This window comes from Muscardinus avellanarius, assembly GCF_963383645.1.
Source record: "Muscardinus avellanarius genome assembly, chromosome: 15".
NCBI lineage: Eukaryota > Metazoa > Chordata > Mammalia > Rodentia > Gliridae > Muscardinus > Muscardinus avellanarius.
In genome coordinates, this window is record NC_137801.1 from 39,127,937 (window position 1) to 40,275,246 (window position 1,147,310).

Consider the following 1,147,310-nt stretch of genomic DNA (forward strand, 5'->3'; position numbering starts at 1 on the left):
TGATTTCTATACTCCCAATCTCCATATATATTATTTTTAAAAAATGATCTGCCAGAAAATATACCTGAGGGTGAGATATTGTGTGGGTTCTTTTTTTCCTCATCTACTTTCACAATCACTCACTATCGCTGGCATTGGCAAAGTCTACTTTAGTAAAGGCATATACATTTATATTAAGATTGGCTTTCCTTAGCTGTGGCTAAGGTACTTTGTCCTTCCTAGGAAGTGAGGGCCTCAGTGGGTGAAGCTCTTATCTCATTATGCAGGAAGTATGGCACCTGGTGTTGCCGCCCTGCATTTGCCTGTCCTGTGCCTTAGATCTTCCAGCTCACCAGCATCTGCTCCGCCCTCATCTTGCGAAGTAAATGGAGAGCATCCTGGAGGCCGACTTCAGTGCTCTCATTACAAAAGTTGGTGTGATGTTAAACTTTTTCGGCTTGGCTTGCTTGCAAAGGCCCAGCTACCATCAATCTTGGGAGCCTTGTTTGCAACGCAGGGGCCCACGGACCTGCTCTAGCAGCAGTTGCTGCCCTTCCACCAGTGCTGCTCCAGCTGGTGAGAAGAAAGTATAAGCAAGCCGGGCATGTGGCTTGTAATCCCAGCATTTGGGAGGTTGAGACTGGAGGATCGAGGTTCATGGCTTCAACTACTTAGTGAGACCCCATTTCAAAATTATTTAAAAAATGGGGCTGGAGGTGTAGCTCAGAGGTACAATGCCTCTGGGTTCCATCCATCCGCAATACTGCAAAAGGAAGAAAGAAAAGGAAAGAAAGAAAGAAGAAAGAAAGAAGAAAGAAAGAAAGAAAGAAAGAAAGAAAGAAAGAAAGAAAGAAAGAAAGAAAGAGAGAGTACAGAAAGGATGGGCCTGAGGAGTCTAATGATGACATGTCAAATTTGGTCTTTTGACTCAGCTTCTTTTATGACATGCTTACACTTTTGTAACATGTTTACTCCTCTAGGAGGAGGCAGTGGGTGTGTGTGGAGGGGGAGGTTGGTTTTGCTTGTGTTGGAATGTTACGAATTCACTGTAGAGCGAGGCAGCCATAATAATGACAAATTGTGTTTGCTAATCTCACTTTTTCTAATGCATAACTATTGTCAAATAATTCAGTGCTCCTAAGGGAGAATATTAGGAGAGCATGCAGGAGACAAGTTTAGGACAAACTCTGGCTCTTATTTATCTATATATCCATTATTCTAAAAAACTGAGCATAAACATGATAAATCTAGCCGGGCGTGGTGGCGCACGCTTGTAATCCCAGCATTCGGGAGGCTGAGACCTGGAGGATCACGGTTCGAGGACAGCCTCAGCGACTTAGTGAGGCCCTCTGCAACTCAGTGAGACCTGGTTTCAAAATAAAGAATAAAAAATAGGGCAGGGGGTGTAGCTCAGAGGTTGAATGCCCCTGGGTTCCTATCCCAGACCTGTAAAAAAAATAAAAAATAAAAAAAGATAACTCTAGAACAAGTCACTTTTGCTGAATTTCCACCAATTTTAGTGATGGAGCCTGGAGAATATTTTCATTCACATATGCCTTGTTCCATTGCATATCTGCATGATTTTGAGGAGGAGGAAATGAACAATTCTAATTTCCAAGGGTTGTAGCAGATTAGTGTTATATCTGGAGATGGAAAATATACCTAAGCTAGAGGTTTTTTTTTTTTTTAATTTTTGAAGTGCTGGGGATTGAATCCAGAGCTTCACATGTATTAGGCAAGTGCTCTACCATTTGTCTACTCCCACAGTGCTTTCTAAATTATATTTCGAAACAGGGTCTCACTAAAATTGCCCAGGTTGGCCTCAAACTTATGATCCTCCTGCCTTAGCCTCACAAAAGATAGAACTTACAGGTGTGAGCCACCATACCTGGCTTTATATTTTTTTGAGTATTTATTTAAACATTTGATTAACTTTTTCCAAGAGATTGTGGAATGCTATAAACCTATATTTATTTTTTATTTGGGCATATGTCTCTCTCATTGCCTCTAGTAAGAGGATAGTCAATAATTCTGCAATTATTAGATTATAATGTATATGCTACATACAGATCCCACTGTAAATAATATACATAACAATTATTAATAGAGATTTTATATGTCCTTCAACTATTAATGGTCCAGTGCCTTCCTTTTGCCATTACATTCTACAACGTAGTTTAAATTGCATTTTGAAAGGTAGAACATCTACTTCTGTACAGGTGTTGGATAAAATGTTCCCAAAACATATACTAGAACATAATATCTTGAACTTTACATAACCAATTTTATTTAATTAGGGATAATTCCTCCCTCTCAGATGTTCATGTGTTTTTCTAATAATATCAAGTACATAATGCTAAACATGCTTCTTTTCAATCATTAAATTAATTACTAACTTATCTCTGTTGAGTATCAAACTCTGTCCACCTGTCTTGCCTTTTTATTTCAACATGTGTTAAAATGAAATTTAGCATAAATATATTTTTTCATAATGATGAATAATTTCTAATCTTATGTTTTCATTTTAAATAGCTAATTGTTTAATTTAAGCTGTAAATATAGGTTTCCTCTAAAAGTAACTAATATTAGTAATTTGATAAGTGTTGAAAGGCTTTCTTTAGGCAAAATGATCAGAAATCGCATGGCTCTACAGACTAAGAAATAAAATCTTCTGCAAGTTTGGTGAGTTCCAGTTTCAGGGTTTTAACAAAATTGAAGGAGTATTTAATTAATTTATCAGATATAAATTAAGATAATTTTTATTATCACTATGTGATTTTGGCAATTAACTTGAAAGGATTTCCAAGCCTTTAGTGACATTAAAAAAAAAATTTATCTCACTCATTTATGTGAACAAGGGTTCTCAGATTTTACTTCTATAAAAACTAAAAGGAGAAACAGAACTGATGCTAAATGAGTCCTAATCTTAAAATATTTCCATATTTACTTATGGATACGTGAACTAACTGAAAAATGCTTCATCCAATATCACAGTGATACTTTTCTAAAAAACATTTACTTTCACAATTTAATCATTATTTATAAAAATTTATAGCATTTATTTTGTTAATTGTATATGGCTAATAATTTCAGTAACTCAATCAGAAGGAAAAATGAGTACTTAGGAGATTTATAGATGCAAGAAATGAAAAACAATTAAATTTAATTTAGATATTATTTTTGTTGAAGAGAAATATAAGGGAATCAATAACATATTTTAAACATAAATCTGTGCAATACTTTGAGAGGCTAACACCGAAGGGTAAAATAAGTCTCCATAAAACCCAGAGAAGAGATTGCCAAACTCCTCTTTGGATCCCATCTGGAGTCACCGCAGAACTGAGTGAGTGGGTGAAAGGGAACAAACATAAATCTTTGTGTTGGGATAACATTTTACAGAAGAAGTAGGAAGAAAATAGAAGCTAAAAGAAAATAGAAATAGAGTACATACAGTATTTGTCTATTCAAATGAGCTCATTCAAGCACTTTGGTGCATATGGTATTTAGATCTGAACATATAAGTTAAAAGTCATGCAAAAAGTTTAATGTGGCTATAGTTTATTAATTTTGGGTTATAGTTTATTAATCCTTGGTCCAGACTTAACAACGTGATGAGAAAAATGTTAATAGTATAGATGAAACTTCGAAGCTTATCATGTCTGTAGCCATTATACTGTGGATAGGAAAAAAAGTAAAAGAAAAGAAAATATAAAAAAGGATTCTCCCTAGCCTGGAGTGGTTAATTACAGAACTTGAGAGGTTGAAACAGGAGAATCACAGGTTTGTAGTCAGACTCAGCAACTGAGTGAGACCCTGTTTCAAAATAAAAAGTAAAATAGGGGTGAAGGTATAGGTAAGAGGTAGCATGTCCCAGCATTCAATCATTCAGTCCCCAGGAACACACACACACACACACACACACACACACACACACACACACACAATTTTCATTCTCTCTCTCTCTCTCTCTCTCTCTCTCTCTCTCTCTCTCTCTCTCTCTCTCTCTCTCCCTCTCTCTCTCTCCTCCCAGTATCCAGAGACTTATCCAGTTCAGCAAAGAAGTCACACATGGCATTGACAGCTGAAGGGGTGAAGTTGCAATATATGTTTATATGTTCTCATAGTTTCATTTTCATCTGATTCATTAATATAAGAAAAAGGAAAACGTTTCAATCAATATTCCTTGTAGGAACGATACTGGGCCAGCCATTTGTTAAACATGTATCTGCAGCACACATTACTGGACTTAAAGTGTGATTCCTTGTTTAGCTATCTCCTTTTGTTTCTCAAAACCAAACTGGGTCTCAGGAGCCTTCTGCCACCAGCCTATACATTTTCTTGCTATTGTCCGTGAAGCCTTTAGGTCTTACACCCCAGGACATGTCCTTCACCTCTGAGAAGCACCCTTGTTAGTGTGCTCTCAGATCTGCAGTAATGAATCCTCTCTCCTGCCTTCTGCATGTTGCCTGCCTTAGTTCCACAGCTTTTAATCCAGTCTGAATGATCTCTGCCTTGTTATCAAAGTATATTTAAAGTAATTACTCATAGACATATTAGAGCTTAAACCTCCCATCTTACTATTTGTCCCATATTTTCTACTCTTCTAACATTTTTAAAGAAAATCAATGCATTTTATTATTGAATTTTTCTTTTGACTAGTTTGTTAATTAGACATTATTTTACCAGTCCATTTGTGGTCACCCTAGAGATTATAACATGATCTTGACCTGAGAGAATATGGTGTTAATCTGTATTTTCATCAGTGTAAGGATGTTAGAAAAAAATATGTATGGTGTGTGTGTGTGTGTGTGTGTGTGTGTGTGTGTTATTTTGGGGGTTGAATAGAGGGATATTCTACTTCTGAACTACAGCCCCAGCTCTATTTTTCATTTGAAAACAGGTTCTTACTAAGGTGCTGAGGCTGGCTGTGAAGCTTCAAGCTTCTTGTCTCAGCCTCCCAAGCACTGGGATTACAAGTGTGCACCACCACACCCAAATATTTTCATTTACTTTATTCTCTTTTTGTTTTTCTTGTGCTGTTATTACCATACATTTTGGGTTATTTTGAACAACTTAAGATCATATTCTAGATGTTTTACACAGTCAGTACTCATATTTATCCACATATTTTTCTGGTTTGGGTATTAGGTAATGCTGGCTTCATAGAATGAATTGGGAAATATTCTTCTCTTCAACAATTTGGAAGTTTCTGTAAAAAGACTTCTAGAAGAATTATTGCTTTTTTTTTTCTTAAATGTTTACTAAAAGTCCTCAGTGGGTCTAAAGGTTTTTTAGTATGAAGGGTTTTAACTATAATTCTAATCTCTTTCATAGACATGGCACAAGTCAAGTTCTCTATTTCTTCTAGAGTAAACTTTAGTAGGTTTTCAAGAAACTTTTCAACAAAAGTTTAAATTGATTGCCATAATGTTTTTTTGTTTTTGTTTTTGTTTTTTTAAAGAAAGGCAGACTGCCACGTGCAGCGCCTCATTTGGATGTGTCTGGAGTCTTGGAAGCTTGACTACCCTACGTTCTCCTACAAATGGACCTTGAGAGCTTGTTTGGAGGTTCCAGCAGGGGAGCGCAGCTACTCGTATACCCTTGACCGAAGACTGGTCCTCCTCTATTTGGGAAGGCCATCCTCTTTGACTGAGCACGCAGCTTCGGGAGGGATGCACATGGAGCGGTGAGGGAGGAAGGGGACACCCGCCCAGCCAGCCAGATCAGCCGAATCAACCCTGGTGATCAATGGGGTGACAGATATCGCAGCCAGATAGCCCTCACATCCATGTTTTTGTATTTTTAAAAAATGTTTAAATATGAATAGAATGTATAGTTTTACCTTTTTGTAAAAGGCAGAGATTTACCTTTTTTCCATCAAATAATCAGTTTTTGGTCCCATTGATTTTTATTGTTTTTCTGTTTTCTTTCTTATGTTTTTGGGAAAGGTTGAACACAGAGGCATTCTACCTCTGAGCTACACTTTCTGCCTTTTTAATTTTTTCATTTTGAAACAGTGTCTAAGTTGCTGAGGCTGGCCTCAAACCTGTGATTCTCCAGTCTCACCCTCCCAAGTACTGGAATTACAGGCGTGCACCACCATGCCTGGGTTGTTTTTCTGTTTTCTACTTCCCTAACTTTGCTCTTGTGTATTACTTTCATTCTTCCTCTTACTTCATTTGTTGTTCTTTTCCCCATTCCTTAAGGTGGAAGGTGATGTCATTGACAGAACTTGAGAGGCAAGACTCCCAAAGACGCTATGCAACTTTTCCTTTCAATAAATCTGCTGATCCCAAATGGCTTAGTAAGAGTTGGAAAAAACAAAGTAAAGAACAGTGTGGAGCCCTAGAATCCAATCAGATCTTTCAGCAAACTCTCAGGCTAGGGGTTGGGAATTAGAGATCAGTATTTACCAACAAGGAAGGGCCCTGGTATACATTTCAGACTTGCATTTAAGACTCTGGAAAAGGAACATCATAGGTAAATAGTTAAGCTGGAAACAGAACAGCATGTATAAAAGACTGAAGTCCAGCTTCAAATGAGCTCACCCCAGATTGGATTAAAGTGATCCATCCCTACTCTAGCTTCCTGTCAAACAGCTGTGAATATTATCTGGAAAATCACAATATTAGCCAGTCTCAAATTATGTCTATGAAAATTCATATGTAGTTCTGGCATCCAATCAAAAAATTACAAGAGATAGAATCAAATGACTGAAACCAAGGAAGAAAACAGACTTCAGAACAGACTCACAGATGATGCAGATATCAGGCATGAATTTAAAATAATTATAATTGATATGAATCATATTAGTATGTCATTATATTAATTATTATTAATAATAACCATCACTATGAAAAGAGACTCAAATGTTAGTTGTCAAACTGCAAAACAGCGGCTGGCCTTTGCATGGTGGGCACTCCTATAGCCCCAGTACTTGAGATGCTGAGAGACAGGAGGGTTGCAGCTCTGATGCCAGCCTCAGCAACTTAGCAAGACTCTCAAAACTTAGCAAGGTTCTGTTTCAAAATAAAAAAATAAAAAGGGCTGGGAGTGTAACTCAGGAGTAGAATGCCCCTAGGTTCAATCTCCAGTACCAAAACCAAAACAAACAAATGAAAAAAGTAAAAAACCGTTGCTAGCCGGGCATAGTGGCACATGCTTGTAATCCCCGCACTTGGGAGGTGGAGACAGGAGGATCGCACAGGTTGAAGCCAGCCGAGCTGGCTTAAGAGACCCTGTTCCAAATAAAAAGCATAAAATAGGTCTGGGAATGTAGCCTGGAGGTAGAAGGGCTTCCAGGAACTCCAGTACCACCAAAAAAAAAAAAAAAAGAAAAAGAAAAAAGAAAGAAAGAAAGAAACCAACCAACCAAACAAACAAACAAACAAACAAACAAAAAACAGTTGCTAAAATTAAAAACTCATTCTAAAAACTGAATAGAGAAGGAAAGAGAATTAACTAAAAGTCACTAGAAGATATCAAAAGTGAAGCAGAAAGGAAAAAGGATGGTTTCATGGGTGTATACAAAGTTAAAATTATCAAATTATAGCTGGGTGTGATGTTGAACGTTTTTAATCCCAGTACTTGGGAGGCTGAAACAGGAGGATCACAGGTTTGTGGCCAGCCTCAGCAACTTAGTGAGGCCCTCTGCAACTTAGACCCTTTTTCAAAATAAAAAATAAAATAGGGCCGAGAGTGTAGCTTGGAGTTAGAATGACCCTGGGTTCAGTCCTCAGTCACACACACACACACACACACACACACACACACACACATCAAATTGTGCACTTTAGACATATAATTAATTCCATGTAATTATTTCTCAATAAAGGTTTTATCAACTATAACAGAACAAAAATCAAATGATGTCAGATATCCAGAAAAATAATTTCCTATCAATAGAGTTATACTTTGAATGCCCTCAGAAATATATTATTTTTATTCTAGAATTCTATACAATAGCAGCCAAATTAAAGGATATTTGCTATTTTATTTAAAAAAAATTTTTATTGGTGTATTGTAGTCATACATCTTAATCGAGTACAAGATGGTAGAGGCATACATGCACACACTCAATTAACCCTTACTCGGTTCCCATCCCATTCCCTCCCTCCTTTCTCCTTCTCATGTTTGGCTTAGTAATTGATATGTTTGTGAATGTACATCATGTACCTTAGGGTATTTCCCTCTTCCCCTCTCCCATCTCCCTCAGGTAGGTCGCCTTATTTGCTCATCTGTAATTTCTCCTTCTTCTTCGAGAGTTCCTCCTATGACCCAGTTTTTTCCTGCTTCCACATAGTAGGGAGAGCATCTGATTTCTTACTTTTTGTGACTGACTAATCTCACTTAGCATAATGTTCTTCAGTTCCATCCATTTCCCTGTAAATGACATAATTGTGTTCTTCTTTATGGTTGAGTAAAATTCCATTGTGTATATATCCCATAGTTTTGTAATCCATTCACTGTTGATAAACATCTTCGCTGGTTCCATAGTTTGTACAAGTCTCAAAGTATTTACCTCCCATGTACATTTTCAAAAAGAATTCCTAAAAATGTATTCTAGTTAAACAACAGTAACAAAAAAGAAATGCCAGAAAGAAAACTGAAGCTTCCAGGAACAGAGTTACCTACCTATGTGATTAAAAGAAATTCCTGGATAAAAGTTATGAAGTAGGCTTTAAATGCTCCCTGTTCCAACTGGACAATCAAAAGAAACTGGAAGTTATCGAAAGGCAGTATGGTAGAGGATATAATACTTTAATGTTATGGTGAATGTGCAGATTATAAATGATGTGTATAATGTAAATACTGGTGAGAATAAAAGGCAATTAAAAGCCTGGGATGGGGGATACTGTATAAGAAATGAAACTAAAATATAGTATGATTTCCTCAGAGTATAAGAAAAATACAATTATGCTTGGAACAGTCTCCTTCAAGAGTTAGTGAAAGAGGATTATGTTTCCTTCTCTGAGGTTCCAATAACTTTATTTAAAGCCACAGTTTACCATATTTAAACAGTCTACAATACTTGAACCCAGTGCTATTTTTCCAGTTTTTAGAATCAACTTATAGGCAAAAAAGTACAAAGAATGTAAATGCCTTAAATCTCAATGTTGTAAAAATAACAGAATACCAGCAAATGTTGCAGGGCAAAATTACAGAAAGAAGGCAGAAAAAAAAATGCAGATAACTTTATTTTCTTACTTCACTGTATATATACATACACATTCAATACTGGCTACAATATTTCAAAGCCTATGATCTATGTATTTAAATAGAAGGTTTAAAGTAGATGAACAAGAGAAATTTAAATATATAGTTAGAATTTTAAAAATAAACAAAAGAACTAAATTGATAATACAATTATCACTCATTTTAAATGGAAGAATAAAGATATCTCTGACTTCATCTGTTTTCTAAAATCAATAAAAAACAATAAGAGCAAAAATTCTAAGCCCGCTGGTGGCACATGTTTGTAATCTCAGTACTTGGGGAGCTGAGATAAGAGGATCTGGGTTCGCAGCCAGCATCAGCAGCTTAGTGAGGCCCTCTTCAACTTAATGAGACCTTGTTTCAAAATAAAAAAGTAAAATAGGGCTGGAGGCCTAACTCATAGGTGGAAGTCATTGGGTTTTATCCCTAGTTAAAACACACACACACACACACACACACACACACACACACACACTATAAAAAAATTTAAAAACCTCTATCTATAATGAGTTCAGGGAACACCTATGACCTGACCTGAAACCCATAGTACTAGGAAAGTTGAGATGGGAAGATCACAGGTTCAAGGCCAGCCTTAGTAACATAATGAAACTCTGTTTCAAAATAAAAAGGGGAGGGGGCTAGAATTTAGCTTAGTGGTAGAATGCCCCTGTGTTCAATCCTAAATATTAAATTTTTTTTTAAAAAAAGAAAGAAAAGAAAACCTGCCAAGAGCAGTGAAAATAGACCAGAGCAAGAAAGCATGCCAAGAGGTAATGCCTGTAGCTGCAAATTCAAGCAGTTGAAAGGACACAGTTTCCAAGTTAGTAACTTGCCCTGAGAAGCAAAAGCTATAGTTGCTTTTTTATATATACTTTTACTGGTGCTTTGTAATTATACATCATAGTGAGGTTCAAAGCCACACAAACAAACACGCACATAGATAGGTCATAGTGTGTTTCCCTTCAGGTCCCATCCCACTACCTACCCCTCCTTGTACATCATAGCAAGACTGGTAGTGTCCTCTGTGATCACAACATAATATAATTTCTTTCTTTCATCATTTCTTCCGTTTCCCCTCCCTAGCCCCTCCCTCTATCCCCTTCCACTGTTCTACTGGTTGCCTTCCTCAATTATCTAAAGTTCCTCTTGTTTTCTATTTTCTCTCTGAAGCTTCCACATATGAGAGAAAGCATTCAAATTCTTGACTTTCTGAGGATGGTTGACTTCACTTAGCATAATATTTTCTAATGCCATTCATCTTCCTGAAAATTTACATAATTTTATTGTTCCTTATGACTGAGTAAAATTTTATTGTGTATGTATACCACATTTTCATTATCATTCATTTGTTGATGAACACCTAGGTTAGTTCTATAATTTGGCTATTGTAAACTGTGCTGCTACAAATATAGATATGCATATACCAATACAGTATTGACTTTAATTCTTTTGAAAAGATGCCGAGAAGTGCTATAGTTGGATCTTATGGTGGTTCTATTCCTAGTCTTTTGAGGAATCTTCATACTGATATTCATAGTGGTTATACTAATTTACAGGCCCACCAGCAGAGTATAAGATTTCCTATTTCCCTACATCCTCACCATCATTGTTTGAATTCTTGATGATTGTCATTGTAATTGGAGTTAGATGGAATCCCAATGTAGTCTTGATTTGCATTTACCTGACTGTTAATAATGTTGAATATTTTTTCATACATTTATTTGTATTTCTTTTTTTGTGAGGTGTCTGTTCAGTTCAGTTGCCAATTTTTTAACTGGGTTACTTAGTTTTTTTTAGTTCCTTGTATATACATATTAGTCCTCTATCAAAGATGTAGCTGACAAAAATTTTCTCCCATTTTGTAGGCTCCCTCTTCAGCCAATGATGGTTTTCTTTGCTACATGAAAGCTTTTCAATTTTGATGTCATCCCATTTATTGATTCTCAGTCTTATTGAGGAAGTATTTATCAGTACCTATGTGTTGGAGAGTTGGGCCTATGTCCTCTTTTAGTAATTGCAAAGTTTCTGGTATAATTTCTGTGTTTTTGATCTGCCTTAAGCTGACTCTTACAGAGGAAGAGACTGGGGTCTAATTTCATATATATATATATATATATATATATATATATATATATATATATATACACACACACACACACACACACACACACATACATATATAAGTCTCCAGCTTTCCCAGCACATGTGTTGAAAAGATTGTCTTCTCTCCAAAATGTTTTTGGCTCCTTTATTGAGAGTAATTTGGCTATAGTGTAAGGATTTGTTTCTGTATCTTACATTCCATTAGTCTATGTGTCTGTTTTTGTGCCAATACTATGCTGTTTTTGTTACTATAGCTCTGTAGTATAATTTGAAATCTGGTATTTTGATGCCTTCAGTATGGTTCTTATTCCTTAGAATTGCTTTGGCTATTCTGGGTTTTTTGTTTTTCCATATGAGTTTTAGGACAGTTTTTTTCCCTAGTTCTATGAAGAATGACATTGGTATTTTGATAGGAATTGCACTGAATCTGTAACTCATTTTTGGTATGATAAAATTACATTGAATCTATAGATCACTTTTGGTAGTATGAACACGTTGATTATATTTATCCAGTCTAAGAACACGGGAGGTCTTTCCATCTTCTAAGAACTTCTTTAATTTATTTCTATAGTTCCTTCTCTTAAAAAGCCTAATATTTGCAATTAAGGTCTGTAGAATTCTTGATAACTTCTCCTTTTGCCCATCTTCCTCCTCCTCCTTCTTCTTTTACTAGGGATTGGGCCCAGGGTACAATCCTCCTTGGGTTGCTGGGAGTATTACGAAGTTGCTGAGGCTGGTCTCCAACCTGTGATCTTCCTGTTTAAGATTCCCAAGTACTGGAATTAAGGTATGTACCATCTTTATGATTTTTTTTTGTGGCACTGGGAATGGAACCCAGGGGCATTCTACCTCTGAGCTACCTACCAAGTCCAATTTTTAAATCTTTTTTATTTTATGAAACAGGGTTTCACTGAGTTGTGAAGGCCCTCACTAAGTTGCTGAGGCTTTCTGTGAACCACAGTCCTCCCAGTCTCTGCTTCCTAAATGCTTGGATTACAAGCGTGCACCACCATGTCCCGCTCTTTATGACCTCCTCTTCTCCTTCCTTCCGTCCATCCATCCATCCATCATCCATCCTTCCTTCCTTCCTTCCTTTCTTTCTTCCATCCTTCCTTCCTTCCTTCCTTTGCAGTACTGGGGAACCCAGGGGCATTCTATCTCTGAGTTACTCCCTTAGCCTTATTTTTTATTCTTTATTTTGAAACAGGGTCTCACTGAGTTGCAAAGGGTCTCACTAAGTAGCTGAGGCTGTCCGCAAATCACAATCCTCCTGTCTCAGCCTCACAAAAGCTGAGATTACAAGTGTGCACCACCATGCCTGGCTATGACTTGCTTTTGAAACCACATAAATAATGATATTTCTGCAAGAAAAAAAAAAATGAGCAAGTAGAGAAAGTAAGGATAATGGGTAGCCCTGAAACTACCAATTCTTTTTATGTTTTGTTTTGGTTGCACTGGGATTGAACCCAAGTACACCTCCAACCCTAGCTTATATTTTCATTTTGAAACAGGATCTTACTAAGTTGCTAAAGCTATCTTCAAACCTGAAATCCCATCAGCCTCCTGAGTACTGACTGGGATTATATGCCACCATATGCAACTGAAGCTACCAATTCTTATAAATCAAAATTTATAAGAATTTATAATTTATTTGTAGTTTGATTTATGCTAACAATATATTCCACGGAAACTCACACATTCAGGGATTCCTGGGAGTGAGGAGGGACTCTTGTTCACCCAGAGGTTGTTCAAGATCTCTGACACCTCTCTCACATTTTCTTTCCCCAAGAAAAAAATCCATCTTCAAAGTACTCAGAGAAGGACTTTCCATTAAAAAATAAGAATTTTTGAAAAAGAAGGAGGAATAGTTTCACAAAACTGTAGATATATTTTTTAAAAATTGAATTGCATACTTTCAGTGGGTGAATTATATGTACATTATATTTATTTATGTATTTATTTATTTATTTTGTAGTACTGGGGATGAAACCAGGGGAATTTTTACCTACGAGCTCTACCCCTAGTACTATTTTAATTTATTTATTTTTTGATATTATAGCAATTTATCTAAAATTAACAATGATAATTGCACATAACAGATTCATTTGTCTGATATCAAACTTTTGATCACTTAAAGATAACATTTCAATATTTCTTTCTTGTTTTATTTCTTACCAAGGATATTTTTTCTTTTTTTTTTTTTTAGGTAAAACTATCATACTTTTTTTTTTCAAAAAAAAATATATCCTAACATGAAATATGAACTCTAAATACCGAAAACAATCTCGAAAAAGAACACAGCTAGAAGATGTACATTTTCTGATTTCAAACCTTATAAAACTACAATAATTGAAACAGTGTAGTACTGCTATAAAGGCAGATATATACACCAGTAGAGTAAATAAAAAACCTAGAAATAAATTCTTCCTTATATGGTCAAGTTATTTTTCACAAAGTTTTCAAGAACATTTGGTGAAGGAAATAATAATCTTTTCACTAAATATTGTTGAAAAATAATAATTACATGAAAAAGAATAAAATTGGACCCTTACCTAACACCATATACAAATATTAACTCAAAATAGATAAAAGATCTAAATGTAAATCTTAAGACTATAAACATTTAGAAGAAAACCTGGGTAATAAAACTTCACAACATTGAAATTGGCAGTGATTTCTTGGATATGATTCCAAAGGCACAGGCAACAAAAGAATAAACAAACTTCATAAAAAATAAAAAATATTGTACATCCAAAGACAATGTAAACAGAATTAAAAGTTACTGATAGAATGGGATAAAATATTTCCAAATGCTATATCTGAAGATATATTAATATTCCAAACAGAAATCCTAAAAATTAGCAACAATAAAAGCAATGAATACAATTTAGAAATAGATAAAAGACTAAAATAGATAATGAATCTCCAAAGATTTTTATATGACCAATAAACACATGAATATCACTCATAATTATCATAATATAACTAATCATTAAGGAAATACAAATAACAAATAAAGTAAAATACTACTTCACATTTGTTAGGATGGCTACTTAATATGAATTACCTTGCTCCAGCCCTTTACCTTGAGTTTGTTACTATCTTTACTTGTAAAGTGTGTTTCTTGTAAGCAGCAGATGGATGGATTCTGGTTTTTAATCCATTTTGCCACTTTACGTCTTTTTATTGGAGAATTGAGGCCATTTACATTCAGTGTGATTATTGAGAAATAACTTTTAATTCCTAACATGTTAAGATTTTATTTCTGTTTGAAATACTGTTTATTCTTCTTTGCTTAGTTGTCTGCTGGATGGAAAATCTTGTTTCTCTGGTGCTGGTGTGTATTACCTATTTCTTCTTTGTATTTAATCTCTTTGAATATTTTCTCTAGCACTGGTTTTGAAGACATAAATTCCTTCAGTTTCTGTTTGTCATGGAAGCTTCTTATTTCCCAAATTTGATAGATAGTTTTGCTGGGTAGGAAATTTTTGGCTGGAAGTTGTTTTCTTTCAGAGTTTGGAATATGTTACTCCAAGCCCTTCTGGCTTTCATGACTTGGTTTGGGAAGTCTGGAGTGATTCTAATTGGTTTGCCTCTGAATGTCACTTGGCCCTTTGTTTTTGTTGCCTTTAAGATTCTCTGCTTGGCTTCTACATTTGTCATTTTGACGATTATATGGCGTAGGTACCCTTTTCTCTGATCCTGTCTAAAGGGAGTCCTATAAGTTTCCTGGACCTGTGTGTTGACCTCTTGCTCTATGTTTGGAAAATTTCTGCTATTATTTCTTTGAAGATCCCTTTGGTTTCACCTTCTTTTCCCTCCTCTATTCCGATTATTCTTAGGTTAGCTCTCTTAAAATGGGCCCATATTTCTTCATTGTCAGATTCCTGGTGTCTGATTAATTTTCCTAAGTTATAAATTATGCGTTCATTTTTGGAGTGATCATCTTCTAGGAGTGAGATTCTATTCTCCATGTGGTCTAATCGATTGTTTATAGATTGAATTGATGCTTTTTTAATGATTGCATCCTTTATTTCTTTTAGACTCTAAATTCTTTTAGAAGGTCTTGTATTATTTCTACAGTTATATTCCTGATTTGATCTTCTGGAGATCTCTGAATTTCTGTGTTACCAGGTTCTGATATTATGGGGTTGTGAGTGTTCATTGCTATATTGTTCCTCTTTCCCATGATTTCAGAAGTTTGTGCCTTCTCTGGGTTCTTCCCCGGGTCACCTTGACTTCACTTAGGGTGCTCTGGATCTCGAGTTTGTGGTAATCTCAGCCATCACTACTCCTTTACTGAGTTGTATTGTAAAGTCTCAGACCCAGGGAGTTAATTGAGGCTGTGTGAGACCATGGGGGTGCCAAGCTGGGTCTTTTCCCATGGGAGCTGTGATTAGGGTGTGGTGTCTTTGCCACCACTACTACTTCACTAGGTTGGACTGCAAAATCTCAGACCCAGGGAGATTACCAAAGCTGTGCAAGTCCCTGGGGGTGCAGTGCTGGGATTTCTCCTGTAGGGGTCACAATTTCACTTACAGTTATTGTGCACACTGATCTGGAGCTGTCACCGGTATGGTGAACTCACCACCCTGCTGGCAATATGGCGCTGCTGTCACGTCCTTGGCCTGAGGCTGGCGTATTTCTTTTCTGGTTTTGAGCTTTGTTCTGAGTCCCTGGAAGGTGTGATGAATTTGGCCGCTGGGGGTTTTAGACATTCTTTGTATTGAAAAAACTGCTGAATTACACCTGAGTGATGTGCAGCTGTTCACTTCAGCTCCTTGTTTACCTTTCCTCTCTGGAGCCTGGTGTTGTGAGGCAAGATGGTGCCAGCGCGGCTCCGCTGCTGCAATGCGAGTTGGTTTCTTTTCTGGTCTCTGGTTGTTCTTCTAGTCTTCTTTTTCTCTGTCCCTTGTGTTTACATTTTTATTTCTCTGTTGATAATGTTTTCTGGCTATGAAAAGCACTGATTTTGTGGCAATAGAGATCAAGTATTAGCAGGACTCATAAACACTGCTTTTCTTAGTCACTATCTTCCTGGAAGTCCTCTACATTATATTTCAATACAGCTTTTTTTTTTTTTAAAGGAACCAGTTGGTCTCCACCCGCAAGGACCCCGTGGTCCGGGGCCCCAGGCGGACCCCTGGGCGGGTAGGCAGGCGCTGGCGAGGCACCCCTAGGCGACTACCTTCTCCACCTGGAAGGACCCCGGCCCCGACCCTGGGCAGGTGGGCAGGCGCTGGCGGGGCGCCCCTAGGTGACCCAACCCAAAGCTCCACCCGGAAGGACCCTGGGCCCGAACCTGGGCGGGTGGGCAGGCGCCGGCTGGGCACCCCTAGGCAACCCCCCTCTCCTCCCGGAAGGACTCCAGGCCCCCGACCCTGGGCGGGTGGGCAGTCGCTGGCTGGGCACCCCTAGGCAACCCCCCTCTCAACCCGGAAGGACCCCGTGGTCCGGGGCCCCTGGGCCCCCAACCCTGGGCGGGTGGGCAGGCTTTGGCGGGGCGCCCCTAGGCGAACCCCCTCTCCACCCGGAAGGACCCTGTGGTCCGGGGCACCTGGGCCCCCGACCCTGGGCGGGTGGGCAGGCGCTGGCGGGGCGCCCCTAGGTGACCCAACCCAAAGCTCCACCCGGAAGGACCCTGGGCCTGAACCTGGGCGGGTGGGCAGGCGCCGGCTGGGCACCCCTAGGCAACCCCCCTCTCCTCCCGGAAGGACTCCAGGCCCCCGACCCTGGGCGGGTGGGCAGGCGCTGGCTGGGCACCCCTAGGCAACCCCCCTCTCAACCCGGAAGGACCCCGTGGTCCGGGGCCCCTGGGCCCCCAACCCTGGGCGGGTGGGCAGGCACTGGCGGGGCGCCCCTAGGCGATCCCCCTCTCCACCCAGAAGGACCCCGTGGTCCCGAGCCCCTGGGCCCCCGACCCTCGGCGGGTGGGCAGGCGCTGGCAGGGCGCCCCTAGGCAACCCCCCTCTCCACCCGGAAGGACCCTGTAAAAAAGGAAAAGAAGAGAAAAAAGGAAAATATCGGAGAGGGGTCAAGGAGGTGGCGGATGCCAGGATACTAGAGATGCAGACAAAACTTATCCAAATGAACTGGAATTATTGGAAAAATTCCCCACTAAGGAGGACTGCTTCTTCTCTACATTGTTAAGAATCTTGGACATCACCTGTAAGGAGAGAGACTTTAGCAGAGACCAAGGAGAAAGGTGGTGCTGAAAGCGGTCTCCACGTTGGCAGTGGAGAATTGTATTCAGGAGAAGCAGAAATTGGAGCCTACCAACCTTATTTATTTACTTATTTTTTTTTTTTGGAGAAATTACACCAAAGGTTGAATGCTACCGTCGCGCATGCTTAGGAAGATTGAACAACACTCAGAGTGAAAAGAGAGCTTGGGAAAGATTGGAAATGGTGGAGGCAGTGGCAATGGCAGTGGCCAGTACTCAGGGGAGGCAGAGATCTGATACATTGCACCTGGAACTTTTGAAGTAATGACCCCAGAGGCAGAATGCTACCACCACCACGCACCCTCGAGAACATGGGACAAATAGTTCGGCGAAGAGGGTGCTCGGATTAGAGCCTGCCGAGAGGTGAGGCTGGCGACAGACACAGCAAAGCTGGGATCGGAGCCTGCCATGAGACAAGACCGGTGCTGGGGCCTCCGAGACCGGGATCCGAGCCTGCTGAGGTGTTAGGCCAGTGCTGGGGCCAACGGCTGGCATCGGAGCCTTCCGTGAGGCAAGGCCGTTATTGAGGCCTCCGAGCCGGGATCAGAGCCTGCTGAGGGGTTAGGCCGGTGCTGGAGCCAGCGTGGCCGGGATCGAAGCCTGCCACAAGGCAAGGCTGGTGTTGGAGCCTCCGAGGCCAGGATCAGAGCCTGCTGAGGGGTTAGGCCGGTGCCGGGGCCACTGGCCGGCATCGGAGCCTTCTGCGAGGCAAGGCCACTATTGAGGCCTCTGAGGCCGGGATCGGAGCCTGCCGAGGGGTTAGGCCGGTGCTGGGGCCAGCGAGGCCGGGATCGGAGCCTGCCATGAGGCAAGGCCAGTGCTGGGGCCTCCGAGGCCGGGATCGGAGCCTGCCGTGAGGCAAGGCTGGTGCTGGAGCCTTCCGTGCCAGGATTGGAGTCTTCCGAGGGGTCAGGCCGGTGCCAGGGCCACTGGCCGGCATCAGACTTTCTGTGAGGCAAGGCCGTTATTGAGGCCTCCGAGGCCAGGATCGGAGCCTTCCGAGGGTTTAGGCTGGTGCTGGGGCCTGCGAGGCTGGGATCGGAGCCTGCTGTGAGGCAAGGCCAATGCTGGGGCCTCCGAGGCTGGGATCAGAGCCTGCTGAGGGGTTAGGTCGGTGCCGGGGCCACTGGCTGGCATCGGAGCCTTCCATGAGGCAAAGCTGCTATTGAGGCCTCTGAGGCTGGGATCGGAGTCTGCCGAGGGGTTAGGCCAGTGCTGGGGCCAGCGAGACAAGGATCGGAGCCTGCCGAGGGGTTAGGCCAGTGCCGAGGCCAGCGAGGCCAGGATCAGAGCCTGCCGTGAGGCAAGGAGGTGCTGGGGCCTCCAAGTCCGGGATCGGAGCCTGCCAAGGGGTTAGGCCGGTGCTGGGGCCAACAGCCGGCATCGGAGCCTTCCGTGAGGCAAGACCATTATTGAGGCCTCCGAGGCTGGGATCAGAGCCTGCCGAGGGGTTAGGCCGGTGCCGGGGCCAATGAGGCCAAGATCGAAGCCTGCTGTGAGGCAAGGCCCGTGCTGGGGCCTTCGAGGCTGGGATCGGAGCCTTCCATGAGGCAAGGCCGTTATTGAGACCTCTGAGGCCGGGATTGGAGCCTGCCGAGGGGTTAGGCTGGTGCTGGGGCCAGCAAGGCTGGGATCAGAGCCTGCTGCGAGGCAAGGCCGATGCTGGGGCCTCCGAGGCCGGGATCAGAGCCTGCCTAGGGGTTAGGCCGGTGCTGGGGTCAGCAAGGCCGGGATTGGAGCCTGCCGAGGGGTTAGGCTGGTGCCGTGGCCAACGAGGCTGGGATCGGAGCCTGCCGTGATGCAAGGACGGTGCTGGGGCCTCCGAGGCCAGGATCGGAGCTTGCCGAGGGGTTAGGCCGGTGCTGGGGCCAACGGCCGGGATCAGAGCCTTCCGTGAGGCAAGGCCATTATTGAGGCCTCCAAGGCCAGGATCGGAGCCTACTGAGGGGTTAGGCCGGTGCTGGGGTCAGCAAGGCCGGGATTGGAGCCTGCCGAGGGGTTAGGTCGGTGCCGTGGCCAACGAGGCCGGGATCGGAGCCTGCCGTGATGCAAGGACGGTGCTGGGGCCTCCGAGGCCAGGATTGGAGCCTGCCGAGGGGTTAGGCCGGTGCTGGGGCCAACGGCCGGGATCAGAGCCTTCTGTGAGGCAAGGCCATTATTGAGGCCTCCGAGGCCAGGATCGGAGCCTACCGAGGGGTTAGGCCGGTGCTGGGGCCAGCAAGGCCGGGATCGGAGCCTGCTGCGAGGCAAGGCCTATGCTGGGGCCTCTGAGGCCGGAATCGGAGCCTGCCGAGGGGTCAGGCCGGTGCCGGGGGCAGCGTGGCTGGGATCGGAGCCTGCCGTGAGGCAAGGCCAGTGCTGGGACCTCCGAGGCCAGGATCAGAGCCTGCTGAGGGGTTAGGCCGGTGCTGGGGCCAACGGCCGGCATTGGAGCCTTCCGTGAGGCAAAGCCGTTATTGAGGCCTCCGAGGCCGGGATCGGAGCCTGCCGAGGGGTTAGGCCAGTGCTGGGGCCAGTGAGGCTGGGATCGGAGCCTGCCGCAAGGAAGGCTGATGCTGGGGCCTCTGAGGCCTGAATCAGAGCCTTCTGAGGGGTTAGGCTGATGCCGGAGCCATCGGCTTACATCGGAGCCTGCTGTGATACAAGGTTGATGCTGGGGCCTCTGAGGCCGGGATCGGAGCCAGCTGAAGGGTTAGGCCGGTGCCGGGGCCACTGGCCAGCATCGGAGTCTTCCATGAGGCAAGGCCACTACTGAGGCCTCCGAGGCCTGGACTGGAGCCTGCCGAGGGTTTAGGCTGATGCTGGGGCCATCGGCTAACATCGGAGCCTGCCGTAAGGCAAGGCTGGTGCTGGGGCCTCCGAGGCCGGGATCGGAGCCAGCTGAGGGGTTAGGCCAGTGTCGGGGCCAGCGAGGCCAGAACCAGGGCCTCCCATGAGGCAAGGCTGCTGCTTGAGCCAGCGAGGTCTGATCAGTCCAGGCAGCCAGGCCACAACTGGGGCCGTTTAGAGTGGGATCGGTATTTGCAATGCGGCATGCACAGAGAAATATCGCAGAAAATTAAAACCAGATACTTCCCCTAGTCAGCAATAACTAGGAGGAAACGGGCAACAGGAAGTGGTCGAGCTATAGAAAGGGCCCTATAGTGAAGTAATTAAGGTGACCAATCAGAGGGTATGGAATAGGGAGGATGGAGCCTCTTTAAAAAACAGGAGGTACATAAACATATGTATCAAAGTTAATCACCAAACAAGCATGGGATTGAGGGAGAGGGAGGGAATGGGATGGGGGCTGGATGAGGGCTAATTGAATGATGTGTGCTTGTATATCCTCTCAAGTCTTATATTCCAATGTGATGTATGATTACAATGCACCAATAAAAATAAATTTAAAAAAAGGAACCAGTTGACAAAAATCATTGCAAGAAAACAGGTGAGATGAAGAAAAGTTAGCTTATGTTAGAAAAAAAATTGTGAAATAGTTGAAAATTGAGACCAAATAAATTCATATAGATTCAAACAACTTAGTAAAAAAAAGTGTCTTCTCTGGACAAGCATATAAAATACAGATTAAAGGACTGAAGAAAGAAATGACAAAAAACATAAGAACACAAATCAAACTGTATGTGCCCTAAGAAGACATGGAAGAGAAAACTGACAAATTGCAGAAATGGAAATTGCAAGAACAATTGGTAGTACTGAAACCAAACTAAAGAAATAAAGGAAAGTCTTCAGAAAATTCAGTAAAAGTAAGAGATAAAGTAAAAAGTTTTAAATTATAGAAACGTATCCTGTGTGTATGTATGTATGTTGTGTGTGTATATGTGAGAGAGAACGAAAGAAAGAATGCACACTCAATTGTGAATTCTTTTAAAGACAACAGAAAAATCAAGTACACAAATTTTTTCAAAGTATAATCCAAGAAAATTCTTTTGAAATAAGACTTGACTATATAAATGTAAACAAATACATCATCTTCCGGGAAGAATTAATAAAAATTAATCCACTTAGAACCTATCTTAGTAATGTTACTGGACTTCAGACAGAAAATAAAATTGCCTCAGGAAAAGAGCAGAAAATCAGGTTAGCTTTAAACTTTTTTAAAGCAACATTCAACATTGTAGAAATTAACTGTCTTTAAAAACCTCAGGAAAACTATGACTAAAGATTTTATTTCCAGCCAAAGTATAATTCAAGCATAAAGGTAACATGCAGATGACTTCAAACGCACAAATATCTAAAGAGAACACAGTTCCTAGGGATCGTCCTTGAAGAAACTACTAAAAAACAACTAAATAGTAAGTTCAACTCAATGAATTAGAAAAAAAGCAGTACAATAACCTTAACAACAAAGAAGAGATATACTAGTTAAGATAAAGCCAATAATTTAAGACTTAGAATAAAGGACTGTGAGATACATATTTATTCCTAGAAAATGTTCTTAAGAAAAAAGGTTAAAATTTAGATAAACAGATCAAACAATATAAATAAAAAGGGAAGTTACACATAAATATTAAAGATAAGTAGGGAAAATAAGTATAAATGCTGAGAATAAATTATAAGAGACTATATATTCTTCAGCTTTATGGAAAATCATTCCTGGATCCCCGTGGATATCCAAATCCTCCATAGAAACTGGCAGAGTGTTTTGCATATAACCTACATACATCTTCAGCATACTTTAAATCCTCTCTAGATTACTTATAATATGTAATGTAGATGCTATGTCAAAAGCTATTCTACTGTGTAGTTAATGAATACTGACAAAGAAAAGCAGTACATGTTTAGTACAGATGTAATTTTGGCTCTGTGGTTGGTTGAATTCACAAATAAATGCAAGTCATGGGTGCAGAGGTCCCTCTACACATGTAATAGATAATTTATTTTAGAAATACAAATTACAATCCGGGCATGGTGGTGCACACTTGTAATCCAAGTATTTGGGAAGCCGAGACAGGAGGATCATGGTTCACAGACAGCCTCAGCTAATTAGTGAGGCCCTTTGTAACTCAGTGAGACCCTGTTTCAAAATAAAGAATACAATATAGGGCTAAGATGTAGCTTGGAGGTAGAATTCCCATGGGTTTCATCCTCAGTACCACAAAGAAAAGAGAAAAAATTATAAAAACTGGCCCCAGAAAAGAAAATATAAATAGATAAATTTCTAGAAAAAGTTCAAAGTGAATTTTCTCAAATCCTTAAGAGATATAACTCTAATATTATTTAAATGGTTCCAGCATATAGAAAGAAAAGTTTCCAAAAACATATTACAATTGAAACAGTCCAGTCCTTTAACATACTAAATAAAATATTAGCTAAGTAGATTCTAAGTAGTACTTATTCAAATATCTATCATGATCAAGCAAAATTCATACCAAGAATGAAAGATAGTTCAATATTTTAAAAAATCTATTCTTATAATAAAACTGTACATAGATTTAAGGAGAAAACGACATAACTTTCCAGTAGATGTTGAAAGGGATCTAGTAAATTTGCTATCTCTTTTGAATTAAAAATGTATTAAAATGCTAATAGACAAGTCTCTTAGCTTGAAAAATATGCATATCTCATTTCAAAGTCTAGTAACTCTACAGTGAAACATTGAATTCTAATTAAACCAGAAACAAAAAAGGGTGCACATTAATACCACTATCACTTAATTTCGATTGGGCAATACTAGTCAAAACTATTAGAGTAGACAAAGGAAAAACGTGTAAGATGAGAAAGGAAAAGGTAGAAAACATTTTCAGATAAGATGATGCTACAATAAGAAGCTTAGGAAAATCAACTAACAAATTTCTATTACAAAGAATAAGATTCTTCAGTAAAGTGGATGAGAACAAAATTCAAACATAAAAATCAATTTTTCTCTATAAAAACAATCACCAAGAAAATGTAATTGAAGAAAATATCCAAGTTACAGTAACAAGAAACACAATAGAATTATTAGTAATAAATCTAAGAATCATGAATCACTTAAAGCCATAAAAAATAAGAAAGACTCGAATAAATAGCAAGATGTTATATTCTTAGATAAGGAGATGACAGTAATATGGTATCAGTCCTTTCTACATAAGTAAAGAAAGAGAACTTACTCAATAAAAATACCAATAATGCTGCACATGGAGTCTCATGCCTGTAATCCCAGTATTTGGTAGACTGAGACAGGAGGAGTTAAAGGCCAGTCTCAGCAATTTAGCGAGACATTCAGCAATATGGAATGACTCTTTAAAAAAAAAAAAAAAAGGAGGGGGGCTGAGGATGTAGTTCAGTGGTAGAATACCTCTAAGTTCAGGACTCAGCAGAAAAACCAAACTAACCTAACATCATTATTGTGGGAATGAAACAAAACAAAACAAAACAAAAGAGTGTTGGGAGCCATTAAGGCCTTCCCCTAGATTGGTGTCTTTGACTCAGCTGACTGTCCTTCACCCAGAGTCAACAAGGTTTGGGGTTATGGAAAGTTCAAAAAGGTCTGAGAGAAGATCAGGTGGTGATGACACAAGGGTACTGATTGACCTATCTGTAATATGTGTTTTATATTGGTCTTTATTGTATTCTGGTGGTGGTAGCACGAGAATGTTGATTGACCTGTAGCTGTGTATAAATACCTCTGGAAAAACAAGGTCCATGTCGGCACAATAAAGATGAGATTGACCCAGAAGTTGTGTTGGCCAGGAGTGTCGGCGCAATAGAGAACACTGACCCAGGCATAGTTGTCGACCCATTGGAAATATTGACCCACGAACAGGGGTCGACCAGTAGAGATAGTAGGCTGGCGGCTCCCCCACATTAGAATTTAAAATTCTCCATCCTCACGCCTCATTTCAGAACCTGTACTCTTGCCGGCTGGCTTCGGCAAAAGAGTAATGAGAAAGGAGCAGTTCTACCAGATACTGAAAAGTATTATAAACATTCAGTAATTAAGATAGTTTGGTACCAACACATGAATAGGAAGATCTATGGAAGAAAATAGGTACCTCAGAAATATAAATATGTACTGCAGAGTATTTTTTTCTTCTCTTCTCTTCTCTTCTCTTCTCCTCTCTTCTCCTCTCCTCTCCTCTCCTCTTCTCTCTCTTCTCTCTCTCTCTCTCTCTCTCTCTCTCTCTCTCTCTCTCTCGTGTGTGTGTGTGTGTGTGTGTGTGTGTGTGTGTGTGTGTACATGGTGCTGGGGATCAAAGTTGGGGCCATGTGGAGGCAAGCTCTCAACCACTGAGCTATATCCCCAGCCAGCAATTTAGTTTATGATGAAGTTGGCATTTCAAGTCAGTAAAATTATATATTTGTTAAACAGTATAAAAAAGTAGTCATTTGGAAAATATAAAATTGAATTGTCTTTCACTCCTTATAACAAAATAAAATCTAAATAGATTAATTAAATACAAAATTAAACATAAAACTAACCAAAATTATATATTTATTCACTGTTTAATTTTTTAACTTTTTATTGGTGCACTGTAGTCATACATCTTAATGGAATGCAAGATGGTGGAGGCATACATGCACACCGAAAATTATATATTTAACTTCATAAAAATTTTTATTTGCTTCATAGAAAAAAATCCTTTAGTTATATTAATTCCCAACTGTTAATTTAGCTTCTATTATCAGACATAAAGTGGTCATTTGAGTATATTCTTTTCTTTTTTTGTAAAATTAATTTATTTTTTTTTATTGGTGCACTGTATTCATACATCATAGTGAGATACAAACTTTTGTAGACATACATGCACACATCGCCCAGTCAGCCCCAACCCGATCCCCACCCCATTCTCTCCCCATCCCTCTCTCCCATGCTTGGCTTAGTGGTTGACATCTAGTATTATAGCAATTTATACAAAATTAAAAAATGATAATCTCACATAACAGTTTCATTTGTCTGATACCAAGCTTTAGATGACTTAAAGATAACATTTCAATATTTCTTTTTACTTTCTTTCTTACCAGAGAATATTTTTTTTCTATTTTTTTAGGTGAAACTATCATATATTTATATATTTATTTTTCAGAAAACAACTCTATCCTAATATGGAATATGGACTCTAGATACCCAAAACGATCTTGAAATAGAACAAAGCTAGAAGATATATATTTTCTGATTTCAAACCATATAAAGCTACAATAATTGAAACAGTGTAGTACTATTCTAAAGGCAGATATATAAACCATTGGAGTTAAATAAAAGCCTAGAGCTAAATTCTTCCCTATATTGTCAAGTTATTTTTGACAAGGTTTCCACGAACATTTGGTGGTAGAAATAATAATATTTTAACTAAATATTGTTGAAACATAATAATTACATGGAAAAGAATAAAATTGGACCCTTACCTAATCCCATATACAAATATTAACTCAAAATAGATAAAAGACCTAAATATAAATCTTAAGACTATAAACTTTTAGGAGAAAATCTGGGTCATAAAACCTCACAACACTGAAATTGGCAGTGATTTCTTGGATATGATTTCAATGGCACAGGCAACAGAAGAGTATACAAACTCCCTAAAAAATAAAAAAAAAAATATTGTATATCCAAAGACAATGTAACCAGAGTTAACAGTTACTAATAGAATGGGATAAAATATTTCCAAATGCTATATCTGAAGGTATATTAATATTCCAACTAGAAATTCTAAAAATTAACAACAATAAAGGCAAACAATACCATTTAGAGATAGGTAAAAGACTAACATAAGTAATGAATCTCCACAGATAACCAACCTTAGTTGACTGTTGGATGGAAACTCTTGTTTCTCTGGTTCTGGAGTTTGTTACCTATTTCTTCTTTGTAGTTAATCTCTTTGAGTATTTTCTCTAGTGCTGGTTTTGAAGACAAAAATTCCATCAGTTTCTGTTTGTCATGGAAGCTTCTTATTTCTCCATCTAATTTGATAGAAAGTTTTGGTGGGTAGGAAATTTTTGGCTGGAAGTTGTTTTCTTTCAGAGTTTGGAATATGTTATTCCAAGCCCTTCTGGCTCTCATAACTTGGTTTGGGAAGTCTGGAGTGATTCTAATTGGCTTGCCTCTGAATGTCACTTGGCCCTTTGTTTTTGTTGCCTTTAAGATTCTCTGCTTGGCTTCCACATTGGTCATTTTGACAGTTATGTGGTGTGAGGATCCTCTTCTCCGATCCTGTCTAAAGGGAGTTCTATAAGTTTCCTGGACCTGTGTATCAACCTCTTGCTCTATGTTTGGAAAATTTTCTGCTATTACTTCCTTGAAGAGATTGTTGATCCCTTTGGTTTCACTTTCTTTTCCCTCCTCTATTCCAATAATTCTTAGGTTAGCTCTCTTAAAATGGGCCCATATTCTTCAATATCAGATTCCTGCTGTCGGATATTTTTTCCTAGATTAGAAACTATGCGTTCATTTTTGGAATGATCATCTTCTAAGAGCAAGATTCTGTTCTCCATGTGGTCTAATCAGTTACTTGTGCTTTGAATTGAGGCCTTTACTTCATTAATTGCATCCTTTATCTCTTTTTGGGTCTCTCTGAGTTCTTTTCGAAGCACCTCTATTATTTCTACAGTTATTTTCCTGATTTGATCTTCTAGAAATCTCTGATTTTCTGTTTTATTGGGTTCTGATGTTGTGGGGTTGTGGGCATTCATTGCTCCAGTATTATTCCTCTTTCCCATGATTTCGGAAGTTTGTGCCTTCTCTGGGTTCTTCCCTTGGGTCACTATGACTTCACTTAAGGTGTTCTGGATCTCGAGTCAGTAGTATCTCAGACCCCACTACTCCTTTACTGGGTTGTATCACAGAGTCTCCGACCCAGAGAGTCGATAGAGGCTGCTTTAGACTATGGGGGGTGCCAGGTTGCACGTTCTCCTATGGTGTGATATCTCTGCCACCGCCCCTCCCCCACTGGGTCAAGTCCCAGGGAGTACAGTACTGGGATTTCTCCTCTGTGGCCTGCAATTTGACTCACTGTTCTTGAGTACGCAGATGTAGCTGTACTGGATTCGGTGAATTCTCTGCTGCTGCCGCCGGTGGCAATATGGCGCCGCTGCTATGCCCTCGGCCATGAGGCTGGCATATTTATTCTTGGTTTTGATTTCCACTCTGAATCCCTGAGGCGTGTGCTGAGCTCAGCCACTGGGAGCTTTAGATTTTACCTGCAGCGAGAAATCCCGCCTGGCTGTTCTGCAGTGGCTCACCTTGGCTTGCTGTAGCCGTCCGGTGAATTTGCCGCTGCCACCGGCAGTATGGCGCTGCTGCCGCGTCCTCGGGCGTGAGGCCGGTCATCTCCTCTGTGGCTCTGAGCTCTGTTCTCAGTCTGCTTTCTCTCTGGAGCCTGGTGATTTTTTTGTTTCTTTGGTGATGGTGTTTTCTGGCTATGAAAGGCGCTGATTTTGTGGTAATGGAGATTGGTTGTTAGCAGGGCTCTTAAGCCCCGCTTTTCTCGGTCGCCATCTTCCCGGAAGTCATCTATTCTTTTCTTTATATACAAGTTACCCATGTGTTTAATCTCTTTCATTTAAATATATCAAATACACTTATTTCATAATCTGTTTCTAGTAATTCCAGTATGCAAAGGCTTTATGAGTCTCAGGTCTCATTCAGCTTTGGGTTTTTTGTTTGTTTTTCCTGCTAGCTCTTAGTTGGGGTGGCTTATTTCTTTTCATTTTGCTTTGTTTGTATTTAAATTCTTTTTTATTTTTTGAAAGAGCAAATGCATACAGTTTTATTAAACTAATGTTTACACAAATACATAAATTTAAAACTTGTAACCTCTTTGAAAACTATAGTGCTATTTATAGTGCATGGTTTAACCTTAAATATTATATCATTTCAGTTATTTTTAGAGATAACCTGGGAACCATTACTCTAAGGTAAGTGTCCATTTCCTATTGTAGCACACTGAGTTCCAAGGATATGTCTCAGCATATGGATGGCTCTTCTACTGCCTGGGCACCCTCTGTGAGAGATGTGACACACTTGGCCATCATCTGAGCGGCTCTGCTAATGCAATCTGTCATATAGAAATCTTTAGCTGAGGTGGAACAAGTGGGTCAGCAAGAAGTTGCTGGTTCACTAACTTGGATAGCTCATTTGCTTGCTGAAAGTAATTAGCTCTTTCCACATCATCATATCGAACAAGATTAGGAGAGACTTCTCCCAATGTGATCCACACTTGATCCAGAGTATCATATGGAAGAGTAACACCTGCAATCTCAGAGAGGACTGTATTTAAATTCTTGAACATGATACATTCTTTGAAACTTTTCTGTGAAAATTCTCCTTCAGAGATTTGTGTTCACATCAGTGGTTTTGGGGTTTAATAATTTTAAATAATATTTTTGGCTTGAGACTTTGGGGATCATTCAGGTAATACGAAATCGGAAGTGCTAACCTATCAGGTTGTATTTTTTTATTTTCTTTCACTTTTATTTCTTCTTTAATGGATCAGTAACTTTCAAATATTGTTGATTTTTCTATCCTCAGTCACACCTGTGATAATTTTGAAAGTGAATATTTATAATTACTGTTTTATTCAGGCCTTGGTTACTCTTGCTTGTAGTAGAATCACCACTGCGTGCTATCTATAACCAGTGTTGTGTGTACACCTAGGGGAGAATGCCTTTTTTCCTTTTTGTTTTGTGTTTTTGTCTGCATTAGTGGCAGGTCTAATCCAGACCTTACAAAATTATTCCAGAGACAGAGCCCTAGACAAAACTTCCTGAAGAGGATATCAGTGATGAATTGCATCACCTGGATTCACCTGAATCAATAGAGCTCATTGAATCAGGGCAAACGTGCTTCCTCTGAGGGAGGACACAGAATGATTTGTTTAATTTCTGAAAGGTCATCTGCCCTGGGAAGGGAAGGGGAATTCTACATTCTCTTCCTTGGTCTGTAACCTCATCCTTGACAGCTGCAGGGACACGTGCACAGGGAAGAATCCCCACCCCCAGCCTCTTTGCTATTCCCAGTAAACTGCTTGGCAATCTACTTTCATCACCACATTCTGGAATGGGCTTGCTTGCTAGGCATCACATTCTCCACAGAGGCTTGCCATGGGAAAGTTTTTCCTTCAAAGTCCCTCAAATCATCAACCAGACCGGGAACTATTTCTCTCTAGGGTCCATCCTTAGATTGACCTCACTTCATTCACAAGACCTGATGAGTGTAACTATCCATGCCTCAACTCTGAGTCTGATCACACTGACTTAGACATTCCAGCTCCTGAAGGCAAAATTTCACAATGCAGCAGGCAAAAAAATTACACCCAATCCAGGCACCTGCCCTCCTAACATCTTAATTTTTCTCTCTCCCACCACCCCCAAATGCATTTACAATTGTCAGAGCAATTGTCCTCAAATATCACTTAATATTTAAATAATATTTATTTCCTTTTTTCATCAAAACTTTAGCAGACTATTTGCTTAGAAAATAAGGTACAAATGAAGAGAACAAGAAATGATAGAAAAAAGGTTAATAAACCCTGAGCTTCTTTATAGACCTAAAATTATATAAAATAAATGATTACACCAATGTAGCATTAAGCTCATATTGGGTGTAACAACAATACAATGTGGTGTAACAATAGCAGTAAAAAAAAAGGGGGGGGGGAGGTGGCTGAGCCAGGCGTGGTGGCGCACGCTTGTAATCCCTGTGCTTGGGAGGCGAGACAAGAGGGTAGCGCAGGTTGGCTTAGGAGACCCTGTTTCCAAATAAAAATATAAAAAAATACATGTCTGGGAGTGTAGCCCGAAGGGAGAAGGGTTTCCAGGAACCTCAGCACAACCAAAAATAAATTAAAAGAGGGGGGCTGAAGCCGGGTATGGTGGTGCACACTTGTAATCCCAGCATTTGGGAGGCTGAGACAGGAGGATCGCGGCTTGCGTAACATCTCAGCTACTACTTAGTGAGGCCCTTTGCAACTCAGTGAGACCCTGTTTCAAAATAAAGAAAGCCGGGCGTGGTGGCGCACGCTTGTAATCCCCGCGCTTGGGTGGCAGAGACAAGAGGATCATACAGGTTCAAAGCCAGTCGTGCTGGCTTAAGAGACCCTGTTTCCAAATTTTAAAAAGTATAAAATAGGTTTGGGAGTGTAGCCCGGAGGTAGAAGGGCTTCCAGGAACCCCAGTACCACCAAGAAAAAAAAAAACCTAAATAAATAAAGAATAAAAAATAGGGTTGGGGGTGTCACTGGGAGGCAGAATGCCCTCGGGTTCCATCCCCAGTACCAAAGCGGGGGGGGGGGGGGCTGAGAGGGATATATATGCTGAGATAGCAGAATTACAGAAGAGTAAAGTTCTGTATGTCAGTGAGAATAAGTGCATATAAATTTCAAGTTGGTTCTGCTATGTAAAGATGTACATGGCATTCTAGAGAATACTAGGAATATAAATCCAAAGACAACACAAGTAAAGAAAACTAAAGATAACATCTGTTATGAATACAAATGCAAAATCCTCAACAAAATACTACCAAAACAAATCTTATAAAAAGTACACATAATAGACATTTTCTAGAGTTGCTGTAACAAAGTACCAAAACAATGGGTGGCTTAAGTAACAGACTTTATTGTTTTATAGTTCTGGAGGTTAAAAGTCCAAGATGGAAGTGTTGGCAGGGCTGGTTTCTTTAAAGGGTATGAAAATCTGTTCCAGGCCTCTCTTTTACCTTCTGGTAGTTCCTTGGTTTGTGGCAGTGTATCTCCTGTCTTTGCATGACATTTTCTCTCTCTTCTCCTTCTCCTTCTTCTCCATCTCCGTCTCCTTCTCCTCTCTCTTCCCCCATCACTCCCCCCTTCTCCCTCTTCCTCTCTTCAAATTTCCTCCCATAAGCTGGGTGTGGTGGTACACACTTGTAATTCCAGTACTCGAGAGGCTGAGATAGGAGGATCACAGGTTGGTGGCCAGCCTCAGCTACTCAGTGAGGCCTTCCACAATTTAAGAAGACCCTGTTTCAAAATAATAAATAAAAAATAGGGATGGGGCTATAGCTCAGAGGTAGAATGCCCTGGCACTGCAAAGAACAAACAAGCAAAAAAAAAAAACCCAAAAAAACCCCCAAAAAAACCAAAACAGATTTCCCCTCTTATAAAAATATTAGTCATATTGCATTAGGACCCTTCTTAATCCAGTATGAGTGAAATTTTTTGACTAATTATATCTGCAGTGACCTATTTGCAATTGAAGTAATATTTTAGTTACTGGGAGTTAAGACTTCAACATGTTAATTTTTTTTTTTTTTCGGGTGTGGGATTGGGATGGAATCCAGGGGGCATTTGACCACCGAGCTACACCTCCTGCCCTATTTTTTTATTCTTTATTTTGAAACTGGGTCTGACTCTGTTGTGGAGGGCCTCACTAAGTATCTGAGGCTGACCACAAACCGCGATCCTCTGGTCTCAGCCTCCTGAGTGCTGGGATTACAAGCATGTGCCACTACGCTCGGCTAACATGTTAATTTTTTAAGGGCATGATTCAACCTGTAACATACCATGACAAAGTGGAATTAAAGTTGGTTTAACATTTGAAATTAATCAATATGAATATGCCATATTAACAGAATAGAGAACAAAACCCATTTTATAAAGATAAAAATAATAGAGCTGACAGTGTAGCTTAAAGTAGAATGCCCCTTGGTTCCATTCCTGGTACTGCAAAACAAACAATTCAATACCTCTTGATGATAAAAAAAAAAAAAAAAAAAAACTAAAAAAAGGAAGAGAATTTCAACCCGATAAAGGGTTATGCATGGATATACATGCATATACGTGCACACACAAATTTATGGCTAAAATCATACTTAATGATGAAAATGTAAATGCTTTCCCCTCAGGACCAGGAATAAGATAAGAATATACATCCTCACCACTTCCATCCAGATTGTAGTGAAGGGTTTAAGTCAGAGCAATTAGGAAAAATATTCAAATCTGGAAGGTAGAAATAGAACTCTCTTATATGTAGAAAATCCCAAGGAATTTTATCTTTTCTTATTAGTGATATATATATTTCAGTACTAGGGATGGAATGCGCAGGGGCATTCTACCTCTGAGCCACAACCCCAGCCCTATTTTGTATTCTTTATTTGAAACAGGGTTTCACTGAGTTGCAAAGGCCTCACTAAGTAGCTGAGGCTGTCCTCGAACTGTGGTCCTCCTGTCTCAGCCTCCCAAATGCTGGGATTACAAGCATGCTCCACCACACCCAGCTGTATTCATACATCTTAATGGAGTACAAGATGGTGGAGGCATACATGCACACATCACTCAATTAGCCCTTACCCAATTCCCATCCCATTCCTTACCCCCTCTCCTTCTCATGTTTGGCTTAGTGACTGACTTTGCTGTTTGTGAATGTATATTATGTACATTAAGGAATTTCTCTCTTCCCCCTCCCATTCCCTTCAATTGTGTTGCCTTATTTGCTCATCTATGTTTTTTCCTTCTTCATCTAGAGTTTCTCTTATGACCCAATTTCTCCCTAGCTTCCGCGTATTAGGGAGATCATATTTCTTATTTTGGGGGACTAATCTCATTTAGCATAATGTTCTCCAGTTCCACCCATCTCTTTGTAAATGATGTGATTTTGTTTTTTATGGCTGAGTAAAACTCCATTGTGTACAGATTCTAAAGTTTTGTAATCTGTTGATGGACATCTTGACTGGTTTTATAGTTTGGCAATGGTGAATTGTACAACTATGAATATAGATACACATGCATTAGTTTGGTAGTTTGGTTTCCATTCTTTTGGGTAGATACTTAGAAGTGGTATTGCTGGATCACATGGTTAAGTTCATTCCCATTCTTCTGAGGATCCTCCATATTGTTTGCCGAAATGGTTTCACCAATTTGCAACCCACCAACAATGTATTAGAGTTTCCATTTCTCCATATCCTTGCCAGTATTTGTTGTTTGTTTTGAAAGATTACCATTCTAGTTGGAGTTAGATGAAATCTCAGGGTAGTTTTGATTTGCATCTCTCTGATTGCTAATGATGTTGAGCATTTACATACTTTTATTGGCCATCTGAATTTCTTCTAAATAGACACTTCAAAAAAGAAGAAATTCTGCCGGGCGTGGTGGCGCACGCTTGTAATCCCCGCGCTTGGGAGGCAGAGACAGGAGGATCGCACAGGTTTGAAGCCAGCCTCGTGGGCTGGCTTAAGAGACCCTGTTTCCAAATAAAAATGTAAAAATAGGTCTGGGAGTGTAGTCCGGAGATAGAGGGCTTCCAGGAACCCCAGTACCACCAAAAAAAAAAAAAAAAAAAAGAAATTCAAACGGCCAAGAAATTTTAAATATTAGAACTAGTGAGTTCATTAAGAATATAGGATACAAGATCAATACTTGCAGTGAACATTCATAAAATAAATATAAGAAAACAATACCACTTATACTTCAGAATAAATGCAATCAAAAAGTGAAAAATTTGTATTTTGCAAACAAAAAACATTGTTGGAAGAAATTAAGGAATACCTAAGGGGAAAGACATCCCATGTTCATGGATTGGAGGCTTAATATTTTTAAGATAGCACTATCTCTCAAATTTATCTACATATTCAACACAATCCCTATCAAAATATCAGCAGACTTTTTTTCATAAACTGACAAGTTCATTCCCAAATTCCTAAAATGCAAGGGATCCAGAATAGCCAAAAACAATCTGGCAAATAAAGAACAAAGTTAAAGAACTCACACTTTCCAATTTCTTTTTTTATCATTTTTTATTTTTATATGGATCATACTGAAAATGGCATACATTCAGGCAGTGCTTGGTGTTCCCCACCCTCGCTTCCCTTTCCCCTACTCCCAACAATGAGTGACCAGGTTGACTGCTACATTCATACTTTTATACATATTTGGATATAGCTCCTCCATTAATCAACCTCAGCCTTCTTCATCTCCTACCCTTCCATTCTAGCTTTGCTGAGTTTTCCCCTCCATTATCTGGAGTCCCTCTGGTATCTCCAATACTCTCTAGTTTGGGCATATTAGATAAAATATATGTCCCTTCCCATTCTGTGCTTGACTAATCTCACTTAACATAATGTTCTCCAGGTCTTTCCATCTTCTTGCAAATTACGTGATTTCATTCTTCTTTATTGCTGAGTAGAATTCCATTGTGTGTATTTCCCATAATTTTGCAATACATTAATCTGTTGATGGAGACCTAGGTTGGTTCCATATTTTGGCTACTACAAATTGTGCTGCTATGAACATGGGTATGTATATGTTACTGCAGTTCTTTGATTTCAACCCCTTTGGAAAAATACCCAGGAGTGGTATAGCCAGATCATATGGTAGATCTATTCCCAGTTTTCTAAGAAATCTCCACACTGATCTCCATAGTGGCTGAACTAGTTTTCACTTTCACCAATAGTGTAAAAGAGTTCTTCTTTCCCCACATCCTCACCAGCATTTGTTGTTATTTGACTTCTCTATGCTTGCCACTCTGATTGGGGTTAAATGGAATCTCAGTGTGGTTTTGAATTGCGTCTCCCTGATGGCTAATGATGTGGACATTTTTTCATGTATCTATTGGCTATTTGTATTTCTTCTTTTGTGAAGTGTCTATTCAATTGATTTGCCCATTTCTTGATTGGGTTATTTGTTTTTGCCATTCACTATAACCTCAAAACCAACAAAATACCTACAAATAAACCTAACTAAAGATGTAAAAGACCTCTACAATGAAAACAATAAAACATTCAAGAAAAATTGAAGAAGACCTTGGAAGATGGAAACATCTTCCGTGCTGATGGATAGGCAAAATAAATATCATCAAAATGGCCATTCTGCCAAAAGTGATCTACAGATTCAATGCAATTCCTATCAAAATACCAATGACTTTCTTCAAAGACCTAGAAAATCAGTCATGAATTTATATGAAGAAAGAAAAGATGCAGAATAACCAAAGCAATCCTCAGCAGTAAGAACCATGCAGGAAGCATCACAATCCCTGACTTCAAATTATACTATAGAGCAATAGTAGTAAAAACAGCATGGTACTGGCACAACAACAGGCATACAGACCAATGGAACAGAATAGAAGATACAGAAACAAACCCATACACTTATAGTCAATTGATTTTTGACAAAGGGGCCAAACTCATATGCTGGAGAAAAGACAGCCTTTTCAACAAATAGTGCTGGGAGAACTGTCTATCCATTTGTAGAAAGATGTAACTAAACCCTTACTCTAACTGTACACAGGAATCAATGTGAGATGGATCAAAGACTTAGAAATTAGACCAGAGACTGTGAAGTTATTAGAGGAGGGCATAGGCTCAACACTCCAACATATAGGCAAAGACAGTAACTTTCTCAACAGGACTTTCAAAGCACAGGAAATTAAAGCAAGAATTAACCTGTGCAATGGCATCAAACTAAAAAGTTTCTGCTCATCAAAGGAAACCATCAAGAACCTAAAGAGGAAGCCTACAGAATGGGAGGAGATCTTTACCAGACACCACTCCGATAGGGGGCTAATATCCAGAATATACAAAGAGCTCAAAGAATAAACATAAAGACTAATGGGTTTGAGTCAAACTATGTGTCTATAGAATATGATCCTTATACCTACAGTTAACTGATTATTGCAAAAGCTGTAATACAATTTAAAGTGGAAGAAATTACCTTTTCAACACATAGTGCTGGGCTAACTGAATAACTGCATATTGACATGCAAAACACTCAGTTCATGTATAAATTAACTGAAAATGGTTTAAAGACCTAAATGTCTGAGCTAAAATTATTAAACTCTTAAAAGAAAAGTGGAGAGGGGAACAAAGGAAAGAAAGAAAAGCATAGTCATAAGTCTTTATCACCTTGGATTAAATAGTAGTTTCTTAAATATGACAACAAAGCTCAAGTAACAAAAGAAAAAATAAACTGAATATCACAGCAATTAAAAATGTTGTGCTTCAAAGGATGTCATCAAGAAAGTGAAAAGAAAACCCAGAGAATGGGATAAAATTTTAAAAAATCATGTCTGAGAAACTTGTATTTAGAATATATAAAGATCTCCTACAATATAGAGAAATAACCTAAATAAAAAGTGGTCAGAGTCTGAATAGACATATCTTCATATCTAGGATGGCTATGATAAGAAATACAAATAATAACAAATACTGATGAGGATGTGAAAATTTTTAAGTCTCATATGTTGCTACTGAAGATGTAAATGGTTCACCAACTTAAAAAAAAGTGGCAACTATTCCAAAGGTTAAACATAAAGTTACCATTATTATTTTATTCGTAGGTATAGTCCAATAAAGTGAAAATAAGTCTATACTAAAATTTACAAATGAATATTCATGGCAGAATAGTTCTTAATAGCCAAAGTTAGAAATAACCCAATGTTCATAAAATAATGGACAAATAAGGTATTTATCCACACAATCAAAACAAATTAAGTACCAATACATGCTACAATAGTTGAACCTTAAAAATGCAAAGTGAAAGACATCAGTCACAAAAGAGCATATGTTTTATAATTCCATTTATATGAAACATTCTGAATAGGCAAATCCATAAAGACAGAAAGTCTTGCCCTGTGCTTTTCTACAAAAAAAGCAAAACAGTGAACTTGATTTAGTCTGGGAGATCAATAAGACTTTTCTTTATAGGGACTGCCGAGGGCTAGGGTTCAGGGTAGGATGTGGAGCAACTGCTAATGAGTAAAGGGTAATGAAAATGCTCTAAAATTTATTGTGGTAATGGATGCAGAACTCTATGAACATACTAAAATCCATTTATTTGTACCTTTTAAATGGGTGAATGGTATGACATATAAATTATATCTCAATAAAACTGCCCTCCCTCAAAAAAAAAAAGAGCAAGGTTTCCAATGGTGGAACTTTTGATTGCACACTGTTTTATTTGGTCTTGGCTTTATTCACTGGGGCCAGCAGACTGTAGTAATGAAGAGTTGGCCAAAGCCCAGAGGAACTCTGTGCTTTGCCTTGAGCATTTTTTTTAAATAACCCTTTGTCAAATTAGACATACACAGTCTAGTTTTGCATATCCTCTCCTAGGGCTTTTGATGTTTTTGTCTTGGGGATGGGGTGGGCGCAGAGAGTATGTTTTTCTATTTGAAAGATGTGATGGGTTAAGAGCCAATTGTCAGCTTTAGTTTTCTTGGCCCTTGACTCAACATCCATTTACTCTGACAGCTTCCAGTATCAATCACACAGGAGCCAAACTCTCCATGAGCCAGAGATCTCCCCACTGCTCTGAATTTCTAATTTTCTTCCTCTAATGGATGGGCAGCTGCTGTTGTGTTCTTGGAGGGCTATGTGGGAGGGAAGCAATCCAAGGGAACCTTGTAAATAAGAAACAGAGGCTTCTCAGCACCTCAGAAACCTGGGGAAGTTAAAAATTGTGAGACCAGGGATTGGTATGTTCTGAGGCTGGCTTGCTGGGAGCTGAATGGGTAGCCCGGGCTACAGCTGAGTAGCCTAAGTACAGAATGGGAGAAAGCAAGGGAAAAACTAAAGTGGTAGAAAGCAGCGTAACATAAGAAAGCTAAACGTGTTGAACACCAATTCTAATGCATCAGAGGCTCTACTGGTCCTGTTTATGAGGCTCCCCAGATTCAGTTGGCCTCATCTGCATCAACCCCAGCCCCATCCAAAGCCAGTGTCTTTGTGGGAAGCCTGGCAGTTATGGCATTTTGCTTGTCTTACCTTGGCTGGGAGTGGGGAAGACAGGGTAAGGACATCAGTGTTGCTTCTATCATTGCTGCTATCAGATCCAAAGTAGCTCCAGCACAAGGATCAACCCAACTGAACTCATTTCCTTAGCAGCTGTCCATCAAGGCCAAAAAATAAAACTTAAAAGCGTGGCAGGGCCGGGCGTGGTGGCGCACACTTGTAATCCCCGCGCTTGCAAGGCAGAGATAGGAGGATCGCGCAGGTTCGAGGCCAGCCACCCTGGCTCAAGAGACCCTGTTTCCAAATAAAAATATAAAAATGGGTCTGGGAGTGTAGTCTGGAGGTAGAAGGGTACCACCACCACCATAAAAAAAAAAAAGTGTGGCAGGTGTAAGGCAGGTAGGAAGGAAAGAGGTGTTTATTTGTGGTCTTCCTATCTCCTGTGCTGTACTGGTCAGTGTTCATCTTACCAGGCACTGACCAGTACAGCACAGGAGATAGGAAGACCGCAAATAAACACCTCTTTCCTACCTGCCTTCCACCTGCCATGCTTTTAAGTTACTGTCATTCTACATAGCTTCTTCTAAGACAACCTTGTGATTCAGACACTGGCTTCTGTTTTCTTACGAGGCTATAGACCAGCTGAGTAACAGAGATCTTTGTATTTTCATTCTCTGCTTCTTGGGCTTGATTCCCTTTTCCCCTTCCTTTACTTGCCCTGGGATTGTAATTCCTAATAAAGCTTGAGTATCTATGTTTCCATGCTCTATTTTTTATTTTTTAACAATTTTTTTATTGAACATAAATGGTATACATTTAAACTATATTTGGTGCCCTCTACCCCCCGCCCCCGTTTTCCCTTCCCCCCTTCCACCAATGGTTGTCTAGGTTAACCATGTCATATTCATAATTTTACACATATTCAGATGTAGACCCTTATTAATCAAGATCAGCCTTCCTCCTCTCCTATCTTTCCATTCAAACTTTGTTGATATTTCCCCTCCATTATCTGGAGTCCCACTGGTATCCTCTGTGTTTCCTCGTTTGGGCATATTAGAGGAAACATACGTACCTTCTCCTTCTGTGCTTGGCTGATCTCAAGTAACATAATGTTCTCCAGGGCTTTCCATCTTCTTGCAAATGATATAATTTTGTTCTTCTTTATGGCTGAATAGAATTCCATTGTGTGTATTTCCCACAGTTTTGCTATCCATTCATCTGTTGATGGAGATCTGGGTTGGTTCCATGTTTTGGCTATTATGAATTGTGTTGCTATGAACATAGGTATGCATATGTTGCTGTAGTTCTCTGAATTCAACCCCTTTGGAAAGATACCCAGGAGTGGTAGAGCTGGATCATATGGTGGATCTATTCCCACCTTTCTTAGGAATCTCCACACAGATCTCCATAGTGGCTGAACTAATTTGCATTCCCACCAAAGAGAAGGTAAACTAAGATAAACACCAAGAAAAACATCACATCTAAATGAATCAAAGCAAGTAGAATACTTAAAAGGCTTGGTGAAGATAGGCTCAAAATCACAAGAGGTAAGAAATGAATAAAAAGGGGACAAGGGTACTACTGCAAATAGCAGTGGCTATTCAAGGTTGCCATCTTCATGGAGCCTGCTATTATCATATACATACATGTATATGTGCAGGAAAGTTAGGTGGTGCAAGGAGAACCCATGACAATGTAGCTCAGTGGTGGACTGCTCACTTAGGATGCATTAGGATCTGGGTTCAATCCCCAGCACCACAAAACAAAACAAAACAAAAACAAAAAAAGTGCAAAAAATGAATTTTCATCAGTCTGGGAGACCCATAAGACTTTTATGAGAAATGCCATCTGGGCTGAGATCCATTTCTGGGATATAATAAAGAGATACGGGTATAAGTGAGGGAAAGCTGTCTGGACAAAAAGAATGACACCTGCAAAGGCTCTAAAATGAGGGGCAACATCACTTTCACTGTTAAGGGGTAATAGAAAAAACTCTTCCCTTAGAGAAAGGAGCCTCCCAGGATTCAACCTAAAACACTACTCTTAACCTACTATCAACACACATTTATGGACACACACAACCAAAACAGAAGTTTATGAAATAACATTTATCCTTACCCTATGGGGGAATTTCATAGTAGCTATTGACTTTGGCATGTGTTCTGATGGAGTCATACCCCATAGACCACATGCCATGATGTTCACTGCAGCACTGTGTGCTTACACACACACACACACACACACACACACACACACACACACACACACACAGAGAAATGTATTAAGGTAGATGTGTATTTGGTGATATGAAAAGATTTGCATGATATATTATAAAGAGAAAAAGAACAGCATATATATATATGAGATCATATTTATACGTGTGTGTATATATATATATATATACATATATACATATACATTATCCCAATTTACTAAAAACTTTTATATGTAAAGGAACATGCATATAGAAAAAGGCTGGGCTACACACAAACTCTTAAGTGGCTACTTCTCAAATTACAGGGGATTTTTGTATTTCATTATCTGTGCTTTTTACATATGTACCCCTTTTTTAATCAGGAAAAAGGTCAGAAAGTTAACATGTCCAAAAATAACTTCTGATGTTTCTCATGGGTCCTACTACAGAAAATGGGACAGTATGTCTCACTAGAGATTCAGTTACTTTGTTTATTGAAGTACCAAATCACATGAAATTTGACAAAACTGACATTTTGCATTTTAGTTTCATGGAGTCACTTTTACCCTCTGAATCAAAGGGTTAAAGAAACTTTAGATTTGACTTCTACAAGTACCACCTTCCCCTTCATTGCATGAGACTTAATCATGGGGATGTCAAGTGATCAAAGGACCAATCACTGGGCCTGGAGTAAAGATATCCAAAGGTGTGCTCACTGGGGGGAAATTTCCCTAGTTATTGTGGGTCTGGCTATAAGAAGGTGGAAATTTTTGTCAGAAGTGAAAAGCTTTCAATAGCAGGCTTTCTTCCATCTGTTACTTGATTGCTTTTGCAAAATGCTGTAATAAAGCTGGAGACTTATATTTGGCTTAATTGCTTGGATAAAAGAGGATTCTTAAAACTTGGTTCTCCAACAACGTAGGGCTATTTCAGTGCCATCCCTTTTTCTCTCTCTCCTGTCACTGTATCCTTAACTTTAAAACTTTTTGGCTAAGATTGAGCCACGTATCATTTCAGTCCTGTGAGGTGGGCCATACCCTTGCAAAATGTTCTCTGCCACTGAGATGTTTCTCTGTGGTATTTAGATTAATAATTTACTTCCTTTCTTCGGTATGAAACATTTCTCCTTCAAAATGTAAAGGTGGGTGGCACAGCCCTTATTTAGATTTGGTGTGGTTTTTAAATTAATTTCTAAAGAGGTACTTTTACTACTGATTGGACCAGAGTCTGCTAATTCCTCTCTCCTAAATAAGAAACCAGCCTGTGCACACAAAATCATCCTTGCCATATAAGATGAGTGAGTGAGAAGAAATCTAATCTTTCTTCCTGTGGAACAGACTACTTTGGCACTGAGCCCAGTCATTTAGGAGTTCTCCATGATCTGTTATTTAAATCCAGTTCATAATTATGACTGACTTCAGGCAGGAGGCCAACATAAAAAAAGATTGACTAAATATATCTTTGGTTTTTCCATCCTGTCCCTTCTTGCCATCTCCAATTTTTACACAAGTGCTAACTCTGAGGTCAGGGTTAGAAATACAGACATCCCAACATGAGTAATCCATTGATGCAAATGCTCTCCAAGAGTCTGGCTTCAAGTGAGATGGGATGCCACCACATTCTGAAGAGGAAAGCAGCCGGGTTGAACTGCAGGATGCTCATGACATTAAACTTAAAATCTGCTGGGCAACAGCTTAAATTTCAGCTCCTTTAGCTGAAAATATCCTCCAAAGAAGCCTAGTATCTTTCAGCTCTAATGCCTGGCACGGGATCTCATAGTAGGTGTCCAGAAAATGTCTTCTGAGTGGAATTTTTAGGCCTCATGTTTTCTCTATTTTTTCTTGCATTCCACACCCAGGGCGATTAAGTCACTTCTCAAAGCCCTACTATATTTGCTTCTAACTTTGTGTGTGGTACTGGGGGTTGAACTTGGGCATTCTACCTGTGAGTTACTATGGGCTTTTTACTGTGAGTTACTATAAGGCTTTTCCCTAGATTAGTGTCTTTGACTCAGCTGACTGTCCTTCGCCCAGAGTCAACAAGGTTTGGGGAAAAGATCAGGTGGTGATGGCACGAGGGTATTGATTGATCTACCTGTAATATGTGTGCTTTAGATTTGGTCTTTATAGTATTCCGGTGGTGATAGCACGAGAATGTTTATTGACCTGTGACTGTGTGTAAATACCTCTGGAAAAATAAAGTCGGCATCAGCATCGGCGTCGGCGCAATAAAGATGAGATTGACCCAGGAGTAGGCGTCGGCCAGGAGCGTCCATGCAATAGAGAATACTGACCCAGGCATAGTCATCGACCCGTAGGAAATATTGACCCAGAAACAGGGGTCGACCAGTAGAGATAATAGGCTGGAGGCTCCCCCACGTTAGAATTAAAAATTCTTCATCCTCACGCCTCTCTTCAGAACCTGTACTCTTGCCGGCTGGCTCCAGCAAGTTACAACCTCAATTCCCACTCTCTTTAAAAAAAAAAAATTGAAACTGGATCTTTCTAGTTACTGTGCACCAGCCTCAAACCCTCCCAAGTATTGGAATTACAGGCATGCCCAGATATTTGCTTATAATTTTAAAATGTTAACTTTACTTATATATAAAATCCATCCAGAATTTTTATGCAGTACGGCAATATAATTTTGCCCATTTGAAATGCCATTTTTTAATATAAGTTGGCCTCTCATTGATTTTTGAGTTGTTTTATTCTATTTTTCTGTTTTCTTATTCCTGTGCTAGTAACATACTGTTTAAATGATGGCAGATTTAGAGTATATTTTAATATTGCAGAAGTCAAGTTCCCACATACTCTCAATTATTCTTTTAAAGTGTTGACTTTCCCCCCACATATTTTTCTAAATAAATTCAAACAAGTTAAAGCAAAACTAACTGGAATTTTGGCAAGGGAGTATCTGTGTGTGCAGATGTGAATGTTTGTATGATCTTCTACTTATAGACGCAGTTCAAAAGGACTAGTGTTTCTATAATGCCATGGCTTTCCACACAGGAAAATGATATAACTTAATGTGGTCTATTCTTATTTTATATTCATTAGCATAATCTTATAATTTTTCTTCATTTTCACCTGTTACATTGCTTATTCTACATTTTAGAAATTTTAAGTGTACTGTAATAAGCAGAAATGGATTACAAACTTATGAGATACATACTCAGCAATAAACAACAAAATTATGTCATTTGCAGGAAAATAGATGGACTTGTAGAACATTATGTTAAGTGAGATTAGCCAGTCCCAGAAAGTGAAGGCTCATATGTTTTCTCTCATAGGCCAGAGCTAGGGAGTAATGAGCATACCAAAGAGACTTAGATAATAGAGGAGAAAATCGAGTGGAGCCAAGGGAGGTGGTCTAGGAGAAGTGGGTATAGAGGGAGGATCAATGAGGGACTCACTTCCATACACATTAAGTACATATATGAGAATAACAATGTCAATCTCAATAACCTGCATGGAGGAAGGGGAGGGAGGAGGGAGGAAGCCAGGGGAAAGCTCAACCAAGTATGTCCCCATCACTGTGAACTACACTATGATGTGAGACTAGGATGCATCAATAAAAGTATTTTTAAAAATTATAAAGAGAAATCTTTATTTCATCACATTGTCTAACATGATTTTTTATATTTATTTTACATTAAACCATTTTATTGAATTCTTAGTAGATGTCTATTCATTTATTTATCCAACCAAATAACCTTTATTGATCACGTATCTCATGCAGGACAGTTTTCTACATATAGAGGATACAATAGGGAACAACACAAATGCACATTAGAAAATGTAATTTGCTATAAACCCTCTCTTCCCACCCCCACTTAAATAAATTAGGAGTGTTTTCTTTTTCTTATATACTGTGAGGTCCAAAGGAGGTAGTTCAGGGGCATTTTGATTACTCCACAATGCCAAGATGAATTCAGGATCTCTCTGTCCAAAATTCCTACTGAGTACTTGGCACTGTTTAACCTCCAGCACATTCACATTTTATCTGCATTTCCACTAAAAAACAGGGCAAGGACAAAGGGCAATAAAAGCATAATCGCTGAGCCTGACCTATTTGTACTGTCAAACTTTCCTAGAACCTCACTCCATCAATTTTGCCTCTACTCAAAGGCTAGAACTGTATCACATGGCCATGTCCATCTCCATTAGCCATTTTGTTGTTCTCCTAGGATTAGAACTCTCTTAGAAAGAAAAAAAGGTGAAAAACAAACTTTTGCCCTTATGGACAAATTCAAGACTGTATACCTGAGTGTCTTGGATTTCCAACAACTCAGTCTGTTGTTGGACTTGTTTTCTAATTTATCTTCACTAGTGCCATTGGTGATGTCATTCATGAGTCTCATACAAGTAATTACCACTACATAATTGTGATTACCAAATTTACATTTCTTTTTCTTTCTTTTTTTTTTTTTTTGGTGGTACTGGGGTTCCTGGAAGCCCTTCTACCTCCGGGCTACACTCCCAGACCTATTTTTTACATTTTCATTTTGGAAACAGGGTCTCCTAAACCAGCGCGCGCGGCTGGCTTCGAACCTGCGCGATCCTCCTGTCTCCGCCTCCCAAGCACGGGGATTACAAGCACGCCCGGCACCAAATTTACATTTCTAATCCAGTGTTCTTCCCTAAATTTCAGACTAGAAGAGCTAAGTCTCTAACTTGGTGCCTAATGAGTATCTCAAATTTTAACCTGTTTCCGAATGAACTCCTTCACCAAAACTGCTCCTTCCACAGCTTTCCTCATCTTAGTAGATAACAATTCTATATGTCTAGTTATTTGGTAAATAAACTTGGAGCCATTCTAGGCACCTGTGTATGTCCCATATTATACCAGGACATCCTGCTTGAGTGTGTCCACGTTCCGATTATACCCAGAATCTTGCCACTCCTCAATTCTACCACTCGCATTCTGATTTAAGTCACAATATTTTATGCCTGTGCTACCAGAGCAGCCCTCTAAAATCATCCTGCACATTGATAAACCTTTCTGATGTCTCAGTCTAGACTCCTCTGTGATTGTATCCTCAGTCTCTACTTCTGCTATGGGTAGCATCATCACTTCCTATACTGTCATTGCCCAAACTACAACCCTCTAGAATCTCAAGGTCATGCACCCTACATTTGACAGTCACTGTTACCTATTATTTCCTCTTTCATTCCTACCCCAGCATCTCTCTAACCCCATTAGGAACTACATGCCTTTCATCCTACAATTTTCTATCCCCCATTTCCTCTTACAGTCTCACTTTTCTTCTTACCAAGCTTAAATTTCAATCAATAGTTTCTTTGTCTACATACCTCCAACTTTCTTGCCTTCTCTCTATTGTACTCATTTGGCAAACTCCCAAATCTGATTAGTTCACTTCTCACCTGAGCCTGCACCCCCACAGCTGATATGACTAGAGAAAAACATATAATCAACCTGACTGGTCCTACATTCCATTCATGATGACTGACTCTAAGTGGAACACTGAAAACTACCTGGAAATTATACTCTATTTTCCTAGGCTTTTCACTCTCATTCTCATCCTTTTTTTTTTGCCTTTTCCTTTCTTCTCAACTTTTCAACTCCACTCTGCCCCCATATAAGAAAAATAAGAAAAACAGAAGAAACCAATGAGCTCCCACATTACCTACCACCTCTGTGCTCATATACTCAATTGTTTCTCCTGTCAATACAGATGAACTGTTTGTATTTTTATCTTATGCCAACGCCTTGTGCACTTAATTCCATCTGATTTCATCTAGTTAAGAATATCATTCAAGCCGGGTGTGGTAGTGTATATCTATAATTCCAGTACTTGGGATGCTGAGACAGACAGTAGGATGATAGGTTCAAGGCCAGCCTCAGGAACTCAGTGAGACCCTGCTTCAAAAATAAAAAATAAGCCAGGCGTGGTGGCACACACTTGTAATCCCCACACTTGGGAGGCTGAGACAGGAGGATTGTACAGGTTCGAAGCCAGCCTCTGCTACTTAGTGAGGCCCTCAGCAACTTAGTGAGACTGTTTCCAAATAAAATATAAAATAGGTCTGGGAGTATAGCCCAGATGTAGAAATGTCCATGGGTTCCACCCCCAGTAACCCCCCCCCCCCACACACACACTAAGACAGAGCTAGGGGTGCAGCTCAGAAGTAGAATAGAATGTACAAAAACAAAACAAAAAAAGAATACCATTCAACTAACTCTCTCCTGTCTCCAGGACCAATATTTCTTGTTTTATTGGATCATTTCATTTATATGCATTATTTCATCTTAAAAAACAAAACCTCAAACCTTCTCTTCATTCCAATTCCCTTTTCCAGCCATCATGTTTTTTCTCTTCTTCCTTTAATAGCCAAACTCCTTAAAAGAATGGATTGTACTCAGTTTCCAATATAACTTTTCCACTCTCTTAAGCTCACTCCAAAAAGGCTCATCCCCATCATTTATCACAAAAAGCTCTTATTAAAGCCAATACATTGTTTATCCTAGTTAGATTTTAGTCATCTTTCATATTTTTGTCAAACTCCACTGAAACACTGTCTGACCTTTCTATGTCAACTCATCTATTATATTTTGTCATTGGTTTATCACTTACCATGATTGTAATTTTGTGTTTGTATATGACTATAATTAACAGTTCTTTCTTCCTCAATAGACTAAGTTCTTTACAGGCAGATATTATATCTATTTTTCTATCATTATTGTAATGCCAGCATCTAGCAGAATGCCTAGCACACAGAAGGCTACCAATTAATATTTAGGGGATAAATGCTTTATCATCTCTATCCCCATCTAAGTTTGGGAACAGGAGGCTCACAGAAGCAAAAGTAACAACCGAAAGGTGCATTGTACTGGTAGAGTAAGGGCTAGAAACAGTAGAAAATACTGTCCTCTATGCCCCATTTTAGTTTTAATGATAAATGAAATGTGGCCCCTCTTCTCCCAGCTTTGGCCTTACAGAGGTCTCCATCATGTTTGGGATGGACAGAGCAAACTATGCAACCCAGTGCAATGCCAGTCTTCCTTGTATCTATAAAGTCTTAGCAGCCAGGTTAATAGAGCTGCTTCACACTGTCGACTGCTCTGGATCCCATACCCAAAGTGCCCAGGGAGAAGGCCTCCTTCCTGAGAGCATATGTTTGAAATTATATACCACTGGGGTATATCAGTCATCACTGATCTACAAATATAAACCAAAAAGTCTATTGGGAAGAGTGAGTAGGAAGATCAGCTTAAACAACTGCAAGGCAAATAGGACTTGGGTCACACAACCTTTACGGAATCTACTGCATTAAAAGAAGATCTCTAGACACTAATGGAAAGGCTGTATACTTGGGAATAGCAAACCAGCGGGTAGAACTGTCATGAGACACACAGTCACATTCACTACTTTGTAGTGATTACTACTATTGGGCGATGATATAATCCAAAATGGGACTGTCTGAGGATAAAAAGAGGCACTCTTAAAAATTATGCCAGAATATGACACAATGAAACCCTCTATTTTTATGCATCAACAAAAAGGTAAGAAAAATTATGCCAGGATAATCGGTTTATTAGGACAGTCCCAGGCAAATAAATAGGATTGGTCACACTTTAGTAACCATCCTCTTCTCATTACACACAAAGAGAACCAGGTTCTCATTCATTAGGCAAATCAACAACAACAGCAGTAGTAGTAGTAGGAATGAACAGGATACCAGTCTACTGTGGGCTCTATTTACATAATTTTGACCCTGAATGATCATGCTAATACTTACCATCTGTACTGAATGAAAACAGAGTAACAGTCACTTCCATATCTACTTGTTTTTCTTGCCCTTTTTCACCTGATTTATTTTGTCTTTATATATTCTCAGTTAAAGTTTAATTCTCATGGTTAAGAAAGAATATATCCTAAGTCAAATAAAGTCATTCTTTAAATTTCTAAAGGCTTCTCTCTTCCCCAAAGGTACAATTCCTAGAACCACAATTTCTTTAATCAAGATTGACTTCTAGGTTAGTCACTGAATCAATATAGCAAAATCAAGTCACTAGCCACAAAACTTTATTGTAGAGATCTATACATATATTCTTCTGAGAAATATTTTGGGCCATTCTCTTCATGATTACAAACACATCAAAATCTGTTTTACTGGTGTAATTTTGGTTTGCTTGGCAAGAGAAAACAAAAATTATTAATCATGAATCACATCCAAAAGACTTGATAGAAAAAATCTATGAATGGAAAGGTTAAACTCTACCATCTTTACTGTGTCAACGAACACTGTACAACCCAAGTCAAGAAGGCATCCTCTACAAGCCCAATGAGGCAGGTGCTGGCAAGTAGAAGTAAACAATCTATTATAAAAAATGCTGAGTCAAAGATGAATTACAAAAAATAAAAATAAAAATTTGGCTAAAAAATTGCTAGTATATACCATATAAGGATGTCTACCAGTGGGATTTTTTTTTCCTTTAAGGGGAAAAGAAATCAAATTGTTAGCTTTCTATTTATTCATAAGGAAAAATAAAAAAAGTGGAAAACATTTCTGATAAGTGAATTCTTTCTTAGTTGCTATCTGGAATTCACAAACAGACTTATCCTTGTTGATCTGTAGAAATAAGAAAATTAAATCAGGGTCTGGCCTTTAGTGGGTCATTCACAACACCCGAATGAGGTCCAGAGTAATCCTTGATCTAGGGATGTCAATGTTGAGTACTCGAACTTCCACTCTTTCTCCAGGGCCCAGCCCAAGACTTCTTCTCTTTTTTGTTTTAGAAAGTTTTGCTTCAGTTACATTTCGTATGGGAATCAGCCCTGATCTCCCCACTCCTATATCAACAAAAATTCCAAACAGAGTGGCATTCTCTACTTTGCCTGTAAGAACTGTCCCAACCTGTAGATCTTCCAGGCACACTATGCTTCTCTTGAAATCAGGTTTATCAAAATCTGTAAGGAAAGAGGAAAAAAGTTAGTGTGACTAATAAGACAGCATCATAATTCTTAGATATAACACAACACAGCAGATTAACATTTACTGCGTATTGATTATATGCTCAGACCAATATTAAGCTTGGAAGGGGAACATAAAGGTTGCTTAAGACACAGGCCTACCTTCAAAGAAAATGCATCTCGGAAGAAACAGCACTGACATGGTAGAAATAATTCAAGAAAATCTACTCCAACACTTTCTTTTCCCCAGGCTCTGTTTCAATAACATATGAATATTAGCACTGTCCATGAGGATTAAAAGTGGACAGTCTGGTTTTTCTCCTTTTATGGTATAATGAAAACACATCTTTGCAATACAAGGCTAAATCACAAATGCTGAGAAAGTAAGGTCCTTGGAGACAGGAGACTGAGAGTTTTGTTTGCAATGTCTAAAGTCTTAAACTGTTTAAAGGTTATAGTACATTAACTTTTGGTCAAATGAGGATGAAATCCAAGTGTTCTCTTTCCTCACTTCTTCCCACAAAACTGGAACTCAGGAATCAATTCCTGTTCATTTCAAATATTTATCCAATCAACCCAGACCAGCTAGAACCCAATATTTTTCTTCTTTTGATTCAATTCATCAAATATTTATTAACTCCTATCTCCTTGGCCAGCCACTCTGCTGGATGCTAGAGATACAAAGATGAAATACTTAGCTCTCTGTTCTCAAGTTCCTTTTGACCCCCTCTTTCTTTGCTCATCCCAGTGTATATTTTTCTGTTCACTAGTACCATTCCCTAAAAGGTGGACATAAAGCATGCCAAGGAATCATTAGGATCTGGCTGAAACAAAAACAACAAAAGTTTTATGAGGAAGACAGTGGGAACTAACAGTTTAAAGGGGGCTTGTGGATTATCTGTGGCCTCCATTTATCCATGCTCCTCCTGGCCCCCTTTCCTAGGATTACTGAGTGTTGACTCTAATAACAAAGAACACATTCTACGCTTAGATCTCGTTTTACTAAGACCTCATTTTCCCCTCCACCCAGTCTATTTCCTTTTCCTCCTCAGCTGTTGGCTTCATCCTGATTACTTGTTAGAGCTATCCTTTACATTTATATTAACTGGTCACCTCTTCTCCCCCCCACCCTCCGTCCAACCATACTAAAACAAGGATCTTTTAAAAACTAAGGTTTTTCCTGTAAAACAAAACAAAAACCTTTTTTAAACCCTAAATCTCATTTTCCTCATAAAAAGAATATGCTAAAATTGTGACTTTGTAGAATTTCACCTGAAGCCAAAGCAATGAATTCCAAACAAGTAAGAAACCTATGATAGTATAATATTACACAGCAAGGACTGTGTCAAAGCAAAGTGAAACTAAGTTGCTGATCAGGGCCAAAGGGAAGATGGTCTCTGAGGCCCTATAAGGCATTGTTTTTATGCTTGGGACTCTTTTTTATTCTCCTGTTTCTTGCAGAGGTCCAGCTGTTGCAGATTCCCCAAGGGGTTCTGATCAGCTGCTTAGTTAATTTTGCATGAAAAATCACAGAAACTCAAGACAGACTGGGCCACTGAAAAAAATCGGAAAATTCTCCATGTACCATGTACACATTAAACTCTGACAGCCAAGGCTGTGTATTCAGCCTACCATTACCTTACAGTTCCTGATGTACCCAATTATGTGAACTAACCTGCAATTAGAGTATTAATTAAAATAGAATCAGTTATGTCACTGAAAAAAACAGAAAGTAGGATGAGTATGAGGAAAGAATGAGGCATTAGGGGAGAAAATACTTTTGAGAAAGTGGAGAAAAAAAGGTATAAAATAAATACTGCAATGTGGAAGTATTTTCAATATTACCTAGCCCCTCAAAAGTATGATGTGTCTGCCTTCCCTCTTGGGAATGTGCTTAGTAGTAAAATGACAGTTCTCACAAACCTTAAAAACCATGACTTGCACACTTGGACAAAGGTGAGTTCCAAAGCTTGCATAAATAAATCTATTTGAAATCTCACTTGTCACTGTGATAAATAGCCCAGGTACATCTGTTCAACAAAGGGCATCTCAGGTAAGGACCTCTACATAGCTGGGTTGGTTAAGTGGACTAATATAATTTGAATGTTGATCTTTCCTCGAGATCTATAGTGTACTTGGGATAATGGAGCAAACAACGCCATGATAGAAAAACAAAAATGGACAAAAAATACCCCAGTACAGGATACTTGTAGCTAAAGCCTATCCATCAGCATTCTAGTGCAGCAGCAAAGGCATACTACTCTGTATGAGAATCACTTCTCTACTCAGTATTCCTACCAGACATACCCCTGGAATTTACACACAAGGAACCAGGCTTCCCAGTCGAGCTGGACTTGTTTGTTGAGGCAGCTATTCTGTGTGAAGAATCACCTGGAGCCTGGTACTCTCATACTTTTGCCAAAGGTTTTAATGGGTATTTTATTTTCTCACCTTTTAACTACAGAAGAATTGAGGGAACAGTATAAAGAATGAACTTCCTGGCTGTGTTATAAAATTCCCTTAAAACTGATTCAAGGAGGCATGTCCAACCACCTCAACACAGTCTAATCCAGAATGAAAAGAACTAAGCCCTAAATATGGCATTTTCAAAACTGGTTGTAAGACAAGTGTGCAGATTCATTTAAATCTCAGGGGTTCCTATTCAAACTTCCTTAGGAAGCAGGCCATTTGATACCTTAGTTCTTTTTCACCGGGTCATTGCTCTCAACAACTAGCACTATTATGCCTCCCTCACCCTCTACCTGCACTGAAAGCTGAGAACACTTTTAATTAGAAGGAAAATCAACAGAGAGATATCATCTTATTTGTTCAATCTGCTCATTGACACAGAATCCAGAAACTTAGAAAGCCGTATTTAGGAAGAAGATTCACTTTTTAGCTTGTGAATGGAATGCCTTACCTAGGATTTCTGGCTCCAAGAATATAAAAGCCATTTACAAAATAATCTTGAAAAGTTAGTGCTTTCATCTATAAGTAGTATATGTGTAATGTATTTAGTCTAGCATAATGGCAAATAAACAGAGGACAAAGATCTGGAGACCTGGCTTTCAGCTTTGGCTCTGGATATGAACTATAATGACTTTGAAGGAATTACTAAGCTTCAATTTTCTCATCTATAGAATGAAAGAATCTGTTCTGCCCATGGCATAGAGTAGTTGTGTGGATCAAAAGAGATAATGTGAGCTATGCAAATGACAGGTGCTGTAATTCAAGTTCTACTTACCTGTTCGAAAGTCAAAGCTTTCAGGCTGGCTGAGACCATCTATGATGACCTGTAAGGTAGATACTGTTGTTTGCAATCTTTCTGCAGTTTTCTCTATTCCTTCCTTTTCAAGAGAAGAATTTATTTTGTGTTGCATTTCTGGCTTTCCAACCTCACACAGTGTCCCTCCAGTGAATGATAAAAACCTTAGTGGAAAGAAAAGTCCAACATTTATCAATATTATTTTTTTCAATCTCCTTACACAGGCCATCTTAAAATTCATCCATCTTAGGCATAATGACAAATGCCTATAATCTCAGAACTTGGGGGGCTGAGACAGGAGACTTATATGTCTGAGGATAGCCTCAGCGATGTAGCTAGCCTCTCAGCAACCTACTAAGCCTCTGTTTCAAAACCAATTATCTCAGATCTATATATATCACTCTTTACTGAGAATCTACTATGTATACCATGCTGTAATAGATGATTCATTTTGAAGGGAGGAAAAAGTCATGGGTAGAGAAAAGAGGCAGATTTAAGTATTTGTACTATTTTTAAATGAAGAATTTGCTCAGTCAGCATCAGGAATATTTTACAGTAATACTCAATATAGTTTAGTGTTACATATATGTCCTCTAAATGAGGCTATCTACATTTACCCAATGTTTACTAAAATTTCAAATAGGAAAATATTTCAGTTTGGAGAAGGGCTAAATGAGTGATATGTGCATGTATGCCCCTACCATCTTGTACCCCATTAAGATGTACAACTACAACGCACCAATGAAACAATTAAAAGTATTTAAATTTAGTGAACAAGCAATCACTTGATACCAAAATCCAACCAAGTGTATATCAAGCATCCCGGCTTTTAACAAAGGATTAACTATTAGTATGCTCTATCATTGCTTTTTCTTCTATGTACCTTTGATGGTAATGTTACTTGTACAGCACACATCCAGACTAATGACTCTCAAACCTCCATCAAGCCCCACATAAACTATATTATGTCAAGAACATAGAACATTTAGAACCAAATGAAAAAATATGACAGGGAAAGTGGGAGTGTAGCTCAACGGTAGAGTGCACGCCTAGCATGTATTAGGCCCTGGGTTTAATTCACAGCACCAAAAACAAAAATACAGAGAGAAAGATGGCATATCTGAAAGAAAAGAAAACTTTCTTCCAAACTGTCCTTAGTTATATAATCTAAATATGAATACTATTGTTATATATATTTATACATTAAATGGCTATAAAGTTTGTAAGATAAAAATAGTTGACTTTAAAATTTTCCCTTTGCTGTGTTTACTAGTTCCTTACTTACACAGTTGCCTCCCAATTACTTAGCTTTGAAGTTCAGAAACAAGTTGAGTAGGGGGAAAAAAAAAACCCAACAAATAAAGGGTTAAGATGCATTTTCCTTCAACTTTATGTGAATATTGGGCTGTAGCTTAGTTTCTTAACATTCTTTGGCTGGGTATTTTCTACATCATTAAGTTCCATTTCCTATGATTAATGGCACTTTAAAAATGTCAACACAGTAATCAGACAGATAGTGATACTAATGCCTTCAAATCCTTTCCTCTAAGGATGTCTCTTGAATACCAGAATGGAAAAAGAAAACTGCTAGAGGTTTGTCTACAATCAGAATTGGGACGCATCCCACTTGGCAAGTTGCTGGATTACAAAGTAATGCTGGTGATTTCAAGTTTCTTTTTGTATTATTGTTCAATCAGAAAAGGTCTCTTCAGTGATATTCTGGTACTGATAATCTTTTATCTGGCAGAGAAAACTCTCCCATCTCTCATTTAACTAAGGCATCTCTTTGGGTTCAAAGGTGCAAACAACCACTTCTCTTGAGAATATATTTTGGTAAATGGTCTAATAAAAGATAGTAAGTAATGCTTAACATCTTTATTTGAAAATGAGCTTCCATCCAAACTGGAGGCCAGTGAGATACATGCTCTCAGTTTGTGTGTCCACGGCTTCCCCAGCAGGCGGAGGGAGAGGCAGCTGGTATCAGTGCTGACTGATGGGCAGTGGCTCACAGGGCCCTGGAGACAGGACACAGCTGTTGGAGCTCTGACTGACATGGCAGATGACACATGACAACCTCTGCCCATAGCCAACTTCCTTACACAACTTTCCAAATAATTCATGCCCTGCTGAGCAGGCTTCCCTGATATTCAATGTCTTGGCTTTACTGGTCTGCAACTGGTTATTTAAGGAGAAAAGCTTTCAAATCCTCAAGATTCTGGCTATAACCATCTGTTATAATGCCGAAAATAAAATGTACTCATGAACTGTAAATCTATAACCTTGAATAGCATTTTACAATTAATAGAAGTAACTGAATAGCAAGTTCTCCCCCAAAGCTCTATATAAGTCTTGGCCTCAGTAACGAAATCAATGCTCAGCCATGTGTGGTGGAGAACTGTTATAACCCCAGCATTTGTGAGGCTGAGACAGGAGGATCCAGGTTCCTGACCAGCCTCAGCTACTTAGTGAGGCCCTTTGCAACTCAGTGAGACCCTGTTTCAAAATAAAGAATAAAAAATAGAGGGTGTAGCTCAGAGGTAGAATATCCCTGGGTTCTATCCTGAGTACCACACAAAACAAAAACATAAACAAACAAACAAACAAAAAACAAAACATGCTCAGCAGGCCACTTGGAGTCTCAGGAGAGAGAGAGAGAGAGAGAGAGAGAGAGAGAGAGAGAGAGAGAGAGAGAGAGAGAGAGAGAGAGAGAGAGAGAGAGAGAGAAAGAGAAATGTGTGTGTGTAACTGCTACCAAAGTCACTTCCACATAAAGAGTTCTACTCACAGTGATTGCAGATGTAGGAATTGTGCTATTTAACCTGGATGCATGTTTCATAATATCATTTTCATTCTTATACACACAAGGCTGAGAGCACTAGTGAGTAAAATCAATAAAAAAGCACCAGGTTGTGCTCCTAGCTAATGCTTCCTATTGATCAACCCTATTTTTAAATGACTTAAGAACAAAGTGCCTTTTCACTTTGAAAACTTTATTGAAGTTAAGGACAAGGTCACAGTAAAAGAAAAATTGCAAGCAAGAGGACAGGGATTATAAAATGAATGAGAACTAGCATTGGGACTCACCCTCACACCTTACAGGATTTTGAATATATTCAACTGCATGGGATAGGAAGCAAGGATTTTTTGCGGTAGCCACTCAATAGACATATGCTTCTTAAATACTCTTAGAAAAAAATCTATAATTCCAAATTTTCACTTTAGAATTAAGAAGTAATAAAGTATTTCCTTCAAAGTACATTTTGTTTAAATGTACTTTAAGTACATTACTTTAAGAAGTTCAGAATAAAGCTGGGCGTGGTGACGCACACTTGTAATCCCAGCATTTGGGAGGCTGAGACCAGAGGATTGCAGTTCGTGCAATCCTAAATAGCATAAGCTACTTAGTGAGGCCCTCTGCAACTAAGTGAGACCCTGTTTCAAAATAAAGAATAAAAAATAGGGCAGGGGGTAGCTCCAAGGTCAAATACCCCTGGGTTCCATCCTCAGACCCGCAAAAAAAAAAAAAAAAAAAAAGTTCAGAATACAGAATAGAAGCAAACGTGTGAATAAGTATGTGTTAGACATTATAATGGCAGAGTATTCTTACTTATTCATGACAATAATCCTAAAGGTAGGTATCCTATCACACAGAAAAGGAAAATCAAGGTTCTGGAAGGTTAAATAACTTACTAAGGGCTATGTAACTATTTTTACTAACAAGAGTTGCACACCACATACAAGGCATCTGTTTGTGTAACTGAAGGCATGTAAAAATTAATGTGTTATATTTGGTTCAGCAAAAAAACACAATACTTTACTAAAACAGTTTAATGGCAGATTAATTTAACATTATATAGTTAACACTGAATAAATTTCACAAATACTTATTACATATGAGCTTTTAATTAGACAATTCTCTCCAAAGCCAATACGTTTAATTAAAGTCATAGTCTCATTTTATCCACTGTCCTGGAAGGCTTTTCAGCTTGCTAAGGACTGCTGCTGGAGCTGCTGTTTTTATTTAATATGTAATTTCATCCACCTTACTTAAAGTAAGAAAGTAGCATAAATGCAACAAATAAGCACATCATGTTCTTTTAGTACACATCTGCAGAAAGTTAAAATACAGACCTTGGAGTAGAGATAATGCTTATTTTTCAAACAGAAAACTATATAACCTAAAATTGCTCAGAAAGCTATACAACCTAAAATTGCTAATGTTTTCCACAGAAATTTGTTACAAATGCAAGGCTTTTCCCTTCAAAGAGTAAGAAAAGATTCTGTGTTTTTTTCCCGAATAAGAAATTCTCAAGATTCGTAAGACTTCAGACAAAACCATTCAGTTCTATGTAATCACTTCCAGCATAGATTTTGGAGCTGAAGACTTGGTTCATTACATTGAAGTAACATGATACCCTACAGAGCACAGAAGAACTGGGGTGGTGCAATGCAATCCCTTTAAGAACAACTTAATATGAGCGTGTGCTTTGTGGGCAAAACACATATGATTTATAACTCTATCCGGAACCACGCTAGAAGGTGAAGTACTCCTAGTTGTCTACCCAGGTCCCCGTGACACTTTTCAGATTTCCAGACTTATTTTTATCCATTAGTTTTCAATTAAAAAAAAAGTTAAATGTAAGAGCACCATTGTTTTGGAAATGGATAGGAACAGATAGAGCAGTGCATAATTTGCAAAACAGTGAGAAATACAATGATTTAAAAAGACAATTTATAGTTTAAGGGTAAATCTGACCTTTTAAACTATGATTGTGAATTAAGTGGCAGGACATAAATGAAAAGCTCAAAACAGTAATTGTAAATTCAAAAAGTGCATTTAAGGAAAGGCTTCTCGAACTACCTACTATACCACAGAAGACAGTCAATTGCTAATGAAAATAACATCTAAACGGGTTTTCTTTATTTTTCTTCATATTTAGTCAATAACAAAATGTTAGAGCAAATAAATCTCCAAGAGAGCTTATTGCTGAGAATTTTATATACTAAATTTAAAATTTAAAAATTTAAAAATGCAATCCTTTCAGAGAAGTTGATGGGCTTATTCTGAATGCTCTCTCAGACTCTGGTCTGAGCGTAGTTTTAGATGGTGCGCAGCTATCTAAGCCAGGGGGCACCTTTAATGGCATTACTTGGTACATATGGGATGACTTTGGAGGAGCTCCTGTATCAGTGAGTAGCAGAAAACAAACACAACAACCAACAAAAAGCTTTCATGGATTAAGGAATATAGTTTCTTTCTAAAATACTAGCTTTATAAAGCATCACCCTTTACCTGCTTTTATTTTCTGAAGTACTGTTTCCTTTTTTTTTCCCCCCAAGGGTATGTTACACACACAAAAAAATGGGATAATTATTAGATGTTGCATGAATTGTATGTCAAACAACATAGCCTTAGAAAGCTGTTTTATTTAAACCTTAAATTCTTTAGCAGGTTATTATAGGAAATTAAATTTGTTCAGAAAAAAATGTCAGTTAAAATTCCCTTACATAGAAATCTTCAAAATTTTTAAGATACAGGAAGATCTTTGTTTTAGAAGTAGTTGAAGACAGTACTCACAGTTACACCAAAGTAAGATTAATGGGGTAATAACCTATGTCGAAATTATATCATTTGCAAGAAGATGGAAAGCCCTGGAGAACATCATGTTAAGTGAGATCAGCCAAGCACAGAAGGAGAAGATACACATATTTCCTCTAACATGCCCAAACTAGAAAACACAAAGGATACTAGTGGGACTCCAGATATTAGAGGGGAAAGACTAGGTAAGTTTTAATGGAAAGATAGGAGAGGAGAAAGGCTGATCTTGATTAATGAGCGTCTACACCTGAACATGTGTAAAATTATGAATAAGACATGGTTAACCTGGACAACCATTGGTGGGAGGGGGGAAGAGAAAATGGGGGCGGGGGGGAGAGGGCACCAAATATAGTGTAAATGTATACTATTTATGTTCAATTAAAAAATTGTTAAAAAAAAGAAAGTAGCAATGGTTAATATCTATTTCACAACAACTTTCTATGTGTTATATACTATATAATTATCATAATTTAAGCTATGATTTAAAAACCAAAGGTATAGTATATATATCCAAATGAGTAAAAGCACACAAAAATGAAGGTACTGGGTACTAAAATGTTGCTATGATTTCTCTAAAAATGTCTAAACTCTATTTTAGGAATTGCCTTAGAAATAAATTTACAAAGGACATAATCTGTTTTCTTACATTAAAAGCACATATTATATTATACTGAGTTACATTATATTATTATATTATATTATATTGCAGGTGGGGGGTGTTAAGAAACAACAACAATCCAGTATTACCCAGTTTGATTATCTTCTTTCCAGGAAGTCTAGTTGTTTTTACACACATACACCCCCTGCCTCAAATGGTAAAGATTTTACTAAAATAAAAACACTTCAAAGGAATGTGGCAAAATGCTAAGACCAATGAAAAATAATTTAGAAAGCCGGGCATGGTGACACATGCTTGTAATTCCAGCATTCAGGAGGCTGAGACTGGAGGATCGTGGTTCGCGGACATCCTCAGTACTTAGTGAGGTCCTCTGCAACTCAGTGAGACCCTGTTTCAAAATAAAGAATAAAAAATAGGGCTGGGGGTGTCGCTTGGAGGTAGAATACCCCTGGGTTCCATCCCCAATACTGAAAAAAATAAAAGTAAAAAAAATAATTTAGGAAAGCCTACTCAGCTTCATTCAACAAATACTTAGCTCATTTGCTGGGAGACGCTATCAAAGATGACAGAGAGCCTTTGCCTTGAATGAGCTTATAAGTCTAATTTTAAGAAATGACAAAATAATCAGTTTAAAGAAGTTTCCCATTTATATCTGCTTTTACAGAAGCAGGTTTATATGTTCAGATAAATAGATGCTTTGAAAATATTCAACAAACATGACTTCACTTAATTCTCTCAAAAACTTATTGTGTGTGTAGATTTGCAGAAAAGAGAACCACACCTTGGATCAACTGACTAGCCCAAGTCACACAGCTGAGACACAGGTTATAGCTGAGGTGAAAGTCTCAACACATCACATCTTCATTAGCACTTCTACCCCTTTACTTTGGAGGATTTTGAATCCAGACAGAAGATTTAGATCTCAGATAAAATTTGGCACCCAGGACCACTGCCTGGGAGCAATTTATCATTATTTTTTAAACCAAATTTGAAAGAAAAAAAAAAACAACTTTGGTTCTTTTTGAGTTACTGAGTAAGAGTTGGACAAAATTAAGTTAGTGGTTTCAAAGGCTGTAGACTCTCTATAGCTCAAAAACACTGTGTTTAGAATTAATATAATTTAATTTACTGCCTGTAAAGCCATGATGTGGATTAGTGCCTGTGACTATTTGAAAGAAAAGGCAAATAAAAAAGCAGTATTTGAAAAGACACTCACAAACATATCAAAGTCAATCACTAAGGCAAATATGAGAAGGAGGGAGGGAGAGGAATGGGGTGGGAACTGGGGAAGGGCTAAATGAAGTGATGTGTGCCCCTACCACCTTGTACCCCATTGAGATGTATGACTGCAGTGCACCAACAATAAAAATGTAAAAAATAAATAAAAATAAATAATACAATAGAAAAAAAAGACACTGGCTAGTGATGGAGAGGTTGAAATTAAATAGTCCCTCCATTAAACATGGGCTAAAATTAAGCCCATGTATTAGAAGACTTTCTCCATTGTGAAACAGCCTTTTTAGTATAAAAGTCAACCTGTCAAGGAATCCTTCTGTCAAAAAATATGGAAATATGTAACACCTACCATTTCAGTATGTCCTTGGCTCTCTGAATGCGCAGTTATACTGTTACTCCATTTAAAGAGTGAACAACTGAGGCCAAAGCAACTTACTTATGGTGATATAATCAAAAGATATGCCAATATTAAAACCCATAGCTACTCTGGGAACAGGAAGGGGAGGAGGAAACTAAATCAATGCCCTCCTTAGTTTCAGGCTCCAGACTGAGTGCTCTAAATTTAAAGGAGAAGACAAGGAGGGCAGGAGATGGAAGAGACTGAAGCAAGCACAATTTTATGGCTGGTGAGTAACCTGCTTTCCTCCACTGAGTACTAATGGGTTGCTCCAGATCTGCAGGAGAGAAACCAGTGTGTTTTCAGTTCCAAAACCCAGTACTAATATAAATTAACAATGTTAAGTACCCCAAATTACATCCAGATCACATAATAACAACTTTTCCCCCTTGGGGACAAGGTGTTGTGACTCCCCCCTGCTTTTCTTTTATGGCTCAGCTTGACAGCCTCTTCTCAAAGAGAACAAAAATAATAGCAATAATTATATCAACTACCTTAGGTTGCTCTACCTCATAAACTGTGTAGTTTATATATATTAACTCATGAAATTTTATAAGTATATTACTACCCCCATTTAAGAGATAAGAAAACTGAGATACAAGGAGATTAAGTATTAAGTATAGATTAAGTACAGGTCAAAGAGTTACAATTTAAACCAGGTAGATTGACACTGCAGTCCCTCCAGACTGGGCTAGGGGAAGGTCATGTACACTCTCAGGTTCTTGACCTTCCTAGTGCCCTCTACTACTCTTGTCAGAACTTTGTATGGGCTGTGTTTTGGAACAGTATGTAAGACATTAGATATGACAATGTGCTTCTAAGAACTCCATAGCCTGATCATCTCATTTTCAAGTGGGCAGATTCTTTTTCATAGTTTTCTCTTGTGAGGGCATTGAAACATATATCAATATTACTTCCTGAAAAGTATAGGAAGATGTTTGGGTTTTGGATGATGATGATTTATCTATTTTTTTCAGTACTGGGGATTGAACCCAGGAACTTCCAAGCTATACCCCCAGCCCTATTTTTTAATTTTTTATTTTGAAACAGGGTCTCACCCAGTTCCTGAGAGCCTCAGTAGTAGCTGAGGCTGGCCATGAACCTGTGATCCTCTTGTCTCAGCCTCCCAAGTACTGGGATTACAAGCATGCACACCACATCCGGCTCGCCAGGCAGTTTTTAACTATTCATATGAAAAACAAAATCACTTTTAGTAATCTGTCCATTTAACAACTTTAATTTTTAGGTATGTCCTCTCTTTTATGCTATTATATTTCTTTATGAAAAGGCAACCAACATTGTCTAATTACAGCTCCCTTAGAAATTAATGCAGAAAAACGAATTAATACAAATCCTAAGTTAATGGCTTATCGAAAGCCGGGCAATGATTCTGCCTTATTTTCTCATGTTTCAGATATTGAGAGTTCTTGTGAGGCAAGTCCAGAAATATTTGAGTTCTTTCAAATTTGCAAATAATCTCTTAGGTTTGCTTACCTATTCCTCATTTATTTTTACCATTTGCAGATGGATTTCTTCTTAGGCAAGTTTCTTCCACAAAGAAACATGTTTTTGGCATTGCATGAGTTAGTGGCATGCCACTGCAGGACTAAGTTGTGCTGTATTTTAGGTATGTGTGCGTGTGTGTGTGTGTGTGTGTGTGTGTGTGTGTGTGTAAAACCAAGGGATGTATTCCTTGGAAAAATTACACATGAAAATTCCTGGGTCTTCTGGTTGCTCACAGTTGAAGTATCACATCTGCAAATGTCAGGAGCCTACTGCTGCTCTTTTTGTTGTTTGTTTGTTTACTTAGTGGTACTGGGGATTAAACCCAGGGGCATTCTATCTCTGAGCTATGTCCCCTGCCATATATATATATATATTTCAATATATATATATATATATTTGGTTGGAAACAGGGCTAAATTGCTGAGGTTGGTCACAAATCCTCATGTCTCAGCCTCCCAAGTACTGGGACTATAACCATGTGCCACCACATACAACTGTTGTTTTTTAAAGAAAAATGTAAGCTCTCTGCATTATAGCTATTTATTGGCTAGAAAACTTATTTCCTCACTAGGCAGCAAGCTAATATTGGGAAAGGTCATGGACCTCTGAAGGAATCTTAAAGAGAAGAGTTCAGGGATGCTAACCCTTGAACAGGAATGGGAAAGTTATAGCCTGGGTCATGTTATCTCAGGTCTTCAGGGTTGGCTACTCATCATTACCTGGCCTGATTTATTTCAGCTCCATGACATGGACCGGAAAAGCAGGACCTCCAAAGGACCTTGCCGAAGCCCAGGGTACTAGTTAGGGTCCATTTATCCATTGATCTCATTAAGAAATCCTTGTGTATAAATTAGACCAGAGACCAATACTCCAATATATAGGTACCGTTAGAAACTTCCTCAGTAAGATACCCCCCCCCATAGCTCAGAAAATTAAAGCAAGAATAAGGGGATGGCATTAAACTGAAAGGTCTACTCATCAACGAAACCATCAATAGTCTAAAGAGAAACCCTACAAAATGGCAGAAGGTTTTTTACCAGCTATTCCTCTGGTAGAGGACAAATATTTAGAACAGACAAATAACTTACAAGGCATTACACTAAAAAAAATCAAATATCCTAATCAAGAAATGGGCAACTGAACTAAACAGACATTTCACAAAAGAAGAGATACAAATGACCAATAAATACATAAAAAAATGTTCAACATCATTAGCAATCCAGGAGATACAAATAAAAACTACACTGAGATTCTCTCTAATTCCAATCAGAATGGCCATCATCAAGTAGTCAAATAACAATAAATGTTGTCAAGAATGTAGAGAAATAGAAACTCTTCTATATTATGGATGGGATTGCAAATTAGTTCAGCTGCTATGGAGATTAGTGTAGAGATTCTTCAGTAAACTGGGAATGGATCTATTATATGATCCAGCTATACCACTCTGGGTATCTTTCCAAAGAGGATGAAATCAGAGAACTACAGTAATATATACATACTCATGTTCATAGTAGCATAATTCACAGTAGCCAAATTATGAAACCAAGCTAGGTGCCCATCAACAGATGAATAGATTATAAAATTATGGGATATTTACACAATAGAATTCCACTCAGCAATAAAGAACATTATGTTAAGTGAGATTAACCAGTTGCAGAAAATGAAAGGTCATGTGTTTTTTCTACTATGTGGAAGCTAGGGAGTAACTGAGATACCAGAAGGCCTCCAAATAATGGAGGAGAAACCTCAATGGAGCCAAGGAGGTGGTCTAGGGGAAGAGAAGGGGGAAGAGTAAGGATCATTGAAGGAATTCCTACCACTGGCTTTGTGTACATATGTGAAAATACCAATGTCAATCTCAATACTCTGTATGGGGAAAGGAGGGGGCCAGGTGAGGGGGGCCATCAAGTACTATGTGCATATATGTCACTGTCAACATGATTTACATTATGATGTGAGACTAAATGCACCAATAATAGCTATAAAAATAAATAAAACAAGTGCCAAAAAATAAGAAATCCTTGTATATCGGGGTTAGTTCTACTTTTTGTGTTAAAAACCTGACGTAGTGTTTAGTAAATTAAAGATAAATCCCCAAAGGCACTTTCTCCCTCTTGAGATGGCCCGTGTTCTCCCTTGAATGAATATATATATATATATATATATATATATATATATACACCTCGTTTTTCTAATTAAATCTGTCTTTGTCTTTGAAAAAATAAATAAATGTTGCTTTGGTTTTGTTCAGAAATTTATCCCTTCTTAAGTAAAGATTTTGTCAGGTCGATGAGATTATTACTATCTTAGACCTAATTTTAAATTCATGGTCATCTACTCTCTCAAAATATACTTTTTCTTTTATTTATTTATTGGTGGTACTGGGGTTTCTGGAAGCCATTCTACCTCCAGGCTACACTCCCAGACCTATACTTTTTATATTTTTTTATACTTTTTATTTTGGAAAAAGGGTCTCTTAATCCAGCGTGGCTGGCTTAGAACCTGCGTGGTTCTTCTGTCTCCGCTTCCCAAGAGCAGGAAGTACAAGCATGTGCCACCACACCCGGCATCAAAATATACTTTTTAGCATTGACTATAAATGTCAGAAACAGGCATATCAGTAATAATAAGTGAAACACCACAGAACTGACATTATAGTGCAGTGCTGATAAAATTATTCCTTCATCTACATTTACCTAGTTCATTAAAATGGCAATGCATGCCACATTACTACTATAGGGGTTGTTAACCACTTCTAGAAACCAGTCTTAAAATATTCCCTAATGACTAAAATGCAAATAACAAACTAGCTAATGCTTTATCAAAATGAGTGCTGAGTGACAATCTTGACATTAAGTTTCCTGGCATTTTTCAAGAGCACAACAACTTTCCAACTTAACTATCTGGAGTGAATCAAATTCTTAATGCAACAGATTCTTTGGGAGAGTGCCAGGTCTCGTGGGGACATGTACAAATCAGCATAATCTGTAGCACAAAGCACTACTTCCTGGCATCTTATTTAAAAAAAAAAAATAAGGGAAATTAGATACATGCCTTTTTCCCTGGGTCAACCAAAATGGTAGGACAGAAAGAGTTGTGGCATGGTGGGGGGAGAGGGTAGTAAACCCCATATAGGCTGTTCTGGGCTTCATCCTACTCGTAATAAAGAAGCAATTTTATTCAGGGCTTATAGTACTCAACATAATAGAATTGCTCACATGTATCATGATAATTTCTGGATGATGAGAGAAATCAGGAAGAATTCTCTTTCCTGGGCTGTCTCTGCTTTTCAGTACAACTGAGGAAGGCCTAGGCACTGGACACAATGCTCTGTGAAGGCAAGTGCGAGTCACTTTAGAGAGGCCCTGAAATCCTTTCAATCGCCATGAGATTCGATTCTGAACATAATTCCTCAGCATGTGGGTAAGGCAATGACAGAAAAGGGCAATCTAGATGTTGTAGCAACAGATTTGTTTGCACACGTGTCTCCATCTCGGCCAATTTAGACAATAAAATTTTGGACTGAAGTAAAGCTAAGCATTTCATTTTGTTCTATTTAAGTGTCAATTCCTGAGTAGTTTTTTCTCCTCAGTGTTTTCCTATGTAGCCATCATTCATTCTCTATCATTTATTCTTTGAAATATTGCCCTATCAGCTTTTGTTAGGTGTTGGAGATAACGATTTTAAAGGTCCCTGCTCTATTTGGAGCTTATAGCACACGATTATAAACTAACCTTAAAATTAATTGCCAGCCTAAGCAAATCTAATGCCAAACTGTCAGATGCATTATTTATTTTATGGGGACAAGGACAACTGGAGAGGCTCATTGCTTTACCTTACAATATTCTACTGTGTCATAACTTTTTTTTTTTTGGTGGTACTGGGGTTCCTGGAAGCCCTTCTACCTCTGGGCTACACTCCCAGACCTATTTTTATATTTTTATTTAGAAACAGGGTCTCCTAAGCCAGCGTGCGTGGCTGGCTTCGAACCTGCGCGATCCTCCTGTCTCCGCCTCCCAAGCGCGGGGATTACAAGCGTGCGCAACCACACCTGGCTGCATAACTTTTTTGTTTTTTGCTCATCCATGCCTATTATGAATAGGTGGGACAAAGCAGAGTACCGAGGGTTACTTCAAAAGAAGCTCTTTAAACTGGTCGTGGTGGCTCACACTTGTAATCCCAGTATTCGGTAGGCTGAGACAGGAGGATTGTGGTTCACAGCCAGCCTCAGCTACCTAGTGAGGCCCTTTGTAACTCAATGACACACTGTTTCAAAATAAAGAATAAAAATTAGGGATGGGGGTGTAGCTCAGAGATAGAATGCCCTTGAGTTCCAGCCCCAGTAAGGCAAAAGAAAAAAAAAAAAAAAAAGCTCTTTAAATAACTTAAACTATTCTTTTCCTTGATTTATGCAAGATAGGTCTTATTTTAGATCCCCTGAGTTCTAAAATCAGTTTGGTCTTTCCCAAATCTTTGTATTCTTTGTGGCTCCAATATTTACTGCATGAATTCTGCCAGTGATGATTTGATTCATCACTTAGACCATGTAGACAACTGTGGTAGGGTGAGGAACAAAAAATAAAAAAGAAAGAAGAGGGATTTATGCCCTCTAGGAACCCACCAAAATAGGGAGAATAAAACTTAAACTCCCAAACACTATACTATAGTAGAGGACAATAATTTGTAAGGGCTCTTTGTGAAATATAATGAGAAAGAGCTCATTACTAGATAGAGAATGGCACAAAGTCAAGGATGATTTCAGGGTTTTTGGACTGAGAAACTAAAAAGATGAACTAAAATTATTTGAAATGAAGACTCTGGTTGGAGCAAGACTCTGGGAGAGACCTAAGATTCAGTTTCAGACATGTTACATGTGAGGTGCTGAGTAGACAGCTGATATAGTCTCAAGTAGGGACAGTGGTTTGGGTTAAGGTGCAAGCTTAGGAGTCATGTGCTTATGACTGTCCTTAAAACCATGGGACTGGAAGAAATCTCCAGGGGAGTGATCACTGTTTAGTTCTTTAACTTCTCCCTTTCCTACACCCAACACTGCATTTCTGCTTCATCTTCGAGAGTCCCTGGTATTCATCTTATTTTTGCCATTTATAATTAAAGTTACTTTCTTTCATAATCTTCACCCAATCTGTCAGCGAATCTTATTTGCTTTATTTTCAAAATGTATGAAGAATTTGTACTTCTCCTACTATCAGCTAAGTGCCAGTCATCACCTTTCACTCAGATTACTGCAATTAGTCTGTCTCCCTGCTTCTCCCACTGCCTCTTATGTCTATTTGTAACACACCAGACAGTAAGTAGGGGCCTTTTAATATGTATATCAGAGCATGTCACTCGTCACCTCAAACCCACTGTGGTTCCTGAGTTCACTCAGAATTTAGGCCAACTCCCTGTAACGGCCTCCCAGTACGTCAATGGTGTCAAATGTGGCAGCATGGGTACGTGTTTTAAGGATAAAAAGAAGCTACTGGTTTTGACAATCAGGAGGTCATTAGTCATGAGAGTAATTCGAAGAACAAAAATGGAAACTAGCCTTTAAGCAGGAGAAAGTAGGTAGAAGCAGTAAGAGTTAAAGACTAGTAATTCTGAGAGGTTTGACAATAAAAAGGAGGGGCTAGCAGTTTGAGGAAACAGATTAAAAAGGTGGATGTTGCTTTTAGCTTTTAGGGAGAAGAAAATGGGGGATCACAAGAGTAAGTCTGTGGCCTAAAATGACAGGAATAAATTGAAAAGGCATTAAAGATATGAGATACTTATAAATTTAAAAAAGCCAACAGACCTTATTCATTTACTTCCTATATTCCACCTCATTTCTTTTTTTTTTCTTTTTGGTGGTACTGGGGTTCCTGGAAACCCTTCTACCTCCGGGCTACACTCCCAGACATATTTTATATTCTTTTTATTTGAAAAGAGGGTCTCCTAAGCCAGCAAGGCTGGCTTCGAACCAGCGCGATCCTCCTGTCTCCGCCTCCCAAGCGCTGGGATTACAAGAGTGTGCCTCCATGCCCGGCCACCTCATTTCTTGAAGTGGGACAATTATGACACACATATCAAGAGACAATGGCAAAAGCCAAAGTCATCAACAGCAGACGGGAAGAGTAAGGGTAGGGAGGGGAACATAATCAAGAAGTGGAGGGTAGCTTAGGGAAAAATAAGATAGAATGAGTAAAGATAAAGATGCATCACAGTAAGAGGAATGTAAAGTAGTCTAAATTTTTTTCAGTGTAAAGTAGTCTAAATTTTTTTCAGGAAGCTAAGTCACCAGGTGAAGTTGAGAAAACTCTGAAACAAGTAAAAAGGACTTGGAAAAGAATGACTTGAAAGACTATCAAAGGAAAACCCACATGTAGCAATAGTAGGTTAAGTCCCATGTTCTCCTGTAACTTCTAGAGTATGGGTTTCTGACTATGTTCCTTTTCCTCCCTACAAACTTCTTCTGACTCCAGGATGAGCATGCTACCCTGGCTTCTATATCCTCTGTCTTCCCTAACCCAAGAAGTTAGTAAATGCAGGCACTACTAATCTGCTTACTTTGAAATGCTCATGCCTCATTCTAAAAAAACATAATGGAAGGAGACTGTTTTTAATGCAACAGCAAGAAACAGTATCTTCATCAGAACAGCATAAAACTCTACACATTCTAGAGAAGAATCCATTTCCTAAAGGTCCTTCAATAAAATAAACAGGCTAAATTTCCAATTATTGGAGGAGGCAATGTTTTCATGAGAGGAAGGGCAGAATCTGATTTTGGTCATGTGATAATAGAGAATAACACTGAGTCAGCCTATTCCAGATAATTCATTTTTATTTTAAAGAAGCATGTGTCATATCAGGTATGTTGTTCTTCTGAGCTGAACATCACATGCTGTTTTTAAGGGTACAACACCCTTAACCTGAAAGACCATCATGATTACATTCAAATCAAGCTGCAAGCTAGTTTTTAAAACTGTAATCTAACTAGGAACTCACACTTTAAAGTAATAAAGATCTGGTTCAAATCTTGGTTCTACAAACTGAGTTATCTTAGGCAGTTTACTTGTTAATCTAAAGCAGTGAGAGTAATAATAGCACCAATTTCACTCGTGTGATGCTATATTAAAGTATGAATTACTTATGAGTGATGTCTAGACTAAGCATACTTAAAAACCAGAACTGACTTATAGTTCCAGACTGGATAATAGGGATTGCCAGCTTAATTGGGTAAATTATCAATTTAATCTCTCGATTTTAAAGGTCAGGAGTTAAATTGCAAACAAACAAACAAACAAACACTTCCATGAAATATTCTACATGTACCCTGTTTCTGAGACACAGAATAGTTTCAAAGGAAGCACTGAAAGGGAGGAAATCATTAGTAGAGCATTTATGTTCCACATGTGGAAACTGGCCCATATGAAAATTGTCAGAAAAGTCCTGTGTAACCAGAGAAATTAAAGATTGTTCAGGCCTGAACATTGCTGATGGCATTAAAAACCAGTAGATTACTTGGGGATGTTATGTCAAGAGCTCAAAAACTTTCAAACCTTTGGCAGAGTAGTACTGCTTCTAGAAACCCATTATAAGAAACCACTACTAGAATTGCCATTATTAAATTATAGTTCTATCACATGATAAAATATTAGTTAGGTTTTTAATAAGGATATGTAAAATTAAAATTTGTGTTTACTCATAGAAAGCAAATTAAAAAAACTGAAAAGCTTAAAAGCCATATTACAACTACATTATGAAAACAAAAATATACATTAACAAAGACACTGGTTTGCATAAAAAATGCTAATAGTTTCCATGGAGATGTCAGAATCATTACAAGAAGTCTATGAATCCGTGTACACTACACATCTTTCCAAACACTAAAAATACAAGTATGAGAGACCACAATACTTTTTACTACTAAAAAAAGGGGAACCATGTCTTAGGATTGAGAACAAAACAAGAATACCTACTCCTTTTTTTTTTTTTTTTTTGGTGGTACTGGGGTTCCTGGAAGCCCTTCTACCTCCGGGCTACACTCCCAGACCTATTTTTACATTTTTATTTGGAAACAGGGTCTCCTAAGCCAGCACGCGGCTGGCTTCGAACCTGCGATCCTCCTGTCTCTGCCTCCCAAGCGCGGGGATTACAAGTGTGCGCCACCACGCCCGGCAGAATACCTACTCTTCAACAGTACACTGAAGGTTGTGGCCATCACGGTAAGAAGCCAAAAAAAAAAAAAAAATCTTAATGCTTAAAGAGCAAAATGAAAAAATATCTATTTGCTAATGATATAACTGGTTAAATAGAAATATTTAAGGAATCCACAAACACTAAAACTAGTAAGTAAATTTAGCAAGTCTTCATGATATAAGATTATTATGTAAAAATCAAATGTATTCTTACATATTAGGAAGAACTTCTACCTACAATTGTGTTGAAAAACAATACATTTAGTAAAATAGACATAAGACTTATATACTGTAAACTAAATATCACTGCTTAGAGAACTGAAAGACCTAAATACACAGAGAGACAGAGTAAGTTCATAGACCAAAAGGTTCAGTAAATATAATTATCAATTATCCCTAAATTTACCTAGACTCAATAGAATCCCAATCATAATCCCACTAGGCTTTTTTAAAATAAAAATGAATAAGCTCATTCTAAAATTTATAGGGAAATAAAAATCACTTAGACTATTCAAAGCAATCTTTAAAAATAATAAAATTGGAAGACTTACATTAACTTCAAAACATGGTAAAGAGCCTGGAAGGAGCAGGACGTGGTGACACATGCCTGTATTGTCAGTACTTGGGAGGCTGAAACAGGATGATTGGAGGTTCGACAGCCTCAGCAAGTAGTGAGACTCTCATCAACCTAGCAAGACCCTGTTTCAAAATAAAATAAAATAGGGCCAAGGGTGTAGTTCTAAGGTACAATGCCCTGGGGTACAATCCCCAGTAACCCTCCCCCACCAAAAAAAAATCTGGAAGGTCCAAGTAGAGGTCTCTTCTGCCTCTAAAGAGACCTCAGACCCCCTTATGGTGTCATGAAGGCAACTGTGTAGTGTTGTTTGTATGTAGTTCAAGAAAAAGCAAACTAATTTTGGGCAAAGTAATGACGAGGAGTTACTTTTGGGAGGGAAGAAGAGGAATGGCTGAAAGGGATATAAGGAAATATTTGGGGATGACAGCTATATTCTTTAGATAACAGTTATATTCTTTATCTTAATAGGGGTTTAAGTTACACCGGTGTATGTATTTGTCAAAGTTTAGTTAATGTACATGTGAAATTTAAATGCATATAAATTTTACTGCAAAAGGAAAAATGTAAATAATTATTAAAATGTAGTTAACTGTATACATGGTAAAAGTATTTAGTGGAAAGTGTACTGATGTATACAATTTTCTTTATATGATTTCAAAGCAAGTTATATATCTCATATTAGTGTCAATGAAGGTTAAAATATTCACTATTTTAAAATCTGTTGTTATAGCCGGGCGTGGTGGCTCCCGCTTGAAATCCCCACTCTTGGGCAGTGGAAACAGGAGGATGGCACAGGTTCGAAGCCAGCCTTGCTGGCTTATGAGACCATTTCCAGATAAAGAATATAAAATAGGTCTGGGAGTTTAGCCCAGAGGCAGAAGGGTTCCATCCCCAGTACCACCAAAACAACAACAACAACAACAACAACAACAACAACAACAACAACAACAAACTGTTGTTATATATTTTATTAAATCATTTAATGAATTTTAAGATCTTTAAATTTTTTGATTATATAGCAAGTCATGTTTTGAACTAATTAACAATTTTAAAGTTAATTAGATATGCTATTAAAAGTTGATTTTTCTCTTATTGCCTTACATTAATGTTTCCTTGTGTCCCTGTATCATTCTGTTATTGTGTACTCACTAAAAGACCAGACTTTTTTTTTCTGTAGTAACTCATCAGGATAGTATTTCTTAAGAAATCTGAGTTGGCTTTTTACTTTCAAAAGGCTTTATCTTGCCCAAAGCACAAGTTTACAACCAGTGCTAGTCAATTGTGTCTTGTTAATTTCTAAAACAAACAGAAGAGAGTGCCATGCAATTTCCATTACACACACTTCACAATTAGCACCAGAGTTTATTAGCTTGACTCTGCTCCAGGAATAATGGTTTCATTCCTTCCTGAAATAAAATAATGTGCCATATAACTCAGCAATGCAGAACTTCTAAAATATTTTGTCATGTTAAACATGGTTATATTTTTCAGTTATCATAATGCCAAAACAAAGGCCATTTGCTGCAGAGAACTTACTCTGGGCATGATAAATTCTTGCACAAGCCTCATACTTACCTCATTGCGATGTCATATGATTCTGGGTGAATACAAGTCTGGTCCAAAGGATTTGGCTTAATTACATCAACCGTTGTGGTTTTGCTCTTCTTTTTGCCTTGCTTCTCACTTGTGACCTCAACTCTTGCTGAAGATGCTACAGCAACTCCTTGAATCTGGGTCGAAGATTCAGTTTGCTGACTACTGCAGTCAATTAAAACCAGAATAAAACAAATTTCAAAAAAGAGGAGAGATTAGGCAGAAAAGAGAGTTTAATTGATGACATACTGATTTCTCTGCCATACAAATATACACAAACAGCAGTTATTCACTTTATAAAAACTATCACTTACTTGGTTAAACCACTGTTATCAGGATTTTCTGTTACTTAAAGTAACATTCTTAACGGGTTTAGTCTTTGTAATTGGCATTATATAAAAAAAAAGAAAAATGGAGGGGAATAATATTAGTATGACAATTTTTCAGAGCTGAAGAAAATCCTACATATAAAAATCAAAAACAAAAACCCAGTAAATGCAAAATAGGTTGAATAGAAAAAGATTCATATAATATATATCATAGGACAAGGACATAAGCAATTTAAAAAAATTCAAAAGGCTTTCAAGAGAGTAAAGTAAACAGATTACTTCAAAAAGAATGTGAATCAGACTGGCATCAGACTGCTTACTGGCAAACATCAGACATCAGAACATAGTGGAACAATATCTTAAAAGTTCTGAGCGAGCTGGGCGTGGTGGTGCACGCTTGTAATCCCCGCGCTTGGGAGGCAGAGACAGGAGGATCTCGCAGGTTTGAAGCCAGCCGCATGCGCTGGCTTAGGAGACCCTGTTTCCAAATAAAAATATAAAAATAGGTCTGGGAGTGTAGCCCGGAGGTAAAAGGGCTTCCAGGAACCCTAGTACCACCAAAAAAAAAAAAAAAAAAAAAAAAGTTCTGAGAGAAAATAACTTTGAATCTAGAATCATATACCTAGCCAACATAGCATTAAAATCAGCTGGCAAATTAAAATCCTTTTCAAACAAGTAAAAACTTAACATTCACACACCTTTTCTAGAAAAATATTTTCTTTTTTTCTTTTCTTTTTGTGGGACGAGGGATTGAACCCATTGGCATTTAACCTCTGAACAGTACCCCCATCCCATTTTTTGTTTATTTTTAAACAGGGTCTTGCTAGGTTGCTGAGAGTCTTGCTAAATTGCTGGTCTCAAACCTGTGATCCTACATCAGCCTCCCAAGTACTGGAATTACAGGTGTGTGCCACTATGCTGAGATTAGAAAGAACAACCACCCTTCCTTCCTACCTCCAAACTATACCTGTAGCCCAATTTTTTATTCTTTATTTGAAAGAGGGTTTCACTAAGTTACAAAGGGCCTCAGTAAGTAGCTGAGGTGGTTGCAAACCTGTGATCCCCCTGTCTCAGCCTCCCAAGTACTAGGATTACAAACATGTGCCACCATGCCCAGCTAAAAGAATTTCTTAAGGACAAACTCCTTCTAACAATGAATTTGAGAAAATATTATAATGTAGACAACAAAAATAGTGATAAGTATGGTTAAAAGGAAAAATTATTATGCTAACATATGGCTCATAGATAATGTAAAAACATTATATATGTATACAGAGAGTTTATATATGAACTATGAAAATAAAAAAAATGCCAAGCATATTCTGAAGAGGCGAATACAGCAAAAATGTTAGTAATCAAATTCAAGTTCACAGTAAACTTATTACATGAGACAGCAATATCATTTTCTTCATAAATGTATCAATTATCAAGGATATATAAGTCATGAATATTCAAATATCTTATTACCAATTGAAAAAATATGTTTCATAACAACCTGAATGTTCATCGTAAAGTACTGATTATATCAAGTTTTATGGTCCACCCAAGCAATTAAATATTATAAATATTATGCAGACATTATAAATAATAATAAAAATAAAAATAGAAATCTCTGTTTAATGATTTGGTAAGAGATCTAACATAAAAAGAGTAAAACAAAGTTTCAAACAGTTACAAAGTTTGTGTGTAGTTTAAAAATAATAAACACATATATGAAAAGATGTTAAAAATATTTTAAAAATTTCTGGAAGTAATATGTAAGAAATTATTTTGAAGTGAAACATGAAGCACCTTTTACTTTGTGTTTCTTTTTAAATATGATTTGAATTTTCTGACCAAGTGTTCAAAAAACAAACTAAAATTTTTTCATCAATCAACTAAATTTTTTTCACCAATTTTTTCATCTCTGGCTTCTGGGTTTTGTGATCTACTTAGAATTTACAACACTCCCAGTGTTCTATAAGATTTACTCATGTTTATTTCTAGTACTTTTACAGTTTCATTTTTCATATTTGAGTCTATGATCCATCTGGAATCTATTTGGGTATGAGGAGTGAGGTGGACTACAGTTTTGCCTCAAATGTATCAAGCCCCTGACAGTTGCCATAGTACCATAGTTTCATTACTGTGCTTATTACTAAGTTTTATAATGTATTCTCTTATCTGTGGGGTTGGTATTCCCTTGACTTAGTCTTTTCTAGATAAAGACCATTTTTCCATATGATCTTCATTATACTTTTAAAAAAAATACATATCAAAGAATCAGGTAGTCCCAAAGTAGCAGATACATAAAAGCTACTCTTGATCTTGGCCTGTCTGCACTAAGACTGACAGCTGCTGTCACCATGGCTCCCACAAACCTCCAGAAAAGCAGAAGATTCTAGTGAAGCCAGCAACTAGTTGACTAGAATTAGTATTTGGGAGCTGAGACAGGAGGATCCCAAATTTAGGGCCAGCCCCAGCTACTTAGTGAGGCCCTCTGCAACCTAGTGAAACCCTATTTCAAAACAAAGAATAAAAAATAGGGCTGAGGACATAGTTCAGAGGTAGAATCCACCTGGGTTCACATGACCATAACCAGTAGATCAGTGGTAGTGTCCCAGGGACCATCTCTCTGATTGCCAACGATGTTGAACATTTTTTAATGCATTTATTAGCCATTTGAATTTCTTCTTTCGTGTACTTGCCCATTTTTTGATTGGATGATTTGTATTTTTAGTGTTGAGTTTCTTGAGTTCTCTATATATTCTAGATACAAGTCCTCTATCAGAGGGGTAGGTGGTAAAAATCTTCTCCCATTCTGTTGGCTCTCAGTTGAGGATCCTGACAGTTTCCTTTGCTGAACAGAAGCTCTTCAGTTTCATGCAGTCCCACATATTAATACGCCTTTTAGTTTGTTGTGCCTTTGGGGTCTTATTGAGAAAGTTTTTATCTGTGCCTATTTGTTGCAGTGTTGGACCTATGCCCTCTTCAAGGAACCTCAAGGTCTCTGGTCTAATTTCCAAGTCTTTGATCCATCTTGAATCAACTCTTGTGCAGGGTGAGAAAGTGGGATTAATTTCCATTTTCCTGCATATGGTTAACCATTTTGGCAACACCATTTGTTGAACAGACTATTTTTCTTCCAGTGTATGTTTTTGGCCCCTTTGTACCATGCTATTTTAATTACAATGGCTTTGTAGTATAGTTTAAAGTCAGGTATTGTGATTCCTCCTGCAAGGTTTTTGTTGCTGAGAACTACTTTGGCTATTCTGGGTATTTTGTTGCTCCAAATGAATTTAAGAACTGATTTTTCTATGTCTGTAAGGCTTGGTAACTTAATGGGTATTGCATTGAATTTGTAAATCATTTTGGAGAGTCTGGCCATTTTGATAATACTTATTCTGTCTATCCATGAACAAAGACGATCTTTCCATTTTCTAGGATCTTCTTCGATTTCTTTTTTCAAAGTTTTATAAATTTCTTTGTAGAGGTCTTTTACCTCCCTGGTTAAGTTCCTAAGTATTTGTGTGTGTGTGTGTGTGTGTGTGTGTGTGTGTGTGTGAAATCCTGAGTGGCAGTGTTTTCCTGATTTTCTTTTCAGTGGATTTATTATTGGTGTACAGAAAAGCTTCTGATTTGTTGAGATTGATTTTGTATCCAGATACTTTGCTGAAATTGTTGATCAGGTCTATAAGTCAACAAAACCAAAAGCTGGTTCCTCAAAAAAATTAATAAGATAGATAAACCTCTAGCCAATTTAACTAACAAAAAAGAGAATCAACCCATATCTTGAAGATAAGATGAAAAAGGAGATATCACAACTGACAGTGCAGAAATCCAGAGGATTATCAGAAATTACTTTGAAAAGCTATACTCCAACAAAATGGAAAATCTGGAGGAAATTGACAACTTTCTAGATAAATACAACACGAAGACAGAAAGGAGTAGTAACTATGACTTCAGATAAGTTAGACTTCAAGCCCAAGCTTATTAGAAGGGAAAAAGATGGTCATTTTTTACTGGTAAAAGGAAAAATCCAGCATGAGGAAATAATGATCATCAACATTTATGCTCCAAACTTAGGTGCAGCTATTTTCATAAAACAAACTCTTTGTGATATTAAGTCATATATAAATCCCAATACAATAATACTGGGAGACATCAATATACCTCTTACACTATTAGATCGATCTTTAAGACAAAAGGTCAGTAAAGATACCTTGGACCTAAAGAACACTATTAGTCAAATTGACCTGTTAGACACATAAAGAATTTTCCACCCATCTACAGCAGAGTTCACATTTTTCTCAGCAGCTCATGGAACCTTCTCCAAGTCAAGAAGACATAGAAAACTTGAACCAACTAATAGCAATCAAAGAGATTGAAACAGCAGTAAAGATATTATCATCAAAGAAAAGCCCAGGATCAAATGGCTTCCCAAGTGAATTTTATAAAACCTTTATAGAAGACCTGATCCCAATACTCCTCAATCAATTTCACAAAATAGAGAGAAATGGGACTCCCCCAAATACATTCTATGAAGCCAATATCACATTAATACCAAAACCAAAACCAAATAAAGACAGTTCAAGGAAGGAAAACTATAGGCCTTTATCTTTGATGAACTTGAGACGCAAAACTGCTAAACAAAATACTAGCAATATGCATTCAAAACCACATCAAGAAACTCATACACCTAGGTAGGGTTCATCCCAGGGATGCAAGGCTGGTTCAACATACAAAAATTAATCCAAGTGATACATCATACAAACAGATCCAAAGACAAAAATCACATGATCATTTCATTAGATGCTGAAAAAAGCATTTGATAAAGATCAACATCCACTTATGATAAAAACACTGCAGAGAATCAGAATAGAAGGAACATACCTCAACATCATAAAGGCAATCTACAATAAGCTCACAGCCAACATCATAATAAATAGGGAAAAACTTCAAGAATTCCCCCTAAAAACAGGAACAAGGATGTCCATTATCACCACTTCTTTTCAATATAGTACTTGAGACTCTAGCCAGAGCAATAAGACAAGAAAAGGAAATCAAAGGAGTACAAATAGGAAAAGAATTCAAACTTTCACTATTTGCAGATGACATGATACTATACCTAGGTTAGTCAGTCGCAAAAAGTAAGAAAACAGATGCTTTCACTAATATGTGAAAGCTAAGGTGAAATGGGTCATAGGAGGACCTCCAGGTGAAAAAGGAGATCCTAAAAGGAGTAAACAAGGCAACCTAACTGAGGGGATGGGAGGGGGGAAGAAGGAAACTCTCTAAAAGCACATGATGTATATAAAAATACATATGGATGTCAACCACTAAGCCAAGCATGGGAGGGAGAGAAGGGGGTGATGGGCTGGGGAAGGGGTAGGTTTTAACGGGGTGATGTGTGCATGTATATCTACACAAGCTTTTTATCCCATTAAGATGTATGAATTCAATGCAGCAAAAACAAACAAACAAACAAACAAAAAATACTGCAGAAAACTGGAAAAGAATTTACCTCAATATCATTAAGGCTATATATACAATAAACCCAACCTAGCTAAAAGAAAGAATCAATTCATATCATTTAATCGGATATAAAAAAGGAGACATTACCACAGACAGTAGGGAAATCCAAAGGATCCTCAGAAACTGTTTTGAAAATTTATTTTCCAATAAACTGAAAAACATGGGAAAAAAATGACAGATTTCTAGACACATGAACCTATCTAAATTGAACCAATAAGACATAGAAAACTTCAACCAACCAATAGCAAAGAGTTAAAAATAACAATAAAATGCCTTCTGTCAAAGAAAAGCCCAGGTCCAGTCAGATTTCCAGCTGAACTCTACAAAACCTTTTCAGAAGAATTAAATCCAATACTTTATAAGTTATTCAATGAAATCAAAAGGAATTCTTCCAAACTCCTTTTCTGTGGCCAGTATCACCTTAATACCAAAACCATATAAGGATTCTTCAAGAAAAGAAAATTACAGACCAATAACATTGATGAACATAGATACAAAAATTCTAAACAAAATACTAGCCATGAACATTCAAAAACACATTAAGAAAATTGTATACTAAGATCAAGCAGGATTTATCCCAGGAATGCAAGGCTGGTTAAACATGCAAATCAACACATGTTATTTACCACATGAATAGAACTAATCATAAAACACTCGTGATCATCACAATAAATGCTGAAAAGGCATTTGACAAAATCCAACACCCTTTCATGTTAAAAACACTACAGAAAATCAGAATATAAGAAATGTACCTCAACATCTTTAAGGCAATATACAATAAACCAACATCATATTGAATAGGGAAAAGCTGCAAGAATTCCTTTAAAATCAAGAACAAGACAATGATGCCCTCAATCATCACTCCTCAAAAGACTCTTGTCAAAGCAATAAGAGAAGGGTATCAAGGAAATTCAGACAGGAGGAGAAGAATTAAAATGATCTCAACTTGCAGATGACACAAAAATTATGTCAACTTGCAGATGACATGATTCTATATTTAGACAACCCAAAAACCTCAATCAAAAGACTACTAGAGCTGATTAACAAATTCAGCAAAGTAGCAGGATACAAAATAAACCTTAAAAAACCAGTAGCTTTTCTATATGCCAACCATGAATCCACTGAGAAATAAATCCAAAGTTACTCTTTCATGATTGGAAAAGTTAGTAAGTTTATCCAATGTGCTTTTGTACTACCAGGACTAGAAAGTAAGAATTGATCTTTTAAACTACATGATAGATAATGTTAAGGAAAGAACTATCAGTATAAAGTAGTTACTGGTAAGTCATACTTGTCACCTCATTTCATGTCATTCCTTCCCATTTACTACGCTCCAATCATGCTGGCCTTCACCCTGCTTTCTGAATACACCAGGGTTTGTTCTGCCTTAGGATTCTGCACATGTACTGTTTGCCTTACCCTGATTTCTGTGTGGCGAGCCTCTTCATTTCATGTAAACCTTGTTCAAATAACTTTTTAATAAATGACTGCTAAAGCAGTTAGACTGTTTCTAAGTCAGTGTCATATCTCCCTGTTTTAATTTTTATAGCACTTATTTACCATCCGAAATTACTTATTTTATTAGTTTATTGTCTTTCTGAAACATTAAAATATACCTTCATAAAAACAAGGAATTTGCTGACTTACAGCTATATTATCAGTGCCTAGCAAAGAACAGACACTCAACACATATTGAATGAAGGCATGAATAATGAACACCTAGAATTCATGCCAATCAGTAGGCTGGGTAAAAATAACAGGTGAGGAAGTAGAAAATATTATCAGAAAAACACTTCTGTATTCACCTGCAAAATGTTCGAATATAATCTTGGTTGATTCTGATGAATCCAGCACACTGTTGGAAGGACTTTGGACCCAGCCCTTTCACTTTTTTCAGCTGTTCTCGATTAATAAAGGGCCCGTTTTTCTCTCGCCATTCAATAATATTTTTGGCTCTACTTGCATTGAGTCCTGCAATATGCCTAAAAAGAAAATAATAAAATGAGTAAACTAAGACAAAGAAAGATCTCATCTAAAAAGACAATGATATATAACATCTGGATCATGAAATCAACTGCAATTATATACTGTCATATACCTAAACCAAGTCAATCCAAAAGGCAGTTAAATCAAAAGGACAAAGAGGAAAGAAAGACAACAGAATGCAAAAATAATGACAAAACCAGTTGCTGTGCTTGTAAACTGATTAACACTAATACAAAAAAGGAACCATTCCTTACAGTATTTCTATACTATTCACATTCCCTATATTTCTGAATCAAGAGATACGTCTGTATACTTGTGTTTAGTCTAGAAAGAGTTAGAAAAAGTTACACTAGCTATGATTGTGCTATACTACCTACCTTTTTAAAACTTCTGCCTGTTCTCATAATCTAAAGAGTTGAACTACTGCCTATGGGCCTCCTTATACCACCTGGAGAAGGGAGGTTAAAGTTGGATTTACCCATAAGCAGCTTTTATGGGCTGAGTTAAAGCTATAATCACCAACTCAAACAATAGGTGCTGGCAGTCTTAGTCAATTTTTTTTATCCAGTAGAAGGGGAGGCCATCCTTAAGACAAGTCTACTACTGCAGGCTGCCAATTCAGTTTAATAGGGTCTTGAAAAGGGAAAGACAAACGGGCAAAAGCCATGAAAGAACTCTAGCCAAACACAGAAGCCTAGGCTCTGTTTTAGGGGTGGAGAGCAGGGTCATCTCTGGTGTAAATGCCCTCAACCACGAGGCCAAAAAGGGCCTTCTGAGGCCCGGCTCACAGGGCAAGGGGGACCATTAAATGGCTAGTGCTCCCAGTTCCAGCGGGCACTGGGGTCCCCAGACGTAGGTTCCCAGTGATTCCTCCCAAGTCCCACCAAGTGAGTTAAGACTAAAGAGCTTTAGGCAATCACAGTGAGATCTCCAAGGCCAGATCTAAGGCGTTGCTCTTTTTTCCAGGCCCAACGTCCAAAAGCTTAGCCAGGGTGGGGGGCATTATCAGGCCAGCCCTAAACCATCTCTTTACTCAAGATTCAGCCTGTTGCGTCCAGGGTGACCTTCTATCCTCCCATTCTTAAACATACCAGAGATTTCAGGACATAATGTCAGGAAACCAAAAGTTTATTTCCTTTTGCTGGCTGCACTAAAGTTATTGCTCAAAGTTTTTTTTTTTTTTTATTTCCACCAATCTTAGCTAAAATGGTAACTTCAGAAAAGCCGTCCAATTAGACTTCTAAAATGTGATTAAATAAAGTTATTTTCCTTGACAAAATTAATGTTTTAAGACACTAGTGATGCTTATATGATGTTGTAGATTTCTGTGGTAATCTATTATACATTTATTAAGTTATATGACCAAATGTGATATGCATTGTCTTTTTAATTTTATTCCATTTGCAAAACTAAGGTTTTAAGGTGTTGGTGATATTTACCTAATGCCTTCAACTATTAAATTGGGGAAATGCAAAATGCAATGCCTTAGAATGCTCTAAACTTCATAGGGTTTAAAGTAACACTGAAGTCTTTTAAATGGTTTTATAAAATTGCTGTTATCTAAACAACATTATTAAATGGTATGGTTTTTTGGTTTGCGTGTATGTAACAACAACAGACAGATATAAAGAGTGTGTCGGTATAAAGTTTTTGTAACGAAAGGACTAAGAAAGAATACTGTAAGGTTTATTGTCCTGAATGGGAAACAAAGGACCAGGATAGAAAAATCAGAGGGTTAAAGCAAGTTGCAGAGTGTTTGTGTTAAGTTGCAGAGAGTTTGTGGAATGTTTGTTTGCATATGTGATGAAGATGGATTATTAAAAGGATGTAGGTTTCTAATAAGCCTACCGCTTGCATATTCCCAAAAGAAAAGTGCTAGAGTTCAGCAGCAGGGGTGTACTATGGATAGGAGAGGCTAGAGGATTACTTAAATAATTCTTTAAAACTGGCCTCAAGATTGTTTACTGGAAAAAACAAAAGTTACAGGAGACTGAGTCATATCATACAGGGATTTGAAATTTGCCTTAGAAATTAATTTCAAAAATAGCTTGTTAAGTCCACCAGGCAAGCAATCTAGAGACACATGTCCAGGTGAAGATTGGCAGCTTGGTTTTACTCATATGCCAGGGGAAACTTTTAGGTCTCTTCTGACTGGGACATAGTCCTAGATAACAATGTTACCCTATTGTCAGCATACCAGCAAGTTTTAAGTAAACTTCAAACAGTGCCGGAGCAGAAGGAGGAACTTTGTTTTGTCCAGGTGACCTGGTACTCATCAAATCATCTAAAATCATTATTCCAAAGCCTATTTCAGGTCTTCACAGTACTAATTTCTGGATTCACGTGGCACAAAATGAACTAAATACATCCCACTTTTGTATGTTTCAGCCTAAGTCAGCAAAACAGGTTTTAATTTCTCATTAAAGTGCTATGTTTAGGTTTTCATGGTTAACTTGTATTGTGAGTGTTGTCTCATAGGTTCGAAGCTTTCAGACATCAGATGGTGATATAAGCAGACCCAAAGAGAAACATCTATCAAAGCCTTTTGGACGGCCATAAAGACATACCCATCTGACTCCCTAACCACCACCCTGCATGAATATTACCCTAAAGCTGAGGCCCCCAACTTCATCCCTGTTCAGCTAGAAGCAGTTTATGACAGACTCGACGTCCTTATTCCTTTGCTAAGGGGTACATTCATGTGATAGAAGTGAGGGGAAAACTAATGGAAATTGAGCTCATGTTTATAAAATTGTAAAAGTCAAAATGTATTTTATGTATCTACCTTTGGCCTGACAGGTGTCAGGAAATTACTAAACAGAGGGGGGAATGTACCAGTATTGGGAATGGCTTGGGAAGATTTGAGAAAGCTGGTTATTAATAGATATATTTCAAAAATAATTGTGTCAAAATGGCAGACCTGGGGAAAGGAAGACTTCATCTTGGTTTCTGTCAGGAAGCAAACAGCTATTGAAACTTAGATTGACTTAGCTAAAAGTAATTAGCAAGTCCATAGAGGGGAGCTAGGACTTTCTCTTTCTAAAGACAGATCTACATAATAATCTAGCTAGGGTGGGAGGAGGGGGGTGACCTTTGTGAAAGACACCTTGGCGAGGGGAGGTACCTTACGGGGTAAAGGGAGGAACCTTTTACATCAGAATTATGTAAACAAGATGGTGGTCATGGGTATAAAAGGTCTGGTCCACATGTCCTCATGTATCTTTGGTGGTAGGGCATTCACTCGAACCACCCCCAGATGCCATTCAAGAATTGCATGGGCTGTAACTATCTTCTGTATTTCTATCTTTTTAATAAACTTCTTTAAATTTTCAAAAAAAAATAAAGAGTTGAACTAGAGAAAGATATTTATCCATAAATGTCAAGGTTAGAATAAAAACATGAAAACTATATCATCAGGTAGTTGCTTAGTGTTAATTAAAAGATTATTATTTCAGATAATCTTTATTATGGATTTTCATATTGGGAACTGTGAAATGTCTGTTGCTCTCTGATAGAAAAAACAATATCTTAAGATATAAAGAATATTTTCTGCTATACTGATTTCAGTGAAAAGGTTTGGATCAGGGAATTTCACAATGCATGAGCAGAATTGTATATTAAATACAGGATTATAAACAACAACAACAAAAGAAGCTCTCCTAAAACCCTGGGGGGAAAAGACAGAGTATATAAAGTACAATTTTATGATGGATATTTTAATAGGTGAATTGTGGGATCAGGATAAAAATATGATAACCCTACCTTGAACTTTCTAAATTTATCTTTTAGTTACTGCCAGCTTTAACAGATGCATACAAGACACTGAAGTAGTAAAAAATATGTACTCTCAGCCGGGCGTGGTGACACACGCTTGTAATCCCTGAGCTTGGGAGGCGGAGACAGGAGGATCGTGGAGGTTTGAAGCTAGCCTTGCTGGCTTAAGAGACCCTGTTTCCAAATAAAAATATAATAAAAATAGGTCTGAGAGTGTAGCCCGGAGGTAGAAGGGTTTCCAGGAACCCAGTACCACCCAAAAAAAGTACTCTCATATGGTGAGAAATGGCTTTTTCCATGTTAATCTTATTTAAATTCTATTAGCAATACTAATGCACTTAATGGTTACCATTTCCACTTCAGTTTAGATTTGCAAGATTAAAAATGATAATTGTTAAAATTCTTTCCTTAAATGATGTCTTCCTCTCCAACCAATTATCAAGAACGATGTGTAAGTCCACGTATTTTGTACACTTGACACCTTTACACATGTCCCCTTACTCTGCCAGAGTTTGAACTATGTAGCCAGTTACATTCAAGATTCTGTGTTCTTGAGCCACAGACTTCTTGTCTCACCTTAACAAAACTTCTGAACAGATGTTAATATCTACTCCCACAAAGCTGACACATTCTTCTACAACACTGTCCAGTGTTGCCTTGAGCAAAGTCTGGGATACATCATGCTGAAAAGACAAAGATCAAGTATTAATCAAAGTGACGGAGATACAGTTTTTAAGGTATTCTATTATTCTGCCTAGACTACTGGCAGTTGGCATACCACAGACACCATAGTAAACTTCATTCCTCTTAAATACACTATTAGCAGATACAATTGAGCTGAACTTAAGGTATCTGTGTGTTCTTATACTCTCTACTCTAAGCTACTCATATACCTGAATTGAATATAACAATTCAAGTACTTTTCCTTTGTCTGAAGTTCTGCATAGAGTTGCAATTCTCAAACTCGAGCTTGCATCAAAATCACCTGAAGAGATTATTAAACACAGGCTTGATGGACCCCATATTCAGATTTTTGATTCAGCAGGTCTGCAGTTGGGTTTAAGAATTTACATTCTAACAAGTTCCCAGGAAATAGTGTGGCTTCAAGCCCATGCTTTGAGAAATACTTGTCTCTGTCATTCATGCACCTCCTTACAGTGTTATCATACTTGCAGATGTACTCTACTCCTTAGGAAAGCATGAAGTTACAACAGGAAGCAGTACATAAATACTCAATAAGTTGGCCAGTAAGTCAAGCTATTATATTTTATCAAACTGAAGATAGTATTGCTTATCTGAAGCACTATTGGTTCATATATTACATTGGTAAGGATGTTGAGCAACTGTAATGCTTAAAAGCTTATCACAGACAGGTGTAGTGCAAACTTAAAATCCCATTACTTGCCAGGCATGGTAGCACATGCTTGTAATCCTAACATTTGGGAGGCTGAGACAGGAGGATCAATCTCCAGCACCACAAAAAAACAAAAACAAAAACCAGCTCAAAAATGCAACACATATGCTCATAACATTGTCCTCATGTATTCTGGATTAGAATAAATGAATATAAATAGTCTATAGCTACACATTAAAGTAAATGTTTTCTAATTTTTATCTGGGTATTAAAAACATTTTGATATAAATAAAGTAGAATTCAATCTTATAGGTAGTAAAGGAAATATAATGTTCAAAAATTTTATTTTGAGTTCTATTCAATTATAAGGAGTAACACACTTATACTCAGATATATATGTTATTGTTACTCTGGTCAAAATGTAAAATATAATTTTATAGTACATATCATGATCAAAGGGAATACAATACAATAATCTAAACTCAATCATGGTGGTCTCATCCCATTTATTAAATTATTACAAATGAAATGTGAGGATAAATCTGTTAGGGCTTCAGAGAAAGACTTCATGTTCCTTAACAGAGACCCTTATAAGAAGCTGTCCTTTTCTTCCTTTGATCCAAGTGTGACTCCTGGAACCACAGAGAGCACTGTATCATGTGATGGGACTAGCTTGAGAAAAAGCCAATTCACTAAGCCATGAAAGATTGGTTATTCATAATACTCTGGAGTTCCTGAATTAACCAGTTCTGTACTTCTACTAAGCTTGTTGTCATTTCCCTCCTCCTCCTCCTCTTCTTCCTCCTCCTCCTTCTTTTTTTTTTTTTCCTTCTTCTTCCTCCTCCACCCCCCTCCTTCTTCTCCTCCTTTTTTGTTGCAGTGCTGCAGGGGCATTCTACCTCTAAGTTATACCCCCAATCCTATTTTTTATCCTTTTTTTGAAACAGGATCTCTCACTGAGTTGCAGAGGACCTTACTCAGTAGCTTCAGCTGCCTGTGAACTGTGATCCTCTGGTCTCAGCCTCCCAAATGCTGGGATTACAAACATGTGCCACCATGCTCAGCTTTGAATGCTTTTCTAAGTGAAACAGTCACTGTATCTAGGGGCTCAGAGTCTAGTTGGAGGACAGAGGTAATGAAAATAACTATAAATATGCTATCAACAAAACCTTGAGCTGTTACTGTCAGGCATTACTGTAGGGCTTTGTAATATCATCTAACTGAATCCTCACAACAATCTATAAAATGTGCACATAATTATACACAGTACCTTCACATATGAGAATTTTTCTAAGAAAATAGCATGACACATATACAAATAGTGTGTGTGTGTGTGTGTGTGTGTGTGTGTGTGTGTGTGTGATCCAAAAATCTACCCTGGGGGGCTCATCCAAATATATTATAGACTAACTGCACAGTAAACTCTTATGAGGCTATTAAAAAACATATAGTAGACCATCTATTCCACCAATATACTCTACAAGGAAAAAGATCCAAGATAACATATTGAGTTGAATTTAATTCCTTTAGCAGCTACTTAGGTTAAGAGAGATTTCCATATATACTGCTACTGACTATAATCATGGATTTTGCCTACATTCTTCCCCAACATTTAGTTCACGAAAATACTAAAAAGTTAACATTAATTTCTAAAAGCAAAAATTTTACATATTTGGGGAAGGGAATACTGAACAAGTTCCACACTGTGCCCCTAATAATGTCTATGACATTAAAGCAGAGGCATTCATTTCACCATTTTAAAAACATTTTCTAAGTAACGATTATGTACCAGACACTGTGCTAGTTGTGCTAGGTGCTGAAAAATATAGAAAAAATCATATAGATTCCATGTCTTCAAGAAGTTTCATTTAGATCTGCTGAAAGCTGAGATGTGACACATTGCCCGGCAGGCAATCACAAGAGGCAAGAGGCCCCCAGAGCCAAGTGTGTTAATAATCCCCAAAGGCTTGATGCCAGGAAAAACGGGATGCTCAATTTTTTGAAAAAAGTTACCCAACTATGAATTTTTTGGCAAGTTATACAATTGTATAAACAATCTCTTTCAAATTTGAGAAAATACTGTTTTGGAAATTATATTTTTACATACATAAAATTTATGAACTTTTAAAAAAGGAATATAGGTGGTCATTTGTGCTAGTTAACATTTTTGGTCAGAATCCACATTTTTATTATGACCCTACCACAAACTTCTGAAGAATTGCTCATAAATTGTGTTTTATTTTGTTCTAAAAACTTAAAAAATTATCTCACAATTATGTTTTTTTTAAAGTCCTTCCAGATGCCAACACTGTCTGGACTACAACTTCTACAATAACAAAAATTTATATATTTCATATTAAAAGTTGAGTTTATTCCCCAGTGGTTTTCTGGTACAATATTCTGGAGTTTTTATTTTATTTAGCACCATCATTCATATCCTTTCCTGTCCCTTACTATTGCCAAAACAAAACACAGCTAGAAACTAATGAGAAAAAAAAAGTGAAAACCTTTGTAAGAAAAGTCTACTTAATTTTAAATAAAGCAAGGTTTTTCTTTCATTTCACATCTACTTTTCTTTGATTGGCAGGTGACAGTTTAAAAGAATCATCCAGGGGAGTATGTGAATGACCCATGAATAAACTGAAAGGAGAATGGGAAACATTTGAGAAAACAGAAAAATGTGTGCTCAAGAGCAGCTCCTCCTCCAACTCTTGAAGTCCAGTATAGAGATCTTATGCGCTCCCTTTAAAGATGAGGGCAATGTTCAACACCACTCAAATTCTTTGGCCATTTAAAACATGTGTTCTAGCTGTACTGGTCATGGATAATTGCATGCAACAGGACAAATAATCCTGAAAGTGACTTGAAAAAGATCTCTTCATAAACAAAATCTCCTCCTTCTCCTTTTGTTTTTTTTTATGGTGCTGGGGGTCGACCCTAATGATACACCCCCAGACCTCTTTTACTTTCTTTTTTCAGGTTTGGGGATGGAACCCAGGGGCATTTGACCTCTGAGCTACACCCCCTGCCCTATTTTTTATTCTTTATTTTGAAACCGGGTCTCAGTAAGTTGCAGAGAGCCTCACTAGGTGGCTGAGGCTGTCCGCGAACCACGATCCTCCGAGTCTCAGCCTCCCAAATGCTGGGATTACAATCGTGTGCCACCACGCCCGGCTTCACCAGAACTCTTATTTCCAGGTGCTGTGTCTCCTGGAATCTCCATTTAGCTCTCAAATCTTGTGCAGCCACACTTTGAGGAGTCTTGGCCTACATATTGCTTTTAGATACCAAACAGGCAATGTAGGGCTATGATACCAAAACAAAGAAACTACACAGGATGAAGCACACAAGTCTGTCAGCTTTCTGCCTGAGGACACTTTCTAGATTTTGGCATAAGCAGACCATAGTAGTCCTTTTGATTAGGGGAAGCATAAACTATAGATTAGGGGCTGAGACAATTGGAATTTTAAGAGCATACCAGAGAGAACTCAGATTTAAGAGCAGAACCTCAGAACTAAATACTTCAGACACCTTAAGTATTTAGTAAAGCTGTACATAGCCAAAGCACCAGAACAAGACTTGAAAGATCCAGAGACCAGCTGCCTGGAAATTGTGGGCTACACAGAGATTCCCGAGATTACACAGAACTTGGAGACATATATCCTACCAGCTATAATGGGGAGACCATCTTGAAAAGAGTACAAGGGGCTATTCTAGTCTTAAAGTAAGGGCTACCCTACACTCTGTTAACAAACTTTTGAGAAATAATCCTTTGCCAAATTGGGCTCACTGGTAAATTCTACCAAACGTTTATTTTATTTTTATGTAGATCATATTGAAAATGGCATGCATATATTCACACATTCACAAAGTGCTTGATGTCCGTCCCTTTCTCTTTCCCCACCTCCCAACAATGAGTGTCCAGGTTGACCATGCTACATTCACATTTAGACACATATTCGAATGTAGCTCCTTCTTCCTCTTCTCTCCTTCCATTCTAGCTTTGCTGAGGTTTCCCCTCCATTACCTGGAGTCCCTCTGGTATCCCTATAACTCCCTAGTTTGGGCATATTAGAGAAAACATATGTCCCTTTCTTTCTTTCTGTGCTTGGCTGATCTCACGTAACATAATGTTCTCCAGATCTTTCCATCTTCTTGCAAATGACAAGACTTTGTTCTTCTTTGTTGCTGAGTAGAATTCCATTGTTATTTCCCAAATTTTGCAATCCATTCATCTCTGTTGATGGAAACCTAGCTTGGTTCCATATTTTGGCTACTATGAATTGTGCTGCTATGAACATGGGTATGCATATGTTACTGTAGTTCTCTGATTTCAACCCCTTTGGAAAAATACCCAGGAGTTTACCAAACATTTAAAGAAGAAATTATTTCCATTTTCTAAATTTTGTTCCAGAATACAGAAGTAGAAGAAATACTATCTCACATTACTAAGTCAACTTTAATTTGAAACAAAACCAGATTTAAAATATTTCAAGAAAATGACAAACCAGTATCTCTTATGAACAGAAATGCAAAAATCCTCAACAAAATATTAGCAAATCAAATCTAACAATGTAGAAAAGAAAAATTATATACCATGACCAACTGCAATTTATTCTGTATGCAAGTCTGGTTTGACCTTCAAAAATTGATTAGTGGATTCCATCACATCAATAGGCTAAAGAAGAAAATTCACATAACTCTATCAATAGACGCAGAACAATAGATGCAGAAAAATTTGATAAAATCTAACACCATTCATGGTAAAAACTCAGCAATATATAGAGGGAAAGATCTTCAACTTGATTAAAAACATTTTGAAATGGATAACAAACCTAAATATAAATTGTGAAGCTAAAATATCCCTAGAAGATAACACTGGAGAAAATAAATAATCTTGGGTATAGTGTTAACTTCTTAAATATAACACCAAAGGTAAGATTGATTTCATTAAAATTAGAACCTCCTGCTCTGCAGTAGACACTGTTAAGAGAATGAGAGGATACTTCACACACTGGGAGAAAATACGTGCAAAAGACATGTTTAATAAAGAACTGTTATCCTAGATATATAAAGAGCTCTTAAAACTCAGCAATAACAAATAACAACAACAACAAAAAAAACTTGGTTAAAAAATGGGCAAGCTGCCGGGCGTGGTGGCGCACGCTTGTAATCCCAGCATTCAGGAGGCTGAGACCAGAGGATCGCGGTTCGCGGACAGCCTCAGCTACTTAGTGAGGCCCTCTGCAACTCAGTGAGACCCGGTTTCAAAATAAACAATAAAAAATAGGGCAGGGGGTGTAGCTCGGAGGTCGAATGCCCCTGGGTTCCATCTCCAGACCCGTAAAAATAAATAAATTAATTAATTAATTTAAAAAAATGGGCAAGCTGGGCATGGTGGCACATGCCTATAATCCCAGTAATTGGGAGGTTGAAACAGCAAAATCACAGGTTTGAGGACAGCCTCAGCAAGTAGTGAGACTCTTATCAACCTGGCAAGATCTTATTTTAAAATAAAAATAAAATAGAGCTGAGAGTGTAGCTCAGAGATAGAATGCTTCTGGGTTCAATCCCAGCACGAAAGAAAAAGAAAGAAAGGGAGAAAGAAAGAAAGAAGGAAGAGGCAAACGACTAGAACAAACATCTCAACAAAGGAGATATACAGATGGCATACAAGCTTATGAAAAGATGGTTTCCATCATGTGTCAATAAAGAACTCCAAATTAAAACACTGAGATACTATTGCATATCTATTAGAATGCTGGATATCTAAAACTCAGTGATTATGTTTCTGAAAACAGTGAACTGAAATGAACTAAAAATGTATTTAAAATTTGAACTAAAATTTTTAAATGAACTAAAAATTTTAGTTTAAATGAACTAAAAATTTTATTTAAAATTTCCAAAACTTGCCAGGCATGGTGGCGCATGCTTGTAATCCCCGCGCTTGGGAGGCAGAGACAGGAGGATCACGCAGGTTCGAAGCCAGCCGCGCGCTGGCTTAGGAGACCCTGTTTCCAAATTTAAAAAAAATGTAAAAATAGGTCTGGGAGTGTAGCCCGGAGGTAGAAGGGTTTCCAGGTACCCCAGTACCACCAAAAAAAAAAAAAAAAAAAAAAAAAAATAAATAAATAAATAAATAAATAAATAAAATAAAATTTCCGAAACTTAAACCAAGATGGCCTTTAGTGGATGAATGGATACACTGTGGTACATCTAGACAATATTAATCAGAAACAAAAATAAATAAGTAACCAACCCATGAAAACATATTAACAAATCTTCAATGCTTATCAACAAATAAAAGAAAATCTAAAAATGTTACACACTGTATAATACCAACTCTACCATATTCTTAAAAAGGCAAAACTATGAAGTCAGTGAAAAAAGAAATGGTTACTAGTAGCTGAAAGGGGGGGGGGTGGGATGAAGTGGCACAGTAGACAATATTTTTTAGGGTGGAGAAAATATTCTGTATGATACTATAATAGTAGACACATTATATATTTGTTCAAACCTATATAATGTGAAACATAAGAGTAAACTCTAAAAATATGGCCTTTGGTGATCATAATATATCACTATAGGTTCCAAGATTGTAATAAGTGTACCACTGTGGTACAGGATGTCGCTACTGAGTGGGAAGTTATGCCTACATGGAGGGGGAAAGAAGTAGAGGGGAGTTCTCTGTACTTCCTGCTCAGTTTGGTTGTGAACTTAAAACTGTTCTAAAAACACCTATCAGATTCAACCTAATCTAAGGTAAATTACCTTTACCTAAGTGTCAGAACAAACTTCAATAATTTTTAAAAGACAACAAAATTTGCATTCTCAGCAATGCAGCATCTGCAGTGTCTACCATACAATAAAAAACAGCTGGATATACAAAGATGCAAGCCAATGTGACTTATAACAGGATAAGGATATGGATCAATCACACAAAAGAAAGCAACCTAGAATGATGATCAGCTATTGAAAACTGCAGACAAGAATTTAAAATAGCTCTTACAAAAAATGATTATAAATGAACAAACAGATGGAAAAGAGTAGAAAAAATGTAAGCTATAATAAATAACAAAGAACTGCAAAACAGTACTGAAATAAAAAATTAATGGATGAGTTTAATAGTTGATTGGAGTGGAAGAAACAAATCAATGAACATGAAGAGAAATCAGCATACATTATCTAATTACAAGAATAGGATAGCTTAGGTGATCCCCTCCCTACTCGAAAGGGCCCTGTAGTCCTGGCCCCAACCCTGGGCGGGTGGGCAGGCACTGGCGGGGCACCCCTAGGCGAACCCCTTTCCACCTAGAAGGACCCTGTAAAAATGGAAAAGAAAAAGAAAGAAGGAAAATATCGGAGAGGGTTCTAGGAGGTGGTGGATGCCAGGATACTGGAGATGCAGACAAAACTTATCCAAATGAACTGGAATTATTGGAAAAATTCCCCGCTAAGGAGGACTGCTTCTTCTCTACATTGTTAAGAATCTTGGACATCACCTGTAAGGAGAGACTTTAGTGGAGACCAAGGAGAAAGGCGGTGCTGAAAGCGGTCTCCGCGTTGGCGGTGGAGACTTGTATTCAGGAAAAGCAGAAATCGGAGCCTATCAACCTTATATTTTTTTGGAGACATTACACCAAAGGTTGAATGCTACCATCACGTATGCTTAGGAAGACTGGACAACATTCAGAGTGGATAAAGAACTTGGGAAAGATTTGAAATGGTAGAGGCAGTGGTAATGGCAGTGGCCAGTACTCAGGGGAGGCAGAGATCTGATGCATTACACCTGGAACCTTTGAAGTAATGACCCCAGAGGCAGAATGCTACCACCACGCACCCTCGAGAATGTGGGACAAATAGTTGGGCAAAGAGGGTGTTTGGATTAGAGCCTGCCGAGGGGTGAGGCCGGCGACGAACACAGCAAAGCTGGGATCGGAGCCTGTCGTGAGGCAAGGCCGGTGCTGGGGCCTCCGAGGCCGGGATCGGAGCCTGCAGAAAGGTTAGGCAAGTACCAGGGCCAATGGCCAGCATCGGAGCCTTCCGTGAGACAAGGCCGCTATTGAGGCCTCTGAGGCCGGGATTGGAGCCTGCCAAGGGGTTAGGCCGGTGCCGGGGCCAACGGCCAGCATCGGAGCCTTCCGTGAGGCAAGGCCGTTAATGAGGCTTCTGAGGCTGGGATCGGAGCCTGCCGAGGGGTTAGGCTGGTGCCGGGGCCACTGGCCGGCATCGGAGCCTTCCATGAGGCAAGGCCGCTATTGAGGCCTCTGAGGCTGGGATCGGAGCCTGCCGAGGAGTTAGGCCAGTGCTGGGGCCAGCGAGGCTGGGATCGGAGCCTGCCATGAGGCAAGGCCGGTGCTGGGGCTTCCGAGGCAGGGATCAGAGCCTGCCGAGGGGTTAGGCCGGTGCTGGGGCCTCCGAGGCTGGTATCGGAGCCTGCCGTGAGGCAAGGCTGGTGCTGGGGTCTCCGAGCCCGGGATTGGAGCCTGCCGTGAGGCAAGGCCGATGCTGGGGCCTCCGAGGCTGGGATCGGAGTCTACTGAGGGGTCAGGCCGGTGCCAGAGCCAGCGTGGCTGGGATCGGAGTCTGCCGTGAGGCAAGGCCAGTGCTGGGTACCCTAGGCCGGGATCAGAGCCTGCCGAGGGATTAGGCCGGTGCTGGGGCCAAGGGCCCGCATCGGAGCCTTCCATGAGGCAAGGCCGTTATTGAGGCTTCTGAGGCCGGGATCGAAGCCTGCCAAGGGGTTAAGCCGGTGCTCGGGCCAACGAGGCCGGGATCGGAGCCTGCTGCAAGGCAAGGCCAGTGCTGGGGGCCCCCAAGGCCGGGATCAGAGGCTGCTGAGGGGTTAGGCCGGTGCCGGGGCCACTGGCTGGCATCGGAGCCTTCCATGAGGCAAGGCCGTTATTGAGGCCTCCGAGGCCAGGATCGAAGCCTGCTGAGGGGTTAGGCCGGTGCTGGGGCCTCCGAGGCCGGGATCAGAGCCTGCTGAGGGGTTAGGCTGGTGCTGGGGCCACTAGCCGGCATCAGAGCCTTCCGTGAGGCAAGGCCGCTATTGAGGCCTCTCAGGCTGGGATTGGAGTCTGCCAAGGGGTTAGGCCAGTGCTGGGGCCAGTGAGGCCAGGATCGGAGCCTGCTGAGGCAAGGCTGGTGCTGGGGCCTCCGAGGCCGGGATCAGAGTCTGCCGAGGGGTCAGGCCGGTGCTGGGGCCAGCATGGCCAGGATCGGAGCCTGCTGTGAGGCAAGGCCAGTGCTGGGGCCTCCGAGGCCGGGATCAGAGTCCGCTGAGGGGTTAGGCCGGCGCCGGGGCCAGCGGCTGGCATTGGAGCCTTCCGTGAGGCAAGGCCGCTATTGAGGCCTCCAAGGCCGGGATCGGAGCCTGCCAAGGGGTTAGGCCGGTGCTGGGGCCAAGGGCCGGCATCAGAGCCTTCCATGAGGCAAGGCTGCTATTGAGGCCTCCGAGGCCGAGATGGAGCCTGCCGAGGGGTTAGGCCGGTGCTGGGGTCAGCAAGGCCAGGATCGGAGCCTGCCGCGAGGCAAGGCCAGTGCTGGGGTATGGGAGGCTGGGATCGGAGCCTGCCGAGGGGTTAGGCCAGTGCCGGGCCAGCGGCCGGCATCGGAGCCTTCCATGAAGCAAGGCCACTATTGAGGCCTCCAAGGCCTGGATCAGAGCCTGCCGAGCGTTTAGGCCGATGCCAGGGCCATCGGCTAACATCGGAGCCTGCTGTGAGGAAGGCCGGTGCTGGGGCCTCCGAGGCTGGGATCGGAGCCAGCTGAAGGGTTAGGCCAGTGTCAGGGCCAGCGAGGCCAGAACCAGGGCCTCCCATGAGGCAAGGCCGCTGCTTGAGCCAGCGAGGTCTGGATCAGTCCACCGGGTAGCCAGGCCACAACTGGGGCCGTCAAAAGTGGGATCGTTATTTGCAATGCGGCATGCACAGAGAAATATCGCAGAAAATTAAAACCAGATGCCTCCCCTAATCAGCAATAACTAGGAGGAAAGGGGCAACAGGAAGTGGTCGAGCTATAGAAAGGGCCCTATAGTGAAGCAATTAAGGTGACCAATCAGAGGATATGGAATAAGGGAGGATGGAGCCTCTTTAAAAAGCAGGAGGTACATAAACATATGTATCAAAGTTAATCACTAAACAAGCATGGGATCGAGGGAGGGGGAGGGAATGGGATGAGGACTGGATGAGGGCTAATTGGATGATGTGTGCTTGTATATCCTCTCAAGTCTTGTATTACAATGTGATATATGATTACAATGCACCAATAAAAATAAATTAAAAAAAATAAAAAAATAAAGAATAAAAAAAAAAGAATAGGATAGTGGTGGTGCAGGCTTGTAATCCCAGTACTTAGGAGGCAGAGACAGGAGGATCTCAGGTTTGCAGCCAGCCTCAGCTACTTAGTGAGACCCTCTGCAACTTAGTGAAGCTCTTGTTTCAAAAATAAGAATAAAAAATAGAGTTGGGAGTGCAGCTTGGAGGTAGAATATCCCTGGGTTCAATCCCCACTGAGACAGGAGGCCCTGTTTCCAAATAAAAATATAAAAAATAGGTGTCTAGGAGTGTAGCCCGGAGGTAGAAGAATTTCCAGGAACCCCAGTATCACCAAAAAAAAAAAAAAAAAAAGGTAGAGTGTGTGTGTGTGTGTGTGTGTGTGTGTGAAGGGAAATAGAGCCTTAGTGATCTGCATAACAAGATAAAAATGTATAAAAATGTATGATGAAACTCACAAAAAGAGAGAATAGAATAGATAATTGAAGAAGTAACAATGAAAACTTTCCTAAAGTGTTTTGTTTTAGTTTTTCTGGGTACAGTGGATTTTATTGATAGTATATAACAGTAGGGATCCCTAAGCTCCTTCCCTTCTTCAGGGGTCTGGGATACAAACTGGGAAGAGAGGAGATCCTCACTGTGTAGGGGACTGAGATGAGGTAGGGTTTGCCAGCATCTGAGAGCATCTTTTTCTTTCTCTTGTGTTTTTGCTGAGGCTGGTGCTCCAGGGACTCTTACCAGGAAGTTTACCACCCTTCTGCTATAGCCAAATTGACTATCATACCAGGAAATGAACTTGACAAAGTGGTCCTTGAGGTCAATGCTAGGCCCAGGATCAAAGGAGGAAGAATGGGTGTCACTGTTAAAGTTGCGACAGATGGCCTGGTCCTCAGTGTAGCCCAGGATGTACCTTGTGGGGGCCCTCTGGCGCCTGCATCACCACCTTCTTGATGTCATATGTGGCAACTTTCTCCAGGTGATAGGTTAGATTCATGACCATGCCAGTGAGCCTACCGATCAGCTCAGGGATGACATTGCCCACAGCCTTGGCAGAGTTGGTGGACACAGGCTAAGCAAATGGTCGAGCAGGAGGTATCACTGATGATCTTGAGAGAGTTGTCATATTTCTCATGGTTCACACCCATCATGAAAATGGGAATGTTAGCAGAAGGGGCAGAGATGTTGAACCTTTTGGTGCTGTCTTTCCAATGATCCCTGGCCTTCTCTATGATAGTCAATATGTCAGTGGACTCCCCAGCATATTTAGCACAAGCATTGACCCATTTGATATTGGCAGGATCTCGCTCCTGGGAGATAGAGATGGATATGAAATTTCTATTTATAAGAACTCCGTTCTCAGCCTTGAGGTGTCACTGAACTTACCATGGGTGGAATCATATTGGAAGATGTAGACTATGTAGTTGAGATTAATAAGGAGTCACTGATGGCAACACTATCCACTATGCCAAGTTGAAAGCAGCCCTGGTGACCAAGCATCAAATCTATTTACTCCAATTGATCACCATGGTGTCTCAAAGTTGCAGCTGGCACTGCACAAGAAGATGTGGCTGTCTATAGAACAGGAAGGAGCAAAGAGCCCCAAAGTTTCAAGAAGATAAGTGAACTAAAAAGGATAAAAAGAAGAAAAAAACATATCTAGGAATATTATAGTCATACTGCTAGAAAGATAAAGTCATAAAAATAGAAAGAGGACACATTGTATATGGAAGACTAACAATATAAGTAATGGCTAAATTCTTATCGGAAACAATGGAAACCAGGAGACAATGAAATATCTTCAAAGTGCTGAAAAAAAATCCAGTCAACCTCAAATTCTGTATCTTTCAAAGATGAAGGGAAAATAAAGGCATTTTTTTTAGATAAATGAGAATGCACTGCCAGCAGACTTGCACTAAAAAAAGTGTTAAGGGGAATATTTTGGACTAAGGAAAATTGACACCAGATGGAAAATATATGGATAAATACAAAATTGTGTGTGTGTGTGTGTGTGTGTGTGTGTGTGTGCGCGCGCGCGCACGCTCATGTACTTCAATTTTAATTAAAATACAAACGAACCTTTAAGGCAAAAATTGTAACACAGTACTTTATATATAATGGAAAGTGGGGAGGTGGTAATATTAACCACTGCAGAATGCATAAAGTACTTATTATATACTATAATCCCTAGAACAACCACTAAGAAATGCAAAGAAATATAGTTGAAAAGCCAGTAGTCTTAAATAGAAAGATGAATATTATTTTTTTTTTTGCCCAAAATAAGTCAGAAATAGAAAAATAGATGACAAAAAATGTTAGGACAAATATGCAAAAAACAAAATTATAGACTTTACTTCAACCATATTAAGCATTACATTAAATGTTAGTGAAATAAATGTTCCATTAATAGGTAAAAATAATCTATATTATCTGTATTCCTTAAAATCTTAGTATTTTTGTATATAAATTATATCTAAAGAAAAAAACAAATAAATAAACATGGAATCTAAGTTTCTAAACTGTTAGGTCGGATGATCAGGTTAGAAGGAAACAGCAGCCGGGTGTGGTGGTGCACGCTTGTAATCCCCGTGCTTGGGAGGTGGAGACAGGAGGATCGCGCTGGTTTGGAGCCAGCCTCGCTGGCTTAAGAGACCCTGTTTCCAAATAAAAGAAATATAAAATACGTCTGGGAGTGTAGCCCGGAGGTAGAATGGCTTCCAGGAACCCCAGTACCACCAAAAAAAAAAAAAAAAGAAGGAAACAGCAATACCCTAACCACATGTCCTTCAGGTTTCATAGCTCTAGATGGCTGGGGTAAAAGTAACACTTTGGTTCATGTCCATTGGAATCTGATAGATATCTTCCTTCAATTCCTAAAGGTAATTATTTTCTATATACAGCAATTTTTTAAAGTCAGAATCATTCTCAGCATAACTTCAGTAGACCACACGGGAACTCAAAAAGAATATGCACTTGAGTGGTGCAGGCTTGCTAGTTAGCTGCTTGCTTGGTTCTCATTCCCTAATTACCAACGGAAGATACTAATCCTGCCTTAAAATGTTTCCTGTTGTTGAAAATTTACAAACAAAATGTAAAACTTCTCTATGAATCATGGCAGTAAAATAGTGAATCTTTTTATGCTATTTTAACACTCCAGCGTTTACATTTTAACCTATTTAGGCTTTTATCCTATACTCCACTAGGTACTCTTATGTCCCCTAGTGGATACAGGTCCTTATGATAGAGGCAAGACAGTGGCAATACTGGCTAAGTAAAGGTCCATAAATCCTAAATGCTGTTCTTGCCCACATACTTATCCAAGCAAATGCCCTGTGCAATCTATTTACCATAAACAAGGAGAAGAGTAACACATTTGAACTGGACCACATCTATCTAACCTATGTGTGGTCACTGGGCTAAAACATAACCCTGGCTCATAGCATAGGCATGAACAAATGCACACTATTTAGTGGCACATTTTGACCTAACATAATACAAAGGAGTTGACCATTTCCACTGTAAATCTCTATTTTTAGAGATTTAAGCTTAGTCATAAAACTGGACTTCAGTAAAATTTAGGTACAAAGATTTAGCCACAAGAGAGAATTTTCCTTCTAATAAACTAAAAGTAAAACAGTATGTAGAAAATCTGATCTGAAACTATGGGTATGTACATGGGGGTGGAAGAAGTGTCAGTCTTCACTTGCCAGGTCCCAGAAAAAGCCTTGTAAAATTCCTTCACGGGATACTACTTATCATAGACAGACTATCACATAACTGACATTATTAAAAACCATGTAGGTACCACTACAATAAAGTAAAACAGAATACCTTGATACAGGTACATACCTTAAGATACATGTAATAGGTTTGGGAAAAATATAAAAATGTCAGCTTGAGACATAATATTCTAAGACTCTCTCTAGCATAATGCCTCATTTCCTGATATATCTCTATGGATATTAGGTAAAACATATCTATTTGACCTACAGAATACTGGAATATGAACAAGGGTTCAGTTGTAGAATTAAGTTGAAAAACTGAAGACTTCTAGAATTTAGAAGAATGATATAACTCCTCTTTACAAAAGAAAAAATTCTAGGATATAGTAACTAAACATTGTCCTTGAGGAATCAGTTACACAATTAAGAATAGGCCTCAAATAAGTCTTCAATTTATTAATTCTTCAAACCGTCAACTAAAATAGTCTCTCAGAGTAAATCTCAGTTTAGCACTCACAATTTGTTTAACAGTTGGGTCTTATTTAAATTACCAACTGATTCCATTTGAGTCTGAAAACTTTTTACTGATCTTGAGCAGAAATGAAAAGAAAAGGCAACCCAGGCACTTTCTTTATGTTCCCCCATTTCATAACATTTTAACAAAACTTTTTCTTGAGGTATTGGCATCTTTAGTTCATAAACTAAAGTAGATTTGTAATAAATAACTGCTGCTTTGAATCGATTTTTTTTTTTTTTTTTTTTTTTTTTTTGTACTGGGGATGGAACTCTTCTACCTCCGGGTTACACTCCCAGACCTATTTTTTTTTAATATTTTTTATTTGGAAACAGGGTCTCTTAAGCCAGCAAGGCTGGCTTCAAACCTTCATGATCCTCCTACCTCCGCCTCCCAAGCGTGGAGATTATAAGCATGCGCCACCACGCCCGGCTTGAATGAAAATTTTAGAGGCAACCACAGTTCTTCATTCCAATGTGAAGATGTAGTAAACCTCACCCTCTCTAAAAGTAGCAGTGCACAATGGGGATGTAGCTCAATAAAGTAAATCACTACGCTGAAGAAGACCAAGTGGGAGGGAGCTGTGGGTAGCCTCTGGGAAGATCTCAGCAGAGTAATGCTACAAATTTGTAGCATTAACTAGTTGAAATACAAGACCTGTAAGGATATCCAAGCACATATCATCCAATTAGCCTTTATCCAATCCCCATCCCATTTCCTCCCAATCCCTCAATCCCATGCTAGATTTAGTGATTAACTTTGATATATTTGTTTACGTACATCATGTGTTTTAAAGAGATCCCATCTTCCCCCATCCAATCCCCTCTGATTGGTCACCTTAATTGCTCCTCCATAGGGCCCTTTCTTCAACTAGATTTCCTCCTATTACCCATTTCTTCCTAGTTTTTGCATATTAGGGAAAGCATTTGATTTTTTATTTTCTGTGATATTTCTCTGTGTATGTTGCATTGCAAGTTCCGATCCCACACTTGAAGGCCCCAGCACTGGTCTGGCTACCTGGCAGACTCTGATCCCGGCCTCGCTGGCTCCAGCACCAGCTTTGCCTCATGGCAGGCTCCAATTCCGTCCTCGGAGGCCCCAGCACCGGCCCTGCCTTAAGGCAAGCTCCTATTCCAGCTTCGCTAGCTGCAGCTACGGCCTCACCGACTGGCAGGCACCGATCCGGATTTGCTGACCCTAGCACCGGCCTCGAAGCATGGCAGGCTCTGATCCTGGCCTCGGAGGCACCAGCACCAGCCTTGTCTCACGGCAGGCCCTGATCCCAGCCTCATTGGCCCCGGCACCGGCCTTACCCCTCAGCAGGCACTGATCCCGGCCTTGCTGGCCCCGGCACTGGCCTCACCCCTCGGCAGGCTCCGATCTTGACCTAGGAGGCCCCAACATCAGCCTTGCCTCATGGCAGGATCCCATCGCAGCCTTGCTGGCCCTGGCACTGACCTCACCCCTTGGCAGGCTCATATCCCGGCCTTGGAGGCCCCGTGCTTAATCTTTAATAACAGGTAATCTGTACATCAATGTCTGTTATTGGGCTGAATTTCCATGTAACAATTCATAATTTTGATCAGCTGTCTTAAATGAGGGGACAAAATACAAAGTGTTAGTTATCAAACTTCTTCAACATTCCTATACAGGAAAATCCAATAGCCAGGCATGGTGGTGAATACTTGTAATCCCAGTACTTGGGAGGCTAAGATAAAAGAATCACAGGTTCACAGGCAGCCTCAGCTATTTAGTGAAGCCTTTTGCAACTAAGTGAGACCCTGTTTCAAAATAAAGATAAAAAAAAAGGGCTGAGGGTGTAGCTCGTAGATAGAAGGCTGCTGGATTTAATCTCAATACCTAAATAAATAAATTAATCTGTTTATTTTGTGGTACTGGAAATTGAACCCAGGGTCATTTCACTTTGGAGCTAGACCCCAGCCCTATTTTATTTTGAGACAGTGTCTCAATAAGTTGTAGACAGCCTCACTCAGTAACAGGCTGGCTACAAACCTATGCTCCACTTGCCTCAGTCTCCCTAGTACTGGGATTACAGGTGTGCATTACCACACCACACGTAGAAAAATCTGTTTTATAGTAATAATGCCAAAAACCATTTATATTGGTTGCTAAAAGATGTCTGGAATTTTACAATGCTGACTTACTGAATCCTCACAACTCTATAGGGTAGAAACTACTATCATCTTTATTTTACACATGAAGAAATAAAGGCACAGATGGTTAAGTAAACTGCCTGAGGTCACAGTGCTAGAGTGGTGCTGAACACAGAGAGTCTATCTCTTGAGCCTATACTTTTAAAGAACATCTCTCTGTTTCTTGTAAGTAAAATATAGTAAAAATCCACTTGATCTAGTAATGCAAATTCTTGTTTTCTTATTTGTGTTGCAAAGAAACCCCACATGTTTTCCCTACTTTATTTTTTGTAAGGAAAATTATTTAATTACCATAAACACTTATTTTGTTTATAAAGTATTTTATATCCATTCATAAGGCTTATCTTGAATAAAAAAAAGTCCTGAGAAAACAATACTTTTAAATGACAATACTTTAAAAATTCTGTATTATGTTGCTCTTATTACAAATTTTATGTGAATGGTAAAAGTGCAATCTCAGAAAAAAGGTAAGTGATTTCTGAAGAAACTACATGGTAACTTGTTTTGACAGGGTACTATTCTTTTCTATTACAAAACTATAATTTATTTTTGCCAGTTCCTTTTCCCTCTAATTTTTCTATCCTTCTGTCACTTAGATGAATCAATTGCACCATTTTATTTGACACACTGAAAATAATTATGATTTGCCACCTAACTAGCTCAGCTATAAATGACAGATGTACTTCTTTCTCAATGGAAATTTGACTGCTTTGGGACATTTCCATTACTGGTTGGTTACTTCACAGTACAGTAACAGTAAATATAGGGGTTAGGATGCAAGTATGCACACACCAGAGAAGGAAAGGAATATGTCTCTTCAATTGGTGGGATTTTTCCTCTTTCTCCTTTATTTGTCCTGACAAGATTCCAAATATGGTTTTAAACAAGTGCATTTTTTTCTTTTTAAAAAACATTGGTTCATTGTAGTCATACATCTTAAGGGAATACAAGATGTTAGAGGCATATATGTACATCACTCAATCAGCCCTTCCCCATTTGCCACCCCATTCCTTCCACTTCCTCCTTCTCATGTTTGGCTTAGTGATTGACTTTGATATGTTTGTGAATGAACAACATGTACATTAGGGAATATCCCTCTCCCTTCCTACTCTCCCCCTCAGTTAGGTCACCTTGTTGGCTCATCTATAGTTTCTCCTTTGCCTAGAGTTCCTCCTATGAACCATTTTCTCACTAGCTTCCACATATTAAGGAGGACATCTGATTTCTTATTTTTTGTGACTGACAAATCTCACTTAGCATAATGTTCTGCAATTCCATCCAATTTCCTGTAAATGATATAATTGTGTTCTTCTTTATGGCTGAGTAAAATTCCATTGTGTACATATCCCATAATTTTGTGATCAATTCATCTGCTGATGGACATCTTGGTTGGTTCCATAGTTTGGCAACTGTGAATTGTGTGGCTCTGAACATAGATACACAATAGTATCTATCTGTAATTTTATTTTGGGTAGATACCCAGAAGTGTTATTGCTGGATCAAAGGTTTGTTACCATTCTTCTGAGGATCCTCCCTACTGTTTTCCAAAGTGGCTGTACTAATTTGTAATCCCACCAATAAATTAGAGTTCTCACTTCTCCACAATCTTGCCAGCATTTGTTGTTGTTTGTGTTCTTAATGATTGCTATTCTAGTTAGAGTTAGGTGAAATCTCAGGGTAGTTTTGATTTGCATCTCTCTGATTGCCAATGATATTGAACATTTTTTCATACATTTCTTGGTCCTTTGAATTTCTTCTTTTGTGAAGGTGTCTATTTAGCTAGTTGACTTGCCCATTTTTTGATTGGATTATTAGTTTTCTTAGTGCTGAGCTTCTTGATTTCTCTGTTTATTCTAGATATCAGACCTCTATTGGAAGAATAGTTGGCAAAAATCTCCCATTCTGTTGGCTCTCTGTTGATGTTCTGGACAGTTTCCTTTGCTGTACAGAAGCTCTTCAGTTTAATGCAATGTCATGTATTGATTATCCTTTTAATTTCTTGTGCCTTTGGGGTCTTGTTGAGGAAGTTTTTACCTGTGCCTATATGTTGAAGTCTTGGACCTATACCCTCTTCATAGAGCCTCAAGGTCTCTAGTCTTTGATCCATCTTGAATTGACTCTAGTGCAGAGTGAGAAAGTGGGGTTTATTTATTTCCATTTTCTGTATATGGTTAACCAGTTTTGCCAACACCATTTGTTGAGGAAGCTATCTTTTTTTCCAGTGTATGTTTCTGGCCCCTTTGTCAAAATAAATTGGCTGTAACTGTACAGATTTGTTTCTGAGTCTTCTATTCTACTCCGTTGATCTATGTATCTGTTTCTGTGCCATTACCATATTGTTTTTATTACTATGGCTTTGCACTATAGTTTAAAGTCAGGTATTGTGATTCTTCCTGCGTGGTTTTTGTTGCTGAGAAACTACTTTGACTATTCTGGGTTTTTTGTTGTTACAAATGAATTTAAGGTTTGATTTTTTTCTATGTCTGTTCGGAATGACTTTGGTAATTTAATGGGTATTGCATTGAATCTGTAGATCATTTTTGGAAGAATAGCCATTTTGACGATATTTATTCTGCCAGTCCAAGAACATGGAAGATCTTTCCATCTCCTAAAGTCTTAAAAGACCTCTATAAAGAGGTATTGTAAAAAACTAAAAAATAATTGCATTTTTAAAAATGGAAAAAGCTAAGAATCTTATGATTCTCACCTCCCTTTTGTTGGTAAATAGAACAGGAGGAAGAGAATGATATCCAAAGGTCTCCTTTTGGAATCTTATTTATTTTTTTTTTTGGTGGTACTGGGGTTCCTGGAAACCCTTCTACCTCTGGGCTATACTCCCAGACCTATTTTTATACATTTTAACTTTGGAAATAGGGTCTCTTAAGCCAGCTCAGCTGGCTTTGAACCTGCGCGATCCTCCTGTCTCCGCCTCCCAAGTGCAGGGATTACAAGCATTTGCCACCACGCCTGGCAGAATCTTAAAATTTTTTAGTGCTAGAAAGGCTTACATGGGATCATATTATAGTACTGAAGTCACAGATGAGAAAAATCTAAGCACAGAGAAGCTAGAGAGCAACAAAAAACATGCAGGAAGAATCACAATACCTGACTTTAAACTATAGTGCAAAGTCATAGTAATAAAAACAATATGGTACTGGCACAGAAACAGATACATAGATCAATGGAGCAGAATAGAAGACTCAGAAAAAAATCCATACAGTTACAGCCAATTGATTTTGACAAAGGGGCCAAAAATTTTCTTTGTGTTTTATTATACCTTCTACCACAAATAAATACAACTTGAGATTCCCAGGTTTGGTTCTCTTATAGCTACAATTCTAAAGACAACAAAATTTCCTTTATCCAGCAAACACCTGGGGACAAAGAAAAATACCAGGTAGTAGGGTGGGGAGAGGAGAAGAAAGGTAGGGAGCAAAATTGAAAATTCCTAATTGAAATATAGCATGATAAACTACAATGGTTCCCAATTGCCAATTCATGGCAAAGTTTTCAATGATCAAGAGCAAAATGTAAAAGAACAGTAACGCGATTTCATCAAGATAAATGTAAATGTAAAGCACTTGTAATCCTCGTGCTTGGGAGGCTGAGACAGGAGGATCGCATAGGTTTGAAGCCAGCTGAGGCTGGCTTAAGAGACCCAAATAAAATATAAAATAAAATAGGTCTGGGACTGTAGCCTGGAGGTAGAACTCCCCTGAGTTCCATCCCCAGGACAAAAAAAAAAAAAAAAAAAAAAAAAAAAAAAAAAAAAAAAAAAAAAAAAGAAATGTTTTCCATTTAAACAAGTATCCTTTGCTGTATAATTATGATATTCCTACTATTTGGTGTTAATATAGTCCCCTTTCTTTTCCTTGCCCGATACAAGAAAAACCTTCAAAGACATAAGTTCCTCAGATGCTGTAGATCAGAAACTTGAGTCCCTCCCCAAATGGGTCACTTTACAGAGCTGCTCCTGACATGAAAGTTGGCTTCCTTCACAGTGAGTGATCCATGAGAATGAAAGCACCCATGACAAAAGTCACATCATCCTTTATAACTTAATCTAAGAAGTGACGCTCATCACCACTTCTGCCATACCCTAGTGGTCACAAAGTCTAGTGCAATAAAGGAAGAGATTCAATTGATGTGTGAATATAAGCGGACAGGGATCACTGAGGTCCAAAGATCATTTACCATTTTTGAGGTTGTCTATCACAACCTTAAAAATATATATTATTTTACTATTCCATGAAATTAAATGTGGCTGTATCCAGCACAGTAACAATTTTTAATCTTTGTTCCCCTCTTTATTCTTTTAAGAGTCACATTGATCACATTGAACTTCTCTGAGAAACTTTGTAATAACTTAGCTTTTAATGAATCCTTTCTTTTTTTTTTTTTTTTTGCCTGTCTAAGGATGAAACCCAGGGGCATTCCACCTCTGAGCTACACCTCCTGCTCTATTACTTTTTTCTTTTTTGAAATTCTTTATTTTGAAACAGAGTCTCACTGAGTTGCAGAGGGCCTCACTAAGTAGCTGACGCTGTTCACAAACCGCAATCCTCCGGTCTCAGCCTCCCGAATACTGGGATTACAAGCGTGCGCCACCACGCCTGGCTGAATGAATCCTTTTCATTAGTATGGTTTTTTCATGAAAAATATCAATTACTATGCAAATAAATGGCCAAAAATCAGACTACAGTAGTTGTAGGGCAAGCTTCTGACATAAAAGCAAGGCTAGAAGCCAGCCCCCCCCCCAAAGAAAACAAGATGAAAGATTTCTCAAAAACACTGCCAGAGGATGAACATTAAAAAAAAGACATAAAGGAAGTGCCAAGCATGGTGGCTCACGTCTGTAATCCCTGTGCTCGGGAGGCGGAGGCAAGAGGATCGCGCAGGTTCGAAGCCAGCCTCGCTGGCTTAAGAGACCTTGTTTCCAAATTTTAAAAGCATAAAAAAATAGGTTTGGGAGTGTAGCTTGGAGGTAGAAGGGTTCCATCCCCAGTACTACCAAAAAAAAAAAAAATAGACATAAAAGAACATTGTCACATTGGCTCTTCATTTTAGCCACTCAAGACAAGACAAAAATTATTTTGGGAATAGTAGACATTGTTTCTACTGCTTTTAACTAAAATAATAGAAAAAGCATTTAAGGTTTCAGGCATTCATGAGTGATAACTATCTTTTAGACAGTTGGAAAAGACTTGAAAAAATATTTGTTGGAATAAATGGAATGTGCCTTGGCTTCTGTGGTCAAAATTTCTCGGACTCAGCTGAAACAAGATTCTGGCTTAAGACTTCATAGATGGTTTTCATCACCCCATAAACATTAACATTACTGATGCAGACCTGTCACTTGAAATATTTACCCATATCTTCTACTGCAAATAATTTTCTTTTCACCCATTCATCACTAATGACAAATTTGTGGCACTTACAAATTTAAAAGGCTGTCAAAATCTAATAACAAAATTTTGGGGAGAGTCACGTTGGGCAAAGATCAGAAAGAACCAAAATTAATTTCAGAGGATTTACTGCATAGGTTAGGGGTCAGCAAGAGGCAAGTTTTTCTCTATAGTGTGAAATCTAAAAAAGCAATATCTTCCCAGAGGTAAAGAAAAAATAAAGAAGGAATTAGTGCTAGTCAAGCCATGGAATAAAGTTAGAGACACATTAATGAAATCAATGCACAGACAGCATGGAAAAAACCACATGTTGTCAGTCACTTAAACCATGCCTGGACCCACAGTTGTTTTAATAATGGCTATTATTAAGAGTCAGACATAGTTTTCAACTACTGAAAACTCACCTATGAAACTTTCATTTCAACAGAGATTGAATTTAAAGAATTACTGAATTCTATACCTCTTCCCCAGTGAAGTTTAACAAAAATGAAAAGATGGTTTAAAAGAAAAAGGTAAAGGTTCCCTACACCCCCACTACTTCTTAAAACTTCTGTGATGTACCTGTACTAGAGAAGTCCAACATCTTGGAGCAGACATTTGCTTCAAGGCATTGGTAGTAGGTGCTTTGGGGAAGAAAAGTCAGAAGAAGGAAGCTGCAGGTTGGCATGTTTGTGGAGAGGACATAGTCGAAGAGGAAGCTCACAAGTCAAGCAGAAACTCAAGAGCTATGGCTTGGATATGTCAGAGACCATGATGACTAAAACCTGGAACATTAACTCAAAGTTAGGCTATAAAGTGGCTTCATCTTAAAAGAGGTACAAGTTAAAATGCAACTTTACACAGAAGCAGGAGTTGGCCTTTTGCAGGCACCAGGGGAATAGCAGCCAAGTGCTTAAGACAATTAATCCTGATAGAAAGCTGCATTGGTCAACCAGGTCACTGCTTTGTGATGTTCCCAATGCTGTGACTTCATGTCTTGTGACTCCAGCATGTCAGAAGTCATCTTAAGACCAAGAGATGAGGTCACCATTTTGGATCAGCTAAACCATGTACACAGTACATGTTAAGTGGAAATTGTCCACAAGCAGACTTCCTTGGACCAGAAGAAACCCAAAGGTGGACTTTGATGACCTCTTATTCTCCCTGAAATATTTATCTTGCTCCTCCCTAAACTTAGCTATGATTTCCAATCCCTAATCTGGCCTGTGATTGCCACTTTCTAAACCTAACTCCCTAAACCTAACTCCTCTCCAATGCCCTAGATATTAAATATATTTTTCCAAATTATCATATCTGACTCCATGCTATTTTGGTATGAAAAGATTATTTTCAGGAAGCTGACTGGAGCAGCAACCTTCTGAGGCAGGACAATGGAGCAAACAGTGTCCGCTAAACTCCACCTTACCAGCATACTTTATCATGAGTGGGGCAGTGCAGGTAGTCCTTCAATCGTGATTGCTGAGGTAGTAGAACAGGAAAGCAGGCGAAAATTCTGTCATAACCTACCACAACTTCACCTTCCTAATCCTGCCCTATTCATCAAGTCTAAAATTCTCACCGGCTACAGCTAACACTATTCCACTATGTTTATTCTAAAGCCTGAGATCTAGTCCCACACTTCTTGCATATAATCCCTTAAACAAGCATTATAGGAGCAAAAGATACCATTCAAAGGATGGGCACATGGGTTGGTCCGGTTGCTAGGTCTTCTCTGCTGCACACCTGGTCTTAGTTTTGTAGTGATGCTATAACAAATTATCACAACCTTAGTGGCTTCAAATAGCAGAAATTGATCTGCTCACAGCTGTAGAGTCTAGTACTATGAAATGAAGATATGTTGGCACTTGGTCCCTTCTGGAGGCTCCGAGACAAATCTGTTCCACAGCTTTTCCTGCTTTGGTGTCACTGGCAACACTTGGCTTGCAGTGCATCACTCCAATCTCTGTGTCTTTTTACATGGTGTTTTCTGTCTACATGTCTGTATTTTTTTCTTCTTATAAAGACATCAATAGTGGATTTGGACCACAACTTAATGAATCATATCTGCAAATACTCTCTTTCCAAATAAGATCATGTTCTGAGTAGAAATAAATTTGGAGGAGGAAACACTACTCAACCAGTACACCTCACCAAACTTATCACAAGAGTATCCAAAATATTTATTCCACTTACATAGCTAATTACTTATTTATGTATGTGGTAATACCGGGGATTGAACCCAAGAGCCTTCTACCTCTGAGCCACACACCGAGCCCTATTTTATTATTTTTAATTTTGAAAGAGGGTCTCACTAAGTTGCAGAAGGCCTCACTAAGTTACTGAGGTTGGCTATGAACCTGTGATCTTCCTGTCTCAGCCTCCCAACTACTAGGTTTACAAGCATGTGCCACCATGCCCAGCTTAAAAATATTTATTTTACCTTCTCTCACTAAAGGATAGGATTCTTTACTAAGATGACACCAGAGAAGAAGTCCCCTGAAGCCTGGCATGTAAAGATTTCAGACCTCCCCTAATGAGATCTTGAAAAAGTCTGCTAATGAAAGAAACCCCCTTATATCGACAGCAAAACTACTTTCAGCTTTGTGTGGCTATATTCTTAATAGAAAGAAACCATCCAGGATCTATTTAGAAGGTGAAAAAAAAAGCCCTTCCATCCTTAGAGATAAAAAGGTAACTTAGGTAAAAGAAAAAATAACAAACCAACCAACCAGAAAAAATACAGAAAGAAGGTAGATATCTCTCTGGTGTATATTTTCAGAAAATTTAAAGACAATATTATAGATGAAAATCAACAACAACAACAACAACAACAACAACAACAAAAAGAATAAAATGCAATGAAAGAGATTAGAGATCAAAAGAATATTCTTTTTAGAAGTTAAAACTAGGATTATCAAAATGAAATACTTAAAACAGAAACAAAAAAGAGATGTTCTACTGAACAGGTCTAATACCTGACTCCCTTAGTGGACTTGGAGAAAAAGAGAACAACAAGCAAATATACAGCATAAGATAATTTCCTAGAAGTGAGAAATATCTTCAGATTACAAGAGTGGTATGAGAAGTGTCCAGTCAAAGAGTGGAACACCACAAGCATGCAAAGGAAGATGAAATGAACAAACAGATTGCCCTCAATGAAATGAGAATCAGATCACGACCAATACCACTGTGAAGGCAGAAGATATTAGGATGTATGCAAGAAAATCTCTAAGAAAAATCATTTTCATCTTAAAAGTCTACATCTAGTGATTCAAGCATGATAGTAAAATATCTTTTTTCATCATGCCAAACATATACATACCCCCTAACAATTATCCACCAGTGGTAGATATTTGCTTATTCTCCTTTTGAAATTTTCCATGTACTACTAATAGTATAATACATATTTTGCATTAAATTCTTTAGAGTTTAAAACAGCAAAAAGTATTTCTGTGATTTTATTCCTTTTGTCATCACTTGCAAATAATTACTTTTTTTTTCAGTACTGGGGATGGAACCCAGGGGCACTATACCTCCAAGCTACACCCCTAGCCCTATATTTTAGTCTTTTTATTTTTTTGAAACAGGGTCTCACTGAGTTGTGAAGGGTCTCGCTAAGTAGCTGAGGCTGTCCACTGAACTGCGATCCTCCAGTCTCCGCCTCCCAAATGCTGGTATTACAAGTGTGCGCCACCACACCCGGCCTGCAAATAATTACTTTTAAAATGTCATGTTTCACTTCTAAACAGGATTCAGGTACAAAGAGTAAAGTGATTTAATTTTCATAAAATAATCAGAAATTCTGGAGCACATATAGTTTGTTCCACAGAGAAGCCAATTTTCTTGCTCTAGTTAGAATCTCCAAAATCATTTTTTTTGCCAAAAAAAAACAAACAAAAGGAAAAACCAAATATGTATTCAAGATAAGACATTAGGCATGTAATATGATGAAAGTAGTTTATCAAAGTATTTACCACAGAGGTTATGTTTATATACTTAGATAGTTATTTTAAGGTTTATGTTCCTGAATATATTAGGTAAGAGAAGCTGAGTATATCAGAATTATCAAGCTTGAAACTAATATCCTTTTATAAAAAAATAATTTTGCCAGGCATAGAGGCACAACCCTGTAATCCCAGTAATTGAGAGACTGAGACAGAAAGACTGCAGGTTCAAGGCCAGCCTTAGCAATGTAGAGAAGTCCTCAACAACTTAGAGAGAATCTGTTTTAAAATTAAAAATAAAAAGGGCTAAAGGTATAGCTCAGAGGTAGAATGTACTGGATTCAAGCCATAGTACAATCCCCTGAAAAAAAAAAAAGAACTATTATTCTTTAGTATAGAGAATAACATTTATATCAAATTCCCATGGTAAACACCATCATTTCCTTTCCAGACTTTAATATATAACAATCATTAAACATTAAATACCAGTTTATTATTTAATAAGAGTAAGAAGAATATAATTTATGACATGCATAAATAAGAAAAGTTAACTGTTACTAAGTGCTATCTCTAAGAATATATGCAGAATGTTTAAAGATTTCTAAACTATAGTCATTATACATATTATTTAGCTAGTAAGAACACAAATTTCGAAGCCAGGTAGACGTAGCTTCAAATCTTGACTCTGTTATTATCAGATTCTCTGAGCTTTCTTCACTTTATCTATAAAATAGAAAAATAATAGCACCAAGTTGTATTGAATTAGAATGATTAACATCCTGGTAGGACCAGAGTAAGACTATATAACTTCAAAGTTAGATTACTTTTACTAATAATGTTCTGTAAAGTTGTATGGATCCTCTGAAATCCTCTACTGATACAATTTGGTATGGATAATTTGATATAAATTGTATAAATTTTAAGGGAATAAAAGCAGGGTGAAATACTGAGAATTGGGGATAACATTAAAACTCTCATTTTATTTAAGCCAGTAATTTAATTCCCCCTTATTTGTAGTTTTGCTTCCCATGGCTTCAGTTACTTTGGCTAACCACAATATGGATTTTTTTAATGGAAAATTTCAGAAATTAAAAAATTTTTAAGTTTTAAATTGCATACCATTGTGAGTAGTGTGATGGAACTTCACGGGCTCATTCTGTCCCACCTAGGACATGAGCCAGCCTTTCACCCAGCGCATCCAAGCTGTATATACTACCTGCCTATTTAGTCTCTCTCTCTGCCTAGTAGTGGAACATTACCATAGATATGGACGTATAGGAAAATAATTTAGAACTTGTGTGTATGGGATTTGGTTTTAGCCATTCTCTAGGGGGTCTTGAAATTTATCCAAGGATAATATTATATTTTAACCAACTTTAACTCTGAATTTTTGTTTTTCAGATCTATTAGAGCAAAACTGAAAATACTTGTTTGTTGTTTTTGTTGGTGGTGGTTTTATTTTGTTTTGTGGTACTGAAGATTTAATCTAGGACCCTGCATAGGTTGGGCAAGTGTTTTATCCCCAGTTTTATCCCTCTGAGTTTTATCCCCAGTCCTTTACTTTTTTTCTTTTTGTGGTATTGGGAATTGAATTCAGAGACACTATACTATTGTGCTACATCATCAGCCCTTTTAAAATTTTGTTTGGAGACAGATTCTTACTAAGTTGTACAGGTTGATCTCAAACTTGAGACCCCCTGCCTCAGCCTCCCAAGTAGTTGGGATTATAGCTATGTAGCACCAAGCCTGGCAGAACGCTCTCTCCTGGCAACATCTCAAATGGCATACTGTGCAGCACTAGCTTACATTCTCTTGACATGCCCTTTATATAAGGGTAAAGTTGCAATGATAACTAGCTTCAGTTAATAGAAAGTAGATAACCTTTCTGTGCCAGCTCTTTCAATGAAATTTCAGGTGAGTAGGCAGAGAAGTAAATAATCAGGGCTTCATAAAGGTGATCAAGATGGAGAGCAAGTACTTTTCTAGCACTCTGTCTTAAAAGAGACTGGAACCAGGTTATCACATAGAGATATTCAGGGTGAGTGGTCCTAGGTCAAATAACAAATAGTTTCCAAATACTTGGAAGGGAAAACATATTTTTACATATCCTAATGAATAGTAAGGAACCACAAAAAGCAGCACAATAGGCCTAGGGTACTAAATATTCCTATTTATGTCAAGAGAGTATTATATGGAAATAGCCATTTGAAAAAATAAAACTATTATCCTAAATAATGTCATAAATAAATGTCATAAATTGGTATATTTTGAAGTACTAATTATGTTACATATAACAAACTGAATTCAAAGTTCATTAGGACATAGATCATGAACTTTGAGAGTATAGCACATTGCCCTTAAAACGATCAGTCTAATTATTTGTTATGTATACAAATAACTTTAAACTATATTTGTATGGTACCATATGCAAAATATTTTTCACACAATGAATGAATCATAGTCCCAGTATCAATATGTTTTCAAATATTTCAGATCCTCTATACTAGAAAATACAAGTTAATATATATATATATATATATATATATATATATATATATATATATATATATTGCTTTGTTGCAAAGTAAGTTCTTCTCAATTAGTATTATATCTTGGGGATCCAGGAAGATGGCGACCTGTCCTAGTTCATTAGATGTTCAAGAAAGAGAACAAGAGAATGACTAGATGTGTCAATTAAAGCAATTAGAGAGCACAAAGATGTTGGGATGAATATCCATCAAGCTAGTTTTAGAACACATAAGAAACATCAGAGTTTGGAAGGGAGGAAGAAAAGGCAAAAGTGCCCTATCTTGGCTGAGAAGCACTATTAAATTCAGATGCAGGGTTCTATTTAGTTTGGACAGGTCCCAGCCACAGAACAAAGTCAGTCTGTCTTAGTACCATAACTGAATTCTACAAGTTAACAGCTTTTCATGAAAAGCTGCCATTTCAAAATGTCAATCAAATCTGAGCATAAGTGGGAACTCCTGCAGAAATAACCAGCTGCAGGTTTGAAAAACATTTTTCACTGAAAGTGGAAACACAAAAGATGTTTGAACGGGATCTCTTTTCATTCCTGTAACAGTAGACGGCCATTTTCACAACATCAAGGACAGAAAACAGAGGACAAAATTGCAAATAATGTCTTGAAAGGACTATTTGCAGGGGTGATGACTGATTCAAGTTACAAGTGACAGAATTATTGTCAAATAGGAACTCATTAATATGAAACTGTTTGCTTCTCATTAAGTGACCATAGTCTCGACTAGTTTTTTTAATTTCACCAGAATGATTATACCATATGGAATGAAATACAGCCTCAAGCTTGACACTTATTTTCAACTACATTCTAGAAATTGATGAAAGTATTCTCTAACTTTATAAGTGAAAAGTTCACTAACTATGACTTATTAACATTTTAAAACATTTTTACTTTTCATATCAAAGACAAAATATTAAGCATCAATATTAAGCCTATCTTCCAAAAAGATGGTTCCTTGTATACAATACAGTGAGACTAAATGATAATATACTAAATCTGATACACTTATCAGAGTTTTTATGTTAGAAAAATAGGATTCACTTAGGAAGATCTGCATTAGAAAATATGACTCTACAGGAGATCTGTCACCATGCTACATCTCAGAGCAAAAATATTAATCAGAAAATAGTTTTTAGGTTTAGTTCAGTGCAAAAGCATGTGTTTTGCAAAAACAAAGCCTTACATTCTATGCCTAGAATATACAAACATACAAGAAAAGAAAGAATTATTTTTAAGGCAGTGATAGAGCCACAAATACCCCCAAACATTTTGTTTTTTACATCACAGACTTCAACAAATCTTTTCTTTGTTTGCTGGCAGCAATTAGGAGAATTATGTTCATAGAAAGATGAGTCCTCTCAACACCAATGCAGAGATCACTCTGTGCTAAAGTAGAGATGACATCAGTGTTGACTTTATTTTATAGAATGAAAAGTAAAATCAGAACTATAGTGTAAAAGGCAGTACGCACAGACTGTATACATTCTACTAGGTTTTGTCAGAATTGTGGGAGTTCCCACCGTAACTAACTTTTTCTTGTAGAACCTGTTAGAGCTTTGTTTGTATATTTATTGCATCCTATATTGGTGTCACTTACATATGAAAATAAAAAAGAAATTAGAATTTCACCTCCAAACAAATGCAATAAACTCTTCACACCAAAACGTACTTTTATATGGTATGGCATAGGTTCAAGGGCATTAGAATTTGTCTTTTTCACTTTTTAAAAAAAATCCAATTTATCATTTTCAGAAATATTGACTTTCACTTTATTAACACAAAAATTTGCCACATCTAACTCAACTGCAAATTTATTTAATCTTAGTGGGTATAGTCTAATTCATATTTTGTCTCTCTTGGCCAAATATTGATTCTTTGGTTCCACATACCTTTATTTATTTGGGAACTTTTCTTGGGCTCATAATCAGCAGAAACAGACTCCCTAAATAAGCATTTAATAATATTTGTAATATGTACATATCATATTAAACAGATTAATAAATCTCACTAATCTTCCTTAGTCTTTCCCAAAGAGTCATAACTCACATTTAGCTACATGCCAAACACATTCACTATTACAAAGAAAAATATCCTCCATCCTAATTGGAGTAAATGAATTTGGGTTTAAAAGGTGTGTTTCTAAATGTGGGATACTTAAATCTTGACACAATGGTGTCTTTTCCATTACCTTAATAATCTTTCACCTAGAACTATAGCATTCATACATCTCCCTATAAAAATATACAATGTTTTAGTTCTGAATGCTTTCCATTCTTATGTTCAAACAGCTATATGAAGTTGAAGAGATTGTTAGAAAAACTGGATGGGGTGGGGAGCATGAACTGACTACCAGTTGTTACTCAAAGATAACAGCTGCTTTTATGGGGTATCACAAATGCAAATAGTTAATGTGGTATAAATTGTACTAAGTTTTAGTTAGAAAGTCTAAAGCTATCACAGGAGGCATCCATCTGCATTCTCTGTTTATGGGAATGAAATATGTAGTCATTTGAAGTCCATAATATGTATACTGTGTTTGTAATAACTGCAGATTTTACAAGCACATTATTCTTTCCATTAGGATTAAAACCTCACCAAATAGCAATTTGTGAAAGAATTCTAGCAGGGCCTGGAGCCCAGAACTCTGACCTCTGATGAGATGCTTGGCAGCAAAAAACTCTAGGTCTAGGCAAAACATCTGGTTTGAGTTAGACTTCCTGAAAAAAAAAAAAAAAAAAAGAAAGAAAGAAAAAACAGCCCCTGTACTGGGGAAACTGGTATTCACTCAGCTTTGTATATATACTTTGACTGACTTCAACACTGCTATGGCTGAAGGGGTGGGGGGAGAGAAAGAATCCACTAGAATGCTTGTCAATCATGACAGACATCTTGGTGGCCCCTCCAGAGTTAAGCATTCTTATTAGAACAGTCTAATTCTTTATGTACTTCTTGAGTATTTTTCCATGGCACTGCATATAAAATATATAATAATGTTAATATAAGTCCCAGTTTGTTGGTAATAAATGTGATGCATTATTGTAATCACTCCAGAGTAGCAATCATTGAGTAAATTCAATGTCATTCTGTTTACATGTATACACTGACAACATAAGACAAAAAAGGTTGAGGGTTCCTATCAATGTAGCTAAACACTCCAGTTTCTAACTAGAGTTCCTTTCTTCTAAAAATTACAATGTAGCAGTGACACTTATTAGAAAGAGGTTTTTGTTTTTAATCTTCATTGCAAAACTAAAAAATAACAGCGTGTGTGTGTGTGTGTGTGTGTGTGTGTGTGTGTGTGTGTGTGTTCTAGATTAACTATGCAAGTATGAATCAGTTTGGATATAGGGCATTATTTATAGTTTCCACTTGTTCTCATCTTTTGATAAGCCACTTTAATAGGATCAATAAGTCAATTCACCCATTGCAATTAACGTAAATCTTAAGTTTGTTTTTTAAGCCCACTGGTGTTTATTAAACTATTTTACTTTCTTGTATATACAGTCAGTCTTTGGAAGCAGAGTTATTATGTATCAGACTGGAGACAGCCCAAAACCATTAATGGTATTGCAAAAGAAATGGGCACTATCTAGGGGAGCTGGTTTACATAGCCAATGATTACTGCACAGCCTTAACAGGAACATAAATGCAAGATATTGTAATGTGGTAGTCCTTACCTTGCCAATGATATGATTTGAGCTTCTAATAAAAGGAAAAGTGTAACCCAATTTAATATACCATTGTCAGTGTGTGAAATCCAGGTCAGATGCGCTAAGGATTATGATCATAATTCACTCTGAAGGACATAGAGTTTTGTCAGTCTTGGGTAGTGTGGCAAATTGCCATTTTAACTTTCTAAATATCATCTTATTTAAATATTACCTTTGTGAGCATAACTACAAACATCTTTAAATTTTTTTTGAGAGAACAGTGTAGAACAGAATTCAAATTAATAGCTGTACACTTCTCTATCTAGAGAAATTTACTCCCTCTATTCAGTGGCACTGCCAAAGACCCTACTGAATAGTAACATGTTATAAAACATGATACCCTAACAATATGCACACCTCACTTTTACTGTAGGGCCCAATTTAGGAATGATGATGATTATTTAACATTCTGCAGGAAGTTCTTTAGAGTTTTCATGATGCACAAATTATTTGTCTACATGTTACAAATAGCACACATAGTTTATAATATATGTCACAACTATTATTCCCTGTACCATCTTAACACTATACAATTTTTAAAGGGCATTTATATTTGTACCATGAAGTCTTGTTGCTTCAATTTTAATAGGAGTCAACGAAACAACCCTAGAAAGTAAGAAGTAAAAAACTTTGCTTCTCCAAATCTTGTGTTTTAAATCCCTAATATTTTAAAAAAATTTTTATTAGTCCAGTGTAGTCAGACATCTTAATGGGATAAAAGATGGTGGAGACATACATGCACACATCACCCAATTAGCCCTTACCCAAATCCTGCCCTACTCCTTCCCCTCCCTCCTGAAGACATTATGTAAAGTGAGATTAGTCAGTCACAAAAAATAAGAAATTGGATGCTTTCCCTAATACGCAAAATCTAGGGAGAAATGGGTAACAGGAGGAGCTCTAAGATGAAGAAGGAGATCCTATAGATGAGCAATAAGGCACCCTAAATGTGGGGATGGGAGGAGGGAAACTCTCTAAATCCCTAATTTTTATATATTTTCATATTTTTATATATTTTCATATATATTTTCAAATACCATGGAGCTCAAATTCATCGCCTCTTTTCTCTACATCTCATAATTTTTTTTTTTTAAAACAGGTCTGGGAATAGAACCCAGGGGCATTTGACCTCCGAGCTACATCCCCTGCCCTATTTTTTATTCTTTATATTGAAACTGGGTCTCACTGAGTTGCAGAGGGCCTTACTACGTAGCTGAGGCTGTCCACAAACCACGATCCTCTGGTCTCAGCCTCCCAAATGCTGGGATTACAGGCTTGCGCCACCACGCTCGGCTTCATGATCTTCTTTTGTATACATGCAACCCGTTTATGTTTTTAATTCACTAGAAAATTAAACATTTCTCTAAGAGATATTGATTTAACACAAAATGAAAATTAATAAATAAGGGGTAATAAAACAAACTCCTCTTTAATTTTTTGAGACTATACTGTGAAAATTAATCAGATTAATTCTAGTAAATGTCTATGAGATACATTTGCTTTCCTGCTTCAAAACAGTGATAAAGTAAACCTATTTGGTGGTAGGTTTAGAAATGAAATCTGGATAATTATCATTGCCTTCAATGCTTGCATAAATTAGTTTTGAAAGGCTGATTTCCTTTAAACCTGACCAAACAATAATCTGTACTTGTGTGAGAGCATAAAAATAAATGTGCATGGCACATGTAGTGTTTTCATTTTGTCCGATGATGTTAAAGATGAAGACAGTCATTATCCTAATTCTGAAGGCCTCTAAGAGGGAAACTCTAAATCATAGGGAAATGGACTGCTCTGTCATCCTTAAGACAGAAACAACAAGGAAACATTTTGTCCTGACACAATTATAAAATAAATTATAATAAAGGCCTGTGAGCAGAGATAAAAAAAATCTGTATATAACAATAAATAAAAACAAATAACAGTGGTGATTTGTAATCTAGTATTACTTTTATACTGGAATAAAACAGCAAATTTTATTTCCAAAAGGCATAAAGAGCATGTCACTGTTAACCTCGCGCATTTTAAAAAGCTACATATGTCTACAAAGGCACATTTATAAAACAAGCTCCCCCCCTCTTGTTAAAACTGTAATACTGCTACCACCGCTAGTTTCACCTTAGTGACTTAAATAAATATAAACAAAGTAATAAACACTATATGTTTTATAGAGTTCTACGAACCAGAAAAAAAAAAATCACCTTACTAAATAACCTCTGCTAAATGCAAAAAAAAAAGCTAAATTTGGTTTCTTCATATTTTCTGAGTTCCCAGAATTTAAGAAGCAGAGGGGAAACACCTAATTTATTTAACTGAAAGACTTTTGCCTATTTTATTTTCCACATTTGCCTTTCTGGAAGGCAAGGGACAAAGTATGAAACAAATAAGGATGGAGGGATTACAAAAGGCAATCAATATAATAAAAATATTTGGGCATCTAAAAGATAGCTTTTATATTTTGTTATTTAAGAAGACCTTGACAGAAACCTTTCTACTGCCTAAAGGTGGAAGTTGAAAACTACACTGCAAGAATCAGCTATGATGGTCTCTACACCCAAGCAGCCAAAGTGCCCAGTAAGTAAGTTACCTGCTTTGTTTCCCACAAGTTAAGTGGTGGTAAAACTCTCCATGCCACTGCTGCTGTCATGAAAAACCTTTATTCAGAATTGAGGAAAAGAACATATTAGCGGCCACTGTTATGTGAATGTCTCAAAAATATATTGCTTCAGACTTGTTAATATACTAATGGAGATTCTGTAAAGTTTGAATATAATTTTCGAGTCATCACCTGGATGACATCAATAACAACAACACTTATTTTAAATAAGCTCAAATTATACACAGTTGAGTAAATTTTAATTTGTTTTCACTTAAGGTCTTCTAAAGTTGAGGCCATCATGCTGAAGAAAAATATTAAACTATCTATAACCCTGTGTCAACATATGATGCTACTGGGAATGGTAAGTGAATTAATTTTCCTTGGAAAATTAATTACTTATGACTTACAGTTGTAAAAGCAAACAACGTAACTCTGGATTAGGGCACATTTAATTTCTGTTTGTGATAGAGATTAAATTAATTTCACATAACTCATGGTATGTAATGGAAAGCAGAACAAAAATGAAATTCTAGATAATGACTGACAGAGAAAAATGTATATATTTATGAAGCTAGCCCAAAAATAAAGGTCGTGGTTATTAATCACTGCATAATATACCAGTATTTTAATGGTTCTATAATAATGAAATTTTAGCATAGTTTTTAATAAATCATAACCAAATAAAAAAAGTCTAATAGGGAGAGGCAACACAGAAAAATATAATAATAATCCGTAAAGTCTTCTAAGATCCCCTCTTCTCCTGAAAAAGGTCAGTAGAATCAGGATTTGCACAACTTTTCTTTACTACTGATTACTTTTTATCCACATTAATTTGGAGCAGCTAAAATTAAATACGCCACTAAATGATTTGAGGATGAGGTTCTTAAAATCATAAATTTTCTTCTAACATCCAAGTAGTAAAGTGCCTTTAAAATGAGTCATCTGTGATTCATTTTACTAAGTGATACATCTCAACACTACTAAGACAACAGATTTTGGCTAACAGAGCCCTAAGAATATATGCACAGCTGGACATATGAAGATATTTGCCTTTATACGCATCACTTCCTATCTGGTCCAATTAAGCTAGACATAATCTTTTAATTTTCAATTCCAACCTCATGGCATAGCTAATGTTTTATGATAAAGAAATAAACCTTGTCCTGAAATTATAAACTATAATTAAGTAGCTTAAAGTACCTATAAGAACTGTCATTCTTATGGTGTAGTTTGGGAAAAACCTCACAAAATCAGAATATATCATATTCTGGTAAAAGCTCATAGGTATTGACTGTCACTAGGGACCTGGTGAAATCACTGATTGTTTAAGTCCTATTAATAGTTGGGATCATTTGTTGAAGAAAGAAGAATAATATTTTTGTGTGTGTGGTACTGGGATGGAACCCAGGGGACATTTTACCTCCGAGCTACATCCCCAGCCCTATTTTTTATTCTTTATTTTGAAACAGGGTCTTACTGAGTTGCAAAGGGCCTCACTAAGTGTCTGAGGCTGTCTGTGAACCGCGATCTTACTGTCTCAGCCTCCCAAATGCTGGATCCCAAGCATGTGTCACCATGCCCAGTGAAAGAAGCAGAATTTTGACAATTGCTTTTAAAGTAATATATTTCTGACTTACGCTTTTAGAAAACAGTATATGTGAACTTTGAACGAAAGAATATTAACAATAATGCAAATAATGAAAATAAAAGCTGTATCTCTATAAAATATAGTTCCCTCTTCAAAATGTGACTCTTTACAAATATTAAGCTAATGTGTTTATTTTCATAGTCATACCTTCTACTCCAAAATACTCATTATTTACATAGTATTCGCTTTTAAAAATATATTTATAGAAAAAATGTTAATTTATGTAATGCTTTTGAGATCAAAGACTGAAAATATTCTAACGTCCAATATAATTTTAAACTTATTCAAATCAAAGAGAAAGTGTGATGTCACTTTGGAGTAATAAGATAAATACTTAGAAAATAAAAATTCGTGGCACTGTACTTTGAAGGGGATTTTTCTGAAGTGACTCTGGACTGTGGAAAGATTAATTAGAGAAACTTTCCCAGTCTTACAGAGGCTGTGACTTAAGTATGATTAGAAAACATTTTGGTTTTATTCTGAAAAGCAAAACTAAATGAAGCAATAGAAACCTCACCTTCCTGGCTTGTTTTCCTAAAATACAGAGTTCTCCTTATTTCAAATGGGCCTCACACAGCACAGTCCAGATTGAAAAGGGGTCTGTTTATAAAATGGTCTAGATGAGTCTCTTTTGAGTAGGAGGTACATCCAGCTTTTTTCCAGCTAGTAAAGCTATCCAGGAGGTTAAAACATCACCTTAGACCCTCAGAGAACTTTAACTTAACTTTATCCCCTTTCATTCTTAGCTTTACCCTTAGAACAGTGTTTTAAAAGAAAAAAAAAAAAAAAAAACGGCAGAAAGCAAGCAATTATGCCCTTGTGGATTAGAATGAATCCTTTTCTGCTGTCTGCATCAATGCTGGCTAATGACATTTGTGAAAACAGAATGCTTTTCAAATTAGCAATGGGTCCAATCCACAAGCCTGCGTCCTTAGAAGACACCCACAAAACACCGTGTGCACTGCACGTGTGTTTGAAATAGATGTCAGAAGTTTCATCAAGCATCTTTTTTTTAATATATTACAGCTCACATTTTATATTTCAGTAGAATCACTACAGAAGAATCACTAATTTTTTATTTAAACTATGACGTTTGGCAAACATTATATAACTAACTATAAATCTACAACAAGACTCCGATACTAAAGAGCTGGCAATTACATGATGAGAAACAGCTTGATTACGGGAGCGGAAAGGCAGGCTGTCAACAAACAGCTGTTTTTTATTGCCGATTCATAGCTCGACTGTGCATCCCAACAAACTGAGGAGTGTGTTTCTGTTGTCGCTGTTGTGTTTTTTTTAACTATTCTGCTCTCTTCCACTCCCACCTACAAAATACTGAGTGAACTTATTCAACATCAGATTGGAACCACAGGAGAAGAATCAGATACATGAGGATAACAAGGAAAATACTGTAGACTTGCACAAAATTTTATACTTAATAACTAACAGAGTTTAAAGGGTACGTTCCAATTCAACTTCAAATACCCATCTTTCTCTGAGCAACATATTCTGTCATTACTATTTATAAGCAGCAGCTCGGGCAAGGGGCCTCCACTTCCTCATTCCTGGATTATGACCATGGCAATGCTGTCACCCTAATCCTTTGTTTTGGAAGCTTTCACCACAACTTCTTCTGTCTCTTCCCTTTTAGCAGAGGGAATGAATATGTTTATACCTGCTGGTATAAACTAATTGACCTTGAAGGTCCCCCTGTAACTTGAAATTAAATTATTTTACAAATAATTGATAATATTAGCATATGAATATTTGGAGTAAATAAAATTTTATTATCAAAGGTTAAAAAACATCAAAGTAAATGGAAACTCTTTATGATCCCATTGTATGAAACAATATCAATTTCATGTATGCACCTTTAGGCACTTTCATTCTTTTTCCTTGCAACATTACTTCAAAAAATATATAGGTATTCTCATCTTATTTTCCAACAAGGCATGAAGAAGTAAAATTATTTTCCAAAGGTGACAAGACAAGATAAGGTAGAGCTTCTCTCTGTGTCCCAGGGCTCTATGTTCCTCCTTCCACAGACCCACAATGAAATGAGGACAGCAGTAAGAATCACATTCAATTTAAATTTAAGGCAGGCTTTCTATCTATGCAAGAGTTTTACCTCTGATGGAATTTTTAATTAAACATATCCTGAATTATAACTACTCAGCTGCAAGGATGGGCATAGGTCTATGAGCAGTTATGCTCCCCAGGTGCAACAACTAAACAAGAATTCTAATCTAGAATCCAAACTTCCTTTTAGAAACTTAATGATAAACAACATTTCTTCACAAAAAGATACCTCTTACCTCCTTGACCACAAGTTTCTATTTTATTAAGAACCATGCCCTTACCATCTTACACACAGATCTAGATGGCTTCTGTAGTCTGTTGCCATCCTTGGGTATGTGTGTAGTTAATACTAACTTTGGTAGCATGCCCATAAATTTGTTATTTTGAAAAACTCAAAAAGTTGCTTAAATATGTCAACATGTATTTGAGTAGGTTTCAAACTATAAATGAGGTTTGGATGGCTGTTTAAAAAGCTGATTATATTTTAAACCATATGAGGGGAGTTCTAAGTGAGGGACTAAGAAACAAACTACCTCTTCAAACAGCAACTTATAGGACCCTGGAAGGGAGTTGAACAAAGGGGCACACAAGCAAGTGGACAGGAGGAAATGCTGAGGAGGGCAGGGAAGAATGGAGCACAGGCTTGCAGCTACACTGCTCTAGCCTCTGTGCTTTAAAAATAACTTCTGTTCTGCATTGGTTTGTGGTGGGAATTTAGAAGAGGAGAAAGAAAGTAACAGATTTTCTAAAAGCAACTCTGAAGAATGATTTTTAAATCTCAATCTTTTACAAAGCAGCCAAAGAAGTTATATGATGATAAGTCCACTTTTACCAAATGTAATGCCAGCTTACCCAATGTAAACATAGGATCTCCTGGAATGTCCCAAGTAGTTTTATTATACTAGTGAGGAGACCTGGGAGTTTGAGAGGTTCAGCTTGTAGCCTTAAAATGAAGTTCTGCTTAAAATGTGTGTGTGCGTGCGTGCGTGTGTGTGTGTGTTCCATCACAGTCTGAAAGTGGATAATTATTACTATTACCAAGGTTGAAGTAATCTCCACATGGACACACTGTCACCAGGGATGCCTGCTCATGATGACTGAGTACAACCTAATCATGCCAGTGCTCCTTCCCAGTCCACTCTGTATACAGAAACCATAGGCCTGGACTGCCTTCCTCTAGTTAGTCTTTAAACTACACAGACAATGTTTCATCTGGTCTTGGCTGACTCTCTTGCAAAAGTATTCGAAAGAAGGACATAATTTTTAGAGTTAAGTTTAGAGTTCTGAAAAGTGGCATGCCACCTCTAGAGAAGTAGAGATAAACTATAAAATCAATTGTTAACTCCTTGCTTTCATGGAACATAGCAGTGTTCCAGATATAAAATATCTTAATTAATTCTGGCCACTTAAATACTTTACTGATTTTCCAGTTTTTCTATCTGTAAATGGTTAGTGTTGGCACATCTAGAAAATGACGGGGTCTTTCAAAAATATTGCTGGAAGATGACCTATTTTAACTCCCCTTCTAGGAAGGTTCACATCACTGGATAATGTTGGACATGGCTCAGTTCCAAGAAAAACAACCTTTTCTCAGTCATTCGATGACTGTTTATGAGTATACAACAAGTGCTTTATATACACTGTGAGCTTGTTAGATGCTCAAGTCCTCTTTTGATCACTCTCTAAAGTACATGCACTTCTGTGTGGCATAACACCCTTAGCTCCTCCCACAATGGATCCCCACTGTCACACGAATGTTGTCAGACACTTGCAGAAGACTTTTCCCCACTGCAGTGTCTGCTTACAAACTCAAAGAACAAAAGGGAAAGCCAACAGGTGCCTCGCCTTTCCTGATCTCCTAAGTGACTCTAGACAGGTATCCTCCCTCACTCACTGAAGGCACTGGGGCTTGGATGCTTAAACTCTAAGGATGCTATCACTTCTCTAGTGCCCTAACACATGGGTTCTCCGCACCCTTTTTCTCCTGAACTCACTGGCAAGCACCATTCACATCACTCATATTTATTAACTGCCCACAATAGAAGGAAGGAAGAAATTTCTAGTTTAAAATTGAACAAGAATGCTTTAGGGGGAAAAAAAGGGGAGTCATTCTGTAGACAAAGTTCATGCTCTGCTGTTGAGAGTTAAGGTCCACAAATCAAAAAGCAGTCATGTCTACAGAGCTAGGCTTTTCCACTGCCCTTCCAGTGAATTGCGCTGCGGTTAGTTGAAAGTGCTGTTCACATAATAAATTAACCACCTCATTTCCTTCATCACCAAAATATACATAGCACCCCCATACAGATTTGTTTTAATAAAAGTAATAAAGAAAGCCCAGAGGTTATGGCTGTTATGACATAATCACACCTCTGAGATTTAAAAACACTCACTTGCACATCATGCCTCAAAAAGTCTTTGCAACCCCCCTCAACAAAACCTAACTGTACTCATACCTTCTGGTCCCATTTATGCCAAACAAAAAAGGAAACAAAAATCTTGTGTGTGTGTGTGTGTGTGTGTGTGTGTGTGTGTGTATTCAAAAAGTGCATATACCTTTTAACTAATAATGTATGTTAAACAGCTCAGGTACCTCATTTGGACTATTAAAGAAAACACACACCAGAGTTAATAAGAAGGCAGGTAACTAGCCTAGTTTCACCCAAAATGAAGATATTTTCTAAAGTTAGTTGTTCAAAATGATAAGCATCACATGTATTTCATTCTGTGGACTGAGGAACAATCTATACAAATCCAGGCAAATGAACTTTTCCTTACATAGTAATGGTAATTATTGAAATAATCTGATGTAGAGGTGAAACTCTTGTAAATGTAATTTGTCCTCCAAATTAAATGTCCCCCTTAGAATTCCACTCCATGATTACTTGAAAGAATGACACTGCTTTACAACTGTCTACAGTGTGAGGTGGTTTGGTGGAATAATGTGCCATGAGTGAACTCGTGCCATAATTCAGTGAGGCCACTTTTCCTGTTTCTGCATCATATTATAATCACTCGGCAAGGGCAGGTTCATTGTTCACCTAAACACTGAACACCTCCCATCAGCATTTATGCATGGTGTCACTATGATAATAATGGTGCCTTCTCCCTTGAATGTAAAAGGCAATATAATCTTAAATTTGCCTGTGCCATTCTTAAGTCCATGGTTAACACCCATACACACATACACATACATAAAAGAATGAATGTACTAACATTTCTGAATAATATTAGATAGTAGAAATACAAATTAAATGCTCACAAGTTGCCTCCTCATATTTACACATTTCTTTTTTCAGTTGTTATAATTACCAAGTTCAATCTTAGAATACCTGGATTGTTCAAGCATTTTTTCTTGTAACACACAAATAGCTTTTTGAACTAAGCAAAGCTAAAAATGACACTCAAGATTTACTTTTGGTACACCACCCAGTTTTTCATACACAATTATATTCAAAGGCTTAGCAAATCAGAAAATAATGTCCTTATCAATACCAGAATCAAACCATTTTAGGTAATTTTCTAACACTATTGTTAAGTGTACAGACTATCTGTGCATACATGACAAATATAAAAAATATCCTTAGGGATCTGATCAAAAAAATATAAAATTATTAGGAATTTCGATAAACTTGCATTTAACAGGTAACTTCATTTTTAAGGGAAAAATGCTATTCCAACGAATTTCATTGCAACTAGGTTATTTCTTTGATAGAAGTATTCTACTCTATTAGCCATATGTCTTTAGAAATATTGATTGGCCAATTTATATTTTTAATTTTTTTCATGCATTGTAGTCATATATCTTAATGGGATACAAGATGGTAGAGACATACATGCACACACCACCAAAGAGTATTCCTCTCTAAGTGCTCCCTCTGAACTGTCCTGACAAGAATAACTCCTATTGAGAACAGAAAATGTATTGCAGAGAAGAAAAAAGAAAAAGAGATGTGTTAGCAGTTCTTCCTCACCTTCTTCAGTCATTCTCATTTCAACTACATGTCGATTTAGTGCTCTCTGCCCCTAAATTCTTAAGTGCCTTTCAGTGCAGGTGCTTCCACAGAGAGACCCAAGACAAAGGAGAACTAAAACGATGGAAGGTGAGCTAGACAGCTCTCTCTTACCTCATTACATTTCTTACTTGCTAACTACAGCGGAGAAAATTCCCACACACTTTTTACTTTTCAACTCTTGACTTTAACTAAAGTTTACTACAAGAAAACAATGTTCTAATGCGTCTTCTGAAAATATATTTCATGTTCTCAGATCACTGGCTAAATGACTGGTTTAATAAAGATAGAATAATTTTCTTAAAGGGTCAGTTAGTAAAGAGCTGTGAAGGTGTGTGACCTTCACTCACTGGACTACACAAAGCACTGCATCACAAGGAATCGGCATTCTGGTCTCTACCTCAGCTTTGAGGCAAACTGCATTTTGAATATATAACAAAGCGTTTTACAACACCAGCCACTCACTATAAACTCAACTCAAGGGCTTAACATCTACACTGGGAAAAGGCACTGAGGCACAAAACTGGAAATTAATATTTCCAGGTAACAGCGATCTTAATATGAAGGCTCTAAAGAAGTATATGTCAAATATAAATTTGTTTTTGTTTTTTGCAGTACTGGAGATGGAACCCAGGGGTACTCCATCTCTGAACTACACCCCCAGCCCTATTTTTTTTAATTCATTATTTTGAAACAGGGTCTCACTGCCTTGCAAAGGGCCTTACTAAGTAGTAGCTGAATACCAGAATCAAACCAGTTCGAGGCTGTCCTGGAACTCACTAAATAGTAGCTGAGGCTATCCTCGAACTGTGATCCTTCTGACTCATCCTCTCAAATGCTGGGATTACAAGCATGCACCATCACATCCGGCTTCAAATATAAATTATTAACATAAGAAAAAAGGCTATTTATGAATAGTAAAGAAATTTCACTATCATCTTTAAGCATTTATTGGAACTGTTAAATGAATTAGTGCCAATGTTCTGTGTTATAAAGAAAATCACACACACACACACACACACACACACACACACACCCCAAATTCTGAGGAAAAATGATTCAAACATTCAAATAGCAAGATTCAATAATGGCCCCTGTCCAGCTGAAACACTGAACAAATGATCACTTTTAAGGATTGCCGGGCGTGGTGGCACATGCTTGTAATCCCCGCGCCTCAGCTACTCAGTGAGGCCTCCAGCAACTTAGTGAGACCCTGTTTCCAAATAAAATATAAAAAAGGTCTGGGAGTATAGCACGGAGGTAGACCAAAAAAAACAAACAAACAAAACAAAACAAAACAAAAAAAAAAACCTTTTAAGGATCAAATTGTAAAATTGAAGGAAAACAAAAGGAATTTCATGATATTTTCCTGAAAGGAATTTCATTTAGAAAATATCAATAACAGTTCAAATTTACCCCAAAAAATGTTAAAGTGAGAGGCTACAAAACTATATAGTGAATTCATAATAGTTTAAACTTTTAATAAATAATCAATTATACTGATAACCTACTGTTCTTTCAGCAACTGCTATCCACATGGGCAAAGACAGGTGGAAACACTCTGTCATCGTATAAGAATTATCACTGCATCAAATGAGAAGGCAAACAAATGAAGACTGCAGTTTCAGAAATGTAAATGCTGGCTGTTCTTTTGTGGGGGTTATGTATATAAGAGATTTCTACTTCACAAAGAAAAAAAAAAACTAATATGGATCAAGCCCTCATGTTTCTGCTATCTTGCATCTCTTCTTAGCCATGCCCCAGGAGCATTTCTCTCCTGAATTCTTCATGTCCACTTCCTTCCTTAGTTACTTTGCCAGGCCACCTGTAGATGCTATCTTCTCAACTTCTTCCTTCTCCAGCACCTTCAACTTCTCCTTCCCCAGTCCATACTTAAACACACTCAAATCCTGACCTTTAAAGATTTGTGTATGCTTACCTCTTGAATACTCTTTTCATTTAGTCCTTCACTACTTTTATTTGATTTCTCCCTATACCAATTGAATGAAATTACTCTTGTTAGTTACCACTGACTTTTTTATATTAACCTAGGGTTTTTTTTCTTTCCCCCTCCATACTAAGGATGAAACCGGGGGCATTCTACCTCCGAGATACATTCCCCAGCCCTATTTGCTTTAGTCTTTACTTTGAAACAAGGTCTCAAAGTTGCGAAGGACCTCACTAAGTAGCTGAGGCTTGCTGCAAACCAAGATCCTCCTGTCTCAGCCTCCTGAATGCTGGGATTACAAGAGTGCTACCATGCGGCTAATTTTTTAAAATTATTATTATTATTATTATTATTATTATTATTAATTTTATTTTATTTTTTGGTGGTGGTACTGGGGTTCCTGGAAACCCTTCTACCTCCGGGCTACACTCCCAGACCTATTTTTATACTTTTTAAATTTGGAAACAGGGTCTCTTAAGCCAGCGTGGCTGGATTCGAACCTGCGTGATCCTCTTGTCTTCACCTCCCAAGAGCAGGGATTACAAGCGTGCACCAGCACCCCCGGCTAATTTAGTAATTTTTAAAAATGTATTTGTCAACACACAGAAATATTAAATTGCACATTTAATAGGATATAGTGTGATGTTTCAGTATATATTCACAATGTACAATGTGTATATTAGATTAAACATAGCTACGTATCTATCTCCTCAACCTCCCTCTCTTCCTTTTTGTGGTACTGAGAATTAAACCCAGAAGCATTCTACCTCTGAGCTACATAACAGCCTTATTTTATTTTTTATTTTGAAACAGGGTCTCACTAAGTTGTGAAGGGCCTTCCTAATTTGCTGAGGTTGGTCTCGAGCCTTGTATCCTCCTGTCTTAGCCTCCCAAGTACTGGTATTACAGGTATGTAGCACTATGTTTGGCTTCATTTATCAATTCTTTATGGTGAACACATTCAAAATCCTTTTTTCTAGCTTTCTGAAATTTAAGGTATATAACTATTATCTAGTCATCTCACAGAGCAACAAATAGTACACCAGAACTTCTTACTCCTAACTGAACCTAATTCCTATTGATCAAACTTTCCTCACCACTCCACCTTTTAACAAAATATAAAAGACATTTTTGGTCCTTATCCTACTTTATCCTTATAGCATTTTATTTTACAGTTTTAATTTCGGCTTCTTCAAGTTCTCACTCTTCCATACTAATATGTCCTGAATTCCCCCACATATTATATACACTATAATGTGCATTCAAGATACCTGGACATCTTGCTAAAATCAGATTTTGATTCAGTAGGCCTGGTGAAGCCCAAGAGGCTCTGATCAGGTGGAGTTTATGGCTACTCAAAACCGACCAGTAGTGCTGGTACAACCTGGGAGATTACTAGAAACAAGACTCTTACTGCTCACCTCCCATCAACCAAATCAGAACCTGCATTTTAACGAGATCCCCGAGGGGTTTTATGCACATTCAAATTTGAAACATTAGATATCAGTAGTTTTCAAGCCTAAGCCAACAACAAAACACAAATTAGAGAGGCCTATCCCCTGAATTTCTTATCCTATACGTTTGAAGAAAGGGTGTAAGAATTTGCATTTCCTACAAATCCAGATGATACTGATCTGGCTGGTCTGGGAATCATATTTTGAAAGCCAATGGTTCTTAGCCCTGACTGTGTATCAGAATTATCTGTGGACGTCCAGTGCTGGTATGTGAGGCGCCATCCCTTCCCAAGGCCAATTAAATCAAAATCTCTGGAGATATAGTCAAAGCTAGGTATTTTTAATAGCTTCTCTGTTTAATCTTAGTGTTTTAAAGTTAGATAATATAGAACTAAAGGAGAAAGTGAGTGGTGAAAACAGTATACAGCAAATGTTAAGGGACAGTACTATGACTATAACACATTACTACAGGACCATCTCTCTTCTCTGTCCTGGGCCATGTCTGTCTAAACTGATAGCCAGACATGGTGGCACATGCTTGTAATCCCAGTATTTAGGAGGCTGAGAAAGAAGGATCACAGGTTCACAGCCAGCCTTAGCTACTTGGTGAGGCCCTCCATAAATTAGGGAGACACTGCTTCAAAATAAAGAATAAAAAATAGTACTAGAAGTGTAGTTTGGGGATAGAATGCCCCTGGGTTCAACCCCCAGTTCCACAATAAATAAGTAAATAAATAAAATTACAATGGGAGCAAAACAATTATATTCAAACATAAAATTCATAGAAGAAAAATTCATATTGTGAAATGAAAAATTTCTAAGATAGTATCAAAACTTGACATTCAAGTATATTTTACTTGGTGCACAATTAGGGTCTTAAACAAAGAAATCTGTAAGAATACTATGAAGACAAATATAGCCTATAATATTAAATGTAGTTTTAAATGCTCACCAAAAAATAAAACATTTTTCTGATTATATAACTCCTCATTATAATACACACAAAAATGCATAAGAACTTAAAGCCAACTAAAAACAAAGCTGCTGAATAATAGCACTTTTATCATTTTACCACTTTCCTTCATCTTTAAAAAAATTACTAAACATTGAACAAAATTTGTAGCATAAAATACAGTATAAGAGACACAATGTACCCATCACTCAGCTTAAGAAATAAAAGATTACTAATATAATTGAAGCTCCTGGTGTACCTCTCCCAGGGCCCATTCTTTTCTCATTCTACACTCCATCAAAAGTAACCAAATGCCTGTGGTCTTAACATATATATGCATGTATTCATAAATATTATTTTTATATTAAATCTTACATCAATTATATAATGCTACAAATATTCCACAACTTGCTTTCTCTCTTAACATTCTATTCTACAAGATTTATTTATATTAATATAGGTAGCTCTAACTGGGCCATTTTCACTGGTATATAATATTACAAACTCCAAGTGTACAGATTTATTTTTCCAAATTCCAGCTAATGGGCATATTTTTCAAACTTTTCACTACCATAAACAGCGCTTCACTCCTTATACATGCTTCCTTGTGCCCATGTGAGAGAATTTTCTAGGCTTTGCATTACTAGCAACACAATTGCTGGGTTGAAGGAAATCTCCATCTCTCATGTTGCGAATTTCTAATTGCTCAGTCACCAATTGGTCCTCAATGTACAGGACTATCAGTGTTGCCCTTGCTTGCTAACATCTGAGCTGTCAGACTAACTTCTGATGATATGAAAGGTTTCTCATCACAGCTTTGGCTTGCTACTAGTGCTAGTGATAATATTTTCCATATCTTTATTGGTCTTTTACATCTCCCATAAGTTGACTTTGCCTATTTTTCTGTTAAATTATTTCTCTCTCTCTCCCTCTCTCTCTCTCTCTTTCCCTCCCTTCCACCCTCCATCCCCTTCTCTCAATCATTTATAGGTTATGCGCTACAAATACTTTCTCCCTGTCTATAGAGTGTGTGCATACACATATGCATATATATCATATATATGCACATATATACATATATAATCAGAAAATAATGTATGAAATATGCACATATATAGCCATATATACATGTTATTATGGATACATAGATGTATGCATATATACATACATGTAATAGTATACTATATATTATTTTCTGATTCAGAGATAGCTATACGATACTTTTAATGTTGTGTAATTTTTCAGTGATTCTGTTAAGTATTAGTTTTAAACCTTAAAACTATCTTGAAGTTTTATAAATCATGATAGTAATTTTTGTGCTGATATATAAAAACTAGAAGGTGAAACTGAGTAGCAACTGACATGAATCTAGTTTCACTGTCAAGGTCAATGACATACAGAGTAAGCAAACAAAAATGAAATTAAGAATGTCACTATTAATAATTGAAGGCATTATTGTTAAGAGTTTATTTATAATATTGATATTTCATATTTCTTTTAAAGGTAAGTAGTGGTACTATGTTAGCATATATGTGTATATACGTGGACTATTATACTGTTGTTAATTTTTTTTCTTGTGGGTCTTGGGGTGAAACCCAGGGGCATTTGACCTCTGAGCTATACCGCCTGCTCTATTTTTTTTAATTTATTTTTTATTTTGAAACAGGGTCTCACTAAGTTGCAGTGGGCCTTATTAAGTGGCTGAGGCTGTCCGTGAACCATGATCCTCCTGTCTCAGCCTCCCAAATGCTGTGATTACAAGCGTGTGCCACCATGCCCGTTGGTGATTTTTAAGAACCTGAGGCCTTGTGTGGTGGCACACGCTTGTAATCCCAGTCTTTGGGAGGCTGAAACAGGAGGATCTCAGGTTCAGGGCCAGCCTTAGCTACTTACTTAGTGAGGTCCTCCACAACTTAGTGAGACCCTGTTTCAAAATAAAGAATAAAAAATAGGCAGAGGGCATAGCTTGAAGGTAGAATGTCTCTGGGTTCAATCTCCAGTATGACACACCCCCCGCAAAAGAAAAAAAGAACCTGAGAAAACAAAAGGTAATATTTCAATGTAGGAATCATAATTCATCCTAAAGAAAAAAACTATCCAGACAAGAAATTTTAGAACTTGAAATTTAAGGAAAAATTAACAAATTCTGATACATGAATTTGGTTTATACTGTCTAAGTCAACTATTTGTTTACATTCAGATCTCTGCATAGTCACAAATGAATGAAACATCTAAATTCAAGGATAAGTTTGAATTCCATTAATAACATTCTATAAGGCAGAAATTTGGAACACTTCTTATCTAGAGTCTTAGAGTCAAGGGACAAAATTGCAAAACCATTTTGGCAGGGAATTCACCTATGTTTATGAATACTGCCTCCGTTAAAAAAGTTTCCTCTCTTTCACCCATTTTTTTTTTTCTATTTCAAAATATCACTTTAGTGTAGATGGGGAAATCAAAGTAAAAGTCATCTAAATATGATTGCCTATAGGGCAGACTCTTTTCTGCAACCCACTTAACAGTGACAAATAATTCAGGAGTTTAGGTGTTTTAAAAGATTTGAGAAGGACAACTTCTGGAAAGAAGGCGACTGAGAAAAGCAGGGCTTACGAGCCCCGCTAACAACCAACTTCTATTACCACAAAATCAGCACCTTTCATACCCAGAAAACGCCATCAGCAGAGAAACAAAGAATGTAAATACAAGAGACAAAGAAAAAGAGGGCTGGAAAAACGAGACTCCAGAAAGAAACCAGACCGAAGTGCTGCGGCCCGAGCCGCGGGGCGGCACAGAGCAGGCACCATCTTTCCTTGCAGCACCAGGCACAAGAGAGGAGGGGGACTCAGAATGGAGCTCAGAGCCACAGAGGAGATACGCTGGCCTCATGGCTGAGGACGCGGCAGTAGCGCCATACTGCCAACGGCAGCAGCAAGCTCACCGGACAGCACCAGACCAACGCACTCAACAGCCCACCAGGCTCCAGAGAGGAGCGGCGGACAGCGAGCTGAGGTGAGTAGCTGTGGATCAGCTGGGTGGAATTCGGCAGATTTTTTGGCGCAGGGAGTGTCTAAAGCTCCCAGGGGCTGGGTTCAGCACACCCTGCAGGGACTCAGAGCGGAGCTCAAAAACAGAGAAGAAATACGCCAGCCTCAAGGTCGAGGGAGTGGCAGTGGCACCATATTGCCACTAGCGGAAGCAGCAGCGAATTCACCGAGTCCACTACAGCTGCTCCATCAGCGCACTCAACAACAGTGATTCAAACTGCGGCCCCTAGAGGAGAAATCCCAGTACTGCACTCCCAGGGACTTCACCCAGTGGGGAAGTGGCGGTGGCAGAGATATCACACCATAGTCACAACTCCCAACAGGAGAATGCCCAAACTGGCACCCCCCATGGTCTAAAGCAGCCTCGATTGACTCCCTGGATCTGAGACTTTGCGATACAACCCAGTAAAGGAGTAGTGGGGACTGAGATACCACAGACTCGAGATCAAGAGCACCTTAAGTGAAGTCGTAGTGACCCAGGGAAGAACCCAGAGAAGGCACAAACTTCTGAAATCATGGGAAAGAGGAATAATACTGGAGCAATGAATGCCCACAACCCCACAACAACAGAACCTGATAAAACAGAAATTCAGAGATTTCTAGAAGATCAAATCAGGAAAATAACTGTAGAAATAATTTGAAAAAAATTCAGAGACCCAAAAAGAGATAAAGGATGTAATCAATGAAGTAAAGGCCTCAATCAAAGTACAAACAACCGATTCGACCACATGGAGAACAAAATCTCACTTCTAGAAGATGATCACTACAAAAACGAACGCATAGTTTCTAATTTAGAAAAAAAAATCCAACAGCAGGAATCTCACATTGAAGAAATATGGGCTCATTTTAACAGAGCTAACCTAAGAATAATTGGAATAGAGGAGGGAAAAGAAGGTGAAACCAAAGGGATCAACAATCTCTTCAAGGAAGTAATAGCTGAAAACTATCCAAACAGAGCAAGAGGTTGATACACAGGTTCAGGAAACTTATAGAACTCCCTTTAGACAGGATCCCCATGCCACATAATTGTCAAAATGACCAATGTGAAAGCCAAGCAGAGAATCTTAAAGGCAACAAAAGCAAAAGGCCAAGTGACATTCAGAGGCAAACCAATTAGAATCACTCCAGACTTCCCAAACCAAATCATGAGCCAGAAGGGCTTGGAGTAACATATTCCAAACTCTGAAAGAAAACAACTTCCAGCCAAAAGTTTCCTACCCAGCAAAACTTTCTATCAAATTAGATGGAGAAATAAGAAGCTTCCACGACAAACAGAAACTGAAGGAATTTATGTCTTCAAAGCCAGCACTAGAGAAAATACTCAAAGAGATTAACTACAAAGAAGAAATAGGTAACACACACCAGAACCAGAGAAACAAGATTCTCCATCCAACAGACAACTAAGATTGGTTATCCGTGGAGATTCATTATTTATGTTAGTCTTTTACCTATTTCTAAATCGTATTATTTGCTTTTATTGTTGCTAATTTTTAGGATTTCTAGTTGGAATAGTAATATACCTTCAGATATAGCATTTGGAAATTTTTTATCCCATTCTATCAGTCATTTTTAACTCTGTTTACACTGTCTTTGGATATACAATATTTCTTTTTTTATTTTTTAGGGAATTTGTATACCCTTTTGTTGCCTGTGCCATTGATATCATATCCAAGAAATCACTGCCAATTTCAATGTTGTGAGATTTAATGACCCAGATTTTCTTCTAAAAGTTTATAGTCTTAAGATTTATATTTAGGTCTCTTATCTATTTTGAGTTAATATTTTTATATGGTGTTAGGTAAAGGTCCAATTTTATTCTTTTTCATGTTATTATTATTTTTCAACAATATTTAGTTAAAAGATTATTATTTCCTCCACCAAATGTTCATGGAAACCTTGTCAAAAATAACTTGACAATATATGGAAGAATTTATCTCTAGGCTTTTATTTAACTCCAATGGTTTATATATCTGCCTTTATAACAGTACTACACTGTTTCAATTATTGTAGCTTTATAAGGTTTGAAATCAGAAAATATACATCTTCTAGCTTTGTTCTTTTTTGAGATTGTTTTGGATATCTAGAGTCCATATTTCATATTAGGATAGATTTTTTCTGAAAAATAAATAAATAAATGTATGATAGTTTCACCTAAAAAGAAAAAAAGAAAAAAATATTCTCTGGTAAGAAAGAAAGCAAAAAAAAAATATTGAAATGTTATCTTTAAGTCATCAAAAGCTTGGTATCAGACAAATGAAACTGTTATGTGAGATTATCGTTGTTAATATTGGATAAATTACTATAATACTAGATGTCAACCACTAAGCCAAGCATGGGAAGGAGGGATGGGGAGGGAATGGGGTGGGGATCAGGTAGGGGCTAACTGGGTGATGTGTGCATGTATGTCTACAAAAGTTTTTTTTTAATCCCAATATGATGTATGAACACAGTGCACCAATAAAAAAAAATTAAAAAAAAAGATTTGAGAAAAAACACATAACAGACCTGAAGAGTTTTATTTATATTTTTTGTTTTTACACAGAATTAGCCCCACAAAAGAGTGGCAAAATGAAATGCACATTCCTACTTTTGAGATTCTATCACAAAAAAATTTCATTTGGGAAGATGAGTTTCCTTTTACAGGGACTACTCATTATCCACAATGAGGAATAAAGATGGCCTGGATACAGAATCCACTATGGGTTTCAAAAACTTACTTTAGACAAACATTTCATTTTCTAACATCACTGAATGATCTAACAGAGAAGCACAGAAGGAGAAACAAGGCTGTTCTGAAAGTCTTTCCTATTCAACTGCACACGCTCATTGCAAAATGGTGGTGTTAATGAGCATGAAAGTATCGAGAACAGCGTCTAAAGAAGAAATAAGCAAGAAGTAAATTCAACTTATTTAAGTCGTGCTTTCAGGGGATGACAAGGCCAAGCTAAACCACCATTCCCCATGCGCCACAGAACTTACACAGCCAACTCTGCTTCATCCCACTCTCACCCGGGAGTGTTTTCTTGGGAGTAACACCAAGCCACTTTCCAGCAAAGTCTTTAGGGGTCAGTTAGGGATATGCTGTCATCTGACCACACTGGCTGCCTCTCTCCAGAAATAATGACAGGCATATGTTTTTACAATCAGCTCTCTCCATTTTCTAAGACAAGAACTAAAATGCTGCCTTTAGCATTTTAGCTGTTATTAAACCAAAAGAATTTTAGTTTCTATTAAAATAATATTACAGTTTTTATTATTTTGTCTAACTATTTAACATTCTTTCTCTGAACAGTGTTCATTTTTTATATCAAGAATGTTTGTCCAGCTACTCATATCTTAAAGCATGATGAATGTTAAGTATTAAATTTATACTAAAAGCACAAGGAAGTCAAGAGAAAGTCAATCCTATTATAGTTATAGTACAGATTTATTGTATCAAGACTTATAATTAAGTAGTCCATGGGGTAGGACATGGAAATAAATATACAGTTATATTAAAATAAGTTTTTCCTAATACATATTCACTATAGAAAATTTGAAAAACAAAGTGAAAAAAGAGAAAAATAAAAACCTCTCATCACATCAACCAAACATAAATATTAGCCACATGCCAAGTACTTTTTTCTTCAATATAAAATTATATCTGTATCTTAAAAACACATATTAGTTTTATTTTGTATCAACAACTTTGTTGCAATTTTAAAATATTACACGAAGAGCAATTTCTCATGTTAATAAATCCTCCCTGAAATCCTGGATTTTTAATGGTTATATAACATTTGACTAATATATGGACCATAATTCTTTTAACTATTTTCCTAATGTACTGCTTCCAATATTTTATAATTTGTACAAAGAGCAAGTCTGTATATAAGTCTTACCAGAAGTTCTTATTACTACATTAAAACTAGCTAAAGGATGAACTTCCAGGAAAATGATGCATTTTTTAAAAGGGCACTTTGACAGTTATTAACTATTTATGAGAATAGCAATTTACACTTTCTACTTCTACTGGTAGTGGATGTGAGTGTTCATTTCACTGTATCCTTATCACTTGCACAGATTTTTACTTTATTACAATTTTACACAGGTTGAAATAAGAGCACATTGTTTGATTAGAAAAGAAATTTACATTTCTGTAATGGTAAATGGTATGTCGAGGTGTTTTGTAAGTTTTACATAAATATTTTACACAAACCAACATATTCATGTGTATAAATCAACAAGAAAAAGCTAAAATATTAATAGTAAAATATATAGTTATCATAATATACATATAAATTTATGGCCAAAATTTCCCCAATGCATCACCTGGGTTTAAATCTATGTGCTAACAAATGACCTATATATATATTTCGACCTATAGCTCCACCCAGTTTTATCTTTGTAAGTGTGCTTCTCATGCTTAATATCTTTCTGGAAATCAAGAGAATTCCACCCTGAATAGATCCTTTCATGTTTTCCCAGCTATTATCATTTAAACAAATATGCATTTATGTGGGTACAAATACACAGTACAACTTTTCTGTCATCTCATGGAATTTGCAGTTGTGGACACATTAAAGTGGTGGTTGCACAATTAAAAAATATGAGTTCACCTTTTTTTTTTTTTTTTGGGTAGGAAGTTACTGGGGATTAAATCCAGGGGCATTTGATCTCCAAGCCACAACCTCAGCCCTATTTTATTTGAAACAGGATCTTGATAAGTTGCTGAAGGCCTTGCTAAGTTGCAGGGTCTGATCTCAAACCTATGATCCTCCTGTCTCAGCCTCCCAAGCACTAGGATTACAGATATGCACTACTGCAGCCAGCTTCAACCTACATCTTGATCACTTTCTCATTGTTATTATTTGTCAGGCAATTATGTACAATTTTATGTGGCTATTTTTCTTGATCTTATATTTGTAGATCCAACTCCTTATTTGACAACTTCACTTGGATTTTTGTAGGCATCTCAAACCAACATGTTCAAAACTGAATTACTGGCTTTACATATAAAATTTGCTATACTCAAACATCAAACACATTACCAGAATTCTTGGAGCAAATTCCTGGCAATTTCTTTTCTCTTGCTTATGGCCAAGTAGTCCCTACAAAATAGACTTAACTTTTTTTTTTCACGTTTACAGCATTTGACTTTGCACCATCTCACCTGAGCTACTTCTACGACCTCCTAGTTGGCTATTTTGATTCTCCTCTTCCTCTCCAATTCATTCACCCCAGAGTGCCAAAGTTAATGTTTAAAAATACAAATTAGATCATGTAAATACCTTGCTTAAAACTCTATTACACTTTCTCATTGCTCTTGGAATAACCTACAAACTCGTTCACACAAAACAGTACCTTTGAATTTAAATCTGGAGGTTACTATGCCAAGTTTGAGTACTGCTCTTTGTATGGATGGATTTCATAAATTCAATGATTCACGTTGTTTTACCTGATACATTCCAACTCCAATGTGCTTCGGCTCAATTTTCACTAGCTCAGCTAATGGATCTTGTACCCGTCTTGCTATGGACACTATTAAAAAAAAAAAAAAAAACAGAATCAGAGGAGTATCACTTAATATGAAAAGTAGCACTCAGATAATTAGTTATGTTAGTTCTTAACAATATAAGTTCTTAGTACTGTCCTACTACATGCCCCCTCCCAAAAAGCAACAAATTAACTAAATTTTCAAGTTGTGTGTGTGCGTGTGTGTGTGGTCCTAGGACTCAAACCCAGAGGCGTTCTACATCCTAGCCACACCCTCAGCCCTATTTTACTTTTTATCTTGAAACAGGGGTTCACTAAGTTGTGGAGGGCCTCACTAAGTTGTTGAGGCTGACTAGCCTGTGATTCTCCTGTCTCAATCTTCCAAATACCAAGATTACAAGCATGTGCCATCACGCCCAGATTATTTTTATTAACAAAAGAAAAAAGGAGGAATCCGGAGGAAGATGGCAACTGGATAAAGCAGCTTCTATCAGCACTGCTGATACTCGATCTCCATAGCGGCAAAAATAATGCCCTACAGAGTCAGAAACTATTCTCAATAGAGAAATAAAAGCTATAAATACAAGAGACAGAAAAAAAAGGAAGACTAGAATAATCTGAGAAGCAGAAAAAAAAAGCGGCCCACCGTGGTGGGGGCCACCCCACCAAGGCCACCATGACTGACTCACAGAATCAGACTCCAGGGAGGATAAGGAGCTAAAGCGACCAGAAGCAGTACAGGTGGATGTAATTCAGCAGTTCTTTCAGCATGAAAACGAGCTAAAATTTTCAGCGGCTGAGCCCATACCGTCTCCAGGGATTCAGATCGGAGCTAAAACCAGAAGGGAGATACGCCAGCCATACTGCTGAGGCCGTGGCAGAGACGCTATATTGCCGGCAAGCCGGTGAGTTAACCACGCCCACGAAGACTCCAGCGAAAGCACCAGCTGAACGCCAATACAATCATAAGTGAAATGGCGGCCCCTGCAGGAGAAATCCCAGCATTGCATCCGCAGGGCCTCAGCTTTGATAAACTCTTTGGATCTGAGTTCTTGTGGTTCAAGGCAATGCAGGAATAGGGGTGGCAGAAATTGCTACACCCTTATCACAGTTCCCTGAAGGAAAGCCCCAGCCCAGCGACCTCTGAGTCTGGTGCAGCTGCGACAAACTCCCTTGGTCTGAGACCTTGTGATACAACTCAGGGAAGGAGCGGTGGCAGCGGAGATAACCTTCCCCCAGAGATTCAGAGCACATTAAGTGAAGTTCTGGTAAATTGGAGAACTCAGAGAAGGTAGAAGTGGGATCTGCTGTTGATCATATCAGAAGCCCAGACTGACTCAGGAAAGTGTAGGGGGAATCTTATGCTTAACTCTAAACCCAACAAGCAGGACTGCCGGGAACACTACAAACATTCCAATTGTGGGGAACAGGGAGAGGTCAGAATAGCCCAGGCCGAGCTGTGTAGAATTGAGACCCTTACATTGAGTTTGGTTTCAGAGGCATGTGCTGCGAACAAAGGCACGGAAAGACCTAGGAACCAAGTCTGTGGACAGTGAGAAGGGTGACCTTCATTCAATATTAATTCCAATCCCATTGATATCATCCATCTGCATTGACTGAAAAGATGTAGAGAACCAGACTCATAGAAGGAAACGTCACCATGTCAATTGGTATCTATATAGAGAGAGACTGCTGAATTTGTTTGTAGTGTCGCATTTATTCATTGGTGCGATTGTTTGGTTTTTTTCACTCTTTTTTTGTGTGTGTATATCTGAATTTTTTTTGCTTTTTTATTTTTGGAAGGGGTTTGTGGGTCTTTTGTTTTGTTTTTATGATTTTTGTTTTGATGTGTTAGTTTTTGTTATTTTTTAACCCTCATACCAAATCCTCTCCCAAGCTTCTTCCCTTGTACAAACCTACTCTATCCTCTCTCCCATCATTTTTCCTTCTTTTTATCTCTCCCTAGTCCTGTATTGAATCCAATTCATTTCACAATACTAGAAACTATACATTGGTTACTACAATTCTACTACAATGGTACTATCTCTAATCTCTAGTATATACTACTTCAACAAACTCATATACTCATACTATTTGACCCTATCTGACCTCAACCTATTCTTCCATTTACTCCCTTTCTTCCCTCCTTACTCAACTTTCACTGTTGATCACAACTTGTCCTTGAATATATGAGGTGACACCTAGAGGCTGAAAGAAATCTACCAAAAGCAACAGGTACAAACTTCTGAAATCATGGGAAAGAGAAACAACAACAGAGCACTGAACTCCCAAACTCCACAATAACAGAAACTGATAACAAAGAATGCAGATTTCCAGAAGACCAAATCAGGAATGTAACTATAGAAATAATTCAGGATTTTAGAAAAGAATTTAGAGAGTCTGAAAGAAATAAAGGATGTAATCATTGAAATAAAGGCATCGATTCAAACTAAAAACAATCGATTAGACCACATGGAAAATAGAATCTCACTATGAGAAGACGATCACTCCAAGAATGAACGCATAGTTCATAACAAAGAAAAAACAATTCATCAACAGGAACTGGACATTGAAGAAATATGGGCCTATCTTAAGAGAGCTAACCTCAGAATTTTCGACATAGAGGAGGGATAAGAAGGTGAAACCAAAGAGATCAACAATCTCTTCAAAGAAAGAATAGCAGAAAATTTTCCAAACATAGAGCAAGAGGTGAATACACAGGTTCAAGAAACAAATAGAACTCCCTTTAGACAAGATCTGAGAAAAGGTTCCCCATGCCACAAAATAGTCAAAATGACCAATGTAGAAGCCAAAGAGAAAATCTTAAAGGCAACAAAAATAAAAGGCCAAGTGACATTTAGAGGCAAACCAATTAGAATCACTCCAGACTTCCCAAACCAAGTCATGAAAGCCAGAAGGGCCTGGAGTAACACATTCCAAACTTTGAAAGAAAACAACTTCCAGCCAAAAATTTCCTACCCAGCAAAACTTTCTATCAAATTAGATGGAGAAATAAGAAGCTTCCATGACAAACAGAAACTGAAGGAATTTATGTCTTCAAAACCAGCACTAGAGAAAATACTCAAAGAGATTAACTCCAAAGAAGAAATATGTAATACATGCTAGAATCAGAGAAACAAGAACTTTCATCCAGCAGACAACTAAGCATAAAAGAACAAAGAGTCTTGCAAACAGAAATAAAATCTTAACATGTTAGGAATTAAAAATTATCTCTCAATAATCACACTGAATGTAAATGGCCTCAATTCCCCAATAAAAAGACATAAAGTGGCAAAATGGATTCAAAAACAAAATCCATCTATCTGCTGCTTGCAAGAAACACACCTTACAAGTAAAGATAGAAACAAACTCAAGGTAAAGGAATGGAGCAAGGTAATCCATGCCAATGGAACTTGAAGGCAAGCAGGAGTATCAACTATGGTATCACACAAGTTAGACTTCAAGCCCAAGCTAATTAGAAGAGACAAAGATGGTCATTTTTTACTGGTAAAAGGAACAATTAAAGAAGAGGAAATAATAATAATCAACATTTATGCCCCAAACATAGGTGCAGCTACTTTCATCAAACAAATACTCTGTGACATTAAATTACACATAAATCCCAATACAATAATACTGGGAAACTTCAACACCCTCTCACACCATTAGACAGATCTTCTAGACAAAAGGTCAGTAAAGATGCCTCAGAACTAAAGAACACCATTAGTCAAATGGAACTGTTGGACACATATAGAATATTTTACCCAACTACAGCGGAGTACACATTTTTCTCAGCTGCTCATGGAACCTTCTCCAAAATTGATCACATCCTGGGACACAAAATGAGCACTAGCAAATTCAAAAAAGGTTACATACTTCCCAGTGTCATCTCAGACCATAATGGAATGAAATTAGAAATCAACTATAAAAAGACCCAAAGAAACCACATGAACATGTGGAGCCTGAACACCACACTTCTGAATGAAGAATGGATCATAGAAGATGTAAGAGGTGAAATCAAGAAATTTCTACAAACAAATGAAAATAAAGACACAACATATCAAAACCTCTGGGACACTTTGAAGGCAGTATTAAGAGGAAAATTTATAGCACTGAGTGCTCACATAAGAAAAACAGAAAATCATCAAATAAATAACCTAAGGACACACCTCAAAGCCCTTGAAAAACAGGAACAATCTAATCCCAAAGCCAGCAGAAGACAGGAAATTATTAAAATTAGAGCAGAAATCAACAAAGTAGAGAATTAAAAAAATACAGAAAATCAAGAAAACCAAAGCTGGTTTCTCGAAAAAATTAACAAGATTGATAAACCACTAGCCAACCTAACTAAAAAAAAGAGAATCAACCCAAATTATGAAGATAAAAAAGGAGATATTACTACTGACAGTGTAGAAATCCAGAGAATTATCAGAAACTACTGTGAAAAACTATACTCCAACAAAATGGAAAATCTGGAGGAAACTGACAACTTTCTAGATAAATGCAACCTTCCTAAGCTGAGTCAAGAAGATATAGAACACTTAAACCAATCAATAATAATCAAAGAGATTGAAACAGCAATAAAGGGCTTACCATCAAAGAAAAGCCCAGGACCAGATGGTTTCCCAAGTGAATTCTATAAAACCTTTATAGAAGAGCTAACCCCAATACTCCTCAAACTATTTCGTGAAATAGAAAAAAATGGGACTCTCTCAAATACATTCTGTGAAGCCAACATCACACTAATACCCAAACTGAATAAAGACAGTTCAAGGAAGGAAAACTACAGGCCTATATCTTTGATGAATTTGGATGCAAAACTGCTAAACAAAATACATTGTTGGTGGGATTGCAAATTAGTGCAATCACTTTGGAAAACAGTATGGAGAATCCTCAGAAGAATGGGAACAAATCTACCATTTGATCCAGCAATACCATTCTGGGTATCTACCCAAAAGACAGGAAACCAAACTACCAAACTAATGCATGTGTATCTATGTTCATAGCTGCACAATTCACCATAGCCAAACTGTGAAAACAGCCAAGATGTCCATCAACAGATGGATGGATTACAAAACTGTGGGATATGTACACAATGGAATTTTACTGAGCCATAAAAAATATATAATTGGGGTATTTTCAGGGAAATGGATGGAGCTTGAGGACATTATGCTAAGTGAGATTAGTCAGTCACAAAAAGTAAGGAATTAGATGCTTTCCCTAATATGTGAAAGCTAGGGTGAATGGGGTCATAGGAGGAACTCCAGGTGAAAAAAGAGATCCTATAGAGAAGCAATTAAGGCAACCTAACTGTGGGGCTTGGAAGTGGGGAGAGGGAAACGCTTTAAAGTGCATGATGTACTTATTCATATTGAAGTCAACCACTAAACCAAGCATGGGAGGGAGGGATGCGGAGGGAGGGAAGTGGGGACTGGGTGGAGGCTGGCTGGGTGATGTGTGCATTTATGCCTACACAAGTTTTTTTACCCCATTATGATGTATAAATACAATGCACCAATAAAAAAAAGAAAAAAGAAAATGAAAAATTTCAGGATTAATTATGCGATAAGAACTTCCAGGCATACTTGCACAACTACATTAAAAGGATTATAGATCTGGAAAAAACCAATTAAATAGTTCCTATATTTAAAAAGATATGAGTTCATTCTATAAATACTGCATAATAGGGTAACTTGTACTTTAAAGAACAAGTAGATATTTTACTTTTTAGTAATCCTGCACTATTATAAATGTGATTATATGTCAAATATGTTTTAGCAAGACTAGATCTTGATAACAATGAGTAAATAATGAAATCTTAATTGAATCAAAGACAGAGCCTATGGACTAGTGAATACACTTGTATGGCATTGAATAGATCTGTAAGGGTACATTGAGAAGTGTTCTAGAGTGTGCCAAACACTTCTCTCTCTCTCGCAACACACACACACACACACACACACACACACACACACACACACACACACACTTTTAATCACATCCCTTTCTTGACCATCACAAAACACATTCAAGAAACTTGAAAATCAACTTCAAATATTCCTTTATCTGTGTCATGATTTTACTTAATCATCACTGTCATCAACTTTAAGTATTAATAAAACTTTGCATCTAATTTAATTTACAAAGCAGATTTAGCTACAGAAAAGATATTTATTATTATTTTTTAATTATTATTATGAGTGCTGAGACTGAACCCAGGGGCATTCTACCTCTGAGCCACACCTCAGCCCTATTTTAACCTCCTCTTTTAACACTGTTACAAAAATGGAGGGAGTGTGGAATAAGAAAGGTATTTTGGCTCTCTGCCCAAACCAGAATAAACTATTGATCTTTATTGATCTTTCAGAAAGAAGCTTTAGGTACCTACTGTCTCACCAGGTTTCTGCACATCTCGCCATGTTGCTGAGGCTGGTCTCTAACCTGTGATCCTCCTGTTTCAGTCTCCCAATTATTGGGATTACAGGTGTGTACCATGATACTTGGCTTATTACAACTCTCATGAATACTTCTAAAGACATCTGCCCCACACCACCCCAAGTAAGTGAGTTACACTGAGTTTTTCGGTATGAACAGCTCCCATTTTGCTAAATACATGAAGGCTAATCAATGTCACCTACTCATATATAGTTGGATGGAATACAATTCATTAAATGAAAAAATTAAGGCCATCAAAGGAAATTTTGTGCTTATTTTATATTAACCTGTTCAATGTCTGATAATGGAAAGCATACCTTATGACTTCCAGATTCTCTAGTCACTCATTTGTCCACCTTTCTAATCAGAAAAAAACATCTACCATGAACATCAAGTTCACTGCATGGTCATTCAAGTCTTTTTTATATCCATCATTATTATGTCTAACACAGTAACAAAAGCAGCTTGCAAAGACAGCTTAAGCTAATGTCATACAATCTACCCATTTCTCTCATAGAAGAGATGGGAATTCCAATGCCTTCCTAGACACCTTATAAAAAATTACAGAAGGTAGGCTAGTGGTACAGCACTAGCCTAGCATGTGTGAGTCTCTGGGTTTGATCCGAACAAAATACACACACACACACACACACACACACACACACACACACACACACAGTTATTTAGTGCAGGTATTGCAAGCTATAGAAGAAATATTTTCCTCTAATAACAACACATAATTACAGACTGAAAATACAGTGCTACCAGAGATATAATTGAGTTTTTATAAAGCAAAGATTTATTCATCTTAGCCTTTAAATCTATACTACAATAAATTATTTTCATTTTACTCAGCCATAAAAAATAATAAAATTATGTCATTTGTGGGAAAATAAGTGGAACTGGAGAATATTAGGTGAGATTAGTCAGTAACAGAAAGTAAAAAAAAATCGTATGCTCTCCCTAATATACAGAAGCTAGGGAGAAAAACAGTCATAGAAGGAACTCTAGACGAAGAAAGAGAAACTATAGATGAGCAAATAAGGTGACCTACCTGAGGAGGATGGAAGGCGGAAGAGGAAAATTCCCTAAAGTATATGATGTACCTTCATGAACATATCAAAGTCAATCACTAAACCAAACAGGAGAAAAAGGGAGGAGGAAGACAATGGGTCAGGAAATGGGGAAGGGCTAAATAAGTGATATGTTCATGTATGTTTCTACCATCTTGTAACCCATTAAGATGTATGACTACAATGCATCAATAAAAATTTATAAAAAAGAAAACAGGGATCAAAATATTTAATGTATAAGAATTGAATAAAGGAATCAATAATGGCTAAAACCCTCAAATCTACCCTTACTTGAAAACCCACACTATGAGTATCTAAACACAGACACTGGACAGAGCATATGTATAATTTGATATTATGGATCAAGTTTCATATTTTGCAATTTCTGAAATATACAAGGGGGTCTTAAACTATTTCCTATCTGGTCTGCATCTACTTGCTGCATTCTCCTTTCCATCCAAATATTATTAAATGCAGCGGAACAATGAAATGAAAATCACATTTCTAGGTGACATATTAATTCTATATTAAGTCAAAAGAGCCTCCTGAGTTACAGTTTCCCTAATAAATAGCCATGATACAGATCCTCATGTTTCTAGAACTGGTATTTCCCCTTTCAGATGCTGTTCTTAAAAGTCTAAAATCTCAAGCATGGAAGAAAGGAAGGTGGTTGTAGAGGGGAAGAAAGATGGACATTGTTTTAAAAAAAATCAGTCACATGTTCAGGCTTTGGAGAGAAGATGGTTCTGATTTCCTGCTGGCAGAATCACCAAGAAAGAGTTACTTAGTAACTCTTTGCAGAACAACAAGTTGAGAACACTTAAGTTAACAACAGATTCCTGAAAATAAGAGAAAGTGACCAAGAGGCAGCTCAGGAAAGAGTGTACTAGATGGTCAGCCAAGAAAATTAAGAGAGAGGAAACTTGCAGCCCCAAACTTGAGAAACAATCTACACTGGAGACAGAAAAAAAAAAAAAAAAGGATAAATAGTGAAAGAGGCAAAGAATAAATGATGAGAAGGATATAATAATGGAAGTTAACAAGATTTCTAGAAAATGTTAAACACTTATCACTTGTCCTCAAATCTTTACTCCTAGCTAAATACTCATGAGAAATGGAAACATATGTCCACATAAGATCTTATACACGAATGTTCACAGCAGCAATAATCCCAATAGCCAAAAAAGTAGAAACAACCATTGTTTACTGATGAACGGATAAACAAAATGTGGTATACCCATTCAATAGAGTATTGTTTAGCCAGGATGAACCTTTGAAATGTTATGCTAAATGAAAGAAGTCAGACAAAATGCCACATATTCTATGATTTTACTTATAAGAAATGTCCAGAATAAACAAATTCAGTTAAGAGAGTAGATTAGTGTCTGACTGGTTAGGGTGGTTGGATGGGAGAAGAGGGTGGAACAGAAGTGATTGCTAATGAGTACGTGGTTTCTTTTTGGAGTAATGAAGATGTTTAGAAGTTGGACTCTATTGATAACTGTATCACTCTGACTATACTACAAAAAAAAATATTGCCAGGCATGGTGGTCACGCTTAGAATCCCAGCATTCGGGAGGCTGAGACAGGAGAATCGTGGTTCGCAGACAGCCTCAGTTACTTAGTGAGGCCCTTTGCAACTCAATGAGACCCTGTTTCAAAGTAAAGAATAAAAAATAGGGCTGGGTGTAGCTTGAAGGTAGAATGCTCCTGGGTTCCATCCCCAGCACTGCAAAAACAAAAAAACAAAAAACAAAAAACAAAACAAAAAAAACCCCACCATGATTTATACACTTTAAAAGGTTAGTTTATGATACATAAATTATGTGTCAATGTCAGTATAATGTATTCTTTTTTTTTGGTACTGGGCATTGAACAATGGTGTTTTACCTCTGAGCCATATACCCGCAAACCTATTTCATTTTTTATTTTGAAACGGGATCTCTTAATGAGAACCTGTGATTCTCCTGTTTTAGCCTCCCAAGTATCATACCAGACTGTTACATATTTTTTAAATGCAGTATATGCATGCCAAATACTATTTTATCCACCTATGAATACTTTGCAGTATCACAGCTACTATTTACTACTATTCAGAAAATTCTAGTCAATATTCTTTGACAAAAAAAGATATAAATATTGAAATGAAAGGACTAGATTATGTTATTATCTACAGATGATTATCTACATAGAAAGCTCAAAAAATTACCAGAACTAATAAGATTCCAATCAGTTGGCTGGTTTCAAGACATATGGACAAAAATTCATGCTCTATCACATACAATCAACAACCAGTAAAACAGGTGTTGAAGAGTGAAGGAAATGTATAAAAGTGCACTTAAAAAAGATTAAAGCATTCATTCCTATTATATGCCACTGAAATTGAGAATCTTGCATTGTGATAAATTAGATAAAAATACATATGAAATTTTAGTTGTTAATAAATGGTATTTTTAAAATGGCGATTAATTCAATGTGTAAAGAAAGAGAATATTAAGACAAAAGTAATAGAGAAAGAGATTATATTAGATACATAAAAAGAGGAGAGGGATCCAAATTTTTTGGAGATTATTACCACAAAAAGTAAGCAACTATTTTCACTCACTACCAAAAAAAAAAAAAAAAAAAAAAAAAAAAACGAGATTTCACCTAACTCCAATTAGAATGGAAATCATTAAAAACACAAACAACAAATGCTAGTGAGGATATGAAAAAGTAGAAACTTTAACATTTTTGGTGGAATTGCCAATTAATGCAACCACTTTGAAAAAGTGTATGGAGGGTCCTCAGAAGAAGAACCTATCATATGACCATTCATTAGTATCTACACAAAAGAAGGAAAACCAAACTACCAAAGTAATGTATGCATATCTATGTTTATAGCTGCATAATTCACAATTGCCAAACCATGGAATCAGCTGAGATGTCCATCAGCAGATGAATGGATTATAAAACTATAGGATATGTACACATGAAATTTTACTCATCAATAAAGAACAAAATTATGTCAGTTGCAGGGAAATTGGTAGAACTGAAGAATATTATACTAAAGTGAGATTAGTCGGTCACAAAGAATGAAAAGTTGAATGTTCTCCCTAATATGCAAAAGCTAGGGAGAAAGTGGGACATAGGAAGGACTCTAGACAAAGAAGAAACCGTAGATGAGTGAAGAAGGAGACCTAACTGAGAGGATGGGAGGGGGGAAGAGGAAAACAACTTAAGTGACATGATGTATATTCACAAATTTATCATTAATTTTTCTGAGCACAGGAAGGAGGGGAAGGGTGAGGGTATAGAGCGGGAACTGAGAAAAAGCCAAATGAGTGGCATGTGCATATATGCCTCTATCAACTTGAACTTCATCAAGATGTATGATTACAATGCACCAACAGAAAAAACAGAGACTACACTTCTCTCATATAGCTAACTACATTGCATAGGGCACAACCTGCAGGTTCATGTGCACAGCCTTGAAAGTATATTTTTTTCTCCTTTGTCAAAAGTTGTATATCTAATGGATAACATAGTTTCAGGGTTTTGGACTTTCAGTTCTATAAAATATCTAGAATAGAACAAATCAAATTATTGTCTTAATATAATCCCAACATTCAGGAGGCTGAGACAGGAGGATGGGGGTTTCATGAACAGCCGCAGCTACTTAGTGAGGCTCTTCGCAAATCAATGAGATCCTGTTTCAAAAAAATTTAAAAAAGGGTTGGGGTGTAGCTTGGAAATACACTATCCCTAGATTTCATCCCCAGTACCGGGGGGGGGGGGGAGAAGACTACTGAGCTGGACATGGTGGCGCATGCTTGTAATCCCAGTACTTGGGAGCCTGAGAAGAGGATTGTAGGTTCATGGCTAGTTTCAGGTTCTTAGAGAGGCCCTCTCAACTTAGTGAGACCCTGTTTCAAACTAAAAAATAAAAAATCAGGCTGAGGGTGTAGCTCGGAGGTAGAATGACCTTGTGCTCAATCCCCAGTAGTAAAAAAAAGACTCTACTAAACAGTTCTCTTTAAAATTTATCTTATATTTTTAAGAATGCTAAATAGAGATATCAATTTTCAAAGATCAATACTTGTCTTATTTTAACCTTCCCTTTGCCATCAGAAAGGAACAGAAGAAAATAAACTAAACTGCTCCATGCTGTCTTTTCCATTCAACAATTTCAAATCAGAATTGTTTTCACTTTAAAGCTTATTGAGAACCAGGAGTGGTGGCATACACCTATAATCTCAGCAATTCGGGAGGCTGAGGCAGGAGTATCACAAGTTTGAGGGCATCCCCAACAACTTAGCAAAACCCTGTCTCAAAACAAAAAATGGTAATAAAAAAGAAAGGGATGTGGCTCAGTGGTAGAGTTCTCTGGGTTCAATCCCTCAGTACCCTCACAAAAAACTTACTAAAATGTTGTTTTAATAGTCTTGATGCAAATATATTACCTTGGCCTTCTAAAAACTACATTTTTATCAAAAAGCCAACAAATATGCTAACCTGATAAAAATATTATATATCTTGACTGTGATAGATTTGGTAGAGGTTACCCAATCAGCATAAGCTTATAAAAATTTAGTGATGCTATGTCTAAAAAGATGAAGTTTACTTTATTCAAATTACATCTAAATGAATAAAATATTTTTATTTCTCTGAAAATGTTAGATGTTTCCTTATTTTTCTTCTGCTTGTATTATGTCTTTTTCCTCCAAGTAGTCCCCCCCACAGAGTGTTTTGACATCTGTCTTTAATAATATAAGTTTTTCTTATGTGTTAGGTGACCCTTGACTATCCAGCAGGGGCAGTGTACTAAAAAGCTGACTCTAAGTTCTTATTCAAAGATAAAACCTGTCAACCTTGGGCTTCACCACAGGGTGCTCTGGCTCTCTCTCTTTGTGAACCTGTGGTCTTGGTTTCTTTAGGTGTTTTCTCTTGTGTTGATAGAAGCTATTAATCTGCATGAAAGGTTTGGTTCTCTCTACACTCTCTACAGTAGCATGTAAATATCTGCCTAATCTTTCTTCCACTTGTAATCTGTCCCTACTACTGTAGAGACCTTCTGCTTAACCCTCCCAGAGAACAGATCTCCAGTCTTCTGCAAAGGTAGAAACAGAGCAGTTACTTAACTGAATGGAAGAGAGGTCTAATTATTTTCACCTTATTGAGGTGAAATTGATATAACTAACCATTTAAAGTGCAGAAGCTGGCACTACTTACAGTGATGTACAACCATCATCTCTGTCAAGTTTTAAAACTTGATGAACTTGTAATAAAAGCCCTGCACCCACTTAAGCAGTCACTCTCCATTTCTAACTCTCCCTAGTCCCTGACGACACAATTGACTACCTGTGTAACAGATCTGGCTATTCTGCACATTTCATGTAAATGTAATAGCATACAATATGTGGTCTTTCATAACTGGCTTTTTCTACTTTGTTTAGTATTTTCAAGGTTTATTCACACTGTAGCACATATAGGCATTTCATTCTTTTATAACTAAATATTATTCTATTGTATCGATATAACACATTTTATTTATTCATTCATCTTCTAATAGATATTTGAGATTTTTTTCCAGGTTTTGACTACTATGAATAGTGGTATTATGAGCATTTATATATAAGTATTTGTTTGAGTTCTTGTTTTTAGTTATTTTGAGTATATAGAAATGGTACTGCTGGGTCATATGGTAATTCTATGTTTGACTTGGCCTCATTACTTTTTAAACAGACTTTCAAACAATTCTCTAATTTAGTTAGATCTACCTTTAGCCCTCCCATCATACGTCCAAAGGCACTTACAACCATTCCCTGAACCAGGAGGGACTCCCAAATCCTACCAACTAATTCTCTGTTTTTTACAAATGCTATGTTAGGGCTCAACTTTCTCAAGTTGGCTAGGTCATTTATTACTCATCTATATGGGTGTTGTTTTCAATTGTTGTTGCTGCTATCTCGTTCTTTTTGTCCTAGTGAGTTTATTCCTTCATTCTACCATGTTTCTGTCATTTTAACAGAATTTCAGAAGGAAGGGAAAGAAAAAAAGTAAACTCAATCTCCTGCTTTAAATTAAAAATCTATAATAAGTACTTGATTATCATCCAGCTCCTAGTTTATTCAATCTAAATGCCTTTTGCATGCAATGTTATTTACTCTAGGGGATATATGCATATAAAAAGAAAATATCTGTTTTCTTTTTCTTTCTTTCTTTTTTTTTTTTTTGGTGGTACTGGGATTCCTGGAAGCCCTTCAACCTCTGGGCTACACTCCCAGACCTAATATATATATATATATATATATATATATATATATATATATATATATATATATATACATATACATACACATATATATATTTATTTATTTATTTTTTTTAAATTTGGAAACAGGGTCTCGTAAGCCAGCACAACTGGCTTCAAACCTGTGCGATCCTCCTGTCTCTGCCTCCCAAGCGAGGGGATTACAAGCGTGTGCATTACAAGTGTCCACTACCAAGCCTGGCAAAAATTTCTATTTTCAAAAAGCTCATTAACCAGCCAAGGACATGTAGTAATATGAAGATCACTTTCTTACAACTGTTTAACACTTGCATTAATGTTGAGGTCCTGTTATACTAATGTAGTAAACTCAAGATGGTTTGTATTAGTCCATTTTCTGTTTCTATGAGAAAATACCTGACAATGGCTAATATATTAAAAAATTTAACTGCTGGGTGTGGTGGTACACACTTGTAATCCCAGCATCTGGGAGGTTGAGACAGGAGGACAGTGGTTTGCAGCCAGCCTCAGCTACTTACTGAGGCCCTTTGCAACTCAGTGATACCCTGTTTCAAAAAAAAAAAAAAAAATGGGCTGGGGATATAGCTCAAAAGTAGAATGTCCCTGGGTTCCACCCTCAGTACCGCAAAAAAAAAAAAAAAAAAAAAGATAAAAAAATTAATTCATAGTTTTGGAGGCTAAAAGTCCAAAATGGGGTGACCTCATCTATTTGGACTCTGCTAAGGACTCCCTTGGCTGGGTCACAGCATGAAGGAAAAAGAAAAATGGAACCAGATACATGCAGAAGGCACAAAGTACACAAGATGGTCTTGCTTTATAATGGCTCACTCTGTCAAGATCTAACTCATGCCACCAGACTAACATTGATCCTTTCTGAGGGCGATGCCTTCATACATCTAGGTACTAGGTCCTCTTCATAAAGGTTCTACCACAAGTCAACATGGCTACCCTGTAGACCAAGCTTCTGATACCTAAATCTTTGGGGAAAACCCACATTTAAACTATGACAGGCACTAAGCCAAGCATGGAAAGAAGGGATGGGGAGGGAATGGGGTGGGGATCAGGTATGGGCTAATTGGATGACGTGTGCATGTGTGTCTCCACAAGTCTTTTATTCCATTAAGATGTATGATTACAATGCACCAATAAAAATGTAAAAAAATAAACAAAAACAAGGTTCAAAATAAAATCCATACCTATAGGTAGCTCAAATCTCAAAGTATAAATGCATCTCTGGTATTAAGCACTAGGAAATAGGAAGATTCCCAGTTAGAAACAGGACATGAAAAGGAAATGAGGGCAGGATATAACACTCAAAGGCAGAGCACTTGTCTAGCATGCTCAAAGCCCTGGGGTTGATCTCAAGGAGTGCAATAAATAAGGGAAGGAAGGAAGGAAGGAAGGAAGGGGAAGATGAAGAGAAGTAGCAGTGGCAGTGGCAGTGGCAGGAGCAGGAGCAGTGGCAGTAGTAGTAAGAAGAGAAAAGAGAGAGAGGGAAAAAAAAAGTAGACCTTTGGAAACCTTAGAGTGGAGACTTCAAGCTTTTTTGAATATTTGCCTTTAGGCCTAGTCTTTGAAAAATCAAAGTATCTAGGTAAAGCTGATATGGATTACACATTATCACTGCTACACAGAAGTAAGTTGAGACACAGAAGGAAGTTCTGCCTGCAGTGAATCACAAAAGGAAGACACACCTAGCTAGACTCTAAAATAAGAGTAATTTGAGCCATATAGTGATTTCCCTTCTGTCTTCTATTTTCATAGTCTTGTAAGTATGTTGTAATGTGGCCTCACCTATAATTGTGACAGTTATGCACCCAGATGGGTCAGTGGTTAAGGAGAAACAGCAGTCACTTTAAACGTGGAAGGCTCGAGACCTTATTTTCTGAGGTCTCTCAGAAAATATGGTCCAAATATTTTTTCCAACACCCTGTTAGAAGATATCCTTTCAGTTCCAACTTGGAATGCTCTGGATTTCATTTTATATAAAGATAAGCATTATTTTATTATATTCATTAGATACACAAATATTACATACACACTGACTGTGTGTTCTCTTTAAGTCTTAGTTTTCAATAATAATGTCTCATAGGGCAATTGTAAGGATGAAACAAAATGATCCTGACAATGTATTTCTTAGAGTGTTTCATATATATTGAGTATATTAAATCATATGTATTAAAAAAGACCAGAATTAGCAGCTCTCACTATGATGAACATTTCTATTCCTGGTTGTTATTACCAGATAAAAACCTGAAGAGCATGTGGTAAGGAAGCAGAGACAGGTAAGCTGATGTGACAGGGAAGGGCTTCCAGAAGAAGCAAGATTTTGAACTGAGATTTGAGTTTGAGAAGATGATTTAGACAAAAGCTTATATCAAAGAAAAGAAAAAACAATTAAAGGAAAAGTACAAGGATGTTCGAACAGTTTTTAGTTTTAAATTAATTCAAAAGAAATACACTATCAAATGACAACCTCTGTTAGCAAGCCAAAGAAAACTAGTGATTTGACAAATGTTTAACAATAAACTGAAAGCATGTGTATATTCATGCATTTATACACAAATATTTTTATGTCACTATATTACTTATGGTAATAAGTAATATACCAAAACAAAAGGCTAATTAATGTTCTATGAAAATAAAAGACTCTAAGGTCTTTAATAAAAGATCTCATTGAACTCTTTGGCATTTTATTTCCCTAAGACTTTTGGGGTTAATTTTTACTACTCTCTATGGTACTAGGAAGTCTTTCTTTTCTTTCTTCCTTTCTCTTTCTTCCTTCCTTCCTCCCTTCCTTCCTTATTCCCTTCCCTTTCCCTCCCTCCCTCCCTCCCTCCCTTCTTTCTTTCTTTCTTGTGCTGGGGTTCCTGGAAACCCTTCTACCTCTGAGCTACACTCCCAGACCTATTATTTATTTATACATACATACATACATACATTTTGTGTATATATATATATATATATATATATATATATATATATATATATATATATTGGAAACAGTGTCTCTTAAGCCAGAGAGTCTGGCTTCAAACCTGCTCTATCCTCCTGTCTCCGCCTCCCAAGCGCGGGATTACAAGCGTGCACCACCACGCCTGGCGGGAGTCTTCTTTAAAAAGAGGACAATATGCCGGGCATGGTGGCACACACTTGTAATACCGGAGCTTGGGAGGCAGAGACAGGAGGATCGCGCAGGTTCGAAGCCAGCCACGCGTGCTGGCTTAGGAGACCCTGTTTCCAAATAAAAATGTGAAAATAGGTCTGGGAGTATAGCCCAGAGGTAGAAGGGCTTCCAGGAACCCCAGTACCACCAAAAAAAAAAAAAAAAAAAAAAGGACAATATGCCTACTACCCTTTCCCATAATTTCAATTTTAGTCCAACCAAGTACTGTTTATTAGGCCAATTCTTTGGCATGTTGTATATATTTTAATTTTTCTTAGATATTTAAAATACTAAGCTTGCCTCTACAAAGAAAATTATAAAACACTGAAAAAAGAAATTAAAGACCTTAGAAGATAAAAAGATCATCCATGTTCATGGATAGGAAGAATAAATATCATCAAACTGGCCATCCTTCAAAGAGTGATCTACAGATTCAATGCAATGCCCATTAAATTACCAATATCATTGCTCACAGACATAGAAAAATCAGTCCTTAAATTCATTTGGAACAACAAAAAGCCCAGAATAGCTAAAGTAGTTATCAGCAACAGAAACCATGCAGGAGGAATCACAATATCTGACTTTAAACAATACTACAAAGCCATAATAATAAAAACAGCATGGTACTGGCACAAAACAGATACATAGACCAATGAAGTAAAATAGAAGACTCAGAAACAAAGCCATACACTTACAGCCAATTGATTTTTTACAAAGGGGCCAAATACATACAATGGAAAAAAGATAGCCTGTTCAGTAAATGTTGTTGGCGAAACTGGTTAACCATATGCAGAAAAATGGAAATAAATAAACCCCACTTTCTCACCCTGAACAAGAGCCAATCAAGATGGTCAAAGACTTGGAAATTAGACCAGAGACCTTGAGGCTCCTTGAAGAGGGCATACGTCCAACACTGCCACACATAGGCACAGAAAAAAACTTCCTCAACAAGACCGCAAAGGCACAAGAAACTAAAAGGCAAATCAATACATGGGATTGCATGAAACTGAAGAGTTTCTGTACAGCAAAGGAAACGATCAAGAACCTCAACCGAGAGCCAAGAGAAAAGGAGATTTTTACCAACTACTCCTCCAATAGAGGACTAATATCTAGAATATACAGAGAACTCAAGAAACTCAGCACTAAAAAAATAAGCCAATCAAAAATTGGGCAAGTGAACTAAATAGACCCTTCACAAAGGAAGAAATTCAAATAGCCAATAAATGTATGAAAAATGCTCAACATCATTAGCAATCAGAGAGATGCAAATCAAAACTACCTTGACATTTTACCTAACTCCAACTAGAATGGTAATCATTCAAAACACAAACAACAACCAATGTTGGCAAGGATGTGAAGAACTGGGAACTCTAATACATTGTTGATGGGATTGCAAATCAGTGTGAACACTTTGGAAAACTATGGAGGATCCTTAGAAGAATGAAAATAAACTTACCATATGATCCAGCAATACCACTTTTGGGTATCTACCCAAAAGAATGGAAACCAAACCACCAAACTAATGCATGCATATTTATATTCACAGCTGTACAATCCACCATAGCCAAACTATGAAACCAGCCAAGATGTCCATCAACAGATTAATGGATTACAAAACTTTGGAATCTATACACAATGGAATTTTACTCAGCCATAAAGAAAAACACAATTGTGTTATCTACAGAGAAATGGATGGAACTAGAGGACATTATGCAGTGAGATTGGTCAGTCACAAAAAATAAGAAATCATATCCTCCCCCTAATATTCAGAAACTAAGGAGAAAATGGGTCACAGGAAGAACTCTAGACGAAGAAGGAGATACTATAGATGAGCAAATAAGGTGACCAAACTGAGAGGATAGGAGGGCAGAAAAGGGAAATTCCCTAAAGTTCATGATGTATATTAATAAACATATCAATATCAATCACTAAACCAAACATGAGAAGGAGGGAAGGGGTGGGAATAGGGTGGTAATTGGGTAAGGGCTAATTAGGTGATGTGCACATGTATGTCTCCAACATCTTGTATCCCATTAAGATGTATGACCACAATGCACCAATAAAATTTAAAAAATTAAAAATAAAATACTAAGCTTGCCACATATGCAAATATAAAATATAAAAATCACATGCTTCTGTGAGGGACCATAGTTCATACCTGCACTTCTTAGATTAGGATCCAGCCCAGGCATCTCTTTGTTAGCTTCAGGGCTTACACTGTAGATTGATGCTCCTGCTTCACTGACAATACTAAAATGAAAGAAAAGAAGCAACATTATTCTCCAAACTTCTGCCTGGCCAAAGAAACAAATGAAATTAAGTATTACAAGAAAAATAAATAACAGGACAAAGTGATCTTTTTTATAGCTCAATGATACAGCATTTAATTTCATTAATACAGAGTAAATAAGCAATAATAATTATTTTTTCTACATAGGAAGTATGCAGGCTTAAATCCATGCTTGTTCACTTGTTTTCTCTGTCACTGGTAGGTTATAAATGAATACAGTAGATATTGCCTCTGATGCTAACTTCAAAATTGTCAGAATATGCTTAGCTTCTCCTGTATTTAGAATCCAATATTGACTGACATTTATGATTCCCATCTGAAGTGATCATTCTAAAGAATGTATATGTGGGCATGTTAAAAAAAAAAAAACCATTGCCATTAACACTGCTATTATTACTACCTGACCACACATAATAATCACAATGCAAAAAAAGAAAGATCAGACAGGATGTCAACCCACTTCTTTCCAAGAGGGTCTGAAACTATTCTTTCAGTGAACCTGAAGCCTTTCTTTTCAGGCAGGTGTTAAACCATTTAATTTCACCATTTATTTACTCAAAGCATCATACAAACCACCCTCTTCCTTTCTTCTGTGGCTACAAATACTTCACACACTGCAAAGGGGAACAGTCTCTTATACCTGATATCTGTATGATGGTTTAACATTTATATGGTACATCAAACACTTTTCAATTAGAGTTCTCCTTTATGGCATAATATGCCAAGAAAAGTCAATTACCCTAAGTTTACACATAGCCTATGGTTCTATACCACAAGATCGTCTAGGTATCGAGATTGAAAAGCAGAAACATAACCCACTCTTAGCAAACTCTCCCTTTCTCTGCCTCTCAATATTTACTTCAATTATATGAGACAAGTTTAGTAGATAACTTTTAAGCTACTACCTCACTGTTAACAACTGAACACTGAGAAATAAAATGCATAAAAGTTGGTGTACTACCCTTCGTTTTTGAAGAACTTTTCATTGAATTCTGACATTAGTAAGCCACCAAGATTTGAGAAGATTATTCTAGAGAACATTTTCCTTCTGTAGCCAAGAGCTGTTATCCTAAATTTCATGATAGGAAAATGAACACTGTAAGAATATAACGCTGCTTTTCCTGTTTCTCATCAACACCATCATGATAAAAGGTTACTCATGAGTGTATATTTAATACAAAGCATAAAATCAAGCCCTTTACAGAAATTATCTCATTTAATAGATTAGGTTGTATTTTATAGGTAAGCAATGTGCCCAAGGTCATACAGCTGGTAAGCACCTGAGCAGGATCTGGATCCTAACTAACCTTGATCCCAATGTCTGAGCTATTAACCAGCACAACCATGTACCTCCTAAATAGTTCTACCAACCTTTCATTAAAATGAGGATCCATTTTTTTGTATGTGGGCCAAACAAAAATGCAACAGAACTACATTCTTCAACATCCGATCTGTAAGAACTCGGCTTATCTATTATCAATTGTCTTTAGCTTTGATCCAAAGATTAGGGAGATTCCTAAGAAAGGTGGGAATAGATCCACCATATGATCCAGCTATACCACTCCTGGGTATCTTTCCAAAGGGGTTGAATTCAGAGAAATATAGCAACATATGCATACCTATGTTCATAGCAGCACAATATGTAATAGCCAAAATATGGAACCAACCCAGATCACCATCAACAGATGAATGGATAGCAAAACTGTGGGAAATACACACAATGGAATTCTATTCAGCCATAAAGAAGAACAAAATTATGTCATTTGCAAGGAGATGGAAAACCCTGGAGAACATTATGTTAAGTGAGATCAGCCAAGCACAAAAGAAGAAGATACATATGTTTCCTCTAATATGCCCAACTAGGAAACACAAAGAATACCAGTGGGACTCCAGTTATTGAAGGGGAAATACTTGCTAAGTTTGGATGGTAAGATAGGAGAGGAGGAAGGTCGGTCTTGATTAACGAGGGTCTACACCTGAACATGTGTAAAATTATGAATAAGTCATGGTTAACCTGGACAGCCATTGGTGGGAGGGGGGAAAGGAAAACGGGGGCGGGGGGGGCATCAAATATAGTGTAAATGTATACTATTTACGTTCAATAAAAAAATTGTTTAAATAAAAAAATAAAAAAATAAATAAATAAAAAAATAAAAAAATAAAAAATAAACCATTGGAGTTAAATAAAAGCCTAGAGCTAAAAAAAATTTAAAAAAATTAAAAAAAACAAAGATAAAGTGAGTTTTGTTTTCTTAAGTATCTAAGATAGAACCTAAAGCATATAGAAAATTAAACATGTTCTATAATCTCAGAGACAAACTTCTTTTTTTTTGTTTTGTTTTGGTACTAAGGATTAAAAACCCTAGTATTTCATTTTTGAGCTATATCCTCAGCCCTTTTTATTTATCTGTTTATTTCTTTTTGTGTGTGTGTAGTTATGGTGGAATCCAGGGACTTTTCTACCTCCAGGCTACAGGACCAGACCTATTTTATACTTTATTTAGAAACAGAGTTTCACTAAGTTGCTAAGAGCCTCACTAAGTAGCTGAGGCTGGCTTCGACACTGTGCAATCCTCCTGTCTCAGCCTCCCAAGTGCTAGGATTACAAACACACACCACTACGCCCAGCTTATTTATCTGTTTATTTCAAAACAAGGTCTTGTTAAGTTGCTGAGGCTGGCATCGAACCTGTGATCCTCCTGTTTCAGTCTCCCAAGTCCTGGGATTATAGGCATATGTCACTGTGCCCAGCTTCAGGAAGCAACTTTTAAGATTTAAAATAAATTATGCTTTTTACTCAAAATAAGATTTAGATCACATTTATCTTCTACTATATGACAAAGAGAAAATGTAATGGTAAATAAAGCATAAAGTGAATAAAACTCAGTGTGGAATAACAATATGGTACAAAAACTAGCAAACTAGGAGTTATTTTTCAGTTCCAGTATAGTAGTGCTTCCAAATCTCCAGCCTTTGAACTACTGTGCAGAGAGAAACAGAATTAATTAAGTTTACATAAAATGTTTGTGTTCATGTATACCCCTCCGTGCTAGAAAAAAGGCATGTAGCTCTCACTGATTATTTTAAGAAATCTATGACCTTCTCTAAAAGATTATAAAACACCACCACAGGGTTAGAAGAGTCAGTTACCAACTATAAAAAATTATTTTTTCAAACACAAATCAACACTTAATCTAATGATATCTTCTAAAAAGCCAAACTACACGTGAAGTATACGATGAACCTATTATTAAGAGACAAGAGTATTTTTTAAAATTTTACCACAAACTGATTTTCTATCATTTCCAGAAACCTCCAAAGTTATAACTATTTAAGCAAAGGGAGCTTGAGTGGTAAATTAAAATTCTAATTAACTGTGGCCTTTAGCAATTGGGTACCTGAGAGTTTTCTGAGTGATTCACTGTCTCTCAGAGGTTATAATTCTCAATATACTAAGGGAAACTGTTGCAAAGAAAAACACTCAGATAATAAATATTCCTCCAAATACCATACTGCCACTTCTTTTAAACAGAGGAATACAAAACAGATGTGACACGCTGCACTTAAAGATTTTAGATTAACATTAATGTTGAATCAATACAAAATGTAGTAAATTTCATATACTTTAGCTATTGAATAGCATCGCTCCAATAAACAGCTCAGTACTAAGCACAGATCACAAAGCTTAAATAATCTAAATGAACAGAAAAAACTCAGCACTAATTAATTCAATATAAAAAATTTAAGAACCTAAGAAATGTATATGGCAAGAATTAAATGTAACAAATCAAACTTAAGAGTGTTGATGATTTTTTTCCAGGAGAATTTACTAAGCACAAAAGCTACCATGTACTCTCTCACCCCCACCCAACCCACACACTTTTCATTTCTATTTAGAGTTCAAAGATAAATATTCAGCAGCAAGCAAGCTAGATTCCTATGGTACTTTCTGTTTAATGGGAAGTTTTAAGTATTAAAGTATTAAGAAATTATTTCAATTATTTCTACAAAGTATTAAGAAATTATTTCAATAATTCTAATGTAGTGAGGAAAATAAAAATAAACTTTGTACTAAATTCATATATCCAATGACTTAATAAGTATTCTAGTTCAAAAAACAAATTTTTTTCCTGATTTAACAAGTTAGGCTCAAAAATCTGAGCAATTTGATTATTTTCTATGTCTTACCATAAAGCACATAAGACTGAGCAGAATTTGTTGTTTAGGGGGATTTTATCTGACAAAACTGTAACTGAACGAATGCTTCAAGTTTATTACAGTATTCTGAAGGCCCTTCAAAGTATGACAGGTTAGACAAACGACTGATTATATAATGTACCTTGAGCCTTAAATATATTTCACAGGATAACACTGAAGTTACACTTTACCAGACCTATAATTTTTGAAAGCATTTTATTTTACTAAATACTACTTTAGAATATTTTGGGGGTTTTCTGTTTTAAGAAAATAAACTGCACCTTTACAACTTAAGGAGCAAATAAAGCATCTAGAATATAAAACAAAATTTAGTTTTAAATTCATTAAAAGATTTCCCCCCAGTCCTTTAAAAGTGTTATTTTGCTACCTCAAGTAAAATTCAATGATGTTACTTATAAAACTGGCCATTAATTAAAAATTTATGTCTTTCAAAGATGTATGTTTAAATTACAGAATTGATATCTTCACAGTTTATGTCTCTTCTACCATGTCATCAAGTATGTTGTTAAGAGCGTTAAAAACCAGGGTTACATGTGATTTCTTACAGTGACTACTCATTCAAATAGTAAGATATGTTTTCTGCTTTTGATTTTACTAAACTGAGAGAAGATGAGATTCTTTTTCACATGAAATGAAAACTAGCTTATTTTTTAAGCTATTTGGCTAATAATATTTGTGAGTGAATATTTTCCACAATCTCCACTTTCCCTATTTCTCAGATTAAGTTAGATGCTTCCTTATGTTAACAGAATTTAATCCAAAGGTAATTTTCTTAAACAAAAATGTAGTTACTTATTAAGATATCAAAAACTTATCAAGGAACTGTTTTCTAAACTAATAAAAATTGATGTTTTTAATTTTTCACAAAAGCATATTAAAATTTCTTAATCCCCAATAATGTGTAGACCTTCCTTTTCTTCCTGCCTACCAAAAAACTATGCACTAAACAGCCACTGTGCTATCATGCCTAGCTCATTTCATTGAAGTTTTTGTTTTTGCTTTTGTTTTTGTAATGTTGAATATTGAACATAGGGCCTCATGCTAGGCAAGCACTCTACTCTTATTCTACATCCCTAGCCCTCAGTAAAGTTTAAAAAAACAATTTATCTAAACACTGTTCTTCCAACTTTTCAGACTGGAAACATTCATAAGAAGAGAAATTAAATGAGTTAATCTGAAAAAGAAGCACTAAAAATCTTAACTCTTTGCTGTGTGTATCATCTGATCTATTCTGAAGTATGAAAAGATAGCTTTTTGTATTATAGAAACAAGAGGCAAGGCACCACCATAAAATCCAAACCACCATAAATAGAAGGGGTCCCACAACTTGATGCTTAAAGCTTATTTCTAAAAAAAAAAAAAAAAAAAAAAAAAAAAATACCAAAGCTATTTTAAATTTCTTTATTTAATGGTGCTTGTCATTTCAGGGAACCTCATATAAGCAATATCTAGTTACTTTAAAAACTAAGGTAATTTGCTGATACAGATAAATAGTAAAACAAACAAACTCAAAAACTGGTAAAGATGTTTAGGCAATTTGAAAATTTAAGCCAAAGTCACAAAAATGTGCATTCCTTCTGAACTGTTATGTTTTTAAAAATTTATAGAAAAGAAAATTTTAAAAACACAAAAATCAAATAGCACACCAGTAACCAAAAGATTGATCATTAGCACAGCAGTGACCAAACAAAACTGAAAGTCAAAACACTCATCATTTAGTGCTCATTATATGGAAAATTATGCTGTCATTAAAATTATTATCGTAATATTTTTATTCATGTAAAATTCATAATAAATTATGTGAAAAGACTAGTTAAAGAACTACAAGACTGACTTTCAGTTTTAAAATATATGTATATACAAAATGAAAAACAGGTTTATGTAATATGATATTAATAGTCCTTAAACATGAATTATTCCTTTAATTATATTCTTAGTTTTTCTGTGATAACCATATAATGCTTATTTATAATAAAAACATAAAAACATAATCACAATTATTAATTATCCAGAAATCTGGTATCAGATAATGGACAATATTTTTTAATGTTAACAAGTTTTCTTTTAAAATTATTTTCTTTTTTAATTTTTTATTGGTGCATTATATTCATACATCATATTGGGGTAAAAAACTTGTGTGTACATACATGTATACATCACCGATTTAACCCCTACCCAATTCCCACCCCATTCCCTCCCCATCCCTCCTTTTAAAATTATTTTCAACTTTGTTAGTAATGACCTCTGAACATTGCCTCTAGATCTTAAAACAATGATATACTGCAATATTGTCATTATAAAAGAAAAGCAGAAAATTCAAGAATAAGGTTTCAATTTTTACGTGCCGGTCAGATGATAGGCAAATGCATGATGAAAAAAATTTTACAAGAAAGTACATATTATATATCCCTAAGTTTTACTTAGTCCTTCGCCTCCTGAATGTATCTCTCAAGTTATCATCATGATCACCAAGGCACAATCAGCTCAAATAATATAAAACATGTGAGGTATACAAAAGTGTACTAGGAAAGTAGCAGACAAAACAAAAATAAACAAGAAAAACCACTAATGGCAAAATACACTAATGCAGAAAAAAACCTATACATAATGGTTATTTTAATGGGGCCAAAGCAGTTTACCTTTATATATGTAACACTGGCACCATCTGGTGGAAGAATAGTTAGAAGTAATTCTTCAATTACCATATATATTTTTTTAAAACATCTTAGATATGTTTCAAAAAAGACGAGCATTTTCCAAAAAGAACAACTTTAGCAATGGTACAATTATCACACAATAGATCCATACTAAGCCGGGGATAATTTTAAAAGTCTACCAAGCAGGGGATGTGGTGTACTCCCTGATGGACATCCTATCACAAGTTGTCCTCATAGCAATATTTTGACACAACAGTTCCCTTGGCTACTTTTTCTTCAGTGACCCATACCAAAATGGGTGAAAAATACACTTTTTACCCATAAAAGAAAGTTTAAAAGGGCAGACCAAAGTGGAAACTACCAAGCAGAACTTAATTTGGAATTTGAGGTTCTTCAGAGTACTAACTACCCATCATGCTGTGCCATTGAAAATATACATACATGCCAGCGTGGCAGTGCATACCTGTAATCCCAGTACTTGGGAGTCTGAAACAAGAAGATCACAGGTTTGAGTTCAGCCTTAAAAACTTAGCAAGACTCGCCGGGCGTGGTGGCGCACGCTTGTAATCCCCACGCTTGTGAGTCAGAGACAGGAGGATCGCGCAGGTTCGAAGCCAGCCGCGCTGGCGTTAGAGACCCTGTTTCAAAAATATAAAATAGGTCTGGGAGTGTAGCCCGGAGGTAGAAGGGCTTCCAGGAACCCCAGTACCACTAAAAAAAAAAAAAAAAAAAAAAACTTAGCAAGACTTTGTTTTAGGGGGGGGAAAATGCCATGGGTATAGCTCAGTAAGTAGTAGAATGCCCCTGGTTTCAATCCCTAGTACAAAAAAATTAAAATTACATGTATATGTGTTATCTATATACACATATATTTATATAGATATGTATATACATTCTCTAGAAGAATTCAGTTTTCCTATTTGGCATTATAAGTTTATGTTCACAATGATGCAGAGCTGCTTTGATGTGCCACAATATGTCAAAATACTACATTTATGAAGGGAGCTCAAGTCCCTCACTCTGAACCACACTATGATGTAAGACTACAATGTATATAAAAAACATTTAAATCATTTTTACTGCTATCAATGAACCATTCAATGACAGAGGTGATCATTCAATGATACCCACAAACACCACCATAGGGAAAAGCCAATCAACTAACTGAAGGACAAAGAAGATGGAAAGCTCATCCCTGTATGGATCTTGATTTCCTCTACTAAGGCAGAAGCGATTTCTAACACAGAATGCCAGGTAAAGCACAGTCAGCATCTCTCTTATTTGCTTTCTCCTTTTCTATCTTCTACTTACATCTTGAAAACTCTTCCTTTCTTCTTCTGTATGCATATATGAGAGTAATAAGGAGCTGTTACAAGTACCACATTACACCACTAACAGAGCCACAGGACCCACCACAGGCCTGATGCACAAGTGGCAGTAAACTAGGCAAAAGGAAAGGACGCCATTGATTCTGGGACAGAAAAAGCAGTTAAAGGAAAGAAATACCACCTGTAGAGAAGATTTTCTGCAGCAGTATCACAAAGGTTCTAGGTTCACTAACAAGACACAAGAACTCAGCGCAGGGAATTCAGAAGGTTGAGACTATTTAAATATTTCAATTAAAATGTCCTTACAGTATCAGATGTATTGACCTAAAAGGCATGATATATCAACCTACCTGCCATCCTTCCAACACACAAGTATGATCCTCCTGACTCTCACAGTTGACTCCAAAAGTGTCCATTTTTATGAACTTGATTTGTGCCTATTCTTTTAAAAACAGATGTTGTACTTGTTTCTTGTTTGATTGCAATTCTAGACAGATATTAATCTGAGAGTTGCAGAGAATCCTGGACAATGAAGCTTTATTACAAGCGAAATGTCTGTTGCATTCACTCTTCTAATCTATTTTTTTCTTATTGCTGGTAGTTTTTAAGATTAAATCCTTCTATAAGAGTTGTGCTACAAATAAATATGAGGAATACAGACTGCTTATAGATTGATGCATACATTTTTTAGGATGAAACTTACTATAGAGTATTCTATTTCTTTGTTATCTATTCAGCAACAGAAAACAGAATCAAAGTAATCAACTGAGAGGCTATAATATTCTAATATTATGCTATAGGAGCTCAATAATATAATACTGAGCATTAAAAAGCTTTAAAAATAATAACAAAAAATCAGAAGGAAAAAAGGGAAAAAGTAAACAACAATAATTTAAAAAAGAAAAGAGTGATACAGTTTCCCAGTGACAAATATCCCAATCCCTTTTACCTATAGAGGAATAAAGTTATGGAAGTTACAATTGTTTGTGATACATTCTCTAACATTCTTCTGAACAGTGCTATTAACAATCTCAATTTCATTAATAAATGACACACATTTGTTGATTTTCATGCCCTGGTTCTCACTCTTTTTCTTTCCTCTCTTAATTTGTTTTATTTCTACTCCAATAACTGCTTGCCTCTGAAGGACTAGGCGTCAGCAAGAACCATCAACCCCTTGTCAAGGGAGACTCCACCTACAAACTTTATCCAACACCCACAGCAGCCTGGAAGTTGAGCCTTATTTTGGAGCTGGCTCCAGCTTGAGAATGCCTTTTGCTACCCAGCTAATACTAAAAAAAATCTGAAAGTGCATTCTACATATGAGACCACTATACTAGATCAACCCTTTTCTAATTGTGGTTTTTAAAGTATACTGAGCAAAGGGAGAGAGAGAAGGACTTGCTCAGTCCAGCCGGCTGTTCCATTTACTCCCTTATCTACAGTCAGATCTTTACTTTTTTGGGATCGCTGCACATTGCTGGCTCTGCTATATTACACTGCGTAAATATTTAGGAGAAATAATTCCTTTAAAGGATCTAAACGTCCACTGTCGTTATGGCAAATGAACCTGTTTATGCTATGTTCGTTAACTAACAGCAAGCCTAAAAGAACATGGGAATTTACTAACATATGTGGTACACAAACATCACAATCATAAAGTTTCTTGGAGGGATATATCAAGAACATGAAAGGCCTGTTTATTTTTACTCCCACTGCCCTATAATTTTCTTTAACTCTACTAGAACGGTCCTTAATTCAAACCTTTCCTATATGTACAGGAATGGGGTAGACTGAATATACATAAACTGTACTGAAAACTATCCACATCTCATTTAACTTTTCTTGATTCTACAGTAGTAATTCTCAAACTTGAGCCCACAACAGAATCAGCTGGTGAACTTGAAATTTTAATACAGATTGCTGGGCCCCACTCTCAAAATTTCTGCATAAATGAAGCTGAGGATTCGCCCTGGTAACAAGTTTCTTGGCAGTGCTGTTGGTATTGGTCAACTGTGAGACAACAGTTTTGATTTTTAGGTTTTATGGAGGTATAATTTGCATTTCATAAAATCACAAATCTTAGGTGTCTGCTTCAATGACTTTCAGTTAATGTACAACCATTACCAAAATTCAGTTTTGAAATGTTTCTATCTCAGAAAGATCCTTGTGACTATTTGCAGTCATTCCTAGTTCCTGACTCTAGCTCAAGGTACCACTAATCTGCATATGTCTCTACATATTCATCTTTTCTGGCCATTTCTTATACATGGAATCAGAAAACATGTAGCCTTTTGCATCTGGCCTCTTCACTTAGCATAATGTTTTAAGGCTCACTCATTTTCTAGCACCTCTTTTTATTGTTGAATAGTATTCCATTATTAAGGATAGACCACATTTGTTTATTCATTCACCAGTTCATTTTTCTACTTTTCTGGTACTGTGAATAATTATACTATAAACACAAGTCCTTTCAAAGTCTTGGGTGACTTCTAGGAGAAAAATACTGTTAAACATTTATGTGTTTATTTCTTTTTTGGTACTGGGGATTGAACCCAGGGGCATTCTACCTCCAAGCTACATTCCTAGCCCTACCTGTTTTTTTATTTTTATTTTTTATTTTATTTTGTGGTACTGGGGATGGAAACCAGGGGCATTCTACATCTGAACTATACCCCCAGCCCTATATTTTATTCCTTATTTATTTATTTATTTATTTATTTATTTATTTTGGTGGTACTGGGGTTCCTGGAAGCCCTTCTACCTCCGCGCTACACTCCCAGACCTATTTTTTTATTTTTGGAAACAGGGTCTCTTAAGCCAGCACAGCTGGCTTCGAACCTGCGCGATCCTCCTGTCTCCGCCTCCCAAGCGCGGGGATTACAAGCGTGCGCCACCACGCCCAGCCTTATTCCTTATTTTGAAACAGGGTCCTACTGAGTTGCAAAGGACCTCACTAAGTAGCTGAGGCTGTCCTCGAACCACGATCCTCCTGTCTCGGCCTCCCAAGTACTGGGATTACAATAGTGCACCACCATGCCCAGCTCTGTTAGTCTTTATTTTTGCAACAGGTCTCACTAGGCTGGAGGTGTGGCTCAGATGTAGAATGTCCCTGGGTTCCATCCCCAGTACCACAAAAAATAAATAAATAAATAATAAAAATAAAGCAACGGGTAGGACTAGGGATGTAGCTTGGAGGTAGAATGCCCCTGGGTTCAATCCCAAGTACAAAAAAAGAAATAAATACATAAGTTGCAGGGGGCCCCCTAAATAGCTGAGACTGGCTGCGAAATTGTGATCCTCCTGTCTAAGCCTCCCAAGTACTGGAATTACAAGCATGTGCCACCACGCCCAGCTCATACATTTAATTTTTAAAGAAGATGCCTATGCAGCTAGTGGTAGGGTACTTGCCTAGCATGCCCAAGGTCCTGGGTTTAATACCTATTCACACACACACACACACACACACACACACACACACACACACACACACACACAGCAGGAGCTGCTTAGGTGCACTGAATGAGGACTCCAGTTTGTTCATATCCTTGACAATACTTGTCAGTTGTCTGTCTTTTAGACCATAACTATTTTAGAGGCTATAAAGTGATATCTAATGTTTAATATATATTTTTATCACTAATGATGTTGAATATTATTTACTATATTTATTGGCCTTTCCTAATCGTCAGTATAATATATTCAAACCTTTTTTCATTTTTAGTCTTATTTACACACAAATTCTTTATCATACATGTAGTTAGAGATTAACAGTTTCTTTTCATTCTCTTAATAGTCTTCTGAAATATTTTTAACCCATTCTGTCCCATCATACTATATAAAGACATATATAAAAACTTAAATAATTTTATCAGTGCCCTATAAATTTTTATAATTTTTAAAGGTATCCTATATACAGAACAGTAAAATATAATGAGTTGAATGTGACAAAGTCTGGGACTAAATTTTAAGAATCACTGGTCTAAAATTTCAAAAACTCAAAATGACAACAGGCATGGTGGTACAAATTTGCAATCCCAATACTAAGAAGGATAATAAAACAAGAGTATTGCAGATTTAAGACCAGTCTCAACAACTTAGCATGACCCTCAATAATTTAGAGAGACCTTGTTTCAAAACAGAAAATAATAAAGGGCTAGGGGTCTAGCTCAGTGGTAGAATACCCCTGGGCTCAATCTCCAGTGTAACACACACACACACACACACACACACACACACACACACACACACACACTGCAATTTCCTAGTAAAGTTTTTAATAAAAATGAGTAAGAATGAGAACACGAGTACTTAGGAGGCTGAAACAGGAGGATTGTAGGTTCAAGACCAAATTTAGCAACTTAGTAAAACTCTCAGCAACCTAGTAAGACCCTAGTTCAAAGCCAAAAATAAAAAGGGCTGGGAGGTGTAGCTTGGAGGTACAATGGTCTTGGGTTCAATACCCAGTAACCCCCCCCCAAAAAAAAAAAACAGAATGAGAATGTCCTCCAATGCTCATTGCTTATCTAGTAAAAATCCAGAAAATAATTATAAAAACCTTTGCTTATATAAATAGCAAATTAGTATTATATCAAAGAGGTATAAAGAAGAAAAGAATACAAAAACACACCCAAAATTTCTACACAAAATTCACGTAGGCACTCTCAAACATCAATGTATTATATCACTTCAGCTCTTCATCCATCTGGAACAATGACCTCAGCCTATTTCTGAGACAGCAAAGGATGATCAGTTAGATCTGTCTTCATCTTGTCTGAAAATCTTGACATTTTAAGCAAGTAAAGGTTCTAAATGGCAGGTGTCAGAATGCCTGAGCCTCACATGCGGTGCTAGAAGGCAGAAAAACAGCGGCAGCATGTGGCCATGTCACAGCCACACAGAAGCTGACTGGAGAGCACATTCTGAAAAGAGCAAACCTCAGACTCAGTTAAGTCAGCGCAATGCTGCCTGCCACCACGAGAACAAAGCTGTGTTGCCAGCAAACAGCTGCCCAGAAAACAGCCAATGCCAGGCCCTCACAAAAAAGCAAAAACGGCTGAGTGCAATGGCACCTGTCCATGTCCTGTCTGTATAACAATTTGATCACACTAGCTCCTTCTATGCTGAAAGGAAAATGGCCATAGAATTCTTTGTTTAGTCTACAAGAGGGTAGACTAAACAAGGTCATTTTCAGTTATTCTAAAGTAAATAATATGAATCTCCTACACTTGTATAATACACTCATGTGTCATTTAATGACAGGAACACATTCTGAGTATGTGTCATTAGGTAATTTTGTCACTGTGTGAACACCATAAAGTGTACCTGCATAAGCTATTACGGCTACAATGACACTAGACAATATAATCTTTGGGCAGCATTGTATACATGGTTTGTCCTTGTAATCCCAGTACTTGGGAGGCTGAGAAAGGAGGATCATAGGCTCATGGCCAACCTCAGCTATGTAGTGAAGCCCTCAGCAACTTAGTGACATGCTGCTTCAAAATAAAAATAAGAAGTCAGGCATGGTGGTGCAGGCTTGTAATCCCAGCATTCCGGAGGCTGAGACAGGAGGATCGTGGTTTGCTCTCCACAATTTAGTGAGACCCTGTTTCAAAATAAACAGTAAAAAACAGGGCAGGGGGTGTAGCTTGGAGGTCAAATGCCCCTGGGTTCCACCCCCAGACTCAAAAAAAAAAAAAAAAAAGACAGTGCTAGGGGTGTAGATTGGAGGTAGAATTCCCCTGGGTTCCATCCCCAGTACCAAAAAACAACAACATAAAAAAAAAAAAACACCGAATGACCATTTTCTAAAACTTAAATCCACACTAAAAAAATCCTCCCTTCAAGCCACCAAACTTTTCTAATGTCTCCTTTGATATCCCTGGCAATTTTAAAACATAATTGCTGGGTCTAATTTTTTGGCAAATATATTTTATTTCAACAAATCTTAATGCTAAAAAGTCATAAGTAGAAACAAAAATCCCAAAAAACAAACAATTAACTAGCACCTTCTGCTTTAACCTTAAATCTCTATCACTTTTTGGAGCTTTCTGCCTGAAATTATTAAAACCTAGGCAATATATATTTAGATAGTTTTTAAAACACAGTATACGCCAGGTGTGGTGGCGCACACTTGTAATCCCCGTGCTTGGGAGGCGGAGACAGAAGGATCTCGCAGGTTCGAAGCCAGCCTCACTGGCTTCAGAGACCCTGTTTCCAAAAAAAGAAAAAAGTATAAAATAGGTCTGAGAGTATAGCCTGGAGGTAGAAGGGTTTCCAGGAAGCCCAGTACCACCAAAAGAAACCCCAAAAAACAGTATACATCTGGGCCTGGTGGTACATGGCTGTAATTCCAGCACTTGGGAGGCTAAGACAGGAGAATCACAGACTCAAGGACAGTCTCAGCAATAGTGAGACTCTATTCAACATAGCGAGAAACTATTTCAAAATAAAAATAAAATAAGATAGGGGGTATAGCTCGGAGGTAGAATGCCTCTGGGTTCAAAACCTGATATAACACAAACACACACATCACACACACAATATACTAAAGAAACTTCGAAGGCTGCTCAGATTTGCAGTCGTCCTACAATTTAAAAGTAAAAACAAATATAAAAATAACACAAATTTGAAGAAAGCTAAGGTCATGTTCTTGAAATTCCCAAAAATAAGAGAGGAAAAAGTTATAGTGGTCACTTAATTAAACACACTTAACAGCATGTATAAAGAAAATCTGCAATGTAATCTGATCTTAAAGAATTAAAACTACAGACTTCCTGATTCCCCAGTGCTGGAAGGCACCTCCAGCAGTAATTATGTACAATGGCTGAAAGAACTGTGTGTGTGTGTGTGTGTGTGTGTGTGTGTATTACTGGGGATTGAACTCAGGGGCATTCTATCTCTGAGCTACACCCCCAGCCCCATTTTATTTTTTATTTTGAAACAGGATCTAAGCTGCAATGGGCCTCACTAAGTAGTTTAGGCTGGCCACAAACCTGTGATCCTCCTGTCTCAAACTCCTGAGCCACCATGCCCAGATAAGAACTTTTAAGATTAATTTCCCTTAAGTTTGATTAAAATAGAAAGTAAAAAAAAAAAAAAAAAAAAAAAAAAGGGGAGAGGGGGATGGAACTCAGAGACATTCTACCTCTGAGCTATACCCCCAGGTCTTTTTTATTTTAATTTTTAAATTTTGAAACAGAATCTTGCTAAATTGCAGTGCTGGGATTGCAAGCATGTGCCACCACACCAGACTAAGTATGAATCAAAATTTAAATACCTATGCTATTTTAAAATACTTTATGTCAAAGGATTCCAGTAAAAATTTCCTATTAATTTCAAGTTTTCTAATTCAAACTTAGGAAACTTAGAATTATAAATAACATTATGAACTCAATAATATTAAAGTATCATATCACAAACTCAGAGTCATAATCCAGCATTATTTTCATTTGAAAACTAGAAAACCAGAGGATTAAAAAACAAAAAAACTCAAATATATGATATACTATGTTAATTCTGACTTTTTATTCTTAGGATTTTTTTATCTTAGAGGAAAATTTAATAGTGATGCTTACACTTTGTTAACATCACTATAAAATTTTAACCAATGGATTGATAAATTTAATACACAAATAGTTTTATTAAAAAAAATATAAGCCGGGCATGGTGGCACACGCTTGTAATCCCCGTGCTTGGGAGGCGGAGACAGGAGGATCGCGCAGGTCCGAAGCCAGCCACACTGGCTTAAGAGACCCTGTTTCCAAATAAAAAAGTATAGAAAATTAGGTCTGGGAGTGTAGCTTGGAAGCAGAAGGGTTTCCAGGAACCCCAGAACCACCAAAAAAATAAAATAAAATAAAATAAAATAATATATATAAATATAAATAAAAATCTTAAGTCTTCATGAAACAAAACAAATTTATAGCTATAAGCATTCTTACATAATGATGAGAGATGTTAAACTTTTTCTCAATACTAAAGGAAAGCAGACAGATGAATGATAGGTTGAGGGAAGGGAGACAGAGAAAAAGAGAGATGTACTGGCATACACATGTACTAGTAAATCCATCAAATCTCCCCTCTCACTATAATATAGAAGACACAAACTAATACTGGTTTGTGAAGAAGTAACAGAATGTAACCAATCAAAACTACACCATTCATTTCTCTAAATCATCTCCTAATCAGGGGGGATATATTGGCAGTAAAATGAATGTGTTTTCCTCACTTGGAATAAATCACTATCATAATGGACAAGTTTGAGAGTACCAATATTTAACCTTATCCAGGGTTAGGAAACTTTTCATATTAAACACACACACACACACACACACACACACACACACACACACACAAACACACATGAAACTAAAAGTTTCTTACAACCTATTTCCCAGACTTTTGTTACCAGATATTTTTCAAACATATATTTACTTCCAATCTGGCTATTTAAATAGTCCCCCGAAATTCTTGGAGAAACATATATTTCTAAGACAAATTTTCAGAACTAAATTGGAATATATGTCTTTTTTTTTTTTTTTTTTTTGGTGGTACTGGGGTTCCTGGAAGCCCTTCTACCTCCGGGCTACACTCCCAGACCTATTTTTACATTTTTATTTGGAAACAGGGTCTCCTAAGCCAGCACGCGTGGCTGGCTTCGAACCTGCACGATCCTCCTGTCTCTGCCTCCCAAGCGCGGGGATTACAAGCGTGCGCCACCACGCCCGGCTGGAATATATGTCTTTATGTGTGCACACTTTATATTTGCTTCAAGCTTTAACCTCATTATTTTATAATGTTATTTTCTATTAGGTGAAGATTTATAATACCATGTAATTAAAATTAGTCTATTCCACTATTTTAAAGTATGGGGAGATTTTTAAAACAATATTTCTACTTAGAAAAATGTAAACTAAAATAATAACGGAGAATAAAATTTATCCACTTTTTATACCTGAATTTATTCTCTCTGGAAAGCTAGATTTTTGTCACAGAGATTAGAACTTACTGCATTATCTCCAAATCCTAATATGTATAGGGAAAAAAAATCCTTTAAACTAGTTGAATCTTTTAGGGGAAACACCTATGCCAACACCTGCCAGGTAGCTTGAACGTCATAGTAGATGGACCACAGGGTTTAGAAAGTGCCACTGACTGAAAAGCATTCTCTGCATGCGGACCTCAGTCATAACAAAAGAAGACTCCCTTCAGGAGCATGTCTAAATAGTTGCTCTGAATTGATTCTTGTCAAATTAAAATGTCAAAAAATTATTCTATCAAATGCTATCCCTAAGGAATCTAGCTCAATCAGAAGAACAGCAACCAATTAGCAAAGTTTGGCCTTTTAAAAGGGAATCATTTCTTTTTCTATTATTGTGAGATTAGCAGGATCCAAAAAGAAAAGTTTCATCTCAACAGTTAGTTTAAGTGCTACTGATAGCTATAATCACATGCAGGCTGCAATTCCTTGTGAAAGGCTTTTCAAATGAACAAATACAAAGAAAAAAAAAAGAGAAACACAAGTGTTTTCACAGGGAGTGATTGTCTAGGTTTAGAATTATAAAAAGCCAAGGTTAGAGATCCAGATATCCAGGAGTATTATGAACTAACAAAGCAAAATCAAATGAAATCTTTGTTTACTCTTTTGACAAGGTCAATGCATTCATCCCAAAGCATAAGAACCAATTAAATTTGTTTGTAGAAGGTGCTCCAAGAAAATAAAATCTACCACAAATCATTGCAAGTTTCTCTTTTGCCTTGGATGAACAAATTCTCTAAGGAAACATTTTCAATTCACTTTCTCATTTTCCAAAAGCTGAATATTACTCAGAAACTGCCTGATAGAAATGTTCATCCATTAGCAGCTTAAGGGTGCAAATGTAATAGATGTTCTTTGGCAGCCAATGATACTATACCTCTTTCACTGAAAAAGAGAATTTTTATAATACGTTTATAATGTACCCACAGAAAAAAGAGTCAGTTTATCTACTGGAAACAGCCATGATTATCCAATTAACCCCCCCCAAAAAAAAGTTCTAAAACTTTATTTTAAAGGATAGAGATACAATGAACAGGACAAATAAGCTCACAGAGTAAGACTATATGAGGCATGTATATAAGATGCCGAGGCTTATGGTTTAAAAAAAATTATATGACCTATGGCTACTAGAGCAATCAAAGGTTTATGTTAATAGAAGTTCAATGATATATATTCCCATGTATATATTCCTTCTGCACTTTTCATATGTGATTTATAGCTACTAGAATAATAAAAGGGTTTCTTTAATTGTGACAGGGGATAATATTAATAGCAAAAATTCAGTGGTATATACTCCCGCATTCATTCCTTCTGTGTTGGAAAAAAAAAAAAAGCCTCTAAGACTTGAATTATCAAATACTTTCCAGTTTCTAGTCTCCTTTCCAGGTACTAAATTTACTGGCTTTGTGGCTTAAGAGATGACAAACAGATCATGTCCTATTCACCTCCTTTACCCCATTATCAACAAGACATAATTCTAGTAAGAATCCATTTATGTAAAGAATTACTTTCAACAGCCACCTTCAATTACAAATGTTTGACATGATCACAGACTTCAAATGCTAATCTACTTTCAAGTTGAAATACCTACACAAGGGCTCTTTGAGGCACACAGCATGACTATTTTCTTTGCTTTCCCTTATCCTGCAAAAGAGCCTGAAATACATTGCCATATGCATCTCTTATGCAAAGTAGCATGCAGACCCCCAGGCTTTTGCTAAGACCTAAGTCTTCACAAAGGAATTTTCATGGCTAAAACATTGTTCTACTAAGTATGATTCTAAATATGAAGGCTGTTTAATGAAAGAGAAAAAAAAATCTCCATTAATTGACTCTCATTTCTCCAAGTTTTCCATTTTACACCATACTTTCTTAGTTTACATGCATTTGCCTGATCTCAGTATATTTAGTTTTAGAGCCCCTGTTGCTAACCACAATTCTGAATTAAGAAACTTTCAGTCTATTTTAGTTCAGGAAGAATACTCAAGACTTGCCCAATGAAAAGAAACCTTGACTCTGTAAGGGATAATCCTATCAACATGATAGATTGTGTTTAATCGGTTAGAGAGGTATTTTTATATTCCAAAGACTAGCATAATTTTCTTGCACACCAAATTTAATTATTTATATCAAGGGCATATAGTGAACTCTTTACTATTTCTGTGGGACAATCAAGTAAGGCTTTGAACACAAAGATAATGACTCTGCTTTATGTGTAGGTGAATTCAGGAAAATCTACTCTTAAGCTGAATTTTCAGAAATCAAATTTGATTTAAATATAACACAGAAACTCACTAACTACAAGAACTACAAAGTGAAGTTTTTGCAGTTAAAAAAAATCATTGTTTAAAAAAACTGATCACTCCTTCTTTTGAAAGCTTTTAGGTTGTGATTATGTACTCAGAATTTACATAAGTAAATAATACTTTCCTTTATGCCTGCATAATACCTACACTAATCATAGAAACATGAGCCTCCTTGTTCTGTTAGAGGAAAAAAAGGTGTAACCCCTTAACCTCAATCCAGATTATGTTAGGAAAGTGGGAAGAGATACAAATCTCATGCTGAGAAGAACCAAGCAAGCACACAATGAACACTCCCAAATTACCCCTGAAACACACACCCCTCAGCTAACAGGAAGCACAACTGGAAAGCAATAAAATCCAGCTCTATCTTCCAACTCTTTACTTCATGGAGATGTGGTGAGATTTTTCCTGTCTTTCTCTACATTTTTTTTTTTTTTTTTTTGGCGTGGGTCAGGGGATGGAATCCAGAGGCATTTGACCTCCAAGCTACATCCCCTTCCCAATTTTTTATTCTTTATTTTTTGAAACAGGGTCTCACTGAGTTGCTAAGGGCCTCACTAAGTAGCTGAGGCTGTCCGCAAACCACAATTCTCCGGTCTCAGCCTCCTGAATGCTGGGATTACAAGCATGCGCCACCACGCCCAGCAAATGTATTAATGTACTAGTATTGGGAAAGATTTTCAATTTTTTTGTGGTACTGGGATTTCCAGAATCCCTTCTACCTCCAGGCTACACTCCCAGACCTATTTTATACTTTCTTTTATTTTTAGAAACAAGCTCTCTTAAGCCAGCACATTTGGCTTTGAACCTGTCTCCGCCTCCCAAGCGCTGGGATTACAAGCGTGCACCACCACGCCTGGCCTACATTCTTATCTTATAGAAGTGTAACTACTTAAATATCTGCTAAGATTACAGGCTCAAAATATGTCTGAGGATGACGAGAACATATGATATGAAGTTTCCCTACATACGGAGGGCTAGATTACTCAGCAAAAGACCTACTCCTCCAGAATTTTCTTTTTATTTATTTATTTATTTATTTATTTATTTTTATTGGTGCATTGTAATCATATATCACATTGGAATACAAGACTTGAGAGGATACACAAGCACACATCATCCAATTAGCCCTCATCCAGCCCCCATCCCATTCCCTCCCCCTCCCTCAATCCCATGCTTGTTTGGTGATTAACTTTGATACATTTGTTTATGTACCTCCTGCGTTTTAAAGAGGCTCCATCCTCCCCTATTCCATACCCTCTGATTGGTCACCTTAATTGCTTCACTATAGGGCCCTTTCTATATCTCGACCTCTTCCTGTTGCCCCTTTCCTCCTAGTTATTGCTGATTAGGGGAAGCATCTGTTTTAGTTTTTGTTTTTTTTCCTGAGATATTCCTCCATGCATTGCCGCGTTGCAAGTACTGATCCCACTAAAAGCAAGAGAAGCTGCTCAGTCCCTCAGAAGAAATAAAAGCTCTTTCAGCACAAAGGGAGGCTGGCAGGACAGACTTTCAGCAAATCTACAGCTAAGTCACTGAACATTAATTTGTCAGAAACTTCCTGCTGACACAAAGTAAAAGTTAACTCTTAACTCAATCTTTTAATATTTATAGAGTTTCAAAAATAATGTGGTCAATCTTATTTGGGTTATACTTTTATGTATCATAGAGCAATTTATGATAAAAATTTATGTTAAGATCATTTTAAAAGCTCTATGTGATGAGATTTTAAAATAACATTAAATAGCAGAGGATTTTTTTTTCTTACAGCCATATAAACTGATGTTTTCAAATTGATAATATATTAGACATACTGAAATACAATAATACATTTTAGCCTCCATAATAACCATATTAGTATTACAAGAAGGAAAACTGAAAGGTTAAGTAATTTACCCAAATGCACAAATCTAGCAAACTGTAAAATTGGCCTAGAAACCAGAAATCTCAGTCCGCTATGCAATACTGACCCTTCCAAAAGCCTACTGAATATTTAAGTAGGTATCTACCACAATCACCTCCCAACTTAAGTAAGTTGAGTACTGCTACATGAGATGATTTTGAGCAGAATGAGAACAGAACAGTTCTATATAGTAATTTCCAAGCTAGGATGATAGTACTCATCAATCCAGTTGTTTGCTGAGTGAAGTGAGAAAGAACAGAGAGACTGGCAGGGATTCAAAGCCCCAGGTCATGCCTCTCATTTCCTTAAACTACTGCGCCTTGTTGAGGAAATCAGCTAGAAGTAAGTAGGTAATTATCTTCTACTTTACATTTTTACAACATGCCCAGGGCTTTCTTAGGCATCAACCAAGGAAACAGCTTCCTTATGTTTTGAACAGACTGTAAAGGAACATAGTTTGAAGAAGGACAGATCACAGAATAATGATCTGAGTTGTTTTTATATAGAAAGGATACAGCTATATCCAAGCAGGTAAATCTCTTCATAAAACAGACTTCTAATATGGTCTATCCATTACTATGCCTAATTTATAAATTAAAATGTATCATAAGTATGTATATATAGGATAGAAAACAAAACAAAACCATAGGGTTCAATATAGGGATCAATATTGTCTGGAGTTTCAGGAATCCACTAGGGGAATGAGCTTGGAACATATTCCCCACAGAAAAAAAAGGGCTGCTGTACTTAATACATAAGACATCAAATGGAGAAAAGAAAAGAAAAAAGTACATCCTAGGCATTACTAGTCAAATGAAAGTTGTTCCAGATCTCAATCAAGTAGATAACAACAAGCTATGAGTTCTGTGCAGCAAAGAAAGGATTAAGTTATTAAAGTCAAAAATGAGAAAACATCACTAATGACTTTAGAGCAATAAAATTATTAAAAAGGACTAGTAAGAACTGTATGCCAATAAATTATATGATCTAAATAAGAGACAAATTTTCTGGAAAGATACAAACTTTAGAGAATGACTCAAAAACAAATTATCTAAAAAGACCAGTAATAGAGATACTGAATTTGTAATCAAAAGAAAGCACAGCTTCACCACTGAATTCAACCAAACACTTGTTTAGGGTTTTTTTACTGTTGCCTTATAACCATACATCATTATTAAACTAAAGAGCTTCTGTGCAGCTAAGGTAAGATAAAGTGAGCCTAGGCCTTAGCTTCAGTAATGCCATGATATTACCCTAGGTGACAACAAGGCACTGAAGTTTGACAGCCTGAGAAATAATGTTTGTCACCAGGTACCTTGCTAGTCACACATAACTGCTTGTTTGGCTTCTGTAACTCCTGCTTAGCTTGCACCTGCAAGAAAACAAAACCCATTAAGGAATTTTCTATCCTTAAAGCAATTAAAAGTTAAGTTCCTGCATAATGCTATTCCTGGCTTCTGTACTTTCTGCTTGACTTGCGCACCTGTTGAAAAAAACTGTAGATTGCCTGTTCTGTGAGAACCTAAACTCTTTACTCCTGAGTGTGTGATTTTGACATATAAAAGGAGCCCTGAGAAGAAATCAGGGCTGCATTGAGGACTAAATACTCTGCAGTGTAGTTGCCGGCTTTCTATTTGGCTTAAACTAAGTCTGAGTGGTCTTCTTTGGTGGTTGCTTTATAACAAAGGAAACTATCAAGAACCTCAACAAAGATCCAACAGAATGGGAGAAGATTTTGGACAGTTATTACTCCAATAGAGGAATAATATCTAGAAAAAACACAGCGTATAAAAACAGACGGTATTGGCAAAACTGATTAACCATATGTTAAGAAAATTGTCTTAAACTTCACTTTCCCAGTCTGCAGAAGAGTCAGTTGAAGATGGATCAAAGACTCAGAAATCAGAAAAGATCTTTCAGCTCCTTGAAGAGGGCATAGGTCCAAAATTTCAACACATAGGCACAGGTAAAAACATACTCAACAAGACCCCAAAAGCACAAGAAATTAAAAAGAGGATCAAGCCATGGGATTGCATTAAACTGAAGAGCCTTTGTACAGCAAAGAAAACTATCAAGAACCTCAAAAGAGAGCCAACAGAATGGGAGAAGATTTTTATTTTTATTTATTTATTCATTTATTATTTATTTATTTTTGGTGGTACTGGGGGTGGAACCCAGAGGCTTTCTACCTCCGGGCTATACTCCCAGACCTTTTTTTTATATTTTATTTGGAAACAGGGTCTCACTAAGTTGTTGGAAGCCTCTAAGTTGCTGAGTAGCTGAGGCTGGCTTCGAACCGGTGCAATCCTCCTGTCTCAGCCTCCCAAGGGTGGGGATTACAAGCGTGCGCCACCACGCTCGGTGGGAGAAGATTTTTTACCAACTACTCTTCTGATAGAGGACTAATATCTAGATTATAGAGAAAATTCAAGAAACTGACCAAGAAAACAACCCAATCAAAAAATGGGCAAGTGAACTAAATAGATATCTTTACAAAAGAAGAAATTCAAATGGCCAATAAATGTATGAAAAATGTTCAACATCATTAACAGAGAGATGCAAATCAAAACTACCCTGAGATTTGATCTAACTCCAATTAGAAGGGAAATCATTCAAAACACAAACAACAACATATACTCAAGAGGGTGTGAAGAAGTGGGAACTCCAATACATTGTTGGTGGGATTGTAAATTAGTGCAACCACTTTAGAGAACTCTATGGAGGATCCTCAGAAGATGGGAATAAATCTACCATATGATTTAGCAATATTACTTTCTGATATCTACCCAAAAGAATGAAAACCAAACTATCAGACTAATGTGTGTATATCTATGTTTATAGCTGTACTTTTCAAAATTGCCAAACTATGGAACCAGCCAAGCTATCTATCAACAAATGAATGGATTACACATCTCCAAAACATTTAAATGAAAGAATTAGCTAGGCAGAGTGGCCTAGAGTTCCAGATACAGGGGAGGCTAAAGATGAAGGATCATTTATTCACAGGAGTTCAAAGCCAGTGTGGGCAACACAGTGAGACTCCATTTCAAAAAGAGAAAGAGAAGCTGTGTGTGGTGGTGCATGCCTATAATCCCAGTACTTGGGAGGCTGAAACAGGAGGAGTTCAAGTTTTAAGAACAGCCTTATCAATTAGTGACACTTCCATCAACACATCAAGTCCTTGTTTCAAAATAAAAAAGTAAAATAGAACTGGGGGTATAGCTTTGAGGTAGAATGTCCCTGAGTTCAATCTCCAGTACTATAATAATAAAAATGAGAGAAGAAAGAAGAAAATAGTTCATACCAATTCTTCATGTACTATTCCAAAAAGTAAAAGGGAAGAGTGTATCCGAACTCATTCAATGTGCTAGTATTACACAGATAAAAAACCAGACAAAGGCACTGCAAGAAAACTATAAACCAATAGCTCTTATAAATTTGAAGGCAAAAATTCTCAATAAAATACTAGCAATCAAAATTTACCAACATTTAAAAAGAATTATATACCATAGTAAGTGGGAATTATCCCAAGAATGCAAGGTTGGTTCAATATCAGAAAACCAATTAATGAAGATTTAACATATCAACAGAATAAAAAAATAAAACTCATCTTGACACACAAAAATAATCATCTAACAAAAGCAAACATCTTTTTATGATAAGGATATTTAACAAACTAGAATTAGAAGAGAAATTTCTCAATCTGATTAAAATATATATAGAAAACCTCAATAGATAATTAACATCATATTTGTACCAGAATTGGGAATGGCCTAGGAAGATTTGAGAAAGCTCTGATTTTTTTATTTTTTTATTTTTTATTTGGTGGTACTGAGGATGGAACCCAGGGGTCTTCTACCTCCGGGCTACACTCCCAGACCTATATTTTATTTGGAAACAGGGTCTCTTAAGCCAGCTGAGGCTGGCTTCAAACCTGCGTGATCCTCCTGTCTCAGCCTCCCAAGCGCGGGGATTACAAGCATGCGCCACCACACCTGGCTGAAAGCTCTGATTATTAATAAATATATTTTAAAATTGGGTGAGGGACAGACATGAGAGACATGGTTTCTGCCAAGAAGCAGGCAGCTATTGATGTAAATTAACCTAGGTAAAGGTAATTAACAAGTGGAAAGAGAAGGGGAGCTAGATTCTCAAGACATTCCTCATTCTGAAGACAGGTTTACATAATAATTGATAATCTAGTTTGGATGGGAGGAGGGGATTGACCTTCAGGAAAGGAGAAACCTGGGTGTAGACCAAAGTTCATTGGCAAAATCAAGGGGATGGACTTTACCTATGTCAGAGTTACGTAAAGCAAGATAGAGGATGTCCTGTCTATAAAAAGGCTATTCTGTGTTTTGTATTTTGCTGAATTCATTCGAAACACCCTCCCCCATGCCACTCCTGAATGGCATGGGGCTGTAACTGTCTTCTGTATTTCTCTTTTTAATAAACCCCTTTAAATCTTCAACCCCTTTAAATAGTCCAGGCTACTGCATATTTATCCTTAGCTCAGGACAAGAACCTGCAGGTTTTTTTGAGGGAAATTGTATCCGGGGGTCTAACAAAGGTGCCCCTAAACAGTAACCCTCACTGCCCAAACGGTAGCATTCATCTAAATGGGGATCTTAGGGGATGCTTTCCCCTAAGATAGAAATAAAATGGCTGTTTTTGTCACTTCTACGAAACACTACATTGGAGGTTCCAGTCAAAATAGGTAAGAAAAGAAAAAAAATGAGACATCCAGATTAGGGAAAAAAGGAAGAAGTAAAAATGACTCTATTCAGAATGTCAGATATAAAAAATAAGTAGTAGAGACAGACAGGAAGGAAAAGTAAAATTTAAATTAAATACAAGAACCTGGAGTGAAGTGCTTTAGCTGCTAGTTCACAAACCAGTTTTCTTTCCCAGGCCTGACTCTCTTAAATTCCTGAGAAACCTGTAAATCCTAGAGTTAACTAAAAGAAACTATAATTGCCCTGTGCACTGATAACAAGAAAGATATTTCAAGAAAATTATAATTTAGGACACTCCAGCTTATCTGTCAATCAGCTAATGAGGACCCCAATCAGCTTGAGGACCCTAAGGTTGACCAGTCCATCAGACCATCAGGAAGCACGTCGGGACTACTAGATTGAGATCATCTACCCTGAAGCTGACCAGGCTACCAGACCACCATAAACTGCCTCATGAGCTACCAGACTTAGACCATCATCTAGCCCACCCCTCATAAAAGTCCCCTATAAGAAGAGAATCCTGAACTCCCCAAAATGCCTTTCTTATCTTGTAGTGGCCCACATTCTCTCTTGAATGTGTATTTCCTCTCCTTTACCCTAATAAACCTCTGTCCACGTCTCTGACTGGAGCATGCTGATTTGACAAGGACCCTGCAGATCCTGAGTTTTTGAGCTGAGGACTCACCCTGACATTCAGATTGCATGATCTTGTCTACACTAAACCCTAAGGAATCCACTAAAAAAAAGAGATCACAGTAAGGTAGAATAATAGATTTGTCCTCCTACTACCAAATTGTAAAGAAGGAGGACAAATTGTAAAGAAAAATTAATAGTTTTAAGTCTAAAAATTTCATAAATTTACAGAGCTTGCTTACTCTTAGACAAAGGTCCTGAATGAGCCACATTTTTAAGCATAATTATACCAGTATTGGGAATGGCCTAGGAAGATTTGAGAAAGCTCTAATTATTAAGATATTTCAAAATTTGGGTGAGGGGCAAATTGGTGAAAGACCTGGTCTTGGTTTAGGTCAGAAAGCAAACAGCTATTGAAACTTAGATTGACTTAGCTAAAAGTAATTAGCAAGTCCATAGGAGAGGGGAGCTAGGACTTCCTCTTTCTAAAGACAGATCTACATAATAATCTAGCTAGGATGGGAGGAGGGGATTGACCTTTGTGAAAGACATCTTGGCAAGGAGAGGTACCTTACAGGGACATTTACTACTCAGAATTACGTAAACAAGATGGAGGTCATGTGTATAAAAAGTCTAGTCCACATGTTGAATCTTTGGTGAATTCGTTCGAACCACCCCCTTCCCGCCTCCCCACTTGCCGTGGGCTATAACTGTCTTCTGTATTTCTATCTTTTTAATAAACTTCTTTAAATCTTCAGCAAGAGTCCGGGCTAATGTGTATTTATCCTTACTCAGGACAAGAACCCGCGGTTTTTCTGTTTTTGTGGGTTTTTTGTGTGTTTTGAGGGAAATTGTGTCTGGAACCCTAACAGGGATCCCTGGGGACAGTTTCCCCAAACTGTAACATATTCTCAAATTGTAACAATAATGGCCTAGCTTCATATCTAAAATTCCTGAGAAGATTAGATTATAAAAAAGTTTCACCTTCTGTCAAAAGCTCATGATCCCAGAGGAAATCACTCATTTGCCTCCACTCCCTGGGATTCTTATTTCAGGAATTTTCACCTTTTGTCAGCCTAAAGATTAAAAGGAAGGAGATGCCACCCCATTTTGCACCATTTCCCACCATGTTCCCCTAGCTATCCCCTCTTTAAATGCCCTAATATGAAAAGGATTAAAAGGAGCCCTAGCTACCACACTCTCCAGGTACTCCATATTTCTTTCCCCTTGAATGTATAGCTCTACTTTTCTTGGATTAAACCTCTGTCTTTGTCTCTAACTGCTAAATTTTAAGATTCTTTTTCACCCTGAAAGCTAAGAACCATACAAAATTATTATATTTTCCTATGACAAACTAATAAACATCTTCAGCAAGATCTGAAGTTATAAGATCAATTACAAAAACCAACAATATTTCTATATACTTATAATGAACAAAAGCAAAATAAGTATGTTCCATTTATAGTTGTATCAAAAACTATATATATATATATTTTTTTTTTTTCTTTCTTTTATTTTTTGGTGGTGCTGGGTGTGGAACCCAGGGACTTTTCTACCTCCAGGCTATACTCCCAGACCTATTTTATACTTTATTTGGAAACAGGGTCTCACTAAGTTGTTGAGAGCCTCACTAAGTAGCTGAGGCTGGTTTTGAACCTATGTGATCCTCTTGTCTCAGCTTCCCAAGTGCTGGAATTACAAAAGTACGCCACCATGCCCAGCTCAAGAAGAAATATTTTGGAATAAACTGAACAAGAGAGATGTAAAACTTATACTCTGAAAACTATAGGAAATAATTAAGGCCTTCTCAATAGAAATTGATGAACTGATTGTAACATTCATATGGAATTGGAGGTCACCATGAATAGCTAAAAGATAACACCACTCAATCCCCATCAGTAAGTGAACCTGCCATCTCCAAAGAGGAACACCCAGAGCGACACCCCCAAGCACTTGCGCAGCCAGCCACAATAAACTCCCCGGGTCTAAAACGTTGCAGTTCAATCAGCTAAGGTGGCAGTGGAGTCTGTTGTTGGACATAGCAGAGGATCAGACAGATTCAGAGTCTGCATCAGCAGAAAGTGGGGGGGGAAACCACTGTTTAACACTAGATCCAAATAGCAGGATTTCCGGGATCACCACAGACCACCTAATCAAAGTGAATGGGAAGAAGTTAGACCAGCCCAGCCCTTCTGTGCAGGAAAGAGACTCTATCTTAGATAGAGTTTGTTCTCAGAGGCATCTGCCACCTATGGAGGCAGGGAGAGACTGAAACTCCAAATCTGTGGAAAGTGTGGAGGGCAATCTACACTTCACACTAGATCCAGCCCCACTAATACCAACCATATGCATAGACTAAGAAAGACTCAGAGAACCAGGCTCAGAAGAAAGATGTGGGGAGGGGAAGTAGTTAAATATATATATTTAGCTACTATATAACTAACTAAATAAATAAATACATACATACATATATATATGGGCCAGGCACAGTGGTGCATGCTTGTAATCCTAGTACTTGGGAGGATGAGATAGAAGGATCATGGGTTCACGGTGAGGTACTCTGAAGATTAGTGAGACCTTGTTCCAAAAATAAAATAAAAATAGGGCTAGGGGTGTAGCTCAGAGATAGAAGAACCCTAGATTCCATCCCCTGTACCACACCAACACACCAAAAAAAAAAAAAAAAGAATTTCTTAGAAGACTGGTTTCATGGTAGAAATTTTAATCACTATTTAACCCACCAAAGTCTAAATCATTTAAAAGCAGTACCTCCTACTGAGAATGAGACGTATAGTCTCCCAAAGGAATAAAAGAGGAAATACAGAAAAGAGGCATCTGGGTTCCTTTTGTATAATGTGTGAATTTTAATTCAAAAGAAAACTAGAACCCAGCATGGTGGCATAGGTTTGTAATCTCAGGACATGAGGAGGCTGAGACAGGAGAATCACAGGCTCGCAGCCAGTCTCAGCAACTTATGAGGCCCTCTGCAACTTACTGAGACCCTGTTTCAAAATAAAAATTAAAATAGGGCTATGATTATAAATAGAAGATAGAATATTTCTGGGTTCAATATCCAGTACCAAAATAAGTAAATAAATAAATAACGAGGACTTTGAAGAGAAGGAAATCACTGAATGCTATAAATTAGAGCATATGATTTGAATAGAAATGAACATCCCCAAAGTATTTCTCATTATTGTAGGCATCATAGAAGCTTCTTTGCATCTGTATCCAACAAAGTTTCAGGGATACCAACATGTGATTGAGAAATAACCCACCGAGCGTGGTGGTGCACGCTTGTAATCCCAGCACTTAGGAGGCCGAGACAGGAGGATTGCACAGGTTTGAAGGCAGCCTCAGCTACTTAGTGTGGCTCTCAGCAACTTAGTGAGACCTTGTTTCCAAATAAAGTATAAAATAGGTCTGGGAGTATAGCCCAAAGGTAGAAGGCCCTGGATTTCATCCCTAGCACCACAAAAAAAAGAAAGAAGGAAGGAAGGAAGGAAGGAAGGAAGGAAGGAAGGAAGGAAGGAAAGAAAGAAAAGAAATAACCCAAACATATTGAAGAGGGTGACTTAAAATAGAAAGTGGAATATGACAATGGCAATAAGGCAGTGGCACATTTTAAACAATGGAACTAATTCAAACCTATCACATTAAAAGGGCAATCTATCGAACTGCTTATGATCCCTAGTAGTCTTCAGGTTCATATAAATTACTATGTTGACACATGAGTGGAAAAAATAGATGTGGTATATATACACAATGAAATTCTTAGTCATGAAGAACAAAATGATGTTATTTGCAGAAAATAAATGGAAATGAAAAATATTATGCTATGTGAGATCATACAATCTTATAGAGTTATGTTTTCTCACATGTGTGGAAGCTAGAGAGAAAACAGAAAACATGAGGGGCTATGGGTAAATGTGGAAAGAGTGTAAATATAGAATAGTGTAAGGAGATTGAAGAATGGAGGTTGGAAGGGGAAAAAGGAAGACTGAGGAAAGAAACAGTTTTGCAACTCAGTGAGACCCTGTTTCAAAATAAAGAATAAAAAAATAGGACTGGAGTTGTAGCTTGGAGATAGAATGCTCCTGGGGTCCATTCCTAGTACCACAAAAGAAAAATAAATAAATAAATAAATAAATATGCTTTGAAGAGTAACAGGAATTTAAAATAAGCAGAAAATTAAAAACCTAAGAATCCAGACTTGCATCTGTAGCAGCCGAGCTCAGTGCGTCCTCAGGAGATCCAGAGTGGCAAACAACACCATCATTTATGTGGTGTTGTGTCCTTACTGTCCTTGAGAGGAACCTCCTGGTGCAGCTGCAGGGACTCATCCAGCAAGTGATATACTCACAGGGTCTGAGACTTCTGCAGTTCACGCTGGTGAAGTTGGGAGTGGGGTCTGTTTTGGACATGGTAGAGGCACTGATTAGCGGACAGCCCCAGGGCCAATCAGGCAAAGAAGCCCACAGTCGAAAGTGTACAGAGCCTAGTAGGGCCTCCAGAGATTGTCACAAACCACCTAATCATGGTGTCTGGGGAGAAGTCAGACCAACCAACCCTATCTGTGGAGAATGCAGGCTCCTACATATACACTGGGTCTGGTAACAGCGGTATCCATTGGATACATAGGTGGTGAGAGACACAATCTCAAGGACTGTGGGAAGCGTGGAGGTCCTAACTTACAGTAGATCCAGCTTCAGTGATATCCACCACCAGCATAAACTGAGACAGGCCCTTTTTGAGAGCTCAGAGACCCAGGCTTACAGAGGGAGAGGCACAAGTGGCATTTCATGCTTTCACAGACAGAGACACCAGGCCAGAGCACTAATCATTAAAGGAGAGACAAAATGTGGTGCTACACACTGACATTACTATAGGTTTCAGAGCAAATGAGAGTGCTTGGAACATGCTCAATAACCTTAATATAGAGACTTCCGGGAAGATGGTGATGGAGAAAAGTGGCATTTACGAGTCCTGCTAACAATCAATCTCTATTACCACAAAATCAGCGCCTTTCATAGCCAGAAAAGACCATCAGCAGAGAAATAAAAACTGTAAATACAAAGGACAGAGAAAAAGAGGGCTGGAAGAACAACCAGACACCAGAAATAAAACCAGCCTGCAATGCCACAGCCAGTGCCATGGCGCAGAGCTGTGCCAGCGCCATCTTCCCTCGCAGCACCAGGCTCCAGAGAGGAGGGGGACTCAGAACTGAGCTCAAAACCAGAGAGGAGATACGCCGGCCTCACAGCCAAGGACACAGCAGCAGTGCCATACTGCCGGCGACAGCGGCGACTTCACCGGACAGCTCCAGACCAGCGCACTCAACAAGCCACCAGACTCCAGAGAGGAGGGGTGAACAGCAAGCTGAGGTGAGCAGCTGTGGAACAGCCAGGTAGAATTCAGCAGTTTTGTCAGCGCAAGGAATGTCTAAAATTCACAGGAGCCAGGCTCAGCACACCCTGCATGGACTCAGAGCGAAGCTCAAAACCAGAGAAGAAATATGCCAGCCTCAAGGCCGAGGGCATGGTAACAGCGCGATATTGCCAGTGGCGGCAGCAGCGAGTTCACCGAGTCCACTACAGCTGTATCAGTGCACTCAACAACCGTTAGGAAATGTCAGACAGTAGAGGAGAAATTCCTGTACTGCACTCCCAGGGACTAGTGCAGATAGTCTCCCTGGGTCAGAGATTTTTGCAGTCCAAGCCAGTGGGGGAGTGGCGGTAACCGAGATATCACACCAGAGTCGCAAGTCCTAGTGGGAAAACGCCCAGAATGGCACCCCCATGAACTAAAGCAGCCTCTATTGACTCCCTGGGTCTGAGACTTTGCGATACAACCCAGTAAAGGAGTAGTGGTGACTGAGATACCACAGACTCGAGATCCAGAGCACCTTAAGTGAAGTCGTAGTGACCAGAGAAGAACCCAGAAAAGGCACAAACTTCCAAAATCATGGGAAAGAGGAATAACAATGGAGCAATGAATGCCAATAACCCTACATCATCAGAACCTGACAACATAGAAATTCAGAGATCTCTAGAAAGTCAAATCAGGAAAATAACCGTAGAAATAATAGAGGACTTTCTAAAAGAATTCAGAAAGAGTCTAAAAGAGATAAAGGATGCAATCATTGAAGTAAAGGACTCAATGCAAAATATAAACAACAGATTAGACCACATGGACAATAGAATCTCGCTCCTAAGAGATGATCACTCCATAAATGAATGCATACTGTCTAATTTAGAAAAAAAAAATCCGGCAGCAGGAATCTGACATTGAAGAAATATGGGCCCATTTTAACAGAGCTAACCTAAGAATAATTGGAATAGAGGAAGGAAAAGAAGGTGAAACAAAAGGGATCAATAATCTCTTCAAGGAAGTGATAGCAGAAAATTTTCCAACCATAGAGCAAGAGGTCGATACAGAGGTCCAGGAAACTTATAGAACTCCCTTTAGACAGAATGAGAAAAGAGGATCCACATGCCACATAATTGTCAAAATGACTAACGTGGAAGCCAAGGAGAGAATCTTAAAGGCAACAAAAACAAAAGGCCACGTGACATTCAGAGGCAAACTAATTAGAATCACTCCAGACTTCCAAAACGAAATCATGAAAAAGAGAAGGGTGTGGAGTAACATATTCCAAAATCTGAAAAAAAAAAAAAAACAACTTCCAGCCAAATATTTCCTACCCAGCAAAACTATCTATCAAATTATATGGGGAAATAAGAAGCTTCCATGACAAACAGAAACTGAAGGAATTTCTGTCTTCAAAACCAGTGCTAGAAAGATACTCAAGAAGATTAACTAAAAGAAGAAATAGGTAATACACGCCAGAACCAAAGAAACAAAGATTTCCCATGCAGCAGACAACAAAGCATAGAAGAATAAACAGTATTTAAAACAGAAATAAAATCTTAACATGTTAGGAATTAAAAGTTATCTCTCAGCCGGGCGTGGTGGCTCACGCTTGTAATCCCAGTGCTTAGGAGGCAGAGACAGGAGGATCACGCAGGTTCAAAGCCAGCCACGCGCGCTGGCTTAGGAGACCCTGTTTCCAAATTAAAAAACGTAAAAATAGGTCTGGGAGTGTAGCCCGGAGGTAGAAGGGCTTCCAGGAACCCTAGTACCACCAAAAAAAAAAAAAAAAAAAAAAATTATCTCTCAATAATCACACTGCATGTAAACAGCCTCAACTCCCCAATAAAAAGACATAAAGTGGCAAAATGAATTAAAAAACAGAATCCATCCATCTGCTGCTTACAAGAAACACACCTTACAAGTAAAGATAGGAACAAACTTAAGGTAAAGGGCTGGAGCAAGGTAATCCATGCTAATGGAACTTGAAGACAAGTAGGAGTAGCAACTATGGTATCAGACAAGTTAGACTTCAAACCCAAACTTATTAGAATAGAAAAAGAAGGTCATATTTTACTGGTAAAAGGAATAATCCAGCAAGAGAAAATAACAATAATCAACTTCTATGCCACAAACATAGTTGCAGCTAATTTCATAAATCAAACTCTTTGTGACATGAAGTCAAACATAAATCCCAATACAATAATACTAGGTCACTACAACATACCTCTCACAACAGAAGACCGATCTTCCAGACAAAGGGTCAGAAAAGATGCCTCAGAACTAAAGAACACCATTAAACAAATGAACCTCTTGGACACATATAGAATATTTCACCCAACTACAGCAGAGTTTACATTTTTCTCAGCTGCTCACGGAAACTTCTCCAAAATAGATCACATCCTGGGACACAAAATGCAAATTTAAAAAATGTTACATACTTCCCTGTATCATTTCAGACCATAATGGAATGAAACTAAAAATCAACTATAAGAAGACTCAGAGAAACAAGATAAACATGTGGAGACCTGACACCACACTTCTGAATGAGAATGGGTCATAGAAGAGCTGAAATCAAGAAATTTCTAGAAACAAATGAAAATAAAGATACAACATATCAAAACCTCTGGAACACTTTGAAGGCAGTATTAAGAGTAAAATTATAGCACTGAGTGCTCACATAAGAAAAACAGAAAATCTTCAAAAAAATAACCAAATGACACACCTCAAAGCCATTGAAAAGCAGGAACAATCAAACCCCAAAGCCAGTACAAAACAGGAAATTATTAAAATTAAGGCCGAAAATAACAAAATAGAGAATAAAAAAACAAAACAGAAAATCAACAAAACCAAAAGCTGGTATCTTGAAATGATTAACAAGATAGATAAACCACTAGCCAACCTAACTAAAAAAAAGAGAGAATCAACCCAAATTATGAAGATAAGGGATGAAAATGAAGAAATTACTATTGACACTGTAGAAATCCAGAGAATTATCAGAGACTACTTTGAAAAACTATACTCCAACAAAATGGAAAATCTGGAGGAAATCAACAACTTCCTAGATAAATACAACCTTCCTAAACTGAGTCAAGAAGATATAGAACATTTAAACTAACCAATAACAATCAAAGAGAATGAAACAGCAAAAAGAGCTTACCATCAAAGAAAAGCCCAGGCAGGACCAGATGGTTTCCCAACTGAATTTTATAAACCCTTTATAGAAGAGCTAACCCCAATACTACTCAAACTATTTTGCAAAATAGAAAAAACCGGGACTCTCCCAAATGCATTCTATAAAGCCAACATCACACTAATACCCAAACCGAATAAAGACAGTTCAAGGAAGGAAAACTACAGGCCTATCTCTCTGATGAACTTGGATGCAAAACTATTAAACAAAATACTAGCAACACAAATTCAAAACCACATCAAGAAAATCATACACCATGACCAGGTAGGGTTCATCCCGGGGATGCAAGGCTGGTTCAACATACGAAAATTTGGAATAGAAGGAACATTTCTCAACATTATTAAAGCAATCTACAATAAGCCCACTGCCAACATCATTTTAAATGGGGAAAAACTTCAAGAATTCCCCCTAAAAACTGGAACAATGTCGGGAATCCAGCCCGACAGCTGGCGGGGCTTGGCGAGATGATGAATACTGACGACTCGAACACAAACCCACGAGCCGGGAGTCAAGTCAAGCAAGATCTCATTTATCTCTCTCCAAACAATCATATATATAGCACCAAGCCACGAGGGGAATTCCCATGAGAAATAGCCTAGCCTATCTGGGATAAAGATCACTAGCATGTAGCTCATAGCCAATCCCAGGCCAGTACATGAGCTGTTCATGTGTGCGGAACCTCCTTTAAAGGGAAAACTGCTCAGTCTCCCCACCCATAATGAATGGGGAAACCACGCCTTCATAGCTTCCTCCAGGCGCCATCTTTGCCCCTTTTCTGCTGAATCACTTTATTTAAAGTTTTGCCGTAGGCTGTAGGCTGCTCAGGCCGAGGAAGGCTGCATCTCCTTAGGCGCTGTATGGACACACCCCATCAGAACGAGACAAGGATGTCCACTATCACCACTTCTCTTCAATATAGTATTAGAGACTCTAGCCAGAGCAATAAGGCAAGAAAAGGAAATCAAAGGAGTACAAATAGCAAAAGAAGAACTCAAACTTTCACTATTTGCAGATGATATGATACTATATTTAGAAAACCCAACAAACTCAACCAAAAGGCTTATAGAACTGATCAACAAATACAGCAAAGTATCTGGATACAAAATCAATCTTAAAAAATCAGAAGCTTTCCTGTACACCAATCATAAATCCACTGAAAAAGAAATTCAGAAAACACTTCCACTCAGGATCTCCCACCAAAAAAATAAAATACCTAGGAATAAACTTGACCAAGGAGGTAAAAGATCTCTACAAAGAAAATTATAAAACACTGAAAAAATAAATCGAAGAAGATCTTAGAAGATGGAAAGATCTTCCATGTTCATGGATTGGCAGAATAAATATCATTAAAATGGCCATCCTCCCAAAAGTGATCTACAGATTTAATGCAATGCCCATTAAACTACCAAGATCATTCCTCACAGACATAGAAAAATCAGTCCTTAAATTTATCTCGAATAACAAAAAGCCCAGAATAGCCAAGGTAGTTCTCAGCAACAAAAACCATGCAGGAGGAATCACAATACCTAACTTTAAACTATACTACAAAGCCATTGTAATAAAAACAGCATGGTACTGGCAAAAGAACAGATACATAGACCAATGGAGCAGAATAGAAGACCCAGACACAAGTCCATACACTTTCAGCCAATTGATTTTTAACAAAGGGGCCAAAAACATACACTGGAAAAAAGATAGCCTCTTCAACAAATGGTGTTGGCAAAACTGGTTAACCATATGCAAAAAATTGGAAATTAATCCCACTTTTTCACCCTGTACCAAAGTCAAATCACGATGGATCAAAGACTTGGAAATCAAACCAGAGTCCTTGAAGCTCCTTGAAGAGACAATAGGTCCAACACTACAACACAGAGGCACAGATAAATGTTTCCTCAACAAGACCCCAAAGGCACAACAAATTAAAAGAAGAATCATACATGGGATTTCATGAAACTGAAGAGCTTCTGTTCAGCAAAGAGAACAGAGAGCCAACAGAATGGGAGAGTTTTGCCACCTACACCACTGATAGAGCACTAATATCTAGAATATACAGAGAACTCAAGAAACTCAACACTAAGAACACAAAGCATCCAGTAACAAAATGGGCAAACGAACATAAATAGACACTTCACAAAAGAAGAAATTCAAATGGCCAATAAATGCATGAAAAAATGCTCAACATCACTGGCAATCAGAGAGATGCAAATCAAAACTACCCTGAGATTTCACCTAACTCTAAATAGAATGGCAATTATTCAAAACACAAACAACAACAGATGCTGGAAAGGATGTGGAGAAGTGGGAACTCTAAGACATTGTTGGTGGGATTGCAAATTAGTGCAACCACTTTGGAAAACAGTATGGAGAATCCTCAGAAGAATGGGAACAAATGTACCATTTGATCAAGCAATACCACTTCTGGGTATCTACCCAAAAGATAGGAAGCCAAACTACCAAACTAATGCATGTGTATCTATGTTCATAGCTGCACAATTCACCATAGCCAAACTATAGAACCAGCCAAGATGTCCATCAACAGATGAATGGATTACAAAACTGTGGGATATGTACACCATGGAATTTTACTCAGCCATCAAAAAAAAAAAAAACTCAATTACATCATTTTCAGGGAAATGGATGGAACTGGAGGACATTATGCTAAGTGAGATTAGTCAGTCACAAAAAATAAGAAATCAGATGCTTTCCCTAATATGTGAGAGTTAGGGAGGAAAGGGTCATAGGAGGAACTCTTGAAAGAGGAAATCCTATAGAGGAGCAAACAAGACAACCTAAAGGAGGAGAAAGGAGGGGGGAAGAGGAAAATCTCTAAAACACACAATGTACTTAAACATATCGAAGTCAATCACTAAGCCAAGCAAGGGAGGGAGGGACGGGGAGGGAATGGGGTGGGAATTGGGTAGGGGTTAAATCAGTGATGAGTACATGTTTGTACACACAAGTTTTTTACCCCAATATGATGTTTGAATATAATGCAACAATAAAAAAATTTAAAAGAAAAAAAAAGAGAGACCTTCTTTCCAAATTTAAAAAAATATAAAATAGGTCTGGAAGTGTAGTCTGGAGGTAGAAGGGCTTCCAGGAACCCCAGTACCACCAAAAATAAATAAATAAACAAACAAATATATATATATATATATATATATATATTTAAATTAAAATAAAATTTATTTTCTTTTATTTTCCTATGGTACTAGGAATTGAACCCAAGGGTATTCTGAGCTATACATCCAATCTGTTACCGATTTTTGCTTTTTTGGTTTTTTTTTTTTATCTCTCTCTTCCTCTCTCTCTCTCTCTCTCTCTCTCTCTCTCTCTTTTTTTTTTTTTTTTGGTGGTACTGGGATTCCTGGAAGCCCTTCTACTTCCAGGCTACACTCCCAGACCTATTTTATACTTTTTTATATTTGGAAACAGGTCTCTTAAGCCAACCGAACCTGCCCACTCCTCCTGTCTCTGCCTCCCAAGCATGGGGATTACAAGCGTGCACCACCACACCTGGCTGCTTTTTTGTTTTTAAACAATTTCTCACTAGATTGCTAAGAGTCTCCCTACATTTCTGAAGCTGTCCTTGAACCTACAATCCTCCTGTATAAGCCGCCCCAAGTATTGGGATTACAGGCATGTGGCACCACACCTAGCTCAAAATTTATTTTCACACCATATATGAATAAAAAATTAGTTTAGCAGGTAACTGCAAACAAAATTACAGAATTTCAAAAATATACTAATTTTAAAGTATTTTAATAATACATTAAATAATACATTTACAAAATGTTTTTATTATATTACAATAAATTTTAAAACTTCTACAAGTTGATTATATTACAAAACTGGAAGCAAAGTATGAATCAGAAGGCAAGAAAAAGCCACTTTCAAATTCATCTCATAATTTGTATTTTCACAAATCAGATTTTTAAAGTTCTATGGTAAATCTAGAAACAGATTCAGAGACAATCGCAGTGAAAATCTAAAATATAAAAGGATTTAATTACTTTTTCATTGATAGTGAAAAACAGCCAACTAATACTTGTGAAATGAGAAAAGAATCAGTTTCAAAACGTAGCCTATAAGAAGTTCTATCTTCATATATTTAGCCCAACAGAGACAATAGCTTCTAAAAAATGTGTTTATAGGAAGCAGATTCAAATGCCAAATAAACTATACAGTGCATACGAGGAAATGAGATCCTTCTCTAGATCTCATTTCCTTTGTTCTATCATCAGACTCAGTTTCCCACATTACTATGTTTAACAGCTTTTTTTTTCATATGGCTCAGTAAAGAATAAACAGGCTGTGAAGTTTAACTGGACAAATGGTCTCTGAATAGTATACTGGCATGGCCTCTCATTCTTTTTTTCACAGAGGTTTGAGGCTACCTTCTCCAATTTTCTAATAAGCAGGATGATGAGTACTTCCTCCTTCAAATCACAATATTGGAATAAAGATTCCTTCACACACACACACACACACACACACACACACACACACACACACACACAAACACTACTGGGCAAGTTAAAAAACAGTATGTTCTTAACCTCTCATTTACTCCTTCCCTGGCTAACTATTGCCCCACTACCACCACAATTGCCACCCTCACCATTATTATCACCCTCCAGTCTACTTTCCCTCCAAAACTTGAAACAACTGCTTTAAATTTATTTTAGTGCAGCAAGCAATAGCTTGTAAAAGGATGCAAACCAGCTGAAACATTTGATAGACAGTGTTAAATACCAGGGAATTCCTATCAACCATTTTACTTTAAAAGGTGCTTTGATGTTGGCTATCTTTCATGTCCCTCTTTCATGGCCCATTAATAAAGAAAACGGAGCCAAAGTAAATCAAGACCCAAGGTCACATCTAGAATTACAGCACTGTAGGTACCTGATGAAATACGGATTAATGCTGCATGAGTAGTGAATAAATAAAAGCACCTCAACCCACCAATCAGGCAAGTTTTACAAGTGCTTCTGAACTTTACTCTGCAACCAGACCTGAGACATCTTTAATCCCCCGTGCCCCTGAAGCCTCATTATCATAATGTGAACCCAAATGTTAGGGTTCCTTTAAAATGCAAGTGCTATGAAGCGGAAAAGTAATGGGAATTAGGCTAGATGTAACCTTAGAAATTTACGGATGTGCAGAACTTGAAAGTGGTTATTTCAATTAAGTTAGAAGACATAATACAAGGAATTAGTCACATTAAATACATTAAAATCAAACGCCCCCCACCCTGCCCCAACCCTGGGGCCCAAACCACAAATAATGCCAATTCAATAACTGATATTTACTCATATTTTCAACCATCAGTTTAGCCTCTAAATCTCCAAGTCCTATATAACTAAATGAAAAGGACCTCAACAAAGGACTCCAGCAAGCTTGAATTCTACTGCAAACTGAAATGAAATAATAGGAACCTAGTGATTAAGTGCAACCCAAACACAGTAGGAATAAGAAGAGAATTAAATGTTCCTCTATAATCAAGTGAATATTTCATTTTAAAAGCACTGGCCAGAGGCTAGAGATGTGCCTCACTGACAAGAGTGCTCACCCAGCATACGTGAGACCCCCCTGCGTTCAATCCCCAGCACCACAAAATACAAAAGCAAACCAAAAAAGTCAAAAGTGTGAAAAACAGCAAACTATTTAATGCTATAGAAAAGAAGAAAATATAAATTTTGAGAACCGGCTAAAGAGCCTGTTCATTATTAGTTACTGATAATGCAGGCCTATCCTTTGTGTATTTAATCTAATCTAGGGACTATCATTTTTTTTAAATAGCTAACTTTCTCTGTACCTCCCCCAGAATTGGGGATTAAACAAAGGGCCTTGCCTATACTAGGTAAACACGCTGACACTGAGCTATATCCTCAGCCCTTTCTGTTTTCAGTGGCCTGCTCTGTTGCCCATGCTGTCCTCCAACTTTAGATCTTCCTCCATCAGACTTCCAATGAGGTGGGTTTATAGGTGTGTACCATTGTACCCCATTTCCAAAATTACTTAATATTAATCCATTTGTCTCATACACACTACACATCTATGTTCACTATAACAAAGAATTCAGCATAAGTCAAAACTACACTGGACTCTATTTGCACAGATGGTTAGTAAAAGTCCCAAAAGATGAAGGCTACATCCCTAAAATATTGTTTCTAACTTTACCAAGAACACTCTTAATGGAAAGGTCTATGTAAAATTAATTTATCTACCTATTTACAAGCATTGGCATCTTATATGCTATCCTTTTCTACTTAACTAAGGTCTCAGTGACACAAAGTACTGTTTATCTATGTACTTTAAGAAATAATAGAACTGTAGATATTTGAAATCAGTGAGTTCTATGTTATTTTCAAAACCACAGTAAAACGTCAGTTTGAAGGAGTACCTAAGAGTGCAAAATTATACATTACAGACAAGACAGAGAAAAAAGCATTAAACAATTGCACAAAATAAGGTGTTTCTTCCATTTTTAAAAGTTACCAAAACACATAAAATATCAAAGTTCATCAAGTACTACTTTAATACTGAACACTTTGCTGTTTAATTTACATTTTAGATTCTGTTATAGCAAATATCCTTGTCTAAACAGAACATCCGCTTTGATTATACTATCCTGTATCTTTGGCAATAATTTACAATAAAAATAACAAAACAATCAAGAATCTGTATTGGTACTGGCAACAAAAGCAGATTTGTAACCAAAAACCTTAAGATGAGAAATGATCAACACTAGGCTCTGTGCCAGTTCTAATCCAAATCAATAAACAAAAATCTACGAGAAGGACTACAGTTAAGTATGGGCTATGATAACTCCTGCAGATACTTAAATTGGACTTAGGGACACAAAACACATGGGTTACAAAACTGGTAAAACATATTTTATTTTGATCAAAACTGTCAAACTGAATTTAAATCCAAACAGTATTTTTAAACCAAAGATGGAAACAGTTCAATTATTTATTCCTTATGCCTCCTTTGCCCAACATATTTTCATGAAAGCCTATTTAAATATGCTTTTTTTTTTTTCTTTTTCTTTTTTTGGTGGTACTTGAGTTCCTGGAAGCCCTTCTACCTCTGGGCTACACTCCCAGACCTATTTTTTTATACTTTGTATTTGGAAACAGGGTCTCTTAAGCCAGCGAGGCCGACTTCAAACCTGCATGATCCTCCTGTCTCCGCCTCTCAAGCGCGGGGATTACAAGCATGCGCCACCACACCCAGCCTAAATATGCATTTTTAAAACATTCTGGCCCTTCAACAAAATGAACATAAATTTATTTTAAAATTTTCTTACTATCACAAACATCCCAGCAAGGCAATCTTATCAAGATTCTAGTGTTTGTGATAATCACAGGAAGGGAGAAAGGAACCACAATATGTGAAAGGCAACAAAATTCTACAATTTTCCTTACATCTTCTTAAGCCATTACTACAGAATGAAGTGAGGAATTTAAATGCTATACTGCCTTGTCACTATGCATAATAATCAAATACTTGGAAAACAACTTAAGCTGTCCCAAGTTCTAAGGCTGATGCATGGCCTTCATCATTAACAGGAACGTTCTTCTTGTAAAGAGAAAGTATAGCACTAATGAGAAATCAATAACATCAACCACAACTTTTTCTCCATTATGTGCTTTACATAGATAGACTGAGCTCATTCATATTCTCTCTCTCTCTCTCTCTCTTTTCTCTTTTGGGTGTGTATGTAGGTAATAGTGGGAATTGAACCTAGGGGAATTCATTCTACCTCTTACCTACACCTCCAGCCCTATATTATTTTTATTTTTATTTTGAAACGAGGTCTTGCTAAGTTTATGACAGTCTCATTCCTTGCCAAGGTTGTCCTCTAACCTGAGATCCTCCTGTCTCAGCCTCCCAAGTACTGGAATTATAGGCATGAGGTGTCATATCCAGCTCTAGATATATCTTAAGTTGTTCAACAGTCAAGCTTATTGAGTTATTGTAAAGTAAATTTAAACTAAAGCAAAAGCAAAAGGTTCAACTGGTTCAGTGAAGGAGATGTGTGCTGTATGTTCTGATAGAATTATCCATGTCAGGTTTCAAAGAAACCTTAGCAATCATCCCATGAAAATATCTACCAGAATACCCTCTGTCATTACAAAAGCTATTTATCCCAATTATAGTAATATTAGGTCCAAAAAGTAAAGTCTTTCAAAAACTTTTAATATATTAAAAATCTCAATGTCCACAAATTTGAAAAGCATAGTCCTAAACCTTGACAAAGTTATTGGCTAAAACATTAACTGATACAGTGCAGATGGCATGGCATTAGAGCCCTAACACCAGACACCAAACCATTAGCTAATCAAAATCCTTTGGAAACCATGTAATCAAATCTCTAGTTTGTCTGTACGGGTATCAAGAAATGAGCAAAAGCTTTGCTGGGATCCAGATGTGTCTACTAGTCTAGTTTTATAAACAAAATGAACAAAATCAAAATGCTTTATTTATAAGAAGTATATGCTAACTTCAAGAAGTTTATTACTGTTCCACTGTCCCTCTTAAGGTGCCCATAAACCATCCTTTTATGGTAATCTTGCCTGATCACAATAGTCATTTGCATAACCTATTTTATTTCCCCCTGTAGAATATCAAAATACCATTTATTTATCTCCAAAAATTCCAGTTTCTCAATAATTGCCAATAGCATTACGAAACCCTACTGATCAATCCACTTACAAATTCAGAAACATTTCATCTGGGTCGAAAGATAAATAAGCAGAAGATCTCTTAATATCATCTTATTTTAATTATAAAATCACTACATCTAAAAAGTCCAAAGAGGAGGTAAGCAATCCTTGTTTCTCTTAGCCACTGATTAGGACTGCAACAATCAATCAGGATTACCTAAAAGCAATGAGATTCCTCTTCTAACTCTCTTTTCCCTAAAATAATCATCAAAAGACTTTTATGCTATACTTAGCACATGATGGGGAAGAAGGTAATTCACAGGCTTGGGCCTTAAGTTTTAGTCTTCAAGTACTATTTTTGATGATCAGTGGCTCCCCTTTTACACACATTTTTGGTTACTTAGATATTTTTCAACTTTGTACACACCTTTGTGAAATCCATGGTTGGCAAGAAGTCTGCAGTTAGCACACACAAACTGGTTTATTTTTAGTTCCCAATCCTTGTGGCAGAGCCCCTAGAAGTCAATGTGCTCTATTCAGAACACAATAAAATAGTTGCATTAAACAAGGTGACTAAATATGCAAAAGCTAAATCAGATACTAGATGCTAAAGACATCAAAAACTTTAGAAAAATGTGTAAATGTAAAAGAAAATTTCCAAATTTGGTTTGGCAATGAAAATTCACAATCTCTTGGGGAAAAAATCAAATCATTCCTGATAGAATGTCTAAATAATTTTTGATATATTATAATGGGTATAAGACTGGATCACAAACCAATCATCTAAACATTTTTTGTCAGTTTTCCTTTTACTAAATATTTTACATTTTCTTTTCCAAAAAAATTTGTTAGCAATAACACATCTCTGAATTGGCACACTAAATGTCTTTCTCTTGCAATAAAAGTACATGTGCTAATAACCACGGTGTTTGGAAAGTTTTCTTTGACATGACGTCTTGACTGATAAAAGTCTATTCATTAATTTAACTTTTCCCAAAGAACTTGGAACAGATCATGGTTCATAATTTTACTGGCAGAGTATATTAATCCAGCTCATATATCTTAATATTCAGTGAATTACTGCCCTATTTTCTTTCCTTAATAGGATCTTTTCCAATTTTATATGATAATGTGAATTGAATTTCTGAGAGTTTCCTCACCTTGTCATTACAGACTTTTGTAAGACAATCTTCTTTGTTAACTTTACTTTTTTGGGGGTGTGGGGGCGGGTCTAGGGATGGAACCCAGGGGCATTCGACCTCTGAGCTACACCCCTTGCCCTATTTTTTATTCTTTATTCTGAAACAGGGTCTCACTGAGTTGCAAAGGGCCTCACTAAGTAGCTGAGGCTGTCCGCAAACCCCGATCCTCCAGTCTCAGCCTCCCAAATGCTGGGATTACAAGTGTGCACCACCACGCCCAGCTAACTTTGCATTTTTGAAGGCTAAAAAACTTATATTTTTTACTTTTTATTTTTATGTGGATCATATTGAAAAATGGCATATATTCAGACTGTGCTTGGTACCCTTTCTCCCACTCTTGCTCCCCCCTCCCAACACTGAGTGTCCAGGTTGACCATGCTACATTCATATTTTACACATATTCGAATGTAGCTCCTTCATTAATCAACCTCGGCCTTCTTTCTCTCCTACCCTTCCATCCTAGCTTTGCTGAAGTTTCCCCTCCATTATCTAGAGTCCCACTGAATTTCTAATACTCCCTAGTTGGGGCATATTAGAGAAAACATATGTCCCTTCTCTTTCTGTGCTTGACTAATCTCACTTAACATAATGTTCTCCAAGTCTTTCCATTCTTTAAAAGGAGGCTGAGATTGGAGGATAGACAGTAGAATTAAATGCTTAATATCATTAAGGAAATAAGAATAAAAAATATGGCAGGGGGTGTAGATCAGACAGGTTTAAAAATATATTCAGGAATTTCAGACCAGAGACTATGAAGATATTAAAGGGGGGCATAGGTTGATCACTGAAACATATAGACACATTTAGTAACTTCCTCAACAAGACCTCCAAAGCACAGGAAATTAAAACAAGAATTAACAAGTAGGACAGCATCAAACTACAGTTTCTGCACATCAAAGGAAATCACCAAGAATCTAAAGGAGAAAGCCTTGAGAATGGGAGATCTTTACTAGCTACCACTCTGATAGAGGGCTAATATCAGAATATACAAGGAGCTCAAAAGACTTTACACTAGCAAAACAAATAACCCAATTAAGAAATGGGCAACTGAATTGAATAGACACTTTACAAAAGAAGAGATACAAATGATCTATACATGAAAAAATGTTCAGCATCATTAGCCATCAGGGAGATGCAAATCAAAACAAATGCCAAGATTCCATCTAACCCCAATCAGAGTGACAAGCATAAAGAAGTTGAATAACAACTATATTCTGAATAGGTTTTAAAATATTTTTTATTTCAAGCCAGGCGTGGTGGCACACACTTATAATCCTAGCATTCAGGAGGCTGAGACCAAAGGATCATGGTTCGTGGACAGCCTCAGCTACTTAGTGAGGCCCTCCGCAACTTAGTGAGAACCTGTCTCAAAATAAAGAATAAAAAATAGGGCAGGGGGTGTAGATCAGAGGTCGAATGCCCCTGGCTTCCATCCCCAAAGCTGAAAAAAAAAAAAAGGAACACAGAGAAATTTGGGGGGTAAAGATATTCATTATCTATGTAGTAGTAGTTTCATGAGAATGTACTTATGTTCAAACTCATGAATTTGAAGACTTTAAATGTGTAATTTATGAAATGTCAATTACATCTCAATAAAGCTGAAAAACTAACAAAGAGGAACAGTTAAAAGCAAAAGATATAGCAATTGCAATTAAAATCCAATGGATGGACTTCCGGGAAGATGGCGACCGAGAAAAGCGGGGCTTAAGAGTCCCGCTAACAACCAATCTCCATTACCACAAAAAGAGCGCCTTTCATAGCCAGAAAACACCATCACCAGAAAAACAAAAAAACCACCAGGCTCCAGAGAGAAAGCGGACTGAGAACAGAGCTCAGGGCCACAGAGGAGACACACGCGCCCGAGGATGCGGCAGCAGCGCCATACTGCCGGCGGCAGCGGCGAACTCAGCGGACGGCTACAGCAAGCCGAGGTGAGCCGATGCTGAACAGCCAGGCAGGATCTTTCGGCGCAGACAGCATTTAAAGCTCCCAGTGGCTGAGCTCAGCACACGCTGCAGGGATTCAGAGTGGAAATCAAAACCAGAGAAGAAAAAATACGCCAGCCTCATGGCCGAGGGCGTGGCAGAGGCGCCATATTGCCACCGGCGGCGGCAGCAGCAGTGAATTCACCGAGTCCAGTACAGCTACATCTACGTACTCAAGAACAGTGAGTCAAATTGCGGGCCACAGAGGAGAAATCCCAGTATTGTGCCTCCTGGGACTTGACCCAGTGAGGGAGTGGTGGTGGCAGAGATATCACACCATAGGAGAGCGTGCAACCTGGCACCCCCCATAGTTTAAAGCAGCCTCTATCGACTCCCTGGGTCGGAGACTCTGATACAACCCAGTAAAGGAGTAGTAGGGTCTGAGATAATACAGACTCGAGATCCAGAGCACCTTAAGTGAAGCCATAGTGACCCAAGGGAAGAACCCAGAGAAGGCACAAACCTCCGAAATCATGGGAAAGAGGAATAATACTGAAGTAATGAATGTGCACAACCCCACAACATCAGAACCTGATAAAACAGAAAATCAGAGATTTCTAGAAGATCAAATCAGGAAAATAACTGTAGAAATAATAGAGGTGCTTCGAAAAGAACTCAGAGAGAGCCAAAAAGAGATAAAGGATGCAATTAATGAAGTAAAGGCCTCAATTCAAAGCACAAACAACCGATTAGACCACATGGAGAACAGAATCTCGCTCTTAGAAGATGAGCAATCCAAAAATGAATGCATAGTTTCTAATCTAGAAAAAGATATCCAACAGCAGGAATCTGACATTGAAGAAATATGGGCCCATCTTAAGAGAGCTAACCTAAGAATAATTGGAATAGAGGAGGGAAAAGAAAGTGATACCAAAGGGACCAACAATCTCTTCAAGGAAGTAATAGCAGAAAATTTTCCAAATATAGAACAAGAGGTTGATACACAGATCCAGGAAACTTATAGAACTCCCTTTAGACAGGATCCGAGAAGAGGATCCCCACGCCATATAATTGTCAAAATGACCAATGTGGAAGCCAAGCAGAGAATCTTAAAGGCAACAAAAACAAAGGGCCAAGTGACATTCAGAGGCAAACCAATTAGAATCACTCCAGACTTCCCAAACCAAGTCATGAGAGCCAGAAGGGCTTGGAGTAACATATTCCAAACTCTGAAAGAAAACAACTTCCAGCCAAAAATTTCCTATCCAGCAAAACTTTCTATCAAATTAGATGGAGAAATAAGAAGCTTCCATGACAAACAGAAACTGAAGGAATTTATGTCTTCAAAACCAGCGCTAGAGAAAATACTCAAAGAGATTAACTACAAAGAAGAAATAGGTAACACTCACCAGAACCAGAGAAACAAGAGTTTCCATCCAACAGACAACTAAGATTGGTTATCTGTGGAGATTCATTATTTATGTTAGTCTTTTACCTATCTCTAAATTGTATTGTTTGCCTTTATTGTTGTTAATTTTTAGGATTTCTAGTTGGAATATTAATATACCTTCAGATATAGCATTTGGAAATATTTTATCCAATTCTATTAGTAACTTTTAACTCTGTTTACATTGTCTTTGGATATACAATATTTTCTTTTATTTTTTAGGGAGGTTGTATATTCTTCTGTTGCCTGTGCCATTGAAATCATATCCAAGAAATCACTGCCAATTTCAATGTTGTGAGGTTTTATGACCCAGATTTTCTCCTAAAAGTTTATAGTCTTAAGATTTATATTTAGGTCTTTTATCTAGTTTGAGTTAATACTTGTATGTGGGATTAGGTAAGGGTCCAATTTTATTCTTTTCCATGTAATTATTATTTTTCAACAATATTTAGTTAAAAGATTATTATTTCCACCACCAAATCTTCGTGGAAACCTTGTCAAAAATAACTTGACAATATAGGGAAGAAGTTAGCTCTAGGCTTGTATTTAACTCCAATGGTCTATATATCTGCCTTTAGAACAGTACTACACTGTTTCAATTACTGTAGCTTTATATGGTTTGAAATCAGAAAATATACATCTTCTAGCTTTGTTTTTGCTTCGAGATTGTTTTGGGTATCTAGAGTCCATATTCCATATCAGGATAGATTTTTTTCTGAAAAATAAATATATGATAGTTTCACCTAAAAAAAAGAAAAAAATATTCTCTGGTAAGAAAGAAAGCAAAAAGAAATATTGAAATGTTATCTTTAAGACATCAAAAGCTTGGTATCAGACAAATGAAACTGTTATGTGAGATTATCATTTTTAATTTTGGATAAATTGCTATAATACTAGATGTCAACCACTAAGCCAAGCATGGGAGGGAGGGATGGGGAGAGAATGGGGTGGGGATCGGGTGGGGGCTGACTGGGTGATGTGTGCATGTATGTCTACAAAAGTTTGTATCCCACTATGATGTATGAATACAGTGCACCAATAAAATAAAATTTAAAAAAAAATTAAATAAAAAAAATTAAAAAAATTAAAAAAATAAAAAATCCAATGGATGGATTTGACAGCTAAAGAAAATGCTAGCCGGGCGTGGTGGCACACGCTTGTAATCCCCACACTTGGGAGGCAGAGACAGGAGGATCGCGCAGGTTCGAAGCCAGCCGCACGCGCTGGCTTAGGAGACCCTGTTTCCAAATAAAAATGTAAAAACAGGTCTGGGAGTGTAGCCCGGAGGTAGAAGGGCTTCCAGGAACCCCAGTACCACCAAAAAGAAAAAAAAAAAGAAAATGCTAGTGAAACAGAGAAAAGACCTGAAGAAATCAACAATAACAACAAAGTAGCCTAGACAGACAAAAAATAGGAAATAAAAAAGAAAGGTTAAAAGCCATGGAGACTAGAGTAAAAAGGCTAGACGTACATAAGTTAAAATGTGAGCATGAAAAGAGAGAGCGAATGGGACAGAGGCAATATCTAAAGAGTAATGGCTTACATTTTGAAGATCTAAAGAATATCACCCTGTAGATTTAATAATTTCAATTAATTACAAATGGAATAAGGAAAATGGTATAAAATGTTACTTAGGGCAAAAACTATAAATATTTTTTCTTATCAATATATACTCTTAACATTGAACTGTTAAGGATAATTTAAAACAGAAATGCCCTTTCTCCTCAGCTCATTACAAATGTCACAGTAAATATGCCTGCAAATAAATACAGAAATTATGTTCTATAAGTTAGTAGCACTGGTTTTAGAAACAAAAACACATCAAAGAGTAAAAATAGCTCATTTGTCTAACAATGGGAAATGAACAAACCATGGTATAAACAAACAAGAGAATTAAGGAGGAAAAGAAAATAAAGGATTACAAACAAACTAGGTACATGGATTTCAGAAAAAATGGCCTAACACAGGGAAGCTTTTCATTTTTTACTCTGTGTGTCTTGAGAATTAGTAGCAATTGTCTATCTTTGGCCTACCCTAAGTTAATGTAACTAAAACCTTGGGAGACGGCTGGACCAGTATTCTCCATCACATATTAACCACTAGTTAGCAGAACACAGGACCTGAGGCACCAGCAAGGGAATGGAGGAGAGCCAGCTATCAGCCCTGTGATTGCTCAGGCCTGGTCGTCACTGCAGAAGCACAAGCTATATGCAGAGTGACAGTGCTGTCCCTCAACACACAGTAGGTACATTTTTAGTTTAAGGACAAGAACGCATGAAAGCCCATGATTTCCTCTTCATGCACAGAAAGATGTGTTTTTTATTTCAGGGAATTCTTTAGTGTCACCAACAGTGCCCCTCCCCCATTAGTTACCTCCCAAACCCAACTCCACCTAGCTGAGGCTGAGTGCTTGCTTGGTCCTGCAGCATTCCAAAGCCTGAAGGTTCTCTATTTCATATAATTTTTCTTTGAAATTATTTATATGTTCTCTATATAAATAGATATACACTAGAGAGATGTACGGGTCTCTGTGTAGCTGAACAATATATTTTGGGAACAGAAGCACTCATTCCCATCACAGAGCACACTCCCGGCTCACCCCAGAAGCCCATCCAATGGCATTCTGTTCACTCCACTAATAAATGGATATCTTTCTCATTGTAACACAAAGCTGGGTTTTATTTTTATATTTTATTTTTCTTAAAGATAATGCTTTCATTTCTTCTCTTTGCCTCCTTGGTTTCAGAAAAGAAATAGGTTGTTAAAAATAGTCCGTGAACTTGATCTACCAAGAGCAGAACTCCCTGGGACTCCTAGGGAAGGTGCTGACTATATATATATATATATATGTGTGTGTGTGTGTGTGTGTGTGTGTGTGTGTGTGTGTGTGTGTGTATGTATATGTATGTATGTATATGTATGTATATATATGTATATATGTAATATATAGATGTAATATATAGATGTAATATTATAGGTGACATAAAAGGTTTTGTGAAAATATTTGTCAGAAAATTGTTAAATAATATTACCTTTTTTCTAAACTGCTTTGTGTATTATATATGTTTTTAAGAAAACAAAGCCTTACTTGACTTGTGATACTGGACTTATATATTCCACAGCCCCCAAATGTCGGTGTGTTTACCTGGCTGTGGTAAACATAAGAGAAATTATACTAGTACACAAGTTTTAAAAGCTCTGCTTTTAATGCACTTTTTCTTTTATAACTTTGTACTAAAATATTTTGGAAATGTTGACTAATTTAGTGAATAGAGATTCTCAAAGTTGGAATTATTAGAATGTAAGATTTTTGTTCTTGCTGGGTTATGTATCTTGCCTCTAGCATTAAATGTTATTTCAGGACATCTATGAAAAGGGCTTTTTAGTTGCTAACTGTACAGAGAACATAGCAGAGTGATTGTGCTGGTGATTGCTGTTTAATAAGGCCTTAACAGGTGAATCTGAAGGAGACAATCTGAGGTGGATACTTCAATCTGGTCCTTTCCTCATTCCCATGGCACCAATGGTTTGTCCCTAGTCTTTTCCTAATCCCCTATGGTTACCATAAGTTCTCATTTATTTTTATTACATCCTCAGCACACAGAGTACTGCATTAAATACTTGACCCTTCCTTTGGGGCCTGCCTAAACAAATCCTAGAGTCCTTCCTTCGGTAGTTTTTTATCTTTGTTTTTGTTTTTTTGATCCTACTAGTCCCCTATTCATCAACCGACTGTTCGTAATTCTTAGATTTCTCACTGAGCAGGAAAAATGGCTCTTGAACACTCTCCCCTAAATACCTGTGTCACCAGGCCATGCTGGTAATCTCAGCATTTGGAAGGCTGAGACAGGAGGATTGCAGTTCACAGACAGCCTCAGCTACTTAGGCCCTTTGCAACTGAGACCCGGTTTCAAAATAAAGAATAAGAAAATTGGCCCAAGTGTGTATCTGGGAGGTAGAATACCCCTGGGTTCCATCCCCAGTATCACAAAAGAAAAAAGAAAAAGAAAAAAAAACATCTTCCTGTCTAGAACTAAAACCTTAAGAATTATTTCACTGTAGTTTGGAATAGACAGACTTGGCTATTTGTGATTCAGAGGGAAAATGAAAAAACAGTGGAGAATGAAAGCAGAACTATTAGAGACGCAGGCCCAGGCCTAGAGAAACTGGGTCATTCTAATCTACAGCTATGCAAAAGTTATCTGCATGTCTGTATTAAGTGAAAACTTGTAGCCAGGAGACAAGCGGCAAAAGAATATAAAAATACTTCTTAATTCATAAACCTTACCTTGGCTCTCACTTCTGAAGGGCAATGATTCATAGGTTTAAAATCTTTGGGAGAAGAAAGTCAAGTTATCCAATCTATAGCTGCTAGTCTGAGACATCATTTTACTTATTAGTCAACAGTTAATTAGTGCCCTCTCAACATGTACACCCTGGAAAAACCCGTGAAACAACTGTGTTCTAATGTGCTGCTTCTATGAGAGGCTTCAGGACCCTGCCCTGAATTCTAAAACTGCCTGTCCTAAATTTCTTCAAATGACAGACATTTCACATCATCCTATTATACTCTTATATAAATAAAAGAGGTGGTTTGTAGGGCAAACAACACACATGCCTTAAAAAGAAAAGGGAGAAATGGTCACAAAAGGAATTTTAGAAATTCCCATGCCACTCCAAGAAAACTAATATTCTCAACATGCTTACCAGTAAACAACATCCAGTGGTGCAAAGTAATTTTTCATTATTAGGTCAGCAAAATAAGCTTCAGTTTCCCGGCAGGCTGTTCCATTTCCAATCACCACTGTACTGCAGCTTCAAGGGACAAACAATGAAAACTAGATGAGTTTGAGGCATGCTTTGAAATCAACAAGAGACAATGTAAAGAATGCACAAATACTCTTATACATACACCACTCTTATTTTCTCATACAGCCAAGGAACCTTGTTACATACAGACTTATGCCGAATAAAAGATACTGTCCCTGAGTGGTGCATGATGATGCACACCTATAATCCCAGTACTTAGGAGGCTGAGATAAAAGGGTTGCAGGTTCGAGACCAGCCCCAGGAATTGAGATAGACCCTCAGCAACTTAGCAAGACCCTGTATCAAAAAATAAATTAATTAATTAAATGGGATATAGCTTAGAGGTAGAATGCTCCTGAATTCAAACTCTCATATAAAAAAAAAATGATACTGCCTCTGCATTTGATATGAGAGGCAAAAAAAAACAGATCTCAAGAACAGTCAGCTTCCTTCTGACCTACAAAGAACCAAAACTAGACACCAGTAAGTAAACACTGGAGTACTGTAAGCTGTAATAAAATATTACAACTGGAATATATATTATGTTGTCAATTTCTAAAGCTTATAATGAATATATCATCCATTCCTCAGAGAAGGGGAGGAGAGAGGGAAAGAAAGGGGAGATAAGAGAAAGAAAGTAGGAAAGGAAAAAAGGGAAAGAAGAATGGCTGACAGCCGGGCATGGTGGTGCATGCTTATAATCCCAGCATTCGGGAGGCTGAGATAGGAGGATGGCGGTTCACAGACAGCCTCAGCTACTTAGTGAGGCCCTCCGCAATTTAGTGAGACCCTGTTTATAAATAAAGAATAAAAGCCGGGCCTGGTGGCGCACACTTGTAATCCCAGCATTCAGGAGGCTGAGACCAGAGGATCGCGGTTCACAGACAGCTTCAGCTACTTAGTGAGGCCCTTCGCAATTTAGTGAGACCCTGTTTCAAATTAAAGAATAAAAAATAGGGCAGGGGGTGTAGCTTGGAGGTCAAATACCTCTGGGTTCCATCCCCAGACCTGCAAAAAAAAAAAGAAAGAAAGAAGAATAAAAAATAGGGTTGGGGGTAGATCTCAGAGGTAGAATGTCCCTGGGTTCCTGGGTTCTATCCCCAGTACCAAAGGGGGGGGGGGGGAAGAGTGGCTGGACAAACAGAAGAAATGAATGCTCACACTGGCCTGTATGGCTACCTGATTGAAGGCACCAGAGGAGAAAGCAGCACTCTGAGAAGTCTCCACACACAGTTCTCCAGCAACCTGCCCCAGCACTGTTGGTTTTACATGCTTCCTTCTCTCTATGGCACTTCTCTTACCCTCCCTCTGAATTAAGAACTAAAAGGTATCTCTGACTGGCAAACCACTGAAGTATTCAAAAGATTACTTATTTTCATACTTGAAATTCAGCAAAAGTCTCTTTATTTTCTCTGCCTCCCGGAAGCCTTGTCCACAATGCAAATAAACCACATCAGTATGAAGTATCTGACCTAAAAAAAAAAAGCCCATTTTGTAAACTGCAAAATACAACACACCAACATTTTGATTAGGCAAATTTTAACAGAAAGGGGAACCAGCGTGTCTTTTTAAATGCAGACTGAATCATTCATATTCACTACTTCAGAGTCTCCCTTAAGGACTCGAAAGTATTGTTACTTTCAAAGTCACAAGGATTCTATTTTGTTATACAAGATCATTATTGACTGGATAATATACCCTATGTAAAAGAGAAATGGTTTTCAGGAACACTTAACATTAATAAAGTAAATAATAATAAAAACACCTAATATTAGTAAAAGCTAACATTTACTGAATACTCACTATATATGACACTATTATGCTTCTATTCCTTTCAGGTATATATATATAAACTTAACTTGTGTAATTCTTTGCACTATATATTTAAGAATTGAACTTTTCTATATTGCATTAAAAGAAAATATTTTATTTTTAGCAAAATATCATTTTTATTAAAATCATGAAAACAGGGTAATCACATAAACAATACAAATAAATGAGTTAATTAAACTACTTATTAAGTTAGGAAAAGAACAGAATAATTCCAAAGAAAGTAGAAACTAAGAAATGATAATATTAAAACCAGAAATTAATAACATAGAAAAAACGAAAGAAAAAGGGACAACAAACTTTAAAGAAAAAATTACTCATAAGAATAAAACTCAATTAAGAAAAATAATAGAAGACATAACTAGAGCTACAGCACAGATTAAAAAGAAACAGAAGCCAGATATGGTGGTGCACATTTGTAATCCCAGCATTTGGGAGGCTGAGACCTGAAGATCGCAGTTCGCAGGCAGCCTCAGGTACTTAGTGAGGCCTGTTGCAATTCAATCAGACCCTGTTTCAAAATAAAGAATAAAAAATAGAGCTGGGGTGTAGCTCAGGAGTAGAATGCCCCTGGGTTAAATCCCCAGTACCACAAAAAAAGGGAGAAAGAAACAGAGATTTATCTATACAATGATTTCGATTAAATGATGAAATGGGTAAAATCTTACCAACACACACTTAGAATATACACATGTGTACATGTGGTTAAAATTTTACTTCACTTTTTTTTTTTAAGGGTCAAGGATTGAACTCAAGCCTTGTACACGGGTAGTGCTCTGTGGCTGAGCTCAATCCCAACCCCCTAAATTGTAAAAAAGAATTATCCTATAGGCAATACAAAACTGAGAAGTGATCTATCAATATCTCCAGAAGAAAGAATCAGGACCACAATGAATTTACCTAATAAAAGTAAGTATAGTTGACATTTTTAAAATCCTAAATAATAAAATTTGTCATGGTATGATATCTCAATAGTTGAAGGATAAACATCAATAAAATATACTTCCCATTTACTGTAAAAATGATTAGCATAAAAATAAGGATAACAAAACCAAAACCTTGTGACTGTATCTATAACAAAGGTAATAAAATATCTCACCAAACCTGAAAACAGAGCACACAGGAACAATGCACTGACAGCTGAGATCTCTATTTACCCTAGGCCTCTGCATGGAAAGAAAGAGGCAGAGATTTGATGGAACATGCAATGGCCTGAGAACAGATGAATTCCCCAAATGTCAGAAGTACTCCCTAGAAATCAGTTTCTAGTAACAGTTAGAAACTGAAAGGTGTAATTTACATGTAAAAGGAGTTCCAAAAAGAGCTCTAAAAACTCCAACTGGAATTCATTCATACAAACACACATATACGCATGCATGCACACTTAAGCACATCATAACAAAACTGAAAACCAGTGAGAATTTCTTAGTAGCCAGAGGGAGAAAGGTATATTTCTTTCAAAGGAGACACTAATGAAATTTTTGGCTAATTTCTCAATAGAAAGTGTAAAAGAAAAAATAAAATAAAAATAGAATGACATCTTGCTTTTTTTTTTTTTTTTCCCCCAGTACTGGGGATGGAATCCACGGCATTCTACCTCTGAGCTACACCCCCAGCCCTAGTTTTTATTCTTTATTTCTGAAACAGGTTCTCACTGAGTTACAAAGGGCCTCACTAGCTGAAGCTGGCCGTGAACCCAGATCCTCCTGTCTGAGCCTCTCAAATGCTAGGATTACAAGCATGCACCACTACACCCAGCTAGAATGACATTCTAAAGCAAGAGCAATACCATTTCTGGGTATCTATCCAAAAGAATGGAAGCAAAACTACCAAACTAATGCATGCGTCTCTATGTTCCAAGCTGTACAATTCACCATTGCCAAACTACAGAACCAGCAAAACTGTCTATCAACAGATGACTGGATTATAAGATTACAGAATATGTACACAATGGAATTTTACTCAGCCATAAAGAAGAAAAAATTACATCATTTACAGGGAAATGGATGAAACTGGAGAATATTATGCTAAGTAAGATTAGTCAGTCACAAAAAATAAAAAATCAGAGACTCTCCCTAATATGCGGAAGCTAGAGAGAAAATAGGTCATAAGATGAACTCATAGGATGAACTCTAGGTGAAGAAGGAGAACCTATACATGAACAAATAAGGCCACCTAACTGAGGGGGATGGGTGGGAAAAAGAGGGAACTTCCCTAATGTACATGATGCACATTCACAAACATATCCAAGTCAATCACCAAGCCAAACATGAGAAGAAGGGAGGGGAGAGAAAATGGGGTAGCAACTGGGTAAGGGCTAATTGGGTGATGTGCACCTGTATGCCTCTACCATCTTGTACTCCATTAAGATGTACGACTACAATGTACCAATAAAAAACATTTTAAAAAACAATTTTGAATTCTATACCCATCAAAAATATTCTACAAAAATGAAGGCAGAAGATGGGTGTGGTGGCGCACGCTTGTAATCCCCAGGCTTGGGAGGCAGAGACAGGAGGATTGCGCAGATTCGAAGCCAGCCTCGCTGGCTTAAGAGACCCTGTTTCCAAATAATAATATAAAAATAGGTCTGGGAGTGTAGCCCGGAAACAGAAGAGTTTCCAGGAACCCCAGTACCACCAAAACAAAAATAAATAAATAAATAAAGGCCGAAGAGAGACTTTTCAGAAAAACAAAGGTAAATATATGCATGAATATGAGAAACTACGAGCTATTGAAGAAATAAAAATGTCCTTTTTTAGAGATTAAAATGCAGCATACATAATAAATGCACTGCAATAAAGAGAAGTTGATGCAGAACTATGGGGTTAAAGTCTGAGTCTAGTTAATCCTCAATATCTGTACTGAGACATAGGGAAAGAGATAAATGATGTTGATAAGTTGAGGGTTTTGATCAACAAATAAGGAAAATAGGAAGTTTTTAAAATATGAAGTTGTCTGGTTCCCATATTCCTGTGAGAAAACTATTTTCTAAGCTTCACAAATTCACATTATTTCCAAATCTTCAAGAAATCTCTGAAGGGAAACTTATGACCAACCAAACAACTTTTATATGAAAAGCTAAAAGAGAACTTACTGGTAGGAGAAATTATAGCTAATTTGCAACCATGTTTGTAACCAGGATCTACTCCCATCAAGGTGCGCCCTGGAACAGGGCTCGTTAAAAGGAGCTGACGAAGGTTCCGTCCAAACATCATTACTGATTCCTTCTCAGCATCTGATGTCAGTTTAGCTCTATAGAAATAGAAAAAGAAAGAAACACTTTGCTTTCCATTCATCTAAATTCTCTCTTCAGAAAAGACAATGCTTTTTCACAGGAGCATTCACTATAAAAAAAATAACTTGAAAAATATCACATACAATATTACATTGAATCTGTTTTTGCTATTCACAGCAATACATAATATCACAAACAATTCTGACACAGATCTTATGAGTATATACTCTTCACTATACACAAAATTCATATATAGAGGTGTGTGTGTGTGTGTGTGTATGTGTGTGTGTGTGTGTGTGTGTGTGACAGAGCGAGAGAAAGCATATAAAGAACTGGATGCATTGTGGGATGTCAAGTTAAAACTTTTCAAATTATTACAAATATAAGCAAATTTAAATAAAAAATACTTTCAATAATATATTTAATTTTACATCTTCACCTATAAATATCTGAATGTCATCTCCTCTATTACATTCTTCACATTTTCCCCCTCATAGTCACATGGCATGACCACAAATACTAATAGCCAGTCTAGGTGGCGCACACTTGTAATCCCAGCATTTGGAAGGCTGAGACAGGAGGATTGAGGTTCGTGGACAGCCTCAGCTACTTAGTGAGGTTCTTTGCAACTCAGTGAGACCCTGTTTCAAAATAAAAAGAATAAGCCGGGCGTGGTGGCACACGCTTGTAATCCCCACGCTTGGGAGACTGAGACAGGAGGATCGTACAGGTTCGAAGCCAGCCTTAGCTACTTAGTGAGGCTTTCAACAACTTAGAGAGACCCCGTTTCCAAATAAAATATAAAAAAAGGTCTGGGAGTATAGCCCGGAGGTAGAAAGCCTCTGGGTTCCACCCCTAGTACCACCAAAAATAAAAAATAAAATAAATAAAATAAATAATAAATAAAAAGAATAAAAAATAGGGCTGGGGTGTAGCTCGGAGGTAGAATACCCTTGAATTCCATCCCCAAAACAGCCAAAAAAAAAAAAAAAAAGAAAAGAAAAAAGAAAGAAAGAAAGAAAGAAAGAAAGAAAGAAGTTATTAAAAGTATACTTTTAAGACTTCCTAGGATAAAAAAAATACTTGTCTTTTATGGGCTTAAGGATATTTGGAAGCCAAGTTCTATACCATTCATCCACTTAACAAAAGCTCTCAATGTTATATTCTGAAATTTAAGAATTCATAAGAGTTGTCTCTTCTCTATTAGACTACATTAAAAATATGTTGCTGGCCAAGAAAACTGAGCATACAAATGTAACTCAAAGCACATTCCAAGCCAAGTATGAGGCCACATGATTGTAATCCCAGTACTTGGGAGGCTAAGACAGGAGGATCACAGGTTTGTGGCCAGCCTTGGGAACATGAGGTCTTCTGCAACTTAGCGAATCTATATTTCAAAATAATAAAATAGGACTGGAAGTGTAACCCAGAGATAGAACAACCTTGGGTTCAAGCCCCAGTACAATCCACACAAAAAAGCACATTCCATATCAGTATTGAGGCAGAAACATAAAGCTAACTAATGTTTGTGTTTCTTGCTTAATTCAGTTTCTAAAAACTTTCTCTGATCTTCTCTAATATTTCAGTGTCCTCCTCTTTGCATTTATCCAAAAAATAAAAAATAAATCTCATTACAGATATTTCTAAATCTTTGCTTTCAACTTTATTAGTTGTGCATTTGTTGACAGTCATTCACAAAGTATAATGGCTGATACAAGAGATATAAAGCTGAAAAGAAAAGATGCCCTGCTTAAGATCCCATGGAAAAAAACAGAAAAATAAAAAACAGGTTTAAAACAATACTAAGAGGAAACCAGTGAAGAGATGATTAGACTAGGAAAATGTTCTATAAGAGATGTTTTCTCAGGTAAATCAAGAAGGAAAATAATAGAGTTAAGCAAACAAAAGTAGACAGAGGAAAGACAGACAATATCTCAGACAGAGAATCAGCATCTAGAGGCTGATGGTTCATTACAGAAAAATGAAGTAACTTCATATGCTAAAGTAAAGTAAAATACCAAAGGCAAAAGAGCTGTAGAATAAAAAATAACAGATTACACTGGGTCATATATGTTCTAAAAAGCTTGGATTTTATCTTAGAGATGAAGACGACTAGAGGATTTTAAGTAGATGAGCATGTAATATTCAGATGGGAATTTCAAAATGGTAGTGTAGACTCTATATGTATGTCATGGAAAAGACATGACATGATGGTGTCCTTAACTATGACAGTAACCATGGAAATGAAGAAGAGGAACAACTCAAGACATAGTAAAAAAATGGTAAAAGAGACAACACTGGGTAACTGACAAGGTGTGACTGATGAGAGCCATACATGTAAGACATGACGTGGATGAATGTTCATCACTCATGAATGTCATAGGAATAAGAAATGCAGAAGGAGGCTCTGTATAGATAGAGCCAACTCAGTAAAATGACTACAAAATAACACACATGAATAGAGAAAACTTTGGTTAAAAATGGCTATCTCTAAGTTGCAAAATTACATGGTTTCTGTCCTTCAAGCCTTATTGATTCTTTCACTTTTCCTACAGTTAGGTCAAATTTCTTCTTAACTAAAGAAATAAAGTTTTGTGTGTGTGTGTGTGTGTTTGTTTGTTTGTTTGTTTTTTTGGGGGGTTGGTGGTTCTGGGGTTCCTGGAAGCCCTTCTACCTCCGGGCTACACTCCCAGACCTATTTTATTTTTTATTGGAAACAGGGTCTCTTAAGCCAGAGCGGCTGGCTCTGAACCTGTGCGAATCTCCTGTCTCTGCCTCCCAAGCACAGGGATTACAAGTATGCACCACCACACCCGGCGAAATATTTTTCTAAAAAAGATAAAAAAGCCAGGCATGCACACTTGTAATCATAGAATTTGGGAGGCTGAGACAGAAAGATTGTGGGTTCAAAGCCAGCCTCAGCAACTTACTAAGGTCCTGTTTCAAAATAAATAGGGCTAGGAGTGTGGCTCAGAGGTAGAATGACCCTGGGTTTAATCCATAGGAAAGGAAAAAAAATAAAACTAACTGGGATCCCTCTTCAAATGTTGTTCAGGTAAGTATTTCTATCAAGAGACATTTCTCAACAATGTCTGCAAACTAACTTAGGAACTAAAATAAGTTGTATTGTTTTAAACATAGATACAAGGAAAGTGCTCTTGCTTTCCTATTATGAATTAATTCTCCCCCTCCCCCCAGTACTGGGGATGAAACCCAGGGACAACTACCTCCACACTACACTCCCAGCCTTATTCTTTTATTCTTTATTTAAAAACAGGGTCTCACTAAGTAGCTAAGTCTGGCTGCAAACTACAATCCTCCTGTCTCAGTCTCCCAAGTGCTGGGATTATAAGTGTGCACCACCATGACCGGCTTATGTTATATATTTTTAATTAAAATGAACTGAATGCAGGTCAAGTCCAGTGAAAGAGGAACAAACATTATTCATTCTGCTAGAAATTCTAGCCAATTCATCAGAAATGGTTAGAAATCTACAGTTCCCAGGTAGCCCTTGAAAAACTTACTTTAAAATTGAGAATTAAGCAAATCTATAGCACACAAGAATCATATGAGGGAATGGCCAGTTTCCAAAGACCGACAACTAACATAAAAATTAAAGAGAACGGAAAATGAGAGGTTTTGCCTCCCTACATTATTTCTTTCCATTTTCTCCCTTAAACAATTCTGCACCCCATGTCTTTCACAGTTTTCATCTTTATTACTCTTACAACTTCTGTTTGTCCATTTACTTGGTTATTTTAATAATCAATATTTGCTCATCACTTCCAATAATTTTTCATCCAAACAATTCCCATATATACATAAAAGAGTATATATACACCTTAGTTTTTCCTCATCATAGTAGTAAATTCATCATGTCCTCTTAATATTTTCTTCGGCTCTTACCTCTAAAAAATGCCTCTAAGTACTCCTCCATTAACTTCTCAGTTTGTTTCTTCCAAGCCAGATCTCAAATCACTAAAACCATTTGGCTTGGTAATCAAAGACTAGTATTATAGAGTTGGAAGGATATATACTAAGTGGTCAAGACTGAAAAGTATATCACAATTAAGACTTTTTAGGATATATACATGAATGGATCTTACAGACTGGAATCAAGGCTTATACTTAAGACTTTGTGATTATGAAAAAGTTGGCTTCATTAATCCACCAACAAATATTTACTACATGTTTGAATGAGATTAGTACCATACATAATACATAGTATACAGAAGACAAAAGGCAAACCTGAACTCTCTACAGAGGAGAGGGTAAATAAGGCGTTTAAAGGAGTCATCCAGTGAACTATGTAAGATCTTCATTAACTCTGGCCTTGCAAAGCCACGTGGTCTCCATCTGCAAAAAAGAAAAGGTCATATTAATATTGAAGTGACAATAATAACAGAGAAAGACACTTAAAAGAAGGAGAGTGTGGACTAGGAAAGGGGGTAAAGCCTTTATGGAAGCCAAAGTAACATAAACTGTAAAGAGAGACTGTGGTATCTGGAATTTGTTTCTATGACATCTGGAGTTTTATTTTTAAACACTTGGTTACTATGGCCAGGCATATAACATAAGGGGAAAAGTCTCGTTTTCTGGGAAGAATTTCCAAAGCATTGACTGTAATAGCCAAAGTCTCAAGATATAAGAAAGTCACCAGACACATTACTAAGGACTAAGAACACGACTGTGGACTCTCCAAATCCAAACAGTGAAGCCATAACCTCTGTTCTGAGGGCACCTAGAGAGGGGCCTTCGGGAGATAAGTACTCCACCATGCACCACAGTAGAGAAAAGGTGGCTGTCTGACAGCCAGGAAGAGGGCCCTCCCAAGAAGTGAGTCAGCTCCTTATTTTGGCATGCCCAGCTTCTAGAATAATGAATAAATGAATTTCTATTCTTTAGGTCACCTAGTCTATGTTATTTTGCTATCGCAGTACATGCTAAGATAAGCACTGATGCTTTTTTTAAATTTCACTTCTTGTGAATTAAAGGAGAATTTTTTTTTTTTTAATGGTACTAGGTAACTGGGCGTGGTGGTGCACGCTTGTAATCCCAGCATTCAGGAGGCTGAGACAGGAGGATTGCAGGTCGAAGACAGCCTCAGCTACTTAGTGAAGTTCTTTGCAACTCAGTGAGACCCTGTTTCAAAATGAAGAAAAGAAAATAGGGCTGAGGGTATAGCTCAGAGGTAGAATGCCTGTGGGTTCCATCCCCAGTACTGCAAAAAAAAAAAAAAAAAAAAAAAATTGAGGTTAAATGGTACTAGAGATTGAATCCAGAGGCATTCTACCTTCAAGTTACATCCCCAGCTCAATTTTATTTCTTATTTAGAAACAAGGTCTCACTAAGTTAGTGAGAGTCTCACTACTTGCTGAGGCTGTCCTCAAACCTGCAATCCTCCTGTCTCAGCCTTCCAAGAACAGGGATTACAGGCATGTGCCACTGCACCCACCTGAGAAATGGTTTTAACTTTCCTTCTGGCTGTTCTTAATCAAAACTTAACAACTGTTCAAACCACAGTGCTCTACAGGCAGAATTTGAATCCATACTGTGGAATTTAAATATCACAGAACCAACTGCTAATGGACACTAGACAAAGGAGAGAAAAACGCAAGCAAAAAAAGACAAATTCAGCTTCTCTTCCTCGGCACTGCCTATGGAGGTGGTAGCCGTCTCTCACTCGGCACACTGGCCGCCCTCAGACCTCTTGTGAAGCCTAAGATTGTCAAAACAAGGACCAAGAAGTTCATCCGGCACCAGTCAGACCGATATGTCAAAATTAAGCGGAACTGGCGGAAGCCCAGAGGTATTGACAACTGGTGCGGAGACGATTCAAGGGCCAGATCTTGATGCCCAACATCGAGTACGAGAGCAACAAGAAACCAAGCGCATGCTGCCTCCAGAAGTTCCTGGTCCACAGTGTCCAGGAGCTGGGAGTGCTCCTGATGTGCAACAAATCTTACTGTGCCAAGAATTCCCATGTCTCCTCCAAGAACCGCAAAGCCATCGTGGAAAGAGCAGCCCAGCTGGTCATCAGAGTCAACAACCCCAACGCCAGGCTGCGCAGCGAGGAAAACGAGTAGACGCCACAAGCGTGCTTTCACACATGTGCTTAAATAAAGCTACAAAAAACTTTTTCAGTTATAATAAAAAAGGACAAATTCAGCCCTACCCTTTCTGTGTTTTCATCCATCTACAGTGTACAGTGTTTCTGCCCTTGCCCTTACATGGCTCTTGAACAGAAAGCATTAACAAAATAAGAACGGTGCTGATAAACCATTAGTGCATTTTAACATAATCTGTAACATTACGTTTAAAGGTAACATAATGATAGTCTCATCTCTCTTACAATTCTAAGTAAAGGAAATGAACTAAATTTCAATGGATAAACACTTAAGCATTTATGATGTTAAATGCCAAAGTTCACATAAGAGCAAATGATTAAATCCCTCCCACAAAAGGGCGCTACTTGAGCAACAAATAGTTTTGTTTTTAATTTGAATGAAAGTGATTTTAGCCAGGATATACATCTTTCTCTCCACCAAAATCTCGACCATTCCCTATTGTCTCCCTTTACCTGAGGGCATGACATGTAGGGAGAAGTAAAATAATAATTAGACATGTAAGTGCTGTTTTCAATGAGACAAATATTTTAACAAATGTATAGCATGATAAATGTAAAAAATAAAAATCTAGAACCAGGCGTGGTGGTGCATGCTTGTAATCCCAGCATTCAGGAGGCTGAGACTGGAGGATCGCGGTTCGCAGACAGCCTCATCTACTTCGTGAGACCCTCTGCAACTTAGTGATACCCTGTTTCAAATTAAAGAATAAAAACTAGGGCAGGGGTGTAGCTCGGAGGTTCAAATGCCCCCAGGTTCCATCCCCAGACCCACACACAAAAAAAATCTGTAAGAGATAAGAATATAGAAAACTCAAAAGCAGGGGCAACAGCAGTATAACTTACTGGTTAAAAGCAAGACCTGAGCCAGATTGCCTATGTTTATATTCTGCTCCACCACTTTCTGGGAGATTTACTTAAACATGTTTGTGCTACTGTTTTCTCATCTGTAAAATTAGAGGAACAAGAGTATCTGCTTCATTGAGTTATTGTAGGTTACTGTATGTAAGTGACTTGTTATTTGGCACATTCTGTTTAAGCATTTACTGCTGCTATTGCTGTTATTAATTAGGGGAATCCAATGTCAAGAATTCCCGGGGGGGGGGGGGGGGCAAAAAACCTGAGATAGGTTTTAGAAATGAATTGCATCTTGCCAAGTAAGATAAAAGGAATACAATCATTCTGGCAAGAAATCACGGCATCTATAAAAGTTCAGAGGCATGAAAGAACATAAGCATGTATTACTTACTATAATATTCTGGTTTCAACTCCTTTGGAAAGATGCCCAGGTAGGGGTATAGCTGGGCCATATAACGGTCCCATTCCCAATCTTCTGAAGAACCTCCACACTCATCTCCAAAGTGGCTAATTTGTAATCCCATCAACAAGGTAGACAATAAGAGTTATTTCCCTACATCCTAGTCACATTTCTTATTGTTTGTATTTTTGATGATTGCCATTTTAATTGGGGGTAGGTGAAATCCCAGTATAGTTTTGGTTTGCATCTCTCATTGATAATGATATTGAACAGATGAATGGATTATGAAATTATGGGATATACACACATGAAATTCTACTGAGCCATAAAGAACAAAATTATGTCAGAGAATATTATGCTAAGTTAGATTAGCCAGTTACAAAAAAAAATGAAAAGTCATATTGCTTCCCTCCTATGTGGAAGCTAGGGAGAAGCTGAGATACAAAAGAACTCCAGACAAAGGAGGAGAAATTCCAGTAGTTTGATGGAGGAGGCCTAGGAAAGAAAGGTGGGTGGGGAGAGAGAGACTTGATGAAGAAAACACTTAAATTAATATAATGTACATATACAAAATTATCAATGCCAATCTCGGTATGGTATATGAGAAAGGAGAAAGAGTGGGATGGGAGCCCAGGAAAGGTTCAACAAGTACTGTATGCATGTATGACTCTATCACCCTGAATTTCACTATGACATCTGATTACCATGCACCAACAAAATTTTTCCTTAAAGAGTAAACAAAGAACATGATAAATTCAAATAACTGTAAGTAGATTAGTATTGCTGGGGGGAAAGACAGTCAGGGAAAATGAAAAAAGAAAATATGGCAGGAGCCAGATATTAAAGGGTTTTATAAACAAGGCAATGGAAGTTAGTTAGTTAAGAAACCTGGGTCATGGGACAATATAATAGAAAGCTAGCACTTAGAGTCAAGAAGACTCTAATGAAGTGATTTTTTTGTGGGATTTGTTTGTTTGGAGGGTACTTGTGATCAAACCCCACAGGGCATCCCTAAGTTGCCTAAGCTGACCTAGAACTTGCCATCTTCCTGCTTCAGCCTCCTGAATAGCTGAGATTAAAAGCATGCACCACTGTTCATGTGGCTTATAGTACTTTTTTAAATTTACATTTCTGATGTCTATAAGGGTCATTCCCTATATGCCTCAGCCAAGTCTTCCCTAATGCTTGAAGAAAAAAGCCAGAAGTCCTTAATATTGCCTGTCATATCCTCCTGAAGCTCCCCAGTAGTCTTTCAAATCTCATAATTATGAGCTGGGCATGGTGGCACATGCTTGTAATTCCCGCGCTTGGGAGGCAGAGACAGGAGGATCATGCAGGTTTGAAGCCAGCCACGCTGGCTTAGGAGACCCTGTTTCCAAAAATAAAAAAGTATAAAATAGGTCTGGGGTCTGGGAGTGTAGCCTGGAGGTAGAAGGGCTTCCAGGAACCCCAGTACCACCAAAAATAAAACAAAACAAATCTCACAATTATCCCTTGGTTTGGACTCCTCTGCTCTCCTCTCTAAAAAAGAGTGCTATAAGTCTATTTTATACTTGAACATGTCCCAATTATACCCACTCAGTTGACCTTTAGACCACCTGAAAGTAACAACAAAGCCAGGCACAATGGCGCACAGTCCTGTAATTCCAGTACTTGAGAGGCTGAGATAGGAGGATCACAAGTTCAAGATCAGCCTTAGCAATTTAGTGAGAACCATTTCAAAACAAAATATTAAATGGGGTAGGGTGGGGTGGAGTGGGTGTTTCATGCATTATAAAAAGTATTTTTTGTTCCTTACCCAACAATAACTTCTACTCCTTCACTGGCTTCCTAGTATATATTTACGTAACTTAGCACAGGGACCTGAAATAGTAGAGTAAATTCACAGACCCTATTACTTATTATATCACTAAAATTATAGAATGGGTTTGCTTTATAGGATATCATCTCAAAACCTGATTACTCTACTCAACAGCTAAATACTTCTGAATAAAATGAAGTTTCTCATATAAAGCCAGATCCCATAATACGAAACATATGTTATATGAGAAGCAAACAATAAAGCAAAATAAGGCAGGGATCACAAACTCAAAAAGGATAATACTATAAACAACTGCAAAGAGCCATGCCCTAAACTGTGTGTTTTTGACAGAGATACGTTTTGTTCACCCATTACATAAAGAAATATTCTCCACTTTGGCAAAGAAATATGTTCTCCTGACTACATGTAAGATAAAGATAGGTTCTCTCTATATCATTCACTGCCTCATTTAAAAGGGAAATGGATACAGGAGATAATTTTCCTTAAATCTACTAAACAAAAAAACAGCGGCACAATTTTAGAGATAGAACTTCACTTACAAGGTCAAAGACAAAAAAATCTGCAATCTCAAAAAGGCAAATCCTGGCCATTATACAATCCAAGTCATGAACAGAGACCGTTGAGATCATCTACTCACATATGTTTCTGTTTAAAAAAGCAAACACAGAAACTTGGAATATCGGGGTTCTCACAAACATAACTATTATAGCATGTGACAAGCTTAGAAATCCTCTTCATATTTATCCTCTAGAGTTGGCGAACTGCTCAGTTGTTGGATTTCGACCTAGATATTAATTTAATTCTCATGTTAGCATCAAACTCTTCCTTATTATTTTAATTAACTTAGATATAAAGTATCTATTCAACACATTCTTTGTCCTATTATATAATACTTTACATATTTAAAGTCTGATAATAAATGGTACCATCATCTATCCTAGTGTTCAAGCCATACCATGTCACACTTCACTTCACCTTTCCCAACCAGTTCACCCACCATTTAATCAGATACTTTGTCCTACCTCTGTAAATTCTACCTTGAAAGCATTGCTCACATCTGTCTACTTATTTCTTATTGTACCTGGTCCAAACTATACCATCTCTTGCACCCACATCTACTCTTGGTTCTTTCCAAATAACTTCCTATACTACAGATAGAGTGATCTTAAAATGCAATCTAATTATGTCACCCCTCGGATTAAAACCTTCATTAGTTTTCCACTACCCTTAAGATAAAAACCAAAATCCTTAGAATACCTACAAAGCAAGGTATAGTCTGACCCAAGGTGGCATCTCAATCCTCACTTTATGTTACTTTTCCTACACATTTGTGGAGCCATTACAGACTCTTGCAGGTGTACTGTCCATCAACGCTGCAATCTCGACACAGCCTCAACTACTCTCTCAGTGTCACCTTCACTAAACTGCAAGGTCGCAAGGAGAGTGTGACTGCCATGCTCCCAAGGGGATCTCCAATATCACACACAGAACGAATGGATAAGTTCACAGTAGAGAAGAGGAGGAAAGGAGTGATAAAGACAGTTGAAAAGAAAAAAGATTCACCAAGCAAGTATGTCTAGTCATTCAAGTGGGTTCTAGAAAAGGAAAACCTGAGAATAGTCCTTCAGTTCCTCAAAGTTTTTCAGTTCTTAGAATTATTTATATGAAGAAAAACATCTAAAACTGATTTTAAAATTATATTACTATGCCACAGTTATGTAATAGATAGGCCAAGGAAAAACAAATCATTGTAAAGAAAACCATTCTCTGATATTTACTTAGCCTTTTTATTTTTTATTAACTAATTTGTTAAGGACTTACTCTAATACTAAGAATTATAAATATTTATAGAAAAATAAGCTAGAAGTTGTTACAAATTTATTATCTATTTACTAAAACACTTCTACAAAGGGGATTAGGAATACAAATTAACTTACAAAAACAGAAAGGAGAACATTGAATATACTTTGTTTTTGAGCATAACAGACATTTTTTCATATAGTACATAAAGACATCAGTATGGTATTTTAGAAAATTAAGAAAGAAAATTCTATAGAAATATATAAACAGACCTGTTTTGGATGCACCACCTGCAAAATTCATTCTTTATTCCATCAGAAATGTTGACTTTGACCGTCAATATCTTCAAATTCTCTCCTCGATTAATTGCCAGAATCTGAGGACAAACATATATGGTAAAAACTGATAAAACCACAAAATATATAAATGATAAATTCATTCAACCAACACTTATAAAACAAGAACTATTATCAATTATTTTGCTTTAATTTACTAAGAATGTATTCAAAACTAATTTCTTATACTTTTCTCAAGTAATCTACAACCATAAAGTAAAGTATAACATATTTTTTGAAAATAAAATGCAGGCATAAACCTGACTGATCATATTCACAAAAGATTTTAGTGATTTAAAATCTCATTTCTAGATTCTATTAACTAAAAATTTTATATAATCTGGAGTTGGATGGCTATATACATTTTTAATTGTGAAAATATAATTTGTACTAGGGCCGGGCGTGGTGGCACACTCTTGTAATCCCCGCGCTTGGGAGGCAGAGACAGGAGGATCGCGCAGGTTTGAAGTCAGCCGCGCTGGCTTACGAGACCCTGTTTCAAAATATAAAAAAAATAGGTCTGGGAGTGTAGCCCGGAGGTAGAAGGGCTTCCAGGAACCCCAATACCACCAAAAAAAAAAAAAAATATATATATATATATATATATATATATATATATTGTACTAAAATAAATACAACGCATACTGGGCGTGGTGGCGCACACTTGTAATCCCCGCACTTGGGAGGCTGAGACAGGAGGATCGCACAAGTTTGAAGCCAGCCTCAGCAACTTAGTGAAGCTCTCAGCAACTTATGAGACCCTGTTTCCAAATAAAATATAAAATAGGTCTGAGAGTATAGCCCTGAGGCAGAAAGCCACTGGGTTCCACCCCCAGTACCACCAAAAATAAATAAATAAAAGATGTAAAATCCTAAGAGGAATCTAAAATAGCTACTAATTGTTACTGTTTACTGAGCACTAATTGTGGGACCCACCTGAACACTGAATACATTATCCTTACAGCCACCAGTGATATATGCATTATCTTTATTTCTTATAATAATTTTTCTAAGATTAACTTTCCAAAATCATAAAACTATTAAATAGCAAGACAGAAATCTGAATTCAGATCTTGTTCTAAATACATTTTTAAAACATTCCTTAGAGAAGTGTAAACAAAATCTAAAGTAAGGAGAGGAAAGTTATAATAAGAAATAGACTAAAATCAGTAAAATAGAGAACAGAAAAATTAGAGAGGATATCAACAAAAGTTGGTTCTTTGAAAATATCAACAAAATGAACACATCTTTTGCTAGACTAACCAAGAAGAAAAGAGGTGTGGAAAATTGATCTAAGTCTAAACAGTAGGGGTTACAGGATTTATAAGCTTCTTGCTTGCTTTGGCAGAAGACTGCTTTTCTTGAGAAAGCTGAAAACAGTGACTCGATGCATCTCTGCCATCTAAGCTACTTCACTCTGTTTTATAATTGTTTCAATTTGCTTTGCTAAAGGACATAATGCCGCCCAAAGGAGAAAGCATGCCCTTGCAAAACTGCCAGACAAAAACTTACCTTCTAAAACATTCCTAACATGATGCCTCTCTCCTACAGCTAGAGAAAAACAAGGACTTAACGACCTATTCATAACCTCATAAATATACCTCATAAACATAAAAAAAAGCTGAGATTCTTTGCAAAGTTGGCTCTCTTGCTTTCTCTCCTTTTACCTCTTTGAGATCAAACAAAAAGTCTCAAGAATATTTTTTCATTGTACCATCCACGCACTGATGGTGCAGAGCCCAGTAAAGAGGAAGCACTCATAAAATCAGGGCATCAATTTACCAAAATCATAGGAATAAAAGATCATGAACAGAAGATAGTGACCAAGAAAAGCAGTGCTGACGAGTCCTGCTAACTCTCCACCTCTATTGCCACAAAATATTATCAATAGAGAAATAAAAACTATAAATACAAAGGACAGAGAAAAAGAAAACTAGAAGAACAACCAGAGAGCAGAAAAGAAACCAGCCCGGTTTGTGGTGGTGGGTGCCGCGCCGGTGCCATCTTGCCTCACAACACCAGGCTCAAGAGAGGAAAAGGTAAACAAGGAGCTGAAGGGAGCAGCTGAGGATCAGTCAGTTGTATCTCAGCAGTTATTTCAGGGAAAAGGCCGTATAAAACTTCCAACAGCCAAGCTCAGCACACCCTCCAGGGATTCAGAGCTGAGCTCAAAACCAGAAAAGAGCCAGGCGTGGTGGCGCACACTTGTAATCCCCGCGCTTGGGAGGCAGAGACAGTAGGATCGCGCAGGTTCGAAGCCAGCCGCGCGCGCTGGCTTAGGAGACCCTGTTTCCAAAAATGAAAATGTAAAAATAGGTCTGGGAGTGTAGCCCGGAGGTAGAAGGGCTTCCAGGAACCCCAGTACCACCAAAAAAAAAAAAAAAAAAAACAACCCAGAAAAGAAATACGCCAGCCTCATGGCCGAGGGCGTGGCAGTGGCACCATATTGTCGGCAGCAGCAGTGAGTTCACCATTCCCAGAGAGCTTCAGACCAACATGCACCACAAGACGTAAGTGAAATTGCGGTCCCTACAGATGAAATCCCAGCGCTGCACCCCCAGAAACTCGCACAACTTTGATAAACTCTGGGACTGAGATATTGCATTTCAACCCAGTGAAGGAGTAGTGATGGTCAAGACACCACACCCTATTCGCAGCTCCCCATGGGAAAATGCCCAGCCCAGTGCCCCCAGAGTCCCGCACAGCCTTGACTAACTCCCTGGGTCTGAAACTTTCTGATACAACTCAGTAAAGGAGTAGTGGTAGCTGAGATTACCACAACCTCCAGAGATCCAGAGCACCATAAGTGAAGTCATGGTGATATGGAGAAGAACCCAGAGAAGGCACAAACTTCAGAAATCATGGAAAGGAGAAACAACAATGGAGAAATGAGCTCCCACAACCCCACATTAAAAAAACCTGATAACACAGAAATGCAGAGATCTCCAGAAGATCAAATCAGGAATGTAACTGTAGAAATAATACAGGACTTTCGAAAAGAATTTAGAGGGAGTCTGAAAGAAATAAAGAATGCAATCATTGAAGTAAAGGCATCAATTCAAACTATAAACAATTGATTAGACCACATGGAGAATAGAATCTCGCTCCTAGAAGATGATCACTACAAAAGCGAATGCATAGTTTATAACTTAGAAAAAACAATTCGACAGCAGGAATCTGACATTGAAGAAATTATGGTCCCATTTTTGGCACAATATTTTGGCAGGGTCTCACTAAGTTGCTGAGAACCTCACTAAGTAACTGAGGCCGGCTTTGAACCTGAGCAATCATCCTGTTTCAGCCTCTTAAATGCTGGGATAACAAACATGCGCCACCACACCCAGCAGTGAAAAGAAAATTTTGTTTATTTATTTATTTATTTATTTATTTATTTATTTATTTATTTGCAGTACTGGGGATGGAACCCAGGGGCAATTTACCTCTGAGTGACACCCTCAGCCCTATATTCTTTATTCTTTATTTTGAAACAGGGTCTCACTGAGTTGCAAAGGGCCTCACTAAGTAGATGAGGCTCCCTTCGAACCTGCTCAATCCTCCTGTCTCAGCCTCCCAAATGTTGGGATTACAAGCATGCACCACCACACCTGGCTGAAAAGCAAATTTTAAATTGATTTGTTGAGAATTTCAGGCTTGGAAAATACTAAATACTTGAAAAATAAGCAGTCTCCTAAGTTCAAATCTCCCCCTCAGCCTCCCAGAACATTAAAACCAATAAAGAAGGATAGATAAAGAAATATAAGATAGGCCATCTTTAGCATTTCTAGGAGACAAAATTAGATAGGCATCAGGTGTGTGTGTGTGTGTGTGTGTGTGTGTGTGTGTGTGTGTATTTCTCCAAGGATAGAATCCAAGGGCATTCTATCTCTGAGCTACACCTCCATCCCTGTTTTGTTTTGTTTTCTACTTGGAAACAGGGTCTTGCTAGGTTGCTGAGAGCCTCACTACATTGCTGAGGCTGGGTTTTTTGGTTTTGTTTTGCGGTACTGGGGATGGAACCCAGGGACATTCTACCTCTGAGCTATATCCCTACCCCTATTTTTTCTTAGTTTTGAAATAGGAACTTACTGAATTGCAAAAAGCCTCACTAAGTAGCTGAGGATGTTCTCGAACTACAATCCTCCTGTTTCGGCTCCCAAATGCTGGGATTACAAGCGTGCACTACCACGCCCGGCTCTCTGAGGCTGGTTTTAAACCTTCCATCCTTCTGTCTCAGCCTCCCAGTCTTCCATGCACTGAGATTACAGGCACCACTATACCGAGCATAACATCAGATTTCTTGAAAACAACATATGAAGGAAGGCAACAGCAGAATAACATATTCAAGAAACTTAAGTACAAAAAAAAATTTATATGAAATCAAGGCCATAGAAAAAACTTTTTGAATGTGTCAGAACTAAGACATTACTGTACGCATATTCCCTTCTTGAGGCAGATGCTACAGCAACAGTCAGCAAACTTCGGTCCCTGGAGTGTTAAATAAAATTTATAGGAGTCAATTGGTTTGGACAGAGCTATTGCACTAGGCCCAACAGTTCAAACTAAACTGGAGTCACTAATGCTAAAGTTCTAAGTCAACAAGCTTCTTTATCTGACCTGAGAAGTCAGGAGACAGAAATATCATAACAGCCAAATTCCCACACAAGCCAGTTTTAGCCAACATAATAAGAAAAAAAGCAAGCAACTTTGAAATGACCAATCCCTTTTTTATATTGTTTTGCTTTCCCAGCCCTTTTCTATCTTAAAAGCCAAAGTCCTCTGCTCAGCTTGGCTCATTGGAACAGTCATCCTATTTTATATGAGATATCACCCCATTCTAGAATTGCAAATAAAAGCCAATTAAGATCTTTAAAATAAATTTGTCGTCTGACAGGCTGAATTCAGCCTGCCATCTGTTTTTGTAAATAAACTTTATTAAATATGCGCATGCTCGCCGGGCATGGTGGCGGCACACTTGTAATCCCCGCGCTTGGGAGGCAGAAACAGGAGGATCGTGCAGGTTCGAAGCCAGCTGCGCGCACTGTCTTAGGAGACCCTGTTTCCAAATAAAAATGTAAAAATAGGTCTGGGAGTGTAGCCCAGAGGTAGAAGGGCTTCCAGGAACCCCAGTACCACAAAAAAAAAAAAAAAAAAAACATGCGCATGCTCACTCATCTATGTGTGGTCTCTGGCTGCTTTCATGCTACATGGCAGGCACACAATTCCAACAAAACCATCTGGTTCACAAGCTCAAAATATTTACGTTCTAGACTTATAGAAAAAGTTTACCAACTCCATACTGGACTAGAAAATAAGCTTCATTCATCCAAATGACTAGAAAGCTTTGAAAAGCACTTAGGAAGGCATTTCATATAATTACAAGACTAAGATTAAAACAAGTGTCAGGCCGGGCGTGGTGGCGCACGCTTGTAATCCCCGCGCTTGGGAAGCAGAGACAGGAGGATCGCGCTGGTTCGGAGCCAGCCTCGCTGGCTTAAGAGACCCCGTTTCCACATAAAGTTAAAAAATAGGTCTGGGAGTGTAGCCTGTGGGAGTGTAGCCCGGAGGTAGAAGGGCTTCCAGGAACCCCAGTACCACCAAAAAAAATAAATTAATTTAAAAAAATAAAATAAAACAAGTGTCAGATCATTTTCCTTTAAGAAAGCACAGGTTGCAATCCTGATAGCCAAAGTAGACTGTGAGGTAAAAACAAGACAAAACCAACTAAGTAAAATAAAAAAGATTTTTTTTATTTTTTATACTGAGGATTAGATCCAGAAGTATTCTACCTCCAAGCTACACTCCAAATGCTAATTATTTTTATTATTATTATTTTGAAGCAGGGCCATGCTAAATTGCTGAGGCTAGCCACAAACTTATTATCCTCCTGTCAGTTTCCCCAAGTACTGGGATGACAAGCATGTACCATCATGCAGAGCTAAAGAGGAGACCTTATAAAGTCAAAAGCCACATTTCACTTTTGGAATTGAGTAAGAAGCTTAGATACTAAACTTTAAAGATGATGGTAAGAGTGATATCACTAAAAATGGTAAATCAAGGGAATTCCAAGTCTCTATTCCTCCACAAAATTGACAGATGGGACCAATATTATGGGATAATATTATGGCAAAATATTATGCCAACATATTATTATGGTCATAATAATATTTAGAACTCTGGGATCTAATAAAAAAATTACAACAATCAGAAAAACACCTACAAAAGAAGAAGCTGAACAATTTTCATAAGAGAGCACTTGTAACCTACCTGCTTATATCCCCTATTCACCAGCTCAGCAGTGCTGTGAAGATAACAGCCCATATTCCTAAGTTAGGTTCCAAGTACCAAGGGGAATGATATAGACCTTCTTCAATATGTGTGGTGGTATGTTTTGATCTAACTGGATTGACTCGAAAGTTTGCCTTTGTTTCACGCATCATGAAGCTAACCCAGAGCAGAACCAGCTTCTCAGGGAGCCATCATCAAAAGTTGTGTGTGTGTGTGTGTCTGTGTCAGTGTGTTTAAATGCTAGGGCTCCAAAGCCTCATGCTTCATGTATACTACATGTAGCCACTGGGCTATACCCCCCACCCTGTCAAAAGTATCTAAAGGCAACTATATTGGCCAGTTATAAGGAATAAGGAATAACAGTGAGATAAGCAAAACATCTAAAAAAAAAAAAAAGAAAGATGGAAAATGAGATCAATTTGAGGGGAAAGGTCTTTTTAAAACTACTGTATATACAAAGGTACCTACATACTTAGAGCCAGACACATGCTCTGAAAGACCTTAAGCTTTTACTTCTGACTGACCTGAGCTCCATGCAATGAGCAAATAAAGGATAAGACAGTAGCACAAAATTGCTAATGGCATCACTACCTGCCAAAGGCATGCCTCCAACACAGAGACATTCTGCAAAGGGTAAGAGTTTGACATTCCTTGGTGTTTTTGCTTTTTGTCTTTTGGAATCCAGACATTTAAGAAAATATCTAACAAACAGATAGTTGCTACTTATTAAGTTCATGGGAGAAAAACTTTAGTGGTCAAACATGATAAAGAATAGAAATACTGCCAGGCGTGGTGGCACACCCTTGTAATCTCTGCGCTTGGGAGGCAGAGACAGGAGAATAGCGCAGGTTCCAAACACAGCCTTTCTGGCTTAAGAGTCCCTGTTTAAAAAAAAAACAGGCGAAGATGGCGACTGAGAAAAGCAGCGTTTAAGAGTCCTGCTAACACTCGATCACTATTGCCATCAGCACTTTTCATGGCCAGAAAACACCATCAGCAGACAAATAAAAACTATAAATACAAGGGACAGAGAAAAAGAAGACTAGAAGAACAACCAGAGACCAGAAAAGAAACCAGCTTGCAATGCAGTGGTGGATGCCATGCCTCCGCCATCTTCCCTCACAGCACCAGGTTCCAGAAAAGAAAGGTAAAAAAGGAGCTGAAGTGAGCAGCTACAGATCATTCAGGTATAATTCAACAGTTTTTTTCATTGCAAAGAACATCTAAAACTCCCAGTGGCCAGGCTCATCACACCCTCCAGGGACTCAGAACCGAGCTCAAACCCAGAAAATAAAGACTCCAGCCTCACGGCCGAGGGCATGGCAGCAACACAATAATGCCAGGAGCAGTGGAAAGTTCACCAGGCCCGCGACAGCTCCAAATCAGCGCATCAACACTATAGTGAAATTGCGGCCCCAGCATTGCACCCCCAGGGACTTGCGCAACTTTGATAATCTCCCTGACTCTGAGATTTTGCAGTCCAACCCAGTGAAGGAGTAGCGGTGGCAGAGATAACATACCCTAGTTGCAGCTCCTTGTGAGAAAACACCCAGCCTGGCACCCCTACGGTCTTGCACAGCCTCAATTAACTCCCTGGGTCTGAGACTTTGCGATACAACCCAGTAAAGGAGTAGTGGTGACTGAGATTACCACAGATTTGAGATCCAGAGCGCCCTAAGTGAAGTCATAGTGACCCAAGAAAGAACTCAGAGAAGGCACAAACTTCTGAAATCAGGATAAAGAAGAATAACAATGGAGCAATGAACGCCCACAACCCCACAATATCAGAACCTGATAACACAGAAATTCAAAGATTTCCAGAAGATCAAATCAGGAATATAACTGTAGAAATAATACAGGACCTTCGAAAAGAATTTAGAGAGAGTTTAAAAGAAATAAAGGATGTAATCATTGAAGTAAAGGAATCAATTCAAACTATAAACAATCGATTAGACCACATGGAGAATACAATCTTGCTCCTAGAAGATGATCACTCCAAAAATGAACACATAATTTATAACTTAGGAAAAAAAATCAGACAGCAGGAATCTCACATTGAATAAATATGGGCCCATTATAAGAGAGCTAACCTAAGAATAATCGGAATAGAGGAGGAAAAAGAAGGTGAAACAAAAGGGATCAATAATCCCTCCAAGGAAGTAATAGCAGAAAATTTTCAAAACATAGTGCAAGAGATCAATACACAGATCCAGAAACCTTATAGAACTCCCTTTAGAAAGGATCAGAGAAGAAGTTCCCCACGACACATAATGGTCAAAATGACCAATGTGGAAGCCAAGGAGAGAATATTAAAGGCAACATAAACAAAAGGCCAAGTGACATTGAGAGGCAAACCAATTAGAATCAATCCAGACTTCCCAAACCAAGTCATGAAAGAAAGAACAGGTTGGAGTAACATATTCCAAACTCTGAAAGAAATCAATTTCCAGCCAAAAATTTTGTAACCAGCAAAACTATCTATCAATTAGATGGAGAAATAAGGAGCTTCCAGACAAACAGAAACTGAAGAAATTTATGTCTTCAAAACCAGCAATAGAGAAAATACTCAAGGAGATTAACAACAAAGAAGAAATAGGTAATAAACACCAGCACCAGAGAAACAAGATTTTCAATCCAGAAGACAACTAAGCAAAGAAGAATAAACAGTATTTCAAACAGAAATAAAATCTTAACATGTTAGGAATTAAAAGTTATCTCTCAACAATCACACTGCATGGAAACAGCCTCAACTCCCCAATAAAAAGACATAAAGTGGCAAAATGGATTAAAAAACAGAACCCATCCATCTGCTGCTTACAAGAAACACACCTTACAAGTAAAGATAGGAACAAACTCAAGGTAAAGGGCTGGAGCAAGGTAATTCATGCTAACGAAACTCAAAGGCAAGCAGGAGTAGCAACTATGGTATCAGACAAGTTAGACTTCAAACTCAAACTTATTAGAAGAGAAAAAGAAGGTCATATTTTACTGGTAAAAGGAATAATCCAGCAAGAGGAAATAACAATAATCAACATCTGTGCCCCAAACATAGGGGCAGCTACTTTCATAAATCAAACTCTTTGTGACATGAAGTCACACATAAATCCCAACACAATAATACTGGGAGACTTCAACACACCTCTCACAATACTAGACCGAACTTCCAGACAAAGGGGCAGTAAAGATGTCTCAGAACTAAAGAACACCATTAACGAAATGGACCTGTTGGACACATATAGAATATTTCACCCAACTACAGCGGAGTTTACATTTTTCTCAGCTGCTCACGAAACCTTCTCCAAAATAGATCACATCCTGGGACACAAAATGAGCACTAGCAAATTTAAAAAATGTTACATACTTCCCTGTGTCATTTCAGACCATAATGGAATTAAACTAAAATCAACTATAAGAAGACTCAGAGAAACAACATAAACATGTGGAGACTGAACACCACACTTGTGAATGAAGAATGGGTCATAGAAGATGTAAGAGGTGAAATCAAGAAATTTCTAGAAACAAATGAAAATAAAGATACAACATATCAAAACCTCTGGGACACTTTGAAGGCAGTATTAAGAGGAAAATTTATAGCACTGAGTGCTCACATAAGAAAAACAGAAAATCTTCAAATAAATAGCCTTATGACACACCTCAAAGCCCTTGAAAAGCAGGAACAATTGAACCCCACAGCCAGCAGAAGACGGGAAATTATTAAAATTAGAGCAGAAATTAATGAAAGAGAGAATAAAAAAACATTACAGAAAATCAACAAAACCAAAAGCTGGTTTCTTGAAAAAATTAACAAAATTGATAAACCACTAGCCAACCTAACTAAAAAAAAGAGAGAATCAACCCAAATTATGAAGATAAGAGATGAAAAAGGAGACATTACTACTGACAGCGTAGAAAACTAGAGGATTATCAGAAACTACTTTGAAAAACTATACTCCAACAAAATGGAAAATCTGGAGGAAATCGACAACTTCCTAGATAAATACAACCTTCCTAAACTGAGTCAAGAAGATATAGAACACTTAAACCAACCAATAACAATCAAAGAGATTGAAACAGCAATAAAGAGTTTACCATCAAAGAAAAGCCCAGGACCAGATGGTTTCCCAAGTGAATTCTATAAAATCTTTATAGAAGAACTAATCCCAATACTACTCAAACTATTTCACAGAATAGAAAAAACCGGGACTCTCCCAAATACATTCTATGAAGCCAACATCACACTAATACCCAAACCGAATAAAGACAGTTCAAGGAAGGAAAACTACAGGTCTATTTCTCTGATGAACTTGGATGCAAAACTATTAAACAAAATACTAGCAACACGCATTCAAAACCACATCAAGAAAATCATTCACCATGACCAGGTAGGGTTCATCCCAGGGATGCAAGGCTAGTTCAATATACGAAAATCAATCCATGTAATTCATCATATAAACAGAATCAAAGACAAAAATCACATGATCATCTCAATAGATGCTAAAAAAGCATTTAATAAAATTCAACATCCATTTATGATAAAAACACTGCAGAGAATTGGAATAGAAGGAACATATCTCAACATTATTAAGGCAATCTACAATAAGCCCACTGCCAACATCATATTAAATGGGGAAAAACTTCAAGAATTCCCCCTAAAGACTGGAACGAGGCAAGGATGTTCACTATCACCACTTATCTTCAATACAGTACTAGAGACTCTAGCCAGAGAAATAAGGCAAGAAAAGGAAATCAAAGGAGTACAAATAGGAAAAGAAGAACTTAAGCTTTCACTATTTGCAGATGACATGATACTATATTTAGAAAACGCAACAAACTCATCCAAAAGGCTTATAGAACTGATCAATAAATTCAGCAAGGTATCTGGATACAAAATCAATCTTAAAAAATCAGAAGCTTTCCTGTACACCAACCATAAATCCACTGAAAAAGAAATTCAGAAAATACTTCCACTCAGGATCTCCCACCAAAAAAATAAAATACCTAGGAATAAACTTGACCAAGGAGGTAAAAGATCTCTACAAAGAAAATTATAAAACACTGAAAAAAGAAATCAAAGAAGATCTTAGAAGATGGAAAGATCTTCCATGTTCATGGAATTGGATTGGCAGAATAAATATCATTAAAATGGCCATCCTCCCAAAAGTGATCTACAGATTTAATGCAACGCCCATTAAACTACCAAGATCATTCCTCACAGACATAGAAAAATCGGTCCTTAAATTTATCTGGAATAACAAAAAGCCCAGAATAGCCAAGGTAATTCTCAGCAACAAAAACCACGCAGGAGGAATCACAATACCTGACTTTAAACTATACTACGAAGCCATTGTAATAAAAACAGCATGGTACTGGCTAAAGAACAGATATATAGACCAATGGGCAGAATAGAAGACCCAGACACAAGTCCACACACTTTCAGCCAATTGATTTTTGACAAAGGGGACAAAAACATACACTGGAAAAAAGATAGCCTCTTCAACAAATAGTGTTGGCAAAACTGGTTAGCCATATGCAGAAAATTGGATGTTAATCCCACTTTTTCACCCTGTACAAAAGTCAACTCACGATGGATCAAAGACTTGGAAATTAAACCAGAGACTTTGAAGCTACTTGAAGAGGGCATAGGTCCAACACTACAACACATAGGCTCAGACAAACATTTCCTCAACAAGACCCCAAAGGCACAACAAATTAAAAGGAGAATCAATACATGGGATTGCATGAAACTGAAGAGTTTCTGTTCAGCAAAGAAAACTAAAAAGAATCTCAATCGAGAGCCAACAGAATGGGAGAAGATTTTTGCCACCTACACCACTGATAGAGGACTAATATCTAGAATATACAGAGAACTCAAGAAACTCAACACTAAGAAAACAAAGCATCCAATAACAAAATGGGCAAATGAACTAAATAGACACTTCACAAAAGAAGAAATTCAAATGGCCAATAAATGCATGAAAAAACGCTCAACATCACTGGCAATCAGAGAGATGCAAATCAAAACTACCCTGAGATTTCACCTAACTCCAAATAGAATGGCAATCATTCAAAACACAAACAACAACAGATGCTGGCGAGGATGTGGAGAAGTGGGAACTCTAAGACATTGTTGGTGGGATTGCAAATTAGTGCAACCACTTTGGAAAACAGTATGGAGAATCCTCAGAAGAATGGGAACAAATCTACCATTTGATCCAGCAATGCAACTTCTTCGTATCTACCCAAAAGAAAAGAAACCAAACTACCAAACTAATGCATGTATATCTATGTTCATAGCTGCACAATTCACCATAGCCAAACTATGGAACCAGCCAAGATGTCCATCAACAGATGAATGGATTACAAAACTGTGGGATATGTACACAATGGAATTTTACTCAGCCATCAAAAAAAAACTCAATTACATCATTTTCAGGGAAATGGATGGAACTGGAGGACATTATGCTAAGTGAGATTAGTCAGGCACAAAAAATAAGAAATCAGATGCTTTCCCTAATATGTGAGAGTTAGGGAGAAAAGAAGAGCAAACAAGACAACCTAAAGGAGGAGAAAGGAGGTGGGAAGAGGAAAATCTCTAAAGCTCACAATGTACTTAAACATATCGAAGTCAATCACTAAGCCAAGCAAGGGAGGGAGGGACGGAAAGGGAATGGGGTGGGAATTGGGTAGGGGTTAAATCAGCGATGAGTACATGTTTGTACACACAAGTTTTTTACCCCAATAAGTTGTATGAATATAATGCACCAATAAAAAATTTTTTTTAAATTACAAAAAAAAAAAAAGAAAAAGGGGAAACTCTCACAAATACGTACTATGAAGCCAACATCACACTAATATCCAAACCGAATAAAGACAGTTCAAGGAAGTAAAACTACAGGCCTGTATCTCTGATGAACTTGGATGCAAAACAATTATTAAACAAAATACTAGCAACACACATTCAAAACCACATCAAGAAAATCATACAACATGACCAGGTAGGGTTCATCCCAGGGATGTAAGGCTGGTTCAAAATACAAAAATCAATCCATGTAATTCATCATATAAACAGAATCAAAGACAAAAATGACACAATCATTCCACTAGATGATGAAAAATCATTTGATAAAATCCAACATCCATTTATAATAAAAACACTGCAGAGAATTGGAATAGGATGAATATATCTCAACATCATAAAGGCAATCTACAATAATCCCTCCGCCAACATTATATTAAATGGGGAAAAACTTCAAGAATTCCCCCTAAAAACTGGAACAAGACAAGGATGTCCACTATCACCACTTCTCTTCAATATAGTACTAGAGACTCTAGCCAGAGCAATAAGGCAAGAAAAGGAAATCAAAGGAGTATAAATAGCAAAAGAAGAACTCAAACTTTCACTATTTGCAGATAACATGATTCTATATTTAGAAAACCCAACAAACTCAACCAAACGGTGTATAGAACTGATCAACAAATTCAGCAGAGTATCTGGATACAAAATCAATCTCAAAAATCAGAAGCTTTCCTGTACACCAACCATAAATCCACTAATAAAGAAATTCAGAAAACACTTCCACTCAGGATCTCTCACAAAAAAATAAAATGCTTAGGAATAAACTTGACCAAGGAGGTAAAAGATCTCTACAAAAAAAATTATAAAACATTGGAAAAAGAAATCGAAGATCTTAGAAGATAGATTTTCCATGTTCATGGATTGGCAGAATAAATATAATTAAAATGGCCATCCTTCCAACAGTGATCTACAGATTCAACGCATTGCCCATTAAACTACCAAGATCTTTCCTCACATAGAAAAATGAGTCCTTAAATTTATTTGGAATAACAAAAAGCCCAGAATAGCCAAGGTAGTTCTCAACAACAAAAACCATGCAGGAGACATCACAATACCTGATTTTTAACTATACTATAAAGCCCTTGTAATAAAAACAGCATGGTACTGGCACAAAAACAAATACATAGACCAATGGAGCAGAATAGAAGACCCAGAAGAAAGCTCACACACTTTCAGCCAACTGATTTTTGACAAAGGGGACAAAAATATACACTGGAAAAAAGATAGTCTATTCAACAAATGGTGTTGGCAAAACTGGTTAACCATATGGAGAAAATTAGAAATTAATCCCACTTTTTCACCCTGCACAAGAGTCCATTCAAGATGGATCAAAGACTTGGAAATTAAACCAGAGACCTTGAAGTTCCTTGAAGAGGGCATAGGTCCAATACTACAACACACAGGCACAGACAAACACTTTCTCAACAAGACCCCAAAGGCTTAACAAATTAAAAAGAGAATCAATACGTGGGATTGCATGAAACTGAAGAGCTTCTGTTCAGCAAGAGCCAACAGAATGGGAGATTTTTGCCACCTACACCTCCGATAGAGGACTAATATCTAGAATATACAGAGAACTCAAGAAACTCAACACTAAAAAATATCATCCAATAAAAAAATGGGCAAGAGAACTAAATAGACACTTCACAAAAGAAGAAATTCAAATGACCAATAAATGCATAAAAAATGCTCAATATCATTGGCAATCAGAGAGATGCAAATCAAAACTACCCTGAGATTTCACCTAACTCCAAATAGAATGGCAATCATTCAAAACACAAACAACATCAGATGCTGGCGAGGATATAGAGAAGTGGGAACTCTAAAACACTGTTGGATGGAATTGCAAATTAGTGCAACCACTTTGGAAAACAGTATGGAGAATCCTCAGAAGAATGGGAACAAATCTACCATTTGATCCAGCAATACCACTTCTGGGTATCTACCCAAAAAGAAAGAAAACCAACCTACCAAACTAATGCATGTATATCTATGTTCATAGCTGCCCAATTTACCATAGCCAAACTATGGAACCACCCAAGATGTCCATCAACAGATGAATGGATTACAAAACTGTGGGATATGTATGTACACAATGGAATTTTACTCAGCCATTAAAAAAAAACTCAATTACATCATTTTCAGGGAAATGGATGGAACTGGAGGGCATTATGCTAAGTGAGATTAGTCAGTCACAAAAAATAAGAAATCAGATGCTTTTTGTAATATGTGAAAGCTAAGGAGAAATGTGTCATAGCAGGAACTCTAGATGAAAAAGGAAATCCTATAGAGGAGCAAACAAAACACCCTAAATGAGGGGATGGAAGGGTGGAAGAAGGAAATTCTCTAAAACACACAATGTACTTAAACATATCGAAGTCAACCACTAAGCCAAGCAAGGGAAGGAGGGATGGGGAAGGAAGGGTCTGGGAATTGGGTGGGGGTTAAATCAGTGATGTGTATGTCCACACAAGTTTTTTACCCCAGTATGATGTATGAATATAATGCACCAATAAAAATTTAAAAAATAATTAAATATTATGCCACTAATATAAAAAAATAGGTCTGGGAGTATAGCCCAGAGGTAGAAGGGTTTCCAGGAACCCCAGTACCACCAAAAAAAAAAAAAAAAAAAAAAGAATAAAGATTCTAAAGAAATATTTAGTAAAATCACTAAAACAAATAATAACCCAGACCAAGCAGCAACACCACCAGAGAAGGGATTTCACTTTATTCAAAATAAATACATTTTCCAGAGTTGTCAAATTATAATATTCAAGTTACTGGTTTTTACTAGACAGGGTATGCAAAGGAACAAGAGTATGATCCATTCATAGGAGAAAAAGAAAAGAAACCAATTGAAGCTCTCCCTGAGAAAGCATAGCCATTAGCCTTACTAAAATAAGATTTTAAATCAACTCTCCTAAGTATGTTAAGACTTAAAGAAAATAATGGACAGAGACCTAACGGAAGCCAGGAAATATCTCAACAACACAGAAAAATAATAGGCATTATAAAAAGGAACCACAAAGAGAAATAGTGGTGCTAAAACTACATGATTGAAACAAAAAAATTAATTAGTCGGGTTCAACTAATTCAAACAAGCACAGAACAACTTACCAAAACTGAAGGATAAGTCAATCAAGATTATACAGTAGGAGAAAACAGGATAAAAAATAAATAAGAGCCCAAAACATGTGTGGGAGACTACCAAATGGTAGTCCCAGAAGAAGAGAGAAAGAAACAGAAAGAGTTTTAGAAGAAATAATGACCAGGAGCTTCTCAGTTTTAATGGAAACCATTAATTTACACTTCTAAAATCACAACAGACTCCAAGCAGGATAAACTCAGAGACTCTACTAGTTATAAACAAACTTTTAAAGACAAAGACAGAAGCTTGAACACAGTAAGAGAAAAGTGACTCATCATGAACAAGGGTTCTCTAGATCTTCAGTTCCCCATTTGTGAAATTATGAAAATATGACAATATATAAGAATTTTATATGAAGAAAGAAACAAGTTGACATAAGACTGCTTAAGTCCTTAATAAGTAAAGCAGCAGGCAAATCCAAGCACTATCATGACTACCAGCACCAGCACACATATGCAGTTCCTCACTCACCTGATGATGCTGGATGTTTCTTATGTTGCATGAAAAGTTCTGGTAGAGCTGAAATTTATCAATGTCTTTTTCATTTACTTTTTTTGAGGACACTTTTGCAAGAGATGACTGGATACAAATGTATCTATTTTGACACCTGTTCAGATAGACAAATGTTCAAAAAACATGTAGTTATTAATATTTACTTTAGTTAAAAAATAACATGGGTATAAGGATAGAAAAAGTTAAGTCATTATCAAGTAAAATTTGTTTAATTATGTGAAAATATAGAAAAGGCATTAACCCATCAAAAGGACTTTGGTGGGCTTTCCCCCAGCTCATCAAGGACTGTATACATCTATGTCACTACCACTATGTCACTATACACTATGAAGTGAGGCTATTATGCATAAATAAAAATATAAAAGAAGACTCTGCCTATCACACTAGCATATATTCTATAGATTTGTTTACATATCAATACAATCCCCCAAAATGCCTAAATGAATTCAGATACCATGACAGAGCAATAACTTTAGTCTAAATATCATTTATCTCTAACCACTGAATTAGAAAGTCACTCTCAATTAAAAGCAAAAAAAGCCGGGCGTGGAGGCACATGCTTGTAATCCTAGCATTTGGGAGGCTGAGACAGGAGGATCACATTTTGTGGAAAGCCTCAACAACTCAGTGAGGCTCTTTACAACTCAGTGAGACCCTGTTTCAAAATAAAGAATAAAAAGTAGGGCTGGGGGTGTAGCTCAGAGGTAGAATGCCCCTGGGTTCCATCCCTCGTACCGCAAAACAAAAAATAAATAAATAAAATAGGGCTGGGGGTGTAGCTCAGAGGTAGAATGCCCCTGGGTTCCATCCCCAGTACTGCAAAAAAAAAAAAAAAAAAAAGGGCCCTTTGGGTGGCCCAAGGCCAGCCACACCAGGGCGGACCAGGAGCTGGAGGCACTAAGAAAACAGGCCAGCGGAGGTGGCCAACCACCAGCATCCTGGAGACGCAGCCCGACAGGAAGCCAAGCACAGAGAATCAAGAAATAAGAAACAGTATCGTGGCTGATCCAAGTTCTGGATCAGTCAGTCCAGGCCAGGTTAAGTAACCACATTTGTAAAGCTGGAAAATAAAATAAAGCAGTAGAGAATTATCTTATCCAGATGGCAAGAGATGGTCAACTAAGTGGGAAGGTATCAGAACAAGGTTTAAAAGAAATCCTTGATAAAGTAAGCCAACATAAAGAAAACAATAGTTAAATACAACAGAAGAAATATTTAGAAACTGGCTCTTAATCAAATGATTCTAGGACAGATGATCTGTTGAAATGTTTACTTTGCTTATTGTCTGTATCTTTTAAAAAATAAACTTGCTATGCAAATAAAAAGCCACAAAGGGAAACAAAAGGATGTACTAGGACAGCTTCCAATAATAATTTATAAAATGGAGCTAAATTCCAACAGCATAATTACTTTTAGGAACACATTTTTCAACTTGAGCAATTTTCCTCCTTCAACTCACTGCTGCTGGGGCCACTGAAAATACAGAAAAGTTCTCTCCCTTGCATTAACAAAAACCCCTATGAGAAACAGCAATCAACTGGTTCATTACCTTTCCTTTACTCTCTAGTCATAGCTAGAGATATGGAGAGAGAAAGAGCAGATTTCTGGCAAAAACCTGTCTTCTCTACTAATACATAGCAAAAAAGAAAGAACAAAGTACACAAAAATAGTTTTAAATTAATGTCTTTTTTAATAAGGCATTAAATTAACGAACCCAAGTAGGTCCAGCAAAGAACTTCAATGTCATCGATTTAGACTGTGATGCAATGGATATGTTGCTTTTCTCAACAGCTAAAACTCACTTTGAGGTCAGCACTTTTATCCATACCTGATACCACACATTCTCAAGAAAATCCAACCACAGGCAAACACCACAAATGAAACATTATAAAATTAAGCACACATATCACAACCAACATGTTTACAAAGCAATGTTGGATTGAAGGTATAGCTTGGTGGGTGAGCCTGCCTAGCATTCTCAAGGCTCTGGGTTTAATCCCCAGTACAATAAAAAAAAATAAAAAAAAAAAAAGAGTTACTCTGTCTCTAGTACACATTATGTAGTGCAGTGGTATTTAAATTGTGTTCATCAGAGCCCTCCATCAGGGTGGCTCAGTATAAGGAGGATGAGTAATCAGTTCCAGACTCCCTGCCCAGAGTTCAAGTAAAACTATTTTTCTTTTATCTTTGGTTTTTTTTTTGGTTTTTTTTTTTTTTTTTTTTTTGGTGGCACTGGGGTTCCTGGAGGCCCTTCTACCTTCAGGCTACACTCCCAGACCTTTTTTATATTTTTTTATTTTTGGAAACAGGGTTTCTTAAGCCAGTGGGACTGGCTTCGAACCCGCGCGATCCTCCTGTCTCCGCCTCCCAAGCGCGGGGATTACAAGCGTGCACCACCACGCCCAGCTTCTTTTATCTATTTTATATATTAGAGTTCTATTGTTTGAACAAGAGATATGTTTCCCAAAGAGAAAGGTACAAAAACAAAGTTTTTGTTTTTTGGGTTTTTGTACTGGGAATTGAACCCAGTGGCATTCTACCTCTGAGCTACACCCACTGCCCTATTTTTTATTCTTTATTTTGAAACAGGGTCTCTCTCACTAAGTTGCAGACAACTTCTTTAAATTGCTGAGGCTGCGGGGCATGGTGTCGCACGCTTGTAATCCCCGCACTTGGGAAAAAGAGACAGGAGGACCGTGCAGGTTTGAAGCCAGCCACACTGGCTTAAGAGACCCTGTTTCCAAATAAAAATATAAAATAGGTCTGGGAGTGTAGCCCAGAGGTAGAAGGATTTCCAGGAACCCCAGTACCACAAAAAAAAAAAAAAGAAAAGAAAAAGAAAGAAAAAAAAAATGCTGAGGCTGTCCACGAACCTGAAACCTCCGGTCTCAGCCTCCCTGGTACTGGGATTACAAGTGTGCACCAGCATGCCCACTTTAAAAACAAAGTCTTTAATAAACACTGGTGTTAGCACTAACCATATGACCCTTAACAGCATGAGTCCACAAAACAGAAAACTCTTATGGTAGAGTTACTCACAATTTCCGAATGAAATCAAGTGTGTCTTTGTCTTTAGCAATCATGTCTGCTAAAATATGCTGTACTCCTGTTTCAATATCCTGGAGTGCTGAAAGACCTTTAGGGAAAGGATAAGAGAGAAAACAAAAAATAAAGATTTGTTTTTAAGCCTATAATTAAATGACATTAAATTCCAATCAAAATAAATTTAAATTAACAAACTTAAGACAAAGATATAATAACTAACTTCCACATATAATAAAAACAAATCTCCAAAAGCAATAATGCAGGCCCTTTACATAATATAGTGCCAGTTGGTAAAAATGCAGCTTTGGGGTAGCTGCTTTGTCTGTTCCTAATTAAAATATTTAACTGATCAATGGGACCCTGAAAAAGTTACTTGACTTCCTCACCTCAAATTCCTGGCCGGGCATGGTGGCGCACACTTGTAATCCCAGCATTCGGGAGGCTGAGACCGGAGGATCGTAGTTCGCAGTCAGCCTCAGGTACTTAATGAGGCCCTCTGCAACTCAGTGAGACCCGGTTTCAAAATAAGGATAAAAAATAGGACAGGGGGTGTAACTCGGAGGTCAAATGCCCCTGGGTTCCATCCCCACACCCGCAAAAAAAAAAAAAAAGAGAGAGAGAGAGAGAAAAAAAAATCAAATTCCTATAAAAATTGAATATAGTATCTCTTTCATAAAGTGATTATAAAAAAATAAATGTTAAGCCAAGCATGGGAGTACATGCTTGTAATCCCAATACTTAGGAGGCTAAGTAGAAGAGTATGGGTTCGCAGCCAGGCTCAGCAGCTTAGACTATCTACAACTTAGTGAGACCCTGCTTCAAAATTAAAAAATGAAATAGAGCTGGAAGTATAGTTTAGAGAATGCCCTTGGGTTCAATCCCCAGTACCACACACACTGGATTCATATCCCAAGGTACACAATTTCACTTGCTACAAAAATTCTCCCTTTTAAACAGCTTTTTTAATATTCATATTTTGGATTATGAGACATTTTCCCCAACCCAGTTGAATTTCTCAAATCTTATACACACAAAACCAAAGCTATTGTACAGGTGTTCATCTTCAAAATTAAACTGCTTAATTACCAATGAGGCATTAAGTTCTCTGCAAGCTTACAACAGTAGTCTTACACATCATGGCCCCTGTGATAGCAACTTATATATTGACAGAGATCTTTTGCACTGCTTTCCTTCATTTCTTTGCCTTTATTTTTCTATTTATATGGAAGCTTTTTTTGGTTGCTGTTTTACATTATGGCTTCAATTATAAAAGCACAGAATATCATGTATGATTTTCTTTGAGTATAGTTTTAATGAGTAAGAGATACAAAAGCCAAAGAGAACAAATTTATTATGTCATAATTAATAAAGACAAAATGCCTTCTTTTGTTACTGTATTATAAAATCTAAAGTAGTTATAGTAGTCAATGGCAACTACTGAAGCAACTGTGTTTATTACAAAGAAATGTAAGGAGAGGAATCTGACAATTGAAATTAGTAAAAATTCCACTTATATTTGAAAAGAATTTCTCTATGAGGGGACTTTCTGTTACAAATTACCTTTATGAGGCAGAAGATCATATATGTAAAGGACTTAGAACAGCTCTGGCACACTGTAAACACTCAAATGTTTGCTCCTATGTTAGCTACCTCCCTAGGCCAACTTTCATCCAAGAAAACCATTAAACATGCACTAATTCACGGATACCCAAAGCATCCCAGGGGTCATTACTCAAAGATTATTGAGAATATCAGGGCGATGTCAGTAGTAAAGATGGAACCAACAATGAAAACATTACTGGAAGCACAGAAATGAAGAAGAAACTGAAGACATTGCTGTAATGAAGGATTTTGAAAAGTACCTACCATATGGGGGGAATACAATTAGAGGGTCTTATATAATTAATGAACTTTTGTTCATTAAAATTACACTAGAGAGCTAAAGCAATGCTTTGTAAAATACAGTCTGAGGACCTGAAGATGAAAATCATTCTAGGTATTTGTTAAAAATATAGATTCCGCCGGGCGTGGTGGCACACGCTTGTAATCCCCGTGCTTGGGAGGCAGAGACAGGAGGATCGCACAGGTTCGAAGCCAGCCGCGCTGGCTTAAGAGACCCTGTTTCCTAATAAAAATATAAAAAAATAGGTCTGAGAGTGTAGCCCGGAGGTAGAAGGGCTTCCAGGAACCCCAGTACCACACACACACACACACACACACACACACACACACACACACACACCAAAAAAAAAAAAAAATCGATTCCAAGACAGGTGTAGTGGTGAGCACTTGTAATCATAGTATTGAGGGGCTGAGATAGGAAGATCACAGGTTTGAGGCCAGTCTCAGCAACCTGTGAGGCCCTCCGCAACTTAGTGAGACCCTGTTTCAAAATAAAGAATAAAATCAGGCTGGGGGTGTAAATCAGAGGTAGAATGCCCCAGGTTCAATCCTCAGTACCAAAATGTTCATTCCTAGGCTAAGAGTGCAACACAATGGTAGGAACCTTGTCTAGCTTATGCAAGACAATCCTCAACACCATGAAAAAAATAACAAGATTCCATATTATGGAATTGCTTTGTTTCACAGAACATCTCAGATAATTCTAATAATCATTAGATTTTTTCAAAGCCACAGTGAGGGAGGTACCTCAAGCTACCTCTAGAGCAGAAATATAAATTATCAGTTATTTGGGAAACTCTTTCATTTACATACCCCTCTAACTCCAGACAAAAAATAATATAAAACATCTTGTATATTTTGCAAAAGCTCCTTCTCCAAAGAAAATTATTCTTCTGGAATTAATATAGCCAAGGTCCACAGTATCTGAAAAATCATCTCTTACTTTTTTTGTTGTTTTTTTGTTGTTGTTGTTTTTGCAGTACTACTGAGAATGGAACCGGGGGATAGAAGCCAGGGGCATTGTATTTCTGAGCTATATCCCCAGCCCTATCTTTAGTCTCTTTTCTCTTTTTAGTCTCTCTGTCTGTCTGTCTGTCTCTCTCTCTCTCTCTCTTTTTTTTTTTTTTTTTTTGGTGTTACTGGTTCCTGGAAACCCTTCTACCTCCAGGCTACACTCCCAGACACCTATTTTTTCTAATATTTTTTAATTTGAAAACAAGGTCTCTTAAGCCAGCAAGGCTGGTGACAAAGCTGCACGATCCACCTGACTCTGCCTCCCACAACACTCAGCTAGTCTTTTTATTTTTTGAAACAGAGTCTCACTGAGTTGTGAAGGGCCTCGCTAAGTAGCTGAGGCTGTCCATAAACCACGATCCTCTGGTCTCTGCCTGCTGGTATTACAAGCATGCACCACCAAGCCCAGCACATCCCTTACTTATAATGAAATCTTTCTAGCTACAGAATCTCCAAACTCCCACATGTGGGACAAAAATAGAAAAGCTGGACTTCCGAAGATGGCAACCGAGAAAAGCAGCGTTTATGAGTCCTGCTAACACTCGAACTCTATTACAACAAAATCAGCATTTTTCATAGCCAGAAAACACTATCAGCAGAGAAATAAAAAATGTAAACACAAGGGACAGAGAAAAAGACTAGAAGAACAACCAGAGACCAGAAAAGAAATCAGGCAGCATTGAATCACAGCACCAGACTCCAGAAAAGAAAGGTAAACATGGAGCTGAACTGAGCAGCTGCTGGTCATTCAGGTGTAATTCAGCAGTTCTTTCAGCACAAAGAACGTCTAAAATTCCCAGTGGTCAAGCTCATCACGCCTTCCAGGGACTCAGAACAGAGCTTAAAACCAGAAAAGAAATATGCCAGCCTCAAGGCTGAGAGCATGGCAGCGACACCATATTGCCAGCAGCAGCAGGGAGTTCACCACGCCCACGACAACTCCGTATCAGCACGCACAATAACTGTAAGTGAAATTGCAGCCCCTACAGGAGTAATCCCAGAACTGCACCCCAGGGACATGCGCAGCTTTGATAATCTCTCTGGGTCTGAGATTTTGCAGTCCAACCCAGTGAAGGAGTAGTGGTGGCAAAGATACCACACTCTAGTCGCAGCTCCCTGTGGGAAAACACCCAGCTTGGCACCCCCATGGTCTCTCATAGCCTCGATTAACTCCCTGGGTCTGAGACTTTACGATACAACCCAGGAAAGGGGTAGTGGTGGCTGAAATCACCACAAACTCGAGATCCAGAGCACCCTAAGTGAAGTCGTGGTGAACCAGGATAGAACCCAGAGAAGGCACAAACTTCTGAAATCACTGGAAAGAGGAACAACAATAGAGCAATGAACACCCACAACCAGAAATTCAGAGATCTCGAGAAGATCAAATCAGGAATATAACTGTAGAAATAATACAGGACCTTCAAAAGAATTTAAAGAGAGTCTAAAAGAAAAAAAAGATACAATCATGGAAGTAAAGGCATCAATTCAAACTATAAACAACTGATTAGACCACATGGAGATTAGAATCTCACTCCTAGAAGATGATTACTCCAAAAACGAATGCATAAGTTATAAAATAGGAAAAAAATCAGAAAATAGGAATCTGATATTGAAGAAATATGGGCCCATTTTAAGAGAGCTAACCTAAGAATAATTGGAATAAAGGAGGAAAAAGAAGGTGAAACCAAAGGGATCAATAATATCTACAAAGAAATAATAGCAGAAATTTTTCCAAACATAGAGTAAGAGGTCGATACACAGGTCTAGGAAACTTACAGAACTCCCTTTAGACAGGATCAGAGAAAAGGGTACCTACGCCACATAATTGTCAAAATGACCAATGTAGAAGCCAAGCAGAGAATCTTAAAGGCAACAAAAACAAAAGGCCAAGTGACTTTCAGAGGCAAACCAATTAGAATCACTCCAGACTTTCCAAACCAAGTCATGAAAGCTAGAAGGGTGTGGAGTAACATATTTGAAACTCTGAAAGAAAACAACTTCCAGCCAAAAATTTCCTACCCAGCAAAACTATCTATCAAATTAGATAGGGAAATAAGAAGCTTCCATGACAAACAGAAACTGAAGGAATTTATGTCTTCAAAACCAGTGCTAGAGAAAATACTCAGAGATTAATTACAAAGAAGAAATAGGTAATACACACCAGAACCAGAGAAACAAGATTTTCCATCCAGCAGACAACTAAGCAAAGAAGAATAAACAGTATTTCAAAGAAATAAAATCTTAACATGTTAGGAATTAAAAGTTATCTCTCAATAATCACACTGAATGTTAATGGCCTCAATTCCCCAATAAAAAGACATAAAGTGGCAAAATAGATTAAAAAACAGAATCCATCCATCTGCTGCTTACAAGAAACACACTTTTACAAGAAAGTAATAAACTCAAGGTAAAGGGCCGGAGCAAGGTAATTCATGTTAAGTAGCCATCCTAACAAATGTGAATTAGTATTTTACTATAGTTTTATTTGTATTTCCTTAATGATTAGTTATATTATGATAATGAGTGATAATCATTTGTTTATTGGTTATATAAATATCTTTGGAGATTCATTATTTTAGTCTTTTACTTATTTCTAAATTGTATTGTTTGCTTTTATTGTTGCTAATTTTAGGATTTATATTTGGAATATTAATATACCTTCAGATATAGCATTTGGAAATATTTTATCCCATTCTATCAGTAACTTTTTATTCCGTTTACAATGTCTTTGGATGTACAATATTTTTCTATTTTTATGAAGTTTGCTTATTCATTTGTTGTCTGTGCCTTTGGAATCATATCCAAGAAATCACTGCCAATTTCAATGAAATGAAGTTTTATGACTCATGTTTTCTTCTAAAAGTTTATAGTCTTAAGATTTATATTTAGGTCTTTTATCTGTTTTGAGTAAATAATTGTATATGGTGTTAGGTAAGGGCCCAATTTTATTCTTTTTCATGTAGTTATTATTTTTAACAATATTTACTGAAAAGATTAATATTTCCTTCACCAAATGTTCTTGGAAACCTTGTCAAAAATAACTTGGCCATATATAGAAGAAAAAAATATATCAAAGTTAATCAGGAAACCAAGCATGGGAAGGAGGGAGAGGGAGGGAAGGGTTAGGGTTGGGTAGGGGCTGACTGGGTGATGTGTGCATGTATATCTCCACAAGTTTTTTATCCCATTAAGATGTATGACTACAATGCACCAATAAAAATTTATTAACAAAAATTAAAAATAAAGAAAAAAAATTAAAAAGCCAATATTTCTTCTCATTTTTTCTGGTCTTCAGCCACCTCTTCTTATGTACTAAAGAACAATCACAACTGGGTTCATATCTGTAATCCTAGTACTTGGGAAACTGAAACAGGTGGATTGCAGGTTTGAGACCAGTCTTAACAATTTAGCAAGACAAAAAGGGGCTAAGAGTGTAGCTTAGAATGCCTCTGGAGTCAACCCCTAGTGACCCCCCCCACACACACACAATCAGCTACTCCTCCTTGTATACAATGTAGGGATTTTCTGGAGTTTCTAAGACATAGTCCATCTGTAGCACAGGATAGCTTTTTTATTCAAACCAATTCTTATTGGTCTGTGGCAAGCAAGTAATGCCTTCCACTAAGGAAAAAAACTGAAATATCTGGTTTCTTAAATATTTTGTTGAGGAATGTTGAAAATACTTCTTGAGAAAGCAATAATAGCTTTGAGAGTGATCATATGTATGTGTCTAGCATAAAGAATAAGGAAACAATAAGAAGAAAAGACATTTCAAACAAACTTTAAAAAGCATTTCAAACAAACTTTAAAAAGCATTACCTAGCTTATTTAGAATTATGATTTTTCTACATTTGTGATTAAGATGGAATAAAGAGAGATTAAAGCAAACAGGAAGTAGTCTGCAAGTACTACTGTAATTATGCTGAGCTCTGAGCTACCCACACTATCAGAAGTATCATTAACTGGTATCCATCATTATGTATCCCAGGAATGATTGCATATGACAATCAAGTGACATGGTTGTCAAAAACCTACCCCGTAGGAGTTCAGTTATGTTTAAGAACTAAGGTGACCTTTGTTCCAAAGTGGGTGGGAAGAAGGAAAAGAAGCCATAAGGAGAAAACAAGGAATAAATCTTTGTGCATCTAACATTCCAACATTCCACTCTAATACTATGGTTGACACAGCACTGTGTTTAACATTAAGGCTTAGTTATTTCTCTCAGCTACTATTGAAATATTAAGTGTCACAACTATAGCCGGGTGTGGTGGCGCATGCTTGTAATCCCACCATTATGGAGGCTGAGACCAGAGGATCACAATTCGCAGCCAGCCTCAGTTACATAGAGAGGCCCTCTGCAACTCAGTGAGACTCTGTTTCAAACTAAAGAATAAAAAATAGGGCTGGGGGTATAGCTCAGAGGTTGAATGCCACTGGGTTCCAGCCCCAGACCGCAAAAAAAATTAATTAATTAATTAAAAATAAATTAAAAATAAAAATATAACTGTAAATATACATTAAAAATTATACAAATTCAGCCAGGTGTGGTGGCGCACACTTGTAATCCCAGTACTTGGGAGGCTAAGACAGGAGGATCACAGGTTCAAAGCCAGCCTGAGTTACTTAGTGAGGCTCTCAGCAATTGAGTTCGATACTGTTTTCAAATAAAATATATAAAAATACGTCTGGGAGTATAGCCTGGAGGTAGAAATCCCCTGGGTTCCATCCCCAGAACCATACACAAAAAAACAGTTATACAAAATTAAATTTTATTCATTTCAATTTATCTCTAAATTCAAATAATTCTAATTTGCTTTTGCTTTTCATTACTATTCCTTTTCCAAGCATATTAAGATATGTGTTTATATATGAGCTAAATTTTTATTTTAGACACAAATTTTAAATCACAAATTCACATGTGCTAGATTATTAAAATTAAAAATAGGTTATGTATGCTACTATTCTCTAGAGTTAAACATATAGTGTGGATTCTGTTATCACAGACTGCCCCCTACAGACATTTACATCTCCCAGCCTAAATAATCAATTGAAGGCCAAAAGAAACTAGAATCAGGATGGGGGATATAGGTCAAAACTACAATTATTTGCAGTAGGTAGGCTGTAAACTTTGAGATTTAATATATTGTATGAGTATTATAGTTAAATATATTTTATACTGGGAATTTACTAAAAACTAGATTTTAGCTGCTCTGTTCACACAAAAAATAATCATATAAGATGATAGATATATTCATTTGATTATCAAGTATTGTTTTACTATAGTACTCAATTAAATATATACATTTATACATGTTGTTTTTTTTTTTTTGGTGGTACTGGGGGTGGAACCCAGAGGCTTTCTACCTCCAGGCTATACTCCCAGACCTTTTTCTTATATTTTATTTAGAAACAGGGTCTCATTAAGTTGCTGAGAGCCTCACTAAGTAGCTGAGGCAGGCTTCGAACCTGTGCAATCCTCCTCTCTCAGCCTCCCAAACGCAGGGATTATAAGCATGTGCCACCACTCCCTGTAATATATACAATTTTTTTTACAGCATGTCTTAAATACATTGTTGGTAAATTTTTTAAAATTTTTTTATTGGTACATTGTAGCCAATTGGTACATCATAATCGGATACAAGACTTGTGCAGACATACATGCACATATCAAAAATATTAAAAAATAATTTAAAATGAGTAGAAATCATGAGAGCATTAATCTATCCCACTCAGTCCCCCAAAATATTATAATAAAAATTACTCTCACCAGGAAAGTAAAGTGAACACTAAAGTTCATTTTGACAATAAAACCAGTGCATCTTGACATGAATCAACTGTCCATTTCTTTGGAGCTCTCTTAGAAATATCTCTCCTTTAGAATATGTTCTCCCTCTCATTCTCTCTCATACACGAAAAGAAAGATATACTTGAAAGTAAATTTCAAAAAAGATACTTTATTCTACAAAAAGTGAACCTTCAACTAACATTTCTTCATGTTAGAAGTCTTAAAATTCTTTTTGAAGAGAAGGTATGAGTTTTAAATTCTTAGAAATAGAATAATAATTTTAAAAGACAATATGAGAGAATCCTTATAATGTTGAAATATAGGGATTTCTTTAAATTAAAAAGCACTTATCTTAAATAATTAATAAATTAATAATAAAACTACAGCCTATGTACCAGGAGACAGCATAAAGAATGAAGACAATTTACAGACTGAAAGAAAAGGTTTGCAATACATACAAGTAACAGAGAATATCTAAATAATGCTTACAAATTAATAAGAAAAAAAAATGGGCAAATGACTAGAACAGGTACTTCATCAAAAGAAGAAAGCTGAATTGGCTAAGCAGTAGGTCTGTCAGGATGTTTTATTAGAATCACTTATTCTTTACATGCTAATAATATTCTTTTATATAATCATTACTTAATGAAACCATTTTAACACAAGACAGGAAGGAAGGAAGGAAGGAAGGAAAGAAGGAAGGGAGGGAGGGAGAAATATGGAGAAGAGAAAGGAAAGGAAGAGAAGGAAGGGCAGGAGGGAAGGAGGGAGGCAGGCGGATCTCCTTCCATAAAGCTGGTACCTTTAACGTCAGGTCTGATGTAAGACAGCAGATTGAGCTCTCCTGGATTCTCAAGCAGTGTCCAGGCGGCTCCTTCTAATCCCAACTGTTTTGCCCTTTGGGCTTTGGTGCCTTTGCTCCCAGTTTTATAGGGAGCAGACTAGGGAAAAAAAGGCAGAAAATATATAGGCTTCAGTTTTTAAAAGTGAAAGGTAAAACCAGAATGCACAATTAGAGGACACACTGAAAATGCTAAAAATATTTTTTTCAATCCTTTCTTCTTCTTTCAAAGATGAATTCATATTAACTAGCTAATGCTGTATGAGTATGTTGTGCACTTTATTATTCACACTTTTCCACATGCTTAGTTATTTGTTTGGTGTTATTCACCTTAAAAACTTACTGCCTGAACTACAAGACCCTATTCTCAACTCAAGCAAACTTCTCTAAAAGTCATCTACTCATAATGCTCCTACTTCTTAATCCACATTCATTCATCAACCCATTGTCATCTGGCTTCTCTTCCCACACACCTTGCTGAAATACAAATTACAAAATATACAGTTTTTCAGTTCTTATCTTGCCAAACCTCCCTGCTGCATATAACTATTGATCAGTACCCTCCTTCTAAAACTCTCTTCCCTACTGTTTGATGTACTATGACTTCCAGATTCTACTCACACTTCTCAGACCATTTTTGCATTATCTCCTTAGGCTCTCCCTTCTTCAACCACACTTCTAAAGCTGGTATTCTCCAGTGGTAGATCCTGTCCTGCTCATTCACAAACTCTCCTTGATTGAATTCTTCTATTCTCATAGCTTCCAGTACAGCCCTCCCACAGTATAAATGAAGGACTGGTTTCAGGAATGCCTTCCCTTCCCTTCTGGATATCAAGATCTGAGTATGCTTGGTTTCTCATACAAAATGTTGCAGAATTAACATATAACCTGTGCCTCCTCCTGTACACTTTAAGTCATCTCTAGATTGCTTATAATACCTAAAGCAATGTAGACACTAAACAAAGAGTTGTTATACTGTATTGTTTAGTGAATAACAAAAAAAATCTGTACATACTCAATACAAACAAATTATATTTCAATTATTTTTGAGCAACAGTTGAACAGGAAGCTGTAGTACACAAATCACTGGAGGAAAAACTATACCAAGTACAGGCTGAAGACACCCATTGCCTACATCTACGGTTCAGGCTTCTCCCTTTAGCTTCACATTTGTATAATCTACTCTTATTTCCCATTCAACTGGGAATTCAACTCAAGGATCTAATACAAACAAGCACTTGATAAACATTTTTTGAATATAGGATAAATACTTTGATGAATTAAATAATGGTGGCTGATTACTTTAGCTTTTTATGCCTCAGTCTTCTTTTTTAGCTTTTTATGTCCCAGTCTTCTCTAATTATAAAAAGACCCAAATCATAATATATTCAGGTATTACATTAAAAGATGAAAAGAGTTCCTTACCACATGTTCTAGTTCTTCAAAAGTTTTGCAGTTCAGCAAGGCTTTTAACAAGCAGTCAGACATCTTTCCCTCCTTCTTAATTTTCTGGATTGTACTATGAACCTTCTTTGCAACCGCCCTAAAAACAAAAACTTTTATAATATACAAGATCTGTACATCAAAACTTTCTTTTTAAGTCCATCTCAAATTTACAGAAAAGTTATAAGTAAAGTATAAAGATTCTATTTTCCACTGAATCCATTTTCTACTGATTCATATGAGAATAACATCACCCCAAATACTTTAGTGTATAGTTACCATAAATGATAATCTTCTACAAAATTATTATAATCAGCTAATCCTCAAATCTCATTCAAGCTTTACCAACTGTGTCCATAATGTCCTCTGTAGTGGATTCACTTCAGAATCACAGGCTGCACATAGTCGCCAAGGTCTAGTATCCTTCAAGCCCAAACAGTATTTCAGGTTCTCCTTAATTTTCAAGCCCTTAGTTAATCGGAGTGTGATAGGTCAGTTATTCTGTAGACTGTCCTGAAGTCTGGGTTTCTCTGATTTTTTCTTACACTTAAATTCAGGTAGTGTCACTTTACTGGAATGTCATAAAGGTGACTGTTCTTTTCACTACATCCCATTAGGTGGCAAGTGATTTGATTTGTTCCATTACTGATTTTGATTACTTGATTAAGGTGACATCTGTTGGTTTCTTCAGGACAGTTACTCTATTCCCGTTGCACTTAATAGTTAATTTGTGGAGAGGTACTCTGAGACTATATAATTATCCCAATTCTCATTAAGCTTTTAATTTATTCAGATTTATTCCTATCACCATAGACTCATGATTTCGTTTTTATTTAGTGGTTAGAATCCACTGCTGTAATTTACTTTAATGCTCATATGTCCAGATTTGGTTTGAAGTAACCCCTTTCAGCTAGCTGTTGTATCTTTTACATGTCCCCATCATTCTTTATTCTTTGCCACAAGATTCATTCTTGTTCTTTCCCTGCCCAAGGGCTGGAATCAGAAATGGCACTCAGAAACCAAGTTACGGAGACTAGGTATGCTCAGAGGTATGGGAGTATCACTGTTCAGGATGGGCATACCTAGCACCCACTAAGTGTTTCTAAATACCATTCTCTGCTAGAAAGAATCAGAATTCCATGTATAAAACACTGAATACGGGAATCAATTTAAAGGGGGGAAGGGGAAAGGAGGCCTACAGCAGTTTCCTCCACTTTATAATGGTTTTTCCCTGTGAATATGCAATTCTATTGTTACATGTAGTGCTTTTCATACTGTTTTGTTACTATTTATAGCCTCTAACTAATATTGGTAATGCTAAAAATGATGGGCAAAAGAGATGATCATATAAATTATTAATAGCAATTAAAAGAAAATAGTTAAATCTACGTGTATTTACATATTTCCAGTACTGGGGATGAAACCCAGGAACATTTTACATTTTACCTACCCTCTGAGCTACACCCCAACCCTATATTTTAGTCTTTTTTTTTTAATTTTTGAAACAGTGTCTCAATGAGTTGTGAAGGGCCTTGCTAAGTAGCTGCGGCTGTCCATGAACCTCAACCCTCCAGTCTCTGCCTCCAGAATGCTGGGATTACAAGCATGCACCACCACACCCAACTTATATATTTAAAAAAAAATACCAAAGGAAACTAAAGGAAAGAATCTGCAGTCTTTAAGTTACCTAATTTATAGTCCTAAAACTGTTTTCAAGGGCTAAAGGCTACTAGGGTCGTTTTGACAAAAGGCCTGTTGGCCTTCATATAAGCAAAAAGAGAAAGCCGGGCGTGGTAGCCCAGGCTTGTAATCCCTGCGCTTGGGAGGCGGAGACAGGAGGATCGTGCAGGTTCGAAACCAGCAGCACTGGCTTAAGAGACCCTGTTTCCAAAAAAAAAAAAGTATAAAAAATAGGTCTGGGAGTGTAGCCCAGAGGTAGAAAGGTTTCCAGGAACCCCAGTACCACTTAAAAAAAAAAAAAAGAGAGAGGCAACTTAGATAAAATGCAGGGAACTTTTCTTACTATCCAAACCTATACTATACTATTTAATTCACTTTCTAACAGCAACCCATACTAAGAAATATATTTTATTTTACAACCCATTATGTACACATATATATGTATATGAATGTGTGTATATAAATATTAAAATGTATCATGAAACAGTATCTTTACCACATATACTACACTTGCATATTTTCTATTCTCTATTTCATTTTTTAAAATGGACTGATTATTGGCTTCCCTTCTCATATACAGGTAGCAATTAAAAGATTAAAAGCCAATGCCCGGCCTGGCATAGTGGCACATGCTAAGATGGTAAGATCATAAGTTCGAGGCCAGCCTCAGCATATGAGCAAAACCCTGTCTCAAAATAAATATATATATATATATATATGTATATATGGCTCAGGATGTAAGTCAGTGGTAGAGCACTCCTAGATTCAATCTCCAGTACCAAGTAAGAAAGAAGACTAGTGGTTTAGAGAAAATATTGAACTTTAGAAAAAAAAGTAGAGACCATGTCTCATTACCAAAAATAAATGTCTATTCTGGAAAAAAGTTTTCTAAGCTCCAGTCAAGTCTTCCATTTATGTCAAGGGCTATTTCTCTACTCATATTCAGGGTATTCTTCTATTAACAGAAACCCAAAGAATAACAGAAACCCAGAGAATAAAATCCTTCAAAAATGTTTTCTATAGAAGAAGAAAATAATAATCATAAAATAAAATTTTTATTTGTCCTCCATATAATAAAATATTGTTAGAATACTTATAACATTTTTAACCAAACTATTCTTGTGACACTTTCCCTAATTTTAGGTCCCCAAGTCCTCAGACTTTCTTTACTACATTGCCTTCAATCATGTAGAATGTTTACTTCAGAATCTGCAATATGCTAGCCTTCCAGATGTGCTCTGTGGATGTATTTGTTTGCTCCAGAAATTCTTTCCATAAAATCTCAGATTATCAGCTTCTTTAAAGAAAGAAACAGCTCTAGCAAACTGTGCAGACAAACTTGCATGTCAGTGATCTACAGTAGTTGAGTAAGGGCTCTCCTCTTAGAGGAGACTTGTAATCTGCAGTCCTTGTCCCCAATCATATGGCTGAATGAGAACAATATCACAAAAAAGTATCCAACAGGATACTGCTACACCAGAAAAAAAATTAAAATTCAAAACATTCAAAATCTGGCTTCTACTGAATGCTTATAGTTTTTGCCATAATAAAGTTAAAAAAAAACTGTTGAGTCAAATGTACTTTCCTAAGTTTCTGCCTAATCATTTCTATGAGAGATGACAGACCCTGAGGCACACACTTCCTCCACAAACCGCCTTCCTGCTGATTCATGACCAAGCTATGCACACACTCACCAGCAGAGGGACTCCATACACCTCCAAAGAAGTAAAAAATAGAGCTGACTTTCTCTACCAAAGGAGGACTATATTCAGATTACAATATTTCTAGAAAACAAAAAACTGGGACTGTTAAAATGTATTGCCATTCACTTCCTCCCAGTTTCTCCTGGTTGGCTTACAGTTTCCATCCCCTCACATTAAGCTCCTTCCCAGGTTTCTTACCTCAGCTCCTCTAGGGTTTGTCGAACTTCTCTCAAGGAATCAGCATCAAGATTATTAATAAGCTCTTTCCGATAACGTATAATGAAAGGAATTGTATTATCATCATTAAAGAGACGAATGATGTTGGCACAAACCCAAAGTTCAATATTAGTTTTTTCAGATAAAACCTACAAATTAAAAATACATAGTGATTATGCTGGGCGTGGTGGCGCACGCTTGTAATCCCCACGCTTAGGAGGCAGAGACAGGAGGATCCGGTAGGTTCAAAGCCAGCATCCTGGCTTAAGAGACCCTGTTTCCAAATAAAATATAAAATAGGTCTGGGAGTGTAGCCCGGAGGTAGAAAGGTTCCATCCCCAGTACCACCAAAAAAAAAAAAAAAACCATAGTGATTTAAAATACTGAAAATTAGGCATCTAGATTATAATAAAGAGTTTCATATATAACATTAAATAACATTCTCCAGTCACTTAGAAGCCACTTGCTGTGTTTTTTTAAAAGAAAAAACATATAAGCCGGGCGTAGTGGCGCACGCTTGTAATCCCCGCGCTTGGGAGGCAGAGACAGGAGGATCACGCAGGTTCGAAGCCAGCCGCGCGCGCTGGTTTAGGAGACCCTGTTTCCAAAATAAAAATGTAAAAATAGGTCTGGGAGTGTGGCCCGGAGGTAGAACCCCAGTACCACCAAAAAAAAAAAAAAAAAGAAAACCATATAAATTACATATCTGTATTATCAATAATTATGATAAAATAATCATTTCACTAATTCAAAAAAATCCAGTCAAAACCACTGTGTCACTCAAGCTGCACAGTGCTCCGTGAGCACTTTTAATACAGCACTGGTGCTCTTTCCATTTCTCAAAGTGGTAGCAAAGATCCAGCTAGAACCCTGTCAAGCATGAATGCAAGGATAGAGCATTTTTAATATTGCCAGTGAGAAGGTAAAATGGTATAACCTCTGGAGGAACAGCAATTTGGCAACTGTTATCAAAATATACAATGCCTAAACTTTGTGGTAGTTGGGGTTGAATCCAGGGGCATTCTACCTCCAAGCTAGACCCCCAGCCCAATTTTATGTGTTTATTTTGAAACAGGATCTCGCTAATGTTACAGTTAAAGATGTTACAGTGAAAGATGAATGTTACCGCTTGGGGGTGAGGGTTGCCATTTAGGGGAACAGTCCCTGGGGACCTTTGTTAGACCCCCCAGAAAGAATTCCCCTCAAAAAAAAAAAAAAAAAAAACAACCGCAGGTTCTTGTCCTGAGCTAAGGATAAATATGCAATAGCTTGGGTTCTGGCTGAAGATTTAAAGGAGTTTATTAGATAGAAATACAGAAGACAGTTACAGCCCCATGCCATTCAGGAGTGGCATGGGGAGGGGTGTTTCGAAAGAATTCACTGAAATACAAGACCTGGAACAGCCTTTTTATAGACACAACATCCCCCATCTTGCTTTTTCCTATGTAACTCTGACATAGGTAAAGTCCCTCCTCTTAATTTTCCCACTGAACTTCAGTCTATGCCCAAGTTTCTCATTTCCTGAAGGTGGATGCCCTCCTCCCATCCAAACTGGATGGGAATTATTATGTAAACCTGTCTTTAGAATGGGGAAGTCCTAGCTCCCCTTCTTTTTCCACTTGTTAATTACCTTTAGCTAGGTTAATTTATATTAGAAAGTTGCCTGCTTGGCAGAAACCAAGTCCTTCCACAGATCTGCCCCTCACTCAATTTTTGAAATATATTTATTAATAATCAGAGCTTTTTCAAATCTTCCTAGGCCATTCCCAATACTGGCACAGCTAAAGTTGTTGAGGCTGGTCTTGAACCTGAGATTTCCTGTTTCAGCCTCCCAAATACTAGGATAACAAGCATGCACCACCACACCCAGCCTGACAATGCCTAAACTTTGACCCAGCAATCCTACTCTTGGGAATCCATCCTGACATAGGCACCCCTCTAGCATATGCACTATTTATTATATATACATATATATACACATGTATAATATACATATTATGTGTATATATATATGTGTGTATGTGTGTATACACATATATAATATGCATATTATATATAATATATTAATATTATATAGATTTCTTTAAAACCTATTTCTAGCATAGTAAAAGACAGCAAAAACTAAGATTGGGAACTTAAACTTTGATATGACCACACAGTAGAATATTGTGGTTACCTGCCCTTAGTTAGCAGCATGTGGCTTGATAGTACTTGACCCCTAAATCCTACTACACAATAATTATTTGGTTCATGTAATTCGTTTCATAAGAATTAAAAGCCAGAAAGAGTAAGCCAAACAGCATGAAGCTCAAGATCTGGGCCCCAATACAACTTCCTCCTATGGAAAACTACAGATTTTTGAGACAGAAACATGAAGCTGTAGCTATTTCTCTATGAGGCAGATGATGGTGCTAAGAGAATAGCAGAGAGACCTTTCAATGCACTGACCCGAACTTTCCTGTTATGTAGGTCAATAAACCTCCTCTACTATTCAATCTAGTTTGACATAGTTTTATCTTGTTGCCAAAAGCACTGTAATCAATGGCCTCAGCATCACCGTGTTCTCTTTCACATCCACTACTCTGTCATCCAGAAAACAATGAAACCTTTAAGATGTCTGCTCTCTCCCCTCAAGCTCCTTTTCCACTAGTTTCTTTTATCTGAAGACATTAACAGTTTGTTTTTGTCACTGTTGTTCTCTATGTCTTCCACCCAACCTCTCTGTGTGACGACTAATTATATTTCTAAAATACGAGATAAACCAGGCCTCTTAATTTTTTCTTTTCCTTTTTGGAATATAAATACACTAATTTTTATCTATCTAATGGTAAAAGTCCAACTTCAATAGCATAGTTTCAAAATCTTTCCCCAGGTTGAGCCCCAGACTTTCCCTGTCCTAGGAGGAGTTAGCAATCTAAAAAGGAAGACAAAACATTAATGCAAATAAACACAAATAGAGCCAGGCATGGTGGTGCAGGCTTGTAATCCCAGCATGCATTCGAGAGGCTAAGATGGGAGGATCGCCCTTCACAGCCAGCCTCAGGTACTTAGTGAGGCCCTTTGAAACTCAGTGAGACCCTACTTCAAAATGAAAAATAAAAAATAGGGCTGGAGGTGTAGCTCAGAGGTAGAATGCCCCTGGGTTCCATCCCCAGTACTGCAAAACACACACACACACACACACACACACACACACACACACACACAAACAAACAAACAGCACATGCCTGGAAGTAAATAATACTATGCTTTCAGAGAACAGAAAGTTCTTCCTGGGGTAATAAAAGGAAGCTTGCTGCAGGGATAGCATTTCAGTTGGCCCTTGCAAGATAAGCAAGATTCTGAAAGATAAAGATGACAGGTGGAAATGACAAAAATGTTCCCCATTTTGGAACTGTACAATTATTAGAGCAATCCATGGGCTCCCACTAAACTAGATCAGCTATTGCTTAATACAAGGAATCTAAGACAGCTAAGATTCCAGACCCACATATGAACAGTACTAGGTCCAAATAAATCCAGATGGCATTATATATGTTAAGGGAGGATATATGGCTGCTTATGTAAATTTTCTCCCTGAAATTAAAGCTAAACAACCAGTCATCACTTTGGGGTCTCCAAATCACCAAACTTCTTCTATACTGATTTAGTCAAAAACATTTATTTTGACTCATATTACATTCCAATAGCCATATTAAATCAGCAATAATCAAGACATAAAAACACCAAGTCCCAAGGCCGAGTGGGTAGAGTATTTGCCTAGCAGGTATGAGGTCCTGGGTTCAACTCTAGCACAGCAAACACACGTGCTCACACACCCAATATCCCTGTTCCCAAAAGCTAAGGAGGACAAATATATAATTAAAATACAATATGATTAGCCGGGCGTGGTGGCGCACGCTTGTAATCCCCACACTTGGTAGGCAGAGACAGGAGGATCACGTGCTGGTTCCAAGACAGCCATGCTAGCTTTAAGAGACCCTGTTTCCAAATAAAAAGTATAAAACAGGTCTGGGAGTGTAGCCCGTCGGTAGAAGGGCTTCCAGGAACCCCAGTACCATAAAAACAATTTTAATTAATTAATTAATTAATGGATAGAAAGAAATAATATTAAGGGCAGTCTTCAAAAGAAGATGGAAAGACCTTGAGAACATTATGTTAAATGAAATCAGCCAAGCACAGAAAGGGAAGGGATGTATGCTTTCTCTAATATGCCCAAACTAAGCCGGGCATGGTGGCGCACACTTGTAATCCCAGCATTCGGGAGGCTGAGACCTGGAGGATCGCGGTTCGCAGACAGCCTCAGCTACTTAGTGAGGCCCTCTGCAACTCAGTGAGACCCGGTTTCAAAATAAAGAATAAAAATTAGGGCAGGGGGTGTAGCTCGGAGGTCGAATGCCCCTGGGTTCCATTCCCAAACCCACAAAAAAAAATAGTAATAATAATAATAATAATAATAATAATAATAATAATATAATAATATGCCCAAACTAGAGAGTATTAGGGATACCAAAAGGACTCCAGATAATGGAGGGGAAACCTCAGCAAAGCTAGAAAGGAAGGGTAGGAGAGGAAGAAGGAGGCTGAGGTTAATTAATGGAGGAGCTACATTCCAATATGTGTCTAAGAGTGACTGTAGCATGGTCAATCTGGACACTCATTGTTGGGGGGAGGGGAAAGGAAAAGGCGGGAAGAACCAAGCATTGTGCAAATATATGCCATTTTCAATATGATCCACATAAAAATTAAACATAATATATAAAAAATAATAAAATATAAAAAGGGCAGTCTTGAGTTGTTTTATTAACCTCTAAGACTTAGATATTTTTGTGACTGTTGTTTTATGCTAATATCTGTATAGACTGTTATGTTCTAAATACTCTTACATACTCAATATTAACTAACTTAAACTATATGAGATAGGTAAGATAGTTATTCTCATTTTACAGAAACAAAAACTAAGGTCCAAGGAAGTAAACTGCCCCAAGTCCCATAAGCTATATTACCTCTATCTTGACAGGTGTCATGGAGCACACTTGTAATCCTAGTACTTGGGAGGCAGAGACCAGAGAGTAGCATGTTTGAAGCCAGTCTCAGCAACGTAGTGAGGCCCTTAGCCACTTAGCAAGACACTGTTTCAAAATTAAAAAAAAAATAAGCTGGGCATGGTGGCGCACGCTTGTAATCCTAGCACTTGGGAGGCTGAGACTCCCAAGTGCTAGGTAGCCACTTGCCCAGCATAAACAAGATCTTGGGTTTGATTCCCAGCACCACAAAAAAAAAAAAAAAAAAGGAAAAACAGAGGCATCTCCAAAGAAATACCTATTCCCACAGTTAAAAAATTCAAACATCTGATCATCAGCAAATACAGTATAGCCTTAATCATCCAGGCACCATCTGCACGTCAACAAACCAACAACAAAATTAAATGACTCTCAAATGAGCAGAACTGAGAGGATTTTCTATTCAGAATCACTCCCAAATCAGCAATTGTACACCTTCTTTCTGAAAAGCTGCTGATTCCTGCTGTTCTCTCTAACCTTTTCTAGACACTTATCATATAGAAAAGTTTCCTTAAAGCATGCAGAAAAAAATCTATGCTGCTAGAAATCAGAAGCACGGTTACAGGAGAGAAAAGGGGAATTAGGAAAGGGAGATTCCGTTGTTTCTAGACCTGGAAGCTGGTTACCTGGTAATACTTTTGAATATCCTAACTGTATAGTTGAATTCAATTTTCCCCATGTATGTCATACTTCAAAAAATGTTTTTAAAGCCAAAAAAATGCTACTAGCTAAATTACAGTAACAAAAAATACTATTATAATTTATTTAACTTCCTATCTCATGGGATGAATAAGTAATATCTACCTAGTGTTCTTCATTTAAATGCAGAATTGCAGTGCCGTGACCAGCTCAGACACTGGCCACCGTTTCCTCCCACTTCTTTCCCCTCTTTTGTCATCCCAGGCATGGTACTCACCGACAAAACCCCACACTATCTCTTAAAACAAAGAGGAAAATGGCTAATAAAAAGGGGTTTGCTGGGTTTTTCTAATTTACCAAATGTTACTAAGATATACATAACTGCTCCACTCCCTATGCCCAATATACCCTCAAAACAAAAACCATTCAGCAAACATCATAACTGTAGAGCAGTTTAATATTCTCAAAAATTGATTACAGTTGGTCACAGCTTAATATACTTACAAGTTCATGGTGTTTGTAACATAATTGCATAGTAATATAATGGACTTTAACACAGTTTGAGAGATAGGGATGAAATAGAGTGGGCTTGAGCCGGGTGTGGAGGCGCACACGTGTAATCCCCGCGCTTGGGAGTCGGAGACAGGAAGAGCGTGCAGGTTCGAAGCCAGCCTCGCTGGCTTAAGAGACCCTGTTTCCAAATAAAATTAAAAAAATAGGTGTCTGGGAGTGTAGCCCGGAGGTAGAAGGGTTTCCAGGAACCCCAATACCACCAAAATAAAAAAAATAAAATAGTGGGCTTTTTTTTTTTTTTTTGCAGGTCTGGGGATGGAACCCAGGGTCATTCAACCTCCAAGTTACACTCCCTGCCCTATTTTTTATTCTTTACTTTGAAACAGGGTCTCATTAAGTTATGAAGGGCCTCACTAACTAGCTGAGGCTGTCCGCGAACCGTGATCCTCCAGTCTCAGCCTCCCGAATGCTGGGATTACAAGTGTGCGCCACCACGCCTGGCTGAGTAGGCTACTTTGGCTCAAGAAATCTAGTGATTCCTAGTCCCTGATCAGAAAACAGACACAAAATATGTTCATATGTAAAGCCTAAAAATAAATCAACTGTTAGTTATGTGGTTTCCCCTCCCCAAACAAGGTGATGTTTCTGAAAAAGCAATGCAGTCTTCAGAGTTAAGAAACACATCTAAAGAAATTGGGCATGGTGGCACACACCTCTAATTCTAGTACCGAGGAGGCTGAAACAGGAGAATCATAGGTTTGAGGCCAGCCTCAGCAACTTAGTGTGACCTGTTTCAAAATAAAAGATAAAAAGGCTGGGGTGTAGCTGGGAGGTAGAATGCCCTTGGGTTCTATTCCCAGTACAATAAATAAATAATACACCTGAAGAAAAGAAACAGAGGACCAAGGTATGATGATAGGCAGAGGCCATGAGAAATAGCATACAAAATGAGAGAAATATATGACATTTCCAAATTTTTTAGTTAGTATTAATTTCTATATAATTTCCACTGATCATTTCTTGCTAACTAGGTACTAGTCAGGATTTCTCAAAAAACATGGACATATATTTTGTGGCAGATAATATGAGTCTTATAGATATTTTATTCAGTCTGTTCCTTCTGATTTTCTGACTTGGTGCCACTGAATCTCACTCCCTTTTCTGTTCTTCCAACACTGCTATTGTTCTCAACCATGTTTGGAAAAAAGAATATGGTTTTAAGACAAAATTATTTTCTCTCCGACAGATTCCCTTGTTTATGGAATTTAAAAGTGCAGGTAAGGAAATCCACATGTGCTGTAAAGATTGCCTATAAAAGTTAAAGTTAAGAAAGGATGACTGCATTTGGTTAAATATAAAGAACCCAAACATGTAAATTCATGCTTAACAGTTTCCCATTCATACTTAACACTTTAAGGCAATGCCCTTAAATGTGCCTGAAAACTGCTGGGATTAACAGGCTGAAATCAAGTTACTCAAATAAGATGGCAGCTCTAAAAACCACCTTCCCAACCCACACAAGCACCCAGATTCCCTAAGAACTGGCTTTTAGTCATCAAAAATCACTTCCAATATGGAGAGAGAGGGAGAAAATGCTGGAACTGAAAGGAAAGACTAGTCCACCTATATTTTCCAATTAGGCAAAAGGCTTTAAAATGTTTTTAGGACCGTAAAATGAGGTAACTTGCTTCCACAGGACATGGCTATAGTGCAATGGACACAGCTCTCCAGCTCATAAAAGAAGCTCTTCTTTGCTTGTCTTCTGCCACTCACCCTCTGCAGCTGGGTACTTGTCTCTCAACATACTTTTCTCTCCTCATGCTACTTGACAAATACTCTTACCTTTCTCTTGGAATGTATTTTCCAAAAGGCTTTGTCTAGTGCTATCTTACTGATAGTACAGAATTCATTACTAAACCCTGATAATTTCCCTCATTAAGAAATAAAAAGTTCAGGTTAACAAATTTCATAATAACCTTTTTCCTCTCAAAATCTGAAATCAAATTTAATATTACCTATTAGAGAAAGAAAAAAAATCTATAGAAACCCTTGGTACTGGACCAGGGTGAAAATACCTAGGCCAATTTCAACTAACCAGATTCTCTTCCTGCAATTTGGAACCAGAATGAGGAATGAGCTGGTCAGTCTATGTAACTAATAAAACTAATGTCAAATGAGTTGGGAGTTATCATCGTCTATCCTCTGCAAAAAAGTATAGAAGTCTAGTAAGTTTTCTCTTAGTAAATCTGACTTACTAAGAGTAAATAGTAAGTCAGAGGAGCAACAGAAATGGGTTATTCTGAACCCAAGAGAAGAAAGCCTAAAGTATCATCTTTGGGTCTTCATGGGTTTCCAATTTCTAATTTAATTCTTGTGGGACACTTGATCACATTCTGCTCCTTTTGTTCTTTGAAAGGCTACCATGTCTTCAGTAACAAACTCTTTTCTGCTTAAGTTCATTAGAAGTAGGTTTGTCTTCCTTTGTAACAAAGATTAAAGGATAGAGTGAGAAGTATCCTAGAACAAGTAGCTCTTAACTGTGAATTATTATTAAGTCTCAAAAATCAAAAATTTATAGGCTTTGATATCTCCCTATATACTGTCAACTACTAATGTGTATCTATGTCAATAACAGAAATAAGCTCAAAAGTGTTAGTAAAGCCAGGCGTGGTGGCCCACACTTGTAATCCCCGCTCTTGGGAGGCGGAGACAGGAAGATAGCACAGGTTTGAAGCCAGCCGCGCTGGCATAAGAGACCCTGTTTCAAAAATATAAAAAAGGTCTAGGAGTGTAGCCCAGAGATAGAAGGGCTTCCAGGAACCTCAGTACCACCAAAAAAAAAAAGTGCTAGTAAAGGGAAAGGGACAGGAAGTGGGACATGTCCAGTTGCCTCTGCACATCTGGAGCCAAGGACTCCATATTTTTAAAAAAGCTTTCAGGGGACAGGCATGATAGAGTACACCTATAGTCCCAGTACTTGGGAGGCTGAGACAGGAGGATATAGGTTTGAAGCCAGCCTCAGCAATTTAGCTAGACCCTCAGCAATTTAGCAGTCTCGGCAACTTAGCAGGATCCTATTTCAAAATAAAGGGGGTGGTGGGTAGCTCAGAAGTAGAAAGCTCCTGGATTCAATTCCCATTACCAAAAATAAGGAAGCCTTCAGGGAAATCTGGTACAGATCTGACCCACATTTTGAAAACACTATCTTATAAATCTATACAAATAAAAGAAAAAAAAAGCATAGAAAGGAGTCTAATTATAGTTTCTATAAGATATCTTGTACTATTTAATTCAGGAACAAGAGTGAGAAAAAATCTGTGATATAGCATTCTATTCCTTAGAGGGCCAGAGAAAAGAAATATGATGACTAAGTTACTGGTGACATTCTACTAACAGGTAATAGAAAAGACAGCATTGGCAAGATAATGCTCCTCCAAAGAAAAAAGGTAGACCAGTGCCAGACTAAAAAGTTATATTAGATTCAGCAGAGGCCCTATGGTCTACAGCAATAAATCACAACATGGGAAGAATGTACTTACCAGAATCTCCATAAAATAGACAACAGGGAGGAAGGTCTCCCCCATCTACCCTGAAATGGTCCCAGAATGTCTTGGGGCAGGCAAACCTTTCATAATCATTGCTCATGAGTCACTTTTTAGGTTCCCTCTACCATGCCCAAAGCAGCCAAAGGAAAAAGAAGAAAAGATCCAATTTCTCCTGTAGTTCAAGATATTCTTGTACCTCATATTGGAATTCTCTCATTTTTTTTCTTTATGTTGAAAGAGTCTCACTAAGTTGTGGAGGTGTCAGGCCCCGTTTATAGTATATTACATACATTCGGGGTTAAACAGATTCATGAACAGCCAATAACGTAATCACCTTCATTTCTTTTATGGACAAATTCAAAACAAAAATTGAACAACCAAGGACCCAAACTGTTGGTTCAATCTGTCTACATAGTGTACACATGCTATACTTTGGGTCTCAAATGTTTCCCAAAGGACTATTTATAAAGGGTTGGTCATTAGCGGTGTACCCTTGGGAGGTACAGCCTGGTGGGAGGTCTTAGGTCATGGGGGCAGGTCCTCAGAGCGGGGATGGGACCCTGGCCCCACTCTTCTCTCTCGCCTTGCTTTCTGGCTGTCATGAGGACAGCTACTTTCTTATGCCATTGTGTGTTGCCACAGACCCAAAAGCAGTGGGGCCAGCCAGTTTGGGATTGAAACCTCAAATAAATCAAAATAAATCTTTTTATTTTGGACCAAATAAATCTTTTGGTTCAAAAGATGAAAAAAAATAAATCTTTCTTCTTTATAAGCTGACTTATCTCAGGTATTTCTTAAAGGAACAGAAAGATGACTAACGCTACATGTACTAAACACTATGAGAAAGACCCACCTTGACTGAGTAAACAGCTTACAGAATGATGGTAAGTCACAACAGAACAGTATAGTGAAGGAAAGCATCAGTAGCCAAAGCCTCCAGAAATTAATGGCAAACTTTAAAAGGAACTGAAAGTTCCCAACCATTCCTTTAGCCAGCACAAGCCCTATTCCAGTGGGAAAGAAAGCAACTTTAAAAAGTAGAATAAGATCAAATGGTTGCACATACCTGTACTATGTCCCAGTTCATTTCTACTTCCTCATTAATACTGTTGGCACTTGCTGGGAGCTTGACAGGCTGAGGACACATTTCAGTCTTCATTTTTTTTAAAGGGGACTGGCCAAATGTGAAGTCATCTTCACTCTCTTCTTTCTTGTGTGTGCCTTCCCACATGGCGCTTGTTGATGGTATCTCTTGACTGTTACTCCCACTCTCTAAGTTGTTGGCTTTGCTGGTTTCTTCATCAACTTCCAGCTTTTTGGTCCTTTGAACTGAATCTTTCCGTTTTCTCTTTGCTGTTTTCAGTTTCTGTGCAGTATCCAATTTAATTTTTTTCTCTTCTAAATCAACATCAGCAATAGCCACAGAGCTATTCTATCAAACCACAAAGAGAAAACATGAGAATTAGAAGAGACAAACTAATTGCCCTTGAATACTACAGAGAAATTAAAAAAGAACAAATCATTGATAGAATATTCTTTGGAAGAATCTCAAGGGAACTAAGTTGAGTGGGGAATAAAAACACTCTGAAAGTTATATACTGTATAAATGCATTTGTACAACATTCCTGAACAGAAGATTAGTGATTAGTGATTGCCAGGAGTCAGATGAAAGGAGGAGGTGGAAAGGAGGGAGATGTGGCTCTAAAAGGGCCAAGCTAGGGGTCCTCATGATGATAGATATGTAAATCTATACATGTGATAAAATTGTATAGAACTAAATACACATATAAAAATGAGTCCAAGTAAAACTGGAGAAATCTAAATAATTGTATTAATATCAATATTCTGATTATAATATTTTACTATAGTTTAGTTAAAATAACTAAAGTTTTACTATTAGGGGAAAATTAATAAAGTATACATGAATCTCTCCATGTTATTTCTTATAAGTGCATGTGAAAAATTTAGAAATAAAGTTTAATTTCTGAAACTGAGTAAAGGACAGGTCTACATGCCAGAAAACCATAATTCAAACTTACAGCCGGGTGTGGAGGCGCACACTTGTAATCCCCGCGCTTGGGAGGCTGAGACAGGAGGATCACATGGGTTTGAAGCCAGCCTCAGCTACTTAGTGAGGCTTTCAGCAACTTAGTGAGACCCTGTTTCCAAATAAAATATAAAAAATGGTCTGGGAGTATAGCCTGGAGGTAGAAAGCTTCTGTGTTCCACCCCCAGTACCACCCAAAAAAAAAAAAAAAAAAAAAACCTTACACTTAAAGTCAATCATTTAAGGAGAGAAGAGTAATATTCACACACTCATAAAACTCAACGGGCTACACCTGCCATGTCCTTATACAGAAGGACAGAGAATAAAAAACACAAAATGACAGCAGGCATTTTTCTTTCATTGGAGTCCACCCAGCAATCTACACAGGTCAGGTATCCAGGGACTATTCTCTGCATTCCCACTGCCCACTCCCCCAAATGACAGCTCAGCTGTGAAGAAAGAAGCCCTGACACTCATCTTGGCACTGGGATAGAGTGGTAAGTAAGGTAAAGACCCTGCCTAAAGGAGCTTACAGTTTCACCTGCTAACCTATTCCCACTGTATCTAAGTGATGTGAGTAGCACAATCATGAACAAACACTAAAGTAAATTTCAGTCAAAATTCAATCTTCTCTCCTACCAAATATTTTTTCCAGAATTACTATTAAAAAATTGAGAACTATCATAAGGGCTACCCCATCTCGATGACTACCTACTACTACTCTCAGGTGAACTTGAAAGTGCTATAGGTTAGATAGCCCTCTGATTATTAAATTTACTCAAAGCATAATGGATCAGAACAGAAATATGAAGAGAATATGACACAAAATCTATAAAAATTGATAATAACTTAATCAAATGAATTGGCATAACTAAAGAATCTGTCAATCATAAAGGGAATTGTCAGCCACACAGGAGCAGGAAAAAGAGAACAAAAAAAAAGCAAATATGATAAGTATTCTTCTAATTAACATACAAAAGAGAAGAAAGCTTAGAAATAGATGCCAAGTAGTCTGGTCCCAATCCTAAGAGAACCCAACTGTGAAACAAATTTCGGACTTCCTTAGCTCCATGTAACTAAAACATTCAGTTGTCACTGTGACACACACAGGACCTAGGCAACAGTGAGCACTTGATAAGCCCAATGAACTTATCCAACTCTCCTTTTCTGAGTCCATGCTCATCAAGCAAATTTCTGATTATTTAATTCCCCGCATAGTTCAACTTCCAGGGAAAAAAGGTAATTGCCATAAAAATTTTGAGTTATGATAAGTATTTCAAAGTAATAATTATTAAACTAGCTTTCTCATTGTATACATCACTCTTCTGCGCTTGGCTGACATCAAAACACCTATGAGAAGTACATCGGTTCCTGAAGGCTGACTTAGAAGCCCAGCTCCTTTACCCAGTGTCTGTGCACTGTGAGTAATCAGCTTTCTGATCTACAAAATCAGGATAATAATAGCACCTGCCTCACTGGTTCCTGTGAAGAATAAGATTATAAGAGTAAAATGTTGCCTAGATAACAGTAAGCACTAAATTTTTGTGAATATTGCCATCTTTATCTCTATTACCATACACCCATCTGACCTTCTTTTTTTCTACCTCCAGGCTACAATCCCAGACCTATTTTATATTTTATTTAGAAACAGGGTCTCACTAAGTTGCTGAGAGCCTCACTAAGTAGCTGAGGCTGGCTTTGAACCTGCATGATCTTCCTGTCTCAGCTTCCCAAGTACTAGAATTACTGCATGTACCACCACACCCGGCCATCTCACCTTCTAAGAGAAGAAAAAGGAAACAAATGAAGGAACACATGGTGGGAAATTATATGAGGAACAAGATAGGGGTAAAACTTAGTAGTATAGGGCTCATCTAGTATGCAAGAGAGACGAGAGAGACGGAGGGGGAGAGAGGGGGAGGGAGGGAGGGAAGGGAAGGGAAGCGAGGGAGTGAGTGCATGTATGTCTCTGTGTGTGTATCTGTGTTATTAAGACCTATATGTGCTGCCTTGAAGTTTTTATCATTTGCATATTTTGTCCTACTCTATGTAAGAAGAAAACAACATTCCCAATCAGAAAAACACTTTCCCCTTCCTCCTATCTAGCTATAGCACTCACCAGCTCCTCTTTAACCACCACATCCTCTGAGCCTTCGGTGATGTGTGGGATGTTCTTCTTCACTCGAGGTGCCCTCTTTGGTTTGGATTCCTTGGGAGCAGGTTGCTTACGGCTTCTGGGGACTTTCTTTTGAGGCTCCCAAATACTGTCTTCCTTGTCGTCATCTTCAGAGGTAGATGATCTAAAAGTAAATTGACAGAATTTCCAGGAAAAACAAAAATAAATGTCAAAGATAAGAAACAAACACACATTTCTTAAAAATTGATAAAAATCAAAGTTGTCACAAGCTGTGAACAGTTATTGCTTAGAATTAAATAGAGTTGATCAGAAATCAACATAAAAATACTCTTCCTGCAGCATACACTATACATCACAGACCTCCCCACTTTTCTCTCGCCTGACAAATATGTGCATGCACACCTTAAAGACACAAAAATCACTTATGAACTTAAGTAATTTACTGGGTTATGTCACACCACAGTCATTGTGAGCTTTTCAACTTTAATGATGAAAAGCACTTAAGCTCCTAAGTACTAATCAAATTCATTTAAATTGTTTTAAGGTATTTAGTTCTGGGAGTAACTGGGATACAAGAGGGACTCCAGATAATGGAAGAGAAACTTCAGAGAAGCCAAGGAGGTGGTCTAAGGGAAGGGGAGGAGGAAGACTGAGGCTCATTAACAGAAATATTACCATCGGCTATGTGTATATATGTGAATATACCAACGTCAATCTCAGTACTTTGAACTGGGAAGGAAAATGGGGTCACCAAGTGCTGTGTGCATGTATGTCATTGTCGACACGATTTATATTATGATGTGGGACTATAATGCACCAATAAAATCACATTATAAGAAAAGAAAAAAAGTTATTCAATTCAATGAAAGGAATAGGAAATTGCTCTAAGAAGCACACTAACTTACATAAAAAGTCAGCACTAAGGCCCTTCCAACTGTTTTTATTAACTGTTTTTTTCCTTTCACTGTGTGTATACGGATTACACTGAATCAGGCACAGCCACCATACTTTTCTAACAAAAAGAATCAAACTCACAGTAAGAACAGAGGAAAAGCAGCCATGTGAGCTGGGTCAAAGGCTCATGATGCTCCTGCCAAAATGGTTCATTCCACTTCCACCCTGTGAGGGGTCAAGATTGGTGGAAAGGATGACCACTTCCTTCACTGAGGCTACTGATTAGGGATGTCTGGGGTATGAATGGTGTAAGTTCCATTTGGCAGCAAAGCCTGACTGAGTAACTTCTCTACGTTATGCTCCAGAAAAGCACAATTACGACAGGCCAAAATACTCATCTCCTCAAAGTTGAGTTCTTTTCAGAAGTGAATGCTAAACCCAAGACTATAGAAAAATAAATCATTATAACATAATGGCAGTAGATTCAAAAGGAACTAAAACTAGAAAACCAGGTTTCCCTACTATCCAACTGCACAGGATGACACCTTTCTACCTTAGTCTCCTCGTCTCCCAAGCAGGACTGTTGGCTAATCCTATTTTAATGGGAATGCTGCCAAGAGTTAAGGGCTTTTCGTTAAGATGAAGAAAACACAAGCACTAGTACCATTTTGGCAACAAACATGTGATGCAATTTTGAGGCGTTAGTCACCTCTCATTAACCATCACAGGGGAGATCTCTGCTGCATCTGGCACTCCCCACTTGCAGCAAGTCCTTTACATGCCTTCAGGGAATTCTTCACCCTTGCTTTGTCCTTCTTTCTCAAAATTTCTCCTCAGTCTCCTCTCCCTCTCCCTAAATTCTAAATGTTGGAATCTCCAAAGCCGTAGTCCTCAGCCCTTTCCCCTCCTCTCTCATGCTCTCTCTTTCGTTAGATCCTCTATCTTGTCCTATGGGTTAATATGGAAATCTCAATTTTACATTTTCAATTTGACCTTTCCTCTGAGCTCAAAACTTGCATATCTATTTTCACTTGGATGTCTAGCAATCATCTCAAATTTACCAAGTCCAAAATTGAACTCTTGATTCCAACACACACCTATTTCTCTTCCCATATTAACAAGATATATCTTCCCTTTACATCCTAATTGTAATAAATTCATCACTGTGGTCTTATCCCCCACCTTCGAATATATCCCAAATTAAACCATTTTCCAACATTTTCACTGCTAGAACCCTAGGCTTCTCCAACAATCTCTTTAACTACCCCCCAGCTTCTACCCTTGCCCCTCTTATAATGTGTTCTCTACCAAGGAACCAGAAGGTTATTTTACAAGTGTAAATGCAAGCAGGTCACACCCCCACCCACACCCCTTCAGTGGCTTTTCCAACCCACTTCAAATAAAATCCTTCAAATAAAATCTTTGTCATAGTCTCTTAGATGCTACCCACTCCAATTTCATTTCCCATCACTCTCTGCCTTGATGACTCTGAGCTGGCCACACTGGTCTCCTTACTGGTCCTTGAACACACTAAACTCATTCCTGCCTCAAGGTCTCAACATTTGCTGCTTTCTGTGGAACACTAATCCCTGAGATGCACAGTTTTCCTTAGGTATTAGTCACATATGCCTTATTACAGTAAAATGCCTAAGGCAACTAATTTAAATAAGGAGAAATGGTTTGTTAGTACAGTTTGGGAGGTTCAAGTCCAAGGTCCCATTAGTTTGGGCCTCTGATGAGGGCAGCAAATGGCAAAAATGGGAATATATGTCAGAGGGAGTGTTCATATCTCAATGCAAGAACAAAGACAAAGACAGACCAGGGTCCCACAATCCTTTTGGAGGGCACACCAATGACCTAAGGACCACTGTGCTATACGTCTCAAAAGGTCCCACCACTTCTCCTCACATTCCCAAAAAACTCCCTAATCACTCTATCCAAAAATGCCCTGTACTATAACAATCCACCATGCTCTCTATCCCTGCCTGGCTCTTTTTCTTTACAATACTTATTATGACCTAACATTAATCACTCATTTCTTTAATAAATATCTTAAGAGCACCTAGCTGAGTGGGCATGGTGGTGCATGCCTATAATCCCAGTACTTGGAAGGCAGAGGCAGGAGAACAACAGGTTCAAATTTAGCCTCAGCAACTCAGTAAGACCCTATTTCAAAACAAAAATAAAAGCTGGGCATGGTGGTGCATGCTTCTAATCCCAGTATTTGGAAGGCTAAAATATGAAGATCGCAGTGTGCAGACAGCCTCAACTACTTAGTGAGGCCCTCCACAACTTAGTAAGACCCTGTTTGAAAATAAAGAATAAAAAAATAGGATGGGGTTGTAGCTCAGAAGTCAAATGTCCCTGGGTTCCATCCCCAGACCTGCAAAAATAATAAAAAATAAAAAAATAAAAAAGGTCTGGGGGTATAGCTCAAAATCAAAATGCCCCAGGTTCAATCCCCAGTACAAATATATACATATACATAATAAATATATAAATAAATATATACACACAAATATACACACATGCGCGTGAGTGTGTGTGTGTGTACACCTTAAGAGTATCTAATATAGTGCTCTGCAGCAATTCTCATTTGGGGGAAATTTTGCCTTCCCCTCATCTGACACTGTCAAGACATTTTACTGTCATTTTACTGTCACAACTTGGAAGCAGAGTACCATTGCTAAACATCCTGCAAATCCAAGGACAACTCACCAGAACAAAGAATTATCCTACACACAAGGATAATAAAGAGACATTAAGCAATATAAAATACCCCCAACACTCACAGAGCTTACATTCTAGTTAGTAACTGTGTTAAACTATGTAAATACTAGCCGGGCGTGGTGGCGCACGCTTGTAATCTCCGCGATTGGGAGGCGGAGACAAGAGGATCGCGCAAATGCGCTGGCTTAAGAGACCCTGTTTCCAAATAAAAAAGTATATAAAAAATAGGTCTGGGAGTGTAGCCCGGAGGTAGAAGGGCTTCCAGGAACCCCAGTACCACCAAAAAACTATGTAAATACTATGTCTGTCATGTAGTTATTTGGTTACTTTCCCTTTGCTTATTTAACACTATTAATCATCAGCATTAGACATAGTCTGGAATACAACATGAGTTCAAAGAGTATTTGTTATATGAATGGATGAAAAATAGCTTTCTTCTACCCAAATGACTTAAAAGTATGTGACAGAATACATTACTTCTTAAAATATGCTTCATTCCCCCACCATATTAAACCAATATGCTTACGACTCAAAGTAAGAAAATTCATCATCGGATATTGCAGTCTGAGCCTGTATTTTTGTTCTTCTTGGCAATGATGACATCTGAAAGAAATGGAACATGAAATCAGTATCGCTTGAATATTCTGATCACTTTGTTTGGCTAAAAAATGATGTATCGTTCAAAACTCATACTCCAGTAGCTCTGCTGTGAATTTGGGATAGGAAAAAACATAAGGCTTATCTTGCTAGGTAGCTGCCAACTAAAATAGCAGCAAACAACCTCCCAAAGGTTTCAAATGCGTTATGGATGTGGACCATCTTTTGAAAAACATAAGCTCCTACAGAAGATAAGTACTAGTTTGTTTAGAATTATAACCTTGAGTATTTTGCTAGTGATATTTGATGGCAATACTATCATCAGCAAATTACAGTCCTAAATTAAACTCTATCTCAAAGACAAGTATTTTTCTCTCTTCCATATCTTCTTATAGTATAAATTAGAGGCATCTCTACAAAGTTGGCAGTTAAGTAAGCAATGCCAATTGACTAAACAGCAAGGTTATTCCTAAAACAAGATAAACATCCTCTTAAAATAAGTTCGTAAAGCTTTTAAAAAATGATTAATCACTATGACACTAAAAATACTTGCCAGATGCAAGAGCTCAGTTCTAGAAAAAATTCAAGACAAATAGCAAAAGTCATCACATAATACAGGAAGTGAATAAATTCACTTAAGCTTGATAAAGATTTATTACCTAATGAATGTGTGTGAAACTGTAAAAAGTGCATTAGACTCTGACAATGTTTGGAACCCTGTAAAACAAGCTTTTAAACCAGTCATATACTATAGTGTCTCTGGTTCTAGCATTCACTTAGAAGAGGAAGTAATATCTCATAGAAATACTAAAGGGTTGTCAAAAAAGAGAACACATTCTCCAGCAGTAATAGCTCATCTCAGTCCGCTATGTACAGAACTAGTAGTCAGAACAGTGATCAGAGGAAACCAAAATAAGAAAAAGAAAACACTCCCTAGGAAGTAGACAGGATAATCTCCCATCTTTTCCTTCACATTCTTTTATAGATTCTTAATGATTATCCAGGTCATCTGTCCTACAAAGTAGTTTTAGATATTGATCATAAGTAAAGAGGGAATTGTGATTCCTGTGTTATGAGTAATTTACCATAATAAAATATAAAATAAAGAAGGAAAAGTTAGTTCTTACTAGAATGGCAATTCAATCCAGGGCAGAGAAAAAATGGATTAGTCAGTAAATAAGACCATCAGCTATTCCTCTAAAGAAAAACAAGCAATTAATCTCTACTTCCACATCACAAACAAAAATATATTCCACAATGGCCAATGATATAAAACTATAAAAATACTACAAAATACATACATACACAAACACGCACTCATAATTTTGAGTAGGGTTAAGGAAATGCAGTTTCCTAGTCATAATTCAAGATTCTAAAGGCAAAGAGATTAGCAGATTTTACTACATAAAAATTAAAATCCCAAGCCAATATTGGTAGCATTTGAGAACCAAGCCAATTTACCCTACAGTCTCCTCAAAAAAAAACACAGAAGCAATCACTGATACCTTTTGGACCAAGGGGGTTGGGAGTGGGTATAAGCTGTCTGACACTGGTGGTCTACCCCACATAATGCTAGTAGACAACTGCCCCAGGAAAGTCATTTATTCTCCAGCAAAGGTAAAAGAGAGTCTCTAGACGAGGACAGCAAGTGAAACTGTGTGCATCAGAACTATATGGACTGAATGCTTCATGCAGATTCCACCAGTATTCTTCTTCCACTAAAACTCCACAATGCTGCCAGTCAGAACCTTACCCTCAAAGGAGAAGAATGGGATGTGAGTGCTTTTTTTCTGGAGGATCTGACCACCCCCAGAGTAAATATTTAAAGGTCCTAAGTACCCCATCAACCACATCGACCACCCCAATCTAAGATGTACAGTAGTTCCCCCTTAACCAAGGTTTTGCTTCCTATAGTTTCAGTTACCTTCAGTCTACTGTAGTCCAGAAATATGAAACAGAAAATTCCAGAAATAAACAGTCCACAGGTTTTTAACTGCAGTGTTCTAAGTAGTGTAATGAAATCCCAATTCTACTGTCTAGCTGAGGACTTGCATCATCCCTTCGTCCGGCATATCTGTGGTACCTACACCCCCTCCACCTGTTATTTACACTAAAAGCCACCTCACTTCTTAGATGGCTTATTACCATAACTCAGGACAGTGTTCAAATAACCTTTATTTTGCTTAATGTTGACAATTTTATTACTATATATTGTTATAATTTGTTCTACCTTATTATTGTTGTTGTTGGTGGTGGTGACGGTGGTGTTAATATCTTACTATGCCTAATTTATAAAATAAACTTTATCTTAAATATGTAGAGGAGCCGGGCATGGTGGCACACACTTGTAATCCCTGCACTTGGGAGGCAGAGACAGGAGGATCGCGCAGGTTCAAAACCAGCCTCGCTGGCTTAGGAGACCCTGTTTCCAATAAAAATATAAAAAATAGGTCTGGAAGTGTAGCCCAGAGGTAGAAGGGTTTCCAGGAACCCCAGTACCAATATATATAGGTATATATATACCTATATATATATATATATATATATATATGTATATGTATATACATATATATATACACACACATACATATACATATATATACATACATACATATATATACATATATATATATATATATGTATATATATATGTAGAGGAGGAGCTGGGCACAGTGGCACATGCTTGTAATCCCACTATTTTGGGAGGCTGAAACATGAGGATAGTAGGTTCATGGCCAGCCTTAGCTACTTGGTGAGGCCCTCCGCAACTTAGACACTGTTTCAAAAATAAAATAAAATAAAATAAAATAAAATAAAATAAAATAAAATAGGGCTAGGGGTGGAGATCAGAGGTAAAATGTCCCTGGGTTCAATCCCCATTACAAGGAAGGAAAGAAGGGAAGGAGGGAGGGAGGAAGGAAAGAAAGGGGGGAAATATGGTATATATTTATAGGGTTCATGAGACTGGGGGCACTATATCTTAATTCAAAACACTCTCACACAGACCATCATATGTGCTGGGCATGGTGGTGCAGGCCTGTAATCTCAGTACTTGGGAGGCTGAGACAGGAGGATCACAGGTTCAAAGCCAGCCTCGGAAATTTAGCAAGGCTCTCAGCAACTTAGCAAAACCATTTCCAAAAAACATATATATAATAAAATAGATCTGAGGGTACTGCTCAATAGCTCAGAGGTAGAATGCCCTTGTGTTCAATCCCCAGCAACACACACACACACACACACACACACACACACACATACACACGTGTTATATATTTAAAATAGGGAAAGACAAACCCCTTAGTGGGCTTCAGGAAACCAGGAAGCGGGTTTAGTGAAACAAGTATCTCCAACTACTCCTTTATTAGGCACCAGAAACAATGTACATGGAAAGCTGTGTAAGATGTACATGGGGGGGCAGGGATATGGATGATGATGAGTGGAGGAAAAAAGGAGGTAGGAAAGGAGAATCTGCATGAATACACAGGTCAATTTCAAACAGATTTGTTTTAGTAAGAGTATTACAGAAGCTGAAGACTTAGAAATTATTTGTGAATTATCCATGCCAATTACATTCCCAGGGGTGCTTATACTTCAGTTTAGCTCATAAGGCCTATTTCTCCACCTCCTCTCCTCCCGTGCCCTTTTACTTCATATTATATAACATGTTAGAGCCAGACATGGTAGTCCAACTCGTAATCCCAATACTTGGGAGGCTGAGACAGGAGGATTGCATTTGCAGCCAGTCTCAATTATTTCATGAGGCCCTCTGTAACCTAGTGAGACTCTATTTCAAAATAAAAATAAAAATAGGGCTATTTTTATTAATACCTGGGTATTATACCTGAGAGGTAGAATACCTGGGTTCAATCCCCAGTACCACAAAAAATAAATAAATAAAAATAAAACATGTTCCATTAACCAAAGTTTTATCCATGGCCACATTTTCAATAGTCATGTGTCACTTAACAATAGGATACATTCTGAGAAATGTATCATTAGATAATTTTGTAATTATGCAAACATAGTATATTTGTAAAAACTATGGCTACAACATGGATGGGTGATGTAATCTTATCAAATCTCCTTCAGTCATATATGTATCCATCATTGGCATCTATCAACACCATCACTATTATTTGGTACATGACTGTACCTAAGCCATCTACTTATTAATAATTTTAATTCTCCCATCCCAATCCTTGCTTTTAAGGCTCAGACTTAATAATAAACTCTCTGCCTCTGAAACTATTTTGCTGTCTCATTAGTTACCTAAAATATAACACATCAAGAAATGAAGACTTGATCATCTTCCTTGTTCTCATACCCATTCCTACACCACTATCTTCCATCTCAGTAAATAGCACCGTATCTACCTATTTGCTAAGCCAGAAACCTGGAAACTTTTTTAATGGCTTCATTAAAGTGTAACTGATGATTGCCGGGCGTGGTGGCGCACGCTTGTAATCCCCACGCTTGGGAGGCAGAGACAGAAGGATCACGCAGGTTCGTAGCCAGGGTCGCTGGCTTAGGAGACCGTTTCCAAATAAAAATATAAAAAAATAGGTCTGGGAGTGTAGCCCAGAGGTGGAAGAGTTTCCAGAAACCCCAGTATCACCAAAATAAATAAATAAATAAAATAAAGTGTAACTGATATTCAACACTCTCAAGTATTCTGATCTGGTAATTTGACATATGTACACACTCTGGAGTTTCATTTGCTAAACAGAAACATTGCAAATCTTTTTTCTTTCATCTCTTATATCCAATCTGTTGATAAGTCACATAAAATTTCTACTATCTCCAATGGGTCTTTAGTCCCTATGTCTGTTTTATATTGTTTTAATTAAATACCACAGACTGGGTAATTCTAGAGGTTGGGAAGTAGGTCTTCTTGCTGTCATCCCAAGGCCGACTTCATCACAGGATTAGAAAAAGGGAGGCTTTCCAGCTCAGGTTTCTCTTCCTCTTTGCATAAAATAATTAATCCCATCATCAGGCTCACCTCTCATGACCTCATCTAACCCTAATCACTTCCCAATGGCTCTACCTCAAATATTATCAATATATAAATTTGGGAATTAAGTTTCCACCACAAACTTTTGCCGAACACATTTAACCACATTCAGCAGCATCTCTCACCTGGACTACAGAAACAGCCTATTACTATCCTCCCTGCTTCCACTCTTGCCCCTACCCATTCTCCACTTACAACACAAAGATCACTTAGAAAATGCTTTAAAAAACATTCAGTGACTTCCCATCTCACCCTTCACTCAGAATCCAATCCAATTTTTTAATCATGGCTTTTTAAAATGCCCTGCAGGCTGGGCGTTGGTGGCGCATGCTTGTAATCCCCGAGCTTGGGAGGCAGAGACAGGAGGATCGCGCAGGTTCGAAGCCAGCCGCGCGTGCTGGCTTAGGAGACCCTGTTTCCAAATAAAAATGTAAAAATAGGTCTGGGAGTGTAGCCCGGGGGTAGAAGGGCTTCCAGGAACCCCAGTACCACCAAAAACATAAATAAATAAAATGCCCTGCAGGACTGTTCCCTTTCTAAACACATTTGCCCACTTATTGTAGCTGCTTAATTCTAGTCATATTCAGTCCTCATAACAAGTATGATTCTTTCCCACCTCAGGTTCATTGTACCTGGAGCCCTCTTCACCTGTTGATCAAATGTCCAGCTCCTTTTCATCCCTTAGGTCTCAACACATAAGGCCTAAAATAGGTTTCTTGGTTACACTGTGTGTGTGTGTGTGTGTGTGTGTGTGTGTGTGTACATCCCATTTATTTCCTTTATACAGTAGAAAATAACATATCCTAAAATTATTCTTTCACTCATTTATTGTCCAAACACCCTTCAAAGCAGTAAGTACCACAGAGAGAAACCCATCTGCCTTACTCAGGATATATACAAATATGGTCTCTATAGAGGACTATAAACTTACTTTACATCACTATTGGGCACTGGCACTCACTTCTTTTCTTGAAAAGGTGATCATCAGCACATTAATGACATTCTTATTCTTTAATTATCTGGGATTTTTCCTCTTCCAAGCTATCTTATCTCTGCGGGCACATGTACAAATTCCAAATCAATAATTTGGAGGTTGGTATGTTACAAAGAAACGGAGAACTAAAATAGAGCAAGTGAAAATCTGGAGCAAGAGGCAGAAGAACCTACACGCACACAAACATTAAATTAAATTAAAATAGAAAAAATAACACCAAAATTCAAGGAGAGCATAGAGAAACAACTTTTAGAGGCATCTAAAGTTTCCCTGCGCGAACTAACTGAAGTGCTTAGATATTTAGCACAGATACCCAAGTCAAAAAAACAAGAGAGTTAGAAAGAGCCTGTGATATCTGACAGTTCTGCGGTATTATTTCATGAATGAGAAGACTGACACTCAATACGGTGAACTGGTTTACTCAAAGAAGAGAGAAGTAAAAACCAGAGTCCTAAACACCAAGACTATCCTTGTTTCCCAATCCACACAAGTGATATTAAATGACAAGCTGTCGTGTGGGAGGTTCGAGGAAAGTTGCCTAGAGTCCCCATTCATGCCTTTCCTGACAGCCATCCAAGCGCCTCCTACATGCCCAACACACTGGGGGAGATGCAGTGGATTCAGCCAGCGCCACCACATGGAGTGCAAAGGGTGCTTTCTCCCTCCTCTCCGGTCCTTTGAGGTGTAAAACAATCTATGTTTGCCCAGGCTTCTCCAGGTCCGCCCTGGGCGCTAAGAATGACACGCGGAAGCTAGGTTAGGAGAGATTTTCCGCAAACGGGTTGAGAGATACCGACAGCTGGTAGTAAAATGTAATGAAACTTCTCATTTTTATAAAGGGGTGTTAGCTCCCAAATGAGCGCTCGGAACTTTTTTAATGGCTCCAAAACTGCCAGAGCGCGGGCACCGGCTCCGCGATCCCACAAGACCGCAGCCGAGGCGGACGCACAGCTCACCTTCCCGCCCTGAGAGTCGGAAGACCGGGGATTCTGTGTTACCGCGTCTTCCGGTTCCCGCCGGAAGTTTTTCAAAAGCCGGAAGTCCCGCCTCGCCATTTGCGAGGAAAACAACTCTGCGCAGCCAAGGTTGGGCTTTTCCGGCGAGAGGCTCAGCCCAGCCAGGCTGGGCGGGCGGGAGCCGAGCAGGGATCCTAGGGGAAAGCCGGGGGAGCACAGCTCCGGGTGCGGGCTGAGTGGAGGGCGATGTACGGCCTAATCCGGCCGCCCCCTCTTTTTATTTTGGTACTGGAGATTGAACCCAGAGGCATTCTACCCCCGAGCTACACTCTGAGACTTTTATTTTTTCCTGGCGGTACTGGGGATGGAACCCTGGGGTTTTGTAAACCTCTGAGCTATGCCCCCAGCTCTATTTTTATTCTTTATTTTGAAACAGGGCCTCACTAAGTAGCTGAGGCTGTGGGCGAACTGCAATCCTCCAGTCTCAGCCTCCCGAATGCTGGGATTACAAGCATGCACCACCACACCTGACATGTTTTTAATCCTGCTTCCAACCCTTGGGCCCCTTTTATTTTTTAACTTAAAAATTGCACCCCACTGCAAGCCCAGAGACCCCTGAGGTTGAGGCAGGAGGATCTCAAGTTGGAGGACAGCCTGAATAGCTTAGTGAGAGCCTGTCTTTAAAAGGGCTGGGGATGTAGCTCTGATAAAATGCTTGCTGAGCTTGTAGGCGGCCTTGGGTTGAATTGTCAGTTCCATTTTTAAAAAAATTATTTCCCAGCATTTTTTTTTTCAGTTGACTTGGTATACATATCAAAATTAGTTTTGAGTAGAAATGAAAAATGACTTGCCTTTTTTAGTATTTTAGGGGTGTTTGTTTGTTTGCAGTACTGGGAATGGAACCCAGGGGCATTCTACCTCCGAGCTACACCCCCAGCCCCTATTTTTTATTCTTTGTTTTGAAACAGGGTCTCACTGAGTTGCAGAGGGCCTCACTAAGTAGCTGAGGCTGTCCACCAACCAAGATCCTCTTGTCTCAGCCTCCCAAAACTAAAAAAGATACTGCTATTGTCCTCTTTTTATAGATGAAATAAATGGTATAAAGAAGTTAAGTAAGCTGGGTCTGGTGGCGCACGCTTGTAATCCCACCATTCCAGGAGGCTGAGATCAGAGGGTCAGGGTTCTCAGACAGCCTCAGCTACTTAGTGAAGCCCTCTGCAATTTGGTGAGACCCTGTTTCAAAATAAAGGATAAAATATAGGGCAGGGGTTGTAGCTCAGAGGTTGAATGCACCTGGGTTCCATCACTAGACCCGCAAAACAATAAATATAAAATAAAATAATAAAGAAGTTAAGTAGTTCATCCAGGGTCATATCAGCTAATTGCAGATCTGGGATTCAGACCCAAATTATTTCAAAACCAGTACTTATGTGAGTGAGTGTGTGTGTGTGTGTGTGTGTGTGTGTGTGTGTGTGTGTTACTGGGATTGAACCCAGAGTTGTTCTACCTCTGAGCTAAATACCCAGCCCTATTTTTTATTTTGAAACAGGGTCTTGCTAAGTTGCTGAGGGCCTGTCTGAGTTTCTGAGGCCTCAAACCTACAATCCTCCTGTCTCAGCCTTCCAAATACTGGGATTACAGGCATGTTACATGCCCAGCTTCAAAACCAGTACTTTTTTTTTTTTCTGGTCTAGGGCTGGAACCCAGGGTCATTCAACCTCTGAGCTACACCCTCTGCCCTATTTTTTATTCTTTATTTTGAAACCAGGTCTCACTGAGTTGTAGAGGACCTCACTAAGTAGATGAGGCTGTCTGCAAACCCCGTTCCTCCAGTCTCAGCTTCACAAATGCTGGGATTACAAGTGTGTGCCACTACACCGGATACTGGGAATGAAACCCAGGGACATTGTACCTCTGAGCTATACCCCCAGCCGCATTTTTAAAGTCTTCTTTATTTTTTAAACAGGGTCTCACTGAGTTTCAAAGTGCCTCACTAAGTAGCTGAGGCTGTCCCTGAACCGCGATCCACGCCCAGCAGCCAGTACATTTAAAGACACCCATGTACCATGGATCTTGTCTTTCTTAACTATGGTGGTCCATGCAATACTTTGAATCCTTGAGATGTTCAGAAAGTGTTCAACCTCTAAATACACTAAATAAAGTACTGTCTAACCATCTGAAACATAATAAAGCCATTCTCTCCATTGACTTCAAATTAACTGAAGTTCAACAGGAGAAAAAATTCTTAATATAGATGAAGCTATTTCACCCACTAAATTGTAAAATACTTGGATCTAGAAACTATGTGTTGGTCATTTTTTGTCCCCACTTCCCTAACCTCACCTTCCACCTACACAGTGCCTAATAATGTTTAACAAATAACAGGTACTCATTAAAATAATAGATTAACTCCAGGACCCAAGAATGTGCTTGGAGGGAAAAAAAAAAACCTTTTATCATACTAGAAAAGTAAACTAAACCTTCTGCTACACAGAGGTAGGTTACCATAGTAAAATAGCTCCTCCCTAACCCAATGTGGGCAGATACCACCTTGGCTGAGGGCATAGAGAGAACAAAGACAGAAGAAATGTGAATTCATTCATATTCTCATTCATACATTCATAGTCATTCATATTCTCCCTATCCATATCTATCTATCTCTTTCTCTTCCTCCCTTTCTCTTCTCTCCTCTCCCTCCCCTCTCCCCTCTCCCTTCTCCCCTCTCTCCCCTCCCCTCCCCTTCCCTCCCCTCCCCCCCCCTCTCCTGGACCTAGTACACACTTTCTTTCCTGTCTTTCAATATCAGAATTTTGGGTTCTTCAGCCTTTGGATTCAAGGACTTGTGCAAGTGGCCCACCAGCTTCCCTGATTCTGAGGCTTTTGGACTTGGACCCAGCCATGTTTCCAGCACCCTGGGTGCTCCAGTTTTCAGACGGTCTATCCTGAGGCAGTCTCTATAATTGCATGAGCCAATTCTAATAAATCCCCTCAAATCTGTCTGTCATATTTGATGTTTTTCTAGAGAACCCTCACAAATATAGTTAGCAATAGTAGAATAGTGTTTCAGATTAGAGAGTGTTTCAAACACAAACTGCAACTTAGCCCTGTTTCATGAATTCGCATATTAGCTCCTGCCCATCTTCCTTTCCCACTATCAGAAGCTCCAGTTCCTAAATGATAAAAGTCAACTGGGCATGGTGGCACACACTTGTCATCCCAGTACTTGAGAGGCTGAGACAGGAGAATCACAGGTTTACAGCCAGCCTCAGCTACTTAGTGAGGCTCTCAGCAACTTAGCCCCTGTTTCAAAATAAAAAATTAAAAATGGGGCTGGGAGTGTAGTTCAGAGGTAGGATTCTCCTAGGTTCAATCCCCAAGATGGGACTGCCTTTGTTTCCCAGATTTGAGTTTTCTTGCTAAGTGTGGTATACTAGTAGTAGATGGAGTGCCCAAACTTGACATGATCTATTACTCTTTCAATCTAATTTGAAGCAGGGAGTTTTTTCCAAGATGGTGACGGAGAGACGCAGCATCCCTCACCAGCTGAAGCGAACTAAGTTCAACTACTGAGACAGAAATGTCTTAATAAAGAAAAAATTAAATGTACAATCCAAAACAGACTTGGGGAGTACGGCAGAAAAAATCCAGCAACTGAACTGCAAGATTCACCACAACACACAAAGAAAGCAGAGAGTGAGCTGAAGAATCGGCGGCCGGCAGAGTGCAGGCGCAGGCGCAGTGGCCTCATGGCCACTGGTCCAAACGGGACTTTTGGGTCTTTAACATTCCCAGAGAAGCTCTAAAGTCTGAAAGTGACCAGAGAGTTCCAATACCTGAAGTTGCTAGCTAACTGGAGCTCCTGAGCGGCACTCAACAAAGGCGGCCCCGCAGACAAGCTCGGAGATCAGCAGGGACTGGGAAGCGGACATGTTCACCGAAGGAGCGAAAAGTCAGCAGGATACAGGAGAGCTGCCAGAGCTTCAGAGCCACAGATTGGACTGCCAGTGTGAATTCAGAGGAGCCACGGACCCGGCGAGCACACAGTGAGTACGATATGTGTGAGTGCCAGTGTGCGCAAAGTGAGCCAATTCAACTCCGGGACCAAAGAAAAGCGCTTAAGGTGCGATACCTGCACGAGGCCACAAAGGGACACTCCAAGCAAATACAAGATTCACCATATATCAACAACATAGTAGGACTGTTATCTCTTTTATTATTACTATTTTTTTTTTTTACTATTCTATCCTTTTATATTTTATTTTTTACTATTGTGGTTTGGTATTGTTTGTTTTACTTTTTGGGTCTTTGGGTTTGTTTTGGTTTTTGGTTTTCTGGGGGGATAATTTTTTTTCTGGGGGAATAAGTCTTTTCTAAAGTCCTAATACAAAGACTGGGCTAAAAATAATACCCACTAACGATGGGAAGACAGCGGAAAATCAGACCTGAGAACTCTGAAAATATGAGATCTAGGAATAATGGAGAAATGACAGAAATCACGAATACTGATCTACAAGAAATGCAGGAAGGAGAGTTCCAAATCTTGATCTACAATATGATGAAAGGATTTAAAACAAGTTTAGAGGAGATGAAAGATGAGTTAGAAATACTAAAAAAGAATCAGAAAGAGGTTTGGAATGAAATGAAAGAGTCAATAAATGAAATGAAGTCAGCAATAGAAAGAAATTCTGGAAGATTAGAGGAAATGGAAAGTAGAATATCACTGTTAGAAGACAGTTCATCCAACACCGAAAACACAGTCACTAGTATGCAGAAGTCATTACAGCAACAAAACCTAAACATACAGCAAATATGGGACAATATGAAACGCCCTAACTTACGGATAAAAGGCATTGAAGAAGGGATAGAGGTACAGACCAGGGGCATCCGTAATCTCTTCACAGAAATAATTTTGGAGAACTTCCCTAACATGGAACAAGAGATAGATCTTCATGTTCAAGAGACATACAGAACACCATTAAGACAAGATCAAAAAAGAACCTCCCCACACAACATAATAGTCAAAATGACTAACATAGAGGCCAAGGAAAAGATCTTAAAAGCAGTGAGAACAAAAGGTCAGGTGACATACAGAGACAAAATAATAAGAATCACCCCAGACTATACAACCCAGGTCATGAATGCCAGGAGAGACTGGTATGACATGATCCAGAACTTGGAAGAAAATAACTTCCAACCGAAGCTGCTTTATCCAGCAAAACTACTATTCAAAGTCGACGGCGAAATAAAAGTATTTCAGGATAAACAAAATCTCAAAAAATTTATGAATTCAAAGCCAACACTAGAGAAAATACTTAAAGAAATAAACCATAAAGAAGAAAAAAGAAGCAGACTTCAGAACCAGAGAAGAGAGGAAAGTGATCAGAGGGGCTTCTAAGTAAGGAAGAAAGAAAAAGCTACCAAACAGATGACAGAACACAAAATGCCAGAAAACAAAAATCATATTTCAATAATAACTCTTAACGTCAGAGGACTTAACTCACCAATCAAAAGACATAGATTGGCAACGTGGATCAAAAACATAACCCAAATATATGCTGTTTGCAAGAAACTCACCTAACAGCCAAAGACACTCACAGACTGAAAGTGAAAGGATGGAAAAAGATATACCATGCTACTGGAGAACAAAAAAGGGCAGGGGTAGCAATCCTGATATCCAACAAAACAGATTTTAAACTAAGACACATCAGAAGAGACAAATCAGGGCACTTCCTTTTATTAAAAGGAACAATACACCAAGATGATATAATGATAGTAAATGTTTATGCTCCAAATGTGAATGCAACCACGTTTATAAAACAAACCCTTCAGGACATCAGATCTCAAATAGACCCAAATACAATAATTCTGGGAGACTTCAATACGCCTCTCACACCACTGGATCGATCTTCAAGGCAAAAGTTGACTAAAGACTCTTTAGAACTAAAGAAAACTATAAACCAATGCGACAGACTGGCTCAATCGGGATGGCCGCTGAGTCCGTTTGCAACCGAATTATCTCAGAAAGGTGGACAAAGGTTTAGGTGGTAGTTCTGCAGCCACTTATCTGCAGCGATTCTTTCCCTTTTATGAAATAAACTCCTTTAAGTTCCTATTCACAGCGCTAAATGTGGAGATTCCTCTCCGGGAAAGAATCTGACATGGACCAATGCCTCTTGTATAATCGACCTGTAAGCGGCCATCCCGATTGAGCCAGTCTGTCGCAAACCAAATGGACCTAATAGACATATACAGAACATTTCAACCAGAAACTACAGAATACACATTCTTCTCATCAGCCCATGGAACCTTCTCCAAAAGAGATCACATCGTGGTACACAAAGAAAGCACCAGCAAATTCAAAAGATGTAATATTCCTTGCATCTTTTCAGACCATATGGAATTAAAGTAGAAATCAACAACAGGAAACTCAAAAGAAACTATGCAAATATGTGGAGACTGAATGATACACTATTAAATGATGAATGGGTAAGAACAGAAATTAGGGAAGAAGTAAAGAAATTTTTGGAAATAAATGAAAACAGAGACACAACTTACCAAAATCTCTGGGACACTATGAAGGCAGTATTAAGAGGAAAGTTTATTGCATTGAGTGCTCACATAAGAAGGACTCAGAATCACCAAGTTCAGACCCTATTGGCACAACTCAAGGATCTAGAAAGACTACAACAGTCCAACCCCAAAGCCAGCAGAAGACAGGAAATTATTAAAATCCGAGCAGAAATAAATGAAATAGAGAACAAAAAAAAAAAAATTCAAAGAATCAACAAAACAAAAAGCTGGTTCTTTGAAAAGGGTAATAGAATTGATAAACCCCTGGCCAACCTAACCAAAAGAAAAAGATAATCAATGCAAATTACTAAAATCAGAAATGAAAAAGGAGACATCACCACAGATAGTGAAGAAATTCAAAGGATTATCAGAAACTACTTTAATTTGAAGCAGGAACATAATTCCAAAGTATTAATCTAGTGTTGAGGCCATTTTTCTAACCCAAAATAAAATTTTTGTTAGTCTTTCTTAGAAAAAAAAGATTTAAGGGTTTAAGATCATGAGTCTTGATCAAATATTAGATGGATTTTGAGGAGACATAAATTAAACCAAGAAAGGTGATTGTACAGATTTTTCAAGGAATCTAAGGAATTACATTTATTGAGATTTTCACATGAAGTAAAATTTTGGGACCTACTTATTGAAGTAGAATATATTTTTTATCTTTAGCTAGAAACTTGAATTTTTCGGTGTGGTACTGATTGGTGTGGATTAACCAAGGGGTATTCTACCTCTGAGTTACACCCAGCTTTCTTTCTTTCTTTCTTTCTTTCTTTCTTTCTTTATTTATTTATTTATTTATTTATTTTGAAATAGGCTCTCACTAAGTTCCAGAGGGCCTCACTAAATTATTGAGATGGCTACAAACCTGTTAATTTCCTTTTTCAGCCTCCCAAGCCACACTATGTGTGGCTGGAAACTTGAAATTTTGAAGTGTTTTATACTAGTTAGTTATTTTATATATCCCAAGGTATCTTATAATCAATACAGTTAGAAACAAGATTAAGACCCACAAAAAGCATAAACAATGGAGGAAATATTATGTCTATTGCTGTGGTCTTCTCTTCCACTCATCACTTTTTTTCTGACAAATTCATAGGCTAGGAGGCACTGTTAGTTGCATTCAGGAGCAAATAGCTTGTGAGTTTTCTTTCTTGATGAATTTCTCATTAGTACTGTCCAGGGACTACCTTAAGCGCCTAAAATCTTCATGAAATGGCCTGAGATCTAAACATGAGAACCCAAAAGGAATCTTAGATCTTGATGGCGTGCCTGGTTAACTTGCAAGGAAGGAATTAACGGCAGCATACTGGGGCCAGACTTATTTTAGTTTAATCCAGACTGGCCATGGGGAGACACATCTGGAGTGTCTCCAGAACATATTTATACATCAGAACTAGATTATATATCTAGCATCATTGGTCCACATTCCAGCTTAACAGACAAACTACCCTGCAAAATGCTTGCTTGAAACACTCATCCAAGAAATGCCTATAGTCAGAATTTTAATAGTAAAGCCTTTACACACTAACTGGAATTTATGTTCAGAAAAACATACAATCAAGATACAGAATACTTCCATCATCCAAAACAAAGCAAATGTACTTTAACAGTCATTCTCTTCCTGATCCCTAAGCCCATGGCAACTATTATCTAGCCTAATTTTACCTTTCCAGAATATTATATAAATGGAATCTCCTAGTTTGTAACCATTTGAGTCTAGTTTCTTTCAGTTGGTATAATACATTTGAGGTTAATCCATGTATGTATCAATAGTTTGTCTCTTTTTATAGCCAGTTAGCATTCCAGTGTATGGATGTAGCACAGTTTGTTTATTTATTCATCAAACATTTTAGGTTGTTCCCACTTTAAGGCTATCATGAATAATGTTGCATGAGCATCCATGTATAAGTTTCTGTGAGGACATGTGTTTTTATTTCTCTTGAGCAAATAAATATCTAAAAACAAGGTTGAAATCATATGGTATGTGTTTAATTGTATAAGAAACAAATTGTTTTCCAAAGTTACTGTTCCATTTCACATTTCTATCTGCAGTACATAGAGTTCAACTTGTACCACATTAGTGTCTGAACTGGGTGTCTTGAGATTTATTTTTTACGATTCCAATTGGTGTATGAGGATTTCTCATTGTGGTTTTAATATGTACTTTCCTAATGATTAATGATGTTTATGAATAATGTGTTTGCTTTCTGTCTATATATTTTCTTTAGGAAATATCTACCCAAATCTCTTCAATTTGGTTGCATTTTTGGTTATTGAATTATGAAAGCTCTCATAATTGTACTAATACGTTTTCAAATATGACACCTGGCTTTAAGAAATCATTTATCACAGGCAGTTGCCAACATAGTCCCACACAGAAAAGTGATTCCTTCTTTGGCCACAAAGAAAACTCAGCCACAAACAAGTGTCCTTCAAGAGGCTAGCTGACAGGTAAAATCAAAACCTCTAACATTTTTACATACATGAATTTTCCTGATACCAGCATCACTGCAGTAGAAAACATTCTTTGTAGAAAAATGGACTGATTTTATAGAGAAAGATAATCAAAGTATAAACTTCAAATACATTAAATCATGATTCCAAAGGAATGCTTTAAAACAGAAAAGGTAGTAGTCATAAACGTTGGGAAATAGTGGGGAAAGTTACCTAAGCTATAATTGGGTCTTTGCTTAGGTTGGACCTTGATCTCAGTTTTTAAAAATCCAGATAGTTTACTGAAATATTCCTGTTGGATCCTGCAAGTTAGGCTTTAAATTTATTTATTTAGCTGGGCGTGGTGGCACACGCTTGTAATCCCCGCCCTTGGGAGGCTGAGACAGGAGGATTGCGCAGGTTCGAAGCCAGCCTCAGCTACTTAGTGAGGCTCTCAGCAACTTAGTGAGACTCTGTTTCCAAATAAAATATAGAATAGGTCTGGGAGTATAGCCCGGAGGTAGAAAGCCTCTGGGTTCCACCCCCAGTACCACACACACAAAAAAAGTATTTATTTATTCATTTATTCTATGGTATTAGGTATTAAACCCAGGAATTTCTACCTCTGAGCTACACCTCTTCTTATTTTTGTTTTGAAATAGAGTCTCATTATGTTACCACACACTGGACTAGAACCTGCAATCCTCCTGTCTCTGCCTCCTGACTACTGAGTACAGGCAGGTGCCACCATGCCTAGCTAAGTTAGCCTTTAAAAGAAGTAGGTATTGTTCATGGTTAGCATCAACAACTTAGTGAGGCCCTCTGCAACTTAGACCCTGTTTCAAAATAAAAATAAAATGGGGCTGGGGGTGTAGCTCAGAAGTAGAATGCCCCTGGAGTTAATTCCCAGTAACAAAAAGAAAAGGAATGTAACTTGCTCCTAAAAAGATAGGGACAGAGCTCTGAAGAGCCAAAAAGATATGGATAGAGATTGGACAGGGTAAAGCCAAGCATATTCAATATGCTATGCTATAGCTTGGAATTTAGGTGTCCCGTAAAGGTACATGTAGTAAAGGTTTGCACCCCGGGATGACTCTCAGGAGATGGTGGAGCTTTAGGAGGTGGGACCCAGCAGGAAGTCTAGGTTATGGTGGGTATGTGCTTGAAGAGGATTGCAGTGCTCTGCTCTCTTCTTCTCTCCTTTACTCCCTGGCCATAAGGTAAACAGTTTGGTTCCACCACACATTCTGCCCATGATATGCCCCCAAATGACAGAGTCAGTTATTCAAAGATTGAAACCTCCAAAACTGTCATACAATATGAACCTTTTCTCTTTTTAAGTTAATTATGGCAGGTATTTATTGCGTGATGGAAAGTTGACTAACATATGCTACTTGTTATTTGCTTTGTAGGAAGATAGTTGAAATTTTGTTTGATTGTTCCAGCTCTGGTGGAGTAAGGAGGTCAGCAAATCCTCTCCTACCTCCTTGAACCTGAAATCCTCCTGTCTTAGCCTCCCAACTACTAGGATTATAGATGTATACCACCATGCCCAGCTCATACTTTCTTAAACCCTGGTTTGGAAGGGCTTTCTTTTTTTTTTTTTTCCATTTGGTCAAAGGTAGCCTAGTTTTCTCATAGGAAGTATACTAATCAGGGTCCCAAGATGATATGAATGTTACATTGTTACATTTGAATTAATATAAACTATTTGCAAGGTTGTGGGCCTGCGTGAGGGAACCCCAAGGAAGTCAGAATGTTACTACAAACCCTGGGCTTGAAGGGATAAAGTAGTTACTGTCTCTAGAGAGAGGCTTGTCCAGTCCACCTCCTTGAGACACAGTGACCAAGGAACACAGCCAATCCGAGTTGACCAAAATGGAGAGAGAATAAATACCCTGACTGCATTCCCCTCCCTTGATTTCCTGCCCAACATTCCCAGGAGCTAAACTGAGCCGGGATCTGGTGGTGTGGGAGCCCTTGGGGCTGTCCATAGAAGTCAGCCTTCCAGGGTAGGGAGGAGGGTGGGGAAGACGGGAAGTGATTCTAGAGGAGCAAACAGAGGATATGTGGTACATGCCTATGGACCATGAGGTTCATAATACGTGACAGAGGGGAAAAAAGCCACAGTGGAACAGGCAGCTTCATGTTTCTTGAAGAGAAATTATGATTGGTAGTGATAATCTGATGTTTAAATAAGAAAGTTACATTTTTGGCACCATAGATTGAAGCAAGTTGTCTATTCTTTAATTTGGGAATTTATTAAAAGAAATTTTTTATGTATGTTGCACATTAAGTCATCAGTCTTGTTTAAGAGTAAATTTATATAAAATATCTGTCTTAATTCTAGAAATTTGTTATTATATCGATAACCTAATACATAAACCATGAAAGCTGTTCATTTGACTAATGGGAGATAAATTTGCTTTATCCTACACCAGCCTGCTGATAAAAGCATATCACAAATGCCAACAAGGACTAGATAGTAATGACCCTGGAACCCACCCTTTTCCACACCCAACCAGCAAGCACTGGCTTGATTCCACCTCTGTCAGATTTGAAAGTTCTAGCCCTGAAAATACTACTTCTATATTAAACTTTTTTTTTTTTTTTTTGCAGTACTGGGGATGAAACCCAGGGGAAGTCTACATGTAAGCCACACCCCCAGCCCTATTTTTTATTCTTTATTTTGAAACAGGGTCTCACTGAGTTGCAAAGTTCCTCACCAAGTAGCTGAGGCTGGCCAGAAACCAAAATCCTCCTGTCTCAGCCTCCCAAATGCTGGGATTACAAGCAAGTGCCACCATGCCCAGCTTATATTAAATTTTTTACTTATTGTTGGCTGCATTGATTACATTGCTGCTCTTTTGGTAGCAATAGGAATAGAACTTAGAGTCTTGCCCATGCTGGGCAAGTGCTCTCCCACTGAGCTATACTTCCAGCCCTTGACTTTATTTTGGAATAGGCCTAATATATTGGCTTTGCACTGGTTATGACTTATCCTAAATTTAGTATTTCTAGGATTTATTTTATTTACTTTAGATTTAATATGACTTTTAGTGTATATATAACCTTCAGAGTTGTCTGGAAAGTGCCTGGGAGGCTGAGATAGGATGACCGCACAGGTTTGAAGCCAGCCTCAGCTACTTAGTGAGGTTTTCAGCAACTTAGCCCGGAGAGTATAGCCCGGAGGTAGAAAGCCTCTGGGTTCCACCCTCAGTACCACAAAAATAAAAAAACAAAACAAACAAACAAAACAAATAAATTTCTAAAAAACCCTGTCAATTAACTATAATCTGTGATAAATTACAGAATGCATTCTAATTTCATAAACATCAAAAGTGTGAAAATATGTACATGTTAGACTCAATGAAATAGTCTCTATTCTTTCCTTCTAATTTACACAGGAGATAGTGAGTGGCCAGTGTTTATGTTTCTGGACCATGCTTGCCCCACACATCAATATATTGTGAGCTTATTCCATAATATTATCTAACACATTTCTTCTTTCTCTGGCTGAGTAGTGTTCCATAGTGGAGCAGTGAAAAGAGGACTTGAACATGTATCTTCAAAATCAGAAAGTGAAGAAAGAAAGAATAGGATGTTCTTTGGAAAAGACAGTGAATAAACTGCAGATGATGGGGGGAAAACACAATAAATCTTATTTTGCCTCTTTTTCCTCTAAGAATAAAGATTTTCAAATTGGAGGTTATAAGACAAATGGCATGAAGAAAGTCTCAAGTCTGATAGAAAAAAATAGTACGTTAATATCTCAACAGTTTATAGGAGTGACTCTCTCCCAAGTCTGAACAAATGCAAACCAGATTCTAAATCAAATACACAGCAAAGCCATTGTTGGGGGGGGGGGTCTTTGTGAAATCATAAAGAGGAAGCTAAAAATGGGTAAAAGATTTTTACAGACACAGGGAATGTGGATTATAAGGGATATAGTTGTGTAAAACTGCCCATCCATAATAAGGTTAGACTACATTATTAAGCTGGGTGTGGTGGCACACACCTGTAATCCAATCCTTGGGAGGCTGAGACAGGAGGAAGGATCACAGGTTTGAGGATTGCCTCAGCAATATAGTGAGATTCTCAGCAACCTGTGATCCCTATTTTTTAAAAGGGAGGACTGAGGGTGTGGCTTTGAGGTAGAATGTTCCTAGGTTCAATCTCCAGCACCACAAAAAAAGGGGATAAAAGGAAAAGGAAGAAAGGGTACATTACGAAAAAAATTAAGAGCGACTTCCGGGAAGATGGCGACCGAGAAAAGCGGGGCTTAAGAGTCCCGCTAACAACCAATCTCCATTACCACAAAAAGAGCGCCTTTCATAGCCAGAAAACACCATCACCAGAAAAACAAAAAAACCACCAGGCTCCAGAGAGAAAGCGGACTGAGAACAGAGCTCAGGGCCACAGAGGAGACACACGCGCCCGAGGACGCGGCAGCAGCGCCATACTGCCAGCGGCAGCTGCGAACTCAGCGGACGGCTACAGCAAGCCGAGGTGAGCCGATGCGGAACAGCCAGGCGGGATCTTTCGGCGCAGACAGCATTTAAAACTCCCAGTGGCTGAGCTCAGCACACGCTGCAGGGATTCAGAGTGGAAATCAAAACCAGAGAAGAAAAAATACGCCAGCCTCATGGCCGAGGGCGTGGCAGAGGCGCCATATTGCCACCGGCGGCGGCAGCAGCAGTGAATTCACCGAGTCCAGTACAGCTACATCTACGTACTCAAGAACAGTGAGTCAAATTGCGGGCCACAGAGGAGAAATCCCAGTATTGTGCCTCCTGGGACTTGACCCAGTGAGGGAGTGGTGGTGGCAGAGATATCACACCATAGGAGAGCGTGCAACCTGGCACCCCCTTTAGTTTAAAGCAGCCTCTATCGATTCCCTGGGTCGGAGACTCTGTGATACAACCCAGTAAAGGAGTAGTAGGGTCTGAGATAATACAGACTCGAGATCCAGAGCACCTTAAGTGAAGCCATAGTGACCCAAGGGAAGAACCCAGAAAGGCACAAACCTCCGAAATCATGGGAAAGAGGAATAACACTGGAGTAATGAATGTGCACAACCCCACAACATCAGAACCTGATAAAACAGAAAATCAGAGATTTCTAGAAGATCAAATCAGGAAAATAACTGTAGAAATAATAGAGGTGCTTCGAAAAGAACTCAGAGAGAGCCAAAAAGAGATAAAGGATGCAATTAATGAAGTAAAGTCCTCAATTCAAAGCACAAACAACCGATTAGACCACATGGAGAACAGAATCTCGCTCTTAGAAGATGAGCAATCCAAAAATGAATGCATAGTTTCTAATCTAGAAAAAGATATCCAACAGCAGGAATCTGACATTGAAGAAATATGGGCCCATTTTAAGAGAGCTAACCTAAGAATAATTGGAATAGAGGAGGGAAAAGAAAGTGATACCAAAGGGATCAACAATCTCTTCAAGGAAGTAATAGCAGAAAATTTTCCAAACATAGAGCAAGAGGTTGATACACAGATCCAGGAAACTTATAGAACTCCCTTTAGACAGGATCCGAGAAGAGGATCCCCACGCCATATAATTGTCAAAATGACCAATGTGGAAGCCAAGCAGAGAATCTTAAAGGCAACAAAAACAAAGGGCCAAGTGACATTCAGAGGCAAACCAATTAGAATCACTCCAGACTTCCCAAACCAAGTCATGAGAGCCAGAAGGGCTTGGAGTAACATATTCCAAACTCTGAAAGAAAACAACTTCCAGCCAAAAATTTCCTACCCAGCAAAACTTTCTATCAAATTAGATGGAGAAATAAGAAGCTTCCATGACAAACAGAAACTGAAGGAATTTATGTCTTCAAAACCAGCGCTAGAGAAAATACTCAAAGAGATTAACTACAAAGAAGAAATAGGTAACACTCACCAGAACCAGAGAAACAAGAGTTTCCATCCAACAGACAACTAAGATTGGTTATCTGTGGAGATTCATTATTTATGTTAGTCTTTTACCTATCTCTAAATTGTATTGTTTGCCTTTATTGTTGTTAATTTTTAGGATTTCTAGTTGGAATATTAATATACCTTCAGATATAGCATTTGGAAATATTTTATCCAATTCTATTAGTAACTTTTAACTCTGTTTACATTGTCTTTGGATATACAATATTTTCTTTTATTTTTTAGGGAGTTTGTATATTCTTCTGTTGCCTGTGCCATTGAAATCATATCCAAGAAATCACTGCCAATTTCAATGTTGTGAGGTTTTATGACCCAGATTTTCTCCTAAAAGTTTATAGTCTTAAGATTTATATTTAGGTCTTTTATCTAGTTTGAGTTAATACTTGTATGTGGGATTAGGTAAGGGTCCAATTTTATTCTTTTCCATGTAATTATTATTTTTCAACAATATTTAGTTAAAAGATTATTATTTCCACCACCAAATCTTCGTGGAAACCTTGTCAAAAATAACTTGACAATATAGGGAAGAAGTTAGCTCTAGGCTTGTATTTAACTCCAATGGTCTATATATCTGCCTTTAGAACAGTACTACACTGTTTCAATTATTGTAGCTTTATATGGTTTGAAATCAGAAAATATACATCTTCTAGCTTTGTTTTTGCTTCGAGATTGTTTTGGGTATCTAGAGTCCATATTCCATATCAGGATAGATTTTTTTCTGAAAAATAAATATATGATAGTTTCACCTAAAAAAAAAGAAAAAAATATTCTCTGGTAAGAAAGAAAGCAAAAAGAAATATTGAAATGTTATCTTTAAGACATCAAAAGCTTGGTATCAGACAAATGAAACTGTTATGTGAGATTATCATTTTTAATTTTGGATAAATTGCTATAATACTAGATGTCAACCACTAAGCCAAGCATGGGAGGGAGGGATGGGGAGAGAATGGGGTGGGGATCGAGTGGGGGCTGACTGGGCGATGTGTGCATGTATGTCTACAAAAGTTTGTATCCCACTATGATGTATGAATACAGTGCACCAATAAAATAAAATTTAAAAAAAAAAAAAGAAAGGGTACATTACTACACAGATGGCTTATTAACATTTAAAGAGTAAAAATATCATACTTTTAAATTTTAATTTAAAGAAAAGGAGGTGATTGGAAGAAACCAGAATAGATTTGCCAAAAATGTTATGACATAGCTAGGCCATGAGGAAAGAACTAGAGAGACCCCTGCTTCAGCAGGAAGCTGAGTGGAGCTGCCCTGAGTGACCACTCTGGATAGCGCCAGCGTGACAGGTGTTGACTGGAACAAGATGCAAGTCCTCGGTCAACAATCCCCAGGGACCCTGCGTGGATCACTTTATTTTATCTCTCTCCTTTCCTTCCTTATTTATTTATTTGTGTGTGTGTGTGTGTGTGTGTGTGTGTGTGTGTGTGTGTGTGTTTTACTGGAGATTGAACCCAGGGGCATTCTAGCATTCCACAATACACCCCACCTCTAGTCCTTTTTTTTTTTTTTTTTTTTTTGCAGTACTAGGGATGGAACCCAGGGGCTTTCTACTGCCGAGCTACACCCCCAGCCCGATTTTTTATTCTTTATTTTGAAACAGGGCCTCCCTGAGTTGCAAAGGTCCTCACTAAGTAGCTGAAGCTGTCTATGAACCTCAATTCCTGTCTCAGCTTCCCAAATGTTGGGATTACAAACGCCGGGCTCTGTTTTTTTTGTTGTTGTTGTTTTGTTTTGTTTTGAAACAAATTCTCAATTAGTTACTCAGATTCTTGCTAGTTCCAGAGGCTGTCCTCAAATCTGTGATTCCAGCCTCCCAAGTACTAGGATTATAGACCTGCGCCACCATACCTAGCTTCTTCCTTTCTTAAAATAAGGAGATTGCATCTATTGAATACTAAATGACTGTTACTTAATTACATTTTTACTATAATAGGTCAGGAGAATCTGGGAGATTGAGTTTGTTGATGTTAGCAAAATGATAATTTTCATGATATATTGTAGAAGTGATGAGGAAATGTAAATTAGGGTCCTATTCAAGTCCCACCAGGCTGACATTTGGGACCTCATGAGAGATGCAGAACAGAACCTCCCAACTAAACCATTTCTGGATTTCCTGACCATGAGAAACATAAGATAATATGTGCTTATAGCTTTAAGCCATAAGGTTTGGGGCAATTTTTTTTCACAGTGATAGAGGACTAGCATGCACATTCAAAGGGATAGTGGCAAAACTAAGTGTGTTTGCAAGAAGGCCAGCAAGGGTCACGAGGACTTGAGGTCCCCTGGAGTGTGGCATGAACTTGATGTGTGTTTTGTTTTGTTTTGCTTTGCTTTGCTTTGCTTTGCTTTGCTTGGGGTACTGGGAATTGAACCCAGAGGATTTCTACCTCTGAGCTACTCTCCCCCATACCCCCAGCTCGCTCTTTCTTTTTAAACAGGATCTCACTAAGTTGCTGAGGCTGGCCTTAAATCTCCAATCCTCCTGTCCCAGCTTCCCCAAAACTGGGATTACAGGCAAGCACCACCACACCTGGATACTTAGGGTGTTTTGTGTGGAGCAGGGAAGTTTAATGAGGACCTGGCCCTGCATTTAAGTGTCTTCCAGGTTTTGAAGGGATAGGCAGACCTTCTCATGACTCTAGCAGGCAGAGCGGTGATGGAAGTAGGTTGGGATTTCCACTTAGGAGTCATTTTTTAGCAGTCATAACTGAGGCTCAGTGCAGTGGAGGATCCTACATGGAAGACAGGATGTCTCCCTGGAGACATCTAAAGGCATTTCCCTCAGTGGTTTGGGATCCAGTTTTAGGATACTCTATCTGCAACTTAGAGTGGATCATAGTAGAGCTCTTACCTTAAATGGATACAATGATGTGCTCTCTGTACATCAAATTACAAACTGGAGTTCAGGATCTCTGCCCAGAGCTGAAGGCTGAACACGGTGACTGAGATCATCTTGGTGGGGCAAGGGTTTGCACAGTTGTTATTCACATATGCACTAGCTTCTAGAGTCTTTCAATGTGCTCCACGCCCTCGAGGCTCTGAGTTGTGACCAATATCGTGAGTAGATAGCGGGCATGATTTGTCTCTTTGGGGATGAGGAATGGGAATTAGAATCATTTAGGTGATTTACTCCAAATCACACAGCTGGTAACTGGTCAAGCAGAGACTCGGAATCTTGATCCTGTCAATGTTGTAAGATAAATATCCCAGGAAAGATGAATTTCAGGTAAGAGATCCTTCTTCAGGTGGGGGCAACCAAATTCTTTGGTAAACTTAGATAATTAGAAGCTGAGTATGGTGGCATATGCCTGTAATCCCAGTACTTGGGAGGCAGAGACAGGAAGATCTCAGGTCCAAGATCATCCTCAGTGATTTAGAGAGGCCCTTAGCAATTTGGGGACACACTGTTTCAACATAAAAAGTAAAAAAAAGGCTAGGGGTATAGCACAGAGGTAGACTGCACCTGGGTTCAATTCCAAGTAAAAAAAAATAAAAGATAACTGGAACAAAACAGTGAAAAAGAACACTAGCCTCAACAGGTTTTCCTAGAGACCGCCTTTTACCTGCCTCTTCTAAGTGCATGGTGGCTTGATTTGGAAATCTGGTACTTGGACATTTCCCTCTCCTGGAAAAGAACCATTGTTGCCTAAGGGAGATAGGCAGCAGTCAGGTGTCATATTTTCTCAAATTGTGGGTTGTAAGAGAAAAATTGAAGTTATAACTAGGAAATTGGGGGCTTAGATTTTTGTGTTTCTGTGGTAAGTTTAACCTTCTTCTCTTAAAATCATGCCTATAGCTTATTAGGAAATTTCTTAGAAGATTGGAGGGAAAGGGAGTCTCTGGCTTTGTTTCTAGTTATGCTACCCCTGAACACTGATGGCCCAGTTCAAATAGGATACTGTGCTTTTTCCAGGACCTTGTGTTTGGCAGGCTGAGAGGGTGGGTTGTGATCTGGGGGAAGTAGAACAGGAAAAGTCAACAGCAGCATCTCCTTTTTACTTCACCTTTTGCTTACACCTGTGCTAGTTATCAACCTGGATAAAGAGGCTCCAAAGCCCTAGGTATGCAAATATTCTTATTCTTATTCTTATTCTTATTCTTATTCTTATTCTTATTCTTATTCTTATTCTTATTCTTATTCTTATTATTGCTGGGGATGAAACCCAGGGACATTCTACCTCCGAGCTACACCCCAGCCCTGTTTTTTATTCTTTATTTTGAAACAGAGTCTCACTGAGTTGCAAAGGGCCTCACTAAATAGCTGAGGCTGTCCGAGAACGGCGATCCTCCTGTCTCAGCCTCCCAAATGCTGGGATTACAAGCATGGGCCACCACGCCTGGCTCCTCACTATATTTTCATTTGGAGTGATCACTGATCTCAGAGGAACTAAACAGTGCAGCCACATTAAATCTGTTGTCTGTTCACTATCAGAGTTGCACTTCGACCTTGAACAATCAGTCCAGTAGTATTGCATCAAAGAGTTGGCTGCTTCTTTCCAGGAACTCCTCTGACAGCTTCTGAAGTCTGCAGAGAAACGGAAACAGAAGTAGGACCCCAATATGCCTCATCTGCCCTTGGCCTCAGTCTTGAGCTCTTTCTATCTGGGACAGGGAGGCAGCAATTTCTAATGTGGAAATCATGGGCTGTGGAGCCAAGAAACCACGTCAAATCTGTTTCGATCACTTGCCAACTCTGTGATCATGGGCACCTGATGTCCCCTCTGAGCCTCCCTTTTCACATATAGAAGACAAATGCTACTATGTCTATGTTTAAGAGATTCTTGTGGGAACTGAATGAGATTGTGTATGTTCTACCTAACATGAGTCCTGGCTCATGATATTTGCACACAAAAAATTTAGTACCTTTGTCCCCAGTGTCTGTTCCCAGCTCTGCCAGAGTTTTTGACTATGACAGTTAATTGGGCAGATTCACCTAGGGGAGTGAATCTATCAAATTTTCCCTTAGCAGGGCATTTGGGAGGCTGACACAGGAGGATCACAGTTCGTGGGCAGCCTCAGCTACATCGTGAGCCCCTTTGCAACTCAGTGAGACCCTGTTTCAAAATAAAGAATAAAAAATAGGGCTGGGGTGTAGCTTGGAGGTGGAATGCCCCTAGGTTCCATCCCCAGACCCACATACAAAAAAAAATTCCCTTCTTATGAAAAATCTAAAGGATTATAGAAAGGCAGGGCCCTCTGTATTCTACCCCTAGGAATGAGAACAGGACTGAACAATCAACCATACTGTTTTTTCTGGCTTCCTTGGGTCTTAGGGCAGGCATCTGAAAGACTAGTGGCCAAGGTGAGAAACAACTTCTACAGAGAAGATTGGGATAAAATGTGTGACTGAGGGACTTATGATTTGGTCTTCAACTATAAGCAAGATAAAATCTAAATGGCCAACTCGGGGTCAAAGCTGGGACTCTAAAGAAAGGCTGACCATCATCAGCAAACGTGCAGAGTCCTTGAACTCCTCATCCCCTGGCTTGCATTTTGATTGTTTTATTTTATTTTATTTTATTTTTGCAGGTCTGGCTCAGGGGGTCTGAGCTACACCCCCAGACCTCCTGCCCTATTTTTTATTCTTTATTTTGAAACAGGGTCTCACTAAGTTGCAGAGGGCCTCACTAAGTAGCTGAGGCTGTCCGCGAACCACGATCCTCCGGTCTCAGCCTCCCGAATGCTGGGATTACAAGTGTGCCCCACCACGCCTGGCTGTTTTCTTTCTTTCTTTCTTTCTTTCTTTCTTTCTTTCTTTCTTTCTTTCTTTCTCTCTCTCTCTCTTTTTTTTTTTTTTTTGGTGGTACTGGGGTTCCTGGAAACCCTTCTACCTCCAGGCTACACTCCCAGACCTATTTTTATATTTTTATTTGGAAACAGGGTCTCTTAAACCAGCGCGGCTGGCTTCGAACCTGCGAGATCCTCCTGTCTCCGCCTCCCAAGTACGGGGATTACAAGTGTGCGCCACCACACCCGGCTGTTTTATTTCTTTTAAGAACTCAGCAAGTCTTTGGTTTTTTTTTTTTTTTTTTTTTTTTTTAACTGTGGCTGCTGTAACACATTATCTCATATTAGAAGGTTTAAAGCAAAAAGGAATTTTAAAAAGGATTTTCTCAACCTGGAGATTTTCATGTCAGGTATCTTTGGTTCCTAAAGAAATTGAATATATAAAACCCTAACCCAAAGCTAACTTTAGTAAAGTTGGCTTAATAATCTGGAAGGCTGAATCTATGAGCGAGAAGTAGAAGTAAAGTATAATCAAAAGGAAATAAATATGAACATTTGATACAATAAAAAAAAAAGGATTTTCTCACAGTCCTGGAGGCCAGAAGCCCAAAAATCAAACTATATTCCCCAAAAGCTCTTGAGAAGAATCCTTCCTTGCCTCTTCCCTTTGGTGGCTGTCAGCCTTCTTTGGCTCCTTGCCTTGTGACTTCACCATTCCAGTCTCAGCCTGCATCTTTACATTGCTTTCACCTTTGGGTATGCATCAATCTATCTTTGTTTTATGCTTACAAAGATTCTTGTCACTGAGCTGGGTTTAGTGGTGTACACTTGTAATTCCAGAATTTGGGAGGCTGAGACGGGAAGGTCACCGGTTCAAAACCAGCCTAGGAAACTTAATGAGACCCTGTTTCCAAATAATAAATGAAATCAGGCTGGGGGTATAACCTGAAAGTAGAATGCCTCTGGGTTCAAGCTTCAGTAAAACACACACACACACACACACACACACACACACACACACACACACACAAAGATACTTGCCATTGAATGTAAGACCCATCCCAATAATCTAGAATGATTTCTTCATCTCAATATATTCAACTTCATTATCTCTGCAAAAGTCCTTTCCCCAAATAAAGAAGTAGTCACAGTCCCAAGAATTAGGCCCCAAACATTAAGACATGGACATATATCTTTTGTGGGGGCCACCATACAACCCAAGATACCACCTAAACGCAGTATTTAAGGTATTGACTTTACTATTTTTTGAGAGGAAGGAGACAGATGATAGGATAGAAAAATAATTGATGGCATAATATCTCTAGATTCGTATTTTTCAAATTAAAAACTGTTGAGAAACAATAGCTAAAATTTTATGAAAGATATAAACCCATATATTTAAGATACCCAGTGAAGTTCAGGTTTAGTGTAGGTTGAGACATAGCTAAGGAAGACCACTGAAAACCAAGGACACAGAAAAATCTTGAAAGTAGAGAAATTGATACATTGCATATAAGGGAACAATAATTCTAATGACTGTGAAGCCTTCATCAGAAACTATACAGTAGTGCAGCATTTTTAGAGCTGATAAAACTGTCAGTTCCAGAATTCTATATCCATCAAAAATATCCTTTAGGAATTTGGTAGAATAAAGATAGTCTCAGATGAAGAAAAATTATTATTACAGCAGGAAAAAAATGCTAAAGGAAAAGCATACCTGGGAAAATTTACAAGTTCTGCAAAGAAGAAAACATGAATAGTAAACATCTAAATAAATGCAATAGACAATTCTGCTCTTTTTAAAGTTCTTTAAAACAAGCCAGGTGTGGTGGCTCATGCTTGTAATCTCAGTTCTTGGAAGGTTGAAACATGAGGATTGTGGCTTTGTGGCCAGCCTCAGGTACTAAGTAAGGGCCTCTACAATTTAGTGAGACCTTGTTTCAAAAATAAAGAATAAAAAATAGGGCTGAGAGTGTAGCTCAGAGGTAGAATGCCCCTGGGTTCCATCCCTAGTACCGCAAAAAAAAAAAAAAAAAAGGCTCTTTTAAAACATATATGATCAGCCGGGCATGGTGGTGCATGCTTGTAATCCTAGCATTCAGGAGGCTGAGACTGGAGGATCGCGGTTCGCGAACAGCCTCAGCTATTTGTTGAGGCCCTCTGCAACTTAGTGAGACCCTGTTTCAAAATAAAGAATAAAAATAGGGCAGGTGGTGTAGCTTGGAGGTAGAATGCCCCTGGGTTCCATCCCCAGACCCACAAAAAAAAAAAAAAAAAGTATGATCCAGGTGTGGTGGTACACTCCCATAATCCCAGTACTTGGGTGGTTGAGACAGAAAGATTGCAGGTTCAAGGATAACCTCAGCATGTAGGAAGACTCTCAAAAACCTAGTGAGACTCTGTTTCAAAATAAAAAGGGCTGGGTGTGTATCTTGGAGGTAGAATGCTCCTTAAAAAAACAAAAACAATAAATATATCATGACCAAGTAGAATTATTCTGGGAAAACAGAGCTTATTCAACATTTTAAATCAGTCAATGTAAGCCAGGCATGGTGGCACACATTTGTAATCCCTGTACTTGGGAGGCTGAGACAGAAGGATCACAGGTTTGTGGCCAGCCTCAGATATTAACGAGGCCCTCTGGAACTTAGACTCTGTTTCAAAATAAAGAACAGAGCAAAGGCTGGGGATGTATCTCAGAGGTAGATGCCCCTGGGTTCATTCTCCAGTACCACAACACACACACACACACACACACACACACACACACACACACACACACACCCCATTGTATTCTACACATTAACAGACTTATTTTTTTGTGTGTGTGTATGAGTCTGGGGATGGAACCCAGGGGCATTCGATCTCTGAGCTACTCCCTTACTTATTTTTTATTCTTTATTTTGAAACAGGTCTCACTAAGTTGCAGAGGGCCTCACTAAGTAGCTGAGGCTGTCCATGAACCTTGATCCTCCGATCTCACTCAGTCTTCCTAATGCTGGGATTACAAGCGTGCGCCACCACACCTGGCTCAAGAGACTAAATTTAAAAATGAGTGCATCAGCCAGGCGTGGTGGCTCACGCTTGTAATCCCTGTGCTTGGGGGGCAGAGACAAGAGGATCAGGCAGGTTCAAAGCCAGCCTCACTGGTTCAAGAAACCTGTTTCCAAATAAAAATATAAAATAGGTCTGGGAGTGTAGCCCAGAGGTAAAAGGGTTCCATCCCCAGCACCACCACCAAAAAAAAAAAAAAAAGAAAAGAAAAAAAAAGTGCATCAATTATGTGGAAAAGGAATTTGGAAAAATTCCAACATCCATTTTTGACAAACCATTTTTGGTGTAATTATTTCCCATTTGATATTTGGGACATAATTATACCAAAACTCACTTGTTGTTTATCTGAAACTCAAATTCATATTATCTTGTGATCCTACTGGACACAAATTGATCTTATAGATTTAATGCAATAAACAAAAATTTCTATTCAAATACTGGTAAGCTGGATACACACACACACACACATACACACACACACACATATATGTGTATATGTATATGAAAAGGCAAAGGACCTAGAATAACCAAAACAGTTATTTTGTTTTTTTGTTACTGTTTTATGTTTGTTTGTACTGGGAATTCAACCAAAAGGAGTTCTACCTCTGAACTCTACCTCTCCCCCAGCACTATTTTATTTCTTAATTTGAAACACGGCCTCACTAAATTGCTGAGGCTGGCTGCTAACCTGCGATCCTCCTGTCTCAACCTCCCAAGTATTGGGATTATAGGCATTTACCCTGTACCTGGCTAATACTAACCAATTTAAAAACTTAATCTAGAGCTAAGTAATCAAGACATTGTGGTATTGGTAAAACTAGAAACACACAGATAATGGAACAAAACAGGGAATCCAGAAATAGATACATACAAATATGACTGACTGTTGTTTTGTTTTGTTTTGCAGTACAAAGGATTGGACCTAAGAGCATTCTATCACTGAGATATATCTTCATTCCTTTTCATTTTAATAATTTTTGCGTATGTACAAAGTGTCGACTAAAGATTTTTCTTCATCAGATCTAAATTTTCGAGCTCTGGCCCATGTAAACAACAGAGCAGAACAAGAGGAACTTTAACCACATTTCACTTCTTAGAGAAAACCACAGTGATCTGCTAAGTGTCCTGGTGGCTGGGTCAGATCTGGCACTGGCATGGACGCTGATTCTCACGAGATAGGTAAGGGAGGGAGAGAACTTGGACCAACTGGGCAGTGCATGCATGTGTCCTGTGCAGAAAGACAGGGACAGGAGGTCATGTCCAGCAGGGACATAGACCTGGCCCACAGTTCTGGGTCTGCTGCTTGCCAACCGTGGCACTGTAAGTATCTGGTTCAATGTCATTTCAGTCTCCGTTTTTTCTTTGTGAGTCAGAGATAAATAATTACTACTCTAGAGCCTTGTCAATGAGATACATAAATTAGGTTTCTGTTGAGCTAAATGGCTGGACTATTCAACCGCAGATGCACGGGGAAGCTGCTAAGGCATGTGATTTGTTTCCTTGTGTTTTTATTTGTATTATTATTCAAGTGCTTTGAATTTTCCCATTGCAGGGAGATAGCCAGACCTGGTCTTAAGGCCATTCTTAGTGGGATACTGGGTCCAAGGAAAATTTCTTTGTGTCCCAAATTTCCACACCCAGATCCCACTATCCAGGAGCCACTGGGAAAAGGGAATTACTGTCAGTGCTGATGAGTGTTAAAAGAACTAAGAATGAAATGTTTCATGGGGAGGACATTTCCTAAGACCCACTTGTACCATTTACCCACAATTCAGTTTCCTTGTTGTCTGTAACATATTGTTACAATTCCCTGTTACATTTGAATAAGTGGAGGCCTTTGGAGAGACAGGTAATTCTCTCAGGATGCTGAAGCCAAGTACCAGGGCATCTACACTGGATTCCTCCCACACACTGGCTGCAGGGACATGTCAGCCTTAGGATTACCCAGGTGTCTCTGCCAAGGGTCTTCACAAAAGCCACTGATTGGCTGAGCACAAGGTAAGGATCCTTTCTTCCTTTCATTCTTCCATCTAATAATTTTTTTTTTTCAGTACAGAGGGTTGAACCCAGGGGCATTCTACCTCTGAGCTCTACCCCAGCCCTATTTTTTTTTTTTTTTTTTTTGGTGGTACTGGGGTTCCTAGAAGCCCTTCTACCTCCGGGTTATGCTCCCAGACCTATTTTTGGAAACAGGGTCTCTTAAGCCAGCACAGCTGGCTTCGAACCTGTGCTATCCTCCTGTCTCCGCCTCCCAAGCACGGGATTACAAGTGTGCACCAACACACCCAGCCCCAGCCCTATTTTTTATTGTTTATTTTGAAATAGGGTCTCACAAAGTAGCTGAGGCTGGCCACGAACTTGTGATCCCCCCATGTCAGCCTCCCAAGTACTGGATTACAAGCATGCGCCACCATGTCTGGCCTCTAATACATGTTTACTGGGATCCTAGCCTATGCTGCAAACACTGAAAATACCCCAAGGAATTTTACACTTTGTTCCTGACTCGGGGAGTTTGCAGAGTAGTCATATATAGTGTGTTAATCTGTTTTCTGTCTCTAATAGTAAAATACCACAGGCTGGGTAAGTTTATTTTCTGGTCCATCATCAAAGGTCTGCTTCTGATGATATCCTTGCTGGCAGAGCCCCGAGGTGGTGCAGGGCATCACCTGGTGAGAGATAGACACATGTGTGTGTCTTCTCTGGTCTCTCTCTCCCTATAAAGACACTGATATTCAATCAGGACGCTCCACCTGATGGCCTTGTCTAATCCTAGTCACCTCCTAGAGATCCCACCTCTAAACATCATAGTTGGATTAAGTTTCCACCATTTTACCATCTTAATACCTCACAGTGGAGATTCAAGTTCAACATGAGTTTCAGAGGGTACAGACTTTATTCAAGCCAGAGGGAATCAGAAGGGCCATGGTGGATTCAGATTTTATGGGGACTAAAGCTTAACCACTTTGAAGAGCCCTCACTTGAAAAAAGAATACAGGAATAGTGAGCTGGGGGTATAGCTCAGTAGAACAGTACATGCCCACATGTGAAGCCTCAGGTTCAATCTCCATCACAAGAAAAAAAAAAAAAAAAGACAAATTAGGAACAGGGCCTTGGAAGCAGTATAAAGTAGTGCATCACTAAAAATCACTTATTGGTGGTGCTGTACTTCTGCTCTAGGGGGAAACAAGTATGCCAGCAGCAACAAATTACACACTTACACACACACACACACACACACACACACACACACACACACATATATATGTACAGATCTGCTAGGGGAGCAGGGGAGACTTCTGAAAGAAATGCCATTCAATTGAGACCCAAAAGTTGGGTCGGGAAGTCCTAGCAGAGGGAAAAAGCAGTGTAGGCCCCAGGTGAGGATAGAAGTGGCCTGGTTTGGGGGGAACACAAGGACAGCAGCCTCCTCTCCTTCCTTGCTGACCCGAGGAACCAGAGACCCAGGGAGTGAGATCCTGAGTTGTCATTTCCTAGAGGTTAGCAGGTCCCAGTCCTGCGCAGGACGGTCACCTTTCCTTTGAGCTCCCGGAGAGATCCCAGGTCCCAGAAGAAGGTTCCTCTGCTCCATACTCACCCTCCAAAAGTCCAGCTGCATCAGCCACACCTGGCTTCGCTTTCCTGGTCAGTTTACGTTTATTTTCAAGAATAAAAAATGATCTAGAAAAGCTTCCTTTGTCAGAAGTAAATCCATTTTCAGTTCAACAGGTTCAGAGAAAGAAAAGACAAAGGAGTGGTGCCAGACTTGGTGGAGCACGCTTGTAATCCCAGGACTTGGGGGGAGGGGTTGAGACAGGAGGGTCACAGGTTCAAAGCCAGTCTCAGCTATTTAGTGAGACTCTCAGCAACAGAATAAGACCCTGTTTCCAAATTAAAAAAATAAAATAGGTCTGGGGGTAGACCTATTTAAAATAGCCCAGAGGTAGAAGGCTCCTGGGTTCCATCCTTAGTACCACAAAAAAAAAAAAGGAGGAGGAGGAGGAGGAGGAGGAGGAGGAGGAGGAGGAGGAGGAGGAGGAGGAAAAAAGAAAAGACAAAAGAGAGGAGCAGGAGAAGTAGGGCAAGAGTGAGTTTGAAAAGAACCCCTTCAGTGAGATAATACCTTTAGAGATGTCGCCCAGCCCAACCAGAGGTGGGTTCCACAGAGTGTGCCAGTGGCTCTGAGTTCCTCAGGGGCAAAGGTTGAGTCTGAACACCTTTGTTTCCTGCTGTTTAGCACAGTGCCTGTTGGGCTGAACCACACCTGGACGGGCCTCAGCCACACTCCTGCTGGCCTCCCCGTCTATAGACCAGGTTCCTCCCATGGAGCCCATGGGATGACTCCACCTGCTGAAGCGACAGTCGGGGCCCACAGGGCCAAGACTCCAGGGATAGTAGAGAAGACATAGGCTGCTCACTACTCAAAGTGAGCAGGGTGAAAGAGGGGGAAGCCCCAGCCAGGGCCTGGGGAACCCTGATCGCCTCTGGGCTCTGAGGCACTCGAGTCCTTTACTTTCTCTGGGTATCAGTTACCCCATCTATAAAATGGGAATATATTAAAGTACAAAATATTCTTACACCCAAAGCCCATGCTGGGTGACCTGCTTATCACCCCGCACTGTGCTACAATATCTCTAAGGTCACCTGGAGGGAGGACCTCGATCACATTTTGCTCCTGGGTTGAAAATGCGCCACGCCCCCTGTCTCAGTCAACATTCTCACTTGGACCCAATAAGTGCGACTCATACATCTTAGAGGAAGGGAGATTTATTTGCTCACAGCTCTTTGGAATTATTCTAGAGCTCAGGGCACAGCAATGGGAAGCAGGAAGAAAGAGCAGAGGGGCTCTGCTCCGCGTCACGGAGGCCTGAGGTCTCCACGTGCAGGGAGAGGAGGGAAGGTATACAGTCCCCAAGGCACACCCAGGGCCTCCTTACAACCAAGCCCTGGTTCCAACATTGCTACCTTATTACTGTGAGGGCGGTGCGAACATTCTATATCCAAACCATTACAACCCCAGAAAACAGTGCACCCCCAGGCCTCAACTCCCACCAGACCTGGGGTTGCTTTGACATTTTAATGGGCAGAGAGGGAGAAGATGCCCTCCCTGAACACCCAGAGCCCAGCACACGGCTCTCTTAGTGATCGCCCTGCATCTCCCGTCCTTAGCCCGCACTTGTACTGAGCCTTTTTACAACTGCAGAGTCCTCTAGTCCTTGTAGTCTTTGAAGAACAAGCAAGCAAGCAAACAAACAAACATTTAAGATGGAGAAAGGAAGAGGAAAATGGAGAAGGGTTTAAATTTGTACTGAGGTTTCACACTAGTCTCCAGCAAAAAGGGAAGGAACCCAGTGGGAGACAACTGCTCTCTGCTCACCTAGAAACCAGGCTCTCCTCTCCTCCCTGATCACGTAGCCTCCTGCATACATGGTCATGTGACTAAGACCTGGCCAATAGGATGAGAGTGACCTGGCCCCTAAAACCTCCCAGCACATTTCTTAAGTAGTTTTTTTTCTTCTTTCTTTCTGGGTGGCTCCATTGGAACAACCTCCAGGGTGACTATGGAGTCCTGGGAGGGCCATCCCAACCTGTCCACCCACCCAGTATTGCTAGGTGAGCAAGACAAAACATCTGTGTGTCGGAACTTTTATACATAGCTGGGTCTTTGTGAAAGAACAGTGAGTCTATCCTAATTCATACAGGTCAGTTAGCCCATGAGTCCTGCTACGTCCAGGAAGACTCTGCTGATCTCTCCCTCCTTCCTACCACCATTATCTCTACCAAACACTGCCTTATATGCTATGTGATCATTTCATGGAAATATTAACTAGAATTTAAACTAGGGACTCACATGTATCTTTTGTAGTTTACACTATGCCTAGCAAGATACTGGCCACAAAGAGATGCCTGATTGTTACTGGGTTAAGTCTTATTTTCAACTCTCTGCCCAATTGGTGGGAAGCTCCCTCACCAGGAATGCCTGGCCCTTTCTCTCCACCTCTGAACCTCCTCCCACACCCATTCTTCAACTCCCCCCCAATAAGGCCTTTTTTTTCTTGCCATTTGAGGCTTCAGAGATTTCTCCTTCCTTCATTCATAGCCTTAATACTCACTTGAAAATCATCAAGACAACTTTTACATTATTGTTTTAGCATTTGACAATGTACTCATAAAATAATGGTGCATGTCAGAGACGGGAAGGGGGCCAGGCACAGTAGTATATGCTTGTGATGCTGGGAGGCAGAGTCAGGAGGATTGCAGGCTTGAGGCCAGTCTTAGCAACCTAGGGAGACCCTGTTTCGAAATAAAAAATAAAAAAAGGCTAGAGGTCTAGCTCAGAGGTAGAATGTCCCTGGGTTCAATACCCAGTACAGGGCAGGGGGAAGGAAAACAAAGAAACCAAATAGGAGAAGCCAAAGAGGTGAGAAGAACACATGAGGATCTGGGGTGGCATGGGAACCAAGGGAAAAAAACATTCCAGGGATAAAGGCTAAAACTGCATTATTGAGCTGGGCGTGGTGGCGCACACTTGTAATCCCCACGTTTGGGAGGCTGAGACAGGAGGATCGCACAGGTTCGAAGCCAGCCTCAGCTACTTAGTGAGGCTCTCAGCAACTTAGTGAGACCCTGTTTCCAAATAAAATATAAAATGGATCTGGGAGTATAGCCCGGAGGTAGAAAGCCTCTGGGTTCCACCACCAGTACCACCAAAAATAAATAAATAAATAAAAATTAAATAAATAAATAAATAAAACTGCATTATTCACTGCAGGGAGAGTGGTTAGATAAGGCTAAATTAAAAAAAAAAGTTTTAGCAGAGTGGAAACGAGAGATGTTTCAGGGAGCCTAATGGCTCTGGCTGAAGAGTGGGGAGTAAGAAAGTGGAGATGGTGAAAATAAATAACATGTAAGAAGTTCAGGGAGGAAGGAAAGAGTGTTGGGTGGTAGCTAGAGAGACCTGTGGGTCAATGAAGGGTTAAAAATATGTTGTTCAAAGTAGGTGAGGGGGAGGGGTGGTAGAATGGAAGAGGTCGAGAAAAGTGAGGGCAGCCGGGCAGGGACAGGGCAGCAGCCCTGAGAAGCAGGGTGGTGATGCTGAGACACAGGGGAGGCTAAGCAGGCAGGACCTGCTTCCAGACAGCTGGGGAGGGGCGGGGAAGGAGGGATATTCTGGCTGTCTTCCTTCCTACACCATGGTAGGGTTTTGCCTGGAAAGGTTGAATGACTCCAGCTGATGCGGCCCATGTTTTTCAGAGAAGGAGCTGCCTCTGAGCAGCTTTGACCCTCTCCTGTTCCCCATGCTTTCCATCCCCTCAGCTTTGGGAGCTGACCTACAGTCTCAAGAAAAATGCAGGTTGCTCCCTGGGGTTTGTTTGGGGACCTTAGAATTCCTTTAATTTCAAGATTTTGTCTCTTCTTCTTCTTCTTTTGCTTTCTTTCTTTCTTTCTTTTTTTTTTTTGGGGGGGTCTAGGGATGGAACCCAGGGGCATTCAACCTCCGAGCTACACCCCCTGCCCTATTTTTTATTCTTTATTTTGAAACCAGGTCTCACTGAGTTGCAGAGGGCCTCACTAAGTAGCTGAGGCTGTCCACGAACCGCGATCCCCGGTCTCAGCCTCCCAAATGCTGGGATTACAAGCATGTGCCACCATACCCGGCTAAGATTTAATTTCTTGAATACTTGAACCACAAAATCCTTGATCTCTCTTTTTTCCTGGGCTTACCTGCCAAACAGATGGCCTGTTGCTTTAACAGTGATAAGAACAGAGTTCCTCACTTCAAGAAGCCTAGTTGTTAAAAAATATATACAACGACTCTTGGGCCCAGTATTTGCATGAAGCAAGTGCTTGCTGACTGCCTTTCTCCTCACTGGTGATGGGCGGGCACATAAAGCCAGTGGTCCCCAAGTTCTTTGGTCTTCTCCTTGGTGGCTCCCTTAGTTTGCTAAGCTGTCCTATAAAATGTGTAGGAAGTGCCAGTAGATGGTTTGTCCATCGACCCTCAGCATCTATTCTATGCAGTGTCGCTAGTAAGGACACTTAGGAGGAGATGAAGCTTCCAGAAGTTGCACAGCTTGAATCCTGTCCTTTGTGCTCCATTCCGACCCTGTGGTCATCCTGTCCCAAGTGGCCTCTCTGTGTCAGGCCCTCGTCCCTTCTCCCCAGGGCCTGCTGCACTTACTCCAGATCCTTCAGAATTGTCCTGGGACCTCGCCCGGGGGCATTGCCCTCCTTCCCAGTTGCTTTCTCATTCTGGCTCGGGCTTCAGGAAATTGTGTGGGCCTGCCCCTGGCTCCGTTAACCTTCCCGCTGCTAAACCGGAAACGACAGACTTGCTGGACCCCTTTTTAGACCCAAAGCCCAATCTTTGCCTCTCTGTCCCGCGCCGGTGTGGACTGCAGCGACCTGAAAGATGGGATTTAGGACAGCCCACTGGGAGCCAAGACACCGAGGCACGCTTGATTCCGCCAGAGGGCGCTGTTGGCTCGCGAGCCGGGAGCGGGCCTCCGCGTGAGAGCTGCGACTCCGCCACCCAGGACTGAGCTACCCAGGCTTAGTGGACCCGGGGTGCAGAGGCTCCCGCATCCCAAAGCACGCAACTGGGCAAGTAAGGGAAACCGACGGGAGGACACTTGTAACACTCTTCCTATTTCAAATGTTTACAGAGCACAAAGTTACTAAAACAATAGTGTTTTTGTTTTAAAGTCTTATCACCAACTTAAAACAACTTACGCTATCCGTGCAATTATCCAAAGAGAAGTATTAAAATCACATTATTATCATAGTAAGTCCAAGATACTTAAGAGTGCCAAAAGGAGTCACACTGCGTCTCCAAACTTAAAGACCTTTCAGGGAAGTGTCAGAATTAAGACGGGTATCACATAATGGTCTCATGGTCTGTTAGCAGGAAGGGCTGAGCGCTCCAAGGAGAAGTGAGTACGAAGAGAGGCAAGTCCCAGGAGGACAGCTATAGACCCAGTTAGGGAATGACACTTGCTCCACGGAGGATTTGGGCTTTATAGAAAGGGAGGTTTTGCTACCCTGCATCTGATATGTGTTGCAACAGACCTATGGATTTAGCCAGGTCTGGCTTTGTATTTTGTTATACCTAAGTGATTGTTATCAGTGACAAAGGGCAATCTTTCCTGCCTTTGAGCCCCAGTTTGTTGATCCTGAATGGCACATTAGAAGTAGAAACAGATTAGATCCCGGTGGTTGCTCACGCTTGTATCTGGGAGGCTGAGAATGGAGAATCCAGGTTCATGGACAGCCTCAGCTACTTATTGAGGCCCTTTGCAACTCAGTAAGATCCTGTTTCAAAATAAAGAATAAAAAATAGAGCTGGAGGTGTAGCTCGAAGGTAGAAAACCCCTGGGTTCCATCCCTAGTGCTAAAAAAAAAAAAAAAAGAGAGAGAGAGAGAGAGAGAAACAAATTAGCCAAATGTTTAGAATGTGCTGAGGCATATCACATAGGTCATATGTCCTAGTCTGAAAAGTTGGATCAGTCATTCTACTAATTGATGGGATATCCATGGGGCAGCCTGAAGAAGCAGCTGTTATGCTTGGTACAGATAACATAAAACCAGACTTGGAAAACACATCAATACATCTGCTGGTGTTAGTAGAGAAATTGCAAAATATAGAAGCTGAGGAACAATAAGGTCTTTCTTGTTTTAAACATTCTCATTGCCAGATATGGTGGCGCACACCTGTAATCCCAGTACTTGGGAAGCTGAGACAGGAAGATCACAGGTTTGTGGACAAGTAGTGAGACTCTCATCAACCTAGTGAGACCCTGTTTCAAAAATAAAACTAAAATAAGTCTGGGTGTGTAGCTTGGAGGTAGAATGTCCCTGGGTTCAATCCCCTGTACAAAAAGGAATGATTATTGTCACCAAACAAGTAAAGGAAGAATTCTATCAACATCATTGTTCCCTAAGAGTTATTGCAATTGCATTGTTATTATACTATATAGTTTATATTATTATAAAAAGTTTGTATTGTGTAAGGCCAGTTTAATTTGGAACTAAAAATTGAAAGGAAAAAAACATAGACCTTGGACTTGTAGAAATTTTGTTTCCAGGAAATTAAAATGTAATTGAAGTTAGCATCACTAAATGATATTGTGTTAGTTCTAGCATGACAATGAAAAAAACAGTAATTTGAACTAGAAGGCATATTAAGTGTTTTGATTTTTAATTTTTTTAGTAGGTCAGTTAACTTCTCTAGGTCTCAGATTAATAACAATAAAGAATATAGACAAAGCAATCTCTCAGATCCTGTAGAGTATAACTAAGCAACCATCTGTGTTGTTGCATCCAAAGGCCTCCTTAGTGCTGTCTTGGTTCTAATGCGGGTCAAGTCCTGTGCGGTGGGTACATGAAGGACAGGAGAAGAGGACTTACGTGGCTACTAGTTCTGATCCCAGGCAGGACTCTCTGTATCACCCGATGTCCATATGCAATTGTCCATTGTCCAATGGGGATCAAAAAGTCCCACTGTTACTTTGACCACTGCTACCACTGAATTTATACAGACCCTCATCGATCATTTTCTGTGTGCCATCTTATCTTTTTTTCACCAATTATTTGAGATCAGTTTCTGTGGCGATCTCTAGTGCTGCTCTTCAAACACTCCAGGCTCCCTGGCTGTACAGATGGTAGAACTTCCTGGCTCTCACGGACTTGTGGGAGAGGGGTCATGGGACTGGTAATGCCTCACAATTAGTGATGAACAGAGATATTTAGTATTTCTGGGAGGATGATCTAATTAGCTGTGTAAGATGCTCCAGATATCTTCTTATATTCCACCTATCACCAGCTATGTCCTAGAGAGTGACTCTTCTTTCAGCATGGACACACACAGGAGTGAGGATGGTGCCTATGTGAAGCAGAGTTCTCAGCAACCTGTCATATGTGAGAAGAAACTTTTGCTATTTTAAGACCTTAGAATTCAGGGATAGCTCGTTAAAGCAACATGCCTGAGCCAGTCCTGACTAATGAACAATCAACCTCAACTAATAAACAATGGACTGAATTGATTCACTTGTATCCCTTCATGGAATAGGAATTATCCAATATCTGTTTATCTTCCCTAGATCACTTGCCTCGGTATCTTGTACATAGCAAGGACCTGGTAAAGACTCTTGGATTTATCTATGTACTTAAAAGTCCCAAGCAACAGTGTGACATCTGGGCCAAAGAAGAGGATGTGTGTGATGTTATTTCTGTATAGTACCCTAGAGAGTGGGGCTCACAGTCCAGGGAACTGAGGAAGGAAGGGAGCCAGATCATCTCCTCCCTGCATCCATCTCTAATCTCTATGGGGCTACCTTCCAACCCTGTGTCCTTGTAGGTGCAGATTGAGCGTGGTCTCTGACTTACAGCAACAGAGTTCACAGCAAGGATGAGGTCAAACTAAGAAGCCAGCCATGACAGGCCAGACAAAATCCAGCAGCAGGAAGTGCCCATAGGCAAAGTTAGGAGCAGGCTGGGAGTCCAGTGGGAGCCAGGATGGGGCAGGGCCGGCCGGGTTCGGGAAGGGTTTTGTGTCGTGCTGTACATTCCATCCCAGCATGGCCCAGGTGGTTGAATTCTGTTCAGTGGAGCATGCGAGGAATGTATGATAGACCCTGGCCGGGCAGACCTTTGCAGAGGCCCATGAACATTCTATAAATGGCAACAATAGCGCCCCAGCAGAGACATGAATATTCACACGCTCATTTGGGTTGGGGCTCCCCTTCCCTGCTGCCTTTAGCTGATCTAAACAATATCCACAGGCTGTTTGATTTTCAACCAGTGTGGATCATCTATATCTATCTCTAGTGTCTTGTTTTGAGGTGAGTTGGCTGGAGAAGAGTTACAAAAAAGAAATATATCCATCTGCCACAAAATTGCTTTTAAAAAGTTTTAACTTCACTGGGCGTGGTGGTGCACGCTTGTAATCCCAGGGCTTGGGAGGCGGAGACAGGAGGAAGGCACAGGTTCGAAGCCAGCAGCCTCACTGGCTTAAAAGACCCTGTTTCCAAATAAAATATAAAAAATAGATGTCTGGGAGTATAGCCCGGAGGTACAAGGGTTTCCAGGAACCCCAGGACCACCAAAAAAAAAAAAAAAAAAAAAAGTTTTAACTTCAGTTATGCTGCTTGCCCACCAGAATGTTCCATGTCTCCAGAAAACAATTCAAACCTATCTGCGGGCTCTACAAGACCCTAACTATCAGATTCCAATCTACTTCATCTCCTGGTACTACCTGCCACAAGCCAGGCACACCTGGCACCTTTTCTTTGCCCCTGATGCCCTCCCCTCTCCTTTTTGCAGTGGGAGGACTCCTGGTTTAAAGGAACTTGTGAGCAATGCCTTCCTGAACTCTACCAGGTAAAGGGGCAACATGGACCATGCCGTGGCATGCTTACTGCTGTCTGGATCCCTTCCCCATGAGCAGTAATTTTAAACAAATAGGAGCCTCATCTTGATCATCTTTGTTAAATTCTTGTGTGTGTGTGTGTGTGTGTGTGTGTGTGTGTGTGTGTGTGTCTGGGGATGAAGCCCAGGGGCATTCGACCTCCGAGCTATACCCACTGCCCTATTTTTTATTCTTTTCTCACTAAGTTACAGAGGGCCTCACTAAGTAGCTGAGGCTGTCCGTGAAAAGCGATCCTCTGGTCTCATTCTTAATACCGTTTTTTCTCTCTCTTCTTTTTCTTCAAGATTACGAAATAACTAGGTCATTATTGGAGCTTGAAGGAGTATACAGTAGACTGTAGTTACTGTCCTGTCCTTTGCATTGTATACAGGGGCCAAGAAAAGGTCGAAGAAGGCAGTAACTGTTGGTTGAAATTTTGCATTCTAAGACTCCTCCTGCAAGGCCTTGTTTTCCGTTTCACATGAGATCTAGAGCAGAGGAGTGTTTCAGAGTTGCCTCCCTTCAGGTAAACTTAAGAGTTTTTCCCCAAACAAGGTCACATGGGAGAATGTTCACAATGGGCCTGAAGAACACATTTTCATTTTGGCCAAGTTTGAGAGAGGGGAGGTGAGAGGTTTATTATAAGATGTAATATGGACAGGAAACTAGCAGTATTTGCATGCAGAATATGTTAGCCCATTCCCATTTTATGTAAACATTCACCCCCAAACAGGTATTTTATATGGCAAAGTCCTTTTGCTTCCAAAAGACTTGTAATAGAGAGGAGACTGCTATTGGTTGCCTCTGAAAACTGTAGTCTGATCGTCCCCAATGCAATAATAGCACTTTAAGAGGTAGGAGTCTCCTTCCCAGAACCTAACCCAAGATGAAAAGCAACAATATTGGAAGATTGTGGGTTACTCATTTGAAGATAGTTGCCAAGATGGAAATAAACACTATTTATTTATTGCCATGCTGGGGATAGAACCCAGAGGGGTCCTACCTCTAAGTGACACTCTCAGCCCCATATTTTATTCTTTATTTTGAAACAGGATCTCACTGATTTGCAAAGGGCCTCACTAAGTAGCTGAGGTTGTCCAGGAACCGTGATCCCAATGCTGGGATTACAAACGTGCACCACCACGCCCGGCTTAGACCCTTTTTAATATATTTGGGGGTCTTGCCTAGGTGGGAGTGGGAATAGGATGTGCAAAGAGTTGAATTCAGAGTATCCTTACTTCTGAACTTATTTTCTGTTTGATACCTAATGAGGAGGGTATCAATGTTTTTCACTCCCATGTATTTTTGTTTGCATGTTGTATAGGACCCACCAGAGCAAGTTAGAGAGACAGTATGGAATAGCAGCCAGTCAAGGATCCCTAGCTTCGTGAAGTCTTTAATGGTCTAGATTTCCCAACAGGGAAGGTGTAACAGGTGTAAAAGTTAATAGGTATGGGGCACGGTGGCACATGTCTGTAATTTCAGCAACCTGGAGGCTTACCCAAGAGAACTGCAGGTTCAAGGCAACTGGTGAGAGCCAACAACAACAACAAGAAGGAGCGATGCAGCTCACTGGTAGAGACCCCGCGTTCGTTAATAGGTGCCAATAAACTAAGTAATATAAATACTATAGTGTAGCATTTAAAATTTGGTAGTCTGAGCCAGACGTGGTGGTGCACGCTTGTAATCCCAGAATTTAGGAGGCTGAGACAGGAGGATCTTGGTTAGAGGACGGCCTCAGCTACTATTTAGTGAGGCCCTTTGCAACTCAGTGAGACCCTGTTTCAAAATAAAGAATAAAAAATAGGGCTGGGGGTGCAGCTCGAAGGTGGACCGTAGAGATGGGTAGATGGGTTCCATCTCCAGTACTACCAAAAAATCACACCTCCAACTGGTGGGCGTGGTCAGGCACACTTAAATTCTGACCTTTTTACATTTAAAAGATCTCAGTTGTCCACAAGACCACCTTTTAGCACCATTTCTTCCCAGATGCCCCTCGCAGCAGGGCCAGAGCTGAGAAATACTAGTAAGCTTCGCAGCCACCGACTTTCCGAGCTGCTGGAACCTGAGAACCTGCCTCCAAGGCCCTGGGACTCTTCTGATCCTTTTGGGACCCGTGCGCTGCCCTCGACATCACGTTGTTCCAGCGGACTGACTCCTTCGCCTTTAAGCCTTTTAAAGCCTTAAAGCCACAAGCAATGATAACCTTTTTTTCCACTGACGAAAAAGTGATCGGGAGGCGGGTTTTAAATTCTGGTCTACACGACTCAGCCCGGCCAGATAAACACTCGGCTTACTGAGGTCTCCACAGCTCTCCGACCCGGCTCGGCGCGCGGCGAGGGCGGTTTCCTTTCCCCGACCGCGGCCGGGCTCCGGGTCCTCTCTCCCCGGCGCAGTCCCGGCCTCCGCGCTCTCCGCCCCGCAGGTCCCGGGGCCCGGGCGCCGCCGTCCCGGCCCCGCCGCCTCCCCGACCCGGCGCTGGGGGAGGAAATTCCTCCCCGGCAGCCAGGGCTCGCCTCACGTGACCCGCCGCCGCCGCGGCTCTCGGCGAGAGTTTAAAGGTTACGGAGGACATTGCTGGACCCAGGGGCTGCCCCCGGGGGCGCGGCGCGAGCTGGCGTCCCGAGAGGTCCCGCGTGCATAGGAAGCCACTTTGTAAAGAAGAAACGGGCACCGACGAGCCGGCCGCCCTCTGCCAGGCTCTCCGGGCACCCCCGTTCTCGCAGCGGGAGGGGTCCAGGCCAGACCCCGAGGGCGGCGAGCCCCAAAGAAACAGGGGAGGCGGGGGTCGTGTTTCCGGACCCGCGCTGCGCGGGCTCCGCGGGCTCCTGGGCTCTCCGTGCTCCCGGGCTCTCCGTGCTCCCCGTGCTCTCCGGGCTCCCCGTGCTCCCCGGGCTCTCCGTGCTCCCGGGGCTCCGCGGGGCGCGGCTGCAGGGGCGCCCGCCCGGGTGCTGCGGCCCCGGCCCCTCGCCCGCCGCGCTCTCCTCCGCTCACTTTTCCTCTTGCTCCCCCAACCGGCAAAACTTTCTCTATCCCCACACTGGCGCGCGCGCGCGTGCACACACACTCACACACACACGCGCACACACACTGACGTCGTTTGCGCATTTCCTGCACCGGCGGGGGGAGGCTCGCCCGCGCACCGACCGCGGGAGCAGAGCTGGAGCTGGGCGGGCGGCCGGCGGCCCGGGTGGGCGCAGTGGTCCCGGCCCCGCCGAGCCCGGCCCGACCGCGCCGAGCGAGGACCCGGCTCCGGCGGCCGCCCGGCTGGCCGTGCAGCGTGGGGATTTTTAAAGCTTTGGCTGCGGGGAGGAGCGTTTCCTCTCGACATGCATCCCTCCGGGTAGCTGGCTGCACATCCTCGTCCACCCCCCGCGCGCGGCCGGAGACAGGCGCTGGGTGGGCGCCGAGCCCCGGGTGGGAATCCGCGCCCCCCGCCCGCGCCCGCGCGCGGCCCGCCGACGCCCCCTCCCGGAGCCGACGTTTCCCGGGATTATGTTTCGGGAAGGTAGGTGAGCGCCGCGCCCGCTCCCGCCCCCGGCTCGGCTGCCCCTGGAGCGCGGCGGGCGCGGGGGGAGAGACGCCGCGCTCACGGACGGCTCCCGGCTCCCCCCGCCCTGTTTCCCGCTAGGAGCCCGGCGAGGAAACCCAGGCTCTGGCTGCGAACCGCCGGCGCCCGCGCAGCGCCGCCAGGTGTAGGGGGCGCGCGGGGCGGCGCCGGGACCCCCGAGCCCCCAGCTCGGCGCCCGCGCCGCGGGCCCGCGTTCCTGCCCTCGGGGCGGCGGAGCGCCCCGGCCCCCACTGCGCGCCCCGACCATGGTAGTGTTCAATGGCCTTCTCAAGATCAAGATCTGCGAGGCCGTGAGCCTGAAGCCCACAGCCTGGTCGCTGCGCCATGCGGTGGGACCCCGGCCGCAGACTTTCCTTCTGGACCCCTACATCGCCCTCAACGTGGACGACTCCCGCATCGGCCAGACGGCCACGAAGCAGAAGACCAACAGCCCGGCCTGGCACGACGAGTTCGTCACCGATGTGTGCAACGGGCGCAAGATCGAGCTGGCCGTCTTTCACGACGCCCCCATCGGCTACGACGACTTCGTGGCCAACTGCACCATCCAGTTCGAGGAGCTGCTGCAGAACGGGAGCCGCCACTTCGAGGACTGGGTGAGTCCGGCCCTGCGCGCCTGGGACGGGCGCTGGGTCCCGGCAAGACTTCCTGCCTGGCGGATAGGTCTGGGGGCTCCGGGTCTCATTGGCTGTGTGTGTGTGTGTGTGTGTGTGTGTGTGTGTGTGTGTGTGTGTGTGTTCACGCGCACATGTATGACTCGGTTTCCTTGGAGAAGCACTTTTCACTTCTTAGCTGGGGTGAGAAAGATGGCACTTGGGAAGAGGGTATGGTATGGAACTCTGCCCCTTTGTGCCCTTCTGACGGAGGGGGCATTAGGGGCCTCCGGCTCCCGGAGAGCGCGGACCAGCTGGTGCTGAAGGCTTGCAGAAGACCTGCCTTCAGCAGGCGCGTGGCGGGGCGCCTGAGGGTCGTGTGCGTGGGTCCGCTGTCCTTGGAGGGAGGCACGTGGAGCTCAGACTGAAGGTTTCTCGCACGCGCTGGCTTTGTCCTGCGCAGCCCAGTTAGGAGTTGCTTATTTTTTCCCTCCCGGAGGAAGCTCACTTGTTTCTGTTCTACTGAAGGATGTTTAGCTCATCTGCTGACATACAAGGAGAAGAATGTGTTCTTCTCCAGGTTGTCTCCTCTAGGGTCCCAGAAACATCAGTTGAGTTTGTTTGACCCAATTCGTGGCCCACTGCTCAGAATGTTGTATTTCAAAGGCTCTGCCTATGGATTATTGGAAGTCAGTGCTTTGAATATTAAAGTTACATTGTTCCTTGTTTTGATTGTCAAGTTACAGTGAAATGAAATACTACTTCTGAGATTGAGCTAACTGCTAATTGATTACATTGTCCTCTTTTAGGGACTTGGAAACGGGCCTTGTCAATGTATTACAAACCCAAAACATTTAATCTTGGCATTGGACAAGCAGAAAGAAGCAAGGTTTTTTTTTTGGGGGGGGGGGTTCTTAGGTGTTAGTGGAGGGAAAGAGCTCAATTAGGAAATGATGTTTTGTATTTTCAGGTTTGTTACATGTTTCCACCCAGGACAAGTGTCGCTGTGGGTGAATATGTTTTCAATCTTCTCTAGTCTGCACAGAGATACCTAAGCCTTCTGAAGAGACCTAGAAGAATCATTTTCTACTGAAAAAATGGCCAACTTCCTCAACATCTTGGGGGCCAGAGGTTGCATGTGAACCCTGTGAGCGTCTCTAACCTTACCTGCTTTTTCAAGGACATAGAATTTTAGGGGAAAATAGGAAAAAGCCTGCTCTTTTTATGTTCTGGCTGAGATGTAGCCTTCCTGAAACCATGGTTACCAGGCTTACAGGGAAGCTCCAATTAACCACACCAGTACAGCCCTAGGAGATTTGTGGCTTCCACCCTGGAAAGCAGGCAAACCTTTATGGTATCTCAAAGAACGTAGTGCCGTCCTGCTGCATTTCGCAGATGCGTCCTCCCTTCTTCACTACATGCGGCCTTCGGGCCTTTGCTCTGGAAGCAGCGCATATCTGGGTGGAGCTGAAGGAATAGCCCATTTCAGAACCAGACCTCGACATTAAAAGCCTGTGATTTTGAAGTTGTTTTTGGTTCTGAACAGCACGGGAAGAAAAGCTTGACAGTAGCGGTGAGGCGATGAGGGCCTTCCTTAAGGGATGCTGTGAGTGGGTACACAGTGGGCAAAAAGCAGGGTGTGTTTACCCACCGAGCAGGTGTAGGTGTCATCTGGAAGGAGTGCCTCATGACAGAGAACCAGGGTCTACCCCAAACTCAGTGTATAAGGGTGCCATCCTTTCCATGAGCTTGCAGTGGGGACTCCTTGCTTGGTTGTCATTCTTTAAGGTTCTCAGATTCACTCTGGATTTGGCCCAAACCAGATCCTCTAGTGTATGAATGTGCACAGGCAGGTGATACAGAAAAGGATAATGAGTTCCAGAGTAACTCAGTGGTTATCCAAGCAAAGGTGCACTGGAAGCAGCGCTCACCTCCCGTGTCCCATCGCTTGCCAGGGGTTGTGGGGGTGGCCTGTCTGGCTCCTCCATTTATTCTTCCTGCACATTCATGTATGTGTGTCCTTGACATTTTTATTGTGTGTGATCACGTAAAGTGTTTTCAAAATCATTATCTCTTTTGCCTTACACCAAGTATGAATTAAGTATGACAAGTGTTGGACAGATTAAAAAAAAAAAACTTGAGATAGAAGTCCAAAGTCATAGGGTGAGTCAAGTGGCGGGGCCAGTTCTGACTGCTCACCTGGTGGTATTTTCTCTAGAGGATACTGTAACCATTCTGGTTTCTCCAGACTAAACAGGCAGGTGGGGGTGCAGCTGCAGAGATGACTGGCCTTTGAGGACGAGAGACAAGTTGCAAGGAGGCTGACTAAGGCCACCTTTCCCATTCCCATCATCCAGGGTTGCATCACCACAGAGACACCTTGGTTAGCATTTCCTGGGTCCAGGTTTTGGTACTCCTTACCTGTCAGGAATGAAGAGACACACCCTTTTCCAGGTGTGGCTAAAGTCTGGCCTGAAATAAGGTGATGTGAAGAATAGCTGCTTCTTTGGAGGAGTGTTTTGTCCAGCTGCACTTTTTCCTGTTTGATTCTCTAATCCCACTGAAGAATCTTAGTGTAGTAGCTAATGCAGAGGTAAAAGGGGCTGTGGGTTACTCTCAAGGGGTTTGTGGGAAAGGACACTAAGTAGATACCTATAAACACTTAAGTAGCAACTAGGTTGCAAATGAGTAGTATCAGAAGTAAGAAAAGACTTCAATAAGGAAGTATGCTAGGAGAGCTGGAAGAATCCAAAAGGGTTCCTGGAAGGAGGCATAATCTGGGCATGAAAGAATGAGTACTCTTTAAAGAAATAGCTGAGAGGAGACAATATGTCTGGCATACATGCCACAGACCTCAAGACAGAAAACCTGTGGTCAAGGTTGAGGAATGGATAGGAAGGGCTGACACTACACATACCTGTTAGGACTAGGCAGGATGAGGTCTCCCAAATTTAAGAGTTTTATCTGAGTCCTACCTGTACTGTTTTGTAAGATTTTTTTTTAAGTTAATTATTGCCTGGTATGCTGGCACAGGCTTGTAATCCCAGCATTCGGGAGGTGGAGACCAGAGGGCCGCGTCTGCTGACAGCCTCAGCTATTTATCCAGGCCCTTGGCAACTCAGTAAGACCCTGTTTAAAAAAAAAAAAAAAAAAAAACTAGCTGGACGTGGTGGTGCACACTTGTAATCCCAGCATTTGGGAGGCTGAGACAGGAGGATCATGGTTCACAGACAGCCTCAGCTACTTAGTGAGGCCCTTTGCAACTCAGTGAGACCCTGTTTCAAAATAGAGAATAAAAATCAGGGTTGGGGTGTAGCTCTAGGCAGAATGCCCCTGGGTTCCATCCCCAGTACCGCAAAAAAAAAAAAAAAAAAAAAAAAAAAGTTGATTATTTTATTTTCCACTTAGTCTTTGCTTATGTTCCACTATTCACCATGAAGCCACAGGTTTGGGTTTAATGTAATAATAATTTTTCATTGTTCCTATTAAAATAAATATGACTTTAAAATTAAAGGAAAAGAAGTTTTTTGTGGGTACCTCTTAACACCATTAGTGATGTGGGGCCACATTTTGAAATACTGGAGTAGGAGAAAGTTTAGAGAGCTGAGGTGGATTCCAGAATGTAAGAGCCAGGCTGAGGTAATTATTCTTCATATAATGAGACATTTCAGGTGTGATGACAAAGAGGGGTGCTTTAGAGAAAGCACATTACAAAGAGAATGAGAGATTTTGCTTGTGTTTGAAACAGAATCTATTAAATCACTACTGCGTTAGGTTTTCTGAGAGCTAGATAACAACATCACTCAGACTTGGGTGTACATCAGAATTACTAGGGAAAGGTGTTAGTATAGATTCTCTGGCCCCACCTTCATGGCTGTTGATTCTGTGGCTTGGGATAAACACAACAAATCTGTTTTTATTGAGTTGGCCTTAGGATTCTGACCAGACAACTTGTGGTTTGAGAATCATCAGTGTAGAGTAGAAAGTGTTTCTGTTCCCTATATCGCCAGGAGCCCAGGGCAATGCTTCTCGAGTTATTGCATGCCTGTCCACTCCATGGGACAGTCTTTTCCCCCAGATGGAGCTGCCTCCCCTCTGGCCCATCAGAATCACTTGGAGAGATTCTTAGAACCCAACCACATGTTGATATACATTGCTTAAAGGCTTATCTTTATCTTCGGGACATTTAGCGGATCCATGAGAACTTCCAGTATCTTTTCAATACAGTAAAGTGGGAGGCATCTGCAAAGGGGCATGGGATGGCTGGGGATGATTCACCCAGGCCCCTTTATGCGCACCTGCACCTTGCGTTTCCCCCAGCAACTGAGCTTCCATGGACTTCTCCCTTCACTTCTGTAATTCTTACCATCTAATTTAGCGTGGCTCCCCTTGTACATATGTAGCTGGTTAACAACCCCTTTAAGGGGTTTGTTCTTGGCTTGGTGCTATCATAGACAGACTCCTGACCTTGGGGTTCTAGGATCAGAAGCTTGATATAGCCTTGGGCCTAAAGGGATTTCAAGCCTTGCCTGTATGTCCTATTTGTTATCTTTGACACCAAAAGGATTTAGTGAATATTTGAGACCCTCAGCTCCCTAAGATCCTCAAGGGGACTCCTCTCCCTGGAATCAGTGAGTTCTCCTTATAGGATGTGTCTGTTACTCACTGGGTATCTGATGTTGGTCATGTGGCTTAAGTCCTTTAGGCTTGTTTCTCTTTTTACTTTTTTTCTTTTTCCTCCTCCTCCTCCTCCTCCTCCTCCTCCTCCTCCTCCTCCTCCTCCTCCTCCTCCTCTTCCTCCTTCTTCTTTTTTGTGGTACTGGGGATGCAACCCAGGAGCATTGTACCTCTGAGCTATACCCCAGCCATATTTTTTAGTTAGTTAGTTAATTAATTAATTAATTAATTAATTTATCTTTGTGGGTCTGGTGATGGAACCCGGGGGCATTTGACCTCCAAGTTACACCCCTGACCTATTTTTTATTCTTTATTTTGAAACAGTGTCTCACTAAGTTGCAGAGGGCCTTACTAAGTAGCTGACATTGTCCGTGAACCTTGATCCTCCTGTCTCAGCCTCCCAGATGCTGGAATTACAAGCATGAGCTACAGGGACTCACTGAATTACGAAGGACCTTGCTAAGAGGCTGAGGCTGTCCTTGAATCGTAATCCCCCGGTCTGTGAATGCTGGGATTACAAACTCAAGCCTGCGCCACCATGCCTGGTAGATTGTTTCTTCATCTACAAAATGGGAATATAATAGTCCTCTCTTCTTTGTGTGAATTAAATAAGGAATCTCTGTAAAGCTCTTGTGAAAGGCTCCAGGCAAAGTTCAGCAACTTTGTTAATATTTGAAGAATTATTTAGGTGTGCTCATAGATTTAGAAACAAATTGAGCATATGATCCAGGAAAATATATTTTTCTTCTTGATTTGTGAAAGTATTTATATGAAAAGTTTTACATAGTCTAAAAATAATTTTAACTTAGTTACACTTAACAGCTTGCCATTTTGAAAATAATTGAGTTACTTGAATTAGATCGTTTTGAAAGGTCTAGGTATTGTGGACAAAAGTTAATTACTTATTGAAACATATAAGCAATTGGATTTAGAAATATTTAGGAACTGGTGTTTGGGTTTTACTCTACCAATTTCATATATTTAAATACATTTTCAGCCGGGCGTGGTGGTGCACGCTTGTAATCCCCGTGCCTGGGAGGCAGAGACAGGAGGATCGCACAGGTTTAAAGCCAGCCGCGCTGGCTTAAGAGACCCCGTTTCCAAATAAAAAAGTATAAAAAATAGATCTGAGAGTATACCCTGGAGGTAGAAGGGCTTCCAGGAACCCCAGTACCACCAAAAAAAAAAAAAAAAAAAAAAAAAAAGAAACCATTTTCAATGCTGCTAACTTTAATTCCCTAATTCCAGCCTGTTCCCACTCTTAAACTCAAGAGCTTGTGTGTGGGTCTGCCTTCTCATCATTGGCATTTGATTGTGTAAAGGGCATCTCAAACTCAATATGTCCAATATCATATGCCAAATTCCCCTGCTCCCTAGTCTAACCTAGTCTTTCCAGATCAAGAAATGGCAGCTCCATCCTTCCAGTTCCCTGTCCAACAACTATGAAGAGCTATGCTTGATTCCTGTCATACTCACCCACCAGATCCAATCTGTCACCAACGTCTGTTGAGTGAGAATAGATCCCAAATCTGATAATTTCCCACACTCTGGCCCAGTTACCACCATATCATACCTATTTCAACATTGTCAGAAAGCCCCCAGTGTTCTTTCATAATATGTAGGACCACCTATTCAGGCCTGCTGATTTGATTCTCTGGCTCAGTCACCCGCCGCTCCTTGTCCTGACTATTCCTCTCTAGCCATGTTGGCCACAAAACACCCCTAAACATACTCTTCTCGTGATCCTCTTCAGTCTCTCTGCTTCTCATCTAATCTTCCTAGAGTATTTCTTCTCTAGATATCCTCATAGCTCAAGTCTTTTTTCAAAGGCCCTTTTCTGGCAATCCTATCTAAAATTTTACCCATTTCCAGGACATTGAAATGCTTCTTTCCAATTTTTTTCTTATCTCGTGTCTGTATCTCATACACATACATATTTTTCTTATTTATCCGTATTGTCTGTTTCTTCTTTGTGTGTGTGGTACTGAGGATTGAACCCAGGCGCATTTTACCTCTGAGTAACACCCTCAGCCTTATTTTTATTTTTTTAAATTTTGAAACAGGGTCTCACTAGGTTGCTGAGAGTCTCACTATATTGCTGAGGCTATCCTTGAACCTGTGAACTTCCTGTCTTAGCCTCTCAAGTACTCATTACAGGCATATATGGCAATACTCAGCTCTTACTGTCTATTTCTAACAGAAGTTCTGTAAATGTAGAAGTTTTTATTCTTAGATCTCTTCTTGGCATCCAGAACGATGCCTAACCTATTATTGAATGATGAATAAATGAATTTATTAAACAAATGTTTATTCCTCTAGCATCTACTACGGCCCAGAACTGTGGTAGTTATTGGGGGCTTGGTAAAACAAAAGTGGTGTATGGTGGAGTTCCTGGCTTGGACATGTAGTCCAGAAGACCAGCATGGTGAGCAGTTGGTTGAATTCTTTCAATAAGCCCTCTATATAGATTCTATGAAGAAATAAAGGAGATGTATTTTTAACAAAGGTCTGGGAGATCCCTGAAGATGTCCTTATGAGAGAACATTGTATTATTCTCATGTGGTAATTTGCAACAACCTGAAAAATCTCCAAGTCTGAAGTTTCTTTTCTTTTCTTTTCTTTTTTTTTTTTTTTGGTGGTACTGGGGTTCCTGGAAGCCCTTCTACCTCCAGGCCACACTCCCAGACCTATTTTATATTTTTGAAACAGGGTCTCTTAAGCCAGTGCGGCTGGCTTCGAACCTGCGCGATCCTCCTGTCTCCGACTCCCAAGCGCGGGGGTTACAAGCGTGCGCCACCACGCCCGGCCAAGTCCGAAGTTTCTAAAAGTAGGAATTGTGTGCCTTCTGGGAGAGCTCAGGGCCTGCACAGGGTGTTTGGTGAGGGGAGAAGGAAAAGAAGAAAAGGCCTATGTGTCCTTTTTGCAGGTTTTTGATCAAGTTTAAATTCTCATCAGGTGTTAGATAAAAAACCCTTTGCAGTTGGCAGTGACAAGAAATGAAATTTCAAATGCCAGCACCTGAGCTCACAGAGCTCAGTGGAGCATGTGCAGACAAAGCTTGCAGAGGTTTCACTTAGGCCCAAAGAACTCCAGAGCAGGCCTGCAGTATTTTACATAAATAAAAGCTACACTTGGCAAAACAGATTTCTCTCCAAGTTCCTCTGGGTATATATGGGCTGGTTAAGTAATTACAATCTATTATAATGCTAATCAGCAGGGCTGCACCTGTTTGAAATTTAGTTTTCTGGCAGAAACCCTGTGAAGGGGCCAAAAGAGTCTGTACTGTGCAGGAGAACGAAGAGGACAGGAACATACTGTTGTCATTGTAACTCACTGACATTCAAACAAAATTGAAACTCCAGAGGGAATATGATTGAACTTCATAATATTGTGCCTGGGAGGAAGAAGAGAAACTCAAGACTGCCACCTAAGCCGGGTGCTAAAATGAGGACCTCCTCTCTCCCCAACTCCTGCCGTCCCCTGTCCCCTCTACCTCACCTTGAATTCTTTGAGTGATAGTTTTAAGCTAGCGGAAAGTCACCTGTGTTTGCCAGCAGGCAATTCACTCACTGAGCTTCCTCTACCTAAGAAGTATTTAAGATGAAAATTGTTACCTGACTCAAGAAGGGGTTGGACAAGTCATGGTGGGTGAATCTATAATTAATTAGAGTTTCCTCTTTGCTTTTGCTTATGTCCTTCTTGACTAAATACGCACCCCCCCCCCCCCCCAGCTATTGCATCTCTTGCAGCGAGTCTTTATCTGGGTAAGTGTAAGCATTTTGTGAACAGGAAATGTTTTTCCTCTCCCTTTCCTGGCTGCCCAATCAAAGTGCAAGCTGCTCAGGAAGTCCATCCAGCCTGCTCCTTACTGGTTCCTTGAGTGAAAGGCTGCCTCCCTGGGTCTGTCTTGTAGAAGCTCAAATAGGCAGTATTTGTTTGTTTGTTTTTTGGCAATTGGATCCAGGAGCATTCTACCTCTGACTACTATTTTTAATTTTGAAATAGAGTTTCAATAAGTGCTGGCCTTCAATTTGTGATTCTTCTGTCTTAGCCTTCCAAGTACTGGGACTAAAGGTATGAGCTCCCTTGCCTGGGTAGGCAGCATTTCTTAGTTTGACTGACTAAAGCTGTGTACCTTTAGAAATTTGCCATCTGGTACAGTGCCAAAAAGGAAGATGATGGGCTCCATGATTCTAAGCAGTAGACAGAGTGGTGCATTCATTCACTGTTCTGTCCATCCCTTCATCCATTAAAATCTTTCTGAATACCTTCTATTCCAGGCACCATACCATTTGAAGTTATAGTCAAGTAGAAGACACAGTATTAATCAAGGAATAACAAAAATACACTACTTTGTAAAATTGATACTGAGAAGAGTTCATCATAGTCCTTTCAAAGCCTGGGGACACAACCTTACCTCTTCAAGATAAGATTGACTGATACTTCTCTCTTTCCCTGGGACATGTAGTGAACGGGTACTTGGTGGCTCCTGTCAGGCAGTGGTGTTGGAGCTAGATTCCCACCTGTGAAGTCAGGAGTTAGCATAGTGCAGATGCTCTGTTAGGCCCCTATTGACAGTGGTCCTGACTCAGCTCTTTGAACTCAACATTTTGAGCCTTGATTGGGCTTAACAACTAGGACCTGAAAATACTTCATGTTCTCCCCAGAGCTGTTTTGTCTTCCCTGTTGAGCTTCTATTTTCCTTCCTATTTTGAAATAACAAAGCTATTTTTGATAGCTTGCTTCTTTACCTAGTGTTCAAGGCCACCCAAAGTAAACTTATTTATTTTATTGATTTTTAAAATTGATCAGTTAATTAATTTTTTTTTTTTTTTGGTGGTACTATGGATTGAACCCAGGGGCATTCTACCTCTGAGCTACACTCCAAACCTATTTTTTATTCTTTATTTTGAAGTAGGGCCTCAGGTCATAGCAGGATGACCAGCAATCACCCTGTTTCAGCCAAGTACTGGGATTACAAGTATGTGCCACCAGGTCCAGCTGTAAATATATTTTTAAATGAATCCTTTCTGCATCATTGAGCCATTGAGCCATCAAGGATAGTCTAAAAACAAGCAAGCAAGCAAACATGCAAAATTTTCTAGGATGTAAGGTCTAGGATGTAAGGATGTATATATCTATCTCCCTTCCTTCTGCACTTATAATTATCTCAAGCATCTCAGGGAACTGAGAGAGTTGTCCATTAGTTATCAAGGGTGGAGCATATAATCAACTGGTGTTTGCCAGACTGTCTTTCGAAGGGTAAGAGTCCTATAATGTTTTCAGGTCTCTGTGATCAAAGTGGTTTGGAAATGTTAGAGTCAGATGCCCATTAGTTTGGTAGACTTCAAGATGGTCTATAGCAAAGGGAGTTGTACCCTCTTATAGCCAGATGTTTCCCAGATGTGTTTTATCATAGAATGCTTTTATTTGAGAAACATCAATAATTACTATTTTCTGGATATATTTTGAAAAAAAAATAATTAGATACAAGAAAAGCTGGACTTTCCTCAAATGGGTCACTTGGAAAATCTAGATTAACACCCTTTTATGAAATAGTGAATTTGAAGAACTGTGGGATTCAAGGCGAGGGGGAGTAGTCTGGGTTCTGCTATTTGGCAGAGGCCTCTTGATAGACTTTGAGCCAGACCTTGAAGAAAATGGGATCTAAATATACATCCTTCTAAATTGGATGAAGAGAATAAAAAATGTTGAAGAAGCCAGGCATGGTGGTGCACACTTGTAATGCCAGTATTTGCAAGGCGGAGACAGGAGGATCATGGTTTGCAGACAGCCTCAGCTACTTAGCGAGGACCTTTGCAACTCAGTGAGACCCTATTTCAAAAATAAAAGGACAAGCCTCTGTGGTGGCACACACTTGTAATCCCAGAACCTGGGAGGCTGAGACAGGAGGATCATATAGGTTCAAAGCCAGTCTCAGCTACTTAGTGAGGCTCTCAGCAACTTAGTGAGACCCTGTTTCCAAATAAAATATAAAATAGGTCTAGGAGTATAGCCCGGAGATAAAAAAAGCCCCTGGGTTCCAGCCCCAGTGCCCCCCCCCCCACACACAAAAGAGACTACAAAATAGGGTTGGGGGTGTAGCTCAGAGGTACAATGTCCCTGGGTTTCATCCCCAGTACTGCCAAAAAAAAAGAAAAAAAAATTTGAAGAAGTGTTTTTTTAGCACTTAGGGTTATGATGGCAGTCAAAATAAAAGTAGAAATACAATTTTAAAATAATTACTTCATTTAAACAACAACAAAACATATGCTAATAAAGGGAACAGTGGATAGAATAGATATATCCATTGATCTATACATCCATCTAATCAGCTGCCATTCAACAAATATATTGAATATTTTCCTAGTTCTAGGAACTTTTCCTGGAATAAAGTGTTGAACAAAATAATATATCAAACTCTTGGTTATTGAGAAATTTTGAGGCTAACCTCAGTGTCCCTAATTAATTTTCATATACATATATAAATATTGTGTGGGGGAAGTATTGGGGATTGAACCCAAGGAAATTCTACCCCATGAGATATACCCCAGCCCTTTTTATTTTTTGTTTTGAAACAAGGAATTACTGAGTGGCTGAGGTTGTCCTCAAACCTGTGATCCTCCCATCAGCCTCCCAAGGCTTTGTTTACAGGCATGCACCACTGTGCCCAGTTTCTTTTGTTTATTTCTTAATAAGCCTAATAGGGACAGAGAATAACCTTGTAGTTCATACTTCATGCAATTTAAGGATGGTTTTTTCAAATCTATGAATCCAAATAAAGTAGTATGGGCTTTGGAGTCAGTCCTGGCTTTGCAGAATTTGCCTGTGAGATACTGGGAAAATTATCTGATCTATCTGTACCAGTCTCATCATCTGTAAAATGGGAATAATAATGATCTTTTGGAGTTACTGCAATGTGTGAAAATGCTGGCTTATAAAATGTGAAAGTGCTTGGCCTATAGCAAGTTCTTAACAAATGGTGGCTAATTCTTGCTGGTAATAATCTGTGATTAATATTTATTCTTAGATACAGATAAAATTGTACTTTTGTCTGCAAATTTTGTTAGTAATAACAAACTGAGGAATTGTTAGCAAAACCTTTTCCAGTCCTCCTTCCTCCCTCTCTGGAATGAGCTAGGGACAGAATTTGGTTTTGCTAACTTCAAAGGGTACAGAACTAGAACTCCACACTGGCCCTTCTCACGCAGCCACCGGGTGGGGGGAGAGGGGGACGCAGATTACCTGCCCCCAGGCCTGTTCCTTTCCCCTTGGGTGGCCATGTTTCTAATGAATTTTTCCCTCTTGTATTTTGAAAAGCTGAGACAGTGCTATTTTTTGACCTGACCATCACCTGCATTAGCTTATGGGCCTAGTTTGAGGTTTGAAGTTTTTTTTTTTAATACCCTGTTGTGCTGCACTCCAGGTGTATATTCCATTATTTGGCCAAAGCATCTGACTTCATTTTCCTACCATGTGCCCAAACTCTTATATAAGCCCAACCTTCAGAGCAGTGCACACCCGTTGTCCTGTTGCCCTGGCCCAAATGTGAGCCTTGCACAAATGTGCTCCATTTGGAGAGAGAGACTTTGCTTTTGATCTCAGTGTTGAATTGCTAAAGAAATAACAGTTGAAGAGTAGCTAGCCTTTTGAAGAGATCACTATACTCTCCTAAGAAACCAGACACATATTTGTTAATTGTTAAAATTCTTGATCTTTTATGATTGTGAGTAGAAAATATGGGACAGAAGTCAGGTACCGGCTGGATTCCCATTTTCGTTTGTGAGTTTTTAATAGGGGGATATAAAGCATTCGTTCAAGTCAGAATGTTTCAGTGAACAAGTTTCAGCAGTTTTTTTTTTATAACAATCATAAATAAACCTGTTAAAACTTTTTTGGAAAAATAGTTCTTGATCTTTAAACTCAGACATCCTTTTACATAATTTACATCCGAGCAGCAAAAGTTAAGGTAGCAAATTTCTTCTGACTTTCACTGAAGGTCAGTTCTTAGAAACTGTTTTTTCTTCTCATCCTCAACTGCACGAGGCCTTTTGCTCTTTCTAAGCCATCTGCAGCATTCACCCAGGAGCACAAGGTTTAGCTCTCCCATTTTGTAGCTTTGTGACTTTGAGAAAATTCACTTAACCTCCTCAAATTTTTGTTTTCTAATTTATGAAAAGGGTTAATAACAATTATCCTTTTTAGCTTGTGGAGTCGCCGTGAGGTTTGAATAAGGTAAAAATGTGCTTGGGCATTTAAGCATCAGCTCCGATGAAGAGCTGTGAGCGTATCTACATGGAATGATTATATCTTGAAGCAGATTTTTAAAAAGTTTAACTTTGGTAGGCACCTCAGCTTTTTCACTTGTGTCTTTCGCTGTGACAGCCAGCCTATGTTTTGTGTGTGTGTGTGTGTTACTGAGGATAGAACCCAGGGACTTTCTACCTCTGAGCTGCACCTCAAGCCCTATTTTATTCTTTTATTTGAAACAAGGTCTCACTAATTGCTGAGGCTGACTGTGAACCTGCGATCTTCATGTCTCAGCCTCTCAAATACTGGGATTATAAGATGCACCACCATGCCCTGCTACCCATATGCCTTTTGTAGGTGCCCTGAGCTTAAAGTTGTCAGATGAAATACAGGATACCTAGATGAATTTAAATTTCAGATAAACCAACTAACCCTTCTTCTCTCTCTTCCTTCCTCCTTCCCTTCCTGTCATCCTTGCTTCCTCCTTTCCTCCCATCCCTTCTCCCTTCCTCTCATTCTTCCTTCTTTCCTCCCTCCTTCTTTCCTTCCTCCCATCCATTGTCCCTCCTACTTTTCTTCCTCCCTCCTTCCCTTTCTTTCTCCTGTCCTCCCATCCATCCATCCTTTCTTCTTTCCTTCTTTTTTTCTCTTTCTTTTCTCCCTCCCTCCTTCTCATCCTTCCTTCCTCCTCTTTTACTATGGATATGTCCTAAAGATTGCATTATACTAAAAAGTTTGTTGTTTATCTGGAGTTTAATTGGAGACTTTTTTTTATTTGCAATTGCAGGTGACCTGGTCCTCTATACCCCATAACCAGGGGCTGGGTGTGGTGGCACACATCTGTAATCCTAGTACTTGGGAGGCTGAGACAGGAGGATGGCAGGTTAGAAGCCAGCCTCAACAACTTAGTGAAGCTCTTAGCAACTAGGTGAGACCCTGTTTCCAAATGAAAAATAAAATAGGGTTGGGGGTGTAGCATCTTGGAAGTAGGATGCCAGGTTAATTCCCCAGCATCCTTTCCCCACATACACACACACAAAGAAACAAGACCAGGAATGGATCTGCTTGTCATTGTGTTTCTCTGAGGATCTTTTGTTAAAATGATTTCAACAGTAGCTGGAAGTAGGGAACATAATTGATTGTTTTTTAATCAGGGGCCTCTTTCTGGAGCCCCTAGTGTTATGGAGCTGGCCTCATGCCTTCCCCCCAGGAGCCTGTCAACAGCCGCAGGACCCCACACCTCTCCTGCCCCATGGTGAGTTAGGCCTCTGCCTGCCAAAGATGAACATTCCTTGACCTCTTAGCTGGTTTAAAAAACTATATTCTTCATTTCAGAAAAGAACATCTCAGAGCTGGGTGTGGTGGCGCACGCTTGTAATCACAGCATTTGGGAGGCTGAGACTGGAGGATTGCGGTTCGCAGACAGTCTCAGCTACTTAGTGAGGCCCTTCACAACTCAGTGAGACCCTGTTTCAAAATAATGAATAAAAAATTGGGCAGGAGGTGTAGCTTGGAGGTCAAATGCCTCTGGGTTCTATCCCCAGACCCACACACACACAAAAAGAATATCTCATCTAAGTACCAGGTGCCACTGACCTTCAGGACCCCATGAGGAGGCACCACTACCTTCTGTTCTTTGCCACGTGGACCTCTCATCCTTGGGGCCTGGAATCTGATGTCAAGGTTTCTTTCTGTCTTTGATATCAAACTGCTTTTTTTCCTTCATTGTTCTCTGCTTCCCATTTCCCTGTTCCTAGAATATTCTAGCCACCAGATCTGCCTCCTCTTTAGGCAGTCCTTCCCAGAATGCTCCTGGGTATCGCTCTTTTGGCCCTTGGAAAAGCAGGAACATGTACTACTTGTGCCTCCATTTCCAATGGCTGATGTCTGGTGTTTACAATCTGATGCTTCCTGTCTGTTCTCTGGCAGAGACAAACAAGGTCCCTGAGAGTAAAATGTCCTGGCTTTTTGTGTTAACAAAATGTCGCTTTTTACGTAACACACACTAGATTGGTTAAGTAAAACGTTAACATTAAATTATAAAGATATTTATCTAAATATTAAATGTTCTTTAGATAGTTGTGCTGGAGTGTTCTTTCATAAAAAATAGTATGTAGTATTTTAAGAGATTATATCCACACAAATCCACACACACACCTGTGTATATTAAAAGTAGAAAAAGCAACGAAGGGTCATGATACATGGAAGGATTTCTTATCTATTATTTACATTTTTTTTTTTTTTTGGTGGCACTGGGGTTCCTGGAAACCCTTCTACCTCCGGGCTACACTCCCAGACACCTATTTTTTTTTATACTTTTATTTGGAAACAGGGTCTCTTAAGCCAGCAAGGCTGGCTTTGAACGCGCGATCCTCCTGTCTCTGCCTCCCAAGCGTGGGGATTACAAGGGTGTGCCACCATGCCCAGCTATTACTTACATTCTAGTGGTACTTTAAAATATATAGACTTTGTTGCTGGGCGTGGTGGTGCACGCTTGTAATGCCAGCACTTGGGAGGCTGAGACAGGAGGATCGCACAGGTTCAAAGCCAGCCGCAGCTACTTAGTAAGGCTCTCAGCAACCTAGTGGGACCCTGTTTCCAAATAAAATATAAAATAGGTCTGGGAGTATAGCCTGGAAGTAGAAAAGCCCTTGGGTTCCACCCCCAGTACCACACACACACACACACACACACACACACACACACACTCTCTCTCATATATATATATATATATATGGAGGGGGGGGAGAGAGAGACACACACACACACACACACACACACACACACACACACACACTTAATTTTGTTTCCAGTGCTTGGGATCAAACCCAGACCGTCGTTCCTACATACTAAGCAAGCAGTCTACCACTGAGCTATATCCCCAGCTCATACTTTATGTTTATTTATATATTTATTTTTGCAGTACTGGGGATAGAACCCAGGGATATTCTACCTCCAAGCTATACCACCCAGCCCTATTTTTTATTCTTTCTTTTGAAACAGAGTCTCACTGAGTTTCAAAGAGCCTCACTAAGTAGCTGAGGCTGTCCACGAACCACTCTCCTCCTGTCTCAGCCTCCCAAATGCTGGGATTACAAGCATGTGCCATCACACCCGGCTCTCATACTTTATTTTTTACAGCAGTATTAGGTTTATAGAAAAAGCAGAAGATAGAGAATTCCTATATATATGTGTTTCTGACTGTGACACACACACACACACACACACACACACACACACACACACGCTTAAACATGAAAAAAAGATGCAGCAGAGCTACCAGACACTGCAGCAGGGGTCATGATGGTTAAGTGCAAGGGCTTTGGCTTAGATGGGTGTGAGTTCTAATCCTAGTTCCCCACTGAGCCAGCTCTGAGACCTTTTTGTAAATCTAATTAATTAATGAATCGATTGACTGATTGATTTTGTGGTACTGGGGATTGAACTTCGGGACATTCTACTCTGAGCTATGCCCCCAGCTCTTCTTACTTTTTATTTTTAAACAGGTTCGTTCTTACTGTGCACGATCCTCAAACCTGTGATCCTCCTGACTCAGCCCCCCCAAGTTCTGGTATTACAGGCTTATGCCACCTTGCCCAGCTGCGGTACAACCTTTTGAAAAAATGCATAGCCTCTTGGCCTTCATTTCTTTCTAAATCAAAATCAGTAATATTTATCTGTGTTGTTTGAAATAAATAATATGTATTAAGTATTTAAAAAGTGCCATGTGATAAATATCACAAACATGTTAGTTGTTATATTGTAAAAAAAATAAATTGCAGCTTTAGTAGTTTGGGACTGACTGTGTTTTTTACAAGTCCATTGACTTAATTCTGTATGTCTGAAGGCTGCTTAGGGTCATGAGCTGCTTCTTCTCTGAGGGGTAGGTCTTAGACAGGTGGTCACCTTATTATAAGGAGTTACATAGGAAGTGTCTGTGGTTTGCCAAGTTTGCATTTGTTGTTGTTTTTTTTTTTTTTTTGGTGGTACTGGGGTTCCTGGAAGCCCTTCTACCTCTGGGCTACACTCCCAGACCTATTTTATATTTTTGAAACAGGGTCTCTTACGCCAGCGCGGCTGGCTTCGAACCTGCGTGATCCTCCTGTCTCCGCCTCCCAAGGGCGGGGATTACAAGCGTGTGCCACCACGCCCGGCGCAACCCTACTTTTTATTCTTTATTTTGAATTCTTTATTCTTTATTTTGCCACCACGCCCGGCTGCATTTGTTCTTGATTTCAAGCTTTACCGGCCAGTATATAGTCACAAAGTGCTGCATTTATAGTTTGCGTATTTATTTTTCACCAGCCTGGCTCCACCACTAATTACCTATGTGACCTTGGGGAAGAAAGGAACCTCTTGGAGTTTCAGTTTTTCCAACTGTAAAGTGAGAATTGTCTTGGTTCTTTTGCCTTACTGGGTTTTTGAGACTTATTTAATAGACCTCAAAAAAAAAAAAAAGCCACACACCTGTAAGTAATAATGATGAACCACTTTGGGATCAGGGAGGCCATGGCATTTTCATCCAAAGTATACAAACAGAGGCGCTGTCTCTTGGTAGACGTGGGACTCAGACTTTATCTCAAGCTGGTGACAACAGTGAGCAGCATTTAGGTTTCTTAGACAAGAAGTCTGCCTCTCTTCACATTGTTGGGGATGGAGTTTAAAGTTTGTTCCTAGGCAACTGATGTCTTAGGATCCCACTTCATGCAAGAGAACATGACTTTCTCTTGGCTTCCTGATCCCTACTTGGCTCTTTTAAAGTTTTTCTTTATCACTGCTTATCATATGACCGTGCACAGACACCCTAAAGCCAACTATTTTAAGGGGAAAAGGGGAGGAAGACAGATAAGACAGTGATTCAGAAACAAGCAGGAAAGTGGAGTCATGTGGCTGTCCTCCCCCCTCCCAGGGGGGCAGGTTGCAACCCTGCTGTGGACCAAAAAAGTCTCCTTAGCAGTCCACGAGACCCATGGGAAATGGGTCAAGGTCCAAAGGGAGTGCCCACCTCATTAGCATCCAGCAGTACTCTCCTGCCTGCCCTTCAGCGCTGGGGCTCCTGCTCTGTGTTTCTTGGTATAGTCAGGAACCCAGAAGAGGAATCCTGGAGCCTGCCCCCAGGGAAAGGAAAGGAAGATATGCCCCCTTTGAAGCCTGACCTCATCAGTTTTATGGAGAGAGGAAATTTCATCTAGTTCCCCCCTATTGGTAGAAGAATAAATTAGTACCACTTTTGTTTCAGAAAGCAACCTGCCAGAGCCCGGAGTGATGGCACACACTTGTAATCCCCGCGCTTGGGAGGCTGAGACAGGAGGATCACACAGGTTAGAAGCCAGCCTCAGCTACTTAGTGAGGCTCTCAGCAGCTTAGTGAGACCCTGTTTCCAAATAAAGTATAAAAGAGGTCTGGGAGTATAGTCTGGAGGTAGAAAAGCCCCTGGGTTCCATCCCTAGTACCACCAAAAAACACACAAAACAACAACAACAACAAAAAGACAGCAAACTGGCAAGAAATAGCTGAGAAAAAATTAAAAATATAAATATATAATCAATATGATCAATTCCATTTTTAGTACTGTATGTGTATGTGTGTGTGATACACTGATACTATTTAAGCTTCTAATGTATCTTGTCTCTAGGTGGAAGAGAAAACTCTTCCCTGTGGAGAGCCACACATACAGCAAGGCTGCCATGTGCCTCCTTAATGGGATTTGGATTTTAACTAAATGAGCATCATTTGACCCTTTCTAAATTTAATTGGCTTAGAACTTATAGAATTTATGTGCTTTTTGCACAGGCTCAATTATTCTTTTTGAAGGGAGAAAGACATAAGAAAAAGAGAAGGCACATCCTGACTAGAGCCTTGTCTTTCAAACTATGGGTCATGAAATCAATTAAATCTTTGTCTCTTTTTTTGGCAATGGGGACCTTTTTTTTGGCAAGGCAGGGCCTTGTACATGTTAAGCAGGCCCTCTACCACTGAGCTATAGTCCAGCTCTAATTAAGTAGATCTCAAGCAGCAATTTTAAATATAGAACATTATAGTCATTATCAGGATGTCTTGTGTGCAATAGAGAAAATAATTGCTTTATAATACTTGTTTCAGATGTGTGTGTGTGTGTGTGTGTGTGTGTGTGTGTGTGTGTGTGTTTGAAACAGTCTCACTAAGTTGCTGAGATTGGGCTTGAAATTGCAGTACTTTGCCTCAACCTCCCAAGTATTAAAATTACAGGTGTGTGCCATCATACCTGGCTTCAGTTTTATTTATATGAGTTTGCATGATCTTAATTCTTACTGTGAATCCCAATTAAAATAATTGATAAACAGTGCCCAAGAACTCAATTTCTCAGTATACTTTCAATGAATATCAGTGAGATGGAGATAAAAGAGTAAAAGAGAAGGGTTCCCTGTACTCAGTAAGCTCACAGTTTTGCAACTGAAACAATTCCATAAAGGCAGATGTGTAAGGACTGCCTGTGGGAAGATTGATAAAGACTTATTGGTGGAGGTGGCTTGGACCTTAGCCTTAAAGGATGGGTGGGATGAATTGGTTCTGAAACCCCTCAGTGACCTCTAATAGTGAAGGATGTGGAAGGGCCTGATGAACTAAAATACCTTTGATTCTCCAAGAGCCCTCATCTCTTGAAACCCCTGCAAGTGGCATTCAACATCAGATAGTGGTACATCAGGGTTCCTGGGTTGAACCTTTGGAATTCAAGGTTAGGAAGTTCAGTTCATGCTCCATGATCCATAGTGGGTTTTTCCAGCATGAGCTACATTTTGGCAGGTCCAGGAGAATTTTGTATCTTCTTTTTTTTGGGGGGGGAGGGTACTGGGGGTGGAACCCAGAGGCTTTCTACCTCCAGGCTATACTCCCAGACCTTTTTATATTTTATTTGGAAACAGGGTCTCACTAAGTTGCTGAGAGCCTCACTAAGTAGCTGAGGCTGGCTTCTAACCTGTGCGATCCTCCTGTCTCAGCCTCCCAAGCGCTGGGATTACAAGCGTGCGCAGAATTTTGTACCTTCTGATGAGGACTCACAGACTTTGGAAGATAAGATGCTTGAACCTCACCTTCATGAGACTACACATTAACTGACAATATATACTTCTTCTTTTTTTTGTATGTGCTACTGGGGTTCCTGAAAACCCTTCTATCTCCAGGCTACACTCCCAGACCTATTTTATATATTTTTTAAATTTGGTAACAGGGTCTCTAAGTCAGCGAGGCTGGCTTCGAACCTGCGTGATATTCCTGTCTCCACCTCCTAAGCACGGGGAATTACAAGCGTGCGCCACCACGCCGGGCTTATACTTCTCCTTTTGATTCTCCCATCAGACTTGTATGGTAACGAATATACGTTGTTATTCTTAATTTGATATTTGAAGACAACTAGACCCAGGGGAGTTAAATGATAAGTTGGTGGTTGATACATACAAATAAACACTTGGTTTTTAGGACAGGGCACTAAATAAAATTAAAATTAATATAATTTAGTGCAATGCACAGGCATGCAGGATCCCAAAGATGCTGGCTCCAGGAAGCTCAGGGCCTGGTCCAGAAGGTATTGTTAGCAGTACTCTAATACATGGAATACCATTATATATTTATGCAGTTAAGCTCTATTTAAAAGCCAGTCAAGTGAATCAGATTTCTTTCTTTTCTTCTTACCTTCTTTTCCTCCTTTTCTCTCTTTTAGAGAAGATCAAAGTGGGGGGAAATCTGTGGGACATTTTCTTCAAGTTGAAAGAATGTAAAAGTTGCTATCTAATAACAAATATTCATTAAATCCTCGTGTGTGTGTGTGTGTGTGTGTGTGTGTGTGTGTGTGCGCGTGTTGTGGTACTGTAGATCAAAACCAGGGGCATTCTACCTCTGAGCTAACCTCACCCCAAGCCCTGTTTATTTTTATTTTGAAACAGGGTCTCACTAAATTTCTGAGGCTGGCTGCGATCCTGTGACCCTCTTGTCTCAGCCTCCCAAGTACTGGGATTACAAACATGCGCTACCATGCCTGGCCAAATCTTAATTAATAAATTAATAAATCAGTAACTTTATTATTTATTCAATAAATAAATCTTAATTTATAAATAAAAATAAAAGCTCAAAAAATTGAATCAAAGTAAAAAAATCCAGTAAAGATAGATAAAATGTGAGAAAACAGGTGCTTGTATTGCTATAATTAGCTTTATCCAACTGCCATCCATCCATCTATCCTGTTAATTTATTAGTCATGTAGTTAATGCCAGTACTACCTGTTCAGAATTCTTAGTAAAGAAGGTGGAAATATTCATTTGTTCTTTCAGTTTGCTCTTCAGCTATTAGCTGGGTTGGGGCAATTGATCAGACCACCCTCGGGGCTGACAAAAGTTGGGACTTGTCTGTTTGGTTGAGATAACCACTTGCCTGTACCTCCCTGGTTGATCTCTATGTCACAAGATGATGATAAACACCAGTGATGAGGATTGTTTTTAAAGGTTCACCTTTTCTTGGTTGGGCCTTTTTTTGTCCCCACTAATTGCAGAGCTCTGTAGGGTGGCAGGACACATTTACTTTTGTAATCCAATCAACATACTGCAATAGAACCATTCTTCCTTCTGAGTTGTAACTGTTTCCTTAAAGCAGGAGTTCCTGGAATGTGTTCCACACAGTAAGAGAGGTTAATAGGGTGTACAGACTAAAAAAAAAAAAAATGAGTGCCATAATCAAGCAAATTTGGAAATGGTGGATTAAATAAAACTCAACACTGATTGCTGGCCCTTTCGCAGCCCTCAATCAAATTTTCATCAATTTCCTGGACAGCAATTGAGTGAGCAGTGTTTCTAAACCCACTTGATCATGCAGTGCTGTGTGGGGACAGTACTTATATCTCCTGTGGCCATTTCGGAAGCACTGTCTTGGCGTCTTCTATTTAAAGCAAATACACACATTCAGGGCAATTGCTCAAGAGAGGCTAATGTGGTGAGTAGGGAGGGGCCTAGTTATTTGTTATTGCTTTTGTACTGAGGATGGAGCCCCTCTGACTTACCTCTGACCTATACCCCCCGCCCTTTTTACTTTTTATTTGGAAACCTGGTCTCAGTAAGTTGCTGAGGCTATCCTAGAACCTGCCACCCTCCACGCTCAGCCTCCCAAGTACTGAGATAGTACGTGTGCACCACTGCACCTGGCTAATGATTCGTTTTAATGTTTTCATCGCAAGGACTAAGGCTTTGTGTGTTAAAGTAGGATCCCACAAGTTGTTTATAGGCATCTGCCTTTAAAAGAGCAAAGCTTAGATGGAACAAATATTTGTATATGAAAATAAGAGCTCAAACAGGGACCTCATTAGCAGGATTTTTTAAATGATATTTTAGGAGTTTGTCCTTGCTGTCTTTGGGCAGTGAAATTTATAATGCAAAGCCAATGTTCTGCTGCCAGACACTGTTCATATAGAATTACATGGGCTGAGGCTGGGCGCACGGTTCCTCCTCTTTCCCGAATCAGGTCAGGGTGAATGTTATCCAAGTGCAGTTTCCTCCTGTTTCTTCTCCTCAGAGGCCATTTGTTACTTGACAGGACTCAAACTGTTTGCTACCAATCAACTCTATTGTGAAGGAGTATCTCACTATTTCATTTCCTTGTATTTATTGGAAAAGATTGTAAAACAGCTACTTGCGAGGATGTGAGTGGATCATTGGGTCTGATTTGGGCCAACAGATCGGAGGGGGATTGATTGCAGATTTTATGCGTAGGCCTTCCACTTTGAGTGTTTCCTAGCTTGGTGCCCAGTTGGGATTCGCAGGTTCCTCTTGGCTGACAAACTCCTTCCCACTGTGGTGTGCAGATGTCATGAGTTCTACCAGGCTGGCATTGTGTGTGGGGAAGGCATCCTGTCATCCAGAGGGTGGTATTACAACCTCTAGAATTTTAACATATTGGTGACAAGTAAAGACTGAGTTTGGCCAGGAGACTCTTTGAAACTAGGTACTCGCTGGTGACCAGGCTGAGACCATACTCTGTCAAGGGATAGGGTCCTCACATAAACCTACATTGGTGGGTCTGGGCCAGACTCATTATACTGAATGGACATGTTGGTAGATGGCCTCCCATTTGAAATGCTCGTCTACCTACTCTGTGAGGGATTCGTGCTTTAAAGAAAAAACAGGCCATAAATCTCTGTGGAATTTTATAGCACAGTCCAAAGCTCAGCTTAGAAGCCAAGGAAAACTAAAACTCCAGCTTTCTCTATGGAAAGTCAAATGAATAGAGAGATGGTGTCTTGAGATGAGGGAGGGAGGGAGAGAGACCCAGAGCAACTTTAGAGACCTTTAGCAACTCCTGTTCATGTGCCCTTGAGGAATCCATGAGCATGCTGGGGCTCATCCTCATGACCTTGAAAGCAGAGTGAAGCCAGCTTCTGAACTTTTTTTCTGGGAAATGAACAAGAGAAGTAATTATCTGTGTGTGTGTGTGTGTGTGTGTGTGTGTGTGTGTGGTTACTGGGGATTGAGCCCAGGAGCATTCTACCTTTGAGCTATATCCCCAGCACTATTTTATTTTTTATTTTGAAACAAGGTCTAATTAAGTTGCAAAGGGCCTCACTAAGTTTCTGAGGCTTGCTGAGAACTTGTGATCCACTTGTCTCAGTCTCCAAGTACTGGGAACAAGCCTGTGCCATCATTCCTGGCTCAAAGTGAGTCCTGTGGTAGCAAGTTTATACCCACTATAAGCCCAGAGTCTTTATTTTCATTTGCCTGGGGTCATCCACATACCTGACTCTAATTCAATGCCAGTTAACTGTTGAAGGAGAAGAGGAAAGGGTAAGGTGGGCGTTTCCGAGACTGGTTGGCCAGGGAGAAAGCAGGCAAAGCCCGGGCCTGGACTTCATCATTTACAGACAAACAGAACAATCCAGAACCCTGTAAGTTGCAAAACAAGATAGGATCAGCATGAGAAAGGGCTTTGTAGATGTACATTAAGCAGTCTTCTTTCCAGAAAATATTTCCTCAGGCCAGGAAGACCCAGCATACCCCTTAGCGTCTTCGCCCATGCCTTAGACTCTTCTCAGCTCTGCTTTGCCTCCAGTGAATAAAAACGATGATGTTTTAAAATCCTTGCTTTTGTGCTTTTATCCCAGCATTTACTCAGGGGCAGCGAGAGCAGTTATGACCCATTTTGGGGAGATAAATACAGTCATTTCACTGTCGTTTATCATTTCAGAACTAGAGCGAATCTAAATGAATCATAACAGATGCATTTAATAAATTATTCTCCTGGGTCTTGGCTAATTTTAAACCGGTCTGACAAGTTTCAAGGTTCATGTGGTTTGGGGAAATTCAGTGGTGCATTTCCTGGTCTGGTCGCCCCTTATTTCCACCCACCCTTGCTCCTTTTCAGCATGCCAGTCTACTGGGCATGGTTATCTTTAAGCATCTTAGGTGGAAGGAGGAGTGGCGGTCAGGGGCTGGGCTGAAGGTCATGCATGGAGAGCTCAGGCCTCTGCTTGCTGCCTGGCACCACTCGGAACTCCCAAGGGGCATTTGGGGCACTGACCTTCAGCTCGCAGAGGGGCCTGGCCCTGGCTCCAGTTGGCAGGTGGTGGCGGGGTGAGCACTGGTTATGGAAGCAGCTCTGCAGCTTGCTCCCCTTCCTCCGAGTCTTGGCCTCTGTCCTGGCTGCAGCTCCACTTTGATTTTCCATTGTGGTTCTGCAGTCACGATGGTTCATGGACAGCAGTTTAGATACTTGTTTGTTTTGTTTGTTTGGAGAAGTCTTTTACCATCTTTTACCACTGGAGTAGAGGGAGCTGTATTGTCCTGGGAAGTTCAGGGTCCCAGGATGGCTTCACTGGAAGAGTTATAACCTGGTCACTATCAACATCAGGTTTCCCAGCCTCAGCCTCAGGGTGAAAGCACCTGTTGCTTCTTGGCTAGGGGTTTGGCTATCACCTTTCCATAGCTCACCTGTGCAGTTTCTTCTAGTAGACTATTTCTGGGGCGTGTGTGTGTGTGTGTGTGTGTGTGTGTGTGTGTGTGTGTGTGTTACTGGGGATTGAACCCAGAGTACTCTATGTCTGAGCTTGACTCTCAGCCCCTTTTAGTTTTTATTTTGAAATAGGGTCTTGCTAAATTACTGCGTGCTAGCTTCCAACCTGTCTTCTGTCTTAGTCTCCCAAATACTTGGGATTGCAGGTTTGTACCACTTGTGTAGCCTGGCTCTGTTTCTTGTAATTGTTTGCCTCATAGTTTAATATTATAGTGATTGAAGTGTTGCTCTACATGAGATTTTTAAAAACCAAGTGTAATAAAACAATTTAAAAAATTTCTTGGCCGGGCCTGGTGGCGTACGCTTTTAATCGCCACACTTGGGAGGCAGAGACAGGAGGATTGCGCAGGTTCAAAGCCATCACTCTGGCTTAAGAGACCCTCTTTCCAAGTAAAATATATATAAATATATATAAAAATATAAAAAGTATATATATATATATATATATATATATATAGTCTGAGAGAGTAGCCAGGAGGTAGAAGGGCTTCCAGGAACCCCAGTACCACTAAAAGAGAAAAAAAAATTTCTTAAAGAAAGAATACAGAACCTTTTCCTCTTTTGACACATACAGTTCAAAATGATGTGCGGGAGGATTATGTGTGTGTTTGTGTGTATATATATGTATATATAAATATACACACATGTACATAAATATATAAATATAAATATTTGTATTTGGTACTGGAAGTTGAACCTAGAGGCATTCTACCTCTGAGCTATACCCCAGTCCTATTTTATTTTGAAAATGGGTCTTGCTAAGTTGCTGACTTGCTGAGGGACTTTGCTATGTGGCTGGGGCTGTCCTCAAATTTGCAATCCTTTTGTCTCAGCCTTTTTTTTTGTTTTGTTTTGTTTTTTGTCTCAGTACTGGGATTAACATTACACACCTGGCTAGGGATTTTATTTTTATCTGAAGAGGAAAACTAAGTCTAAGATAAGAGTGTGGATAGGGAAGAGTGTGGATAGAGAAGAAAATGGTTCTATTGTGAAGTACATTCGGATATGTACACCCAAGAAAAGCCAGAGGGGTTGTCTGTGGATACGACTACCAAGCATTGCTATTGTGTTCTTGACTGGACACACACAGTTCCATTGTGATTAAAAGTGTCTGTATTGCGAAGGATAGTTAGTGAAAAGCTCAGCCCGGTTTCCAAAGCGTCACAGCATCACATGCCCATCTTTCCGTGGTCAGTCACTGCTAGTTGGTAGCAAATGTTTATATCATTTTTGCCAGGCGTGGTGGCGCACGCTTGTAGTCCCCATGCTTGGGAGGGTGGATCGGCAGGTTTGAACCCAGCCAGGCTGGCTTAAGAGACCCTGTTTCCAAATAAAAATAATATAAAATAGGTCTGGGAGTGTAGCCTGGAGGTAGAAACCCTAGTACCACCAAAATAAATAAAATAAATAAATATACCATTTTTTTCTCTTCTTTCTCTTTCTTTCTTTCTCTTTCTTTCTTTCTTTCTTTCTTTTTCTTTCTTTCTACTGGGGATTGAACCCAGGGGCCTTCTGTCTCTGAGCTACACCCCCAGCCCTATTTTTTTGTTTTGAAACAAGGTCTTGCTAAGTTGCAGAGGGCCTTGCTAAGTTGATGAGGCTGCTCTCCAATGTGTGATCCTCCTGTTTCAGCCTCCTAAGTACAGGGATTACAGGCACGCATCATCATGCCTGGCTTTATTTCTTTTTTAATTTGTAGTTTCTAAATCACTTATTCATTCATCAAACCATTAGGAGCGCCTGTCATGTGCCAGGCATCAAACTAGACCCTGGAGACATAAATACAGACCCTGGGCTTAGAAGACACGTTCAGACTGGGAGACAGATAAGCCAGGGGGCAATTAACATATGAGATAAAACACACTGTGGTGGTTGCTATGGGAACCCTGGAGTGGAACCCCAACCTAGACGAGTGGGCTGGGAAGACTTTGGGGAGCTGGTAACATTTAAGTAGAAATTTAAATAGAGAGGGAAAAATTGAAGATCATTTGAGTGCAACTGTACCATGAAGTTGGTGGTGGGTGGCGGTGAGTTGGAGGCATGAGGACAAGTCACATTTTCTTGTCAGCTGGTACCTGTCTTCCTCTCCCCCTTCTTTTGATTTAACCCTGGAGTCATAGGGGCCACTTGAGGTGAATAGCAATTTAGGGATTTGGGCTGGTGTGGGGGCACATGCCTGTATTCCTAGTACTTGGGAGGCTGAGACTGGAGGATCACAGATTCAAGGCCAGTCTCAGCAATTTAGCAAGATTCTGAACACACACACACACACACACACACACACACACACACACACGTACGTCTGGGGATGTAGCTTAGAGGTAGAATTCTCCTGGGCTTTATTCAGAGGGTAATGGTGCAGCCAGTGAAGGATTTTAAGCAGGGAAAGAGCCTCATCAGATTTGAATTTTATTTCTCTGGAGGAATGAATTAGGGCTAGATCCAAAGTCGTGTACATGAGTGGGGGACTGTTTAGTTAATCAGTGAAAGAGTCTGTGCCTGGTGTACTGAGCACCTGATTCCAGTAAATGGTGGCCACTGACTTGTTTGGCAATTGCTTTAGATCTGCTGTGGGAAATTCTGTTTCAGAGGAATGGCTGATTAAGATGGGCAGCAGGAAGGACAACTGGAAAGTGGGTGACATGCTGCAGGTCTGAAGAAGTGGCAGCTGGTGTGAGCCTGTCAGTGGTTTTCCCTTATTTTGTTTTTTCTCTGCTCCTGCCGCGTCTGTATCTGCTTTATCTTATGTGGAGTCACAGTGACACTTAGTCGCCTTTCTGTGGTCAGTCACTGCTAGTTGGGGGAGGAATCAGCATCTCTAGCCTTTCCTATTTTCTTCCTAGTTTCTAGATAATTAATTTATTCAATCAACAGTTCATTACGGAGCCCCTGTCCTGTGAAGACCTTTAGAACTGTAACTAGTTGGTGGTTCATTCCCTGATGGAGGAGGAAAGCTTGGTTTCTTTGAGATAACCAGAGCTAACCTGTCTTCTCTGTCTGTCTTCCTCGCCTATTCCTTTTTGGTTTTCATGGGGGCTGATTGTATCATGTTGAAACTGGATTTTCTTTATAAACTCTTTGAAGGTATTGTTAGTTAAGGCGACTAGTCTTTTTTTTTTTTTTTTTTTTTTGCAGTACCAGGGATGGAACTCAGGGGCATTGTACCTCCGAGCTACACCCCCAGCCTTATATTTTAGTCCTTTTTAAAATTTTTGGAACAGGGTCTCATTGAATTGCGAAGGGCCTCGCTAAGTAGCTGAGGCTGTCTGTGAACCGTGATTCTCCAATCTCTGCTTCTGGAATGCTGGGATTGCAAGTATGTGCCATCACATCTGGCATTGACCAGTCATCTTAAACTTTTTTTTTTTCCTCTTCACTTTAAAGGCATAGAATGAACAGGCATGATTCAGAGTATAGTTGAGAGCTATGAAGTTATAAGAGTTAAAAAGGAGCCGGGTGTGGAGGCGCATGCTTGTAATCTCAGCATTCGGGAGGCTGAGACCGGAGGATTGAGGTTCACAGACAGCCTCAGCTAGGTAGTGAAGCACTCCGTAAATTAGTGGGGCAGGGGGTGTAGCTCGGAGGTCTAATGCCCCTGGTTTCTATCCCTAGACCCGCAAAAAAAAAAAAAAAAAAAAAAAAAAAAAAAAAAAAAAAAAAAAAAGATTGATAAGGGAATTTGGAGGGAATCCTTTCAAGATAACTAAATTATTTGCTGTCCAGGAATTTTGCTTGATTATCTGGAATATTTTAGTTTCTCCAAGTTTTAGCTTAGCCTTAATGAACTCTAAGATTTCACAAATACAGTGCATTTTTAAATTTTAGAAGTCATGGGAAAAGGAATGCAACTTTGGGAATTTGTGAAACATAAAGCAAGTACAATAAGAGGTAGGCGCGCTTTCTGTTTGTGTCCTGTTCTTATCCCTTTATCTCTTGTTATCAATAAGGTTCATCCTTGGTGAGGCCTAGACAGGGGAAAATCTCTCACTCTGAAGAAAGTTAGTTGTTTTGTAACTGGTCATGCAAAAGAAAGGCATGCATTGACTTTGAAAGACAAGACATGTTGATTTTTTTTTCTGTAATGTCTAACTTCCACATGGCTGACTGAATATTGTTCAAATTCTCCATTAGAAAAGAAAAGAAAAGCTAGGTGTGGTTGCGTATGCTTGTAATTCGGGAGGCTGAGACTGAGGATCCAGGTTTGCAGCCAGCCTCAGCTACTTAGTGAGGCCCTCTGCAACTTAGTGAGACCCTGTTTCAAAATAAAAATAGGGCTGGGGATGTAGCTCGGAGGTAGACTGCCCCTGGGTTCAATTACCAGTCTGCAAAGAAAAAAAAAATAGTAAAAGAAAAGAAAGGGAGAGAGAGGGAAGGGGAGGGAGGGAGGGAGGGAAGGAGAGAAGAGAGAGAGAGAGAGAGAGAGAGAGAGAGAGAGAGAGAGAGAGAGAGAAAGAGATACCCTTATTTTGGAGTTGAAGTCAGTCATGGAAAATTTTGTCCTGAAAGGATAATTTTTCATAAATATGTGAGCAGCCAATAGCAATGTGGCTACAATAGAAACCACTCCTGGACTTTCATGGACAATACTTTTCTGCAAACATTGAACTACAGACAGAAGTATTAGGTCCAAGAGAAAAAACACAGTATTAGAAGCCTAATTATTTATTTCCACTGAGACTGATTTTTTTTCCACTAAGATCTATGTTAGGGAAGGCATAGGCTTCTACTTCACCTCTATTCCACATTAATTAACAGATGTTTACAGTATGCCTACTGTGTGAAAGGTGGTGTTGCTAGGGAAAATTCTGCCCTCAGTTTGGAACCCAGTTGGGAAAACAAAGTGCACATATTTGAAAATCTACGTCCGCTGTGTCAAGTCCATAGTACAGACAGGAAGGGGTAGGAGCTGTACTTGTCTCCCTGGGCGCAGTAGAACTTGAATAATGGGTTGAAGATGGGCAGGTTGGGATAATTCATGGAAGTGGGTACATGTGGAAGGCTTACCTGAAGCCGGCTGGCCTCCAAGAGCAGGGAGCCTGGAGCCCGTGGTGTATGTGGGGCTCTTCTGTGAGTCTGTCAACTGGCCTCTGTAGGCACTTTGACCTTCCTTTAGCTGCGTTCCCTCTAGCTAGGGCAGAGAGAGCTGGCTCACCTCAGATCTTGTAAGTCTAACCAAAGAACTTTGAGACATGAAGGTGAAATCCTAGTGGAGCAAAGGCCAGGAGGAATCCAAACTCAGGCCTCTGTCTGTTTTCAGACTTTGACTTCATGCTGTTGAATCTGGGAAGAGTCTTAGCATCTCTCTGTAGGAGTAGAACATTTCGAGGAAGATTTAATAACTTTTGAGAGAGCTGGGGCTGGCATGCACTGGCCAATGCTGGTTATTCAGTCACCAGCAGGTCATGGGGTGGTGCCATGGTATGGGTGCTAAAACCTCCAGTGGTTCTTAACTTTATTGGACTTGAATGGTGAGCTTCAACCATCTTAAAAGGGCCACCTGCAAGAGTTGTTTTTTTTTTTTTTTCCCCCAAGTTAGGTGATTTGATTTGTTAGGGCTGACAGAGTGTAAGAAGCAGACTGGTGTTCTGTGAGCCCCTCTCTCTCTGGCTGGGATTTAGAATGGAAAAGGAGGATCATTCGCCTGATATCCCAAATATGAGCTAACCTGTGGTGGGGATGTTCCTCCGACCCTTTAGGCTCCAACCGGCTCCTTGGGCTGATGGTTTTATGGTGCCCAAGGTTAAACATTAAAGTTGGACTGTTTACATGCTCAGGACATGGAGAGTCCAACTGGTAGCGACAGATAAAGACAGTGTGGTAAAGTACGGCTGACTGCTTCCATTCAGCCCAAACTCACACACTCTCAGATACAGACATGCACATATGTCTGAGATAGATTGCTGTTGAGTGATTCTGGGGAGAAAAGAAAAGCCTTTCCACAAACATGCATAGTATAGCAACTATCCAACAGCTTATACTTTTCAACTAGGGGAGATAAATAAGAAGATATGGCTTGACTGAAAGTGCTTATAATGAATGAAAACCAGACTGGCACGTCAAACAATTAGAGAATTGACTTAGATTCTGTTGGTGTATATGGGGGCAAAGACAACAGGGCTTCGCAGTGAGGAACAAACTTCATCCAGGAATAAAACCTGGAAGGAAGCAACTGATGAGAGCGGAGATGGGGAGGGTAGGGCCCATGGGGGTCTATAAGCCTGTCTCCTTATAGGCTAGGAGCTTCTTATGGGACAAGGAGTAGGGTACAGGAGTAGTTGTGCAAGCCACTGGTTGATGTGCTCGTGGCCAGGTCATGTTGGGGCAGGGCAATGATCAGGGAGAGAGTTTTTCTTCCTTCGTTTCTTTGTCCTTAGTCATCCCCTGGCAAGGCCTCATGGCCAGACCTCACAGTGTCCATAGACCCTCTAAAGTGCTCCGTAGCATATTTGTTCTTCATTCTATAGACATTTATTGATCACCTACTGTGTTTCAGGCCCTGCATTAAAAGTTTAGGTGTTGAAACTCTGGTAGCTTGAGGATTACGATCTATAAATGTCTTTTAGAGACATAGCATTTTCTTCATAAAATTACTGTGACTGCTCTTCATTTGCCTCATGGTGAGAAGTAATTGAGTGTCTAAGGTAACATAGTTATCCTAAACTTTAACCAGGTAATTTATAAATTGCCACTTGGAAAATGGTTGTTGGATCTGTCTATAAAACAAGTCATGAAGTTTCCAGAGCACCTAGGAATCCATGATGTTCAGCTAGATTGGTTTTAGTGTTCCCCATTGGACTCCTTGAGCGATTTGGTCTGGGATTATATTCTGAAGTGGATCTGATTCTTCTGGTTATTTCTTCCTGGGACTGAGAGCGAGACCAAAGAGACAAGAATGAGGCTATTTCTTGGTGACAGCTGCCGTGCCCATGCGAGTGGGCACTAGAGGACACACCGTGGGAATGCAAGCCTGGAGGCCTGCGAGGGCTGTTGCCCTGTAGCTGGCACAGTGGGGGAGCTGGGTCCCCAAGCGCCCAGTCAGCAGTGGCTCCTGTGCCCTGCAGCGCCTGAGTCACTCACTTGGCACTTGCTGCCTCGTGTTCTGGGTTATTAGTAACCTTTGCATTTGTTTCTCCCCTACTTGCCCTGCCCAGGGTGCAGACGCAGGGTTTTCCTCCCCATTGAAATTCTTCACCCGTGTTCTTTTTGGAGAATAAACTTGCTTCTTTTTTGTGTGTGGTGTTGGGGATTGAACCCAGTGGGTTTTACCTCTTAGCTACACACCAGACCTGTTTTAAGCCCTTAGTGAAATAGGGTCTCACTAAGTTGCTGAGGCTGGTCTTGAAACTATGATCCTTCTCTCTCTGCCTACCAAGTACTAGGATTACGTGCTTGCGCTATCATGCCTGGTTAGAACCAACTTGCTTTTTGTTCTTATTTTGAAATGGGGATGCTAAACTTATTAAAATGTAAGGGTTATTTATTTCAACAACTATAAATTGACTCATTGAACTTGCTTTTGAAAAACAGTTCTCATGAGACATCATTGGCATACAATAAATTATATATTTAAAGTATACAACTTTTTTTGATGGTACTGGGGGTGGAACCCAGAGGCTTTCTATTTTCGGGCTATACTCCCAGACCTTTTTTTTTAAAAATATATATATATATATATTTTTTATTTGGAAACAGGGTCTCACTAAGTTGCTGAAAGCCTCACTAAGTAGCTGAGGCTGGCTTCGAACCCGTGCGATCCTCCTGTCTCAGCCTCCCAAGCGCGGGGATTATAAGCGTGCGCCACCACACCCGGCTTAAAGTATACAACTTTTAAAGTTTCCACTTGATAATTTGTTTTTTTTTTTATTCTTTTTGTTTCCCAAGTACTGTCCAATGAACACCAATTTTATGTAAGTTGTATATCTGAGAGTACACAGTAGGGATTTTGGAAACGGCACTTGTGTTGGTGGTAGGGGACAGTGTGATCCCCAGATGACTTCAGATTCTGGTTTTCTGCCGTGACTAGTTGAGCTCTTCCTGGCGTCCCCCGAATTCTGCTCATTGGAAGTCATGTTGTGCACAGTTGTAAAGTGTTCATCTCTGTGCCCTTTTACAGTAAAATAATATTTCATGTCTTTATTTTTTCATAAAAGAAAGTTTATAATGGTATTAGCAACTTTGGGCATTTTATCTTTTGGGCAAATCCAGGAAAGATTTTACTTTCTGAGTGAGGGAATGCTGGTTGGCCAAGGCTTGATCGAAAAGTTCAGTTGAGAAGATAAATGGCAGTTTCTATTGTTGCAGGACCTCTTTTCTCTCTGGATCCATCTTTGATTCTCACAAGGGCTGAGCAAGTCCTGCAAGGTAATTCGGTGGCAGAGTAGACCAGCTGAGTTTTAATTGATTCTAATTAACACCCCATAGACTGGAACATTTTTTTTTTTTCTCCATTCAATCAGCCAAGTGGCAATAGGAAATGTGAGACATCTTTCTTTGGAATCATCAAAGGGGCATAACTATTTTCAGGCTCAGTGTCTGCAAGTCCTGCTTTTCTTAGCAATAGAGAAGAAGTGAAAACCAGAAAACCTAGAGAGTAGGAGGCCAGGTACTGCCCATTCTAGACCCAGCCAAGGGCCGTGGGTAGCAAGGAGAAGATGCCAAAACTTTTCTTTCTCAAGTACCTTTGACTCGGTTGAAAAGAATGAGAGATGGGATGTGATCAAGACCTCCTGTTTCATGGGAGCTTGGTAATAAGATTTATGGGCTTTTCAGAGAACACCTTTTTACCTTGAACAAGTCATTAGACCTAGAATTGCAGACTGATGCCAAGAAAATAAAGTCTAAACATCAGACAGTCAGCTGGGCGTGGTGGTGCACGCTTGTAATCCCAGCATTCGGGAGGCTGAGACCGGAGGACTGCGGTTCTTGGACAGCCTCAGCTACTTAGTGAGGCCCTCCTCAACTCAATGAGACTCTGTTTCAAAATAAAGAATAAAAAAAAATTGGGCAGGGGGTGTAGCTCGGAGGTCAAATGCCTCTGGGTTCCAGCCCCAGCCCGCAAAAAATAAAAATAAAAAATATAAAAAATAAAAATAAAATCAGACAGTCCATAGACAGTCTTGAGTCTCTTCCCCGCAGCCATGATCACTGGGATCCCATGTCAGCTCTCAGTCTCCAGCTCTCCTCTTTCCCACCACTTGACTAGGCACACATTCTCCACTGATGAACAGCTAAGCGTGCAGCCAGTCATTTGTGTGTGTGGTGGGGGGCACAAAGAATGTGGCCAACCAAATCCATGATCAATACAAGGCCTTCTTAGCCGGCAGTTCCAACCTTCCTTGCTTGCTTTTGAACTCCACAAACAAAGTCAGAGCTCTGGGGGTGGGAGAGATGGAGAGGTTGCGCCAGAGCTGGGCAGAGGTGTGAAGTCAGCAAGGGCCTGTTCCTTTGCTCCTCTCTGTCCAGTGATGCTATGGTCTCTCTCCACCTCAGGGGCCTGCTCTCAGGAGCACCTTCCCCCCAGCTGCTTAGAGCCTCATGCATGTGAGTCAGCGGGTTCCCATTTCCAGGAACTTTGCCTTTTGAATGCTGGTGAATGCAGAATCCCTAGGGAAGGAAGTCAGAGCTGAAGGGACAGGCAGGCTTGGTGGTGAGATAAGCCGGGAGGATGAGGCCTCTGTGCACCATGGTCAAGTAGAGAGGAGTGTTTCCAAATAGCTGGCCTGGATTCACCCTGGGAAGTATGTTCTGCCCTACAACACATGGAAGGAGGAGTGGAATGATCCTTGGCCTCCTGCATGTTTCAATACCTACTATTATTGTGTGTGTGTGTGTGTGTGTGTGTGTGTGTGTGTGTGTGTGTGTGGTATTGGGGTTTGAACTCAGGGCATTCTACTCCCGAACTACATCCTAGCTCTATTTATTCTTTTTTACTTTGAAACAGGGCCTCACTAAATTGTGGAGGACCTCACAAATTGCTGAGGTTGGCCATGAACCTGTGATCCTCCTGTTTCAGCCTCCTAAGTGCTGGAATTAAAAGCATGGACCACCACATTATGCTTGGCTATCCCCAGCCCTATTTTATTTGTTTATTTGAAACGAGGTCTCACTAAATTACTGAAGTTGGCTTAAGGCTGTGATACTCCTGTTTGAGCCTCCAAAGCGCAAAGCACCCAGCTCTATTATTTTACTTTTAAAATAAGTGTTGGTAGGACCTACTCAATTGATTTCACAACCCATTAGTGGTTGTGAAGCCTGGCTGGGCTGGCTTTTGGGTTTCTTGCACCTGGGTGAGTGTGTAGTCAGAGGGAGAGTTGGGGCTGAACCTAACTCTCTTTTGTCTTTTTAGCTGGATAGAGGTAGGAATGTCCCTCATAACATACCTAGGGGTGGCCCATGTGTTGGCGGAGAGAACGTGTGGGCTCATGTGCCCCTCACTCAACCACCTTTGTTATTGGAAACAGGACCTGTGTGGCTGGCAGCATGTGGGCAGTAGGTACCATGCAGAAGGAACAGAAGGCACAGGTGAGGGAAGGCTAGATCCAGGAGGAGAGTGCCAGCTGTAGCTCTGGCACTGGTCAAATTGTCTGTCCCTGGCTTTTCCCTCAGTCCCCATTCCCTGCTCTCTGTGGCTGAAAATTGGCCAAAAGATCAGGAAGGTGCTGAGCTGAGGTGAGAGGTAAAGGGCCCACGCAACCTAAACTCTGGCCAGGGACTCTTAGGTAACTGACATTTGGCAGAGGGAAAAGCTGGACTTCTAGCTGGTGAAAGCCAAAGATCAGCTCTCTGCTGAAAGTGGAGGTTATTGTTATTTAGTGGACTAACAAATATTTGTGGAAAACTTTCTGTGTGACTGGGACTGAGTCAGATTTTATATTGTTGAAATAGCTCCTTGAAGTCACTGTTAGACTACAGTCATTTTTTAAAGGAAAAATGGGGGCTGCCCATATGTATGAATGCCCTCATTTGAATTCTGTGACTTTTCTTTACTTCCAGCCACTCAGCATATATTTCCTGAATGCAGAAGAGACTTGACTGCTATGATTCACATAATGGTCATTGGCTTGAGAGGGAGTGCCAGGGAATTAATTAAAGCCAACAAAACAATTGCCAGATTTCTTAGGGCAAGAAAAATAGTTTTCTTTCCCCTTGTGCTTCTTATAACTCATAACACCATGCAAAGCATGGGTATTTCTTTTGTGTCACTCAGTCTTTGTCATTCAGGAATTATTTATTGAATATCCAGTGTGTCCTCCTTGAGACACTGAGAAAGCAGTAGGGATGGAGCAGGACTGACAAGTCTGCACTCAGGGAGCAGAGCTGAGGAGCAGGTAAGGCTTCCTCAGGAAGGGTGCTGCACCTGTTTCTGTGTGATCAGCCAGGGTGCCCCTCAGTCCGTACCAGTTAGGATTAAGAGTGTCTGCATGCAGCTGGGTGTGGAGCATGCCTGTAATCCTACCTAGTACTTGATGTTCTGAGACAGGAGAATCAAAGGTTTGAGAACAGCTTTAGCAATGTAGGAAGACCCTCAGCAACCTAGTGAGGACCCTGCTTTATTATTTATTTATTTATTTTGTTTTTTTTGTGGTACTGGGGTTCCTGGAAGCCCTTCTACCTCCGGGCTACACTCCCAGACACCTATTTTGTATTTTTATTTGGAAACAGGGTCTCTTAAGCCAGCACACGCGCCTGGCTTCGAACCTGCGCGATCCTCCTGTCTCTGCCTCCCAAGCGCGGGGATTACAAGCGTGCGCCACCACGCCCGGCAAGGACCCTGCTTTAAAACAAAAAACAAAGGGCTGGGGGTGCAGCTCAGAGGCAGAAAGCTCCTGGGCTCAATCCCCAGTACCACACACACACACACACACACACACACACACACACACACACACAAATGAGTGTCTGCATGTGATACAAAACCTAAATTAGCAGCAGTATAAGACACAGATTTTATTTTCTCAGGAGTAACACATCTTGATCAGGGCTGATATGATGTTACAGGAAGCTATTAGGATACAGGCTCCATCACCCTTTCACTCCACCATCCCTACATTTAGCTTTCATTCACATGTATACATGGCTGCCCAAACTCCAACCATCACATAGTCGTTCCAGGAGAAAGAAAAAAGGGGCATTCTTTTTTTTTTCTTTAAAGGAAGTTTGAAAAACATAATTTTTACTCCAGGTATTCATATGCATAGCTAGAAAATGGAAAGGGTTTTTATTACTAAGGAAAAAAAAGGAAGAATGGATATTCAGGTAGATAGCCAGCAGTCTTTCCCCAGATGTGGTGTGCAGTGGTACGAGTGGGCTCTGTAAGGACATGAGCTATGACTCCCGGAGCTATGACTCCCGCCTTCCTGGACTGGGTAGTGTTTGGATGAGATTGGCTAATTCCCTGTACACTGTAGACTAGGCCCCTCTGCCGTGGTAGATATGGCTTTGAGAGTCCCACCCTGGCAGCTTAGTCTCTACCTACCTTTGGAAAGAACTTTGACCACTCAGTAGTCCCAAGAAACAAGTTATAGCTTAGCAGGTTTTGGTTATTATTATTATTATTATTATTATTAATTATTATTAAAATTCAAGGAGAAGAGGTATGGCAAAAACAATAGAGAATCTCATAGGGAAGTTCTTAGAATGAAACCTTAGTCCCTCTTCTTGTATTTATTCTACACAAAGCACACACCCGACCCTATAAAACATGGCAGGTTTTAAAGTGGAGGGGCAGGCAAAGCAGAAACCCAGAGGGCCTTTGCAGGCAAAATGCACTAGAAGGGGCCTAGAGGAAAACTTTTCCTTCTTTATAATTTTCCTGCTTCTGTACTGTTTCACCTAGACTCCAGAGCAGAAACCCCTCAATTTGATTTTCTCCCTGTTTTTTTAATTCCCTCGGAGTTTGTAAAACATAGAGGCAGCAGGATTATGTGGGTCTTAGGGTAATACTTGCAAAGATAAGGACATCTGCTCACACTACCTTTAGTAAACACTGTTCCTTGGGCGTTAGCTGACACACTTAGACAAAAGAAATGAAGACAGATATGTGTGGGAAGCAAGAGATTCATTATCAGTATGTGCAGATGATATGCTAATACTGCATGGCATGCTATTATCAACAAGAATACAGTGAGGTGGTACTGGATTGAAATTAATATGCAAAGTAGCCTTAGAGAAAAATTAAAAGTAGAATGGAAGCAAAAACTTCATTTGTGGTAAAATAAGTGAGAATAATACAGATGAACTTGCTCTGTGAGATGTAACATATTTTAAACTATGTTATATATATTTAAGTAGCATAGTATTGATACTTGAATAGACAAAAAGATCAGTACTACAGAATGAAATCCAGAAGTGGACAACAGCATGCCCAGGATATGTGCCTTGAATGGCCTTTTGTATCAGTGAGGAAATGATATTCAATATAGATTTTGAGACAACTGGGTGTAGCCATCTGGAAAAACAAAAAGTAGACTTATACTTGTTTCTTAGGCTAACATAAATGCCAGATGGATCAAAATTTTAAATATTAAAAATAATACCAGAAGCCGGTTGCGGTGGGACATGCTTCTAATCCCAGTGTTTGCAGTACTTGGGAGGCTGAGAGAGGAGGATTGCGAGTTCAAAGCCAGCCTCAGCAACTTAGTGAGACCTTCCACAACTTAGACTCTACCAGTTTCAAAATAAAGAATAAAATGTGGCCAGGTGTATAGCTCAGAGGGAGAATACCCCTGGGTTCAATTCCCAGTAAAATGCCCCCACCCCCACACAAATACACTATCAGAAAACAGAAGCCAGGTGTGATGGTGTGTGCTTGTAATCCCAACATTTGGGAGGCTGGGACATGAGGGTTGTGGTTTGCAGACAGTCTCAGCTACTTAGTGAGGCCTTTTGCAACTCAGTGAGACCCTGTTTAAAAAATAAAGAATAGGCCGGGTGTGGTGGCGCACGCTTGTAATCCCCGTGCTTGGGAGGCAGAGACAGGAGGATCGCGCAGGTTCGAAGCCAGCCACATGCGCTGGCTTAGGAGACCCTGTTTCCAAATAAAAATGTAAAAATAGGTGTCTGGGAGTGTAGCCTGGAGGTAGAAGGGCTTCCAGGAACCCCAGTACCACACACACAAAAAAAAAAGAATAAAAAAATAGGGCTGGGGGTGTAGCATGGCAGTAGAATGGGTTCAATTCTTAGTACTGCAAACAAATAAACAACAAAAAAAATCAAAATCCTGGAAATCAGAAAGAGGCAGAAAAAAGAAATATAAATAACTCAAATATGTAGAGATATTCAACTTACAACTTTTTTTTTTTAACTATCAGAATGATGAACATAAAAAAAATCCATGAGAGTAAAGGGGACCAGGCAGGCACCATACTTAATAGTAACATAAATTGGAATGACTTTGATAGTAAATGTTATGATAATCTTTGTTTTATGTATGAGTTTATTTTGGTGCCTGTGATTGAACGCAGGGTCTTCTGCATGTTAAGCACATGCTCTACTACTGAGCCCCAATAATCTTTATCATTCAAAATATAGATGTCTATTAACTAAGTAATTCCACCTTCAGAAATGTTTTCCTCCGGAAATATGCATGTGCCAAGACATTGATGAGATGATTTGTTGCAGCATCCCAATGCCTTCCATTATTCCAGATCTCATATTGCTCATCTGTGAGGTTGGATTAAGATCCTAGTTTCCTGACTTTTGATACGATTGGTAGAGGAGCATCTCAGAAGCAAGCGAGGCTGCTCAAAAGAAGAAAGACATTCCCTAAATTTAGGTAATTATTCTGATCTTTCAGAAGATGGAGAAGTCCTCATTATTAGGGCAAAGGAATTCCAATCATGCTAGGTTTCTGCCTGCATCTGCTTGCTGGCATCCAGTACCCTGCTTGGAAGCATTTGGTGGCCAGGATGATGGGGGTGGCTGGCAGCCTTTATGGTCCTGGGACCTTGGGGATGGAGCACCAGCACCCACATGGTATGCCCCTCCCCGACGTGGGGGATTCCAGCTCTGGCTTTCCTTCTGGGGAAAAGCTCCTCTAGGGTCTTGGGTCCCAAATGGGGAGCCTAAGCTGTCAGATTGAAAAACATTACATTCACACCAGTGTTAATTTGACTCAGATAATGATGTAACCTGTTACATAGCCCATCAACATAATTATAGGTGAGGAAATTGCTAAGAGAGGTCCCTTAGCAATTGGAGGCCAGAAGAAAATATTTTAATTAATTAATGCGTGGACAGGTAAAAAATTATTTTTAATATAAAAAATTCCCTAGAGTAAGATGTCACAGCCAATATCTGTCTGGAAAAGGTTAGAAGAAGGTAAATTGGATATTCAAACTTTGGTTTAAGCCCTTTTATTCTTTAAAATATTATTTAAAGTTACCATGTTAGGTTTCATCCCCACCCATTAAACCCCCAAATAAGGTAAAATGATTATTCTGGAAGCTTATAAACAGCAAAGGCTAGAATTAAGCAAAATGAAGAGAATTTAACTTGGATTAAATATATTCTGCATAAGAAATAGAGCATCAGTCTGGGATTTGTTAATGGCAAATGCCTAAACCACCAAATGATTGTGTTGATTTTGTGGGTTTCTTGAAAGAGACCAAGTATTTAGACTCTCCCTGTCTTATGTAACATTTCAGCTATTGCATCGGTAAGGAGAGAAAAATAAGGAATAGCGAACAGGCTAAAATGAAGCTTCCTATTTTGGTTAGAAGAATGTACTTCCTAATTATTTGTTATGATAATTTTATAAATTGCATCTCTCACAGATGTACCTTGGTCCTGGGTGAGGCATGATTCTCTGGTTGCTGCCAGCCTTGTGGAGCTCACATTTCAAAGCAGATAGTACGGATGTGACCAGAACAGAACACAAAGGAGAAAGAACAAAATGTCACAGGCACAAATGAACCATAGGGTGTGCTTTGTTTCAGATGAACCTCATGAAAGAACAGCAGAGTTTCAGAAATTTAATAAGCTAGGATCCTATACTTGCTTTACAGGAAGGGAGTGATTTAAGTACAACTCTTGTAGCACATTGGGAATATAATTTGATTTACAGAAAGTCTGGATCACAGATCTCTTGTTTAGAGCATGTTATATAAATAAAATACAGATCCGCAGGGCCTCACTTATCTAGGGAGCAGACTTCAGGTAATCTTGGGCAACCAGAACATGACCACAAATGGGAGGATGCTGTAGAAGAGGAGAAAGAACTAAATTGAAAAGGGCAGAGAGTCGGTCTCCGGTGACCCACAGGCCATCTCTAGACCTTAGTTTCCTCATTGGTGAAACAAAGGTATTAGTTTCTGGCTCTCCTTGTTTAAATAAACGACGACTGGGCACAACGGTGCATGCTTGGAATCTCAGTTCTTGGGAAGCTAAGACAGGAGGATCACAGGTTTAAAGCCATCAGTGTACAATAGTTTAGTGAGACCCTGTTTCAAAGTAAAAAAATAAAATAGAGCTGAGGATATAGCTCAGAGAAAGAATGTCCCTCTGTCCAACACCCCCCCCACGCACACACATATACACAATAATGTAATAAATTTAACAAGGGTTCGTATTGCTAAATGTGATAATAACTTTATGCTCATTACATATTTATATAATAATACAATATATATATATATATATATATATGTAGTAAAGAATCTAAGCAGTAAAAAGGCAGATGGTCTTTTTATTTAAAAATTTAGGTTTCGCCGGGCGTGGTGGCGCACGCTTGTAATCCCCGCGCTTGGGAGGCAGAGACAGGAGGATCGCGCAGGTTCGAAGCTAGCCGCGCGCGCTGGCTTAGGAGACCCTGTTTCCAAATAAAAATATAAAAATAGGTCTGGGAGTGTAGCCCAGAGATAGAAGGGCTTCCAGGAACCCCAGTACCACCAAAAAAAAAAAAAAAAAAAAAAATTTAGGTTTCTCTCATTCAAGGCTCTTCTCCTACTTCTTCAGGGGCTGGTTCTTTGTATCCTTCCAGAAATATTCTATGCGTCCTATAAGCATATAGGTGTGTATCTTTTGAACACAAATGGCAAATAATCATAAACTCTGTCCTGCTACTTGCTTTTTTTTTTTTTACTTAAGAGTTTTGGAAACTGTTATTACAGGCTAGTCTTGATCTACTTTCTATTTTTCAAAGATTCTACAATATATAATTCCTGGTTCAATAATTAGTTTAAGCAGGGTCTTGGAAAATAGTTTTTCATAGGTCTTCTGTTTAGTTCCCTACAGCTCTCAATGTATGTGTCTTTAACATTTAATTTAAAATATGTGAGCTATGTCTACAAAAAAAAAGTTGTTATAAATCAGAAATACTGCTCCTCTTGGGAGATAAAGGCCCACTGTTATCAGCCCCTGGCCCTGGTCACATGTGGAGCACAGCACGGATGACTCCCTGGTTCCTGTGTCACAGGCAGGAGGTGGGGGTTGTACCTTCATTCACAGCAGGGACAGGGTGTCTGTGCTGTCATTTTCCCCACGCAAGGCCTGCCATTCCTGTGGCTGACTGCGTCACTGCCAAAAGGTTTGATCACATTGGGAACAAAAACTCTGCTGCCTTTTAAAAGTGTATATATGTGGGAGGTTTTTATTTTTGAAAGTTAAAATCATCTGGGTTATAGCCAAATTCCTTAAGGAGAAGATTGATCATATAGCGTGGGACCTGGAGGGGAGAGAGTGATAGAATTAGAGGTGGACAGTTCCAGCAACTGTCCCTCTGTCTGTGATGCTATCAAGTGGGGAACCTAATATATTTTTTTGGAGGTCAGAGCAGGACATAATAGAAAGGCAATCCTAGAGCATCCCAGAGTTTAGAAACAATCTGGCATGAGCCACAGGGGATTGCCCTGAGGTAGATAAAGCATATAGCTATGGGTGCCAGTAAGGTAGGAACATTGCGACCTATTTTGGAAAGATCTTTCTGTTTAATATTTATCAAAAACCTTCAAAATAGTCATCATGGGAAAAGCCTGGACTTTGTTGAACTTCCTTCTCTATGTATTTTTTTCTTTTGTCAGTACTGGGGATTGAACCCAGGGACATTTTACCTCTGGGCTATACCCCAGCCTTTTATTTTTAATTTTTAATTTTATTGTGATACTGGGGTTTGAACCCAGGGTTTTTCTGCTTCTGAGCTTTATGCTCAGCCCTATTTCATTTTTTATTTTGAAACAGAGCCTTACAATGTAGTCGCAGCTAGCTGCAAACCTGAGATCCTCCTGTCTCACTTTCCAAGTACTAGGATTACAGGATTGCACCACTACATCAGCTATTTTTTTTTAAACAGTGTCTTGATGAGTTGCTGAGGGTCTTGCTAAATTGCTGAGGCCGGTCTTGAACCTGTGATCCTACTGTCTTAGTCTCCTGAGTACTGGGATTACAGGCGTGCACCACCACACCTGGCTTCTCTGACTTCTGGTATTAGTTTTACTTAAAATCACTATGTGGAAAGTATCAAGTGTAAGGACTAAGCTCTAACAAGCTGTAACCAGGCTCATTGGGGTATCTTCTGAAAACCAGGGTGCTGGGTTTGTCTGGGGCCAGGCTGGGTAGTTCTCTATTCCCAGCCATGCAGGCAAGAATGAGCCATCTGCGTTTTCATGGCAGGGACAGTCGTTTTGCCACCTCACTGATTTCATCTCACTGGAGCAGGCTGGGTGCACCTGTTGCTGGCTTGCTGCAGCTGCAGAGAGAATGTGGATTTTCACTGTGACTCATGAGTATTATTTATGGCCACCACACTGGTGGAGGTAGACTGGCAGACTGATGCAGGCTCAGAGTGTTTCTCCTCTGCTCATCAAAGGGTTTTCTGGAATGCTCCCCACGTGTTGGTTTTTGGTATGTGTTTAAGAAAGCAAAAAGAGAAAAACAAAGCCGGGCGTGGTGGCACACGCTTGTCATCCCAGCATTCGGGAGGCTGAGACCGGAGGATCGCAGTTCACGGATAGCCTCAGCTACTTAGGACCTTTGCAACTCAGTGAGACCCGGCTTCAAAATAAAGAATAAAAAATAGGGCAGGGGCTGTAGCTCGGAGGTCAAATGCCCCTGGGTTCCATCCCCAGACCCGCAAAAAAAAAAAAAAAAAAAAAGAGAGAGAGAGAGAGAGAGAGAGAGAGAGAGAGAGAGAGAGAGAGAGAGAAACACATCAACATTTTCACAGCCTTCTCCCCAGCTGGTGGTTCCTAAAAAGTTTTTGGTTCAGATGTCCAATTGGTTGAATTGAAAGCAGTTTGGTGTCTGTGTTGCCATCTTGATAATTGTGCTGTGCTTCAGTGTGCATTTGAAAAGAGACAGTTTTTGTCAGTGATTCCTCCCCATACCCCTTCTAGTGAATCTAATTTCTGCTGGCTGGTATTTGGGGTCATTAGCTCCAAGGAACAGAAGCCTGTGCTAATGAGGACAAGGTCACAGCCTTGCACCGGGCAGTCTTTTTTTTTTTTTTTTTTTTTTGGTAGTGGACAGCTGCAGAGCATCCAGCTGCTTTGGCAACATTTCCATGAGATATGGGGAGGCCAGGTGAAGGGGGTTCAGGTGGCTTAACTCATCCTGTCTCTGGCTTTCTCTGAACACAAAACATAGCTCTGAGGATCTACTGATTATTCATCAGTAGTTCTGTCTTAGAAGAGGATGGTTTAAATATGAATATAACACTCAGGTCTAAGGGGTTAATTTTTAAAAATCTTCACTGCTAGCAAAAGGTCCTCAGTCTATAGGGTTCATTTTGCTCATAAATCCATTAAAAAGTTAGTGAGTTTCAAGGACTCTTTGAGCACTGAAGGCTCCAGAAAAACCAAATAAGACATAGAGCCTACCTGTTTTAGATCTTCACGCTGCCATAACAATGTACCACAAGTTGGGAGGCTTCCAACAATAAAGATTTATTCTCACAGTTTTAGAGACTAGAAGTCTGGAATCAAGGTCTTGCCAGAGCTATGCTCCCTCTGAAACCCGAGGGGCATCCCTCCTGTTGGTTCCAGACCCCCCTGGCAGCCCAGGCATTCTTGGGTTGTGTTAGTCCATTTTTAGCACTGTCTTTATATGGCCATCTTCCTTTCCTCTCTTCGACTCCTCTTTTCATAAGGAGAGAAGACTTCAGATGTAGAGCCAGGCCCCATTTTCAAAACAGGTCACATTCATAGGTTCTTGGGGTCAGGACTTCAATATATCTTTTTGAGGGGCACAATTTAATCTGTAACACCACCTGTCCTCAAGAAACTTTCAATTTAGTGAGGAAACTGATAAAAAATTATGGTGAAACCCATATAGAGGAGGCCCAAGCATTATTTTAAGAATCTAAGGGAGGTCACACACACACTCTCACTCTCTCTCACACACACACACACACCCCTATCATCTATAGTATGATGCAGAATCGATAAATTATAGAAGATGTGGAGGAGTTTTCCCTGGCATGTGGCCTTGAAGGATGGGTAGAATTTTAGTTACAAAGTGTGTGCAAATTCAGGTGTTCAGGCTTGCAAGAGAAAATGTTCCTGGTGGAAATATAAGGGAAGAACTGAAGGCCTGCTGGGAGATTCTGCAGGAGGCCAGGGCTGCTCAGGGTGGCCTGGATTCAGGTACGGTGACAGAATCTGTCAGGAATACATCATGAGGAGTGTGTGGGGTGAAGATGATGGGCCATGGCATTGGAGGGGTCACTGGGAGATGGTCAGAGAGCCGACCCTGGGACTTCTGGTGGGGTTGCCTTGAAGATGGTGAGACCCTCAGACAGGATAGGGAAATATGGAGGAGAGCACATTTGAAAGGAAAGGTAATAAGTTTGTTTGTAAAAATGCTGTGTGTAAGATACTTGTAGCTTCAGGTATAGGTGCCTGGCACAGCTAGAAACTTGAGCTTGGTGTCCTGGAAGAGAGGTAAGGGCAAGGTTGCCAATGTGATATCTAAAACCATGGGAGTGGCTGAGGTGACCTAGTGGACAGAGGCAGAAGAGCAGCCAGGTAAGGCCCTGATGTGGGAGACGTCCTTGAGCTGGACAGGGGTAGACAGAGCAGGCCAGAAAGGCAGGGAGGGCAAGTTTGAGGAGCTGGCCCCAGCAGGCTGGTCTGCTTTGCACCAGCTGAGAAGAATGAAAAACGAGGAGGCTGTCAGGTCTGACAGCTCCTGTTCTGAGAGGTTGATCTTGAGAAAACTCTCTCAGTGATGTGATTGGGACAGAATCCAAACTGGGAGGGGTGAAGGAGGTGTGGGAGGAAGGCGGTGAGGGTCGACCATCACTCTTAAAGAGTCTGGCAGGGAGAAGCAAGGGAGAATCGGAAGCAGCGGGGAAAGATGCGATTTTCAGTTTGTCAGGAAAACAGGAAAGACAGCATGATTAATTGATGAGGTGAGTTCTAGAAAAAATGGCAAGGTGGGATCGATAGCAATGAGAGAAGTTTAACTGAGACTCTCAGGGGAATCATCAGAACCGCATAAAGGGGTCATTGTGTGAAAGGAGTCTGAATCTTGTGGAATATTTTAATCCATGATGGTCATTTTGCAGGTAGGATCCATGGCCCTCCCTGAAGACTGGAGAATGGGCCCATTGACCTGAAGACAGGGAATTTTGTGGTTATTTATCTCTACTGTACCCTGTCGACAGGGTGCCTGAGGCTCACTTTCTACTGTCAAGGACCTCCCCATAGAGTCTTACGGTTGTTTCCATAATGGAGGCATAATTTTGGCTTTCTAAGCAGCCTTTCTGTAGCCCAATTCATACAGCTAAGTGATACTTCCATCTTGGAAACAGAGGAGCTGAAGGAACCTGACCGGGAAATAACAACTTGTTTCTCCATCACTATCGGGGGAATAACTCTGTTTTCCTCCTTGCCCCTTACTCTTTATGGATCTGCATTTCTGGATCTGGATCTGGGTGTGGGGCAGGAAAGTGAGGATAGGATCAGGAAGCTTGGAGTGTGTGACCTCAACCCAGTGTCTTGCTTATTGAGCACCAAAGGCATCAAGCCAGTCCACCTCCAAGTGAAGTGCTAACAGATCCAAGATGGATGGGTTTCTTGCCTTTGGGCAACTTACACTGGGCTCATCGTCCTATGCTAGCTAGCAAGACCAGATTTCCTTGGGAAAATGCATGGGTAGTAGTTGTGTGGTTCAAAAAGGAGAGACCAAGTTGCATTGGTTAGAACAATAGAGAAAGGTTTATGGGGACATGAGTGAGACATTGGATGATGCAAAGTTAGGATAGATGAGTCACTGATGGAACAGCATCCCTGGGGGATGGCCAGATACCAGAAACAATGTGGCACATCCTTGGGACAGTGAGGCTGGCCAGCCTAGACGGGAGTGTGTCTGGGAGTGAACTGTGACTAGGTGGGATGCACCTAGGCTTTAAGCATGAGGTCACATAGTATGGAATTTTTCTTGGGAGGGAGTGAGAGCTACTAGAAGAGAAGAGGTCATATGAAGAAGACAGTATTCTGGAAGGTTTGGCTGGCAATAGCTAAGTGCAGGATGCTTTGGCCGCACTTCCTGCTCTCATGGAACACACATATGAGATGGGTTGTTTTTCCTTCCTCTTTTTCTCTGAGAGCTAGACAACTTTCCTCCAGGAACTTGGATTTATTCCCTCAAACCATGCAGACTGCAGGCCATTTACAAGGAGAAAAGCCCATTTTTTGTTCTTCCTCGTCTCTTAAACTTTGTTCTCTTGCCCTTAGCCTCTAAGGATCTTGCTAACATCCCTCTTTGGATTTTTCCTGTTTCCACAGTGATTTTACTGAAACTCTTCCCAACAGAAAAGGACCCGGTCCCGGGCTGGAGGTCAAGCACTGATTGCATTATGATCTTTCTTTTCTTTCCTGTAGGGAGATGGTGTCTCTGTTAGATAATTGCTCCACCCCTTCACAAAATAACTGCCCATCACAGAGCTCCTTGAAGACACACTAAAATAACAATAAGAGAGCTTATGGGATGCAAGGGGTCAAGGGGGAGGGGGTGGGAGCAAAGAAAAGAAACAGATTTTAATGTCAGGCTGACAGGAGTTTATTATACACGTCAGTGGTTAAAATAATTACTTTTTTAAATTCTGAAAAAGCCTTTCTGAAGCCCTCTTTTAAAAACAACAACAACAACAAAAAAAACCCAGCTGCAGTTCCTTGCAGTTGAACTGCCAGGGCCAGAGAGACACCTCCCTCTCTCGTCTGGGTTGGGGAATGTCCTTCCCTTGGGGCTGCATGGTGTGTGAAGGGGCCACTTTCATCATCTTTTCATTTGCTTTGAAATACTGAGGTCTTTCCAAGTAAGCCGAGGGCTTGACAGGAGTTTGTGGGGCAAATGGAGGCCTGAGAACCTGAATCTCAGTTTTCTAATAGAAAACTGAAAATGCTGGTTGTTAAATTGTCCCACATAGCCAGGCGTGGTAGTGTATAACTGTAATCCCAGTACTTGGGAGGCTGAGACAGGATGATCGCAAGTTCAAGGCCAGTCTTAGTAATTTACCCAGACTCTGTTTCAAAAAATAAAATAAAATAAAATAAAATAAAATAAAATAAAATAAAATAAAATTGGTTGAAGGTATAGCTTGGAGGTAGAATGCCCCTAGGTTCAATCCCCAGTATCAAAAAGAAAAACAAAAAAGAAAAAGAAAAAGAAAAACTGTTCTATATAGTGAAATCTGGCTGCCTCGAGGTCTCTGGTTCCTTTATCAGACCTCTTATGAGGATTGAATACTCAGTGCAGAGCTCAACGAAACCTACTGCCCTTGAATGAGCAGTGAGGACCAGGAAGTGATTGCCCAGGACTGTTGATCAGGTGACAGGTCACATGACCACAGCTCCCTGGTCACAGATATGTTCTTTCTCTCCTTCCTGAGCCCCCATACCCTACTTCCTTTTTATTCTCACTGCCTTTCCCCTTGGCTTTTGTACTTGCTAACAAGGCCGAGTTTGGTGCAGAGATGAAAGCAAATCCTATTAGGACTATGCTTTTGTTAATGTCCATGGATGGTGATATTGAAGATTATCCCCTGAGATTGAAATTATCCCCGAGATCAAAGGTGGAGGTTGTTCTAATCCTTAGGAAAATGCCGCCAAATAAAATAGAAAGCTCTAATGTAGCTGATGGTGATTATATTATCTCTTTCAAAGAGCTGGCTTACCTGTGTGGGTCTGCGCAGGTGAGGCGCGGAGCACCCTCTGCTGGCCTTGCCTTGCCCAGAGCCTGCTTGGGTATTCTTGGGCTTTGGAAAACTCTGGTCTGACCAATACTATTGCTGTCTCTGCCTCCTGGTAAGGTACTTGGTCAAAGTATGGATGAAAATCCACTTTATTCCTTATTGAGTCAGGACAGATAAGGAATAACAAATAAATGAACAATACAAAGCAAAACCAGTGTGAATATGGCAACCAGATCCTCCCCAACAAAAGTAGGGAAATGGAGGGGGAGATAACAGCCTTCTGCTCTTGATTCAGTGTAGACTGGGTGGCACCATGGAGGCAGCATCTCTGGTTCTTTCTTTTACTCTAGCCTATGTTCTCACTCCTTAAATAGCATCCTAGCAGGTGCCATCTTTACCTAGAGGCCCTTGGCCCTCACCTACTTCCATCCCCAGGAGCTGACTAGAAGTTGCTTCCTGTGTCAGGGCCTTGCCCTTCCCTTAGAGCCTTATTTCTAGACTGAGTGGTCAGACCAGCGCCACTGACACCCCAGTTCCCAAGGGCCTTCTATTTTTGAGCTAGACCCTCAGCCATTTGTGTGTGTGTGTGTGTGTGTGTGTGTGTGTGTGTGTGTGTGTGTGTGGTACTGGGGGATGGAACCCAGGGGCATTCTACTTCCGAGCTCCACCCCCAGTCCTACTTTTTATTCTTTATTTTGAAATAGGGTCTCACTGAATTGCAAAGGGCCTCACTAAGTAGCTGAGGCTGTCTGCAAACCATGATCCTCCTGTCTCAGCCTCCCGAATGCTGGTATTATAAGCATGCACCACCACGCCTTTCTCCTACTTTAGAATTTTTTATTTTGAGACAAGATCTCACTAAGTTACCATGCCCTGCTGGCCTCAGAGATGTGATCCTCCCATCTCAGCCTCCCATGGTACTGGGATTACAGTACCATGCCCAATTCCCTTTGAGTTTTTATTGATGAATCAGAACCCAGCTATTTCTTCAGGTAGCTGGAAGTTGTCCCCTGAGTCTTCAGCTATATACAGGTTGAGTATTCCTTATCTAAAAAGCTTGGAACCAGAATTGTTTCAGATCTTAGACTGTTTCAGACTCTATTAGTTTAGCATACCTAATTCAAAAATAAAAAACTGAAATTCTCTGTATTATACTAGTATTGAAAAGTTTGGATTTCAGAGTATTTTGGAGTTTGGATTTTCAGATTAGGGACGCTCAACTCTGTGTGTGTGTGTGTGTGTGTGTGTGTGTGTGTGTGTGTGTGTGTGTGTGTTTGTGTGTGTGTGTGTGTGTGTGTGTGTTTCCTTGAAAGAAATTGAGGCCATTAAAACTCTTAATATACATCCTGCTTAGGTAGAGTGAATGGAAAGGAGCCTTTAGACAGAAGAGATTCCAGTTTCTAACAACTGTCTAAGTGTGTGTCATCTCCCTGTAGATTTAGTTTCAATTTCCAGGCAGCTATGATTTGAGTGGATGCCCATTGGTGCTGGATAAATTTCCCACAAATGCTCCATTGGTGCCCCATGTAAATATAATGTTTGGCTGCAGGTCAGGGAGCCCATGTGCATTTTGTGGACAAGCTTCTGGAAAAGTGGTTGAAATAGGGTTTTGTGTAGGATGAGTTACTTTACAGATTTACGTGAAAGAACCCAGATTTGGTGAATTTGGTGGGATTGTTTTCTACTAGAATCCCAAATCATTTATAATTGAATTTTGGCAAAATTAATATGGCCTGGCTTGATATACAACATTGGTCTTCAGTGGGGGATGTGAGGGAAGGGGGACTACTTGGGGGAGTGCCCCCAACCAGTGGGGATATGGCTCCCTAGGGGTGGGGCTGGTGTGAGAGGCCCCATTTTGCCCAACAGCTCTGCTAATGATGTAGAGTACAAGTAAACACCAAGCTGTTAATGGACTCCCCAGATATGTGAAATTCAGCAGCTGCTGCAAACAGCAGTGAGCCCAGAAAAAAACATTATAGAGGAAGAGAAAAAGGAAGAGAAAAGAAGAGGGTGAGAGGAGGAGGGAGGACAGCAGTGTTAAGTAGGACGTAGTGGGGATGAGATCCAGGGTTTTTGATTCCAAGTTCTCACTTCTGGGCACAGTTGCCAATCTCATGTATCCTAGGAGCCCATCTGGACAAGCAGCCAATCTGTGTCTGCCCTGGGGGTGTCCTTGGATGGCTGTGGAAAGAGAATTCTCTGGGTTTCTTAGGATCTGGTTGCAGGTGTAACAATGAGCAGAACAGGCATTAGATGTAGAAAGACTATGTGGTCACTGTCCCTTTTGAGGGAATTAATATCCCTGAACTTGAAAATTAACCATTAGTGGTAGGTGAAAATTTGTATATTGTTGAGGGAGGTGTAACAAGTTATACCTTATTGGCTAGTTATGCGACCCCTTTTCAAACAGGTCTCCTGTTTTACCCTTTCTAGCTTTTTCTATTTTTAATAGACACTCTACACCTCAGGCAAGTGGTATGGTTTGTTGTTCCCATAATGTATTTTGCTTTCTCTTTGCTTGGAAGCTCTGCCTCCCCTCCCTCCTCCTCCTGCTCTGACAGCCTGTCCTGTGCAGGCAGAAGAGGCCACGCCCCTGCAGGCCCAGCAGCCAGACTTTATTCCCCTCTCCTTGGCTCCCCTGCCTGTTTCTCGTTAGCGTTAAGATGCTGTCTTACAAGTGCAAAATGGGCTACTTTTTTCCCCCATCAACTCCAGTGTCCTAAATCCTTCTGGTGACACTGTCAACACTCAAGAAAGGTTTCAAGAAAAAGTGAATGAGTTAGCAGTGAGTTACAAGGTAGAGAAGTGAGAGATGGCCAGATGCCTTCCTCTGTGGTGTCATGCACAGCCCTCTAGGTGGCTGAGGGGCTGTGGTGGGGTGAGACTGAGGAGCCCGTAGGTTTTCCCACCATGCTGAGTGGGTTACTATAGATGTAGCCTTGGCTGTCCTATGCACATAGATCAAGCTTGCTTTTGTTTCTTTTCATTTTTTTTGTACTGGGGATTGAATACAGGGGTATTCTATCTCTCAGCTCTACCCCCAGATTCTCTATATTTTTTATTTTGAAACAGGTTCTCACTGAGTTATTGAGGGTCTCACTGAATTTCCGAGCCTGGCCTCGACCCCCTGTAATCCTCCTGTCTCAGCCTTCAAGTAGTGTGTCACCAAGCCTGGCTCCAAGCTTGTTTTAGCCTCAGAACTGTTTAAAGCTGCTCCTAAGGCCACTGGCTTGTCATATTTTTGTGGTCCTGGAGGATTTCAGCAGATTGGGGCTATGTGCGGGGCTCTGGGGTACAGCCTTAAAGATCTGATGTGGATCCTCAGGAGAGAAGAGACCGGCGCTGCTGGTGCACAGTGGAAGATACACTGTGGCAATGTGGGTGGAGATGCCCGTTTTTGTACTCCTGAGGGATGAAAATAGTGGGGAGCTGAGGGTCCAGGAGGCAGGAAGGGGAGAGCTTTTTGGTTCTTCTATGATTTCTATGTGTAAGTTTGACGGTAGAGGGGAGGCAGTGGCCATGTGTAAAAGTCAGAAGGTGTGGGCTGTAAGTTAGATGCCCCAGTTAACTGACCAGGCTGCTTGGGGATAAAGGGCAAATGGGTGCCTGAGTTTTCTTTCCAAGCAAGAGGCATCTCCTCTGAGCCTTGCTGAGAACCAAAGAAGAGCAGTCCCTGCCTTGCAGGCTGAGTTCAACAGTGAAGAGACAGCTATCAAAGAATCCCCCAAAGGCTGGCCCGGTGGTGTGTGCCTGTAATCCCAGTGTACTTAGAAGGCTGAGTTAGGAGGGTCGTGGATTTGAAGCCAATCTCAGCAATTTAGAAAGACCCTCAGTAACTTAGTGAGACTGTTTTAAACAGGGCTGGGGGTAATCAAAGGTACAATACCCCTGGGTTCAAACCCTAGTACCAAACAACAACAAAAACAACAAAGTCCCCAGGAACAGAAAACTGTAGTGGTGGCGATAAAGGAGAGATAGCAGGTGTACAGTGATCCTGTTGGAAAGGGTTCTGGCCCAGTCTTGGAGGTCCATGAGGGCTCTTTGGGGCCAGCTTGAGCTGATGTGTAACAGAAGCATAGGGGTAGTTAGATGAAGGAGAGAGAGAGGTCTGAGTAGGAGGGAAGAGCAAGAAGAAGCACAGCCCTGACATTCCTTGATGTGATAGATTTCCTCAGGGCATCAGAGTCCATGCCCCTCTGGACTGAGGATAATGTAGGGATAACACTCAACTTTGCTTTGACAAAGGTGGACACCATGAATTGTATCCATAGAAAAAGACTTTTGTTGAAGTTTGAGCCCCCAGAACCTCAGAATGTGACTGTATTTAGAAGGGTCTCTGCAGATATAGCCAAATTAAGATGAGGTCATTAGAGGGGCTCTAATCTAGTATGGCTGGCATCCTTATAAGAAAGGGAAATTTGGACATAGAGACAGACTCAAGAGAGGATGGCCAGGTAAGAATGGAAGCAGGGCTCAGATTGGGCTCTGTCCCAATCTGAAAGCTGGAGGGGTTGAAGAAGGACCACCTTCAGGGCTTCTGAGGGAGCAGGGCTCTGATGACACCTGGATTTTGAGCTTTTAGCCTCTGGAACTTTGAGAGGATACATTTCTGTCCAGTTAGTTTCTGTTGTGGCAGCTCTAGGATAAGACAGTAGGGGAAGGAAGAGAAATGAAGGGTTGTATTGAAGATTAAATGGAACATATTTATATCCAGGACAAGGCTTGAAATGTAATAGGTGCTCTATGAATAGTAACTATTGTTGTCTCACGGGTAGAAAATAGGGGCAGATTACATTTTTATGTGGTTGGGGTGGGGTTTGTTTTTGTGTTTATTTTTGGAAAAACTGGAAATACTCAGAGGTTAAGGTTGGGCTGCTAAACACACACACACACACTCAGAGAGAGAGAGAGAGAGAGAGAGAGAGAGAGAGAGAGAGAGAGAGAGAGAGAGAGAGAAAGAGAAAGAAGAGAATTGATGAGATGAGATACATTGGTAGCCACCCATCAGTTCATCAGTTCATCCCCAATAAATCTCCAGCTCCTTCATCAGAGGATAGAACTTGAAAATGAGATGGGCCAGAATGACCTAAAGATGCACTATCAGGTAAATGATTGGTCCCCATATCCTTTTGGGGGACAGTTTTGATACCAAGAGGGGAGAGCACAGAACCTACCAGGTTAGCACAGGCCTGAAGCACAGAGGGGCATTCTGGAAGGGGTTACACAGTGAAGACAGCAAGTGCTGCCCACTTCCTTCGCTTGTCCAGGCATTGTCCCAAGTGAAGGCAGATTTCTCCTATTGGTCCAGGCTGCTCCGATTCCCACTTAAATGCTATGCCAGTATAGCCTCCCCTTTCATGTAGGCATTTTAGAAAGCACCTGAATCCTCAGAGACACTGAGTATAGACCATTTCCTTCCTTCCTTCCTTCCTTATAGCTGAAATTTGAGACTCACCATCACAGAACAAATACAGAGATGAGTTATTTTATTCCCTTGAAATGGGAGTAACCTGTTGAGGTAAGATGTGGAGATTATCCTGGTCTCAGGAGCTAGTGAAGAGGCTTCAGGGGCAGCCAACCTTGGCTACTAGTCCTGGCTTTTGGGCACGGTTACTTGTTTTTCCTTCAGTGCCAGTTTCTCATCTGTAAAATGGGGTTGGTCATACCTAACCTCTACAAGAGGTTCTTGTAGGATGATCGGGAGATGGCATCTGTACGCTGTCTAGACAGTTATCTGGCCCTTAGCAGGAGCTCAGTCAAGTGAGCAGTGTTTGTTGGATGTGTCTGCTCTGAGCTTGGGGTTTATGTCTCCTCAAGGCTGATGGCAGGAGATTAATTAAAGCATCTTGCTCTGTACCTGGTTCTATAAATACTTGTGCATTGAGTACTTTTATTTCTTTTAGTAATAGCTCCTTCACCCTACTCTGAAACATGAAGCTTTGGGGCTGCCCCAGAATGTGATCTAAATCATAGGGGAGCTTTCTTTTTAAAAGTAGGTTTGAAGACTCCTTCTTTTTCCTTACTTCCTTTCCTTCCTTATCCCTCAATGATGCCCCAGAAGGAGCTATTTGAACATCTTATGCTTGGAGGAGTAGGACTGAGAACTACTGAAACTGAAGTTTGAGAGAAGAGGATTATCCATAGAAAGATTTCTGGGCCTTAAGTTTTCTGAGATCAGCTGTCAGGTCACAGCTAGCAGCTTCCATGGGTGGTGCCTCTGCTGTGATTGAAGTTCTCTCCAGAAAGTCTCCTCCTGTAGGTCATTCCCAACTCAGTTTCACAAGTTAGTTGTCCTTAGAAAAGACAGTTGAGCTTCATTTTCTAGTTAATTTTTTTTTGTATTTGCAAAGACTATTATCTCTTTCCCACCTGAGTTTGAGGCCACAATGTGATTTCCTTTTTGCCTACATTTTCTTCTCTAGTCCATAATAAACACCTGGATGAGGACCTCTCCGCTGGTGGAGGATCTCATCTGGAATCTCTGTAGCATCTCCCATGAGAAGGACAAACAGAGATCCTCTGTGCATGGAACTGGTTCTTCTTTGGATTTTCTTTATTGCTTTACATAGAAATCTCCCCATATTCTTATTAAATTCTTTTCCTAGAACATTTATTTTGTGTTGTTATTTAAATGACAATAATTGGGCTTCTGTCACACTCTTTGGAAAACTAACTTAGCTATGCAGCCTGTTCACTTGCAACCCCCCAATTTATATTCTTTCATCCATATGCTCACAGAAGATAAAACCAAAATAGCTTGCTTTATATTACTGGTCTTAAAATGACAAGTATGTCCCTAAATATGAAATGGATAAAGTTAGTGCAGCTTTAGATTCCACCTGGAGTAGAAGACATTATTTCTGACATTATTATTTCATCTGTCCATCCATCCATCCATCATCCATCATCCATCCATCATCCATCATCCATCATCCATCCATCATCCATCCATCATCCATCCATTCATCCATCCATCCATCCATCTTTCATTCACTGACCATTTACTTGTTCAAGGCCCTGAGACATAGGGTTATATACACCTGTATGGGAAAATAGCAGGAAAGTCATGGCAGGGAGCAGAATGTGGTATGTGTGATTATTAGCATTTTACTTGCATTTGCTCGCTTTCATTGTTTTTAGGATTCAGTATAGACAACAAATCTATTTTTTCTCTTAATCTATTTTTTCTTTTAAGTATAATATATCTCAAGGAAACTACTGACTTAATATGTAGAAATTGGCTTAGTTTTCAAATTGTTCATTTTTTATTCTTTCTCTTATATCCTGAATATTCTTATCCTTCTGTGTCCCTCCCTCAGTAGCTATTGGGCAGTTGGAGAGGGACAGAAAGAAGATGAGTTAGATTTTGTTTTGCTTGTTATTAGCTATTTTGATTAAAGACAAATTCAGAACTCAAATCCTAAAGTGGCCTTTCTGTATAAAATGTGATGGGGGGCATTAGGGGTTTCCTTTGCCTGGTATTATGGTGTGGTGACATGGCCTTTGTCAGTAGACTCACAGCTTCTAATATTAACTCTGGGTTTCATCTCCTATCTGATTAGTTAGCATCACAACACTGGTCCTGGAGAGTTACCTGAGGAAGAAATACCCAGTATGCTGTCTCACATGTGTGGACATTCCATAAATGTCAGTCTCTTCCTTCCTGCTCTGATTTTTCATGATAAAAGGCAGTGGGTTTCACCTAAATGTTATTCCTAAGACAGTTATATGACACAGTTCAGTGCCTGCTATTGTTTGAGCGTGGTTTGAGAAAGGTTCATGTGTTGGAAGTATGGTCCCCAGTGTGGTGATGTGAGTGGTGGTGTAACCTTTAAGAGGTAGGGCCTAGTGTAAGGTAGTTAGGTCATTGAAGGCATAGCCTTGTGAGGGATTAATGCTGTTATTGTGGAGTGAGTCAATTCTTGCAAGACTGGGTTGTTACATAGTGAGGCTGCCTAGTACAATTGGTCACTTTTGTACATGACCATTTCCCTTTCTGCTTCTCTGCCATTTTATGACATAGCTAATTGGACTATCACCAGAAGCTGAACAGATGGGCAAACCAGTCTTGAACTTTCATCTTTCAAAACTGTGAGGATTGCAGGTTCACAGCCAGCTTCAGCTACTTAGTGAGGACCTCAGCAACTTAGTGAGACCCTGTTTTAAAATAAAGAATAAAAAATAGGGCTGGGGGTATAGCTCAGAGGTAGAATGCCTCTGGCTCAATCTCCAGTTCTGCACAAAAAGAAAAAACAACTGAACAAAAGGAACCTCTTTTCTTTATAAAGTATCCCCCCAGTATTTCATTACAGTAACAATATGGACTAAAACAGTGCCATATTTTAGGATTTGGTTTAACTCCTATACTTATTAAAGCGCTATCAAATCCAGCCTGGGAAGATGCACAGTCAAGATAATAGTCTTGATCTTTCCAAGTGACATACAGTGTGACCTTAAGTGATTCTCAGCCCCTCGTTTGCTTGGATGGACTCCTCTTTTCCCCAGGGCAACTCTGAGTTACAGATGAGATAATGGGAGTGAAGTATTTTGAGATGTTTAAAGCTTACAAATGCCAGAGACTTACTATCATCCCTATTTGGACTTGTCAAAATTAAATTTCAGTTCCTTTCTCAGTATCACTTTTGTAGGAATGTCTTTAATATATCGCATGTATGCATCCTTTGCCCCTGCGTCTCTGGCGCATGGCCCCAGGCAGTGCTAGGGCCATGAACTATTATTGTACTCTCAGGACATAATTTTATATGGAGAGAAATAGCAACCTTTACTTCACCTGCTTAAAACTCTAGTTGCAGAAGAATTTGGATCAGACTTTCCAAAATAAATTTACCTTTGGGCTGAGTCCAAGAGTGGAAAATTTTAGTTGAAAAATGATAGCTTGTCAGAAAAAAATGGGTCAGAAAACTGGGATATAGGTAGCCATCAGAGAAGGCTGGGTGTAACGCCAACAGTATCATCCTAACCCTCCTCCTCGCCCACAGGTGAAGGCTCAGCAGAATTAGAGAGACATGAAAAAATAACCTTAGGGTTTGTCTGTTTTTTCCCTACTGTTGGCTAAATTCAAAGCTTTGGCTTCTGGAGTGATGGGTGGGCTTGCTTTCATTTTGTGGGTTTGTTAGCATTTGACTATGTAACTATTTCTGTTAGCTGAATATCCTTTGACAAAATGGTGGTAGAGGCAGATTTACCAGGCATAACTCCTATAATCCATTGAGTGTCAAGAAGGTACTTATTTTCAGATCAAAGGCTGCTGACCTGATTAGACCTTCTGTCTTGCCTTGGAGCTCAGGGTAATGAATTTGTCCAGAGCAGAGGCTGGAAGGACCTGGGGGCTTTTTGAAGATGGTCTAAGCCCGGGTGCTGAGTGGGCTTTTATACCAACCAGCAGATGCTTCAAGTTAGACATATGCATTGGAGCTCTGTGTCTGCCTTTCTGTCCCTGTTCACTCTGCCGCCTCAGGGTCACTGCAAGAGATGAAGGCTGCTCTGATCCTTTGCAGTTGGCCTTTGAATTGAATGTCATTTGAGGACCAGAAATCATTTCCACTAGGAGTCTCACCTGCAGAAACATGTCCAGCTGAAAGATTGGCGGATGGGGTAGTGTAAAGAGGTGAGGAAGCTCTGGGAGAAACAGATTCCCAGTTGATCCTGGGGTTGGAATGCCAGGGGCTGCCCAGGAGAGCCATGCTTCACAGCTGCTGTCGTAAGTTGGCAAGAGAAAGTGGCTATGATATGAAGTGTTACACGGGATCTCCTTAGACTCTCAGTGGAGAACTTTCTCTCCTCTAACAAGAAATAAATGCACATGGTAATGAGAAAATGAGGCCCTGAAATGCCCTGTTATCTTCATTCTCATGGTCCTTCTTTCCCCAGAATCTCCCGGACCTTGTTTCTAGCCTTATTCTGTGGCTTTGCTCATTGTCATTCAAGTTCAGGGGAACTCGAAGCAGGGTCTTTCAAGCAGTCTTGTTGGAGAGAGGGGTCTAGGATGCTCAGCTCCCCCTTCCTAGGAGGCAGATTGGAATCCAGAATGATCTTAGCTCTTGCTTCTGCTTTGCATTCATTACGGTTTGCATGTGTCACAGTCCCTGTGTCCCACCCAGCAGTGTCTTCACTGTTCATCCTAAGGAAGGGTCTGCGCTGGCTGTGTGACAGGCTGGCCACACCATGGTGCATCCAATCCCAGTAGGAGGACACATGGAAACCCATGTCTCATAGTCAAGAGAATCTGAACACATGGCAGGGGACTCATAGGTAAGAGATTTGATCAATAGCAAGAAACACCTTCCACTTGAAGTCTATCTTTTGGTTACCAAATTGCTTTCTTATTCCTGGGAGGAGAGACCTGGGCAGAGGGTAATTACATGTTTTGCTCAAGATCCCAAACGAAATAAGGAGACGATTCACATAAACCTGGTTTACCTTTAACAGGTCGGTGGGGAATAGTTTCCCATCTTCATCTGGTAATGAACACATCTCCCCCAAGGATGGGGTCCTAGCCAGCAGAATTCTGTGATGTGATGACTGCCGCGTTCCTCACAGCCAGCAGACCCCACCCTTGAGTCTGCAGGAGCTGGCTTGTGAAGAATGTCGTGGAGTCCCCAGCGGGTCACAGGTCATTACCTCACAGGAGTATATTCCCTGGGTAAAGCATTGTCCTGAGACATGCCTTCTGCATGGATAGTGCAGTGCTGTGTCTCAGGCCTCATCTGTGTCAGTCAGTTTTCCAGCACCTTAACAAACACCTGAGATAACGTATAAAGATAGAACGTTCATTTTGGCTCACAATTTTAAAGGGTTTTTGTTTGTTTGTATTTTGGTACTGGGGATTGAGCCTAGGGACATTCTACCTCTGAGTTACATGTCTAGTCCCTTTTTTATTTTGAAACAGGGTTTTGCTAAACTGCTGAGAGTCTCACTAAGTTGTGGAGGCTGGCCTCAAACCTGTGATCCTCCTTCCTGTCTCTGTCTCCCAAGTACTGGGGTTACAGGTGTGTGCCACTGTGCCTGGTTGTTTTAGAAATTTTGGTCTATGATTTCTTGGCCTGATTGCTTTGGGCCTGTGGCAGTATATCATGGCAGGAGTGTGTGGCAGACTCAAACTGCATACCTCATGGCTGAGAAAGAGGAGACCAAGGTCCCACCATTCCCTAACCACCTGTACTAGGAGGCTCTACCCCTCAAGGTTCCACCACCCCTTAATATCTCCCTGGGGAACAAGCCTTTGGGGGATATTTAAGATCCAACTCAAAACACCATTTCTTGAATGCGGAGGAGACTGCTGTATTTCTTCTACTCATCAAGACTGAGTTCTAGCCAAGATTATAATTGTTACCAAACATCTGAATTCACTGGAGAGGCAGGAAGGGTGAGTGGATAATAATACCTTATATTCTCACATAAAGCTCTATACTTTCCAGCACCATTTAAACATTGATTATCTCATTCTAACTTCAGAACAGCCTTTATTATCTCCATTTGACAGATGGGGGAGAAAAATGAGGATCTAGAGAATCTGTCACTTGCCCAAGGTCACAAAGCAAATTGTAGCCATTTTGGCTTTTTACCATTTTTCCTGTCCTTGCCTCTTCTGGAGGAGGCTGTGTCTGTTCCCAGAAGTCAAGGGTGTTCCCTTCACACATTTCTCCTTGAGCCCCTGCTTTTGAGGAGCTGGGGTGAGGTAGCAGAAGCATTGCTTCTGTGGCTTCTCATGTCTGTGGGACACAGTTCGTGACGAATATGAAATAAAATGGAAACAGCTCCCGCTTCCTTCCCACACAGACAAGCTGAGAGTCTGTCTCTGACATGAGCGCCAGCAAGGGGGAGGTGGCTCTGACTATCCCCTTCTTCTGGGCTCCTGGCTGCCCAGCCAGGAAGGGGACCTGGGAGCTCTAGCCACAGTGTCCTGCGTCCTGCTTCTGTCGGTGCCCTGCATGGATGCAGCTTGCACTAATGCCCATTGCATCAGCAAGCACACAGGGGGCTCCTCTGTGCGCAGGGAGCGGCTCTGTGCGCAGTTCTTTGCACTTCCATAACTTCTGAAGTCCATCCCTGTCATTCTGCTTGCACACCATAGAGTGGACACTGAGGCCCATCAGATTTTTTCCCCCCAGTACCATACCAGTATTGAATCCAGGATCATTCTACCCCTGAGCTGTATCTTTTGTTTTTTTAAAAGCAGGTCTCCCTAGGTTACTGAGAGTATCGCTCTGTTGCTGAGGCTGTCCTCCAAGCCTGTGCTGCTCCTTTCTTAGCCTCCCAAGTACTGGGATTATAGGTGTGTGCTGCCACACCCAGCTCAGATTCTCTTTGATGGCTTCCTGAACAGAGCAAGTTGCTGACTGCTACAGGAACTCAGGCTGAGGCCATCAAATGCTACGGGGCACAGTCAGGAGGACAGTTGTAGGCAAGACAACTTATATGTCTACCAAAGCCTTTGTCCTGAGTAAATAGCTAGATGATACCTCTCATTCTTTTATGGCCAGGTCCATGTGGCTAAATTCTAGGCAGTGGAATGTGGGTGAGAGGAATGAGAGCCTCTTCTAGGCCAGCCCACAGTAGCTCCTGGGGCGGTGCCCCAGCTTGCCTCCCCTTCTGTTGGCCAGAAGCAGCCAGTCATGGTGCTTTTGGCCATGGGTTGAGGTGGCAAAGGCACGATGGGAAGTATCCTGTGTCTCCAAATCCCTGCTGGGAAGAGAGCTAGTCCTTTATGGATGGGAGTACACAGTTTGGATTCAGTTACTTTAAGCTATTGATATTGGAAGGTTTGCTCACTACCCCAGTGTACCAGTTTTAGGGGACGGAGAAGCCTTCTTGAGTCAGAAACATGGGCTCAGTCAGATGAGACAGTTGGGATTAGTGGAAGGTCTTGGGCTGTCTCTTCTAGATGAGTGCCCCCACCTGGAGCCCCTCTGGGTGTAAAAGTGTTGGAGGCCAGATGAGGATCCCCAACCCACTAGTGAAAGAAAGAGGAAAGTGGGCCTGCAGCATCTTGGGCTTCCAGGACTTGGTGGCAGGTGCCAGTCAGGAGTGCCCTGGGCTAGGGCCAGATCACTCAACAAGCCCTGCCAGGCCAGGGTGGCAGCTGCTCCAACCAGGCTGGGAGCCATATGCTGGGCTCTGAGACTCACTGGGTCAAGGCCAGAAGACTGATGTGGTGAAAGATGCTCCAGTTCTAGCAGTTCTGGCTCTGCTTCCATTCCCCACACATACCACCTACGTGACCTTGGATAAAGTATTCTCTGGCCCTCAGCACGATTACTCTCCTGTGCTGGTTGTGGACTAAGTGATCTCGGGTATTTATGAGTGCGAATTTTGAGAGCTTTAGCACAGACTACGCCCTGGGAGTTTCTAGAGTTCCTGGGCCACCCCACCCCATCCTAGATTCCAAGGCTGTGGCTCTGCCTTAGTGTAGCTGCTGTGGTGTGTGGTTGATGAGCACTTCAATTTTTCCTGTGGCCCGGAATCAGTGACTTCCAAATCCAAACCCTTTTAAAAGCAACAGTAAGCCTCTCATCCCCAGCCCCTACCTCTGTTAACCTGGAAGGCCAAGCTGGGATTTGAACACAGGGAATCTGGCTTCAAAGTTCATGCACAGACACAGTGATACACAGCCTCTCCTAAGTGACGAGTCAAAGCCCACGTGTCCTTTCCAGCCTCTAATGCATCTTGCTGGAGGTTTTGCTTCTTGTTTTAGAATCACAGCCCTGGATGATCTGGTCTCAGCTAAATTTATTTTTTAGCTCTGTTTTCTTCTGTAAATTTTTCTGCATGTTTTTCTCCTTCTGCCTGTAGATTAATGATTCCATTGCCAGGCCCCCAGCCAGGACTCCCAGTCCCAAGAAGTAGCAGGAGAAGGCTCTGGACACTGTGGCTCCAGCATGGCCCAGAGTGCGCCTGGGCCTGGGGTGTTGCTGTCACAAGGATTTACAGCTGTGCTAGCTGACGTCTTGTTTTTGCCAAAAGCATTCAGCACAGCAGGGCTTGACTGAGGTACCATCATTTGCCAACCCCCATTCCTATTGCTGAAACCTTCAGATCCTCGCCCCAACAGAGGTCCAGAGATCGGGGTGTTTTCTGCCCAGTTGACACAGCCTGACTTGTTTGGGAGCTGAAGGAGGGTGCTAGGATAGCAGGAACTTGCCTTTTCTCCTTTGCTTAACACTGAGTGGGAAAATCTGGCCAGGTCCCATCTGATGGACCACTATGCCAGGTATCCAGCCTTGCTTCCAGGTTGCTGCTACTGCCCGGCCTATGCCCCTGGTTTTCATCCTTTTAGAATGAAGGGAGTGGGGAGGAAAGGTAAGAGCACAAACTTTGCAGCCACAGGGACCAGTTTTCAACTCAGCCATTTATTAGATGTGCAGCCTTGGAAAAGTTATCCATCTGCTCTGTCTCAGTTGCTTTATCAACAAGGATAAGAGTATCTACCTCTTAGAATTACTGTGAATACCAAAGTATCAGGCAGCAGCTGTAGGGTACTTAACACAGTGCTGCACATGTCTTAACCTGTGGATGTAGTGGCCAAGAGCCAGGCCTCGGGCCAGGCTGCGTGGGTGCAAATCACAGTGCCACTAATAACTCCTGGGTGGCCTGGTGCAAATTAGTTAACATTTAACTTTTTTTTTTTTTGCATTGAGTATTGAATTCAGGGCCATTCTACCTCTAAGCTTTACTCCTAGACCTATTTTATTTTTATTTTCAAACAGGGTCTTACTAGGTTTCTGAGTCTCACTAATTGCTAAGGCTGTTCTCAAACCTGTGATCCTCTTATCTTAGCCTCCCAAGTACTGGGATTATAATCTTGTCCCACCACACCTAATTTATTGAACATTTCTATATCTTAATTTCCTTATCTGTAAAATAAGGCCAATGAAAGTCCTCATTTCACAGGGTCATTGTGAAGATTAAAAAAATGAATATTTGTAAAACTCAATGGCTGATGCCTAGCATATGTGCAATGTTTGTTAAATAAAACACATACATGTGCAATACATATTGGCTATTATTTTTATTATCTTTCCATTATTGGTAACTTTATAATAGCCCAATATTGGAGGCACAACAAGTACTGCTATTTCACTCTGCTAATGAAAGGTTAATAACAGGGACAGGTCCCCAGGTTAACCCTTGTCACTTGCATGAACAATGATGTCTCCTTCTCACTGGTCCTTGTGCCCCAGGTGCTCCTGTGACCTCTTACTACTCTAGTGCACACTCTCCTGGTGCCTGAGGCTGGTCCCGTTATTCCCCTGTGTAATGCCCTGATGGAGACTCAGCCTTTTGGTGACCTCCAGAAAAGCATCCCTTCACTAGTAAGGCCTATGGAGCTCATGGCCAATTGAACTGGCTCATCTTACCAACCTGTGCACCCTTCAGGACCTGTCACACCTCGGAGGCCTGGACACACTATTTTCTCTGTTGGAATGGCTTTTTGCTGTCCTTCTTCATCCAGCTCTAATGCCAGCCACTCCTTGCTGGCATTAGAGTCAGGCTGTCCTCCTCAGGGCTCCCATCTGCTGGCGCTAGTATCCACTGTGTGGTCTGTGTTTAGGAGGCAGTCGGCTCCTCTAGGACACTTCCCTTTCCTCAGTGGCCAGGGGCCACGCGTTGCTTATCCTTGTATTCACCCCACACTTCTACTTCCTTGAGCCTGGGAGTGTATCTGGCATATGGCAGATGCTCAGAGATTGTGAATGGTTGAAGAACCATGGCAAGGATAGCACTGTCATCATGCCTCTGTAATGCACATTGTGATTTTAAAGCCTCACCCCTCTGATTTTCATTCTGGTCTTGACTGGGTACTGACTTGCAGCAGTGTCTTCCCTAGACTAGTCTCCATGGGCTCAGTCTCTCCATCTGTAAATGACCTGTAGTTGCCTTAACCTCAGCATCTTGTAAAGAATGGATTCTTGCCGGGCGTGGTGGCGCACGCTTGTAATCCCCGCGCTTGGGAGGCGGAGACAGGAGGATTGCGCTGGTTCGGAGCCAGCCTTGCTGGCTTAAGAGACCCCATTTCCACATAAAAAAGTTAAAAAATAGGTCTGGGAGTGTAGCCTGTGGGAGTGTATCCCGGAGGTAGAAGGGCTTCCAGGAACCCAAGTACCACCAAATAAATAAATAAATAAATAAATAAATAAATAAAGGAATGGATTCTTCTTTACGAATGACTTTGGAGCTGAGTGTGGCATCCACATGTAATCCAGTATTTGGTAGGCTAAAACAAGAGAATCCCAGATTTGTAGCGAACCTCACAACTTAGTAAGACCTCACTTCAGCAACGTTGTAAGACTATTTCAAAATAAAAAGTAAAAAGAGCTTGGGTGTAGCTCAGAGATAGAATGCCCCTGGATTCAATCCCCAGTGCCAATACAATACAGTAAAAATAAAAAAGAATGAGTTTGGAATCAAGCTCTAGACATACAGAGACAGTCACTGTTTTGGCACATCTTGCCCTTGGACTCTGCAGTGGATCACCTTGCCAGATGGGCACAGCCACAGGAGAGTGCATGCCTGAGGCTGGCTAGTAATGTGTGCTCTTCTGTGCCCTACATACTTGTGCAACACTTGGTGGTAATGGATAGCGGTAACGCTCATTCTGTCTTGCATAGCTGCAGGCATGTGCATCCTCCTCTTGCTTTACTGTTCTGGAGGCCAAACCTCCAGACAGAGAGGATTATCCAGTGCTCATAGGTGAACCCTGTTAAAAGAAACCTCAGTCTGTGAACATCTAAGCTATCAACATGCTGGATAGTTACTAATGCAAAAACTGGTTCTTCATTTGAAGAAAGGATCCATTGATATTTCCTTTGACAGAAACCTATGAATGTTTATAGTTGAAAAATAAAACCTCCACAATAAAGATCTTGGCAGACCATGAGAAGGGAAGGCAGAAAAATCTAAATCTATCGCATGAGTGTTCACTGATGGTGAATCAAAAATGAAGATAAAACACCTCTGAAAAGTGACTTTCTCTGCTGGGCGTTGTGGTGCACGCTTGTAATCCCCGCACTTGGGAGGTGGAGACATGAGAATCGCGCAGGTTCGAAGCCAGCCTCTCTGGCTTAAGAGACCCTGTTTCCAAGTTAAAAAAAAAAAGTATGAAAATGGGTTTGGGTGTGTAGCCCAGAGGTAGAAGGGTTTCCAGGAACCCCAGTACCACCACCACCAAAAAAAAAAAGTGACTTTCTCTGAAAGTAGATGTGGACTTATAGATGTTTCACTGACAGGCCCCTGTTTCAGAGGCATCTATGTGGTTTTCACAGAGGGATCCCACAATAAACTTTATTTGTACAAAAGAGCTTTCATTCAGTAGAGCATGATAAAGGGGAGAGAACTGATCCAAAGTCATGTTCTTCTAATTTTACCAAGGAAGAATTTAGATTAATTGGCCATCACAATTATTTCACGAACAAATAGAACATTTACTTCTATCATTGAATATGCTTTTACTGAGAGCCAGGATGCCCCAATACTGTTCTTGGTAGAGTGTGATTTATGACGGACAAGACAGGCATGGCCTCTGCTCCAGTGAGACTTAGAGTTAGGTGGAAGATGGATATAAAACAATCCAACAAATAAGCACATGTGTATACAGGGTTCTGAAGGATAACAAGCGGCTAGATCAAGGTGAGGAGAGGAGGCCTGGCTTCTGGTGGTGTGGCTAGGAAGGGCCTCTGTGGAAGGGAAAACTAAATTGAGACACAGAGGGAGAAAAGGAGCTAGAGATGGAGAGGAAATTGCATGTGCAAAGGCCCAGAGATTGGAAAGAATTTGATGTGCTCAAGGTCTAAAAGTAGGATAGAGCCGGGCGTGGTGGCGCATGCTTGTAATCCCCACGCTTGGGAGGCAGAGACAGGAGGATCGTGCAGGTTTGAAGCCAGCCACACGCACTGGCTTAGGAGACCCTGTTTCCAAATAAAAATGTTAAAATAGGTCTGGGAATATAGCCCTGAGGTAGAAGGGCTTCCAGGAACCCCAGTACCACCAAAATAAATAAATAAATAAATAAATAAATAAATAAATAAATAAATAAATGTAGGATAGACTCATCTCAGAATGTAGAGTGACCATGGTTCAATAAGAACCTTTATGTTTTTCTTTTCTTTCTTTCTTTTCTTTTTGTGGTACTGGGGATTGAACCCAGGGGAATTTTTTTTATGGTACTGGGGTTCCTGGAAACCCTTCTACTTCCGAGCTACACTCCCAGACCTGATTTTTTTATATTTTTATTTGGAAATAGGGTCTCTTAAGCCAGTGTGGCTGGCTTTGAACCTGCGAGATCCTCCTGTCTCCGCCTCCCAAGTGCAGGAATTACAATCGTCTGCCACCATGCTTGGCACGAACCCAGTGGCACTTTATTGCCAAGTTATACTATATTATTTACCCTACCAGCCCTATTTTTTATTCTTTATTTTCATACAGGGTCTCAGTAAGTTGCAGAGGGCCTTGCTAAGTAGCTGAGGCTGACTATAAACCCGTGATCCTCCTGTTTCAGCCTCCCAAGTAATGGGATTACAGACATGTGCCTCCATGTCTGGCTCAAGTACTTTTATCATTATGAAGACTTAACAATTGCCACTTGCCTGTCTTCCTTTCTCCCTCCTTCCTCTATTTTGCTATGGCCTAATGTTATGGTTTGGATATAGAATCTCTCTTGGAAGAGCTCATGTATTAATGCAAAAATGTTCAGAGGTGAAATGAGTCAATTATGAGGTTTCTAATCTTATCAGGTAGTAAGATTGGCAGGTAGGGTGTGAGTGGAGGAGGTGGGTCACTGGTGGTGTGGCCTTAGGGAATATATATATATATATATATATATATATATATATATATATATATATGAATTTCCAAGGTAACTTGGACAGAAACCTCTGAAATCTCCAGAACTGTGAGCAAATAAATGTTTCTTCCTCTAAGTTGTGGTTGTTAGGTGTTTTGGATCACAGCAGTGAGAATGCTGATTGAAATACCCAGTGAAAGGTTTTTTTTTGCTCCATATTTCTATAAAGAGGTACTGTTGAGCCAAGGCATGTGGCGCACACTTGTAATCCCAGCATTTGGGAGGCTGAGATAGGATCGTGGTTTTGAGGACAGCCTCAGCTACTTAATGAGGCCCTTTGCAACTCAGTGAGATCCTGTTTCAAAATGAATAATAAAAAAAATAGTGCTAGGGGCATAGCTCAGAGGTAGACTGCACCTGGGTTCCATACCCAGTGCTACAAAAAATAAAAAAATAAAAAAGAGGTACTGTCATCTGGGTGTAGTGGCTCCCACCTGTAATCACAGTACTTGGGAAGCTGAGACAGGAGGATCACAGGTTTGAGACCAGCCTTAGAAACTTAGTGAGGCCCTCAGCAACCTAGTGAGATCCTGTTTCAAACTAAAAAGACAAAATAGGGCTGAGGGTATAGCTCAGAGGTAAAATGCCCTTGGGTTTAATCCCCAGTACCAAAAAAATTATTTATTTATTTTGGTGGTACTGGGGTTCCTGGAAATCCTTCTATCTCTGGGCTATACTCCCAGACCTATTTTATACCTTTTTTTTTTTTTTTTAATTTGGAAACAAGGTCTCAAGCCAGCGCGACTGACTTTGAACATGCGCAATCCTCCTGTCTCTGCCTCCCAAGAGCGGGGATTACAAGCATGTGCCTCCACGCTGGCCAGGTACTATCCTTTAAATAATGGAGCATGGATCATGTAAGGAAGATTTAGTGGGTGTCTACTGGAATCAGGGACCATGGCCTCCCATCTGTGAAACCTATACTGTGATCTCTTGTGTTCTTGGAGTCTAATTTCTGTGTCCCTCAGAACCAAGGCAGACCTGAGGTCTTGGCCACTGGCCTGAGAATATTAACAGCTTTCACGTTGGTGAGTGGCGGCCTCATGGTGTGGGCGCTTGGGTGAGCAGATGGTCACGAGTTCCCCCACCTCTGGGCCTCCCTCTTCCTAACATCTGCGTGTTCTTCCCGAGGCTCTGTTTTACTGAAGCAGGCTGGAGTCGTTCCTGGCACAAAAGGAGACTGGGTTTCGCAGAGCTTTTCTGCAGGCAGGAACCTCAGACTGCAAGTTGAATGAATAGCTCATTCACTCACTAAACAGATATTCTTGAGCACTGGCTGTGTGTGGTTGTGTGCGGCTGTGTGTGGTGCTACGTGGGCTCTGTGGAGAGCAGAGGAGTACCGTCACACGCCCTTTTCTGTACTTCGGTGTTTTTCTCCTTGCATTATCCCTGTGTATATCGGCCTTGTCACCTGTGCCAGCTGTAAGCTCTAGCAGGAGGAAGTGTCTTGTCTCCTTCCAGCCCCTTGCCATCTCTGGTAGGTACTGATGAATCCTGATTGTACCACTGAGTTTCATAGTTCCAGGGAACCTCGAGTCCTTAAAGTTGTTGTTTTTGCTCTTTGCCCATTGTGGCTCCTCCTTGGAGGAAATCCCTTCCTTTTGCTTTCATCCATCACTTCATTGTCATGGAGCTTCCAAGAAGCCAGAGGCTCCTGATCATCTTTCCCAAAGACTTGGCTTCTCTTCTGGGATTTTATTTTTTACAAGTGTCAGTCTACTGTCTCCATAGAAACAGGCTAGTATATTCTAAAGAGTTGAATCCTTCTCAGAAATAAAATCTGCATGGTGAGTGGGTGGGGAAGAGAGAAGCTGGGGAAGGGAGGATGGTGCAGGGGTGGATGCTGAGAGCCTTTGCTTTTCTTGTACCACCTCGAGCCTCACAGGCAAGAGACCCAATCTTTGTTGCTGCCATCTTAGAGAGCAGAAATGGATTCTGAGAACCTAAGCCATCCTGCCCAAGGCCACCCAGCTTCTCAGTGGGGACACCCAGGTCTGGGTTTGGGCCTTTTGGAGTCCAGAGCTCGGCCGCGCACCGCCACACCATGGCGCTTCGCTGCCCATGCTGGCCAGGGCCCTTTCTGGTTCCCACTGAATGATGGCTTGGGGGGAGATTGCATTTCTCTTCTCAGTGTGGCTCATGCCATCTTGTTTCCCTCCACTCTGTCTCCTGACTGCTAGTCCAGTTTTCTTGCTTCTTACCATCTCTCATCACGGCCTTTCTTGGGTGATTTGGTTAGTTATTTCTTCTCTGTCCTATTTTGGGGACAGGGTGGGGTCTGACAAATTGGGACAGGTTGAGCCATGGTAGCTATAGGCAAAATGAAGCTCACAAGGCCTGTCTTTGTTGCTCTTCCTCCCTTTCCTGCACCGCCCCTCATGCTGCAGAAGGACCCCTGAGTGCTTCCTCTAGCTCCAGGCCCAGGGGTCTCTGTTCCCAGTGCTGGGCCCATGTTCTCAGCTGAGTCTTAACCTGTTAAACCACCATTTCAGTCTTTAATGCACAAAGTGCCTTGTAAGACCTGCAAACCTTTCCCCTCCTTCCCGTCATTATGCATTTGTCTCTTAATCATTTCAGTTGAGCAGGGGCCCCAGGCTGCACTAGAGTCCTCGGAAGGCTGTCTTTCCTGCTTTCCAAGGTCAAGGCTGATGCTCTGGGGATAGCTTGGCTGTCCTAAATCTGTCTGAGGCCTTTGGGTGAAAGGACTGAAAGGATGGGGATCCCACCATTTGCCCCAGAACAGGCTGGTTCAGGCGAGTGCATTGTAAGTGCTATGGAGGAGAAGCTCGGTCCTCTGGTGTTTTCAGCTTGTTTAAACAGTGTCTGTCTCACTGAGTGGGAAGGAGAGCTCGGCCTGTGAATTAAGAAGAAGCACTCTGATTCTAACCATTTTATCATCTTTCAGTCGGTAGGCCAATCTCCCCATTCATCACACAGCTTTTTCTATCTACTTATCTACATGTGAATACAGGAGCTTAGCACAGATACATAGGTATTTTGGAGAGTGTCACATAGGAAGCCTGCCTGGGGCCTGTCCTAAAGCATACTGGTACACCTTCAGTCTGGCTTGGCTGTGGGAAGGAGATGCTGAGACTTCTTGCTGAAAAGATTGGACTGGCAGTGGTTGATGATCCTGATCCCTCTGAGGTGGTCTGTGCAGATACCAGCTCCCGCCTCCATGCGGGGGCTCTGAGTGGAGGGAGGAGGACCAGGACTTGCCTGCCCGGCTGCTTCCACAGTTTCTCACTCACTTTTAACCAAATGAGTTAAAACAGTGACCATGGCCTAATATGGCTGTAAAGTATGGGTGGAGGACTGGGCAGAGGAGCCTGGGAGTAACAGGCTCACTCTCTGGGTGATGTGCCTGTGTGCCACCACTCCAGTTAGTGTCTCTTGTGGCTATTAAAAGAAAGAGTTGTGCCTGATGACACATGCCTGTAATCCTAGCAATTAGAAGGTAGAGACAGGAAGATTGCAAGTTCGAGGCCAGAACATGGTAATGTAGCGAGATCTTGTTTCACATAAAAAATAGGGGCTGGGCATGGTGGCACATGTCTGTCATCCCAGTACTTGGGACAATGAGATTACAAGAGGATCACAGGTTCAAGGTCAGTCTCAGCAATTTCACAAGCCTTTCGGCAACTTAGGGAGATCCTGTTTCTAAATAAAAAGTAAAATAGGGCTGGGGCTGGAGCTCAGAGTTAGACCCCGGGCTAAATCCCTAACAACACACACACACACACACACGCGCGCATGCATGCACACACACACACACACACACACACACGCATGCGCACACACACACACACACACACACACACACACACACACGTGCATGCAGCAGAGATAGGTCCCCCCAGAGAAGCTGATGGCTGGTTGCCAAGAGTCCTCTTAGGGCAGCCTTGATTGTTTGGATGAATTTCCCGAGTCTAAACCTTACAGACCAAGCCATAAGTTTGTCAGGTTCCTGGCCTCAGTACTGCTGACACTAGGGCCGCATGACTCTATCGTGGGAGCTTCCTGTGCCCTGTAGGGTGTTGGCAGCATCCCTGGCCTGTGCCCACTAGATGCCAGTAACACGTTCTTCCTATTTGTGACAATGAAAAAATGTCTCTGGATATTACCAAATGTGCCCCCAGGATAAAACCGTCCCCAGTGGAGAACCACTAGATTAGAACATGTGAGAGACACTAGCCACTGGGGAGAGCTAATGGTAATCATGTGCTTGCCATTTTTACGTAAAATCAGTAAGCCAGTTTAAGTTACAGGGAGAGTTGTGATCCTAGGATCCCATCGCTAACCTATAGCCCTGGAGGCAGGCTCTATTCTGATGCTGGGATTAACCTCAGAAGGACGAGTTCTGTGATTGCCCGGAGGTCCAAGAAACACTAGTACTACAGGTTGCTAATGATTCCATAAAAAAGACTTGTGGTCATGAGTTTGGAAAATGTTGAGTTAAAAGTCAAACACATTTTATCAGAACCTTCAATGTGTGAATATAGGTTACAAGTCTTATAGATGGTTGATATTCAGTGTTGGCTAAATTTATTGCAACTCACGGTGCACCTCTTGAGATTATATTTCACTATCTTAAGATTTGGAAAAATGGTGTATTGGCAACAGATTGAGGCAGTACTCACCTGTAGGCAGTGCTAGGTTGACACTGTGATTGCTTCAGGCTTCCCTCTTTCTTGGCTCACTTGACTGGTCCCCCCTCCTCCCAAGCCCCATTCTCGCCTCCAGCTTTTTTGAGATTATATGTGTTTAATTTGATTGCAATCTAGTGTAAATGATTGTTTTTGCCTATCTATGCACTGATTATTATATTAATCTTACAGTTTTATTCTCAGAAGGCAAACCGTCTTAATTTTTTTCTTTTTCTTTTTCTTTTTGGAACTAGTGATTGAACCCAAAAGCATTTTACCTCTAAGCTACATCCCCAGCCCTTTTTTATTTTTCATTTTGAAACAGGGTCTGGCTAAGTTGCTGAGGGCCTTGTTAAGTTGCCGGCACTGGCATCAAACCTCTGATCCTCCTGTCTCAGTCTCTCAAGTACTTAAAAAAATATTAAAAAAAAAAATCAGTGGAAGCCTAAGTGCTGACATCCCTTTAGCCTGTTACCATGGGAAGTCCTGCGTTAGGTGCATTTCCTCTCTAGGGAATGCAGGGGTGGGCAGTGGGTACTTGGTTAATATGTACCAAGTCAGGGGTGGAGAGATGCTGGGTCACATTTGAAAGACAGGATCAAGATTTTTATCTAACAAATATCTCAAGGTATAGTACATCTGAAACATATGTGCATATTTGAGACTATGTAGCTGTTAAGTATGCATGGCATGTGATCATGGCTTAAAAGAAATTTCCTCTACCCCATTTGCAAACTAGATCAAACACAATTTGCCTCTAGTCATTAATGTAGAGCTTGTTTTCTGGAGCCCCTTCACAGTGATCACAGTCCCTGGCTGTCGAAGAGGAATCCACATAGAAACAGCACTTCATGGCTGCTTCCTGTCTCCCTCCTGGTTCTGTGGGCTGCTTGCCAGAGATGGGGAAGGAGAGGGGGAGGGCCAGGCTGGAAGCTTAAGGAGAACAACAGCAAGGTGCTTTAGGCGAGAGAAAGAAGCCTCCCAAACAAGTAAGGGCCCTCTGAGGAATTGGAGCAAGATTGCCAAGATAAAGTGAAGCAGCTCACTGTGGTTTCAACCTATTGGCTGGTATGGGAGCTCCATGGAAGGTTGGAGGAGCTGGTGTTCCTTCTAGGGACCTGAGGATCTCCAGATACTCCCAGGAAGGGATTAGGAAGCTACATTGAGACCCTCTTCTTCTATGAGTAAGAAACACAGCAAGAGGCATTAGGATACTGAGACTGTAAAGTTCATGTGAGAGAGGGAAATCGGGAACTGGGGTAGATGAAGTATCAGATATGCCCCTACAAGCTAAATGCCAGTAATTCTTGTTCACTAAAAAATGAGTAGCCCTCTTTGCCCAAGCTCCTTTTCAAAAGTTTCCCTTAGGAGGGCAGTGTTGTCCTCCAGTGAGACCCAACTTGATGCACGGACTCATGCTTCATTCATTTATTCATTCATTCACCTATTCATTCATGCAGGTAACAGGTGAGGCCATTTCTGTCCATCTTGGCTGTGGGGCTAGGAAGACTGCTCTCCCTCTGGTGTGCCGGCACCATGCTTGGTGAAGTTCACAATTGTCACAGTTCATTCTTAGAAAAGTCCTGAGCTAGGTGTGTTGGAAGAGCAGGCAATTGCCCCAATTTCACAGAAGTCTTTCTACGCTGCCTTTACAAACAAGGAAATTGAGGCTTTGTAACTTGCCCAAGGTCAGCCAGTCAATTAGGAGGCAGAGCTGGATTTAGACTCGCCTTGCGGAACAAGACAGGTCTACAGGGAACCCAGGATGGGCGCACAGTGGACAGCACAGAGCAGGCTCTGAGGAAATGCTAGGTACAAAGCACTAGTTCTTGGGGGTATTCAGAAGGTGGACTTCTTAAAGAGCTAGGAATGGCTCATCAAGATTTGGTGGAAACCGGGTATGGTGGTGCACAACTATAGTCCCAGTACTTGGGAGACGGAGACAAAAGGATTACAAGTACAAGGTCAGCCTCAGCAACTTATCAAGGCTCTCAGTAACTTAGTAACACCCTGTGTCAAAATAAAAGTAAACACAGGATTGGAAATATACATTGGAAGTAGAATGCCCCTGAGTTCAATCCCTAGTACCAAAAGAAACAAAACAAAACAAAAAAGGTTTAGTGGAGTATGTGGGGCTTGAACCAGATCCTGAATGAGAGGTGGAGTCCAACAGGCAAAAAGCAATGGCCTGTTCATGTTTAGTTTCTCAAGAAAAACAGACAGGATACCACCATCTTTTTTTCTTATGAACTAATGGTTCTCAAAATTTTTTGTCTCAAGACTGAAATTTAAATTATTTAACTGCTTAGTTTTAAGCTATTGAAGACTCCAGAGAATCTTTGTTTATGCTATGTTTATGCTTTGTTTGGTTATGTCTGTCAATATTTACTGCTTTGAGATGAAAACAGATATTTTAAAATTAATTAATTAAAAAATAAACCCATTACATGAAGAACACATTTTCATGAAATATAACTACATTTTCCAAAACAAATTCTTAGAAGCAGAGCATTGTTTTAGATTATTGCAAATGACTGTAATGTTTGGCCTAATAGAAGTCATCTGGATTCTTATATTGGCTTCTGGGTTGTCTGTTGCCATATCACACATCATGTAGCCCCATGTACTCTCCTGTGAGTGAGACAAAAATATGTGCATATATTATTATGAGAAAAATTTTGACCTTGCAGACCAACTGAAAAGGTCTCAAAATCCTCTCCCTGATGCAGGGGTCCTGGGAACACCCTTTGGGAACCATTTTGGGTGTGGTAGTGGAACGCACAAGCTGATACAAGAGGATCATAAGTTTGGGGCTGGACTGAACAACTTAGTGAGACCCTGTTTCAAAAATAAAACATGAAAGGGGCTGAGGGTGTACCTTGAAGTAGAACGTCTCTAGGTTCAATCTCTAGGACCCTCCAAAAGCATAAAACAAAAGTAACCACAGCAAAACCTTAAACTTAGAAGAGGATGTTGAACTTGGGTGGGGACATGGGTCTTGGTGGATGTCCCTTGGGAAACAGGTGGAAGAGAAAAGGCAGGTGGGCCATCCTCCTCTCCCTTCTTGTGGCCTGCCTTTCTGAGTCTGGCTGTGAGCCTGGTTGTGAGTTGATGGTGGTGACTGCCTAAGCCCACTTCCATTTGAGGTTCTTATCCCACTTGTGTGTATAACATTGGAGCCATGGCTGTCTTCATAAACTCTGACCATGCACTGTAGTAGTTAGAAGAAAGTTAATAGCATTTGCTCTGTTTCCTGAGGGTGAGAAGCAACTTCTGCTCCTCGGAGCTTTCAGTTCACCTGGTTTACACGTGCCCTTGTTCAGTCCCTAGAGATCCTTGGTAGAAAATGCTGTGAATCCTCCTTGCTAAAAAATGCATTGGGGAGGAGAGGCCCCTGAGAGTGCCAGAATCCAGCTCACATGTGTGTCCAAGGTAGTAATTAGAGGGTGCCTGTAACGAGCCTCAGGAGTCTTCCAAAGCCTGAGGGTTAAGTGTTAATTTCTAACACAGATGTGCTTCTGGGCTTCTGGGCTCTTGGATAAGTGAGGACTGCTTGGAGCCGACTGTGGGGAAGGTGGGGCTCTCTTTCCTAACCACTTCGCCCTCTTGATGATCATGATTCACCCTTCATGTGTGTCCACCATGGACTTCTGCTGCCCAGGACAGCTCACTGGTTGTGAGTTTAACATTCCAACACATGTGCTTTAAAGTTCTTCATGCTGTGGTGACATGGCCTGTTCTTCTAGGAGCCCCTTCTTTTAGTTTTTGGGCAGCTTACACAGTCTGGAATCTCCAGTTACCACTGCCTGGATCCATATTGTGGAGGCCGTGTTCTCATTCCTACTGTACCCTTTTGATCTTAGGATGTATTTTTGTTATAAACATATTTATGGTTTAAAGACTTAGATATGTCCTGGAGCCTTTGGCTTCTGACTCTATTGCTCTGTTTGTCAGCCCAGGTGACATAGAGAGCCTTCTAGGGTAGTTGGAGGGCATTGAAAGGGAATTAGAAATGAATTCTATGCTAAATTTAATGATTGTTATCTGGGTAACCTTGGACGAGTCATTTAACCTTTCTGGGCCTTTCTTTCCTCATAGAGAAACAGAATTAAAGATAAATGTAAAGCCTTGCTACTCTCGAGCTCCATTTAGTTACAGCTTTGGCTATGGAATTCTTCTTTAATAGACCTTTCATTTGCTGAGCAGATTTTCTAGGTAAAGATATACACCTTGATGCTTGTCACAGTATGGTCCCTTATCTGCCCAAGGAGAAATTAATGTTATATGACTGGGCACCATTAATCTTTATTAGGCAAATGGTTCAATCTTCTTCTGAGAAGAAAATTGTGTGTATACAGAATAGTTTACTTATCTATTTGGGTCATCATTTTTTATTCAGCATGAGCCAAGTACAAGGTGATGGTTGGAGATACTGTAAAAATCCCTGGAAATTCTTGAGAATGAGATATGTATTGAGGATAGAAAACAAAGAGTGTCAGAATGTTGTGTATGTCCACACGGTGCATGTAAGTGGGAGTGAGTATCCCCATTTGGGGATAGAAGAGGAGGCTGCCAGGAGCACAGAAGTTTGAAATCTGCCTTTTTAAAGGATAAGAGGATGTGGAGCAGGAGAAGGGCATTCCAGGTAGCTAAGAGGATTTGACCAAGCGTTTGCGCAACATCTGTCATTCCACCCAGCTGTGCTGGTTATCGTTTGAACCTTGATGATACTGGGTTTTGCTGCTGCATTGGTCTATTTCCTGGCTTCATATTTGGGTCATGCATTTTTATACTTATTCTAGAATTTTTTGAAACCAAGATGAAAGCTAAAGCTCTAACTGGTTCAGAATAGGCTGGGGGAGGTGGTATATTATCTAAATAGCATGCCTTGCTCTCCATTTAGATGCATTTTTCTTAATTTTGTATGATTTTTTACAGAATATAAATTTATTGGTACATTGTAATCACATCATAATGCAGTTCAGTGTGATAGGGACATACATGTACACAGCACTTGGTGGGTGAGCCTCCCCAGGGTCCCATCACTCTCCCTCCCTTTTCCTGGACAGAATATTGAGATTGGCATTGATAATTATACATATGTACATAGCATCAATTTAAGTGTGTTCTTTATCAAATCTCCCTTCTGGATCCGTTTCCCTCCCCTAAACTCCCTCTACCGCTCAGGATGATTTCATATTCTTTCAGAAAATCTTGGTATTTCATCAAAGGAGTAAAATGATGGCCACAAGCTATTCTATATAGATTAAAGGTACTATCAGTTTTGGCTTCAAAGGGGAAAGATCAAGGTTAGGTCAAAGAGGCCTTTCTCCCTCTTGATTTTAGAAAAAAAAATTTAAAATATAAGACCTTATTGCCTTCCCGGTACCTAGGTGGCCCAGGAACTTTTCCCAGAGGCTGGGAAAAGTTTCCCAGCAAACCAAAGAATAACAATAAAAGCATCGACATTTGTGGTTAGCCACCCCCTTCCCTAGCAGCCCCCCAATACTCCCACACCCAAACACACTCACACACTCACACTTCAATCCAGTTGTGTGTGCTGCCTGCTTTGATGGTGAATATGTTATTGGGCGTGGTTTTATAGTACGGTTATAATGTCCACGTGACATTTAAATCTTTACATCTTAGTAAGAGATTTGAGCTGGAAGGAATCTTCATTATAAGCACTTCATTTTACAGGTGGGGAACTGAAAGTCTAGTGTGTCTGATTCTGAGTTCAGGTGCCCCTTCACTAGTCTATGTTGTTTTCTCAGTGTTCGAGTGGGTTTCTCAGCCACTCCTTCTTGGGGCCCCATGCTAAGTGCTTTTCATTCATCCTGCCATTTGTTTTTTTATAACAACTGCTTGAGAAAGGTATTATTACCGCACCTCCTTTAAGGCTGGAGAGGTTGAGTAATGTTCAGATGTTAATAAGTCTTGGCAGAGAGGTGTGACCTAAGCACGCAGTGGCGTTACAGCACAGCTCCTGACCTGCTATTTTCCAAGGAAGCCTTCCCCTGTTCCCACATCTTCCCCCACTTCCATCCCATCTCTTTTCCCTGCCCCACCAGCGATCTCTCTCTCCTCGCAAAGGTAGGATTCTGACAATGGCCACTATGAGGAATGGGAATTCAGGAGCCTGGACTCCAAAGGAAGGTGCTCCAAAGCCTTGTTCAGTGGTCCAAATCCTTCTCCTGGGGACTTACAGGAGCTGATAACACATCATTTAGGCCAGAAGCCCTTGGGCGATTAATTCAGGCAGTCAGAGCTGTGGAGGGTGTGAAGCAGTCTGTCTTAGCTTTGGCCTATAGGGAGACTGAGCGAGTTAGAGGGTAGATGTAAAGCCCCATGAAACCTCCCTTGACTCAAGTACTTGTCCTCTTAGCAAAAGCTAGCTGTATTGCTTTTATCATCACAGAGTGTGATTCAAGTCCTCTTGAGGGACACAAAGCCAGGTGAGAGGCTCCTGCCTGCCTTTAGCCTCTGCCATATGCACGTGTATTAACTTTTTAAAATTTTTTATTCTGTTTTTCTTCCATTCTTCCCTTCCTGAAGCAGTAGCCTAAAGAACACAGAAGGATCTGGTCACTGACCCCTGGCCCATGTGCTTTGACACAGGATGAAGACCTCTGCATGCTCAGGAATCCAGCTGGTTTTGTTTCTGTGTTGAAGGTGTCATCCTTTATTGGGCTTATTTTTTAAGTTTCAGCAGAATATCTTCCCAGGCACATTGGTAATCTAATTGATCAGCTTACCTGTTGACTTTGACCCGGCCAGGGCGGGGACCAAGAGCTGCTCTGGCCACTTTTTACAGGAGGATGAGTGCTGCTTTTACCTTGTCCCAAGGGGAGCCGATCCGGCAGTGACTTAAGAATCCATCGACCTGAGGTCCACAGCCTAGACCCACCTGGGGTCTTATAAGAGGACTAGATCCATATGGAGATCTGTGGGTCATGGGCACATTGTACATTTATTACAGTTCAGCAACACTGGTAAGAATGGGTGCCTTGTGTTCCTTGGCTAGTCCTGGCTTAGAAAAGAGAAGAACAGATGGAACCATGTGTGAGAAGAGCAGCGCTAAGGGTTAAGTCACCATGCGGGAGATACCAGGTCTGAAAAGCTGTTAGGGGCATAACCGAGCACAACTTCTGAACTGCCAAAAGCTACCAGTTTCTTTCCTATCTCTGATGAGCCACATATCCCAATAAAGTTTTTATGAAAGCAAGCAAACAAAACTAAAACTATCATATGTTTGCTCAGCAGATCATGGGAGTCAGAGAGCAGTTATTTGTTAAAAATTTTTGAAACAAATTTTTACATTCATGGAACATGAAAATGATATTCTTCAAATATACTTAAAAGAAAACCCAATCTTATAGACGTGACAGATCATGTGAATGCTTAGGGTTTTTTTTTGGGGGGGGGTAGGGGTATTGGAAATTGAATCCAGGGGCATTCCATCTCCAACCTACACACCCAGACCTTTTTTAATTTTGAAACAGGGTCTCAATAAATTGCTGAGGGTCTTACCAAGTTGCTGAGATTGTCCCTGAACCTGTGATCTTCCTTTCTCTCATCGTTTCAAGTCCTGGGATTACAGGTGTGTGCCACCATACCTGGCTCATGTGAAGGCTGTTACTAAAAATGCTGAGGTAAAAGAAATAGGGATGTGGAAATATAGTAGAAGCTTGGGTGTTTTCTAACCATGGAGAACTCATAGGCAGAAAGCAGCTGCTGTGGATAGTTTGGGGATAGTAAGAAGGAAATTTTAGGGCCAATTGACTTTTGTGACCAGTTAATATTTGTCTTTGTTTTTAGAGAGCAGGATATTATTACTGGTAGTGTCAGGAGAAGATGGTGTGGTTTGCCTGAGGAATGCATGATCTTAGCCTATGATTGACACAGGGCATTTCCCTTTCATTTAAGGATGGATGCCATGTATTGAAGAGATCATCTACCTTTTGCTGTCTAGAGTCTTGTACCAAGAGCTTTCACTTACAGCAGCCTTGTTAACTATAGTTTTCCCATCAGTATTATAGGACTTTGAGTTCTATGGTGATGCAGGCTTGATGCATAAACGGTTGGCATGGGAATGATACCCAAAGAGGTGGGGAGCAGTAACTGTGTGTCTGTAGCTTTTCATTTGCTGGTTCTCTTCAGGAAACAGAGAAGTTTCATTCTCTCAGTCTCACATTCATCTTACTGCTGGCAGAAAAGATTCAGAGACATACATTCTATGCCTTGATCATGGGTATGTTATTACAAAGACAGACTCCAAAGCCTAAATATCAAGAGGGTTTTTTAAGATTTAAAGAAGTTTATTAGAAAGATAGAAATACAGAAAATAGAAATACAGCTCCATACCAGACTGGCATGGAGGGGTGACTCGAAATGAATATACCCCAAGAGGGTTTTTGAACTATTATCTTTTAAAAAATTATTATTACTGCAGGCTGTCACCTGTGATGAAAATTAGCTTCTGAGGATAACCTCCCACTCCTCATGGATGCCTTTCCTGTAGTCTGCCATAGTCCTTGAAATTCCACTTTTAGAAAGGATTTTCTGTAACTTAAACCTTGTTAAGATTAGGATAAATACAGATGTCCTAGCGAAGGGTCACATCGTCTTACCAGTCATTTGAGTATGAGTGCAAATGAAATTTGTGAGTGCTCGACCTGAGACAGACTGTCACTGCAGGGAGGAGAGAACCCAGGGGCCCTGGGCATCCCAGGGCAGGCAAGACTCTGCACAGCAATGCTGGACAGCTGTGTCTTGGGGACTTGAGTTTTTCTATAGGTGAGCCCTGAATGCCAGTGTAAATGCATTTTGCCCAGGCTGGGAATGTTAGGGGTTTGTATCATATGTTTTTATCAACTCACAAGGCAGCTTATTTGATGCAGGATACCTGTCCTACAACCAGGATGTTACTAAATATGCAAATGCAATATGACCGGGAATTGCCCAATATAATTTGTTTTATGGCATTCATTGATATTTACCTCCATAAAAGAAGATTTTAAATCCATCTATATTGTTACATGTTTTAAGTTAGCTGGTCTTGGATAGTAGTAGCGGTGGTAACAATAACTATCTCTGAAATGTCACTTCCTCCTGGAGGCCTTCCAGTAGTCTCCAAATCAGGCTACGTGCAGCTTTCAATGTGTTTCTGTAGTATCTTGAATTCACTTTTCTCAGTCAGTACCTAACACAAATTTTTTTTTTTTTTTTTTTTTTTTGTGGTACTGGGGTTCCTGGAAGCCCTTCTACCTCCGGGCTACACTCCCAGACCTCTTTTTACATTTTTTTTTTTTTTTTTATATTTGGAAACAGGGTCTCCTAAGCCAGCGTGCACGGCTGGCTTCGAACCTGCGCGATCCTCCTGTCTCTGCCTCCCAAGCGCGGGGATTACAAGCGTGCGCCACCACGCCCGGCTAACACAAAATTTGATGCTTTCCTGTTTGTTTGCTTTATCCGTCTTTTTCACTATCTCTCCAATAGTATTCTAATCTGGATTGCAGAGCACAAACATGACATGGATGTTTTCCCAGTCCTCTCTAGGATCATACACAATGTACAATTGTAGATGAACAGGAGAAAAGTGAATCCATTATAATTCATGGACGCCCTCGGTCGGGGGTTGGCTACTTTCTTAGGGTCAGAAAGGAAATGTGTTTTGCTTTGTGGGCTATAGAGTCTCAATCAAAACAACTCAGCTCTGCCACTGCAGGACAAAAAAAACCACAGATAAACAAAATAAATAAATTTACTTGCAAAAAACCAGGCGGTGGCTGGATTTGGCCCTCGGGCAATGGCTCATTGATCCCTCCTACATCTGCTTTAGGCTTCTTCCTCCCTTAGAATCTGGTTGAGAAAGTTCTAGACTGACTAGCTGGAAGGGCAGGGATTCTGGCTTGCTTTCTGCCTTTTCCCTGGTGGCTGGTCCTGTCCTGGTACAAAGTAAATGCTCAATAAATATTAACCGTTATTCACTGAGTGAAAAGGCCTGACTGCTTTGCCTCAACTTCAAACGCTTCTGCAAGGCCATCACTGCTCGTCACAGCCGACCTCCCTCTGCCCAGTCACCCTTCCAGGGCTCCCTCCCCAGGGGCTGATCCTGGAGCAGCCCCCTCCTGCAGACAGATCTTCATCTCAGCCACCAGGCCAGCTGCGTGGAAACTGCCTGGGACGTGGGCACATCCCTTGGTGCCCTTGGAATACAATGCGACTTCAACGCAGAGTGTGGCCTGTCCCGGTGGGGTGGCCTGGTGGCTCTGGTGACTCTGTCAGCCTGTTCTGCTGCACGTCCCACCACCAGAGGCTTCCACCTGCGTTCAGCACTGTCCTCGGCCGGCCCCAGAGCAGTGGGAGATGCCGTAGACACGAGAAGCAGCGAGTGAGGGGAAGGCCGTGGACTTCGGGGCTGACTTTCAGCTGTCCCACGAGTTAGCTTGGTCGCCAGGGGTAGGACATTGAACTCGTGCACCTCGCCGGCATCACTACAGTGCGGTTGTGCCTGGGAGCCTGGCACAGACCTCTGAAAGAGCTGGCTCCTAGATAAACAGAAAGGAGTACAGGGGAGACAGGACAACACTGAAAAGCAAAGTATCGGCTGAAGAGAAAACACCCCTCAGAGCATGAGCGTTTTGTGTACTGTGTCTGCAGCCGCACATGAGAATGGTGAGAAAGGTAGGCCAGACCTTCTGTGGGGAGGCACAGGTACCAGAAAGGAGGTGGGGGCAAGAGGTGCTATGTAAGGGCCTCGGCTTTGAGTCTTAGGTGGGAGGGCAAGGGGAGGAAGGGAAGGAACCCAGTTGGACACCTGTGAGCTCCATCTTTCCACAAATCTAACCATATCCACTCCATATCGTTTCATTCCCACTTCATAGATGGGGAGCTGAGGCTGTGAATGATTACGCCATTTGCCCAAAGGCAGGTCTCTGTGACACTGGGGCCCATGCCCCCGTGACTAGGTCGCACAACCCGAGGCATTTTTCTTCCGTGCTATCATGCACCAGTGCCAGAGGGGCACAGGGGGAAATCAGGCGGGCAGGCAAATCAGACAGAGAAGCCACCTTCTCCAGGAAGCCCTCCTGAGCCCCTGCGCTGGAGTTTGCCCCTGCTTGACTTCTCTGGTTCTGCCCACATCCCCATCACCTCTGAGGTTTCTCAATCTTTCTGCCGGGTGTTGGGGTCACCTGATGTGGAGTGGGGCAGGGTAGACTCAGACTGTTAACACTCAAATTTTTGGAGATCAGAGTAGGCCAAACTTTTTCCCTTTCATTATCCTGCACGTTGCCCTTCACTGAGTCTTGTCCAGCAGGTGTGAGAAAGTTTTTGTGGGTAGAATGAAGGGGTAGGAATATTAGACTGTGATGACAAGTGACAATAGTTTCTGTGGCCTCTGATGCTTCTGAAATCCTGTGGGGACAAGGATGATATGGTGCAGGGTGATCACAGAGGAGTCGAGGCCCACGCTGGGGTCTTGGAGAATGGGAGCCTGCCGGCCTGGAGAGCACAGGGGGAGGGCATGGCCGCTCCGTAGGTCAGCTGCCTCCCCAGGCAGGGGTGGGTGGCCGTCACTCTGGGGTCTCTCCTGTGTGCTCCCAGGCCCCAGCCTGGCTGCCAGTGCCTTCCCCACAGCAGGTTGTGGGGGCCGAGGTTCCAGGAGGAGTGTGGCTTTGCCAGCCTTGCCAACTAGAGACCAAATGTTCCTCCCACGCAGCTGTCTTCCACATGAGATCCTGGTGGGGAGGTGGGTGAGCCAGCGAGCATGAATTACCCTTGGCCCACGCCTTGGCTGCCTCAGAGGCTGCCTGGCTGCTCCAGCTTTCTCTCTCTTGGATAAATCAGGAACTCCCGAAGGCTCCTCATGGAGCTGCCTGCCAGCCCAGAACACCCTGTGCTCTGCTCAGAGCATCCAGAGGCACGCTCTGTGGGGGAGGGGTGTGGGGGAGTTGGGTGAGAAGCGGTGTCCCCATTCATGTGGCAGGAGACCCAGAGCGGGGGCGGGTTTGCCCAAGGGCCTATCTCCTCCCCACAATGGCCGGCAGATGCTCTGACTCTTCTTTCTCTTTCATGGGATCTCTTCTCTCACCCCTGACCGGGTGATGTTCCCCAGGCATCTGTCATTCCTGGGCTCCCTTCTCCCATGGAGCTGTGACATACAATGCCAGGGTTGAAACCATCAAGTTCAAGCACACGCCCTCCCAGCTGGTCTCCCCTGCTCTCTGCAGCGCTCCCCTCGCTCTGTGCCAAGAGATCGCCTGGCCTCGTGGCTCTGTCTCGCCTCAGTCTGGGTCCTGGCACCCCAAATGCTCAGTTGTGTGAGTTTCCAAATGCCTCAGGACATCTCAGCCTGATCATCACCCCAGTACCCCAGGTACAAATCTGGGAATGAATGTCTAGCCCAACCCTGACCTGAGCTTCCCTTCCTGATGATGGCAACCCTCTGTTCTTTCTGTCTCCCTGGCTCGAACCCTCTGTTCCGCTCCTTTGCCTCTCATCCTTGAAACCTCCTCACAGGTCCTGAAGCTGTGCTTTCCTGGGCCCCAGCAGCCTCCTTCCACAGTCCCACAAGAGGCCCCTGTATGATTTTGCTTGGACTTCAGGGGTTTTCAATGAATTGACCCCCCCACACACACACACCCTGCTGTTAATCTCTCCCACCTCCAGCTTCATCCTACAAGTATTAACCAAATTTATGGTTTTAATTATGCTAATTAAATAATCATTTGACATAGTTTTAATTACATTATTTTCCTGCTTGAATCTTTCAGGGTTTTCTCTTTGCTTTAGAATTAAGTACTGACTTCTTGCCTAGCAAGTGGGGTCTTCTGTAGTATTTACTCGGTCTTTCTAACTTTGTCTTTTACATGCCAGCTGAGAGGCTGCTTGACCAGCTTCCGTGGACTGTGCAGCTCCCTCCTCTTCGTCTTTGTTGTGTTTTGCCTGCCTTGAGGTGCCCTCCCCCCTTCAAGTCTGCAGTACCATCCATTCTCAAATACATGTCATCAAGGATCTTTTTCTGATTTTTCTAACCTGATGATGCATTTCCCCTGTATTTTGGAGTGTCTTTATGACAGAGACAGTACCTTGTTAATTCTTATATAACCACAGCTTAGGAGCTTGCACCATGTTCTTAGTCTTGGCTGAACTGTATTGAATTTGAGTATCTCCTGAAGAGATGAGTTTCTATGAAGCATCTTACTGATGCTAAGAAATCGTAGATGTTTAATTTTCATATTTGGCATGTGTTCTGTTACTTTGCCTTTGGCCTTAGAGTGATTGGAAATTAAAGTATGATAGCTCTCAATGGCTTGTCATGTGCAAGGCTCTATGTTTAATCCCCAGCACTGAGAAAAGAAAAGATTCAAATAGAAAGTCTGGATGGCATGGTGCACACCTGTAGTTCCAGCTACTTGGGAGGCTGAGGCAGGAGAATCATTTGAGCTCATGTCTGGGCAACACAGTAAGATTCTGCTTCATCAGAAGCAGCAGCAGCAGCAGCAGCAGCAGCAGCAGCAGCAGCAGCAGCAGCAGCAGCAGCAGCAGCAGCAGCAGCAAAAGATAATAGCTCTTAAAGGTACAGGATTGGGAATCATGTTTCCAGAGACTGAAATAGATACATTTAATCACATTCACCTGTGTAGTTTATGTGGCTCTACCACAGGTATTATTTTATGATTCTTGCAACATCTCTAAGTCACAGGTTGTTCATGTATTATTTTTTAAACAAATTGAAGGACTTTATTACTTCACATAGTGGTCCAGGGATAGATGGTTCACTGACATTATCAGGTTGCTGTCTTCTAGGCCGCTTTCTGATTAGCTACATTTTCAGACAAAATCTTCCCAAGCAGTAGCAGTAATGGCCACTGACAGCCTTAGGCTTAAATTTAACTGTACATATTTTAGGAACCCAGAGAAGAACAAGATGGGCTATTTTTCCTGATAGCTTCAACAGAAGTCACTGAAGAGGGTCCTTCTTTTTTTTCTTTTTTCTTTTTTTGGTGGTACTAGGGTTCTTGGAAACCCTTCTACCTCCGGGCTACACTTCCAGACACTTATTTTTTTATATTTTTATTTGGAAACGGTCTCTTAAGCCAGTGAGCCTGGCTGTGAACCTGCGGGATCCTCCTGTCTCTGTCTCCCAAGTGTGGGGATTACAAGCGTGCACCACCACGCCTGGATAAGAGGGTCCTTCTTTACAAACATCATTGTGGCCAAGAAGATGTTGCTCTGATTGGCCAAGGAGAAAATTATGAGCTCAGAAAGGTGAAGTGATTATCCAGGATCACAAGGCTGACTAAAGTGTGTGTTCTTGACCAACGACTGTATTCTTTGGATGACCCTATGTTGCTTCTGGATAATCAGTGCCCTTTTGTGTCGAAGTGTGAGCTTGTTTTAGAATTTTGGGGCAGCTCTTGGTCCAGTTGCAAAGGTGGCAGTTGATATTTTGGGGGCTTCTCCTTTACTTTTTGGGTAACCTTTAATGACCTGAGGACTCTGTGAATGCCCAGTCCCTTCAATTTTTTTTCCTTCTCATCCCTTTTAAAAACATGGTATTGATCTCCAGAGTATTGTATTAAATGAAAGAAGCCAGAACCAAAGGCTGAGTACTATACAATCTGATGCATGTGATATTCTGGGAAGGGAGGAACTCTAGGGTTAGAAACAAGGTCACTGGCTGCCAGGATGGGGTGAAGGTTGGGATCAAAGGGGCATGGGAATTTTTTAAGGCAGTATTCTGTTTTATATCTTGATTGTGGAGTGGTTACAACACTATGCATTTGTCAAAGTCCATGGAACTATGCACCAAAATGGGTAAATTTTATAGTGTGTAAATTAGACCTTAGTAAAAAAACCATCCAAGCCATTAGATCCTGCTCAAGCCTGAGTGACAATGGGATTTACAGCTTAATGAGCATCACACCTGTAGGTCATGATGAAATAGGTAGCTTTGAGATACCACCAAAACCTAATATCAAAAATAAGATACCACAGAGACAGGTGCACACTTGTAATCCCAGTACTTGGGAGGCTGAGACCGGAAGATCACAGATTCGCAGCAGCCAGCCTCAGCAACTTAGTGAGGTCCACCACAACTTAGTGAGACCCTGTTTCAAAATAAAAAATAAAATAGGGCTGGGGGTGTATCTCAGAGATGGAATGCCACTGGGTTCAATCCCCAGTACCAAGTACATAAATATGTAAATAAATCCCACAATATATTTGAGGTATTCAAGAATAATTGAGCCTTAGCCAGGCATGGTGGTACACAATTATAATCCCAGTACTTGGGAGGCTGAGACAGGAAGATCTCAGGGTCATGGCCAGCCTTGGCAACTTAGCAAGACCCTCTGTAGGGAAATGAGACCCTGTTTTTCAAATTAAAAAAAAAAAATAGCTCAGAGGTAAAATGCCCCTGGGTTTAATCCTCAGTACCAAAACAAAAACAAAAAACAAAACAAAAACAAAAAAACAAAAAACAAAGCCCACCAAATGAACAGTAGTGGGGTCTTGTTCCCTGGCGAGTAATCCAGTTATCCCGCTGAGTAACGCGGCAGGACTTCTGCTGCGCTCTGAAGGAGCAGTGGAGCTGGACCCCATCTCCTCTCCCTCAGGCTGCACTGGGGCAGAGCTCCCTGGGGAATGTAGGAGCAGGATAGAGGCACAGGTTCCAGGGACAGCATGGGGCTGCAGAACCAAATATTCTCGGGAGGAAGCAGATGGCCCCTACCCTGACGGGACTGTAAGAACATTGCCTCCCGGTGAGCTGAGAGGTCAGAGGAGAGCAGAAAGGCCCAGCACTCATGATACCCGCATCTCCTCTGTTTCCTGCCTGCTCATTCCTCCCCTGGCCACCCACACAAGTCCTCCTCCTACAGCCATCCTTGGCCTCAGGACTCTAACCATGGGACTGTCTCTTTAGTCTTTTGCATGCCAGTTTCTCTATCTTCCTTTCTCTCAACCCCCCACCTCCACCCCAGTCCCTTCAAACTCACCTCATTACACTTTGGGCCTTTTGCCTTTCCATTCAGGTGTGATTGCTCATCTCTGCACCCCCAGGTGCTTCCATCTCCCCTTCTCAAACTCTATTCTACCTGGTTTCATCTCAGATCAAGATAGTTTGGTCTTTCAGACCAAGATAGCACTATAAGGAGATGCTATGTAGTACACAGATTATATAGTAGTTTCTGAAATGTTAGCTGTCTTCTGCTGCATGAAAGTTCTTATTGACAGGGAAGTAATAAATGCTTTCAGTTTTGCACATTACATTTTTTCTGATTTATATCACCTGGTTAAAAATATATATGAGTTATGTGAGTTGCAAACAGTTTTTATTTTTTACTAAAAAAATTTTTTTTAGTAAAAAAAAAAAAGTTGCTCAGCAATTACTAAAATGAAATGGGAAAACTCTAGGGTGGAAGGAATTGTGATGTTGGGAAAAAGGGCTCAGCGATGCCAAGGGTGATGACTTCAAAGTATGCCTGTAAAGGAGTCCCTGCTGAGGGAGCCGGCTGTGCTCAGCTGTAGGCAGGAGCTAGAGCCAGGGGAGACCATCTTATGTGCAGATGATGAGTCGGTAACTCAGACTGAAGAACATACCCTGGAAACAGGCTGACATGCTGGCTGCCTAACGCTTCTGAGAAACATTTCCTCATTGTTGTTTATAATGTGCTTCTAGCATATACAGATCTGACACTTTCTGGCTTTACGGTTGTAACAAACACCCCACTGGTTGTAGGGATGAGACAGGATCTCAAGCTGACTGAGGATAAATATCAGGGTCTTCCTAGAGCTGATCGGACCAGAAGAAGGAGGCCTGGTAATGGCAGACAGAGGGGAGAGGCTCCCCTGGGCAAAGTCAGCAGAGCCCTGGTTGAGTGAGGCCTGTTTTCCAGTTCCATGCAGTCCGCAGCCAGCCCCCACCAATCAGATGGGATACCTTGCCAGCTCAGCTCAGCCCAGCAGATGCAGATGGGCAAGTGCATGTTTTGGGCCTGTGCCCAGGCTGGCTGCTGCTGCTGACAGGCTGTGGGCTGTGGTCTCAGAAGGACAGGTTCAGGGGGTGGCTGGACGCTAATATGGCCTGTTGCTAGATTACTGGGAAGATTGCCAGCGTGCCCACCACTGTGACCAGAGAAACTCAACAGGGCTTCACTGTTCCAGCATAACCTCTCAGTGGGCTTGTGGAGAGCCACCAGGATGCTGAGGCTCCCCCAGAAGACTGAGGTCCCTGCTTTGCTTGTTTTCTGCTCAGCCTCTGGGGGAACTGGAGTATTTGTCTCATGCTGTGAGGGATGTTAGGAAGATAGGCCAGGGAGAGACTGTGGAGGGCTCCTGCCTCCCTGCTTCTGAGGCTCTCCACCTCCTTCTCAGGTTTTTTTAAAATTTTTTTTATTTTTATATAAACCAAATAGGCAACAAAAGCAAAAGTAAAAAAGTGGGGCTGCATCAAACCAAAAAGCTTCTGCACAGCAAATGAAACAAACAACAAAATGAGAAGGAGACCCATAGAATGGGACAGAACAGCCAGGCATGGTGGCGCACACCTGAAGTCCCAGTACTTGGGAGGCTGAGACACGGGTTCACAGCCAGCCTCAGCTACTTAGTGAGGCCCTCTGCAACTTAGTGAGACCCCATTTAAAAAATAATATAATAGGGCTGGGGTTATAGATCAAAGGTAAAATGCCTCTGGATTCCATCCCCAGTACCACACACACACACACACACACACACACACACACACGGGCAGAGAATATTTGCAAGCTATATATGCAATAAGAGGCTAATATAGAAAATATATAAGGAACTCATACAACTCAACAACAAAAACACTAAAACAACCAACCCCACTAAAGCCTTAAGGCAAAGCACCCAAATAGATATTTTTCCAAAGATATACAAATGACCAATATGTATCTAAAAAGATGCTCAACATCACTAATCATCAGGAAATGCAAATTAAATCTATAATCAGTGAGATGTCACCCCACATCTGTTAGGATGATTATCATCAAAAAGTCAGAAGATAACATGTGTTGCTAAAAAAGTGGAGAAAAGGAAGCCCTTAAATATTGTTGGTGAGAATGTAAATTAGTCCAGCTATTGTGAAAAATTGTATGAACATTCCTCAAAAAATTGAAAATAGAACTACCATATGATCTAGCAATCCCAATTTCTTGGTAAATATCCAAAGGAAAAAAAATCATCATCTTGAAGAGACATCTGCAATCTCATGAGAATGATAGTATTATCCACAATAGCATGGAAATGACCCAAGGATGGATGAATGGGTAAATAAAATAAGAAAAGGCCACACACACACACACACACACACACACACACACACACACACACTGGAGTATTAGTTGGCTTTATAAAAGGAAATCCTGATTTTATAAAGGGATACAACAATAGGGATATCTGGAGAATATTATGCTAAGTGAAATAAACCAGTCACAGAAAAATAAATTCTGCCCAATCTCACTTAGTGTGGAATGGAAAAAAGCCAAACTCTTAGAGTAGAATGGTAGTTGTTAGGGCCTGGGGAGTTGGAGGCAAAGTGATTATGTTGGTCAAAGGGTACAAACTTATGATTGTAAGGTAAATATATTCTGGAGACCTCATGTATAGCGTGGTGACCACAGTTAATAATACTGTGTTGTATACTTGAAATTTGCTAGGAGGATAGGCCTTAAATACTCGTACCACAAAAATTGTAACTATGAGAGGTGGCTTTTTAGTTTGCTGGTGTGACCAATTCACAATATAGACAAACATCAAAGCATCCCAGTGAGGTTGAAAGGGGCAACTTGATGCAGGTCCCTCTCCTTGCTGCTCTTGCATGCACAGAGGCCCTGGAATCCTCTGGGCTAGCTCCACTCTTCGCTGCCTTTGAAGTTGCTCTGGAGACGGGAACCAGAAGGAGCTGATGTAGGAAGTTAGCTCATCCCTTCCCACTGAGCCAACTCTGGTTTATCTTTCAGCTCCCGCCCTGCCTGGCCACATGTGTGTACATTTTCTTATTCCTCACATCCGTATTGTGGGCGTGGGCATTTTCCCCTGATTGCTTCTTTCAGAACCTTGCCCAAAGCAGGAGGCTTTTTAGACCATATTTAGTCCAAATAATTTGAGCCAACGCATCCACACTAGCAGACTCCACAGAGGGCTTGATTCGGCTCTGGTCCCTACAGATGTTCTGTCAGCTCTTGGGCCAGAGACATAGGAAGCCGGCCTGGTCAGAGACAGCCTGAGTGCCAGAGTGACCTCATTGCAGAGCCCTGCAAAGGGCGAAGAGACCTGAATGGACAGGAAGGAGTCACTCTAAGTGAAGGGTGGATTTTACCTTTTTTTTTTTTTTTTAATAGTGTCTTTAAGAACCATCCTGGGTTACTTACTGCTTGTTGTTCTGAACTTAGATTCTTGGTCTGTGAAATGGGAATGACATCAACTGTGTTGATTGTTCTGAGAAAAAATAGAGACTATGTTTATAAAGTACATTGCTCAGGACCTGGGCCCTAGGAGGCTCACAATCAATGGCTGATTGCCCTTCACCCATTCTGTGGTACTGAGGAATGAATCCAGGGGCATTCTACCTTTGAGCTCTACTCCAAGCTTTATTTTAGTTTGTATTTCAAAAGAGGGTATGAGTTGCTGAGGGCATCGCTAAGTTGCTGAGGCTAGCTGCAAACCTGTGACCTTCCTGTCTCAGCCTCCAAAGTACTGGGATTACAGGCATGCCCCACTATGCCCTGCTGTTGGCTATGATTGTTATTAGAACTGTCAATCAAGTTGAAAGTCTGCAAGGATTTTCTTTCTAAAAAAACTTCCTAGAGAAGGCAATGTTTTCCTCTTAATTCTGGCCACACACCAGGGTCACATGAAGTGGTTTTTAAATGCATTGGCCTGCCAGGCGTGGTGGCGCACACTTGTAATCCCCGCACTTGGGAGGCGGAGACAGGAGGATGGCACAGGTTCAAAGCCAGGCGCGCTGGCTTAAGAGACCCTGTTTCCAAATAAAAAAATATAAAATAGGTCTGGGAGTGTAGCCCGGAGGTAGAAGGGCTTCCAGGAACCCCAGTACCACCAAAATAAATAAATCAATAAAAAATAAAATGCATTGGCCTGGTTCTTTTAATTCTGGTGGTACTCATTAGTTGCGTTGGGGGCACCCTTGGATCCATGGTCTTCAGAGTGCTTCAAGTGATTCTAATGTGCAGTCTGGCTTCACCCAAAGAAATGAATTTCCCTGTGTAGAATGGTAGGCAATAGGGAGGAATGCTGTGCAGGAATGCTGAGAACTCTGAGATCAGTCACTTCTTTTAGTTCTCCCTGTGTATTATGGAAATCCTGGAAATCATTCCATTCTGTTGGCTCTTTCCTTCCTGTAGCAAGGGAGGCAGAGGGTGGCAGGGAGGACCCCGGGGATGAGCCCTGGGACACAGGTGCCCATGGCCCTGTGCTATGCAGGCCCACCCTACCTTTCTGCGCGTGCGGCCTGTCTGTTTTCTTCCTGTCTGCCCAGTGCTGCTCCCTTTTCTCATTCCTCCTCTAAAAATCTTTTCTATCCCTGTTGTCCTGCTCACATCACTCACTCTGCTCTGGTGGCACCTAACTCTGGCCTTGGCTGTGATCCCAGGAAACTTTGTTGAAATGGAAAGTTAGGAAAATTTTGCTTTTCTGTGCTTATGGTCTGCACAGATAACTGCCCCCAAATGGAACTGGGTATGATATTAAAATAAATTCTCATCTTACCTATAATTGCAGTTAATTTTGTTCCTGGTGGTTAATGGGATGCCTGGGAGATGGGGATTGAGCCCTGACCAGTCTTGTAGTTCGTCTCCTAGAGAGACCAGACACAGTGCTTATGGCCATGGACCAGCCTCTGAGAGTGTCCCTGGTGTCTCAACAGTGGTGAGATGAGAAACCAGAACAGAATCAGGGTTCTAAATGAGAACCAGATCCAATTTTTGCATTTCAGTTTATTCAGCATCTAATTGCTTTCTCACCATATTTCAATTCTCCGTAGCCCCTTTAAATGGATGGCCTAAGAGGTTGTTACTGATGGAATCACAGTGTGTGGATTTTTGTCGTATGAAATGTATTTTTCTCATTCATAAGTTAGTATGTCAATTATCATGTGCCCATAAGTGATAGCTAAAGAAAACCAGACAGTGGAACAGAAAAAAAAAAAAATCGGCAGCAATCCTAAGAATGCCTGTCTCTGCTTTCGGAGATATTTCCTCCCACTCCTTTTCTCCCCAACCTCCCCCCAACTTTCCTTCTTCCTTTTGGCTTTTCTCTCTCTCTCTCTCTCTCTCTCTCTCTCTCTCTCTCTCTCTCTCTGTGTGTGTGTGTGTGTGTGTGTGTGTGTGTGAGGCTGGGGATTGAACCCAGGATCATCCTACTTCCCTCAGCTGTCTTTTATTTTTTAGTTGGAAATGGAGTCTCACTAAGTTTCTAAGAACCTTGTTAAGTTACTGAGGCTGGTTTTGAACCCGTCTCCTGTATCAGCCTCCTAAGTACTGGGCTTAAAGTTGTACACCACCACACCCAACTTCTTTCAGCTTTTATTTGTATTCATAAGGAAAGCTTTCAACTACTTCCAGTCCCACAGTTTAAATGCTTCCGTTGTGTGATGATTCTTCAGTGCTTACTTCCATCCACAACTCTCCTCTAAACTGAAGGCTTGTATGTCTACCTGCCTGGTATCTGCTAGGCTTCTCACACTTTGTCCACCTCCTCAGATCCCTCTGCAGCATTTCCCCTTGTCGGTCAAGAAGGGAGCCTCGAGCCAGTCATGGTGATGCAATCATACTTCTTGGGAGGTAGAGACAGTTTCCAGGCCAGCCTCAGCAACCTAGCAAAATCCTGTTTCAAAACAAAAAATAAAAAAAGGGCTGAGTGTATATCTCAGAGGTAAAATGCCCCTGGGTTCAATCCCCAGTACCATAAAAATAAAATTAAATAAATAAAATAAAATAAAGGGCTGAGATATAGCTTGGAGGTAAAATGATCCTGGGTTTAATCTTTAGTACCCAGAAAAAAAAAAAGGAGATGGGAGCCTGGCACCTGGCACCTAATGAGTATTTAGTCAATATTTGTAGAACAAAGAATACGCAAATGAAAGGTTCTTAACTGCACATGTGGAGTCAGGCATGGATCCTCTTCCCCTCCACAGGGAAAGAGTATGTGTCACAGGTGAGTTACTCCCCGCGCTCTACCTCGGTGTCTAAATATGGATGTGCTATTGCTTGTCCTGCATTGTGCTCTGGAGATGCAAGGCACTGTATCCTGCGCCTTCCCCATGGTGTGCAGTGCCCCCTTTCCTGCAGCTTCACAAGAACATTTGCTTGTGAATCAAGCTTGTATTCAAGACCACTTGACTCATCTCTATCCTGTCAGATGATTTCTCAATGGCCTCTTCTCTCCAAGGGGACAGCCTTCCTCACAGTCTGGGGAACATGCCATTACATTCCTTCCCTAAGCCTCCTCTCCTGTCTCGGGCCTGGAATGCCCATCCCTTGGGCTCATCCAGACTCTTCCAACCTTTCAAGCCTTTCAGGGCCTCTTTCCCTTTTGCCTTCTGCAGAGCCCCTGGCCCCTGCAGCCATACTGATTATGCGCTTCTCTGACTTCTCCAAAGATGCCCCACATGGATCTTACCTTGCACCATTTTGCATGTGCTCATCTCATTTCCTGAGAGATTGTAACCTCTGGAGGCCAGGACATTTGTTTCTCATTCTTGTGTACCCCAATAGTACGAAGCAAGGAACAACTGTGTATGTGTTTTTTTGTTGTTTGCTAATGTTATAAAAATTGTGGTAACAATTTTATGTGATAACATAAAATTCACCATTATAACTGCTTTTAAGGTGTATGGGTCAGTGGTATTAAGTATGCTTGTAACATGCAATCTGTCTTCAGAACTCTTCATCTTGCAAATTTGGATCTCCATACATCTCACTGTAACTTGGTGTTGAACATCCCCCAAAGGTCCACTTAAAGAAGTGGTCCCAGCTTGGCAGTATTGGGAGGTGTTAGAGTCTTTAGGACATGAGGCCAGTGAGAGGTCCTTAGGTCACTAGGGCAGGGTCTTAAAGGGGATTGTGGGACCCCTGCCACTTTGTCTTTCTTTTGTTTCCTGGCCATGAGGTAAGCAATTTGTTCTGCCACACACACCCCAACATAGCCAGCTTTTGTATCTATCAGAACAAAGCAATAGGTCTCTCTGATCTCATATTGGAACCTCCAAAACTGTAAAACAAAATAAACTTTTTTCTCTAGTCAATCACCACAGGTATTTTGTTATAGTGACAGACAGCTGACCAATACACCTCTTAAACACTAACTTCTCATTTCCTTCTTTCCTACCCTTTTAGTTTCTATCAATTTAACCACTGTAGATACTTCATATATGAATGGAATAATACAAAATGTTTGTTCCTCCCTTTTAAGGTTGTATAATATTCTATTGTATGTATATATTACATTTTGTTTTTCCCATCCATCTGTTAATGGGTGTTTGAGCTACTTCTAACCATCTGGCTATTGTGAATAACATTTATGAACATGGTCTCTTTGGTATCCCGTTTCCAACCCTTTTGGGATATATATCCAGAAAAGAACTTGTTGGATTCTATGGCAGTTCTACTTTTTATTTCTAGAGGAACTTCTGGGCTCTTTTCCATAGCAGCCGCACCATTTTGCACTTCTGTCAACATTGTACAAGGGTTTCAATTTCTCTACCTCTTCGCTAACTCTTATATTTTTCTAACAGTGTCTACCATTTACATTTCTCTAATAATTAGTGATGTTGGGCATCTTTTCAAGTACTTACTGGCCATTTGTATTTTTCTTTTGGGAAATGTCTTTTCAAATCCTTTGCCCATTTTTAAATTGGATTTTCTATTATTGTTATTGAGTTGTAGTTCTTTATATATTCTGGATATTAAATACTTCTCAGATACATGATTTGCAATAACTAGATACTTTTGATAGAAAACTCATTGATAACTATTATAAAAGTTTGTACTTATAACAAGTATTGTAAGAGTCTGCACTTGAAGGTCCTGTAATGCCAGATAGAAGACAATTTAAAAGATTTTAATATCTATATCTATATATAGATATAGATATATGCTAGGCATTTCCCATACCCAATCTCTCCCAAAGCTCTCAACATCCCCATAGGGTATGCAATATCACTTCCAATTTGTGAATAAAAAAGCTGAGGCCCAGAGAAATCAAGTAATTTGTTTAGGATTCCTCAACCTAGTAGGTGGCAGAACTAGGAGAAACCAAGTCCAGCTTATGCCCTCCCTGCCCCTGCCGTTTGCCTCCTGCACCTTTGGGGTGCATGAGAGAGTGGACACTCACACGTGCTGCTCATCACTCTTCTTATCTGGATTTCATTAAAGAAACCACTGTGCCTGGCAAGTAAGCCACTGCCAGCATCCCTGACTCTGCAAAATGCCATCTTTCTCCAAGTTTTGATCTCAGCATGACTCAAATACCTGGTGTTCCTTTACTTGGTCTGCATGGGAAGGGTAGATGCTCTAATTATTTAAATCTTTTATCTTTACTCTCCTGTGTCTCCTGTTTCTAGCTTAGGTCCTCACAGCTGCTCATCACATTAATCAATTTGATTCAACAGGAAGTCCATGCTGAGCAGCCAAGACTTCCTGCTAGATGCAGGTGGAAGGGAAGACAAGTCCCTACCCTGAAGGAGCCGATTGCATAGTTCTGGATTGGTAGCAGACAGAACTGAGAGGTGATGAGGGAAGCTATCCTTTGAAAACCAAGCAAACATTGTAGTGCAGGCTGTCGGGACTCCAAAAACAGAGAGGGAAATGGTCTCAATGTGTTCTGAACCAACTTCCCTAACCAATGTGACCTATTCAATATCAGGATAAGCACAACATATTTAGGAAGAATATCTGCTACTAGCAAATTGTACAGTGTAGCCCAAAGCGAAGAACATATTGTTCTAGCTCTGAGGCCCCACTTTACTCGGGATTTGAATGAACATCCTTCAAATGCAAGCATACAACTTGCAGCTCATAGAATACAGTTCTGCTACAGAAGACAGCCTGGCATAAACTAAGAGAGCTGCCCAGCCTCAGAGAGAGATTCCATTAGATATGGCATGGCATTTATACAAAGCTGATTGCCTATTTTTTAAAATCATAGCACACATAACAAGTAGTAAGTAACAAAAAAATCCTTTATGAACACTATCTTATTTAATTTTTGTGAAAATTCTGTAAAGTGTAGGAACTATGATTAATGAGGTAAAGTGAATTCTCCAGAGTCCACCAGTTGGTAGATGATGGGATTCAGACTGTAACCTGATCCTCCTTCATTTCCAGTCTTTTCTTTTCAGTGTCACACATGGAACCACTGCTTGGTTACAGATGTGGTAGGAAGACAAGACACTGAGAAGAGGAAGTCAACATCACTGCCTCTTACTTTGGCCCACACCCCCCCACCGAGATGTTTATAAGGGTCAAGAACTGTATACAAGGATAAGGCCAATGATGTTGAGCATTTTTTGATGTATCTATTGGCCATTTGTATATATTCTTTGTGAAGTGTCTATTTACAAAAGTGAATAGTGTCATTGCAATCAGGAGGATGCAAATCAAAACTACACTGAGATTCCATCTAACCCCAATCTTAATGGTAATCACCAACAAGTTAAACAATAATAAATGTTGGTGAGGATGTGGGGAAATAGGAACTCTTCTATACTGTTGGTGGGAATGCAAACTGGTTCAGCCTCTATGGAGATCAGTGTGGAGATTCCTTAGAAAATTGGGAAGGATCCACCTTATGATCTGGTTATGTTGTTCCTATGTATTTTTCCAAAGAGGTTGAAATCAAAGAACTACAGTGATATATGCATACCCATGTTTATAGTAGCACAATTCACAGTAGCCAAATTATGGAACCAACCTATTGAATGGATTAGATTAATGGATTACAAAATTATGGGAAATATACACAATGGAATTCTACTCAACAGTCAAGAAGAACAAAATTATGTCATTTGTAAGAAGATGGAAGGGCCTGGATAACATTATGGTGATTGAGACTAGCAAATCACAGAAAGTGAAGGGTCATATATTTTCTCTAATATGTGTAAGCTAGGAAGTAATTGGGATACGAGAGGAATTCCAGATAATGAAGGAGAAACCTCAGTGGAGCTAGGGAGGAGGCCTAAGGGAAGGGGAGGAGGAAGACTGAGATTCATTAATGCAAATACTACCATCAACTCTGTGTACATATGTGAATATACCAATGCCAATCTCGATAGTCTGTATTGGGAAGGGGAGAAATGGGGAGGTGGAGGGGCTCACCAAGTCCTGTGTACATGTATGTCATTGTCAACATGATTTACATTATGATGGGAGACTATAATGCACCAATTAAAGCACAAAAATTACCTCTTCAAAAAAAGAATAAGGCCTTTTCTGGAGATAACATATTTTCCATATTAAAATAAATCTTATTTGTCTGCGGACTGAGTTCTTTCAGCATGGCTGATTTTTCTAGGCTCTTAAGTGCAAGCGGCAAATAATGTATCATCTTCAATAATTCATTTGTCCCCACACCCGAAGGGTTGCTCTATCCTGTTATTTTTTTTTAATTTGATAAATTATACCTAACAAAATGTACCATGGTTGACAATGAGGGTGTTCAGTGTTCTGCAACAATTACTCTCTAGTTCCCAAATATTTTCAGCACTCACCCCTCTAAAAAACTCTGTCCCCATTAAGCAGTTCCTCCTTGTTATTTCCTTTCCCAGTTTCTGGAAAACATTAACCTGCTGTCTGTCTCTAAGGATTTTTGGACTTGTCAGTGTTTCATGTATATAGAATCATATAATATATGTCCTCATGTGTGTCCTGTTAGTCTTACCACCTGTAGTTCTTTTCCATACCAGAGTTTGCAGATCCATGCCCTAAGGTGGAGCTGTGCCATAGCCTGGGGATCTGAGACCTAGGGTGGGCACAGCTATGGGATCAGTGAAACCGGGCCCAGCAAGTGCTTGGGCAAGTTCTGTGACTTCTCTGAGCCTTCCAGGTTGTTGTGAGATGTAACTGAAATGATATCAAGTTCTTTGTTCTTGGCCTTGGACAAGTTTTTTAAGATTCCTATGCTTTAGTTTGCTTCCTTCATAAGAAGAAAATGTGGTAGCATCTACATCAGGCGATCTTTCTGAAGATTCAATGAGGAATTTGTGGAAGTTTAGAAAACAGTGACTGTGTGGGAGAGAGGCTCGGGTGTCAGTACTGCATACTTGGGGGATGTTTGGTGCCAAGATTTAGACTGGGCTCTACCTTGTTCTCTGGAACAATCATGGAGGTACCTGAGAGGTCCTGCACCTTCCTGTCGGCCCTCAGAGCCAGCCTGAATTTTGTCACCAGAGAGAGCCAATCTCCCACTCTTTATCTCAGGAGTCTTCTGTGCCAATCCCTCGGCTTTGCCTAGATGGCCTTCTGTGCTTCATCCGCTTCCCCTCCTGGGTTCTCTTCCCATGTCTCTCCTGTGAGCCCACTCCCTGCCCCTCCGTGTTTCCGACACCTGTTGATCCTTCTCTTCTCCTGTTGTGAGTGACCTTCCACTCATCCTGGTCAGGCAAAGCGCTGCTCATTTCTTTCCCTAGGGGTTTTCGTCATAGACTTGTTCTGAGGTTTAGATGGCGCATACATGATGGTGCGGATCATACGTAGCAATATTAATAAGCTAGTTAAGCATGATGTGTGGGTGCGATCTGGGAATTGTTCAGTATGCTATCCTATATCATATCAGGATCACTTTTCATACCTGCTTTTCCGGCTGGACTGCAGATTCCTTGAGGACAGGGCCATGCTTGTTGATCTTTATACCTCCCTATATGCCTCGTAGCGTGTCCTACACAGGGAAGGTTTTTGTATCATTTATTAAAATGAGTTAAAATGCTATCCTCTGTTGATTCAGAGTGTTGTGTGTGCGATGTCTTCACTTGGCAACAGGTATTAATTTAGTTCTTAAACAGTTCCTATATATAACTCGGGCTTCTCTAATCAAATCAAACAAGTCAGGTCTTTGAAAGAGTACCCGTGGCTCTTCCACAGCATTTAGCACTAGGGCAGGCAGACAGAATTTGATTAATTCACCCCTGATGAGTGTAATTGACTTGAAAACATCACCAAAGGAACATTTTTGATAATACAAAGAAGAAAATGAAAATCGCCAGTATTTCCCTCTCCTTATGTTACCCAACTCCATCTATCCTCCAGAACTATCCCCATTAACATTAAAATATGTTACTCTTCCGTGCAATAACTAATATTTCTTGAAGGTTTATTCTGTATATATATATTTTTTGAAGTACTGGGGCTGGAACCCAGGGACATTCTACCTCCAAGCTGCACGTCCAGCCCTATTTTTTTTATTCTTTATTTTGAAATCAGGTCTCTCTGAGTTGCAAACGGCCTTACTAAGTAGCTGAGGCTGTCTGCGAACCGTGATCTTCTGGTCTCAGCCTCCCGAATGCAGGGCTTACAAGTGTGCACCATCTTGCCTGGCTTGTCTTTTTATTTTTTGAAATAGGGTCTCACTGAGTTGCAAAGGGCCTTGCTAAGTAGCTGAGGCTGTCCTCGAACTGCGATCCTCTGGTCTCTGCCATCCAAATGCTAGGATTACAAGCGTGCACCACCACACTCGACTTACTATGTTTACATATTATTTTATTCCAATTTGACTTTTTTTCTGCTGTGAGCAGGTATTAGTATTCCCATTTTACAGAATAGGAAACTTAGAGGGAAGTTAATTCATCCAAAGTCACAAGGCTTGTCAGTAGAGGAGGTGAGTTTTAAACCCAGGCAGTCTGGCTCCAGGCTCTGTAACCTTAACTCTGTGTTAAACTGACGTTGTCTTCCTGTTCTCTTCTGCACCCACAGAGTCCTCCCACCTGGGCCTCTCTTCCACTTTGAGTGGAATACACTGAGGATGGGGGCTCAGGAAGCTGGTTTTCTTTCTCCTGTGCACTCACTGGGTGTGTGGTAAGGGCACTCACTTCACTCCCAAATCTGGGAGCTGGTCTCTAGTATTTGGCCAGAATGTTCTGTGATTTTAGGAGTTAAGCACTGAAGCAAAGACTTGCTTTTCTGCATGTCCATTTCTCCTCTCCTCCTCTCCAGCACCTGCAGGCATATTCTCTTTCCTACCATACAGGCAGGCGGTCGGTCGAGTCACCCTGACCCAGGTCCCTCCTCCCACCTCAGGCAGCTTGCAGAAGCTGTCAGCCAGCTGAGAAGAGCCCGCTCCATGGAGTTTGCTAAGTAGTGGGGACTTAGTGGGTTATGTAAGCCACTTAAGATCTCATCCTCAGCTGCTTTGATAGAGTGTGCTTTTTTTGAGCTGCAGGTGGGGCACCTGACGTTATGGGGGTTCCTGGGGCTTAGGTTTAGGAGGAGGGTCCTCAGGGTTTATGTGGAATTCCCCAGGGAAGGCTGCATTTTTGTTTCTTCCCCCACTGCCAGCTTCCCTGGTCAAGGTAAAGGGTTTATCTCTGCACTGTATGGGCATGTATCCACCTCTGCCGTGTGGATGACTGGGTCATGCCGTGAGTGATGTCTGGGTCACCTAGCACTGCAGGACAACGAGCTTCACAATCACTAGTTAGAACAGACTGCTGGGCCCCATCCACCCCAGAGTTTTTGATTCAGAGATCGGTGGTAGAACCTGACAATTTGCATTTGTAATAATTCCCAGGTGATGCTGGTCCAGAGAGCACCACGCTTGGACTGCTACTGTCCCAGAGGAGTTTTACTGAGAACTTTATATTCCTTTCAATACTAAACTAAAACTAAACTAAGACATTTCTGGTGATGATTTTAGGTGAAATTTATTCACTTATATTCCAATATACAGAAGCAATAATTGCATTTTTCTGATATATAGTATAACTATGTCTGTGTTGTTGTGGTTGGCCATAATTCAGGATATTTCGAGACTCCCTTGATGCTGACTCAGCCTGTTTGCATTGTTGGCTTCCATTTTGCATTTCTAGACCCTTACCTCCCCTAGCTGGTATGCTGCTGGTAGTCTTACCTGTCTGGAGCTGTTCTTAAAAAACAAAAAACAAAAAACAACTTTCTCATTAAATAATGTTCACACTTATAAAAATAGAGATGAAAAATGAACTCCCATCTACCCATCATTTAGATTTTTAACATTTTTCCTTTGTCTTCTTTTTTTTTGCAGAAGTATGCTAAAGCCAATACCAGACATCCTAACATTCCTATCCCAAGTATTTCTGGCTGAATCTCTTAAAAAAAAAAAGCACATTTTCTTGTATAACTACAAAATTATTATCACAACTAAGGAGTCCAACAACAGGTCCGAGATATCATCTAATACTCGATCCATGTTTAAATTTCTCCTGTTCACAAGTCTTTCCATCGGTATTAGGGGGCAAACCAGACTTCCATCTGCATTGCTTTGGGCTGTTAGGTGCACGTCCCTTCAACCTTGATTCTGGGGTGCAGGAGGGGAGATTGCAGTGGGTTGGGGATGGATGCTGAGAGTTACCAAGGGCTGATGAAATGTGTCTGAAGTGGAGAAAGCAAGTGATGAGTTAGGTCATTTGGTACAGGGACCTAGAGACAGCTCTGTTGCCTGCTAAGCTGCTTTTGCTTTGGTCTGTTTTCTTTGATCAGGAGAGGCGAGGGGGCCAGGCATGTGACTTTTAGATCAGTGAGCTGCTTTCTTGTGTGAGTATGTGTGTTAGAATATGTTTATAGAAGGCAGGTGTGGTGGTGCAGCCTTGTAATCTCAGTACTTGGGAGGCTGAGACTGGAGGATCATGGTTCGTGGACAGCCTCAGCTACTAAGTGAGGCCTTTTGGAACTTGTTTTAAAATAAATAATTAAAAATAGGGCTGGAGATATAGCTTGGAGGTAGAATGACCCTGGGTTCCACCCCTAGTACTGAAAAAAAGAATATATTTATAATATGTTTATAGAGTAGCTAAGTTGCCCCAGGGTAGGAAAGGAGATCTTGGCCCTAAGGACTCTTGGCTGTGTTGTTCTAGAATGTTTGGGGTGTGTGTTTTCTTTATTCCCCCCTAGGTTTCTCTGTCTCTTTCTGTTAAAAATCTAGCCTCCTGGAGGCTGGTATGGATGGACACGATTCCTCTGAGCTGCAGTCTGTAGAGCACACACACACACACACACACACACACACACACACACACACACACACACACACACACACCTACTCCACTTAGGTGGCCTGGTTTCTTGCCAGTATGATGAATAAATATTGATGTGCTGTGCCTGCCCCCAAGCTAGGCCTGCTCTCCTGTTCGTCCTTCATGTAGGTGTTTCAAACATGTTACAGACTTCTAATTTAGCTTCCCCATCCCAATCAAAGGTCCTTACCGCAGTGTAAATGCCATGATGTACCCGTGGCTGGGGCTGACGTGTATTGGAAAGCAAAGCCATCCTGCATCACCCAGCATCAGCTGTATGGCCATATGGCCCACAGCGAGGTGCTGAGAGAGACTGCCAACATCAAGCTGGGCTGAGGGCTGAGGTGTGAGGCTGCCAGGAGGAGAGGACGTTTCTAGACAGGAACATGATCGTTAGGGGCTTCGGGGGGCTTTCTGCTACTGGTTCAAGGTGGGAGAGACAGCAGCATTGATGGAGATGCCTTGAACCATCTGGCTGGGTCTTGGTGAAGAAGGCCCAGAGGCAAGGGAAGCATGTGTGACTGATTGATTCATTTCAGCCCAAAGCAGCCCCCGTGCTGCCTCCCAAGACCCTAGGGATGGGACTGACATTCTCTTCCTCTTTTTGTGTTCCTCTAGCATGTCCCAATGGGGCACCAACCACATTGTGTTATAGTTGTCTATTGCTTTTTCCTTGCCTGCCTCAGGAAGTAGAAGGTCCTCCAGGGCAGTGATGTTGTCCATCTTGCTATTAGACATACACTGGTGCTCAATAAATGAAAATATATTACTGCATCCAGGAAGGAGAGGAAGAGAATGTCTTGTTGGTAAACTAGGTTAAACATGTGGTATGATAATCAATCAGAGACAAACCTACCCAAGAGATGGTGCTGCATTCCATAGTGGCTGCTGGGGTCTGCTCAGCTTACAAACCTCCTGTTTCTCATCATTTCCTGCCTCTAAGGGCCAAATAACCACCAGACTTAGCTCGAATTTCTTACAGCGATTATAAGGACAATTAGTAATATTTCAGTTGTAACCATCTTACCCCACTAGACTTTGCATTGTATGAGGACAGCATTTACACGTGCTTTCTCTTTGCATCCTCCTTAGCCCTGGCCCTGCGGTTTACACATACTAACGGGGACTAGTGGCCCAAGGAAAGGCCTGGTATCTGCACTTTGCGTGTGCTGAAGAAATAGCCCAGAGTCATCATCTTTGAGTTTGGAGGAAGGAGTGCGCTGTGGTGCTAGAATAATCAGGACAGCCTTTCTAAAGTTATGGGGAATGGTTGGCACGGGAAGAAATATATAGATTTTTAGGTTCACCCATGTTGTTCTGTGTGTCAAGAGAGCACACATTCTTTCTGTGGTTGAATAATATTTATTAGCTTGGATATAACACATTTGTTTATCAGTTCACCAGTCAGAGAGCAATCCAAATATTGCCACCATTGGGCTGTATGAATAATGCGGCTATGCATGTGCAAATGTTTGTCTTCCTCTTTTTTCAAAGCTCCTACTTTTTGAGAGTTAATCGTGCCATGGCTCCCACGTGTTATTTAAGATTACAAAGTAAATTTCACAGTTTAAAGGTAATGCTGACCATGACTTTCAAAACTCTCTCCTCTCCCCACCGGGGCACCAGGCTCTTTTTTGCCCCTGCTCCACAGGGGCACCCCCAGCCCTTTTTATTTTGAAACCGGGTCTTGCTAAGTTGCTACAGGTCTCACTGAATTGCTGAGGCTGACCTTGAAGCCAGGAGCTTCTTGTCTCAGCTTCCCAAGATACATCAAGAATCTTTGATCTAGACTTATGCAGGGAAAGAAGCTGCTGGAACAAGGCAATGCTGATACGTGACAAATGAGTGGTATGTGGAGTCATCGTTTTAATGTCACGAGCTGCTCCGCTTTGAAAGGGGCTGGCTCCAGGCTTGTCATGAGGAGTGCAGAGGCTGGGGGTGTGGAGGCTGGGAGAAGAGCTGCTGTGTGTCCAGAGGAGCCAGCCCAATGGCTCTGGTCTGTAAGGAGGCTTCCTGTGCCCCAGGCCTCTCCTCTCACACCTGAGCACCCGAGGGGGTGGGAGCCGCAGTGGCTCCTCGATTCAGCAACTAGCAGCAGTTCTTTCAGGACGCTCTTCCTCTTTCTAATCTGAAATGTCAGTTATTGCCCTCTTTTGATTTAAGTATAGAAATGTTATGATTTCAGGAGTAAGACAGAAATAGCTAGTCAGTGCTTGTGAGTAATTTTCTAAAAGTGTTTGCCAGGCTCATCCTTGCTGTGGCATTATGTGCTGTCTAAAGTTTGAGTAAATGCTCCATTTAGAGTTGGGTGCAGTGGCACTGAATTTTCTTAGGGAAATCCTGGGTTAAGTTTCCTCAGGGGTTCTGCTCCAGGTCATCTGGAAGCACCTGCAATTTGTTGAGTCCCTAATGCATGGCTGTGGTTAATCTCATGGGAGGTACTGACTGGGCCCGAGCAGCCCATAGGTGCCTGTTAGGAGGAGCAGCACGTAGGTACAGATGCGAGGATGCATTTGCAAGCACTGCACAACTGCACTACAAGAGCGCCTGGAATTAGAGGAGGGAGAGGTCTCTGGGGACTCTGGGGACCTGGGAGGGATTCCCGGAATAAGCGGAGGATGAAAGGTGCAGGTATCAGGAGTAGAAGGTTTTACTTTAACCTGGTTCTCAGCCTGCCCAATAAGGATGGAGGCAACTTACTGCAAAACTCCTTGTACAATAAAATTAAAACACATATATGGAAAATTGAACATCAGATTTGGTGCATGCTGGTTGGCGACAGGCACAAAATGAAAACCAAGTCAATTATACAGATCTCTTAATCAGAAAGGGGAAAATCTACCATTTCCTTAAGGGAGGTAAAATTCTCCCAGACACATTTTTCTAAAAACCATTTTCACATGTGAGAGCTTACCCAAAGGACACAGTCACATAAAAAATAGACTCAGCCAGGCATGGTGGTGCATGCCTGTAATTTCAGTATGAGGGAGACTGAGACAGGAGGATCACAGGTTCAAGACCAGAACCAGCAACTTAGCAAGACTCTCATCAAACGAGTGAGACCCTGTTTCAGAACAGAAATTTTAAAAAAGGACTGAGGTGTAGCTCAAAGATAGAGTTAAATCCCCTACCAAAAACGCGCGCGCGCACACACACACACACACACACACACACACACACACACGGGCAATTATCCTGTCTGGATATTGTATTTGGTGTGTCTGGGGCAAAAAGGAAAATACGTGTCTGATAGTCGATAGCAGAGTCTAGAGCTGGCCTCATCTCTGTGGCCAACATCCTTTAGCACATGATCATTTGGTTTAGGTTAACTGAGTCATTAAAGCACCTGCTCTTGTCCCCAACAAATTCTCAAGCACTTTGAAGTCAAAGTATCACAGGTTCAAGACCAGCACCAGCAACTTAGCAAGACTCTCATCAAACGAGTGAGACCCTGTTTCAGAACAGGAATTTGACCAGTGGCCACGCTGGTGAGATTCAATTGTGTGGTTTGGGGGGCTCTGACTAGGTATAAAATGAAGTCTAAAAAGGATAATTTCACTTAAATAAAAAATCAAAATAAAGGAAGGCTTGCATGCTACTTTTGTGGCTTTGTAGCTCTCCATGCTATCAATACTCACCACTTGTTGACTATTTCCTCTGTCCCCAGCACTTCACCTCTGTGATAGGTTACTCTCACGAAAACTTCCTAGAAAACTTATGTGCTGTTGTCAGGTTTACTCTCAAGAAAAAGTCTGAGGAGACCATAGTTGTCTCCTTACTCTTGGGTGGGGTGCACCCACGCCTGGCTGCCGGTCTGCTCTCTGGCTGTGCATCTGATCATCTCCCTTTTGATGCCCCTCCACCATGGTCTTCTGTTCCAATAGAAGACTCCAGCAAATCTCTGGCCTCTTGTCCCTGTAAGACTTCCAAGGGTTTCTGCTCCACTGCGGGGTTCTGCCCAGGCTCACACTCTTCTGTACGCCTTCTGTTTGAGCCGGTGCTCTCTGTATCTCATCAGTCTCTCCCAGAAATCCCCAAAGCAGAACCTCTACCTCCCTGTTTTCAGTCTACCTTCCCTTAGGACCACCCAGGGAGGCCCAGCCTCCCATGTGGAGATAACGCCTGGCAGGCCTGGGTTTCCACTCCACCCTCACCTGGGTTCCTGACTGGCCTGCTCTTCTCAGCCACTCACCAGGGGAGTAGCTGCCATCACCACTGCCATTTTATCATGTCAGATGTAATCCTGACAATGTCTGTAATCCCAGGACTTGGGAGGCTGAGTCAGGAGGATTGCAGGTTTGAGACTAACCTTAGCACTTTAACAAGACCATTCGCAACTTACGTAGCAAGACACTTTCTGAAACTAAAAATAGAAGGGCTGGGGTTGTAGTTCAGAGGCAGAATATCCCTGGGTTCAGTCCCCAGTACCAAAAAATATATATTTTTTAATGTACTAAGCTTTTCATCCTCTACAATAATGGCAGAGGAGGAAGAGGATGGCATTTTACCAAGCTCTCTTCTGAATTTGGGATTTCTGCTACCTTTTATTACTATAACCATTTTTGTTTAAAGAGATTGTATATCTGGGGATACTGCCAAATTAGCCCCCTATGTTGAGAAAGCTAGTAATCAACTGAATGATGTTCAGACTCAAGCTCAAAGTCCTGCCTTTGTCCCTGTTCAGTCTTCTTTTTGTTATCAGCTGACCTTTGTCACTTGGGAATGGGATAGGATCAGCCAGGTGGCCCTAAGCGCACATTCTCAGAGCCCGGAGGGACTTAGTCTTGTGCTCCAGGACTATTTCTTTATTTTATTCTTTGAAGCTTTTGAAGGATCATATGCTCATTGGTTTTTTATGCCTCGCTATATCTTGGGGCTGGCCTAGAAAGGCAAGGAAGATGGTTGTCTAAAAGTGCATTGTCAGTGTTGTCCCTGAGCCACATGCTTGAAGCTGCGTGGGTGGCTTCCTTTCTTCCACTGACATAATAGCCATCATTTTATTTTATTTTATTTTTATTTTTATTTTTATTTTTATTTTTATATTTTGCGGTACTGGGGATGGAACCCAGGGGCATTCTACCTCTGAGCTATACCCCCAGCCCTATTTTTTATTCTTTATTTTGAAACAGGGTCTCTGTGAGTTGCAACGGGCCTCACTAAGTAACTGAGGCTGTCCTCGAACCGTGACCCTCCTGTCTCAGCTTCGCAAATGCTGGGTTTATTAGCGTGTGTCACCATGTCTTCTTGAGAGTTCTCAGCACTGGAGTTCTTTATAGCCAATCTGAAGGTTGATTTTTGGTAGAACACCTCTTATAGCTTTTGCAACCAGGGCCTCTCTGTTTTTTTTTTTTTTTTTTTCCACTGTCTTCCCACCAGATTTGCTGAAGCCTGGAATCAGAAAGAATGAAAGGAATCATGTAGTTTATTCATTTTATTAGCAGTGAAGAGAAAGGAAACTCTAGAGTCTCTTTCACAGTGAAAGGAAAATTTATACATTCCTCCTTAAGATAATTCCAAGCTGAAGTGAAGAGAATGAGGAGCTTTGCTCATTGTTTGTTTTGGTGGACTCTCTCTTGTGCCTCTGACATTTCTCAACTTAGTTCTGAAGTCCTTTTATGTAATTAGCAACCTCCCTCATTTTGCTTATATGTTAGTCTGCTTCTGATTTTCAGTATCAAACCACAGAATCTCATAACTAGAAGGAAATGTTGATGTCCTCAAGTGTGATCTCTTTGGATCAAAGTCTTTGGACTATTGCTTGAGTCATTATCACCATTATCTAGAAAGTCTTATGGGTATCTGCTGTGGGATTGAGGGCCATACTTCCCATTATAATGCTCCAGGAGTTCTCAGTATGGTGAATGGAGGAACCAAAGAGTTCTTCCACCACAAAAAGAAATGTCTTTAATTTATCTGTTTTTCTTCTTTTGTGTTTCTTAAAGCAAAGCCAGCCTAGATGAATAACAGTAGATGTTGTTAGTCAGTGTTCTGTTGCTATAACAAATTGCCTAAAATAATTAACTTATAAAGAGAAAAAGTTGGAAGTCAAATAGGCATTCTCTCTCTCTCTCTCTCTCTCTCTCTCTCTCTCTCTCTCTCTCTCTCATACATACACACGGGTGTGTTTGTTATATATAAATGCATAATACAATTTTTAACATATATTTAAAATTCATGTTAAATCAATACATTAAATTGGGCATGGTGATGCATGCCTTTTATCCTAGTGTTTGAGAGACTGAGACAGAAGGAGCACAGGTTCAAAGTCAGCCTCAGCAACTTAGACCATTTCAAAATAAAAAATACAGTATGACTAGGGAATATAGTTCAGAGAACACCACCAGGTTCAATCCTCAGTAGCAAGCACAGACACACACGCACACACACAAAAGTTTTAAATCAACACATTAACATTTTTTATAATTCCTCTCCTCAGTCTTATGTGACCATAATGTTAGGTCTTTGTGTGTGTGTGGGGGGTACTGGGGGTGGAGCCCAGGGGCTTTTCTACCTCCAGGCTATACTTCCAGTAGATTTTATACAGTATATTTTATACTTTATTTGGAAACAGGGTCTCACTAAGTTGCTCAGAGCCTCACTAAGTAGCTGAGGCTGGCTTCAAACCTGTGCAATCCTCCTGTCTCAGCCTCCCAAGCGCGGGGATTACAAGTGTGCCCACCACGCCTGGCTATGATGTTAGGTCTTACAAATGCTTTCAAGACAAAAGGATCTCTTGGATCTCTCTTTGCAACTAAGGGTAGACATGCCGAAGCATCTAGAGTCCACGGGAGCCACAGCCTTCTTCCTGAGGCCTTGGCCTGGGCCACAGTGCCAGATCCCGAAACCCATCCATTCACACAACCTCATTTTCCAACAATCTTCAGGCCTGGGTGGAGGAAATGCCTTCCCCTTCATATGTTTTAAGTCACAAAAAACTTTAAGAGAAATTTAACCATATGCTTCTAGTTAATTTTTACTTAATTCTTCAGCGTTTGCCTTCTTTCTTGTGTGTGTGTGTGTGTTTTTTAAGAAGATGCCACATAATAAGTAAGCCTAGAAATCAAGCTCTCTGAGGAGATTTTCCCCCTCCAGTAATCATATGTTTATTGAAAGGTAGAATTGGCCAAAGCCTTCTGAGCACGCAGGTTGGGCTGTGAGGTGTGGACCATGGATGAAAGTTGCAGGAGATGCTACATGTGGGCCTCCTTGTGCATGAAAGCTCCAAAGTGGCCTTCTCAAATTCCATTTCTTTCCACAAGGCTGGTGTGCGGCAGTGATATCTCCTGTGGTGCCTCTAGAGGCCTTCACTCAGCACCACCTCCTCCTCTCTCCTAAGTGCCATCTTCCTTTTTGACTTCTTTTCTGCTCTTCCCCTTTTCTCCTTTCATTTAGTGAATGGAGTTTATGAAAAGAGGTCAAGTATCTTGGCTGAAGTTCTGATGATGCTGTAAATAGAACTCTGGACCATTGACCCCCACCCACCCTAGGCTCAAAGATGAGGCCACCCAGCTGGATCCTGGGCTGCCCTCAGAGCTGCTTCCCAGAACTGGGGGCTTGGCAGAGTTTGCCTTGTTAGTACACAGAGCATTAATGCATGTTTCCACTTCTTTCTGACACCCCATCCCGTACTTCACCCAGAAGAGCCTGTCCAAGTTTAGGAAGTGGAATGACATTGGTAAATCTGTGTAGCAGAAAGAATTAAGAACCTTTTGCACTGAACTTGCAATTGTAGAAGTTCACTCTAATATAAGCTCCCATACCCTCCCTCCAGGCAGGAACTAGAAAAGTTAAACGAAATACTATAGATGGGAGATATATTTCAGACTCTGGCAAGCACAGTACTTCCCCTATGTTGCTGGCAGGTACCCAAATTTAATCTGTGTTTATGGGAACTTGCAGTGTTGCGATGTGGTGGATGGAAGTGTGCAGGTCTGTAGATTATAGTCTATTAGGTTTTCTGCTTGTCGGACCTGGTAGTGCACGCTTGTAATCCCAGCATTTTGGAGGCTGAAACAGGAGGATCGTGGTTTGTGGACAGCCTGAGCTACTTAGTGAGGTCCTTTGCAACTCAGTGAGAAACTGTTTCAAAATAAAAAATAAAAATAGGGCTGGGGTGTAGCTTAGAGGTAGAATGCCCCTGGGTTCCATCCCAGTACCACAAAAACAAAAACAAAAAGGTTCCTGCTTATCCCAAAACTTTAGGTCAAAATAATCAGCCAGAAGAAGGAAAAGAGGAAGTGGTTTACTCATCTAAAGGACATGCACAAACATTCTGTCGCTTTTTTTGGTTCTGAGTGCTGTGCAGACCTCTGTCAATTCTGAAGAAGATTTGAATGAGAAGCTAGCCTAGTGGTTTCATACTCAAGTGAGAAAGGCCTGTGGCCACTTGCAGGTTGGTTCTTCTCTCTCTCTCTTTCTTTTCCCCTCCAGTCTGTAGACTTTCTACTTTACTTGGGGTAAGACCAGGGACAATCCTATAAAGTTAATAGAAACACAGAGAGAGGCTAAGAGGGGTATTGAGAGAAGTGTAGTAAACCAATCATTCTAAGACAGAGGAGAGCCTCAGGTGCTGCTTAACCTGCCCTAATAAATCTCTTGGTGGAATTTCAGACCCTACAATGGCATAATAGATGGGGGAACTTTTTGGTTAGTGTTAATAGCATACTTGGGTCTCCTGAGACACCATCACGGTCGTCTCTTGCACTTATATTTATGTTTCTAATGATGGGACAAAAGAAAAAGTGTGACATCCTGTTGAACAATGGGAAAGTGGTACTGCCATGTCCTGCTTTGGTCTCTGGGTTTGCTTTCCATCCAAATGTACTTTTTCCCTTGAAGGGATCTGGCTGAATAATTATCACAAAATTAAATGCAGGTAATAGCTTTCTCAAATATTCTGTTTTCAGAAGGACAGTAGAGAGGAATGAGCTCAACCCTCTACCCAAAGACATTTTTGTTCTTTTAGAGAAAGAAGATAAAGTAAAAAGTCTACACAGCAATATCTTCTTTTAACCAACCTCTTAGTGGGCAATTTGAGAATTTGGAAGAGGGTTTATTTCAGAGATGTGTTGTTTCAGCATGTTTATCATGCTTATCCAAAAGTCTGGATATTCTTGCTTCTTCTCATTCTGTGAGCATTTATTTAGAAAGAAAGTATGCAACCCGCCAAGTTTATATTAAAAAGAGCATACAGGAAGACACTGGTATGGCCCTTGTAGTCCTGAATTTTATAATTGGAAATGCTCAAACTTCAGGAGCATACCTTTTCTCTAATTGTTGCCCCCAGGTCTTATTAAGAATAAAAGGGATAGTCTTTCCAAAAATTTGTCTTCACTTTCAGCAGGACTTTTGTGGACTTGTATTCCACTGTGGGATGAGTAGCCACCAGAAAGGATCCATGTGTTAGATCCCTTCTGGAATGGTTTTACTGGAAGACTTACTGCATTTTTAGAAGTTTAAGGACCTCTCTTATCCCACCCTTTCAGGTGTCATGGGTGTTTGCCTTCTACATTATGGTGAACTTGAAACATCAAGGAATAGAAAACATTTGTGGGAATAATGAATCCATGCAAAATACCCTAAAGAGCAAAACTTGGCAGAATATCAAGCAGAGGAACTAAAACTCTAAGTCTCTGGAAGCTTTTCAGAGAGGTCTGTTTCTTGGCAGGGGTGTTAGTGCCCTGGTGAGAAGCAAAAATGCTGCCAGGCCTTGTGGATGGTCACCCAAACCCAGATGCCTGAGATCACAGACCTCTGTGATGCCCTAGCTTTTTACATCTTTCTTACCCAGATGTTTTCTGATGGGTGGGCATGACCTCTCAGGAAATTTAACATTTTGAGTAGTAGAAAGAAGTCAAAACAATTAAGAGCCTTACAAAGCGGTTACTTTGCTAAACATACATTTTGGGAATGGTTTTTTCCTTTGCCCTCTCCTGGCCTGACTCTAATTATCTACAGAGACATCTGATTAACTCCAAATGACATGGTCTATGTGCAAATCCCATGAGGATGGATTTTAGAAGCAAGAGGACAGAGCCATATCAATTTCATTAGTTGGGCTCTGTCTTTCATGGCACAGTCCAATTTGGTTGGGAAATGAGAGATGTTTTAGCTTTTCCTTACCCCCTTTTCTTCCACAACAGCATAAGTAACTGATAGCTGCAGGGCTTAGGAGGATAGGAGAATTAGAAGGGACAATCAAGCCTGTGAGATAATATTAAGTGATTCTTTTTCTTTATTCTTGGAGTCCCACTTGAATAATGGGCCAGACAGGTATGAGAATGGATGTCAAATAATTATTATCTTTTCCCTCTCCATTATCCAAATATTTTGTGTCCTTCACATGCCAGGTGAAGGACATTTCTACCTCTATTTATTTCTCTCTTCTCTGAATATCTACAATAGTTGTTGTTGTTATTGTTGTTACTACTACTATTACTACTACTACTATTATTATTATTCTGAGGATTGAATATCCAGGAGCATTCTACCTCTGAGATACACCTCCTAGTTCTATTTCTTTATTTTGAAACAAGATCTCTCTAAGTTGCTGAAGCTGGATGTGAACCTGTGAACCTTCTGCCTCAGCCTCCCCAACTGCTGATATTATAGGCATGCACCACTACACCCAGTGCAATTGTATTATTTATCATGTAGTATAACATGAACTTTATACCTATAATCGCTAGCATTTTATATATCCAAATGTTATATTTTCTCCTAGGCCATGGAAGGCCCAGAACAGATTGAAGATCTTTACTTGTCCACATGGCCAGGATAGGGCTTAGCCACTGATATTGTTGATCATGTGATTGTTCTGCTGCTGACACATCTCATCAAAACCTGGTTTCAGTACTTGGCAAATTTTGAGCCATTTGGCAGCAGAGCCATGGGACAAGACTTAAGTTATTTGTTTCCATTTATTGGTGAACTGGTCAGTCACTCCTTATTTAAAATTCTCTAATCAGATTAGCTAATTTGTAGTCCCCTGGAGCCTGGAAGGGGGTTTCTGTATGTGAGAGCCATCAAGGCCCAACTTTACATTGACTTTCCCCTCTACTCTTTTTTTTTTTTTTTATTGGTGCACTGTATTCATACATCATAGTAGGATACATACTTTTGCAGACATACATGCACACTTTTCCCAGTCAGCCCCCACCCAATCCCCACCCCATTCTCTCCCTATCCCTCCCTCCCATGCTTGGCTTAGTAGTTGACATCTAGTATTATGGCAATTTATCTAAAATTAAAAATGATAATCTCACATAACAGTTTCATTTGTCTGATACCAAGCTTTTGATGACTTAAAGATAACATTTCAATATTTCTTTTTGCTTTCTTTCTTACCAGAGAATATTTTTTTCTATTTTTTAGGTGAAACTATCATATATTTATATATATATTTTTCAGAAAAAAATCTATCCTAATATGGAATATGGAGTCTAGGTACCCAAAACGATCTTGAAAAAGAACAAAGCTAGAAGATATATATTTTCTGATTTCAAACCATATAAAGCTACAATAATTGAAACAGTGTAGTACTATTCTAAAGGCAGATATATAAACCATTGGAGTTAAATAAAAGCCTAGAGCTAAATTCTTCCCTATATTGTCAAGTTATTTTTGACAAGGTTTCCATGAACATTTGGTGGTGAAAATGATAATCTTTTAACTAAATATTGTTAAAAAATAATAATTACATGGAAAAGAATAAAATTGGACCCTTACCTAATCCCATATACAAATATTAACTCAAAATAGATAATAGACCTAAATATAAATCTTAAGACTATAAACTTTTAGGAGAAAATCTGGGTCATAAAACCTCACAGGATTGAAATTGGCGGTGATTTCTTGGTTATGATTTCAATGGCACAGGCAACAGAGGAGTATACAGACTCCCAAAAAAAAAAAAAATTGTATATCCAAAGACAATGTAAACAGAATTAACAGTTACTAATAGAATGGGATAAAATATTTCCAATTGCTATATCTGAAGGTATATTAATATTCCAACTAGAAATCCTAAAAATTAACAACAATAAAGGCAAACAATACCATTTAGAGATAGGTAAAAGACTAACATAAATAATGAATCTCCACAGATAACCAATCTTAATTGTCTGTTGGATGGAAACTCTTGTTTCTCTGGTTCTGGTGTGTGTTACCTATTTCTTCTTTGTAGTTAATCTCTTTGAGTATTTTCTCTAGTGCTGGTTTTGAAGACATAAATTCCTTCAGTTTCTATCTGTCATGGAAGCTTCTTATTTTTCCATCTAATTTGATAGAAAGTTTTGCTGGGTAGGAAATTTTTGGCTGGAAGTTGTTTTCTTTCATTGTTTGGAATATGTTACTCCAAGCCCTTCTGGCTCTCATGACTTGGTTTGGGAAGTCTGGAGTGATTCTAATTGGTTTGCCTCTGAATGTCACTTGGCCCTTTGTTTTTGTTGCCTTTAAGATTCTCTGCTTGGCTTCCACATTGGTCATTTTGACAATTATGTGGCGTGGGGATCCTCTTCTCCAATCCTGTCTAAAGGGAGTTCTATAAGTTTCCTGGACCTTTGTATCAACCTCTTGCTCTATGTTTGGAAAATTTTCTGCTATTACTTCTTTGAAGAGATTGTTAATCCCTTTGGTTTCACTTTCTTTTCCCTCCTCTATTCCAATTATTCTTAGGTTAGCTCTCTTAAAATGGGCTCATATTTCTTCAATATCAGATTCCTGCTGTCGGATATTTTTTTTCTAGATTAGAAACTATGAGTTCATTTTTGGACTGCTCATCTTCTAAGAGCGAGATTCTGTTCTCCATGTGTTCTAATCGGTTGTTTGTGCTTTGAATTGAGGCCTTTACTTCATTAATTGCATCCTTTATCTCTTTTTGGCTCTCTCTGAGTTCTTTTCGAAGCACCTCTATTATTTCTACAGTTATTTTCCTGATTTGATCTTCTAGAAATCTCTGATTTTCTGTTTTATCGGGTTCTGATGTTGTGGGGTTGTGGGCATTCATTGCTCCAGTATTATTCCTCTTTCCCATGATTTCGGATGTTTGTGCCTTCTCTGGGTTCTTCCCTTGGGTCACTATGACTTCACTTAAGGTGTTCTGGATCTCGAGTCAGTAGTATCTCGGACCCCACTACTCCTTTACTGGGTTTTATCACAGAGTCTCCAACCCAGAGAGTCGATAGAGGCTGCTTTAGACTGTGGGGGGGGGGGCACGTTGCACGTTCTCCTATGGTGTGATATCTCTGCCACCGCTCCTCCCCCACTGGGTCAAGTCCCAGGGAGTACAGTACTGGGATTTCTCCTCTGTGGCCCGCAATTTGACTCACTGTTCTTGAGTACGCAGATGTAGCTGTACTGGCCTCGCTGAATTTGCTGCTGCTGCCGCCGGTGGCAATATGGCGCCGCTGCTACGCCCTCGGCTATGGGGCTGGCGTTTTTCTTCTTGATTTTGATTTCTACTCTGAATCCCTGCAGCGTGTGCTGAGCTCGGCCACTGGGAGCTTTAGATGCTCTCTGCGCGGAGAAATCCCGCCTAGCTGTTCCGCAGTGGCTCACCTCGGCTTGCTGTAGCCGTCCCGTGAATTCGCCGGTGCCTCCGGCAGTATGGCGCTGCTGCCACGTCTGCCGCATCCTCGGGCGCGAGGCCGGTGTATCTCCTCTGTGGCTCTGTTCTCAGTCCGCTTTCTCTCTGGAGCCTGGTGATTTTTTGTTTCACTGGTGATGGTGTTTTCTGGCTATGAAAGGCGCTGATTTTGTGGTAATGGAGATTGGTTGTTAGCGGGGCTCTTAAGCCCCGCTTTTCTTGGTCGCCATCTTCCCGGAAGTCTCCTCCCCTCTACTCCTGATGAAGGTCTTTTCATCTTCGCCTACCCTGTACTTTAAGAACTGTGAGATGAGCTGTACCTCAAGGAGCTTTTTTTCTCCTTCTTCCCCATGGGGACTTTCAAACTGCCCTTTTCTCTTCTACCTTTCTTGTTAGGTGTTAAGGGTTCACAGTCATACTTCCTGCCTTTTGGTGGGGTGGGGTTGAGAGGAGTGTGTGTATGTCTTTACAGCTGCATTTGTGAGTATGTATGTACACACATACACACTTATGGACACGTGAGCATAAGTTTTTATATGTGTTGTTAAGTGTTGTGCACACACACACATTCATTCTCATTTGCTGGTGAGTATTCTTTGAGTAATGACATGGCATCTGACTAAAGCTCAGCAAAGTAAACAACAACAAAAACTATTTTTCACCTGGAGATTGTAGGGTTTTTTTTTTTTTCTTCCAGTACTGGGGATGGAACCCAGGGAATTCTACCTCAGACCTACACCCCAAGCCCTATTTTTTAAATTCTTTTATTGGAACAAAGTCTCACTACGTTTCAAAAGGCCTCACTAAGTAGCTGAGGCTGTCCTTGAACCACAATCCTCTTGTCTCAGCCTCCCAAGTGCTGGGATTACAAGTGTGTGCCCCATGCCTGGCTTTGTATTTATTGCTCACTGACACTAAGTTTGTTTGGCTTGTCATACAGATGAAGGGATTCTATTTCGTGAGTTGGTAAGCTATTTTCTCTTGTACATGTGTGTTAGTCAGCTTCTGCTACTATAATGAAATACCTGGAGTAATCAACTTAAGAAGGGAAAGGTTTATTTGGGCTCATAGTTTTGGGGGGTTCCAGCCCATGATTAAACCCACTGCTTATTGACCTTTTACCAAATAGTAATGGCAGGAGCATGTGGCCAAGCAAACCTGATGGCTAGGAAGCAAAAGAGGAAGAAGAAAGAGCCAGTGTCTCACCACCCCCTTCAAGGGCAGGCCTCTGATGACTTAAAGACCTCCCAGTAGGCCCCACCTCCCAAAAGCTTCACAACCACCTAGTAGCATCATTCTTGGGACCAAGCCTTTAACACAGGCCTTTGGGGAATATTTAACACCTAAACTGTAGCATCAGGCATTAGCCAGTTTGCCTTTAGCGTGAAATCAGTATTCTGAGCACACATTTTTGCTATGCTTTGCTTCTTGAGGTCACACCCAGGATCCAGGTCAATGAGATGCCGGTTAACCTGTGGGTGTTTAGCATTTGCTAATTGCATACTTGTCTTCAAATCTTTAAATTCCAGCACCCTGGATAAAACTGTGTGGGGAAGGCTCCTTCTGAGGACAGCTAGGCAGAAACATGTAGTAGCCCAACCTCCCATGGTTCCTTGTTCTTGCCACGGTGCAATAGACACATACTCACTCCATACTGAGTCACTCACAGGCACATTCCTGAATGCCCAGGTGAAGTACCCACCCATCACAAAGGATTGGAATTCTCTAAGAGGGAGGGCTTTGGACCACTCTCATTCCAATGTTACCACCCATAAGCACCCTTCTGTCTCTTATCCTCTTGTTTACGTGATCCTTACAGTAACAAACGCTATTAAATAGCATGATGGTTAATCCTTTTTCAGGGACTTCAGACATGGTGATATTTGACTCCCCCCTCTCATCTCCATGGAGTTGCCCCTTTTCACAGGAATCAAGCTCAGAGCAGCTAGAGATTATAATAGCTTGGATTTAGAATGTTCCCCTAGCCCTCATGGAGACAAGGTAGCAATGTTGGAAGCTGGGTTTGGTTGCTAAGGAAGAACCCTGGGACTGTGGCCTTGGGGATTATATATGGTTCTCTCCTCTTGCTGACTTTCTCTTGCTTCTGGCCTCTATGATGTGAGAGCAGAGCCCATGCTCTCCTCTCTCCACTTCCCAGTGCCATTCCATGAGCTCCACAGACCTGGCCTGACATGGACTGAACCCTGAAATCCCCGAAAGCTATGAGCAAATACCTTCCTCTAAGTTGTGTGGGCAGTTATTTTGGATTACAGCAGTGAGAATGTTGATTGAGGCAAAGACAATCTGGAATTACTCTGCAGATGTATCAGGAAGGTGGAAATCATGTTTGCCTGTGTCTGAAAAACAACACTAGCTGTGGCTTTTTATTTTGGGGGCTTGATGTTGCCTTTTCATTACAAAAAAAAAAAAAAAAAAAGGAGTACCACTCAGTTTTTGCACATTCCCAGAGATTGTAGTTTTAGAGCTAGGTCCTGAGATGTCAGACACATTGCATCTTTTCTGCCATGTCACTGGGCTTTGTAGAAGATACCATTGACTTTTCACAGTAGTTTGAATATTTCTTGGGCTTTTTACTTTTACAGGAGGACCAGACGGGCACAGCATCGTACTACCCCCAAATCCACAAAATCACCCTGTGATTTAGGCAAGTAGCAGTTATGGTTGTCTTTCTTTCATAGGTAGATGATGAAATTGAGACAGCAAGAAGTCTGGGGGCCAGGAAGGCCAGCTCTCCAACCGTACCCTCTCTACTGTCTGCAGTTCACTTCTGCCACACCATACAGTTATTTATTTCTTCCTTCCTAAAAATTCAGTCTCCTTTTTTGCCATGCAGAGACAATGAGATCCTTAACCAAGGGTAAAAAAGACCAACCAAATCAAAACAAACAAGTTCCCCCCCACACACACTTATTTTAGGAAGTCATTAAGGAATTATTGAGCTGATTAATATGGATGGAAATATTTAAGTTTGGTCATTGTTTAGGCTGGTCAGTGTGATTGCAGTAGGAACTGACTTAAAGAAAGTAGTACCAACCAAAGTGTCCTAGTGTTCTCGTTAAGTATCCTCTTGGTTTTGCAGTGCTACAGTGAGTCAGGTGACTCCTAGTTTCAGCAATGGGTGCAATAGTTAGAGGGGTCTGCTGCTGATAGTGAACGTGGAGATGGGAAGGTTGGTTAATTTAGAGTTCCCCGGCCAGGCTGAGTGGTTTCCTTGTCCTGTGTTGGCATACATGTTGATGACCCAGAGGATTTGGGAGATGCAGGGAAGGACTGAGGCTGAAGGCAGAGCAAGGAGAAGGCAGAGGATGTGTTTTTGTGGGGCTCCAGGGGGATCCTACTAGACACATTCTTTTCTGGCACAGCTGCCAGCAGTTGGCTGGGGAAGAGCCTCCCAAACACTAATGAGAGGTTTCTCTGTCCTGCTGCTGCCACCTCCCTCCTCAGTGGGAGGGGATGAGAACCTGTCAGCCGCAGGCTGACCTCTCTTTCCACAGTCCCCTGCATGGCCCCATGGGAGACGCAGGCACAGCATAACACATGCTGTACCGCCCAGTTTTTCCTTCTTCAGAGAGTCACCCATTATGACGTAGATTAAATCCGGGCCATCTTCCCCTTCCTCCCTCTTTGTCTTTTCTTAGAAGTTTTGTTCCTGTTTCTCATTTGCCTGAGACACAAGGGAAACCGAGTGACTCTAAGAGTGATTGTGTGTGTGTGTGTGTGTGTGTGTGTGTGTGTGTGTGTGTGTGTGAGAGAGAGAGAGAGAGAGAGAGAGAGAGGGAGAGAGACAGAGAGAGAGAGAGAGAGACAGACAGACAGACAGACAGACAGGATGTACCCTGTCTACTCCAGAGATCCCAGCCTTTCTATGTCTCACAACTGTAAAGCTTTGCTCAGGGTTCCAAGTCTTACACAGGCTGCTGGGCCAGGGATGGTGGGCTGCAGCCACATGTGTCACTCCAGTTTCTGATGACATGCTGGGTCATCACCATGATGGCCAAACTATAGCCCCAACTCTTGAAAGCATGATGTGGCCAGAGGAAGGGAGTGAAGGGGTAGGACAAGCCATCTTCCTATCACTTGACAGATAGGGCATCTGAGGCCCAGAGACAAGTGGCTTGTTCAGCCAGGTAAGCAGGTAGTTTTGGGTAGCAGTCTGACTTAGCTGATACTTAATTCAGTGTTTCTTCTTCATAAACACAAATCAGAGCTGGGCATGGTTGCACATGCTTGTAATCCCAGTACTCGAGAGGCTGATACAGGAGGATCACTAGTACAATGATAACCTCAGCAACTTAGCAAGACCCTGTTTCAAAATAAAAAGATCTGGGGTGCCCTGTTTCAAAATAAAAAGGGCTGGGGTGTAGATCAGAGGTAGAAAGCACCTGGTTTCCATTTTCAGCAGCAAAATGAAAAGAAAAAGAGCAAAGAATATATAGAAATAAAAGGTAAAAATATCTGCAGAAGAAAAATAGAGTACTGGAAGAGAGAAAGGGGAGATAGGGAACTGGGGAAGAGTTTAGGAGTTGGGGAAGGATGTTCCCCTGTTCACCACCAAGGGTCAAGAAATGCAGTAAACATACCTCCTGGCAAATGCAGAGTTTAATCCCTTGCCCTGATTTTTCTCCATCACTTTCACTAGTTGGTTGATGATCCTTTGGGCACTCTGCCTGATTATGGCTCTACCTGGCTCTTTCCCAGGTTAGTTTGCAACTTCAACTAGACAAACATTGCAGGGAAGAATTAAGTGATAGCAGACAGTTACTCTTTGAGCATCTTTCATGTGCTCCTGCTGTGAAGGATGAAGCCATCGGTTTTGCAGAACAGGCTCTGCATGGAGAAGGTCATGGAGGGGAGACATCTAGAGAATAGGAGCAGGAGCTTCAGAGGACAGGTGACCCTTGCCTTGAACCTGAACAGGAACTGGAGCCATGTCAAGTGAGCAGCAGTTGCCCCACGGCAGGATGGTGTTCTGTACATTGACACTGTGTTGAGCCCTTCCTCATTGGGTGTTTAAGATTTGGTCACTTGAGTGGAATGGTGGCAGCAGGTGGCTGGATGGTAATCCAGGCTTTGACTGAGAAGGCTTCTGGGAGAGGTATATTTTTATTCCCTGGAAGGCATCGTCCTCACTCCATATCTTCCCTTTGACTCCTATCTCTCGCCCTTCTATTTTCCTGGGGCACTGGTTATAGAGCCCTGGGAGGGGTCTTCTGAGCAGGAGCCCCCTCAGGATAGGTCTTTGAAGTCCAGGAGTCCAAGAATATCTTCTTCAGCTACTGAGACCTGCAGCCCCCAACTCTGCTCTTCAATGGGTGGGCCAGCTAGAGGCCATGTCATTACCGGAGAAGGCAATCCAGGCTGCAGAAGGGCGAGGCATTTTAGGACTGCTGGCTCACAGAAATGAACCAGGCTTGCTCCTCCTGCCCAGCAGTGTGACACTAGGTAAAGATAATGACAAAGGTCACAATAGTCACTGTGCACCATACCTGGTCCTGTGCCACGCATTTTACAGATGTCCACCCACCTCCTTTTCTTTTCTTTTCTTTTCTCTTCTCTTCTTTTCTTTTCTTTTTCTCTTTTCCTTTCTTTTTCCTTTTCTTTTTCAGTACTGGGGATTGAAACCATGGGTATTCTACCTCCAAGCTACAACCCCAGCCATATTTTATTTTATTTTATTTTATTTTATTTTATTTTATTTTATTTTATTTTTTACTTTGAAACAGAGTCTCACTAAGTTGCAGAGGGTCTCACTAAGTAGCTGAGGCTGACTACAAACCTGAGATCCTCCAGTCTCAGCCTCCCACGTACTTGGATTACAGGTGTGGGCCACCAGGCCCAGCTTACCCACCTGCTCTTTCTACCAGCTCTGTGATGGAGATGCTTTCATTCTCCTTCTGAAGAGGATGGGTGCCAAGAGGCAGGGTTGGGATTCCAGTCTATTCTTCCTCACTCCAAAGAGTGTCCACTAAGGGTCAGGCCTTATTGTCTCCCCAGTTATTATCCGTGGGACCTCTCCTTTCTCATCTATAAGATCAGGACTTGAGTGAGTTGATTGCTTGGGTCCCTCTTGACACTGTTATCCTAGAATTCTAAAGGTGGATGTTCCCAAGTGGGCAAAAGCCTTGGCCTTTGGAGCTATAGTGCTTCAAAAATGATGGGAAGGACGATGCCCACATTGCTGAGCCCTCGTTTTCCCTACAGTAGTCCCTTGACTCATTTCTCCCCTGGTCCTCATGTAGCTTGCCCTGCTGGGTGCACTGTGGGCAGACTCCAAACTGCCAGTTCTCAGGAGAAGGCATGTTCGGACAGATGCCCAAGGCTTTCACCCCTGCACACGGGCCCTTCCTGTAGCCTGCATCCCCGTTGATGATGCTCAGCCCACAGCTGCTTCTGGCTGCCACATCAGGTAGATATAAGAATTATTTTCTGGGCCCCAGAGTGTGCCCTACCTGCCTGCACAGCCTTAGTGGGTGGGGCTTGGGGGATGCTGGAAGAAGTAGGGAGTCATCAGCCTGGGGTTCTGGGACTGGCCTTGGCTGGTATGCTTTAAGCTGACTACCCCTTCCTTGGCTGGGTCCGCGATTGGCTCCCAGGCCTCACAGCCTCATGGGAGATGATTTGATACTGGCTTGGCAGGGAGGCTTCAGCATCCTTGCTGCAACTTCCAGCCTTCCTCTATGCAGACACTTTCTAAATATCTGCTGAGTTGAGTCGTGGACGCAAGACGGGGCAGAATCCTACCGGGGCCTGTAAAGGCAAGCATGGCATGCCTCAGGGATTGCGTGCCCACTTTCTCAATTTCCCTGAGTTCCTTTCCCTTTCATTGTGCCGAAACACTTCTCTACCCGCGTGGCTCTCTGCCTGCTCTGTGCTCCATCCCTGACTCCTCACACCCAGCTCTCCCCAAGGCAGCCTTTTGAGTGGCCATCAGCCAAGAGTGCTGGTGTGAAGCCACAGGCCCAGGGGGACAGGCAGGCCTTGGCTTCTGGGACCATCTGACCTCCAGGCCTGCCTCTGACAGGAATTCAGGCTGGAGGCCTGACCTCCTTCTGACTCTCTCCCAGAGGGGCCACCCTGCTACACAGCCCCACAGCCAGCACACCCTTTCCCGTGTGTCTCTGAGCCTCAGCCCTGTTCCTCCCATTCCTGAGGGTGTGTCCAAGTCCAGGGTATCATGCTGACCCGAGGAAGCACAGGAACACAGTTCCAGCAGGGTGTGGTAAAGGAAGTTGTTTTTACTAATGGTAAACAGGATAGTAAAACAACAATAGCAATGCAGGCACTTCTCAGTTACTTAAAAGTCGATTTCTCTGCATTCTGGATAAGCCATGGCTTTCTACTCCCCAAGGCGGGACTTATTCCCAAGGGGGTTCATGTTGAGGAAACAAAAAATGTTTTTTGTTTTTTTTTTTCATGCTAGGTGTGTCAGGCGCTTTACTCACATTCATTCATAGGACTGTCCTCCAAACCCCTATTGTCCATATTTGTGGCCCCTTTTTGCTCATGAGGAGCAAAGTGTCATGGCTTTAAATCAACTGCTAATGTCACGTGGCTGTTGGCCGTCTGGCTTGCTATAGCAGTCACCACCTATCTGCTATGTGAGTGTGTTTTGTGTTGTGTGTGTGCTCTGTGCACTTGTATGCATGTGTATGCATGTGTGGCTGTTCCCTCTACCTGGATCACTTCTGACCTGACCCCTCCCTTCAAGTCTTTCCTTCAGTATCCCATAGTGAGGCAAGCCCTGAATACCCTAACAAGATGCAGAGCCCTTCCTTCCCCTGTGCTATCTATTCTTTTGTCCTGAGCACTTATCACATTCTAAAATATCCCATAATTTGCTAATTTGTGGACTCTCCAAGGATAATGATTCCCCCACCTCTTGTTCACCAATATATCCCAAGTACCTAGAACAGTATTGAGCACATAGTAGGTATTTCAATAAGTAGTTGATGGATGGATGAATAAAATCACATAGCAGGTTCTCCAGGGAGTCATGCGCACAGATAGACAGATGGACTTCATGCATGCATGCTACCTGGGCTTGTAGTCATGGCCCGGAGGCTCATGAGACTCCCACACCAGCAAAAGCTTATTCCTACTGCCTGAGTTTCTGGCGGTATTTGAAATGGAAGTGGCCCCAAACACCATATAGGTGTTAATTTCCACCTTTCTTCATACTTTCCTAGAATTATTACATATTGAGAAACTAAGGACCATAGAAAGAAATAAGACCTAAATTTGACCTCTTCTCTTGATTTTTATTACCCTGTTGAGGCTCTGCCATCTCCTGCTGGGATAGCTGCAGCAGCCTTACTTGTGCTCCTTCTGTACCTTTGACTTCCTGCTGCCTGAGCCAACAGGATCTTAAGTTATATATTACTCCTCTGCTCAGAATTCTATGCTATCTCTCATAGTGGGTGAAAAAGCACCTATAACAGCCAACGACCCCTATTGTTCTGTGCCCCTCCCCCTTTTATTTTGTATTTTTCTTCGCCAAGCCATCTTCTTGCCCCCTAACTTCTTGATATTCCTGAGATACACTATATACTCTCTGCTTTTGCCCTGGCTGTTCCCTCTACCTGGATCACTTCTGACCTGACCCCTCCCTTCAAGTCTTTCCTTCAGTATCCCATAGTGAGGCAAGCCCTGAATACCCTAACAAGATGCAGAGCCCTTCCTTCCCCTGTGCTATCTATTCTTTTGTCCTGAGCACTTATCACATTCTAAAATATCCCATAATTTGCTAATTTGTGGACTCTCCAAGGATAATGATTCCCCCACCTCTTGTTCACCAATATATCCCAAGTACCTAGAACAGTATTGAGCACATAGTAGGAATTTCAATAAGTAGTTGATGGATGGATGAATAAAATTACATAGCAGGTTCTCCAGGGAGTCATGAATCCTGGAGTCAGGGAGCCCTGAAGTTCTACTTGAAAGATAAGGATTTCTCCCAAATGTTTAATGTTAGAAGAAACCTATATATGCAGTTAAATCAAAAGTTAACTATGGACATAGAAAGCAGAAGAAGGGCACTGTTGTGGACCAAGTATAATGTTTGTGCCAGAGGCAGTGTATATATTATCTCACCCAGGCTGCATGTCTTCCCTGGGAGGAAAGGGAGACTCTAAGAATAAAGTGTCCTGTGTGTGGCCCTGGCCACACAGGGATAGAGTTGGCTTTAACCTGGAGTCTGTCTGTCCTCAGAGCCTCCTTATGGCACCTCCCTGGGAGACAGCACTGCCCCTCACTTCCTGCAGCTGCAAGGAACCTAAGACTAATGCTCAACCTGTCTCCTGCGTCCTGCTCCTTTGTCCGAGTACCACAGGGGATGATACCTGTTTTGTTCTCACTTTCCTCTGAGGTTCCGGGTGGCCATGACTATGTACATAAGGGTACTCATTAGTCACCTTTTGGCCTTTGCCCAAGCTCCAGCTAAAGCAAGCCAGGAGGTTGAAAAAAAGCAATTGCAGGGTTTGGCTTGCCACTGAGGGCCATGTCAGCTGCCAGTTCCAGAGCCCAGGCCCCACAGTGGCCCCCTCTTCTCTAGCCCAGCTGAGATATTGATTCTCTGAATGGCACGTGCAGGGGAGTATGGTCCAACCTGCCCTGCTGCTCTTGTCCTCCACTGGGCTCCTCCCTGGATGAGTGCACATCCATACGTTGTAGAAAGACTTACTCTCTAGATCCCACTGGGGACCCAGGAAGATGCAGCAAAGTGTGAATTCATTTCTTTGACCCAGGGAGTCATTTTTCAACTCATGGAGATTAGACAGCGTACAAAACTAAGACTGCCATGTGCCACCTTTGATGGATGACAGATCCCATTTATGACAGTGGTTCTATAAGATTATATTGCCTAGTGACGTCAGAGCTGACTTAGTTTGTGCAAGCACACTATGATGTTTACACAATGAGGAAATTGCCTAACCACACATTTCTCAGGACACATTCCCATCACTGAGTGATGACACAGGACTACAGTGCAAATGTAAAGATCAGTGGCGTATAATGAATGAGCTGGTGGTATGTGTGTTTCCTCAATTGGTAGTTTGGAAGTGAAAATCACTATATAAATATGATGTCCTAAAGAGTTAAGAGGAGAAGTGAGGGCGGTAAGGCAAAGCAAAGCAGTGAGTGTAGGGGAAGGGGCACACACCTGAATGCAGGTTTTGAATTCGAAGGGCCAGGCAAGCTGGGCCCAGAGTTGTAATAGCTAACACTGTAGAAGATGTCCATTTTGGCCAGAGGTTTTGGGAGAAATCCTTCTTTTGGCAACTAAAAGGAGAATGATTGGCAGCAGTAAGCATACCTTTCAGAACAGTCGCTCCAAAGAAATGAAGACTTTAGAAGTTTCCATGGAGATAAAGAGGCTTCTTGACACTTCATGTGGCCATTCAAGGGCATGTCTCAATTCGGCCTATCTCACGTCCCAAGGGACCCAGAGCACTTCATCCCTTCAGCCTCAGGTTCCTCTTGGGCTCTGGAGAAGGTTGAGTCCTGCACTAAGTGGATGTGTATGGAAGGACTGAAGGGGCCCTTGGGGTGGAGCTGGCTCTCTTCTGCAGGGCTTGCATTACTTACCACTCGAACTTTATAGATTTATCATTCATTTCTCCAGGATCATTAATTAGACAGTGAATTCCACATGCAACATGGGCCTGAAGAGAGGATCAGAAGCCCTACTTGCCTGACTGAGTCGAGTCATTCATCAGCATTGTTCTTGGGATGGGGATTAAACCTCGTTATCTGGGGACCCTCTGAGTTTTGGCACTTGTACTTCTGTGTGCCCGGTACATACTGATTGACCTGAGAGCGACTGAAGCTGCCATTTCCCATCAAAGAGAATAATGAGCCAGAAATATGTAGATTAAAGAAGGATGGCTTCTTCTTTTTTATCACATTTTAATTAATTAATTTATTTATTTTAATTTTTTATTGGTGCATTATATTCATACAACTTATTGGGGTAAAAATTTTGTGTGTACAAACATGTACTCATCGCTGATTTAACCCCTACCCAAATCCCACCCCATTCCCTCCCCGGATGGCTTCTTTAAGGTGTCCTCGTAAATGGACCCAGCTCGAACTCTTGCTCACATCATCTCTCAGGCTGTTCCTAAAAGACTTTGATCTTCAACTCAGTATTTTCCAGTAGGTGGTCTGCTTGCAAACTTATTTATTTTTAATCAAGACCTGGCTCTGAGAAATATTAATTCAGATGATCTAATCAAAACCATACACGAGGTTTTAATGACACATTCTGCCCTCTGTTCCTCCCAATTAGACTGATTCTGTGTAAAGAAGCCCAAGCACAGTCTAGGACCTTGTGAAACTGTAGAGGAGGCAGCCTCATGGCTTCTGCCTCAGGTAATGCTTTGGATAGTATAGCCCTCCCTCTCCTACCCTCACTCTTCCTTAATGCTGCCAGTGAGGAAAGTGAAGCCTAAGGGGTAATGTGACTTGCCCAGACCTCTCAGATGATGAGCAACAGAACTGTGCTCCTCTGGCATGTGATAGCACCAATGTGGCCTAGAACGCATGGTCACAATGGTGTCTACTACATGCCAGGCATGCTTATAGTGCCCTACATGCCTGATACCTAATCTTCACCAACTCTCTGCAGTACTGAGGCCTGAAGAGGTTTGGGAACATCCTCAAGGTCATACAGCTCAAGCTAGAGTCAGGATTTGAACCCAGTCTGATTGTGGAGCCCTACACTCCTAATCACTACACTACCCTGCCTCCTACCAGAGCCTCAGTTTGCAGGATTTCTACTGAACCCTGGCATTTTCCTGCCCTCAAAGAGCTATGCTGTGGTCTTCTTGGAGAGAAAAGATGGTAACAACAACTTAACATAGATATTAAACCAAGGACACTTGAGATGGAACAGAATATATGTCCCGGGGACTTGAAGCGGGTGAGTAGGTGTTTTTTAGCAGGAGTACTGCACAGTAGATGCAGAGAAGATAGAGATGGAGCTCATGGGCTCCATTTTCCTCCTGGACAACACTGGGGAAGAGCAAGGGTGTGAAGTCTGTGGCTGTTAGGTGGTGTTTAGACCAGCTGTTGAAGACTTGGCTAGCAGGTAGGTAAGCTGAGACTTGGTGCTGAGTTACTGGGGAACTAGTGAGGGGCTCTGAGGGTAGAATGTGAAGAGGAAAGTATTACTTTAGGAAGGAGGATCCCAAAGGGCTTTAATCTTCCAACCATGGTTCTCTGGAGACTGGCCTCCAGGAACATGTGCTGGCCCTTAGGTTCTTGGGGTTCATGTTGTAGGAGTCCCTGCCAGGAAGACCCCCATTTCCATCAGTCACATGAATGTTGCTGTTTAGATCTAGAAGGTTGAGTCAGAAGTTAGAATAATGGTTTGGACTTCTAGGAAGCTCTGGCTTGGGCTGGCAGTCCCTCTTTGAGGTGGTGCCTCTACTTCCGTTGCACATCCCTTCACCCACCTATCCCCTTTGGCTCCCGTTGATTCTTCCCATCTCCGCAGAGGCCAATAGAGCCTCAGGTGGTCTCATGGTGGCTACTGGTGGGTGTTCTTCTAGGTCAGTGCATGTCCTCAGGATAATCTCTTTTCATATTATGGGGGAAATTCATATAGAAATTTACTCCTATGTGTGATCCATTTCAGAAAGGTGCTGGTTTGTCTTTGCTGATGGCCCTCCCTTTATTTGCATAATGGCAAGAAAACAATACTACCACCTAGTGGGAGTTCAAATAGTGACCTTCAGAGTGACTCCTGACACCAGTACTTAAGTTCTGTTATTAATATTTAAACTCATGGGCAGTCCTGGGAACAGTGTTCTTGTAGTGTATGGATCCGAGTAGATTTTCAGGTTGGCTTCTTATTCTCTTACGACTTACAGTTGCAAATCTCAGAGGAGTAATTTCTTGTAGACAGAATCTTTGCAGCAGGTACAGGGAGTTTACAGGCTTTCCCATGACTGTGCCTTGCTGCATTTCAGTGAGGGAGGTACCTGAATCCCCACTTTCTAAATGATGAAACTGAAGCTCAGAAAGGTTAAGTAGCTTGGAATTTTATTGAGCACCTAACATGTCCAACCATGTACAAGGTCTAGGTTACTGGGATTTTATAGACCCCATGGCAGAGTGTTGGCAAGTCTTAGTCAATTTGCAGAAGAAGGAAGCCCTGTGCACTTAAGAAGTCCAGCAAGATGGCCTGAAGGGCAGGGAAGGGTCTGAAGCTGGGGTGTGAAAGGTTGTGAGGTGGAGAATGATTGGTGGGGAGGACTAGGGGACACATCGATAAGGGCATATTCTGTGCAAGGCAGGGCATGGGGTCTTGAGCCCTGGGTTCCTTGGGTGGCTCTCCGGGATAGAGTCTTGAAAGTTAAATGGGGACTCCAAGAAGTCCCTCTGTTCACACCTGTGCTCCATTTGTGAACTGAGAGATGTGCTTATGGAAGAAATATGAACACTGCAGATGTATTTATTGTAAAAAAAAAAAAAAAGAAAAGAAAAGAAAAGAAAAGAAAATCTCTCTCTAGCCCACCTTGTCCCAGAAAGCAGGACTAATAGTTAAAATCTTGGCATACAGAGCTGGATTTGGTGGTGCACACCTGTAATCTCAGTACGTGGGAGGCTGACATGGGAGGATCACAGGTTTACAAGTCTCAGGAACTTAGTGAGACTGTGTTTTAAAAAAAAAAAAAGCTGGGCTTGGTGGCACACACTTGTAATCTGAATACTGAGTAGGCTGAGAGAAGGGGATCATAGGTTTGCACCCAGCCTCAGAAACTTAGCAAAGCTTTCTGCAACTTAGTGAGACCCTGTTTCAAGATTTAAAAAAGGAAATAAGGCTGGGCGTATAGCTCAGAGGCAGAATGCCTGGGTTTTTCCCCAGTACCACAATAAAAAAGTAAGTAGATAAGTAAAGAAGGAAGGAAGGAAGGAAGGAAGGAAGGAAGAAAGGAAGGTAGGTAGATAGGTCTGGTGCTATAGCTTAGAGGTAGAATGCCTCTGTGTACAAACCCCAGTACCAAAAAAAAAAAAAAAAAGTTTGGCATACAGGCAGCTCTTCTCACTTTATAGTGCTGCTATGGCAATATACATTGATAGAAGCCACGGTTTGAATTTCGAATTGGAGTCTTTTTCTGGGCCAGCAATAAGCAGTATGATCCTCTCTCAATGTGCTGGGCAGTATCAGAGGACCTGACCTCAGCCCCCAGTCAGCCACATGATCATGAGGAGAAAAACAGACACGCTACCGTGTGCTGTGTGGCTGTGTAGTGATGTTCAGAAGTAGAAGTGCTAGGATTTCAGGCACAAGCCACCATGCCTGGCTTAAATGGATTTTTGACTTGTGCTATTTTCAACTTGTGATGGGTTTATTGACGTGCAATTCCATCATGCTTCTAGAAGATTTCTTATAGCATGTAAAGGTATATAGATATACATGTCCATATATATTTATATAGATAATATATATATAATGTTAATAATTATTATAAACAAACACAACCATATGTAATGTAATTTGTTTTGAATAGGACTATATCTTATCTGTTTTATAATTTATTTGTCATAAAATGAAAACATATAAAATACTTTAATATGAAAAGTTTTAAACATGTTAAAAATAGAACAGTGTAATAAATCTACTCCTTTCAGCTTAGTTAATATGTGGCCAATTTTGATTTATCTCTTTTCCTCTCCATCAGTTTCCCCAAATTGGGTAATTTTTTTGGTGGTACTGGGAGTAGAATCCAGGGACATTCTACCTCTGAGCTACACCTCCAGTCCTATTTTTTATTCTCTATTATTTTGAAACAGGGTCTCACTGAGTTGCAAAGGGCCTCACTAAGTAGCTGAGGCTGGCCATGAACCATGATTCTCCTGTCTCAGCCTCCCAAATGCTGGGATTACAAGTGTGTGCCATGACGCCTGACTCAAATTGGGTTATTTTTAAAAAAGTCTACACAGTGACACCACACATTGCACCTGTAAATATATCTGTATCTATCTCAAAAGATAAGAATGCATCTAATATATATATATATATATATATATATATATATATATATATATATCCACAATGCCATTATTACATCTAAAAACACATGACTTCCTTTATATCAGCAAATATCTAATCAGTGTTCACTTTTCTCAATGGTAAATTTTTAATACCTGTTGTGTTTGAGTGAGTTTCAAATGGTCTGTATATTACATTTGATGCTTCTTATTAAGTCTCATTTCACTCATAAGTATCTACTTCTTTTCCTTTTTTGTTTTTGACATTTTTTTGGGTTGAAGATGTCATTTTTCCTGTAAAGTTTCCCACAGTTTGGATTTTGCTGATCATTTTCCCCAAAGTACCTTTTAACTTGTTCTTCTGTTGAAAGCTTGTAGTTAGTTCTGGGGTTTGAGCAGAATCAGATTTAAGGTCTTGGTGCAAAGGCTGGGGCTTCCTGGGCAGGGAAATGAGGTGACTCCGAGTGCAGGTGGGCTCTAGGGAAAAGGGGGCCCCTCACAGGCCTCACTAAGCCATCCCTTTGATATACTCTTCCTGTGTAAAAAAGGGCTAGGCCTCCGTAGGGCTGGCTTTGGGGTGCTCAGTGACTGAGTTGGTCACATCTCAAGAGAGCCTTTCATCGGGGTCCTAGGGGCCATCCATTCCCCCATCTGGTGCGCTGGGGCGGATGGGAAGCTCATCCTCAGGACAAATGAAAGGCCATGGCTCCCTTCTCTCTGTGTGGTCATGTGCTTGCTTTCTTTTCCTCTTCCCAAAAGAAATATGTCTCTGTTTTGAAAAAGAACCAGGGGAATGTTTTTCTTCCCACTCCTTAGCTAGTTCATCCAGTTGACACTGCTGAGCCCCTGAGAATAGTTTGCCTATTTCCACTCAGAGGCAGGAAAATTTGGGACCAGGTTTGCAGAAATTGCCAGTGCTCGTAAAATGCTAGACACATATCATAAACTCCTTCACTTAATCTAGAAACCTAGCGATATACCTAAAACTGACATCTCACCCTATCTCTGGGAGCCCATTGTTAGCCACATTTTTAAGGTGATCATACCCAGGTTTTCAATACCTCCCAACCCCTAATATGGGAATAAACTTCACTTTCTCACAACATCTTGTTTACTATTTTCTGTTCATCAAAGACTCAGACCCAGGGCTGCTCATTACCAGCAGCTGATACCAAGCCTCCATGCTGACATGATGCTGAAGTGACTAGACCTCATAATCTTGTCTGTCATCTTGGCTCAGTGACATGGATGCATTTCTTTGGGCTTTCAGAAATATTAAAGGTGGTTCTCATCATCAGTTTCCTGAGCTCATGGAAGTCTGGGGTGCAACATATGGTGGGGCTACTTTTCTTTGTTATTAGAATCATCAAACTCATTATTGGAGGGGCCACAGAAGGTGATTTGGTTCAGGCTACTCATTGACCTACTCTTTTCACTTTAAAAAAAAAAAAAGGATCTGAACTCTAGTTAGGTTGCATACTTTCTCAGAATCAGTAGGTAATAAATGTAAATGAGGTTTGAACCTAGTCATTGGTTATGTCTGAGTTTTATTAAAAAAAAATTTTGTGTGTGGTATTGGGGTTCCTGGAATCCCTTCTACCTCCGGGCTACACTCCTAGACCTATTTTATACTGTGTTTTAAATTTGGAAACAGGGTCTCTTAAGCCAGCACGGCGGCTTCGAACCTGTGCGATCCTCCTGTCTCCGCCTCCCAAGCACGGGGATTACAAGCGTGCGCCACCAGGCCCGGCTTATCAAAATTTTTATACATTATCTGAGGTACCCACAGAGATAAGGCCCATGACAATGACAAGGAGTAGCTTTCAAATAGGCAGTGTGTGAAGTGGGAGATGTAGCTGCTTAAATGTGCCTCCTAGATACTCTTGATCACTTTTCTGACTAAGCTACCAGAGCCTCACCAAGCCTTCCACTGTCTTCTTGTCTACATCCTTTTCTGACTCTGGTCCAACAAGAACTCATGGGCTTAGTTACTTGCATCCTGGGAGTCTATGCTGATTTCTGAGGCTCTATTTGAGTTCTTTCCTGGAGGCAGTGAGGTATAATGACACAACTTCCAGCCAGATGTAGGTTCAAATCCGGATTCCCAACCTGCCAGCAATGTGGTGTTGGGCAAGTTACTAAGATGTGAATCTCAGGTTTTTTTGGTGGTACTGGGGTTCCTGGAAGCCCTTCTACCTCGGGGCTACACTCCCAGACCTATTTTATACTTTTTATTTGGAAACAGGGTCTCTTAAGCCAGTGCGGCTGGCTTCGAACCTGTGCGATCCTCCTGTCTCTGCCTCCCAAGCGCGGGGATTACAAGCGTGCGCCACCATGCCTAGCTCAGTTTTTAAATCTTTAAGATGAGTTAAAGTTCCCCAACCCAGAGCTGTCATGGCCATTCCAGAATGTACATCTCCATGGCAGATCCAGTGTGTTTAATAAATGGCTGCTATTGTGAGTGTAGAAAGGCAGAGTTGAAACCCAGCCTCCAGGGACCAGAGGGTGAGTGAGACCTAAGATAGAAGGCCAATGTTCTGGAGAGAATGTGAGCTTTTGTTTGATCCTTAGATTTGGGAAAGATGGTTGTTTTTAATGAATAATCCATTTTTCTTTCTCACAAGCAATAAACTGAGTTGAGATAACCAACTCTCTGTCATATAACCTCTGGAGTATGTTTTTGGTTGATTAGATTATGTATACATCTATATATAAACATGCAGATAGATACAACAACAACAACAACAACAACAACAACACACACACACACACACACACACACACACACACACACACACACACACCCACACACAGAAAAGGTGAAAAATACCCAGCAAACCTCTACCCACAAGTAAGCATATGATGCCCGGTAAATTGTTAGCCACAGTTTCCTCCCATCTGGATCCAGAAAGCAAACTGGGTTAGAACAGTTCATGAGAAACCTCCCCTCAGATGACCCACTAAGGTACTTCCTCTTTATTATTTCATTACTTTTTGTCTCAGTGAATTTTGCTCTTACAGTTTCAAGATAATCAATTTATTTTCATGCGCCTTCACTATTCCAATTGGATTACAAATATAAATAGCCCTGTGCTGGCCCATCAGCGCTTGCAGGCTGGTGCTTGGCAGCCTGGGTCCTTGGACAGGCTCTGCTGTTGGCTGTTTATTTTCAATTGAAGCTCTAAGTGCTGGAATGACTTCTACCTCCTTTATACACAGCCACCTCAAAACCCCATTGTTCCCTGGTTGCAGAGGACAAATACTCAGGGTTTCATTAGTTGTGGTAAGAATGCCAGTTCTATTGGCATCTTTCTGCTGGTTGCTGTCCTGTGGTTAGCGTTTGTATTTAAGAAATTTAAAAAAAGCACTCTGCACATTTGTGCACACATCGCCCCAATCTCCCGAGGCTATCCTTGCTTACTGTTGGTTTTCCTTCCCGGAACAGAAACACCTCTGGGAAATGTTATAAGAAAAATAGAATTAGGTCCCAGGCCAGGAACTGTCATTTCCCCTCTTGCATTTCAGCTTTTCCCTTCTTGGGAATCTACTTCTTTCTGCATTTTTCTAACTTTGCATTCACCTTTGGCCATATGGAGGTGCTTTTCTTACTGTTCTGTGACACCCCTGGTGACAAAGGTAGAATTAACTAGAACACAAGTTAGGCTCCATGCTAGCCAGGAGTTGTTCTTGGTCTTCTAGATGTGGTATGTTCAATAGTTCACCCTGTTCTCTGGTCACAGGCAGCATTTCTTTTGGTGGGGTCCATAAACTGCCAGCATCAGCATCTTTCAAGAACTGGGGGTGTGTGAACTCTCCATCCCACTCCAGACTAACTGAATCTCAATTTCTAGTAGCCCAGGAATCTGATAGCAAAGTCACAGAAACAGCATAGATCTGTGTCTCTTGTTATAGGACTGAAATTGCCGAAAAACAAACAGGCTCTCATCCTGAGACTGGCTGGCTTACAACCTAAGGTTCACTCTTAGCCCTGAAAGGTGTCTGTAGTTAAGGTGAAACACTGCTGGGAAAACCATGGGATTTTGAAAAATGGAACGAGGATGTGTGGGAGGACCCTGAAGAGGTCAGGTGTTGAATATCTTCATTCTGGTGGGCTTATCCTGCCAGAAGACATGGCCTCCCAAATCTCTATAGAATTGGCTTCTCCACCTTTCCCTGAGAGAACTACTCTAGCATTGCCTGGAAAACAGCAAGATAATGCTGGTATTCCTCAGGACCCACCCTCACCATCCACCTTTACCCCAGGCCTATAACTAGAAGCAAGTGTAAGGGGACCCCTAGAGGTGAGGTACAGGGTGTGACCCATAAGGAAGTGTGCTGTACTCCAAAGGAACTTGCTGAGTTTTCTAACTTATACAAGCAGAGGCCTGGGAATATGTATGGGAATGGATTTTAAAGACATGGGATATTGATGGATGTAATATACAAGTAGATCAGGGTGAATTTATTTATGTAGGCCCATTAAACAGAAATTCTAAATTTAAGACAGCATTTGCAATGTTAAAAGGGGTACTAATATTTATTTGGTTGGTTGGCTGAGGTATCGACCAAAAGATGGCCTACTGTGAATGAGTTGGAAGTGCTGGACCTTCCTTGGTTTTCTGTGGATGAGGGGATTCAAAGATGCAGAGATCTTGGAATGCTAGAGTGGATTTGCCATGTAAGACCTTCTCCTCCATAGTGGACTCGTCCAGAGGATGTGCCCTTCACTCGTACTTGTGAGGGGGACACCTTGAAGGACTCTGCCATTGCTATTCTGTTTTCTGAAACTTACAGTGGGAGATGCAATTGAGCAATTGTTAGTCTTAAATGTGATGGGTGTTATTAAATCCCACAGTGGAAGGGGCCAAGTGGCAGCTTTCAACTGCTAGAGGCAATGTGGTCGTACTTATCATAATTGGCAGCAGAGGAGAAGCAATGAGCAGAATGGTCTGACTCGTGCAGATCTATGGCATGGGCTGATTATTAATGATGTTTCTAGAAGAGAAATTGACAGGAAATCCATCAAATTCTTATTTGATTTAAGCAGAAAAATTCAAGGACAAGTGTATTAAAGTCTTATATAAATCATAACAACAGGTAATCGACCAATTCCCAGGTTTGAGTCAATTTACAGACCTAGAACCTCTTGACTGAAGGAGAGACCAGGTCTCCTTGAGGAAGGACCCTGGTAGAGAACCGAAAAGTCCTACTTTTAATCTTTCTCCTTATGGCCTTTCTCCAGGATAACTATAAACATTTGGGAAAGGGAAATGATCAGACTTTCAGGGACTACTGGACACTGGCTAGGAATTGACCTTGATTCCAGGAGATCCAAAATGTTTTAGTGGTCCTCTAGTCAAACTAGGTGCTTGTGGAGGTCAGGCGATCAAATGTAGCCAAAGTCTGACTCACAGTAGGTCCAGTGGGCCCCCAAACTCTTCCTGTGGTTATTTCTCCAGCCCCAGAAGGTATAATTGGGATAGATATACTTAGCACTTGGCAGAATCCCCACATTGGTTCTATAGTCTGTAGAGAGCTATTATGGTGAAAAAGGCCAAGTAGGAGCCATTAGAGCTACCTTGACATGGGAAAATAGTGACTCAAAAACAATTTCTTGTACCTGAGGGACTGCAGAGATTAGTGCCACCATCAAGGACTTGAGAAATGCAGGGGTGGTGTTTCCCACCACATCCCCATTTAACTCTCCTATTTGACCTGTGCAGAAGACAGATGGAACTTGGAGAATGACTTAACCAAGTAGTGACTCCAATTGCAGCTGCGGTGCCAGATGTAGTTTCCTTGCTTGACCAGATAAGGCAAAGAAGGCCAATTGCAAATGTGTAGTATAAACTGAATTTGAAGGGAGAAAAGAAGTGTTGGCTTTGAGTAAAGTTCTGAGGAAGGGCAGAGGTAGGGTTGGCAGCAGGCAGGGAGGCAGTCCCCTCAGAGGGAGAGGTGTAGACAGTAACCCCATGGGGAAGAAGGGTATGTGTGGGTGAGGTATGGGGTGCAACCTGCTGAGAAAGAAGGAAGAATTGGGCTGGTTATGAAGGGTTGGGAATCAGATTTCCTTCTGGAGAGATTGAGTGATAAACAGATTAATTGGAATTTAAGGGAGAAAATTTGGCCAATCACTGTGATAATCAGTGTCATGTTGGGATTTGCAGTCAGAATCTAATTTCCTAATTTGACGTCTTCCCATTTTATTGATTCGAAGTGCTCCAAATTGTAGGTTTCATTCCACTGGAGGATCTGGAGGAGATTTTAGGTAAAGTCTGGACAAGGCACACTTTAGCCTTTTTTCAAAATCTTTCCTTTATAAAAATAATTTCAAATACTTAAAAGTATTGCATGACCAGAACTTTGATTTAGCAATGAAAAAGCCATCTCTATAAACCAATAATATGAAGTCTATGGGGACAGAAATCAAAATGGGAGCCGGGCGTGGTGGCACACGCTTGAATTCCCGTGCTTGGGAGGCGGAGACAGGAGGATCACGCAGGTTCGAAGCCAGCCACGCTGACTTAAGAGACCCTGTTTCCAAATTTAAAAAAAGTATAAAAATAGGTCTGGGAGTGTAGCATGGAGGTAGAAGGATTTCCAGGAACCCCAGTACCACCACCAAAAAACAAAAAAAAAAACAAAAAAAAATCAAAATGGGACTTTCCTTTGATTGTGGGAGGGAGGTACTTGGCTAGGAAGGGGAATTTTCTAGGGTAATGATGTTGTTATCTTTATTGTAGTATTTGTTATATAAATGTATGCATTTGCCAAACTCAGTGAGCTGTAGGCCTAAGGTCTGAGTATTGTCTTGCATTTAATTATACTTCAAAATAAAGTTATTTCTCCTTCAATTTTCTTTCAATTCTTCTGATCATATCAAGTAGAAACTCTCAGCTTGGGGCTTGAGTGTCATTAATATCTCTCTAATACTTACCTTGCTTTTTAAACAAAGGCAGACTAGGCCTCAGAATAATTTTATTTTGTTTCATTGTATTAAAAATAATTTATTGCCAGTGGTACTGGTCTTCCTAAGTAGTGTTATATTTCTCTGGAAACAAAGTTAAGAAGGGAGCAGCATAAGCAGTAAGCATACACTGAGGTCTGAGGTGGCACCCGACTGGCTGAGGTTTGGGGAACACTAGCCGAGTGGGAGCTCTGCTTTAGGGTACCCCTGTGGGAAAGATGAGAGGAGCTTGCTGAGAAATGGTCTGTTCTCAGCATCACTTGGACATTGCTTGTAGTGTTTGGTTAGGATTTGTAAATTCATGGCAACAATTACCCTCAGCCAGTGGCACTGAAAAATTGTGTTGGGGCCAGGGGATCGTGACAGTGTTGGGGTCAGGCAGCCTGGGATCAGTTAGTTTAGGCTGAGGAAATAGAGCAGATGAGCATGGCTCCACCAGGAGGCAAAACTGACCTCTTCCTGGGTAGCTGGAGGCAGCTTGTGTTGTTTTTTGGAGTGAGATGGAGACCTTCCTCACCTGTTTGGTAACTGGGAACCATCTATGGGGCTGCCGTGGCAACAGGTAACAGTCAAGTTTCCTTGGTACTGCGTGAGAGCTTAAAGTCTCCGGGCCCTGCTGGGTCATGGAGGATGAGTAACAGGTGTCTCCTTCTCTCCAGGTACACACACATACACACATGCTGGGATCTTTGAGTGAGAAGGATAACGTAGCAGGGACATTGGTTGTGGTCTTCCAGGGTCTTACGTACGCCCTGAGCACTTCCTTGCCATCTGGGCTCCAGGGAGTGCTAGACTTCTGAGCCTGCCTGTCCAATGTTTCTGTGTTTCTCTGGCCTGGCCACCCAGAAGAATGTGTCCCAAGTCTTCAGAAGGAGTTTAGTAAAGAGACAGTTCAAGTGACAGTTGCTGTTTAACTGCCTCACTCATGGGGTTCCAAGAAAACTGTGACATCAATGAAGTTTGTATTCTCTACCCTGACTTCCTTTTCTGTACCCGCCCACTCCATCTCTTTCTGGCTGCTCCTAGAATCTGCTTTCAGCCATTTTATCTTTAGGTTCCATCTGCACACTCTCTAATTCACTGCAATAAATGAGGGGGACCCAGAGCAGCTCTGCTCCTGGGGGTGGGTGGGCCTGAGTGCTGGAGGTTCTGTTGGGAAGGAGAGAGTTCCGTGCAAGAAGTCAGAGGTGGTAGTGAGATGGCAGGTGTCCATATTTATTATCAGAAAACATCAACATACCTTACTGGGGGGCTCACCATGGGGCAAGTGGACCTGTGTGCTTTACCCACCTTCTAGGCCTCGACCTAATCCTCTAACAACCCAGCAAGGGAGCCACTATGATTAGCTTCTTTTTTACAGATGTGGAAACTTAGGGCTGAGATATGTAAGCAATCTACACAAAGACACATGGTGAGCATATAGCTAGGGTTCAAACCCTAGTTCTAGAACCTACTATAACCATGAAGCCAGTTCCTTAAATTTTCCCTGTAAGTTACCTGTGGCTTTGCTTATGAACTGGATTCCCTAGGTGTTGCCACCAGAGACTGTGAGCCACAGGTTTGGGAATCTGCACATGCAATCTATTGACCCTGCATGCACTTTACCGGCTGGTGGGTGTAGGAACATCGGTAGTAGGCTGTTTGAGAGTGAGATGCTGTCTCCTATGCCGGGGGGAGCCTGGCTGCTTCTGTGGTCGTGTTGGGAGCCCTAAGCTTCCCTGCACGAGATTGTGATTGCTGGGACAGATCTCACGCTCAGAAACTTAGCCAAACTCAGGTTCCAGGCACAACTCAGTGAGTGGACCTAGATGAGCCTGGGGATGGATCTGGAGAATACACAGAAAGTTCAGTGGGATGAAATGTAGTGCCAAACAGAGGGAGGAAGGGAGAATTTGAGACAGAATAACAGCTGGAGGACTCCAAGCCAGTGACCAGCTCTGGGCACTGCTGGTCACATAGAGGTAGTCACCTCTGGAGGACCTGGCAGGGGATGTCTAGCACAGGCAGCAGGGCCAGTCATGTGGTTTCCTAACTAGGTGTTTCATAAGATTTTGATAGGAGGCTGGGATAACGAGGCATACATATACATGAGAGCATCCTTCAGCCTGAGATTAAATGTTCAGTTGAATGAGGGGTGCTGAATGCTGTAGAAATAAATCAATACCTCAAAGTTCTTCCGTGTTGCATAAAAGCTGTGGCGAACCAACATTCAGGAGGAAAGAATATGAACAAAAGTGGAGGAGGCAGCATGTGGAAAAACTTGCAGAATGTGCTGAAAAAAATACACGTGTGTTTCAATTTCTGATTGGATTCTCAGATCCGCTAATAGGGCCTGTGGTATTTTTAGCCCTGTTATCAAGCATAGAGTAGGTTTTCAAGACTTGTAGGATGTATCTATTCAAATAACCTATGTGACTGAGTAGCTGCTTGCCCTAACATTTTTGTTCCACTGTAATACAATGAGAGGAAGTGGGGCTGTGGGAAATGGCTGCTGTATCAGGTCAACCTAGCACAGGACCCTGCAGCGTTTACACGGGTTCTGGCTATTGTGCTCACAACCTTGGGAAGCCCTCCGCCCTTCTTTCTGCTCATTTTTAATCTTCTGCAGACTTGGAGGGCATTCTGACTAGAGAGGAATGCACTAAGCTCTAGGAAATATACTTGAAGTCAATTTTTGTGTTGTCCATGGAAGTTGTCAAGGATGTTGGTGCTCTAACCAAGCAGCTGACGGCATAATTTTGTGGTCTTGATGGTGGTGGCAGATAAGCAGGGCATATGGTGGCACAGCTATTGAAGATCTGATTGGAGACTTCTCAAAAGGCCTTCACAAAGAGAACAGGTCAGTCTCTATAGAACTTTGAAAGGAGACAAAGCAGATGTATGTCCCAGCCCCTCTGATACTACACATCTGCCTTCGCCATATGTAGCCGGCTCACTTCAGTGTCAAAGAGAAAGTTTAGTACAGAGATTTCTGCCCTGGCTTGTAGAGGGGCTTCCCACTAGTCATGGGGCTTGAGGGATGGGGTTAGTGGTCTTGCTCTGCTGAATCCCCTCATTCCAACCTGACCAGCTCCCTTGTGTCTTTTTTCTATATTGGACTTTCCAAAACGAGGTAAAAAGATTGAAATCTTCCAAGAATAATAGAACATGAAGGACGAGAAAGCCCTCAAAAGTATAAGTCCAGTCCTCCAGCTCCTAGTAGGGATGGAAGGCCCCAGTCCAGGGCCTTCGTCGAGAGAGCCAGGGAGCCGGCTCTTAGCCCAACCTTGCTCCCACCAGGATGCACTTCCTTCTACTTTCAAGTACCCCACAAGCCAATAGGATCAGCATTATACTGTATTTCCATAACTTCCCATTCTCTTTCCTTCTTTACCCTTTCTTTTATTTTTCTTGAAGCATAAGATCCATTGATTGATCCTTGGAGCTGAATGGATTCCTGATTTATTACCTGCTGAATTAAATCCTGATTGCTTCCTTGACCATAGAATTGGTGAGGGTAGCTAGCTGTGCAAAGTGGTTGCACTTTCCTCAGAGGCAGTATTTTCTAGAGGTGGGTTAATGTGTGCCTGTTTGCCCTTGCTGACCGACCAGGTGCTGAAGCCCGGCTGCTTGCTGCCAGCTGTCAGTAAAGGAGAGCACAATGGTTAAGAGTTTGGACACTGGCCATGGCTCTCTGGATGAGTGCCCTAGCTCTAGGAAGGATGGGTGACAGGACTTCTCTGCATCTCTGTTTTCTCACCTGTCAAATGAGCAAGATGATGCTGAATGAACCTAGAGGTGCTATGAATGACCACCCACCTGCCTGTAGGTGCTCAGTGGACACATAGTAAGCATTCAGTAAATGTTAAGTTATTATCACAAATAAGTAACCCATCAAACACAAATATGGAGAATCTTCCCCTCTTATCCTTTCACCTGTGTCGACTTCTTCTCATAGGACAATGCGGTGGTTTGTGGCTTCTGGTGCCAGACTACCATCACTCACTGGGTGATCTTGGGCAATTTACTTAACATCTTTGTGTCTGGGTTTCTTTAAGTATAAAATGAGGTTAAGAATAGCTTCTCTTTCCAAACTTACTTTTAGGTTTAAGTGAGGCAGTGCTTATTACAAATAAACCCATCTTGTCATAAGCACTGATTAACATGTTGGCAGTATGTTGATTTTTTTTTTTTTTTACCATTTCTTGCTCCAGAATAGATTTAAATTTAAAAGAGGTATTCAATTTTTAAAATGTCCTGGAAAGTTCTTGGCTGACTGTGAGAGAGATGTCAAGGACCCTTCTCATTTGCTGAAATTGGGTGAATGAATCTCACTGGCTCTTGGTCTCTTTCTTGGGCTGTGGTTATTTCTTGTTTTTTTCTTTCTTCTTCTGCTATGGTGTGTTCTGCTTTTGGTTAGATAGTTCAGAAGGAAGAAGGCACGTCAGAAGAGAAAGAATGAAGGAAAATTATACCTGAACTTCCCCAAACCATCTCTTTGAAATCCCTGAGAGCAGACCCATGTCCTATCTCTTATTTTTCTACAATGAGAATTACTAACGGGCCAGGGGATTCAGTTGTTTTCTGCAACATTTGTGTCAAAAAGCAACTCTGCCTAGCAGCCTGGGCTTACTGATTTACTCCTTGATGCCCTTGCTTTGACTTCCAGATAAGCATACAGCAGGCTGTCAGCCAGGTCCAGGTATGGAGTTCTGTTTCCGCAGCCATGACCAAGGCCACGCACCTAGCTTAAATTAAGGCCATTGGCACCATCAACAACAGCAATAATTGTTTACATTTCCCACTGATTAGTTTGGAAGCAGGACCTGGGCTCAGCCAAAACCAGTGCTATCTATGCCTGTCAAGGACAGGGACAGATTTGGCACTAACTGGTCAGCAGTCTTGATAAAAAAAACAGGCAAAGAAGACAGGGAGTTATGCGTGTTCAGAATGTCTTCTGCCTGTTTTAGATTGGTTTTGTTGTTGGGACACTCACAGAAACTAATAGATTTAGGTTCAGTCCATAACAAGTGCCACATCCCCATGCCTGACTTCGGGAGAACAGGAGCCTGATCTTCCTGAGAAGCTTTCCTTTCCTTTCCTCTTTGTCAGAGGCAGCAGCCATTGAGCCCCACTAGAGACACAGGGAGACGCAGATGTTTGAGCTTGCTGCAAATGGAATTGTTGACCAGTCAATGAGGAACTCTTCCTCAGGAGTGTGGCGTCATTGATTTATGAATTATGGCCCTTTTAAACTCTCCACTTGCCTTCTCGGATATCGACATTTTAAAAAGCGATTTCTCATGTGGATCTCTTTCAGAAGCACATGCTCACAGCCGAGATAAGCTCTTCTGCCAGAATAAATGGAGTGGAGCACTCTAGGCTGGTTTTTCCTTTGCATAATGAATTATTCAGGGACACAATTTTTGTTTTTGAAATGGCAAATACATTGCCAAGACAGGAAGGAAGGAATTGCTCTTGGGATGGGTTTCTTATCTTTTAGGGAGGAGTCTGCCAGCCTGAATGGGCAAGATGCTGGCTCTTCCCACTCCTGCTTGGTTCCAGTGCAGACCCCATAGGAACCTTTCCTGCACTTGGCAGTATTTGGGGAAGGTACTGATCTCTGCTGTGGCTAGAAGTCTCAGGAAGAGTCTGAGACTCTTTGTCTACTTAAGGCTCTTTCTTTGTCTTTCTAAGGGTCTTCGGCTTCATGACTTCCTCTTATATTGCCAATTTTGGGCTGTAAAGATACTAGCTTTCCCCATTTCAATTATTTGAAATATCAACTATAACAATAGTCATCATTTATTGATCATGTGTGAAACCCTTTGGAGGAGGGGCTATATTATTGCCCCTTCTCCATTTCTCTCTTTTAGGTAGGGAAGGAAACTAAACCTTAAAGAAGCTGAAATTTCAAAATCATAGAACTAACGAGAGCAGTGATTCTGACCCAGTTGTTGTTGGTTTGTTGTTATTTTCCAGACACTTTAGTCTCTAGATTGACCCCCTATACTCCACACACATACTTGTTTGGAGGTACACTATTACAGCTGCTAGGTTAAGGGGTCATTTCTGTGAAGCTAGCACCTCTTCTTCTCCTAGGAATTTCTCAAAGGGGTTTCCAGAGACCACAGCATCCATGCTCATGAGCCAGCTGGGGCCCAGCCTCCTGGTTTCTTGTCCTCCTTGGCACAGTGTATCTGCTGCCAAACATTCCCCTGGGCTTTTATTCTTGAGACACCTGGCACATGCCCCTCTGACCTCAGACTTTTCCCCCTTGCCTTTGACCTCTTTTGCTCCTCCACTCCATGTCCTGCTTACTCTCAAACCTGAAACACTTGGATGTCTTCAATCTGCCCAGTCTGTTATCTGTTGCCTGTGCATGCTGTATTCTCTGCCTGGTCCAATGTTCAGTTAGTGCTTGAAGCCATGCTCCCTGGATCCCTGGGCTCTGATTTCCTCTCCAGGGCCCCTTTACCCTTCTCATGTCACTGCTTGCTGGCCCTGCCCCGGTGGCTAGGAGCAAAGAACTACCCAGTGCCATGGGCCCCTGAACATTTGTCCACACAGATCTCTGCTACTTTTAGGGAAACTCCCACTGGCTCCCATGGCTTTTTAGAATTTCAAGCTTAGAAGAGTTGAAAAGAATAGAAAAGTAAACCAAATTTATTATCTCCAAGTAACTCTCCCGTCCCCTATCCCTCCTCACTCTATTCTTACTTGCTTTTCTTCAACAACAGCGATTCTTCACCTCTGTGTCTTTGGTTTTTTGTTTCTTCCATGTAGAATGCCCTTCTCTGTTCTACTTGCCAAATTCCAGCTAATTCGTTGACGTCTCCAGGACCCCCACCCCAATGCCTGCCCCGCGTTAGTTGTCCTTTTCTGTGGTAATACAATATCTAGTGATAAGATATAATAGCTAGCAAATTCTGGGGCCAGGTTGCCTGAATTCACATCTCACTTCTCTCTAGCTAAATGTTTCCATGGGAAGTTGCCTCTTTGTTCCTCAACTTCCTTATAGGTAAGTAGAAGCTAATAATAATTTTTACTCTTTAGGGATATAATGAGCTTGAAATAAATTGATATATGTTATGAGAACTAGAATTGGTGCACAGTAAGCATCATGCATGTAAATACTGGCTACTATCAAGTCTCTTTTGATAGCACTTAGCATTATCAAACTAAAATCATCAACAAAATTGAAGTTTTTAAAAATTATTTTGAGGATTGAACCCCAGGGTATTCTACCTCTCAGATATACTCTCCATCCCTTTTTATTTTGAAACAGAATCTAAGTTGCTGAGGGCCTCTCTAAGTAGCTGTGGCTTGACTCAAACCTGTGCTCCTCCTGTCTCAGCCTCCCAAGTACTGGGATTACACAGTGTGCCATGTGCCCAGATAAACTTGAAGATCTCGAGAGGAGGCGCTATCTTATTTTGACTTGAGCAGTCTAACACCAGGCAAATTAACCTAACATCTCTGACCTCAGCTTCTCTATTTGCCAAGTGGGATTCTGTGATATCTAGCTTACTGGGTAGATGGTCAGATAACATGAGTAAATGTAGACAAAGTCTCAAGGACAGTGTCCAGTATGTTGCTGTGGCCAATAAGGGCAGGCTGTTACTATTAGCTATCGTGTATTTCCTTTAAGGCTTAGGTCAAGAATTGGGGAGCTAAAAAGAACTGCATAGGTCAGGAAGATTCTTTAACTTTACAGATAAAGAACGCAGAGTACTTAAGAAGTCACTGAAGGTCACAGAGGTCTATATACTATTTGAGTTGTAACAATACAAAACAGATGTCCCTAGAAATATTCAACATCACTTAGACAAGGTAGTCTTGAGGGGAGGGAGATAGCAGTGATAGCCTCTGACCACCTCTGTGTATCAGGCTCTGGACAGGTATTAGTGTCATGGTCCATGTGAGGACTTGCACCCGAGTTCACTTTAGCCTCCATCATGCAGCTGACCACCCGGGTCAGTGACCTTCTGCCTTTTGCCACATTGCTTAGTCTTCGCTAAGCCAAATTTCTACCAAAGATGGCTGGGAGTGTGTGTGTGTGGGGTGGGGTTCATCTCCAAATTCTTATTAGAAATATTCAGTTCCCCATGGCTGAAGTGGCCACACATCCTGGCTTGCCCAGGACAATCTAGTTTATACCTGGAACCCAGTAAAATGATGCATAGCTTACTTGTTCACTCTCAGAAATGTTTGTTCCAGAGCTTGGGAATCAATTTTTATGCTTATTTTGTGACCTTCTAGCCTGTCTCTTCCATGCACCTGAGGCCATAGTTCTTCTCAATGTATTCCTTCTAAAAGAGCCTACTGAAGCTCTGGGAAGAGGTAGAACTGCTCAGACAGTGAGCATATAAGCAAACTTGCGGGGGCAGCGACATTTTGGAATGGCTAGCTGGAGTCCACATCGAGAAAGGACAGTGTTGGACCTTCTAGTTATTCTAGTTTTGGACCAAAGCCCTGTCTCTCCTGTTGAGCCACCTTGGTAACATTGGCACTTTTAGCATGAGTATTGCTAGTCTTATATGTGCCCTATCTTGGTAAAGGTTGATGGGCTCCATTCATCTGTCAGGGGCTCCACTCATCTGGTATTTAGCTAGATTTTAGCTGGAAGGTGAATGCAAATTGCCAATAGCAAAATTGGGCTCTGGGCTTATTGGGTCTTTTGATTTGCCAAAAGCCAAGAGTGTGGGCTTATTCCCATTTCCTCAGTTCATCTGTATACCCCGAGAAGGCTTCTCAAGAGGAGTGGATTCTTGGCATTCTGAGTAGAGGGGGACAGTCTTAAGTTTAGTATTTTCTCCAGCCTTGATCTCAAAAAGCACACAAGGTTGTTGGTAATAAAATACACAGTGGATACCTTTGTTCCACTGGATTAGGTTGAGTGAGATCATACAAGGCAGGTTGGAAAAATAAAAGGTGGTTATAGAATAAGGAAGGGGAACTTACATATATGGAGCATATAATATGGGCTAAGTTTTGCTATGTCATTTTACAGATGTGAAATCTCAGGCTCCTAAAGGATGTTTTCTAGCTAGTAAATAGCAGAGCTGTGATTTGAGCTTGGAAGTCAAGCTCTTAATCTGAAACTTAACATGGCTAAAACTTAACATGGCTTCCCACTTTGGGTCACGTGAATGCCTGGCCCCATTTGTGAGGTCTAGTATAGGTGCTAAAGGAGATTCTTTATTGAAATGATCCAAATATTGAAATGTTGTAAGTCAAAAAAGCAGGCTTATGTTCAAGCCTCCTCGTTTGACAGCTATACCTTCAGAATTACAAAATAAAAAAGTGTGTGAAGAGAGAGTTTTTATGATTGAAAGTCAGCAAAATATCATGTTCAAATTGTGTATTTGATAAGACTATTTTCTTTGCTAATTTTCATTGTTTTGATTAGTAATTAAGCCTGGGATTCTAGTAAGTCAAATTATATGTGGGTCAAGCTCAACAGAAGTATCTCTCTTTTCAGCTGTTTTTAGTTTTTAAAAATGTGAGCATTTTCATTTGTTAGTGATTTTCTATTTCTTTTTTTGTTTCAATTTTTGTTCTCTTCTGAGCTTTATTTTTTTAGTTGCTGCTATCAGTGACCCATAGATTTACACAATGAAATGTATACACAAAGCATATAAAATCAAGTATACATTTAAACAAATACAAAAATTGTAGTACATATAAAAATTAAAATCAGGAAAATCATTTTTTCTGCTAAGAATTCAGAATTAAATGACAAATGTAAGAAAATATAGTTAATAAATATTAAATTAAGAACAAATTATTTATAAGAATTAAACATTTTAACTTTTGACAATTTAAATTGTATTCTTTTTTTTTTTTTTGGTACTAGAAATTGAACCCAGGGGTATTCTACCTTTGAGTTCAAACCTGTGATCTTCCTGTCTCAGGCTTCTAAGAACCAGGATTACAGGTATGTGCCACCATGCCCAGTCTACTCAATTTTTTAAATAAAAGTAAATATATTCACAGTTTTAGGGTTCAATTCCATCTTCTTGCTAACATTCAGAGGTAGTATTTCCTTTCTCTTGCTGTATCTATACCTGAATCTCTACACATTTAAGAATAATAGGAATCAATATTGCCAAATGTGCTTCAGTTGACACATGCAAGCATGAATGTCACATGAATTCATGACTATTTCTGAGACTATGAACTGGAAGGCAAAGAGAAGCAGGAAATGGTTACTTGGCATTCCTGAGAAATCGCCTCCATTTGTAAGAATCTATTGCACTCATCCATGCTATCTAAAGGAAAGAATTTTTCAAGTTAATTAAATTGTTTCTTCTCTGACTTTAGCTTTTCAATCACTCAGATCTTCCCCACACTTCAAAGCAGGCTATGTCAGCACTTTCAGAAGCAGCACAACTCCTGGCGCTTCATGGCATTCGGATGGAGCTGGTTTTGAGGTCCTGAGAGAAGCCCCATGAAGAAATGTATCCCTGGGACCTATTTAGGGTGGATATTTAGGGTGATGGGTTGAACTGTGTTTGTACTGAGCCCTGACTTCTCAGCAATAGAAGTGCCATGTGAATTTTTAAAAAGGAATGAAACATTTTTAGTACTGTGATATGCCCAGCTCTCTAAAGCTTTGTGCTCAGGGCAGGTTTCTTTGTGCGTGGGTCTATGGATGGTACTGCTCACACATTTAGTTTGTCCAGGGAACAGACTTGGTCTCTTCTTGCTGGGGTGGGAATAGTTATCAGAATTGGGGCCCAGTGTGGGCCAGAGCTTTCCAGCAGAGGCAGGGTCTAGCAGTGGGTCCATGTCAGCAGCTATGGCTTAGTGAGGAAGGAGGAAAGAAAGCCCTTTGCATCTTTCTGGATGGCGAGGAAAGCCAAGGTTGGGAACTAGTCTCATGGTGCACCCTGGGGATAAAGTATATTAGTCCCTCCTAAGCTAGCCGAGTGGCAAGGGGGTTTTCTTCATCCGTAATTGTAGAGGTTATAAAATACTGTGTAGATGAAAATACAGTTGCAGGGGCAGGTGGGCTGGGGTGGCGCCGAAACACTAAGCAATCTAAAACTGGATGGTGAATTAATATAGAGGCATGAAGCAGGGCTTAGAATGGCACACAGTCAGGCTCAAGGTTGTTGGAAAGGTGAGAGTCAAGGGGTTTTCAAGAGAAAGAAGGACCTGAACAGTCAAAAACAATCAGTGTGGGATGTAAACTTAGGGATCCTGGCCAGAGTTACTCTGCCCAGATATGCACACCTCTTGAAGCCCCACACTCAGAGATCTGACTCTTGAGAGCATTTGGGTTACCAAATGTCACTTGGTAATGGTCCCAGGCCAGTCCTGGAGCAGCTGGAGGCCAGGCAGACCTGTGATATCTGGCAGGTGGTTTCAATAGGTAGTTAGCTATAGGAAATAGTTGCACAAGCAATAATCCTGTCTGAAATGGGGTTTAAGGGCAGCCTCTATTCTCTAGATGGACTAAGGCCTAGAGATGAGGATAAGCAAGAGCTACAATCTTGGCAAAACTGGGATGCTGAGCAAGAGATCAAGTTTATGCCTGAAACCCTAGGGAAAGGTTTAATGGGGGGCTCAAATAAGAAGAACAAACAAAACAAAAAAAGGTCCTACCATTTAATTTGGGAGAAGGATTTGGAGTGGAGCTAGCAGTAAAGTTGACTTTCTTTCCTTTGCAAATATACATGAATGGTCTCATATATACCACACACCATGCTAGGCACTCACAGGAGTGAAAAGACCCTGGTTCCTGCTCCTTCCCTACTGGGCAATGAAAATCCATGATAGGATCTAGACAGGAGTAGAGCATTATAATACATTATGACTCCTGCAGTAAAAAAAAAAAAAGAAAGAAAGAAAGAAAGAAAGAAAGAAAGAAAGAAAGAAACAAGTCAGATGCTGGGATTGGAAAAGATTTCTCAATCAGTCTCAGAGGTGGGTAAGATTGAATCTGGGGAAAGGCATTCCAGGCAGAGGGATCAGCATAAACAGAAGCACAGTGGTGAGCAACTGCAAGGGAATGTTGTGAGATTTAAGCAGTTGTGTATACGAAGTTTAATGGAAGGTGATGAGTAATGGGGCTTTAGAAGGGTCAGCCAGGACCAGGGACCTGGTTTGCTAGGCTTGAGAGGCCTTTCTTGATCTCAGAGGCTACAATAAAAGAGTTTAAGCTGAAGAATTCCCAGGAAAATTTAGATTTTAGACAATTTTTTGGTACCTTATTAGAGGCTGGGGTTTAAAATAAAAATTTCAGCTGAGAATGGTAGCACACACTTGTAATCCCAGTACCTGGGGAGGCAGAAACAGGAGGATTGTAGGTTCGGACACAGACTCAGCAAGTAGTGAGGCTCTCATCAACGCAGTAAGACCCTGTTTCAACATAAAAATAAAATAGGGCTGTGGGTGTAGCTCAGAGGTAGAATGCCCTTGAGCTCAATCCTCAATAACACACACAAAAAATAAATAAAATAAGATGAGTATTTCAGGGATGGGTTTCAAGAAGAGAAGCCAAGAGGATCAAAACCAGTTGGATGGCTGCTCTAAAATCCTGGTGGAAGGGGTTGAATCTGCAGCACTGAGTGATAGAGTTCTGAGAGGGGAGGATGGAATGAGTTCTAGGTCTGTAGCTGGGGTAAAATGAAAGATGAGGGACAGTGTGAGGGTACAGCTGGGGAGCTGGGTGGAGAGGAGGCTGTGGGAGCCTGGAGGGCACAGGTGGAGTAGGAGATTTTGTGGGAGAGAAGCCAAGTCCCAGAGAGGATCTCCTTTGCTGATGTCTCCTGGCTATCACCATGGGCAGGTTGCCTGGCCTGAGGAAGCTGCTGGGGCCTGATGGTGCCCAGAGTTGGTTCAGAAATCCAAGTCGGAGTCCCAGTTGCTTATGCTATCCTTGTGGTTTGAGTCAATCTTGCAATCCCCTTTCCTCTCTGAAAAACAGGCATAATTATACCTAGCATCTTGCTCAGGTTAAAAGCAATACTACATTTCCATGATTCTAAGACATTTCCCCCCCTCACATTTGACATCCATGAATTCCAGATACATCTTCCAAGGGTAGCCTGTTATATTTGTCAACCTCCTTCCTTTCTCCCTCCCTCCCTCCCTTCTTCCCTCCCTTCCTCCTTCCTTTCTTTCTGTGGTGCAGGGGATGGAACCCAGGGGCATTCTACCTCTGAGTTATACCCCCAGCCCTATTTTTTTATTTTAAAATAGGGTGTCACTAAGTTGCAGAGGGTCTCACTAAGTTGCTGAGGCTGGTCATGAACCTGTGATCTTCCTGTATCAGCCTTCCAAGTATTGGGATTACAGGTGTGCACCACCATGTCTGTTTTTTTCTTCTTTCTTAATAAACATAAAGTCGTTGTCCATCTTGCAGTGATGGTGTCTTAAATTGAATGAAGTACTATAATTAATGTGTTTTGAAAATCTCAGCAGAGTAGGACATTGTAAGGCCTTTGAGGCCTGCCGCCCACTGAAGGTGAGGCTCTTTGTTCTGGTTCAGTCTCAACAACAAACAAATTAAAGTGTATTAAGGCTTCAATCTAAAAGCAAATGTAGCAAACCCTCCAGGGAAGGCAGATTACTTCAGAATGCTCCACCCTGCCCCACGCTCAGCCAGGGATTTGCTAGATCTCTAGAAGCAGAAAGGTTCTAATGCATAGGGCATCTTCCCTTTATTCCTTCTGCTGGAATCCAGTTCAGTGGTTCTCAAAATTTGGCTCAAATTAAGATCCTTGGAGATAGAAGTAGAAACAAACATACAACATAAATATACTCTATCATATAAGTGAGTGAAGATTTGCTAGGATAGTTCTGACTATTATGCAACTCATTCAATCACTGGCTGTAGAGCACAGCTCAGAGGTGTATAGGATGGGACACCACTGTGGTCTTCCCCTGTTTACTGAGGAAGCCTTATGGGGTCACCTGTGAACAACCTAGACTGGGACCAATTGGCTAATTCTGTGAAAGGTATTAATAAAATGCAGCTTTGTGGATGTAGGTGCAAATTTTTAAGTATAGTAAAATGTATCTTGAAGGGCGGGACTTCATTTTCAAATAATATTCCAAAGTGATTTAAAAGAGATCCTGTTTTAAAATAAAAGAAATAAAAAGGGTAAGGGATATAGTAGCCTTGGAGGTAGAATTTCTCTGGCTTCAATCTCCAGTATCAAAAGGAAAAAAAAGGAGAGTGAAATTTTAAAATGTCCTAGTCAGTGGGGAATCTTAGAGGGATCATATTAACAGATATCATGAGCCCCAAAGAAAAATAAGAATATTTAGACACAAGCGAACAAGATTTGGTTCATGCTCATGTGCTTGAATCAGGTAAGGTGATCTGGTCACTTAGCTATAATCACTTTGCATTGCAAAATAAAACATTGAAATTAAGTCCCAAGGGAAAAATGTTGGATAAGTGTTTGGGGTCTGTTTGGCATGACAGGAGCTGGCCAGTGTGCCTTTCCCACTGGGGTTCTACGGTGAGGACAGTGTCGACTCCTTTGGGTGTGGGCACTAGGGGAAGGCAGCCTAGGACCATGCTTTGCTCACTGGCATTATCAGAGATGGTGGGCAGGGCTTGCTAGAATCTCTTTGGTCCCGCTCGTCTTGTTTGACTTGAGAGTAGTCATGGACATGCTTTTAACTTTAATCCCACTCCACTCCCCAGCTGTAAGTTGGCTTTTAATATCTATTGATGGCTCAGATTTGGACAGTTACGGGGCTCAGCAGCAACGAGAGCTGGCTTACTCACTGTGGCTGAGGCTCTATTTAGGTCAGTGGAATAAATGTTTAGTAAATAGTTTCTGAAATGTTTTAGTAACAGAGTGCTGCCCCCTAAAGTATTATACACACTGGAAATGTAGTCAATTTTGTGAAATGTATTATGCTTTTGGGGGGGGGGTGTCTGTCTAAACATGCAAAGATTCCATAGAGAGAATGTTGTTTCATGGGCAAGGCACAAGTTAGGGTCCCCACGTCCTTCTTCATCCTCACACCAGCTGGGGGAACTCTGGCCACATGCTGGAGCCAAGCCTGGGATTCATTATCTGGCAGAGACACATTTCTCCCTTCCTAGGAGGGGACCCGGATTACCCAGGGGTCTGTGGCTGATTCACTTGTCACCACCCCTGCAGTGCCCAGGCCAGTGTCTTGCTGTGAGTGCTCAATGCATGGTTCTAGGCAGTGCTTTATGAGGATGCTATAATCAGCAGAGCAAATTCATGTAGCATAGACCAAGCCAAGAGTCAGGGGAAATACTAGAGGGGTCTCAACACTGATGAAGCATCAGCATTACCTAAAGGAGCTTTAAAAAAATCACCAGTGCCCAGACCTACCACCCCAAATCCCAAGGATAGGACTTGGCTAGGCCACCTCAAGGCAGCGGCATGTTATTCTCCAGTGCCGGAGCCAGCTAGCAAGAATACGGGTTCTAAAGAGAGGCGTGAGGATGAAGAATTTTTAATTCTAACACGGGGGAGCCGCCAGCCTACTATCTCTACTTGTCGACCCCTGTTTCTGGGTCAATATTTCCTACGGGTCGATGACTATGCCTGGGTCAGTATTCTCTATTGCGCTGATGCTCCTGGCCGATGCCTACTTCTGGGTCAATCTCATCTTTATTGCGCCAATGCTGGGTTTGTTTTTCCAGAGGTATTTATACACAGTTACAGGTCAATCAACATTCTGGTGCCATCACCACCGGAATACAATACAGACCAATCCAAAGCACATACATTACAGGTAGATTAATCAATACCCTTGTGCCATCACCACCTGATCTTCTCCCCAAACCTTGTTGACTCTGGGCGAAGGACAGTCAGCTGAGTCAAACATTAATCTAGGGGAAAGCCTTAATGGCTCCCCACACTCCAAACTGGAAGAACCTCTTTTATACGAGTGTTGAAGGGTGTGGGTAGTGAAAGGATTCAGGGAATCCTCTGGGGGCTATTCAGAAAGCATTCTGCTGCCTGGGTTTAGAGTCGATCAGCTCTTCATGGAGGCCAACTTTACGAGGAAGGCTCATTCAGAAAGCAGTTCAGCTCTCTGACTGAAAAACAGAGGGGAGACACTGCTCTTCTTCCTGCTAAGCCCCCAGAGAAGGTGGAGACCACGGGACTCGCATCCCAGGCAGGAGACTTGGTTGTATTGGTGTGTCGATGTCAGAAACCAGAGCTTAGGGTAAGTTAGCACAGGAAGGCCAACCAGGACTCAAATTTGATTGTTTCAAATTTGTTCTTTTCTTTGAGACAGATTTTTGTTTTAAGTCTTTTAAAGACTATTCAATTAAATTTATCAACTGTCTTTTGACCATTTACTCTATGTTCTGTTTTACACAGACAGAAATAACCATTCTTAGAATCTTTCTAGAATGTGGCTAGATATATGGAAGCAAAGGAGAAAATGCGAGTGCCCGCGCGCGCGCTCACACACACACACACACACACACACACACACACGCTTCAAAGACCCAATACTTAAAACAACTGAGCCATGAATATCTTGTTCTTCTTTTTAGATACTGTTCTGAATACTAAATTATCTAATTGTAACAGGAAACTTATGAATTAGACAATATTATTATGATCACTAACTTTTAGGTGGAAATTAGTAACTTACCTAAGAAAGCATAGCTGAATTCAAATCCAGTCTGGTGGTATGTTTTTGTGCTTAGAACCACATATATAAGGCCTCATAGGAAGTTTAAAGCCTAGTGAGAGAGGTATCTATGCCCATTCACAAAGTGCCCTGTGGTACTGTTTACTTGAGTCTGCTTTTTTTTTTGCCATAGGAGCGAGTTCTGTAGCAAAGATTCTCAAAGGATGTTCACTTATTGAGAGCTAATGCAAAGTAGAGTCGCCCAGTATCACCTTGTTTATCCTCTCATGATTTTCCTGTGTTACACAGATGGACCGTGGGACAGTTCATGGGCAAGTTCTATGGTTCTGCAGCCCTGTGGCCGGTGTGTTCTCCACTGCCCAGGTCATAAATACTGCAGGGCTAGGGCTTGTGATGCAAGTGTTTAGCTGCTAGGGAGACCCATGGAGGGAGCCTGGGCAATCTGCAGGGAGCACATTCTTATTCTACATGGACGTCCTTGAGAGAGCAGGTCCTGGAGTTTTTCTCTGGGATTCCCTCCTAGAGCTCCAGCCACTGGAGTCCATGTGCATGAGAGCTTGTGAGCTGTGGTGCAGCGTGCAGCACTAGTATTGAGTGTCAGTGGTGCCTCTGCAACCCCCCCCTTCACTTACATCATTTTCACTTCCTCCTGCCCCTGTGGGCTGTGGACACAGGAAGCATGGATTGCTAGAACAGGGGCTCTAGACATCTGGTTTTCCTCTCTTACTTAATTCGTTCATTTATTTAATTAGGTAATTAAATTTAAAAATTGTGATAAAATGCACATAACAAACTTGCCATCCTGCCCATTTTTAAAGTGGCATTAAGTATGTTCAGGGTTCTGCTGCCATTACCATCATCCACCAATGAAGTCCTTTTCATGCAAAACTGAACCCAAGCCAGGCATGGTGGTACTTGCCCATAATCCTAGGACTTGGGAGGCTCAAATAAGAGGATTGCAGGTTCAAGGCCAGCATATGGTAACTTAGTGAGACCCTGTTCCAAATAATAAAAATAATAAAATAGGGCTGAGGCACATAGCTCAGAGGTAGAAGGCACTTGGGTTCAATCCCCAGTACCACCACCACACACACACACACACACACACACACACACACACACACATACACACACTCCATCTTTAAATAGCCCTTCCCCTACCCTGGACTCCCCTCCACCCTGGCAATCACCATTTCACTTTCTAAGTACCTCATATAAGTGGACCACACAGTGCTTGTCCTTTTGTGACTGGATTATTTCCCCTCAGATATCTTTAGGGTGAGTGTAGATGAGGGAGGACTTGGGGTAGGAGGTGAGCGTTGGGGGGGGGCTGTGGGTGTGTCAGAGACTGGGGCGTGTGCTGAGATCCCAGGGGCCCGTGGTGGTAAGACCTGGGTTTGCCACTCACTCACAGCTTCTATGAGGCTTGTTTAACTGTTAGGTCCCTGAGAACACTGTGTCTGGGAGCCAGTGCAGGTCGCCCTCAGTGAGGCTGACACAACTGTGCGGAAGCAGCTTCCACGAGCTTTCCGCAGGTCTGGGGGGACAGAGAAGGACAGGTTGCAGCACGCAGGGCTGGCACGGGCTGAGGGGTAGACCTTGGTTTTGAATAGTGGCTCTGCCTTTTGTTAGAGATAGGATAATCTTGAGTAAGCTGCTCATTGCATCTCAACTTTGGTTTTCTCATTTAAGAAATGGAGATGATAATCTATACTTGACAATATGGTTATAAAGATGTCAGATACATAAAGTGGAAAAGCACCGTGCTTTGCACAGTAGGCACTTGCAGATAGTGACCAGGGGTCACTACAGTGATCGATGATGGCTTTTCATACTCAGCACTTTCAAAGGAGCTGAAATCTTCAACCGGAGAGTGTTCTCTGCTCTTTCATGATGGCCCAGAATCATGGCTACTCATTTCTCTTATTTTTAATGTATTGCACACAGAAATTAGAAGTGGGAGTGTGAACAGGCATGATAGGTAGTGGTGGGTGTCTACTAATCTTACCTGTTCCAAAACAGAAAACCGCAAAGGGGACTGTAAAGCCATTTGTTGAAATGAGAAGAGCAGGCCTACGTTAACAAAACCCCACTCCTAGTTCATATCCATTTCCTTGAAGAAAGACCTCCTGGAGCTCCCCATGGCTCAGCATCCCTGGCCTCCGAGTAGTCCTGTGCTTCTCTCAGTGTGAACCTGGGTTCAGCAGCTAAACCAGCCTGGCCTGGGGACTTGTTGGAAATGCAAATTCTGAGACGCCACCTCAGCCTTACTGAGTCAGAAACTCTGGGGTGCAGCCCAGAAACCTGTGCTTGAATACGCCCTGCATGTGATTCCCATGCAAGTTCAAGTCTGAGGGTTACCGCCTCAGCCACCCCCAGTACTCTGTCTTCTCTCCCCTGCTGCTTCGCACACACTCACTGCTGCACACACACACTGCCGCACACACTCACTGCTGGTTGGTCTCCCTTTTGAAGGCGCCAGACCATTTCCATCCTCACATTGTTGCTGTGCTGCCTCTTGCAGTCAGATTGTTCTTGGAAGCTGTGTACCCTCCAAGGCCACCCTCAGGAATCCGCACCTGGTCTGCTCCTGGCCAGGCCAGCACACAGTGGTCAGTCCCTCTCTGATCATCTCAAGCTCTCACTCCCTTACTGCCACTTATGGCCACTTACCTGGTCTCGTATCCCAAGCCAAAGTTGTAAGTGCCTGGTTGGTAAGGAGTGAGCCCTCTTCCTCCTGTAATTTTCAGTGTATCGGTGTGTTTGCATGTGTGTTGGTGGGGAGAAGGGTATTGGGGATGGAACCCCAGGGGCATTCTACCTCTAAACCACACCCCTATCCCTGTTTTTTAATTTTATTTGGAAATAGGGTCTAAGTTGCTGAGACTGGCCACAAACCTGTGATCCTTTTATGTCAGCCTGTGTCTGTCAGTACTGTGACTACAAGCGTGCGCCACCACGCCTGGCTTCAGTGTATCTTTTACCAGAGCGAGCACTATCGAAGGGCACATGGCAGGCACACAAAATATACCTGGTGGATTTATTGACATTTTTAAGCTTGAAGGTTAGCGAAAAGAACTGCAGACAATTGCCAGGGGAGTGCTGTTCCTGTCATCTCTGATGGCACATCGGATCAACACTAACAACCATAAGAAACTACTGTTCCCCAGATACTCGACTTTTCACATCATTAGAGGAAACACAACAGGTGCTGCTGGAGTGACGATTAAACAATTATCGCCTGTCCCTGGCTTCCTGTTTGTGTACCGCCTAGAGAAGGCGAAGTCACCCATGGGGCCACCCCTTCCCTCTGCTACCAGGGAGCTTCCAGGCTGGGAGCAGCATGGGAGGAGGCAGTGTCTTTGCACCTGGCCTGCCCAGCTGAAGATAGTCTCTAGGCTGCTGAGGCTGTGTTTTTTTCTGTGGAGAAAGAAGTATAATTTTTGCACTGAGAGTCATCGAGCCCGGTCTGGGATGGGCCGTCTGAGACCAGTGAGAAGAAGTGCCTTTTGTAGTCACACTGCTGATAGGGAGCAGCACGAGAGGGGTGGTGGCCCCTCTGATTCCTAGCTTAATGTTCATTTTCCAACTATACTGGGGATTGGCATGGCTTAAATGATAGTTTGGGATTCTCTTCATGTATCCCCCTCCCACTGCCAGGCTAATCTCCTAGATTACTACCTGCCTCCATCTGGAATCGAGTACCTGATAGTCCTCATCCACCATGTCAGTGTTCCAAGCCACTGTCAAGTGTTCCCGTTTATATGGGTATAAGACTGAATAAACTCATCGAAGGGAAAGACCTTGGGCTTGACGCATCCCAGGCTAATGGGAAGGGCAGAGACCCCTCTTGAAACCCTGCAGGCCTTCATTCAGACACTTGTAATTGGCTGTTCTAGATCCATCCCCTCAGAAGGAAGAAGGGTATAAATCAATAAATTTGTGCTAGAACCTGGATGACTGAGAAACTTGTACTGATTTTTCATCCCATAGTGGGAATGGTAATTAAATGCCATTCATAACTCTTTTTGATACAAATGGCCACCTAGAATATGACCTTGAAAAGCATTTTTAGTGAGGGCTCTGGGGGAAGAAAGCACCATGACTGATTAATGATATCTGCCCAGAAACAAGTAAAGGAAATTTGCAGCTGTGCACAGATGAAATCACAACAGAGCCCTTTAGGGACAATTTCTCTTGGAAGTCATTTTGTTCTTGGGAGAAAGCATTTTTTGTTTGTTTGTTTGTTTGTTTTTGTGGTACTGGGGTTCTTGGAAACCCTTCTACCTATGGGCTACACTCCCAGACACCTATTTTTTATATTTTTATTTGGAAACAGGGTCTCTTAAGCCAGTGAGGCTGGCTTCAAACCTACGTGATCCTCCTGTCTCTGCCTTCCAAGCACAGGGATTACAAGCGTGCGCCGCCATGCCCAGTGGGAGAAAGCATTTTGTTCTAGGAGAAAGAAGTAGAATTTTGGGGCTGGGGATCATCATACCTGGTCTTGGATGGGCCGTGACAGAAAACAGGTTTGACTGTGACAGAAAATTCTGAATCACAGCGATTTGAAGAAGATACATGTGCATTTTGACTCATACAGTAAAGTCTTGGTAGAAGCTCAAGGAAAGTGTGGAATTTCAAGGTCATGGGTCACTGTGTACCTTCTAACCAGGGGAAATTTTAACCTTATCACTCAAGATGGTGGCATCTCTGTACTGGGCAGCAGGAAGGAAGAAAAGGATTAAGGAATAAACTTTTTTTTATTTAAAAAAAGGTAAAATCATAACTGTCAAACAAATATAAAATAAACACATGGCAATTTTTTTCATTTAATTCACTGATGAATGGGGGAGTAGTAAGATGTTATAGCTGGTTCAGAGGAGAACTGGACACGCATGTGTAGCCAGATGTGGTGGTGTACATCTGTTATCCCAGTAATTGAGAGGCTGGGACAGGAGGATCATAGGCCTGGGGACAGCCCCAGCAATTTAGGGAACTTAGTGAGGACTTTTTCAAAATAAAAAAATAAAATAAAGCTGGAGGTGTAGCTCAGAGGTAGAATGCACATGGGTTCAGTTCCCAGTAACCCCCCCCCCTCACACACACAAATAGGACTGGACACACCCACGTATAGGCCATCAGGAACTATTATCAGAGTCAAAATGTATCAATATCCATCCAATACCAACTTCATCTTCTTTGGACGTGATTTCAATTTTTATGCTAGAGCAAATTTGCATTGTTAATAGTATTCTTTCACTCTTAAAGTTGTAAAATAGTTCAAAGAAAGCAAGTCTGTGATAACACAGAAATATGCTCTGAATGGGGCACTCAAACATCCTTTGTGTCCATTTCAAAGTCTCACTTTTTTTCTGAGTAGAGCATCTGCTTGTTCATAAGAAAAGTTCCAAAATTTGCCATGTATGCATTTGCTCATGTCCTATGGCCAGAATTTAGTCACATGGCCATCCCTGGGTACAAGAGAGGTCAGAAGACATTCTGTACATATCCGATTGTGTGGGGAAGGGAATCAGTGACATTGGGGGCAGCCAGCAGCTCCTGCCTTAGCTGCCACCTGCAATTATGGCAGCTCTGTTCTCAGTTCCAGACAAGGAGAGGCAACCAGGCCCCAAAGATACTTTGTAGTACATCCTTACAGTGGGTACGAGGCAGCCCTTAACAGAAGGAGTATGTGCTGCTATAAAGATCTCGGAGGTTCACTGTGAAAACAAAAGACACATACACAAGAGTGTCTATAACAGATGGCTGTTTGAGTTGGAAAAAAAAAGTATGATTCTAAATACATAGATACTCAATGAAAGGGGAAAACAAACCAATAACAATATCTGGGTAACTGCGGTACAGAGAGTAGAAGGGGACTGGCTGATTACATTATAATTGCTTTTCTGGTACCACATTCATGTGTTGTCAATCAAATCAAATTAAATTACAAGTCCACTCTATGTATAACTGAGATAAAGTGGAGTTGCATGGAAGCTGGGGAGGAGGTGAGATTTCTAAATTGTTAATATAGGTTGCTCAGTTATCATTATTATTTATTGTAGGACGGGGAATTGAACCAGGGGGACTCTACCTTTGAGCTCCAGCCCCAGCCCTGTAGGTTGTCAGTTTTGAGATGTGGGACTTGGGGAGGAGCTTGGAATCCTAGGGCAACAGTACAGGGCAGGGAGTCTTTTCAGTGCATATCCTTCTGAGAGTCTTGAATTTCAAACCACTTGGTTTAGTATTTTAAAATCCTGCTGGTGCATGCTTGTAATCTCAGTATTCTGGAGGCAGAGACCAGAGGATCAGGGGTCAAGGCCAGCCTCAGCTACTTATGGAGGCCCTTCACAACTTAGTGAGACCCTGTTTCAAAACTAAAAAGACTAAAAGTAGGGCTGAGGGTGTAGCTCGGAGGTACAGTGCCTTTGCGTTCCATACCCAGTACCGCAAAAAAAAAAAAAAAAAAAAAAATTCTAATAAGCCAAGTTCAGTGGCACACACCTACAATTCTAGTACTTGGGAGGCTGATATTGGAGATTTTCAGTCTCAATACCAGCCCCAGCAACTTAGCAAGAACTGTTTCAAAATAAAAAGGCTGGGGATGTAGCTCAGAAGTAGAATGTCCCTGGGTTCAATCCTCAGTAGCAAAACAAATAAGACAAATCCTTAATAATATTTTAAAATTTTAAGTGAAAATTAATAATTATGGTAGCTCTTACAGATATGCTCATGCCTCTGCACACACACTGCCTCTCATTTCCCCAATTACCCATTCATTCATTCATTCATTCATTCATTCATTCTTGTCAGGGGATTCCATCACAGAGGAACTCTCTTGGCATTATCCCTACTCATTTCTTCCTTAAGTGGGAAGAAGTATAACCAGATAGTTCAGCAGCCTGGGTTTTAGCCTGAGCCTCAACCCTGAGGAGCTGTGTGACTTTGGATGAGTCAGGCCACCTCTCTGAGTAAAGATTCTGCATCTTTAAGTAAGATGTAATTGATTTGGCATCTGTAGTGATGGGAAAATCTCTCAGCGCTTGTGAAAATGTAAAACGTTTTTCAAGCACAAAGGATTATTATGTCCCACCTAGAGAAAAGCCACAGATCTAACACAGAATGCACTGCTGAGAAGCAGAAAGGAGGTCTGAAACCTGAAGCTGACCATTAGCCAGGAAAATCAAGACCTAAGAACATTGGTGTGTGTGGAGCCCTGGAACACAGGTCACACTGGAAGCTGCAGAGTGAGATGGTGAAGAGCCAGAGGCCGTTACTGCTGGCTCCCTTCCCCCCCAGGGGAGACCTTGGGCAGTGACTGAGCCCCTCTGTGCCTCAGTGTCCTCCTCTGGTCAGTCGATGTCATATTAGTGCCTGCCTCATTATTTTGAGCATTAAATGAGCTGATAGATATAAAGTGCTCATCACAGCAGTGTCTGGCACGTAGCGAGTGCGGGGAAGCCAGAGGAACAGCAGCTGGGGCAGGTACTGTGGATGTTTAACACACCTGGCGTGGGACCTGAAGCCAGAGCCACCACAGCCGTCCTGGTTGCAGGAGTAGAAGTGGAATTGTCAGTGGCACTTTTCTGCTCTTATATAACTTGCAATTAAATGGCAGACTTATGTGAAACAGCACATATTGGCAAAAATAATAGTGTACTGGGTTAATATTACAGCACTGAGTGTACATATTAGAGTCATTAGGCTTTGGCAGGGGAACAAGTACCTTAAGGAAAGTTTTTAGCTTGTTGCAAAAGAGACAAAAAAAAAAAAAAAGAAAAGAAAAAGAAAGGAAGAAAGAAGGAAAAAGATCACAAAGGACAAAAATTGGAAGAAATGGTTATTGAAAAATCCCATTTCGAGGATTTCCTGGCTAGGATTAAGCCATGTTTGGGGATGGAATTAGTAAGCTTTTGGCATCTTGTTTTAGGATTCAAAACCTCAGGGAATTCTGCATTATCTCATCCAGTGCACTAATCACCAACCAGGAAGCCATTACACCTTCCTGAGGCACTTATCTAACTGGATTCAGAGGCGCAGCTGCCTCTTCCCAGGGCCCGGGATGGGCTGGCTGGCTTCTCTATGCCCAGGCTTGCTGGCCACAGGTCAATTTTAAAAAGGAGGGCCTTAAAGTGTGTAACTGCATTAGCAAGAAAGGGCACTCGGGGGTTAATGGCTGGCTGCAGATGGCTCTTCCTACCCTCTGATGAGAAGCAGATGCAGGTGCTAATGAAGGGAGTGTCCCTGAGCTGAGAGGAGAAGGAGGAGCCCCAGTTCTGTCTCCCCCCTCCAGCCTTCCAACTGTGCTCCAGCTTCTGCTAGATGTATACCAGAAGGTGAGAGTTCAGAGCTGAAAGGAACCCCAAGAGTAAGTCCTTCCCTTTCACAAAAAAGGAGATGCAGCAACTCAGGACTTAAGGGCCCCAGACCTGAGGCCATGCAAGACAACTGGGGGAAGAAGGCAGGCGGAATAAGGTTTTCCATTATGGCCTGTCCCAAGTTTTCCTCTGCAAGATTATCTCATTGAGATAATGTAAAGTGACCAATGCCACCACCCATGGAGCACAGAATGCCTGGCATGTTCCAGAATGCCTGGCATCAGTTTTTACCTTAAATATAGCTGAGATTAGCTGATTATCAGTGTAATCTAAACCTCCAAGTGCATGCACAGTAAATTTGAGACAAGCAGAGTACGTGGATGTCCAACATGAATCATATAAATTGACCCTTATCAAAGATCAGAGCCCCCAGAGTGGGCAGAATAATCAGAAAGCCCCCTGGGAGAAGGTTGAGGAAAGGAGAGATTTAGGTAGGTGGATTTTAAAGTGGGAATGGCCTCTCAATGAGTAACCACTGCAGCCAGCCAGATTGCTCTTAGAGGCCACACAGTCTGTCTCTGCCAGGATCTCCTCCTTTCCAGGCACCCAGCTGGGCACTGAGTTTACTCTTCTTGGGGGAGGATTTTAGGACTCTTTTATGCTGAAAACTGGGAAGGTAAATAAAACTCATGGACAAAATACGTAGTTGTATATGGAAAAGGAGGGATGGATAATCACACATCACCACCCATTTGGAATGAAATGAGAAGCTGGGGCCAAGCTGTTGGGGGTCAAGCAAGGCATTTGACTCTTTCAGACCCATCTTGACTCTTTCAGACCTCAGGCATATTCGGGAAGTGGGTTAGGAACCAAGAATACTGGATGCATGGAGTTGCTGAAATGTCCTATCGCTGCTGATGTCTTGCAGAGCACTTTCTTCTCTCTGGAGGGAGGGAAGCCTTCTGTAGCATCTTAGCTACAGGCTGCAGTAGTACAGGTGGGTTTGGATAGGATGAGACCCAAGAAGGCATCTTGAGACTGCATCCCAAGTCTCAGGCTTGGAGGCTGTTGGCGATGTGACTTCTGTAAAAATGAACCAATAAGGTATTGGTTTGGGTGTTCTCTGGAACCCACTGGCTCTAAAGCGCCATGCTTCTGGGTTGAGAAGGTTCTGGCTGCACTGGTTTAGAGCAGGTCAGAGGTTCCTGTGCCCTCCCTGTTTAATATAAGCAGGCATCCTCCCCAAAGAGAATTATCCTCTGGTATAATTTGGCCCCCTAGCCAGAACTTCATTACTATTTAAGAAGGTGCTAATCTCATAAGAAGATTGTGCAGGAAATTTGATACACCAACACCCCACCTTCCTTTGTTTTCTCTTTACAGGTTCAGGGTCAAGAATATGAGTTGTTGCTTTTTTTAAGGAATGTTTATCAAGGAATGCATTTGGCAAAGTTTTATTTTTAGAGGCAAATGAAAGCCAAGTGTTCTTTGAGCTGTTCTTTGAGGGACCCTCGCAGGCAAGCCCCAATTCCCGACCCAGGATGTTCTGACTGCTTTGCTCTCTGCCTTTGGCCTGCTCTGGTGTGCCTTCCCAGGCTGCCCCTGCCCTGCCCTTCAACCCCCTCCCCATGGTCTCTTGCTCCAGCTTTCCATTTGGTTGTCTCAGTTTAGTGTTCCAACCCAAGTGCTTTGTTTTTTTCTTCTCCTGGGCCCCCTCAGTAAAGACCCAGACCCATATTCCCAGTGCTTCTGGCGGCCATGAAGGGCAGCCTAAATAAACATCCCTCTGATAATTGCATATAATCAGATGATTTAGGCCAGAGTTTTCACCTGTCTCCATCATGGAGTGGAGGCTTAAATGATGGACCATTCCAGCAAATACTGTTTTCTCTCTCTCTCTCTCTCTCTCTCTCTCTCTCTCTCTCTCTCTCTGTTCTGTTCTCTCTTCTCTCTCTGTGTATGTTACTAGGAATTAAACTTAGGGGCATCCTACCTCTGAGTTATGCCCCAGCCCTATTTTATTTTTTAATTTTAAAACAGTATCTTAAGGCCAGGCGTGGTGGCGCACGCTTATAATCCCCGCACTTGGGAGGCGGAGACAGGAGGATCGCGCAGGTTTGAAGCCAGCCGAGCTGGCTTAAGAGACCCTGTTTCCAAATAAAAAAGTATTAAAAACAGGTCTGGGAGTGTAGCCTGGAGGTAGAAAGGTTTCCAGGAACCCCAGTACCACCAAAAGAACAAAACAAAACAGAAAACCAGTATCTTACTAAGCTGTGGAGGGCCTCACTAAATTGCTGAGGCTGGACCAAAAGTTGGAATTCTCCTGTCTCAGCTTCCTAAGTACTGGGATCATGGATGTGCACCACCATACCCAGCTGTGTACCACCATACTCGACTCTATATTTTATTTGTAAGAAAAAATTAGATTTCTGTGGAGAAATGATGTGGAGTTAGAGTTACAAATCACCACAATTAGCTACTACCATGAGCAGAGGTAGGTTCTAGTTTTGCTTTTGGTCACTTTCTAGTTAGGTGGGCTAGGAAGAGTCATCCTCAGGGCTGAATTTCTCATGTGAAGAATGAGAGTGATGGTGTCTACCCTACCAATTGCATACTAGAGCTGAGATTATAGATGAGAATGCCATGAAGTACAAATGAGATAGATGTTAAGAGAATTAGCGGCGCCTTTGTGAGCCTGATCATTAAAGGGAAACACAACTCAGGTATCTTTCATTTAACCATTTGTCCATGGTCTGTGAGGAACACCAGAAAGACACGTCTTTGTGTTTTTATTTACTCGTGTGTTTGCTTATTATCACATCTATTAAAATTCCTACTATTTTTGTCGCCTGGCCTTGCATAATTCAGACTTGAGGTAGAGCATTTCCCAATAAATGTGATTTCAGTATTCTGCTTTAGGGGCTCCAGTTACCTCTTTTCTGAGCCCTCAACCAGCTGTGAAGATAGAAGGACAATTATTCTAAGTGACCAGGCTGCGTGGTATTTGTTCACTATCCCTAGACTGCAGAGAGGCTTAAAGTTTTGGGGGTGTCCTCTGCACCTGTGACAGCGATGAATGCTTTTCCTTGGGGGTGAGCCTGAGTGGCCTCTCTTCCCGTGTCCACGTGGGTCATCATTCCTGGGAGCCAGAGGTGTATCTGCCCTTTCATGTAATTGGAGAGGCAGAAGCAGTCCAGCGCCGGCTACGCCAAACCTCTTGTGGAACTCTTGGCTTTTGTTCCTTTTACTTCCATTCATCTTCCATTCTTTATCTTTAGATTCCTGCCATATTTTTATTATAATTGTTTTTCAAGTGCCTTTGTCTTTGGAACACTCTTGCTTTCCTTTCTTTTCTCTCTTTCAAAACCCTACTGTGGAGCCCTGGCCTGTCCCCGGCCCCCTGCACCTCCCAGGCCCAGGTCCCAGCCATATTGCCCCTTCCCAGCCTTCCTTTTGCCCCTCTTCTCTTGCGATATTCCTCTCAGTCGTTCCTTGCTCTAACTGCCAGGGATGGGTTGACAGGGTCTCAAGGGGAGCGGAGGCCTGATTCCTTTCCGAGGTGTGGCACTTTTAAAGGGAGGATCTGCTGAGGGCTTTTAAGAATTCAATGTTAAAAACATTTTCTGCAGTTATCTCTGAGAACGTCTATAGTGCTTCATAGGGGTGTAGAAGTGGGGGGGGGGGCTTGCTCTGTAAGAAATTATTCAAAAGACAGGAAATCTGAAGTCTGCAGTGTGTGTGTGTGTGTGTGTGTGTGTGTGCACTCATATGTGCATGTGCGTTTGGAGCAGGGCCATGCCATTCTCTCTGGCTCCTGTGTACACTGCCAACCACAGCCCTGTGCTTTGTCATAACACCAGTAGCTCATTTCTTACTGGTCTGTACTTTTTTTGTTTTGTTTTGTTTTTTTGGTACTAGATGTTGAACCCCGAGGCATTCTACCTTCGAGGTACACTCTCAGCTTCAGTTTTATTTTTTATTTATTTATTGTGGGTCTGGGGATGGAACGCAGGGGCATTTGACCTCCAAGCTATACCCCCTGCCCTATTTTGTTTTTTGGTATTCTTATTTTGAAACAGGGTCTCACTTGGTTCCAGAGGGCCTCCCTAAGTAGCTGAAGTTGTCCACGAACCGCAATCCTCTGGTCTCAACCTCTTGAGTGCTGGGATTACAAATGCGTGCCACCATACCCAGCTTCTGTTTTTATTTTTGAAACAGAGCTCCCAAATTGCTGAGGCTGGCCTCAACCTGATGTTTCAGACTCCCAAGTACTGGGATTACAGGCATGTATCATGCCTGGCTGGGCTATGCAGTTTGTATGTAATAGGGCTTTAGAGTTTACTAAGTACCAACCGTTCAAATAAATATTTTTATTGTTGTTGCTGTTCTGCTTTTGGTACTGGGGATTGAGACCATAGGCATTCTACCTCCAAGATATACCCCTATTCCACAAATTTGAAATTTTGAAATAGGGTCTTAGCAAATTGCTGAGGCTGGCCTCGAACCTGTGATTCTTCTGTCTCAGCCTCCCAAGTACTTGGAATACAGGCCTGTGCCACCATGCCCAGCTTTAAAATACTTTTCTTTTAAAATCTTCAAATAATGCTCTAACTCTGATGCTACTGATGCTCAACCAAGCTCGGTAGCCTGTCTGTGGTTACCCTTTTAACATAGGAGAATCTAGGAACATAGTCGGCTTCTCTCTCCACCGGCCTGCCCATAGCAAGAGTCCAGGCTGCCCCTGGGTGCAGGGTTGGGCGGGTAGAGGTAACTTTCATCCGGCTGCCTTAATAATCAGAGCAGCCTTGGTCCTGAAGGGCTCTTTCTCAGCCCTGAAGCTGGCCAGAGTTTAAATCAGTTTGTTTTTTTACAATATTAAAAGGGGAAAAGAAGGTGCCACAGTTAGGATTCTGTGACTTTCTGTCTTTGAGTGCAGTAAGAATTCTATAGTAATTGTGCACAATGAATCAGTCTGTAGGGTAAAACTTATCATGCCATCTAGAAATTTAAATTCAGCTTTTATTTTCTGGCATTCATGGAATATGTTTTTATTACATAGAAGCATTCATTTCAAATATTTGGGATTGAAGCTGTAAACACAAATCGATCTTGTGACTGTAGATTTCTATCTTTTGGCTTCAGAAGACGGATGGACTGGGGCCTGTCCCACACCCCCTCAGGATGTGAAAGCTAACTTTCATCTGAGCCATAAGGATAAAATTTATGAGATTAGTACCCCACTGGAAGTTTTAGCAAAGAGAGAATAAATGACTGTGGGTCTCAGTGGGCAAGGCTCTCAGAAACTTGTTTAATGGGACCATCCACAGGGTTCATGTGACACTTGACGATTTAGCCCTCCTCCTCTCTCCCTTCCTTCCTTTTCCCTATCTGCCTTAACTCCTTCCCCAACCAGCATTTTGGGCTGATGGTTAGAATTCATAAGAGTGGATGGAAGATTCCAAGGAGCCTCTCTCTGTCTTTGGCGGAAAAAGGCCACTGCAGTTTTAACATAGGAACATGGAGACCCGTTTCTGATCTTTTTAATGCCTTGCTTTCTCCTTCACCCTGCTCCAGCACTCACCACACATATTTCCAAAGCATGTCTAATGGTAAAAACCTGTGTAAACATGCTCACGTTGGCCACCAAGTGTATCCAGTAGCTTAGAGAATCAGGGTAGTTTGCCAGAAGGCATGAAGATCAGTTTGATGTGATGGCTCGGATGCTCGAAGGGGTAGTTGGTACTTGAAATGTTGGAGGCACAAGAAAGAAGTAAGGAAGATAAAGGTTTTAGGAAGGTCTGTATTGAGAGTGAGCTATTCCCTCTCCTGCCTAAGCAAAACCAAGGGGAGGGAGTGGTAATAATAACAACCAGGATAATGATGATTAAATACTCACTCTGTCAGGCATAGTGTCTGCTTTTTTTTTCTTTCCGGTACTGGAGATGGAACCCAGGACATTCTTTCTCTGAGCTACACCCCCAGCCCTATTTTTTTTTATTCTTTATTTTGAAACAGGGTCTCACACAGAGTTGCAAAGGGCCTCACCAAGTAGTAGCTGAGGCTGTCCTCGAACCGTGATCCTCCTGTCTCAGCCTTCCAAATGCTGAGTTTACAAGCACGCGCTATCACGCCCAGCTGTGTCTATGCATTTTTAAATAACTCGACTTATCAGACCCTCACAACAACCCTAGGAGACAGAAGCTGTTGTCCCTAGTTTGCAGATTTGAGAATGAGCCCTAGAGAGTGATTGGATTGATTTGCCCAAGGTCAACACCACTGTGGAGAAGGGCTTGAGCCTGGTCAGTCTGGCTCCCAAGTCCACTCTTTCTATTCTCTGTGGTCTGTTTTATCCTTTAGTGTGGGGAGTCACCTGGCTCAGGACACTGCCTCCTCTCTGGGGTGGTAAGACACAACAGCAGTCTTATGAGTGAAGGCCCAGAGCATGGATCCAAGAGGACACATTGTCCTCAGTTGCTTCTGCCACAGAGCTCAGTGGCCGAGCTGATCCCCAAGCCTGTGGTTTCCGGGCTGGTTCTCTTCTTTCAGCTAGCTCTCTGCCAGGATGGCTGGTGGATACTGTGTGGTTTTTCATGTTCCTGGGTCTGAGGCAAGAGTCCAGGTGATGGGAACGCAGCACCCCAGTGCAGATGGCCTGTGGGAGGTTAAGGGGCTGAGGCTGGATCTGGATGACACTCCATGGCAGGCTGGTTTGTGAAACTGCTTGACTTGGAGCCCAGAGAGCCACTGACTGAAGCTTTGAAACCCATGGTGGTACACTGGGAGGTGTGGAATGTAAAGCAAGTCATAATTCATTTTTCCTATAAAGCTTCAGAATAGCTCTCTGGATAAATGAAGAACAATGGTAAGACGACAGGGAGGCAACAACACAAGGAAATAATTATATCAAGATGGGTTGGGGCCCTGTCAGTGCACAGCCTGCTGCCTTCGTAATGTATGGAGCTGGGGTGGCCATTCCTTTCTGAAGTAATAGCAAGTTTAATGGGGGAGGGGGTTGGAAGTGATCCCTGGTCTGGGAATGCAAATGGAACCTGGATGTAGTACTTTTACAAGGCTGGGATGAGCTCAGCAGTGAAATGGAGGAGGATGTTTGAAGTGGGTTGAATGAAGGGGCAGATCTTCAATGCATTCCCCAGCTAAGTGTGATGGAAACATTATGAAGGTTTGGTTTTTAGTATTACATCATTTAACCAACAAAAGTTTATTGAGCTCTTTAAAGGGTCCAGCAGTGTTCCATGTGCTCCTGGTAGGGAGAGGGGAATCTCAGGGCCCCAGAAGAAGAATTTAGATTGGGCTCTGCCCATGAGGCAGGCCCCAAGGGTTAGGAAGACTTTGTTTAGACTTTTTGTTAGGGAGAGTTTGGGAAGAGCACAGTGTGCTAAGGAAGGGTGGAATGAAACGGACTGGTGTAGTAGGAGGGCAGTATGGCTGAAGCGAAGGGGGGAGAGCTGGGCATTTCACCTGGGGCTGGGCTTTGGAGGATGTTGAGTGTCAGCAGGAGATGCGACTGGTCCATAGGAGTTCCTGGGTTGAAGATTTTCACTATGTTGTTTGGCAGTGAGGTTCCCCAGGAGGCCTTCGGTCCCTGGAGCTTGATTTAGGACACAGCTGCAGTTGATATTTTCAAACTGAAAGCTTCTGTCTCTACTTGTTGGGTTGTTGGTTGTTCTAAACATTCTGTTTGAGGCATGGCAGATCTCTGTGCTGCTCCTGCACGAGTTCACAGTGGAGGCCACGGAAGCCTTGAGAGATTGTCCTGGGGCAGACGGCCCTTAGTGACAGGAGCAAGTGAGAGACCTGGACTTCTTGCTCTTTTGTCCTGGCCACAAGCTGAGGTCCTATGGTTTCCCTCCCCTTTGGAAAGCTTGCTTAGGCCTGGTGACAGATGGTCTTATACAGGAGATCACAGAGTCAGCATCTGTGAGCCCCAAGAATGGTAGAGCCTGGCCCAGGTAGAGAAGGCCCTGAGTTCAGAATGCCTAAGGAGAATTTGGGCTAACTCAGCCCTGCCACCCTCCTCTCTTATGCCCTATGGTAATCTCATAGGGTGTACGCACACTACCTTTTTGTAAAATTTTTTTTTTTTTTTTTTTTTGTGGTACTGGGGATGGAACCCAGGGGCATTGTACCGCCAAGTCCTATTTTTTAGTCCTTTTATTTATTTTTTTTTTTTGTGGGTCTGGGGATGGAACCTACGGGCATTCAACCTCTGAGCTACACCCCCAGCCCTATTTTTTATTCTTTATTTTGAAACAGGGTCTCACTAAGTTGCGGAGGGCCTCACTAAGTAGCTGAGGCTGGCCGCAAACCACAATCCTTCAGTCTTTGCCTCCTGCATGCTGGGATTACAAGCATGCACCACCATGCCCGGCTTTTTGTAGTATTTTTTAACTGGTTGATCAATGCAGCATTTAAAAAATATTGTTTATGTCTAGGATTGGATTACTCAATGTGGAACACTTAGAATTTGAAGTAATGATCACCCTAAGTTATAGATGCTAATGGAGGCCATAAAGCATTACAACCTAGGTGGAAGAAAGCCACAAATGTTTACTGAACAGCTTTTAGTTTGAGAACCCTCTGATGGGCCCTGGGGCCTGAGGGATGGTTACAGGGCTACAGGGTGTGGTAGCCCCGAAAAGCTACATGTGGAGCCTACCTAGAAGGCCAGTGTACAGGTGAGAAGAGAGATTCTGACAACTCAGATAATGGTCAGTGCCAAAAGAGTGGCTCAGTGGGGAATGCTGGCGGAGTCGGGTCACTGGGAGGAACATTCGGAGCGCAGTGGAAGGCTGGTTTGGAGACTGCCGTGTGAGGGTACTTGGGCTGGCTGATGCCTAGGCGTGTCTGGCTGAGCACCGGGCATTTGCAGTGGCAAACACAGGGCTCAGCACAGGGAAAGTGGGTTGCCATGTTGAGGAACTGAATGTGATCCTGTGGATGGTTTTGAGGCAAAATTTGGGATGAAGGGGCCCATGATGGCAGCTGTATTGTAGCTGGATCATTTGGGTCTCTACATGCTGGGTGGATTAGTGCTGAGGAGAATAAGGAGAGATCTAGGAACCATCAGGCCTGAGGCGGCATTGGGAGTGGGGACAGAACCAAAGCAGGCACCTCGGCTTAGGAATAAGGGATGGGGTGACTTAGTGACTGATTAGATAAGAGGGACAGGGTGGATGGCTTAAAGAGAAGGGCCTGGGAGAACTGCCTGTAGAATACTCTGGCACTTCTCCAGCATTCTTTCTTTCTGAGTTCTTTGTATATCTTTTTAGAAGTTATTGTGTAAAGCCAGCATACATCAGTTATTGTATATATCAAATCTGTGTGTGTACCACAGCACATGGAGTCAAGGAAGCTACATGTTCCCACACCTCCAAAAAAGAGAAAAATGATTTTGTAGTTTGAGGAAGGCCCAGGACATTTCACAGCAACCAGTTTACAGAACATGAAACTTGAGCCAACTCTGGAGAGAAGTGCTGTGGGCTCTTGCAGAAAGTTAGAAAACAGCCCAACTTGTGTACCCATAAACAGTCCCAGCAATTCTTGCCTGGGAGCCACACGAGCCCTCCAGAGCTCCCTGCGTCCTGCCTTGGGGCCAGGCTTGTCTGTGGGTGAGTCTGTTACTGGACATGGAAGTGAGCATGCTTACCTAACGGCATTGCTGTTTCCTTCCTTTCGCTTGGGTTTGGATGTCTTGAAATGACTCTGGGCAGTGGAGAGCTTTGTGCATGAGATCTGGTTAACTGAGATTATTTGGCAACTTAGGTGGTACTAGGCGTGCATTAGAGATGCTATGGGGAAGAGTTATAAATCTATGTCATCTACTGAATGAATTGCATATAATCAGGGGCTAAATCTTTCTCATAGGCTGACTTTTCTTCCTTAGTTAGGAGTATTTACCTCTTAACCTTCTTTCTCCATATTTCTCTTAACTTTATTCTGGTAATGATTCCCTTATGCAAAATATCAACTCACACTAATAGTTGCCCATATCTCCCACTAAAGGGCCTTTGATGTATTATGGCAAAAACAAAACATGACCACACATAAAGGATTATCTATTTTGTCTTTTCCTCAGGTTATATTTCTTTGTAACTAACACCCATTACTCTCCTCTCCCATTTGCCAGGCACCATGCTGTGCCTATAGGAGATTAAGAGAAATGGGACCTTGTCCCCAAAGAGTTCAGACTCCTACTGAGTCTATTCCTTTCTGTCCAGCACTGTGCCCCGGGAAACTTTGCAAAGAATGGCATGGCTTGACTAGGGCTCTGAATACTGGGGTAGATTCCCAGGGCTGTGATTCTTAAGATTTGTGAAGCTTGCCCATGATAACCAAATCCCTTCCCACTGTCTCACCCAACAGCCCTCAGCCAACAAGTTTCATCAGCAGTCCTGTGGATACTCTATTCTTTCTGGATAAAAAGAAACTGGAATTAGTTTCACACCAGACTAAGCTGATGAACTTACTTTCATTTTAATAAATTAGTAGTAGTAGTAGTAGTAGTAGTAGTAGTAGTAGTAGTAGTTGTTGTTGTTGTTTTTATTATTATTTGGTATTGGGGATTGAACTCAGGTGTATTCTTTCTCTGAGCTACACCCCCAGCCCTTTTTATTTTGAAACAGGGTCTAAGTTTCTGAGGCTGGCCTACAACCTGTGATCCTCCTGTCTTAGCACCCCAAGTACTTGGATTACAGGTATGTACCACCACACCCAGAGAAATTTAAATTTCTCAGACAGATTATTGAAACCTTTGGACCCCATTAAGTCAGGAAACCTGCCATTCACTGATAGATAGATGGATTAAAGAATCAGAGAGTCCTGTAACTTTCTAGGAAACTTGGTGGTGAGTTTCCTCATATTTGACTAACTGGGCATCCAGATTATGCTCTAGGATAGTCATAATAATATTGGGCAGAAAGCAGAAAGGAAGCCGTGGGTAGGCTATGGAGGTAGGCACCCCACCTGAGGTTCCTAGGAGAGGTCTTCTATCTGTCTGTGATGGAGCTACAGGGGTACCATCTCTACTCCTCCTGCCGTATTTTGTTATTTCCCAGATTTTATTCATGGGCCCACTTCCACCACGCAAAACTCTGCTGCTGGAAGCCACAGAGACATCTGAGATGTGCTCTAGGCAGATGCCTCTGCATCCTTGCTGGTGGACATTTTGCTCAGACCGTCACAGCTCCTGGGCTGAGCGAGGGCATGGATATGGCTGAGCTGAGCGGGACTGAGCTTGGACCTTGTAGAACATGCCCATAGGCTCGCTGGCTTTTCCTGGGCACTGCTGGAGGTCGGCAGGCATGTTTCACACCCAGAGGTGGCCTGGTCTCTGTGCCAGGTGGTGCTGAGTGTGCGTCCCTGGCTGTTTGTAGGGCACAGCTGAGCGTGCCGCGTGGACGTTTCCCAGGCTTGGTTACAGTGAGATAATCTTGAGGCAATCAAAGGGAATCAGGGATAATTCGCAGGCTTCAGTAGGGTAGTCCTGTTGTTAGCACAATCAGTTCCATTAGTCCTCCCCAATCATGTAAGGTAAACAGACAGCCTTTGAAGTCAGGGAGAATGTCTTTATGAAGAAAGAAAAGGACAAAGCGATCGACTCTCTTTTCACCACAACACTTATCATTGTGAATCTTGAACAAGGCAATAAAGTAACCACTGCCTACTGTGTCTGTGTGAGAGGACTGGGTAAACGGCTGAGGAACTTCCTCAGAGGAGTGTGATAGCTCCCACTGGGTTGTTGAAAAAGATTCCATTTGTGGTACTGGGGGTGGAACCCAGGGGCTTTTCTACCTCCAGGCTATACTCCCAGACCTATTTTATACTTTATTTGGAAACGGGGTCACTAAGTTGCTGAGAGCCTCACTAAGTAGCTGAGGCTGGCTTCGAACCTGTGTGACCCTCCTGTCTCAGCCTCCCAAGTGTGGGGATTACAAGCGTGCGCCACCACACCCGGCTCCATTTGAGATCTTTAAGAAAATTAGGGATCAGCCTTTGACCACAGTCCAGTTGGGATATTCACGTTGACTCTTTTCTCTCTCCACTACTTTCCTCCCCTCTCTTCTTCCTTTGTCTTTTCTTCATATTATAGAATTTTTCAGCCATAATCAGAACTAGAGCAGAAAATGACCAGTTTTCCAGCTGGTATTTAATTATCATGACCTCCTCCCTCTGTGTGCTCTTTTTTTATGTGTTGAGTGTTGCTCATCTGTTTTTGAATGAAAGGTTCCTGGAAATTCTGATAGAAATTTCTTCATCTCTCCTTTTTCTTCTCCCTTAGAAGTTGAATGAGCCAGCAGTTTCGGCCTATGTGGAAAGCAGCATCCAGGACAGATGTGGGGGAGACTGGACAGTGGGCCCTGGAAAAAGCAAAGGAAGGCTGGACCATTTGGTCGGCTGCTGGAGTCAGCTGTGTGATTACCTTTCATTTTTATTCATCATTGTTTACAAAGCCACCTGACAACTCTGAAGCACTTCTATTAACTCAGGAATAAACAGCAGGGTCACAGCTTCTAAACAGCATTTGTCAGTGGTATCTTCCCCTGGTCTGCTACCCCTGTGCTGTATCTCGGTGGCTCTGCTGCTTAAGAAGGACCTGGGCAGGGACCCGGGCACTGCCCTCTCACTTCAGTGTTTTGTGCGACAGGTGTTATGGTGAAATATGTTGCGGTGTGTCTGAGGGGAGAAATAATTCCCCCAACAAAACCACACAAAGAAAAAAAAAAAAAAACGCAGGTTCTTGTCCTGAGCTAAGGAAAAGTAGACATAGCTCGGACATTTGCTAAAGATTTAAAGAAGTTTATTAGACAGATAGAAATACAGAAGACAGTTAAAGCCCCATGCCATTCAGAAATGGCATGGGGGGGGCGATTCAAAGGAATACAAAAACAGTCCATGCATGCTGAGTGTTCATATCCGGACCAAGTTCTCGGCAGGTCCTTTGATATGTAGATATGCTGCCCTAGCCCAGGTATCCTCTGTGGGGTTGGAGGGCAGCTCTGTCTCCGGCACAGACCCCACATCTTTTGTTATACTCCCAAAATGTGTTTAGTTGCTTATTGGGGATCTGTGATTTCCTCCCATCCTTGAGGAAGTTTGTCTCTCCTTAGAAATGTAAAGAGGCCCTTTTTCCTGACACTCCTGGCTTTCTTTACTACCAAAGATGTATTTTTAAAATTGGAAACTTTCCCAATACTGGTACATCAATACATTTTGAAACCTCTTCCCATTACTGGTACAACAGGCTTGTGAATTGGGGTGTCCAGTGCACCCCCATCACCTCATTCTCATTCTGGTTGAATTTGGGAGGTTTGGGTGCTCAGTGGTAGGAAGTGGGACAGACACGTGTGTTAGAGCAATCGCAGCAGGAAGTCAGGCTTTTTGAGTAATAGGAAATGCCTTTATTCTAACTTCAAACATGAGTTCAACTTTTCTACCTTTTTGGTTTTGTTTGTTTCTTTCCCACACAAACCCCAGGTGGCAAAGAGGATGGAGAGCTAGCTCATTAGTGCATGACATTGGTGTTAGAACTCAATTAAAAACAATGGCTCTGTGTGTGTGTGTGTGTGTGTGTGTGTGTGTGTGTGTGTGTATTCCATCTCTTTTGATGATATTGAACAAATTAAAACCAAGAAGACAAGACAAAACAAAACAAGCAAGGTTTTTATAAGCCAAGAAGTCTGGGAGGAGTGTGTTTGGTGGCGGTTTGGAGAGAGGAAGGAGGGAAGTCAGAGTACACCCCACCCAGGGCAGCCAGGTCAGGCCTCTGTGTCCAGGGTTTCTCAGACATCTGGGCAGATCTGTCCCATCTTTCTGACCTCTGTGTGGAGGCCCCAGGGCCAGTCATCATTCCACTAATTTCATGGGTCAAACCAAATTCATATCCCTTACCCAAAACACGGAGGACCAGATTTGTTTAAAAAATTAGACTTAGATTTTAGAGGTGTGTGGGTGTGTGTGGGTAATGGGGATTCAATCCAGGGATACTCTATCCCCAGCCCTTCCTGTTATTTATTTACTTATTTATTTTGAGACAGGATTTCACTAGGTTGTAGATGCTGACTTCAAACTTCCCATCCTGCTGGACATGGTAGTGCACACCTGTAATCCCAGCACTTGGGAGGCTGATTCAGGAGGATTGCAGGTTTAAGGCCAGCCTCAGCAATTTGACTTTCAGCATCATAGCAACTTAAAAAAAGAAAGAAAGAAAGAAAGAAAAAAGGGTTGGCGAGTTAAGCTCAGGGGTAGAAATGCCCCTGGGTTCAATCCCCAATACCACACACACATAGAACAAAAGCAAAAGCAAAAATAAAAACAAAACAAAAATAAAAAACTTGCTATCCCACTGCAAAAGCCTCCTGGCTATATTTTGCATATTATTAACACCCCCAGTAGGTTCTGAGGCATTCAGTTGTGATCAAATTGATTAGTAATTTTATGTCACAAATGCTTAAATATTCACAATAAGTGGAATAAATATGAATAATAAATACCTGTGTCAGTTTGGTCAGGTTTTGTTGTCAGGTGACCCAAACTTCAAAAAAAAAAAAAACCTCTCACATTCTAGAACTCTATGGTGGTGTCCGGATTGTGGACTGGGGGCTGTGAATCTAGACCATCTGTCTGCTGGTGATTTGATGATTGCCAAATTCAGATCTTCAGCTTGGACCTTTCCCCTGCATTCAAATGCGTGTGCCCATTTCCCCCAGCTGTGTAATCTAGCCTGTGCAACCCTGCTCCCGGTATCCACACCCACCCTGCTCTGCGCACTGTTCACTCCTCTCAGCAAAGGGCAGCTTCGTGTTGTGCTCAGGCCTGAAATCTCTGCTGTTCTTAGCTCCTCTCTTCATCTCGCACCTGCTCAGCAAATCCTTTTGGCTCTGTCTTCAAACTATATGCACATTCTGGCCAATTTCCATCACCTATTTCTGTCCCTTCCTGGCCACGGCTTCCTCGTGCCTGAGTGATTCCAGTGGCCTCCTCTGTGTCCTCCTCACTTCCTCAGGTGAGCCCATGACTTATTCTCCACACAGCGTCCAAAGGCGTCCTTTCAAACCTGGAGTCACGGCAGTCCACTGCTCCGCTCAAACTGCACTGGCTGGCCTGGCCACTCAGAGCCGAAGCCAAAGTACTTGCTCCACTCTGTCTGTCTGTCCATCCGCAGCTCCTCCTGCTCCCGCCCCAGCCCTGGCCGTCGCCGTGGCCACCAACTCCTGGCAGAGCTGTCCTCTCCTGCATTCCCCGCTCCTGCGCTTGCTCCTCTGCATCCTCAGATGTTCACAGGACTGATCACTCAGTGATCAGGAAGGCTTTCCTTGATGATCACAGACGAACACAGCTTCCCAGCCCAAACGTGGGAACCTTCCTGTTTGCAAATAAGACATAAAGCAAGTGAAAGCCGACCGAAGACAGAGTACAATAGAAAAGATCTAGTAAGAAAATTAGGTTTCAGTTCTGTCTGCTCTGGGCAATAAACAAAGCATTGACAATATTAGGGTAGACTTGAAAGTTTTAAACTTTATTTCCCTTTGATGTGTTTGGAAGGCTGAGAATTTCCTTTGTTCTTGAGGAGTGCTTTATTTCTTCTATTTGTTTCAAGCCCTGACCCCCCACCCCACCCCAACTGATTAACAATTGTAAATGGTCCTCAGCTGTCCTCACACAGTGGGCTGTGCACTCACAGAACCCTCCTGTGGCCTGTAATGCATCCCACGGGACACAGAGCTTATCTGTGCTGGCCCAGATCCCACGTGGAAATCTAATCTCAAAGTCGGCCTTTGCAAATGAACAGGTTCATGTGGCGAGACACACGCACTGTGTTGAAGCTCACACCAATGTCTCCACTAGAAGGGAAGGTATTTGCTGAAGTGCACAGCAAAGGGGATCTGAAAACTGTGTGCAGAAGCTCTGCATCCCGGATGCTCCCAGGTGTGACGTTCTACCCTGGAGATTAGATTCCCACCTGGGATCTATGCAGTTTTCCTAGGTGCCTGAATAGATTGCCTAGCCTCATTGTTTCTGTTTCCTTACATGTATATGAAGGAACTGAGTTAGACGATATTATTTTTTAACCCAAAATTTAAAGTAGAAAAAGTTATTTTACCCCAAAAGTAGAAGGTAGAAGAAAAGTAGAAAGTTTAAAAACTATAAATATGCTGGGTGTGGTGGCACACGCTTGTAATCTCAGCATTCGGGAGGCTGAGACCTGAGGATCGCAGTTTGCGGACAGCCTCAGCTACTTAATGAGGCCCTCTGCAACTTAGTGAGACTGGTTTCAAAATAAAGAATTAAAAATAGGGCACGGGGTGTAGCTTGGAGGTCGAATGCCCCTGGGTTCCATCCCCAGACCTGCAAAAATAAAAATAAAATAAAATAAAATAAAAACTATAAATATGCACAAAAAATGTCATATCATTCCACTCCTATCCACATAACATTCTTTTCCATTAGGTATGTACCTATCCCATATGCAATTATTTTTACACAACTGGACCAAGAATATATATACTTTATTATCTCATTTTCCCATTTAATATTATATTAGGGTATCTTTCCATGCTGTTAAGTATAATTCTAAAGATTTTTTATGATTGCATACTATCTAATGATTTGAATATGCGACAACTTATTTAATGTGCATGGTGTACATTAACAAACATGTCACAGTCAATCACTAAGCCAAACATGAGCAGGAGGGAGGAGGAAGGAATGAGGTAGGAATTGGGTAAGGGCTAATTGAGTAATGTGTGCATGTATGTCTCCACCATCTTGTATCCCATGAAGATGTACAACTACAATGAATCAATAAAAAAATTAAAAAAGAAAATATACAAAGTAAAAAATAAAATTACTATTGCTCTAATAAAAAAATAAATAGTTTATAATTACTTTTTTGCAGTACTGGGGATTGAATCCAGGGGCATTCTACCACCAAGCTATACCCCCAGCCCTAATTTTCATTCTTTATTTTGAAACAGGGTCTCACTAAGTTGCTGAGAGCCTCACTAAGTAGCTGAGGCTGGCTGCAAACCTGTGCTTCCTGTCTCAGCCTCCCAAGTACTGGGATTACAAACATGCACCACCACACCCAGCTTATAATTACTAAATAATTAGTTTCTAACTTTATACTCTTAGAAATGCTATAGTGATCATCCTTGTATTCAAATCTTTTTTGCATAAGTATAATTTGGGATAAATTCCCAGAAGTAGAATTGCAAGGTCATGGGAGTTTTTGGTTATATTACACCAAAACACTCCTTATAAATTTTGTGTCAATTTACACTTCATCAATAGTGTGTAAGAATGTCTGTTTCTCCTTAACTCTCACCAGTGGTATATCACTTCAGATGACAAGTCTGGAGAATTTCCATTCAAGGTAACATTAGAACAAATGTGTATGTTTCTTTGCTGCTCAAGATTCCATCTAAATAATAGAGGAGGAAAGAGATAGGGAGTCTGTAACAACCAAGTGAGTAAAAAGAGACCACTATCACATTATTCCAGTGAATTTCTGGGCATCGAGAGTGGAGGGTGGGGTGGCAGTGAATGGAGCAGACGTCAGGCTCTCCGGAGCCACGATGAGGAGGGTGCCAGGGCCACAGGTGGAGTCGGTGTCTCTGCAGATCCCAAAAGGCTCCAGGCCAGGAGCCTGTGCTTACCCCATAGGTAGGGATGAGCTGTGCAGTGAAAGCCAGTGTCTGTGGAAGAGCTGTGTGTGGAACTGGATATTTCTCACTGTAGAAAAATCTGGACCCAGACCATGACTCCTGGGATAATAAATAAGTAAATAAATAATAAATTGGTGGATTCTTTGAAGAATCGTGGTATAATAGTTTGGAGAGAACCAGTAAAGCAGCATGAGTCTTAGCTTTCCAGAAGAAAGCATTGCTCATTTAGGGGCTCCCTGCTCTAAGCACTAGTTCCTACCATCTAACCCCAGGGGCAAATGAGGCTGGTATTCTTAGAAATGTATTGTATTCACACACCAAAGAAAGGGAAAAGGACCCCGTGAAAATAAGAAGATAATTTCGGAAATTCAACATATTGCCAGAAATAAGTACAGTGGGAAAATTATAAGATAAAATCAGAGAAATAGAGAATATAAAATAAAAAGGTGAAAGATGGAAATATATATATCACATGATAAGAGACCTAAAGATCAATCCTTTTGGTCCAACAACTGCATAATAATAGTTATCATAAAAAGAAAAATGAAAAGAGAGAAGAATCCAGTAACAAAGAACAAAGAGAAGAGTCTTTCACACAAGTTCGGTTTCATTCAGCAGCACAATGAATCAGAAAGACTCCCTGGCACAGATCATTGTGAAATTTCAAAACACTGAGCGTGAAAAAGATCCCAAGACTTTCAGAGAGTAATAACAAGACGAGAAAACTAAGTCAGTCACTAAACAACACTAGGCAGGCTGGAGTCATAGTCTATTGACAGTATTGATGCTAGAAGAAAATTCTGGTAAATTATTTATTTAACCTAGAATTACATATTTAGGCCAACTATTAATTATGTGTGAGGACAGGCATGCTAGGTCTTAGAAAACTGGTTTCCTACTTGCTCTGAATCAATATTTCAAAGTGAATGCATTTTACTAGCAAAACCAAGAGAGTAACCCAGAACAAGGAAGATGACGGAGTCTAGCAACTGTGGCTGCACCCAGCAGAGCAATGAAGATTCAGTTCAGAGCTGTGTAAGAGTGAGGAGGGGGCAGACAGGAGAGGGAGGAGGGGACAGTGACGGCCTCCAGCAGGGCACACCCCGAGAGAAAACAACCCTAGGAAAACTCAAAAGGCCTGAGAAAAACAATTGGTAGAGTGAAACAAGAAGAATCTATGTGAATTTGATATCAGGTATACTACCCACCAAGTGGCATGTGGGTTGTCATGCTGGGCCCATGGAAATAAAAGTATATATAATGAGACGGGCATGGTGGCGCATAAGTGTAATCCTCGAAGGGTGAGACAGGAGGATTGTAAGTTTGAGGCCAACCTTATCAACTTAGCTAGACTCTCAGCAACCTAGTAAACTCTGTTTCAAAACAAAATATAAAAAAAGCTTGGGGGGGGAACGGTTATAGCTCAGAGGTAAAATGCCACTGTGTTCAATCCCCAGTCCCCCTGCAAATATATATGTGTGTATTCAATGATGCTGTTAGCTTTCAAATTTTGAACCAATCTGTGTATAAAACATAGCACTTAACTATGGTTAGAGGGCAGAAGGTCAGTGATGTCAACCATGAGAGTCCAACAGTAAAGACACAAATGATAGGAGGGGGAGGCAGGAAACACTGATGGTCTATAGTTACAAAATGCGGAGGGTCCAGGGATATTGTCTGGAGCTGGTAAAAGAAGAAATTGACAATTGAAATGGCTTTTCCTTTTTTCTTTTCTCTCTTTTTCTTTTGTAGTTGTAGGGAACTGAGAGTTATTTTATTTCTTTTTGCAGTGCAAGGGATGGAATCCAGGGCTTCATGCATGGTAGGTAGATCTACTACTGAGCTACATCCTCAGCCAAAAAACTGAGAATCGTGATGTGTAATTATTTTGTGCAAAGGGAAAGGGGGAGGATGGTGATGAGTGAACTCAGTTCTTATACATTATAGCAGTAAGGCAAGAGGGAATGTTGAAAATAAGAAATCAGGATATTGAGGGACAAATGTTTTATTCAGAGGCATGATGATGACCATTAGAAAGACCAAAACAGGAATTCATAAAATCCGTTACTGGGGTAGGGGATGATGGGCAGAGAACAGCAACATATTGGTTTTGAATTCTTAAAACTAACAAGTTTTGAGAAAGTTTGGGTTATATTCTAATAAATAAATAACAAAAATATATAACCCCAAAGACAATTTGGTTAATTTGGCAGGCAAAAGAAAATAAAAAGGTCTTATCCCTAGCCAGACGTGGTGGCGCATGCTTGTAATCCCCATGCTTGGGAGACTGAGACAGGAGGATTGCACAGGTTCGAAACCAGCCTCAGCTACTTACTGAGGCTCTCAGTAACTTAGTGAGACCTTGTTTCCAGATAGGTAGAAAGCCCCTGGGTTCCACCCCCAGTAACACACACACAAAAAAAGTATTACCCTTGTGTGTGTGTGTGTGTGTGTGTGTGTGTGTGTGTGTGTGTGTGTTTGCATACTTGAGCCAAATGGTTTCTGAGTTGCTTCCTCTGGGCACCGTGGCACACTTCAGTAGTCAGGAGGCTGAGACAGGAGGAACACAGGTTTGAGGCCAGTGCACAGCAACTTAGTGAGACCCTGTTTCAAAATAAAAAAAAATAAAAAGTAGGGCTAGAAGTATAATTCAGAGATAGAATGCCCCTGGGTTCAGTTCAATCCCCAGTAACACACATAACTTTCACAGTTTTTAGAAAACCACTATTTTCTCAGTTGACATGGTTCTGACTACATGAAGAAACCTAACAGCAAATAGACCCGATGTACAGAATGTCCACATGGCAGCGGTCCCCTGGGCGCATTTCTTCCCTGAAGTTGGGCGGCCCCGTCTTCTTCACGCTCATTTGCTGAGCTACCCAGCTCTTTTGCTGTGGGCCTGGTGTGCTTTAAAGTCTGAGCTCCAGGAGGGCGACGGAGGGCTTTACTTTCATTGTTCTTGTGGCCAAGAAGCAACTCTATTATCATTAGCCTCACAGCGTGGGCTCCAGGAACAGCTCACAACATGTTCTTTCCAGAGCCTTCCTGGAGCACACACTGCTTGCCAGGCAGCGTGCCAAACCTCAAGCTAACAGTTGGGAGCGTTGGGTCTGATACTGGTGAGCCCTGCCTTAGTCCACGCTTCTCTTCAGAGTCTGAGAAGATGGAAAAGTTATTTCAGCCCTGAGCCTGTCTTATCATCCTCACAGCTGTTTAGTGTAAGAAATTCCGTCCATCACTCCAATAACACAGGTAGAGTGCGCAGTAAAGGGTATGTATCAATTGCAATGGTTATTATGAGCAAAACAGCCTCTCAGCGTGCTCAGAGCTGGATAACAATGATAATATCTTGTATTTTGAAGGGAGTCAAAGTTGAACACCTTTGGGAGTAGTCAGGATAAAAGGTTTTGCTAGATTGTGACACCATCTGACAGAAATGTCCTAGTATGACGTTAACATTTTTCGCTTGCATAATCCTGAGCTGCTAACTGAGCTCTCCTCTGTTCCATGTGGATTCATTCAGTTCCACTTGGGAGTCCTTACTGATTTATCTGCCTTGTGTCCAGCCCTGGATCAAGAACTGTAGAGCCCTCAAAAGGAGTACATGGCTTGGGAGCTGCTCACAGCCTGGGTGGGAAAGAACAACAGTGACCCGGTAGTTAGCTTTCGCAGGCAGCTAGCTCTGTGCAAGGCATGGCTGCAAGAGCTTTACCAGCTCCGTGAATCTCCTTATATCAGAGTGAATTTATAAGGTGAGGAAATTGAAACAGTGCCACACAGCTTGTTCTAGGCAGATCCAAACCCAGGTAATCTAGCTTCGAGGCATAGTGGCGCGCTCTTTTAGTCCCAGTACTTGGGAGGCTCTTATAGGAGGATTGCAGGTTAGTGGCCAGCCTCAGCAACTCAGTGACATAGGCCAGAGTTTAGTGAAATTCTGTTTCAAAATAAAAAATAAAGTAGGGCTGGGGTGTAGCTCAGAGGTAGAGTGCTCCTGGGTTTTATCCTTAGTAACACACCCTCTCCTCTCCTCTCCTCTCCTCTCCTCTCCTCTCCTCTCCTCTCCTCTCCTCTCCTCTCCTCTGCTCTCCACCAATGAGATAATGAGATATATTGGCTTAGTGAAAGAAATAGGAAATGTAAAAAAAAAATACACATTCAAATACACCCAGTGAGAGAGACCATCCCAAAACAAAATGTAAACTGCAAAGTGCAGGCTGTTAGCAGGGAATTTTTCGCTTTTGAATGCCCAGGGTAAGTGGCTATATTTCCTGCTGTTTGTGTTCTCTGTCTTCTCTTAGGATACAGAGTCATATACTGCCACTTCCTTGAAGAAGACAGAAACACTATATTGTGACCAGACAATGCGTTGTAAACATTGTACACTCTCTGCATTAGGTTTGGCACCTCTGGATGACTTCTCAGTTCGGGAAAGCCTATGTGTACACATGGAGTTATTTGTTTTTAGCCACCTCTGTCATCAGAGGGATCCAGCTTTTCAGGACCATTTCTGAGCCCCATAGAAAAGAGAAAGCAAGTGCTAACTTGTGTTGACTCCATTTGCTGCACATTGAGAGCTGGGATGTAGAACATGGGCCTCTGGTCCAGACAATGCAAGTTTCCCAAGAGAGTTTGGATGCTGTACAGTTGATTCTGTGACCTGGTTATAGGTGATGGGAAGTCAAGTGCCAGCCTAATTGAAGGGTCATTTTTTTAAAGTGTGTCTGGTAACTGAAACTAGCTACATTCTTGGGAGTCAGAGGTCATAAACAGTTGAAAAGCTAAATGAGAGTTTTATTATTTAAAAAGGTATTGATTTAAACTTTGTAGTAAGTTATCTTGGAACACAATTTTAAAAACAAATAATAAAGAGGCTTAGAATGAAGAATCAAACCTTTCTCTTGATTACTCGTTACACCTTGATTTCTGTGTTGAGATTTTTAGGCAGCCCCTGTTTCTTGTTGGCTGAGGCTCTCTAGAGATGGTCTACCTCTAGAACAAAGAACAAATGTGTGTATTCTCACCTGCATACATACCGCTTTTTTCATATGGCAGCACAGCATAATATACACATTGAGTGTTGCTTTTTTGCCCACTGAATATACCCCAGAGATAGTTCTATTATCAGTCTTTTATCTCTTTCTCTTTTATCCTTTTCATTCTCTTTTAAGTTCGTATAGTAATCTACCATATCATGTATCATAACTTATTCAAGCCATCCCCATTCATAAACATATATGTCATTAAGGTCATAATAAATATTCTAGAGTACTTGGTCTAACAATCTTATTTAATCTATGAGGAAAGAGAAATTCACACAGAGACAGATTTAAATAATTCAGTAGACTCTTGAACCTACATTTTAGATGTGTTTTTCGTGCTATTATTGTATTTTGATTCCAGACGACAGAAGAAAGTGGCTCAGCTGTGTGCCTGTGAATGTGTTTGCACACGTGGGTGGGTGTGTGAATGTGTGCGCCCACACAGGTAGGTGTGCATTATGTTTTGTGACAGATGTGCTCTTGAAACACTCTGAATGAGCCTTTTTATTTTTAAAAATGGAATATGAAATTTTAAATGCTCTGAGGGTGGGAAGATGATTTGTTATTTAAAGGAAACTTGTGGCAGCATTCTTATGTGAGATGAGGACTTCATTTTCTTCTCTTTAAAAAAAAACTACTTCATTGAGGTATAATTTACATACAATTAAGTGCAGCCCTTGTAAATGTATGGCTTGATGCATCCTGTCAGATGTGTACATTCATATAACCACCGCTACAGTTGGGAAATAGAACATGCCCATCACCCCAGAGTGTCCCCTTGTGTCTCTTGGTAGTCACTGGCAACTTCCACCTACAGGAGGCCACCTGTATGCTTTTGTCATATCAATTAATTGTGCCTATATGAACATCATACAGGTGGAGTCAGAGTGAGTGGCAGCTTTGGCATAGCAGCCACATGGTTACAGGTGTCAGTAGTTCATTGTCTATATTGCTGAGTAAAATTCTATTACCTGAACGAGGCACTGTTTGCTTATTTATCTGCCCACTGTAGGACATTTGGGTTGGTTTGTGTTGGGGGCTGATAAGAATGAAGCTGTTGAGAACATCTGTGCACAGGGTGATAGCTTGCCAAGTAAGTCACCTCCATAATTTACCTGTGCAGATCCAGTGTTTTAACATATCAAAGAGGCTTAAAATCATTTATTTATCCATTGAGGCAACATGTACCACTATCTATTGAATCCTTCCTATGTGCTGAACAGACAGGTCCTTCCCTGCAGGGATGGACACAGAGTGCATATCATCTTTGCACTGTAATGAAAGGTGTCCGAGGAAGAAATAATACTCTCCCCTTACTTTATTTCATGAAAGTAAGTCCACTCTAAGCCCATTAACAGAGTGGAACCCTGAAATCATTTCAATACATGTGTACCCTCTGCATTTTTTTTTTTTTTTGGTTGGGAGGGTGCTAAGGATAGAACCCAGGGGCTTCTGCCTCCAAACAACAACCCTAGTTTTGTTTTATTTTTTATTTTGAAACAAGGTCTCACTCATTTGCTGATGGCCTCACTAAGTTCCTGAGGCTGGCTGCGATCATCCTGTTTCAGCCTAGCAAGTATGGGATGACAGGCATGCACTACCACGCTTGATGACCCTCTGCCTTTTGACTAGTCAATGTATTCTTTACTAATAGAGTAGTATAGTCTTCCCCAATGAAGAGTGTTTTATTCAGTTAGTTGCTAACCTCGAAGTCAGCACCCAGAAGCTGCATACATGTCGCCCATTGTATGCCTGCCACGTTTTGTGCTTTCCACCAGCTGGAGCTAGGAGGATGTTTGCTGTGTGAATGTCCTGTTCTGTCTGGCTCGCCTTTTCCATGCCAGGCTGCCCTGTGGACTGTAGTAGACCCACAGTGTGGGAGAAAGGCCAACAATGGAGAGTTGCTGGGACTTGGGCAGCGGGTCCTCTCTTCTGGAAAAGAATCCCTTAGTCATCTGTTTCTCTCCATGGCTCTCTTTTTTGCCTCTTCCTTCACTGCTCACTCTTTTCCAAGTAAAAAGAAAAGAAAAGAAATAGAAACAAATGTTCACAGACCTGGTACCTAGTTGGTAGAACAAAGCCAGTGCAGAGACCTCTCTGTCTCTGTCTCCTCCTTTCTGAATTCATCTTTTTCTGATGTGCTTTGCTACATCTTTCCAACCTTCCTGCCTGAGGACAGCTAGAAAAGGAAGTGGAGCTCAACTAGGGTACATGTGACCTTGGGGGCTGACCTGGGTAAAGTTTGGTTTAGAGGTCTCAGGTGAAAAGTCAAGCCTGTGGTTAGGAAGAGGAAGCTTGGCTTTGAATTTTAACCTTTCTTTTCTTGAACCCAGTGTTCTCCAAAAGACAGGTATGCAAATGACCGCAGATTACTGGGGATTGACATTTGCATCTAAGCAGGCTGGCTTGGTGGCTCATAGGCAGAAGAGACCTTCTGATTTTGCTAACCTGGTTGGTAAAGTTTCTGCTGGACAGCTCTGATGTGCCAGAAGGAATATCAGATTGAGAGGAGCAGAGGGTGCAAATTTGGACTCTGCCTGGGGCCTCCAGACTATGCAGCTCCAGGAGATGCATCCCCAGAGACAAGGTACTCCCTGGAGTCCTCCTGCAGTTGGAGCACCCTCACTAGCACACTGTGTAATACAGTGGTCATTTACTTTCCTCCACCTCAGTTTTCATATACATAGAAAGACACCAGTGATAATCCGCTAAAGGTTGGAATGCATGGAGCTCTTACTATGCTCAAACCTTCCCTCAAGGCCTGGTGGGAGTGAAGGTGTGTGAGGCAATGCTCTGCTTTAGGGAGGTCTGGCTGGGGAATTCAGGTGCACCTACAAAGGAGGATGAGGAGGCTGGAGATGGGCTGGAGGAAGAAGAGTGCACCTTGGGTGGGCTCTCAGAGAATACTGTCCAGACCAGGAGCCGAGTATGGCAGGTGAGCTCTGAAGAGCCATCTCCCTTGGGTGCAAACCCCTACTGAAAGCACTCTGCACCCCAGGCTTTTCATCTGGAAAATAGGGAATATTGCTTGCACCACAGGAAATGGAGTGAATTGAAGCAGATAAAGTATCCACCCTGCACAGCATCTGAGGATCAGTAGATGCTCAGAAAATCTGTGGGTTTCCTATTCCTTCTCTCATGAGTATCTCAGGGTCATCTGATATCCAGGGGTGTGGCCTTGCTTGCCCCTGTATTTTCCAGGCTGGGCACAAGAGTTTATCTTGGCTCTTTAGTTGACATTCACAACACTACTGTGAAGTCACCAGATGTCCTGAAATAACATATAATAATAATAATAATAATAATAATAATAATATCATCATCTTGGGGCAAGAAAATCCCTTTTTTTGTTAGAGGAAAGTTTGTAGTAGAATGCAGAAGACTTCTTGAAGACTTGATGACACCACCAACAATGACTCCTTCATGCCACCATGGCTAAGAACTTCTATAGATGATCTCATTGAATCTCAAAACAGCCCAAGCGACATGAGACTTTTTGGAAAGGGTAGTTCTTTTCTTCAGGCCCTCCAGCCAGTCAGTTCTTCTTACCCATCACAGACTCTTGAGTGCTGAGCACTTTCCATGTATGTCTCATAGAATTTCTGCATAACCTATTTCATAGATTAGGAAACTGAGGCTCATGAAGAGTAAATAATTATCTAGGACTGTGTCTGTTGGTGCATGTCCATAATCTCAGTACTTGGGAGGCTGAGACAGGAGGATCACAGGTTTGAGGCCAGCCTTAGCAATTTAGCAAGACCCTGTTGCAAAATAAAAAGTAAAATAGGGCTAGAGGGTGTAGCCTAGAGATAGAATATCCCCCTGGGTTCAATCCCCAGTAACACACACATACACACACACACACACACACACACACACACACACACACACACCACACTTTCCTCCAGGTCCACCCAGTGGGCAAGGGACAAAATGGGGATTCAGCCCTAATCTGATGACAAAGACTGTTTGCCTCCCCACCATTTGACTATCTGGCTTCTGGCCCTGTGCAGAGGAGTAACCAAAGACGGTATAGACTGAAAGAGGATCATGGTCAAAGAAAGCAGCTCTCTGGGAAGACTGCTGAGGAAAGGAATGAGGTCTAAGAGGATTCAATGACCAGGGCTGCGTCTGGGACACTTGGGAGGAGTGTGGGGCACCAAGGGGTTCAGAACTAGCTCTTGGAATGGCCAGGAGAAGGTGGCAGGCCTGCTTTTATGTTGTGCCAATTGCCTGGTGTGATGCCCACTGAGCTTGCAGGGTGGTGCAGGACTGGACTCCTCCATCACCTTATTATGTGGGCCAGGTAATCATAAGCAGAATTTGTGATGGAACAAATTTCTCTGTAGAGTTGCCCTGTACTGTCTACCTTTCATACTCTGCGGCCCTTCTAGTCACTGGAGTGGGAGTCCCCACCACCCTCGCTGGATTCTCAGAGCTTCTTCACTTGGCTGGCTGGGGCTTGGCCAGCACTCTGCAACCATCTGCTCAAGCTGCAAAGCTCTTTGTTGCTTTTGGCATGTTTAATAGCTTAATTTCTATTTTTCTCTTGGGAAATGCAGTTCGCCAGTGTTAAGGCCGCAGTGGGTGCTAAAATGGTTTCTGATCACTATCTTGAATGTTAATATCCTAATACATTTTGTTGTCAATGACCTGTCCTCCCTGCCACAAGTTCTCACTACCCTTTTGCAAAGATAGGCTTGCTTCCTGCCTTCAGATGGGCCTCGCCACCCATCTCATTCCTCCGCTGTCTTCCTCCCTGCTTTTTGCAGATAGCCTTGTACTTTGGCAATAAAGTCCAGAGTTGTGGGAAAGCTTTGACTTGGAGGATATGAGAAAGCATTTCATTTTGCTGGTTGAGTTAGGAAGGATGATCTAATCTCTAAAAAGGCATACATCATTTAAATTCTATACTCTGGGGCCAGGGGAGCCCTGATAATTTTGACCTTTGGCAGGGATAGGATTCTGAAGGCTTAGCTGTATTCAGTAGGGCCAGTGATTAGTTATTCTGTTTGAAATTCAGTGCAGGGCTGGGTAATACTTGTGGTGGGGTCAGTACTAGTGGTGAGAGTTTTGGAGAACATTTGCTTTACTCATAAACTTTAAATCATGGATTCTTGGAGTGGAAGGGATGAGAAGAGTCATCTCATGGAGTGACCAGTTTATTATTTAGATCCTATTTGGATCTCTGACCCAGGTGAGGAGTTCCAGTGGGGTACCCAGGAAAGATCTCTTTTAATGAAGATGTAAGTTTGAGGGATACCTTAAGTAGTCTCAACCATGAAAGGCTAAGTGTGGCAGTGCAGTGGCGCTCATTAGCATCTCCAGACCCCTGGAGTCTGTAGGACCAGATATTGGAGGGGGTAACCTGGTGAACTTCAATTTGTGTTCCTCATGGGTAGTCATACATGGTGCTCATTGGTAGTCATACATGGTGCTCATGGTATAGCCTCGTTGGCTTCCCTTTTCCCATCATTCAAATAGGTATAGATCACATGCATTTCTTTCTTTCCTTGGGATGGAGGCTTAGAAGGGTGAATGACCTACAATAGGCTCTGGAAGCCCTGAACATGGAGATTTTCCCACCTCTATCAATGTGTATTGGGTGTTTCTTGACAAAGAGCCAGTGAGCTAAGGATGCAAATAAGGTTATTAGGTTTTGTGTCTAACAGGAAAAGAAGCTACATGGACATTGTGTTATAGTGTGGTAGGAGACATTATCAGGACATTTCTGGTGTGCTTTGGGAACACAGATGAACACATAATGAATTCTGATTGGGCACATTTAGAAGGCTTCAAAGAGGAGGTGATAATTGATTTTGACCTTAAAGGAAATTGGTATCTATAAGACTGACTTTTCCTAAGTATTATTTGCTAAATGTGTGCTTGCTCTTTTCTGGAGACAATGGGAGAAAATAAATAGTGAGGGAGAGAATGGTGGCTCCTGCCCTCAAGAAACACACTTTTTGTTGGGGACAGTCTGGCATTCATGAGCCAATTAGAGCTGTGTGTGCCAATTAGACAGATGGGATTGTGGAAGTGGGAGAGGCTAGCCAGGGATGAAGGTGATCTAGGTTTCCCGAGTTACTGCTCTCTCTTATGGAGGACACAGTTTCTGTAAGTTTGGATCCTGCAAAGATGTCTTAACTTCAAGAGGCTATTCCCACTATTGTGATTTTATCAGCCTCATTCTGCATAGCAGCAGCAGTTATCTGGTTTTGAGGCAGAGTGGGTGGAGAAGGTCATGGGTAAGCAGTTACCATGCTCACTGTCTCTCTCCAACCTTAGTAGAATCTGAGTTTTACAAAACATATGTGTAGTAAACACACATCCTGATCATGAAGGTACCTGGATCTCACATTAGTGCTATAAGTGGAATAACACAGGGTTTTTCAACCTTTACAGCAGTGACATGCTGGACTGGGTGATTCTTGGTTATGGGGACTGTCATGTACACTGTAAGATGTACAGGACAGTCCCCAGTCTTTTCCCTTTAAGATATCAATTGTGGTATCTTCTCACCACAACTGACAATCAAAACCTTTTCCATGTTTACCAAGCATCCCTTGTAGTGCAGAATCCATTCTGGTTAAGGACCACTGGGATGATGCAGCCATTTAGGTATGCATCAGACCTCCTAGTACTGCATCTGGGATGTGGTAGACAGTCATTGTTGATGCTTCATTCCTAATTCACCTAGCACTTGGCACATTTGTGGGCTGGTGAATTGCATAGAGCTGTGATTCTAGATTGTAGCAGTTTGGGGTGGAGATGTTGTGGAACTCTTGGGCTGCCCACTCAATGCACTAACAGAGTCACTGTCATCTTTTCAATTGCAGATTGATCTGGAGCCAGAAGGAAAAGTGTACGTGATCATCGATCTTTCGGGGTCGTCTGGTGAAGGTAGGAGAGCGTGACCTGTCATCCTTGTCCTCTTCCAATGGCCCTTTGTCTTCCAGGTCCCTCCTTTCCTTTCTTGGCTGGGACATATTACAGTGACATTTAATTAATTGGCATGCTTTGAAGGAAAGGGGTATTTTGGAGATGCTATGCCTGTGTACCAAAAAGGACCAGCCATCTGTTAACTGGAGGAGCAGAGGGAAGATTTCTGACTTACCAAGCAAGGCCAAAAAAGCAGGCATTTCCGCATGCCATGTGTGAGGCAGGCTTTGGCGGAGTGGCAGCCTCTCCCAGGAGGTGTCTGAGGGTTTGTGAGTGTGCAACAGAAGGAAGTAAAACCAGTTGGCCTAACGGTATTCAGAAAGGAAACAAATAAGGTGTCAAACTTCAGATGCCAGCTCTTTACATAGCAAAAGCTCTGCTGGTAAAAAGAAATGATAGGGCCAGAGAACATCTGCTCCTCGCTGGCTGATAGGACCGTGTATGGATTTTCTGATAGTTGGCTCTTCCTTTTCTCTTTTTTTGAAACCTCTTCTTTCCATTTTTCTTTGCTCACTTAATACCTTATAAGGGTTTGTGATGGATGGCGAAGACTGAGCAAACAAGATAGAAGAGAAAGCAAGAAAATAAACCCTTATCCAGATAGGAGCCAAGGATAGGCTTGGCTCCCATGGTGGATTTAGGCTTTAGACAGGGTTGAGCATTAGGACTGAAATGCAGTTATTGGAACCATCTTTTCTCTCCTCATCTCTGTGGGCAGAAGGGTATTGGGAGGCCATATCTGGTTCCTCTTGGCATTGATAAAAATAGTGTTTAGGAGTTGTGTCCCAAAGTGACATATGGGCACTTAGCTCTCATCAATAGAAAATTTATGCTTTTCATAATAATATCTCTCCACAATATTGGGGATTGCAAGGACAAAGTCATAATCCCCCACACAATCTGTAGGTGAAGAATCAGTAATGGAAGAGGAAAGATTATAGAAGAAAATTCAATGGAGCTGGTCACATAATCACTTGATAGTGGTGCCTGATAATTTTCATTTGGCTAATTTGTTGCCCACTATTGACAGGTGTCCAGAATAACCCATTAAGTGTCAGTATATGAGGATCCTATGAGAAGTAAGTCCTCTTTTAATAGATCTCAATAATTTGGCATAGATTTGAAGTTTTAAACATCCTTTTAAAATTGGCTGCTTACATTTTCTGCTCTTCATTGAAATTACAGTTTGGCATTTCCAACTTCCCTTCTTTGCTGTCAGCACTGAAGAGCCCAGAATAGAATCTGTTGTAGAAGATTTGGGGACTTAACAATATTTAGTATGAAATACTTAAGACCTACAAAAAGACCTAAAAAGAAGTGAAATGAGCACCAATGTGTCCACCACCCCAATCAAGACATACAGCAACCTAGCCTGGCACAGTGGCTAACACCATAAAGTCCCAGTCACCTAGGAGGCTGAGGCAGGAGGGTTGTTTGAACCCAGGAATTTGATGTCAGCCTGAGCGAAATACACCTCAAAAATTAAAAAAATAAAGCAACCAGTAAGGTGAATCCTCATGGTGTTTTTTAACTTTGTCAATGTTATAGGTGATTCAAATTCACAAGATTTAAGATTTTACAGTGGCCTCTTGATTGTAGAAACTGGTGAAACATATAATAGGCAAAAAACAATTCCTTTTTTCCTTCTGTAATCTTAATTAGACATGTATTTCCTGGGCCAGGATGCTGGTTAACCAATGGAAGGCTTAGATTATTTTCTTTTTCTTTGGAAAGATTAATGACTTGCAAAATTGTAGAAGACATCTTATTTTTATATTAGAGAGAAAGAATATGGACAATAAATAAACCAGAAGTAATCAATCTTTTTCTTTTTGCATCTTCAGTTTATTGCGTGTGAATAGCCAAAACAATTTTCATTGGGCTAAATTCTGAGTTCATTTTTTTTATCTCTTTCATCTAAAGAAAATAGTGTTTACTTTAGAAATGCTGACACATGCCAGAATCTATAAAGTGCTAGCATGTGTTGCTCTAAGGAAAAGAAGATATGTTTCCAGTGCTTTTTTCTTGCTGTTCCTAGACTTGAGATCTTTTTTGTGGGTGGCAGGTGGGTAGACTTTCAATAGTCCCTACTTCGAAGCCAGCCTTGTGCTTTGTGACATACCCATCTGTTCTCCGAGTCTTGTGCCAGAACTGTGAGGGATCCTGGTATGAAGGTAGTTTCGGATCAGGAAGGCCTGGGAAGGTGAGAAGAGGACCTAGTGAATGAGAGACCACATCATTCCTTACCTAGGTTGCAGGAGAAGGGCCTTAGGCGAAGCATGGTCATCAGAGTTACCCTACTAGATGTGTAGATTGTGGACATTCATGAGTTTTGTCAAAAGCCTTTCTTGAGTAAAGATAGCTAAGTGTATTCTGTGAAAGAGTGAAAACAGTTGCATTGAGGATTAGCTGGGGCCCCACTACTCTGATAATGCAATATCAAGCATCCCTTCTCCTCTCGCAATTCCAGTGGTCCAGCCCCATTAATTATAAAAAATTCATAGAAACTACACAAACTTTACAACATGTACACATTCCAAAGAGCACAGAGAAAGGTGTGGGGGTGGGTGATGGGAATACACCCCCTTATTCTAGGAATGTGCCAAAGGGTTATTTTTCTTGCTACCATGCTGTTAGAAAGCTTGAGTGTCTACATCCGCTGGAGCGGGATATAATGTGATTTCTAATTGTCTAATGAAATTCCTTTGCTGGCATGTCCTGTGCAGTTCACCATAATGGGATTTGACCAGTGTATGCTTTAGCTAAACCAGGCAGCCTAACCCAGATATAAAAGGTCAGGCTGGTTGACAGTGAAGGTAATTTCTAGTCATGTGATTTCCACCCTGTGTTTTCATTTGAATAGACATCTGTCAGAGTTCAAAGATGAGGGCTAGTTAAGTTCTACAGCAGGAGCCTAGAGCTTCAGATTTCTCACCCATAAAATGAAGATCTGAGTACTGCAATAGGTACTATGGTAGGGTTTTGGGAACAACACTGCCTCAGCCAGGTGAAGTGGTGCACACCTGTAATCCTAGCTCCTAGGAGGTGGAGGCAGGAGGATTTCAAGTTTGAGGACATACTTGGAAACTTTGCAAGACCATGTCTCAAAATACAAAAATAAAAAGATCCAAAAATATAGCTTAGTGGTAGAACTCCTAGGAGTTCAAAATAAAGAAAGAAAGAAAAGAATAGTGCTTTGGTACAGTGCTCTGCAATATAGGAGAAGCTCACTAATCTCTGAAAGCCCCAGATATCCGGAAGAGAACAGTAGGTGCAGTTCTTCACAGCCACCTTGGTAGTAGCAGGCAGATACTTGGGAAGACCATTTGAGGCCAAGTTTCTGACTCTGGACATGCTCACCAGAGAGCACCAAGAACAGGGAAAGGTAAGGAAGAGACAATTTACAGAACAATATATCTGACAGGGACCATGAGATCGCTTTCTGCAGTGTTCATACCTAGCTAGAGTATTGCTTCACCGTCTCTCTCTTTCCCTCACCATCCCAGCAGGATATTCTTCAGCATCCCTTGGCCACTCCTTTGTGTCCTGAGGTCTTTGATGTCAGAAACTTCTTGTCTGAGCCTGGCTTGTCCCAGCCTGCTCAGTGCAGACTGAGAACATGTGTCCCCATGCTCACACCGGCCCCTAAGTGAAAGCCCTTCATTTATTTGAAGGCAGTTACCAAATCTCTCTTCTTCAGGCCAAATTCATCAAATACCTTAACTTTTATGACAGAATATTTTAGAAATATTATCTTTGCAGCTCTTTTCTGGATTTTTTTTCAAGTTGCATAGAGACAGATGTGATCAAACTAGCTCTGCTTGATTCTGGAAGGAGACCACGTGTGTAGTAGAGAGTTTAGCCCTCCCAGATGCCTGACGATATTCCCTTCACGTGGGCTGATTAGAAGGACCTACTGGGTCCAGCTGCTCCCAGTTGGGCCCTCAGAGTGTGTTTGCCAGCATAGAAACGACCTCTACACTGCTCTTCTTATTTTAGTTCTTCAGAAAGCTTTTTATAGAAATCTGAAGATAGAATTCTTAGCTTTTAATCCAAAGGTGACCCAGGAGTCCCTTTCACAAATAAGCAGATCCAATCTCTTAGAAAGGTAAGGGGCCATGGTTCCAGTTCAAAAATGGTTAGATTTTTCTTTGGTTCTTTGTAATGTGGCTCCATAACTGAGTCCTGATGTGAAATTAGACCTGACTCAAATTCTAGCAGGACAGTACGCTTTCCTCCTGAGCCGCCCTCCTTGTTAAAGACTTGATTCTTGTGTCCATGGCAGACATTGGAGCCTGCCTTCAGGGCTAAAATTCTGCCTCTGCCAGGAGGCAATACCTATCTAACAGCATCTCTCAGATTCCAGAATTCTATTGAAACTTCAGTTCATAAGAATCCTACCTCTTTTCATCAAAATTCTACATTATTTTAGTTATCAGATAGTTAAAAGGAACCCATTCATGTTTCAATGAACAGTAGTCACTCATGCACTTCAACAAATGTGCCCAGCTCGTAGTCTTGTAGGGCTAAGTGGTAATGGGGACCCAGGAAGGAAAGGGAAAACAAGAGATGATGGTCAAAAGAGTCATGAGATTGACCCTTGCCTTCAAGGAGCTTGCAGTTCAATTAGGAATCCAAGACTCAAAGAAAGAAAGCATTAGAGAACATTACAAGCCAGTGTTGCCTTGAGTGCTAAATTGAGCATCACCAGGAGATCTCCAACATAAATTAGAACTGGAAATTCAAGGAATATGCAGGGCTTGGATTGGAAAATAAAGAATTGGTAGGCTGGATTGTCAAGGAAGACGTGGACAGGCCATTCTGAACAGAGAGAGTCATGTTGCCATTGTAAAAGACAACTTGGAGGCTCTTGTTTGTAGGAACAGCTGGGCAGATAGGATGAATTGAATAGACAGAGTGGGTGCTCTCTACGAGCGTCAAAAAAAGGCAGTCATCAGTGTTGCAGATGGAAATTTTCATGCTATGCAAGAAAGAAAATGAAATGCCATAAATGATTAATCTGTGTTTGAATGTTGAAAGCCATTGTTGTGGATGTAACTTTGTGGTCAAGGCCTCTCTCCCACCAAGATCCCCAAGGAGGAGGAGTGTCTCATGTCAAGCTTGATCAAGTCCAGGACCTTAGGTAGAGCACTTGTTAGAATTATGGTATTAAGGTGTTTAGAAAGTCAAACCCAGGTATATCTTTGTGGCCTATTTTGCAACCTTTCTTTACCCCTTGGTGTTCTCAGTAGAGTCCCTTAGCATTGACCATTCTCAGCATCCTCCTCATCTCCCGCCCTTTAAGATGTCCCCAAATCAAGTTCAGGTATTCCTACACTTTCTCTTTTCAAGTTCTATTCAGTCTAATGCTACTGGAGAAGCTAGGGAGAGCTTCCAGCTTCCCAAGCAGGGACTTCAATGCCAGACACCAGTTCCAAGGTGCTGATCCATCTCCCTACTGTGGTGTGCCTTAGGCAACAGGATTCTGATCCTGTTCACTGCACAGGCTCCCAGACATTCAGGGAAATGTCAGATTCTCCAGTAATATATGGAAACAGAAACAACAAAATAACAAAATTCAGAATGCCAAACATATTGATCTCACAATTTGTACCCTATATTCTCCAGCCCCCAACCCACAACATAAGTGCTTGTTTCTGCTGATACTCAGACACCAAGAACAGGCTCTTTAGTCTCCAGATTTTTGGCTTCATCTTCAACCTGATGCAACAAATGTTTGTTCCTAGAAGTGACCATATGCACTGGAGGAGAAAGGGGGAGTCAGCTTGAAAACAGTGAGCACCAGGCCCCTGTCAAGGAGTTTATAATGTCACAACGAGATGTTGCTAAAATGCTTGATGAGAAATAAGCCAAGAAACCCTCATTTCCTTCCAAATAGCCTCTAGATGCACAGCAGTTCCTCTGAAATGAATCATCCACGGTTAACAACACCAAATGCCAACCATTAGCAGATGAAAAACAGAATCAAATCAGGAGTGTTTGGAGAGCAGAGCTCCTTATAATCACTGCTTGGGCCTCCTTCCCGTCTTCCATTATGGCAGCAGGGCTATGCATTTTCTGTTGGTTGCATGCCTCCTTTATTAATAAAGTAATAGAAGAAATAGTCATGTGGAAGGAATAACTTATAGGAAAGGTGGGTTTATAATAGGTTCTTAGTCAAGCGTGGGTCCCATGTTCCTCCCCTCCCCACCCATTCTGTCTCTGTTGTCTTGTTATCTATTATTTCTGCATCTTTTAAAGAAGATTGTTTTGGGAAATTCATGTTTGCAGCTCAGATCATATTTGGTCAAAGTGGCCTATAATTTAATCACTTACTATTGTTAATGTCCTCATAATTTGGCTTAAAAGAAAGAGGTATTTCCATTCATCTAACCTAATTTAGAGAGTTGTCTTTCAGTACCAATTATTCTATTCTTTTATCTACTTGAAATTGGCCAGTGCTGACAGTTTTATTGATGTTCCTTATTACCTAGCTTTGTTGAAACATTCACATTTTCACAATCAAGCACTTACACCATCATCAATCAAGGGGCTCAGCTGGGCTTTTATCTTCTTTCTTTATTGTAAACCTTGGGTGTGAGCTTGCGCAAACCAGGGGCACAGTGTGCACACCTGTGTGCATGCAGGTGAGAATGAATGTCTCTGAACCAGCTATTTTTCCTCCTCTTTGTCCCCAGTTCCCTTCACTGGAAGCTTCATTTATTTATTTGTTTTTATTTAGTATACAAGGTTCTGGGTTCCAGAGCTAATGAATGTAATCCCTGCTTTCAGGAAGCTCATATTCAGATAGATGGAGGCAGCAATAGGCCAGTAAGCACAATACCATGTGCTACCTTTAGACAGCTGTTGGAGTACAAGGTGCAGAGTGGCCATCAAGAAGACTGCTTTTCTTCCTTCCACAGGTGACCCATACAAACAGAAGATCGAATAAAGAGGGGCTAGGACTTGATTTTTAATGTTTGGACATTTCATAAATACATTTTATTTATTATTTATTTATTTTGGTACTAGGGATGGAACCCAGGGGCATTGTACCTCCAAGCTACACCCTCAGCCCTATTTTTTTAGTCTTTTTCTTTTCTTTTTTTAACATATTGAATTATTTCTTTTTTAATTTTTTTATTGGTGCATTATAGTCATGCATCATATTGGGGTAAAAAACTTGTGTGTACATACACGTACACATCACTGATTTAACCCCTACCCAATTCCCACCCCAATCCCTCCCCATCCCTCCTTCCCTTGCTTGGCTTAGTGGTTGACTTCGATATGTTTAAGTACATTGTGTGTTTTAGAGATTTCCCTCTTCCCTCCTCCATTCTCCTCCTTCTCACTGAGCTGTGAAGGGCCTTGCTAAGTAGCTGAGGCTGTTCGCAAACCGCGATCCTCCGGTCTCCGCCTCCCAAATACTGGGATTACAAACGTGCGCCACCACGCCTGGCCAATACATATTATTTATACAGTCATTATTTTCAACATTCAGTTGCTCATTCATCAGGCACCTATTCATCAGTCAGGGCTGACGGCAGAAAAGTGAAAAATGTGGAGATTACATTTAAGTGACCGCGCTTTTGTGTGTATATGTATGAATGTATGTATGTATGTGTGTTTATAGGTGTGCATGTATGTATGTTCACTCTGTATTTATATGTATGCATGTGCATGTATATGTGTGTGCATATATACTGTCTCTGCAATGATGCATAGCACACTGGGAACAGTGGTTATCTCTGGGGAAGGGAAATTTGGAAAAGAAGGAACAATTCTAGCCTATAATTTTGTTTTTCTTCCCTTAGCATGCAGGTGAGCTATTTAATAAAACTACTTAGAAGTTAAAAAAAGAATTAGGTGGAAATGTAACCATTCTCTTACATACAGTGACTTGCCACCAACCAGGCTATGAGAGGCTCCAGAAAACTCTATCAGAGGGACGACACACTGAATCCTCAGAATAACACATCTAACACGGAGAGTCCACATTTAGGGGCAGGAAGCCCTAGGAGCAACGTTCTCCACTCACTTACTGCTCAACAGATCACTCTGATGCATAACATAGCGTTGCAGTCAGGGATTCTTCACACTCTGCCTGTTACTGAGGACAGACTACTCCTGAAGTAGAGAAGTAGGTGGGTCTCATGGCCTGGACCCAGGGTCAGGGGAGACACATCCTTGGCACCTTAACTCCAGGTAGCCGTTACCTCTGGCTGCCTGCCTCCTGTGGAGGATCCCACTGCGGTGTTTCTGATGGCAGCACTGGTCAGTACTTGGCATCTGCTGCTTCTTGTGTCAAGCAGAGTCATCCCCACAAACTGATGGCTTCACCAGCCTTGGTACCTTCTGCCCAGATAAGTAGGGCTGGTGGCTGCAGTGGGCCTTACCTACTTTCTGGGCATTCCAGTTTGTTTTCTGAAATTTATGACAATGGTGCTGTGTAGTTTAAAGGGAGAGGTATTCTCTGCAAAGAGGCGCCCATGACCTTTACTCATGACTTCTGTGATTTATTTTGAAACTGGCAGAAAGATTGAACTCAGGGGGTTCACGTTTGTGTGTGTGTGTGTGTGTGTGTGTGTGTGTGTGTGTGTGTGTGTTTTGGCACTTGCAGTTTAGTTCCTGCTCCACAACTAGTTAATTACTTGATTTAGCAATTTACTCAACAAATGTATACTGAGGGGCTTGCCTGAGAGACACCATGCTAAGAGCTGAGAAGACAAAAATGCAAAAACCATTGAACTTGACCCCCAGTCACACACTCCTAAGCTAGGGGTGGTCCAACAACAAGTCATATATTCTACTTTGGCCACTCTGCACTCAGAAAGAGGGTGGCACTAAGGACCTCTTCTATCTCTGCAGTTCTGGGTCAAAACCAAAAGAAGTTTGTACAGAGCTGGGCATCTGTTTTATGCAATTTACCGGGCTCTGGGAGGTGGGAAAGAACAAACTTTTCCAAGCCAGATCTCTACATCTTAAATAAGGGGTTATCTTATTTACACTGAAGTGGATCTGCCAGATAGGTTTTATCAGTGATATTTTATTGATGGTGGAAATGAGTTTTAAAGAGTCTAAGACCATGAATCATTAGGAGATCCTGTGGAAATACAGAGTCTGACTCAATGGCCAAGGATGGGACCTGACTGGATGCTGAGAGATGCTCATGCTGCTGGTCCCCAGGCTGCATTTTGAGTAGCATGCAGGCCAGAGATGTGCCCTCTGAACCAGGCTCAGCAGGCAGATGTTTCTACGTGATTGGCAATTAGGAGGGAATTCCTCTGATTCCTCTCTTCCCCAACTCCCCAAAATTTAGTCTAATGTCAATACCCTGACTTCTTTGTCCAGAATTTTCTCCTTCCCCATCCTTCTTTTTGTTGGGGAAGGGAATAGAGGAGGCTGTGAGTATTCTCAGGGAGTCTGGGAAATGCCCAGGCCTTGGTTTTCAATCCTGGCTTGAGTAGTCTACAGAAGGGCAAAATGGACAGTATTGGCACTTGTCAGAGATGAGAACAAGAACCAATTTATACCAGGAAAACAAAGCACTAAGCAACTCTTCTAAAAGCCATCGGTCAGGATATTGGATTTTTGTTTTTGTGTTTGTTTTTCTATAAATACTCTGAAGTATTGAGTGGTGCTTGAATTTGACCCCACTGTGTTAATTTTCTTCTGATTCCTGGGGCTTTAATTAAACTCACCCAGGAACTTTGCTAGAACTTATCTCTAATAAGTTCCTCTGATAGGCAAGTTGCACCTGTTTTTTTATGAAAGGAGGAATTCAGTGAGAGTTCTGGATGAGGGGCTGGGTACACACTAGGGGCATAATTTTTACTTGCTGGATAAATGAATATATGACTAAATGAAAATAACAGGAAAAAGTGTCACTTTTGAAGGAAACTGTTGGGATAAATAAGGTGTTTGCTTTGGATAATCAGTTATTTCATATTCTAGTGTAAAAACAGTTTCATGGGGGCAGGTATTAGACTGAATGTTTAAGCTTTCTGTGCCAAGTACTCATTAGGGGCTTTTTGAGGCCACCTCAGTGACTTCTTATACACCAAGTTCCCAATTATAATGCCCTGTTTATTCAGCTACTTCTCTATTCTTCAAAATTAGATTTCAAGTTTGCCTCCTCCTCAGAGCCTTCCCACACTGGCTCAGCCCACTGGCCCTCCTCTGGTTGACACAGTATTTGCCCACTGCCTCCTCTTTGCTATTATGTACAACCATGTACTCATGTATTTTTTATTTTATCTGTAACTAGAGTCCATGTTGTGCCTTATCACAGCCATTTAAAGTCACAGGTTTCTGCAATATGAGCTCAGGAGCTGAGAGGTGGCCCACAGTCCAGAGTCAGCCCAGGGCAGTGAGGCTCCAGGCTGACGTCAAGCTACTGTGTCCCTGAGCCTGGAGCCCCAGCCTAGCTTTTCTCTTTCTTTCTCTCTTTCTCTTTCTCTTTCTCTCTTTCTTTCTTTTTTTCTTTCTTTCTTTTTTTTCTTTCTTTCTTTTTGTGGTGCTGAGGATTGAACCCAGGGGCATTACCTCCAAGTTATACCCCCAGTCCCATTTTTATTCTTTATTTTGAAACAGGGTTTCACTAAGTTGCAGAGGATGACACTAAGTAGCTGAGGCTGGCTGCAAACCTGGACCAAAATACTTGGGAGGTCTCAGCCTCCCAAGTACTGAGATTACAAGCGTGCAGTGCCCGACTCCACACCCAGCTCCCCAGCCTACATTTCTGACTATACAAAACCAGTTTGGGAATAAGGACCATCCTTGTACTGGAGGCCTCTCAGTCCCATGCGAAACCAGACAGAGACAGACCACCAAAACCCAGTATGAAACAGTTTAGCATGGAGGCATGAATCAAGCCTCTGGGATCTGGAATGGCTTGGCTATGGACTATCCCCAGAAAAGCCTGTGTGTTGGCAATGCAGAATGTTCAGAGGTAAAATAATTGAATCACATGTCTCTCCTCACCAGTAGAGGAGATAAACTGATCGTTTGAATGGACTTACCAGGTGGTAACTATAAGCAGGCAGAGTGTGGGTGTGGAGGAGGCAGGTCACTGTGGGTGTGGCCTTGGGACTGTCCATCTCTCGTCCCTTCCTCTTGCTTTCTCTGCTTCTCATTTGCCATGAGCTGAGTAGCTGCCCTCTGCCATGTCCTGCTTCCCATGATGTTTCTGTCTGGCCAACCATGGACTGAACCTCTGAACCTGTGAGACCAATAAACCTTTTCTCCTCTAAGTTTTGTTGGGTATTTTGGTCAGAGCAACAAAAAGCTGACTAATACGGGAGCTATGATTATTGTATGGCCACATTGGCACTGGGCACAGGCCCCCAACCACTCACACAGAATTCATCGTAAGCAGCTCTATGGTGACATATAGTGTCAGCAGCCCTTTTAATTGAAATTGGAAGCTCAGATTCTATTTCTTGCCTGGCTATAAACCAGTGCACTGAAGGTGGAAAAAAAATCAATGGGTATTTCTGGCCTTCCCCTGGATGGCATCAATAGCACTGATATGCTATGGTTCTGCAGATGCTCAGGATTTTGGCTTCTCAGGTTGAAGACTTTCTGAATACAGACACGAATCAGTGAACAAATCTCTTCATCTCTATTCACACTTCTTGGCCAAAGAGCAGTAGCCTTAGTAGTGTGTAATACCTGGTATGTATCTTGAAGAACTCAAAGTGTGGCTGAGGGGAAGAGGGAGTGAATTATTTTGTGTCACTTTAGGGCAGCTCCAAGGCCAGAGGGTTACAGGGAGTTACAGGGAGGCCTATCTGAGCTTAGTTTAGAATATGAAAAATGCCTGTAACAAACAGAGCTTACCTGCAGCTAAATGCATTTGAACAGTAAGCAGGGAGCTCTAAGGGACTGAAGTAGGACTGAAGGATCATTTTAAAATATTGTAGAAAAGATTCATGTTTTATCATTGTAGTTTTTCTGATATAGTGAATAAAATTTTCCATTTTAGAGTAAGATCCAAATATCAGTAACAAATGACTTTCATAATTATATACAGGTGGGTGATAATAAAGCAACCATTTATTTTATTTAAAAACTCCAGAGCCTACTTTGAGAAAGGTAGGGAAAAGGAGTAGATGCAATAGTGGGAAGAAGGAGGAAGGTGGACCCAAGCATCTACTTACAGAATAGTTTCTTGAAAACCAAGGCAAAGGAGGAAATGTTAAATCTTAAAATCTTGTTCCCAAAGAACTAGGGAAGGGGCTCTAAATAGTTATTTCAGAGAACTGTTTAAATGGGTCCCAGCTTGTGTTGAATTACTCCTATGGAGTATTTCTCCAGTGAGAAAAAAAATCTCTTGTAATATCAATAGTTGCTCCTTAATTTCTATCACGGGGCTCCAATGTGGGGCATGCGTAAAGCGCCACATTGAGGAACAGGACTGTCTTCCAGGAGGGGAATGGCAACAAAAGCTCCCGCCTTTAGGGAAAAAACCTTTCCTCCTACTTGCTCAGGGTTGCCTTGAGGTAAAGGTTTTCTCCTCACTCAGAAAGGTCCTGCAAGGAAGCTGCCGCACCAGAGGAAAGAGCCTGAGGCTTCCTCAAGAAGAGTGTGGCTAGCCTCTTGCCCTGAGAAGAAGCTTCATGGGGGTAGGAAGCTTCTCAGCAGAGGTGATGTATGGCCATAAACAGACTAGACAATACATTGCTGGATGAGGTGGAACACAGTAAGGCCCTTAACTCCTCCTCCTAACGTTGACTCCCTGCGTCCAATGTCCATTTCCCTTCAGAGCGTCCACACTGATAGTAATTTAAGCTCTTGATGCCCATTGAAAAGCCAACACTTCCTTCCTTTATAAACAAGCACACAAGCCAGGCATGGTGGCACATGCCTGTAATCCCAGTACTTGGGAGGCTGAAACAGGAGGACCACAAGTTCAAGAATAGCTTCAGCCAATTAGTGAGGCCTTCAGCAACTCAGTGAGACTCTGTTTCAAAATAAAGAATAAAAAATAGGGCTGGAGGTAGAATGGCCCTGGCTTCCATCCCCACAAAAAAGGGGGTTAAGAGAGTATCTTGGAGGCAAAATGCTCCTGGGTTCAATCCCTAGCATTCCCCCTCCTCTCTAAAACAAAAGCCTGCAACAAACCAACAACCCAAGCACACAGACCAACCTTTGTAGGAAGATGCTATCCTGGGGCTTTTCTGAATGTCCTTGTACATGAAGAAGCCGCAGCAAGGTCTGTAGGCAGTTTCCCAAAGTCTGCACAGGAGGCTTTCTAAAAAATATATCTGAAAGCCAAAGAAATGAAAGTTGAATAATTGAGTTGAGCGTTATGATGGGAGATTTTGTTACCAGAGAACTTACATGTATTAGAAGACCATCGTTATGCTTTATGTTTAGACACAATCTCTGGTAACATTTCCTGCACCCTGACCATCTGGGCAGGGTGTCAGTCTGCTTCAGTGCCAGGAGGCCCAGCCTAGGCCACAGTTGCAGGATTTGCTGTATGGAGATAAAGGAGCTCCTTCTTTCGTCCCAGGCCTACATTTACATTTTTTCCTTAATCTATTATTTTGATTTTAAAGGGCAGGAGGCAATGAAGTATTAAAATAATTGTATACATACTTCCTTCAGTCTAAGCTCCATCGCAGGCAGGGCTGTGCCTGTTTTGATCTCTGTTGGCCTCCATGGCCCAGGCAGTGCAGAAACAGTGTTACTCAGGAAACACGCCAACTGAGGGAAGACTGTGGGCCAGATGGCAGAGCTGTAGAGGGGCACGGAAGCTTGGCACTCAGGAAGTGCTGTCATGACGGGCTGGTGCAGCCATTGCCTGAGCAGCCACGTTTGGCCTGTGTGTTGTTTGAAGGCTAACTGGATGAATGGCCCGTAATAGGTGGGTTTGGGGTCACCGGGGCTGTTGGCAGAGAGGCTGGAGCTTGGAAGACAGACTTCACCTGCTTAATTACAGATGTCTCTTCCGCAGCTCCACCTCTCCCTGCCTGTAATGAAGGCCCTTGCAGCCACTCTCCTGCCAGGCCAGCCAGAAACACCTAGCTCTGTTTACTGAGGAACCGATTTTGTTTTTATTTTTAATCTTGTAAAATGTAGATCAAACCAGGGTCCTTTGGATTTAATATTCACTTCCAATGCTGCACAAGGCCTTCGCAAAGCTTCTTTGTCTTAGCAAACAAAAGAGGATTACTTCATTTGACTTATGGAAAAAAATACCCTTTGTGAATTATTTGTTTCAAGTCAATCTGTCCTTAATTTAAATCAGCCTTATTCTCCCTCTCTTCCACTATTTTTGTTTTGAAATTATATGTTATAGATCATATGCATCTATGATCAGCTTAAGAAAGAGTGTGAGCAGTGTCTTTGCAGCCCCGGGACCCTTCCCACGTCCTGTGCTCACCCTTGCTTCTCCAATGGTAATTATAATCCTAAATTTTGCATTACTTTCTTGTACTTCTTTATGGTCTTATTACCTACATGTATGTTTTCCTAAATAATATATTGTTTTGTTGGGTGCACTGGTGTACACCTATAATCCCAGTACCTGAGACACTAAAACAGGAGGATCACAGATTCCAGGCCAGCCCAGCCACTTAGAAAGACCCTGTTTTAAAATAAAAACTCAAAACAGTTGGGGTATAGCTCAGAGGTACAGTCCCTCAAGGTTTAGTCCCAACAACACACATGTATGATGCACTCACGTGCATATGTGCACACTTGAGCGCACGCACACACACAATTATTTAATCTACTTTTGATACTTATTTAAATAGTATATATAAACTATTTCTGATTCACCCAGTGTTATGCCTTGGAGGTTCATGAATGTTAGTGTGTGTAGGGTTATGGTTAATTTGTTTTTATTTCTGTACATGACTCCATTATACTAATATGTCAAAATTAATTTATGTACTTTTCTATTCATAAAAATCTGGGTTATTGTATGGTTATTTGCCATTAGAAACATGCTCCATTTAGCGCACACTTATATGTACCTATAGTTTCTCTGGGTTATTGACCTAGGTGCTGAGTTGGTAATACAATAAGTATGTGCATGTTTGGTTTGACCACATAGTGATAAACTATTTTTCAAAGTGTTTGAGTGATGCTGCTGCCAGCCATGTTTGCAGTATCCATTTTTTATATCTCCATTATAGTTTTAATTTGTATTTCTCTGATTATTAGTGATGTTGAAAATCTTTTCAATGTCAACAGATTTTTGACCTTTCATCAGAAATTTCCATTCATTCCTTCCTGAATTTTTCTCTTATGTTTTGGCCTACTTTTCACTGCTTCAGAGGCAGTTTTATGTGTTGCAAATATCTTCCCCTAGTTTGTGGCTAATCTTTTCATTCTCTCTGTGGTCATCTGATACACAGACATCCAAAGAATGAGACTTGGTGGATCTTGAACAAATCATATCACATGTTTGGGCTTCCAGACGTGCTTCTGCTGGGGTAAATGAGCATGCTGATGTGTTCCCACTGAACTAGCACAACAGTTAAGATAGCAAAATGAGTGGACATGGGTAAAAGCTTGTTCTAAAAGTAATGCACCACACACTCATTAATATAGGAAGTCTAGTTTTCTTCCTGCATTATCACACTGACTATTTTTATATATTATATTCTCTCTGGGAATATCTTTTGTTACTGGCACTGCTTTTTTAAAAAAAATTCACTTAGCACCTTATGAAATGCTTGTTTATTTATTTTCTGTTTGCCTTTCCTAGAATGGAAGATCTTCAGGGCAAGAGTTTTTTTTTTTTGGGGGGGGCAGGGAGTCTGGGGATAGAACCCAGAGCCATTTGACCTCTGAGCTACACCCCCTGCCCAATTTTTTATTCTTTATTTTGAAACAGGGTCTCACTGAGTTGCAGAGGGCCTCACTCAGTAGCTGAGGCTGTCCACGAACCGCAATCCTCCAGTCTCAGCCTCCCAAATGCTGGGATTACAAGCGTGCGCCACCACGCCCGGTGGCAAGAGTTGTTATCTGCCTTGTTCATTGTTGTTTCCCTTGAAACCTGGAATAATGCCTGGTACATTGTAGGTGCTCAATAAATATTTGTTCACTGAGCAAATCAGTGGTGCTAGTAGTGGTTGTGTTGCCATTGTTATGCGATCATCGAATGCTGTCTTTAGGAGTTGTTCCATATTCAGCAAATTTGTAAACTTACTTGGTGGGCTGGCCAGCTTATCTTTCACCTTTTCCTTTCCAGAGGGGGTGGGCGGAGCACGAGGAATTGGACCCTTGGGAGCGCAGAGCTGAGTTTTTAAATTAGTGGCGGGGTGGGGGCGGGTTCCTGATGGGTTGGCACTCCTCTGAGAGGCCAGAATTTCCCAGGCTATTTTCTCTGCTCTTCTGTTTGGTCGCTGTTGAGTTTGCTGCTTTTTCAAACACTGTTGGCTTTTGCCTTGTTGCCATAGAAACCAGAGCTAGTAGTTGGGGGGAAGCATGTATGCATGCCAGTGCTGGGGGAGGGACTGTAGGGGAGTTGGTGGCTAGGGAATTGAAGGAGAGGGGCCAGTGGAAACTAGTCACCATGAAGTGTCTCTGAAGGCCCTGCCCACTTTGAGGGCACTCTGCACAGAGCTTTTGACTTTGCATGGTGCATACTTGGAGAACAGGCTCCCTTTGTGGATTTGCAGGGCTTCTCTGGCACTGTTCCAGTCTTTCAGTGGAACATCTGGAAAGGCTTGGCCCCTCCCTGTGCCAAAGCCGCGGAGCCCTGGAGACAGAGATCCATGACCTCTTCTTGGCTGCTCCTTAACCCATGTCGAGACAAGTGTGTTCCTGGGAACCAGCGAGTCACTGGATCTTTGATGCCAAGGTTCCCGTGCTGTGGCTGTCTACTTTCACTTCTGATAAGAGGATGGGGCAGGGAAAGGGCCTGGGAAGGTGAGATTTTGGCTTTTTAGGAAATCAGGACCTAAGCAGGGAGTCCTGTTTCCTATGTGGTTTTCTGGCTGGGAAAACAGCAGATGGATAGATCTGAGATATGGCTTGATATTAAAGCTCCTTTGTGCTGGGACTGACATTAGGGTAGGGGTGGGCTTGAGGCTAAAGTCTAATTTGGTTCTAACCTACCCAGGCAACCTTTGCAACCCCTGGGAGATCATTTTGAAAAGGTGCCTGGTGATTTTTTTATGTATATAATTTATAACACACTGGGTGTGCTGCAGAGTGAAAAGAACTTATGATGCATAATAGATTGGGGGTAAGTATGCCATGTAATTACCTGTTCCACAGGAATGTTTATAACCTATGCAATAGGTCGTGCATTTAATATTCATCATAATATGCACACACATGCATAATAGGAAAAAAAGTGGAGTAGAAATGCCCTTAGCTCTCCCTCAATAATAATGGCCTCTTCGCACATGGTGTCAGATCCCCAAGGCCAGCTTATTTTCAATATCACTAAAAGCACTTTCATTCTTACCTCCTCCTTCTACAGTAAATACCACTGGAACTGGTGGTGAGAGTGAATGTGGAGTTTCCCTTCACACAGAAATCCTGTTGCAGGTTTATCCCAGTGGTGAACCCCCCGGCAGAGCAAAGACAAATTTCCAGGTTTGAAACATTAAAATATCAGAAGCTAGCTAAATGTCTGCAGCTAAGGGACATGTCCCACTCTCTAATGGAATAATAAGCAACCATGATACATTTTGGGGCTTATTTTTATATACTAAATGTTTAGGAAAATAAGTAGAAGAGCAGTATACTATGATTCCACTGGTGTAAAAAGGAAAAGAAGCTCACACATACCTGTACATACATGCAAACTATACTTGTATATGCATTAAAATTTTCACCTCTGAGCTGGGCACAGTGGTGCAGACCTATAATCCCAGTACTTGAGATCTAATGCAGGAGGCTCATAGGCAGACTGGTCTCAGCAAATTAGCAACACTCTCTTTTAAAATAAAAATGTCTGGGGGTGTAGCTCAGAGGTAGAACACCCCTGGTTTCTGTGCTGGTATTGGAGAATTGCTCTGGTATTGGTTTCCAATAAAAGTGTAAAAGGTAGTGAGATCCTAGGTGATACATAGCACTCAGACAGGCAGGCAGGCAAGAAAGAGGGGGGAAAAAGAAAAGAAAAGAAAAAGAAAAAACAATAGCTTTGCTTCCTACACTTCAAAACTCCCCCCCTTTTAACTTGGCCCTGATTTTAACCCATAGTAAGAATGTAGAGGCGATTAGAGCTTTTAGCCTTCAATATATATATTGTATATAAATATATTTACATATATTTATGTAAACACATGTAAATAATTATATATATAAATATATATACATATATAATACAACACACACACATGCACACACACACACTTAAAAGCCCTAAGATCACAGGAAGCTCTGCCTGGAGCATCTTAAAAGCCCTGTGCTCTGCCTTGATCATTGGCTGTGATTGGGGCCTCCATACCCCAGTTTCCCATGACCCCTTGATATGAAAGATCCAAGCTATCATTGATGCTCTGTTTCCCTGTTTTTCTCTGTGACTTGGCCTTGATAAGCAGGATGTAAGCTCAATATGTTACTTCAAAGCACCACCAGTTAATGGGCAACTGGTACAGCAGAGGTATTAACAAGTACACTGACAGGCAACAAGATAATACACCTGCCTAAAATGAGTTGCTAGTCCCATGGTCTTGGAAACGCTGATAAAAACATTGGTGGGAGAACTTTACCTAAGGGCTGGGGTCTGAGGGGCTTGCTGCCGGCATGATGCTTTCCTTCTCTTCTCTTTCTATTTCCTTCCTCCTAATTTGTAATAAAAAACAATTGCTATAACCGAGCTGCCTATTAGTTTTATTTCCCTATTCAACAAACTCTACTTGAATAGAAGAGCTCACAGCACCATTTCAACAGGTTCAATTCCTAATTTTAAAAAATTACCTTGACAAGTGGGAAAGGGCACCCAGGAACTTTCCCTTTTAACTCATGACATTTTTGCCTTGAGTATATATATATATATATATATATATATATATATATATATATATATATTATCTGTTTCTCTGAATTTCTCCTCATGCTGCCTCTTGACATAGTAGGACCACTTCCTCTTCCCATAACCAGTCCTTTCCTTCTCTTGGTGCAGGTCTCACAGCCTCTGTGTCAGCTCCTGGGCCTCGCCCCAGGGCTGTCTTCCTCTTCTAAAGAGCCGCAGAGCTCTCTTGTTCACTCAGCAGTGCATGAGGCCTGAGGTGGTTCTGCTCTACTTCTCTGTGTTGAGCTTCTCCAACCAAGCCGTTAAAGTTTGCACGGTGGTTGTCCCGGAAGGCATCAGGCCCTCCCCGCCACAGTGATTGAGGGGAAGGGGTCTTTTCTGCTGATCTATCTGATACCCTGTGTCCTTGGAGCTGGACTCTGAGTCACTGACCTCCATGACCCATAACTAAAGGTTGCTGTAGGTATCCTACAGATGATGGGAACAAGGTTGCAAACCTCAGGGCCTTGGGGACTGCTGGGACTCAATTCAGGCAGGCACCCACAATCACCTGAGCAGTCTGCTGCTGGGCTCAAAGCCTGGCCAGGGCTGTGTTCGCACTGAAAACTCAGGTACCTTCCTGCTCCAGACCAGAGCATTTTGGTCAAGAATTGCTTTGGCCAGAGGAGAGGAGTGCCTCGTGTCCTCTGCTTGCTGGAGCCCTGTTGCTGGAGAAGAGTAAGGGTGGAAACACTGTGTGTGGTTTGAGGGACTGGTGGGGGACTGTGGGAGAGGGCATCTGGACCCACAGGGGTTCTTGGAAGTTTGATATGAAGAATGAGGGTTCCTGTTTCCTGACATCTCCATAGCAATCAGCTTCAATGCTACTGTCTAGGGTCTAGGCTATTTTGTTTGGAAGAATTTGACTAGTTAGGAAAATGAGGGGTATTGCCTATATAATAAGGCCTCTGGTGCTTTTTTACATAAAGATAGAAAAATTCATCTACATCCCCAAATGACTTAAAGTGTAGTCCTGAAATCCTGCAAACATAGCAATACTAGGGAATCATAGCACTTGCGAAAAACCAATGGCTACTTCATTATGAATCAAGACCTCAGACGGAAGTTTCTCTTACCCTTCCTCTTCTTTGCCCTCTTTTTCTCATTTGTTAGATGTTCACAGGTTGTGAAGAGTCTGGGCATACAAAGGTAAGCCAGAGGCAATCCCTGCTCTCAGGAGTTTGTGCTTCATTTAAATAGAGCCCATTTAGCTGTGTTTGTGCAGTTAGCTCTGTGTGCCATGGCTTTAAGAGCACATCCTGCTCAAGATGCCTGAACTCTTCCTGGCTCAGAATAAGGCTTGGAAGCAGAGATTTTGGAAGCAGATCTTTTCTGATGGAGGAGGACAAGCTGTTAAGGATGCAGGCTACACCTGGACCTATAGAGAGGAACTCTGGGGGCTAGGCTTAGCTGAGAAGTAGAGGTGGGAACTGTGTGCCTTGCTGTATTGGAGCAGTATGGTAGGCAGCACGGCTTACTGTTTGCAATAGAGGGGCCAGTTCAAAGGCCATCGAGGCTTCAAGTATGACCCTGTCTGTCACTGGCTCACCTGGACTAGTCCTACACATTTCTAGATCTCTATTTCCTCACTTGTGGAGTGGTATGGGGGAAGGAGAACTTTTCATCTGGCCTTGGAGATTTGGCAGTTGAGTCTATGAAATAAACAGATAACAGATCAGCAGGAGAAAGGTATGCATATTTAGTACATGGATGGCCACATGAACTTACCTATCATTTACTAATGATTTGGGGGAAAGATGGGCCCTGAGAAGACTGGAGATGGCCTATGGTAGAGCATGTCTGGGTAGGCATGGTGGGAACCTCCAGTCTGGAGGTTTAATCTTGCCTGGTTGATGAGGTTCCCCGGAAGGGTGGCATGACAACGGAGCTCCTTTTGGAGGTTCTGTCTTTCAGCAGATGAGGGGAGCTCTGAGAAGGTTCCTCCCTGCATTTTCTCTTTCCCAAGTTTTCTGAGCCAGCATGGCATGTTGTGAAGTGGCATCTCCTAGATGCCTTTAATGGCAGCAAGAGAACTGCTTTTTCTGTAGCCACTTCTGTGTAGAGGAGGAAGTGGAGGCTCTGATGCAGCTAGAAAGAGCCAGGATCCAGCCAGTTTTCCCTGGAAAGAGCCACAATATGTTCTCTCTGCCTGCTCACTGCCTCAGAATGAGGGCTTCTACGTCAGACCCCCTGACGTAGGGGCCCTGAACCCTCTGATATTGCACACAAAATTTCTCCATATTCTGGTAACATTCTAAGAGAAGTTCATAACTTGGCTTCAGTTCCCAGAAACATTCTAGACCTCAAAAAGCCTAACAATACAGCTGGCTTTGGAGAATGGTCTTGGGTCCTACCATGCCACCCCGGTGTAACTTTTCTCCTTGTTCTTTCCCCCCCACTTTTTTAAGAAATGAAATACTTGACACAATAGAATGTTCTAGGCAATTATTTTTCACTTGAAAGAAATGTGAAACATTGTAATAGAAATATTTCTAAAATGTAAACTTAGTTGCCTTTTGAAGGAGAGTGTACTGAACATAACTTAAGTGTTTAATGTTTTGGACATCTTTATGAACATCAATTATTGGCTTGTGTTCTTCTAAGGAGTATGAAGGACGTAGGGTTTGTCCCTGTGCCAAAGGACTCCAGGTTGCTTTCTTTCTTCTTTAATACCTCCCTACCATTCCTGGGGATTGTAAAGAGATATCTCATGCTATGTATAATTGTTTGTGTGGGAGCCCGAAGATGACTTCAGCTTCTCTTTTGATGTAAAGTACTTGCTTCTTATAATCATTGTTTGCTGTTTGGGCACAGCGAGCTCTGTTCTAGGCTCCAGAGCAGCGGGGTCTCACACTTGAACATGCATCAACATCACCTGGAGGGCTGGTTAAACTACAGCCTGCTGTGCCCCAGCCCAGAGTTTCTGATTCTAGAGGTCTGGGGGAAGACAGGCCAAGGTTTTACATCTCTAACAAGCTGAGACCTCAGGTCAGGGGTCCAGCTTTGAGAACCACTATTTCTGAGCAGTATATCTCCAACTTTAATATGTATATGTCACCTGGGGGGTACTTGTTAAAATGTAAATTCTGAGTCAGAAAGTCTGAGGTGGCCCCAAGATGTTTCTTTTCTAACCAATTCCCAAGTGAAGCTAATTCTGCTGGGTCCTGAAATGTGCTTTATGTAGAAAGGCATTAAGGCTGTGGTTCAAAACCCTGGCTACATGTTCAAATCAATGTGGGGGAAAATGAGGAAGAAGGGGAAATCCCAAAATAGTCAAATCAGAATCTGAGGGGGTTTGAATGGGCAGTCAAGGTTGAGAATCTTGTTCTCAAAGTTGAGAGGCTGCTGAAAATCTAAGTAAACAAAGGTACACCAGGCATGGTGGCGCACACTTGTAATCCCAGCAATTGGAAGGCTGAGACAGGAGGATCGTGGTTCGTGGACAGCCTCAGCTACCGAGTGAGGCCCTTTGTAACTCAGCGAGACCCTGTTTCAAAATAAAGAATAAAAAAATAGGACTGAGGGTGTGGTTCAGAGGTAGAGTGCCCCTGGGTTCCATCCCCAGTAGTACATAAATAAATAAGTAAATAAAGGGTTGTATTGAATATTTGGTTGCCTCATGCCGTGGTTTGAATGGTGCCTCCAAAATTCAGATGTTGCCAATGTGAGAGTACTGAGTGTGGGCCTGTAAGAGGTAGTTAGGTCATGTAAGTTATAAAAGAGGCTTCATGAACTGGTGGGTTTGCTTTCTTTCTCTTCTGTGTTGAGAAGACATGATACTCTCCACTCCCTCCCAGCGAGGCATCGTGGCAGCAGAGAGGCCTCTCCAGACAATTGAACCTTCTAGCCCCTTGGTCTTGGGACTTCTCTGTCTCTAGAACTGTGAGAAAGCCATTTTTTTGTGTTTCATAAGTCAGTAAGTCTCAGTTTTCTGTTATAGCAGCACAAATGGACTTAGACAGCTTAGTTCTCTTCAGTTGTGGCTGGACTGGAGCTGTATGGAAAGCAGCACTGCCTCCTGAAAGGGCCAAGGGAAGTTGGACACCATCCTTGACGGAGTGTGACACCATCACTGGCTTGTGTGCATTTAATCTGAACTTTTCTAGGTTTCTCTTTCCTCACTTGTAGGGAAAGGGGGGACTTTCTCTCTATTCTGAGATATTTGAGAATATCATCTGGAAAGCTTTAAGAGATAAGGATGAAAATGTTTGGTATTTGCTTCAGAATAACTGGGCGAGGGCTGAGGGTGTGGCTTGCTGGTAGGGTGCTTGCCTCACATGCACAAGGCCCTGGGTTTGATCCCCAGCACTGAAAAAACTATATGTATATAACTGGGTGGGGTTATTATTATTCTGTTATTGTTTCCTTTGATTTTGTAGATGCTGAGGATTGAATCCAGGGCCTCTGAGCATACAAGGCAAATGCTTTACCACTGAGTTACATCCCATCCCTGGGTGGGATTATTATTATTTTTTTGGTGGTACTGGGGTTCCTGGAAGCCCTTCTACCTCCGGGCTACACTCCCAGACCTATTTTTTTTATTTGGAAACAGGGTCTCCTAAGCCAGCGCACGCGAACCAGCATGATCCTCCTGTCTCTGCCTCCCAAGTGCAGGGATTACAAGCATGCATCACCATGCCTGGCATTGGGTGGGATTATTTTGAAGGTGAGGGTGTTGGTCTGTGCTGTCTAAAATGTAGTTACTAACTACCTATGACTATTTAAATTTAAAAGTTTTTTTAATGGAAAAATCAGCTTCTTTATGACACCAGACACATTTCAATGCTCAGTGGTCCCACATAGCTAGCTGCTACTCTATTGGACAGCACAGAGATAGAACATTTCCATCACTGCAGAAAATTCTACTGGACAGCACTGGTGTATGAAATGAGACTGCCATGAGGAAATAACTGTTGGCGCTGGATGGTTGGGCTCCTTCTCCTATAATGTCCACTTGAAATAAATGTAAGTTTTTCCATAATAAACTGTACATAAAAGATGTTCTGGCCCCACTGCAGATCAACTAAATCAGAACCCTTAGGGGCAGAAGTGGGGCAGGAGGGTTGTTCTGGCATCTCCCCAGGTGTCCGCAAAGCACAGCCAGGGTCGCACCTTACTGGGGCTAATTGAACAGATGTGTGAGGAAAGATGAGCCCCGCTGTGCCCCTGACCTGTGTGACCTTCACTCTGTTGCTGGCTGGCTGGCTTTCTGCATGGTTAAGGAGGGAGGGTGTTTGTTCTGCCTTCTTCTGATACACAGCAAAATGGGGAGGGAAGAGTCAGAAAGGGCTCTGACAGACGCCGAGCGCCGCATGCATGGCAGAGGTTTGATGCTTTTCCTTGCTCTGAATCTGGCCACAGCAAGGCCTTGCAGTAGGGCTGCTAGGCATAGCAAATCGAAATTTAGGAGGCCTTCCTAATGTCGAATTTTAGACAAACAACTTTTTCATGTATGTTTTGAGAAATGTTTTGGAGATATAGTAAGAAGTTATTTGTATTTTATCTGGCAACTCTGCCTGGAGCCTCTCCCTGCTGCAGCCTGCAGGGTGGAGACCCTGAGACCCTGAGCTTTTTGTCTGTAGCTGCAGATCCATGGGGCTAATTTCCTCTGGGGAGTTTTTGTGTTAACCAGCTTTTTTGTTTTTCCTTTTTCTTTTTCTTTTTTGAGTACTTTTTTGAGCGATTGAACCCAGGGGCATTCTACCTTGGAGTTACACCCCCAGCCCTATTTTTTTTTTCATTCTTTATTTTGGTGGTACTGGGGTTCCTGGAAACCCTTCTACCTCCGGGCTACACTCCCAGACCTATTTATATATATATATATATATATATATATATATATATATATTTTTTTTTTTTTTTTTTTTTTTTTTTAATTTGGAAACAGGGTCTCTTAAGCCAGCGTGGCTGGCTTCGAACCTGCGCGATCCTCCTGTCTCCACTTCCCAAGCTCAGGGATTACAAGTGTGCGCCATCACGCCTGGCGCTTTCATTCTTTCTTTTGAAACAGGGTCTTACTGAGTTGCAAAGGGTCTCACTAAATAATAGCTGAGGCTGTCTGCAAACCTTGATCCTCCTGTCTCAGCCTCCCAAATGCTGCGATTACAAGTGTGCGCCACCACACCCAGCTATTAGCTAGCATTTTGAAGGAGATTGAATCAGTAGAGAGGAAGAGAGGACTCTTAAAACCCGGTGAGGAACCTGGGCATTGTGGCACAGGCCCGTAATCCCAGTATTTGCGGAGGCTGAGACAGGAGGATCGCAGGTTCAAGGCCAGCCTCAGCAACTTAGATTTGGTTTGTTTCCAAATAAAAATTAACTCTGGAGGTGTAGCTCAGAGTTAGAATGCCCCTGGATTCAGTCCCCAACACCAAAAACAACATAACCCAAAACCAGATGAGAAGCATTTCTCCATTTTTTAAGTCTTTAAGGCAGTGTGTGTATGTGTGTGTGTGTGTGTGTGTGTGTGTGTGTGTGTGTGTGTGTTTTACTGGAGATGTATATATATATATATATATATCTGTATACATATATACAGTGTTGGAGCTGGATTTTTGGGTTCCTTCTCCTATAATGTCCACTTATATACAACATATACATAATTGTAAAACAATTCCTCCCTCAGGCCAGGTTTGCCTATGGACCTGTGTTCTTTAACTGCTCTTTGGCTCTTAACCTCCTTCTACCTATAGGATGCTTCTCAGACCTGGCTTCAGATTGAAATGATCTGTGAAGTTTTAAAAGACACCTATGCTTAGTTTGGGGTATGTGTTTGGACTACATGTGTTTTAAAGTTGTTCAGGTGATTTTAAGACTCAGGTTGGCTTAAGAATGTCTTTACTCAAGCCTCAAACACCAGATCTCCCTCTCCTATTAAACAAAACTTTTTTTCAGGGCAGTTTGACCATCTTAGGTGCCTATGTAAGAAAGGGGAACTGCTTAAATGAATGTATACTAAGGTGTGGATGATTGCTAGCCTAACTCTCCTGAGCCCTTTTTTTCTTTCTGATTTATTACATTTTATTTATTTATTTATTTATTTATTTATTTATTGCAGTACTGGAGATGGAACCCAGGTGCGTTCTACCTCTGAGCTACACCCCTAGCCCTAATTTTTATTATTTATTTATTTATTTATTTATTTATTTATTTTTTTTGTGGTACTGGGGGTGGAACCCAGGGGCTTTCTACCTCCGGGCTATACTCCCAGACCTTTTTTATATTTTATTTGGAAACAGGGTCTCACTAAGTTGCTGAGAGCCTCACTCAGTAGCTGAGGCTGGCTTTGAACCTGTGCGATCCTCCTGTCTCAGCCTCCCAAGTGCGGGGATTACAAGCGTGCGCCACCACGCCCAGCCTAATTTTTATTTTTTATTTTGAACCAGGGTCTTAATAGGTTGACGAGAGCTCACTAAGTAGCTGAGACTAGCTGCAAACCTGCCATCCTCCTGTGTCAGCTTCCAAGTACAGGAATTACAAGCTTGTGCCACCTCACCTGGCTGAATTTTTACATTTTAAATAATTGGTAGAATATTCAGCTGTATGACTTAAGCTGATCATGGAGAGTCTACTTGGTGGGTAAGGTGCATGGGTTTTCTCAGCCTTTAAGGCTCTTTATGGTAGGTGATCCATTTTACAGCTGGGCTTAAGAGCTGGTAGAAATATTTGATATATGCTTTCTGGAGTATTTGATCAAATACTTCAAATATAAAAATAAGTTAATGTTGACTCAGATTCTCTAATAGCTTTGGAATAATGCTGCTTATACTCAATGCTAGCTACCATTGTTATCATCATTACGACCAAGTTACTGTGCATCCTAAATGTGTCCTTAGGGGAAAGAGGATTAGACGAGGAAATAAAAGGTATTTAGTTCTAGGTCATATTTCAAGCAAATGCTTGAAATATTGGTAATAACAGTAAAACTCACAAAATACTGCTAATGATGATTTTTAAAAATATCCCAAATCTACTATTTATTAAGCACCTATTAGGCACTGAGCTGAGTCTTTTATACATTTTCTTATCCCCCCCCCCCCCCGCTTATAACCACCTTATATGAGGCAGGGACAATCTTTCTTCCAGTCGTCCTGAGTGCAGAGAAGTTGAGTACCCACGGGAGCATGCCTGGTCACACACGTTGGGCACGATGTCTTCAGTCCATTGTGGCCATCAGTGGAAAGCCCTGTGACCTCTCCACCCTCGGTCCTTGCCTGTAGGCGGAGGTGTTTGGGTTTGCTGCTCCCTGCAGGCCCTGTCTGCCTCCTTTCACCCATCCACTTCCAAGTTTTTTATTATCTAATTATTTCAATGAAGTGGACACAGGTGCAGTAAAATAAGTTGGAAATCATAATTCAGAGCTCATACTAATATATTTAACTATAATTATATTCTTATAATTATACACCATATGTTTTTTATTGATCCACATATGGGACAAAGTGGCTTAAGAATGCTGGAGTATTACTCTACTAGTTCAGGGGAGGTCAGGCGCCTGCTGAGTGACCAGGTTGCTGGAAATACAGAGCATAGATGGAGAAAATAGTTCAGGAAGTGCCGGGGAGAAAAGTGGCCCTAAGAAGGTCTGGTGGTTTTTTTTTTTTTTTTTTTTTTTTTTTTTTTTTTTTTTTTTGGTGGTACTGGGGTTCCTGGAAGCCCTTCTACCTCCGGGCTATACTCTCAGACCTATTTTATATTTTTCAAACAGGGTCTCTTAAGCCAGCGCGGCTGGCTTCGAACCTGCGCGATCCTCCTATCTCCGCCTCCCAAGCGTGGGGATTACAAGCGTGCGCCACCACGCCCCGCAGAAGGTCTGTTTTAAGAGGAAAGAAATCCCAGTACTTGGGAGGCTGAATTAGGAGAATCAAAGTTTTGAGGCCAGCACATGGGAGTTTAGTGATACCCTGTTTCAAAATAAAATAGGGCTGGGGATGTAGCTCAGAGGTAGAACACCCCTGGGTTCAATCCCCAGTGTCTTTCTGTCTGTCTGTCTCTCTGTCTGTCTGTCTGTCTGTCTCTGTCTGTGTGTCTGTCTGTGTGTCTGTCTGTGTGTCTGTCTGTCTGTCTCTCTCTCTCTCTCTCTCTCTCTCACACACACACACACACACACACACACACACACACACACACACACACATGCTCATTCAGTCAGCTGTTAGAATAACAAGCCATTGTATCTGTTTTGATGCTCTTGACAGGCTGACCTGTTTTATTTATTTATTTTTTTAAACAAATATTTTATCGCACATAAATGGTATACATTTAAACTATATTTGGTGCCCTTCCCCCCCCGCCCCCATTTTCCCTTCCCCCCTTCCACCAATTTTCCTGGGGCTGACCTGTTTTAAAAGTATAATTGAGGAAAAAACCACTTCATGTTCACTCATCATTTACATATTTTAACATCAGCTCTTTGATTTGGGTATTTAAATTAGTCTTTCATAAAAGAAAATTCACACTCAGGGTTTTTGCTATTGGTATCTTTGTTTCTTATCAGATGTGCAAAATTCCACCAGCCTCCCTATTCAGCATCATAGAAGCAGTTTTGACGTCAGGAGGGGTAGAGGTCAAGTTGGGAGAGCCCTGTGGTCCAGCGTGTGATTTCTGGAGCAAGATACACTGTGCTCAAATCCAGTTTTGATGGACTGGTAGCTGTGTCCCGTCAGGCAGGTTTCTTTAACTGTTCTCAGCCTGATTTACTCATTCATAAGTAGGGTGATTGTCCTCTCTCTTGGGCTTCTGGCGACTCTGTGAGGTTGGGTGAAGTGCTGGGCAGTATATATAGTGACCCTAGACTGACAGGAGGGGCCCCTGGTGGGACCAGCAGCACTCAGGAGGAACAGCCTTCCCAGGACTTGGGGAGTGGCTGCCGGCTTTCCCTCTGGGGTGGCCAGCCTGGCCTGACATCCCCATCCCCATCCCCATCCCCATCCCCATCCCCATCCCCATCCCCATCCCCATCCCCATCCAGGAAGTGCTCATTCATGTATGTGTCCAGCTGTGAGCACTTCAAGCCCTCCCCAGTAGAGACAAATGGCAAGTTGAGCTGGTTTGCAGATGTATCTGGGGCCCAGGATCTTTGTCCAAGGAACATATAAGTGGATAAAACCTTTTACCTGTTGGAGATTAAATGCTCTGGGAGACCTGTGGTTAGATAATCTAGTACAAAGGAAAAAAACACTATAAATAATTGCTTTGTTGTTCTGTGTGGCTTCTCTTGATAGAAATGAAAGCTTGTTTTTCCGGCAAGAGCAATAAAAACATCTTTGGAGGAGGAGCCATCTCTTTCTGACTCGGGAGCAGATGATTTAGAGGGGTCTCTGTGGGAGATTAAATGGGATTCAGGTAAACAGCTGAAGGGTTTACATGGGATTAAGCTTTAAAAGCACCATCCTAAGGGGGGATTTCCTTTACAGAGATAAAGGTCCAAAGCAGCGGCTTTCGACTTCTGAAGGCAGGGTGGTGGCAAGGACTTAAATGATGAGGGTGGACTTCACAACTCTTCCTGAGATGGTGTCCAGCGGTGGGAGGCAGGCTTTTCCCACATGCGGAAATCTTCCTCTTAGTCTCTGAGGTGTCTCTGGTCTGACCGAGTAGACAAATGGCAAACTGAGGCCCTCAGATCAGTCAGGCTAGTGACCCAAAGAGCATGCCAGGCACTGTAGGAGACTTGGGGACGGTGACTAAAACAGGCCCAGATCTGTGGCACTTACGCTGGTGGGAGAGATAGACCACAGACAGGTCATGATTGTTATGTAAGTAAAGAAAAAATTAAGAAAGGGAAATATAAGCTATCCAGGGGTAGCTTGAGATGTTAGGGGATCAGAGAGAACTTGAGGTAACCTGCTGAAGAATGTGAGGAAGTTAACCAGGCAGCAGTGAATGAAGAACAATGTGGGCAGGCAAGATGAGTGCAAAGGCCTTGCACACAGGGAGCCAATATGGCCGAAGCAGAGGGAACCAGGAGGTGTGGGGTCAAAAACAAGGCTGGGGAGCCAGTGAGAGCCAGCTGTGCGGGCTTTGCAAGTCAGGGTCAGGACTCGGGCCTGGCTCTGAAGGAAAGTGGGAACCATTATGGGGTTCTGAGGAGGAGTGGCCTCATCTGAGACCTAACAGGATGATTCTGACTGCTTTTTAAGAATGGGCAGTGAAGGCCAAAGGCCAAACAAGAGGCTGATGAGCAGCCACTGCTGTGATTCAGGATAGTGATGACAGTGGCCAGAGTCAGGGAGGTGGTCATTGAGAAGTAGTGTTGGTATATTTGAGCAGAATTGGATTGTATTGACATGCCTCAAGTAGATTACAAGATTAGAGCTGAAATCAAGGATGACTCCAAGGTGTTTGATCTGAGCAACTGGAGGGATAGAGCTGCCATTAAGTGATACAAGAGACTGCAAGGAGTTGGGGCCTAATTTGGAGTTGCACTATGGCCTTGTTAAAATTGAGATGTCTGGCTGAGTGCTGCAGCACATGCTTGTAATCCCCAGTATTATAGCAGCTAAAGCAGGAGGATTTTGAGTTCAAATTCTCTAAATTAAAGTTGAATTTAGAGAAGCTTATGAGATGTCTAGAAGATGTTTAGGGTAGCTGGGTGTGTGGTCCTGGTCTTCAGGAGAAGGCCCATGGTGGAGATGTAAATTGAGGACTTAGCATGGAGGTGATCTACAGGGCTGTGAGTCTGGAGAAGCACATGGCACCTGGGAGCCAGATGGGTACTTGGTGATTGCCTGCTGCACACCTGGCGTCTTCTAAAGGAGTGGCTTGAGTGCATGGAAGTGAAGGTTATAGCTTTGGTCAGTTTGAAAGTCTGAGCTAGAGTCCAGCTCTACTAAGGCCTAGCTAGACACACTTCTTTACTGTTTTTATAGAAGTTGTCAACTGGCATGATTTACTGGGGTGCATATGCATGTACACACACATGCGCATACACACACACACACATGCGCATACACACACACACACTTTTTGTGTGTGTGGTACTGAGGACTGAACCCAGGGGCATTCTATCTCAAATATACACCCTCAGCCCTTTTTACTTTTTATTTTGAAACAGGGTCTTGCTAGGTTGCTAAGAGTCTTACTAAGTTTCTGAGGCTGGCCTTAAACCTTTGATCCTTTTGTCTCCGCCTCCCAAGTACTGGGATTACAGGTGTGTACCACCATGCCTGGCTACACTTACTATCATTATAGGGCACAGCTAATCCCCAGTCTCCCCCACCTAATCCCCATAGTGCTACTCAAGAATGGTGCAGCTTATAGACAGCTTTCTACTGGCAGGTAAAGAGAGAAGGCCAGAAATTGAGAAGAAGCAGTTAGGAATTATTATGATGACCTGAATTTGCCACAGCATTCCAGGGCAACATCAGCAGACTTGTCCTGTTGAACAGGGAGTGGACAAGTTTGGGTGTTGTTGATCTCACATGGTGGCTCGTTTGTGGTATGAGCGATGTATGAATCATGAGTGGTAGGACCATGTAGTAGATTGCAAATAAAACAAACACAGCTCTCTCTACAGATGGAGAGAAGTGCTGCTCCAGCACAATGCCTCTGAGTAAGTCCTCAGTAAGTACTTGTTAGATGTGAGTGCAGGATCATATCTCTTCCTCTATGAGTGCAGGATCATATCTCTTCCTCTAGTATGAGACTCAGGTTCTGCCCTTGCCAAGTGATGACATGGGCAGTTTATGTTGGCCCTGGGGGAAGCTTTTCTCTCCTTCCTGGAGGCCTGAGGCTCGAGTGCCATCTCACAGGAGGTGATCCATCTCTAGGCTCAGTGTCCTCACTAGGAGAAGTTCTCAGTCACCGCAGCTTGTCCATAAGTGTGAGCCCAGCAATGTTTATGAGGACCCCTAGAGCCCTGAGTGCTTAGTCTCTCTTGGCTTTCAGGACAGGGAGGAGATATAGTTTGGTTTCAGATGGGCATTCAGCTCTTGTAACATGGGGCAGTGTTCCCCACCTCATGGTCTTGTTGGGAGATTTCACTGACATAGTGGTGTGAGTGACCTGGTGCTAAAAAGATGCCCAACACAAGTTCTGGCGGGTCATACCATGCAGGTGGCTTCTTGTTTCTGAATCCTGATATGCCCTAGTCCTCCAGCTCTCAATTCCTTGACCCGAGGCCTATGTGGTTGTCCCTTTTCTCTCATCCTTCCCTTCCCGAGTCCACCTACAGGTTTGTGGACACCATGCTGGATCCCGTGTGGTTAGATTGTTATTCCACTGGTGACTCCTGAGGGTTCCATCCCTGCTGGCGATGAAAGGAGAAAGCTACAGGGGCTTCTGCAGTTACCTTGTCCTCCAGCTCCCCTCCTGCCATCATGGAGGCTAAGAAAGGAAGCAACTCAGCTCCCAAGTAGGCCCTCCTGACATTTGGGAAATGCCCCCCCACCTCACTGTGTTCCCAATTTGTCACTCGCCTCTGAGCCAGTTGTCAATTGTCTTTCTGGGCTCCCTGCCTCCTCCTTCTCTCACTCTGGCTCAGGTCTTTGGAGATTCCTATGGAGCGGGCGAGCTGTTGTAGGCATGGCACATGTCAATATCTAACTTCAGTGTACCACCTGTCTTATTTTGTAAGTGCAATCTTAGGCAACCCTTGCTTCCAGTTTCTAAATTCCTGGTAATTAATATGCTGCTGGTGGCTTATGGCTCCAGCAAGCTGCATTTCCCTGTTTGCAGAGTGGATTCTTGCTTTCTGCCTGCTGCTGGCACAGAAGCTCAGATTTCAGAATATGCCACTAAACAGATGGCAATTGGGGATATTTGGAAATTAAATGCCTTGTTCTATATGTCTGGTTCTATCCTATCTTAATTTTAGAGTATAGCTTATGTCCATTTGGCCTGCATTTCTAGCAGATAAGAGTATCCCATCTTATTTCAGTAGCAGGAAATAGTATATTGTGAGGGGAGTATAAATGTTCCTATGCCACATATTATATGCATACAGTACTCCAGATAGGTGCATCTGGTCTGCACAGATTCGCTCAGCTGCTACAGGATGGAGAATATTTGTGACGTGGGCACCAGGGCCTGGTGGGCAATGAAGTTAGCTCCTGCAAGTGCAGAATGGTGGAGCAGAGTCTGGGAGAAAAGGAGGGAATGGGGAAGGAATTGGGGAGGGAATTGGGAAAGGCTAAATGAGTGATGTGTACATGTATGGCTCTACCATCTTGTATCCCATTAACATTTATGGCTACATAAATGTTAATAAAATGTTAATAAAATGTACCAATTAAAATTAAAAAATAAATATCCAATATTTAAAAAATATCGATCAAATGAAAATTTCCTTGCACAGTAGTAACTGAAAATCATGCATTGGAGTCCAAGATTCTATCGGCAATATTGTAAAAAACTCCGACCGTTTATATAATCTCTATCCTAGGATTTTCATCTGTTGCTTCAGGTTATGATTTAAAGCCTGCCAATTTGCTGTCCACAGTCATACTGAAGACTCCAAGGTGGGTACCAGTTCTGGTGTTACATGCTAAGGAGAATGTTGAGACACCAGAGTTTATCTCTGAAGGGACCAAGTCCCTGGCAGAGACGCCTCACTGGTTTCAGGGTCTCCTGGCAGTGATCAGCACATGTGGGAAGAGTGATCAGATAGAGCAGTGGTTACTTTTTTTGTTCCTGCATCAGGAAGACAGTGAAGACTATACCGTGCAGAGCATCTACCTAGCACTATGGAAATAAACTCAGAACCATAAACCAGGAGGAGATATGCTCTTTTCCAAAACCAGGACTTTTCAAATTCATTTACTCCAGCCTCCCAGACACTGCTGGACCTTGTTTCAGATGGTCATCTGTAAGAATATTTTCAAGGATGGAAGTTTACCACCTACTATAAGGCAGCCAGTTTAGCTATGGAAAAATCTTGTTTTGAGCTTCTTTGCACATCACTTCCTATATTGTCCCAGTTGCCTATTTGTCCCTAAAAGCACTAGCTCTTTATGCTTAAGTCTGTTGTATTGCAACTTGAGATCATATACGGGGTCTCTTGTCCTCTTCCAGTCTACTCCTCCAGGCTTGATTCACACCAGATTCTCTTTAATCTCTACCCCTCAACACACTAACCAATCAAGTTTGCTTTTCCACTGTTGGCCTTTATAGGTGCTATTCTTTTTGCCTGGCTATCTACTATTGGCCAACTGAACAGATGCTCATTCTTTACATCTTCCTATTTCTTATAAACAGCATATTGTTGAATTTGTAAAAAATCCAATCAGGCAATCTTTATCTCTTAACTAGAATTTCCAGTCTGTTTACATTTAATGAAATTACTGAAACATTTGGGTTTAAATATAACAGTTTGGTTTTTGTATATATATCTGAACCATTTTCTTTCCTTTCTGGATTTATTTTGGACTGAATTAATTTTTTCTTATTTTTCATATTCAAACCCTATTTTGAAAAATTGGCAGCTCTTACTTCATATATTACCTCTAGCTCAACCTTTTCCCCTCTTGGTCTAGGATTCTAGTAAACTTCCTCCTCTCTTCTACATTTTCTGACCTTCTATGTGTTTTCTATCTTTTAGTCTTCCCATGATTCACTCTGGACAACTCTTTCTGACTGATCAAGTCTCTCTGCAGCTATATCTAATTTGATAGTAAATTTCTGAGTTTTCAAGTTGTTACTATATTTTTAGTTTCTAGAAGTTCTGTTTGGTTCCTTTTAAAATCTTCTAGGTTATTAGATTTCCTGTTCCTGACATTTTCAAACTTTTTTTTCTTTACCTCAACATTATAAGTATACTAATTTTATAGTCTAATTGTTCTGATCCCCCAAATTTTGGTTCAGTTCTTGTTATGGATTTGACTGGTTCCTGCTCATGGTGATTTGTTTCCTTGTAGACTTGGCTATCTTTGGACTGTTTCTTCTGCTTAAATTTTGTGGCGTCTTATGAAGGTGACTTCTTCCAGTTTTTGCTTCTCCTAGGTACCTGGTAGTCCAGATCCACCATAAGCCAAATTTAGGGCTTGATTCTACCAGATTCCATATCTGCAGAAGAAATTAATTTATAGTATAGTGTTATTGTGAGCCTCAGGTCTTTTCTGGCCCTTGTGAATTAAGGGGTGAGTTTTCTTTCACACCTCTCCTTTGACCAGGCTCTGATATTTTATATTTCTCCTCCTAAAGTCTTCCAAACTAAATCTTAATTTTCCAGGACTGGCAGATGCTGTCAGGGCAAAAATGACTCCTTGGGTTTCCACCTTTCTTGAATTTACCTAATTTTTCACCTCTATCTTGCCCATATTTATATGCTTTAAAGGAGAACTTTTATCTAGAATTTTGGTGGTGATTCTTATTTTTAGAATTATTTTGGTGGTATTATTCCAGAAGCATATTCTTCCATAACCAGAAACTGGAGGTCTTACTGTGATTACTTACTCTTACTTATTTACTCTTCAGTAGTAGATACTTGGCTGAGTCCAACCCTAATCATTTCTCCCTGTTATTCACTCTCATAGCTGTCTTTTTCTCATGACATTTATTTCTGTTTTAATCAATAATTACAAATAATCTGTTTATTCTCTAGAAAATTGCTGGTTGATAGGAATGTATGTTTTTCAGCACCTAGCACAGTGGCCAGTTAATAGTAGGTGCACAATAAATATCTGGTCTCTAAAAAAAATAAATTCAGAAGTATATTTGATGTGTAGGAGGTACTGGATAGATACAAAGGACTGTTATGCTTTGAATATATCCTATTAAAAGGCATTATTTAGGGCTTAGAATGTCATTCACTAGTAGAACAATTGCCTAGCATGTCTGATGCCCTGGGGTCCATCCCTAGTACTGAAAAAAAAAAAGGTAAAAAAAGAGAAGCCTGTAGCTGGACACAGTGGTACATAGCTATAATTCCAGTACTTGGGAGACTTAGACAGAAGGATCACAGGTTCAAGGCCAGCCTTAGCAACTTAGCAAGACCCACAGCTAAGGTGAGACCCTTTTCCAAAATTAAAAGGGTTGGGGGTAGATTGGAGGTAGAATTCCCTGAGTTCAATCCTCAGTAACTTCTCCAGAGGCATCATTTGTCATTTTTATTTTCACAGATCGATAGATAAGAATGTGATATTGTGAACTCAGAACAGTTCTGTCAAGACTTAAGTGTGCATTTGCCCTCCAGAACTGCAGCTGGAATCTCAATGTGCCTACCTTTTCCTGCTCTATGTAGTATAGGTGAGAAGTGGAACCACAGTATTAATGCAATCCATATCTAGAACCTGCTGTGTTTTAATTTAGTTCTATTAGTACTAAAAAACACTGAATGAGACAAATATTGCAATATAGGTGGACACATTTTAAATAGAATTTCCAGACTTCATTACTATCTTTTGGTAATAGACAACACAGATAACATTTAAGTACCCAAGTCGGAAATTTATATAATTATTGCAATTAAAAGTTTATATGCACTGTGCTTAGTAAGTCCTAAGGAATTGTGCATTAATTATAACTAGTAGCCAATATTTAGTGGTTACTGTGTCTGAAGAATTATTTTAACAACATGATTTATATTAATTAATTTACTTACCTCAACATCGCTATATGGTAGGAACGATTATTCCTTATTTTACAGGTGAGGAAACAGGCCAGCATGATGCAGTAACTTGCTATAAGTCACACAAATGAGAGGCAGAGCCAGAGTCCCAACTTGGCTCCTCTGGCTGTGACGTCTGTATGCTTAAGCTTGTAGGCTACTGTTGAAGGAACAAGATTGGTGTATGATTGATTTTCCAAGGCTGCCCAAGGCTCTGGGGCTGTTGTGACACCCAATGGTAACCCAAGGACCTCAGGTACATGGAGCTTTTTGTATTTTTATCAAAGTAGTCTCAAAAAGAGTTGTTTCCTTGCCTCTATTGGGTTTATGAAAGACATTTCTGTGGCTAGACAAAAAAAAATATGAGTAAATATATTTTAAACTTTACAGATGAAATTAATATGCCATAGTTCTTTCTTATGCATTAGTGAATCATCTCACAATTTTCCTTCACATTTTGGAATAACAGTAGTGATATGTGAAAATCCTAGGGTGTCACGTTGATGTGCCTCCACATAGAAGCTGTGACAAGCCAAGCCTGTAAATTGTCATTCTGTGCCATCCCACCAGATGGCTGGCCTCTCCTGCACCTCATAGCTCTGTGCTTCTGCTGTCGCTGCCTGCCGTGGGTACTGCCACATCCTTGCTCAGATGCTCTCCGAAAAACAGTGGTTCAAAATAGTGGCCTTTGTCCTTCCCTCTCTGGATGAGTTCATCTGTGGCCCTGGGTCCTCCTGCAACTGCTGGTATCTAACAATACCAAGTTGTTACAGAGATTCAGGTTCAACTACACTGCAGAAAAAAATGAGGTTTAGAAAATTGTCACCATAGATGAGCAAATAAGGGCCTAACTGAGGGGATGGGAGGGAGGAAGAGGGAAATTCCCTAATATACATGATGGACGTTCACAAACATCAAAATCAATCACTAAGCCAAACATGAGAAGGAGGGAGGGGAAGGAATATGGTAGCAACTGGGGAAGGCCTAAACGAGTGATGTGTACATGTATGCCTCTATCATCTTACATTCTATTAAGATATATGACTACAATATACCAATAAAAAATAAAACATTGTCACTGTAGAATCAACTTATTGAGTTTTTTCCCCAGATACTTTATACTTGTTAGACATTTTTCTTTCCTCCGTCACCCAGAAATTGGCTTAATTCTGAATTACTACTTGACCAGGAAACATGTCCACAAATGGAGAAGGGTGAAGAAGCAAAATTCCATCATATGAGCAGGAGTTGTACTTATTCTTGACTCTACTTGCCCTATTGAGCCTGCCCTAAACTTTTCCTTTTAAATGATCATGTGGCATTTGAGTCACTAACTCCAGGGCAGCCTGGCATCTGTCATCATCCCCAACAGGACAGACCCTAGTGGAGTAAGGTTGGCTCCATTCAGAAGAACTTTGACATTGTTGATAAGGCTGGTTGCCACTTAAGAATTGTAAAAGTTTGACACATGTTCATCAGGCAAAGCTGATCTAAAAATCACACTCCACAGCAGTATGTGGTGAGGACAGTGCCTACCCAGATATTCGACTCTCGGGGCTTAAATCTTAGTTGGATTTAAAAAAAAAGACTCATACACAGGTCCAGGAAACTCATAGAACTCCCTTTAGACAGGATCAGAGAAGAGGATCCCCATGCCACATAATTGTCAAAATGACTAATGTGGAAGCCAAGGAGAGAATCTTAAAGGCAACAAAAACAAAAGGCCACATGACATTCAGAGGCAAACCAATTAGAATCACTCCAGACTTCCCAAACCAAGTCATGAAAGCCAAAAGGGTGTGGAGTAACATATTCTAAACTCTGAAAAAAAACCAACTTCCAGCCAAAAATTTCCTACCCAGCAAAACTACCTATCAAATTAGATAGCGAAATAAGAAGCTTCCATGACAAACAGAAACTGAAGGAATTTATGTCTTCAAAACCAGTGCTAGAGAAAATACTCAAGGAGATTAACTGCAAAGAAGAAATAGGTAATACATGCCAGAACCAGAGAAACAAGATTTCCCATGCAGCAGAAAACTAAGCAAAGAAGAATAAACAGTATCTCAAACAGAAATAAAATCTTAACATGTTAGGAATTAAAAATTATCTCTCTAAAATCACACTGAATGTAAACGGCCTCAACTCCCCAATGAAAAGACATAAAGTGGCAAAATGTATTAAAAGCCAGAATCCATCCATCTGCTGCTTACAAGAAACACACCTTACAAGTAAAGATAGGAACAAACTCAAGTTTAAGGGCTGGAGCAAGGTAATCCATGCTAATGGTACTTGAAGACAAGCAGGAGTAGCAACTATGATATCAGACAAGTTAGACTTCAAACCCAAACTTAATAGAAGAGACAAAGAAGGTCACATTTTACTGGTAAAAGGAATAGTCCAGCAAGAGGAAATAACAATAATCAACATCTGTGCCCCAAACATAGGGGCAGCTACTTTCATAAATCAAACTCTTTGTGACATGAAGTCACACATAAATCCCAACACAATAATACTGGGAGACTTCAACACACCTCTCACAATACTAGAACAATCTTCCAGACAAAGGGTCAGTAAAGAGGCCTCAGAACTAAAGAACACCATTAACCAAATGGACCTGTTGGACACATATAGAATATTTCACCCAACTACAGCGGAGTTTACATTTTTCTCAGCTGCTCACGGAACCTTCTCCAAAATTGATCACATCCTGGGACACAAAATGAGCACTAGCAAATTTTAAAAATGTTACATACTTCGCTGTGTCATTTCAGACCATAATGGAATGAAACTAGAAATCAACTATAAGAAGACCCAGAGAAACAACATAAACATGTGGAGACTGAACACCACACTTGTGAATGAAGAATGGGTCATAGAAGATGTAAGAGGTGAAATCAAGAAATTTCTAGAAACAAATGAAAATAAAGACACAACTTATCAAAACCTCTGGGACACTTTGAAGGCAGTATTAAGAGGAAAATTTATAGCACTGAGTGCTCACATAAGAAAAACAGAAAATCTTCAAATAAAGAGCCTAATGACACACCTCAAAGCCCTTGGAAAGCAGGAACAATTGAACCCCAAAACCAGCAGAAGATGGGAAATTATTAAAATTAGAGCAGAAATTAACGAAATAGAGAATAAAAAAAAAATACAGAAAATCAACAAAACCAAAAGCTGGTTTCTTGAAAAAAATTAACAAGATTGATAAACCACTAGCCAACCTAACTAAAATAAAGAGAGAATCAGCACAAATTATGAAGATAAGAGATGAAAAGGGAGACATTACTACCGACAGTGTAGAAATCCAGAGGATTATCAGAAACTACTTTGAAAAACTATACTCCAACAAAATGGAAAATCTGGAGGAAATCGACAACTTCCTAGATAAATACAACCTTTCTAAGCTGAGTCAAGAAGATATAGAACACTTAAACCAACCAATAACAATCAAAGAGATTGAAACAGCAATAAAAAGTTTACCATCAAAGAAAAGCCCAGGACCAGATGGTTTCCCAAGTGAATTCTATAAAACCTTTATAGAAGAGCTAACCCCAATACTACTCAAACTATTTCACAGAATAGAAAAAACCGGGACTCTCCCAAATACATTCTATGAAGCCAACATCACACTAATACCCAAACCGAATAAAGACAGTTCAAGGAAGGAAAACTACAGGCCTATTTCTCTGATGAACTTGGATGCAAAACTATTAAACAAAATACTAGCAACACGCATTCAAAACCACATCAAGAAAATCATACACCATGACCAGGTAGGGTTCATCCCAGGGATGCAAGGCTGGTTCAATATACGAAAATCAATCCATGTAATTCATCATATAAACAGAATCAAAGACAAAAATCACATGATCATCTCAATAGACGCTGAAAAAGCATTTGATAAAATTCAACATCCATTTATGATCAAAAACACTGCAGAGAATTGGAATAGAAGGAACATATCTCAACATTATTAAGGCAATCTACAATAAGCCTACTGCCAACATCATATTAAATGGGGAGAAACTTCAAGAATTCCCCCTAAAAACAGAAATGAGACAAGGATGTCCACTATCACCACTTCTCTTCAATATAGTACTAGAGACTCTAGCCAGAGCAATAAGGCAAGAAAAGGAAATCAAAGGAGTACAAATAGGAAAAGGAGAACTCAAACTTTCACTATTTGCAGATGACATGATACTATATTTAGAAAACCCAACAAACTCAACCAAAAGGCATATAGAACTGATCAACAAATTCAGCAAAGTATCTGGATACAAAATAAGTCTTAAAATATCAGAAGCTTTCCTGTACACCAATCATAAATCCACTGAAAAAGAAATTCAGAAAACACTTCCACTCAGGATCTCCCACAAAAAAATAAAATACCTAGGAATAAACTTGACCAAGGAGATAAAAGATCTCTACAAAGAAAATTATAAAACACTGAAAAAAGAAATTGAAGAAGATCTTAGAAGATGGAAGGACCTTCCATGTTTATGAATTGGCAGAATAAATATCATTAAAATGGCCATCCTCCCAAAAGTGATCTACAGATTTAATGCAATGCCCATTAAACTACCAAGATCATTCCTCACAGACATAGAAAAATCAGTCCTTAAATTTATCTGGAATAACAAAAAGCCCAGAATAGCCAAGGTAGTTCTCAGCAACAAAAACCACGCAGGAAGAATCACCATACCTGACTTTAAACTATACTACAAAGCCATTGTAATAAAAACAGCATGGTACTGGCTAAAGAACAGATATATAGACCAATGGGCAGAATAGAAGACCCAGAAACAAGTCCACACACTTTCAGCCAATTGATTTTTGACAAAGGGGACAAAAACATACACTGGAAAAAAGATAGCCTCTTCAACAAATGGTGTTGGCAAAACTGGTTAACCATATGCAGAAAATTGGATGTTAATCCCACTTTTTCACCCTGTACAAAAGTCAACTCATGATGGATCAAAGACTTGGAAATTAAACTAGAGACCTTGAAGCTCCTTGAAGAGGGCATAGGTCCAATACTGCAACACATAGGCACAGATAAACATTTCTTCAACAAGACCCCAAAGGCACAACAAATTAAAAGAAGAATAAATACATGGGATTGCATGAAACGGAAGAGCTTCTGTTCAGCAAAGGAAACTATCAAGAACTTCAATCGAGAGTCAACAGAATGGGAGAAGTTTTTTGCCACCTACAACACCGATAGAGGACTAATATCTAGAATATACAGAGAACTCAAGAAACTCAACACTAAGAAAACAAAGCATCCAATAACAAAATGGGCAAATGAACTAAATAGACACTTCACAAAAGAAGAAATTCAAATGGCCAATAAATGCATGAAAAAATGCTCAACATCACTGGCAATCAGAGAGATGCAAATCAAAACTACCCTGAGATTTCACCTAACTCCAACTAGAATGGCCATCATTCAAAACACAAACAACAACAGATGCTGGCGAGGATGTGGAGAAGTGGGAACTCTAAGACATTGTTGGTGGGATTGCAAATTAGTGCAACCACTTTTGAAAACAGTATGGAGAATCCTCAGAAGAATGGGAACAAATCTACCATTTGATCCAGCAATACTACTGTTGGTATCTACCCAAAAGATAGGAAGCCAAACTACCAAACTAATGCATGTGTATCTATGTTCATAGCTGCACAATTCACCATAGCCAAACTATGGAACCAGCCAAGATGTCCATCAACAGATGAATGGATTACAAAACTGTGGGATATGTACACAATGGAATTTTACTCAGCCATCAAAAAAAAAAAACAAAACAAAACTCAATTACATCATTTTCAGGGAAATGGATGGAACTGGAGGACATTATGCTAAGTGAGATTAGTCAGTCACAAAAAATAAGAAATCAGATGCTTTCCCTAATATGTGAGAATTCGGGAGAAATGGGTCATAGGAGGAACTCTAGATGAAAAAGGAAATCCTATAGAGGAGCAAACAAGACAACCTAAAAGAGAAGAAAGGAGGGGGGAAGAGGAAAATCTCTAAAACACACAATGTACTTAAACATATCGAAGTTAATCACTAAGCCAAGCAAGGGAGGGAGGGACGGGGATGGAAGGGGGTGGAAATTGGGTAGGGGTTAAATCAGTGATGTGTACATGTCTGTACACACAAGTTTTTACCCCAATATGATGTTTGAATATAATGCACCAATAAAAAAATTTTAAAGGAAAAAAAAGACTCTTGATATATCCAGATTCACATTTTTGTACTTTCTGAGCACTGACTCACTCCTGCAGTAACCATACTGTGTATTCATACTGTGTGTGTTCACTGCATTTCAACCCTGCCATTTGGGGATTACCCTCAACAGATTGCTCATGAATAGAGCCAAGTATGGATTTTGCTTTTGGAGAGATTAACTGGTCATTGAGTTTACATTGATTGCAAGCTGGAGGGTTGTGAAGCTATCCAGAGAGGACTCGGAGGCTCCTATGCGTTGTCCCTGGCTGGCACTGTGGCATGGGTGGGTGTCCCACGTAGGCCCATTATAGCCCCCTGCTGCTGCCTCAGCTGTGGCCAGTGGCTGGTTTCCTGCAGGAGCCAGGTGTGGAGGTCAGAGCTTCTCATTGTGTGGGGGGCATGAGTAGAACTCCCCCTCCCCTCCTATGCCATCCTGACTGGCTACTCCCAATTGCTCATCTTTGTGAAGTTTTACTCTTTTGAAGTGGGAGGAATTAAATGTATGCTATTGCTTTTACATAGCCATAGTTTTTCTTACACATGGGCTGAAAGTAAATGCCCGGGCCTGCAATGCCGCTCACCCTCCCTATTCCATACTGTGAGCCAGCTCCTTAGGAAAGTGTTTCCTCCCTTCCTGCCACTCATACTGAAAGAGGACATGGGGCTGGCACATTCAGCGTTCTGAGCAGCCACTGTGGGGACAGGTGTGGGGTCACAGTGCAGGCTGAAGAGTGGGTAGGAGTCAGTCCCTTACTCACAGTCTGGGAGAGGCTCCAGCTCTCCTTTTGGTCTGGAATCTCTCCTTGGCAATTGCTTCTCTCATCTCAACACTTTGCAGAACCGAAGTGTATCTGAGTGCGTGCGTGTGTGTGTGTGTGTGTGTGTGTGTGTGTGTGTGTATGAATGTCTATCCATTCATTCTTTTGCGGAACAGTGTGGAATCTGTGAAGCCAGTCTTGGAGGCACAGAGCAGAGTTTCTTTTGGTGAATGCCTTGAGAATGAGTGGAGTTATGAAATGCCATTGGATCTTGTCTCCCTGCACCCAGTTTCTAGAATGCTTACTTTGCAAATTTCATGAATCAGGATTGTTGTGAAATCTGGGGTCCTGACACCAGTGCTGTGTCAGGTGGAGGAGAGCTCCCCATGGAGCCAGGAGGCAGGTGAGAATGCTCTTACTTCAAATTCTGTCTCTTACTGGGCAAGTTACTTGATCTCTGAGTTCAATTTATTCCTTGGTACAACAGATTCTACTGTGGACCCACTTGTTGAAAGAATACTTCTGGCAATATTTTTATTTTATTGTTGGGTAAACTAAGGCTAGAAAAGACCTGCTTAAGGTTCAGAGTGTGAAGACAGCATGGCAGCCAAGAAGGGGGCCGGGCCTCGAGTCCAGGTTCTCCACCTTCGAGCCCTGTGGTTGGAGGCCGGGTGTTTGTCCTCCATAACCTCTGTCTTTGTGTAGGCAAAGTAGGAACAGTAACTGTCCCCAGAAGGATCCTGTCTGACACCTATGACAGTGTGACAGCAATAAAGGGAGGTGGTATATGTCTTACAAACTGTTAGAAATTTTATAGCTGCAAAATGTTTCCACCTTTACAGCCTGTTGGTGATGGAGCAGACTGACAGTGAGCACTGCCGAGTGCCTGCCCTGTGGGCTCTTGAAGGGATTTTTAAAAATGTCTCCATGGCTAGTTTTCTAACATTAAAAGTAATTTTTATAATAAAAATTCAACTAGTACAGAGGATGAGGAGCCAAAAACCATCTTCCCCATTAGCTCCACTCCCTAGAGGTGACTTTTGTCACTTATAATTCCTTCCAGAAGTCAAGCATGCGCTTGTTTACGTACACATGGACACAGACATATACACATCTAGTCGTACACGCTGCACAGTTTTTAAAATCAAGAGCTCAAATGATGAAGAATCCAGGTAGTTCCTAGGATATTGGTTATTTGGAAGAGTACCAGTTAGAGCAGGGGGATGCTCACTTATATCTTGGCGCCACTGGATTTAAGACATGTTAAAGGCAGCACCTAGTGTCTCAAAGTTTTCAGAAGGATCTCTCCTGCACTCAGCAGAATGAAGCTCTCCTCTGAATTCTGTTGTTAATACTGTGGTTTTCCACTGCTCCACCCAGTTAAATTTGATTACACCATGTGACTTCCAAATAAAATGATGTGTGTGTCTGAAAGAAAGGGACCTGACAAAGCTTCTCTTTTTTAGATCCCTGAGAATACAGCCCTTTAGCCTGTGGCATTTATATTTGGAGCTCATCTTCCAGTGTCACTGGGGGAAGCTGTTGCCATTAACTGGGTTGCAGAGGGTGGCTATATGATTTTAAAATGTCTTCCTACATACAAAACAAGCCCAGTTAACTTCACTTAAAAATAGTTTACACACATAAAAAAAAAAATCACATTTCTGTTTGATTGCATTTGGCCAGTTTGGCTATTTGAGCAGTATGTTGTGACAGCCTGCCCGAATTTCTTTGCCTATTGTTGACAACAAATGGGATTCATTTCTCTAGCTAGAGCAAAGCAATCCAAATATCTCAGACTGGATATTTAGGGGTTAGAGAGATTCTTATGATTTCATGTTGCATTGTGAAATGTTTTCATTTATAGTTTTTAAAAAGAAGTCCACAGCCAGGCGTGGTGGCACACGCTTGTAATCCCTGCGCTTGGGAGGCGGAGACAGGAGGATCACGCAGGTTCGATGCCAGCATCGCTGGCTTTAGAGACCCTGTTTCCAGATAAAAAAAATATAAAATAGGTCTGGACATGTAGCCCGGAGGTAGAAGGGCTTCCAGGAACCCCAGTACCACCAAGAAAATAAATAAATAAATAATAAATAAATAAATAAATAAAAGTCCACATATTTGTAGACTTTGGTGCTTTAATTCTAATGTGGATATATTTCTAAAATGCCACAGGAACGACTCTTAAGTTGTGTTCTAAATATACTAGAGAGCTTGAAAGAAATCTTGTAAAGTTTTACCTTTTGTTTTAATAAAGACTCTTTTGGAAATGTAACTTCAGAATCAGGTGTGAGCCAGGCGTGGTGGCGCACACGTGTAATCCCAGCATTTTGGAGGCTGAGACGGGAGGATGGTGGTTCGCAGCCAGCTTCAGCTACTTAGTGAGGCCCTCTGCAACTTAGTGAGACCCTGTTTCAAAATAATAAAAAAAAAAAAATAGGGCAGAAGGTGTAGCGGAGGTTAAATGCCCCAGGGTTCCATCCCTAGACATGCAAAAAAAAAAAAAAAAAAAAAAAAAAAATCAGGTGTGGAAGGAATGTTAGGCCTCTCATTAGGGTCTGGCCCTTTCTCGTAGGACTTCTGATCAGTAGCTTCCAGCTCCTCTTTTTGATTCTCAAGAGGTTTACCTAGGTGTCTTGCCACCATCAACCCAGCTCTTGCTGGCAGCTGTTATGCTTCCTGCCCTGCTCACGAGCTATGGGTCCCTAGACCCAAATGTTTGCTGACTCCTGCTCTAGGCCCCAGAGTACCTGATGTATTGATTGCAGAATTATCTTCAGCCCTGGGGCTGGCTGGGGTGACTCTTGTTTCTGATTCACTGTCCCAGTTCTAAGCCCTCTCCCCCTTTGCAGGCCAGAGCTTGGAGAGCCTCCACCCTTGTCTGGCTGCTGCCTGCTCTCTTGCCTGTTTGACTGTCTCTTCCAGAGGCCCTCTCTGTGATGTGTCTTTTCTCTGAGCACACCATGAGTGAAAGGATTTGCTGGGAGAAACTGTGGCTAGTAGAGAGAAACCCTGCCATTCTGATTTCTGTGTAACAAAAATGGGAGAAGCAGGAGTGATACTTTGTCTAAAACAAAATGGCAACAGCAACAGAAACCCTTAACTACATAACTACAGGCTCTGCTCAGGTGAGAATGCCGTCTTGTAGAACAGCATAGAAAGACCAGTATGTGAAAACAGCACCCTGCAAGAAGTCTTGATGATGCTATTGAAGTGAAATGATTTCTTTCTTTCTCTTTCTCTTTCTCTTTCTTCTCCCTCTCCTCTCCTCTCCTCTCCTCTCCTCTCCTCTCCTCTCCTCTCCTCTCCTCTCCTCTCCTTTCTTCTTCTCTTCTTCCTCCTCCTCCTCCCTCCTCCTCCTCCCTCCTCCTCCTCCTCCTCCTTTTCTCTCTCTCTCTCTCTCTCTCTCTCTCTCTCTCTCTCTCTCTCTCTCTCTCTCTCTCGGTGGTATTGGGAATGAAACCCAAGGGCTTTCTATCTCCAGACTACACACTCAGATATATTTTATATTTTATTTGGAAACAGGGTCTTACTAAGTTGCCAAGAGCCTTATTAAGTGTCTGAGGCTGGCTTTGAACTTGTGATCCTCCCGTCTCAGCCTCTCAAGTACTGGGATTATAAGCATGTGCCACTATGCCCAGCTGAGTGAAATGATTTCTTAAAAATCTCTGCAATGCTCGGCTATATCTAAAGGAAGCATTGCACTTTGAGCATCCTGACTTTTTATGAAGCTCATAAAACTTTGCCTCTAAATGCCAATGTGCTGAAAAGTTATGAGTATTAAAGATTTATCAGGTATTTTAAAAAGTGTGGAAAAGGCTTCTCTTGTGATCTCTGAATGCTAGTAATAATGTTAGTAGTAATAAATGCCATCCTTTAATAGAATACTTCTTTTCCCCAAAGACTTTTCAGGCCTATTCTCTTCCTGTTTCCCTATGCAGCAGATAATGTCACAGTCTCCATGTGGCAGGAACCATGGTCTGAAACTCAGAGTTTAACGTGGGTTAGAATTAGAACTTAGGTTGTCGCTCTTTCTTGTAGACTCTACTGCCGGGTTTGTATATAGTTCCTAGCTGTGGTAGCCTATAACATACAGTTGTTACTCCTCAAGCAGTTTTGCCTCATTACTACTTGGGAGTAAATACCTGAATTGATTTGACCCAGGATGGATGTATAGTTACAGGTCACCAGACTGGCAGGCTATCTATCTTTTCAGCATTTTGGCCTTGGTGGCCCACACAGATGGCTTCCCATTTGGATGGAATGTAGATAGTGGTCTGTGTGTGAGATCCTGCAGCTGTTGGTGTGAGAGTGAGAAGCTAGTTCTTCACTGCTGAGGCACAGCTAGAACTGGGCTGTGTATCAGGGATCAGTGGCAGAAAATATAGAGTCCATTATAGCAACCTTGAGAAGGGAATTAAATGCCTTTAAGAATTATTAGTTCTGACTTGGGAGGCTAAATCAGGAAGATTGAAGGTTTGAGGCCAACCTCAGCAACTTAGCAAGACCTTATTTCAAAATTAAAAATTAAAACAGAAGATTAAGGGTATAGCTTAGAGGTAGGCTGCCCCTGAATATAAAAAAATAAAAATAAAAATAAAAAATCAGTCCCTAGTAACATACACATACATACATACATGCACACATGTGTGTACACACACATACTCATGCATGTTCTATGACACAGATCTCTAGATAGATTTAGGGCCAAGTGCTCCAAACCACACCAAATATCTGAACCACCAAGAAGGTACTATTTCTTTTACAATCATGAGTCAACTTCTGCAGAACCACTTCACAACCGCCACAATCGAGAAGGTCCCACAGTTATGCCCCATGTCTTAGAATCAGCACCTGTAAACTGATGTCCTGGTCTTGTCTTCTGGTATCTGAGACTGGAATACTGGCTAATAACTTGTAGAACCAGGTGCCTCCTGAACTTTGCTTGTTGGACTTTAGCATCAGCTGCCAAAGTGTGGTCTCTGCCTTACTACAAAAGCACATGTGATTGGCTAACCTGAAACACATCTGGAAGCTCAGCTGCAAGGGCTCTGAGAAAATGAAGTTTTAGCTTTCTAGCCTCTGCAGAGCAAATGGACATTTAGATGGAAGATAGAAGGTAGGTAAAATCCAATTGTATCATTAATATCTATGATCAGTAGAAATGGACCTTGATTTCTATAGTCAACTGAAGAGAACAGAACTGAAATTATAGACAGAACATGGAATAGTTGTGAATTTTCTTATATGTGTGGGTGACCCCAGAAATAGGCAGCAAAGAGTTAAAGCAGCCCTGGCCACAGGTTTGTCCTCTGGCTCTCACTTAGCTTCCTTGGAACCATTACATTGAAGTTGCAACATCTCAAGGGAAGTTCTTGTGAACTACAGTCTCACTGGATGTTATTAGGGTGACAGTATGCTAAGAAGTTGTCTTAATTGCAAATCCTTTTACCATGCTAATGCTTGTTGTGATTCTCTAGATGAGAATATAGCATGAAAGGATTCCCCAAACTTGACCACAGGAAAGCTCCAATTTAAAAAAAAAATGTAGAAGTGGTGTTTCCCAACAGAAGTGGGACATGCCATTCTGAAGAAGAAGCCAGGGGTACTGTGGAGAAAAGGTCTGCTAGATTTCCAGGGAATTGGCCTTTTCCATAACCTCTAACAAGAATATTTACTGTCAAAATTATAGTGTTTCCTGAAGGATACATGGCAGTCTTCCCTTAAGGATGACCCCCAAAGGAGCTCCTGACCCAGGAAATCAGCTTGTGTGGTCAGATAGGATTATTATAGGGATTTGTATGGCCGAGAGTCATCCTTAGGAGCCTCTCTAAAGACAGCCTGTGATCACTATTAAAAAAGACAGCGATAATGAAGTACTAATCAGTAGTAGACAACTTCTTGTTTGTATTGATCTCTTAAGAAGTAGATGGTACTACTGAGGAGCTGTGTTTAGCTCAAGGAAAATAAGGGCAGCAGAGTGTGGAGCTTAGGGTCTCTGGTGAGAGTGTCCTGGATGGAATTCCTGACAGGTGCAGCTGAGCTGAGCTGAGAATGCAAGTCATAGGGACAGGAACATGCATCTTATGAGGATTTGTAGCTAGGGCAGCAAAGCTGGAGTGATTGTAAGAATTGCTCCAAAAAGCCGGGCGTGGTGGCGCACACTTGTAATCCCTGCGCTTGGGAGGCAGAGACAGGAGAATCGCACAGGTTCGTGGTCAGCCTCTCTGGCTTAAGAGACCCTGTTTCCAAATAAATAAAAAATATAAAATAGGTCTGGGAATTTAGCCCAGAGGTATAAGGGCTTCCAGGAACCCCAGTACCACAGAAAGAAAAAGAAAGAAAGAAAGAAAGAAAGAAAGAAAGAAAGAAAGAATTGATCCAAGAATAAATGTCATTCATAAGCTTCCTCCAGCAATAAGATGCAGAAGAGCATCCTAAGGCAACTTTACAGATGAACTTGGATCTTTTGTGTGTGGCAGTACTGAGGATTAAACACAGGGTCATTCTACCTGCAAGATACACCCCAAGCCCTATATAATTTTTTTTTTTTTTTTTTTTTGGCGGTACCAGTGATGGAACCCAGGGGCATTGTACCTCCAAACCACACTCCCAGTTGTATTTTTTTATTCTTTATTTTGAAACAGGGTCTCACTGAATTACAAAGGGCAATCCTCTGGCTTCTGCCTCCCTAATACTGGGTTCCCAGTTATTGTCAGACCTGTCTTAAGTAGATTTATACTCAGCCTTCCTGCTAATGAGGAACTGGATATTACAGAATTAATTTAATGGCAGGTAGGGAGCTCTGTCTGCAGAGTTGTCAGTGTATTTCTGATATGGTCTGACTGATGGAATTTGAAGTCCTGAGACTGATACCAGCTTTATAAGTACACAAAGGACTACCACTTTTCCTTCTCCAGTTACTGTAAGGATCAAATGTGGATTGGAGCTGATGAACTGTGCAAGGATCAAGTCACTGCCCCTTTCCCCTCTGTGCTCTGGGCTCAGTCTTTCAGTACTGCTTTTATTGGAGTGCCCCTCCCCCCAGGCAAAGCACTTTAATAAGTGGAGGCTTAACATTGTTACTAAATCCCAGCTTTTTCTAATAACATGGAGCTCTGTGTTCCCTATCTGTCCTGAAACAATTACTCATCACACAGTTACCAGATATTTTAATATCTTCTCACATTTGTGCCTAGACTCTTAAGAAGAGTCTTTTTTTTTTTTTTTTTTTTTTTTTTGGTGGTACTGGGGATGGAACCCTTCTACCTCCGGGCTACACTCCTAGACTTATTTTATATTTTATTTGGAAACAGGGTCTCTTAAGTCAGTACAGCTGGCTTCGAACCTGCGCAGTCCTCCTTTCTCTGCCTCCCAAGAGCGGGGATTACAAGCATGCACCACCACGCCCGGCAGGATAGCCATTTAATTTTGATAGTTCTGTTTTAATCTTTATAAGTTTTATTGTGGAAAATTTCAATATCAAATGTAGAATACTATATTAAATCCCTATCTGCCCATGCCTAGCTTAGAATTATCCACTGTGTTAGCCGCTTTCTGTTACTGTAATAACTTAGGAAGAACAGCATTTTTAGAGGTTGCAGTCCATGGTTGGTTGGCCATGTTGTTAGGGGGCCTGTGGGGAGGCAGTGCATCCTGACAGGGAGGCCATAAGGGGGCGCTACTTAAGGTGGCAGGGAAGTGAAGAATGAAAATGAGAAAGAGGAGGGAGTGGGATCCAGTATTTACTACAAGAACATGCCCCCCGTGATCTAACCTCCTTCTACTAGCTCCAGCCTTGTAAATGTTCCACCACTTTCTAAAAGTGCCCCAGCTTGGGGAACAAGTGTTCAATACGTGGGCCTTTGAGGGACATCTAAGATCCAAACTTTAGCATCAACTCAGTCAGTTGCCTTTATCTATACAGTTGTGTTCAGTATCTACTGGATATTAGTTCTAGGAACTCCCCTCCCCAGAGATACCAAAATCTGTGGATGCTCAAGTCCCTTACATAAAATGCCAATAGAATTTGTGTACAGTCTATACCCTTCCTCCTGTATACTTTAACTCACCTCTAGGTTATTTTCCACATAATACAATATACATAATATTGAATAGTTTTCATATGGTATTTAGGAAATAATAACAAGTCTGTTCATGTAAAGTATTGGAGCAATTTTGGGGGAAATTTTTGATCCATAGTATGTGCATGTGAAACCCATAGATACAGAAGGCCTTGATCACATTTCCTCTCAGAATGATTTTGAAACAAAAATCATAAGATGCATTTGTGCATATGTCTATCCCTGTTCCTTCTTTTTATTTCTCAATATTTAAAAAAATTCTAAACATTTGCAGCAATTAAGGCTTTTGCCTTATCAAGGAGCTTCTTGGATTTTATCTAGAAGAAATATAGATGCCTCTGCAGGTAGGATTTCCACCCTGCACAGTGTGCTATGCTAGGTGAGAGAGCAGAGCAAGGGTCTGGCTCTGCTGGAGGGAATGAAATAATGAGGTGGGCTTCAGGGATGCCAGCCCCTTTCCTGATAGCACTTACGGGCTGGCTCTTGGAATGCTAGCTAATAGAAGGGAGTGCAATTCAGGGGCTCTGTAAGTGTTTCCATCCATGCTGCAGTTGCTCAGCAGACAGGAGGCTGCGGAGCAGGAGGCTGTGTGATATTTGGGGAGTACTTGTGAATATTTGGGCAGGAGGGTTTAGAAATGGGGCCTGAAGAATGGATTGGATTTGATATTATATCAGTTGGATGCCTGTAAACAATGAAAAGAGATTCTAAGGGAACTTACTGGGAGCCCATTGGGTAACTAAAGAAATACCAGGCTAGAGTGCTGCTGGAGAACTGCACTTTGCCAGGCCACAGGATGTTCAGCCTAAGTTGTGTTGCGGAATCTACCACTGTTGCCACCTCCCCTGACCAGCCATCATTGGAGGCCTGCTGGAAGAGTAAATCTTAAATCATCCCTTGTTCTTGGCACTCCTCAAGTTTTCAAATCCCAGGTGGACTTGAGGCACACCTGAGCAGAGGCTACTGATGGGAAAAGACCATCTGACTCCGTCAGCTTCTATGGCAGACCTAGGTTTGGCTTCCATCAAGAACCATGCAAGAGGAATTTTATCTGATAGAAAAGGGATTTTGATGCTAAACACCCCCAGAAAGTGACTGTCCACTCTGAATATCACTGTCTTCTTGGACTGTTTTCTCCCAGAAGAGTCACAAGTCTTTGCTCTCCTTGGAAATGCCACTTGCATCTTTTGTGGTGCTTTTCTATTCCCATGGCAACTACAGGAGTCCAGGGGCTCCTCACTGGTGAGTGCCTCGGAGTCTTCTGTACAGGTTTCCTGCTTCTGTTTGCCCCTAAATCCAATTCTTCCATGCTGCTGCTGCTGCATTAATTGTAACCAAAGCAGTGCGGTGGCTCAGGCTTTGATAAATCATCCTTCTGCCTGGAAGATAAAGGCCAAGTCCTTACCTTGGCTCTGCCTCCCACAGTTGACATTGGGGCTCCATTTTCAGCTCTGTCATTCCAGAAACGCTCTTTCCAGCTAAGGAGGTCCCTAGACACTCCAGTAACTTGCTACCTTCATACTTAGCTCTTTGATAGTTTTGTTGTCCAAAAGACCTTCCCTCAGCTCTGGGCCTCACAAAAACCTCAGTTCTGCTCAGATCCTGCTGACCTCCCCAGAGAGAGTGACCACTTTCTTTGAGCTACTGTGGAGCACGTGTGCATTGCTCCCTGGGCCTTTTTATGTCTGATGTGGGTTTAAATAGATGAGCCCATTGGATAGCATTCTACTGTTCTCTGTATTTCTCGTACGTACCAGCATAGTGCTAGACACACAGGGGCTGGCTAGATATTTGATGCTTTCTTTTTATAATAGTACAGAACCGAAGCTGGGCGTGGTGACTCATGCTTGTAATCCCAGCGCTTGGGAGGCTGAGACAGGAGGATCGCACAGGTTCGAAGCCAGCCTCAGCTACTTAGTGAGGCTCTCAGCAACATAGTGAGACCCTGTTTCCAAATAAAATATAAAATAGGTCTGGAAGTATAGCCCGGAGGTAGAAAAGCCCCTGAGTTCTACCCCCAGTACCACACACACACAGTACAGAACTGAGGCAAAAAGATTAGGAATTGGGAATGGGTACAATACAGAGCTAGGAATGCCAAAGTGGAGTACAAGCAGAACAGGCAAGCTGAGGACTTGAGGATTAAGCAAGCCAAAATGAAAAGTAAGTTGGGAAAGAGAGAGTGGTTATGTTTTGGTTCTGTTCATGGTATAAATCGAAGGAGACTCTTTGGTTGTAGATTTTCAGATGAACTTAAGTGTCTTCTAGTTTAAAGACTGTTCTGGAGTAGCCCAGGATTGAGGAGGATGATTTTCCAAAGACTCAAATATATGCCTGTAGAAATAGAGGTAAACATGGGTTGTGTTCAAAGAAAATTGACTCTGTAATGAGCTATGCATTTATCAACACACACAGAGATAGCAAATGATTGTCCTCACATCTTGCACCAGTATGGAATTTTGGTATGTATTACTGTGCTCTTCGAAGAAAGAGTGACAAGAAATGGATAGCAGTTAGCAGTGTGCCCTGTGCAGTTGACATTGATTGATGACTTCTTAAAAGTAGTGGCTCAGGGAATTCACCATGAAAGTTGGCCTGGGCCTCCTGCCCATTTTCCTATCAACTCATTCTTTTCTTCAGAAAAGTGTTGAAAGGTGCCCTGGGTTGGGATGACTCTCTGTATCTCTCAGAACCAGAAGGCCATGGCCACATTGAAGTTCAAGAAAGGAAGAATGAGGAGGATATTTGGGAAGGGGTAGGTCACATGAGGAGTGTCACATTGAGCAGTCTGGTGGGAATGAAAGAAATGACCCATCCCTTCAGGGAGACTGTGAAGATCTGGTGATAGAGGGGAATGACCCACAAGAATGATGGCGTGCAGTGGGCCACTGGCCATTGAGCTCACTCACTGAAATGGAGGTTCTTTAACTGATGAGAAGTCGGGCCGCCCAGCGCAGCTGTGAGCTTCTGAGGATGGCCTGGTGTGTTACTTGTATGCCTAGGAGCCCTAGTACCAGGGCAAGCAGCCTGTGGGAGGCTCCACAGAAGCCAGGCTCTGGGACCACAGCCCCACCTTTTCTGCTTTCAGTAGAGGCACTCTAACCTCTGTGGATCTCAGTTTGCTCATTTGTCAAATGAGTATAAATGTGCCCCACATCTAAGAGGTAATGTGTGGTGTCTCTAAGACATAGCAAGTATTCAGCAAGCACTGTCCTGATCATCCCTCCCCACCCCGGAGCCCGTACACACACAGGGAGGGTACATAATAGATATTTAATAAATGCAGATCTGCTGATAATGGTGTGAGTTGTTGTGATAGCAGTTTTTGATCTGAACACTGATTTCACCAGCAAGCATTCAGATTCCACTGAGGGAGGCTGGAACTTATTTTATTCCGATTAATTAAGTTATCAGATTGTTTGATAAAGGAAGATTAAGGAAATGGTTTGCTTTACTGAGAGTAAATACCAGGTAAGGACATCTTAAGGGTGAAGAAGTTGAGTTCAATAAAAGAAACAATAAAAATTAAAAGATAAACTTAAGGTAGAAGAAGATTGAATTCTTTCGGAACCAGGGTTAATATCAAAGAATCTCTTAAGGTAAAACAGTCTAGCAGGGGGTCAGAGAAGGTGGATTTTGCTTGTGTTTGTATATGTGTAGCACTGGGGGTTGAAACCAGGGGTAGTCTACCTCTGAGCTAAACCCCCACCCCAATTTTATTTCTTATTTGGAAATTGGGTCTTACTAAGTTGCAGAGGGGCTTGCTAAGTTGTCGAGGCTATAATCCTCCTGTCTCAACCTCCCAAGCGGGATTACAAATGGGTGCCACCATGCCCATGTGGTAAAGTGGATTTGAGCAAGTTACTTAATTTGCCTGAGCTGAGCTTTCTTTATCTCTGGAATGGGGCTAATAATAGTTCATGTGAGGAGGGGCTTTGACTGTGTATGGGACACCATCCCCACAGTGCCTACTGCAAAGTACTTCCTTTCCATTTCCCTTGGAAGTAGCAATAAATGCTTATATTAAAAGTGCACAATGCCATCCAGGTGTGGTAGCTCACTCTTGTAATCCCCGCGCTTGGGAGACTGAGACAGGAGGATCGCACAGGTTCGAGGCCAGCCTCAGCTACTTATTGAGGATCTCGGCAACTTAGTGAGACTCTGTTTCCAATAAAGTATAAAATAGGTCTGGGAGTATAGCATGGAGGTAGAAAGCTCCTGGGTTCCACCCCCAGTACCCCCCCGCCACACACACACACAGTGAGCAATGTCATTATCCTGGTCAGAGTTCTCTTTGCTATAATCCAAAACAACTGGCCATACAGTTTAAAGAAAGGTAAATTTATTTGCTCAAAGACAGGAAGGAGAGAGAGTGAGCACAAGCAAGTACAAGGCTCCAGCCTCACATCCCAGAGGCTGGAAACAGGAGAGAGGGTAGTGGGGACCTTATATGATCCCCAAGACCACATCCTTAGAGACCCTTTCTTGGCAACCCAGACTCACTTCCCACATTGCTACCTTGTTTCCATGAGGACTAGGGGACATTCTAAATCCAAACCATTACAGTCAGCAGAGTTTCTCTATCTGGGTAATTTTAGAACATGGGAAGGCAGAATTGCTTGTAGAGGGTATTAGTTATAAGGGTTTGGCCATATACAGAGGATAGTAGAAAGGCATACAAGTATTTCCTGAAAAATAAGATAATGTTTTTTCCAGATAAAATGGTGTGGAGGCAGCACATATCGTAGAGTGGCTATTCTGTTTGCTTGGCTCAGTCATGGGCAAGAGTTGTGGCTTTGGAACAGGTGCTTCTGTAGTCAGGGTAGGTCCCCAGCAGCAGCCAGCCTGTGCTGGTTAGGTTGACTGGGGAATTTCAGAGAAGAAAACCAAAACAAAAAAGCCAGCCCAGCATCATGGCACACTCCTGTAATTCCAGTACATGGGGAGGATTGCAGGTTCAAGAACCAGCCTCAGAAGCTTAGTGAGACTCTCAGCAACCTAGCAAGACCTTGTTTCAAAACAAAGCATAAAATAGGACTGGGAGTGTAGTGCAGAGGTAGAATGCCTCAGGGATAAATCCCTAGTCCTGCAAACAGACAAAGCCTCTTCTGTGCAGGGAGGTGAGCCCTGGCTCTCTATGTACTCTGCTGTCCTCTAGCTGGTCCCAGGACAGTGGGGATGAATGATATGGCTGACCAAGGCAAGACAGCCATATGGAGAGTTAAAAGGGAGTAACTATATGACACCAGAAAAAGCCTAATGAATTTAATTCTTCAATAGGAGAAAAATGGTTGTTTTGAGTTTATGCAAAATAATCACATTTTATTCATAATTTGGTAGAAGTTACACTTACTGCTTGTGGCTGGAAGATGTCAGCTTTTCCATCTCAGCAGGAGCACATGGCACCAAGCCTTATACTCTGTGCTGGGCTGGGGAAGCCCAGTGGGAGAGGAAAGGGTTCCCATCCCAGGGTATTGGGAGTCCTCTCAGCCAGATGGGATCCACCCTGTGTGCTGTTGTGGAGGACTGGAGGGCCATGGGTAGAGGGCTCGCAGAGGAGCTGGTGTCTGTGTTGTTAAAGTTCAGTGTGTGAATCAGTGTCCACAGGAAGGCCTCAAGTAGGGAAGAATGCTTCAGTAGAATGTCAGCCCTCTGTGCCGACTGTCCTGATGTGTGTAAGCTGGGCAGTCACCTGCAAATGAGTATTTCCTGGCTTTGATGTTGACCTTTGTGATACAAAGAGATCTGGTTCCTGGGTCTCACCTTCAGCTGGCCTGAGTTATTTGACTAAGTCAATTAATCTCATTTCAGGTGCACCTAGCTCATGATGGGGTGTAATTTTTTTCTTTTCAATCTCCCTAGAGGTAGTCTGTACACATTGCAGGGAACAAGTTTGGAAGGCATGGACTTTAAGTGGCTTTGGCTAGGAAGGAGCTTAGGAATCCTTTTGCTCCACCCTGTCTCCTTGAAAGTATCATCTCCTAGTCGTAAAAAGTTGTCATGAGCACCCACGTGCCTGCTTGTTCAGCTTTCTTCCTGTACTCCTCTTCCTGGCTTTTGATATATCATATGTACATACTTGAATTAGAGATTAGTTTTCTTTTGGATAAATTACATAATGTGCATATTTTTCTTGCATGCCAATAGGTAATTTTGAGCCATTACACTTTTACCAAAGTAGTACACAAATACTTTTTTTTTTTTTTTTGGTGGTACTGGGGTTCCTGGAAGTCCTTCTACCTCGGGCTACACTCCCAGACCTATTTTTATATTTTTATTTGGAAACAGGGTCTCCTAAGCCAGTGCGCACGGCTGGCTTCGAACCTGCACGATCCTCCTGTCTCTGCCTCCCAAGCATGAGGATTACAAGCATGCGCCACCATGCCCGGCACAAATACTTTATTTTAAATGGATTGAAGAGAAAATACCTGCAGTTGATAAATAATTCTGAATATGTACAAATCTGAATGTATTCATAAGTAACCAGAGGTGAATTACGTGCATCCAGAGATTCATGTATAGCCATCAAAGCTACACATGAGGAAAAAGCAAAGACCATTATTGGTGATATTATTAAATATCTTTTCTTTTTTTTAGTACTGTGGACTGAACCCAGGCCTCATTCATGCTAAGCAAGCACTTTACCACTAAGCCACATCTCCGACCCCAAGTCTAATCTTAAAATATCTCAAATTAAACATACATCCAAATCACCCAGAAACGTGTCCAGTCTTAAGTTCAGTAAGAAGTGTAGGCCTTAATATCAGTTTTATTCATCCATCAGTCTATTGATCTGTGTAATCTTGGCCAGTAGCCCCCACACTGTGTCTCATGAAAGGTGGCCCAGCCCCATTACACTTACGCAGGATATAGCTTGCACTATTGGAGGAAGTGTTGTTGGTGACTGAATTCAGGCTCCCATTTTTGGTTAAGTTATCCATCTTATTTGGTGCTAACAGAAATAGATCATTTTTATTTTTAAAATTTGAGAAGTTTATATAGGCCAAAGAGATGAATGACTAGTTAGTGTGACAGGAATCCTTAGGGGATCCTTAGGGGAAATGAGGCGAGTTGCTCAAAATAATTGCTGGACATCTGGAGGCACATGTGGGGACTGTGCCATGCCTTCTAAATGATAATTTAGTGACATTCATGGGAAACCCCTCTGTCTCCAGCCCTGGCTGAAGTAGGAGGAGGCAAGGTCAGTTTGAGGGATACTGAGTTAGAGGAAATGTCCCAGTATGGTGTAATATTTCAAAAAATGCTTCCTTAGTCACCCATATGTATTCTTATCTGTCTGCCTGAAACTTCTTCCCCAGCGATTCAGTTCTTTTGTTAAGAATTTGCTTTTACTAGTAATCATTGCTGGTCAGGCTAGTAGGATACATATTTACCCAGTCTTTGATGTAATTTACCAGTATATATGGCAATCATTTCAGAAGTATATACCTCTTCTTACTCAGAATCACCACTTTTGTCAATTCATGCTAAGGACTCAGTTGGGCAATAACACAAAAAGAACATGTATGGTTCTTTACAGCAGGCTTGGAAGTCATAGAGGTGACATTCTCATTCTCTCTCTCTCTCTCTCTCTCTCTCTCTCTCTCTCTCGTACTGGGGTTCAAATTAATAGGAATTCTACCACTAAGCTACACCCTCAGCCCTATTTTATTTTTCAGTTTGAAACAAGGCCTTGCTAAGTTGCTGAAAGTCTCCCTAAATTGCCAAGGCTTTCCTTGCATCTGTGATTCTCCTGCCTCAGCCTCCCAAGTACTGGAATTGCTGGTGTGCACCACCATGCTTAGCTTTAAATCTTTTTTTTTCATTTTATATTTTTATTTTTTAAATTTTTTTTATTGGTGCACTGTATTCATACATCATAGTGGGATACAAACTTTTGTAGACATACATGCACACATCGCCCAGTCAGCCCCCACCCGATCCCTACCCTATTCTCTCCCCATCCCTCCCTCCCATGCTTGGCTTAGTGGTTGACATCTAGTATTATAGCAATTTATCCAAAATTAAAAAAGATAATCTCACATAATAGTTTCATTTGTCTGATACCAAGCTTTTGATGACTTAAAGATAACATTTCAATATTTCTTTTTACTTTCTTTCTTACCAGAGAATATTTTTTTTCTATTTTTTTAGGTGAAACTATCATATATTTATATATTTATTTTTCAGAAAAAAAATCTATCCTAATATGGAATATGGACTCTAGATACCCAAAACGATCTTTAAAAAGAACAAAGCTAGAAGATATATATTTTCTGATTTCAAACCATATAAAGCTACAATAATTGAAACAGTCTAGTACTATTCTAAAGGCAGATAAATAAACCATTGGAGTTAAATAAAAGCCTAGAGCTAAATTCTTCCCTATATTGTCAAGTTATTTTTGACAAGGTTTCCACGAACATTTGGTGGTAGAAATAATAATATTTTAACTAAATATTGTTGAAACATAACAATTACATGGAAAAGAATAAAATTGGACCCTTACCTAATCCCATATACAAATATTAACTCAAAATAGATAAAAGACCTAAATATAAATCTTAAGACTATAAACTTTTAGGAGAAAATCTGGGTCATAAAACCTCACAACATTGAAATTGGCAGTGATTTCTTGGATATGATTTCAATGGCACAGGCAACAGAAGGGTAAACAAACTCCCTAAAAAATAAAAAAGATATTGTATATCCAAAGACAATGTAAACAGAGTTAACAGTTACTAATAGAATGGGATAAAATATTTCCAAATGCTATATCTGAAGGTATATTAATATACCAACTAGAAATCCTAAAAATTAACAACAATAAAGGCAAACAATACCATTTAGAGATAGGTAAAAGACTAACATGAGTAATGAATCTCCACAGATAACCAATCTTAGTTGTCTGTTGGATGGAAACTCTTGTTTCTCTGGTTCTGGTGTGTGTTACCTATTTCTTCTTTGTAGTTAATCTCTTTGAGTATTTTCTCTAGTGCTGGTTTTGAAGACATAAATTCCTTCAGTTTCTGTTTGTCATGGAAGCTTCTGATTTCTCCATCTAATTTGATAGAAAATTTTGCTGGGTAGGAAATTTCTGGCTGGAAGTTGTTTTCTTTCAGAGTTTGGAATATGTTACTCCAAGCCCTTCTGGCTCTCATGACTTGGTTTGGGAAGTCTGGAGTGATTCTAATTGGTTTGCCTCTGAATGTCACTTGGCCCTTTGTTTTTGTTGCCTTTAAGATTCTCTGCTTGGCTTCCACATTGGTCATTTTGACAATTATGTGGCGTGGGGATCCTCTTCTCCGATCCTGTCTAAAGGGAGTTCTATAAGTTTCCTGGACCTGTGTATCAACCTCTTGCTCTATGTTTGGAAAATTTTCTGCTATTACTTCCTTGAAGAGATTGTTGATCCCTTTGGTTTCACTTTCTTTTCCCTCCTCTATTCCAATTATTCTTAGGTTAGCTCTCTTAAAATGGGCCCATATTTCTTCAATATCAGATTCCTGCTGTCGGATATTTTTTCCTAGATTAGAAACTATGCGTTCATTTTTGGAATGATCATCTTCTAAGAGCGAGATTCTGTTCTCCATGTGTTCTAATCGGTTGTTTGTGCTTTGAATTGAGGCCTTTACTTCATTAATTGCATCCTTTATCTCCTTTTGGCTCTCTCTGAGTTCTTTTCGAAGCACCTTTATTATTTCTACAGTTATTTTCCTGATTTGATCTTCTAGAAATCTCTGATTTTCTGTTTTATCGGGTTCTGATGTTGTGGGGTTGTGGGCATTCATTGCTCCAGTATTATTCCTCTTTCCCATGATTTTGGATGTTTGTGCCTTCTCTGGGTTCTTCCCTTGGGTCACTATGACTTCACTTAAGGTGTTCTGGATCTTGAGTCAGTAGTATCTTGGACCCCACTACTCCTTTACTGGTTTGTATCACAGAGTCTCTGACCCAGAGAGTCGATAGAGGCTGCTTTAGACTGTGGGGGGTGCCAGGTTGCAAGTTCTCCTATGGTGTGATATCTTTGCCACCGCCCCTCCCCCACTGGGTCAAGTCCCAGGGAGTACAGTACTGGGATTTCTCCTCTGTGGCCCGCAATTTGACTCACTGTTCTTGAGTACGCAGATGTAGCTGTACTGGATTCAGTGAATTCTCTGCTGCTGCCACCGGTGGCAATATGGCGCCGCTGCTACACCCTCGGCCGTGAGGCTGGCGTATTTCTTCTTGGTTTTGATTTCCACTCTGAATCCCTGCAGCGTGTGCTGAGCTCAGCCACTGGGAGCTTTAGATTTTACCTGCGGTGAGAAATCCCGCCTGGCTGTTCTGCAGCGGCTCACCTCAGCTTGCTGTAGCCGTCCGGTGAAGTCGCCGCTGCCGCCGGCAGTATGGCGCTGCTGCCGCATGTGTATCTCCTCTGTGGCTCTGAGCTCTGTTCTCAGTTCGCTTTTTTCTCTGGAGCCTGGTGATTTTTTTGTTTCTCTGGTGATGGTGTTTTCTGGCTATGAAAGGCGCTGATTTTGTGGTAATGGAGATTGGTGTTAGCGGGGCTCTTATGCCCCGCTTTTCTCGGTCGCCATCTTCCCGGAAGTCCTCTAAATCTTTTTAATTAAAAAAAAATCTTTAGTTTTTTGGTACTAGGGATTGAATCCAGGGACATTCTACCTCTGACCTACACCCTCAGGCTTTTTATTTTTTGTTCTCAAACAAGGTTTTGCTAATTGCTGACAGTTTTACTACTTGCTGAGACTGTCCCTGACCCTGCCATCCTCCTGTCTAAGCCTCCCAGGTACTGAGATTACAGGTGTGTACCTCCACACCTGGCTAAATCTTTTTTTAAAAAGGAGGATTGGGCCAGGTGTGGTGGCGCACACTTGTAATCCCCGCGCTTGGGAGGCAAAGATAGGAGGATCGCGCAGGTTTGAAGTCAGCCGCGCTGGCTTAGGAGACCTGTTTCCAAATTTCAAAAAAGTATAAAATAGGTCTGGGAGTGTAGCCTGGTGGTAGAAGGGTTTTCAGGAACCCCAGTACCACTAAAAAAAAAAAAAAAGGAGGATTGGTTCAATATCTTTAGGTATACTAATACAATAAAATATCAAACAACTATATTGTTGTAGTTCTATTTTTAGTGACTTGAAATAGTATTCAGTTCTTTTTTAGTGACTTGAAATAGTATTCAGTATTGCTGCAGGAATAAAAGTTGATTCCAAATAGTATGAGCTCATTTTGTAAAACAAAAAGAAAACACATAGAAAGTTGTATGTTAAAATGGTTATTTCTTGATAAGAATATGGGCAATTTTTAAATTATCTTTTTCCTTATCTCTACTCTAAACTGTAATAAGAGAAGTCTAGATTAATGATAAGATAATAATAAAAATAGTTTTTTTCAAGGTCAACTTTCTTAAAGTACAAATATTCCCTAGGTGTCAGAAAACTGTATTAGGTACCCATGGCTTCATAACAAATTACCCCAGAAGCTAGCTGCTTTAAACAATAAACATTATCTCAGTTTCTGTGAATCAGGAGTTCAGGAGCAGCTCCTGAACTCCCTATTTGGTTGGTTTTAGCTCAGGGAACCTCGTGAGGCTTCAGTCAGTCTACTCGCTGGTGCCATGGCCCTCTGAGGGCTTGACTGAGGCTGGAGGATTGGGAATTCTAAAATGAGTCTCTCACAGGGCTTTTGGCCAGGGTCCTCAGTTCTTTGCCACAGAGTGATCCAAGAAGGAAAGGTTCAGTGGCCTTGGTGACCTAGTCTCTGAAAACACGTTACGTGATCTTGCGTTCTTGTTATAGGCACGTTGCTCAGCCCCAACAACACCAGAAAGGAGAATTAAGCTCTACTTCTTGAAGGGAGGAGGATGAAAGAATCTGTGGATGTATGTTAAAACAGACACAACACATTGAAGCCATTTTCAGTCACAGTGTGGGTGGTTAGGAGCCATCCTCCCCTAACCATTGTTCTACTCAGTGGGTTAACAGACAGCTCTAAAGGACAGAACCTTTGATTTTGAAGTTAATATGTGCTTTGGTAACATTTAAGGAACAAGAAGCTGCTAATAGAAATAGGACAGGTCTTTGGGGTTAGAGGCTTGGTTCTACCACATATTGTCCATGTGCCTTGGCTGAGTCAGATAGCCCTTTGGTTTTCCTATCAAACTATGTTGCAGATCAAATACTCAAATGCATTTGAAAGTGCAATGTCTACCTACTGTAGAATAATAATAAATGAAGCTGGCTGTTACTAGTTTTACTACTGTTGTTACTTTTGGGAAATCAGTGTGGATGGTGAGGAGTGGGGAGCAGAGAGATGGAATTGAATACTATTATAGATGGATTGGTGTTTCCTAGCCTAGCTCTCAGATAGGAGTAGAGAAGGTCAATCTTGAACTCACACAAGCCCATGATTATTACGAAGATTTCTGTGAAGGACCCCTGTCCTGGGCTAGTTCATAAGAAAGGCCACAGTCAGGGTAACATGTTTCATGCAGAAAGGAATTTCCCAGTCTCCTCAACTTGGTCATGCATCAGTTTATTGTTTGGGAGATTGACATTCATTCCTAGCTCTGTGTCAAGCCCAGTGCCAGGGCTGGGGGACACAGGTGAGGAACCCATAGCTCCTGTCCCAGGATCCAAGCCCAGCAGGACAGGCTGTTGTATAACATTCTGTAGCTGGCACTCTGGCTGGTGGCCTCCTTCCCTAAGCCTGGATTTGAACTTTAGAGAACAGTTTTCTCAGATGGCCTTACTATCTCACAGGTCACAGAGCTCTGAAAATTTATGTCTTTGGAAATTAAATTCTTGTCCCCCCCACTGATGTTTATAGGCTCTTTAGAGTGTTGGGCAAAGATAAAGCCAGGCAATTGCATTCAGATGACTGTAATTTCCACTCTCCCTTCCCTTCCTTCCAAGTCTTAATGGCCAACACCACAGTTTCCACAGGCCCTTTCATCCTTTTCCAGAGGTGGCAGGGCCTGGCGTGTGCCAGTACTGCACAGAGCAGCTCCTGCCAGGGCTTCTGCTCGCTGTTGACTGGTGCCACTGACGGAGAAGTGACTCCAGTATGGGTGTGGGGAAGGAACATGCCACACACTTCTTCTTCTTTTTTTGCTCACTTATATTTCTAGTAGTTCTTTCTTTCTTTCTTTCTTTCTTTCTTTCTTTCTTTCTTTCTTTCTTTCTTTCATATTTCTAGTGTGAGTTAACTGTAAATATTCAAATAATCCTTGTGCTCTTAACCCAGCATGAACTGTGAAAGATCAATTATTTTTATTTAGTGGCTGTGACCTCTGCATATGCATTATATAGTGAAAACTACATCAGCTCAAAGTTTCTTCCCATCAGATCTTCTGCTCTGCCATAGACTTCAGTGAGAGCTATTGCTTCAGATGAAATGTAATTGGTAAAAAACAAAAACAAAACAAAACCACCAGGAAATAACTAGTGTTTATGAGGATGTGGAGAAATGGAACCCTTTGGGCATTGCTAGTGGGCACATAAAGTGGTGTAGCCACGATGGAAAACTGTAAAACATCTCAAAAATAAAATCCATATGATTCATCAGTTCCACTACTGGATGTATGCTTCTAAGAGCTGAAAGTGGATATTCGTACACTGATGTTCACAGAAGCATTATTCATAATAGCCAAAAGGTCCATTGGATGGGTAAATAAACAAAATGTTATATTAACAAACAGTGGAATATTCAGCCTTAAAGAGGAAGGAAATCCTTTCACATGCTATGACATAGTTGACCCTTATGGATATTATACTGACTGGAATAAGCCAGACAGAAAATGGCGAATACTGTGTGATTTTACTTATATGAGGTCCTAGAGTAATAAAGTTCAGAGACAGAAAGTAGAATGATGGCTGCCAAGTGTGGAGGAGAGTAGGGGAGAATGTGTTCACTGGGTGTGTTACAGTTTGGAAAGATGATAAAGTTCTGGCGTTGGACAATGGTAATGATCGCACAGCAATGAGAATGTGCTTAGTGCCACTGACATGTAGACTTAAAAATGGTTAGAAAGATAAGCTTTCAATAATTGACATTTTACTACAATAAAACGATTTCTTAGTAATGTACTTTGTTCAGTTTTGTGCTGCTGGATTTCAGTCTAGGCACTGGGTGGACCTTGGTCTAGGCATTGAGATGATGCAGCCTTGAGTCAGACAGAGGATCCAACGGCAGTATCTTCTAGATTATTCCCTACTGTGAAGACATGGATAATAAACATTTAACAAATGACTAAGAGAATAGTAGGTATTATAAGGACTTTGAAAAAGAAAAGAATTAACAAAAAAGGTAGGAGAGCCGGGCGTGGTGGCGCAGGCTTGTAATCCCTGCGCTTGGGAAGTGGAGACAGGAGGATCGCACTGGTTGGAGCCAGTCTTGCTGGGTTAAGAGACCCTGTTTCCAAATAAAATATAAAATAGGTCTGGGAGTGTAGCCCGGAGGTAGAAGAGCTTCCAGGAACCCCAGTACCAACACACACACACACACACACACACACACACACACACACACACACACAACCCCCAAATAAGATAGGAGAACTATATATGTGTGTAGGGTAGGGGTGTTTTAGCTCGGGTGACCAGGGAATGATTCTGAAGAATAGACATTTGAGATAAGTCCAAAATGAGTTGAAATGACTCGATCCTCCAAACTCTGCTGAATATATTTTGACTCATTTTTACCAGAAGTCTCATTGAGGTCTCTAAAAAAAGCTGCTATAAAATTTAGAACTTATAACACATTGTACTTTCAGGAAACAAAACAAAACAGTAACGACCTTGACTCCTAATTATTGCTTAAGCTTGAGGTGGGGATAAGCAAGGTGTTTGTGTTTTAGAATGTTAAATTACCAAATGCTTATCCCTGACGGTGTTTTCACCCAGAAAATGTATTAGCCAGTTTATATGGTTCTCATTTAATTTTTTCAAGGATTAAATCTAATGAAGTTTGACATGGGCCACATTGGAAAGACTTTCATGCATTTTAGAAAATAATTGATCTATAGAAATCAGTTGATTACTGATACTGCAATTGCTTGCTATCATTTAGAGGGAGATTACTCTATTTCACGTTGGAAGCTAAGGCTATTTATTTAAACCTCTCAGTTTGGATCTTGAAGATTGTCTTATAATTGACTTGAGATAGAAAGAAATGGGCTTCTGGGACAGTCACGTGTGTACGCAGTTGGTTTGTGCAATATGTGGAGATTTTCCAGTAGGTGTTTTAGTGATACTACTGCTATTGCTCAGATTTTCCTTCTAAAGTTGAAGTCTCATCGTGGAAGAGTAGAGCTTCTGAAGAATTTGGGAAGGGAGTTGAATCATTAAAAGTCTGTATTTTGAGCTGGGTGTGGTGGTGCATGCTTGCAATCCCAGTGCTTGGGAGGCTGAGACAGGAGGATCGAACAGGTTCAAAGCCAGCCTCAACTACTTAGTGAAGCTCTTAGCAACTTAGTAAGACTCTGTTTCCAAATAAAATATAAAATAGGGCTGGGGGTGTAGCCCAGAGATAGAAAGCCCCTGGGTTCCACACCCTAATACCAAAAAAAGTCTATATTGCACTGGCCTTGGTTCAAAATGAGGCTATAGCACCATGCCCGCAAAACTCTAGTCAATCCAGGTACATTAAACAAGAAAATGGTGACTTCAGAGTTTGATACTGGATCGTTTTACAGTATTCTCTCTCTCTCTCTGTGTGTGTGTGTGTGTGTGTGTGTGTGTGTGTGTGTGTGTGTGTGAGACTGATGATCAAACTCAGGAGTATTTTACCTCTGAGCTACACTCATAGCCCTATTTTATTTTATTCTTTAATTTTGGAAAAGAGCCACATTAAGTTGCAGAGGGCCTTACTAGGTGTCTGGGGTTGACCTCAAACCTACAATCTCCTGCCTCAACCACTCAAGTACTAGGATTATAAGCAATCACCACCAAGCCCAACATTTTTTCAATATCCTCTATAGAAGTATCTAGCTATCTCTGCCTTAGAATAGTTAAGTGGTATTTATCAAGACAAAATAATTAAAGTCATTTAAACATGTAGGTTGTAAATTGCATAATCCTTAGGAATTTTGACTTACAAAAATAACTAGGAAATTATTTTACCCTTCTGAAAATCTCCAGCCCCCCTTTTTGCAGTACTGGGGATGGAACCTAGGGGCATTCGACCAGCTACACCCCCAGCCCTAATTTTTGGTCTGTTTTTCTTTTTCTTTTTCTTTTTTCCTTTTTTTTTTTTTTTTTGGTACTGGGGTTCCTGGAAGCTCTTCTACCTCTGGGCTACACTCCCAGACCTATTTTTTTTATTTTTTATTTGGAAACAGGGTCTCTTAAGCCAGCGAGGCTGGCTCAGAACCAGCGCGATCCTCCTGTCTCCACCTCCCAAGAGCAGGGATTACAAGAGTGCACTACCACGCCCGGCTCTTTTTGTTTTTTGAAACGAGGTCTCACAGAGTTGCAAAGGGCCTCGCTAAGTAGCTGAGGCTGGCTGCGAACTGTGATCCTCTGGTCTCAGCCTCCTGAATACTGGCATTACAAGAATGTGCCACCATGCCCGGCTAATTTCCAGCCCCTTTAGGTCTTTCCCACTTCCACTGATTTGGTACAAATTGGGGTGTTTGTTAAGGGTGTAGAAACTGATGTGAGATGCAGACAACATGAGACCCAGAAGGCAACTCCAAGATCAACCTTGGATCTTTCTTGGTGCATGAGAGGAGCCAGGTCATGGCTCTTCTAGAATACCCATCTCTTGTTTCTAACATATGTAATAACTGCAATATAGGTGCAAAAATAGACATTTTAATCTATAAGCACTTACTAAATGCCCACTGATAAGTAGCCCACCTTGCACTAAAGGGCTCTGATCAAGCTGAAGAACTTTGCCTCCAAGTATCTTCAAGCCTAAAAGTGAAGCCAAAATATGGAGAAATGAAGTAACCAGACAATTATGGCAAAAGAGTCCATTTGGATTAATATCCTGAGGGCATGGCTTGTGTGACAAGGTATGCTGGGAATAGCTGATAAGTGAAAAGTGAGAGAAACAAGAAATAAGTAGCCAGTGTGCTGGAGAGGTCTGGGAAGTGTCTTGGAGGGTCTAGGACTTGGCTCAGGCCAGGAGGAATGTAACTGAACAGGTCTGAACCTGGGCCAGGAACACTTCTGGAGAATTCAGGTGCACAGACCTAAACTAGGGATTGACAGAAATATTAACTCAGGGGTAAGTTAGGTTTGAGAAATGGTCATTTGTTCCTAAGGTCCAGTGTTCTCTGTGGGGCTAACAGGTATTGGGAGGGGGGAGTGGAAGCCAGTAGGCTTGGTGGCCAATGAAGTCTAGTCAGTGCTGCAGCAGGCAGCTAAGAGTTTTTGTACTGCTGGATTCCGAAGGCCTTGCATATGGCGATACTCACAGTGTTTCTTCCCAGATGGGCATCTCTGGGACAAGGGTTCCTGTGTATTCCATCACCGCATCATCTTGTTTTCCAAAAGGTTCCTGCAGGAATAGAGGTCCAAACTGGGAAAATTCCAACCTAAATGAGCTTATTTCAGTATGTTTCTTGGTGCAAGTCACTATCAGTAGTCATGTTTTTCAGTGGTCTGAATGCCCAAGGGAATTGATTGGAAAAAGTTAAAGGGACTTCATTTAAGGGACCAGTGAATGAGTGGTCCTCCGAGGCATCCCAGCCTGGAAAAAAGTTCCCTAGGGCTCTAAAGTTGGTAAGTTATTTCTCAGTATATTAATAGGCACAAACCTAGGCTTTAAAAAATACTACTTTTGTTAGTATCATTTCTTCTCTTCTCTTGAGATTTAGGGAAGGGTTTGTGTCAACAGTATGGCCTCTCCATCCCAGTGGGACAGAGTCCCGGGTTTTAGCACCTGGAGCTGTGAAAAGGGAAGCTCAAAATGCTGGCAGGACTGGGGTCAGCAGGTAAAGTGCAGGATGCCCAGTTAAATTGAATTTCTGCCTAACCCCATACAGTTTTTTCAGTATAACAATGTCACAAATATTACATACTTACATAAAAAATAGTACTCATTGTTGTTCTGCATTTGAAATTTAACTGGGCATCTTGTATTCTATTTTCTAAATCTGACAACCCAGTACAGGATGTCTGGGGAGCCTACATACACAGACCAGAAAATGGCTTCAAATGGGCAAGGCAAAATAAAGCAGACTTGTTCTGAGTTCTGGAGCAACCAGAGCCCACCTCCTGTGAGACGGCTTAATACAGTCTCAAACCTCCCCTGCCCCACTTCACTGCTGTCATATCCTGCTCAGTTGGGTAGAGTTTATTTATATATAAGAAGTTGTATCCTGACTAATATTCCATGTGGTTCATGTAACAAAACAAATGTAAGATAAAAATTTTTATCAAGCCGGGCGTGGTGGCGCACGCTTGTAATCCCCGAGTTTGGGAGGCGGAGACAGGAGGATCGCGCTGGTTCAGAGCCAGCCTTGCTGGCTTAAGAGACTCTGTTTCCACATAAAAATGTTAAAAAATAGGTCTGGGAGTGTAGCCCGTGGGAGTGTATACCGGAGGTAGAAGGGCTTCCAGGAACCCCAGTACCACTAAAAAAAAAAAAAAAAAAAAAAAAAAAAAATTATCAAAAGAGTTCTTTGGATTCTCTCGCAGATGCAAAAATCTTAGTTTCATGGAAAGAAGGCAGTTGTGTGTGAATCTACAGGCGTAGAAGCTGGAAGGACTACAAATTAGTTCCCTGCTGATGATCACCATGGGGGTGGGTGCATGTCACTTGGATCCAGGGCAAGTCTCAGTGGGGAGATAAGGTTTTCTAACACTACTGTCTCCCTGATTTTGGAATTTAAAATGTGATGGAGGACACCAGATTATCTCACATAGAAAAGAATAAAACAGTGGTAGAGAAAGCTTGGTCTCTGTGTTTTGATTCTGCATGAGATGAATGTTTGGGAGAAGGAAGAGACATGCATGGGGTTGGCACTGGAGGTGCCAGGCATTTCTACTCCTGCCAAGAAATGAGAGGCCTTAGCTCTACATTTAGTGATGGTTACACAGTGGTTGGGGCTTACCGTAAGTGGGCTCTGCTTGAGGCTTTCATCAGGAGGAAAGAGAACCAACTAGACACTTTCTGGAAAGGTCTCCTAGACTTGCTGGGTGGCTGGCCAGCCCACCCCAGCTGTACTGCCCTTCTGTATGAAGCCCAGATGCCCACCTTTCTCCCAGCCCTCGCAGAGCACGCTCCTGTGGCAGCAGGGGTCTCCAGGTGGGGCTGGGTGGCCTCTGTGCTGTGTCGGGGTGTGTTTGGGGCCTTGGTTGTGGGGCGCTGTGTCTGAGGGCTGGGCGTGGAGTCTATGGAGAGCCTGTGTGGACACCAGCAGGGTCTCTAAGTCACTGGAGCAGGCATGGTGACACGGGGATTCACTGGCTGCTGTCAGTGTTAATCACACCCTGGGTCCTTGTTGTATCCTATGGCAACAGCAGCTCCTTGTTAGTTTAGAGTGAAGCTGGGGTCAGGCAGTATCACAGGCTACTTCACACTGGCTGGGACAAACCCTGGGTCATGAGTGTCCTTGACTTATGACCAAGCCCTGGGCAGCCCCCCCCACTTGCTCTCCAGCACACCCCACCTCAACCTGATTTTGGAGAGTGGTTGTGGAGGAGAGGCAAGCGCCAATACAGTGCTATCTAGAGGTCAAGCTGAACGCTGTGCCGTGAGTCCATTAGATTCCACGATCGATATCCAGCTTCTAAATGTTATGTATATTGATGAGCTGATTGCTAGGAGACTAGTGCTGAGGGAATTGAAATCTATTTTACTGGGGCCAAATAGGTTGTTGATGGGCCATAGTAGACTGTGGCTTTAATAATCAGCTAAAAACATCCTGCCATCTGGTAAAACACAGCTTAAGTGCATTGGAGCTTCACATTCTTTCCTGAAAGCAGGGAGAGCTGGCTTTTCTCCACAGGCCCTTTCTGAGGGCAGCTGGGCTGGCCAGGGCCTCATCTGAAGCCTCTGCTGGCACTGAGCGAATGGAGCAGGACAGGGAGGGTGGAGGCCCAGACAGAAAATCTCTGCCGCTGACAGGGAGATGGGAGGTCTAACAAAAGGTGGGTGTGGACTGAGCCCTGAGCATGCCAGTCCACCAACACACACATGTACCCAAACACTTCACCCAGCTCTCAGGACTTGGTTATAAATTGGGATGTGGCTCCCACAGTGGGAACTAATTTCTATCAAAGTTAGTCCAGAAGGCTGGTCAGGAGAAGAGGCCTGTGTATGCAAGTATGAGGTGCAGGGCGGGGTGGGGGGAATTTTCAGTGATGATACACTGTCCCAGGTTGGGAGCATGGCTTGATTTCATACTGGAATCTAGTAGCAACTTTCCTCCTAATTAGCTGGACCCCGTCCTCCCCGACACCTCTCCAGTGACAAATTGGGAGGGAAATTGCTAAGGTTGAGTCGAAGAGCATCAACCGCCTGGACAGCTGGGCCTTTCCTGGTCATTTGGGTGACTGCTAGGCATGGAAATGCTGAGTCCAGGAGGCCGCGCAGGGCACAGGTAGCTCTACTTGGGGCAGCACACTGCTGAGGTATGGAGAACAGGTTCCTGGAACCTGGAAGTTGAAGGCAATCGGATTAATTAAACCCCTACAGGGCTCCAGCTGCAGGATCATTCTGAGATACTCTAAAGGTTTAAAACTGTGCATTTACCAAGTAAAACCAAAACTCACAATTAAGCCATGGGGAGCCCTTTCCCTGTATTGTGCTGTGCAGGGCTCGGTGGGGTCTCTGTGGCCTCAGTGTAGCTCCTGGGTGGGCAGAAGGTGAAGGTTCCAGTGTTGCCCCAACCATCGTTCTCGGGTTCCGAGCACAGGCCTGGCTCTTGTGGTTCCAGGCCATCCCTTGGTCTTGCCCTCTGCTGGGTTAAGGTGGGAGAAACTCTCTCTGCCTCAGCCGGGTGAAACATACCTCCATCTGCATGCCCTGTGTGAGAGCACTGGAGCACAGGCCTCCAGTCCTAGCTGCTGGCCCAGCCTATGTCAGGCGGCAGTTCTGGGTATTGCTATTCCAGCCCCTGCTGAGGCCCAGGGCCAGTGCTGACTGGAACTTGTTTAATTCCCAGAACTTCTCTGGAAATTGATCACACCCTCTGTGTGGCTGGGACGATGTCAGACCGGGTCTGTGCCTGGTATCCTTCCTTAAAGAACTGCATCAGGTCTCCACTTGTCGCTCTGGGCCCAGAGGCCATGGGGTCAGACTGAGGGAGGGTTGGAGCACAGATAGTGTCTCCCCATAGCGCCCTGAAGAGCTGGGCTGAGCAGCGCTTCTAGACGGCTCCAAAGCAAGGCAGGTGCGCAGGTGTATGGGGGAAGTTCAGAAGGATGCCTAGCAGACTGCATTGCGGCAGAGCCGAGGTAAAATATCAGGATCACCAATGTGATTAGGTCAGTGATGGACGAGAAAACCAGAGAAAAGAAAAATCAGCCTTCATGTCAGAGCATCTGACTGAGAGTAAAAGGGGATTAAGTGGACTGGCAGTTGGCAAAGGGAGAAAGGAATCAGCCCTGTATAGAACGACGCCAGAGGTCAGGGCAGGCAAGTTGGACATTAGGGAAGCATGTGAATGGACTTCACTGGGTTTGGGTCGGAGGCAAGGACATCCCTGTGGCCTTCCACCATGCTCTCTGAAGACCTGCTGCTGGCGACTCCCCTGGGGAATTCGGAAAAACTTAAACTAGATTTATTCTATCCTGACAGGGAGAAAACTGTATGGAGCCCATTTCTCTGAGGGTGTCAGCTGGTGCTTCAGGCCGTCTTCCTGGACAACAGGGGTGGGCAGAGGGTATAGCTGAGCTGGGTTCTCTTGTCACGCACCTGGGATCCCCTGGAGTCCATCTTCATGGTCCTCGTGACTCCATGGACTGTTGTGTCTGAAAAGAAGCAGCTTAGGCTGAGCAGAGATGTTCCCTCACACCCAGGTGGCCACGAGCAAAATTCCTTAGTTCTTGGAGTCTCTGCCTCCTTCTGAAGCGGGCACGATAGCGGTGCACACTGCACAGCTTTGTTCCGATTCGATGGGCTAATACGGCAAAGTGCTGAGCCCTGTGCTTGGTATCCATTTTAATAAACAGAATGGTGTCTCCAGAAGATCTTTCCTGTCTGCCCAGTTTCCCCCCATAGCATCTATTCTGTTGCATTTCATCTCCTTCAACCCTTGGTAGGAAGGGGTGATTATCACTGCATCTTTGAGGTAGGGGGATGCACAAGAGACCCCAGAGTTTTTAGGTGACTGGTTAATAAGAGTCAAAATCGGGACACCTGAGTGCTTGACCACAGCACCACAGAGAGGAGAAACTATATTCAAGTCCTGTGGCTCCTCACTTCATCTCCATTCTCCCTCCATCTCCCTTAGTTTCTCAGTCTCTTCCTGGGCCCAGTGGGTCTGCCTCCTAGGTGCTGGGTGAAGAAAAACAAACAGATAAAATAACTTCTAGGCACCAAGAGAAAGTAAGTACAAGAGGCAGCTGGGCCCTGCTGTGTGGCGGTGCAGACCAGGCCCTGCATAGCCCTTGATAGGCCTTGATAGGCCTTGCATAGCCCCGCAGGGCCGATGCTCTAAAGTTTAAAGACTCAGCGGCATAGTTTATTCCCAAGTACAAAGGCAGTGGGGCCGAAGTGGCCACTCCACCCTTGTAACCTGTGGATGAAGGCCTAGACATCTGGAAAGGTGCATTTCCCACTTGCTAAAGGGGCCAAGGTGGCAGGCTGTCTGGAGAACAGAAAGAGGATGTTGTCATCTGAAGGGACCCATCTAGCCTCTTTATTAAATGATTTAATAAGTATGAGTCCCTCTAAATGATCATGACACAGGGGCCAGGCTGCATAGACCCATAAAAACCAAGTCAGGAGGAGCATTCACCATCCTCCACCCAGCTCTCGGGTACCAGAGCAGCGCTTCTCCTCGACTCTGTGTGCATGGTCATGCCATAGCTGTATTCTGATTCAGCAGGTGAGTGTGTGGGTTCTGCAGTTCTAACAGCTCCCGGTCTCGGTGGTGCTGCTGCTGCTCAGGGACCTCGTCTGAGTAGCCGGGGTCTAGAGGGATCGGGTATGGCCAGCAGGTCTTTCCCTTCAGGATCATTGCTCCTGTTGAGTAGCCCTGCTTTTTTCTCTCTCTCTCTCTTTTTTTTTTCTCTCACACTCACAGGTTTTCCAGCACGCGGAGATGGGAACGAGCCTGCGCCATCTCACTCATGAGGTCCTGCTGGGGCAACAGGGAGGACTTCTCTGAGATAGGGGCACTACATTTTCCTGTGTGGAGAGAATTCTCCTCTAGAGTGGGCAAAACCTCAGGAATCAGGCAGGCAGCCTGCACAACAGGCAGATCCGTGCCTGGTCCTTGCTCTGAGCTTGCAGCCTTCTGCGCAGGCAGCGCTCTACTTAGCACTCTTGATTTCTGTGTCCAATCGATTGGCCACTCCTTGTGTCACATAAAAGTGCATGGCTGAACCTTGACCTTGAAGCCAGCCAGCCGTGGAAACTTCTGTCTTTCATTGTCATTTTTAACTCAGAAAAAGGTTGGTAGAGAAAAATACCAACCGCTTTGCTATAATAATGTCGCCATTAGTAATGCTACTTCTCTGCATTAAGTCCTGCATTTATTAATATGATAATAGTATTGCTCCCTTCCATTTGTGGATTATTTTATGTTTTACAAAGCACTTTCACAGTCATTATCTTATTTGTACTTGAAATGCAATTATAAGATGAAAGAAGATTATTGTCTTCAGGAAACTGAGGCTCAGATTAGTTTATGAGCTTGCCAGAGATCATGAGGCAGTTGGTAAGAGAACTGGGTTGGATGCTTTTTCCTTATTAGAGGTGATATTGACAGCTCAGTAGACTTGCTGATACTGCAGCAATGTGCCCTTTCTCAGACGTTGTGATCCTCACCAAATAAGATTCTTGAGTTATGGCCAGCCAGCAGCTAGGTGTTGCTGCTCCCAAGATGATATAGGTTTTATTGTTCCTAAAGTGCATAGTCAAGGGTATTCCAAAGTTGATTTTTTAAAAAAGATGTTAAGTAGTAAATAAACAAAGGTAAAAAAATTAACAGCCCTCTCAAAAAAAAAAAAAACTCAACAAAACAAGCAAAAACTATAAGGAAATAAGCTAGAAAACCTGCTTTAAATAATTCTCATTCTCTCTCTCTCTCTCTCTCTCTCCCTCCCTCCCTCCCTCCTTTGTTTTCCTGGTGAGGCTCCCAGGGAGGTATTTAGAAACATAGTCTAGGGAGCCTGTGGGGCAGTACACAGAACTTGCCCTGGAACATCACCTCCAGGTCACCCTACCTGTCTCTTTCTTTCTGACAGGCTTTCTAAGCTACTGCCTATGACAAGGTGGGACAGATACATGGCCAACCACAACTTAATTTTCCCAAACCTTATTTCAGCTTTAATCCCACATGCTGCTTGGGGTTGCCATGGAGACCGTCTACTGCTCTCCCCCTTAAATAGAACCGGAATCACACTTCTGCCTATGTGCGAGGTAGAAAGTGACAGAGTGATGTTTCTGTAAATGGCCCTTTCCAGTAAATGTGGCCTCAGCCCAGTGCCCTGGAATGTGTGAGCCAGCTAGCTCAACTCACACTACAAGGTACTTACACACACACACACACACACACACACACACACACACACACACGAAGAATTGAAGTTTCTTTGCAGTTAATGATTTTAGCAATGTCATTACTAAGTTGTTGTTTGAAAAAGTCGTGATGCACAACCAGAGTCTCACCATAAACTCTGAGGCCATTGTCACGGTGAACCAGTTGGCCCTGAGCCCCAGGGGCTGTGTGCAGAGTTCCAGACCAATAATAACTGAGAAGTGGAAGCAGATGGTGGCGTAGTGAGTGCTAGGCCAGGAGCCCTACCCTGAAAGGATTTGCCATCCAGTAGGAAGATGTGAGTGTGCACAAATACACTTACTCTGTCCTAGCACTACACCAGGAGCAAGCTGGGCAGCACTGAAAGGGTGACCTGAGAGTGCCTTACACAGAGGTGGGCCAGGGTTCAAATCCTAACTCTTCCAGTTATTAACATGGAGTCTTTGGGCAGGTTTCTTAGTATCTCAGATGCTAATCTGCTTTACACCTTTTTACTATGTTTGTTATAGCATTAAACGTTGCCTGCTGGACAGGGCAGCACCATCTTTACAGAAAGTGCTGAACATGCACTAATCCTCTCCTCTGCCTCTTCCCACATATTTGAAGAAGGATGACCCGTAGCTGAGAGTTCTGGGGAACAAGAGAACACAGACAAGTTGGGGACTGGAGCCGTGGGCATGGTCAGGGAGCAGTGGGCACCCGGGCTGTGCAGGACAGAGCCCCACGCTGGTCTTGCCATGCAGGAGATGATGTGGCTTGGAGACCTGGAGGGGACAGTGCCAAGGAGAGTTTGTGGGGTCTCTTGGGTGTGTGAAAGGGGATGTTGCAAAAGTGTTGCTGATCACAAAATGAAAATCTGGAACTATGATTGCTGCACTTTTTCAGTGTCAGAGAGTTGGCAGATTGCTGTGCACAGCTACTGTCTGTGGGCCTGTGAGCAAACCTGAGCCCAATCTGCCCTTACTCCAGCCACTGCCTATCAGCATGCCCAGTCTTAAGGGGTTTTCTTTTTTTTTTGGTACTGGGATGGAACCCAGGGGCATTCTACCTCTGAGTTATACCCCCAGCCCTATTTTTTATTCTTTATTTTGAAACAGGGTCTCACTGAGTTGCAAAGGCCTCACTAAACAGCTGAGTCTGACCACAGACCCAGATCCTCCTGTCTTAGCCTCCCAAATGCTGGGATTACAAGCGTGACCCACCACGCCTGGCTGTTTTTTTTTTTTTTTTTTTTTTTTTTTTTTTTTTTTTCTACAAATTCCCTCTGACTGAAATCCAGGGAAGATGCTTATCAATCAACATTAGGGAGAGATGAGTAATTTCTTTAACATTAAATCTTTTCCTCGTAAATACCGTGTCCTTTCCTCCCATCCCAACCTCATTTCTCTGAGCAGTTGCCAGCACCTGCATAGTGCTGGATGAGTGTTTCACCAACACAGAAGTACTGTGAGATGTGTGCAGAGCACTCCAGAGCCTCTTGGGAGAGCAGGTCAGTGGGTCCCAAGCATGACTTGCAGCACTGTCTGTTTGGGCTACACGTGGTCCTTGTCCCTCTAAACCCTGGTGAACAGGTGAAATATTGCTTTAAAGAATATTCTTTGTTAGCCCTGCCTGGAGGCAGGATGGGTGAATTAGATGGTCACCCGGGGTCTCTGTCAATCTACTTTCTTAGAGTTTAGGAACCCTCCAGGCCAGAGATACTGGACTCTAATGTTACCCGCCTCCAAGGAAATGGAGCGATGACAGTGCAGGGGTACAGGGAGGGGGTGAATCGGGCCTTGGTTTAGTTCTGTGCTGCCACTCGGTAGCTCTATTACTGTAACTTCAATTTTTAATTTTTTTGTTTGATAAATGCAAGTAACAATAGGACTGGGGTGTGTTGCTCACTTGGTTAGTGTGTTTGAAGCCATGAGTTTGAGCCCCAGCATCACTAAATAATTCCTAATAATTTATTATTCCTGGGCCTGGATAATTAGGATTTTCATGAGGATCCATGGCTGTGGTGTACATGCTGGTCTCTGGTAAGTCTTACAGATGTGTAGATGTTGCTGTGTCTGTCAGCCCTTGCTCTTGCTTGCTGCTACTGGTAACATTTTATTAATGTTTTTATTTATAATGACAAATTTGAGGAAAGTAGAGCATTTTCTTTTTGCCAGAGAGCTGGGAGGATGTTCCTCAAATATTTTAGTAACTGGATTTAGTGCCACAACTGAGTTTTAAGGCATTTTTGTCTTTCCTTTAGTTCTGCTAGTAGGGCATAGTCATCATTTAATAAGAATATCAGCAATAATGACAAACATTTCTCAAAGCACTTTTATAATCTCATTGGATCTTTTAAACACTCTGGAAGATAGGCAGGGAAGGTGCTATCCAGTGTAGTAGATGAACTGAGGGATTACGTGTGTCTTGGGTGGAGCTACATGACTAATCAGTACTAGATAGAGTCCTCATCCCCTGCTTCAACTGCCAAGGTAGGGTGAGGGGGTGAGGGGGTGAGGGGGAGCAGGCACCACCCTGGGAATGAGCTCCAGCTGAAAGGAAGAAGGGCAAGAGAGAACAAATAAAAGGAGAGAATCACAGGGTGCCCACCACCCAGGGCCTGCCCTGCCTTCAGTGTGTGGAGGAGGGGTGCTTCCTGTCCAGGAGGGCTGGGCTTCAGCCATGGATGACTGAGACTTCTGGTCTTGGCTTTTGTTAGAGGAGAAGACTCCTGACAGCTCCTGGCAGTAGAGATAATTCAGGAGGCTGAAAGGATCCTCATGGGGACAATGAGAGACAGGCTTTGCAGGTGGCGTGAAGTGACAGGGAGCTAAAAAGCTGCCTCAGAAGCATGTTTTGCCAGAAATCTCTACCAGAGCCGCCAGGGCCCATTCTTGCCTCCTGCCTTCAGTCAGATAGAACTAACTTGGAGGCTTCTAACAGTAGATTTCGAGGAAAATACTTTAAAGAGAGAGGAGTCTGTAAGGTAGAAAGTTTGGAAATGACAGAATAAGTCCTGGTATCTGGAAAGGGACCACATGCACATTTGCAGTCTGTTGCTGGAAAACTTCTTGGGACCGCCAACCACCCATACCAGAGCCCCGAATCCATGGCCTGCATTTTACTGGGTCACTCTGAGGACATGGTGGTTACATGGTGACATGGGAGAAATGTTCGAAATTGGTGCTCAGGGTCCTGTTAATGAAGACATGGATGAGCCCCACAGGTTAGTCTATCTTCTTTAACTTTCAGATTTATGGAGAAGGAAGATAGTTGTGTTAGGAGAAGGTGCTATCAGACAGTCAGGAGATGCTCCTGAGAAGGGTGTTTCCTTTTATTCAGCTAGACAAAGCTCTTGGCTCATGTACAGACTCCCTGCTCAGCCATTCTTGCCCAGCGGAGCTTGAGGTTCTGGTAGTATTCTTGGATTAGGTGACTCTCACTTGATAACTGCTTGAAGGCTGTGCCCTGGCCTAGTCTTTCTAGCCCGAGTGGTTAGAACATCTGGCTGAAAGACCGACTTCAGCATCTCTAGACGAGGTTTTCTGTCCAGCTGTCCATCTACTCATTGACTCACTTGAATGAGGAATACATGGAGCACAGTTTAGGCTGCCAGAAACGTGACCTGTAGACATTGTTGCTGCCATCCAGGGATTTGGTGCACTTTTGGGGAGAGGAGCCGGGTGTATGAACAACACAGTATTTACCTTTCTTCCATTATGATTGTAGAACTTTCTGAGACAAGGACAGCCAGGCAAAACTTTTATTCCCCAAGTCCTAGAAAAGCTAAAGTTCCCCACCTTTTTTTCTTCCCCCTTCATGAAATCTTGTTTGTGGTCTACATACTTAATGGACCCTAGTAAGAGGGTCTTCTGGGTAGACCCTGTTAACAATGCCAAGAGTGGTGAGTAGATACTATTTTCCCTGCATGTGTAGCAAAGTATAATTCATATTTTAATCCTAATATAACTTATTGGTGACTTAAATTATACATGTGCATATGGAATTATACTGCTGCATGAGGGCATGAAGGAGCTCACTGTATAATCAGGGAGATAATAAATCCATATGCGAATTTAAAAACAAAAGCACAAGCCAGGTGGAAGGCAAATGGCAGAACACTTAGAATAGCTAATACAATGAGTAGATGGAGAGACCTGTGGCCGAATATGGGAACACCAGAGGAAGTGACATGTTCTGTTGAGATAGGTGGAGTTGAATATGTTTGGGGAACACCTTATCCAGAGAGTTGGTGGCTCCATGGATCTGGTGCTCAGAGGACTATTTTGTGCTATAGGTCTAGATTTAGGAATTGTCGGCATATAGATCATCTTTGGATGATCTCCATGATGTTTTAGGAATTGTGTGTAGAGAGAATCTGCAAGAAAGCCATGCCCAGGACAGAACTTGAAATCTCAAATCTGTGGGTCAGGCAGGAGAAGAAGAATCTATGAAGGAGAATCAGCCTAAGGAGCAAAAGAGAAAACCTAGGAGTGAGGGCTGCTCCAAATAGCATCTTAAGAATGAAGCTGTACTCATCAGCCAGGGGTGTTCCAGAATGTTCAAACAAAAAGAGAACTGAGGGCAGCTGCTGGATATTGTGTCTGGGAAGGAGCAGGGTCAGGGAGAGTCAAGGAAGCAAGCCAGATGGTACCACATTGACTAGAAAGAATGGGGTGGTGGTGGTGGTGAAGGGGGGAGAAGTGCAGGGGACCCCATTTGCAGGACAGTGAAGGGACACAAAGACACAGGGAGAACTTTAAATACTCCTGACCCCCAAAATGGTGGTGGTGGTTTTCTGTTGTAGAGGAGACCAAGGTCAAAGAGGTAAAATAGATTGTCCTTTCCTTCTACCAACAGAAGTCTCCCCCTCACCCCAGTACAAGTTATTAAAAATGTCTTTCCAAAAGTATTGCACATACGAAGTGTCAGAGTAGAGATTCAAATCCCCATATACTTGGCCTGGTGGCTGGGTCCTTGCTGCACAAAATGTGGACCAGCAAGGATGCATGTAGATGCCACCTGGACCTGACTCAGGGCAGACTTTTGGGACCCACCACAGACCTAAGGAGTCACAATCTGCATCTCAAGATCCCAGGTAATATGTGAGCACATTAAAGTGTAGGAAGCCTACTTTGTGCTTTCCTGATGAGTTTTAGTCATCCAGGTATGAGGTAAGAAGGACCTGAATTGCCAGGTTACACAAAGCAGAGAAATGTGAGAGAGACATGCGACTCCCTTCTTGCTCTGAGTGGTGGGAGACACCTGCTTGTCCTCGGCTACCCCTGAAGAGCTCACCTTGGCTAGAAGCCCCCTTCCCCCACCAAGCCCTACCGCCTGGACTGAAGCACTGTGTCCTCTTTCACCATAGATGATAGAGCACATTGAGTTCTGGGCAAGTTTTGCCACATTTTAAATTAACAGCCATTTTCTTCAAATAATAATGCAGATACAAAAGAAGAAAGTACTCTTTCAATTGCTTGCATAATTAAGCTGCAGAGATTAGTCTGATCTTTGCTGCCTCTCCAGAGCTCTCCAAGGGAAGATAACTCATGTGCATGAAGATTTCCTCAGATGCTTTGCTTTAAGGATTCAGTAACTGCCTGCCCATGATGTCTTTTAATTATGGCTAACACTTCTCTGAATGCTTGGATTTTGAATGAGCGCTCACCCCCTTCAAGGTTCTCATTGGTCGTCCCTTCTGCATCTGAAACAACCAAATGAAAGCAGTGTGTGGTGGCACACACCTGTAATCCCAGTGCTTTGGAGGCTGGGACAGGAGGATCACAGGCTCAAGACCATTCTCAGCAATTTAGCAAGACCCTGTTTCAAAATTTAAAAAAGGGCTGGGGATGTGGCTCAGAGATAGAATGTCCCTAGATTTGATCCCTAATGCCAAAACAAAGTAAACTGCATGCAAAACACCAAGGGTTCCTAAGCCCCTAGCTCCTTTTCTTCTGCGGACATATTCTTCTTCTTGCCTTCTCACCTTTATTTCTATTTCTTAGAGATCATATAGTTCAGTGTTTTCAAAAGTGACATATTAGTTGGTTGTGACATCAGTTTAGTGAATCTTAGCTTTTTTTAAGAGCATGGGGAAAAAATATAAAATACCAAAGTGCATCGTGCATTAGGGGCAACAACTATTTCTTGAAGGTATGGTTCTATTATGTCAATGCATGTGGATTCTAGTTTCCATACTATGTTTTTCATGCCTGTCAAGGTGAAAAAAGTATGAGCCACTGATTTTTTTTTTTTTAGTGATTCCCTATCTTCATGATTATTGGAGTCATATACATGTGTTTTGTTAATAAAAATATTTCCCTATTTGCCCTCTTTTCCCTGTTTGCAGAATTTCCACCTGCTGTCTTTACTGGTCTGCATTTGAATGCTTTATTTCCTGAGAACCCAACAAACTCTGTAAGATCTGATCTGGTTCTGACTCCTACCCAAAAGTGTATTCCCTGTTACAGTTCTTCCAGCAGGTGACCATCAAACCCTTAGGAGCCAGCATTCTCTCCCTACTCACACCGGGGAGGGCACATATCTGAAAACCCTAGTTTGTGATCTCTGTTTCTCACAGAGCTATCTGCAGCCCAGGCCACTGTAGAATGCATCTTCTTACTAGAAACGCCCCCAGGTGCCAATTCCAAATCCTCCTTGTCCACAGCACTCACCACAGCACTCACCCACCCAGGCTTTGGTCAGTCTCCAAATTCATCTGTCGTGTCTTCCATACTGACAGCCCTTCAGAACATAAAAAAGCAGCTTCTGATTTCCCTGTGGCTTTCCTTTTCTGCAGCCACGTAACTCTGGGGTCTTAAACTATCCTTCATTCATAATGATAGCAGTGCTACTTTAGCATTTTTGGGTACCTTGGAGTTCTGCTTCTACCACTTCTAGTGACGTGATCCCGGGCCTTGGTGTCTTCATTTGTAAAAAGGCTGCTTGGCCGAATTGCCCACTATACACACAAACCTCATGTCTTATTAACTGAGAGGTGAGTGTATGACTTTCCACAGCAAATAATATTCTCATTTTCATGTTAAAGTCAATGAGCCATTATCAGATTAGGAATTTTTAAGAGTTCATAGGGTCTTTCAGTGATGGAAATTAGTTAAGTGTTGCTTTTATTGACTTAACATACATAAGAAGTAATGAATACCATGAATAGCTATCCAGGAGCACTCAGCTGTGGGGCATTACACACGCATGCCCAACAGGGAACTTTTTCTTGGTCGTCCCTCCTCAAAATTCTATTTTCCCTTATTATCAGTCACTGAAGAAAATATCCTTGCCGGGCATGGTGGCGCACGCTTGTAATCCCCGTGCTTGGGAGGCTGAGACAGGAGGATCACACAGGTTCGAAGCCAGCCTCAGCTACTTAGTGAGGCTTTCAGCAACTTAGTGAGACCCTGTTTCCAAATAAAATATAAAAAAAAAAGGTATGGGAGTATAGCCCGGAGGTAGAAAGCCTCTGAGTTCCACCCCCAGTGCCAACAAATAAAAAAGAAAAGAAAAAAAGAAAATATCCTTTTGCTATGTATGATTCACCATAGTGTGTTTTAGACTGAAGACATTTTTGTTTTTTTTTTCCCTATGCCTAAAGTTTTGTGTAAAATAATATAAATTAATAGAAGAGTAAGGCATGCTGTTCTTTCAGCCCAGGGAGCCTTTATTTTATTTTATTTTATTTTATTTTATTTTTTGTCTTTTAGGGATAAGTAGATTTTTTTAAATGTTCAGCCAGCCAGCACATCTGTTGTTAAGCCTCCAACCACATCTTTAAGATCCATCGCATGAATTTGTTAGAAGAAAAAGTTTAAATATTAATAAGATTTTGAATCGTCTGTTGAGTCTGAGTGTTTTAGAATTTTCTAACGCTCCAGTGAACCCTAAAGAAGGATATATATAAATAAATAACCCTTATTATTAGAGATTTGGGTTCTCTCTGGCCTTCCAGAAGCAAGTCCTTGCTACCTAAAGAGCTAAGAAAGGACAAACAAAAGGCATCCAAGCCTCTTAGAAGTCACTGCAGATTTCCACGTCTCCCCAGGGTTTCGGGAAATACACAGCCTGGCTCTGCTCTCCTGCTGACTTTGTTCTCCCTGCCCTTGGTATCTCAAAGGCCAGGCTAGAGACATGAATGAACTAAATTTAGAAACCTGAGAGAGCTCAAGAGGCTATGTCCCACCCACCATGGCCAACACTGGAGTATCTACATCCTTTTAGGACATGATTATCATCAGGGAGAAAAATCAGAACCCTGTAACCAATGTGTCCAGGGATCTTCGACTTACTCTGAAAAGGTGGTAGGACTTAGCATGAAGGCAGTGTGGGGCTCACAGGAGAGATGGCCATGGGAGGGGAGTGAGGGGCTCACAGAAAAAGATGTTCTGCATCTGGGATCTGGCAGGTGTCATGTTGGTCTTTTCTGTCACCATGTTTTTAAGTTGTCTATAATATATTCTTATGAGAAGAAAGAGAAATGGTTCTTTTGTTCTATATATGTGGAGGAAATTTCTTACTGGGCAATGTCTGTAGTAATAACATTTTCTTTGGGCAATTTTCATGTCCTCTCAAATTGAGTATTTCTTTAGCCAACTTCAGAATCTCAGATGTGCTGAATCTCTAGGCTATGTTTTGAAAGAGCAGTGTCCAAACCCAGTAGGGTCCCATTTTGAACTGTTGTTATTCTTACCTTTATTCAGTATGGCAGGTGGGGTTTCCCATGCTGCCTGGCAGAGGCTGGCAGGCCCTTTCTTCCCACTATGAGGGGGCACATGCCACATGGGCTTCAGCTTCCTCACTTGTCCCTTCTGTAGTAGGACTTTACTCCAACCCTTCCAAAACTTTAACTCAGTTATTTGTTTAATAAAACTCTGATCACTATACCAGTGTTACCAACAATATACCCTTGAGATTAAGCTTTTCATAATCAACTCACATTTTGCAAGGACCATGAAGAACAGGACCAGAGTTAGTAAGCGCTCGTGTGTTAGAGAGCCAAGGTTGAGGACGCTGCTGTCCCCTATGTGCAAACATTCAAGCATGGGTGACAACCATGTGAGGTTATGTAGGATTAGGGACCAGAGAAGCTTGGACAGTAAATGCAGTTGGGGGAGAAAAAAACAGCATTATAAATAATTTTTCAGTTTCTATAGTTAAACTTAGATGATTCAAATTCAACCCAAATCCCTAAAGGTTTCATGGTTGTGGGTGGTAAACCAATCTGCCCACCAGCTGGAAACTAAAGGCACATTCAGGAATGATGGGCCATGTCCTCCATGGGGGTCTGGGTGAGGCTGCACGGGAGCCTGTGAAGGCTAAGCTAGGCAGGGATGAGAGGGGAGGGAGGAAAGTGGTCTGCAGAGCCTATCCCACTTGTCAGCCCTGCCCACAGGAGGGACCCTGTGATCTAGAAGAACAAGTCCAAGGGTTGTACAGCTGCTTTCTCTGCCTGTTTTGTTCACTCTGCTGTTCAGCGGTCCTGACTTGAGGGAGCTCCCTTTCTCAATAGAAACTGGGGAGGGAAGGACCAAAAAGCTGAGGAACAATGTCGAGTCTATGGTATAAGCACATCCCAGGAAGAAACAGCTCAAAATACCAACAGTGTTGGCATGGGGTGGTAGAGTTTTGAATTATTTTTCTTCTATACTTGCTCAGTGTGCCAGATTTTCTTTAATGATCGAGTATAGTGTTTATGGTGAAAATAAATTGCTATAATATAAAAAAGACATCACAGGCCCTCTGCAGCCATGGACAGAGGGACAGTGCCCATGTGAATGGAATGGAGTTGTGGTGGCCGAGTTTGGGAACCTAACTGCGTAGCTGGGTCACTTAGCCAAGGCTACACAGCTGTTAAGAGGTTGAGCAGTGACCAGAGTCCCTGGGTGAATCATCTCTGGCTGTGGGGCCTTCAACCCACTACTCTGCTTTGCTGATATGATTTTCCACATATGCCATCAGAGAAAGGACTGGGTTATCACCCTCCGTGATACTTTTGAGGGGAGACAGTGCTGGCTTCCTTTTGGTATTGCTTCCTGGTGTTATGCCTATTGGCTTACAGAAAGGGCTCAATACATATTTATTGCCTTGAGCTGAATTAATTTGGATGTATAATAAATGAAGGGAGTTAACAGAGCTCTAGGGTGTTCTGATATTCGGTTTAGTGGTAGGGATAGAATTATAATTATAAGCAACAAATATCCAAATGATCCCTTATGTGGAGAAAATGAGCAGCTCAAATGAAATTACAGGTGGGCAGATACTCCAAATTATAAAAACAAACCCTTTCTGCATGGAGTTCTTCCTCCAGGGGGCTGTGTTTTCTTAGGGGTACTTCATAGTGTGAATGTGGTTGCTAATGAGCCAATGTTCCTCTGGGAGGTTGAGTTGAAAGATTGAAGGTAGAGATGGCACGAGTGTCTTATCTATTGACATCAATCTTGAGGTTATCTTTGACTGGAAGATTTCTGTAGCCTGGATAATTAAAATCCATAGAACTGGCTTGGGACACAGACCAGTTCACGAGGGCCCCTTTGACTTCGTGAAAATTGTCTTTCCTGTACTTTTCTCTGCCCAGCTTTCAGGCCAGAGGTTAATAAACTGGACAATAGGAAACAGACTGCCTCATAATTCCCCTTTTCTGCTTTCTGGGGAGTCTTTGCCATGCTGTGGCATATTTTTCTCAAGGTTTTATGTGCTGGTGTATCTCTCCATCTAATTTGGCATCTTTTGGGAGGAGCTGCCTGGATTTACTATACTATTAATACTCCAGCTCCATAGAGAGGTAGATCTTCCTCCAGACACATGTGTTCCCATGCACACGGCAGTCCTGGGGTGAACCAGCGTAGGTACCATTATCTCTCAGAGCCAGGGCTCTGGAAGCACTCTTCTCGGAGCTCCAGAGCTGGAGGATTAAGTAGTCTTATCTCCAGCCCAGGCAGCCTAGGTCCAAAATTGCCCATCCTCTCTGATCATATCTTTTTGTTTCTATCAGTCACCCCCAGTATCCAGGGAAACTTGAGTTCTACAAAAATTCATTAAACAGTTTTCAAAAATCAAGCATACAGCAACTTAGAACCTCAGCAACTTAGACTGTGTTTCAAATTAAAAAATTCTTTTAAGAAGGGTCAAGGATATAGCTCAAGGTAGAATGCCCTTAGGTTCATTCCCCAGTACACAAACAAACAAACAGACAACAACAACAACAACAAAACTCAACAAATACAACAAAACAAAGACAAACATCAAGAAGTCAGAGCAGGGGGCAGAGGAGTAAAAAATTGATTGCTTCAGGGTCCACACAAAGGGGTGCACTGCCCCCTCGAAACTGCAGCCAGCACTCATCATGAATTCCTTTTTTGCCTTCTGCCTAACCTGCCACCTACTCCCTTTCCTCTGTGGCCATTTCACCAAACACTTCTTCCTGGCTTCTCTGCCCTAACCTGATCCTGAACCTAGTGAGTCTGTACCTGACAGTAGCTGCCCAGGGCGCCTCCCGCCCAGGCGTGCACTTACCAGGTGGCCAGAGCACATCTCTAATAGAGACGTGCGTGTGTGCTGATCCTCCAGCTAGTGTTGCTAAGCAGCTGGCTTTGGTTGCCTGGAGATTATCATGGAGTTGAAACTGTGGAGCAAGCCTGTAAGTCTCCTCTGGTGCAGGGATGTGCTTGAACACCTAAGCACTACCAAACCTTTTTCTTGCTGCACCAATGTCATGTTAAATCCCTCTCACTTGAGGGGACATCATTGGAAGTAATAAGCACTCAGAAGTTCACATTCCTGTGTCCCTGGGTTTATGGGGCTCAATGACCCTTTCTTCAGGGTGTGAGGGGAGGGGGAATGCCACAGACCTGCAAAGCAGGATAAAGGTAAACAGAAAAGGAGCCTTTGCTTGTAAGGGAGGGGAGGAAGATGGTGCTTTTGAATTTCCTTGAAATGATTGATTCTTGTAGGGGTAGGGTGGGAATCATCAGAGGAATGGGCCTTGCTGAGAGGAGAATGCAGCAAAAAGTTCTTGTAGGAGAGACAGTGGCACTGGAAGTCTTCTAGATGTAGAAAGGACAGGCCCCAGGCTGATACTGTGATACATTTCCTTCTCTTTCAGTCTTAGCTGTTTTCAGAGATGAGGAAGGGAGTGCTGGCTATGTGGGGAGGCTCTAACCAGTCACATTGTCACTGAATGTGCTCAGAGCCCTGCCCTGTGCAACAGCCACGAGTCAGGTTCCCTGAGCTCACAGAGCAGGGCCTGGACTGAGTTTTCCTTTCTCCTGGGAAGATGTGACAAGCCCGGAAGATAGAAGATAGCTGAAGCAACTGGCCTGCCATTGGCACTTTGAAACCAGTCTTGGAGGTAGAGCAGAGCCCAGGGACATTTCTTTAAACCAACCAAGCATGTTTGTCATGTTTGCTCTATTCTCAGCCCTGGCTTAGGCACATCTCATACAGAAGTTCCAGAGGAGAGCAGAAGATACCTGTGAAACAACGCATGCGCTTACAGACTAAGTGCTGACGTGTGTGGCACAGGCTCTGTGACGTGGAGGCAGGCAGGGAGCTGGACCTCATACTTCTAGGGGTTGGGAAGGCTCCCCAGGAGAGGCTGACCTTGGAGATGGAGTTCTATCAGCTAAGGGAAGGAGGGAGGCAGCTCCAGCCAAGGAGAGCTAGGGAAGCAGAGGTGAAGTGGTTAGAGGGATTTGGAATGTAATAGGACTGTGGGGGAACAAGCTGAACTGTCCTTGGGTATAGAAGGCACTGGAGAGAGATGATTACTGGAAGCTCTGAGGAAGAAAGGTATGAATAAGTCAATATTTAAATAGGAGATGGCTGCACCCTAGGTTCCTTGGAGATACTAAGAATGATAGAGGATGGGTGAGCACTCCCTCCACAGCCCCACCCCCCTCATATTCTCTCTCTCCTCTAGTCCCTTAACCGTGTCAAGACTTTCACTAGATTCTTTCTCATGGGTGGGGACAGGCTGTGGAACTGGCTATTCATTCCTAGCCCAGGCATTTCCTTACTAATAATTTGTTTATTGATCTTTACAACAAAGGTGAAGTACCATAGTTTTGTTTGGGGAGCAGTAAAACAAGCACACCCGTTACCAGAAGGAAGAAATCCTTATGCCCAACTTGAGGCTTACTTTATAGGCCAGGTAGGCGTAAGGCAGAGGTGAAGGAGACATTAAATGGACAGTGTTGGATGGGTCGGAGGGAGCCTCCTCCACTGAAGGCAGCTGTCTACGGAAGCACAGTGGAGGGGTTGGGCATGTGGCAGTCTTCATGAGAGACTAGGTTCAGGCTCTGCCATTTCCTAGCAGGTGGATCTTGGGGTAGTTACTGACTCCCTAGAGAAAATCACAGAACCCACGACCCTACCTCATCCTGCCACTGGGATGCTTAAAGAGTACTTGGCAGATAGAATGTTCTCAGTAAATGTTAGAGATGCCACTGTATGTCACTGCCTACACAGTGCTGAGTGTTTTATTCTGTATTGTTGGAAGCAAAGAATTCAGCAGAAGTTGATCCATGGGAGAAGTGAGGCTGACTGAAGGACCTGAAGTGAGCACAGTTGTGGTGAAGGGCCAGGGTGGGCTCTCAAAGCCATGCTGGGGCTGTGCAGAAACAGCAAGCTGTGAATGTCCTGGGGCTCACCAGACAGCAGTGGTGTGGGCAACTCCAAGGATAGGAGCCAAGAGACCAGCCCAGCACTCATGTCAGCCAGACTTCCTGAGGAGGCTCAGAGAGGAAACTGAACACGCTGATGAGGGCCAGGGTAGGTGATGCTGGGCACACTGGGTGAAGGGGTTGGAAGGTACACAGCCTAGATTGGCGCGGTGGTACACGGTTGTAATCCCAGTACTCAGGAGACTGAGACAAGAGGATGACAGGTTTGTAACCAGCCTCAGCAATTTAGCAAGGCCCTCTGCAACTAGCTAAACCCTTTAAAAAAAATATAGGGTTGGCAGAGTAGTTCTGAGGTAGAATGCCCCTGAGTTCAATCTCAGTAACACACACACACACACACACACACACACACACACACACACACTCCTCCAGGTTACACTTGCTAAGTCCTTGAAGGAGAGACAGAAATATCTAGAGCCCAATATTGGGCAGCCAAGACTTAAGGATTTTTCTTTAAGTTGTCCAGTTTCTCATTTCTGAGATTTATGACTTGCACTGAAGTTTCTCTTTCATTTTAGGGGACAAATTGCCTTGACACTTATTTTACCTGTCTTTTCTAAGCATCTCACATTTTCATCATCAGTTATTGCTGAAAAGTATTTACTGTGTAGCTAAGATTCATCCAGCTGAGCAGTGCTGCCGAGGGCAATGCTAGAGCCTGAGCCCAGGCAGCCCACAGGCAGGGCCAGGACCCACTGAGGCTCCTCTGTGTGCACTGAGTCTATGCTGTGGATAGGGAAGACTAGAACCTAAAGGCTTTGTCCAGTCAGATAGGATGCTGGGGTATGGGCAGGGATACCCTAAAGGTGTGTTTCAGTGGGTAGGTAAAACAAATTTAGGTGGGTGGAATCAGATTGGGAGAATTCAGTGAGGCAGAATCTTAGAAGCCTTAGTACCATCTACTTTGGGAGCTTCTAGAAGAATATCATGCCAATTTCTTTTATATCTCAGGAAACTGAGGACTTGCATCTCACAGACTTGTGCATTATAAATAACTCAAATTTTGAGAAATGACAAGCTTGGCAGGCATGAATTTTCAGTCTGCTGCTCAGCAGCTGACTGCTGGTGCTTGTAATAATATGCATGGAGATTTGGCTGGCTAATTTTGAATTCTCCTTCCTCCAGGGACCTGGCTAGGGTGGTAGGGACATATGGCAGTGGAGAGGAATCCACAATTTGTTTCAGGGTGACTGCTATAGCTATACATAACCACTTTCTTTCTTCAAAGGCCTGCCACAAATTTTCATTACACAGCAAAGTCAAGAAGGAGCTGGTAAAATCAGTGAGTTGTGTGTGTCCACACCTTAAGGATCCTTCATTTGAAGATGGTAATGATGACAATGCTGGTGGTGGTGGATGGTGGCAGACATTGTGTGATGTTGAAGGTGGCAGCCGGCGTATGATAGTGGCAGTGATGCAGGTATGATGATCATGACGGTGGTGATGCTCATGATGGTGGCAGTCATTGTGACAGCGGTGGCAATGGTAATCTTTGCAGCGATGGTGGTCGTGGTTATTGTGATGATGTTGGAGGTGGCAGTTATAATCGTGGTGGTGGTGGCGATGGCAATGCTGAAGAGGAGGGACCTTACACTTCTGTGATACTGGCAGATTATAAAGCTCTGCCATACTGGTAATCTTATTTGATCCTAAAGAAAAACTATTGAGGTTGACAGAGCAGGTATTATCTCCAGTTGAAAGACAGGCTGAGATTCAGAGGCTTTGTAAGGCACTTCTCCCTCCCTTCCTCCTCTTTTCCCTCCATGTCTCTAGTTGCTGAGTGCCAAGTGAGTGACATGTATAGCCATGGCTGGGAGTGTTTAAAAAGAGAGAGACTCCTGGGCTCCAAAGGGTTTCTGCAAATACAATTTGAGCTTGTAAGTTTGGGCAGAAAGTATCCAGGACAGTATCGATATAGAATGTGTACATATATGTTGGAAGGGAGTGATTTCAGAAAAAAGGAAGATTAAAAGGGAAAATTTTAGAATTAATAAATTTAGTTGAGTTTCACTTGTATTAGAACCTAGGAAAGGAAAGAAAACTAATATTCATTGAGCTTCTTCAATGTTCTAGTTTCTATGCCAAATATACATCATTGAATTTAATCCTTACAAGCTTCACGGGAGGCAGGTATTGTTATCTTCCTTTTATACAGTTAAAAACTGTTACATAAACAGGATAAATACCTCAAGGTTACATAGTAAAGATATGTGAATCCCACTTTGTCTAACCCCAAGGGGCTGTCTCCAGCATTCCGGGGACAAACCAGGGCCCATGAGTGAAGCACTCGTCCGTAACCATTAGCCCAAGAATATGCCACTTGTTGTGTGTGGCTTGGTTCCCTAGCTCAGGCTGAAGGGTGCTAGAGAGGAGATTTCATCTCCAGAACTGTGTACATCAGCAGGAAGTCAAATCTCGCTTACAGAGCTGGTTCACACTCCAGCTGTGGATCAGAATTTTTGCCATCTCATTAAACAAGTAAACGTGTAATTGTTAACTGTTGATATATGCTGAGGAAAAAATACAGATTTATCTTTTGTGAACTCCAGAATGACTTTTCCGTAGTGACTGAGGTTTCCTGCAGGTGTCCACCATGGGTGGTGGCCCTTGGCCTGTGCATAACCCTCAGAGCTGGGAGGCTGGATGGTCCTGATGGTCCCAGCACATGGAGAACTGCCTTCCAGGAGCCCGAGACTTGGGTACGGGTGTCTGGTGTCTGTGTGTCCTTTGGGGCTATAAAAGGCAGAAGCCCTAGTGTTAAATCCCTTGACTTCTAGTGCTCCTTCTCCCCTCACTCCAAGCTTCTCTAGGCTCTGGTCTTGTGAGTAACTGGTTCTAGAGGAAGTCCTTCAATGTTGTGATCTCTGGAAGGAGGCGGCCTGGCTCCAGCAACCTCTGCAAACTTGACTTGGGGTATGTGATTATGAGTACAGTTCAGAGTCATAACAATAATTTGAATATAACAATACTTTTCTGGACACATTCATTGTCTCGTTTTAGTCCTTCCACACTCCTGTGTAGAGAAGTGATAGTAGATGTTTTTAGCACGGGCTGTAGATCCTGAGCAAGGTGAAGTGTCTTCTCTAGAAGAGAAAGAGCTGAGGGGGGAGGGTGCGGGAGGGGGCTAAGGGCAAGGTTTTCTCAGTTCTTCTTGGTGTTTTGCCTGCCTCTCACAAACAGTACAAATGGGTATTTTTTTTTTTCCTAGAAAGGTCTGTGACTCATGCATATAGGGCACACACAACCAGAAGACTGCTCTGCAGCTGACAGGCCCCTGGAGTGCTTCACACCCAAGGCCAGCTGCCTCAGTGGAAGGCTGGGGTCTTCTCTGTCCCCACGTAACTGCACCTGTCCAAGCCCAGCTTCCTGTCTTCATGTGCTTATTGGAGGCAGCACAGCCTTTTCCCAACATGCTGCAGTTGGATTTGGAATTGTGCGTTCTTTCTGCTTTCCCCTTATAGAAGGACTGGATTTAGCCCTGGCACGCCAAATACAAACCCTCACTTCATCTCGAGAGCTCTTCCCGTCCACCCCGCCTCGGGCAGGCTATTTACAGACTTGTCATGATCTGCTTGTCATCCTACCACGCGGCTCGGTCCGCCAGTGAAATGAAAGGAGAGAAAGGCCCCCAAGCCAACCAATTTGGGCAGATGAGCCTTATATAACACGTGCTAAAAATATTCAGCTAATTGGAATGGAAAAGCGAAAAATGAGCCGTGCTTCAGTCTTAGTCTGAGACACCAAAGAGCAGCAGAGAAGCAGTTCCTCCCTGTGAAGATGCCCAAATATAAATAGGTTTACTCTTGTGAGTACTCTCCATTTTGTGGCTTTTTAACCGTGTTCAGTTCTCACTCATTCTCCCCCCCCCCACACACACACCCCAAAAGAGCAAGTTTGGGTAGCAGAAACCAAGACTAAGGGAGCATCCAGAGAGCTGCTGCCACTTCAGTCCTGAAGGAAGCTACGTCTAGGTGGGTGGCCAGGTGTTAAGATACTAAATAAAGCTCCCGCTCTGGCTTTTTCCAAAGCCAAACACTTAGAAAACTCAAATCATCAAAGGGTTCTTTCTGCCTTGGAAAGTGGATACTATTGGGAATTTTTGTAAGCATTGCAGAAAATAAAGTTTTCTTCCAGCCCTGCCCCCATCCACCCCCAACCCCCCAGACCTCATCTCTTTTTCTCTTGCATCTTTCTTTTTTTCCCTCCTGGCTTCTTCCCCTCTGCCTAGGACATGATCAGGCTTGCCTTATGGTACTATGTTGTGTGTGATTTGTATTTGGTGTCTTCATTTCCCATAGAGTGAACAGAGGGCAGGGCCATGTGCTAACCCACCATTGTATTTCCAATATGCCCAGTGCCTGGACCAAGATAACACCAAGTAATTGTTGAATACATGAATTGTTCAATGCATCAATGAATGGACAAACCAAAGGTGGCAGGTTATAGTTTCTAAAAAACATGTGAGAAATAAACCCTATTGTTATTCAAGTCTGATCTTGATCTCTTTGAGCTGATAGATAATACTTCCATCCAGCTCGTCAGTCATCTGGTTGCTGTGTAATACCTACAAGTGAGGACACAGGAACTCTAAAGTTGGCAGAAGAAGATGTTATAGAGTGAATTAGAAGGTTAACTTTTATTTTTGCAAAGCACATGGATTAGAGGGTCATAGGTTGATAAGAGATTTGGAAATGACCAGGTACTACTTACCAGTTTAAAAATGAAGAAACTAAGGCCTGGGATGTTCAGAAAATGTGACCAAATTTACATGGTTGGTTAGTGGCAGATCCAGAATAGTGCCTGATGGCTCATGTTGGGTGCTCAAGAAATCTTACAAATGCAGGGCATGAGTCCAGAATCTAGCCCTGCCCAGACTCCTTCCTGTCCTCCTGGTAAGCAAGGGAGTGACGCTGGTCCATGATGCAAGGCACCTTCCCACACCCGGGCAGCTCCCTGGAGGGCATTGCAGGTACAGTCACTCATCATGACTCCTGCAGCCTCTGGGTTGTAGGAGATCACCATCTTGTGCTGGTGTATGGTACCAGGAATCCACTTAACGTATCTGTTGTTTGGTTGGTTTTGTCTGACTCAACAAATGTGTGGCTACAAAACAGAAAAGCTGGCTTCAGGAAGATTCAAGGAGCTAAAGCAAGGAGAGAGGTCCAGATTCTTCCTCCTACCTACCCTCTTCTTTGCTCAGGGTCATGATGTGCATGGAGATTAGAAGAAGACGACTATACTGTGCTTGCCTGGATGGTGCAGGGCACATAATTGTGTCCCTGATGCCCATTTTATTAACTGTACCTCTTTTAACTTATTTCAATCTTACACCAACCCTGTGGGTCACCTCTTTGAGATTTTAGAGTGCAGGCTAGGGATATTATGCTACTTGCCCAAGATCTGACATACTTTAAAGCCTGGTTTTTTTTTTTTTATTTTATTTCCTGTACTGGGGATGGAACTCAGAGACATTCTACCTCCGAGATATACCCCTAACCCTATTTTTATTCTTTACTTTGAAACAGAGTCTCACTGAGTTATAAAGGGCCTCACAGTTTAGGCTGTCCACCAGTAAACCTTGATCCTTTTATCTCAGCCCCCTGAGTGCTGAGATTACAAGCATGCCCCACCACGCCCAGCTAGGATTTTTGTTTACAATCATGTTGGCCTGAATTGATTTTTTGGAAGGTGTGTGAGAGACCAGCCTGAAATTCCTCGGCTCAAGCAATCTTCCCGCCCTCACCTCCTGAGTAGCCAGGTCCACAAGTGTGTACCACTGTGCCTGGATGGCATGATATTTTAATATTTATTTTATAATTTTCTGCATTCACTAATAGCATAAAGTATAATATCACTACTACTCTCATTGAGTTCTACTATTATTGTATACTAATATTAAGCACATGTTGTGTGTTTTTGTTTTGTCTTGGTTTTTTTTTAGTACTGGAATTTGAACCAATGAACATTCTACCTCTGAACTATACCTCCAACCCTTTTTTAATATTTTATTTTGAAATAGGGTCTTGCTAAGTTGCTGAGAATCTCAATACATTTCTGAGTCTGTCCTCAAACCTGTGATCGTCCTGTCTCAGCCTCCCAAATACTGGGATTACAGATGTGTGCCACACCCGACCATGAAAGTGACTTTGATTCTTATAACACACCTGGCTCTGTCCTAGATGCTCTTATTTATATTAATGGGTCAGCTTAGAGTTTCTTTCAGGGAGTTTATAGTCTTTTAAGGTAAACTGAATCAGTGCATCAGACATTCAAAACAAGCTCCAAGTGATTAGATGCTAGAATGAATGAGGTAAGGGTAACCCCTCTAACCATACCTTTGGTTGTATCAGATTGTTGACCCAAATTCCAGTCCCCCAAACAGCTCCCTGGTGGGGAATTACACTCTGGTTGAAGCCACATGGGATGTTTTCCTTCACCATTGTTCCATTAGGGATTAACTTCCCCTCAGTCTTCTGTCCTAAATATTCTGTAACTGAATACTTCATTGTATTCAATGTTGCATATGACCAACTTTGTTAACTTTCTTATTAAAGTAACATGACCCCAGAAAAATACATAGCCCCTTAATAAACAGTTTGCTGAATTCACAAAGTGGAGACACCATGTGCCCAGTGTCCAGATGAAGAAGCAGAACATGACCAGCCTGGACATGCCCCCTGTCACCCCCCCCCACACACACACACATACATACACCACCTTCTTGACTTTCAAGTGCCAGGACTAATTTGACTTGTTTTGGGACTTGAAACAAATGTATTCATGTGGTATGTGGATGAACAAATGTATCCATGTGGTATGTGCACTTTTGTATCTGGTTTCTTTCCTTCAATGTTATTTTAGAGATTCCTCCATGCCATGTGTAGTGTGCTTATTTTCTTTATTGTATAGTACCCCATTTATGAGAATGTGTGTGTCCATTCTACTGCTGATGAATGCATAGCTGTTTCCAGCTTAAGGTATTACAAACAGTGCTACAGTGAGCATTCTAGTTGGTGTCTTTTGGTGAACAGGTGCACATGCTGTTGTTGAGTGGAAAGGGGATTGTGGAGTTGCAAGATTCTGGCTGTGCAGTATCTGCAGATGCTGGACACATGCCAGGCTCCCAGACGACTGTACTGATGTACACTCCTGCCTAGTGTTGGGGTTGCAGTTTCTCCACAGCCCTGGCAAGTCTTGATGTATTGTTCATCCCTTACCATGTTCAGCTTTTCTGGTGGATATCTTTCCTTGTATTTTTTCTTATTGTAGTAAAATATATTTAACATTGGTTTTTCCATTTAAACTATTTTTAAGCATAGAGTACCATTTAGTACATTCCTATAATCGGGCAGTTATTGCCACCATCCATCCATCTCCAAACTTTTTAAAAAATCTTTCCAAACTGAAACTTCATAGCTGTTAACCCCTAGCCCCCCACTTTTCCTCCCCCTACCTCCAGGCAGCAAACATTCTCTATAAGGTTGACGGCTGCAGTGGAGTCACGCAGTGCTTGTCCTTTCGTGACTGGCTTATTTCACTTAATACTATACTATGTCTTCAGGACCGTCAGTGGATGCTCGGGTGTTTTCACCTTTTGGGTGTTGTGAACACTCTTGTATAAGTATCTGCTGTAGTCTTTGCTCTCAATTCTTCCAGTGTGTGTGTGTGTGTGTGTGTGTGTGTGTGTGTGCGCGCGCGCGCGCATGTGAGTGCACCGCATTCTATTTATATGTTCATTGTTTTATTTCATTCTGACTTTAATTTGCATTTCCTTGCACTCTGTTGCTCTCGGGCACCTTGACGTGCAGATTGGCCACCTGGCTTCCCTCTTTTAGAGGTGCTTGCTTAAATCTCTCACCTACTTTTCCATTGGATTATCTGCCTCTTCTTGATTTGTAAAGAGTCTTTATAAATTCTAGATATGCATCTGTTGACTATATGAATTCTGCAAGCACCTCCCTCTAGTCTGTGGCTTACTTTTTCACTCCTTAGAATGCATTTTAGTGAACAGAAGTTCCCAACGGATGCAGTTCAATTTATCGATTTTTTTCTTCAGTGGTTCGCCTTTTTTTTGTTGTTGTTCCAGTTAAAGTGCTGACCTACCTGCAGGTCATAAGGATATCCACCTAAGATTTCTTCCAGAAGCTGTATTGTTTTACTTCAGCCTACTTGACTACCATTCAATTGGGGGCACTTTTTCGACCTCGGAATAAGTAGGGTACATTCCACACAAACACGGGATTTGGAAAGCATGGTAGCCATGTCATGTTAACTCTGGTCAGTGGTAACCAGGTCAGGGCATTGTGGGACATGTATGAGCACAGGCTCTCCCTCATCAGGTGTCAGGCTTATTTCTCTGGAGGATTGCATGCCAATTTGTCTATATTAGGGATACTGAGTCTGTGAACTTTCAAACATTCCACCAAAATTTAGGAAGTATCCTCCTAATCTCTGTTTACTGGGGATTGAACCTAGAGGCATCCTACCTCTGAGCTATACCGCTAGCTCTAATTTATTTTTTAATTTTGAAACAAGGTCTCACTGAGTTGTTGAAGGCCTTTCTAAGTTGTAGAGTCTGGCCTTGAACCTGTGAAACCTCTTGTCTTAGCCTCCAAAGTATTGGACTTACAGGCATGTGCCACGCGCCAGCCCAGCTTCTACTTTAATGTTCTAGTTGGCTGTGTTGCCCCCCTCCGCCTGATGCCCAGGGTGCCCTTGAAGGCTCCTGGCTCTAGTGTAGCAGTTTACACTCTACACTCACCATCATTTTAGTTCTGTGTTTCTCAATAGTCTCTTCTGTTTGTTCTTGCTATAGTTTCATAATTTTTGTTAAATTGTATTTAGTGGAAAATGAGTGTGAAAAGAACTGGTTTCTATTAAAAGTTTAAGGTGATGGGAAGAGTTAAAAACAAGTTGCTAAAAAAAAGAGCTATTGCATTATAGATGAGAGAATGAACCATACGATGCTGGAAGTGTGAATAAGAAAGCTCTAGAAAGACCCCAAATTTAGATTACTTTATCAGTGTCATTGAGCTTTTACTTACTCTGCTAGAAAGACTGGAAGAGGGAATCATAGATAGTTCATTGTTTGTGAGAGACACGCAGAACTCAAGATCGGGCCTGTGCCTCAAAGTTCAAAGACCTTGGCCTTCTGTTATTAACAAATGAGTACATAAGCTGTTTATTTTCAATTAAATGTCACAAGTTTGGATGTATGGTGTTAGTTAAAATAGTTAAAGCACATATATCTTACTTTTGCAAGATTCTCTGCTTTTTAATTAACTAAACACTGTTCCATTAATTATAAGTAAAAGGCGTGGAGAAGGAACCCTCTTCCCTAAGAGATGGCCTCAAGCTAATTCATTGGAGTACTATTTCATCTAAACACAAAAGAATACTAAGATTTCAAATTTTGCATTCTATCTCATGTTTATAAACAAAATAAAAATTCTCCCCCAAAGTCTTAAAATATGGTATGACTTAGAACTGAATTCTGTGTTAGAAGTTGCAGCTTAAATAACCTTCTGTTTATCTGTTGTGTCAATATACATTTGGATCCCATCTTGCCTGTGCCTTGGGGTGCCTGATGGTGCTGGGGTGTTGGGCCCCCATCTGTTCCCTGGGGTTCCCATGTGTGCTGATGAGGAGTCAGGCCCTCTGATTAGAGGCCCAGCAGGGTGCTGTTTGGGAGCCAGCCTGCTGCCCTGTGCCTGAGGCTGAGCTTTTACCTGGGAAGGTAGCCCTGAGGGTCATTGCGCCATTCATGCCAAACACGCCACCGAGGCCCACTGGAGAACTGACCTGTCCCCAGCCTGCTGTCCTCCAAAGCTCGCTTTTGGGGTTTTCCATTTTCTCTGCTGGCATCTGGCTCAGAGCTTATTTTATTTTAAAAGTGCATTTATTTATTCCACTTTCCTCCCTTCCCACTGTGTAATCACTTACTAACCTGTGCCCTAAGCAGCGCCGGGAATGTGCTTAGAAAGCCAGGGGAAACCTTTGGGCCGGCACCCACGCAGCTTCGAAACACCCAAGGACTATCTGCCTGAGTCACTGCCTTGGTGGCAGCCGGCCAGCAACTATTCATCCAGGGGCACCTCCGCCCTCACCATCTTCCTCCTCCAGCATCAGCATGCTTCTGGAGAAAGAAACCCAGGGAGGCCCAGATCCAAGGCGTTGTCTCGAGTGCCCCCCTGTGGCCATGGTGAATGGGTTCAGAAAATGCAGCCAGGTTCCAGACCAGAGCCAGAAAAGACACCGAGTAGCCTGTGGTCCCCGCCTGCACCTCTTCTTGTATACTCTGTGATTTTTGTCATTATTTCTTAGTAAAAGTATTGCTTATTTCTTAGGAAGCCTAAATTTATGTTTAACTTAAGTTTTAAAGTATGGTTTTAGGGGCCTGTAACTTTTTTCTTTAGTTGTAGGGATCACACCCTCCTAATTCTTAGAGACTTCCACCAACCCATAGCCTCTTAAAAGTCTGTGTGCTTTCTCTTCTTTCTTTTTTTGTAATGGGTATAGAACCCAGGATCATTATACCTATGAGCTATACTCTCAACCCTAAATATCACCCCAACTCTAGAAGGTAAGTATTACTTTTCTTTTAGAGATGAGAAAGCTGAAACTTAGCAATTGACCGTAGGGATCTGGGAGCAGGAAACAGGTCTTACTGGAACCAAAACGCTTAACCCTCTTGGCTCTTTACCTGTCTCTCTCTGCAGCACAGGCTGTCTACCCCTGCCTCCACATTGCTACTTTTCAGAGAACCCTAATCCCTTTCGTCTCTCCCCTCTTCTATTCTTTTTCTCCTCTCTTTGTTCCTTATACATTTTTAGGAGCCCATCTAGCCCCAGAAATGAAAGATTAAAGACTGTTCCTGTTTGCACATAACTGTGTGCTCTGGAAAAGTCAGGAGCATGCTCTGCTTTGGGGCAGAGTTGATGGGAGTGGTGTTTGGTCTCTTGTAGAGGCTGAGCAAATGTAGACACCATTATAGACATCCTGTCTGAAGGGGTATTATCTGGCAATTCAATGCATCTTGTGAGATTTTGAGAAGAGTGAGTACAAAGTTTATCCCCAAAGTAACAACACCCTGAGACTAGAAAGGGCACTCTTGCCAGGTGTGGTGGCACATGCCTATAATCTCATTACTTAGGAGGCCAAGATGGGAGGATCACAGGTTTGCAGCCAGCCTCAGCAACTTATTGAGGCTCTCATCAACTTACTTAGACTATTTCAAAAAAAAAAAAAAAAAACATAGAGCTAGGGGTATAACTCAGAGGTAGAGTGTCTCTGGTCTCCATCCACAGTAAAACACACACACACACACACACACACACACACATACACACACACACACACACACCACTATTCCCTGTTCATGATGACTGGGAAAATGGGCAAAATGGAGGAGTGTCCTGGGTGAACTGGAACCTACATCCTCCCTACCTATAATACCCTCAATTCCCTATCTTGTTTCCATGACTCGCTTTTTTGGGCCCTTTGGACATTTTGGTTTTCATGCCCATCAATCCTTGCTGCAGTATTTATTCAATTAGCAACTTCTTCTGGCCCCGGAGTTGCATTCCTTCAGAATTTAAGAATACCTTCTCTTTTGCCTTAAACACGGCCTTTTCCTGGCTATTTGATTAGGAAAACTCATTGTATCATTGTGCCAAGCTTTAATCAGCAACTTTGTGAACAGCATAAACAAATGTGCAAATTTGTTTAAATTAAGAAAGCATATACTTACTAAATCCTGGCAGCTTTCTCTCTAATTGGTTTATGTGTCTAGAACATTGGCTATATTCCTGATGGACTGGATTGGATTGTGAACCCCTGAGGAAGAGGCCAGGGTCTTCTTGCTCACTTAGGCACGGTGGGCGCTCACTGGTCACTCGCCGGAGTGCACTGAGCTCTGCGCTCCCAAGGAGCTGTGCTACTGACTCAGTGCTCAGGAATACGGCTCAATATGGTAATTCTGTGCTGGTTCCAACCTCATCCAACCCCATTATCCTGGTGAAATCCAGCCCAGAGCACCCTGCCAGCGTAGAGAAGGTGCTAGCCTGCTCACTGAGTCACTTGGGGCTTCACTGAAGAAATGGATATAGGTGTGTTTTAGGAAAGACATTTGATACAGTATAAAATATTATTAGGGATGTTAAGGGCTTGTTCTGGTGTCTCCTTAGTAGTGACAGACAGGAGACAGGCTTATAGGAAGCCAGCCCCACCCTCTTCCTCTGGGCTCAGATTTGCTCCCTGAGAAGCTAGACTGAACAGCCAGGGCTTGGTGCTCTCCTTCCTCCCACCGGTTCTATCATGCTCTCTAGGACAGCACCATCTGGGCACCTTTCCTTGACCAGATTTCTAAGTACTGGACACATTTTCAAGTCTATGTCATTAAGAGAAAATACAGTGAGTGGGAAAAAACCTTTTAACTTAAGTGAATGGAGTGGTGATTAGCTAATGTGCTTCTAAGGAATGCTTGTTATGCATTGTCTGCTGTCATTGCTAGGATGTGTGTGTGTGTGTGACCTAGCCCCTCCCTGTGCTGGGCTGGCAGTGAATTGCCAGCAAGTACATTTGGAAAACACAGGAACACCGTCTCCTGCCCCTAGTCTAGCCTCCCAGCTAGAGGGGGCTTTGTTCCCTTGACTTGATGTTTAATTTATGTTTATTTCTAATATATTATTTTATTGGTACATTGTAATTATACATCCTAATGTACATAGAACTTACTAACACCTGATGCATTAGAACTCATCTTTTCCTCTCTTCCTCTTTTCCTTCACTTTCTGTCATCCAGAAACTGACATTTCAATGCAAATTGTGGATTTCTCTATAGGGCAAAAGAACGCAGGCCTCCCTTCCAGCTTGTCCCCTGACAATAACCCTCAGCAGGACCTGTGTATGTAGGTCTAGGAGTCCAGTGAGAGACCCGATTAGGGGCAGTTGTGGCTTAAAGAAAGTGGCCTACAAAATGGAATTTGTATCCAGCACACACTAGATAAATTACTGGGTGTTACGGTTCTGTAATTGAAAGTCCCCTGAAGAATTCATGTATTACTGTTCAGAAGTGACATGATTGAATTATGAGGAGTATAATCTCATCAGCGGATGACTTCATTGTAATGGATTTATTGAGTGGTAATGTAGGCAGGTGGGCTGTGGCTCCTGAGGTGAGGTGGGCCACGCGGTGTGGCTTGGGGATTGTGCTTGTGTCCAGGAGTCCTCTCCATGAGCTCACTCTCTCTCTTGATGGTGGCCTCTATGATGTGTGAGCAGAGTCCTTGCTCTCTTCTCTCTCTTTCCCTATGCCATGCCCTGAGCTCTGCAGACTTTCCCTGGCCCAAACATAGACCGAACCCCTGAAATCTCCAGAATCCTGAGCAAATGAATCTCTTTCCTCTAAGTTGTTGTCCTCGAGTATCTTGTGAGAATGCTGACTAAAGCACTGGGATTTGGAAACAGACAACAGACCTACCAACTATATTCATTTTCTTTGCTAAGCAACAAGCAAATGACTTTGTTTTATTTATTTATTTATTTATTTATTTATTTTATTTATTTTTTTTTTTTTGGTGGTACTGGGGATGGAATTGAACCCTTCTACCTCCAGGCTACCCGCCCAGACCTATTTTATATTTTATATGGAAACAGGGTCTCTTAAGCCAGTGAGGCTGTCTTTGAGCCTACAAGATCCTGATCCTCCTGTCTCCGCCTTCCAAGCGTGGGGATTACAAGCGTGCGCCACCACACCTGGCATGGTTTTAATATTTTATGTGTGGATTGCTTTGAATACGTTTATAATTAAAATAATAACAATATTTTGCTGATATTTGAGATAAAAAATATTTGAAGACTTCTGGTTCAGTATATCCAAAGTAAACCTCCCCCCCCCAAAAAAAAAAAAAACTCTGTGGAAAAAGCAGAGTGTATGTGTATTGGAGCAAGAGCAAAGACAACAACTTGTATTTGGGGACAAAAACATACACTTTTGCTTGAATATTCCTGCGTATCAGTATTTGATATTCAGCACACACACACACACACACACACACACACACACACACACACACACACGATCATTCTCCCATGTGTACACTGGTGCCCACACCCACCATGTCATATGTACATCATACACATTTACCTTTACTCTCACACAAACATTGACTCCTCCCACTCTCAAACACATATGCCTTTGCTTAATAACCTACATTGATTGAAAATTAATAGACCCCTGTTCCCAACTGAACAAAGGACAGAAGTCAACACAAAGCAGGGACAAACATTCCTGGGAATGGAAGGGACCATAGCAGCATAGTTACTCCCTTGGAATTAATGGAACCCATCCTGACTGCTGGTGTCAGACCTGGGCCTTAAGAAGGCACAACTTCTGCATAGTGACCAGAGATTAGTGACCACGGCCTTTTCTGTGTAGTTGACTGGTCTTGGGTGGGCACCATCATGTGTTGTAGCACCTGTGGTATGATGTGATCTAAGAGCAGATAAGAGGAAAAGACATGGGCTCCAGCCTTAGGAAATGTGATACTTAGATTGGGAGATGATATAGAACTTTGTCAGACTCAGCACTGGTGGCTGTATATGAAGTGCAGACTCTGCAGCTCAGAAGAAGGAGGGCTCAGAAGATAGAGGATGGGCTAGTGGAGGCTTTGAGGAAGACACAGGACTTAAATTAGATCCTGAAAGATGGGCCGTTGAATTAAAAGGTAGAGGGGAGGAGAGATTTGGCTAACACAATTTCATCTGTTGAGAGTATGAGGATCCACTGAGCTACAGTCACTTGCTGTGACGCCCATGGTACCTTGGTCGTTGGGCAGTTCAAGCATGCACTGGAGGGGCTATGGAGGGACTTCAAGTGATAGAAAGTTCACTAGAAAACCTTGAAGGTACACTGGTGCCCTTGGACTTTATGATGACATGATAGCCTTCCCTGACTGGCTCTTTCTCAGAGGTAATCAATTCATTGATTACAGGGAGGTTATTCAGTAGGATAAAAGATACTTGCTGCTGGACAAGTTTACCTTTTCTACTCCAATTAAAATAAAACAAGAGAGTCAGGTAAAAGGCTGCTGCATGTAGCTGAAGTTCTGTAGAAGGTAGCTCCATCTTCTCCAAGAGCTATGAAAGCAAACTCTTGGAAGCCAATCCTAACTGCTAGTCTGAGTTAGTTACTTCTTTTTGAGTTGTTATACCTAGTGTGGTACAGGAATGTGAGCACTCTTATTTAGAAAGAGCTGGGTAGGTACCAGGAATTAAAAACAATACATTTTTTTTTATTCATCTGACACAATTCATATGAGATGCTAATACTGGCTCTACCTGTTAAGTAGAATGAATTGTTGGGTTAGTTATATTAAAAAATCAATTAAAAATATCACTTGGCCAAAGACAGTACTTACCTGGGTGCTCCCTGGGATGCCTCAAAAAATGCACAGATAGGAACCAGGTACTTGGGAGGTTGAGACAAGAAGCTTACAAGTTTGAGGCCAGCCTGGGCAACTTAGTAAGACCCTGTCTTAAAATTAAATGAGGGCTAAGGGTGTAGCTGAGTGGAGAGCACTTTCTTAGCATGGATGAGGCCCTGGGTTCAATCCCTATACTGCAAAAAAAATTATAGGTGGGCTAATCTATTAATATATTATCGTTTGGTTGGCAGTTTCAAAATTGTGCAATGGAGAAAATAATACAATGTGTAGGAAACATGTTACATTTAGGTGATATAAATGAGTAAATTTATTTTAAGTTTCATAATAATAATACTGGTGATTGTATTATATGTGACATGTAACATATAAAGGAACATATAGCCACTGTGATATGAAAGTTCTCAGAGTGAGACCTGGGCTGGCCCAGGGCATGTACTTCGTAAATTACTAAGGCATTACTAGTAAGTGACAGGATCCCCATAGAAAGGATTAGAACCTGGGTAGAATACAAATTCCACTCTGTGTGGTGCTCTGTTACATAAGCACACTCTTTTCTGATTCTGAGAGTAACACTTGGGAAAGTCACTTAATCTCCTTGAGATTCAGTTTTTCCATAATAAAATGCACCATAATACACCAGATATACTTAGTGTATATGTAATTAAAAGTGTGCATATGTAAAAACCTTTTTGTAAACTTCTCTTTTGAACATTATTTAAACAGTAAAAGCCATATATGCTTATATAGCAAGACATTTAATGTTATTCAAGAATGCTTTAAGGTATAAAAGTTGCTCAGCCTCTTACTCCCACACCCCAGAAGAAGCAGTTCATTTCCTCTCCCTCTAATTATATTACATATAATTAATATATTATAAAATATATTTACATATATTTTATATATAATTTTATATATATAATTTATATATATAATTTTATATATAATTTATATTTTAAATATATATCGTATATTTAAATAAAGATATTTATATATTTATAGGTGTTTGTATTGGGTACTAGAGATTGAACCTAGGAGTAGTCTACATCTCAGCTATACCCCCTTCCCTATTTTATTTTTATTTTGAATCAGTCTTGCTGAGTTGCTGAGGCTGGCCTCAAACCTGTGACCTTTCTGTCTGGACCTCCCAATTACTGGGATTACAGGTCCATAATAAGGGTGAGAAGGCATTGGCCTGGACAACATAACTGTCTAATCCCAAAGACATCAGTTGGAGCTCCAGCTCTTATTCAGAGAAGGTCATGGATCTCATCAAGACTAGAGACAGTTAGGTGACAGGCTATCACCATTTCACAGCATCTTTGGACAATATTCAAACTCTTATGACATTTTGTAAGTTGGTAGGTCATTTTAACCAAAGGGAATAGTTGCATCTTGGGGCTCATACTCAGCAGTGATTTGATTGGCTTTAAAGTGCTTGTTTAAGGTAATTTTCTACCTTTGAATATTGTAAGGCATAAATTCTTTAGTACTATAATCCTAGTACTTGAGAGGCTAAGGCAGAAGGATGAGGCCCTCCACAATTTAGTAAGACCCTGTTTCAAAATTTAAAAAATCAAGTTGAAAGTGGAGCTTGAAGGTAGAATGCTTCTGGGTTCAATCCCCAGCAACATACACATGCATACACACACAAAACAAAACAAAACAAAACAAAACAAAACAAAAAAGAACCCACACAATTAATTTACCCTAGGCCAGGTCAACATTTATTTTGTTATTCCTCCATTGAAGAAATTATTTTGTATTCCATGGTACAAAGCACTTACCCACCCTACAGAAGATGAAAAGGACCATGTCATCTCAGCTAGGAAAGTGGAGTTGTGTGCAGGTACCATGGTACAGAGCACTTATGAAGAAAGAGGGGTGTAGGTCGGGGCCATGGGAATTCTACACAAATTCCTCCAAGTGGGGGCATAGGGAGGGCTTCAAGGAGTCGATCACTGTTTAATTTGGCCTTGTCATTGGTTACTTAGAATTTGGATATACAAGCTGAGAACTGGTTTTTCTGCAAAGGCTTAAAATTTTCAAAGTTACACAAACCAGAATTTCTTCTTTCCAGAATCTCCCCCACCCCTTAACTTCTTTCTAATTCCACTCTCCTGTCTTTGGACATGAAATATAAAGTTCTTACCAGATGCTAGGATATAAAAAAAAAGTGGCACTAAATTACACTATCTTAGAGTAAAGCAAGTTTCTTGTCCTGTTTTTCTGTGTATTTTTCATCAAGAAAGAGACACCAGACAGCTGCAGAGGAGGCTCTGTCTGTGTTAAGTAAACAAAGGAGAACTTGGAATCACCATGCAGCTTAATTACCCTGCCTAGAAAGTCAAAAGGGGATTAAATTGCTATAGCCCAAAGACACAGAAGAGTTTGGTCTGCTCTTGTTACACAGGTTTGGAAATTGAGGCACTGATCTATAATGCAATCTAGTGGTGATGGCTGAGTCAGGTGTGGAAAGAATGTAAGTGTCCTAGGTCTGTTCCAGTGCTCGGCCACCACAGAGCCATGCCAGACATATCCATGCCTGGATTCAAGGACTCCAGGCCTCTTAGGACTGAATCACTTAGTTGATGACTCAGTTCTCCTCTCCATCTTGCTTACCTACTATAGTTCCATTTACTGCATTTGGACTTTTTGATGCTATTCTTGTTCTGCAGGTGGCCTTGGGGTACCAGAACTATAGGGAAGGAGTCTGGTGTGTCTCCTGAGCTGGTGTTCCTGACATTTAAAGTCTATGAGCACATAAAAGACAGTTCTGGTTGGAGAGGTGGCTATACTACTGTATGCAGTTGTCAAAATTCATTATTTGTCAACTTAAGATCTATGCATTCTACTTTATGTAAATTCTCAACTTAAGAGAAAACCCTCACTTAAGTTACTTCGCTTGTAAACCCTGGGACACTGAGGCTGGCAAATTCCCTGAGAGACGGTTGGTCGCACAGTGCTTTGGAGGTGTCCTAGTCAAGTTGAGACAGGCTCTCCTTTCCTCTCCACTAATGGCTCTCCCACTTCCTGCTCCCCCTAACCTCCCTCTTCCCTGAGCCTTCAGTTGCCCCTGGTTTCTCCCACTAGGCAGGAAATGGCTGACACACCCATACACTAAGACTAATATGTGTTTGGAAAGGATTTTAGTCTTGGCAGGATTTCATATAGGGAGGATGACACTATACAATAACTATAGCCATAGTTGCTATTTACTGAACACCTATTATGCACCATACACTATGCTAAGTGCTTTCCATGCATTTTTACATAGTCATCCAGGAGGTAGATACTATTATTACCCTTTCCTTACAGATACCTTACAGAAATGCCACATAACTGTGCCCCACTGGTAAGGGCCAGAATGAGAATCCACACAGTTGATCCCAAAGCTAGGGCTCTAGGACTCTGTTTTATACAGCTTTGAGGGAAGAAGGAATGAGTTTCATGGTGGTATGTCAGGCACTGTTGGCAGGGAGATAGGCTTCCCTATCTCTTTATACTTTGAGGTAACTTATACCTTGGTGGTTATGATAAACAAAAATGAAAAGAGGATTCAGTGCTCTACATGTACAAGTTATTTTGTGTTATTAATACCACTGAGCCAGGCGTGGTGGCACACGCTTGTAATCCCAGCATTTGAGAGGCTGAGACTGGAGGATCACGGTTCACGGACATCCTCAGCTACTTAGTGAGGCCCTTTGCAACTCAGTAAGACCCTGTTTCAAAATAAAGAATAAAAAATTGGGCAGGGGGTGTAGCTTGGAGGTCAAATGCCTCTGGGTTCCATCCCCAGACCCACCAAAAAAAAAAAAAAAAAAAAAACCATTGACTCTCCCATCTGCCAGAACAGGCTTGACTTTGAACATGGCAGAGGCCCTCTCAAAGCATTGGATACTGGCTGAATAATAACTAAGATGGCAGAGTGTGCAGACCCACTCTGTTAAAGGACCCCAAGAGAGACCTGCATCTCACATTCCTGCTCACTACCAGGCTCTGGGACTATGGCAGGACCCTTCATAAGATTACTGGTGCCTGTGAGTCATGCTTGGTCAAATGTGACTAACGTTGCAAGGCTATTTGCCCTATTTGCTTTTAAATTTTTTTTTCTGGCTCACTTTGCTTGAATCCATTTAAATTTATGAAAATAATACAGGTTATAAATGACCCAAGTCAGAACCCTGGGACATCCTGGCTCAGATCTTTAGATGATTTGAAGGGAAAGCAGGTGTAAGTGATACTTCTGTCCATAATAAGGGTGAGAAGGCATTGGCCTGAACAACATACCTGTCTAATCCCAAAGACATCAGCTGGAGCTCCAGCTCTTATTCAAAGAAGGTCTAAGATGCTGTGAAATGGTGATAGCCTGCCACCTGTCTCTAGTCTTGATGAGATCCATGCTAGAGCCCTGGAACATAGTTAGATATAAGAGGTTCTTGGTGGACTGCCATTAAGGAGAAAATAATTAAAAGTGGGTGGAGCCAAACTGTGATACATGGGTTTCTGTGGGAGAAAAAAGTATGAATAAAAGTAAGTGTGACTATGTTCTGGAACACTTCAGGATTCAATAGCAGTGCAAGCCTTAGCTGTCACTGCTTCTCAGAGGAGACTCAACTCCTGTATATCAGGAGCATGTAACATGGTCTCATGATGGGTAGCAGCATCCAGGAGCTTCAAGAATGTCTATATGATGTAAATGCCCAACAAACCCAGAAGACCTAGACTGTGACATGTTTAGGTCCTCTACCACTGTTCAGTGTGTTCATCCTCTTTTCATTGCTGTGACCAAAATACCCAACCAGAGGAAAGATTTATTTGGCTCACAGTTTGAGTTTCAGTCCATGGTTGGCCAGCTCCAAGATGGTGCATGACAGAGGAAACTTGCTGAGTTCATGAAAGCCAGGAAGCAAAGAGAGAGACACAAGAGGGCCATGCAGAGAGAGAGAGTCCTCAAGGTCATGCCCTACTTCTGAACCTTGCTATGTTGGGGACCAGGATTTTAACACAAGAGGATTTGCGGAGACTTTCCAAATTGAAACCATAATACTCAGTCAACAAATGTAATGCATCTCCAAATAGGGTAAAAAGAACCTCTGTCTGAACCTCTGACACCTAGTGGATTTATTTTTTATTTCTCTACTTATTTTTTATTTTTATGTGGATCATATTGAAAATGGCATACATTCACACAGTGCTTGATGTCCTTTCCCCTCCGCTTCCTCTTCCCCCTCTCAACAATGAGTGTCCAGGCTGACCATGCTACATTCACACTTAGACACATATTTGAATGTATCTCCTGCAGTTAATTGACCTCAGCCTTCTTCCTCTCTTACCATTTCTTTCTAGCTTTGCTGAGGTTTCCCCTCCATTATCTGGAGTCCCTCTGGTATCCTTAATAGTCCCTAGTTTGGGAAAATTAGAGAAAACATATGTCCCTTCTCTTTATGTACCTGGATGATCTCACTTAACATTATGTTCTCAAGGTCTTTCTATCTTCTTGCAAATGACATGATTTTGTTCTTCTTTATAGCTGAGTAGAATTCCATGGTATGTATTTCCCATAATTTTGCAATCCATTTAGCTGTGGATGGAGACCTAGGTTGGTTTCATATTTTGGCTATTATGAATTGTGCTGCTATGAACATGGGTATGCATATGTTACTGTAGTTCTATGATTTCAACCCCTTTGGAAAGATACCCAGGCAGGAGTGGTATAGCTAGATCATACGGTGGATCTAGTCCCAGTTTTCTAAGGAATCTCCACACTGATCTCCATAGTGGCTGAACTCCTATAAACAGTGTAAAAGAGTTTCTCTTTCCCCACATCCTCACCAACATTTGTTGTTAATTGACTATGTTTGCTACTTTGATTGGGGTTAGATGGAATCTCAGTGTTGTTTTGATTTGCATCTCTCTGATGGCTAATGATGTTGAACATTTTTTTCGTGTATCTATTGGCCATTTGTATTTCTTCTTTTGTGATGTGTCTATTCAATTCAGCTGCCCATTTCTTGATTGGGTTGTTTGTTTTGCTAGTGTAGAGTCTTTTGACTTCTTTGTATATTCTGGATATTAGTCCTCTATCAGAGTGGTGGCTGATAAAGATCTTCTCCCATTCTGTAGGCTTTCTCTTTGGATTCTTGATGGTTTCCTTTGATGAGCAGAAACTCTTTAGTTTGATGCTATCCCACTTGTCAATTCTTGCTTTAATTTCCTAGTACTTTGGAGGTCTTGTTGAGAAAGCCAAAGCAATTCTCAACAATAAGAACCATGCAGGAGGCATCACAATCCCTGACTTCAAATATACTACAGAGCAATAGGAGTTAAAATGCATGTTATTGGCACAACTACAGGCATACAGACCAATTGCACAGAATAGAAGATACAGAAACAAGCCCACACACTTAGAGTCAATTAATATTTGACAAAGGGGCCAAACTCATACTCTGAAGAAAAGACAGCTTTTTCAACAAATGGTGCTGAGAGAACTGACTATCCATTTGTACAAAGATGGAACTAAATCCTTACCTCTCACTGTGCACAGGAATCAACTCAAGATGGATCAAAGACTTGGAAATTAGACTAGAGATTGTGAAGCTATTAGAGGAGGGCATAGGCTCAACACTCCAACATATAGGTACAGGCAGTAACTTTCTCAACAAGACCTCCAAAGCACAGGAAATTAAAGTGGATTTATTTTTAATTACAAAAACAAAACCACATGAATAAAGTGAGGTTTGTACATGCAAGGGAATAGTATTCAGTAATAAAAAGAAATAAAATACTAATACATGCTACATCATAGATGAATCTTGAAAGCACCATGCCCAGTGAAAAAAGCTGTTCACAAAAATAAACATATACTGTATTGTTCTGGTCAACATCCTCAATGCTGTGACCCAATAACCCTGACCATACACAATTTAGAGGAAGAAAGATTTATTTTTCTGCTGTTCTGGTGATTTAAGAGTTTCAGGCCACATTAGGCCAGGTCTGTAGAGCTCAGGGCATAGCAGTGGGAAGCAGAGAGAGGGAAAAAGGGCTCTGCTTTCACAGCATGGAGGCTGGAAGCAAGCGCTCCACACACCCAGAGATCTTTGTGTTGTAAATTTGATTTTATATAAATAGCATATTGTATATATTCTTTTGTACCTTGCCTTTTAAAGGAAACATTTGAAAGATTATCAGTGTTGATATAGTAGACCTTGTTCTTTTTAGCAGCTATGTGATATTCTTTGTAGAACAATATCATACATTTTATATTCATTTATTTTGGGGTTAATGTTTACATTACTTGCAGCTTTTTGCTTCCACAAAAAATGTTTCAGTGTTCATCTTTGTGTCTCTTGAGGTACATGGGTACTACTTTCTCTGGGATGTATACAAGGGAAAGAACTGCTAGTTTGTAGGGTATGCTTATCATCAAATTAATCGATTGTTACCAAATTGCTCTTCAACATGGTTATAATAATTCACACCCCATCAGTAGTATAAAAGAATTTTATAGTCTCACCAGCATTTAGTATTGCCATATTTTAATTTTTGCCAACTAATTATTATAACATAGCATTTAATTGTTGTTTCAATTTGTGTTTCTCTGACTACCTGTAAGATTGTGGCTCCTTTTAAGATTACCAGCAATTGTCTATCCCCTAAAAAGAGAATATTTCTATCCTTTGCTTATTTTTTCTTTTTAGGCACTGGTCTTTTTCTTATTAAAGGTAGGAGTTTTGATATATACTGAAAGGAGTCTGAGTTTGTTATCTGTTGCAGGTATCTTCTCTCCATGTCTGTGGTATGTTCTTGTAATTTATTTATGGTGTTTTCTGCTGTGCAGAAAATTTTATATTTTAATAGGATTATGCTTGATTTGTGCTCTTCATATTCTTTTAATATATACTCTAAATGACACAAAAATTTCTTATTTTAAAAATGAAATTTTGAGAGTTTTTCTCATCACATTTGTGTCTATTTCTGTCTTGCCCCCCAACTCCCATTTGGCCACCCGTGGACCTAGGATCATGTTGTAATCAATCCATAATTTACCTATTGAAACTCCTGTTTCTGATCTGTTTTATTTCTTTTGTCTGTCTAGTTCCCTTAGCCAATATACACTGTTTTAATTGCTTTAGCAATTAAAATATATTTTTATGATGGGTGGTAGAGGCCCCCATTATTTATTCTTCCTTGTCAATATTGTTTGCTATTTCTTGGTATTTTTCTTCAGTAAGTTTTAGAATCTGCTTCTCTTATTCCTTAAGAAACTTGTTGGGATTTAAACTGGATATGCATTGGGTTTGTTTTTTTTTTGAATTACTGATGTTTTCAAATGGTTATAGATCTATTTGAGATTTTAATTTCTTCCTGAGTTTTATGAAGCAAAACACTTGCCTAAAATAAATCCTTTAAAAATCTGTCCCTAATTGGTATCCTGGGAAACATAACTAAATCATTTTCTGCAAAATGAAATTTTGACCAAAGGCTGAATCTGTCTTCAGTAAAGTTATTTTTTTCCTTAATGAAATCAATATATTTACCAAAAGTGAATGTTTATTTTAAAAGTAGAAGTAAAAACAGGCCACTGCTTTATAGATCAGGTAATTTATCACCCCATAAGGGACAATCAGACAATCTCTGATCGTTGGACAAGTGTATTTGATTTTTACATTTTATAATGAAGAGCCTTTACCATGAAATTTTCTGGCAGACTTTCAGTTACACTCATAGAGAGCTAATTTATTTCTGGTTCTCACATTCTAATTTTGAGGACAGCTGATAAAGATGTCACAGCTCATTTGCATGAGGAACTCTGACTGGGTGAGGAAAAAATAGCTGTCAAGGTCATTACCAGGGTTTATTCTTGACTCTGCCCCAGTTTCCCCAGGGATTATCAGCTCCCTGGTTTGATGATGTCTTGGGCCAAGTGTCTAATAAGCCATGGAGTAAAATAGATTGCTTCAAGCATGTGGAAAAGAGAGAAAAATGGTTGGGGGGTGGAGAATGCAGATCAGCCCAGGCTCTCCTGCTCATGCTTCTGTAAGCTCAATATGAGACGTGTTTGGAGACCAGGAGGAGTGGCTGGTGGACAAGCACCAAGACTGGCATTCTCTGGATACCTCTGAGAACCCTGCCCATGTCCTTGAACTACCAGACTCATTTCTTTATCTGTTTGTCTAGTTGGTGGCCCTGAGATTTTCTGCCTGGAACTGTGTTCACTTGGCAGAAAGCACTAAGTAGTATCCTTGTATATCCCTGGTGTTGTTTCTCTGTGATCATGACCATGAATTACACTCTGAACCTTCTTGGGGCATAATGCCCAGTATCCAGACCACCATTTTAAGCCAGTATTCTTCACAAACTTCGATCTGCTCGCTGCTGTGCTAGCTACAACAGATTTCCCAGGAAGCTGACTAAAAGGATAGGTCCAAGCCCTGCCCCCTGGGGTTGGGGAGTGGCTCTGGAATCCGTGATGGCACCAGCTTCCCAGTGACTTTGATAATGTCCAGGACTGGTAACCACTGCTCTACACAACTTTAACCCAAAGTCATGGGGGAGAAGCCAGGTCATCCAGGAAGCAGCTTCATAAAGACTGTTCAGAGATTGGTATTTCCAGACACAATCATCTCAGATATGTTTCTCTGCCTTGCAAGTCCTTGGGCTTTCATAATTCCCACTCAACCCTGACTTCTTCATCAAGACTGGGCAATATTATGTGTCCACAGCCTTAATATCTGAGCCAGCAATCCTCCTGGCCCAGAAAGGAAACTGTTTTGATATGGGCCACATTTAGTCACGGTGTGATTAAGGGGCCCTTAATCACAGATTTGTGCTCTGCTGCCCCTGAGCTAAAGGTCTTACTCTCACTAGGGCCAGGATATGTGCCACAAAATGGGGGCCCACCTGAGTCAATGCAGCCCTGTGCAGGAGGCAGATTAGCACTGGCTGAGGAGTTTTGTCAGTGCACAACCTACACAATCATGCATGATGTATTTTCCTACACTGTAGTCTTTGAGTTTGTGCCAAGCTTATTGAAAGCCCAAACAAAGCTAGGTGTGGTGGTGCATTGCTTGTGATCCCAATACTTGGGAGGCTGAGATAGGAGGAATACAGGTTTGTAATCAGCTTCAGTCTCAACAACTTAGTGAAACTTTGTTTCAAATTAAAAATACAAAATAGGGTTGGGGGTGTAGTTTATAGGTAAAATATTCCTAGGTTCAATCCTTAGTAACACACACACACACACACACACACACACACACACACACACACACACACCAAAATGGTCCCAGCACTATAAAACCTCAGCTGACCTAGCCTCTTCAAAGATCTCTAAAATCTTGGCCTGTCAACACCAAAAAGGATTTAGACATCACTTAGATGGTATTTCCTTCACACAGATTAACAAACGAAAGCTCGGAAAAGAAAGGAATTCATCCAAGAGCATACAACTAGGAATCCAGGGCCCCAAATCATGAATATGTTTATTTCCTTGTGCCACACTGCCCCTGGGCCTTGGGCACATACACAAGTCCTTGTGTTATGCTATTTCTTGCTTGCTTTCTCTCATTGACTTAACATACCCCTCCTTTTACCCAAAATAGACATTCTAAAGGAGCACAAACTTCAAGCAAAATTTATTAGAAAATAACCTCAGGTCCCATTGGTAAGAGTTTAAATTAAAGGAATATAAAGCAAGCTCTATTTTACACTGAAATTGCTATGTTAAAATTTAGATACCAAATAGTTGGATTAAGGTGTAATTATTAGCATTACTAAACATTTAGTCACTCTTCAAAAGCACTCACCACAGGGCACCCTTATACTATTTAATGTACACTTCAAATTAGGTTTGATTGACGGAAAGTACATTGACATGTGGCTTTCCACACCACTTCTTTAGAAAGAGAAGACTAAAAGTGCTTTGTTGAAGTCATGTCGTGCCAAGATCCTATTAGACAATCAGTTCCCATTTTCAAGGAACTTATAAAGGACTAGGACAAAGCACAGCAAGCAAAGGAGACCATAGGTTACAGTGGGAGAGTGTGCTTTGTCAGGAGGCCGAGTTCAGCCTGAAAGCTCATCTCATGGACACGAGGTCCAACCAGTTGCCTTCTTTACATTGGTGAGCGATGTTCGAGATACTGAATTCTTGAATGATGATCCCTCTGCACTGAGCCCAGATCCATTATCCTCAAACTCAGCATTTGTGTTTGATGACTTGGGAGTCATTAGGCTCTGAATCCCCTTCCCTCATTGCCATTAGGTCAAGGTAAACACATGTAACATCCTGGCCATCTTGATGGAACACATCTGGAGAATCTCAGCATCAGAGATAACTTGAAAACACAGAGGCACCCATGAAATTTTATCTTGGAGCATGAGATGGAGGCAGGATGGCGCCCCACCCCAGGTGGCATCTGTGAGTGTCAGAGCCAAGCCTGTCTCCTCCATTACTGGACTCCCTGGGGAGGGCACTTTTCATGTGCTTCTCAACTTGGGTAGAGCATGCTCTTTTCCTCTCTTCCCTTCCCTCTCCTTCTCTTCCCTTTTCTTTCCTTGTTCCTAAATATCCAATTCCTTTCCTGTTGTTGGCGCTGCTGAGTCAGAAGCCACTGTAGTAGTCAAAGCTGATCCCTCAATGCCTCTCCTGATTTTTGGTGGGACAACAGCCCGTTCTTCCCCTCAGCGCTTCACAATAATCACTGCATGTTAGAGTCCCCTGAGGGACTCGACACAGTCCCAGTACCTGGCTCTGCCCTGTTGTGACTTACCTGGCTAGGCCCCAGGCACATCTCAGTGTTCTCCAGGTGAGCAGGTGCTGTGCAGCCAGGGCTGGGAGCTGGTGTCATTCAGTATTGGTTCTAATAACTTTTGTACATGTTGAACCTACTTTGCTAGTTGATGTGGGTGAAGCTCAGAGAGGTCGAATTTTCAAAATTGAATAGATTCACAAAAGCTGTCTATTTTCCACAGGTGTGAACGCTGCCCTGCCTCTCCCCTGTAATCACCTGGTGTCCCCTATTAAACTTGAGTCCTATTTAAATACCCTTTTAAATAGTTCTCTTGGTTCTTAGAAACAAATGCCCTTGCTGTTGAAAAATGCCCCGATCCCTAGGTGAAAATCGGGGAATGTGAGGAGCAGCAACGTAGGCTTTGAGACCCAGAAGCCCAGCTCTGGGCCACCAGCGTTTTGTAGCTTTGTTCTACTAAAATCACCTGGGAAGCTTTTTAAAAATTCTGTGTGTAGCTGAGTGTGATGGCACAAGCCTGTAATCCCAGTACTTGGGAGGCTGACACAGGAGGATCACAGGTTTGAGTTCAGCCTCAGCAACTTAGTGAGACCTTGTCTCCAAATAGAAAAGAAAAAAGAGCTGGGAGTGCACCTCAGGGGTAGAATGCTCCTGTGTTTCCAGTACAAACAAACAAACAAACAAACAAAAAACTTCCTTTTGAGGATGAAGGACTGTACCCAGACTGTTGAAATGGGAATTTGTAAAGGCAGGGCCATGGCATAGATTAAGAACTCACTCTTTTACAGGGGAAAAGACTCCAGGGTTTCTCACTGGAGGACATAGAAAGAACTGCCACAGTATCCAAGTTGGGGGAGGCACGAATGATCAGCGCTCTGAGCTGCTGGGGAGGGGCAGGCATGCAGTACGCAGGCCTTCAGCCCCTTCGTGTTAGGGTGAAGCACCCTTGGGCCCTGTCCTCCTCCAGCCTTCATGGGCTGGGCTGTGTTGGTGGCGCACGGCAGGTGGAGTGGGGCAGGATGTGGGGTCTGGGAGTTCTGTGCAGGCCACTCTTCCCCTCTTATATGTGAGTCCTTCACTCAGCCATTTGTTCTGGTGCCATTTGTCACCTGTTGCAAGAGCTGCTTTCCCTGCCCACCAGGGAGCTTTGTGCCACAGCAGGATTCAGACACACTCTGATTATCCACCTGGAGACACATTGCTGGAAATGCCTTGGGAGCCCCTGACCCTGCCGCCCTGGCTGCCTTGACTGCAGGGTGGTCTAGGGTGCTGAAGGGGATCTGGAGCTGTTTCCCATCTATCAGCACAGACATCTCCAGTCGTTCTGGTGACCCAGAGGACTATGAACAACATCGCACAGTGGTTCTTAAAATGCACTCACTTCCAGGGTGTCAGCATCCCTGGGGATTTGTTATAATGCCGATTCCCAGGCCCACTGCAGCCTGCTGAATAGATACTCTGAGGTGGGACTCAGAAATCTGCTTTACTAAGCTCCCAGAGGATCTGAATGCAAGCTCAAGCTTGAGAACTCACTGGTCTAGTTCTTTATGTTTAAGACAGGCTTACAGTTATGGTTCTTTGTGTATGCCTATTTCATTTTGTCTACCTGGGGATATACCTAAACTCAAGCATTTAGGCTATAGCTAGAAAGGATTAGGCTGTGGTAGAATTCATAGTTTGGACAATGATCTTAGCATTCCAAATCTTCTAAGTGTTTCTCCCCTACACTGAAGGGAGTTTGGGTACACAGGGTCTTTGCAGGCTCCAATGGTTGTTGGCAAGAAAGAAAACAGTTTCCAAACTCATTCACCCAATGAGTGAAAACAGTTTCCAGACTCATTCACCCATATCTCCATGAGTGTATTAAAAATTGTTCATAAATCCAAACCTGGTGAGGTTGATGGCTTCCTTATCACTCAAAACTCAATGCGGAGGCAAAAGACTTCCCATGGCCAAGTGGAAAATTTCTGAAGAGAAGATAATTTCTTCACAATCAATTCTTTATCAATATTGCATCATCTATTTATCCTTTTCTGTTATAATGGCCAAAGACTATCTATGAAATGTAACAGGAGACTGCAACATGATGATGTTCCTGCATCTCTGTTGTGCAGGATTAAAAGACTAATTAAATTGAACTATTTCATTTAAGCATAAACACACATGAAAATAGGAAACATCCACAGAGTGTGCATATTAACTCAAGATCCCTGGCTTCTTGAAAGAGAAGAAATACACAATACATTTTTAGATCAATATTTTTTAAAAGGAGGGGTTGGAAACCCTCATTTCAGTGTGCTATAACACAAAAGAAATCTTATATTGGAAACAATTACATGGTGAACAGTATGTGCACTTATTGTGCCATTATGGTGCTTTATGGATTGTTAAATAGTTTGGAACTGGGGCTGGCTTTTATTTTGTGAAAAGACATTTTAATCACTTTGTATTCATGGAAAAATGCCAGTAGTTTTGAGCTATAAGTGGGTGAATTACAATGTGTTTGACACATATTGCTTCTCTTACCTATTATTGTTGATACTTTGATATGTCACTCAATTAATAATGATTAGAACAAGCAGTGAGGGTATTAGGCAAGGATGGGGAGAAGGGTGCCAGAAAGACCTCAAAGACTTTTTCCCCTAAAGTAACTAACAATCCAGCAGAGGAAACAATGTGGGTACCACATCAAGCACTTGGGAAGTATATAATTAAATGTTAATGGATGAAAATCCAATTAAATGCCAAGACTTCAAGAACTACAGTAGTTCAGAGAAGAGGAGATCCCCATGGACTGCTCTGAAAAGGAAAAATTTTATGGAAAAGTGAGATCTTAAAGCATGGGAAGGATTTTGATTAGGAAAAAGGGGAGAAAAGGAAAGAAGGGAGGAAACTGAAGTGATTAGAATCTGAAGGAAGAAGGATGGCTTCTGAGACCTGCCACGGGGAGCGGTGGGTGCTGGAGAGAAAGAAGCGAGAGGCTCGGGATTAGTGGAGGCACCGCAGCTTCCTCTGAGCTCACAGTGGCAGCCTGGTCTGTTCCTGGAGTCCTCAATAGCTGGCTTCAAATGTTTCAGATGGATGTTCATTCTAACCATTCTCAGGGCCACTCTTTCAGTGTCTAGTAGCTCCTGCCACAGGACCTTCTCCGTTATTTTTTCATTTTTAAAAATTAAGATTACATACAGTAAAATTCACCCTCTTTAGCACACAGTTTTGCAAATTTTAAATGCATATAGTTTTGTTACCACTATCACAATCAAAACATGTAATAGTTTCATCCCCCCTTCTCCTATTATCTTTTCCCTTTCATAGTCAAATCCTTTGCCCACCCTCTGCCCCTAGGAATCACAGATCTCTTCAATGATCTATCTTTGCTTTTTCCAGAATGTCATTTAAATAGAATCACATGGTCTGTACATAGCCTTTTGACTGTGTGTTTTTTTTTTCTCCACTTAGCATGGTACATTTGAGATTTATATTTGTTACCTGTATCTACAATTCATTACCTTTTGTTGCTGAGCAGTTCACTGTGTGACTATACACCAGTTTGTTTTTCCATCCCACAGTTGAGGGACATTTGGATTGTTTTCAATTTTTGGCAATTATAAATAAAGCTTCTATAAATACTTGCAGTTAGGTGTTTGTGTGAGCATGAGTTCTCATCTCATTTGAATAAACACATAGGATTGGAATTGCTAGGTTGTATGTGGTGAGTCTGAATTTGATTTTTTAAGAAAACACTTTTTTAAAGTGTTAGAGCCATGTTTTATTCTAACCAGCAAAGGAGAGGTTGAGAACCATTGTGAAGTTTTCTGGTGAAGGACATGTTGAGTTTTAAGTAGTTCTCACCCACAATTCTTCTCTTAAGCTGCAAATAATGGGGAAGGGTTTGTGTGAGCTTCCTTCCCCTGTGCCAGGGGAAGATGCTGCCCTGCTCTTGTGTGTTGGACAGAAGATGCAGAAAGAGCCTTCTTTTTTCAGTTGGATCGGGCTGTTAGCTGGAGAAGCCAGGGCAGCTCTCAGGGTGAAGGACAATCCTTCCTCAACACAGCCGTCTTGTTTTTTCAAGAAAGTGGTTTGAGTTGGGTGTGGTGGTGCATGCTTTAATCCCAGCACTTGGGAGGCTGAGAAGGGAGGATCCCAGTTCACGGCTAGCCTCAGCTACTTAGTGGGGCCCTTTGCAACTTAGTGAGACCCTGTTTCAAAATATAGGGCTGGGAATATAGCTCGGAGGAAGAATGCCCCGGGTTCTATCCCAACACTGCAAAAATAACAATAATAATAATAATAATAATAATAATAATAATAAGTGGTTTGACAGATTAATAGAATGTCATTTCATTTTATTTTGTCTGCCTTCACATGTACACACACACACACACACACACACACACACACACAATCTTTACCTCTCAAATCCTAATTTTCCTGTAATAAAATTTGATCAGGGATTTGTTAATTGCTGTTAGGATAATGTTCATTTAAGAAGAAGGAGAGGAAATATTCAATCTTCGCAGCCTTAAGACTGAGGCGGCGACTGACCTGGAGAATAAACTTTCCTCATTGCTGCCCTGAGGTGCACAGTTCCACAGAGCTCTGGCCCTCATCACCGTTGCTGTAGAATCTCGGAGCTGGTTCACTCTGTGAGGCTGCCTAGGGAAGATCTATCTCTTTAGTGCCTGCCCGAAAGGAGCAGGACCCGGGTTAATCCAAGGAAGAGGGGAAGGAAGGGAGGCTTACATCTTGGTCAGTAGGAACCAAGGGCCCAGGGAAAGTAGATTGTCATGTAAAAGAAACTCAACAGAAAAAGGAACTCCAGGGAAGCTATGTGGTCATTTAATTAGAAGCCTGGGCTTAGTGATTTAACAAGATTCTTCTTTCCACTCTCTTTATTTCTCTTTCTCTGTCTCCTCTGTCTCACCTTTCTTGCACTGCTTTTTGGTTTCTTCTTTTTGTCTTTTGTCTCCCTGAAATGTTCCTTTCTTCCCAGGTAGTCTAGTAAGAGATGCCCACCTGGTCAGCCTCATGGGAACACACTACTCAGGACTCCAGATCTTCTTGGGAGAAACAATTTTTGTTTTTATATTTTCACTTTAAAATTAGCAAGGGCTCAAAACTACCTTAGCAAAGAAGTAAAATTAGCTCATATTATATTCAGGGAAATTGTACAGGTGCTTAATTTCAAGTACCTCTGCATAGCAAGGGGCCCTCTGGGTGTGAGAGGCTGTGGTTTCTAGCTCACTGCTTCACCCTTCCATGAACTCGGCCTTGCTCTCACTGGATGATTGGAATGGCTGATATAAAAAGCACTGGAAGGGCGTGGGCTTCTCAGTAAATAACCCCATAACCTTTTCAGCTCCAGTACCCATGACATTACAAGGCTTGCCATTTATCTGAGGGAGGAGGGGATATCAGACCTCACTTGGCATTGACACCACCACTCGGAACCACTATCAACCCCCCGCCCCATACACACACAGAACTGCCACCTATCCCTTGGGGACAGACGGAGACTGGGACTGCTGGACCACAGTCAAATTTTAATACTGTTTCCTAAACACAACAGGCAGGAGCTGACCCAGTGGCATGTAAACCCCACTGTGCTGTGGTGCCCAAGACTTATGCCAAGGTCTTGTTTCCTGCGGTCTGTCCTGAACATCACTGCACTGCAGGACTCTGGCCCCTCCCTTGGCTGCTGTCCCATTTGGCAGGTTTCCTGGGCTGGGAGCCTGTTTTGAGCTTTTAGCAGGTCTGCTGGGAGGGTGTTTTGCTCTGTGGCTTCCTCCTGGGGTTGTGACTTTCCTTGGGCACCAGATGCTCCACTGTGACTCCAATGTATAACTGAACGCCTAGAGGAGGTTTGAATGAATAAATGAAGCTATCTAAATCTCAGGCAAGTGGACTTCTGCTTAAGTGAAATCCCTCTCACTAGCGCTTCTCCCTTTTCTTCCCAACACCAGCAACTGCCATTTCTCCCATTGTTACCCCCATTCATCCTGGTGCTGCCCTCTGGGTGTGCAGCGTCCTCATGGGGTGTTTTCTTTCCTATAAAGTACAAAGTTTTTTTTGTCCTCCTATCTGGACAGAGCATAAGCTCTGCCATGAACACAGCAGAGGTCATTTAGAAAGAGAAGAGGAAGAAGAAAATGGTTTATATTAAATTTGAGATGCTAATCTTGAAATGCCACCAGTGTTCTTCTGATTAGATTACATACCAAATAAAACATGCAAACAATCCCAAGACTCTGCTCTCTGGTGCTTCTGATGTACATTGTGTGAGGCCGGGAAGATACAGATAACCCAGGATCATCTCTCTGAAGGAATTAGTCGCCATTTCCTCTTTCCTGTTTTGAACATGAAATTTTTCTTAATGTATTGTGAGAGTACAGCATGTAGGATGTGCTCTTCAGCATCACGTAAATATTTACTTGATATTTAAAACTACTGTCATGAAGCGTTTATTTCACTTGAAACGATTATGACCTATTTTTCTCATGGAAATAAAAAATAATAAAAAGCACTGCTGCTTTGATTTTTTTAGTACCTTGTTTTTCTTCCATTGACTTTGTATTTTTTTTTATCAACAGATCTATAAAGTCAAACCAGAGAAATATTGAAAGGCAAAATTGAACTCCCCAGAGGCCAAACTCTAACATGGCTCAGTGCTGCCCACACGAGCTCGGGGTTTAGGCTGAGCCCTAACATTTCCCCATCTTGATTGATTAGAAAACGGAGGCCCAAAATATTAAATATAAATTTTAAAAAGATGAAATGTTCAAGAATATAAAGCAAGTTTGGAGCAAAGGCAAAACTTGTCCGGTCTCCTAACACCTAAGTTAAACCATACTATAGAATTAAGAGTCTAAGAGGGAACTCAGAACAAGGAACGGCCCCCAGCCCACCCTATTGTGGAAAGAACCCTGCACTCTGAACACAGAGGATTGGTGGCCAGTGGTGCCCAGAGGTAGCCATCCAGGCCTGTTCATGGGTCTAGCCCAGGCAAAGTTGGCCTTTGAGCCCTTGCCACAAGTACCTTGGAAGGAAGTCCTGGCCTCCAGGAGTTTATGAGCCTGAGACTAATTAGAAATCCCTGCTGGAATTTCTTAAACTGGAAGATATTCTGAGGTTAGGTTGAAGATACTCTTGACCTTATGTGGGGATAATGTTGACTCACTTTTTGTGTACACAGACATGAGGCTGATAAGGGGGATTGACGGTGGAACAGTGAAGCCTTTAGTGACCAGACCAGCCAGAGCAGGTGGTGTAGGGCTTAGGGCCAGGGGCCACCTCCTGCATCCTCTAATGTTCCTCTGGTCTAGACTGAGAAGTCTCACCCTCAAGGAAAAGGGACCAGGTAAGGGTTAGATAAACAGGATAATAAATGAGGGTGTAGATTCCATTTTGCTATTCTTGTGTCTTGCTTGCAACCTGTCACAGATTCTTCTGCACATCAGGGCTGTTAAATATTCATTGATATAAAAGCTCCTCAGAGTTTGAAGTTTATAGACTAATTGAAAAAAATAGTAAACATGGCTTGTTTGAAATGCTGTTGGAGGTTGGAGTTGCTGCAGATCTTGTAGTTGCTTCAGAGAACATTTCTGCTCAGCTTTATGCCTTTTGCAAATTGTAATTATATATGACCAGCCAGGATTTCTGTTTCCATAGAAAGTTTCATAAAAGATAACTAGCTTTTGCACCGGCCTCTCCCCAGCTCTGTGCTCTATGGTAGACACAACCATAAAATAAAGGGTCCATAGAACTGGATGGGTCCTCTAGAAGGTCAGCCAACTTTGGCTTTGCCTCAGAGGTTGAGGCAAATGAACAGTCACACCAGCTGTGCCTGGCTGAGTGCATTCAGTGACAGCAACCAGCAGCTTCCAGAGGTGTGGGGTCGGATCGGGTACCTGGCTGCCCCAGGGGCCTGGCTGTTACTCAGTGCAGATCCACAGGCGAATGGGAAGCCGATGAAGTTTGTCATAGCTCCTGCTTTGCACAGTGACCTATAGCACCCTCTACTCCTCTCCATGCCAGGGAACCCCCACTCCACTCCACAGTACAGGGCACCTTCCAGCCTTGAAAAGTCACCAGAGAGCTCTAGAGAACAGCCAAAAAATACTCAAACACATGATCCCATTGTGCTGTAGCAGACTTTTTTATGTTACCTTCAACTTGCAGACATATTATGTTGGCTTGTGTTCTTGGGTGCCATGCTTTTGCCATATTGTAACACATTTTCCCATTGCTCCAGGCTTCCCTCATGATTAGCTCACTATAAATGTAATACGATTACTAGACTACACTTCTAATGTTATACAAGTTATTTCTACTTGTGGCTAATGTAGATTTGCAAAGGGGAACATCCATAATGGATACACACACACACACACACACACACACACACACACACAACATATTAGTGTCTGTTTAATTACTGACTTTGAATTAATTCCTAAGAATTTTCCGATCAAGGGACGTGGATCTCTTTATAGTGTTTGCTATGTTTTATAATATTGCTCTCTTGAAAATATATGTTAACTGGCACTGCTTGTAGCAGTGAAGGAATAAATTGATTTCCTAATAGCTTACCAATAGTGGACAATACAATTTAGAAATAAATTTGTTGCTTTACTAGGTATTAAATGTTATGTCAGTGCTAGATCAAGATGGCTATGTTTTGCATTTTTAAGATTGCTACTAAGAATACTTAACATTTCTCCTTTTATACATTTTATGTTCATGTCATTTACATAGTTATCTGTAAGGATCTTGGTGAACATATTTGAATTTGTTGATACACAGACCTGGGTGGTATTCCTTCCATTTTAACTAAAACTAATTGGGAGGAAACAAGCAAATTCAGGTTAGCAAACATCCTATAAGACTTCATAAATGTAAAATAGAAAAAAGGAACTTCTTGACTAAGGAGACAGAAGAGATATGGTGAGAAAATGTAAAGAAAGACCTCTGATTAACTCCTGGGTTAAAATGTTTAAAACTTGTAGAATATTTTAGGAACAATGGGAGACATTAAATATGAAGTCTATATTATAATGCCGTATCAGTTTAAATTTCTTGTTTCTGATATTGCAAAAATGTCTCTGTTCTTAAGAGATAAAGGCTGAAGTATTTGGGGTGAAATGTCACTATGTTTGCAACTGTCAAGTGGTTCTGCAAACTGTATGTCATATGTATTATATGTAATTTATCCAATATTATAGATCAGTGTATAGTTTTGTGTAAATTATACAGAATATGCAATATGTAGTATATTTTCCAAATATGCATATGTATATACATGCGTTTATATACCTATGCTCTCACACTCACATCATGTACTCACATCATGATATACTACCCCTACAATGAAGGCTGCATTTTATTTTTACTTAATTCATTTTTGTGATAACATTTAACATCAGATCTGCTCTATTAGCAAATTTTTAAGTATTTAATACAATATTGTTAATTATAGGGACTATGCTATACAATAGATCTCTAAGATTTACTCATTTTGTATAACTAAAACTTGGTACCCTTTGGTTAATACCAACCTGATTGTGGTAAGCCTGATTCCTCTTACCCCCAAGCCCTGAAAACTACCATTCTACTCTCTGCTTCTGTGAATTTTACTCTTTTATTTTTTTGTGTGTTCAGTAGTGGCATTGAACCTAGGGGCTCTCTACCACTGAGCCAGCCCATATTATTTATTTCTTTATTTATTTATATTTTGAAACAGGGTCTTCCTAACTTGCTGAAGCTGGTGTTGAACTTGTGATCCTCCTGTCTTAGCCTCCCAAGTACTGAGATTGTAGGTGTGCACCACCATGCCTGGAGAGTTCCACTGTTTTAGATTCTTCATATAAGCAGTGTTATGTATATTGTACGTGTCCTGTGACTGGTTTATTTTACTTAGCATAATGTCCTCCAGGTTCTTGCATGTTGTTTCAAATGGCAAGATTTTCTTTTTTTCTTGGCTGAACAATACTCCATTTATATATGTATCACAGTTCCTTTGATTCATCAATGGAAATTTAGGTAGTTTCTGTATCTTGGTTGTTGCAAATAATGCTTAGCAAACATGGGAGTATAGGTATCTCTTCAAGATCCTGATTTCAGTTTCTTTGGAGTTACACCCAGAAGTGGGGTGCTGGATTATATAGTAGCTCTATTTTTAGTTTTTTCAGGGACCTTCATTCTGTTTTCAGTGTCTATATTAATTTGTAGTCCCATCAACGGTGTAAGTGGACTTATATTTATCCTCATTCTTGCCAACAATCATCTTTTGTGGGGTTATTTTTGGTAGGCAAAAACCTAATAGAACTGAATTGATCTCTCATTATAGTTTGACATGCATTACCTTGATAGTTAGTGATAATCTGCATCTTTTCATGTTACATGTTGGCCATTTGTGTTTCTTATTTGGAGAAATGTCTGTTCAATTTGTCTTCCTGCTTATAAATTGGGTTTGTGGGGGTTTTTGCTACTAAGTTGTAGATGTTTCATGTATATTTTGGATATTAACCCTTTATCAGATATATAGCTTCCAAATATTTTCTTTCATTCCATACGTTGCCGTTTCATTCTGTAGATGCTGTCCTTTGATGTGCAAATATCTTTTAGTCTGATATAATCCCAGGTCTCTATTTTTGCTTTTGCTAGATTTTTGGTATCATATCTAAGAAATCATTATAAAAATAATAGCAAGAAGTATTTCCCCTGTGTTCTCTAGAAGCCTTACGATTTGGGATCTTTATGTCTTTAATTCATTTTGAGATGTTGTGAATGGTATGGTATAAGATAGGTATCCAATTTTACTTTTTTCATGTGGATATCCAGTGTTCTCAACACTGTTTATTAAAGAGATTATCCTTTTCTCATTGTTAGTTTTTGGCAAACTTGTTGAGGATCAGTTGATTCTTCATGATTTAGAAGAATCAGCAATATTAATATGTTGTTAAAATGTCCAGACTTCTTGCTTATAAAAATAGAGAATTCTAAATATAGTGAAAGTATGGAAGGGAAATAAAAATCACCTATAATTACAGAATTGATTGTTATGCTTCTGTGGAGAGAGTGTATGTGCATATGTGTGTGTAGATGCCTCTGTGTGGCCTACACATTCAGTGTAACTACTCAAATTTCAAAGCTATTGTTATAGAAACAGAAAAATATGATCCTAAACTTCATCCAGAACCACAAAAGACTGGATAGCTAAAGCAATTCTGGGCAAGAAGATCAAAGCCATTATGCTTTCTGATTTCAAAATATCTTACAAAGCTTTAGTAACCAAAACAGGATGGTATAATATATAGATGTAATATATTTTATATAGAATAAAAAGTCCAAAAATAAATTCAGGCATAGTGGGAGCTGCGTTTAAAAAGAAGCCCTTCACAGCAGTGGGAAATGCTGAAGACCCCTGCTGCTCTGTTATGGGTTCAGAGGGAAGCACTGGGAGGGCGTGACAGAGGAACCTTGTGGCTTCTCTACAAATAGCACCCTGTTTCCTTCCTTGTCAGTGATAGGGCTGAGTGTGTTCCTAGCCTGCCCTTTAGCCTTCCTGTCCAGAGGAATGTGGACTAGGTGTGTTTTCACCAGCTGTGGGCTCTAAACTTCTCTCCTGTGTGTAGCTTCCTATACAGGTCTCATCTGGAGCATCAAGTATACCCATGTTCTGTTCTGTTGTTTTCTTTTCCCCGTGTCTTTGACATAAAATCGGACTGGAAAGATAGCATAGACGTGCTCTGGGGCCAGAGTGATAGAAACCTTTGGGGAAGTTCTACAAAGAGAGATCCAACTTAAAAGAATTATTCTTGGCTCTCTGCCTAACCTGCACAGATACCCCTTTGAACTTTAAACAACACCCCACCCCCTGTAAACACCATGAGCCACCCACCAATAGGTCCTTAAAAGTAAATGCAGTTGTATTATACTGTTAAACCAGTGTAAACAGTTCAGAAGGTTTGATTTCATTGCTGGCCATTTCTATAAAAAATTGAGGATGGGAGTGGTGGTGCACACTTGTAATCCCAGCGCTTGGGAGGCCAAGACAAGAGGGTTGCACATGTTTGAAGCCACCCTCAGCTACTTAGTGAGGCTCTCAGCAACTTAGTGAGACTCTGTTTCCAAATAAAATATAAAATAGGGCTTGGAGTATGGCCTGGAGGTAGAAAAACCCCTGGGTTCCACCCTCAGTACCACACACACACACACACACACACACACACACAGATTATACTCTCAGGGAAGACTCCAACCACAATTAGGACAGCATATTTTTTGAGAATATTAGATTGAATTCATCACTATTTTAACCAAAAATAATTTTTTTCCAGAATGCAAACAACTAGTACATTTGTAAATCCAGTTGCATCTTAAATCCATTAGTGGCTGACTTACTACTTAAAGGTATTTTGTGGTGAGCTCTGTAACAGATGCTTTTTACAAAAAGCATCTCCTGGTCTGCAATGCCCAGAAATGGGGTTTTGGGACCATATTTTTATAGATTCCACTTGTAGCAAGTGAAGGCTTCTGGATAGATTTGACTTTATCACATTTTTTCATGCTTATAAAAATAGCACATTCTAAATATAGTGAAAGTATTAAAAGGAAATAAAAATCACCTATAATTGCAGAACTGATTGTTATGCTTTTGTGGAGAGAGAGAGAGAGAGAGAGAGAGAGAGAGAGAGAGAGAGAGAGAGAGAGAGAGAGAAGTATGTGTGTATAGATGTCTCTGTTAAAGCATCAGGGAGCTATCTTCTTGTGGGAATTTTGTCGGTGGGTTGAGGCCACTAGGTTGTTGCAGGATAGGGAGTGATGGGCTTCCTATATCCCAAAGAAAGTGAGTTTAGGGACCCTTTGAAACAATAAGCACCAGGTATAAAGGAAACACAGGTAGGCTGTAGGGACAGAAATCAGAACCATCAAACACAACCTTGCCGGGGCCAAGCTGCAGCCTAGGAGTGCCAGTTCTCAGCAACAGCCACCTGTTTGCCTGAACCCTTCTTTCTTTGAGAACACCTGGAGACCTGGTCCCATTCTTGCCTTTTTCCTTCTTCAGTTTTACTGTTCCACTGCCCGACCTGCTCTGGGCTAACAAGGTGCCCTTTGGTTGAACAGCTGTTTGTGTCACCTACATGATCCTCACTGCCAGGAATCTCTTATTGAAAGAGGTCCAGGAGGAAGCAAGGCTTCTTCCCCAGAAATAATACAACTTTGGTAGAATATTAGACAGAGGCTATTGCAGCAGGTGTTTAAGGGGTGCTGATCCTTCTAGTACATTCTGTGCCATGCAGGGACCCCCATGGCCTACATGAAGGTGCCAGGAACCTGGCAGGAGATGCAGAACCTGTCCACTCTGTTCTCTGAGGACACAGGCAGCTCCGCTCTTTCTATAAAGATAGTCGCTCAGGTGAGCGTTCAGGGGACTTGTTGCAGGAGTGTGGGCTGCCTCTCATCAGTGTGTGGACAGCGGAGTGCCAGCTGCCCCCCCACTCTCTGGCCCAGGACCTGGGCCCCACTCCACAGATGTGTTAACAGGAGTTAATCAGTTACTCTCTCCATTCCTCAGAGGGCACACCCGTACACACAGTGGAGATAATAGCACCTTTCAAGTGGAGTTGTGAGGATTCAGTGAGTCACTACAGGTGACACACTTTGCACAGAGGCTAAAAGGTGAATTTTCATGGCACCTTAGCCATTACCACTGTCCTATCTCCAGATAAGCATTGATTTCTTAGAGTCTGGAGGTTGGAGGCCTGAGATCAGTGTGCGTGCATGGTCTGGTTCCAGTGAGGAACATGGCTCCCTTCTCACACGTGCTCATGGGGTAGTGAGCAGCTCTCCACGTTGGTCTCTTCTTCCTCTTATAAGGACATTATCACACCTTGGGAAGCTCCCACCCTGATGACGTCATTCAACCCTAATTATATCCCAAAAGGCCCAGGGATTTGAGCTTCATCATATAAATTGGGGGTAACACAAACATGGAGTCCATGATAATCATTACTTTTTTGCTGTCATCTTTTAGTCCCCTTGAAAGTTGTTCTTAGGCTCAGGCAACCTCAGAAATAGAGGGGAGAAAGATATAAGGCCTTTTTACCTCCAGTGGGATGCTGGGGTTTGAGTCTTCCGAGGACAACTACGTTCACAGTGCTACATTTCCTTCTCCGTTTGAACTTTGGGAAAAAGTTCTTGGTTGTCCTAGTTTGGGTATGAGGGAGAAGAAAAACCAGATTTATAGGGCAGCTAGTGCTCTCAAGCAGGCAGCCAGGTGAAGGAGAAGACTCATTCCATTGGCTACTCCCAGCCTCTGTGATCTGGGTTTACCAAGGGATATGCACCCAGGGGCAAAAGGGAGGGAAACATCTGTCCAAGGTCACACTGTTTTGAGGTTGAGCTAAGATTTGGATATTGAATGTTTTAACTCCAGGCCCTTGAAATGTGCAGTGGTGCTGGGTTGGAATGGGATTTGGGTTGGGAAGTAGAATTTGGGTTGGGATGAACACAGGCTGCAGGTAGATCTGGACAGTGGGAAGATGTGTTTTGGGTCTTTACTCCAACAGTGCATGCTCACTGAGCAGTGAGACTCTTCAGATCCCAGAGTCTCTCTGCAAGCACGAAGGCTGCTGCCCATCCTGCCCCACTTCCACCCACCCAAGGATAGGTAGCTCTGGAGCACAAGTCCATAGAAAGTGTACTGATCCAAACCTGTCCTCTTCTCTGCTCTTGTGCTTTCCCAGCTCCTAAAGACAATGAAGAGCGTGTGTTCAGGGAGCGCATGCGGCCGAGGAAGCGGCAAGGGGCTGTCAGACGCAGGGTCCACCAGGTCAACGGCCACAAGTTCATGGCCACCTACCTTCGGCAGCCCACCTACTGTTCCCACTGCAGAGATTTCATCTGGTGAGTTTCTCCCACCCCTCGAGTTCTCTAATTATGACTTTGCTGTGGCAAGAAGATGAAGGCAGGATGGGAGATTATACATTTAATTTTAAAAGCCAGGTGTGGCGGTACATACCTGTAATTTCAGTTACTAAGGAGGTTGAGGCAGGGGGCTCAAAAGTTGAAGGGCAGCTTGGTCAACTTAGCAAATTTCAAAATAAAACATAAAAATGGCTGGGGGTATAGCTCAGTGCTAAGAGTCCCCCTGGGTTGAATCCCCAGTACTAGGAAAAAAGTTTTGATATAAATAAAAAAGGATATTCTATTATTAAAGTTAGTAATAATTTTCTTTCAAACAATCATTTCATTTTAATTTGAAATGAAAGATGAAGTTCTCAAAAGTTCAAGTGTGCTGTTTATTAAATATTAAGAATGAACTTTGGAGGCTGGCTCCATAGAGTAATTTTGACATCCTCATTTTTTTCTTTTTCTCTTTCTTTCTTGATTTCTTGATTTCTTGATTTCTTTCTTTCTCTCTTTCTCCCTTTCTTTCTTTCTTTCTTTCTTTCTTTCTTTCTTTCTTTCTTTCTTTCTTTCTTTCTTGCAGTACTAGGGATGGAACTCAGGAGCATTCTATCTCCAAGCTACACCCCCCAGCCCTATTTTTTATTCTTTTTTTTTTTTTTGAAACAGGGTCTCATTCTGATTTTAAAGTTAGAACCAGGTGTAGTGGCGCACACTTATAATCCCAACATTCGGGAGGCTGAGACCGGAGGATCGCAGTTCGCGGACAGCCTCAGCTACTTAGTGAGGCCCTCCCCAACTTAATGAGACCCTGTTTCAAAATAAAGAATAAAAAGTAGGCAGGGGGTATAGATCGGAGGTCGAATGTCCCTGGATTCCATCCCCAGACCTACAAAAACAAGTTTAAAAGATATACCTCAATAAGGAAAGAGTATTGCCTTCATTGGATCTTAGCACAATACAAAGCTGACAGAAACCTTGAAGAATTTGATAAGGATGGTGACAATTTTCTGTAATAAAATGGTTTGTATAAGAGTTTCTAAGGTTTTAAACTTTTGCTAGAATTGAAAAATAATACATTTCAGATAAAAATAAATTTCAGTAAATATGTTGAAAATAAAAACTAAACAGAACTATTGTGCTTTATTTCTTCCTTATCTGATTTCAGAAAACTTTCCTGAAGGTTTTGTGTGTGTAGAGCATTGGGGAAATAAATGAAAAAAAGAAACTGTGGTTCCTGGTGACTTAATACTTAGGATTATTTTCTATTTAAGGAGTTAATATTTCATAACCAATAAGAATATTATGGTTGTGTTTGTAAAAGAAGTCTCATCTTTTAGAGAGACAGCTGAATTATTTACAAATGAACTATGATATCTGGGGTTTGTTAAAAAGAATACTCCTGGGAGGAGGTCCTTTCTTAGGCACTGGAAATACCTAATTGAATCTCCCACCCTCCTACGAATTATGCATTATCAACACTATGCCACTAACAATGCTGATGCTCAGAAATGGTTCCCGGCCAGAAAATGTCAGGCTAGCCTGATTATCCTTACTTTAAGGTTCATGCTTTTCACAACATTCCCTCAGTGTTTCAGGGAAGTTTTCTGAGGTCTTCAAACTGGTATAGAGGTGGCTAAAACACTTGTAGCTGGTGGAGGAGAGCAAGTAAAGCCCAGTTTCCTAGCCAGGGGATATCTGAATTGGACTCTGAGGCCCCTCTGTGTTCCCACGGTATCTAGGAGTTGCTCTTCTTACCCTCGTGATGTTATAAAACAAGCCACTGAGGTTGATGTGGACAGCTGTGGACAGCTGAGATAAACAGAGAACACCCACCGGAAGCAGAAACAGTGCCACTCCCAGCTCCCAGCACCAACTTACTGCCTGACCTCCGTCATCTGGATTTCAGCCATGAATTGACAGTTGGTCTCAAGGCTGAGGTCTCTCCTAAGCCTATGGTGAACACCACTGTACCTAGGCTTACTGGAGTGTGACACGAATTACTTCTGGCTCCTCCTACTGGGCTGGGAACCTTAGTGATCTCCTGACCAACTCTTATGAGCACACTGAGGACAGGGATAAGAAAAAGTTGGTTTGATTTTTTATATTTCTGTGTTGGATTCCAACTTTGTCCTCCTTGGGTCATGAAAAGAACCTTAATATACGCCTTTGCCTAAACAATAGATTGAACCCCTAGACCTGACCATAGACTGCCGGTGGTCTAGGCCTGTTCCGGAAATATGCCTGCCAGCCACAGCCCTTCTCTACAATCAGAGTCCTCAGAGAAGATCAGAACAGGAATGTCTGTTCTGTCCGTGAAGAGGGGGATATTGAACTCCCAGCCCTGTCCTGAGCAAGCAGGGTCACTGTAGCTTTCCAGAATATTGCTGCCCCGTTGGCATGGCTGTCTGGTGCCAACAAACCTTGCACCTATTCTGAGGGCTGGGGTGTACCCTGTGGCTTCTGGCAGGAAGCTTTCAAAGTCCCTGCAAGTGGGAGTGAAGCTATACTTGGGGACTCTATGGCACTTAGCACGGGGTGGTGGCCACAGTCAGGTGGCTGTGTGTGTTTGATTTTTTGCCTAGTAAAATTTCATGTTCTTAAAGAAGTGTATTCTGCTTTTCAGGGGTGTCATAGGAAAGCAGGGATACCAATGCCAAGGTAAGAATTACTTTATGGAGTAAGTCTTTGGAGGCCCACAGATGGGTCATGCCACACTCACTTGTGGGAGGTGCGTGCCAGCCACTTTTCATGGCAATTAGAAGCTCTGTAAAATTCACATTCTTCTCTTCTCTTTCTGAGATGTAGGACCCTGCTTTCTCTGTGCCTGCCTGGCCATATCCCATGTACACTGCATGGAAGGTACCTCGTAGGCATCAACTGCCTGCCAGCATTCAGCAGCCCCCTTCCTCTCAAATTCTTGTGCCAGCAATAGCAGATAGCACGTTGATCTTTCCTAGTGAGACATAAGGCTTCAGTTATCGGCTCTGTGAAAGTCACATTTATCCTGCTCCTGTTTGGTACATCCTGTCAGCTTCCCCTTCTCTTACTCCCCAAAGATGCTCCCTCCCTGCTTGTTTTAGTATCACTGAAGGGTCCTTGACGATTTTCTTTTTTATCTCTGTTGTAGAATCATTAGCCTTTAAAAAACTTAAAGCTCACCTGAAGGTATTAAACATTGTTTTCCTCAGTGAATTGCCTACAAATAGGAGGTTAAGGTGTACAAACCTAGAGGTGGGACCTGTCTAGTCTTCTGCATGGCAAGAGCAGGGAGTCACTTTCCTCTCTTCATCAGGCACCCAACTTGGGTTTCACCCATGGGGGAACTCCAGTAGATTCTGTTGGAGGTTGCTGTGTCTTTGGGTAACAGGGATACAGTCAGAATTACTTGCTCCTTCAGTCACCAATTTTCTACACTGCCCCATGACCCTGCCGATAGCCTCAGACCACTTCTTGTGGACATGTTAAATTTAACAGAAGTTTTAAAGCTTGGTATGTGAGGACACAGCCCCATTTTCTAAGAAGCCTGAGAACCTCGTGTCACATGCTATGGTCTTCCTTCCATGACTCTGGAAGACAGGAGGCAATATTACACCTTTCATAGAGAAGATTCTATAGGAAGTAGGAAAGAAACTGGTCCCAATCTTGGCAAATCACAGCAAAAAAGTTGATCAGTACTCTTAGAACTCAAAAAAACTGCCAATATCCTCTGGACATACTATTCTATTCTTCTCTGAATCCTTAGGAAACCTTATGGTTCTGGTGACAAGGTGTTTTGAAATAACTACATAAAGGGCTTTAAGGAAAATTATGACTCCTATAGCCAGGCATGGTGTTGCACACCTGTAATCACAGACCTTGGGAGGCTGAGACACAATGATCCCACGTTTGAAACCAGTATGAGGTAACTTAGGGAGACCCTGTTTCTAAATAAAAAAACAAAAAGTGCTAGAGCTATACTTCACTTCTAGAATGTCTCTGAGTTCAATCCACAGTAACATACACAGGAAAAAAAAATTAAGATTCAGTGGTAGGATCCCTCTCCCCACTCAATCTCAGCATAAAAACTTTTTTCCTCCATCTGTCACTCAGCCTTTTTTTTCTGTTTGCAGTTTGTACCTGTGTTGTCCACAAGCGATGCCATGAGCTCATAATTACGAAGTGTGCTGGATTAAAGAAACAGGAAACCCCTGACGAGGTAAGTATTTCTAACTCTGGAATTCTTGGCTGTCTTCCCCTTCACTCCTTCCCTTTGCTGCCTCCAATTTGGCCCCCAGGAACCTCTTATTTCTCTGAGACCCTGCTGTCTTTATTGTTTTGATCAGAACCAAAGGGAGCTGTCTACAGTCTTCCAACATTAGGTCCAATTTATAGAAATGAGCACAGTTAAAGTCAGGTTCATCCCTGTGGGAATCATTCTAAGAGCAGGAAGATTCCAGAGCTGAAGCCTGCAAGGAAAATGTGAATTTCTTTATTTGATTATCCCATTGGAACACTGGAGTAGCTAAGTGATGTCTCCATGGCTCCTCACAAATAGTAGATAGAAATAGAAACATCACAAACTGAAGGAACCTTGTCTTCAATGAGTTGAATGGGGAAATGGGGTGGAACGAACCAGCCAATGGATACTCAGGAGGCAGAAATAACCACACTAATGACAATCGTCAATGTTCACTGGGCACCTACCATGCCTTGACTTATGTGCTTTTACATAGGTTATTTAATCCCTTAATAACCTTAATGATACCCATGTTGCTATCATCTTCATACTAGACCAGAAGCACAGAGAAGTCAAATTGTGAAAGAAACAAATCCAAGTGGTCTGTTCTATAATTTGAACCCTTAAATACAGTATTATGTTGTCTCTTATTCTTAGAAACTTGTGTGAGACTGGCTTTAGGGAGGTTGCTAGGGGTAAGAAAGCATACACATTATTCAGTAAAGGAGCCAGGTTTCCCGTGACTAGGCAATTCGAAGAATGATGATACTAGTGACAGATTAAAAAGCATTTTGAGGAGGTGACAGGTGGTGGGTGCACATGTCAATTGTGTTCATAATAGTGAAATCAAAGGCATGCTTTTAATTACAGGTGAAATAAGTACTGTATAATCACAGGTCACTAGAGTCTGAGGTCAGAGAGAGGCTCTGGGTAGACTTTTATCAGCTGGATTTAGAATCAGGTGGGCTTGTAATCTGTCTTCCATAAGGAATGACTATGGAGATCTTCTACCTACTTCTAAAAACCAATTCAAATAGTCTCTTTGCATTATAAGACATTGCTCATTTATTATTCCCTTTTGTTTTCATACCATCTCTGGAAAGAAACAGGGATCTGGCTGAGACTGAGTCTCTTCTGAACCCCCTGAAGGTTAGACTAAGCCTTGAGCACTATGGTGGTTTTCGGGGGCTTCTTGACTTGGTTAAAAGTGTGATCCCACACCTGGGTCTCCTGACTCCTGGTCTGCATCATAACCCAAGTGCATTGTTACATTCCTTACTTTCACAGGAAACGAAAGGCGATGGCTTGCCTGCTGCCTGCCTCCCTGACTGCCTTCTTCCTTTAGACATCTCACTAGCTGTTGGCTCCTAAATGCTGGGCATTGTGGTACAGCCCACAGAGCAAATAATATAGGAGCCTCACCCTCAAAGGTCTCACAAGTCTCTTTAGCTGGGAAGCTTTTCTTGGCTTCCTTGGAGGGAAAAGTCCCATAATAGCCCGTGCCATTTGGTTTGAGAGTTGAGGCCTGACATGCATAGCACCTACATAATCTGCCATCTAGATTTTTCTTGTCTTTTCTGAAAGATTGAACCAGGGAAAGTCTCCACTGAGTGTGTTCCCAAGTTTGGCATGTGTCAAAGGGCATGACTTCCAGAGGTTGAGGAAGGGGGCTGGGTTTCTTAGCTTGGGGAAGATGATTGCCCTCCCTGGTGTCCCCACCACCCTCTGGTGCTTCCTGAGGCCAGTCTCCTTCAGCATCAGTGTACTGGCCTATCCTGGTGATAGATGTGCCCTCTGAACACCAACCTCTTGGAGTCCGCTCCTTTGTGCAGCACCTTCAGGGTGATGCATATGCACACACACATTTGCATACATTAGCATCACAGCTACATGTAGCTCCAAGCACCGTGTCTGTAATGCCTTTCATCCTATCAAAAAGCACCCTGCTCCTGGCTCCTTGGGTCTTTTGCAGCACAAGCATGCAGCCAGTCACTTTCCCTGTCTTATGTTAGTACTCAAGACTCAATCCCTTCCTGTAGTTCTAAGTGCAGTAACCAAGGGATGCTCTGTCTCTGTGTCACTTCCTTCATTCTTCTGTTTTATAATGTTACCATTCTTTCTGCCTGTCTATTGTCTCTGTGTCTCCCACTCATTCTTTGTTTCTTTTGCAGCAGCGGTGTATGGATACACATACACTCGTCTATACTTATGATTTTGGTGCTTGCTTCTCCATACAGCTGAGGCAGTGGCATGCTTTATGGTGTGCCCCTTATGCCTCCCACCATTTTCTGATACATGGTCCCAAGGACCATATATGTCTCTCCAACCCCACGCCAATCTCCTGTTACCTGGGACAGCTATCCCACTTCTTCACCTTAGTCTCTCATTCATATATATCCCTGTGGGCCTTTCCCTGGGAGACCAGCTTCTGTTCTCAGCACAGGTCCACCATGTCTTCAGAACTATAAGGAGAGTGGACACAGTGACCTCACCCATGCCGAGGGGTCGAAAGGCAGATATAGAGTTGACACATATTCACAAATGAACACACCTAAGCCATGAATATAAGGTGGGATGGATACAAATGTTCTCAGTAATCTGGAAATCCTGTGCCCAGGCATGGTCCTGATTGGTAGCCTGTGCATGCCAAGAACAGATCCTGGGGAAGAGCCACCGCTCCTGAGAGCTGGGTGGCAGAGAACTTGTAAGGTAGCAGGCATGCCTTATGTTTGTGTTTGGGTCCATGCTGTGTCCGGCTCTCATCTCCTCTCTGGGGTCCACCCCAGGGCCTTTCATTCAGCAGTCAGCCAGCAAGCCAGGGTGCAGTTTCTTTCCTCTCCCTGATTCCCAGAGATGAAAGAACAGCTTCCTCCCCAGTCTACCCTTGTCACAGGTGATAGTCTCCAGCCCAGTCCAAGAGGGGCTGGGTCCTGTGCTTGCTCCCTAGTCACAGGCGAGAGTAGCTCTGTGATGGGGCAGAAAAGACCCAGGGAGGCCAGCTGTGTAGGTGACCCTTTCTTCTCTAGAGCACTTTACTTGTTCCACCTCTTCCACTCCTGCTACCACACTGATCCCACAAATCCTGTACTACTAGGCAGGACAAGGTAGCCATCTTCATTTGCCAAATGAGAAATCTGAGGCCCCAAGAAGTCAGGAAATCTGCCTGAGACCTCATGGGGGGCTTATGGCAGATCCAGGCCCTCGGGTCAGACACGTGGCCTCCTGGCCCACGTCTTCCCCCTCTATCCTGCTACCTCCTCCTATTTGGTTCTGTGGAAGCGATAGCAGAGTGGGCAGGAGCCTGAGCTCTGAACTCAGACTTGTGGGGATGTAGCCTGTTTGCCTCTCGTCAGCTTTAGCGTGTGTTTCTCCATCTCTCTGTGCCTTGATTTCCTCATCAGTGAACTCTGGTGCACAATAGTCCTCCCCCATAGGATGGTGGTCAGACTGAAATGAGATAATGGGGCTGGCACGTGGCAAGCACCAGTCCCCTAGTGACCATCTTCGTCACAACTATTGCTGTGCTAACTGCTGACCACAGTCTCTACAGTACTGAGCTGGGTTCACACACTGCTTTATAGGCTCCTGTGTCCACCTTTGAGCTGCTGAAAGCCCTTTGTCTGGGCGAGGCTTCTATGTGCAAAGCAACTTTGCAGATGCACAGTGAGCTCAGAGCTCAGGGGCCAAGACTGGGCCATGAGGGAGGATCCTTCCACCTTGTTCCATGGAGCCAAGCGGGAGCCTACTGAAGAAGTTCTTTAAGAGGCCAGTGACTGGCCCTCTGGGGCATAAAGGAGCTGGGCACTGATTGTATTTTGCTCTCCCTGTAGGTGGGGTCACAGCGGTTCAGCGTCAACATGCCCCACAAGTTTGGGATCCACAACTACAAGGTCCCCACCTTCTGTGACCACTGTGGGTCTTTGCTCTGGGGCCTCTTGCGGCAGGGTTTGCAGTGTAAAGGTGAGTCGCTCCCTGACCCTGCCTCATGACCCATGCTCTCTTCTTCCTCCTGTTTGTTAAAAAAATTTTTTTAAATTAAAGCCCTTTGCTCTCAGAGCCTAGAAAGTAAGTTCCAGATTTGGTTGGAGCACTGAGACCAGGTCTCGTTGTGTACCTCTGGCAAGAACTCCCTAGAGTTCATCTAGGACTGCATACATGGGGGGAGGGCAGAGAAGGAAGAAGGCGCCCCCCCCATCAGATAGTTAAGAAGCGGGCTATGGTGGTGCATGCTCATAATCCCAGGATTTGGAAGGCCAAGACAGGGGGATTACAGGTTTGAGGCCACTGTGTGGTAATTTAGTATGACCCTATTTCAAAGTAAAAAATAAAAAAGGGCCAGGGTTATAGCATAGTGATTCAATCCCCTGTACCCCCTCAATCATTTTTAATAGGAAGTAGTGGTGGAGGTGGGTGGGGTGCTAAGTGCTCCTGAGAAGTTATCTAAGATAAGACATGAAATGTGAGGTCGGATTCAACAGTGACGAAATCACTATGACCTGGGCTGGAGCTGTCTACATGGGTCAGTGGGGTGGGAGCCTGCATACAGTAGACTAAAGTGAGAATGCGGGGGAACGTTTTCAGAATGCTTACAGTCAGAAAAAAGCGGGAATATAGAGTGAGGATCAAAGAGAGACTGATACAGCTGGGCCAGGCCAGGTCAGCCTTGGGGAGAAAGCGGAAAGCCTGCACACCAGGCCCAGTGCGGGCACGTCTCCAGGGCAGGGGTGCGGTCCAGGGAGGTTTGCGTAGGCACTTGAGTCTGTGGAGGTGTTACAAGAGTGCCCTTATTTTCTGAAATGGAAGAAGTGGAGGTGTGGGGAGCGGAGGAGGGTGGCAGAGGTTGCAAATATCCATCGTGGGGATGGGAATCCTCTTGGGCATCAGGTGAGACAAAACAAGGGACAAGAAAGAGAAATGGAGTGGGAATCTCGAATGGCTTTATCAGAGAAGTTATGGTGCTTCTGGAAAAATGACTGAGGCTGCCAGGAAGCATGGAGCCTGCTTTGGATAGGAAGGACTCTGATGAGACAATGTCTGGTTTTCAGTGAAAATATTAATTATTGATCAATCTAGGGCATCTAATGAAGATCCCATCCTCTCATAAATATTGATATTTCAAAACACCCAGCCCCTGCTGCTAGGACTGGGTCCCAGGCGACCGTGGAAGGCAGCAGGCCTGGTGTCTTCAGCTCTTTTGGCAGGAAATGCCTGCATACCTGCTGAGGGAAAGGAGGGGAGAGTGAGGATGGCGGGATGTATGGCCAGCCGGGGAGTAGCGGGATTGTGGGCCAATCAGTGACTAGGAAGTGATGGCCTTAAGGAATCTGGGCCTCCCAGCAGGTTTACCGATCTTCCCTCTCCTCCTGTCCCTCTGACTGTGTGACTTGCTCATTTCATCTCCCTGCAGCTGCCCACCTCTCTATCTCTCTTTTTTTTTTAAACTTGGGACCTTAATTTTTAGAGTAGTTTTAGGTCCCCAGCAAAACTGAGAGAAAAGCACAGAGTTCCACTCCATACCCTGCCACACCATGGTTGGCATCCTCACCAGAGAGGCATGTTTGTTACAATCGATGGATCTCTGCTGACATGCCATTAGCACCCAACGTGCATTTACACCTCTCTGCTCAGGAGGCCCGGCTGGGGTTTCACCTGTGCTGGCCTCGGGCTGGGGCTCTGCTCCCCTCTGCTGGCTGCAGATCAGCCATTTGACTAGTGGGCCTGTGGCTTCTACCTTGATGCCAGTCCCACTCCTGGGAACAGGTTCAAGTTTCTTCAGCAAAACGGATTCCTAAAGAGCTTGGGTCCAAGAGGAAGGACCCATGCGACTTTCCTGGTCACTCTTCCTTCACTCGAAAGTGGCCAAGCCACACTCTTTCCATGACCTTCATCAGTCAGGTAGATGGAGCACAATTACAGTCCTGGTGAAGTGTCACTTTAGGGCAAGGTCAATTCTGAGACTCTCTCATTAGGATACTTTGCTGTTGTGTAAACAACACAGAATGTACTGACACAAACTAACATGGCTACAGTATCACTGAGTGATTCACTTGGCCTTAGGAGAAGACTGTCATCTAAGATGTGGATGTTGAGTTGATGGAAACACTGTTATGTGACATGTGGCTATGGGCTGTCCTTTCTCTGTTGGTGACCACAGAAGAGCCAGACCTTCTTCCCTTCAAGGATGTTCACACAGTAACTGGGGGCTGAGCTCCTTAGTCAAGGCCGGAAAACTGGTGCTAAGCAAGCAGGTTCTTGCCAGGTATGATGTCACACACCTATAATTGCAGTGCTTGGGAAGCTGAGATGAGAGGATCACAAGGTCCAGGCCAATCTTAACAACTTAGCAAAAATCCCAGCAAACTAGTAAGACCCTGTTTCAAAATAAAAAAATAAAATAGGGCTGAGGTTCAACTCAGAGGTAGAGTGCCCCTGAGTTCACAAAACCTCCCTCCCCTGTAAAACAACAACAATAACAACAACAACAACAACAACAACAAGAACATTCATTCCTTTCTTTTGTTCACAGTTCCAGCTCCTCACTGTCTGAGGTTCTATACACTCTTTTATGCATCTATCTCTGCACCATGGCCATTGTTAACTGTCTAGAAACTGGCTTCTAAGGATCTGGTGTGGTGTCAGAAGCTCTTGGACATCTGAACCCTTTTTGTTCTGACACTGCAAGTGCTGCCTTCTCCAGCCTCTCTCCCTCCATCTAGGGAGCTCTGGGCTCTTTCCACCTGTGTCTCCTTCCTCAGCTGACACTTGCAGTCAGTGCCCCCAAGGGGGACATGCCAGTTGTTGTTTCCTTCCTTCCTTCCTTCCTTCCTTCCTTCCTTCCTTCCTTCCTTCCTTCCTTCCCTTTCTTTCTTTCTTTCTTTCTTTCTTTCTTTCTTTCTTTCTTTCTTTCTTTCTTTCTTTCTTTCTTTGTTTCATGGTACTGGGGATGGAACCCAGGGGCATTCAACCTCTGAGCAATACCCCAAGCCTATTTTTTATTCTTTATTTTATTTTATTTTTGCGAGTCTGGGGATGGAACCCAGAGGCATTTGACCTCCGAGCTACACCCACTGCCCTATTTTTTATTCTTTATTTTGAAACAGGGTCTCACTGAGTTGTGGAGGGCCTCACTAAGTAGCTGAGGCTGTCCTAGAACAGCAATCCTCCTGTCTCAGCCTCCCAAATGCTGGGATTACAAGCGTGTACCACCATGCCCAGCTGCTTCCCTCTTTAAAGAAAACATGAGACTGTCACCAGGGGACCCGGCCCACCCATTCCCATTTCTCTTGTATACATACTCCCATGCTCACGTCTCAGCAAAGCCAGCCTGAAGTCATCAGACACTGAGGGGCAGCTCGCCACGAAAGCCAGACCTCCTCCTGCAGCTTGCAGTCCTGCTTGCAGGGCCTTCTGTGCTTTGTCGGCCTGTCCAGGTGGCCTTTTGTGCAGACTGCAGCTCTGTGCTGAGCAGGAGAAACATGTACTTCAGGAAATCCTAACCTAGAAATTCCTTCCTGGCTCCTGCCTCTCTCTCAGATCCACCTCAGTAGCTGCTCTGATCTGAGGCTGCATTCATGGCTTAGGCTTAGGTGTCGCCTGCTCTCCAGGAATTGGAAGAAGGGCAGACCCTCAGCGGTGCGGCAGTGCACTAAGACCACAGGCCAGCTTTGGGGGAGCTGTCCTGGTTCTGGTTTGATTGATGTCTGCCTGGGGAACCAGAGGCAGGTCATCCCAACTGCCCTGCTGTCTTCTGAGGACAGTATTGAAAACAGTGACAGTAGGTATTTACTTCAGGGGGTGGCTATGTAGCACTATAAAAGATTATAAGAAAGTTCTCCCTCCCGTCCTTCTTCTCTTCCTTCCTTTCTGAAAAAAAGAAAAGAAAACTATTTTGATATTTTTAAAAAGCACTAAAAACTTAAAAAAAGATTTTCTTTTTATCATTTTTGAAAATGTTACTCCTTTACTATTTTTTAAGCAACTAGAGCCCATGTCATAATGTCAACCTTTACTTATGTTTTCAGAATTAAAAGAATACCAGTAACATAAATACATTCTTGCTATAAAAAATGCAAAGGCTGGGTGTGGTGACACGTACCTATAATCCTAGTACTTGGAAGGCTGAAACAAGAGGATTGCAGGTTCAAGACCAGCCTCAGTAAGACTGTCTCAAAATAAAAAAAGCTGCAGCCAGGCGTGGTGGCGCACGCTTGTAATCCCCGTACTTGGGAGGCTGAGACAGGAGGATCGCACAGGTTCAAAGCCAGCCTCAACTCGCTTAGGAGACCCTGTTTCCAAATAAAATATAAAATAGGTCTGGGAGTGTAGGTAGAAAGGCCTTTGGGTTCCATCCCCAGGACCAGCAAAAAAAAAAAAAAAAAAAAAGCTGGGGTATACTTTATAGGTAGATGTCCCTGGGCTCAACCCTGAAAGGGGGGGGGGGGAGAAGCCAGGCTTGGTGGCACACGCTTGTAATCCCAGCATTCGGGAGGCTGAGACCAAAGGATCGTGGCTTGCAGACAGCCTCAGCTACTTAGTGAGGCCCTATGCACCTCAGTGAGACCCTGTTTCAAAAATAAAGAATAAAAAGTTGGGCAGGGGGTGTAGCTCAGAGGTCAAATGCCCCTGGGTTCCATCCCCACATCCACAAAAAAAAAAAGAAAAAAGAAGAAGAAAAAGTAAAGAGATTCAAACAAGATGAGGGAGAGAGAGAGAGAGAGAGAGAGAGAGAGAGAGAGAGAGAGAGAGAGAAGAGGGAGAGAGAAAATGTTATAAAATATTAAAGTCTTTCTTTATATTCTCTTTGTACTTCCATCCTGAGACTTAACTGCTACAAAAGACTTTTTATGGGTTCTTTTGGGCTTTTTGTTCACTTGTTGCATGGACACACACACACACACACACACACACACAGAGTTTTAGTATCTATTGCTGCCGAACAAATTATCACAAAACATTTTGAGGTAAAACAACAATTGTGTATTTTCTGAGTGTCTACAGGTCAGAAATTTGGGTGCTGCTTAACTGGATGTTTCTGACCCAGTGTCTCTTGTGAGGTTTTCATCAACCTGGTTGTTGGGGCTGTGGTCACCTCTGAAAGCGTGACTGGAGGAGAGGCCGCTTCGAGCTCACTCACATGGCTACTGTCAGCCTCACGTCCCCACGGGCTCTCAGCCAGAAATGCCAGCTCTTTGCCACATGGGCCTTTCCAGAGAATTGCTCACAACATGGAAGTTAGAGTCCTTCAAAGCAAGTAGGCAAGAGAGTATGAGGCAGCATGAACCAGAGTCTTTTAAACCCAGTCTCAAAAATCACATCTCATAGCCAGGTGGGTGGTGCACTCCGGTAATCCCAGTACTTGAGAGACTGAGACAGGAGGAGTCCAGGTTTGAGACCAACTTCAGCAATTTATGGAGACTCTGTTTCAAAATAAAAAATCAAAAGAGCTAGGGGTGTAACATGGAGGTAAAATGCCCCTGGGTTCAATCCCCAGTATTAAAAATAAAATGGCATCTCTTCACTTTGGGTGTAATTCTACTCATTACAAGAGTGAGTAGGTCTATCCCACTCTCACGAGAAGGAGTTATGTAAGGGTGTGAATCTCACGAGGCAGGGGTCATCAGGCCACCTTAGGAGCTGCCCATCACACCCATGCACTCTCCCCCACACACAAATGGATCCTTGCATTTGTAAATCCATCCCTTTAAAAACTGATTCCTTCCTCTCCTGTCCTCCATCAACTTCTAACTCTTTCTTTTACACCTACAGCACTTACCACACTCTAATCATTTACATTACTTATATATTGTTTATTTCTGTATTGCTCCATGATAATACATACCCCATGAAGACAGAAATCTTTCTGTGTGTGTCTTTTTTCTCTATTATTTCACCAGCATCTAGACATGTAGGTGGTACTCAATGAAGTATTTGTTAAACACTTTATGCATTGATTTTTCTATAATATATCTTGTAATTTTTCTAAGGCAGTATATAGGAGTTTACTTTATTCTTTTTAATGACTGCTTAATGGTCTACATTATGGAAATTTCGTGGATTATTTAAATATTGCCCTCCTAGCCGGGCGTGGTGGCGCACTCTTGTAATTCCCGTGCTTGGGAGGCGGAGACAGGAGGATCATGCAGGTTCGAAGCCAGCCACGCTGGCTTAAGAGACCCTGTTTCCAAATAAAAAGTATAAAAATAGGTCTGGGAGTGTAGCCTGGAGGTAGAAGGGTTTCCAGGAATCCCAGTACTACCAAATATATATCCCTCCTGATGGACACCTACTGTTTCTGTGTAGTCGCTATTTTAATTGATTTTGCTGCAAATATCCTCATATGTGTCTCATGCATATGTACAAATAGTTACGGAAGAAGTCTTATTTTTTAAAGCCATTGGCTTTTTTGGTGGTTGAATTATACAAGAAGAACATAAATAAAAGAACATTTTATTTGTTTTATGTTTGTTGTTAAGCCACGTGAACTGACTACATTACCTCCTTTTGCATTGGCATTTAATTTTGCATGATCAGCAAAAGCCTATGTCTTGAGTTTGGAATTTCATACCTGTTATCTGATGGAGTCTGATCCCAGAGTTTTCGTTTATGTTGCTAAACTATTGCTATTTTTCATAGAGTTGAAATATGCCAAAAGGTATCCCATCCTGTTCTGTACAAGTCATCATTGAGAACTTAGATATAAAACATCATTTTAGCATTCTACAAGCTTGTTCTCTACTTGGACATTAAAATAAGTTAAATAATAGACAAAAATTCAAGCAGAATCAAATATAAGTGTGAATAATTCATGGGCAAGAGAAGCCAACAGGGGAAGGTGATCAGGAAAGGCTTTGGGGAGGAGATAGGGCTTGAGCTGCACTGGAGGAAGAAGTCTCTGGAAAGGTGTGGGGACCATATTGTAGGTGGAGAGCAAGAGGAGTAGGAACAGTGCCTGCTCGGCACTGCAATGCCCCACGAGAGCTCTCAGATGATTTAGAATCCTCTCCAGTAGTATCTGACAGTGCCTAGTGAGCATGAGGAATGCCTCCCCATCACACATGGAAGGTTGATGGCAGATGTAGTTTTTGTCTGAAGAATTCTGGGTAGCAGACAGTTGGCTAATAGTGGTCCCTAGAAAGTTTTGAGTTATGGTTCCAATGAGATCAAGACTCTTGAAGTCTCTTTCTGGAGACCATTTGGCCTAGCATGAACCTAAGGGGCCACTCTTTGGTCTCACTTTCTCCTCTTCTGACTGGGACTCTACACTCCTGAAAACTTTTCTTGTACAATTTCATATTTCTAGTTGTCTGCTCTCTATCCCTGAGCATAGCTGAGCCGATAGTAACCTGTTACAAAACCAAACCATTGCTTTGACTCACTTTTAAGGGCCACAACTTACCCTAAAGAAAGAAATTTCTGAAGCAAACATAGGCGTAGGTATCACCTCAGGTGCCCCTGTCCTCAGGAGGTCTGCTTGCTTCAGAAGAATCCCCATAGTCTGACCTTCTTAATGCAATCCCAGCTTTAATTTCAGCTGTAAGATGGATAGAAACATGGAAACGTGTATAATAGATATGAAGGTCAGTGTGCCCAAACCTCAAGTTGGTCTGAAGTGACACTGCTGCTGCAGCTGACACAGTGGGTGCTCAACAATAGGCGACGGATAGTGGGTGGCAGGAGAGTAGGGCTTCTTCTTTTTTAAGAGTCCTGCCTGGGCAAAATGGCTATGTTTTTTCTTGGCAGAACTTCATTTGGATGAAATCAGTGCAAATGAACACCAAGAGGCATCCTGGAAAGAGAAGCCTTAAAGGGCAGCCTAGGGGTGTGATAGCCCTTGGCTACAGGGTTCCCCAATAGTGATGGGGGAGCCAACATGGGTAGCTCATTTGACCATATGAATGCGAAGGCCCTTGAGGGTCCTTTTGTTTCCAGCTGGTATATCCACGTCCGTTTGCTGGCTGCCAGTCTCCTGGTGTCGACTGCCTCCAGGGGCCCATGCCGCCACGTAGCTGCCTAATCATCCTGCACACCTGTCCTCAGCCAGCTTTGCCCTCACACGTCCAGAATTTTCAAAGCACACTCAGTGTCACTATATCACGGTGTCCTTTTAAATTGACATGAGATTGAGATTTTTAACCTATTGAGACAACTATACAGCTCTCTTACAGAAATAACATAGTTTTTATTTTTTTAATTTTTTTATTTTATTTTATTTTTTTTTTGGTGGTACTAGGGGCAGAACTCAGAGGCTTTCTACCTCCAGGCTATACTCCCAGACATATATATATATGTGTGTGTGTGTGTGTGTGTGTGTGTGTGTGTGTATGTATATGTGTATATATATGTATACACACACACACACACACACATATATATATATATATATATATATATATATATAATTTTTTTTTTTAAGTTGGAAACAGGGTCTCGCTAAGTTGCTGAAAGCCTCACTAAGTAGCTAAGGCTGGCTTCGAACCTGTGCGATCCTCCTGTCTCAGCCTCCCAAGCACAGGGATTACAAGTGTGTGCCACCATGCCCGGCAATAACATAGTTTTTAAAAATGAAAAGCCAAGTCCTCTAAAAAGTTTTCTACTTTGCTGAGTGGTCAACTTGTAGGGATGGACAGGTCTGCCATTTAAACACTAGAGGGAGCCAGTGGTTAAATTATGTGGCTAGTTGCTTTTGCCAGAATTCTCTTGATTTGGTTTCTTCATTCTTTTCTTTCTGTCACTTCACAGACTGGCAGATGAGGGTGGGTGGGTTATCAGGAAAGGTGAGTGAGTGTCAAGGGGCAGCTGAGTGAAGTGCTGTTGCCTGGAGCATTGGATCAACTGAGGATTATAGGCAGTGATTAGTAATAGCTCAACTAGTGCAGTCAACACCATGGCTGGGTGGTGGTAGAGATTTTTTGGATGTTTGTAATCTGAGAAAGCCACTCTCCCACTGCCATACCCCCAACTCCATGTATTTAACCCGGAGGGCATCTTCCATTCTGTAGCTCAGTGGAAATTTTCAAAGAAGGCTTGGGGGCTCTATGCTATCCCTCCCTGCAAGCCCTTGACCAAGTTATGCAGGCCAAGCAGGAGGTCTGGTCCAGCCTGCATGGCTTCATTCCAGAAATAGGTTTCAGGTTTTCATTGTTTTAATAGATGTTGTTTTTTTAATAGTTTTAGGTTTATAGCAAAGTTGAGCAGAAAGCACAGAGATTTCCCACATATTTCTGTCCCCACATATACGTAGGTTCCCTAGTATCAATATACCACACCAGAATAGCACATTTGCTAGCAGTTGATAAATACACATGCTATTATCACCCAAAGTCCATAGTTCACATCAGGGCTCACTTTTAGTGTTATAAAATCCATGAATTTAGATAACCGTATAATGACAAGTGTCTACCTCTTTAATATCATACAGAATAGTTTCAGAGCCCCCAAAATCTTCTGTGCTCTGCCTATTTATCCTTCTCTCCTAACCACTGGTAATCACAGACCCTTTTGCTCCCCCCATAGTTTTCTCTTTCCTAGTGTGCCATATAGGTTGGGGTTATATAGTATGTCTTATCAGGTCCACTTCTTTCACTTAGCAATATGCATTTAATGTTCCTCCATGTCTTTTCATAGATCAATAGCTCATTTCTTCTTAAGGCTGAATAATAGTTCAAAGATTGGATTTACCAAAGGTTTTTGTTTTTCTTTTAATCCATTCACATACAAAAGGATATGTTGGCTTACAAATTTTAACAACTATGAATAAAGCTGCTGTAAACATCCATGTGCAGGTTTTCATGTGGAATAAATTTTTCAATTCATTTGTATAAATACTAGGAGTGTGACTCCTGTATTATATGGTAAGAGCATATTTAGTTTTGTAAGAGACTGCTAAGCTGTTGACTAAAGTGTCTGTACCATTTTGCATTCCCACCAGCAATGAATCAGAGTTCTTGTAGTTCCATATCCTTTCCAGCATTTGATGTTTTCTGTATTTTGGATTTTGGCCATTTTAATAGAATGGTTTAGAGATATCTAATTGCTTTTATTTAAAATTTTATAATGGCATATATGAAGCATCTTCTCATGTGGTTAATTGCCATCTGAATATCTTCTTTGGTGAGGTATCTGCTCAGATCTCTTGCCCATTTTTAATTGAGATTTTTATTTTGATATTGTTCAGTTTTGAAAGTTGTCTATTTTGGATAATAGCCCTTCATGGGGCACATCTGCAAATATTTTCTCCCCGTCTCTGGCTTGTCTTCTCATTCTCTTGACAGTGTCTTATAGAGCAGAGTTTTTAATTTTAATAAACTCCAGTTTATTGGTTATTTCTTTTTTTCCCTTGGTGGTACAAAGAGTAGAACCCAGGGGCTTTCTACCTCCAGGCTATACTCCCAGACCTATTTTATATTATTGGAAACAGGGTCTCACTAAGTTGCTGAGAGCCTCACTAAGTAGCTGAGGCTGGCTTTGAACCTGTGCGATCCTCCTGTCTCAGCCTTCCAAGCACGGGGATTACAAATGTGGGTCACCATGCCTGGCCTTGGTTATTTCTTTATTGGATCATGTCTTTGATGTTGTATCAAAAAGCACATGTCTATATATAAGGTCGCCTAGAGTTTCTCCTCTGTTATCTTTTCGGAGTTTCATTGTTTCATATTTTACGTTAAGGTCTATGCATTCATTTTGAGTTAATATTTTTTAAGGGTGTAAGGTCTGTGTCTAGATCCAGGTTTTTTGTTTGTTTGCTTGTTTGCATTTTATGCCCAGTTGTTATAGTACCATTTACTAAAATGACTATCTTTACTCCATTGTACTTTCTTCCCTTGTTAAAGATCAGTCAACTATATTTATGTGGGTCTCTTCTGTTCTGTTACATTGATCTATTTGTTCTTTTGCCAATTCACTGTCTTGATTATTGATAGTTATTTGCAAGATGGTGGGACTATTTAGGATGTGGGGCTTATTAAAGCATACTAATCATAATTGTTTTAAATTTCCAGTTGGATAATTCTGACACCCATCCCTGCCATATCTGAGTCTACTTCTGATACTCTATATCCTTAAACTGGGTTTTGCCTTTTAGTATGCCTTGTAATTTTATCTTGATAGTCAAACAAGGAATGGCAGTAAATGTAATGTGAGGGTGAGGTGGCAGGGAGGGGAAGCGCTCCATATTCCTGTGTATAAGTGTCTTGCGGTAATCCTGTGCCTCTGGAGTGTGACCTTCATAGTGCTTCTCAGTCCTCTGATGGCCTTAGGCTGGGGTAGAATGGCTGAACTGGACTGCTGTTGAGCATTTCCTCTCCTCTGGATCAGTTAGGAACTGATAAAAACCCTAGCAGTTCGGCCTCTGGTAAAATAGTTTCTCCTAAGGGCAGGACTTGTTTAGAAGAGTGGAATGCTCTAGCCTATTTCAGAATGGTTCATTTTTCCCTTCCCCTGTGGAAAGTATGCAGAGATTTTCTTTTTGTAATTGCTGTGGAGTGCTCTGGGCATTTGTAACCACAGTGGAGGAGTGCAGCAGACTGTATATATGATCCTTTGGGTCCTGAATTTAAATGTGATATTTATTTTCCCATCCTTATGTCATATATGCAGAAAGAATAGCTGGAAGGAAGTAACTTAAAAAAGTGGTTATCTTGCAAGGTGGTTTGATGGATGATTTTAGTTCTATGTGACAAGATGGTGATTATTATTTTCTATTTTCTTGCATTTCCCAAATGGTACCAAATGAACATGTTACTTTTATGATTAAGAAACTAATGTTTTAGGCCATGAACATTTGGACGTCTTCCTCTGTGTTTCTCTACAGTTTGCAAAATGAATGTTCACCGTCGATGTGAGACCAATGTCGCTCCTAACTGTGGTGTAGACGCCAGAGGGATTGCCAAAGTGCTGGCTGACCTGGGCGTCACCCCTGACAAGATCACCAACAGTGGCCAGAGGAGGAAAAAAGTAAGTGGATGTTTGATGGTGTTTCTGGAGCTCTTTCCAGGCCAACATCTCTGTGTTGCCTTCCTGAGGATGCTCTGGAGTGATGCTGTAAGATTCCTGCGTTTGAAGCATCTTACTTAAAGCAGCATGTGCTTAACAGGAAATAATAATAATAATAATAATAATAATAATAATAATAATAATAAGAGGTCAGGAAGGTAACCTGAAAGTTTCCTTTTGTCCAAAAGAGGAGGTGGGAGGTAGGGCAAGAGGATGATAAAGCAGTCTTGAGAGGTATGTTTGTCAGAGATACATAAGCTTTGAGATGGGAACTTTGGAATTCCTTCTAGAAAAAGCCTAACAACTCTAGACAAAGAAGTAGACTTAAGACTTACCTGCATCTAGATCTGGCATGAAAGCAATGGCAGGACTTTGCCCTGATGTCCTTGTGGTTAGGATGAAGGGCTGGAGCCACATTCTTCTCTAGGGAGCAAGTCAAGATCTGTGCTAGTACCAGCACAGAGCTTTGTGCCCCACAGCATTAAATATCCAGGCTTTTCTTTAGAGACCAAAGCCCTGTTTTCTACCCCTGTGACATTCTAAATGTCAGTAGGAGGAGATTCTAAAGTTTTATTTTGGTAAGTTAGGGTTGGCAGATGTAAGCAATGCTTTCTTAGCCTGACTCTCCTAGCTTCGAAAATTTAAGAGTCTTTGAAAAGTAAGTTATGAGAAAATCAGAACCATGTTATCGGGGCAAGAATGTGGGTCAAACATTTCCAAACACTTTACTAGAGAAGCGAGTCTCATTCTACATGCCCCCTATAGTCTTGACTCTTAAACAGCCTCCCTAATTTTTCCCTGAAATTCCTTCCAAGGGTCCTACATTTTCTAGTCACCTTGTCTTAGAACTTGCTTGTGTCTTTTCCATAGTGCCTACAGAATGGAAAGAGTTGGATAGCTTTCATCTTATATGTCTCTTTCCTCTGTATACACACACACACACACACACACACACACACACACACACACACAGAGCTATTTTGAAAAGAATTGTAGAAACTTTAAAATCTTCATCTCCTCGGTTAACTGTGAGATTTTGTGCTTCTTGGTTCTGGAGGTACAAGTGGCACCAGTTGTTTATCCAAGGCACTGGAAATGAAAGCAGAATGTCAGTACCTACTGCTTAAGAGGAAGGTTAACCAAACACCATATGGTGACAACGTCAGCCAGATACGTTTATGAGCCTGAGAGAGAGCCCTTCTCGGATGTAGGTTCTATCATCCCTGCTGGAAGTAAAAAAGACTCTTTCATTTCATGAAGCAGTTGAAAGAAAATACCCATCCTCTTTCCTGTCTTTGCATGAGATGTAATGGTAGTGCTGAGGCATGTCTGGCTGACTTGTGTTTGGGCAAACCTGGCGGGATTGTGGAGAAATTGAGGAAGTGGCGAGTCAAGGCTAAAGGACTATAGTATATGCACATTTATTGTTGAGGAGTAACTGATTCAAAATCTGAAAAAAAAGTCAGTTATAGCTTAAGATAGGATGAAGGATGGAAGAGGAGCACCCTTGATCAGAAGCTAAAGAGTCTTTGCAGGAACATGAGACTCACTGGAGCTCAGTTCCCCTCATTTTGCCAGAAAGGCCATGTGCACACAGTGGAAGGCCAAGCAAAGAGGGAGCGAGAGCACTGTGGTTGCTCCATCCAAACTGTTGACTAAGTGGTGACTTCAAGTGAATAAGCCAGTGCTATACCAGGACACAAACTTTACTGCAGATGCTCCATTAAAATTTGCCAATAGATCTGGGTACATTTGAAAATATTTATTGAATATCTTTTATGTTACTAGGAGCAATGAAAATACTGGATAGAATCTTAATCTTCAAAGTAAAAGTAGTCTGCCTGAGTAGAGAATCCTATACAGTATATACACACAGATGTTATTAATGATATAAAACTGAAGTTGATAATGAGTAAATGCCATAAGGGTGGTATAGACAGACAGTGCCATACTGCTGTGTATGAGAGAATATTTATTCTTGGACAGGCAGAGGGAGACTTTATTGAAAAGGTAGAGTGAACTTTGCTTAGAAGGGCCAGCTGTATTTAGATAGAACACAAATTGAACAAGCTGAAGTCTCTCATTTTTCCCCCTTTAATTGGCTAATGCAACCTGTGAGCAATTGAGCAAGCTCTGCTGTGTGCCAGGAGCTCTTAGTTGAGCACCTAAAGGCCTTTGTACTCAGGGAGATTCTCAGCGCTCCTTTCTGATGCCTCTCTACCTTTGTCCTCCTCTCTAGCTTGTCCCTGGCGCCGAGTCCCCACAGCCTGCTTCTGGAAGCTCCCCATCTGAAGAAGATCGGTCCAAGTCAGCACCCACCTCCCCTTGTGACCAGGGTGAGACCCTTGCTTTATTTCCCTCCCCTTGAGGTCTACCACTGGAAATGTGTGGTCTCTCCTCTGGAGAATGGCCTGAGGGCTGAAGCAGCTAGTAGTCCTGGATGGCCCACCCACACCTTTCCCATGTTGATGTCGTCCTTGTCCTTTCATTCTTCCAGGCCTTCTTGAGGGCTGGGCACTAGATGGTCATGGTTGCCTCAGAGGCCTTCCAGGCCAAGCGAGAGCAAACACGTGTGTGCTGCTATGGTTCCTTATTCCCTGCCTTTCCCCTGATGCCAGGCATAGGGGAGGAAGGGGTCCTGCTCCTTCTTCAGCATTCTGCCCCAGAGTCTGAGCCTTGACTTGTCAGTGCACTTGATTATGATGAGTTTGGCAGCCTTCCCCTGGACTCCATTCATACTCAACGCTTGAGGTCAGGCCAAATTGGGGAAGTATTGTAGAAGACATCCCCTATCCTAGTCAGTGTGGGGGGTTGAAAGCTGATGCTGAGAAGAGTCTGGGAGGAGAAGCGGGGAGGAGGAACCAGCTCTCAGCCTCATTCTCCTCTTCAGTTCAGCTCTGATGCCTCTTTCCACATATGCTTTAGTCATAAATTCTGCAGATATAATATGCATGATATTAACTTTGCAGGCATCTGAGAAGGCGGGGATGAGCAGAGATTTACACATTGAAAGACTTATTCTGATGATGTGGGAAGGTGTGCACACCTGCAGATCAGACATGATCTTCACTACATAGTAGTGCCTGTTTCTCTGCTGCTCAGGTCATAGTCATGTTCCTAATTTGCTGTTCCTACTGGTGTTCTATTACTATCTATTACTATTACAGAGTCTAAGAGTTGAGAAGGTTTGTCCCCATGTCAGGAGGTGAGGATGGGCCTCTGCCCCTCTTGTGTCATCCAACCCTCCCTGGAGGTCATCCCTTGTAACCAGCCCTTCTTTTTTTAAGTTAAACTTAGTAGTAGTAGTAGTAGAGTAGTAGTGGTGGTGGTGGTGGTGGTGGTACTGGGGATTGATCCCAGGGGACATTTTACCTCTAGTATACACCCCCATCCCTTCTTATTCTGTATTTTGGAACAGAGTCTTGCTAAGAGCTGAGGGTCTTACTAAGTTGCTGAAGCTGGCCTCGAAACTGCAATCCTCCAGTCTCAGTTTCCCGAATACTAGAACTACAGGTGTGACCCATTGTGCCTAGTCCAGGAGTAAGAAAAACAGTTTCAGGAGCCATGTGCTGGTTCTGAGGCTTCAGAATGATTGGTCTCAGTTCCTCTTCATTTTTCTCCAAATTCACTTTCTAAGAGATTTGGTACACAATCTGCCAGTACTCTGGTAGCTTCAGACTTGTAGGAATTATCTGAACCAGCATGGGCCTTTTCATGTTTCCTTTTTTGGTGCTGGGACATTCTCTGGGAACTTCAAGGAGATGGGATCACCTGGTGAAGAGATCCCAAGTAAGAATAAGGTACCATGGTTTTTAGGTCTCGTGGCTGCCAGGCCCACCACCTAGCCCCAAGGAAGTATCTCTTGGTGCTCTGTTCATCCAGAGGGATCAGCCAGTGTTGGGCACCAGCACTTACTTGCCAGCAGTTATGTGGGCACCAATGGACAAGAAATCTCTCTTAGAAAGACATGGCATTGTTACAAAACAGAAATAAGCATGGGTTCTCATTCCTCCATTATAAGAACACAAAGACACTTTCTTCAAGTTTTGGTATCCCCAAACATCTAAGTTCTGCCTTCCAAGTCCCATCTAATGGCTAAGACTTTTGGCTCTATGGTGAGACTAAAAGTTGTACTTAATTATGAGTGTGTGTGGGGTGTCCATAGACTCAGAAGTTGTCCCCAGCACTTCACCCTATAATCCAAATGTCTCAATGCCTCTCAGAGGCACTCACTCTAGACCCAAGAAGCTCCCTCACTTCTCTGAAGAGACTGCCATGGCCTCAGTTCTTCTGAAAAGAAGCTGAAGATCTATCTGCAGGCCACTCACACCTGATTTGGATTTCCAGGAATAAATAGTCTCTCTTCCTTGTAATAACACTAGGTATTTATGGGCATCTTTTAAAATTAGGTTATGCTCAAGCTCTTTAATTTCTATACAGACTAATGTGTGTATTCATGAGTGAATAACCAACTATAAAGCGTCTTCAAATAAAAAAGGTCAAAGGATCACTCAGCGTTATCACCCACAGGTAATGCAGGTCACATACTCTGGAAGGCCCAAGACTCTCATAGTTGTGAAATTGTACTGAGGAATTCCTGCTCCATGCAAGATAAATTCACCATATGTCACCGAGGGAGGAGATTCTTCCATTAATGATAAACCACATTGCTCATTTTGTTAGATATCCTTGGGTGGGACAACTGTTTAGGAAAAACACAACATCAAGGCCAGGTAAAGACTTTAGGAGGTGGAAGGCTTCCTCATCCCTACTGATGAAATAATCCTATCACCAGCAACGACCATGATGGTGGTTCTTGATTAGTTCTAATCTTCAAAGAGAACTTGGCAGATGCCTGCACAGTTTCTGACAAGGCTGGATTCTTGCGCTATGCCTAGGCTACTAGCCGAAGGGGCTTTCAGATAGGCAGCTGGCCTGCGTGTACTGAGGATTTTTCTGGCAAGTGAATGGTCTGTGTTCTCCTCCTCTTTGCATACTGAGGCCTGCTGTACTTTAGGTGCCTATAAAAGTGTGTTGAACAAATAAACATATAAATGGATGCCACCCTGAATTGTTGCTGTGAAGAACTGAAAAAGAGTTGAGGGTTCCTGCAGGGGCATTCTGAACATTGGATCATCATAGGAAGGGCTCACAAGGTATGCATTAATATAACATCTTACCCTTTTCCCCTAGAACTCAAAGAACTTGAAAACAACATCCGGAAAGCCTTGTCATTTGATAACCGAGGGGAGGAGCACCGTGCATCATCCTCCACTGACGGCCAGCTGGCCAGCCCTGGAGAGAACGGTGAAGTCCGGCAAGGCCAGGCCAAGCGCTTGGGCCTGGATGAGTTCAACTTTATCAAGGTTTTGGGCAAAGGCAGCTTTGGCAAGGTATGTGGATGTCACTGTTGATTTCTTAGAGATGTCTGGCTCTGGGGACCAGGTAGCTCCTGGAGTCACATGCCCTCACATGTCCTGGGCTCTGGAAGGCAGAAGCCTATGGATGGAGCTTCAGGCCCATTCCACTGCTCTCCAAAGGGATGGGCTCTAGGATGCCCCAGGGCACGGGGCCTGCTTTTCTTTGGCTCACCTACCCCATCTCATCCTGAAATCACCTAGCAGCAGGGTAACTAGAGTTCACTTCAGTGGCAACTGCTGAAGTAACCACATTTTTTAGAGACAGCTAAATAAGAAACAGACCCCACTTCTCTGGCTCAGGCTTGACTCTAGGCTCGGAGCAAGACTGGGTTTAATTTTGAGCAAGATCCATGCTCAGAGTTTTCAGAATTACATATGGTGTAGGCAGGATGGGAATCTGATGGCTCTGGAGCACTGAGGTTATTTCTTAGGGACAATTGCCAAAGCTTGAGTCACTTTTAGAGTCTGTATTTTGCATGGGTGGTGAAAAGTCTTCAGGTTAAGACTACAGATTCCCTTATTAAGTTTCTGAGTTGTTGCTCTTTAGCTTTGACAACTAACATTGGAACTAACATTGGAATACTATACTTTGGAGTTAGATATTTAAAAAGAGAAAGGCTTGTGACATTTGAGGTAAGTGAGTGTAAAAAAATCAGATGATAGAAAGCTTCAAAAAATAGAAGGAATCATGTTTTCAGGTATAAAGCTGTAAAAGAAACTATAAAGACACACAAGGAGAGATTTAACTACATAAAGATAAATAATGCTGTTCAATAAAAATACTAGAAAATTATAAAATAGGCTTTAAAAACCTTATAGAACACAAAGGGATAGTATCTTTATACATAATATGTGTACACGTTTATAAGAAATAATAGCAAATAACTAGACAAAGAGTTTACCCCAAAAATACAATTAAAAAACAAATATTTAAAAAGTTTTATTGCAAGTTAAAACTGCATTGAGGTAACATTTTTTAAATTACCATTAAAATTACCTTAAAATTACCATATTAAGCTGGGCATGGTGGCACACACCTTCAATCCCAATATTTAGGAGGCCTAGACAGGAAAATCTCAGGTTTGAGGACAGCCTCAGAACCAGCAAGACCCTGTTTCCAAACAAAAAATAAAATAGGGGTTAGGGTGTGGCTTGGAGGTACAATACCCCTGGCTTCAAACTCCAGTACCACAACACACACACACACACACACACACACACACATACACACACACACACACACAATGATGTGAACAATGTTGGTAAGTCATCATGAAATAAAATACTTCCACGTGGCTCTGGCACATTATATTGTACATACTTTTTAAAAATTAGGAAATGTGGAAAATGTTTAACCCTTAATCTACTTCTGAGAATTTCTCTTTAAGATATAATGCAAAATAAATTTTAAAATAATGTACAAAATTAATACAATTTAAATAACACTTAGCTGGGTGTGGTGGTGCACGCTTGTAATCCCCGCGCTTGGGAGGCTAAGACAGGAGGATCACGCAGGTTCGAAGCCAGCCTCAGCTACTTAGTGAGGCTCTCAGCAACTTAGTGAGACCCTGTTTCCAAATAAAGTATAAAATAGATCTGGGAGTATAGCCTGGAGGTAGAAAGCCACTGGGTTCCACCCCGAGTACCACACACACACAAAAAAAAACCACTTAATTCGCTAAAATTTAATTTTTAATATGAGGAAGATAGCTAAATAAATTATAAATTTACTTTGAACTGTGTATCAGTAGTCATACTAATGATGAAGACCTTAGATATTTGCTATAGTGAAATTGCAAGTGTTACAAGTATATATGAACAAATTAGTAATCACTTAGCAAAAGTGAATTGAGCTTCCTTTTTCTTTGTCTGGGCACTGTGCCAGTGATTAAAAATAAATGGATAGGTTAGAATAACTATATTGGGATGGATAATTTTCCTAAAAATTATTTTTATTTCATATTTGTGTGTGTGTGTGTGTGTGTGTGTGTGTGTGTGTGTGTGTGTTTGCTGGGAATATAACTCAGGCCCTTGCATTTGCCAGGCAAGGACTCAAGCCCCTAAACATCTTTTAATGTTGTTATAACATTTAAAATTGATAAAAAAAATTAATTAGTTTCTGAAGTGTTTGGTATTAACTCGTGTTTCCTTCTTTCATTCCGTATCCACATGGATGATGGGGATGGTTTGATTGATTGCAGGTCATGTTGGCAGAACTCAAGGGCAAAGATGAAGTATATGCTGTGAAGGTCTTAAAGAAGGACGTCATCCTCCAAGACGATGATGTGGACTGCACTATGACAGAGAAGAGGATTTTGGCTCTGGCACGGAAACACCCATACTTAACCCAACTCTACTGCTGCTTCCAGACCAAGGTATGTTTACAAAGAAGCTGGCTGGCCGCCCTGGGGTAGTACTGTGGACCTCATGGCATTTCGACTATCACATAAAATATCAGTTTTAGACCTTCTACATTTTTCTTTCAAAGACTTTGTAAAGAGGAATGGATTTTGCCCTTGAAGAGATCAGGGTCTATTTGAACACCATCTTCTTGTTTAATGACATGGGATTTTCCATTCAAGGTTGTGCTTGTGAAGGGATGAGAAAGAAGTGGAACTCTTTGTAGATATAGCGGACAAAGCCAGATGGCTAAATCCTGTGTTTGCTCATTGGAAAAACCAAAAGGCATGGTATATCCTTGCTCTGCTCCTAACTTTCTATCACTGGTCAATCTCTTGATTTCTATGTTACTTTTAGATCAAAAGAAAATAAGTAAAGCCCATCCTAATCACTTCTAAATTGTGTAATGTCATAGGAGGTAAACAATTGCTTAAAATTCCACAGTGAAATACAAACATAAAGGCATTTTAAAATTTTCCCTGTAAGTGCCTAGGAACCAGAAGGTGGCAGTAAAGAAATGAAGATTGTAACTGCGCTGTAGAGTCTGGCCTCTGATTTGCTATTGATTCTAGTGAAGAAAATAAATGCACCCATTCTTTACAAAGCTCCATACTTTTGTGGGGAGTGGTTGAATTCCTCTAGGATTCGTTATGGACTTGTCGTGTTCAGCTTCTTTAGAAGGCAAAGGCGACCTCACCCAAACCCTCTACCTACCCAGACAGTGAAGGGCAAGAACTTGAGGAGGTGAATTCTGGCTTTTTGGCCTATTCTTGCCACCCACCATGTGCTTACAAATGCCAATTTTTCCACTTAGAATTCAATAGTTACTTATTTGCTCCAGCTCAGCAAACTCTCATTCTATATTATTGAATCTTTTTCCTGTGTCTGGCGCTGGGCCAGGTGCAGGAGATACAGCCAGGTGTGGTGAACAGGACTCTGTCCCTGACCTCAGAGTTTTTACAATCTGTTTGGTACCTTAATCACTTAAGGCCCCGTAAGAATGAAGGACTCTGTAGTCCATGTGTTAGGACACTACAATACTGACCATTCTTAGAGAATCTCAATATACACTTGCTTATTTAAGTCTCTGAGGTGAAAAAAGAAAAGGATTACCTTTGTTTAATCTACTATTTCCCAAATTATTTGATCCAACTTCCCCCCTAAACCTATTCCACATTGAGAAATACTGCTCTAATTGAATTTTCCCTATCCCTTGGTCTCTTAAGATAATAAGAAATGCCTTTCTGAAAAATCTGTCATTCTCCTTATCCTTCACTGTTACTTAAATTTCTTTGTCTATGAAACTTTCCTCAGAGACCCCATTGAGCAAGAATCAATCTACAGACCAACTGGATATCCCGGTGTTTTTTTTTTTTTTTTTTTCAGAACTGGGGATGGAACCCAGAAGCATTCTACCTCTGAACTACACCTTAGCCCTGTTTTTTTTTATTATTTATTTTGAAACAGGGCCTCACTGAATTGCAAAGGGCCTCACTAAGTAGCCGAGGCTGTCTGGGAACCACAATCCTCCTGTCTCTGCCTCCGGAATGCTGGGATTACAACCATGCACCACCACACCCAGCTATCCTGGTGTTTGATATGAGTAATGCATAACTTTTATGGCTTAGTGTGAGTACATGTGTGCATATGAACCTGAGTCCAACACGAAGTAGAAACTCAGTGGTGGAGGCAACTTTCTTCTTTTCTCCTCTGGAGTTTAATTCTAGACTTATGAGAACTAGATCCTATATACCTTTATCTTCCATGGTACCTAACACCTGATAGATGCTCACTCTCAGAACCAGAAGCCAGGATGCTTTTTGAAAAAACACCATCTCTTTTATTCTTATTTTTTTCCAGTGAAAAAATTGAGTTTCAAAGCAGTAAACATCTGTGTGGTTGGGGGGGATACTGAGAGTTGAGCCCAGGGGTGCTCTATCACTGGGTTACATCCTCAGCCCTCTGTTATATTTAATTTTATATCTTGATACAGGGTCTCATTAAGTTGCCCAGGTTGGCCTTGAACTTGTGATCTTCCTGCCTTAACCTCCAAGGTAGCTGGGATTATAGACATGGACCACTGTACTCAATTAAGTAAAGGTCTTCTGCCCATATAAATACTCCATATTGGCAGAGTCATGTCAGACCTTGTGCCCCATCTGGCCTCTGGGACTCCACTCCAGTGGACCTAGCTCTAATATCACATCTGTACGTTCTTGTGCCTCAGCCAATGTCCCCTCTGCAAGGGAACACTCCCTCTTTTGCTTCCCCTGCAGGTACATCTCTCTCACTGTCTGAGGTGGCTGCCTAGCAGGGAACCACACTGGCATTCTTTCTTTAAACACATTGCCAAAAGGTCCAGATCTTAGGAGGACTCTGACTGCCCATGAGGACTCTGGAGCCCCTGTCCATGGTGGATTTTAGGAAGCCACAGTTGAAGATCAGCTCAGTGAATGAGAAGAGATGGAGGTCTTCAATGTCAGCAGTCTCTCTTCTATATATGATTCCTTTTTGTGTGACAGCTTTGAAACACTAAATGAAATTCAATGGTATTGAATGATACCCTGTGTTTCATGTATGGCAGAATATCAATCAAACCAACATGGAGTTGGGAGCCTGGGTGACTGGAAGACGAGGATGGGAAGAAAACACTCTGTAGTTGAGAGGTTTCCTGACTCTTCTTCAAGCCAATGCCAGGTAGCCACAGTTACAGGAGCAAATTTGTACTCCCAGGCCACCACTACTCAGTAGAACACCTTGCTTTACAGAGCACATGTGTATTCATCTACTCTTATGTGAAGAATAGTGCTGGGGATTGAACTTATTATACCTCTGAGCCACACCTTTTTTTATTTTGAAACTGTCTTTCCAAGTTATTGAGTCTTCTGTCCAACCTGTGATCCTCCTGTCTTAGCTTCCCAAGAACTGGGGTAAAATATGTGTGCCACTGTACCTGGCTTCATCTAAGTTTTAAAAATAAATTATAATTCAATCTCTCTGAAGAACCATGATTTACTAACAGAGGAAAACTTATGAAGAATAATATAATTAACTTTTCAAAACTGACTTTTCCAGTGATGACCAATAGTCATGGCTTTATTATTTTTTATTTTTTGGTGCTACTGGGGTTCCTGGAAGCCCTTCTACCTCCGGGCTACGCTCCCAGACCTGTTTTATACTTTTTTTATTTGGAAACAGGGTCTCTTTAAGCCAGTGTGGCTGGCTTCGAACCTGCACAATCCTCCTGTCTCCGCCTCCCAAGCACAGGGATTACAAGTGTGCGCCACCACGCCCGTCTAGTCATGGCTTTAAATACAAGGTATTATTCACCTGACTTGGGCAGTGGGTGTGGGGTTATCAGCAACACAGAAGATACTTCTTAGGTGGAAGAGTTACTAAATAAGGGATTGGGATATTACACTAGCTCCTGCACCAAATACCATTAAATTGAAGTGAAGGTATTCAAAGCAAGAGGACTCAGAGGAAAAGTGTTCTTTGGGTATAGTGGAGAAAAGGGACTCGAGCCAGGTGTTGAAGGGTGGGAGGATTTTGACACAATTTGGAATGGAAATGGGATCTAAATTCAGTAGCTATCATTCAGTCTTAAAAGTTTTATTTTAGCCAGGCATGGTGGCACATACTTGTAATCCTAGTACTTGGGAAGCTGAGACAGGCAGGAGGGCAGCAGGTATGTGGCCAGCCTCAGCTACTTAGTGAGGCACTTCACAACTCAGTGAAAGAATAAAAATAGGATGGGGGTGCAGCTCAGAGGTAAAATGTTCAGTACTGCCAAAAAATGTTTCATTTTTTTCCTAAAAAAGAAAAGTCCATTTTCTCAGTCACCATTAACCTAGTTTTGACTAAAACTCTTAACCCATGATTCAGGAACACAAAGACCTGGTTGCAATCCTATTAAGATTTATTTTATTCTTGTTTAATTATGACAGAGTGGCAAAAATTTTAAGTTGGGTTTAATTATTTTTAGGTGAACCTTAGTTTTCAGTGTGTAGGAAGAACTAGATTAGATTTTATTTATTTATTTTTTGGTGGTACTGGGGTTCCTGGAAACCCTTCTACCTCCGGGCTACACTCCCAGACACCTATTTTTTTAAATATATTTTTATTTGGAAACAGGGTCTCTTAAGCCAGCAAGGTTGGCTTCAACCCTGTTCGATCCTCCTGTCTCCGCCTCCCAAGCGCGGGGATTACAAGTGTGTGCCACCACGCCCGGCAGATTAGATCTTTTTTTAACATTGCTTTGAAAACTTTATTATTAACTAATGTTAAACAACAGACACAGAGTCAGCACCATGACATATGTCCCAGAGACTTGGGAGGCTGAGGCAGGAGAATAAGTTTGAAACCAGCCTTGACAACTCAGACCCTGTCTCAAAATAAAAAAGGCTGGGGATGTAGCACAGTGGTAGAGTGTGCCTGGGTTCAATCCCCATACCACAAACAAACAGCAACAATAAAAACTCTAGAAAGCCCTACATAAGGTACAGAAAGGGCAATAATATAGAGTAGCCAGCCTTTCAGCCCAGGTCCTCCCTATTACAGCTAAAAAACCCTGGACATAATTTTTATTTTAGAAAAGCATATTGTGCCTCTAAACCAGCACAGCCATAAGGAATTATATCTGTTGATATGAATGATAAACAAAAATTTTTCTATCATAAACTGCCAGACAACATTGAAATGGATGTCACTAAGCTACTGTCAGTACTATTTTATTTTTTTCTCTCACACATACAGGTTGTTTCTTGCTTAAGAAAACAGTTATGAACGGGCATGGTGGTGGATACCTGGAATCCTAGTACTTGGGAGGCTGAGACAGGAGGGGGTTGCAGGTTCGAGGCCAGCTTCGACAACCTAGACCATTTCAAAAAAAAAAAAAAAATGACTGGAAGTGTAGCTTGGAGATAGAATGCCCACGGGTCCAATTCCCAATAATAGAAGAAAAAAATGGAAAGAAAGAAAACAGTTAAACCAGGTATGGTGGCACATGCTTGTAATCCCAGCATTTGGGAGGCTGAGACAAGAGGATCACGCTTCTCAGACAGCCTCAGCTATGTAATGAGGCCTTCTGCAACTCAGTGAGACCCTGTTTCAAAATAAAGAATAAAAAAATAGGGCTAGGGGTGTAGCTTGAAGGTAGAATGGCCCTGGGTTCCATCCCCAGTACTGCGAAAGAAAGAAAGAAAGAAAGAAAGAAAGAAAGAAAGAAAGAAAGAAAGAAAGAAAAGAAAAGAAAAAGAAAGAAAACAGTTATAGCCTAAAATTATTTTAATGAATCTACAAGTATCTATTGAGCATCTACTATGTTAGTCTGAAGCTACAAAGCTAAACGCACACTTCTAAATCCACAGAGATCGCGTGTCTGTCTCCCTTGCTAGACAGTAGACTGCTATTCTACAGCATAGCAGCTCTTCTGTGAGCCATGTAGAGGAAGGCTTTCTGGCAGAGGTAGGTCCTTCTGAAGCCTGGGTAGCATTTGGAACAGGGTAGAGGCCAAATGATAGGTGATAAAACCTAGACATTATTTCTGAATCTCATTTTCACGATTTTTCCAGTGCTGGAATGCATCACTCCAGTGTCTTGCTTCTTCCAAGGAAATGAAACAAGGAAGGGAAAGGAAGAAAGAGAGGATATTTGGAAAATAAACAAAGAATGTCCTGTCCCTGCAAGATCAGATGCTGATTGTTAGAGAGGGGCCAGTAGTGCCCCGAGCCCTTTTCACTGGGCTGAGGTACCTGCTAGGCTCTGAAAGTGAGGCTTGGTCAAGGTCCGAGCTCAGCCAGAGAAATGACTTCAGAATTGCCTGTCTCAGCTTCCCCTTCATCCTCTGGCTGCTAGAAAGCCAGAGAGGTAGATTTGTTTTGTGTTTGTTGTTGTAGTTACAGGAAATAAAATTCCCAGGCATTTTTAGATTCTGTGTATTTGTATTTTATGATCCCCATTGCGAAACTAACCCCTTCAACTGGATCCCACAAAACCTATCTTGAATAATTCCTCCAGTGATTTGTTCTCTTTAAAAGTTCCAAACAGTGGTGCCCATCCCCCACCCTCTGGCATTTCCTGCCAGGCCTGGGAAGCCAAATCCTGGAGGGCTTTGCTGTGAAGGACACAGGGGCTGGACTTCTTCCTACAGGATCTCCCTTGGCCAGCCTCTCTCCCTGCCCTAGGGGAAATGCAGCATGGAAAATCCTTAAAAAGCAACTAGAGACATTTGTCAACTGCAGTTTAATCATCTGTGGGAGTTTGGGGAGAACAGCTAAGAAGGAGTGCTGACAATATAGGAGAAGAATCATAGTTTCAAGGAACTCCGATGATGTTTGACTGTAGATGCCAAAGACCAGCAAACCTTAAAACCAAACAAAACCAAAAAAGCCAAAGTAAAAAAATTAGGCCATTGGTAGATTTTTTTAATATAGAGATGTCTCTGGGAGATAAATCTGAAAGAGCTGAGAAGGCAAGTAGCAGTCGAGACACTTTCCTGCCTACCACGTGGTCCATGGGAGGAGAAGTGCTTCCGAAGAGGGGAAGGGGTTCTGGCCTGATTTGGCAAGTGCCTCCAAGAGCAGAGATGTTCATACCATGAGAGGATATGGGTCAGGCAGCCACCAGGGAATCCATATGCTTGCCAATATAAGGTTTCAAATCAAGATAGCTTCAGAAATTTTTAACAGATGCCAGTGGAGTAAGTCCATGTGGGGGTCACTGGTTTTGTGCTGGCAGAATCCGTTATCCAGGAAGTCATCCTGGCTGGTCAATACCATCCCTGCCTGATAGTCAATCCCTGATTGACAGTAATGCCATGTGTTACAGTCAGCCAACTAACATATCTCAGGCCTGTGGCCTCAGATCATGCAGTGAAGAAGGAGACCAATGCCAATGCGAGGGCCCGTGGGCAGACTTGGGGATAAACTGTAATCCTGAGGAGGAAGAGGGATGAGGGCATGCATGATAAAGCAATCTACTTGTGTGCATAGGTGTGGATGCACAAGACCCTGTATGTACTCTTGCAGTAGAACCATCACACTCCCTCCTTCTCCATTGGGTAGAACAGCCCCAGGTCCCCATGCTTCACATGTTAGTATTCTAAGGAAGATAGCATTTGAAGAAAGGATTTCACCTTTTAAAAGGGTTTAAAACCACCTCAACTGAGAGATTGGCATGAGTCTTGGTGATTTTTACCTCCGTACATAGAATCTGATGCACATATGCAGATACTATTTGCTAAAGGTTTCCATTAAAATGGGCATATTCCTGAAAGTTGGGTAGAAATGGAATTTTGGAAGTAGATTCAAATTTGCATTTCTGATATTTTGGGTGAGTGTGGCCTTTAAGTTGGTTGAATCACTAGCACATGGGACTACTGATAGGCTAAAGCATGTGTTGGAACCTTTGGTTCACTGCCAACAGCTATAGAGGCCTATGATAGAGAGAACGTGTCTGGGATGCGATACTACTCTGTTGATCATATGAATCGGCTCAGTGCTAGAACCTTTTAAGTGCCATTGAGAGATGACTGGGATAGGGACTCATGTTCAAGAAAAGATGACATAATATATAGCAAACAGTAACTTGGAATAAAGGCAGCATATGATAAAGGGGAAGGAGAGTCATATTTATTGAGTACCTATTAAGTGGTAAGACTTGTGCAAGGTAAAGTTAATATCATAAATCTAGAAAATACCAACCAGATCTCCCCAGACTGATCAGAAATGAGAACTTAAATTGTTGCCAATTGCAGTGAGTGACCCACACACTCCTAAGGTGTCATTTACCCACAATTCAGTGGGTACATAATGATCCAACCTGTATAAAATGTTTCATCTTGAAATCTAAAACCAGAACCTGTTCGCCAAACAAAGCCAGTTTCCTCAAGGACTGACGTCAGACCTTCCAATCTTTCCCCAACACCCACCATCTATTGGATTTCAGGATTTACCCTTTTTTTTTAGTGTGTCTATTTTTAGATAATGAATTTTGATAATGGTCTGATGTTTTGCACAAGGAAAGTCACATGGCTCTTTTTATAGAGAAGTGTGTACCTTGTCTATTGAAATTACTCGGCTGAAGCAGTGGGTTTTCCTCATATAACCTGAACTTTTTGTTCCAGTGGTCTCTGATATTCTAGATAACCCTGTTGGTCCTGACTGCTCTCACTTTGAAGATCTTGCCAGGAGGATCAGCCCATTCTGACATCCGAGTTCATGAGTACCTTATTGATTGGTAGAGAACATGGGATACAGTAAAGAGGGCACCGCGAGTCAGGAATCTGTGCTCCAGCTTCTGCCACTGATGCGGCCCTGACACATTTCGCTGGGCATGGTTTTCTCACCCATACTCAAAGATGGAAGAGAACACAGGGAAGTTGAGATGACAGGATCTATAAGATCCCTCCAAAACCGGATTCTAAAGATCTGTGCACATGCAGATAACTGGGAACCATGCATAAGACCACTACTCATTAATCTGTTGCCAATGCACGAATGAGATAAAAATATTAAATCGATGCCTAGCATTCTGTTTCATATTTTGTTTTCAAAGCTCAATTAAATGGTGCTACCTCTATCAAGGCTTTTATGTTCACAATAATGTTATCATTCTATATCAGGGTTGCAAATTCAAGCTCACTTTATTTTTTACTTGGTGCATTATAATTGTACATGATCATGAGATTTAGAGTGCTAGGTCAATCAAACCTTCAATGACTGATGGTCCTACGTCAGAAGATGTACCAGGAGGTATTACAGTTGTCTCATTAAAGTGCAGCACTATTTATAGTACACAGTGGGCACAAAAGCTTTTAGCTTTTGTTTTATGCAGTTAATGGTTTCACTATCCTTTATATAGAGAGACCCCAAACTAGAATAAGACCTTTCCCATGTTTTTCTTTTATTATGATGATGTAACTAGTTGGTTAAATGTTCATGAAACAGAACTGAGAAATGAATGTTGGTAGACTTGACCTCTGGGCATACAAGGTTCATAAAGAGAAAATATGTATTACTCAGCTCTTAACTAAGCCCTGTCTTTAACTATAGCCATTGCCCAATTTTTTAGCCTATCTAGTCTGATCTTGTGAGGGGTACAGCAAACAAGAAATGACTGAGATCCATCCCCTTTCCAAAACAAGTTATGCCCAACCAGAAGAATATAAATATTTTGTGATGTCATTCTTGATTCTTTATTATTATTATTGGTACTAGGGATTGAGCCCAGGAGCATTCTACCACTGAGCTCCACCCCCCAACTCTTTTTTTTTTTTTTAATTGTTAAATAGAGCCTCACTCTAAGTTGCTGAGCCTGGCCTCAAATTCACAATCTTCATGCTTCAGCCTCCCAAGTACTGGAATTGCAGGTGTGCACCACTGCACCCACCTTTGCTTCTTAATTATAAACCTATATATAAATTTAGATTGCAGCTGGTTAATATCACGGTCACTTCTTTGGTCATGTGTCCATCAGAGTCAGGTAGCTTTTTTCTGACTCACTCATAGCTTGAACTGGGGATAGCACAAGTGAGTCACTAGAATGAGGTCTTCTTATGGCTCCTCTGACCACTTTTGTTCAGCCATAAAACTCCTGTGAATTTTCCTTTTTGTTGCTGAGGGAGGTCATGTGTTGAGACTGGCTCCTCAGTGTGAGAAAAGGTATTTACCGGTTTTAGTTAAGAACATTTAGTTAAGAACAAAACTTCCCCATGGTGATTTATCTTTATAGGCTACTGATGTAGTCTGGAAAGAAAAAGGGGTGTCTAGGTGGGCCAGTCTTTGTCTTCTATTTCAGGGTCATCCTTGGCTCCTAATAACACTATTAGCAAACGTGTGTATGGTACTCCTGGTATGCCGGGTTCAATAGCAAGCATTTTACATGTATCAACTTATTTGATCTTCACACCAACCTTATGAGATAGGATCGCTATCCAAAGGGAAGTCACACAGCTGAGAGTGATAAAGACTAAATTCAAACCTGTTGGCTTCCAGAAACTTCATTTTGTCTGAATACTCAGGGAGATTAGGCTTCTGAAAACTGATGAACACAAAAAAAGAGACCAAGGTGTAAGTAAAATGGCAGGTGGTTGATTTCTAGGTGACCAGACTCCATCTGGAGCAACGCTTTAGGGCTGATATTTTATTTAAGGCAACCCAATCTGTACTGGGAAATCAGGAGAAGGAAAAGCTTAGCCTCTGCTTCATGTTAAGAGACAGATTTGTTTGTTTGTTTGTTTGTTTGTTTGTTTGTTTGTTTATTGTAGGAGCAATAGGAAGAAGAGAATTCACTTTTGATCCATTGGGGCTTTTTTTTTTTTTACCATGATCACAGGCAAAAAGAATTTTCTCAGTCAGCTCCTTTAGTGTGGCAGGAGGTACAAATTAACTCCTCTGTTGGGTCAATACCATATTCACCTGGCATTCATCAGCAGTATGTAATCCATTTTATCAGGAACACTTGTGTGCAGGTTGCTAGGAAACTAAGCTCATTACCTGGCTCTACACTTAGAGCTGAGCCTGCTTGCTGGGGCTGGATGTGGGCCCAGCAAGTTTACAGCCTTCCTCGTTCCTCCAGGAGCATGGAAGGGAGGGACTGTACAGTGAAAGTCCGAGGGTCAGACTGGTCGGGTAAAATGATCTTTGTTGTCAGCGTTTGTGCCACCGTTTTTTCAGCTCATGCCCACTTGTTGCCTGTTTATTTTTCTTTTTCAAGTAAAAGCTTAAATCCAACCTCCTTTATCAAACCCTTTCTAGATTCACCAGAGTGGATGCTAAAAACATGCCAGTGAAACAGAATGAAACACATTGCTATTAGTGCTGAAATACTGCCACAATCTAATTTCTCTAGGTTTGTTCCCTTCTGGGAGTTTATATTAGAACCCAGGGAAACATTTTTAAAGTACATATATTAGAGATAAACTTCACAAAGAAATACAAGTAGACTCCATTGGAAGAAAAATTTTAAGATATGACCTCTAAACCACCCCCCCCCCACCTAAACTGGGCCTGTTTGTAATCCCAGTACTTGGAGGCTGAGACAGGAGGATCAGGGTTTGCGGCCAGCCTCAGCAACTTAGTGAGGCCATCCATAACTTAGTGAGACTCTGTTTCAAATAAAGAATAAAAAACTGAGCTGGGGTATAGCTTGAAGGTAGAATGCCCCTGGGTTCAGTCCCCAGCACCACACACACACACACACACACACACACACACACACACACACACAATTAGATGTGCATTGTTGACCTTACCAAATCTAAATTCTATTATAAAATACTCGCAAAAGAATTCACTGGGAATTCACTCCTTGGCTTGGAAAGATCCATTTAGATTGCCAGATGGGGCTGGCTGAGGTGTTAGGCAGAGTAACTGAAACGTAATGTGTTAAAAACAATAGTACAATGGCGGATGCTTATAATCCCAGTACATGGGAGACTGAGACAGGATAGCAGGTTCAAAGCCAGCTTCAGCGATTTAGCAAGACTCAGTTTCAGAGTAAAATAAATAAATAAATAGGCTGGAAGTGTAGCTCAGAGTTAGAATGCCCTGGGGTTCAATCCTCAGTACCAAAACAAACAAAAAATGTAGTAGCAGAAAACGTTAGACACATGAAACATGAAGCATCAGCTGATGAGAAAGTGTTCTGCTACAGTATACTTCAGACAACCAGGATTTTTATTTGTACTCAGTGTGCATATCTTCAATTTAGTACCAGATGATCCAGGGATAGGAAAAGACCCAATCTTTGAAGAACTTCTGGTCTACCTAGGGAGATAGAGCTAATGCCAATGATCCAGAGAATAAAGCAAGATTCTTTGTGAAAACCAAAAGTGTAGAAACTATCAGCCAGGCTTGGTGGCACATGCTTATAATCCTAGTACTTGGGAGTCTGAGACAGGAGGATTGCACAGGTTCAAAGCCAACCTCAGTTTACTTAGTGAGGCTCTTGGCAAATTAGTGAGACCCTGTTTCCAAATAAAATATAAAATAGATGTGGGAGTATATCCCAGAGGTAGAAAGCCCCTGGATTCCACCCCCAATATTACACACACACACACACACACACACACACACACACACACACACATTATCTAGAAAGTGGAAGAACAGAGATGAATGGGCTGAGATAGTAGGCATTATCCTACAAGTTGGAGAAAACTGAAGTGTAAGCATTGTGGCATTCCCTCAGAGATACACTCTTGTCACATGTGAAGGGCTGTCACAGGAGTGGACCTTAGGCTCCACCTACCCCTCAGAAGCACAGTGGTGAGAGCCCCCTGGATCAGGACATTGGCTCCATATGGTCATGTCATTGTGTGGAAATGAACAAACCATGTTAGAGAGGGATACAGATGTTTATGTCACTCTTTATGTCACTCGGGGCTTCCCATCCACTGGCCTGGTATTGATCTGTGCTGCCTTAAAACCCTTATTTTGAAAAATAAGATAAAATGGACCCAACACCATGGGAAACAGAAAGAGTCTATGCCCTAGGAACCAGCCATAAACAAAATCAAACCAGGGCTTTCCAAACACTTAAAATGGTAGGTTCCCCAGCTCTCAAAAACTCTAATTCCTGTGCACCTATGTCCCAGGATCGACAAATTCTGTTTAGCTCTTTGAGAAAAGTGTTAATTCCTAAAATTCAGTGACACTAAGTTGAGCATAAACTGATATTAGATACCTCTTCCTTCCCTGTAGGAAATGGTACTAACAGTTTGCAGAATTATGGGAGTTAGAATCCCATTTGATCCAAGCAGATAGGCATGTATTTAGGAGAGAATACAAAGGTTAAAAAGATATTTAGGGCCAGCTGTGGCAGAACATGCCTGTAATCCCAGCACTTGGAAGGCTGAGACAGGAGAATCACAGGTTCACAGCCAACCTCAGCTACCTAGCGAGGTCCCCTGCAACTTGGTGAGACCCTGTTTCAAAATAAAGAATAAAAATAGGGCTGGGTAGCTGGGCGTGGTGGCGCACGCTTGTAATCCCCGCGTTTGGGAGGCTGAGACAGGAGGATCGCGCTGGTTCGGAGCCAGACTTGCTGGCTTAAGAGACCCTGTTTCCAAAAAAAAAAAGGGTCTGGGAGTGAAGCCCAGAGGTAGAAGGGCTTCCAGGAACCCCAGTACCACCAAAAAAAAAAAAAAAAAATAGGGCTGGGTATTTAGCTCAGAGGAAAAATGCCCTTAGGTTCAATCCCCAATATGGAAAAAAATGAAAAAAAGCTGCCGGGCGTGGTGGCGCACGCTTGTAATCCCCGCGCTTGGGAGGCAGAGACAGGAGGATCGCGCAGGTTCGAAGCTAGCTGCGCGCGCTGGCTTAGGAGACCCTGTTTCCAAATAAAAATGTAAAAATAGGTCTGGGAGTGTAGCCCGGAGATAGAAGGGCTTCCAGGAACCCCAGTACCACCAAAAAAAAAAAAAAAAAAATTAAAAAAAGCTACGTGGGAAACTATGCAAACTGTCCAAAGGTTAATGTGAAAATATAAAACTTAAAATACTAATTTCATAAAAAGGGACATTTAGACATCATGTGTAAAGAAAGGTGCAAAATATTAAGAATATGGTGCTTAGGAAAAAGTTAACATTTTGGAAGATGATGTCACTTGGAAGACTTGACTGTATCTCTTTGATTTTTAAATCTATCCAAAGTATCACTTTGATGTAAGGAAATAATATTTAGGTCGAAAAGGTGGGAGAACCGGCCACAGCTTACATCCAAGGGAAGGGAATGCGTTGTCTTGTTTGCTTGGTCATGATATCTTGTGGAGATTGTTTGAGGGCTTTTTTTTTTTTTTTTAAGGTCACTTTTAAAAGAGAAAGATTTCTTAAAAGCAGAGTGGCGCACGCTTGTACTCCCAGCATTCGGGAGACTGAGACCATAGGATCACACTTCGCAGACAGCCTCAGCTACTTAGTGAGGCCCTCTGCAACACAGTGAGACTCAGTTTCAAAATAAAGAATAAAAAATAGGGCAGGGGCTGTAGCTCGGAGGTCGAATGCCACTGGGTTCCATCCCCAGACCCACAAAAAAAAAAAAAAAAGAAAAGACCTTAGCCATAAATACTGGTGATTATAAAGAGGGATGCACAGAAAGAATAGTAGAATGAAAAAAAAATCCATGCATTGTGATTTCATGTGTAGGAAGTCCCCAAGCAGACAAAACTGAGTATATTGTTTATAGTTAAATACATAAGCAGTGTAAGGATCAGGAAAGTCTAAACAGGAATAACAATGGGAGGGAGAGAAGGGGCTGTAGTCAAAAGTTTGAAGGGGTTTCCGAGGGCCAGAAGCCATGTTGTATTTGTTCAGTTGGGTCATGGTTAAAAGAAAGTTTATTTGGTTTGATCATTCTTTAAAATATGCATGTATGTTTTCTATATTGTTGTTTTTTCTTTTGTTTTTGTTTGGTGGTAGGGGGATTAAACCCAGGGACACTCTACCACTGAATTACACCTCTAGCCCTTTTTTTTTTTTTTTTTTTTTTTTTTTTTTTTGGTGGTACTGGGGTTCCTGGAAGCCCTTCTACCTCCGGGCTACACTCCCATGGCCTACACTCCCAGACCTATTTTTTAACTTTATGTGGAAACAGGGTCTCTTAAGCCAGCGAGGCTGGCTCCGAACCAGTGCGATCCTCCTGTCTCTGCCTTCCAAGCGCGGGGATTACAAGCGTGCGCCACCACGCCCGGCTACCTCTAGCCCTTTTTATTTTACTTTGAGACAGGGTCTCGCTAACATGGTGAGGCTAGCCGTAAACTCATGATCCTCCTGTCTCAGCCTTCCAAGTACTTGAGATCACAGGTGTGTGCCACTCTGCCTTGACCTATGTCTTTTCTATATACTTCTGTAGGTATGTTTTACAATAAAGAGAAAAAAAGAACAAACATAGAAGCATCGATAGTATCAGACGTTAATATTTTAACTAATGACATGCCCTCCAAAAAATTCTAACTCTAATAAAAGCCAGGCTTGAGGACGGTATCTGCATATCCTTATGTTGCCACTCAAGTTTGATTTTCCTGTTGTCTTTGTCAGTGAGGGCTGTCCCAAGGACAGGAAGTGTGATGACTGGTCACATGGTCTATATAGCTGAAAGAAGAAAGCACAGTCCCTTCACTCCTCCCAAGACAAGGCCATGATGGAGCTGCAGGCTGGGGGTTCACCCTCAGTCTGCTCAGGGGCCTCCATTTTGATTGTTGAACCCGTAAGGAGTAGCCCAGCTCAGCCCGGGCTCTGACTAGGAGAGAAATGTTTCCTGGTTGCCACAACTTTGGTGTTTCTGAGTAGGCTTTTTTTTTTTTTAAGCTATTCATTTGGCAGTTTGTATTATGAAAACCATAGGCATCTTTTCATTTCATCTATAAATTATATCTACTTTTCAGCTGTAGATGTATGTGTTATTTTCAGATGCTAGCACGTCCTGGGGCAAGTCCCTTGATGTGCCACCCTCCCCCTTTCCTGCCACTGGTTGAAAATAACTGCTTTCCTTGCTGCCGTCATAGCAGCTAATATTTATAGAATATTTTCTATAAGCCGGTAATAGCAACTGACAGTTTTATAGCACTTACTACATGCCTGCCACTTTTTAAAGCCCTTCACATACACTGATTAATCTTTGCAAGGCCACGGAGGATGGGAGTAGACTGGCTCTTCCAGTAGCACACAGCTAACCAGAACACTGTGATTTGAACCCAGGCAGTCTCTAATCCATTTAACTTGTGCCACCATTGCAATGAGCTACCCCAGAAAATGTGCTCACAACTTTACAGGTGTGCTATAATCTGTTTCATACTTGAGGCAGTTTTAATACTCCCCCATTTTACAGATAATCACACTAAAGTTGGAAATGTTATTTTATGCATGGTGAATAGCCCAGGGAGCCACAAAAATGAGTCAGACATGGAACCAGTGTAGATCCTGTTTGTATGTTACCCTTGACTCCCCCTGCCCTGGAACAGCCTCCTTGTGTCCCCCTGTGCCAGGGTGTACAGTTCTTGTGAGAGGAGGCAGGAGCAGGGCCACGTGCACATGCGCAAGGAAAGGAGTGTGTCTTATTCTGTTTTCTTTTCTTTCTTTTTTTTCTTTCTTTTTTTTTTTTTTTGGTGGGAAAGCTTTTCATACAATGCTGGCTGACTCCTGAGCCTTAAAGTAAACAGCTACCTCATCCTGTACTGAGTCAGGAAAAGGAAACTGGAAGAAAATATCAAACTCTTGCAGCTCCCTTAAAAAAAATATGTAAGCGAAGGAAATGATGTTTAAGGGGGATTTGCTTGTAATAGAAGACTTGGAGAATAATGATGCCCTTCCCAAGCTGAGTGCCTGAGTCAATGTGTTTCATGCTGTATGATTCTCTAAGCACCCTCTATGTGAGGTAAAGGGGAAATCCACCTGCAGAACATGGCTACAAGATCCTGTGAACCCGTTAGAACGTTAAGCTACTTCCCCTCGTGGAGTGGTGAAAAGTTATCACTTGTAAATCTGCCAGGTAGCTGAGCCGACGGCCCCTGTGAGGTTCTTACATCCTGCTGTTCATGTTGTCTTAAGAAAATGAACAAAATTCTAGACATTCCCCTGCACGTGGCGAGGACAGCATAGAAGAACCTTCCAGATACAGACACACTCAGGCTTACTGCTCACTTGCTGGAAAAATAAGCTCCTTTTCTCACCAGTATGACATAGGGCCTCCTCATCTGATGCCTCTGTTTGGAGAGCTCACAGTAGGAGTCCCTAGAGGGCTTTTTTGGCTCACTAGCTGAGCTTAAGCATTTCCTGTCATCCCGGAATACCTCAAGGCAGCAGGACTTGGCAGGGAAGGGACAAGAAGGACAGAAGACACATTTGAGCCATGCACCGTCTGAGGGATACCAAAGGCTGTCCTTCTCCCCAGTGGCTGTTAGATTTGAAGAGCATTTGCATCCTTCAAGTGTAATGCAAAAGATGTATATCTCCTACCCCTTACACCCCTGATTTAACACCTAGGCTGCTGCTGTGCTAACACTGTTACATAGTAAATTTTAATCATGCCTCTCATTGAAGCGACTTTACCCATTCACCCCTAATCCTCTGTTAGCTTTTCCTTGTCCTGTGTGATGTGGGTTAGTTCCTGTCTTCATGTACCTCAAATACTAGGATCCTTGCCACCTTTGTCATTTGTAGAACGAGCACATTTTTTTCTTCCTAAAGATAATTCTCCTTTTGTGTTTCCTTTTATGATTGTTGAGAACTTTTCTGGCCTTGTGTCTTGAGCAGACCCATCTATATCATTCACTACCTATAGGGCCTCCTATTCTTATTTATCAGTTGAATTTTGATATTGAGGATTGAACACAGGAGCATTCTACATTTGAGCCACACACACACCCCAGCCCTTTTTATATTTTATTTTGAAACAGGGTCTTGCTAAGTTGCTGAGGCTGGCCTTGTACCCATGATCCTCCTGTCTTAACCTCCCAAGTGCTAGAACCACCATGCCTGACTAGGACATTCTATTTTTAAGCAACTTCCTTTTGAGTAAGGTAGCGAGCTCAATGTAAATAGGGATAAAAATTTTAATGGACTTCCCATAAGTACTATTTTGGATAGTAACAGGAGTAGCAGATTATAGTGGGATAGACATTTAGGTTTTTATTTGAAATGAATCACTTGTGGAAGTTTTAGAAATAGACCCAAAGAGTTTGCCTACTTTTGCCACCCTATCCTGAAGCTTTTGGCACCATTCGTGACCTGTAAAATTAAATGTCACTTCTTGCTCCTTCATTGGATCTCAACCTTCCCTCTTCAATCACTGCTTGTTTTCTGGAAACTCTGGTGGGTGGGTCCTGCCGACTCCCTTTACCTAGGATGACCCAGCCCTGCTTCTCTAGCTGTCCCGACCTCCCACCACTCCTCCCACATCCTGCCTCTCCCATGAGCCTTTCCATTCACCCAAACCTCTCTATTGTCTGTAAATTCCTCTTCTCACTCAGCATCCCCCATGTACAGCATGTCTAGCTATTTAGATTCATATGAACAAATGTCTTATCTCTCCAAACCAGTTGTAAACATCTAAAGGTAGACAAAATTTTTTCACCTTCAGTACTGGGGATTGAACCCAGGCCTTCACGATACTTGTTAGGCAAATACTGAACCAAGTCCCTAACCCTTGATATATACATATGCATATCTTGTCTTAAGAACATGGACAAAATTCTAGACATTTCCTTTATATATAAATATATATTTATATATAAGGTTGAGGTTGGCTCAAACTTGGGTTCCTCCTGCCTCAGCTTTCTGAGTAGCTAGTATTACAGGACCCAGCCTAATCTTTTTTTAACACAAACTTTTTTTAACCTCTTTTCCTGTGTGTGGATAGGAAAAACCCATTTACCCACAGTAATTACTCAATAAACACATCTGGTGGCAATGATGATAGTGGCTGCTGGCTTGATTGCATCCATTGGGAATAATTTCTAGAATCAAAATTAGATATTTAATGACTCCTGCCTTGCTGTTAATTCATCATTTTCCCTTTCTCAGCATTTGGCTATAGAATTCTGAGTATATCATGTGCTTCTCACAGCTCCTACTAATGGATTGCAGTTACCATGGAAGAGAACCAAACTTGTTTTTTTAACTTTCCCTCATTTTAGACAAATTTACCTCACAGCTCCGTAGGAATAGCATATCTCATTTTGAACAGGTCTCTTAGTTTTTAGATACTTATTATACTATATTTTGTCAATTTTTTAACTTGTAGAAAATATTAAGAATACCCACAAACTTTGGTTTCCTCCTGTACAAAGTGAAAATAATATGCTTCCCTCAAAGGGCTGCTATGGCAATTGTTTTTTAAATATGTTTATTGGCTTATTGGTAATTATAATCATCGTGAGGTTCAAAGTGATGCAAGCATACATGCATATATACATCCCTTGGTGCATAAAATGTATGGCCTTTTGCACAGTGTGCACGCAGCCTTTAAGAGTTCTTTCTATTTTATCTTCAGGGTACTTATAAGACAGGCAGAGTTTGAGTACATTTTTCATTGTCAGATGAGGAAATAGGCACAAATAAGCGAGGTAAGCTGCCCAAGGGACCATGATTCATGAAAAGTGGAGCCTGGAACTGAGATCTCTCCAGACCCACTCATAATGTTGGTTATTTTGGCGAGAGTGGGAGGTGTAGGGCAGCCTTTGCCCATGGAATCAGCTCCAGGTCCCAGCTTCTGCCTGAGAAAACCACCATCTCTTTCCTAAAATGGGCATGAGTTTGCTGACAGGACTTGCCTTTAATTGTGGTCAGGGCACCTCTTCACCCCCAGCCTTCTGAACCTTCTCTCAGCTAGCCTCCAGTTGTATGATTTGTGAAAAGCTACCATGTATTTTTCTTGCATCTCGGTCATCTCAGAAAGTTCCAGGATGACTGGAGAGTTTTTATTGGCTAGGCTGAAAAATACCCAGACAACTGTGATGTGTTGATGCTTGGAGACAAATCGACTAGAGCAAGGAGTGATTTATGAAACTCCCTGTAACTCTAGAAGGGCCTAATTGGAGGCAGAGAAAAAAGGATGAAGCAGTTTAATCCTCTCCCTAATTTCCTCATTAAGAACAACTCTAATTAGCCATGGGTAGAGTTTCTTTTCAAGGTGTGTGCTTTTTGAGGCTATAACATGTCATGTTCCCTGGCAAAGAGTTCCACCTTTGCAGCCTTGCCAGTGTTTGGGGCTGTGAGAAAATAGCTCTTTGCCAAAGAATTCATCATGTGCTGGAAACAGGAAAGTATGGATTCAAGTAGCTATCATCAATGGTGCTTTTAAAGGTCAAGGCTTCATATATAGAACAGGACCCATCAGTTGGAGGGTAAAGGGCCATTCTCATCTGTAATTAGTGTGGAAAGTGGAAAGCGTGGGCTTGCTGGCCTCTATTCATGATGCAATGACAAAAGGTCAACATGGAGCATTTACAAAGATGAGGAAAAATGGAAGAGGAAAAAGGTGAATCTAGCATTAGTTATAGATTTACGTGAATCATTTTCATCAATAGCAATTTTAGCATATCCCCACTGCATCATCCCTCCTTCTATTCCTCAGTAGGCTTGGTGATGAGAAGTTCCATCAAAATGGGAGATTTCAGCTGGGTGTGGTAGTGCACACTTGTAATCCCGCGCTTGGGAGGCAGAGACGAGACTCGTGCAGGTTCGAAGCCAGCCTCACTAGCTTTAAGAGACCCTGTTTCCAATTAAAAATATAAAATAGGTCTGGGAGTGTAGCCCAGAGGTAGAAAGGTTCCATCCCCAGTAACACAAAAGTGGGGGGGAGGTTTCCTTGGACTCTACAACAGAGCCCCACATCTTGTCTTCTGACAGCCCTTGAATGTGGATCTAGCCAAGGTGACTTTAGCATTGTCCCTGTGGCAGGATTCTCAAACATGAGGGTGCCAAAGATCTCCCAGAAAGATGGTTGAATGCAAATAGGTCCTACCCCTTAAGATACTGATTCAGTAGAGCTCAGAGATTTGCATTTTTGTTCATGCAAGTGGTTGTTGAGCGCACTTTTTGAGACTACTGTCTCATGGTGGCATATCCCTCTACTATCGGAGAAATTTGGCTTTAACTCAATCAGCAAGTGATTGCCCTGAGTGTTGTCCTAGGCCTGATGGGAGATGAAAAATATCCAAATGCTATGATCCTTACTTTCAAGAAGCATATAGATAGATGATAGATAGATAGATAGATAGATGATAGATAGATATGGGTAAGCAGTGCAGAAATTGATAGAAAGGGTTCTAGAAGAGTTCCAAAAAGGCTGGTGAGTCAGAGAAGGCTGGCATGGAAGGTGGCATTTTGGCTGAGCCTGGAGGACTACAGGGTCACCATTGATGGTTCAGGAGAAGGAGGACAATTTGGATGAGAAGAACATCTAAGGAGTCACCAACGTGAGGGCAACTTTAGGTCTGGTGTTTCACCAGCCTGAAGGCATATATCTCAGTTTAGAAAAAGTGATGGGTTCAGAGGGCATTGGCTAGGGCTCACTAAAGCAGGGCATTAGTATATCTGGAATGGGCACCAAATCTAGGCAGATGGTTCAGACTAGAGGTGTCAAACATCATTTGGGGCCTTTAGGAATTTTGCTCTGAGATAAAGAGTGTCTCCAAGCATCCCCAAAGTAAAGACTATGGTCTGTGAGAGTTTATGACCTTAGTGCTTATTGCTGCTTATAAAGTATGTTGTACAGATTTTTGAAGTACTTCTATATGGTCCTTAAATAGGGGCTGTCACCTATAGAGTTGTAATGAGGATTAAATGAAGTAACTTCAGTTAAACACTTACCCACCAGCACCAGACCTATAGTAAATAGTCAATAAATTATTGACAATTACTAGAGCCTTCCCCTCTACTCTCTCCTAGAGGGGGGGTGTGCTTGTGCTTGCATGGTTGGTACATATCTTCCATTCCAAATCTTAATTTTGAAATCAGAACCTATAGATTTCTAGCCATTAATTCATCAAAACTAAAAAAAAATAATAATAGCAGGACTGCTGCCTGCTTTCTTTGCACAGGCCATCCTTGCACATCTGGAGGGGCTCCGCTGTAACTCCATCTCTGTAACCTTCCTCTCCCATGGCCTTGGGAGCACTGTATAGCCATGGCTTCTGACTAGGTAGCCTGTTCTCTTGAATCTAAACCAGGATTTGAGTCAAGGCTCTGCTGCCTGATTATCCCTGGGGTCCTTCAGCAATTTAAGTGCTTTAACCTGCCTCAGAGGGTCATTGGGAAGATTAGAAAGATTATTTCCAGCTTAGTGCAAGCATCCTTTCTGGTGTGTGGTATTCAAGGAAGGCTGGCAGGAGGCAGGACTTAAATTGTCAAGAATTCTGCAAGCTGGGTAGAGGCTTGAAGGTGTTCCTGGCAGGGGAATGTGAACAAAGCCCAGAAGAGAGTTTGTGTCAGGGCCTCTTGGAAGATAAAGTAGAAGACAGAGGAGAGGGATGTGTTGAGAGGGTAAAGGTATAGATGACAGACAGACAGACAGAGAAAATCGTGCAGAGCCAACAAGGCTGTCCCACATCTGGTCCCAACAGGCCAGCAGCCTGGCCCAGGCCAGTGGAGATGCCAGCTCTTACAAGTTCTTCACATGCTACCATGGTCCAGGCCTGTCACCCAGCCTGCCTCTCCACAGCTACTATCCATAGCACTTGGGTTTGGTCCCTCCACATGCTGACTCAGACTTCCCTGTGCCCCTTCCAACCATGAGTATCACTGTGCCAGAGATATAGACCGGGTCGCTCGAGCTACAGACTCCCTCTCCAGACATAAATCTCTGAGGTCTGTCTGCAGGAATTCTCTTCCACCTTTCTCGAACCACTGGAATCCCATGGGCAGGGGATGGGCAGCTCAGGTTCTGGACTAGAAAGGTGGCCAGGACTTAAGATAAGGCTCCCACACTCCAGGTCAGGTTTATCTGTGAGTAACCCCAAGACTTGCTCACCTCCTCCCTTCTGTCAGTCATTGCCTGTGTGTGAGAAAAGCACAGAGGCATTGTTACTCTATGACATGGCAAAAAGGGATTACCTGCTAATGCCATTTAGTTTAGTGATGCATTGTTACATAAAATACTCTGGGAGAGTCAAATATCCCCTGGACTAATGCTCCCATCCCCAGGTTGGTAACACTATAGCTGGGTATTGTTTTACTTGCCATTTTTCAAAAGAGGGAGAAAAATACCCAAGCCATTATTCAGCCTGGTAATCATACTTTTGAAGGAAACAACCACAACTCCCAAACCTTTCTTATAAAGGAAGGACTTTGTGGAGCTATTGTTCCTTCTCAGGCCACCCTTAAACCTACAGGAACTGGTCCAGGTAGCAGTCAAATTGCAGCACCCATTAGGGCTTTTGAGAGTTGGAGAGGATGTTTTAAAGATGTCAGCCTAGCTCTAGCGAAGAGGAAGGACAACTGGGTTCAAAGCCAGATACGTGGGTGGCCTCAAGTCTGGTGACTGGTTGATTCTGGCAAATTATTGAACCTCCTTGAGCCTTAGCTTCCTCATAATAAAAAGTAAGTGGGGGTAAGATGACAATGGCCATTTTTTAGGGTAGTGTGAAGGATGGATGATGTATGCAAGTGGCCAGAACTGGGGCTTGATACCACTTCCATCTTGCCTCAGCTGGAAGATGAAGGACAGGAGCCAATGAGTATGGTATCGACAGGCCAGGCACCCTTTTTCTACATTTATCTTCTTTACAAGCCATTTATACTGTTGGTATAATCTTGAGGCTACATAGCATGTAAAATTCTTTTTTAAGATATACTACAGGCAAATGCCAAATTATTAAAGTTCCCAGACAAGAGCAAATGTCGGGTCTTGGCAAAGTGGGATGGGGAATTTTCTGAGTATGATATTTGAATAAAGAAATCTAAACTAAAAAAAAAAAAAGTCCCCCAGATCTTATCTCTGTACAATGAAGAGTTGTATAAAAACTGTTTGTCCCCACACATGTTTACTTTCCAATGGGCAGGATATCTCGCTGGCCAAAAGTTCAAACTACTGTTCGCTCCCAAGTGATGTATGAACTTAAGATGAACTGGTTTCAAACAGAGCCTCAAAAACTGAGTTGACACACAAAGTTTCTGCCCCCCAGACCGGTCCCCAGTACTTGTCATGGTCCTTGGTGATATAGTTTTAAGTCTAGAAAGATGAAATGACGGCATTGTGAAAACAGCCCCCTCACAAATACACACTCACACACGGACAGATGGTCTGGAAGTTTCCTTGTGACAGTCTTGTTCCATGACATCAAGCTTACAGACTCAGCCGTACTTTATAATAATAAACAGAGTTCCTCTACCAATTCTGAACAGGGGAATGCCAGGCATGTGATTTATTTTTATTCTTTTCAAATGCTGATTTACTTTGAATTTTCTTAGTTGTTGCTGCAATGACTGTGAACATGTTCGAGCTGGAATCTGGTCTTACTAGTCAATATTCAAAGTGTCAACACAGTTCCTGGTTTTTCTACCGCCCTCCTGTTACCAGGGGTTGAACTCAGGGCCTCATGCATGCTGGACAAGTACTCTACCACTGAGCTGCACCCCAGCCCATTATAAATTTTGAGACAAGGCTCCACTAAGTTGCCCAGGCTGGCCTTGAACTTATAATCTTCATGCCTCAGGCTCCCCAGTAGCTGGGTTTACAGGCATGTGTCACTGTGCCTGGCTAATTCCTGACTTTCAGTGCATATTCAAGATTGTTTTTTAGTACAATTTATCTAGTTCCTTAGGTATCTGAAATACTGTTCAAACACAGTTTAGTGTGGTGGTAAGAACATGGCTTCAAATGGTAACAGGGTTTAAATCTTAATTTTTACCTTCTTTCCTTTTTTTTTCATTTATAGGTACTAAAGATTGAACTCAGAGGCATTCTACCTCCATAATATACCCCTAGCCCTTTTTAAAACATATTTATTTATTTATTTTTGTGGTACCGGGGATTGAACTCAGGGGAATTCTACCTCCAAGCTACACCCCTAGCCCAATTTTTTATTCTTTATTTTGAAACAGGTTCTATGTTGCAGAGGGCCTCACTAAATAGCCGAAGCTGGCCATGAACCCGGATACTCCTGTCTCAGCCTTCACAAGTACTGGGATTACAAGCATGTGCCATTATGCCTGGCTTTTATTTTTTATTTTGAAACAGGGTCTCTCTAAGTTTCTGAGGCTGACCTTGAACCTGAGATCCTCTTTTCTTAGCCTCCCAAGTACTGGGAATACAGGCCTGCCCGGCCACACGCAGCTGGTGGGCTTCAGTTTCTTCACCTACAATATAAAGGTAACAGTGGTCACTAATAAGCTTATTTGAGGATTCAATGAGTGGATACAGCGTGAAGTTTTTTAGAAAAGTGTATAACGTGTAGTTTGCTGTGCTTCTTATCTTCCATTTTTCCATCTCTTGCTCCCTGCTTCCTAGCCAGCTTCTGGTCTCTCACCCTTTCCTGCTGAGACAGCAGCAATTTCACAGAATTTGGAAATAAGCTGTCAGTCTGCTGCCCTTTTTTGTGTGTGTTTCCACAATTGTACTTGACCCATCGAAGTTCATTCCATTGACATTCCAAAACATTATTGCTAAATAAACCTTGACCTGTGCCTGTCCTTCTATCTCTAGTGATCATATTTTTCTGAATTTACTATTGGTTCACACTATTTAAAACACACACACACACACACACACACACACACACACACACGTGCAAGAAAAATCAAACTGTGTTCCCAGGTTTAAGTCAAAGCTCTGGATTGGCTCAGCCTTTCTCTTCTAAAACCTTGCTCTGGCTAATTTCCTTTAACGGATTTTTTTCCTCTTAGTTTTCCTGTTATTTATTTCAGAAATATTTAAGGATGGCAGCATGGACATCTGGGCTAGGCTGTGGCACGTATGAGCCCTCACTGCACACAGGCTCACTGTCGATGCCCAGGAAATGTGAAGTAAATTGATGACTAAAGTTTTAACTGGCAGGACTGTAGCTGTAGGGGCATTCCAGAGAGAGGATGAGCATGAAAGAGGAGATGGGTGGAAAGCAGGAACTGTGCAGGGTAAACAGCAATTAGACTGCAATTTAGTTACACACAGGAGTCTTGGAGGATGGACTATCTCAAGATGGTGCTGCCTGTCCTGACTTCAGGTTAGAATCCCTTGGCTACTTTATAAAATTCCTCCTGAGCCGGGCGTGGTGGCGCACGCTTGTAATCCCTGCACTTGGGAGGCAGAGACAGGAGGATGGCACAGGTTCAAAACCCCTCGCCGGCTTAAGAGACCCTCTTTCCAAATAAAAATATAAAATAGGTCTGGGAGTGTAGCCCGGAGGTAGAAGGGCTTCCAGGAACTCCAGTACCACACACACAAAAAAATCCTCATGAACTCATTAGAGTTCATGCAAAACATGAATTCTGTAAACACTTTAGGGGAGTGTGAGTTGCCACTTAGGGCTTCCAGAGACATTAGAGAGCCCACCCCAAGAGGCCTCTTTTTTGTAATTTACAGAAAAAGAAGTGACAGAAGTTGCCCCTACATCTTCCATACTATTGTTCAGAATTTTAGAATAAGGCCAGGCATGGTGGTACACCCTTATAATCCCAGTATTCAGGAGGCAGAGACTGGAGGATGTGGTTCGCAGACAGCCTTAGCTACTTAGTGAGGCCCTTCACAACTCAGTGAGACCCTGTTTTAAAAAATAAAAAGACTAAAAACTAGGACCGGGGGTGTAGGTCGGAGGTAGAATGCCCCCGGGTTCCATCCCCAGTAACACACACACACACACACACACACACACACACACACACACAAAGAATTTTAGAATAAACTTAGAATTGGGTAAAAATCATGGAAAGAGATCTGTGGATCCCCCAGAACTAACTTCAAGGACCAGTAAACACAGGGCAGGCACTACTAAAGACCTGCTAAGACTTCTCCACCCCCACACTTCCCCTAATTGTATCCTTTATACTCTCAAAAATTGCTGATTTTCTCCAAAGCTTGCAAAAATGACTCATCTTGATGTTCCTCGTAATTCAAATGTACCCTCAATCTAGGTCACATATATACCAGGAATGAGAAGCTTGCAAGTTAAATAAGGTGCTATTTACTTCCAGCATTCAAAATAGTTCATCTAACTGTTATATTCTGGCTTCTTGAAAATCATTTCTGTCCATGAGTAAAAGGCACAAAGTATTCATTTTATTAGTAAGCTTGTATTCCACCAGCCTTCAAGCTCACAGCAGGAGCAAGGTCTTGGACTTTTCTCTTATTGGTACCAGTCTTTAAGATGCTGGATGTAAGCTAACAGTTCATCAACCTTGACCTTAGAGTCCTGAGTACCTCTACAGCCCATGTAAGAATTTTAAATCAGGAGAAAATCAAAACAAAATGCTTTCAGGTAGAGATTGGTTCATTGCCCCTCCCTTCTCTTTCTTTCTCTCTCTCTCTCTCTCTCTCTCTCTCTCTCTCTCTCTCTCTCTCTCTCTCTCTCTTCTTTCTTTCTTTCCCCAGGGGCATTCTACCTCTGAGCTGCACCTCCAGCCCTTTTCTATTTTTTTTTGTTTGAAAAGAGAGTCTTGCTAGGTTGCTGTGACTCTTGCTCAGTGGCCTAGGCTGGCTTTATGGAACCTGCAATCCTTCACTCTCAGCTTCCCTAATATTTGGATTATAGGAATGTGCTACCATGCCTGGCTTGATCTTTCCTTAGATAATGGCTTGTTCATGTCATGCTTATAGAGCCATACACAATCCTTTGGGAACATGCTGAGATTTAAAGAAAGGAAAACACCTTTCTTTCTTTCTTTTTTTCATTCTTTCTCTCAGGGGTACTCTACTTCTGAGCTATACCCCTTTTTATTTATTTTTTGTTTTTTATTTTGAAACAGGGTCGTGATAAATTGTGAGGCTGACCTTGAACCTCTGATCCTCCTGTCTCAGCCTCCCAAGTACTGGGGATTACAGATGTGCATCACCACTCCTGGCTACATATACATATTTCTTTCTGTCTTGAATAAGGTCGTATTTATACTGGCTCCTAGAAAAAGGCAAAAAACTTAATAGCAAGAAGGTTTAGCATTTTCTGGAAACTATGGGAATCACATACATTGTCCCTGAAAAACTTCACAAGTATTGGTCCAAGAATCATGAAGGCAATGAGTGGCTTTAGATCTTATTCACCAAGTAAACTGTTGAATCACAAATAATATCTTTTTTGCTTAACACAGAATCAACAGCTATCACTAGTCTATGTTGTACATGGATTCTTTCTGCTAAGAAATAAGAGTAGTAAGCTTCAGTGGCTATCCCATATTGTCCTTGTAACTTCTCCTTTCTTGTTTGGTCTAAGTCCTGTTCCCAAAAGAATAATGTCACCACTTTTTTTCTTCAAGGTGAGGAAAAAGTTCTTCCCACATGTTTACTGCCTAGTCAGTTGGAGTTAAAAAAAAAAAATAACAGCACACAGAAGAGGTCAGAGTCCAAGATTCTGTTCTAAATTTAAACAAAGACTAGGCACAGGATAGACTGGCCAGCTGTGCCTGAGACCTGCTTCCGCCAGCCCTCAGTCCTCTCCCTTTGCCTCTGGACAAGCATGGCCCAAGCCCCCTTTAAAGCTTATTGTTAAACCAGGTGTGATGTTGCACACTTGTAACCCCAGTACTTGGGAGGTTGAGATAGGAGAATCACATGTTTGAGGCCAGTCTCAGCAATTTAATGAGATCCTGTTTCAAAATAAAATATTAAAAGGGCTGGGGATGTAGTTTAGAGGTAGAATGCCCCTAGGTTCACTCCCCAGTACAAACAACAGCAAAACAAAAACCTCGTCATCTAAACCACTGGTGGTATTTCTTCTTCATTTCAGTGAATGGCGAGAGGCCTGAGCAGTGTTCTGTTGAGTAGCAGTATTCTGTGGAGAAATCTTGGCATGTTTCTACCCATGTTAGGAAATACAAGCCCCCCCCCCCCCCGGTACTCCTGCTTGGCCAGTGGTGGCACCAGATGGACTACAAGCTTCTTCATGAACATCCTTCCCAGACCCTCCCTGGCCAGCCTTTGGGTTTTAGTTCTCTCTCTCCCAACACTATAGTCTGCTATAGCATTTTTAAAAGAAGAACATAGTTTCAGAAACCATATTGGCCGCTCTGCTGTTCCTCAGGTCTTTTTGGATCGTGGCAGTTTCCTTAGAGACCGCCTTTGTCTTATAAGTTCATTCTAAACTCACAAGGCAACTTCCCATCCAAATTAAACATTCAGAGAAGGAAAACTATGTGACCCTTCAGCAAAACAGTTCTTTAAAGGTGCTCTTTAAATATGGGATTATTACTGATCATTGCATCAAAGTCATGTTAAGTAAAACAGTTTTAGATCTGTACTTTTACTGACCCAAAGCTCTCTTTCATCAGAATTATATCCTTAATCTGTTCTAGGATCACTGCCATAATCTTATCACTCTAATTATAGCCCCCAAAAATGCAAAATATGTTATATAACTCAGAGCTTGTTTGGACTTCTTATAGACATGCTTATACGGCAAGAAAAACAACTTTTAATCCAACAATTGAGGCTAAGAGTCATACATGCAGTAATTATTTCATTTTTTAAAAGTAACATTAGAAATGCCTGGTTGACTTTTTAAATATATCTTATTAACTTAAAGGGCAGTTCTGTGGTACTCCCTAGAGATAGGTGGGTCAGAAGATGGTTGTTGTTTATAAAGTATTGTGGGGAATAATGAAATTATCCACCAAGATTTTTCATTATCAATATAAAAACAATGCATGCCTGGTAAAGTGTCTGGCAGTAGGGGGATGTGGTAGAGGTGGGGAATGTGGTGGGGTTTTAGGTAACTGAGATGATGTATCAGAGGCAGTGATGTGCAAGAGGGCTCCATTGCCCCTGATTGTTCTTCTGGGTCTCCATCATGGAACTCCAGCTGGAAGGAATCAGAAAAGAATTTCTCTATGTTCATAAAGCATTATAACTCTTACCTACCTGTTCTGAAAATGTGGGTGTCTTTGTAACTGAACTATTAGCTTGTTATGTAGAAATCTCCCATTTATTCTTGTGGCAACCATCTCAAAGCAGATGTGGAATTCTGAAGATTGAAGACCTCTCTATCATGAGGAAGGGTCATGGCCATCATTGGCTGGAATATCCTGAACACAGCGTCAGTGGGTGACATCATAGGCTCTGCCCTTGTTTTCATGCCAACCACCTTGGGTTGGAGGCCAAAGTATGTTTCTAATGCTGGTCACCGACTATGCAAATTAAACTCAATTCTGTAATATAAATAGAGTGAAGACTCGGCAAAATTCCAGTCTAGAGACGAAGAAGAATATGAGAGTAGCTTGGTGCTTAGCAGGTGCACAGTAAATGTTGAATGAATAAATGAGAAGTTTGAATATGACCTGTGCATTCTTATTTAGTAAGGGAGATTTAGCTCCATGAAGTAATAAGAGAGTACTTGAAGTCCCATTTATATAGTATGATTTCTAGAGAAAGCACTATTACTGGGACATAGGTTAGATAGGCAGGGAAGGAATTTATGAAGGAGGCATAATAGGGGCATGTAGGTTCCCTGAGATGATGAGCAGTGCGGAACACCTGTGGCCAGACTGAAGTCTTGAAGACAGGTATCAACAGAGAGAAAGAGAAAGAGAGGGTGTATATGTGGTGGGGAAGGTTAAGGATGAGAGAAGACCGTGAGAACATCCACCAGGCTAGAAGAATTTTTATGCTAGGTTGGACAGATGATAGAAGGCTGTAAATGCCACTGTGAGAAAAGGCTGTCTCATCCCTGGATGACATGGGACAACACAGAAATGTATTTGACTCACCCACTTCCTCTGGCTGGGATGGCACCATAACCCCTACCTAAAGTGAGTAGTGATCCTTCAGATGTGTGCTCTAGCCAGTGGATGTCAACGCTTAACCAATGGGCTTTGCCATTCTCATGATGGCGGTTCAGATGTCTTTCCTTACAAATTACTCAGGCAGGAGGTTCATTCTATCAGTTCTTCTACTCAGTATCAAGGAGTTTCTGAGCCTGTTGTTAGGTCTCAAAAAAGATAAGCAATAGCCTGGGTGGGTTGGGCACATCTGGAACTCTAGGGACTTTGATTCAAGCGTGATCACTTAACTTGTGACTAGTGACATTCATATATTAAGTACTGTTGCATGTAGCTGTGGTATGGTCCCATTTTCTCATTGTGCTCAGAGTGTTTTCTTACTCTTGAGTGGAGGGGGTGGCTCATTTGATCTGCTATTATTAATTTCAAGTTTGTCTTATTTAGCTCTTCAAGGTTAAAGTCTTAGAGGAAGCTGGAATGCCCAGAAGCTACTGGTAGCAACAGGAGAGCTGTGAGGTCACCACACACAAAGTTTTAGTTTATGGTAATTTAATTAAAAGTGATTGGCAAGTAAATAAATTAGGGCAAATGCACTGAGTTCTACTACACCTTGGAGTGCACATGGTATTAGAGCTGGGTACCTATTCCATGTTCAAGGGCTCTGGCTCCTCCGATCTCCCAGGAGGTACATTGTTCCACACCAAGAGTGAGTCCAGTGTATATCATGTGTTTGTACCTTATTATTCTGTATTGTATTTTATTATGTATCATGTACATTTGTTCTTAAATCGGGTCTTACAGAAAAGTTTACATAAAATCATGTATCCTTTTATATTCTATAGGTGACTTAAAGCAGCATTTTTCAAACTCCAGGTGATGTTTAGTTAGCGGTTAATTAAATCTTATGTAGCATGTTCCCATGAGCATTTTTACTTTTTATTTGTTTGTTTGGTACTAGGGATTGAATATAGTGGCAACATCTATGATGCATCCCCAGACTTTTTTATAAACAGGACCTCTCTAAGTTGCTGAAGCTATCCAACAGCCTGTGAACCTCCTGTCTCAGCCTTCCAAGTACTGGGATTACAGGCATGCGCAATCATGCCCAGCTAGCGTTTTCACTTTTAAAGAAAGCAAGTAGGAAATAAAATATGAGTGTACCACATATAGTAAAGAGAATTATATTGAATAACTTTTAATTTAATTTACTTATGTGGGCATATGTATACAAGTATATCATACACATACACACACCCTTGAATGTGTGAATAAGTTGGACACATATGTGTCTATATGTATGTATTTATCAAGTCATCAGTATTCCATGTACTGATAAACACTAAGTTAAGGTATGTTTAAAGCAGTTTGGGTGTGGGGATACTGGGAATTGAACCCAGAAGCATTCTACTTCTGAGCTACACTCCCAGCTCTTATTTTAAAATTCTTTATTTAATTTGAAATAGTGTCTCACTAGGTTTCTGAGGCCAGCCTTGAATCTAAAATCCTCCAGTCTCAGCCTTGCAAGTACTGGGGTTTCAGGCATCTATCATCACACCTGGCTTGCTTACAGCAATTTTGACCATCATCTGACACACAACTTTACCTTGTGCTGACATATTCCTAACTCTTGCCTAAGACAGGCTATCTCTGTGTGCACTGGCTGCAGAGCTGTTTAGTTTGGCAGTATTGGAGGGAGCTCTTGGGCTCCTGTGTATATGGCCTACATGTTGTTTTGTTCCTTCTCTCTTCTTCTCCTGTAGTATGAGGAGTATCCACTGTGCTGTGGAAAATGGAGCATGTTAGACTGGAGGTCAAGGGCCCAGGCAAGGGGATTAGAGTCAGTAGGTAGGATAACCAAATAGCATCCCTCTGCATCAAAGACAACACTCAAAAACAGGCCTGGCCGGGCGTGGTGGCGCACGCTTGTAATCCCCGTGCTTGGGAGTCAGAGACAGGAGGATCGTGCAGGTTCGAAGCCAGCCTTGCTGGCTTAAGAGACCCTGTTTCCAAATAAAAATATAAAAAATAGGTGTCTGGGAGTGTAGCCCAGAGGTATAAGGGTTTCCAGGAACCCCACTACCACCAAAACACACACACACACACACACACACACACACACACACACACACAAACCAGGCCTGAATTATAGTAGACACCCTCAACTGCCATAGGAAGATGGTGTCTGATGGTTAAGGAAATGCCTTCTCCTTGGTAGAGTTCAGTGCCTCCGCCCCACCACTGTCATTCAGCAAGGCATGGCTGAGATTCATTCCTTGTGGAAGGACTGGAGGAGAACAAAGACAGACCCAGTTCCTAAAGGATCAGCTGCCATCTTTAATTCAGAGCACACAGTTGCTCCAGAGTTGGCCAAGCAGCCAGACTCCTGTCCTCAGCCTGGCTTAGCCTTCTTTAGCAGTAGGCTGTGGCCTCTAGGGATAAAAATCATTTTCCCCAACAAGGTGTGGTGATACCTAGCTCTACAGGACAGTGTTTCTCAACAAATGACCTTTAGAAACTTTGCTTCCTAGCCAGGCATGGTGGCACATGCCTGTAGTCCCACCTGCTTGGGGGGACCAAGGGAGGCAGATCCCTTGAGTCCCCTAGTTTGGGACCACCCCATATAACAGAGCAGGACTCCATCTCAAAAAAACAAACAAACAGCCTTTTCTTCTTATCCAAATCATCTCCTGAAGCAGAACTCTGGGCTGAGGCTCAGGAAATTTTTAATAATTCTTCTGCATGTTCAAGTTGGAGAATCTCAACGTTAGAGTTTCTTTGATACATATACACTTTGAAAAATAAAAAAAATAGGCATGTAGTTTGGGGAGGTTTTTGGTTTATTTAGTTCTTACTTATAAATGTTTTTAGGACAGTTTAGCGATAGCAGAATCACTAGGCACTTCCCTAAAGGTCTAAACCTGGGCAAGACCCCTTCAGAAGATCTCTTGAAAATGCCATAAACAAGAACTTGGAGCATTTTAGTCAACAGGGTCCCTTAAATGGAGCTCAGAAGGGCTCAACATTCTATTTATTTCCATTACAGTCACTGGGTCAACATGATTAGAACAGTGCTGTTTCCATTTTCATCTGCCAGTTAAGGAGCAGCTCTGTTAAGTTGATCATGAGCCAGCATGGACCTTCCCACCTCTTTCTTCAGTGTGGCAGGGCTAGTCTTAGTTGTCAGCTCTGACCTTCTTTCTGATGAGAATTCGTTTAGGTGCAAAGAGATAGAAGATAGATAGATAGATACCCAAAAATTACTTAGGAAAGAAACGTGTGGCACATTATTTTTACTTTAGATCCAGTCTTTCTGGCATGGACATCCCTAGATAGAAGAGTTATGTGACCCAGGATTAAGAGCAGTCTGGGCAAGATCAGTGCCTGGCCACACACTTTCACTGAACTGTGCCACTTTTATCCCATGATATCTCCTTGCTAAACTGTTTTCTAAGTGCTCACTGGAAAAAGTGCAGAAATCTTGTCTCCAATCATCCAAAGAAACCCCATGCACTTGAACTTGACAAGATCTCATTAGGGGTTGATAAGCACAACTGCTATCTGGCAATGCAGGTGATTTTTTTAAAATAGATCAATGAAGCTATGTGGCTGGAACAAGAAGAAAGAAAAACACAGGTCATGGAAAACATTGATCTTCCCAGCCACAGTGCCTCTGCCTGCCTGGCAGGCTGCTGGGCTCATGGCGCTATGTGGTCAGTGGAAGGGGGACTTTTGTTGGCACATTCTGCTTGTCTTGCTGAGTTAGAGATCACTTTATAGCTCAAACCCATGGTCACATCTTGTGTGTTAAATGTTTGAGAAGCTGTGTATTTCACAAGATCGAATCTGATCAGGACAGACTCTGGGCAATGTCATTTGTTCAAAACATCAAATCAAAAATTTCCCTATCTCCCTCCCTTTATTTACTTGTGTATTATTATTATTATTATTATTATTATTATATTATTATTATTATTATTATTATTATTGTAAGAATGCTAAATGAGCCATGCCCATAATCCCAGTATTTGAGAGATTGAGGAGGATGGCAGGTTCAAGACCAGTGAGCACTTCACGTGGGGGAAAGGATTGGGGTGAGAGTTGGGGAAGGGTCTCACTAAGTTGCTAAGAGCCTCACTCAGTAGCTGAGGCTGGCTTCAAACCTGTGTGATCCTCCTGTCTCAGCCTCCCAAGCACTAAGATTACAAGCATGTGCCAATAGAGATGTCTTGTCCTAAAATAAATCCCACCAAAAATTTCCACTGATTTACTAACCTTTGCCCTACATACAGGAAGTTTTCTGTCAAGCACCAAACAAATCTTGAACAATTGAATTTGAGTTTTAAAAAGCAGCTCTCTCCTGACTTCACAAGAACCAGCCAGCTGGGTAGCTCATTAAATGAAAAAAAAAAAAAAAAAAAAAAAAAAAAGCACTTTGACAATTGGAAAGCCAACACACAGGTTAATTAGCATCAAGAGTTGTAAAAATCAATGTCTTTTAACTCATCTATTCCTGTCCAGTAGTGAAGAACTCCACAGATGGGTCCCTGCATACTGTCCTAAGAGTTAGTTTCTTGCTTTTAGGCAAGCAAGCGAAAAGGAGAATTAAGTTCTAGTCTCTGGTCTTCCTCTGACTTGTGTAGGACATTAGGGAAACTACGTGATCTCTTTAAGCCTCAGTTTCCTTGTGAAGTGAAGACAACACCCCTTTCCAACTTTATTTACTGGGCTGTCTTGAGGCTTAAATCATATTATTTATTTTGAAAAATTCTCAGGGTATTAGTAAAATGGAAAAGTCCAAACCACTTGTTCCTTTTGTATTCCATATCTTATCGATTTCCCACTTCCTGGGACTCTTTACTTCTACGGGGACCCATGTGGGATTCCCTGGACTTGATGTCTCACCTGTACCCTACCACCAGGGCCTCCCACCAACACATGACTTTCTGAGCAAGGTCTGCAGGTCTTAGCAGAGAGAGGCAGGTTTTCCTGTGTCAAGATCTGGCCAGCTGTCCTTCATTTCTTTTTGCCCTAACACTTGGCTCCTCCCCAAGGGAAGGCAGGTGATGGCTAGACGTGATCCACTCTGCATGGAAGTTTGGGCCATTTCTTACTCTTGTCAAGGAGAGACATCTGGTCAGAGTCTGCCAGGGGATCTTGGCCTTTGGGAAATGACTTGGCAATCAACTCAAAGGGTCCTGGCTCAAGACCTTCTCCACCTGGAGAAATTTTGCCCATCTTGCATGATCCAATGCAGCAGTGACCCTGATCTCTTCCTTTCCCCATTCTAGAGAGAACAGACCCTGCACTTTCATACCTCCAGGTGGTACAAGTCAAAGAGTGAGCCTGGCTTGGGTTATAGTGACTTTTCAGTGATGCCTGATGTTTGACATACATAAGAGAAATTCCAGAAGGTTCTACAAGCAAATTAGCTGGGCTTTTCCCTGCAGCCCTTTAGAGTTAGGAGAGTAGAAAGAAGAGACAAGGCTCTTCTTTCCCTTTCTGGACTGAGCTTGGGGCAAGATTATCCAGGCCCATCCTTCCTGAATTTCTGTGTACCCCATCCTTTTCCCTGTTTGGTGGTCTCAGGGGCCTCAGGGTTTCTGCTGAGAAACCACCAAGCACTGTCAGGCACTAGATGCAGCATGGGCTTGCAAATCCTTTAAGAATATCTTCAGTAGCCCAAGACAGGGCAGCAGGAAATGAACCAGCATGTGTCAGATTGGTGCAAAGTGCAATGCACTTTGAAATAATGGAAAGCCTAGACCAGAGTTCAGACCCTGGCAACTACTTGGTTTGTGCCTGGATTGTTCCTGAAAAGCACTGGTCGGGTGGCGTGTGTAAGCTTTGTACCTACTGTGGGAGGTACTTTCTGGTCCCCTTGTGGCTGCGGGGAAGTATACTCACTTGAGTCCACAAAGTTCTCTCAAGGTGGAGGGGCTTTGCTCTGCCTTCCCACAGGAGCTCTCCTAACTCTTTCTGCTCGAGAATATCTTCTTGGTCCCTTGGCACAAGAATCTTCCTGCTTGATTCCTTGCTATACATCATCTGAGCCATTTCAAGGTCTGCAGTTGATTTCACGTTGTGTTTTCCCATCATGACTGTGAAGCCTGTGAGACAAAGACCAAGCAGATCCTATTTGAGAATCTAGTATGATACTGGTCATACCAGGTCCCCCAAGAGGTGCCTAAGCTGCCATCACCATGGCCAATGCAGAAGTCTAGGGATAAACCCTGACCTCACTATCTGATGGGGAAATGTAAACCCTTCCAGAGTGGGGTTCATTTCCTCCACTGTCCTGCCCACAGGGCGGCCGAGGTGTGCTCCTGCCGATGAGGCCCCTCCTTGGGTCAAAAAAGTCATTTCCCCTAAACCATGTTTACCTTTCACAAGAAAAGGGCCAAAGCAAGAAAGCTTGGCAGAGGCACTGCCACCAAGACTCAAGCACTGGTCATTTCTTCTGAGCCCTTTGTGATTGCAGAGTTTATGCAATTTAAGTAAGCAGTCCTCAGCTAATCCCTGAGCTGTGAGAAGCCGTCTGAGCGTTTATTTGCCGAGCCGCCCCTGCATGCCCGCACAGGGGCACACCTAGGCTCCAGCTTGTTAAAGGGTGTCTAATTTCTGTAATCACCTTGGAGTTTAATGGGTTTAAACCATGTGGGTTTGCAGTGGAGAGAAAACATTATTTCTAGTCTTTTGGCTTCCTCTCCTGCCCCTCCAAAGGGAGCCAAGTGGATTATGAAATGTTAGATGTGACCCTGTGGGTTGGGAAAGAGGAAAGGCTTTTGTTTCTCTCTCCCTCCCACTCCTCCAATGCTGCCCCTTGATGCAGTTCCAAAGGTAACTGGGGACAATTGCTGGACACTACTTCCATAGCCTAGAGAGAACACGAGTTGGTAGACTGTAGACTGTTGATTTGTGATTTGTTCTTATTTTTTCCAATCATGTCCTATGAGTAATTTTGAAGCAGGTTAAATACTTTGGATATACTTCTATTTTATTTTATCAAAGCCTCACACTTTTTTGTTTTGTTTTGTTTTTGCAGTACTGGGGAATGGAACCCAGGGGCATTCTACCTCTGAGCTACACTCCCAGACCTATTTTTTATTCTTTTTTATTTTTATTTTTTTGAAACTGGGTCTCACTGAGTTCCAAAGGGCCTTACTAGGTAGTAGCTGAGGCTGTCCTCGAACCGCGATCCTCCTATCTCAGCCTCCCAAATGCTGAGATGACAAGCGTGCACCACCACCCCCAGCTAGCCTCACACTTTTACAGGGATAAAACCCCATGGTCTTTCTCAGTGCCCACCATGGGCAGAAATATCTGACACCATCTGGGAAGTTCCATGAAGACCTGCTCCTTAGTGACCCCCTTTTTACCTCACCTCACCTCCCTTCCATACTGTGACTGGTGTGCGAGGGACAGGGAGGGGAGGGCAAGTCACGCGGCAGGTTAGGTTGGGGAAACTAGCCCTCTCTGTGGGTACTCTGCTGCGTTAGACAAGGCCACTAATAAGGACTGAGATGGCTCTAGGTCCTCGCTTGAGAGCTAGGCTGATATATCCTCTTCATGACTACAATTCTCACACCTTTAACTCTGTGTGTGTGTGTGTGTGTGTGTGTGTGTGTGTGTGTGTGTGTGGTACTGGGGATAGAACCCAGGGACATTCTACTTTCAAGCTACACCCCCAGCCCTATTTTTTATTCTTTATTTTGAAACAGGGTCTCGCTGAGCAAAAGACCTCACTAAGTAACTGAGGCTGTGGACAAAACAAGCTTATCCTCCTGTCTCAGCCTCCCAAATGCTGGGATTATAGCATGCACCACCATGCCCGGCCCACCTTCAACTTGCTGCTGATGTCATTTGATGCTCAAATCTGACCTTTCTGGCCAGTGTGTAATGAACTGGATAGGTAGATGATGATATGACTCCTCCTCTCACATCTTAAGATTTTTATAGAGATGCACAGGACCCAGAATACCCAGAGCAATCTTGAAAAAGAAAAGCAATGACAAAGGGCTTACTCTTCCTGACTTCAAAATTCAACTATGAAACTACAGGAATCAAAACAAGTACTATAATAAGGATTAGCTAAGTTCATCAGTGAAACAGAGTTGTTACCTTTATGGTCATCAGTTTGCTGCCAGCGTGACAAGACTATTCAGGGGAGAAAGAGTGGCTTTCACTAATTGATGCTGAGACAGTTAGACTTTCCTCTTATGCCATATATAAAAAATAACTCAAAATGGATGATAAAAGGTAAGAGGCTATCATATTGCTTCCTGTGAAGTTACAAGGATGAGAATATTCAAAACTCAAAAGAGAAATAAGAAGAAGTGTAGGATTAACTTTTTTGTCAAGAACTTCGGTGTTTTCAGAGAAATCTGAAATCTGGGTGTGAGAGAGCAAACAGTATCAACATAGAATTGAGAATATGCTCTGCATGATTTTGTATTTATTAAAAAATATATTTGTGGCCTAAAAATAATTGAAAATAGTGGCTAACCACATTTCAGACTTATACAAATGACACAATTATTTGTATCTTATAAATGGTAAGGTGACCAGAATTCTGCTAAATAAATGAGTTTAAAAGGTGAAAAAAAATAAAAGGAAGCTGTTTGGACATTTGCAGCCTAAAAATCCTGGACCTAGAAACTTGAGCCTAGAAAAGCCTAAGCAAAGGACCTTACTATTTTATAAGGAAACATTTTAATGTAAAACAGCTATTCCCCATTTTATAGTGATAAAATATATAAAACTTACCATCTTAATCATTCTTAGGAATATAGCTCGGTGGTATTAAATGCATTCATCAAGTTGTGCACCCATCACCGCCATTCATCTTCATAGCTCTTAAGTCTTGCAAAACAGAAACTCTCTATCCATTAAACACTGACTCTCCATCTAGCTCGCAAACATCATTCCACTGTACCTCATGTTAAGTAACATCACATGATATTTGTCTTTTTTGTAACTGTCTTATTTCACTTAGCTCAATGTCCTCAATCTTCATCTATGTTGCAGCATGTATCAGAACTGCCTTCCTTTTTAAGGCTGAAAAATACCCCACTGTATGTATGTGCCACATTTTGTTTATCCATTCGTCTGTTGATGAATACTTGGGTTGCTTTTACATCTTAATTACTGTGTAAAATGCTGCTACGGACATGAATGTACAAATATCTTTTGGGATCCTGCTTTTAGTCCTTTGGGGTATGTACCCAGAAGTAGAATTGCTGGATCATTTAATGATCCTTTTTTCTACTTCTTGAGGAACTATTATACTTTTTTTCATAGCAACTTTACCATTTTAGACTCCCACCAACAAAAAACTGCTATGTGTTATTTCAGAGTAATACTGTATCTCTTTTTTTCTCACTCACAACCTCCTGGCAAGATAGGAGAATAAGTGCCATCTTCTTAATTTAGTTAAAACTTATTTTATGCTGGCAGGTTTTGTTCTAAGCATTTTATAAATGATTAACTCATAGAGTTTCCACAACAGCCCTAGGAAGTGGATACTACTATTACTCCTATTTCACAGTGAGGTAATTGAGACCAAAACTGGTTTTGTGTTTTATAGCTGGTAAGATGCAGTGCCGGGATGCAAATTCAGGCAGCTTAGCTACAAAGCTGACTGCACAGGCCCACAGCACATCTTATCACTTGTGTTTGATACCTGAGGAGACCGAAGTGACTCATTCAAGGTCATGTAGCACTTTAAGTCTCCCAACACACCATCTGGTGGTTTTCTTCTGTTGTGTACCACTCAGAGTTCAGGGCCAGAGGTGTAAAGTGTTAGGAAGAGGAGAATTTACAGGACAATGGAAAAATCTTCAATCCTTAGGACGCATGTTCATATTTAGAATCTCTGTCATTTCAACCAGGTAGGGAATCTCAGAATTCAGAGCTGTACCTTAGAAATCCTCTAGTTCAGTCTCAATCAGAGCTGAAATTCTTCAACAGCTGGTTTTCCAGCTTCTGCAGTGGGAGGCTCATTCCCTGTAACTGTCGGTTCTTTTTTTTTTTTTTTTTTTTGTGGTACTGGGGATGGAACCCAGGGGCCTTCTACCTCCGGGCTACACTCCCAGACCTATTTTATATATTTTATTTTGAAACAGGTTCTCTTAAGCCAGCGGAGGCTGGCTTCAAACCTGTGCGATCCTCCTGTCTCAGCCTCCCAAGCACGGGAATGACAAGTGTGCGCACCACGCTCGGCCTGTTGATTCTTTTATAACCTACTATTTAGAAAGTTCTTCTTGAGCCACCGTGTGCGCTGGCTTTCCTGTCCTTCCATTCCCTGTTTTTCAGAACAGTGCTGAATACTTTCCCCACGCCAGTCACTTGTGATTGGAAATGCAGAACTCAGGTCCAGTTTCTTGGTTTAAATACTGGCTCTGCCACAAGCGCTGCCTGTGACCTTAGGCCTTGGTTTTCTCCTCTATAAAATGGAAACAAACTCCTGAGAGGAGCGAGTGGGTGTGCTAAATTAGTAGGAGCTCAATCAGCTGCCAGCTCTTACCATATTTGGAAATAGTAGTTAAATTCTACCTTAATCTACTTCCCTAATAATATCACCTGTTCTTTAACTTTTTCCTCCACTGTATTTTCTGAACTTTAAGCCCATCACTTTTAGATCTCTCTCCTCTGAGCATACTTTGCCTCTAAATAGCTGTCCCAAAAGACTGAAGCCAGAGCTGAGCTGGGCACCACACTGCCTGCCGCCATGCTCTGAGCTGAGCAGGCAGTGGCTTTTATATGGGACCCCATTTTCTGTAGACAGGCGGCCTATAAGCTGTTTTTCCCGTATGTCATCTGGAAGGACTGTATGCTGCTTTCCCCAAATCTGTTCATTTTTTTCTTCTCAAAGGATATTGTGTTAAGACAAAAATTGGCAGCTTTTGGAGAATTTAAGTGTTTCCAAATTTTAGGTCTGTGTTCCTTTTGAATTTATTTATTATGAGTCTTCTTTTGCACTGTGAGTAATTATTTCTTTTCTTACTTTCTATTTATTTATTTATTTATTTATTTATTTATTTATTGGGTACTGGTGCTTAAACCCAGGGGCATTCTCTCTCTGAGCAACCCTCAGCCTTTCTTATTTATTTATTTCTTTGAAACAGGGTCTCTCTCTGTTGTGGAGAGTCTAAATTGGTAAGGCTGGCCTCAACCCTGTAATCCTCGTCTCAGCCTCCAAGTACTGTGATTACATATGTGGGCCACAATGCCTGGCTCCAGTTTTTTTGTTTGTTTGTTTTTATCTATAAATACCTTTTGGGTACCACCAGTCACACCTAAGTTAGATTTTGTTATCAAGCCATATTTTGGGGAGAGGACAAGGCTCAAATTACATCCTCTCATTCTTAAAATTAAAACCTTTTAAGGGATGAAATGTGTGATTGTAATATTAATGAGAAAATCCAGGTCTATGAAATAGATGGACGTACTTCTGCTCTAACAAGGTGCAACTTGAGGCTGCTTTGGTTGCTATTGCTGCAGAGCAACGTCCCGGCACCTCCAGACCCAGCTGGCTCAGGCTGCCTATGGCCAAGTGAGACGGTGTCAACAGTGGGAGGGGGTCGAAGCAGCCGGGAGCGCACGTTCACCTCCTCCCTCGGTGGAGTCTCAGAGCCTCTCTGTGCCATGTTTCTTTATGGTTTAACTTGAGCTTCCTGATAGCATAGTGACCTCAGGACAGTCAGACAGATTGCCTATGTGACAGCTGAAGTCTTCAAGAGGGAATATTCCAGCAAAGTGCAGTGGTGTGTGCCTGTAATCCCGGCCACTCAGGAGGCGGAGGCAGGAGGATGATTTGAGGCCAGCCTGAGCCACGGTGTGAACATGGAGTTAATATTCCAGTGGACAACGCAGAAATTGCATTGCTTTCTGCGATGTAGACCTAGGAGCCACAGCGCTTCTGCTACAGAAGTCCACCCTGGTTTTGTTTTCAGGGGTTTGTGGAATAGGAAATATGGTTATAGTTCTCTTTTTACTCATAGTTTAAAGTTACTGGTATAAAGTATTGGAAAGAGAGTGAAACTTAGAATAAAAAAAGATTATCTTTTCAAGTTCTTCTTTGGTTTGCTGAATGACTTACGACCTCCAGCTTTGTTTGCTTAAGTGATTATTATTATTATATTTTTACTCCAGCCTTCATAAGTTCAATTTGTTCCTCCACAAGATTTGGTTCTAGATAAGGCTACCCAACTCCCTTCCCAAGGTGTTATGAGGATCTGATATAAACAAGCATTGATGAAAAGATCTGAGCATAAACATTGTTGCTAGGATTATCCAGTGATTCTTTGTAGACTAGGTAAAACACAGAAAAGGCCAGCCAGTGACAGAGAACATGTGGAATTTAGAGTCAGACCTCCAGAGTTTCCTCCTGACTCAATTCCCACACCTCGGCCTTTGCTTTTTGGTTCACAACAGCAAAGTAATAGACACATGCATGCCTTTCAGTGGGGTGTGGCGGCGCATGCTTGTATTCACAGTACTTGGGAGGCTGAGACAGGAGGATTGCAGGTTCGAGGCCAGCCTCAGGAACTTATGGGGTTCTTCAGCAAGTTAGTGAGACCCTGTTTCAAAATAAAATAATAAGCCAGGCATAGTGGTGCTTGCTTGTAATCCCCGCGCTTGGGAGGCGGAGACAGGAGGATCGTGCGGGTTCGTAGCCAGCCGCTCTGGCTTAAGAGACCCTGTTTCCAAATAAAAATATAAAAAGTGGGTCTGGGAGTGTAGCCCAGAAGTAGAAGGGTTTTCATGAACCCCAGTACCACAAAAAAAAATAAATAAATAAAATAAAATAAAGCTAGGGGCATAGCTCAGAGGTAGAATGTCCTGGATGTTTCATCCCCAGTAACACACACACACACCACACTAAAAAAAAGCATGCCTATTTGAGCACTTTTAAGGTCAAGCTGGAACAAATCTTAGGAACCATCTAGTTCAGTTCTATTGGGTAGAGTAACTTACTTCACTCACACTGATATTAGGGCTGGAGCGAGGTTTCGAGTTTGTAGCCCCTGCAGACGTTAGACTTCACTCCGGACAGGACACAAATGTCTCAAGCTTAGTGGCCCATGGCAAGTCAGACAAAAGGAGGTAAGTTGGCCACACTGTGCAGCCAGTCCTCTAGAAACAGAACAGAGCAAGCTGGGACCCAGATGGCTCCTTGTGGAGGGGTAGAATGAAATGTTTCCAAAGGAACTGGCTCATTGTTTAGGATGCTAAGTATTTACTTGATCAAACCAAACTGCAAGTAAAAAAGCCAAAGGGTCTAAATTTTGAAACAGGCAGTGAAGGGGAGGTGAGAATTGTCTCAAATGAGAAAATCATGGTCAAGATGTTAATGCAAGACTTGATCTGTTTCCCAAAGGGAGGAGAGTCAGAATGTTCACCAAAGCAGCCTAGGTACATAACAGTTTTCCAGATGTCTCAAATGCTACAGGCTGGATCACAATGAGCCATTCTACATTCTCACTTAAAATGATACTTTTAAGTAAAGTAGCATTAAAGCCTATTTATCTGCAATTTGTTTTCCTTTGGCCAGAAAAAAAAAATTCTTTTCTGCAACCTCTTGGATGTAGTGGCCTCAGCCCAAGGCCCCGTGCCAGCCAGGCCTCGTCACACAGCTCCTTTAAGCAGCAGCACCCACGCAGCAACTGGCACTCCTCACAGCTCGAGAGCTTCTCCATTCTGTTCCCACAGTCTGATTTGGAAAAACGCATCTTCAGGGCCATTGGGATTCCTCTGCCTTTAGTAGAGATTAGTGACTTTGCTGATATTTCCAAGCAAATTTTGAGAGGCAGTTCATCCCTTTGCTTATTCCTTACTACGCCTGTGATTTTCACCAATGTGAAAATTTCTGTTTGATCTGGGCTATCTGCCTGCCACTTGTAGTTTTCTCATTTAAGATAGCACTTGACTTCTTTTTGAAATAAACTAAAATTGGGAAAAGTTGAACAGAGATTAGCCAAGAATATTTCTTAGTGTCATTTTGATATTTACCTATGTAATTTGCATAATTATATTATTACTATATGTGTCTACATGTATGTATACATGTAAGACGAAAACTAAATAAAATTTTAAAAATTAAGGGACTAAATCAGACATGGTGAAGCAAGACTGTAATCCCAGTAATTGAAAGGCTGAGACAGGAGGATTACAGGTTCAAGGCCAACATTCAACAACTTAACCAGACCCTGTTTTTCAACATAAAAAGAGCTCAGGGAATAGATCAGTCGTAGAGCACACCAGGGTTCAATCCCCAGAACCACACACATGTGCACACACACACACACACACACACACACACACTCTCTCTCTCTCTCTCTCTCTCTCTCTCTCTCTCTCACTCTTAAAGAACTAAAGAAAAATAGTGAATATATTCAACACTAAGGATAAGTTATTGTGTATTTGTTAAAAAAACAGAGCATATCTTTGGCTCTGAATCATATGCTATTGGAAATTGAGAGGAGTTATTTGACTGTGCATCTTTTCTCAAGAAAACATACTATTTCATCTTAATAATGGATTTTCAGCCCCCAAAACCAAAGTTAACAACACGCATGGTTAAGGTATCAAATTCATGTACAATCAGAACACATAAGGTTAAGCAACCCTTTCCTTCCATAAGCATTGCCTGGGCAGCCCAAGAGCCTGTACTGCTGGGGAAGCAATTATCTTCAAGTTTTCACAACAACTCTTGTCAATGAGACCTGAGGTGAGCAAAGTGAAGAGTTAAGTAAGTTGCCACAGAGTCGCCCTGCTCCAGGGTGTCCCACACACTCAGAGAAATGGAGCTAGCATCCAGAGGGAAATGGGCAAGACCAGAGAAGTCAGCAGTATCTAATCACCATAGGGCACAAAGCAGGCCTTCCCTCCAGGGCCCCATGTGCCAGTGCATCAGCAGGAACAGGGCCTCACAAGAGCCCCATGTACACTCCTCAAGCTTCCCCACTGGTGCCTGCGTCTGTGTGTACATCCGGGGACCCAGAGAAGTACTCTGTCACATCTTGTCAATTTTATAGTTACGTTTTTTTCTTTAATGATTTCCTAGTCATGCTAGTTTTCTCCTGTAATTTAGTTGATTTTGTTGTTTCTTGTTCAGAAGAGAACCAGTTTTCTCAGCTTCATTATTATTGTGCTGGGACCAGTGTCCCAAGCAGTGTTTTCAGGCAGTTTTGGTCATGGAATCCTTCCTGAAAATGAATCCTGGAAGTGTAGTTCAGTGGTAGAGGGCATGCTTGGCAAGGCCCTGGGTGTGATCCCAAGAACCAAAAAATAAAACAAAAATCTCTAGAATTGGGAGTGTAGCTTAGAAGCAGAGTGCTTGCTTAGCATGTACAGGGCCCTGAGTTTAATTCCTAGCACTGCAAACAAAACAAAACAAAACATAAAACAGAAGCAAACAACAACAAAAATCTTCAGCAGAGGAGCTCACTATTTAAAAGCATAAAAGAGGGATCTCTCTGTTACTGAAGGGAAGGTGCCCCTTGGCATCTATGAAGATTTCTGGTGTAAGCAGAGTTTTAAATCCCCCTTGTAACTGTTGGGGAAATCAGAACTGGTGTTCAGTATCCTGGAAATTAGCATGACACTTGATTTCCCATGTGTCTTTTCAGCCTCCTGCTCTCAGTCGGGCATTACTTAAATTTTCTCTTGCCCTCTTGCTAGGTATAAAATGACATATCAGGTGCTGGGGATGTGGGAATGAGCAAGCTAGGCAGTGATTCCTATTCTTTTGCTGAGGGCAAGGTTCTAGACTTTCAGGATCACAATCTGGCCTGGGGCAGAGGCCAGGTTCTTTTTTTTTTTTTTTTTTTTTTTTTTTTTGCGGGTATGGGGATGGAACCCAGGGACATTTGACCGAGCTACACCCCCTGCCCTATTTTTTATTTTTTATTTTGAAACTGGGTCTCACTGAGTTGCAGAGGGCCTCACTAAGTAGCTGAGGCTGTCTGCGAACTGTGATCCTCCAGTCTCAGTCTCCCGAATGCTGGGATTACAAGCGTGCACCACCATGCCCGGCTTAGGGGCCAGGTTCTATGTTCAGGTGACAGGTCCTCCCCTGTGGGTGTGTCCTGGCCAAATGTGTCTTCACGCAGTCAACCTCTTCATGCAGACCTCTCTCCAAAGGAAACCATGAGAAGCCCCACATGCCAAGAATATCCTGCTGGGATCCTAAAGCTGTCCATGGGAATTAGGGACTAGACAAAAACTATGAGGATGAAGAGGTAAATGGGAGAGTAGGTCAGAGTGATGCAGGGGATTCTGCCATCACAGTCTGTTTTCTTTATCAATAGATTATTCATCTCTCCCTCCCCACTTCACCACCAATATTTTTAACTAAATATTGAAAGATAAGAGCTCAGCTTATTAATATACGTTTTCTATACTTAAAATGGTAACACACAGATATAGTCAAGCAGTTCTCTTGCTCTGCTAAGTGTATTCTTAGAAATCACATAAGGAAACAGAGCGGGGAAAGAGAATCTTTTCTTTTTTTCTTCTCTCCCCCCACCACTGTTACTGAGTAGCTTTCATTTAACTACTTTGCCACTAGAGGGGGATCATAGTTGAAAAGACAGAGCTAAGTGGGTCATTACCAACGAAATTGCAACTGTTTATTACGCTTGATTGATTCAGAGCCAGGAAGAGGACACTGAAGACCTAAAATGCATTAGATTATCTTGATGGGAAAATATGTGACATTCTAAGAGGAAAAATTGTGGAACTTCCCCTGTTTCCAACATTATATTCTTTTTTTTATATGCAAGATTCTAAAGTTGAACAGAAAATAATACAGGATCAGAGCTCTCTTTTCTTTTAAAAGAATCAGAGGTGTCTTTTCTTTAAAAGAGTAGATGTGTGTGTTTCTTCCCGATTCTGGTTTTTGTTTGACTTCTAGAATTAAAACAGCTGAAATCACTTCTGAACTACCCTCAACTGTGAGCACAGACTCCAGAGGCCTCTGAGGCCTGGACCCTCAAAACTCCCCTGGTCAAGGATAGAGCTTGTTTTTGGAAAGAGCCATTTGAGGCTCCTGAAACAGCCCATGTTTGTTTATCTCCCCTGCATTTGGAAATGGAAGTCAAGCACATCCCCTGGACTGTCTCGAAAGGGAAAGGAGAGGATTTAGAAAGTGTTTAGCTGAACAAAGGCTCAACTATATTTCTTTTTACCATAATAATGATAATTCATCTATTGAGTCCTCCTCTACCTAAGTTGGAGTAGCATTTTCCTATCAAATTCATTTATGATACAAATATTCAACAATCTGAAAGGAATTTCTAATGACTTTATAGAATACTTCTATTATTTATTTATTTATGTGGTACTGGAGATTGAATCCAGGGGCACTCTACCTTGGAGCTACCCCCCCCCAACCCTATTTTATTTTATTTTGAAACAGGGTCTCACTAAGTAGCTGGGGCTGACCATGAACCTGTGATCCTCCTATCTCAGTCTCTGAAGCACTGGGATTACAGGCCTGTACCGTCATACCAGACTGACTTCACAGAATTCAACACCCCTTCACCCCACGGCCAACTCTCTGAAACTTTCGTCCTCAAATCCTTCATTGACTAATAATGTTGCTTATAAAATAGTTAACTACCCTTAAAATAGTCTCATTCCTTTCACACCTTATATTTTCTAAATGTATTTACCAGTAGGTTCAAAAGCATTTTAGTTGAGGATGTTTTTTTCAATACTAATTGAAACCCCAAATTAATTAATCAGATTCCTTGTTCTGATGGTTTCTTTGGCAAATGGCATAAGATGGCAATGGAAGGACATTCCTAGCCCCCCAAAAGTGTTTAAATCATAGCCTTAGGTATTCAGATAATCATCAGCATCCTGCACCAGAAGCATAATCTTACTGAATGCTATCTCTTTTATAGATTAGATAGAAAAATTAGGCAAGAAGACATTTTGGTGATAGTATTTGATGTAAGGATTAGGAAAGGTATTGTTGGTATAAAACTGGTAACATAATAAATTAGTGCAGAGGCAGACTTTTTTAAAAATTCTCTTTGGCTGTCTCTTTGGGATTCTTAGGGCTGCATAATTTTGCACCTTTATGTTCACTGATGTCTCTGCCTGTCAAAATCCATGGCCTGAGGACTTTCTCTCCCATTTCCTGTAGGTATGGGGGAAATGGATGGGTTGGTTCACTGTTGTTGTTCACAGTGAGTCTCAGCAGTCTACAGATGTTGGACTTTATTTTAAACCTTAGGGTATGAAGGAGAAAGTGTTGACTTTCAAAATTTGCAAGACCATGCTTTTAAGTTATGTGATCCTTGCATATTCTTGACCCTGAAAAATGTTTTTAAGTTCTGCCACACTTCAGATCTGGGATCAGAAATTATATGATAATGATTATTATATTAAATAGGTAAAGTAATAAAGAAGAAGGGTAGTAATTTAATTCTGGCATAACTTAAACCTAAAGCCTGCCATTAGTCTGGGGGTGCAGCTCCGTGGTAGGGTACTTGCTTTGCATGTGTAGAGCCCTGGGCTCTATCCCCAGTAATGCAATTTTTTAAAGTAGCTATTAAGAAAAAGGGAGAAAGTGGACCTGTACCTTGAAAGAATGTCGTTCCTCTAGTACCCGAAGGGCAGGGAGTGTGTCTGTGGGTAGCTTCCTAACTTCTCCAAAAATCTCAATGATAGCAGTATTTTGTGTTTGTCATAATTTCTCACATTTTCTTAAAATAGCTTATTTCCCAACAAAAGAAAGCAGGTGTCACTTTGTGCAAGACTTTCTCTACCTTCATCAACAGAGTGGCTACCTCTTTCTTTCTTTCTTCCTTTCTTTCCTTCTTTCTTTCTTTCTTTCTGTACTGGGGATTAAATGCAAGGGCAGTCTACCCCCGAGCTATACCTGACTCTTTTATTGTTTTTTATTTTGAAACAAAGTCTCACTAAGTTGCTGAGGCTGGTCTCAAACCTGCAGTTCTACTATCTCAGCCTCTCAATAATGAGACTACAGGTGTGTGCCACCACACCTGGCAGCTACCTTCTTTTATGTCCACTTTAGCTTTCTTCTAAAGAAGAACCCAGCCATTTTGGCAAAAGATTTGCTGTTCTTCTCATTGATGTAGCCAAACATTATTTTTGTATGAGGACCAGTTAAAATCCATTGTAACTAGATTTGGTTAAATTACTTTTCAGATTTCAGCAGAACCGATTTTACCTTCCTGTTTCAGAATAAGATACCTCAGATGGGTCTTTGCTTCATGATCAAGATCTAATGTCCCTAGAACTTGCAAACATGTATAAAAAAGAAAATTTAAATATTTTCCAATGGGAAAGTTTTTTTCTAAAATACCTATATTATATTTTCAAGCTATAAGTGATCATAGGTGATTTGAGTCATGTTGCTGATTCCAGGAAAATGTCTGTACAAGTTTAGAAAATAGAACGAACCAGTTGATTCATGCTTGATGGCATGGTCTCCGAAGAAATGAATGTATGCTTGCTCCATTTCTAAAGCTAAAGTGCAGATGGGGCTGGTGGATCTATGTCTTTACTGTGTCTTCTGAGACTGTACTGTCCCAACCTGCACATTTGCAACAGTCCAGCAGCCTTCCAGAAACTGCTGTTTCACAGACATTCCCAAGGCTAGGTGCTGATAGCCTGATCACCGTTTGACCTTGGCATTTCCCCCCAAGAGAGTGTGGGTGTAGCAGGCTGTGACTTAGAGGAAGGGCATGGAAGTAGGAAGGGGCTTCAGAGCTTGTGGAATGATGAGATAGTCCCCTAGGACATCGGGTGAAGTGGAAGCTTTTGTAAACTTCCTTCCCTTTGTTTTATGGTATCTGTTTTCCCCTCTGTCTCTGACAACACACCCATTCGAGTGCTGGCTTGGCTAAAGTCACCCGAAAGAAAATGCTGAAGTTAATGGGAGTCACCAAACTCACTTTATTTATTTATACATCACTTTCTTTCCCTTTTTTCTTTTCTTCCCCAAGTTTATGAATGGATGTAGATACACAGGGGTTGAAATGACTAAGCCTGTATGTTGTATCTTAAATTTTTAGCCTTTAAAGGAAGAACACAGGAAAACTTCTACTCTAATTAAGAATCCTGGACTTATAATTATTTAACAACTTTATCCTTCCCATTACGCTTTGTTCAAATGAATTGTGCAAATAAGTGATTTCTGGTGCTTGGGGCATAGTCTCTGAATTGATGTATATCTCTTGTACATTTTCCATTTGAATGATCAGCGCAGTGCAGAAATTTCTTGCTGTGCTCTTAGGCTGCAGGCAACTGTTGTCACTGGCTGACCTTTGGTTATGAGTCCGTGGGAACTACATCCTAGGCTTCCTAGACAGAGGAGAAGAGTTAATTCTGTGGTGACGTCTGTCTAGGGGTTGGTAGGAAGCTTCTACTAATTATTCTTTGTCAGTGTTTCTGTTTTAACCAAGTTGGCAGAGTTTTATCTTTTCCAAACAGGAATATACAGCAAAAGAAAACTAATTTGGACAATTAGAACTAGTGTTGATCCAATTATATAGAGTATGTTCAAAAAGATGACACAACAGTATTTCTGCATATGCATAGGAATTAGAACTTCCAGGGGAGTAGGTAGTCTGAAGAGCCTACCATGGTACAAAGGAAAGAGTAATTTTAATTACCCCATTTGTGAAATATCTGAGTGTTACTGATGTGCTCAAAAGTGCATGTTCTCAAGTTATTAAAAAATTATGCGAGACTTCCGGGAAGATGGCGACGGAGCAAAACGGGGCTTACGAGCCCCGCTAACAACCAATCTCTATTACCACAAAATCAGCGCCTTTCATAGCCAGAAAACACCATCAGCAGAGAAACAAAAAATGTAATTTTAAGGGACAGAGAAAAAGAGGGCTGGAAAAACGAGACAACAGAAACCAGACCGCAGTGCTGCAGACGGAGCCGCGGCATGAAGCGGTGGGCGCCATTTTGCCTTGCAGCACCAGGCTCCAGAACGGAAGGTAACTCATAACAGAGCTCAGAAACCAGAGAGGAGATACGCCGGCCTCACGCCTGACAACGCGGCAGCAGCGCCTTACTGCTGGCGGCAGCGGCGAGTTCACCAGACGGCACCAGACCAACTCACTCAACAGCCCACCAAGCTCCAGAGAGGAGCGGCGGACAGTGAGCCGAGGTGAGCCGCTGCAGAACAGCGGGGATGGATTCGACAAATTTCTCGGCGCAGGGAGCAGCTAAAGCTCCCAGGGGCTGGGCTCAGCACACCCTGCACGGACCCAGAATGGAGTTCAAAAACAGAAAAGAAATACGCCAGCCTCACGGCCGAGGGCATAGCAGCGGCGCCATATTGCTACCAGCGGCAGCAGCAGCAAATTCACCGAGTCCACAACAGCTCCATCCATGCACTCAACAACAGTGAGTCAAATTGTGGCCCCTAAAGGAGAAATCCCAGTACTGCACTCCCAGGGACTTGACCCAGTGGGGGAGTGGTGGTGGCAGAGATATTACACCATAGGAGAACGCCCAACCTGGCACCCCCCATGGTCTAAAGCAGCCTCGATTGACTCCCTGGGTTTGAGACTCTGCGATACAACCCAGTAAAGGAGTAGTGGGGACTGAGATACCACAGACTAGAGATTTACAGCACCTTAAGTGAAGTCGTAGTGACCTAGGGAAGAACCCAGAGAAGGTACAAACTTCCAAAATCATGGGAAAGAGGAATAACAATGGAGCAATGAATGCCCACAACCCCACAACATCAGAACCTGATAAAACAGAAATTCAGAGATTTCTAGAAGATCAAATCAGGAAAATAACTGTAGAAATAATAGAGGTGTTTCAAAAATAATTCAGAGAGAGCCAAAGAGAGATAAAGGATGCAATTAATGAAGTAAAGGCCTCAATTCAAAGTACAAACAACCGATTAGACCACATGGAGAATAGAATCTCGCTCCTAGAAGATGATCATTCAAAAAATGAACACATAGTTTCTAAATTAGAAAAAAAAATCCGACAGCAGGAATCTGACATTGAAGAAATATGGGCCCATTTTAAGGGAGCTAACCTAAGAATAATTGGAATAGAGGAGAGAAAAGAAGGTGAAACCAAAGGGATTAACAATCTTTTCAAGGAAATAATAGCAGAAAATTTTCCAAACATAGAGCAAGAGGCTGATACACAGGTCCAGGAAACATAGAACCCCCGTTAGAGAGGATCAGAGAAGAGGATCCCCACACCACATAATTGTCAAAATGACCAATGTGGAAGCCAAGCAGAGAATCTTAAAGGCAACAAAAACAAAGGGCCAAGTGACATTCAGAGGCAAACCAATTAGAATCACTCCAGACTTCCCAAACCAAGTCATGAGAGCCAGAAGGGCTTGGAGTAATATATTCCAGACTCTGAAAGAGAACAACTTCCAGCCAAAAATTTCCTACCCAGCAAAACTTCCTATCAAATTAGATGGGGAAATAAGAAGCTTCCACAACAAACAGAAACTGAAGGAATTTATGTCTTCAAAACCAGCGCTAGAGAAAATACTCAAAGAGATTAACTACAAAGAAGAAATAGGTAACACACACCAGAACCAGAGAAACAAGAGTTTCCATCCAACAGACAACTAAGATTGGTTATCTGTGGAGATTCATTACTCATGTTAGTCTTTTACCTATCTCTAAATGGTATTGTTTGCCTTTATTGTTGTTAATTTTTAGGATTTATAGTTGGAATATTAATATACCTTCAAATATAGCATTTGGAAATATTTTATCCCATTCTATCAGTAACTTTTAACTCTGTTTACATTGTCTTTGGATATACAATATTTTTTTTATTTTTTAGGGAGTTTGTATACTTTTCTGTTGCCTGTGCCATTGAAATCATATCCAAGAAATCACTGCCAATTTCAATGTTGTGAGGTTTTATGACCCAGATTTTCTTCTAAAAGTTTATAGTCTTAAGATTTATATTTAGGTCTTTTATCTATTTTGAGTTAATATTTGTATATGTGTTAGGTAAGGGTCCAATTTTATTCTTTTTCATGTAATTATTATTTTTCAACAATATTTAGTTAAAAGATTATTATTTCCACCACCAATTGTTCATGGAAACCTTGTCAAAAATAACTTCACAATATATGGAAGAATTTATCTCTAAGCTTTTATTTAACTCCAATGGTTTATATATCTGCCTTTAGAACAGTACTGCACTGTTTCAATTATTGTAGCTTTATATGGTTTGAAATAAGAAAATATACATCTTCTGGCTTTGTTCTTCTTCGAGATTGTTTTGGGTATCTAGAGTCCATATTCCATATCAGAATAGTTTTTTTCTGAAAAATAAATAAATAAATGTATGATAGCTCCACCTAAAAAAAAAAGAAAAGAAAAAAATATTCTCTGGTAAAAAAGAAAGCAAAAAGAAATATTGAACTGTTATATTTTAGTCATCAAAAGCTTGGTATCAGACAAATGAAACTGTTTTGTGAGATTATGATCGTTAATATTGAATAAATTGCTATAAAACTAGATGTCAACCACTAAGCCAAGCATGGGAAGGAGGGATGGGGAGGGAACGGGGTGGTGATCGGGTAGGGGCTAACTGGGCGATGTGTGCATGTATGTCTACAAAAGTATTTTCTTTATACCATTATGATGTATGAGTACATCGCACCAATAAAAAAAAATTTTTTTAAATTATGCATTTGCATCGGCTGCTAATTGGCCAAGCAGTGCATTTCTTTGTAAAGATAAATTTTCAGTCTGTTCTATTCAATACATCATTGTATTAAGAGCTGGGGGTGTAGATAGAGAATGCTTGGTAGCATGCTTGAGACCCAGGGTTCAATCCCCAGCACCAAGTAATGAAAAAAAGGTACTATATTATACCCAAATAAGTGCCAAATGAATGGCGTGCACTATATAGTGAATCCTTGTCCAACAAAATAAATTGATTCAAGCAGTTTGGTTTAATGGGAGAAAACTTGTATTAAAAGCAATACTATGAGAAGGTCTGAGGTGGCATCCCAGAGCCCCTGCCTGGGAGGCTGGGAGCATGGAGACGGGCAGCCTGAGGCAGTGAGCTTTGTGTCGAGGCCTGGACTTTGATGCCTTGTGGTATTGCCTACCTCTTTTGCATGTTCCCTGCATGTTCAGACATGGGATCAGCCTACATGGTCCAAAAGGAAACTTTATGTATAATGTCCAGGCTACCCATAGCTTGGAGTTCTGAGAGAAAGCTGAAGAATGAGCAGGTTGTAAGTTGGAGGGACACCACTGGCATCTTGCGCAAGTGTTCACAGAATACCTACTGAAGACTGATTGACATTCTTAACAGGCATGCACAAAACATTCAGTAACTTTAAAGCAGATTCTGGAGGTCCAAAGGGGAGGGATTGCTCATTCTTAGGAAGCCAGTTCACTTGATGACAATTACTTAGCTTTCCTCCTGACTTGCCAAAGCAAGAATCTGATGTAAGCCTGGGGTACAGTAAGAGTCATGTGAACATGGAAATACACCAGATTTCCAAGCATTCGCTTAGTTTCCTGACATTGGATGGGTCATGGGTCAGAATTGCAAGAGAATACACAATTTTTACATAATACTGTCGTTGAAAACAGGGTTTCCTTGCTGGCTTACTAATTCTATCCTTAAGTGAAGAATTAGAAGGCAACTGAAAATTCCTTTGTTTACATTGTTCATGAAAGACTGGTGGTTTGCCTGTACTTTACATTATCAGTGGGTAGATTTTTGTTTTTGTTGTTGTTGTTGTTGTTGTTGTTGTTGTTGTTGTTGTTGTTGATGTTGTTGATGTTATGTGGATTGAACCCAGGGGCATTCTACCTTTGAGCTACTCTCCCAGACATTTTTATTTTTTATCTTGAAACAGGATTTTGCTTGGTCGCTGAGTGTCTTACCAAGTTGTGGAGGCTTGATTTGAACCTATGATCCTTCTGTTTTAGTCCAGCAAGTGCTGAGAATACAGGAATATGCCACCACTCCCAGTCCTTTGGGTATTTTTAGAAGAAGAGTCAAGAATGAGTACAAACTTTAGCTAGTCAGTATTTAGAATGAAGAGAAATTGTCTGTCTGGTCAAACTATTTAATCAGCCATTTAATTTGTGAACATGCCCACTCTGTTAAGTTCAGTAAAGGATTTGGAAAAAGATGTCAGGAGGCTATTCTAGGGTTAAGACCACAAAAAAAAAGGCTTGATTGAATGGTTTAGAAGAATATCATTCACTCACCTTGATAATTCAATGTTAGCAGAACCAACATTATTAAAATATATCGATTGATGTTATGTGTTGGTGTACTGTACTAGCATGCACAAGGCATAACTCCATCTCTTGGGGACTGCGAAAGTCTAGTTAAAGGAGCAGGGTAGGGTCGGGCATGGTGGTGCACGCTTGTAGTCCCCACGCTTGGGAGGCGGAGACAGGAGGATCATGCAGGTTCGAAGCCAGCAGTGCTAGCTTAAGAGACCCTGTTTCCAAATAAAAAAGTATAAAAAATAGGTCTGGGAGTGTAGCTCAGAGGTAGAAGAATTTCCAGGAACCCCAGTACCACACACACACACACAACAAAAAAAAAGGAGCAGAGTAGAAAAATAGTAGCAACTTAAATAATCCTCTCTGATTTCAGAATGAGGCAATGGTATAAAGTTGTCATGCATAGAAAGGGGGTTAATCATCAGATGGTTGGTTTAAGAATTACCATGAATTTAGAAATCTCCAAGGGCTGTCTTCATTTGATATAGGTATCACCAAGGAGGAGGGGAATAGGAAGTGTTTGACTTATAGAAAGAAGGGACTTGGAGCAGTTGTGCAGATGGTTCATAAGTGACCAAGGACAAGGTGTAGTTGTAACATGAAAAAAATCAACTGAGGCTGGTTGCAGTGGCACACACATGTAATCCCAGTTATTTAGGAGGCTGAGGCAGGAAGATCACAAGTTCGAGACCAGCTAGGGCAACTTAGTGAGACTCTCTCAATATAAAAGTAAAAAGATCTAGGGATGTAGCTCTATAATAGAGTACTTGCCTGGCATGCATAAGGCCCTGGGTTCCATTTCCAATTCTGGGAGTGGATACGGGGGAGAAGATAGAGTAGGAAGTTATGAGATACCAGTTTGAAATTTGGATTCCCATCAGATTGGGAGAGATCTAACCTGGGCTGCTCCAAGCATAAGACATAGACTAGCAGTATTTATAAGAAAAAACAAAGGCTAAGAAAGAGATGATTTTCTCTAACAAGGAGGTCTCCCCACTGTTGGTTAAGTACACCAAAAGTATCAGTAGCTTGGCATTTTCCTGTGCCTGGAATACCCCAGCCCCACTCATTTTTGACACCATCCCTTTCTTTTATTAGTAATTAAAATTTTTTTTGTGTGTGTGGTACTGGGGTTCCTGGAAACCCTTCTATTTCCAGGCTACACTCCCAAACCTATTTTATACATTTTTTTAAATTTGGAAACAGTCTCTTAAGCCAGTGCGGCTGGCTTCGAACCTGCACGATCCTCCTTTCTCCTCCTCCCAAGTGCAGGGATTACAAGTGTATGCCACCATGCCCAGCCTATTTTTAATTTTTTATTGGTGCATTGTAATCATACATCTTAATGGAGTACAAGATGGTAGAGGCACACATGCACAATCACTCATTTAGCCCTTGCCCAATTCCTGTCACATTTCCTCCCCCTCCCTCCATCTCATGTTTGGCTTAGTGATTAACTTTGATATGTTTGTGAATGTACATCATGTACATTAGGGAATTTCCCTCTTTCTCCTTCTATCCCCCTCAGTTAGGTCGCCTTATTTGCTCATCTATAGTATCTCTTTCATCTAGAATTCCTTCTATGGCCCATTCTCTTCCTAGCTTCTACATATTAGGGAGAGCATCCAATTTCTTGTTTTTATGACTGGCTAATCTCACTCAACATATTGTTCTCCAGTTCCATCCATTTCCCTGTAAATGATGTAATTTTATTTTTCTTTATGGCTGAGTAAAATTCTATTGTGTACATATCCCATAGATTTGTAATCCATTCATCTGTTGATTGACATCTTGGCTGCTCCATCTTGGCAAAGGTGAATTGTGCAGTTATGAACATAGATATGCATGCATTAGTTTGGTAGTTTTGTTTCCATTCTTTTGGGTATATACCCAGAAGGTATTGCTTAATCATATGGTAACTTTGTTCCCATTCTTCTGAATATCTTCCCTTTTGTTTTCCAAAGTGGTTGTACTAATTTGCAACCCCAATAACAATGCTTTAGAGTTCCCACTTCTCCACATTCTTACCAGAATTTGTTGTTGTTTGTGTTTCGAATGATTGCCTTTCTAGCTGGAGTTAGATGAAATCTCAGGGTAGTTTTGATTTGCATCTCTCTGATTGCTAATGATGCTGAGCTTTTTTTTCATGAAGTGTCTATTTGTTTTCTTAGTGCTGAATTTCCTGAGTTCTCTGTATATTCTAGATATTGGTCCTCTATTGGAGGCGTAGGTGGCAATAATCTTCTCTCATTCTGTTGGCTTTCAGTTGAGGTCATCCCCTTCTTAAGTCTCAGCTTTATAAATAATAAAATATCATTCTTGATGTTAACTCTTACTATATTGGAGCTTCTGATTCCTAGCTAGACTATGGTATTTTTGAAAGTGCTCTATAAATACAAACTGACTAATTTGAAATCTGTCCTTTATTGAGCCATATGCACTACAAAACAGAGACCAACAAATAAGAAATTAGAGCTAATATTTTCCTGAGCAGTTTTTTTGGGGGGCCTGGCACCTACAATAAAATCAGTCTATTCTAATTTTTATGTAGTAGCTACTACTTAATCTTGATTTTGCAAATGGGGAGAACAGCACCTCAGTTTGTCCAAGTTCACAGAGCCAGAAAATAACTGAGCTAAGACTTGAACCCAGATAGTCGGGACCAGCAGCCAAGTCTAGAAGAAATCTGCAACATGTGGGTGAAGATGAGGTGGGAAAATCTATCAGGAAAATACTGATGGAAGCAGTATTTTTTAAACACAGTATTTTGAACAATGATGGAAAAAATCACAGAGATGGATTACTATTAGATCATGAACTGTCTCAATTTAAGTTCCCAAGTTCCTACCATTTTTCTCACTCATGGAATTAACAAGGCTATTAGAAAATGGATTTCTGCAATGAGAGAGACAGGCCTCCTATCTGACTGTTGCCTCCAGTGCATAGCAGAGCTTCAGCTTGGTTCTGGTATCCTCATCTGCTGTGTCTACATGATCACCTTTCCAGTAGTTAAGAACAAAAGGTATGTGAACAGGTTACACACAGGCTGCTTCTGTTCTGCTTTTACAAACCCCAGTTCCTGCCTAATGTGGACTGCATGATGTTGACCGGAGCCTGTGCCCATATTTTTGAAATAAACAAGGCATACAAGATTCAGCAACCTCAATCTATAATGTATCAATGGTTCCAGAATTCTTTGCAGAAGTCCCTGTGCTATCACACCAAATATTTACAGGTTTATCTCACCATATACTGCACACCATTCAAAATAAACCTGAGTAGAAATGTGTAGATCAAAGGATTTAATAATAAAAAGCCCATTCATACTCTATCATGTAATGAAAATATTAGTGAAATGGTCTGGAAATCCTCTTCAGCATGCCTGGAACCTCCAGCCCTAAGATTTAAAACAATGTGACCCAGTATTCAGAATCCATCTGATTGATTGAGTTATATGTGTACATTTATGTATTATTTCCAAGTTGCAAGTTTTCTCAGATTAGCACATTTTAATTTCAGCTTTATTCAAGCAAGTCTAAGCTAAGACTTGTATTCAGATAGTCGGGACCAGCAGCCAAGCCAAGCCAAGCACGAAAAAAGGAATTAGCAGAGTGGAGCCGTCAAGTACACTTCCTCAGCATCAGGCAATGGTTTATTTGGTTTGGGGCAACCATGCATAAGAATCCAATGACACATCTGTAAGATTCAAAGGTAGCCAAAGGGACAAGAAAACACAGTTATGAAGTAAAACCACAGCTATCTAACCACGGGTAGGAACACCAGGCCTTTGATTTAATTTCATATGACCATACTATTGCAAAAACACAGTACAGTATAGTAGGAGCTACACAGTAATTGCTTTACTAAGGTACCATGGGAAGGGCTTACGTGAGCCCAGGGTGATGTTTGGCATTGTAGGGATGGCCGGATGCAGGACACATGGCCCTGGTAACTCCAACAGATGCTTCTTATTGTCGAAGCCATGCTTTTGATGAGAGTGCGCCTTATCTATCGGTGTGTTGGGAGAGAAGATGAGAAGACATCACTGTCCAAGAATTTATACTCTAGTTAGATTCACCAACACATAAAATTATCTGTGGGATAAAATGCAGCAGAATTGGCTGGCCTGGTGGTGCACACCTGTAATCCTAGTACTTAGGAGGCTGAGACAAGAGGATCTTGGATTTGAGGCCAGCCTGAGCAACTTAGTGAGACCCTTGGGAACTTAGACAGACTCTGTTTCCAAATAAAAAATTAAGAATGGTGGGGTATAGCTCAGAGGTAGAATGCCTTTGGGGGTCAATCCTCAGAACCCATCCCCACAAATTCAACAGAATCACCAAATTTTGGTGTTAGAAGGCACTGGTTCCCAGCCCTCATCACAAGGACCTGCTTGGGGGGATTTGAGCACTAATGCATATTGCCAGGGCCCACCCCAGGTTAGAAGCTCTGATAATGGAGCCTGGAAGTCTGCATGCTTTCAAATGCACTGAAGGGATTCTGATGCTCAGCTAGCTCATTGGTCCAGCCTCTTTGTGAACAAAGAGTGTTTCTGTTAAAAACCCTGCAAAGTGGTCACCCAGCCTAGGCCATGTCCCTCAAGTTGAAAGGAACTCAATGCAGAGCAAGGCAGTGGGATTCAGTGCTGACAGAGCCTGGAGTTCTTAAAAAGTCTTTCCCCTGCTGAAAGGAAAGGTCCCAACTGCTGTGTCCTCTGCTCTTAGTGTATCTTACTGTTTTAGTGTGACAGTAACACAGACTGAATCTCCTTGCAACACAAATTCCTGAAGAGAGTTCCTCTTCATTTGGTTCCTTTGTCTAATACTTCATTTGTTCGTTCATTCAGTTCAGACAGTCTCCTCTAAGGCAGGACTCACTGGAGCTTACGGCTGCTACGTTGCTCCCCATAGATCCTGGCCCATTCCCACCCTCCTCTTGCTTTCCTCTGGGTGAATTCAGGTGTTTCAGGGTCAAATATCATTCCCATAACTGTACACTGTGCTGACTGTGTGTTCTGACCAGCAGATACACTAGGAGCAATGGGAGCAATTGCTATGTTCTGGTCTCTGACTTGCTTCTACTAAATAATTAAGGACCCAAAATCAGTGCAGACAGAAAGGAAGGGAAAAGGTCAGCTTGGTTGAATTTACCAGGTTTAAAACAGGTCCTGGTGAATGGATACCCTTTGGAATGGAAGAGAGGCACCTCCCTTCCAGTATTTCAAGTGGAGAAATAATAATAAATTTGGCCTGGATAATTACTACACAGACAGCAATGTGCAGGTATTATCTGGGCTACAGGCTAAGCAAGTGTTCATGGTGTCATTGCTATTATAGGTAGAATCAACCCGGTCACACAAAACTAGAGGTATGAGGAGTCAGCTTTTTCCTCTTTTTATGATATGATCAATCTAATTTCCATCTAAGTAGGTTATATTTCTTTTCCTCAATTGAAGTGAAATATTGATGTAGCTTTTTTTGGTAGGGATTGGACTCAGGGTCATTCTGCCTCTGACTTCAGCCCTCCTCTTCCTCCTCCTCCACGACCTTTTATTCCTCCTCCTCCTCCTCATTATTATTATTATTATTATTATTATTATTATTATTTATTATTATATTTTTTGAAACAGGATCTTGCTAAGTTTCTGAGAGTTTCACAAGTTGCTGAGACTGGCCTCAAACTTGAGATTGTCCCGTCTCAGCCTTCCAACAGACATGTTTATCATGCACGGCTTTGATGTATCACTTTATTGGGAGTCAACTTCCTGACACTGTTTTATCTTTAAAATTGTCACAAGAACTTGCATATTCTTAGGAAAGAAAGGGATAAGAGATAACTATTATGGTATTGAAGCTAATTTTAAAGTGAAAGATTGAGCTAACTGGTCACTTATGGCATATATATAAGATTGAAAAAAGTGTCATTGATTGCTTCTCTGAATTGGCTGGCCATTTCAATATAGATATGAGCACATGATAATCCTCTGGCCAGTTAACAATATTTCTGTTTAAATAGAATTAAGCAATCAAGCAAAGAAAAAAAAAGAAAAGAAAGGAAGATAGAAAACAACATGGGGGAGACCCCTGGAGAAACCAGGCCCAGTAAGACACTGGGTTCTGGGTGGGGGTCGCGCGCGGCGCACACCAGTAGGGGCCCGGGTCTCAGGACTCTGGGCCCCAGGCCAAACTGCGTGTAGCACGCCAGACCCCTGGAGAAACTGGGCCCAGTAAGACGCTGGGTTCTGGGCAGGGGTTGCGCGCGGGGCACGCCAGATGGGGCCCGGGTCATGGGACTCTGGGCCCCAGGCCAAACTGCGTGTAGCACGCCAGACCCCTGGAGAAACCGGGCCCAGTAAGACGCTGGGTTCTGGGCGGGGGTCGCACGCGGGGCACGCCAGCTGGGGCCTGGGTCGCGGGACTCTGGGCCCCGGCCGAACTGCGAGTAGCACGGCAGACCCCTGGAGAAACCGGGCCCAGAACAGAAAAAGATAAAGAAAAATATCGGAGAGGAGGTAAGAAAGCCGTTATGGATGCCAGGACACTGGAGATGCAGACAAAACTTATCTAAATGCACTGGAACTTATGGAAAAATTTGCCGTGAAAGAGGTCTGCTATTTCTCTATATTGTTAAGAATCTCAGACATCACCTGTAAGGAGAGAGTTTAGCGGAGACCAAGGAGAAATGCAGTGTTGAAAGAGTTCTCCGCGATGGTGGTGGAGACTTGTATTCAGGAGAAGCAGAAACCAGATCTTACCAACTTTATTTTTTTGGAGAAATTACACCAAATGTCGAATGCTACCATCACGCATGCTTAGGAACACTGGACAACATTCAGAGTGGAAAAAGAGCCTGGGAAGGATTTGAAACGGTGGAGGCAGTGGCAATGCCAGTGGCCAATACTCAGGGGAGGCAGAGGTCTGATACATTACACCTGGAACCTTTGAAATAATAACCACAGAGACAGTGATCGGAACCTGCTGAGGGGTTAGGCAGGTGCCTGGGCCAGTAGCCGACATCGGAGCTTGCTGTGAGGCAAGGCCACTACTGAGGCCTCCGTGGCCAGGATTGGAACCTGCCGAGGGGTTAGACCGATGCTGGGGCCAGCGAGGCCGGCATTGGAGCCTGCCATGAGGTAAGGCTTGTGCTGGGGCCTCCGAGGTCGGGTCCGGAACCTGCTGAGGGGTTAGGCCAGTGCTGGGGCCAGCGAGGCTGGCATCGGAGCCTGCCGTGAGGCAAGGCCAGTACTGGAGCCTCCGAGGCCAGGATAATAGCCTGCCGAGGCGTTAGGCCAGTGCTGGGGTCAGCGAGGCCGGCATCGGAGCCTGCCGTGAGGCAAGGCCAGTGCTGGGGCCGCCGAGGACGGGACCGGAGCCTGCTGAGGGGTTAGGCCGGTGCTGGGGCCAGCGAGGCCGGCATCAGAGCCTGCCATGAGGCAAGGCCGGTACTGGGGCCTCCGAGGTCAGGATAAGAGCCTGCTGAGGGGTTAGGCCGGTGCTGGGGCCAGTGAGGCCGGCATCGGAGCCTGCCATGAGACAAGGCCGGTACTGGGGCCTCCGAGGCCGGGATAAGAGCCTGCCAAGGGTTAGGCCAGTGCTGGGGCCAGCGAGGCCAGCATCGGAGCCTGCCATGAGGCAAGGCCGGTGCTGGGGCCTCCAAGGCCGGGATAAGAGCCTGCTGAGGGGTTAGGCCGGTGCTGGGGCCAGCGTGGCCGGCATTGGAGCCTGCCGTGAGGCAAGGCCGGTGCTGGGGCCTTCAAGGCCGGGATAAGAGCCTGCCGCGGGGTTAGGCCGGTGCTGGGGCCAGCGAGGCTGGCATCGGAGCCTGCCGTGAGGCATGACCAGTGCTGGGGCCTCCGAGGCCGGGATCGGAGCCTGCTGAGGGGTTAGACCGGTGCTGGGGCCAGCGAGGCCGGCACCGGAGCCTGCCATGAGGCAAGGCCGGTACTGGGGCCTCCGAGGCCAGGATAAGAGCCTGCCGAGGGGTTAGGCCAGTGCTGGGGCCAGCGAGGCCAGCATCGGAGCCTGCTGTGAGGCAAGGCCGATACTGGAGCCTCCGAGGCCAGGATAAGAGCCTGCTGAGGGGTTAGGCCAGTGCTGGAGCCAGTGAGGCCGGCATCGCAGCCTGCCGTGAGGCATGGCCGGTGCTGGGACCTCCGAGGCCAGTATCAGAGCTGGCCAAGGGGTTAGGCCGGTGCTGGGGCCAGCGAGGCCGGCACCGGAGCCTGCCATGAGGCAAGGCCGGTACTGGGGCCTCCGAGGCCAGGATTGGAGCCTGCCGAGGCGTGAAGCCGATGCTGGGGCCAGCGAGGCCGGCATTGGAGCCTACCATGAGGCAAGGCCGGTGCTGAGGCCTCCGAGGCCGGGATTGGAGCCTGCCTTGAGGCAAGGCCGGTACTGGGGCCTCCGAGGCCAGGATAAGAGCCTGCCGAGGGGTTAGGCCGGTGCTGGGGCCAGCGAGGCTGGCATCGGAGCCTGCCGTGAGGCAAGGCCAACACTGGGGCCTCCGAGGCCAGGATAAGAGCCTGCTGAGGGGTTAGGCCGGTGCTGGAGCCAGTGAGGCCGACATCGCAGCCTGCCGTGAGGCATGGCCGGTTCTGGGACCTCCAAGGCCAGTATCGGAGCCGGCCGAGGGGTTAGGCTGGTGCTGGGGCCAGCGAGGCCGGCACCGGAGCCTGCCATGAGACAAGGCCGGTACTGGGGCCTCCGAGGCCGGGATTGGAGCCTGCCGTGAGGCAAGGCCAGTGCTGAGGCCTCCGAGGCCGGGATTGGAGCCTGCCTTGAGGCAAGGCCGGTACTGGGGCCTCCGAGGCCAGGATAAGAGCCTGCCGAGGGGTTAGGCCGGTGCTGGGGCCAGTGAGGGTGGCATCGTAGCCTGCCATGAGGCATGGCCGGTACTGGGACCTCTGAGGCCGGGATAAGAGCCTGTCGAGGGGTTAGGCCAGTGCTGGGGCCAGCGAGGCCGGCATCGGAGCCTGCCATGAGGCAAGGCCGGTACTGGGGCCTCCGAGGCCAGGATAACAACCTGCCGAAGGGCTAGACCGGTGCTGGGGCCAGCAAGGCCGGCATCGGAGCCTGCCGTGAGGCGAGGCCAGCATCGGAGCCTGCCGTGAGACATGGCCAGTGCTGGGGCCTCCTAACCCGGGAACGGAACCTGCCGAGGGGTTAGGCCGGTGCTGGGGCCAACGAGGCCAGCATTGGAGCCTGCCTTGAGGCTAGGCCGGTGCTGGGGCCTCCGAGGCTGGGATTGGAATCCTGCCAAGGGGTTAGGCCGGTGCAGGGGCCAATGGCCAGTATCAGAGCCTGGCGTGAGGCAAGTTCACTCCTGCGGCCTCCAAGGCCGGGACCAAAGCCAGCTTAGGGGTTAGACCGGTGCAGGGGCCAGCGAGACCAGAACTGGGGCCTCCCATGAGGCAAGGCCGCTGCTTGAGCCAGCGAGGTCTGGATCAGTCCACTGAGTAGCCAGGCCACTACTGGGACCATCAAGAGTGGGATCGTTACTTGCAACGCAGCATGCACAGAGAAATATCGCAGAAAATATAAATCAGACGCTTCTCTTAATCAGCAATAACTAGGAGGAAAAGGGCAACAGGAAGAGGTTGAGCTATAGAAAGGGCCCTATAGTGAAGCAACTAATGTGACCAATCAGAGGGTATGTAATACTGGAGGACGGAGCCTCTTTAAAACGCAGGAGGTACATAAACAAATGTATCAAAGTAAATCACCAAAGAAGCGTGGGATGGAGGGAGGGGGAGGGAATGGGATGGGGGCTGGAGGAGGCCTAATTGGATGATGTGTGCTTGTATATCCTCTCAAGTCTTGTACTCCAATGTGATTGATATATGACTACAAATGCACCAATTTAAAAAAATAAATTAATAAAAAATAAATAAAAACAGAAAAAAATTTCCAGAAAAAAAAAGAAAAGAAAAAAGAAAACAACATGGGGTTACCTAACGCAGTGCTGCAGGCTTTACTTACAATGGGAAGGTGGAAAGTCAGAGCTCTAGCATGACCTCTGTGGATGCTGCTTTCTCTGTCAACACAGGTGATGATAAGGTGGCTCTAGTTTCTGGAATCAGAGCCTGTGGATTGCTTCAGGTCTGTGTGGGACCCATCTCCAGCATCAAAGGAGGTGGGGACCAGGCGGATCTACACAAGCACAGAGTCTAGACATGTGATGATTCACAAAAAAAAGGGGCATTGTAAGTACCAACTGTTGGCCACTTCTGTCCTGTGGGAGACACGGGAAGGCACTCATGTGTGATGGGCATGGGGTGTAGGAAACAGCCTGAGCTCACAGGAAGAGTGTTGGTAAAGGGCAAGGCCATCAGGAAGGCCTTGGCTGAATTGGGGAAATGAGATTGGAGCACAAATACTTTTATTCTTATGGTTAAGAAGACTTAGAAGGAACATTCCACATGTCCTTAACTTTGGCTGCAGACAGCTAACTATTGATTTGAGCAGGCCCCACTGAGCAACTCACTTTTTTCACTTCCTGCTTTAATTATTTCTGGTACCCTCGAAAACAGAATTTGTCTATTTCATCATCTTGCCTAGCCTAGGCAGACCAGACTCTAGGTGGGACCCAGGATCGCCACAGAGCCTGAAACTTCTGTGAGATATCTAGCCTTGAGGTAGGGCAGTTGACTGGTAGGATGGTTTTGAAGGCTTGCTAGAGTCTACATGAATATCTGGGGTCAGAGTACAGTAGCCAGATGCCATGTCTCATGAGTGGAAGTTGACATAGCAGTAGTCAAGCAGGTGAAACCAGGAGGAAGCCAGTGTGCTGGACGTGACTGCTGAGCCTGAACATCAATTCTGACCAAGCAGAGGAGGAAAAGAAAGAGCCGTCGCAAAATAGGACCACTGTGCTTTTAATGGGAGGGTTCCCTTTGTAAATTCCACTGAATCTGTCATTTTCAAAGAGGGAATAAGTGTCACACCACTCCTGGTCCATTTGTACTGTAATGTCACAGGTTAGAAACTGTTTTTATTAGATAATGACGACCCCCTGTAAAATGAAAGTGCTCTCTGATTGATTAGACTGAAACTTTCCCCCAACTCCGGGCTTTCATACTCTGATGGAAGTGTGGGACCTAAGCGGGCAGTGCCTTGAGGTTGTTACCCAGGCTAAGTACAGCTCTAATCAGGGGCAGGAAATGTTCATGTGAGTTTTATTGGGCAAGTCAATTGGGTGTGGCTTTAGGTCACTTTAAACTTGGCCATTCTGTTTAAGTCAATTGTGATTTTAAGCAATGAAAATGAGTATCACACGTACATGAGGGAAGTGTATACCTTCTCAACCAGCAGACTAATGTGAAGTTTTTACTATTTGGCCAATGCTAATTGTTTTTTTTGTTTTGTTTTGTTTTGTTTTGTTTTGGTGGTACTGGGGTTCCTGGAAGCCCTTCTACCTCCCGACTACACTACCAGACCTATTTTATATTTTTATTTGGAAACAGGGTCTCTTAAGCCAGCAAGCCTGGCTCTGAACCAGCACTATCCTCCTGTCTCCGCCTCCCAAGTGCGGGGATTACAAGTGTGTGCCACCATGCCCAGCTGGCCAATGCTAATTGTGCTAAGAGTTTTCAAGATAAAGAGGCATCTCTTCCTTTACCAAAAGTAGAGTTGACTCTGTGTTCTCTGGCATATAGAAGATCATAAAAAATGGCCATGTCTACGTATAGTGGAATATTGTTTGGCCTTTAGATAGGAAATCTGACCATTTTAAATAACATGGATAAAATTGGAGAATATTATGTTATGTGAAATAAGCTAACTATAGAAGGCCAGATATTACATGATACCACTTACATATTGAATCTAAAATAGTTGAACTCATAAACCAGAGAGTAGAATGGTGGTTGTCCGGGATTGAAAGAAGAATAAGAAGGTGTTAGTCCATATAATGGCTATATAAGATATGTCCTAGAGGCCGTCTGTGCATTTATAGTGCCTATAAGCCAGGCATTGTGGTGCATGCTTGTAATCCCAGTACTGGGGAGGCTGAAACAGAATGATCACAAGTTCAAGGATAGCCTTAGAAAGTAGTGAGACTCTCATTAACATACCAAGATCTTGTTTTAAAATAGAAATAATATAGGGCTGGGGGTGTAGCTCAGAGATAGAATACCCCTGGGTTCAATCCCCAGATTATACACTTAAAATTTTGTCAAGAAGTTAGTTCTTATGTCGTGTTGTATCACACACGTGCAAATAAAGAAGAGGGTAGGAGGGTACTTTTTGAGATGATACACATGTTTATGGCACAGATTGTGGTGATGTTTTCACTGGCACACACGTATCTACATGTTTATCAAGTGCCATGCACCAAATACAGCTTTTTATATGTCAATCATACCTTAATAAAATGTTTTAAAGAAATGAATAAAAATAATAGCTTTCACTTAGACAAAAAGAAATAGCCCTACTTCTATTGGTGTTGAAGGAATTGATCGTTGCTATGGAAATTGGTTGCAATAACTGAATTTGGAGAAATAAACAGCATAGTCATGTTTCTGGATTCAATCTTCAGTACCACAACAAACAAACAATAATAGGGATAGGAACCCCAGTAGCACTAATAATAATAATAATAATAATAATAATAATAACAACAAACATAACATTTACAATAGTAAAAAAAAATGGGGAAGAGATGGAATAACTTTGGGTAACCTTATTTTAATCCATTGCTTCCAGAATGATTTCCTTTAAAGTCAGCTTTAGTGATGTCATTTTACAACTAAAATGTTTCTAGAGTTATTTACTTTCACCAGTGTTTCAGAACCACTGCACCTGCCCTGTCCCATCTTTCCTCTTCTCACTTACATTCTGGATTTACACATTGTTTTCTAGATGGCAAGGTTTTGCTGCTGTTGTTTTACTGGGCTCATCCTCCTTTTTCACTCCCACACACAGTGCTCATTTATCCTCATCTCTACCCCGAAGTCTATGCTTCTAACTTCTTCTTCACATTGTCCAAGATTTTACCCACATGTGGGGTTTTTTTCCAATTCAGGTTCAACCAAATTCCTGCAGCAATGACCAGTTCCATCAATATGGTGGTATTATGAGAAACATACAGAAGGAGTTTTCAAATGACTGTTCCCTATAATGATCTTCTATAGGTGATAAAGCCTGGATGACAAATGATTATTTTCTTTATGTGTGTGGGGCACTGGGGATTGAACCCAGATACATTCTACCTCTGAGCTAAACCCCCAGCCCAATATTATTTTTTTTATTTGGAAAGAGAGTCCCACTAAGTTGTGGAGGACCTCACCAAGTTGTCAAGGTTGGCTTTGAGATCCTCCTGTCTCAGCCTCTCAAGTACTGGGATTACAAGTGTGTGCCACCACACCCAGCTCAAATGATTATTTTCTACAGGAGATAAGAAGATGCCAGAAACATAGGTCTTACAGTCCAGCCCTGTAGCATTTAGGATAATAATATCGTGTCTTGTGTTGTCTTGTGAAAACTGTGGCTTCTTGTGTTCTGTTCTCACTTCTCAAAAATCAAAACCATCGCTTATATTCTTTTCCTTATCTCCAGGCCACCTAACTGAGGGCTGGGACCCCAGGAAGACCTGTTGCATTGATGTCATGTTAGATGACAATATAGACCTGGGACAGAGAAAGAGATGTTTTAGAATGTGAAATGAAGAGCTAGGGGTGTAGCTCAGTGGCAGAGCACTTGTTTAGCATGCACAGGCCCCGAGTTCAATCCCCAGTTATGGGAAAGAAAAAGATGTGACATGAGGACCGAAAGTTCCCTTAGGTACACTGAAGAAATCACTCATGCTGCCACTGGCACATCGGAGGCCAACTGTTCCAAGTCTCCTCTTTTGTTGGGCACCCCTGTGAAATTGACTTAAAAGTGATAGAATCTTTGCACATATAAACACCTAACAAATAATGGGGAATGTGTATCCAAACAAATCTAATTGGCAGGACATGCAGTGCAGTTGGGAAGAAGCCTCTGGCTATCCATCACACCTTGCAGGATGAGCTGGGTGGGCCTCATTTTCCCTTCAAAGACAGGAAACGCTAGCACTCTGGGAAAATGGAGCCCAGTGGAAATTTCAGCCACATGGTGTGGCCCTTCCCGCTCATAGGTCATTACTAACCTTACCCTAAATGGCCATGACACAAGCTCTCTTTCCTAATTTTACTTGTTATCACAAGACCGTAACTTTTTAGACATTCAAAGGAGATTAAGGGAGGAGGAGATAGAATAAAGCTTTTAAAATCTTTGATTACCTCAGAAAACATATTTGCTTACTTTACAAGGAAGTTGGTTTTATGCTTTGTTTTCTACCGATGCCAAAAGGGGATTAATGAGTAGCCACTGGGTTTGCCAGCTTTCTTTTGATTTCAGTTTATATAATTAGGCAGTTCCCACAATGACTTCAGTTTCTCCCTCTGCATCAAAACATACTTCTCAAATGTGTTAGATTTAGAGGTTAGCAACAATTCAAACTCACTGCATAGAGGAAAGATAAAGACTTCCTTACTTTAAAGAATCCCCGGTATATAACAGGGCTGATGTTGCCCTGCAGCCATGCACACTGAGCTGTATTGAGAAGAAGGCGGGTTAAGACGAAGGGTCAAATTAGGCTAATGATTAGAATAACTCAAAATGAGCTTAACAAGAGAAATGTCATGGGAAACCAACTCTGGGTTATTTTTGGGTTTCTAGCAACAGGAACCTTGGCCATGTTGAGCATTTGAGAATTCAGGCATCAAATACAGATATATGAGGAACTTACCAGGCTCAGATCTAGTTGCTAGAGATATAGTAAGGGACTCAAGCTACAAAACTTCCTTTTCTACATGTATAGTTTTATTAGTTTGAAAAGAAATGTGGGCTGATGGGTAAGTTGCATGTTACTAACATGCAACCTTTTCTTTGCAAAGTATAGTTAAAATATACTTTATAGTGGTGAGGGCTTTTAAAATTTAACTTGTTTTTTCTCCTATATTCTTGATATTTTGGTAAGGCTTGAATTTTTTGAATATTTGTTTCTTTAGCACTTTAAAGGCCAAAAAAATCACTTTTAAAGTGATAAGTACTGTACCTTGCCTTAAAAGTGTCTTCTGCTTATTGGATTGGGAATATTGTAGGTATGTCTTTTCTCTGTAAGTAGTATAACTTGTTATTTTTTATCTGCAAATATTGAAGAAAAGAGTAATACAAAACAATATATTACTTTTGAATACACTTCCTAGACATACATTTATCGTCGTAATTATATTTCATTTTGTTGTGTTCCTTGAAGATAAAATAATCAAATTTATATCTAAATATAAGACAAGACACTATGATTTTAAAATTTCCTTAAATAATTAATAAAAGGAACAATTCAAATAGAGATAGATGAGAATAAGCAGAATATTATACTATTAACTTTGTGTTTTTAGAAAAAAGCAATCTCCTGTTACCTTTTATAAAATTTCTGTTATATTGATCAACTTTGTGTATTTTATTGTTATTGGAATCAATTTGTAGAACAAAATTTGTTCTCTGTTTAAAAATTTCTCAGTGGAATGAGCGGATTTTTACTGAGTGTCTGCTTAGGTGCATTCTTGCACTCATATTGGTTGGGGTTACTTGAAAGAATGTGTTCCTTAAAGGGCTGTCCCTCTCACTGGAAAGTGGTGCATCCCTTCATTAGATAAGAAGACTACTTTTCAAGGCTGTAACCAGAAACTGAGTTTGTTGATACAGACTCCGTGTAGCTGAAATGGTCTGAGCAGTTATCCATCTGCAGCTTCTTCCATGAGCTTGTTTTCACTCATTAATCAGTAAGAACTTGCAAATACAAACTTTGGATCACCTTTTGATTCCATTTTTATAGCCAGTTCTTCTGTCCATACAGAGCTTATTTATTATTATCATTGATGTTGTTGTTGTTATTGTTATTACTAGTATTATTGTTGCTACTAGGGATTAAACCCAGGGCCATTCTACCTCTGAGCTACACCTCCAGCCCTTTTTGTTATTATTTTATTTTGAAACAGGGAGGATCTCCTAAAGTTGCCCAGGTTGGCCTCAAAGTTGCTATCCTCTGTCTCAGCCTCCCAAGTCCTGGGATACAAGTGTATATTACCATGCCCGGCTGGTGCTTGTTTTTAAAGAGGGTTATAGCAGCTTTCTCTTTGGGGGGAGTTTATAATTTCCTTAAAAATAAAAACCAGAAATGCCAATAGTTCCTGCCCTTGTTAAGCATATTGGCTCTGAGGGAGAGAGAGAATCATAAATCAGTTACACAAATAAAACCTCCCCTGAACTAAATGCAATGATAGACTATAGCACAAATTAGGGAACTAGACTTTGTCAGAGAAATCACAGACAACTGCCTTGAAGAAAAAATGATAGCACTGGCATATGAAGAATGAGGAACGATTCATCATGGGAGGAGACAGAGGAAAACATTCCAAGTAGTAGAAACAGCATTAGTCAAGGTCCTGGGGCAGAGGGAACGAGGAATAGCTGGAAGGCACTGACTCAGAAGATCATACAGGCCTTGAGGTATTCTACTTATTATAATGTGTTCTATTTATTCTAAGAGTAACAAAAAAAAACTTTAAAAATTAAGTAGTAGAGTGAGAGGAGGAAGGGGGATAAGTTAGACTTAGATTTCCTTTTTTGCAGAATTTATCTGTAACATGACCAGCATTTGGATGGGGGACTAGAATAAACATGGGGAGCATTACTAAGAAGTCTGTACAGTAGTCTAGTCAAGACACTTGTAGAACCAGGCATGGTGGGGCATGTCTGCAATCCTAGCACTTGAGAGGCTGGGAAAGGAAAATTGTAGGTTTGAGGCCATCCTCAGGCACTTAGTAAGACATTCAGAAACTTAGCTAGATATGGTTTCAGAATTAAAAAAAAAATAGAAAATAAGGCTAGGGTTGTATCTCAGAGGTGAATGCCCCTGAGTTCAATCTCTGGTACAAAAAAAGGAAAAAAAAAGAAATAAAGAAAAGGTGTGGTTGCTTGGGCCAGATGTTAGTCGTGATGATGGTGGAAATGGAGAGAAGCAGCAGACCTAAGCGGTTACAGTGCACAGCTCGAGGAGCAGGGCCTGGTGATGGGCGTAAAGGATGAGGATGAGGGGTGGGCGGGTGAGGGCTGAGTTCCAGGATTCTGACTTATAAAATTGCCTGAAGGGTGTAGGCCTGCCCTGAGATAGGCAGCCCTGGCCAAGGGCCAGCCTGTGAGGAAGGTTGGAGAGTCCGTTTGGACATGTTGGTTTAGAATGCCTGTGAGGCATCTGGGGAGGGCAGAAACATACTTGGATAAGTAATCCGGCACTTGGAGGAGAGGTCCAGGACGGAGGCCTAAGTTCGCAAGTCATCTGTGTGCAGGGCCTTGTAAACTGTGAGTATGGATGGGTTTACTCAGCAGTAGAGTGAAGAAGGAGGGCTGAAACCCAGCCTTGTGGGATTGCAGCACTTTATATCTGGGAGGAGAAGAAATCTATAAGAGAGGGAGACCCCTCCTCGAAAATCAAGCTTCTACAGATGTGGTGATGCACACTTGTAATCCCAGTACTTGGGAGGCTGAGACCGGAAGATCACAGGTTCGCAACCAGCCTCAGCTACCTAGTGAGGCCCTCCACAACTTAGTTAGACCCTGTTTCAAAATAAAGAATAAAAAATAGGGCTATGATGTAACTTGGAGGTAGAATGCCCCTGAGTTCAATCCAAGGAAGAAAGGAAGTAAAGGAGGGAGGAAGGAATAAAAGCCAAGCCTCATCTCCAACATGGCTGCCCGGTTTCCATGAGTGTTAGGGGACATTCTAACGATGGCCATGGACAACCTTTATGAAGTAGTAGTTAGGAATCAGGCATTTTAGCATGTGATTTAACCCACACAAGAAGTCTGGAAGGTAAGTTCTATTATCCTCATTTTTATAGATCAGAAAATTCAGCAGAGAAGAAGTCCTCTGTCTGAGGTCACATGAGTGATGAAGTCAGGGTGGGAGCTCCTCTTTGGCACTCTAAAGCACCTACCTTTAAACACTGCTTTGGTAGGATAAAATTCAGCCAGGGAAGGGGGAAGGTTTCCCCTTTAGAGATTCTCCTTTTCAAATACAGTCAAGGAAAGACTCCAGTGCTGTTATAGCCCAAGTTCTAGGTCGGTGACTGTGGAATGGACACAGCAGTTCCTTTTTTTCTTTTCCTGTCTGTCTTTCTTCTGGGAATTGAACCCAAGGACATTCTACCTCTGAGCTATACTTCCAGGCATTTTATTTATTGTTATTATTTAATTTTGAAACAGATTTTGCTAAGTTGCTGAAAGTCTTCCCAAGTTGCTGAGGTTGGCCTTGAACCTGTGATCCTCCTATCTCAGCCTCCTAAGTACTAGGATTTCGGGTGTATATCACCATGCCCAGGTACAATTGCTATTTCTGATGGCATGGTTCAGCTGCTAGGCAGTGTTAAATGGATGTTGTCCACTGTACTTGCTATATAAAATTCTTTCTCTAGGAGGTATAGGGCAGAGGTTTGCAAAGTGTGGTCCCTATACCAGAACAACCAATATTACCTGGGAACTTGTTAGAGATAGAGATTTCCAGACTCCATCCCAGATCTTCTGAATCAGAATCTCTAGGGAAGGGACCCAGAAATCCGTGTTTTAGTAAGTTTCCATGTGATTCTGATGCACATGTTCAAGAACTCTTGTTCTTGGGAAATCCTTGAAATAAGGGAATATTTTACAATTCTCATATTTTACAGATGAAAAGTACCTTGACAGAAACCAGATGGATGAGATTCCATGGTTCTCAACTCAGGGGGCACATCAGAATCTCCGGGGAAGCTTTACCAATGGCTGGATCCTGGGTCCCACCCTTGTTGGGTTGGAGCAGGCTGGGGAGTGACTTTTGAAATGAGTATTTGAATGGAGAAGGTATGACATGATGAACAGCCAGCAAGGCAGCCATGTACTTCTGAGTACAAAATTGTGCCTGGGGAGAAAATGAGGCAGGACTTGAAGGGAAAGCTCAAGACAAAGGACAAAGGGAAGAGAGGTTTAACCCCAGGCCCTCATCGGGGCAATAAAGCTTCCAGAGTATAGTATTAGTAATAATTCTTAATTGCAGACTTATTGTCAAAGCGATGCCAATAATAAATGTGCTTCAGGAATAAAAAAGTATCATTGGTAATTTTTAATCAGTCTTAATGGAAAACAAACAGTATTCTTTGGGATGCTTCACTAACACTACAGTTCGATGTTAAGAACGTGCCCTGCCCCTCTGGCCCTCTGGCCTCTCACACCATTTTAGCCTGCTTTTCTGTTGCTGTGACCGAATGCCTAACATGAACAACACAGAGAAGGAAAGGTTTATTTGGGTTCATGGTTTCAGAGGTCAGTCCATAGTCAGCTGATTCAAAGGCAGACACCATAGGTGCACAACTTATAGCAGAGGAAGAGTAGCTTATCTGATGGCAGCTGAGAAAGAGAGAGAGACAGACAGACAGACAGACAGAGATCAGGGACAGATGCAGTCTCCAAGGCATATCCCCAGTGACATACACATCCAGCCACATCCCACCTGCCTAAGTTACCACCCAATAAATCCATTCAAATTATTAATTGGATTTAGAGCACAGGTTCAGTTATTTCACTCGTAAATTGCATTAACAACACTTGAGCTTTTTTAGGGGACAGCCTATATTAGAACCATGACACACACCTTCCTTAACCTTTCTCCCCAGAAGATCCGATCAGTTTCCTGGCCCTTAATCATGCTCACTCTGTTCCCATGTCCAGCAATTTGATACTGCCTCCTGTACCTTCTCTTTCTTTTAAGGCTTGATTCCATCTAGAATCCCTCATAGCCTCTTCCATTCAGAGAATGGTCCTTTCTCTGAATTTTTTCAGCACCCAATGTCTTTATTGTACTCTGCTCTTATTTTGCTTTTATTATTCTACCCATTTCATACCTCTACCCCTGGTTGATAAGCCTCCCTAAAGCTGTGATGGTGTGTACTTCTTTGCCTGCTGCCTAGCAGAGGATCCCTTAGAAAATGAGATAATCAAGAAACCATTCAAGCTGGGCAGAGTGGTGCAGGCCTGAAATCCCAGTACTTAGGAGGCTAAGACAGGAGGTTTGCAGGTTTGAGACCCACTTCAGCAACTTAGTGAGGCTCTATGCAACTAAATGAGACCCTGTTTCCAGTTAAAATAAAAAAAAAATAGGCTGAGGGTGTAGCTCAGAGGTAGAATGACCCTGGGTTCAACCCCCAGCACCACACAAAATAAGAAAAGAACAAAGAAAGAGACTAAACAAGTGGGGCACAGTGGTCTACGACTGTAATCCCAGCTACTCAGGAGGCAGGAGGATAACAAGTTTAAGGCCAGCCTGGGAAACTTAATGAGACCCTATCTCAAAATTTTTAAAAAGTCTGGGGATGTAGTCACCCTGAGTTCAATCCCCAGTACCACAAAACAAACCAAATGGGTTTCAGTCCATGCTCTCTCTCCTTGTTAATATAGATTATAGATAAGGAGATGCCACCCCAAAGAGGTCTGAGTGTGGCCAGACTGTTCTTGAAGAAAGAGCCATAGGAATCTGATAGGGAATATCTTCCAAAGCAAAAAGTGGTCATCACAAGAAATGGGGGGGGGGGTCTCTGTCATTATTCTCCATTACTACTTATTGTTATAAAATGAATTACAATATACGTCACATTACATTATTTCAGCTTTCCTACGACCACCTGAGCCAATTGCCACAAACTGGTGACTTAAAACAATAGAATTTATTCTCTCACAGTTTTAGAAGACAGAAGTCTGAGATATCACTAGGTAAAAATCAAAATGTTCCCCCAGAGGCTTTGTTCCTGGTTCTTCCCACTTCTGGTGGCTTCCTGAGTTCTCTGGCTTGTGGCTGCACCATTCCGGTTTCTGCTCCATGGTTCCACTGCCTCCCCTCCCTTCTCCTGTCTCCCTCTGGCTCCCTCCTGGAAAAAAACTTGTGATCACCTAATGCAGGGTCTCCCCTTCTTAAATCACACTTGCAAAACGTCCACACCATCCAGGGATAATGGCCTGTTTATCTTTGGGAGATTTATTATTTAACTTAACACATGTGTAAAGGTACCTAGCATCTCTAAAAGGATGGAGACTCTTCCAGGGACACACCTCAAATTAGGACCAAAAACAAAGACCTACTTCTCCTGTCCTGTCAATTTCAGGCTTCTCCCACATCAAACTGATGCTTAAGAGAAAGACAGAGAAAGAGTTTTTAAATTACACTTCATGCCCTTATCTGTGTGCTTCATTCCATTGTCTTTTTTCTGGATCATGTGCTGCTGGCATTCACTCCCGTTGAGCCTTCTCCCTCACGGAGTCCTGGTCCTCTGACGTCAGGCTCAGGGTATGCAGGCCTGAGCAGTCAGCGACAGTGAAATGACCTAAATGGCATTTTCTTCTCTCCTTTCAGGACCGCCTCTTTTTCGTCATGGAATATGTAAATGGCGGAGACCTCATGTTCCAGATCCAGCGCTCCCGAAAATTCGACGAGCCTCGCTCGCGGTTCTATGCTGCCGAGGTCACGTCGGCCCTCATGTTCCTTCACCAGCATGGAGTGATCTACAGGTAGCCTCTTTTCTCTTTCCTGAAAGCAAAACAAAAAATAAAGACTTCTCCAGACACTTGAACTTACTTTGGCTCTGACCCAACTGGTCGCTCAGCAACTGGCTTTAGATTCGTTGTTTGTTCCAATTTGCTTACAGAGGACTTTTGGGGGACTGTTTATCACTGTGGATGTTAATATTTGAATGGTCCTGGGAGAGTTGACCAACTGTTTGTGCCAGTTTTGATTTAAAGCTCAAACATAACATTTAAAGGCTTGGCACTGAGTGACCTTGGGGTGACCTCCGTTTCTCCTCTTCCCCACCCTCTTCCTTAAACATCAGGGCATTCTCTTGACTTTTTCCTTCTGTGCCATGAACTTCCTCCCCTTTCCGATCTCTTGCCACTTCCTGAGTTTGTTTGGCTTAGCTGTTTCCAGCAGATAGAATCAGGGAAGGAGGAGTTGGTGGGAGGGTGGCTGGGAGTTGGGGGAACTGGAGTTTTTTATGATCTGCGGTGGGGGTAGGGAGTGAGAACTAGACATTACCCAACAGGAAGTGACATTTTTCAGATTGTTCAGTGCTTTATTACTGCTCAGTCCCCTTCCAAGAAACACACACAAACACACACACACACACACACACACACACACACACACACACTAATTTTCCGGTAAGGGAGCATGACTATTGACTAAGCAGGCTCTTCTGAGAGGCCAAGAATTCTGGGAGGAGTAAATATTTATAATTAGGAGCAAGGGCATTAAAGTTCCTCAAGTTTTTTTTTTTTTTTAATGATTATCAATCATTAAAAATTGGTCTTTACAGGCCTGGTGTGGTGGCGCACGCTTGTAATCCCTATGCTTGAGAGGTGGAGACAGGAGGATCACACAGGTTCGAAGCCAGCCATGCTGGTTTAAGAGACCCTGTTTCCAAATTTTAAAAAAAGTACAAAATAGGTCTGGGAGGGTAGCCCAGAGTTAGTAGGGTTTCCAGGAACCCCAGTACCACACACACAAAAAAATGGTCTTTACTTCTTCCTTTGTTTTTTTAATCAGGTGTTTAACCCAGAACTTAGGCTTTTGTCTAAACATTTCTAACCTGCTCCTGGGACCCATGGACTGACTAAATTCCTTCAAGGGTCCTGGTCAGCCATGTCCCAGGCTTCCTTGCTACTGTCATCTCTCAATTTCCTAAAGCCAGAAAAAAGAGTGGCTCTGTATAGCACATATAACAAAGCCTATACTTAGTCCATTAGCCTGGTCCTCCACAAGGGGAGTCCATGTATTTGTTTCCTATTATGGCATAATGCATTACCACAGCATAGCACCTGTTTATCGTCTTACCATTTGTGTGGATCAGGGCACAGGCATCTCACTCTGGCCTGGGCTCAGGGTTCCACCAGACAAGGACTGGGGCGTCAGCTGGGTTGCATTCTCATCTAAAGCCTGAGCTGCTCTCCCAGGCTCATGTGCTGATGGCAGAATTCTTTTCCTTGCAGCTTTAGAACTCACAAGGCTTGCTCCTGCAAGACCAACAAGAGAGAAAGCCTTTCCTATCTCAGGTCTCTAACCTCAGGAAAGGCCTGGGCCCTAGTGATCCACTCACTTACTTAGTGCTAGAGGTTGAACCAGGGCCTTGCACAAGCTAGGCAAGTTCTCTACCACTTAGCTAGAACTGCAGTCTGGGCCTTCTCTTGCAAGGGCTTTAATCAGGCCCACCAGAGGGAATATCTCTTTTAACTCAAAGTAAAAAATTAGGAGCCTTAATTATATCTGCAAAATCTCTGTGCCTTTGCCACATAATATAACATAATCACAGTAGTGATATCATATCACTTTTGCCATATTCCAGTGGCTAGAGGTTAAGTCACAGGCTCCAGAACTCAAGGGAAGGGGATTGTGGGATTATGCTGGGTTGGAGCTCATTGGGAATCACCTTAGGTTGTGTCTGCCCCAGCCCCAAACACCCTTCTCTCCTCACCTCCCACAACCCTTCATTTTGAACCCCCAGTGGTACTTAGCTTTTCTCAAACTCACCTGTGGGTTTCCAGCCCAAGCCCTCCTCTGTACCTCTTCGGTCCAGTCCAGGTTCCTGTTCAATGCTGCCTGCCTGGCCGCATCAGCCACAGTGAGTCTGTCCATCCCTCACGCTTTCCCTGATGGAGGAATCGCAAGTGAAGACCTCCACTGCCACACCTATACCTTCCACATCACCCTAGCGCTAGGCCTCTGTGTGGATCCTCACGGCACTACAACCCTGCATCTTCTTCTACATACTCTTATATTGCACACAATAAATATCTAATATGACAGCGCCAGGCGTGGTGGCGCATGCTTGTGATCCCCCCGCTTGGGAGGTGGAGACAGGAGGATCGCGCAGGTCCGAAGCCAGACGTGCTGGCTTAAGAGACCCTGTTTCCAAATAAAAATATAAAAAGTAGGTCTGGGAGTGTAGCCCAGAGGTAGAAGGGCTTCCAGGAACCCCAGTACCACACACACACAAAAATGTATATAATATGACCATTGATTTTAATTAGTTTAGACCCTTAATCCTTCTCCCCAAAGCAGTTTACATGCTCATTAGCGGTTCAGAAGTTAGATGTGTGGAATGGTCATCTATATGCAAGTCAGTGCCAGATGAGGTGCCAATAACAATAAGACATTCCTCAGATGTCTTCCTCTCACAGTCCCTGTTAGTGTAGGTACTGCCACCCAGTTTACTAGCAAGGATGCTGAGACTCACCTACAATGATTATTCCAAGGCCACATTTGGTGAATAAGAGACATAGGAAATGAACTGCCTGGACAACTCCTGCCATACACCATAACACTCCTATGCTGCCTTTTCCAGTCCAGCTCCAAACTCCCCAGCTTGTTATTCTACGTACTCCAACGCTTGACCTCCGCTGGCATTTCTGCTTCCCTCCCACCACACCTGTGACCACTTTTGCTTCATTGGTTTCTCTGAGTCTCTCTCTCTCTCTCTCTCTCTCTCTCTCTCTCTCTCTCTCTCTCTCTCTCTCTCTCTCTCTCTCATTTCTCTGAGCATTTCTACTAGGTTTCTGTATGACCCGAGCTGGTTGCTGGTCTTTCCTCCCTGCCCCCATTCTCTAAATGCTATTTTTTGCTAGGGTCTTTACTCTTCTTTATCCTTGCCCTAAGTGCTCTTCTTAAGCAATTTCAACCTTTCCACAACATCAAACAACTTCTATATGCCCATGATTCCCATAGCTTATACCCAGCCACCAATTCTCTCCAGAACCCCAACTAGAGTTTTCTCATCCAAATTCCTCCCACTTGGGGCTTGATCTTCCTCCTCCTCCTCCTCCTCCTCCTCCTCCTCCTCCTCCTCCTCCTCCTCTTTCTTCATGTGGTACTGGGGATTGAGCCCAAGATTTTCTACCTCTGAGCTACACCCTCAACCTTATTTTATTCATTATTTTGAAACAGGGTTTCACTAAGTGGCTGATGGCCTACAATTACTGGGATTACAAATGTGTACCACCATGCCCAGCTGAAGCTTGACCCTTAAAAGGCAAAAAGAGTGGTGGAAAGTGGGGGGGGGGGGTGGAGATGGGACTTGTGTAAGAGAGTAGACCCACTCCAGAGCCCTCATGACCTACTTTCTAAAGGTCCCACCTCCCAGTACCATCACAATCCCAGTCACATTTCAAAATGAGTTCCAGAGGAAAACATTCAAACCCTAGCATTGTGTTTCTCACAAATGTAGCAAGGTACTCCCAAAGCCCTGGTGGCCCCATCCTTCTGACCTTATCAGCACCCTCCCTGTGTATCCCACCATCTAGGTAGTGCAGATTACCTGCAACTCCACCCCACATACTTTCTCTTTCAGTTCTCTGGGCCCTTGTTCCCAATGACCCTGGGACTCCCTCATCTTGATGAGTGGTTCTCAGTTTACAGCCAGGATCTGATGGTCTCAGAGTCCCTGATTTAAGGGAAAAAAATACAGATTCCATAATAACTGTGAAAAGGACATAGATAAGGATATAGGTAGAAAGAATGACCGTGAGTTGATGATTTCTGAAGCTGAAGGAGAGGCAGCTGGAGATTCATTTTCCCATCGAGACTGTTGTGTACATCTACTGTGCGGTCATCATAAAAATAATGGGATGCAGATTTCAGGGTAATACTCCTTGATTCAGTAGATTGACTGTAGGATTCAAGACTCAGAGATTTTTAAAAGTGTCTTCAGGTGATTTGGGACCATAGCTCTAGAGAAATTCCATTCCACCTTCAGGAAGTCACTTGGTCATGTACCCCAGCTCCATGTATCCTCCCCTGACCGCCCAGTGTGGGATCATGGGCTTGCTTGTGCCTCCGCAAAATAGCACAGTGTCTTTCTGTGTGTTTACCAGGTTTCCTTTCCTGGCCTTGTTCTCTTATTTGGGGTTCCTGTTCTGTGATTCAGAACTACACATGAGAGTGCTTATCTGGTTGGCTTAGGACTACAACTTTCTTGTAATTGGCGTTCAGTCCATCCACATTTCTTCTGCTTTGTGCTTCTCTAGAATCTTCTAATTTAGGTTGATAAGTTGGTACTAGCTCATAATGTATACTTGCATACTTTTTTTTTTTTTTTTTTTGGTCCTGAGGATTGAACCCAGGGGCACTTTAACTCTGACCCACACTTTCAGCCCCATTTTATTTTTGGGGTTGAAACAAGGTCTTGCTAGGTTGTTGGTGTCTTGCTACATTGCTGAGACTGTTCTCAAACCCTGTGATCCTCCTGTCTCAACCTCCTCCATAGCACTGGGTTTACAAGTGTGCACCACCACGCCCCACTTGATGCGTACTTCTCTCTAATTGAAGCATTCCTAACACAACATACACATTTCTTTCTTTGACTCTAAAGGGCAGCCAGTCCCTCCTTATCTCTGGTGTTAGAGATCTGTGAAACTGTGACGTCTGTATGCCCTTGATTTTGCTTTCATCTCCCTGCAGAAGGTCTCTATGGGGCAGTTGGTCTGAGGTTAAGAGGCTGTGTACATCCTTACCTGTTTCCTTCTGGCTACTCTGTAGCCAGACAGAACCCATATTCTGTATAATACAGAGGGTTTATTTAGGAGATTGGCAAGACTAAGTTTTGGAAAATAAACTTCATTGCTGAATTTCGGGCTGAATATTCTAGCCTTTGTGCTGGAATTTATACACATTTTAATTTAGCAGCTCATTGGCCAGTGATCTGGCTGGTGACTCCCACTTCAAAGAGAATCCATGCCAGTGGGCATGGCCTCCTTCTCCTTTGGTCCTCCTGGGGGTCAGGCTACCAGTCCCAGGCATCAGAGGGCTTTGTAGGAGTCCCCCTCCTGTACCACTTGCTACGTTGGGAGAAGACATGTGATCTACATGATCTTTGTGCTCCTATGGCTTTTTGTTTTTTCTTTTTGGTACTGAAGCTTGAACCCAGAGGCATTCTCCCTCAGAGCTACATCGACAGCCCTTTTAAACCTTTTTTTTTTTTAAATTTTGAAACAGGGTCTCATTAAATTGCCGAGGCTAGCCTAAACCTGCAATCCTCCTGTCTTAGGCTCTGAAGTATTAAGATTACAGGCATGTACCACCATACCTGGCTCTGACTCTGACTTTTAAAAGTCCTTCCCAGGACACTGTGCTCACACATGTAGCGATAGGCAGAGATGTTGGAAGGTGGACTTCTGTCCAAAGTTGATTTAGGGAACTTTTTTCTCTTCTGCATCATGGTCATGCTTCTACCCAATTGACAGCAGCAACCAACTTTGAGAGGTGGTTCTTCTGTCCATGTGGTCTGAGAGAGAGAAGAAAGGGGTTGTGATCTGCCTTGGGGGAGAGGGGCACACCCTCTGAAGGCGCTTGGAAAACAGGAATGCTCCTTCTTCTTTTATAAGTCAGAAGCCTGGGGCACTATGTGGCCAAGAGTGGTGAAGAATAGGACTCCACACTCAGGCCAGGGTGGTAATACTTTATGCGTCCATAGCTTCATCTATAAAGAGGGATTAATGCATGAAGTTGTAGGGATTTAGTAAGTTAATAGCTCAAAATGATTTGGAATAGTGCCTGCCTCAGTAAATGTTCAACAGATGCCACCCAATCAACTGTGTGCAGTGGCACACGCCTGTAATCCCAGCTATCCAGGAGGCTAAAGTGGGAGGATCACAGGCTTGAGGCCAGCCTCTGTAATTTGGCAAGGCACTGATCAAAATAAAAAATAAATAAAAAGAGTGAGCTAGTCTTTTTCCACTTCAAGTTGATTTTTTAAAGATACAACAGAAGCCGGGCATGGTGGCACAGGCTTGTAATCCTTACTGCGCTCGGGAGGTGGAGACAGGAGGATCGCACAGGTTCGAAGCCAGCCTCTATAGCTTAAGGGACCCTGTTTCCAAATAAAAATATAAAATAGGCCTTGGCATGTAGCCCGGAGGTAGAAGGGTTTCCAAGAACCTCAATACCACCCCCCCCCCCAAAAAAAAGATATAACAGAAGAAATTAGTGGTCTTTTATTCAGCCCAGGCTCCAAAAGGGATTCTGGAATCCCTTTGCAAAAATATAGGGGTTTTACCCTTTTTTTCTTCCTTCTGGACTTTTAAGAAAAAGTAGTAGTCACTGGAAAAAAAGAAAAAAAATAAGCTTAGTAATGAAAGATATGAAATCAGTTTCCCCATCACCAACCTTGTAGCTGCCCAAGGGTAAGAGTTTAACAGCTTCCAGAGATTCCTTTGTGAAATCTCCAGCAAATTATGGAATGTCTTGGTAGCTGTTTTCCATTTTAGAAGTTCAGATAACACTTGCCTGGTCTCCTCCAGCATATACTTGCGGATGGTTGCTGGAAGTCAGGCTATGGTAGAGAAGATGGCAGTAAGTGGGGAATGACAGGCATTTCACTTCCTCAATAAAGTGCCATGAATGGTTCACATTTGACGTTTTTAGCACCCAGATTTTCTCCATGTCCACCAGACAGGGAAGCTATAGGTTAGAGTGCCACCTGCTCCTTAATTTCCAGGCCTTCTGATGCTCTATGAGCCACTGCCGTCATTCCCAGCCAGTCTCCCCTAGTCACACTAGCTGTTCTCCAATCCCTGTCTCCCTGGTAAATGCAAGGGGAGGTTACAAACTTCAGTCTAGCCTTTCTGCAGGTCATGGGTGGGAGTATGTGCCTTTGTCCCTGGACTCCTTTTGACCACTGGACAGCTGGGGGTGCCCTGACTTTAAAATCCATGATAATAACTGGAAGGTCTAATATTTAGAGCCTCGTCTCCTTTCAATAGGTTATCAGTTTATTTAAAGGTAATACAGCTGGGTGTGGTGGCACATGTCTGTGATCCCAGTACTAGGGAGGCTAAGACAGGACAGTTGCAGATTCAAGACCAGCCTTAGCAACTCAGTGAGACTTTAGGCAACTTAATAAAATAAAAAAATAAAAAGTCAGAGACAGAACACCCCTGAATTTATTCCCTAGTACAAAAAGAAAAGCTAATACAAAGCGGGGAAGGAGAGAGGGGTAGTGGGGAGAGCCACTCCTGTGCCTCCCAGGCCCCTAGAATCCATGGCTGAGAGTGGGTGGGCATCATCTTCCTGCTGAGTACTTTTCTCGGTTGTCAGCTTCCCTCCACTCTATCTTCAAATGCCATTTTAATATAAAATTCCTAAGGCTGTACAAGAGAAGTCTCTAGTGGGAGGATCTCAGCGACCATGGAAAGAATCATGAGCAAATCTTAAGTCAAGGGCCTCAGAGACTCCTTTATTTTATAGATGTGGAACTTGGACACCAGTATTTTACTGTTTATACAGCAAAATGATATAAATCTTAAATGTATTTTGATCAAAGATATAAATATAATAGTTAAACAGTTCTATGAGATGTCTAGGGAAATGAAGAGCAATTTTCTGCCCTCTCTCTCCCCACTTTCCCTTCCAGAAAGCAGTGACCTTTTGCCATGGAAGATGAGATGAGGGTTTAGTTCTCTTTCCCACTCACTACCCACCCTCCTTTTTCTCTGTCCTGTGTTGAAGCTCTCGTTTCCTGTGCCTTGGGTTCTTTGAAAAATTCTCCCAATTTGGTGAAATACCTGCTGTAGCTTTTCAAGAATAAGGGTGGGGAGGTATGGGGAAGGAAACAGACCAAAATAGGTGCATATAGGAAATGATCACTGTGAATCTCACTATCATGTATAATTGCAATGCCCCCCCCCCCATGCACATACACAAATACCCTTCCTATGTGGCTGGTCTCAGCCAAGACGCCAACTTTGGCAATGTGCTTTTGGCCATGAAAGTCATTCTGTTCCTCTCCCTTGCTGCATAAATGAAAGGCTTGTCCCCTGATAAAGATGCTAATATGAGCCAGGGGGTCTTCAGGAGGAGCTGTTTTCTTGCAGGTTCAAATTTACTTGAGAGTAAGACCATGTTTACTCCAAATTGATCACAGGCTGGGCTACTGCTAATCTCAGTGTGGGTGAAGTCACTGTGACATGGTGAAGGAGAGAGGGAAAGGAGGGAGAGGAGGGAGAGTCTGGTGGGATGCAGGCCAAGTTTACATTGCTCTGAGGAAGCTGCCCTATTGCTGACCAGATCAGAAGTCAAATTCTGACTCCCGTTGACATTGGAGGTTTAGAACAGGAAGTTTAGAACCAGAGGGAAATTCCTGATTAAATTTGTTTAAGTGTTTCAGCTAGTCAAAGAAAAAATAATCAGGGACTCTGTGATCTCTTGATTGTACGTCTCTCCTGCTACCTTGCATAGAACCAAGAACCCAGTGCAGTGATTAAGGACAGAATTCTGGAAGCCCTCTGCTGCTGCTTAGTGATATGATTTTAGACAAGGAGGGACCTAACTCCTTTAAACCTGTCTCCATCTGAAAAATGGGGATATTACAGAGGAGATATGTGAAACAAATGAGTTAATACAAGTAACACAGTTACACCTATTGTCTGGTACAGACTAGGTGTTCACTAAACATTAGTGGCTGAGAGTATAATTAATAAGATTCACTTTGTCTGTCTCAAAAATTTTACCACCAGTGCATCCTGACTGCTGGCAAACTGATGAAAACACCTTGTCTGTTTAGAGTCTTCCAAACAGAGGCTACTCAGGCGTGGGGACTTGACTTGTGAAGGGGAATTTGATATCTGTATGTTGCTTTTATTTTATGATGATGCAATGTTCTACAGTAAATAGAAATCTTGGAACAAGTATTACTGCAATGTGTTACACAGTAAGGACTGAATTCTCCAAGGTTGAATCATAGATTTTGTTTCTTCAATGCCTTTGGCTAATGACTGACCTACTAAAAATGGGAATTGTTTTAGCAAACAATCATTTGCTTTGCGGTGGTAAGCAGAGTCCTGTGTGAGCCACTGAGCCCTTCTCTGTGGCCCACCTGGGCTGTGTTTGCTTCCAGGTGACTCAGGCTGGAGGTGGGGCAGGGAGGGGAGTGTAGGGGATGCAGTGAGCAGGGGCAGCGGGGTGGGGGGATTCTCTCCTTGGTCTTTTGGGTGCAAGCCGAAGGATTAATGCTGGTCCTTATTGCCACCTTCTCTCTCCTTGCCTCTGGGTTTCTTCTCCCACCATTCCTGGCTGATTCATTCTCAAAACAAAGGAGTTGGGGCATAAATTTCTCAGAAGCCTTTAATGACTCTGTGTTATCTCAAGATAATGTCCAAACTGTTCTGCCTCTTCTCTTACACAATGCCATCCATCAGCTGAGCTCAACTCACCTCTGAGTTTTATACACAGGTCTATTTCTACTCTACAGCATGACCTCTGCCTATCTTCCCAGGAGCCTGTCTGTCTGTCTGTCTGTCTGTCTGTCTGTCTCTCTCTCTCTCTCTCTCTCTCTCTCTCTCTCTCTTTGTACTGAAGATTGAACCCAGGGTATTCCACCTCTGAGCTACAATCCCAGCCCCCACCCTTTTTTGAAACAAGGTTTTGCTAAGTTGCTGAGGCTACCCTTGAACCAAAAATCCTGTTGTCTTGGTCTCTCAAGTACTATGACTACACATGTAAACCAACATACCTGGCTCCAGCCTCTTCTTTGAGTTGCTTCTTGAGCCTACAGGTGTGCTCGTAGATGGACCTCTGACATACACATGTGCATGTGCGAGTTTTATTTTGATTCTGAATAGTAAGAGTAATGACAGAACCTGCTTCCACTGCTCTGTGTCTGTGCTTAGGAATATCATTCCTTATCTTAAAATGCCATGTATTATTTTCTTGAAATAGTGTGTGCTTATACATACATGCACATATTTTTACTTTCTTTTTGGTTATGTTTTCTCATCCTTTAAAATTCAGGCTCATTTTTCCTGGCCCTTTCCAGAAAAGTTAGTTATGTTTTCCTCCTATTGACACTGTATCTGCACACAGTATTTTAGCCTCTCTCACACTGCATCGGAACGATTTCTGGTTGAATGGTCCTATAGGGCTTTTTAGGGGTCATGATAAATTTATGGTTTTACCCAGTAGCCTGTGAGTCCTGGGCCAATTTATTCAGTTGTGTCAAGAAAATACTTCCAGGGAGGTGGGGGAATTGTCTAGGCATATTTGGCCAATGGACTTTACACCAGACCGACCTTTCCCAGGGCCTCCTTTCAACATGTACTGCCCCATTCCCATCTTTTTTTTTATTCCTCACAATGTCTATTGCTGAAATGCCATGTAAAAAAGAACACTGGGCTAGGAATTGGGCCAGAACTCTTAAGAAAGTTCTATCTTAGCTGGGTGGCCTTGGACAAATTACTTCTCTTCTCTGGCCCACACAGAACAGTAGCCAGAGTGGATGAGCTTGATCTGAGATCCTGAGGTTGTTTGGTTGGCGAATGCCTTGGACAGAATCAGAATGCTATCTCAAAGTTGCCTTGGTTAATTTCCAGAGGATAACAGAATCCAAGTAGCAAAGGTGCCTGGATGCTCTCCTGGAGGGTGTAGAGACCATGGCCCCTGATTCCTTGGAACATGAGACTTTACTGCCCCCATATTCCGCTGTGTGAAATGATCCATTGTGTGTTCTCCCATTCTATAATCAGATTAATTTTGCAAGGTTCTGATGTTGCCCAGTTAAATATTTACCCCTCTGGTGAACAGAGCTCCCTCAAGGGACAGCCACTGGCCCTCTAAGCAGACTCCCAGGTAAGGGCCTAGGCACTTGCTTGGAAAGCCCCGGTCCTGTTGGGGTTGAGAATCCCACAGCCATGTAGCGGTGCCCTCTTGGAAACAGGAATGAAATTTGCTTCTGCTGTTGCAAAAGCCAGGCATGTATGGTGGTGCATGCTTGAAATCCCAGTACTTGGGAGGCTGAGACAGGAGGATTATAGGTTTGAGGCCTTCCTCAGCAATTTAGTGAGATATACTTTATTTCAAAATAAAAAAATAAAAATATTTGGGGGTATGAATGTCCCTGGGTTCAATACCCAGTACAAAAAGGAGAAAGAGAAAGAAGGAAAGAAAGAAAGAAGGAAGGAAGGAAGGAGGGAAGGAAGGAGGGAAGGAAGGAGAAAGAAAGAAAGAAAGAAAGAAAGAAAGAAAGAAAGAAAGAAAGAAAGAAAGAGCATTCAAGGAGGCGTAGCCCCAGTAAAGCATCTCTATTGTGGAGAGCAGTGTGTTCATGTGGTCAAGAACAGTCAGTCAGTCATCGAGGTGTGCCAGGCCTAGGCCTTTGTGATGCTCTGGTAAGGAAAAGAGACAGTCTGTGCCCTCTTGGCACTTAAATTTGCGTTGGTCAGCAGACAATAAAACATGCAACAACAATAAAAGCTGATAAGAGTTCTGGTGGGGAAAAGACAGGGTGCTGCCCAGGGAAACAGTATGGATAAATTCTTTTGCTGTTCTGGAAAAAGTCAAGGAAGGCTTTTCAGAGGGAAGCAGCTTCTCCCAGAGAGGCCCGATGGGGCAGGTGGGAGGAGCCCGAGTAAAGGACATGAAGAGCGTACTGAAGAAGGGGAACAGGATGTACAAAGCGCTCAGTGGGGAGGAGGACATCAAATGGTCCTGTAGGTCTGTGGGTCTAAGAAATTTCTGTATGCCTGGAACTCAAAGCATGAAGGGAGGCCTGGTGAGGAATGAGATGTTGTGTGTGTGTGTGTGTGTGTGTGTGTGTGTGTGTGTGTGTGCAATACCAAGGATTGAACCCAGAGTCATTCATCCTTTAAGCCATATCTGCAGCCTTTTTATTTTTTACTTTATGTCATTTTATTTATTTTGTGTAGTACTGGGGATTGAACCCTGGGCTTTATAAACTTTTTTCTCTTTATTTAAAGAAACAGCTTTTTGTTTTGTGGAAGCTAGGGAGTAATCAGGATATAAGAGGGATTTTATATAATGGAAGAGAAACCGCTTTGGAGTAATGGAAGGCGTTGAGGGGAGGGTGGTGGTGGGGAAGAGGAGAGTTAATAAAGGAAATATTTTCATTGATGTTATGTGTATATGTAAAGTCATCAATGCCAATCTCAATATCATATATGAGGAAAGGAAGGGAGGGTGAGGGAGCTGGGGGAAGCTCACCCAGTACTATGTGCATCATGCATGTCCCTATCCCTCTGAACTTCATTATGATGTAAGATCACAGTTCACCAGTAAAAACATATTTTAAAAAGCACCTAGCTCTCAATCACATGGCTTTTGGTTGTATTTTATGTGGTGACTATGACACTGGGTGTTTAATAGAATTCCAGAGGTGGAAGAAAATTTGGAAAGTTGGCTCTTCCAATCCAATCTTTTAAAGATGAATAAACTAGAATTCAGTCTCATCCATAGTCACCCAGTCTCCTAGCAACAAGACTGAGCCATGCATCAAGACTCTGGTGTTTTGATGAGCAGTCATTAGACGCTCACAAGCATAACACTTTGTGTGCCTTCTCCTGGACAACAGTCAGAAGGCAGGAGGAAGCCTTTGGGCATGCTGGCTGTCCTTCACTGCACTATATTACAGCTCTCGGCTTGATTTCTACATCTGTAGAGTGGAGATAATGTCATAGTTCAATAAACTTAAGATGCTTTGGATTTTGAGATTTTTTTTCTTATTTTAATTTAGAAAAGTTTTAGGCTTATTTTATTTTATTTTTTGGTGGTACTGGGTCTTCTGGAAACCCTTCTACTTCTGGGCTACACTCCCATACCTATTTTTATACTTTTTCATTTGGAAACAGGGCATCTTAAGCCAGCACGGCTGGCTTCAAACCTGCGTGATCCTCCTGTATCCACCTCCCAAGTGCGGGGATTACAAATGTGCGCCACCACGCCCGGCGAAAACTTTTAGGTTTATAAAAAAAAAATGTGTAAAGCCAGACGTGGTGGCACACATTTGTAATCCCCGTGCTTGGGAGGCGGAGACAGGAGGATTGCGCAGGCTCGAAGCCAGCCGCGCTGGTTTAAGAGACCCTGTTTTCAAATAAAAATATTTTTTAAAAAATAGGTCTGGGAGTTTAGCCTGGAAGTAGAAGGGCTTTCAGGAACCCCAGTACCACCAAAAAAAAAAAAAAAATGTGTATACCCCACACCCAGTTTTCATATACCTCACACCTAGCTTCCCTTATTATTAACATTCTATGTGAGAATAGAATATTGGTCACAATTAATGGAGTGATGCTGATAACATTATTATTAACCAAGTCTTTATTCTGATTTCCTAAGTTTTTACCTGATGTTTCCCTCTACCTCAGCATCACATTATTCATCTCCATAGGCTCCTCTTGTTGTGAAAGTTTCTCAGATTTCCCTTGTTTGGATGACCTTAACACTTTGAAGAGTACAAGTCAGGCATTTTGTTGAGTATCTGCCATTGGTATCTGCCTCATGTTTTTCTAACTAGACTGTGATTATGAGTTTTGGAGAGGAAGACTCCAAAGGTAAGGTCCTGTTTTCTTCCCATCTCATCAAAGGGATATGCTATCAACATCACTTATTGTTGCTACTAACCTTGATCACCTACCTGAGGCAATGTTTGCCAGGTTTCTCCACTGTAAAATTAATTTTTCCCCTTTCCCAAACTTTATTCTTTGGAAGGAAATCACTATTCAAAGCCCATACTTATGGAGTGGGAAATTATATTCCACCTCCTCGAGAGCAGAGCTGCTCCACAATTATTTACAACTCTTCTGCATGGGAGATTTGCTTCCTCCCTTATTATTTATTTGTTCATTTAATCTTGTCATTATAGATGCATGGATATTTATTTTACACTTTAGGTTATAATCCAGTACTACTCTATCTATTTTGTTTGCTAAAATTTTTCCAGATCTGTTCATTGGGGGCTTTTTCAGATGATTCCTTGTTTCTTTAGTATGCCTCCATCATGTGTATGTGTATGGGAGGAGGTTGTTTAGTTTTGAGAACTTTCTTACCTTTTGGCATTATAAAATGTTTCAGGCTTATCTGGTCTGTTTCCTGACACAGTCCTAGAATCAGTCATTTTTCCAGGTATCCTTGGATACTTTTATTGGAGAATAATAATGGAAATCAAGATATGGGTATCATGTATGCTTGTATTGGGGTGTCATTTCTTTTAGTTCCTCTAAAATGAAAGTACAAGGAATTATAGGTGTATTAACTCATGGATATAAACCTATCTCTGTATCTCAGTTAACATTCTCACTAATAATATCAAAAAGACCTGACCACGCAACGTAGAGGAAGGAAGATTTATTTGCTTCTTAGATATTCTGGGTTTATTTGATATGAGTCTAGAATGTAGCTGGAGCTCAGAGAATGTCAGCAAAAAGCAAGGGTGGAGGTCTGTTCTCACATCATAGAGGCTGGAAGCAAGAGAGATCAAGCAAGGGGGTCAAAAACACAAGCATAGTCCCCAAGGTCACACCCTAGGGACCCACCTTCCCCAGCTGCACCTCACCAGCCTAGGTTACCACCCAGATAAATATACTGTGATGGATTTATCTGATGAGATTATAGCCATCATGACTTAACTAAATCAACCCTGAGCTCTTCTGGGGACATTCTCTATCTGACCATACACTATACATTCATGTAACTGTGTCTGTATTAAACTAAACACAAGCTCACAGTGATGTCTCCAATTCTAATCTGTTAACACATAGATCATTCTGTCTGCCTCCCATTGTTTTTCTGTGAATTCTCACTCTGATAACAAGACATGTGGCTCCCACCATCTACCATGCATGTTCTTAACTTTTCATTTCCAGCATATGTCTATAGCGATAGCATAATTGTTAACCCAATTAACATGAAAAACAACTTTATCAACTAGCATACTGTATTAGTCTGCTAGGCCTGCCATAACAAAATACTACAAACTGGGTGGCTTAAAAAAGCAGAGCTTTATTTTTTTCCACAGTTCTGGAGACTACAGGGCCAATATCAATGTGCTGGCAATGTGGCTTCCCCTGAGGGTCATAAAGAAAAGACCTGCTCCAAGCTTCTCTCCGTGGCGTGCAGTTACCACCCTCCTGCTGCCCAGCTGTGCACATGAGTACCTGGTGTTTCTGCACATCCTAATGTCCTTTTATTACAAGGACATCAGTCAGATCAGTTTAGGGAGTATCCTAGTGGCCTTATTTTAATTTAGTGACTTCTTTAAAAGCCCTGTCTCCAAATACAGTCACATTCTTAGGTATTGAGGGCTAGGACTTCAACCTATGAAGCTGGGGGAGGCAATTCAGCTCATAATAAATATAGAGCTTATGTGCAGTTTCCTTTTTATAATCTTGCAGATTCCACTAATTTCCAAAGTGGAAAATATCAGCACACTTCATTCCATGCCCTTTGATGAAGTGCTTACATACATTTGTAATACATATAGATTACTTTATCATATTTTTCATTCTATCCTGGGATTCCTCAACCTCCTGAATTACTTCTTTAAATTTTTACCCATTAAATGGCTTACTCTTTGTGCTATAAAGTTATATAGATTTTGCATAGTGCCATATATTCACCATTAAAATGGTGTACAAAATAGTCACCCTTTCTAAAATATCCCCTGTGCTTCATCCATTCAGCCCTTCCTTTTTCCCCAACCCTCTGGAAAACCTATGCTTTTTCTAATTCTATAATATTGTTTTTTTCATAGTGCCATACAATTTGAGTTTAATCTTTTCAGGGTGTCTTTTTCCACCTACCAATATGCATTTAAAATGCATTTGTCTTTGTTGTTTAATAGGTAATTTTTAAAAATGTATATACCACACTTTATCCATTCACCTATTGAAAAACATCTTGGCTGCTTCTAGTTTGGGTGATTATAAATAAAGCTACTATAAATATCCACATACAGATTTTGGCTGTAAATATATGCCATCAAATTGATTGGGTAGATACCTAGGAAAGCAAGGGCTAAATCATATGGCAGCTGTGTGAGAAACTGCCAGCTGCCTTGCAAAGTGGCTTAACCACTTTGATTTTCTATCAACAGTGAATGATCATTATGTACTGACCCACTTTATGCCTGATCATTTCTTTGTGTTTTGTTTTAATCAATGTGTATTAATTATATACATTAATGGGGCTCAGTATGATATTTCAATATATGCTACAGTGTGCCCTAATCAAACCCAGCCTCCTTTTATCCTACCCCCTCACCCCTTTCAAATTCTAGTAATTACTACTTTAAACTTCCACATATGAGAAAGAACACGCAGTACTTACCATTCTGTGCCTGGCTTATTTCACTTACAATAATGTTCTCCTGTTGCATCTTAAGTCTGCTTTGTTTGAAATTAATATAGGCATTTTAACTTCCTTTTAGAAAAGGCATTTCTTTTATTACCCAGCTATCCAACTTTCTTTTGATTAGTATTACTACCTCCAAGTTACACCTCAACCTTTTTCTATATTTTTTTGTTTTTGAAACAGTCTTGCTAGGTTCCTGAGAGTCTCACTACTGTCCTTGAACCTAGGATTCTCCTATCTCAGCCTCCCAACTGCTGGAATTACAGCTGTTTGCTATCATACCCAGTTATCCTCTTTACTTTTAACCTATATGATTCTTGTGAACAACATAGAGTTGGGCCTTGTGAAATTTTGTTTTCCAGCTTTTTTTTAAATCTACTCTGGCAGTATCTCTTAATTGGTATTTAAATTGATTATAGACATAGTTGGATTAATTTTGACCCCCTTCACAACTATTTGCTATTCATTATATTTGTTGTTCCCTTTCCTTTCTTCTTTCATGTCCCCCCAAAGAAAGAAAAATTGCCAATTGCAACTGTAGGATGCATCTCATTTCAAATTTGCTAAACTGTGATAAACAAAGTGTGTTCTAGAATCTATGACATCAGTAGCATTCCTCTCACAGAGAGGTTTTCATGTTTAAATAGGACAATGCCTCATAACACTTAGCAGTTTGGCACTGAACACCAGATATTAGCCATTGCTATAATTACTGTATTAGAACCACCCAATTAATGTAGTGACCTCAGAAATTATTTAGACATTCCAACACCAAGATTGGGAATAATTGCTTTAAATACACAGCAGTATAGTTCTGAACTGCTTTGTTTGTAGCTGTTTACTATAAACATGTTCTCTTGCTAATTTGTTCTGTAGTCCAGAGTTAAATGCAAAACTCCAAAGTCAAACAGCCCTGTGTTTGAACATAGGCTGCTGGTACATATGCCAGGCCTTGAAGTCTCTTCGTCCGTCGAAGTTTCAGTTTCTGTACATGTAAAATATTTATCCTAATACCTCCCCCGATTGAATGTGATCAAGACCCAGCAGGTGACCAGATAATAGTTATGATTATAGCTATCAATTGTCGCCTGTCTCTTCCTCTGAGGAAGGTGCCTTCTGTGGTTCTGTCTCTGGTTCTAAGCTAGAATCTCCAGGAGGGAGCACTTTGGACTTGATGAAGGAAGAGGCTGCATGTAAAGGTTTCAACATTAGCAAAGAAAATATCTTAAAACAGGAGATAAATCTCTGTAGGTAGAGTTGTCAGCCATCGGCTTGGCCAGGAGAAAGAGGGCACTACTTCCTAGGTGGCTCCACCTCAGCCCCGACTGGTGTTGGCTTTTAAGCAGTTTCCTGAGTGATGGAGGCATCAGGGCAACCTGACAGGATCCAGCCCTCTCACACTCAGCATAAAGCAGAGAATTCTCTTTAGGTGCTCTTAAGGAGCACCAGCCATCGCTCATCTCAGTTCTGGCTGTTGTGGTGACCCCAGGTGAATGACTGTGCTTCACCTCCAGTTTTCTTTTCAGAAATATTTTAGATAGCACTAGTTATTAGTTTTATTTTTGTTTTCCAGATCTCTAGTTTCCGTTTAATGGGAACGAATCACCGCCTTTCTCTTTGCTCCCCAGACACACTGCCAGGCTGAGCCTTTGGGCACAGCTGATCAGGGAGAGGTACACTTACAGAAAAATCCCGAGGCGCTTGACTGTGGCTCTCAGTGCTGGTGGCTATGTGCAGAGCTAGGCCTGTCCTCTGAGGAAATGTCTATGTCTGTTTTAGTTTCATGTGGTCGGGGGCTTTGTTAGGATTTTTCTGAGCCAAAGTTACAATCTTCCTCAGAATGTTGGGCATTGCCTGGCCATCATGACTAGAAACATTATTGCCCTCTCAGAGTCCAAGGCTTCTGGGAGAATCTAAAACCCTTTTCCTCGCCAGGCGTGGTGGCGCACGCTTGTAATCCCCGCGCTTGGGAGGCGGAGACAGGAGGATCGCGCAGATTCGAAGCCAGCCTCTCTGGCTTAAGAGACCCTGTCTCCAAATAAAAATATAAAATAGGTCTGGGAGTGTAGTCCGGAGGTAGAAGGGCTTCCAGAAACCCCAGTACCCCCCCCCCCACACACACAAATAAATAAAACCCTTTTCCTCAAGAATATCCCATTCCTGTGCTTTTTGAGTCAGAATTCTGATATACAGACATGAGTTTAAAAGATGGTGGCACAAGCTTATAATCCCTGAACTTGCGAGGCGGAGACAGGAGGATCGCGCAGGTTCGAAGCCAGCCACGCTGGCTTAAGAGACCCTGTTTCCAAATAAAAATATAAAATAGGTCTGGGGGTGTAGGAGGTAGAAGGGCTTGGAACCCCAGTACCACACACACACAAAAAAAAGATGTGTGCATAGATAGGTAGAAAATTAGAGCAAGCAAATAGATTGCTTAAGCCAGGCAAAAGGCAGGACTTGGTGACAAAGTTTTTTAAGGCCTTACTAATATTTATTTAGGATCCCTCTCCCAAGATTATGTGTTCAAAAGATCCCAGGGAATTCTGTTCCATTGGCCTAGGCTGCTGGGGAAATAGAAGAACTGTTCCATGAAGGGTTCTAGCCTGTCCGGAGGGGCCCTCCACATGCACCTTGCTGCTGGAAAAATGGTTTCTCTGATAATTTCTCCTTGACCACAGTGTTGTAGGTGTTGTAGTGTAAGGTGGTAGAAAAGTAGCATTTTACAAGCTATCAGCTTTCCAAAGCACAAGAAAACTCTAAGCTGAGCCTGTCACCTGGAACTCTTGCCTTCTGGCCTTGCTGCCTCCACAGGTGGAGGCTGCTTTCCATCCTTGCCAGGCTCCTGCAAGGCAGGACAGGGGGTTGCCATTGGTGGGAATCTGAAACTCTAATTTATATTTTACACAAAGAAATGCACATCTTATAAAACACAGAACTGCAGTGAAAAATTTCCACCCAATTGATCTTGTTTAGAGATTTGAACCACCAGTCATGTGGCTGGAAGAACAAGCAGAGGGCACAGCAAACCCAAAATCCCTGGTTTTTTTTGCCAGTTCTTCAGGATTCCTCAATGGGGACCCCTTTATTGTTAAGAGCATACTTGTTTGCACACAACATGGTCTCAATGAGGCCAGACTTTGGAAATATCTTATGTGTGTTGTTGCTTACTTCAAAGCTACTGAGTTATTTTGCATGTGTCTATCTGAATTATAAATCAGTATTTTAGATGGGAGCAAAATTCAGAGCTATAATTAGAAGCTGCTCAGAACCAGACACAGGCTTTCTCTCTCCCTCTGTAATTAGCACCCATCCTGGCGGATACCCTGGGGAACTCTGCTCAGAGAATGTGTTCCCACCACTTGCCTTCTTTTATTTTATCTTTATACATGATTCTTTATCTTTTTATTTTTAATATCAGACAAACATAATTTCTTACTATTAGGAACTTGTACTTTTTAGTCAACCAAGGGCCTAAAGTTACTAAGGAAAAGAGCCTGCTTTCTAATGTGATAGAGGTGAGAGGACTGGAGTGAGATTTTCCTAAAAGGGTTGTAGTACTTTGTTTCAAATATTTCACCTTTATTATGTCAACTCTCCATCTAAACTGTCAGCTTGGAGCTCAGGGACCATGAGCTCTCCTTCTTCTAGGTGTGTCAAGATGCCCAGCAGAGGGGTATGAATGGAGTAGCTAGGACCACAGGCGCACACTACGTGCCCAGCCTAGAATTGCTTTTAGGAACTTCTTTGAGAGCAATGTGTAAAAATGAGCACGAACCACCCTGCATCAACAGTCCACGGGATTCTAATCTGAAACACCCACGCTTTCATCATAGCTTCACATAAAGTTTTTTTTTTTTTAATGTAAAAGGTGTTTAAAGAGCTGCTGAGGAACCTGGTACTGTTGACTCCTTGGAACAATTATGAAATAAGAAGGTGGGATTCCCCTACTCTACTCCATCCCACCCCACCCTACTATCTTCCCTCAACAGAAAGAACCTGGGTGTTTGATTGCTAGGTCTCGATGCATGCTGACAGCCCTACTGCCTAAAGCCTTCCTCTGCTCCTTAGGCAGGTTCCTGGTCCACAGGCTTGTCCCTGTGCCCCCTAGGGTTATCAGAGATGCCATGCAAACAAAGCTGCTTCTCAGAAGATTGCCTGTTCTGGAACAAAAGCTCCCTGGAAGGCTGGATAGATCAATGGAAGGGGTAAAAACATCCTCTACTGAAGCTGGGGAAGGGAGTGCTTTACCAGTTAGGCCTGAGGATCAAAAATGATGCTGTGGTGATTAGAAAGATGTAAGGCTTAGAGAATCCTAAGAAAGATGTGGCACTTTTTTTTTACTATTGTGTTGAAAGGGAAACCAAGAGTAAACACAGTTATTGTTTGAATTTCATATTCATATTATAAGGAACATGAAACAAAGGATTTTTATCTTTAATAGCCAATAACCCAATTGGATGTTTAAAGGAAAGTGAAGAAAAACAATTGACTCTAAAATGTACTGTAGAAACTGCCAGATTAGCTCTTCCAGAAAGCCGATGAGGGCATCAGTGGGCTGGAAGTGTCTCCGTTGTTCCATAAGGAAATAGACTGGTGTTTGTTTTTTTTTTTCTAAGCAAATATACCAGAGTTTACATATCCCAGTGAGTATTGTCATCTTTTTTAATAGTCTTCTCAGGAGACTTTATTCTCAGGGTAAAATTACTGCTTTTACTTTGACTATTTTCACAGTGCTCTCAAGGTTTTTGTGAGAATAATGTTTTATGGCTAAGTAGTGCTACTTTGAAAGTGAATTTGATTTCTGAAAATCATTTTCTATAAAAACTAACATTTGCATATTAAAGAAAAATAAGTTCTCTCAGAACCTTTGAAATAACAGATTCTGGAATAAATTTTACCTGGGGCCCAGAAATTACCTAGGCTCCAAAGCCTCAGAGCTTTCCACAGGATCCTTTCGGGAGCCTGACGTGGGCCTGGTGGGGTCAGACACACCTGGTGAGAGGATTCTGCTTCTGCATATGGCTCTTAGGCCAGTTCGTTTTCCCTCCTAATCCTCAGTTTCATCACTTAAAAACTGGAATGCTAGTAATACCTACTTCGTGTTATCGTCATGAATATTAAAGAGATAATGTTTGGAAAAATGCATTTAAGGATCTCAGTCATTGTTTATTCTTATTATTCCTTTGAAATACCTAAATGTAGAATCATATAACACGGTAGGTAATCACTACATATTTGTCTATCGGTTGCAAGAGTGATGCTAAAGTTGGCAGGTTTGAACTTGAAAGTCCACCTGTATTTGAAGAGTAGGGTTACCTGAGGTAACTGCAGAACGACGAGAAAAGCATTTCTAACTCTCAGTCCTGTAAAACTATTCCAGGACAGCATTTGCTCCCCTCAAGGTCGACCTTATCTCTGAGAGTCTGAAATTGTGATGCTGAATTACATAGGACAAAGAGGAATATTAACAGCAAAAGTGGGGTGTAGTGGCACCCACCTGTAATCCCAGTACTTGGGAGGCCAAGACAGGTTTCACAGCCTCGTCAAATTAGCAAGGCTTTCAGAAACTTAGCAAGACCCAGTTTCCAAATAAAAAATAGTGTGTGTGTGTGTGTGTGTGTGTGTGTGTGTGTGTGTACTACAAGAAAAAAATGTTAAGTAGCATAGAGAATTGAAGAATAAACTGTCAGTGCCAAGTGACCCTAGAGGAACAGATCAGAGGACAGTTTTGATGAGTTGTCACCTCAGGAGGCTCCTCCATGGCCCCTCATTTAAGATTATAAGTAATGGTCCTGGAGCAGGACAGGCATGGCCAGGAAGAAACCTGCCTGAAATTACACACACCGAGGAGAGGAGGCACTTAGGTGGTTGTAGGACAAGGTGGAGAAAGAAACTTGCCCAAAGTTGGTCAAAGATCTCGTCACCTTTACATAATGATCTCAAATCGATGAAGATTTCCACAACTTTTCAGAAGGTTGGATAGAGACACTAGCTACTGGCAGCTGTGAAAACACTGCATTGGCTGCAAACACCAGTGTGATCTGGTATAATAAACGAGTGTTAACCATTGTTATAAAAATGCAGAGACATAGTATAGAGTACTTTTTCATGGAATGTTTTGAATAAATAACAAAGATAAGTAAAAATAAAAATAATGAAAAATAAATGAAGATGGAACTATTATTTGTAGCTATTGCATAATAATTGACTTCAGGAAAGAGAATCATAATCCTCTCTTATAACCATAGAAGGCAAAGAAGAAAAAAGGACTTACACTAAAATCTAAGAGTTCAAAGATGAGGCATAGGGAAAAGACCTTGTTGGGTAGAAAGCATAAGAACAAAGATTCCTAGTGGTGGACGAGAGTCACTCTGGAGTCTGGAGGTACAGGGAAGCCAGAGCACCGACCCCACAGCCTGGAGCCTCTCCAAACACTAGAGACTTGACCCAAGACCCTCTCATTTGGACAACCTGTGACCGATGGAGAAAATACTCCATCTTCATAGGCTGGAGACTAAGTGGAATAGGAAGTAGAGGAGGAAGTAGAGAGGGCTGCTCCCAGAGGAAGACAGCCAGTGGCCAGGGAGGTGTTCCTGTCTTTGGCCCCTTGAAATCATGGGTTAACATGATAAAATTAGCAGAGCTAAGTAGGCAGATTTGTGAGTTTGGAGGCATAACTGGTCCTGTTTTTCTCCAGTCTTGACCTAACTGGAGTTCACTGGGTATGTAATGGAAAAAAAACAACCAGCTTAATATAAAAATACAGGAAATGCCTGCAATCACTGCTGATTACAGTAGCAGCTTTCCTTCTGTTATTTTTGTGAAGGCGAAAAAAAACAGGATCTGTTAGAGCTTCCCCCCACCCCTTTCCTAAATGGTAGAAACAATTTGGGCTATTAGTTCGTTTTAAGACTTTTTTTAACGATAGCCAAATGAGGTCATTTAATCTTTATAAATAAGGAAGGGAAAGAAGACATTTAAATTCTTATCATAAATAAAAAGTCCTGTGAGTATAAAATACATATACATGGTCCTAAGTTTGGTTTATTCGCCCTGGGAGCCCATGTTTTCAGAATTCCTCCCACTTCTAATCCCTCTAGGCAGGACAGGGTGGCTTTAGTGCATGGTGCTTCACCTTGCAGCATGGCTTGCATTTGTGCCGGGAGAGGCAACACCGTTGGCAACAGCTTCTTTCCCAGAAACCATAGTTGCTTAGCAGGTGGAGTGAAGCCACACCTGCAAAGAGCTTGTCACCTGTATTGAGAGGGATGGTGTTCCCACAACTGAGAGAGAAGTACACCACCCCATCTGTTAGCAGCATTCCTTTAGCGCCTCTTAATTTCAGCTTCAGGATTCTTTCCATGCTTATTGCTGGAATTTAGATAGAACTGTTGAAGTCTGTAATGATAATGTGTCTCCTTAACTGTCCCCTGGGGATTTGTTGGTTTTTCCTGGCTTTCAGTTGGTAGATACCCTGGGAATTTGCAACTAGGAGGCCTCTTGGTCACCCCTAGGAGATGCTGTGCTCTGCCTGGGAAGCCCTGGAGATGGTGTTATTCTGGGCACTAGATTTAGAAAACTCAAGTTTCCCAGCCCAGGTGAAAGATAGAACTTGTTTCTCAGATGGCAGCACTTAAGGAAAAGTGCTGAACTCAGCTGAAGACACTCACTGGCCATTTTCCTTCACTTCCCTAATGAAAATAGATGATTTTTTAAAATATTTTATTGGTATATTATAATTCTACATAATAGTGGGATTCGTTGTGACATATTTGTACATGCACATAGCATAATTGTTTGATTTTATTGCTCAGTACCTTCCCTTTCCTGACCTTTTTTCTCTGCCTCAATCACCTTCCTCTACTCTATTGGTCTCCATTCTGGTTTTGTGAGATCCCATTTTTACTGTAACTTCTGCATACAATAGAAAACATTAGAGTCTGGCTTATTTCACTTAGCGTGATATTCTCCAGTTCCCTTCATTTACCAGCAAACAACATAATTCCATTCTTCATTGTGGCTGAGTAAAATCCCATTGTGTAGATATATACTCATTGGTCCTTTTTTCCCCTTCTTTTTGGCAGTACTGGGGGATTGAACCCAGGGCCCAGGAACATTCTACCTCTGAGCTATACCCACAGTCTTATTTTATTTTTTATTTTGAAACAAAGTATATCACTAAGTTGTTGGGGGCCTCACTAAGTTTTGGAGACTGGCCTCAAACCTTGGTTCTCCTGTCTCAGCCTCCCAAGTACGGGGATTACATGTGTGTACCACCATGCCCAGCCAGCACTAATTCTTGACGCACTTCTAGCAAGGTGTTTCTCAACCACTGGTGGAGATTTTACTCTCAGGGGACATTCGGCAATGTATGGAGGCATTTGGGTTGTTGAGAGCTGGGTAGAGGGTGATGCGCTGCCCTATCTGGTGGGTGGAGGCCAAAGCTGCCACTTGCCATTCTGAAATGTACACATCGATCCACCACAAAGCATTGCCCCACCTTAGACCTCAGTAGTACCGAGCCTCTCCATTCCGTGAGTATGAAAGGTTATAAGTTAATAGGCCTTTTGTATTGGCTAAAAAGGTTTATGCAGATGTCACCATGGTCTCCAGGTAGAGCAGCTATATTTGCTGGTCTTTATGTCTTGAAGAAATCAGATGGAGACGGTGATAACTTTTTGAATTTTTTTGAAGATAGAAGACACAAGGGGGAGACTTTCATTTGTTACTTTGGTTCTTTTCCTCGACAAATTTTATAGTTTAACTCTCAGATGGTATTGAACTTTCTTTCAAAGGACACTATCATCTTTGATAACCCAGACACTTCTTTTCTACTTATATTAAGTAAAGAAACATAGTTGATCCATAGTGTAAAAACTATAATAGTCTAAGCCTGGTGTGGTGGCACACCCTTTGTAATCCCAGTACTTGGGAGGCTGAGACAGGAGGATTGCAGGTTCATGACCATTCTCAACTACTCAGTGAGGCCATCTGCAAATGAGTGAGACCCTGTTTAAAAAAAAAAATGAAAATAGGGCTGGAGGTATAGCTCAGAGATAGAATGCCCTTGGGTTCAATCCCCAGAAACACACAAACACACACCTAGACTAGTCTAAATATAATCCTCTCCTGCTTAGTGTATAAATATCAGTTTCCTTCCACTTGTGGCCCCTCTGTATGGTCCGTGTGAATAGGTGGCACTTGGCCTATGTGATCGGACAATTTTAAAAATATCAATTCAACCTGAGCTAGAAAGTTTATTGCTAAGTAAGTGTGGTATCCTTTTGAACTGATTGGATCCTTTCCCAAAATAAAAACCACTATTCATCTGGCTGTGGTGGTATATGCTTGGAATACCAGTACTTGGGAGGCTGAGATAGGAGGATTGCAGGTTTGCGGACAGCCTCAGCTGCTTAGGTCCTCTGCAATTTAGTGAGACCCTGTTTCAAAATAAAGAATAAAAAATAGGGCTGGGGGTGCGGCTTGGAGGTAGAATGCCCCTGGGTTCCATCCCCAGTTTTGTAAACAAAACAAAACAAAAAAACTACTCCCTAGATTAAAAATAATTTTTTTCAATACTAGAGATGGAACTCAGGTGCATTTTACCTCCGAGCTACACCCCTGAGACCTATTTTTTTTTATTCTTAGCTACCTCACTAAGTAGCTAAGGCTGTCTGCCAACCACGGTCCTCTGGTCTCAGCCTCCCAAATGCTGAGATTACAAGTGTGTGCCACCATGTCCAGCAGCTTTCCCCAGACAGATTTTTGTCCCAAACAACACAGTATTTTTGAAAAGTCATTTTACTGTCACAAGTTGATCTGAGTATCTTAACTTTACTCACCCTTTTACCATCTTTTAGGGGGAGTTTATGCCAACAAAAAGTTTTATGTTCTTGGGATTAAAAGGATTAAGAATGCTCAGGTGGACAATTTTCTTTTCCACCTTGGAGCACCCATTGTAGACATTGAATTGTTCATGACCTCTTGGGGCCAAACTGCCTTGAACATTTTATGGCATGAGATGACTCTGAGGATGACTGTCCCCACCCTCTGAGACAGACCCCACTCTGGGATGCCAGGGGGTAGTCCCTTTTTGTCTTTGACACCCACGAATACCTGTCCAGTCTGTGCAGCATTGCACAGTAGATCTGAAATGTTCTAGGTACAAGACCTAGCATGATAACGGGCTTGTAAGGGATTGTTAAACAATTGATTGACAGGAAATCCTGGACTCACCAATTTTAACAATAAGAACCATGTAGCTCCAGGCATCTGGCACATGTGGCTGGGAAACAAACAAGCATTTATACCCTCCTGGCTTCATACACCTAAAGATGTCCCTAAATGATGCCTACAAATGCCCGTGTACAGAAGTCACGGTCTGACCATGGAGTAAAGACAGCATTATTCTTTTTTGCAGTCTGCTCATTCACCGAACAGGCCTCTCCTGAATTGGTTTTGCAGGCAATTTATTAATTTATTAACTTATTTTGCCATGCTAGGGAATGAAACCAAGACCTTGAATATGCTAAGCAAATGCTCTACCACTGAGCTGTATGCCTGGATCCAGGTTTCCTAGTAATCCCTAATGAGCAAATCAGGCCATGGGAAAAGTCCTTCATACTCACCACCCTTGTTTTCTCCTTTTTTCTCTCCTTTCTTCTTTCCTCCTTCCTTTCCTTTATTTTTTCCTGTTAAGGCATAATAGGCTTATAATAAAGCATACAGTTCCTATCTATTACTGAACTCTTACATGAATATGTAATTATACAGCCCAAATCAAGACAGAATATTACCCGTACCCTGCCAGGCTCTCCAGGCCCTCCAGTCAACATCAGTGCCACCCCGTAGGGGACCATCCTTCTGCCTATAGATAATTTATACAGTGACATCTCTTAAAACTGACCTTAGTGATGAAACACCCTGCATAGCCCTCACCTGGCCCTGGGGTGACATCTAAATCTCCTCACACTGATAACTGTTAGTAACTGTTAGTAATTATTATTGTGGTGTTAAATTGGGCCTGGCAACAAACATTTTCTGTATGTCCTCAAATCGAACCCTCAGGAACACAGCCTGTGAGGTGGGTATTATAGTCCACATGTTGCACATGAAGAGACTGAGGCTTCACACTGTAACTAGGGCCAAAATGCCCAATGGCCAGGAGTTAGGGGACACATTTGAACCCTGCTCTGTCTGACACAGTGGCCTATTTTCTCCAGCACTGAGTCAAGAAGCATTTGCTCCATTTTAAGTAGAAGAGTCCTTGTGAAGCCAAATTATTTTTCTTATAAAAATATGCCAGTCATGGTGAGTCACACTTGTAATCCCAGTACTTGGGAGACTGAGACAGGAGGATCACAGGTTCATGGCCAACCTCAGCAACTTAGTTTCAAAATAAAAAGGGTCAGGGATGTTGCCTGGAGGTATAATGGCCCTGAGTTCAATCCGCAGTACTCACCCCCCTTCAAAAGAGTGAATTCTATCCTCCCAGGTAAAATTTGAGAAAAATTTCTTAGAACACTTTACCAGACCACCTTGCATTAGTCATTGTGGCAACAGGACTGCTCAGTGACTGTGATTTCTGAAACCTCTCCCTGGATTGTATGCTTCTGCTTTAAGAAGCAAGTTTACTCAAGTTCATTAGCAAAAAAATGGACAAATACAAGGAAAGGAAAAGCTTTACAAAGGAAAACAGTTGGGTCTTATTTTCTTTTTTCTTTTCTGTCTACATACTGCTTAAAGGAAACTCAGAGCGAAAAGATAAGCAAATCACAAGCTTTCATGTTTCCAACGATTACCTCCAATTGTGGGACAGTAATTGGAAAGTAGTGAGGTTGAAATGAGGACCCAAGAGATAACAAAAATTGGGATGAAAGTCAGAAGTACTGTACAAAAGTGAGGGACTATTGAGAGAATGAATTATTTCACCTATTTGACTCTCAGAATCCTTAGATATTTTGTATCACACAGATCAGAAGCAAATGTAATAGTATTTATGTTATGTTTTATCTTAGTCACATTTCAATCCTCTTAGATGTCTGGTGGTAAAGATTAGTTTCTTCCCAACCCCAAAGAAATCAAGTTGCTGACAACCAATGAAGAAACAGATGTTTACAAGGCACATTACTAACTGGAAGGGAAGCAAACTCACGACAGTGCTGAGTTCAAGCAATTTCACCAAGCCATACTAGTTAGAAAAGTGATTTCTGTGTGAGAGTACATGGTGCTGGGGATAGAGCACAGAGCCTTGAATGTACTAGGCAAGTGCTTTACCATTGAGCTAAGTCCCTAGCCCTGAAAAGTGATTTTTAAATGCTTGCATAGTAATAAAAAGATACTAGAGTCCAGAGGCCGAAACTTTTGTTACTTATCATTTCAGTTGTGGTGTTGCCTCTTAAGACTGTGGATAGATAAACTATTTACAGAGAGCATCCTTTCCAAGAATACTTCAATCTATTCAACTGATATTAATATTAACCAGTCCCTCTTTCTCTCAGAAACCTCTTTTGCTCAGTTCCCTTGATTCTGCCCTGTATCACTGTGTTCATTCTCCAAGTAGAGGCCTCTGTTTATGTTTAAAATGATAGTAAGACAGGAGTGGTGGTGCACCTGTGATCCCAATACTTGGTATGCTAAGACAGGAGGAGTGCAGGTTCCAAGCAGCTTAGTGAGACCTTGTGTCAAAATTAAAAAAAAAAAATTGGAAGGGCTTGGAAGTATAGCTCAGAGGTAGAATGCCCCTGAGTTCAATTTCCTATAGCAAAAGATAAAATAAAAAAGGGATATACCCAGGCATGGTGGTGCACGCTTGTAATCCCAGCATTTGGGAGGCTGAGACTAGAGGATCACAGTTCACGGACAGCCTCAGCTACTTAGTGAGGTCCTTTGCAAATCAATGAGACCCAGTTTTAAAATAAAGAATAAACAATGGAGCTGAGGGTGTAGCTCGGAGGTAGAATGCCCCTGGGTTCCATCTCCAGTACCACATAAAAAAGGGGAGGTATAAAATGATCAGGTAAATCCATGGCTCTGTAGTTTTGGGGGGACTTCTGAGAAGAGGACTAAGATCATGTTCTTTGTACCCAATGCTTCATTCATTGATCTGCCTTTGACAAACTTAGATTTTTTTAAATCCTGAGAATAAGTCTTCTAGCTCTCTGAGCATCTTTTCTTTCTAGCAAAGATTCTTGCATAGTCATTGTGGGGAGGATATGGATGGTCCTTGTGCATGGGTATAGTCTATTGGGCAGCCCTAAACATATTCTCTACTAAAAACCTCCACTTAATGATAACTATCATGAATTGTTTTGTTTTTGTTTTGGTACTAGGGATTGAACACAGGGGCATTATGTCTTTGAGCTATATTTCCAGCCCTTTTTATTTTTTAATTTTGAAACAGGGTTTTGCTATGCTCTGAGACTGGCCTCAGCCCTACAATCCTCTTGTCTCAGCCTCCCAATTGCTGGGATTACAGATACATATAACCACACCTGGCTGACTATAATGAGTATTAAAAATATCTTTTTCTATATTGTTTAATCTTATCTGGAGAAAGGAATGTGTCACTTGGACTGTGTTCACTGTGGTACTTATAAAGATACTTTGGCAGTCATCTGCAGTGGTTTCTGGTATACTTTAGCCTCTAATTACCTATTACTTTCTCCCTGTAGCAATTTTTCAAGTTCATCTTCGCTGCCATGCTTAGTTGTATGTATGTATGTATATATACTTTAGAAAATTAGAATTTAGCCAGTTGTGGCGGCACACAGTTGTAATCTCAGCACTTGGGAGGCTGAGATAGGAGGATTGCAGGTTCATGGCCAGCCTCTGCTACTTAGTGAGGCCCTCTGCAACTCCCTGTTTCAAAAGAAAGAATAAAAAAGGGCTTGGGATATAGTTTGGAGGTAGAATGCTCTTGGATTAAATCCCTAGTACAGCAAAAAAGATGGAATTTAATTTATTTACAATGACACTTATCGAAATATTAGGAGATGTCTTTGTGATGGGAAAGTAAATTGATATTTGGGAAAACAAATTGATGATCATTACTATAGTTCATCCATTCTATAGAACTCAATAATTCAAATTTCCATAGAAAGATAAGATAGGCATAGTCCCCATGATATGGTTAACAAAGAGGATTGTTTTTTTAAATTTTTTTATTAGTGCGTTGTATTTATACATCATAATGGGGTTAAAAAGAAAACTTGTGTAGACATAGATGTACACATCACCCCAGCCAGCCCCCACCCAGTCCCCACCTCCCTCCCTCCCTGTCCTTCCCTCCCATGCTTGGTTTAGTGGTTGACTTCTGTATGAATAAGTACATCACATGCTTTAAAGAGTTTCCCTCTCCCCCCTCCCATCCTCACAGTGAGGCTGCCTTATTTGCTCCTCTATAGGATCTCCTTTTTCACCTGGAGTTTCTCCTATGACCCCTTTCACCCTAGCTTTCACATATTAGAGAAAGCATCCGATTCCTTACTTTTTGCGAATACTGCAATTGTATTATTTTATGGCTGAATTTGATTTCTAACATAAAGTGTTTCTCAAGAAAGTTCTTAGGAGCTAGTTCTTTGGAGCCACCATGCCTGTAATCCCAGGCTGAGAGGCTGATAAAGGAGGATCATAGGTTCAAGTCCAGCTGCAGCAAATTAGTCAGACCCTGCTTTAAGAAAATAAAAAATAAATAAGTGAAAAGTGCTGGGGTGTAGATTGGAGGTAGAATTCTTTTGGGTTCAATCCCTAGTATCAGGGGGGAAAAAAAGGAAGAAAGTTCTTTGGAATCAGTGATAACAGTGACTTTTTGTAGATATTTTAAGAAACAATAACTGGATTTAAAAAGAAAAAAAAATTGAGTTAATGGGAATCCATTTATCTGGAAGAGAAATATTTTCTGAAGTCCGTGTTTGGATTTGAGGTTGGCTATTGCATGCAGAGTTTAAACAGGGGAGAGGGAAGGAGGACTGACTTCCTGGACATGGTTGTATATCATAGGAGAGACATGAATTAGTGCTGACCTTTGTGCTTTATTCAGTTTTTGGTGTCTTTGAGTAATTCCCTTCTAAATATACCAATAAATGTGGACATTTTTATAAAACATTAAAAATATAGAGCCATTTAGTAAGTATTTAAGTGAGGACCTTCTGAGAAAAACAAATGCTTAGCTTATGATAGTCCTTCACAGTTCACGTTAGGATTAAATAAGCATGAAAATCAGGATCCACTCATAGATGATGAGTGCCGTGACCAAATGGGCTGTGCATCCAGATCCAGCCAAACGCGGCTTCACTGTATCTAAGGGAAGCGCCTGATTTGAATGATTAAGTATTATTTAAGACAAGCTAATGTGTGTAAAGAGCGTGGCAGGCTCAGCGCTGCCAAGCCAGGCACACTGCCGCGGCAGGCTGGTTCTTGCCATGTGAGTTCAGGTAGTGTTGTTATGTCAGTTTGGCATCCACATTTGGGCACAGACGACATTAAGTTTCCAGAAGAAAATTACTTAACAGCTCTTTCTTTAGTAAGGACTCCAGTGTGCCTCATGTCTTATAAGTAGACCCTGTCTAGCCCACAGGGACCTCTCTAGGTCTCCTCTCTGTCCCTCCGTTCATTCTTAGCCAGCAGATATTTATTAACTGCCTACATATTCTGAGCACTGCACAAGGTGCTCGTGGGATAGAGACTCAGTGTCCATGTCTCCTCTCTGTGGACCATCTCCAAAGACCCCCACTGGGCAAGTAGGTCCACAGAGAGAAGGCAGGGAGCCAAGTGTATGGCAGGGAGGCCCAGGTTAGCTTGCTTCCTTCAGGAAGCCAGTGGTCCAGTAAAGTCAAAGGAAACATATTATACACAGAGGGAAAATTTATGCAAAAGCACTAAAGTGAACACTTAATATTTTCATCTTTTAATTGCTATCTACTCAAATATGTATTTTGCTTTTTTTTTTTAACTGGGAATTGAATCCAGGAACATTTTACCTCTAAGCTATACCCCCAGCCCTTTTTTTAAATTTTGAAACAGGGTCTTACTAAAATGCCGAGGGTCTTACTTAACTGCCAAGGCTGGCCTCGAACTTGCAATCCTCCTGTCTCAGCCTTCCAGGTACAGGATTACAGGTATGTGCCCAGCCATAATTCCCATTTGGCCCCAAATTAAAAGTATTTTCCTGCTGTGCGTTGTGGTGCACACCTGTAATCCTAGCTGCTTGGAAAGCTGAGACTGAGGATCCCAAGTTTGAGTCTAGCCTGGACAATTTATTGAGACTCTGTCTTAAATTTTTAAAAATATATATGAAAATTAGCAGTGGTAGAGGGCCCCGGAGCTCAAGCTCCAATTCTAGGAATAGATAAATAAAGAAATCCTTTCCCTGTAGGTACTTCTTTTTTGTGTTCCCCTATTCCCCACCATGAGTCTAGCACAGACCTGGTCTATGCAAGGATTTGACCAATCTGAGTTCCCTCTCCTCTCTCTTGAGCATTCGACTGGAGGGTGAAGGCATGCTGCTGTCACAGGCTCCCTGGGGAGTGGCGGGTCAGGCTGGGAAGAGCACAGGGGCCAGTAGGCACCAGCGGCAGAGGGAGGGTGCCACCCAGGAAAGGCAAGGATGCCGGAGGAAAGATGCGACTAGGAGACATGCACTGCAGGGATTTCGTTTCTTAAGGCCCAGCACTAACACGCTCACACTAGATGAGGTCCTCCAAAGCATGGATGTTGTTAAGCTTTCAGATTTATAGAGTTGGTGCTATTTTAAGGCCTCAGACCTTTAGCCTAGGAATTGAGGGGAAATACGAAAAGAGAAGGGCTTGAGGCCAGAAAGCCTACAGATTTGGGCCTGATTTATTCTGCCACGTTAGTTTCAGTTCTTTATTTAGCTTTTAGGTTTGTTTAGCTCAGCATTGATGATCCTTGCCCCTATGTGATTTATTACTGATATTTTTCTTCACATATCCCTAAAATCCTGGATTCTTATAATCTCTTTTTTTTTTTTTTGGTTGTTTCTGTTTTTGGTTTTGTTTGTTTGATTTGGGGTACTGAGTATTGAGCCCAGTGACATTCTACATTTGAGCTACACCCAACCCTCAACCCTTTCTTATTTTTTGTTTTAAAACAGAGTCTTAGCCAGGTGTGGTGGTGCACGCTTGTAATCCCCGCGCTTGGGAGGCGGAGACAGGAGGTTCGCGCTGGTTCGAAGCCAGCAGCGCTGGCTTAAGAGACCCTGTTTCCAAATAAAATATAAAATAGGTCTGGGGGTATAGGCCAGAGGTGTAGGATTCCATCCCCAGTACCACCAATAAAAATAAATAAATAAATAAATAAATAAATAAATAAATAAATAAATACAGGGTCTTATTAGGTTGCTAAAAATCTTGCTATTTTGCTGAGGCTGTTCTCAAACCTGTAATCCTCCTATCTCAGCCTCTTAAGTACTAGGATTGCAGGTGTGAGTCACCACATCCAGATCTCCTAGAATCTTTGTAATACAGCCTCCCACAAAATGATTCCTCTAGGCTTTTTGTATTTCATTTTTGTTGTTGTTGTTGTTGTTGTTTGATAGAGATTGAACTGAGGAACATCCTACCTCTGAGCTACACCTCTTTTTTATTTTTTTTATTTTGAAACAGAGTCTCACCAAGTTACTGAGAATGTCCTTGAACCCATGATTCTCACATCTCAGTCTCCCAGGTAGTAGGATGTACCACTATGCCTGGGAACTTTAAAAATAAATAAATAAATAAATAAATAAATAAATAAATAAATAAATAAATAAATGTATGTGCCGCCTAAGCCAGTATCTGATCCTGACCCATCAGTTCTGGATGTTCATGGTTCTGTGAACATATGATGAGTAGCTAAAAAGACCTGGGGTAGAGGGGAAATGAGCAAGGCTCAAAGAGACTGGATACAGATGTCCTCATCAGCAGGGCCATGGGAAACCTCAGCCTGACCAGTTCCCAATCCCTCCACCTTTATGCCACTGCTTAGAAGTCACAAGAATATCAAAAAGGCCAGGCCTTGGGTCCTCCTGTGCTTCTACAGCTCTCGTGTGGAGATATGTCCAATCCATGGCAAAGTCAGTTACAGCAGGAAATCAAGATCAGAAAACAGCAACCAGGTGCAGCCACTGTTGTGCAAACGCTAAGCTAATTATTCAACTCAGCCCCGGCTATATTTCTTTCTTCTGGCTTCTCCTTCTGCACCTTGTTGTTGCCTTTGTATTGTTCCCTTACAGTGTCCCTGTTAAAGTGGTTAGACTAAAACAAAAGAACAAATGGATCTATTTACGTTATCAGAAGGTAAATATCTTTATATATGAGAAAGGAGTAAGGAACTAGAAGTTTGAATGGTCAACTGTGGAAATTTCTCACAGAGGGAAATCAGAACTAGAATTTGCCAAGTGCCCTTTCTGGACCAGGACCCATTATGAACCCTTTCTATATTATCTCATTTAAGCATGAAAGTGAGCCTTTGGAGTATTATTGTCTCTATTTACAAATTAGGAGCCTGAGTCTGCATGAGATTAAGTCCCTGTTGTCAGGGGCTATTAATAAGAAGTCAGAGTAGTTTTGACATATATCTCTCTGATTGCTAATGATGTTGAGAATTTTTTCATACATTTAGTGGCCATTTGAATTTCTTCTTTCATGAAGTGTCTATTTAGTTCACTTGCCCATTTTTTTGATTGAGTTATTTGTTTTCTTAGTGCTAAGTTTCTTGAGGTCTCTGTATATTCTAGATATTAGTCCTCTATTGGAGGAGCAAGTGGCAAAATTTTTCTCCCATTCTCTCGGCTCTCTGTTGAGGTTTTTGATAGTTTACTTTGCTGTACAGAAGCTCTTCAGTTTAATGCAATCCCACATATTGATCCACCTTTTAGCTTCTTGTGGCTTTGGGGTCTGTTGAGAAAGTTTTTACCTGTGCCTATGTGTTGCAGTGTTGGACCTATGATTTCACCTAACTCCAACTAGAATGGCAATCATTCAAAACACAAACAACAAATACTGGCGAGGATATGGAGAAGTGGGAACTCTAATACATTGTTGGTGGGGTTGCAAATTAGTGTAACTATTTTAGGAAACAGTATGGAGGATCCTCAGAAGAATGGGAATGAGCTTACTGTATGATTCAGCAATACCACTTCTGGGTATCTATCCAAAAGAATGGAAACCAAACTACTAAACTAATGCATGCGTATCTATGTTTATAGCTGCTCAATTCACATTGCCAAACTATGGAACCTGTCAAGATGTCCATCGACAGATGAATAGATTACAAAACTATGGGATATGTACACAATGGCCTTTTACTCAGCCATAAAGAACGACATTTTCATCATTTAAAGGAAAATGGATGGAACTGGAGTGGAGAATATTATGCTAAGTGATATTAGTCAGTTACAAAAAATAAGAAATCAGATGTTCTCCCTAATATGTGGAAGCTAGGGAAAGAATGGATCATAGGAGAAACTCTACATGAAGAAGGAAATACTATAGATGAGCAAATAAGTTGACCTGAGGGGGAAAGAGGGAAATTCCCTAATGTACACCATGTACATTAACAAACATATCAAAATCAATCAGTAAGCCAAACATAAGGAGGAAGGAGTGGGAGGGAATGGGGTGGGATTTGGGTAAAGGCTAATTGGGTGATGTGTGCATGTATGCCTTTACCATCTTGTACTCCATTAAGATGTATGACTACAATGCACCAAAAAAATTTTTTTTAAAAAGAAGTCTGGGTAATATGGGAGACTCAGGCAGCTTTGCATTACTAATATTTACTCTTAATAAGAGGTCAGATCTGGACAACCACACTCCTCAATACTTTCTGGCAGTACATTTCAGTGGTCCTGAAGTGAGTGGACCAGTGAGCAACGGGGTAGTCAGTATTTTCTGATGTCTCCAGCACCTGGCGCTATGGACCTGGGGAGAATATGGAGCTCACAGTTTCCTGGGACCTCCTCCTCCACTGCTTAGCTGAAGCACACATGGAGGCTGGGGCTCCCAGCTCACTCTGTGGGGTTCCCCACTCCCTTGCTAGCTGTGGGCTTTAGGACAGGGTATTCATCCTCTCTTCTAAGTTTCATTGGTCATCTCTAAAAGGGGGAGGGATGATAGGATGTATTTCTGAGAGCTTGGGCAAGAATCAGGTGAGCTCTTCCACATGAAAGGCACTAGTGAATGCCACCAAATGCTGCCTCAGAGAATGGCGTTCTTGCCATTTTCTCCTCATTTCACATGAGAATGGCAGAAATTAAGTCTTAGAATTCTGTCTCCTGCCATTCATTCACAGAGGCCGGGACACACAGAGGGTGCACAGCATGTTTGTTTTTTAATGAGAAAGAAACAAGGGCATGTTGTTTCTTTCCATTCTAGCCTAAATGTTCATAGCACTTTGGTTCCTTGATGTTATATTATTTATTTTTATATTAGTTTATTATCTCTTTCCATGCTAGAATGTAATCCCTACAAGGAGAGGGTCTTTATTTCCACAGGGCCAAGAATGACTCATGTCACACAATACTTACTCTATAAATATCTGTGTGCGTAGCCAGGCATGGTACACATCTATAATCCTAGTACTTGGGAGGCTGAGACAGGAGGATTGTAGATTCAAGGTCATCCTCAGCAACTTAGTGAGACCCTATTTCAAAATAAAAAAAAATAAAAAGGGCTGGGGTATATCTCAGAAGTAGAATGCCCTGGTTCAATCTCTAGTACCTCCCAGCACCCCCCCCCAATTTTTTTTGTAAGCATGAATAAATGATAGTTTCCCTGTGAAAGTAAAGAAGTTTTGGGGGAAACTGTGGGCAGTTTCTGTCCTGGACGTTCCAGCTGCCTGGCTTCTTCCTGGAGGCCACCTTCAGGATTCGCCTGTGCCTGTGTCTTGTCCCAGCATCTCCAAGGCCCAGGGCAGAGCTCTGTAGGTTGGCAGCTGTTTAGTTTGATGTTGTAAGACTCACTGTGAGTTTCTGCCATCTGGATTTATTATTTTAATTGTTTTATACTTTATATTTGTGCCCTGCGGTGATTTTCCATTAAATCAGAACATTTATGTTTTTAAAAAAGAACAGGTATGGTTGTGGGTGTTTATCTTAACAGCTAATCTCTGGCAATACAGGCACTGTTTGCCAGTCATCAGCAGATTAGAAAATTAGCATTTGTTTAATTAACCTCCATTAGGGACTGTTAGCACATGAAAATAGTGATTTATTTTTTTAGCCTAAGAAGATGACAGATTTTGCTTTTATATACTTTTAAGGTTTCGAGATTAATTGCTTTTGTTATTTTTCTATTTCTACTAGTATAAACCATTAAGTTGGTAAAAATAAATTGTAAAATTGGGAAGAGGCCAACAGCATGAAGTATAATCTAAGTTTACTTATAATTAAACTTGTGCTGAGTTCATGTAATACACTAAAATATGTAATAAACTAATGTAATAAATATATGCCTGTATCACATAAAATATAGTTAATATATGTAAATATACTGAATCATTATTGCATATATTAATATACTATAAACATCGTCTCATATATCCTTTATTCTGTATATATAATGCAACATATAATTCCCAATATCTCTCTACATATGTTAATATATGGTTACATATTAATAGAATATATATGGTAATCATTATATATACTTAATTATATATGCATTCCCTGCATAACAAAGTTTTGCTCAATAGAAAACCATATATGCAATGGCAGTCCCATTAGATTGCATTGTCTAGAGATGTGATAGCAGTCTATTTTGTGTAAGTACATTCTCTGATATTCACACAATGAAATCACCTAAAGATGTAGTTCTCAGAGCATGACCCTATTATTAAGCAATGAATGACTGTATGCATGATGAATAGATGAGACAGAGAATGAAAGATTGAGAATTATATATTACCTGGGCTTATTCTCACACCACATAGCTACCTTATTGCATAATATGTTATATATAAAGGCAACACAAAATCCTCAACCTTTCTCCTATTTATATCTCAATATTATATTAGTTGTATATCACACATATACTTCATTCCATATTATTATGTAGGTCAAAATACCAAATTACAGTGAATTTAATTATCATTCTGATGGCTTTTATTTTGAGATATATGAACTGAAACAGCCTCCATTCTACGGGGCAGTTGTAGAACAGTAGGTTTTGTAGGCAAGGAATGGGAAGAACTAAAAACGGGGGAAAACTGGTTAACATCAGGTTACTTCAGGTTAGGGTGAGCTTAAAAGCAAAAAGGACTTTCTTATCATGGTAACTAAAACTGGCTTGTTTGGGGGATTTGGCTATTGTCTTATCTGATTTCTGGGAAGGTCAGATAAACAGCTAAGTTTTGGCTTGGGGGTATAGACCTTCAGCATGAATAACTTCATTATGATTGGGCCTGGTACAGGAGAGGGATAATTCTAAACCAGTGGCCTCCTATAAATATCACTTAACAAATGTATGAAATAAAGTATGTATTCTGATTAATAGACTGTAGAGATATAGATACATAGAGAGAGATGCAGACAGTTATGTGTCCCCTAGAAAGTCCTCACAGCAAATGTTAACCACCTTCCTAGTTTTCACCCAAATTTCAGTTTGGGCCATAACACTTTGACATGATTTTTTTTTATTTTGGGATAGTATATTTAGAAGACTTATTTGACATAGATATGAACCATTAGCAAGTTGGTCAAAACACTTGCTCGCTGTCTGACAAATGTCCCTTTTACCAGCCTTGTCCCTTGGCTCATTTGGTCTGGCTCACTTGCTGGCCAGTTGACTTATTCCACACACTAACCTCATTAAAAACAAAACTAGCAGGGTTCAGTGATGCACACCTGTAATCCCAGTACTTGGGAAGCTGTCAGGAGAATTGTAGGTTCAAGGATAGCCTCAGCAACTTAGCAAGGCCCTCTACAACCTTGTGAGACCCTATTTAAAAATAAACAATATAATAGGGCTGGCATTATACCTCAGAGATGGAGCAGCCCTGGGTTCAATCCGCAGTACCATTTAAAAAATTAAAATATGTCTTATATACAAGTGAAACTTTTGCTTGACCATCAAAGACGCTCCAGAATAGTAAAACCATAAATACTAAATGTGAGGTATACACCCCCATGTCCTCAGGATATTTCTGTAATCTAAACTGTAGTTCAAAAATACTTTGTCAAAAACTAGGTGCTACTTTTTCCTGAAAACTTTTTACCTTCCCTGCTACTTTTTACCTTTTTGAAGCCCCTCCCTTGATTGAACACAACTCTCTAATATCTCATTGGAACCTGTGGCCAAAGCTCCTTGTCCTAGTGTGAGGCTCATTTAGCTGGTGACTGGCACCAAAGATGGCATAAACAGCAGCCTAATTTCAGCTGAATGATATCAAAAAATTTCAAATCCTGTCCCTAGAAAAGTGTAGGATTAAAAAATACATAAAAGGAAATGAAGTGGCAGCCTCAGAGCCAGGGCTGAAGCGGTGGCCCTGAGTGCCTTTTGCCTGGGGAGGCAAAGCTAGCCCCCCTCCTCCAGGACCTGAGATGGGGCTTTGGAACTATGCCCGGACACTGTCACCTCCAGAAGCTCCCCAGTCTTCTCATCAATGTATGCAGCACCCCCACCCCCACCCCCAAGAAGCTGTGCGTGTCTACCTTAGCTACCTTAGTGACTTTGAACAGATTTGCAAGTAATTTAGAAGGGCTCATAGTTTGGGGAGAGGTTAATTTTAATAAGAAAAAGATAAAGAAATGTCTAGAATACAGATTTCCCCCCCTCCAATGGAGTGTCAGGGAGGGAAAGCTGGTGAGGGGCCTGGCAGAGTGGAGAGGACAGACAGCCCAGAAACGCCTAACTGCCGCTGGTTGGTCAGAGCACCAGTGCTCTGCCCAGTGTACTCCTTGGGGCTGCAAGGGTGGGCAACAGAGGCGATGCTGGCCTGCCTGGGCTGGGGCCTGGAGACTCCTGGGCAGCATGGCCACCTGTGGGTGACCTGACTAGGCTTTCTCTGCAGAGAGTCTGTTGCTACCTTGCCCCAAGGCATTTCTCCAGGGTCACTTCCAGAGTTGTTGTCTGTTTGTTTTTTTTTTTTTTTTTCATTTGTTTGTTTTCTTCTTCTTTTTTTTTTTCTTGTTTTCCCTAAGTAGAATTCTGGAAATCCCCTCCTCCTCTCCCATGGCAGTTCGAGATTCACAGTTCTTTTCTTTACTAAAGCAGTTCACCAGGCTTACCCTGGTACCTGATACCACTATAGGTTTGGAAAGCCTTTTCATGAAACATATAACTTCTACTAATATTACTCACTGTTACTATTTCTAAGTTATAGGGGGTTTTTGTTTGTTTTTATTTTCTTCTTTAGAATGCTGGGGATCAAACTCAGGGCCGTACACATGCTAGGCAAGTGATCTACCACTGAGATACATCCTCAGCTCTGTTATATTTCTAAGTTGAAGTATCAAAACATAGAAAGAAAAAAATAACTATGAACCAGAACAAATGACTTGATTTCCCTGGGCCTCATCTGGTTATGTGGTTGTCTGAGTCACTGAGTTAGAGAGCCCCCTCACTGACTGATCATACCTCTGGGTTGAGATCCTCCCTTTTCTTGAGCTTTCAGACACCAATCTTCTGAGCTTCCTCTGGGGATGCTGTCTTGCAGTTGAACACTGGTCTATTCTAGCCCTCTTCTCTTCTACACCCTCTTCTTAGAAAACCTTACCCACACTTATTCTCTACTGCCCAAACCTCTACCTGTAACCACCTACCAGCCACACCAAATAACATATATTCAAGGCACTTCAGACTCAGCAAGTACAGCCTGAACTGCTGTTCTACCCTTGGTGCTCACTGCAAAAGCTGACCTCTGTGGTGCATAGGAGGGGCTCAAAATGTTCCTCAAATGGAGCAATGGAAGCTCTTTGTTCTGTAAACTCCAGCAGAGTGTCCTCCTGCCTCAATCTACAAGTCTGTGCATCCTTCTCCTACATTAGCCCATAAGGCCACCTGTGGCATGAGCATGACTATACCCTTCCCTGCTGGTCCACGCCCATGCACACACACACACACACACACACAAACACATGCATTTCTGGTCAGCTGAGATGCACCACATGGTCTGAAAACAAATACCTACCATGGCCAAATTAAACAAATACAAATGTGAGACTTCTTTCTAAAGAATAATAAAATCTGTTTTCTGTCCCTTTAGAGGTCAGCTCATTTTCAGCCCCTGGCCTTGCAGGAGGCCTCTGGTATCCTCCAGGAACTTGGGTGACCCTCCATTTGCAGGAAGACGTGCTCTCTCTACATCCCCCTCAACTTGCGGGGAGTTACATTTGTGTTTCCTCAAGTCTTTATCTTGGTTGGGGTGACCCGCAAGGGGCTGACTACTCTCTAGCATGTGGCTCCCTGTGGCCGGGATATGGAAAATCTACACTAACTGGTCTTGGCAGCTTCTTGTCCTGACAAAGGATCCTGAAGGGTGACTTTCTGGCTTTTCTGTCCGGGAATTCCAGCCCTCCATCAGGCTGTGCAGACCACTTCCACTAGGCGGAAGGCATGCTCCCGGAAAGGTTATTCTTGGTCCTTTAGCTGGATCGGTCCTTTCTGTGATGACAGTGTTGGCTGGATTAAGGACTGCACATCACTAGGCCAAAAAAGGCAAGACCAGCAGCCACTGCCCTTTAAGGGCAGCTATGATGTCCTGTTTGTCCCTCTGGTAGAAAATTCACCAACCCCAGTACTCTGGCCTCGTGTCTCCCTCCAGACCCCAGTCCCCTTCTTGGGGACAGGAATGGTGTCTTCTCTCAGTATCTTCAAGGTCTAGCACCAGAATAGACTCTGAGTAGAAACTCAATAAATATTGTGGGATTATTACATAGTAGGGCCAAGTAGGCACAAGGTATATTAGTTGTTATAACCATGCTTTAACCAAAATATCACTAAAATGGACTCTGCTCACTATTTCAATTGTACAGTTCAATGAACACTGAACACCAGGCCCTTTTGCAGCACTCTGGGGACCAAGCTTTGAACACCCAGACATAGTCCCTGTTCTCATGGAGTTCATGTGGGGAAAACCAGTAACGCACCAGGAAATAAACAAGCAAAGTAATTATAAATTGTGACCGGTGCTGTGAAGGAAGTGACCACTGTGCTGTGGCTGAGGTAAAGAATGGGTTTGGGTGGAGCAGACTACTTTAAAGAGAGTGGCCAAAAGAGATGTCTTTGAGGAGAGAGGTTCAGGCAGAGACCTGAACTTCAAGGACTTTCTTCTCCAGGGAGGGACTGGTGCTGTGGAAAAGGGCTAAGGGCAGGAAAAAGCTTGGTGAGCCTGAGTAGGAAAGTGGCACCCAACAGGGGAAGAGGGGCCAGCCCGGCCAGAGTGAAAAGCAAATGTCCCCTGCCTGCAGGGGAGCTGCTGGGCTTGCAGAGGAGCCATCCTTTCTTGGCGCTCCTCCTGAGTGTGAGAGGGACAGTGGATTGGAGGGTGCAAGAGAACACCAGATGCAGCTACCTCTGATAGTTTTAGACTTAGTTTAATAGTTTTTAATAATAATATACATTCTCTGGAAATGTTTGGCTGTCTCCTGGGACCATGATCCAAGAACCCTGCTTTCTATTGCTGATCCGCTTGACAGACCAGTTTTGAGATGCTAGAATACACTGAGGCAGTGCAGGGCCGGTTCCTCATGGAGCAGTCCATTGCGCAGGGCAGACACAAGAGCGGCCAGTGCTAGGACCTCAGTGTGGGAGATGGGAACCAGCGCAGGCCCACTGGCCTCCAGTTTGGACTGTGAGGAGACATGGCAAGGGATGAAGCTACAGGGTCAGGGTCACAGAGAGCACAAAAGATCCCTTACTCCGTGCTAGAAAATAGGTTCCTGGAGAACCACTGAAGAATACCAGCAGGGAAAGCATCACCTGATTTACATTTGGTTTAAAAGTGCCTGCCTCCAAAGCAGAAAGGGAAACATTTGGTGTACAAGAGCCACGATTGCATGTTCATGGGCTCCAGCTGCCTGTCCGTCCCATGATCACAGACTGGAGGGGTCCTTGGGGATTAACTCATCCGGTGTTATTTCATATTCGAGGATAGTAATGCTCAGGACAGCAACTGCTTGTGGTCACCTGTCCTTGACTTGGATCTATATGCTGAATCCTATGTATGTATGTATTTTGGCGTGAGAGATTGAATCCAAAGCCTTTCTACCTCTGAGCTACAACCCTAGCCCTTTTTATTTTGAAATAAGGTTTTGGTTAAATTGCTAAGAGCCTTGCTAAATTGTTGGGGCTGGCTGATTGTCTACCTTCAAACCTGTGATCCTCCTGTCTCAGCTTCCCAAGTACTAGGATTACAGGTGTGTATCACCATGCTTGGCCAAAATAGCTTTTGACCAGTGAGCTGACTGATGGCTTAGAGAGGGAGGGAGGATTGGGTGTAGATGTCATAATGGTCCTGGGAGTCCATCCATGTGCCCATTTCCCATCAGATGGGATCAGGACATTATCAAGAATCTTTTTTGTTTTCTGTACTGGGGACAGAATCCAGGGACATTGTACCTCCGAGCTACACTCCAGCCCTACTTTTTAGTCTTTATTATTATTATTTTATTTATTTTATTTTATTTTGGTGGTACTGGGGTTCCTGGAAGCCCTTCTACCTCCAGGCTACACTCCCAGACCTATTTTATATTTTTGAAACAGGGTCTCTTCCAGCGCGGCTGGCCACCTGCGCGATCCTCCTGTCTCCGCCTCCCAAGCGCGGGGATTACAAGCGTGCGCCACCACGCCCGGCTAGTCTTTTTATTATTTTTGAAAGAGTCTTACTGTGCCGGGTCTGGCTTAGGAGACCCTGTTTCCAAATAAAAATGTAAAAAAAATAAAAATGTAAAAATGTAAAAAAATAAAAATGTAAAAATGTAAAAAAATAAAAATGTAAAAAAATAAAAATGTAAAAATAGGTCTGGGAGTGTAGCCTGGAGGTAGAAGAGCTTCCAGGAACCCCTGTACCACCAAAAAGAAAGAAAGAAAGAAAGAAAGAAAGAAAGAAAGAAAGAAAGAAAGAAAGAAAGAGTCTCACTTTGTTGTGAAGGGCCTCGCTAAGTAGCTGAGGCTATCTGCGAATTACAAACATGCGCCACCACGCCCAGCTCAAGGAATATTAAGAATGTGATTTCCTTACCATGGGTTAAAAATAAATTGGATAATCGTGTAATCAGATAAGTTATTCTGCAGCGATTCCAAGTCTTAATGCCAAGGTATAGCTCCAGGCTCTTTTATTTTGGCTATGAACTGAGAGGCTGTTTGACACCTCAGGTTCCCAGCTATTGGTATCATGGCTAAAAGTCCCCTCTTTCCAAATAAGAGGCAATCTGTTTGGTAAAAATAGTCTTGTCTGAAGCCAGGCATGGTGGCACACACTAGTATTTGGGAGGCTGAGACAGAAAGATCGAAGATTTGAGATCAGTATTAGTAACTTAGTGAGACTTTCAGCAACCTAGACACACTTTTTCCAAAAATGGCTGGGGGTGTGGCTTAGAGATAGAATTCCCTTAAGTTCCATCCCCAGTGTGGTGGGGGGAGGTTTTGTCTGGCTTATCAGTTATATCTTATAGGAATGTTACCATGAGTCAGCAGCAACCACCCTACCAGCAGCAGCAACTGTGCTCTCTGTCCCAGAGAAGGATAGTGTGGACACAAAACATTTTTATCTCCTCAGGCAGCAGAACAAAGTTGTTAGAAGCACGTGGTGTCAGGTGGAACCAATTGTCACCTTTCATTACCTGTTTGTCCTGACCAGTTAAATATCCCAGCAGACCCTTTTTTCTCATCTAGAAAATGGAGATAATAATAGTTCTACTAGCTGGGCACAGTGGCACATGCCTACAGCCCCACCTACTTGGGAGGCTAAGGCAGAAGGAGCACTCGAGCCCAGGAGTTTGAGACCAGCCTAGGAAACATAACAAGGTCCTGTCTCAAATGATGATGATGATGATGATGATGATGATGATGATGATGATGATGATAATAGTTCTATCAGATTCACATAGTATTGGATTGAGTTGATGGATAAAAAGAACACTGAGCCTAGTGTATAAAGGCAATTGAAGAAAAATTTTATAAAGATAGTTTTTTTTTTTTTCTTTTGCAGTACTGGGGATGGAACCCAGGAGCATTCTACCTTCAAGCTACACCCCCAGCCCTATTTTTTATTCTTTTTTTTTAAGTGGTACTGGGGTTCCTGGAAGCCCTTTTACCTCCGGGCTACACTCCCAGACCTATTTTTTTACATTTTTATTTGGAAACAGCGCGCGGCTGGCTTCGAACCTGCGCGATCCTCCTGTCTCTGCCTCCCAAGCGCGGGGATTACAAGCGTGCACCACCACGCCCGACTTTTTCTTTATTTTTTTGAAACAGGGTCTCACTGAGTTGCGAAGGACCTTCCTAAGTAGCTAAGGCTGTCCTCAAATCGTAATCCTCAGATCTCCGCCTCCCGAATGCTGGGATTACAAGTGTGCACCACCACGCCCGGCTTAAGGTAGTTGTTATTTTGCTCCTAAATGATTTTCCCTATGAAGAGACTTAGAGAAGATTTGCCCTGCAGATTGGCCCAGAATAAAATCTTTCCATTGACTCCACCATTGGTACTGTAATGGAGAATTTTAAAATCTTTTTTTTTGGCTTGGGCTTTGAAACAAATTGTGATTTTGTGTTTGAAGGAGAGGCAATAGATTCAGCTTGCTTGCCTTTCTGATGGTTGGCCCAGGGTGGCTTTTGAGGGAGGGAGAGAGAGAGAGAAAGTGAGTGAGTGAGTGTGTGTGTATGTGTGTTTGTGTGTGTGTGTGTGTGTGTGTGTGTGTGTGTGTGTGTATTCTCTGCCACAGAGAATGCTGGGAGGGGGTGCTAGCCAGTCACCAGCATTTGCCTCCTCGCTGAGTCTGACAATACTGAGGGGGGAGAGTCTTTCTCTTGAATCTGTTGTTAAATACGAAGGTATTTTGTAACATCTGCCAGAAGCATTTCTATTTTCAATCAGATTAACCAAAGTCATTCACAAGTCTCCACTATTTGCTAAAAAAATTGAGCAGTTTCTTCACAACCTCCCTCAAGGGCTTGCTCTCTGATGATTCAAATATTTGGCATCCCCGAAGTAATTTTTCTGATCCCTTATCTTCAAGTAACTGAAGGAATTTGCTGTCATTTACCTGGCCACCAGGCCTGAACTTTGTGGAACTAACCTGCCAGGGGCGGAGGCATCAAAATGCAGGTCCTAGGTGAAGAACACATAAGAGTCTCTTCTTACATGATGAATTTTTAAGTCAAGAAATATTTTTTTCCATTATTTCTGCTATGCTTGTGTGACAATCCTGTTCTGAGTGCTGTTTGGTTTTCTGGCTCTTATTCTTGGAGCATCTACTATCAAATTGGGAAAGTATGGTTTTCCAAATGGAAAATGATATATTTATATATGACATCCAAGATTCAGTGTAAGGAAAACAGACTCCACTAAACAGGCCCTGGCTCCGGACACTAACCTGGATTTAGTAACCGTCCCCCCTCCTCTGAGATCTCCATGTGATAAAACAAGGTGGCTGTTCCCAGGACAGAGATCCCAGGCCTAAGAAGGTTGTTAAGTATCTGGAAGCTGTCACATCCATCCTAGTTATTAACACCTGTGTAGCTCCACTCCCACCCCTACCCCCCACCACCACCACCTTTGTTTTCTTCCCTGGGGAACTTTGTGTCATATGTGATTTCTTTCCCAATGCAGGGTGGGGTGCCCCATGATTTTCTCACTGAGTTAGGCTGAAAGTCTCACTGATCTCGATCTCTCTCTCTCCCTTTCCCTCTAACCCTTCCTCTCTCTTGTCTATCTTAGTGGCTCATAAAATAGAAGTAATAAGTGATTTTGAAAAATAAAGAATTGTTATGGATGTAGTGACTTTTCCTGACAAGGGATACCTCTTTACCTTTTTTTTTTTTTTTTTTTGGTACTGAGGGTTGAACCTAGGTTCATTCTACCTCTGAGCTACATCCACAGCCCTTTTTCTTTTTTTAAATTTGAAACAGGGTCTTGTTAAGTTGATTAGGGTCTTGCTAAGATTCTTAAGCCTGGTCTTGAACTTATGATCCTCCCATTTCACTTGTTCCAGCCTCCCAAGTACTGGAATTACAGGCATGTACCACTGTACCTATCTAGGGTATATTTTAAAGAAATGATTTTTAGAGACCCTGGAGAAGGCAGGATTTCTGAGATAATGAAATATATCAGGCACTGTGCTTGCACATAGGTTACATCATTCAATCCTGGCAATATAATCCACATTTAATAAATAGGGAATCAGAATCTCAAAGACATGTTTGGACCAGTCCATCCTTATCCACCTGGAAAGCAGCAGAGTTAGAATTCCAGTTCAAAACAGCCTCATTTCCTACCTGAACATCAGGAAGAGAGAGGTTGGGGAACCCACTCAGGCCACAAAATGTAGGCACCTGCAATTTCTTATATCTAAATTATGAAACTATGTGGATTAGATGCATACACAGCCTAAAACTTGGGAACAAGTTTTGGAAGTCAAATATGTATTTCACATCATTGTAGACATACTGCTAGGGATCTCAATAGTTGGTTTCCTGACATATTAAAAGTAACTTAGTGGTAAAGCATGTACTCAACACATATGAAGCCCTGGCTCAGTCCCCACCCACCCACACACACACACCATACTTCTGTTGAAAGTGTAATTTGACCTACTACCAATCTCTTTCCATCCAGTAGTTCTCCTTCAGTATTAGACCCTTGTTTCTCTGCCTCACAGCAAACTCATTTTAGGGACCTTTGTTTTTACTCACAGTTCCCTTTTCCTTTCCCACTCCAATAAAGTAGCAAGAATCTTTGGAAGCTTAGAACTTACATGCTTTTCTTTTTTCCCTGAAACAAAGGCTAGATTTAATTTTTTCCTCCTCAGATGACTTTATAGAATTTTTAAGTATATTGCTGAGGAAATTTCCTTTCTCTCTTTGTCTTTTGGTTTTCTGGGAGAGGTCTGTGCTCCTGCCCCTGGGGGAGCCTTAGTTATACCATTCTGCTCTAAATCAATCAGTCCCTGTCAGTGGCTGTGATCTCTCAGCCCCTGTGGCTCCCTTCTCACCACAACGTCTTCTTTTCCCAGCCCAAAGGAATTTTGGTCCAAACATGGCATAGAGATTTTCAACTTATGCACCTTACATTTTACCTATGCCTCTACCATCTTGTTCTCCTTTAAGATGTATGACTACAATGCAGCAATAAAAATTTTAAAAAGGCAGACTTAGTCACATGGGGTGGCCCAGTGCCGCTTCTTCCTGGCAAATTGTTTCCTGGCAAATTACCTTTTGGAGCCTCAGTCTTTTGTGCATCTTAAAAGGTTGGTTGTTGCCAGGTGTGGGCAGCACACGCCTATAATCCAAGTATTTGTGAAACTGAGGCAGGAGGATTGCAGGTTCAAGGCCAGCCTCAGCAACTAAGCAAGACCCTGTTTCAAGGATTAAAAAAAAAAAAGTTGGTTTATGATGCTGAATGTTGGCAGGATTGGGGTGGCCGGGATCCTGTCTCCCAGGGATAAAATGGCAGAGAACACTCCAGGTCATTTTAGCCAAAGCATCGCCCCCAAATCCCTGTTTGGCCTTGATTACTGCTTCAGACTTAGATTAGAATGGTGGTTGTCAATCAGAGGTGCTGGAAGGGATGTTTGGCATTGTCTGGAGAGGCTTTTAGTTGTCACGGCTGAACGGGAAATACTAATAACATTTGGTACATAAAGACCAAGGATGCTACTAAATATCCAGTAATTCACAGGACAGTTACACAACCCCCTGATTATCAGGCTAACCCCAATGTGCCAGCATGAGAAACCCTGGAATCGAGGAGGACTGAAGAGCCTATTCTTAGCCTTTTCCACAACTCACATCCCATGTGGCCCTCTGGCAGCTAGGGGAGAAATGTGGTCTCATGGAAGTTCTCACAAGTTTTTGGTCTAGTGGAAAGTACAGTAAGATAAATGTCAGTCGGGTGCCTAGTGATAAAGGCATTCTCCCTGAGGGGGAAATACTTGGAGTTCCCCTCCTGAAATCAGGGACTACCAGAGATGCTAGCCAATACAATCACAAAAGAGAAATGAATTAGAAATATGAATACTGCCAGGAGTGGTGGTGCACACTTGTAATCCCCGCGCTTGGGAGGCGGAGACAGGAGGATCGCGCAGGTTCGAAAGCCAACCTCTCTGGCTTAAGAGATCCTGCTTTCAAATTTAAAAAAATATAAAAAATAGATCTGGTAGTGTATCCTGAAGGTAGAAGGGTTTCCAGGAACCCCAGTACCACAAAGAGAGAGAGAGAGAGAGAGAGAGAGAGAGAGAGAGAGAGAGAGAGAGAGAGAGAGGAAATATGAATACTGAAAAGGAAGAAATGAAAGGATTATTACTTGAAAACAATTTGAAAAATCCACAGGAACTACTGGAAAATACCACTACACAAATAAAGAGAACTCTGTATAGTGTCAGGAAAAAAAAAACCAGTGGTTAGTGTGTATGTGTATGTGTATATATATATATATATATATATATATATATATATTATGTATATATATAACCACATGAAAGATATAGTGGAAGGAATTACCCTATTTATAATAAGAATTTAAAAATATAAAACAATAGCTTGAATTATTTAGAAGTGCATTCATGTTGAATTAACATGAATTAACCCCAATAACAGCGCTTTAAATAAGATACAAGGTTCTCTTTCATATGGAAATCATTTGGCCACTCCTAGGACTTTGTCCTCGTCTTTATGACTGAAGGTAGTTGCTAAGACCAGACATTATAGCCCATTTAGGACATAGGAAAAACTAAAGAGCAAGAAGAGGAACACCTGAGCTGGGCGTGGTGGCACATGTTTGTAATCCCAGCATTCGGGAGGCTGAGACAGGAGGATCAAGGTTCAAGGAAAGCTTCAGCTACTTAGTGAGGCCCTTTGCAACTCAGTGAGACCCTGTTTCAAAACAAAGAATAAAAAATAGGGCTGAGGTTATAGCTCAGAGGTAGAATGCTCAGGGTTCCATCCCCAGCAAAATCAAAAAAGATGAAGACCCTTTCTTTTAAGGAGACTTCCACACAAATGATCAGGAGAATTTAGTCACTTAACTACAACTAATTCCAAGGAAGGCTTTTAATTTCAGGATTTTTAAAATTGGATCATATGGAAAATGCCATAAATTCAGACTATGCTTGGTGCCCTCTCCCGCCACCCCTACTTCCTCTTCCCCCTCCCAACAATGAGTGTCCAGGTTAACCATACTGCATTCATACTTTTACACATATTCGGATGTAACTCCTCCATTAATCTGCCTCAGCCTTCTTCCTCTCCTCCCCTTCCATTTCAGCTTTGCTGAGGTTTCCCCTCCATAATCTGGAGTCCCTCTGGTATTCCTAATACTCCCTAGTGTGGGCATATTAGAGAAAACATATGTCCCTTCTCTTTCTGTGCTTGGCTGATCTCACTTAACATAATGTTCTCCAGGTCTTTCCATCTTCTTGCTAATGACATGATTTTGTTTTTTATAGCTGAGTAGAATTCCATTGTGTGTATTTCCCAAAGTTTTGCTATTCATTCATCTGCTGATGGAGGCCTAGGTTGGTTCCATATTTTAGCTATTACGAATTGTGCTGCTATGAACATGGGGATGCATATGTTACTGTAGTTCTCTGATTTCAACCCCTTTGGAAAGATACCCAGGAGTGGTATAGCCAGATCTCATGGTGGACCAATTCCCAGTTTTCTAAGGAATCTCCACACTAATCTCCATAGCAGCTGAACTAGTTTGCACTCCCACCAACAGTATAAAAGAGGTCAGCTGCATAGCTAAAAAAAAAAAAAAACTTTCTCTTACTAAGGAAGTGAGAATGGATATTGGGATGACCAACAATCTTCCATAAAATGTATCAATAAATGCACAAGATCTATATAAGAGAATTTGAAAATGGTCCTAAAGAACACATATAAGACTTGACTAAATGAAAAGAAATGTTATTAGATAGAAAGACTCAAATTTGTGAAAATATCAATTATCCCTAATTTATAACTTTTGACATTTTCCCAATAAAAACAGCACCAGAATTATTTTAACTAGATAGACAATTCTAAAGCTCATATGGAAAAATAAACAAGCAAGAATAACCAAGAAATTCCAGAAAAGAAGGGGAATAGTCCTACAGGGTTTTAAGATATAAACCTGCAGTAGTTAAAAAGTGTGGCGAAAGTTGGACACAGTGGTACACACTTGTTTCCCAGTACTTGGGAGGATCACAGGTTCGAGTCTAGCTGCAGCAACTTAGCGAGACCTGTTTCAAAAAATAAAAAGGCTAACGGTGTATCTTAGAGGTAGAATGCCCCTGTGTTCAATCACCAGTAACAAACAAACAAGAGTGTGGTGGTACAGAGCAATGTTATAGAATAAGAGATACAGAGAAAAAATATAAGTACACATGAAGATTTAATATGGATATTTGATAAAAGTGGTATTTCAGTGAGGGAAAGATGAACTATTCAACATCTGGGATTGTTTCCAAATATTGGAAAATAAATACATCTGATGTATATCTCATACCTTTTTTCAGAACAAATTCCAAATGTATCAAAGACATAAAAAGAAAGTAAAAGCACTAGGCATAACCTTGAGAGAAAGGCTTGTATAACTTTGAAATGGGTGAAACCTTTCAAATTAAGACATAGACTATAAACACCATAAAATAAAACATTAATTCAATTACATAAAATAAATAACATCAGCAAAACCACCAAAAGCTATATCAAAAGTCAAATAATAAATTGGAAAAAAGTGTTTGCAATTCTTATCCCATATAAAGTTTGTTTCTTAACATAAAAAGAGCTTCTAACAATAAATAAAAACAAATACCCCCAAAGAAAAATATCAATAGACAGAAAATTTATAGAAAAAAACAGTTCTCTTTTAAGTACATGAAAAATGCTCAGGCTTACAGAGAAACTTAAGAATACACTGAGATACTGTTTTCACCTAACACACTGCCAAAACGTAGTCAGCACACCATACTCTCAAGCACGTGGGAAAGTAGGCACTATTGTTATTGTATATTGCTGACTGAAGTATGTTTTTCAGCCCCTATAGAGGACTGTTTGGTAACATCTATCAAAATACACATTCTTGTAGTATCTACTTCAGAAACTTCTAAGAATTGTGTTTAATTCTTTGACACACATGCATACTGTTGTATGGACAAAATTATCCACAGCAATAATGTACTATTAGAAGTATCCTAGCCGGGCATGGTGGTGCACACTTGTAATCCCCGCGCTTGGGAGGTGGAGACAGGAGGATCACACAGGTTCAAAGCCAGCCGCGCTGGCTTAAGAGACCCTGTTTCCAAATAAAAATATAAAATAAGTCTGGGAGTGTAGCCTGGAGGTAGAATGGCTTCCAGGAACCCCAGTGGCACCAAAAAAGGAAAGAACAAGAAAGAACAAGAAAGAAAGAAAGAAAGAAAGAAAGAAAGAAAGAAAGAAAGAAAGAAAGAAAGAAAGAAAGAAAAAAAAAAAAAAAAAAAAAAGAGGTATCCTAAAAGTTCCCCAGTGAAAATTGTGAAGTATTTTACGGACATAAAAAAGAATTAGGAGACTTTTTATGTGCCAGAACAGAAAGATCTCAAATACATATCAAGGGGAAAAGACAAGGTCCCAAAGTATACATATAGTAAGTGTCTTTTTTTTATTAAAATGGTGAAAGAAATAGATATTCACATTTTCTTATTTATGTATAAAATATGACTGAGAGTATACACAAGAAATGGATAAAACAATGATCTATAAGGAAAGAGAGGACTATCTAAGGAAGAGATGAAGAATGGAGGATTACTATTATCTGCCATTTCATATTTTGGGGGTGTTTTTGAAGATTTGAGTGTATGGCCTATTGAAAAAGAAAAATTGAGCACAACTATTAATAGAAAAAAAGAATTTTGTAATAAAAACTATTAATAGATAAATCGAATAAGATTAGCCACATTGGCTTATATATAGTGAAAGGAGTCTTGCTGAATTTTTTTTATTCCTGCTATTAAAAAATGATCCCCACTTGCCGGGCATGGTGGCGCACACTTGTAATCCCCTTGCTTGGGAGGCGGAGACAGGAGGATCGCGCAGGTTCAAAGCCAGCTGTGCTGGCTTAAGAGACCCTGTTTCCAAATAAAAAGTGTAAAATAGGTCTAGGAGTGTAGCCTGGAAGTAGAAGGGCTTCCAGGAACCCCAGTACCACCAAAAAAAAAAAAAAAAAAAAAAAGATCCACTCCTTAAAGAATGTCCCAGGTCTCCGAAGTACCCTTGTATTTGAGCTCCAAATAGACAGGGGCCAGTATCTCGACAGTCATCTCTCTGAAAAGCTGCTCTTCCTAACTTACTGCCAACAAACTTCTGAGTCTACATGTCTGACCACATTCTGAGCACCTAAGACCTGGGCACAGGTCAGGCTGGGACACCACAGTTCCCAACCTTTTTCCCAGGGGCCCAGGAACCCAGCTGAAAAGGCAGCTCTGAAAACCTTCAGGAGGCTCCTGGGGTAGGAATAGAAAGCAGAAAGTCAGGGCCCTGGGGCAGCCAGCTGGTGCCAAGAAGGCAGGGAAAGGAGACTGAAACCCCAGCCTCAGCCAGGGGCTGTAGCCCCACTCCTTCTAGCAGCTGGGTCCCCTCCCTGGTCCTGGAAGAAGGCTAATTTGGGGCCAGAGAAATGAGCACTTTCCTTTTTAATAAGATGAGATGAAGATGCTGGACGTAGTGGGGGCATGCCTAGAATTTTAGTACCTGGGAGGCTGAGGCAGAAACTTGCACATTTCGAGGCCAGCCTCAACAATTTAGCACAACCCTCAGAAACTTAGTGAGACTCTGTCAAAATTTATATATATATATATATATATATAGGGTCAGGGGTATGGCTCAGAGGTAGAATGCCCCTGAGTTCAATCCCCAGTAGCACAAAAATAAATAAAACAAGACTGAAGACTTTCGAGGAACAAAGTAGGAGTGACAGCTTTTCTGACGCCCAGAGGTTTTTGAGTTGCACCTTTTCTGTCAAAAAGAAAAGGAATCCAAGTTACTGACCCTTGGGAACTTCCAAGTTACTTCCTACAGGGAACCCAAGTTCCCTGGCTGTGGGTTTTGCATAGGAAGTTTGGAGTTTTCAGGAAGTTCAGATAGCAGACACACTGAGGAAGGAACTGGAGGCAGGGCTTCAGGCATCCGTAGCAGAAGAGTGGGAAGAAGTGTTCGGGGCAGCTCCCTGCAGAAGGTTCTCACAGTGGTCATACTGGGCCTCGCGCTGGGCAGGAGCCCAGGGATGTGCATCTGGGGCAAGTGCTGGGGCAGGCAAAGAAGAGGAGATGGTGGGCGAGATGAGGGGTCCACTCTTCCTGAACCTCCCTGCAGAGGGGGAGCCCGAAAGGCTGGGGGTGCTACATCTGACATCCTGAGTCAGAACAGGAGCCAGGCTCAGGAATTGTCTTTGGGGAAAAAAAAAAAAGCCAGAAGTCTTTCCTTCGTTACAGTGAAGACTTTAAAAGAGAGGGCTTTGAGGGCAGGCACTTGGAGCATTTTAGGGGTGGTGGCTGGGACTAGAGGATGTCACTCTCACTGAGGTGAGACGGCAAAGGAGTGCAGCACGGGGCAAGATGCCAGCTGTGGGGCAGAAGATGTCCTGTTCACCTTCAAGAAACCACTTACCTTCTTCCCACCTCCAGTCACTTATTTCTGCAAGGATAATGTCACAGCAGAGTGTGCTCCTTCTAACTCACTGTGATGCTCAGAAGGTGAATGTGAGTCACAAGGTGCTTTCCACACATAAAGAAGCATTGTTTGGATTGCTTCCACCATTAATGTTGCCATTGTGATCATCTTGCATACTGTGCGGATTTTGGAAAGGCAACTTAGGATTCTAGGACACAAAGGGGCATGTGACTCGGCCAAGCCCAAAGGGTCAGCCTGTCAGTGATGGAACATTTGCAGGTGGGCAGGCAGCACACCCAGCTCCCTGGACCTTGGGTCCTTACGAAGTAAGTGCATGGAGTGGTAACTAAAGCCTTTAACATCCATAGGCTATACCCCAGTACTCTTTCAGAAAAGCCCATGAGCAAAATGTGTCATCCCCATTTGACAGGTAGAGAGATGTTCCAGCAAGGTGACTGCCAGGGACACACCACAGCTAGCAGCAAAAGCCCAGGCCATTTGGATCCCAGCCCGGCATTCATCCCTACTTTCCATCCCCAGCCAAAGCTCAGCCCTGGCCACACACAGTGCCAAGGCTGGGGTCAGGGAGCCTGGCCCCAGTGGCTGGGCTTGGTTGGGCTCACTATTCTTTCTGTAGTTTGTAAGCATTGCTTAGAGCAGCACATTTTATGTGCTTTCTTCTTTCTAAGAGTCCCAGCTGGAAGCTGAAACGGGGTCATGGATGCAAAGCAGGCAGGTCCTGAAGGGCTTCCGGCCCCACCTCTGCACTCATTCTGGGGCCCAGCCATGGCAGTGCTCAAGTCCAGTCTCCATCAGCTGGTGAGCATGGGCCTTTCTGATCTCTGCAAGGGGAGTGGGCCTCCTCTGCAAGATTCCCAGCCCAGCATGGCTGTGGAGAAAGAACCAAAATGGGATCTTCCATCTGGACAGTCTGGATTCTTCTATAGGCCTAAGCCCAGGGTTTCCAGGTTTGAACTGTAGGTAATTCTTACTTAGAACCCCAGAACCTGGAACTGTAAAACGGGACCTAAGGAACCCACATGGGCTGAAGCCAGTATGCTTCGTGGCCCTCAACTCCTGCTCAGAACCATGCAGGCCCTCCAAGTCCAGGTTATTGCAATCAACATGCTTTCTTTCTTGTCCCAGACCCTTCCTCTAGTTAGCCTGCCACCCCAACAAGACAGATGTTGCTCACACATAATGCTTCTTCAGGAACATCCCATTGCTGTGGATGTGGACTTCAAACTATGAATTGCCATCCTTGACTTAAGTCCATGGTCTCCTCGCCATGGAGGAGACCTTTTTGTATCTGCCTTCGCTCTATCCCGTCTTTTCTCTTTGTGGTCTATCCAAACATTAACCTCTCTCCAAGCTTGGGAGCCATTGTTTCCTGGATGCCTTCACTGCCTGCATCCTGCATCTGCTGCCCATGGGCCCCCTCTAAAACCCAGTGGCTCGAATCATTTGTGCCCAATAAAAGTGGCACCTGATCCTTAGGTGGCTTTATCTGAATCATTAATATCAATATGTGTCAACCTGATCCCTGCAGCTAACCAACTCCTGAAGGATGGAGGATAAGCTGCTTCTTTATCTCACAGACGAGTCTATATAATAGAAATTTCAGTGCATGTAGGACACCAGTAAATAGCTACTGACTTTAATCTGTTACACCACAGTGGTTGCAGAAGCTCCTTTCTCATACTAAAGAGAATCGAGGCACTGTAAGGATTAAGCAACATGGAAATGAGCTCCTGGACTGAGGCTGGTTTGGCAGAGGTCATGCCTCCCCCAGGACTTTTTTTTTTTTTTTTGGAAATTTCCCTAAGATGTGCACATCTCTCCAACTCAAGAAGACCCTATGGGGTGAGTCAGATGCTAACCATGAGGTCTCGGCATGTCTTACAGGGATTTGAAACTGGACAACATCCTCCTAGATGCAGAGGGTCACTGCAAGCTGGCTGACTTCGGGATGTGCAAGGAAGGGATTCTGAATGGTGTGACAACAACCACATTCTGTGGGACCCCTGATTACATTGCTCCCGAGGTAAGACCCTTGTGGGAAGGGCTACTCCTCCTGCTGCCAAGGCTGAAGGAGAGGCCAACACCATGGACTGGGGCATCTAGTGATTATGGGAGAAGGTTCTGGGAAAACAGGATGGATCCAAGGAGGCAGCAAGGGTATGGTAAAGGATTTGTGGATTCCTCCATAAGGATGTGATAGAGATGGGGAAAGGATGGGTCGACTGAGAATAACAGACCACTCCACACATCTGGGCAGGTCCTTAGTGAATCTTACTCCATATTCTATTCCACAGTCACCAAAAAATCCTAGGTCTAAGAGAATAAAGTTATAATTTTCACATATGAATACTCAAAGAAGAAACATTTTTAAAAAGGCAACAATTCAATCTACCAGCTATGGTTTACCTACAGTAAAACCAGAACCCTCTTGCTATTTCTACTGTAATTTTACCTGAAGCAAGAAGAGGACATTATAAACAAAGATGAGCAATGCTCATATATAGCCTTGCCAATGGGTCACCTTGCGTGCAAGTTGGGTTTTTTTCTTGTCACTGTTTGCTTGAATCCCTCTCTGTCAGTCTTGCCTAAACTGAAAGATGGATGGCTCAAATTTAAGCCACAGCCTATTAAAAATACTTAATCAAAATGATAATAATAATTACTAGAAGAAGAAAATGATAATAATAATTACTAGAAGAAGATGAGAAGAGAATAGTGATTCCATTAAACATTGTGTATGGTGGAGGGGTATTAACATGTTTGAATTTCATTTCCTTTTTTTTTTTTGGTGGTACTGGGGGTGGAACCCAGAGGCTTTCTACCTCCAGGCTATATATACTCCCAGACCTATTTTATGTTTTATTTGGAAACAGGGTCTCACTAAGTTGCTGAGAGCCTCACTAAGTAACTGAGGCTGGCTTCGAACCTGTGCGATCCTCCTGTCTCAGCCTCCTAAGCGCGGGGATTACAAGTGTGTGCCACCATGCCCGGCTTTCATTTCCTTTTAATGTGCATTGTTTAATCACCTGCTGGATACGAAGCAATGTTGGGATAAAGAATTGTCTGAGACATTGGTCCTCCTCCTCCTTCTCTTCCTTCTTTTTTGTTTGTGTGTGTTACTAGAGATTGAACCCAGAGGTGCTTTGGAGCTACACCTCCAGCCCTATTTTTGTTTGTTTGTTTGTTTGTTTGTTTGTTTTTGGTGGTACTGGGGTTCCTGGAAACCCTTCTAAGTCCGGGCTACACTCCCAGACCTATTTTATATTTTTTTTTAATTTGGAAACAGGGTCTCTTAAGCCAGCGAGGCTGACTTCAAACGTGCACTCCTCCTGTCTCTGCCTCCCAAGCGCGGGGATTACAAGCATGTGCCACCACACCCAGCGCAGCCCTATTTTAGTTTTTATTTTGAAATAGGATGTCTCTAAATTACTGAAGTTCCAGCCTGTGATTCTCCTGTCTCAGCCTCCCAAATACTGATATTAGAGGCATGTGCCACTATGCCTGGCTAACACTGGTCCTTCTTCTAAAGCAAACTTTGGTCTAGAGGGAGTGATGAATAAGTCAACAATTAACTAAGCAGAACAAATAGGTAATAAAGCAAGATAGTGTCATCAAGGATTGGGAAAGGCTTCTAGAAGAACCTGGAGGATAAATTAGATTGTAAAAAAAAATAATGATTTATTTGGCTGCAAGAATGAGGAGGACATTTTGAAAACAAGGAGAATCAGAACAGGGGAAAGGAAGGAATGAAGGCTCATTATCTGTTTTTAAGGCAGAGTCTTTGTTTCTAATCGTGTGCTCTCAGAATCCAGCCCACAAACCAGGCTTACCTTAATGATTTGTTGAATAAATGAATGGACAGTTGTGACATTTCAATATGAACAAATATTAAGGGATAAAACATCTTGACCTTTTTCAGGAAAGTTAAATAATATAGCACAAACAAAAGGTTTCTCAGTGCTCATAATAACGACCAAATTAGCCAGGCGTGGTGACGCACGCTTGTAATCCCTGAGCTTGGGAGGCTGAGACAGAAGGATCAGCCAGCCTCAGCTACTTAGTGAGGCTCTCAGCAATTTAGTGAGACCCTGTTTCCAAATAAAATATAAATATAGTTCTGGGAGTATAGACTGGAGGCAGAAAGCCTCTGGGTTCCACCCCAAGTACCACCAAAATTAATAATGATAATAATAATAATAATAATCAAGATTAAACAAAGTGCCTAGGAATATGGCCTTGATCCTATAGGATCTGGGGCCCCAGTAAGGTTTCTCTTGCACAAGCGTCCTAATCAGACCCATCGCAAGAAGAAGGCGGGCAACACCAGTGCAGATCTAAAGGCAGGGAACCAGGGACAGACAGCTGAGTCTTCACAGATCAGCTCACACCTGGGGAGGCCTGAGGAGGGCCTAGGAGTGAGGATCGTGGATAGTAATAGGGAAATTCTCTTTAGAGCCTTAGACTTCTAAGAGATTTAAACAATAGCAATTTTGGTCTTTCTGCTAATGTACTTCCTATTAAGGAGCACTAGGAATTCAACCTTAAAGAAGAAATAAGTGAAAATGTGGATGCTCTGTGGGTAACTGCTCTTCTCATCCTCCTCATTTATTCTCTATCATAAGAATGCTGGGTTCAAATCCCTCTCTGAGTGGATGCCAGAGTTAAGGTTCCACAGCTCAGTGTAGGAGCTAAGGCCCCCAACCAAGAAAGACATTTGCTTTACAATGATAAAACGCCAACTCAGCCTTTGTGCAAAGCAATCCACTGGCAAGGCTCTGATGTCTGTTTATACTGAGGCTCAGCCACTCTTCCCTCCCATTCCCTCCTGCATGCCAATGTACAGAATCACCATGACACTAGAAATGGCACACAAGCGCTGTGCCATTACAAGCAAGCAAATTACAGCTGGTAAAGAAAGGTATTGCTGCCTTCATCGGGGCAGAAGGAAGATTGAATAAAAGTATGCCTTCACAGCACTGAACACAATGCCCGCTCCACGGGGTCTCATTTTTAAGTTGCCAAGTGGTGGCTCCATCATTATTTTCGAACTTGGGTTATAAAATGGGCAGGAAAAACAGTCCTGAAGATTGAGACTTGAGGCTAGACTTGACCAGAAAATCCCCATGTGCCCTTGATGAAATCATGAAACAATTCTGAGCCTTAGGTCCCTCATCTTTCACATGGGAATCATTGCACCTGTCCTGCCCATCTCAGTGAGCTGTTCTGAGAATCTAATGAGATTAAAGCATGGCGAAAGCCTCTATTCAAATAGGAGAGGCAAACCCTGAAACCAGAGCCACCTTCTGAGTTATCAGCTCTGCCCACAGCATCTCTTCCCACCATGTACCCTTGGCTAGACCTTCTGGCCCACCTCTCCTTTATCCATGCCCGGCCCCCGCTCCCAATCCCTGGGCAATGCTTGGCACCATCAGACCCAATACCAGCTCTGAGTTACTCTAGGAGTTGGCTGCCATTCCAGGTGCCCTCCCCTGGCATGCAAAACCTTCCATTCTCAACATCTTCACTGCTAACAAAGCAATTAGGAAACAGATAATTAGGGTCAATCATGAAAGGAATTTTACAAATGATGCCACTCAAAACAAGAAGGTTCTGGAGGTGACCGGGGAAGGGTAGATAGGGGCTACTCTTTGATTTTAATGCTACCATCCAGTCTGAGCCACACAAGCCACCTGTAGGTATTCCCACCACTCTACAAAAACACAGACCCCAGCTGTCCCACCTTCCTGATGATAGAGCACGGCCACCTTAGCACTACAAGTTCTTTTAGCCCAGATATTAATGAGGGACACCCAGGAAAATATACAAAATGAAGCATTCAGTGTTATATAACATTACAAGCATTCTTGAGCTGTTTATATTAATTATATCAACATTATATATTCATTGTATATTATTGGAATGGGCTGATCATGGTGGTGGGCTCAGAAGAATGCTAGAGCCCTTACTCTTGAGATGCCTAGAAAACAGTTGATTATATAAACATAACTAAAATGCAGTATGTAGGAAGTACCTGCAAATCTTAGGAACAGGCAGAGGCATAAGGTGTCAGAGGATAGGGGTCAGAGCCGAGGAAATCTGGGAGAGCCTCTGGATGAGGTAGAGCATAACCATGACCTTGAAAGACAGAAATTGTTGGCACCAATACACCATGTGGAGCCAAGCTGGGAGTTTGGTTTCATAGGGCTAAGGGGAAGTTGGCTTTGGCCTTGGAGCAGAGCAGAATCACTGGCTCCTCAGAACAGTGGAGCCAATAACTTTGACCTTCCAGATACCATATTTATAATGGTAGAGAACAAAGATGCTAACCAAATAGATTGCCTGTCCCAAATAATGTAGGGTTTGCTACTTTTCCTCATATTCGTTTTCATTCTCAATTGAGAGAATTTTAAACTTTATGTAATTTTATTTATTTTTTTAATTTTTTATTGGTGCATTATATTCATACATCATATTGGGGTAAAAAAAAGTGTGTGTACATACATGTACATATCACTGATTTACCCAATTCCCACCCCATTCCCTCCCCGTCCCTCCTTTTGCTTTACTTAGTGGTTGACTTCACAATTCACCATAGCCAAACTATGAAATGAGCCAAGATGTCCATCAACAGATGGATGGATTACAAAACTTTATGTAATTTTAGATGCTTCTCTTCAAGTTTTTCTATTTACTCACAAGAAATTTAGGGTTCTTCTTTTTTTTCTTTTTTTTACAGGTCTGGGGGTGGAACCCAGGGGCATTCAACCTCCAACCTACACCCCCCTGCCCTACTTTTGTCCTTTGTTTTGAAACAGGGTCTCACTGAGTTGCAGAGGGCCTCGCTGAGTAGCTGAGGCTGTCCACGAACCGTGATCCTACAGTCTCAACCTCCTGAATGCTGAGATTACAAATGTGCGCCACCACGCCCAGCTTAGGATTCTTCTAGAAGGGTGTTTACCATGCCATACATTCATTTAACCTATGTAAGTTAGACTCTATACATTTGTACAGAGAATAGACAAAGAGAGTATCAATAAGACCATTGTCGAAGATAAAATTCTCCAGATAGTAAAAAAATTTTGGCAATAGAGAAAACATTCATTCATGAGGTTGGCCTCAAAGAAAGGAGTCTGGGGCTTTATACAGGCAGATAAATGAGGATTTCATCAGTGGATCCTATGGGAATCATGAGGAACAGCGGAGATGGGTAGCCGAACACAGTGGTGCTTGCCTGCGATTCCAGTACTCAGGAGGCTGAGAAAGGAAGAGCACAGGCTCAAGGCCAATGCACAAGAACTTAGTAAGACCAAAATAAATAAAACTCTGCATGGTGGTGCATATCTGTAAAACCAGTACTTGGAAGGTGAGACCCTGCTTCAAAAGAAACAAACAAACAAATAAAAAGGCTGGGGATGTGGCTTTGTTGTAGAGCACCTGTGGGTCCAATTCTCAGTAACACACACACACACACACACACACACACACACACACGCACGCACACTTACATACAATGAAGATAGATGTTAGAATATGCAAGAGTAGAGTGGTCCTTTGTGGTAGAATACAAAGTGTGGGGAAACTTCTTTGCTGTTATTTCCCTCCCAGGGTCACAGGAGAGCACAGAGCTCAGGGAAACCTATCAGGTTATCATTGAGGGAAGATTGTGTTCTGGTCGCCTCTCCTCTCAGGCAGAGAGCATGTCCTGGGTTGTATGTGACATGGAGACCCGACTTAGCTCTACTCGGTCACCAACAGCTTGCTCGTGTCTCTGGGTCTACATCTTGCTCCTCTGACCCTGATTTTAGTGTCAAGTTATGCATGTTTTTAAACATGGCCCCAAATGCAAGTTAGGAACTTCATCTGGAGTTCACAAAAAGAAACAGCCATTTGTTCTCAAGGAGCATAGTCTGTCAATGTTGACTTTGGAGAGATGAGAGTCGGCCTCTGACAAAGTGGCCTCTAGACTCACCTCTTACTGACTGTTTTGTTTTAGACTCTCCTCTTAGGTTACTCAGCTCCGCTTTATGGAGGAGCAAGTTGGAAATGCTGTAGACCTCCCCAGGGCATCTGTGGTGGGGTATTACATTGGTGGTCCCTGACATTGCCTGTTTCTTGAGCAGATCCTGCAGGAGTTGGAGTACGGCCCCTCAGTGGACTGGTGGGCCCTGGGGGTGCTGATGTATGAGATGATGGCTGGGCAGCCCCCCTTTGAGGCCGACAACGAGGATGACCTGTTTGAGTCCATTCTCCATGATGATGTGCTGTACCCCGTCTGGCTCAGCAAGGAGGCTGTCAGCATCTTAAAAGCTGTGAGTCTTTGCCCCTGACTGGTGGCTCTGTAGGCTGCTCCCCTACACACATGTGTCACACACACACACACACACACACACACACACACACACATGCATACAAGCATACATACACACACAATTCTTTTTCTTCCCTTTCCTCCACCTCTTCTCACCACTGATGGAGAAATCACCACTGGTGACTTGACACCACTTGACTGGTGTCAAGTGTGACACCGAGGGGAGTTCCGTCAGGGTTCACTGGCTGCTGCTGAGAATGGGGCAGGGACAGTACGTGTGTGTGTGTGTGTGTGTGTGTGTGTGTGTGTGTGTTTCCTGAGATGGTATGCTGTGTGCATCTGTGTCCCCAGCATCTCCAAGGGGGCAGATCCCACCCAGCTGAGGTCATCATCTTACACTCACAGTGAGTGGACAGGGGTGGGAAGTGTTCTTTTTTCCCCCCTACCTCTCTCTTCCTATTATGGGCCCCAATATAGACAGGTTCCTCCTGGCAGAGAAGGGGCCCATGATGGGGAAGAGAAAGGAGGGAGGAAGGCACTGCCCACCCCTGTCCACAACAGCATCATTGTGGCTGAGTAGACCAGACAGAAAAGATGCCACCCACTCAAGCTCAGTGCAGCCTTGCTGGGTTCAGACACGTCATAGAGACATGTCGTCCCTCACATATGACAACATTGTGTACCTTCTCATCATAGCCACTTCTGCAGCATAATGACACTTGTACTGTGTTAAGTCAGTGATGTCCCTTGTAGGGATGTTCACCCTGCTGGGCTGAGGCAGGGCCAGGGAGACAGCTGGGAGCCTCAATTTCTCATCCTGGCTTTTACCCCGTCAGGATGCCCCGAAGCCCAGTAGTTTGCAGGCCACATCTACACATTCTGTCATATTCAGGCACCTTTTGCTTCATTATTCACTTTTCTTGTCCTTTTACTTGGCTCCAGATATTTACTTAATTTTACTTATTTTACAAAGAAATTGATGTCATTATCATAGTTGGAAAAACAGTATCACTTGTCATAATTAATTAACACTAATCATCATATGAAAAATTTCACAAGAATTAAGATCCTTTTGCAGGTCTCTGGGAGCACATGTACCTCCTGCCTCTATGGCCTCACCCTCATTCTGCCTCACACCCCTGGCTTCCTGAGGCTTCTATGACCTCCAGCCTTAGAGCCTCCCAGCCACATTCACCAGCTCAGCTGGGTTCCTGTGTTAAAGCCCTCTTTGTCCTCGCTCTCTGGCTCTCTGGCACTGGGCCCTGGGCTGCCCTGGCATTCTGGCAGCCTCTTCGCCATCTCCTTTGCTGCCTCTTCTTCTGCCTCTATGTGTGGATATTTTCAAGTAGTACCTTTTCAGTGATGCTTACTCTGTCGACCCCACCCCTTGGAAAATTAAAACTTGCCACCCTCCCTATCCCCCCTTATCCTACTCTATTTATCCCTGATAGCATTGCACACGTTATAAAATTATGTGCTATGTTTACTGTCTGTTTGTTTCCAAAAGAACATAAGCTCCAAGGGGGCAGGCATGTTGTCACTTTATTTCACAGATGCATTCTAAGGCCTAGGAACAGTGCCTGGCCCATTGCAGGGGCTGCAAGATCTTCATGGGGACAGCAGAGGTGTAGCTCCCAGATCTTTACACCAGAGACTGCAGAGTTAAATGTCTATAAGATCTGGTGAAGTAATGTGGCAGGCGAATTGAGACTGGAGGGGCAGGGCCAGCTGGAGAGCCCACACCTGTCTCAGGCATGTCAGTACTTGGCTGCAGCTGATTGTCACCCTCGGCAATGAGGATGTCGCATCCCTTAGCCCTGGCTTTCAAAAGGAAGCATTCAAATCCAGATTTTTATGCAAAATCTCTCCATGTTAAATAATTATAACCAGTACAATTAATAGGAATGCAGGGGCCAAAGCAAACTCCTACATGAGTTGCCCTTGGGTGTCGATCTTTGATGCCTGCCCTTCCTAGCTCCTTGCTGGTGACTCCTCTGATCCTGTCATGAGTGTATTCTGGTCACTTCCTAACTCTCCTCAGGACTCATGCTGAACCCTCTTAGATCCCAGACCCTCTGCCAGCCCAGTGCTCCCCTCCTTACCCTGTGCTCTTTACTGGTGTCAGCAAACCTGCAGCTCAGGGGTGTCTGGCAAGCACCAAACCCACCTTCCAGCTTCCAGCTTGTGTTCTTAGTTCCTTCCTCAAAACCTCTACCCAGCTACCAAAGGCCCCTCACAGTCAGTACAGCCCAGAACTTAGCTCCAGAACAATATTCTTCAAATCTGCTCACTCCCAAGCTCCTCTGTTCAGTATACAGCACCCAGCCAGCCCTCCTACCTGCACAGCCAGAAATGTGAGCGTCCTCCTTGACATTGCACCTCTACATCCCATCTAGTCAATAATCAAGTCTATTTTTCCTCCTAAAATGTTCCATCTTGATTAACTTTCTCCATTTTCCAGCTCTACCACTCAAGTCTGAGCTGTCACCACCTGCCCCAGGGGCTCCATGGGATGTCTTCAGAGCATCCGTGACATTCTTGCTATCTCTCTACCTCAAGCATCTCAAACCTCATGCCCTATTTAAAACTCAGCTGTCACTGTATACTGTGGTTAGAGGAAGAGCCAGGTCTTCAATGCAAACCCCATGGTGGTACATGGAGGCCTACCCACATGACTCAGCCATTCTCTGGCTGGGCTGGGCTGGGCTGGGTCGGGCCATGTCAGCCAGCATGCAGTTTCTCTTTCTTTCTTTCTTTCTTTCTTTCTTTCTTTCTTTCTCTCTTTCTTTCTTTCTTTCTCTCTCTATCTCTCTCTCTCTCTCTCTCTCTCTCTCTCTCTCTCTCTTTCTCTCTCTCTCTTTTTTTTTCCTCTCTCTCTCTGCACTTCTGCCATCTTCCTTCTCCCTGTTCACCCTCCATCTCTTCCCTTTTCCCTGGGTATTTCTTGCAGCTCCTTCAAGTCCCAGACTCAGTATTTTTTCCCTGAGGAACCTTTGCCAGCTTTCTCTTCCCAGAAGGGCCCTTCCCTGGGACAGGCTTACAACCTGCTATGCTTCTCTGGTATTCATCCCAATCTCAGTTAACTAATTCCCTTGGATGGCTACTGGTTCTCTCTGCCTCCTTTACACTTCTACATGCTCCAGGAGTGCAGGGAGCATGTCTCTCCCATGCTCACAGTATCCCCATCACTCATCACAGCACTTTGTGCAGGGTGGAGGCTGACATGTCGATGGAAAGGAGATAGGGAGACTTTAATGGACAAGTACTGAGCACCTGCCAGGCCAGCACTCAGAGAGGCTTTTAGTATCCCAAAGTGACTCTGGTAGACTCTGTTCTCTTTAGCCAGTTCCATAACTTCCCTTCCAGAAAGCAGAGCCTTTGGTAGGAAGGGCCCAGTTTCTCATGAGCCCACCCAACCTCTCACATTGAATTCCTTTTTTTATAGTTTATATATTAAGGCTTTATTGTATCATTATTTGCTTGCATGTTAGGATAGGTAATGCAGTCACATGGTTTTAAAAGAGTAAAACGTATAAAATGGGATCTAGACAAAAGTCTCTAAGTCATCTCTCTGCCCATTTCTCACACCCTTTGCCTGGGGGTGACTCTCTTTTTACATTTTTATAATATTCTTCCAGGATTTCTTCTGGCATGTACAAGCAAATACAAATATCAGTTCTATTTCTTTACCTTTTTAATACAAATTTTAGATAACTGAATATACATCTCATTCTCCTCTCAAGTGTGGAATCTTGCCTTTTCTATTCAGTGATGTACCTTGATAGATGTGTATTCATTCGTCCTGCCTGTCCTTTCACTCTGGAGCTCCCATGTGGGTCCACCATAGAGGACCTTCTGGGGCACAGATCTAGCTTAGAGACCATCTGATCCCATGTCAGCCAAAGAGCTGAGGAGGAGCTTCCAGCCTCTTTGGTAGCCAAAACATGGTGTCCAGCAGAGCTGGCTGCTCCCCAGACCCTGGCACCAGCTCAGCCCTCTTCTAGTCTTCTTATTTTGGATGATCCTGGACAGTTGTTCTTCACTGGGGATCTCTCTCTCTCTCTCTCTCTCTCTCTCTCTCTCTCTCCCCCTCCCTCCCCCCTCTCTCCCCCCTCCCCCTCTCCCCCCCCCTGCACTCTGTCATGCCACTCTGGGTGTGGAATTGCTTCTGGAACATAAAGGGTAGAGGCCAGGGGTGTTGCTGAATAGCTTACAATGTTGCTCTCCACAACTAAGAAGTATCCGGTCCAAAATGTCAGTAACACCAAGGCTGAAGCATGTTGACCTGGAGCAATTCTGATCTTGAGCTCACACTGTCAGCTGGTTGGTGTCTATGAGAAGTGTTTCTGGCTCTAGGGAGGTTTCCTGGGATGTCCGTCCTACTATCCCCCATACTTCCCCTCTTAGGAGAGGAGCCAGAAAGAGCTGAGGAGGAGTCATCTACTCCCTTGACCTTGGAACCCTCTATTTCCTCACATTGTCACTTGATTTTAGAGCCAGACCAGGTTTTCTAAAACTCTAGTCACTGAGCTGGGCCTCTGAGGGCCACTGAAAGTGGTACAGAATTCTAGAGAAAACTGTTTGCATCGGAGTCATGAAGTATACAACCTACACAACAGTAAATGGCTGTCCTGTTGCCCCTCATCCTCAGCAGTGTCCTGAGGCTCAGCCTTCAGCCTCCAATTAGTCATTACAGCCTACTGGGTACAGGGAGGCAGACACCAAGCCAGGTACTGGGCAGGAGGGACTGATTTCTGAATCATTGACCTCACCAAGGAAAAGTACTATTTAGATAAATTTTAATTCAAATAAACAAGAAACATGGGGTTCAAGATATGAACAGGGAGGGAATCTGGGAAACTTTCCCAGATGAAGCAGTATTTTGTTGGTTCTTAGAGAATGCTCAAGGACTGGAGAGGGGCATTCACCAGAGGTGAAAGGGACAGCGAGGTAGTTGGTTCAGGTGAGAGGTTCCTATGTGCCAGACTAAGAAGCATGGACTAGGTGTGATACTTCATACGTTTAATCCCAGTACGTGGGAGACTGAGACCGAAGGGTCTCAGGTTCATTGTCAACCTCTGCAATTTATTGAGGCCCTTCGCAACTTAGTGAGACTCTGTTTCAAAATAAAAATATATATAATAGGGTTGGGGGTGTAACTCAGAGGTAAAATGCTCCTTCTCTAGTACCACACACACACACACACACACACACACACACACACACACACGCATGAACTTCTTGGTATGGGACTTCCTAGGGTTTCAAGTAGGGGCCACCCCCTGACTTGTAGATTAGAAAGATGAAGTGCTCTTGTACTATTCTGATTCAAGTCTCTTCTGCACTCCTTATCACTCTTATCTGGGCTATCCTCTTCCAGTACCATTGAGCCTGCATCCATGGGCTTTGGTTTCAAGGGCACCAGAAGAGAAGATAGTAGGATGTACTTCCTGCCCAAGAAAAATCTTCCTTGCTGATGAACTCTGAACTTCAGCCATTACAGATTTTTTCCTTTGGATTATAGTTCCTTATTTAGACATAAACACTCAACCTTCACCCTGTTAAATGTAGTACTTTGTTTCTAACACACACTCACACACACATGCATACACACCTTTATTTTGGGTGACTATCAGACATATTTCTGCCTATGAGCATTTAGTTGTAGATTATGTCGGTACACTTGTGCTCCTTTAGAGTAATGCTTACCATCAGGACTGACTCAATAGAAATAAATTCCCCTGGGTGTGTAGGGGTCACAGGATGCCACCTAGAAAGTACTCAGCAGTGGGGTTTCACATGTACTGAAAAGCAATAGCCATTTCTTTTCTTGTGTTCCTACCTTTGACCTACATGGGCATCCTGGTGTAGAGACTTCAAATTCAAATATTTAAAAAGTGGGAAGGGCCTGGATCTAGACACAGGAAGCAGGAGGCATCTTTTCTCGTGCACCTGCATGTGCATACCTGATCTTTCCTTACCTCAGAAAAACTTGACCTCTTGCCATGATTGAGTTTATCAGGCCTTAGTCTCCTTCTTGGAAAGACTTGAGAATCTGAGGGGTATTTGAGAGTCAGTAAGACCCTGAGATCCTAATCTCGACTTGGTACCTTGCTAGCCATGTGACCTTGGCCCAGTTAATTAACCTCCATGTGCCTCAAGTACCTTCCTTATAAATAGATGTAATGTTATCTAGTAGGGCTGTGTGAGGATGAAATTAGTTAATCCATAAGTTTCCATAGTTGGCAATACTGCCCCTGGGGAGAATGCTAGAATGATCCAGAGGGGGTGGTTGTACCTTGGGCACAATTGGGCATGTTGAATAAAATAAAGGGGGGGGGTGGAAGTGCCCAGGGGGGACTCTGAGTATGTGTTTTTTTTTCTTCAAAGGGGGTGGTAAGGTTGGAAACCTATGATAGACACTGTGTTTAGAACAGTGATTGGCACATACTATATCTATGTGAGAATTTGGGAATACCCTGAGAAGTGAGGCCCCTAAAAGTACAAAATCAGACCCAAGTGGTGACTTGAAGGACTTTGCTGGGCTGGCTTCTGTCCCCTACGAACAGCCTGTTCTTCCCAAGCTCTGCCAGTGATTCTGTGTTATGTCCTCATCTCTGCAGTTCATGACCAAGAACCCCCACAAGCGCCTGGGCTGTGTGGCCACACAGAATGGCGAGGATGCCATCAAGCAGCACCCCTTTTTCAAGGAGATCGACTGGGTGCTCCTGGAACAGAAGAAGATCAAGCCACCCTTCAAACCGAGAATTGTAAGTTGACTATTTCAATCAAGATTTATCTTTTTATTTTTTATCAAATAAAAATCACAAGTAATGCTGGTTTTCCATGCCTGGTAGAGATGCAAGGTTTCTTTACAGATAATATTTTAAGTGAGTTAATTTTATATGAAATTAACTGACTAGTAGTTATGGTCATTCTATGACACCAGCATGGATCAGGAAGTAGGCACTCAGTGAGTGCCAGGTGGGCCACTATCTCAGTGGGAAACTGAAGGCTGGGAGGAGGGTATGTCCTTGGAAAGTATGTGCCGTGAGGCTCTTTCTGGGAGGCCTCCTTAGACCCTCTCCTTCCTCTGCCTTCTCTTGGCCGCAAAAACAAAGTCCTGACTATTGCCTTGCCAGTCGCTACTAGGCAAATAAAGGACATGTGAGGCTCAGGGGTTGAAGAGAGGAGTAAGCTTCACTCTGAGCTTAACTTGGAAAATGAAGACTACCTTCTGGTGGTGGCCTTCAGCTGGAGAGGGGAGTGGCCCACCGTGATCTCAAGAGGGAAGGCAAGAGACAGAGAATGTGTGCTTGTGCAGGAGAGATCTTAAATTCTGTTGCTTTGTAACCCAATGAGGCAAGCAATCATTAAGGCTGAACCTTTGCACAGCACATGACAGGCATCTTGCCAGTTGAAGGGGTAGATATAATATAAGAGTTTATTGGGCATGAGACCAGAGCTGTGGGGCTTGTGGTCCAGGCAGCAAGGACCTGTAGATCATCCTGTGGTCCTGTCTCCACCTCAAAGTACAAAAAAGACCCACTGTGAGTACTCTGTAGATCTGCAGAGGAATTCCAACTAAGGGAAATTTCCTAAGGAGGCTTTCTCAGTAATGCTGCAATTCTTGGCAATGTTCCATGAGGTAACCCTCAGCTGATGGGTGTGGTCCAGGCCTGAGCCAGACTGGAGCAAGGCAGGTGGGTCTTCCTGAATGCTCAGTCCTGTCACTATTTCTCATGTACTTCCTCTTCTGACTTGCAGGGTTTTTTTTTTTTTTTGGTGGGGGGGCACAGCTCAGGACAGGCTAGATTTAGGTTTACCTTCTTTTATTGTTAACATCTCCTCCACTCTGGCCCATGTCACCATAGGTCTGGTCCTTCTGCACCAAACTCATATGGTGGGTTTGGTGGACAAGGAGGGTTTGGGATGCAAACAAACCCTCAGGCTGACTTTCCCCTGCAGCCAAATGGTCTACTATACATGCTAGCCTGCCTGATGACTGGGGCTAGGGACCTTTACAAGTGGTTTTGAAGAACAAGATTAACTGAGGCCCCTATAAAATGGGAAAGGAGATCACCAAAGACTTCACCAAGGAGGAGAGAAAAACTAAAGGCTTAGATCTAAGGGCAAATTTTAATTTAGATTAAATCTAAGTTAACCAACTCAAAAGAAAAAAAGAAATAGAGCTAGAAGTACAGAACTGGGTGTGGTGGCACAGGCCTATAATCCTAGCACTTGGGAGGCTGAGACAGGAGAATCCCAGGTTTGAGACCAGCCTCAGCAATTTAATTAAACCCTATTTAAAAATAAAAAGTAAAAAAATTAAAAATAATTTAAAAATAAAAATAAAAAGTAAAAAGAGCTTGTAATCCCAGCATTTGGGAGGCTGAGGCAGGAAGATTGCAGTTCTTGAACAGCCTCTGCTACTTAGATCCTTTTGCAACTCAGCGAGACACTGTTTCAAAATAAAGAATAGCCAGGTGTGGTAGCACATGTTTATAATCCCAGCATTGAGGAGGTGGAGAATGGAGGATCACAGTTCTCAGACAGCCTCAGCTACTTGGCAAGGCCCTTCGCAATTCACTGAGTACCTGTTTCAAAAATAAAAAGACTAAAAACTAGGGCTGGGGTGTAGCTCAGAGGTACAGTATTCCTGGGTTCCATCCCTGGTACTGCAAATAAATAAATAAATAAATAAATAAATAAATAAATAAATAAATAAATGGGCTGAGGGTATAGCTCAGAGGTGGAATGGCACTGGGTTCCATCCCCAGTACTGCTGGGGGAAAAAAAAAAAAAAAAAGAGCTGGGGATGTACCTCAGAGGTAGAATGGTCCTGGGATCAATCCCCAGTATTGAAAACAAAAACAAAAATGCAAAATCAAACGAAACAAGTCCAGGTCTTAGCAAAAGAAATCCAGGAAGAGATCATGGTTGACCAGATGTCAGCGCCAATCCACAAAAAAAGCCTAAACTTACCTAGAGACTCTAGGCCAGCAAAACCACTTTCAGCTAGGCTTGAGGAGTGCCAGCCCCAATGGGGATGGATGGGAATTGAAAGCAGCCTGCTCTGTGGGACTTGGGCCAGCATGGAGGTAGCCAGGGTTGAAAGAAAGACTGGTAAGAAAGCAAAACTGGTGTGGTCAGAGGAAGCCAGGAAAGTCTGTAGAGAGACCTAGAAGGAAGGGAGGAAGGGATTTAAACATAAGCCAAAAAGGATGTTTTAACATATGATTCATGGAGTCAAGCTCTCCCTGAGTTATGCAGGGTAGGTAATAGGACCTTGACTGCCACAGGCCTCTCCTGGGAGCTTCCACTCAACTCCAATGGAGGCCGGGGCCTGGGGAGTTAGGCAGCCCTGAGACTCCAGGCTCCAGAGCCCTGATCCCAGGAGGGCCTCATCTGCTGCCAGCCTTTGGGCCTAGGACAGGGAAGGGGCAGGGCTTCTGGTGGGGCTGTCACGATTTGGACAGTGTTCTCCTCCCCCAGAGAAAGGGAAGAGGGAGGGCCCTGAAGAACAGGCATATGGTGACTGTGGGCCGAGGCTGGGGCAGAACTCGTACAGAGGAGAAAGGAAGAGAGTGAGGGACTGACTAGAAGGAGGCTGGCAGGTGACTTTTTCCACTAACACACAGGCTTCACCTTGGCCCCCACACTTAGGAACCCCCTCAAGCTGTCTCTGGCCAGGTATGAAGGTGCTCCTGTGTACAGAGGTATGCAGGGCCCCAGGAGCCAGCAGGAGGAAGCACTTCCTAGGTCAAGGGGGCCAGGTGAGACTCCACCTCCTCGGGGCCCCTGGAAAACAAAGCACCAGGGCTTCCCTTCCTTGGGCCTCTGCAGAACCCACACCAGGGACCCAAGAGCAAGACTCTGCTTACATCCTCTGCTTGGAGCTCAAGTGGCTTTATGGGGGCTCCTCGATCACCTGAGTGGATGGCAAAGAGAGAGGACATGGGCCATCAGAAGCTCCCAACAATGTGACTTAGCCCATTTCCTAAAGACCCTCCTCACCGTTGCTATGGCAACTGTCTTCTGTGCATACTCCTGCTTGCCCCGCCCCAGACCTTCATAGTTATCCTCAATGCTGGTGGCAGGGTGTTCAGGAAAAAGTTCTATTAAGCTGGTTTAAGTTCAGTTTGGAGGAGCGGATTACAACATCTGGAAGAAAGAAGCAAGAAACAGTGTGAAAGAGGTGTTTCCGGCCACATGTTGACGGGATCATGTGGATCCTTACAAAGTGCTCAGCCAAGGTCTTTGAAGACTTATTCACGCTATTCAAATACCTGACCACATTTCCATCTTTGGGACCAGAGAATTCTCTCAAGAAACTTATCAAAATGGGTAAAGAAAAAATCATTTCACATCTAATTAGTTGTCAAGAAAACGTCCCAACTCTGTCCCTAAATTGATAATTCTTTTCTGAAATATGAAAATGACACCGGTGGGCTTCAGTGTGGCAGAAACAGATATAAAGTTGTATTAAAGCCACTGCAGTGATGAACATACTGTACTTGTCATCTCAGACAGTCTGATAGGATTAGTGCAGAACCTCATGCCAGATTTTCATGAGCCATTGCCCCCTCTAACCAGCTCAGGGGACCAGCTAGCTTTCTTTGAGGTGTCCTGTACTGGATGACACAGCAGGTGAACTGAGAAAGAACTTTGACAGAGAAGAGCAGGAAAGCTTGAAGAAGCAGCCAGGGAGGGAACTACTATCAGCCAGGAACAGTGTGAACCTCTTAGTTTTAGGGTCTTAGGGACAGAGTCCCAGTCAAAGGAAAGACAGTGTAAGAAGGGAAAGACCAAGTCTATGGCAAACATCACCGGCTTCATGGTTGGCAATGGCCACAGGAGACACTGGCCTATTTTTAAAGGAGCAAAGAAAGCAGGTGGGCAGCGGCCCTCACTCGGTGAGGTAGAGTGTCTCCAGGGCAATCCAGCCAAGTGTGTGTGGGGGGTGTAACAAAAAAGCCCTGGATTCCTTCATCTGGGGGTGGCTCCCTCCCCTGAGGCTGTGCTCTGTCTGTTGACATTTCACCAGAAAACCATCAGTCCCCCAAACCTGCTCAATAGCTATTGCCCCACTCCTCAGCTGCCTTGCGGACCTGAGTCACCAGGGCCAGGGAGGGGAGCAGCCCGTCTGATTCAGGAAGGAATTGGTTTTGTCAGGTGGTATGTCAGGTGCTGGAGGTAAGGCTGGGAATGGTCATATTGTCCAGTCTGGGACTTGAGAAGAGTCAGGACGCAGTGTTGTTTGTCCAGGGCTCCTGCCCCTGCCACACCCACTGTGCAGTGGAGCTGTGCCGTGGAACCTGCCAGGACCACCGAGGCTATCCTCTGCCTGGGCCCCTGGCTTATGCCCACAGGGGCTGATGGGGAGACCAGCTCCCAGCACCACCATCCCCCCACAGGAAGCCTGGCCCTCTGAAGATACCACCAAGGAGATTGTCCGGATTCCAGGTTGGAATTTGGCCTCTGGTCAGGTTCTATCACATATCTCCACAGGCTGCTGTCCCCTCTGGGCTCTTGCCTTCCTGAGATGTTTGCTAAACTGACGTTTCTGCTATCCTGGCGCCTGAGCCACCCTATGTGACCCCTTCTCCAATTCACCAGCTGTCATAAGTGCACCCGGGTTTCTTGGTTTCCGGTTATCACCCCTTGTACTAACTTCCATCCAGAACACTTTTAAGCATGGAAATTTTCCTCTCATTGTCCCCCAGCCCTCTTGTATACCCTCCCTGTTCCACGTTTCCTTTTCTATTCCTCCTATCCACCATGTACCCAACTGGTTTTGCACAAACAATAGATCACCAGCACCTGACCAAGAACTTTGTACCAACATGAACTCAGATCAATTTTCTGGGGCTGGCTCCAGAGCAAGGAGGATGTTTTATTGGCAGGTACCCCAGCAGCTGGTGGGTAGGGAAATAGGAAACCCAGCAAAGCTTTTTACCAAAGCTTTTGATACTGGAGAAAGTATCCAAACACAGAATCCAGTGGTCCATCCTGTTGGGGGTTTTCTTCCAAGATGGTGGCTTTATCTAATCACCAATGAAAGTAGCACATTTAGCTCTGGTGTTACTGGCAGGCTTTCTTTGTGCTGGACCCAGGGGGCAGAGTGATGTGTTTGGCATGGTCAAAGGAAATCACACAACCTTGCAGGTCTTGGGGATATTCTGCTCCTTCCTGACTCCCCTCCTGTGTACCCATTCCTGTTCCCCAGAGCTTTAGGCTCTGAGGTCATGCTCCCAGGGCTTCAGCAGCTGGAATGGGGGGCAGTGTAGGAGAAAGAGATCTGCTACCTCAGAATCCTAGCTGTCCTCAGTGAACACCAAAGGCCATGAGGGAAATGCCGGCGGAGTAAACTTCTCTTTGTGTACATGTTCTCTCTTTTCAAGTTTGCTTCAGTGTGAATGTCCCTCTTTAAGGTAAGGCCTCCAGAGTGGGGAGTCTTTCCAGGTAGGTGAGCCCGCAGGCCCGGTGACATAGAAGCCCCTTTCAACCTCATGATCCGTCTCCATTCAGCCATCCACGCTGCATGGCAGGACCCCTGAGGGAGGCCCCTCCTGCATGCTCTTGCATGACTGGGCTGTGCTAAGAGAAAACCTGGGAAGTGGGCTCAAGACCTTCACACCCTCACCTACCTAGAGTCCCAAGGAGGAGCCCTGCTGAGCGGGCAGCCCCTTCCCCTAAGGCCAGCCCGCCTGCTCAGAGTCCATGATAGCCTGGACCATGACACTGGAGGCCAGAGGACATTAGACACCATTTCATCCCCCATCCTGGCGGAGCAGGAGCAGGATTCAGACAGTCCTGCAGCCTTCCACTAGGACATGTCCCTGGACGACAGCCATGCCATACTGAGAGCCTTTAGCCTCCAGGAGACTACAACTCCCTCAAAGATACAGGGCTCCAGACCACATGGGAGGGTGGGAAAGATCCAGAAACCTGTTTGTGTCAGTGACTCCGGTGACAGCATGGAGACAGAGGACAGGGGACTGGCTTTGACCTCAGGGAGACTGGCTGGAATATGATGGCTATCAGGACAGCCATGTGATCTGGGGAATTCACTTCAGCCCTGGACCTCTGGCCTCCTTATCTGTAAAATGGGATGAGAATACCTCCCTTGCAGAATTATAAACAAGATGAATAGCAAACCTAAGATGCATTGTACAGTATAGCGTCTCAGGGCGTTTTAATTCCCTTATGTGCATTCCCCACCTCTGACCCCAGCCAGTTAAAGCCCTTTTTCTCTCATCCCAAGAACCAGAAGTTAAGGATTACAGGAGGCGGTGTGATGTTTGGAAGCTGGGCTTTACAATTAGATGCAGCCAGGTTCCAGTGTGGCCTGTGGGATCCTGGAGATGAGCACAGTATCTGACATACAGCAAGTCCTCAGAATGAGAAGGAAAACGGAGAAAGTCTCAGGCCAAGGGGGTTGAGGTTTAGAGTCCAGAGGAGTAGGTGGCACATCTGCTCAGGGCAGCAGCCTTAGGGGCAGAAAGGCACCTGGAGACTGGGAAGGAACCAATCAAAAATCTCCAGATATCTGATGGAGCGTAACTCTTGCACAGCTCCTGCTCTGAGCTGGGGTACCTGGAGGAGGGAGGTGCCAGAACTCTGAGCCTTTTTGCCCCTTGGGAGAACACCTCAAGTTTCCCCACAGTCTCGACCACCCCCTTTTATTCTGTGAACTTACTCACCACCTTCACTTTCCCTGTCGTCATTCTCAGCAGTGTTTTCATTGAACACAGCTGTGGGGCTCTCGGTGCCCCTGCCCTGCAGTGGTGGTGGTCACCAATGACATCACAGCACAACAAGTCCCCAGACGTCTCTAAGATAAACAGCCTCAGTGGAGCATATTGGACTCTGCACAAGAGAGTTCTCAATCTGAGAATTCTGATCACATGAATATCCCTGTGGTAGGGATCAGCCAGCATACCATGTTAGTCCCCCAGCCCCGCTTCCACCCCAGGGAAGGGTCTGAGCCCTCATTGGTTTGCCTGTGCTTGGTTGGACATATCTATAATACCTGAGTTTTTCTTTTTTTTTTTTTTTTTTAGATAAAATTTTTTTTTAATTTATTTTTTATTGGTGCAATGTATTTACACATCATAGTGGTATAAAGAAAATACTTTTGTTTTTCTTTATGACTTGATGGTTGTTAGGTTGAGATATGCCTTTGCAGGCTCATCAAAGTAGTGTTTATTAAACTTAATCTCTTCTGCCCTGCCCTACAAGCAGGTGAAGTCTGTCTGTCTGTCTGTCTGTCTGTCTGTCTGTCTGTCTGTCTGTCTCTCTCTCTCTCTCTTTTTCTCTTTCTCTCTCTCCCCCTTCCTCTCATGGGGGAACTTGGCAGGCTATACATGATGGAAGGAGAGAGTAGCTGAAGAAATCAGGACAGTTTTCTGGAGGAGCTAGATCTGGGCAGAGAAAGCTGAGAAGGCTTAGCAAAAGAAAAGCACTTATACTCAACAGGGATTGATTGAATATGTACCTAGTGCTTTATCCATAGCTCTGGAGGGGAGGTTGGCAAAAGCAGGGAAAGAATCCCCTGATGCCACCACCACCTTGAAAGGTTTAGGGGCAGTAGGAAACTCTATAATATAAAAACTTCAGAAATAATTGGCAATAGGGTAAAATCTAGAACTTTAGTGATAGGGGTGTTTGTAGGGGAGAAGATTTTCAGTCTTGCTTCTTAAAGTTGGGGGCCAGAGGGCCAAAGATGGCCAAAGAGGAAGGCCTCACTCAATAGGCTTGGAGGAAGGGCCCCTGAGGCCTCCGGAGCCTTGTCAGGCCACTTTCCACTTTTCAGTCTTGCAGAAGATCTTGTTCAGGTGGGACCACATTGCTAGATGAACAATACCCTCCTATCCATTCCTGCAGGGAAGGCTGGAGGGTGATCTGGTGGCCAGGAATACAAAGAGCATGGTCAGAGGCTAGCTCTTGTGTATCAGAGTTAAAGCATGGTGGCACACGCTTGTAATCCCAGTACTTGGGAGGCTGAGACAGGAGGATCACAGGTTCATGGCCAGCCTCAGTAGCTTAGTGAGGTGCTTAGCAACTTAGTAAGACCCTGTTTCCAAATAAAATATAAAATAGGTTTTGGGGGGTGTAGCCCAGAGGTAGAAGGCCCCTGGGTTCTATCCCCAGCACCACATACAAAAAAAGTTAAAGCAGAAATAACCTCAAACCTTCCTCTGGAGGGGCTCAGTCCTGCAGCCCTCAAACTCACATTTGCTCTTTGAAGATTACAGGTTCCCAGGGGCATTTTTCATATTGACAGGGTTCCCTTGCCTGCATCAACCTTCACGATTAAGACCTTGAACCTCCAGGGGCACATATGTCATGGAAGAAGAAAGCTCTGGGGAATGTTTGTGCAGAGAATGTTAACCAAATCAGGTTTTCCCTAAACTTAACATCCATGTATTATCCTAGAATTCTGGGATTTCACATTGTAAAGGTTCATTAAGATTTCATAGCAACCTCAGTCTCTTCAAAGTGAGAAGGAGCCGGGCATGGTGGTACATTCCTGTAATCCCAGCTACTCAGAAGTCCTCAGAAGAAGGACTGTAAGTTTGAGGCTAGCCTAGGCAACTTAGCAAGACTCTGTGTCTAAACAAAAAATAAAAAGGGCTGGGAATGCAACTCAGTGGTGCAACACTTGCGTAGCATTGCAAGGCCCTGGGTTCAATCTCTAGTAAGGGGGGGGGGGATGAGAAGGCCTGGCCACATTCATGGCCTACCTCCCCTCCATGGCTATTTGTTGGTTGGTTGGTTGGTTGTTTGGTTGGTTGGTAGGTTTTGCGGTACTGGGGATTAAACCCAGGGGCATTGTACCTCTGAGATACACCCCTAGCCCTATTTTTTTTAATTCTTTATTTTGAAGCAGGGTCTCATTAAGTTGCAGAGGGCCTCATTAAGTAGCTGAAGTTGGCCACGAACTTCAATTCTCTTCTCTCAGCCTCTCAAATGCTGGGATTACAAGTATGCGCCACCACGCCCAGCTTTTGTTTTGTTTTGATTTGAGGGTTTTGTTGTTGTTGTTTTGTTTTGTTTTCTGGCTACTCCTTTCCAAAACTACCCCACCTTGGAAGAGATTTTCAGTGGAATATTTCAGATATGTGAGCCCAAGTAGGTGTAGAAAGGGTCAAGAAATGCTGAGCCAGTGAAATAAAAAATGGATCTGCCCTAAGTAGGAAGAGAGAAAGGCAAGCCCTCCACAGTGGGGCTCCATAACTGAGATAAGAAACCACATCAGACTCCACACCCCATCCACAGCACTGCCCCCTTGCTAGGGTCCAGGTGACAGGGCTCACAGTTTTCATGGGGAAGCATGGCAGATTCAGCTACAGGACCTGAGGTGTGGGTGTCATGCACAGTGATTCAGATTATAGTCACTCCGAAATACAGGGCTCCAGAATTAAGTGCACTCCCCGTGTTGCAACAGTGAGCTAAAAGAATACACCATACAGAGTGGGGGCTTGGTCTCTGCTGCCACTCTTGGTGCCATCTAGAGCAAGTCCCTAGAGCTCTCTACTCTCTTCCTTAATGAGAAACTTAACCCTTAGCCCCAGCCCCTCCATGTAAACATGTTTCGTGAAGGCAGGGATTTATAAGGTTTGAAAAATCAATATTATTACAATAAAATTTGCATTGACTACAATATGTTCATTTAAAGTATCCACATTTATTTATTTAGTTAGTTATTTATTTTGCAGTGCTGGGAATCAAACCCAGGGTCTCATGTATGCTAGGCAAGTACTCTGCCACTGAGCTATATCACCCACAGTGCACATTTAAATGAATTTTTAAAATGTATATGCCATGCATCTACCCAACACTGAATACAAAGAATATCTCCATCCTCCCCCAAAGCTCCATAGTTCCCTGATCTCTAAGCAACCCTGATCTACTTTCTGTAACTGGTGACTAGATTTTTTCCCCCAGAGTTTCACATGAATGGAGCTACATAGTATGTACTTTCTGTGTGTAAGTCTGGCTTCCTTCATTCATCAGAATGTTTTTTGAGATGTGGGACTTATGTTTTTAAGTTTCTATTATGGAAAATTTCAATAAAATACTAAAGAAATCTGACAATTAGCACTGTGTGCTTTCTCTGTCGAGGGAGGGAGTTCCACCTGCTTTGTCCACAGGTGCATCCCCAGCACTTAGAACATTTTCCGGCACAGAGAGATATTCATATTTATGGATGAATGAAGGAACTCTGTAAATCTCCCATGTTTTTCCAGTGAGTGTTTCTCTCCCAGGTCCATCTATAAACTATCCTTGCACTTTTGTGAAAGGAAAAGATCAAGTCCAGTCTAAGCCTGGATATTTGGAGCAATTCAATTCTGCATTAGGAAACCTGAAATCCTTGTAGAATGGTGAGAGAAGAAGATTGAACCCATCTTGATTTGAGAGGAACATATTCAAATGTTCACAGTTCCTGTTTCAAAGCCAACAGGAAGCACAATAATAAATCCCAGTCCAAGAGAGCTGATTTCTATCTAGAACAGTTTTATAAATATAAGGCTAGGGAGGAGACCAGTGAGTGGAGGAGCATGACCTTTGCCAGGAGGAGACTAGAAAGTTTCTCCTGTGAGTATCGAAAATATCCCTAAAATAGCTAAACCCCAATAGCAGTTAACAACGACACTGCTTTGGAAAGCAGATGAAAAACAGTTCCACAGTTAGAAGCAGAGCAAGGCCATTGTTTGCCATTGCACCTGATGTGTCTCCAGCCTTAGACCTTATGTTGCATGACCCCCTGTGTGGGGCCAGCTGCCCACAGAGCCTAGCTGAGCAAACTCGTGCCCCAGCGAGGTCACAAAAAGCAGTGCGCTGTCTCTTCCTGAGGCCTTTTATTCCTGGATATCCACACAGCATTCTCCACATCATGTTCAGCCCCTGGACCTCTCAGTACCCCTTTTCCTACTTCAGGATACTCCCAGTAGTAGGTTGTCCAAGCAGTTAAGTAAGCTAGAGGCAGAAGAAACTATTAATAAAAGATAAGACAGAATAAGATAGAAAAGAATAGAATAAACATAATATTTAAGTAGAATACAGAACACATCACATATAGTAAAGGTACACTGTAGCTTACTGAATCTTTCCTTGGAGTGATGGCATGAGAAAATATGCACTAGGTCATTTATAAGTTATATTTCTTATTGTTAGTCATAATTCAAAACTTCTAAGAGCTGTGTCCTGCTTCACCCTTGATATCTAAAAAATGATCCTCAAAGGCTTGGTGGGGATGGTGGCCTCCTGCCCTGTGGAGGGATGTGGTGCAGAATGTATTTGTTTTTGACACAGCAACACACTACTGGCAAAAACTGCCAAACTGGTGGCTTGTGCTGGGCTTAGTGCTTATGCCTGGGCACAGATGGCTGCATGGACACCTCCATCATTTTGTGATTAGAGGCAGGATGATGCACGCCTGAGAATCCAGCCTTGGGGAAAAAGCAAGCTGAATTCAAGTCCTGACTTTACCTCCTCTAGCCAGCCCTGTGTATCATGAGCAAGCTGCTTAACACTCCAAGCTAGGTTCCCAGCTTCACAGCAGAGATGGGGCAGTCCTAACCTCCCCTGGGGTAGGTTCAAGTTAAGTTAGGTGAGTCAGGATCAAAGGTCTGTGCAGTGTTAGCTCCTGGCCAGGTCCCCAGCTGTGCACTTGGCTGGGTTTTCACATGGAGAAACTCAGTCTGTCTCAGGCTCAGTGCTGGGTGGTAATGGAGGCACATGGCCACGTGGAACTCCAGTCTGGTGGAGAAGCCAGTCACTGGCTTAGCCATCATTTAGCCTGTTTCAAGACTTGCTGTTGAAGAGAATCACAGGGAGGACGGGAGGATAAAGTGAGGAGGGGACCAGCCAACTTTGGGGATGGTTCCCCAGAAAAGGGCATCTCTTTTCCCACATGGTAATGCCAAACCCTTGTTTTCCATGGCAGACTTCCAGCTCCTTTATAGCACTGAAGAGGGAAAATAACTTTCTGTTTTCATTTCTGCTCTTATAGGAGTGGTGGGCTCAACTACAAGGAGAAAGACTGGTGCTTTCTACTGAGCTCTAGGACTCTGAAGGGTGCATTCAACTAGAGGGTAACACGCAAGGCCGAGCTGGACGGGGTACAGCACTGTCAGTGACAAGTTGCAGCAGGCCTGCCTCACCCCCAGGCGCTGCCTGTCTAAACAGAGCCAAGATTCAGGGGGCACTTAGAGACACCTGTAGACCATTTATGAATTTCAGACTGAGGAACACCAGGGTGCACTGTCCTCACAATGTTTCATCCATAATTGTGTGGCCCCAAATGTCTCTTAGCTGGAATTAATGCTTTGTATTTTCGTTACCAGATTTTAGAGTACAATGGTCCAAGCCAAAGCATGCCCATGCATGGACATGGGCAGGACTTGGATGGGAGTAGGCCAGGAAGATTGGAAGCAGCAGGGATAAGCCCCTCCTTTCAGCCAGAAAACTTCATTCCGTAAGAAGAGTGGGGATATGTTTTGCCTGGAGCTAATGCTTTAGGCAGTTGGTTTCACCTGCCCACCCCACCCAAGGAAGAACATCAGATACACATCTGCATCTTGGGACTTTCCCCAGCCACTTTGGCCTTCCCCCAGAACACCATATAATCTGAGGCCAGAGGGGATGCTTTGTGCTGGGGCCCCCTGTGATCTGAGGACCGTAAGCTAAAGGAGACATTTCAAGTTCTAGAATAGCTTCTCAGAGCTTTTTCTTCCATGTGGATCCCTGAGAAGATTGTACCAAAGAAAGTTTTCAGGCTTTTTTATAGGAGGAAACATTTAAATCAGGGGTGCTTAGCTGAGAATCTGATAAGGTAGGCTATCTCTCCAGGAAAGCCCAAGTGTATCCACATTGGCTTGCAGCTGTTCCGTATGCTACAGTGTTCAAGGAAGCCCTAAAACCTCTCCTTTAGGGTAGGAGTCCTTACACCTACACCAGATTCAAATCCAGACATTACCTGTTTTGTGCAGCCCACCATTATTTGAGTGTTTGAATAAAATATTTTTATGACACATGAAAATGATACAACATTCTTATGTCAGTGTCTGTAAATAGTTTTATTGGGACCCAGCCTGGGCCATTCACTTACATATCATCCATGCATGCTACTTTTAATACTACAAGGGCAGAGTGGACTGGTTGTGACAGAAACCAGATGGCTGAAAAAACCAAAAATATTTGCTGTCTGGCCTTTCACAGAAAAATTTGCCAAGCCTTACTTTGGGGGAGGTGGTAGAGCCCAGATTACAAAGGCTTGCTCTAAACTTCTTCACTTTTGCTTAAGATGAATGAACCATAGATGGTAGAGGTAAGGTCTTTGAAAATGACCTTGAAAAGCTCTTCTTTTGACCCTCAGCAGATGAGGACCATGCTTCCCACGGGCTCTGTGAGAGCAGGGACCACAGTGGAGTCTTGTATTTGGTCTCCTTTCCTTCCATAGACTTCCAGCTGAGCACTGTCTCACGACCAAACCTTTAGGAAGTTGCCCTACAGTTTTGTTTAAAAAGCCTTAAGCAAGCTGAGCATGATTTTGCATTTCTGTAACCCAGCACATGAGAGGCTGAGACAGGAGGATCACAGGTTCATGGCAAGCCTCAGCCACTTAGTGAGGCTCTATGCAACTTAGTGAGACCCTGTTTTAAAATAAAACAGGGCTGGGATGTAGCTCAGAGGTATACTACACCTGGATTCAATGGAACACACACACACACACACACACACACACACACACACACACACACACACACACCTCAAACAAGTGTTTGACATTTGTTAGCAATCTGCCCTCCTCTATAGGGAGCTCCCTGAGGGGCTGTGTCTTTGGAGCCCAGATAATTCACAGATAAATTGATGCCGGCCATGGATTGCTGTAACCTGTGCTCAGGGTAGATGTTAACTAGTAGCTGGAAATCGAATTGGTTCTTTCCTTTTTCCAAAGTAACTCTTTAAGTAGAATTTATAAAAATACAAATAAAACAAACCTCACGTATTTGTTGCATAGTTTAACAAACAATAACTAGGGGGAGGGAGAGAGACAAAATGGTTGAATTCCATCCAACAACTGACCTGACAAAATTCAACCACGATTGGTTGTTCTGAATCCCTTGTAATCTGGGGAAATTTGGTCAATATATTGAGTTATACAGACTGCCTCAGAAAGGGTCAAGCTGCTCTCCTCCCAGTGTGGTTTAGACAAGAAGTCACCAGATTGTGGGGGAGGGCACGTAAGCTTCTCTCCCCCTCATCTCTGGTCCTTGTCTGAAGCTCATGTTGCTCCCATCTGTATATCAGCCACCAGGACCCTCTCCTTTGGACCAGGAAGTGGCTAGGAGCTTACTAGCTTCCTACTTTTAACCACAATGAAGCTGAACATCTGTGCTTAAAAATCAAAGGGGTCTTCATTTTCTTCTTCCTTAAAAGGTGGAAGTAACTTTACCAAACAAACCAGAGGATCATGCAGAGGATTATGTGACCCATTTTGCTAAGAAAACAATTCTTGAAAATCTGAATTGGCAACATCTGAAAAATCAGGAGATTTACCATGAAAATGCAGATAAGAGATGTTTCTTGCTAGTACTGAGGATCTGAAAGCCTAGGTCTGTGTCCCTAATAAGCAGCTTGGGCTGGTGAGGCACGCATTCCCCAGCTTGCCTGGTCCTCAGCTCCTGGTGTCCGGGCTCCCCAGCACTGTGTGACTACCTGAACATACACTCCACTCATGACAGAAAAGGAGAGTTACAATGCCACAGCCAGCCATGCTCACACCACAATTCCTCTTCTTCCATTCTCCCTTTTTGATAATCCGCCAGGATATACAAGATACTTATTATGAATGTTATGTCAGAAAGAAAGAGAAAACAAGGCAAAAAAGGAATGTTCTTTTGGGTATTCACACACTGCCTTTTTTCCTTGACTGAAGACTTGTTCTAGATTTAATGGACCTGGGAGATAATGCACACTGGTTGCCCAGGTGAGACAAAGATTATCTTAAGAATTAAGACCAAATAGAAATTGCTCTCCAGATCAGCCCAAAGATAATGATGTTTTTTTTAAACCCTACAATTGTGTTCTACACTAAGGACAAAGTAATACTGCTAATTTACATTTACTCTATGCCATGAACTGATCATACCACATGATTGTATTATTTCACTTAACTCTTATAACAAATATATGAGAGGACTACTGATTTCCCCATTTATGGATGATAAAATGGGGGCACAGAAAGAGTATACAGTTTTCTCAAGAACAGAAAGGTTAAGTAATGGGGGAATCAGGAATAGAGTGCAGGTATTAAGACTGCCAACATAAGGCTGAACCACTAAACTGCCTCTCAGAGAGGGGCATTGAAAGAAAGCCATGTGTTCTCCACTGAGCTATCAGATCCCAATTTTATAAAGACCAATGTAAAATAAGGAAGGAAGGAAGGTGTGGCGAGCCGCCATTAGAAGATGGCGCCGGCTTCCTGCCTCTGAACTAGAAGATGGCGCCGGCTTCCTGCCTCTGAGCTTGATTGACACATGGCTGTGCAGGAAGCAACTCCATATTTGGAGGCTAAAGTTATGTAACGCATTACGTGGTGGTGGCCTGACGAGCATGAGCCAATGAGTGAGTGAGACGTGGCAGGAAGTGATTGGGAGAGTTAATGTTTATAATGCCCTGCGCAAGGCAGATTTCCGCCATTCCGCCATTCCGCCATTCCGCCATTCCGCCATTCCGCCATTCCGCCATTTTCTTCGACTTGTATCCTGAATAAACGGCTTGCAAGAAGAGCTTCGTGTTGCGTCTTAATCGCTGGTCGAGGGACGCGACAGAAGGAAATAGAGAAGAGATGTCATTGTATAGCATAAACTTGAAAGCAGGCTAAATCCAGAACAACTTTAGGCTTCTAAATAGGCTTTAGCTGGGCATGGTGGCGCACGCTTGTAATCACAGCATTTGGGAGGCTGAGATTGGAAGATCACGGTTCGTGGACAGCCTCAGCTACTTAGTGAGGCCCTTTGCAACTCAGTGAGACCCTGTTTCAAAGTAAAGAATAAAAAGTAGGGTGTAGCTCAGAGGTAGAATGCCCCTGGGTTCCATCCCCAGAAGCGCAAAAAAAAAAGTAAATAAATAAACAGGCTTTAAGACATCAAAAGAGCCTTCTGAAATTGATAAGAAAAAGAAGAAAGGAAGTTAGCCTCTGCTTCTTTACATTGACTCAACCAGGCTATGTATCAGAATTATGAAATTTTTTTCTGGGCCTGTCTTCTGGAGATTCCAATTCATGGTGTCTGGGGCAGGGTGTGTATATCTGTATAGCTGTGGTTGATTTTGATGCATAGCCAGAATTGAGAAGCACTATGTTAAACAACACAAAGCAAAGCTTTAATTTTGCCTCCACCACCATCCTTCCGAAGAGAAATATCTTCAAAGTACAAAGATTAGTGCAAGCCTCAGTAAGAGAAAACTGAAACCCAAGAGAGGCGAATTAATTAATTACATTTAACAAAACTCACACAGGGAGCCCTAAGTGCCCTTGCTCAGACCAAATCCCAAAGCAATTAAACAGACTTTATAGGGATGGACCAGCATCTTCATTCAAGTTTCCCCAGGTGATTCCAGTGTGAAGCTGAGGTTGAGAGCTGCTGCCGCTCAAGGCTGGGGTAACTGAAAAATGCGATGTGCCTACCGCAGTGCTTGGCAATTTGAATGTGATGGAAGAGCAGTGAAACTAAATGAGAGGAGATAGACAGATAGTCTCCCAGGAGTTAGAAATAAGGAAAATGTAAATTTGAGAGCCTCTGACATGAATGTTGGTAAAACAAGTATATAGAAGTTTCTTGGGAATTAGTTTGCAGATGTTTAGGGTACAAATGGTAATCACCTGCAGCTAATTAATTTCACCAGCAGCAGAGAACCGCTCTAGGCATTCATAGCTTTATTTCGTTCAAACAATTGAAATAGTCCCTGATATCATCCTCATGACCACAATAAAAACTATCACCCTGGCTGAATGGCCGCAGGGTGCTGCTGGAACTTCATGAGAAGCTGTGTGTGGAGGCCATGTCAATCCTGCCTTTAACAATATTTTTTTAAGGTGCCTTGAGAGATTGGTGCCATGTCAATCAAGTTGTTGTTTGGGTGGTTCTTTTGTTTTGTGGTTCTGGGGATTGAACCCAGGGGAATTTACCTCAGACCTAAACTCCCAGTCCTATTTGTTTTAGTTATAATTTTTGAAACAGGGTCTCACTAAGTTGCTGTGGGCCTTCCTAAATTGCTGAGATGACCTTGAGCTGGCTATCCTCTTGTCTCAGCCTCCCAAGTACTGGGATTACAGGTGTGCGCCACCACATCTGGTTCAATCAAGTTTTAAGATGACAAAAAGCTGAAGACATATCGGATAAGATGGATGACAATTCGAAAATTACATTTACATAGTATTTTTCAGTTTACCTGAGCTTTACATATATGCCCATATAATCCTCAGAAAGTTGGGCATATTCATTATGCCTATGTAAATTAAGATTCAGAAAGTTAGATTTTAACAGGTGAGAAATATGTCAAAGAGAAATCAAGGTTAAATGTAAAGGATTACATTTAGGTTCAAATAATCAATTTCATAAAAATAAGGTTGGAGTTTGTATTCATTTCCTAGGACTTATATAACAAAGTACACCCACCAAAAAGGCTTACAACAAGAGAAATGTATTGCCTCACAGTTCTGGAAGCTGGAAGTCTTAAGATTAAGGTGAACCTTGTAGGGAAAGGATATCCCTTGCCTCTCCCAGATCCTGGTAGCTCTGTACATTTCTTGTCTCTTGGCCAGCTCCAGTCTTGACTAGATATTCCCCCTTTGACTGGTCATGAGTCTTCCCTCTGTGTATGTCTGCCTTTGGGCCCAATTTTCTTTTTTTAAGGACACCAGTCATATTGGTTAGGGTCCACCCTAATGAGATTATCTTAATTTGATGACATCTGTAGCCCTATTTCCAAATTAGATTGCCTTCTAAGGTACTAAGTGTTAGTCTCTCCCATATCTATTTGAGGAGACACATTCAATCTATGTCAGGGTTAAATTAGATTACTACAACAATTATTACAACAAGGTCTTATCACAGCTACTTAAGAAACGATGAAACATTGATACGTGTACAGCATCAATGGAACTTAGGGGTTCCCACCAAGTAGAGGGCAATACCACTACACGACATTGTGAAGACCACAGAGTCAGGAACTGACTGTGCAGTCTGCTCTGGCTACCACCTACTAAGAAGTAGATGAACAGAAAGACAATACAACCAAATATAACCCGATACAATGGCAAACTGAATACTATGGAAAGTCTCATAGGCAACTCAGTGCTGGATGAGCTCTATATGTTTTCCTCTGTTTTCTATAAAGAAAATACAAAAGTATGAACAATTTTTAATTAAAGAAAGTACAAAGCCGAGCGTGGTGGCGCACGCTTGTAATACCCGCGCTTGGGAGGCGGAGACAGGAGGATCGCGCAGGTTCGAAGCCAGCTGCGCTGGCTTAAGAGACCCTGTTTCCAAATAAAGAAGTATAAAAATAGGTGTCTGAGAGCATAGCCCGGAGGTAGAAGGGTTTCCAGAAACCCCAGTACCACCACCAAAAAAAAAAATAAAACAAAACAGAAAGTACAAAGTGGAAGAAGAGATAAAAAATTATATTTACATAAATTTCTAAACTGAAAGTTGAAATTCTTTTCCAACCCTCATTTTCATGCAATAGCGAATTCCTTATTCCACTTAACTTTGCAATTTATTGTATGTATATAAACATACTCTTTTATGCCCCACTGATTAGAATATGTGGGCAAAACAAACGTATGATGTATGTATGAAATGAACCAATTTCAAGCCAATAAGCACTATGTGTCTGCTGAGTACCCTGTTCTGCAGTAGGTATCTCAGAGGGGGACATGACAACCATGCAGAGGTCTGATGCAGGATCCAGGCGGTGTATAGGAACTGGGAGGAGGGATGAGGCTGGGGTCAAGAAAAGCTTAAAAGGCACTGAGACGCTAAGCTGGCATTTTGGAGACCATATAAAAGCAGCATGCCTCCCCACCTTGGGCCACACCCGTGAGGCAGAGGACCCTGACTGGGGTCACTTCCTGAGATTTCTCAGCTCTTTAAAATGAAGCATTCTGTTGAGTTCTTGGTAATCAGATAGAGACTCAGAGACTAAAACAGAAGTCACTAGCTCCTTTGAAAAGCTTGTCTTAATGGCTCAGTGTGAGAGGGCTGTGAGTGGATTGTGCCAGGCAGACGCAGGCACTGAGCCTGCCCACCTAGGTGCAGAGGCCCAAGTACTACCTCCAGGCCTGTGGTGCATGGTAGGTCTGGGAGCTCTCTTTCTCAGATGCAGTCTCTCAGAAGGATCTGAGGGAATTTGAAAATGTTTTTATTAGATGGTCTCTCAAGTCCAAGAACTGATATCTGAAGGGATGCCAAAGGGAAAAGGAATATTATTTTTCCCCAAACACTGACCACAAGGGTCAGAGACATACCCACCAAGTCCCTAAATGCAACCATCTTGATGAAATTTTCCCAAGCCCTGGTTGAAACTTTTTTTTTTTTTTTTTCCGGTACTGGGGATGAAACCCAGGGGCATTCTATTTCCAAGCTACAACCTCCAGCCCATTTTTTACTCTATATTTTGAAACAGGGTCTCACTGAGTTGCAAAGGGTGAAACTATTTTTATTTTTATCTTGTACCAGCAATTAGGAAACCCCAAGTGCTGGAAAGAGAAAGCCCATTAATTAGGCCTGAGCCTTCCATGTTTGGAGGCCCCCTAGGATTGGCTGCTGGTCTGGGCTTTCTCTCCAGACCCTTCCTGAATCAGACCTCAGCCTCCTTCTCACCCCCACCTGGGCCTTCCTAGATAAACAAACAAACAAACAAAAACTCTTTGGAAAGATGGCAGTCAGGACCCTGAGCCTAGTGACTCTAGATAGCATAGCAGCTAGGAGGTCTATCCATTTATTTCTTCCAGCAGGATTCTGTGAATAGTTGGTACAGGTGGGATGGTAAGTTCCACCCAGTCCCTGCCTGCATGGAGCCCACAGATCAGTTGAAAGGAGGCCTTCAGTGTGTGCAGTGCTATGGTGAGAGGTTAGGAGTGATGGTGGGGGCACCAGGGAGGTTTTGCTCAAACCCCTCTCAGAGGAACAACTCTCAGAACGACTTCCTGAAGGCAGGTGATTTACACCAAGGTGGGAAGGAGAGCTCATGAGGGGCAGAGGAAAGGAGAAGAGAGGGTGCCCCAGGCAGAGGGTTAGCTATGCAAAGGCAGGGTGGTGAAGCCGGGCAAGTAGATAGGGATGAGATCCCGAAGGCCTTAGAAGTGGGTGAGCACAGCAACCTGGGGCATTGTCCCAACAGCAGTGAGACACTGTACTAGAACCCCAGTCACTGAGGAATCACTGGGACATTGCGCTGAGCCTATATTAGCACCAGTTGAGGATTAGGAGGCTTACAGAGCAATGTAAGGCCTGGTCCCCGATTTTAAGAGCTCACTGATGAGCAGTTCACTGCATGTTCTGGCTAGCACGACCAAGCAGTGTATGTTTTAACCCACAGCACACAAAGTCGAAGCAGGGCAGGGATTCACAGTAATCAGGCACCCACTCTGTACCAGGGTCTGATCACCTAACAGCTGGCGTCTCATTTAGTCTTCAAGGCAACTACAGGGGATCTGTTACCACCCCCACTTTACAGAGGAAAAGACACAGAGGTTATCTCACAGCATCATATAAATAGGGAGGGAAAGTGCCAGAGCAAGAGCTCAGCCAGCCATCTTCTCCTCACAGAGCCTTCCCTGAGTGTGGCTTTTAGACAGTATGAGAGGCATGTGCGATGTCCAAGCATTAGAATGTAGGTCTCTGAGAGGTTGCTCTTTGTGCTTGCAGAGCAAATGCTTGGGAAGCAGAGCACTTAGAAGAATAAAACCCATATAAAAATAACATGATCTCATTCCTTTCCAAATTTCGGGGTGCTGTGCTACCCAGATGCCAATATAGGAGATAGAATCTACTTTGGAAAATTCTTAAACTCTTGATATTAAGAGTCAGGAATTGTACACAGTGGTGAAGTTGGTTATTTTCATTGAAAATGGGTAGTTCACATGCAACTAAAATCTCTTAATATGTATATATATATATATATATATATAGAGAGAGAGAGAGAGAGAGAGAGAGGGTCAAGTTGTGCTAGGGGGTAGGATAGTCAAGTCTATGGAGGTACTGAAGAGCAGCATACTCTTCTGAATGCCAGATATGATTCTGGGACACCCCTACCCCACCACTCTCAAGAAAGCTGCAGTGGAGACAAATGGCTCTCCAAGAGAGCCCACCAGAAAGCTAGGGGTCCTCTGAGAATGACATTCCTAGCTGTATTAACTGAGCCTGGCTCACCAATATCTGGTGAGTTGTGAAGTTTGGACAACCTGTAGAACCATGGGCCATCACTATGCCCAATTGGATTTAGGAAAGGAAACCAGTTTCCATGACTAGTGGACACTAATGACTGGTAGGTAAGGCACAAACAATTAACAAGAAGAGCCAGGTCAGAGAGTTGATGGATTTTCCAAGGGTTCTTCACACTCATCCACCCCCCATTTGTGGCCAGTTGAGGTGTATCGGGAAAGGGGTGGTGCTGCCCCCAAGAATACCAGAGACCTGATATTCATGGCCCATCCTTAGTGGTGTCACAAGTAGAGTTTTCCTTCTGCCCTAATGTTGACTCCTTCACATGGATACCATCTTTGCTGCCCTCTTCCGCTCTAGCTTTTGGTTGTCTTTTGAAATGATACCTGATGCTTTGCAAATTATTGCCACCATCTCTCTACCCCACGCTTCCCTGTGGACTCACTCAACCTGCACTGTGGCCCACACTCTGTAATGCTCCTGGGTCATTTAGCTAACCCATCCCTCCTTTGATAGAAATCTTTAGAAGAGGCTTTCCACACCCTCTCCCCAGGCGCCACTCTCCCACAGCCAGAGTGCGTCACTGTGGGGATGGGCTTTGTTGTTTCTCTCTGAAGTCCCTCTCCGCACAGGGCCTCCCTTTTCCTCTGGCTCTGTTCACCATGGAGAACAGACAGTCCTCCTGCTCTGGGTTGGCCCTGCTGGCAGAGACCACGAAGCTGCTCCTGAGCTTTCTCATCTCAAGGGGCAGCACAAACATCCTGAAGTTCCAAGTCCTGTTTCTGGAAATCCTTTGGGTTTTCTATATCTCTTTCTTCTCTTCCAAGACCTCCAAAACCTGAACCATGCAGCTGAAGCTAGGAGAGGAGATACCAAGCAGGATTGATGGTGCTGACAGATAAGAAAAACGAGCTCATCCCCACTCAGCAGAGCCCATGATTCTGATCTTAATCTGGGGTCCTCTGGGATTATTTGAAAACAACCCCCTGCCCAGCTCATCTGGCCCCTATGGCCCACTCTCCCCCCAATCCACAGCTCTCTTTCACCATGTTTGCCTATGGAAGGCCTGTCTGGCTTTTCTTTAACCTGGTAGGTCTTCCGGTTGAACTTGACCCTTGTGATATCTTCTCATTTTTCCAAAGTCGGGACTTCCAGGCCCTCCATATCATTGGACACATCATGCTGAGACCTTGATTTGCTCACTTATTGTCAGGTGACTCTGGCCAAGTCACTAAACCATAATATCAGGGTCACAGAACTGGCAAATTCCAAGTATCAAATGAGTGAATGAATGTGAAGATGCTTTGTAAACCCTGAAGCAGACCTTTCCAAACCATGTTCTGTAGAACTCTGCTCTCAGGAGAGGTGCTCATAAACTATTTTGGGGAGGGGAGTCTTATGTCAGGTTTGAGGAAGGCTAACCCTGTATGAAGTGGACCAGATTTCTTTACCGGAGACTTCTCAGAGATTTCAGTTTGCCATGTGCATGTCCAATCTCTAAGAGTAGGGTTCAAAATATAGCTTTGTCTCAAAATTGCCTTTTTTGTTGGCTACTTATTAATATCTTTTAGGTTACTGGTTTTCAAGAACATAGCATACATTAAAATTATTTCTACAACATGTAATAATACTACTCTTTCCAAAATATATATTCTATCATCCAAGTTACTAATCCCAAGTAGCACCCATTAGTCAGTGTCTAAACAGATACTGCTAGAGTGCCTCCAGTCTCCTGCGCATGGTGCTGTGTACTGAGGGCCTGGGGCTGGTATTGAGGCCTCTGTGGTGGGACTCCAGCTTCACTCCCACTGTCCCCACACTGGACTCTGACCTAGCTTGACAAACCTACTGTGCTAGGTCTACATCTCTTGTGTTCTTATCCCCTGCTTTATTCCCATATTTCTCCCTGACAAGGTGCCTTCCTCCCACCTCAACCAACACAATCATAGCCCATTCTTCAGGTCTCAGCCCAAGCCTTGACTTCTCTATGAAAGTTTTTCTAACTAATATAATGTATTCTGGGCAACATACTGGTTCCTCCACTCCACTCTAAGGCACTAAACATAGACAGCATTATTTCTACTTCCTGATTTTCTCCTCAAACTTTGATTTGTTATTTGGTCGATTGTCTGCTGCCCCCTACCCTACAACCTTCAGAACCATAAGCCACACAGTGCTCCATTGGGAACTAGAACCCCCAACTGCATATAAGTGCTTCAGAGCTGGGAAGTGAGCAGTAGGTTTCTTCATTTCATTCAGTAGGTGCCTACTTATTGCAGGAAAACTGCTGGGAGGCCACACTGAATAAGAAAAGGTGCCTCCTTTAAGAGGTTCATAGTCTAGACAAAAGCATAAAACACATCACGGCCATCAGTGTGTTGAGTGTAATAATGGCAAATGCATGGCATCGTAAGACAAGGTCATGGTGAGAGCAGGTGGGGTCAAAGCAGGCTTCCCAGAGATGACGCTGCCCCCAGCCCACCTTCCTCATAGGGGGGCTGCCATCTAGAGCAGACATGGCAAGGTTAAGGGGTCTGCCCTTAGGGGTAAACGAGCACTGAAGATTGGCGATGGTGGACTCAAGTCTGTCACCATGGTCCCAGGGAGGAAGGTCATTTGGGAGCCAAGGCATACAGCAGATGCTATAGGGGGGTATGAGACGGGAGCTTTGCATTCCACTCTCCGCGCGCGCACACACACACACACACACACACACACACACAGCCCGTGGGAATCCCACTTCCCTGCTTTTCCATCATACCCACACACCCCTTCTTCCTCCCACCTTGATTCATTCTTCCTTTCCTCTTCCTAGTCACCTCTGGGTCCTGGGGCCATCCATTGTTATCTCATTGGAATAGCCCTGTGTCTGCTCCTGGTAGCTAGAGGCCTGCTTTGGCAAGAGGCTGGCCACCTTGATGCCACTCCTCGCGGGGGTCCCCCTGAAGGAGCTCACCCAGACTCAGTGCTTTCTCTTTTCTTCCCACAGAAAACCAAAAGAGATGTCAATAACTTTGACCAAGACTTTACCCGGGAAGAGCCGGTACTCACACTTGTGGATGAGGCAATTGTGAAGCAGATCAACCAGGAGGAATTCAAAGGCTTCTCCTACTTCGGGGAAGACTTAATGCCTTGAGCTGCCGCTCCAGGTGGAGTCTGCCAGTGCTGTAAGGAGTGCCGAGGAGATCCTGTGTTCCTGAGGCTCAGAGGGTCTTGAACTACTTCTCCCGTCTGGAGCCCCAGTCCCATATCCACTCTCTATTTATTGCATTCCCTTACCCAAGGCCACCCCCTGTCCCCCACCCTCCTGGTTACCAGGAGACACTCTTGATTCTTGCCTCACCAGGAACACAGACTTGAGTTAGGTCAGTGGTTAGCTGTCCACACTGCCGTGTTTGGGCTGTCAGCAAGCCTCGTTCCACTCCTTGGGGGCTCCTGGACATGAAGCAACTTCAGTTCTTTTACTGCAGAGAATACAAATATATATTAGACAAGAAGACCTGGGCTCTGCTGTTGGACGTAGAATCCTGACACCTCTGCTTCTTGTCCCTCCAGTCCCTGGATTGCCATCGCTGCCCTTCTGCCCAGGAGGAGAGACTGGTGCTTCTTCCACATGGGGACTGGTGTCCTTGATGGAGGGGCCTGGGAGGTGTCCGGGCTTGGCAGCCTGTTATTTTGCTCCAGAATGGCTTATTTTTGCTTGCTTTGGTGTTAGCTTTTGGGCATGCCAAAGTTGTGTAAGTTTGTATCTTATGGAAGAAATCACCTTTTATAAAAAAAGACATCATTTTGATTTTGAACTCCATTAGCATTTGAAAGATAAATTATTAAATTTTCTTTCTTATTGGCCAAAAGATAGAAATTCCAATATGAATACAGGTAGATGTTAAAGGGCTAATATACTATGAGAATGCCGTTGCTGCTTTAATGACATGTGGGGACTGTGTGAACCAAGAGGAAAAGAAATAAGTACCGCTCCTCATTATTGAAGTTCTACCTGAACACAAAAGCCACCTCAGCCCTGGCCCAGATCTGGGGGTTCTATCCAAACTCAGCTCCCAAGTTCTCTTTCCACATTCATCCAATGTTCCCAGCATAAATGCTATTTATTTTCTGCAGCAGTGTGCTATTTTTGTGTACTTCTACAGAATGACAGTACTGCTGCATTGTGGATTTTAAACATTAAAACATGTAAAGCTAAACGTGAAATACCTGCTTTGGGAACAGCGGAATGAGGCTCAACCTGGGTTAGGCAGAGTGTCAGGAGACTGAAGAGCACTAGTATAAAGCCGACAGTGTGGCGAGCTGTCCCTGGAGATCTGTTTGTGTGACCTGCAATGGCGACTCGTGGACACTCTTTAATGGATATGATGTTACCTCCTGTAGATATGCTAACAGTGTTACATTCTCTGATTTCTAAGGTTTCTCTGTGGCTTTGTGTATGTTTCCCAGGGGTCATTTGATTACCTATTTTACTGAACCAATTTTGCAGGGAATGGAATCCATTCCGACTGTTGCACGTGGATTTCCCAGCTGCCCCTAAATATGTATACTTGTGAGTGCAAATGAAGCTTTTTTGCCTTTTGTACATTTGAGATTTTTGTATATAGTGTTTGCTGCAAGGCCTGTGGAATTAATTCATTGAATATAGAGGTATCAACTGCTGCATGTTCAGGCATATTATAAAACTTTAGTCTATGAAAGAATAATTATAATAAGTCCAGGTGCAATACTCTTTAAGTGTATTGGTTCAAGTTACCGAGAGATAGGTATGTTCCTTTGAAGGGGGATCCTTTATATCGTTTATTTCATTTTGGTTTATTTTAAAAGATGTAAACATATATTAAGCTATATTAAGTTTTACATATAGTTCTCCTGTGCTCTATTATGCCCTGATAGAGATGGGGAAGAGAAAGGAATGTTTTTGATGGTGGTTTCAAAGCTTGGACAATAACTATTTCAAGTGGATCCCTATTTGCATCTGGCTGGCCACAGCCTTTGTTACTAATGATGACATTCAGTTCTCTTTTGTTTTTATTTTTTAAAAACTCAGGTGTAATTATCTGTTCTTAGGATGATTGCAAATATTAAATATTATGCTATAGCAATTCATGTGTTCAGCATACCAGTGAAGTGATGAAGAATATTAGATTTATTTAATTTATCTTCGGTAACTTGACATACCAGGGCAGACTATCTTCTGGGGTGGAGTACAAGCACAGAAACATCTTCATGGTGGCATCATCTCATTTTTTAGGAAGACATGACAATATACCCATCATACTCATGCATAACTACTGCTTTTTCTTTCTCTGTTTCTTCTGCTTCCCTCACCGTTGTGAACCTTGGACAATCAAGTCATCTCCAGCTGTGATGCCAGATGGCCTGTCCCAGGGCATGGTTGTGTCCTCATGGCAATAGGGGCTGAGCCCTTTCTACAGGACTACTGGCATTTTTTGCTGGGAAGTCAAATAATACATTCCACCTGGCAGTTGCAGACAGTCAGCCAGCCTGGAGCCCCTCTAGCACCCAAAGCCAACTGGCCAGGGTGCCCTGCCTGAAGTTCTCACATAGACAGGCTGAACTCCAGTGTAGATCTATAGGAAAAGTCTTGTCTTGAATAGTTATTTAATTTTCAATAGGAACTTGGAAGTGGACACACTGATACATTTCTGCCTTTTCTTTATTCTTTCTCTCTCTCTCTCTCTCTCTCTCTCTCTCTCTCTTCCTTTCTCTATCTCAAAAAATGGAGTGCAAAAAAAAAAGCCAAAAAATATATGAAGGATAGCTGTTCTCCTATGTTTTCTCATAATGAACTTTGTGAAGTAGAAACATTTTTTTCTCCAAAGGTAAAAAAAACCAATGCATTCTTGCTTTAAAAAAAAAAGGCTAAAAAATTACCTCTTTTTAAATTATGTGCAAAATAATTCAGGCTAAATATAAACTGTATTCAATTTTAGGAATTTTATTTTGTATTGTGATGCTTTATTTGTACATTCTTTTTTCCTTTCTGGATGTAATTTCAATCTCTTGCCATTCATTAGTGTTATTTCATTGTAAACATTATTGTGCCAAATGTACTGTATTCAAAAGGATGTGAATGTGTATTGTTTCAGAACCTAATAAATACAATGATGTTAAATCTTACTTCTTGGTTCCAGTAAGAACTTGTATCTTCCTTATGAGTGACAGAGAGTCACCAATGAAGCTTTGGGCCTTTCGCACGTTACAGACTCCCAAATGTCAAGACCAAGATGAATTTTCATCTTTGTTCTTTTCTTCGCACAAAGGCTGCAGATAACTGTACTTGCACACTCACCCATGCTCTGCTCATTTCTGTGCTTCTGGGGCTGCAGCCAAAAGGCTAAATAGGCCTGGCCGATCAGGCCTCACGTGGAAGGAGAGTACCCTGCCTGCCACAGAGCACTGGTGCACAGCAAGGAAGCAGGAGGCACCTATGTTTTTGCTTTTCAAAAAAAGGAAATGCTGGGCTCCTTGCAAATGAAGTCCCCTCTGGACTCAGTTTCTGGCATGCTGCTCAGATCTTTGGGGTCCACGACACTTCTTGAAGGCTGGGAGCTCCTTGCAGACTGGCCTGCTGGGCATAGTTGCCGGTGAGACTCTTCCTTAACTGGCACCTGTAGTCATGCTCAGCCAAAATCTTCGGCCACACTGGTGACTCCCAGACCCTCCAGCTTCCTCCACCTGGGGGCTCCTTTCCCTTATACACATGTGGATCTGGGGCTATAAGGCTTCTCCTCCTCCTCCTCCCACACAGAATTCTAAGTGTGTGTGTGTGTGTGTGTTTTGCTGGGAATCAAACTCAAGACCTCATTCATGCTAGGAAAGTGCTCTGCCACTAAGCACCTGTAGTTCAAAATCACTTCTTGAAAGTCCTCCAAGGACTTGGGTGTGTCTTTCTGAAAAACCTCTCTCATGCTTTTCTCCTCTCATCCGCTGTGCCTGCCCACGTGGAGAAGTGAACACAGATATCCATACCCACTCCAAGAATGTGTGTTTATCACAGATTTTCCTCTCAGATTCAGCCATTTCTAGGTACGTGACCACCCAAGGAGAAGCAAACTTCCCACTAGCTCTTCTGTTTTATCATGAGTTTAAATTCACAGAAGTAGAAAGCAGCATGGTGGTTGCAAGGAAGGGGGAGGGGCATAAAGCTTCAGTTAGAAATAAGCTCAAGAAATTTATCATACAGCATGGGGATTTAGTTGATAATATACAGTTGAAAATTTGCTAAAAGAGAACTTTAATGTTCTCGCCATAAAAATGATGATGTGTGTTCACAGATATACTATTTAGTTTGAGTTAATCACCTAACAATGTACATGCATACCAAAACATCATACTGCATACCACAAATAGATACAATTTTTGTCAATTATAACTGAAAGCTAAAAAACTCAGGATAAAACAAAATGGGCTATTCCAGGGACTGTGGTATAGTTCAGTGGTAGAGTACTTGCTTAGCATGCACAAAGCCCAGGGTTCCATCTCTAGTACCAGGGGAGAAAAAGAGGGGAAAATAAAAGGAAGCCAGTTGTAATAGTGCATGCTTATAAACCAATTACTTGGAGACTGAGACAAGAGGATCACAAATTCAAGGCCAGTATGAAAAGCTTAGCATGACTCTGTCTCAAAATAAAAATAATAAAGCTGGGCATGGTGGAACATGCTTGTAATCCCAGTACTTGAGAGGCTGAGCCAGGATTACAGGTTCAAAGCCAGCCTTGACAACTCAGCAAGGCCCTCTACAACTTAGTGAGACCCTGTTTCCAAATAAATAAAATTGGGCTGGGGATTTAGCTCAAGGGTAAAGTGCCTCTGGGTTCAATCCCTGTCGCCACAAATGATAATGATGATGATGATGGCTGGAGATGTAGCTCAGTGACCAGTTCAGGGAAGCTGTGGCCACTGCTAGATGGCTCCTGAGCTGCTCCAGGGCAGCCTGTCTGTGTGGCTGCACCCCAAGCCAAAAGCAGCTGCTCTAATTGATTTCTTGTAGAGGGAATCTATGAAAAGATGGTCTCTTCTGTGTTTCCTTCTACCTAAGTACAGTCTGCACTTGGGTAACAGCAGCCTGCAGGTCCCCTGCAATGAGGTCCTGAGTCACTAGGTATGTGGCACTCAAAGTGGCAGAGGTGGAATGAAAAAAGAATTAAAGCCATATTAGAAAGTCTGTTTTTTCTAGTGAAATACTTTATCCCAGACAACGATGCTTCACATGTGGTATGTTAGTTTTAAGCTGTCCCTGAAGGGCAATCAGCTATGCTCATCAGGATGCACCCTCCAGAGATGGACAGCCAGTGGCACAGATGACCTTGATGCCCAAAGCCACTACCAGTTCTGCAGCTGAGACTTACCGCCCAAGAACTTGGAAGTGCTGGAAAACAATTTTCTCATTGAAGTGGTGGCTTGATAATTAACATAAAAGATGTTAGAAAAGTGTTTAAGTAGATATTTCAAGATAAATCTCCAAATTTAAAAAAATCCACGATTCAAGAACTTAGAGACTCTTCAACTTCCCTAGTAATTAGAAATGCACATTTAAATTAGCCTGCAATGTCACTTCGCACTCACCAGAATGACTGCAACAAAGATGGAAAAAAGATGCAGGACTTAGGGAATGCTCTGGGCAAGTACGGAGCGGTACAAGCAATCTGAAAAGTGTTGGCAGCATCTAATTAAGGCAAATGCACATACTCTTGACTCAACAGAGAAGCCCATCATCTCTAGAAAGAGAAAATGCATTCTAGAATATCTACGCTGTGAAACACTGCATAACCATGAGAGACATGACTTACATGCAACACAGATGGATTTCCCAACATTGTGTAGGTGAAAGAAGCCAGCCAGAAGAGTACACGCTACATGATTCCATTTATTTAAAGTACAAAGACAGAACATCTTTGCTGCTATAAATCAGTCTGGTGGTTACCTCTGGAGGGTGGTGATAGGGGGCACAAAAGGGCCTCTAGGGTACTAGTTCAGCTTGGTCTTCTGAGCTGGGTGCTGCCAAACAGTTGTAGTCAAACTTTGATCTTTCACTGGGATTATCCCTATAATCTGTGCACTTTTCTGTATGTATGTTATACTGCAATAAAAACAAATCACCCCCGAAAAAAATCTGGTGTGACCTTTTGCTATCATTTGTTTTTTTTTAAATTTTTTATTGGTGTATTATATTCATACATCATATTGGGTAAAAAACTTGTGTGTACATACATGTACACATCACTGATTTAACCCCTACCCAATTCCCACCCCATTCCCTCCCCGTCTCTCCTTCCCTTGCTTGGCTTAGTGGTTGACTTCGATATGTTTAAGTACATTATGTGTTTTAGAGATTTTCCTCTTCCCCCCTCCTTTCTCCTCCTTTAGGTTGCCTTGTTTACTCCTCTCTAAAATTTCCTTTTTCATATGATTTGAATATGGCATGTCTCATGGCACGTGGTTAACACTGCAGCAGTGTTGAGACCCAGTTGGGACTTTCAGAGGTGCTTAGGTTGTCAAGACGGATGATGCCTTTCTCAAAGCATCTTCAGGTTATCACAAGTGTGTGTGATTACACAGCACTCAGCCCCTTCTGCTTGTGCACAGGAGCTCATGCCCCTCTCCTGCCATGTTGGATGGCCTTGCCAGGAATTACTACTTCACTCCTGGACTTCCAGCCTCCAGAACATGAGCAAAATTCACTGCTTTCCTTTGTAAATTACCCTTTCTAAGTTACCTCAGGTATTCTGTGATATTGATAGAGGATGGATTTAGACAGTTTTGTCTTTCTCCCTCAGAGATGGCTAGCCTGGAGTGGCCCTTGTCTCTGCTCTGTTATGCAGGTAACTTGGCCTTTCCTGTGAAGCCTTGTCACAGAAAACTACAACTTGATGGAGTGTTCAGAATGGCCACAAGGCTCCTCTGTGTTGGTTTTGGTTTGCCAATGCAATGGCCTTATTGGATCAGAGTGTGTCTGAGCAGTGGTTAGGAAGTAGCTAAGCCTCCCCTTCATGGCCCCTTCAAGAGCTAGTAAACACAAACACTTGGGGGTATACATTGCAAGTTGACATAGGGGAAGTCCACAGCAAGTGAGCTTTGGCTTCAGCTCTCTCACCCTAGGCACATAACAATGCCTTTCTAAGCTGATTTCCATATTTATGAAATGATGGTATTAAGGCTACCTCCCTCAGAGGCCTGGTGTTTCACATCAGGCAGGTAAAAGGTTCCGAAGCACAGTGTCTGACTACTGCTATGATTCCCAGACATCACCTCTTGATTAGTAGGCAGCCTGAATGGTGGGAACACATGGCCTGGTGTAACAGGAACAGCTTATCTTTTCTCTCTCTGTTTGGTTTTCCCCCATCCCCTGGATGTCTTGCCCTTTAGAAATCTCAGGGCACCTGATACCCCACTCCCAGTGAAGGACTCTTTCTGGGGCAGGAAGGAGCATGAGTGTCAAAGACAAAGTTTTGGCCCTTAGCAAATTTACAACCATAAGGAGATAGGACAAGCAAGCCCCATGCAGAAGAAGAGCAGCCGACAAGTGGCAAAGAACATCAAGAAAGTGTAGAGAAAGAGGTTAGATGTGCCTTATTTATCAAGGCAGGCTTCCTGGAGGAGGCAGTGACAAGCAGGGTATGGACAGACAAAGGGCAGGGCCTGCCAGTGGCCACACAGCTTTGCATGGCCTGGAAGGGCTGGTGCTTGTGTGGTTTGAGCTCCAGGATGGTATTGCACAGCCTTCAGCTTCCTTTCTCAGCATGAGATTTTCAAGAGCCCAGGAATTGTTTAATGTGGTCTGCTTACTGCCACCGAAGTTATGTACATTTGTACGTACATTTGAAGTTATGTACATTACCAATGCCAATCTCAATATCATGTATGGGGAATGGCAGGGAGTAGGAGAGAACTGAGGGGGAGCTCACCAACTACTCTATGCAGAGATGTCCCTATCACTCTGAACTACAGAATGATGTGAGATTACAATACACCAATAAAAGTATTTTAAAATCAATAAAGTGGTCTGACAATCTTCATGGGTGGGACAGTCTCTGAAAGAGCCCTACCCATTCCTTCAATAAAGGTACTCTTGTCTTCATATGTCATTAAAGAGTTCATGTTCTGTGGCCTACTCTTGCAAGAGCATCAGGTAAATGCAGCCTGAGGGTTAGGATCATACCAGCCTCAGTTCTGGGGCCCAAGTGCAGGTGACTAAGTGCATACCTACTTGCCTCTCAGAAGACAGCTACCCACTAGCTGCTGTGGGAGGCTCTGAGAGATCAGCTTCCTGGGCACCAGCTGCAGAAGCCCGCCACTCTCTGTCTCTCTCTGCCTCACACCTAGCCAAGATACACATGCTGCGGGGTGGTTTACCCCTGGAAGGACAAGATCTACACAGGCTATAGATCTGGGACCGACCCCTCCTACCTGAGTCTAGGGCTACTCTAAGAAATGGGGTTCCATGGAGAGAGGAAATAAAGCTAGGCCAAGAAGTCACCAAGTATGGGAAAAAGTGGCTGTAGTTTTTCTAAGGCTGGGCTATTATTTATCTTAAGTAAGATGAGCGAATGAATTAACCAAGGCTCCAAGCCAGCAGGCTGACAAATTCACCCAGGATACCAGGCGCTTCTGAAATGCCCTCCTCTTCCTACTATGGGAAACAAATCAAACCGGCCCTCCTGGAACTTGACCCTGTCTGGAATTGTTTTTTCCTGGAACACAACAGCCTTGTGATTGTATAGTCATTGCTTATCTTGCTCTGAGCTCTGGGCTCCTGAAGAGCTATCTTTCCAAAGGCACGTCCTTCCAAGAATACGCCAGTGTCAGGCAGGGGGCTTGGGCTGTGCCTCTACCCAAGATACCTATGCATATATAAGCACCTAGGAATGTTTATATTATGACCAGATTTACCAGTTCTTCCTCACTCCCATTTTACTGAGAGGCAGGAGGCCGAGGAGGAGAGGATGAGGGAGGAGGCAGCAACCTGTGGTAGGCAGTCTCCTGCTCAGGTGAGCCTTGGGCCTTTGTGTGGCCAGCTGCCCTAAGGAGGCTTCACTCCAAAACAAAGGATGAGAGCCCATCCTAGCAGATACTGCCACTGAGAGGCAAGGGTAGTGACCCAAAAGAGGGCATGGAGGACCAGGTGGAATCCAAGCAGGGCAGGATTGGGTGGTCCCTTTGCTGTAGCTCTACCACTTAACCAAGGCCAGTTCCTGCAGAGCTCAGGCCCATGGAATAGCTGGAAGCAACGGAACTAGTCTGGCAAATACCTCCTTAACATCCAGGGCCTACACTCACACTTAAACACATATTCAAATGTAGTTCCTTCGTTAATCAACCTTAGCCTTCTTCCTCCCCTACCCTTTTTTTCTACCTTTGCTGAGGTTTCCCCACCATTATCTGGAGTCCCACTGGTATCCCTAATACTCCCCAGTTTGGGCATATTAGAGAAAACATGTCCTTTCTTTCTGTGCTTGGCTACACTTAATATAATGTTCTCTAGGTCTTTCCATCTTCATACAAATGACATGATTTTGTTCTTCTTTATTGCTGAGTAGAATTCCATTGTGTGTATTTCTCATAATTTTGCAATCCATTCATCTGTTGATGGAATAGCATGGTCAACCTGGACACTCATTGTTGGGAGGGGGAAGAGGAAGCGGGGATGGGGGGAGGGCACCAAGTACTGTGTGAATGTATGCCATTGTCAATATGATCCACATTATGGTGAATCTATAGTGTGCCAATATAAATAAATAAATAAATAAATAAATAAATAAATAAAGTGCATCTTTTACACAGAAAAAAAAAATCCAGGGTCCGCTAACATCTTCCTGTCAATGGTCTTAACTTTGCTCTCCCCTGTCAGCTCTGCATGGGTATCCCATCTGTGTTCTGTGTGGATGTTGGGCGGAGAAACTGACTGTCTGGGGAGGCGAGGTGGGTGGAGTTAAGCAGGAAATTCCATCCCCTGACTGGCCTGCGCAGGAGCAGAGCTGAGAGAAGGGCTGGAGGCCAGAGTGAGCCTGCTGTGGTGGAAAGGAAGCCAGAAGGACGCTGCACCTGATAAAAGTTTTATTTTGACCAAGATAGAGCCAACTGGATTTCCTGGAAAGAGATGTGCTTCTGGGTCCCTGGGCTCCCATGGAGCAGGCACTGTTCCACCTGGAAAGAGGTCATTAGGTACCCACCCCACTCACTGCTTTAGAAATGAAGGGTCTGAGACTCAGAGAAGTCACAGAGTTGTCAAGCAGCCCAGCCAGCATGGTGGTGGGGACAGATTCAGTCCCAGTGATGTGAATCTGAGTTTTGTGGCTGCCGAAGACCAGCTCCTCCCATTGTAATTCTCATCTCCACCCCAACACAGGCCTCCACACTTTTGGCTTTATCTCCAGAGAAATCGCACCTCCCTGTAGAATACATACAATCGTTTGATACGTTAGATGGTGTTGCACTAAGGCTTTGAGTGTAAACACAAAGGCTGGTCCAGGAAAGAGCAGAGGTGCCTGGGGTTCTTTTCCTGGTGTGTGTGTGTGTGTGTGATTAAAGGGATGGAACCCAGTGACATTCTACCTCTGAGCTACATCCCCAGCCCTATTTTTTATTCTTTATTTTGAAACAGAGTCTCACTGAGTTGCAAAGGGCCTCACTAAGTAGCTGAGGCTGACCTCGAACCCAGATCCTCCTGTCTCAGCCTCCCAAATTCTGGGGTTACAAGCTTGTGTACCATGCCCAATTTAGGGGTTCTTTCCCTCCCTTCCCGCTCTTCTGCCTGTGCTGCCTCCTATCCGAGAATGAGAGCTGACCCTCAAGGCCAACAAAGTCTGAATCCTCCACCCTAGACACCCCGCCCACCATTAAAAAAAGAAACCATCCCTATGGACCATTCTAAGCAGGAAGCCCTTTTCAGTTCCCTGGAAAACAGGAAATGCCTCCAAAGGTCTGAAGCTTTTTCAGTGGCTACAACCTTCATGCAGGACCTGTGTCCCAGGCCAGTTGCTAAGTACAGCCCTAGAGGCAAGGATGCCCCAGCCCCCAGCCCTGAGTGTGATCCCTGGTGCCACACAGGAGCCCCTTCTGCTCCAGAGCCGCATCTGACTTCATCACCCCTACTAGGCTCACTGGACATTCTGGACTAGGAAACACGAACAGAAGATGCCAGAGATGCTGTGGGAAGCACCAGGCTGGTGCTTAGCTTTGCAAGAAGAAAACACTAACATAAACATAGACTTCACCTGAGCCATCTTGATCTTTGCATTTCACCAGAGATTGGCTGACCCTCAAAAGAGACTGACTTCTTGATCCCCTATCACTGACTTCTGAATCCTGGCAGCAGACTGACCCTCTGACTTTGCCCTTGTAAACAAAACAAAACAATAAAAAAAAAAACAACCTTAATCTTAGCAACCTAACTTTGGCCACAGACAAACTCACTTGCCAGCCTCCTCAGTCATTCCCTATTATTTATTCATCTGCTACTGAAAGCCCAGTGATGAAAGCCCACCAAAACCCTGATAGCCCCTACAGCCTGAGGGCATGGCAGGCCTCATACGCTAATCCATAGCAGCAGAAGCCTTGTGTGAGCCTCACACTGCTTCTACCTTGCTGGCTGACATTGGGTTGGGCCCATCATCTCTTGGGCCAGGGTCTCCATGTATTTCTCCACAGTGGGACAATGTGCCAAGATGGCCTCCAAGGTCATTATCATCAATAGAACAGGCCAGTAGGGGAGAGCCAGAGTAGTGTAGTAAGTTTTGTGTAGGGTTGGTGTGACTCTTGGGAGTACCAAAATCAGACTGAGGAGGATTTAAGAGACCAGAAAACAGAGTCTCCCGCATGATAGGTGGGGTTAAAGGAATCCTTCTGTTTAAAAGTTGTTTTCCTGGTTCCATGGAAAACTGTGGAGTCCCAGCTATACCACTGATTCTTCTTTCTGCCTCTGCTTTTCCATCTGTAGAAAGAGTAGGGACAGTAGCAGTTCAAAATCTTTGAGGATGGGCAGATGGGCCTGTGTGAACATGTGGCAATTCAGAGAGACCAGAGGACTAAGTCAGATTCTGGCTCTCTGTGTGTTGACCCAAAAAGTAGGAAAAGTAGAATTTGTAGTTAGGGCCATCTAAGGACCAGTGTAAAGGCTACACGTGTACGGTTTTGGTTCCCTGGTGAGCATCAGGTAGATAGAAGATAGATTCTCTAAGGAGGAAAGGGAGCCTGACCTGGCCACCTGCCTGCCATTACATCCCTATTACAGCCTGTCACTGGCAGGCTCACCGTGAGGGAGCAGCAAGCCCACATACAGCCCCTGCCCTGCCTGGGGCTGGTAATGTGTCTGTCATGTCACATCCACCTGTACAGAGCCTGGTCTCTACACCAGTCCTTTCCTGTGCCATCTGAGAGTAGGATGCTGAAAGAAGAGGTCAATACTGACTGTATAAAACTAATGCATGTGTATCTTTGTTCATAGCTGCACAATTCACCATAGCCAAACTGTGGAACCAACCAAGATGTCCAACAACAGATGAATGGATTACAAAACTGTGGGATATGTACACAATGGAATTTTACTCAGCCATTAAAAAAACTCAATTACATCATTTTTCAGGGAAATGTATGGAAATGGAGGACATTATGCTAAGTGAGATTAGTCAGTCACAAAAAAATAAGAAATCAGATGCTTTCCCTAATATGTGAGAGCTAGGGAGAAATGGGTCATAGGAGGAACTCTAGATGAAAAAGGAAATCCTATAGAGGAGCAAACAAGACAACCTAAAGGAGGAGAAAGGAGGAGGGAAGAGGAAAATCTCTAAAACACACAATGTACTTAAACATATCGAAGTCAACCACTAAGCCAAGCAAGGGAAGGAGGGATGGGGAGGGAATGGGGTTGGGATTGGGTAGGGGTTAAATCAGTGATGTGTACATGTCTGTACACACAAGTTTTTTTTACCCCAATATGATGTATGAATATAATGCACCAATAAAAAATTTAAAAATAAATAAAAAATAAAACCCAAGTGAAAAGGCAATAGAACAAAAGTAAATAGTTATCAAAGTGAAGTCTGAGAATAATAAAGTTCCCAAGATGATTTTGTGGGTATATTAGTGATCTAGGGCTGTGAAAAATATTACCTCCAAGTTCAGCAGCTTCAAATAAGAAACATGTATCTCATAGCATCTCACAATGACTCAAGGCTTGGCTCACCTAGAGGCCTTGAGATCTCCCACTGGCTATGATAATGATATCATCTGGGCTGCAGTCACCGTCTCTGTATTCCAACCCACAATATGGCAGCTCACCTCCACAGCAAGAAGGCATACTCCAGGTAGAAGCTACAGCATGTAATTTAATATTCAAAGTGATATGCCATCACTTTTGTCTTATGTATTTCTTAGAAGTGAACTACTAGCACCAGCCCACTCATGAGGGGAGGGGACCACTGAGAGATGTTTTGGGGGCTGTCCAACAAGCGGATCCAGGAGGACCTCCCTTGCCCAACTTCCTATCTCTGTGATACTGGATTTTCTTTATATACTTCAACCAAAACATGTCATAGGAGCTTTTTTGGTTTTGTTTTGTACTAGAGATTGAATCCAGAAGCATTCTACCTCTGAGTTACACCACCAGCCCTTTTTTATTTTGAAACAGGGTCTCACTAAGTTGCTGAGACTAGCCTCAAACCTACAATCCTTCTGTCTCAGCTTCCCAAGCATTGGAGTGTGTCACTTCTTCAGTTTATCACAGATCAATGCAGAGGCAGAGCCTAGCTGCCTCCCACTAAATTGCACGTTAAATTTATAGACATATGAAACAATGTTACTATATTGGTAGATATAGCTCAAAAAATAAAATCTCTTCAGGGGCGTGATAATTTTTAAGAGTGTGATGGGTCCTTAGGTCAAGAAGCTTTAAAATGACAGGTCTGGCTGGGCATGGTGGCACACACTTGTAATCCCTGCGCTTGGGAGACTGAGACAGGAGGATCGCGCAGGTTCAAAGCCAGCCTTAGCTGGCTTAAGAGACCCTGTTTCCAAATAAAACCTAAAATAGGTCTGGGAGTATATCCAGGAGGTAGAAGCCTCCTGGGTTTCATTCCCAGTACCACCAAAAATAAATAAATAATGACAGTTCTGGAAAAACAGAACTAGAATACCACCCAGAAAGGTTCCCTAGGCAGGTGCAGGGCACCTACCTACGAGAGGTCTCAGAGAACCAACTGTGATCAAGGAGCTGGATCTCTGGAAAAGAGGCGCTCAAGCACAGCGCGTGGAGGAAGGGTCTAGATTTCAACTTTCACTGTCTCTACTATTTTGAGTATGCTTGCCCTTTCTGCATTTGTATGCTTATTGGTTCATTCTTCACCTGTATCCATTGGTATGAACATTTGTGCATGTGCATTCATAGGTGTATCTTGGCAAACACCAGTCAAATTATCATGTGTCATGCATGTGCTTGCATGCACTTGTTTAAGTACATGTGGGTCTGCAGCCCCTCGGAGTGGGCAGGGCCTGACCAGAAAATCCAAAAACATCCTGTGAAAGAAAGGGGCAGTGGAAAGTTAAGTGGCACAGGCCACCACCACCTCCACGTCTGTGTGTCCCTGAAATCCCCTCAGCCTGCTGCTCTCAGCACAAATCTCAAATATTTTCATCTTCTATGGGAACTTCCTGTTGATCTTGGACTTTTCTTTTGTAGTTTTTTTTTTTTAGGTTGTAATTCTTTAATCTGCCTTTTGGCTTTACCCAGAAAGGCACTGTGGCTCCCACCTACTTCTGAGAGAAGAAGAAGGAAAAAAAAAAAAAAAAAACCTTGCCAGAGCAGATCAAATCACTGGCTGGAGCTAAAGAAATTGAGGACAGGGAGTAAATTCCTCTTTCCATTTAGATAAAAGAAGTCTTTCCAAATAGGAATTTATCTTTTAGATGTTTTAGTGTTTCTATCTGCTATGTACCAGTGCAAGGGGCAAGGCAACAGCAGGAGGCCTTAGGGCAGATTTCTTTGGGGATCTAGGAGTGCCTGCTCAGTGCATAGTTTGTGGGGTGCCAAGACCCCATCAATTCTGCCCTTTTCCTCCACCTGTGAAGCCACCAAAGGGAGAGCAGCAAAGAAGCCAAACATCTTCCTCTACTAATCATTTCCTGCAAGCTTTGGCCCAGCCTCAGGCCAGCCCAACCAAGCTGTGGCCTCATCCCCCATATTGCTGCCTGCCCCAAATGAAGGCCCTATGCCCTGCCATCTCTCCTCCAGTGTCCTTCATTTTTTCAGGAACCCGACTGGCTTATTCTTTTAAGTTGCCATCAAAGGCCTGTAGCAGCATTCCCGGCACTCACAATGCCCTGCCTGAGCCCCCTGTAACATTCCTCTGTGTTGCTTTCCCATCTGTCCCTGTAGCTGGCCTTGTGGTCAGACTATTGCTGTTTTTAAACCCTCTGGATTTCTCAAGTTATGGTCAAGCTGTCCTTGTTTTTGTACCCTCTGGATTTCCCGAGTGTTCCAGGACTATTCCTTCTAAACAGTGGACTTAAAATCCCCTCTTTTAATGTACATGATGTACATTCACAAACTTAGCAAAGTCAATCAGTAAGCCAAACATGAGAAGGAGGGCGGGGGAAAGGGGTGGGAATTGCGGAAGGGCTAATTGAGTGATGTGTGCATGTATGCCTCTACATTATACTCCATTAAGATGTATGACTACAATAAACCAATAAAAAAAATTTAGAAAAAAAAATTCCCTCTCCTGCCCATTTCCTTCTAGATGGTTCCAGAACTCAGGTCACTTTATATTTTCTCATGATTACTTTTACCACTAGGACTTGGATCTAGCACAATTTCACCAAAATAAATGTTTGTTGTCTCATCTCCAGCAGTGCAGTGAAAAGGTAAACTTAGAACTATTCAACTGTTGATAGCTGAACAGCCTTTTCATACACCCCCCAACCCACCAGCCCAGCTGAGAGGGATTTGTATTGCAGCTGGAGATGAACCTTCACCCAATCAATCTTGAGGGTGGGGTTTGAAGTACCTGGAGGATCTGGGGAAGATGGGAGCTTCAGCTGGAACTTGCTTAAGGCTGAGCCCCATCCAGATAGGTTTGAAGACCAAAGCTAGGCCATGCAACTTCTCTGGCCTCCTTAGAGGAAAAGTGGTCCACTGCTGGCGGCCCAAGAGGACCCCTTTTTCCACCTTGTACAAATACAAACTAACATTATCATTTCTAAGTATGGTCAAGTAAAAACATGACTCTTGGATCCACCCCTTAACTTATGAGGTTGGAAGCAGCGGGTGTGGTAGTGTTTAAAGGTGATCTTGTGCACAACTGGGCCATGAAACATGAAACTCCATCTTCCTGTGCCCAAGATGTCCCCAAGTTTCTAGCTTAGTGATTGTTATGGTAGGCTCCCCACAAACATTTGAGGAACTGAATGAGAATGGACTGGAAGAAGCATATGGTGAGGGGTACTGACAGGAGGAGGGTGTGTAAAAGGAATCTCAGTCCTTCTCAGGAAGGAGCAGAGGCTGGTGGCAGCCATTTCCGGGGCTGGCCTTCCTCGGCCTTGGCCTGAGGAGCTCCTTGGAAGTTGTGTTTATGAAACCTAGATTGTTCCTCAGGGCCTAGCCCAAGCAAGCAGCATTCCTGGAATCTGTTGTTTATTAGCAGGGATAAGAAGACAGGACACCACTTGCTGGTTAAACCATCTCCTTTGGACCTTATCTCTGCCCAACACCTTTAAACACCTCCTGACAGACACCTTTGCCCCACAGGCTACTGCCCTCTGAGGCCACACAGCCTGATGAGCATCTGGGATGTGAGTCTGTTGATCCACACCCACCTCTGAGGAATTCTCCTTCCTCCCCTGCTGTCCCCATCTAGAAACCTCCTCAGGACATAGGGAGGCACCCTTGACCAAACCAGCTCAGCCTCTACCATCCAGTTGTATTTGTATTGATTAAGTTCTCCTCAAAGCTCTCCAAGCCCCAGAGACAAGGATTTAAGAGAATGGGGTAAAATGGTTCCTCCTCTTCTCCCAGCCCTCCCAAAGAAACCTGATTCCTCTTCACTTCATTACCACACATCCACAGTCTCCAGGGTCCTTTTGCTCTGATCTTTACTGGGCAGGGTGCTATCCAACCCCCTGCCTGTTTCCTCCTTCTCAAGTCCTCCCATCTGGGATGTGCAGCTCCCCACCAGCAAGATAAGCATGGCCTGCAGGCATCACACGTGCAGGCAGGTTTGTGCTGGGTCTAGAGGTGGGTGTGCACTTTCCTTTGACCTTCCCAAGCCTTTTCACTCAGCATCTCCGGCTCCTGTGACTCAATCTACTTCACTGTATTGTCTGTGATTGCTATCCTTCCACTGACCTCTCAGCAACTCCTCTCTGATCTAGAGAACACCCACATGGCCACCCCAGCTAAATCTGTATCTCCCATGTGCTCACCATGCCTTCAACTTTTCTTCTATTCTAACTCAGCCTCTACCTCCATTGTCAGTCCATTCCTATTTGATACCAGCTATGGCAGCAACTCTGAAACTCAACCACAAGCTACCCACCCTCACCATTAACTTGGTGCCTTACAGAGCACTTACTTTTGTTTCCCTTAACCAACTTGTGTGTGCACACGTGTGGGCGGGCACACATGGCATGTGCATGTGGTTTGGGAGATTGAACTCAGGGCATTCCTCCTCTGAGCTACCTTACTTTATTATTTTTTTTTTGAAGCAGGACCTTGCTAAGTTTCTATGACTAGCTGAGAACCTGTGATTCTTCTGTCTCAGCTTCCCAAGTACTGGGACCTAACGGTCTTTTGACTTCATGGAGACTGCCATGCATAGTTTCCATCATTCATTATCATCCTTCGTTTGTCTTCATTATCCAGCTTATATTTCATCATCATCATTACAATAATCAATCCCTTCAAACACTCTTCAGCTTCCTTGAAACTCGGTGTTACTCAATGAGTTAACATCCTAAACTTGGTTAAGTCGATGGTTTCATCATACCTATCCTAAGCAACTACTGGGTGAGGTAAAACACAAATTGTAGCTCACAGGTTGCCCCTGTGTTCATGACTTAGACATTTAACTTTTCCAAGCAATCTGGATGGTTCCTGAATAAGTTAATGCTCTTTCTCTCTAGAAGATGATTAGTCAATATTTTCTCCTCTGATCAAACCTTTGACAACTTCTCACCCCCTTCCCAACCTTCTTAGCAGATGGCCTTATCTCATGCATTATGGGAAAAATAAAAGCAACCAGTCAGGGAATTCCTCATTTTTCTACTTTGAAATCCACCCTGGTAAAAACAGCTGGCACAATTTTAATAGAAGCCATTATAGTAAACATTATTTTACATTAAAACCAGGACTTAATTTGCTCCTGGTATTAATGGAAAAGCTTCTGTAGCCTTAACATTAGGCATAGGTTTTAAAAAGATGACACTTCTTGTTAGTGTGTGTGTGTGTGTGTGTGTGTGTGTGTGTGTGCGTGTATGTGTGTGTGTTAGTAGGAATTGAACTCAGTGGTGTTCTACCTCTGAGTTACATCCCCTTTTTATTTTTTATTTTGAGACAGGGTCTCACTAGGTTGTTGAAAGTCTAGCTAAATTGCTGAGGTTTGTCTTGAATTTCCAATCCTCCTGTCTCAACCTACCACGTATTGAGATTACAGGCATGCACCATCACAACCAGCTATCATGGTAATACTATTTTACTATTTTCTAATACTATTTTACTATTTTCTAATACTATTTTCTAATACTATTTTACTGTAAGGTCTGTTTTGTCAGTTTTTTATGTTGTTGTAGTGGTGGTGGTACTGGGGATGGAACCCAGGGGCATTCTATCTCTGAGCTACATTTCCAGCCCTATTTTTTATTCTTTATTTTGAAACAGGGTCTCATTGAGTTGCAAAGGGCTTCACTAAGTAGTAGCTGAGGCTGGCTGTGAACCCAGATCTTCCTGTCTTAGTCTCCCAAATGCTGGGATTACAAGCCTGTGCCACCACATTTGGGTTATAAGTTTTTTTTTTTTTAAATATGAACCAGTGTAGGATTAAGTTAATTTTCTATATTGACTGATAAAACTATATATTGTACAGTAATCAATAGATAACTGAGTGGGAAATGTAAACCATTTAGATTATGGCTGTTATTTGTTGGTATTTTCAAAGCAAAACCTGACCAGTGTTTTGTAAAATACACTGGAGTAATTTATTCTTTTGCTTTTTTGGTGGGGAGGAGAGAGGTACAGGGAATGGAACCTAGTACTTACTAAGCACAAGTACTACCTCCAAGTTAGACCCTCTCCCCTCTCTTTTTTTTTATTCTCTGAAACTTTTATATTGTTTTATTCTCTGAAACAAAACTTCTATTTTAAACCATCTTTATCTGATCTCTTTCAGAAGAAATGAGGCTTTTTGTTACTGATTCATCTTCTTTAAATCTTATTTGTTTGTTTTATAAAATTTTCTTTTTTTTCTTGATATCACTGTGGATTGAACTCAGAGACATTCTACCTCTGAGCTACACTCCCAGGCCTATTTTATTTTTTATTTTGAAACAGGGTCTCACTAAGTTGTGCAAGGCCTTGATAAATTACTGAGGCTGGCCTTGAATCTGTAATCCTCCTGTCTTAGCCTCCCAAGTACTGGGGTTAGAAGCATTTAGCGAATCAATTATTGCCATTTATACAATTTGGAAAATATATGGATTTCATTCAACTTTTTAAATCTTTGGCATCATGTATTTTTTGCAGTTTCCATATAGTGAAACATTTATAAGTCTCATTCATCAAGAAGCGTAAAGAAACAACTCTAACCTCTGGTTGAAAATAATTTAAAAGACTTCCGGGAAGATGGCGACCGAGAAAAGCGGGGCTTAAGAGCCCCGCTAACAACAAATCTCCATTACTACAAAATCAGCGCCTTTCAAAGCCAGAAAACAACATCACCAGGAAAACAAAAAAAATCACCAGGCTCCAGAGAGAAAGCAGACTGAGAACAGAGCCACAGAGGAGATTCTCACGCCCGAGGAAGCGGCTTCACGCCCGAGGACGCGGCAGCAGCCATACTGCCGGCGGCACCGGCGAGTTCACGGGACGGCCACAACAAGCCGAGGGGAGCCGCTGCGGAACAGCGAGGCGGGATTTCTCGGCGCAGGAAGCATCTAAAGCTCGCAGTGGCTGAGCTCAGCACACGCTGCAGGGATTCAGAGTGGAAATCAAAACCAAGAAAAAAAAACGCCAGCCCCACAGCCAAGGGCGTAGCAGTGGCGCCATATTGCCACCGGCGGCAGCAGCAGAGAATTCACCGAATCCAGTACAGCTACATCTGCGTACTCAAGAACAGTGAGTCAAATTGCGGGCTCCAGAGGAGAAATCCCAGTACTGTACTCACTGGGACTTGACCCAGCGGGAGAGGGGCGGGGGCAGTGATATCACACCATAGGAGAACGTGCAACCAGGCACCCCCCACAGTCTAAAGCAGCCTCTATCGACTCTCTGGGTCGGAGACTCTGTGATACAACCCAGTAAAGGAGTAGTGGGGTCTGAGATACTACAGACTCGAGATCCAGAGCACCTTAAGTGAAGTCATAGTGACCCAAGGGAAGAACCCAGAGAAGGCACAAACTTCTGAAATCATGGGAAAGAGGAATAATACTGGAGCAATAAATGCCCACAACCCCACAACATCAGAACCCGATAAAACTGAAAATCAGAGATTTCTAGAAAATCAAATCAGGAAAATAACTGTAGAAATAATAGAGGTGCTTCGAAAAGAACTCAGAGAGAGCCAAAAAGAGATAAAGGATGCAATTAATGAAGTAAAGGCCTCAATTCAAAGCACAAACAACCGATTAGACCACATGGAGAACAGAATCTCACTCTTAGAAGATAATCATTCCAAAAATGAACGCATAGTTTCTAATCTAGAAAAAAATATCCGACAGCAGGAATCTGATATTGAAGAAATATGGGCCCATTTTAAGAGAGCTAACATAAGAATAATTGGAATAGAGGAGGGAAAAGAAAGTGAAACCAAAGGGATGAACAATCTCTTCAAGGAAGTAATAGCAGAAAATTTTCCAGACATAGAGCAAGAGGTCGATACGCAGGTCCAGGAAACTTATAGAACTCCCTTTAGACAGGATCGGAGAAGAGGATCCCCACGCCACATAATTGTCAAAATGACCAATGTGGAAGCCAAGCAGAGAATCTTAAAGGCAACAAAAGCAAAGGGCCAAGTGACATTCAGAGGCAAACCAATTAGAATCACTCCAGACTTCCCAAACCAAGTTATGAGAGCCAGAAGGGCTTGGAGTAACATATTCCAAACTCTGAAAGAAAACAACTTCCAGCCAAAAATTTCCTACCCAGCAAAACTTTCTATCAAATTAGATGGAGAAATAAGAAGCTTCCATGACAAACAGAAACTGAAGGAATTTATGTCTTCAAAACCAGCACTAGAGAAAATACTCAAAGAGATTAACTACAAAGAAGAAATAGATAACACACATCAGAACTAGAGAAACAAGATTTTCCATCCAACAGACAACTAAGATTGGTTATCTGTGGAGATTCATTATTTATGTTAGTCTTTTACCTATCTCTAAAGGGTATTGTTTGCCTTTATTTTTTGTTAATTTTTAGGATTTCTAGTTGGAATATTAATATACCTTCAGATATAGCATTTGGAAATATTTTATCCCATTCTATTAGTAACTGTTAACTCTGTTTACATTGTCTTTGGATATACAATATGCTTTTTATTTTTTTAGGGAGTTTGTATACTCTTCTGTTGCCTGTGCCATTGAAATCATAACCAAGAAATCACTGCCAATTTCAATGTTGTGAGGTTTTATAAACCAGATTTTCTCCTAAAAGTTTATAGTCTTAAGATTTATATTTAGGTCTTTTATCTATTTTGAGTTAATATTTGTATATGGGATTAGGTAAGGGTCCAATTTTATTCTTTTCCATGTAATTATTATTTTTCAATAATATTTAGTTAAAAGATTATTATTCCCACCACCAAATGTTCGTGGAAACCTTGTCAAAAATAACTTGACAATATAGGGAAGAATTTAGCTCTAGGCTTTTATTTAACTCCAATGGTTTATATATCTGCCTTTAGAATAGTACTACACTGTTTCAATTATTGTAGCTTTGTATGGTTTGAAATCAGAAAATATACATCTTCTAGCTTTGTTCTTTTTCAAGATCGTTGTGGGTACCTAGAGTCCATATTCCATATTAGGATAGGTTTTTTTCTGAAAAATAAATATATAAATATATGATAGTTTCACCTAAAAAATAGAAAAAAAATATTCTCTGGTAAGAAAGAAAGCAAAAAGAAATATTGAAATGTTATCTTTAGGACATCAAAAGCTTGGTATCAGACAAATGAAACTGTTATGTGAGATTATCATTTTTAATTTTTGATAAATTGCTATAATACTAGATGTCAATCACTAAGCCAAGCATGGGAGGGAGGGATGGGGAGAGAATGGGGTGGGGATCGGGTGGGGGCTGACTGGGCAATGTGTGCATGTATGTCTACAAAAGTATGTATCCCACTATGATGTATGAATACAGTGCACCAATTAAAAAAATAAAAATATAAAAAAAGAAAAAAAAAAGAAAATAATTTAAAAAACAAGAGTGTGTGTGTGTGTGTGTGTGTGTGTGTGTGTGTGTGTGTGTGATAGAGGCCATCTATTTCTGAGCTATATCCCCAGCTCTTTTTATTTTTTTTGAAAATAGGGTCTCACTAGGTTGTAAAAGCTTCACTATGTTGCTGACCTGGAATCCTCCTGTCTCAGCCTCCCAAGTACTGGGATTACAAGTATGCATCACCACATTAGCTGATGTTTTTAAAAGTCTTCTTAGGAGCATCAAAGAACTTCCAGAGGCTGAGGAATTACTGGAAATCAGGAAAAATCTGAGAATTAAGCATTGTCGCTCTATGCTTGCCTTGAGATAACTTGCCTGGTTAAATAGCTATGAAGCAAACCTGATTCCCAGTTACCAGGAGATTACAATGGTCAAAGCCAAGGGCTTACCCAAAGTAGGAGCTCTGGTTCAGTCAGAGCTCACTGTCTTGTTGTTGAGACAAGCAGCAACAAAGAACTCAGTGCATGTTCCAACCCACAGCCCACCTCTTCATCATCCAGCAGTCTAGGGTATCTCAAGTCTTGCATTTGAATTAAAATGGTCCCAGACATGTGGGAACCTTGCCAGAGCAACCAGAGGACTGTTGTAGAAGATAGTGTTCATTCTAGGTATAAAGTTATCCTCACAATCGCTTTTACAGTCCACCAATATCTAATTAAAAATGCTAGGCACATAGGAAACAATAGAGACAGAAATAGGACACCTATCCCTAGTAACTCTTTGAAAAGACTAATAAAATTTATAAACCTCAAGCATAAAAGAAAGTATATGTAACAAATGTCATGAAAAAGGAGCACATCATTACATGTTCTGCAGATATTACCAATGTAATCAAGTGATATTGTGAAAATTTAGTCAACAAATCTGAAAATTATACAAAATAAATTCCTAGTAAACACAGCTTACCAAAGTGATCACAAGAAAAATGGAAATCCTGAAAATAATATAATTATATAATTATAATTATATATGTTATAATCAGCAGTTTAAAATCTTTCCACAAAGGAAACTTGCAGATGTCACTGGTAAATACTAACATCTAAGAAAGTGTTACAATCTTAAATAAACTTTTCCAAAAATCAAAAAAGAGTGTATACTTGCCGGGCATGGTGGTACACGCTTGTAATGCCTGTGCTTGGGAGGCAGAGACAGGAGGATCGCACAGGTTTGAAGCCAGCCTCGCTGGTTTAAGAGACCCTGTTGCCAAATAAAAATATAAAAACTAGGTGTCTGGGAGTGTAGCCCGGAGGTAGAAGGGTTTCCAGGAACCCAAGTACCACCACCAAAAAAAAGAGTGTATACTATATCTAATTTGTGAGACTAAGAAAAATATCAATATCTACGTAAGACAAACATAATTAGAAAAAAAGTATAGGCCCCTCATGTAAAGTCCTGAAACTGAATCCAAGGGTGCATGTATGTATATATGTCTATAGGTATACGTATACACACATATACATACTGCATGTGCATGGTACTGAGAATTAAAGCCAGGAATACACCCTGTCTTATGGGATTTTTTTATTTTGAAACAGGGTCTCATTAAGTTGCTAAGGGTATCACTAAGTTGCTGCAATCCTCCTGTCTCAGCCTCACAATATTGGGATTACAAGCATGTGCCACCATACCTAGCTCAGTCAGGTATAATATATAAATTATATGTTCATAATTCAGAATATTATTAGTAACTTGGGCTTATATTAGCCGTGTGAGGTTTGTTTAATGCTGAAATTCTCAACTTGGCACTACTGACTTTTGGGGCTAGATGATTCTTATTGTGGGGACTTTCCTATTCATTGTAGGACACTTAGCTATATCACAGACCTGTACCCATTGATGATAGTGTACCTGCACACACACACACACACACACACACACACACACACACACACGCACGCACATTTGTGAAAAGCAACATTATTTCCAGACATTGCCAAATGTCCCCTTGCAAAGTTGTTTCTAGCTAAGAAACACTAATTAACATGAGAAGATCAATCAATATAACACCGTATTAATAACAGCAAGCTAAAATCTATATAATGTTTTCAGCAGATTAAGAAAATTGTTTTTCAAAGATATGCAATCATTTATGATAAAAAGTCTTGACCAGCTGCGCAGAGTGCTGTAAAGGGTGCAGGTCTTGTAGAAGAGCTTGGTGGGCAAGGCCATCAATTCCTCCTACCTTCATGTTAGGATTGATGCACTGTAGTAATGGCAAAGTTCAACTCTAAGATGAGGAAGGAAGGCAACCCTCCTAACCAATGGCCTCTGACTTCTGCTGATGAGATACTGAGGGTGGCTTCACCCTACACTCTCAAGATATACTATCCAGAGAGAGTCCATCTACCCTTCACTTGGTACTGCATGTTTGGGGCAGTGTGACTGTGCTCTCCTCTGCCAGTCCACCATGACCTATGGAAAACATGTTACATAGAGAATACTGTACTTCTGCACAGCAAGAAATGCAAGCATGCCAATAATTTATATCCCAAGAGGATCAAATGGAGGCCCTTCTTTCCACTTGCCTAGCCAAGGTGGCCTCATTCCTGAGCCCCATAGAACTGGGTCTCCATAAATTCCCCTTGGACTGACAGTAGCAGTTAAATAAGAACAATAAACCCTTAGTAAATTAGGAACAAAAGGAGTTCCCTAAATTTGGCCACACATATTTGATAAGTAAAATATTGAAAATTTTCTCTTTGAAATTGTGAGAAAGGCAAAAATAGCTGCTGTCACAACATAATCTTTTATTTTGTACTGTATCAGAATATCTTAGCTTGTACAGTATGTCAAAGTAATTGACCAAACACACAAGAAGAAACAAGACATGACATTGATAAGAGCAGGGAAGGAAGAAACAAAATTCATTTCTGAAACAGATGATTCTGGGTGAAGTAAACCCCAAAATTTCACACATAGGTCATTAGGATAACTAAAATATTTAACAACTTAATTTCACACAAGTTCAATGTTCAGAAATAAACTGTATGTCTATATACCAACAATGATAGGTAGAAAGTGAAATTTTTGAGAAGATATTACTAAAAATAAAATAAAAATATAATAATATATAACAAATGGTACTCAATTGTATATAGGAAAACTGTAAGACATTGCAAAATACTTTTTTAATAAAGTTATCACATTAATAGACTGGAAGATTAATTCATTCATGCTTGTTGTAGAAAAATCTCAGCCTACTTGATTTCTTTTTTTTTTCCAACATAAATGTCTTTTATTTATTTTCTTGGTCAAGAGAAAGTCAAGAACTCCTCTCTGATTTACAAAGGCTTTGTTTACTAACTGGCTTCTTACCACACACAATTTCAGAATTCAGCATAGGTCTTGAGGGGATAGCAGTGGTGTGACAGAGTCCTCTCCCTCTCTCTTCCCATTGGAATCTTGACTTTTTTTTTTTAATTAAAAAAAAATTTTTTTTATTGGTGCACTGTATTCATACATCATAGTAGGATACATACTTTTGTAGACATACATGTACACTTTTCCCAGTCAGCCCCCACCCAATCCCCACCCCATTCTCTCCCTATCCCTCCCTCCCATGCTTGGCTTAGTAGTTGACATCTAGTATTATGGCAATTTATCTAAAATTAAAAATGATAATCTCACATAACAGTTTCATTTGTCTGATACCAAGCTTTTGATGACTTAAAGATAACATTTCAATATTTCTTTTTGCTTTCTTTCTTACCAGAGAATATTTTTTTCTATTTTTATAGGTGAAACTATCATATATTTATATATTTATTTTTCAGAAAAAAAAATCTATCCTAATATGGAATATGGACTCTAGGTACCCACAACGATCTTGAAAAAGAACAAAGCTAGAAGATATATATTTTCTGATTTCAAACCATATAAAGCTACAATAATTGAAACAGTGTAGTACTATTCTAAAGGCAGATATATAAACCATTGGAGTTAAATAAAAGCCTAGAGCTAAATTCTTCCCTATATTGTCAAGTTATTTTTGACAAGGTTTCCACGAACATTTGGTGGTGGAAATAAAAATCTTTTAACTAAATATTGTTAAAAAAATAATAATTACATGGAAAAGAATAAAATTGGACCCTTACCTAATCCCATATAAAAATATTAACTCAAAATAGATAATAGACCTAAATATAAATCTTAAGACTATAAACTTTTAGGAGAAAATCTGGGTCATTAAACCTCACAACATTGAAATTGGCAGTGATTTCTTGGTTATGATTTCAATGGCACAGGCAACAGAAGAGTATACAAACTCCCTAAAAAATAAAAAAAAAATTGTATATCCAAAGACAATGTAAACAGAGTTAACAGTTACTAATAGAATGGGATAAAATATTTCCAAATGCTATATCTGAAGGTATATTAATATTCCAACTAGAAATCCTAAAAATTAACAACAATAAAGGCAAACAATACCCTTTAGAAATAGGTAAAAGACTAACATAAATAATGAATCTCCACAGATAACCAATCTTAGTTGTCTGTTGGATGGAAAATCTTGTTTCTCTAGTTCTGATGTGTGTTACCTATTTCTTCTTTGTAGTTAATCTCTGAGTATTTTCTCTAGCGCTGGTTTTGAAGACATAAATTCCTTCAGTTTCTGTTTGTCATGGAAGCTTCTTATTTCTCCATCTAATTTGATAGAAAGTTTTGCTGGGTAGGAAATTTTTGGCTGGAAGTTGTTTTCTTTCAAAATTGGGAATATGTTACTCCAAGCCCTTCTGGCTCTCATAACTTGGTTTGGGAAGTCTGGAGTGATTCTAATTGGTTTGCCTCTGAATGTCACTTGGCCCTTTGCTTTTGTTGCCTTTAAGATTCTCTGCTTGGCTTCCACATTGGTCATTTTGACAATTATGTGGCGTGGGGATCCTCTTCTCCGATCCTGTCTAAAGGGAGTTCTATAAGTTTCCTGGACCTTTGTATCAACCTCTTGCTCTATGTTTGGAAAATTTTCTGCTATTACTTCCTTGAAGAGATTGTTGATCCCTTTGGTTTCACTTTCTTTTCCCTCCTCTATTCCAATTATTCTTATGTTAGCTCTCTTAAAATGGGCCCATATTTCTTCAATATCAGTTTCCTGCTGTCGGATATTTTTTTCTAGATTAGAAACTATGCGTTCATTTTTGGAATGATTATCTTCTAAGAGTGAGATTCTGTTCTCCATGTGTTCTAATCGGTTGTTTGTGCTTTGAATTGAGGCCTTTACTTCATTAATTGCATCCTTTATCTCTTTTTGGCTCTCTCTGAGTTCTTTTCGAAGCACCTCTATTATTTCTACAGTTATTTTCCTGATTTGATCTTCTAGAAATCTCTGATTTTCAGTTTTATCGGGTTCTGATGTTGTGGGGTTGTGGGCATTCATTGCTCCAGTATTATTCCTCTTTCCCATGATTTTGGATGTTTGTGCCTTCTCTGGGTTCTTCCCTTGGGTCACTATGACTTCACTTAAGGTGTTCTGGATCTTGAGTCATTAGTATCTCAGACCCCACTACTCCTTTACTGGTTTGTATCACAGAGTCTCCGACCCAGAGAGTCGATAGAGGCTGCTTTAGACTGTGGGGGGTGCCAGGTTGCACGTTCTCCTATGGTGTGATATCTCTGCCACTGCCCCTCCCCCACTGGGTCAAGTCCCAGGGATTTCTCCTCTGGAGCCCGCAATTTGACTCACTGTTCTTGAGTACGCAGGTATAGCTGTACTGGCCTCGCTGAATTCGCTGCTGCTGCCGCCGGTGGCAATATGGCGCCGCTGCTACGCCCTCGGCTGTGGGGCTGGTGTTTTTCTTCTTGATTTTGATTTCTACTCTGAATCCCTGCAGTGTGTGCTGAGCTTGGCCACTGGGAGCTGTAAATGCTCTCTGCGCGGAGAAATCTCGCCTAGCTGTTTTGCAGTGGCTCACCTCGGCTTGCTGTGGCCGTCTGGTGAATTCGCCGCTGCCGCCGGCAGTATGGCGCTGCTGCCGCGTCTGCCGCGTCCTCGGGCGTGAGGCCGGTGTATCTCCTCTGTGGCTCTGTTCTCAGTCCGCTTTCTCTCTGGAGCCTGGTGGTTTTTTGTTTCACTGGTGATGGTGTTTTCTGGCTATGAAAGGCGTTGATTTTGTGGTAATGGAGATTTGTTGTTAGCGGAGCTCTTAAGCCCCGCTTTTCTCGGTCGCCATCTTCCTTGATTTCTTTTCTTTTCTAAGCAACTCAATCTTTTTGCATGGCTAACCAAAAATAACCAAAAAGACTGTTTCTATTTGTCCTGTTGTAATCACCACTGACTCCACTTATGCATATGTTGTTCTTCTCTGCCTTTCTGAGATCTAATTCTTCAAAAACATCTATTTCTATTTCACTGTTGTCACATTTTTTAAATTTCTGAGAACCATCTCAGTACTTATTTTCTGCCATGCCTATTTTTCCTGATTCCCTCTTTAGCTCATTTTTGTTTCCATGATAGTTTTTTAAATTTCTTCCTAGCAGATCATTAGTTCATATTTCATCCTCTCTATTATTTCACCATCAACTTTTGATTTCTTATCATTTCTTCCCTGAATTATTATTTTTTTTTAATTTGTGGTCTTTTTTTTATAAATGCCACTGCTTGTTAGGTTTTAATTTTTAAATCCTAGTGAAATATTTTAATGTAATATTCATCCTTCTCTTGGCAATATTTTTCTGATGCATTTCTGTATCTAGTAAACACTGTTGCCCTTTCCCACTAAATTGTACATTCCGGGCCCAACTATTTACAAGAAGTAGTTTTGTGGAGTTATCTTTGCTGACTTTTTAGCTACCCCAAGGCTGTTTTACTGTTCTCTGCATATCTTGTATTTCTTCCGTGCCTCACACTCTCCACCCATGCTCTCCCCACCCATGACTTCTGTCTCATTTCTGCCCTGGCCTTTTCAGATCTTGAAACATGTATTTAAAGGTAAACATTTATCACTATAGGGTGCGGCTCATCATTAGAAGTATGTTTTTTCTGTTTTGTTTTGTTTTTCAAAATTCTCTGTGACTGTTGCCCCTGAGCTATCTGGGTATTGTCTGCTGGTTTATGTTACACTTTTCCACCATAAAGTTTCTGCTCATGTCCTCATTATTTTCTTCAAATCCCAGAGATCTTTCTCTATGTAAAGAATGAGGGTTTCTTACATAGGGGGATATTATTTCCTAGTTTAACTAGGTTCCAAAGCTGCTAAGCTGCCCCCCCACCCCACCCCTTGCAGCCCTGCTCTGCAGTCAGCTCTGTAAATTGTGTACCAATCTTACCTGCATTTGCCATCCTTGTATGTTTCATTTATCTTGTTTTTTCTAACATTGTTGAAATTAGAATGTAGAGCATTTTTCCCCATGTACCTTGCTACTCTTGCATGCCATTTAGGAGGAGAGGAGAAAGGGAAAATTTCTGGCTCATGCTACCATATTCCTACAATTAAAACAACAAAAACAATAAAAACAATCAACTTTATTCTTACTATAGATTTTATCTTTCAGCGACTATGAGTTCACATGGATACCTCACATTCTAATTCAATATCATAAAATTTGTTCAAGTCTTCCCCCTTTCCTTATTTGTGATTTCTGTCTCTGGCAGTGAAAAAGAAAATGCTGGCTGTCTTATCTACAGTTGTATTAATGTTATATTGCTGCTGTAAGAGATTACCATAAATTTCGTATCTTAAAAGAACACATTTATTATAGTCTGTAGATTGGGATCTTACTGGGATGAAACCACAGTGCTGGGCAGGCTGCATGCCTTTCCTGGGCTTTAGAGGAGAATCTGTTTCCTTGTCTCTTCTTGCTTCTAGAAGAGACCTGCATGATTGTCTCGTGATTCCCTTCCATCTTCAAGCTCAGATATAGAAGATTGAATCATTATCTTGAATAATTCCATCTTTCCAATCTTTTCTTTTGTTTGTCTTCTGATTTTAAGGGTCCACTATTATTATAGTCCATATATATAATAATTATATATATATATATATATATATATATATATATATTTTTTTTTTTTTTTTTTTTTTTTTGCAGGTCTGGGGATGGAACCCAGGGGCATTCAACCTCTGCGCTATACCCCCTGCCCTATTTTTTATTCTTTATTTTGGAACGGGGTCTCACTGAGTTGTAGAGGGCCTCACTAAGTAGCTGAGGCTGTTCGCAAACCTTGATCCTTGAGGTCTCAGCCTCCCGAATGCTGGAATTACAAATGTGCACCACCACTCCTGGCTCCACATATTATTATAGTGGACCTACCTGGAAAATGTCAGATAATCACACTGTGCTAAAGTCAGCTGACTAGAAACCTTAATTTCACCTGAAATCTTAATTCCCACTCCCAGGTAACATGACATCTCAGGTCCTGCAGATTGGGTTGTTGACATATTTGGAAAGATATCACTTTGCCTGCCACAACAATATATATGCACATATTGTTCAGCCATGTAGAGGCAAAGGCTCTCTCAGAATCGTTAATCTATATCCCTTGAGAAACAGATTTACATAAAACACTAGAGGATTTGAATACGAGTTATTTTTCTTTCACCTAATAGCATCCAATCAAATTTACTTCCCAGAGTTTTTCAAGTTAATCCTTTTCTTCTCCAGTGCCTTCAGAGTAGTTACGTTATTTGTCACAAAATTGGGCTTTTTTTTTTTTTTTTTTTTTTTTACTGTTTGTATTGTATATTGGGCTTTCCTCCTTGTATATACTCACATACAGAGAGACATACATATTCCGGTTGGTTTTAATTGATTTTTTTCTTCCATTGTTTCTTGATTCCATTTTTTGCTTACCAAATATTTTAAGTCCAATCATCATTCATTTGTAAATTGTCTTTTCCATTTGGTATCTTTTAGAATTCCTCCTTATTCTTGATAAGAATCATATATATATAATATATACATATTTAATTTCTCTTACTTTCTCTCTTTTCCACTTAAATTCCTTTAGGACTGTTTTGGATAGTCTCAATCCATTCCAAGTCTCTCTCTTTTTTTTTTTTGGTGGTACTGGGGTTCCTGGAAGCCCTTCCACCTTCGGGCTACACTCCCAGACCTATTTTTACATTTTTATTTGGAAACAGGGTCTCCTAAGCCAGCACGCGCGGCTGGCTTCGAACCCGCGCGATCCTCCTGTCTCTGCCTCCCAGGCGCGGGGATTACAAGCATGCGCCACCACGCCCGGCCCAAGTCTCTTAATTGCTTTTGTTTTCTAACTCTTTGTCTCTTTGTATTGCAAAGTGAATTTCACAGTACTCTCTTCTAACCACTAATTATCTCTTTAAATGTGTTGTCTGAAATACCCTCTGTATTAAGTTTTTTACTTTTCCACTTTTATTGTTTCTAATATAGGTACATAGCTTATCTGAAACTTCTAAAGTTATATTTTTCAGAATCTTCCACATTTTAGAAATTAACACTTGCATATGCCATATATATATACATACATACATATATTGCTTCATACCTACAGTGGGTTCTGGACTAGTACATCTTAATCAAACATATTAATACTCTGCTGTTTAAAAATATAAAATCTCACATTAGGTAGGATATATAAAGACTATAAATAATTCCATGTCAGTTTACTCAGGTTTTTCCACCAAATAAACTTTAATCTAAAAGTAATCAATCAAACTTTGAGTTACATTTCACCACCAAATAAATTATAAAGAGAATTTTGGTATTCAAGCTTTTAGAATTTAAGAATATGGATTAAGGTTATAAACCTTTATTTCTTTTTTTACATAGTTAATGCTAACTGGTTTGTTTTGCCTGTATTTGTTTTATGTCATTTCTTTATTTAGTTTGCTTGAACATTAAAGACTTTATCAAATTATCTTAGAAATCAAATAAAAACAAAAAGTATTTTGAAGGGAGAAAAGAACTTCTGAAAATAAAAATACTATCCTTAGTATTCTCATAAGAGAAAATTTTACAAAATTAAAACATAAAGAACACATTACTATTTAAAGGGGATAAGGACCAAGCATGATGCACACACCTGTAATCTCAGTGACTGGGAAGACTGAGGCAGAAGGATCACACATTTGAGGTAAGCCTGGGCAACGTAGTAAAAATTTGTCTCAAAATAAAAAATAAAAATGGCTGGGGTTTAGCCCAGCAGCAGAGCATCTCTGGGTTTAATACATAGTCCCACAAAAAAGGGGGGGGGAGATTTTTAAACACATTTAAAAGGTGGGGGACTTTTAGAAATTAAAAAATGCTAGCAGAAAAGTGCAGTAGAATTATTGAAAAATCTTGGTCATTATTTCTTCAAATATTGCTTTTTCACCCATCCTAACTCCTTTCTCCTTCTGGGACATATAATTATATGTATGTTGGATATTTTATTGTTACTATTCTTATATATCTCGTGGTTGTTGTTTTTTTTTTTTTTGTTGTTGTTGTTGTTCCCCTTCCTATTTCTTTTTTCTTTGTGTACTTCAATTTGGATGTGTTTTTCTTAATCTGCCTTTGAGTTCCCTAAATTTGTCTCTTTTGTGTCTAGTCTGCTGTTTGATGTGAGGATAAAAAGGTTACTATTTTCTTGTGAAGAGTTTGTACTCTCCAGCAACAAGTAATCATCAATACTATTTCTTATCTGTCCTAATCAGTAGATTACAACTTATTTTAGTAACCATACTTCTGAATGCCAGCCACTTAGCAATAGCCTCACTTAAGAATCCAAACTTCAATAGCCAAAGGTCAATCATTTTCTAAATATATAAATTTCTCTTTTTTTTCACTTTTTAATCACTTTAATTGAAATACAACTTTTAAATGGCTGACATACATTACTCTTTTTTGGGAACTAGAGTTTGGACCCTGGGACATTCTACCTCCAAGCTTCACTCCCATCCCTTTTTTTTTAAATTTAATTTAATTTTTATTTATTTATTTATTTATTTTTATTGGTGCACTGTATTCATACATCATAGTAGGATACATACTTTTGTAGACATACATGCACACTTTTCCCAGTCAGCCCCCACCCAATCCCCACCCCATTTTCTCCCTATCCCTCCCTCCCATGCTTGGCTTAGCAGTTGACATCTAGTATTATGGCAATTTATCTAAAATTAAAAATGATAATCTCGCATAACAGTTTCATTTGTCTGATACCAAGCTTTTGATGACTTAAAGATAACATTTCAATTTTCTTTTTACTTTCTTTTTACTTTCTTTCTTACCAGAGAATATTTTTTTTCTATTTTTTAGCTGAAACTATCATATATTTATATATTTATTTTTCAGAAAAAAAAATCTATCCTAATATGGAATATGGACTCTAGGTACCCAAAACGATCTTGAAAAAGAACAAAGCCAGAAGATATATATTTTCTGATTTCAAACCATACAAAGCTACAATAATTGAAACAGTGTAGTACTATTCTAAAGGCAGATATATAAACCATTGGAGTTAAATAAAAGCCTAGAGCTAAATTCTTCCCTATATTGTCAAGTTATTTTTTACAAGGTTTCCACGAACATTTGGTGGTGGAAATATTAATCTTTTAACTAAATATTGTTAAAAAATAATAATTACATGGAAAAGAATAAAATTGGACCCTTACCTAATCCCATATACAAATATTAACTCAAAATAGATAAAAGACCTAAATATAAATCTTAAGACTATAAACTTTTAGGAGAAAATCTGGGTCATTAAACCTCACAACATTGAAATTGGCAGTGATTTCTTGGTTATGATTTCAATGGCACAGGCAACAGAGGAGTATACAAACTCCCTAAAAAATAAAAAAAAAAATTGTATATCCAAAGACAATGTAAACAGAGTTAACAGTTACTAATAGAATGGGATAAAATATTTCCAAATGCTATATCTGAAGGTATATTAATATTCCAACTAGAAATCCTAAAAATTAACAACAATAAAGGCAAACAATACCCTTTAGAGATAGGTAAAAGACTAACATAAATAATGAATCTCCACAGATAACCAATCTTAGTTGTCTGTTGGATGGAAAATCTTGTTTCTCTGGTTCTGGTGAGTGTTACCTATTTCTTCTTTGTAGTTAATCTCTTTGAGTATTTTCTCTAGTGCTGGTTTTGAAGACATAAATTCCTTCAGTTTCTGTTTGTCATGGAAGCTTCTTATTTCTCCATCTAATTTGATAGAAGGTTTTGCTGGGTAGGAAATTTTTGGCTTGAAGTTGTTTTCTTTCAGAGTTTGGAATATGTTACTCCAAGCCCTTCTGGCTCTCATGACTTGGTTTGGGAAGCCTGGAGTGATTCTAATTGGTTTGCCTCTGAATGTCACTCGGCCCTTTGCTTTTGTTGCCTTTAAGATTCTCTGCTTGGCTTCCACATTGGTCATTTTGACAATTATGTGGCATGGGGATCCTCTTCTCCGATCCTGTCTAAAGGGAGTTCTATAAGTTTCCTGGACCTGTGTATTGACCTCTTGCTCTATGTCTGGAAAATTTTCTGCTATTACTTCCTTGAAGAGATTGTTGACCCCTTTGGTTTCACTTTCTTTTCCCTCCTCTATTCCAATTATTCTTAGGTTAGCTCTCTTAAAATGGGCCCATATTTCTTCAATATCAGATTCCTGCTGTCGGATATTTTTTTCTAGATTAGAAACTATGAGTTCATTTTTTGAATGATCATCTTCTAAGAGCAAGATTCTGTTCTCCATGTGGTCTAATCGGTTGTTTGTGCTTTGAATTGAGGCCTTTACTTCATTAATTGCATCCTTTATCTCTTTTTGGCTCTCTCTGAGTTCTTTTCGAAGCACCTCTATTATTTCTACAGTTATTTTCCTGATTTGATTTTCTAGAAATCTCTGATTTTCAGTTTTATCAGGTTCTGATGTTGTGGGGTTGTGGGCATTTATTGCTCCAGTATTATTCCTCTTTCCCATGATTTCAGAAGTTTGTGCCTTCTCTGGGTTCTTCCCTTGGGTCACTATGACTTCACTTAAGGTGTTCTGGATCTTGAGTCAGTAGTATCTCAGACCCCACTACTCCTTTACTGGGTTGTATCACAAAGTCTCTGACCCAGAGAGTCGATAGAGGCTGCTTTAGACTGTGGGGGGTGCAAGGTTGCACTTTCTCCTATGGTGTGATATCTCTGCCACCGCCCCTCCCCCACTGGGTCAAGTCCCAGGGAGTACAGTACTGGGATTTCTTCTCTGTGGCCAGCAATTTGACTCACTGTTCTTGAGTACGCAGATGTAGCTGTACTGGCCTCTCTGAATTCGGTGCTGCTTCCTAAATATATCAATTTCTAAAGCTCTGCTGGTCCTGAACTTCACCCTTCCTCAAACCCTGTGTGAGAATAGCTTTAAGCTTTACTTAAAGGTACACTGACTTATAAAACTAGCACAATACATTTACCTTTTTGCAATATAGTGATTGAAGGTATCTTCCTTTGACCAATCCAGTGAATTTTTATTTTCAGATGTGCACTATGTAGTTATTAGAAAGATCATTGATTTTTGTTCTAGAAATTCGAATTCTCTAGTAACACATACCATTATTTATTCATTTATCCATTGTCCCTCTACATATCTATACCTTTTGTGGTACTGGGGATTGAACCCAGGGACATTCTACCACTGCTCTTTTTATTTTATTTTTTTATTTTGAAATAGGGTCTTGCTAAATTACTGTGCTCTGGCTTCAAACCTCTGATGCTTCTATCTCAGCCTCCCAAGTATTGGTATCACAGGCATGTATCATTGAGCCAAGCTCCTTCTATATTTAGTACTATATAAATAATTGTTTGGAAATCCTTGTCTGCTAGCTCCAATGGCTGTGTCTTCTGTGTCTATTCCTATTGACCTTTTTATCTTTTGATCAGTTCTCTCTTTTTGCCTGCTTTCTTGTGTGATTACTAAGTTTTCATGCAAGTCGGACATTGTGGATGACACATTTTAGAAAATCTTGATTATGTTATCTTTCTCTAAAGCAGGAGTCAACAAAATACAGCCCACAGGTCAAAACTGCTGGCTACTTTTAAAATGAAGTCATGACTGTTTTAAGGTTACAATGACAAAGTTGAATAGTCGCCATAGAAATCTACAAAGCCCAAAATATTTACCTTTCTCCTCCTCCTCCTCCTCCTCCTCCTCCTCCTCCTCCTCCTCCTCCTCCTCCTCCTCCTCCTTTACCTACCTCCATCTCCTTCTGGGCAGTGCTAAGAACCAAACCCTGGGCTTTGTGAATGCTAAGCAAGCTAATCTCTACCTCCCACTCTCTGAATCTTTACAGAAATATTTTTCAACCTCTAAGCAAAAGAGTGTTGAGTATTATTTTCAAAAGCATATGTTATACTACTGTGAAGCACCTTGATTTTTTTCTTTTTTTGCTACACCCTCAGCCCTACTTTTTATTCTTTACTTTGAAACAAGGTTTCACTAAGTTGTGGAGGGCCTCACTAAGTAGCTGAGGCTGGCTGCGAACCTGCAATCCTCTAGTCTCAGCCTCCCAAGTACTAGGATGACAAGCATGTGCCACCACACTTGACCTACCTTGATTCTTTTGAGGCTTAATTTTCACCTTCATTGGGGCAGGTATATTTTCCTTTTGCCCTTTTATAACATAAATCTTCTATAATACGGCTTTTATGAGGTCTCTAATACCCAGAATGGTCATCAAAATTTCTCTACTCTGGCCAGGTAGAACCCTTAATGTCTCTTCACCTCTAGACAGTCTCTAAGATCTCTACGGATCCTAGACTCTACTCCATGACCCTTTGCTTTAGGCCTACTGGAGTCTCAGTTTGTACATGTAGATGTGTGGATTCGGCTAAGTGCTCAACTCCCACACAGCCTTTGGCTACTCCATGTGGCTTTCCAATCTTCAGCATCACGCTCCTCCAACCTCAGCCACCACCCTAGGATACCCAAACTCTGATATCTGTTTCCTCCACCTAGCAAGACTTCCTCCTTCTGCTAGGACTCTATTTTTATGCACCACAGTTTGGAAATTCCCCCAGCAAGAAAGTCAGAGTAAGTATGGGGCTCGATTTGCAAGTTTCTCTTTTCTTAAGGTTTATATCCTTGAACTGTTTGAATCTGGTGCCTAAAATTTTCTTACATTTTTTTCCAAATTGTGTGTACGTGTGTGTGTGTGTGTGTGTGTGTGTGTGTGTGTGTGTGTTATGGCAGGCAGGTCAGCACCATGACCTTAAAGAGAAGCATGGAAAGTTAAAGAAGAAACCAGGAAAGCAGAATGAGGAGACACTGAGATGATAAGCAGTATGAAGAAAAGAAAAATAGAGAACTAGGTCAAAGATCCAACACCCGATAATTAGAGGTTACAGAAAAAAGGTACTAATTGTTTATCATCAATTAACAAATGATTTCACAATTTAGTGCCTTTAAATAACAATAAGCATTTCTTTCTCTTTTCCTTGATGCAGCCATGAGTTCAGACTTACCTGACTAGGGTTGGTTTAGGATTTCTCATGAGGTTCAGCTGGATGTGGACTGGGGTTGCAGTTTGTCTTAGATTTGCCTATAGCTAAAGAATCCTAGCCAAGGTGGTTCACTTGCATGACTAGCAAATTTGTCTTCTTTGTTGATGGAACATCTCAGTTCCTCACCATGGAAGCATCCCCATAGGATGACCTGAGTGTCTTATGACATAGCTGAAAAGCCTTGAGCTAGTGATTCCAGAGAACCAGGGCATGTAATTCAAGAGAACAAAGAAAAAGGCTGAAATATCTCTTATGACTAAACTTTTATGTCATCCAGTATTACTTCCTACTGGTCACAGAGGTCATCGCTTTCAGTTTTGGAAAGGACTACGAAAAGCATGAATGCTAGGAGACAGGGATCACTGAGAAGGAGAAAAATAACTAAAGAAATAATAGAAGAAAAATTTCTAAATGAGAAGCTCATGAGATTCTAGATTAAAGGGCTACTCAGGTTTCTAGTACAATGGATTAAAATAAACCTTCATCCAATGTACATAGTTATAAAATTTGAAACACTGAAAATAAAAAAACCTCACAAGTTTCTAGGATGTAAGATAAAATATATACTTATAAACATTTAGAATCTGTATGGCTATATATTTCTCAAAGGCAATACTGTTAGATATAATATATAACATATGTATATATAAAGACATAATAAAGCAGTGTATTTAAACTTCTGAGGAAATTATTTAAGTCTATAATTTTATTCTCAAAATAAATCATTTGGCTGGGCGTGGTGGCACACGGTTGTAATCCCCGCGCTTGGGAGGCGGAGACAGGAGGATCGCACTGGTTCGAAGCCAGCCTCGCTAGCTTAAGAGACCCTGTTTCCAAATAAAAAAATATAAAATCGATCTGGGAGTGTAGCCCGGAGGTAGAAGGGTTTCCAGGAACTCCAGTACCACCAAAAGAAATTAATTTGTCTAGTTTTAGTGCAAAATAAAAACATTTAGATATGCACGTTTTTTAAAAATTATCTTCTACACATCCTTTCTCAGAAACCTTGGGAAAACTGAAGATCCAGGAAACAAGGGATTCAATACAAGGAAAGGGAGAAGGAAATCCCCAAAATGATGAAGAAAGGGCTCTCAGACCACAGCCATGTGCCAAGTGTGTAGGGCAAACACAATAGACTTGAACAAGTGAAGAGAGCAAGAAAATTATTCCACAAGAAGATTAAGTAGATGTAACACTGGAAGTATTTGAATATATCTGAGGAGAGTCACACAACTGGGGGAGAATCCGAAGTTGAACCAGTTATAAGTTATTTTGTAAAGATAAGAAAATATTTACCCTCCTCCCTCAGAAGATTCCCCGGAATAAATTGAATAGGAGAAAATACATATAAATTCATTAACATGCAAAAGAGGAAAATCACAGGAGTGTAATCACTCTTTTATTAACATTATTCAGAAATGTATGCTGGGTTCAGTGGCACATGCCTATACTCCCAGTATATGGGAGGCTGAGGAGAATCACAGGTTTGGGGCCAGTCTCGGCAATATAGTAAGACCCTATTTCAAAATAAAAATAAAAGGGTCAGGGCTATAGCTTAGAGGTAGAATACACCTGGCTTAAATCCCCAATAACAACAAAAAAAGAAAACAAAAGAAAACAAAAGAAAGTATAGGGAATCAGGAAATGGAGGAACAGAGAAAATTTTGAGGGCTTGTAAATAATTATTAGGGAAATATATGGTGCTGTAGACAGTCTCCTTGGAATCTGAATGAACACAAAGGACAAATATTATTTTGTAATAGAAGTTCATTTGAGTGTGGCTATTCCCTCAGTCTTTTTTTTCTGAAACAGAAAATAGCATTCAAAATTGATAAAGGCTATGTGTTCTCTACTGTACTCTGGTTTTAATGCAGATGATAAAATTTCAGAGAGAACCTACCCTTTACCTGCTCAGCAAGCCCTCCCCAAACTACTATATTGTTGGAGTATCATTCTCTGAGGCCCGGAATTCATAAAGTAAGACAATGGAAAAATAAAATAAGTATTAGTTCCAAAGAAAACAAATCATTCTGAAGGAAAGATAAAGCAATCAAAGCTTACTATATGGCCGGGCGTGGTAGCGCACGCTTGTGATCCCCGCGCTTGGGAGGCAGAGACAGGAGGATCGCACAGGTTCGAAGCCAACCACACTGGCGTAACAGACCCTGTTTCAAAAATATAAAATAGGTCTGGGAGTGTAGCCCGGAGGTAGAAGGGCTTCCAGGAACCCCAGTACCACACACACACAAAAAAGCTTACTATATGTTTCTGCTGGAACTGGCATTTATAAAGATATATATTTTAAAAGAACATATATATTTATATATATGTTATATATAAATATATATATTGGAAGATCTGGGGATGGAATCCAGGGTCATTTGACCTCCAAGCTACACCCCCTGCCCTATTTTTTATTCTTTATTTTAAGACAGGGTCTCACTAAGTTGCAGAGGGCCTCACAGCTGAGGCTGTCCGTGAACCCCTATCCTCCGATCTCAGCCTACCGAATGCTAGGATTACAAGCATACGCCACCATGCCTGGCTAGTTAAAATATATTTTAAAGCATAGAATACTGATCTTGTTAAATTTGTATGGAAGACAGGAATGAGAAGTATGTATGTCTCTGATGGAGCAACTTAGTGATTAAAAGAGAGGTAGGGTCTAATTTTTCATAGTAAGAAATCAACAAATACTAGCTAGAATGAAAAATCTCAATCAATAAATAGCAATATAAGCATTTTATTTTGAGATATAGAAGAAAATTCCATATGAAATCTTTGAAGCCAGTTGTCTCTAGAGAGTAGCAGTTAGTGGAGAATATGGGGGTTGAGGTGATAATTTTTATAAGACTTATACAGCTAGTTTGTTCTTCCAAGTATGTGCATGTAAATTTTCATGCAAATGCAACTAAATGAAAACCATTAAATCCAAGAAAAAAACGACAAAGCATGGGGTGGCTAATTGTGTTGAACATTTAGGAAGAATCACAGAATATAAGAACAGAGAATAGGGGATGGGGCATAGCTCAGTGATAGAACACACGCTTAACATGCAAGAGGACCTGGGTTCCATCCCCAGCACCACCACAAAACAACAACAAAACAAAATAACTCATTAAAGTTGATACACATGCAGGTTACAACCTGAGGAGTAGTAGAGGTAGAAACCTCTTTGTATTCAAAACAGCAAGTACATTAATGACAGAGAAAAGATAAGAGAAAAGTAAACAATATGAATAGATATCATAGGAAAACTTATAACCATCAATATATGCATGGAAATGCTCTAATTAAAAATAAAGAAATGCAAATTAAAGTAATAGCATACCAAGGTTTTGTTATATATTGGCACTGAGTAAAAAAATATACTGATCATTGACAAATGTGGGAGGAGATTGGCACCTCCAGATGGCAAGTGCCTGTGAATTAGGGCAGACTTCACAGAAGGCTAACTTGGAATATCTGTGAAAGTATATCATGAACCTGCCCTTTGAATAAAAACTCTTCTGGGATTTTTAACTACAGGTAGGCTCACACAAGTATGTATTCTATGTCAAAGGCACTCTTTGAAAATAATGCAAGTGTCTCATAGTACAGAACTAGCTAAACACATACAATATGGCTTTACCATGGAATACTAGATACTAGTAAGAAGAACAACAGCTCTGTAAGTGCTTATATTGAAGACAGGACCAGATAGATCAAGTAAGTAAAAAAAAAAAAAAAAAAGCTTGACAAAAGATATTGCATGAGTCCACTTGTATGACCAATGGAGAAAAGTAATATTTCTAATGATCTGACATCTCCTTGATGGTCAATATAAAGTACTGAGCTACATACCTGGGCATGGTGGAGCCTTAATTTTATTTCATGCCTTAATTTTGTCAAGTGCTTTTTCTGTATCCATTGAGGTGATCGTACACTTTTTTTGGTAACATTTATATTTGTGAATGTGTAAATATGTGAGCTGTCTAATTGATTTTTTGTAATATGTGTTTGTGAATGTGTAAATTTATAAATTATCTAATTAATTTTTAAATGTTCAACCAATTTTTAATTCCTGCAATAAACCTCACTTGAGTCTTAAATATTTGATTTTCATATATTTGACTCTAATATATTATGATGACAAGGAATATTGGTTTAGTTTTCTTATTGCACTAATTTTGATTCTGGTTTGGGGGCAATTTGCAATTCTGGTTTCATAAAATTAGTTTCATAAAATCTCTTCCTCGCCTATTTCTCAAAAGGAATTGAATGAATACTATTTCTTCCTTAAAGTGGAAAATACCAGTGAAGCCAGCTAGAATTTTCTTGTAGTCCCTGCTCTTGGGAGACTGAGACAGAAGGAGGACAGGTTTGAGGCCAGCCTCAGGAATTTAGTGAGACCTTCAGCAATTTAGCAAAACCCCATTTCAAAATAAAAAATTAAAAGGACTGTGGGTGTAGCTCAGAGGTAGAATGCCATTGGGTTCAATCTCTAGTACCAAAAAGGGGGGGAAAGTACTTAGGTACTTTTCCTAACATATCACAATATAAAACTAAACAATGGTTATGATTTAAAAAATACAAAGCTTTATTTCACACTGAGACTCAGTAGGCTACAGAGGTTATATATAATCTGCACTTCACATGTTTATGTTTGACTTACCACAGCTTTGCTGTTCTTACTGATCAAGCGAAATACTATTAAACGTAATCAGGTTTAACTTGTAAAATACTATGCATTCATATGACATTCTGCTTTTATGTCTTCTGTTTATTTTGCCTATTGGATATTTTTGTTTGTGGTACTGGGAAATGAACTCAGGAAGGCATTCTACCTCTCAGCTACATCCCTAGCTCTATCATGTTTTTTTTTTTTATTTTAAAACAGTTTCTCACTAAAGCCGAACCCAAACCTGTGATCCTCCTGTCTCAGCCTCCCAAGTACTGGAATTACAGGCATGTGCTATCACACTGGCTCTAATTGGAGTATTTTTAAAGAAGCTTTTCTTAAAAGTTTTGTAATTCCTTGACTAAAAGTAAAAAACAACCTAGAAAATAATATTCCCCATTTCCTTCTCAGCTAGCCCATACTTTGATTTGTTCTGGACTAGCATTCAGTAGACCTAGCTGTCACTCCTGGCTCTGCTACTCTCTGGCTAGATGACCTTGAACAAATCCTTTAGCCTCTCTTAGTTGTCTTAGATGTTCTTCTCTGTCATCCTATGGGGCAGAGTACCTTTTTTATCTAACCCATGAGATCACTGTGGGGAGCAAATAATAACCTATAACCTGCAAGCATACAGCCAGGGGCATTCTGCCTCTGAGCTACACCTATTTTTTATTTTATATTTGAAATAGGGTCTAACTAAGTTGCAGAGGGCCTTGCTAAGCTGCTGATCCTGGCCATAAACCTGCAATCCTCCTGTCTTAGTCCCTCAAGTACTGGAATCACAAGCATATGCCACTACACCTGGCTATGAAAGGCCTTTTGTTTTGATAACAAGAAGGATCCTATCTAAAATATGTTTGTTTTCTAGCTTCCCCAGATGGTGATACAAGCCTGGTTATTTTTCCAATAAACTTGAGTGTCTTTTAGGGCCAGGCAGTATGCCAGGGGCTAATGACCCACAGCTGAGTCCTACTCTCAAAGAATCCCCAGTTCAGTAGGGCCAGCCACCAGTAATTGCAGTAAAATTTGAGAAACGCAATAGAATGGTTATAGACAAATAGTGACTTGACTCAAAGGAGTCACTATCTGGTTAGGAGGACACCACTGAAAAGGTGAACTTTGCATTGTCTCATAGAACATAAGAATTGTGCCCACCCCTCCCATTCTCAGTGGGGCATAGAGTCCTGTGAAGACCCCTCTGAGTTTTAAAGTTTTAAAAGTGAAAATCTTCTTAGTGAGACCTTGTTTCAAAATTTAAAATAAATAAGTAATAAATAAAGAGCCAGGGTATAGCTTGGTGGTAGAATGCCCCTGGATTCAATCTCCAATTACAAAAATGAATGGGTAAATGAGTGAATGAGCTGAGGCAAGCACATGAGAATTGTTCCAGTGGAGAAATGGCTGCTTGCTTGATTGAGTCCGGGAAGAGCCCCAGTTTGGGATCCACTTCTCACCTTTCTTTGTCAGATCTCCTCTGTGCTTAGCTGAGTAGACCACAAGAAACTTTCTTTCACCTACCTGTCTTCTTGGAAAATATTTATAAAAGTTATCAACAAGTTAGGCATATTTCCCTTCCACAGATAAATTCATTTTGGTCCAGAGGATGCATAGGTCCCTGCATACAAAGGAATCAATATTTTTTTTCAATTTACAGTTTACATTAAGTACAACTATGGTACCCTAGGTACAGTAACATGTGGCTGTCAATTAGTGCCAGATAATTACAAAGTTTAATTTTCTTCCTCATAGAAACTCTTTTTCTCTCCATCATGTTTAAGTGAGGAATAGAGGGTCCGAGTCACCCAAACAATTAGTGTCAGAACCAGGATTCAAACTCAAGCCATGATCTTTCACATCCATTGCAAAGTGGTTGTCATTGCAACCTTGAGAAGTATTATTCCCAGGAAGGGAATGTTATTTCCATTTAAGGTGGGGAGTACAGGACTTGGCAAACTTTGCCAGCTAGGATTCCTGATTCCTGCCCCAGTGGGCAGGCAGTGGGGCAGATTTGGGAGTAGTGCTGGCTCCCTAGTGCTTTTCCCATCTCATTTTGAGAAGCAGCTGCCCCTTGCCAGGTATCAAATTTGCTCCACTGGGCTTGGGACTAACTAATCTCAAAAGTTATTTGGAAGGCGATACCTGTTTTTCTCTAATGGTCCTCACTACAATAAGGTGATCGGGTGATTCAGAGGTGGGTTGGGGAGGTTAGAGGAGGGTACACAGGGGTGTCAGGCAATGCAAACTCAAGCACACAGCTAGACCTTCCAGAAAAAAAAAAAACAGACAAAGCCACTAAGAAATATTAGGGCATCTGGGCGTGGTGGTGCATGCTTGTAATCCCAGCATTTGGGAGGCTGAGACAGGAGAATCACAAGTTTGCAGTCAGCCTCAGCTATTTAGTGAGGCCCTTTGGAACTCAGTGAGACCCTGTTTTGAAATAAAGAATAAAACATAGAGCTGAGGGTATTACTCAGAGGTAGACTGCCCATGGGTCCCATTACCAGTACCACAAAAAAAAAAACAAAAAAAAATAGGGATAGTGGTAGGGACGGCTGAAGACATGGGCCATTCTCATCCTTGTCCTCAGAGTGGGACATACCCTCTTCCTGCTTTTCTCCCTGCTTTTTCTTTCTACTCTCACCACAGCCAGCTGCTTTTCCTTTCTGTTTCAATCTCTCCTACAAGATTTCCCAGGAGAGGCTTCCGGGAAGGTGGCAACCGAGAAAAGTGGGGCTTAAGAGCCCCGCTAACAACCAATCTCTATTACCACAAAATCAGCGCCTTTCATAGAAAGAAAACACCATCACCAGAGAAACAAAAAAATCACCAGGCTCCAGAGAGGAGGGGAACCCAAAATGGAGCTCAGAGCCACAGAGGAGACACGCCGGCCTCACGGCCGAGGACACAGCAGCAACGCCTTACTGCCAGCGGCAGCGGCGAGTTCACCGGACAGCACCAGACCAACGCACTCAACAGCCCACCAGGCTCCAGAGAGGAGCGGCGGACAGCGAGCCGAGGTGAGCCACTGCGGAACAGCCAGGTGGGATTCGGCAGATTGTTCAGCGCAGGGAGCGTCTAAAGCTCCCAGAGGCTGGGCTCAGCACACCCTGCAGGGACTCAGAGCAAAGCTCAAAACCAGAGAAGAAATACGCCAGCCTCACGGCCAAGGGTGTGGCAGCGGCGCCATATTGCCACCGGCAGCAGCAGCAGCGAATTCACCGAGTCCACTACAGCTCCACCTGCGTACTCAACAACAGTGAGTCAAATTGGGGGCCCCAGAGGAGAAATCCCAGTACTGACTCCCAGGGACTTGACCCAGTGGGGGAGTGGCAGTGGCAGAGATATCACACCATAGGAGAACGCGCAACCTGGCAACCCCCATAGTCTAAAGCAGCCTCAATTGACTCCCAGGGTCTAAGACTCTGCGATACAACCCAGTAAAGGAGTAGTGGGGTCTGAGATACCACAGACTCGAGATCCAGAGCACCTTAAGTGAAGTCGTAGTGACCCAAGGGAAGAACCCAGAGAAGGCACAAACTTCCGAAATCATAGAAAAGAGGAATAACAATGGAGCAATGAATGCCCACAACCCCACAACATCAGAACCCGATAAAACAGAAAATCAGAGATTTCTAGAAGATCAAATCAGGAAAATAACTGTAGAAATAATAGAGGTGTTTCGAAAAGAATTCAGAGAGAGCCAAAGAGAGATAAAGGATGCAATTAATGAAGTAAAGGCCTCAATTCAAAGTACAAACATCCGATTAGACCACATGGAGAACAGAATCTCGCTCTTAGAAGATGATCATTTAAAAAATTTCTTAATTTTTTATTTTTATTGGTGCATTGTATTCATACATCATAATGGGGTAAAAAACTTGTGTAGACATACATGCACACATCACCCAGTTAGCCCCTATACAGTTCCCACCCTACTTCCTCCCCATCCCTCCCTCCCATGCTTGGCTTAGTGATTGACTACAATATGAATGAGTATATTGTGTGCTTTAGAGAGTTTCCTTCTTCCCCCCTCCCATCCCCACAGTTAGGTTGTCTTATTTACTCCTCTATAGGATTTTCTTTTTCATCTAGAGTTCCTTCTATGATCCATTTCTCCTTAGCTTTCGCATGGGAAAGGCATTCTATTTCTTTTTGTGTGTGATTGACTAATCTCACTTAGCATAATGTCCTCCCAGTTCTGTCCATTTCCCTGAAAATGATGCAGTTGTGTTTTTTTTATGTCTGAGTAAAATTCCATTGTGTACATATCCCACAGTTTTGTAATTCATTCATCTGTTGATGGAAATCTTGGCTGGTTCCATAGTTTGGCTATGGTAAATTGTGCAGCTATGAACATAGATACACATGCATTAGTTTGGTAGTTTGATAGTTTGGTTTCCTTTCTTTTGGGTAGATACCCAGAAGTGGTATTGCTGGATCTAATGGTAAATTTGTTCCCATTCTTCTGAGGATTCTCCATACTGTTTTCCAAAGTAGTTGCACTAATTTGCAATCTCACCAACAATGTTTTAGAGTTCCCACTTTTCCACATCCTTGCCAGCATTTGTTGTTGTTTGTATTTTGAATGATTGCCATTCTAATTGGAGTAAGGTGAAATCTCAGGGTAGTTTTGATTTGCATCTCTCTGATTGCCAATGATGTTGAACATTTTTTTCATGCATTTATTGGCCATTTGAATTTCTTCTTTCTTGAAGTGTCTATTTAGTTCACTTGCCCATTGTTTTTATTGGATTATTTATTTTTTAGTGTTGAGTTTCTTGAGTTCTCTGTATATTCTAGATATCACTCCTCTATTGGAGGAATAAGTGGCAAAAAACATTTGTTAAACAGGCTATCTTTTTTCCAGTGTATGTTTTTGGCCCCTTTGTCAAAAATAAATTGGCTGTAACTGTGTGGATTTGTTTCTGGGTCTTCTATTCTGCTCCATTGGTCTATGTATCTGTGTTTGTGCCAGTACCATGCTGTCTTTATTACAATGGCTTTGTAGTATATCAGGTATTATGATTCCTCCTGCATGCTTTTTGTTGTTGAGAATTACTTTGGCTATTCTGGGCTTTTTGTTATTCCAAATAAATTTAAGGACTGCTTTTTCTATGTCTGTGAGGATTGATCTTGGTAATTTAATGGGCATTGCATTGAATCTCTAGATCATTTTTGGAAGGATGGCCACTTTAATAATATTTATTCTGCCTATCCATGAACATGGCAGATCTTTCCATCTTCTGAGATCTTGTTTGATTTCTTTTTTCAGTGTTTTATAATTTTCTTTGTAGAGATCTTTTACCTCCTTAGTTAATTTTATTCCTAAGTATTTTATTTCTTGTGGGAGATCCTGAGTGGAAGTGTTTTCTGAAATTTTCAGTGGATTTATGTTTGGTGTACAGAAAATCTTCTGATTTTTTAAGATTGATTTTGTATCCAGACACTTTGATGAATTTGTTGATCAGTTCTATAAGCCTTTGGTTGAGTTTGTTGGGTTTTCTAAATATAGCATCATGTCATCTGCAAATAGTGAAAGTTTGAGTTCTTTTCCTATTTGTACTCCTTTGTTTTCCTTTTCTTGTCTTACTGCTCTAACTAGAGTCTCAAGTACTATATTGAAGAGAAGTGGTGATAATGGACAGCCTTGTCTTGTGTCTGTTTTTAGGGGGAATTCTTGAAGTTTTTCTCCATTTAATATGATGTTGGCTGTGGGCTTATTGTAGACTGCTTTTATGATGTTGATATATGTTCCTTCTATTTCAATTTATCTGCAGTGCTTTTATCATAAATGGACATTGGATTTTATCAAATGCTTTTTCAGCATCTATTGAAATGATCATGTGATTTTTGTCTTTGGTTCTGTTTATATGATGAATTACATGGATTGATTTTTGTATGTTGAACGAGCCTTGCATCCCTGGGATGAACCCTACCTTGTCATGGTGTATAATTTTCTTTATGTGGTTATAAATGCATGTTGCTAATATTTTGTTTTGCAGTTTTGCATCCAAATTCATCAAAGTTATAGGCCTGTAGTTCTCCTTCTTTGAAATGTCTTTATTTGGTTTTGGTATTAATGTGATGTTGGCTTCATAGAATGTATTTGGGAGAGTCCCTTTTATTCTATTTCACAAAATAGATAGAGCTTATTGGGATAAGCTCTTCTATAAAGATTTTATAGAATTCACTTGGGAAACCATCTGGTCCTGGGCTTTTCTTTGATGGTAGGCTCTTTATTGCTGTTTCAATCTCTTTGATTGTTATTGCTTGGTTTAAATTTTCTATATCTTCTTGACTCAGTTTAGGAAGGTTGTATTTATCTAGAAAGTTGTCAATTCCTCCAGATTTTCCATTTTGTTGGAGTATAGTTTTTTGAAGTAGTTTCTGATAATCCTCTGGATAGCTACACTGTCAGTAATAATATTTCCTTTTTCATCTCTTATCATCATAATTTGGGTTAATTCTCTCTTTTGTTTAGTTAGGTTGGCTAGTAGTTTATCTATCTTGTTAAATTTTTGAGAAACCAGCTTTTGGTTTTGTTGATTTTCTGTATTTCTTAATTCTCTACTTCATTAATTTCTGCCCTAATTTTAATAATTTCCTGTCTTTTACTTTGTTTGTTTGTTTGATTGTTCCTGCTTTTCAAGGTCTTTGAGGTGTATCATTATTTATTTGATGACTTTCTGTTTTTCCTGTGTGAGTACTCAGTGCTATAAATTTTCCTCCTAACACTGTCTTCAAAATGTCCCAGAGGTATTTATATGTTGTATCGCTATTTTTGTTTGTTTCTAGAAATTTCTTGATTTCACCTCTTAGTCTTCTATGACCCATTCTTTATTCAGAAGTGTGGTGTTCAGTCTCCACATGTTTATGTGGTTTCTTTGGGTCTCCTTATAGTTGATTTCTAGTTTCATCCCATTATGGTCTGAAAAGACACAGGGAAGTATGTCACATTTTTTGAATTTGCTAGTGCTCACTTTGTGGACCAGAATGTGATCTATTTTGGAGAAGGTTCCATGAGCAGCTGAGAAAAATGTGTACTCTGCTGTAGTTGGCTGAAATATTCTATATGTGTCCTAAACGTCCATTTGATTAATAGTGTTCTTTAGGTCTGAGGCGTCTTTACTGACCTTTTGTCTAGAAGATCAGTCTAATGATATGAGAGATGTATTGAACTCTCCCAGTATTATTGTACTAGGATTTATGTGTGACTTAATATCAAAAAGAGTTTGTTTTATGAAAGTAGCTGCACCTATGTTTGAGGCATAATGTTGATTATTGTTATTTCCTCTTGATGGATTATTCCTTTTACCAGTAACAAATGATCTTCTTTGTCTCTTCTAATAAGCTTGGGCTTGAAGTCTAACTTGTCTGATATCATAGTTGCTTCTCCTGCTTTACTTATTTCTTATTTGCAGTTAACCTTTTTGAGTATTTTCTCTAGTGCTGGTTTTGAAGACATAAATTCCTTCAGTTTCTGTTTGTCATGGAAGCTTCTTATTTCCCCATCTAATTTGAAAGATAGTATTGCTGGCTAGGAAATCTTTGGCTGTTTTCTTTCAGAGTTTGGAATATGTTACTAAGGCCCTTCTGGCTTTCATGACTTGGTTTGGGAAGTCTGGAGTGATTCTAATTAGTTTGCCTCTGAATGTCACTTGGCCTTTTGTTTTTGTTGCCTTTAAGATTCTCTCTTTGGACTTCCGGGAAGATGTCAACCGAGAAAAGCGGGGCTTAAGAGCCCCGCTAACAACCAATCTCTATTACCACAAAATCAGCGCCTTTCATAGCCAGAAAACACCATCACCAGAGAAACAAAAAAATCACCAGGCTCCAGAGAGAAAGTGGACTGAGAACAGAGCTCAGAGCCACAGAGGAGATACACCGGCCTCACGCCCGTGGACGCGGCAGCAGCGCCATACTGCCGGCGGCAGCAGCGAGTTCACCGGACAGCTACAGCAAGCCGAGGTGAGCCGCTGCGAAACAGCCAGGCAGGATTTCTCGGCGCAGGGAGCATCTAAAGCTCCCAGTAGCTGAGCTCAGCACACGCTGCAGGGACTCAGAGTGGAACTCAAAACGAAGAAGAAATACGCCAGCCTCACGGCCGAGGGCATAGCAGCGGCGCCATATTGCCACCGGCGGCAGCAGCAGCAAATTCACCGAGTCCAGTACAGCTACATCTGCGTACTCAAGAACAGTGAGTCAAATTGCAGGCCACAGAGGAGAAATCCCAGTACTGTACTCCCTGGGACTTGACCCAGTGGGGGAGTGGCGGTGGCAGAGATATCACACCATAGGAGAACGTGCAACCTGGCACCCCACACAGTCTAAAGCAGCCTCTATCGACTCTCTGGGTCGGAGACTCTGTGATACAAACCAGTAAAGGAGTAGTGGGGTCTGAGATACTAATGACTCGAGATCCAGAACACCTTAAGTGAAGTTATAGTGACCCAAGGGAAGAACCCAGAGAAGGCACAAACTTCTGAAATCATGGGAAAGAGGAATAATACTGGAGCAATGAATGCCTACAACCCCACAACATCAGAACCCGATAAAACAGAAAATCAGAGATTTCTAGAAGATCAAATCAGGAAAATAACTGTAGAAATAATAGAGGTGCTTCAAAAAGAACTCAGAGAGAGCCAAAAAGAGATAAAGGATGCAATTAATGAAGTAAAGGCCTCAATTCAAAGTACAAACATCCGATTAGACCACATGGAGAACAGAATCTCGCTCTTAGAAGATGATCATTTCAAAAATGAACGCATAGTTTCTAATCTAGAAAAAAATATCCGACAGCAGGAATCTGACATTGAAGAAATATGGGCCCATTTTAAGAGAACTAACCTAAGAATAATTGGAATAGAGGAGGGAAAAGAAAGTGAAACCAAAGGGATCAACAATCTCTTCAAGGAAGTAATAGCAGAAAAAATTCCAAACATAGAGCAAGAGGTTGATACACAGGTCCAGGAAACTTATAGAACATCCTTTAGACAGGATCAGAGAAGAGGATCCCCACGCCACATAATTGTCAAAATGACCAATGTGGAAGCCAAGCAGAGAATCTTAAAGGCAACAAAAGCAAAGGGCCAAGTGACATTCAGAGGCAAACCAATTAGAATCACTCCAGACTTCCCAAACCAAGTCATGAGAGCCAGAAGGGCTTGGAGTAACATATTCCAAACTCTGAAAGAAAACAACTTCCAGCCAAAAATTTCCTACCCTGCAAAACTTTCTATCAAATTAGATGGGGAAATAAGAAGCTTCCATGACAAACAGAAACTGAAGGAATTTATGTCTTCAAAACCAGCACTAGAGAAAATACTCAGAGATTAACTACAAAGAAGAAATAGGTAACACACACCAGAACCAGAGAAACAAGATTTTCCATCCAACAGACAACTAAGATTGGTTATCTGTGGAGATTCTTTATTTATGTTAGTCTTTTACCTATCTTTAAAGGGTACTGTTTGCCTTTATTGTTGTTAATATCTAGGATTTCTAGTTGGAATATTAATATACCTTCAGATATAGCATTTGGAAATATTTTATCCAATTCTATCAGTAACTTTTAACTCTGTTTACATTGTCTTTGGATATACAATTTTTTATTTTTTAGGGAGTTTGTATACTCCTCTGTTGCCTGTGCCATTGAAATCATAACCAAGAAATCACTGCCAATTTCAATGTTGTGAGGTTTTATGACCCAGACTTTCTTCTAAAAGTTTATAGTATTAAGATTTATATTTAGGTCTATTATCTATTTTGAGTTAATATTTGTATATGGGATTAGGTAAGGGTTCAATTCTATTCTTTTCCATGTAATTATCATTTTTCAACAATATTTAGTTAAAAGATTATTATTTCCTCCACCAAATGTTTGTGGAAACCTTGTCAAAAATAACTTGACAATATAGGGAAGAATTTAGCTCTAGGCTTTTGTTTAACTCCAATCGTTTATATATCTGCCTTTAGAATAGTACTACACTGTTTAAATTATTGTAGCTTTATATGGTTTGAAATCAGAAAATATATATCTTCATTCTTTTTCAAGATCGTTTTGGGTATCTAGAGTCCATATTCCATATTAGGATAGATTTTTTCTGAAAAATAAATATATAAATATATGATAGTTTCACCTAACAAAATAGAAAAAAAAATATTCTCTGGTAAGAAAGAAAGTAAAAAGAAATATTGAAATGTTATCTTTAAGTCATCAAAAGCTTGGTATCAGACAAATGAAACTGTTATGTGAGATTATCATTTTTAATTTTGGATAAATTGCTATAATATTAGATGTCAACCACTAAGCCAAGCATGAGAAGGAGGGATGGGGAGACAATGGGGTGGGAATTGGGTGGGAGCTGACTGGGCGATGTGTGCATGTATGTCTACAAAAGTTTGTATCCCACTATGATGTATGAATACAGTGCACCAATAAAAAAATTAAAAAAAGAAAAAAGAAAAAAAAAGATTCTCTCTTTGGCTTCTACATTAGTCATTTTGACTATTATGTTGCATGAAGAACCTTTCCTCTGATCTTGTCTAAAGGGAGTTCTATAAGTTTCCTGAACTTGTGTATCGACCTCTTGTTCTATGTTTGGAAATTTTTCTGTTATTACTTTTTGAAGGGATTTTTGATCACTTTAGTTTCACCTTCTTTTCCCTCCTCTACGCCAATTATTCTTAGATTAGCTCTCTTAAGATGGGCCCATATTTCTTCAACATCCAATTCTTGTTGTCAAATTGGTTTTTCTAAGTTAAAAAGTATGTGTTCATTTTTGAATGATCATCTTCTAGGAGTGAGATTCTGTTCTTCATGTGGTTTAATCTATTGTTTATAGTTTGAATTTATGCCTTTACTTCAATTATTGCATATTTTTTTCCTTTCAGACTCCCTCTAAATTATTTTCTAAAATCCTGTATTATTTCTAGGTTTACATTCCTGATTTTATCTTTTGGAGATTTCTGCATTTCTGTGTTATCAGGTTCTGTTATTGTGGGGTTGTGGGAGCTCATTGCTCCATTGTTGTTCCTCCTTCCTATGATCTCAGAAGTTTGTACCTGTTGCTTTTGGTAGATTTCTCTCAGTCTCTAGGTGTCAGCTGGTATATTCAAGGCAAGTAGTATTGTATTCAACAATGAAGGTTGAGTAAGGAGGGAAGTGAAGGAGTAAATGGTAGAATAGGGTAAGGACTCAGATAGGGTCAAATAGTATGAGTATATGAGTTTGGTAATGTAGTATATACTAGAGATTAGATATAGTACAAATGTAGTAGTATTCTAGTAACTAATGTAGAGTTTCTGGTGTAGTGACATGAAGTGGATTTAATACAAGACAAGGAAGCAATAAAAAGAAGAAAAAAAGATAGAAAAGGGATAAAGAGGAGAGAGTAGGAGTTCGTTGCGGCTGCGCAAGACCTTTGGGGTGCCAGGCTGGGCGTTTTCCCATGGGAAACTTCAACTAGAGTGTGGTGATCTCTACCACCACTACTCCTTCACTGAGTTGAACTGCATCACGATTTTGGTGTGCACTGGTCTAGCTCTCTGGCAGGCATGATGAATTCGCTGCCACTGCTGGCAGTATGGTGCTGACGCCAGGCCCCAGCACTGGCCTTGCCTCATGGCAGGCTCCGATCCCGGCCTCGCTGGCCTCAGCACTGGCCTAACCCCTCGGCAGGCTCCGATCTCGGCTTTGGAGGCCCCAGTAGCGTCTTTTCCTCACGGCAGGCTCCAATGCCAGCCATTGGCCCCGGCACCAGCCTAACCCCTCGTCAGGCTCCGATCCTGGCCTCAGAGACCCAGCACTGGCCTTGCCTCACAGCAGGCTCTGATCCCGGCCTCACTGAACCCAGCACCAGCCTAACCCCTCGGCAGGCTCCAATCCCAGCCTCGGAGGCCCCAGCACTGGCCTGGCCTCACGGCAGGCCCCTATGCCAGCCTCGCTGGCCCTGGCACCAGCCTAACCCCTCAGCAGGCTCCAATCCTGGCCTCGGAGGCCTCAGTAGTGGCCTTGCCTCACAGCAGGACTGATCCCGGCCTCACTGGCCCCAGCATCTGCCTAACACCTCGGTAGGCTCCGATCCCGGCCTCAGAGGCCCCAGTAGTGGCCTTGCCTCACATCAGGCTCCGATGTTGGCCATTGGCCCTGGCACCAGCCTAACCCCTCGGCAGGCTCCGATCCCAGCCTCGGAGGCCCCAGCACAGGCCTTGTCTCACGGCAGGCTCCAATCCCGGCCTCGCTGGCCCTGGCACCAGCCTAACCCCTCGGCAGGCTCTGATCCCAGCCTCGGAGGCCACAGCACCGGCCTTGCCTCACGGCGGGCTCCTATGCCGGCCTCGCTGGACCCTGCACAGGCCTAACCCCTCGGCAGGCTCCAATCCCGGCCTCGGAGGCCCCAGCACCGGCTTTGTCTCACGGAAGGCTCCAATGCCGGCTGCTGGCCCCGGCACCAGCCTAACCCCTTGGCAGGCTCCAATCCCGGCCTCGAAGGCCCCAGCACCAGCCTTGCCTCACAGCAGGTTTCGATCCCGGCCTCACTGGCCCAGCACTGGCCTAACCCCTCAACAGGCTCCAATCCCAGCCTCAGAGGCTCCAGCACCGGCCTTGCCTCACGGCAGGCTCCAATCCCAACTTTGCTGTGTCCGTCGCCAGCCTCACCCCTCGGCAGGCTCCAATCTGAGCACCCTCTTCGCCCAACCATTTGTCCCATGTTCTTGAAGGTGCGTGGTGGTAGCATTCTGCCTCTGGGGTTATTACTTCAAAGGTTCCAGGTGTAATGCATCAGATCTCTGTCTCCCCTGAGTACTGGCCACTGCCATTGCCACTGCCTCCACCATTTCAAATCTTTCCCAGGCTCTTTTCCCACTCTGAATGTTGTCCAGTGTTCCTAAGCATGTGTGACGGTAGCATTCGACATTTGGTGTAATTTCTCCAAAAAAATAAGGTTGGTAGCATCCGATTTCTGCTTCTCCTGAATACAAGTCTCCACCGCCATCACAGCGACCACTTTCAACACTGCTTTTCTCTTTGGTCTCCGCTAAACTCTCTCCTTACAGGTGATGTCCAAGATTCTTAACAATGTAGAGAAGAAGCAGTTCTCCTTCATGGGGAATTTTTCCAAAAGTTCCAGTTCATTTGGATAAGTTTTGTCTGCATCTCCAGTATCCTGGCATCCGCCACGGCCTTCTTGACCCCTCTCCAATATTTTTTTTTCTTTTTCTTTTTCTTTTCCTTTTTTTTTTTAATAAGAGAAGACAGTATGTGTGGTTTGAGGAGATTGTGGGATCAGGCACTCAGTAGCACTGTGACCCAGCCCGGTTTCCCCATGAATCCAGCGTGCTCTGCACTACTCTGCCTGGGGCCCAGAGTCCTGCGACGTGGGCCCCGGCTCTTCCAGGGATCTGGCGTGCCCCACCTGACCCCTGCCCGGGGCCCAGGGCCTTGCGACCAGGCCCTGGTTTCTCCAGGAGTCTGGCATGCTCCACGCGATCCCACCTGGGGCCCAGAGTCCTGCGACCCAGACCCCGGCTCTTCCAGGGTCCGGTGTGCCCTGCCTGACCCCCGCCCAGGACCCAGGGTCTTATGACTGGGCCTGTTTTCTCCAGGGGTCTGGCATGCTATGCGCGATCTGGCCCGGGGCCCAGACTCCTGCGACCCAGGCCCCGGCTGTCCGGGGGTCTAGTGTGCCCCTCCTGACCCCTGCCCTGGACCCAGGGTCTGACAACCGGGCCCAGTTTCTCCAGGGGTCTGGTGTGCTCTGCACAGTCTGGCTCAGGGCCCAGAGTCCTGCGACCCAGGCCCAGGCTGTTCTGGGGTCCGGCGTGCCCCGCCTAACCCCTGCCAGGGGCCCAGGGTCTTACAACTGGGCCTGGTTTCTCCAGGGGTCTGGCATGCTCCGTGCGGTCCAGCCCGGGGCCCAGAGTCTTGCGACCCGGGCCCCGGCTCTTCCAGGGTCCGGCCTTGTTTACCTTTTTGTCCCTGGAGTCTGGTGCTGTGAGGCAAGATGGTGCCAGTGCAAAGGCAAGCAGATTTCTTTTCTGATCGCTGGTTGTTCTTCTAGTCTTCTTTTTATCTGTCCCTTGTATTTATAGCTTTTATTCCTCTATTGATAGTATTTTCTGGCTATGTATGGCATTATTTTTGAAGGTATAGAGATCAAATGTCAGCAGGACTTGTAGACGCTGCTTTTCTCAGTCACCATCTTCCCTCAAAAGCCTATAATTTCTTAATAACACTGATTTCCTTCTTTCTTTTATTATTGTGAATCATTACCACCCAGTCTGTCTCCTTAATTGGGTTGTAAATATCATGAAAATGGAGATTATTTTATCCATCTTTATGTATGACTCCAAGTGCCTCATACAAAGCACTGGATAGAAAAAGCTTTCAGTCAAATACTTTATGGGATAAATAAATTATCTAGATAAATCAGCATAAAATATGTTCTCCAAATTAATTCTCTTTTAGATGCATCTTACAATATTTTAAAAACTCTAACAACAATAGTTGGGTGTGGTGGCACACACTTGTAATCCCAACATTTAGGAGGCTGAGACAGGAGGATGGTGGTTTATGGGCAACCTCAGCTACTTAGTGAGGCCCTTTGCAACTCAATGAAACCCTGTTTCAAAATAAAGTATATAAATAGAGCTGGGGTTGTAGCTCAGAGGTATAATGCCCCTGGGTTCCATCTCCAGTACCATAATAAATAAATAAATAAATAAATAAATAAATAAATAAATAAATAAATACATACATACATACATACACTAAGAACAGATTTTTAAACCCTAAAGCCACCCCTTCCCCATCTCTCCCTGTAACAGCTCCTTCTTCAACAGGCCCCGGGTTCACCCTCTGTCACAGTGGCCACGAGAAACTGGTGCCATCAAAGGTCATGTGTGGAGGGACTGCCAGGGCAGCTTGTATGTGGCTGGCTGTTCCTGGGGCCTGGGCAGAGTGGGAGGCAGGGGAGCTTCCGCGTGCTCTCCCTCACGTCCTTAAAACTTCCCCATTCTCTGACTCAGCACCAGCATCTCAATTCGTGGATGAATGCCCCAGTCCTAGACAGAGAGCCAATTCAACCCAGCGGGGTTTCTGGAGGGCTCCCAGGTGGGGGAGGCCCGGAAGAACATGGCAGGGAGGCAGTGAAGTTGGGGTGATGGCCAGATCACTCCAGCTGCAGCTCAGAGCACCTTCTTCCCACCCCCACTGCATATTCTGCTGGTGCCTCAACTGTGCCCTGTTCTATGGGGCAGACAGGAGACTTGAATGTACTGTGAGAGTTTAGCTGCTGGTGTTCTGTCCTCCCCACCTTGTCCCTATCACTTTCCCCATCTGAGTCTAAAGATGTAAGTGTGTTGCATATGTGTGTGTTGTGTGTGTAAGGATATACACTCCTGACCAAAAAAAAAAAAAAATTAAGCCTCCTCTAGAACACTTTACACAGTCCCTACCCCCTGCTTCTACAAACAGATACAAAGGGAATTGGCCCTTTTATGAGCACAAATAGCCCCCAAAATCAGGCCTGAACTTATTTTTTAAATATCACTGATGTGCTTATATCAAAACTTGACACCATTTGATAAATTGGCATATAATAAAATCTACATGTCAATTTGGTAATTTTTAATGATTTGGGTATAAATGACTTCCATGTCACAGAATGGCTCCATCTTCCCTAGAAAGTTCACTCATACCTTTTCTACTCAATCCCCTCCTTTCAACCACTATCTGAATGATGTTACTATAGATCAGATTTTCAATACATATATATGGTACTGGGGATTGAACCCAGGGACATTTTACCTCTGATCTATACCCCTAGCCCTCTTTATTATTTATGTATTTGTCATTAATTTTGAAACAAAGTCTCACTAAGAAGGTTTTCAGTTTAAGAACTTTAAAAATCAGAGGAGTTATCACCAGACTTCATGCCTCATCAGTTCAGAGATTGCCAACAGTACCTGGTTTTCCTGAAGTTCAGGGATCCTGGTCTCTTTTGCCTCCTTCCGGGAAGGATGCTCTGGAACTGCAACAGGTATTGTGTGACAGGACAGTGTTGTCAATGCACAGGACAGAAAAAGGGACACAGGACTTGGAGTGACAGGTCCAGAAGAGGGTCCTAGGTTAATCCTGGATGGCTGGGCTAAGGGCTGAATCTCTCCTAGCCTCCTTTGCTACACACTGGAGGGTGATATCCACCCCAGCAATGCTGGGTTAAAGCTTAGTTGGCAGCCAACTGAATCCTTTATAGAAAGATCCAGAACACTAATTAATACATCTAGTTAACAGATATTGAACTCTCCTGAAGAGCCAGGCGTCAGGCTACCAACTTACTTCAACCATTAAGTAAGGAGATTCTTATTTATGCTTATTCTACAAAGGAGAAATCTGTAGCTTAGAGCAGTTAAAAGACTTGTACTGAGTCAAAGACTTAGAATTTGATGGAGTTAAGGCTGGTGCGCCATACCATTTTTCCTCTCAGATGAAAATTGTTAATTGATAAAAATGCATAATTGTCTAGCTGACAGCAGATTCTAAACAATAATGCACCATGCAAATAATACTTATAACTACTTCAATCAACAGGTTTTGAGAGTCAAAGAACAGGATGACACAGGCCTCATCCCCTGAGCTTGATCTGTCCTAACACATTTTCCAATCAAGGTTGCTGCCTCTTCTTGGTTCCACAGGGTACTGAATTTCAATTACAGAGACAGAAAGTCTTTCTTCATGTCTGAGTTCATTGCCCACTATAGTACAGCCAATGTCAAACGTCACCACTGATCTTCAATAAACTATGATCTAGAATATACATGGGTGCTCATCAGCTGTCTGCCCTTGTGAGGCACCCAAAGGTGCTAAGGTCTAGAGGGTCTCCATGGTGCCCCTCCCTGTCCTAGCTTGTAAGTTCTGGGCATTGTCTGTGTATGACCTGCCTTATCTTCCACTCTTCCTTGTTTCTGCAGTGGCCTTGGGTCTGGCTCCTTTTTCCTCTGCCCACCATAGACTTGGCTCCTCTGGCATCTGTGCAAGACCTAAAGAAGAAATATGGAGAGATTGGAGGGTAGAGCGGCCTGTAACATTGGCTGGGAGAAATGTCTGGCCTTTGGGATGGGCCTGCTGCTTTGGGATGGGCTTGCACTTGACCTTGGTTAGTCACCTGCCTCCCAGGGTAAGGTCCTCTAAACTCAGAGGCTCAGATGATACCAAGAGGGAAAGGGCAAGGCAGAAGCTGAGGTTCAACCCAAGGGGTTATTTGAGCAACATAGTGGTGCTGAGCATGACTTTACCTCACCTAAGGGGATCAGAGCCAAGGGTCTGGCTTGCAGACTGCTGGTTCAGGCTTCTCGTGGATGCCTGCTCTGGTAAAGCATGACAGAGGTAGACAAACCAAAGGGACCATTCGTGGGTCTGTGGGGCTCTGATTCTGCACACAACAACAGGGGAAGTTCAGCTCCACTCCATGGCTCTCTGAGACTCTCTGTGTCTGCTGTGTGTCTGCATGTCCCACTGTGCAGATGTGTGTCTGTACATTATGCCTGTGTTCACATCCTGGAACATGTGTCCAGAATGTATTGAGTCCATTAAGTGGAAATAGAGTGCTTAGTCTCTTAGCACATCAGCACACAATGATTGTGTTGTAGAGTATGGATAGGTTGTCCACAGGGGCTTTAAAACCAGTCCTCACTGGGAATAAACATCTTAGCCTGGCTCAAGTCCCACACGGCCTGAGAATATGACTCTCCCAGACATAGTCACCTACTCTGGCTGGGCACAGTGACCTGGCTGTGTAACCTTGAGCTCCTCATTTCCCCTCTGTGCCTCGTTCTCTCAAATATCAAATGAGCTTCAACAGACAGCCATTTGCAAGCTGTGAAGCATGGCCTGCACACAGCAGGTGGTTCCTTCTGCTTCCTGGTTTTGGGTCTTTGTGTCTTTTTCCTGCTGTCCCTTAAAGGAGAGTTTCCTGACTTGGAAGAGGATCCCTGAGCAACCATGGCCCTCTGACCTGGCTGTCCCAAGGGGCTTCTGCAGCCTTAAGTACTGGGCCAAAGAGAGCTGCTCTTTCCCTCCCCTGGAGCTTGCATTCCAGCCAGCCCTGCTCCTCTGAACCCCTGGGTGCTGGGCTCAGCAGGCCTGGGTAGGGAGAAAATGGAAAAGAGGAGGAAAATGGAAAAGGGCTTGTCCTCCTCCTGTGGCCTTCTTCCAGAACTATGTAGTCTGTCCAGTATGTTCAGAAATCCCACTTACACAGAAGCCTGGTGTAGAGTCTACATGGAGCTGACTCCCTCCCTAGCCACAGGTACATGACCACAGCAGCAGGATCTGGGTTGTGCCATCTCAGCTCACTTGACACTGGCTGTCCCTGAGTCCCAGCAGCCCAGAGGTCTATTGGGGTGACAGCTCTGGGGCTGTACTCTGCAACTTAGCAAATAACTAAAGACACAGCAAGCACCAGGAATGGAAGGGCTTAGTCTTAGAGATGCATTTCTGCCCCACAGATAGGGGAGCTGGACACCCAGTTTGCACACAGGGAAAGGGCTAGTATGTTTAGAAATCAGAGCTGTGTTAAGTCAGTAGAGAGTAAAGCGTCCCAGTCGGCCAGAGAAGCCTGGGAGCAGTTCACCAGAGACAAGGCTTGAGCATCTGGAGGTAATCCTGAGTAAGGCACACAGGATCAGGGCAGTGATGCTGTGGACATAATCCATAACTTGGCTGTGATCTTTCTCCCTCCTTCAGAGATGGAGAGAGAACAGGCCCTGAAGCGGACTCCTCACGAGCATGTCAGTGCCCATGGCAGGTGAACTTGACCTCCGATATTGACAATACCCCTTTCCAGATGTGTAACCATGGGCACACCATTTCATGGATGTTTGGTTTCCTCACTTGTAAAGGAGAGATAACCCAAAGTTAATTTTTGTTTCATTGTTCTTTGGACTCATTTATACACAAGAAGGTATGACTCCATGAATATGAGGTTCTCAGGGTAGTCAAAATCACAGAGACAGAAAGTGGAGTGGTGGTTACCAGGCACTAGGTGTGAGAGGAAAATGCAGAGTACTACTTAATGTGTGGAGAGTTTCAGTTTCACAAAATGAAAAGTTGCAGAGGTGAGTATTGGTAACAGCTGTATAACAACATAATCTAAATATATTATAAATATATTTAATGCACTAAAATGTACACTTAAAATGATTAAGATGAGCCGGGTGTGGTGGCGCATGCTTGTAATCCCAGTGCTTGGGAGGCGGAGACAGGAGGATCATGCAGGTTCGAAGCCAGCCGTGATGGCTTAAGAGACCCTGTTTCCAAATAAAAATATAAAAATAGGTCTTGGAGTGTAGCCCAGATGTAGAAGGGCTTCCAGGAACCCCAGTACCACCAAAAAAAAAATGATTAAGATGACAAATCTTGTTTTGTATGATAAATATACTTTATATAAAATATATTTTATGATGAAATGTATTTTATGATAAAAAGGGGGTAAATATACTTTTTTCCATGATTTTTCCCTGTGTTGTCAAGGAAGCAAGAGTTGGTCTTTGGAATCTTCAGGCCTCTTTGAGGACACCAGGCTAGCCTTGGTTATGAGATTGGCTCTGGGGAGATAAGATTGGGTCTTGGAACCATACAACTGTGAATGAACTGCATGGGCCACCAGCAAGGGCTGGAGGAATCAGGGGGAGATTGCTATAGGAGCTAGCACTTAATTTGAATTAATTTTTGTGTGTGGGTACTGGGTATTGAACCTAAGGATCTTGATAAGTTGCTGAAAGCCTCACTAAACTAGTGAGGCTGATTTCAAGCCTGTGATCCTTCTGTCTCAGCCTCCCAAGTACTGGGATTACAGTCATGCATTACCACATCTGGCTAATATTTTTGACTATGTGAAAATATAGAAACCATATATGTGAAAATAAAGAAAATATAAAAACCACCTTTCATTTGGATGATTTTTCTGCCTATCCTTTGAAACACTTTTCAACATTAGTATGTCACTATCTATTGCTGTCTAACAAGTGATTCCAAAAAGTAGTGGCTTAAAACAGCAGGCATGTATTAGCTCGTAATTCTTGAAGTTTGGGAATTTTGGAATGGGTTAGCTGAATGGTGCTAACTCAGAATCTCTCCTGAGGCTATAGTAAAGATATCACAGAGAGCTGGGCATGGTGCTGCATACCTGTTATCTCATTACTTGAGAGGATGACACAGGAGGATTGCAGGTTTAAAGCCAGTCTCAGCAACGTAGTGAGCCTCTTGGTAATTAAGACTGTTTCAAAATAAATAATAAAAAGGGCTGGGGGTATAGCTCAGAGACAGAGTGCTCTTGGATTCAATCTCAGTACAATAAAGAAAGAGTAGGAGTAGGAGGAAGAGGAAGAAGAAGAGGAGGAGGAGGAGATCATAGGGGCTGTCCTATAATCTAAAGGCTCACCTAGGCTGTAGGGTACACTTTGAAGTTCTCTCTCATGACCACTGGCAGGAAGATGGATTCCTCACTGGCTGTTAGCCAGAGGCTATAGTTCCTTGCCATATGGGCTAACTGTCCTTATAACATAGTAGTTGACTTCCCTCAAAGTGGGGGCCCCAAAAAGAGACCAAGGAAGAGGCTACCCTGCCATCTATGACCTAATCTCTGTTGTCACACACTAGCAGTACCAGTCTTTCCTATTCATCAGAAGCCATCACTAAGCACAGTCCACACTCAAGAGGAAGGGAGATACTTCACCCATGGAAGGGTAGAGTAAAACAACATTTGTGAGCATATTTTAGAACAGTAAGTATGGATATTTTTCATTTAAACAGAAACATCAAATATAAAAAAGCTTAGAAAATAACATAATAATGAACTTTCAGTTATGAAAAAAGCAATACTTTATTACAATCAGCTTTACAGTGGTATAACTGACATAATAAAGTATGCAACTTGATGCATTTTGAGGTATGTTAATACCCATGGACTCATCATCCAATTTAAAAAAGGGGCACATTTATTATCACCAAAAGCATCTTTGTGCCCCTGTGTAATCTATTCCTGACCACCCACCTGAATTCACCCTGATCCCCAGGCAGCCACTGATAGGCTTTCTGTCATTATAAAATAATTTACAAATTAAATTGTTGTGAAAGTGTTGTGAGCATATTTTAAAACGGTAAGTATGGATATTTTTAATATATTTAATATTACTTAACATAAAGTATATATTCTTTTTGTTGGATTCTTTCCCTCTCCTTAATTATTTAGAGATTCGTTTATATTGTATTCATTTTTTTTATTGCAGTACTAGGGATAGAAACCAGGGGCATCTACCTCCAAGCTAAGGCCCTAGCCCTCTTTTTTATTCTTTATTTTGAAACAGGGTCTCACTGAGTTGCAAAGGGCCTCACTAAGTAGATGAGGCTGTCTGCAAACCTCGATCCTCCTGTCTTAGCCTCCCAGATGCTGGGATTACAAGCATGCACCACCACGCCGGGCTCATTTTTAAAAAATTATTTCTAAGTAGCATCTTATTATAGGTATATAATTATTTGTTCCTACACTCACCTATGGCTAGACATGTGCACTGATTCCATGTTTGGTTGTTACAAAGAAAGCTGCTATGAACATTTGTGAATAATCTTTGTGTGGAAACATGATTTCATTTCTCTTGGGCAAATATCTAGCAGTGGGGTGACTGGTTTACATGGTAAGGTATATTTAACCTTCTAGGATATTTCCAATCTATTTTGCAAAACATTTTACTATTTTATATTCCTACCAACACTGTATGACATCTAGGTGTTCCCCCTCCTTATTAACACTTGGTACAATAAGTTTTTGTCATTTTAGACATGCTAAAATTTGTAAGAGTATTTTATTGGGGTTTTAACTTGTTTTCAACTAAAAACTAATTAATTTGACTTCTTTTTATGTGTTTGTTTGCCATCCATATACTGACTTTGATAGTGTTTGTTGACCTTTTTGCCCATTTTTAGTCAGGATGTGTGTTTACTTCTTTAGTGATTTTTTTTCTTGGAATGTTGCCCAGAATTATTTTTAAAGCACTTTATTAAAGTATGATTGAAATACAAAAAAAAAACTGTATACAAATGTATACAAACTGATGCATTTTGAGATAAATAGATGCTCATGAAACTGTCACCACAGTCTATGGTATAAATATATCTATCTCCTCCCAAAGTTTCCTACTATGTTCTCCACTTATTATTATCATAATTTTATAAAGTTTTGAGAATTCTTCATAGATCAAGAATGAAAGTTTCTCAGAAATATGATTTGTAAAAAACTGACTTGTCTTTTTATACTCTGAAATGTTTGTTGTTTTGTTACAGTGCTAGAAATAGAAGCCAGGGCCTTGAGCATACTAGGTTTCATGAGTGAGCTATCCCATTTTTATAAACATTTGTGTCTATGAAAGACTTTACTGAGTGTCAATTCAACACAGTCAAGTTATAGAGCCCCCCCAATGTCAGGTGTACATTGCAGATGGATGGATTAAAAATGTGGTAGATATACAGACTGGGGTTTTACTCAGCCATAAAGAAGAATAAAATTATGGTTTTTTTGCAGGGAAATGGGTGAAACTGGAGAACATTATACAAAATGGGATCAGCCAGACTCAGAAAATCAAGGGCCACATGTTTTTTCTCATATGTGGAAGCTAGAGATAAAAAAGGAAAGAAAAAGGGCCTCATGAAAATTAGGAGAGAGACCAGTAGAGTGGTGAAGGGGGGTGGAGGGATGGAGTCAGACCAAGTAATGTTATGTGCATATAGGAATGTATCACTGTGAATCTCACTATCATGTATAATTGCATTATACCAATATTTTTATTTTTATTTTTTTTTCATATTTATTTTTAATTGGTGCACTGTATTCATACATCATAGTGGGATACATACTTTTGTAGACATACATGCACACATTGCCCAGTCAGCCCCCACCCGATCCCCACCCCGTTTTCTCCCTATCCCCCCCTCCTATGCTTGGCTTAGTAGTTGACATCTAGTATTATAGCAATTTATCCAAAATTAAAAATGATAATCTCACATAACAGTTTCATTTGTCTGATACCAAGCTTTTGATGACTTAAAGATAACATTTCAATATTTCTTTTTGCTTTCTTTCTTACCAGAGAATATTTTTTTTCTATTTTTTAGGTGAAACTATCATATATTTATATAATTATTTTTCAGAAAAAAAAATCTATCCTAATATGGAATATGGATTCTAGGTACCCACAACGATCTTGAAAAAGAACAAAGCTAGAAGATATATATTTTCTGATTTCAAACCATATAAAGCTACAATAATTGAAACAGTGTAGTACTATTCTAAAGGCAGATATATAAACCATTGGAGTTAAATAAAAGCCTAGACCTAAATTCTTCCCTATATTGTCAAGTTATTTTTGACAAGGTTTCCATGGACATTTGGTGGCAGAAATAATAATCTTTTAACTAAATATTGTTGAAAAATAATAATTACATGGAAAAGAATAAAATTGGACCCTTACCTAATCCCATATACAAATATTAACTCAAAATAGATAAAAGACCTAAATATAAATCTTAAGACTATAAACTTTTAGGAGAAAATCTGGGTCATAAAACCTCACAACATTGAAATTGGCAGTGATTTCTTGGTTATGATTTCAATGGCACAGGCAACAGAAGAGTATACAAACTCCCTAAAAAATAAAAAAGATATTGTATATCCAAAGACAATGTAAACAGAGTTAACAGTTACTAATAGAATGGGATAAAATATTTCCAAATGCTATATCTGAAGGTATATTAATATTCCAACTAGAAATCCTAAAAATTAACAATAATAAAGGCAAACAATACCCTTTACAGATAGGTAACAGACTAACATAAATAATGAATCTCCACAGATAACCAATCTTAGTTGTCTGTTGGATGGAAAATCTTGTTTCTCTAGTTCTGATGTGTATTACCTATTTCTTCTTTGTAGTTAATCTCTTTGAGTATTTTCTCTAGTGCTGGTTTTGAAGACATAAATTCCTTCAGTTTCTGTTTGTCATGGAAGCTTCTTATTTCTCCATCTAATTTGATAGAAAGTTTTGCTGGGTAGGAAATTTTTGGCTGGAAGTTGTTTTCTTTCAAAATTGGGAATATGTTACTCCAAGCCCTTCTGGCTCTCATAACTTGGTTTGGGAAGTCTGGAGTGATTCTAATTGGTTTGCCTCTGAATGTCACTTGGCCCTTTGCTTTTGTTGCCTTTAAGATTCTCTGCTTGGCTTCCACATTGGTCATTTTGACAATTATGTGGCATGGGGATCCTCTTCTCCGATCCTGTCTAAAGGGAGTTCTATAAGTTTCCTGGACCTGTGTATCGACCTCTTGCTCTATGTCTGGAAAATTTTCTGCTATTACTTCCTTGAAGAGATTGTTGATCCCTTTGGTTTCACTTTCTTTTCCCTCCTCTATTCCAATTATTCTTAGGTTAGCTCTCTTAAAATGGGCCCATATTACTTCAATATCAGATTCCTGCTGTCGGATATTTTTTCCTAGATTAGAAACTATGCGTTCATTTTTGGAATGATCATCTTCTAAGAGCGAGATTCTGTTCTCCATGTGTTCTAATCAGTTGTTTGTGCTTTGAATCGAGGCCTTTACTTCATTAATTGCATCCTTTATCTCTTTTTGGCTCTCTCTGAGTTCTTTTCGAAGCACCTCTATTATTTCTACAGTTATTTTCCTGATTTGGTCTTCTAGAAATCTCTGATTTTCAGTTTTATCGGGTTCTGATGTTGTGGGGTTGTGAGCATTCATTGCTCCAGTATTATTCCTCTTTCCCATTATTTCGGAAGTTTGTGCCTTCTCTGGGTTCTTCCCTTGGGTCACTATGACTTCACTTAAGGTGTTCTGGATCTCAAGTCAGTAGTATCTCAGACCCCACTACTCCTTTACTGGGTTGTATCACAGAGTCTCAGACCCAGAGAGTCGATAGAGGCTGCTTTAGACTGTGTGGGGTGCCAGGTTGCACGTTCTCCTATGGTGTGATATCACTGCCACCGCCCCTCTCCCACTGGGTCAAGTCCCAGTGAGTACAGTACTGGGATTTCTCCTCTGTGGCCCGCAATTTGACTCACTGTTCTTGAGTACGCAGATGTAACTGTAGTGAATTCGGTGCTGCTGCCGCTGGTGGCAATATGGCGCCGCTGCTACGCCCTCGGCTGTTGGGCTGGCGTTTTTTTTTTTTTCTTGGTTTTGATTTCCACTCTGAATCCCTGCAGCGTGTGCTGAGCTCAGACACTGGGAGCTTTAGATGTCCTCTGCGCCGAGAAATCCCGCCTGGCTGTTCCGCAGCGGCTCCCCTCGGCTTGCTGTGGCCGTCAGTGAATTCGCCGGTGCCTCCGGCAGTATGGCGCTGCTGCCGCGTCCTCGGGCGTGAGGATCTCCTCTGTGGCTCTGTTCTCAGTCCGCTTTCTCTCTGGAGCCTGGTGATTTTTTTTGTTTCTCTGGTGATGTTGTTTTCTGGCTTTGAAAGGCGCTGATTTTGTGGTAATGGATATTTGTTGTTAGCGGGGCTCTTAAGCCCTGCTTTTCTCGGTCGTCATCTTCCCGGAACTAAACCCAATATTTTTTAAAAAACTGAACCAACATATAATGCCAAGATAAAAAAAATTACCTCCAAGCACCTTGATAAACTTTATAGGCTTTTAGAATATTTTTTTACAGTCTTAAATTTCACTGTACTGATGCAATTTTAATTTTTTCTCTCTTCTTTAACACTATAGATGTTTTCTTTTTCTTTTTTCTTTTTCTTTTTTTTTTAATTTGGTGGTAATGGGGTTCTTGGAAGCCCTTCTACTTCCGGGATACACTCCCAGACCTATTTTTTATATTTTTTTATTTGGAAACAGGGTCTCTTAAGCCAGCGAGGCTGGCTTCGGACCTGCGTGATCTTTCTGTCTCTGCCTCTCTTTCTTTTTTTTTTTTTTTTTTTTTTTTTTGCAACCGGAGATCGAACCCAGAGAGCCACACCTGCAAATGTAGCCACTGAGCTACATCCCGGCCCTGTCTCTATGATTTTAAAAGGTTTTTTCCTCTTATTTTATTTCTTTCTTTTTGTGATAACTCCAATTATTCAGAAATTAGTATTTCCACTTATAAAATCCACATATCCAGCTCTCCTAGTGTGTGTTCTATTTCCTTCCTTTCTCTGTTTGAAAGGTCTTCTCAGTTCATCTCCTGATTTGTGAATTTATTTCTCAGTTGTAACCATCGTGCTATTCATCTATTATGCTCTTTAAATACTATGCTCTTTAAATATTCTACTTGGTTTCTTATTTATGAACTTCTCAAGTGGCTGCTCATTTTGGTTGGGGACTCCTTTTCTCCTGGGTTGATGACTTCTTTGTCAGGCATTAACAATGAAGGGCCAAACCCTAGTCCCTGAAGGTCCCCAAAGACTCACGGAATAAAAGTGAATACCCTTTGGGGTTGAGTGAGCCTCAGGCACCTGAAAACCATAGTTCCCACCTAGGGCCAGTCTACCTATTAGTTGCAGCACATACAGTGCCTAGAGCCCTCAATATTTATTTATTTTATTTACCTTCTTATTTGTTTAGAAACAGGATCTTGCTATGTTGTCTAGTCTTTTCTAAAACATCTAGATGCTCCTTCCACCTCCACCTTCTGAGTGCTGGCTAGAAGCTCCTGATACCACACTTGGCCTTGTATGCATCTATGTATGTATGTATGTATGTATGTATGTATGTATAAATGCTTGCATGAAAGGGATGAACCTAGGGCCTCATGTGTAATAGCAAGCACTCTAACACTAACTAAGCTACCAAGCTACCTCCCATCTTTTTTTTTCTTCTCCCTTTTAATTTTTCTCTAATTGATAACTAATTATTCAGAAATTAACATTTTCCACTTATACAATTCATGTATCCTGACTTTCCTTGCATGTGTTCTATTTCCTTCCTTTCTCTGAAAGTTCTTCTCAATTTCATTTTCTGGTTTGTGAATTAATTTATCAGTCATAACCACGTGCTATGTGTTCATCTGTTTTGTCCTTTAATTTAAATAGTTTATGTAGCTGGACATGGTGGTACACACCTGTAATCCCAGTATTTGAGAGGTTCACACAGGAAGATCACAGGTTCATGACCAGCCTCAGCTACTTAGTGAGGACCTCTGCAACTTAGTAAGACCATGTTTCAAAATAAAGAATAAAAACAGGACTGAGGATGTAGCTCAGAAGTAGAATGTCCCTGGATTCAATCCCCTGGATCACAAAAAATAAAAATAAATAAATAGTATAAGTACATAACTATTTTTTCTGCTTGGTTCCTCATTATATTTTAAAATACAGTCAGATATTTCATTATATTTTTAAATATCCACAAAATGTTTTATTTCTAGTTTATTTTACTATCAGACAAAGAAAATGAATATAATAATAATGAACATATAATAATGAATCCAGTTTAGATTAGAGTAAAAATCTCCAGCCCCTTTGGGAACTGGCTCCTGCCCTATCATTCTAGCCTCCTGCCCTTTCACTTCAGCCTTGGGTGTTTCCTGAGATAATGGTTCCTCTTGTTTGTTTTCAACATTTAACGTAGTGTAGGCATTTTGGCATGTACATATATGAAATGGACATAATTAAATAGGTACAGTCACCCTTATTTCCTAGATGTAATTCAGAGAAGCAAAGCCATTTACCCAAGGTCACACCTCTAGTGCCAACTAGTGTCTGGGTTAACATCAGGCAGCCTGATTTCAGAGCCTGCTCCCCTGCACAGGGCAAGGCAGAGTCACTTTTGTTGGCACATCCGGAGAGATAAGCTTCAGCTGCAAGAGATTACACACTCCAGTGCAGTTGGCTTGTTCATCTCATCCACTTATCTGCTATCTTCCTCACTAGTGGAAGTCCTGTGAGCATAGTCTTATTAAATTAGGCATGAGAAGACTTTTACCTAGTAGCCAGGTGTGGTAGTGCTCACTTGGAATGTCAGCATTTGGGAGGCTGTGACAGGAGGAGCACAGGCTCGTGGCCAGCCCCAGCTACTTGGTGAGGCCCTTCACAACTTAAGTCATACCCTGGTTTCAAAATAAGGAATAAAAAATAGGGTTTGGGGGTGCAGCTTGGAAGTTATAATTCTCCTAAATTCAATCCCCAGTTCTGAAAAAAAATTTTTAACCTGTCCATTTCCCAAGGGCAGTTCTTTATTAAGTAACGTTGCACATTTGCCAAGTAAGTGAGTATAATGGGTGATGTGCCAGAGGAACAGAAAAGGAGGAGAGAGAGGGAGACAGAGAGAGTGTCTGCCCCACAGAGCCCTGAGGAGCTACCTAATGTTTGTGTTAGAAATCATAGCCTCCAAGCTATTCCCTTGTAAGTGCTGTATTCCCAGAGGCCTGGGAAGCATGATGGAAAGGCCTAGAAAGAGGATGCATATTATGCCAGAAGCCAGACAGACTTCATCTAGGGTAGAGTGTTGAAGGGGTTGGGCCCCTGTGAGGAAGAAAACGTCCCTGTGGTGGGATTTGAGTACCAAGAGAGTGACAGGGCCGGAAGAATTGAAAAATGGCCAAGATCTCATCACCCTTGCTACAAAGTCTTTGGGAAATCCAGAATAAGCAAAGGAGGAGAAATTGTGCAGAGAGGCAGGGCTAGGCATCACCCTGCTCTTGAGGCTCAAAAGGTCCATGTACAAATGGGGTGCTGATATGGCTGCTGCCTCAGGCCCAAGCCCAAGGTCAAGCTTCCTGGGTCAAAGCTTCCTGATACTGCTCTTTGAACCTGACTTCTGAGAAAATCTGCCACACTCCACGTCTGGATCACTCACAGGGCTCTTGAGGCCAACTCCACACCAAGCCTCAGTATAGATAAAATGTTTTCTGATACATCGCAGAGCACAGAATAAGCTGCCCACCCAGGAAACCTGATGCAACTGAGATCATCTGCCTTGCATCAGGACACCTGGGCCCTAATACCAGCTTCATGTCTGACCTTGGCCAAGTCTCTAATGTTTGTGGGTTGAACTGTAAAAAGAGGAAAATCATACTTACCCTTCCTGGGGGTTAAGAGATTTGAATGGAGTATAGCTGTGAGAGAGCTTAGAAGAATATCAAGTTCTGTCTCAGGGCAGGCAGTATGATCAATACAGACATGACCATGCATCTGTGAAAAGGAGACTGACCACTTTAGAACAAAGGCTCAGTTTATGAATGAAGATGTATCTGTCTTGGGCTTATTTATTTATTTTTTGATACTGGGGATTGAATCCAGAGGTATTCCTCTGAGCAACACCCTAGCCCTGTTTTTTATTCTATATTTTGAAACAGGGTCTCTCTGAGTTGCAAAGGGCCTAAGTAGCTGAGGCTGGCCATAAACCTGAAATCCTCCTGTGTCTGCCTGCAAATGCTGGGATTACAAGCGTGCATGCCCTGTTTGGGCTTATTTTAAAAGTACCTGATATACATTAAAGAAAAGGACCATCCCAGATTAGCCATGAAAAGTGTAAGTCAGAAACACTACTCCCTACTGGGAAGTCTGGATGGCTGCTGTGCTCACACCCTGGGAGATTCTAATCTAAACTGTTATCTGGCATGGTGCTACAGGACACCCCAATCTGGCCACAGATAAAAGGACAAGGGACAGATGTGGGCAAACTTAGATTGGAAAGACAGCAGGTCTGAGATCTCTGCCCCCAAGGGCTGGGCTCTGCTGGATGACAACTAGATGATCCATAACACATAGGGTTCCACTCTCACCCCAAAACTTTCCCACCACTCCACAGCTCTGCACAGCCTGGGCCTTGTTATTCTACTCCACTCCTTGAAAGTGTTGTCTCTATTTGCTGTCTCCCTGACTCCTGCAGGGAGGAATAGGAATTCTTGTCCTTATTTCTTAAATTGACTCCATTCGGGTTCTGTCCCCTAGACCTCTTTTGCCAGAGCCACCAGACAGCCATCAGGTTGCAAAATGGTGCATGCAGTCAGTCCTCAGGCCCATCTTCCCTGCGTCCCAGCAGCACTAAGATCACCCAGTACCTCAGATCACTCGTCCTCATGAGGCAGCTCTTCTTTTGAGGTCTGAGACCTCACTCCTTGCCTCTCATATGGCTTCATTGGTCACATTCTCTCAGTCTCCTTTGCAGGATCCACCTCATATATTTTTTTATTTCTCCCCTTTGTGGCATTGGGGATTAGAACCCAGGGGTGCTCTACCACTGAGCTAAAACCCCAGTTCTTTTGTATTTTTTTATTTTGAGACAGTCTTACTAAGTTGCTGTGGCTGGCCTCTAACCTGCAATCTTCCTGTCTCTGTCTCCCAAGTACTGGGATCACACGAAGGTGCCTCCGTGCCCAGCTTCCACTTCATATTCTTGATCTTTTGAATGTGAGAGGCTCCCCAGGTTTAATCCTCATCTCTCTTTGCCATCCACATTCACTCTCTACTTGAGCCCAGCCAGCCACATATTCAACTGTGAATATGCTGAGAATCCCAAATGTAAACCTCAGTATAAATCTTTTCCCTAAATAAATTCAATTCTCATTCAAAATATCTACTTGGATGACATTTCAAACTAAATATGTATAAAAGTCAAACTCCCCACACCTTCCTCACCAACATTTCCTTATCTTAGCAAATTTTCCCATTACTCAAGCCCCAAACCATATGGTTATCTTTAATTCTTCCCTCTTTTGCAATCACTCTTAATATTCATTCTCTTTCTTTCCTCCTCCTCCTCCTTCTCCTCCTCCTCCTCCTCCTCCTCCTCCTCCTCCTCCTCCTCCTTCTCCTTATTCTTATTCTTCTCTCCATCTCGCTCTCTCCTGGAAGCAAATCACCTTTGTTGCACCCAGAGTCCTGTAACAGCCTTCCCATCCTCTCCTTGCTCCATCCTGGTCCCCATCCTCAATCACAGCCTGAGTGAGCCTTCATCACACAAAGGTAGATCATGCTATTGTTGGCCAAACCCCATGGGATTAATAATGCAAAGAGAGAGCGCTTCTATGAACTGTGCCCTTTAGTTCATAGCCATGTTTCAGTATTTGCTCATCAATAGTAACTAATGCACTGGCAGTAATAGAAAAGGTAAGTAACAGAAAATTGAGGGGAGAGGTATGTAGCTCACTCTCTTCATTTGATGTCCGTGACCTCACTCCTTGGTTCTACATTTTCACTTTGCAGGATCTCTACATTTCTAAAATTGCTCTAAAATTATAATTAAAAGGGGGATCAATGACATGGCTCCTCTGCTCTAAACCCTCTATGGGCTCCCATCTCCCCTGAGGGACTTCATCTCTCAGCCTTTTGCTTTCCTCATCTCTGTAATCCACTCACGCTGCCTCTGCTTTTCCTCAGAGAGCTTACTTCCTTGCCTCCCCAGCCTCTGGCTTTGTACTTTCTCTTTGCCTTTCTTGGAAAGTTCTTTCTCAGACATTCCCTTAGTCTTGGAGCTCACTTGCAGCTCAGCTTGTCCTTTGCCCAGCCTGAGCCATAAAACTTGCTGCCTCCTCTCATCCTCCCTCCCTTTCTTGCTTTCTTCTTCTCTGCATGCAACACCAACTGGCATTTTTTCAAAAAGTTAAAGTAGCATTGTATTTACTTCCCTACAGGTCATTTCTCTATAGTTGCAACATTTTCCCCTCAAAATGAAAAGGAAAGAAATCTTCACAGCTCATAACTAGACCACTTGCCCTTTCTCTTATCTCCTCCCAGTTCTGGGTGCTCACATCTCTCCCTGCCAGCATCATCTTAGATCTACAGTTAGACTCAACAAAGTCATGCCTCAGCACAGTCTTCTTTGTGATTCTGGCACTTTCCAGAAAACTGCCTTGGTCTGCCCACCACAGCCACTCTGTTTCTGGGTCATGGCACCTCCTTTCCCGAGACACACAGGTGATCTTTGCCCTTCTTGTACAAGGTCACTCTGTGGAGGCTGATGCTTGCCAGCTTTCTCACAGAAAGAGCTTCTGGTTATAGGGACAGTCTGTATGTAGCAAAGAGGTCTACATAATATAAAAGGGAAATTTGGCACCTGCCCTTTTGCCCAGATCTACTCAACCTCCTGTCTGTTACATGTGTGTCTTTTTTTTTCCTTTCTCCACTAGAAGCACCTGAGCACAGGGATGCAGTGTGCTTTGCCTCATGCTATACTGGTGCCTGAAAAAGAGCTGGATTAAATAGCTATTTATTGATTAATGAATTAAAACATTAGAACAGCTGGGCATGGTGGCATGTGTCTATAATCCCTTTATTTGGGAGGCTGAGATAGGAGGATCACAGGTTCAAAACCAGAACATTGTAACTTAGTGAGACACTGTTTCAAAACAAAAAGAATTGGGGGGTGTAATTCAGTGGTAGAATACCCCTGGGTTGAGCTTCAATCCCTAGTACTGCAAAAAAATATATATATAGTAGTATATAATATAATATTATATATAATTATTGCTTATTACAAGTATATGTGTATATATATATATATATATATATATATATATATATATATATATATAAAAGAGATGAGAATTCTTCTGAGAAGCCTGCCCTGCGAAACCTCAGAAAGTCAGTAGCGTTAGGTACAGTGTAGCCCGAGAAGGGTCATGGCCCAATCACCACAATGATGGAGTTTGACAGGAACCTCAGCTTCTGTTGCTAAAGGGATTAGTAAACAGCCATGTCCCTACAGCTGTATTGTTCCTAAACTATAAAATACTTTCCAACTGATGGTCCAGCCTCCCTGAGATCTGCCGTTTAGTGCATTTGAAGTTGCTTTCTGTTCTTTGCTTCTCTGGATCTTTTCAAAAAACCCTCCTTACTGAGTTAGCTCAAATACATTTCCTTCATTTGCCCAAGTCTCAAAATTTAGTATTGTGTTTAAAATGCTTTGCCTGCTTGTTTCCTTATTTTTTTCCCCCTCACTAACTTCAACTTGTTCCAGGTTTCAGGGAATCAAAAACAACAGTTGATAACATCATCTCAAAATCTTTGATGTTTTAAATAGCATATTTCTAAATAAATTTTTCTTCCCATTTCTGATCATTTTCCTTTGACTCTCTTTCTAACAGTAGAATGATTGGGCCTAATGCTATAATTCTTGATTATTACAAAGTATAAGTTAGGGTTTTATTAATCTTAAATTATTCCTGAGAATAAAGTGCTTATGAATGCTTTTATTAGCAGCACTCTTTAAATTGTTTCAACAGCAAAGAGGTAATGGAATTAAGATACATAAATCCAATGCTTCTCAAACCTGGCTAGAATCTTGAGGGGTGTTAAGAAAATATTGATTATCTGGTTTCACCTGTGAGGTCAATGATATTAGAAGTTCTGTGGGTGTTTCTGGACATGGGTATTTTTTTTTAAAGCTTCCCAGCTGTGTCCAGTGAGAGCTAAGGCAGAGAGCCCCAGCGCTGAAATGATCTCAATCCTTGCTAAATTTGTATACTTCTAAAAGTCACTTCTCAGGGTCAATGTCCAAGAGTAAAGAAATTTGACTTTGAGGTTGGAATGGGGGTATAGATCAGTAGTAGAACAAGGTTTGATCCCTAGCGTGCATGTGTGTCCAAGGGCACACACACACACACACACACACACACACACACACAATAAATTTAGCCTGCCCTCCCTTCCTCCTTCCCTTCCCCTTCCTTCCTTCCTTCCTTCCTTCCTTCCTTCCTTCCTTCCTTCCTTCCTTCCTTCCTTCCTTCCTTCCTTCCTTCTTTCGGATAGAAGGAGCTTGGCAGAAGTGAAGCAACTGCTGTACCACTGAGCCATACCTCAGCCCTTTTTCCTCATTCTTGAGGGTGGGAGCCTAGAGCCTCTGCATCCATGCTGCCTTCTCCCCCATCCTATGGTGACCAGCTGTTTCCCGTAAGGCCTGTCTGGATTCCTGAGAGGACCTCTAGGGATTCCAGCCATAAAGACAGAGCGTTCCAGGGCCATAACCAGTTCTGGGCTATGAGCAGGGCAGTGTCCCTTTAATTTGTTGCTGGGATTGGGCAGCATCTGAGATCAGGACCTTTGAAATATTTATCTGCTTGTTATTTATCTGGGTAGAGTGGGGGTGGGGCAGTGAGGGAGGAAGGGGAGAGAAGAGGTCCTGGGAACTATGCCCAGAGCCAGAGATAGTACAGAAAAACTTTGCTAAATTTGTTTTAGCAACTTTCACTGTACTTTCAAAATTATAATAAAAGTAACAAATGCTTACTAGAGAAAACTTGGAACATAACAAAAAAAAAGTGTAGAGAAGGAAACAAATGATCTAAAAAGTGTGGAGGAAAAAGCAAATTATCTGCAATCCAACAACCCAGAGCTATCCAATGGTAACTATCTGTTACCATCTTGATCTCTTTGAGCACACACATGCACATCTATGGCTGCACTCAGCACCACATCCTCTTCTTTCTCTTTGAACATTATATCACGAGCACACTCCATGCCATTCAAAGTTCTTTTCAAACATAATTTGTAATAGTTCCATAGCAATCCCTTGTTTGTAGTCTAACAATTTATTTAATTAATTTTGTTTTATTAGACTTTTAGGTTATTTCCAAATTTTTATTTTTAAGAGGAATAATGGGAGTAGTATTTGTCTACAATGCTACTCATATTGTGTTAAATTTTAGTTTCATCTTTGACCAAAAATTGACATAATATAAAGAAAAACACACTTTTCTTGCTTTTCTAATTTGAGGCAAAATTCATATAATGTAAACATCAATTTGACCATTTTAAAGTGTATTATTTGTGGCTTTTAGTAAATTACTAATTTAATGTTGCACAATAATCTCTTCTATCTAATACAGGCCATTTTCATCACCTCAAAAAGAAACCCTGTACTCATTAAGCAGTCACTCTCTATTGCCCCGTCTTCCTATCCTCTGAAACTACAGCTCTGCTTCCTGCCTCTATGGATTAAAGCATACTGTTCTTGTACTCGGGGATAGTAGATCTCAAATCCATTACTGTTGCCTAGGCTTGTGACCATAGGAGTGTTACAAAGCCTTCTTCAACCTCAGAATCTTCAAATGTGAAAACTTAGCTCTTGGTGACTTAAATGAGATGTAATATAGAAAATACACAGCACATATTAGATATAAATAATTAAAAAATTAATACAGCTGAAGGGGACTTTTGGTATAATGTAATATGGTCTACTGGACAAATGAGGGAAAAGATCCAGAAGAAGAAAGAAAATGGGGTCCTACCAATGTAGCAATATAGTACTTAAGCTATGTCCAGAATACTTTGGAGGTATATCCAAGATATGCTACTATAACCAAGTGCACCCAACATATATAACTACATATATAGCTATAGTTCAATTTGGCTGAGCTCAAGTTTATATCAGTTTGCATGCATGTTTTAGATGGACACTGTTCTGCTATTGAAGTAGGAGCACTACCTTGTCCCAGTAAACAACTTCTGGCTGAAGAACAAGGGACCAGGAGAACAAAGCCTCCCCCTCACACCCTCTCCCAAGATAAAAATGGTTGAGACTTTCTGGCAGCTACAACCACCACGTAAGGCCCTTGACTATCAGAGCATAGAATGACATATAGGTTGACCACTGTTTTGCTTCTGTAAATTGCTTAGGCTAGGTAAAAATTTTCCACTCACTCTCCCTTCTCCAAAATTAAGTTGGCTACTGTATGAAAAAACTTTTAATTTCTGGGCTTGAGACTCAGAACTAGACCTTTGCTTGCTGAGCCTCATCAAGTGAATAAAACTAGTTGCATCCTAATCTGCCTTCTGGGTCCTGCTCACTAGGGATCTGACTCTCCTGCAACACTATATATAACAAACACAATCTTCACTTTCAGTGGTTGCAGATAGCCCCTAGACCCAGAGACAACAGGAGTTTCAACACACCTGGCCTCAGATTAGTGTTTGGGAACCCAGGCATCTAATTAATCATGTACCATTGTCTCTTTCTGTGTTCCCAAAATACCTGCAAAGATACCAAAAAAGCAGGGTGTAATTACAGGTGTAATAAAGTAGGCTATAATAAAATAACAAACACGTATAATAAAAATAATCAAATAGAGTTTGGAGTGTAGCTCAGAGGTAGACTGCCCCTGAGTTCAATCACAAGTAACATACACACACATGCACACACACACAAAGATATTAAATAAACCAGAGGTGACAGTCTAAAAATGTCACATATTACTGACAAAGGAAAAAGGGTCACTTTATTGTTTTTTGTTTTTTGTTTTTTGTGGGTCTGGGGATGGAGCCCAGAGGCAGTCTACCTCCGAGCTATATCCCCTGCCCTGATTTTTATTCTTTCTTTCTTTTCTTTTCTTTCTTTCTTTCTTTCTTTCTTTCTTTCTTTCTTTCTTTCTTTCTTTCTTTTTCTTTTTTTTTTTTTTGTGGTACCGGGGCTCCTGGAAGCCCTTCTACCTTAGGTCCACACTCCCAGACCTATTTTATATTTTTTTTATTTGGAAACAGGGTCTCTTAAGCCAGCAAGGCTGGCTTCGAACCTGCACTATTCTCCTGTCTCCGCCTCCCAAGCACAGGGATTACAAGCGTGTGCCACCACGCCCGGTGCTTTATTCCTTATTTTTGAAACAGGGTCTCACTGAGTTGCAGAGGGTCTCACTAAGTAGCTGAGGCTATCCGTGAACTGCAATCCTCCTGTCTCAGCCCCCCACCCCCACCGAATGCTGGGATTACAAGCGTGCGCCACCACACCCAGCTAAAAAGGGTCACTTTACAATGGAGATAGTTGATGGAAACCACCTTAACTAAGAGGTCAAGTTTAGCATCACCAATAATGAGACAAACTGACATTCTTTGCCTTATGCTGATGCACTGAGAAAAATACATTACCTATGTAGTAGGTAATTTTTTAAATTATATTTTATTGTGTGTGGAACTCAGGGTGTTTTATCACTGAACTATACCTCCAAACTTTTTCACTCAGGCTGGCCTCAAACCTGCAATAGTCTTATCTCAGCTTCCCAAGTACTGGGATTACAGGCATGTGCCACCACACCCAGCTCACCTAACTAGTATTCTTACAACAAAATGTTTGACCTTCTGTCATGAGGCTATATCATCAGACAAATCCAGATTCAATCTTGGAATAACTATCCTGGACTCTTTTAAACTGTCAATATCATGAAAGTCACCTGAGGCCAAAAATCTATTGAAGCTTAAGGGACACTGGAAGAACCTGACAAGCTAACTACAATGCATGATCCTGAATTCGATTGTGAATTCAAAAAAGAAAAAGTAATAGGACAGTTGGTTACCTTTGAATATGAACCATATATTAGATAATATTGTATCATTCTTTAGTTTCTCACACAATTATATCATGATTATGTAGGATGTAGGAGTATGTCCTTATTCTTGGGTGATACATGCTGAAATATGTAGGAGTGAGAGATCATAATGTTTGCAGCTTTCAAATCATTAGGCCAAAAGTAAAGGGGGGGGCATGTGTGTACATGTACAAAATGCCGTGGATGGTGGAGGTTAAGAGAATGAAGATATTCATCATATTATTCTTTCAACATTCCTGGATTTAAAATTTTTCAACATGATAAAGTTGGGGAAATAAAAATAAATTGAATCGAGTTCTAGAAATGCAACACTTGAGTTTCAAATATTTTAAATTTTTTGAGCATTCAATGTTTAAAACATCAAAGAAATTTTACTTAAAATCCAATTCCCATCTTTCTAAAGAAAACTATCAGCTCTGGCCACACTTAGCCCATGTTTTCAATAACATGTCAACTGGTGCTGCTAAGTGATCTCTGTCTGCTTTGAAAGGCTCCTGCCGCACCCCAAGGGTCCAAGCATAGGCCCTTACACCTGCTGGTATGAGGTCATTTGACCAGCAAAGACTTGATGCAGCTTCATATGGGAGAGAGAAAGGAGAAGGTTCTGAGAGCAGGCAGATTACTAATGCAGCCAGCATGGCCACATGGCTCCCTCCACACAGAGGCTCAGAAGGATGGGGACCACACTTCTTTCAGGCTGGGGATCCTTCAGAGCCCTAACCTCACCAGAGAGGGACTTCCTGAGAAAAGAGACTATAGACCTATTTTCTTAGGCTATTTTCAGATAATAATGCTTTAATATTTTAGGAATCTCAACCACACCAACATCCATATAAATACCCCTAATAAAATAGCTCACTCAGAAGCCTGTGAGTTACTTAGCACCTGTCATCTTGGCCAATCAATCACAGATAACTTCAGGCTGGGGCAAGACCAGCACCTCACATCCTCACAGAAAAGTATGACACTTAATTGACCTAAATTAATCTAATTAGAAGACACATATACATACCTCACACGACATTGGCATAATAGGATGATGCCCTTGTCATTGGAGGAGGAGAAATAAAATTCCAATTCTGGTTTCAGCTTCTCCACTGACTCATGCTCAAGGTTGGGTGAGGCACTTAACCCATTTGAGCCCTCAGATGTTTCACCGATCAATTGGAAATAATTGTCCCTACCATGCCTACTTCACAGAGATGTTATGATGAGAGAATAAGATAATATGTAGACATGTAGGGAGGTTTTGAAAAATAGTAAAAAGTGCAGAAATGCAATTGATGTACTATTAGGAACTGTACTTTTTGTTTTTCTTATTTTGTTTTTACCTAGAAATGTATTTCTTGTTTCAAAGTCATTTAGTTTTATTTATTTATTTATGATTGATTGGAATTATCTCTCCTTACTCCAAACATTACCATGTCCCATCCTGAAATTCTTAAATGTCTCAGGGTTGGCTTTTGGGGAAGATTTTGGCTTCCAAACCAAACATGGATGAAGCCTGGTTTGGGGGCTATGGAATTCCATGAGAACAATGATGGGTTTCACCTGTCTTCATAGCCCTGGAAAGGTGTCAAGTAGAAGCTCAGCTTATATTTGTCACATAAATAATTGAGTGACTTGGGACTCTAGCTAGGTTCCTGCTCAGGAGAGCCCAGCTGAAGAAGAGAGGAAGCATCCCAGCTCTTCTGCATAGCAGGACAGTGCAGGAAGTGGAGAGGAAGAGCCTGGGTTAGGGCATTTTTCTCCAATGGATTGGTCTCCAGTGTAGAAATGTTCAGAGGCCATGCTTTGGGGAAATGATTGAATCACTGAGATTCTGATGTCAATAGATTCATCTTTTAATGGGTGATTGAATGAACTATTGGGAGGTGGTAGACATTGTAGGAAGTGGGGCCAAGTTGGAAAGTAGAAAAAGTATATCTTGTTCCTGCGTGCTCTCTCTCTCTCTCTCTCTCTCTCTCTCTCTCTCTCTCTCTCTCTCTCTCTCTCTCCTCTCTCTCTCCCTCTCTCCCTACTTACCTACATACCTTTTCTGGTTACCTCCCCACCTTTCCTGGCTGCTATAAGATGAGCAGCTATACTATATTACATCCTTTCTGCTGTGATTTTCTGCCTCACCACAGACCCAGAATCAACATTCATGGACTAAAACCATGAGCCAAAATAAATCTTTCCTCCTTTAAGTTGATTTTCTCAGGTGTTTTCTCACAGTGATGGAAAGCTGACAACAAAGAGAAGGGAAGCCAGAACTACTGCTGTGTCATGTGGAGGAATCTCTGGTTTGGGCAGCCTCTCTCACACAGGCCAGTGATGTGGGAGCCACCAAGGCTGTGTAAATGGATTGATAATGGTCTGTGGTTAAGCAGGTTTGAGAAACCCCATGCCTAACCTGCCCCGTGATGGGCCTCCAAAGTCATTGTTCTTGGCTTCGCCAACTGAAATTTAAAAGCTTCACCTGAACTCTGCCAGCTCCTTGGTGCTCTGCTTCAATATTTTCAGCTAACTGAATTCATCTTGAAAAACAATGGATTAAAGAAGGTGAGATGGTGCCCCTCTCTGAAGACAACATTTCTGTGAAACTAAATGTTCTTGATATTCAGAAAATGTCAGGTACCATGTTGGGTTCTATAGACAGGAGTTAACACAAACAAACAAACAAACAAAGACTTCTATTCCCTCAAAGCATTTCCAGCAACAAGAGAAGAAGCAAGAAATAGACAAGAAATGAAGTGGTGGGTGCAGGGCTGGAGGCAGCCCCAGGCATTGTGGATGCTCAGAGCAGCGGGCAGATGAGGGAGGGGGAAAGGCATCAGACAGTGGCTGTTAAAACTCTACCAATTATTTAAAAAACATTTTTTGGTGTGTGTGTGTGTGTGTGTGTGTGTGTGTGTGTGTGTGTGTGTGTGTATAAATCTGTGATGAGAATAGTTAGCATCTTAAGTGTTGCTTTTAATCCGAATCTTAAATGCTTCAAACAAGTAGAGTTGGAAAAATGAATAGAGAGATGCTAGCTGTATAGGTATATGCAATGATAAGTGTACATCATCTGCAATGACAAAATGAGTCCTTTTCTCCAAATCATTATAGGTCCCATCCTCCATGAAGTCCCCTCTGACTCCTCTTGATGTCCTCCCTTCTCTTTGACAATCCCAGATCTCCCACCTGTTTCTCACCTGTGACCTGAGTCATATTCTTATTGTATTAGTTCTTTCCCTCATTTAACAAGAACTTATTGAGTGCTCTGTGCCAGGTGCTGCTGTAGGGTCTGGGGACACACAGAGAACAAGATGGACTACGAATGATGCCCATGGGGCTATAGACACATAAAGAAATAAAACGTTAAGTGTATTTCTAACCTTTCAGATGGTGGGTATTAGTATGAAAAACATAAAACAGAAAGAAGTCAGGAATATGAGTGTGTGGCAGGAGGGCCTAAGAATGGGTTTATGCAAAGTCCCGAGGAGGCTGAGCATGTGAGTCATATGGTGGTGTGGAAAGAGAGACCCAGGCAAAGAGGGCTGAAGTGCAAATTCCCTGCAGTAGAAGGGCCCCAGCCAGAGCTGCAGGGGCCAATGTGGCCAGGGTCGAGGGTGATGGGGTTAGGAGGACATGGTACAAGACTTCAGGGTCATGGTAAGGATACTGACTTCTATTTTAAGAAGAAAATAATTCTTAGCAGGGAGTGACAAAATCTGAGTCCATTTTAAAAAGGTGACTTGCAGAGAAACATCTGTAGGGACAGAAGGAGTGAGGCCAGCAATTTAGGCTGTCTATGGTGTCTGCCATTGGTGAGAGGTGGTCAGCTTTTGATTATGTCCCAACTCAAAGTCGGCAGGTCTTACTGGTGAATGGAATGTGGAGGCAAAGGAGCAAAGTCCAGGATGACCCCAGGGCCTTGAGATGGGGCCACTGGCCGAGGGGGAAGACAAGAAGGGCCTATAGGGTTGGCAAAGAGCAGAAGTCTGGCTTTAGGTGCTGAGAAAGAACATCCAGGACAGATATCAAGTATGCAGTTTTATCTGAATGTGGAATTTGGGGAAGTGATCCAGGGCAGAGACATAAATTTGAGAGTCATAAAATTTCTATTATTTTCATATAAGTATATCCATATTGGAAAAAAAGACTTATTTATCTTGGATTACTCACATAACCTAGAAAAGGCTTGCTTATCCATAGTGAAGACTCAATGGTATTTATAGAATATGTGGATATATCTGTGAAAATAAAGTCAAAATTAATTTAATTGTGAGGATAACAACCCTTTCTCCAACACACACACACACACACACACACACACACACACACACACACACACACTTATGGATAAAGGCAAAAGATACGGTCTAGAAGAACTGGCCTAGGTGTGAGTCCCAGTTCTGCCAGTTCTCTTGGGAAGCCTTGTTCTCTTGGGCAGCCTTGTGCATATTATTTGACCATTAGCCAGTTTTCTCATCTGTAAAATGGAGGCAATCTCAGTAATGACCTAAGAGGGTGATTCTGAAGAACAACAAAGAAAGTCATGTGTATAAAACGTACAAGTTTTGAGAGTCAGGCAGAGATCGTGAATTATGGGCATTCTGCTCCTCAGTTAACTACTGCCTTCTTGTTCATTGGAGGGACTCTAAGTACAGCAGGGATTCCAGAAGTGGGATCCAGGATGCAGCAGGCTGGCCTCTGCCCTGCCAGACCCTCCCCACCGCAAAGAGGCCAGTTTAACTACATCTCTCCCACACCAAGTGCACGGCTAAGGCACTTTTTTTGGCCCTCCTCAGTCCTAGCTGAGTTCTCCCTCCCCTCACCACCTCGAGCAATAGCCTTTGGAGTATTAATAGTTATATTATATTGGTATAAAGCTAGAAATACCAGAGGATGTACTCATTTATTTTTAATCTTAAAATATAGAGAACAGATGATAATCATTAATTGTTAGGGATATCAAATTATCCCCAGAATGAAGTATAACTACACAGTCTATTAGAATAGCTAAAAAACAATATAAAATAAACACCAACAAAGAAACTTATAATAGAAAGTGCCATCAAGAAACTGGAGTAAAAGGAACTCTCTTTGTTTCTGATGGGCTGCAAATGGCACAGTTTGGGAAACAGTTTGGCAGTTTCATGTGATCATACACTGATCATATGATCCAGTAATACTACTCTTAGGTAGTTATCCTAGAGAAAAGAAAGTTAAAAACACATGAAAGTCTGTGTCTGGCTGTGTATATAATAGCTTTATTCATCAAAATAGAAACAACACACATGTCCTTCCAGGTGAATGGAAAAATAAGGATGGACAGAATAGTGCTCAGTATTAAAAAGAAATAAGGTGCGGATAGATGATGAGGCAACAACATGGGACAATCTTAAGTGAATTTTCCAAGTGAAAACAGTCCGACCAAGAGCTCCATATTGTAAAATTTCATATTTATGACATTGCTGAAGAGGCAAATCTATTGGGCAGAAAACAAATAAGTGGTCATCAGGGTTTAGGAGGGGCTCACAACAAAGAAAAAGCAGGAGGGAGTTTGGGGATGATGGGACTGCCATGCATCAATCTGGTGGTGGATTCACTGCTGTATGCATTGGTCAAAAACAATTTCATGGACTTCCGGGAAGATGGCGATGGAGAAAAGCGGGGCTTACGAGCCCCGCTAACAACCAATCTCTATTACCACAAAATCAGTGCCTTTCATAGCCAGAAAACACCATCAGCAGAGAAACAAAAAATGTAATTTCAAGGGACAGAGAAAAAGAGGGCTGGAAAAACGAGACACCAGAAACCAGACCGCAGTGCTGCAGCCGGAGCCGCAGCACGAAACAGCGGGTGCCAATTTTCTTGCAGCATCAGGCTCCAGAGAGGAGGGGAACTCATAACGGAGCTCAGAACCAGAGAGGAGATACGCCGGCCTCAGGGCTGAGGATGCAGCAGCAGCACCTTACTGCCGGCGGCAGCGGCAAATTCACCAGACGGCACCAGACCAACGCACTCAACAGCCCACCAGGCTCCAGAGAGGAGCGGCGGACAATGAGCCGAGGTGAGCCGCTGCGGAGCAGCTGGGAAAAATTCAGCAGATTTATCGGCACAGGCAGCATCTAAAGCTCCCAGAGGCTGGGCTCAGCACACACTGCAGGGACTCAGAGCAGAGCTCAAAAACAGAAAAGAAATACACCAGCCTCGTGGCCGAGGGTGTGGCAGCGGTGCCATATTGCCACTGGAGGCAGCAGCAGCAAATTCACCAAGTCCACGACAGCTCCATCTGCGCACTCAACAACAGTGAGTCAAATTGTGGCCCCTAGAAGAGAAATCCCAGTACTGTACTCCCAGGGACTTGACCCAGTGGGGGAGTGGCGGTGGCAGAGATATCACACCATAGGAGAACGCCCAACCTGGCACCCCCCATGGTCAAAAGCAGCCTCGATTGACTCCCAGGGTCTGAGACTCTGCAATACAACCCAGTAACAGAGTAGTGGTGACTGAGATACCACAGACTCGAGATCCAGAGCACCTTAAGTGAAGTTGTAGTGACCCAGCGAAGAACCCAGAGAAGGCACAAACTTCTGAAATCATGGGAAAGAGGAATAACAATGGAGCAATGAATGCCCACAACCCCACAACATCAGAAACCGATAAAACAGAAATTCAGAGATTTCTAGAAGATCAAATCAGGAAAATAACTGTAGAAATAATAGAGGTGTTTTGAAAATAATTCAGAGAGAGCCAAAGAGAGATAAAGGATGCAATTAATGAAGTAAAGGCCTCGATTCAAAGTACAAACAACCAATTAGACAACATAGAGAATAGAATCTCACTCCTAGAAGATGATCATTCAAAAAATGAACGCATAGTTTCTAATTTAGAAAAAAATATCCGACAGCAGGAATCTGACATTGAAGAAATATGGGCCCATTTTAAGAGAGCTAACCTAAGAATAATTGGAATAGAGGAGAGAAAAGAAGGTGAAACCAAAGGGATCAACAATCTCTTCAAGGAAGTAATAGCAGAAAATTTTCCAGACATAGAGCAAGAGGTCGATACACAGGTCCAGGAAACTTATAGAACTCCCTTTAGACAGGATCGGAGAAGAGGATCCCCATGCCACATAATTGTCAAAATGACCAATGTGGAAGCCAAGCAGAGAATCTTAAAGGCAACAAAAACAAAGAGCCAAGTGACATTCAGAGGAAAACCAATTAGAATCACTCCAGACTTCCCAAACCAAGTTATGAGAGCCAGAAGGGCTTGGAGCAACATATTCCAAACTCTGAGAGAAAACAACTTCCAGCCAAAAATTTCCTACCCAGCAAAACTTTCTATCAAATTAGATGGGGAAATAAGAAGCTTCCATGACAAACAGAAACTGAAGAAATTTATGTCCTCAAAACCAGCACTAGAGAAAATACTCAAAGAGATTAACTACAAAGAAGAAATAGGTAACACACACCAGAACCAGAGAAACAAGATTTTCCATCCAACAGACAACTAAGATTGGTTATCTGTGGAGATTCATTATTTATGTTAGTCTTATACCTATCTCTAAATTGTATTGTTTGCTTTTATTGTTGCTAATTATTTAAGATTTCTAATTGGAATATTAATATACCTTCAGATATAGCATTTGGAAATATTTTATCCCATTCTATCAGTAACTTTTAACTCTGTTTACACTGTATTTGGATATACAATTTTTTTTTATTTTTTAGGGAATTTGTATACCCTTCTGTTGCCTGTGCCATTGAAATCATATCCAAGAAATCACTTCCAATTTCAATGTTGTGAGGTTTTATGACCCAGACTTTCTTCTAAAAGTTTATAGTATATAGATTTATATTTATATTTATATAAATATTAATATTAATATTTATATTTATATAAATCTATATATTATATTTATATATATAAATATAGATTTATATTTAGGTCCTTTATCTATTTTGAGTTAATATTTGTATATGTGTTAGGTAAGGGTCCAATTTTATTCTTTTTCATGTAATTATTATTTTTCAACAATATTTAGTTAAAAGATTATTATTTCCACCACCAAATATTCATGGAAACCTTGTCAAAAATAACTTGACAATATATGGAAGAATTTATGTCTAGGCTTTTATTTAACTCCAATGTTTTATATATCTGCCTTTAGAACAGTACTACACTGTTTCAATTATTGTAGCTTTATATGGTTTGAAATCAGAAAATATATATCTTCTAGCTTTGTTCTTCTTTGAGATTGTTTTGTGTATCTAGAGTCCATATTCCATCTCAGGATAGATTTTTTCTGAAAAGTAAATAAATAAATGTATGATAGTTTCACCTAAAAAAAAGAAAAAGAAAAAAATATTCTCTGGTAAGAAAGAAAGCAAAAAGAAATATTGAAATGTTATCTTTAAGTCATCAAAAGCTTGGTATCAGACAAATGAAACTGTTATGTGAGATTATCATCGTTAATATTGGATCAATTGCTATAAAATTAGATGTCAACCACTAAGCCAAGCATGGGAAGGAGGGATGGGGAGGGAATGGGGTGGGGATTGGGTAGGGGCTAACTGGGTGATGTGTGCATGTATGTCTACAAAAGTATTTTCTTTATACCATTATGATGTATGAATACATTGCACCAATAAAAAATAAAAAATAAAAAAAGTAAATAAAAATAAATAAATAAAACCCAATTTCACTGTATGCTATAAAGGATCAGTTTCAAGGTATATAAAAAAAGAATTTGGGGCGGGGCGTGGCCAGGGAGCGTTGGCCATGCGTGCGGAGGCGCTGGGGACTGGAACCCTGTGTGATCCCTGGCCGAGGGGGCGGCGCCGGGCGGCGGGGGCGGGCCGGGGCAGTTGCGCGCTGGGAGAGCTGCGGAGCGGAACATAGCATACAATTTCAATAAAATGACAACCCCCTAGAGTGATCGGTTACAGAATGCAGCAGATATGCCTGCTAACATGGATAAGCATGCCCTGAAAAAGTATCAGAGGGAGGCCTATCATCGTTAGCATCAGTTGAGTGTGGTAGTTGGGAGATTGAGACAGAAGGATTGTAGGTATGAAGACAGCATGCAGTAACTTGGGTGTTTGTGAACCGAAGCTTAGCTATGGAAAAAATAAAGTGTTTTGGCTTTGACATGGATTATACCCTTGCTGTGTACAAGTCCCCGGAGTGTGAATCCCTTGGCTTTGAACTTACCGTGGAGAGACTAGTCTCTATTGGCTATCCTCAGGAGCTGCTCAGCTTTGCTTATGACTCCACATTCCCTACCAGAGGACTTGTCTTTGACACACTATATGGAAATTTTTTGAAAGTAGATGCCTATGGAAACCTGTTGGTCTGTGCACATGGATTTAATTTCATTAGAGGGCCAGAAACTAGAGAGCAGTATCCAAATAAATTTATCCAACGAGATGACACTGAAAGATTTTACATTCTGAACACACTATTCAATCTACCAGAGACCTACCTGTTGGCCTGCCTAGTAGATTTTTTTACTAATTGTCCCAGATATACCAGCTGTGAGACAGGATTTAAAGATGGTGACCTCTTCATGTCCTATCGGAGTATGTTCCAGGATGTAAGAGATGCTGTTGACTGGGTTCATTACAAGGGATCCCTTAAGGAAAAGACAGTCGAAAATCTTGAGAAGTATGTCGTCAAAGATGGAAAACTACCTTTGCTTCTGAGCCGGATGAAGGAAGTAGGGAAAGTGTTTCTTGCCACCAACAGTGACTATAAATATACAGATAAAATTATGACTTACCTGTTTGATTTTCCACATGGCCCTAAGGTTCTCCTTCCCCAACCTGGGAGCTCACATCGGCCGTGGCAGTCCTATTTTGACCTGATCTTGGTGGATGCACGGAAACCACTCTTCTTTGGAGAAGGCACAGTACTGCGTCAAGTGGATACTAAAACTGGCAAGCTGAAGATTGGTACCTACACAGGCCCCTTGCAGCATGGCATCGTCTACTCAGGAGGTTCATCTGATACAATCTGTGATCTGTTGGGAGCCAAAGGCAAAGACATTTTGTATATCGGAGATCACATTTTTGGAGACATTTTAAAATCAAAGAAACGACAAGGGTAGCGAACATTCTTGGTGATTCCTGAACTTGCACAGGAATTACATGTCTGGACTGACAAGAGTTCACTTTTCGAAGAACTTCAGAGCTTGGATATTTTCTTGGCTGAACTCTACAAGCACCTTGACAGCAGTAGCAATGAGCGTCCAGACATTAGTTCCATTCAGAGACATATTAAGAAAGTGACTCATGACATGGACATGTGCTATGGGATGATGGGAAGCCTGTTCCGTAGCGGCTCCCGGAAGACCCTCTTTGCCAGCCAAGTAATGCGTTACGCTGATCTCTATGCAGCCTCTTTCATCAACCTGCTCTATTACCCATTCAGCTACCTCTTTAGAGCTGCCCATGTCCTGATGCCTCATGAATCAACAGTGGAGCACACACATGTAGATATCAATGAGATGGAGTCCCCCCTTGCCACGCGGAACCGCACATCAGTGGATTTCAAGGACACCGACTACAAACGGCACCAGCTGACAAGGTCGATTAGTGAGATTAAACCCCCCAACCTCTTCCCACTGGCCCCCCAGGAAATTACACACTGCCATGATGAAGATGATGATGAAGAGGAGGAAGAGAAGGAGGAAGAGGAAGAATAAAAAGGAAAATTAAGCCCCTGAACACCCATTAAGAAGTTCTGGCAGGACTCACAGGAGCAAAGGCTGGCCTTGTGGAGTTCTGCTGGAAAGGGTGGGGTGCTCCAACAAAGCTACATTTGGAAAGTTTCTGAAGACTTTAAAATATTCTAATCATAGAGAGATACTTGTTTTAGTTGTGTGTATCTGTATTTTTTGCAGATGACTCAGAATTGTAATGGAGTCTATATTGGAAGAAAGTAGACCTCCAGTCAGGCTGAACTGCATGCAGGTGGCTCCATTGTGGCTTGGGACACTGCTTTCTTGTCTTTTTTTTTTTTTTTTGTCATCAGTATGGCATAGTGTATCTGGATACACCAAGGGTTACAGAGGTTTCAGAGTGTAACAAGGACAGTGAGAAGAGATGATTCAAAAATGCTGTATTGTTAAAAATTGTGCTATTATTCCAAAATCCAACTTTTTCAGTGCATTACACAATATTGTCTATCAGTGGAGAAATATATTGTTTCCATTAAAAAAAAAATTTGGAGGGGGGCGGTACTGAAAATTGAACCCAGGGGCATTCTACCTCTGAGCTACACCCCGAGCCCTACTTTTTTTTTTATTATTTATTTCAAACAGGATCTTGCTAAGTTGTGGAGGGCCTCACTAAGCAGCTGAGGCTAGCCTTGAACCTGTGATCCTCCTGTCTCAGCTTCCCAAGTACTGGGATTACAAGCATGTACCACCACACCTGGCTAAGGTATGTAAAATTTTAAAAATTAGTTGGGATGTAAGATGGACTTAAATGTAACACACGAACCTAACTATATATAAATGAATAATGTTAGCACACTGAAGGGGGTTTTGAAGAAATAAACTATGCTAAGTAATCAAGTAGGCAAATAGTATTTTTATTAGATGTTGTAAAGTAAAAGAGAAGTCAACTATGCACATATAGTTAGTAAATTAGTTTCCCATAAGAATATGCATCAGTAATTCTGAAAATGGGCAAACTTGGGTTGGACAATAAACAAATATGTTGTGGATAAGAATAGGTCAATTTTTCACTAACAGAAAAATAAATTACAAATAAGGGAATGGAGAGGTTAGAATGAACTCTGTTGTTGTATTGGATTCAGGGGCATAAGCATGAACTCATGTCTGTGGTAAAAATATATGCAATATAAGAAAGACCATGTTAACCGTTTTAAGTGTATAATTCAGTGACATTAAGCAAATTCATAATTCACAATTATCACCACAGTCCATTTCTAGAACTTTTCATCATCCCAAACACAAAGTCTATAGTCATGAAACAATGACCCCCATTCCTCAACCTTCCCCACACATGGTAACCTCTGTTCTACTTTCTGTCTCTAAATGTGCCTATTTTAAGTACCTCATATAGGTGGAATCATGTACTATTTGTCTTCCCATGTCCTGTTTATTTGACTTTCTCAGTTCATCCCTATTGCAATATGTATCAGAATTCCCTTCCATATTAAGGCAGAATAATATTCCATTATGTTACTATACTATCTTTTGTTTATTTATTTGCCCATTTATAGATACATTGTTTTAACTTTATACATACAGAGATAGTTAGCCACATAAGTAACTATACATGTGTGTGTGTTTCCATGTATTACTACACATACACTCATCCTTCAGGATCTGTGGGAGATTTTTTCCAGGACCTTCTACTCATATACCAAAATTTGAGAGTGTTCATGTTTCTTATATAAAATGGCATAGTATTGCATGTAACTTATATATGTCCTCTTATACTTTATGTAATCTCTAGACTACTTATAATACCCTATACAGTGCCTACACATCACTTTGTTTGCATTACAAAGGCTAAAATTGAAGCTTGTCAATGGGAAGATCCAGCATATTTTTACCTTAACCAACTGACCAAAGTTAACACCATCAATAATAAAATTCACAGATATTCTGTAATTCCTGATATAAACACATGGAATACATTGCCCCAAATCTGTCACCACAATTGAAAACACCAGAAACCTCATGCAAACTTAAATTAAGGGACAGTATGCAGATGTCAAGAACCAGAAATTATCACAGATTGGAGAGCAACAAGGGCAACAGGAAACTAAATGAGACACAGGAACCTGGATTGGATCCCAGAGCAAAAAAAAAAAAAAAAAAAAAAAAAAAAAAAAAGATATTTGTTGCAAAACTAACTAGTAGGAATCCAAGTCATTTGGTTAATAGCATTGAACCAATGTTACTTTCTTAGATTTGATAATTGCCCTATGGTTAAGTAAAATATTAACAGGAGGAGAAACTGGGGAAAGGGAATTATGGGAACTACTATTTTTGCAACTTTTTAAAATGTGATTTTATTGGTGTATTATAGTCTCACATAATAATGTAAATCATGATAACAATAACATACATGCACTCAGCACTTGGTGGCCCTCTCACCTCCCCATTTTCCTTCATCCCTATATAGAGTACCAAGATTGACGTTGGTATATTCACATATAAACACATAGACAATGGTAGTATTTCCATTAATGAACCTCAATCTTCCTCCTCCCCTTTCCTTAGACCTCCTCCTTGGCTCCACTGAACAATTTTTCTATAAGTCTAAAATTATTTTAAAACTAAAAAGTTTCAGAGAAGCTGAGGTAAGAGGACCACAGGTTCAAAGCCAGCATATGGTTACTTAGCAAGATCCAGTTTCAAACTAAAAAATAAAATAGGGCTGGTGGTTATAGCTCAGAGGTAGAATGTCACTTGGATTCAGTGTTTAGTACCCCCAAAAAAATTAAAAGAAGGAATAAAAGCTCCCCAGCATGGTTTCAAATATACAAAGGATAGTGGTATAAATGTACTTATTTATAAAGCATAGGTATAGTGGTGGTATGGGTTTAAAGATTTTAATTAGTGGGAATTCATTTAAAAGACTTAGAGACTTCCTTTAAAAGATTGTCCTTTGGCATGAGCTAAAAAGTACTACAAATATGGAAAGTAGTCAAGCCCATAGAGACAGAAAGTAGCTTAGTGGTGCCAAGCATTAGGAGGAGAAGAGAATGAGGAGCTATTGTCTAACGTGTGCAAAGTTTAAGTTTTATAAGATAAAAAGAGCTCTATGGATAGATGGGGTGACAGTTAAACAGCAGTGTCGTCGTCGTCATTGTCCTCCTCCTCCTCTTCCTTTTCCTCCTCCTCTTGGGGACTGAACACAGGGATACTCAACCACTGAGCTACATCCCTAACCCTATTATTTTATTTTATGCCAGCATCTCACTAAGTTGCCTGGACTGGCCTTGAACCTGTGATCCTCCTGTCTCAGCCTCCCTAGTCACCACCACACCCAGTTTATAAATGTTCTTAATGCCACTGAATTGTAACTAAAATGGTTGAGATGGTAAGTTTTATATCATGTCTATCTTATTGCAATTTTTAAAAGAAAAAGGAAGGACTGCAGAGTTGATCACTCTGTTCTGCACTATCTTGCTTGTGCAGATGTCTACCAGGCTAGACCTTTCTTTCTAACCAGTTTTCAAATGACCTTGTTCTATGAGGAAGAGCCACTGTGCTGGGTATCAAGCCATGCTTACTTCAAAGATAGGGATCGACACAGATGGGAAAAGTCAGAATGCCCAAAGGAAAACTTTCTGCATCTGTTCACTTGAGGAAAACTATTAAGGAGGTTTCATTGAAGTTTATCTTAATCTCCCTGAGACAAGACAAGCCTTCTATCAGATATTTGAGGCCTGGAGACTTCAAGCTAGGGGTAACCTGGGAAGTGTAGGCTGCCTCTCCATCCTCTGTTCCTCTACTCCTTGAGGGCACTCAGCCCTGATTGTGTTTATTCCTCTGTTCTTTGGCATCTTCCTGCAGGATTTTTGCTTAGCCTATCTGAATGCACAAGATTTTGTTGCATATTAAACAATCTTAAATTTTAGAGGCTTAAAACCCCAGAGGTTTATTTCTCATTCTACATAACTACCCAAGTTGTCTAAGGGTTCTTTTCCATGCCATAATACCAGAAGAATTGAGGATGATGTCGCATAGTCACTTTCTAAAACATTGTGTTGACCATAGGGGCTGGCTCTCAGAGCCTTTGCCTGGAAATGACCCAGATTCCTTCTGTACACACTCCAATAGGCTAAGGCAGGCAACATAGCCAAGCACGACTTTAAGTAGGTGAGAAATTACAGCAACCCTGTGTATTCCTGGATTCCATATTCAGGCATTCAAACAAACATGTATTGAAACTATTCTGAAAAAAGTATACCTGTACCAAGCATGTACAGGTGCATGTCATATTTTCTTGTAATAATTTCCCAGACAATACAGCCTAACAACTATTTATACAGCATTTGTGTTTTGTTAGGTTTTTATAACTAATCTAGAGATGACTGAAAGTATATAGGAAGAAGGATGTGTGTAGGTTATATGCAAATGCTACGAAATTATATAAAAAGAACTCAAGTATCCTCAGATTTAGGGATCTTCAGGGTTCCTCAAACCAATCCCCCAGAGATATCCCTGAGGAGAGTAATACAGTCCACCATACTATCCCTGGCCCTCCACACTATCCTGGGCCCTCCCTCACCCTGGGGGAATAAATATGAGGACTGGAGAAGCCATCTCCACTCCCCCATCTCCTTCCCCACTGTTTCTGCCACCTGGAAGTGAGGCCTCACATGCCAATTAGAAGAGTTTGCGTTTTGTTGTTGTTGTTAGTGGTGGTGGTGGTGTAGAGATCTAGGGGTTGTTCCCCTGAGTCTGTTCATTCATCTTCTTCTATAGTCAGCTTGGTCTACCCAGATGCTCTGCAGGGCTTACCCTGCTTCTGAGATCAGACTCGTGGTCACTGATGAGGTACACATGCAAGCTGCCTACAGAGACCCTGTGTGTCTTACTGGCTTCCCAGCAGCTAATCAGCAGCTGATAGGGAGTGACTCACAGGCTTCTTTCCCTTCTGCCCTTAGGTAGAATCAGCATCTGTAGTCCTAGAAAATGAGGAGAGTCCCCATCAGTCATTTGCATGTTGAAAGAACAATACTAGTGAGTTTCCCTTCAAAAGTGTGTGTGTGTGTGTGTGTGTGTGTGTGTGTGTGTGTGTGTGTGTGTGTGTGTTGGCACTTGGCACTGGAGATTGAACCCAGGAGCAGTCTACCTCCAAGCTATATCCCCAGCCCTTTTCATTTTTTTATTTTGAAATAGGGTCTCTCTAAGTTGCTAAAGCTGCCCTGGAATCTGAGATCCTCTTGTCTCAGCCTCTCAAGTTCGGGAATTATAGCCATGTGCAACCATACCCAGCCTACAATGCAAACTTTATTTAAGACTGGTCCCTTAGCAACAGACAAGGAAGATACGGGAGAGAACACTGTGAATTATTTCTGAGATTTAGCTGGATTTCATCCTACACTAGTTTAACTAATTATACCTTTTCAATACAAATTCACAGCTTTCTTAAAATAGCCCATTCTCTTGTGCATTACATCATTAAGTTGTTTTTATAAAAATCTGACTTACACCCAATTCTTCAGGACCATTGTTCTTTCATAAAGCAAAGCTTTACTGAGTGGATGTTTCTCAGTAAATTCCTAGAACTACAGACAATATGGAAATGGAGGGTCTTTGATACAACAATTGGAATATTTGTGACTCACCCAAGATTTGCTTCCCTTTTGAGATGGGGGGTTTCTTGTATTGAGGAAACAGATTCATTCATTTTTCAAGAAATATTTGTTTTGCTGAGTGCTTTTAAGCATTGAGTACTCTTCTAAGTAATGTAGAAGATTTGGGGAAAGATTAGCATTCATTATTCCCTGCTTAGGAGCTTACAATGTGACTGGAAGATCTTATTTTACTTTCAGGGCATCCTTCCTGGAGAGCTATCCTTCTGCTCCAAGACCAGATGCTAGAACAGATCTACAGCAACTAGATCTCCGATATAACCGTCAACTCCTTGTGTCCCCTCTACGCTTATTCCACTGGACAAACCCCTGGGCAGATGAAAGCCTCCGGTGCTGCCGTGATCTGTAAATTATCTCTACCCTTCTCTTCTCCAAATACTTCCCCTTGAATCATCTCCCGCAGACAAGAGTCCTTCTACCCCCAATTCTGACCTCCAAGGACCCCACCTTACGAAAGGGCTGGCTGTGGCCCCAAATGAGACAAACCAGTTCAGCATATGAAGCATCCAAGCTCAGGTTTCCTTATTTCTGAAGTTAATCCTTTGTTATTATTTAACATTCAGGTCCTATTAAATCATGGCCATCCATAACTGTCATGTGAGTGCTGGTGGGTGCTGGCTTTGCAGGGCCGGGCATGACTGCATTGTGTGGACAGAAGCTAGCACTATGGGTTGCCTTGGTGTGGTGGCTGTAGCAGTAGTCAGGAGCTACGTGTCAGGACCTGAGAGGTCTGTCCGTCACATTGGTCAGGCAGACTGGACATGGTGACTGAAAAAGGCCATTGGACAAGTTTGGTGCTTTTGTGAGAACATTTGGGGTATACCTATCTTGGAATACCAGTGAGGGTGCATTCACAAGCAGAACATCAGTGTCTCCCCAAACCCTGCAGAAAGCAGCCACTCCTGGAGGAGAAGTGCTGGTAAGACACAGGGCCAGTCTGGGGCCTGTGTGGGGTTGCTGTTTCTCCCCTTGAGGGATTATTGAACAGTAACACTATTATGGTTGGTGGCTTTAAGAGGTGGTCCACCTAGCATAGGGCCTTGTCCCTAGACGATATGTCATTTAAGCTGCATGTTCTGCTGTCATTTTTGTTTTAATGTGTCCATGCTTTCTCTCTCAACAGGCCAGGTTGTCTCTACCCACCTTTAGAAGGTTACTCCAGAAACACCGCTCACTTCTCTCCTGTATCACATTATTCATTTCTCACTTCCAGGCAGCAGAGTATGAGTTGGCTGTGGTTGAGAGGGCAAAGGGCAGGGTCTCACGTTCTCAGACTAGCACTGGAATCATCCTCTGCAGCACGGTGTCTGTCACAGAGCAGACACTGGAAGAGTGCTCCAAACCTGAATCAAATGCTTCTGCCCGCCTTCCCGAGAGACCTGACGGCCCCTCAGCATCTGCTGCCCAACATCCCCCAGCTGGTTCCTAACCAAAACTCTCAAACTCGGTCCTCAGAAATAAATTCTGAGCAAAATTATGTCATTTGTAGCAAAATGGATGGAACTAGAGAATAGTAGGCTAAGTGAGATCAGCCAGTCTCAGAAAGTCAAGGAACATGTGATTTTTTTCTAGGTTGAAGCTAGAACAAAAATAGGAAGAAAAAGGGATTTCAGTCAAATGAGGAGAGAAAAGGACAAAATAGTGGAAGGGGCTGGGGGACAGAGGTGTGGAGGAGAAAAAGAAGGATTAAGAAAGAGAATATTCAAATAAGGTTATGTCTATACAAGGAGGTTTCGCTACCGAGCTCACTAACATGTATGGGGAGGAGAGGAGGGGAACGAAGATATACAGAGGGAAATACACTAAGAGATGTGTGAATAGGCTTGTATCACTTTGAATCTCACTACGATGTATAATTGCATCACAAAAGAAAGGAAGGAAGGAAAAAGAGTAGGAATGGGAGTGTGAGGCTTCTCCCCTGCTCTGGTATCCAGGAGAAGGAACTTCTTTGCAAACTCCTGGGTGCTTACTCTCCCATTAGCCCACCCCTCAGAGATGCACTATGTTAACTAGCTGAGGTGACAGTTGGGGAGGCAAGCAGGTCCCCTCTGGGGTGCCTGGCAACAAATGGACAGCACTCTAGACCGTTCTGCCTGGGCTAGTACTAAGGGACCCATCTGACTGGAGTGGGGGTGGCCAGGTGGGGCTGTCTGCTGAGGCTGGTTTTCTCAAGGATCCCAGTAAGAAGTCCTGGGTCTTTAGTGGCTCAGTCCAGAAGAGAGCTAACATTTATTATCTTTATCTGCTGGTTCTATATTTCAAATCGTGGATGGGGAAAACATGAATATGATATATCGACATACTCAAGTCCCAACAGGTCCAGAAATAAATCAGGAAAGCATTTTTAAGAGTTGTCTTATGCCCCAAGGCATATTGTAAGCTGAGCAGCTAAGGCCTGGGGCCCCATTTTATAACACCACTATCTGGATCTCTAAATCATCCCCAATTCATGCTTTCCTTAAGACCTCTTGACATGTGCAGACCCAGAGCTGGGTCTTGGGAGCTTCAGAGTATGGAATTAGATACTGTATGCAGCCTGGTGTAATTAGCCAGGGCCCAAATGAGTCAGTAGGCTACCCACAGCCTGGGAACGTCTGGCTCCAGTCACAGACCCTCACTTTCCTGAGCCCACAGCCTGGGAAGAGCAAGAAAGCTTCAGGAGCCACCAGAGAGCTGGGCTAGCTTCTGAATGAGGCAGGAAGGAGATTGGGGTGTCTCAGAAAGAAAGCCAAGACACTACCAGCACCCGTTCTTCTTTTGTGATTAAAGTCTTACCCTGTCCAGCTCTCTGATGGTCAGAAGTCCTGTCCACCTCCTGTTCTGAACAAATGTTTATATAGCTGAGTGTTATGGCCAACCCCTGAAGTGGCTACATAAGAAATATGATCTGAACCTAAATAAAACATGTGTCATAAGGATTTTAGGTCCAGCTAAACTTACAGTGTGTGGTATTTTCTGAACCACTGTTGGAGGATTTTTGGCTTGCCATTTCTCTGGGTAATTCACACTTGAAGAATTTTATTGAACAGTGACTTAGTAAGAATTCCTACAGAGAAGTCTTGAGATTCTGATCCCAACATGGGCCCTCAGTTAATTCTAGGAGTCCAATCTACCTTCAGCCAACACTATGACCCCACCAACCAGGAAGCACATAGTCCTGTGTGATGTTATACCTTTAGTCAACTCCATGCTGTCACTTTCATGCAAGTGAACCTATTATTTACCCATCTTTATTGAACAAGCAAAACCAACCAGTCATCTGATGTGCCACAGGTATTTCAGGATCTCTTGGGTTTCTGAATGCTCTTGGGATCTTCATTCTCATTGCACAGAACTGTCTGGGAAGATCGTAGAGAGCCAGGGTACTTAATCTAGACAAAGGACCACTCATTTACAAAAATAGGAAAAGCCAGACAAATTTAGCCCATCTCAGAGAGCAGAACTATGTCCAATGAATGGAGGGAGTGTGCTTCCTGTCATGTGGACATTCAAAGAAAGAGACCTATATCTCAGTCAGGATGCACAGAGGAGTGCTTATGTCACCTTCAAGGTTGGTTCCCGAGATGCTAACCACCCATTATGGATTAAAGGTTTGTGTTTTTCCAAAATTCATATGTTGAGGCTCTAACTCTCAATGTGATGGTATTGGAAAGCAGAGCCTTAGGGAGGTAATTGGGTTTGAAGTCATGAGGGTGGAGTCCCCATAATAGGATCAGTGCCCTTACAAAAAGAGAAAGACAAAAGAGCTTCCCAGCCTCTGGAACTGTGAAAAATGCATGTCTGTAGTTTATCCCACTAGTCTATGAAATTTTGTTATAGCAGCTTTTTTGTTATAGGCATCACCCAAGAGTCCTTAGTTTCATGGGAGATGGAGTTGAGTCTATACAAACCTTGCAAGAGCCTATGAGACACCCTGAATACTATAAAAAAAAAAAGAAAGAAAAGCTTGCTTCCTTGTTTTCTCACAAGAGCAGGAAAAACAAACATCTCTTATTTGTACTTTCATTACATTATAGATAAGCAGGAATCTGTTACATTTTCATGGTTTCCTGGTTCCCTGGAGAAGAGGTGCCATTTAGGGCTAGGCTGTAAGGGGTAGGGGCTCCTAGATTTCACTGTATCTCATGAGTATTTTAATGAATCCCCCATTTACCTGGAGACTGCAATAGGAGGCACAAACCTGAATTACCAGGAGCTGGCATTGGCTGGACCCCTCGTGTCAGTCACCACCTCTAGAGGTGTTTTTATTTTTTTTATTTCTGTTCATTCAATCTTCTGCCATTTAATTCATGGGGTCACAGCTGTAGTCTAGACCAGAAGCAGAAAATAAAACATGCAGGAAGCCAAGGAAGTAAGAAGGGTATCATATGTTGGAAAAGAATGCAGTACTCTGCTTGGTGGGACTTCAGAGATCCTTCGAAATTATCTTTGCCTCCACCCACCCTGTACATACTGATCCCTCACGCAGTAAATCTTGTCTGCCCGCCCAAATTGCTAAACAGCAATGCCAAGTCTAGAACCCAGGACATTAATTCAGCAAAGTTCCGAGTTGTCATCATGGAAAAGAAAATACAGAGCTTGTTGTTCTTCCTTATGTTTAAGTCTTGACATATTTTGAAGCTACAGAAAAGTTAAAAGAACATTATAACTAGTGCCCATATTTCTCTCACCTAAAATTGAAGCTAAGATTGCACACTTACTTTCAGTCATTTTATTTTGATGAAATAACTTTTTCAGTTACTTTGGTGCCCTTATATTTGTGTCCCAATCCTACTTTTACATATCTGTGTAGCTATATTTTTTACTAAATAAAAATAACGCCATTCTAAGATTAGGAATGGAGACCTCAGCACCAGGATATTTTTAGAGCCTGGGGCACTGGTTAGGGGGTCTTTGAGGCCCCAAAGACACCTGTTACACAGCAGAAGGACCCCCTAGGTTCTCTCTCCTCCAGGCAGCCTAGGCAGCAAGCTCTCTTCCTAGAAGACCCACCCAGGCTTCAGAGGCCCTTTCCTGAAAGCCATTGTCACACACACTGGGAGAACAGCGCCAGCACCACCGGGCAGGGGGGACGGCATTTCCGGGACACAGAGCCCAAGCAGCCTAGCAGGGCGGCCCCGGCCGAGGAAGCTCTTGCCCAGGAGTGGCACGTTCACCCTGAGCCATGCCAAGTGCCCTCCTGGGCAGTGGGGAGGGGGCCTGGCCATGATGCCAGGGGCTCAATCCAGGGCTTGGAGACTGAGGAAAGAGAGGATGAACAGGCTTCTGGGGCAGAGCATTTCCAGGTGGAGGAGAGAGGAGATGCAAACCCTGGAGCAGGAACCTGCCCTGCAGAGCTGGAGCACGGAGCTGATATGCTCCCTGGGCTGTCTGTGCCTCCCCTGGACTCCCAGGACTTAGCTGCAGGAAGAAATGCCCACAGTGAGTAGCCACACCTGAGATCCAATGGCTCCTATGATGTGTGCACTCAGGATACACCAGGTGTCCTCATTATCTGAACCCTGTTCAGCTCCATTTCCCACCCCTTTCTACTGCACCAGACCTGCAGCTTGACCAAGTGCACTGGGCTTCAGGCACAGGCATCTCCTGGGAGACCACACACCTCCCTCCTCCCCGTCACCTGGCCAGCCCTCTTCCTTCTGCTCAACATAGCCTCTCCTGGGAAGTCTTTTCTACTTCCCCTGAGCATTCCAGCTCTATTCATTTGATGCATGGCACAGACCTCACCTGGTAGGTGGTGGCTACACTGTGTTGACTCATGTACAGCCCCAATGGGCTGTGGCTATGTCTCCATCACTTATATGTCCTCTGTACCCAGCACCTGCCTGGTGCAAAGTAGGTGCTCAATAAAGGCATGCTGAGTGGTGGAGAGAGCAGTGCTTGGTCCCCTGAGAGGGTCTTGCAGGTCTGTAATGGGCAGCCTCTGGCCTACCTTTAGCTATTTAACACATTGTATTCACAGCTGTGGACTCTGGGGACACAGACTTCCTGTGGGTGAGGGACTGGAAGGGGGAAGAGGCCCTCATTTTAACTATGAAAAATGGCTAGCTCAGAGGTCATTGTTGTCCAAGAGAATAGGAGCAGCCGCCCTTCTCCCCGACTCCACCCCTGCCCTGGGTGCCAGCCTCCGCTGGCTGCACAACTCCTGGAAACCCTGGTCAGAAATGTGCTTCCTCTCCCTCCCCCAGGGACCCTGAGTAGCGGCGCCTGGCAGCTGAGGGGTTCTTACACAGTGCTGGGCTAAGTGGCTGGCCAGCACTCACCCCCTGAGGCCTGCCTACACTTCCCTTGAAAGTCTCTCATTAGTGTCCTTTTTAAATTATTCCCACCTGCATGGTCTTAATCCATCCCTTGCTGTGTCACCCAGATAGTGTGGAATGTCTGACTCACCATCTTATCTCCAACCCCTCTCTTATCATTGTATATATCACTTTCAGAAACATCTCTTCCAAGTCACCTCTCTGCCTGAAAAGCTGACAGGCCTCTGGTCCAAAGGGCAAAGTTCAGATACCCAAACCTAGCATTCTGGGTTCACAGAAAATGTAGTCTAACTCCCTTGTGTTCACTTTTCTCAGCTCCCTTTACCAACCTCCTTCTAACAGCCTACACACTGTCCCTCAAATGTTGTCCCAGCTCTGGGCTTTACCTGTCCTGAAGGCTTTATTCACTCCCCTACTCCTATCTAGTCCTGGCAATCCCACATACAGAGCCTGCTCAGGCGGCACAGGCCCAACCATCTCTGAGACCGGGGTCCATTATGCTTATTCCCAGTAATATTCACTTAATAACAAGTTAACATGTGTATGGCATGTGGATGAAGACTAAGTATGGGTTTGCTGATGGAAAGATTCTGGACCCTCATTCGTAGGTATGTCCAACCTCAGTAGTCTTCTATTCAGCTTTCATATGCCGAGGCTCTCCTATGCATATCTTCCGAAGGGGAGCTGAGAAATGTGTACACATTGAAGGATCAGAGCCTCAATAGGTTTGTTCTTCAAAGGGAATTGTCATTGCAAAAGGTGCCTGAACAGAGCATTCCTTCACCACTACTAAGCTTCAGTGGTAGAATGCCAGACATCAGTGGGGGGAAAGGGGTTGGCATAGAAATCTCTCTTGGAGATATCTCTGGCCTTTTTTTCCTGATGTCCTGCTATCTCTAGATTGGGGATAAAAAGAGTAAAATTAACTATTTATAGCAAAATTCAGCTTCATTCTGAGAAAACCTTATCTCCCTGCCTGTCATACTGAGAAGAAACTTTGTACATGGGTTGCTGGGTAGAAGGAAGCAGGTGTCATTCCTGTCTTTCTGTCCCTGGTCAGTAAGGCTCCCTGGAGCTTGCTGGGCATCTTGCCCTGAAAGAAGAGCTGCATGTTGGTCTCTTAGGACAACAGATTCCCTGGGGATTGAAGGAGAGTGAGACAGCCTGTCAATAACCTGTAGGGTTAAGGTTCAGAATAAGAATGGTGGGTGTGGGAAAAGAAGGGGGAGAATTAACCTGCGTTGACTGAGCACCTGTTATGTTAGTCATGTCCACGTGTGTTGCTTCATCTAATCTCACCAACAGCCTTATGGAATAATTTCATTAGCTTCATTCTCCAGACTGAAGAAGCTCGCCTTCTCTTATAGCTTGTCTCCACTGTTATTTTCATTTCCTTCTTCTTTTTTAATCTAGTTATAAAGTAATTGATTTTTATTGTTATATAAAATAATATAAAGGTGTATAAAAGAAAAAATCATACATAATCCCATAATCACATAACCATTAACAGCCGGGCGTGGTGGCGCACGCTTGTAATCCCTGCGCTTGGGAGGCAGAGACAGGAGGATCGCACAGGTTCAAAGCCAGCCGCGCGCGCTCGCTTAGGAGACCCTGTTTCCAAATAAAAATGTAAAAATAGGTCTGGGAGTGTAGCCCAGAGGCAGAAGGGCTTCCAGGAACCCCAATACCACACACACACACACAAAAAAAAAAAACAATGGAACATAACCATTAACATTTAAGTGGGTATAGCCTCGGTTTTGAAATTCACTTTAAACATATGGGATGCTACATTGTGTATGAACCTTATCACAAAAATATTTTCATTTCATTAATTATCTGAAAAAGCATCTTTCATGCTTTCCCAGTGTCCCAGTGGAGACACAATAACTTTTGAACTGTTCTCCAGCTTATGGATTTTTTTTTTGTCTTCTGAAATTACAGTTACTCGTTCAGTAACGTCTTTGTACCAACATCTTTTGCTAAATTTCTCTTTCTAGTTATTTTTATGTGATTTTTTAAAATAAAACATATTTGGAAGGATAGAATATGTTTTGAAAATTTGCTGTCGAGAATTATCCCAGAATAAATGATTCAATTCCTCAGTGACAAAGAGAAAGGTCTGAAGTCTGCTGGTCAACTACAAACACCAACTCCCCCTGCCCTAGCTCCTTCCTGGCCTCAGTCTCAACTTCTTTTCTTCCAAAGGGGAGGGAGATGGTGTTTCCTCATATGTTATTAAGATTACATGAAAAAAAAAAGCTAGAAGAAAGGATGTTAAGTAACCTTATCACAAAGAAATAATAAATGTTTGAGTAGATATGTTTAAACTGACTTGAACATTATATAAACCTTAGATACATTTATCAAAATAACACTTGGTGCTCCATCCATATATACAATGTTGCTAATATCTTGATTTCCTTTTTTAGGGTGGATTTAAAGAAGAGAAGTTACTTGGTCTAATGCTGCAATTATTATTTTAAATAGTGTCTTTAGTTCCAAATTTTAAAACTAATATTTCTTACCATAAAATATCTTAATATAAAAAAGGAAACATCATCTGTAGTCTTTCAAATTAATGTTATTAACATTTGGGGATATTTATTTTTCAGGCTTTTTACTAATTGCATATATGTGTATGTGTAAAAATATCTGCATAGAACTGGGATTATGTATTTTTAAAATGTTATATCTTGCTTACTAACAATCATTGTACTATAGTCATTATATTACCTTTGAGAATATTTTAATAGCTGTGTAATACCCCTTTAAGGTTGCATTGTTAACAATCTAAGCATTCTTTTACTCATGGCTATTTAGATTTTTGTTTCTAAAACTTTCCTATTAATAACCCTGTGATGAACATCTGTTAATATTAAACTTTAACCTCATCTCTGATTATCTCCTTCAAACAGATTCCTAGAAGTGAAATTACTAGGTCAAAGTGTAGTATGCGCATTGTTAAAATTCTTGGTATACATGGCCAAACCGAGTTCTGAAAGGCATTCCTAAAAACTGAGAAAAGATGATTCATCTAACCACACCCTGCCCAATATTGATTAATATAGATTAAAAGCTATAGTAATTTTACATAGGCAAAATATGCTTTTTAAATTTTTTGTGACAATGATTGAACCCAGGTCCTCATGTGTGCTAATCATGCACTCTACCACTGAACTACACCCCTAGCCCATGAGTTACACCTCCAGCCCTTATTGTTTTAGTTTCATTTTTAACTAGTAATGATGCTAAACATACTTTGAAATGCTATTAGCTGTTAGTAATTCATCTTTTGGAATTATCTGTTCATGATTCCCATCTACTTTGGATTTGTCTAAGTGTATTTCTTTTTTTTAGAAGAATTTTGAGACTTTAGGAAAATCCCTATTATGTTCATTCTTGAGATTTTTTCAGATAAATATGATACCCCCATCTTTTTTTTTAATTTAATTTGGAAACAGGGTCTCTTAAGCCAGCGAGGCTGGCTTCGAACCTGTGTGATCCTCCTGTCTCTGCCTCCCAAGCACAAGCATTACAAACGTGTGCCACGATGCCCAGCTGATATCCCCATCTTTATAGACAAGGAAGCTATGACTCGATGAAGAACATGACTTATTTAAGGTCAGCTAACTGACAAGTGGTCAAGCTGGGATTTGAACTCAAATCTGATTGACTTTAGAGCTCTTGGTCAGAATAAAGTAAGACCAAGAGGAGAGGAAAGAGGAATAGTAGCTATGCAAGTCTTAGTGGTGGAACTTAAATATGCCCTGTAGGTGATTGGAGATTAGCTACTGGGGTGACTGGAGAAACTTACTAAGGAGGAGAAAGAACAAAGGGCTGGAGCTGGGGCCAGCTGTACACCTTGCTGACCATTGCCGTCAAGTGCAGTAACATGTCCTTTATATCCTTCATCCTTTCGTTATCCTTCTGAGGACCATCTCCAGCCATTTGCCCACATCCTTTCCAAATCTACAATGTTTGTAGCAGCGCATTGATTTGTCCTTATCTGCTATTCCCATGACTTTGAGAGAGCCCCTAGTTATCTCTTGCACTTATATTTAAGGATGGGATAGGCTCAAAGGTCATATCCTCAGTTTGGTCAGCATCTAAGAACTTCTTTGATCCTCTTTTCTTACCCAATCATGACCACACTTATTCCAACCCACAGTTTTTTGCTGGTTGGTAGGAAAAGATAGGGGTAGGGTGGGGGTGAAGGAGAAGGAAAAAGAGAGAAGACTGGGTTTCTGATCTCTTTAGAGTGGGTACACATGGCCTCCCATCTAGCACAGAAGCTCCTTGGCTTTCCTGCAGCCTCTCTACCTAGAAGAGGCCTGCACCTGGCGACAACTGAAGGGGAACAGGCTGCTGTTGAAAAGGGATTGATGCTCTCCTTCTTCTCCAGGAAGGAAAGGGGGTAGAAAAAAATAATTCTAGTAGTTTAGCCTTACATTCCAGGCTCACAGAGGCCCGTTGGGGATGAGAGAGGTGACGTGAGAAGAGGAGTCCTCCTTTACTTGCTTTCTTTTCTCTTTCAGGACTTCATCTATCCATCCAAACTCTTTAAGAGTTTGGAAATGCCTAAAAATTTATTTTGGCAATTAACTTCAGTGTGGGAAATGGGTGAGAACTTGCAGATTTGTAGAAGCAAAGAGGGGAAGATAAAGGAGCTGTAGCATCCATGTTCTGCAGATTGAAAGGAAACTTGACCTACAGGAAAGAGTGAAGAATACCAGAAACTATAACTATGGAGACAACTTTAAAAGAATCTTCTTTTTAGTTCTTAATTTCTTTAAAAGAGAGTTGTCGGAAGCAGTAAAAACAACAGAAATGAAAATGAGGCTTGAAGCTAGAAACAACATATATGACAACAGTAGATAAAAGGATGAGGTATTAAAAGTGAATTATACTGGCCTAAGTTCTTATATGTGAATTCAAGGTGGATGATGAAAACAAAGAAGTTTGGACATGAGAGAGAGAGAGAGAGAGAGAGAGAGAGAGAGAGAGAGAGAGAGAGAGAGAGAGAACATGGAATATTACTACAACTTGATGGATCCAAATTTACAAAAGATAGCATTTGTTTATCATAATATTATACAAAAAGGAAGAACTTAGATGTTCTCTGATGTTGTGTTTTTAAGTTTTTGTGTTTCTGATTTTAGTCTGAATCCTACTTAACCAATTCCAAATTAGTTAAGAATAGTAGGTAGAGCTGGGATAAGTTGAGGTCTACTAGTTCCTTGGCCCACTGAGTAGCAGGAACTATGCATATGGGTTTGGGTTGCAACTGAAATTAGAACACCAAGTTAAGATGATGATCAGGGTCAGGGTTAAAGAGATATTAGTTCTAGTATCCAGGCCTAGGATGAAGGCCTGATTTGGAGTCAGCGTCTGCTCTGGAGTGGCTGCTCTGTTTGGTGTGGTAAAGCCATAGGGTAGGAGAGAGCTGGGCTTAGGAGTGTTGTTTCTGGTGGGGATAGGCTGATTCACAGTGACTCTTCACGTACATTAGGCATATAATTCTCCTTTGCTAATAGTTTGTTTTCCCTAACTCTCTGCCCCAGGTAAGTCGAATTCCAGGGCCTTTTCTCTTAAAAATGCAGTGCAATATCTATTCATTAAAAAAATGGTTATTGATCACCTGCCCTGTTCCAGATCCCATTTTAAGTACTGAAAATCAAGTGTGAATGAAACAAAGTGCCTGAATTCATGAATCTAGTGACCTATTGGTGGGAGACAGGAAGACTTCATATCAACAAATAAATAAGAAGATTCCAGACTGCAGAAGCCAGGCAATGGGGCAGAGTGATCTTGAGGCCTGGGAGCCTCTGGGATTGAGGAGGAAGAGGCAGCTGTGAAGAGGCAGTGAGGAGAGGGGCAGCTAGGGTGAAGCCTGGAAATGGGGCAACATGAAGGCAGCATGGTGTGAGAGGGGTGGGAAGGAGCCAGTCAGCTGGACCATGTAAGCCACCTGGGTTACATGGGGATGTAATCCGGGTGGTTTACAATATCCAAAAGCTTCTAATGGGAAGCTCTTGGAGGCTGTGAGCCAGGAAATGACATGGTCATCTTTAAGGTCTTGAGACTCTGATGACTCTAGTTGCTTTGTAGAGAATAGCCTGTGACAAGGGAAAACCAAACAAAAGAAAACAATGGGCAAAGAGATAAGAGCTCTGGATTCCTCAATAAGATGTGTGATTCTGGATGCCTTTCTGAGTCAAATCTAGCTGTAAGGTTATCTACTTGTTAACCACCATTAGTAATATGTAGATTATTTATATCATAGGGACATGATGAGAATTAGCAAAAGAACATTAAAAAAGTTGTCTCTATAGATCAAAGGACTCCACAGTTGCAAAAGCAGTATTTTTCTTTTTTTTCTACAGTACTAGACACTTGCTAAATTCAATTTGTGTGTGTGTGTGTGTGTGTGTGTGTGTGTGTGTGGTACTGAGGGTTGAACTCAGGGATGTTCTACCTCTGAGCTACACCTCCAGCCCTATTTTATTTTATTTTTTTTGAAACAGGGTCTCACTAAGTTGCTGAGAGCCTCACTAAATTGTCCTCAAACCTGTGATCCTCCTGTCTCAGCCTCCCACATACTGAAATTATAGGTGTGCACCACCACTGATAAATTCAATTGACTAAATGGGATCTCTTTGATAATGGTTCAAGTTAATTTTCTCTTTGGACACTGGCTTCTGAGACATCACTCGCACCGTGGCTGGTTAGCTAGAATCATTAAGGAAGCCAAAGTTAACCATGGAACACTAACACTAGTCAGATCCTTTCCCTTGGTTTGCAGGTCAGGAACAGCTTTTTTTGTTTTTCTTTTCTTTTTTTATTTTATTTATATGTGGAACATATTGAAAATGGTGTACATTTAGACTGTGCTTCATGCCCTCTCCCCCCATTCCCCTTCCCCTTCCCAGTGAGTGTCCAAGTTAACCATGCTATATTTATACTATTACACATATTCAGATGTAGCTCCTCCATTGAACAACCTCAGCTTTCCTCTTCTTCTATCCTTCCATTCTAGCTTTTCTGAGATTTCCCCTCCTTTATCTGGAGTCCCTCTGATATTACCACTACTCCCTAACTTGAAGAATATATATATATATATATATATATATATATATATATATATATTGGTGGTACTGGGGTTCCTGGAAACCCTTCTATTTCCAGGCTACACTCCCAGACCTATTTTTTATATTTTTTATTTGGAAACAGACTCTCTTAAGCCAGCGAGGCTGGCTTCGAACCTGTGAGATCCTCCTTTCTCCGCCTCCCAAGTGCGGGGATTACAAGTGTGTACCACCACGCCCGGCTAGCTTGGGCATATTAGAGAAAACATATGTCCCTTCTCTTTCTGTGCTTGACTAATCTCACTTAACATAATGTTCTTCAGTTCCTTCCATCTTCTTGAAAATGCTATTATTTTATTCCTCTTTATAGCTGAATAGAATTCCATTGTGTATATTTCCCATAATTTTGTAATCCATTCATCTGTTGATGGAGACCTAGGTTGGTTCCATATTTTGGCTATTACAAATTGTGCTGCTATGAACATGGGTATGCATATGTTACTGTAGTTCTCTGATTTCAAGCCCTTTGGAAAGCACAGGAAATTAAAGCAAGAATTAGCAAGTGGGATGGCATCAAACTAAAAAGTTTCTTCTCATCAAAGGAAACCATCAATAACCTAAAGAAGAAGCCTACAGAATGGGAGATCTTTACCAGCCACCACTCTGATAGGGGGATAATATCCAGAATATACAAAGAGCTCAAAAGACTACACTAGCAAAAAAGATACTGAGTATCTTTTTTTTTTTCTTTTCCTGGTACTAGGGATGGAATCCAGGGGCATTCTACCTCTGAGCTACACCTAGCCCTATTTTATTTATTTATTTATTTATTTATTTATTTATTTATTTAGTGCTACTGGGGATGGAACCCTGCATTTTACTTCCAAGCTACACCCCCAATCCTATTTTTTAGTCTTTTTATTATTATTATTTTTTTAAACAGGATCTCACTGAGTTGCAAAGGGCCTCACTAAGTAGCTGAGGCTGTCCACGAACCATGATCCTCCTGTTTCAGCCTCCTAAATGCTGGGATTACAAGTGTGTGCCAGCACACTCAGCGGGGGCAGCTTTTAATGGGGTGTTGACAATCACTACTGGCCCCACTGAGACAGTGGGGATCACTCCCTGTGGCTCTCTACCACTGAGCCAGTCCCTGATGCCAGGAATGGAGTATGGTGGGGTCAGAGACTTGCTATAATCCTGGCCCCACTACAGAGCTGCCTCCCTTCTCCCAGGCAATCGGGGATGTGGGCTCAGCAGAAACCCCTGAGGAGGTGTTCAAGTGTTAGCTGTGTGTGGTTGCTGAGGGACAGACATTCTCCCCCCCCCAGGGGATTGAGAAATAAGGTCTGTGGCGCATTGAGAGAGGTCACAGAGTTTAATGTTCCTCTAGCAACATGTCACCAGTGCCCAGTCCCAGCCCTGCAGGCCAGATATGAACGGAAGGTTATTTTGCTTACTCATACACATGCACAAAGCAATGAGATAACAACAGTAACAGAAACCGCAACAAATCCAAGAAGCCAGGAACTGGGCTGAGGATACAGCTTCATGGTAGAGCACCTGCCTAGCATAGAGAAAGCTCTGGGTTGATTTGCAGCACCTCAAAACGCCAGACACCATCTGCAAGTACACCATCTTCAAGAAACCCTGTGCGGTGGAGGTACATGCAGTTTGTGTAACAAAGCACTGTTATGCACTAAAGCTCACTTAATCCCTACAGTATCCTTCTGAAGTAGGTAACTTCATTCCAATTTTACAGACAAAGACGTTAGGAGAAGATGATGAAGGCTGTAAGATGAATGATAGAGCTAAGAGTCAGCCCAGGTGAGTCTAATTCTAATATTATGGGGTCCCCATTCCCCAGGCTTCCTGTCCTAAAGTATTTATTACACCTCTCCTAACATCCTGGAGCCCCCACCCCCACCCTCACCTGTTGACCAGGAATGATTGAGGACAAGCTGAGCTCTTAGGGGTGGTTTGTCATCCCATCCCTCAGAAGACAAATGACAGTAAATATGAAGTAAGAGCCTGTGGGAGAAGTTTAGCAGGGAAGACAGGAGGCATGCCTCCCTGGGAGTAAGTCAAGAGCGAGGCTCAGTATGTCAATACCCAACTTGGGCACAGTTATGATCACTGAGGTAGGAGCTGACCAGGAACTGGGAGTGAGGCAGAGTCATGGCTGGATGGGAAGAGGGCAATGCCCTGGGCTCAGCTGCCACCATGGGGAAGCCAAAGGGCCTAACTGCTTCTCTTCCTGGGGCCTGGACCTCTCTAGAGCATAGGGAAGGCCAGCCAGGGCTGCTGGGTATGCCCAGCACAGCCTGCATTCACATGCCAGACTGTGTCTTCCTGGTGATCCAGACACAGACCCCAGCCCTGCCCAGGGCATGGTGTCTTGCTTGGGATAGGAAAAAGGGTTTCTTCCTATGTATGAAGAGGCCCTTGGAGAACAGGAAAAACAGTGAGAAGGACAGGTTGTTATGGAAGAACTGTGTGGGGCCAGCTCAGTTGCAGCACCTTCTAGTGGTAGGGTTGAGCTGACAGTTCCCCTAGGGGACAAGGTGACCAAGGTGATGGGGTGTGGATTACACAGGGTGGGAAGGAGGGCAGAAAAACCTGCCCTTCCTGTCAGCTGGGCCTCTCTGTTTGCCAGCCTCTCAACACTATTTTAAAAACATAACCAGAGGGTACCATGCCCCACTCATGGCTCAGAGGGAAGAAGGAGAGGAGTTCACCTGGGCAGATCTACCCTAGTGCATGGAGAGAGGGGAGGAGAAGGCTGGAAGCGAAGGCAAAGAATGGGGAGAGGAATCTTTCCCAACACTTAGAAAATGCTTTTGAATTTTACTATAAACAAATTTCAATTTGTTTTAAATAAAGGATAAGCTTTAAAATGCACTGAATTTGTATTACCTTTGTGTGTAAGATTTTGTTTTCTCACTTCTTTCTAGGACTATTTTATCTTGCTCACACTTTCCCTTTGAAAACCCATGATGAAATAAAAAACAGCATGCTAGGATATTAATAACCATGTTGTGTTTTACTTTATAAGGTGTTGAGTTTAATCTTGTCCCTAAATCTGCAAGGTGGAATGATTAGAATTCTCACCTTGCAGATGAGGAAGCCGGGACTTGGCACTGGAGCTTCAGATCCTAAGAAGTGGGGAACAGAGCATGGGCTCCAGACTTTGGACTCCAGGCTCCGGCCCCAGACAGTGCTCAGCAGCCTTCTCTTCTGCATGGACTTCTAGACCCAAAGGAGAAAGGGACAATGTCTGAATTGTCTCCTGCCCTGGGTCCAGGGCCTACAGACCCAGTTCAATCCAGTTCAAGCTGTTACTTTTATTGGGCTACCACTTTTTGGGAAAAAGTGTCTCATTCTCTGCTTTACCTGATGGGTAATATAGGCTTCATTTAACTTACCAAGAAAATGAACTTAGAAACAAATGGGAAAAGAAATCCTCTTGCTCCTGCTCCTTTTCTGCCACACCTCTCCAGCATTCCTTGCCCCGGGGCCACCCCAAGGCCTGGCACAGTACTGAGTTGTTTTGATACCGCCCAAGTGACCTAGGCCACAGAAACTAGCTTGGAGAATAAAGCCCAGCATGTCTTTTGCTCCGGTTCCTCCTCATCAACAGCCCAGCCAGGCCTGCAGGGAGTCGCCTTATGAACCCTGCTGTCTATTAGGTGGAAACAGCAATGGAAATGGCCTTCTTACCTCTGTGACCACTTTGGTTGTGAAAATGGTCACTGAAACCTTTAAACTCACTAGGAACTTCTAAAGGAAAAAAATTAAGATATACTCACTGGGAAGGAGGAATGGGGAGAAAGAAGGGAAGAGGGAAGTGGCAGACAAGAAAAGGAATAGGCGGGGGCACTGCCCAGGATGGGGGACTGAGTGCAAGGGCACTGGTAGGCCCCGAGGACTTCCCTAAAGGTCAGTCCTTCCCAGCTTTAGGACCTCTCTCTGCTGCATTCATCTACAATTGACAGTGGGGAACAGAGTGATTTACCGTTGACCCTGTCCAGCATCCCTAAGATACCATGGCCTCCACTGCCACCCACCCATACTTCCAGGACCACACATACCAACCAATGTCCCCTCCAACTTCAGGGTGGCAATAATAAAGGATCTGCTGTAGAAGGTTCTACTACAACTCACAGAAATTTTGCCCTGATGCTAATAATACCTAACTGTGCGAAATTTTGGTATAAACAGAACATTAAAGTTCTGTAAAAATTGGGCCTATAATCCTAGTTCTTGGGAGAATGAGACAAGAGGATCATAGCTTCAAAGCCAGCTTCAGGCTGGGTGTGGTGGCGTATGCTTTTAATCCCAGCATTCAGGAGGCAGAGACCAGAGGATCGCGGTTCGCGGACAGCCTCAGCTACTTAATGAGGCCCTTCGCAACTCAGTGAGACCCTGTTTCAAAAATAAAAAGAACTAAAAAGTAGGGCTGCGGGTGTAACTCAGAGGTGGAATACCCTTAGGTTCCATCCCCAGTATGTAAAAAAAAAAAAAAAAAGCCAACCTAAGAAACCTAGAGGGTCTCTCAGCCAGCAATTTAGCAAGTCTCTCAACAACTTAGTGAGATCTTATTTCCAAATATAAAATAAATATAATAAAATATGTCTTGAGGTATAGCTTGCAGGTAGAATGCCCCAGGGTTCAATCCATGGCAACAACAAGAACAATAAAAAAAAGTTACTGAAATAGAAAGATAAACTCTTCCTTACAAAGGACTTAAAGGTGACTAAGTTGAGCCCAGGGCTACATGGGCCAATGGCATCCACACTCTGTTCCACAGATGGCCCTGGAGTTTGCAGATAAGTGCCCACTCACTGCTTCACATGGGTAATAAGGTCGCCCTGAAAGCCACGTGGTTGCTGACAACAAACACAAGATGGTTACGTCCCACTGGTGTTCACACAGATGTGACTATCATTCTCATCTCACTCTCACAGGCACTGGCTCAGGTGTTCTAAGTACCATACAAACCAGTAGGAGTGAAAGACCCAAGAAAGACAATAATTACTAAACCTTTGAGAAGGGTTTGCAATGCTTCTGTATGGTCTTCCCATGGCTCTGAGACCTAAAAGAGAAGACTCAGTTCCTATTCTTGGCTCTTCCTCTTTTATGACTAGAGTACCACTAGTCACTCTTCAAGATCCAGTTAAAGTTGGGTGCCGTAGCACACACCTGTAATCCCAGGATGCATGGAGACTGAGACACAGGTTTGATCCCAGTGCATGGTAACTTAGTGAGACTTGGTTTCGAAATAAAAAATAAAATAGGGCTGGAGATGTAGCTTACAGCTAGAATGTGCCTAGGTTCAACCCCCAGTATCACACACACAAAAGTAAACAAACAAATAAAAATAAATGAGATCCAGGCTAAACTCCCCCGCCCTTTTTTTTTTTTTTTTTTTTTTTGGTGGTACTGGGGTTCCTGGAAACGCTTCTACCTCTGGGCTACACTCCCAGACCTATTTTATACTTTTTTAAAATTTGGAAACAAGGGTCTCTTAAGCCAGCACAGCTGGCTTCCAACCTGAGCTATCCTCCTGTCTCCGCCTCCCAAGCGAGGAGATTACAAGGGTGCGCCACCACGCCCCACAACTTTCACCCTTTTTCTAAAAGCCTTTCTTAATATCTTCTCTCTTTTCTGTTCCTAGGCAGAGTCAATTCCTATCTGGAGATTTTTTTTTAAAAAGTCTGAACTTGCAAAGTATGGTATTTGAATTTGATCTATTTCAGTGTGTGTGTGTGTGTGTGTGTGTGTGTGTGTGTGTGTGTGTGTGGTACGCTACAACCCCAGCCCTATTTTATATTCTTTATTTTGAAACAGGGTCTCACTGAATTGCAAAGAGCCTCACTAAGTAGCTGAGACTGGCGACAAAACTGTGATCTTCCTGTCTCAGCCTCCCAAATGCTGGGATTGCAAGCATGTGCTACCATGCTTGGCATATTTGATCTAGTTGGAAGTCTGTCTCCAACAGTGAACCGTGAGGTTTAAAGGGTAGGGCTGCATTTCAATCAATTTTCTAGCTAAATTTCAACCACATTCATGAGTGTGGGCTGAATGCTCAATAAGTGGTGAAGACGAGTGGATGGATGAGATGTAATTAAAGATTTAAATGCAGCCAAAAAGAATAATGCCTCACATTTAAAGAAACTTGAAAAGGGAATTTGGAAGGCCATGTGTGTCAACACTAGAATTTTATTACTTTTAAAGTGATCTGTGTACTCTTAACAAGTAAGATTAGCTTGGAGTTGTCTATGAGTTTTCCTAGTACTCTTGTAAGTATGGCCTGAATTATTCTTTAAAACGTTGGCATAGAGCTTTGCTCTGTAATACTCTGACATGCAATGAACTCTGGGCTTCCTCTCTCTCTGTCTTGGAATCATCTCCTGAGAGATTTACCACTCGTATGTTGTCAGGTCAGAAGGGAAGAAGGCATCTCTCTTCAAGAAATTACTATCTAATCAGAACCCATTTTAATTTATCCTAAGATAAAAATAATTAGAAGAGTTAATCTGCTACCATATAAAATTAACAATTAAGATAGGGCATGACAAGACCCATTGTATAAAGGGTTTGAAATGTCTATTTCTCATCTTCTCATCTTTTCACTTTGAGTTTTTCTTTTTTCCATACTGGGGATCATACTCAGGGCTTCTCAGGTGCTAGCCAAGCATTCTATCACTGAGCTACAGCCCCAGCCCTGGGGTAAGTCATTAACCACATTTGAGCATAGCTGGCCATGCAACCTCAGGATCCAGAAACTATATAGGCTTCAACCCTCTCAGGAGACCAAGGGAGAAATCCTCAGATTTTAAAATTGTAAGTATTAGCAGACACATTCTCAGCATTGCATCCCTGGTTTTCTTCAAAGGGCAAAGACAGGTATGCACTCAAGAAAAATGTAAAGTTTACAATGAGGTTTGTGTGGGAACCTATTTCTTGCCTCTGGCAGCAGGGAAGCACAGGAGTAAGCATGTGCACATTTGTGCAAATGCATCTGGGGGTATGACCATGTATACTGCAGATGTTGGCCCATATCTTCCCCCTCTACTGCCAACACCTCAAAAGGAACCAGTTTCGGTTCCTAGAATTATGCAGATAGAAAGGCCCTAAACCTTTTCCATATTATTTGTATTTATTTAATGCTCATTTTTTGCCAGGTGCTCTCCTAGGCCTTGGGGGTATGGAGATATTTTCCTACCTAGCACCCCTACCCCGTACCCCTAGGAGCCTGCCTTAATCCCTCTAGGGTAGGAGGCAGGGAAAGTAATGAAGAGAAAGATCTTTCCCTCCCTCCTTCTCCTTCCCCTCCACCCTCTGGTCTCCCCTTCACCTTCCCCTCTTCCCTCCACCCTTCCCTCTTCTCCTCTCCCCTTCCCTCTCCTCCCTCCTTTCTTTCTTAACATAGGTACATCTTCTTTATTGTTCTCTGAAGATAGCAGGCACTTTCCTCCTTCGTATCTTTATAAGATCTTGCATTTCTCCTCCTGATTCCTTCCAACTGCAGCCCTCATGGCTCCAAAAGGGCATCTCCTTCAGCTGTTGCCAATGACCCCCTCTCAGCTTCTGTCTCCAGTGGCATCCTCACCTTCTTCTGCTCAGATCTCCTTGCAGACAGTCACATGAACAGGTTCTCCTTAAAAAGCCTCAGGTGGTCATTCTTCCTGTGGATTCTGCTATCCTGGACCCTGAGATCACTGCTCAGATCTCCCCTCAGGAAAGGAGGACTCAGAAATCTTTCTCCAGATGCTGTCATCCAAAATCAGCCAGCACCAATGGCTGATCTGTGCAGGAATACAAAGGTCTCTTCACTCCACCCTGGGGCAACTCTGTAGGCCCATTCCAGCTTCAGATTTCTCTGGGGGTTAGTTGAGGATTTTGTTGAGGTTGCTTGAAAACTCCATTTCTCCTTCTGCTGGATCTTACTTCCTACCCTTATCTCCTCCAGGTGCTAAGTCAAGAGCATAGCCTAATGTACTTCCCATGCCCCAGTCTTGCTCCTCAGAGTCAGATGCCAGGGACTTCAATTTGCCACATGCCCACTGACATGATGGAGGTGACCGGAAGTAAATTCTAGATGCAGTCCTTCACTTCACTGCCATGGGCCACTTCAGCCAGACTTTTGGCAGTGAGTGGTCTCCTGCACCCCTCAAGTTTTAGGAACAGGTACTATGCTCTCCTGATCTTCTGTGAGCTCCAGTAACTGGCATTGGAGAAAGGAAGGAGTTAAGGTGTTTCCAACCCTACCCTAGAAATCCAATCACTAATCTTTCTCTGTATCAACCCATGCACATCCTTGAGGTGGACAGTAGCTAGAGAAAACATGCCAAACCATTTTCAAAGAGCTCCTTCTTGTATTCTGCATTTTGTGGTATAGTTGGGTGGGTATAGTTGGCATCTATTGTCTTGAGACCTCAATTGAAACTGAAGTAGAAGCCGGGTGTGGTGGCACACACTTGTAATCGCAGTATTTGGGATGCTGAGATAGGAGGATCGCAGGTTCCCAGCCAGCCTCAGTTACTTAGGGAGGCCCTAGCAACTTAGGGAGACCCTGCTTCAAAATAAAGAATAAAGAATAAAAAATGAAAAATAGGGCTGGGGATGTAGCTGGGAGGTAGAGTGTTCCTGGATTCAATCCCCATTATTGGAAGGAAAACAAAAACCCTGAGGCAGAGGCGTCCCATTAAAAGGCCTTGTTACAGACCAAAGCCAATGCACTGGCTGGGAAGAATGTCTCGGACAGCCCAATATCCTCTGCTTCCCCATGCCCTTCTTAGTCATCCAGGCTGCAAGGAAGAGCTACTTGGGACCCAATGACATTATTTTTAGTGACAGAGCACCTTTTTTATGCTCATGCCTTCTTCTAAGGTGGGGCTAGCATGTCTTCCCCATAGGCCATTTCTCCCACATGAGTGTCATTTTATCACCTCAGAACTCACACCCACCAGCCTGGCAGCCTGGCCAGTCCAAGCAAGGCTTCTGTAGGTCCTAGAAATGGACAGAGCAGGGACTCCAGATTTTCCTGGTTGTTCACTCACTCACTCTCTCTATTCACTTCTATCATCAAATTCTTGATACATCAATTGTTTATGATTTTGCTCTTGGTTTTAATATTTTGAAATTTTTTCAGTGTCTATTAATTATATATATTTTACCAATTTGAATATAACGTGGAAGAAATAAAGGAATCTGGACAACTTAAAAGATGCTTATTGATTCCAGAAGGCTTAAAAGTTAAAGAAAAAAGTTCATAATTTGGAAAATACAGTGTATGTTCAACTGGACTGTGTCCTCCTAGAAGAACCTCTAGACTGACACCTTATGTTTCCTGGAGGTGGGACAGCATGGTGGCCACAGGCCAGTGCGTCCTTCCCTATTGGTTGAATGAATGATAAACAAATAAGACCTTTCACTGGCAAAATTGCATCCTTAGACTAAGCAATGAAAGATAAGGCACTGGTAATATAAGTGTGAGGAAAAGGAAGCTTGGTTTAGTTATAATTGAATCCTTCTTGTCGTAAGCAGTAGAAAAAGGTTTGACCCTTTTGTCATCAAAGTCACAGAACTCCTTTTGAAATATGGCAAATTCTGAGCCAAGTGTGATAGCACATGCCTGTAATGCCAGTACTTGGGAGGATCACATGTTTGAGCCCAGCCTCAGCACTCAAAATATGGCAAATTGTAGACTTGTGGAGCCCAAAGTCACACTATTTAATAGTAGAAATAACATACTTCTGTGAAATGGTCTCATGGGGTAAGCCAAACATAGGGGTATGATTTTCTAGTCCTGGAGTTCGGGGACAGGGAATGTAAGAACAGATCTTGTAAAACTACAAGAGTTGGCTTTGCTTGGAAGGAGTAACATGCAAGTGTGCAGGAAGGGGTGACTCAGAAAAGGCCTTTCAATAAAGGAGGAGACATGGCTTCTGCCAGATGGGCTTTCCTCCCATCTCTGCTCTCCTACTCCCAAACCAATTAAATCTCAAGACAAGGGGACAAGTGCACTTGTGTGACCCTGAGAGTGCCTCCTTCAATTTTGAACCTTAGGGGACTCTCTTGCCTCTTCTCGGTTCTGTTGTAACAATGCATTGGAAGCTGCCAAGTATTAATGAAATGGCTCAGTCTTCTAAGATCTCTTCTGATAAATCCCACTTGTTCTAACCTGACTTCCAACCACATCCTGGACCACACTATTACTTTGATAGGACTACTTATGCTGGTCTTTCTTCTACCTGCTGCCTTCTCTTCTTAACTCCTTATCTCTGGCTCATTCTTTCAATAGATACTCTACAAAGAGAGGTTGCTAGAGACCAGTCGGGTCCCTTGGTAAAATAAGTAGGTGTTCCCTTAGAGTAACACATTTGGTTGCCAAGTAGTCCAGTAGGGAGTTGAGAGGCAGGTGGGAAATTTCACTGGAGGAGGGCAATTTATTCCCCTTTCAAGTAGCTTGGAAACTCTGCTTGTCAGTGTTCTTTGCTATCTTCTGTAGCCCTAACATCAATATCTCTAGAGATACTCCTCTAAATCCAGGGACCCTGTTTCCCCACTGCTACCACTATAGCCTTCCAAAGCTTTACTTCTTTAGTTCTCCACAGGCTTTAAAAATCAAAATCAGTTCTCTGATTCACACTCTCGGCTGGATGCTTCTTGCAAAGTTTGTTGACCTGAATCCTGGAAGAAATTTTAGGAGGTCACTTGGCCAGTCAAACCTACTCTAATCAAAGGTGGGTCTAATCCTTTTGGGAATTATCTAGGGCTTTTGGTGAATCTCTGAGACACTGCTAAAATTTCAGACTCGACTGGGATTTCCACAAAATCTGTCCCCTTATTTATCTTAGCTTGGGGCCCTTTCATTAATAGTATGAAATCCTAACTAAAAGAGCTCAGATGACATGAGCAAAGAACTATGTTAAGATGGTTGGTGTGTCTCTGAATGACCTGTTTCTTTTCTTTTTTTCTTCTTTTCTTTCTTTTTATTTTATTTTATTTTATTTATTTTTTTGGCTGGGGATTGAGTATGCTAAGCAGGCCCTTAGCCTCTACCTTTCCTCTTTAAAAAGAAAAAAGGGAATATTTTATAACCTTAACCTACTGAAATGTTCTCTGTAAGTTGGAGATGTTCCTTTGCAACCTGCCCAACAGCCCAGGACTCAGCAGCTCTAGTAGACAATGACTTTGGGCACCTGGAAACTTCCAAAGTTCCTGGGTCCCCCCTCCCACTCCAATCCCAAGTGAAGTAAATAAGTTTATATGCGATTAGGATTGTGTTTATCAATTTGAAATTCTCCCTAGAATAAAGATGTCCACTAGGATTAGCTGGCTGGAGAAGCTTCCTTTGAAAATACCCTCCAGCTTTCTGGAAAATGTGCAATGTATGAATTCACTATTAGGCATGCTGCTTGAGTTCTATGTCTGTATGAACAGCAGTGCTCTGCAACTCTAGGAAAATGAGAAAATATGTATGGTTCTACGATTCTCTGCTAGTTTCTACTTCTTCTCATTCTACTTTCTGAGTTCCTGAAAAGTATTCTTGCCCTTCTTTCTGTGTACCAGAAAGGAAAATGCGTGTTTATTTTGTATTATAGCACTGAAACAAACCTATGCCCTTCCAAAATTGTTTCCGCTCATAATTTTGTGGCAAGGGTCTGAAAGGAAAAGTAAAGTAAGACTTTAGATCCCAGGGCAGCCCAACTCTTGGGGCGTTGCTTTCTCTTCACCGGACACCTGCCAAGACCGGGGCCCTTTCCCAGGCTTTATAAATTAAGGGTCTCCGAGTTAAGTTACTTCCTGAGGTTTTCCTGATGGTTCATAAAACATAAGTCTGGAAGGGGAGGGCACCTAAGTGCAGTCACCTAAGTGAGCACGCTTGGTGAAAGCCCAGAACTCTAACCACCTGCAGTATCCCTCAGACCCAAGGTTTCCCAATTCTGCAGCTTTCAAGTCCTTAGAACATTTACTGAGCGCTGGAGGCTAGAACGCAGGTCTGAGACCCAGGGTGTTGAAGACACGCTGCCAACTCTCACGCCAAGTTCGCACTGGGGAACCAGACTGAAATCCCCAATTTTAAACTCCTCAGGACCCGTGCGCTGGGTGTCGAGATCAGGTAGAAGTAGGCGGGATGGCCAACCAAACCGCCCCGCGGAACTCCGCAAATAACCCCAGCTCCATCTCAATGCACGGGTCTTCCAAACCTGGCCCCAGCCTCTCCTCCCAGCCCGCAGTCGGCTGCGCTCCACTAAAAAGTGAGCGGAGTCCTGGCCCGGAGCCCTGCCCTGGGATCTTCGGGTCATTCCCACCTGGCGCTAGGGCCGCGGGAGCTTGGCACGGACGAGAGGCGCGGCCCGCGCAGCCTGCCCTCCTCTCAAGGGCACGGTGTGGGCGGGAGGACCTCGGCGCGGTGGCGCAGTCCTGCCTCGCAGCAACCCCGGAGCCTGTCTCCTCGCCGCGGCTCAGCTCCGCGCAGGCCGCGCTTCCCCGGCGCCAAGCGCCCTGGGGCCGCTCCGCGCGCCGGCGGGCTTCAAACTCCCTGGGCGACCCGCAGAGGGCGCGGGGCGGGGCGTCCGGGCCGGGCCGCCGGCGGCCGCGCCTCCCCATTGGCCGGCGGAGCGGGCGCGCGCCTGCGGGGCGGGGCCTCCCGCGCGCCCTCGCCTCGCCCCCCGGAGTTTTTAAAGTGGGCCGGCCGCCGCGGCAGCCGGACTTTCGGGAGCGGCCCGCTGCTCAGCTCCGGCGCCCGCCGCGCTCCGCCCCAGCTCTCCTGAGGCGGCCGTACAATCCTCGGCAGTGTCCTGAGACTGTATGGTCATCTCAGCGGCCGCGCCCGCCGGCTCCGGACCCTTTCCGACTCCAGCCGATCGAGCCACTGTTTTTTTTTTTTTTTTTTTTTTTTTTTTTTTGAGAACCCAGAAAAGTGATTTCTGTTGGAGGGGAAAAGAAAGTTGGGTTTCCTTCTCGCGTCCGACAGCCTCCGAGTCCTTTTCCAACCCCGCCTCCCTCCGCGAGCCGGTCCTCCCTCCCGCGCCCCTCCCCCCGCCGGCGGCCGCACACTTCACCTGACCGCGCGCGGGCCCGCGAGCGCCGACGCCTGCACGCCGCCCGCGCGGGAGGACGAGCGCTCCGCGGAGCCGGCCGCCAGCCCGCTGCAGGCGCCTCGAGCCGCGGCGACGATGACAGCTGACAAGGAGAAGAGAAGGTGAGCGGCGGCCGGGAGCGGGTCCCAGGCCGGCCGACGGGGGCCGGGCGAGGCTGCGGGCGGCCTGGGCCGGAGGGCCGGCCCGCAGGTTCCGAGGCGCGGATCAGGTGGCCGGTTGGGGAGTAGGAGCTGCATTGCCTAGTGCAGTTCTGTGGCTCGATGGAGTCACGAAGCCTCGCAGGCAAGGAGACCGCGAGGCCCGGGGAGGTGGCCTTGGGTCCAGGGTGCTCGGGGCGCCGGCCAAAACTTCCCGTCCGGGGCCCCAAACTATCGTGTCCAGCAGGTTGAAATACTTGTGGGTTGGCGCCCTCGATTTTCTCAGGTCTCACGTGCGGGAGCAGCAGCCACGCCTCTTTTCCTCCAGACCCCCCCCCCCCGCCTCTGCTCCTTCCAAATGCTCCCCGACGCCTGCTCTGCGCCCCAAACTGAAAAGGGCCGAGGTGGGAACGCGACTGTGCGAGGCGTCCCAGCTCAGGCGCGGGGACCGAACCTCGTAGAGCTAAAGTTCCCTCACCCGAAATCTGGACTGCAGGAGAGCGAATCATGACCTGGATTGCCCTGCGGGGGCAGGTGTCTCGGTGGGCAGGGAGGGGATGGCGACACGGGCGTCTGGCACCTATAAGAGGACAGAGAAGGGCAGCCATGATCTGTCCGCCTGCCCTCTCTTTCCGCACTGGGTGAGAGGCAACTCCGGCCAACTCTCCCTGCCCTTCCGCCCCTCCCTCCGCTCGGATCCCGCCGGGCCCGGCCCTGTCCAGCCAGGGCGCGAGCGCCTGGCGCGGCCACGCAAAAGTGGCTACGGCCTCATCTCCTCAAAATGTGTGGTCCACCGCCGGGCCCCTTACCCCTCCTGTCTCCACCCGTGCTGCCCGAGTGGGCTGGGGCTGCAGCCTCGAGCTTGACGAGGCTGACAGTGGACGGGCCGCCTCCTAGAGTGCGGGAGTCCGGCGGCCGGGCTGCTGCGAGGTGGTGCGGAGCTGGGAGGACCGAGCGGTGAAGGGGAGGCGCTGACGGGCCCTAGGGCTCCCTGCGGGAGCTGATTTTCTCTCACTCGGACTGCCGCGGCGGGACCGCAGCCAGAAACTGTATCCTCGGGTCGAAAGCGGCGGCTCCCACCTCGGGGCACCGATAAGATTTAATAAACGGGAGCGAATCGCACCCGTACTGGCAGAGCGCCCGGGCCCTTCACTCCCGGCTCGTTGTGGAGAGGAGATTGAGCCCTGCTCCCTGTCCCGACTGCAGCTGGGGTCCAGAGTCAGCTGGGGTCCAGTCTTTGGCACTCGCTGAGAAGCAGCTCAGGCCAACTCTTGCTGCCCCTTGAATTTCACTTCCCAGGGTTGAGGCCGGCAAGGGAACCCTGAGACAGCAGCCCTGCGGCCCTCGTAGCAGCTCTGAGGTCCTGAGTCCGGTTGAGGGCAGCGAACCAGAAGGAGACCAAACTCCAACGCATTTTGTAAAAGCCAATCATAATGCCAGTAATAATGGTCGGATCACTGAAAAAAACGAAGTCATGGACGACCTCTGGGAAAGCGCTTTCTGCTCAGGATTGGGGAGGGGGAACTTATTGCACATTCTACAACTGCGGTGCCTATCAGCGAATTTCACAATCACGGAGGTGGGGCCTGATGGTAATCTTGACAAATAAGTGTCCGTCAGCTTCTCCCGCGCGCCTCCGTGCCAAATCCGGTACTTTAAAGTATATTAATCGTCGCGAGAAACTTGGGAGCAGGAATAAAATGACTTAGACAAGGCCGGCTGAAGTGCCCCCTGGGTTAGAGGGCTGGCCAAGAGACAGAGGGAGCAAGCCACAGTGGGATGAGTAGAAAGTTGTGTAATGAGATGCCAAATTACTGGTGAGAGCGGTAAGAACCTGCGCAGGACTACCTTTGAAACCTCACCAGGACAGTATGTGTGTTGTGGCGCCTGATGAGTTGCCCCGGCTGTGACCTGCTGGGATTTTTGTACCTCAGAATGTCAGGACAAACAGCATGTTCCTCCCCTTCCAGAATCCTTGGAGGAATTGTCCAATTCCTATTGGACTAATCATTTTGCCTCATTTACTTTTGGCACTGATCTCCTTTTGCTGGCTGCAGACTTCTTGAGAGACTGAAATGTAATTAAAATATGTGAACCAGTCCATTGAAAGTTGGTGTTGTCCTGTGTGTCCAAAGTTTTTTTCTTAGTGTCTCACAAATGCGGTGTAATGCCCAGATCATCCTAGCCACCCGTTGTTAGAGTTGTTAAAGATTTGTGTTTGTTTTGGTTTGAGCATTTCTTCCCCCAAACTTAAGATGCTCAGAACTTTTGCAGTGTTTTTTCTAACACTATCCTCTCAAGAAACAAGCAGGATTGTTTTGCTCTAAAATGGTCATGTTTGGATACATATATTTTAATAAAGAGTTTGCTTTCCAAACATTAGCTGGCTGGCAGGCCATGATAGAAGATATCAAAATGAGCTCTTTTGGTTTGGGGTGGAGTGGAGGTCTCATTAATCAGTAGGGCTCCTGATTCTAGGAAGACCTAAGTGTGGACATTTTTGAGCTCTGGGATTGCAGAGTAAGTGCTAATGAAATCCTTGGATAATCAGAGATCAAAGTCCAGTCCCAAAGCTACTCAAGTCTGAGCACCTTTCCAGAATGCTTAGGAGGGCTTAGTGTGGGGAACAACAATGGAAGGGGAATTGAAAAAAACCTGAGTCCAAACTTGCCAAACTCTCACTCCCTTCCTATGCCAGCTGGACTTAGTTGTCCCTTTGCTAACACAAAAAGTCCATAGTTTTTCCAACTTTGAAGAAAACTTCTGGATAGTTTTTCTTAACTGAAGCATATTTTGATTAATAGTTCTTCAACATTTGATGCCAGTTTTTATTGCATTACCAGAAATTCAGGATGGTACAAAATTAATGTAGCACATGATCAGTTCAAGTATTTAAACTTAATTATAAACTTTAGGAGGTATGAACTCATTATTTTAGCATTATCACATTTTTGTTTTGAAAAATCTACTAATATAGGTAGACCTCATTAAACAAAACCAGTACAACTGCCCTCAGTGGAGCAGATTGCTGTATGAAGTGAAGAACATTCCTGAAGCTACTAGAATAGATAGCTTCTTGTATAGATTGAGTTGGCATTTTCACTAGGAGTGAAAATTATGAAACTAAAATAGGGTAATTTACTTAGTATATAAATTAAACTCTGTGTGTGTGTGTGTGTGTGTGTGTGTGTGTGTGTGTGTAGAATGGCTCGCAAGTGTTTAGTGTGCAAAGTGTTTAGAAATAGAAGGAATGGCCAGGCGTGGTAGCACATGTTTGTAATCCCAGCATTTCGAAGGCAGAGATGGGAGGATGGCGGTTCACTTAAGTGAGGCCCTCCTCAACTCAGTGAGACACAGTTTCAAAAAAAAAAAAAAACCTAAAAAAGGGGGGGGGCTGGAGTTGTAGCTCAGAGGTATAATGTCCCTGGGTTCCATCCCCAGTACTGCAAAAAAGAGAAAAAAAAGAAAGAAAGAAGAAAAAGAAATGGAATGAATTAAAAAATTTTTTAGTGCTCCAGGACTTTAGCCCAATACATTTGAAAATACTTGCTATCATTATCTCAAGATTTAGACTTTTCCACTTTTCAGGAAATCTGTTCTACCCAGTAGTTAGTTGATTTTTTGTATTTCCCCAGTTCTGTCCTATTCATTTCATTTTTATTTTAGCCTAATGGGTCTTCTCTTTTGCTTTTGGTACCATACACCACTGGTAGTATACAACAGGTCTGTCTTTTACCACTACTGTATGGTTAGGAACATTTGCTCCCAGGAATATTTGCTCCTAAAATCCTTTACCCATACTCAACCCCCAGTTTTATGGTACCTATTCTCATTATGATATGAGATCATCACTCCAAGATATAAATTAATAAGACAACAAATGTGAAGAGAAGACTAAGAAATACAGGACTTAGCCTTTGCCCTCTAGTTGATTAGTCTGATGTGGGAGGGCAGACAAGGAAGCTTTATTGAAAACATAAGTAGCTGGCAGCTTACAGGTGACTTCTCTGAAGGAATCAAATAGTTTGAAGCTAAAGATACTGTGAGTAGGACTTTAAGTAGTAGCTCCACACACAATTACTTCATGTATTTTGTGCATTTGAAGTGAGAAGTTGGTGTAGTGTCCCTGAAATCAGACAGAATAGGTACTAGCCACCATCATAAAGACTGGCTCCCAGAAATAATAGTCCAATGTGGGAAGTTGGTGTTTAAGGGTAATGAGAGTAAAAATAACATGGAGGTTTCAAGGGTATTCTCTGCCATGAACTTCGATGATGTAAACAGAAAGGCTCCCCAAATTGCCTGTTGCTATACTTTACGTACTTGTTTGGGGTGAGGGGTATACAGGGAGGAATCTGATAGGTCTCTAGGAATGATAAGGGCAGAGGTCTGTGGTTGCACTAAGTATAATAGTGGAGACAGCCATGATTTCAGGAAAGCCATGAAAGGAAAGGGGGCTTTTTACCCAGGCATTGCAAATGGGTTTCACGAGGCAGTCTGTGAATCTCTGAAATTATATGCAAAACATATATGTATATATGTTTTACTTTTCCCCTAAGGGAGATCTGTTCAGCTCTTAATACCTTTTTAGTGGTTGTATGATCTGAAAAAGGGAAGCCCTTATTCTTGGATACCTAATTTGATGACTTACATTTCTGGTCAGGATCATTCTGTTAAGATCTCAGACACTGCTACCTTTCACTGTCAGTGCCTCTCTCAGTTTTGGAGAAGGGCATGTGATTGATATATACATCTAATAAAGATTTTTTGGCACAGTTAATCCTTTCTTGCACCTGTCTGGCCTCTCTGTCCACCTGCATGTGTGTCCTCGGTAGCTGAAGGAAGGGAGCTGAATGTCCTGCACAGGATTAATTCTGGTGTGGTTTGTTTTGTCAGTGCTTCTTAAAGTGCTAGTGAAAATAAATTTATACTCACCTTTTGCATTATTATCAAACAGTTATTTGGAGGTCCTCTATGCCCTAATAATGCAGGTGTCCTTAATAGGAAGCATATATGCAGAAAGACAAAAAACTGAACATGTAGTCTTATTTGTGCCAGCACTATCCTTAGAACTTTACATTGATAACCCCTTTTCTTCATAATCCCTATGAGGTAAGCTCTGTTATTATCCCCACTCCACTGAAGGGAAAGCTAATATATAGCAAGATTGCTGCCCAATGTCATGGGCAGCAGGATCAGAGCTGAGATTCTACCTGGGCAAAGTGTCTCCAGAACCCATATACTTATCCACCATTTCTCTGAGCTTTACCTAAGAGACCTATAACGCATTTAATACCATGTCTGAATGTGTTAAGCACTCTATAAATGATAACTACTTTTGTTGTTGTGTTCATAATAATTATAATGACTTTCCTATTTTGTGACTCACCACTTGTATCAAGCCTCACACAGACAAGGATTGAAGATCTGAAGGGTAGACTTGGAACTCCTGGAATTTCTTATTTTTCATAGATTTTCTTCAACTCTGACAAGAGTTGGTTCTCTACTGCCCCTGGAAGTTCAAAGCTTTTTACTCCCACCCTTGGCTGGTGGCAAGACTTCAATACCTACTCAGCCTCAGACTTCATTGTGCAGGAGGACCTGTTAGAAGCTCCTCCTCTGTGGCTTCTGAAGAACCATCTACAAATCAAGATGCACAGGACTTCCTCTGGCCCTTTTGATCTTTTGAAATTGCAAGCACAGGAAGGAAAGAATAGATGGGGGGATAAGAATAGCTATGATTGTTGCAATCCTATGTTACATTTTTTATAGAGCCCTTACTCTGGTGAACCCCAAGCCTTCATAGCCATCACACACTGGCTGGTACACTGTGAATTTAGAGGGTTTCTTAAGTTCCCCAGTGGAATAAACCATACTTCCACTGATTCATATTGCAACAGAGGGAAAAGCCAACCATATCAGCAGTTGCACATCATAGCATGTGTGGTGGCCATCCACGAGAATGTGCTACTAACAGCATCTGTAGTTTTTAAGTAGAGGTTGAATGCATTGGTTCCAGTTGTCTGGTCCTGCTTTTGGAAGACACAGAAATGTTCTGAGAACATGAAGTCTAGAACACTTTCAGGTTTCAGGTCCCTTGAGCCAATGAGACAGGTATAGAGTGGACCAGAATATTAGCTCTTTTTTTTTTTTTTTTGTGGTACTATGAATAGAATCCAGAGGGTTTCTACCTCTGGGCTTCTCTCCTAGACCTGTTTTATATTTTATTTGGAAACAGGGTCTCACTAAGTTACTGAGAGCCTCATAAGTAACTGAAGCTGGCTTTAAACCTGCATGATCCTCCTGTCTCAGCCTCCCAAGTATCGGGATGACAAGCATGCACCACTAGGCCTGGCTTGAATGTTAGCTCTGCTCTTTTCTTTCTTGCTTGCTTGCTTGCTTGCTTCCTTCCTTCCTTCCTTCTTTCTTTCTTTCTTTCTTTTTTGGTGGTGTTACTGGGGTTCCTAGAAACCCTTGTACCTCTGGGTTACACTCCCAGACACACACACACACACACACACACACACACACACACACACACACACACACATATATATATATATATATATATTTTTTTTTTTTTTTTTTTTTTTTTTAATTTGGAAACAGGGTCTCTTAAACCAGTGAGGCTGGCTTTGAACCTGCACGATCCTCCTTTCTCTGCCTCCCAACCGCGGGGATTTCAAGTGTGTGCCACCACGCCCAACGAATTTTAGCTATTTCTAATTGGCCTCTTTTTTGAATCACAAAAAAAATGTTGGTTTGCCTTGGATTGAAACTACTGGGAACTCATGTTCCCATCTATTTCTCTCCTTTGATTTGAAAAGATTCTCTAGTTTTAAAGTTACAAGTAATTTCTATACCAGATAGAGACTCCAGGAAGCTGATTCTTTTCTCACATGGAAAGATATTTCAGAAAGCGTGGCTTCACCATACGGATAACAAGCATATTGAAAAACTAGATTTATTTGCCATGTACCCATTTGGTATTTCTTTAATTCCACAAAGCCATGGAATGGATTGTTAGAATTATCTTCTTATATGCTCTAGTGACTTCTTGCATTCCATTTCCCCATAAAGAGGAAAAAAATCAAAATTAGAGGTAAGTTCTGGAAATCTGGGAATCATAGCAGATTAGTGACTTTATTTGGTTAGGCTGTGTAATCAAACACATGGCTGTGAAAATGGATTCATTATGGTGCACCTGAGCTGTGATTTTGGAGGTTTACTTCTGCTGCCCTGTTGACTCCCCACAAATGCTGGGGCACAGCCAATGGAAAGCTTAGAAGTTAATGCTGAAACAGCTTTAGTAGTCTCATTTTTAGTTTGAGGTGTCCTGATGTCAGCCTCTGACTACTAGGAATCAGTAATTAGTTATAAATAAGACACATGGGCTTGGCCTGAGAAAGTTCAGAAGCATCTTATAAATCTTTTAAAAATATATCAAATTATATGACTATTTTTGGTAATAATCATTTAAACCACAGTGCTATGTGTCTAGCTACATAGCATTCCATCTCTGCCTCTTGATGTTGTAGTATTAATAAAAATATGCATACTTCACTCCCAGTTTTTTAAAACTCTTCATAATGTCCCCACTTTGTATAAGATTTGTCTTGACTATCGCTGAGTCAGGAGATGGGGGAAGAAGGGCAACACATGATCCTCTTAAATTTGGGAAATGGAGCTGCTGAAAGAAGCAAACCACTATCTAAAGGAGAACCTAGAAGAGGGCCCCGGTGTCTGAGGACCACCTCAGGCTCCTGCTGGAAGGTAATGAGCCAGGAGCACAATGTATGACTCAAGCTGCAATGCTAACTCTTCTCATTACTAATGACTAATTACAGCAAATATTTACAGGCCTTCTTCCTACCTTTATGACTTCCTGCTGCTGAAGCACTTTGGAGTATTGAGAAAGATTGTTCTGGAAAAATACGTCATACGCATTTGTAGGAAAGAGTGCCTTTAAGCACACAGAAAAAAAAATCAGTTACTTGGCTTTATTTATGAATTTCATGCAGAAACAATAGAAAAGAATACTTGTGAGAGACTGTTTAAGAATCCCAAAATTTAAAACAAAATTTAAAAAATCAATTCTAGACTATTAAAAATATAGAGAAAAAACAAATGATATTTTTAGAGAGTAGTCTTGAAATAATTAGATTAAGTTAGTAAAAGAAAATTTTTTAATGGTACTGGGGTTCCTGGAAGCCCTTCTACCTCTGGGCTACACTCCCAGACCTATTTTTATATTTTTATTTGGAAACAGGGTTTCTTAAGCTAGCGCAAGTGGCTGGCTTTGAACCTGCACAATCCTCCTGTCTCCGCCTCCCAATCGTGGGGATTACAAGCATGTGCCACCACGCCTGGCTAAGTTAGTAAAATTTGAGGTTGAAGCATACGCCATTGGATAAACACTTTTTTATGAACATAGAATCTCTCCAATATTTTATGAACATATGACCTCTACTGTGGCTTTGGAGATTGACCCCAGGGACATTTTACCTCTGAGCTATATTCTCAGCCCTATTTTATTTTTTATTTTGAGATAGGATCACACTAACTTGTGGAGGGCTAAGTTGCTGCAGCTACCCATAAACCTGCGATCTTCCTGTCTCAGCCTCCCAAATACTGGGATTACAGGCATGTGCCACCACACCCGGCTTGACCGCTATAATATTCTATGAATGTATGACTGACTTCTACAATATTTTTCTGAATAAAAAAATTGTGCTTAATAGAGTAAATCAGGATATATAAAACATGCTATGTGGGGAATTCATGAAACTAGAATAATATTTACTTTCTAAAGATTCCAAAATAAATTCCAATAATGCTCATTTTCTATATATTTAATTAAAAAATCCATCAGTGAAATTGTTTTCTCAGTAAATTTCTGTAATCCACTCTACCCTGTATTTCTCTCCCATGTGTCCACAAGTTCCCAGATGCTCTTTTGGAATGGAAGTATCCACTTCGGCACTGACTGAGGTTGATGGAGCTAATTTTGGTATCCAGGGTAAGGGGGGAGGAGGTGGCTTGTACAGAGCCCAAAGGGCTTTCTACTCCTGGGTTTGGAGAAGTGTGGTGTTACCAGACACACCACATTTCACCTTTAGAACCTGTATTTGTATGCTTGTGCAACAAATGTTTATCCTGATATTAAGATAAGGAAGGTATGAAGGTCACATTTCACTGGTGACAAGGGAGCTTCTATAAATGTAATCATATAGCCATGCAGCAGGAGTCAGTCTTTTATTCTATACCTGGGACTTAGGGAAATTAATGGTGGGCGGGGCATGGGCGCTGAGGTCCTCTCAGCTTCTCTTTTTATCTTTCTTGCCATCTTTCTGCTTGTCTTGGCTCAGCTGATGTGCCCCTCCATGTTGTGAGGCCTTTTGTCTTGACCAAGAAGTCAGAGGGAAATCCTAGCCTATAATGTGTCTCCTGCCCACTCTGGAGTCTTCTGGTATTCCATAAAAAATTAGTGCTTCATGCGTTTCCCTGCTTTCAGAATGGCATGCATCCTGGCTGCCAACATAGCTTTTCTAGTCTCTCTAGAAGAGGTTCTCAGGGCACCAATACTGCCCCTAATTTAAGCTGCCCCCCACAGGATTGCTCTGTCCCTAGAGCATAGAGAATGTTCAGTGTAGGAAGAGGGCATCTTTTGTGAACTTGGTCATTGGGGTCCAAATGAAGACATGGAGCTTTGGCCCACTTTTCTTTCCAAGGGCAGTCTACAGTGCAGTGGGGTTAACCCTGCTGGCAAGAAGGAGCTCGCCCCAGCTTTCTCACTCTGATCACTGCCATCCAGTGTGCCTCCTGAGTTCTGAAGACACATGCTTCCTCCCTCAGCCCCAAATGCAGTACTCATTCCTGCTGTTCTCTCTTCCCACTCAAATTGCTCACACTTTTCTTAGCATAAGCTCACACTCCTCAACTTCCACAGAAACCCATAGTAATTCTTACACTGGCATCTCTCCTTCATTCCTCACTAGTTCTTTGCCAAAAGACCTAATTATATTTCCTTGTTATCTTCTCACACTTTATTTGTTCTTGCCTTTCCAAGAAGATTGCATGTTGTTCAAAAGCAGGGATGTCTAATTTTCTGATATTCCCTATAATACCTTCCTTTTTTTGTTTTTTGGCTCTGAAATCACATTCAGGTTAAAATAAAATAGACCACAGACTTGCTTTGTTGATGTCCCTTGGGTTATTTGGAAAGCCTTCCTTTTGGACTCTGCTTTTTAAATTCATATAGATAGAACTTTTTACTCATTTCCCTTTAAAAAGAAAGAAAGGAAACATTGGGGGAACCACAGGCAAATATAATTTTATTTCAAATGAAAGCATCAGGCTACTGTTATGTCAGTACTTCACATCAAAAGTGCTCCATACACTACGGCAGGTGCCCACCAAATAAAACTCTGGCCTAATCTCAAACATCAGCCTGGTGGGGAAGTTGTGCAAGTGGGCACCAGCTCTTGGAGAGAATCTTCCCAGGGAAGCCTTCCCTGGTCAAATGATCATTAATTACTCTTGTATTTATTCAGTCTTCAGTATGCATTTTAATATTTACATGATGCTTTTCTGATTTGCTTTTGAGTGTGCACATCTGTCACTGATCACCAATGAGATGGTCAGAAATTCAAGACCTGGGACCCATTTGTCTTTTTTCTATTCTTTCTGCCCACTGCCCTAGAAAAGAAGTATGGCCACAGTTAGATGTTCAGTAGTTGTAGACTGAGTAATTCTGTGTCAGGGACTTGGGGAGCTTGATGCGGAGGATTTGAAACAAGGGCAGTAGCCTTGGCTCAGATCAGCTTAACCCATCCTCATTGGATATACACCACACATGTGAAGAGGTTTGTGGGACGCCCCATCACTGTGTGTAAATGTTTCTAGGTTACCTAGCAATTCAGAGGCTGCGCTTCACAGTGAGATTACCAAGAGGCATTAGGGGACCCTGTACTTCAGGTCTCCTAAAATGACTTATTTAAAACAATGTAAGATGTGTTATGTTAATGAGTAGCCTAGCTGCATGTTTAGGAAATTACCATCTTGTCTGGAGGTTAAAACTATCTCAGATAAAACACTGAGTCAATAGCGGAAGATTGATAGGAATCATTTTGCTTATGCAAAATGATGAGGTAGGAGGAAGTGTGCAGGACAGGGCTGGAGGGCTCCTTTCAGAGCTGAATTTGGAGCTCTCTTAACAGAAGGGAGGTAAGGACCAGGCCCGGGCAAGGGACAAGCCTCCCTGAGTCTTGTTTGACAGAATCTTAGAGCAATCCTGGTGCATCAGGAGCAATGCCTGCCTCCTTTGGAACATGAAGAACTGCTCAGGGAAGTTCCATTATTCCTCCACTATGAGCTTGCCTCTAGTGTGATCACCCACAGTAGTTGGAGGAGGCCCTAGTTGTTGTCCTCCATAATATTGACTGCAAACCCCCCAAACCCTTGGGAAATTGGTCAACTATATTATTTCTCTCTCTATCTCTCCCTCTCTCTCTCTCTCTCTCTCTCTCTCTATATATATATATATATATATATATATATATGTATATATATATATATATATAATTTATTTATTTATTTTAGAGCCTGTACCACCCATCAGGGTAATAAATACCATATATGACTTCCCATGGTGCAGAGTGAGAGCTGGAAGAGGTAGTTTGCTATGCCATAAGATATCAGTGGCCCTCAACCCTAAATATTTTCTCATTCTGATGGTAAAGCTTTTGTTCCCTTGATGCTTTGATAAGAGCTTTCATTTTATCCCTCCTTGGATCATCCCTTTTGTCAGTGTCTACCAATAACTTCATTGCACACACTATTCAGAGTGCTGTTCCCAAGCTGTTTTTTGACCTTCTCCTATACTGTTATGTGGTCACACCATTCCTAAACCCTAGCTCTGATGTTCTTGGGCTGATGTTGCCAGAGGAGTAAAAGCAAACAATAACAAAAAAGAGTAGTCTTTCTGTAGACACTTGGGTCAGGCAGCTGGGGCTTTTTCCTTCCCCCAGCAGGTGTAACCTTTCCCCTAGAGGAATTTAGAAGCGCTTAAGGTTGCAGCTGAACACTTGTGGGCTAGGCATTGGCCAGAGATTCTAAGTCACTGGACAGGATCCCATTCTAGGGACAGAAAAGGCCAACAAGTCTCATCCAAGTCACAAGTCACATTAACTTACCCTGTCTGATGATGGTACATTTTTTTGTGTGTGTGGTACTAGGGATGGAACCCAGGGGCATTCTACCTCTGAGCTATACCCCCAGCCCTATTTTTTTTATTCTTAATTTTGAAACAGGGTCCTACTGAGTTGCAAAGGGCCTCACTAAGTAGCTGAGGCTGTCTGCGAACCACAATCTTTCTGTCTCAGCCTCCCTCCCGAATGCTGGGATTACAAGTGTGCACCACCACGCCCAGCTTGTTTGTTGGTACTTTGAGGGAGGCAATAGCTCCTGAAAGCTCTTGTCTTGGAATTTAACTTCACAAAGACAACCACATGTCTGATTCCTTTTCTGTGCCCCCAGTGATCAGCAAGTGGTTGTAGAACTGGGAAACTGTTGCCCAGCCCAGGCAGGATTGGTTGGGTCAGTGGTCCGCTTAGCAGTCATTTAAGAGCTTGTTCTGTGAGCATCAGATCTGAGCTCAGAGAAGGGCCCCCTGGAGCCAGAAGCCTTCCTCTCCTTGGACTATCAGAACCAGAAATGGCTGCAGGTGCTGAAAAGCTTTGGAGCGCAGTGCAGCCCAGCCCAGATAGAGGGGTTATTTAGAGATTTGGGCATTCCCCGGAAGCTGCTTCAGGAAGGCTCTAGGCAACCTCAGGCCAGATAGTGGTGTTTGTTCAGATCTTGCCATGGCTAGAAATGTGAGTCTAGCAGCTACTTTTTTTTTTTTTTTTTTTACAGCTCCAGGTAGGCATCAGGAAGTAAAAAGGAAGATGTCTTTACAAACTCACCTCTGGCTAGATATCTGTGAAATCTGTGAATGGTTCCATTCTATTTCTTCTTGTTATTTTTTTTTTATTCTTTTCAAAGTAGAAAGCCCTTTTGAAAAATTTCCATTTTTCTTCTGCTGAATTCCTAGGAAGCCCTCTTCCCCATGTTGGTTAGTGAGATACTGAAACCTGGCACAACTCAAGCCAGTGTGGTCCCCATGTTCTCCAGCCAGCTCAAGACCTTTGGAGGTCCTGAGAACCAGAGAACCCAGGCAGAAAGGAGTCCTGGTGATTGGAAAGATTGACCCTTCTGTCCTGTCTCTGGAACACAGTTGTAACCATTTTCCATTCAGATCAGCAGACACCTCTAGTTCTGGGCCACCTGCAGCTTGCTGTATGGATCCAAATGTGACAAGAGTGACTATAGCAACTTAACTCTCCTTGACTTACATCTTCAGGGCCGATGTTTATTTTGGGGAGTGATAAACTTTCACCCAGTTGAATTCCTTTGCCTCCAAAATTAGTTTCAGGATGACCACAAGTCTTCTGTGTTTCTTAGCCTTTGTCTTGCCAAATAGATTATAAATGTTCCCAGGGCCACCTTCTCTCATTTTGTGTCCCTAGCAAAGCCCACTTCCTTATGAAGTTCAAAGGAGCTCTCAAAAGTATCTAGGGTCTGAAAGACTATTCTAGATCTTTCTCTGATCTTTTTCAAGTGTGACCTAGGACAGGAGACTTAACCTCTCAGCATGTTTCCCATTCCTAAATGAGAGTCAGACATACCTGTTGCAATCTCAAATTCCTGCAATGAGATAGAAATCAGCTAGACCTTTAGTGAAACCCTGAATTTTAAAAGTCTATGTAAAAAACTCACTTTTGCAACCATTATCTCAAATGGAAAGAACTTTGAAAAGTATAAAGTGCAAATCTCAAGGCATATTCATTAACAAGCACAACAATATAATCATTGGGCACATTATTACTTCTTAAAGTGATCTGGCTGCAGTTGGAAGGAAGCCACAGGAGAATGCTTTTAAATGTCCCTTTTGGCAGGGGTTCTCAGGACCATGGGATTTTTCCAAACATTTTGGGGTTTGCTTGATATTTTTGTGGATACTCTGAAAGTGAAAAATCCTGGTGATACTAAGAAAATTTCCAGGAGTTCTGAAAAATTATCTGGCTTCAGATATGCTCCATTCCCTGTCTGGTCTGTTGCCTCTCACCTGTGGAGAAGGAAAGGGTATATGCCAGCTATGATCCTGTGAATAATGATTCCACCATATAACACACCTAATCTTTAGACCTTCAGGACTAAGTCAGTACCATAAATGCCCAAGTCCTACTTATGGCTTTGCATCTTACAAGAAAGACCTAATTGTGGGCTTGTAAAGAGAGTAAATGTCTTGCCCAAGGTCCTTAAGAGCTCAGAAAACCCTTGGGGAGACCTAAAAACAAAGATGAATTTGGACAGCTGGGGATACCTTGCCTGCCTGGAGTTACCAGAAGTGGGAACAAGGCTCTGGTGCAGAAGCCTGGCTCGGCTGTTCACTGACCGTGAGACTTGGCAGGTCATTGGGCTCTGGCCTCAGACCCATTGTCAGTAACATGTCTGGTGCTGGGTTTATCAGAGCTTGCTCTTCTTCAGCCCCACCCATAAGGCTGGCCAGCTGACTTCGGCTTTAGGTCTTAGTTTAAATATCACTTCCTCAGGAAAGCAAGCTTTCCTGACCTGCTTCAGTTAACCTCCATCCCTGTTCTGTTTCTTCTTTAAACATCAGTTCTCACATTTTGTAATTCATTTGTCTGCTCATTATCTGCCTCCCCCAACCCCTTCCATTGTGTAAGCACCATGAAGGCAGAGACCATGTGTGCCTGGGTCACTACCCTACCTCAGTGTTTTGGGCAGTGTCTGCACATATCGTTTGCTCCCTAAATATTTGTCCAGCAAAATAATTAATCCAGGATTTCTGGATCTTTGCCCTCATTATAATTTCTTATATTTGCTCAAGGTTTAACTTGCTCAAGGTTTTCCCCAAAACTGTTGATGTAGACCAAAGCGGTTGATGTTTAGATGAAACAAGGATGTCACAAAAATGTGGCCACCAAGCCAGGGGCTGGTAGTACCTACGTGAACAGACTCGCAGCCTGAGTCTCTGCATGGCCCCATGCTGTCTCTCTCTTGGCACTTTATTTTGCTGTCGTGGTGAAGTTATTGTTTGTCTTATTTGTCAATGTTTACACCAGGGGAGCAGGGGCCATTGTGTGTCCTGGCTCTGGGAATATACAACTGAGTCCCAGGGGAAAGCTGCTGTCATTCTTGCCACAATTAGCAATTGTCAAGCTAGGCACTGATAGGGTGGATGCTGTCTCACACCGCAGGTTCTGCATGTGCAAACATCTTTGCTGTCCCTCCACAGAGGCAGAAGGGAGTGGGGGCCCTAGGACCACAGTCCCATTTCTTTTTTTCTTTTTCTTTAGGTACTGGGGACTGAACCCAGAGGCATTCTACCTCTGAGATCACCCTTATCTGTATTTTTTATTCTTTTATTTTGAAACAGGGTCTCATAAATTCCAAAGGGCCTCTCTAAGTAACTGAGGCTGGCTTCATTTCTGCCCTGCCTGGTTATCCCTCTCCTCATATCCAGTTTTTTTCTTCTCAGGAAAACATGGTATGTCTAGTGAATTCCTGTGGGATGGTGGAAAGGAAAGGTGAGTGCTAACCAGCTAGATGACCACTATGATCCTTGGTTTATCCGCCTTCAAAAGGGACTAGTAGGTTGAAACCACACCAGATAGGCTCAAAGATCTCTTCTAGGGTTGCTGTATCCACTGTACATAGATTTTCAGAGGAACCTGGCCCTGCCTTCTCTTTTCAGGTGCTCCAATAGGGCAGGTCAACGTGATGCAGGGGGTGGAGAATGTATCTCCAATTTCCTAAAATTTCTCCTCTCCAAGAGGAGATTGCATTAGACTGGAAGTTATTGTTGTGCCCACTTCTACAAGAGCAGCAGGACCAGCATCCCCCAGAGGAAGTGAGCTAAGATATGAGAGGGTAACCTAGCCCAAAAAGAAAAAACTCTGTTAGGAAGAGGGATTGGGGATGGTGTATCCAACTCCTAATGTCAGGCTGCTGGGGTGAGGGAGAACACCTAGACCACAAGACGTGGCTCCAACTCTCTGACATCATCACTTTAAAGCTATCCTGGACTTCCTTTAAGCCTCAGTTTCCACATCTGTCAGATGGCTATTACAATCTCTGCCTTGCCAGTTGGATTGGGACTTCAAAATATAAACTGAAAAAGGAGTTATTACTATTACATATACACATATATATGCTATATACTATCTCCATAAATCTATGAACATATCTGGGGTGTTCATCTCATACCACTGGTAGTGGTGTGAGATGATGGACACAAGAAACCTACAAGTACCATGCCCTTCTACCTGAGGCAGTGAAAGAACTGCAGAAGAAACCTGGTGGCCTGAGAGAAGCAGGCTTGAAATTACTGAATGAAGTCATCTTGTGCTGGGGCAGGGGGTGGGCGTGCTGTGAGTCACAGTGCAAAAGTGTTGGGGAGTCACCTTGAACTTGGGCAAAAAAAATAGAAATATTGGGTTTATCTGGTTTATATCGGGTACATCAAGTTCTGGATGGCCACCCACTGGCCAGAGACATGAGGTAGTCGGCTCTCCTTTGCTGCCCTGGGAAGGCTTTCTGCTGGCTCCGGCCCCACTGAGCAAAGTCCGCTTGTTCGCTGGAGTTCACACAGACTCCTTGCCAGGCCTGCCCAGAATCCTGTCTCCTCTGACTTCCTGTGCTCTTGCATAATATTTCCTTGCCTCTTGAATGGCTGGCCCAGCGCAGGGGCAGCTCCCTGACGCTGCTGGATGGAGAACAGGATGTGGAGGGAGGATGAGGAGATTCAAATGTCAACCACAGGTGCTCCAGGTCCTGAGGGTTGAGGACAGCAGAGGCAGGGCCCCTCAAATTGTTTGGTGGGAGATTTTAACAAGAAGGGAGTTAGGGAGATCCTGTAGGCATATGTACAGTACATCCTTCTCCACAAATTCTCTCTCTTCTAAAATTATTTTTAAAATAGCTGTGTTTTTTTTTCTGATAATAAAAAGTATAAGTGTTCCCCATACAACATCATAGTACAAGATGACATTGAGATAAAAATAAAAATCACAACAATCCCACCACCCCAAGATAACCACTGTGTTAACATGTTGAATATATATATATATATAATTTATTTATTTATTTGTTTATTTATTATATGTTGACCCATAAGTACAGAATCCATTTTCTATTCAGCAACATATCAGAATTATCTCCTATTATCATGCATAGATTTAACAATTAGCTGTATTAAATTCCACTTACCTATGTATCATAATGAAACTTCTGTTCACTGACATGTTCGGGCTCAGAGAACAAGTGATAACCAGCCCAAAGGTTATTTTCAAACCTGAAAAGCAGCATCTCTCCTATATTTATGACCAATGTGTTAGCTCTGGTGTCCCAGAAATAACTACAAAATAAAAGGTTATGTGCCCAAGTAGGCCTTTCTCTAGGCTTAGAATAATTCACATGATTACATAGGAAGAGGTTGTAACAATGACAGCTCCCAGGGCTGGGACAGCACTTACTTTGGGTAAAATGATCTCCCAGTGTGCCTATATGCGTGTTTTGAGCAGGGAGCCACTAGCTGGAAGATTGAGTTTTTCTTTGGTGGCTTTCCCCTGCCCATGATTTGAAAGAAGCTCCATTTTAAACTTAAGTTGGTTTTGCCCTCCTTGAATTCTGTAACATGTCCATATCTTTCAAAAGGTACCTTCATGTGGTAGTGTTTTCATGATGTTGAAAAAATTAAAGCATATGTAGTATCATTCAGATTTGCTTACAGTTAGAAGATAATTAAATCAACAAATTAGTGGAAAAGATGTTATCAATGCAGTGTTTCTATTTCACCCTAGAAAGTTGTGTACCTTTTTTATATATATATTTTTTACTTTCTTTTTTTTTGGTGGTGGTACTGGGGGTGGAACCCAGAGGCTTCCTACCTCCAGGCTATACTCCCAGACCTATTTTTTATATTTTTATTTGGAAACAGGGTCTCACTAAGTTGCTGAAAGCCTCACTAAGTAGCTGAGGCTGGCTTCGAACCTGTGTGATCCTCCTGTCTCAGTCTCCCAAGCGTGGGGATTACAAGTGTGCGCCACCACGCCCGGCTTGAAAGTTGTGTACCTTTAAGGGCTATGATAAGCTTTTTCTCTTCCATTGCTGAAAGTGTGGCATAGACTTATAGTAAACATCAACAGCAGAATGATTCCTATTTATTCATTTTAAACCCAGGTGTCTATAGCATTTGTCTGTTTTCTTTGATTTACTTTTACTGGACTGAATATTTCTTTGATTTGACCAGAAGTTTTTATATGAGGCTGGGCATAATTATTTGCCATTGAGAAATGCTTGTTAGATTTGCTTTTTGTCAAGACAAATTGTTTTCCAAAGCTTTCTGTTTCAAACTTTTTGTCTAAACCAAAAAGCATAATAATTCCAGTCAGCTTAAATGTATTTATTTTAAGTTTTCAGGTATCTTAAAATAAAAAATCATGACAGAATTTAGTACCAGTAGACTGCAAGGATTTTACTTTGTTTTGTTTATAGTTGTCTGCTCTCCAGGCAAATGATCTATTACAACAATTTGCATAATTATAGTTTCTTGTTCAACTTATTCACCCTAGACTCCTTTTTCTAGAATTACTGGCCAGACTGTTATTACATCAAATTCCTTGACTCTGTATTCCTGAGGGATAAGGGTGGGAATAAGAGTCAGAGAGAGAAAATAATAATCTTTGCCTCCTCTTCAAAGTTTTCGGTGTGTAGAAATTCAGCAAATTGTTTTTACAGTTGTTCTCTTTACTTCATCATTGCCTTGATCATTTTGGCGGGGTCCTGGCCATATGTGTATATTTGGAGGTCAGGAGAGAAGACACTCAACTTGGTCCTCAGAATTATGAAACAAAACTTCATGAAAATTGGTATGTCTCCCATACAAGTACTAACTAGGCAAAAAAATTGATACATCTGAGCCAGGCATGGTGGCCCACACTTGTAATCCCAGCATTTGGAAGGCTAACACAAGAGGATCATGGTTCTCAGATAGCTTCAGCTGCTACTAAATGAGGCCTTTTGCAACTCAGTGAGACCCTGTTTCAAAAATAAAAAGACTAAAAAATAGTACTGGGGGTGTAGCTTGGAGATACAGTGCCCTTGGTTTCCATCCCCAATACCACAAAAAAAAAAAAAAAAAAAGAAAAAGAAAATAGGGCTGGGGGTGTAGCTCATAGGGAGAGTGCCCCTGGGTTCCATCCCCAGTACTGCAAAAAAAAAAAAAAAAAAAAAGATGCATCTGTACAATGAATGTGCAGCAGTCGTTGGCATGGCAACTCCTACGTGGAAAAGTGCACGCTGCTTGCAAATGACTTTTGCAGTACTCAGTGTTAATTTGATAAATGGCTTTTTAAATAGTAGTTTGTGGGCTAATGGAAAGGTCTAAGAAAACCTTCATTAATGGAAAGGAGGATGAGTATTTTGAAGCCACTGGGTGAACACACTGGGAAGCTGCAGCCAAGTCTCCATTTTCAGCAGATATGCTTGGAGTTTGGCAAGTGAAGGTGTATTAGAAAACTGTTTTAAAAATATGCATCTGTTCTGATATTAGATTCAGTCATGGAGAGGGCTAAGGTATTTTAGTTTTGGTGCTAGAGATTGAATCCAGGGGCATTCTACCTCAGAGCTACACCCTTGGCCCTATATCTTTTTTTGGGGGGAAGGGTAATGGGGATGGAACCCAGGGGCATTCTACCTCCAAGCTATACCCCAAGCCCTATTTTTTTATTCCTTATTTTGAAACAGGGTCTAATTAAGTTACAGAAGGCCTCACTAAGTAGCTGAAACTGTCTACCAACCATGATCCCCTGTCTCAGCCTCCAAAATACTGGGATTACAAGCATGCACCACAATGCCCAGCTTTCATTTTTTATTTTGAACAGGGCCTCACTAAGTTGCTGAGGTTGGCCTCAAACCTGTGATCCTCATGTCTCTGCCTCCTAAGTACTGGTATTACAGTCATATGCCACTGTGCCCAGCTCTGGTCCTTTATATTCAAGATATTTACTTTGGGAGGTTAGTTTAAGAGAACTATGGAAGATTTGTGTTGTGTTAGTGTTTGTTTTTTTTTCTTTTCTGTTTGGTGGTGGTAGTGGTGAGGAAAAGGTGGTTAGCTGTTTTATAAAATATACATTGTACAACATTTTTCATTTCAGCCACCTTTATGTGTACAACTCAACCATTAAGCACATTCAGGTTGTCCTGCTGCCATTACACTTTCCATCTCAAGAACTTCTTCATTATCCCACTTGAAACTGTAACAGTAACTCTCCTTCCTATACCATCCCTATCCCTGGTGACCACTATTCTAGTTTCTTTATGAATTCAACAATTCTAAGTACATCATATAAATGGAAACATAAGATATTCTTTTCTGTCTGGCTTATTTCACTTAATGTTTTCAGTTCATCCATGTTATATAGCATGTGTCAATATCTGGATAATATTTTATTGTGGACTACATTTTTATGTAGTTATCTATCAGTGGACATTTGGACTGCTTCCATCTTTACTATTTGTAAACAGTGCGGCTGTAAATATGGGTGTACAAGTATCTGAGGTTCTGTTTCCAGTTCTTTTGGGTATATACCTAGAAGTAAAGTTGCTAGATATTATGGTAATTCTATGTTTAATGTTTTTGAGGAACTGATACACTGTCTTTCATAGCAGCTATACTGTTCTCCATTTCCATCAGCAATGCACAGGGTTCGAGTTTTTACACATCCTTGTCAACACTTGTTATATTCTGTGTTTTACTTTTTATTTTTTGCATTACTGGAAATGGAACCCAGGGGCATTCTACCTCCAAGCTACACTTCCAGTCCTATTTTTTAGTCTTTTTTATTTTTTTATTTTTTATTTTTGTGGTACTGGGAATGGAACCCAGGGGCTTTCTACCTCTGGGCCACACCCCCAGACCTATTTTACATTTTATATTGAAACAGAGACTCAATAAGCTGCTGAGAGCCTCACTAAGTAGCTGAAGCTAGCTTCGAACCTGCGTGATCCTCCTGTCTCAGCCTCCTAAGTACTGAGATTACAAGCGTGCGTCACCACGCCCAGATCTTTTTTTTTTTTTTTTTTTTTTTTGAAACAGGGTCTCACTGAGTTGCGAAGAGCCTTGCTAAGTATCTGAGGCTGTCCATGAACCACAGTCCTCTTATATCAGCCTCTCAAATGCTGGGAATACAAGTGTGTGCCACCATACCCAGCTATATTCTGTGTTTTAGATAGTAGTAGCTTTACAGGTATGAAGTGGTATCTCATTGGGGTCTGATCTGCTTTTTCCTAATGTCTAGTGATTTGTCTTTATAAACACTCTTAACATGTAAGGCCTGTGTGGAAATGGAAATCACTGCCCTATTTTTTTATACCTGTGAGACAAGCAAGACTATGAATGTAGTGATATTTGTTGGGAGTGAAAGATATTAGGGAGGGAGGCCCCAAATGATTACCATATACAGTATAGGCACCATCGTCAACCTGTTTTCAAAGTTTGCATTGTGGAGCAGGTGAAACTATTTTAAACAGAGGCCTTTGGGACTTAATTAATTGAAACTCTCTGAATCAGGTTTAACTAAGGCAAGCCTGTTGTGGGCTGGATCTACCCTGTATAATCCTTCCTGATTTAAGGTGATGTATAAGTATAAATATCCCTCTTCTTGGAGAATCAGTATTGTTATCATCTGCTACAGAAGCTGAGTCCATTTTCCCTCTTCTACCTGAGGAGGAAATCATATAGACATCTTGCCACACATTAGCATAGATCTTTGGACTGCCCCAGTATCCAATTTCTCCACCTGAAACAATTACACAAACCCCTTTTCTTTCCACACTCTAGACTCTTCGGTTGATAGCTTTTATTTACACAAGAAAGGAAAATATGTTAGAATTTATTGAGCACCTATTGTAAGCCTAGCAGGTTGCTAACCATGTGTAGTGAATAAAAACATGGCTTTTAGCTCAGTGTGGTCATACACATCTGTAATCCCAGTACTTGGGAGGCTGAGACAGGAGGATTGCAGGTCCAAGGCCAGCCTCAGCAATTTAATGAGACCCTCAGCAACATAGTGAGGCTCTTATTTCAAAAGAAAAAATAGTAAAAGTGGGAGTGATCACAGAAGTAGAATGTCACAGAGTTCAATACCTAGTATCAAAACAAATAAAATGACAAAATATGGTTGGTAGGGTAGTGTAGCTCAGAGGTAGAATAGAATGTCCTTGGGTCCAATCCCCAGTACCACAAAACAAAACAAACAACATGAAAAAATAAATGGCTTCTATTCATATAATTACTCCAGGACATCCACTGTAATAAGTACTGTTTATAGTAGGGCTCCAAACTTGAGCATATATCAGAACCACCTGGGAGGCTCATTAAAACCCAGAGCACTGGTCCTCCTTCCTCAGTTTTTATAGGAACACTTGAGAATTTGCATTTCTAACAAGTGCCCGGGTAATAACAGTTTTTCTGGTCCTTGGGTCATATTTTGAGAAACCCCAGAGCTTCCCTTCTCTAGTCCAACCCAGGCATGTAATATTAATCTAACACAGCATCTCTGAGCCCAGAGGTGGTTTGAGTATCCTACATTGCTGCCCACAGGACAAATCTACGCCATCAGTGAGAGTCAAAGTTTGTTATCCCTGTGCTGACCTATACAACTTCTCCGCTTCTCTAAAATGGAGGTGTTAACAAGAAATCAATCTATTGACAGCTAACAGAAGCCCTCACCCAGGCTTTGGTTTAGCCTGCTTGGGAGGGAAGTGGTTGGTGCATTGGGAGCTGTGAGATGCCCAGCATTCCCAATTGCACTGTGATCTGGGAATCACAAGGAGAGTCTACCATTCAGTACAAGGCAACACAGGGCTTTTTAAAAAGTTTAAAATACAGATGAAGTTACCAAAAAGATTTTTTTTTTTTTGGTGGTACTGGGGTTCCTGAAAGCTTTTCTACCTCCGGGCTACATTCCCAGACCTATTTTATATTTTTTTATTTGGAAACAGGGTCTCTTAAGCCAGCAAGGCTGGCTCCGAACCAGCGCCATCCTCCTGTCTCCCCGCCTCCCAAACCTGGGGATTACAAGTGTGCGCCACCATGCCCGGCAACTAAAAAGATTTTTTAAAAAGCTGCCATTTAAAAAAATTTATGTCTCCTACATTTTGTTCTCAAAATTTCATGATTTGTCACTAAACTTAGCAATAGATGTAAAATAGCGTTCAATAAATACTTGTTAAGAAAGGTAAACATAGTAGGTGCCAGAAGCAACTGTGTTCACACGTGAGGAAATCTTTTAACCAAAAGGTAGGAGGAATAAACAAGATTGAACAAGGGAATAATAGCTGGTATTTACAAAGCACCTTTGAGTCCCAAAATTGGTTGCAGATTTATATCCTTTCTTTTTAAAATTTTATTTATATGTGGAACATAATGAAATGGTGTACATTTAGACTGTGCTTGGTGCTCCCCCTCCCCCGATTCTTTCCCCCTCCCAACAATGAGTGTCCAGGTTAACCCTGCTGTATTCATACTTTTACACAAATTCAGATGTAGCTCCTCCATTAATTAACCTCAGCCTTCTTCCTCTCCTACCCTTCCATTCTAGCCTTGCTGAGGTTTCCCTCCATTATCTGGAGTCCCTCTGGGATCCCCAGTGCTCCCTAGTTTGGGCATATTAGAGAAAACATATGTCCCCTCTTTCTGTGCTTGGCTTTTCTATGTTCTTAAGAAATGATAGATAGAAAATTGACCAAACTCATCAAAAGGATATTTTTTTCTCCAAAAGTTGTGAACTGCCTTAGGTGCTTCCACTATTATTTGCCCAGGACACTTGCTAATGTTTCCTAATGGAGCTAATGAAAGCAGAGTATGTGTAAATCAAGAGTCTCCTAACCTGTATACATGAGTTATCAAAGAAAATGGTCTGTATTCTGTGGGATTCTCCTGTCTTCTGAAATAACCCATCACTGTCTTTTGCATGTTTCTGCTAGCCCACATGGTGTGTGGCCTTCATCACCACTGACAAAAAAAATATTTAGTCTATGGCTACTTTATGAACAGGACAGTCTTGTCTTGTTAGCTGTTTGTCATTAAGATATAGTATAACTTTATATGTCTTGTGCTCTCCAAAGCACTTAGCAAGGCCAGTATGTAGTAGATGCTCAATAAATATTTATTGTCAGAAAATGCACATCTTAACTTATAAAATACAAATCATAGATACATGTTGGTGGAAAGCAAAGGTAACCCTGAGAACATACTGGTGCAGGGCTGTCTCTGGACAAACACATACTTAGAGGGCCCATCAACAACCTATTTTGGCTATGATGTGCCCCATGATGGGCAAGACTAGAACAGGCTGAGTAGGATGAAAAGTGGTCACCCTGAGGCAGCTCCAGCACCAAGGCTTTGACTTTTTTTTGCAATATGATTATTTATTTATTTTGGTGCTAGCAATTGAACCTAGGGCCTCATGCCTGCTAGGCAAGTGCTCTACCACTGAGCTGTAGCCCCAGTTCCATGTTAAGTTTTCAAGCCACATACTGAAAGCATATATATAAGCAGGAAACTAACTGTACCTTGTAAAAGGCTTAACAGAAGTCCTTCATTTGAAGCTGTTTTGTTTTAAAATGTCAAGGGTAGAGAAATCTAAAATTGGATAACATTTCTGCTCTGCACTGAAAATGGATTTGTGGGAGCCAGGCTCACAGCCTGCTGATGTCTTTTGTCTTATGTGGTTTGGGTACAGGCTTTTGCTAAAATGTTGAATTGGGCTGTTCTCCATGGATAGAGAGTTTAATATTCGGGTATGTCCTGGAGATCTTTTAGCATTGAAGAGAGAAGAAAAAGAGGTACAGCATATTGTTAGGGTAGACTGACCTTTCCAGATGGGTTCCCTAAGAACATGCCCCATGCCAGTCCTCTCTATTCCTAAATGCACAGAAAAGGCAGCTCCCTGGAACCTGTTGAACCCGCTGCTGGGCCGTAGTTCTGGATGTTTAGGGTTAGTCTTAGATAATAAGTGTTGTGAAATCCATTATTATGTTACAGAAGAATATGTTTGTCTCCTGGAACTTTTTATATGATGACTTTTGGGGGTCAGCTGTTTTGCCCTATCCATTGAGGTAGGAAGAGGCACATAAAGCAAAATCCTGCTGATGTGGGTGTTTTCTTGAGGCTGAGGACTAGGAGAGGCAGCAAGGGCGTGCTTCTTTTGTGGTAAAATCCCTAATAGGCTCAGCGTAGGACTGTCCTGTAGCCAGGTGAAGGATGACTGACTCATCGGTGGCCTCCTGGTGTGGCTGGGAATCAGGCAGATCAGATCAGTGGAGGTGGCTCAGCAACTGGCATCAGATGTTGGGGGAGGAGTCCCATAGCCACTGCTTCTGTTCCTGCTAACGGGGCACAGAAAAACTCCATGGAGGTAGGTACCCTCACTTGCAGTGTGCTTCCTACCCATACATGGCTGGTGCATGGATGAAAATTTTAGTGAAATACTTGAAAATCACCATGATGACTTTCAAGATTCTCATTAGAACTTTAATTTTTTTTTTAATTTTGTTTTCAAAACAAAGACACAAAGTATAGAAACAAAAACCCACCAAATCCAAGGCTAGTGAGTGCCCTCTCCCCATTCTCCTCATTTAAATCCCCAGGAGAAAAATCACCAAGCTGTAATGATCATTTCCTGCAAAGAAAACTGTGATTAGGGGTCCCAGTTATGCTTTGTGAGGGGCATTCTGGCATAGTGAATATCCGAGAAAGTCACGACAGGCAACGTGAAACAGAAATGACTCTGCTTCTGGGACTGGGGCAGTTTCCTCCAGACATCAGGTGACTCTGGGGACAGTCCAGCTGTTGATCCAGGAACACTGAATCTTGGTAGTCGCTGACTCTCACAACAGCACCAGAGAAATATATACTCCTGGGAGAAACTGAGAAGTGGTAAGTTGGCTTTTCCCTTTAAGCTTCCAGTCACTACTGTGGAATATCAAGAGAATGAAGACTTCCTGGAGTGGCTTAACTTTAAGCATTAGGGCCAGGATGACTCTTCTGCACAAAGTGAAAGATGATTGGGGGGGGGGCATGAATGGGCACAGAAAGGAGTGGCTGGATCGCCTGCCTGGGAGGTGAGCCTCCCATGTGACTTCATTGTTGTGCAAGAATTAGGTAACATTTGGCTAGGGTGGAGAGGCCTTGGCATAGGTGCTAGCACTCCTAATAGATCCATATCTCCTCTATGGGGAAAAACAAGTATTAAAATATCTGCATAGCATCTTTGAAGGGGGAAATTGATTGCCTTACTAAACTGATATACTTTATTTGTACTTTCTTGGAGTTTTATTCACTAAGCAGCCATTATAGAGAGGGCATTTGGGCTGAAGACCCCAGAAAATTAAATGAGATAACTTGTTCCTGCTTGCAGGAGCTGTAGTCAAGTGGGGGGCAGACAGGGGTAAAACAAACACACAAGTGATCATTCTTAAGCCAAAAAAATAGTCTATAGTATGACATGGAAAGAGGGAAACTATTTATAGGGCTTCTAGGAAGAAAATAGAGTGGTAGTGAGCACAAAGGCTCTGGGGCCTGGTTGCTTTGGCTCAAATCCTGCTGTGCCTCTTAGCCGTGGCATCTTGGACAAGTTATTTAAACACACTGTTTTTTTAACTGAAAAATAGAGGGAGGGTGCCACTGGAGTATCTATGTCAGAGGATAATAGCTTAATCCTCATAAAGATTGACTTTAGCTCCAAGACCAGAAAGGACATCCTACACTGACCTTGACTTAGTGACCTCTAACCTCTAAGTTTCAGATTTATTATCTGTACACTAAAGGGATTAGACTGACTAATACTAACCTTTATTTAAAGGTATATTCTAAGATGTTATGATTCCATGGTTGAGTAAATATCAAGTGCCTGCTCTATGTCCCAGTACTGTGTTGGGCATGACAAAAAGTACAAAAGTAGAATATGGAGTCCTTGCCCTCAAGGCAAGGTATAATTTAAATGAGGAAAGAACATTAATGTAGAGGAGAGTGTTAGAGAATCAGAAAATGATTTGAAAATTAAAAACTTGATGGTATAAAAAAAGGAATAGAGAGTTCAGGATGGACCAGAGCAGTCAGGAGATTTGAGAGCAGCCACCCAACATTTAGAACCGCACAGCCTTTACACAGGAGCAGAGGCTTGTATGAATCTCAGAATTCAGAAACTTGGAACACTGGTGTTACTATTTAAGTTAAAACTGAAATGTAGAAAAATAATACTCACCTATTTGGGAATTAGATGGGACAAGTTTATAAAACTCCTTGTCCAAAGCAATAGTACAGATTGAAACTGAAAAGAGGCCAAATTGATTTCCCATATATTCTTGGGCAATCCACTAGAATATAACATCTGACAAAAAATTGTCTGTTGAATGATGTGGGAAAACCCAACACTGGGCACTCTTTAGCTTTAACAACTGTGGGTCCCGGGGTGGTGTTCTCAGCCCCACCTCTAGAGGGCAGTGCAGCAGGGAGGCCATGCAGAGCCTTCTGTTTGCAGGTGGGGCGCTTAGTGTCGCCTCATGCTTTTGGAGCCAGCCATCTTTATCAAAGGTGAATTCTTCTGTTCTCTAAGGGTTTACCATCCACAGAGGGCTACAGACAATCCCTCCCTAGCAGTACTTGCATTTAGGTTTTGAGGAAACTTGGCATTAGCCGTGGGTCCCATAATCTGACTATCCCCTCATTCTTCAGGACCTGCGCACAGATTTGCTTAACAGGTGACAAGACATTTAACACTGGGCAGAAACTGCTAAGGGCCAAGAGAGGTGTGGACAGTAGGTGACAGCCTGTCTAGGGAACTGGAAGGGGTGAGCTAGGCTGAGTGGGCCTTGCAGAGTGGGTGGAGGCCATGCTGGCAGAGGGGTGGTGGAGGCACGAAGGCCTTCCACTGTCCCCTCCGGTACTCCCGCTTTGTTCCTCACTAGCCAAGCATGGGAGGGGTGGAGCCATTTAGATCTGGTACTTTACTCTGCTGGAGGAAGTGATATGGAGGTGACAGATATGGAGGTGACAGATGAGCTACATGCCCTCTTGGTCCTCAGCCAGGCCAGGGAATTCCTACTCATCAGCCAAGCAGTCAGCGGTGGTCTGGCTTCATAGGCCAGCTCATGACATCCCAGATTCAGACCCATAGACCACAAACCTCACACAGCTTTCTGCCAAATTCCCTTCCTAACCCAGAAGTCCTGGTGAGACATGCCACTGTTTCGTTTATATGATACCCTCTGTGAAGGCACACAGAAGTCTATCTGCCATGAAAACACCCCTTCACAAGGCAGCCACAGCAGTAGGCGTGGGGCAGGTGGAGTCATGGTGGCTCAGAATAGTGATAGACAGAGACAATGTCTTGCCATTACAACCCTTTGGAGAAACTGAGCTGAGAAATGTCCAGGCACTAGTCTTTCAGGCTTCCCAGAGTTTACCCTGGTCTCCTTTCCCTTTCCCTCCTCCTTTTTGTTCATAAAAAAAGTTTTTTTTTTTTTTCCAAATAAGCAAGATGGAACCAAACTTTGCAACCTCCAAATGTAGGAAATAAACATTATTGCTAATGAGCCTCTGGGAAAGTGCTCACCTTTGAACTCTGCCAAGGATTATGGAGAAAAGAAAAAGTCTTTGGAACTTGACAAACTGTTAGAGCTTCCTATTTTTTTTTTTAAGTTGGGCTATATATTACATTTATTTTTTTTAATAAGGACAGTTCCAGAAAAACTTCTTGGATGATTCGGCCATGTCTGAAAGTGGAGGTGTTCAGGGTTGGTTACTTGAGTCTGTTCTAGGCAACAACAGGGTAGGAAGTGCTGTTTCTAGAATGTGCTTACTTCCCAAAGACTCAGACCCTTCTGTGACAGTCCTTCCGAGGCAGGAGAAGAACTTCTAGGCCATCCTAGTAAGGAGAGACCCCAAAAAGAATAGGAAGATGCTTAGGGAAGCTGGCAGCTAAAAGAAACTAAGACCAAAGAGTTCTCCCACTAAGGCAAGCTTGTTTTTTTCCTGAACATCTTTCCTGTTCATTGTACCTTGCTCCTCCCTGTAGGATTTCTGTTCAACAAAAAAAGATACTTTCTTAAAGACAGTCTCACCCTACCCCCTGCAGTCTGTATAGTCTGTGGAGTGTGGCTGCCTCTATGTGCACTTTAACTTCCCAAGCTAACTCCTCATAGCCAAGAAGTTCACCTGTAGGCATGGAGATGAATCATTCACAGAATGACTTAAATCTAACCAAGAATGTGTAACTACAACTGCAGGACACATTCTGATTGAAGTCCCAGAACATTTACTTGTGTTTGTTGTAACATGTAGAAACATCAGTAACATTTTGTTTCCATTTTTTGCAACTTTTCTTCCAAGTTTCCATCTTCGTGCTCTTAATCGTGACAGAATCTGCCCTGTGCCCTCCCTGGAATGGCATTAGTGTCATCGGCACTTGCATTCCTGTAGAAATCTGGGATAAAAGTCTCCAGAAATGTCGAGGCTGTTTCTGAGCAGATATTGCCTTATGACACAGGCTACCTCTCCTTTTCTCAATCCCTGCACACAAAGCTAGGCCCATGGAGATGCACCATCCCTGGACTGAAATGCTCTGTGTATGTACCACCTACCTTCTGCTCACCACCTGTTTAGCATAGCTCATATTTTAAAATAAGCCATCCTGAAAAGAGCAGTTCCCCAGTGGCTTTGAGGTTTGTCAGAAGTTCTCTAGAATTGGCAACTTAGCTGTGACCTCAAAAGTCTTGGCTCTATCAAGGCAAGGTCTTTGCACTAAAACAGGCTCAGTGCCCATGGAGATAATCTCCTCTTGTAATATCCACACAATCATCTCATTGTCAAAGTACAAGGAAAGTAAAAACAGGAGTGCCACTGTAGGGTCGTCCCTGGTTCAGCTCACCCAAAGAGCCGAGCCCGCTTCTGGCTGAGGACACACTGGGACACCTTGGGAAGGGTGGTCTCAGTCATTGCTGTGGAGGTCAGCCTGACTGATAAGGCTTGCACCCCTACACCCTGGGCTTTGGGCTCCCTGCCCACCTCTTTGTCCTGGCTATCTTTCCTTTGTCCCTTAAGCTCTCAGCTGAGAAAGTGCTTGGGAACCTTTCTTTCCCCCCACTTTGGGGGAAGCATCCTTTGTGCTCCCAGAGCCCTTACAGTCAGAGGGGTAGCTCCAAAACTTTGAAGTGTCTGGTGTGTGTTGGGCACAGTTGTAAGCATTTTACATGTATCATTTATTCCTCACAGGAGTTCAATGGGGTGGACTTGTAGAATATCTGTTTTACAGGGCACTGAAGTTTAGAAAAATTTAATTAGCATGCTCCAGGCCAGAGTTGAAATCTGAGCCTGAAGCCCAGATAGTGTAGCTGCATTGGTGTGGCAGGTGGCCTTGGCCCGTCAGCTTGCATGGCCCGCTCTGGGCTGTCAGCTCCTTGAGGAGAGGGACCCTGCTCCCTCTCTCTGCAGTGCCTGGGCTGAAGTAGTCACTTAGTAAGTTTCATGAATTAATGAAAGCTAAAGCTTACCAATCACAAATACCAGATGGGTATTTAACAAATTCTTTTTTTTTTTTTTTTTTTGGTGGTGGTACTGGGGTTCCTGGAAACCCTTCTACTTCCGGGCTACACTCCCAGACCTATTTTTTTTTTTATATTTTTATTGGAAACAGAGTCTCTTAAGTCAATGCGGCTGGCTTCAAACCTGCGAGATCCTCCTGTCTCCACCTCCCAAGTGCAGAGATTACAAGCGTATGCCACCACACCTGGCTAACAAAATCTTTTAAAAATATTCTTTTATTGGTATATTGTAGTCTCACATCCTAATGTAGTGATAGGGACATACCCACAATCACACAGCACTTGGTGAGCTTCCCCCTATCTTCCTCTCCACTCCCTTCCCTTCCCAATATATGATATTGAGATTGACACTGGTGGTTCCACATATGTTTATAACAGCAGTGGAAATGTTTCCTTCATTAACCTCTCCACCAGCACCGCCCTCCCTAGATCCCCTCCATAACTTCACTGGGGTTTCTCCTCCATTAACCAGATGGGGCTTAAATTCCAAAGAATGATAGGTCTTACAAAAATGCTAACTTGCAGGGGAACACTAGCTTTTCTTTTAGCCAAGCTAGGGTGGCCGTTCAGAAGTCCAGTTGCTTCTTAACTTTCTTCTGGGCATCTTAGAGCTCTAAGATTCGGCATACTCCTGTGGAAAAAGGGCAAGGCATTTGTCAGAGTCTCAGCGGCCATTAGAAGTCACTCCAGTGAGACCAAAGCTGTATCTGTCATTTTAAAAATAATTATAGGAAAACAGAAAAGAACATTTCTTAGTTGGTTCCAGAGATGCAAATTTTTTTTTGTCTACTGGCATCAAGAATTAAGTGTCACAAAAGCTAAGAGACAGTTTAAGTGAGCCTGGGATCACAACTTCCCCTACACACACACACAAACACACATACATACCATGTACCCAGAACTTCATCCTCCATCTCATTTTTTTTTTTTTCTGTACTGGGGATGGAACCCAGGAACATTCGACCTCTGAGCCCAGCCTATTTTTTTATTCTTTATTTTGAAATAGGGTCTTGCTGAGTTGCAAAGGGCCTTGCTAAGTAGTAGCTGAGGCTGTCCATGAATCGTAATCCTCCTGTCTCGGCCTCCCAAATGCTGGATTACAAGTAAGCACTACCACACCTAGCTCCAGGCCCATCTTCTGACATACAGGTGCTGCCTCTGAGAGTTTTAGGACTTCTGTTTTGTTTTGTTTTGTTTTGTTTTCTGGGGCTTAAAATCTTTCTCTGCTGATGACTCCCATGTGAATTATTTCTTTCCACATAGAAGAATTAGCTGTGCTCCTGTGCTTCTACCTGGATGTTATAAGATTGTTCATCTTCTGGGCAGCACTGAGTACACAGGCAGGTGGCCCTGAGATGTTAGGGCCCTCAGTGTCCAAAACCCAGAAATCCACCACTAGAGTCTCTGGAAGGATGTGCTGGGTGCTCCAACCAGCCCAGGGAGCAGGGTGAAGTATCAAGCCTTTTCACCAGAATCTTGAGAAGTGTGGCCATTTCCCTGTCACCTGTTAGTGTTAATGTGCAGAACTGGTGTTTCACAGAAGAAAAAAAAATCCACTTGAGTTCTCTTTGACTGCTGGGCTGGATAATGATATAAAAATGACATTATCTCTATTAAGAGCACTTTGCCGAGATCACTGGCAAAGCCTCAGTAGCAGAGATGTGCCATTAGTAGTTTCACCAGATAAGAACAGCAGCTGCTCTGCCAGCCCCTCCTGCTGAGGGGCATTGGTCAGGTCTGGTGTGAATTGAGGTTAGTGGGAGAAAGTTTTTAAAATTTGGAATTTGAGCTAATGGAGTGTGTTTATTCAAAGTTGTATGTTATTCTCAAATCTACTTGCTGATCTTTAGGGTTGTTACTGAGTTTTAAGTTTGTGTGAGTTTTATTTCTTAGGATGTGTGTCTAGTAGTTTTTCTTTGGTGGGGTGGGAAAGCTTTTGTTCTATTTTTCTAACCTTCATGTCACATCACCAAAGAGGTAGAACCCTGGCCAAACCCTGGCATCTTCTCTGCCAGAAGTCTGACTCCAAGAAGGGTACACACGTGGTGAGAGTACTGTGGTGATGGGTAGTGTTGGGCAATGCCAAGGAGTGGGAGCCTAGGCAGAGGCTTCCTGGCCTCCTGGGGAGGGGGCCTCCCCTGCCTGGGCCTCTTGTCCTGTGTCAGTGGTTGTTGACTGGCTGCCCGCTCACCAAACACCCTGTGATGTGGACTACAGGCACAGGTGGCTACTTCTGCATGAACACATCCTTAGGATATGTTCTCCTAGGACAGTGAAGAGTCATGTGCTGCTAAGTAATCTGGTGATAAACAAAGTCATCATTACTCCTTATTGTTATTCCTTGTTGATCTGTGTTCTACCAGGAAGCACTAAAACTCTGCAATATTGAGCCTCCATTGGAGGTACTATGACTGGTCCCATCTTTACTCCAGCAGGCCATTCCAGCTGTGTGACACTTGTTGTTTGGGCAAGGTAACATTTTGACATTTTGCTCATGCTCTCAGAGGACCCTAAAGATAAGGACTAACAAGGAGCTAAAGAATAACAAGTTCTCTGTGTGGGGCTGTTACGCTGCAAGTGGTTTTGGAGAGACAGCAGTGGGCAGGTGAGGGGAATGACTTCAGCAAGAGCTGAAGTCAGTGAAAATGAATAAAACCCTGCTGGATTCCAGGGTGGCCTGAACCCTGGAAAAAATTTGGTTTCCATCACACGGGTATCCTGGTGAGTTCTGTTTAGCATGAATGCCTTGTTGAGATTTCTGTGGACCATGCTGGGCTCCAGCCTGTGGCAGCCCAAGAGCTGCTATCATATTTAGAGCCTCTAACAAAAGGATTCATTTCCCTTCGCTTTGGTGCCAAAAGAGAGGTTCTCATACTTTCCAGTGTGGCCACAGCATGGCCAGAAGAAATGGGATAGTGGCTACCTATCACTAGCAGCCACCAAGTGGTCAGTGCCTCTGTCCTCAGCACCTTGGAGATGCTCTGCACAGTTTGGTTAATGGATGGATTCTCCCCACATTCTTGCCCCTGCTTTCTAGCCTGCATCATGACCTCTGGTACCTGTCATCCTCCAGCAGCATTGTTGTCCTTAATGCCCCCTTCCTCCTGCCCTCCTGATTGGCTCCCCAAATGCTGTTTCTCCTTCAGATCCTCATATGGCACAGAGCTCTGGCTGTCTTCTCTAGTCTCACAGACCTTCTCTTCTCAGTCGGCTATGCTGTTGACGACCAGTGAGCCTGTCCTCCTGCGCTTCACCCTTCCCTGCTCTGCAGGCTGCCTGAACTCAGGAATGGTTGTTCCACTGCTGTCCTACTGGAATCAGATTTGCTGAATGAGTACAGGGCATGAGCTATCCCTGGAGGAAAACACAGCCCTATTTCCCAAACTGCTTGTTGCTGATCATTTGAAAGTACGGTTAGTGGTCATTTGGGGAATGAGTTTAGCATTTCCTGACTTTTGACTTTTGCAGAGATAGAGTGTGCATGGACATCTTACTTATCAGCGTAACAGGGGAAGAGTTGGGAGAAAGCGAGTGCTTGCACAGTGGCCATGTATCAGACCCCATAACTCCGGATATGTGACCATGTAGATGGGCCCCAAAGCAGAGTTGTTCATAAAGAATGCCCAGGAGAAATGTTAATACCAGCTGGTTCCTTTCTCCTGTGATTTCTGCTTTTTCTTTGCTTTCATTTTTCTTTTTGATAGGGGAGGGGGAATTTTGATTGTGGAATGAGAATAGGAGAGTAAGAGATCCTGTGCTCTTTTTGTGCTTGTTTGCTGTTTTGAAATATTTAAAATACCAAGCACCAGAAGTTCTGGCATCAAATTGGGATTAGGAGGGAAGATCTAAGGATATTTTACTATTAGCATGTGATCAATATCATTCCTGATTAAAAGACCAAGTGAATGTTATTTTTTTGAAATTAAAGTGTCTGAAATAAAGAAAACTGGCCTTGAAATCATATTCTGTACTTGAGTTCTCTCTGACAATTGTTGATTCCAGTTATGGCTTTTTTTCCCCCACTCAGAATGTCTAATAACAGTGCCCAGGGAATTTTGCCCCTCCTTCCTGAATATACCCAGCACTGGCCCCTGAGGCAGCCCAATTCTGTTTTCTCATGACACAGTGATTATTTTTGGCATTGCACATATTTTCTCTAATGTTGTTATTACCTATCTCACCCCTTCTTGGTTGCCTTTTGAGGAGCAATGGGATTTTGGTAGCTCCATGTAAACCATAGGGTTAATTTTAGCTCGCTATGGTGAAGATGGGGTAGGTGGGAGAATAGCTTCTACTTTTGCGCCTCTGCAGCACCCCACCCCCGCCTTAGAAGAAGCTGAGGTCCTCTGGCCCTGCTCATGAAAGAGCTTACTTTCATTGGCTCTGTGTTCACCATTCATTCCCTGGAGGCAGCAGGCCTGAGGGTACGGCTATCCAGAGGTGATGCTGGGGCTGCACCTCGGGGCTGGCATCTTAATGACTTGACTTGGCGGTTGTTAGAACGGCCCCATTCAGAGCAAGTTCACTCCCTGTGCAGTTGGCTTGCTCAGCCTCTGTCCATAGAGTTCTCTTGTTCACACTGCAGGAGGAAATGGAGATTTCCAAGTGGAAAGCAGCCTTCCCAACACTTTAACTCTTCATTGAAGGGAAGAGAGCTGCAGAGAATGAATTAAAACCTAAACTGGCCGGGCATAGTGGCTCACACTTGTAATCCCTGTGCTTGGGAGACAGGAGGATTACGCAGGTTCGAAGCCAGCCTCACTGGCTTAAGAGACCCTGTTTCCAAATAAAAATATAAAATAGGTCTGGGAGTGTAGCCCAGAGGTAGAAGGGTTTCCAGGAACCCCAGTACCACAAAAAAAAAAAAAAAAAACTAAACTGACTGTGCAGCAGCTCAGGTTGCAGGAAGGGTTCTGGGACTGAAGGCCATGGCAGTTCAGAACACTTTTTATTTCTTCCCTGAGATAGAAAGAAGGGTAAAGGGCCACTTGAATTGTCATTATGATCAATTAGCAAATAATTACCCAGTTTGTCTGTCCAGGCCCAAGGCTCTGTAAAGGACACACAAAAGTAGAAGATGGTGTGCCTCTGTCCGTACAGTCCATACAGCAATAGTACATTTGCACAGAAAAGAAGTAAGTCAGGGTGGTCTTTAGTTGGGGCCACAGAGAAGGGAACAGGGAGTAGGGTGTCAAGGAGGCTTCTGGGGAAAGCAGGGTGTTAGCTGAGCCTGAGAGATGAATTTTTAAGAAATAGGAAAGGATGAGATGATAGAGGTGGGGAAAAAAAAAGAAATTAAGGAGAGTGATAACAAAATAAAGTCCCACAAAGAAGGTCTTCCTGGCAGAAGAGAAGATATGACTTCCTTTGGATACAGATGGTCAGAGTTGCACTAAGGCTGCCAGACAACATCTCCATGGTATCTTTAGTCTCCAGGTCTCATGGTTCCTTGGGTCTCTTTCCACTCAGTGTGAGGTCACAGAACAGCATCAGCCTCATCTGGAACTTTGCTAGGAATGCAGAACCTCAGGCCCTACTCCAGGCCTCCTAAATCAGAAACTTTAAGATCCTTGGAAATGTGTGCTCACAGGGTTGAGAAGTGCTCTGAGTGGCTCACTTGTGATTGTCCCCAGCTGTAGTTCAAACCCCAACTTTTATTCAGAGTTGAACACACACACACACACACACACACACACACACACACACACACACGTCTCTTTACCAAAGGTTCCTCTCAGATAAAAACATTCTAATTATGTGTTGGAGTAGAATTATTAGTAGAATTATTAGAAAAAATCTAGACTGGTGAATGGCTCAAAAGAATTTGCAGAAAATAATCCAAGTGGCTTTTATCTACTTTATACTACTTATGCTTTTGAAGACACTTATACAACAAAGGCTGGGGACCTTTCCCAGATGGATGTGTGGCCTACCTGGAGGTGAAAGAAAGGGGGAGCAACATGGGGCCACTATACAGAGTGGACTCTCTGTGGCAAGATGTGGAGAGGTCAGCATAGGTGAGGCCTTCCTGGAGAAAGCCTGTGGGAGGCAAGGAGAGAGGGCATACCTTTGGCCAGGGAGATGGAGAGGGAATGTTCTGGAAGGCTTTGGGAAAGGGCCACAGAGGGAGCAAAGTCTGGTCCAGCAGAAGGGCTAGCCACCTGTTCCACAATGCACCACAAAGAGTGCTTGCTCTGAGCCGGGGAGTCCATTTTACATGCTGGGTGCTTCCATCTTTGTTCTATTGCTGTGTGATGCCTTTGTCAGTTTTCACAGTGGAAGGAAATAGGAATAGGATGGCTGCACATGCAGGTTGAGTCAAACCACACATTGTGCTGTTGGATGTATAAGAAATCCAAAGGAAGAAGGGTGCTAGTAAGCAAAAACCCTAAGGAAAATCCCTGGATCTGATCTGGTAACAGCTTGGATGTGGGGAATACCCTCAGGCCCAGATAAATGGCCCCAAAGAAATAGTGAAGTAAGGAAGAGGTTATTACCAATGGCATCTGTGCACTCTGCTGGCAAAACAAATGTTCCCCCCCCAAGACATCTCCAAGGCAAAGAACATCTCCAGCCCTTTGAAGGGCTGACCTAGGGCAAGGAGTAGCCAGGTTGTCCCTCTTTGCTGCTTCCTAGACCAAAAGGGTATGTTTCTAAAGGGTTGTTAAGCTAAATGTCCTTAGAGGACTTCATCCCTAGGTTTCCAGCTTAGTGGAACCTGAACCTTATTGGCATTTTGGAAAAGGTTGCCCAATCACAAACAAGAGTATATGTTTTAGAGCCAAATGATACAAGTGTAAGTGCTAGCCCATCACTGATTGAATGCTGGGCATGCACTAATATCCTTGGGAGCCTGTTCCTCACATGTCGTGTGGGATGGCCATACCCACTTCACGAGATTGTTTCAGTATTAAACCAGAGGCAGTAGGATGAGTTTTTATTAAGTGGAAAGTATTGCCTGTGGTCATTTGTTGGTTGTAGCAGCAGTAACATCTTTCTAAGGTTAATTGGTCACTTAGATGGAGTCTGCTGCCCAGAGTTAGGAGTCAGGCCACAGTGGGCATCAGAGGCCACAGGGAGCAATGGACTGCTAGGCAATTCCCCTGCCACTGCTTGTTTTCTTATGTTCTCATGGGTGAAGGTACCACTGCGTCTTTTCTAGACTCGGTGTGGGAAGGGCAGGGAATATGGAAAAAATACTAGTTTTATTTTGGAAGAAGAGGACCTACTGACTTGCAGGAAGCAATCTTCTTAGGACTGAATTAGAGTCAAGGCAGACTTCAGTGTCAGTACAGCTTGCCATCTCTCTTCAGGTGTTTTAAACTAGATATGAGGAAAAGAGGAAGTCTAATGAGCTGGTGTCTGGAGAGAGAAAATAGACCAAGCCCAGGCCCAGGGGAGATTATGCACATCCTGTTGTCTTTCTCTCTGCTGTCTTCTCACACTCTGCACTCAGTAACAGTGGTCATGGTCTTGATGATGCTGATGTTATAAAATTCATCTACTTAACTTTTATGGAGGGGTTCTTTCTGTGAGGTTGCTGTGGGGTTATTTTTAGTATAAAAATAATTTAGAAGGCAGTACTTGGTACAAAGGTATTATCAGGTATTACCTGACAGGTTTATAACAGCTAAAAATTGGAAACCATAACTGAGTGAGAGAATTGTGAAATGCATTGTGAGCCATTCATATAATATTTCTGGCTGTTATGACTATTTTGAGAGAACTTTTAATACTATGATATGATCTTAAGTGAAAAGAACAAAGCATAAATCAAATGAGATCTCTTTTCTTTATACCTTTGTATTTTCAAAGTTGCCTATATGCATTTATGCATTACCTTTACCTCCACCAAAGTTTTTTTTAATATATACATACTAGGGATTGAACACAGGGGCATTTTATCTCTGAGCTACATCACCAGCCCAATTTTATTTTACTTTATTTTTTTTGCAGTACTGGGGTTTTTATTTTTTATTTTGAAACAGGGTCTCTCTAAGTTACTGAAGCTGGCCTCAAACCTGAGGTCCTCTTGTCTCAGTCTCCCAAGTACTCTAATTACAGGCATGTGCCACCACACCCAGAAAAGCATGTTTTAATTAAAAAAAATCTGTTAGGAAAAGTGAGGTTATAAGAGACATAGAATGAAGGTCTTTTCCCAGTTGTGCTACAAATCTAGAACCATTTGTCTCTAGTGGGCTCTCTGTTCATTTGTTCTTGAGAAAGTCAGATCCCAGGGATTTTGTTCCATTTCCATGCATTTCTATTATTTTTTAGGCCTCAGTTTTTCTCATCTTCAAAATAGAAATAATGGCAGTTGTTCCTTCTATTTTACTGTGTGAGATTTTACTTACAGATTTATAGAGTCATTTATAAGGTACATTATAAACTGTAATGTGTGATATAAATATAAAGTTTATTTTCCACTAATTTGTTAAGAGCACGATGCTGTCTCAGTCTGTTTGGACCATTATAAAAGTACCATAAACCGAGGACTTATGAACAGTAGCTTATTTCTCATAGTCCTGGCGGCTGGGCAGTACAAGAGCAGGACACTGACAGATTCAGTGTCTGGCAAGGGCTCTCTTGCTGGTTCACAAAATGACCTCTTCGTGCTCCCACATGTTGGAAGGGGTGAGGCGTCTCTCTGTTATGACCCCTTTCATGAAAACTCTATCTTCATGCCTTAATCACATTTCAAAGGTCCATCCTTCAGATCCCATCACACTGGGGTAAGTATTTCAACATATGAATTTGGGGAGGGGACACAAATATTCAGTCCAGAGCACTCACTGCGCCTTTGGCTCGGGCTTAGTGGAACTTAAGCACAGGGACAGTTTGTTATGGCTACTCCTGTCCATGCAGTTTTCCCAGCAGAGCTGGGTACTCCACATGTCCTCAAATGACGTAGGAGCTGGGTATCTGGAGCCCCAGATGGGCTGCTTGGTAATTGAATCTGCTGCTCTCTTCTCTAAGGCTGCCTGCAGCAGAGCAGGCCAGCAGATAAGCATCTCCAGTCAGCCCCAAGCAGAACTGACCATCAGAGGGCCAAGTTAGAAGAACCCCAGACATTGCTGTCAACTGTAAAAGCAATCCAGGCCTTGTACTCAGGGACACTGACCCTCAGAGTGGGTCAGGCGGCGGGGGCCACCCTCAGAAAGGAGGTTGGGAGGTCGAGTGTGAGACACTTCCCAGGAGTTGTTCAGGTGGAAGCTCTGACCCTGCCTTAGCCACTGAGCCCTCCTGTATCTCTTCCTCTTCACCCCCTCTTCTAGGATGTTTGATTCACTAGTCTGTTACTAGTTTTTTCTTTCAGGATAGACACCATGACCTGCATTAAATGTGTGTATATTTAGGCATACTGAAACCGTTTTTCTCTTGTTGAGGTCTGTCTGATCTTCCCAGTTTTTTCATGAATTGGCTAATTTAATATCTTCTGTTTTGACTGGCTATAACGTTAATACCTTTTCCTTCCCTATATAGTAGGTGCCCCTAATTAACCACTGTTGCCTTTGGACAGACATCAGAATGTTTGCTGAAAGTTGGCCACTAAAACACTTCTGTCTAATACATTTTTCACCCTTTGGAATTGTCCTCAGAGCTGAGAGTCTTCTTTTGAATACCTTCAGTTGTGGAGAAATCATATAATTTGAGAGCACATTTTATTTATTCTTTCCAATAAGCAGGATCCATCCATAGCATTGTCTGGTGATTAAATGATGGTTAAACTGGAGAAGATTGTTTGGGCTTTTAAATGGCATATGTACTATAAAATGTTGTGACTTTCTCATGTGGCTCTGAAATTAAGTGTGTGTGTGTGTGTGTGTGTGTGTGTGTGTGTGTGTGTGTGTGTGTTATTGGGGGTTGAAACCAGGGGTATTCTAGCTCTGAGCTGCAACCCTGCAAACCCAGTCCTATTTTATTATTTATTTATTTATTTATTCATTCATTCATTCATTCATTTATTCATTCTTTCATATGCAGTTCTGGGGATTGAACCCAGGGGACTTCTGCCTCTGAACTATACTCCCAAACCTATTTTTATATTCTTCATTTTGAAACATGGCCTCACTAAGTTGTATAGGGTCTTACAAAGTTGCTGAGGCTGGCTACAAACTTGTGTTTCTCTCGTCTCAGCCTCCCAAGTACTGGGATTACAAGTGTGCACCACCATGCCTAGCTTGAAATTAATTCTAAAAAGACCTCTCGAAATACATAAGCAATGGCCACTTAGAGCTGGTGACCAGAATAAAGTTAGAGTCTTCTCCTTAGTGGCTGTTGTAAAAGGTAGCCATCTTTTATGTGATAACTACTTCAAATCTTATTTTCCCCTTCCTCTTTCTTTAGTCATAGTAAAATAATGATCCCACCAACTCATAGATAAATACCTGTTTGATTTATGATAGTGACTTTAACATTTCTGGACAGTGAATGTAAGCACAGTTAATGGCAGAGGGAAAGGGCTTGGTTAGATTTAAGAAGTAGACCTGATATTGCAGGCTTCAGTATCCTGTAGACATGTGACCTCTGAGTGATTCCAATTCAAACTAGAATGAATTGAGAACCACTGAAAAAACAGGACCAAGCCAGGTATGGTGGCACACACTTGTGATCTTAGCATTTGGGAGGCTGAGACAGGAGGATCACAGTTCACAGATAACCTCAGCTACTTATTGAGGCCCTTTGCACTCAGTGAGACCCTGTTTCAAAATAAAGAATAAAAAATAGGGTTCGGGTATAGCTTGGAGTTAGAATGGCCCTGGGTTCCATCCCAGCACACGCGCGCACGCACACACACACACACACACACACACACACACACACACGACCAATAACACTATATAATTAGGTGAGAATCAAATGGAACTGTTTATGAAATTAACCTTGCCCCAGAGAAAAAATGTAACAGCATTGTTTTCATCTCCAAAGATACTTACCTCCAAATTATACCAAAAAACAAAAAGTACCAACCAATCAGAAACAACAAAAAGACCCCTTAAAACTTCTTTGGAACAGTGGTTCTCAGTCCTGGCCTCACATGAGGAGCTTAAAACTCCCAATGCTCAACTTGTATGCCAGATCTCAGACCTATTAGCTTGAGTCAATGGGAGGATTCAGGCACCAGATTTTAAGGCTCTTCTAGTGATTCCACTGAACAGCCAAGATTGAGAACCATGAGTTTGGGTTCTGCTGTCATTCAATCTGTGAAACAGTTACCTGCTAAGCATGGGAGCCACTTAAAGCTGGGCATTTCTTCATCAGGAAGCCCTTGTGCACTAGCAACACAGCCTCAGTGAGGAGCCACTAGATTCTCCTAATTTCAACTAACCTTTGGTTACTCCATTTACAGCCCCCTGTGAGTTGGCATAAGCTTGGAATTTCACCACCCAATAGACTGATCCAAGCTGGCTTAATTGACTTCAGTCTGTCTCCCTGACCTGCTGAAATCCATTCTACTCTCTGCCATTTAATATCTTAGGGTGCTAGGCATATGGCTTTGATACCTTGATAGCCACAGCCATTAAGCATGTGAATCCTAATCACTCTAAAGGTCGGAAGTCTATAGATAACTGAGTATCCAACTTTCATGTGCAGCTGGTGACATCTGGAGCTTCTCCAGGCTGTGTTCAGCTGGGTGCTCCAAAGCCAGGACCATCTTGATCAAAAGCAGATCACTGTCAATTAGCAGGGATCCACAAGCCATGCTCAGAGCAATAACCCAAAAATCACATGAACTCTGGGCAAAGAACTACTAGCATATATAGTTAGTCCTTCATAGCCCTGGGTTCCACATTCTTTGATTCATAACCAATTGTGAATTTAAAATACTTTAGGGGGAAGATGGGGATCATTGCTGTGTGACTTATCAGATGCAGCCCCCTTTTCTATAGGGCTGATACATGGTAGGGTGTTACTAGATGTGATTTCACAGTGCTCCATAAAACAACCCTGTTGCAGTATCTCATTGTGCTGCCATTGGTGAACAAGCAGTTTCTGATTTGGGGTTTTTTTTTTGGGGGGGGTGAGGGAGGACTTAAGATTTTATGCACAAATTTATACTTCAAGTTGGAAACCCACATGATTCTAAAACATTTAATGCTGACTACAGGAGGAAACCACTTCACGACAAGGCAGTCAGTTAAAAGATAAAACAAAATTGTCCCCAAACATCCACAGTCATCCCTTACCAGTGACCATAGGGTACAATGAACACTTCTGGGCCTACAATGAGGGCAAATAAACCAGAACCACATTTAAGTTGGGTGCTCCATATACCAAGTATTGTGTATGACTACCCTGTGGGAGCAGGAGAGCCACCAAGAAAGACAGGAAGAGGAACTTCAGAGTAAAAAAGAAATTTGGGATAAGAAATTTCTGAGCCTTCTCTGATAAAATTTAGAATAAAATATGTGTTTAAATGAAACCAGAGAATTCTACTCACATGCAGATTTTAAGATGTCATTTTGAAAAGAAAATATCTTATGTATTACAGTTAATTCTAGGACCCAGATAGGAAGAGGGGGAGTACCTCATTGGTCTAAGAAGACTCAGCAACAAGACACAAAAGAACTGGCTAGGATCAGCCTGCCCGACATATCCCTCCATCCCAAAATGGCTGGTGATGAAAAGCAGGTGTTATAGTCAAAGACTGAATGTGGCTAATAGAGCCAGATAACTTGTCATCATTATCTGCCAGGATGGCTTTCATTGTTAGAGATCTTCGTAGTGCTTCTATACTCTTTCCATTTGAAATTAGACATGAAATTCTTTCCATTTTACAGATGAGTATATCAGAGCCCAGAAAATGTATTTTCTTGCCTCAAGTCAGAATTATATAGTGATGGGGCTAATTTATGGAAATGCTACCTCTTGGCCCCCCTGTGATAACTGTGGAGGAAGCAGAACGCACATGCACAGCTGGACTTGGGGAGATCGTAGCCTTGCCTGTATAGATTTTCTTGTTCTTCATTGTTGCTAATTAAATTATTGCAGTGTTGTAAGTTTTTATTTGTTCTTTTAAGACTCAACATTAGACAGATATCTCCAGGCTGTATCAAGGTTAATCTCATTTAAGTTATGCTACTTAACTGTAAAATCAAGGTAGCTATGATGGAGTGTACTTTTAGACCAAGAGATTGAACAAGTTTTTCATTTTTTCTTTTCTGTTCTCTTTTTTTCAATACTTTGGATGGAACCCAGGGGCATTCTACCTCTGAGCTATACCACCCAGCCCTATTTTTTAAAATTCTTTAGTTAGAAACAGGGTCTCACTGAGTTGCAAAGATCCTCACTAAGTAGCTGAGGCTGTCCATGAACCACGATCCTCCTGTCTTAGCCTCCAGAATGCTGGGATTACAAGTGTGCACCACCATATCCAGCTTTAAGTAAAATGTTTTTTTCTGAATCATAAGATATATCTATACTTCTTGCTAACACCATTATTTCCTACAGTCAAGCAGTGGAAACAGTATTGGCTTAGGGAAAGTAGAGTCCTACCCCTAGCTCTTACACTAAGTGGCTGATTGCTCTACGCAAGTAATTTGACTTGGTGGAGTCTCAGCTTCCAGAACTGGGGACCCTGGCAATGTCCCTCTTGCCTTTCTCATGTGGTTTTAAACTTAGAGTTAGACAGGTAGTGCCTATGTCTCAGAATTTCTATGCCTCTGCTCACTGATTTATAGAAGCTTTCCAAAGCTCAGGAAATTAAAACAAAAATTAACAAGTGGGATGGCATCAAACTAAAAAGTTTCTGCTCATCAAAGAAAACCATCAAGAAACTAAAGAGAAAACCTACAGAATGGGAGAAGATCTTTACCAGCCACCACTCTGATAGAGGGCTAATATCCAAAATATACATAGAGCTCAAAAGAATCTACACTAACAAAACAAATAACCCAATCAAGAAATGGGCAACTTAACCAGGCGTGGTGGCGCACACTTGTAATCTCAGTACTTGGGAGGCTGAGACAGGAGAATCACAAAAGTTCAAAGCCAGCCTCAGCTACTTAGTGAGGCTCTCAGCAACTTAGTGAGACCCTGTTTCCAAATAAAATACAAAACAGGTCCAGGAGTATAGCCCAAAGGTAGAAGGCCTCTGGGTTCCATCCCCAGCACCACAAAAAGAAAGAAAAGAAAAGAAAGAAGAAAGAAAAAAGGAATGGGCAACTTAATTGAACAGACACTTCGCAAAAGAAAAGATACAAATGGCCAATAGATACATGAAAAAATGTTCAACATCATTAGCCACCAGGGAGATGCAAATCAAAACTATGCTGAGTTCCATCTAACCCCAATCAGAATGACCTGCATAAAGTCAAATAACAACAAATGCTGGCAAGGATATGGTGAAAGAGGAACTCTTTTACACTTTTGATGGGAGTGCAAACTAGTTCAGCCACTATGGAGATCAGTGTGGAGATTCCTTAGAAAACTGGGAATGGATCCACCATATGATCCGGCTATACCACTCCTGGGTATCTTTCCAAAGGGCTTGAAATCAGAGAACTACAGTAACATATGCATACCCATGTTCATAACAGCACAATTTGCAATAGCCAAAATATGGAACCAAGCTAGGTCTCCATCAAGAGATGAATGGATTGCAAAATTATGGGAAATACACACAATGGAATTCTACTCAGCAATAAAGAAGAACAAAATCATGTCATTCGCAAGGAGTTGAAAAGACCTGGAGAATATTATGTTAAGTGAGATGAGCCAAGCACAGAAAGAAAAGTATGCTCAAGCTAGAGAGTATTAGGGATACCAGAGGGACTCTAGATAATGGAGAAGAAACCTCAACAAAGCCAGAAAGGAGGGTAGAGGAGGAAAAAGGCTGAGGTTAATCAATGAAAAAGCTACATTCAAATATGTGTATATATGTCCATATAAAATTGTTAACCTGGACACTCAGTATTGGGAGAGAGGGAAAAGGGGAAGGGGAGTGGGGGAGGGAACCAAGTACTGTGTGAATATATGCCATTGTCAACATGATCCACATCATGATGTGAGATGATAGTGCACCAATAATTTTTTTTAAAGAAGCTTTGGATTTGTGACCATGGGTAAATGACACAGTATGTCTGAGCATCGCTGTCAGTGTCCACATCTGTAAATAGTACAAGCAATAGTTACCAAATTAGGTTGGTAAGTTGATAATGGGGCCATATATGTAAGGTTTTTAAAGCATCAGTCACATTAGTAGATATCCAATAAATATCTGTTGAAGGAACCTGGCAGGACTCAGATGCCACTGTCAGAATAATGACTCTAGATTGCCTTTTCTCTGCTTGGCTCTTCTGCTGCCTCATGTGTTCTTCTCTAAGGAATGGGCAACGGGAAGCGTTGTGCTTGCAAATGTAGTTGTCAGTATTGCAGTCTGTGCAGGGATCTCTTTACCCCAGAATGGCTTCTTAGATGCCCCTTACGACTGGGTTGTGTGTTGATGCTGCTTTTGTCTGGAGTGTGAGGTTGTGCTACAGAAGAGAGCTTAGGGTCTTTTACAAGGATCTCATGACCCAACAGTAGTGGTGTGTGTGGTACTAGTGTCCTGTCATTTCTCCTCCTTCCTTTTCTTGGCCAGAATACCTGCAGACCTTTAACAGCTTCCCATAAGAGGTTAGGACTGAATGCAAACGAGAGGGACTAGTATACAAACTGTCTAAAGTCTGGTCGCAAAAGCAAAACCACACTGTTATGATGTGAAACTATAAATTACCAATAAAATAAAATTTTAAAAAAGCAAAACCACCCTAAGGGCAGGTTCTGGAAGGGTAGATGCAGGGATGGGGGTCCTGAAAGTTGAAAGCCAGAGAGAAAAGAGGAAACCAGGGTTAGATAAAACAGAACAGGGAACAAGGACAAGAAAATGAATTTCACAATTTTTCTGAAGATTTTTTCTGTCAACAGCTGTTAGACATTCTTCCCACAGTCTTAATCATCCAAGGAGCTGGACATTCTGTTTTTGTAAATAAAATATGTCGTAAAGTCAAGACAGTGCTTCTGCCCCAAATCTTGAGGAGTTTGAGAGGTGTTTTAACATTCCATGAATCTCCAGAACTGATTTCTCTATCCAGATAACAGGCTGTAAAACCGAACAAAAGAAAAGCAGCCTCTGGTTTGCGGTATTTCAGAAGGCAGGAGAGAGTGAGCAAGATGGAGTTGGTTGGATTGTAGCCTGGAGAGTCATAAAATTGCATTGAACACTGAAAAATAAATTTTCTTTATTAAACAAAAATATATGTTACTTGAAGAAACTAGAAAAAAATACTAGGGGAAAATAAGTTTCACTACCCTCACTACCTTGCAACTGCTAATAGTTTTGAGTAAACAGAGACTAGACAGTCATTGATGGCCATATGCCTGGGTTCTGGGGCTCATCTGCCCAGCGCAGACCTTCACTTCCCCACTGGAAGCCGCAGGTGAATTGCTAAGCTTCAAAGGACCCTTTTTCTTATCTGTAAATTATAGATAATATTAATACCTACCTCCAAGGGTAGTTGTACTAATTAAAGAAGTGAACATAATACTGCTTAAAACAGTACCTAGAATATAGTAAGCACTGTGATTGTTATAATAACAATTATTATTTTTATATTTCCGGACTTTTCCATATGTAATATATAGGAAGTATCTTGTATAATATGTACATTTATACTGTTTATACCATTGTTCTGTATCATTCTGTACTGTTTATAACTTCTTTACACATGCTTATTTTTTCACAGGCAGGTTAGTTATTAATATTATCTAACATTGATTGACTACAGTCAGGATAGGCCTAGTGCTAAAGATTTTACATAAATGATCACATTTAGTTCTCATAATAACTCTGTGGGTTAGGTATTATTATTATTACCATTTTACAGATGAGGAGACTGAGGTTAATAATTTAAGATTCCAGAGTTAATAAGCTGAGAAGTTAATTTCAACTCAGACATTCTGGCTTTTAAACTTGCCTGGGTTAGAACTTGACACAAGCTTTATAAGAAGACCCAGTATTCTTTAGGACTTTCTAAAAGAGTGTGTGTCATCTTTCCTTCCATTTGAGTGTGAGTGGCTGGTAACTCAGGCTGGCAGGGATTGGAAAGAAAATCCATTTGTGCCGCTCCTTTTTTAACCCATGTCAGGTACTCAACTCACTTTGGGACTCCAGACTGATGTGTGTCTGAATCCTTCTTGAACTAGATGGCATTTTCACTTTGTACCGTGGTGATCACTTTCTGACAGGAAATGGGATCCAAGGCTTGTTTTTTTTTTTTTTTTTTTTTTTTTTTTTTTTTTTTTGAGTGCTTCTTATCCAGAAAAAGAGAACCTTGAAACAGTTTTTCATGTTGTTCTCCAGAACTTTTGACAGAGCCACCTGGGCCACTGACCAGCTTCCTTACCCTTCTTTTTTCATCCCTGAACATTGACCTCTGTCCCCAGATATCCCAGGACCAGGTCCAAAGCATCACCACCTAATTAACTTAATCAGCAAGTCTTTGATGCAACTCCGCCCATGTTAAGGCCTATTTTGGCACCATGGCAATGCCAGGGACGAAGGTGGTTCAGAAGACACCAACACACAGGAACATGGAGCCGACAACAGAAAGCAGGTTGCCTGTATGCCAGAAACTGGTGTGAGCCCAGGCCAGTTTCCTGGGGATTTGGCTGAAATGTGCTGGGGACTACAGGCATGTTTCAGCCTGTGTCTCAGGGATGTTATAGGATGACAGTGAACTTTTAGGGACTAACCTTTTGTCTCTCGATTTAGGAGCAGCTCAGAGAAGAGGAAAGAGAAGTCCCGAGATGCTGCCAGGTGCCGGCGCAGCAAGGAGACAGAGGTCTTCTATGAGCTGGCCCATGAGCTTCCCCTGCCCCACAGTGTGAGCTCCCACCTGGACAAGGCCTCCATCATGCGCCTGGCTATCAGCTTCCTGCGAACACATAAGCTCCTGTCCTCAGGTGAGGCTGGCAGGCCCAGGGCTAGCAGAGACCTCAGCATTAGCAGCATATCCATACACACAGGGGCCCTGTGGTGCCAGAGATGTGAGGCCTTCCTCCCAGATGGCCCACTCTGCAAACATTCACCCACAGAAAGGGCTTTATCAGTGCTCTCTCTCCATTCACTTTAAGCATCTCCTCTGTAGCAGTGACCTATGCAATGGGTTCATCCAGGGCAGAGGCCAAGGACAGGGCCAAGTAAGAGCTCAAACACCTGGGGTGAGAATGCAGGAGGTGGGGAGAGCCAAGAGCAACTTTTGTTAACTTCCCAATTCTCCTGCATCTTCCTTGTCCACACCAGACTGAATCTGCTGGAAGATTTTTGTCCTTGTCTCCCAGTCAGCTTCTCTAGGATGGCAGAGCCCACCTAATCTTAATCTTGGTCCCCTTTCTAGCCAGATAGACCAGGCAGATCATTTGGTCTCTGAACTTTAGTTTCCTCACTTGTGAATGGATTTAGATACATGTACTGCACAGTGTGTCTGTGAGAATTAACTGAGACCATGTCTAGCTGTGCTGATTCATTCTGGGGACCCTTTGGCAGAGGATGTCCTCAGGTATTAGCCCTCCCCAGCAAACCCATGATTCTCACCCTCCCTAGTATATCTGTGACTCATAGGTCACAGAATATTCTTTTTTTTTTTTTCTTATGTCGGAGTTACATTCTTCAAAAACCATTTCCTGTTAGTTCTGATCAGGAAGAGGCAGCCTACAAAGTGTTCCAGTCTCAGACCCTATATAAAACTCTGATCTAGTGTCCATTTTATAAGGAAACTAGGCAGCATGTAACAGCTGGTCTGGTGCTGTAGGTAGGCAGTGTCCAAGAGGGTTGGTGTCAGAGAGGCAGTCAGGGATGGCAGGGGCATTTGCTGTTCATTTTAAATTTTCCTGAGGGAGTGTGGTGCTTTGGAGACTGGCTGATTCTGTCATCCTGTTATGAAGTGGCTATTCTGGGAAAGAAGCCCTGAGCAGAGGGAATCTAGTATGAGGCAGGGAGGCCAGACTAGTCTGTGCTATTCTGGGCCCCAAGCACAGGAAGGATATGGGAGAAAGACCTTCCAGAGAAGAGGACAGCCATTCAGTGGGCCCAAGGGTTAGAGGCCAAGCCTGTGCTGCAGGCCTATGAGGTTTAATATACAGAGTCTTGGAAAAGAGCAAACAAGAGGGGGAGAACCGAGAGTAGAGACTCACTCTATAAACAAAGCAAGGCAGGGCTTGTAGACTCACAGTCACAGATGCTACAGAAAGAGGGAATGACTGGCTGAAGCTGTTGCAAAGTTGAGATTGCCAGGTAAAAGAAAGGCTTGCGGACATGCTGTCACAGAGCACTAGTGTACCTCTTTCTTTTAAAGAGGTTTGTCTTCCTGGGAAGTTGAGATGTTGAAATCATCTACATACACACAGAGTAGGCAGTGGAGAATTTAATGACTAGCCGGACACCCCCTTCCCCAAACCCATACTTCTTTTCCATACTTGAAGTTAATTCCTTTGGTTTAGCTACTGCCTTTTTCATCACCACTCTCTCTCTCCACCGCACAGAGCTCTGGAGGGGGCAATCTACTAATCTGAGGCTGATTGTCTGACTGCATTTGGAGTTATGTTTATTTTTGTTTCACAAATACGTGAGATACAGTTGAGGTTACTCAAAGTCCCTCATTTAGCATATGGTAAATCTGTGTTTGGAATTTAAGTCCTTTTGGATCTTGGTCCATGAGAAAGATAGATATGATATGGTAGGACTCTGCAAACCTAGTCAGGCAACGTTGCACCATGGGATGGTTCCACTGAGGGGGAACCAAAGTCAAAAGGAGGCATCTGGTCAATTTGGGTGGTGTACAGCTGTGGTGTACTTGTGAGGCTGAGACAGGAAGATTGCAGGTTTAGGATCGTTCTCAACAGTTTAGTAGACTCTCAGTAACCTAGAAAGACCCTGTTTCAAAATAAAAAGTAACAGAAGGGTTGGGGTTGTAGCTCAGAGGTAGAATGCCTTTGGGTTCAATCTCTAGGACAAAAAAAAGGCACCTGGGGCACCCAGACTGGTCCTGAGTGGTGGCTACTCAGGAGATACTCACATATTCAGAGAGCTGTTCTTGTTCTTACTCTTGGTACAGGGATTTGCTGTCCATGCCTACCCACACATAAGCCTGCCTGCCCTTCTCAAGGATTCACAGTTGGCTTGGGAAGGTCACCAGTTAGAGGCTGGTCCCTGTGTGCTAGACACACCCATGGAGACAGGACCAAAGTGGCCTCCGCAGAACATCACATGTCCCAGCTTAAGAGCTGTGGAGCGTTTGCAGACTTGCCTACCCTCTGGTTGGGCTCAGCTCCAGACCAGCCAGAACCTTCAGCATGTCAGCTCTGAGCCTCCCTGTCCCAAGGAAAGAAATGACAGAAGAGGATAAAAAGTTTCCATTTTTGGCCATTTGGTCCTGGTGTCCTTGAAGGAGAGGCTCTTGTGAAATGAGAGCAGCCAGGGGAGGAGGAGATGGCTTCTCAACTCCCTTTTTTCTTGATGTCCTCTCCCAGGCTCCTGCCTGCTATTCTCTAGATTGGTTATTGAAACTGTTTTCAGAAATTATATATGGGACAGATGCTTTTTTTTAAGATGTAAAGAAGTTTATTAAAAAGATAGAAATACAGAAGATAGTTACAGCCTCATGAATCACCTGGGACAGACTCTTTAATTTTTAAATAATAGTTTGCTTTTTTACTACATGGGATGTAATAAAAGGATCAATGGGCCAACAGCCCTGCACTGGAACCTTCTCTCTGTAACCTTATAAGTACTTCTTTCTCTCTTTAAGTCTTAGTTTTTTTAATCTACACAAAGGGAATAAAGGCATTCACCTGTAATGTTGCTAGAGGATCAAGATGATATAAAAGGCTATATATATAGACTGCTCAATAAATTATATCTTAGAAATATTTTTAGGAACAAGTACATTGATTTATAATCAGAATAGGCTTCTGAAGAAATTATATACAAGAAAATCCAGGGTAAACCCTTTCTGTCTTCACACCCACCTTTCACAATTTCTAAAAGAATGCAAAGTGGCCATACTTTTCTAAGTCAAACTATAAATTCATAATATGAGCATTTCTGACAAAGGTGAGCAAGCTTCAAGTTTGGCTTACTTTATAATAGGAAATAGCTGGTTGCATACCTCAAAGTTCAAAAGGCTAAAAAATACCAGGTTTGGCTTAAGAAAAGTTTCTTCTTTACTTAGTAACATGTTTCCCTTTGATTTTCACAGTAGGTTGGAGTGTGTGGGAATGTTGGAGAGGAAACCTTAACGTTGAGAAATTCAGGCTGTGGGTCAGGGCCTCCGACTGAGATTGGTATCACAGGAAGCAAACTAAAACAATAGCTTTATGATATTCGCATCCACACTGGGCTGAGGACAGAACACACTCTGACAGAAACATCAGTGGAAACACCACTTGATTGTCTTAAATCCTCTTTCAAGATAAGCCCCACTAGCTATGACTAAAGGAGGCTCACTTCTGCATTTGGAAGATGTTAAACAGCAATAAGTTCACAAAATATGTTCTTTCATTCTAAAGTGGATTGGGGGCTTCCCCAAACTCATACACAGTGACATTGAATTCATTTACTCTACAGCTGAGATAAACACGAGGCAGATCAATGTAGAGAAAAACATCAAATTTTATTCCTGATTTATTGGCATTTGCTTAGTGAAGATGTAGTCTTAATTTGAGATAATGATTTCCTGATCTCTAGACTTCTAAGGGAAAGACATTAAACTGGGACAAGTAATTCTGAAGTTTTACTATGACCTTTCCATGTAGGAAACGTGGGATGAGGAGGGCAAAATTGTGGAGGCAGATATGGTTCCTGGTGCCCTCATCGGCCCCACTTTCAGACTTGTTTTCTCTGGCTTTACCCCTACTTTATTACTCTCCCCTTCCCCACCCACACTTCAAGGCCTTTTTCTGTCCTGTTTGGAAAGAAGCCAAGAAGCTGATTCATGAGAGGATATTGAGAGCTGAGAGAAGCTCATGTAAAATTTCTTTTAGAAATACTGACCTTGTTCGGATTGTTCCCTTAACTTAGACCAAAAGCATGTGATCGATCAACAGGTATTTTCTGAAGCCAGCCCTGTGCTACATCTTATGAAGGGTAACAAAGAGAAGTTGGATAAGTAGAAATGTAAAGATTGAAGACAAGAATTTCCAAAGGCAGATTCCCAGGACTTTTTGAGAGTCCAGCAAGATCAGGTGTGATGCAGGCCTCTGTCAAAGGTGTCATGTAGCCCAGGCTTGCCCATGGAGAATGATCCAGCAGGTGATTTCCTCCTGGCTCTGGCTCGGCTTGCACTGCATTTGCAATCGACGCACCTAGGACAAGGGTCAGGGGCAGTAGTGGGTTTAGGTGGTGGGAGGGGTGGAAGAAAGGAACCAATTTAGGCAAAACCCTTAAAAGGAAAGACCCTGAGATAATTAGCTACATACCAAGTACATCAGAAGCAGAAAGGCCATATCGAAATGGGTTTAGGAGCAGTCAAAACAGTCCTGGAACTGCTTGCTCAGAGTAGGAAAGAAAGAGGGACAGTGACCCTGATGGGGAAAGATTATAGTTCGTATCCTGACCAGCAGCAACTCTCATCTCAGAGGCCAAGTCAGGGCGTTCTGCTCTTTCACTTTGCCCACTCACTCCAAATGCTCAGCTCCTGCTTCCCATAGCACCCCTCCTCACATGGGTGGTGCTGCCCGAAGGAAATGAGTGGTGCTCCGGAAAAAGTGCTCCAAAACCTCAGCCTGCACATATCCTGACTGTGGGGAGTCATCAAAGCCTGTTTACTGGGACTATTTTTAGCACTAAAGAATCTTGTTGTGCTCCCCAGGCTGAGCATGCTCCCTCTCAGCAGAGTGCCTCTGGTTTACACTCCCACCCCTCTTCATTGGAGTCGAACACCGAGAAGAAAGGAACCGAGACCTAGAACCCAAGAAGATTTAAAGACCCATTCGGCATCTTATTGAGCACCTACTACAGGCTTCTCACTTTATTCTCTACCTCAAGTTTACTCTTGATTGTTGTGTAGCCTTATAGCAGTCTTTGTCTTCCTCACTAGTCCATTGAGTCACTGAGGAACAAAATTTTTCTTATACTTTCAATATTCCAATTCTCCCTAGGCTTGGAATAAACACAAAGTCAGTAATATTTGTAGACTGATGACTTTGTGCCTAACACTGAGTAGACATACAGGAAAAGCACAGTAAATGTACAGTGACCAAGCACATCTTTCTTCATGCCTGACCATGAGTATGATATTCTACATCAGGAAAGACCTGGTATTTACAGGGCAAAGACAAAGGTGTCTTCCGTAGAGCTACAACATGAGTATCCTGGCCCCCAGCAAAGAGTCGGCCTTCTAGTTCCAGGCTGGGAGTCACTTAACCAGGTTCTTTCAGAAGCTCTGGGGAGAAGAAGCAGGTGCTGCTGGAGCAAAGAGTTCCACAGAAGGAAGAGACTCCACCCAAGCCCTGCTACCCAAGGGTCTCTGGGGGCCCAGCCTTCTGGCTTCCTGACCCTTCAGCCATTGTGACTTCAGTTCCAAGATGTTCTGTTTCCCTTCATGGCCCCAGAGCACCCCATCTCTCCTTCCCTATGAAGGACCAGCTGCTGAAATCAATTTCGCCACCTCCTGGAAGCAAGTGCACTGGGCATGAGGGACACCAGTTTGGCTGCAGTGGGACTGTGAAAAACAGGAAATTTTAAGCAGAACTATTTCCTCTGGGCCTAGTTAGCCTAAATAGGTTGTCTTGGGATTACTCCAGATTTTGAAGTCAGTATTACCACTGAGATCAAAGACAGTGAAGAGAAAATATCTTCTCAGTAGTCCAGAAACCACAGGGCTGGTTTCTTCTTGTCTGGAGAAGGTGGCCTCCTATCTGGTATGACTTCAGTGGTGCTGAAAATCTATTCATCCCAAAAATCAGCCTTACCCTAACCCCCAACATCAGTAGGTTGTCCCATATTGGGGTCACTCGTAGGGTCTGAAGTTAAGAAAGAGGTCCTCAGGGTGTGATTCTAGGGGAACTTGGTAGTGAAACACATTTCCACCGCTGCCTGAGACCTGGCTGAATCAGAGCCTGGGAGTGGGGCTTCTCCAGGGCCAGCCTCTTGGGTGTGCCTCATGGAGGGATATACATGGAATGGCCTTGGGCTTGGCTTTTTCAAAAAAGAGATCAAATTTTCAACAAGAGATCCTACATTTTTACTTTGCACTGTGCCTCACAAATTCTGTAGCAGCCCTGGGCCCAGAAATCCAGGTGTTCCTGATATATGCACTGAGTTATGTCACTGTCTCTTCTAAAGCCACTATTTAAACCTGATGTTGCCTGAGCTAACATTAACAGCTGCATCACTCTTTCCTGGGACATGGATACATCCTCATTGTCCAGCTAACTCATTAGCAGATATCTCAGCAAAGACCCCAGGCAGGGAGTGGGTATGGGTATGTGTCTGGTATAAGACAAGACAGTTTCCCTTCATGGGCTAGTCGCCTGAACAAGGGTGTGAAAAAAAGACATTTCTTTCCCTCATTGTTCCACCATTTTGGCAAACATAGTGCTCTGCAAAAAGGTTACAGCACTGCATAGCACCAATGGGCCCCTCACCACATGGCCCATAAATCTAACTGCATTTTCTACTCCCTCAAAGAAATCTCCATTAGAAAGGCCCCTTTTAGTTAAGTGAATATTAACTATTATAAGTTACAAATTGCTCTCTTATCCTTTAAATCAAGTGAAGCATACTTAGATTATTGTGTATGCTAGATAAATACTTTTTTAAGTAAGTATACATGTTTGGAATTAAGTAATAAACTATGAAAAGGATGGCTAATAAAAGTCTGTAGTCTGAAGATAACAACAAAGAGCATGGGGTTCAAGAGGGTTTTTGTCTGGGATAAGATTGAGTCTATGATTTGCAGATATCAGAGATGATTTGGAATAGACAGTTTCCCAGGTGACCCCAGCAACTACCTGATAAGGTTGATTCTTCACTCTTTTGTACTTTTAGACTTTACTCTCTTTAAACTGTCCTGCCTACTATCACCAAATTAATCTTAAAGTCTGCTTCTCAGCTGGGCGTGGTGGCACAAGCTTGTAATCCCTGTGCTTGGGAGGCAGAGACAGGAGGATGGCGCAGGTTCAAAGCCAGCCTCACTGGCTTAAAGAGACCCCGTTTCCAAATTAAAAAAAAAAAATAAAAAATAGATCTGGGAGTGTAGCCCGGAGGAAGGGTTTCCAGGAACCCCAGTACCACACACACACACACACACACACACACAAAAAAAAAAAAAAAAAAAAAAAAAAAAAAAAAAGTCTGCTTCTCTGCTCCTTTGGCTGCAAAACAAGGCCTTTCCATGACACTGGACTTACCGTACCAGACCAATCTCTGAGACTGGGACATGGATCTTTAGCCAGATGGGTCTCTTCTCATCCTGGGAGACAGGTTGCTCCACATATTTTCTGGTGTCTATCCAACCCTAACTCAAAAACAACTTCTCTTTATTCTATCAAGTGAAATCTCTCTTTTTCATGAGTTTCCTCAAACCCTCTTCTTTGGAACATTTGTGTCTGATCCCCATGCCCCCCAAAAATGTTCCTCCTCTAGAGAACTTACTATTTGTACCCCCTCATTAGGCATCCACTATGACATTCTTGAATTTTTGTTTAACTTTGCATTTCTGTTTGCCACATAGGCCCTATCTAGGCTTTGAGCAATTTAATGGTAGAGACAGTGTTTTAGAAGGAGCAAATGGAAGAAAGAATTCACAATTATTGATACTGTGACAGGCATTTTGTATTCTTATTTAATCATTAACAGTTCAGGGAGATTGAAATTATTATACCAACTTTGCTGATGAGGAAACTTATGGTCAAAGAGATTGTTACTTCCCCAAGTCATAACCTAATAGGAGGCTGATCTACAAATAGAAACTGTGTTTGACTCTAAAGCCTATAAGTGGTTGAATGTGGCATCCAGATTCAACTTCTGGGGCTGGTTAGCTGTCCAGTCTTGGGATTATAGATTAATCTTTCTAAGTATCATCTGTAAAATGAGACTAAGAATAGTCTCTACCCTATCCATCATTGTGAAGACTGTCTAAAAAGTTTAGTGTAGTACCTGGCAATTTCCAATATACATCAGCAGCTAAAATTTCTGTTCCTACTACTACTATGACTACCTTTGTATCTATTGCTACTACCACAGACATTACTACTTTACCCTAGGTGCTTTGTCATTATAACCACAATGTTGGCATGCCCTTGTGAGGGTATCTTGTGTAGTCTTCCTCATGGAAGACACTTAGATGTCTGGCAGTGTGCATTTCTAGAAAACCCCACCTAATGTTCATAAACCATCGCTGGCTGACATCTACTCTGCCATTCATGTCTGTTTTAACACTACATTCATACAAACTTCCCAACTCCCCTTTCTTTCTAGTTTGCTCTGAAAACGAATCTGAAGCTGAGGCTGACCAGCAGATGGATAACTTGTACATAAAAGCCTTGGAGGGCTTCATTGCTGTGGTGACCCAAGATGGAGACATGATCTTCCTGTCAGAAAACATCAGCAAGTTTATGGGACTCACACAGGTGACACCCTCCTCTACCTCTTTCACAAAGAGAAAGTTTCCATTTGGGATGAAAATTAATGGGAGGTATAGGCCACAGACTCTCTTGACCTCTCCCTGCACATGCCCACTGCAACCCTCAGTAGCATCAGGCTATCAGCCTCAGGAACACATCTCTACTTTCTGGTATATGGTTTGTCAATGCTGATGGCCACCCTGGTGGGTGACTCTTTCCTGGCTGCATTAACAGTTCAATCCTTGTGAATCAATTCCCTGCTACCATCAGGAGTCTTTGGACATAACACTGGCCTGGGAATGTGAAAATTACCTGATGTATTCTCCTCCTTGCTGCCAAATCTAGAAAGTGGCCCAGCCTCCTCTTGGAGCCTTTTATTTCAGTGTTAGGAATAATAAAGCATAGCCTTATTTTTGAAACAGGTAGAGCTAACAGGACACAGTATCTTTGACTTCACTCATCCCTGTGACCATGAGGAGATCCGTGAGAACTTGACTCTCAGAAACGGTAAGGTATTACTGTGTGTTTGATTCCTTCTTGTTCCACCTGGGAGGAGATCTGTCTTCCCTTTGTCTGCAAACATAGGAGCTATGGCTCCTAGCCATAACTATGGCAGCAGGAACTGACATCCATAAAGAACCCCAGCTAGCCCAGCCCACTATATAGGCAGGTGGCCTGTGAAGTAAGATTGAAGGCACAAAAGGATCCAGTACTCAAAATACTTCCTTCAGGCCTCACACCATCCCTGATATCGTACTCCAAGGGCTCAGCCTGAGCTTAGGACAGTATCTTAGGAAGTTTCGCCATCTGAGAGTAAAGCATCTCTGCCAGATGACACCACCCAAATCAATAAGCTCATTGGTGCAAGGTGCTCTCAGGAACTGTAGCATTTGTCTCTTGCTGTGTACCAAACCTCCCCAAAACGGGGCTTAAGCAGTCCTTCATTCTCTCTCGGGTGTCTGAGGGTTCTGTGGCAGGCCTCTTGCTCCATGTAATGCCAGCTGAGCTGCAGTCACTGGGGGCTGGGCTAGCCTGGACGATCAGGATGGCTAACCCACAGGTGTGGGACATGTGACAGTCAGCTGGCAAGGGAGAAGCTGCATCGTTACTTATCCCATGAGTGTCAGAGCCCTCTATGGGTGTAGTCTCCAGGGTTGCCATTGTAAATGCCAGCTCAGGAAGTGCAAAAGTGAAAACTTCCAGGCCTCAGGTGAAGGCTGAGTCCTAAAACTGGCACAGCAACACTTCTGCCCCATTTTTCTGGTTAGAAGAAGATGCAGGTCAGCCATGGTTTGATGTCGGAGTGACCTGCACAAGCCATGAGGGTCAGGAGGCATAGCTCCTTGTAGCTAGTGCTGGAGACTAGCCACCAGAGGAGCCACAAAATGAATGAGACTCAGAACAAGCAGGCTTTGATAGAGAACGGATTTTAGAAGGTGTAGTAAACTGAATTGTACCTGTGGGGATATCCAGTAGATGCCAGTGGTTCTGTACAAGCAGAAAGCACTTTCCAGTGGCAGTGAGGCTTCATCAACTGTAACTGAGGACATTCAAGAACAGATTCAGCCAGGCGTGGTGGCGCACGCTTGTAATCCCCGTGCTTGGGAGGCAGAGACAGAAGGATCCCGCAGGTTCAAAGCCAGCTGCACCGGCTTAAGAGACCCTGTTTCCAAATTTTTTAAAAAAAGTATAAAAAATAGGTCTGAGAGTGTAGCCCAGAGGTAAAAGGGCTTCCAGGAACCCCAGTACCACCAAAAAAAAAAAAAAAAGAACAGATTCAAATGAGGGAAGTTGTCAAGAAGCCCGAGGCTTTGAGCAGCAATGGGGCTCAGTGACCATCAAGATCCCTTCATTGGTTTGGGCAGACTGCCCACATCTAGACATCATCTCTCACCTGTACCTGCCATGGGTGTAGGCTTGTCTCACCTGAATAACAGAGGCAGTGGTAGCAAGCCCACATGCTCTCGCTCTTATTGCTGCAAAAGCAGGCACCTCGCTGGCTCCCCTCCACTCTTATTAGACCTCCTGTGATCCTTTCTGCGGCCTCCAGACCACAGAATGGCAGTAACCTCCCCTTCCACCACCACCCCTGACCTTTCACCCAGCCCCTCTGCTCCCTACCTGGCAGCCTTGAGCCACCTGACTCTGACAGTTCATAGGCTGGTGAGCACCTATGGCTGTTTAATGTCTTTTGTGTGTTGCTTCAAAGGTCTATGCTGTGTCCAGCAGTTGGTTCTATGGGGAGGAGATATCTACCTTCTGAAGCACTTTCTAACACAGATGCCTCTTCTTTCTTTTCAACTCCAGAGATTCATTTGCGCTACTGAGATCAGTAGGGCAAGGGTTCTTGGTCTCTGCAAAGCACTGATAATAGTTTGACTCTGTGATCTGAACTAAACACCTTGCTTCTCTGTTCCTTGGAGTATTTTTTCTCAAATTAATGGTATTAGATGACATAAAGTCTAGGACTTTTAAGTTCTCAAATGCCACAACTCAACTTTTTTTTTTTTTTTTAACAGGGTCTCACTGAGTTGCGAAGGGCCTCACTAAGTAGCTAAGGCTGTTCACGAACCACAATCCTCTGGTTTCTGCCTTCCAAATGCTGGGATTACAAGCGTGTGCCACCACACCCAGCTCAACCTCTTCTTATCTGAGTGGAACCTTAGATCTCTTTGTCCATTATTGGTAACTGGGTCTAGTCAAACTCATTAGTCAGCAAATTCTCCCTGAAAGTGCTGGCCTGTGGATGGACCCATGATCTAGAAGCAAAGGGTTACTATGAGTTCCTAAAGGAAGATAAAGCATGAGGAAGATTGTGGAAGGCTTTGAAGGCCAAGTACAGGGCCACGGAACTTTATCCTGCAGATAGTGGGGAGCTATTAAATGTTTTTGAGCAGGGGTAGGGTGATCTTCTTGGAACTCTATTTAGAAAGAATAGTTGATATCAGAATGAAAAGACTCCACTGGATAACAGGTTAGGTGTCTATAATACTAACCCAAGTAAATAGCCACAAATGAGTCTCTCTAGCCCCCTCAACAATAACTCCTGGCAGTGGGTCCTGACCCCAAGAGATAGGTTTATCTCATTATATATAAACCCCACCTATGAAAATTAAAATTGCAGGAAGCATGATTAAGTGTAGGAGAGGCAGTCTTATCATAATGAAAGAGTATTTCCTTTTTTAAAATGAACCAAAAAAAGGTTCACCATTTGGTCTGTTCTCTAGTGGACTCCCAGAAGGATGTTTAGTTCAGTTCAAGGATGCTACAACCCTTTTGACACATAGCTCTTCAGGAACATGTCAGTCAAATAAATCCAGGTCCTCTGAAGGTTTAGATGCAGAGGCTGGTGGCTTTGCCTGGAGGGAGAAATGTGACTATCTGAAGCAAAATTCCATATTATTCTGTGATGCTGGACAGGAGGAAGGAGTGTACCTTAGAAAGCCCAGGATGGGGTTGGTGGTTTCAGCAGAATTTAGATGCAGACAGAAGGGGCTTAGCTGACACTACATTTACAAAAAAATAGAAATGGAGAGCTATTTGGAGGCTGTAAGGGAGAAAGGAAGATATATTGTTGGTCTTGGTGACTTATTTCATTCTGACTGAGAAAGGATCTGATCTATGCTAAGTTCATCCTCAAAATGGACTTGCCCACCAAATCCTAGGAGAAGATAGGGATTGGGCCTTGACATATGTCACTTCAGGGAGAAAGCCAGTGACATATTATCATATGCACAGTCAGTGCAACTTACAAATAGGATGCAACAAGATTTTCAGTTCCCCAGAGATGGTTATAAAGAAAGCACAGGATTGTCTGAGAACAACCCTATACTAAGAGGCTTATATCCTTGGACTCTCTGTGGCCCCACCCAGTTGTCCCCTGGGCTTTCTGCTCGAGCACCCAGGCCTGCCCCCAGAGAGTTTTCTGATTCTGTGGCCACAGTCATTCACTGCCTCACCACTCTTGAGTGACCACTGACCATATGCTAGGTGCAGTGCCAAGTCAAATGGTGGAACAGCTGCTACCTTTCAGGACTTCATGTTCCAGTTGAAGAGACAAGTCAAAGATGAAAAGCCATTAGTCCATAGGCCATGGCGGAGTTCAGTGTCTGTGGCATGGTACCGATGCTACAAGTACAGATAATTGGGAGTAGAAAAAAGAAGCTTTCCTTCCAAAAAACTGCAAGCTGAGCCTTTCCTGGGAACATAAAACTAATTCACTTGGTTCTTCCACCCTTCCCCATCCAGGCTCTGGTTTTGGGAAGAAAAGCAAAGATATGTCAACAGAGCGGGACTTTTTCATGAGGATGAAGTGCACAGTCACCAACAGAGGCCGAACTGTCAACCTCAAGTCAGCTACCTGGAAGGTAGGACTACTCCCAGGCCTGCATTGGCATCCCAGGTGTGGGCAGGGGTTGATGCCTAAAGTCTCCCCTCCTCCTAACTCTCAGCATCATCTCTGACCTCTGTTGTTGGTCCCCAGGTTTTGCATTGCACTGGCCAGGTGAAAGTCTACAACAACTGCCCTCCTCACAGTGGCCTCTGTGGCTACAAGGAGCCTCTGCTGTCCTGTCTCATTGTCATGTGTGAACCAATCCAGCACCCTTCCCACATGGACATCCCCCTGGACAGCAAGACCTTCCTGAGCCGTCACAGCATGGACATGAAGTTCACCTACTGTGATGACAGGTGGGCAACCAAGAGTGTGCAGTGTGTGTGCTGTGGGCAGGGATGGGTCTTACCTTGCATGTGTGTAGTTATTTCTATAATAAAAGGATGGGACTGGAACATAAATGTTGTATTGTTGGGTGCATGTTTGTGAGCTTGTATCTTGTTTTATTCCACCATTATCCTTCAGAGGTTCCTATCACCATATTTGGTAGTCTCCTATTGATGTCAACCTTGGGGTCTGTTTGAAGAGTGGTTCTGGTATGTGACTTTTGTAATCATTGTGGTGTGTACATATTTTCCCACATATGCATCAGACTCCTAAGAAAATTTTCAGGGCAGTTCCTGCTCCAAAAGAAAAGGGTTTAGAGATTTCCAGGGGCATCAGGTTCTGGCCCAGAAACTGACCCACAGCTGTCTGACTTCCCCTCATTCTCTTCCATGACTGACTAAGTTTTCCTTGTAGCCTTTACTCGCCCTGCAGGCTGCTGCATGCTGGCTACCACCTAGCCCAGTTTTGAAGGCTTTTAGATGAAGCAAGCCAAGCAACACTCTATTCCAATTCCAGACCCCATGGAGAGTCACTTAGTGGCACAGTAGCAGCTAAATGTGTGGACACTGCAGCTGGGAAGCCTAGGTTCACATCTGTTCATACATGTTTGGTGGTGGCTCTTACCCTCACATTTATTAAAGTCACTATTAACAGAAAGAAGGGGCATATGTTTTCTTTAGTACGCACAAGCTAGGGGGTAACTGGGATACAAGAGGGTCCAGTTAATGGAGAAACCTCAGGGAAGCCAGGGAGGAGATCTAAGGAAAGGGGAGGGAGAACACTGAGGTTCATTAGTAGAAATGCTACCATTGAATGTGTGTACATATGTGAATAGACCAACATCAATCTCAGTACTTTGTATTGGGAAGGGAGGGAAATGGGGAGGGGAGAGAGCCACCAAGTGCTGCATGCATGTGTATTACTGTTAACACAATTTACATTACAATGTGAGCTTATTCTTTATTTTGAAACTGGGTCTCACTGAGTTGCAGAGGGCCTCACTATGTAGCCGACCGCGAACCGCAATCCTCCGGTCTCAGCCTCCCGAATGCTGGGATTACACCACGCCTGGCTATGATGTGAGATTATGATGCACCAAAAAACAGTATAAAAAATAATAAAGTCACTAGTAAAGCCACAGCTAGGAGCTCTTACCTCCTTCCCGTGCTTCCTCTGAGGCTGTGAGGCCTGGAGGTCAGGAGGTAGAGGAGGAGAAGGGAGAACAGATGTGATGGGCAGTTGCCAGCACCAGGAGGGAAGGATAAGCCAGGAGAAGGGACATGGCCTGGGATAGGCCTGGCATAAATAAATGCCACCGTGCCTTGCCAACTGATACACCCCAGATGTGCCTTTCATGACAGAGCTCACCCAGCCTCATCTCCACTTTCTGCACTATCCAGAGTCAACTCTTTACTACCCCAAACTCTGTGCCACTCCCCTCTCAAACATAGATGATACTTTCTCAGCTTGTTCCACAGGGTCACTATCAGATGAGGTAATAACGGAAGAAACACCTGGAAGAGTATATCACCTAACACATCTTGCTACTGCTTCTTTCCTTGACTTACCCACTAAGCTCAAAAAGATGCATTCACTTCTGAAGGTGTGGCGCCTGACCTAGTTCTGATCACAAAGGAACAATACTTTAAGCTCTAAGAGGTGGTAGGCAGTTACATAGCTGGGAAAAAGTATTCCAACCTTACAGGGGAAAAAGTCAGGTATGGAGGCTCCTGGAGCTTCAAGACATTCCCCCTTTGTGATAGTGTTAGTGTTGGCATTGTTGGGATGAGTATGAGGGGAGAAGGAGGATGATAGTGATCAGAGAGAAAGATTTCTCCAAAGGCAGGCACCAGAGGAATCCCTAGGTATGGCTATCTATCAGATGTAGTTCTTGTATTCAAGTGAACATTCTGGGCAGAAGACAGTGCTGCAATGTGCGCCCCTCCCAGTGGTCTTCTGAGATGATGTGGGTGATCACAGCATGTGGCCACAAGTCACTGGCCGAGATGAAGAGGTATTTAGGATGCTCTCTCCTTACAGCCTGGAGCTGAAAGTAATGAACACTGAAGGTGGCCCTATGAGTGACACCACAAGCATGGAGAAAACCCTACTGTCCCAAGAAACATATTGCCACTCGTAGATAATAGCAAAAAACAAACAAACAAAACACCCTTATGACTTTGATTCTTGCTACAGCAAGAAAAAAAAAAAAGCTCCCAGGAAGAGTAATTCATTATTTATCCATTATTCATTACTTGATTTGAATGAGTTTCAGGTAATTTTATGAAAGCACTAACTTTTGGATAGAAGAGGAGTGAGCAAAACACAAGAAATTGGGTGCCTAAAAGTGGTGGAAGAGGAAATGGACACAGAAAGGGGAGAGATGCTATTCTGATTTCAGTTTGGTTCAGGACTAGAAGGCAGAGTAGAGACGAGCTAAAAGGAACCTGTCATTTAGGGCTTTGTGAATCATAGTACAGAGGGAGATAACACTTCTAAATTCTGTAGGTCACACTGAATTTTCAGCAAAATCTTGCCTTTCAAGGAACCTACTTACATGGCCTCAAATTTGAATTCAGTGGTCCTGGAAGATGAAGATAGCATGTAAACACATAGAATGCTGTGCCACACAGAAGTTGTGTTTAACCGATTAGCAGATTAGTGAACAAGGGCACAGATGTGGCTTAGAAAGGTTATGAAGTGACTATTTTAAGTTCTTAATCCATAAGTGTTATTTATCAGTTACTTTCGTGAGGAATTGGATTTTGGATTTTTTTTTTTCCTTTCTTTAGTTGCTTGTTTTGTTTTCACTCTTTGTTTTGGAATGGGGAGAATTGTGTCTATATGCATACACACACATACACACACACACACACACACACACACACACACACACACACTAACATGCCCTTCTGAGATAAATGCTTCAAGGACCAGCACCTACGTACGATAGCTAATGAGGGGCAGGACCTCATTTTAATCAGGGAATTAGCTCAGTTTAATGACATCTGACACTGGGGGGAGGGGTTCTATAATTTTCCAGAAAGGGGATTGTTTTCCCATCAAGAAAGTTTTTTAAAAATCTAAGAAGTCAAGCAATTAGAATCTACAATATCACTTTTGAGGCAGTTTAATAACTTTTTTTAAGAAATATTGAGACCACAGTCAAACAGGAGGAAGAAGAAAGTCATATAGAAAAGAAAACAGACAGGAAAGAGAGAAGAGAAATAAAATGGAAAGAGAAAAGAGGATTCTAATCTTGTGTTAAGTTTTCAGGTTCCACAATCAAATGGGCCTACAGCAACCTATCCTGAAATAGCTAAAATTGAATAAAGGAATTAGATGGTTCAAAATGTATCTATCTGTCATATGCCAAATAAAGGATCAGAGCCCACATGAAGTGTGGCATTAATTGAGACATAGAAAATATTTTTAAAAGTTTACAACAAATAATATGTCAAGTACATTTATGTATACAGGAGAAATATGCCTTATCTGAAATTATTAGGATTAAAAAGTATTACAGATTTTAGAGCTTTGTGAGAGTTGTTGTTTGTTTTCATTCTTTGGAATATCTGCATAGACTTTACTGGTCGAACATCCCTAACCCAAAAATCCAAAATCCAAAATACTTTGAAACCTAAATTTATTTTTTTTTTTTGGTACAGGGGATGGAACACAGGGGCATTCTTTGTCCAAACTACACCCCCAGCCCTATTTCTTATTCTATTTATTTTTGAAACAGGGTCTCACTGAGTTGCAAAAAGCCTCACCAGGTAGCTGAGGCTGTCCGTGAACCGTGATACTCCTGTCTCAGCCTTCCAGATGTGAAATCTAAAACTTTTTGAATGTCATGCTGGCACATTTTGGATTTCAGACTTTCTGATTAGGGACACTCTCCTAGTTTATGGTCAGTTGTACTAGACAACAGGAATAAAGTTGTATAGTAGGTTAAAGAACTAGAATGTCTTGGTTACCAACGCAACCAATGATCTTTTCCACTCATTACTCAAACCTAAGTATTATACTCTTTCCTAAAATACTGAGTAATTTGTGAATTATTGAGCATCTATGTGTCTAGCCCTGTGCCAGAGACTGTTAAACCAAATAAGTAAAAGAAAGGATTTTTGATCTCCAAGAGTTTAGAGCCTGATAGATGAGCAACTTAATGAAACCACAATGAATGAAACAAAACATTCCATTCACACAAAAGGAAGACAAACATGGTTCCCCAATAATTTAACTTTAAAATTGGAAGGTTCTTAAATTCATATAAAGGTTCCATCTAGTGGCAAAAGAGAGTAACTCTGACTGGATCTAAACCATCAAGGAGACTAGAACAAAGTCTAATTCACATGTACTTCCACAATGATTTTGTGTGTTCTATGAGTCTTTCTGTATCTTAGAAATAGTCAAAAAACAAATTGTGTGAATAGGATCAGTATCATGGGGGTAAATAGGTATCAAAATTATAGTAAAATTTTCAAATTAATAAAGAGGGTCTTATAATCTTTATAGTTTGAAGGCAGCTCTGTTTTGTCAATGAATTAAGGCAATATAGGATATAATAAAGCCAAGAGTTACAATTTAATATGTTAAGATGATTTCCTGCATTTACAAATTATGTTAATAAGACATAATTAATTCATTTCATTTAAAGAAAGAAATAGTAAAAATGGTAAAAGTAGGTGAAAAGTTGATAATCATAAAGAGAATATCAATAAAGAGAATAGTAAAGAGTCATGAGTTGTGAAATTTGCATATATTAACACATATAGACTATGAATTAAATAAACTGATTTCAGGCAAATTAATAGTAAAAGACTGTATTCTTTAGTTTTATATTAAGTACATTTAATAAATTATTTTGCAGCCGGGCGTGGTGGCGAACGCTTGTAATCCCCGCGCTTGGGAGGCGGAGACAGGAGGATCGCGCAGGTTCGAAGCCAGCCGCGCTGGCATAAGAGACCCTGTTTCAAAAATATAAAATAGGTCTGGGAGTGTAGCCCAGAGGTAGAAGGGCTTCCAGGAACCCCAGTACCACCAAAAAATAAAAATAAAAATAAATAAATAAATAAATTATTTTGCTATTTTTTAGAGGGTGAATGTCATATTTAATTCAAAGTGATCTTGCAAAGTAATATATATATTTTATTTTCCTATATAGTCAATTCTAAATATTTTGTAGACTTATACCTTAGCCATTCTCTACACATCTTGAGAAAGTATAGTATGCATCTTTAGATCCCTTAGTTAGAAAGAACTTCACATGTGCTTTGTATGGCTCTGCAAACCTGACAATGTTCTATAAATCAGCCCTAAAAGAGTTTCAGTAAGAAATGCTTCTATATTATTCTTTCTCATCTAGATGGCTCGAAATACCTTCTAGAAGAGGCAACTCTATAAATTCTCTTTAGAATTTATTTCAAAGTTTAATAGACTCCATGATTTAAAAAATATTCCTAGATTTCACATAACTCAACTAGAATGGCCATCATTCAAAACACAAACAACAACAGATGCTGGCGAGGATGTGGAGAAGTGGGAACTCTAAGACATTGTTGGTGGGATTGCAAATTAGTGCAACCACTTTGGAAAACAGTATGGAGAATCCTCAGAAGAATGGGAACAAATCTACCATTTGATCCAGCAATACCACTTCTGGGTATCTACCCAAAAGATAGGAAACCAAACTACCAAACTAATGCATGTGTATCTATGTTCATAGCTGCACAATTCACCATAGCCAAACTATGGAACCAGCCAAGATGTCCATCAACAGATGAATGGATTACAAAACTGTGGGGATATGTACACAATGGAATTTTACTCAGCCATTAAAAAAAAACTCAATTACATCATTTTCAGGGAAATGGATGGAACTGGAGGACATTATGCTAAGTGAGATTAGTCAGTCACAAAATATAAGAAATCAGATGCTTTCCCTAATATGTGAGAGCTGGGGAGAAATGGGTCATAGGAGGAACTCTAGATGAAAAAGGAAATCCTACAGAGGAGCAAACAAGGCAACCCAAAGGAGGAGAAAGGAGGGGAGAAAAGGAAAATCTCTAAAACACAGAATGTACATAAACATATCGAAGTCAACCACTAAGCCAAGCAAGGGAAGGATGGACAGGGAGGGAATGGGGTTGGAATTGGGTAGGGGTTAAATCAGTGATGTGTACATGTATGTACACACAAGTTTTTTACCCCAATATGATGTATGAATATAATGCACCAATAAAAAATTTAAAAAAGTTAAATTAAAATAAAAATATATTCCTTTTCGATATCTGCTTTTTACTTGCTACAATTCAAAGCAAATTTTGTTTTGCTTCTTAGTTTAAAGTAATGAAGTACAAATGTATTATTTGGTGGCACTCAGGATATGCTTGGTCCTGGATTAAGCCAGGGCTACTTTCCAATGTACAGACTCATTCCACAGGCATCTCATGACAGACCATCACACAGGTACCTCATGGTAATTTCCTATTAACTACAGGGCTGGTTTTATAGATTTTATATAACTTTGCAGTGTTTGAGGAAAACCAAAGGTTTAGGACTATTATTTAAAACAAAATCTGGATCAGGTTATATTAAAATAAACAGGCTTTGAAATCTGATGCGTAATCTAGATATTAAGAAGTATAGGGCCAAAGCTTATAAAAATATATAGAAACCAAAATGGGGGGTTCAGGGGTTGCCAGGAGTAAAGAACATAGTAGACTTTAAGTATTGATTTACAAATGCAAAAACAGGTGGAAAAACAGGTGGCTATAAAATGTTTAAATTTGTATTTTCTTAAACATTTTAAATACTCTCTAGCCAACTTAACTAAATGATTAGTTTACTTTCTATACCCCTGTAGAGAACAGGAGTAAAAAACGGCAGCCAATCCTTGTGTGCCTGCTGGCAGTGGTGGCTTGACTGCCATCCCCTTAGGACACAGAGGGGTCACAGCTGGGAAGAAAGGTTGGCCTTCCAAGCCCTGTGGCTAAATTTCTGGAGTGAAAGCATCTCAAGAATAATTTCCTTCCTAGCCCTTAGCTATAGGTAGTTCATTTTGAATTGAGCGTCTGGACATTTTTAAGGATAAAGAGCTTTTATCCTTAAAATATGCTTTATTCATGAGGGCCATGAATAATGCATTATATTTAAAGACACATCTCACTCTGGAGGTCATAGCCCAGAGACCTAGCCTGAACATTTACTTGGATTACACTACCTTCAGAGGAGAGCGCCTCTCTTTTCTCCATATGGTCTCCTGTCCTTCCTCTTCCACCTCCTCTGGCTGCCTGTCTTTGTCTACATTTCCCTTCACTTGGTCTTTGCTGCTGCTTTTTGTTTTTTTAAATTTATTTGGAAAGAATGTCCTCTGTGCTCTTTGTTGAAATCTGGTGAGTTAAGTTCTTTTACATTTCTCTCTCATCTTAGAACAGTCCTACTGAGTTGACTTTTAAATTTATGGATGACCCTGAGTTGATCCCCCCAACCCCAGGAGTCAAGTGTCCTTAATTAGGAAAAAAGAAAAAAATGGTTCTCCTGCCCTGATGGAGAGAGCAGATGAAACTGTTATCACAGCCCAGCTCTGGTGGTGTGTCCGGAGCCCCGGGAAGTGAGTGGGGAAGGCCCTTGTGTGTGCGGTAGCGACCCTATAAACAAGCTGGGTTCATTAGCCTTCTGCCGGCGTCGACGTGCCTGCAGATGGGGCGAATGACCATTAGCTTGAAGTTGGGGTTTCCTGGCTTTGTGAAGTTTGACAACTCAAATGTTCTTCAATTGTGTTTGGGTTATGTGTATTTCCCAGTTTTTACAGTAGTCTGTTTAAAGGAATGAAGAAAGAGATATTAAATATTTATTTTAGTTGACAAGATAAAGGAAAGCTGCTACTGGGAAGATTTCTGGCAGTTCTGAAATCTAGGTTTGTTTGTTCACTTCCAAAACATGCCCATTGTGTGCCTTTGAGTGAATGTTAACGTTAATTAGATAAAAAGCATCTTATTATGAGGCTGATTATAATATTTACTTTGAACATTTTAATTAAAAGATTTTAATCTTGAAAGGAAATTTAATTCCTTCAGGAAATAGAGTCATATCATTCCTAGAATGCCCATAGACTCATTATCAAAGGTTTCTAGAAAATTCTGGGCCTGTCCAGGAATGGAAGCAGTTTATCTGGCACATTGTTAATCCTGAAAATGGCCAGCCTGTTTTCAGCAGGGATGCCATCACAGTTCTGATTCCCAGGCTTAGCCTTAAGTGCATTTGACAAAGGAGCTACGTGGTTATAGAGCCAGCACTGTTCTGCCTCCTTGCTCTCCTTCAGTCTCCATCTAGGCCACAGCACCCTTTGGTGCTGCTCCAGGGTCAGCTACAGGAGACGTCCACTGCCAGTGAATTCAGAGGCCCAGTGCTTTCCCCTGCCTAACAAAGGCGTTTTGCCTCCAGAGTCTCATCCAAGAAGAAAATTTGCCTCGTGGCTGCTCACATCAAAACCAGACACTTTACAGGGCAGAGAAAAAAGATTGTCCTGAGGATTGCTGAAGGAAGGGTGTGTGTGTGTGTGTGTGTGTGTGTGTGTGTGTGTGTGTGTGTGTGTGTTGTGTGTGTGTGTAAGTGAGAGTTTCCTGGCTCCTTGGCACTGCTGGGATAAAAGGACTCTGCTATGCCTTAGATCCAAAGAGAAAGTCAGACTTCGGGCCAGATGCCCAGGTACTTACCGCTCTCCCGTTGAAGGGGAGGCAAAAAGAGAGGGTGGCCCTTGAGTTCAGGATCTGGCAGCAGAGGAGGTGAAGGCACAAATGCATATTTCTTGGTGCCACTGTCCATCCCTTTAGGACTTCACAAGGGGACAGAGACAGGAGCTGAGGAATTGGAGAAGGCTCTATGGAGAAGGTGAGGCCCCCAGCTGGCCCTGTAGGACAAATATGAGGCAGAAAAGCCTGACAGCACAACTGAGTTTGCAGGCTTGGGCAGAGGGCATGCAGCATGCACAGATTAGCTAAAAGTCAAATTTCTTGGATGATGGAGACTGGATTCTGGGGGTAATTGGAAGCTGAGCAGAGTTTTCTCTTGATGTTGTTGGCAACAGGGAAAGCTATAGATACCTAACAAGGAAAGTGGCAGGATGGCTTTTAGGAAGACTGAGTCTGAGAGACATATGCAGGTTAACCCAGTAGGAGGGGGACTGAGACTAGAAACAAGAAACCAAGGAGCCTCCATTTCTGATTCCCTTTCTGCCTTCCCCTACATGTTCTTAAATGTGGATACAGGATAGCACCATTCCCAGAGGCCATGCCTCTGAAGTAGGATCATCATAATGAGTCCCTAGCATCACTTCTAACTGGCGATATGCCAAGTAAACAAGACAATAAACTCTTTAAAAATGTGTGAGAGACTGTGAAAATTAATTTAGGCATGGCATGGCAAAGTTTATTGGCTTGGGCAAAGCTTGCTTATTCCAGTGATTCCAGCACAGAGCAGAGTTCCTAAGGGGCTTACGACATTCTTCATAGTTCCCCATATTTGAATTTTCCCTGCCTGCTTCCCAGCAAAACTAGACACCTTGTAGAATGAAAGCCCAGGCATTTGGGATACACATGCCCTAACTCTGCAGAGTAGCTTGTTTTTATAACGAGAAGGCATGCTTTGAAAAGACTGGTTTTGTTTCTTCTTCTTGGCTCTTTCCTTTTCCTTCTTTCCTGGAGGCAGGGAGGGACCAGTAGAAATGGCCATAGCAGGCAGACCTGATCTCCAAATGTACCTGAGGCCACACACTGCCCTTAGAAGAAACTTTCAGTAGTGAAGTTAGTGCATGGCTTCTGCTGCCCAGATTCTTCCTTAGCACAGAGCCAAAGGCTGGTGTTTTCTGCTTGGTTCTGGAGAGTTTTCACCTTGAATGTGGATCAGCCTCTACTAAGAGGAGCCTGAGTTATTCATTGGGAGCTCTCAATTTTCACTCTTACTCTCTCCCTGGACACTTGTTGAACATCAAAAACATGTCCCCCTTTCATGTCTCCTCTTCTTAACCTAAAAGCATGGTGTTTGGAAGTATGAGCCCCTTCCAGTAGTTCTTGGAGAGCAGACACAGACATATGTGTTCAGTGGGTGGGAGGTACTTTCCTTTCTTCCAGGACATGACTTCAGGAAGGGCAGAATGGTGGGGATTTGGATGGATCCACAATTTCAGGTTGAACATGATAGCTTTTTGCTTGAATAAATTGTGTGACCAGGAAGCCCAAATTGTGCTCATCTGAATGTGAACATTTTATTTATTTGGGGGGGGGGTTAGCTTCTTAACCTTCTGCCTCCATACTACGTTAAGTTCATTTGGTCCTTCTTCCTTACACTCTGTTGTTTTTTAAATTCAGAATCACAGAACTGATTGGTTACCACCCTGAAGAGCTGCTTGGCCGCTCAGCCTATGAGTTCTATCATGCACTTGACTCAGAGAACATGACCAAGAGTCACCAGAACTGTAAGTTCCAGGAGGGTCATGGGGATAATCTTGTCTTGAGTGGGGTATTATTGATGAGACAGAAGACCAGGTCATTTCCTTCCAGAGCCACCAACTTGTGTGGAAAACTCATGCCTTCAAGATGGTTAGAGAACCAAGGCTGCCACTAGACCATATACACTTTTGCGCAAATTAGAAAAGGAACTCTGGGAGACACACACAATGGAAGGTGGTCTGAATTTCAGTCCCCACATACCACCTTCACTGAGGATACTTGTTTAATCAATAGTCTGTATAACCCTCTGGCACAGCCCTTTAGAGAGTAGTATATAATCAACTCAGGTCAGTGCTAAAAATGCAAGGACATATGTGCAAGAGGATGCTGAGGGAGTTAAGGGGAAAAGAAAAAACACTTGAGTTAAACCTCGATGGACAGGAGAGGATGCAGCTAGACAGAGGGGAAGGTAGTATGGGGCCCACTTCATACAGGTGTTGAGGAAGCTGCAGTTCTTTGGGAGCTCACTGGCTGGGTCAACATAACTGTAGAGGAGGCCATCCAGGCAACACAGACTTGGAGAGTGGAAACTGCTCTGCAACTTGGAAAAGAATTATATAATGAAAGGATTCTGGAACCAAGCTGGCCGACAGAACTTTCTGCCATAGAAATGGCATACAACTGCAGAGGCCAGATGTGGCCTACGCAGTACTTAAAATATGGCTGGTACAACAGAAGAATTTATTTCTTAAATTTAATTTTAAATAATTTAATTTTTTGTGTGGTGCTGGGGTTCCTGGAAGCCCTTCTACCTCAAGGCTATGCTCCCAGACCTATTTTATATTTTTATTTGGAAACAGGGTCTCTTAAGCCAGCGCGGCTGGCTTTGAACCTGCGGGATCCTCCTATGTCCGCCTCCCAAGTAAGGGGATTACAAGGGTGTTCCATCACGCCCGGCCTAAATAATTTAAATGTAAATAGCCATATTTGACTTGTGGTTACCATATTGGACAGACAGTTCTGGAGTGTTCACTTGGTTATGTTCCCAATTCAGGATCCTGGGTAATTTCTTTGAAGCAAGGTAGCCCATTGGCATGTAAGGACTTTGAGCTTATAACCTTGGGCTTGCCCATGGTGAATGGTAGAAATTGGTAGAATTCATTTTTACCTAAAGGGATCCTATTTCTGAGGAAAAAAAGAAGACTGTGGGCTCCTTGTTAGCTAGGCAGCGTATACCTTTAAACTTAGTATCTCCCATGGTGTCTGGTACAGTACAAGCCCCAAAGGAATGATAACCCTATAGACAAAACTGTATTGGGGAAAACGCTCCTAAATGTGTTCACAATGCGGCAGACAGTGGTGCCGAAAGCAGAGAAGGATTAGAAATGGGTAAAGTGAGTCTGAGAAGATTCCCAGTGGCCCTACTGGCAGTGAAGAAAATGGAAGTGCAGCTATTTATTCATTGTTCCTACATCCATTCATCTATCTCAAGGCCAGGACAGCTGAGGTTCAGAGAAGCTAACAGATTGGTATAGTCAATTCACTTTCAAAATGATAGCTACTCTTTCTAAGGGGTCCCTCTGCTTCCTTGTGGCTTTTGGGTTTGAGTCCAGCCAGGATCATTATATCTCAGAGAAGTTTTTCACTATACTCTCTGGCAAAAAAGAAAAAAGAAAAAGAAATACATCAACCTATATCCAGCCCCACTCAGAGACCCAGGGACAGGGGAGGAAGGGAAAGATGCTCTTTCTGCCAATGAATGTGACCTGCCCGACCCTGTCCCAGATTTCATACTGCACCTCCAACCTTCCCTGTGGGATTCCTCACACTTTTCTGGTCCCTGAGGGGTTCTTACTCTCAAAAGACATATGTAGGCCCTGGACTTAGGGCTTTGCTTGGGCCAGCTCACCATCAATTCCCCAGAGCCTGATTTTCTGGGACTAATTGCTTTTGATGTAAAAAATAAAACTTAGATAAAAGTACAGCTTTCCAAACCAAGGTGGGGAGTCAAAGCAGGAGACAAATGTAAAAGGTTTATATGATTTTTATAGGACAGGATTGTACTTTATCTTCTGAAGAAGAGAGTGGGAAGAACCTACTATCAAAGGAAACAAAAATTATAACTTTTCACTAAGCATATAAAAAGGATTTTTACCTTCTTAGAACTCCTTTATTTGTCATATCAGTTTAATACTTAATCCAGGAAAAATATAGTGCTTTTTTTAACTTAACCAGTGTATTTAAGCATTGGACACACTTAAAGGTAATTTACAGCCCACAAAGAAATGACAGGCTCCTTTCCTTCCCCTGGGGTAACAAGTAAAGTTGTACTGAGCTCAGAGCTCTGCTCAGCTGGCAAACCCACATCCAGCAAAGTGAAATCTGTATGGGTTGGAAATTGAGTTAATGTCAATTATGACAGGAGTCAGCCTCTGTGTGTGTGTGTGTGTGTGTGTGTGTGTGTGTGTGTGTGTCTTTTGTCTTTGGGTTTCTGCAAATCATGTTGCAATACAGACTCCCAGGGATGCTGTGAAGTAGCTGGAGGCTCAGGTTTGACACTGATCCAAGTCTGCACACTGGGTTCCCAATTGATGCATGTATGTGTGTCTTAGCCTATAAATGTTTACTATTAAAATGACTGGAGAAGCTCAGTCCTTAACCAGATTTAGATAATTGAAAGCTATCATTGTCATTAATAATTTATACATTGTCACTCTCAGATGGGGAGTAGGGGGCTGGATTCTCTTTGTTATATTAGGACATTATGTGCTCTTAGGAAAACAAGATTAAAGGCCATAAAAAGCCTATCTCCCTACCAAGTAACAGGCCCCTCACCAAGGCTGATATTAATGAACAGATGAGTAGAAGGCTGGTGTTAATTATATTCTACTGACAGAGCAGGCCCTTGCCTGCAATTATTAGAAATGTAGTTAAAACCTCTTCTTTCTGTACTGGTTAATAAAAAAGAATAAGAGCTCTGAACTTGGTTTGCATTAACAGCCATCTAAATAAGTTAACTCCAAGCACTTGAAATTGTGAAAGAATCATTTTATGGCCACGGGGAGCCTCAAAAGCATAGAAAATGGGAGAGCAGAGAAGACAAAAATTCTTTGGTGTAGGACTCCATGATGGGTTAAGACAGTGGCAACAGCAAATTTTGCCTTCCTATCCATTTTGGCTCAAAGTAATGTAGAAAGAGAACATTGTCCTAGGGACCACAAAACCTGTCATTATTGTCCTGTGTGGTATTAAGCAAGTCACAACCCTGGCCTTAGCTTCCTCATGTTAAAAGAAGATATCTATGCTTCCTACAACACTTGGTTTTGCTAAAGAGGTTAGACTACGATAATACTACTTTGAAAAATAATTTTGAAACTTACAAATGTATACTTAGCTTATAATCCAGCAAAATTGTATACCTGGCAATAGTCATGAGAAATGAAATATATGTTCATACACAGATTTATACACAAATGTTTATACTTATTTATAGCAACCCAAAACTGAAAATGCAAACATCTTGGTGGTACATGCATATAAAAATATTACTCAGCAATAAAAAAGATGGACCACAAATACTTACAGCAACATGGTGAATGCCGAGAACATGCTGAGTGAGTAAGAAAGGCAGACACATAAGAGTATATACTCTCATATGGTTTCACATATGTGAAAATCTGGAAAAGACAATATGCAGTAATGAAAGATCAGTGGTTGCCCAGAACCAGAGGTGGGAAAGGGAGTGGCTTCCAGGATGCATAGGGGTTTGGGGGCTACAGAAACATTCTATACCTTCATTGTAGTGAGAGCTATATAGGGATATATATTTGTTAAAACTTATTGCACTGTATGCTTAAAGTCAGTGAACTTTTGTGGGGTAAATTAAACCTCAATAAAGCTTGTTTTTAAAAATGAAAAGCAAAGCAGTCTTAGAGTAGGAGTCTTTAATTTAAACTGATCCTGTGTACCGTTGCCATTGAGAGAACCTTTTAGCAGACTACCCAGTAGTTCTCAGCTAAAGCATATCTGCATGGGCTGCAGTTTCTTCCGATGTAAAACAGAAGCAATCACAGATAGTTCATGGCATTGCTGCTTTAGTGAGGTAGCAATGATACTAATCCTCACTGAGTGCTTTACGTGCCAGGTACTGATCTAACTGCTTTGTAGAAATGAATTCATCTCACAAGACAGTTTTGGACACTGTGGAGGACTATAGATGTGTAAGCTACATTGAGTCCTTCACCTTGCAAGTGCTTGTTAAATTTTTGAAGAGGGAAAATATGCCAAGCAAAATACAAGCATAAGGGATTGCAGTCAGCATTATTATGAACCACGCTCCTTCCTTTGCCACACAGAGTTGTCAATGAGGGGATGGGGGACAGCCCACTTGCCCACAGGAGAATGGGTGAGACTGTGTTTAGAGAGAACCTGGATCCTTCTCCCATGATGTCCTTTGTGAGATTATCTACAAACATGTCGCAACTGTTTGTGACAGGGCCAGAGCACTATACCTATTAGTCACTTTGGGAAAGAGGTGGCTTTTCTATATAATATTTGTGTAGCTAATAAACCAGACAAGTTCTTTTGGTCCTCAGTACAAACAACAGTGGTATACCAGGTAGCTAATAATGTCAGTTATTATCATTAGTAACTATTGTTATCAATACCCTGGTTTTTGTTTATTTGGTTTTTTGGGTTTTTTGGTGGTACTGGCGTTCCTGGAAACCCTTCTACCTCAGGTTACACTCCCAGACCTATTTCTTAAATATACTTTTTATTTGGAAACAGGGTCTCTTAAGCCAGCGCGGCTGGCTTCAAACCTGCGTGATCCTCCTGTCTCTGCCTCCCAAGCGCGAGGATTACAAGCGTGCGCCACCACGCCCAGCTCAATACCCTGTTTTGCAGAGGAGGAAACCAAAGCAAAGATTGTTCCTTTCCCAAAGTCTCCAAGCTAGCATGATTTCCTGACCCTTTCAACCTTCTTCCTAGTTCATCTTTTAAGAACTAGGAAGAAGAGGCTTTTGAACTGGAATTCTGAAGAATTCTCAAGAGATTAAAGCAAATGAGCAGTTCAGAAAACTACCTGAAATTCTAACAACAATTGGTTTTAGCATAAAAAGATCTGTTGATTTCTTTTCTTTTTGGGAGGTGAGACTACTGGGGATTGAACCCAGGGGCATTCTACCTTTGTGGTACACCCCAGCTCTATTTTAGTTTTTACTCTAAAACAAGGTCTCAGTTGCTGAGGGTTTTGCTAAACTGCTGAAGCTGGCCTTGAACTCCTCCTCAGTCTCCCAGGTACTGTGATTACGGGCATACACCACCAAGGGAAGTACATGAAGCATTCTGTAATGAGAACAGTCTGAGATGTGGGACCCTCTCCCCAATGTTTTTGCTGTTGTTACTATTATTACTGGGAATCAAACCTAGGGAGGGGATTGTACTTTTGAGCTATACTCCAGTCCCTTTTATTTTGAAGCAGAGTTTTGCTAAGTTGTTGAGAGTCTCACTAAGTTTCAGAGGCTGGCCTTGAACCTGCAATCCTCCTGTCTCCGCCTCCCAAGGACAGATTACAGGAATATAACACTGTGCCCAGCCCTCAATAGTTTTAGACAGTAAAGACACATTTTGAATTAACAACTAGAACAATTCGGAAGAAGAAGTCAAAAGTAGGCAGCCTCATTAAGCAATTAGGAAGAGGAAGAATATAAAGGATTTATAATAGCATATGAAGAGGCTGCTGGAATTCCACTCTTTCTTGACCCAACTGAAAAATAGAGTGATTTGCCTCAAACTTTCTCTGGTCCCAAAGGTGGAGGCCTGGCAGGTGACCTGGGAAAGTCAAGGATAGCAATTAAAATAAACAAACCTGTGCAACGCACAAGCAAGGTATTGGCAATAGGGCTGCTGCAAAGGAGAGCCCTAATGTGTCAGGCTCCCTCCAGGCTTATACGCAAGCCCCCCACCCCCCACCCTGCTGAAGTGTGTGACAGGGTGGGGGCTTCCTTTTCTTGAGCCCTAGGAAAAAAGTAGAGCAGGTACTGCTCTTGGCTCTGCTTACAGCTGAGCTGGTCTGTGAGCCTTGACGAGGGTTGGGGAAAGGCTGCTCCCAAGCTGAAGAATGAGTGGTCCCCTCTCACTGGACAGTATGGGCAGTTCTGTGCACTCTTGGAACCTTCATTTCCTATATTTAAAATGAAGAGCTGGCCAAACTTCCAGCTCACTCTCCTTGGCCCTCACTGTCCTGTGCCCAGTTGTCCACCATCCTTCAGACCGCCCTCTTTGTAGAGTCTCCTGAGATGTGGCACACACTGCCCCCCTACCTCTCTGACCTGGGGCTCCATTCTTTTCCCCCAGTGTGCACCAAGGGACAGGTGGTGAGTGGCCAGTACCGAATGCTTGCAAAGCACGGAGGGTATGTGTGGCTAGAGACACAGGGGACAGTTATCTACAACCCTCGCAACCTGCAGCCTCAGTGCATCATGTGTGTCAACTACGTCCTGAGGTGAGTGTGAGGCCGGCAGGCGGGGGGTCCAAGTGTGCAGGGTGCCTAGGACCCATGGCCAGGAACACGAAGCCTTCTGGAACCTGGCACTACATCTGGGAGCTGTTTGCAATGCTCATTCTACATCTGAGAGGACTTCCCATGGAGATGTGGAGACATTAGGAACAGAGGATTCCTTGGAATTTTTTCCTGCCTATTTCCCCTTATCATTATGCCATGTCTCGGACCGAGGTAGAGAGACAGATAGTCACTTAATATTAGTCACTTAGATAGTAGTCACTTAATATCTTCTGAATGGAGACACAGGCAAGAGAATTGCTTATGCTTTCTGGGAAAGGCAGGTAACAACTTCCCTCTAAATCACCTGGGAAGAGTATCAGAGGTAATACTAGCCTCATATGCATTCTCAGCTCAAACACCCCAAACAGGTACACACACAGAGGATGCTCCATCTGCACAGGCTTCCATTGTGCGCCAGCACAGTTTCCCTGCCCATCTTTTTGTCTGAGAGGCTTGGCAGTCAAGAGTTTCTGTGTATCTGGGGGAGCCAAAGGATTTTGCTAGAAAATGCAGGGCTGATCAGTTCTCTTGTACCATTAGTGAGATTGAGAAGAATGATGTGGTGTTCTCCATGGACCAGACGGAATCCCTGTTCAAGCCCCATCTGATGGCCATGAACAGCATATTTGACAATAGTGGCGAGGTGGTGTCTGACAAGAGTAACTTCCTGTTCACCAAGCTGAAGGAGGAGCCTGAGGAGCTGGCCCAGCTGGCTCCCACCCCAGGAGATGCCATCATCTCTCTGGATTTCGGTAGGTGCTTCTTAGCAGAGCTTGGGGCTAGGTATGGCTCTTACCATAACAGGCCCTCCCAGCTACAAAGTCACGGTTACCCCTGAACCTTCCCCAGGCCTTACTAATCACCTGTTAGTAGCTTGTTTCTGCTGGACACAAAAGAACTGCATGTGCCCCTGCCACTAAGACAGTCCTAAATATGCCCCCATAAGAGGCTGACAGAGGTGGGGTTATAACTCATTCCTAAAGAGCCTGTTCTCCATCACAGGTATAAACAGCTGACTGGAGAGGAATAGGGGGCTAGGTGGACATCCCAGAAAGAAGGTAGATCCCTGCCTTTGTCTCCAAGTATAGCCTGCTTATTTAGGCTAAGTTGGAATAATGGGAGGGACAATTCCAGAATGGAACAGGTTCAGGCCCAAGATTAAGCCCTCAAGTGCCCACTTCATTGAAACACTTGCCTGTCTCCCTAGATGCAAGTCAGAGTAGCTCTGACAGAGTTTTCAGCCCCCTCCCGTCCGTAGATATCCTTGAATTGTACTTGGGAAGCCTCCAAACTCCACTGCCCTTCCTAGATGTGTTCTCCAGAGGCCTCTTGAGATTCACAACCTCAAAGAATCATAAAGGGTGCTTGCACCAGACACAAACTGCCTACAATAGCGAGACAAATGCCCCAAGTCTCAACTCATAACTTCCTTCTCTATATTCTGAATTGCTCTTGCAGGACCAGTAGTAGCTCCTAATAAGTTTAGTCTCTGAACATTAAATGTTCTGGGAAATTGTTCTCTGTATAGGGAGGCTGTACATTGAATCATAGCCCTAGTCAGAGGCTGAGTCCCAGCTAAGTCCCAGGGTATTAAGGGCCTCTCCCCAAGCATAAGGTTTGGGGACCTTTTAGGACCGTTTGTGTAGCCTCTGGGCTTCTTCTTTCCTAAGGTGAGCCTAGTGGGTAGGGATGTTCACTCAGCAGGCCCTTGTCTCTGCAGGGAGCCAGAACCTCGAGGAGTCTTCAGCCTATGGCAAGACCATTCTGCCCACAGGCCAGCCATGGGCCACAGAGTTGAGGAGCCACGGAGCCCAGAACGAAGCCGGCAACTTGCCCGCCTTCACCGTACCCCAGGCAGCTGCCCTGGGGAGCACCACCCCCAGTGCCACCAGCAGCAGCAGCAGCTGTTCCACGGTGAGCCCCAACCCTCTGGGCAAGAAGAGGGAAAGGGCAGGCTCCTCCTGCTGCTGCCGCCAGATGGCTGAAGGGACAATCCAGACAGAAATACTACCCCTCTCCTCAAGTTATCACAGAGCCCCACACATGGCCAGTACATCCACCTGCTAGTGAGCAGAACTATGCTGACTTTTAGTATCCATCCTGCACGCCCATCAAAATGGTAATTCCTTAAAGAGCTTTCAGTACCTAACTTGGTCCCAGTGCAGGGCATTAGGCTGCAGTTGCAAAGCCGGCCACAGCCTTAATCCTGCTTCAAGACACCCTATCAAGTATTAAGAGCCTCATTTGAAGATTGAGCTTTAGAGAAGTTGGTGAACAGACCTAATTTACACAGCTCATAAATAGCAGCCCCTCTGCACACAGTTAGTGGAATGGAGCTGAATGGTTCCAGGAACACATTTCTCTTTCCATGTTGGACCTCTGGGGAGACAAATGCCATATCCTTGACTTGGTCCCTCTTCTTCCTGGCCCCCAGCCCAGCAGCCCTGGAGACTATTACACATGTCTGGGGGATGATCTGAAAATTGAAGTGATCGAGAAGCTCTTTGCCATAGACACAGAGGCAAAGGACCAGTGCGACACACAGGTAGGTAGCCCTGCAGCAGACCAAGGTGCTATGCATGCCTGATGTCTTGTGGGGTAAAGACTCCTGCTTGTCTTTGTGTTACAAAGACCACTGGAGACACTTGGCCGAGGCCCCTAAAGTAGGTGAGGGTGCAGGCACTGGAGCTGGGGCCACCTTTCCTGCTCCTGCCCTCGGCTTTACCTGTGTCAGATCCAGCACTTTAGTCTTTAACTCTCAACATATTTCCTGATTTCTTGAATAACTTCCTTTATGCACATTCAAACTAACACTGCATCACTAAACTTACTTCAAGGAAGCCTTCCTCTTACAAAGCATACCAAATTCATAAAACCTTTCTAAACATCGGGTACAATCACTTCCTTCACACATTTATCTTGGAATTTTTTAAATAATCTTTTTATTTGAAATGCATTTTAAAATGGCATCTGACTGACAAATAGAAATTTTCATTTCTATGTAGCTTCTTAGGAACACATGGGTTACATAAGACCACATGTCCTGTACAAACAACATAAATAGATGAGGTAGGTGGAAGGAAGTGTTTAACAAAACCCTGGGGAAAATCATTACCCCCACCTCAACTGCTTATCTGAGTTATTCATTCAGATTTTCACCTTCCCTCTCAGCCTGTACCTTTTTTCCTACCTGGCACACATGCTATCTATTCTACAAAATAACTGGAACAACCTGCTTATGCTTATAGTGGTAGTCATTGCTAAGCAATAACCCACAGAGAGAGCTCAGTCTCTGAAGGTAAAATCTGCTTTCTGTGACTGCTTGTGAGTATCCCCTATGGTTACTGTCATGACACTGGGAACCTAAGAGTGGTCTCTGAGCAGCTGCTGATTGGAATGAAAGTCCCTCTGCCACCAGGGCACGGCTGTGTGTTCTACAAGAGCCCACACATATACCCTGAGCATCTGCCCTGCCTGTCTAGACTTGAGCCTGGTCATAGGAGGGAGGTGAGAGCAAGCTGTCCTCTATCTTTAGAGCCACACAGTGTACCACCAGCAGCTGGAGTTATAATCCCTGTGGCTGGAGTAGGCAGGAGCAGTTTTATGACAGGCGGGGCTGCCCAATTGGGAGGGAAGGCAGGTTTAGACAGGTGGAGTGGAGAGAGGAGGGTATTTCAAGTTGGGTGCGGAGGCAAAACCAGGGGAGAATGGAACCAGGAGATGAAGGGATAGCACAAAAAGGCTAATATCACGAGATGGCAGACCTTACATACCAATGGCCAAGTCTTAGTTTTCGTGGTAGGCCACAGGGACCCAAGGGAGATGTTTGAGCAGGGGAGTGACACTGTGAAGCCGCACTTCAGATGAGCTCTGTGGCAGGGCCGGGAAACAGCTGAGATGACACCAGCCACTCAGCATTGCTGCCTGCCTCTCTGCAGACAGATTTCAACGAGCTGGACTTGGAAACTCTGGCACCCTACATCCCCATGGATGGGGAAGACTTCCAGCTAAGCCCCATCTGCCCAGAGGAGCCATGCTTGCCGGAAAGCCCACAGCCCACCCCTCAGCATTGCTTCAGTGCCATGACGAGCATCTTTCAGCCTCTGGCCCCCACGGCTTCCCACGGCCCCTTTCTCCTGGACAAGTACCAGCAGCAGCTCGAAAGCAAGAAGACAGAGCCCGAGCACCGGCCCATGTCCTCCATCTTCTTTGATGCTGGGAGCAAGGGCTCCCTGCCACCATGCTGTGGCCAGGCTAGCACCCCTCTTTCTTCCATGGGGGGCAGATACAACACACAGTGGCCCCCAGACCCACCATTACACCTTGGCCCCACAAAGTGGCCTATTGGAGATCAGCACACAGAGTCCTTGGAGGCACCACCGTTGGGCCCCCCAGTCACCTCACCCCATGTCTCCATGTTCAAGATGAGGTAAGTGGCAGAGACCCTTGGCTGCATCAGGGTTGGGCATGGAGGGAGCAGAAAGGCACCCGCCGTGGGATAACTAGGGCCCCAGGACCCCTTTAGACCCTCTCTGAACTCGGAGAGCTCAGCTCTGAGGGCCACCCCGGAGGTATAAGGCCTCAAACAGGATAAGCTTTTATTGAGGTGTGAGGAGATCAAAAGGGACTGAGTCCAGGAGAGCAGAATGTGGCTTCCTGAGAAGCTAGAACCCAATTTACCCCTAGACCACTCCTAAGAGTACCTTTCTCACCCTCTGAGCCACAGAACACAAAGTTATCTGAGAAACTATGAAACCTGGCTTGAGAAAAGTGAGAAGCAGCCCTTCAGCAGCCCAGGAGCCCTCTGCAGTCTGAGGGCCCTGACTAGGAGTGCTGCCCTGCCTGCCTGTACTCAGCATCTTCTCTTTTCCCCAGTGAGCCCCATTCCAACTTATTCCAGTTGACTGGGCTAAGTCTCAGTGGTTGTGACCACCAAAGGCATTGGCTGTGCCTCCCTGGGGTGCATGGCCTTTAGGGAATAGCCCATCTTCTCTTCAGTGGAGAGCAGAATGGCTAAGGAAGGGGAGGGACAGGGGCAAAAGGAGCCTACTAAAGACTGAGGTCACCTCACAGGGCAGCCACACATGAGAGCAGGACTGTGGGCCTCCTGGGCACAGCAGAGGCGGACAAGCATGAGGGGTAGGAACAGGTAGCTCCAGCCACCTGGCATCTCACCAGGGAGATGAAATTGGGGTGGAGTTAACAGCGCAGCCTCTGGGTGCACAGGCCCTCTTGGGTGTTGGGTCCAGGTGAGGGCATGGGCAGCCTGGAGCTCCAGACTCCCTCACAGCCCCCTCTCTCGGGCTTGTCAGGTCTGCAAAGGGCTTTGGGTCTCGGGGCCCAGATGTGATGAGCCCAGCCATGATGGCCCTTTCCAACAAGCTGAAGCTGAAGCGACAGCTGGAGTATGAGGAGCAAGCCTTCCAGGATGCAACTGGGGTGAGCCATCCCCTGACTGGCGGAGCCCTGAACCCCACACGCCTCGGCTGTGATTGGCAGGATAGGGCTGGAGGAGGGATGTGGGTTGGTGGGGGCCTCTCCCTATATCTGCCCTTCCCACATGCAGGGGGATCCGCCAGGAGGCAGTAATTCACATTTGATGTGGAAACGCATGAAGAGCCTCAGGGGTGGAAACTGCCCTTTGGTGCCTGACAAACCTCCGAGTGCACCTGTCCCCACTGGTGAGCAGGCCTGGGCCCCAGGCTCTGGTGGAGGGCTGGGGACTTGGCTCTACATGGCTCCTCCACTCACTTGCTCCCCAAGCCCTGTTAGCAGGGAATGGTGTTGATGCTGTCAGAAGTCTCTGGGCTTCATGGCCCCAAGGCCTGGCTGTGGGTCTGAATGCCTTCCATGATGGCTAGTGAGTGCTGGGGACTTCATGGCCTCTGCCCTCCCTCGGCCTTTCAGATGAGTTCACCCAAAACCCTATGAGGGACCTGGGCCAGCCGCCGAGACACCTGCCACCACCACAGCCACCATCAGCCATGAGTCCCAGAGAGAATGCCAAGAGTGGGTTCCCCCCACAGTGCTACACCTCGCAGTACCAGGACTATAGCCTGCCGTCAGCTCACAAGGTGTCAGGTAAGTGATCAGGAGTTGACCCTGAATCTGTCCACAGAGCTTTAGAAGCGACCTTCCAATGAGCGGGTCACCTCCAAGGCTCTGGCCACCCTCAGAGTCCCAAGACCTATGTATTACACTCAGCTCTTCCCACTGCAGAGTTACCTGAAGCTACATTGCCACCTGGGGCGTCATTCTGAGGTTAGACAGGAGCTGAGCATGTGTACCAGGAGGAGTTACCCACTGGACTTTGTCTTCTAGAAAGTTCAGCTACAGACACCAAAATATAGATGGGAGACATAGATGTCTCCACAAAAAGGCCTCTGTTTGGAATAAACCTAATTTGTGGTTTTGGAAAGACACACCAGATCCTTATCCTCAGCAATATAGTTTGGGGAAAATTAATAGTTTCAAAGGGCCCTGGGCAACCCTGGGCTTGAATTCCAGCTCTGCTGTTTACCAGCAGGATAGGAGTAAGCCAGGAAGTTTCAAGGAGATTTGCATGTCACACATCAAGTTGGGTGAGTGGTATATGTCTCTCCAATCAGCAATGATCACATTACTTTCTTTGTATGAACCCCACAAGGCTCCTTACACCCAGCCTTCCCCTGGGGGGTGGCTCTTTCTCCTTTGCCCCTTCACTGGACAGTAGTCCAAGGGTGAGAAGGAATGTGGTGACTGAAACAGGATCTGCAGGCCCTTGAGTCTTCTGTGTGCCCTAGTGTATTCTGTGTGGTGTACATGCATACATGTATGTGCATGCAGGTGCCAGGTGGTTACAAATCCCTTCTCTCCACTCAGCCTCCCTGCCCTGCTACCAATGCCTGGTGGCCATAGGGCTGGCCACCTGAGCCCAGAAAGCCCCCTTCCTGAGGCCTCTCTGGCCCACCCTCTCCCCTCCCTGAACCCTGCCTCTGCCAAAGGATGTTTCCGTCTTCCTCAGGTTTCTGCACTGCTGAAATGGGACTGGAAGCAGACACACTGTCTGCTGGGTCCCTCATCTGAGCAGGAGCCGGAATGGGAAAGATGGCACTGAGAGAGCATAGTGAATTTAGGGCTGCCCCACCTGAACCCCAAATCTTGAAACCTGGAAACACTGCTTTCCTTTTTCATCTACCTTTCTTATCTTTGCTAGTTTCTAATGGAACAGAAACATTGCCAGTGTTTGACTTAAGTTCTTAAAACCTTCTTTTAGGCATGACAAGCCGGCTGCTTGGGCCCTCATTTGAGCCCTACCTGCTGCCTGAACTAACCAGATATGACTGTGAGGTGAACGTCCCTGTGCCGGGAAGCTCCACGCTCCTGCAAGGAAGGGACCTCCTCAGAGCCCTGGACCAGGCCACCTGAGCCAGGGCCTTCCGTTGAGCACATCCCTGCTGATGCCGTCCACCAGCTACATTCTACGTCTGTGTTTGCAACTAGGTATTTCTAACACCAGCACACTTTATACAAGATGTACCTACCTGGCCAATTTGTCCAGGTCACCAAGCAGTGGCCTTTTTCTGAGATGCTCACTTTATTATCCTTATTTTTAAAATACACAGATGTTTTACTGGCTATATTTTGCTGTCGATTAAAATGTTGTTAAATTTTATAAGATTTTTTTCCTACCTTCAGTTACTCCTAATTTATATTACCCAGAGGTTTATCTCTGTCGCACACATAGTATGCATACTAACAAGTCTGTTGTATGTTTACTCTCCTGTATGGAAAGCTTTGGCTTCATTTAACTAAAAAAGTTTTGGGGTTTTTTTTTTTTTTGGTTATTGTTATTGCCAAAGATAAAAAGGATTTTGCTTTTCAAGTTTGATTTGTGGGTTTTTTCCTCTCAAAGCCCTTCTTTTCTTTTTTAAAATTAATCATCATATTGTAAATTTCACTCTTTTTTTAGGCTCTTTTGCTCTAATTTTGATACGACTTATGGGAAGAAGAAAAAAGCAATGTGAAGGGTGAACTCCAACATATGCAGTTACCTGTGAAAGCTGCCAGTGCAGCTTTTCCTAAACTGTTTGGTGTTTTTCCCCCCAATCTGGTGGATTTTTTTTATTATTATTCAAAACCATAACTGAATTTTTAAAGGAAAATTTATATCTGAGTTAAGTGTTTATCATATATATGGGTACTTTGTAATATCTTAAAACTTAGAAACGGAAATGGAATCCTGCTCACAGAATCACTTTACGATCTTTTTAAGCTGTTTATTTTTTCGCCTTGCTGACACTGCAGAATTGTACAGTACCCCACAGGCCTGCACTAACACTGCTAAAGATCTCTCTGTTGGCTTCTTGCTTCTGTGATATGCCATAGGTGTGACAAGCGATCCAAGAAGTGGAATCATTACGTGGGGGCATGGCAAGCGCTCTCCTGTGTTCTCTATGTATTATGTTGTATGTATGTATGTATTATTACTGCCAAGAGGGTCTAATGGCATGTCAGGGGTGGGGGCGGGGATAGTGCTAAGGGAGAGGAAGTGCTTTAACTTTTCTTAAGGTTATGTTGCTAGCCCTTCAAGTGCACTGAGCTATGTGACTCTAATGGTCTCTCACATGGCACACTGAGTATTTCCAGAACTACCATGAAATGGTTTCAATGGGAATTCATGAAAACAAGTGAGGGTACAGAAATGATGGTGTGACCCAGTCCATGTCCTCCCAGCTCACACCTTGGAACTGGACTGGGGGAAGGTGCCCAAGGGAGGGCAGCCGGTCCTGACCAGCCCTGCCCTGTGAGGCCACCGCGCAGCACCCCCTGCTGGCGAGCAGCAGGCAGACCTCCAGGGAGGGCCTCTAGCCTCAGGCCCTTGCAGAGATCTCTTGTCACATGAAGTGACATGTATAGGTAGGAAGCACTGAAACAGTGTTCCCAGAGCACTTTGTAATTCACCGGGGAAGAAGGAAAACAAATGTTGGCTTTTAAATACCAATCAACATGGAACTTTTCAGGCATGGGTACAATAAAAGTTTTTTAACACATACACACAAAGCACATCAGGTCAAGAATTTGGTAAGCCCAGTGGGACTTACTACCAAAGCCAAATATTAACTTTTAAAAGATTTCTAAGTTATATGAAAAAAATTAACTAGTCACTGTGTTGCTTAAATCACACTTCAGCAGCACAGGGCTGCCTGACACACAGCAGCAGAACTTGAAGGGTTACTGACATGTAAATGCTGGTATTTGATTTCCTGTGTTTGTTGCCTCAGCATTAAGGGCATTTTACCCTTGCAGTTTTACTAAAACACTCTGAAAAATACTCCGTGCTTCATATTAACCTTACCTGTCAACGTAACGATTTCATGAACATTATTATCTTGTCAAATTTCTACTGACATTATAACTGTATGGGAGCTTAACTTTATAAGGAAATGTATTTTGACACTGATATCTTATTAAAGTATTCTGATCCTATCACTGCTGGTGGCTCTTATTTCCTGTGGGTTTGGCATGGGCTGCGCCAATGGAAGGTGAGGTACTTATTTAAATAGCTTACAGAGAATGAACACTGGCACCAACCATGGCAAGACAAGTCAGGCCAGCTGGCAGGAAGACTGGTGAAGGATGGAGAGTATTACTAATGCTCATTGCTGCCTAAACCTGGGAAGCCATGCTTCTCTTCCATATTTCTTCCAGTATTTTTTTTCTGCCTCAGGGCCCTATTTTGTATCCTATGGGGAACCCAAGGGAAGAGAAGTCATGGTCTGCCTTCAGAAAACTACGCAAGGCAATTGTGGAGCCATGCTAGACTTTGAGTGGAGGGTCCCAAGGGAAAGGGCAGCCTGGGCTCTAGAGGTCAGAAAAAAATGCTGATTTTGAAGTAGCCAGGCTGGAGCAGGGCTTTCCCAGGCAGAATGTGGATGGGAAGAGCAAAGATAACCTCAACCAGAGATAGGACACAGTAAAAGCCAACAGCAGACTAGGGCCTGATGGGTTCCCTATTTCAAATGCTACTTTTCTAAAAAGTATCTGATACTATTTTTCAAAGTGGCATCCTCTTAGGAGCAAGCATAGCATGGCTCAGAGAGCTGGAAGGTCGGAAGAGGTCCAGCAGCACCTCTGCTCCATGGGCAGCCCTAGATCCAGCTCCTGGTAACTGAAGGTTTTATGGTCTCATGCGGCCTTGTTGGCTCACTTGAGCTTCAGCTTCAGCAATGCTGTGAGTACCCATTTTATAGATGAAACTAAGACTCACACTGAGTTATGTAGCAGGTACCATCTTGTTATGGAAGAAATAGAACTCAAATCTAATCACAGATAGTGCTTCTCTCCTCTCCTCATATCCTACTTCTGGGTATAATGTGTACATTAGGATGGGTCCCTGTTTTCATTTTCAAACAGAAAACTCATTGCTTTAACCTTCTCCTATTTGTACTTACTCCTCTCATCTCTCTCTTCTCTTCCCCAACTTGGTGCCTGGACCTTCAGGTTAGACTTTCTGGTCTCTGCCAAACTCCCACCCACCTTTGCCTGCCATCTTGGATTCCTTGAAACCATCACCTGTTCTTTTCTGGAGCTCTACTGTGAATGACACATCTCAGCCCACCTTCAGGAACAGAGTTCCCTCAGAGCATTGGCAAGTTCAGGACTCAACCTAGAAGGGTGCTATCCCAGTTCCCAACAACCTTGATGGGCAGTAGAGTCTTTAATGCTGTCCTGAGACAAAGCATTTGGCTTTAACCATACCTAAGGCTGTGAGCATGCCCTCCAGTCCCTGGGGGCAGGGAGATGTTCCAAGTTCCTCTTGCTTCCAAATCCAGCAAGGAGAAAACACACCAAAGCCATGGTTCCTGATAGATTAGATGGATTCAAGCCTCACTAACCTACTTGAGCACAGGACCGAGGACCCACACAAGCCATCCCTGCTATATGTTTTATCTCAAGAATACTAACTTAAATGTGCCTGATTTCATATTTTAGTTTTCAAAGTTCAGGTAGCTTAAGAATAGGTATGTGCCTGAATGTTGAGGGGTACAAGGACAAGGGAAGGGGTCCTACATTAGAATTGGCAATTGGTGATCCCTTGGGGCTCCTCCTAGCTAGACATGTTGTTCTCTGGGCAGGTAAACCCCACTGGGGTGTGGAATATTCTCAGCATCACCCCAGATGTTGGCCTTGAATGAGAAATCGCTATAGGAAAAAGACACAGACCCAAGGCTAAAGGACCAGGAAGCCCCACCCAATGGAGAAGGGCCAGCCCTGCCCCACTGATTCATGAAGGGCAAACCAAGCCCATTTGCAGTATGGTCTCTGATGGGCAATACAAGGTAGGAGAGGGGGTAAACTGTGGTTTCTCTGGAGATATGATGCAGACTCATTTCCTTTACAATATGCTAGACTCAACCATTGACCACCTTCCTTTCTTAAACCCCTGCCCATTCTCTGCTTTAAAAAAAAAAAAAGAACTTTTACTGAAAGCCTATAAGAGTGGTCAGATTAACCTAGCTCTTTTCCTGAGGTAGGCTAAGAGAGCCCTGGATACAGTACCTCAGATTGATTCAGGATTCTGAGAGGGGCCTAGAAATGCTATGGCCAAATACCATCACATAATTTTCCAACCTCCCCATTTTATTTTTTTATTATTATTTTTGTTTTTGCAAAACTGGGGAGGGAACCCAGGGACAGTCTACCTCCAAGCTACACCCCTAGCCCTATATTGTATTCTTTATTTCGAAACAGGGTCTCACTAAGTTGTAGAGGGCCTTACAAGTTTCTGAGGCTGACAATGAACTTGTGATCCTCCTGTCTCAGCCCCCCAAGTACTGGGATTATAAGTGTGTACCACTCGCCTGGCATAGCTCCTTCATTTTAGAGATTAGGAGATAATGCCAGAGAAGGAAAGTGACTTGCCTACAGTCACAGTGACTGAGCAGTTGACTGGGGCAGAGTCCAGGAAGCTTCATGGGAACAAACTTATACATGAGATGGAATAAAATAAGTCTATAAGATTAGAGTGTAAATAGAATAAAAGTCCTAGGATAGAGCCTGCGGTCATTTCAATACTTGCAGAAGTCAGACAAGAGAAGGAAAAACCACCACAGTACAGGTAAAAGCCAAGAGGAGGGTGGTTCAGGAAGGAGGGAGAGAAGGTAAGAGCTGAAAGGTAAGGTAAGGAGACTTAATAATGTGAAGATAATCATGGACCTTAACAGGAGTGCTTTTGGTGGTGAGTTGACAGTATCTTGATTGGAGTGTAATGAGGAATGAGCTGGCTGGAGATCAGAGACATCGATGGTAGCAATGAAACGAACAACTCTTTCAAGAGTCTCCTTTGAGGGGAAGCAGGGAAATTGGAGTGAAGCTGGAAGAAGACATGGGTCAGGAAAATGTATTGATTTGGGTTTTTAATATTTAATAGACTTATTTTAGAATAATTTTATTTCTTCTCTTTCTTTTTTCCTTCCCTTCCCCCTTCTCCTTTTTTCTTCCCTCCCTTCTCCTTTTTTCTGTTTTAATATGCAATCCAGGACATACTACATTTAGCCATTATGTCTCCCTAGGCTTTCCTTAGGCTTTTCTGTATGTTTGTAACCTTAACAGGTTTGAGTAGTGCTGGCCAGATATTTTGTAGAACATCCTTCAGTTTAAGTTTATGCATTGTTTTTCTGGTTTGTCGGGGGTTCTGGGATCTAGGAAGGAAGACCTCAGAGATAATATGACATTATTTTCACCTCAAATTTGGGTACATGCTATCAACATGACTTATCATGGTTGATGCTGGCTTTGATCACTTAGCTGAGGTAGTGTTTGTCAGGCTTCTTCACTATAAAGTTAGTGTTCTCTTCAGGTGATGTTATCTTTGAAGATGAACTATGTTAGAAAATGTTTCCATGGTGATAGCAGAGCGAGAAATTGATGAAGGCAGGAGAGAGAAGATAACTGCAGGAGTAAAGTCATTGAAAAGATACAAAGGAAGCTGATAGAGTCCAGCGCACAGCAGAGGGTGGCTTTGGATAGAGGCGCAGGCAGCTGATCATTCTATAGGAGGAACATGGAGAGTAGAGGAAGGATATACTCAATGAGATGAAATTGGTGGACAATGATGAGCAACCTCCATTCTAACTGCTTCTATCCCTCAGTGATTTATGAAGCAAAATCATTTGTAAGAGAAAGGAGAGGGTGCTATCCGAGGTTTGAGGAGATAGAATTATGCACAGTCATTTTAGAAAGGCAAGTTGATGATCCATCTTGAAAACTCAAATGAGATTCACGGTCATAAACTGACCATCATTACAGTTGCTGGGTTTTTTTTCCCAGCCACATTTTCTGTTCCAATGGAGGCAGAATGGGTGGTAACCTGAGTTTACCAGGTTGGGGCTCAGCCAGAAGAGTGTGTATGAGACAGGCAGATGTTTCCAAGAGAATGACTGTTATGGACCATGAAAACTTAAACTGGGGAGAAAGGAAAGAAAAAAAACAAAAAGGGAATGGATGATGAAAAAATGGTAGACTCAGTGAGTCAGGGTTCTCAATGAGATAAAAAAAACCAGCCAGAGTTCTGCTAGAAAAGGGAACCATGCAGCGAGGGAGCAGTGTCAGAGGAAACTTAAAACTGAGATTCATATATACTGACTATAGGACCAATAAGACCACTAAAGGAATGAAATGTTTAAGTTCACACAAAATCTACACATTAATATCTGTAACAGTATTTTTGTAATCACCAAGAGTCAGAAACAACACAAACATTCATCAACAGGAGTACAGTAACTGTAGGGTGGAATACTACTCAGCAATAAAAGTTAACACACCAAGTCAAGAAACAGTGTGGGTGAATTCCAAAGGTATTAGGTTGAGCAAAAGAAGCAAATTCCAAAAGGGTACATCCTATGTAATCCCATTTATATGACATTCTGAAAAAGATAAAAATGTAGGCTACGAGGTCTTTTTTTTTTTTCAAGAAGTATAGGTGTAGAGAAAAGTTTGAATACTGAAGGGAAACATGAGAGTTTTTCAGTATATTGGGTTATTTTATGTACTGTCTGTGAGGAAGGTTGCAAGAATCTATACAAACACTGAAAATCATGGCACTCTAAATCATAAAAAACGTTATTGCATGTAAACTGTATGTTTTAAAAATGAAAGCAAGCCAGGCATGGTCATATATGCCTGTAATTCCAGTACTTGGGAGGCTGAGACAGGAAGACCAAGGATCACACGTTCTCGGCCAGCCTTAGCAGCTTAGTGAGACTCTCAGAAACTTTGTGAGACCCCCTTCTAAATAAAAAGGGCTAGAGGTGTAGCTCAGAGGTAGAATTCTCCTAGGTTCAATCCCCAATACAAAAAATAAGACATGAAAGCAAATTTTGAGGTTTCATAGATGGATGGAATAATATAGAGCATGAGCGCTGAGGAAGTGAGGGCCAGATGTTGTCAGGGAAGCCCCAGTGGGTGTGGAAGCCAGTGAGAGAAGAGGAAGAGGGGGTAGAGCAGGGGACTGAAATCACTGGAGGCCACAGGTGACATCTCTGAGGAAACACCAGGTTTGACAACACAGGTGGAAGGAAGCGAGTGGAGGAGTGGTTTGGAAGCAGTGACAGGTAGCTAGGAGGACCATGCCACCTCCAGGCCCTGCCTGGCACCTGCCTGCAGAAACAAAACACTAAGGACCTCAGGATAGAGAAGAGGTGCAGGCAGGTTAAGACAGGAAGGCAGGCTCTGGGCATCCAGTCCCAGCTGATGTCACCCAGCCCATGTCAGACATGTGTCTTCCTAAGAGTCCAGTACCAGGATGGGGGTGCTGTTGGGAGGAGAGAGCAGATATGAAGACTGTGTGGGTTCAAGGGCTGGGGGTGACCAATGACCTGGAAGGCTTGTTCTGTGCTGGTGTTGGAGGTAAAGAGATTCAGGTGGGATAGTGAATCATTGCAAGGATCTCTTAGAGGCTCAAGCCCAAAGGCTAGGATACTGGCCTCCCTTGCAGCCTGGATGGGCAGGCATGGTAGGGAAGTACAGATTCTTCACAGCTGCCTGCAGAGCTTTCCAGGCTCTCCTTATACCCAGCAGCGTCTAGGGGCCATCAAGTAGTTTGAGATTGTTTGCTGCTTCCAGCTGTCAGGTCTGACAGCTGCCTCTGCTCTGTTCTGATCTTGGCTTTAAAACCAGCAGATGAGCCCAGCACTTGTAGTGGGGTGGGGGGGAAGACAAATGCAGTTGGAAGAGCCACTCTACTTGGAACAAAGGGCATTTCCCCAGCCCTCGTTAGCCTGGTTGAGGCGAGGCCAGCTGAGCGTGAACATTGACATAGATTTGCAGCCTCGCTAAAGCCAAGTCAGGGCTCTGCTAAGAGTCAAATCTGGATGAGAGTGATGGCTCAGACTGGGGTGGGTTGGCACATCGGGCTTTGTGTATCCCTCCCGCTGCTTAAAATGTGACCCACCAGCCGGGCGTGGTGGCGCACGCTTGTAATCCCCGTGCTTGGGAGGCAGAGACAGGAGGATCGCACAGGTTCGAAGCCAGCTGCGCGTGCTGGCTTAGAAGACCCTGTTTCCAAATAAAAATGTAAAAATAGGTCTGGGAGTGTAGCCCGGAGGTAGAAGGGCTTCTAGGAACCCCAGTACCACCAAAAAAAAAAAAAAAAATGTGACCCACCAGCTGCACTGGCCATGGTGGCCTCTGCCACGAGGGTTGGGCATTTTCAGCAACCCACATGCCAAGTATCAACTCAGTCTCACTGGACTGTGTACAGACATTGGGACTAGTTGTGGGTTGCTCACTTTCTGACTGCGGAAAATGGCAGTGCTGGTAGAAATTGATTTCCAAGCCACCCTTGCCAAGCATGCCCTTGGAGGAACCCTCCAGGCCACTCACCCTCATGGGACAATGTCTAACAGAGATGGGAAGGCCTGGCCTTAGCTCAAGGCTGAGGAATCTTCTTGGTGCAGCTCAAATTCCTCCAGGTAGGCCCATCTCCTAACGTAATCTGCGGTTTCTCTGCAAGCATAGGCATACACTGATGAATGATGGTCAAGAAGAGGAGGCAGAAGCAGAGTACTTGCAGTGAGACTCACAATTAGGAACCGGGCCATCCTGACTTACTTCACTAGTGTGCTAAGCTTTACCTAGCTCAAACATTCCTCACAGTAGTGCTATGAGCTTATTGTATCATGATTATACCCATTTGGATATGAAAGACCAAAGTAGAAATATAGTCCCCATGCCAAGGAATTGCCTTCATATAAAAGTGTGGAGTTTCTGAAAAGTTTCTGAAAAATATTTTATAGGCTAGTACTCATTTATGTTATAAAATAACAAAAATAATACCCTGAGCTACATTAGTGAAAGAACAATAGGAAGTAAAAGGGACTGGTAATTCTACAGTTTTTGTTGGGCTAGGCAGCCACCATGCTTTGAGATAAAGGAAAGAGTTCAAATAATGCTATGTACATACACACATTATGAATACCAACCTCAGTAACACGTATGGGGATGGGGAGGTGATAGGATAGGATGTAGAGGGAAATAAACCAAATACTGAATGTATGTATATTCCTATCATTCTGAACCTCTTTATGATATATATATATATATCACAATGTGCCAATAAAATTATATTAAAAATAAAAATACCTATTCTCATAGATATGTACTTTAAATAAAGGATGGCTGAAATGGTTAAGAGACTCTAAAATATATCCCAGAAACTGACTTGAGTAGATGAGAAAGTTCATACTGTGAAAAAGAAGATTTAGGGGAGTTCAAAAGCCTACCGTCAGCCAGATGTGGTGGCACACATTTGTGATCCCAGTACTTGGGAGGCTGAGACAAGAGGATCACAGGTTAATGGACAGCCTCAGCTGCTTAATGAGGCCCTCTGCAACTTATTGAAACTCTGTTTCAAAAAAAATAATAAAATATAGGGCTAGGTGTAGAGCTTGGAAGTAGAATGCCCCTAGGTTCAATCCTCAGTACTGAAAAAAAAAAAAAAACACCATCAAATATCTGAAGAAGTATAATATAGAGAGTTTTTCTGGATGACTCTACAGGATAGAATTGACCCTAGAGGTGCAGGAAAGCAGAGAGGGGCTCAATGTCAGTGTCCTTAAGAGCAGCTTAACTCCCCCTGATGTGACTGTCAGTGTCTGTGTATTCAGGATTACAAGGAAATATCTTTATTCTGACTACCAGAGTTATGCAGAACATGATACCCCATGGGTATTGAGTGAAGGAAGTAAAGAGAAGAAAGAAGAAAAAGGAGGAAGAAGGAAAGAAAGGAAGGAAGGAAGGAGAAAGAAAGAAAGAAAGGAAAGAAAAAGAAGAAAGAAAGAAAGAAAGAAAGAAAGAAAGAAAGAAAGAAAGAAAGAAAGAAAGAAAGGAAGGAAGGAAGGAAGAAAGAAAGAAAGAAAGAAAGAAAGAAAGAAAGAAAGAAGATAATGGAAAGCAATTAAACATGATAGAAAAAATATGCCAGGCATGGTGACATATGCCTGTAATCCAAGGACTTGATAGGCAGAGACAGGAGGATCTCAGGTTCAGGCCAGCCTCAGCAACTTAGGCCCTCAGCAACTTAGAGAGACTCTGTTTAAAAATAAAAAGGGCTGGGATGTAGCTCAGAGATAGAATGCCCATGGGTTCAGTCCCCAGTACCAACCAACAAACAAAACATTTTTAGCACCCAGAAGGAAAACCTATATACTGTATCTGTCACCCCTCTACCTGCTTGTACTCCTACCAGTCCTAAGCAAGCAATAATCTACTTTCTGTCTCTTTATTTCTCTAGTCTTCATAATGCAGCCATATAATATGAGGTCTTCTGTTACAAGCTTTTTAAACTTAGCATAGTATTTTCAGGGTTCATCAATGCTGTCAAATTTCACTAATTATAGACAGATTGTGGTATTATTTTAAAAGTCTTCCATAGTATCAATTTCTCTACACAATCTAATTGTAGATCCTTGGAAGGAACGATTTCAGAGGTCAGGGTTCGATACTTGTTCAGACCCCAGGAGAGCTCCTTCTAGGTGTCTTGATTCCCCAGTCCCCACTGTAAACTAGCTGCCTCACATTAGGGTCTCACTGCATCCACAGATCTCCCAAGTGCCTTTCACCACCTCCCCTGGTCCTTACAGATTTCCTAGGTTTAAACTTCTCCTTGTTCTATTGCCTTTAATATGTTAGTTTCAAGAAGTCAGTTCCTTTAGAAGTTTGTAAACAGTAACACTTAAAAATATTGCCAGGTATGGTGGTACATACCTGTAATCCTACTACTTGGGAGAATGAAACAGGAGAATTGCAAGTTCAAAGCCAGCCTCATCAATTCAGCAAGTCTCTCATTAATTTAACAAGTCTCTGTTTCAAATTAAAAATAGAAAATATGACTGAGGTATAGCTCAGAGATAGAATGTCCCTGGGTTCAATTCCTCAACACAAAAATACATACATACATACATACATACATACATACAATTTTAATGAAATAAATATAAATATAAAATAGAGAAAAATCAATAAAGTATAGTTTGTTTCTTGAAAATACTAACAAAATTAATAAGTACCTAGCAAAATTTATTAGGAAAAGAGAGAGGTGACAGAAATTACTGTCAGTAATTAAAGATTATATAAGTAATATAATCTTTATGCCATAAAACTAGATGAAATGAGCTAACTCTTTGAAAAAACAAACTTACCAAGACTGACACAAGAAGAAATGCAATATATGAATAGTCCTATATTTATTAATAAAGTTGAATTTTATTTTATTCTTATTTATTTATTTATTTGGTGCTGGGGATTAAACCCAGAGGCCTTTTACCTCCAAGCTACACCTCCAGCCCTGTTTTTATTCTTTATTTTGAAACAGGGTCTCACTGAGTTGCAAAGGTCCTCACTTTTAGCTGAGACTGCCCACGAATTGAGATCCTCCTGTCTCAGCCTCCCAAATGCTGGGATTACAAGTTTGTGTCACCATGCATGGCCTGAAAGTTTTAAACAAAACTTTTTTTTTTTTTTTTTTTTGGTGGTGGTTGTGGTACTGGGTATGGAACCCAGGGGCCTTCTACCTCCAGGCTATACTCCCAGACCTATTTTATATTTTATTTGGAAACAGGATCTCTTAAGCCAGAGAGGCTGGCTTCAAACCTGTGCAATCCTCCTGTCTCAGGCTCCCAAGCACGGGAATTACAAGTGTGCACCACCACACCCAGCTACTAAACAAAACTTTTAAATAAAACTTTTTAATTTAAATAAATTTTTTTAAATTTTTTTATTGGTGCATTGTAATCATACATGACATTGGAATACAAGATTTGAGAGGATATACAAGCACACATCATCCAATTGGCCCTCATCCAATCCCCATCCCTTACCTCCCCCTCCCTCCATACCACGTTTGATTGGTGATTATCTTTGATACATTTGTTTACAAAAATCCTGAGTTTTAAAGAGGTTCCATCCTCCCCCATCCCATCCCCTCTGACTGGTCACCTTAATTGCTTCTCTATAGGGCCCTTTCTGCAACTCAACCTCCTCCTGTTACCCCTTTCCTCCTAGATTTTGCTAGCTAGGGGAAGCATCTGGTTTTTACTTTCTGTGATATTTCTCTGTGCATGCCGCATTGCAAGTTCCGATCCCACTCTTAACATCCCCAGTAGAGGCCTGGCCACCCGGAGGACTCTGACCCCGACCTCACTGGCTCCAGCACTGGCCTTGCCTCGTGGCAGGCTCCGATCCTGGCATCGCTGACCCCAGAACCGGCCTAACCCATCGGCAGACTCCAATCCAGACCTCGAAGGCCCCAGCACCAGCCTTGCCTCACGACAGGCTCAGATCCCGGCCTCACTGGCCCCAGCACCGCCTTACCCCTTGGCAGGCTCCAATCCCAGCCTCAGAGGCTTCAATAGTGGCCTTGCCTCATGGCAGGTTCCGATCCCGGCCTCAGAGGCCTCAGTAGTGGCCTTGCCTCACGGCAGGCTCTGATCCCAGCCTCACTGACTCTGGCACCAGCCTAACTCCTCGCAGGCTCCTATCCTGGCCTCGGAGGCACCAGTACCAGCCTTGCCTTACGGCAAGCTCCGATCCCGGCCTTGCTGATCCCAGCACCAGCCTTCCCACTCAGTAGGCTCCAATCCCAGCGTCGGAGGCCCTAGCACTGGCCTTGCCTCGTGGCAGGCTCCGATCCCGGCCTCGCTGGCCCCGGAACCAGCCGAACCCATCAGCAGGCTCCAATCCAGACCTCGAAGGCCCCAGAACCAGCCTTGCCTCATGGCAGGCTCCAATCCTGGCCTCGCTGGCCCCGGCACTGGCCTAACCCCTCGGCAGGCTCCAATCCCAGCCTCGGAGGCCTCAGTAGTGGCCTTGCTTCATGGCAGGCTCCAATCCGGGCCTCGCTGACTCTGGCACCAGCCTAACCCTTCAGCAGGCTCCTATCCTGGCCTCGGAGGCCCCAGTACTGGCCTTGCCTCATGGCAGGCTCCGATCCTGGCCTCGTTGGCCCCAGCACCAGCCTAACCCCACGGCAGGCTCCGATCCCAGCCTCGGAGGCCCCAGCACCGGCCTTGCCTCATGGCAGGCTCTGATCCCGGCCTCACTGACCCTGGCACCGACCTAACTCCTTGGCAGACTCCGGTCCCCACCTTGGACGCCCCAGCACCAGCCTAACCCCTTGGCAGACTCCGGTCCCTGCCTCAGACACCCCAGCACCAACCTTGCCTCATGGCATTCTCCAATTCCGGCTTTGCTTTCCCGGTACTGGCTTCACCCCCCGGCAGGCTCCAATCTGAGCACCCTCTTCACTCAGCAGGTTGTCCCACTTTCCTGAGGGTGCATGGTAGTGGCATTATGCCTCTGGGGTTATTTCTTCAAAAGTTCCAGATGTATTGCATCAGAACTCTGCCTCCCCTGAGTACTGGCCACTGCCATTGGTGCTGCCTCCACTATTTCAAATCTTTCCCGAGCTATTTTCCCACACTGCATGTTGTCCAGTGTTCCTAAGCATGTGCAATGGTAGCATTCCACCTTTGGGGTAATTTCTTCAGAAAATCAGGGTGGGTTGGATCCGATCTCTGCCTCTCCCAAATACTAGCCTCCACCACCATTGCGGCCACTGCTGCCCACACCGCATTCCTCCTAGGTCTCCGCTAAACTCTCCCCTTACAGGTGATGTCCAGGATTCTTAAGGATGTAGAGGAGAAGCAGTCCTCTTTTGTGGGGATTTTTTTCCAAAAGTTCCAGTTCAGTTGGATATGTTTTGTCTGCATCTCCAGTATCCTGGCTGCCACCGCGGCCATCTTGGCTCCTCTCCAATATTTTTCTTTTCTTTTTTCTTTTCCTTTTTTTTTAAATTTTAAATAAGAGAAGACAGTGTGTGTGGTTTGAGGAAGTTGTGGCTATCAAGCACTCGGTAGCAAGGAATTGTTTTTCTTTCCTCGTTTCCAAAATCGGAGTTCAACTGTCTCACCTTGAGAGCAGATTCTGCTGTTCTAAGCGCACCATGGCCCGGTGTAGCACAGCAGAGCTGGGTTTCTCTGTACCCACAGTTAGGTCTCCAGTTTGGTACCCGGCCTCCCGGAACTTGGGCACGGCCTCCTGCCGGACACCATGCCTTCCCTGGGGTATGCAGGGCTGCCCGCCCCCCACCCGAGGCCCAGGGCCTTGCAGCCTGGACCTCCGGACCTTCAGGGGGGCAGGTGTGCCCGGCTTGACCTCCACCCAGGGCCCAGGGCCTTGCGGCCTGCCTGGGTCCTTCCAAGGGGCAGGTATGCCCTGCTCAACACCCGCCCATGCCCGGGGGCCCATGTCCTTGCGGCCAGACCTCCGAATCTTCCAGGGGCAGACGTGCCTCGCTGGACCCCACAGGGGCCCAGGGCCTTGCAGCCTGACCCCAGACCTTGGGGGGCGGGGGGCAGGTGTGTCCCGCTCGACCTCCGCCCAGAGGCCCAGGGCCTTGCAGGACCTCTGGACCTTCCGGGGGGCAGGCATACCCTGCCTGACCCTCACCCATAGGCCTAGGGCCTGTGGCCTGCCCCGGTCCTTCCGGGGGCAAGCATGCCCCCATTCGACCCCCACCCGGCGGCCCAGGGCCTTGCAGCTGGGACCTCCAGACCTACCATGGGGCAGGCGTGTCCTGCTCGACCCCCGCCCGGGGGCCCAGGGCCCTGCGGTCTGGCCTGGTCCTTCCGGGGTCCAGGCGTGCCCCCTCGAACCCCGCCCAGGGGACCCAGGGCCCTGCGGCCTGGCCCGTTCCTTCCAGGGGCCAGGCACACCCCCTCGGCCCCCACCTGGGGACCCAGGGCCCTGCGGCCCAGCCCAAACCTTCCCAAGGCAGATGTGTCCGCTTGATCCCAGCCTGGGGGCCCAAGGCCCTGAGGCCTGGCCCGGTCCTTCCGGGGGGGCCAGGCGTGCCCCACTTGATCCCTGCCTGGGGGCCCAGTGCCTTAAATAAAATTTTTAAATAAAACTTTCCCAGAAAAGTTTCCTACAAAGAAAACTTCAGTCTTCACCATTAAGTTCTCTCAGAAGTTTAATATCCCTTTATCCAAAATACATTTAGAGAATAAAAAGAGGAAACATTTAGAATGTATTTACGAGGCCAACACACTCCTTTTTTATTGGTGTATTATAGTCATACATCTTAACGGGGCACAAGATGGTAGAGGCACACATGCACACATCACTCACTTAGCCCTTCCCCAGTCCCCACCCTATTTCTTCTCCCTCCCTCCTTCTCATGTTTGGCTTGGTGATTGACTTTGATATGTTTGTGAATGTCCATCATGCACACTAGGGAATTCCTCTTGTACCCACTCTCATCCTCCTCAGTTAGGTCGCCTTATTTACTCACCCATGGATTTTCCTTCTTCGTCTAGAGTTCTCCTATAACCCATTTTCTTACTAGCTTCCACATATTAGAGAAAGCACCCATTTTTTTACTTTTTATGACTGACTAATCTCACTCTAAATTCCAAAGCTTGAAAAGCACGAAGCAAAAAAGAAACCTTACAGGAAGTTGGCCTCTCACAAATATCAATTCAAATATCTTCAATATAATATTATCAAATCAAATCTAGTAATACTTTTTAAAACTACATTATCAGCAAGCTAGTTTATTATAGCAAGATCTGTGTTTCACACAGAACAATTGATCAATGCAATTTGCCACATTAACAGAATAAAGAAAAAATACCCATTTCTTTTTTTTTAATTTTCATTGGTGTGTTGTGGTCATACATCTCAATGGGGTACAAGATGGTAGAAGCACACATGCACACAGCACTCATTTAGCCCTTCTCCAATTCCCTCCCCAAGCTAGTTTATTATAGCAATACAGAGTTTTAAACAGAACAATTGACAATTTGCCACATTAACAGAATAAAAAAACCTATTTTAATAAATATATCAAAGATATTTGGTAAAATTTATACCGTATTATTCTTCAGTCCGTTGCTTTTTTATTTTTATATGGATCATATTGGAAAAGGCATACATTCACACAGTGCTTAGTGCCCTCCACCCACCCTACCCCAGCTTCCTCTTTTCTCACCACTCAACAAAGAGTGTCCAGGTTGACCATGCTACATTCACACTTATGCACCTATTGCACATATTTGAATATAGCTGCTCCATTAGTCAACCTCAGGCTTTTTCCTTTCCTACCCCTCCTTTCTAGCTTTGCTGAGGTTTCCCCTCCATTATCTAGAGTTTCCCTGATATACCTAATACTCTCTAATTTGAGCATATTAGAGAAAACATATGTCCTTTCTATGTCTGTGCATGGCTGATCTCACATAACATAATGTTCTCCAGGTCTTCCCATTTTCTTGTGAATTACATGATTTTGTTCTTCCTTATTGCTGAGTAGAATTCTATTGTGTGTATTTCCCATAAGTTTGTGATCCATTTATCTGTTGATGGAGACCTAGGTTGGTTATATTTTGACTATTATTAATTGTGCTGCTATGAACATGGGTATGCATATGTAGTTCTCTGATTTCAACCCCTTTGGAAAGATACCCCAGAGTGGTATAGCCAGATCATATGGTGGATCTATTCCCAGTTTTCTAAGGAATCTCCACACTGATCTCCATAGCAGCTGAACTAGTTTGCACTCCCACCAACAGTGTAAAAGAGTTCTTCTTTCCCCACATCCTCACCAGCATTTGTTGTTGTTTGACTTGTTTATGCTTGCCACGCTGATTGGGGTTAGATGAAATCTCAGCATAGTTTTGATTTGCATCTCCCTGATGGCTAATGATGTTGAACATCTTTTCAAGTATCTATTGGCCATTCATATCTCTTCTTTTTTGAAGTGTCTATTCAATTAAACCACCCATTTCTTGATTGGGTTATTTGTTTTGCTAGTGTAGAGTCTTTTGAGCTCTTTCTATTTTCTGGATTTAGCCTCAATCAGAATGGTGACTGGTAAAGATCTTCTCCAATTGTGTAGGCTTTCTCTATAGGTTCTTGATTGTTTCCTTTGATGAACAGAAACTTTTTAGTTTGATGCCATGGAACAGGTTAATTCTTGCTTTCATTTCCTGTGCTTTGGAGGTCTTGTTGAGAAAGTTACTACCTGTGCCTATATGTTGGAGTGTTGAGCCTATGCCCTCCTCTAATAGCTTCACAATCTCTGGTCTAATTTCCAAGTCTTTGATTTATCTCCAGTTGATTTCTGTGCATGGTGAGAAGTAAAGTTTTAGTTCCATCTCTCTAAAAATGGGTAGCCAGTTCTCCAACACCATTTGTTGAAAAGGCTCACTTTTCTCCAGCGAATGAGTTTGGCCTCTTTGTCAAAGATCAGTTGACTATAAGTGTGTGGGTTTGTTTCTGTATCTTCTATTCTGTTCCATTGGTCTGTATGCCTGTTGTTGTGCCAATACCATGCTGTTTTTACTCCTATTGCTCTGTAGTATAATTTGAAGTCAGGGATTGTGATGCCTCCTGCATATTTCTTATTGCTGAGGATTGTTTTGGCTATTCTGGGTCTTTTCTTTCTCCATATAAAATTCATGACTTCTTTTTCTAGGTCTGTGAAGAATGTCGTTGGTATTTTGATAGAAATTGCATTGAATCTGTAGATCACTTTTGTCAGAATGCCCATTTTGATGATATTTATTCTGCCTATCCATGAGCAAGGGAGATCTTTCCATCTTCCAGGGTCTTCTTCAATTTCTTTCTTTAATACCTAATAGTTTTCATTGTAGAGGTCTTTTATGTCTTTGGTTAGGCTTATTCCTATGTATTTTAGTGGTTTTGAAGTTATTGTGAATAGAATTATTTTCTTTATTTCTTTCATTATGGATTCATTGTTGGCATACAGAAAAGCAACTGATTTCTTTAGATTTATTTTATATCCTGCAACTTTGCTGAACTGGTTAATCAGCTCCAGTAGTCTTTTGGTTGAGTTCTTTGGGTCTTCTAGGTAAAGCATCATGTCATCTGCAAACAAGAGTAATTTTGCTTCCTCTAGATCTATCTAGTGGCATGAGTGGTATGTTGAAGTCTTCAAATATTATTATATTTGGGTCTATTTGAGATCTGATGTCCTGAAGTGTCTATTTTATAAATGTGGGTGCCCCCACATTTAGCATAAACATTTACTATCATTGTATCTTCTTGATGAATGTTTCCTTTTTGTGGTGGTGGTTGTGGTGGTACTGGGGTTCCTGGAAGCCCTTCTACCTCTGGGCTACACTCCCAGACCTATTTTATACTTTTTTTTTGTAGTACTGGGGTTCCTGGAAGCCCTTCTACCTCCGGGCTATACTCCCAGACCTATTTTATATTTTTTAGAAACAGGGTCTCCTAAGCTGGCTTCGAACCTGCATGATCCTCCTGTCCCCACCTCCCAAGCGCAGGGATTACAAGTGTGCGCCACCACGCCCAGCTATTTTATACTTTTTTATATTTGAAAACAGGGTCTCTTAAGCCAGCACGGCTGGCTTCGAACCTGTGCAATCCTCCTGTCTCCGCCTCCCAAGCGCGGGAATTAGAAGCATGCACCACTGCCAGGCGTGGTGGCGCACGCTTGTAATCCCCGCATTTGGAAGGCAGAGACAGGAGGATCACGCAGGTTCGAAGCCAGCTTGCCTGGCGTAAGAGACCCTGTTTCAAAAATATAAAATAGGTCTGGGAGTGTAGCCCAGAGGTAGAAGGGCTTCCAGGAACCACAGTACCACCAAGAAAGAAAGAAAGAAAGAAAGAAAGAAAGAAAGAAAGAAAGAAAGAAAGAAAGAAAGAAAGAAAGAAAGAAAGAAAGAAAGAAAGAAGGAAGCATGCACCACCACGCCTAGCTAAATGTCTCTTTTAATAAAAGGAAGCACCCTGCTTCTTATCTTCTGATGTATTTTAGCTTAACATCTGTTTTGTTACTACTATTGCTACCCCTGACCATTTTTGGTCTCCATTAACATGATATATCTTTTTCCATCCTTTCACTTTCAACCTATGAATGTCTTTGGCTGAAAGGTGAATTTCTTGCAAGCAGCATATATTTGGATTATGTTTGTTTTTTATTTTATTTATTTATTTATTTATTTATTTATTTATTTATTTTGTTTATTTTTTTGGTGGTACTGGGGCTCCTGGAAGCCCTTCTACCTCCGGGCTACACTCCCAGACCTATTTTATATTTTTGAAAAAGGGTCTCTTACACCAGCATGGCTGGCTTCCAACCTGCGCGATCCTCCTGTCTCCGCCTCCCAAGCGCAGGGATTACAAGCGTGTGCCACCACGCCCAGCAGGATTATGTTTTTTAATCCACATTGCCAGTATATGTCTTTTAATTGGGGAGTTAAGACCTTTGATGTTCAGGGTTATGATTAAAACATGATTTTTGTTTTCTGCCATTTTTAGTTCTATCTTCTGTTTGATATAATGTTATTTCTTCTTTGCTTAGTTGCCCCACTGATCAACATCATATCCTCTCTGGTTCTGAAATTTGCTTCTTTTTTCTTCCTTATGGTTTATTTCTTTAAGTATTATTTCTAGTGTTGGCTTTGTATTCATAAAATTTTTGAGATTCTGCTTATCTTGAAACACTTTTGTTTCTCTATCAATTTTGAAAAATAATTTCCTGGATATAGCAGTTTGGTTGGAAATTGTTTCTTCCAGGGGCTGGATTACATCACACCAAACTCTCCTGGCATTCATGATTTGGGTTGTAAAGTCTGGGGTGATTTTTATTGTTTTCCCCTGTATGTCACCCTTTCTTTTGTTCTCATTGCTTTTATTTTTTTATTTATTTTTTAATTTTTTTTATTGGTGCATAACATTCATACAACTTATTGGGGTAAAAAACTTGTGTGTACAAACATGTACTCACTGCTGATTTAACCCCTACCCAAATCCCATCCCATTCCCTCCCCGTCCCTCCCTCCCTTGCTTGGCTTAGTGATTGACTTCGATATGTTTAAGTACATTGTGAGCTTTAGAGATTTTCCTCTTCCCCCCTCATTTCTCCTCCTTTAGGTTGACTTGTTTGCTCCTCTTTTCTCCCTAACTCTCACATATTAGGGAAAGCATCTGATTTCTTATTTTTTGTGCCTGACTAATCTCACTTAGCATAATGTCCTCCAGTTCCATCCATTTCCCTGAAAATGATGTAATTGAGTTTTTTTTGATGGCTGAGTAAAATTCCATTGTGTACATATCCCACAGTTTTGTAATCCATTCATCTGTTGATGGACATCTTGGCTGGTTCCATAGTTTGGCTATGGTGAATTGTGCAGCTATGAACATAGATACACATGCATTAGTTTGGTAGTTTGGTTTCTTTTCTTTTGGGTAGATACCCAACAGTGGTATTGCTGGATCAAATGGTAGATTTGTTCCCATTCTTCTGAGGATTCTCCATACTGTTTTCCAAAGTGGTTGCACTAATTTGCAATCCCACCAACAATGTCTTAGAGTTCCCACTTCTCCACATCCTCGCCAGCATCTGTTATTGTTTGTGTTTTGAATGATGGCCATTCTAGTTGGAGTTAGGTGAAATCTCAGGGTAGTTTTGATTTGCATCTCTCTGATTGCCAGTGATGTTGAGCATTTTTTCATGCATTTATTGGCCATTTGAATTTCTTCTTTTGTGAAGTGTCTATTTAGTTCATTTGCCCATTTTGTTATTGGATGCTTTGTTTTCTTAGTGTTGAGTTTCTTGAGTTCTCTGAATATTCTAGATATTAGTCCTCTATCAGTGGTGTAGGTGGCAAAAATCTTCTCCCATTTTATTGGCTCTCGATTGAGATTCTTGATAGTTTCCTTTGCTGAACAGAAGCTCTTCAGTTTCATGCAATCTCATGTATTGATTCTCCTTTTAATTTGTTGTGCCTTTGGGGTCTTGTTGAGGAAATGTTGTCTGTGCCTATGTGTTGTAGTGTTGGACCTATGCCCTCTTCAAGGAGCTTCAAAGTCTCTGGTTTAATTTCCAAGTCTTTGATCCATCGTGAGTTGACTTTTGTACAGGGTGAAAAAGTGGGATTAACATCCAATTTTCTGCATATGGTTAACCAGTTTTGCCAACACCATTTGTTGAAGAGGCTATCTTTTTTCCAGTGTATGTTTTTGGCCTCTTTGTCAAAAATCAATTGGCTGAAAGTGTGTGGACTTATTTCTGGGTCTTCTATTCTGCTCCATTGGTCTATATATCTGTTCTTTTGCCAGTACCATGCTGTTTTTATTACAATGGCTTTGTAGTATAGTTTAAAGTCAGGTATTGTGATTCCTCCTGCGTGGTTTTTGTTGCTGAGAACTACCTTGGCTATTCTGGGCTTTTTGTTATTCCAGATAAATTTAAGGACTGATTTTTCTATGTCTGTGAGGAATGATCTTGGTAGTTTAATGGGCATTGCATTAAATCTGTAGATCACTTTTGGGAGGATGGCCATTTTAATGATATTTATTCTGCCAATCCATGAACATGGAAGGTCTTTCCATCTTCTAAGATCTTCTTCGATTTCTTTTTTCAGTGTTTTATAATTTTCTTTGTAGAGATCTTTTACCTCCTTGGTCAAGTTTATTCCTAGGTATTATTCCTAGGTATTTTTTTGTGGGAGATCCCGAGTGGAAGTGTTTTCTGAATTTCTTTTTCAGTGGATTTATGGTTGGTGTACAGGAAAGCTTCTGATTTTTTAAGATAGATTTTGTATCCAGATACCTTGCTGAATTTGTTGATCAGTTCTATAAGCCTTTTGGTTAAGTTTGTTGGGTTTTCTAAATATAGTATCATGTTATCTGCAAATAGTGAAAGCTTAAGTTCTTCTTTTCCTATTTGTACTCCTTTGATTTCCTTTTCTTGCCTTATTGCTCTGGCTAGAGTCTCTAGTACTATATTGAAGAGAAGTGGTGATAGTGGACATCCTTGTCTCGTTCCAGTTTTTAGGGGAAATTCTTGAAGTTTTTCCCCATTTAATATGATGTTGGCAGTGGGCTTATTGTAGATTGCCTTAATAATGTTGAGATATGTTCCTTCTATTCCAATTCTCTGCAGTGTTTTTGTCATAAATGGATGTTGAATTTTATCAAATGCTTTTTCAGCATCTATTGAGATGATCATGTGGTTTTTGTCTTTGATTCTGTTTATATGATGAATTACATGGATTGATTTTCGTATATTGAACCAGCCTTGCATCCCTGGGATGAACCCTACCTGGTCATGGTGAATGATTTTCTTGATGTGGTTTTGAATGCGTGTTGCTAGTATTTTGTTTAATAGTTTTGCATCCAAGTTCATCAGAGATATAGGCCTGTAGTTTTCCTTCCTTGAACTGTCTTTATTCAGTTTGGGAATTAGTGTGATGTTGGCTTCATAGAATGTATTTGGGAGAGTCCTGGTTTTTTCTATTTCCCGAAATAGTTTGAGTAGTATTGGGATTAGTTCTCCTATAAAGGTTTTATAGAATTCACTTGGGAAACCATCTGGTCCTGGGCTTTTCTTTGATGGTAAGCTCTTTATTGCTATTTCAATCTCTTTGATTGTTATTGGTTGGTTTAAGTGTTCTATATCTTCTTGACTCAGTTTAGGAAGGTTGTATTTATCTAGGAAGTTGTCAATTTCCTCCAGATTTTCCATTTTGTTGGAGTATAGTTTTTCAAAGTAGTTTCTGATAATCCTCTGGATTTCTACGCTGTCAGTAGTAATGTCTCCTTTTTCATCCCTTATCTTCATAATTTGGGTTGATTCTCTCTTTTATTTAGTTAGGTTGGCTAGTGGTTTATCAATCTTGTTAATTTTTTCAAGAAACCAGCTTTTGGTTTTGTTGATTTTCTGTATTGTATTTTTATTCTCTATTTCGTTAATTTCTGCTCTAATTTTAATAATTTCCCGTCTTCTGCTGGCTTTGGGGTTCAATTGTTCCTGCTTTTCAAGGGCTTTGAGGTGTGTCATAAGGCTATTTATTTGAAGATTTTCTGTTTTTCTTATGTGAACACTCAGTGCTATAAATTTTCCTCTTAATACTGCCTTCAAAGTGTCCTGGAGGTTTTGATATGTTTTTTTTTATTTTCATTTGTTTCTAGAAATTTCTTGATTTCACCTCTTACATCTTCTATGACCCATTCTTCATTCAAAAGTGTGGTGTTCAGTCTCCACATGTTTATGTTGTTTCTCTGGGTCTTCTTATAGTTGATTTCTAGTTTCATTCCATTATGGTCTAAAATGACACAGGGAAGTATGTAACATTTTTTAAATTTGCTAGTGCTCATTTTGTGTCCCAGGATGTGATCTATTTTGGAGAAGGCTCCGTGAGCAGCTGAGAAAAATGTAAACTCTGCTGTAGTTGGGTGAAATATTCTATATGTGTCCAACAGGTCCATTTGGTTAATGGTGTTCTTTAGTTCTGAGACATCTTTACTGACCCTTTGTCTGGAAGATCGGTCTAGTATTGTGAGAGGTGTGTTGAAGTCTCCCAGTATTATTGTGTTGGAATTTATGTGTGACTTCATATCACAAAGAGTTTGATTTATGAAAGTAGCTGCCCCTATGTTTGGGGCATAGATGTTGAGTATTGTTATTTCCTCTTGCTGGACTATTCCTTTTACCAGTAAAATGTGACCTTCTTTGTCTCTTCTAATAAGTTTGGGTTTGAAGTCTAACTTGTCTGATATCATAGTTGCTACTCCTGCTTGTCCTCGAGTACCATTAGCATGGATTACCTTGCTCCAGCCCTTTACCTTGAGTTTGTTCCTATCTTTACTTGTAAGGTGTGTTTCTTGTAAGCAGAAGATGGATGGATTCTGGCTTTTAATCCATTTTGCCACTTTATGTCTTTTTATTGGGGAGTTGAGGCCGTTTACATTCAGTGTGATTATAGAGAGATAATTTTTAATTCCCAACATGTTAAGATCTTATTTCTGTTTGAGATACTGTTTATTCTTCTTTGCTTAGTTGTCTGCTGGGTGGAAAATCTTGTTTCTTTGGTTCTGGCGTGTATTACCCATTTCCTCTTTGCAGTTAATCTCCTTGAGTATTTTCTCTAGCGCTGGTTTTGAAGACATAAATTCCTTCAGTTTCTGTTTGTCATGGAAGCTTCTTATTTCCCCATCTAATTTGATGGATAGTTTTGCTGGGTAGGAAATTTTTGGCTGGAAGTTGTTTTCTTTCAGAGTTTGGAATATGTTACTCCAAGCCCTTCTGTCTCTCATGACTTGGTTTGGGAAGTCTGGAGTGATTCTAATTGGTTTGCCTCTGAATGTCACATGGCCTTTTGTTTTTGTTGCCTTTAAGATTCTCTCCTTGGCTTCCACATTGGTCATTTTGACAATTATGTGGCGTGGGGATCCTCTTCTCTGATCCTGTCTAAAGGGAGTTCTATAAGTTTCCTGGACCTGAGTATTGACTTCTTGCTCTATGTTTGGAAAATTTCCTGCTATTACTTCCTTGAAGAGATTGTTGATCCCTTTGGTTTCACCTTCTTTTCCCTCCTCTATTCCAATTATTCTTAGGTTAGGTCTCTTGAAATGGGCCCATATTTCTTCAATGTCAGATTCCTGCTGTCGGGTTTTTTTTTCTAAATTAGAAACTATGCGTTCATTTTTAGAATGATCATCTTCAAGAAGCAAGATTCTATTCTCCATGTGGTCTAATCTGTTGTTTATACTTTGAATTGAAGCCTTTACATCATTAATTGCATTCTTTTTCTCTTTTTGACTCTCTCTAAATTCTTTTCAAAAGTCCTCTATTATTTCTAAAGTTATTTTCCTAATTTGATCTTCTAGAGATCTTTGGATTTCTGTGTTATCAGATTCTGATGTTGTGGGGTTGTTGGCATTCACTGCTCCATTTTTATTTCTCTTTCCCATGATTTTGGAAGTTTGTGCCTTCTCTGGGTTCTTCCCTGAGTCACTACAAGTTCACTTAAGATGCTCTGGATCTCGTGTCTGTGGTATCTCAGTCACCACTACTCCTTTACTGGGTTGTATCACAAAGTCTCAGACCCAGGGAGTCAATCAAGGCTGCTTAGACCGTGGGGGGTGCCAAGTTGGGCGTTCTCCAGTGGGGAGTTGTGACTATGGTATGATATCTCTGCCACTGCCACTCCCCCATTGGGCTGCACTGCTAAAATCTCCAACCCAGGGAGACTATCTGCGCAAGTCCCTGGGAGTGCAGTACTGGGATTTCTCCCCTAGGGGCCGCAATTTGACTCACGGTTGTTGAGTGCGCTGATGGAGCTGTAGTGAACTCGGTGGATTCGCTGCTGCCGCCACTGGCAATATGGCACCACTGCTACGCCCTCAGCCATGATGTGGCGTATTTCTTCTCTGGTTTTGAACTCCGCTCTGAGTCCTTGCCAGTTGTGCTGTGCCCGGCCCTTGGGAGCTTTAGATGTTCCCTGCACCAACAAAACTGCTGACTGCCGCCCGGCTGTTCAGCACCTGCTCACCTCGGCTTGCTGTCCACCCCTCCTCTCAGGCGCCTGGTGGCTGGTTGAGTGGGTTGGTCTAGGGCCGTCCGGTGAACTCACCGCTGCCGCCAGCAGTAAGACGCTGCTTCTGCATCCTAGGCCGCGAGGCCAGAGTACCTCCTCTCTGGATTTGAGCTCTGTTTTGAGTCTCCCTCCTCTCTGGAGCCTGGTGCTGCTAGGGGAGATGTAGGCCGCGCCGCTCCAGCCGCTCTGCGCCGCGGCTCTGGCTGCTCCTCACCACAGCTCTGGCCGCTCCGGCTGCTCCGGCCACTCTGCACCACAGCTCTGGTTGCTCTGCACCGCGGGTCTGGCCACTCCGGCCGTTCCGCGACGCGACTCTGGCTGCTCCGGCTGCTCTGGCCGCTCTGCTCAGCTGCTCTGGCCACTCCGCTCAGCTGTTCTGGCCGCTCCGCTCCGGCTGCTCCAGCCGCTCCACTCCGCGGCTCCGGGCACTCCGCGCTGCCGCTCCAGCCAATCCGCGCTGCGGCTGTGGCTGCTCCGGCTGTTCTGGCCGCTCCGCTCGGCTGCTCTGGCCGCTCTGCTCGGCTGCTCTGAACCACAGCTTCGGCTGCTCTGCACTGCGGGTCTGGCCACTCCGGCCGCTCTGGCGGTTCCGCGACGCAGCTCTGGCTGCTCTGGCTGCTCAGGCCGCTCCGCTCCGTGGCTCCCCCCAATCTGCGCTGCGGCTCTGGCCGCTCCGGCTGCTCTGGCCGCTTCACTCCGTGGCTCCCCCCAATCTGCGCTGCGGCTCTGGCCGCTCCGCCCCACGCAGGCGTGGCATTTCGGGCTGGTTTTTTTTTTCCGGTGTCTTGATTTTCCAGCCCTTTTTCTCTGTCCCTTGTATTTACCGTTTTTATTTCTTTGCTGGTAGTGTTTTCTGGCTCTGAAAGGTGCTGGTTTTGTGGTAGTAGAGTTGGATTGTTAGCGGGACTTGTAAGTGCCGCTTTCCTCCGTCGCCATCTTCCCGGAAGTCCTTCTCACTGCTTTTAAGATTTTTTCCTTAGCCTCTATGTTGATCGTTTTGATTATTACATGGCATGGGTGTTCTTCTTTGATCTTGCCTTAATGGTGTTCTGATTTCTCCTGTATGTGTATATCCAAGTCTCTTGCCATGTTTGGGAAATTCTCTGATATTATTTCTCTGACGAGATTACGAAAACTTTTGGTCTGTAACTTTATCCCTTCCTCAATGCCTTTTATCCATAGTTTGGACGTCTTGTCCCATAGTTGTTGGATGTGTAGGTTTTGTTGCTGTAATGACTTCTGTATGCTGTTGACTGTGCTTTCAGTTTTGAATGAACTGTCTACTAACAGTGATATTCTGTTTTTCATTTCATCTAATCCTCTAGAATTTCTTTGTATTGCTGTCTTCATTTTATTTATTGATTCTTTCATTCATTCCAGAACTCTTTCTGACTCTTTCTTAATGTCTCCCTTTCCTCTTTCATTTTCTGTATACTTTCTGTAATGGCTTTCATCATATTGAAGATCAGGATTTTGAATCCTTGCATTTCTTGTAGGTCAGTATTTGTGATTTCCCTTATATCCTCACTGTTCCTAGTTCTCATATTTTCAGGGTTCTTGGGCTTGTTTTTCTTATGTCTTGGCATCTTTTTTGCATGTGATTCTGTGGGTAATCTGTCTAATCCAATCTTAGCAGTAGGAATTTAGAGGTATCAGCAGGATTATGCATGGGTAATCAATGCTTTTTCAATGGTGAGGGTTGGGTAAGGAGAGAGGATCTGGGGTGATGGGTAGAGAAGAGGATATGATTAAGCTGAGTAAGAATTTAAGTATAATAAGGTAGTATCTGGTTGAGAATGAGAGAAGGTTAGAGAGTAGGATTCTTATAGTTAGTGGAATATTTAGGTATGAAGATATAAAATAATTTGAATATAAAACAAGGAGATAAAGTAAGGAAAAAGTTTTGAGAGAAGAGAGTAGATGGGCTAGAGTGAGGACATTTGTAAAAGGAATAGGGGAAAGGGCAAACAAACATGCATAATATAACAACAAATTACAGAAACTGCCGGAGCCAGCCGGCAAACATACATGTTCCGAGAGAGGAATGAGGATGAAAAGAATTCAATTCTAAGAATTTGATTCAAAGAATATTTAATTCTATCGTGGAAGGATCGCCAGTATACTCCCAGGTCGATGTCTCTACTGAACGATCCCTGGTTTATCACTCTCATCCTATTTATACAGCTCCAGGTCAATCAACCCTCATGCCATCACCAACTGTGCATGTAACAGTCAAAGCAATCAACCCTCATGCTGTCACCACCTGTGCACATAACGGTCAAGTCAATCAATTGCACCTGAGCTTCTCTGAGACCTTGAACTTTCCATGACCCCAAACCTTATTGGCTCTGGGCAAAGGACAGTCAGAAGTATTCTTAAAGGGGAAAACCTTAATGGCTCCCCACAAAAAACTAACAATTATAATCAGTGACAAAAAACCAACGAAAAGAAAAAAGGAAGAACAAAAATAAAAAAGAACAAAAAGAACTAGTGACAGTGTGAGAGGTGATAAAAGACAAAAAAACCAAAAAACCTGCAGTTCTGCTAATTTACATATATATAGCTTAGACCCATGTAATATCTGTATGTCTGTTCACTCTGATAGATTCTGGGGTTTATTCCAATGTCTCTCATTTGGTCCATAACCTATTGTCAGCTTTTGGACCCACTTTATGAGTGTTTGCACCTCTCTCTCACCTCTGACAGTTTTGTGTCAGGGCATTGGTGTCACTGTTAATGAGTTCTGTGTAAGCCCTTTGTCCCTGGGCTCCATGCTCTCTGGCTCTGAAATCTCAGGCCTTGTCCTCTGCACCTTCCCACCCTGGGCCTGAACCTTTCTACTTGCACCAGCAGAATGAGTCCAGTGTAGTCTTGGAGCAACCCCCTGTAACCCTGTGCAGGCACCATACCTTGAGCACTATGAGCCCTTCCTGTGTCTATGGAGGTTTCAAATGGACTACTGCCAGGATGGGCCTCCAGGTCCCAGCCCGCCGGGGTCCCGCGGCTGATCTAGGAGGAACAATGGGCCAAGTAACGAGACTCAGTTACCTTGCTGTCCTGCAGGCTGGGTCTCTTGAGGGCACAATTTGCTGTTGTGAGTGCTATCTCCAGTGAGCACATGGGCTTTTGGATCATTTTCATGCATCCCCGAATCATGGTGCTGGTTGCCTAAGATGTTGGAGCTCTGTGGCCGCTTTCTGCACTTCAAGTTCTTGGAATATTTGTTGGGATTTCCAGGGCTGCAGCACCAGAGCCAGTAAATGTGGTTCAGGCTAGCAGTCTAAGATGGCGCCGGCCACCACACCAGGTCAGTTGCCTGCTTGGACATTTGCAGTGGATCTCACATTCAGGGCACTGGATATCCCTCCACCATGATTCACATTTGTTTGTGTTCATGAGTATTTTCTGCGGCTTTGTTTATTTTGTCTGGCAAGATGCTGCCTTCTCAGTAGTTGAACTTTATTTGTTCCAGCTACTGAGATGTGCTACATCCCATAGTCACCATTTTGAATTTTGCCTATAATGCATTATTTTAAAAAAAGGAAAACTTAAAGCACTAGAAATAGAGTAAGTTGATAAAGTTTACTTATTAAAAACTTAGACCAAACATCATATTAGTGGTGAAATACTGAGATCTTTCTCCCACAAAAGAAACAAGACAAGGATATCAACTATCAGCAGTTCTATTCAGCATTAAATGGGATGAGAAAAGTCAAAAATTTTGGCTTTTCTCAAAAGGCAAAGGTTCTCCTGCTCTTCTCTCAGTCACTCAACACCACATTTCTGACACCTGCTACCTAGGGATTTTCCCCACACGCAACCACACAATTCTTAGGAAGACACTGCTGACACTATCTACTAGAGATAGCATCACATCCTACAGATTGACAGCCCAGTCCCACAAAACTGCCCCAATTTCAAATGCCAGTTGCAAATAATAGTTGTCATCTATACATCTGACCAACTGGCTATAAATAGTGAGCTCCCACAAGCCCCTCACTTTTGATTTATTCCTAGAGTAGCTCATGGAATTCAAAGAAATATTTACTTAATGTTTGATCACTTATTATAAAAGATATTACAGGAAATAGATGACCAGCCAAATGGAAGAACTGCATTAGGTGAGGTATGGGTAGAGGCCCCTTCTTGATACAACAACCCCTCCAGAAACCTCAAAGTATTCAGTTATCTGGAAGCTCTCTGAACCCTGTCCCTTTGGGGTATTATGAAGACTTCATTACTTAGATTGATTAAACTGTTGGCCCCTCTCTTCTTCCTAGAAGTGTTCAGCCCCTCTCTTCTTCCTAGAAGTTGGGGGCAGAGCTGAAAGTTCTTACCATCTAATTCTGCCTTAGTCTTTCTGGTGATTATTCCCCATCCTATGGCTATCTAAGGTTCCCTACCCACTAGTCATCTCATTATACAAAAGACACTGTTGTCACTCTGAAGATTACAAGGGGTTTTGAAGCTATCAGGAAAAAGGGATAAAGACCAAATACATATTTCACATATTATAAACATTAGAGAAACTCACCAGTGAAATAAAACAAGGAAGAAAAAAGTATAAGGATTATTGAGGGGGAGAAAATTGCCACTATTTGCAGTATATATGTATGGTTGTATATATAGAAAATAAAAATCCTCTTTAGACAAACCACTATAGCTTATTAGCAAGTTTAGCATGGTTCCTGAATTCAAAGATAGTACAAGAATCAACTATATTTCTATATACCAACAACAAATAATTAAAAGCTATGTTTTTAAATGATACCAATACCAAATCCACAAAAATAATAATATATCTAAAAGATGTACATGAATGCTAAATATAGAACTTCAAAAAATATTGAGAAAAATAAAATACCAAAATAAAGGATTATTCCATATTCATGGGCTGGAGAAGCCACTTTGTCTAAGGTGTCAGTTAACCTCACTTTTCACTTTAAGTACAACCCTAATCAAAATACTAGTAGTTTAATTTGTATGTACATGTGTGTTTGTAGTCTGAAATATTTGTTATAAATTTTATGGAGAAACACACAATTGAGTTTATACTATTGGGTATCAAAACTTATTTTAAAAATCACAATTATTCTGACAGTGTAGCATGATGTAAGGATAGACAAATAAACCCGTAGAACAAAATAGTACAGATATTGACCACTCACATATGGAAAATCTTTAAATGACAAAGGTGACACAGAACAACAAAGAAAGGACAGTATTTTCAATAAATGTACTAAGTTGATAGTGTTTCATTTTGGGAAAGTATATTCCTATGGCTCTCACTTCATACTAAGTATTAAATTTCCAGGTCAAACAAAAATCCAAATAAGAAAGATAAAGCTTCTAGAATATAACATCAGAGAATATCTTCATGACCTCAAAGTAGACAAGGCTATTTGAATACAAAAAGACAATTCATGGATCAGAGATAATATTTTCAATACCTACCTCTGACAAAGGACTACTTTCAAGGATAGATGAAGAACTCAAATCAAGCAAAAGAGAAAGACCAGTAGAAAAATGGGCATGAGACTTGAATAGACACTTCACAAAAGTTTTTATGGCCCAAAGACAACATATAATGGTGCTCAAACACAGTAGTCATTGGTAGAATGAAAAATTTAAACAACACTGAGGAACTACTTACCAACAACTCAAGTTGAGAAAGGCTGTCAATACCAAATACTAAAAAGGTGTGAAGCACCTGAGTCTTCATACATTACCGGTGGGTAGAAGTATTCATTGGTATGACTACTTAGTGGTCTGAATATAAGCATGAGGAAAATCTCCCTGTAAGCATTCTCTCTTACCTGGCTATTCTACTTCTAGATATACCAAGAGAAATGAGTGCATTTCTTCTTGCAAAAACAAAATAGGTTTAAGAACATACAAAGCAGCATTATTTCTAATGGCCCCAGACTTAAAATAACCCGAATGGCTATCACAAATACAATGAAAAAATCAGTGGCAGTATATGCTACAGCATTGAAAAGGAGTGAATTACTATCACATACAAGAGCATGGATGAATTTCAGAAATGCTGAGTGCTAGGGGAAAAAATAGGTTAATAGGTTACCAATTACATAAATTGCATCTATAACCTTAGTATAGGCAAAACTAACCTGTGGTATTAAAAGTCAGATACTGGTCATCTTTGAACAGAAGAGTGAGTGGTGACGAAAGGAGCCAGGGAGGGCAGGGGTTCTTGGAAGCTCCATTTCTTTTTGTGGTACTGGGGATGGAATCCAGGGGCCTTCTACCTCTGGGCTGCACTCCCAGACCTATTTTATATTTTATTTGGAAACAGTCTCACTAAGTTACTGAAGCTGGCTTCGAACCTGCGCAATCCTCCTGTCTCAGCCTCCCAGGTACTGGGATTACAAGCATGTACCACCATGCCCGGCTTTTGGAAGCTCTATTTCTGACTCAGAAGGTAGCTATTTATATATGTTTTACTTTGGGAAAATTCACCAAACCAAACACAATTTGTGTACTCTTTTGCATGAGTTTTATACCTCAATAAAATTTTATCAACTGAAAAAATCTTGGGTAATATATTAGTGATATAAGTGTGTAGGGACATAGGCATTCCATACTTTGATGGAAAATTACACTGTAAATATCTTTGAAGGGCAATTTGTCATATCTATACCAATTGAAGTGCTGTATACATCCTTTGAAAGAGCAATCATACCTCTTGTTATGTTTACAGTTATACTTCTACATAGGCACAAGGACACATGCACAAAGATATTCACAGCAGCAGCAGCTTTAAGCTTAGATGACAAAGGGGTTGTTTGAATAAAGCATGGTGCATTTAGGCAATAAAATTCCATTGTTAAAAACAAATGAATATTGACCAAATCTGGCCCAAGTCTCCAAAGTCATATTTATATGCTAGAACATCTAGGAAGGGCACACAAGGAGCTAGTTGTAGAAGTGGCCTCTGTGGTAGGACCCTAGGCAACAGGGCCTCAGGGTGGGAAAGGATAACCTTCCTGCACCTTCTGAATTCTACACCACATCAGAACATATACTTATTAATCAAAATAGAAAATCCCCTTTCCTTAGAGTGTCAGGAGTGACAGCACCAAGGGATGCCAGAGAAAGGCAGGGTCTCAAGATGCCATAGGGTCCAAACTTCCTCATACAGTGGAGGAAGCTGAGAGCCTATGGACCTTACTGCTTCAGAATGCAAAATCCACTGCCTAGGAGGGAAACACATCCGGGACACTTCTCCTTCCACCTGCATGCAGGAGAGCCATCAATAGCAGCTAAGACCCTGGGGAACGTGCCCTGAAAGGCAAGTTTTCCGGGCAGTGAAGATGAGTTGCAGGTGATAGTGGGTAGGCAGGAAGGCATGCAAGAGAAGGTTTTGAAGTTGTAAAGAGAGAAATGATAAATGGTAATGATATCTATTAATGATAAATTATAAAGTGCTAGATTCAGATCCAGCAGCTTTCTATAAAATACATCACATTTACCCTCTGAAAAGGGCACAGATATGCCCAATTACAGATGGGAAAACTGAGGCACAGAGTGACTAAATAGTGTGTAAGACTCGGGGACCGAATGTGTGTGTGTGTGTGTGTGTGTGTGTGTGTGTGTGTGTGTGTGTGTGTGTGTGTTACTGGGGATGGAACACAGGGGCATTCTACTAGCCACCCTGTTTTATTTTTTATCTTGAAACCAGGTCTCTATAAGTTGCTGAGGGCCTAAGTTGCTGAGACTGGCTTTGAACCTGTGATTCTCCTGTCTCAGCCTCCCAAGTAGCCTACATTCTTAGTTCCCCTGCTCCATATTGACTCTGAGGCAGCTGAGAACAGTACTGTGTCTGGAGCTCAACATAAACTTTGGCTGGAAATGAGGTGCATTTACCACGGCGGGGCGTTTAAAATCATCTGGGAGTGGATGGGAATGGCAGAAGGGCAAGAGCTGGGTATGAAGGAGAACTCTGTAATGCAGCAGGGGTCTAGGTGGAAGAGTCCAGCCAGCCAAGGCCCTCCCCGAAGGGCACAGCAAACGCCTTCCTCTTGCCTTTCTCTAGCCCAGAGGGGTGTGTGCAGTTCGAGGACAGAGCCTCTTGCCCTGCCTGTCCTGCATCCCACAGAGCGCTCACAGGCAGCTCTGGTTGTGTAACCTCACTGAGCCCAGTGAAGTGAGGATGGCGTAGTCTTCCTTCCCTGAGGCATCACTAAAGGATTTGGCTCAGCTTCAGAAGACAGACATGCTTCAGGAGGAAGTGTGCCAGCCCTCACTGGGCTATACCACAGCCTAGTCATGTCGCCGGTCCACTTGCAGACAGGGCTTATGTTCTGTTGACATAGGTAACACAAGATGTTTACTTTAGCCTGCTGCAGGCCCAGGTCCCACTTGGGTGTGTCATTGGCTCATATTAGGTCACAGCAACACATAAACACACATACACACACACACACACACACACACACACACACACTCAGAGCATGCTCTTGTCCCAGAGCTAGCTCTCTGAGTCATCCCAACCTGGCCAAAGCCCCTTGCATTTCCCTGATACCCCAACAGGACACCATGTTGAGCTGTCAGTTGAGCAGAGGCCTGACTGATTCCATAATCCAGATAGGATCTCGGACCTATAGCACTTTCTCCTCAGGACAAGGAGAGGAGGAGGAGGGAGGGACTCCATCATTCTCCACCTACTCCCCCCTGCCACTGGGGTTCTGATGACTTACAGGGTCCTAAAGTGATGATGGAAAAGGAAGGAGAAGAAACACAGAATTGGGGATCACAGACACAGAGTGTGTTCTCAACAGCCCTCATGTACCAGATTAGTCAAAAGATGAGGGACCTATTTGTCCAGGAACACTCACTGGGTGAATGACCAATGAGGGACAGAATTTAGGGCCTTCAATGTCCCCTCAGCACTTACCCTACACCACACAGACTGCAGAAAATCAGGACCACAAGAGCTAAGATGCCCATATAATTGCTCCTGTACTGGTTGCTGGCCCAAAGCAGGTATCACATCCTCTTCCTTTGGGCTACACAACAACTGTGTTCTTGCTTTTTTCAACTCCAAGTTTCAGAGGTAACTGTAAGCATTACACAACATATCATCAAGTGCCAGCATCAATCACAGAGATGGAAAAGACTTAGACTGGCCCAGGTGTTTAAAACAAGTGGGATATTGGAAAATGATGTTACTGTGCTGTGTAGAATGGGGGCACCTTTCTATTCCCCAACCAGTACCATGGACAACCCATGAATGTCCCAGGAACACCTGCTTCATGCCCATATCTTGAAGACCAAGAAATCACACAGTGGGGCAGCCAACTCCTCTAAATATTCTTTTTTGCCATGCATAAAAATCAATAGCTCTAAAAGAAAAGGAAGAAAGTCAGGCGTGGTGGCACACATCTATAATCTCAATACTTGGGAGGCTCAGACACAAGAAATTGTAAGTTCAAGGCTAGTCTTAACAACTTTGCAGGACCCTTTCTCAAAATAAAGAACAAAATAGGGCTGGGGGTTTAGCTCAGAGGTAGAATGCCCCTGGGTTCAGCCCCTCCAGTACAGAGAAAGAGAGATAGAGATAGAGATAGAGATAGAGATAGAGAGAGAGAGAGAGAGAGAGAGAGAGAAAGAATGAGAATATAAAACAAGGCAGAGAATTCTCACACTCTTTACTTTAAACTTGAAAATAAGAAAAATAAACCCATTATGCAAATAATAAACAGACAAACCCTTACTCTCTGGCCAAATATTAATAGTTTCTTTAAATTTTGGGCTAAGCTTTTTTTCAAAATGGCGACTGAGGGACACAGCACTTCTCAGTAGCTGAAGCAAATAAAGTTCAAATACTTAGAAAGCAGTGTCTTAATCAACAAAATAAATACATACCAGGAACCAAAACACATCCAGGTACCTCGGCGGAACCCTGAACTTGAAGAAGAAGAACAAAGATCGGACACGGGACCTGCTGCAGATACAATCGGAACGCCTATTGGCGGGCTGCTTTCGCGGCTGCCTGCGGAGCTGCCTGCCCGATATTACCGCGGCAAGATAATCCGGGACTGAAAACAGACTTAGGACCTCATCTTAAGCAGCAAGCAGCACCCACGTCAGAATTCTGTGTGCTCACCAGCGACTGGATCACAACTGCATAGAGACTCCCATGGAATCCTGAACCAAGTCAGGTACCTGAGGGTGCCCAGGGAAGTGGGGGTCCTAGCGTGTGCGCAGCCCCAACCCCCCAGCACGGGCCCAGGCCTCAGAACCGAGCACTCTCCTCGTGCACCTTGTCTGCACCACGGTCCCCTGCTAGTAGTCAGTGCCTGTGCCACTGCCACCCCTAAATTGGAGCCTGCTTGTGTGTCTAGCCCCTGCCACCTTGCCAGAGCCTGCCTTCCAGGCTGCAAAAGCCCTGTGTGACCCAGAAATCTCCTTGGGGCACCCCCAGCTTCTACGTCCCGTGGGAGGCAGAGACCATTGCTGGATCCTTGAGCACCTACCCTGCACCCCTGGCCCATAGCTGGGTGTTCCCACCCTCCTGGTAGCCAGATACTTAGTTCTAAGCTTAGAACACAGCTAAATACACCTTGGAAGAGCATACCAGCAGCAATAGACAGCTGCATCCACTCACACTTGGGTCCAGTATTAGCAGCGCATCCAGCCTGCACTCTTGGAATAGGCAGAGCTCTGGCAGTAAGTGTGGGCATCCAGGAACCAGCATCCATTTGCCCAGGGTACATCTTGGGACCACACCGGCTAGCCCAGCTGGAATTTCCAGAGACACAAGAAAATCCATCGGGCCACAAAATCTGCTCAGGACCTCAGGGGGAGGTTCCAATTATACTTTGGTCATTCTCCACCCCTGCTGTAGGGAAGCACAGGCTGGAGTCTAGGGTGGTGAGTGCAGAGGTGCTGACCACAGGTTAGAATTTCGCAGAACTTGTGAATTGTACAGAATCAAATAACAGTGAAATCAGACATCCAGACACATAAACTTAAAGCAGCAAAAGGAGAGAAAAGTGTCCAAACACCCAGAGTGACTTAAGAAGATAAAAATAGAGTACAAAGAAAACTAAGAGACATTGGATGGTATTCTGAAAGCTACCAAAGCAATCAGGTACGCACATATTATATGGACCTGACCCCATATGCGTAAATAAGGAGGACTGTTTGTTTTACTTTTAAAGTGGATGTTTTGTTTTATTTTGCTTTTACAGTGCTTTTGTTTTGGTATGGTTATTGCTGTTTTATTTTTTTTCTTTTAACCCACACTTCTTTTACTTTAACTTGTTGATATATATATGTATATATATATATATATATATATATATATATATATATATATACACACACACACATTGGATAGTTTGCCTTATTTTTTTATTTCACACAGCTGCTAGTTCCTTTCATTTTATTCTTGTTCTTTTTTCCTCTTTCTTCCTCTTTCCTTCCTTTTTTTCACTCTCCTCCTTTGATTGGTTTTCCTTCATTTTTCTTGGATTACATAATAGTCTTGGTATATTGTGTGGATTCTTTTTTTTTATGTCTGTCTGCTCCTTCCATCATCCCTATTTACAAACCTACCCACACTAACCTACATACTTTTCTCCCCCAAAACTTTTCCCCATAATATACCTCCTGGTTTAATACTCAAAGTATCTCTTATATCCATAATTATTCTACTAACGACAAGAGTCCTAGTAGTTAACTCTCTCTCATTTCTAGCAAGTTATTACCTTATCATACTTAAAGTCTTTCTCAACCTAAACATATCCTCTACCTAATCCGACTCCTTTACCAATCACCCCAGCTCCTTACACATCACCCGCCCTCAACACTGGAAAGGCTCTGCTGACTAGCCGATACCCCCAAACTCCTAATATTAAGATTTGACTAAGCACAGTACTCACGAACGATGGGTAGAAATCAGAAAAACAGGACAGAGAACGCTATAAATATGAGAACCAGGAATTATGAAGAGACAGCAGAAATCACGAATACTGACCTACTAGAAATGCAAGAAGGGGAGTTCAGAATCTTGATGTTCAATATGATGAAAGGATTTAAAACAAGTATAGAGGAGGTTAAAGGTGAATTAGAAACACTAAAAAAGAATCAGAAAGAGGTCTGGAATGAAATGAAAGAGGCAATAAGTGAAATGAAGACAGCAATAGAAAGAAATTCTGGAAGATGAGATGAAATGGAAAACAGAATATCAATATTAGAAGACAGTTCATCCCAAACCGAAAACACAGTCAGCGATATACAGAAATCTTTACAGCAACAAAACCTAAACATCCAGCAATTATGGGATAATATGAAGTGCCCTAATTTATGGATAATAGGCATTGAGGAAGGGATAGAGGTACAGACCAAGGGCATCTGTAATATCTTCAAGGAAATAATCTCAGAATTTTCCAAATATGGAAAGAGACTTGAATCTTCAAGTCCAGGAGGCATACAGAACTCCACTGAGACAGGACCAAAGGAAAACCACTCCACGCCACATAATAACCAAATTGACCAGCATAGAGGCCAAGGAAGGAATCTTAAAAGCAGTGAGAACAAAAGGACGGGTGACATATAGAGGCAAAACAATAAGGATCACCCCAGACTATACAACCCAGGTCAGGAATGCTAGGAGAGACTGGTACGACGTGATTCAGACCCTGAAAGAAAATAACTTCCAGCCAAGGCTCATCTATCCAGCAAAACCACTATTCAAGATCAATGGGGAAGTCAAAGTCTTTCAGGATAAACAGAATCTCAAAAAATTCATGAATTCAAAGCCAACACTAGAGAAAATTATTTTTTTTTCCATTTAACAATTCCTTCAAAGTTTATTGTTTTACTCATACATTAGGTAAAAGTATGAATAGCTTTACATTATGAAAATTTTATTTTATTTATTTATTTTTAATTAATTAATTTATTTTTTTATTGGTGCACTGTATTCATACATCATAGTAGGATACATACTTTTGTAGACATACATGCACACTTTGCCCAGTCAGCCCCCACCCAATCCCCACCCCATTCTCTCCCTATCCCTCCCTCCCATGCTTGGCTTAGTAGTTGACATCTAGTATTATGGCAATTTATCTAAAATTAAAAAATATAATCTCACATAACAGTTTCATTTGTCTGATACCAAGCTTTTGATGTCTTAAAGATAACATTTCAATATTTCTTTTTGCTTTCTTTCTTACCAGAGAATATTTTTTTCTATTTTTTAGGTGAAACTATCATATATTTATGAATTTATTTTTCAGAAAAAAAATCTATCCTAATATGGAATATGGAGTCTAGGTACCCAAAACGATCTTGAAAAAGAACAAAGCTAGAAGATATTTATTTTCTGATTTCAAACCATATAAAGCTACAATAATTGAAACAGTGTAGTACTATTCTAAAGGCAGATATATAAACCATTGGAGTTAAATAAAAGCCTAGAGCTAAATTCTTCCCTATATTGTCAAGTTATTTTTGACAAGTTTTCCACGAAAATTTGGTGGTGGAAATGATAATCTTTTAACTAAATATTGTAAAAAAATAATAATTACATGGAAAAGAATAAAATTGGACCCTTACCTAATCCCATATACAAATATTAACTCAAAATAGATAATAGACCTAAATATAAATCTTAAGAATATAAACTTTTAGGAGAAAATCTGGGTCATAAAACCTTACAAAATTGAAGTTGGCAGTGATTTCTTGGTTATGATTTCAATGGCACAGGCAACAGAAGAGTATACAGACTCCCTAAAAAATAAAAAAATAAAAAAATTGTATATCCAAAGACAATGTAAACAGAGTTAACAGTTACTAATAGAATGGGATAAAATATTTCCAATTGCTATATCTGAAGGTATATTAATATTCCAACTAGAAATCCTAAAAATTAACAACAATAAAGGCAAACAATACCATTTAGAGATAGGTAAAAGACTAACATAAATAATGAATCTCCACAGATAACCAATCTTAGTTGTCTGTTGAATGGAAAATCTTGTTTCTCTGGTTCTGGTGTGTGTTACCAATTTCTTCTTTGTAGTTAATCTCTTTGAGTATTTTCTCTAGTGCTGGTTTTGAAGACATAAATTCCTTCAGTTTCTGTTTGTCATGGAAGCTTCTTATTTTTCCATCTAATTTGATAGAAAGTTTTGCTGGGTAGGAAATTTTTGGCTGGAAGTTGTTTTCTTTCAGAGTTTGGAATATGTTACTCCAAGCCCTTCTGGCTCTCATGACTTGGTTTGGGAAGTCTGGAGTGATTCTAATTGGCTTGCCTCTGAATGTCACTTGGCCCTTTGTTTTTGTTGCCTTTAAGATTCTCTGCTTGGCTTCCACATTGGTCATTTTGACAATTATGTGGCGTGGGGATCCTCTTCTCCGATCCTGTCTAAAGGGAGTTCTATAAGTTTCCTGGACCTTTGTATCAACCTCTTGCTCTATGTTTGGAAAATTTTCTGCTATTACTTCTTTGAAGAGATTGTTGATCCCTTTGGTTTCACTTTCTTTTCCCTCCTCTATTCCAATTATTCTTAGGTTAGCTCTCTTAAAATGGGCCCATATTTCTTCAATATCAGATTCCTGCTGTCGGATATTTTTTTCTAGATTAGAAACTATGAGTTCATTTTTGGATTGCTCATCTTCTAAGAGCGAGATTCTGTTCTCCATGTGTTCTAATCGGTTGTTTGTGCTTTGAATTGAGGCCTTTACTTCATTAATTGCATCCTTTATCTCTTTTTGGCTCTCTCTGAGTTGTTTTCGAAGCACCTCTATTATTTCTACAGTTATTTTCCTGATTTGATCTTCTAGAAATCTCTGATTTTCTGTTTTATCGGGTTCTGATGTTGTGGGGTTGTGGGCATTAATTGCTCCAGTATTATTCCTCTTTCCCATGATTTCGGATGTTTGTGCCTTCTCTGGGTTCTTCCCTTGGGTCACTATGACTTCACTTAAGGTGTTCTGGATCTCGAGTCAGTAGTATCTCGGACACCACTACTCCTTTACTGGGTTGTATCACAGAGTCTCCGACCCAGAGAGTCGATAGAGGCTGCTTTAGACTGTGGGGGGTGCCAGGTTGCACGTTCTCCTATGGTGTGATATCTCTGCCACCGCCCCTCCCCCACTGGGTCAAGTCCCAGGGAGTACAGTACTGGGATTTCTCCTCTGTGGCCCGCAATTTGACTCACTGTTCTTGAGTACGCAGATGTAGCTGTACTGGCCTCGCTGAATTCGCTGCTGCTGCCGCCGGTGGCAATATGGCGCCGCTGCTACACCCTCGGCTATGGGGCTGGCGTTTTTCTTCTTGATTTTGATTTCTACTCTGAATCCCTGCAGCATGTGCTGAGCTCGGCCACTGGGAGCTTTAGATGCTCTCTGCGCGGAGAAATCCCGCCTAGCTGTTCCGCAGTTGCTCACCTCGGCTTGCTGTAGCCGTCCCGTGAATTCGCCGGTGCCTCCGGCAGTATGGCGCTGCTGCCGCGTCCTCGGGTGCGAGGCCGGTGTATCTCCTCTGTGGCTCTGTTCTCAGTCCGCTTTCTCTCTGGAGCCTGGTGATTTTTTGTTTCACTGGTGATGGTGTTTTCTGGCTATGAAAGGCGCTGATTTTGTGGTAATGGAGATTTGTTGTTAGCGGGGCTCTTAAGCCCCGCTTTTCTCAGTCGCCATCTTCCCGGAAGTCCTCCGAGAAAATTCTTAAAGAAATAAATCATAAGGAAGAAAAAAGAAGCAGACTTCAGAATCAGAGAAGAGAGGAAGTTAATAAGTGGGCCATTTAAGTAAAGAAGAAAGATCACACCACCCAAGAGTAGACAAAACACAAAATGGCAGAAAACAAAAATCATATTTCAATAATATCTCTTAATGTCAAAGGACTTGACTCACCAATCAAAAGACATAGACTGGCAATGTGGATTAGGAAACATAATCCAAATATATGCTGTCTGCAAGAAACTCACCTCACAGCCAAAGACATCCACAGGCTGAACGTGAAAGGATGGAAAAAGATATACCATGCCACCAGTGACCAAAAAAGAGCAGGGGTAGCAACCCTGATATTCAACAAAACAGACTTTAAACTAAAACACATCAAAAGAGACAAATCAGGGCACTTCCTTTTATTAAAAGGAAAAATACACCAAGAAGATATAATGATAGTAAATATTTATGCCCAAATGTGGGTGCAACCACATTTGTAAAACAAACCCTTCTGGACATAAGATCCCAAGTAGACCCAAATACAATAATTCTGGGAGACTTTAATACGCCTCTCAAACCACTCGATCGATCTTCAAGGCAAAAGATGAGTAAAGACGCTTTAGAACTAAAGGAAACCATAAACCAAATGGACCTAATAGACGTTTTCAGAGTATTTCAACCAGGAACTACAGAATACACTTTCTTCTCAGCAGCCCATGGAAACTTCTCCAAAATAGATCACATCCTGGGACACAAATAAAATACCAGCAAATTCAAAAAATGTAATATAATTCCATGCATCTTTTCAGACCACAATGGAATAAAAGTAGAAATCAACAACAGGAAACTCGAAAGAAAGTATTCAAATTCATGGAGAATGAATGATACACTATTGAATGACGAATGGGTAAGAGCAGAAGTTAGGGAAGAAATAAAGAAATTTATGGAAACAAACGAAAACAGAGACACAACCTACCAAAACCTATGGGACACCATGAAGGCAGTACTAAGAGGAAAGTTTATTGCATTGAGTGCCCACATAAAAAGGACAGAGAACCACCAAGTAAAGAACCTAATGACACAACTCAAGGACCTAGAAAGACTGCAACAGTCTATTCCCAAAGCCAGCAGAAGACAAGAAATCATCAAAATTAGGGCAGAAATAAATGAAATAGAGAACAAAAAAACAATTCAAAGAATCAATAAAACAAAAAGTTGGTTCTTTGAAAAGATTAGTAGAATTGATAAACCCCTGGCCAGCCTAACCAAAAGAAAAAGAGAATCAACTCAAATTATCAAAATTAGAAATGAAAAAGGAGATATCACCACTGATAGTGAAGAAATTCAAAATATTATCAGAAACTACTTTAAAAATTTATACTCCAATAGACTAGAAAACCTGGATGAAATTGACAGGTTTCTAAGTATAGTTAACCTTCCTACACTCAACCAAGAGGACATAGCAAGCCTAATCCAACCAATAACAACCATAGAAATGGCAATAAAAATTCTTCCACCAAAGAAAAGCCCAGGCCCAGATGGGTTCCCAGCTGAATTCTACAAAACCTTCAGTGAACAACTAATACCAATACTTCATAACATGTTACGGGAAATTGAAAGAGATGGAACTCTTCCAGATTCCTTCTATGAGGCCAGTATCACATTAATCCCCAAACCAAATAAAGATACCTTAAGAAAGGAAAACTACAGACCAATATCCTTAATGAACATAGATGCAAAAATTCTAAACAAAATACTAGCTATACGCATTCAAAACTATATCAAGAGAATAATACATCATGACCAAGTCGGTTTCATCCCACAAAAACAAGGCTGGTTCAACATATGCAAATCAATACATGTTATTCACCACATAAATAGAACCAAGAACAAAAACCACATCATCATAGCAATAGATGCTGAAAAAGCATTCGACAAAATCCAACACCCATTTATGTTAAAAACACTGCAAAAAATTGGGATAGAAGGAAAGTACTTCAACATCATCAAGGCAATATACTGCAAACCCAAAGCCAACATTATAGTGAATGGGGAAAAACTGCAAGAATTTCCGCTACAGACAGGAACAAGACAAGGATGCCCACTATCACCACTCCTTTTCAATATAGTCCTTGAGACTCTTGCTGCAGCAATCAGACAAGAGAAGGAAATCAAAGGAATCCACATAGGAAGAGAGGAAGTAAAACTATCCTTATTCGCAGATGACATGATCCTTTATCTGGAAGACCCAAAGAACTCAATCAAAAGACTTCTGGAGCTGATTGACAAATTCAGCAAAGTCGCAGGTTACAAAATCAACCTAAAGAAATCAGTGGCCCTTCTTTATGCCAACAACGAACCCACAATGAAGGAAACAAAAACAACAATTCCATTCACTATAACCTCAAAACCAATAAAATACCTAGGAATAAACCTAACCCAAGATGTAAAAGACCTCTACAACAAAAACTATAAAACATTAAAGAAAGAAATTGAAGAAGACCTTGGAAGATGGAAAGATCTTCCGTGCTCATGGATAGGCAGAATAAATATCATCAAAATGGCCATTCTGCCAAAACTGATCTATAGGTTCAATGCAATTCCCATTAAAATACCAGTGACATTCTTAAGAGACCTAGAAAAATCAATCATGAACTTCATATGGAGAAAGAAAAGACCTAGAATAGCCAAAGCAATTCTCAATAACAAGAAACACGCAGGAGGCATTACAATCCCAGACTTCAAACTATACTATAGAGCAATAGTAGTAAAAACAGCATGGTACTGGCACAAAAACAGATATACTGACCAGTGGATTAGAATAGAAGATACAGAAACAAACCCACACATCTTTAGTCAATTAATCTTTGACAAAGGGGCCAAACACATATGCTGGAGAAAAGACAGCCTCTTCAACAAGTGGTGCTGGGAGAACTGGCTAACCATTTGTAAAAAGATGAATCTAAACCCCTATATCTCACCTAACACAGGAATCAACTCAAGATGGATCAAAGACTTAGAAATTAGACCTGAGACTGTGAAGTTAGTAGAGGAGAGCATAGGTTCAACACTACAACATATTGGCATAGGCAGTAACTTTCTCAACAAAACCTCCAAAGCTCAGGAAATTAAAGCAAGAATAAACAAGTGGGATAACATCAAACTAAAAAGTTTCTTCTCATCAAAGGAAACTATCAATAACCTAAAGAGGAAGCCTACAGAATGGGAAAGTTCTTTACCAGCCACCATTCTGATAGGGGGCTAATATCCAGAGTATACAAAGATCTCAAAAGACTCTACACTAGCAAAACAAACAACCCAATCAAGAAATGGGCAAATGAACTAAATAGACACTTCACAAAAGAAGAGATACAAAGGGCTAATAAATACATGAAAAGATATTCTTCATCACTGGCCATCAGGGAGATGCAAATCAAAACTACACTGAGATTCCATCTAACCCCAGTCAGAGTAGCAAGCATAAAGAAATCAAACAACAACAAATGCTGGCGAGGATGTGGGGAAAGAGGAACTCTTTTACACTGTTGGTGGGAGTGCAAACTAGTTCAGCCACTATGGAGATCTGTGTGGAGATTCCTAAGAAAGGTGGGAATAGATCCACCATATGATCCAGCTATACCACTCCTGGGTATCTTTCCAAAGGGGTTGAATTCAGAGAACTACAGCAACATATGCATACCTATGTTCATAGCAGCACAATTTGTAATAGCCAAAATATGGAACCAACCCAGATCACCATCAACAGATGAATGGATAGCAAAACTGTGGGAAATAACACACAATGGAATTCTATTCAGCCATAAAGAAGAATAAAATTATATCATTTGCAAGAAGATGGAAAGCCCTGGAGAGAATCATGTTAAGTGAGATCAGCCAAGCACAGAAGGAGAAGATACACATGTTTTCTCTAATATGCCCAAATTAGAAAACACAAAGGATACCAGTAGGACCCCAGATATTATAGGGGAAATACTAGCTAAGTTTTAATGGAAAGACAGGAGAGGAGAAAGGCCGATCTTGATTAATGAGGGTCTACACCTGAACATGTGTAAAATTATGAATAAGACATGGTTAACCTGGACAACCATTGGGGGGGGGAGAAAACGGGAGCGGGGGGGAGAGGGCACCAAATATAGTGTAAATGTATACTACTTATGTTCAATAAAAAATTGTTAAAAAAAATCAAGAAATTGAATAAAAACCAGTGAAGTCACCAAGGGGGGGGGGGGACTGTGAGGCAGCTACCTTTGTTTTTTTTATTATTGTTATAATAAAACATTAAAACTCAAAAAATAAATAAATAAAATCCAATTGGGGTAGAGCCATAGACCAATAAAAAGGTCTAAATGTACCCCAGACAGTAAGGCCAAGCCTGCTCCAGACCAAAGGTTGCAGTAATTACAGGTGTGGAGAGACAACCATTGGTATAGAGGGAATGAAAAGGACTTGAGACACAAAGGATAAATAGCTCTTGGATGCTCAAAGAGCTAGAGCCACTCACTGCAGATGAGTAAAGATCACAAAACTTGGGAAAGGGTGATGTCACCAGGGAAGAGGTCAAGGAAGACATTTTTGGCTGGAGGACACCATAGCTTCTCTTGGGAGACATCCTAATAACATCTACCTCTTCACTATGGGACATTCCCAAGCCCACCTCTCTCTGGGGTGGAGACATGGAGCTTCCCAGGACCCTACAGATTCTACCATGAGAGGAGTAGGGCTCCTCTGAGCAGCTGCTGGTCCTCCCAGATGTTGGGCTGACTAGGAATGTGGGGTCTTGATAAAAAGTGTGCTTGGCTTTGGTTTTAGCCCCAAACACCCACAAAGAATGGCTGTACTTCTGGTGAATGGGCCTATACTTTCTATATCTGGAATGCTTATGTGATTTACTGAGAAGCATTCTGGCCCAACCATGCAACTGATGAGGGTTAGAAGATGTGCAGAACTGAGATGCAAGCAGGTACTGACTTTTGTTCTTTAGAGAGAGCATTTGTTTTAATAAGATAATTGGGCCAAAGGAAATATCAAGTTGGTAAAAGAGAAAAGAAGAAGCAAGAAAGGATGCTAGGTAGAGACTAAAATGTAACAATGTGCTTCCCAGGTGGCAAGTACACAGAGGGTTATGCTGATTACAAGTTTTCTGACTTCTATAAGATTAAAATAGGTACTCAAGAGAAGCACTGAAACCAGGGAGGATTTTCTCCCTGTCCCAAAGTAGTGGATTGAAATGAATATCACCTTCCATAGTAATCCATCATGATGGACATAATAGCAAGTTTTGATTCCTCAATGTAGAGTCAATATTGTAGAGTCTATATATAGATTAATGGCACAAGTCAAAGTAAAATTTATCACAATGAATTCTTTGAAAAATCAAGACCATGCAGTCAAAGTCCTCAACCCAAGGATAATATTTATAATATTATAGACAAACAGCCAATTCTCCATGAACATTATTTCTTACAAAGCAATCTTATAAAAACAGAGCTGCAGAGTTTGATGTTATACTCTTAGGGACAAGTTTGAAGTTCACATACTCTATTGTTCCTATTAAAGGAAGATTGGATTTGCTTTGGTCACCAAACAAGTGGAAGGTGGGGTAAATGTCCTATCTTGCCAAGTAAAGAAGTCTAATCAGGACTGGAATAGGCATTAAAACCACCAAACCTTCAACCAAAAATGACCTACTAAGAACAGCAAAATTCCCCACAGGTATTGGTTCTGTATCTGTTCCAACCTATAGAAAAGTGTCAAAATCTGTATGTCATCAAGATCAGCCACTAACATAGTAGTCTAAAATCAGCCATTCCCATCCCAATCACCTGCTACAACCATGACCCTTCATGAAGTACCCAGGACATTAGACTCACAACACAAGTTCACAGCTAACAAGCATCACAGGGCCTAACCAAAATGAGCTAAACACAGTTATCTTTACAAGTCACCAAACAAGCACAAGCATGAGAAAGAATTGGAGAGGGGAGATACCAATATCTAAAAATCTTTGAAAATAGTTACAGGTCCTCACACAACTTTCAGATGATGTGAAGAGAAAGTTCTACAGAATTCTCATTGGTTTTACTTCTTCCTGCCTACTGTTTTTAGCTCATTCGGCTCACCTAATAAACCCTAAAGATCTGCTTCACGTTTTCCTTCTCATATGAACACTGACAGTCTGGCCTTCCCAAAGCACCATGGCAACTTCAGCTGAACTGATCACATATTATTTAATTCTAAAAGGCCAGCTAATCCCAAGAAACTATGACATTGTTGTCATTGGGATACACAGTTTTATCTGTCAAGCTGGACTAAAAAAACTAGTGAAGAAAAAACTCCCTCATATCTGGTTTAATGGATTTGAGACACAATTCCAAATTAACCTTAAGTGCATTAAGAGGGAAGAATTAATTTATGTACTTTTGATTACTCCATGATATCTATAGAGTGCTGTTTACAGTGAGCTTAGTAATAATTGCTGCCATTTGATTAACACTCACTTTATTCTAGGAACTGCACTTGAGCCTTTACACAAATTATTTTATGTGTGTCTTTTGTCATTCATTTTAGTAACTCTCCCAGAAAGTTATTGGGGTGTGTGTGTGTGTGTGTGTGTGTGTGTGTGTGTGTATTTTACTGGGGATAGAACTCAGGGGTATTCTACCTCTCAGTTATACCCCTGTTTTGCTTTTGTTTTGTTTTGAAATAGAGTCTCTCTAGGTTGCTCAGAGTCTTGCTAAGCTGCTGAGGCTAGTCTCAAGCTTGCAATCCTCCTGTCTCAGATTCTAAGTATTAGGATTATAGGCATATACCACCATGCCCAGCTGTTATTCCCATTTTTAATATGGGGGAAAAGAGGCTCTTGGAAATGTATAGACTCACCCAAGACAACATTGCTTATAAGTAGCAGAGTGGACTTTGATCCCAAGATTGGCCAACACTAAAGCCTAAACTCTTTCCATTTCACCAACCTTTCTCTCCACAAACAGTTCACAAAAATTACAAGTCTCTCCAGTGTCTATCATACCAGGTGGAAGGCAGAGGTGGGCCAACTTTGGCTCACTATGTCACATACTCACCCAACAGTTACAAAGTCTAGAAATAGTATAGACCATGAGATAATGAACACATCACCACAGAAATAACTTTCTATGTCAGACCATACAAAAGGACTTGCCACTCTGGTTGAGAAGTTAGACTAGAGCCAGGTGCAGTAGTACAAATCTATAATCTTAGTACATGGGAGTATGAGACAGGAGGATTGCAGGTTCAAGGCCAGCCTCATCAACTTAGTGAGACCCTGTCAAAAAAAAAAAGAGTTGGATGTGTAGCTCAGAGGTAGAATGCCCTTGGATTCAATCCCAAGTATCCCTCCCAAAAAAAATAAAGTTAAACTATATCATATGAATGTCTAAAATAAAAAGGAAAGACTGAGAGTTAGATTCTAGTGAATGAGGAAAAAGTTGAATTCCAGTTTTCTTTCATTTTAAAAATGCACACTAAGTACTTTATATATGACATAGATATTTCAGAGATATTTCAGGAGATGAAAAAACAATTAGTAATATAGAAGAATATTATTTCCACTCAGTATTAAAGAAAAGTAAGATTTCAGAGAACAGAGGTAGAAAAGAGTCAAATGTTAGGCATAGTGACAAATGAAGGTAATGGAGTATTCAAATACAGGATGGTCAGGAAATACAGAAAATGTACAGGCAAATAGTAGCACTTCCCAGAAAGTAGTGGGAAAGAAAAGAAAAGAAAAGAAATTAACATTACACTAGGAAAAAAGAGGGCTATAATGTTATTCTATATTTCCTTGATAGTTTCCAAGTTAATATGTCCTTCTATAGCGTTGAGACTAGAGTGGAAAATTTCAGAACAATTCAATTGATGAGAATGCAGTTTAGTGCAAATAATATATAAGACCCAGTAGAGAATAAAAAAAAGTTATGCCAAGTACAGTGGCACACACCAGTACTTGGGAGCTAAGACAGGAGGATTGCAGGTTCAAGGTTCAGTCAGATAGACAAACCAGAGTTTTATACCTTTACATTCAGCTATGTGCTAAGCAAGTTTCTTAATCTATTTTAGCCCTCAGATTTCTCACTTTTGCATGATACTGATAATAATACCTACCACCATGAGGATGAAATAAGACAATAAACATAAACTTGGTTGATTGCAAATAAGTAAACAAATGTTCAATTCATTTATCCATTTGGTAGAGCTGGTTGGCAAAGCTGGCATATTAAGTGCCTGAAGCAGATTGAAGAAAGAGGGCACAGAAAGTATAATGAGAAGAAGCAGAAGAAGAAATCTGTGGGCTGTAGTGTACAATGAAAGTACCCCAAAAACGTGAAACTCCAGTTGAATCTTAAAGGATTTAGAGCAGAACTCAGAAAGGGAAGATAAAGATTTGCTAGCACAAAGGAGGAACTAAATTAGTTCTAGAATTAATGGATGAATAAATGCAAAGAAACAAATGATTAAATTGGAATATCCAAGAAATACTTTCAAAGGTAGTGAGTTACTCAGAGTCTAAAATTAAATCTATCCCTTGATGCTATAGAAAATCTGTTTGAGTTTTCTCCTTATGGGTGCCCATGGGAACACTCAGGCATTTTCTAGAAATGGGCATTTACGTTCCCCTGACCTTAGACCACACGTCTATAGAAACCACACTGTGGCTTGTTTGACCCTGGCACTAAGCTATCTCCCTGACCTATCTATGACCCAAGCATTTGGGTTAATATATTTCCTGTTGCTCTGATGGGACAAGACAGTTCTTGTACCTGCTGACATATTTAGGCACATATATTATCTTAAAGGTGACTGCTTTCTGTTGATAACCACCAGGCCACCTCGATTTCTAGTCAACTTCCTCCACAAACCACAGTGTGAAAGATTCTCATGGGAAAAAATAAAAGGTGCCAAGGGATCTTATGACTTTGGTGCTTGTGTTTCAGAAATGAAGCTTCCAGGTAAAAGTATTGGTCAGAGGGACTAAGGATTGCCTATGGAAAGTACAGAGATGGAGGCTGTCATGAGGCAGAGGAGGTGGGAGGCAGCAGAAACTAATGGAAAGGACCCCAGATGTTTGAGCTCTGGCTTACGCTGACATTAAATCTGTGATCTTGGGTAGGTCTTGCAGGCCATCTGGCCATCAATTTTTGTCTTATGCACATCAAGGGTTGATAGAAGTGACTTCTAAGAATTTTGTAGCTCTTGCATTCTAGAACTTCAAATAAAAGAAATCCTATTTTCTGTGCTAGGAAAAAGCAACTCAAGCCCCACTGTTGTTTTCCGATGCACTTTAATTCGACCCTCTCTCTATAACCCCTAAAGAAACAGGGACGTAACTGGCCGACTAGAAGTAACTATCATGTTAGAAAGTCAATAGGTTACTACAGTTGGGTTAATTCAGTAGCTCTGTTTTTTTCCTGCTTTTTACTTCCACTCTGCCATAAAGAAGAAAAGGTCACTGGAGGTAGCTTTCTTCTGTTCACTAAAGCTTTAAAGCCTTAAGTTCTAATCCCAGAAACCTCATTATGAATACCATGTGTGTGTGTGTGTGTGTGTGTGTGTGTGTGTGTGTGTGTGTGTGTGGTACTGGGGATGGAAACCAGGGGCCTTCTACCTCCTGGCTACACCTCCAGGCCTATTTTACATTTTAAATTTGGAAACAGGATCTCACTAAGTTGCTGAGAGCATCACTAAGCTGCTGAGGCTTCTTCAAACCTGCATGATACTCCTATCTCAGCCTCCCAACTACTGGGATTTCAGGCGTATACCACCATACCCAGCTGAGTACCACACTTTAAGCCACATGTGGACAAACTGGACTTTGCACAGAGAAGTTGTAACAAAATGGAAAGGATCTGGAAAACTTGTCTGACAAAGAACAGGCAGGAATAGAGATCTGAGGGCTGAGCTGGGTGCAGCAGCATGCTCCTGTGATCCCAGTACTTAGGAGACAGAGACAGGAGGATCACAGGTTTGAGGCCAGCCTTAGCAACTAGAGACTTTCAGAAACCTAGTGAGACCCTGAGGAAAAAAATAATAAAAGGGCTGAAGGTATATCTTGGAGGTATAATGTTTCTGGGTTCAACCCCCAGTACCACAAAAAGGAAGGATGGAAGAAGGAAAGAAGGAAGGAAGGAAGGAAAAAAGGAAAGAAGGAAAGAAGGAAGATGGAAGTACCAGAGGCACAACACTGTAGCAGCTGCAGTGTGGACAAAAATTCCAGGTGTGTTTGGTACTGCTCCGCAGGGTAGAGTCAAGGACCAGGAGAGATAGCACCGGGAAGGCAGGTGACATTACTGTTAGAAAGGTGTGCCCACCATTAGAGCATCAAGGGTAGCTCATGAGGGTAGTGATCTCACTGTCTCAAGAAAGAGTCTAGCCTGGCAGGCTTGATGCCCATCTTCCAGGAGGCCACAGAGAGTGTACAGTCCGCCCACAAGAGTTGACTCTGAAACTTAGGAATGTTATTCACCTAGGGGTTTTGCTTTCTTAAACGTGCCTCAATTGTTATGAGCTGAATCATGTGGTTTATTTATTTATTTATTTATTTATCGTGCTTTTATTGGTGCATATAGTCTCACATCATAATATAAATTATGTTGACACTGACATACATGCACATGCTCTTGGTGTCCCCCCCTCCCTATTTTCCTCCCTCCCAGTACAGAGTACCCAGGTTGACATTGGTATATATTCACATGGATACACATAGTCTATGGTAGTGTTCCTATTAATGAACCTAAGTCTTCCTCCATCCCTACCCTTACATCTCCACCCTGGCTCCCCTGAGGTTTCTCCTCTTCACCTAGAGTCTCTCTTGTATCCCAATTACTTCCTATCCTGCACATATTAAAGAAAACATATGACTCTCTGTGATTGGGTAATCTCACTTAACATAATGTTCTCCGGGTCCTTCCATTTTCTTGCAAATGATGTAATTTTATTTTTCTTCATTGCTGAATTCTATTGTGCATATTTCCCATAATTTGTTATGGGAACAAACTATGTTTCCTGTTGATGGACTCCTAGGTTGTTGTGTCCACTAGGTTCCATAGTTTGGCTATTGTAAATTCGGCTGCTATGAACATGGGTATGTATATGTTACTGTAGTTCTCTGGTTTCAACCTCTTTGGAAACATACCCAGTAGTGATATGCCTGAATCATGTGGTGGATTTATTCCCAGTTTTCTAAAGACTCTCCACACTGATATCCATAGTGGCTGGACTAGTTTGCAATCCTACCGACAATGTAGAAAAGTGCCTATTTCCCCACAGCCTCACCAATGTTTATTGTTATTTGACTTGTTTCTGATTGCCATTCTGACTGCCATTCTGATTGGGTTTGGATGGAATCTCAGTGTAGTTTTGATTTGCATCTCCCTGATGGATAATGATGTTGAAAATTTTTTCATGTATCTATTGACCATTTGTATCTCCTCTTTTGTAAAATGTCTATTTAATTCAGTTGCCTATTTCTTGATTGGGTTATTTGTTTTTCTAGTGTAAAGTTTTTAAGTTCTTTTTATATTCTAAATATTAGACTTCTGTCAGAGGGATAGCTGGTAAAGATCTTCTCCCATTCTGTAGGCTTTCTCTTTAGACTCTTGATAATTTCCATTTGACAAGCAGAAACTTTTTTAATATGATGCCATTCCACTTATTCATTCTTGTATTAATTTCCTGAGCTTTGGGGGTCTTGTTGAGGAAGTTTCTACCTGTGTCTATATATTGGAGTGCCAAACCTGCACCCTCCTCTAACAGCCTTATAGACTCTGGCCTAACTTCCAGATCTTTGATCCATCTGGAGTTGGTTTCTGTGCAGGGTGAGAGGTAAGGATTTCGTTCCATTTTCTTACAAGTGGATAACCAGTTTTTCCAGCATTATTTATTGAAAAGGCTATCTTTTCTCCAATGTATGTATTTGGCTCCTTTGTCGAAGTTCAATTGACTATAAGTGTGTGGGTTCGTTTCTGTATCTTCTATTTTATTCTATTGGTCTGTGTGCTTGTTTTTCTGCCAATACTATGTGTTTTAATTACTATAGCTCTGTTGTATAATTTGAAGTTAAGAATTGTGATGTCTCCTACATGGTCCTTGTTACTGACAATTGCGTTGGCTAATCTTGATCTTTTGTTTCTCTGTATGAAGTTTATGACTGATTTTTCTAGGTCTATGAAGAATGACATTGGTGCTGGGGGTGGAACCCAGAGGCTTTCTACCACTGGGCTATACTCCAAGACCTATTTTATATTGTATTTGGAAACAGGATTTCACCAAGTTGCTGAAAACCTTACTAAGTAGCTGAGGCTGGCCTTGAACCTGTGCGATTCTCCTGTCTCAGCCTCCCAAACGCAGTGATTACAAGCATGCACCACAATGCCCAGCTGTCATAGTCCGGCAGCGCTGGATACAATTCCTGACTAAATGTTGCTCCCTTCCTAAGATGCCTGTGGAGAATGGGTCAGACTTCATGGGCATTTTCTAGACTCTCCCCTTGTTTCCTTGAAAGGCTGGAACAAGGCAGTTCTGAGGAATGTCAACAAGAAGAGGATTCTAAAACAGTTGTATTGATTCTATAGATCAGTGCAATTCTACTTTTGGTAGAATGACCATTTTGATGATATTTATTCTGCTTATCTAAGAGCAAGGGAGATCTTTCCAATGTCTTCTTCAATTTCTTTCTTAAGTGTTTTTATAATATTCATTATAGAGGTCTTTTCCTCTGATTAGATTTATTCCTAGGTATATTATTGATTTTGACGATATTGTGAATAAGACTGTTTTCAGTGTTTCATTCTCTGTGGATTCATGGTTGGAAAATAGAAAAGCTACTGATTTCTTTAAGTTGATTTTGTATCCTGCTACTTTGCTGAATTGGTTAATCAGCGATAGTAGTTTTTTGTTGTTGTTTTTGGGTTTTTTTGGTTGAGCTTTTTTGGATCTTCTAGATATAGGATCATGTCATCTGAAAACAAAGATAATTTTAATTCTTCTTTTCCTAATTGAATTCCTTTGGTAGTCTTCTATTGTTATTGCTCTGGCAAGAGTCTAAAGGACTATATTGAAAAGGAGTAGTAAAAGTGGGCATCCTTGTCTTGATTTTAGAAGAAATTTCTGCAGTTTTTTCTCATTCAATCTGATGTTTGCTTTGGCTGTATTATATATTGCCTCGATGATGTTGAAATATGTTCCTTCAATTCCAGTTTCTGTGATGTTTTTAACATGAATCAATATTTGATTTTTTAAATGATTTTTCATCATCTATTGATAGTATCATGTGATTTTCATTCTTAGTTCTATTTATATGGTGAATGACATGTATTGATTTGCATATTTGAACCAGCTTTGCTTTCCTGGGCTGAACCAACTTGGTCATGGTATACTTTTTTCTTGATGTAATTTTGAATAGGCATGACAGTATTTTGTTTAGAATTTTCATATCTATGTTCATCAATGATATTAGTCTGTAATTTTCTTTTCTTGGGGTATCTTTATTTGTTTCAATATTAATGCGATACTGGCCTTATTGAAGGAGTTTGGAAGAATTCCAAACTTTCAATTTCATGAAATAACTGAAGTATTGGATTTAGTTGTTCTCTAAAAGTTTTGTACAATTTAGCTGGAAACCCATCTGGACCTGGACTTTTCTTTGATGGCAGAATTTTTTATTGATGTTTTTATTTCTTTGTTTGCTACTGGACAGTTTAGATTTTCTATATCTTGGGTCAACTTAGGTAGGTTATCTAGGTTTTAAAATCTATTTCTTCCATGTTTTCCAGCTAATTGGAGCATAAGTTTTCAAAATAGTTTCTGATGATCCTCTGAATTTTCTGTCTTTGAAGATGTCTCCTTTTTCATTTCTGATTTTAATAACTTGGGTTGATTCTCTCTTTTGGTTAGGTTGGCTAAGGGCTTGTCAATCTTGTTAATCTTTTCAAAGAACCAGGCTTTTAATTTATTGATCCTTTGTTTTTTATTCTCTATTTTATTTATTTCTGTTCTGATTTTAATTATTTTCTGCCTTCTGCAGGCTTTGGGATTAGACTGTTCCTGTTTTTAATGGTCCTTGTGATGTGTCATTAGGTTCTTTATTTCATAATTTCTGTTTTTCTTATGTGAGTGCTTAATACTATAAATTTTCCTCTTAACAATGCCTTCATTTGTACTGGTATTGGGAAAGGGCTTCAAAATGTATTGGAAAATAGCTCTGGTATTGGTATGTCAGATCTTGCATACAGACAGGCACTCAGGCAGAGAAGGAAACCTGCAGAGTTTCCTGCACCAAGGAGAACAATAGAGGTAGCCCAAGTCCATTTGCATTTTAAAGACAAGTTTTACATAATAGATAATTTCTAGAAGACAAGCTAAAATTCCCCAAGAATGTGAGAGAATGCCACAAGCCTTCAAGAGATCCCAGATTTTGATAATCAAGTAACACATTTTGGGGCATAACAAAAGGCTTAGGAGACAGGGCAAGCCTATAGGAAGGAATTCGTATAATCATATCAAAAGACTTGTCCTGAAAAGGGAGCAGATCAAGTCAGGTCAGGTTAAGCAAAGATACAGGATAACATTCTTTATAAAAACTGTTCTGTAGCCAGGTGTAATGGTGAATGCTTGTAATCCCAGCATTCGGGAGGCTGAGACCGGAGGATAGCAGTAGACAGCCTGAGCTATTTAGTGAGGCCCTCTGCAACTTAGTGAGACCCTGTTTCAAAATAAAGAATAAAAAAAAAATAGAGCTGGAGGTGTAGCTCGGAGGTCGAGTGCCCCTGGGTTCTATCCCAGACCCCCCCAAAAAAACTGTTCTGTATCCAAAAACTTCAGTAATTTATTTTCAAGTTACTCCCCTACATCCCCTCTTGTGTAGGGCTTTATTAACTCTGTCCCTATCTTTCTGTCTTCATAATAATAAAATTGCTTACACTTACAGCAAAAAAAAAAAAAAAGAATTCAGGCTATTCTTTTCTGAGAAAGCTATGAACAAGAACCCGTGGCTACATCTCACACTGAAGATCTTCAGAGCCCAACAGGGGCACCATAACAACTTTCACCATAACATCAATGTGTACCATAGATTTTGGTAAGTTATTTTCATTTAGTTCCAGAAATTTTTTTATTTCTCCCCTTATTTCTGTTCTAATCCATTCCTCATTCGAGCGTGTATCGTTCAGTCTCCATGTATTTATGTAATTTCTTTTGGTCTTTCTGTTTTTTATTTCTACTTTCATTCCATTGTGATCTTAAAAAATGTAGGGAATTCTATTGCATCTTTTGAATGTGCTGGTGCTTGTTTTGTGGCCCAGTATGTGGTCTATTTTGGAGAAGGTTCCATGCGCAGCTGAGAAGAATGTGTATTCAGCTGTTGCTAGTTAAAATAGTCTGTATATGCCTCTTAGATCCACTTGGTTTATAGTGTTCTTTAGGTCTAAAGTCTTTACTCAACTGTTGTCTTGAAGACAGATCAAGTGTTGAAGTCTCCCAATATTATTGTATTTGTATCTATCTGAGGCCTGATTTCCCAAAGAGATTGTTTTACAAATGTTGGTGCACCTACATTTGGGGTGTAAATGTTTGCTATCATTATATCTTCTTGCTGGATTGTTTCCTTTCTTAATAAGAAGTGTCTTGTTTTATCTCTTCTCATGTGTTTTAGCTTAAAATCTGTTTCATTATCAATGTTGCTACCCCTGCTTGTTTTCAGTCTCTATTTACATGGTATATCTTTTTCCATCCTTTCACCTTTAGCCTGTGGATATCTTTAGCTGTGAATTTGTGAATTTCTTGCAAGAAACATATAGTTGAATTATGTTTTTTAATCCACATTGCCAGTCTGTGTCTTTTAAATGAGGAGTTAACACTTTGACATTCAGTGTTATTAATGAAATATGATTTTTGTTTTCTGTCATTTTGTGTTCTGTATCCTGTTTGATGTACTATTATTTCTTCTTTCCTTAGTTGTCCACCTGATTGAGATTGCCTCTTCTTTGGTTCTGGAATTTATTTCTTTTTGCTTTTATATGGTTTATTTCTTTAAGTATTTTCTATAGTGCTGGCTTGGTAGTTATGAATTTTTTAAGATTCTGCTTATCTTGGAAATTTTTATTTCTACATCGGTTTTAAATGTTATTTTTGCTGTATATATCAATCTTGGTTGGAAGTTGTTTTCTTCCCAGGGTCTGGAGTACTTCATACCAGTCCCTCTTGGTATTCATGACCTCAGTTGTAAAGTCTGGAGTGATTTTTATTGTTTTGCCCCTGGATATCACCCATTCTTTTGTTCTCACTGCTTTCAAGATTATTTCCTTGGCCTCTATGTTAGTCATTTTGATTATTGCATGGCATAGGGAGGTCCTTCTTTGATTTTGTCTTAATGGTGTTATGTATGTCTTCTGTATATGAATGTCTAAGTCTTTTTCCATTTTTGAAAAATTCTCTGAAATTATTTCTCTGAAGAGATTATGGATACTCTTGATCTGTGCCTTCATCTTGTCTCTTCTTCAATGTCTTATCTATAAGTTAGGACATTTTGTATTGTCCCATAATTGTTGGATGTTTAGATTCTATTGTTGTAATATATTCTGTATACTGTTGACTATGCTTTCAGTTTTGAATAAACTGTCTTCTAAACAGGGATATTCTGTTTTCCATTTCATCTAATATTCCAAAATTGTTTGCTATTGCTGTTTTCAACTTATTTACTGACTTCTTCATTTCCTTCAAGGCCTCTTTCTAATTCTTTCTTAAGGTCTCAATTTCCTCTTTCATTTCCCATACACTTACTGTGAGTCCTTTCATCATATTGAAGATCAGGATTAGGAATTCTCCTTCTTGCATTTCTTGTAGATCAGTATTGGTGATCTCTCTTATTGTTGAGTTGTGGGAGTTTATTGTTTCTTCATTGTTCCTCATTCTCATATTTCAGAGTTCTTTGGCTTGTGTTTCCAATGTCTTGTCATCTTCTTTCTCTTTGTTTGTGTCCTGTGTATATTTACTATCCCTTAACAATAAGGTTTATGCTTGGGGTAAATATTTACCCCTATCAATTTAACTCAAATACTTAAACTTTTGAGTTTTTCCCCTGGAGCCTTTTTAACTAGATATAGATCTTAGTTCAGGTAAGCACCAAGTCTCTGAATAGCTACAGATTACTGCACTGTCCTTGCCCAAATTCTGCACAGCCAGATATTATGATGCTTTATTCAGGTCCTGTAGCCTTCTGTTTGAGACTTCATGCACTCAGAGACCACTGTTGCCCTTTTGATTGTGAGATAAGCCCATGATACTGCAGAATGCTGACTTCCAGCCTCTGTGACCAGTGGGCTTAGGTTCAGCAAAGCCAACATTTTCTATATTCCAAACTTATGGTCTGGCCCACTGAGCTTTTATGGCCCCTGGGACACCACTCTAGATCTGCTTGTTATGTTCACACGAGGCACTTTCAGTCACTAGCTTACATACATGCTAAGTACAAACTCTGCTGGCAGTGAGAGTATTGAATTCCCAGCTTTTGGTTGTGATCAAGTGGTGCCCTGGCCTCTTGGTGTAGTCTGGCCTATATGACACCTTTGTCACACTTCACCCAAGGCCCAAGGTCTGGCAGGAAGACAGTGCTCAGTTCCAAGCCAAGGGGCTGAGTGGCTCAGTTTCTTAGTTCCAGGATCACCACCCCTAACATGGGCAGCCACTCCCAGGGACCCTTGCTCACCTCAGGTGTTGGTGCTTTGTTGCTCCCAGACACAACCACACATGAGTTTACTGCTTCTGGAGTCTGAAACTTGGTAGGCTGCACTATTTCTCCCTGGTATTACTAGTTGGCATACCACAGGCCTACAGTCCCTACCTCACCTCCAAGAACTGTGGGCTGTAGTTCCCTTTGTCTCTTTGGGCAATTTACTGGTTCAAGTTTCTACTATGTCTGATAGTAAGCCCTCAAGGTCTCAGGCCCCCTGCAAGTCTATTTCCTTGCCACATAAGCCCCTGCAGCCAGGCATGGCCCGCTTTACTCACAGGAACAGTTTATTAACTTACGTTGATGGGTGCTACTCCAGATAGCTGTCAGAAGAGCTGAGTTCAGCTGTTGCCAAGGTGTCCAACTGAATAATCTATTCTGTTGGGCCTCTGGCTGCCATGTAGGGTAGAATGCCAACTGCTTTGCTGATGATCTGTAGTTATTAGCCTCACAGCTATCCTCAGTTTCCTTCTGGATGTCTCTGGAATCTGCAGTGCCAGCAGCCACTGGCTCCTCCAGCGTAGCCTGTCCAAGGTGGGACTGCCACCATTCTGAGTCTCTGTTCCCCAGGTGGGTCTTGTGGAACACTTTATAGATCTCTGCTCTTTATTCTGGATCTGGTTTCACTGCTTTTCAACTTCCATTTTTGTTGTTGTTGTTTACTTTTTTTTTTAACTGTTTTTTCTTCCTTATGGAGAAGCAGTCTTTCCAGTAATTGAGTTGTAGATCAGCACACTAGAATTCTGTCTCACTCAGAGTCACCATCTTGAATCTGCTATTGTTAAGCACTGCTCTGGATCTCTGGAGGATGCAGTGAACTTGGCCGCCACTGCAGCAGGTTTGGTCTAGGCAGAAGGTGCCAACTGCTTACAATTCCAATGAGATGCAGCTGCTTACTTTGTTTCAAGCCCTTGGCTTTTTTCCTGTGGATTTCTGGCAGTCCCAGTGCAGTGAGGCAAGATGGTACTGCCATTAGGATGTAGCTGCAGCCATTAAAAATGCATGGGGTACTTTTCTGCTCTTTCTTCTGCCTTCTAGCCTTGTTTCTGCTTCCTTTCATTTCTCAGTGCTCTGTTCAAATTAGTGCTGGTTTCTTTCTCTTGTCAAGAAGCTGTTTTCATGGCAATAGAGATCAAGTGTCAGCAGGACTGATATGTGCTGCTTCTCTTAGTCCAAATCATGTGATATGACAATAGGTGTTTACTTTTTTTATAGATCATCAAGGAGGGAAGGCAACTCAAGCCTCCTCTCTCAATCAGAAGTCTGACCAGTATAACTATGAATAAGGCGCTTTAGGTACAATAGATATCAGTACTTATTTAAAGTTTTGTAAAATCAATTATCCCTCTACAAAGTGAAGAAGTAACTTTGATTTCTTTCTGATCAGAACACTATAGAGCGAAGCCCATCTATCTCTTGCTGTACAGAGAAGAATAAAATAGCCACTCTTACACAGTGTCTGAGCAAATTTAACTGAGGAGAATGGTGGGATTCAGAACAAACTCCAAAGAACCCACAGCAGCACATGGCACCTAAAGTGACTCCCAGGGAGGTGAGGAGCCATCCACTATGGCAGCCATAGTTGATGTTTCAAGATTCTTTGCCCATTTCTAAGTCCTTTGCTTGGCTTTCCTTTCTCTCATTTTCCCTAATTTGTGCCCACAACATTTCTCTTTGAGAAATCATTAAATTTGAAAGGATGAGGCAGGAGGATCAAGGCCAGCCTCAGCAACTTAGCAAGATTCTGTCTCAAAATGAAAATATAAAAAGGTTAGAGAAGTAGCCCAGGAGTAGAGCACCCTGAATTTGGTCCCCAGTCCTGCAGAAAAAAAAAATCAAATTCTTTGTGTGTGTCATACTGGGGATTGAAGCCAGAAACATGAGCTACACCCCTATCCCTATTTTTATTCTTTTTATTTTGATACAGGATCTCACTGTTGCTGAAGCTGGCCTCAAACCTGTATTCCTCCTGTCTCAGCACCCAAATACTGGGATTACAGGTATGTCCCACTGCAGCTGTCTAAAAAATCATTAAATTTGATGTGGCAATATTGCCTCTACTAGGAAACAAACCCTCACTCTCTTGCATAAGGGGATTATTTCCTCAAACTCTGAACTGCTTGTGTATTGCAGTGATGCAATTGTGATATGACACAGCAGTGAGCAAATAGCATTTAAGATATGTGGAGCAACTGTGTAAACATACCAAGACAAAGGGGAAAAAAACGACATATTTTAGGGTTATGACCCCATAAGATAAGTGTGCATCTGTACAATGGTGTAAGAAGAAAAAAAAATTTTTTTTTTTTTTTGGCCAGGCATGGTGGTGCATGCTTATAATCCCCGTGCTTGGGAGGCAGAGACAGGAGGATCGTGCAGGTTCAGAAGCCAGCCGTGCTAGCTTAAAAGACCCTGTTTCCAAAAAAAATTAAAAAGTATAAAATAGGTCTGGGAGTGTAGCCCGAGGTACAAGGGCTTCCAGGAACCCCAGTACCTCCAGGCTACACTCCCAGACCCTATTTTTATATTTTTGAAACAGGGTCTCTTAAGCCAGTGCAGCTAGCTTCGAACCTGCGTGATCCTCCTGTCTCCATCTCCCAAGCGCAGGGATTACAAGGGTGCGCCACCATGCTCAGACAGAAGAAAATTTTTGAGGTAAGAAGTTGAAACAATATCAGAGGAGACTTATTTAAAGACTGATTCTTTTTCTTCCCTCCCTATAGGCCCATATTTAAAGTTTCCACTAACTTCTTAACGCTGTTTTTAAGGAAAGTAACAATTTAAACAAACATTTGGTCATTTCAGCATAACCTATTTTTCTCCCCCAGCATTGCCTTTTGGAGGCCAGCTTCCTCCCCTTCAAGAGACAGTTTGTGTCAGCTGGCTGGTGTGGGTAATCCAATTTGTAAGTGAAGTTGCCACAGATTGTTCACTCTGAGGGTTGCATACAAGAGAGAAACCTCTCCATTACTAAAAAAATGGTAGTAAGTCTAAGACTTTATTTTTTCAGCTGAGAAAGATTCTGAATCAAATCACACAGAAAGAAGTTGCCAGGTGTGGTGACGCACAGTTGTAATCCCAGCATTCAGGAGGCAGAGACCGGAGGATCACAGAACACAAGCAGCCTCAGCTACTTAGCAAGGCCCTTTGCAACTCAGTGAGACTCTGTTTCAAAATAAAGAATAAAACATAGGGCTGCAGGTGTAACTCAGAGGTTAAATGTCCCTGGGTTCCATTCCCATTACCGCAAAAAAAAAGAAACACCAAGAAAGAAAGAAAGAAAGAAAGAAAGAAAGAAAGAAAGAAAGAAAGAAAGAAGGAAGGAAGGAAGGAAAGAGAGAGAGAGGGAAGGAAGGAAGAAAGGAAAGAGAGAGAGAAAGAGAGAGAGAGAGAAAGAGAAAGAAAGAAAGAAAGAAAGAAAGAAAGAAAGAAAGAAAGAAAGAAAGAAAGAAAGAAAGAAAGAAAGAAAGAAGCAAAGCTCCTGGGGATTGAGTTCCTGAGTTTAGGTTGTTTTGTTTTTTTTTTTTTAAACAGTGAGTTCCCTGTTTCTTACTTGGAGCTTAACATTCAACAAACCCTGTACCCAAGGTACTCAACTTAGTTCAGCCCCTGGAATGAGACTCCATGTGCTCAACCAAGTACTCATGCTAGAGTCAAATTCCTGAGACTCCTCCCTATCTTCTGGCATCCACAATTCCTACACAGGCAGGCATGTGGCCAGCCAGTAGGTGGCCTTTCAAACAAGACCCCTCCCCGGAGCATTTCTGAGTTATTATTACCCTAACTTCCCCCAAAGTCAGAGAATTGGAGGGATTCCTCTCATCTTGGAGAGCTAAAGATTTTCCCCTGCTAACATCCACACTGCATTAGGAGGCCATCACACCTTGATCTCTCTCCCCATCTCCCTGAAAATACTATGACTAAAAATTCATATGCAGGCTACCTAGGCTGTATACATCCCCAAGAGGGGCCAGTACCACCTCTGAACAGTGTTTCCAAAGACTCTTTCCAGATGGATCCCCATGGGATTTCCTAGTCCCTTAAGTCCTAAGCCCTGGCCACTGACTTTTCTTCAAATGAGTATATAAATCATGTCCATTTTACTGGCATTTTGAACACCATATAACATAAAATCATCTTGTGTTGGCCTCATAGACCATGTGGACCAATACTTGTCCTCTGATGTCTCTCCCAATGCTACTCAGCTTAACTTAGTCTTCCCCAAACTCCAGCACATACTGGCCCTGCATGTGTCTGAGAGCTTCCTATGTGGGTCACACTCTCAGGACCAATCAGATCTCCTTGATTCTTTTCTTATTTACTCTGTCTACCCTGCAGTGGGCTGAAACCTCCTTCTCAAGTAAAGCCCAGGAAATCCAGCACTGGCTTGGGGCACATGTCATGTGCTCCCTAGGGAATTATGGAATAAACCAGATTTGAGACATTACCAAACACCCCAAGTAACTCTGAATAATCCAATAGGAATTTCATCTATGGCTTTATCTGTAACACAATATTCAAGTAATTTGTCAGAAAATTTTCCCAGGCATTCATTTTTGGAATGTGGCTGGTAGGCATATTCCATTCTTCTGGGTCTTCTGTGCATATCTGAAATACAGTCTAAACCCTCTAACCACAGGGGAATGTTGAGTTTAAGTAACAGAAAATATGACATAGCACATCTTCGGAAAACATGAAAGCACTGTTGGCTCTTCCTCCTGCCTCCTAGGCACCCGTGACTCCTAGACACTCCCTGCTCCTGAGGCCTGAGGTATGCGCTTCCTGAAGGCTGCACACATGTCTGCTCATCTCCATGTCTCCAGTTCGCCTGCTTTGTAAACAGCCAGTATCCTCTAGGTCTTCTTCGGACCTCTTCCTCCAACCATGGCCTTGTTTTCTTTTTTACACATTTCTGAATATTTAGAGCTTACAGCCAGTGACCATCTAGAACTAAGGAGGTCCATTAGTTTCTTCTTCACTACTTATATTAAAATATTCTAAAATAGCTGGGTATGGTGGCACACGCTTGTAATCCCAACATTTGGGAGGCTGAGACAGGAAGAACACGGTTCACAGCCTCAGCTACTTAGTGAGACCCTGTTTCAAAATAAAGAATTAAAAAATAGGGCTGGGAGTGTAGCTCAGAGGTAGAATACCCCTGGGTTCCATCCCCAGTACCGCAAATAACAATAATGATAATGATAATGATAATAATAATAATAATAATAATAAATAATAATAATAATATATTCTAATTCCAAATTGTTCAAAATTCTAGGGAAAACTGTTCCACATTTGTGGCACAAAAACCTCATTCTCAGCTCTGAAACCTTCAATGGGGCAGAAGACAGACAAACCTGAGGGCATGTGGGGGTTGCTGGGCCCACTCCAGCTCACCACTCCTGTGTGCTTCTGAGGACCCCTCAAGACATGAGCACTTACACAGCGCACACTGAGCCCTAGTAAACAGCTAGAAAGCATGCGGGTAAAAGGGGGAATCTAGTGATTTAGGCTTTGATATCTCCAAATATTCAGTCCTTGTTGGAAGCCTCCTATCTGCAACCAGCTTAGAATGACAGACCTTCCCCCTCAGCATTTGATAGTTATGGAAAACAATTTTATTTAGAATCTTGAATATTTTTAGTTGCAGAAAAAAATGTGCAAAATTTCCTGCACATAGGAATGTGCATGACTACATATAAATGTGCATGCTCACTTGAAAAACTAGGAGAAAGGGCTAACCTACAGAAAATCTACATATTTTTTCAATGCAGTTTGCGGTTTTTATTTATTTCAGGCACAAATTCCATTTGCTTAATATCTGTGTTATTTCTTCATGAGGAAAAATGGCCAAAAATGGCAAATTTTTATTTTTATTTATTTATTTATTTTTTGGTTGCTGGAGAGATTGAAGCCAGGGCCTCATATATGCTACATAAGTGCGCTGCCACTGAACTATACCACCAGCTCTTTTTTGTTTTTTATTTTAAAGACAAGAGTCTCACTGAGTTATCAGGCTAGAGTCCAACTTGTGATCCTCCTGCCTCAGCCTCCTGACTTTACCATCCTCTTAACAATGAATGATACCACTTCTCTCATACCCGATAGTGGTCACTGTGTCTCCTCCTCCTTCTGTGTTTGGTGAGAGGTGAAGATCGTTTTTCTTGACCTTTTCCTAATACCACCTTTTGATTTTCACTATTGAGTCTGTGTGTTTTTATGAATTTTTGCTTTAATCTTTATAATTTCCTTTCTTCTGCTTACATTTTTGGATTCTATTTTGATCTTTCTATTCTGCTTTTTTGAGGTGAAAGCTGAGGTCATTAGTTGGAGTTCTTTTCTAGCATAAGCATTTTAGTGCTATAAATTTCCCCTACAAGTACTGTTTTAGCTGCATACCATAAAGTTTGAAATCCTACATTATTATTTCCATTCAGATTAAAATAATTTCTAATGTTTTTCTTATTTAAGTTGTGTGTTGTTTAGAAGTATATTACATAGTTCCCAAATAGTTAAATTTTAATATTTAAATTTAATATTTAATATTTAAATTTAAAGATTTTTCTAGACATCTTTCTTTTAATTTCTAATTCCACTTTGGTCAGAGAAAATACTTTATGACTGAATCCTTTTAAAAATACTTAGACTTATTTTATGTCCCAGAGCATGTTCTAGCTTGGTAACTTCTCTGTGTGCAATATTCTGCTATTATTGGCTGTAATATTCTATTATTATTACCTATAAAGTAATCAATTAGGTCAAATTATTTAATAATGTTGTTCAAGTCTTTTATATACTTATCTCAGTAATATTCATTGTTCTGAAATCTATTGTGTTTCATCCTTTTACTTTAGACCTACTTGTGCTTTATTTTTAAAAGATTATGTTAATCTTTAAATAATGATTAAATATATTTAAAATTTCTTATGTGTAACATGTAGTTGGTTCTTGTTTTTCCATCCAATCTGACAATATCTGCCTTTTTATTTGGGATCTTATGCCATTTCCACTTAACATGATTGTAGATATGGTTAAGCTTAAAACTACAGTCTTAGTATCTGTTTTCTCTTTGTCTCATCTTTTGTTCTAATAGTTGGCCTTTGACACTGATTCCTGACACAGAGGTCCTAAATCTTTTGGCATTTCCTGAGCGATAGGAATATCTTTTGCTGTAATGAGCAAACTCTTGAGGGGCTCCTGGATGACAGTTCATCACCAGAAAGAAACTAGGAATGTTTAGCCCTGTCCACTAGGAAGGGGAGAGGAGCTGGAGACTGAGTTAACAGTTGGTCATGTCTGTATGATAAAGCTTTAATAAAAATCCCTACATAGAGCGAGCTTCTAGGCTAGTGAACAGATCTGTGTCAGGAGGGTGGCATACCCCAACCCCACCTCACACCTCACCCTATGTACTTCTTAATCTGGATGTTCATCTGTGTTCTTTTTAACATCCTTTAGAATAAACTAGTAAATATGTTTCCTGGATTCTGTGACACATTCTAGCAAATGATAAAACCTGAAAAGAAGATTTGGAAATCTTTGATCTTTAGCCAAGTCAAACAGAAGTTGTAAGTAATCCAGGGGCCTACCATCTGCCATTCACATCTGAAATCAGGGCAGTCTATGGGACTCAGCACTTAACCTGTGGAGTTTTGCACCACCAAATAGATACTATCAGAACTGAATTGAATTAGATTGTAGAGACACCAATTGCTTGGTGTGGGAAAAACCAAACATACATGTCTGATATTAGAAATATTGTGAGTAGAGAAGAAAACAATTTGTTTTTCCCAAACAGTATCAATCTACACTTCTCTGTGTTATGTTACTTTAGTTATAGTAGAAGAACCCCACACAGTGGTATACTTCCATGTCTCCCTTCCTGCTCTCTGTTATTATTGACACATATTTTATTTCTACAGGTGTTTTATAATTCATTATCTTTTTTTCTTTAAAAATTTTCCTTTTAAATAAATCTAATTGAGGCGACCCCCCACTCACCCTGAAGGCCCCGGAGGTCCGGGCCACATGACCCCGACCCCAGGATGGTGGGCGGGCATGGGCGGGGCACCCTTAGGCATCCCCCCCACCCGGAAGGTCCTGGAGGTCCGGACCACATGGCCCCGACCACGGGAGGGTGGGCAGGTACGGGCAGGGCTCCCTTAGGTGACCCCCCAACCCGGAAGGCCCCGGAGGTCTGGGCTGCATGGCCGAACCCGGGGAGGGTGGGCAGCCATGTGTGGGCCACCCTTAGGAGACACCCCTCCCACCCGGAAAGAAAAAAAAATTTCATCGCAGCCGAGTACCTGATCCCACATCCTCCCCAAACCACACATACTCTCTTCTCTTAATTAAAAAAAAAAAAAGGGAAACGATAAAAGAAAAATATTCAAGAGGGGTTAAGATGACCCTGGAGGCAGCTAGAATATTGGAGATGCAGACAAAACATATACATCTGAACTGGAACTTTTGGAAAAATTCCCTGAGAAGGAGGACTACTGATTCTCTACATTGTTAAGAATCCTGGACATCACCTGTACAGAAAGAGTCTAGCAGAGACCTAGGAGGAAGGCTGTGGCGGCAGCAGTGGCCGAGATGGCGGTGGAGACTTGGATTTGGGAGAGGCAGACATCTGATCCAACCCACCCTGATCCTCTGAAAAAATTACTCCAAAGGTCAAATGCTACTGTCACACATGCTTAGGAACACTGGACATTATGCGGTATGGGAAAAGAGCTTGGGAAAGATTTGAAATGGTGGAGGCAGTCGCACTGGCAGTGGCAAGTACTCAGGGGAGGCAGAGATCTGATGTAATACACCTGAAACTTTTGAAGAAATTACCTCAGAGGCAGAATACTACCACCACACACCCTTGGGAATGTGGGACAACCTGCTGGGTGAAGAGGGTGCTTGGATCAGAGCCTGCCAAGGGGTCAGGCCGGTGCCAGGGCCAGCAAGGCCAGGATCAGAGCCTGCTGTGAAGCAAGGCCGCTACTGAGGCCTCCAAGGCCAGGATCGGAGCCTGCCAAGAGTTTGGGCTGGTGCCGGGGCCAGCAAGGCTGGGATCGGAGCCTGCCGTGAGACAAGGCCAGTCCTGGGGCCTCCGAGGTCGGGACTGGAGCCTGCCAAGGGTTTAGGCCAGTGCCAGGGCCAACAAGGCCAGGATTAGAGCCTGCCATGAGGCAAGGCTGGTGTTGGGGCCTCCGAGGCTGGAATCGGAGCCTGCCAAGGGGTTAGGCCGGTGCCGGGGTCAGCGAGACCAGGATCAGAGCCAGCCCTGAGGCAAGGCCGGTGTTGGGGCCTCTGAGGTCAGGATCAGAGCCAGCTGATGCATTAGGCCAGGGTTGGAGCCGGCAAGGCTGGGATTGGAGCAAGTTCGGAGGCAAGGCCGGTGCTGAGGCCTCTGAGGCCAGGATCGGACCCTGCCGAGGGGTTAGGCAGGTGCCAGGGTCCGCGAGGCCAAGATCAGAGCCTGTTGTGAGGTTAGGCCGGTGCTGGGGCCTCTGAGGCCGGGAGAGGAGCCAACCGAGGGATTAGTTCAGTGCGGGGTCCAGCGAGGCCAGGATTGGGGCCTCCCATGAGGCAAGGCCAGTGCTGGAGCCAGCAAGGTTGGGATCAGAGTCCTCTGGGTAGCCAGGCCACTATTGGGGCCATCAAGAGTGGGATCGGAACTTGGAATGCGGCATACACAGAGAAATAGCACAGGAAATAAAATCCAGATGCTTCCCCTAATTAGCAAGAACTAGGAGGAAAGGGGTAACAGGAGGAGGTCGAGTAGTAGAAAGGGCCCTATTGAAAAGCAATTAAGGTGACCAATCAGAGGGGAGGGGATGGGTGATGATGGAATCTCTTTAAAACTTATGAGGTGCATAAACAATTCTATCAAAGATAATTACCAATTAAGTATGGAATCGAAGGAGGGGGAGGGAATGGGATGGGGATTTGATGAGGGCTTATCGGATTATATGTGCTTATATATCCTCTCAAGTCTTGTATTCCAAAGTGATGCTTAATTTTTGTTTTGAAACAGGGTCTAAGTTTCTGAAGGTCTTGCTAAGTTGCTGCGGTTGGCCTCAAACCCCAATTCTCAGCCTCCCAATACTGGGATTATAGGTGTGCATCACCACACCCAGTTTCATTTCTACTTTTGGTTCTCCCTATTCTCTTGTATAGATCTAGGAATCTTCTCTAACATCACTTTCCTTCTGTTTGAATAACTTCATTATTTCTTACATTACAGGTTTACTGGTGATAAATATTTTCATTATTTTTAGGTCTACTAAAATCTTATTTTACTTGTGTGTTTGAAGAATATTGTCATTAGGTAAAGAATTATAGGTCAACATTTTCTTTTAAGTTCAGTAATTTCACTGTCTCCTCATTTAAATGTTTATAGTGGTAATTAATTTTGCTACTATTCTAGACTTTGTGGCTTTGTCCTTTTTTTTTTCCTGGTTGCTTGCTTAATTTCTCTTCCTCTCAAGTGTTACACAATTTGATGCCTCTTAGTATTATTTTCTTTATGTTTCTTATATTTTGGTTCATTTAATTTCTATGGATATGTAGATTTTATCAAATTTGGAATTTTTTTGTGTGTATGCAGATGGAACCCAGAGGCTTTCTACCTCTAGGCTACAATTCCAGAATTATTTTATATTTTATTTGGAAACAGAGTCGTATTAAGTTGCTGAGAGCCTCACTAAGTAGCTGAGGCTGACTTTGAACCTGTGCAATTCTCCTGTTTCAGCCTCCCAAGTATGGGACTCTTAAGTGTGGGCTGCCATGCCAGGGCAAATTGGAATTTTTAAGTCCTAATTTTTAAAAATAGTTTTTCATTCCTCCCTTCCTCTCTTTCCTCCTCTGGGATATTAATGCATGTATAATTGACCATTGGAAGTTGTCTTAACATTCACTGGTACTATTTATTTTTTTTAGTCTTTTTTGTTTGTTTGTTTTATTTTGAATTGTTTCTATGTTTCAAGTTTACTAATCTTTTCTGTTGCATTTTATAATCTGTCTTTAATTCCGTTTAGCTTACTTTTTCTATTTTAGACACAGTTTGCCTCTGGAGAAGATTAACTTAGGTCATTTAAAAGTATCTTTGATGCCTCTGCTTAATATGTTCAATGTTTTCTTCTATAATTATTTGAACATATGGGATTACAGTCACAATAAGTGTTTTGATCTCTGTCTTCTAATTCTGTAATCTGTATCATTTCTTGATCATTTTCAATTAATTGATCTTCATCCTAATTAAGGATATTTTTTCTTTCATTTTTTTCTTTACAGGCCTGCAAACTTTTTATTAAACACTAGACATTGTCAATTTTATCTTGTTGGGTGATAATTATTTTTATATTCCTCTAACTATTCTTAAGCTTTGCATAGGGGTACAGTTTAATGCACCAGAGCAGTATTTAGTGCAAAGTTCATCTTCCCCATGACTCATGGAAGACCTTTCTTAATTAGTCTACCCAACACCCTTTAAGTTTTGAGTTTCCAGACTGACTATCACAACTACACGTTTCTCATCTCTGTGATTTGTTAGGCTTTGGATATTTTGTTCACATGCACCTATTGATAGATCAGTACTCAACAGAACACTCTGAGGAGACCCCTCTAGAAATCTCTAGAATTCTTTCTGCATACTCTCTCCTTTCTGTCTTCTATTTTGCAAAGTCCCTCCATTTTTGCTTCCCCTAACTCCTGGGAAAAAGAGGGCTGTGAATTGTCCTTAGTCACTGAAGGGTGTCCATAAGTCGACATAACTAGCACCCACGGACTGCTAACTTTGTACTGTTCTTTATGGATTTGCTCACTGAACTGTCACAGTAGCCCTCTCAAATGGGGATTATTTTTATTCCCAGTTTTTCCAATGAAGCAAATAAATGTTCTCAGCCCAGGATGTGGTGGAACTCGGGTTCAAACAGTGTGCGAACCCAAAGCTGTGCTCCCTGCCATAACACCATAACCAGTGTGATCCCTGTATGTTTCCTTTTGTTTCAGAAGCATGGCGGATAATAAAAATAGAGTCAGGGAAGCCCACTAGAGACCCAGCCAAGGGATGGGCAAGAAGGAGAGAGCTATGACTGTTGTTGGAGTTAAAGAAAGCAGACGGACTTTAGAAGACAGGTGGGTGCCAGACACTGAACAAGCTCAACAAGAGAGGACCCAGGAGATTCCCAGGAACAGGGCTGGGGTTCTGGGTGCAGAGGGCTGAGGACCAGGTGGAGAAAAGGGGAGGGTTTCAGAGAAGAAAAGTGGAAGGATGGAATCTGAGTGCCTCTGTCAGTAACCACCCAAACACATATGTCTGAGCGTAGAAGAAGAGAGGGGTTAATATATCTGAAAAAGCATTTGTCAGGGCTCATAGCACTTATGAAAAAGATATTGCTAATCCAATTAAAGACAAAGCTAGTTTTTGTCTTGAGCCAAACTAGCTAAAGCCAGGGTTTTCTTTTTGTTTTGATGCTGGAAATTGAAGCCAGAGGCATTCTAAATATGAACTACACTCTCACTCCTCACTCCTTTTTATTTTATTTTTTTATATTTTTTTTGGTGGTACTGGGATTCCTGGAAGCCCTTCTACCTCCGGGCTACACTCCCAGACCTATTTTTTTAATACTTTCTTTTATTTGGAAACAGGGTCTTTTAAGCCAACACGGTTGGCTTCGAACCTGCGCGATCCTCCCTGTCTCCGCCTCCCAAGCACGGGGATTACAAGCGTGCACCACCACACCCAGCTTATTTCTTATTTTGAAGCTGGTTCTCACTTAGTTGCTGAGGCTGATCTTGTACCTACAATCCTTCTGTCTCAGCCTCCTAAGTACTAGGATTACAGGCATGTGCCACCTTGCTTAGCTAGGGTTTTGTTTGCTAGTTTTTTTAATTGATCTAAATCTCTAAAGGCTAAATCCCTGAGTGGACTTACAAAATAAGTAAATAAAGCTACCTATTACAGCAACCACCAAAGAGAAAACGATGCAGGTAAACTATGTGCATAACCATAGCAAAAAAACAAAAAACAAAAACCCAGTTGGCCAGGACTCCTTACTTAGTGGATCAAATTGGTGCATTCTCCAAACCAACCATGGGCAATGCCTATAAGTGTTAAATACAGTGCTGCCTTCAGGGGAACACCAGTATCCTCTGTCCTCCATTCAGATATCTCCTATCCAGGAACAGACTAAGTGGGTCAGTCCAATATGTATTAATGAGTCTGAAGTATCTTCCATAATTTCAGATCTGGTCTTGCCTTGAAGTTTCCAGGTTCTAGAAACTTTGTTATTTCTTCTTTTGTTCACTTGGATCATCAAAGGGATTTAAACAATCATTTTCCATTGTTTGAACAGAACCAATTATGGCTGCTAAGAAGCAGTAATTTAATTTATCAAATACAATTACCTGCACTCAACCCACCTCCTCCTCAGTTTGCCTTTCTCAGTCAGGAAGAGTCAAGTCCACCTCTCTCAAAGGAGCTCTGTGTGTTTGAATGGCTTCCCAGGAGACTTTGAGAGGCATATAATTACACTTAACTTAATTTTTTTGTCATTAGTCCCAGAGGCTTTGATCCAAAGTCTCTGTTATTCTGATATAAGGAAAATAAAGCTCCACCTCAAATTAAATATTTGCCTTTGCATACAGTTTGCTGTTTATTGTACAAATAATCTTCTGATAGTGCCTTTGGTTTCCAGTAACCATTTCTGGGCTTGGCATCTTTTTTAATTCCTTCTGTTTCCCCATCTAATTTTCCTCGTGTTTCTTTGTTGGGTCTCTAGGAGCACAAAAAGACTCAGGTTTCATGGGTATTTCTCAACCTCAAGGTCTCAGGTAGTGATACAAATATGGGAATCTAACATATTTCTTAATTTGTTGTTGTTGTTGTAGTTATTGTTGTTGTTGTTCAATCTGAGGGGGAAAGGGTATTCCTGTTAGAAATGCAAATTGATAGAGGAAAAATAAATCTCTTACCAATTTGTTTAAGGTAATGAATCCATTGTAAATCACATTCTGACCAACCTTCCATTTTCAACCAACTTTTAATAAATACCAACAATGTGAGAGCACATTATGCCTGTCCTCAAGGACATAATATTGCAGAAGAGACATGTGAAAACTAAGTAGTAGGTGGAGGCCAAGTGAAATATAAGTTTTTATGGAGGTATAAAACCCAGACAGAAAGATTTCAAATAGAGGAGCTAACTTACCAGACCATCTCTCTTCAGCTTTGGGGCAACACTGCCCCTCCCCTTAGTGGCTAAGCCAAGCATAACATTGTCCTCAACTCTCCATTGCCACTATTCTATATGGACTACCTGGACTCTCCCCAACTTTGACATCCAGACCTACCAGCCATCTTTTCATCCCACTTCTTTTTTTTCTTTTTCTTTTTTTTATTGTGGGTTTGGGAATGGAACCCAGGGACATTCGACCTCCGAGCAACACCCCCTGCCCTATTTTTTATTCTTTATTTTGAAACCGTGTCTCACTGAGTTGCAGAGAGCCTCACTAAGTAGCTGAGGTTGTCCACGAACCACGATCCTCCAGTCTCAGCCTCCCTAATGCTGGGATTACAAGCGTGTGCCACCATGCCCGGCTCTACATCCCACTTCTTGATATCATCTCGGAAGAATTTTACATTCAAGTAAATGACATCTATCATCCCAGCTTCTGGGTCCTTAAACATTCTCAACCCCAGTGACCCTCCTTTGTACACTGAGCTGCCCATCCTCCATCATACCTTCTATCTTACCACCCAGAACTACTTTCTCACTCCAGTCTTAACCTCACTATCACTGCAGATCTCAACCTCTTAATCCTCCAACGATCACTCACACTTCCCACTACACTGCTCTCTGGCCTCGCCTTGACCCTGGGCTCCTCACTCTACTTCCTGACACCACTTCCTCATTTAGCAAAGGCTGAGGAGACCTATGGGTTCAGCTCTGTCTTCTTATCTTTCCATTATATCCACCCCAATAAACTCCTAATTCTGAAGTAATTGAGATAGCCACCTCCTATACCAAGGTTACTTTTAAGGCAGCTAGAGAAGTCTCTCCACAACGTTTATAGCATCAGTGACTTTCAACACTCACTCTCCACTCCCCTTAGGGTCTCTTCCAAACTTTTCTGGTTTTCCTTAAGTTCCAAGTTCCTCTTCTCTCTCAGTTGTTCATAATTCTTATTTTATAGATAAATAAATAAAAATCTCTCAATTTCCTACATCATTGCCACCTAAAACTCTATCTGCATGTGCCTTCAATCTTATCCCTCCTCCAAGAAAAGGCATCTGGATGTTATCCTGACTTCCTCATGGACCTGCCTGCCCTAGAAACATGTTCTCTTCTATGACCAACAACTTCTGAATTCCCCCTGGATTCTCGACTTCTTCCAGTAAACAATTCATGCCTGAGTCCTCTTTGATCCATCCCTCCACTCTCCCTCACCACACAGAACCCCTTTCTCTCACAGCCATTTGAATGTAGTCATTCATGCCCACAGCTCAGTCTCCACTGTGTTCCCTCTGATCCCCTCCCCAGTGGAGCAATCTGGTGTCCCCCATTCTCATGCAGCTGAAAGTATCTGATCCATACCTGTAAAGGGGTGTCTAATGGACAGCTTCAACTTGACATATCCAAAGCTAAGTGTCTGATCTTTGAACCCAAACCTTCTCTACCCATGGTCTCTGCCATCTCAGTTGAGGGTAATGCCACCCTCCTTCCAGTTGCTAACACTAAAAAATTCAAAATATTTTTTCTCTTTTCTCCTACCCTGCATGCCAATTCATCAGGAATTCTTGTGGCTCTACCGTCAAAATATAGCCAAAATTTGACCACATCTGACTACCCTGGCCTATGTGCACCATCTCCCTGCATTTTCTCCTCCTCCTGCTGCTTCCCTTCTCCTCCTTTTCAAAATTATTCATTCATTCATTCATTCATTCATTCATTCGTTCACTCATTCATTTTGTACTAGAGATTGAACCAGGGGCATCCCACTATGCCACCTTTGAGCTATACTCTCAGCCCTTTTTTTTTTTAATTTTGAAACACTAAGTGCTGGAGATCGTGCTAAGTGTCTAAGGCTGACCTCAAGCCTGTGTTCCTCTTGTCTCAGCTTCCCAAGCACTGTTATTGTATGTGCCACTCTGCCTGGATTTCCTGTCTTCTTATTGTCGATATCAATGTGGTAGCCAGTGACACTTTCAAAACCTAAGCCTCAGTTAGACCATGTCATTCATTGGCTCCAAACCTCTCAGGGCTCCTTGAAACCGGATTCCTTACTGTAGCCTACCAGGGCATTGCAGATTCGCCTCCACTCTCTCCTTAATCCTCAACTACTCTGTCTCCTTCTACACCCCCCCCACCCCCGCCTCACTTCGCTCCGGCCACACTGGCTTTCTGGAATGTTCTCACTACCTGCCAGTCATATCCCACCTCAAGGCCTTTTTTTTTTTTTTTTTTTTTAGGTTTTTTTTTTTTAATTAATTTATTTTTTAAATTGGTGCATTGTAGTCATATATCAATCACATTGGAGTACAAGACTTGAGAGGATATACAAGCACACATCATCCAATTAGCCCTCCTCCAGCCCCCGTCCCATTCCCTCCCCCTCCCTCCATCCCATACTTCTTTGGTGATTTACTTTGATACATTTGTTTATGTACCTCCTGCATTTTAAAGAGGCTCCGTCCTCCAGTATTACATACCCTCTGATTGGTCACATTAGTTGCTTCACTATAGGGCCCTTTCTATAGCTCAACCTCTTCCTGTTGCCCGTTTCCTCCTAGTTATTGCTGATTAAGAGAAGCGTCTGATTTATATTTTCTGCGATATTTCTCTGTGCATGCTGCGTTGCAAGTACCAATCCCACTCTTGATGGTCCCAGTAGTGGCCTGGCTACTCAGTGGACTGATCCAGACCTCGCTGGCTCACGCAGGGCCTTGCCTCATGGGAGGACCCAGTTCTGGTCTCGCTGGCCCCTGAACCGGTCAAACCCCTAAGCTGGCTATGGTCCCGACCTTGGAGGCCGCAGGAGTGAACTTGCCTCACGCCAGGCTCCGATGCTGGCCATTGGCCCCTGCACCAGTCTAACCCCTTGGCAGGATTCCAGTCCCTCAAGGCCTTTTTTATGGCTCTTTCCTGACATGTTTTTCCCCCAGATGGTCCCATGATAAGCTCCTCACCACTTACAAGTCTGCTTAACTGTAACTTTCTGAACAACATATTTAAAATTGTAACCCTTGCTCAATACTCCTGATTTCTTCTTTTTTATCTACAGATTGTACCACCTTTTAACATGCTAGAACTGTACTAGTTTGTTATGTCCATTCTTTATTCCTACCTTCCCTCACTAGAATGGAGGTGTTTTCTGATCCCAAAGTCCAAAAACAGTGCTTGATATGTACCAGGCATTTAATATGTATTTGTGGAAAATGAATTGAATTGCTGCCAATGATATGCCAAATCCAAAGGGAACTTTCTGGTCCTCACATTACTGAATACACCAGCAGCTCTGATGCCACTGAGTACTGCATCTTCCCTGAACCTCCCTCCTCCTTCAATTGTCCTCTTTCTGCACACTCCTGCCTGCCCCTTTCCTAGGACTCTCTTCCCTCAAGTGCCGATGTGGCTTCCAGCTGTACCTTGGATCCTCCCTCCTCCCTAGTCTCCACATTCCCCAAGAAAGGTCCTCCATGCCCAAGGTATCAGCTGCCATTTGTTCTTGCTCTCAAGTTGCAGACTGATTACCCAGCTGGTTACCAGATAACCTCAGATCCAGTGTATCCAGAACAACTTCTCTTCCAGACTTCCCTTTCTCAGTGAGTGTTATTTGCCCAACTGGCCAAGCCAGAAACCTGGGGGTCATTCCCAGTCACTCCTTCTCTTTGGCCCTACTCATCTGACTCACCACCACCAGTACCCTTGTCTCACTCAATGTCATCTCCTACCCACCTCTTACTTGAGCCACCATGACAGCCGCCAGCAGTCTCTCAGTTTCTTTTTTATTTTTACATGTAGTAATTGTGCATATCTGGGGGAAGGGTACAGACTGATATTTTGAAATATGTGTAAAATGTGTAATGATCAGATCAGCAAATTGTCATATCCATTACCTCAGACATGTCCCATTAGTTTGTGTTAGGAACATCTGTAATCCTATGAGCTATTTTGAAATGCTGGTCAACCATGGTTAGCCTACTGTTGCTATGGAAGAACTATTGGCTTCTAATCTCACCCCTTCAGCCTGCTACCATGTGATCCTTCAGTCAGATAGCTCCTGGGTCTATGGGAGAAAAATCTAATCTACCATCAGTCAAGAATGCCAGGTCTTTTTCACAGGGCCTCAACATCAGTCACCACCCTTCCCAAGCCCCATGACACCAGTCCTGACTCAGGCATAACTTCCTAAAGGATCATGCCCACTCCTGCCTTGAGCCTCTGTACATACTCTTTCTGCTACTACTATTCCATTCTTCACAGCTCAGGAGCCACATCATCTTAAGCCTCATCTGACTCTTTTGAGCAACCTGAAGCATCCCACCCACCTTATTTTCTACATGCCTCCATTGTGGCACTTGCCTCATGGCCTTATAATAACAATAAACCTCCCCTATTGGAAACACTGAAAACATTTCCTCTAAAATCAGGAACAATACCAAGATGTCCATTCTCACCACTCCTATTCAATATAGGACTTGAAATTTTAGCCAGAGCAATTAAGCAAGAGAATAAAATAAAAGAAATACAAGTAGGAAAGGGTGAAGTCGAATTATCACTCTTTACAGATGGCATGATCTTATACCTAGATGATCCAAAAAAGCTCTACCAGAAGACTTCTAGAGCTAAGAACAATTTCAGAAAATTAGCAGCATACAAAATCAACACATAAGTCAATACCTTTCCTATAGACTAATAACAAATCTGCCAATGGAGAAATCAGGAAAATAATCCCACTTACAATAGCCTCAAAAATTAAAATACTCAGAAATAAATCTAAAAAAATGAAAGTTCTCCTCAATAAGAATTAGAGAACACTATAAATGGAAAGACTTCCCATGTTCATGGATAGGCAGAGTTAAAACTGTTCAAATGGCCATATTTTTTTAAAGTGATCTGCAGATTCAGTGTAATCCCCATCAAAATACCAGTGATATTTTCCATGCAACTGTAAAAAATGGTCCTGAAATTCATATGGAAGAATAAAAGATCCAGAATAGCCAAAACAATTCTACTCACAATAAGAACAATGTTGGAGGCATCACGATACCAAATTTTAAATTATACTACAGATACAGTAACAAAACCAGTGTGGTACTGGTATAAAAACAGACATGTAGACTAGTATAATAGGATAGAAAACAAAGAGACAAATGCACACAGATTCAGCTATATGTTCCTTGACAAAAACATACTTTTGAGGGAAAAAAACAGCCTTTTTAAACAAATGGTGCTGAGATTACTAGATATCCATGTGTAGAATTGTGACACTGGTCCTTATCTCTCTCTTTCCCCTAAATGAGGAAAGTAAAGTTGGGTGTGATGGTACACATGTCTTTAAATCCTAGTATTTAGGGGCTGAGATAGGAAGATTGCAGGTTTGCGGCCAGCCTCAGCAACTTATGGAGTTGCTCAGAAACTTAGCAAGATCTGTCTCAAAATAAAAAATAAAAAGGGGGACTGGGATATCATTTAGTGGAGAACACCTCTGGATTTAATCCCCAGTACCAATATATTTATAAGGGGGACTGATATCTAAATTTCACATAAAATATCCTTTGAGAAAAAGGATTTCATTGCTTTTAAAAATATTTGAAAGTTTGCCGGGCGTGGTGGCGCACGCTTGTAATCCCCGCGCTTGGGAGGCAGAGACAGGAGGATCGCGCAGGTTTGAAGCCAGCCGCGCGCGCGCTGGCTTAGGAGACCCTGTTTCCAAATAAAAATGTAAAAATAGGTCTGGGAGTGTAGTCCGGAAATAGAAGGGCTTCCAGGAACCCCAGTACCACCAAAAAAAAAAAAAAAAAAAATATTTGAAAGTTAGTCTTTGACTATCTCTCTTGAAGTCCTTTCTTAAAACCAGTATTTGGTAGGAGCCGACAAAGAACAATGTGAGGTTTGACACTGGCCTGCAGGGTCAAAATCCTGTTCAGACTGGTCAGAAGCTTTTGAGAGACTGGACATGGCCAATTCTGAGACTGGCTTGTGCACAGGGCAAAGTCTATGCTGTTTTTTCTATTACTGCCCATGAAACCCAGCTCCAGGCAGGGACCATGGCACAAGATAAATCACATAATGTCAACATATCAAAGGAACTTGGAGACCCTCATTTTACCGACATGAAAACTGAGGCCTAAGGAAGGAAGGCACTAGTCAGCCACAGAGGTGAGACCTCTCCCCAGCCCCTCTTTATGGGCGCATACTACCTTCTCCTGCTGGTTCCGTGTTTAATCACTGTCTTGCCTGCCTCTGCAACTCCCTTAGAATGAAAATGTATCCCTCACAATACCAGCAGTGTTTTCCTTCAGGGTACTGGGCATTTACTACAGATTGTGATCCCGGGAAAACTGAAGCAAATGAATGTCTCCATCAATCATACAAGCAGCTGACTCAACAGGCCTGAACTGGAATGTCTCTTTTGTTCTTCCCCAAAAGATTTTATTTGTTGTCTATTTGTTTGGGTTTTTTTATTTTTTGTCTCCCTTCTTCTTAGGCAGAATTCCTGGTCTTCACTCCTCAAATAAAGCCTTTCAACAGCAGTTACAGTCTTGACCTACCCCAAACAACTGAATCCTGGCTTTGGGGGAACACCAGCCCCTGGTAAGCAAAGGTCAGTTGTGGGTAGGGCTCATTCTGGCCAGGGATCTTGCTATCTAGGCCATGGTCAGAGCTCCAGAGAGAGCCAGCCAGTGGGTCCATTTCTTAAACTAATGAACAGCGAGCCGCTGAGCCAAGTACAGGGTCAGGGTAAAGAGCAATTTCTGAAGGCATGAGGAGACCAGGCTGTGAGGAGAATCTGTTGGAGGGGTCCCATTTGGCTGCGGGCTCTGTCATTGGTTACACATGGCCAGATGAACAATCACCTGGGGGAGGAACACCTCTGAAGCTGAGGTTTCTGCCCATACCAGACTTATCTCTATGGCCTCCTGCCTCTTCCCCACCATTCTTCTACTTTCTAGACCTGAACTCAGGCATGTTCCATTGATTCTCCCTGTATTCATGGTTTTTCACATCTGTCCTCAGCAGCATCTTGGTCTCCCACGCTATCCACTGTAGCCCATAATTTTACATTCACCTCCTAAATGGGCCCTTCCCCTTGAGTGCTCCAACCCTCTCTCATCATAAATAGCCACACCCCCTCTTTCTTGACACTCCTTTGCATGTGGTCTTTGCTCATAAACTTGTGGCTTTCCCCAAAGTAATGAGCTGGGATTTCAAGGCCCCCAAAACTAAACCTTGGACCAAATTTTCGGACCCACCTGATCCTCACAAGTGCACTTCCACATGTGTGTATATGCACAAGCTTTGCTTAGTCCAGAATGATGTGCCCACTCTCCCTTAGAAAATGGCCAGTGAGTTCCTGTCACTGTACCATTGTTCTCACCATTTCCTACCTGACACACCCACTATCATCTTTACATTTAAATCTCTCTCATCCTTTCTACCTTCCTTCTCTTCCCTGCATCCCCCAGGCCCACAGAAAGGCCTATCCATCTTGAACACATACCCATTTTGCCTCCACTGTGTTATTATTACCATTTTACAGGACCAGAAACTTCCTACAAAGCCGAATAATCTGTGCAGTCATGAGTATTTCAGCAGAACTGGTCCTGGTCTCTGGCCCAGCCAGGTCTTCTCCCATAATTCCTGCAATGCCAAGGACAGAGCAGCCAGGGTATTGGGAAGGAGAAGGAGAAGGGGGAGGGGAGAGAACAGACCATGTCAGGATCTCATTCACTCATAGTCCAAATACTCTGAGGAGAAGCAGCTCCCCAGTCAGCCAGAAAAAATAGGGCAAGCTCGGCTGGAAGCAGAATCTAGCCCAGTGCCAACCACGTGACAGACCTAAGGCAGGGGAGTGGGCTGCTTCCTGTACCCATACCCCTCGCCAGTGCTGGAAGCATGAGGTGGTGGTGTTGGTGTCCCAGGAGGCGAGGCCCGAGGCCACTACTCTCTTTATATATTTCTAGGTTATCACATTGACGTGAGGGAGGCCACACCATTTGTGAGAGCATCAGGAAAACAGAGTGGCCAGGCCTTCAAAACAGGGTGCCTTTGTCCACAGCTGACACTCTGGCCTAGAGCCCAGCTCGGCTTCAGGGGAAGATTGGGGTCAGAAGAAAAATGGGGGTAGGGTGGCTATAGTCTTACAGTCTGTTTTAACTAAAGATTAGGGAGTGTTTCACCTCTTCCCATAGCCACACCTATGCTCCTAGGGCAGGGAAAGGAAGTGGCTGGCCTTACTTTAGTAATTTACAGCTGATTTTGAAGATCAAGTATTTGTGGGCCTCATCAGAAAGAAAAAGAAAGGCTATTTGTAAAAATCTCATCATGATGGAATTTCCCCAGGCCATTTTGTTAGGCTGTCACATTTTGCCGGTCAGCTTCAGTCAGAAAGTCTGCACCTACCTCTTCAGAGTGTAAGGACCTGTGCAAATATAGTTGTGGTACAACCAGAAGCTTCTAGTCAGCTAGGGGTGGGAGAAGGGAAGGAGCTGCCAGGAGCCACA

General features: G+C 41.7%; 4 protein-coding genes and 1 pseudogene across 5 annotated transcripts; 4 read left to right on the plus strand and 1 right to left on the minus strand.

Moving 5' to 3' along the window:
• Positions 1 to 48,974: 48,974 nt before the first annotated feature.
• SRBD1 (S1 RNA binding domain 1) lies at positions 48,975 to 282,358 on the minus strand (the record flags this gene model as incomplete). Its single annotated transcript, XM_080711612.1, has 20 exons — positions 48,975 to 49,264; positions 52,512 to 52,696; positions 72,219 to 72,398; positions 79,885 to 80,061; positions 84,416 to 84,522; positions 140,629 to 140,711; positions 159,770 to 159,861; positions 213,245 to 213,352; positions 214,728 to 214,818; positions 218,274 to 218,431; positions 222,663 to 222,770; positions 229,691 to 229,794; positions 246,517 to 246,652; positions 249,598 to 249,694; positions 259,107 to 259,245; positions 260,571 to 260,688; positions 264,170 to 264,336; positions 275,014 to 275,379; positions 278,114 to 278,294; positions 282,282 to 282,358. 20 exons carry the CDS (start codon positions 282,356 to 282,358, stop codon positions 48,975 to 48,977), a joined length of 2,964 nt encoding a protein of 987 aa, XP_080567738.1.
• Positions 223,191 to 224,500, plus strand: LOC308274380 (large ribosomal subunit protein eL32-like; annotated as a pseudogene). Its single transcript has 2 exons — positions 223,191 to 223,200; positions 224,011 to 224,500. The product of its transcript is annotated as a large ribosomal subunit protein eL32-like (transcript).
• Positions 282,359 to 329,288: 46,930 nt separating the features above from the next.
• Positions 329,289 to 856,238, plus strand: PRKCE (protein kinase C epsilon; the record flags this gene model as incomplete). Its single annotated transcript, XM_080711937.1, has 15 exons — positions 329,289 to 329,636; positions 523,515 to 523,578; positions 655,502 to 655,661; positions 658,291 to 658,325; positions 659,777 to 659,862; positions 663,714 to 663,843; positions 675,692 to 675,834; positions 678,113 to 678,209; positions 681,067 to 681,266; positions 683,495 to 683,668; positions 760,761 to 760,915; positions 818,216 to 818,354; positions 824,452 to 824,640; positions 831,263 to 831,409; positions 856,092 to 856,238. 15 exons carry the CDS (start codon positions 329,289 to 329,291, stop codon positions 856,236 to 856,238), a joined length of 2,214 nt encoding a protein of 737 aa, XP_080568063.1.
• A 61,387-nt stretch (positions 856,239 to 917,625) lies between these two features.
• On the plus strand, positions 917,626 to 946,862 carry LOC308273958 (cytosolic purine 5'-nucleotidase-like; the record flags this gene model as incomplete). The annotated part of the gene is given in 5 exon segments (XM_080711360.1): positions 917,626 to 917,667; positions 944,989 to 945,087; positions 945,091 to 945,175; positions 945,247 to 946,262; positions 946,266 to 946,862. Coding segments are annotated over 5 exon segments (1,839 nt in total).
• Positions 946,863 to 1,027,380: 80,518 nt separating this feature from the next.
• Positions 1,027,381 to 1,065,607, plus strand: EPAS1 (endothelial PAS domain protein 1; the record flags this gene model as incomplete). Its single annotated transcript, XM_080711361.1, has 16 exons — positions 1,027,381 to 1,027,478; positions 1,027,613 to 1,027,803; positions 1,036,319 to 1,036,470; positions 1,036,887 to 1,036,971; positions 1,040,713 to 1,040,831; positions 1,040,948 to 1,041,153; positions 1,051,555 to 1,051,661; positions 1,057,993 to 1,058,140; positions 1,058,741 to 1,058,952; positions 1,059,921 to 1,060,114; positions 1,060,635 to 1,060,745; positions 1,062,139 to 1,062,629; positions 1,063,513 to 1,063,639; positions 1,063,767 to 1,063,881; positions 1,064,108 to 1,064,281; positions 1,065,456 to 1,065,607. 16 exons carry the CDS (start codon positions 1,027,381 to 1,027,383, stop codon positions 1,065,605 to 1,065,607), a joined length of 2,682 nt encoding a protein of 893 aa, XP_080567487.1.
• Between the last annotated feature and the right edge of the window lie 81,703 nt (positions 1,065,608 to 1,147,310).